General features: G+C 32.3%; 41 protein-coding genes, 7 long non-coding RNA genes and 1 pseudogene across 76 annotated transcripts in view; 27 read left to right on the top strand and 22 right to left on the bottom strand.

Moving 5' to 3' along the window:
* Positions 1-1,448: 1,448 nt before the first annotated feature.
* LOC145324929 (uncharacterized) lies at positions 1,449-4,885 on the bottom strand. The gene is made up of 5 exons (XM_080167688.1): positions 4,490-4,885; positions 4,224-4,363; positions 3,877-4,105; positions 3,100-3,651; positions 1,449-3,003 (listed from the first exon to the last, which is right to left on the bottom strand). The coding sequence occupies exons 1-5, from the start codon at positions 4,749-4,751 to the stop codon at positions 2,381-2,383; spliced, it is 1,806 nt and encodes a 601-aa protein (XP_080023814.1). The 5' UTR covers positions 4,752-4,885; the 3' UTR covers positions 1,449-2,380.
* Positions 4,886-5,995: 1,110 nt separating this feature from the next.
* Positions 5,996-6,555, bottom strand: LOC145324932 (uncharacterized). Its single transcript, XM_080167690.1, has 2 exons — positions 6,392-6,555; positions 5,996-6,251 (listed from the first exon to the last, which is right to left on the bottom strand). The coding sequence occupies exons 1-2, from the start codon at positions 6,553-6,555 to the stop codon at positions 5,996-5,998; spliced, it is 420 nt and encodes a 139-aa protein (XP_080023816.1).
* Positions 6,556-7,714: 1,159 nt separating this feature from the next.
* Positions 7,715-10,425, bottom strand: LOC145324931 (uncharacterized). The gene is made up of 4 exons (XM_080167689.1): positions 8,871-10,425; positions 8,524-8,607; positions 7,887-8,006; positions 7,715-7,784 (listed from the first exon to the last, which is right to left on the bottom strand). Exons 1-4 carry the CDS (start codon positions 9,098-9,100, stop codon positions 7,715-7,717), a joined length of 504 nt encoding a protein of 167 aa, XP_080023815.1. The 5' UTR covers positions 9,101-10,425.
* A 175-nt stretch (positions 10,426-10,600) lies between these two features.
* Positions 10,601-13,143, top strand: LOC145324411 (uncharacterized). The gene is made up of 4 exons (XM_080167001.1): positions 10,601-11,157; positions 11,432-11,522; positions 12,350-12,484; positions 12,866-13,143. The coding sequence occupies exons 2-4, from the start codon at positions 11,459-11,461 to the stop codon at positions 13,141-13,143; spliced, it is 477 nt and encodes a 158-aa protein (XP_080023127.1). The 5' UTR covers positions 10,601-11,157; positions 11,432-11,458.
* Positions 13,144-20,152: 7,009 nt separating this feature from the next.
* On the bottom strand, positions 20,153-23,565 carry LOC145324149 (C-type lectin domain family 4 member A-like). The gene is made up of 10 exons (XM_080166776.1): positions 23,505-23,565; positions 22,869-22,948; positions 22,680-22,730; positions 22,312-22,348; positions 21,598-21,656; positions 21,273-21,293; positions 21,068-21,100; positions 20,690-20,757; positions 20,410-20,463; positions 20,153-20,267 (listed from the first exon to the last, which is right to left on the bottom strand). Exons 2-10 carry the CDS (start codon positions 22,871-22,873, stop codon positions 20,191-20,193), a joined length of 405 nt encoding a protein of 134 aa, XP_080022902.1. The 5' UTR covers positions 22,874-22,948; positions 23,505-23,565; the 3' UTR covers positions 20,153-20,190.
* Positions 23,566-32,013: 8,448 nt separating this feature from the next.
* LOC145324150 (uncharacterized) lies at positions 32,014-32,677 on the bottom strand. Its single transcript, XR_013881197.1, has 3 exons — positions 32,571-32,677; positions 32,235-32,342; positions 32,014-32,147 (listed from the first exon to the last, which is right to left on the bottom strand). It is a non-coding gene; the product is annotated as an uncharacterized LOC145324150 (long non-coding RNA).
* Positions 32,678-34,865: 2,188 nt separating this feature from the next.
* Positions 34,866-84,216, bottom strand: Hmgcr (HMG coenzyme A reductase). Of its 9 annotated transcripts, none has more exons than XR_013881354.1 (27): positions 69,818-69,844; positions 64,971-65,025; positions 64,460-64,521; positions 61,156-61,308; positions 60,745-60,832; positions 60,239-60,402; positions 59,791-59,907; positions 59,208-59,440; positions 57,162-57,232; positions 56,440-56,528; positions 55,808-55,888; positions 53,739-53,865; positions 49,920-50,040; positions 48,618-48,699; positions 47,397-47,501; positions 46,677-47,102; positions 46,079-46,165; positions 45,479-45,603; positions 44,675-44,790; positions 44,052-44,162; positions 43,707-43,781; positions 39,645-39,808; positions 39,183-39,324; positions 38,982-39,076; positions 37,369-37,462; positions 35,856-36,522; positions 34,866-35,759 (listed from the first exon to the last, which is right to left on the bottom strand). XR_013881354.1 is itself a non-coding variant. In XM_080167682.1 (27 exons), the coding sequence occupies exons 1-27, from the start codon at positions 69,833-69,835 to the stop codon at positions 36,479-36,481; spliced, it is 3,045 nt and encodes a 1,014-aa protein (XP_080023808.1). In that variant the 5' UTR covers positions 69,836-69,844; the 3' UTR covers positions 34,866-36,478. The 9 variants fall into 9 exon arrangements, 7 of the variants coding, with proteins under 7 accessions (XP_080023808.1, XP_080023813.1, XP_080023811.1 ...); XR_013881353.1 differs by having other exon boundaries at positions 34,866-35,730; XM_080167682.1 differs by adding an exon at positions 38,706-38,733 and having other exon boundaries at positions 34,866-36,522; positions 39,010-39,076.
* A 12,662-nt stretch (positions 84,217-96,878) lies between these two features.
* On the top strand, positions 96,879-114,370 carry LOC145324927 (uncharacterized). Its single transcript, XM_080167680.1, has 16 exons — positions 96,879-97,166; positions 98,884-99,025; positions 100,970-101,112; positions 102,150-102,259; positions 102,625-102,722; positions 103,295-103,366; positions 103,473-103,563; positions 104,304-104,456; positions 104,709-104,805; positions 106,263-106,375; positions 107,050-107,093; positions 108,238-108,313; positions 108,994-109,074; positions 111,967-112,006; positions 112,645-112,691; positions 113,663-114,370. The coding sequence occupies exons 1-16, from the start codon at positions 96,954-96,956 to the stop codon at positions 113,727-113,729; spliced, it is 1,587 nt and encodes a 528-aa protein (XP_080023806.1). The 5' UTR covers positions 96,879-96,953; the 3' UTR covers positions 113,730-114,370.
* Positions 114,371-121,522: 7,152 nt separating this feature from the next.
* LOC145324926 (FMRFamide receptor-like) lies at positions 121,523-138,699 on the bottom strand. Its single transcript, XM_080167679.1, has 14 exons — positions 138,603-138,699; positions 138,021-138,115; positions 136,991-137,107; positions 136,220-136,310; positions 135,596-135,711; positions 134,512-134,587; positions 133,899-133,947; positions 129,959-130,040; positions 128,376-128,454; positions 127,904-127,996; positions 125,095-125,160; positions 123,816-123,848; positions 123,045-123,205; positions 121,523-122,228 (listed from the first exon to the last, which is right to left on the bottom strand). Exons 3-14 carry the CDS (start codon positions 137,101-137,103, stop codon positions 121,958-121,960), a joined length of 1,230 nt encoding a protein of 409 aa, XP_080023805.1. The 5' UTR covers positions 137,104-137,107; positions 138,021-138,115; positions 138,603-138,699; the 3' UTR covers positions 121,523-121,957.
* An 8,951-nt stretch (positions 138,700-147,650) lies between these two features.
* Positions 147,651-205,371, top strand: LOC145324409 (uncharacterized). Its single transcript, XM_080167000.1, has 30 exons — positions 147,651-147,753; positions 148,746-148,813; positions 151,908-151,986; positions 152,422-152,448; positions 152,730-152,794; positions 153,287-153,332; positions 154,095-154,144; positions 154,328-154,362; positions 155,123-155,171; positions 157,095-157,131; positions 159,082-159,148; positions 160,584-160,644; positions 161,981-162,071; positions 176,807-176,848; positions 178,385-178,431; positions 179,411-179,452; positions 180,600-180,656; positions 184,668-184,735; positions 185,326-185,386; positions 186,467-186,489; positions 187,280-187,326; positions 188,375-188,432; positions 190,584-190,661; positions 191,053-191,177; positions 193,562-193,601; positions 198,059-198,168; positions 199,489-199,599; positions 199,681-199,713; positions 200,177-200,216; positions 205,244-205,371. Exons 1-30 carry the CDS (start codon positions 147,661-147,663, stop codon positions 205,369-205,371), a joined length of 1,878 nt encoding a protein of 625 aa, XP_080023126.1. The 5' UTR covers positions 147,651-147,660.
* A 513-nt stretch (positions 205,372-205,884) lies between these two features.
* On the top strand, positions 205,885-209,084 carry LOC145324408 (uncharacterized). Its single transcript, XM_080166999.1, has 6 exons — positions 205,885-205,918; positions 206,280-206,359; positions 207,085-207,172; positions 207,827-207,921; positions 208,373-208,436; positions 208,832-209,084. The coding sequence occupies exons 1-6, from the start codon at positions 205,885-205,887 to the stop codon at positions 208,897-208,899; spliced, it is 429 nt and encodes a 142-aa protein (XP_080023125.1). The 3' UTR covers positions 208,900-209,084.
* A 4,447-nt stretch (positions 209,085-213,531) lies between these two features.
* Nrx-IV (neurexin-4) lies at positions 213,532-288,511 on the bottom strand. The gene is made up of 40 exons (XM_080167675.1): positions 288,443-288,511; positions 287,939-288,086; positions 286,638-286,702; positions 285,966-286,102; positions 284,896-285,044; positions 284,359-284,496; positions 281,284-281,409; positions 280,468-280,557; positions 278,485-278,636; positions 270,814-270,905; positions 268,975-269,042; positions 268,020-268,091; positions 267,362-267,447; positions 267,040-267,122; positions 266,372-266,477; positions 265,616-265,688; positions 265,146-265,220; positions 264,407-264,495; positions 263,309-263,404; positions 246,384-246,484; positions 236,831-236,900; positions 236,409-236,503; positions 235,927-236,006; positions 235,649-235,716; positions 235,011-235,045; positions 233,512-233,585; positions 233,213-233,289; positions 230,964-231,088; positions 229,346-229,476; positions 227,668-227,779; positions 227,285-227,359; positions 226,294-226,429; positions 225,844-225,914; positions 225,240-225,408; positions 223,653-223,688; positions 222,925-223,064; positions 220,431-220,532; positions 218,326-218,494; positions 216,262-216,331; positions 213,532-214,886 (listed from the first exon to the last, which is right to left on the bottom strand). Exons 2-40 carry the CDS (start codon positions 288,070-288,072, stop codon positions 214,763-214,765), a joined length of 3,891 nt encoding a protein of 1,296 aa, XP_080023801.1. The 5' UTR covers positions 288,073-288,086; positions 288,443-288,511; the 3' UTR covers positions 213,532-214,762.
* LOC145324919 (uncharacterized) lies at positions 237,207-239,181 on the top strand. 3 transcript variants are annotated; one of them, XR_013881350.1, is made up of 3 exons: positions 237,207-237,837; positions 238,041-238,182; positions 238,725-239,181. XR_013881350.1 is itself a non-coding variant. In XM_080167671.1 (2 exons), exons 1-2 carry the CDS (start codon positions 237,624-237,626, stop codon positions 238,730-238,732), a joined length of 567 nt encoding a protein of 188 aa, XP_080023797.1. In that variant the 5' UTR covers positions 237,207-237,623; the 3' UTR covers positions 238,733-239,181. The 3 variants fall into 3 exon arrangements, 2 of the variants coding, with proteins under 2 accessions (XP_080023797.1, XP_080023798.1); XM_080167671.1 differs by having other exon boundaries at positions 237,207-238,182; XM_080167672.1 differs by lacking the exon at positions 238,725-239,181 and having other exon boundaries at positions 238,041-238,256.
* LOC145324011 (uncharacterized) lies at positions 254,499-261,541 on the top strand. Its single transcript, XM_080166646.1, has 2 exons — positions 254,499-254,616; positions 260,049-261,541. Exon 2 carries the CDS (start codon positions 260,054-260,056, stop codon positions 261,539-261,541), a length of 1,488 nt encoding a protein of 495 aa, XP_080022772.1. The 5' UTR covers positions 254,499-254,616; positions 260,049-260,053.
* Positions 272,774-277,987, top strand: LOC145324920 (uncharacterized). The gene is made up of 2 exons (XM_080167673.1): positions 272,774-273,123; positions 277,643-277,987. The coding sequence occupies exons 1-2, from the start codon at positions 272,836-272,838 to the stop codon at positions 277,670-277,672; spliced, it is 318 nt and encodes a 105-aa protein (XP_080023799.1). The 5' UTR covers positions 272,774-272,835; the 3' UTR covers positions 277,673-277,987.
* A 3-nt stretch (positions 288,512-288,514) lies between the features above and the next one.
* On the bottom strand, positions 288,515-290,216 carry LOC145324922 (uncharacterized). Its single transcript, XR_013881351.1, has 2 exons — positions 289,277-290,216; positions 288,515-288,859 (listed from the first exon to the last, which is right to left on the bottom strand). It is a non-coding gene; the product is annotated as an uncharacterized LOC145324922 (long non-coding RNA).
* A 194-nt stretch (positions 290,217-290,410) lies between these two features.
* Positions 290,411-297,593, bottom strand: LOC145324915 (toll-like receptor 5). The gene is made up of 11 exons (XM_080167668.1): positions 297,428-297,593; positions 296,828-296,918; positions 295,525-295,634; positions 295,182-295,256; positions 294,708-294,872; positions 293,585-293,708; positions 293,219-293,382; positions 292,811-292,888; positions 292,275-292,379; positions 291,928-292,028; positions 290,411-291,598 (listed from the first exon to the last, which is right to left on the bottom strand). The coding sequence occupies exons 1-11, from the start codon at positions 297,518-297,520 to the stop codon at positions 291,511-291,513; spliced, it is 1,194 nt and encodes a 397-aa protein (XP_080023794.1). The 5' UTR covers positions 297,521-297,593; the 3' UTR covers positions 290,411-291,510.
* A 2-nt stretch (positions 297,594-297,595) lies between these two features.
* On the bottom strand, positions 297,596-299,323 carry LOC145324917 (vacuolar ATPase assembly protein VMA12). 2 transcript variants are annotated; one of them, XM_080167670.1, is made up of 3 exons: positions 299,028-299,323; positions 298,563-298,670; positions 297,596-298,365 (listed from the first exon to the last, which is right to left on the bottom strand). In XM_080167670.1, exons 1-3 carry the CDS (start codon positions 299,202-299,204, stop codon positions 298,243-298,245), a joined length of 408 nt encoding a protein of 135 aa, XP_080023796.1. In that variant the 5' UTR covers positions 299,205-299,323; the 3' UTR covers positions 297,596-298,242. The 2 variants fall into 2 exon arrangements, with proteins under 2 accessions (XP_080023796.1, XP_080023795.1); XM_080167669.1 differs by having other exon boundaries at positions 297,596-298,154; positions 299,028-299,319.
* Positions 299,285-300,636, bottom strand: LOC145324916 (carbonyl reductase [NADPH] 3 pseudogene; annotated as a pseudogene). Its single transcript, XR_013881349.1, has one exon. The product of XR_013881349.1 is annotated as a carbonyl reductase [NADPH] 3 pseudogene (transcript).
* Positions 300,637-306,471: 5,835 nt separating this feature from the next.
* LOC145324914 (uncharacterized) lies at positions 306,472-309,032 on the bottom strand. Its single transcript, XM_080167667.1, has 2 exons — positions 308,213-309,032; positions 306,472-307,245 (listed from the first exon to the last, which is right to left on the bottom strand). The coding sequence occupies exons 1-2, from the start codon at positions 308,607-308,609 to the stop codon at positions 307,160-307,162; spliced, it is 483 nt and encodes a 160-aa protein (XP_080023793.1). The 5' UTR covers positions 308,610-309,032; the 3' UTR covers positions 306,472-307,159.
* LOC145324407 (uncharacterized) lies at positions 308,968-311,437 on the bottom strand. Its single transcript, XM_080166998.1, has 4 exons — positions 311,284-311,437; positions 309,936-310,963; positions 309,349-309,665; positions 308,968-309,093 (listed from the first exon to the last, which is right to left on the bottom strand). The coding sequence occupies exons 1-4, from the start codon at positions 311,384-311,386 to the stop codon at positions 309,039-309,041; spliced, it is 1,503 nt and encodes a 500-aa protein (XP_080023124.1). The 5' UTR covers positions 311,387-311,437; the 3' UTR covers positions 308,968-309,038.
* Positions 311,438-314,427: 2,990 nt separating this feature from the next.
* On the top strand, positions 314,428-329,478 carry LOC145324924 (uncharacterized). The gene is made up of 13 exons (XM_080167677.1): positions 314,428-314,528; positions 317,739-317,791; positions 318,084-318,164; positions 318,642-318,746; positions 319,143-319,210; positions 319,599-319,687; positions 320,575-320,667; positions 321,007-321,094; positions 326,157-326,242; positions 326,676-326,800; positions 327,227-327,321; positions 328,822-328,854; positions 329,078-329,478. Exons 1-13 carry the CDS (start codon positions 314,473-314,475, stop codon positions 329,183-329,185), a joined length of 1,080 nt encoding a protein of 359 aa, XP_080023803.1. The 5' UTR covers positions 314,428-314,472; the 3' UTR covers positions 329,186-329,478.
* Positions 329,479-331,372: 1,894 nt separating this feature from the next.
* On the top strand, positions 331,373-337,719 carry LOC145324923 (BSD domain-containing protein 1-like). Its single transcript, XM_080167676.1, has 11 exons — positions 331,373-331,471; positions 331,806-331,958; positions 332,121-332,212; positions 332,584-332,752; positions 333,039-333,116; positions 333,375-333,458; positions 333,651-333,748; positions 334,593-334,766; positions 335,088-335,234; positions 335,662-335,731; positions 336,138-337,719. The coding sequence occupies exons 1-11, from the start codon at positions 331,417-331,419 to the stop codon at positions 336,212-336,214; spliced, it is 1,197 nt and encodes a 398-aa protein (XP_080023802.1). The 5' UTR covers positions 331,373-331,416; the 3' UTR covers positions 336,215-337,719.
* Positions 337,720-337,962: 243 nt separating this feature from the next.
* On the top strand, positions 337,963-348,274 carry LOC145324925 (phospholipid scramblase 2-like). The gene is made up of 10 exons (XM_080167678.1): positions 337,963-338,523; positions 339,378-339,435; positions 339,635-339,709; positions 340,147-340,215; positions 343,388-343,445; positions 343,883-343,957; positions 344,804-344,905; positions 345,455-345,538; positions 346,040-346,145; positions 346,793-348,274. Exons 1-10 carry the CDS (start codon positions 338,475-338,477, stop codon positions 346,852-346,854), a joined length of 738 nt encoding a protein of 245 aa, XP_080023804.1. The 5' UTR covers positions 337,963-338,474; the 3' UTR covers positions 346,855-348,274.
* Positions 348,275-356,910: 8,636 nt separating this feature from the next.
* Positions 356,911-361,295, top strand: LOC145324406 (facilitated trehalose transporter Tret1-like). Its single transcript, XM_080166997.1, has 6 exons — positions 356,911-356,971; positions 357,376-357,437; positions 359,738-359,801; positions 360,213-360,311; positions 360,806-360,867; positions 361,254-361,295. Exons 1-6 carry the CDS (start codon positions 356,929-356,931, stop codon positions 361,293-361,295), a joined length of 372 nt encoding a protein of 123 aa, XP_080023123.1. The 5' UTR covers positions 356,911-356,928.
* A 445-nt stretch (positions 361,296-361,740) lies between these two features.
* On the top strand, positions 361,741-376,655 carry LOC145324144 (trehalose transporter 1-like protein). Of its 3 annotated transcripts, none has more exons than XM_080166769.1 (15): positions 361,741-361,821; positions 362,676-362,734; positions 362,794-362,817; positions 363,288-363,380; positions 363,817-363,897; positions 364,309-364,374; positions 364,931-364,993; positions 365,520-365,597; positions 366,155-366,226; positions 373,712-373,788; positions 374,047-374,098; positions 374,411-374,470; positions 375,088-375,188; positions 375,620-375,743; positions 376,418-376,655. In XM_080166769.1, exons 1-15 carry the CDS (start codon positions 361,805-361,807, stop codon positions 376,537-376,539), a joined length of 1,089 nt encoding a protein of 362 aa, XP_080022895.1. In that variant the 5' UTR covers positions 361,741-361,804; the 3' UTR covers positions 376,540-376,655. The 3 variants fall into 3 exon arrangements, with proteins under 3 accessions (XP_080022895.1, XP_080022896.1, XP_080022894.1); XM_080166770.1 differs by lacking the exon at positions 362,676-362,734 and adding an exon at positions 362,322-362,380; XM_080166768.1 differs by lacking the exon at positions 362,676-362,734 and having other exon boundaries at positions 362,735-362,817.
* A 3,350-nt stretch (positions 376,656-380,005) lies between these two features.
* LOC145324913 (uncharacterized) lies at positions 380,006-443,669 on the top strand. Its single transcript, XR_013881348.1, has 3 exons — positions 380,006-380,409; positions 381,381-381,432; positions 443,577-443,669. It is a non-coding gene; the product is annotated as an uncharacterized LOC145324913 (long non-coding RNA).
* LOC145324010 (uncharacterized) lies at positions 388,592-400,326 on the bottom strand. Its single transcript, XM_080166645.1, has 11 exons — positions 400,180-400,326; positions 399,728-399,734; positions 399,174-399,257; positions 398,382-398,519; positions 396,879-397,019; positions 396,120-396,207; positions 395,578-395,824; positions 394,923-394,999; positions 394,447-394,501; positions 389,989-390,065; positions 388,592-388,703 (listed from the first exon to the last, which is right to left on the bottom strand). The coding sequence occupies exons 1-11, from the start codon at positions 400,324-400,326 to the stop codon at positions 388,592-388,594; spliced, it is 1,173 nt and encodes a 390-aa protein (XP_080022771.1).
* On the top strand, positions 408,440-413,716 carry LOC145324143 (uncharacterized). The gene is made up of 7 exons (XM_080166767.1): positions 408,440-408,581; positions 409,215-409,248; positions 409,783-409,859; positions 411,607-411,649; positions 412,288-412,412; positions 412,779-412,872; positions 413,381-413,716. The coding sequence occupies exons 1-7, from the start codon at positions 408,571-408,573 to the stop codon at positions 413,699-413,701; spliced, it is 705 nt and encodes a 234-aa protein (XP_080022893.1). The 5' UTR covers positions 408,440-408,570; the 3' UTR covers positions 413,702-413,716.
* On the top strand, positions 422,299-442,935 carry LOC145324912 (uncharacterized). The gene is made up of 13 exons (XM_080167666.1): positions 422,299-422,543; positions 428,866-429,106; positions 429,369-429,625; positions 433,593-433,772; positions 434,098-434,309; positions 434,912-435,108; positions 435,435-435,753; positions 435,880-436,084; positions 436,347-436,413; positions 440,768-440,835; positions 441,041-441,187; positions 441,580-441,671; positions 441,961-442,935. The coding sequence occupies exons 2-13, from the start codon at positions 428,958-428,960 to the stop codon at positions 442,327-442,329; spliced, it is 2,262 nt and encodes a 753-aa protein (XP_080023792.1). The 5' UTR covers positions 422,299-422,543; positions 428,866-428,957; the 3' UTR covers positions 442,330-442,935.
* Positions 443,670-445,032: 1,363 nt separating the features above from the next.
* On the top strand, positions 445,033-484,034 carry LOC145324405 (uncharacterized). The gene is made up of 17 exons (XM_080166996.1): positions 445,033-445,115; positions 447,040-447,101; positions 449,049-449,083; positions 449,919-450,008; positions 451,112-451,272; positions 451,573-451,612; positions 451,831-451,938; positions 452,507-452,558; positions 453,375-453,408; positions 453,867-453,900; positions 474,540-474,626; positions 475,446-475,517; positions 477,713-477,761; positions 478,041-478,132; positions 478,849-478,896; positions 479,071-479,138; positions 483,713-484,034. The coding sequence occupies exons 1-16, from the start codon at positions 445,033-445,035 to the stop codon at positions 479,104-479,106; spliced, it is 1,083 nt and encodes a 360-aa protein (XP_080023122.1). The 3' UTR covers positions 479,107-479,138; positions 483,713-484,034.
* Positions 460,321-465,601, top strand: LOC145324911 (uncharacterized). The gene is made up of 4 exons (XR_013881347.1): positions 460,321-460,832; positions 461,554-461,613; positions 462,374-462,460; positions 464,212-465,601. It is a non-coding gene; the product is annotated as an uncharacterized LOC145324911 (long non-coding RNA).
* A 750-nt stretch (positions 484,035-484,784) lies between the features above and the next one.
* On the bottom strand, positions 484,785-624,752 carry CASK (peripheral plasma membrane protein CASK). 5 transcript variants are annotated; one of them, XM_080167664.1, is made up of 37 exons: positions 624,683-624,752; positions 622,728-622,803; positions 622,088-622,161; positions 618,498-618,533; positions 614,179-614,239; positions 609,686-609,754; positions 598,584-598,659; positions 598,066-598,129; positions 595,297-595,361; positions 595,053-595,120; positions 584,480-584,579; positions 580,472-580,621; positions 578,189-578,256; positions 576,562-576,627; positions 576,214-576,284; positions 573,301-573,381; positions 556,647-556,721; positions 553,948-554,059; positions 552,928-553,019; positions 543,452-543,515; positions 542,996-543,070; positions 539,578-539,703; positions 536,778-536,865; positions 520,316-520,365; positions 519,062-519,178; positions 513,713-513,814; positions 507,714-507,839; positions 507,183-507,275; positions 503,146-503,208; positions 501,970-502,015; positions 500,321-500,411; positions 493,812-493,909; positions 493,047-493,141; positions 490,997-491,074; positions 490,438-490,550; positions 488,705-488,796; positions 484,785-488,231 (listed from the first exon to the last, which is right to left on the bottom strand). In XM_080167664.1, the coding sequence occupies exons 2-36, from the start codon at positions 622,737-622,739 to the stop codon at positions 488,727-488,729; spliced, it is 2,835 nt and encodes a 944-aa protein (XP_080023790.1). In that variant the 5' UTR covers positions 622,740-622,803; positions 624,683-624,752; the 3' UTR covers positions 484,785-488,231; positions 488,705-488,726. The 5 variants fall into 5 exon arrangements, with proteins under 5 accessions (XP_080023790.1, XP_080023786.1, XP_080023788.1 ...); XM_080167660.1 differs by lacking the exons at positions 598,584-598,659; positions 609,686-609,754; positions 614,179-614,239; ... (2 more) ...; positions 622,728-622,803; positions 624,683-624,752 and adding an exon at positions 500,024-500,038 and having other exon boundaries at positions 536,769-536,865; XM_080167662.1 differs by lacking the exons at positions 598,584-598,659; positions 609,686-609,754; positions 614,179-614,239; ... (2 more) ...; positions 622,728-622,803; positions 624,683-624,752 and adding an exon at positions 500,024-500,038.
* A 29,560-nt stretch (positions 624,753-654,312) lies between these two features.
* On the bottom strand, positions 654,313-655,972 carry LOC145324907 (uncharacterized). Its single transcript, XM_080167659.1, has 4 exons — positions 655,731-655,972; positions 655,280-655,355; positions 654,871-654,929; positions 654,313-654,503 (listed from the first exon to the last, which is right to left on the bottom strand). Exons 1-4 carry the CDS (start codon positions 655,836-655,838, stop codon positions 654,432-654,434), a joined length of 315 nt encoding a protein of 104 aa, XP_080023785.1. The 5' UTR covers positions 655,839-655,972; the 3' UTR covers positions 654,313-654,431.
* A 9,672-nt stretch (positions 655,973-665,644) lies between these two features.
* Positions 665,645-667,416, bottom strand: LOC145324906 (uncharacterized). Its single transcript, XR_013881346.1, has 2 exons — positions 666,897-667,416; positions 665,645-666,438 (listed from the first exon to the last, which is right to left on the bottom strand). It is a non-coding gene; the product is annotated as an uncharacterized LOC145324906 (long non-coding RNA).
* Positions 667,417-668,025: 609 nt separating this feature from the next.
* On the bottom strand, positions 668,026-690,599 carry LOC145324905 (uncharacterized). Of its 2 annotated transcripts, XM_080167658.1 has the most exons (14): positions 689,167-690,599; positions 686,973-688,841; positions 677,599-677,696; positions 676,748-676,843; positions 675,839-676,214; positions 675,364-675,449; positions 674,565-674,675; positions 674,136-674,264; positions 673,657-673,776; positions 673,050-673,239; positions 669,895-669,986; positions 668,998-669,111; positions 668,379-668,492; positions 668,026-668,106 (listed from the first exon to the last, which is right to left on the bottom strand). In XM_080167658.1, the coding sequence occupies exons 2-14, from the start codon at positions 688,837-688,839 to the stop codon at positions 668,095-668,097; spliced, it is 3,405 nt and encodes a 1,134-aa protein (XP_080023784.1). In that variant the 5' UTR covers positions 688,840-688,841; positions 689,167-690,599; the 3' UTR covers positions 668,026-668,094. The 2 variants fall into 2 exon arrangements, with proteins under 2 accessions (XP_080023784.1, XP_080023783.1); XM_080167657.1 differs by lacking the exon at positions 668,026-668,106 and having other exon boundaries at positions 668,207-668,492.
* A 1,825-nt stretch (positions 690,600-692,424) lies between these two features.
* Positions 692,425-705,224, top strand: LOC145324903 (protein croquemort-like). Its single transcript, XM_080167654.1, has 15 exons — positions 692,425-692,944; positions 693,640-693,755; positions 694,364-694,429; positions 694,661-694,775; positions 695,254-695,329; positions 695,689-696,057; positions 697,339-697,557; positions 697,888-698,032; positions 698,933-699,006; positions 702,199-702,286; positions 703,013-703,101; positions 703,569-703,682; positions 704,038-704,081; positions 704,478-704,736; positions 704,918-705,224. Exons 1-12 carry the CDS (start codon positions 692,842-692,844, stop codon positions 703,642-703,644), a joined length of 1,536 nt encoding a protein of 511 aa, XP_080023780.1. The 5' UTR covers positions 692,425-692,841; the 3' UTR covers positions 703,645-703,682; positions 704,038-704,081; positions 704,478-704,736; positions 704,918-705,224.
* A 1,057-nt stretch (positions 705,225-706,281) lies between these two features.
* Positions 706,282-719,062, top strand: LOC145324904 (uncharacterized). 2 transcript variants are annotated; one of them, XM_080167656.1, is made up of 13 exons: positions 706,282-706,552; positions 707,102-707,210; positions 708,998-709,116; positions 709,623-709,742; positions 710,773-710,847; positions 711,554-711,635; positions 713,126-713,224; positions 713,985-714,060; positions 715,522-715,589; positions 716,538-716,618; positions 717,655-717,764; positions 718,410-718,523; positions 718,741-719,059. In XM_080167656.1, the coding sequence occupies exons 1-11, from the start codon at positions 706,512-706,514 to the stop codon at positions 717,691-717,693; spliced, it is 909 nt and encodes a 302-aa protein (XP_080023782.1). In that variant the 5' UTR covers positions 706,282-706,511; the 3' UTR covers positions 717,694-717,764; positions 718,410-718,523; positions 718,741-719,059. The 2 variants fall into 2 exon arrangements, with proteins under 2 accessions (XP_080023782.1, XP_080023781.1); XM_080167655.1 differs by having other exon boundaries at positions 718,410-719,062.
* Positions 719,063-730,843: 11,781 nt separating this feature from the next.
* On the top strand, positions 730,844-768,092 carry LOC145324900 (solute carrier family 35 member G1-like). 2 transcript variants are annotated; one of them, XM_080167648.1, is made up of 20 exons: positions 730,844-730,918; positions 731,746-731,832; positions 734,447-734,506; positions 735,912-735,991; positions 736,446-736,558; positions 737,415-737,453; positions 738,390-738,467; positions 740,208-740,283; positions 742,514-742,570; positions 743,448-743,555; positions 748,089-748,169; positions 750,555-750,674; positions 754,071-754,113; positions 755,944-756,021; positions 759,871-759,932; positions 760,738-760,849; positions 761,176-761,235; positions 766,525-766,619; positions 767,531-767,603; positions 767,895-768,092. In XM_080167648.1, exons 2-20 carry the CDS (start codon positions 731,784-731,786, stop codon positions 767,939-767,941), a joined length of 1,431 nt encoding a protein of 476 aa, XP_080023774.1. In that variant the 5' UTR covers positions 730,844-730,918; positions 731,746-731,783; the 3' UTR covers positions 767,942-768,092. The 2 variants fall into 2 exon arrangements, with proteins under 2 accessions (XP_080023774.1, XP_080023775.1); XM_080167649.1 differs by having other exon boundaries at positions 737,415-737,456; positions 738,393-738,467.
* Positions 768,093-768,417: 325 nt separating this feature from the next.
* On the bottom strand, positions 768,418-785,842 carry LOC145324901 (uncharacterized). The gene is made up of 8 exons (XM_080167650.1): positions 785,750-785,842; positions 780,466-780,900; positions 780,157-780,362; positions 772,654-772,692; positions 771,903-772,008; positions 770,253-770,347; positions 769,678-769,747; positions 768,418-769,104 (listed from the first exon to the last, which is right to left on the bottom strand). Exons 1-8 carry the CDS (start codon positions 785,816-785,818, stop codon positions 769,045-769,047), a joined length of 1,080 nt encoding a protein of 359 aa, XP_080023776.1. The 5' UTR covers positions 785,819-785,842; the 3' UTR covers positions 768,418-769,044.
* A 12,561-nt stretch (positions 785,843-798,403) lies between these two features.
* Positions 798,404-799,275, top strand: LOC145324142 (uncharacterized). Of its 2 annotated transcripts, none has more exons than XR_013881195.1 (3): positions 798,404-798,449; positions 798,834-798,889; positions 799,192-799,275. It is a non-coding gene; the product is annotated as an uncharacterized LOC145324142 (long non-coding RNA). The 2 variants fall into 2 exon arrangements; XR_013881196.1 differs by having other exon boundaries at positions 798,834-798,910; positions 799,192-799,262.
* Positions 799,276-799,714: 439 nt separating this feature from the next.
* Positions 799,715-801,518, top strand: LOC145324404 (uncharacterized). The gene is made up of 3 exons (XR_013881275.1): positions 799,715-799,817; positions 800,463-800,555; positions 801,442-801,518. It is a non-coding gene; the product is annotated as an uncharacterized LOC145324404 (long non-coding RNA).
* A 3,581-nt stretch (positions 801,519-805,099) lies between these two features.
* LOC145324141 (uncharacterized) lies at positions 805,100-809,047 on the top strand. Its single transcript, XM_080166766.1, has 7 exons — positions 805,100-805,246; positions 805,624-805,772; positions 805,907-805,957; positions 806,038-806,090; positions 807,703-807,767; positions 808,160-808,193; positions 808,538-809,047. The coding sequence occupies exons 1-7, from the start codon at positions 805,109-805,111 to the stop codon at positions 808,591-808,593; spliced, it is 546 nt and encodes a 181-aa protein (XP_080022892.1). The 5' UTR covers positions 805,100-805,108; the 3' UTR covers positions 808,594-809,047.
* A 1,838-nt stretch (positions 809,048-810,885) lies between these two features.
* Positions 810,886-833,052, top strand: LOC145324403 (uncharacterized). The gene is made up of 7 exons (XM_080166995.1): positions 810,886-810,953; positions 818,269-818,363; positions 825,823-825,929; positions 828,271-828,365; positions 828,677-828,756; positions 831,793-831,918; positions 832,965-833,052. Exons 1-7 carry the CDS (start codon positions 810,891-810,893, stop codon positions 833,050-833,052), a joined length of 654 nt encoding a protein of 217 aa, XP_080023121.1. The 5' UTR covers positions 810,886-810,890.
* A 2,689-nt stretch (positions 833,053-835,741) lies between these two features.
* LOC145324402 (putative G-protein coupled receptor CG31760) lies at positions 835,742-866,362 on the top strand. The gene is made up of 17 exons (XM_080166993.1): positions 835,742-835,812; positions 836,413-836,449; positions 837,253-837,326; positions 837,850-837,908; positions 840,817-840,888; positions 841,588-841,662; positions 842,453-842,525; positions 843,138-843,247; positions 849,565-849,663; positions 856,200-856,294; positions 857,434-857,465; positions 861,576-861,670; positions 862,326-862,431; positions 863,028-863,123; positions 863,891-863,983; positions 864,357-864,455; positions 866,180-866,362. The coding sequence occupies exons 1-17, from the start codon at positions 835,753-835,755 to the stop codon at positions 866,360-866,362; spliced, it is 1,458 nt and encodes a 485-aa protein (XP_080023119.1). The 5' UTR covers positions 835,742-835,752.
* A 1-nt stretch (position 866,363) lies between these two features.
* LOC145324401 (uncharacterized) lies at positions 866,364-869,139 on the top strand. The gene is made up of 6 exons (XM_080166992.1): positions 866,364-866,367; positions 866,584-866,758; positions 867,195-867,255; positions 867,553-867,606; positions 867,945-868,430; positions 869,002-869,139. Exons 1-5 carry the CDS (start codon positions 866,364-866,366, stop codon positions 868,113-868,115), a joined length of 465 nt encoding a protein of 154 aa, XP_080023118.1. The 3' UTR covers positions 868,116-868,430; positions 869,002-869,139.
* Positions 869,140-869,567: 428 nt separating this feature from the next.
* LOC145324902 (chymotrypsinogen A-like) lies at positions 869,568-874,969 on the bottom strand. 2 transcript variants are annotated; one of them, XM_080167651.1, is made up of 9 exons: positions 874,820-874,930; positions 874,117-874,309; positions 873,210-873,392; positions 872,764-872,898; positions 872,387-872,452; positions 871,407-871,505; positions 870,686-870,719; positions 870,536-870,608; positions 869,568-869,803 (listed from the first exon to the last, which is right to left on the bottom strand). In XM_080167651.1, the coding sequence occupies exons 1-9, from the start codon at positions 874,900-874,902 to the stop codon at positions 869,740-869,742; spliced, it is 930 nt and encodes a 309-aa protein (XP_080023777.1). In that variant the 5' UTR covers positions 874,903-874,930; the 3' UTR covers positions 869,568-869,739. The 2 variants fall into 2 exon arrangements, with proteins under 2 accessions (XP_080023777.1, XP_080023778.1); XM_080167652.1 differs by lacking the exon at positions 870,536-870,608 and having other exon boundaries at positions 870,613-870,719; positions 874,820-874,969.
* Positions 874,970-890,302: 15,333 nt separating this feature from the next.
* On the top strand, positions 890,303-1,039,624 carry LOC145324899 (uncharacterized). 6 transcript variants are annotated; one of them, XM_080167641.1, is made up of 24 exons: positions 890,303-890,519; positions 985,884-985,962; positions 996,103-996,133; positions 999,899-999,971; positions 1,005,870-1,005,889; positions 1,018,071-1,018,131; positions 1,019,433-1,019,491; positions 1,019,712-1,019,802; positions 1,025,526-1,025,568; positions 1,026,304-1,026,362; positions 1,026,775-1,026,820; positions 1,027,718-1,027,925; positions 1,029,134-1,029,201; positions 1,034,709-1,035,025; positions 1,035,475-1,035,585; positions 1,035,799-1,035,859; positions 1,036,097-1,036,185; positions 1,036,831-1,036,902; positions 1,037,125-1,037,185; positions 1,037,583-1,037,648; positions 1,038,078-1,038,127; positions 1,038,499-1,038,605; positions 1,039,038-1,039,236; positions 1,039,545-1,039,624. In XM_080167641.1, exons 2-24 carry the CDS (start codon positions 985,888-985,890, stop codon positions 1,039,594-1,039,596), a joined length of 2,019 nt encoding a protein of 672 aa, XP_080023767.1. In that variant the 5' UTR covers positions 890,303-890,519; positions 985,884-985,887; the 3' UTR covers positions 1,039,597-1,039,624. The 6 variants fall into 6 exon arrangements, with proteins under 6 accessions (XP_080023767.1, XP_080023772.1, XP_080023773.1 ...); XM_080167646.1 differs by lacking the exons at positions 890,303-890,519; positions 985,884-985,962; positions 996,103-996,133; ... (3 more) ...; positions 1,019,433-1,019,491; positions 1,019,712-1,019,802 and adding an exon at positions 1,021,367-1,021,433; XM_080167647.1 differs by lacking the exons at positions 890,303-890,519; positions 985,884-985,962; positions 996,103-996,133; ... (3 more) ...; positions 1,019,433-1,019,491; positions 1,019,712-1,019,802 and adding an exon at positions 1,021,476-1,021,542.
* Positions 1,039,625-1,052,998: 13,374 nt separating this feature from the next.
* Positions 1,052,999-1,069,922, bottom strand: part of LOC145324139 (limbic system-associated membrane protein-like) — a 22,477-nt gene continuing 5,553 nt past the window's right edge. The window contains exons 4-22 of the mRNA XM_080166764.1: positions 1,066,768-1,066,857; positions 1,066,276-1,066,333; positions 1,065,420-1,065,532; positions 1,064,923-1,064,978; positions 1,063,129-1,063,179; positions 1,062,745-1,062,822; positions 1,060,823-1,060,869; positions 1,060,218-1,060,279; positions 1,059,432-1,059,470; positions 1,058,416-1,058,513; positions 1,057,688-1,057,774; positions 1,057,045-1,057,126; positions 1,056,578-1,056,629; positions 1,056,256-1,056,328; positions 1,055,783-1,055,850; positions 1,054,719-1,054,773; positions 1,054,166-1,054,244; positions 1,053,666-1,053,707; positions 1,052,999-1,053,163 (exon numbers count right to left, since the gene is read on the bottom strand). Of these exons, the coding sequence (XP_080022890.1) occupies positions 1,053,054-1,053,163; positions 1,053,666-1,053,707; positions 1,054,166-1,054,244; positions 1,054,719-1,054,773; positions 1,055,783-1,055,850; positions 1,056,256-1,056,328; positions 1,056,578-1,056,629; positions 1,057,045-1,057,126; positions 1,057,688-1,057,774; positions 1,058,416-1,058,513; positions 1,059,432-1,059,470; positions 1,060,218-1,060,279; positions 1,060,823-1,060,869; positions 1,062,745-1,062,822; positions 1,063,129-1,063,179; positions 1,064,923-1,064,978; positions 1,065,420-1,065,532; positions 1,066,276-1,066,333; positions 1,066,768-1,066,857 (1,340 nt within the window). The 3' untranslated portion in view covers positions 1,052,999-1,053,053. The remainder of the gene's footprint in view (positions 1,053,164-1,053,665; positions 1,053,708-1,054,165; positions 1,054,245-1,054,718; positions 1,054,774-1,055,782; positions 1,055,851-1,056,255; positions 1,056,329-1,056,577; positions 1,056,630-1,057,044; positions 1,057,127-1,057,687; positions 1,057,775-1,058,415; positions 1,058,514-1,059,431; positions 1,059,471-1,060,217; positions 1,060,280-1,060,822; positions 1,060,870-1,062,744; positions 1,062,823-1,063,128; positions 1,063,180-1,064,922; positions 1,064,979-1,065,419; positions 1,065,533-1,066,275; positions 1,066,334-1,066,767; positions 1,066,858-1,069,922) is intronic.

The raw sequence follows: 1,069,922 nt of genomic DNA, 5'->3' as shown, positions 1-1,069,922 counted from the left end.
TGGAATCTTAGAGGCCAGGTATCTAGCAAATAGTAACTCCTAGGTGTATTACTACCTCTGGATGAAATAAACCAATGATGTGTCTACTAGATATTTTAAATATTAACTATTCTAAACCCTAAACGTATCGTATTTCGAGTAAATTTGGAAGGGAATTTAGACATATGAAAATATTGAAATTGGGGAATATTTATATACGTGTGCAGGAATTCTATTTCAAAAATAGGATATTAATTCCCCTCTCACTTCGTTCAAAAATACATCCCTATTTCTATTTTTCTAAATATTCAAATTTCTTAATATTTATATACGAAGTACTTGGTAAATAAATAGAAGATTTTGAAAAATAATAAATTTTTACGTTTTATATTTCTATTTCGAAATAAATCACGCAATCTTAAATTAAGTATGTTCGTTAAACAATTCCGAAATAAAATTTACTAGATATATTAGACTTTTAGGTTCTTTCTATGAAATTAATGTGATGACATAATTTCCTTACTCCAAAAAGTCTACCTGTTAAGAATACGACATTTTAGACGTCTTACTTTTTTCATTGCTTTTTTTACAGGGTAAAATAAAAATTCTTCCTAATATTAAAAAAGGATAATTTTGCATTACGTAAAAAAAGTATATAACGATAATGAAATATATTAAAGTTAACTTATAATAGTTTGTAATTGTATTTGTAACAATATATTTATAGATTCCCTGTTATTTGATATCATCCGTTTCCGGTGTATGCTGTTATATCAGGGATAAATATATACACAAAAATTCCTCCAACAAATTTTTATTATTTACCGTGGTCAAAACATATTAAAAAATCTTATTTTAAAAAATGTAAATATAACGAAATAAATTATATTGAAGTTTCTAATTACCCATGTACATTTCTACCTCGTGCACCTCGTGCACACACACACAGTTCTTCAGTCCTTATTTGAATTTCAGAGTGTATTGACACGTCATACTACGCGTTAGTTAGATACAAAGAAAAGTGAAAAATAATAAAAAATTAATATTCAATGTGAAAACTTCAAATGGAATTATATTAATACAATAAAATAAAGTGATAAATATTATTTGCATAGTTATAAAAAAAAAGAAGAAAGAAACAAAGTCTTAGTCAAGTGTCAACACAAGAAGATCTAATTCTGTACTGTCGTCCGAAAAAAATTATTGTAGTCTATTGTTTTGAGTGAATGTCATAAGAGTACTTACACGTCAAAATAATAGGCTATGTTTTCTATTTCGGAAGGCAGTACACATAATCATTTACTGTATATTAAGGTAAGGATTTTGTAATAAGTTGTAAATATAAAGTGATAAGTCTGTTCGTTATAACTTAATTATTCTTATTTTGCCTTTTGGTAATTTCAATTTTAAACGCACAGATTTTATACTGTGAATAATTCGGCAAGCTCCATACTTTGTTTTTAATTATGTTTATTTTTTATTTTTTTATATCGTTCCAAAATTACAAAGTATCGGGTGTGTTTTATCGATAAGTCTTACCTAAAAATATTGAATCCCTGTGTTCGAAAAGAATTTCCGTGCATTTTTTTACGTCGTTCAGAACGGCTCGGCTCCACATTAGGTTAAAGTGAGTTTTTACAGTAATAATATGATTTAACGGTCTATTTCCTTAAATTAAACTTAAAAACCATATGTTACCAAATATACACACATCCGCAGCCGTATTTCTAGATTCGGCTCCGCGTTTTTTTTGCGTTGAAACTCGGTTTTAAATGTACGCTCATATTAAACCTGATTATCAAGCTGTTTTTAAACAAATTTACTTACAATTTTGCTTAGACTCTTATATATTCGCATTCTGATAATTCAGTTCTGACATTAATGTCCGTATTTTTTTTACATTTTAACAACAAATTTTTATGTGACCTAATTATCCGATTGGTCTGATTTTTGGTTTACTGATGTTTGAATGTACAATAATATAAGCGAAGCGGCAAGTACGCATTTTTTATTTTTTTCCATCACCCTTTAATTGAAATTCAAATTTATTTTTGGATATTTAGTATTTACTTTCATTTGATGTCCAACTTATTTACTCTAGAACCTCGAGCAAGAGACCATCCACGCATAAAGACACAAGACAAGTATGATTTGAGTAATGTTTTTGGCTTCGCTACTTATTGATTATTCATCCTTGTTAAATTAAATAACAATACTGCCAAAAAAAAAATATATCAATAAACAGTTTTTTGGGTTTTATTACAACATTTATTTTATAATGGTAATGATACAGATATTTAAAAAACACAAAATTATTTCATTAAATTATTTGTTTTACTTTACTTCTACTTTATTTCTTTCCAACATAATTAATATGATAAACATATTTACAAGAATTATTTCACTTTTCCAGTTCCTTGGTTGCTGTCTTCTTGGTAACTTTTACCTGCCTATCCCAAAATGCTTGGGACTTCTTGGGGACTAGCTTGTTCATCTTCAAGAACATGATGGCGTGGATGGTTTCTTTCTCTAGGTTATACCGCCTCGATGAGTAAACTAATTTGAGGTGTGAGAAAATTCTCTCACACCTCGCATTAGAAACAGGTAAGTTGTTGAAGTTGGTCATCAAACTGACAAGTCCAGGTGGATAACATATCTTCTCTGCAACATGTTCATACCTGGCAGTAAGCATCCTGTGGGTTGCGGTCATTGCTCCTTGTTTGTACAGTTTCTGGCGTTCTTCAACATCGAAATCCTTGGACTTAGATTTTTTGACTTTCGCAATTTCCTCCTTTATCTTAGCGACTTCACGTTGGTAACCGTATGTCAAGGCATGCAACTTGGATTCTTCTATGTTACTCCAATCCTTCAGCCCAGCTTTCAGGTGTTTCTTCATGACGTCCAGGGGATCCTTCTGTTTGTCACGTTGTTCTTTCTTTTTCTTCTTGGCTGCTGCTTGAGCCTGAATTTCTTTGAACTCTTGTTGTTTGTTCCAAAACATCTTTTGGATGGGTGTCATCATGCCTGTAATACATAAATATAATTAATAAAAATGATAATTGAATTATTTAACTAATGTTATTATTATTATCTATTTTAATTAATATTGTATATCTTTACCTGTGGGAGGTGCAGTTTCTGGAGATTCGTACTCGTCACCTTCGGAATCCTCATTGTCGGCATCCGCATTAGCTCTACGCAGGTCGGCCTCTTCATCTGCCTTTTCTTCAGGACTTAGGTTGGCTCTCAGTGAGATTCGGTGTAGCCGTTCACCCAACAACCTACAATTTTTGGGTGCTTGTTGTAAAATTGTTTTTGCTTCATCCTGTGTCACCGTATAGCTTTGTGTGCCACTCGCAATCATTTCCAAATGACTGCGTGACAGGGGGTGTAGGTAGAGACAGACTTGCCATCCTGCATTAGTACGGACAATCTTGTTAACTCTCAGGTGAAGGAACTTGAATACACGTCTAGCGAATAAGTTGCCAGGCATACTTGTCCGTAGGGTAAAGAACACCGTATCCAGCATGGTGAACATCTGGACGATTGTGGCCTCATGGGCTTGTGCAGGAATTGTCAGCATGGTATCCACACACTCCAACACTTCCAGGACTTCTCTGAGGGCAAGAACCTGGTCAGGTGTTGGCCACAGATTGTCAAACTTCTTGTTGACTAAAATAAAAATTAAAAATTAAAAATTAATTCTATTGATATATACAGTTCTAATTTTTAATTAAGGGAACGAGAGAAGAAATAATTTATTTAGTTTAAATTTTAATAAACTTCTATTTGTTACCTTTCTCTTTTGTTTAATTAAGGGACAGAGAGAAATTTAAATTGGTAATTTTGTTAGTTTTAAATTGTTGTTAAAATTATAATTAACTTTTTTGGGTTTACCTTTCTGATCCTGCACGGATTTTTTCACCTTCTGAAGTAGTGGTTTGTTGTCAAACAACTCTAAGAACCGCTTTATCATGTTCATTCTGGAGCTCCATCTCGTCTCCACGTATCTGGTAAGCATACGTTGTCCACTCTCTACCAAAATGCGACGCAGCTTCTTGTTATTCATAATTTTACTGACCAGCTTTGCCAGGTTAATTATGGTTCTGTTGTACCCCTTCCCTTTCTAAAAAAATATAATATTTGTTAATTTTCACGTTTTTGTATAATTTATTATTTAACTTTTTAAGTTACTGTATAAGTTATTTAGTTGGTTCTATTAATCATTTAATTAATTTACTTACAAGTTTGGCAGCCTGCTTCAACGCCAACTCCACTTGGTGGTTGAGGCAAACACCTCCCACTATAAGTCCACATTTCTGCTCATCACATTTCATTGTTCTTTGGATGTTCTCTTCTATTAGTTTCCCGAAATTTGTGATTGCTGAAAAGAAATAATTTAATAAATTAATATAATTTAGTTAAATGCATTTCGTGAAACTACCCCTGTAAATCATTAAATGTAATTCATTGAATTTTTTGGGAATGAATTTAATTTAACTTTACTTACCCTCTCTTTGTTGTGGATCTTTGATGGCGATGGACCTGTAGAAAATCGCACTTGATATGCCGCCATCGCCGCCATCGCCTTGTCTTGTTCCTGCCAGGGTTTCTTCATCTCCATCCTGACCCTCACCTTCGGCTTCTACAACACCATCCTCAACCTCATCTAACTCTTCTATAAACAAATCCAACGGGATTTCATCTTCACTATCAGCCTCAGGTGTGTCTTCCTTATCACTATCATCATCACTGACTCCCTCATGGTTCATGAAACTTGTATACTCTGTGGGGGTTTTCCCGTGCTCTTCATTGAGTATCTTGACGGACTAAAGAATGAAAAATAAATTAATGATTTACTTTCTAATGGTATTGTTTTATAATATTAATTCTCGTATTCATTCAAATATTCATCTAAAAAAACTTGTTTTATCTTACAATTGTACATTTTACATCCGCGGAAAGCCATTTAAAATACGATGCGAGAAAAAACTATTAAATAGTTATGATTTTATAATTATAATTTATAATTTTTCATTACCTTTACACAGTTGGCAGCCGAGTCGGATGTGGAGCTGAGAAGTTGATAATGCTCAAGCCCAAACGTTTTCAACAGTTCTTCGAAATATTCGTAGATGCTGCGGCCGGAAGCATCGGGTTTAGGCATCTAAACATAAGTAATTAATCAAATTATCATTTAGGTATTTGTGGTCATTCTAAATTTCTAAGAATTAATTTTAAACTTATACCTGTTCACAGGCGAGCAACAATTCTTTGGGACCGTCTGCATCGGTATAGTTTGCAGTTACTGAAAAATTAGTAATTCTTTTATATTATTCATTCATAATAGTTTACTTTACTTTATTTAATTCAGGTTATGTAGCTGCTGCAGTTGTAATTGCATTAATAAATAATAATAGTTTATTTATTTTATTTAGGTTACCTGCAATGAAGTCGGTGTGGTGAACATTGCCGAAGTCGAAGGAAAGGTGCACACCTGCGGAAACAAAGATAATATTGATTATTTAAAATAATTAAATATTAACATTTTTTCCGCAGGTGTGCACCTTTCCTTCGATTTCGGCAATGTACACACCCGCGGAAGTGAAGATAATTTAAATTAATTATTTGTTATTTCTTTCAGATTTTGAAATTATTTAGTAATGTTTTAGTTTATAAATTATAATACTTAATAGTTAATAGTTATTAATACCTTTATTTTCTAAAATCTTCTTGAAGGATTCCATGTAATACTTGTGCTGCCCCTGCAGCCAGTTATGAAGCTGTTTGCTGGTGGGTGCATCCTGCTTCTTGCCTTTCTCAAGTAAACCGACCTGCTTGGCGACGATATGGTCAAAGGCATTGGCATCCATATCCTTAAAGCGAATTTTTTAAAGTTAGTATGTTTTTCAACCTATTTTTAAAAAATACACTATTCTAACTGACATGAAGATATATTTCGATTTTAGCAATCATTTTCAATTAATTTTGTTTAAAAAAATATAGGTATGAGACATTAGATAACAGCAAATATGATCAAAAATATTAAACATACATTTACCTTAAAGCGAAGGAAACTTTCATTATTAACCAGTTTTCCTGTTATGTGGCGCAGCGTTTCTAGGGCAGTGACGTATATTTTGACTTCATGGATAACTTCAGCATCTGCCTGGGCCTGTTGAAACTTCCTCTGAAAGCTGGCCAGGTTCACTCCCTTCCTATACTCTCGGTAAACATCTCTGTGGTCATTGATCCAGTGATGGCGAAACCTCCTAAACAGGTAAGCAATTAATATTATTTTTTTTTAGCAAAGCTACTCTATAATTCACCTTGTCCGTCAGTATATATTTTTAATCAATGTTTATGAATACTTAATACATCGTGTTATTTTATGTCAACTTAATATTATTACCTAAGAAGGTTAGTTTCTTGATTTATAAAATCTTTCCTTCCATCTGGATCTGTGGGGCATTCTTTCACGTGGTATGTGCCATCCCAGGTATGGAAGTTACAGTATTTGCACCCCCGCCCCCACGGGGTCTTATTCTGACCCTTTCCAGGGTAGTTGGGGATCATGTAAGCATGATCTTCAAGCACTTTAACCAAGTAGACATAAACCTGAAGTAATTTTAATTTTATTAAACATTTTATTTAATAATCTCACACCTGTAACTCTTTTTTTAGTTGTGTTCCTTTCTTGACTTTTAGTTTTGCTTTCAAAAAGTGTCACTTTTGCCCCCCCCCCCCCCCCTCTACATTTTATTATTATTTTTAGTATTTATGTTTGTACCTTATCACCATTACTATATGTTATCCTCTTCCCATCAAGGCGGTCATAGAGCGAGTGTGTGTCCCCTTGTACTGTACCCACGCAGTCTAGGTAATCAATAGAACAGTTAATTTAATATATTATAGGTAAAGTAAGACAAACTAGTATTCTAGAAATTTATGTATTTACGGTTGAGATTGTATGGTTATTAATTATAAATATAATATAATGTATTTTATTTAAGTACAGACAAATAGACATCCTGTCAATTAAATTTTTAATGTTACTACCTATGTTATTGATATTAATTATACTAATTTAAGCTTACCTCTGATGAACATACGTTCCGTACTGTCACTGTTCATCTTGGGTTTATTCTTGGATCCTGCTTTACGGCCACCTCTCCCTTTTGGCTTTTCTCCAGCTGGGGATGACTGTGCTGAAGAAGGTGTGTCTCCAGCTGGTGTTGTAGGTGTGGCTGCGGCTTTAGGTTTGGCTGCGGCTTTAGGTGTGGCTGTTGTACTTGTACGGCCACCTCTCCCTTTTGGCTTTTCTCCAGCTGGGGATGACTGTGCTGAAGAAGGTGTGTCTCCAGCTGCGGCTTTAGGTGTGGCTGTTGTACTTGTAGGTGATGGAGACGGCGGCGGCGTTACGTTGAGTGGGCGCATTGGTGATGTATCTGGTGTTGTTTGTGAAGCTGGTTGTGGGCTTGCTGGTTTTGACCTTAAAATAATTAATTAATATTATTTTTCCCTTGCCCTCTGGACAAAATATAAAAATTATTTGGCTACTTGTTTTTTTTACCTCGATTGGGGAGAAGGTTTGGGGGGTGAAGTTGGATTTTCAGGTTCTGGGCTGTCAGGTTTTGACCTTAAAAAAATAGCCTATTATTTTAATTATTAATTAATATTATTTTTCCCTTGCCCTCTGGACAAAATATAAAAATTATTTGGCTACTTGTTTTTTTTACCTCGATTGGGGAGAAGGTTTGGGGGGTGAAGTTGGATTTTCAGGTTCTGGGCTGTCAGGTTTTGACCTTAAAAAAATAGCCTATTATTTTAATTATTAATTAATATTATTTTTCCCTTGCCCTCTGGACAAAATAAAAAAAAATTATTTGGCTACTTGTTTTTTTTACCTCGATTGTGGAGAAGACTCTGTTCTTCTTTTCTTGACCCTTGGAGGTGAACACAACTTTGTTATTATTCGCTTCCGTTCACGTTGTGGATCAGCTATTTTTGAAGTGACTGGAGTGCAACTGAAATTAAATAAATAAATAAATTTTCAATTTCTCTGGTTCTTTTTAGAACCAACCAAATTTACCAAATTTGGGATTATATTCTAAAAAAAAATGGCCTCTCTTGGTGTGTAGAGCACCGAGAGTTGCTGAACATGGAAGGAATGCGCCCCGGAGGATGGATGGAGGACCCAACCTAACCTGACCAAAAGTAAGTAAGGATATTTTTTTAACATTTACCTACCCTAAGATAAAAAGTTACTGTAAAAATACAATACTTTTCATAATCCCATTTATTATAATTTTATTAGGGGTATGCATTTGAGCTTAATAGTAAATAAAAAGTAAAAATACGACGAAACCCACTAATTTTATAAGGGGTAGTTTCACGAAATGCATTTGAGCTTAATAAATAAAAAGTTACTGTAAAAATCCCATTTCTATACTTTTTTTAGCATGGGTAGATGCACTTCGTGAAACTACCCCTTTTAGTTTTTTTATAACATTATTAAATATAAAATGAAAATATTATTATTACCTAATGTTATCACTGGGGGTTATTTTTTTTGTGGGGGTCCCCAACCCCTCCTTCTCCTCCAACATTACCGACCCTGGAGTGCAACTGAAAATTAAATAAATAAATAACATTTACCTACCCTAAGATAAAAAGTTACTACTTTTCATAATCCCATTTATTATAATTTTATTAGGGGTATGCATTTGAGCTTAATAGTAAATAAAAAGTAAAAATACGACGAAACCCACTAATTTTATAAGGGGTAGTTTCACGAAATGCATTTGAGCTTAATAAATAAACTTCGTGAAACTACCCCTTTTAGTTTTTTTATAACATTATTAAATATAAAATGAAAATATTATTATTACCTAATGTTATCACTGGGGGTTATTTTTTTGGGGGGGGACCCCAAACCCTCCTTTTCCTCCAACATATCAAGGTCAACCTCATCCAAAACATCGGGTATGCTTGCATCGGGGATCGTCTTACGTTCACGCAAACTACGAGTACGCGTAACTGAAGAGTCAGGCATAGCTTGGACAACCTCACTGTCATCATCGTCACCTACTATAACTTTATTAGAGTCAGGCTCAGCCATTCTCTAACGATGTTGTAACTGAACTAAAACTAAAAAAAAAGATTAATATTAATTATGACTTTATGACTTTAAGCCTAAGGTGGTGAGAAAGAATGGCCAGGTTACCGCTTACATTGGATGATTGGGGGAAGAAAAGGGTTAACAACTTAACAGTAACTCCGCCCATAATTTTATTTTTTGGAATAGTAAGGGATAAAATAAACACACATAAAAGAAAGTGTGGGGGGGGGGGGGGGTATAACTAATCCAATTACTACGAAGTACGAGGGAAATCATGGGATGTGTTGGAAAATATTTATATGACATGTAAGACTAAGAATTCTCCTAATTTCCCCTTGAGGAGGGGGGAGGATTTGATGCTTAATCTGCAGAAGGGGTAATTTAACACTTAATTTACCCTCCGTAAAAGATTAAAGATTAAAAGATTAAAGATTATTTGAAACCTGCCCCACCCCCCTTTTTCAACACTTCTTATTTGAATATAATTATATGTAATCTTTTTTTCTCCACCCATCATAACGTAATGGTTAGGAGGAGGGGGGGGGGGGGGAACCAACAAGATTTAATTTGGATTTAATACGATGAAATTTTAGTAAATAAATTAGCCGTTAGAGGCTGGATATTTCAAATTGTTTTTCAATTTATACTTAAGTTTCACCATTCATTGGTAAGAAAAGTTAAAAATTATATTTCAAGTTTTAGAAACCTATTTTTAAGAAAAGTTACATTTGAGATGAATAGAATTAAAAAAGTATTCGGTAATGTAGACAAACAAAATTGCTTCATAGTTACATATTGGAAGTTACATAACATTCAAGGATTACCATTGACATTGTCAGCTTTGAGGTCACTTTATGAAGGCTTTTTGGCCAATTATAGAATAGATGGATGATAATGATATGATGAATATCTGTATCATTTCATATCTTTTAAAAACAAAGTTTTATACCAACGTTTTCTTTTTGGTTTGCTCAACAATTTTGGGGAATTTTGGGACTTGGTTGCTTCATTAAGTTGAGTGTAAAAACGTTTCAACTATGAATTGTTATTTACAAAAGGGGTAATTTTGTGCATCATCATTGGGAGTGTACATCAATTTATCGGCCATTATAATATAAGGTTATAATTTATAAAGGTGTCATATATATAAACCTTTCTTAAAAGTTAAAAAAAAACTCTCTCCCGTCACCCAGCATTAGTGGAAAATTTTTATAAAGGAAAATTTAAATAAATAAAGGGGGGTTATAATAAAGGTGTCGTCATATATATATTATGGAAAATTTTTATAAAGGAAAATTTAAATAAATAAAGGGATTATTCTTTGTATTTTTTTTTGGGGGGGGGGGGGTTATATTCAAAATCAAGTTCAACCCTTTCTTTTCATATATTCTATGTATAATAAATAAAGGTGTCGTCATATATATATTATGGAAAATTTTTATAAAGGAAAATTTAAATAAATAAAGGGATTATTCTTTGTATTTTTTTTTGGGGGGGGGGGTTATATTCAAAATCAAGTTCAACCCTTTCTTTTCATATAGCAACCCTCCTTAAAAGGGGAGGGGGGGGAGACTAGAGTAAAATAAACAGCCCATTGCCCTTCCCTTTATTTTGGGGGGGGGGGACTATAAAGGTGTTAACTGTTACTTACATGTAAAACCCTTTTCCCCCACCCATATATGTTTGGATATTGACCTCTCGGATGCCACTTATTTTAAAGGGTATGTAAAGATAAAATTTTTTCATATTAGACTATTAGACTATTAGTATTAACAAATTAAAAATCTTAACATTTTCTAAATAATAAATATCGAAGATTGATTTTACGGCATTAGGTTGGTTTATTCGAAGATTGATTTTACGGCATTAGGTTGGTTTATAAAGATAATTTACATTTTACAAATTTGTAATTTAAAGTTAAATAGTAGGTTGGCGACGAACGAGACATGGGCCAGCCAACTTCAAGTTACTTGGATACTAAGGGGAGAAGAAACGGCGGCGCAACCGCCGAAAACTGCCGAGAAAAGGCAAAATAAATTTCAGCGGCTTATCGGAAGGTAATGAGGAAATTACATTTTTGCATACAACCCCTTTATTTTAATGGCTTTCTCTACCTTTTGACCGCCTTTCTCTTTGTTTTAATGCGTAATTAGTTCTTATATACGCATAAAAATAAACTTATAAACTTAATTATTTTTTAATATTTGATTTTGCAGTGTTTTTATACGTATATTGTGAACGTTTTGGTGAAATTGAATTGAAATTGAAATTAATTATATCTGCATTTGCATTATGAAAAATAAAATACTAATTATTAAATTATTATTTCAGTATAAATATCCGAACGATCAACGAATAATGAAATCTAGAGTACCCAGCAGCACGAAACGAAGGAGCCAGCGAATACTTGAACGACGTCAAGGTATAATATATATTGAATTCTATTTATTTTTAGTTATTTATTTATTAGGATGTAGTTACGTACGATTTAGAAAGCGAAGCAACTCTATAATCATTACCAGAATGTCCGTAAATGCATAACCATAACCATAAACAATTATAAACATGACATTATACAAGTGTTAATGTCCGTTTGTCCTACCTTTTCAGAGCTTCGCTTTTATGGATGTTGTCATCCTTGTTTTTATAGTTATAACTTATTCCACAAAGTGTAATATAATGAATAAATAATCCTTATACTAAAGGATCGCGCTAACCGATGAACCGATCGGGTTCTCCTTTTTACCTTTTTAAAAGCGAAGCTTTTCTATAATTATGGTCGGTCCGTCCGATTTAGAAAGCGTAGCAACTCTATAATCATTACCAGAATGTCCGTACGTTCATTTTAAACATGTTGATTTTTCGTCCGAGATAGTTAGCTTTTATTCGTTAATTTAGGCATGTTAGAATTGTCCTATCGATTTCAAACTTTGCATGATGTAGTTACGTACGATTTAGAAAGCGAAGCAACTCTATAAGCATTACCAGAATGTCCGTACGTCCCTTTTAAACATGTTGATTTTTCTACTTTTATAACAACAAAATTTTATGTGATCTAATTATCCGTTTGATCTGGTTTTTGGTATATTGATTCCTTGGACAACAAAGAATAATATTATAAGCGAAGCAACTCTATAATTAAGTCCTAGAAATGTAAGTATGACCATAAACATTATCCTGTATGAAGCAGTTTTCCAACAAATTTACTTAAAATTTTGCTTCGACTCTATACATTTATAATTTATTAAGGTGTCGCTGTTCCTCTTCCTGTTCCTGTTGAGGCCCCCCTCCGAGATGATCCGGTTGTGGCTGCTATTGCACCCCAGCCTGATGACCAGCGTCGAGTTCGACGACAACCGCGCCGTAATGCTGCAAGACAATTAGGTAGGTATTATATATAATACGTTTGTCCAGTAACCTTACTCTAAAATAATAAATTCACCTTTTGGAATTAATTTAATTAATTAATTGCGTTGAGATATTTTATGGTTTGGAAAAAATAACCATTTATTTTAAATTAATAGTAAATATCATACAGAATTGCTTACATGATTATTATAAAACAAGGATGAAAACATCCATAAAAGAGAAGCTCCAAAAAATGCGTCAAAAAATCTAAGCTGGATCTTTAATTAAAATGTATTTTTTTTGGCTTTTATGGAACTAATTGTAATCTACAGAAGGGAAAATCACTGGGGATGTACATCGATCTATCGACCACCCTCCTGAGAGATTTTAATTTTAATTTTGATTTAATTTATTAAGGTCAACAGGTTATCCAACAGATGGGGAACCATAATAATGTTGGTGTTGCTCCGGGCCCGGCTCCCCATCAAGCACCACAGCCCCCGCAACAACAGCCGGACCCCCCACAACAACCAGACGCCATTCCAAACCCCCCCCAAGAGCCCCCCCAAGAGCCCCCCCAACAGCCCCCGCCACAGCAAGAACGTCAACCTCAACGTGTGCAACCTATTTTCAATTTGACAATAGGTGCGCACGCCACAGTAAATATCAACAATAATACATTTCAATTCTATTGATTATTGTTGATATTTACTGTTAATTTATTGTTATTTTGTGTTGTTATCCCCCCCCCCCCCCCCCCGACTAAATGACTGGATTAGGTTAGGCTAGGTTAGGTTATATGGCTAGGGGGCCGAGCGCCCGCGGTTATTTTTATTGGTGGGGGGGGGGGGGGATAAAAATTGTAAAAATAAATCTATTTTGTATTTTGTATATACTATTTTTGATATATTTACTTTATTTACTAGAATTCCAATTATCCCCCCCCCCCCCCCCCCGACTAAATGACTGGATTAGGTTAGGCTAGGTTAGGTTATATGGCTAGGGGGCCGAGCGCCCGCGGTTATTTTTATTGGTGGGGGGGATATTTTCAAATTTTGTATATACTATTTTTGATATATTTATAATACTTTATTTACTAAATTTGCAGATTTTTTAAAGGGGTAGTTTCACGAAATGCATTTAAACTTAATTTAGTGAACCGCATATTTTATCCTGGTTAAATGGTTAAACTACATTTATATGGCATATATTTGAAAAAATTTCAATTTTCTACCACATAGTTTTTAAAATGTCAAGACTTGAAAATCGTCTTTTTAAATTGCATATATCACAAAAAAGACAATTTTAAGGTCTTGATATTTTAAAAACTACGTGGTAGAAAATTGAATTCATTTCAAATATATGCCATATAAATGTAGTTTACCCATTTAACCAGGATAAAATATGCGGTTCACTAAATTAAGTTCAAATGCATTTCGTGAAACTACCCCTTTTCTTTAGTTTTAATATTTTCATTTAATTTTTTTTTCAATTTCATTGTTTCATTTTTTAGTAGCAAATCTACTTTATATTTCTAAATGTAAATATGTCTGTCTGTCTGTCTGTTTTTTTTTCGTTTTTCAATTTCATTGTTTCATTTTCATTTTGTATTTCATAAATTCATTCATTTCATTTCATATTCATATTCGTGATACAAATAAATGTGATAAGAAACTCGAAATAATACACTTTTTTTATTTTATTCATTCTTATGGTCGGTCCGTCCGATTTAGAAAGCGTAGCAACTCTATAATCATTACCAGAATGTCCGTACGTCCATTTTAAACATGTTGATTTTTCGTCCGAGATAGTTAGCTTTTATTCGTTAACGATGCAAGAAATAGCTATCTATTGATAATTTTAAATACGTGGAACGCTTACCTAACCTACCTAAGTTTTATCAAATAACTATATCAAACGTCTCTCTTCCTTCCTTGGATACAAACGGCTGCGCCCCTAGCATTTAGAGGCTCTATATTCGAACCTACCTACCTACCTACCTAAGTATATCAAATAACTATATTATATCAAACGTCTCTCGAGTATCTTCCTTGGATACAAACGGCTGCGCCCCTAGCATTTAGAGGCTCTATATTCGAAGGGATATGAAAGGGCAGAAAAATAGCCTAAAACCATCTAAGGACCTATACGAAGCTGTACTGTAAAGGAGAACCATATAGGTTCAGTGGTTAGCGAGATCCTTAGCTACAGACAAACAGAGCTTACTTCATTATAAGTTTCCTAGCGGCTACGCCCCTAGAGGCCTCTAGTGGCACTTTAAATGTTTTTGTTTGTTAAAGTTAATACTATAGCTATTGATAATTTTAAATTTATGTCTTCAATTCAAAGTTAAAATAAGTACACAAATAAAACCATCTAAGGACCTATACGAAGCTGTACTGTAAAGGAGAACCATATAGGTTCAGTGGTTAGCGAGATCCTTAGCTACAGACAAACAGAGCTTACTTCTTTATAAGTTTACTAGCGGCTACGCCCCTAGAGGCCTCTAGTGGCACTTTAAATGTTTTTGTTTGTTAAAGTTAATACTATAGCTATTGATAATTTTAAATTTATGTCTTCAATTCAAAGTTAAAATAAGTACACAAATAAAACCATCTAAGGACCTATACGAAGCTGTACTGTAAAGGAGAACCATATAGGTTCAGTGGTTAGCGAGATCCTTAGCTACAGACAAACAGAGCTTACTTCTTCAATTATAATTCAAATTATAGAGCAGCATCGCAATTACAAATTAAATTAAATAAAAATAAGAAAATTATTTTTCATAGTTTTATTATTATAGCATATATATGTCAAGTTATGTTATTTATGTGGAATCTAACTAAATATTCACAGGAATGCGATCTCATTCTCAACTCAATCGATAATGATCACTGACTCATCAGAGTCATCACCTTCACCTTCGCTCGCGCCACCTTCGTGTTCCAGAACTTCCAGGATGGCGTCAATATCTCCATCATCGGAAGATGGATTTACATCGCCGGAGATATCGGGATATTCGTCACCTTCGCTCGCGCCACCTTCGTGTTCCAGAACTTCCAGGATGGCGTCAATATCTCCATCATCGGAAGATGGATTTACATCGCCGGAGATATCGGGATATTCGTCTTCATCTGATAGATCTACTGTGCCATCTAATCCTATCGCACGGTCATAGACAGCTAACGCCTGGATAACGTCGTCACGGTAACCGTTGCATTTTGCTTCCATTTGCTGCAGAACAAGTTGGTTTTGTTCGCGTGTACGCTGCGAAGATGGAAGGGCTTGGTGAAGGAATTGGTATATACCAATTCCTTCACTAAATAGTCTGATCGCCTGCATATTCCGAACACTCTGGAACCCCGACCTGTAAAGCAGCGAAGATATATCTTTAAAAGATCTGTGAAGGACCTGATAATGGGCGTACCATCCAGGCATCAGGTCGGGGTATAAACTTGGTTCTGGATCTGTACAGGTAAGTGTACGGGCATCCATCGCTACCGGCTTGCGCCTGCGCCCAACTCTGACTCTCTGTCCTTGTTCCGCCATAATAACGATAGCAAGAAATAAAAATAAAACAAATGTTCAAATGTTGTCACTTCAAAGGTCTGTAAGCAAATGAAATTTCAAGGAATCATTAATTACCCCCTACAAATTTTTCTTTGTTGTTGGTTTCCAAGAAATTATTAAGATTTATAATATTCTAGATATCTTCAATGGGATCGGATGTGTGAAATATTTTTAACAAGGATGACAATATCCATTAAAGCAAAACATTAACATAAATGCATTAGTATAATCAAAATTATAAGTAAGTATTCTGTCTATAAGTATAAATTATATAAATACTAACATACTGACGTCTATAACCAACACTAATTATAGAAAAGCTTCGCTAATTCCTAGTATTTTGAATTTTCCATATGTTTTGTTTTGTTTTGTTTCTTGGGGGGGGGGGGAACATTAACATAAATGCATAAGTATAATTATAAAATAAGTATTCTGTCTATAAATTATATAAAATAGTAATACTAACTGACGTTTATAACCAACACAAATTATAGAAAAGCTTCGCTAATTCCTATTTTCCATATTTTACAATTTTTTTGTCCATTTTCACCGCTCATTATGAATAATAATATGGGCGGAGTGGTAATGCGCGCCCCCCCCCCCCCCCCATGTAACCCCCTAAAATTGGGGTTGGTGTTGTATGTAATAAATATTAGGAGGTAATAGGATATCTGTTTAGCTCCCCCCCCCCCCCAAAAAAAAGGGGGAAAAACATAAATATTAGGAGGGGATAGGACAGTTGACAATAATAAATAATAATCAAAAATCAAAATGCTGAACTGATAAGAAATAATTAATAAACAATTTTAAGTTTAGGCAAATTTAGGATTATGTAATTGTAAATTCAATTGTTTAAGTTTTAACGTTTTTCTATTAGCTTAATGCTTCAAAAGACAACCATACATTGTTCCAAATGGTCTATTTATTATTCATAATTTTAGAGCTTCGCTACTTATGTATGTTTTATAATTATTAGGTAGACATGTAAGAATTATGCTAATTTCCCCTTTGAGGAGGGGGGGAGGATTTGATGCTTAATCTTTCATGTCACACGGTCCACGGATAAAAAACAAATATATAATATCGTAACCAACCTGGTAATGGTATGGTAATAATTGGGGTGGGGGGGGGGGGAGAAACAAGATTAAATTTGGATTTAATACGATGAAATTATAGTAAATAAATTAGCCGTTAGAGGGTAAATATTTCAAATTGTTCTTAAATTTATACTTTCATCATTCATTGGTGAGAAAAGTTAAAAATTATATTTCAAGTTTTAGAAACCTATTTTTAAGAAAAGTTACATTTAAGACGAATTGATTTCACAAAGTATTCGGTAATGTAGAAAACAAACAAAATTGCTTCAAAGTTACATATTGAAAGTTGGAATATAGAAAACTTCTCTATATGCTTTATAACACTTTATGAAGGCTTTTTGGCCAATTATATTATAGATTGATGATAATATCTGTGATAATATCATTTCATATGTTTTAAGTTTTAAAAACATTCTTTCGCAAGGAAGGGAAATTTAAATTTTTTTAAAAAGGGTCAACTAAATAACATGACACGGATATGAAGCAAAATTGTAAGTGAATTAGTTGGAAGACTCTAATTGCAATAAAACCTACTCTTTTTGAATAAAACAAATATACAAAGTTTTTACTTTTTAATTCGTTCGTTCTTTAAGACAGATAGCTATTTCTTTCATAGTTAAACGGCTCCTCGGGGCTAAAAAAACTGGTTTTAATAATCAAACGATTGTACATTTCTGTTCTGTCTATATATCATAGTTATCATTGAAAACCAAAGAATAAAATAATAGGATGTCTGTTAATCTCCACGGATAAAAAACTTTCCTAGGAGTTTTATGAAGGCTTTTTGATCAATTATACAAACTACAAAGATATGATGATAGTAACCAAATTTAGATAATCACTTTAATAATTTTAGTTCTTTCTTTTTGTCTGTCTATCTTTTATTAAATACAAATCGTAAAATTCGGAATAACTATATACGGTTTTTTTGGACTTCAGTTGAAAGAAATCGTTTTTACTTTCCGGTCATACGCTTATAATACGATGTGATAATTTGATAAATATCTATTTTTTGAATTAAATTTATCGCCTGGACAGACATACTTACAAAGCTATGTTCATATATATTTAAGATTTGAGATTAGTTTGTTTCCCTTCAGTATTTTATTTTTTTTGGAGCGAAGCTATTTCATAATTAAGTTTTTTAAAATTTTTATAGACATTTTTCCGTGCATTTTAAATTTGTTTCAATTTTCCCATAATTACTAAAATAAAAGAATAATGTCAGTTTGATAATAAAAGTACTCGTTTTTATGGTAAATAAAATTAACATATCTTCGCGCCTTAATCGCTGTACAATATTTATTTTTGGGGGGGGGGGCGGGGAGGAAAAATTTATGTCACCTGATTAAGGAAGGGAAACTGGAAGGGTCAACTTAACTGAACTCACATGAGAAATATGAGATCTTCAAGTTCATACAGAACAATAATTTTCTATAATTAGGGTCAGTTTGTCCGTCGACTATTTGTCGACTATTCTGAACTATTTAAGTGTTTGTGTTATTATCCGTTTGTTATACAGTTTCAGAAATCGTTTTAATCTTACAGAACAATAGCTTTTTTATAATTAGGGCTGGTCAATCTCCGTAAGAAAGCGGATAGCTTTTTTCATTTCTGGTAATGTAGGCATTTGCTTCCTGTATCCGTTTGTCATAAAGTTTCAGTACTAGTTTTTATGGATGTTTTAATCCTTGTTAATATTCCCCAATATACAAGGTATATTGATAAAAGCGTTTTTTTTTGGGGGGGGGGGGAACATTTATGACCGCATAAAGCTAAGGGTCAACTCATGATACAGGAAATATGAGACCTTAGAGAACAAGGACAAATCGTTACAATTTACAAAACTAACTCCAATCCAAATAAAATAAAAATATTTATTTTCATTTTATTTAAGTCAACATAGTTTATTTATTTATTTAGATTATTTATTTCATTAAAGTAAAAAAAGTTATGATTATTGTTTTGTTAGTATGTTAGGTTAAATAATAAATTAGTACATATTACTTGAGTTAGAATGATTAATACATTATTTAATGGTTATTGGTGGTTTATTTTTTAACTTTTCTTTCACTTTATGATATTAGCAAGTTTGATATATGGTTGAGTTGAAATGTAGAAGACAGTAAGCAGGGTGGAGGGTTGGATAATGTAGGGTGTTGGATCTTTGGAAGGTGGATTATTATAGAGTAGATACGCTGAAAGCCTGAAACAAAAAATCTTAAGTCTTAACAGCTATGTGAGGGGGGGGGGTGGTAATTTATCTATCCTTTACAACCCTCTCACATACTCACACGACAATACAAATACACATAATAAATACTAGGATATGACAATGAAAGAAAAATCGAGATTTTTGGAATAAAGAAAGGGGAGAATAAATTATTTAAAAGTCTTATCTATTATACAAATTTTATATCTAAGTTTTCATATTTATTGAATTGTTTACAAGTAAAACTGATATGGTTCTGATATCGCAAAAACCAATCAACCAATATTATTTTTTTATAATTCATTCTAAAAAAATAAAAAAAACTCATCAATATTTAATTTTTAAAGTTTTCATATTTATTGAATTGTTTAAAAGTAAAACTGATATGGTTCTGAGTTCTGATATCGCAAAAACCAATCAACCAATATTATTTTTTTTATAATTCATTCTATAAAAATAAAAAACTCATCAGTATTTAATTTTTAAAAAAAATTGTATAAAAAGTAAAAAAAACACTGAGAAAATATTAGGTGTAGAGGTTTCGTGTTTTTTCTAGACAGCCATATTGGCTATTTTTCCAAATTTTGACGAAACGAAAAAATTTATTGGAAAATATCAGTAAATATTAACTTTCAGGATCGTATAAATTTAGAAAAGATTTTAATATTTAGGTTTCCTGTCCAAATTCAACCCTTTCCCTAATTGTTTTAAACGTCTTTGGACAGTTAGAAACTAGGGGGAATATTAAAGAAATATTGACCCGACAGTTTCAAATTTCCATCGTCTAAGATCTATTGAATAAATTTCTAGTAGACATATGTCTGATTTATTTCAATCCAAATTTTTTTTAAAAACATTAGCATTTAATAGCACGGTTTTTTGCACACATAAGAATACTGAACTCTTCTAGAATCTCTTTTGTTGACGTCATTGAATCCTGTTTAAATGATCAACACTTAATTGATTTATTAATAAAATGTAATTTTCTTTTCTAAGACTAAATCAAGAATACAAAACAGTGACTATTTGGGTATATTATTAATTATAGATTAGATCATAATAAGCAGTGTAGATCATTCCTGAATTTCTATGCCAGATGTAAGTGTCTTGAATTCCATTTCTATTATTTGGTTGACCTATACAATATACATAGTATATAAAATTTAAAAAATAAATGAGTTTAAGAATTATGATGTTTGTATTTACTAAATTGGAATATATTATGTTTTATCACAGCTTTCAATTCACAAATTCTACAATAAGGAATATATACATATATAACTATTCTTTATATACTTCTCATTACCATAAAATCAAATCTTTTCCTGTCCTGGTTTGATTATTAAATTTTTTCTATTTAACCTGGCTCCATAGGTGACAGCTTCCAGTTGAAAGGTTTATCATCCACCCAACTCCATTGCCAACCATGCCTTCAAAATGAATCAATGTTTCACTTTTAGCACTGTTTAAAGTGTGATACATTTTAGCATAATAGCAGCTATGCACCCTAGAGGCCTCTAGGGGCACTTGAGGGTGAGAGGATTGAAGTATAAGACGTTGACCCAAAAATTTCAATTTTATTTTTAAAAGAAAAAGTAAGAAAAAAATTTTGGGATAGAAAAAAGAGCCATATCGGTTCAGCAGTTAACACGATCTTTTGCTACAGACATAAAAAACCTTACTACTTTTTATAATAAGAAAAAATAGGTATATATATGATTATATTCAAAGAATTATCACCTTCTCAGCAGCCCAATTCTTACTCTCTGCATTCTAAATTTCATAGTCAAACAAAAAACAAACTTTAAATATTTCTTATGATTGATTTAACTTTCATTTACATTTCCATGAATTGATTTTGTGATTACTTATTTGGAAGATTAATGAATAATGAAAGTAATATGGATATTTTTTATAGTTATGTTAATAAGAAACATAATATTACCCATATTCAGCTGTTTTACCCCTAAAAAAAGAGAACTAAGTACTATGTTTAATAAATGTTGAAGTTATGCCTATATTTTCTCAGGGGTAACAAGTCTACAGAAAAAAAACCACGCAACCTTATTGAGTATCTGGTGTTATATTTTGTTTTTGTCATGTAAGTGAAGAGGGGTGGGAAAGAAGTTGCGGAAAAGGGGAGGGGGGTTGTGGGAAAATTTTCCTATAGAGTTGTTTGTCAGAATATCATTCCCTTGTCCCTGATATTTTCTTCTCGGATATTATTGAGATATAGAATTTTATACAAAATTTATAAACAATTTTGTTACTTGAACCAAGCTGCTTCTCCCGCACTTTCAAGCGAAATTAGATGTCCACCTATCCAATTCTAAACAAAGTATGATGATTTGATGATGTTACAATAAACAAGGATGACAACATCCATAAAAGCGAAGCACTGAAACAGTAGGACATTAACACTTGTATAGTGTCAGAACTGAATAATCAGAATATAGATATGTAAGAGTCGAAGCAAAATTGGAAGTAAATTTGTTAAAAAACTGCTTGTTACAGAATAATATTTATGGACATACTTACATTTTTAGAACTTGATTATAGAGTTGCTCTGCTTATATTATTGTACTTTATTGTCCCAGGAATCAGTATACCAAAAATCAGATCAATCGGATAATTAGATCACATAAAAATTTGGTAAAAATTTGGTAAAAAAATCAACATGTTTAAAATGGACGTACGGACATTCTGGTAATGATTATAGAGTTGCTTTTCTTTCTAAATCGTACTTAACTACTACAGAATTACCATGCAAAGATTGAAATCGATAGGACAATTCTAACATGCCTAAATTAACGAAAAAAGCTATCCATTAGGGACGGACGGACCGACCCTAATTATAGAAAAGCTTGGCTTTTAAAAATATGATGATTTGATGATGTTACAATAAACAAATGAATATTAATATCTAAAACAGCAAGAATCTAATAGTTTTTCTACTTTTTATTCAAGAGAAAAGAAAGCCATACCCTACAGTTTTGCTCTGCTTCATCCCAAGTTTGATAACTATTTAAAAAGATAAAATTTTACAATATTCTATCTATCAGAAGTTAAAAAAATATTTTACTATTAAAAAAGAATCTTGAGAAGGGTAGCTTTTGCAATATTCAGTGACATTGTGACCAAGCTTCCGGTCAAATGGGCTTATTTAGTCTAACTGTTCTTAATGTTGACCAAATGAATAGTATAATTAAATGCATATTATAAACAGTTTAACCTAATAAGCGCATTTGACTGGAATCTTACTCCAAATTTCCAGTAGAAAACCTTTATTTGTATGAAATTTTTTATTATATATTGAAATTATCCCTAATCTTATGTATATTTATGTTTTTACCTTCTTTCATCTCTGTGAAAATAGTAAAGATTATTACCCCATTTTTGTAAACTAAATAGTAAATACAAAATGAAAATAAATACTTTGATATTTTTTTAAAATTTATATAGAAGAATATAAAATTGTTTTTAAAGAATTTTTGACTATATTTATTTATAACAAATTTTAACAAAAACTAAATAAACTTACAGCATTGGTGAGGCTCCCTTGAAGTATCCAAAATTGCATTGAGGTAAACATTGATTACAGAAAATCTTTTGTTGTGGACTCTAAATAAACAAGAATGACAACATCAATAAAAGCGACGCACTGAAACGGTAGGACAAACGGACATTAACACTTGTATAGTGTCTGAACTGAATAATCAGAATATAAAAGTATAAGAGTCAACGCAAAATTGTAAGTAAATTTGTTGAAAATCTGCTTGATACAGGATAATGGTTATGGACATACTTACATATTAAGGACTTGATTACTTCATTATAGAGTTGCTTCGCTTTTAATATTGTTCTTTGTTGTCCCAGGAATCAATATACCAAAAATCAGATCAAACGGATAATAAGATCACATTAAAATTTGTTGTTAAAAAGAAAAAAAACAACATGTTTAAAATGGATCACGTACGGACATTCTGGTAATAATTATAGAGTTGCTACGCTTTCTAAATCGTACCTAACTACTTCAGGAATCATCGTGCAAAGTTTGAAATCGTACGGACCGACCCTAATTATAGAAAAGCTTCGGTTTTAAAAATAGATTGATATTTTCTTTTCAGTTAGGGCAATGATATTTTATTAATTGTCTCTAGATTAAAAAACAAATTACCGTTGGTGGTTTAACTGTTTCAATAACAGCATGAGGTTGTTCTCTACTCTCTTCACTTTCCTCACTAAGTGTTGATTTTGCATATGATTATTGTTAAGGTTCAACACAATGATAATAAAAGAGAAAATAATAAAATTATTGTTTTTAATTCAAATAAAATGCATTTTTTTACAGATATTAATTAAAAGCTCAAATATATTTCATTTGCTTGATTTTACATTTTAGCATATGTCTTAACCTCTTTTCGAGGAAGCTTTGTGTTTATCAAGTTCGAAATTAATTCCTTATCATTATCCTAAAACTAAGCGCAAATGTCGTCTTTTTATGGCTTTCCTTTCATAATGTGGCGCGGCATGGATTGTTTGTATATTTTGATGCGCACGTTCGTTACTTTTGAATGAGATATGAGTGTGTGAAGATTTCGGAGAACAAAATTGGGCCTATCATTGGTCTCATAGTGTGTGAACGACCCTAGTATACCAGGGATTTGAAACCATAAGAACTTCAGGTAGAATTTGTTAATTTTATTAAGAAGAATGGTGTATAGGACGATTATATGTAGTTTTAAAAAAGGCTTTAGCCAGCTAAGCATGAAACTTAATTATGATTAATATATGTTTTAGTATTTTTATGTGCCTTTATTTTTGCATTTAACAATGATTTATTAAACCAAATAATTTTCCTTTAAAGCCAAAGTTTCCAAAGATTCTTAACCGTAGAGAAAAATGATTTTTAAAAAGCAATTAAGATTACGTGGTTATAAATAACTGGAATTATGTACTAATTGATTTTGTAATTTCAGGACTTTGAAATAATTTCATCAATAAATCTATATTCAAACCTGCTGTTGAAACTTGATGGTTCCTGGTATTGGGGGTTTGTATGTTCGCCAACAGATCTCGAGAACTTCCCGCTAATTCGGAAGTCAAGCTCAACCAAAGTGTCATGGTTGAGACAATTTCAAAGTATCTGATGAATAGGCGTTAGCATTCATCAAGAGATCAATAGCATCCAGTGAATTATTGATGCAATAAACTGTGACAATTTTTCTGTGAAATAAGTACCTAGTGAATCAATATGCCACTAACCAAAAAGCAGAAAATTGAGCGAGCTATCGCTATTGGCAGTGAAAGGCTAGAAGTGTTTGACGAACAGTTAAAAGTGTTTTATGACAATCTAAAAGCCTGCCAAAGTTTTAGTTCATGTGAAAATGTGAATGTAAAATCAATTCGTGACATTTTTAGTGAGGTCAAGGACCAATCTGACCTAATAAAAAGTCTAAAACCTGCCGTGGAGACTAGTGAGCTGCGCGAGTTCAAGCGTGATTTGGATGAAGCTAGTGAGCAGAAAACTGTTGCAGATAAAGTTTATGCGTCGTTGGAGCAGTGTACAAAAATTCTGTACTGGCTTGACAATGATTCAGACGACGCGAGGTCAAGCACTGTCGCCAGGAACCTCGACGTCATTGAGAAGGTGAAGATGGACATGGGAGTGCTTAAAATTTCCGTGGAGTTGCGCCAAGAAGTACGTGATATGTACCGAAGGCTTAGAGAGATGGAACGTCGTTCATCTAACCTGGATGAGAGTGGGACACCTGCCATGCTCTCCAGAAGTATGTCTGCCGTGGATATTCGGAGTTCCAACCCGCAGTATGGGCGCTGGGACAACAGTTTGTTGCCGTCGTTCGACGGTACTGACACGGATTACCCAAACTTTAAACAGGTCATTAAAGATCTATGCTCTGGTTATGGATTTGCTGACCAGAGGTTAAGTCTGATGTTGTGTATGGAGAAGGTGATAACCAACCCGGAACTACGCAAGCAAGTGTCAGCGATTAGAGATCATAATGAACAATGGTCGTTTCTTGATCAGATGTTTTTATCAAACACTCGCCGGTTCATGAGGATTTTAACTAAGCTGAACAAGATGAAACCTGTGGATAAACCTGTGGACGTGGTTAGCGCAATTGCTACCTTCAAGAGCATGATGCAGGAAGTAGAAACCATCGTTGGTTCTGCAGCTAAGGATTACAATCACCTAACTCTTATTCATATTTTTAAAGACAAGTGCCCTGAAAATTTGAGAGACAAAATTATGATGGAGCTAGGTAGCATGAACCAACCAGACATCCAGAAGATTGTAGAACTGCTGGAGAGGACCAGGGGTGCCATGTTGGCCGGTGATATGTCCTATGACACTAACGCCGGCAAGAGAAATCGTGACAGAGCTGCCGCCGCGCAAGTATCTGGCCGCAGCGACAATAAGAATGGAAAGGCTGGAAAGGACAAGGCTTCCAAGTGGAACAGTGCATGTCCTGTGGAGAGCTGCAAGGAGAAACACCCGATTTTCCGTTGCCTCACGTTTAAGAAGATGGATGTGGTTGACCGAAAGAAAATTGTCCAGCAGAAGAAGTTATGTGAACTCTGCCTATGTGACGGCCATACTGCTGACAAGTGTAATAAATCGGATAAGCTTGGTGTTTGTGGTACCAATAATTGCGACAGATACCATTCTAGGTTACTCCATGAGGCCAGTGCTGGTGTGAATACAGTCTACAAGTCAAGTTCTGCACCCAGCCCCTGTACCTTCTTACTTCAGTTAGTTCCTGTTGTAGCACCTGGCGGCGGCACCTGCCACGCCACTGTAATGTTTGACTCTGGGGCAAATTTGCCACTTGTGTCTGAGAAGTTGTCCAACAAGTTGAAGCTGAAATCTACCGGCAGATATACAACTATCTCTGTAGCCGACGGCAGTGAGTCTTCCTGCCGCAATGTTGTGTTTTATCTGAAGGATAGGGACGGCAATTTGAGGGAGTTTGAGGCAGCTGTCATGCCTACCCTCGGCGGGGCCAACGAGATGCGCTCGGTCCACCCCGAAACTGCCGCCGAGATATTTAAAATGCCGCCAGAAAGGTTTACATATATTTGTGGAGGCTTAGATATCATCATTGGAAATACACATCCTGACGTGTTTCCTTCAACCTACCAGAAAGTGGGCCAGTCTATGTTGTGGCGAACCATTTTTGGTAGTGGTTTTATCTGTACGAGTGCTGACGGTGGAGCTGGAGATCAAAAGTCGGCTTATAAGGCTGTCAGTGTCAGTGGAGGCACCTTGCCAGACTTTCTGACGTCTGAATCGTTTGGCGTACAGCCGCAGGCACTTTGTCCAGGATGTACTGCCTGTCAAGAGTGCAAGGCTATGGCCGACGGCACTACCTGGGACCAGCGTGAGAGGCAGAGGATAATTGAGGCAGGTTTAACACTAGACTTGCAGTCCAACAAGTGGACAGGTCAATATGCTTATATTGAAGATCCTCACACTTTACCCTACAATGAGAGTTTAGCCCGCAAAATTGCTGAAAAGGATCGTGCCAAGATGGTCAAGGAAGGTACCTATGGAATGTATGTGGAGGTATTCAACGACGCCATAAAAAGAGGCGTATTTCAAAAAGCCACGCCTGAAGAATTGCAGTATGAAGGGCCTAAGTCTTGCTCATCAATAGTGGTTGCTTTCAAGGAGGATTCAAGTTCCACACCCATGAGATTGTGTGCAAATAGTTCTCTGACGTTCAAAGGTACCAGTTTAATAACATAATGCTGGGAGGCCCGCCGCCAATGCAGAAGATTTTTTATCATTTGATGCTTTTCCGCGGTTACAAGGTTGGTATAACCGCGGATATTTCCAAGTTTTATAACTCCATCCTGGCCACAGAGTTCGACAGCCAGATGAAGAGAGTTTTATTTTCCCCGACGCCAGACGGTCCACTTGAAATTTACCTGACTAAAGTTGTGAATTTTGGCGAGTTGGCTGCGGGAAACTTGGCAGTTACAGCCCTGAAGTTGACGTCCCGCCTGTTCGGCGGAAAGAGTGAAGCAGAGGTCAAGGAGATGTATGGAGAGGGGCAGATAAACGGTAGTGAAATTGTTGCTAAACCTGAATTATGGAAGGAGCCACAAATACCTACCTACCCTGATGAGGAATTCAAGTTACCTCAGATTCCAGTTGCAGTCAAGCTTGAGAAGCACAGCTTCATAGATGACGTTATTTCGGGAGCAGGATCGAAGCCAGAAGCCAAGGAGATGATGAAAGAGGCCAACAGAATTATTGGCAAAGGTAGTTTTTCCTTCAAACAAGTCATTTATTCTGGAGATGATTGCCAGCCTACCAAGGTTCTCGGGCTGATATGGAAGCCAGCCACCGATGTGTTGTCCATCGCCACAAGAGTCAACCAAGATGGTAAAGTCAAGGGAAAGAAGGTGAAAGAGGATGCTGATTTGTACAACCTCCAGGACGCCTTGGACGAGAATCTGACAAAGAAGATGGTCCACAGGTTCGCCGCCCAAACCTTCGACCCGATCGGGCTTTGCAGCCCTATTCTGTTGAGAATTAAACTTGTCCTGCGGAAAACATGTTTGCTGAATTTGGGCTGGCAAGATTTCATTCCAAAAAGTCTACGGGATGAACTTGTTAAGTCGCTGGAGGACAGAGCTGAGGTCGCTAAATTGGAGTTTGACCGTTGTGTGGTCCCGGAGGAACCAACTGGCCTTCCATCCTTGATGATGTTTTCGGATGGGTCATCAGAGGCTTATGCATGTAATGCATATTTGAGGTGGCCAACTAGACAAGGATTTGAAACGTTTCTGCTAGCCACCAAGTCAAGAGTTGCGCCGGTCAAGTGTGAATCAATTCCACGCCTTGAATTGATGGGATGCCAGATGTCCACAAGGTTGTCAAAGTCCATCAGAGATGCCCTGCCCTTTGATATTACCAGAGTGATGTACTTTACTGATTCATCGTGTGTTTTATCACAAATAGTTTCCAACAGTGCTATGTTGAACACATTTAATTCTCATCGTATTGGAGAAATTCAATCTGCAACCAACAAGGATGATTGGAGGTGGGTCCCGGGGACACACAATGTTGCAGATTTGGGCACCAGAAGCACCTGCAAAGTATCAGATTTGGGACCAGGTTCCAGGTACAGATTGGGCCCAGAATGGTTGCGCCAGGATGAAAGTGCGTGGCCGGTGAAAACTGCCGAACAAGTCAAGCAGGATTTACCACCAGAGGAGTTGAATACCAAAATGGTTAAGTTATGTTCAATGAAAGTTGCCGGAGAAGCCGCTGAAGATGTCTTTAGGTTTAAGCACAGGAGATCATTTGGACAGGCCAAACGTATTATGGCAGCTGTCCTGCAAGTAGCGAACACCTGGTTGAAGAAGCTAAAGAGCAGACAAGAAGGTAAGACTACAGCCGCTGGTAGTCATGTAGCAGCCGCAGATTCTGTGTACAAGCCGTCTTTGTACAATTTTATGGCGGCGGCGGAACTTTTCATTGTGTCACGAAGCCAAGAGGATGAGTGGATAAATGACGCTAAAGGCAATTATGCGTCATTGAATCCATTAGTGCATGAAGTATCATTGACCTGGCCTGTCGTTGGTCCCGGAGGAAATTATGTGACCAGGGAGATGAGAATTCTTAAAATGGTTGGTCGTGGAGAGCCCGTCATTGACGCCATTACTGGTGGCCGTAAAATGATATTTGAAGACATGCCAGGTTTAATAATTTTGGAGCCTGGTAATTGGTTAGCTGCTGTTTTTATGAGAGAAGCGCATGTTGAGCTTCACTCTGGAGTCCGTGGAACTTTAGCTGAGAGCCGCCGTTGGTGCTGGATTGTGAAGGCAAGGAGGTTGTCCATCATGGAAGTGAAGAAGTGTTGGCCCTGCAGTGTTGAGAGGGCTAAGGAATGTCGTACTACCATGAAGGATGTGTTACCTGACAAGTTGGTCCCGAGCAGGCCTTTTGAAGCTGTGCAAGTCGACCTGATGGGTCCGCTGGTTACGAGGAGAGCTGCCGCCAAAACGAGGAGTCAGACAGCAACGAAGAAGGTGTGGGTGTTCGTGGTGGTCTGCAGGTTCTCAGGGGCGTTATGGCTAGATGCCTTGGAAAAGTATGATACCAGCAGTATCCTGTTGTCCCTGCGCAAGTTGGAGGCTGTTCATTGTCTGCCGAAGGTCATAGTAAGCGACATGGGCACACAATTATCCGGTGCTCGCAAGGTTTTAGAGCAGAAGTTGGGCAGCCAGGTAGAGTTTTCTTGGTCTCAGATCCCGGCCCGAGCCCACCATTTCATTGGGCAAGCTGAGAAAATGGTGGGATTAACCAAGAGATTGCTGTCCAAGAAGTTGGTGAATAGTTCTGTTAATTTCAACGAGCTCCTGGTGCTGTTGGCGGAGGTTAGCAAGTTGATGAATAGCAGACCATTGACGATAGAAGCTGCGAACGACGTGGAGAATTGGCGGCTGATTACCCCTGGCCAGCTGCTGGGAAATGTTGACCGCCAGCCGTTGTGCAATGTGGCGATGAAACCGGAGGACCAAATTTCCTCCAGGTTGAAGTTGTTAGAAGATTTGTCTGCCCAGTTTTGGACTGCCTACCGCCAGGAGATCCTACCGAAGATATTACGGATGTCCAAGTGGAAGGATGAGATGGCGGAGCCACTAGCTGACGGAGATATAGTTCTGGTTACGAGTACCAATCCGCTGATGAGATGTTTGAGGATGGGCCGAGTGACGAGAATTGAGGATGGGAGAAAGACTGCAAGAGTCTTGTTCAGGCTGACAGATAAATCTCCCCTGGAAGAACATGCTGTATCAGTCAGGCAGTTGTTAAAAATTATGATTAATAATTGATTCTTATTTTAGGGAAATTGAGATTTTTTTTAGTAAAAAAGCCACATTTTTCATATGCCTATTTTTATGCCTAAAATAAGAATCAAATGAAATGCGATTAAATTTTATTTGTTTCATATGCTCAAATTTAATTTTATTGAGTTTAATTTCTTTTCAAAAGTACAATTCATTATAAAACTTACCTGAAAAGTTTAACAAAAAGGAATAAATGTGTCGAGGTTGCGTGATTCGATATTTATTCTAAGAAAAAAATCAAGTATTTTTTTAGCAGATTTTTTTTAAAATTATATATGAATTTCAATCAAGTAAAACATTTTTTATTCAGATCAAGGAATGATTGAAAATTCATATTTAAAGTCTCATATTTCTTTTACAAAGAAAAATTGGTATTTTTTTTTCATAATTCCGATGAAAATTCTAACGAAGATATTATTTTGCTATTCTTTAAGTATTAAAAAGTTTTATTGTTGATTAAGATAGTACAGTTCTTATTCATTAAGTTTGAAAAACTTTCTGCCCAAGGATTTTGAAATATTTTTTCTTACTACTCTTTTTGATGCTTAACAAATTTAGTTTTAAGTACCTATAAATCTTAATTTTCTTGTCTAAGATTTATTTCGTTTTATTTTACCATTATTGTTTACATTTCAACCTGATTTCGTAGGTACTTATTGATTTATTAATAATGATTTATTACCTATTGATTATGAAATGATTATTATTTAGTATAGTTGTTATATTTACAACATCATGATTAATAGGATTATCTATTTTAGGATTTGTGTATGTGATCTTGTGATTGTCATGTGCATGGAATGTTGTATGGTACAAACCAATCCCCATCCTTCTATCCTAAAATGTGAGGTATTATGAGTCCTAGTGAGGAGTATAATATTGTGTATGCATTTCACGGGGTTTCATTTAGTTAGGAGCAAAATTGTCACGTTTTCGGGATGTGGCCATTCTCATGTGATTATGGTGAGTTGAGTTTAGTGAGAAATGTTGCTAGTGCTCAGCGCAAAAAAAAACCTTGAATCTCGTTAAGGAAGTTAATTTGACTTTCAAACGGGGGGTGTGTCTTAACCTCTTTTCGAGGAAGCTTTGTGTTTATCAAGTTCGAAATTAATTCCTTATCATTATCCTAAAACTAAGCGCAAATGTCGTCTTTTTATGGCTTTCCTTTCATAATGTGGCGCGGCATGGATTGTTTGTATATTTTGATGCGCACGTTCGTTACTTTTGAATGAGATATGAGTGTGTGAAGATTTCGGAGAACAAAATTGGGCCTATCATTGGTCTCATAGTGTGTGAACGACCCTAGTATACCAGGGATTTGAAACCATAAGAACTTCAGGTAGAATTTGTTAATTTTATTAAGAAGAATGGTGTATAGGACGATTATATGTAGTTTTAAAAAAGGCTTTAGCCAGCTAAGCATGAAACTTAATTATGATTAATATATGTTTTAGTATTTTTATGTGCCTTTATTTTTGCATTTAACAATGATTTATTAAACCAAATAATTTTCCTTTAAAGCCAAAGTTTCCAAAGATTCTTAACCGTAGAGAAAAATGATTTTTAAAAAGCAATTAAGATTACGTGGTTATAAATAACTGGAATTATGTACTAATTGATTTTGTAATTTCAGGACTTTGAAATAATTTCATCAATAAATCTATATTCAAACCTGCTGTTGAAACTTGATGGTTCCTGGTATTGGGGGTTTGTATGTTCGCCAACAGATCTCGAGAACTTCCCGCTAATTCGGAAGTCAAGCTCAACCAAAGTGTCATGGTTGAGACAGCATACAATACATTCCTAGATATATCTGTGTTGATATTTGGCCACACCCAGTAAGGTATTGATAAAGACTGAGGCACAGGATGCAATTGTGGCTGAGGATACACAAATGTAGATGGCAACACTTGTACCTGAGGGCCAAACCCTGAAACTAATGGAAAAATTGTAAAACAACAGCTTTTAGCTAAATAAAAAAGAGAACATTTCTGGACAAATATTTAAGATATTATTATACTACCTAGAGGATTTTGTGCAGGAGGTGGGGGTTTTGGCCAGCGGTTTACATTAGGAGGTATTTGTTGATTCCATGGGAGAGGTCCAAGAAACCTTCCATCCAAACGATTAACTAGAAAAAAATAGCACATATTCATAGGGCTTAGGGCTGACAACCTTATCCCATATCCATAAAAAAGCCACATTATTACAGAAACACTGACAAATTGTCAGCGGTCTATGCTTGCTCCTTCTTTGGAGTGAAAAGGGCTTGTTACTGTTTACTGTTGTTACTGTTAATAGTACATAAATGTATTTGATTTCTTTTAGGGAAAGTTAATCAATTTATTTTAATAATTACCAGTTTTATCTTTATCATAATTTCCATAGATAACACAATTAACTTGTTGAAATAAGAATATAATACAACAGAACATCATCTTAACTGAAGCAAATCAAAACATTACAATTATAAAAACTTGACATTTATGATTTATTGGTATTTAGATAAACATATAATGCATTCACATTGTCATACTAAAACCAACTAATGAATCATTATTTCTGTTTATAGATGAAGGCGATCTAAAAGAATTTATGATTTAAATTGATTGAGTTTATAATATTTAGTTTTGATACAATTTCTAAAACTTGAAGAAGTAAATCAAACAAATATCTGTACTCTTAGAAATGTTTCGAATAATACCTTCTTACTGCAACTGCATATAATGGATCAACAGTATCAACAAACAACAATTAGATAAAAATAAATCTTTATGATTCATGTGTCATATTTCTAAAGGTTTCATGTCTGTATTAATTTCTATAGAAATGTACTTTGTTAAAGTATTTATTTTGAACTTATTTTTTATTTGCTGCTAGTAAAAAAAACCTAAAAAGTGGATTTCTCTTAGATTTACTATTGTATTTCAATCAAAGGTTTGTTTTTTGTACCTGGACCCTAAAACTCATCAATTTAAAATTTAATGAATTCAAATTTTTAAAAATCTTTAATTTAGTATTTATTTCAAATAATTTTTTTGCAAAAAATGTTTCATTAAAATTAATGACAAGGTTTTTAACATGCATATTTATTAGTTGCTACATCAGTTCTTTGCACATCACCCTCATTATCCTTCCAAATATAGGAATCTTGAAATCTACCAAAATTGTTTGGTTGACATGAAATAAGGATTTAAACAAAAAATGTATATTTGTAAAGAGAAATTATTTCAGCCCTAGGACAAACGCAGGAATCCTAAACGTCAGAGTGGAAACTTAACCTAACCTAACCTATTTTAAACTATCTTATAGGTTTTTGAATGCCTAACCCCTGCTGGGGGCTTATTTGCATATTCATATCTTTACCTAACCTAACCTGTATATATAGAATTAAATTAATATTTTGACACTTATGCGGTTGTCCACTCCGACGTTTGAGACTCCTGGAACCATTGGAACTCAGAGCTGGATCTTTAAATCATTTTAGTGGTGAGCCAGATCGGGGTGAGCCAACTTTACTCCAATGAGAGCACAGCCTTTTATGAAATGCCGCGCTGTGATTGGCCGAAATTCGGCTCACCCCGATCTGGCTCACCACTAAAATGATTATAAGAACCAGCTTTGGTGTCTGTTTCACAGTTGGCTAGTATGTACCTGGCTGGATTGGTGTTAACTTCCAATCATATGATAAACCATCACTCCATCTCAAATTGGATCCATCCCTATTAAATTTTTGAAAAGAAGGTGTCTCAACTTTTATTTTTATAGCTAGTCGGTGTTTTTAGTAATTGGTAAATGTAAAGTTTTCCATATGCCAACGGTTTTGTAGACCTCTTATTTTTTAAGTAATTTACGTTTTTTTAAAAATTAAGTCGGTTTTGAGGTACTAAAACGCAACAACAAAAAAAAGAAGAAAATTGCCATTATGAACAAAAATAGTAAGATCTTTAATTTGATACCTTACTTTTTGAATTCTGTCAGGTAATTATTGAAAAAATCGATTTTTTAAAACCTCGGCTTAATCAAAACTTTAAACTTAAACATAAATATATTCTAACGCAGGCATAAAAAATATGGGTTCATATATACTTTTAGAATCAGAAAAATATTATGAATCAATTGTAAGCAAAATTGAAAAAAAGTAAAAAAGGCCTAACATATTAGTATATTGTACAGGCAACACTTTTTTCACCCCCTTCCCATTTTTACTCTCAAACATGGATTGCCTGTATAATATAATATTTTCGTATAATTTTTTTTTTTTGTAGTTTATTTACCTACTATTTTGTAAACTTTTTATTTCAATTTTGCTTAGAATCGATTTGTAATACTTTTGTCATTCTAAAAGTTTATATAAACACCTATTTCTTATGCCTGTGTAATTATATATTTAAGTTCAAAGTTTTTTTTTAGGATCTCACTTACTGCTGAACTAATCGGTTTGCCTTAACATGGTAGCTTCTCATAGGTCCCGGGAAGGTTTATAAAATTTTTTTTATACAATCAGGGTTTAATAAATTAAATTCCCGAAAGATTTAGGCCAACGAATTTAAGAATATTTTTTATAAAAATTAGGACCGCTCACACGACACAAGTGAAAAATATAGAGCAAACCCATGCTTTTAAGATACACATATAAAAATAAAAGTTGTAATTTTTCCATAAAAATATATTTCCTACTAATCTATCACTGTTATGATATCTAGAAAAATTTCATAAACTAATTAAACATTGCATAATTATAATAATAATAATATTTATAAACTAGTAAATAAAATATAAAAATGAACCTAAATATATCCGATTTTTCATTGGTTCTTAAGAAATCATTTTAAAATTACATATATCATATATAGGTACTAAAATGCAATCATGATTTTTTTCAATCTTATTGATTGTTTTTTTAGATCACATTAGATTACTGTTTAACCGTACTGAAGTATTAAGTCCTACATCTCAAACAAATTGTAAATAACATATTTTGTTGAAAAAATAATATTTAGCAAAAGACAAAATTTTTAAAATTTAGCTTGGTTGTTGTTTAAGCTTTCTTAAATAAATATACTGATAAAAAAATAACAATTAAATACGTAAAAATAAAATAGACCAGTTAATTAACAGCTACATAATTCAAAGTTATTTATGTCTTTGGTGCCTCAGATTTAAGTTAATAATCAAAGCTTATTTTAGCTTTTACAAATGTCAAAAGATTGTGCTTTTTAACCATGCTATTAATTCAATACATATAATATATATCTATTTAAAACCTAAAATAAGCTTTGGAATTTCACGCATTTAAAGTTTTCTATTGCAATTATTATGGTATTGTAAAATATTTAAAATAATAGTATATAGAGTAAGTTAAAATAAAAATAACAATAATATGTAACAGACTTGTTCAAAATAGTTAAAGCTTAAATATGATAGGACCATTACAATATTTTTTAGTTTAAAAAAATGAAATAAAAATGATTATAAATATAACTAGATCTGTAACTGAAGACTAATTTGTATATTGGCTAGATATGTTGTCAAATTAAATAAGACACTTCTTTTTATAAAAAAAATCATTTAATTAACTTTGAACATAATAAAAAAAAAACTATTTAATAGCCAAATAAAAGTGTCTTAAACATATAAATACATTATAACTGCTAATATTGCTAAATATGAAATATGTAGGTACAAGAGAATAAAAACAACATGTGCTCCATGATTAACAATTCCACCTGAATCTTATTAAATCCCTGGCTTAAACAAAAAAAATCCACCGAATCATTAATTTCGCGCATTTTTTGTTAGAAATTTTTGCCAACAGAAAATCCACTAAAATACTTTCTTTTGGGTATTTTTTTTCAGAGTTCAACTTATCCTTTAATAACACTAACAAAAAGTTTTTTGTCGTATGAGTTTGTTGAATAGAGAACTTGAAGGATTCATAATACTTTGTTGGTTGGTTATGAGGTTTGTTTATGTCAATATCATCATTATTAACATCGCCATCGTCTTTTATTTTGGTCAACTCACCTTAGTTTCCTTCATTTTATAACTTTAATATTTAGTATTCAAATAAAAGTCTCCGAAATTACTTTTGTAAGAGATCTTATTTAAAAGAAAATCTTTCACTTGTTCTTTACTCTTAAAATAAAATCTGTTCAATTACCACAATGGATATGCGACCAACTAAACTAAAATATTTGATGAGGAATGATGTTCTAGAATGCTCCTAGAATATTCTAGAAGGTTGTTTGTTTCAGGATTGTTAGGTCATAGTGGAGCACAAGAAGTTTCATTGTTTTCTGAAGTAGGACCTGCAGTCAGCGATAAATGAATTGATAAATGCGTATTTTTAATGTAGTGCAGTTAGATATCTGCGCTTTTTCTTAAAAATCAACTATAAATATATTAAGAGTAAAATAATAGAGGGGAAGCAGCGTTGCGGAGCCGTTTGATTTTGGTGCGGCTCCGGCACCGACCTAAAATCAAGAAAATCTCGACATATTTTTTCCCCACGTCTATTTTTGACTTTTGAAGGTTTTAAAAGTTCAATTTTTGATAAAAATGGACTTTAAAACTTAAAAAGGGCATTTGCACATGACATAATGATGACAGAGTTACCAAATTATAATCTATAAAAAATATCTTTATTTAGGTATCTAGTCAGGAGCCGGAGCCGTTTTTTACCGAAAATTACGGCTCCGGCTCCAGCAAAATATGGCGGCTTCACTGCTCCCGGCTACGCAACACTGAGGGGAAGGGGTTAAATAACTGTATTTCCCAATCCAAATAAATGACCTTGTGCAGACTCTCAATTGGGTCTTTCAAAATCAACTAGTGTTGTCGGGAACTTAGACACAGCCAAGTAGCAGAAAATAAATTGCTAGCAGATGAAAAAGGTTATTGGAAAAGGGGGAAGGTAGTTATCTGTATATTATATATCTATACTATAGATCTGTTATGAATACTTAGCTCATTACTATTGTAATATTTTTGAAATTGATTTGTTGTAAGATCAAATAAATTGTGAATTCTCTTAACTACATAAACACAGTAAAAATAGTCAAATTTAAGAGTTTTTCCAATTGAGAAACATGATCAAATACCTATTATATAATTTTAAGCTATTTGTAGTTCATTCAATTATTCATTTATTGTGCCTGTAATACTAAATGTAGGAGCGTCTAAACAGCTTGAGGAAGTAGAGTTTTGGATTGGACTGCTGGAGATTAGAGGTTTCTCATCTGCACCACCCTGTAATATAATAAAAATAAAAATTATTGGTTGAAAAGTTTGAACCAACAAATCACAATTTAAAGACAAGGAATAACATCAAAGTTTTTTAAAACCTTGGAGAACGGTAGGTATAAGGGGGGGGGGGTTAATGCAACCATTTCGTAATCAGTGAGCAAATGGCACTTACAATTCGAATTTCGATCTGAAATTTGCATGAGTAATCCTCGGTAGGTCTATTTTCCCTAAATCGAACAAAAAGTTGAATAAGTAACGGCTAACGGCTCAGCCGTTTAGCCGTTTTTTGGCTATTTTTAGGGCAAATCTGCCATAAATTATGTAGGAATCAACTTTTTGAAACATATTTTTCCTTAAATCATGTGAAATGATACAAAATTTTTTTTTTTAGATTTCTAGTACCAGCAACTAGCGGCTAGAACCGTTTGAAAACGTTTTGGAGCATCATAGAGTATTATGTGGAGATAGGTTTCGTTGTTGTTGTTGTTGTAGCCATGATTCTCTGAAGTTAGGACTCAGATGCACACGGAGACTGGAAGTGAGAATCCTTTGGCCAATCTTAGATTGGTAAGCTTCGCGCACAGCTGATTGTATTCTATGTTACATTACAAGCTGACCCGCAATTCTCGTGGAAGCTGCTCAATTATTACATCACCCTGGCCTAGAGTTTTGGCAGGTGTTCCATATTAAGCCACCCTAATTAATGGCACTCTCATACGAGGAGCATGGATGAGGGAAAGCATGGTTAGAGCTGCTTGATTTGTAGAATCCTAACTTCCTACAAATCTCCCCCCTTACAACCCCAGGGCATCTTAGGGAAGGTTGCGTGATCATAATCTTACAAATTGCGACAGCATTTGTCAACCTAAGTGCAAAGTCTATTTGGGGACTTGAACTCGGTTTCTCCCAACCACAGCGTGGTACCCTAACCACTACACTATGGGACACCCTAAGGTTTCGTGATGATTTCCCTTGAAAATAGTTTCAAAAATGGCTAAACTGTTGAGCCGCCAGCCGTTAGCTGTTACTTTTCCAACTTTTTGTTCAATTTAGGGAAAATAGACCTATTAAGGATTACTCATGCAAAATTCCAGATTAAAATTCGAATTCTAAGTGCCATTTGCTCACTGATTACGAGATGGTTGCATTAACCCCCCCCCCCCCCCCCTTTATTAACGGTCATAACTCAGAGGCAGAGGTTCAGGTGTCTAGCAGCTACATTGATATTATATAAATACAAACATACCTGGGCACACAGAGGTCCAGCTGATGACCTGTTATGACACAGATGTGACCTGACCAGGTGACCAGCAGCTATATAAGAATATAAACATACCTGGGCAGGCACACAGATGCCAGCTGAAGACCTGTTATGTCGCAGATGTGACCTGACCAGGTGACCAGCAGCTAGATATAAATATAAACATACCTGGGCAGGCACAAAGATGCCAGCTGAAGACCTGTTATGCCGCAGGTGTGACATAACCAGATTACCAGCAGCTAGATGTAAATATAAACATACCTGGGCACACAGAGGACCAGCTGAAGACCTGTTATGACGCAGATGTGACCTGACCAGATGACCAGCGGCCAACGCAGACATCAGGCTTAACTCACCTAAATAGAAATCATGATAACATTGATTGATATGGAATTTAAAGGAATTGTTAGATAACAAGACTACAGCTGAATAAAAACATAAAAAAAAACATTAGGTACTTACCAGCGAGAACGGCGCCACACATGATCCTAGCCAACTGGCTAGCATTCTCTCCAGGATTTGTGGGGTGGGGGCCCTTGACACCCAACATCTCCAGACAGGCGGACTGAGCAGGCAACACGGTGCCGCCTCCAACTGTTCCAACCTAGGAAAGGAAATTAAATGTTCAACTTTCATGTCAAACTATATGTCATCATTTTCTTACAATTAAATTGTATCTTTGTAGGATGGGTATTCAATGTATTAAAGGATGTACGTACAGGATGGGGGGTCTAGGATTATACCCGCCCCACCCCCACCCCCCCCAAAAAAATTAGGGTGCCCATACCTACCACACCATTTCAGGTGCAAACCTTTTAACTTAGTGTATAACTTAAAGCTAGGTTTAGTGCGAATAATTTTAAGATTCTCTACATGCCTAACCAACTCAAATGATTGCAAAACTTTTGTCTGTGGTGTGCTTACCTCAATGCTGGGCATAGTGCAGGTAATGTAAAGATCCTCTCCGTCCCTGCCCCATGGCTCCATCAGAGTGATACAGTTGCTGCTGCCCACATTCTGTGCGGCGTCCTGGCCGGTGGCGATGTACACGGCTGTTATTATGTTGGCAGCGTGAGCGTTAAACCCACCTGGAATATAATTTAATATTGGAATAAGGGGGGGGGGGGGAAGTTTTGCCACTTTCGCTTACTCCGTGATTATTGGGCTAGGTATTAAAGTTAGACTATAGGTTATTAGGGATAAAAGTTTACTTTTGGGTAGTAGCTCACGTATTTTTAATCATTTTTTGGATAACCCCACCCCCTAGCCCCCCGGGGCTCAAAAACCCCCTAAAAATGAACCTAACCTTAATTTTCTCAGGAACAATTTGACCAATCGAGATGATTTTTTAAACTTAAGCTTTTAAGCTTATAAACTAACTTCTAGTTTAGAAGTCACCCCCCTGCCGCCAACCCCTAGCCCTCCGGGGCTCCAAAAACCCCTAAAAATGAACCTAACCTTAATTTTCTCAGGAACCATTTGACCAATAGAGATGATTTTTAAAACTTAAGCTTTTATGCTTAAAAACTAACTTCTAGTTTAGAAGTCACCCCCCTGCCGCCAACACCTAGCCCTCCGGGGCTCCAAAAAACCCTAAAAATGAACCTAACCTTAATTTCTTAGAAACCATTTGACCAATAGACATGATTTTTAAAACTTAAGCTTTTATGCTTATAAACTAACTTCTAGTTTAGAAGTCATCCCCCTGCCGCCAACCCCTAGCCCTCCGGGGCTCCAAAAAACCCTAAAAATGAACCTAACCTTAATTTTCTCAGGAACCACTTGACTAATAGAGATGATTTCCTTAACTTAAGCTTTTATGGTTATAAACTAACTTTAAGTTAGAAGTCGCCGCCAACCTCTAGCCCCCCGGGGCTCAAAAAAAACCCTAAAAATTAACCTAACCTTAACTAAAATTTCTTATTTGAAGAGTTAGAGGTACATTTATTTAACCAAATATGCTTATTTTTGGATGTTATTGACATATTTGCTGAAAAAATTAGAATCGGCCTCCAGGTTCAGGTGCTGCAGGCCTCCAGGTCCACTCTGGAGACAGGTAAAATTAAAATTTCTTATTTGAAGAGTTAGAGGTACACTTATTAAAACAAATATGCATCTTTTTGGGTGTTATTGACATATCTGCTGAAAAAATGAGAATCGGCATTCAGGTTCAGATGCTGCAGGCCTCCAGGTCCACTCTGGAGACGGGTAAAAATTTAAATTTCTTATTTGAAGAGTTAGAGGTACACTTATTAAAACAAATATGCTACTTTTTGGATTTTATTGACATATCTGATGAAAAAATTAGAATCGGCCTCCAGGTTCAGGTGCTGCAGGCCTCCAGGTCCACTCTCGACAGGTGAAAATTAAAATTTCTGATTTGAAGAGTTAGAGGTACACTTATTTAACCAAATATTCTTCTTTTTGGATGTTATTGACATATCTGCTGAAAAAATTAAAATCGGCCTCCAGGTTCGGGTCCTACAGGCCTCCAGGTGGACACTGGATAGGTAAAAATAAAATTTCTTATTTGGAGAGTTAAAGGTTAACTTATAAAACAAACTATGCATTGTTTTTGATGTTAATAACATACTTGAAGATAAAATTTAAATCGGCCTCCAAGGTCAGGTGCTGCAGGCCTCCAGTTCAACTCTAGACATGAAAAAATTAAAATTCTTAATTTAAGTGTTAGAGGTCAATTCACAAGAAAAAAAGCATCTTGTTGGATGATATTACCATATTTAAAGAAAAAATAAAATCGGCCTCCAGGTACTGCAGTCTTCCAGATGGCTTTTTGGGGGTATTTTCAGATATTTTTGCTGTTTTTTTCTCAGTTTTTAAAAACATGTTAGGTATCATATTCATTGATACTTTTTGATATGGACACTTTTACCTGCGTCTTGGTGACCGCTGGTTGCAGCTGGCCAGGTGAATATCTGAACTTGGAGCCAAATTAATATTTTTCTCCAGAAATAGTAATAACAGCCAAAAGATCCATATTCTGTTTTATAAGTTGCCCTCTAACTCTTCAAATAAGAAATCTTAATTTTTACTTGTCTCAGGAGTGGACCTGGAGACCTGCAGCACCTGAACTTAGAGGCCGATTTAAATTTTATCTTCAAGTATGTTATTAACATCAAAAACAATGCATAGTTTGTTTTATAAGTTGACCTTTAACTCTCCAAATAAGAAATTTTATTTTTACCTATCCAGTGTCCACCTGGAGGCCTGTAGGACCCGAACCTGGAGGCCGATTTAAATTTTTTTCAGCAGATATGTCAATAACACCAAAAGAAGCATGTTTGGTTAAATAAGTGTACCTCTAACTCCTAAATCAGAAATTTTAATTTTCACCTGTCGAGAGTGGACCTGGAGGCCTGCAGCACATGAACCTGGAGGCCGATTCTAATTTTTTCATCAGATATGTCAATAAAATCCAAAAAGTAGCATATTTGTTTTAATAAGTGTACCTCTAACTCTTCAAATAAGAAATTTAAATTTTTACCTGTCTCCAGAGTGGACCTGGAGGCCTGCAGCATCTGAATCTGGAGGCCGATTCTCATTTTTTCAGCAGATATGTCAATAAAATCCAAAAAGTAGCATAATTGTTTTCATAAGTGTACCTCTAACTCTTCAAATAAGAAATTTTAATTTTACCTGTCTCCAGAGTGGACCTGGAGGCCTGCAGCACCTGAACCTGGAGGCCGATTCTAATTTTTTCAGCAAGTATGTCAATAACATCCAAAAATAAGCATATTTGTTTAATAAATGTACCTCTAACTCATCAAATAAGAAATTTTAATTAAGGTTAGGTTCATTTTTAGGGTTTTTTTGAGCCCCGGGGGGCTAGAGGTTGGCGGCGACTTCTAACTTAAAGTTAGTTTAAACCATAATTGCTTAAGTTTAAGAAATCATCTCTATTAGTCAAGTGGTTCCTGAGAAAATTAAGGTTAGGTTCATTTTTAGGGTTTTTTGGAGCCCCGGAGGGCTAGGGGTTGGCGGCAGGGGGATGAAATCTAAACTAGAAGTTAGTTTTTAAGCATTAAAGCTTAAGTTTAAAAAATCATCTCTATTGGTCAAATGGTTCCTGAGAAAATTAAGGTTAGGTTCATTTTTATGGTTTTTTGGAGCCCTGGAGGGCTAGGGGTTGGCGGCAGGGGGATAAATTCTAAACTAGAAGTTAGTTTATAAGCATAAAAGCTTAAGTTTTAAAAATCATCTCTATTGGTCAAATGGTTCCTGAGAAAATTAAGGTTAGGTTCATATTTAGGGTTTTTTGGAGCCCCGGAGTCCTAGGAGTTAGCGGCAGGGGAGTGACTTCTAAACTAGAAGTTAGTTTATAAGCATAAAAGCTTAAGTTTAAAAAATCATGTCTATTGGTCAAATGGTTTCTAAGAAATTAAGGTTAGGTTCATTTTTAGGGTTTTTTGGAGCCCCGGAGGGCTAGGTGTTGGCGGCAGGGGGGTGACTTCTAAACTAGAAGTTAGTTTATAGGCATAAAAGCTTAAGTTTAAAAAATCATCTCAATTGGTCAAATTGTTCCTGAGAAAATTAAGGTTAGGTTCATTTTTAGAGGGTTTTGAGCCCCGGGGGGCTAGGGGGTGGGGTTATCCAAAAAATGATTAAAAATACGTGAGCTACTACCCAAAAGTAAACTTTTATCCAGAATAACCTATAGTCTAACTTTAATACCTAGCCCAATAATCACGGAGTAAGCGAAAGTGGCAAAACTTCCCCCCCCCTTAATTGGAATAATAAATTTCAATGGTTGAAAGTGACTACCTAATCCTACGTGTAGATGAAAGTAACATGATGTCTGAATACTGAATAGCTCAAGATCTGGATGTCCAGGGAAGGTTTATAATCACTTTGTCAATATATACAAAACAATATTTGTATAGGATTTGATAATTTTTGAAAATATCATTAGACATTTTAACGGTACCTACATTTTTGTTTCCCTTAAAATCTGTTAAACGACCTTACCTAGAGAAGCAGCCATGGAAGATCCGATGAGATTTTTAGAAACGTTGAGGTCCACAAGGGCTGAGGTTGAGGTCTATGGGAAAAGGTCAGTCATGAATAATTATAAACCCACAATTATAGTAAAACAAAATTACCCCATCTGCAGATTTAAATCATTTGTTGAATAGTTCGATCAATTCTAGTTTGTAGTAAAGCCCAAAAAAGATTTAATTTAAGTCCCCAAAATTTTGGGCCAACGAAAGAGAACGGTAACTTATTAGATTTAAACTACCGAGATAACTATTTTTTTTTAATCCATTACCCCCTCTCTGAAAATATTTTATCTAAGTTAATCATGACTTTCCTTAAGTACAGATTTAACAATATGGGCGGGAACAATGGCCTCCGCGACTACAGATTTGCCACGACCCTCCAACCAATTTATGGCCGCTGGCTTCTTGTCTGTGCACAGGTTACCTGCAATATCTGATCATTAAGAATAAGATATCATTAGGTATGAACTTAAGCTAAATAATCTTAAAATATTTTTGCTTGACTTGAAAATACTTGATTTATAGATACAAATATTTTAAACTTATATTCACAGTAAAAATACACAAAAAAATATACTTTACTTATTTTTAATTTTTAAGATATATGAATTTTTCAAGTAATGTTATTTTTTCTATAATGATGGCAATATATTCTTAAAACAAAGATAACTTATCCTTAATATCAATTCTTAAAAAGAAATTGCTATGAAGTTTTTAGGTGCTTTCCCTAAAGGCACTCAACGTGCATTAAAAACATATTTTTAAAAATAAATTGAAAAGAAAGAGAGGGAAATTTTGTCTATGTCTAACCCTGTTGTGGCCTACACCTGATGATTTATTTTCTTAGCTTGACTAAGTCTGTAAGGGAAGCCATTTATTTTTGTTGTTTTATTAGAAGATTTCGATTGAAAAAATAACCAAAAAAAAATTGTTCACCTGACAAAGAGACGACCTCCATATCTGGGAAGATATCTAGAAGTCTGCGCAGAGAAAATTCTGTGGCTTTGCTTAACATATTCATACCCATTGCGTCGCCACTCTTTGCTACAAATCTGAACACAAATATTAATATCATTAGGTACCTAGGTATTGATATACCCAATCATTCAATCTGGAAGCTTGAATGCCTTGACTCTTCTATTCGTATGTAACTTAGTGTATTCTAGTAATTCAATAAGTGTTTAAATCAAAGTTTAAGAGAAGGTGCTTTTAGAACTTTAGGTACATTATAATTTACAGTCCAATATACCCTCCACTAGTTGTGGCAAAATATTTTTGCTAGTGTACCTATTTATGTTTTATGTTTTATTCTTTAGGATGGTCTGATGAAAGACAACTGCACGAGTCAGGAGGCAATTGATAGACAATACTAATTAACAATGTAGTTATTAATGATGGTTTGATAATGATATTTTATGTTGCATATCAACAGTAAAATTGCATCAAGCAATGTAACCCGGGGTCCTAATTTGAGGTAGTGGACAGAAAAAAAAGCTTTCGTGAAATTTGATTGAGATTTAAAATAGCCAGGCTATTAAGGCCTATAACAAACCAGACAGCAAAGTTGAGGTATCTTAAATTGGAGTACTCGATTGAGTCATTTGTTAGCCTGACCGTAAAGGACAGGCAAATAGAATAGAATAAGGAAGCAGTGCTTATACCAAAAATATTGTATCTTTTCTCCATACATAAAACACAAAAGGCAGTACAACAACTTAAGTTCTAAAAACAAGGACATACCTAATAAAAAGCTGTCTACCAGCCAGCCTCATATGAAGTCTCTGTAGACGAGCAAATCTGCTCGTTGAATCAAAATGTTTCTTTACACTCTCGAAGTTAGGTTTATCCTCTAACCATCTCATCACCTAAAATATGACAACTTTCAAAACATTTTACTCAAAAAAAATACTAACTGAAAAACTTATGGGAGACTATTGTTTTAGAAGTCCAAAGCACTATCCAAATACCGACAAATCATTGATAAAAAGGCTTAAATTAGTAGAAAAGTTAAAAACTAGGTATATGACTTTTTCAGTGTCGTTCAGATCCGGTTCTAATCCAGCGGATATTAATCGGTTACAAAGCCATACTGGAATAGTTATTTATCGCATCGTATTATAAACAGTTATCCGTAGGTAGAAATGTACAATTACAAGATTAAAACCAGTTTTATATTTGTAGAAAACTGGATATAATGCGATGCTATAATAATTTCAGTAAGGCTGAGAAACGGTTCTAATCCAGCAGATATCAATAGATTTTGAAGCCATACTGGAAAAGTAATTCTATTGAACATTCAACAGTCATTATGATAAGGCAATATCTTTGTATAATATTTACCTCAGTAGCTCTGGCTATGGATGAGAATCTAACCACTGGGCCCCTGCTCATACCATCATAAGTAACTGCAGTAGTAACACCACAATCCTAAAATAAATTAAAATCATTTTTTGTATTCATTCGAATCCGGTGGATAGGAACCGGTTCTCATCCATACGAAAAAACTATGTCTAGCATCGTATTATAATCAGCTTTCTACGAATATAAAAATGTACAATCATAAGATTAAAACCATTTTTTTAGCCGGTGCCTTCGGCACCTCGGGGCTAAAAAACTAGTTTAAATCTTATAATTGTAAATTCTATATCCGCGGAAAGCCGTTTATAATACGATGCGAGAAATAACTATTATAAAATAATTTGAACTTCACTTGTATGTATTTTATTTACAAAGTTTAAAATTTCCAATTATGGAAGCTGCGTATCTGAAAGGAAAACACATTAAACGATTACCTCCTCTGTTATTGAAAGTTAAAGTTTGGATACTGTTGCATTGTACAGACACATGAAAAAAACAATCTAGACTCAAAGTTTTTGAGCCAATGAATGGGAAAACGTTTTTTAATAAAGTTCCCCTTCCTATCCATCTAACAACTCACTTTAAGAGCTCTACATCCTCTGTTCGTGCTAGCCACCAGACATCCCTCTGTTGTGGCCATAGGAATATGTACCATGTTATTATCAATATTGAGAGGACCCACTACCCCCACAGGCACTGGCATATACCCCACCACATTCTCGCAACAGGCGCCCATCACCGGCTTAAAGTCGTAGTGCTTGTAGGGCAAATTATGCAGGGCCCGCCGCATCACGGCCGACTTGTGGGCTTGATTGCCGATAACCTGACGTCGCACCTCGACGCCACGGAATGGATTGTTGAGTATTTTCTCGAGCTGGTGGCAGGCAATCTGTTTGGCCTCCACTAGCTGCACAATTTCTTCGTCTAGGAGGTTGGTGGCCCCGTCGGGGGAGGATTTCATAATTCTAATACATTCTGTTAGGTCACGTGGAACACGCTCATAATCCTACAAATAATAAAAACATTACTTCTTTATAAAAAAAATATTAAGATAAGTTCGTATACCTATAAGATTTTTTAAAGATTTTGTAAATTATGATCAATATTGAAATCTCGAAACCTTACATAAGTTTAATATTATTGACAAAAAGTTCCCTTCTATACATTAAAATATGCTTTAATCCAACGAATAAGTTATCATGTTAAAAACTTTGGGTACCAACGTACCCTTCCCCCCAGGAAATTCTTGTACTTGTATCAAAACAAAAATAAAAGAAATTGAGCTGCTAAAACAACTCACCATAGCTTCTTTCTCAGTCTCTTCTTCAAGAGTATCGGGAGGATTGAAATTTGTGCAGGAAGATTTCTTTGGAGTAGGGCTCGTCAACAGGACATCTGTTTGTACCTAAAAATAATTCATTATAATAAACTAGCGGCTTCGCCCCTAGCCTCTAGGGGCTTTGCCCCAAGAGGTGGTAAAAAAAAATTATGGCGAAAATCGTAAAGGACCATGGAAATCTCCTTCAAAAAAAAAAAAAAAATGGGGGGGAATTTTTTGGTTTTTGGGGGGGTTGGGGGTGTCCCACCCCCCAAGAAAATAGCTTAAAACCACCACAGGACCAATAGGTAGATACCCTGAAGAGTAGAATCCGATCGGTTCAGTGGTTACCGAGATCTTAAGGGACAGACAGACAGACGGACAGACGGACAGACAGACATCGTTCTACTTTGTATTATAGATAATTTGATCAGTGGAAAATTTCTTTACTACGGTAACATACATGACGTTCCATTTTGGCTCAGATCTGGTTTTCATCCAATGAATTTTATCGTAATCGAGACATGGTTGAAATATTTAAAATTAGGGTTGACAATCCGTATCCGAATCCGGGATCCGCCCAATTTTTGGTCAATTTTTAATAGCGGTTTCGGATTCTTAATTGGTAGGCTAAAATTAGCGTCTTGAGTTTTTTCTTTCAACTGCCGCTTTTTGAAGGCAAAGATTATCATCATTACATATAAAATCTGGTTCGATTATCGAAAGTGAATTATAGAGAACACCAAGAACATTAATTTTTAGGACATATGTAGCACTTAATTTTTAAATTTTTTTAATCCTTTTAAATTATTGCTAGAATCCGGAATCCGAATCCGGAATCCGCGGGAATCCACCATTTTTTTTTGACGGATTCTTGTAAGAATCCGAATCCGGTCCAAAAATTTGACGGATTGCCATCCCTATTTAAAATACGTGACATTAGGTACCCTATCATTTAAAGTTAAGAAGTAAAGAATAAGAAATAGATTAGGACTATGCCAAAATAAAGAAATATGCAATTTCAATATATAGCTCATCTTAAAATTTTTCTATTTACTATCATTTACTCAATTAGATATATATCAGTCATTCTAGATCTAGGTATCAATCAATCAATCAATCAAGTAATTAATAATTTGATTATTAAAAAAAGCCCGAGGCCTGTTGGATTATTTATCTATTACTAATAGTAAAAATATTTACCTCGGCATCTGTGCGCTCAGGTAAAAACATCTCTGGCCAGCTGGACTCAGAAAAGGTGTCAACAACTCGGGAAAGGCGTTCTCTGAAAAAAAAGGTAAACTTGAATTTTTATGTTAAAAGGAGGATGGGAAACCTCTTGGAACCAATTACCTACATTTTATATATATCCTTATACTAAAGTAACAGGATGTCTGTGTGTCTGTCTGTGTGTACCGAAGGATCTCGCTAACCGCTGAACCGATCGGGTTCTCCTTAACAGGGTAGCTTCTCATAAGTCCCGGGAAGGTTTATAACTATTTTGGGGGAGGGTACCACCACCCTCCCAAGAGAAATGACAAAAAAATCGAAATTTTAAAAAAATTAGGGGAGACTTCAACGTCAAATAAAGAGGTATCGTCATAAAAATTAACTTTAACAAACAAAAACATTTAAAGTGCCACTAGAGGCCTCTAGGGGCGTAGCCACTAGTCCTATTATATAAAGTACTAGGTTTTTTTATGTCTAAAGCTTTAAGAACCAATGAGTTCCGCGTCAAATGGGTCCCAGGATGGTTTAGGCTATTTCATTATCAGTTAAGTTTTTGAATGATTATTAGCTAGGTATTTTTTTGTCAATATTCGAAAACAAGACCCCAAGAATCTAGAGCGCATCCACTAGTGGTTCATATATTTGACGAGTGAACCACTGAACCACCGAACCACCATCTCCTTATTTTCAACTAAACAAGGATGACAACATCCATAAAAGCGAAGCACTGAAACGGTAGGACAAACGGACATTAACACTTGTATAGTATCTGAACTGAATAATCAGAATTTAAAAGTATAAGAGCCGAAGCAAAAGTGTAAGTAAATTTGTTGAAAAACTGCTTGAAGCAGGATAATGTTTATGGACATACTTACATTTTGGACTTGATTATAGAGTTGCTTCGCTTATAATATTGTTCTTTGTTGTCCCAGGAATCAATATACCAAAAATCAGATCAAACGGATAATTAGAACACTTGAAAATTTGTTGTTAAAAAAGTAGAAAAATCAACATGTTTAAAATGGACGTACGGACATTCTGGTAATGATTATAGAGTTGCTACGCTTTCTAAATCGTACCCAACTACTACAGGAATCATCATGCAAAGTTTGAAATCGATAGGACAATTCTAACATGCCTAAATTAACGAATAAAAGCTATCTATCTCGGACGGACGGACGGACGTACGGACAGACCCTAATTATAGAAAAGCTTCGCTTTTAAAAAGTCTCTTAAACCCCTCCGGTTTTCCAAAAATGCCCCAAAAAGACGTACCTGTGTGAGGGCAGGGACTTGGCACCGGAAGAAAGTCTTCTCTCCAATGAGCTGGTCATCCTACGCTCCAGTGAGGCGGACATACGTCTCTGGGAGATGGTACTCAAGCTGATGCCTTCATCTTAATAATGCACAATTATTCAGGATCAAATTAGGGTTATACAGTATTTTAATTTATTAATTTAAATCCTATTACATAAAGTTGAGTTTTTAATGTCTATTTGTTCGCTATACACTGAACCAATATGATGAAAAATTTGGGATATTTTTAGGCTATTAGGTTTTTAGATTCAAGTTTTAGGATGGTTTTAGGTTATTCTATTTCTAAACAGTCTTTTAATAGTTTTTGGATATTTTTATGCTTCCTTCTTTACCTTTAGAATACAAAGCCCATAGAAGAAATTAGAGGCAGAGTCACTATTTTTATATAAAGGAAGTAGAAAAACTCTTGAGGAATCTAAACTTCCCATAAGTTGTATGTGAAATTGTAGGGAAGAAGATAAGTAGATTAGTTTTTAGGAACATAATTAAATTTTATATCCATCATAAAAATTAATTGTTTGATTAAATAAACTGAAAATTGTAAAAATTAAAGTATCATTTAATCTTAGTTGCCTTTAGATTAATATCTAAATAATATATCTATATCATTAGTTTTTTTTAGGGTTGGCAATCCGAATCCGAAATCCGTCCAATTTTTGGACAATTTTGGAATCCAGAATCCGAATCCGTTATTTTAATAGCGGATTCGAATTCTTAATTCAATTGTTAATCTAAAATTAGCATCTTGAGTTTTTTTTTGGTCCGAATATTTCACAGTAGCTTTTCATGCTTATTTTAGGTTAGGTTGAGTAAGGTTTAGAAAATGGCCGCTGTAGGGTCATGAAAATATCTAGTATCTTTACAGTTAAGGGAGGGAGAGGACAATGGCAGTTAAGTTAATCTCCATCTCCCTTCCAACTCTTCCTAGCAAGACTTCGCATCTAATAAATTTTTTTATTACTAAGTTATTTTAGAAGTACTTTTAAAAGCCATATAAAAACATTTCAAATACCCTTTAAAATCCTTTATAATCTCGACCCACTTTTTTTTATTACACAAAAACCACAAGACATGGAGAAACTTTCTTCAACTGGCGCCGCGCCAAAAAAGGAAACCTCAAATAGTGCCTTTGCACTAGTGGCTAGTGTGGCATTGATTATCCCCCCCCCCCAAAAAAAAAACTTTAGGGGGTAGGGGGGGGGTACTTTTTCCTATGCCTAACCACGACAGGGAACCTAATCCCTTTGGAGCCTTTATAAGCGGTGCCCTAACCCTGCAGGGCTGCCCTGTACCAAATGTAACCTAACCTAAAGTAATAAACAAACTTAACCCTTCCCCCTCCTAACAATTGATTTATTTCAAATAAGTGGGGAGGGGAGATCAGTGACCAAGATTGTACTTTGTGCGATAGCGCCTCTCAAATCTGTCACTTTTTGTTCACAAATGGTTTTTGTTACATGTCTTCTAGCCTTAAGTATGGACACAAAAACTTTAAATGGACACGTGGTACATTTTGCTCTGTTGGAAGCGTAGCTACTACACGAATTCGTTCTGTCAGTCATATCGACTAATTGTATAGGATTGCTGGCTACTTACTAAATTAAATTGACCAATTTATATTCTGGTAATGATTTTAGTTGTTTCGCTTTCTAAATTGACCAAACTGTTAAAATAATCATTTTGATTAGTTTGAAAACAATAGAAAAATTCTGGCACGCCTTTCGTTACAGTAACAGATGTAAGGAAGTACGAACCGATTTTAACTATAGAATGGCTTTGCTTTTTTCTCAAAGAAACTCTGCTAAAACTAAAAGGCTATTGTTCACACATCCGGTTTGTGTAAAAAAGATTGATTATTTCAGTCTGTTGATTAATTTCTTTCATTGAATTGAATTTGCTTCAACAATATAATAAGATGTCTGCCCGAATTTATTTAAAGAATAAGTTTAAATTAATCATATAAAATATTGTTGTATTTTTTAATTTTAAGTCTTAGAAAAGACTGCTATATGAAAATTCAATCCCATGCAGTTTATTACCTTGTCTTTTTCTGAAAACACATCTTCGTTTTAAATATTTTTTTTAGAACAGATTTAAATTTCTGTTCGTAATCCCTAGTAGCCAGGGATCTAAAGGAATAAGACAATGGCTGATATATTGATGTAAATCCCCAATGATTGTACACCAAATTACCCCTTCTAAACATTAAAATTAGTGGTTGAGCGTTTGGACACTCGTCTTAATGAACCACCCAATCAAAAGACATTCAAGTCCCTAAAGTTGTTAAGCCAAAGAATAAAAAAAAACATTATAAAACTTCAGGAAATTGTGTAATAAATAGCCCCATGTCTCCTACCACCCATCCAAGTAAGAGAATACTTAAAATACATACATATAATTAGTAAGTGTAGAAAACTAATAATATTAATATATTTCCTCATCCCTGATAATGATTTTGTATCCTTGAATTTGACCGTATGTCATCATATGTTGCAATATGTCTACTGCACATCTTGAGTGCAATTTTTAATTCAGGGAGGGAATAAGAAGTAGATTTGGATATTACACTTGTGTTTGTTTATACCCGGGGGGGAAGGTGATATTAGACTTTAAATGATAACAAGAAATACAAGTTTAATAACTACATCCTCTCTTTCCGTGGCTTATAAACTTTAGTATAAGTTCGCAGCGTCCAAACTTAAAACCAACAAGAGGTAATTTTGTTTATCATAGTTAGAGCTGTACATGATTATATTGTCAACTATCTTATCCCTTGAATTCCTTGCAGTTTACAAATAATTTCAGTACAATGTTTTTCTACAAAAAGGAAAGTAAAGACAAGAAGTGTTTTTGTTTGTATAGGAGGGTGTAAGGAAAGAGAAACATATAATTCTTAATTTGAAATTGCTTTGTAATGGTAAACTTTGTGTAATGGTAAACTGTAGAGGCAAAAGGGAAGTCAAGTAAGTGTATAACTGTAATGGATATAAGAAGGCAAGAATCAATAATTCTAAATCACATGTACTAAATCTATCAAAATTGCTATTAATATGCTTACACAAAATAAACAAATTAACGTTTTTACTAGGTAGACGGTTTATGGCTTTATCATGAGAAAAAAATCTATTTGCTGAGGCCCTTCAACATAAAGATTAATTATCCGAAACTGAAAAAAGTTGCAAAAAAAAAAAAAATTGCAATAAATAATCCAGATTTCTCTATTCTTTAACTTTAATAAATGAGTTATAAGGAGCATGACAATGAAATATATAAACATTAATCTTGGCGTCATCATTGTCTGCTTTGTTACAAATAATAAATTAACCATTAAAACAAGGATTACAACTTCCAGGAGTAGCGAAGCACAGCTGTAAAACATTGTATTGTTGAACAGTTTAACATTATTACAAAGTAGAGATGCCCCTTATAAGTTTTATTTACATGAATTTTTAAATCAAATGAGTAAAAAATCCCCTTATCAATAAAAGCTTTTTATCTCCAATACAATTGTCTAATTAAAGAAATCTCCCGACAGATCGACGGACATTTATTGAATTCAATTTTTAAACTAGCAAAGTTAATATATCATTAACTTTGTTACGAGGTACAAAGATAGTTATATGAGATAAAAATTACTGCTCATAGACATGATGGTAAAATTATTTTCTATTAAAGTTTTAAAAATTTTAAAAGACAAATCTCAAAGTGTAGAACATGAGAAAAAAATCTTGTTTTAATGATGATTTAAAACTCAGTGAAAGACTGAGTAATGTATACCTGTTGAGTTAGAAGATCTGTCCATATCGTCAGTTTGAGGTACACAATCTCTCAGAGTACTTCTCTCAGAGGTATTTGTGTCCACACTCTCACTCTCACTTGCCTCCTCAAACTTTCTCTCAAGCTCCTAGTAGAGATAGAGATCAATATACTAAATAACATTTGTTAGAACATAGGCAGGCAATTTTTTGAAGTAGGTTAAAGCTTATTCAAACTAATAGTTTGAATCAGTGTTTCGGAGCCTGAGCCGGGAGCCGCCATATTTAGCTGGAGCCGGAGCCGTAATTTTCGTTAAAAAACGGCTCCGGCTCCGGACTAGATAAATAAAATAGTTTTTTTTTATAAATTATAATTTGGTAACTAAACTCTGTTTTGTCATGTTCAAATGCCCATTTAAGTTTTTCAAGTCCATTTTTATCAAAAATTGAACTTTTAAAACCTTCAAAAGTCAAAAATAAAAAATATTTTTTTATGGGAAAAAAATATGTCGAGTTTTTCTTGATTTTAGGTTGTTGTTGTTGTTGTTGTAGCCATGATTCTTTGAAGTTAGGACTCAGATGCACACGGAGACTGGAAGTGAGAATCTTTTGGCCAATCTTAGATTGGTAAGCTTCGCGCACAGCTGATTGCATTCTATGCTACATTACAAGCTGACCCGCAATTCTCGTGGAAGCTACTCAATTATTACATCACCCTGGCCTAGAGTTTTCGCAGGTGTTCCATATTAAGCCACCCTAATTAATGGCACTCTCATACGAGGAGTATGGATGAGGGAAAGCATGGTTAGAGCTGCTTGATTTGTAGAATCCTAACTTCCTACAAATCTCCCCCCTTACAACCCGTCCCTAGGGCATCTTAGGGAAGGTTGCGTGATCATAATCTGACAAGTTGCAACAACATTTGTCAACCAAGTGCAAAGTCTATGTGGGGACTTGAACTCGGTTTCTCCCAACCACAGCGTAGAACGCTAACCACTATACTATGGGACACCCTATTTGATTTTAGGTCGGAGCCGGAGCCGCACGAAAATCAAACGGATCCGAAACGCTGGTTTGAATAAAACTATCTCTGAAAGGGGCAAAATAATATAAAACCATCCCATAATCTAAGCGAAGCTTCCATGTAAAAAAGAACTCAATTAGTACAGTAGATTTTTTTTGTGAACCATTTTTCACAGTATAAGTTAAGTCTTTGTATTTATTAATCCATTTCCCTGTCATTGATTAAATAATCATAAAAAGCATCAATACTAATGACTATATCAGCATGTATTGAAAAGTATGAATTTAATTCATCTTAATTTTGTACTTAACTAGTCTTTTTTTTAAATAACATTTTATTTAAAAGTTCTTACTCTTAATTCTAACTGATAAAATACATTATTTTAAATGCAAATTATCTTTTAAAATGCTTTACTTTAAAGAGGGATATTAAGTGATAAGAAATTTATGTACATAAGTACTTCCCCAATGATGGTTAACAAGATTACTCCTTCAGTGTACGAAATTATTGGTTGGAAAGTTTGGTCACTGTTAGCTTTGCCCTTTATACAAAATTAAATTTCAAAATGGGAACTTAAGGGATAAGACAATGGACGAAAAATTAATGTACATGAATACATCCCCAATGATGGTAAACAAGATTATCAAAATTATTGGTGTGAAAGATTGGCCAACTTTTTAAAACTAAAGGGTTAGTTTCACGAAGTGCATTTATACATTAATTTAGTTTTTTTTCTGTTCAATAGTTTAAACTACATTTATAGGACATATATTTGAAAGAATTTAATTTTCTACCAGGTAGCTAAAAAAATATGAAAGCTTGAAAATCATGTTTTTTGGATATATGACACTTCAATGCCTGTCCTATTTTCACAAAAACAGCATGCTGACTATTTTGATGGTGCCTAATTGATTGCTGTTTATTGTAATGCAAAATTATATATGTTAGGTGGTATTCTTCTAATCTTATGCTTACAATCAAACTTTCAAAATGGGAGTAGTTTGGATAACCAGCATACTTCACAGAAAAATGCCCCCTTCCCCCCTCCCTGACAATAATAAACTTACTTGTAAATAATTTTTCCTAATTCTTGTGTTCTCCTCCCAGTCTTCGTAGAACAAATACTTGATGGCCAGGGCCAACACCAACTAAAAATCAATACAAAATATAATTAAATAATCCAAGGGTTGAATTAATTAAGTTAAGCAAATGGGTAACAAGTAAGAGGTTATACAGATATTCATAAGGCTTAAAACAAACTAAATAGTGTAAATATTAAATCTCCTGAGCTGGATCTTTAAATCATTTTAGTGGTGAGCCAGATCGGGGTGAGCCAACTTTCCACAAATGAGAGCACAGCATTTTATAAAATGCCGCGCTGTGATTGGCTGAAATTCGGCTCACCACGATCTGGCGCACCGCTTAAATGATTTAAAGATCCAGCTCCGAATAATTTATTTGGTTAACTAAGTATAAAAATACATTTTTTATCTATCCTTATCAAAGCTGACAATATATATTAGATATGAAGCAAGTAGGTCAAAGTAATTTTTAATATTTAAGACAATAACATTTATAGTTTATGTTTTAGTTTCAATTTTTAATAAAAGTTTTACAACATTTTTCTTTTCAGACGGCTAGACTGACGGTAGTAGCTTCGTTACTAGGTATTCCTATTTGATTTATGAAATTATCTTACCGCTAAGATGACAAACTGTTCAATGTTGGCAACGACCAACTTGAGCCAGGCGCTGGAAATATACTGTGCGGCTCTAGCACTTCCAGATACTGAATAAAAGTTATTTATCGCATCGTATTATAGACAGCTTTCCGCGGATATTAAAATAAAAAATTATAAGATAAAAACTAATTTTGTTAGTCTCGAGGAGCCTAAGGTCCGGGTTACAAAACTGGTATTAATCTTAAGATATTTATTTTAATATTCATAGAAAATTGTCTGTTATACAATGCTCTACATGATATTTCAGTATGGCTAAGAACCGGTTTTTATCCAGCAGATATTTATCGGTTTCAAAGCCAGACTATTTAGGTGGTTTCCCTCACAGTGCCTAGTCGAGCTCATAACCCCCTCCCCAGTTTTTTTGAAAAAAAAATTAAAATAAGGAAGGGTGTTTAACTTTAGATCAGATTAGGATATTTTATATTGGGTAAAGGGTGGCCCTGCAGGGTTAGGCCCTCCACTGCAGAGTTGTACATAAAGAAATAAAACTAATATTATAAATATCGTATTTGTATTTGTATTTTTTCAAATTCAGTGCTAAATTAGAAGGTAAAGCTTTTCGGTAGCTACCGGTAGTCTTCAATCTTACTTGGAGCTTTACTTTTTTTTGTATGTGTAAAATCGGAAATGAATAATAGAGTAGCTGTGCTTCACATATAAATAATAATAATAATAATGACCTGAATAATCTACTGGCCACCTGCAGAAGGTATGAACCACAACTAAGCATGTCATAGCCACTACACGAACCCTATATATACAAATATATCAATATATAGATAGAAAATACATGTATTAGGAAACAGGGGTCAATAGGTCCACAAGACATGCGCTTTTTTATTCAGGGATAAATATTTACACTTCAGAAAATATTTTATGATACAAATTTTGAATTTATATTTTTAAAATTAAGGTTTGAGTTTTATTTCAGTTTTTAGAAAAATTGTTAGCAATATCCTTAACAAAATAATAATAAATACTTAAATATACTTAAATACTTAAATATAACAAAAAGGCCCCTAAATGTGCTTAGTTAGGATTTTTTAAAAAGAATTTTTTTTAAATAAATTAAAAAAGGTCTTTAAAAGTTATGGGAAAATGAAGAAAAAAAATGTGTGTGTGTGTGTTGGTTTTGTAGACAGGAAAGTTCTTAAAATACTATTTTGCATAATAGTTGAGAGTGTTATCAGATGCCACAAGTCGCGGCTGTGTCCTTTTTTGGAACATAAAAAAAAGGCACAATATGTTTAGTGTTTACACATTGTGCACTGTCGTTTAAAAGTGGACAAACATTAAAATATCTTTCAAAAGAGGGTTAATTTTCCTTAAAAATCCATCAAATTGATGTACAATGATGAAAACAAAATTACCCAAATTCTTTACAACAAAATTATTGTTTATAAAATTGTGACACTGTTGGCGTGAACCGACCAATCAAGTGCTAAGATTAAACAAGTAAATACAACTTCGCTAAAAAACTTTGCTACATTAGTTCTATTTACAAAAGGTCTACTCTACAAAAGGTAAACCCCTACAAAAGGTCTATAATGGATAATTTACAGTCCAATGTCCGACCCATCCGTGTTAAAAGTTCCAAAATGCTTTTAACTTTTAGACAAGACATATTAATATCAATTAAGACCTATTAATCATAATGCTGAAAAAGTTAATATGGTTAATAACTTCCATAGTTTTGTCAACTTTGAAACCAATGTGACTGAAGTCAGAATAGGTCATCAGTTAGTTGTGATTATGGATTAGGATTGGGCATGTATCAGGGGGAGGGATAAGGATAATGAAGATTAAATTAAAATTTTCTGATATTTGAAAAGTGTATATAAGGTGTGACAGAATGCTTTAAATTTTTAAATTCAAATAAACTACTACATTAGGTGATAGCTTTCATAAACCTACTCCTAAGGTGGATTCTTAAAAAAAAATTTGCCCCACTAATCGCTTAGTGGGGCAAAATTGTTTTCGTGAAAAAATCCACCTCTGAAATCTAAATGTTTTTTGAAGTTCAAACATTATTCTATAAAAGGGGGGGTGGGCCCTGGGGGTAATGCAACCATCTCGTTATCAATGAGCAAATTGCACTTGGAATCTAAATTTCGTTATGAAACTTGGCATGATTAATCATAGGTAGGTCTATTTTACAATACATACATTGAACAAAATATGGATAAGTTCCATTCAATGGTGGGGGGGGGGGGGGGGGTGGGGGGAGTGTGCCTTATTAAATGTATTTTTGAGAATGTATATCCCTATCATTGATTTAAAAAAAAATATAATTCTATTATTATCTAACAATAGAGTGTACACATCTTCATAGCGCCAGAGAATATAAAGGATTTGTCTACTAAATTCACGGATTTTTAGGAAGTTTTTTTTATAACTTTTTTCATTTTCTTAATTTATATTTTTGAACTATCTTGAAACAGAAAGGCAAAAAATATCATGTTCAATGGCCATGTGATGGTTTTTAAATAAATTTTCATTGCAAAATTATTTCTTATGTAGATAAAAAATAATAAGTGGAAAAGTTTGGACACTTATGGTTTTTATAAACAAATCAAGATTTGATAAAAATCCTCAAAGTTTCTGGCCATCACGTTTTCATAAAGTTTTGGAAACCAGTGTAATTTAGTCCAATATGTCGTCCTGCCGCCCTGAGTATTACTGATTTGTAGTGACTTTAAATTTTAATTATTGAAACAAAATGTGACCTGTAAACGACTGAATTCTGAGTTTCCTCCAATGGCAACATCTTAATAATCTGCTTCACATCCCAGTGGGGCCTGCCGTTCTTGTTGAACATCAGCTCAATCACGAGGGACAGCCCGCTGGGGTAGAAACTGATGAAGGTTAGGTAGTCCACACACACGGTGATCAGGGCAAAGGTGGATAGGAGTTCTAGCCTGGTGTATTGGGTTAGCCCGCAGAGTCCGACTAACAAAACCTGAACAATTTTAATCTCTTGATTTTTAGTTTTTAACCTAATTGTAGGTAATTTCTATAAAAAAAATAAAAGCTTTTAGTAAATCATTGCAGAAAAATAATAGGATATCGGTGCGTCTTTCTGTAAAAATCTCGGTTACCAGTTAACCGATATGGTTCTCCTTACAGATAAGATTCTCAACGATCCATCCAGGGAAGGTTTTTTATTATTTTTAGGGAGAATATGCCCACCCTCCCAAAAACCAGAAGATTTTCTAAAAATTGAAAGTGCCCCTAAAGGCCTTAAGGGGCGTAGTTGCTACCAGTACCTAGTAATATACCTAATAACCAAAATTTTAAAAAAGCGCTTACCTTTCCAACAAATTCAAATGTCATTACAGGACCAAGTTGTGCCATGCCAACTGCCAGATTTTCAGGTATACGACGCTGGCAAGAGCTGGTCAATGCAAACTGCGCCAGTCTAGTCACCTAAAACATTAAAATCAATAAAATTTGCGCCTGTGCTAAAATGTCATTAAATAAAATTATAAAAGTATTTAAAATGTACACTGACTTTTCAAATCATTGATTTAAATTTCCTCTTAGCCAAACTATTAATTTTTACTCTCAAGATTTTCTAGAAAGGACATCAGCAATTTTCAGGCCAAAGTATGAAAAGCTCCAATAAGGAATGGGAATCTAGTATTAAATGACATATTTTCAAAGGCTTTCGAGGGCGGGTTCTAACAAAGGGGTTCTATCCCCTTAGTTTTATCTCCTTTATATACATAAGCCTCTGGTAAAATGACATGAATAATACCTTGGGAACATCAGTGAACAACATGATCAGGAACCACGACTCTTTTACGTTCTCAAACTCGGGGCCCATGAGTCCAAAGACGATAAGGCTGTAGAGGAACATGGTGAAGGCGATGTAGGTCAGAGTTATCTTCATAATCAAAGATGACCCTACCCTGTGCACCTGTTTTATTAAACAAACATTGAACAAACTTACAAACAATCAACAGTTTTAAATGATTTACTTTCTAAAATCTTTCATACCTAGAGACTCTTAGTTATTATTTCTTAGTATTTATTTATCTGTAAGTCATAAACTTAAATATTTATTGGTCCTAAATATTTTTATTATGAGTAGGTAACACTTTTATCTATAAAAGGATGTTTATTTTGTGCAGTATAAATTAAAAAACTCTCAATTGCCATTTTTTTTTAACCATAAGATGTTATTTTTTTACATATTCAAAACATGCCAAATTGTAAAATAAAATTCATTAGGTAAAAACTAATTGTTCATGTGTGTTTCCTTTTTGAAATGGTAATAGCAATGTAGGAGAGCCAAACATCTGATCATTGTCATGATTATTATTTCCATGGTTGTCCAGGAGCCTCCCAGCTAAAATACAAATATAAGTTAGGAAGAGGAACAAGGAGGCCGACATCCCCAAAAAATCCCCCAAAAAACAAAAATCCGGAATCTACAAATTATTCCGCTTTATTTTTGGGCGGATTTTTGTGAGAATCCGAATCAGACCAAAAATTGGGCAGAATGCCAACCCTAGTGGTAACAATACGAAATTTAAGTCTATTTTTTTTTTAAATCAGCAACCAAGAAAAACGGACGGACGGACATGTTTTGTGTGTGGAATTGTGGAATTTATATAGAATTAGCCACTTAAGAAATCATATCGATAAAATATTGTAAAAATATACAATTACCTCTGACGCGACAACCTTTTGTGTCTGGTTGTCCGCAGCCGAGTTGGCGGCCTGTCTGCCACACACAGTTAGGATACACACCAGGAAGGTTAGGGTCGCCACTATCACCTCCCATGGCTGGCTAGCACAGAACTCACCATGGTTCCGAAAAACCTGCAAAAAAAAACATTTAATTTCATTTTTGAAAGTGACATGGTACAAATTAAAAATCTGATTGAATCTGACAACATCCAGGCGGAGCGAAGCTCAAAAATTAAATTATGGATGGACATCTAGAAAATTAACGATAGAGCTGTGTCATAAAATAAATTAACGAAAAAAGCTATCCGTTTGTGACGGACGGACGGACCTACCCTAATTATAGAAAAGCTTCGCTTTTAACAATTACAAGTCCTGCCGCATACCACAGTACCTTAACGTAGAAATAAGAAAGAAATGTAAATTTAAATTCGTTTAATTTCATTCATAAAGTGAAACCTTAATAATTGGATACCTTGTAGGTAGTTACTATGGGGTTCTGTTTTTTTTATGGTTAGCAATCCGAATCCAGAATCCGCCCAATTTTTAGCCAATTTGAAATCCGAATCCGGAATCCGTTTTTTAATAGCGGATTCAGATTCTTAATTGGTAGGCTAAAATTAGCGTCTTGAGTTTTTTCTTTCAACTCCGCCTTTTTGAAGGCAAATATTATCATCATTCATTATATATAATTATAATATATTTTTAAAATCTGGTTCGATTCTCGGAAGTGAATTATAGGGTAAAGCGGGGCGATCTCGGTTTTGAGGTGAAGTCGGTATTTTTTTGACCACCTTCATTAAATGACATTTTTCTCCATGTTCTAATCGACTGACAGAAAAAAACATAAAATCAAATTTGTTCCTTATTAAATTGCCTACAAATAAGTATGAAATGAAATTTTTGTGAGATTAATTTTTAGGGTACTTATTGGGTCTTAAAGTCGGACGACAAAAAATTTTTTTTTCGATTTTTTTGCTTCGGTCGGAAAAACGGTAAGTTGGACAAAAACTGGTAAGAGCGAGAGCTTAGACGTCTTCAGGGGACTTATTAAGAATCTAATAGGCTATCCATTTCCGTTTAAAACTTTAAAAAAGCTTGTATAGTTTTTTCTTAAATCGACTAAAAGTGAAGCGGGGCGAATTCGGTTTTTTCACTTTTTATACTAACTTTTTCAATTTTATATAAAAAAGTGAAATTTTCGAGAAAAAAAGTCAAATTTCTCGTACTTAGAAAAAATTTATCTTTTTTTGTAGAAAAAATTGTCAGATCTTCATAATTTTTTTTGTGAATGCTCTTTATTACATTTAGCAACTTTAACCTTTAGGGCATGCTGTAATTAAATCACTATGTCATAGGTTTTTTGAAGCTGGAAAATCGACCACAGATTTTGCCAAACTTTTCTCTTTTTTTCAACTTGATTTTTTTAGGAAATTTTGCAAATAGAACTAATTTTTTTTTGGCCAAATCTATTCAAAATTGCCTGAATTTTAAGGATCAGGCCTTTAAAGTCATAAAAAGTTATTTTTTCTAGTAGTATTTTTATGTTTTTTATCAAAAAAAAATTTCGAAAAAAAGGCAAATTTCGCGTACTTCGGAAAAATTATTTTTTTTGGTAGAAAAAATTGACCTATCTTAATAAAATTTTTTGTGCATACTCTTTATTACATTTAGCAACTTTTACCTTTTGGGCATGCTGTAATAAAATCAATACGTCATCGATTTTTTGAAGCTTGAAAATGCCCTACCGACTTCGCCTCAAGGCGGGGCGAAGTCGGTGCCGTTTTAGAGATCAATTTTGACAAACTTCCCAATGTCCTAGGTTTACGTCCCTTTAGGACCTAATCGACTTTTCCGAGATCTTTCTACTGGTCTTGGTCCCATTTAAAAAAAATAATTTTTACGATTTGCAGGTTCAAAAAACCGAAAAAAAGACCGAGTTCGCCCCGCTTTACCCTAGGTAAAATAAATCACAAAAACTTTTAAAATTTATAATAACGCAATAATCTAGGAATCGATCAAGCAATACATCCAATAAGCAAATCTTGATGAAACTGGGTAAAAATATGTTGAATGTGAACTTATTAAATCCCTGAAAATTCCAGCTGTTTATCTTGAAAAGAAACTAAGAAAATCAGGTTTTCCAAAAACGTTTCATATGTTCAGGCGGACATTTCAAATTATAGAGTAGGTTCGCTACTCATATATAATCTGTATATTATTTTAGTTTGATTCCTAAATCTATCCTTAAGGATTTACCTATTTCTCAATATATCTGTCTAAATTCTTGATTAAATAATAGTTGTATTTATATAATAAATAAATCATAACGCAATATCATTACAAAGGCTATTATGAAAGGAAAAAAATGTACACACCTTTAATAAATCAAATCAAAATCTAATTTTGTGATTTACAGAACTTTCAAAGTTTTCATCTTGAAATATGTCAAGGATTTAAGGATAGAAATCTTTAGAATTCTGTAATTTACAATAATAACAAGGGGGAAAAAACAAGGTCACGACGACGACGGGCCAACTTTGAAAAAAGGCAAAAAAAAAATTCGGTAAATTACCAAATAGAATAATACCAAATAATAATATCGATGCTATGTTCAGATTAAATGTAGGATTTAAATAACATATCTTTTGCAGAAATCAGCAACCTAACTGCAACACCAGAAAAGTCAGATGAAATTTTTTATTTGATTTACCTATGGCTTTAAGTATTTAAGCACATGATCATAAGAGTTTAATAATGTAAAAAGCTTCACATAAAGACTATTTACAAGTTAAATCCTAGTCAGACTTTTCAAACAAAAACCCTACTTAAACTTTTTATTTAGAATGAATTCATTTTAGAAAGTATCCTTACATAAGTGTTACTCAATACCTAAATAATGAAAACAAAAAACTGTCTATTAATCTTCCAATTAAATATTTTGCTAGGGTCAACTATATAATTTTCAAATAATATTCATTTTTTTAAAAGTAAAGAACTTAAGTACTAATAAGGAATTTAGAAATTAAAGTACAGAAAATTTTACCTAATACGTTTTCAAGAGCATAAATCAATCTAGAATAAAGATATGCAATGGCATAATACAATTTAGATAGATTTACATACACCTTACTTCTTTGGTAGAAAACCATCTAATTACTGCATAGAAATTATTTTCATAACCAGGTTACATTATTGGAAGGACCAACCAACCAACCAATTGGAAGGATCAAAAACTTAGTAGTAGAGTAGCTACTCTACAATTATGAATATAAGTATTACATACCTTTCTAACAGTGGTGGTGAGCATTGTGTTGTTTGAATCCTGGTGATGACTGGAGTGGGCACCTACACACACACGCACAGGAGTAAGGGATAAGTCAACAGCCAAAAATAAATCCAGGAATTTGCTCTTAGACAACACAGAATGGATGGTGAGATTTGTAAAACCTAATCTCAACTTTATGATTTAAAATTGTAATAATCGGGGCTTTCCCTTAAAGTGCGTATTAGCAAAACAAAGAACGTAAAAAAGGGATGGTAAATATTTCTTTGCATAACCCCTGCGAAGGGGAAGGGGGCTACACTCCGCTGGGGATACCAAGTGCGAATTATAACCTAACCTAACTTAAAAAATAAAGAAACATACAAAAATACCCCCTTGCAAGGCCTTGCTTTTAATTTATTTCAAAAAAAAGGTTGGACGGAGATTAAGAACGTTTATGAAAAACCTCTGGAGAATAAAACTAAAGAAAAATCAACGAAATATTCCATTTTCTTATCCTGTTACTCCTGACCTGAACCTGACTGCTTCTGGTTGCCTGGATTACCAGGAATACCACCAAGCAACACCTGAAATACAAATTAATATATCAAAATAGGTGTTTCATAATTATAAATCACATTAAACTAGTCAAATAATCAGTGTTAAAAAATGTAGGTATTTTTATATATTTCATCAAGTAGCGCAACAATAAGTTTAGTATGTAATTGTAAGTACATTATAAATTCAGAAAATCTTTATAATTAAAAAAAAAATACATTAAACTCAGAAAATTCGTATTAAAGTACAAAAACCTTTTCCATATTTTTTATAGAAAAAGTGAACATCTACAATATGTAAAATTATGTTAATTTAAAAAGGACAGAGATAGAATTATTGAAAAAAGAACAATAACATGCAGAACAGAAAAACAACAAGTTTTTTCTTTATCATGAGCAAGTTTTAATCATTGTTTTTATTTAAAAATACAAATCTCTGTTCTTAAATCTCTAAAGTACAGCGGATCTTATTCATCTAATTACAATAATTCACTGGTTTTTTTATAATTGTAATTATAAGTACACATAACTGAACTTCATCAAAATTGACAGCCTTTTTTGAAGAAAAAAAGTTAAATTTTAGTCGTAAAAAATCGTGTAGGCTTTTTAAAATAAGGCAGAAACGTTTACTAATAATGTAAATTTCTTTAAACTTTATTTTTTAAATAAAACAAAATTATAGGACTTATGTTTGGTTGTTATTAGAAGCAAGTATCTAAACAAAGTGTTGTAAAAAACATGATCCCCAATTCTTTTATATTAACTTTTCATAATTTAACTCACTATGGGCTACAATTCTATATCAAGTGCAAGTTTAAAAATAAATGATATTCATACTTTTTAAAACAAACAAGGAATATATTGTCCAATAGAAGCGTAGCATTTACAAACATACAAACACAAAAACAAATGTTAGCAAGAGTGTCAAAGCTTTTTTTCGAGGATGGATACAAAATCTCGACAGGTCAGGCAAATACTAATTGAGTGAGCACCAAAATTTTTTATACTCCTCTAAAAGTGTTTACCCCAAAATTTGATTTGGGGGGGGGGGCGGGGGTAACTAATCCCTCGGGGGGGGGGGGGGGTGGGGGGTGGGGGGGGGGGGGTTGAACCCTTGAAAGGGAGAATCATTTTGTTAGAAAAAATTAATACATAAAAAAAGGCAGTCCTCTTATTCTTTAAAAAATTATCAAAATCTACTCAACAAAACATCAGACGACTTCCTTATATAGCAGCTGAGAAAATATCATAAATATACTAGTTTAAACGGACGGGCGGACAAACATTAGTTATTAAGTAGCTAAAATAAACAATTGGCATGTTCTAGACCAATGTGTATTTGAACACCAAAATTGCTTTTAATTAGCTTTCTTTATGGTAACAAAGTGTACACTATTTTTTATGCAGTCATTTTTAGAAAAGTTAGATTAAAAGCTGTTTACAACCAGAACTGTTTAGTGTTTAATCATGAGGTTAAAAAATGATCAAACTATAAAACACCTTTGATATATGCTGAACAAATTGTAGGTATATTCTACATATTTCTTTTCATCTTTTGTTTGACAAAGACCAAGGTACTTTTTTACCCCCTCTAATGCTTTTATGAAAAGGGAAATTAAATTGCTGTTGTTAATGTGGTGAAAATAACATTTTACAATTTTCTGTGATTGTTTCAAACAAACAAAAAATAGCAGTTCTTGAGAGAAGCGGATTGGGGGGGGGGGGGGGGGAGTGTAATCAACCTTCCAATATAAAATAATAATCTAAAAAGAAAAGAAAAATTGTTTTTTAGAGAGGGGGGAGTGTCCCAGAGGTCATTTTTCTTGGGAGAAAATTGAATAACCTTTAAGAAACTTCACTTCACTTTAAAGTAGAAACATGTCCAGCAATTAGCGAGATCAATCAGTGCATACACATAGGTATACAGATACACACATAAACATCATATTACTTTTTATAACAGTTGTTGATTGCTTTTAGAAAATTTAATTTTTTGGGATATATAATAAAGAATAGAAAGTTTACATTTATATCAAACACTTGAACAGATATATCTTTTTACTTATTTTTCTATTTAAGTATATAAAAAAAAACTATATTTGGTTGAAGCCTAATTTCCACTTTTTTCCCGAGAGTGACATGATACAACAGAAACAAAAATGAACAGGGAATCCCGAAAAGAAATTTGTTGATGATGGGCGACCAAAGGGGCCCCCTCAGAACTGACAAGGCGATGCATTGTGTGATGGCCATTATCTTTAGCAGTGACAGAGATATTAATGCATGAAAATAATCAATAGAATAAAGAGTACTGAAAAGAATATACTTATTCAAGTGCAAATTAAATAATATGCCAAAATTTGATCAATATATATAATGAAATAAAAAAATTACAATCTATATAACAGGTGAAAAAGTGTGTATTTTGTATAAAAGTGAATGATATACATATAATTTAAAACAAATGTTCATAGATTAATAAGATTATTAAAAAAAACTGTTTGTTAAGAATTTTAATTCAAGTCCTTTAACTTTTGAGTTCTTTTAATATTTTAAATTTAATATTTTAAAAGCAAAATCATTGTCTGTAAATATTACTCGAGTACCTAATTAATCTATAATACAAAGTAGAATGATGTCTGTCTGTCTGACTGTCCGTCTGAAGCTTAAGATCTCGGTAACCACTGTACCAATCGGATTCTACTCTTCAGGGAATATACCTACTGGTCCTGTGGTGGTTTTAGGCTATTTTCTTGGGGGATGGGACACCCACAACCCCCCAAAAAACAAAAAAATCCCTCATTTTTTTTTTTACAAATTTCAGCTCAACTTTTTTATCATCTCTTGGGGCAAAGCCGCTAGTCAATTATAAAACTTTAGGAACCTGATTTTTTGGTAATTTAAAATATTTTTTTCAATGTTTTTTGGTACCTAACTTATACGATACATTGATGCTATCTTAAACATTATCTAAAAATTGTACCTCAGCATAAAGATTCAGGGAGTAAGGGAGGGGACAATGGGCAATTAATTCAATATAAGAGTTATCAAAGAAAGGGCATGAAATCCAGTTTAATCCAATAAATTAGTAGGAAATTATAAAGGGATTGTTAATTGAATAATAGATTTCCATAGCGTCATGTAAAGTGAAATCACAACTTGTTTTTGATGAAATATATTGAGGTTTTTTGGTGTGATTTTTATATTAAAAGATTATTGGACCCGGCCGGCTTCTAGCAAGAATATGACTGCCCCTTTTTATTCTGTTTATTTCCCTTGCCCCTTTCCCCCACCTCCCTTCTCCCCGTCTGCTACATTCCAAACTAACAAAACGAGTGTTTATTTCCCTTCCCCCCACTTCCCTTATCCCATCTCCCCGTCTGCAATATTCAAAACATACATAACGAGTAGCGGCATTCTATGCGCAAGTCCCCAAACTCAGTCAGAAACTGCTAAATTCTTGCACATTCCCTTTGAGCCAGTCCCCAAAGTCTGAGACTCCTAAAAATTGAATATTCGATCCATTGTCCCCTCCCTTACTCCCTGATAAAGATTTCCAAAGCATTTAAATCAATCATATAATATTGTATATATATTAAGATTATTTAATTAATCTTTAACAATAAAAAAAATTAAAAGTTTATAAAGGATGTATTAATAAATCTTGTTTATTAATTATAATGAAGAATATCAATAAATCACATAAAACCATATAGTTTGGTCTAGACGCATTATCAAAACTTTAATAAAAAGATATAAGGTAGGAAAAGCATGAAAATAAGTTAAAGTTTCGTTTAAAGTTAATAATTTCTTAACATACCTAATATGCAGAAAAACAAAACTTTTTGCACCTATTACTGATTATATTTCTATAATGAAAAATAGCTTTTAATTATCTTAATGTGAAAATTAGGAAATGATTGAAATTTTTGATTTCAGCATTTAAATTCAATAAGATTTTATCAATTAGAAGGAAATAATAAATAAACACTTTTTACCTATCTATTTAAACAATGAAGTACACAATTTAACATTTTGTAATGTCGATATGTTCTTATCAAATTAAGATAATATCATGTGATAAAATACATTACAAAACATTTAAAATATGTTGAATGTCTTTAAAAATAACAATGACAGTAGGTCATAGTTGAATAGGTATAAAATGATATTTCTCACTAGCGGCTACGCCCCCAGAGGCCTCTAAAGGGAACTAGATGGAAGGGAGGTGGGTGTAGCCGACCCTCCACTTTCCATTTTAGTTTTTAAAACAATGTAAAAATGTTAGGGAGGGGGCGGAGATTGTTTTTGTTCTAAGGAGTCTCCGGTACACTCCCCCAAAATAGTGTTAACCTTTAATGGACCTAAGAGAAGCTTCACTGTAAAGAAGAACCATATCGGTTCAGATGTTAGCAATATCCATCGGTATACACAGACAAACATCCTGTTACTTTCAAATAGTCATAGAATTCGGACGGACAAAATGATCTACCTGTGCAGGAATGTAATGGTCTTTTGGATAGAGAAATTTTAAATTACAAATAATCAGCCTTAGAGCGTTTCTGAATGACATACAGACATAGAAATAAAGATCTGCCTTGCTTCTAAACTCCTTTAGTTGTCCAATAAAACACAAATATAGCCTTTGTTATATACAGTTTAAGTTATTTTTGCCATTGGATAAAAAGAAATTTAGAATTTCTTTGTTATAAAATGAAAAACTTTCCCTTTGTGATGTAAGAAACCATTAAATGTAAGAAATCTAGGCTTTGAAAGCTATAAAATAGGTGTATGTGTATAAATAATAATAAAATAACATTACTTTTTTAATCATTTTCATGATGCGTGTTCACAGGCAGTTAGATTCCCCCACTCTCACACACACACACAGATACAAGAACAAGAGCCTTGTTAAGGATCACAACCAATACACAAAACTGGACCCAAAATATTTTCACTATTCTTCAACCCTTCCCAAATTTGGATGGCTACACCCTCTCCCCCTCCTTTATCTACATAAACATCCCCCTATTGTCCAGCATCCCCCCCTAATATTTCACTGTACATATTTCTTACAAGTCTTTCTCTTTTTCAGTATGCATAACATATCAGGCGATTCTTAAGGATTTTGATACAATAAAATTACATTAAAACAATTCCAATTAAGACTTAAATTTTACTATCATATTAAAATGCCAGGCCTATAGAATTGACATTAAGGCTGTGTTGTTACTAACCCAATAGTTTATACTTTAGTGCTGCATAGGTATTGCCCCCTTACCCTGCCTTTTTCCCTTCTTTCCAAGCTATGGTTGTATGTTGATGTACTTGTAAATAGGCCATCCATTATATAATACATAGTATTTAACATTCCTAAGCAACTTGTACCTACACAATTCTATATTTAGAAATTAATCATCTAGAGCCAATTAAGCAAATTTCTTATCCAAGCCCAAAGATGAAACTTCTTGAAAGAAATTACACCTCCAATATCATTGTTGTTTTTGTCATTAGATTGTTAAAAGTTTAAATTTCAAAGATATTCTGAACTGCATAGAATACAAGAAAACCATTTTACATTAGTATGCCATGTTACGTATTAATAAAGGATGCATATTTGGGCATCACTTTATTAGCTGATTTGATACAAACTTGCATAAAAACAAGGGATAGACAATGGATGATAAATCAATGTACTGAACCTCCTATTATGAAAATTAAAAAGTACCCAATCAGTAGATTAAAATTATTTGTTGAAAAGTTTGAGCACTATTAAATCGTAACATTTCATCAAGATTTTATAACAGCTTTTCTCGTATTCATTTGAATCCGGTAAATAGGAACCGGTTCTCATGAATACGAAAAAACTATGTCTAGCATCGTATTATATCCAGTTTTCTACAAATATAGAAATGTACAATCATAAGATTAAAACCAGTTTTTTTAGCCGGTGCCTTCGGCACCCCGGGGCTAAAAAAACTAGTTTTAATCTCATAATTGTACTTTCTATATCCGCGGAAAGCCGTTTATAATACAATACGAGAAATAACTATTAATTCAACGAGAGTACAAGGCTGTAAAACTTTGAGTACCCGTATGTTTTACAGATACAGTCCAAATTGCCTGGAGAAAAATCTAATGATTATATCAGGAACTATTTGTTTTATTCAAGTTGCTTTTATTCCTTTTTTTCAAATTGCTTTTTTATACCTAGCTCCTATACAATGAGTATCAGCTTAAGTTATTAAAGTGTTAAAACGTTTGATCTTGAATTAGGTTTGTAATGTTTGCATTGCACTTTTCAATCAATTAGGTTCAATATTCTAGGTAATCCTTTGACGTTTTTAGGCTATTTTATTCAGATTTATGTCGATCTTGGGCTGCTATTATGCGATTTTTCTAGCCACTCTTCGTCACTTCGAATACAGAACCCCTAGATGCATGCTATGGGCGTATACACTAGTGTTTTATATCATAGTAATAGGATGTATGTCTGTATAAATGTGAATGCATGAAAGTTTTGTCCGCTATCAGGATGAACTGATAGGTTAACAATTTCAGGTAAGTTAAGTATAAATTGGCCAAAGCAGGTGTTAGCTGTTTGAAGAATTATGTCAACCACCCGTTGAGATATGCCTCAAAACATATCTACTACAAAAATAAGATGTAGATATAAAGCACGACACTCTCAGCACTTTATATAAACAGGAAAAATCATGTATGAAGCCCCTTTGAGAAATAAAACCCCCGTGGGGGATCTTTTGCATTTCTCTCCTATAACCATTTACCTAATAGACAATTTTTTTTAAAAATTTGATTTAGTTAAAAAATTTCGAGTTATCCTACCTATTAAATAAACGTTTCATAAAAAATAAGGACAAACCACGTAAAGAGTCAAACAAATATTAAAATAAAATAATTAATATATACGTAATTTGCGTACAAAACGTACTTTAACCGTACGCACTAATGTATAAAAATAAGGTCATAAAGTACAACAATTAATAATTGTATTAATATAAAATTATATTAATTAATCTATTACCAAAAAATAAAAAGAAACAGTTGTTTAAAAGAATTATTCACAAATGAAGTAACAAAACATGTCCTTTCATTTTATTAGAATTTAAGTAGAAAACTGACGAAAATCATCGCTTTACGAAAATCTAAATGAAATCAGCTGTTTTCTTTCCCCTCTCTCCCTTTCCCTTATCTAATTTGTCCCTGTTTAGCAGACGGAGTTTCATAGTAAATAATATAGAAACATACTATACAAACAAATAATTATAATTTTAGGATATATATTTCAGCAAATATGATAAGTTTAACCTTTGAAATATTATCAATTTATCATATTTATTACAGACAAAGAACAAAAAAGATATTATATGACATATAATGTCAAAAATTCTAATTTATTTTTTACAAGTATTATTCTATTTTTTTACTACGTAGGTTATTAATTTTGACTTTCCTTAAAAAATGACGACCTTTGTGTTAATGATAAGAGAAAAGTGCTTGTTATGTTTTGAAATAAAGTATGCCATTTAATTGCGTTCTAGCCTACTTTTTTCATATCTAAATTTCTCTTTTAATCGTACGAGTTTTAGAGATTTTTAACTCGCTAACAATTATATCTAGAGAGGGAGGGGACACTGGACTGTAAATTTTACTAGTACCCAAAGTTTCAGAAATACGTTCTTTCATAATTTTACAAAATATAATTAAGAAGATTAAATTTATCGTTCATTGTCTTATCACCCAAGATTTTAAGATCAATTCCAATTATATTGATATAAGGAAAAATATTTTTTATAAAATAAAATTGTAAGTCTTCAAAATTTTTTTATATATTTAGGGGCATTTCTTCTGCAACTATTTTGGAAATGTATAATAGGCCCTTTAAAATTTGGATGGTGCATTTAGCAAACATTAGAGGAAAGGGGGGAAGGAGGGACTCAATACACCCCCAATTCTAAAATTCTTGTTCTTAAAGGGGCTTGCAAAGAATATTTGAAAACACAAAAATTTGTTTTTAATGTAACATAAACCTGATTTTTTAAGTTGTAAAACGTGAGCTTATTAATGATGAAAATTTCATAATTTCTTATCTACAAATATAGTCTCGTGATAAAATCTTTAGTTAATGGCTACAGAAACAGAGAGGTGATAAAAAAATACAAGTTTTATTTAAAATATCCAAACCATGGTTAGCCCATCAACTCTCGCCTTAATATTTTTAAGAAGGAATTTACCCCATTTTCTATAATTAGGGTCGGTCCGTCCGTCCTTCCGTACGTCCATCTGTCCTTAACGGATAGCTTTTTTCGTTAATTTAGGCATGTTAGAATTGTCCTTTGCATGGTGATTCCTGTAGTAGTAAGGTACGATTTAGAAAGCGTAGCAAATCTATAATCACTACCAGAATGTCCCTACGTCCATTTTAAAGATGTTATTTTTTTACTTTTTTAACAAAAAAATTAAGTCTTAAAAATGTAAGTATGTCCATAAAATTATCCTGTATCAAGAAGTTTTTCAACAAATTTACTTAAAATTTTGCTTTGACTCTTATATACATTTATATTCTGATTATTCAGTTCTGACACTATACAAGTGTTAATGTCCGTTTGGCCTACCGTTTTAGAGCTTCGCTTTTATGGATGTTGTCATCCTTGTTTTGAGGAGGTTAAGGCAGGTGGAGAAAATACTTAATCAAAATCGTGTATAAGTACTCCTTTGATTCAATATATGTTGTATGTAGGTGGTTGAATGTTTGTATATAGGTATGTATGTCCAATAAGATCTCTCAAAGTTAAGGGTGTTTTTTCTGCAGAGGAGGGTGGGAGGTGTTACCCATCTCATAATAAAAAGGAAGGATGAAGAAAGAGACAAAATTTTGATAGACTAGGAAGAGATAAGGAAAAAAGAAAGAGATAGATAGAGAGAGAAAGAATTGAGTTTGATGACCTTGTTTAAATCACGCAATTCAAAATACACACACACACACACACACACACACACTCACATTTACACACAAATAGAGATAGAGTTATAGAAAAACAGACACGTTTGTTTGTAAAAGGATAAAAAATCAACGTAACTGAACATTGAAAGGAGGATTCCTAGGACAAAAAATGCAGACATCAATAGCACAGCAAGATTTGGTGAATATTTTAATTTATTTTCTCGCATTCATTCGAATCCGGTGGATAGGAACCGGTTCTCATCCATACGAAAAAACTATGTCTAGCATCGTATTATATCCAGTTTTCTACGAATATAGAAATGTACAATCATAAGATTAAAACCAGTTTTTTTAGCCGGTGCCTCCGGCACCACGGGGCTAAAAAAACTAGTTTTAATCTTATAATTGTACATTCTATATCCGCGGAAAGCCGTTTATAATACGATACGAGAAATAACTATACTAAACACTTTTCCCTGTTTTTGAGGCTAGGATTTTTACATAAAATACACATATGTACATATTTATATGTATCTATGTCTCGGGAAAAAAATCTCGTAGTATTTTATTTTACAACCTTCTCGTACTTTTTACAACTTTCTAAACTATACACGCTATTTTATGTTTATGTCTATGTTTTTAACTTAATTATTATGTTTAACTTTATTAAATTACTAACGGCTACGCCCCCCCCCCCTAGAGGCCTCTAGGAGCACTTGGGGAGGGGGGAGTTGAACTTGATAACCAAATTTTTTATTTAGATTTAAAAAGAAAAAGTAAAAAAAATTGTGGGGGAAAGGAATGGCCACCCCCTCATTTTTATTATAAACCATCCCATGACCTATAAGAAGCTACCCTGTTAAGGAGAACCTGATCGGTTCAGCGGTTAGCGAGATCCTTCGGTACAAACACACAGACAAACATCCTGTTACTTTACTATAAGGATAGACATAAAAGCAAGGAAGCTTAAATCCAAACTCATATATGAAAAAACTTGCTATGAGAAAATATAAAAATCCTATCTACTAATCTATTTAGGTGTTTGTGTGTGTTTCTTGGAAGATCTCAAAAATGGCTAATAAATACATATACGATACAGACATACAATTAATATACAAAATTTTAGGAGGAAATTTTAGGGCGTTTAATGCTCCATAAAATTACAATACACTTATGTTTAAAATTCATACCATCTAATTTTTGCTGTTTATAAATGGATATAGGATATAAGTGGATATTAATTGACATTTGTCATTAATTAAGCCTGTTCTTATGGACCTAATTTATTGGACAGTTCGTTCATCCAGTAAGAGGGTGGGGATGAGGTAAATTGGGTGGATTTGGGTATCATTATTTTGGCCACCTGCGAGCATCACTTTATCAGAGTACATGGTAATCGGGTGCAACATCCAAGTAAAAAAATATATCATTTTGTTTTTATTACTTCAAGAACAATGAACAAAAGCTACTTAAGAATTTCATACGAGTCTACGACAAACTTTTTTACATTATAAAGAAAACTAGCGGTTTCGCCCCTAGCCTCTAGGGGCTTTGCCCCTTGAGGTAATTTTTTTTAAAATAAAAATTCTGGTGCTGCGCACCATAGTCTCCCCAGAATTTTTTTTTTTTTTTTGGGGGGGGTAATTTTCATTTTATGGGGGGTTGGGGGTGTACCACCCACCCAAAAAAAAAAGCTTAAAACCACCACAGGACCAGTAGGTATATTCCCTAAAGAGTAGAATCCGATCGGTTCAGTGGTTACCGAGATCTTAAGGGACAGACGGACAGACAGACATCATTCTACTTTGTATTATAGATAATCTACAATGTCTATAACAAACATTAGAAAGTTGTATGTTTGTCTGTCTGTTCATCCGTCTGTCCCGATGAAGCAATAGAACACAAAACAGAAAGGGTAGCAATATAAATAGCGGATAGACAAAGGTTATTCTTGGATTATTTAGAAGATGCACTACGCATAATAAAAATACGTCGGGTTGAACCGGTAAATGTTGGCGCTATCTATTCTAGCGTAAACTTAGATAGAGATGCGTAATCTCAAGAAATTAATAATTTTTAGAAATAATTGATCATAGGTGGATTCTTAAAAAAAATTGCCCCACTAATCGCTTAGTGAGGCAAAGTTGTTTTCGTAAAAAATCCACTAAAATCACATTAAAAATCTTACAAAAACAATTTTGCCCCACTAAGCGATTAGTGGGGCAAATTTTTTTTAAGAATCCACCTGAGATAACTTTGATTTTGGTACATCCGCAATGACGATTAACAAAATTAATCCTTCTATAGATTAAAATTACTGACTGATAAGTGCAAGTCTGAAAATAACCACTGAGATTTAATAAAGTACCCAAAGTTTTTAAGCCAACAAATGAGAGAAATTAATCAAAACACTTTGAGGACCCTTCCTTTCTGAAAATTATGATACTTAATATTGCTAAAGAAAGAAAGTTTTAAATCCAACATCAACATGTTTAAAATATACGTACAGACATTCCTGTAACGATTATAGAGTTGCTACGCTTTCTAAATCCTATCTAACTACTACAAGAATAACCATGCAAAGTTTGAAATCGATAGGACAATTCGAACATGCAAGAAAAAAGCTGGACGGACTGAAGGACCCTAATTATAGAAAAGCTTCGCTTTTAAAAATGAAATAGGAAGGGTGGAAACGTTCAAACAAAAAAATTCATTGGATGAAATTTTGTAAAATATAAAAATATTTTAGTTTTTCTGATTATCTGTATCTGCCCTAGAGCGTAAAGTTCTGTTATAGAGGGTTGGAGAAAAAGGATACGGCTTTATAGCATCATATTCTTGTATTATCAGGGCAGCAGAGAAAAATACAGGGATTTTAAGGGATAAGACAAAAATGAAATTAATGTACATCCACAAAAATGATAAAAATTACCCCTTAAAAATTTAAACACCAACTGCAATCAAGATTTAATTTTATAAAAAAAAATACCCAAACTTTTTTGCAAACAACTTTGAGTACTAGTATAATTTATAGTCCTATTTTTATGTATCAATAAAAATCCATTGTACTATCCATGTTTCCATAGTTGTTGAGGTTTTTAAAAAAAGGATATGGTTTTATAGCATCATATGTATGATGCGGTGCATATATTTTCTTTAGTACAGGGCTGAAGGATGATATTTTTTAAAACAAATCTATAGTATAGATGTATTTACAGATAACTAAATCCCTCCCTCTTTAATTGAGCTTATTCGTCTGCTACCAAATTATTTTCTGCTACTTGGCTGTGTTAATACACACCATTGGTTGATATTCAATGACCCAATTGAGAGGCGGCACTAGTACAGTGCGATGGGGAGATACAGTTATTTAACCCTTTACCTCTCTAGTGTTTTGCTCTAATTTTTATCACATGTTAAATTGATTTAAAAGGCATTAAAATTATTCTAAACGTTAGCAAAATTATATGAATATTAAGTCAAGTATTTTTAAAAGCGAAGCTTTTCTATAATTAGGGTCGGTCCGTCCGTCCGTCCGTCACGGATAGCTTTTTTCGTTAATTTAGACATGTTAGAATTGTCCTATCGATTTCAAATTTTGCATGGGGATTCCTTTAGTAGTTAGGTACGATTTAGAAAGCGTAGCAACTCTATAATCATTACCAAAATGTCCGTACGTCCATTTTAAACATGTTGATTTTTTTACTTTTTTAAATAGCTTTTTTCGTTCATTTAGGCATGTTAGAATTGTCCTATCGATTTCAATTTTTGCATGGTGATTCCTGTAATAGTTAGGTACGAGTTAGAAAGCGTAGCAACTCTATAATCATTACCAGAATGTCCGTACGTCCATTTTAAACATGTTGATTTATTTTACATTTTTAACAACAAATTTGTATGTGACCTAATTATCCGATTGGTCTGATTTTTGGTATACTGATTCCTGGGACAACAAAGTACAATATTATGAGCGAAGCAACTCTATAAACAAGTCCTAAAAATGTAAGTATGTCCATAATCATTATTATTTTCAACAAATTTACTTACAATTTTGCTTTGACTCTTATACATTCGCATTCTGATTATTCAGTTCTTACATTATACAAGTGTTAATGTCCTTTTGTCCTACCGTTTCAGAGCTTCGCTTTTATGGATGTTGTCATCCTTGTTTATCATTAATTAGTTCTAGATTGAAATAAAGTTCCGTTAGTTAGACTTATAAGGCAAACTAAATATTTTTAGTTTTACTTATATAGAAAGCTATGTAAACCTATATAAAACTTAATATAATTACAGCTTAAAAAGAATTAAAATTAAAATTAAAAAAGAAAAAAATATTCAAATTTTTTTTTTTAAACGTATCTCCTAGCCCTGGAAAGTATCTTTATCCCGGATCTTTAGCAACACACAAAACTTTAAACAATTAGCCGGATAAATATACATATGTATATGCGAGCAGATATTCTGTGTGTGTGTGTGAGTTTGTGAGTGTGTGTGTATGTGGGTGTGAGTGTTTTCATGTTTAAAAAAATCTGCTTTGGTTATCATAATCGATGTATTATTACTTGGATGTTGCACCAGATTTTCATTTACTCTAATATGGCGACACTCGCATCTGGCTAAAATAACGTAATCCCCCATACACCACTTTTATCCTTTCCCTTTACCACAACCACTGGATGAAAGAACTGACCGATAAATGTGGTCCATATAAGCAACATTGACGACAAATTTTCCCCTCTGTTTATATATATTCACATATTCTATTTATATTTATTGTTAACTTAATTAATATTAACCTGAAAAAATAGCCTAAAACTTAGCAGGTACCATTATTAAGCTTCCCAAAAAATTCCTAATCGCTTCAGCCGTGTACAAGATCTTACTGGACATCTATTATATACATCTTAAAAACCCCTGCCTTTTCTCCATTAAAGTCAGTTAAAAAGAATCGTTAGAATATAGATCCCTATTTTTGAAACATCTCTACACATGCCCTGAAGGCCTTACACATCCTTGTGCATCTTTTTTAAGGTCCATACACACATACTCACACACTCACACACACACACACATACTCACACACTCAGACACACACACATACACACTCACACACATGCACGCATCACGAAGCATCTTTGGAATGTAAAGAATGTTTGGATGTGTTGCCTCCTTCTGCAGGCTGCACCACCTCTTCTATTTTGATTACACCACGAGCAGCAACCCCTTACTTGAGCAAGTTCCGGCTCAAATATTTTTGGGTGGTAAATATTGTTATGGTTTCATCTTCCGGATGGTTTGTTGGCAAATCTTAAAATGTTCTTTTACACCTTTTCATATCATATCAAACCTGGAGGAAGAGGACTGGTACCCAAAGTTTTATATACACGTTATCTCATTCGTTGGCTTCAAAACTTTGGGGACTCTTATAACATCTTGATTGGTTGATACCAACTTGCAGTGTCCAAACTTTTCAACTGTAAGTATTTTAAACTATGTAATAATGGGTAAATTTTTATTATTATTTGGGGGACTTGTATTAATTTAGTGTCTATTGACATATCCCTCCAAACATAAATAAATATGAAATTGTGTATAATTTCAACCTCTCTATAAAATAACTGGCGGTATCGCCCCTAGACTCTAGGGGCTTTGCCCCAAGATGTAATTTTTAAAAATGGAGATGCAACCACTAATACATTAAAAAAATAGGGGGTGATTTTTTTGTTTTTGGGGGGGGTTGTGGTTAGCGGAAAATAGCATAAAACCACCACAGGACCAGTAGGTTTATTCCCTGATGAGTAGAATCCAATCGGTTCAGTGGTTACCGAGATCTTAAGGGACAGAGAGACAGACGAACAGACATCAAGCTATTTTATATTATAGTTGATTATAGATGATATTTTGTTAGAGTAACAGACGGCAAGTGAAATTTTGTTTGTATTTGACAATTTTTACAATTTTTACTATAATATAAAAAAAGATTTTACAAATATGATACCAAGACATTAAATATATTTTAGAAAAATGCAATTAATTTTTTAGCTTTCAATTCAAATTTAACCTTTATGGCTATAAATAAATCTTTTTATAATAGATTTTCAGTAACAATTCTCAATATAATTATACAGGGCCTATATATTAAGAAGCTTTTTAAGATTTTGAAGGAGAAAAATACATAGACTACTCTAATATTTTCAAATCCGCCTTAGAAATGATGAAAAAAAGGACTGGGGAAAAGAGGGATTTAGGAGAAAAGGGAAACATAAAATGGTAACGGTAAAAAAGAATCAAACTTATAGAGAGCCAACTTTTCAGAGAAACATATCAATATTCCGAAAAACAGAACACAAAAATAGGATTTTGTTTAAGTTGAAATTTAATTTTATATATTATTCTGATCTGATATTTTTAATTGTAACTAACGGCTGCGCTTCTACGGCTAGGGAACTGCATTCGGAGGGGGAGGGGTGTATAGGAAAATTACCCGAAAATTAATACTACAGCTTAGAAATTAAGTAGCCTAAATCCTACCCGGGACATTATAAAACTTCAAAAAAAACTGAAAAATAAATCGGTTTAGTGATTATTGATATCCTTACAGAGATTTGAAAAAAACTTACTACTTTATATCATAGAATTAAATGTCCTGTACAAGGCATAAATGTGAAGTATAGTTTAAACCACACACACAAAAATAATTAATATTACGCAGAAAAAAAGTGTACTTTAGCATATGTTTAATCAAGTGGAACCTGTAGCTAATCAATTAAAAAATCAAATTTTAATAATTTGATATCATCGGGTTTTAAAGTTTAAAAAAAATTGACAATCTGAATTCAATTGAAGTATGTTATTCCAATTGTAAATATAAAGTTTTTAAATGTTAATATTTTTGTTTTGAATATTATTTCCCCTGTCCTGAGGCAGACAAGATTAATTTGACTTTCTCTTTACAATTCAGGTTTTTTTTCTTTCTCTATGAAACTTATTTCTCTCTTTTTCTCTTTCTCTTTTTTAAATTCTTCATGTATAGTCTTATTATTTTTCCCTTTTTCTTATTTTTACTTCATTTCACATTTCTCTTTGCTTGTTTTTTTTCACTCACTAAATATTTTGTGTAGCATTTAGTTGAAAATAAGCAAATTATGCCAAAGGACAGTTCTATGATGATATGATACAATATGAACACAGTAAAGTTTCTGATTGGCCTACGTTGTAAATATGCTGTTATGCTACAATGACAGCTAGGCCTTCAATATATGTGTGTAAAACGTACTAAACCAAATGATAAGTAGGTCAAATATGTTAGAGAAAACTTGGTTGGCCTATATGCTTAGTCTAATTTTCCTTGAAACAATTGAATCAACATTTTTTTTATAAAAATAAAAAATAAAATTAAAATCATCATTTGTTAAATTTTTTTAAAATTATAACTTTGATCTATTAGATAGATTTGATAGATTCTATTATATTATTTAAGAACCCGCTTATTTGTGATTTTTTCTACGATTTAATAATGAATTTTATCAAAATTAACATTGAAAATTATCCAAATAGTTTATGAATTAACAATCACATGTTCAGGTATTACTTGTTTTTTTTAAACTGACACAAATTTCAAAGTCATCTTTGACAAGTTCACTTTCACTGAAGAAATGCAATATATTGGAGCAACCCCTTTTTAGAGCTGCTTCTGCACTTGGTAATAGCTTTTTAAATGTACTCGAATACAATACTTGGCACTTAATACTTGTACATTTAGCGACACTTTTTCAAAATATAACCTCCTTTTCATGCTTGTGTTCTCTTTGATAAAATTTGTTGGTGCTATTTTAGGGTTTTTAAAAAACAAAAATATGCACAAATGATTAGTGCATGATAACGGTCATTTTGATGTACTTGTAGACATTATGGAGCCATTAAACACATTTACTTCAGACTTTTAGTCTAGGTCATCATAGAGATAATTCACTTCTAAGGATTCTATGGAAATAACATAACAGTAAAAGTTATGTATATTGTATATCCCTCATCAAATTGTTCTATAGTTTTAAAGAACATACAAGCAAGTTTTATTTTATACTTACATTGTATGTTTTAAAACCACTAAAAATCTGTAGGTAAAAAATAAGATTTTGTAGTATGTATCAGTAAAGAAAATGTGTTAATTCCCAAGTAAAATCTGTTTTGAATTTGTTTGTACTTAGTTGCTGCAATATGTAATTACTAATTACTATTCTGAAGGACGTGGGTTGAAAAATACATTCAACATAAACCATCAATATCTGTTGGAAGAAAATATAAAAAAAAGTATAACAAAATGCTTTGCATTTATTTTTCAAAAATTCTCCTAATAAATAGAATTTTTAGCTACACAAAATTGTAGTAAAATTTATAAAAAATCTTACTTCTTTTTGATATCTTTATAAGGACAAGTAAGAAAAAAGATAATTGAACATAAAAAAGTTGCATTTTTTGTGAAAAAAATATGATAAAAATCACGCATCCAAGTCATGATTTTAAATAAAGATATGGTTCAATGAAAGAAAAAAAATCTTGAAACAAAAAAAGTACTTATCATCATTTTGAGAATCTTTGTCAGTTTTGACAGTTTTAAGTATAAAAATCAGGTAAATTTTTTAGGAAAACTGAAGATATAAAAGTTGTCAAAATAAACTTTACATAAATCTAGATACTGATTAATTTGGTACAATGATTTAATTTTGGGGGGGATTCTTTATCTATTTGTGAAATATAATAACCCAAAAATCCTTTATTTAAATCTAATTTAAAATCTTATTTTCAATCTAAAAATCAGTCAAAATGTACAAAATAAACCTTTTTTATTATTATTAAATATTACATAATAATTTCAAACAAACTTGTAAATAAGAAAGATAGTTTTTTCAAAGAAAACAATTTGATTACCTAGGAAATTAGAATTATTGTTTAGTTAACAACAGATTAAAATTAAATTTAGATAAAATAAAAATCTATATAGGAAAGAAAATAGATATCTTAGTTACTCTAAAGAAGGTATCCTAACTTTTGTGATATTTGTTACTTCAAAAATAAGAGGTCTACAAAAAAAAAACCGATTACATATCTAAATTTTATGGATCATTTTACATCTACTAATCACTGAAAGCACCGACTAGCTGTTTTTAAAAGATATCACAAAAGTTAGGACACCTTCTTTAAATTATTATGATATAAGTCCCTATCCACATAGCAAAAATATAAAAAAAAAATGTCTAAGCAATTCTGACTAAGCAAAAAATCAAATGACTTCATAGAATTTTGAAAAAAAGTTGTCAATATTTTTCCTAAGAAATAAATAAAATTGTCCATTTTGACATTTCTTTTGTATTTTTTGGTAATCAAATTTCTTTTTGGTAACTGTCAAATCAAAATTATTGATAAAATGAAAATGCGTAATCAAAATGTTAATCAATTCATGCCTATATTGATCTATATTGATTATTAAGGAATTAAAAAATTAAGAGTAAATAATTTAATAAACAGATTGATATTACAAAAGCTGCTCTACTTATTAGACATATAAAAAGTGTGACAGTTTTAAAATTAAAGCTCTAATGATAAAGTACGTATTATAAACATAAGCTCTCATTCGTTGGCTCAAAACTTGATGGTTGGTTCAAACTAGTCATCCAATAATTTTGAAACAAAAAATGGTATTTATGTTTATCAACATTGGGAATGTACATCAATTGTCTTCTCTCTTAAGTTCCTTGTTAAAAATTTTAATTACATTAAAAATAAAAATATAATGAGTTAAAATCTTTATTTTTTTTTTAAATGTAAAAAGTTACAGCCAGTCAAAATTATGGATAGAAAAAATTTGATTTATTTACTCCAGAAAAAGAAAAAAAAATATATTCTTACCGTGTACTTAGATATAGAGAAGCTGCGCTCCTCTACTCGGCTCTTCTAGACACGTGCGTGTGTACGGCAGTGCGTGTCTCTGTGTGTGTGTGCGTCTGTGCGCGTGGGTGGGCGCACAGTGGATTTTAAGGTGGTGCCACACAGAAAAGCAGAAAAAATGCTTTTAATATTTCAATGTTTTGGTAAATTTTCACAAAGCTATATCACCATTATGATAACAATTTTATTATAAAAAAAAATAGTTTTTTTTCAACCAAAAAGACAAGGGGAGGTGTTGTGAGGAGAGTAAAAAATTAGCTTGGAGGTGGGCAGACAAAAGCCCTTTCCGTCTGGGTTGACTTTACCCTACTGCGCGGATTCATAGCATTATAGTCAATAGTTCATCACAATACAGGGACACAGGGATGACACAAAGAAGGATAAACAAAATTACCCCCCATGATGATGTTTGAAATGTTGGATAAACTAGATAATGCTTATTTTTGGGAGAAAAAGAGATGTATGTTGAAATGAAAAACATTGTCTTCTCTCTCCCTGATCAAGACATCTCTCTCTTTCTCTCTCACTCTCTCTTTCTCTCTCTCACACTCTCTCTTTCTGTATGGATCTCTCTTTTTTCAGCCATCTCTCTCTCCATACATTAATCTCTCCCTCCCCTTGTGTATTTTAGATGGTTTTTAAGCTTGGCAAACTTACAAGTGGAAAAAGTTCTTTCAAAAAAAAATTGCTAGTAAAAAAAATCATATTATATTAATAAAAAAATAAACTTCTATTAAATAAATGAAGTAAAAATTTTATAAAAAAAACATATTATGAACATAAGTACTTTTAAAAGCATTAACTAATTTCATCTTTTTTTAAAACCTTGAATGAAACTGATTTTGATAAAATATTCTTCAATGTGATATATCATATTATATAAAATATTGAATGTTCGTTCATTAAGATCTTAAGATGGTTTCAGGATATCTTTTTAAAGATTTAATTTGATTTGTTTTAGGCTATTTTTCTGTCCACACCCTCAACCTTTGAATACAGAGCTTATGATTGCTAGGGGCATAGCCGCAACCAATTTTATAAACTTGAACACTTGTACAATTTACTGTCGCAATTTTGCTGTCTCTTATGTGTCGACAGATCTTTTATCCCCCCCCCTAAACCCCCTAAAAGACCACTTGTTAACCCCTCATATCTTTTTTTCAACCATCCCCCATACCTCAAACTTCGACCCACCTCCCTTTGTTTATATTTACAGAAACCAATATAAAAATTTGAATTGTGAGTGTATGTGTGTGTATATATGTATGTGTGTGGATGAAAAGGGAGTGGGGTGGTGAAAAGGGGAGTAGGGCAAGTGTTTTAGTCATGTATGTGTGTGTGTGTATTAGGAACCCCCAGGATATTATCAGTTTCAAATTTAACAAACCAGATCATAATATATAAACTACAAAATGATTCTCTTTAAATTTAAATTTTTATTAATCTCTTTACATGCAAAAAAGCATTTTATTATTTAAAAAATTGTCAAAAGAAACAAAATAAGGGGTTTTTGGGGAGGCATGATATCAATATTGTGGTAATTCTTAAAAATAAATATAAAAATGTTTCTCGTATTCATTCGAATCTGGTGGATAGGAACCGGTTCTCATCTATACGAAAAAAATATGTCTAGCATCGTATTATATCCAGCTTTCTACGAATATGAAAATGTACAATCATAAGATTAAAAACAGTTTTTTAGCCCGTGCTTCGGCACCTCGGGCCTAAAAAAACTGGTTTTTATCTTAAAATTGTACATTCTATATCCACGGAAAGCCGTTTATAATAGGATGCGAGAAATAACTATTATGTAGCCAAAATGATTTTAGTGGTCTATACTTTTATGGAGCTAAAGACGAAGACAAAACTGCATTACTTTTGTTTCACTTTTGATTCCTGTGAGGAAGATGAGAGGAGAAGTGGGAAACAAAACCCTTAAAAAAGAGATAGAGAATATGACGCCAAAAGAGGTGCAAAAGTAATGCAGTTTGGTCTTCATCGGAGCTAAAAATCTTATTTTTATATCAAGAAAATTAAAAAAAACTTTATGGAGTCTTGACATACTCAGGGAGGAAGGGAGGGGACAATGGGCAATTATTTCAATTTTATAGTTGTGACACTTCAAGGTTGAAAAACCAGATAATTCCAGATAAAACGAGTATTTCTGATAGTGCAACTTTTATTGGAAATTTATTCATTTTTTAATTAATTTTAATTCAAAATGCACCATCCCCCAAATTCTACTTTACTAATAGCCTCTGATTATCAAGATAAAGAACTTGGTAGCAATTCATTTACTAAAGAATATTAGTTTTAGAATTTAGCGTAGAAAAATAGCATAAACCATCTTAAGATTTTAATGATAAAAACAGTCTAAAAGGATTTCAGGACCTTTATGCATCTTCCCTAAAATGTAGAACTTAATCGGATCGGTAACCAAATTCTTAAGCTATAAATAATAAGAGATATAAGTTTTCCGGAATTGTAATGTAGGGAGTAGATTTGAAATCTGCATCAAATTTTAAGGATTTTTTATAAAATTCTTTTTTTTGTATAATTCTTTATCTAAAAGCGGAAATACAAATTAAGTTAATTAATTTTGGCATCTGTGATTGGTGGATTTAAAAATTCTGCACTCTGATTGGATGTCGTACATCATTCAACCAATTAGAGCGCAGGTAGTTTAAAATCCACCTATCCTATTGGTCAAAATTAATTAACTTAAAATGTATTTTCGCTTTTAGATAAAGAATTTTACAAAAAACGAATTTTATAAAAAATCCTTAAAATTTGATGCAGATTTCAAATCTACTCCCTACATTAAAATTCCGGAAAACTTATATCTCTTAATAAATAAACAAAACTTACTACTTTTTATTGGATATTAGCGCAGCTTACTATATGTGTATGAGCATGTTATAAATGGACGTACGGATTTTCTAGTAACAATTGAGTTTTTATGGTTTCTAAATCGTAATAAATAATAAACAAGAATCAGTTCAAACAATTGTATTAAAAAATATTAAAATAACAACAAAATCTACTTAAATAATACATATATGTATATATCATATCACAATAGAATTGTTAGGTAAATATAAAACAATTGAATCAAAAATGATTTATGGGTATAGTCCCATTCGTGGCAACACCCCTTAAGGGGCGATTTGTCATATTTTTTAAAATTGCTTGGGGCTGGAAATAGGAGAAAAGCTACTGTGAAAATACAAAGAAACTCCCCTTAGGGGTGTTGTCACGAAAGGGGCTACCCTGATTTAATTACAACAAAATAATAAATAAAAATAAAATCAATTAAATTAACTTTTAAAATCTAAAGAAATTGTCAGTTTAAGACGTACCTACACAGTTACACACACTAGGTATAAACAAAATAACTTGATGAAAAATGTTTATGAATAAAAAAGGTTGCAGAATAGAATGTCTCAAGGATATTTTTAGTTTTGTATTTAGATTTATGGTTCTAATTCTTAATTATATTTGGTCTAGTTACAAAAAATTTACTTTTTATTGATAAAGTAGTAATAAAACATATTTTGGAAAGTATCAGATAAAACAAATTGATAAAAGAAAATAAACTTCTAAATGACCCCCTTTTAAATAAAATTAAACAAGGATGACAACATCCATAAAAGCGAAGCTCTGAAATGGAAGGACAAACGAATATTAACACTTGTAGATTGTCAGAACTGAATTAGCAGAATATTAATGCTTCAGTACAAACAATATTGTAAGTAAATTTGTTGCAAAACTGCATAAAAAGATAATACTGTTTAAGGACATACTTAAATTTTTAGGACTTGTGTATAGAGATGCTTTGCTTATAACATTGTAAAATAGGAATCAGTTTTCAAAAAATCTGAAGAATCGGATAATTTGTTATCAAAAAAGTTAAAAATCGACATGTTTCAAATGGATGTACGGACATTCTGGTATTAATTGTAGGGTTGCTACGCTTTCTAAATTGTACCTAACTATTACAGGAATCATCATGCAAAGTTTGGAATCGATAGGACAATTCTAACCTGTTTAAATTAACGATAGAGCTAACTCTCTGTGACTGAGGTACAGACGGACGTACGGACGGACTGACCGTAATCATAGAAAAGCTTCGCTTTAAAAAAATAAAATTATGTAAATGTCAAACTACGGACCACCCCTACACGCTGCAGATACCCTCCGTGATGTATCTTAAATTCTTTCTTGCACGTTCGCACCATATCAATAACATCTTCTTTCAGGAAAGCTAATTTTCTCTTTGTTAGTCATCTGAAATAAATATTTTTTTTAGTATTTATAGGCTTAACTGAAAGGCAAAAATATTAATTCGGAACTAATATAAATACCAATGAAATTATTACCTACTGCTACCTAGTTAAACAAGGATGACAACATCCATAAAAGCGAAGCACTGAAACGGTAGGACAAACGGACATTAACACTTGTATAGTGTCTGAACTGAATAATCAGAATATAGAAGTATAAGATTCGAAGCAAAATTGTAAGTAAATTTGTTGATAAACTGCTTGATACAGCATAATGTTTATGGACATACTTACACTTTTAGGACTTGATTATAGAGTTGCTCCGTTTATAATGTTGTTCTTTGTTGTTCCAGGAATCAATATACCAAAAATCAGATCTAACGGATAATTAGATCACATAAAAATTTGTGGTTAAAAAAGTAGAAAAATCAACATGTTTAAAATGGATGTACGGACATTCTAGTAATGATTATAGAGCTGCTACGCTTTCTAAATCGTACCTTACTACTACAGGAATCATCATGCAAAGTTTGAAATCGATAGGACAATTCTAACATTCATAAATTAACGAATAAAAGCTATCTATCTCGGACGGCCGGACGTACAGACGGACGTACGGATCGACCCTAATAATAGAAAGCTTCGCTTTTAAAAACCAAAGCTGGACATTACTTTTGGATATAGTCCCTTTCGTAACATTGCACCATATGGGGCGATTCTTCGTATTTTTCACAGTAGCTTTTTTCCTATTTATAGCCCCTGCGGGAGGCTCTAACCCAACGGGCCATTACCTAACCCTGTGGGGCAATCATCTAACCCAATATAACCTAACCTAACCTAGCCTAACCTAAAATAACCCATAAAAAGCCATTTTAAAATACGAAGAATAGCCCCATATGGGGCGATGTTACGTAAGGGACTATTCACTATTCCCTTACTTTTCTCAAAATTAAGTACCTAATAAGAATGAAATGATAACCGAAAAGCAATCTTCTAACTGTTAATAATTAGTGGCAAAGGTACAGTATGATTAAAAATGTCAATCTGTATGTCTTTCCCTTCCTAACATTCCATTAATTACAACATATTTTCTTAATATTTAAATTTCTATGCTTTGGTAGTTGTCAACTTTGTTTTGATAAAAAATGTATATATACCGTAACCATTTTGTTGTTCTCCTGGAAACCTAGGCAGTATCACATTTTCTGCTTGTTTGCATTTTATACAAGATTTCATCTGAAAAATATTAAAGATTCTTATAGAGTTGCTTCGTTTTCCAAGTCATACCTAATTGTTATAGAAATCATCATGTAAAGTTTGAAATTGATAGGACAATTCTAATCTGTTTAATTTAACAAAATGAGCTAACCGTAATGGACAGACGTACGGACAGACCGACCCTTAAATTATAAAAAGCTTCGCTTTTAAAATTTTTATAAAATCATCACTAGACTAAATTTTATCTTGTACTGTAATGCCCTCTAAAATGGAGAACTACATATATCAACATACAAAAAACGTATTACTATATATAAAAGGACTAGCGGCTACGCCCCTAGAGGCCTCTAGGGGCACTTGAGGAGGGGATAAATAGTTATAAACCTTCCCGGGACCTATGAGAAGCTACCCTGTTAAGGAGAATCCGATCGGTTCAGCGGTTAGTGAGATCCTTCGGTACAGACAAAAAAAGCTTATTACTTTATATAATAGGATTTATTCTAAATTTGATTAATGAAAGATATCTAAAAGCAATTTAATTATTAATTTAAAAAAAATAAATACAATAATTTCTATAATCATAACTGCAAACAAATATTCCATAATTATTTTTTCATTATGATTTCAAAACAATTAAAGTAAAAATTTTCTGTCTGTTTGTTTATTGTTTACATTTTTATTATTGCGCTAGTTAGCATAAGAATGCCCCGTCATGTTGCATGATTTCTCGTGACGTCATTCATATTTTAGTCCCCAAAGTCAGTCAGAAACTGCTAAATTCATGCACATTCCCTTTAAGCCAGTCCCCAAAGTCTGAGACTCCTAAAATATGAATATTCGATCCATTGTCCCCTCCCTTCCTCCCTGTGACATACTAGCAAAAATTTCAAAATTAAGGATACATAAAACCTTTTTTTGTGAATATTTCATTTGCAATCTATACAATAAACAAACTACTTTTTCAAGACCTTAAAATTTGACAGAATTTTTTTTGCATTGTTTTCATTTTTATGTACGGTTTCTATGTTTTAACGTGACCAAATCTCCAATATTTACAGGCTCCTTTCCTAGAAGATGGAAGAAACATATTGTGGCATTTCTAATTATATTTTTAGCCTTGGCATTACAGCAAACTTATGCCTTTTACATCCAGCTTTTTTACTGCAAAAATATTTTTATTTAGGACTTTAGGTTTAACAAATTAACATGTAGTATTTTATGTGTAACCCCCCCCCCCCTTCCTCCCCCCCACACACAAATTGTGTGTGTGTGTATATTTATGCAAGTAGAGTCCTTAGCTGTATGTGTAAAATACACAGACATATATATGCAATATTTAAAAAAATTTTGGTCTTATAGTCTATTTCATATTGAGGGATAGCGAAATAAAAAAGGTAAAAAACAACATAAGACCAATATAAAACTTTCCTTAAAAGAACAAACCAATCAGTCATGTCTAGAAAAGCAGAATGACATAGACAGATTTTTTTATGTTTTTTAATAAGAATTTTTCTCATATATGTCTTGAGGACTTAAGATTTCCAATGTTTTTCTGGGATTGAAATCCCTTTTTCGCGATAAATTTTGTGTGTGCGTGTGTTTTAAGATCCGTCAACAAATTTTGCAATTGATGCGCACGGCCCTTGCGCCCCCCCCCCTCCCTTCCCCTTCTGAAGGGGATAGTTGGAAAACATCGAGGACAAAATCCATAAATAACGTAGCACAAAAATCTTAGATATACATACGGACAATATGATCACAGAACCTTTTAAATATGTTTTGTTAATTAAATTTTTGTAGTTTGACTGACAGCTATCAGCAACTAACTTATATGCTGCATGCTCCTTGGTAATACAAAGAATCTTTACAAGAAATTAATGCAATCCATCTGCAGCGGAGAAAATCACGAAGTTGACTGACGTACTGACGGTCATGTCGAATTATAAGGTAGCTTCGCTACTACAAAGAATGGTGGAAAATTGTTTGGTTGAGTAAAACAGGGATTTTGAAGTTGTAAAAGATGCAAATAAGGACAACAATAACTTCAAGGATGGACGGACAGGACATGGATAGGGTAATTCAATATTAAATAATTATTAATTTCATAATCCCTACTATGAATTTTCTGGCATAGAAAGCATTGAATAACAATTATCATGCAGTCATAGTGTATCTTCAGAAGTGGTAGATATAGAAATCAAGTAGTAAAGAATGTCATATTTCGACGTCGTTATTAATATGTCATTAATGTAATAAAAGATAGATTTATTATTTTGTTAACTTTAAACACATTATTTAATATCCTATATTTATAAAAAAAAAATGAACGATATCTATTGGTCTGTCTGTCAGTCCGACCGAAGCATTAGATATCGCTTACGGCGTGAATATTATTTTCTGTTGGCCTATCCCTAAGACGTGAATACTATTATTCTCCTAAATTTGGTTGTAATAAACTAGGAGTATTTTCTAAAAAGAATAGACATACTATATCTAGATTACCCGTCTGATCCAATTTTTCGTCAAATCTAAAAGGAAACATTTCTAGCAGACGAAAGAATTGTTTACTTTCGACTCAAGCTGAGGTAGAAATTAAAAAAAAAAATACGCTCGGTACTCGCTTGTGGGGCAAAATTATTTTTGTGAAAAAAATCCTTCAAAATCATATTTGAAATTTACAAAAATTAAACAAAATCTTATGTCAATAATCTTTTTATGATTTCATTTAATTTTTGTAGATTTTTATGTGATTTTGGAGGTTTTTCTCACAAAAATAATTTTGCCTCACCAGCAAGTTGTGAGCCTAATTTTCTTTTTGACGCTCATCTTAAAAAAAGTCTATAATATTAGTTAGTTTTTTTTTTTTTTTGGTAAAAAAAAGATGTAAGAGAATATTTTTTGGTGATCACGACCTCTATTTAAACTAAACTAACTTAGATTAAGCATGAAAAAAAACTGTAGTATTTTTCCAAAAGTTGGTGACCCATTGACGAATGCCGATGTTAATGTTACGACAGGGCGATATAAGCTTCTATGAAAAGCAGAATCAAAACAGAAAACGCATGAACAAACAGGCACTAAACTACTGTGTATTATTATATTTATCTCTATTACTAATTAAATTAAAGTTCTTTTTTTGATTTGGTTGGAATTTTTATGATTTACTTTTCATATGAAGACTCATTTGACCTCAAAAGATTGGAAAATCTATTAACCGCGCGATTTATATATTTCTGAATTTCCAAATTACTTGGGATTTTATTGAATTATTGCTTGGCAGCTGCAGATATGGTTAGCCGTCCTTGTTGGTAAATTCATCCGCAGCCGCGAACAACCGCTTTAAAGAATCATACGGCTGCTGGTAGGGAGCGGACATTAGACAGTAAATTACACAGGTATCTAAAACTTATTAAATTTTAGGGTACAATGGGCTGTTTATTATACTAGTCCCCAAAGTTTTATAATAATGTTTTCTTATTCGTTGGCCTAACAAATTTGGGGCCTTAAGTATTAAGTTGAATATCCAAACGTTTCAATCACTATTGTAATCTACAGAAGGGGTAATTTTGTGTACCATCATTGGAAATGTGCATTGATTTATCAGCCACTGTTTTAATCCTTTAGATCCTTGAGTAATTTTGTTTATTATAATTAGAAATGTGTTTCAAAATATCGCCCATTGTCTTTTCCCTTAAAATTTCCCTTGGTGGTGGCTGGCAAACAAAGCTTGAAAGAAAAATTTCATTCTATCTAAGGACAAACGTTTTTTTCTTCATGATTCTAGTCTTTGCGACCTTTTCTTTCATTTCATTGAGCATCCAGTATATAATTTACTTAGTTTGTCATGCTACACAAAATTTAAATATCCAAATGTATAAAATACATGTGGATGTTTTCGTGATTATTCTTTTAAATTTATTCTTGATATATGAGATCAATTTTCATTGTAGAGAGGTCTAGTTTTCACTAAAAGGTCTACTTTTGAGCCGGTAACAACTTCAAGGTATCTGCAAATTGATATGGTAACGATTTAAAAATTCATGTTTTTTTGGGCCAGTCTAATGACCACTTAACATCTGCTCTTTTAACCGCTATGACCGTATTTCCATCCAACTTATATTCCACACTAATGGATATTGTCACTCTTGTTTGTTCTTTGTTTATATGCTCCGAGAGTTATATTATTTGAAACTAAAATTAAATTCAAAATTCACTTTCAATGATAAATTTTAGATAAAGCCAGCTTAATCAGGAGTAAATACAGTGTGTGTTTTTTTATGAGAACTTTTTTGAAAGCAATTTTACCCCACTTATAGTTATCAGAATTTAATGATTAACGGCTTATTTTCTTCGTTTTTTGTAACCATTTATAGAACATCAAAAAATATTTCAGTTTTTATTAAAAAAGTACAGTAAAATCAAAAATACCAAACCTGGGTGTCAACATCTAAAAAGGATTTTAGCGCATTTTTCTCATGCTCAAATCTTCTACCCTTTGCAAGGATGGCTGCAAAACGCTTCAAATGTGAGATACAGAGTTAAAAATTTATACAGATACTTTTGGAGATATGTACTAGAACATTTGAAGGCCATATCTCAACCAAAGAGGGAGTACTGGCCCCCCAAAGTGGTAGAAGATTTCAGCTTAAGAAAAATGCGCTATAATCTCTAATCATTAAATTCTGATAACTATAAGAAGGGTAAAATTGCTTTTAAAAAAGTTCTCATAAAAAAAAACACACTGTATATTTTCATTTCAATAATATATTTTATAGCTCCTCTGTAATTAGAGCACAAAAAAATAAAAGAATTCTAATAAAATATCTAGCAGGAGCGTTATTACATATCCTCACCTTGAAGTATCATGATGTGTGTCTGTTTTTAGCTACTGAAAGATTTTGATAACCATTGAACAGATATGACTCTACTTAGCTATACTTATAGGTCACAGGAACCTTTGTATCTATAATAACAATTTATATACATACAAAAGTAACAGGACGTTTGCCTATTAATCTATCTATCAGACCGAATTATTTTTTCTTAACATGTGAAGTTACTTATAGGTCTAAGGAAGGTTTATAACTATTTTGAGAGAGGCTCTCGAGAGAAAATACCCCTGGTAGACTTACTTCCTTTTCTACTTTCCTCAAGTGTCTCTAGAGGCCCCTAGGGGCGTAGCCGCTAGTTTTAAATACTGTTTTAATTAATTCACCAAATGAACATATCGAGGATGTTGATATCCTTGTTTACATATTAAGAACGTGAAAAGTCGCAAAAAGTGAAAATGTGGTATTTCCATATCTTTTATACAATGCAATTAATTTTTAGAAATGCGACTGCTATAGAAGTTTAGTTATCCGGCCGACTGACCCTCCGTCCATCTTTCTGACTGTCATATGGGGGAAATTTCAGTTATTTAGTCCGTAGTGCTCTATGAGAAATGTGTTTTCATCTTTTGATATTTAAAATAGAAGGCTAATTTTATTGCCAAAGATTTTATATTGATGAGCTTCGCTACAATTGGATATTGTAATTTCTGATATAATTTTTTTGAAATACTACTATATAACTTGATAAGTCATCCATTTATTTGCAAAAAATGGAAGTTGTTCAAAGTAATAACATTTGCAAATAAAATTGATTGACAAGAATTGCAATTTTAGAAGGTAACAAATGTAAAGCTTATAGTATATTTTATCAATTTGTAAATTCATGTATTAAATACGTGAAAATTAATTCTGATATGCAAGGGCGTTCAAGCTTTTTATTTTGAGGGTGAAACAAAATCTGAAATGGGGGGGAAATTCAAGTTTTAGAGGGTGAGGTTAACATTTTTTGTTTAAAATGTTAAAATTATAAATTACCTCATTTATAAAACCAAGAAATTTGAACAATGGCATAAAACATCAAGTTTTGAAGTGGTATAATTTTTATGGGGGGTAAAATCTAATAAGTTCTAAAAATTTAGTGGTGTAGTAATAACCCTCCCCCACCCCTTGGACGACTAATTGCTTTTTTAATTTGTATGTATTAACTTAGTAAATATATGTTATTATAGTTTATCACACTTTAAAAATTTCTAAACCACAGAAATAAATCATGGATATAGCCATAGGAAAATTAAGAAATAACTACATATGTCTAGTTCAGCATAGCTTTTCAATATTCTCCCTTTTATATCATGATGACCGAAGACCCAATATACCGATAATGTACGTAAGTTTTAAAAGTACAAGGCCAAATATGCACTAATATTCACAAAGTTAAATCTTATTATTAAAAGGGAAGCTTTTCTATAATTGGGGTAGGTCCGTCCGTACGTCCGTCCGTCCGTAACGGATAGCTTTTTTCGTTAATTTAGACGTGTTAGAATTGTCCTATCGATTTCAAAATTTGCATGGTGATTCCATTAGTAGTTAGGTACGATTTAGAAAGCGTAGCAACTCTATAATCATTACCAAAATGTCCGTACGTCCATTTTAAACATGTTGATTTTTTTTCTTTTTTAAATAGCTTTTTTCGTTAATTTAGGCATGTTAGAATTGTCCTATCGATTTCAAACTTTACATGGTGATTCCTGTAATAGTTAGGTACGTTTTAGAAAGCGTAGCAAATCTATAATCGTTACCAGAATGTCCGTACGTCCATTTTAACAACAAATTTTTATGTGATATAATAATCTGATTGATCTGATTTTTGGAATACTGATTCCTAGGACAACAAAGTACAGTGTTATCAGAGAAGCATCTCTTTAATCAAGTACTAAACATTTAAGAATAACCATAATTATAATTTTGTTTCGACTGTTATACATTTATATTCTGATTATTCAGTTCTGACACTTACAAGTGTTATTATTCATTTGTCCTACCATTTCTGAGTTTCGCTTTTATGGATATTGTCTTCCTGGTTTTTAAACTTTTGTTATAGTTCATTTATTTATCGCTTTATCTTCAATATAAACTAAGAAATTCTGAGTTTCTAGGCTGTCATAAAAATTCCCTATCTTGTTCTACATATTAATTGATTATAATTATTGATATTTTAGTTAATCAGTTTACTTTATTGTGATAGCTTCAAATATTTAAAAGACAAACAGTTTAGAAACAGATATTCTAATATAAATATGCACAGGGTTTTGCAATCCCGGTTTAACCAACAGGATGGAATACAGGCATCATCATCAATACAGGGTTTTATATTATTGTCAGGGGGTATAGGTGGGTAGTAAGGCCTGAAACTGAATGCAATATTTGGCAGTTTTTTTATTGTTTAAAGCAAAATATTTTAATTATTGAGCTAACCTGAGTTTAATGTAAAAAATTACTGCAGATCAACAATTATCTTTTATAAAATTTTTGTTTTAATACTACTCGACATGTTTGTCTTTATGGCATCAGAAAATATAGAAGTAGCACAGTTGTGGCAAAAAAGGTAGTCTTTTTCAATAATCAATTAGTTGATAAGTAATTATCAATATAAATTTATGTTGGAATACATTTTCAGAATATATTAAACTATACAGAAAAACATCGTTATAAATGAATTGGCTACTTTTGTTAGCTGTTTTTGGGCTAGCTGCCTCAGTCCAACCGCTAGACAATGTTTTAAATCACAAACAGCCGCTGGAAAAAGCATTCAGACATGTTCATGAAAAGGCACAATTATTTAAAAATGATTTAGAGCACTTCCAACCATCCAAACATGTGAAACCATATTTAAAAGAAAATGTAGACATCAAATTGTTAAATAAAGTAAGTGTTTAGCGGTGCTTTCCCTTAAAGTGCCTATTGCGCACTGACACTCCGTCCCCTCTCTTATTTTTTATTAAAAATAAGGGTGGGGTTATATTTTTATTTTCCTATGCCCAACACTGCAATGCCCTAATCTTAATTTATCCGATTGATTTGATTTTTGGTATACTTATTCCTAGAACATCAAAGTACAATATTATAAGCAAAGCATCTCTATAAACAAGTCTTAGAAATGTAAGTATGTCCCTTAACATTATCCTGTATTTAAGCAGTTTTTTAACAAATTTACTCAAAAATTTGTTTTGAAATTATACATTTGTATTATACGGAATCAGTTCTGACACTATACAAGTGTTAATGTTCGTTTGTCCTACTGTTTCAGAGCTTCACCTTTATGGCTGTTGTCATCCTAGTTTTTATAAAAGGCGAGATATGGTCGGGGGTGCCGGTTAGGCATGCTCGACTAGGCATTTTGAGTGTAATCCTCTATTTAGCTTTTAATATTATTTATTGAGTTAGTGTAGCATTTGATCTACTGAATTTATTTTAAACATCTTGATTTTGTATTGTAATCTATTTGATTTCTTTTCAATAAATGAAAAGAAATTTAAATTAAAATGTGTATTTAGTTAATCAACTTATAAAATTATTTCTATTTATGTTTAATTTTGTAAATGATTGATTTTATGAAATTTTTATTGTTTTATTTTTATTTTTGATAATGCTTTAAAATCTTTATCCCTTCCCTTCCAGTGTACTTGAGGGATAAGACAATGGATGAAAAACCAATTCTGTAGATTAAGGTTATTAGTGGAAATGTTTTGGCACTTCTGACCTTTACAGCTCAATTATTTTTTTATAAGAGATCTCAAAGTGTTTTTAACCAACGAATGCTAAACAAAAACAATAATATCGTTTGCTTGATATTCTTTTTAAGCTAGACCTATCATTTTGTTTGATTGACCATCTAAAGTAGTAAATCTATTGTGAAACATAAAGATCAAGGTTCCAAACCACAAAAAATAGAAATAGCTGCACTTTCTTTATTATTTGAAACCACAAGGTTTTTTTTTATATTTTATGTTACATACAATTACACATTCAATTCAATGCTAACTTATTCATGATATTTTTTTCAGCATAGCTACTTAAAATTAGATTTTCCATAACTTTAGATTTAGAAAGAATGTGTCCTAACTTTTGTGATTGTTTTAAAAATAGATAGTCGGTGGTTTTAGTAAGTAATAGATGTAAAATTATCCATAGAATTTAGATATGCAATCTTTTTTTGTAGACCTCTTATTTTTGAAGTAATTTAAGTTTTTTTTAAAGTTGGTTTTAAGGTACTAAAACGCAAAAATTCTTTAAATAAGATTACTCTAGAATAATAATTGCAAGTAATTATACTGTACACTTAAAAGCTTAAATAAAGTTTAATTTGTCATTGTAAGTAAGGTCTAAACCTGTTCCTAAACAGACAATCCATCTTTTCGGATTTTTTTGCACACAGGAGGGTTTAAATTTTAGTCTTATGCGCGGCTTTCGAGCACTTCTTGTAAGATAATAAATAAACAAGGTAAGGTTTATAAGACACAATTCAAAAATATAAATGTATTGGTATTTTATAACTTTTATTACTTTATGTATGATCGTATATTTACAACTTTTATGTTGTTAATTAGTATTGAAAAACGATTAAATGTTCGTTTTTTTTCAGGTAAAGGAAGCAAGATTAGTTTCTGGCCATAACAAACAAAAATTACCAGCAACAGTTGAAAATAATTATAAGCTAAACCAAAGAAAAATCCCTCAAAAATGGAAAAAAATCTGGAAGCAACAGAAAAATGAAATTTCTAAAGGTATATTTATCCTAATATATTTCTTTATTGGCTTCAATTAAAAGAAGAGGTTGCATCAATTAAAGTCTGATAGTCAATAGTTTAAACAATAAACGTATATGTATAGATGTATAATCCAGACAACTAACTGCCCCCATTGGTGGAGACCTTTTTTGTCTGCTAGCAAATTTCTTTCTGCTATTTTTTGGGGGACTAAGCTGTGTTTATATTTCCAACGCTATTAGCTGATTTCGAAGACTCAATTAATTTACTTTAATGTGTAAACTGTAGATGATTAAATTCCCTCCACAGATTATGACGTCATATGATAGAATAGCCAGCTTAAATTTTACCATTGGTCAATTACAGTGTATTCTGTTCTTTCATTGGCTATTCTATTGTATCACAGTTATGGAATCTCGACCACAAAGATTTTTTTATCCAATCTTGACAAGTGAGGTATTTTTGGAAAGAGGAATATGCATAGAAAACGCCTATGTAAATTAGAAAATCTGCAGAAATCATATTTGCAAGTTATTTGATTAAAATGCACTTTTAGGTTTACTCATTACCAAAGTTGCACATAAAAACTTTTTTTATTAAGTTATTAACAAAATAAATTCAAATCAACAATTAGGCGTTTTTTATAATGCAGTAAACTATTTTGTAGTTGGTTTTTTGGCATTTATTTTGTTTAATTACTACATAAAAAGAGTTTTTATGCACTACTTTGGTAATTCTTAAACCTAAAAGTGCAATTAAATCAATGACAGTGTTGAAAAAACTTATAACATGTTTTATAGTTGTATTGGTATTTGATTTATTTTTGTACCAGAACATTTTTATAGTTATTTAAAATGATTCTATCTAAAAATTATCAATTCGTATTATGTTTTTGATTTGATTTTGAAGAATTAAGCTTATTTTTTTTCGTTCGCTTTTATAAAAATCTATTGCAAATCACAAAACCTTGTTCGTTGTTTATACAATAAGAATTTTTAAGTTTTGATAACATTTTAATATATCTGTATTAATTTTGTTATTTTTGTTTCAGTGCCCACAATTTCATAGTGGTATTGTCAATAAATACACTATTTGTAACTGCACTCGTGTTTGTTCATGCAGGAAGTAGTGAGGTTTTGTGCTTCTGCACTTTAAGATCTTGTATACGGCCACATCAGCCATGTACCGAAACAATAGTTTTGATCATTAATTTTATATACATTTATCTGATATGTATATCAAAATCAAAGAGAACTATTTTCTTTAGATTTTCATACTTTGCAAAAATGTCTTGGTTACTTTTTGCCCCTTATTTGCTCTAAAAAGGAGTCTATATCTGATTTTTACATTAAGAATGATAGATTTTATGCCAATTATTGTGTTTACATCAAGAAAAAACATATTTTTTGTTCCTATACCTTTTTTTATCATAAAATGTGAGAAACTGCTTTTTTCATATATAAGGTGAAAAAAGTAACACTAAAGAAATTTTTTTTGCCTTAATTATGTTCTAAACTTATAGATAAACACATTTCATAAAAAGATTTTTTTTTAAATCTGTCATTTAAGGCATGAAATAAATTTTGCCAATTAACATTGCAGATTTTTGCAAATAACTTGCAAATATGATTTCTGCAAATTTTCTAATTTGCATAGGCGTTTTCTATGCATATTCCTCTTTCCAAAAATACCTCACTTGTCAAGATTGGATAAAAAAATCTTTGTTGCCAAGATTCCATAACTGTGGTATGACAGTCATAATCTGTGGAGGGACTTTAATTATCTACGTGTAAACTTAGTACTTTTATAATTCTTACAGGTTAAGATATTGGATTTTTTTTGTTCTCTTTTGTGACATAAATTTTGAGTATTTTACAGCTTGCCCATAGTTTAATTTTTATAAAATAAAATATTTTATTTTTCTGAAAAAGCTAAATCAATCAAATAACTGGAGCTTTTCAGGCAAGACAGGTTGTGATTCTGGATTTTGTTTATCCTCCAACGAAGCATGCATGGCAAGAATTCCTGGTGGAGCAGATGTTACATTTATCAGCTCATTTAATCAAACTTACAATACCATTGGTTGCGCTGAAAGATGTGAACAGGTACATTTTATAATGTTAAGATATGATTAGATTTTTGAATTTTTGGAAACAAAATTGGATTATTATTTTTTTGTAAAGCCTCTTTGTCTTAAAATGCTCAAGCAATTTAAAGTTACTAAGGGAGGAAGGGAATTTTGAACTGTAAATTAATTACCCATTGTTTACATTGATAGGGTTGGGCCGGATACTTTTTTGGCCGGATACCGGATATCCGGCTGATTTCAAATGCCGGATATCCGGCAAATATCCGGTTATCCGGCCAAATTACCGGATATTCGGCCGGATACCCGGCCAAATTACCAGATATTAAAGTAGTAAAAAAAAAATGTCTTCAGAAATCTTATATAAATTTACATAAAGTTAAACTTATTCAGAAAAAATGTTCTTCTAGCTTCAATAATAAGAAAATTATAGCCATTTAAGATTTTAAAAAGCAGAGATTTTTGGTGTAAAGTATAAAAAATTATAGAGCCGGATATCCGACCGGATAGTTTCAATATCCGGTTTCCGGCCGGATATTGAAAATGGCCACACCGGATATCCGGCCCAACCCTATACAACCACATAATCTAATTAGTTTACATAGAAATTTTGAGTACTTTTGATTAATTTTTATTGTTTGGTTCCAACCTTGAAGAGTCTATACTTTTCGACCAATAATTTAGGGGGTTGGAGTACCAAAACCAATCTGAAATTTAGAAAAAAGTTACTGAAAGTTTAAAGCCCATTTTGATTAATTCCTGAATTTGAATATTATTTTTCTTTATTATTATAAAATTATTAAAGGTTTGCATGCTAGCAAAGATGTAAATTTAGTTTTCTTCCCTGTCGTGACAACGCCTCTTAAGGGCATTGAGTCGTATTTTTACAATAGCTTTTCCCCTATATCTAACCCCTGCGGAGGGATCTAACCTTGTGGGACAAGCATCTAACCTAACCTAAAATAACCTTAATAATCAAAAGCTACTGTGAAAATACGACGAAACGCCCCTAAAAAGCCGTTGTCACGAAAGGGACATTGCCCAAATTTTCTTTAGAATCCGAACTGTACATCCTGGACATGGTGGGGAAAACAGAATTTCTGTGAAATATTCTCTGAATGTAAATCCAAAGTTCATGGATGTTTGGATTGCCAATCAGGACCCAGGTATCAATCTCATGGGGAAATTATATAATGATAGATGTGCCTATATTCAAGAAACTAACCAGGACTAATGTAATGCTTTATTAAAAATATTTTTGGGGAATTTTTTTAAAATTCTTAAATCATATTTACACACACCAGGATTCATGTACAGTCATGAAAATTTACCAATAAAATAATTCAAGAATTAAAGTTTCATAATTTTTATCAAATGCTTTGCCAAGGTCTAGAAAATGAAGCCTTTGATACATCTTTAATTTATGTTCTTAAAAAGACCTAGATGAAATTTTTTCTTATATCTCACTCAACTTTTACTTTAGGTTAGAACCTAGGTGATTTAAATCTTTTAATTAATGTAATTTTTATAGATCATGTGGATTGTGGACATCAACAGATGTGATTCTAACTGGAGGGCTTGGAGGTCATGATCCTGATTACCCTAACTTAGATAATGTCACCATGATTGGTAGGTCATATCATTATACAGTTTAAAAAGATTAGTTATTAATTTCAATACATGAATTTTCATGATGTTTTTAAAAGCGAAGCTTTTCTATAATTAGGGTAGGTTCGTCCGTACGTCCGTCCGTCTGAGATAGATAGCTTTTATTCGTTAATTTATGCATGTTAGAATTGTCCTATCGATTTCAAACTCTGCATGATGATTCCAGTAGTAGTTGGGTACGATTTAGAAAGCGTAGCAACTCTATAATCATAACCAGAATGTCCGTATGTCCACCATTTTAAACATGTTGACTTTTCTACTTTTTTAACAAGAAATTTTTATGTGATCTAATTATCCGTTTGATCTGATTTTTAGTATTTTGATTACTTGGACAACAAAGAACAATATTATAAGCAAAGCAACTTTAAAGTTAAGTCCTAAAAATGTAAGTATGTCCATAAACATTATCCTGTTAATGTCTTGTTGTCCTACCATTTCAGTGCTTCGCTTTTATGGATGTTGTCATCCTTGTTATTATCTAAAACTTTTAAATGTTATGATATAAGTAGTGTAGCTATTTATGCACTTTTTAGGAGATAATGGCACAGTATCTACAACTATGGTGATGCCTAGGCATAGATGGGGACATGTGTCTGCATTCATAGGTATATACTTTTTTGGACAATGCAGCTTTCTTATCCCAGCCCCCATTCCTGCTTTTTGATGTTTCTTGATATGTATTTCTCAGTTTTTCAAAATTTCTCTTTTTAGGTTTTACCCTGTATATATGTGGTGGAAGTACAGAATTGGCTGGCAACATTGCTCCTAATGATACTTGTGACACTTTTGATGCTGGCTCCAAGTAAGTTTTTGTTAATTCATGACAGAGACAGTTATAACTTATCCCTGTATTAAAGTAACATGATGTCTATTTGTAATGATTTATACAGAAAAATCAGCATTTTGAAAAAGAAAATGTGTTTTGTTTTGCTCACCATCAAAGTCGTCTTTAGTGTTCTCTACTTTTAAAGATACAATAAAACAATATCCATAATTGAAATAAGATTAACATTATTTACATAAAATATGAAGGTACCTCACATTTGACAAAAAAAATTATCCTTTATGTAGACTTAAACTATCGGTAGAAAAGTTGGACACTGGTATTTTGTAATATCACATTGAGCTGTAAATTAAACTGGTACCCAAGGGGCTTAAAGAATTTAGTATTTTCATCGAATCTAGATTGTTCTGCCCAAACTTTTTCACCAACAATTTTAATCTAAAGAAGAGGTCATTTTGTTATCATCTTTAGGGATATACATAAATTAAACGTCCATTGTCTTATCCCTGCAAAAAAATGTTTGATTGGAAGGTTATTGGAGAACGTTAGTTTTAAGAAACACAAATAGAAGTAATTTGGTAGGGGGAGAAAGTCAATCAGAAATCAGCCACGTGACGTCTTAAAAATAAGGGAGATGAGAGAAGAAGGGGGAAAGAAAACCCCTAAAAAAGATATGGATAATCCCTCATTTTTATGACGTCACATGGCTGATTTTTGTGTGACTTTCTCAACCTACGTGAATTTATTTTATTTTTCAGGTATGGAAAATGGGTAACAGGACCTTCCCTCCAGGTTCCCAGACACGCAGCCGCCGCGGTAGAATTATTTGGAAGAATGTATGTCTTTGGAGGAATTGGTTATGATGGAGGATACCTGGATACCTCTGAAGTTTTAGAACCTAATCAAAACATGTAAGTTTTTATTTTAGATTAATGCCGCAAAATTAAATATTAAAGTTGGAGTAAAACTTGTTTTTTACGTAATTGAAGGGAAGTGGGTAAGAAGGAGAGAAAAAAGAGAAGGGGGTTGTGGGGAAATTTTCCTTTAGAAATTGTTTGTCAGAATTACATTCCCCTTTCCCTGACTATTATGTCATAAAACTTTGAGAACTATTACAATTAACACTCCATTGGCCCCCTCGCACACTAAATATATTTTTTTAGATGGACGGAATTTGAGAAGCTGCCGTATGGGGGTGTAGCTGGTCTTTGTGCTGTACCTGTCTTTGATGGAATATTTGTGGCTGGAGGTCAAATTCAGGTAACAATTTTCAGCATCATAGTTATTCTTGCACAATTAAAAGCTTAATCCTTCTTTTTGTTTGTTTTATCTCTTTGTATATCTGTCTGTATTGCTGTATATCTGAATGTGTGTATGTAAGTCATAGAGAAAATAATAAAAGAGAGAAATCGAGGTATTTGGAGGAATAAAATAGGCAGTGGGCCTAGAGGCCTATATAGAGCAATTGCCGCGCTGAATTTTTAATGTTATTCCACCACTTTTCAAAATGGGAATATCTTAAAATTAAATATAATTTCAAGACAATTATAGTTGCTGTTTGAAGCATAAATCTAATTTTTATAGGATGATATAGAAATATTTTGAATTATCATCCATTCTGATGAAACCTAATGAAAGAATATAAAATTATCATTATTAATTTTTCATGACTTTGCTACTGACTTTAATCATAACACTCATTATTAGCTTATAAGATTTATATTGCAGTCTATCTAACTTATATTTTTTAATAAATAAACGTTTTTACAAATTTAATATGAACATTTGATTGTAAATTATAATAATCAGTTTTTCAGTGCCATCTAGCTTTGGATATAGAACTAGAATATCAAAGCATTCATCAATTTTTATTTTGCCTGTATTTTTTCTTGTTTTGGATTTTTGTCACTAAAGGGCCAAACCCTGAGGGGTAAATAACATCACTTGAAAATGTTAAAAATATTGTAAAAACGAGTATTGTCTGAGAAAGAACATAGATAGCATTACAGATTATTCACTTATTTAAATTATTCAGTTATGAAATTTTTTATTTAATATTTAGCCTTAGTTTTAATGTATGTCTTTGAAGTAGACAACTAGCGAACCTGGTGGCTGAGAGCTAAACTATTAATTTTTTATTAGTAAACATTTAAAAGTTTTATCATGTTAATTAGATTTAAATATTACATTTAGGCTAATTTGAAAAAAAATTTATTTTTGATCATGAAAGGTGAACCCTCCTATTTTTAAACTAGGCGAAACATACTTTTCTGCTGCACTAAGACCGCCCACGGCTGTTTGTTTTTTAAGATTCTAAATCAAATTGTATTTTAAATATTTTCTTTAATTTTTTTAAAACATAATAAATTACAGAAAAATGATAATAATTAATAAGATAAAATTTTTTTATTTTTTTTTACATATATGGAATAGGTTATGATTAAGATACAAAAAGCCGCGGACGGTTTAGATAAATAGCAGACAAATTATTTTAGTAGGGGGGAAGTAATATTTTACAATGAAATTGGGGTGAGTATTCATCCTCTTATTCTTTTTCCTTATGATGTAAGTACATATGTCTGTTTGTTCTGTCTCTACATGTATATCTGTCTGTAGGTCTGTTTTTTCGTTCGTATCTCTTTCTGTTCATCTTTATACCTGTCTACTGTCTGTCTTTTTGTGTGTATATAAGTATATTTGAATGATTTAATATCTAGGATGCTGTTGTAACAAATTCTGCCTCAATATACAACCTAACAACAAGTCAATGGGTAGACCTACCTCCAATGAAATACTCAAGAGCTTATCATGGTTGCTCCACTCTTAGACAGTAAGGCTTAGCTGTCGATTATATGAAAGTAATAGAATATTTGTTTACAAAAGAAATCGCCCCTCAAAAAAAGCCGAAAGTTTTTTTTGGCCAATTCAATCTCGATTTCTAATAAAATGCTTAAACTATTTTGCTTGCATTTGCATTTTGTTGTTTTATATAATAGTGTTTTTTTCCTGTTGCTTATAATTGTTTAAATTTCATATGTAGATTATAATATACTAGCGGCTACGCCCCCTAGTGGCCTCTAGGGGCACTTGAGGAGGGGGGATTTAAATTTTATAACCCAATTTCTTATTTTAGATTTTAAAAGAAAAAGTAAAAAAATGAGGGGGGGTATCTTTTTTTTGAGGGTTGGGAGGTGCTCCCTTCGATTTTAATTTTATTTAAAGAAAATTATTTTTTTTTTTGGGGGGGGGGGGAAGAGTGGGGTAATTTTCTTCTAGAGGCGATTTCTCTTGGGAGGGTTATGGTACCCTCCCCAAAAATATTTATAAACCTTCCCGGGACCTATGAGAGGCTACTCTGTTAAGGGGAACCCGATCGATTCTGCGGTTAGCGAGATCCTTTGGTACAAACAGACACACAGATACACAGACAAACATCCTTTTACTTTATTATAAGGACTATTACAAAACATATTCTATCTGTTAGCAATATTTGTTTTGATTTAGAAATGGATTATTTGCAAGTGACCATCTTATTATTGTATCAGGAGGTAAACACAAGTATTTATATAATATTTATTAAAAGCGAAACTTTTCTATAATTAGGATCGGTCCGTACGTCCGTCCGTCCGTCCGTCCGTGCGTAATGGATAGCTTTTTTGTTAATTTAGGCAAGTTAGAATTGTTCTATCGATTTCAAACTTTGCAAGATGATTCCTGCAGTAGTTAGGTACGGTTTAGAAAGCGTAGCAACTCTATAATCATTACCAGAATGTCCGTACGTCCATTTTAAACATGTTGATTTTTAACTTTTTTAACAACAATTTTTATGTGATATAATCATCCGATTAATCTGTTTGGAGTATTGATTCCTGTTACAATGAGTCACAATATTACAAGCGCAGCATCTTTATAATCAAGTCCTAAAAATGTCAGTATGTCCTTAAACAGAATTCTGTATTAAAGAAGTTTTGCAACAAATATAAGTATAATTTTGTCAAAACTTTTATATTTTCATTTTGTAAATTCAGTACTGACACTCTATAAGAGTTAATGTTCGTCTGGCATACCGTTTCAGAGCTTCGCTTTTATGGATGTTTAATCCTTGTTTGCATCTAAAAATAAGAAAAATTTTTAGGTCTCTAAAGGGATAAGATAATGGCTAATAAATTAATGTACATGCCAAATGATGATGCACAAAACTACACCTTCTGTAGATTACAATTAATGGTTGAAACGTCTGAACACTAAACTTAATAAAATACTCTAAAGTTGTTAGTCAACTAATATGTAAACGTTATTATAAAATCTTTGGGGACTAGTGTAAAAAACAGCCCAATATACCCTTCCTCCAAGGTGATTATAGTTAAAAAATCAAAATTGTTTTAGGATTTTTGCAGCTTTATAATGTTTGATGTTGATTTGATCATATTTTTTGTCTGTCCTTCAAGATCTCGGTAACCACAATGCTGTGTCAGATTTTCTTTTTAGGGAAGCTTCACATCGAGCTCTGAATGTTTTCAGTCTATTTTATTTTTAAATTTGATTATTAAAATGCTCTTTTTGTGTCCCTTCGTTTCTCTTATAATTTCGAGCCCCGATGCAAAGAGCTCAGATGGTATATTTAGCACTTTTAATGTCCCTTTTCACCTAACTGCTAGGGGCTGGTGGCTAATATAATATACATTTCTTAAGGTCTTGGATATCCAGATCCAGACAATGTGGATGGTACTCTTTCATTGCTCAGTTCCGTAGAATCTTTCTGCTTAAAGTAAGCAAACTTCGCTTATTCTAATTTTTCACTTTCTTAATTTTAACAAAGATGACAACATACATCTAAGCACGATAAACATGGATTGTCAAGCGGACAAAGTGAATTTATGTAGCAAATTAAACACTAAAAAGAAAGAAAAAGAAAGAAAGACAAAAAGGGCAGTATGATAGAAAAGGATAGAAAATTACAAAAATATTTAATGGGCTATTTTTCCTGAGATACTCAACTTTTTCTTGCTTTTTTATAAGGATACTAGTGGCTTCGCTCTAGCCTCTAGGGGCTTTGCCCCAAGAGATAATAAAAAAGGTTATGGTGAAATTCGTAAAAAACAAAACAAAACAAAAAAGACTAAGGATATCTCCTACAAAATTTTAAAAAAATAAATAAATAAAAAATGGTTTTTGTTTTTGGGGGGGTTGGGGGTGTCCCACCCCCCAAGAAAATAGCCTAAAACAACCACAGGACCAGTAGGTATATTCCCTGAAGAGTAGAATCCGATCGGTTCAGTGGTTACCGAGATCTTAAGGGACGGACGGACGGACAGACAAACAGACGGAAGGACAGACAGACAGACGGAAGGACAGACAGACAGACATCATTCTACTTTGTATTATAGATATTATTACTATTGGTACAATTAGGAGATTGTTGATGTAGCGTTTTACATTTGTTTTCAGAACCTGGACCTGGGCACAAGGGGTACCGTTACCAGAGGCGCGGGCCTACCATTCCATGATTAATAATCAGGATAGAGTCAGGTAGTTTTCTTCAGGGATCTTAGGGGATAAGACAATTGACGATATATTATAGAACACTCTAAATTATAAAAAAAAGGATGGCAACACCCACAAAAGCGAAGTTTAGAAATGATAGGAAAAATTATATTAACACTTGTAGAGTGTCAGAACTGAATGATCAGAATATAAATGTATAAAAGTCATAACAAAATTATAAGTAAATTTGTTGAAAAACTGCTTAAATACAGGATTATGTTTAATGACATACTTACATTTTTAGGACTTGATTATAGAGACGCTCCGCTTATAACATTGCACCTTGTTGTCCTAAGAATCAGTATTCCAAGAATCGAATAATTATATCACATAAAAATATACTGTTAAAAAAATAAAAATCAATAAGTTTAAAATGAACGTACGGACATTTTGGTAACTATTATAGAGATGCTAAATCCTGCCTCACTATCACAGGAATCACCATGCAAAGTTTAAAATCGATGGGACAATTCTAACATGCCTAAATTAACGAAAAAAGCTAACCGTTACGGACGGACTGGCAGACGCACAGACCGACCCTGATTATAGAAAAGCTTCGCCTTTAAAAATTCTGGGTTATAGTCCCTTTCGTGGCAACGCACCTTAAGGGGCGATTCTTCGTATTTTTCACAGCAGCTGTTCTCCTATTTCTAGCCCCTGCGGTGAGCTTTAACCCTGCGGGGCCAATTGCCTAACCCTGTGGAGTAACCACCTAAACCAATATAAACTAACCTAACCTAAAATAACCTATAAAAAGCCATTTTAAAAATACGACGAATCGCCGCTTAAGGAGCGTTGACACGAAAGAGACTATTCCCAAATTCTGAAAGTTAATGATGGTAAAGATTGGATACTGGTAACTAAGCAAGATTTGAAGTTCCTTAACAAAGAATGAAAGAACGTGTTTATAAACGTGGCGTAAACTTAATCTTTTCTTATAATTTTAATCTACAAAAAAGAGTAATTTTTTATTACAATTTAGATAGCGTAGCAACTCTATAAAGACAGTATGTAACAAAAACTTTATGGCTTTTAAAAAAGCATTATTTTATATGATATAATTATTCTGTTCTCTTTTTTAAAAATTTGGATGATTCCTATAAGTATTAGGAATTATGTTTTAAGTGGAGTAGTTCTACAAAGAGGTTTTAAACTTGTGTAATGTTCATATAATGTATTAATAAGGTCTTTTGGGATACATTTTTATGAAATTTAAACTTCAAAATACTATTGAATATTAAATTCGTTTTTTCTTTTTATTTGTTAAGTAGCGGCTAGGCCCCTAGAGGCCTCCAGGAGCACTTGAGGAGGGGGGAGTTGAATACCAAAACCCACTTTTTAAATTTAAATCTTTTTTAAAAAGTAAAAAAAAATTGGGGAGGGGGGAGGGGGCGGGGTAATTTTTTTTATTGGCGATTTCTTTTGGAAGGGAAGTGGTACCCTCCCCAAAAATAGTTATAAACTTTTCCGGTACCTATGAAAAGCTACCCTTTAAATGAGAATCCGATCGGTTCAGCGGTTAGCGAGATCCTTCGGCACAAACTAACATCCCTTTACTTTATTATGAGGATGTTGGTTTGCATTGCACTCTGTTTGTTAAGCTTCGTATTTATGGTTGTTGTTATCCTTGTTCAATAAGTACTAATCCGAGTTGAAATTGACGACTTTAACTTTCAATAGGAAGCTAAAAATTTATTAGTAGCGAAGCTACTCTATAATTCACTTTGTCCGTCCGTCCGTCAGTCAGTCCGTCCGTCCGTCCGTAACGCTATGGGGGAAATGGGATTTACTCAGCTCCTATAAAAGATAGAATGCTGAAATTTTTGGACAACATTCCCATCATTAAGGAGCACAATTGACTATAAAACATCATTGGCGTTCGGACCGATTTTTAGCAGGTTTTAGGCTATTTTTATATTTTTCATATTTTTCTCCATATCTTCAGTGTTTATGGTCCGATTTTCAAAATTTTTCAGTTACAGATATCAAAAATAAATTTCCCGTCGTTTAAAGGAACAAACATGAAGGCCAGACTGCCTTTTCAGCAGGTTTTAGGCTATTTTTATATTTTTCACATTTTTCTCCATATCTTCAGTGTTTATGGTCCGATTTTCAAAATTTATTCAGTTATAGATATCAAAATTAAATTTCCCGTCTTTTAAAAAAAACAACCATGACGGCCAGACTGCCTTTTTAGCAGGTTTTAGGCTGTTTTTTTTATATATTTAACATTTTTCTCCATATCTTCAGTGTTTACAGTCCGATTTTCAAAATTTTTCCGTTATAGATATCAAAATTAAATTTCCCGTCTTTTAAACAAAATAACCATGACGGCCAGACTGCCTTTTTAGCAGGTTTTAGGCTATTTTTATATATTTAACACTTTTTTCCATATCTTCAGTGTATATGGTCCGATTTTCCAAATTTTTTAAGTTAAGGATTTAAAAATTAAATTTTTAGTCGTTTTAATAAAACAACCATGACAGCCAGACTGCCTTTTATCAGGTTTTTGGCTATTTTTATATGTTTTACATATTTCCCCATATCTTTGTTTATTTTGATGCAATTTTCAAACTTTTATGGGATATCTGTATCAAAATAATTTTTCCCATTGTTATGAGCATCTTTAATATAATTTACTTTGACCATCGTCATCATGCAAAATAAAACAAGGTTTCATGTTTATTTTATCCAATAAATCTATTCTTGATTTTAGTAAAAAACCTTTTAAATCTACCTGTACGTATTCCCATCGACTATTTTTTGTGCTTCGCTACTTATGGATGTTGTCATCCTTGTTAAGATATTTGTTGCAAAAGATAATTAAAAAATATTGTCCTATTTGCAAATTTAAAAATAAACATTTTCATTTTTTAGAGTCTATGGAGGAACTGTTGGAGACAAAATAGATGATCAGGTTTTTGACTATTTTAAGTTCTTTATCTGCCACATCAGTATAAGTTTTTAAATGTTCCTAAAATGAGGGAGATAAAGAGAGAAATGATGGTCACAAAAATGTATGAAATTATATATTGAATCAAAACTAACAAAATCTGCGAAAATGACATTGCCCTCACAGAGTTACGGACTTTCAAACTGACCAAAGGGCAGACGGACAGACAGACTGACAATATAAATTATAGAATAGCTTCCCTACTGAAAATGAATGCACAATCATAACACGTACTAATAATTGATTTGTAAGCATATACGTGATAAATTTATTTTTAAGTGTTAATGAATAGAATTATGTAACTAAACATAAAAATAAGCAATCAAATTAATAAGATTAATGATTAATGTTGTTAATCTAAGTATAAATATAACAATATAAAAGCATTTAATATCAAATACATTTAAACTTAAATAGCTTAAATACATTGGATAATGAATTGTTATCTATCTGTTACAGGCCTCAACATGGCATGTTTGAAATCGACTTAGAAACTCTAGCATGCCTAAATAAACGATCAAAGCTCTACGATACAGACGGACAGGCGTATCCTTAATGTAGAAAAGCTTCAATTGATTATTATCATTATTTTTTTTTTTTAGATTCTTGAACTTGTAGATGCCGTTGAATGGGTCCCTTTGCAATACAGGTGCTACAGACAATTCTTATTATTTTGTAGCGATGCTACTTTATAAGTGTTTATGCCAGTCTGTACGTACTTCTGTCTATCTCTTTTTAGTAGTGCAGATATTCTGTTATTGAGACGTACGTATGCATGTCTGTCTGCTTGTCCGCCGGTCAGCTACTTTTAAGTGTATATTCTCGGCTGCTATTAAAGATACACAGCTATTTTTTTTATAAAGATTCGTTCGACGAATAAGCATGAACTCTATAACCTAGTTGACTCAGTTGATCTGTCAGTCTGTAATGCCATGGAGGATGTCAAATGGGAAAAATATTTTTCTATTTTGCTATTTAAAATAGAAGACTTATTTTTTGTGAAAATTTTGCTGACAATTGCTCATTTACACTTTAGCTCTTCTTCTTCTTTTTAAAATCGAAGCTTTTCTTTAATTAGGGTAGGTCCGTCCGTACGTCCGTCCGAACGTCCGTCCGAGATAGTTAGCTTTTATTCGTTAAGTTAGGAATGTTAGAATTGTCCTATCGATTTCAAACTTTGCATGGTGATTCCTGTAGTAGTTAGGTACGATTTAGAAAGCAACTCTATAATCATTACAAGAATGTCCGTACGTCCATTTTAAACATGTTGATTTTTTTACTTTTTTAATAACAATTTTTCATGTGATAAAAACATCCGATTGATCTGATTTTTTTATTACTGATTCCTATTACAATAAGGTACAATATAATGAGCGGAGCTTCTCTATAATCAAGTATTAAAAATGTCAGTATGTCCTTAAACAGAATTCTGTATTTAAGAAGTTTTGCAACAAATTTACGTTGATATAATTTTGTCAAACCTCATATTTTCATATTTTGTATATTCAGTTCTGACACTCAACAAAAGTTAATGTTCGTCTGTCATATCGTTTCAGAGCTTCTCTTTTATGGATGTTGTCATCCTTGTTTTTTCCTTGTTTGAACTATTATTTTGTTTAGACTTTCAGAGCCCAGTAGAAGTTCAAGTGTCACAAGATACCCAACTGACTTAATAAAAAAGCCGTAATATAATACATAGCACTTTTTTGGTGGTTTACCTCAAAGTGCCTAGTCCAGCAGAGAACCCACTACCCCTATTATGAAATAAATTGTAAATATTTAAGGGGAAAGGGCAGTTTTTTCTGTGAGCCCTCTGCAGGGGGGGGGGGAGTTATATGCTAACTTGGCCCTTTGAGAGAAAGTACCATTTTTTCTATATTTGTTATCTATTTATTAGACAACTAAGTAGATACTAAAAATAGTTATCTTCAAAATGAATTTTCTTTTCTACTCTATTAAGATGTTATGATTCAAGTTAAAGTTTCAGTCGGCCTGTATATTCAAATTTTGTAATATGTAAAACGCTAAAAATTATTTTTGGTGAAAGCCTTAGTTCATAAACAGGTTCAGAATCTTACAATATTATTTCACCCTTTCTTAGCAACTTTACTGGTGTCCCAATGTAAATTTTGTGATTTTATTGTCAAATAGAAATGTTTGTACAAATTAAAATAGTTCCCCTATATAAAAAAGTCCGCCAATATAGTAATTATATTTATGAAATAGTCCGCCATTTATATTAAGCATGTTCTTGTAATTTCTTTGTGTTTTGTAATAATGTTATTTATTTATTTGTTGTTTGGAGAAATAAAGAAATTTGATAAAGTATGTAGTATTAAAGGCTTCTTGCTTTACCACTAGTCTTCATGAGAGAGTGGGGCTTGTCAGGAAAGTGGACCAAAACCACCCCAAGACATCTTAGATCTTTAGCTACTGACCAAGAAACTTGCCACTTTATACATGCGATTGCGCCCCTAGATACACATGAGGGAAGGATTTTAAAACAAGAGAAGGGTAGAGGTATTTTTTGAGGTTCGTGGTACCCTCTCCCAAAATAGTAATAAACCTTCCCTTGACTTATAAGATGATAGAAATTTCAGTGCTTAGCGAGAATATAAGATACAATTAGATAGACATACCCAGACAGATAGACATCCTGTTACTTTTATATAAGGAAAAGGTCTTTTTTGATAATGCTAAAAAACGTACCATAACCATATATGTAAAATATAGGCTTTACGGTAAAAAAGGCCTGGGTATTGTCTAGACTTTTATGGCTGTCTAAAAAAGGCCTTAAATGCCCATTTATTTAGGGATATTTGCAACAGACAACTTGCATATTTTACAGAGTTTTATCTAATGAGAGATTAGAATAGTACTGAAAATATATTTCAGCTAATAGTAGGTAAGGAGAGTTTTTGCAAAATAAATTAATAGGCGCAAAAAATCATACCAAACAGTAAATATTGCATGGAAAATATAGCAATATTTGCAACATCGACAATATAGGAACAGTATAATATAAAGGGAAACTTTTTTTGTCTGAAGCAAAAGTTCTCGGAAAATTCTTGGTTGTACTTCTTAGGAAAGCTTTATGAATGTCTATGGGCGATCTTAGGCTATTTTCCTATATTCTTCCGATTTTCCCTAGAAGCTAAGAGCAACGCTAATAAAATGATATAAAGTAGAACAATTTCTGTCTCTCCGTCCAACCAGGGATAAGGGATAGGAAACCTGGCCATTAATTAGGTCCCGGTCTAGATTCTAAAGGGATATTGCAACTATTACAAATTACTATCAAACTGGCGGACGCTCCCAAGTAGCTATCGCTCTAAACCAATAAGAATCGGCCTGTTTTTAACAACCAATCACCAATTGGCGAAAATTTTAGAAGCAGACAATTCTAGAAAAAATAATGATTTTGTCTGCTACTAAAAAATAAATATAAATGGTGTTAGATCACATTAGCTTAATTATTAAATCTGCTTAGAGTTAAACATTAAAAAAGGGCCATACAGAAAAAACAAAAATAACGGGATTATTTTTTGGAAAGAAGGTAGCTACGAATTTTCATTTGGTAGTTTATAAATTAGATGTTGTATTTTGAATTTAAAAAATTTAATACGGAATTGATACAACACCTAAACCCTAATATATGTACAATACAACACAGTACAAATCTATCACTAATTAATAGTATCCAAAGAACTTGATAGAATGTTACCCAAGTGCATATTAATTTATTTGTTTTGAATTTTAATTAGCAATGAAATTTTCAAATAAAATTTTTACTCATTAATAAAAATGCAAATAATACAAACTAAAATCTGTCTGAGGGAAACTAAACGATAGCTTTCTGACAGTTCAAATTACCAAAGTAAAAGATAAAAAAATTTTGGGAGAGAAAAAACTTCATTTTAACAAAAGCCATTAATATATAGGTTTATAAAAAGTTGTGTTTTTTTACTTTAAACTAGCTACCTGAATTTGATTCTATACTTTATCTACACACACACACACACAGCTTTTTTATTAGCGTTTTATACGAACCAATGCGCCATCCCAAAACTGGTTTATTAGGCTAGAAATAGGCCTAGGCCTGAAATAATATTTTCCTACGTTTCCCATCCCTTATCCCTGCGTCCAACTGACTAAGCAATACATAGTTTTACTAATGTGATAGATAGAAATACTCTAAAATTCCGACATTTTAAATCAAACTATCGATTTTAAACTTGAAGATGGATAATTATTTTTGTAACAATAAATGTAATTTAAAAGCGTAGCAATTCTATAATTTTTACTTGTTGATTTTATAAGAATTTGGCATGGAATTTTATATGATTACACTATTTATCTAACTATTTTTTTAAAAATACAAATCTTAGGTAACATGATTCATTTTCATAAACTAAAAAGGCAATTCCTAAAAATGTTAGTACGTCCTTAGACAGAATATTGTATTTTAGCACTTTTGCAAGAAATAGTTATAACAAAGCAACTTTATAATTACAACCCTTTTCTTTATGATGCATTCTTTTTCTTTCAATTTTAGACTCATTTATATCAAAATTATAAATAAATTCTTATTTTGATATTTGTTTGTCCGACTGTCTGTGTCTTCAGCTTGGCTTTTCTGAATGTTGTCATCTTTGTTCTATGTACTATATCTCTTCTTATTTGTAAAATTTCTTCTCTAAGACTTTGTCTTTTAAAATCTTAAAATGGCTATAAGCAAAGCACTTAAACTCTTCTATATCATTTTTTTTCATTCATACAAAGATTCTTACATTCTGCAGAACTGAAAAATGGGAGGGCAGATTTTTGATGATTAATTTTGAAAAAAGTACAGACAGAAAATATTAATATGTGCTAGGTTATCTTACACAGAGACGGACATATATCCGTATGTTAAAGTAACAGTAAAGTGCCTGTCTGTTTGACTGCAGCTTAAGATGTCGCAATTCGCCAATATTATTGTATTTTTCAAAGAAGATTTGTATAGGTCAAGGGGTGGTTTCTAACTATTTTAGGGGTTGGTAACTCCATCCTCACAGAAAAAACGCCTCTGGGAAAAATAGTTATTTAAAAACATTTTTTTCTTTTGAAACCTAAAATGGATAAAGGAGGATCGACTTACTGCCTTCCTTGAAGTGCCCCTAGAGTCCTCTAGAAATGTAACCTCTAATCCTTATAATAAAGTAACAGGATGTCTGTGTGTATTTACCGAAGAATCTCGCTAACCGCTAAACCGATTGGATTCTCCTTAACAGGGTAGCTTCTCATAGGTCCTGGGAAGGTTTATAACTATTTTTGGGGAGGGTACCAACACCCTCCCCAGGGAAATCGACGAAAATTTCCGCTAGTTATATTTTTAACTAGAAAAATAGAACAGTCAAAGTTTTGAACAGAAATTTGATAATTAATTGATGAACATCTTTAAAGATAATACATAAATTAACAGATTTGTAGAATCTGTTTGAAAAGTTTTTAAAGAATGAGAAAATATGTTTTTAAAACTTTTGGTACCAGAATAATTTACATTCCTATAACATTTTTTGACCCCTTTAATTTCAATCTAAAAGTATCATATTAAACGAAAAGTGAGGGGACCTTAAACTGTAAATTACACTGGTACCCAAAGTTTTTTACTCCGTTTTCGTTGGCTCATTAACTTTGGATACATTTATTAGATCTTGATTGGTTGGTGCAAACTAACAGTGTCCAAACTTTTCCGCAACCAATTTTAATATACAAAATAGGAATTTTAATGAACATAATGATTCATCTCTTAAGATCCATGGTTTTAATAGATTTTACAAATATTCATTCCTTTCCCGGATTATGTGCGTATGTGCGTGTTAGTGGGTTGGGGGCTTCCCTTTGGGCAAGGTGCATTGGTTTTTCAGACCTACACTGCCCTCAGCTATATATACTACTAGCGGCTACGCCCCTAAAGGCCTCTAGGGGCACTTTAAATGTTTTTTTTATTTAAAATATGTCTGTGTTAGGTTGACGTTTATGTTGCGTTGGAATCTCTTTGTAAAATCGAGAAGCGTAAAAACAATTTCGATTTTTGTTATTTCTCCTAGGAGGGTGGTGGTACCCTCCCCTAAAATAGCTATAAACCTTCTCGGGACTTATGAGAAGCTACCCTGTTAAGGAGAACCCGATCGGCGAGATCCTTTGGTACAAACAAACACACAAACAGACAGACATCCTGTTACTTTAGTATAAGGATATTAGTTTCATTAATATAGCTGAGTAGTTAAAATTATTCATTATATCTTTTCCAGTAAGGCTTAGAAACCGATTAATATCCGCTGGATTATAACCGGTTCTCTGCCATACTGAAAAATAGTACATTGCACAATATTACAAACAATTTTCCACTAATATCCAAATAAAAATCATAAAATCAATACCAGTCTTGTAAGCCTGGAACTTCGGCCCCTCGGGGCTGACAAAACTAATTTTGATTATATAATTTTTCATTTTAATATCTGCGGGGACCTATCTCTAATACGATGAGAAAATAACTAATCTATAGGTATATGCATGTACTATATTTAGTTAATTCCATTTTATGCTTGGGTAGTTGAATAAACAGATTTATAGTTTAGACAACTACCTCCCTTCCTTTTTCAAAGACCTCTTTCGTCTGCTTCTAAATTATTTTCTGTTACTTGGCTGTGTTATTATAAGCGATACCATTGGTTAATTTTCAATGACCCAATAGAAAGGTTGCACAAGGTGGTTGCGATGGGGAGATACAGTTAATATTTAACCCTTTCTCCCTCTAGTGTTTTATTCTAATGTTGAATATACAAATGATAAATAATGAAATTCAAAATTTGTTTTCAAATAAAGAACGGATCCTCTGTTCCTTACCATATATTTACTAAATATATATTTATGAATCTACGTGTTAGGCCTTTTTTAATTTCATATGTAAATTATTTAGGGCTTTTCAGGTAGTTTAGGATTGTATCTTATGGACGATATCTTGTGATTGACCAGTGGTGTGCAAGTTCTTCAATTAGTCTTTTATAGAGTTGTTCTTTTTTTATACCACAAAGACTACAATGGAGACATTTTATTATTTAAAAGAATAATTTTATAAATTTTCATTGATTTTTGATCGCAGATAATTAAAATATATGATTAATCCCTATTTCGTTGGCTTTAAAGGGTCTAGGGCCCGATCTAACAAAACAATAAAGAATAATAGCTTTCTTTTTATTAATTTCTTGTGTTGAAAATTGTAAAAAAAATTATACAATAAATGGTTCTTAATCGAAGTGAAAAATGCTTTTACTTACAACTAACAAAACAACCGTTATTGTCCGAAATGACCAACAAATTCTGTGGACACACAGATTGATAGACATGGCCATGCCAGACTGCGTGGCTCCAAAATAAATATCTTTTCAGAGATTTTTCATCGACATGGATCAGAAATTTACACAATAAGTTGGCTTATACTTTAATTCTGATTCTATGGTGTATATTTCAACTGACAACATCCATAAGTACCGAAGCTCAAAAAAAATAAAAAGATTTCATGAAAAAAAAACATAAAAAGTAGATGTCTATTATCTGAACATTTAAGTTTCATACTATTACACACAAAATTATGAAAATCAGACCAAAAAAATCATTAAATAAAATCTAGCTACTTGTCCTTTCATCTAAGGACACAAAAATCCCTTAAGAACACAGTAATAGTGTCTGACTGATTATGACGTAACAAATAAAAATTAGCCAATGAGAGGCCGTTATTGACCAATGGTAAAATTTATAGTGGCCTCTCATTGGCTAATTTTTTTTGTTACGTCATAATCAGTCAGACACTATTACTGTGTTCATCCCTTAAAGAACGACGGTGAATTTAGTATTAATGTTGTTATTTTTAACCACAAAAAATGTTGAAAAACGGATCACTTGCACCAAAGATATGTGGAAATCAGTTGCAAAAGACAAAAGCTATCATTAAGCAGTCAAAATGCTATGAATGTTATTTACTTAAAAATGCTCCATACTCATACTCTAATTATAGAGTAGCTTCGCAAATTTCAGAAAGAAAAGCCTCAATATAGGTTTACTTTGTAAGAGTTATAAGCCTCAGATCTTAGATTTCGCGCTTTAAGATAAATTTATCTTTATATTATAGCGAAATAAATAATCTTGCAAGCATCGCTTTTATCTTTTAGAGAAAAATAGTAAATCAAATAGCGAATACTAGCATCATCCTTCCAATATGACGCATGACCGCGTACGTCCGCGATAAATGGCATTTACTGGGACCTCACCTGAAGTAAAATCTAAAGGGGGAGGGGTAAAATGTTATGTATCTTAAAAAATTTTATTTGGAGGAAGGGGTTGACAAGTTACAACCCTCTCTCCACCCTCATTCTTGTTTTTAAGTGCTTTTATATGCTGAGCTTCTCTACTTATGCTAATCTTGTTTATTACTAGTTCTTGATAATAACGCAAACAAATCTTAATATCTTAGTTACATTTTTTTACTTATAACAAATTTTATACAAAATGCCACGCTATTCAATTTTTTAAATTAACTTTTTGATAAAAAATAGTTGTTTAAGAAATAAGACAATTGATTTAAACTAATTAATTTATTTATGTTTAATATAAAACAATAAAAAGTTACAATTTACACTTTAATAAATTTACCATGTATGATATTTTATTTACAATATTTTAAGTCAATTAATTTTATTTTTTACAGTATAGGTGACACAATTTTCCATTTTTCATTGTTCGATTTTCCACATGTAAAGTATCACCAGACAAGTATTTGCACAATGAAGCGAAAATTTAAACGAAACTTTGATATTATTAGTTAAAAGTTAAACAATGGGCTCAGCACAAAATAACCATTCAAAGAAATAAGATTTTTGGTTTGTCGACCAATTGATTGAGCATTCCATTTTGTGAAATTTTCAATGCAAGTGTTTGGATAGTTCATTTATATTTTTAGTCCCTTTACAAGCTTTTTGAATACAGGCCTCCTAGGTGCTAGGAGCACAGCCACTAGTAGAAAAAAATAGGAACAGAAAATTGGCAAACCCTGATTTAAAAATTAATTTTCTAAGGATTTTTAAAAAAATGTGCATTTCCTTGTTCCATATGTGAACACTTAATAGTAACTATAAAATGTATTGATACAATTAACATTTTACAATATAACAAGGATGACAACATCCATAAGTAGCGAAGCTCAAAAATCATGGAAGAACATCCAGAATGAACTATAGAGTACTTAAATACAAAATAAAAATTTATATAAAATCACGAAACCTTTCATGATTTATAATGTGGAAATCTAGGAATCGATCTAGCACCACAACCAATAAGTAAATCTTAATGAAATTTTGTGGAATTATGTAAAATGTAAACTTATTCAATCCCTGAAAATTTCAGCCCTCTATCTGGGCTAGGAGTTGAAAAAAAACTTGAACACTTAAAAAAAACTAGGAATCGATCTAGCACCCCAACCAATAAGCAAATCTCACCGAAACTTCATAGAAGTGTGCAGAATTTAAATTTATTTGATCCTTGAAAATTTTAGACTTCTATCTATAATAATAATCATGAAAACTTAAAAATCTATGAATCGATCTAGCACCCCAATTAATTGACTTATCTCAATGAAACTTAATGAAAATATGAAGAATGATAACATATTTGATCCTTAAAAATTTCAACTGTCTATCTTTTATAGGAGCCGAGTAAACCACGTTTCCCCCAAAACGTTTCAGACATACAGACGGACATTTCAAATTATAGAGTAGCTTCGCTACTAACAAATCACAACATTAAACTTCATAGCTGTTACTAAAAAAAATAGTTTTCTTAAAACTCGATTTCTTTTGTATTCTCAAACTCCTTCCACTATAAAAAGCAATGCTTTTTTATTTTTGATACTTGTTTACGTTGATTATTGTAGGTATTTGGAATCATGGATTTTCCAGGACCCACATTAGGCAGCTTGGACACTGAACCATCACAAACAGCTTCTGGTCGCTCACAACTACGACAGGAAGTGTCAGTGTGGCAGCTTGCAGAACTGGAATGTTCACTTGAACAAGGAAGGGAGGATTGTTGATGGTCACAGCTGTAACATGGTACCATGGAGATATCTTGCTGTGACGAGTTTTTACTCCTAAAAAGCAAATATTCTATACTAAATTTAAAGAATGTTCCACAATTTTTAAAAGTATTTTACATTCGTACAGGGAAGGTTTAAGGCTAGACTTTCAAAAGGTTCTAATCCACTCAAATAAAAAAATCTTTTTTAAAACAAAAACAATAAATGTTAAATTCCATCAATAAACAACAGAACTAACGAAGCTAAACAGGTATACCTACACACAATCTTACATACAAAGTTACGGAATTATATCTCGATAGAACAGATTTTTTGGTTTATGTTGTTGTTGTTGTTGTAGCCTTAATTCTCTGAAGTTAGGACTCAGATGCACACGGAGACTGGAAGTGAGAATCCTTTGGCCAATCCTAGATTGGTAAGCTTCGCGCACAGATGATTGTATTCTATGTTACATTACAAGCTGACCCGCAATTCTCGTGGAAGCTACTCAATTATTACATCACCCTGGCCTAGAGTTTTGGCAGGTGTTCCATATTAAGCCACACTAATTAATGGCACTCTCATATGAGGAGCATGGATGAGGGAAAGATGGTTAGAGCTGCTTAATTTGTAGAATCCTAACTTCCTACAAATCTCCCCCCATACAACCCTAGGGCATCTTAGGGAAGGTTGCGTGATCATAATCTGACAAATTGCGACAGCATTTGTCAACCAAGTGCAAAGTCTATGTGGGGACTTGAACTCGGTTTCTCCCAACCACACAGCGTAGTGCGCTAACCACTACACTATGGGACACCCTATCCCTTAAGATCCGTTGTTGAAGATGAAGTTATTTTTTTCATTTGAAAATAAATTGGAAAAGATATTTACCCAGTCAAAATTTGGCTTTCTGCGTGTTGAGGCTGCAAGATCTGTTGTTGACTCGCCGCTAGATTGATGTGGCCAAACGGATTATCCTCCTCCCCACTGGGACCCTCATCTCCTTCTAGCTCTTCGTGTTCTACCTCAACGATCACCACGGGACTCGGCGGCTAAAAAAAGAAGATTTTTCATATATTTCTTGCCATAGTGTTATTTTCAGAGAAAGAGGAGGGACAATTGGCTGTTAAAACACTAGTCCCCAAAGTTTTATATAACGTTTTCTTATTCGTTGACAACTTTGGGGACTGAATTTAGATTGGTTGTTTCATTAATTTTAGTGTTCAAAAATTTTAACCACTAATTATAATCACTATTTTTTGTATCATCATTGGGATTGTGCATCAATTTATCGGCCATTTCTTAACCCTTTAGGTCTCTGGTTATTATGTCAATATAAGATTGAATTCTTATGGTAAAAAATACAATTAAACTGTGTTAATGACAGTTGAGTAGAGGGATTACCCAAGAGACATAATGTCTGATTCCACCAATAGCAGGAGGGTGGAGTATTCAACTCTTGTCATTGGTCGAATTAAACTGATATTTTCTACTTGACAGTGGTAAATGTTTAATTTTGTCAGTGAGTAAAATAATATTTCCAACTATGCACCTGATAATTAAATTGACAAAAATACAGCGACAATACTTTTGCTAGCTGTAGAAATGGCCGCATCTTTGTTTAATTATTTTATTTAGTTTGACAATTTTAGAAATAATTACCAGGAATTTTCCCATGATGGACAGAAACTCAGCCTAAAAATAATAACAAAAGTTAAAAATAGTTACAAGAGGTGAAACTTGTATGAAAAAGTTACATTGGTAGGTAATCAATTATCTTTAAAAAAAAAACATTTCTTCATTATTAACCTTGTGTGTAAAACAATATTTTTAACAGACTATTCAATATATGATAAGATTATTATAAATTACTGTATTTTAGTTAATTATTAGTAATTTAGTTATTAATATCATAATTCAAAATATTTTATGTATTCATTTTTTTCTTTCAGTAATATCTCATCAGTAATGTTTTCTCTTATCTAATTGTTCTTTTTAAAAATTTTTATCAAATAAATTTAATCCAAAAGCCTTTACCAACAACTATCTACATCTCAAAGTATTAACAAATATGAAAAAAATAGTGATTTGTTCGCTCTTAGTTAAGTTTGAGTTGTGAATCCTTATTTTTGATTTACAGTTGATAATAATATTTTTTTATTACTGAATTTATAAATGCTAAAGTTAAATAAATGATATGTTATATATATGTAAAGAATCATATAAACTACTTTTTGGTGTAATTAACGTATGTATTGTAGGGTTTCCTTTCACACTTTGCTTCAAATAGTCCTTAATTAACTATAATTCTCATATGGCTTTAGAGAATCATATAAAATGTATCTTATGAAAGAGAGTATTTCTTCGTAGGTAATGTATTCTTTAGTGTTTCCTTTTCAAACTTTGCTTCTGAATAATCCTTAATTAATCCTATCAAATAACTTAAATTTAATTATGATATGGCTTTCGAGAATCATATAAAATGTATCTTATAAAAGAGATTATTTCTTCGTAGGTGTAATTATCAATTAATCAATAGTAGTTTTTCCTTTTCAAAATCATTTTATAAGTAATTGGCAAGATTAAAGGGTTCTTCAAAAATTTTTAAAATAAGAACAATATATTCTTATTGAGTAATTTTAGTGGAAAAAAAGTTTAACATAAATACTTTTGAATTAGAATAATTAAGATTTAACATTTTAAAAAGTTATAAAATTTCTTTTTATCATTTAAAGACTTAAGGCTTTAATTCTGTTCGTTTAGATCTCACTAACCACTGAACCGATTGAAAATTTCATAATAGGGAGTTTCGCATAGGTCCAAGAATTGTTTAAGTTTTTTTTTCATTTCTTTTTATCGCCTTTGAATACAGATCACCACAAGTGAAATAAATAAAAAAAAACATAAAAAGTTTGAAATGAATAGAACAATTATTTCATACCTGGAACTGTGATCCCAGCATGCAGTAGACAACAAAGTTGACACTGGAATTCAGCACCGCGAAATACTGAAAAAAATATATAAAATTTATGTATCACCAAACCTCGTTTTTACGGGATTCTAAGAAATAATACAATGGACGTTAAACTTATCCTCATCCCTAATATTGATAAACAAAATTGCATTTTCTTTTTATTAAAAACAATGGTTGAAAAGTTTAGACACTTCTTGTAACTCATCGGAATTTTAGTAACCAAGCCAACGAATTTCACAAGGATGACAACATCCATAAAAGCGAAGCACTGAAACGGTAGGACAAACGGACATTAACACTTGTATAGTGTCAGAACTGAATAATCATAATATAAATTATAAGAGTCAAAGCAAAATTGTAAGTAAATTTGTTGAAAAACTGCTTAATACAGGATAATTTTTATGGACATACTTATATTTTTAGAACTTAATTATAGAGTTGCTTCGCTTATTATATTGTACTTTGTTGTCCCAGAAATCAATATACCAAAACTCAGATCAATCGGATAGTTAGAACACATAAAAATTTGTTGTTAAAAAAGTAGAAAAATTAACATGTTTAAAATGGACGTACGGAAATTCAGGTAATGATTATATAGTTGCTACGCTGTCTAAATCGTATTTAACTACTACAGGAATCACCATGCAAAGTTTGAAATCTATAGGACAGCCGGTAGCAGAATATAAAGAGTCACGTTTCTAAAAGACTTATTCATATAATATTTCTTTTTCAATCCTAATTATTTCTATTATCAATTTGTAAATACATTAATGATAAATTAATATTAAAAAGAATAACTATTAATCTACTATGGAACAAGGATGACAATTTCATAAAGTTTTAAAGTTTACAAATGTAAAACGGTTGACCAAAAATACAGGAAAATGGACAGACGGACGGCGTGAGTTATAGTAGATGCTTTGTAGGTCTTAACAAGAATTTTCAAGCTTATAACGTTAATAGAAGGCAAGAAAATCCAAATTGTCCCATACAAATTTATTCTCCGCCACATTGCAATGGACAAAGTGACAAAGTCAGCTAAGAAATAGTTGCTCATTGATATTATTACATTTCTGACATAAATGTGTATTAGCAGCTGAGAAAATATTGCTTGTAATTGCTGCGCTACGTATGTACATAATTGTCTTTGGCATAATTGGCATATTTAGTTAAGTGTTCACACGTTTCAACCACTAATTGCAATCTACAGTAGGGGTAATTTTGTGCCTTAACATTGGGGATGTATATCAATGTATCGAGCATTGGCTTATCCCTTTAGATCCCTGGTATGTATTAGTGTGTCATTAATTTCTCGTATTCATTCGAATCCGGTGGATAGGAACCGGTTCTCATCCACACGAAAAAACTATGTCTAGCATCGTATTATATCCAGCTTTCTACGAATATAAAAATGTACAATCATATGAGTAAAACCAGTTTTTTAGCCCGTGCCTTCGGCACCTCGGGGCTAAAAAACTGGTTTTAATCTTATAATTGTACATTCTATATCCGCGGAAAGCTGTTTATAATACGATGTGAGAAATAACTAATAATATATTAATCTAAATCCAATAATATATCTTTCCAATCAATTAAGAGTAATACATTTATTTTAAAACATTCTATCATATTAAGTAGTAAGTTTTTTCTGTAGCCTAAGATTTCGATAACTATTTAACGGATTAAGTTCTTCATTTTAGGAACGCTTTACATAGGCACTGGGTTGATTTTAGGCTATTTTATTTTTAGATTTATATCTTGCAGATTTTAGGCTTTTTTTGCCCTTTTCTGTTTCATCGATAAAGAATTCCTAGATGCTAAGGGCTCAACCGTACTAGTCAATGTACATTGTACAAAGACCAATATAACTATGCTATTTTTTTATCTATTTTTCTTTCTATCTATTATTTATCATTCTTTCAATCTATTTTCTATCAGTATTTCTACTTTTATTATCTATCTTTCTTCCTATCTATTATCAATCAGTCTTTCTATCCCTTATCTATCATTATTCTATCTATTATCTATCATTCTATCTATCTTTCTATCTATTATCTATCTTTCTTTCTATCTATTATCTATCTTTCTAGCTATCTATTGTCTATCTTTCTTTCTATCTATTATCTATCTTTCTAGCTATCTATTATCTATCAGTCTTTCTATCTATTATCTATCTATCTTTCTTTCTATTATCTTTCAGTCTTTCTATCTATAATCTGTCTTTCTTTATGTCTAGTATATATCAGTCTTGCTATCTATTATCTATCTCTCTTTCTATCTATTACCTATCAGTCTTTCTATCTATTATTTATCATTCTTTCTATCTATTATCTATCATTCTATCTATCTTTCTATCTGTCTATTATCTATCAGTCTTTCTATCTATTATCTATCTTTCTTTCCGTCTATTATCTATTAGTCTATATATTTATTATCTATCTTTCTATCTATCTATCATCTATCTTTCTTTCTATCTAGTATAAATCAGTCTTGCTATCTATTATCTATGTCTCTTTCATCTATTACCTATCAGTCTTTCTATCTATAATCTGTGTTTCTATCTATTATCTATCTTTCTTTCTATCTATTATCTATCATTATTTCTATCTATTATCTATCTTTCTAGCTATCTATTGTCTATCTTTCTTTATGTCTATTATCTGTCATTCTTTCTATCTATTTATCATTCTTTCCTATCTATTTATCATTCTTTCTATCTATTATCTATTTTTCTATCTGTCTATTATCTATCTTTTTTACTATCTAAAATGAGTACCTGTGCAAAAATATCAGCAATCAGCTGAATTGTGGGGACGTAGTAATTGCGTCCATGTTTGAAGCAGTCAAAAATCATCCAGAAATTTGAAAACTAGAAAAATAGTGAAAATTAAAGAACAAAACCAGTTTTTATTAGACCCGAGAAGCCGAAAGCCCAGGCTAACATAACTGTTATTTTTTTCACGATTTTTATTTCAATATTCGTGGAAATACGATACATTATTTTTTATCATAGCTTAGAACCGGTTCTAATCCAGCGGTTTTGGAAATTAACTCATATTAGAAGCCCAGCCATTCTATAAATACCACCACCCTTCCAAATCGCCCCTAGAAAAAAATTACCTCCCCAATAAAATTTTTTTTCTTCTTAAATATAAAATTGGGATAGCGAATTCAACTCTTCCCTCCTCAAGAGCTCCTAGATGCCTCTGGGGGTATAGCCGCTAGTTTATCTATAAAGGATTACTTACCTCATATATTCCAATTGTTATTCTTGGCGCATTAAAAATTGTGAACAGAATAACCAGGGCAACTGCAATACGAGCCATTCTAATAACAAATAAAATATTCAGATATAATACAATTGGCAATTCATTTATTATTACTTGGATATCTATAATACAAAGTAGAACGATGTCTGTCCGTCTGTCTGTCTGTCCGTCCGTCCATCCCTCAAGATCTCGGTAACCACTGAACCGATCGAATTCTACTCTTCAGGGAATATACCTACTGGTCCTGTGGTGGTTTTAGGCTATTTTCTTGGGGGTTGGGACACCCCCAACCCCCCAAAAAACAAAAAATCCTTCCCCCATTTTTTTTTTTTTGCGTTGAGGATTTCCATGGTCCTTTTACGTATTTCGCCAAAAAAAAAATTTTTATCACCTCTTGGGGCAAAGCCCCTAGAGGCTAGGGGCGAAGCCGCTAGTTAAATTATAATGTAATCATAATAAAACTTGTTGCTGTGTAAAATATCGAACCCCCTCCACTCTTTTATCCCATCATCTCCCCTCCTCTTCTACTGGATAAACGAACTGACCAATAAGTGATGTCCACGTTAGCAACCTATTTTTACGACAATTTTTACTCTGTCATAATATCCACGTATATTCGATAACCGTTCAATAGACAGACGAAAGATTTGTGTTCTGGGGCTTCGGAAAAAGATGGTAAGAGATAATGAAAAAGTTACATCAGTATCCTAACTTAATATTCTTTTTTATTGGGGAAGCTACTCTTTAATTCATTTTGTCTGCCCGACCGTAAGTTCGTCCGTGATTATATATATTATTATATATTATTTCTTGGCTGCCTTTTAAGATTGGCGGCTAAAATTATTCTGGTACTAAACGTTTATTAGCATTCTAACTAATGCGTTGTATTTAAAACTTTATTACTTATTTACAATTAATTATTATCTTATTATTCAATAAAGGCTTTGCTAAGTTTACAACAACTTTATTAATTAGTGGTAATTTGATTAAAATGGGAGTAAAGACCCTTAAACCCCCTCCCACCCCCTCCCCCTACATTTCTTTTAATTAAGGATTAATTACATCAATTTACTGCTAATTTATAATTCAATTTATAGAAATTTCCTTGTTATTGCAAATTAAATCATCATAAATTACAGATATGTATTATGAAAGCCAATCAAAAATCTTGGAATCAGCAAATTAGCAATTAAACGAATCTTTTAGTAGAATGATTAAAGTTAAATAACAAAGGTTCAGTATTATTTTTTTATAACTTTTTATCTAAAGTAAAAGAGCAGAATGATGTCTTTCTGTCTATCTATAATACAAAGCAGAACGATGTCTGTCTGTCTGTCCATCTGTCTGTCTGAAGCTTAAGATCTTGGTAACCACTGTACCGATTGGGCTTTACTCCTCAGGGAATATACCTACTGGTCCTGTGATGGTTTAAGCTATTTTCTAGGAGTGTTGGACACCCCCCCCTCAAAAAAATGGAAAAATACCATCCCCCAAAAAATTCCTTTAAAAACGAAAATTAAAACAAGGGGTCAACTAAACTAATAGTTCTAATTTAAAGTTACCTGAAATGTTTAGCTCTTCGTCTTCTACTGCTTGTGAGCGTACTGTCGGGTATTGATCGATAAATTCGGTAATTCATTCCACCTTGAATAAAAATATTTGTGAGTGTACTGGTGGGTATTTACTGGTAGATTCAGTAATTCATTCCACCTTGAATATAAATATTTGTGAGTGTACTGGTGGGTATTGACCGATAAATTCGGTAATTCATTCCACCTTGAATATATATATTTGTTAGCGTACTGGTAGGTATTGACCGGTAGATTCAGTAATTCATTCCACCTTCAATATAAAAATTTGAAAGCATACTGTCGGGTATTGTTTGGTAATTCATTCCACCTTGAATATATTTGTGAGCGTACTGGTAGGTATTGATCGGTAGATTCGGTAATTCATTCCACCATGAATATAAATATTTAGAAGCGTACAGGCGGGTATTGACCGGTAAATTCAGTAATTCATTCCACCTTCAATATAAAAATTTGTGAGCGTACTGTCAGGTATTGTTTGGTAATTCATTCCACCTTGAATATATATATTTGTGAGCGTACTGGTAGGTATTGACCGGTAGATTCGGTAATTCATTCCACCGTGAATAAAAATATGGATCATGGAAAGAAAACAAAGTCATTCCTAATTAGGACAGAAGTCACTGAAAATTGGTCTAAGGAAGGCTACTTATGTCCTTCATCTAACAAAATCTAACTTAAGGGAGGTGACTTATGTCCTTTGTCTGACAAATTCTTACATTAGGAAGGCTGCTTATGTCCTTCAAGTTGCAAAACTTAGCTTTTCTGTCCTTCACATAGCAAAACCTCACAAAACATAGCATTTCTGTCATTCACATAGCAAATTCTTGCAAAACATAGCATTTATGTCCTTCACATAGCAAATTCTTGCAAAACATAGCAAATTCTTGCAAAACATAGCAAATTCTTGCAAAACATAGCATTTATGTCCTTCACATAGCAAATTCTTGCAAAACATAGCAAATTCTTGCAAAACATAGCATTTATGTCCTTCACATAGCAAATTCTTGCAAAACATAGCAAATTCTTGCAAAACATAGCAAATTCTTGCAAAACATAGCAAATTCTTGCAAAACATAGCATTTATGTCCTTCACATAGCAAATTCTTGCAAAACATAGCAAATTCTTGCAAAACATAGCAAATTCTTGCAAAACATAGCATTTATGTCCTTCACATAGCAAATTCTTGCAAAACATAGCAAATTCTTGCAAAACATAGCAAATTCTTGCAAAATATAGCAAATTCTTGCAAAACATAGCATTTATGTCCTTCACATAGCAAATTCTTGCAAAACATAGCAAATTCTTGCAAAACATAGCAAATTCTTGCAAAACATAGCATTTATGTCCTTCACATAGCAAATTCTTGCAAAACATAGCATTTATGTCCTTCACATAGCAAATTCTTGCAAAACATAGCAAATTCTTGGAAAACTTAGCATTTATGTCCTTAACATAGCATTTTGGTCCTTCACATAGCAAAATCTCACAAAACATAGGTTTTTCTGACCTTTTTCTACCAGGAGATCAGAACTAAATCAGAACACACATAACAAGATTTTTACATAATTTAACTCTGCATAAATTATGATAATTCATTATTATTACCCCTTCCCCCCCCCCTATTTAAAATTTACCTCTGCATAAATTATGATAATTCTTTATTATTACCCCTCCCCCCCCCCCTATTTAAAATTTACTCCTGCATAAATTATGATAATTTATGCTGAGTTAAATGTACTGTTTGAACTTCTATCTAACAGGATATGAGAACTTAATCAGAACACACATAACAAGAGTGTTTACATAGTACATTCAGATTAACAATTATTCAATTGGCCCCTTTCCAGTCCATCATATGACATGGGAAGGAGGTTGAGGAGCATTTTATGCAGCCTAAATTCCACTATGCTATGCCACTTTTCCTAAAAGGCGTCATAGCTGGCCTCTTTTGTGTCCATCATATGACATGGGAGGTGGTGCCATGTAGGAAAAGTGGCATTGCATTCTTGGGAATTTAGACTGCATAAAATGCTCCTCAACCTCCTTCCCATGTCATATGATGGACTGAAAAGGGGCCAGCTGTGACGCCTTTTAGGCCCTAGAATGCAATGCCACTTTTCCTACATGGCACCATAGCTGGCCTCTTTTGTGTCACAACCTCCCAGTTCTCAAATCCTGTTAGATAGAAGTTCAAACAGTACATTTAACTCAGCATAAATTATCATAATTTATGCAGGGGTAAATTTTAAATAGGGGGGGGGGGGAGGGGTAATAATAAAGAATTATCATAATTTATGCAGGGGTAAATTTTAAATAGGGGGGGGGGGAGGGGCAATAATAATGAATTATCATAATTTATGCAGAGTTAAATTATGTAAAACTCTTGTTATGTGTGTTCTGATTTAGTTCTGATCTCCTGGTAGAAAAAGGTCAGAAAAACCTATGTTTTGTGAGATTTTGCTATGTGAAGGACCAAAATGCTATGTTAAGGACATAAATGCTAAGTTTTCCAAGAATTTGCTATGTGAAGGACATAAATGCTATGTTTTGCAAGAATTTGCTATGTTTTGCAAGAATTTGCTATGTTTTGCAAGAATTTGCTATGTGAAGGACATAAATGCTATGTTTTGCAAGAATTTGCCATGTTTTGCAAGAATTTGCTATGTTTTGCAAGAATTTGCTATGTGAAGGACATAAATGCTATGTTTTGCAAGAATTTGCTATGTTTTGCAAGAATTTGCTATGTTTTGCAAGAATTTGCTATGTTTTGCAAGAATTTGCTATGTTTTGCAAGAATTTGCTATGTGAAGGACATAAATGCTATGTTTTGCAAGAATTTGCTATGTTTTGCAAGAATTTGCTATGTTTTGCAAGAATTTGCTATGTGAAGGACATAAATGCTATGTTTTGCAAGAATTTGCCATGTTTTGCAAGAATTTGCTATGTGAAGGACATAAATGCTATGTTTTGCAAGAATTTGCCATGTTTTGCAAGAATTTGCTATGTTTTGCAAGAATTTGCTATGTGAAGGACATAAATGCTATGTTTTGCAAGAATTTGCTATGTTTTGCAAGAATTTGCTATGTTTTGCAAGAATTTGCTATGTTTTGCAAGAATTTGCTATGTGAAGGACATAAATGCTATGTTTTGCAAGAATTTGCTATGTTTTGCAAGAATTTGCTATGTGAAGGACATAAATGCTATGTTTTGCAAGAATTTGCTATGTGAAGGACAGATAAACTATTTTATGCAAGATTTTGCTATGTGAAGGACCAAAAAGCTAGGTTTTGTGTGGTGAAGGGAGGCTACTTATGTCCTTCATCTTGCAAAATCTTTGTTAAGGGAGACAAGTTATGCCCTTCATCTAACAAATTCTCACATAAGGGAAGCTACTTATGTCCTTCCTAGGAAGGTGACTTCTGTCCTAATTAAGGAATGACTTTGTTTTCTTTCCATGATCCAAAATATTATATTATGAATATTAATATTATCCAATAATCCAACAAATTTTTTGCCAGGTGAATTTCAGCTTACAGTGTTACAGACGTAAGTAGTTACAGGGTAGTTTTACTACTAAACAAGACTGAAAACAGTCATAACACGCAAATTTATAACAAAAAGAAGCAAACTACAAATATAAATAAATGTAATGTATTTTTAACATAGCAATATACATATTTGATTATTATAATAAAACATTCTATTAAACCTATAATTCTTATATCTATATATAAGGAAGAAAGGGCTGCTAACAAAAAATGAACAAATGAGATTTTTAAAAAAGGATATTATTTACCCATTAATCTTAACGTTAAAATAAAATTTTTTATGAAAAACTATTTTTTACATACATAGTGAGAGAGAGTAAGCTTTATAGAACACTCTTTGCGGGTTAAAAATAATACTTACTTAGAATTATGAGCGGTATAAGGCCAGTGGTTAACAAAGGATGAAAAACCTAAAACAGTTGAATAATGATTAGAGCAGCTAAGTACTGTATTTCTAAAAATATATTTTGTCGCGGGTTAACAACCTATATATTGCATTGTATTACACATTTAGCTGTGTAATACAATATGAAGGAATTTAAAGTGATAAGACAATGGCCAATAAACTGATGAACATTCCTAATGTTGATATACAAAACTATCCCTTCTTTAGAGTATAATTAGTGGTTGAAACGTCTGGACACTTAACTAAATGAACCAACCAGTCAAAATTCAATAAAAAGTCCTTAAGGTTGTTTAGCAAAAAAAATAAGAAAACTTTACAATAAGACTTTTATGACTAAAATAATTAACAGCCAAAAAAACTAAAAATGATAAGAATTTCGAGTAATTTCTTTTTTGTCCATTGTCCTATTCCCTGTAGCCTAATAATATTTGACAGCTCTGGAATGTGTGAAGTGGAAATTAGAAAATAATAAGATAGGAAATTAGTTTTCATCCATTGATTGTATATCTTATCTATCTATCTACCTATCTACCTATTTTTCTATATATCTGTCTATCCATCTCCATACCTGATAACACAAGACGAACTTCAAAAATACTTGTGGCATTGTTTTATTTACAATAGTGAACCATTGCACTGTATACCTGAATATAACAATGATATTTAAATAAAATTATTATAAAATATTTTGTAGGAAAATAGGTAGACATAGGGAATAGGTATACCTAAAAAATTCTAGGTCGAACTTTTAATGCCCTTTTGAAAAATATGTAGATATTTTTATTTCTACCTACAATTAAAAGAAAAATTTGCCATAGCAGAAGATTAAAAACCAGTTTTGGCTAACTTTTATTTTGATATTCTAATACATGATTTTCAGTGTGGCTGAGAACCGGTTTTAACCCAGCAGATATTAATCGGTTTGGAAGCCATACTGGAAAATCCTATTCAGCAATTGGATGTCTATATGCCCAAGTAGTAGGGTGTGTGTGTGTGTCTATTAATATTTATAAAGTTTTGCATAACTTGACCCTTTTTCAGAAAAAGTGCATTTGAAAAATATTTCCAGATATTCTATTTGGTAATTGATAGGCTTCTATTGGCCAAAATAGTGAGATGTATGTGTGTGTGTGTGTGTAGAATGTAAGTTTGTACACAAATAACCCATAATGAATGAAAATTACACAGAATATTAATTTCTATTGATATTCTTCATGAATGCAATCATTAATAACATTCATATTGAAAGTTTCATTACATTTTAGGTATACTGGGATAGTGGATGGGATATATGATACTTAGGTTAGGGAAAGATAGAAAAATAACCTAAAACCATCCCGGAACTTAAGTGATGCTCCCATATAATGAAGATTTTAATTATTTAGTTGTTATCGAAATCTTAAGCTACAGACAAAAAAAAATTATACGTTACAAAATAGGATAAGGGAAAAAATCAATCATATTTGTGTTGATATCATAGCAACCTTTTTTCATACTATGATTGTATGAAAGGGAGACCAAAATCAATGGCAATCTTATGTTGGCTATAAATGATAAATGAATTTATAATTGTTTCAGTATGGCCCATAACTGGATCTAAACCAGCGGATATGAATCGGTTTAGTAACCATACTGTAAAGTGGAAACATTACCTGGGAATATTGAAGATGAGGGCGCAGACACAACTTGGTACAACATAAAAGTTGAACAATGTCCAGTGAGAGTACTTTGTACCCCGGGTCATATACTTGTACGGCTCATGTACTGCCTAAAAGAGAAAAACAATTAGGATAGTCTCTTAAATTGCATCTGGACCACAAACGTATTTTTTTTAGAATAAAATAGTGTTTTCGATTCTTTTTTTAGATTCGGTTAGGTTTAGTTATTGTTAAAAGAGCCCTGAATGGTTAGTCTCGCCCATCCCCCCCCCCCTCCAAAAACAAAACTAAATACTGACAGAAGCTCTTTAAATTATTAAGTTATAACATTTCACTTTAGTAAATTGTGAAAAAAATCTTCCAAAAATTAAGTAAATAGGAACAGGATACTTTTACAAGAAATACTTATAAACTTTTAAGGAATGGAATATAGAGATGCTTCGCTTATAACATTTTACCTTGTTTTTCAAGAAATCATTATTCAAAAATGAGATAAATAGGATAATAATAACAGATATATAATTGTTGTCAAAAACTTTATTTAAATGGACATACGGACTTTGTAATTACAATTATAGGGTACCTAATTGTTTCAGGAATCGCCATACCAAATAATACCTGATATCGCTCATATGTCAGAGCCATGGTGAGGAAGACAGATGCGGTAATAGCAAAGTGGCAAATACATTCGCCAATTATATAAACTGCACTGCAAAATAAAATTATATCAGACATTTCATTAAAAGAGATTAGTCAATATATCTTATTTTTGATCCGTTATCTTTTAATCAAATGAAAAAGCATGTACATATCGACGCTTTACAGAAAATTTTCCACGAATAATGAATTAAAAATTTCAAAACAGTACCAGTTAAATTGGATTTAAGATAATGAATTAAAAATTTCAAAACAATACCAGTTAAATTGGCCCCGAGGAATTAATCTCATAATTTCTCATTTTACTATCCATAGAAAAATGTCTATAATACCATGCTATTATAAATAACAACTCTTTTAAATGACATATCCTTTAAGTGCTTAAAAATACATAAACTGCTAAAAATCTAACAAATTTTGTTTTCTAATCTATGAAGTTTCACATAATCCCTGTGATGGTTTTAGGATTTTTTTTAAAATTCAGGTCTATGGATGGCTTTACGCTATTTTTCTGTACTTCCCTGCAATTTGAAAATAGAGCCCATACATGCAAAAGGCGCAGCCGCTAGTCTTCTAACAAAAAGTCTTAACAAATGCTTATCTTCTTATTCAACATTGGGACTCTGGGAGCTTAAAATCTTCCCTAGAAAATTTTCTCCAAAAAATATTATCAGCTCACATTTATATAGACACGAAAACAAGGATAGGACAATGGCAAAAAAACTAGCTTACCTTGTATCTCCAACATAATTCAACGACTTCAGCGACATTGCCATATTTGAGATAATGAAGATCAAGTCAGCAAAGCACAGGGAAACCAACAAATGATGGAACAGATTTCTCATTGACCTAAATAGTTTGGTTTTTGAAGATTTGTTTGAATTCGAGCATTTAACTTTTAAGTAATATATGGTAGCTAATGGAAAGATTGAAAGGAAGTCTTAACTCTGTATGGTAACGAGTTCCGCCTGTTTTTGTTGTTTCGCTATTTAGTAACATTATTGTCCTTTTTTCCAAATAATTTTAAAATTCTGGTGTAATTCTAAAAGAGAAATGCTTACAAGAAGAAAATAAATAGAGTTTAAACTTTTTCCTAAAAACTATTGCTAAACATTCTAGAAATAAAATGTACTATTCATAACAGTACAGTATAAAATTTAGCGGCTGCTTCCTAAACGGCATTATCTTTTTTTGGTAAAGAGTTCCTTCTGGGAAGTTCAAAAGAATACCACAGTAGTTAGTGAGATCTTTTAATACAAACATACACACACAAATACTGCATATTTATAAACTTTAACATGGACAAAGGTTTTCCCTCATTTCTTATTATTTTTTAAATAAATGGGGTATTCCTATCCAGTTTTTTGTTTAGGAATGAATATCATTCTCATTTAAACAAAAACTCATTTTTATGCTAAAATGTGGTTTAGTTTTGGTTTTTAATTTTCATTTTTTTCCCCGAGGTAATTATGCTTTCTTTTAGTAATTAATAAAAATTCTAAAATCTTCAAAAAAAAATTTAAATCTTCAAAAAGAATTCAAAAATTTTCTAAAAATATTTTCTCAGATTTTCATATAGATATGACTGTATAGACATTCAGTCGTGTGAGGCTTGTGGTGCAGAACTGAGATTCTGTTCACCGGTTGCCATGCTCGGAGAAAAAATAAATACCTCGGGGATAAAAATGACTACCTCAGGGAGAAAAAAAGAATATTTACATCCATTATTTAAGGGGTCGTTTATGTGAGAATGAATACTTACTTTTTGATGAGTATAGAAATACTGATACAGTTTCCAAAGATGCCGAAGATGCCGGTTATATTTTGTATAATACCGGAAATCCACCATTCATATATCTAAAAACATGAAAAAATATAACTATTTTTAGTAGCTTCGCTCCTAGTATTTAGAGGTCTTTGTATGAAGGGAGTGATATTGCAAAAATAGCCCAAAACCATCTAAAGACTTCAGTTTAGCATTAAAATACGTAAGAAATGTTGGTGGTTAGATAGATCTTAACTGACTAACAACCAAATACAACATACTACTTTTTATAAAAGGATAAAAGCATTATAGTCACGAAACCTTATTTTTTTTTATTTGAAAAAAAATTATCTTTCTATTTACGTATCTACCTATCTATCCAACTAACTACTTATCTATCTACATAACTATCTGTATGTAAATCTGATTTCATTAATTGTATCTTTTTAATCTATCTACCTATCTACTTATCTACCTATCTATTTGTCTACCTATCTACTTATCTACCTATCTACTTATCTATCTATCTACTTATCTACCTATCTACTTATCTATCTATCTTTCTATCTATCTGTCTACCTTAGAATATTTGACATCGGGTGGATCTCCACATTCTTCTAGGTGTGAATAGTCGGTACTAACAAAATTACCAAACAAAAATGTGAAATTTTGTGCCATTTCTGAAATAGATTTTTTTGTTTAGTTCTCTATGATACAAAAAAAATTAGATCTCTGTAACCGCGCTGAAAGACGAGATTGTGCTTTTAAGGAACATATATTTCAATTTTTTCTTCTTCTTTATTTAAAAAAAAAAGGGAGGAACTCGACTCGCCCCCCATCCCTCATTTTAGAGCTTTAGAATGTAAAGGTAAAAAAAAATTAGGGTTGTCAATTTTTTTCTTCGGAGGGTAGAATTACCCTCCCCCAAAATATTTACAAACATTGCCTGGACTTATAATAAGCTTCACTTAAAAGGAGAACCATTTCGGTTCAGCAGTTACTACTTTATATGATAGGATATAAATTATAGTAAAAGCTTTGTTCAAGTCTAAAAAACATTAATAATAGGAATGAAGTTTTATATAATAGGATATAAATTATAGTAAAAGCTTTGTTCAAGTCTAAAAAACATTAATAATAGGAATGAAGTTTTATATAATAGGATATAAATTATAGTAAAAGCTTTGTTCAAGTCTAAAAAACATTAATAATAGGAATGAAGTTTTATATAATAGGATATAAATTATAGTAAAAGCTTTGTTCAAGTCTAAATAACATTAATGATAGGAATGAAGTTTTATATGATAGGATATAAATTATAGTAAAAGCTTTTTTCAAGTCTAAACAACATGAATGAAGTTTTGCTTGACCTTAACGTTCAATGGCGAAAAATAAACTGACGGAAGATAAAAAAAATCTGCCAAAGAGAAAATAATGGTTTCTAGAGTCCTGAATATTATTGGAGTGACAGCTTAGTATGAGGATAGCTGAGGTAAAAATTATGGTGTATAAGACTGTATAATAAGAGAAAAATCTTGCGACCATTCAACAAGTTATATTATTTCTGTCTCTCAAAATTGTTCCATTCTATCTCTTTCTCTATCTCTCTCTCTCCTTTTCTCTCTCTCTCTCTTTCTCTCTCTCTCTCTCTCTCTCTCTCTCTCTCTCTCTCTCTCTCTCTCTCTCTCTCTCTCTCTCTCTCTCTCTCTCTCTCTCTCTCTCTCTCTCTCATCTTTACTCTCAAACCCTATATTTATTTCTAAATATTATTCTCTTTCTCTCACTCTTTTTAAAAGCAAAGCTTTTCTATAATTAGGGTCGGTCCGTCCGTCACGGATAGCTTTTTTCGTTAATTTAGACATGTTAGAATTGTTCTATCGATTTCAAATTTTGCATGGTGATTCCTTTAGTATTTAGGTACGATTAAGAAAGCGTAGCAACTCTATAATCATTACCAAAATGTCCGTACGTCCATTTTAAACATGTTGATTTTTTTTCACTTTTTTAAATAGCTTTTTTCGTTAATTTAGGCATGTTAGAATTGCCCTATCGATTTCAAATTTTGCATGGTGATTCCTGTAATAGTTAGGTACGAGTTAGAAAGCGTAGCAACTCTATCATCATTACCAGAATGTCCGTGCGTTCATTTTAAACATGTTGATTTTTTTACATTTTTAACAACAAATTTGTATGTGACCTAATTATCCGATTGGTCTGATTTTTGGTGTACTGATTCCTGGGACAACAAAGTACAATATTATAAGCAAAGTAACTATATAACCAAGTCCTAAAACAGTAAGTATGTCCATAATGATTATCCTGTATCAAGCAGTTTTTTTTTAACAAATTTACTTACAATTTTGCTTTGACTCTTATACATTCGCATTCTGATTATTTAGTTCTGACATTATACAAGTGTTAATGTCCGTTTGTCCTACCGTTTCAGAGCTTCGCTTTTATAGATGTTGTCATCCTTGTTCTATATCTCCTTTTTACCTATATCAGTAAGTCCGTACAATTAAAAGGGATAGCTCTTGTTCATTTTATAATTTTCCTTTATATTGCAAAATTATGAGGATCATAATTTCAACAAATTTACTTACAATTTTATTTCGACGACATGTATACATTTATGTTCGGATTTTTAGTTCGAATACTCTACAAATGTAAATGTTCGTTTGTCCTACCGTTTCAGAGCTTCGTTTTTATGGATGTTGTCATCCTTGTTTATATATTGCTCTTTCACAACACCTGCTATTGGTGTCACGCTCCGAAAATAGCAAGAGAAATTATAATTTCTTACTGACAAATATAAAATAATATACAGGGGTTATACAAATGGACTGCCAATCTATAATGCAAAGTAGCACGATGCCTGTCCGTCTGTCCGTCCGTCTGTCTGAAGCTTAAGATCTCGGTAACCACTGAACCGATCGGATTCTACTCTTCAGGGAATAGGGGCGAAGCTGCTAGTGTAAGTTAAAGAGTAGATGTATGATTCATTAAAATCTTCATAAAAAAATCTTTTCTCCAACTAACTTTTTTTTCTCTTTATTTTTTCATAAAGACATCTTATTTACGTAAAGGTTTTAATACGAAAATGTTCAAAACAATTTCCGTTAACAATTTTAAAGAAATTTTATTTGTATTTTGTCTAATTTTATTTTCCACCAAAAAAAAGATTAGTAGATAAATTAAATTTTGTTGGAGAGAAAAAAAAGAGTACTCTAAAAAATATTACCTATTTAAAAGATAAATTATTGTGGTTTAGAATTCTGAGCTGGATCTTTAAATCATTTTTGTGGTGAGCCAGATCGGGGTGAGCCGAATTTTAGCCAATCACAGCGCGGCATTTCATAAAATGCTGTGCTCTCATTGGTGGAAAGTTGGCTCACCCCGATCTGGCTCACCACTAAAATGATTTAAAGATCCAGCTCTGAACTAAAATTTTCATGTAAATCTGTCAATAAGATACATAAAACCAGGTTGCATACTAATATTTTAAGACTTTATTATTATATTGTACCTACTCTTCCCAGGAATCATTCTAATAAAAATGATGTTTTCATACCTTGTAAAAATTACCTTGTCGAAATAGCTATAAAAAATAATTTATAGAGTTACTAGTTTTTTAAATTGTACTTTTTGGTTTATAAAAAACCATCGGTATAGTCCCTTTCATTACAACGCCTTTTCGTTTCGTCGTATTTCCAAAGTAGCATTTGATAGGTTAAGTTAGGTGATTACCTCGCAGGGTTAGGCAATTTGCCCCTCAGGGTTAAAATCCCCAGCAGGGCTATATAAAGGAGAAAAGCTACTGTGAAAATACGACGAAACGCCCCTTAAAAGGCGTTGTCACGAAAGGGACTCTACCCAATGAACGCGTGGCAAAGTTTAAAAAACAATAGGATGATTCTATCATGCTTGAATTAAAAACCAACCAAAGCGTAGGAAGAATGCAAGGAAGGACATCCCCTACTTTGGTATGTTTATCTAATTTCCTAAAGCTGGATTCCTTGTTAAAAATCTATTTATGGGTTTATCATTAGTGACTTTAATTAATATTTATTATCTAAGAAGCAAAAATGAACATAAAATACATCCGGAATAATTTTCTTTAAACAAAAAGGGCATCATTTATAAAAGCAAAGCTCAACAAATCACAGTCAGACAAACAAACATTAACAAATTTAGAATGTCAGCACTGTAAACATATTATTAAAAAGTTTAAACAAAAAGTCAATGTAAATATGTAATAAAATACACATTTATGATTTTAGAGATGCTTTAACATTGTACCTTATCGTGATATGAATCTAAATTTACGTGCTTATGCAATTTTTTTTATGTTTCAAATGGACACATGGATTTTCTGGATATGATTATATAGAGTTACAATGCTTTTTAAATTGTACCAAGATAATATAGGAATCATCATGCCAAGTTTGAAATTGATTGGACTATTCAGTAAATTATACTGACTTCTTCAGCTAGCTAACTAGTTATGGTATTTGCTGGCTTTTAAATTTTAGGAGTATAGTTGAATTTATCCTTGGTCTCTACAAAATAACTATGTATAAAATTTAAAACAAATTCTTTAGAGCCAAAGGCAACGTTACTTTGTCTTAATAGCACTCAAGAAAATATTTATCATATAATTAAACAAAGAGTTATAGTGATAGAGTAGCCTCGCTCCTAATAATGTATTATAAAATATTACATTTTTTTCATTAAACCTATTGAAGGTAACCAGCTATTTTTTTTTGATTTCATTAATATTTGCGTATATAAATAAATTCTTTTGAGTAAACTTTATAATGTTAGGAGTAATGTTAGGAAAAATAAAGAATTGTAGATTTAGCCTTAACGATCCGAGTTGAGAAAAGTTATTTATCGCATCGTAATATAGACAGCTTTCCGCGTTTTTTAAATTGAAAAAATATAAAATTAAAACCAGTTTTGCCAGCCCCAAGGTGCCAAAGGCTTGGGCTAACAAAACTGGGATGTATGTTTTAATTTTTTTAATATTCTTGAATATTGTTCAAAATACGATGCTATACACGATTTTTCAGTTTGGCTGAGAACCGGTTCTAATCCAGCGGATATTAATCTAACCCTCCTATCTGTCAGCTATGACAGCTATTTATTTAGTTATTTATTAATGTAAAAAAATACTCGTTGATATTATGACAGAAGCGAATACTATGCCATATAGTAGAGTTAAAGCCTTAAAACTCATATCGTTAAAATGCCAACAGTTTTATAACTTCTACTCCCTAAATGATTTCCATGTCTAAGATAAACTTTGCGCGCGCCTCACGCTTCCAACCGGTTTCAATTTTCTGTGCACAGGCCTCTTTATTAAGTACTATTATTGTACTATTATCTATGGGGAAAAGTTGTATCGTTAAATGTCAGTGACAGTTTTCAAATAGTTTTTCAATCTTTTTTTAATTCTATTCTAAACTAAGAGTATAGCAAAAATACGCACTTTAGGAAAATATATACACAGTTCTTATGGTTTAGAAGCAAAGTTGAACAGTGTTAGGATATATAGGTTGATAAAGGATTTCCATTAATTGATAAACAAGGATGACAACGTCCATCATTATTAAATATAAAGCCCAAAAAATCACAAATGGACGAACAATAACTCAAAATAATTAAAATTTAATCCTCTCACTAGTTAAATGAAATATTTAATCTTATCTTATGAAGATGAATTATTAGTTTAATCACCCAAACGTGTTAATTCTTGCATATGTACATTGTACGTTGGCTTTCTATTTGCAGCAAGCAGGTCCCATCACATTACAACCCGTGATCTTAGGGATCTTATCAGGGATTAAGGGGACATAGATATACTGCGGCTGCCTCCTTAGTGTTTTCTCATTCTCGCATAAAAGACCCCTTAAATAGTGGATGTAAATATTCTTTTTTTCTCCCCAAGGTAGTCATTTTTTTTTCCCTGAGGTATCATTTTTTTCCTGATATCATTTTTATCCCCGAGGTAGTCATTTTTTCCCCCGAGCATGGCAACCAGTGAACAGATTCTCAGTTCTGCACCACAAGCCTCGCACGACTGAAGTTCCCATGTCTATACAGTCATATTTATATGAAAATCTGAGAAGATTATTGAATTTTTTTTTGAAGATTTTAATTTTTTTTGGAAGATTTTAGAATTTTTATTAATTACTAAAAGAAAGCATAATTACCTCGGGGAAAAAAATGACTACTTCAGAGAAATAAATACCCCATTTGTTGGCAGTAAAACCTATGAAATCTTGATTGGGTTCTACAATCTAACAAAATCAAATCTAATCTATCAATAACTCTAATTTTATCAGATTGGAACAAGCATTTACACAAGGGTAATCAATAAACAAACGAACAATCCTTACAATAAAGTAACAGGATGTCTATTTGTGTGAAAACGGGTTACTCTTTAACAATGTAGCTTATCATAGATCCCGGGAAGGTTTATAACTACTTTTGGGAATGGTACCACCACCCTCCCAAGAGAAATCGCCCCTGCAAAAATTATTTAACCAGCCCTCCCCCCCCCCCCAAAAAAAAATAGTTTTATATAGAGCATTTCTTTCTACAAAACATTTCCAGCTACCTTAACAGAATTTTAGGCATAGAATATTTTTCTATTCATTGTATTATCTCTGAATGTTTTATAAACAATGAATTACAAATTTCTAAAAGTAAACTTACTTTACTTTGATGTCAAATGCATTACTAAAATCAAACAAACTATAATTGAAAGTACTACTTTATATAATAAATCACAGAAGGATAACAGGTATTGAAGTTAAAATTCTGTAGTGACACTGCAGTAGTAAATATTTGTAAGAAACGTCTTTATCAATTGATTTCTAATGGATTCCAAATAATCATTACTTTTAAGAAGCAACTTCACTATAACTTTGATTTGCTCCTTCGACCAACTGACTAAATGAATGGAAGTTTAAACTGTATAATTTACTAGTCCCCAAAGTTTTTATATTGGGTACAGGGTATCCACGAAGGATTATGGCCCCCCGTAAGAGTTGGAATAGGAAAAAAAACAACCCCCCTCCACCCCTCCTTTAAAACTTGTCTAAAATTTTCAAAGTTAAGAGGGGGGATGGGGTTGCTCAATAATATACTGGGAGAGAATCGAAATTACATCAGAAAGTTTCTACTTAAACACCTACTAAAATTTATACAATTGTTATTTACATGGAAATTGGAGATGATAAAGTCTTGTAAAGAACCCCATGATAAATTAGGGTCTAGATTATTCGTCTGTTTAAATTTTCAAACTTTTTGTTTTAAAAATTAAATTTGGCTATATTTTATCAACATTGTTTTCATGAGATGAAAAAAAAACTTTTAAAATAAAGTTATGTAGTTTTTTGTTTGTAGATTATAACAATAATAGAGGTTTGCAGTCGGTTCTTTAAAATATCTAAGATTTTAATATTACAGTACTCTTTTTACTTGAAATAGCCTGTAACTATGCTATAACTAATTAACTGTAGAAACAGGCCAGGAAAAGGGCCAGTCGTGACGTAGCAGTATTTTTAAGTCCCTAAAATACAAGGTTATTAATCAAAAAGCAACTGCAGCATTTTTATTGTGAGTTTTCATTTTTTAAAATTGATAAATTCAGGGTTAGTGGTTATTGCTAGTATCAATAAAAAGGCTAAGGGTCAATGGTTTATGTTTATTTTTCAGATTTAATAGAGTTATGTAATGGAATGGAACATTTAAAAAGTCAAAAAAATAAAACTTTAAAGGCTGCTTAATCTTATAAACAACCTTGTGGTAACAAATAACAAAGTATTTAGAATATGTAACCTTATTATACAACCTTGTAATAACATGTAATACATAGGGAATTAGAGGCTGTTATCTAAATAATTATATTAATCTACTTTATTATACAACCTTGTAATAACATGTAATACATAGAGATCTAAAGGCTGTAACCTAAATAATTAATCTACCTCATTATACAACCTTGTAATAACATCTAATGTATAAGGATCTAGAGGCTATAACCTTTATAATTATTCTACCTTATTATACAACCTTGTAATATCATATAATGCATAGATATCTAGAGGCTATAACCTAAATAATTAATCTACCTCATTATACAACCTTGTAATGTCATATAATGCATAGATATCTAGAGGCTATAACCTAAATAATTAATCTACCTCATTATACAACCTTGTAATATCATATAATGCATAGAGATCTAGAGGCTATAACCTAAATAATTAATCTACCTCATTATACAACCTTGTAATAACATGTAATGTATAAGGATCTAGAGGATTTAACCTATATAATAAATCTACCTTAGTATATAACCTTGTAATAACATGTGATAAATAGCTAGGGAAAGGGATCTTGAGGCTGCGGCCGTGTATGATTATTTCATGAATTCTGTACGTAAAAGTTTTCAAATTCCCCCCTCTCTAAATAGCCTAAAACATGACTTTTGCCAAAAGTTTTCAGATGATTTTATTTTCTTGCATCTAATATATTTTCATTATAAAGAATTCGCTAAAAAAACCTTTTAGACCATTTTAATAGGTAAAATAGAAAGTCATATCCTCAGTCAATTATGCAAAATCAAAACTTTTAATTAATAAAAGGGTTTGTTTGGTAAGTTGATATACGCCTAAACATAGTAAGGCAGTAATTACCCCACATTAATAAGTTGATTTATAAAGGTAACCTCATAGTATACACACTTTGAACATTTAATGCATAGATTAGACAAGAGGGAGGGGGGGGCGACTATACCTTGTCCACAAAACAAGGATGATTTTATCCCAAGGAGGGAAGGGACATAACAGTGTAAATTATACTGGTACCCAAAGTTTTATTCTCTTTTGTTTGATTAAAAACGTTGAGTAATTTTATTTTTCGCCACCCAATGGTGAATAAGTGAGTTATAGAGTAGTTTCGTTACTGAAAAAAAAGGAAAGTAATTTGCAGGGACTCTCTACAAAGGGAGAACATAATATGTCTTATATAAAAGAGAAGGCTTTTGGGAAAGAAAGGGCTCTAGGAGTGTAAGTCACACACACACAAACATAGGTCAGTTGACCGCCTGAAAGCCTCGTACATGTTGATCGACAGTTATCAGAAAGGAGAAATAAAATAAGATATAATTCTTTTTCATTTTTGTTTTGATTTTTAAGGAAGAATATTTTTTGTAATTGAGAAAAAACTATTTACTTTTATTTTCTGTAATTATTCTTTAAAGCATCGCAAGATCGTTAGCAATTCAAAACATAAATCCTTTTCCTTTTTAGAGCTTACCTTGTTAAATTAACATTAAACCAGTTTAAATTATTTAAATTATCTAGAGGAGGGCGAAGATGTCAGAAAAATAGCCTAACACCACCTCAAGATATCAGCTCAGCTTTACTGAAAAATACAGTCATTACGGACCAGTAATTTTGGGTATAATATCATAAAATTATATTGATGATCAAAATATATTAAACTTTCCGTGTCCTATATTCACCTATAATTTCTCAATATATTTTACTTTTTACATGTAAATGGTTCTATAGTGCAGTTTTATGCACGAAACAATGAATTAGAATTTTTTGCAGAGTGAAAAATGGCTTTCTATGATCTGCATCCCTCGTACTCCCATGTTGTTAACCAGGTCATAGCTGACGACATTCCTAGCCTCGTCAGGCAGGCTAACAAGGTAAAGACGACTTTCATAGACTTTCAGGTGGCGAACTAAGGTAAAGACGACATTCATATAATTTTCAGACGGGCCAATAAGGTAATGATAGCATATCTAGCGTTGCCAGGCAGGCTAAAGTGGTAAAGACGACTTTCAGGAACACTACCGTTTAATTCCTAAGCTTTCGTTTTTCATAACAAATAAATTAAGTAGTTTTTCTCAAGTCTTTTGCATTTTAATGTAATAAGGATTATCCTTTTACATAAAGTAGTAAGGTTTTTCTGTCTGAAGCCTAAGATATCAACAACTACTAAACTGATTGATTTCTACCTTTTTAGAGAAACTTTACATAGATAGGCTTACATATATTTAAATCTTTCAATAAAGAAGTCTCTAGAAGCCAGGGGCGTAGGCACTGGACCTAGATTATAAAATTAAGTTTTTTTTTGTCTGAAACTGAAGGTCTTAGAAAATGCTGGTCTGAATCTATTGTACTTTTCAGGAAAGCTTTTAAAATTTCTTTCGATGGTTTAAAGCTATTTTTATGACCTCCTTCGCCCTCCCCTATAGGTTAGGGGCGAAGAATAGTTATTTCTCGTATCGTATTATAAACGGCTTTCCGCGGATATAGAATGTACAATTATAAGATTAAAACCAGTTTTTTTAGCCCTGTGGTGCCGAAGGCACCGGCTAAAAAACTAGTTTTAATCTTATGATTGTACATTTCTATATTCGTAGAAAACTGGATATAATACGATGCTAGACATAGTTTTTTCGTATTCATGAGAACCGGTTCCTATCCACCGGATTCAAATGAATACGAGAAATAGTATTAACATATTTTCAAAGCTTATTTCTTCGCACATAGATGTAATTCGTGAGAGTTTTCATTCATTTTTATCTTTCTCGGGAAAGGGGTGTCAAACTCTCTCGCCCAATAGCCTGAACTATTCCTGGACCATTAGTAAACTTCCCTAACTTACTTTTGATCTAATAGATTTTATTTTCAGATTCCCAGCTGGGAGAGAGATGATATATCTTGGAGGATTCGTCCAAATACTGACTATGTGGTTAATAGGTAAGATTTAAGTAGCGCAGCTACTGCTTAACTAATGTATGTAAGTCTGAACGTCCAATCACAGACTATGCTGCTTGCTCATAGGTTACAGTTTTTAGTAGCGAATCAGCTTTATAACTCGGGTATGTATGTACGTACATCCAAAAATACTAGCTACTCTATAACTAGGTATATATGTCTGTACGTCCAAAGACTGACTTTGTTGTTAATAGGTAAGATTTTAGTAGCACAGCTACTCTATAACAAGGGGATTCGTGTGTACGTCCAAATACTGATTGTGTTGTTAATAGGTTATTGTATTTAGTAGTGAAGATACTCTATAAACTAGGGGTCATCTGTACGTATATCCAAAAATACTAGCTACTCTATAATAAGAGTATATAAGTCTGTACGTCCAAGTACAGACTGTGTTGTTAAAAGGTAAGATTTTAGTAGCACAGCTACTCTATAACAAGGGTATTCGTGTGTACGTCAAAATACTGATTGTGTTGTTAATAGGTTACAGTTTTAGGTAGTAAAGCTACTATATAACAAGGGGATGTATTTATGTGTGTACGTCCATATACTGATTAGAAATAGAAGAAAAGCTACTGTGAAAAAATGAAGAAACGCCCCTTAAGGAGCGTTACCACGAAAGGGACTATACCCGATTTATTAAATTGAATCGGCACATTTTTTAATGTATTTTAATTTTTTAGTAATTAACTAATTTAAAAGTTCGCTATCTATATAAAAACAAATATTTTAAAAATTATACATAAATAAAATAACTATATTAATATCTATATTTACATCCGCACTTGTTTCCATATATATTTTCTAAATATAAATAAATTACGAAAAATTTTTAAAAATTATCAAGAACTGTTAAAAAGAGTAAATTAGAACTACTCATACAGAAACGTTTTTGTTGATATTTTCAATACTTAAGTAAACTATACTAGTTTAAATAAATCTTGAATTGTTAGTTTAAATTAGCAGTTTTTCCACCAAAATGATTTGATCCTGCAGAATGGGTGATTTTGTTTACTATAATTGGAGATGTATATTCTACTATACATCGTCAATTACTACCCCCCCTCCCTCTAAAAAAAAATGCTTGGACGTCTTCGTGACAAGAGTCTTTTTTTGTTGTTGATAAAATAACAACACAATTATCATCATGGTCATTATTAGTATTATGCTAATCTAAATATATAGACTAATTACAATGAAACCTAAACTTATATTTACAGGTAACTGATATACGTATTTTCATAATTAAAGTAAATTGATAAGCACAAGTTAATAGTTCTGCGTAAAATCCGGGAAAATTTTCACTCAACAGACAACAGAGCTGGATCTTTAAATCATTTAGTGGTGAGCCGAGCCTGATCTGCCTCGAGGTCAGCCAGAGGTGAGCCACAGCTGCTGCTAAAAAAAACATTGATCTTCAAAAAATTTACGGCTCGGTGTGGCCAGATCGCTAGCTACACTCAATAAAATTGTATAACCTAGGTCGTGTCGGTGCAATATTTCATAAATAACAAATAATTTATTTAATTACTAATTATAAAAATGATAGTTTTGGGATGAAATATCAAAATTAATTTTACAAAATATTAAATACGGATTAGGGTGGGTCGATTTTGGACATTTTTTTTCTGAGGCCAAAGCGGGGATCTGCACTCAATTTATATAGATATAATACACCTCTGGGCGATTTAAAATGTATCCTAAGTCTTAAAACCGCTGACGACCAGACATTCAATTGTATAGCTATTTGTAAATGGGAGTCAAAAATTTATTGAATCAGAACTATGGCTTCATGGTGCTCCCTGGAAATGCCTTGAGGAGCTGAGTCAGGAACTTTTGTCCGTTTCAAAAAATCTCGTTCCTAGCCTGAGAAAATCTAAAAAACCTCTACAAATTGGACAATTCTCAATAAACCGATATGAACCCACCCTAATACGGATCCCTTCCCGGCTTGGTGGCATTACAATACGAGTGTTGCCGGCAAGCTTCTTAGTGAGCCGGATTACCAATGCCATTTCGATTTAAAGATTGATATGAGGTGAGCCACATTCAAAATCGGCTCGCTTAAGGCTCGGCTCGGGCAGATCGTTGATTTAAAGATCCAGCTTACACTGAAATACACACACACTTTCTTAAAACCACTACGTAAATTAGTTAACGTAAATAGATTAATAGATATATCCTTAATTTAAGGTTTAGTAATACACTATTATAGACTAATTGTCGCTTTAATTAACTCGTATGTGATAAAAGGGTTCTAATAATATTTCTATAATATTCTTCTTGTTTTAGATATTTTGGACAATATTATAAGATTTCAAACGGTTACTTTATATAAAAGGATTATAGATAAAAGAATATATTTTTTTTCATTCATCTTATGCTTCCTATGAAAAATTATAATTATAAATAAATTTAAAAATTCATTATTATTTAAAGTTAGTTCTTAACTTCTTTATGTTTATAATTTGGTTATTCATTCTTTGGTAGTGAGGCTACTCTAATTTTTACTTTGTCTATCAGTCAGTCCGTAATGCTATGGGGGAAAAGTGATTTTCTCGGTTGCTATTTAAAATAACAGATCTATAGTATAGATGTATATATAGACAATTACCTCCCTTCATTTTTCAAGGACCTCTTTCGTCTGCTTCTAAATTATTTTCTGCTACTTGGCTGTGTTAATATAAGCGACACCATTGGTTGATTTTCAATGACCCAATAGGAAGGTTGAACAAGACGGTTGCGATGGGGAGATACAGTTGTTTAACCATTTCTCCCTCTAGTGTTTTACTCTAATTTTAAAATAGACAATCAAATTTTAAGTGAAGGTTGCTATGACATATGCACATATAGTCTATACATTGTTTTGTCTGTCTGACATGCTTCAAGAGACATAAACCTTACCCTCATTGAATTTTTTGTTTATTTTCTCTCTTTCTTTTATTTGTTATGACAACTGAAAATTCATTCTATGATTCACTTATTCTGTTGACCATCAATAATTCACTACATATGGATGTTGTCATCTTTATTTTATTTAGTTTTTTTATATTTTCATTCATTTTTTTTATTCTTTAAGGAGACATTTGGAGCACGCACCTACCTACACTTGGGCCCCGTATGTTCCACAGACTGACTTGCCGTCATACAGCCCAAAGGTTTTAAGGATTATTTGACTTTAAAGTAGATTGTGAACTTTTTTATAAGTGAACTTTATATAAATGCTGGTTGAACACTGCCCCTCCCCCTGCCCCCCCCCCTTTTTATATTTGAAATCAATTAAAAATAAGGATTCGGGTAAATTTTATAATAACAAATACATCTTTCAGATAATGTTATAATAAATCACCAAGTAATACATATTTTCAAATATTTTATTTAGTTCATTTATAAGGTAGCTAACCTGCTTTGCAGATATTAATTTTAATTAGGTAAAAAGTTACACCAAGCTTTAATAAAGAACAAAAAGTTTTAAGCCAGCAAATGAGTTAGGGGGAAAAACTATGGGTATTATAATAATTTATGTCCCCTCCCTCCATGTAATAATTTGAGCCCTAACTAATCAACTTTTAATGAATTAATCCTTGTAAAAGGTTGATACGTCATCTTATATTTCTAAGGTTTGGAAATAATATGAAAACAATAATAGAAACTTCAATTAAACATCAGATGTCTGTCATTAAAAACAGGAGAAAATAATTTAAAATTAATTTTTATAAATATGACTTTTGTAGCATAACCGACAGACTGACGTTTAACAAAATTTTAAATTTTTATAATTTCCAGCCGTCTGTCTTAAATAGGAGGCAAGAAAATCAAGTTTCACCAAAATTTTAAATTATACCTTTATACCTAAATGTATGTATATTGTACTATGAATATTATTACCTCACACTGCTAGTATGAATACCAGCCCTATGTTCCAAAGTTAGAAGCGTCCCCCAGGAGTACACCATTAAGAGAGAGGTAATTTCTGTTTAATTTCTCTTCATTCTCATAACAATGGATTTGTTACTTCCTGGATCTTACAAAAGATTTTTTTATGTACTCTAATAAAGTAAAACTTGGTGCTGGCTAAAATAACGATCCTCCGCATCTACCCTCTTGAGTTCTTACACCTTCCCCTCCCCTCTTACTGGATGAACTAACTGACCAATAAGTGATGTCCAGGTTGGCCCCTTTCATATTATCCACAATCAACGTCCATTCTTTTAACACGGAAAATTAAGCCTTTAAGAAGTTATTATTGAAATTGTAAAAGGTTAATTTCCCTGAGGCTTACAGGCGGCTGACTCAATTTTCTCAAAAACTGCTGCATTTTAGATTTTATTGAAAAGTGAAATGAAGTTACCTAACCTAGGGTAATGAAATGCACTGTGTCTTAATTTAGGTTCTGACACTAAAGTCAAAGCACCTTCGAAATCATTGTGTATAGCAGATTAAAAACTTATTTTTTAGTTCTTATCAAACCGACAGAGTCAAGTTTTTCAATTCTGAGCAAAAGGTAAAATATTTATCAGCAAAGATTTTTTGTTCTGGTTGGTCTGTTTGTCATTAGAATATAAAATGTGATTTAATGCATTAATTGTTTAAACTCATCCTTTTACAAAAGTAACAGGATGTTTGTGTTGAATTGCTGTCTGTATGTCTGTACCAAAGGGTTTCGCTATCCGCTAAACCGATATGGTTCTCCGGTAATATCCTCTTAGAAATTTGTATAACCCCCCCCCCCTCCCAAACAGAACTAGGAATTCTTGCCGCGGCGCTCGGCACCCGTGCCTGCCTAGCCACAGCGCTCGGCACCCGTGCCTGCCTTGCCGAAGCGCTCGGCCCCCTTGCCTGCATAGCCGCAGAGCTCGGCATCCCTAGCAGAAAACCTAACCTATCCTAAAATAGTTGTTATATCGGGGGGGGGGGGGGGGGGGGTTCATAAAAATTTTCAAAAATGAAAAACAAAATTGAAAAAAAAAGGAGAACGCCGGTTCTCCTCTACAATGTAGCTATTCATTGGTGCTGGGAAGGAGCAACAAATTTGGGATATATATAGAATTATCAAAAATAGTGCAATTAGAATTATTTTAAGAAATGGATTAAAAATAAAGAATATTGAAGTATGTGACAGATTTTAGAAGAATGGAAAGAATATTTCGCCGAAACAAAAACTAGTATACTACTCAAAACTATTTTTTCGTCAAATGCCATGTTGCTGCAACTTTGGAAATCAGAACAATTTAAAAATTATAAAATTAATTAAATATGTTTTAAGGAGAGGGGTGGAAGAAGCTATCCAACGAACAGCTATGATTATTATCTTAGGTAAAAATAATACATAATTGTCAATTTTACCACGGGTTGATACCTATTCTACCCTCCCCCATAAAATCTGCAATGAAACCCTTCCCCCTCATTCCCCCAAAAAATATTTTTTTTACATTAGTCTTATCAATTTTGTGCCAAGAATAATCTTTTTGTTCTTAACTATCCATTGCTTTGTTTTAGGCCCTATTCCGAGAGAAAAAGTGTACTTCTATTAGGTAAGTTTTTTTTAAATAGTTTTATTTTATTTTTATCTTTATCATAATAAAATATCGCTGATTTCATTGTTTTTCGCTTTTATTTTTCAAATAATTTGCCTAGGCCGATTAAAAAAAAAAAACAATTTAAATTTCCTAATTCTAATTTTCTAATTAAAAAATTGAATTAAAATTCTTATTTTTAATGATTTGATGTTGTAAATAAAAGTATTCCTAATCAATATAATCATTAAATAAAAGTAACAAAATGTCTGTCTGTCTGTAGTGAAAGATCTCGCTTCTTATAGCTCCAAAAAAGGTTTATAACCATTTTTGAATAAAAAGAAATACTCAATAAAAAAAAATATTACTCCCCCCCCCCTCTCATTACTTTATCATTATTGTCTTTACTGCGCAAGTCAAAGATTCCTTCAAATTTCCCAGAAATATTTAGGGTTTTCATTTCTATTCCTCCTTATTCTATGCCCCCTCTCCCAATCTTAATCCCAAGATGACTGTAGTAGGGGCGTAGCCGCTGGTATAAAGCAGTAAAAAAGTTACCAAATAAACAAATGAATAAGCACAAAAAATCATATTTTATGAGTATAAAATAAATCATAAATAAGTTTGTTTATACTGTTTCATATTTTCATCACTTTTTACTACATTCGCATTTGAATCTACATTTAGATTTGACCACGTTTCATAAATTTAGATATAAATATTTCTCGTAAAGTATAGAGGCCTTAAGAGGCGTAGCCGTTAGTTTTGTATATTTTAGATGATGACAGATCTAAGCCGTACTATCTGAATTCAGTAATTCCTGACAGGTAAACATTTGGTTGTGCTACTACTTTATATCACTTGTTCTTGTTCTCCGCCTGTAAATCTATTCTATTCTATTATAGATGTTAATTGCATTGTATTATAGTCTGCTTTCCGCATGCAAAAAAATAATTTAGTTTAGCATTGATTTTTTGGTTTTCATTTGATGAACCATGGAAAATTGTCTTTAATACGGAAGCTAGTAATAGTGTCTAACTTCTATGATGAGAGGGGAGGTGGGAAAGGAAACTCCTAAAAAAGAGATGGATTTTTGTTACGTCACAAAGATAAAAAGTTAGACACTATTACTAGGTTCTTAATACGATACGATACATGATTTTTCAGTATGGCTCAGAACCGGTTCTAATCCAGAGAATGTTAATCGGTTTCGAAGCCTTACTAGGATATAAGTTACATACTGCCCAGTTAAACAACATCTATAGAAGCGAAGCTTAATAAATCAGAAAGTCAGACAAACAGACATATGGTAGGTCAGTTGAATTTGAGTTGCCGATTGTGTACACAGTTTCCTCGGTGGCAGGATGAGGAAACACCGAGGAAACTGTGTACACAATCGGCAACTCAAATTCAACTGACCTACCATATATCTCCTAAGTGGTTTAAACTTTTTCTACTTTTTGCAAATATAGAGTAACAATTCATTTAATATTGAGTCAAAATTATTTTGTGAAAAATCCTCCAAAATCATATAAAAATCTACAAAAATTAAACAAAATCTTATGTTAATAACCCTATGATTTTATTTGATTTTTGTAGATTTTTTATGCAATTTTGGATGATTTTTCTCAAAAATAATTTTGCCTCACTAAGTGACCCAATTTTTTTTAAGAATCCACCTCTGTTCCAAAATTACCTAAATATTGGATGCTGAATATCAACATTTATATATATATTGCAAAACAAAGACAGATGTATAGCAAAATTCTAGCCTAAATCAACAAACGAACGGACCATTAACGTAGAAAAGCTTCGCGTTTGAAAAAGTTAATTTTTTATTAGGTTATCCTAATTATTTAAAATCCTTTGTTGATGAGAACAATAAAAAAATGAAACTATATTTCTACTTTTATTCTTAAAAAGTTATTTTTGGCATTCATCTTAACGTTCCAAGATGAATAGTACTTTTCTTTTGAAAAAGAATAATTATCATTTACAAGTTTGGATAATGTAAATTTTATTTTCCACATAAACATTCAGAGTGTTTATATTTGAAGAAAATTTGTAAAATGTGTAATTTTGAGATGTTATGTTGAGAGTCTTTTCTCGTATTCATTCGAATCCGGTGGATTGGAACCGGTTCTCATCCATACGAAAAAACTATGTCTAGCATCGTATTATATCCAGCTTTCTACGAATATAAGAATGTACAGTCATAAGATTAAAACCAGTTTTTTAGCCCGTGCCTTCTGCACCTCGGGGCTAAAAAACTTATTTTAATCTTATAACTGTACATTCTATATCCGCGGAAAGCTGTTTATAATACGATGCGAGAAATAACTATTCTCATATTCATTAGAAACCGATTATTATCCGGTGGAACCGGTTATCGCCAATACGAAAAATTATGACTAGCATCGTGTTATATCCAATTTTCTACGAATATAAAAATGTATAATCATAAGATTAGAAACAATTTCTTTAGCCCCGTGCCTTCATGTGATATAATATTTAATTAATTGATTTTTGGAATAATGATTTTTAAAGCGAAGTTTTTCTATAATTATTGTCCTTGAACAATATCCTGTATTTAAGCAGTTTTGCAACGACCTTACAATATTGATGTGTTATTACATTTGCATTCTACTTTTTGCAGTTCTGACACTATACAAGTGTAAATGTTCGTTTGACATTCTATTTCAGAGCTTCACTTTTATGGATGTTGTCATCCTTGTTGTTCTTTTGTTTAGGTATACTGGTGTTTCGAGTAAGCCGAGAAATTCTGAGGTACAATATTTTTTTATTTTAAAAAGCAAGGCTACTCTAATATCACCCGTGTCTCTTCTTCTATCATCTCAGATATTTTTCCAATTGATTAAAGCCCTGGAATAATTTATTACAATATAAAAGTAACAGGATGTCTATTGCTTATCGATGCGGTTCTCCTTTATAGGGAATCTTCTTAGAGGTCCAGAGAAGGATTAAAACTATTTTGAAAGAGGGAATCTTTTCAAAAATTTTATATCATCGTGACAAAACCATTTTTTAAATCAGCCTATTGAACAATGATATTTTGCAAAATCTAGGAAAAGTTACAGTTTGAAATTTTGTTATGAAACATTATTAATTTTTGAAGGTTTTCAATGGTTGATTTGATTATAGTACATTAATTCTTTGAAGTTCAGGCTTCTGTTTGACGTTCATGTAATTATATATAAAAAAAATCGGATCTACTGCAGTTCACGGTAAAATATTGCTTGTAAGCAATATTTGCAAAAATCTTTACATTTTAAAGGCTGCTAGCTGCCAAACGGCTGAACGTACATATCATACCCGCACACCATTTTAAGCGGCATAAGAAGGCCTACAAATAATCTGGAATAGCCAAGATCCAATTATGCACAGGGAAAGCTTCACTGAAGAAAAAACGCGTAAAATAGGTCTTTTTCGCGCATTTCTCTGCACTGCGAGATAATTATGCATTATTGATTTGTGGCTATTCCAGATTATTTGTAGGCCTTCTTATGCCGCTTAAAACAGTGTGCGGGCATGATCTGTACTTTCAGCCGTTTGGCAGCTAGCAGCCTTTTAAAATTCATAGATTTTTGGGTATTGCTTACCAGCAATATTTTACCGTGAACTGCAGTAGATCCAAAAAATCTTTTTAGTAATCTCGTTTTAATATTAAAAGTTTCTAGGTTTCCTTTGGAGGTATAAAAGGTTGTTAAGCTTCTCTCTAAATATAGTTTTTTTTTATAGGCTTATTATGTTGGAAAATTTTAATTACTTAATTAATGTCTGTTTCAGTGTTTAAGTTTGATTTAAAGCTAAAATTTTGGTCTGGGGTATTTTTTCCTGTTACTTTTAAATTAGGATTGCATTCATTATTAGTTATATCTCGTATTTGCTGCACTAATTATTGACAAAGTTACTCTTGTTTTTTTTCTTTATAATCCTTTATTTTACAGTATTATTGTCAAAGGGAAAACATAAAGTTTTTTAAAATATCAAATCTATTTACATGTATTTGAGTAGTTAAGAAATTTTATTTTCCCCTATCTTATCCTTATGTAAAAGTAATAAAGAACTGTGGGTGTGTCTGTCTGTATGTACTGAATGATCTCGCCAACCGCTGAACCCATGTGGTTCCTTTTATATTGTAACTTTTTATAATTTTTGAAAGGTTTATAACAATTTTTGGGGAGGGTGTTACCACCTTACTAGTAAAAAATCCCCTCCCCCCAAACTTTTTTTTTAACTTTTTGTTTTTAATACTTAAATTTGATGATGGGTCAACTTCCTCCCTTTATCTCCTCCTCAATTGCCCATTGAGGCCTCGTAACAGGATCTTTATTTCTGTATGTATATTTGTTCCTAAGATCTCGTAAACGACTCAAAAACATTTTTAACATGATAACACAAATAACTTTTTACAGTCAATTACTTTAAAATCTAAATTTCCTTTTAAAATACTACAGCTACTTAAGTATAATTTAGGATTTTATTCATGTACCTTTGTAATGTCTTTATTTTCTCAACCCCCCTCCCACCCCCTTAAAAGTAAACTTTTTTGGAGCGATGCTTCAATACAAATGGTACCTGCCTGTCTTAAATTATATTTTCATTCCAAACGATAAGATTGCAAAAGCAACATATGTTTTCTTTTTTATTATTAAATACATTTTTTAGTCTTTATATTTACTGTTTTGGAAATAATTCTTCTTGTTTTTTTTTCAGTTTCCCTTCCGAAGATACAGAAGTGATTTTATCCCCTATGCTCCCTATCCCAAGCTCTATGATTCAGGTAAGAAACAGCGTAAAGTGCCTCCAAAAAACTGACGTCATATAATGCAAAGTACCAATGAGAGGCCAGAATAGATTGAAATTGACCAATGGTAAAATTTATACAGGGGCATTCAAAAGAAATGAGTTTTTTTAAAACTTAATAATGCATAGAATATAAACCATTTATACAAAATGCTTTTTATTTTTGGAAAACCTGTTATGGGCATTTATGTTTCAAATTTCTAAAAAAAAAGATCATTACTTAGTTTTTTGGATGTATAATTACCATTCTTTCTTGTGCTACGTACAGTGTATGGGATCTACGTGGTAAAAAGCATTTTACATAATTATTTTTTTTTATTCATAATAAAGTTTTTTTAAAACTCATTTCTCCTGAATGACTCTATAGATTTATTACCCTAGATGCTAGATGAGACCGTCAAACTTAAAAGAAATTTCAACCAGACAAATGTTTTTTTTTTATATTTAGTTACAGATGAATCTTACGCCTTATTTTAAAAGGACTCTCCACAGAAAAATCAACTTTGGATTTTTGAAAATCTAACCTGAAATTATTATTCTCTGTTAAATTTTAGGCATTTTTTGTTTTTGTGGCATCGCGATCGAAGCCCTTTGAAATTTTTTACCGCCTTTAAGTGAATCCTCCCGCCATTTAATTTGTGCTGCTTTAGTGATTTTTAGCTTCTATTTTTGCTGCCATTGCCGCATTCATCGCCCTTCTCCGCCGCTACTCCGCTGTACGTCGCTTTTTAATACATGCTCCCCTCTCCCTTGTTCAGAAATTAAATGGAGACTGGAGTGTTGTGTATAGCTACGTACGCAATGTATAGCGGAGTAGCGGCGGAGAAGGGCGGAGAATGCGGCAACTGCGGCAAAAGATGGTTATATTTGGCGGAGGCGAACACAAAATGGAGGCGGCAGGATTGTCCAGTCAAGGAAGAGAATAAATCGTAGAGCGGCCGGTTGCAATGGAGCAAATGTTCTTTAGCGGCGAACATATATTGAGTGGAGGAAAGTGAAGTATATATTGTTATAGCGGCAGTACAAATAGGCGGCGGACAAAATTTTCCAAGGGCTTCGATCGCGATGCCACAAAAACAAAAAAATGCCTAAAATTGAACAGAGAATAATAATTTCAGGTTAGATTTTCAAAAATCCAAAGTTGATTTTTCTGTGGAGAGTCCTTTTAAGGATTCAATGAAAATTCAAACCATATAGTGTATATTTCCTAACCAATGATAACACTGTTACACTATTGGTCCAATCAAGAGCTTACTTATCTAGAGTTTTTATTTTTATTTATATCCATTCTTATGAAATATTTCAATGACGTGAAAAAAAGTTCGCCAACTTTGAAGTGGATAAAATTTTTTTAGTTAAAACTATTAAATACTTTAGTAAAGTCAAACATACATTAATGAATACTATTTTAGTAAAGAGTATTCCTAACCCTGATTGGAGTGGCTATTATGGTTACAGATATAGAAAAGCAAGGTATTTTTTTTAATTTACTGGCGGCTCCGAACCTAGCATTATGGGGCTCTGTATTCAAAAGGGCATTAAGGAGCTGAAAAATAGCTAAAAACCATCAAAGACTTAAATCTGAAAATGAAATAATCTAAAACCACCAAGAGACCTATGTAAAGCTTACCTTAAATAGATAACCCAATCAGTTCAGTAGTTATTGATATCTTAAGCTTCAAACAAAATACCCGCACTACTTTATATAATAGGATTACATAATTTAAATTAAACATAGTTTTGGTGAAATTCAATTAATGTTTAATATTTTCTCTATAGAATTTGAGACTTTATATGTCAGAAAGACAGATGAATGAAATGCTTGATAAAGATTAATTTTACCAGTGTATGTATAACTCTATAACTCTTAATTGTCTGTCAATCAGTTAGTAATGATATTAATTTCTATTTGAAAAAGTTATTGAAGATAGATAAATGATTTTTAAAGTAATATTCCATTTATATTGAGCATCTAATATTCTCTGATTTTTATTGTCCGGGTTGTCTTTTTCTTAATATTTGAATATTTCAATGCTTTGCCACTTATGGATGTTGTCATCCTTGTTTTTCTTATACTTCCAGTACAATTTTGATGCTGCTCTTATGTGCTTTTTTTTAATTATCTTTTATTTCTTTAATTTGATATGGTCAAAATTATGGCTCAGTAATTTTTGTCATAAATACACTTGTCATAAACACATTTGTCATAAAGGTTCGTTTGTTATAAAAGGTAAACTTGTCATAAAAACATTTGTAATAAAGGTACGTTTGTCATAAATTATTGGTACCCAAAGTTTTATAGTAATAACCAAAGTTTTATTCTCGTACTCAAAGTTTTATACTGGTACCCAAAGTTTTATACTGGTACAAAAGTTTTATACTGGTACCCAAAATTTTATTCTGGTACCCAAAATTTTATTCTGGTACCAAAAATTTTATTCTGGTACCCAAAATTTTATACTGGTACCCAAAGTTTTACACTGGTACCCATGACAAATGTTTTTATGACAAATGTAATTTATGACAAACATACCTTTATAACAAATGTAATTTATGACAAATGTACCTTTATGACAAATATACCTTTATGACAAACTTACCATTATGACAAATGTACCTTTATGACAAATGTTTTTATGACATGTGTACTTTTATGACAAATATATTTATGACAAGTGTATTTATGACAAGTGAATTTATGACAAAAATAACTGAGCCAAAATTATCCCTTATTAACCACCATTGCTTTTCCTTTTCCTTTGGCTTGTATGTATATTGTATAATAATTTGTTTAATTTTGAAAATTCAGGTTTATCTACGATCGTTCTGGTGAGGAATCCAGTAGAGCAAGAGAAATTGAGAGGTCTATGAGGGATGCAAGATTCAGAGAACTATGCAAGGTAAGAGCAAGAGTAAAATTTAAAAATAAAGTAAAACTAAAATATTAATATAAGATAAAATTAGTATATATATGAGTAAAAGTAAGAGTAAGAGTAAGAGTGAAGATAGTAAGAGTAAGAGTAAGAGAAAGAGAAAGAGTAAGAGTAAGAGTAAGAGTAAGAGAACTTTAATAGTAAACATAAAATTTAAAAATAAAGTAAAACTAAAATATGAATAAGATAAAATTAATATATATATATGAGTAAGAGTAAGAGTGAGAGTAAGAGTAAGAGTAAGAGTAAGAGTAAGAGTGAGAGTGAGAGTGAGAAGAGTAAGAGTAAGTAAGAGTAAGAGTGAGAATAGTAAGAGTAAGAGTAAGAGTAAGAGTAAGAGTAAGAGTAAGAGTAAGAGTAAGAGTAAGAGTAAGAGTAAGAGTAAGAGTAAGAGTAAGAGTAAGAGTAAGAGTAAGAGTAAGAGTAAGAGTAAGAGTAAGAGTAAGAGTAAGAGTAAGAGTAAGAGTAAGAGTAAGAGTAAGAGTAAGAGTAAGAGTAAGAGTAAGAGAAAGAGAACGAGTAAGAGTAAGAGTCAGATTAAGATAGAAAGAGTAAGAGTAAGATTAAGAGAAAGAGTAAGAGTAAGAGTAATAGTAAGAGTAAGAGCAAGAAAAGGAGTAAAAGAAAAAGTAAGAGTAAGAGTAAGACAGAGAAAAAGAGTAAGAACAAGAATAATAAACAAAAGTAATATACGGTAAAAAGGAAAAAAATCATAATTCATTATTTTTGATTTTTAGGTTATATATAATATATGCAATTTATTTTATAGAGATTTCAAAAGATCTTTAATTTTAATTTTTTAATATCCCAAACATAAATATAAAGTCCTTTCTAACTTAAATAAAAGGACTTGAAATTTGTTTCTGGCCTGAAAAATGTGTTGTTTTGAGAAAGCTTTAAGTATAATGTGTTCTGCTTCATGAAAAATATCACAGGAGGGGTAAACAAAAATTTTCATAAGAATTCTAATAAACAAAGTTGTTTAACAGAAAAAGAAAAAAAATGAATACAAAATATTGTATAAGTTCAACACATAATCTACCAGGGCTCGGCAGCCGCGCATAAGTCTCAATTTAAAACCATATTGTGTGCAGAATATAAAATTCTGAAAAGATGGATTGACTGACTTGGAAAAGGTTTAGACATACAGCTAAATTTATGAAATGACGATTTCACTGAGGCTTACACGCGGCTTATGTGCAGCTGCCGAGCCCTGTAATCAAAATATGAGAATTTAATTGGTGTTAATATTTCAAACTTCTAATTCTTAATGTTCTTTTTTATGAATACTATTCCTTGTAAAACTGAGCCATAAACACTGAAAACAAACAACTTCTAATAGAGAAAACTTAGAAAATATGTTTACAGGATGGCTTATATCCAGTGGATTATAACCGTTTCCTAGCCATATTGAAAAATTAAGTTTAAAAATGAATTACAGACAATTTTTCACGAATATTGAAATAAAAATCATAAAATCAACAACTAGAAACACCTCTGACCTTCAGTTTTTTTATAATTAAAATTTTTGTAGCTAGATACCTATTTTTTTCTTTAAGTTTTACATGATTTATTAAATTTATATTGTGGCAACGCCCCTAACATCTAGGGGCTCTATATTCGAAGGGATATGAAAGGGCAAAATTTGCCTAAAACCATAACTTATAATAACTGAATAATGATAAGTATTAATTATAATTTATCATATATAGCCTATTACAAATCAATCAATAAATTATATTACATAACCTATTTTAAATCTATCAATAATAACTCATTTTAATTATCATTATCTTTTTATTACTTATTAATTATGATTTTATCATTATTAATCATATAAAATATCCTATTACTAATTGATCAATACTTATTCATATTGTTATAATTTTTTTTTATAATGTAGTAACTATCACCATTTCTAAATTACTTTATTTGATTATCAATTGAATTACCTAACCTAATTCATATCTTATAGTAATTTTTATTACTTTTTAGTTTATAAATAATTGCTAGAGATGAATAATAAGTATTCAGATTTACAAAGTAATACTCATTAGAGATTAATCAGATAATTAAAAGATAAATTAAATATTACCAAGTAGTAAATATCAGTGATTGAAATGTGGAATTAATTATCAAAATTATGATGTACTAACAATTAGTGTTTAATTAGTTTTAAAATTACAAGAAAAAAATAATTATATTTAAAAATTAATAATTTTTAAAATTTCAACTGGAACAAAAACGGTTTGACGCACAAAAAAATTTACTTCACATGAAATGTAGCCAATTTAATTTGCAATTGAAAAGTATTTCAGAGCTGTCTTGATTGGATGACTCCTTACCCTCAAAAATGATCGTTAAAACCTCGTGAACGGCAAAATCGCCGAAAATCGCGATTTCGGCGACAAATAACGGCCAAACGGTCCGCCAGAGGTGAATGATACATAAGTAAAGAAATGTCCGCCTCAAAAAGTTGAACATTAATGAAGAAGTGTCCTAAGTCGCTAAATCGGCTCCATCATCCCCTAAAGGGGCAAAAAAAACAAGATTTTTTGAAAAATCGTCAAAAATCGTGCCTTTGGCAGCGCGTATCAGCCAAACGGTTCACCTGTGGCAGATAATGCGTAAGTAAAGAAAAGTCCGCTTCAAAAAGTTGTACAAACTTGCTTTTGTTTGTCAATCCCAAAAAAACAACTCCCTGCATGAGTTTTGGCCAAAAAAACGAAAACCACTACTTTTTACAGTTGATAACTATCAAATCCGGCTTTTAGTCGGCCACCTGTTAAAAGCTTTCTGGCCAGCCGTACGGCCTTAATGATATATCCCTGGAACCGCCAGGGTAAGTAGAATTTTGGTTCAGAAAAACATTTAGACCCTCTCATTGCAATTTTGTTAGATATGGTGTGTCTTAAAGACCATAGTCAACCTAAATGCTAACGTATGTATAAATCCGTCAAATTTTTAGGATTTACCAACATTTTTCAAATTGACACAAGTTTGTCAATTTTCAACCTTTTTTCACATTTTAAGTTGCTAAAATTATCTTCATTACCTAAGGTTTTTGGTTTTTGAAAAATTATTGATGAAAAATGTAATTTAAAGCATATTTTTTTAAATTTTAGATGAAATTTTGATTTTTAAAATTTTTTTTTGGGCCGGAAATGGCCGGAAACCGGTCAAAAGACCGGATTTTAACCATTTTTTCAACTCTAGGGGTCATATCCAGTGTTGAGGAATTCAGATCAGACCTTAAAGCAAAAATCATCATTGGGGCGTACCCAGGAGGGGACTTGATTTACAGATACCCCCTAAAAACCGGAAAAAAACGGTTTTTTATAAAAATCCCGGCCGGTTTTGGCCGGATCCGGCTCAAATTTTGCACAGTTGATACTTGATCTGGCAAGATCCCAGAAAAGTGTGGTATATCTACCCCCCCCCCCCCGACCGTTAAGGGTTAAGATCGGCCTATCGATTTTAAAATCATGATGATTACTGTTAATATTTGGTACGATAAGCAACTTCATCATAATCTGAAAGTATGTACATTTATTTTAACTATATTTATATTTAACTAGCGGCTTCGCCCCCAAGAAGCCCTAGGGGCACTTGAGGAAGGGAGAGTTGAATCCCAAAATGCACTTTTAAAATTAAGATTAAAAAAAGTTTTTTTGAAGGGGGGGGGAGGGGGGACGACCTTCCCCAAATCCCATTTTTTTATTTTAGTTTTAAATCTTATTTTTTTTTTGGGGGGGGGTAATATTTTCTAGGGGCGATTTCTCTTGGGAAGGTTTTGGTACCCTCCCCAAAATTAGTTATAAACCTTCCCGGGACCTATGTGAAGCAACCCTGTAAAGGAGAACCCGATCGGTTCAGTGATTAGCGAGATCCTTCGGTACAAACAAACATAAAAATAAACAAACAAACAAATAGACAGACAGACATCGTTCTACTTTGTATTTTAGATATTTGGTATATTAAAAAGTGTGTTACTTTTTTATATGTTTCATCAATATTTGGCTACAACTCAGTCAAAAATGCTTACAAAATAGACCTTTTTCGACCTAAGATGCTCAAATACTTCCTTTACAAGCCCCATCAATCAGTTTTGAGATATCTCCATATTTGAAGGAAAATTGACATAAAAGGCAAATTTGGGTGTTACCTTTTTATATGCTCAGATACCATAAAATCAATAAAAAATACTTATTTTTACTTTTCTCTCATTTTTAAAGTTTGATTCTGTTAAAGTAAATATTCTTGAAGGGATTTATGCATTGATTTTACAGAAACATAATATTTGGTGGAAATAGATAATCTTCAAAAGAATTTTTTTTTGGAAAATAAGAAATTCAACCCCCATTGCCCTAGAGGACAGCTGCTGACCTCTAGTGTTCATGGTTTTGTCAAGTACATGTTAAAGAAAAAAAATAGCCAAAAAAGTACATAAAAAAGTACATATTGATCTATGTTCTGATTTTTATATTCCTAGCAGCCTCCAATGAAAAAATATAACAAGAACTTTTCAAAATCACAGTATTTACCTTATGAATTTGAGAATAAAAAAATCATTTAGGGATTTCTCTTGATTGGAGGCTGCTAGGAATATAAAAATCAGAACATAGATCAATAGTTGTGTTGCCATAATGCTCATGTACTTCAATGCCTTCCGGGTCACCATCACCACCAGTAAGAGCATCTTTAAGGTCAGCATCCCCAAATTTGAAGTTAAACAATTTAATTTTCTAACACATTAAAATACTTTTTTATGTACTTTTTTGGCTAATTTTTTTCTTTAACATGTATTTGACAAAACCATGAACACTAGAGGTCAGCAGCTGTCCTCTAGGGCGATGGAGGATAAATTTCTTATTTTCCAAAAAGAATACTTTTGGATACAATTTATTTCCACCCAATATTATGTTTCTGTATAAATCAATGCATAAATCCCTTCAAGAATATTTACTTTAACAGAATCAAACTTTAAAAATGAGAGAAAAGTATAAATAAGTATTTTTTTATTGATTTTATGGTATCTGAGCCATAGGCGTCCAAGGGGGGGGGTAATGGGCCATTTGGCACCCCCAAAATTTTGTGAACAATACCCCCCCAAAAAAAATATTACCCCTACCTTGGGGGTGCCGTAGGAACCCCCAACGATTTTGGGGGGGGTATTTACCCCCCCAAACCATTTTGGGGGGGGGCTAATTACCCCCCCCCCCCCAAAATAAATGTTCTTTAAAAAAAATTTTTTGGGGGGGAATGTTCTTAAAAAAAATTTTACTGAAAATTTTTTTTGGGGGGGGGAGGGAGTAATCCCCGCCCCCCCCCCCCCCCTAAAAAAAGTCATAGTGTGACTCGAGCCTTGAGGTGTAATATATTTTATGTTCCTCGTTTGGTCTCCTAATAGTTAATGAAAAGTATATCCTAAATGGCTTTTGATAGTTTATTTTAGGATAGGTTATATTGGTTTAGGTGATTGCCCCACATGGTTAAGCAATTGGCCCCCCGCAGGGGCTAGAAATAGGAGAGAAGCTTGTGTGAAAAAAACGAAGAAACGCCCCTTAAAGAGCGTTGCCACAAAAGGGACTATACCCCAATATAGTCCAACCAGTTAAAACAGTTCTTAACCATGATAACAAAAAATTTAATAGTTTGATCATGTTTTATTTGCTTGGGCCTTTATAAGGGCTAAAACCATCCCGGGGATCTATGATGTAATTGTAAAGCACTGAAGATTCCATAAAATAGATACCTAACTAAATTAAATATTTCATTAAATAATGAAAAACAATTTCTATAGGCGATTTCTTTTGGGAGGATGTCAGGGTGTCTCAAAACTAGTTATAAAACTTACCAGGACCTATAAGACGCTTCACTTTAAAGTATAATCATATTAGTTCATTGGTTAGTGAGTTAATTATTGTATTTTTATGTTCTAAAGAATGAGATACTACTATATATTTGAACTAGCGGCTTCGCCCCTAGCCTCTAGGGGCTTTGTCCCAAGAGGTTTGATCAACCTAATTTTTTGTATTTTAGATTTAAAAAGAAAAAGTAAAAAAAAAATTTTGGGGGGGAAGGGGGTATTTTTCATTTTTTGGGGGGGTTAGGGGTTTCCCACCCCCCAAGAAAATAGCTTAAAACCATCACAGGACCAGTAGGTATATTCCCTGAAGAGTAGAGCCCAATCGGTTCAGTGGTTACTGAGATCTTAAGCTTCAGACGGACAGACAGACGGACAGACAGACAGACAGACAGACATCGTTCTACTTTGTATTATAGATAGTAGTGGCGCCCTTAGCATCTAAGAACTCGTGTTTTCTATAGGGTAAAAAGGGAGGAGAAAAATAGCCTAAAACCACTCAAAGGATTGACCTATAATAGTGTGGAACCATCATGGGATCTATGTGAAGCTTTCCTAAAAAGGAGAACTCAGTATTAAAAGTAATGAAATCTGAAGCTATAGTCAAATAAACCTTACTTACTACTTTATGTTATAGGATAGTACTTATTAACTTAATAGATTAGGTAGGTGCTTTTTTTACATAATTAAATTACCCCCCCCCCCAAAAATTTTACCCCCGGGGTAAATTAGTTTGGAGGGGGTAATTACCCCCCCCAACAGATTTGGGGGGAGTATTTACCCCCCCCAACAGACTTTAGGGGGGGTAATTACCCCCCCCAATCAAATTTTACCCCCGGGGTAAAAATTTTGGGGGGGGGTAAAAAAAATTTCGCCGCGCCATTTTACCCCCCCCCCCAAACACGAATTACCCCCCCCCCCAAAAAAAAAAAAGCTTGGACGCCCCTGATCTGAGCATATAAAAAGGTAACACCCAAATTTGCCTTTTTTGTCAATTTTCCTTCAAATATGGAGATATCTCAAAACTGATTGATGGGGCTTGTAAAGGAAGTATTTGAGCATCTTAGGTCGAAAAAGGTCTATTTTGTAAGCATTTTTTACTGAGTTGTGGCAAAATAATGATGAAACATATAAAAAAGTAACACACTTTATAATACAAAATTGTTTTACTGTCATATTTGTCGATAATGTTTGTTTGTTGTCTGATTTGTTGAGCCTTAATTTCATTGATGTTGTCATGCTTGTTATTTAAGGATTACGTAAGGATTTTGGGATTAAAAAGTAATTTTTCAATAATTAGGTATTTTAAATCTATTTTTTCTTTAAAAGTAGAAATTTATATTTTCCACTCCTTCACTAAATCATTATTAATTATTTCTTTTTGATTTTTGACCAGTTTAAACTAAAACTAAAGTTTAATAGATTCTCAATTTACTTTTATATTTTATTTTATGAAGTTAACATTAAGTAGTTTTATGAATAAAATATTGAGTAGACGATAACAGACACCTTTTTTCGCTAATATAGGCAAGTTAGAACTGTCCTATCGATTTCTAACTTTGCATGATGATTCCTATAGTAGTTAGGTACGATTTAGAAAGCGTAGCAACTTTATAATTATTAATCTTATTTTTAAAGTACTGATTGCTATTACAATAAGGTACAATATTCTAAAAAACATCTCTATTATCAAGTCATAAAAATATCAGTATGTCCTTAAACAGAATTCTGTATTTAAGAAGTTTTGCAACAAATTTACGTATAATTTTGTCAAAACTTATATATTTATATTTTCTTTATTCAGTTTTGACACTCTACAAGTGTTAATATTCGTTTGTCCTAGCATTTCAGAGCTTCGCCTTTATGGATGTTGTCATCCTTGTTTAATTCTAACTTGAATAACGTATGATTTTGTATGAAGTATGAAGCATCCCTTTTTTGTTTATTTTATCTAGCAGGATGATAACAATATGCTATACACACAAGGCCATAAATACTTGCAGGCGCGTACACAGGATTTTATAGGGGTTGCAGGAGGTTATTACCTATATACATCCCCTCCCATACAACCCCACAAGAATAAATTGCCATAGTTAAAAATTAAAATATATTTCCTTTTAAGCATTTTATCGCGGCATGCATTTTCGATAGTTTATGTCAACTATGAAAACTTTAAAACGAAAGTTGTCTGATAATTACGTTTACCTTATGGCCAATAATAAGCCCAGTTAGAATCCAACATATGATGTTATTATGCAGTATGTAGATGTAATAACAGCAAAGAAAACAAATTTTATCAGAAGTAAAACATACAAACGCCAATTACAGAAAGCCTGGGTTAAAAACAGACATGCATTAATTTAATATTGAGCTGTTTCATCTCTTGAACAATTCTAAATGTTTTTACAGTAAATGCTAACAAAACAACTTTACAGGTGGTTTCTAGAACATCAAATACTGACTTTTAACAGTAGAAATAATGGAATAAAGAAACTCTATATTTGTCTGTATCCTTCTGTCTTTATTTAATTATTCTTTCATCTCAGAAGTTGATTCTTTAAAAAATTAGGCTCGCCTTTCGATGGCGAGACAAAATTAATTTCATGAAAAATCCTCCAAAATCGCATTAAAAATCAACAAAAATTAAAATCATAAAAGGGTTATTAACATAAGATTTTGGTTAATTTTTGTAGATTTTTAATATGATTTTAGAGGATTTTTCGCAAAAATAATTTTGCTTCACCAGCGAATAGCGAGCCTAATTTTTTTAAAAAATAATCCACCTCGGTTCTCTGTAATAACTATTCCCACTATTTCAACTTACACACTTATTAAATTTAACCAACCAAAGAATTTTTTATCCAATCTTAACCAGACAAATGCCATCTAGCTAAAAAAGATGCGTAGATTTCATTTCTGGCAACCAGAAAATCCACAGAAATCGAATTCACGAGATCCAAAAAAGTTTCATTAAAAAAAAACCTTACACCAAAAATGACAAACAATAATTATAACGACGACTTAGTTTCTTTTTCCTGTTTAATACGAATATTGAAACTAATTTTCAGGCATGCATGTTTGTTGGTATAGTACTTTTTTTAGAAACCAAAATACAGACAGTTATAAAACTACGAAATTGTATATTAGTTACTAGAAAGATTATATTTTTTTCTTGCTTTAAAACAACTTTTTGTACATAAAAACCCGTAATGTCTTCATTATTGACACAAACATGCATGCTGTATAGTTTTTTAAAAATTAGTCAAATAAAATACCTGATTAGAATACAAAGCAAGAAATAAAGGTTATCAACTCCCTATGAGCTTTTTGTGTTAAATAGAATTATTAATAAGAATAAAAGAGTTTCAAAAAAAAGTACAATAACAAAATGTTAGGTGAATTGTTAATATTAAATCAATCAAAAAATGTTTTACATTCTTATAATTAATTTCAATAAAACATATATATGCTCAAGAAAGGTTATTTATAATTATGAATTCTACCAGACTAAAATATAAAAGTGGAAATAGTTTATGAAGACGACACAAAATGATTTTAGAAATGACTTATTTTTATCTTTTTTTTTAATCTTTAACAATTTTAATGTTTTTATTATGTAAATATATAAAGTATTATTCAAACTTAAAGGATTTAATCTTTTTCTTTGTAATTTATATGTCAAAACAGTGTAAAAATGAAGTTCTTAATTACGAATTTTCAAATCATTAGATTTTAACACAATTTATTATAGAAATAAAGAATAATTTCAACAAAAAAAAATTGCTACAAAAAGGCTTACTGTATTATTAAACTGACTTAATTGTATAATTGCATTTATTTTGTTTATTTACCTTGAAAAATGAGTGTTTAAGTGCTGCATTGGTTAAAATCAAACCTAAAAGTGCTCTTTATTCAGTGACAGAGTGAAAAAAATATATACCTTGTTTTATAGTTTTTGATCTCTTTTTTTTATATATTTTTATCTGATATGTATATCAAAATTTAAAAGTATCTATTTCATTAGATATTCATACTTTGCTAAAACGTCTTGGTTACTTTTTGCACTATATTTGCTCTAAAAAGGATTCTTTATCTGACTTTTACATTTAAAATGTGTTGACTGTAGAAAAAAATAATTATTTTGTTTATATGCAATTTTCTATAATAAAATGTGAGAAATGCCTTTTTTCACATGTAGGGCGAAAAAAGTAACACTGAAAATATTTTTTATGTCTTAAGCATGTCCTAAACTCAAAGATAATAAACTTTCATAAAAGATTTATTTCAGAATATGTCATTTAGGGCATAAAATTAATTTTGCAAATTATACAGCATGACCCTCAAAAAAGTATTTTTAAGCATCTGCAGCCCTTATTTCTCAATGAATTATTAAAAAATGCATATGTCCTTGTTCTCCATAGTATTCCACGTAAGTAGATATAAAAATATTTTTTTTACCTCCATTAACACCGGAGATTTTTAGAGCTAAAGTTTTGAAAAAGTGACTGAGAAAAAGAATTTTTTTTTGTTTCTCTTATTTTTTGGATGGTTATATTATGTTTTTCTGGCAACTGAATAATGAGACACAAAGAAAAACAAGTTAACTAAATATTTCTTTTTTATTCCACCAAAAAATATAAATTTTTAATGGCAAAAAATACTACTGAATGAATTGATTATTTGCAAATTTTAGGTTATTTATTAACCCTTATTTATAGAAAAGGATTAATTATGACAGTTGCTCCGCCTACTTTTCTGACATCTCAATTATTTAATAGGGGGTAAATTAAGCTTTTTAGACTAAAAAAAATCATTATGTTTATTTTTATTTTCTTTATAACTTTTTTGTTATTAAAGTTAGGATTGTGAAACAAAAACAATTTTCCTGCTATATTCATAGAGATTTATTTGGTTTTTTAATCTTAAACAATTTTGCCTAATAAGTAAGTTTTTCAAAATATCATTAAACTAAAAAGACTCAAAAAATATGTGTAAAAAAATGCTTTTTACTCAAAAACTAAATTTTTTATTTCATTTTTGTATAAAGTTTCTGCTAGTAACAAAAAAAAGGATTTCTAGCTTAATTTTGCTAAAAAAGTCGTTTCATGTTAAAAGTTACTTTTTCCTCAGTCACTTTTTCAAAACTTTAGCACTAAAAATCTCCAGTGTTAATGGAGGTAAAAAAAATATTTTTATATCTACTTACGTGGAATACTATGGAGAACAAGGACATATGCATTTTTTAATAATTCATTGAGAAATAAGGGCTGCAGATGCTTAAAAATACTTTTTTGAGGGTCATGCTGTACATTGCAAATATTTGCCAATAACTTTTAAAAATGATTTCTGCGGATTTTCTAATTTACATGGGTGTTTTCTACACATTTTCCCCTTTCTAAAAATACCTTCCTCATAAAGATTGGCTTCCGGAAAGTATATACTTTCCGAAAATGATATGTGCTTAGTAGCTTAAATTTTCTCACCTATTGTCGCAGCCATGTTCATCAAAACCAAGTCTCCTTATCTTGAAATAAATAGAAAATAAGGCGGTAGAGTATTATATTTTTCTGGTGTTAATTGATACTATTATTTCACAATGAGGTGATGTTTCAGTGCTCTCTAGGGACTTTGAAGGGAAAATACCTCCCTTTATTTATTAAAAAATTTTTTAAATTTCTCCCCTTCTTAATGTATCCCTCTTGTTTAGCCTTAACTTAATCGTCCTTGTTAAAAGCGAAGCTTTTCTATAATTAGGGTCGGTCCGTCCGTACGTCCGTCCGTCCGTACGTCCGTCCGTCACGGATAGCTTTTTTCGTTAATTTAGACATGTTAGAATTGTCCTATCGATTTCAAATTTTGCATGGTGATTCCTTTAGTAGTTAGGTACGATTTAGAAAGCGTAGCAACTCTATAATCATTACCAAAATGTCCGTACGTCCATTTTAAATAAGTTGATTTTTTTTACTTTTTAAATAGCTTTTTTTCGTTAATTGCCTATGTTAGAATTGTCCTATCGATTTCAAATTTTGCATGGTGATTCCTGTAACAGTTAGGTATGAGTTACAAAGCGTAGCAACTCTATAATCATTACCAGAATGTCCGTACGTCCATTTTAAACATGTTGATTTTTTTTACATTTTTAACAACAAATTTGTATGTGACCTAATTATCCGATTGGTCTGATTTTTGGTATACTGATTTCTGGGACAACAAAATACAATATTATAAGCGAAGCAACTCTATAATCAAGTCCTAAAAATGTAAGTATGTCCATAATCATTATCTTGTATCAAGCAGTTTTTCAACAAATTTACTTACAATTTTGCTTTGACTCTTAAACATTCGCATTCTGATTATTCAGTTCTGACATTATACAAGTGTTAATGTCCGTTTGTCCTACCGTTTAAGAGCTTCGCTTTTATGGATGTTGTCATCCTTGTTAATTCTACAAGCTTGGGTACTCCGTCAAGTGCCTTGTTGAGATCTAAAAACACCCATCCCATCTTACTTTTAAAATGAATTGAAAATAAGGAGGTTGGTAGTTTTTCCTTTGTTTCTTTCTTATTGAGCAGTCCGCCAGGGGTCAGGCATAGGAATACTACCCCCCCCCCCCCCCTCCTTATTTTCAATTTATCTAAAAAATAGGGGGGGGGGGTCACTTACAGTGCTGTCATACTATTGCTACTGGAGACTATAGGAACCAGTTTTAACTAAACAATTGATGTCCTTCTAAACTATTCTTGACTAATCTTTTTGTTGTCGTCATAACTTTCCTTTTTATGCAGCGCAGCCACTCTTATTCATATATTTTTGTATGAAAAGCATTCTATTAGCTTAGCTGTCATATATAGCTACACAATAATCCTATAATTACATGTAGGATTATTGTTCTGTAGCCGTTGATGACTGCTAAACTGATGGAGTTCTTAATTTTAGGGAACATTTATATGCATAGGTCCCAGGATTGTATTAGGATATTTTATTCTCATAACCAATTCTTAGGATGGTTTTAGGCTATTTTTTTCCTTTTAATCCCTTAGAATACAAAGCTTCTATATGCTAAGGTCGCTGCATTTATTATTGAATATAGGGGTATAGTCTCTTTCGTGGCAACGCCTCTTAAGGGAAGTTTCGTCGTATTTTCACAATAGCTTTCCCCTATTTCTAGCCCCTGCGGAGCCAATTTTCTATCACTGCAGGGCAATAACCTAGCTCAACTTAACCTAACCTAAATTAAACTATAAAAAATAATGTAAAAATACGACGAAACGCCCTTTAAGAGACTATACCCGAATATAGCAGTTAAGAACATTTCCTGAAGTAGATATAAAAATATCGAAGGAAAACATTAGTCAAATATCCAACTTAAAACGTTCAGACGGACGGACAAATCTATTTACAGAGTAGATAGTTACTGAAATGTATATTTTACAATGTCTATAAATATTTACGTTAAATTATGCATGAGTTCTACGTCAAAATAAGATAGTGATTATTTTTATCTTTCTAAGGAACATTCTGTTTTTTAGTAGCGAAGCTACTCTATAATTCACTATGTTCGTCCGTCCGTCAGTCAGTCAGTCAGTCCTTCCGTAACGCTATGGGGAAAACGTGATTTTCTCGGCTCCTATTCAAGATATACAGCTAAAATTTTTAGTGAAGATTCATATGACATATGCCCATCTAATCTATACATTATTTTGTCCGTCTGTCTGTTAATTGGGGTGCTAGATCGATTCCTAGATTTTTACGTTTTTGTAATTTTCTCAATTCCTGTTCAAGATAAATGGCTGGAATTTTCAGGGATTGAATAAATTTAGATTTTACATATTTCGATTAAGTTTTATTTAGATGCCTTTATTGGTTGGGGTGCTAGATCGATTCCTAGATTTTTAAGTTTTTATGATTTTTTCAATCCCTATACAAGATAGACAGTTGAAATTTTCAGGGATTGAACAAGTTTACTTTATACATAATTCCACCTATTTTTATTAAGATACCTTTATTGGTTAGGGTGCTAGATCGATTCCTAGTTTTTCAAGTTTTTGTGATTTTCTCAACTCCTGTTCAAGATAAACGGTTGGATTTTTTAGTGATTAATTAAGTCAACATTCTTCATATTTTGACCAAGTTTTTTAAAGACTTGCTTTTTTTTGGGGTGCTAAATCGAATTTTAGATTTTAACGTTTTTTCTTATTTGCTTAATGCATCAAAAAAACATTATACAATATACATTTTAAAAGGTTTCGTGATTTTTGGTATTTAAGTTTTTTATTACATACGCTATAGATCATTTCCAGTTGTCTATTTATAGTTTTTGTGCTTCGCTACTTATGGATGTTGTCATCCTTGTTTTTATTAAGTTTTAGCAACACAGCTGTACAAAATAATAGATTAGTATTTACACAATGGCTCCGCCCCTAGTGGGAGGTGATTAAACAGAAAAATAAGATTAGAGCTGAGGAGCGAAGCTACTCTATGAGCCAGATTAAGTGAGGACGTTCTACACATACCTGAATACTACATATATATAACTACATATACAATATACATACGTTACAAAGTTAACAAAACAGATGAATAAATCATAAAAAACGATGACAGGTCCCCAGCAGGCCGAGAATATATGCAAGTTTAAAAAGTACATAATGTTTTCAAAACACTGCCTATCAAATTTCAATTGTGATTGGTTTTAAAATCTCTTTCATTTGTACAATTTAGTCAACAACATCTGTAAAACTTGAGATATCCCAATCTGTACAGAATAAGCACTGTAGAAAATCGGACTATGAATTTGCCTGTCACCAAAAATACAACTAAAAATGTTCCTATTTAGGGTGTATACAGTTCAACATACATGGATAATATTAAGAACAAGGTACACGTTTACTAATACAAATATTAGGGTTGGGCCGGATATCCGGCAATTTTCAATATCTGGCCGGGTACCGGATATTGAAACTATCCGGATACTGGATTTCCGGCTGATGTTTATGCCGGATATTCGGTTATCCAGCCGGATATCTGGCAATTTGCCGGATATCGAACGTTGGCCAGATATCCGGCCCAATCCTAACAAATATACTAACCATAACCACAGTGTAAACAACCTAACCAAAGATTCGAAAACAAAGATTCCGATTAACACATATCTAGCTATGTGTAGCTATAATATAATGCTCTTTGTTCGGGTAGCCAAGGCAATTTTTATATTTCTATACATATTGTAATATATTTAAATTAGATTTATAAACAGGCCACCATAGCATTACCGACAGACTTACAGACAAAACGACAGAAGGGCGTAGACAGGAATTGGTGTTGATGTAAAAAATTTGCAGTTATGGAAGCTTTTGACTAAGATATCATATAAATCATTTCTCGTATTCATTCGAATCCGGTGGATAGGAACCGGTTCTCGTCCATACGAAAAAAACTATGTCTAGCATAGTATTATATCCAGCTTTCTACGAATATAAAAATGTACAATCATAAGATTAAAAACAGTTTTTTTAGTCCGTGCCTTCGGCACCTCGGGGCTAAAAAAACTGGTTTTAATCTTATAATTGTACATTCTATATCCGCGGAAAGCCGTTTATTTTACGATGAAAGAAGTAACTATTATCTGAGTGGCGATATCTAATGAAAAAGTTGAGGTCCACTCCCCAAAAATATTTAGTTATAAATCTTACATAAAAAGCTTTCTTATTAGAATCAGCATTTAGTAAGATCTTAAGACAAACACACACGCATTCTATTACTTTTGAATATAGACCTCTTAATTTGTTTATTAATTTAGTATAGAACAATATCTTGTGTAAAACAGTATTAAAGACGTACAGTTTTATATGCACACAAATATAAAAATTGTAAAAATGCAACAAAAAAAGAACCTATTCGGAAGGGAGTAGGTAATGGGGTTGATTTTCATACGGCACCCCAAAGTTAACTTTGGGGGAGTATTCTTTATATACTCAGATCTTCGATCTTTACAAAAATGTGGTAGACTTAAAACTACCAAGCTAATATCGCTTGATTCACTTCTATAATAGACAAAATGAATTAAAACTAGACTTAAAACTACCTGTAGGTAATGGGGTTGATTATCATACGGCACCCCAAAGTGAACTTTGGGGGAGTAATCTTTATATACTCAGATCTTCGATCTTTAAAAAAAATGTGGTAGACTTAAAACTACCAAGCTAATATTGCTTGATTCACTTCTATAATAGACAAAATGAATTGAAAATGATAAGTTAAAGTCGAAATATATACATATTCATGTCTTATTTTTAAAAAAATAGGTTGAAAATCATACTTACTTTTAAAAATGTAGAATTCCTATAAAAGCTTTTTGTATATATTTAATCATTCATGTCGTTTTTATGTATTTACGTAAATTGTGTAATTTCAGATAAGTGTTGGATTAGAGACAGCTGATCTGACGAGCCCAGATTTGAGGTAAACATTTTACAACATAAATGGGGCTTTCCTTAAAAGTTCTGTCGAACACTGAAACCTCCCTCATCATTTTTAAAAAAAATTAAATAAAGAAAGAGGGTTAGATTATAGTTTTGTTTTTAATTTAAGGTCAGGTTAGGTCATTTGATAATGGTTAGCAGGAATAAATACTAAACTATAAAAATTGAAAAGAATTTTAATGAATATAATAAATTTGAAATCTGCATAAAATTTTAAGGAATTTTTATAAAATTCTTTTTTTCTATAATTCTTTATCTATAAGCGCAAATACAAATTAAGTTAAATAATTTTGACATCTGTGATTGGTGGATTGAAAACTATCTGCGCCCTGATTGGAGAAGCTTAAGTGACGTACATCATTCAACCAATTAGAGCGCAAGTAGTTTCCAATCCTCCTATCCTATTCGTCAAAATTTATTAACTTAAATTGGATTTGCGCTTTTAAATAATGAATTATATAAAAAACGAATTTAAAAAAAATCCTTAAAATTTTATGCAGATTTCAAATCTATTATATTCATTAAAATTCTTTCCAATTTTTATAGCTTAATAAATACCCATGCCCACATATTTTCAATTTATTTCAAATAAAAAATTGATGAAGTTTTCCGTGCTCGATAGGCATTGAATGAACCCTTATAGATCGGGCCCCAATTCGCACCTCAGTAGATCGGAGGGCCAAATTATGCCCCCCCCCCCCTATATCTTGACTCCTTTTAAAAATAGAGACTTAAATTTTTTTTCGTCGGCTCATGTGCATTTTTAGAGAAAACTACTTTTTCTAGTCAAGGCTGTCAGACTGCTGCCTAGCCGCTTTTTAGCTGCCAGCTGCTAAATAATAAAAAAAAACATATTTTGCCTCTCCCCCCTCAACTGTAAGGATTAATGGAAATTAATTTGTATTATAAATAACCTTTGCCCATTTCTTTTATTCAAATTAATTGTTGAATAATTTTAGGGCTGAAACTACACAGAACATCAGATATAGAACAATACCAAGGTATTTTAAAATACCTTTTTTTAGGCCACTCGTATACAGCATTCTGTATGTTAGTAAGTCATTGACATACATATACCCAGACGATCGAGAATGTATATAGTTTTAAATAGAGCAAGGACAAATTTTCTTTTAATCGACCTAAGACTTAGATATAGATAAAATAGCCTAAAATCAACCACACTGAACCAATATTAAGTGTCCCTAAATAGGTGATCTTAATCAGTCCAGTAGTTTTTGAAAATCTAAGCTGCAGACAAATAAACCTTTATATAATAGGATGAAAACTTGAGAATAGACTATTTTTACAAAATATGTACTGTGAAAAATCGTATTCCAAATTAGATGCTCAAAACATTTACCTAACTTTTGGACGTATTACATATTCGTCCTAGTTTAAGTTACATAATTTTACCAAAATATTTACATCAAATTGAAAAAAAGGAAAATTTATGTGAAAAAGTTTGTACTTTTTACACATTTTAAGTTTTTTATAAACAAACTTTACCTTTAAATCTCAGTGCAACACACCCCCCCCCCCCTACCTCAACAAAAAGAATTTGCATCATTTAGAATTATCGTACTTGTGATATTTTTAAATTTTAGTTTAGGTTAAGTAAGGGTTATTGTTTTTTAAAGAGAGGAGGTTTTGTAATGGAAGGTGGCATTCAATCTTTCTATAAAATTACTTTTTTCTATTAGTGCATCTTCGATTACCCCCTCAACTGTATTACTAAAATTGCGGAGCTTGTCTAAACTTTATGTTTTAGTGACTAACCTAGAAACATTATAAATATACTTTCCTCAAGGCAAAATTTTGATATTTTTTCAATTTCGTAACTATTATTATGAGCTTCTCTCTGAATTAAGCATAAGTGGCATAAGAGAATAAGACCCAACATAAAACACAGTTATTTCGCAGTTCACATAAATGCGCGAAAAAAACCTATTTTAAGCGTGTTGATCAATATTTGTTTGCCCTTTAATTTTGCTTTTATGATTATTGTCATCCTTGTTTTTATATGTTCGTCTAATGGCTGTTTTCAAACATTATAATATGCCTACATGTAGATATATCCTTACAGCTACGCTACGTTTGGGCAAATGTGTTCTCGTTCCCAGATTTAATATTGAATAAATTAAAATTTAGTGCTGACACGACCCGGCTGGGGCTCAACAAGAGTTTGGAGGCTGAAACTGTGGTTAGGTAAGTACAAATCATTCTGTTTCTAACAGCAAGGGAGGAAAGCGACATTATAATGGTCCCCAAAGTTTTAAAAACACGACCTAAATTTTTTTAGATACTTTTATTATATCTTGAATATAGGTTGTACATACATATCTCCAAACTTTACCATCGATAATTAGAATACCTAGGGTTATTTTGTTGACTTCATTGGATGTGTAAATCAATTGATCGTCCATAGTCTTAACGCTCAAGATTATAAGTTTCTGTCTTAATTCTCTTAAATCATTTTAACTTTTTAACAGAGGGGAATTTAGGGGAATAATATTCCAGTATGGATTCAAAACCGATTAATATCCTTTGGATTAGAACCGGTTCTCCACCACACTAAAATATTATGTATAGCATCGTATTGCAGACAATTTTCCGCGAATAATAGAATTGAAACCAAAGAAGATAAAGTATAGAATAGAATCCAGGTAGAAGATTCTGCCTGGCTAGCCTGAAGTAAAATTGGAACATTTGAAAGACCAAAACGGCTATAAGGCTGTTAGTAAATAACATGATTTCAGTAATCATTCAGAAAAAATATTCAAAATAAATTCATTTTGCGATAATTTACTAAAAGCCTTGTAGCCAAGCTTTTAGCTTTCTCTTCCCTATTCACAATGGATTAAAAATGAATTTGATATGTATTTTAAGCCTTAAAAATTTAATTATGTAAGAAAATTTACAAAAAATATTGGTCTCGGTATTTATTATATCATAAAAAAAAAAACTAGGTTGCGCTCTTATGTATGTTTTTAAACAGCTGATTTATACATAATAACAACTACATCCATACATTAACTTGTGGTAGGGGGGGAGGGGAAAGGAAGGGGCTGTACCCATTTAACTGACCCTTAAAATTTACAAATGTGGTCAATCGTACTTACCAAAATTAAAACAACAAGACGTTAAGTGACTTTTTGAATATGTCTAAAGCGACCAAGCAGCTATTGCTGTCTCCACTTCTCTAAGAGGTGTGTATCAGAGTTGTTGGTCTCAATCAGATACATATTTTTAAGGGTGAAAGATTACCTTCTGATTACAGAGAAGTAATATGAAGTGTTCTAAACTCAAGTGTGTTACACTACAAAATGTAATTTAAAATCATGAAGATAAAACAAATATCCGGGTACATGGCAGATTTACCACTAGCAAAAATACAGTGATATTACTGTCATAAACACAGTGATTTGCTGTCATAAACACAGTTTTACTGTCAAATTCACACCTTCGTTTTTAGGGGGTTTGACAAAAATACAGTTATTGCACTGGCATATTCACAGTTTTGCTGTCAATTATACACCTACATATTGACAAAAATACATCTATTAAATTTATTATTTGTCAATTATACACCTACATATTGACAAATATACATCTAATAAATTCATACCTACTTATTTATCCATAATATTTAATACATCTATTACATATAGAAAAATGGTGACATGAACATGACCATCAAGGAAGGTAAAAAACCTGTGTGGTTAACTTATTATACGAAAAGTAAAAAAAATTGATTACTTACACCATAAGTGATATCGACAGCTAACTGCCTTAACATGTTGGTGTTTAATCTGATACAAAGCCAAAATATGTGAAAAAGAATTAAATAGAATCTAAATTTAAAGATCATTCTCTGATATCAAATCTAATATATGTATAATACTCTACACTTTATCTCTATTGTATGTCAATAATCTTTTACTATATGCTAAACAAGTTTACTATTTGGGGTTAATTAGTATAACTTATAAAATTAATTTTCCAAATTGGCACTTTTTAACTTATCAATTTTCCCTTTTAAAACTTTAAAACCCAACAAAAGAGTTATCCCCCAAAATCCCTGGATGTCACCAGCTTTACTAAACCTAAGAAAGAAAAAAGAAATGTTATTAAGACAAAAATTTAAGTATAAAACCGTTGATAGCAATAGAAAATTTGTCATTGCAATTAATATTTATAAATCTGCAGTTAGGAAAGCCAAAAAAGAGTAATATTTTTCTAAATTCAATGAATTTTTGTCTAACATGAAAAAAACTTGATCTACAATTAATCAAGAATAAAAAAATATATTCTATCCCAAATCTTTTTACTGATGATAACAGATCTTATGAAAACTCTCAAGATATAAAAGAATCACCCCTCAAATATTTTTTTTCTACTCTCAATAAACTAAAACCTAAACTAAGTTTATTTATAATTAATATTAATTTAAAAGTAGGTGTATTTTTGTCATCAAAACTGTGAATTTGACAGCATACTTTAATTTCCTGGGTGGAACTTGACAGTAAAACTGTGTTTATGACAGCGGAAAGATGTAATTTTGACAGTGGATAAAAAAATATTGCCAAAAATACAGCTAAAAACGAAATTGACAAAAACACACCCAATATTTGTCAAAAACACAGTGGCTGTACTTTTGCTAGTGGTAAAAGTGGCAGCACCCCAAATATCCAACATTATATATTAGATTTTAATATAAATTAAATTTTTCTAATTTTGTCCAACTAGTCATTGTGATTTGTACTTTAGCATTATTGTCATTACTGCGCAAGTCAAAGATTCCTTCAATTTTCCCAGAAATTTTTAGGGTTTTCACTTCTATTTCTCCTTATTCTATGATTGAAACCATAAAATTAAAGACAATTCGTTACACAGGGCCTTCAGCCCCTCGTGACTAACAAAGCAGACTTTAATCTTATATTTTTCCATTTTAATATCTGCGGAAAACTGTATGTAATACGATGCGACAGATAACTGTTTAAGTCTCTGCGACAAAATGTAAATATTTTATTATGGATAAAAATATTCTTTATAAATGGGGACTTTGATTTTTCATTTGTAGTTGCGAAACTACTCTATATCTTACTTTGTCTGTCTGTCAGTCAGGTCGCAAAGTTATGTGGGAAACGTGATTTTTTCGGCTCCTATTTAAGATAGACAGCTGAAATATTTAGTGAATATTCTCATGACATATGCCCATCTAATCTATACATTGTTTTGTCCATCTGTCCGTTATTTAGGGACCTACATCGATTCTTAGATTTTCAAGTTTTCGTGATTTTCTCAACTCCTTTTCAAGATACAGGGCTGAAAATTACATGGGAAAATTAATTCTATATTCTACATATTTTCCCCAAGTTTTATTAAGATATTAATGTTAATTGGTGTGCTAGATCGATTCCTAGATTTTTAGGTTTTCATGGTTTTTTCGATTCCTATTCAGGATTAACGGCTGAAATTATCAGGAATTGAATATGCTCGTGTTCTACATATTTCCATTTTCCCCAAGTTTTTTTAAGATTTGTCTATTAACTGCGGTGCTAGATCGATTCCTACTTTTTAAAGTTTTCATGATTGTAAGGTTGCGTGATTTTAAAGGTTTAATGATTTCCCTATTTTACCAAGATTAATGTTTATTGTATGACACTGCTTTATTGTAATTTTTTCCCGATATCCATTCATAATTTTTGAGCATCGCTACTTATGAATGTTGTCATCCTTGTTTAAATATTAATGAATAAAAAATAATTATGCACACAATTTTTAAACCTGTCATCTTTTTTAAGCTGAGATTTCTACAAATTAAAATACAAAATTTATTGCTATTTTTGCTTTAAAATATTTAAAATATTGAATATTTATATTTTGCGGATAATTATCATTGGGACGCTTTACTAATTTGGCCATTTTTAAAAGAAACAACATATATTCTTTTACTAATTTGTTTCGACAGCTTTGTTTATTTTAGATATAGCCCAAAACTATCCAGCGACATATGAAGCTTTCTTTAAAATATAACATTCTAGAAAACAAAGAATCCTTATTTTTTACTTGAATATATAGCTTCGATCCTGCGGGACATTTTAACTTGCCAAACATTACCTTTTAAAACCTCAATGATCAAGATACCGAAACTGCCGGTAGTTGTAAATAAGTAAATATTCCGTGTGTTAATCAATGATTTTAAATTTTTTTTAGCTCTGGTGAGAAACAGAGAAAAATGACAGTGGCTGAAAAGAGAAGAAGAAATGAAACTCTGGCTATAGGTTAATTTTATAAACAATTATGTTGGACAATTTTTAAAAGCGAAGCTTTTCTATAATTAGGTTCGGTCCGTACGTCCGTCCGTCAGTTTTGATTAGTCAGTTCTGACACTATATAAGTGTTAATGTCCGTTTGTCCTACAGTTTCAGTGCTTCGCTTTTATGGATGTTGTCATCCTTGTTTTTCAAAACTTTTGGTCCTTTTCCTAATAGTACATGTTAAAAATTAAACTTCTTTCCCAAACATTAAAAAAAATAATAATTGAAAAATAGGGTAGGCGGTGATATATTTTCCCTATGCCTAACCCCTGTGGAGCGCCCTAATCCTGCGGGGCTACCTGGTACCAAATATAATTTAACCTAACCTGCCCTAAAATAATAAACAAACAAAACTTCTCTTTTCTTTTTTTATGTCAACTAAAATTGTCCACAACAAATTAATTTGCCCATCTATGATTTTTAGCTGTTGTAATCCAGCCTATACTAACCTCTCCATTTGCCCCCCAAATATTATTTTAGATTTATTTTGCTTGTTGGTTATACCTAATTCCTAGTTGCCATCCTTGTTTTTTAATTGTATTTGTATTATTTAGGTCTAACAAATGAGAGTCTTGTGAAAACAGATGCTATGGAGACCAAGACAGAAACAAAAAGGTATACACAATAATATAAACTAAAAATGCCTCTAGAGGCGGAGGTGGGGGCATGTCGATCCCTTCCCCCTGTTTGAATTCAGTTTTGAAAAGAGTAGAATAAACAAAGAAAACGGTCACTTGTTACTTTTTAGTAGGACTAGCGTCTATGCCCCAAGTATCTAGGGGATCTAAACTACATATATTCGAAGGGGTAAATAGGGGCTAGAAATATAGCTTAAAATCATCCCAAGACCTAAATATGAAAATAAAATAGCAAAAACCATCACAGAACCTAAAAGAGATAACGCTATCAGTTCAGTAGTTATTGAAATCTTACACTTCAGACAAAAAAAAAACTTTACAAATTTATACAATAGGATATATAAAAATAATGTGCTTATGTAGATAGAAAAATTAAATATTATTTGATTGTAACCTGTTATTCATTAGTCAAAAAATTGGGGTAAATTTGTTTATCCAAATTGTAAAATGATTTATCAATTGTCTCGTCTCTTATAATACTTTGAGATCGATAAACAAAAACCCAAAAGCATGACGGAATAAAATGGAAAATTTTATTTTATGTATTTTTCTTTACATTCCTATAAAAACAATTTCTTAGTATTTGAAGATAAAATCTTTTCACGGCTTGTTTAGAAATTTTATCGAATGTTTTTTATGTACACATTTTTGAGAATCAAGTCGGGAATACATAGAATTTTTTTCTAGCTTCGAAAATGATTAATATCCGCTGGATTATAACCGGTTTCATCCATACTATAACGCATTGCAGACAATTTTCCACGAATATTGAAAAATTATAAATAAATACCAGTTTTCTTATAAGAAGGCCAAGTCTATTTAATCTTATAAGTTTTAATTCTAATCTTCGCAGAAATCTGTCTTTAATACGATGTGAAACATAACTATTCTCAAATTAATTTAATGGCAAAGCTAACATTGTTTTATTACACAAATAATCTGGAATAATGCATAGAAAATGCATACGCAGATTTGTTGTATATCTGACCTGATTCCACAATTAAAAACAATTAAACTATTCAAAACAAATTATAATTTTCCTTATTCTTTTATTTAGAAGTTCAGAAAACGTTGTCAAAGGTAAGGATTTTTTTTAAATAGCAAAGCTACTCTAGGGGTTCGTGTCTGTCTGTCGGTATTTCTGTAATAAAAGTCTTGCCCGTTTTTTAATTAGAAGTGAGATAATTACTTTTCTTTTTAAAAGCGAAGCTTTTCTATAATTATGGTCGGTTTGTCCGTCTGGAACGGATAGCTCTTTTAGAAAATTTAGGCATGTTAGAATTGTCCTATCGATTTCAAACTTTGCTTGGTGATTCCTTTATTATTTAGGTACGATTTTGAAAGCTTAGCAACTTTTTAATCATTATCAGAATGTCCGTACGTCCTTTTTAAACATGTTGATTTTTTTACATGTATAACAACAAATTTCTATGTGATCTAATTATCCAATTGATCGGATTTTTGTTAAACTGATTCCTGGGACAACAAAGTATAATGTTATAAGCAAAGCAACTCTATAATCAAGTCCTAAAAATGTAAGTATGTCCATAAACATTATACTGTCTCAAGCAGTTTTTCAACAAATTTACTTACAATTTTGCTTCGACTCTTATATATTTATATTCTGATTATTTAGTTCTTTATTTTTCTCTCACTAATGTAACAACATAAAAACAGTAACAAAAGTAAAAAAAACTGAGCCAGGCGGAGCTATTTATTTATATAAGTATTCTTTTGCTCACTAAATTTATATAAGAAAGCTTCTTGTTAAATGATAAACATTAAACTTTTATACTTTATTGTTCTATTTTTTTTTCACAATAAAAAAAAAGTTTTGACTTGTTTTATTGTTTTATCTTTCGTTAATTAGATGAAGTTGTGGAGACTAAGAAAACAGAGGAGACGGTGCAAATTAAGGTAAAATTTATCTATAATACAAAGTAGCTTGGTGTCTGTCCGTCTTTCTGTCCCTTAAGATCTCGGTAACCACTGTAACTACTCATCAGGGAATATACCTACTGGTCCTATGGTGGTTTTAGACTATTTTTTGGCCGGGGGTGGGACACCCCTAACCCCCAAAAAATAAAAAAATTCCCCATCCCTTTTTTTAGGTAGGCTGTAGCACTAGGCAGCAGCCTGTAGCAGTGTCTATTTTTTTAAAACAAATTCTGCAGTAGGTAGCCTTTAGCAGTGCCTATTTAAAAAAAACTATATAGGAGGGTTGACTTCCCCTTACCTCAAAGGGCGAAGCCGCTAGTATCCTATATATAACCATTGGCATTAGGTTACGGGTTCGATTCCGAGCCAAATTGGCATATACTAGGGATACTTCTATGCTTCTGCTATATCAGGTGCGTATTACTGCTAGTAAGAGTAGGGGAGGAATATCTTGGCCCAAACAGCCGTAGTATAGATAATGTCATACGTATTAATAAATATATTTAGTAACAAGCCTGGCAATGATTGAAGCAGTAATTATCATTACATTTTAGTAAAAATATTTTTTTTTTTAGTTAGAACATATTCAATATATTCATCGAAGTTTAAACTTGTATCAGTTTTAGAGCTTACACCTTTATTAGATAGATGTATTTCAACAAAAGCATACAAAATGATAATAATATTTCTCATATTCATTCGAATCCGGTGGATAAGAACCGGTTCTCATCCATACGGAAAAACTATGTCTAGCATCGTATTATATCCAGCTTTCTACGAATATAAAAATGCACAATCATAAGATTAAAACCAGTTTTTTTTAGCCCCGAGGTGCCGAAGGCACTGGCTAAAAAAACTGGTTTTAATCTTATAATTGTACATTCTATATCCGCGGAAAGCCGTTTATAATACGATGCGAGAAATAACTATTCTTACACATATTTTCATAATTTTATGCATAGTTTGGTACTTTCATAACCTGGGTTGGCCGTTGCAAAAGCTGAAAGTATTCTATCTTTTTATACAGATTGAAGCACCTAACAAAGAAGAAAAAGCTGATGATGTCTTGGTCAAATCAACTGAAGGTAAAGAGCATAATAGTTATTTCTCGCAGCGTATTATAAACGGCTTTCCGCGGATATAGAATGTACAATTATATAATCAAAACTATTTTTTTAGTCCCGATGTGCCGAAGGCACCGGCTAAAAAAACTGGTTTTAATCTTATGATTGTACATTTTTATATTCGTAGAAAGCTGGATAAAATACGATGCTAAACATAGTTTTTTCGTTTGGATGAGAACCGGTTCCTATCCACCGGATTCGAATGAATACGAGAAAATTTTTTAATTGACTTTTCATCTATAGTTTAACAGCTAATCTATAATTACGTTCACTCAAAACTCTGGGTACTGTATCAAATCTGGGTCAAACTTGCAATTTATTTTCAACTAGCGGCTACGCCCCTAGATGCCTCTAGTGGCACTTAAAATGTTTTTTTTGTTCAAGTCTCTACGATACCTCTTTATTGCTTTCAAATTTACGATATCTCTTTATGTCTCTCAAATATAAATTTTTTTTCGATTTTTTTATTTCTCTTGGAAGGGTGGTGGTACCCTCCCTCAAAATAGTTATAAACCTTCCCGGGACCCATGAGAAGATACCCTATTAAGGATAACCCTATCGGTTAAGCGGTTAGCGAGATCCTTCGGTACAGACAGGCAGACAGACAAACAGACAAACACAGAGACACACAGATATACACACATCCTGTTACTTTATTATGAGGATTATCTTTTCTACTAATATCCCTGCACAAAAGATAATAAAATACTATCTAAAAGAAACATTATATTCGTTTAGAAAAAAAACTTTTTCAAGATCCTTTGAAATGCGAGAAGAAAAGGAATTAAAACTTGCCCATAGATTTATTTAACAAAAACAGTTCTGTCCATTATAAACTACAAATCTAATAGCTTTTTTTAAATTTGTTCTTAATACTAAAGCGCTTTTAAAAAAAAACTCTTAATAAATTATTCTATTCCTAGCCCTATTGGGGGGCATTTTCCTGCTGTACTCTAACCATGAGGTGCTACCCAGTACCCAATATAACCTAACCTAACCTGATATAAAAAAACCACAAATTCCCCTCCCCATGTTCATTTTCCAAAATAGTGAGGGGGTTCTATGATCGCTAGGCGCTTTGAGGGAAAGCACCGTGTGGTTATAATTTTATTTTCATAGAATCGATTTTGTTCCATACTAAACCCTTTCAAAACTTTATCTTTATGATGAAGTAGTTGTGTTTATTAGAATAATTTGAGTTATTTGAAGCAAATTTTTCTGAAGTATGTCTTACTAAAATTATATATTGAATTTTCGACTAAGTTTGGTGCTTTTGGTCCTAAATTGCAAATCAACTTAAATTATTTTATTTAGATACGTTTTTTTTTAAATATATATCATTGGATAAATGGTTTTATCCAGTTTTAAAATAATTGGACAAAATAAATAATTTATTAGGAAATGTTATTCAGTGATTTTCTGAGATTTTTTATGGAACGTTTTTAGGTCAATTTAAAATTTTAATGAAATCTAAAAATTACATTCATTACAAAATGTTTGAAAATGAAGTTTTGATAGATTAGTTATAATAAGGGACAGAAATAGAAATTTAATAGAAACTAGGAGGACAACATACATAATAGGTAGCGGAGCCAATTTTTAAAAAATAATCACTCTTCTGTAGCACCAGAAAACCCTTTTCAAAGCGAAGGACAATTGATTGTTTGAAGGTGCATATTTGTAAATGTACAGAGGTGGATACTTAAAAAACTTTATGGCTCACTGCCTCACTAAAATCAGTAAGGCTCGCTAAAAATTAGGTGGGGATAATTTGGCCTCACTGCTAGCCTTACTGATTTTGGTGAGGCAGTGAGCCAAAAAAGTTATTTAAGAATTTACCTCAGATTTTTTTACAAGAAATGGGTTCAATAGTTTTAGAGCTAGACGCCCATTATTAGAATAGGGTAAATTCTTTTTGCCCAGTCTGGAAAAGTAAAGAAATAATTAAATAAAATAAGTAAAGGGGGGAAGGCATTAAACAAGCTAGCGTCTAGCAGTGTCCAAACTTTTCCATCAACAATTTAAATGTACAGTAGGTGTATATGTATCAACGTACAGACCGTCTCTAAATGTATGAAAGGTTCACTTCCAATAAATAACTTTTTTAATTAGAAAATAAAGAGGAAGAGAAACCTGTAATATCCGCTGAACAAAGAACAAGCCAACAAGAAGCCCCGGCACCAGCGCCAGGGAAGCATATTATGAAAAAACCAAATGCTTTTGCCTGATTATGAGAAATAACCCCCCCACCATCCCTTACATTTTTATTTCTGTTTAATTAAGTCTGTTAAAGATTTGAGGCCATAATTAAATGACTTTTTAAGTATGATAATTACAATCTTTGGCGTGTCATCCAGTATTTTTTTCGGATCCTGATCCTCCAGGTCTCCCGCAAACTTTGAACGGCTCTTGTAACCTTAATTTTTTAGTTAGAGGCTTCTAATTTTCTATTTAAGTTTTCATTTTCCTCTTCTCCCTCTTACTAAAATTGCCTGCATTGTTTGGGTTAAAATATTTTAGTGCTCTTTATGTAAAAACTGAAAAAAAGTTGTTTCATAATATTTCACTAATCCCAAACTAGAACCAGAAGTTGCAGAAATAAGTTGCCAACCCGAAGAAGCAGAGACGCCAGGTTGCCAAACAGAAATCAAAACAGAGGAAACAAGTTGTCAAAATGAAGAGCCAGAAAGATCTATTCCAATAAAGGTATTTTTATATTCAGTGATAGGCCAATTGTAGTTAATTTTTTTTCGGTTTTTAAAAATCAGGTTTTGTGTAGTTAAGCACTATTTGATATATTTTCCAAGTTTTCATTAATCCAAAAGTTTAAAAGAACTGTAGGAAGAAACAATTTTAAACTTTTTCCTTTTTGAGATTAATTAGTTCTTTCATAAATGAGATGATGTATATTTAACACAAAATTAATAGAAAAAAAACTGATAAGCTCAGAAAGAAATATCCTTTCTCAATATTAAGGCAAACATATTTAATTATGTAAGGAAGAAAATATAACAAGGATGACAAAATCCATAAAAGCGAAGCTCTGAAATGGTAAGACAAACAAACACTAACACTTGAGTATCAAACTTGTATAAGCAGAATATATCTATGTATAAGTCTAACAAAATTATAAGTAAATTTGTTGTAAAACTGTATAAATACAGGATTTTGATTAAGGTCATACTTAAATTTTTAGGACTTGATTAAAGAGATGCTCTGCTTATAACATTGTACTTTGTTTTCTTGGGAATCACAATACCAAATTTATAAGAATTCGCTTAATGTGACGGACGAACGTACAGACCCTGATGTTAAAATAAAGAAAAAAATAGCCATAAACCAAACATACAAACCAGGGGCGTCCAAGCTTTTTTTTTTGGGGGGGGTAAAAGATTTTAGGGGGGGGGGGTAATTCGTGTTTGGGGGGGGTAAAATGGCGCGCGAAGCGCGCCGAAATTTTTTTTTACCCCCCCCAAAATTTTTACCCCGGGGGTAAAATTTGATTGGGGGGGGGTAATTACCCCCCCTAAAGTCTGTTGGGGGGGGTAAATACTCCCCCCAAATCTGTTGGGGGGGGGTAATTACCCCCCCCAAACTAATTTACCCCGGGGGTAAAATTTTTGGGGGGGGTAATTTAATTATGTAAAAAAAGCACCTACCTAATCTATTAAGTTAATAAGTACTATCCTATAACATAAAGTAGTAAGTAAGGTTTATTTGACTATAGCTTCAGATTTCATTACTTTTAATACTGAGTTCTCCTTTTTAGGAAAGCTTCACATAGATCCCATGATGGTTCCACACTATTATAGGTCAATCCTTTGAGTGGTTTTAGGCTATTTTTCTCCTCCCTTTTTACCCTATAGAAAACACGAGTTCTTAGATGCTAAGGGCGCCACTACTATTCAAATATATAGTAGTATCTCATTCTTTAGAACATAAAAATACAATAATTAACTCATTAACCAATGAACCAATATGATTATACTTTAAAGTGAAGCGTCTTATAGGTCCTGGTAAGTTTTATAACTAGTTTTGAGACACCCTGACATCCTCCCGAAAGAAATCGCCTATAGAAATTCTTTTTCATTATTTAATGAAATATTTAATTTAGTTAGGTATCTATTTTATGGAATCTTCAGTGCTTTACAATTACATCATAGATCCCCGGGATGGTTTTAGCCCTTATAAAGGCCCAAGCAAATAAAACATGATCAAACTATTAAATTTTTTGTTATCATGGTTAAGAACTGTTTTAACTGGTTGGACTATATTGGGGTATAGTCCCTTTTGTGGCAACGCTCTTTAAGGGGCGTTTCTTCGTTTTTTTCACACAAGCTTCTCTCCTATTTCTAGCCCCTGCGGGGGGCCAATTGCTTAACCATGTGGGGCAATCGCCTAAACCAATATAACCTATCCTAAAATAAACTATCAAAAGCCATTTTAAAAATACGACGAATTGCCCCTTAAGGGGCGTTGCCACGATGCAAATTATGTAAAAGACAATAAAAAGAGAGAGAAACTAAAGAAAATTGGGATTTTAACAACAATTAACCAAAACAAAAATATATTCAAGATCTGATTTAATTGAAACATTAGGATATACTTTTCATTAACTATTAGGAGACCAAACGAGGAACATAAAATAATTACACCTCAAGGCTCGAGTCACACTATGACTTTTTAGGGGGGGGGCCGGGGATTACTCCCTCCCCCCCCCAAAAAAAAATTTTCAGTAAAATTTTTTTTTAAGAACATTCAATTTGGGGGGGTAAATACCCCCCCCCAAAAAAATTTTTTTAAAGAACATTTATTTTGGGGGGGTAATTACCCCCCCCAAAATAGTTTGGGGGGGGTAAATACCCCCCCGAAAATCGTTGGGGGTGCCTACGGCACCCCCAAGGTAGGGGTAATTTTTTTTTGGGGGGGGTATTGTTCACAAAATTTTGGGGGTGCCTACGGCACCCCCAGAATCGTTTGGGGGTGCCAAATGGCCCATTACCCCCCCCCTTGGACGCCTATGATACAAACATACCTGACTTATATAGAAACTTTACACCAAGAGAAAATAAAAATACTATGTTTTTAAGGTGCTGGAATCTTACAAGGCATACGAGGAAACTAATCAAGGTAAAACGGAGTTATCCTCTTACATATTTTTTTAATAATTTTTACACACCCTTCCCCACCCCCCGACGAAACAATTTTTTTACAATTAGGTTAGGTTATTTGGCTAAGCGGCCGAAAACTGCGGTCATTTTCATTACTTTGTCGGTGGGGAGTATAAAAATTTTCAAAATTGAAAAAATATTCCCTAAAAAAGCTTTCTTACAAGTAGGCACATCTTAACAGACAGATTGAAAACTTTTTTTTATTATTTTTTTTTTCAATACTATTTTACTTATTTTTTAAAAATTCTTTTTATGCAATGTGTGAAAAGTCAAATTGATGAATATTGAATGTCAAATCAATATTAATAATCTATTAAAAAACCCTTGAGAAATAAATGTCATCTTAAACTTTTTTTTGCATTAAGTTGAAAAAGGAAGGAATAGTTGATCTTTTTTTGTTCGTTTGATATTTTAGGTGAGGTAAGGTTAGGTTAGGATGTAAACTAAGTAGCCCCGCAAAGTTAGGCATAGAAAAAACTATCCTATTTATTTTCAATTTTGTTTTAAATATAAGGGGGAGGTGGTTATTATTGTTCAACTGGCAGTATGTGTGACTGCACTATTTTTTCTGTAAAGTTATTTAATTTTGTTATCTAATATATTAATGTAGCTAGATTTGTTATTGTATATTGAGTAAGATCTTGCAAATGACTAAACCAATTTATCTTTCAGGGATTCGGAAAATTAATCCTTTACTTTTCATATACTATATGTAGTAATGTCTATTCCGCTTGGGGTTTAGTCCCACTATGGATGTCTAAATCATTGTTGAATATGACCATCCTTGTTTTTTCATTTCATATGTTTTGTACTTCAAAACATCCTATTTCGTTATTTTTTATATTTTTATTCGATGTCTCGGAAAAGATAAAAAGAAAGTTTTTCAGATTTCTAAGAATCAATAAAGTTTACATTATCAGAGATGGTTTCTAAGCACATTATTTTAAGAATAATCACATTCTTAGCAAATCTTCCTATCACTTAAATAGATCTAAAAAGTAATACTAATTCACAAACAAACAAAAAAATCTAAAGGGATAAGACGATGGACGATAAATTGATATACACTCCAATAACGGTTAAAATTTTCCCTTCTGTAGATTTTTTTTATTTTTGGAAAAGTTTGGACAGTGAATGTTTTCAAAATCTAATCAAAACTTTTCAAAATATTAAGCAGGAAGGGAGCAGATTTGACTGTAGATTATATTTTTAGTAGCGAAGCTACTCTATAATTCACTTTGTCAATCCGTCCGTCCATCAGTCCGTCAGTCCGTCCGTAACGCTATGGGGGAAATGGGATTTACTCAGCTCCTAAAGATAGAATGCTGAAATTTTTTGACAACATTCCCACCATTAAGGAGCACAAGCGGATTTGGCTGTAGATTATATTTTTCCTAATGTTTCATAATTATGTTCTTTTTTGTTTACATAAAATTTTTAGAAGGGGTACAGAAGGAGTAATTTGCTATATCATTATTGGGTGTGCACATAAATTCTCATAATAAATCCCTGTATTTGCTGCTATACCAAAGAATTAAATAACCATAGAACCCGCCCCTTTTGGTGAGTGCATTAAGGAACAGAAAGAAAAATACAGAAATCTTAAACATTTTAAAACTATGATATCTGTTACAATCATAAAAAAAGATTCATTTTTAATACTTGAAAATGAAGCTTGTGGGTGATTAGACTTTAAATTTTACTGGTACCCAAGGTTTTATAAATATCTTCAAACTTTGAGAACTTTTGTTATGTGTTGCTTAAGTTACACGAAATAGCTGTGTCCATACCGTTCCACAAATAATTGCAATACAAAGATTTGGTAATTTTGTTTATTGCAATTGGGATTGTACATAAATCAATCATCGATTATCTTATCCCTAAATATGCCTGGTTGAATAAAAAGAAAATTTGTCGAATATTTATCCGCGTGTTGGCGCATATTTATTGAATTATCGAGAATTGTTTTTAGTTTGAAGAAGAGAAAATGTACATAATAGTACTTAATACCAGGGTTCTATAGTGATAAGTCAATGGACGATAAATTGATGTACATCCTCAATAATTAAATTACTCCTTCTGTAGATTATAATTAGTGGTTGAAACATTTTGACTTTTAACTTAATGAACCAACCAATCAAAAATCAATAAAATGATTATTAAGTCGTCAACGAATAAGAAAAAGTAATTATAAAACTTTGGGGACTAGTATGATAAACAGCATAATGTCCCCTACCCGCCTGACTATATACATACTAGGATATAAAAGTTGGAAGGACTTTTAATATTAGAGGGAGATTTGAAATCTGCATCAAATTTTAAGGATTTTTTTTTATAAAATTCGTTTTTTGTATAATTCTTAATCTAAAAGCGGAAATACAATTTAAGTTAATAAATTTTGACCAATAGGATAGGTGGGTTGGAAACTACCTGCGCTCTAATTGGTTGAATGATGTGCAACACTTAAGCTTCTCCTATCAAAGCTTTAACAAAATAGATTTTTTCAATAATTACTCAACAGAAGTCAAAAAGTAAGGTGTCAAATTAAAGATCTTACTATTTTTTTCATGATGGCAAATTTCTTATTTTTTTGTTGCTTTTTAGTACCTTAAAACTAACTTAAGTTTTAAAAAATCTTAAATTACTAAAAAACCGATTGCATATCTGTAGACATTTTACATCTACTTCTTACTTAAAGCACCGACTAGCTATTTTTTATAAAAAAATCACAAAAGTTAGGACACGTTCTTTACAGAATATTTACTTATAAATCAGACTCTGAATTTGCTCGTCATTCAATAAACACAAAGACGACCATTCTTCTTTTTTTAAGTTCTCTAAAAAGAGCAAACTATTCAATAGTTCCAAATGTTAAAGCTTTTGTTTGTTTTAAAAAACGGGGAAAATACATGTAAGTGAAAAATATAAAAAAAAGGATGGAAGGTTGACTTATTTCCTAACATTAACTTTTAGAAATTATGAATTTTCTATTAGTTATAGAATATTATTTAAAAGATAAGATATTTGAAAAAACCCACATTTGCTAATATAATTCAAGGAAAGGTATTAGAATTCTAAAAGGTTTAAGTATTTATTCCTCGTTTCGGTGTTTTCAAATTAATCTAAAAGATTTGGAAACATTTTTTTGCTATTTGTCTATAAAAAGCGCAGCAAAAACAAATCATACTTGATTTTTTCAAAACAAATCGTACACATATATTTTCTACTTTATAACTTTTATAACATGTTACAAAAAAAATCTATAAAAAATTGACTTTTAATATGAAATTAAAATTTGTATCGATTTTAATTATTTGCAATATTAGGTAATATTTTAAAATTTTTATAACATTTATTTAATCTTTTCTCTGCTAAAAAAAAATGTTTCTTTAAATAATCTCGTTTAAATATTTAGATTGATAATGAATAATTGGGCTATTTAGATATCTCAAAAAATAGATAATCACACACAGCACAAAACAAGGACGACAACATTCATAAATGTTTAACATAGGAAGTGGTCAGACATATCTAAACTTCAACAAATAAACACCGTATTTGATATATTTAATATTTCTTTGAAGTTTGAACAAAAATTTAATATAAAGTATCATTCATAGAAAAAAATTGCGTTCTCCTCTTAAAATTTTTTTTTTTCAATTTTGAAAATTTGAGTTCTCCCCCGACAGAGAACAACTATTTTAGGTTAGGTTAGGTTATAGGCTAGGGAGCCGAGCGCTTCGGCTAATCAGACAAGAGGGCCGAGCGCTGGGGCTAGGCAGGCAAGGGGGCCGAGCGCTGTGGCTAGGCAGGCTAGGGGGCCGAGCGCTTCGGCCAGAGTTCTGTTGGGGGGGGGGGGGGAGGAGGGAGGGAAGGGGGTTACTCAAATTTTCAAAATTGAAAAAAAATTTCTAAGAGGATATTACCAAAAAAAATACCTAAGTACAGTATATTATTATACAAAATACAATTAAATTATTTCTTTAATATTTGTATTGCTTCAAAACGTCTCAGAAATCAGTTTGTAAAACTTGATAGAAAAGATGTCAAATGTTTCATTGCTGTCAGAAAAAAGATAAAATAATTGTAAAAACGAACTTTCTGGTAAAAGATATGATACGTTTTCTTCATTGTACCTAAAAATACAAGAATCAGAACACAGTAATAGTGTCTGACTGATTATGACGTAACAAAAAAATTAGCCAATGAGAGGCCACTATAAATTTTACCATAAGTCAATAATGGCCTCTTATTGGCTAATTTTTTTTGTTACGTCATAATCAGTCAGACACTATTACTGTGTTCCAAGAATCATTATAATTTAAAAAGCGAGGGGAGATTGAGACCTTCACTATAAACAAAACGGTATAGGCTTAGTCTGAGAATAATATCTCCCAGATTTTATTCTATTTTTAGACAACACTAAACCAGAGGCTAAAGAAGAAGCTGTAGTAAACATTGAAATTAAAACAACTGAAGAGACTATTGAAAAGAAAGACGATCCAGCTGAAGCTGTTGAAAAAGAGGTTATTTTACTTACATTTTATTTTGATATAGTTCATATACGATTAAAAGTAGAAAAATTCTATTGGAGGTTTTTTTGACAAAAGTATCTAAACATTTCAACCAAAAATTTTACAATTAGGTTAAGTTAGGTTATAGGCTACGGGGCCGAGCGCCCGTGGCTAGGTAGGCTAGGGAGCCGAGCCCCCGCTTCTTATATTTGTACAGAAAGTGTAACTTTCCTTTTTAACTGATAATGTCTGTTTACTTGACCTTAATTTTTTACTAGCGGTTACGCCCCTAGAGGCCTCAAGTGGAACTTTCAATGTTAGGTTTTTACTTGAGAATTAATTTCTATGATGCATTCAAGTCTTAAAGCAAAAATTTTTTCTCTCGATTTTTTTGTGGTTTCTCTTGGGAGGGGGGTGGTACCCTCCCCCAAAGTAGTTAAAAACCTTCTCAGGACCTATGAGAAGCTACCCTATTAAGGACAACCCGATCAGTTCAGCGGTTAGCCAGATCCTTCAGGACAAACATACACACAAACACACAGACATCCTGTTACTTTAGTATAAGGATGGGTTTAGTCATTGAGTCAACTTTTTTTTATTTCTTAGCTGATTTGATTTTAACTTTTTCTATATTAGCCCTAGACAAACATTTTAGAAAATTTTCCTCCTCTTCCTTTTCTGTTGAATAAAAAAGTTTTTAAGCAACGAATTAGAGAACGTGTTTATAAAACTTTGACTAGCAATATAAATTACAAAAAATGTCTCCATCTGATAACAAAACATGTTATACAACATTCTTTCTTTTTTAAAGCGAAGCTTTTCTATAATTAGGGTCGGTCCGTCCGTACGTCAGTAACGTATAGCTTTTTTTCGTTAATTTAGGCATGTTAGAATTGTCCTATCGATTTTAAACTTTGCATGATGATTTCTGTATTAGTTAGGTACGATTCAGAAAGCGCAGCAACTCTATATTCTTATCCAAAATGTCCGTACGTCCATTTTAAACATGTTGATTTTTAACTTTTTAATATCAATATTTTTTATGTGATATAATCATCCGATTGAAATGACTTTTTGAGTACTGATTCCTATTACAATAAGGTACAAAATTATAAGCGAAGCATATCTTTGATCAAGTCCTAAAAATGTCAGTATGTCCTTCAACAGTATACTGTATTTAAGAAGTTTTGCAACAAATTTACGTATAATTTTACCAAAACTTTTATATTTATATTTTGTATATTCAGCTTTGACAATATACTAGAGTTAAAGTTCGTCTGTCACACCGTTTCAGAGCTTCGCTTTTATGGATGTTGTCATTCTTGTTTTAAGGTAACTGAAGAAAAGGTTGAAGAAACAATTGAACAAGATGACAAGAAAGATGAAGTAGAAGCTGACACTAAAGAAGAGGTTGGGGGAGTAAAAGTTGACACTAGAGAAGAGGTGGGGGAAATGAAAGCTGACACTACAGAAGAGGTTGGGGTAGTAAAAGCTGACACTAGAGAAGAGGTTGGGGTAGAAGAGGTTGATGATGGGTTGAGACAAATACCACTGAAGGTAATTATTCTAGATGGGGAGGGGATATTGGACTGTAAAATATACCTCTCCACAAATTCTCTCATTTGTTGGTGTAAAAGCTTTTAGGACAATTAATAAATCTTGATTGGATAGTACAAACTAGCAGTGTCCAAACTTGTACACCAATATTTTTTATCTAGTGAATCAATATGTTTCATTTAGCTATCAAAATATGTGACGTCATAAAAATAAGTTATTATCCATTTCTTTTTAGGGGGTTTCTTTTCCACTTCTCCTCTCATCTTTATCATTTTTATGACGTCACAATGAGAACTTTCTCAATTTACAGATTAAAACATGAACTTAATTTATTTATTTTTAGAAAAAAAACAATTGATATACAATACAGTTTGTTTATTACTCTTTTCAAACTAAACATAATTTAGCAAATTAAAAGAACTCTTAAATTTCATTAAAATTGAAATATTTATTTTTTCTGCAGGTTTTGGAGTCCTACAAGGCCTTTGAACAAGAAAATAAAGGTGAATAATAGTTACTTAAAGTAACGTATTATAGACAATTTTCCTCAGTTGGGAAAATTAAATATTAATTCCAGAGTTTGTTGTTCATTTTCAATTAGATTAATGGACGAAGCCCATTTTGTTCCGAATTTGTATCACTTTTGAAAAGTGCGACTCCAGTTACGTCATATTTTTCTTTCCCGAAAAAGGGAAGGGGGGAAGAAAATCTCTTTAAAAGAGATGGGGAAAACCCCCTTTTCTCTCATCTCTTTTTTCTTCCCCCCTTCCCTTTTTTTTCTTTCCCCCTTCCCTTTTTCGGGAAAGAAAAATATGACGTAACTGGAGTCGCACTTTTCAAAAGTGATACAAATTCGGAACAAAATGGGCCTCGTCAGATTAATGTCATATGGCTATCAGAAAATCTAAAGAATTCTTATTTTTGAGAAAATTATGATTGAAAATGTTTAGCTCAAATATCCTCCCCTAGGAGCTTAAACTAATTAATATTGTTGAGAAGAACAAAAATCCTGAACAACTATCTATATTACAAAGTAGCTTGATGTCTCTCCGTCTGTCTGTCTGTCCGTCCGTCTGTCTGTCTCTTAAGATCTCGGTAACAACTGAACCGATTGGATTCTACCCTTCAGGGAATATACCTACTGGTCCTGTGGTGGTTTTAGGCTTTTTTCTTCAGGGGGGGAGACATCCCCAACCCCCTCAAAAAAATCCCTCTCAATTTTTTTTATTCAGTACGAAATAAGTGGTTGCAGCTAAAATTTTTTATTTATTTATTTTTATTTTTCTAATTGCCTTTTTGAGCAAAGCCCCTAGAGGCTAGGGGCAAATCCGCTAGTGTTCCTATAAAGTTCTTCATCAAAACCCTCATATAAGGAGTAAAGTTATTGCCATTGTGATTTTCATAAATAGCTTGTCTAAGGTCAAGCTAATTCAGTATCAATGTCATTAAAGTGTATTGCTTTTAAAGGGAATAGCAGTTGCACTTACAGCATCTAGGGGCTCTGCATTAGAAGGAGGGGAGGGGGAAGAAAAATATAACCCTATACATCCAGAGGAAATTAATAAAAATAGCTTAAAACCGTCTCCTGGGAACTATGTAGAGCTTGCCTAAAATGATGGACTCAATCAGTTAAATGGTTAGCTAGATATTAACGGACAAACAAAAATTTTGCTTCATTGAAGTTTTAAAGACTAGATGTAGAATAAATATAAATCTAATTATAAATATCTTTTGAAAACGTCAATAAAAAAAAAATAAAATCCAACCTTTCAGAGTTGAACTAGTTCTGTTGAAATTAAGCAAGGATGGCAACATGCATCAAAGCGAGGCTTGCAAATTAACAAACCAATAATGATTGTTTTAACTTTTTCTTTGGCAATAATAACAATCAAAATTTACAACAATTTTTTAAATAAAATCTTATGATTAAATAGATCTATCTATGAGAGACTAGTTCACTTTCTAATTTAATCTCGGTATTCTGAGATGGGGTTGTGAATCAAGAATGCCGCGTTTTTTCGACATTTTTAGATCTGTCGTCTTCGTTCAATCAATCATTTTTATGAAAATGCCCTGTAGTATTTGAACAGAGTATACAACTATTTATTTATTTTTTTCGCTTTTGTTGGTACGGCTTTTACAGAAGAAATATAAATAATCTTAAATCCATTTTTGCTGTATATTAATTAATGCATCTTTTTTGAGCTTTATTAGACATTATACAAATGGCTGAAATAATAATTTTAAAATTTTGAATTCCTAAGTTGTAAACTCTGTTTAAATCCTACGAGATAATTTCATTTTAATGATTGATTGAACGAAGACGACCAGTCTAAAAAATGTCGAAAAAACGCGGCATTCTTGATTAAAAAACCCATCTATGGGTATCTAGACGCTAACTGTAATACATTAAACATAAATTCAGTCAGTTATAAAATTGCCAATTGCAAAGAAAATCTTTGCTTTTAAAACTAAAAAGATTTATAAACGGACGGAGACAATCATAAAACATATATAATTGTGTTATATAAAGTAGTAAGAATTCTTAGTCTGAAGCTTAAAATCTCAATAATGCTGGGCTGATTAGGTTCTCTATTCTAAAAAAGCTTTCATATGTCCTATGTTTTAGGCTGTTCTGTTTTAACATTTAAGTATTGTGATGGTTTTAAGGAAGAGAAAGAGAGTAAAGAGAGAGAGAAAGAGAGAGAGAGAGAGAGAGAGAGAGAGAGAGAGAGAGAGAGAGAGAGAGAGAGAGAGAGAGAGAGAAAGAGAGAGAGAGAGAGAGAGAGAGAGAGAGAGAGAGAGAGAGAGAGAGAGAGAGAGAGAGAGAAAGAGAGAGAGAGAGAGAAAGATATATATATATATATATATATAGAGAGAGAGAGAGAGAGCGAGAAAGAGAGATAGCAAACTATCAAGACAACTAAAAGGAAATATTGTGATACAAGTAGACAGAAATAGTCGTTTTTGAGTATCTTCGCTATTAAAATTACTTTACACAATTGTATCAAATAAACTGGTTCGTCATTCTAATGTTTTTTTATAACATTTGTCCCTAAACTTGAATTATAATTTATGATAAAATCCTTTAGAAAAATTATTTACGTGGAAATAATAATTCTAAACAACCATTAAATTAAAAAGTCGACGGTTTCTTTATAAAATAACAATTTAATTTTTTGTCTAAAAACAGGATTAATAAAATTGTATATATATCCAGTTAAACCCTGGGAGGGAGGGGACATGGGCAAGTACAAAATTTTTTGTTGAATTTTGATTGGTTATTTACTAAGTATATTTGCGATAACTTTTATTTAATGAAATCTTCCAATTTTTAACCTGTACAAAACGGCCTGCTTAATTGCTTCAAGATCCATGTCAGATCTATATAGGAAATAAATGTCTATAAACGAGCTCAAGTTTTCCAAGGACTATTCGTTGAAAACTCATAGTGCTCCAATAATCCATAATAAACTCTCATTGCCCAGAACGATAAGACCCATTATTTTACTTTATTAAAAACAAATTCATTTTTTTCATTTCATGTTGCTATTTACATTATAATGAAGTATTTAATTTCTAATCATAAAAAAGAAAATTTAAATTTATGATATAAAAAATTTAAGAAAACTCTGTTTTAAAAGAATTCGATTGTGGCGACACTTTGTGTGTTCAAATATTGAACTAAAATTGTAATCATATAATAAACCCTTTGGTGATGGTAATGTAAAGAAAAAAATATAATTTAAAAGATCTTTTTAAGATCATTTAAATTATTAAATATTTACTTCCGTTTAAATAGTAATGCCGGGTGAGGGAAATAGATTTATTGAGAAATATATATGCATATAGAAAACTAGCCAATAGGGAGATAGTTATATCGAGCCAACTCTAGTTCTTAGATACAATGATGATTGAAGCATATAATTGTTTGTTTTATTTTTAAAAGCGAAGCTTTTCTATAATTAGGGTCGGTCCGTCCGTACGTAACGGATAGCTATCGATTTCAAACTTTGCATGATGATTCCTATAGGAGTTAGGTACGAGTTAGAAAGCAAAGCAAATCTATAATCGTTACCAGAAAGTTTGTACGTCTATTTTAAACATGTTGATTTTTAACTTTTTTAACATCAAATTTTTATGTGATCTAATTATCCAATTGATCTGATTTTTGATATGTTGATTCCTGGGAGAACAAAGTATGATGTTATAAGCGAAGCAACTCTATAATCAAGTCCTAAAATTGACAATTGTAAGTATGTCCATAAACATTATCCTGTATCAAGCAGTTTTCCAACAAATTTACTTACAATTTTGCTTCGACTCTAATACATTTATATTCTGATTATTTAGTTCTGACACTTTATAAGTGTTAATGGCCTTTTGTCCTACAGTTTCAGTGCTTCGCTTTTATAGATGTTGTCATCCTTGTTTCATCTATTCATTCTAATGATAGAATTTAAGGCTTACTAATAGTGGAACAAGTTATTAAAAAATAAGGGAAAGATAAATTTCCAATTATTTGTATCTTCTTTTTCTCTGGTCTATACTTGTTTAAAGATCAAATGTTATCGTAAAGTGAAAGGAACAATAATGTTTTTAATAAATATTTGGGCTCTTAAGGGATGAGACAATGGACAATATTTATTTTATTTTTGGTTTAATTTGGCTTGATCAATATCAAATGTTATCAAAAGTCAAACTAACAATATTGCTTATTATAATTCATTTCACGCCTTTCATATCCTTGTATAAAAGTAACAGGAAGTGTGTCTGTCGCTTAAGATCTCGCTTACCGATGGACCGATCTGTTTCTCCTTTACGGGAATATTAAAGGTCCAGGGAAGGAGGGGTACCTCTACCACCAAGAGAAATCGTCCTTTGAAAAAAATTGGGGAAGAATTTTACATTTTCTTTCCCTCTCCCTCAAGTTTCCCCAGATGCCTCTAGGGGAATAGCAGCATCCATAAAAGCGAAGCACTGAAACGGTAGGACAAATGGACATTAACATTTGTACAGTGTCAGAACTGAATAATCAAAATATAAATTTATAAGAGTCGAACCAAAATAATAAAAGTAAATTTGTTTAAAAACTGCTGGATACATGATAATGTTAATGAACATACTTACATTTTTTAGGACTTGATTATAGAGTTGCTTCGCTTATAACATTATACTTTGTTGTCCCAGGAATTACTATACAAAAAATAAAATCAATCGGATGATTAGATCACATGAAAATTTGTTGTTAAAAAAGTAAAAAAATCGACATGTTTAAAATGGACGTACGGACATTCTGGTAATGATTATAGAGTTGCTACGCTTTCTAAATCGTACCTAACTACTAAAGGAATCACCATGCAAAGTTTGAAATCGATAGGACAATTCTAACATGCCTAAATTAACGACAAAACCTATCCGTTACGGACGGACGGACCGACCCTAATTATAGAAAAGCTTTGCTTTTAAAATATTGGTAACCCATTTGCTCCCTCATACCATAACCAATTTAAATTCCTCACTGCTTTAGGAGGCGAAGTAGAGATACCAATTGAAAGAGTAGAAGATTCCAAGGAAGTAATTACTGAACCTGCTACAGAACCAGGAATAGGATTAATGATTCTGCAAAATAATTATCATTCATATATACTTTACTAGTGGCTACGCCCCTAGAGCTCTAGTGGCAAATAAGGTAAGAGGGGAAAAAGTGGAACTCATCCCATTTTAAATTTGAGTTTCAAAAGAGTAAAAAAAAACCTTTTTTTTATGGGAGGGGGTGAAGACACCCTCTCCAAAAGTAGTTTAAAACCTTCCCAGGACTTATAAGAAGCTTCACTGTAAAGGAGAACAATATCGGTTCAGCGGTTAGCGAGATCCTTCGGGACAGATAAAAAACGCTTACTACTTTATATAATAAGATTTCTGAATGCACATGAATCACAAGGCACATTAGGATAACAGAATTTAGTAATTTTTTTAAAAAATTAAATACAATATAAATGACAATGCTCTAACTAGATTATTAATGGGTTGATTTTTGTAACTTTATAACGTTGGATATTTAAACAGGTTCAGATAAAAACACTTGAAAATTTGGCGATTTTCCTGAAAGTGCTTAGTCGATCACAGAAACACTACCCTTCTTAAAAAAAAAATAAAAATAATAGGAAAATGGTAGTGTTTCGTGTGTTTGTGTTTACTTTAGGTAAGGTTGAGTTAGGTTATATCGGGTACCTGGTGGCACCGTATATTTAGGGCACTGCAGTTATAGGCCAGCAAGGAAAAGGCCCCAGCATTACTGGCATAAAATCTCCTTTGCAATTTAAAAAAAAATGAGGGGTTTCTAGTCTCGAAAGGCACTTCAAGTAAAAGCGCCCAATTTTTTTTATAGAAGGAAACAAAATTACATAATAAATAATTAAATAATTAATTAAATAATATATAAATTAATTATCATTTTAATTATATAAATTAAGATATGTTAATAATAAATCTATTTCTAAATCTTTAACTTACATAATGTATTTAATGATAAAAGAATCTTTTAAATTCCTCATTTATTGTAGAAGAAAATAAAGTAGACACTGTTGAAAACAATGAGAAAGTTGAAGAAAAAGTATCAGCCGTTGAAATTCAAGAAATTACTGTAAGTAGAAATTTTATCCTTTATGAAGCAATAATGAATAATCATACCAATATATATATCTAGCGCTTCGTATTACAGACAGCTTTCCAAGGATAGTAAACTGAAACTTTGTTAGATAATTCCAGTTTTGTTTCTCTATTAATTTGCAATCTTTTTTATTCATATTTTAGGTTATGTTATATAAATAGATTATATGATCTCTACATACAAAAAATAATAATGAAAATGGATGATAACGTCCAAAAATAACGAATCTTATATATGTTGTTTATATAGGTCAAAGCTATTGGTATAAAGTAAACAGTATCCCGTTTGAAATACATTCGATCAACTACTTTTTGTTGATAGGGCATACGGAGGTTTTTTTAAACTGTTATATATATGTTGAAAAGTTAATTCATAGAAGTAAGAGGATAGTGGGGGCATGAGCTATATGTAAATCTGCACGCAGGGGGGGGGGGGGACCCTGTGCTGATTTTCTATCGGTTCTTTGAAGTCGACTAATAGCATCTGAAATAAAAACACAGCCAAATCCCTACTAAAGAACAAAAAGCAATTTGCTAGCAGACGAAAAGGGTCACCACCACTTGGGTCATGTAGTTGTCAGGATTATACATACATACTTATACATTTATTGTTGATACCTAAAAAAGGATAAACCTGCAAACTCCAACAGACAGACACAAACTGTTATAGAGTGGGTAAAAATAATGCATCAATTACAGGAGGAAAATGAAGAGCCAACATCTACAAATGATGATATTGAGATAAAGATTGTTAGAGTCACCACCAACGGAGATTCTTCTAATCCAGGTTTATTTTATTTTAATGTTATAAAAATTGGGATCTAGTGCAGTTCACGGTCAAATGTTCCTGGTAACGATTATCTTCAAATATCTGTGAATTTTTAAATGCCACTAGCTGCAAAACAGCTGAAGGTACATGTCATGCCATGTTGAGCGAAATAGGAAAAGCTTATAATCTATTACCAGAAGCATTTTACCGTATAACTCACTAGATCTAAGAGGTTGCCATTGTTGACAAATACTCGACTTGATATCAGACATTTCTACCCCCAAGAAACCAATATTTCCTTTTATGTGTTCTTATCATATCAACATAATTAATGGGGACTTTGCCGTTTCTGAAACTGGCATAAATACAGTGGATGATTTATTAATAACAATATTAAACCTTCATCTTTCACCATTTTTCAGTGTTTTTCCTCAAAGTGCCTAGTCGATCACTGAAACCTTCCACTTATTTTAAATCAATTGTGAAATTTAGGAGGGGTTCTTTTGTTTGTTATATTGGGTACTGGGTGGCCCCTTCAGATTAGGACTTCCTCATGGGTAAGTGTTAGGAAAAAACTCCAGTGCTTTTCCTATTTCAAATTTATTTTTAAAAAGTAGGGATTTCAGTGCTCAATGGGCACTAGCAGGGAAAGCATCTATTTTTGTCTTTCAGATGCCGAAGAAACCACGACGGAGACAAAATCTACAATAAACTCTGATGGTACAGAAACTATTGAAACTATTATCACTGAAACAACAAGGAGACAGGTAATCCTTATCAATAGATTTATTATTACTTGGATTTTACACCAGATTTGAAAGTGAAACACGCCCTCCTACTGGATAAACGATCTTAATAATAAATGAGTTCCATGTTAGATTTCTAAATTGGCAACGATTTTCCCCTGACATAATATCCACGTATATTCTACATACATTGCCTTACCCATGAGACAACTTGGACTTTTCAGTTTTATATTTTGCCGCTTAAATCAACCAATCCTTGTCAAAATTAGCCAATAACACACTCTTATTTCAACATAGAGACATGTCATTGGTTTATTACAGCGGCAAAATATAATTATATTAAGAATGACACAATTGGTGCGATTAGTGCGTTTTTTCGTTACAGGCAGACACACAGACATCCTATCCTCAAACCAAAGCCGTTTTTGAGATTTTAAAGGACAGCGGAGATTAATGTTTAAATTTGATTAAGGGTGATAATAACAGTACTGAAGAAATTGTAGAAACAGTTATTACTACCGTAATAGTTAAATCAGGTAAATCAGGGATCTCAAGGGATAAGACAATGGACGATAAAAAAAGATGTTTACCCTCAATGAAGATAGATAATAATTCCTCTTCTTTACCCAATGATTTAAATTTTGGTTATTTTTTTTTTATTTGTACACCGTTAGTTTACGCTTCATAAAGTTGTCACTTTTTTAAAAATAAGGTTGGGGTGATAGATTTTTTTCAAGTAACAACCCCTAGCGGTATACCCTTTACCCATTATAACCAAAAATAAATTCCCCCCCCCCCCCATCTCTCATTTTCAATTTATTTCAAAAAGATTAATTTTACTTTCTGCACTCGACTAGTCACTTTCAGGGAAACCACAAAAAATCAGTGCAGATTTATTTATGACCTAACTTGCTTATTTTTTTATTTTTAGATGAACCAGATGAAGTACTAGAACTGCCTGACAACTTCAATGAAAAAATTGAAGCTGAAACAGAATAAATATTCTAAAATTATCAAGGATGACTACATCCATAGTAAAGCAGCTTGGACGATTTATGTACTTAAAAAAAAACACTGAATTTAAATGAATGTAAATTTAAATATCGTAAGCATTCAATTTTAACAAACAAGATATAGGAATAAAAACACTTTTTGAAAAAGTAGTAAGGTTTTTTCTTGTTGTCTTTTAAGATCTCAAACCAATAAACCAACTTAGTTTCTCATATAGGGGAAGCTTCACATAGAATATAACTATTTGGGAAGGGGGGGGGGGGGAAATCCACCCTCTGAAGTGAAATCGCCTCTATAATAAAAACATCCCACTCCTGCATCCCATAGTAAAGTTTATCCCGTAGTAAAGTTTAAGTAATAACGTTCAAAGGTTGTAAAATAAAAATATAATAGAACTTATAAGATCTTCAAGTGAATCTTTGTATTCTGGTCAACGTCTTTAGGTTAAAATACATATTTAATCTAGAGCAGCTGTGCTGCCTTAATAGCTGACAATGCCACGAATGTCACAATATTGCTTTGTTCAGCATTTAATCAATTTTATTGGTAATCGAGAGTAACAACTAATTAATTGTACATTTGAATTTATCTTAAAATTTAAGCGTAAAACGCATTAAGATAAGTTAATACCCCCTTTGAACTGTTACCATAGCAAAAATAGAATGTAGTCACAATTACATTTAAATAACGCCAAGTTAATATTGTGTCAGCTATAACCACTTTGAGTAAATGCTGTACAGCCGACAAAACCCATGAAGTTACAGTCACAGTTTGGACGGAGAAAATTCATCAATTATAACAATCTATAGACTACAGGGTGTTTTCTCTCATAGGCCCTGAGGCAGAGCACCATTGATTTTATTTATATACATTAATTAAAATGTAAAATCTATTAGTTCTAACTACTGATCATACGATACTTTTTTCTATTCAATTATTTCATTAGGACAGAGGTTTACGTCATTTTTAATAAAAAAATCTTCCTATTTGTTTCAAATAACTTTCTTATTGTATTTTTTTTAGATTTATCATTTTTACCATTCTTTTTGATTATAATAATTTTAAAATTTAAAAAAGTTTCATCATTGAGACAAAAAGGCTACTTTATGCAGGGACGTCCAAGTTTTATTTTTACCTCGAGGGAGATGAAACATGCAGGGAGTAAGGGAGGGGACAATTGGCAATTAATTCAATTTAAGAGTTTTTGAAGAAAGGCCATGAAAACCAGAATAATCCTGAAAATATGGAGGAAATTGTAAAGTGATTGTTGATTAAATCTAGAAAACCATAAACTAAGAAAAAAGTTAAAAGAAAAATAGCAATCATTTGAAAATAAGATTACCAGTATTACAGACTGACATAACCATTCTGTAATTAATTACTAGAAATATCTCCCTGGAACTCTACAGATGACAGGGAAAGATAAAAGAGATTTGGGGGCAAGTGATGTGAACACGGAAAAAAGGGGCAGGCAGGCGTGTAGCTGGATGGGCAAGTATATGACCCGCACGCCTTCCTGCCCCTTTTTATCCTGTTTATTTCCCCCACCCCCCTTCTCCATTTCCCTTTCTCGTCTACTTTTAAAAAGGAGGTGGGGATGAAGGGAGTGAAATATAGTATGGGAGGGGGGCCGTGTATTTATATTTGAACTACTCTCTGTCTGCAAAACTATATATATTCAAAACTAACATAGCGAGTAACGGCATTTCTTGCGCAAGTCCCCAAACTCAGTCAGAAACTGCTAAATTCTTGCACATTCCCTTTAAGCCAGTCCCCTAAGTCTGAGACTCCTAAAAATTGAATATTCGATCCATTGTCCCCTCCCTTACTCCCTGTGAAACATGGGGTTTTAAAGATTTTGGGGTGTAATCCAATGTATTTTTTGTTACATTTTATGGGGGGTAACCTACATTATTTTTTAAATTGAGGGGGATAAATTGATGGGTTTCAAAGTTTGAAGGGGTAAACACCCTTTAACCCACCCCCCTTGTGCTCTTTTTTGGTTGTGGGATAAGCAAATTAACGAAAAATTTTCTGTAGAATAAGATTAGATCCTTGGACATTGCTGGTTTTTTACAACCCAAGCAAAGCCTCAAAGTTCGAGGACCAGTATAATTGAGAGTCAAATATTCACTGCCTTCCTGAAAAATAAAGTAAAAACAAAAACAGAAGAAAACACTTAAAACAATTTACTTAACGGATAATTAAATAAAATAAATAAATATATAAAGTAGTAAGCTTTTTGTCTGTAGCAAAGGATCACCCTTCCAATAAAAGATGACCGTCTCCCCATTTTTTTTTACTTTTTATTTTTATAACTTAAATAAAAAAGGGGTTATATTATGTAATTATATTAAAAAACAAAATTTGACATTGGACGCCATTAAAAAAAGACCTGTCAACCAAAAAGTACCTTGATATGGTAATATCTATTATTTTATAAACTGTCTATTTGGTACAATTTCTATGCATAAATTGTTAATTTTTGTACTTAAAATTTGTATATAAATCAATATTTGTAAATAATAATAATTTTTGTGTAATTTTTCATTGAAATAAAGGTTTGTGGGCAATTCTATAGTTTATTTATCAATAACTGGCGACTAAGCCGATATTGAATTCTTTATAACTTAAACTTGAAACTAGGGTTGGGTCGGATACTTTTTTGGCCGGATACCGGATATCCGGCTGATTTCAAATGCCGGATATCCGGTAACCGGCCGAATATCCGGCCACCGCCGGATATCCGGCAAATATCCGGCCACCGCCGGATATCCGGCAAATATCCGGTTATCCGGCCAAATTACCGGATATCCGGCCAAATTACCAGATATTAAAGTAGTAAAAAAAAATTTCTTCAGAAATCTTTTATAAATTTACATAAAGTTAAACTTATTCAGAAAAAATGTTCTTCTAGCTTCAATAATAAGAAAATTATAGCCATTTAAGATTTTAAAAAGCAAAGATTTTTGGTGTAAAGTATAAAAAATATTAGAGCCGGATAGTTTCAATATCCGGTATCCGGCCGGATATTGAAAATGGCCGGATATCAACCCTACTTGAAACAGTAAAAATATTTTTCCTGGGAAGGTGGAGAAACTTCTCAAGACCTATGCGAAGCTTCATCATATCGGTCCAGCGGATAGCCAAGTCCTAAGTTGGAGACAGCCTCACGCCCACAGATATACATCCTGGTACTTTTATAAATGTTAATCTTCAAGTCAAAAGAATTGATTAATCTGTATGTTTAGAATTATATCGCCTAACAAATATATATCTTAAAGATAGGGTTGGCAATCAGAATCCGCCCAATTTTTGGCCAATCCAGAATCCGAATGCGGAATCCGTTTTTTTTTTATCAGCGGATTCGGTTCTTAATTGTTAGGCTAAAATTAGCGTCTTGATTTTTTTGGTCTGAATATATATTTTAATTTTTAACGAAGTCATTTTGGCCGCTGTAGGGTTTAGAAATAGGAGAAAAGCTACTGTGAAAATATGAAAAAAAGCAGCTTTAGATTCTTCCCAGTACCCGGTAAAATTAAATCCCATAATTTTTTTTTTAAAGCCTTTTCAAATATTGCAGGAATCCGGAATCCGTCAAAAAATAATCCGGAATCCGCGGAGAATCTGTTTTATATTTGGACGGATTCTTGTAAGAATCCGAATCCGGTCCAAAAATTAGACGGATTGCCAACCCTACTAATAGATTTTAATTTATATTAATTAGACGTTACAATAACGTTGGATACATTACCTATATACAAACAAGTATATCTACCAACAAAAATTGAACATATTCAAACATTTAGGTATCTTTACTGTAGAAAAACCATGTTTTTACTTTTGTTATATATATTTAAAAATCTGAAAGATAAAGAAGACGCTTAACGTTTATACATATAGAAATTCATCTTAATGAGCAACCAAGAAAAAGAATGGAAACCTAAAAGTAGGAACAATCTTTTAAAAAGTTTATCCGAGTATCTTTAATAGAAGAAGAATAAATAAAACTTGTCACATCAAAATTAGCAGTCTATATCCCATAGAAAAATCAACCAATAAAAACCAATAATTTATTTAACTTCAGCATGGGCAAATAAATATGATAAAACAATATTTATCAACTGTAACACAGAAGTAAGGAATCACAAAGTCAACTAGGACCGTACAAATGCGCATTACCTAATTTTTTTTTTATAAATGTGTTAATACTTAAATATGTAGATGGTCGTTGGTAAAGGCTTTTAGATTTAAATTTCTTGTTTTCATGAAGTTAATTAAAAATCTTAGGAAATGTTACATTAGGAAATCTTTCAAAGTTTTTCATTTTAGGAATCTGCTGAGATCTTAATTGTTAAACCCTAGATGAGTGAAGGGGTGTAAATATTTCGTTGAATGAATCACGAAGTTGATTATTGAGGAATTTTGAAATGAAACTAGACACACTTAAATGAAATATATCTTACAATTTTAAAATGTTAAGTTGTAAAAAGAGTGGATCACAATGGTCATTAAATTTAGATTTTGACACTATTCTCACTGCCTTTTTTTTCTTAATATCGATTCGGACGAACGAAGAAACAAAGTAAACTATAGAATAGCTTTGTTAATAAAAGAATATTAACATTATACATATTTATTTATTTTACATATATATATGCTATATTACAGAATACATTAGATTACAGAAAATTGGAAGAATTTTAAATTGATAATACATACCAATAAATGGTGAATAATTATTCTAAATTTGTGCTTTTAAAAAAGTATGCTTTTGACTTTATAGGAAAAGGTTTAATTGATTTTAAAATAATAAGAACAAATTTGATTATTAGTAGCGGAAATTTCTTGTAAAAATTAATGTCAGCTTTAGCAAAAAAAAACAAATAGCAATGTTTAGGGAGAAATCTTGTAAAATATCCTAAGCTAGCATAGATTAAATACTAAAACTTTAAAGAACCCTAGCCAAAAAAAAAAACTAATCAACGTACAATTTGTACAGTAGCTGAGCTCATGATCAACTATTTTTGTGCATCACATAAAGATTACAAAAAGATACATAAATATATCATAAACACAAGATTTAAAGTGCTGTTAGGACGGAATGATAAAAATCACGGTGTATAAAAATAAGACACTTATAAAAAATGGCAAAAATTTCAAAAATAACATAAAGGCATACATAATACTGTTTGTAACAATTTAAATTCTGTGCAACGGTCTAAAATAATACATAAACAAGATTTGTTTTACGAAAAAGTTTCTTCCATTGAGTATTTTATACAAATTCAACAAAAATCGTCTAATGCCTGTTTAAAGAAATCTATATAAAAATAAGATAAAATATCTAGGAATGTTTGTTTAAAACTGATAGTTTGTAACGAGATTACTAAAATATTAAGGTACATAGTTTTATATTTCTTAATACATTATGCTTAATAATATCATAAAATTGGAAGCAATATCATATTTTGAGATTTAATAGGTTTCATAAACTTGTTTATTTTTCATTTTTAAAACGTCAAAATTTACATAAGCCTGATAAAATTTGAAATATTTTTCCCGACTCTGTGGTCTGTTTATTCAGATAAAATTAATGTTAAATAATCAGTTTATTCATTTTTCAACATAATTTAATAACTTTGTTTACGAAAAAAATTAAGAATATCTAGATATAATTCATAAATATGACATTTCAAATATTTTCTTAGTTCCATTAAAAAAATTATTTCAAGTCCCTTTACTCTGATCTTAGTAATTCATAGATAAGCTTATTCTTCATTTGTCTTGTAGTTTTGATTGTTCTAGGCTTCAATAAAGAGGAAAGTGCACACATTTTCTAGGTTTCAAATTAGATGAACCATTCTTTCTTCTTCTGTACCTGATGACCAGTCCTGCCCTGTAGGACGGCTGTGTCCGCGTCAAATGCGTCATAGGCCCCTTCATCCTCTTGTGTATAGTAATCGCCCTTATGCCTGAAAATAAGGTTTGTCGTAATATAAAAATTGCATTTTTTTTCAGGGGTATTAAGGGATAAGACAATGGACGATAAATTAATGTACAGAAAAGTTAGAAAAGAAGAATTTTAAAGCCTATAAAAGTTACAGCTAAAATTGTTAAAACTAATTTTATCTTATTACAGCATATACCCCATCATAATAGTCTTTATTTTCGTTATACATAATAAAACAAGGATGACAACATCCATAAAAGCGAAGCACTGAAACGGTAGGACAAACGGACATTAACACTTATATTGTGTCAGAACTGAATAATCAGAATATAAATGTATAAGAGTCGAAGCAAAGTTGTAAGTAAATTTGTTAAAAAACTGCTTTATACAGGATTATGTTTATGGACATACTTTGTTGTCCCAGGAATCAATATACCAAAAATCAGATCAATCGGATGATTAGATCACATAAAAATTTGTTGTTAAAAAAGTTAAAAAATCAACATGTTTAAAATGGACGTACGGACATTTTGGTAATGAATATAGAGTTGCTACGCTTTCTAAATCGTACCTAATTACTAAAGGAATCACCATGCAAAATTTGAAATCGATAGGACAATTCTAACTTCCCTTAATTAACGAAAAAAGCTATCCGTTACGGACGTACGGACGGACCCTAATTATAGAAAAGCTTCGCTTTTAAAAAGGGTGTTAGCAAAGAAATTATAGGTAGGGAAAACTGACATTTTGTGTATAACTGAAGCAAGATTTGCAGATCTCATAATTTTATATGTCATTGTCTGTGTCTCTGTGCCGAGATTCGAACCTATTACAACGACCTATAGTTAATTAACACATGTCTATGTATTCGTTGTTATCCTTATAATAAAGTAACAGGATGTGTGTTTGTCTGTGTGTCTGTACCAAAGTATATCGCAACCCGCTGAACCAATAGGGTTCTCCTTAAAGGGTAGCTTCTCATAGGTCCCGGGAAGGTTTATAAAAACTATTATTTTTAAGGAGGGTACCACCACCCTCCCAAGAAAAATCACAAAAATCGCAAAAGAATTTACTTATAGAGACTCCTACGCAACATAGCTAGGTATCGTAGAAACTTGAAAGCAAGGTATCGTATTATTTAAATAAAAAAAAGTGTCACTAGAGGCTAGTGAAGGACATAGTATAGACGTCATCATTTTATTCATTATATAAATTTATTTTTATAACATACTACCTAGGTATTCCTTTTCATTGTTAAGATTATAATACGCATTAACAAAACAATTTTAATTAATAAAAATAAAGAATAAAATCTTTTAGAAATTTTAAAAAACATTGTAGGTACATTTTTATAATTTTAAAAAGCATTTACGAAAAACTTAAAAATAAATATTTACCTGTTAATGTATTTACCAGTGGCGAAACAAACAATAATAATCAGAGCTGCTATCAGAGACAAGATAACACCTAGAAACAAACAAAAACAATCAGAACTGCTATCAGAGACAAGATAACACCTAGAAACAAACAATAATAATCAAAACTGCTATCAGAGACAAGATAACACCTAGAAACAAACAATAACAATCAGAGCTGCTATCAGAGACAAGATAACACCTAGAAACAAACAATAACAATCAGAGCTGCTATCAGAGACAAGATAACACCTAGAAACAAACAATAATAATCAGAGCTGCTATCAGAGACAAGATAACACCTAGAAACAAACAATAATAATCAGAGCTGCTATCAGAGACAAGATAACACCTAGAAACAAACAATAATAATCAGAGCTGCTATCAGAGACAAGATAACACCTAGAAACAAACAATAACAATCAGAGCTGCTATCAGAGACAAGATAACACCTAGAAACAAACAATAATAATCAGAGCTGCTATCAGAGACAAGATAACACCTAGAAACAAACAATAATAATCAGAGCTGCTATCAGAGACAAGATAACACCTAGAAACAAACAATAATAATCAGAGCTGCTATCAGAGACAAGATAACACCTAGAAACAAACAATAATAATCAGAGCTGCTATCAGAGACAAGATAACACCTAGAAACAAACAATAATAATCAGAGCTGCTATCAGAGACAAGATAACACCTAGAAACAAACTATAATAATCAGAACTGCTATCAGAGACAAGATAACACCTAGAAACAAACAATAATAATCAGAACTGCTATCAGAGACAAGATAACACCTAGAAACAAACAATAACAATCAGAGCTGCTATCAGAGACAAGATAACACCTAGAAACAAACTATAATAATCAGAGCTGCTATCAGAGACAAGATAACACCTAGAAACAAACAATAATAATCAGAACTGCTATCAGAGACAAGATAACACCTAGAAACAAACAATAACAATCAGAGCTGCTATCAGCGACAAGATAACACCTAGAAACAAACAATAATAATCAGAGCTGCTATCAGAGACAAGATAACACCTAGAAACAAACAATAACAATCAGAGCTGCTATCAGAGACAAGATAACACCTAGAAACAAACAATAATAATCAGAGCTGCTATCAGAGACAAGATAACACCTAGAAACAAACAATAACAATCAGAGCTGCTATCAGAGACAAGATAACACCTAGAAACAAACAATAACAATCAGAGCTGCTATCAGAGACAAGATAACACCTAGAAACAAACTATAATAATCAGAGCTGCTATCAGAGACAAGATAACACCTAGAAACAAACTATAATAATCAGAGCTGCTATCAGAGACAAGATAACACCTAGAAACAAACTATAATAATCAGAGCTGCTATCAGAGACAAGATAACACCTAGAAACAAACAATAACAATCAGAGCTGCTATCAGAGACAAGATAACACCTAGAAACAAACAATAACAATCAGAGCTGCTATCAGAGACAAGATAACACCTAGAAACAAACAATAATAATCAGAGCTGCTATCAGAGACAAGATAACACCTAGAAACAAACAATAATAATCAGAACTGCTATCAGAGACAAGATAACACCTAGAAACAACCTAGGTGTACACTGTCAGTGTACACCCAAAACTAATAAATCTAAAAATCGTGACTGTACATACATATTAAATGAATATTATATAAATTTATATATACAGTGAAATTCTATTGATATGGTTAATTTAAATGAAAAGCGGTCAAACTTAAAATAAAGATATTTATTTCAATTTTGCTACCTAACATCTGTTTCTAAAAAGGTTCAGCTTAACAAGGATCACTAAATAGAAAAGAAGCGCAGCAAAAATTAAACCATACATGGATAAGCGGACAAAGCAAGCAAAAGAACGTTACATATGTTTAGGCGTCATAAAAAAAAGAAGGCAAAATGAGATAAAAAAAGCACAAATGCTTACAATATAAATTAATAACAGAAGTAAAAATTCAATTTACCCATACCGCTTTCAATGAACATTTTAAATAATAAAAACTCACCTAAAATAACAGAATTTGTATTTGAGTAGAAATGTTTGATACTCTCCTCATCAACTTCTGGAGGTCGTCTAGTCTCTTCCTCCTCGGGTTTGTGGGTCACAGGTTCGATGCCGCAGAAGTCCTCGGTGATAGTTTCAGGTACAGAGTTGATGTTGTCGTGAGGGTCCTCCTACAATTAAAAAAAGTTGTAATTTTTACTTTTTATTATTAACATTGAATTATTTAAAGGTGTTTAATTAAATACTAGAGACGTTAAAATGGTACCTACTGCTGCTATGTCTGGCACGTGATAATAATAGAGACCAGGAGGGATGGCTCTGCCAAAATACACTACAAGCATGACTTATAACCATGCACAATTAGGACTTCCAAACAAGGGTCGTGCAAAAAGAGGGTTGGTTGTCTGTTGGATATTACTTAATCTTATATACTATTAGGTGGGCATTACAATATCGCAATATATTTAAGCGGATGATGCTCTAGGGTCCCCAGACGAGCACTTGAAATCGAAGGAGAACCCCGCCCCGCATAGGTAATTAATGATTAACAAGGATGACAACATCCATAAAAGTGAAGCTCTGAAACGATATGACAAACGAACATTAACTATTGTTGAGTGTCAGAACTGAATAGGTATACAAAATATGAAAATGGTTTGACAAAATTATACGTAAATTTGTTGCAAAACTTATTAAATGCAGAATTCTGTTTAAGGACATACTGACATTTTAATACTTGATTATAGAGATGCTTCGCTCATAATATTGTACCTTATTGTAATAGGAATCAGTAATCAAAAAATCAGATCAATCGGATGATTTTATCACATAAAAAATTGTTATTAAAAAAGTAAAAAAACAGCATGTTTAAAATGGACGTACGGACATTCTGGTAACGATTATAAAGTTGCTACGCTTTCTAAATCGTACCTAACTACTACAGGAATCAACATGCAAAATTTGAAATCGATAGGACAATTTTAACATGCCTAAATTAACGAATAAAAGCTAACTATCTCGGACGGACCGACCCTAATTATAGAAAAGCTTCACTTTTAATAAATGGATCACCTTTGTACTGCAAATTACACTGGTACCCAAAGTAAAATGAATACGTTCAAACTAGCAGTGTCCAAACTTTTCTATTACTAATTAAAACACAATCTACAGAAGGGGTAATTTTGTTTATCATCATTGGGAATGTTAATTAATTTCTAAAATATTGTCTTATCTCTGATATCGGTCCTTGAAAATCTTTCCACTTTCCATTTCTATTTAGTACCATTGAATACGAATAATAGGTATTTTACTTATCGTATTATAGACAGCTTTCCGGCGGATATAAAAATGTAAAAATATAATATTAGAACCAGAATATTTAGCCCAGAGAGGTCGAGGGCACTGGCTAAGAAATCTAGTAATGATTTTATGATTTTATTTCAGTATTGGTAAACAATTGTCTATAATACGATGCTATAATAATTTTTTTAGTATTGTTGAGAACCGGTTCTAATCCAGCGTATATTAACCGGTATAAAAGCCACACTGAAAACTGTATTAACATTTTTGTTGCAAAAACATGATAATAAAATTCTCAACAAGATTCTTGTAAACTTAATTCAAATATTGTTCAATATTTTATTCTCTAAAACTCTTATTTGATCATAGACTATGAAAACATTTACTTGGAATTGTAAATACGCAGGGAGGGACTGTACATTGAACTTTTATCATACTGGTCCCCAAAGTTTTATAAATTACGTTTTCTCATTTATTGGCTTAAAAACTGTGGGGACTGTTATCTAATCTTTATTAGATCATACAAATTTACAGAGTTCAAACTGTCCATCACAAACTTTAATCTAACTTTGAAGGTTTTAAAAGTTCAATATTTGAGAAAATTGAACTTCGAAACACTTAAAAGGGTTTCCAATTTATAAAACTTAAACATTAAGTTTAATAAAGATACAAAAATCTTATTTTTCAGATATATTCTTAGCTACCTTGGGAGCCGGACCCGCTCTGAAAATAACGGCTCTGGCTCCAGCAAAATATGGCGGCTGCTCCGGCTCCTCATCCCTAATTAAGTATATTTAGTAACCTTACCTGGAAGTATAATTTCAATGGGATGATTTCATCAAATTCAACTCTTGAGATACAACCAACAAAACCCTCTTTCATACTCTCGTTCTTTCCAATATACAGATACTAAAAATAATAAAATACCGTTAGATTTAACCTCATTTAAAAGTGATATGATGTGTGTGTGTCTGTCTCGGTAACTGCTAAACCACTCCTTTATATTAAAGTCCAGTAATGGTTTTAACTTTTTTTGAGGAGTGAACCTTCACACTCCTTCAGAAGAGAAAACGCCCCATGGAAAAAAACACTAATCCAAAAAAAAACTATTTCCCTAAAAAAAGAGTAATATAATCAAATGTGTAAAATAGACAAAGATGGTGTAAAATAACCCCTTCCCCCCCATAAAAAAGCTTCTTAAAATAGTATGCATTTTCAAAATATACAAAAAATCATTTAAATTATTTACATTATAATAACAGACTATAATTGCGTAACAGGAAACAAGGACGGTGACATCAAACCCAATATAAGCGAAGCTGCTTGAAATGAGTAGTATAACATTATGATACCTAGTTAAAGAAATTAGAAAGAGAAAAATGCGGTACAATATTGTACAAATTTATATTGTGAGAGGAAATTAAGGGCTAAGAACAGAAGGGGAAGAGGAGAGGAGGGAAGGGAAGGTGCAGTACTATAAAAAAAATCATAAGGACCGACAGACAAAAAACGCTTAAAGAGTAGCATCGCTAAGTACTTAAAAATTATAAAAAAAAATTACTGATTTAATAATAATCATATTTCCTCGTATTGTTATCAATTTAAAAAAATATTATTTAAAGAGCTTTAATTAAACCTAATTTACGCGCAAGTAAATTATGACTCAACTAATTCTTTTGTATTATCTATAATACAAAGTAGAACGATGTCTATCTATCAGTCAGTCTGTCTGTCTGTCTGTTTGTTTATTTGTAGCGAAGGATCTCGCTAACCGCTGAACCGATCGGGTTCTCCTTTTTTTTATTTTTTTTTTTAAATCTAAACTACGAAAAATTAGGTTGATAAAACCTATTGGGGCAAAGCCCATAGAGGCTAGGGGTGAAACCGCTAGTTAAATATATTAAAATTAGATATTAATTTTATTGATATATTTCTAATTATTTCTCAAAACTCTTCGTAATGAATTTTGTTTGTATAAATAATATTTATCAAGGATCTAATTGATGCAATGGTTTTGTAATCTTTTCGGCTACTTGTTGTGTTACTGTTTATTTTGTAATCCTCAAAGGTTTTAAAGTGCTGTAATACAAAATATATAACTCTGACAACTACCTAGCCCAAGTGTTGGGGACCTTTTTCGTCTGCTACTAAATTGCATTTTGTTGTATTATCATACTATCGGCTGTGCCCCTAGCATGTATAGGCTATGTGGTCAATGAAATGAGTGAAATGAAAGCAGGAAAATAGCATAAAACCACCTGAATGACTAAATCTAGAAACAAAATAGCCTAAAACCATCCTGAGCATTATGTTAAGATGATGTCCTAAAAAGTAGAACTCAATCAGTTCTGTAATTTTAATTTAAGTTTCAGAAAAATTAAAGGTACTACTTTATATAATAGGATAGGCTTAAATCCCCCCCCCCCCCCTATGAGATGTTCCTTCTTAAGAATAGTAAACCTACTTGAAGCAATACAAATAATAAATAGTTTAATATGTGTGTTTTATATCAAAATAGTTTTACCAATATTTTTTTATCGATTTTTACAAAAATGAAATGAATATGTTTTTGTTATTTCTTCAATATTGATGAATTAGTTATGGGATCAGCAGTTTTTGTTTTATATCTCTCTCTCTCTTTTTGTTAAAAAAGTTTTTCTTAATTATTAAAAAAAATTCGTCTTTTTATTTATATCTAAAAATAAACTTAATAATAAAACTAAAATTAAGAAAAATATTTCAAGGAGATAAATTAAGTTCCCTCTAAATTATTATTAACTAAATTTCCTCTATGGTATTTGTGGTTGGTTGGAATCAGTGGCGTGCATAGGGTTTGTCTAGAGTTTGATTTTTTTTTTTTTTTTTTTTTGGGGGGGGGGGGTTGGTAATCTTATTAGGCCGACGTCTATTGGGGAGTTGGAAGTAGGGTTGGGCAAATGCTCAATATCCGGCAAATTACCGGATATCTGGCATTAAAAATCAGCCGGATATCCGGCCATTTTAAATATTCGGCCGGATACCGGATATTGAAACTATTCGGATATCGGATATCCGGCCGAATATCCAGTAATTTGCCGGATATCGAGCGTTTGCCAGATATCCGGCCCAACCCTAGTTAGAGGTACCCTCCACAAAAATAATCATAAACTTTCCTGTACCTATAAGAAGCTTCACTGCAAATGAGAACCATAACAGTACAACAGTTAGCGAGATCTTATTCTACAGACAGACGGACAAGCATCCTTTACTTTTATAAAAGAGTTGGTGATAAAGATTTAAATAAATATAAAAGTAAATTCACCTGAATATTATCAAACTGGGCGTCGGCAGAAGCCTTCAACGAGTTAGAGAAATCAGTCTCTAGGGGTGGATAGTTATCAATAGTCATTCTTAAACTTTTTCCATTGTTGTATCTCTCTACCAACACGTCATGGTATTGTCCTGAAATTAATTAATGAATGCCTTAACTATTGGCTATCATCTAGGGTATCTGTATTAGAAATGATAGGGAAGAACCAAAAAGAGCCTAAAACCATCCTAGAACCAATGTGAAGCTTCGGTAGAGACTCTTGTGTGTGTGTTTAACATGTTTATGATGAGGCTTACAAACCAGGGAGGGAGGTGACATTGGGTTGCTTATTACACTAGTCCCCAAAGTTTTATAATAACGTTTTCTTATTCGTTGGCCTACTAATTTTGGGGACTTTAAATGAATTTTGATTTTTGGTTCATTAAGTTAAGTTCTAAACGTATCAACCACTAATTGTAATCTACAGAAGGGTTGATTGGGTGTTTTATTATTGGGGATGTACATCAATTTATTGGCCATTGTCTTAATTCTTTAGATCCCTCCATACAAACATTGAATATAAAAGTATTTTTTTCAACATTGTATAATCAATTAAGCAGCATCTTCATCCTAACTTTTCCTCTCCAAATGCATAAATTGCAATGCAGCACGACAGACATACAGACCAAACAATGTACAAAACAAGTAGAGAAGCTACGCTACTATTAATAAATGCTTACCGCTCATAAAATTCTGTTCTGTAAACACAATCTCCTATTGTTTCAAATTAATTAGCAGTCAGAATTTTTTCATTTTAAAATTATTTATCAATAAATATGTTTAAATATATTTTCTAAATATCTTCATTTTTCCTACACATTTTTAAAAATGTATTTTTAAATTTTTTTGGTTTAACTCAATAAAAACATCTAGAGCAGAAATAAATCCTATAATTTTCATTTTACTATCTGCGGAAAACGGATATAAAAGATTCGATGAATTACTATTTAATTTTTCTATATCTAACTTGTTCGGATTAAAAAAGCAATAACTGTTAAAAAGTTCTTTAATATTTACCTAGACATTAGTGAATTCTTAATCATAGAGGAGTAAAGCTATCTGCATTTTCCTCCATAGTGCCTAGTTCAGCAATGAATTTCAAGAGTTTGTTAATTAATTGAGTTTAGAGCTGGATCTTTATAAAACTTTTTTTGCTCTTTGGCTCACTAAAATCGGTGAGGCGCGCAGTGATGCAAAATTATCCCCACAAAATTTTTAGCGAGCCTCGCTGATTTTAGTGAGGCGGTGAGCCAAAAACTTTTTAAGAATCCACCTCATGTTATATTGGGTACTGGTTAGCCCCCTGCAGGGTTAGTAGGATACCATAGGTATGGTCCCAGCAGAGGGGACGTTAGGTATAGGGTAAAAAATACCCCATCTCTTTTTCCGATGGGCACAATTTATTTTACATTATATTGCACCATTTGATTTTCATAACCTTTATTCAAGTGTCCTAGATGAAAATATGAAACTGATATCGCGTTTTAAATGAAAAGACAATAAATACATTTTATAAAATTTCACGTGAATGTTTAAAATAAACGTGTTTTTTTAAATTCTTTTAAGTAAGATAATGCGTATATAAATAGTAATTTCTAATAATTATCTTTTTATTTTTATTTTGTACAGAAACTTAATAAAACTGAAGAATAAAAATTCCATCTACCAAATTAAGTGTAAAGCTGTAAATTATATCAATTCGTTATGACGGTTAAAGTAAGAGAACATAGGGGTCATGAGCTATATGTAACTCTTCCCACAGTGGCTTTAGTATTGTTTTTTTTAATCAGCTAATAGTGAAATATAAAAAGAGCCAAGTCCCTACAAAAGAACAGAAAGCAATTAGCTAGCAGACGAAAAAGGGTCTTCGCCACTTGGGCGATAGACTTGGATAATACATCTATACTTATACATTTATTTATCAGATCTTCAATACAAACCACCATAATCCGAATTTTTAATTCTTAAATAATTATTTATAGCATCGTATTATAGACAGCTTTCCACAGATATTAGAATGAAAAATTAAAGATTATACAAGATTTGTAAGACCCGAGGGGCCGAAGGAAAGGGCTAACAATAATAGTTTTAATCTTATAATTTTTCATTTTAGTATTGTCTGCAATACGATGCAATACAGGATTTTCAGTATGGTCGAGACCATGTTCTAATCCTGCGGATATTGATAGGTTTAGAAGTCATACTGGGAATTCTTTTTATAAATCTTTAAAAATTTTTATTTCATCTTCATGCTAATATAATTTCCTGTCTTTCAAAACCAAAGTCGAACACCAGCCTGATATGTCCAGAGTTGGACAACATGAGGGTGAGGTACTCCTTGCTCACACTAGACTCCAGCCCGACCAGGAAGCCCTTGGGGTCCGTGGTCGTGAACCCAACGTGGATACGCTCAGCAATAGTAGATTTGTACTTGCCCTTAATAAATAATATGTTTTAATTTTTAGAATATGTTTAAGTAGAATTTGGAATTAAATTAAAATACCTAATATATATTTTAAACTCATCCTGGGACCTATAAATACTAAAAGGTTATATAAAATGGAGAACTCAATCGGTTAAGTGGTTACCGAGATCTAACAAACAAAAAAATAAATATTCAACAAAAGTTTCACAGATTTTTGGGGTGTAGTCTCTTTTGTGACAACGTCTCTTAAGGGGCGTTTGGTTGTATTTTCACAGTAGCTTTTCTCCTATTTCTAGCCCCTTGCGGTTGGCTCTAACCCTGCGGGACCAATTAATCACCTATCCTAACAAAACCTAAAATAACCTATCAAAAGCTACTGTAAAAATACGACGAAACGCCCCTTAAGAAGTGTTGTCACGAAAGGGACTATACACGATTTTTCTTACCTTGAAGTCGTATTTGATCATCATACCAGTTCTCATGTTGACACCAATCTCATCAGCGCAAATAGGTCCCTACGTTTTTCAACAATTTTGAACATTTTTTTTATGTTTAGGTACATAATTTACCAAATAGGTTTATTATTCTTGATAATAAATCTAAACAAATAGATAAATCTCGATAATTTTATACTTTGATGCATTTGGTAATAAAAAAAACTAGTTTTGACTCAATATTTCTGAGGGCTCGGCATTTGCGAATCATCCGCCAGGAAAATCAACTTATTTGATAAAATTAGCTGGAAGTCTAAACCTGATCCAATTATGGCATACATATTTTCAAAATTAAAGCATTTAAATTAGAGGCATGGTTGCGGCTAACGCTTGGCTGCAGAGCCCTGATATTTTTCGAATAAAATTTGATTAACACGCATAAAAAAATGTTCATAATTTCCTTGAAGGGTGTCCATCTGCAGTTGCAAGTGAAGTGATCATATCCCTCGAGACATTCGCCATTATTTTTGCAAGGATTATTTTCACACTTGCCCTTGCATCCAATAGCCACGCCGTACAGACCTCGGTTCTTCGTTACCTACAAAGTTTTCCATAACGTTAATAGTTATTTATCGCATCGTATTATAAACAGCTTTCCGCGGATATAAAATTAAAACTAGTTTTGTTAGTCCCGAGATACTGAAGGCACGGGCTGATAAAACTAGTGTTAATATCATGATTTTAAATTTATAGAAAACTGGATATAATAACATACGATACATGATTTTTCAATATGGCTTAAAACGGGTCCTAATCCAGCGGAAATTAATCGGTTTCGAAGCCATACTGGAAAAACCTTTTCATAATGCATTTTTCAAATCTTGCGTCGATCGGTCGTCAAATCCAGTGCTAATGCTGCTATGTCAGTTACGTGAGTATAATACTAAGATAAGAGAATGCCTTGGTCTGATACAAGGAGCATTAAGAGGAAGATGTTTTTTTTGTGAAAAAGCAGTTGTCAGAATGGTGTAAAAACAGCTTATACCAACAATAAAATTAATTCCAAAAAAATCACGAAACCTATTTTAAGTGATTTTAACATGTCGTTGGGGGGAAACAAAGTAAAATTGACGACCTCTCCATTTGCCCCCAAAACATTATTTAGATTTATTTCGCTTATGGCTTATAACTTCGTGTAAATTAACATGTTATTTTGTTTTTATCTGTCTATGCTTAATTTCGTTTCTCTCTTTTTCATATTAATCATAATCTACTTGTAATAAATTTTTCTCTCTGTTTATCTAGCAGTTATTGTATATTGTATACGACCAACTCAGGTTATGAAAGTACCAAACTATGCATAAGAATATGTGAATGTATGTGTAATAATATTATTATTTTGAAATACATATCTATCTATCTAATTATCTATCTATCTGTGCATGATGATTACCTCGTTGATCAAGTCAACAGGAACACCATTGAGAACCAGGGCACGCAGGCATCCTACATAGCCATCAGTCCATTCCTGGAAACAAAAACAAGGATGACAACATCCATAAAAGCGAACCATTTGAACTCTTGTAGAATGACAAAACTCAAAAGCAGAAAATCAAACTAAATCATTAACAAAATTGTTAATAAACTTACGTAAATACAGGATTCTGTTTAAGCGCATACTTCAATTTTAGACATTTTTGAGAAAACGAATAAGCTAACATGATTATAAAAACTTTGTGTTTCAGTGTAATTTACAGTTGGAAGTAAACCTATAATTTTCATCAATAGAAAGGGTTATCCTTTTTGGTATGTACATCATAAAAAGGCAACACTAACCTTAGAAGCACCAATATATAGCGGACTGGTTAGTTTGAAAGGTCTGACTGGGCCAGCTGGCTCGGGAACCTGCGTCTTTTGGGCACCGTCGATAACTACCATAGCCTCTTTCCTAAACATATACAGAATTGACTCTAAACAATATTAGTTTTCATAAAAACTTATGCCTTTTTGAAATAATAAGGATCACTGCCCTTTTTGATACAGTCACACATTTCGAACCATTACTAGAACGTCTGGAAATTAATTTAATAAAATTGTGAAATATATTTGAACCTACCGGGAAATGACGAGCAAACATGACAAATTTCATATTTCTAACTCTAAACAAGTTTGCATTTGTAGAATATTTATATAACCCTTTAAAATGTTTTTAGTCTCCTCATAATTACCAAATGTTTTAATAAAATCAAGTAAACTATTCAACAATTTAATGTAATTTCTCGTATTCATTCGAATCCGGTGGATAGAAACCGGTTCTCATCCATACGAAAAAACTATGTCTAGCATCGTATTATATCCGGCTTTCCACGAATATAAAAATGTACAATCATAAGATTAAAACCAGTTTTTCAGCCCCGAGGTGCCGAAAGAAAGTCGTTTATAATACGTTGTGAGAAATAACTATTAAAACTTTTTTTATACCTAGTATCAAATTTGTTTAAATAGTTCCTTAATTGAATTTCAAAAGAGATGTAAACTTAAGAAACGATTAATAGCATATTATACAATTTTTGAAGATTTTAAAATAAACTATTGGAAGATTTTTTATGAAATTAATTTTGGTGATTCGGCTACCCGAATATTTCTTCTTAATAACGCACCATAGTTTTAAACTGTTGCTGTCCTGTAACATACAACTAATGATATGACTACAGAACCCACCAGGAGAAACCAATATCAATTCCCAAACAATTATTAAAACCTCACAACCACACAAAAAATGCTAGTTTAATCTCGTATATGACAAATAATTTTTACTTTTTTATTTCTATTTTGTACCTTTTCCGTACCTATTATAATAAAATGAGGATAAAAATTTAATTAAAACAGTAAATGAGATTTTTGTCTCAAGGGGTATTGTCTTTTATAACATTTTTCTGAAAACAAAGAAAAACAATTGATAAATATATAATCTTTCTAAGATTTTTCCAATATATCCGGATAGGTATAATATATCTCATTATCTTTTAATAAGTAGTTGAGTACACTCAATAATTGTAGATTTAGTGCTTTTCCTCCATCTACAATCTGATTTTCCTCCCCCCCCCCCCCTAAAATTAATCAAAATAGGGGGAGGGGGATAGAAGAAAGTAATTTTTCCCCCTAAGCCTAACCCTGCGTTGGCCTACTCCTAACACTCCTCAATATAACCTATGTAACAAACCAAATAAAGGGTGGGGGGGGGGGTGGGGGGCTCGACTAGGCACCTAGAAGAAAAACGCCGCAGATTTTCCTTAAAAATAGGAAAAAATAAACTAGGTATACAGTCTGTTTGAAATATCTATATAGTAACAGGATGGCTGTTTGCTTTAGTATATCTGTAATAAAATATCTTTTAAACCGCTGGAGCAGTATGACTCTATTTTTCAATGAATCTTAAGGGCAGCTTCTGGAAAGTCTCTTTCATAAGAAGGTAAATTAACATGTAAGTAAGTTGATTGATAGATAGACTAACCTGTTTTTCTCAATGAGAACAGAATGCCATCTATTATCATCCAGCCTGTAAGAAGTCTCCACAGTTACTCCCTGGATTCCCTTGCCTGCAGAGAATTCAAACTGGATGGAGTCACCACTGATCAAGCTGACCTGCAATTTAAAAGTAGATTTTTATGGACAGGCGACAGTAGACTGAAAGTTTTATGCACACGTTCTCTCATTCGTAAACTGAATTTTGGATCCAGCTCTTAGTGTCTAATCATTTAAACCAATAATTTTAATCCACAGAAGGGTAATTTATGTTTATCATTATTGCCATATTGGGGAAGTACATCAATTTATCATTCATTAAATAATTCTATAAATATGGATCGGTCATGGGGACCTTTTTCGTCTGCTAGCAAAATGCTTTCTGCTCATTTGTAGCGACTTTAGCTGTGTTAATATTCCCTAAGCTATTTATAGACCTTCAAAGACCCAATGGAAAGTCGGTACAGGGTATACGGGAAGGGGAAATACAGTTATTCAACCCCTTGCCCCTCGATTGATTTACTCTAACATTCCTTATCTAATATACCTTAAGAAATATTTGAAATAAACTGTCATGTGACCTACAGATGGACTGGCTTACTATAGTTATAGAGTAGCTAGTGAAACTGGATATAAATTAATCTACTATCAACATTTAGAAAAAAAACGGTAATATCCTCTTAGAATTTTTTTTTCAATTTTGAAAATTTGAGCACCCCCCCCCCCTCCCCCCCCCCCCCTCCGAAAGCGAACTATGCACTCTGGCCGCAGCGCTCGGCTCCCTAGCCGCAGCGCTCGGCCCCCTTGCCTGCCTAGCCGCAGCGCTCGGCTCCCTAGCCTATAACCTAACCTAAAATAGTTGTTCGTTCTCAAATTTTCAAAATTGAAAAAAATATTTAAGAGGATAACGCCAAAAAAAATTCCATGCTAAAGACTTTTTATATTACACAATTTGTTAGTTACATAAGTAAATGGGTAAAAAGTTGACTGATTAGCAAAATAGAAAATCGATAAAAATATTCAAATTAATTCGCACATTTTATTAAGCAACTATGAAGCTTTGACAATTCATTTGATGAATTGTTATATAACTCATTGGATTTGTAAAAGTATTATCAAAAGCAATTTTTATTATCTTAAGTGTTCCAAATAATTTAATTAATAAAATGTATCATTTTCCTTATCAGAACTTATATTTTTTTCATGGGGGGAGGGGACATTGGACTGTAAATTCTAATGGTACCCACAGTTTTATAACCACGTCATCTTTATTGTTGGTTTAAAACTTTGGGTACTTTTAATAGGTGCAAGAAATAAATAAAGAATTGAAGATAGTTTGATTATATCTAACCATTTTATAATATAAAGCCCCCAAACTACGACTGAATATAAGTGCCAAGTGAAGTCAGTTGTGATCAAAATAGAAACAACCAAAACAAATAAAAGAGAAGCTTCTCTACAGAAAACATAACCTTAATAATTCGCATTATTACCGAACAAATGTAGACCAAGCCCAGATGTTTATAGGTTAACATTAAATATAAAGACAGACCAACAGACAAAACAAACTAAAGAGTAGCTTCGCTACTTAAAGTTAAATAGCCTACCTTAATAAAATCGCCGTTATCACCGACGGAATGCAAGAGAACCATAGGTCTTTCCAAGGAGGTCCTGAACTCAAAGAAAATATCGCCAGAGGTAATTCCCATCTCGAAGGTTGGCAGCTCAATAACTCCATCCTGTTGCAGTTTAGTTTATTTAGTTTGTAATCATTTTCAATCCTATTATAGTTGTTTGTTTGTCCGCTAAAATTTCGCTAACTACTGAACCTATTGAATTCTTCAATTTAAGAAAGCTTTACATAAGTATTGGGATGATTTTAGGCTTTTTTAAATTTATTGTTACAATTGCCCTCCCTCCTTAGATGATAAGGGCACATGCAACAAAAATGTTGACAATTTGAAGCAACAGTCAATCTGCTTATTTTATTATAAAAAAAAAATAATTTTAAGCTGAGAGAAGTTCGGCATCCGCAGCCGACAGGAAGCAGAAGTTTTTAAAAATTTCAAATGTTCGTTTCTAAAATCCAAAGCTACAGTCGAGCTCAGAGTTGGCCGGCTGTCGTGCTCTTGCATAAACCTTGATAATTATCAAAATTAATTATATACAAGAATTAACTCATATATTTTTAAAATCTTTTCCAATTTACATAATTTTTCAATAATTGAGACTCTACCTAATTAAGCATCAAATTAAATAATGTTTAGTACCTAATCATTTTCATCATTAAATCTTTCGGACTCTTCTGAATGATGTTATCATTATTTTCCTTTACATTTATTAATCGGGTAGGTATCTGATTTATTTTTAGATTTAATTTATTTTATTACGCATAGCATTGACTTTCCTTATATTTATATTCTATGAATAAATTAAAGGATAAAAAGTCTGAATTCAAATTGTAGCAGAGCTGATAAAGAGGGGGTATGGGATATTGGGCTGTTTATTACACTAGTCCTCAAATTTCTTACAATAACATTACCTTATCGTTTTTCTAATGTCGCGTGAACCATGGATGATAGCATCAATAAGTATCAAAACTCGTAAATATAAAAGTAAGAATAGCCAGAATTTAGAAAGAAAAAGTGGGCTAAGCGTAGACATCTATCTTTTTCAACAACTGAGAACGATTAATTCCGATGATAATTTTCCATATCAAAGACAACACAACAGCAAGACAGACAGACATAGTGAGTTGCAAAGTGGACGCTCTTTGGTCAAATAAATTTTCACACAAAATTACAGCAACCTATCTTTAATAACAGATGTGAAAAGCTAATTTTCATTTGAAAGTAGAATAGTACCTATTGGTTAACAAAAATCTTCAAAAAAAATAACCTATCTATCTAATACCTATAGCAGCCGATAATTTACATTTTCTCTTTAAGACGTACAGCCAACGTGAGGCAATGGATAGCTTCGCTACTAAAAATACTTCTTCAATGTTCCACAATAATGCTTGCCTTGTAAAAAATTCTAAAATTGGCATTTTGCGAATTAATATTTAATTTTTCGATTAAAAATTAAAATATTGGGTTTGTGAAATAATATTTTAAAAATTTCCTTTAAAATTATCTAAATCTTCAAGTTACGACAATAAATTATTATCTAATTTTAACACAAAAGGGGACTATATATACACTAACGAGAGCACGCACCTTTTTTTTTGGTATTTTTACCTGGTATCTGTCAAATGTAGATTGTAGATAAATATTTTACACTAGAAAAAAAATCAAAATTGCAAACCGACTTTAGTTCAAATTCATCAAATGCTGTGAGGATTACTAGTAAATCCTTACATTAGGGGAGCGTGGGGGCAAAGGAGGGTTTATCCTCCTAAAACTTTGAAACTCCTTATTTTACTCTCCTCAATAAAAAGCTTAGACGTCCTTGTATACTATTGTGAGGTTTTTTTTTGATTATTTCTTTGTAAAGATTTCGATTCCATTCTGTATTTCAGAAGAGATTCAAATAGGTCTCAGAATATTTCTGGGCTATTTAAGCGTAATATTTGTTCTGCCTGTGAATTCAAAGCTCTTAGATACGCTAGTAAGTATATACATATGCATCCTATTGTATAAAGTAATAATGTTTTTATGCCCCCTAATTCGATTGAGTTTTTCATTTTATGGAAGCTTCAAATTGTTCTTAAGATGGTTTTGGGCTATTTAGATTTTATATTTATGTCTTGGATGGTTTAAGGCTATTTTATGCTTTCCATACAACTTCGTACGCAGATAACCTGGATGCTAGAGGCTCAGCAGCTAGTACATCACATAATAAAACTAAATAAAACTAATTCCCTGTTTTCTGAATGTGACACTATTTTCAAACAAAACATCTCCATGACACTCCAAGGGCCCGAGATTGTACCTAAAATAATTCAAAGATTTGTTTCTTCCATATATGACTTTATCCTTGTTAGAAGCACAGCTTGCTACTCTTTAATTTGGGTATTTCCGTGCGTCCGTCCGTATTTTACCATTAATATCTATATCAAATTCGATTTAATTACTTGATTTTACTCATCTATATAGACAAACAACCATCCTAGTTCTTTTTATTCTCTGTAATTAACTTATTTAATGACTATACCTGCCCTCTTTTCTATCCACAGGATTTCCAGTGTCTCCAAAATGCAGAGCTTTCACGGGCAAGTATTCTTTTTCCTAAAATATATCAAAAGTTTAAAATCAAATAATAACATAACATGTACAATAATGTTCAAAAGATAATGAACGATACATTAATATACACCACAAATCTAGATAAACAAAATTATCCCTTCTTTGGATAATTGGTGTGAAAAGTTTGGAAAAAGTTAGTCTTACTTGCTAATCAAGTTTGTACTCAAAAAATGAAAAAAAAACGTATTTTTTAGTTATCGGGTGCAGTTCTATGTCCAATCCCTCCATGTCATATGAACTCGCCTTTCAACTTTAAGAACAAAATGGATTTATTAAGTAATAATAAAATGTATAGAAACAAACTTAGAAAACGCTTACATAAATATTAAAGAACATGTTAATATGAATTTTTTTTTATCCATTTTAGAGAAAAATAAATAATTGTTTGAATTCGCGAAAAATCTGTTAACAAATTAAATTTTGAAGAAAGGATAATTTCTCTTTTGTCAGTTCTTTACTTATAATATGCATAATCAAAACATAGCAATTCTGAATTATTACAACAACAGAAACCACCCTTGTTTGTTTGAATGTCATAATGCGATTATGCAATTCTTTTAATTTCAGTTGTATGTCTAATCGCCATTTAAAATCACCATTCCAAAATCAAGAAAACAATAAAATTACAAAATGTAGAAACTGTTCCAGGAATCATCATGCAACGTTTGAACTATTTGTTATCGACATTCGAACCAAAAAAAATTTAGTTTTCAAAGTTATAGGATAAACTCCAATTGATTTTTCCCTCTATTCTTGATTTTATTAAGTTACATAAGTGTCTTTCAACATCTTTCTTTTGAAACCAAATTATGAATTAAATAGGATGCAAACATAATTACGAAAGTGAACAATTTTTTGATTTGCAAGTATTTTAAATATTTCAGAATTGGAACTGTTTGATAAAAACAAGGATAACAACATCCATAAGAAGCAAAAAACAGAAAAAAAATAATAATTTATAAACAATATAAATTGAAATTTCACAACATACGAATTAAGTAGATGAATATTTGGCAGGGAAATATTTTTAAGAAATTGTAGAAGCCAATAAGAAAGATTTATTCCATATTAAAACCTCATTTCTATCTTTTAGGTATTCATTGACTGACACACAAACAAAACTAATTATAGAGTAGATTCAGATATTTGGGGGACTACCATTTACACATTCAGCATATTTACAGTGGATGTGTTTTCGCCAGTGCAATGGATGTATTTACGACAAACTGAATTTTTACTGTAAAATCGATTCTCATGCCATAAATACATCCAACACTGGCAAAAATACATCCAATATTTTTAAACATATGTAAAAAATACATTTGTTACTGGCATTTACACATATGTTTATTTGCCAGGGGAATATTCACAAAAAATAAGAACCAATATTGAAAAAAAAAAGTTTACCTTAATTTCTCCACCGTCATACAACCAATCATCATGTCCTATTCATTATTTATCAATTAATAACAATTCTGACAGTTTTCCTAATTTCGCATAAACTTATTCTAGGTTAGGTTAAAATAAGGTTAGAGGAGCCCCGGGGATATAATAACAAGACCACAAAGGGTTAAATCCTGTTGACAGACAATGTTTAATGTTCATGACCTATGTATTTATAATTAGGGATCTTTAGAGATAAAACAATAAGCGTTAGATTAAAGTATACCCCCTTTAAAAAAAAACAAAATAATCACTAACACAGATTAAAATAATTGGTTGAAAAGTTTTGACACTTGAAGTTTGTACAAACCAATCAAGATTTTAAAAAAGACGCTCAAGTTTTAAATCCAAGACAGCTTGATCATGTCCCCTTAGTTTCTTCCTTGATTCTAGGGGGGTGTGGTGGAGGTTAGGAAAATAGCTTAAAACCATAATTGAATATTAAATATGCTTCCCTAAAAAGCAACACATTTGAACCAGTATTTCATATAGATTCTAAGTTTTTTTTTTTTAAATAACCTATTTCTTTATAAAATAGGATTAATCAAATGCCTTAACACCATTTATTTTGGCGCGAAGCTTTTCATTAATTGATTGATAAGTTCCTGAATCACAGTTGCACCAATAGCCGGGATCAAAACAGTCTCCAAATAATCCACACTCACATTTCCTAAAATAAGATTTCAATTCTAGACAACTGTAATACACTGGAAATATACCTATCTATTTTTTGGAAAACGAACGGAATACAAAGTATATTATTTGAAATTTAAATTGTCTTATTCCATAAAAGCTCTAAAATTTTATAAGTAGCAAAGAATAAATTTCAATTGGGAAACAAATTTAAGGACAGTTATCGAGATATAATTGTGCTATTTACCTGGAACCTGGAAGAGAACCTGGCCAGTAGTCCATCTTCCTGTTTTGTCTGGATACCCACCAGCCATATGGTGAAAATTGCTGCAAAAATTAGAAGATTATTTGTAATAAACTTAGAAGAATTTATTTTAATTCCCTGCAAAGAAATCAGTATTTTAAAAGCTCTCAGTCATAAATCTTATACAAAAGGTTGAAAGAAGGCAATCATTCTTATGTAAAAGTAACTGGTTGTCTGTGAGTCTGTATTTCATTTTTTACCGCTGAACAATCCAATCTTTATTTTTTGCTTATACTTTATAAATCTAAAATTGAAAGTTGATATGACATGGTCGACTCTTTTCACCCCCTCAGAAGCCCTTAGGGGCGTAGCCGCTGGTTGTAAAGAGCAACTAACTTTGTAACCCTACTTTATGCCAAAATAATTTTATAAATCAATCCGAATCCGGAATCCGATATAACCCACTAATTCGGACAATTACTCACCTGAGATTCTGAAACTGGGGTGTTGAGAAGCTTGGAACGTTTACAGTTGTAGCCTAGTTTCTGAACACATGTAGCTGAACGGTTCACCAAAGTTTCTGAATATAAAATAGTTTAATTGTTATCCAGGGTGGGGCTACATAACAAAAAATGATTTTGTTTTTGAATCATGGAAAGAAAACGAAGTAGCGGGATTTTGACGTAGCTTTTCTTCTATTTCTAGCCCATGCGGGGAGCTCTAACCCTGCAGGGCAAACATTAACAATTACCTAACCTAAATAACCTATCAAAAGCTACTGTGAAAATACGACCCGCTAATATGTTATCTTTACATGATCCACGTTTTTTCTTTAATTCTAATTATTTATCAAATATTTTGTTAATATCAAACCTCCAACAATTTGCAACTAAGTGAAAGAACATACCAATCATTTCAATAGGAGCATGATATTGGATAGCCTGGTAGTAACTGCCCTTCTCTTCGAACCCGTCAACCTAAAATTAATTAGAATTTTTAAGAGTATGAATTATCAGGTCATTTGCACGGATCTAAAGGGATAAGACAATGCCCGTTAAATTGATATACATCCCCAATTTCACACTAAATTATCCCTTCTGTAGATTACAATTAGTGGTTGAATCGTTTGAACACTTAACTTAATTAACTAACTATTCAAAATTCACTTTAGTCCTCAAAGTTGTTAATCAAACGAATAAGAAAACATGATAGGACTTTGGGGACTGGTGTAATAACCAGCCCATTGTCCCCTCTCTCTCTCCGTCATTTGCCTTGTCAAAGTTAGTTAGTTAGCGTCCTTCAAGCGATACACATCTTCTAATGTAGAGCTGCTGTATAAGCTTCCTACCCCTTTTTTGAGTATCGCTACCACCCCTTCTCCTCCCCCCCGTTCATCTACAACAGTGGAGGAGAGCCTACGCTACACACACACACACACACTACACATACACACACTCTAGTGTTGGAGCCCTGCCATTGGTTGGGAGTTATTCTGTGGAGAGCTGTGATTGGTCCTGTCCTACAACTGGTGCCATCTCATTGGTCAACTTTATTCCTCGCCCTCACGTCATTGGTTCAGGTTACCCCTTAATTGTGGCCCCTCTCTAGTACGCTTAGTCTTACCTATACCACGCATCTGTGAACATCTATCTGTGCTTTAATAATTATTATTTTTTGTCGGCACTTTTTTTGCCGTCACTATGTCTAAAGCCAGCAAAGGCAACAAGCTTAGAGCTGCCATAGCGGATGAGGAGGCCGCCGACGGTTCGGCAGATGGTGGCGTTAATCTTAGCCCGGACACTTGGGCCAGGATGTCTAAGCTCATTGATACTTCTGTGGCCTCGAAAATAAAGGAGTACACAGAACAAACAGCGAAGAGTTTCAACAGCGTGAACCTGAAGTTGGTAGATATAGGTAAGCGTATAGAGGGGTTACAGGGGCAATACCAGACCGAAATTGACTCTATTAGGGCTCGACTCGAAGACCCGGACGTCTCGCCTGATGAGGCTACAGGCCTCAAAATCAAAGGCTTAGGGGCGCAAATTGATCTGCTATTGAAATTACGGACGGAGGATAGAGAGTGTGACCGTTTTATTAATTATCATCATTTATGTCAGGCGGTCAAGAGGGAACAGAGGCAGCGTTCCTGGTCCCTCCGGATCTACGGATTCCAGTCGCCATGGCGAGCCACCACCCCTGACGTCAAGGATGTTTATGAAGAGGTCATCGAACCGGTCCTACGGTCAATGATACAGTCAGGTGATTCTGTTGCGTTCAACACAAGTTTTTACTCTAATGTTGAGTTCAGCCATCCTCTTGGCCCTAGCCGCAAAGGCGCAGTCCCCCCGATGATCTTTAGATTTTTTTCGCGCAGGACTTTATTCCTGTTTATGTTAAATAAACGGGAGCACTTGATTAGCCTAGAGAAGCGTGCGGCGGACCGCAGCCAGTGGTCATCAGCGGCGGCGGCGGTCAAATACGATCCCAAGGTGAAGCTTAGGGTGTCACATGATCTAGCGGACATGAACCGCCAAGTAATGTCTTTCCTACACACAGCCAAGCTTGCTCACAAATGCAAGACCACGAGTGCAGGGGTCTCTTTCATGCCCCTTGGCCACAAGGGTAAATGGATCAAGATCCACAACCCTTTTTCCCCCACAGTCCTAGGCATGGTAGAGCCTCTGCCGGAATTAAATTCCCTCCTTAGCGCCAAGTCCATCATGTTGGAGGCCTTCAAGGCCAACGTCCCTAACAAGGCGTTGTTTGACGGCCTTGATTTTAACCTGTCAGATATTATTAAGGTTGCTGATCAGCATGCCAAGCAGCAGCGCCCAGAGGAGGATGGAGGATCAGATCCTGGAGTCACAGTCAGACAGGAAGGAGGGGCAGAGGGTCTCCCACCAACCGGTGGTGCGGCATCTGGAGCCGACGCATTTCCAGCTTTACCCTCCCCCCACACCCCCAGAGATGACGTGCCCAAAGAGGATCAGACAGCGCCCACAGCGATAGCGGCAAGTACGCGAGCTGCCGCAGCAGCAGCTGCAGCATCGACGGTGTCAACCTCTAGTCCTACCTCTACAGCTCCAACCAAATGAAAGGACAGTATAAGTTTTATTAATCTTCCATACAAAACATATAGAACTTGTCCTTTATAAACATTAATCACTTAGTGATATAGATTTTTATTCAAGTTAATCTTAAAACAAAGTTTAGTAGCAGTAAGTCTTATCCCTCATTTCCAACTTATTGATAACTATTACTAACAACTCTACTAACAACTAATGTCAATATTAATTTGAATTTGGTCCTTTTTAAACATATTAATTAGGATTATTATTATTATGTGTGTACATAGAACTTAAATATTTATATTTATACCTAACAAGGCTAATAATTTAACAAATTGCATAATAATAGTCTAAGCCTTGTAAGCCATTAGTCAATCTTATAAGTTCAGTAGGTACCTAGATACCTCATTGATTTTTGGGTATGATGCTAACATTACATTGTATTATCATGTATTCATATAATTGTGTTTCAGTATGTACGCAGCACACGGGACGCTCTAGAAGTCGAAGTTGGAGGGAGAACCTTATCTGTCGGGCAATGCTTTCTGGATGTGAACCTTTGCAGTATGGTTTCTCAGGTAGATAGTAGCGTAAATCAACTTAATAGCAATCCGAATTTTAATATTACGTCGCATATTTATGGGGACATTTTTTCGGACTTTTCAGAGGAGCTTAATATAGACTCCTATTATATTACAGAGCAGAATGCAATAGAAAAAATTAAATCACTCAACAGACCGGTCTTTTCAATATTTAACTTAAATTGCAGATCCATTAATTCGTGTTTTACTGAGCTTAGTTCCAGCATAGACTGTTATAAAAATTCGGGCGTTGAGCCCACAGTAATTAACCTGCAGGAATCTTGGCTTAATGATAACAGTAATCTAAATTTAATTCAACTTAATGGGTATGACTTGTTCTCTAAACCTAGGCCCCAGGGGAGGGGGGGGGGGCGTTTGCACTTATGTGCAATCTAGGTTCAAAGTTGAAGAGATTTTTCCAAATTTTTTTGAACAATCTGTCTTTGAGTGTTTGATTTTAAAGATAAGTTATAGCAATTTTAAGGGAATTGTAGTTAATATTTATAGGACCCCCAGTGAGGAAACCATTCAACCATTTCTTGAGAAACTTCTTGAACTTTTTGATAGCTTAGACAATTATGCCAATTATCCTATTTTCCTCACGGGCGATATGAATCTAAACCTTTTCCAAGCAGTTTTACCGGGTAGTTCGGCAGCTCAATTTCTTGATAACTTAATTATATATGGGTTTATTAATATAACCCTTAGATCTACCCGTATACACAACTTTAGTCATAGTTTATTGGATTTAATTTGTTGCAAAAATTTTATACAGAATGTAGCCCTGTCAATGATTGTACCCACAGACTATTCAGATCATTTTTTAACCATTGGTGTTTTTTACGAAGAAAACTTCAAACAGACAAAAAAACCTCAAAATTTCACAAAGCGCTTGTTATCAGATGAGAATTATGATAACCTTTGCAATGCGCTAAATGATACTGATTGGTCTGTGGTTACTACTCTAAACAATGTTGACTTAGCCTATGAAGCGTTCCTAAAGATATTCATTGACCTTTATAACATTCACTGTCCCAAAGTTTCTATTAGAAACAACAGGCGTTGCATCCCCCAAGAGCCCTACATCAATAATTATATTTTAAAATGCAAAGCCTTCAAGAACACCCTTTATAGGATAAAATGCAATGATCCTTCTGAGTTTAATACTGCACGGTACAATGCGTACCGCAATGAGTACTTTAGGAGCGTCCGTAGGTCTAAGAAAAATTATTTTCAGAATCAAATTAAGTCTGCGGGTAAGGATGGGAAAAAAGTCTGGTCTGTACTTAGGGAGGTTCTGGGGGTGAAAAAGCACACAAAAACAATGGATTATCTTGAGGTCGGTGATCGTAAGATCACCGATAAACAAGAAATCGCTAATCATTTCAACAATTTTTTTAGTAATTTGGGTGCTAATTTAACCCCAGACATCCCTATTTCAAACAAAAACTTTAGGGAGTTTCTCCCTCCACGAATTGAAGACACCATCTTTGTTCCCCCCCTTACACTGCAGAAAACATTTGAATTAATAACTAGTATTAAGCCAAAGGAAAGCCAGGACTTCTTTGATGTATCCATGAAATTATTATGTAGAACAGCGGGGCCGATTACGGCTCCGTTGCAATACATCTATAATCTGAGCATAAGCACAGGTGTTTTTCCCGATCTCATGAAGATTTCCAAAGTTGTCTTAGTATATAAGAGTGGCCCTATTTCTGTTGTTGAAGCCTACCGTGGCGTCAGCATGATAGCGTCATTCAGCAAACCTCTGGAAAGGTATTTATACACTTCCATTTATGATTTCTTGGATGAGCGGAATTTTTTCAATATGCGTCAATTTGGCTTTCGTCGCGGCTATAATACTAGTCATAATGTTCTGAACTTAATGAATCTTGTTGCAAAGGCTTTCATTGATGGACAGGTATGCAGTATACTGCTCCTGGACATCAAGAAAGCCTTTGATCTTGTTGACAGGGACATATTGCTGGCTAAATTATATCATTATGGGATTAGAGGTGTCATCTATGATTGGTTTGTTAGTTATTTTTCTTCTCGTAGGCAGAAAGTTTTTTTTGGGGGGGAGTACTCCTCCACTCTGGAGGAGATACTTATCGGCATACTCCAAGGCAGCTGTCTGGGCGTATTAATGTTTTTGATATTCATTAATGACCTGGACAGCAGCTGCAGAGAAGCCATTTTTAATCTTTTCTGTGATGACACCCTAATCTTCTTAAAATCTAACAATTTCACAAATTTAATCCAAACAATAAATAGAGTCCTACCTCAAGCAAATGACTGGTATGCTGCCAATAAATTAATTATAAACTCCTTAAAAACAAAAATTATCCTTTTTAAAACTCCTAGACAAGTTATTCCTGCAAATGAAATTGACCTTCTTAATGAATTTCCTGTTTATATTGATTCTAACAACTATGGGGAAAGGGATCCTGGCAAAATTGTCAAGCTTGATAAAGTCGACTGCAACCATGAGAATGAAAAGAATAGATGGGCTAAGCACTTAGGTATTAGGTTAGATTCTAAGTTGAAGTTTACTTATCACTGGGGGGACCTTCACAGCAGGCTGCAGCGCGCAATCTTTAGCCTCATGAAGAACGTGCTCGACATGCAGCATCTTAAGATGCTGTATTTCGCGTACGTACATAGCATTATCGAGTATTCAATAATAGTTTTTACAGGTGTAACTGACGGACAGGCAAGTATTATACATAAACTACAAAAAAAGTGTGCTAGAATAATCACAAACAGCTCCAGCACTGCACACAGTGCTCCTTTGTTCAAACAATTGCGTATTTTACCATTCAAAGAGCTGAGAGATTATAATATCATGCTTTTTATGCATAAATATATTAACGGCCAACAGCCGGACATTTTTGATAATACTTGGCAATATAGACGTCAATTACACTCCTACAACACACGTCATAGAAATGATTTACATGTGGACAGTACAACTAGAAATTTTATATTCAATTTACCTTTAATTCAATTTCCAATAGTTTATAACTCTTTACCAGAAAACCTGAAAACTATTCAAGATTTTAAACTTTTCAAAAAAAGAGTTTTTGATTACTTACTAAATAGAATTGTGTAAAATGTCAACCACAAATACGTTATTTTTAACTTGTTTTAATTTAACTTCCATTTTTCACTTTCTTAGTTGCATTTGAATTAAACTTAAATTTAGCTTTTTATGACGTGTGACAGATTAATATTATTCCAATCAATTTATTGACTACTTTTTAGTCATTCTTTATTTATTTAACTCGAAGCTAAGTTTGTCCGGGGGCAGGGATTGCGGGTTGCGTCGGCGGATGGAAGAATATTCTTAATATTCTTAGTTTTATAAACTACATTCCTGGTTATAATTTATCTTTCCTTCAACTTAAGCTGTTTATTAATTCTTTCTGTTTTAGGGGGTTGTCGTGAGCAGGGACTGCGGCTTAATGCTGTGGGGTTGGTTGGAGAAAATTGTGGTGAGTGACTCCAGCCGCGACGGTAGCAGCGTTCTATGCCATTTTCCGAACAAAATGTGTTATTTTTCTCGCTTGAAGACTTTTTGTCCTTGTTCTGTCAAAATTGAATTTTGACGCAGTTTTTTGTTGCAACAAGCAACGCGTTTTTAGAATATTTAATTTTGAATATTCTCTGTTGCATTCATGAATATTGGAACTCATCCAATTTTCAAATTTTGTTAATTTTATTCGTTTATTCTTCATGACGCATGATTTTTGACGCATAATTGTTCGGACCTTGGCAGGTGGGGCGCGGCAACCCGAGCGGGGGGGGTCATGGGCACACTTTTCTTCAATCTTTCTACGCTTGAATATACATGAATATTCATTGAATATTCGTTTATTAAGTTTCGGACCAAAATAAAAAAACTTAATCAAAGCCAAAAATTCTCAAATTAATTTATTCTTTATGATTTATTTCAATTTTAACCTTTCTTTTGTCCATATCACACAAAATTACTTCTCCATAGCGTGGTTATTAGCGTGGTTACTGCAAGCAGAATTCTCTAGGTACCTATTCTTAAGTTTTTAAGATTTGTTTAAGACCTCTTTACTTTTTAATTTTAACTTTATTTTTTGTTCACTTTTTTATAAATAGGTACCTAGTCCTACTGAATATAGACGTATGGGATAAATTATGGATTGTTATTACGAGTTGCGCTTCTATCTATTTGATAACCTTGTTCCTTGGTCCTAGGACCAAGGAATTGTATTAACTTTACTATTTAGGAATCACATTTGGAGGCATTGCGCGGCGGTGGGGGACAACCAAAGACGGAGGCGGACAGACTTCTGGGGGTGTAGCAAGCATATTGAAGCACTAGAGTTGGCTCGATATAATTATCTCCCTATTGGCTAGTTTTCTATATGCATATCTATTTCTCAATAAATCTATTTTCCTCACCCGGCATTACTATCTAAAAGAAAGTAAATATTTAATAATTTAAATGATTTTTAAAAGATTTTTTTAAATTATATTTTTTTCTTTACATTACCATCACCAAAGGGTTAATGATGATGATTACAATTTTAGTTTAATATTTGAACACACAAAATGTCGCCACAATCGAATTCTTTTAAAACATAGTTTTCTTAAATTTATCATATTATAAATTTAAATTTTCTTTTTTATGATTAGAAATTAAATACATCAATATAAGGTAAATAGCAACATGAAATGAAAAAAATGAATTTATTTTTAATAAAGTAAAATAATGGGTCTTATCGTTCTGGGCAATGAGAGTTTATTATGGATTATTGGAGCACTATGAGTTTTAATCACATATTCCTTGGAAAACTTGAGCTCGTTTATAGACATTTATTTCCTATATAGATCTGACATGGATCTTGAAGCAATTAAGCAGGCCGTTTTGTACATGTTAAAAATTGGAAGATTTCATTAAATAAAAGTAATCGCAAATATACTTAGTAAATAATTGCGGAATTTTATCATTATTGAACTATAACAGCAATGTTCAAATTCACTAGTCCGACTATGCCGGCCAGCAATAGCGCCTGAACGTCATCAAGGGCGTGCTCCAGCCTTAGGGCTACGTACTGCACCTGGCTAGTCAGACATGGGCATTATCCGCTATCATTATTAAATTGTTTAGTCATTATTATCGCTAATAATATGTCATAATGATTGGATGGGAAATAAAAATAAACCATCATATAATTATAAGTAAATGTGATAATATGTAATTAAATCATATATAATATTATCATTAACATGTATTTTATCATGTAAAATCTATCATTTTATTTTCCCGGTGGAGGATAATTGTCCAAGATCGGGGGTTTGTCGGATCTATGGTTAATAAATTGAATTTGAATTTGAATTTGTCATTCTTGACATATCATTATAGAACCATACAACCAAAAAAACTCTATAACATCAGCTAGTATCTTCAGTATGTTCACACTAGCCTCAAGACTCAAAGGTGGGGAAGTTAAATAGCCTAAAACCATACCAACAAGCAATAAGAAATGAAAAGGGCAAAATTCCCTGAATTTATGAATACTTTCATGAAATAAAGACCTAAATCAGTTTAGCTGTTGGCGATATCTTAAAGGAAAATTTACTTTCTTATTTAATTCTTTTTTTTTATAAATATGAAAGGTTTATAACAAGAAAGTATAACAAAACCATAACAAGTTAAACAAAATTATAACAAATCAAGACGTAATGAACATCAATTAAGTTGTATTACTTCATCCTGTATATATAGATTATTTTAATTATGTGTACATTGTACAAATATAGTATTTTTAATATATGTTTGCGTCAAACCCATTTTTTCATGGTAATCATGACGTTAAATGAGGATAAATAAAATAAAACTATATAAACAATATACCTATGTAAATATTCGTATCATATAATTGTGTTTTAATATGTTGACTGAAATAAATATTTTGATTTGATTTTGATTTGTGTTAAATGAGGATAAAATGTATATTGTATATTGTATATATCTATTTCAATCTACTAAGTTAGATCGATTCGTTAAAGTATTATATTATTATAGCACTACCTAACTTGTAAAACCCATGAAATAAATCCCAGTTTAATCAATCGAGAAAAAAATCTATGTTTGGTTAAAATTATTGTTTTATAACAAAGTTGGTCTTGAAAACAAATTAAAAATGAATTGTGAATGAAAAACAAAAGGCCTTTTATAATCATATGAAAATAGTTCCCAAAATGTTTTATTCAGTAATAGTTGTAAAAGAAAGTTAAATAGTTGGATGCATGTGTGAAAAATTAACTTTTCTCAAGAGAAGTATAGTTTTAGAATTTGGGAATTCATTTCTGGTAGGGATCAGGTATAAGGTATAACAAACAAGTGAAATAAATCTTAATAAATCTGAATATAAATAATAATAATTGGGGGGCAAATGAAGAGGTCGTCAATTTTACTATATGTTGTCCCCCAACGACAGGTGAAAAACACGTAGGTATAGGTTTCGTGATTTCCTCGAATTAATTTCGTTATTCATGGCATAAGCTGGGTAGGAATAAAATAAACTTTTGTTAATTCCAGCTAAACACTATACCTAGTGAATTTATCATTTTCTTAATCTTATGTAACTGGTAGGAACTAACAAGAAATATTTTTAAAAATACAAATCTTCCAAAAAGTTAAAAATCTGTCTTTGCTAACGAAAAATTTGTTAAAAGAACTTTTAAATCCTTAAAAGGAGATTTGAGATAAAACTCTAACTAAACCCTACCCCGACAACTAGCGAACGTGTTTATACTTGACCAAACTTACCTTTGTAGCCTGCATCTGTTCATGGTTGATGTAGGTAAGGTTTCTGCCATCAGGGAAGAACTCACAGGTAACAGGTACAGGAGGAATTGGACCAGAGCCATCTAGGGGACAAAAAATAAACTAAAATATCCGCATCAAACTTTCAAATGTTTAAAGATTAAATAATTTTTTATCTAAAATTAGAGCAGCTTGTTGATATCGAGACGCGGTGGAGCGAGGGTCACCTCACCATCTGCGCATGCCCGATATCAGCTGGTTTATACTCTGCTGATTCTCGCTACCGTCATTTCACGTGTAGACTCTAGTGAATGCGGACACAAAATTTTTTTCAGCTTGATTACAAGAACTAATTTTTTTCTCTCATTCGTAATTTGCTTTATTTATAGCTCTAAGAGTCCCCCATTTCTTTTACTTATTTTATTTGCTTCGTAGAGTCGTATATTATTAATTTCTTCCTTGATTTTCAATTTTTTCATATTGCTATTTAGTATAATTAAAAAATAATTATCGATAGTTATTCATATTTATTTATTACAGCTTGTATTTTACTTTTTTCGCTATTGTCTACCAGACTGTAAATTTTGTATTGGATTTCGTGGTATATGGATTTATACCACTTAATCCTTATGCCGTCGATTGTTTGTACAGAGTCAGCATGTAAATATGGAATTCTACGTTTTAAAAGTTAATTATTTTAAAGTTTGTAATTTTTTCTTATTACTTATCTTTTTTTAATATCATACTTTCCCTCCTCCCTCCCCCAATTACCCCCCCCCCTTTTTTATATTTTTCCTTTTTGTCTAATTTTGTTGACCCCAGTATTTTTTCGCATATGGCTGACTTACTTCCCCCTCCCCTAAATTGGGTTTTAATCCTATCATCCTCGTTTCCCATTACGTAGCTTAGATCCTATTTTTATTTCCCTGTCGATTCTGCTCTAACCCCCCCCCCCCTCTCCTTTTTGTATCACATTACTTTGGTGTTATACTAATTATTGCCATGATTTTGTCGTGCGTTGCGTTGGGTGGTTGCGCGGATTTTAATCATTTTTTGCGTCGCTTTCTCAGCCTGGTGCGGGACGGTATTTTGTTCTGCAGGGGGTTGCGCCGTTACTTTGTCCTCTATCACTCTTTCTCCCTAAGGTCTCTCCCCCCCCCCCCAACCTCTATACAAGAGTCGCACCCACTATTCCCCTCTTCTCTGCCTCTTGGTTTCTCTTATTTTTGGTAGCATAGCTGCTCCTGTCATTTTATTGTCTGTCTAATTTTATGGATTTCCCTTTAGGGTATTCATTATTGTTCTAGTTTTTTTTCTGTAATATAACTTTTATCTCTATTTTCTCAGCTCACTTTCTTGTCCTTGTTTATGATATGATACCCATTTTTTTCCTTAGTCTCCCAAAGAAAACATTCATGTGGGCTATGCCACTTTTTTGTAGGTTTTTAAACAAATTTGTTGTATGTATTTTTTTATGTATATTCTTTTGTGTATGTGGTACATTTCTTTCTTAAGTTAGGGTTTCAAGGATACTACTATGACGTTTCAGATTGTTTATTTGGCAGGTTTTTAGCTATTTTTATGTAGTCATGATTCTAAGAATTACTCTTAGGTTCTACTACGTCCACAATATACCTGTTAATTGATCTACAAAACTAGAAATTTATTTTTTTTCAGATTTAATTCTTAATCTCTCCTATAATTTCTAAAAAGTGGATTGTTAAGCTGTCCTTACCACGTGCTTCAATCTAAGGTAGGTATTTCTGTTTAATTGCTCATGAAAGAGGTCATAGGTGGGCGTAAGAATCGGTTAATTTTTAAGCCAATTTTATTTAGCACCCCCTCTTTTAAGAGAAAAAATAAATTTAAAGCGTCCATAATTGATAGCATACCTTCCGGTTTTGTAAAGAAAAACATTGCCATGTTCAATAACACCAATCCCAATGGTCCTGTTGTCCCTCAACCCATGGGTCAAAGCCTTCCTGCTGTCTCTTTTGGACAGGTGCTACCTGTTTCCACTCAACAAGTAGGGCTCTCTACGCCCTTTAGTCCCCAACAATTTAGCCACAACGATGTTGTTTTTGAACAAAATAATATGCAAATAGGGGGTCAAAATTTGGTCCCCCCAGGATTCATGCAACAACACCCTGGTCCCCCTAACTTAAATGGCAGCTTTTTCCCTAACCCTATGCCTGGTCATAATACTAGTCTACCCCTAAGCTTCAATCATCAGCAGGTTCCCCCACAGGGTTCTCTTTCAGAATCTGATAAGATCTTTAAATACTTTGATGAAAAATATGAAGCCCTCCATCGTGAAATAAAAGAAATTCAAAACTTAAGGGCTGATTTAAATTCTATTGTTAGCGATGTGCAACTCCTTAAAAATAGGTCTCAACTAGATATAAAGAAAGTGGCTGAAAGTCTGCATGACTCTGTCACTCAAACTATACTTAATAAATTATCTAACAATATTGGGGAAGAAATAGGTTTGAACTCTATTAAAGGGGATATAGAAAAGCTGTCCCAATACAGGTCAGAGATGTTTGATGATAACTTAAGGAAAAATATTATTTTGTCTAACAATAGGGTTATTATATTTGGTAGATCAAATATGGAGGCCTCAGACCTTAAGGATTACCTAAAAAGGATTTTAAAGAGTGACAAAATGAAACTCCTTACTGACTGCCTAACTTAAAATAGAGTTGGGAAAAAAAGAGATCACTTGTTAACTTTTGACAGCTTAAAATCCAGACAAGAGTTTTTAAGGGACTTAGATAATTCCAAAATTGAAAAAGGGGTCAGGATTGAAAGGGACATTCCTCTGGAATTTAGGGATTACTACCAAAAATTCAAAACTCGCAGTAGAATGATCAAAGCAGCTCTTGGGATCAACTCTGTAATCCATTTTAGGGATTGTAATATGGTCCTATTAGCAACTAGCAATGACTCTATTTCTGACAGGAATTCAAACTCCAGATCTATTATTTGGTCATTTAAACCAATTCCAGTTCCAAGAGAACTTTTACGGGATAGAGGGACCAAGGCTGAGGTGATTAACTCTAGCGATATGATTGCCAATGACAAATTTATTAATCTCCCTATCCCTAACCAATCTGATGTAATGAATAGGTTACTATTTTGGAGGCCTAAAGACACTTCGCTTACGGCTGATAAAGCAAGGGAGTTACTTATTGGGGCTTGTTCTAAAGAATTCAAAAGGGCGATTAATTATGTTACTAAAGACAAGGGCTTATTCGCCATTACTCTGAGTAATGATTTTGAACTAGAATCGGTGAGAACTGATCTCCAAGCAAAAATCATTGGAGGTGACACGGTACGGCTTCTTTTTTGGCTAGATTGCTAAAATTAAACCTAGTTTAAACTTTCAATTTAAAAAAAACAAAAAAACTCCCTCCTAATAATGCATTTTTGAACTGCACCTATTCTTGCCTTTCTCCATACATATTTTTTTTGTAGTTTTAATTTTTACACAGCAAAGCTTTGTGAAGTCTTTCTTTTGTAAACTTGTGCTGCACCTATTTTCACCATAAAAAGTTCCTAATTTATAACAACCTATTTAATTTTTATTCTACTTTTTTTAGATCTGCTGGCTGGATCATACTTCCACAGATAGCAGGGATCACCCTCACTGTTCTATGCCCTTTAGCTCCATTATAACTTATAGGGGTCCACACATACCTCTGCAGTCAACTATGAAAGCTGCCACTTAAAGGATTACCTTTTAGTTTCATGGTTGGTTTTTCTACCTTCCCGGTTCCTGGTTTGGTTATTGCAGGTAAATTTTTGCATAGCCTAACTTTACCAACCCAGCCAATTATTGTGAGCAACTATATTAACTTTGACCCATTTTTATAAGACAATATTTCCGTCTTCTTGATAGTATAGGCTTCTTTTAACTAGGATCTTATTTTCTAGAACTATTACATGACTATAAATACAAGGGATTACCCTGTGTCAATTTAGTCCAGCCTCCTAGGTGGGATTACCCACCAGCCCTGGTCCCTTAGTTTAAGATTGATAGGTTTATATAGCCTTTCTATGTTACCTTATATTTATTCTCATTTATGAAAGAACTCAGCTAGTGCGATAGCTATTACTAAAGCTATTATAACTATCATATTGTTACAGCATATATTGAGGGATCTGCTAGACTCTTTAATTGATTTCTTACCCCCCCCCCCCCCCCGCCACGAATTTCTACAATCTTCGATAAAATGTTAGTACAATATGTTTTCTTTTACCTAAGTACCTAGTGTCATTTTAGGCAATTTCCAATATTATTTATTTTTACTAGGCTTGTTCACCTCCTGGCGCGACACTACAGTTAATTATCAACATATCAAGGGATTACCCTTTTTCTTTACTTCCTGGCGTTTTTTGTTTATCACAGGTAATAGTCGGAGGATATAGCCAATACTAGCCTTTTTGGCAACTGTCTACTCAATAAATTTTAACTTTAAATTAGGCTCTTGTTTTTTCTGGCTCTTTTCCAATAGGTTCAGTAGTGGTACAAATTATTACTGGGAAATTGATTACTCTCTTCTTAACAGCTAGTCTATTATATTTTCATTTAATGGATGTTATCATCCTTTTTTACGTCCGCACCTTTAACTCTTTACCATCCCTACTGTTATTATGGTTAGTGTCAATGTTTCCCCTCATACCTACAGCCATACACCCTGCTACTTGTTCTTTAACTCATTTTTTTACTATATAAGTTTGAAAGTACAAGGGATTATCCGTGTTGTTAATTTTATGTGGACTCTCTCGGTTAGTCTATTCTTTAAAAATACCCCTTTCCCTGGTTTGTCATCTTCCCTCAGTCAGGTAGAAGTCATTTTCAATGTTTTTTTTATATTTTCGCTTAATGGATGTTGTCATCCTTGTTTCCGTCCGCACCTTTTTACTCATCTCTTTAACCTTTTACCATCCCTACTTTTATTATGTTTAGTGGCAATATTTTCCTCATACCTACAGTCAAACACCCTGCTACTTGTATTTTAACTCATTATTTTGCTATAACCTGAATTTATTTGCCCCCTTTTTTCAGGGTTAGAAAGAACAAGGGATTACCCGTGTTGTTAATTCGCTGTTAGGCCATCTCTTTAAAATACTCCCTTCCCTGGTTGTTTCATCTTCCCTCAGTCAGGTAGAACTCAAATCCGATTTATTCTCCTTTTAATTTTTTTTAGCTATTTTCCTGCCCATCTATTCTTTTTTTCGTCTCTATGCAAAAAGTTTGAACCCGCTTAATGAATGACCCACCTTACAGCTTTTAATTGGTATTGATTCATTCTTTACTCCCATTTGTTTTGATTCAACAGTTATATCTTGATTTAATATCTTTTAAATAAGTCAAACACCCTGCTACTTGTACTTTTATTCTTTTTTTTCTGCTTTAACCTGATCGGGGGTGTATATTGTGCGCAGGATTTGATTTTTTTCCCCTGCTATAAATTTTTTTATTTTTTTTTTCCCCCCTAGGTTTTCCTTAAAAAGTGGGGGGAAGATAGAAAGATATTTAAGGAACTCTGTATTTTATTTATTTTATCCCTCCTACCACACTTTTTTTAGTTTTTTTAACCATGAAGGGGGCGAAATGGAAAAATGTTTTCAGTTTTCTTAATTTTTACATTTTTTTCCCTCCAACCACTTTTTTTTTATTTCCCCCCCCCCCTGAGCCGGGGATCCCATGCAGAATATACACCCCTGAACCTGATTTTTTTCTCAGGTTTTTAAAGAACAAGGGATTACCCGTGTTTTATCAATTTGCTGTGGACTCTCTCTCTTTGTTGAGTCTTCTCATTAAAATTCTCCCTTCCCTGGTTTTTCTTCTTCCCTCAGTCAGGTAGAACTTAATTCCGATTTAGATTTTTTTAGTTTTTTTCCTGCCCATCTATTCTTTTTCTCGTTTCTATGCAAAAAAGATCTAACCCGCTTAATGAATGACCCACCTTACAACTTTTATCTAGTATTGTTTCACCTATACACCCATTTGTTTTGATTTAACAAGTTATATTTTAATTTAATATCCCTCAATTCAGACAAACACCCTGCTACTTGTACTTATTTTATTTCCCCCCCCCCCTGAGCCGGGGATCCCATGCAGAATATACACCCCTGAACCTGATTTTTTTTCTCAGGTTTTTAAAGAACAAGGGATTACCCGAGTTACTAATTTGTTGTGGACTCTCTCTGTTAAGTCTCTTTAAAAATACTCCCTTCCCTGGTATTTTCATCTTTCCTCAGTCAGGTATAACTCAAGTCTGATTTAGTCTTTTTAGCTAATTTCCTGCCCATTTATTCTTTTTTTCGTTTCTATGTGTAAATATTCTAATCCTCTTAATGAATGACCCACCTTGCAGCTTTTAATTGGTATTATTTCATCTATATCTCCCTATCTTAAAAATTGCCCCTGGAGGCCTATGTGGGCGTAGCCGCTATTTGCATATTTAATAAATAGAATACTTTTTAACAAATGGATATGATTATTTACTTTTATGTTGGACTTAAGATTCATTCTTTTGTTGCTTCGCTTCTATGGGTGTTGTCTCCCTTGTTTTGTGTGTGCGCGGCTTCTCTATATTTAAGGCTGCTCTGCCCGCTCTTCCATCTACACCTTTTTTATGCGTTATAAGTTATATTTTAATTTAATATCCTTCAACTCAGACAAACCCCCTGCTACTTGTACTTTAACTTTTTTTACTATAACCTGATTTTTATTTGTCCCCGTTTTTTCAGGGCTGGATAGAACAAGGGATTACCCGAGTTACTAATTTGTTGTGGACTCTCTCTGCTAAGTCTCTTTAAAAATACTCCCTTCCCTGGTATTTTCATCTTTCCTCAGTCAGGTATAACTCAAGTCTGATTTAGTCTTGTTAGCTATTTTCCTGCCCATCTATTCTTTTTTTCGTTTCTATGCATAAATGTTCTAACCCTCTTAATGAATGACCCACCTTGCAGCTTTTAATTGGTATTATTTCATCTATATTATCTTAAAAAGTGCCCCTGGAGGCCTATGGGGGCGTAGCCGTTATTTGCATATTTAATAAATAGAATATCCTTAAACAAATTGCTATGATTTTTGCTTTTATGTTGGACTAATTAAGATTCTTTCTTTTGTTGCTTTGCTTCTATGGGTGTTGTCACCCTTGTTTTGTGAGTGCGCGGCTACTCTATATTTATGGCTGCTCTGCCCGCTTGTCCATCTACACCGTCCTTTATGCGTCCTTGCTGAGGGGAAAAATGAATTGACATCTCCATTCTTTTTCGTTTTTTTCTAAAGCTCTATATTGTTAATACTGAATTTTCATAACAATTGTTTTTCTACTCGTTCAGGAGGGTACGTCGTAGTGGCCACGGCAACTCTATAATCAACTCTAGCCTGTCCGTTCGTCCATTAATACTTGCTGCTGTTTATATTTTTGGACAGCTACTCTTGTTTTGTGCAACGTTAAAAGCAATACACGTTTATATTCATATCCCAAAAGACTAATTTTGCCCTGTAAAATATTAGTTTATCAATCTAACAGCATCTGTTCGAAAACTGTATATTTTTTAAACAGATTATTCTGAACTCAAGTTCTTCTACGCATTTAGTTGGTTACGCCTTAGAGAGCGCGGCAACTCCATAAGCATTTCCAGTCTGTCTATGGGTCCACTAACACTTGCTGCTGTTTTTTTTTACTATAGGAAAACAATTTTTTGTACTATGTAATGTTCTATGTAATGCTCCTCCTTATGCTTAGCCCAAAAGTCTAATTTTGTCCTTAAAACTATCATTTGGTTTAACAAATCAACAAGTAATTTCACTTATAATCTGACTGATATATACGTGGACGTTTTTTTTTTTTCTTATTCAGCTCCAACTCTATAGATACTATTGTTTGTCTGTCTCTGCGGTTTAGAGCGTGGCTTCTATAAATGTTGTCATTGTTGAAATGATTACTTTTTTCGTCACCTTTTAATTTAGATTTATCTACTGTTGGTTGTGTGTTTTTTTTATAATGAACATGAATAGAAAATACTTGGTTTCCCTCCAGCCTTTTAATTTTTTAAAATTTTTTCAGTGGATGTGTTGCTGATCACATTAGAGTATTTGTGTGGAATCTCTGCCTTTGTTGTAAGTGCTGACAATCAAGAAGTTATAAAAGGATTACCTTTACCTTCCCCCCTTCCGGTACAACAGCGTTGTTTCCCCATTTTTAATTAACAGGTATGTTTAGCTCTAAAGCTATTTAAAGATAATATGCCTATGATATACTCTACTGTCAGTTATTTTGTTTCTATCATGGCTCACAATTCTAGACTCCCTACTCTCTGGCATTATACTGCGGCGCTTGTGTGTTTAGGTCTGCAATCTGAACTAAGATTTTGACTTTTACTCCATATACTTTATTAAATAGTTTTCTGCTATGGCTGCTTTTTATAGGGTTATTTTTTGCCATCCCTTTTCTATTTACAACCTTCCTACCCACAATAGAGAATGTTTATGTTTTTTTGTGATGGCTTTTACTTATACTCCCTGTAATTATTAGCCGGATAACTGGTTCTATGTTTATTTCTCAGGATTACTTGAGCTTAGTTTGTCACATTTTCAATATCTTGCTTCTGCTGTAGGCCTAAGATTTTGCTTAGTTTTGCTACCAAGATTCAAGCTCTAAGTTTGGTGTTTCTTTATTTGTTTCTAGAAATGTTGCTGTTATGTATTTGTTGGATTACTTAAACAAAATTTTTTTATTAGTACTCCAGATTTCTGGCTTTCAACTTAATGGATGACTTAAGATTTTTCATGTTAAACACTAATGGTTTAAATGATATTGATCGTCGTAGAGCTATACTAAAAAACTTAGTTGATCTTAAAGCCGATGTTTTAATATTAGTTGATACTAGGCTGAATCCTTGCATTGAAAGAAGGATTAAAAATGACTTCAATTATAATATTTACTCTTCAAGAAATAATGAGCCACGTAGGGGGGTTTCAATCCTTTTTAAACGATGTCTCAACTATGTCATTCTTGACTCAGCAAAAGATAATGAAGGCAACTTTTTATCCCTTAAGGTTAAGATCAATGATGACATTCTAGCTATTACTGGACTATATGCCCCTAATCGTGACTCCCCGGATTTCTACGACCACGCTTTTGATATCTCCAACTCATGGGGTACGGACAAAATTTGCATTGGTGGGGACTTTAACACTACCTTATGTTGGGAGACTGAAAACTTTAATTATAGAACTAGGGCCAATGATAGATCTAGAAAAAGACTAAATGAATTGCTTAATGAATACAATTTTGCGGATCCTATCAGAAATGTTCTTGGCGAGGTCCCTATTTGGACTTGGAAGAGAGGCACTAATCTGTTAAATAATGATATTATTAATTCGAGCGGACTCCTCTCTAATGATTCTTTTAACTCTAGTAATGTCTCTTACCGTAATACGAATGCACCAAGAGCTAGATTAGATTTTATTTTCGTCTCAGAACAACTAAATTACAATGTAGTCAGTGCTGACGTTCACAACAGATATATTAGTGACCATAAAGCTGTCTCAATCACTGTCAATCTAAACAATTTCAAAAAGGGCAAGGGTGTATGGAGAGCTAATGATAAACTTTTAGAATTTCCGAATTTTTGTGATACCATATCCAAAGAAATCAAATTTACCCTGCTAAGGCATATTAATCACCCAGACTACTGTAATGTTGAACAAGAAGCCCCTCCTGAAGTCATTGAGGAGCTTCTTGCTATGGACACAGGACTTTTAATTGATACTTTTGGGGTCAACATTGCAGGGGATGCCCTCATACAGACTATAATTAACACATTAAGAAATGAGTCAGCCTCCTTTGAGGCTAATTTAAGGAAAAATGTCAATCAAGAATTGCCCAACATTGTCAAAGAACTTAAAAAGTTGGACAATGAGGGCAAAATAGACTCCCCTGAGTATATTGACCTTAACACAAAATATAATAATATCCTTGATATGTCTGTTAATAATTTCTTTAGGGGGAGGAAAAAAATATGGGTAGATCAAGGTGAAAAAATGACAAGCACTTTTCTAGGGTTACAAAAAAATAATAAGAGCAGACAAAGCATTTGCAAACTCAAGAAAATCATTAATAATAATACCTCTTATTTAACCCACCCTAAAGATATTGGTGAATGCATACACAATTTTTACAAGGAATTATATGAAAACAAGGATGATCTACTTACTAATGCCACTATTGATGACTTTTTAAAGGATAAGGGTGGGGGTAACCCAAATCTGATACCTAAACTGCCAGCCAATCTCAAAGCCGACCTTGATCGTCCTATTACAATTGATGAACTTGACAATGCCCTCGGTAAGGCTAAAAAGGATGGTGCTCCTGGTATCACTGGTATTTCTTATCGCTTTTATGAGAAATTTTGGCCTGAGCTCCGACCTATTGTCTTCCTTGCAATTAAACATTTTGAATCAACAGGATTACTTTCTAAACTGCATAGGGTGGGTGTTGTCAGTCTTCTCCCCAAAGGTGACAAAGATAAGGATGACCTGGCTAATTGGCGTCCGCTTACCCTGTTGTGTGTATTTTATAAACTTATAAGCTCTATTCTTACTAATAGAATTATTATTGCTGTGGATTACCTAATTGACCCCTCACAAACTGGCTTTATCCCAGGCCGGAGTATTAATGAAAACCTCAGATGTAACTATGATATTATTGAACTTGCTAAACTTTTCTCTAAACCTGGAATTATACTTCAAATCGATTTCAAAAAAGCGTTTGACACCATCTCCTTTAGTTTTATTGAAAAAGTTCTTAAGTTCTTTAATTTTGGTGAAAAGTTTATTTTTATGGTAAATTCAATCCTAAAGGATTTTTTTGCTGTTACAGTCAATGGTGGTCACTTATCTGAACAATTTAAAGTTGCTAGGGGCTGTAGGCAAGGTGACCCTTTGTCACCCCTTCTGTTCATATTATGTGTTGAAATTCTTAACATTAGAATACGCAATGATACTAACATCACCACTTTCTCAATTCTTGATATTAATATCCCCAGCCTATCATACGCAGACGACATTAACCTGTATCTCGCACACTGTGCTACTTCCCTTCGCCAAGCCATACTCGTTCTGAGGAATTTTTTTAGAATATCAGGCCTTGAAATCAACTTAAGTAAAACTTGTTGTACTTACATTGGAGGTCCCTATAATCATGAGGATCATAAACTCTGCCCCGAACTGGATATTACCTGGGTCACTTCTTTTAAACTTTTAGGCATTCAGTTTGACAACTGTAATATTAACACTAAAGTCAATTACGCTCTTAAAATAAATGATATAATGAAGGAATTGGAATCATGGGAATTCAGACTTATATCTCCATTGGGCAGGCTTACAGTTGTTAAATCGTTAGGGCTATCAAAACTGACAAACGTTGCTGCTACTCTTCCCTCTATTTCTTCAGCTGAAATTAAAACCCTAGAAGCTTCCTTCACTAATTTTATTTGGGGTAAAAATAAGTGCCCGAAAATGTCATTGAAAGATGCAAAGCTGCCGATCAATAAGGGTGGGCTTAACTTCCCTGACATTCTGTCATCCTGGCAAAGCTTTAAGTTCTCTTGGGTCAGGAAAGTTATTGACTGCAATAACAGAAATGTTCCCTGGTATTTATTGTTGAAAGCCTATCTTATCTCTATCAGTAACAGACTTAAGCTTGACAATATTTGCTTCTGGTCTCCAGACAACTTTAAATTCGCAGTTAAACATGTTAAACTACCATTTTGGAAGGAAATCTTTTCAATTGTGCTTAAGTTCTTAGGGCTGTTAGACTTATCAAATTTCCCTAGATTCCTTGAAAGCCAGCCATGGGGTCACCCTGCCTTTACGGCTAATGGTCACATTACTAAATTTCATGTTAGGTTACCGCATGAACAGGTTGTCAGTTTCAAGGAGCTGGTTAAGGCTGGTGATCGAGGTTTGCTTGTTTCCAAAGACATAGCCTCCCTAGGTATTTGGTTCCCAAGAGCTCCCTTAGGCCAACTGGAGAGAGTTCATAATGCTACCAGGCATATCATTGAAGTTATTAAACCTTCAAATTCCTTACTGACTTGCACTGGTCAAGCTTACCCAGTTTTAGCCTGGCTTGCTCATTGGTCAAAAAAAGGCTGCAGTAAATGGGCTAATTTCTTGAAGTCCAATAGGCTCAGCAATAGCTCTCTAATTGAGCGTGAAAACATTTGGAGCGCTGGCTTGGGTCTAAATCTGGATGCTAGATTCTGGGAACAAGTTTATAAGAACACAGCCTTGATCAACTTTGATAACTGGCTGTTATTATTTCAGGCTCAGATCAATCGTGCCGTTCTTCATACTAACCACTCTGCTGTCCACCACGTTGTCACAATACTTAGCCCAAACTGCAACTTTTGCGATCTAATGGAGGATAACCTTCATGCTCTATGGGGCTGTGCTAGAATACAAGTTTTTATGAATACAATTAACAATTCTTTTCGTCACAACTGGCTTGAAAATAAAGGCCCAGTGGTTAGATCTGAGTATATCTTTAATGCCAGAAGCCATTTACAGCCAAGAGGGCTGTTTTTACTACTACTTAAAAAATATATTTGGAACTGTAGATGTAATATAACTAACTTGGCCCTAGATGATCTTAAAAAGTTCCTTAAGAAATATCTTGAACCATATTCTAATCAAAAAGTAAGTAGAGGTTGGTCCTTTATTGACAATCTGATTTTTAAAAATGCCCTGCTGTAGGTAGTACAAACCTTTTTTTTTTTCTTGCTATGTACCCTGCATTTGTTCTTGGATTACTATCATGCTTATTTCTCAAAGATTACCCTATAATTCAGCCTTTTCTCCTGTAATTTCACACTAACTACCAGTGTTTCCTATTTTAGTCATATTCTGGATCTCTATGCCTACATTTCCCTGTGTTTTTTTAATACCCAAAAGAATTTATTTTCTATATGGAATTATTGTCTCCTTTCTTTGTGGTTTTAAAATATAGCTTGTTTGTTGTTTGTTATTTCTCCTGGCCTAAATCCTAAATCATAAATGTTTGTTTTTTCCCTCAATCAAAATTAGACTACTGCGGACCTAAACATACAAGCGTTGTATTTTCTCTTCTATCCAACAGCTCCATTTCTTTTTTCTCCCTTTAAAAATTATACATATTGAAAGTTGTGCTGCTGAACATTATTGAAGTACTATTAGTTCTTTTTTCACTTGTTTAAACATACGGATCTCTAATGTTCGTTACTGCCCATTTTTCACTACCCGAAATTCGTCTTTGCTGCGCTAGCTTAAGCCATAAATGGACTACTAATTATCATGGATCACTAATTTGTCTCTTATGTATCTTCAACTTAAGGGTGTCTCTTTAACTCAATCAATAGTTGGATTACTAAAGAATATGGATCACCAAACTGTTTCTATATCTGTTTTTTTATTATTTGTCTCTTATATGCCTACTTCTCTTAGTTATCCTCTGGTTTTTTTATTATTCTCGTTAAGGTCCTTGATGTACTGCTTACTACTTTAATTCCTCTACTGCCTCTTATTGTCTGTCTAACTGTTACTCTTTAACTTCTCGGCTAACTACTTTATTTTCTTGCTTATTTGTTTTGTTTTTTTATTAGGTACAATGAGTGATATAGCCGATGAAGTTTTGCAAGGCTGGCTGAAACAAAGAGCTGTGGCTGTTCCCCCGCCTTGTGTACCAACTACCCTTCCTTCAACTGACCCAGAGTATTACAAGAATGTTCCGGCTCCTCCCCCCCTAGCATACCTTAACCCTGCCCTACTTGATCATGAGGCTATCACAAACTCCCTGATACCCACTCCTGACATGTGTCCCATCATTGCACATGCTGAGAAAAACATCATCAATTACCTTGATGCTGAAATGAGAGATAATGCCCCGGAGGATTCTGGTTGCACTATTTGTATGTCATCCCTGGGTCCAATAGAGGAGATTAATGACAAGATTAACATAAATCACACTCATGACTCCACAATTGAGTTTTTCAAGAGATCCATCTTATCAAATGAAGGTATGTTTAGCTGCCCAACTTGTAAACAATCTCCTCATCTAGCTGTCTGGCCTATCCGTCATGAGGTGATTGTTAGTTCCTCAACGATTAGAGGTTGGAGGAGGTACTCAAACAATGGGGCTCAGTACCTAGGTGATGATACCCATGTATGGGAAATAAACATCCCAGGGGCTAAGATCAAGGATTTGACACATGCAATCTACGTAGAACTCCGGCCCTTTAGGAAACCTTTTAATATATATTTCATCGGTGGCTTGAATGATATAGACCAGTGCCAAGACTTGAACCTGGAGTCCATCATTAGTGACGTCAACAAACTTATTGAGGTAGTGAATGAACTCAACCCTAGCAACAACCTACGCTTCATCACAGTCCCCCTCCCTCCGAAGCTTACCTGTTTAGGGCAAGACCTTTACAGCGACATTATGTCAGCCAATGGAATTGTTGATAAAACTCAATTAGTGTTTGATCTCAACAGGAGATATCAACTTCATAATGAGGGGGACCCATTTTATGGTAGTACCAGTGCTGATAATCCGAAGTTAATTGGCTTGCATTTACGTGGTCTCAAGACTGTTAGAAGTGATGTCAGTTATGGTAGTTACATCTCTGTATATGGTGACAATGCTAGATTTTTTGCTTCCTCATATCATTCAATTAAGGGATGGCGGGTTCCTCCCTCAGATTTTGAGAAGCCAGACTGGTTTGTCAGGGTAATGCATTTAAGCAATGCAATGATCTTTAAAGCAGGTGTTGGGATCTATAGAGCTATATGTAAATCCATTGGGATCGATCCAGATAATTGGTCATCAAGCTCTCTTACTTTTAACCTGGAGAGCAATCCTGCAGTCAATGCTGTACGCCATTTTTACAGCATGAAGAACCGCGGATTCCCACTTGCTACAACTTTCGAAGATTTGGTAGACAGGGAATCTCCGGCAGTAAAGGAAATTACTGGTTGGAATGGTGATACCTTTGATGACCTTGAGCCAGTTACTGCTCCTCGTTGCAGCACACCTGACATCCTTATGGAGTGTGACAATTTTTTGATGGAACTTGACCACATCACCAAAGGTTAGGTGGTCCTTGTCTAAAACTCTCCTTACCACTCTTGTCTAGGGACTTCTTATTTTTTTACTTATCCAATTACTTATTGTGTGTTGATAAGCTATCAGGATTACCTGTTATTTTTTTTCTAATCATGATAAGCGTTATAGAAAAGGTTGTTTCTTTTTCTTTTGTTTCATGATTCTTAGTTTTATCCTGCCGTCATATCAATTCTTTCTGCTAGTGCTGTGATCAGTTTGGGTCTATAGTATCTTATCAAACTAATTTATACCCCCCCCCCCCCCCTTGCGCCCAAGCTGACAATAGTTTTATGCCCTACGCGGCTTTCCTTTATTTATATATCATGTTTTAGTTCCCTTTATTCAGGATTTCCTGGTTTGTTTTTCACACTAAATATGTTAAACTTACGCGAACTTTGTGTTCTTTTTGTCCTTGTCCGTTTTTTTTCTGTTACACTACTTTTTCTCTCTCTACAATGGTTTTCACCCCCCCCCCCCCCCTCCTTTTTTTTGGTTTGTTTTGTTTTATTTTTGTTTTTTAAAGCAAATTCCTCGTCCTAACTTTGTCTTTTAGTTTCTTTTTAAAGTGTTTTCCTCCAATTCCTACTTGATCTCTTTTTAGTTGCAACTTTTGATCTATGCTGTGTTATGTTTTTCTACCTACATATTAATTACTGGCTGTGACTGCTTGCAATGTTGTCTAATGAATCTGTACCTACAGTCATTTGTATTATTGCGGATAATTGTCTCTTTGTTTTCCAGATATGAATTGTATATATTATTGTTACCTGCTGTTATTATGTTGTTATATTTTTTGGAACATATAAATTATCTATGTTTTGTTTTAATAAATTATTACGTTCCTATTTTTCAGTGTTTAGTTTGTGCAAAGTTATCTCTACTAGCTAGTATTTGTCGCATTACTAATGACGCTATATCATTGACTATTGAGACCTATGCCTATTGATCCATCTCCCTCTTTTATATAAAGGCTGTACCTTCCCAGCATATTGACTGGATACTATATTGTTTAATAAATGTGCCCTTTTTAAGGGCTTTAACTCTATAATCTAGGTGCTATGTTTTGTTCCCAAACTGCTGATGGTTTCATGTACACCCCTGGTTCCCAATCTGCTGTCAAGCTGCCTGCTGTCCTGTACTGCCCATGGATCCTGGCTATGAAACCATGCCTCTTATATTTTCTTTACTCCAACTCATCCTTTTCAATTATCCTTGTCCTTGTCTTACTTGTTTCTTCTATAATTGCTTTACCCTTAAAATTTCTCATTCCTCCTTTCCCGGAATCCCCCCCCTCCCCGTTTTCGTTTCAACCCGTATCTTAATTTTCCTTCTAGTTGATATTATCTTTATTTTTGTGCTTTGTTTGTTTTTGATGCTGCTGTTTTGTTTTTATCTTGTCTAAAAATCATTATGTAAATTGTAATGCTATAATTTGAATAATGTCTTTTTACCTCACCTGTTCTGTTGTGCTTTATTAAAAAATGTTTATATTTGTACCCGCTGTATTTAAAAAAAAACCTTATAAAACCTAATAAATAATTAAATTATATATGTTTATAAATAGGGTGTAAACAATAGTGAATTCAAAAAGATTGCCCGGAAAATTATTATCTTCCTTGTTAATCTTCAGACTCAAAAAAGGACATTTCAATATCATATCAGTGTCTTTTTTTTTACATTACTGGGAAATATTTAATAAAGGTTGCTATTCACATAGGGAAACTTGTTCCATTAATGACCTCTCTTAAAAACTCTTACCAATATCAACGATGGTTTCAGTGAACCTGCTGTCGGGGTGGGCATTCTGGAATTGGATACATGACATCCAGTTCAATGAAGTATGGCACACAGCACCTAAATATTAATATTTCTAGAATATTCTGGAATTGGATACATGACATCCAGTTCAATGAAGTGTGGCGCACAGCACCTAAATATTTATAATTCTAGAATATTCTGGAATTGGGAACATGACATCCTGTTAAATGAAGTGTGGCGCACAGCACCTTAATATTTATTATTTATATTTCTAGAATATCCTGGAATTAAATATTGATATTTCTATAATATTCTGGAAATTAATATAAACATTTATAGAATATTCTAAAATTAAATATTAATAGATATTTAAGAATATTCTTTAATTATTAATATTTCTAGAATATTCTTGAATTATATATTAATATTTCTAGAATATTATGGAATTTAATAAAAATATTTCTAGAATATTCTTGAAACAAATATTACCTAATATTTTTAGAATATTCTGGAATTAAATATTGATATTTCTAGAATATTTTATAATTAAACATCAATATTTCTAGAATAATCTGGAATTAAATATTAATGTTTCTAAAATATTCTAGAATTAAATATTAATATTTCTAAAATATTCTAGAATTTAATATTAATATTTCTAAAATATTCTAAAAATAATATCAATAGTTATTTCTAGAATATTTTGGAATCAATAATTATAGTTCTAGAATATTATTGAATGAAATGTTAATATTTCTAAAATATCCTAAATTTAAATATTAATATTTCTAGAAAATTCTGGAATTAGGTAAATATTAATATTTCTAGAATATTCTTGAATATTCTTGAATTAAATGTCAATATTTCTTGAATAATTTAGAATCAAATATTAATATTTCCAGAATAATTTCAAACTAAATGCAAGTATTTCTAGGACATTCTATAAATATATTTTCTTGAGTAGGTACTAAAATACCTAACATTCATAGAATAATATTAGATTTTTACATGAATAATTCTAAAATATTCTCGAAGTAAATTTTAATATTTCTAGAATAAACTGGAATGTAGCAACTCTATAAATGTGGAATAGCATACCTGCATAACCAGTGTGTTCACATTCACAGTAGAAGTCCTTAGAGTCTTGCATACAGATACCACCATGCTCGCAAGGATTGGGGTTACACCTGAACATTTTTTTTAAGGATTAGAATAACAGCTTTAGTATTAACAGCATTTTTTCTTACACCAGCTTTATTGAAATGTTAAGAATAAATTTCATTTCAACGAAAAAAAGTTTTTGGGAATGTAACAAACTTTTAATTTGTTACATACTTCTAATATGTATTGTATAATAATGACAAGAAAATGTTTAGATTTTCTGTCTGTAACTATCTATCCTTTGTCAATCTCTCTGTCTGTGGCTATCTATCCCTCTATGTGTAGCTATCTTTATATTATCTGCCTTACCTGTATTTTACCTCGCAAGAGTCAATAAGAACAATATATTCAATAATTCATATATCTGTTTGTGTGTAGCAAGCTATCTATCCTCTGTCTATCTCTATGTATGTAGCTATATATCCTCTTTCTATCTCTATGTCTATAGCTATCTTCCTTTACTACCTGTCTCTATGTCTGTAGCTATCTACTATCCTTTACCTGTCTCTATGTCTGTAGCTATCTATGCTCTGTCTATCTCTATGTATGTAACTATATATCCTCTGTCTACCTCTATGGAAATATAATATATCCTCTTTCTATCTCTCTGTCTGTAGCTATATAATCTATCCTCTGTCTGTCTCTATGTCTACAGCTATCTTTCTATCAACCATACCTGTCAATCATCTGGCAAGAGTCAATGAGAACAGTATCTGGGGTAGGTAATTCCTCTTCTTTCCAATCCGTTGGTCTAATATCAGGGATAAAGGAATAAGTAAATGCGCAAAAGTATTTAGATTACAGTTCAAGCTTAGACCAAGCTCATTATTCATTAACAAGAATGATAACATCAATAAAAAACGAACCTCAGCAAATAAGAAAAAAAAATAACATTAAAATAAAGTGTACCTAAGCAATTGTAATGAAATAAATTGTATATTAGTTGCAAAATGGCTATAAAAAATATTGATGCACCTAGGGATTTAAAATAGTTCACAAAATGCTAGTTGTGAAATTTACATTTATAATAATCTTGAAAATAATATTTATCAAGATTTAGTGTAGAATGAACTGTACATAGATAAAATAAAACTGTTGTTAAAAAAAAAGATTGTTTCTGTTTATCTATTTATCCATGAAGCCTGCCTTTTATAAAGTCCATTGATGGTTATACCCCTCATACACCCAATAAATCCAGGATCATTGTACACTCCACCTCCTGGAATAAAACAGTATCAATTCATTAGAGTAAAACACTAGAGGGAGAAAGGGTTAAATAACTGTATCTCCCCATCGCATTAACCTTGTTCAACCTTTCTATTGGGTCATTGAAAATCAACCAATGGTGTCGCTTATATATATTAAACAGCCAAGTAGCAGAAAATAATTTAGAAGCAGACGAAAAAGGTAATTGAAAAAGGTAGGGAGGTAGTTGTCAGTATTTACATCTATACTATAGATCTGTTATCAATTCTACTGTGAGTAAAAACTTTATATTTTGTCAATGAAAATCTCATTAAAGAGGAAAAATTTAAAAAATAAAGCCCAAAATCTAACTACACAAACTAATAAAAGATAAGTTATTTAAACTGTTCAGCAGTATCAATTCATCTTATGATACACTGATCTAATTTATTATTTACATAAAATTATTCTAAATCTGAGCAATCGGTCGATTATAAACCCAGTGATAAAAATACAAATTACTTTTTTCTATATAATATTGGTAAAAGTTTGAACAATCAACACTGGTAGTCTTAACCAACCAATCAAATTTTAAAAAAAGCACCCAATATTTTTGAGAGAACAAGTTCATAAAACTTTGGGTACCAGAGTATTGTACACTCACTGGTTACATTTAACATTTAGGTTTAAATTGATCAAGAAGGTATTAAATCTTACCCAATCTATAATAAGCTCCAGTTCTAATATTCATGAGTCTCGTGGTTTTCATTTCCATTTGATCAACACTGATGGAGGCTGTGTTTTTACCCATGGACAAGCTAACCTACAAATTATAAAAAGTTAATTTAAGTTTCAAATTAAAGTTCAGATTTTAAAATTCAAGTTCAAATTTCAATCCCTAGAAGCTCACACTAAATTTATTTGGCAATTTTCTACTAGTGTGCTTTTATAGTTTTTATACCCCATTTTACGTAGGTAGGTAAATGATTTATTGCATGCTGAATTGAACTTTAAATTTTCAGACTTATTTGTCTTAAAAATGAGAATTCTTTGGATTTTCTGGATGCTAGACATGAAATCTTGGAGAATTGAAACTTAATCATTTCAGGAATGAACTCTGATTCGTGAAGGGTCAACAGGTTTTTAGAACCTAATTTTGGGAAAGATAATTTAATTACCCAGGCCAGGAATAAGGTATAGCCAACAAGTGAAATAAATCTAAAATAATAATTGGAGGGCAGGTAAAAAGGTAGTCAATTCTAAAAGTGTTGCATCCCCAAGGACAGCGGAAAATCACGTATAGGTTTCGTGGGTTTTTTTCCTAATTTATTTCGCTGTTGGTATAAGCTGACCTAGGGCTGCTTCTATGAAAAATTATATGTCACCTTATGCCAGATTCCGTCATTCCAAGTTTGATCAAAGTTATCAATTTCCACCTCAGGCATGTTCTCGGCTTGGATTTTCACCTGTTCCAAGTGTTCATACGTTTCCACAGATCTTATACATTCTTTACACATTTATCAAATTTTTTTTTTTCATAAGTAGGTATATTGAGTACTGAGTTTCTTTATGTTTACTGTTTAAGTTAATTAAAATAAGAGATAAGACAATTTTCGATAAATTGATGTACATTTCCGATAGATTATGATAAAGAAAATTTCCCCTTCTGTAGATTCAAAATATTGGTTGAAAAGTATGAGCATTCCTTAAGTCTGGAGCGCTCCAGGTATAGTTGGACATGACCCTCAGAGCTAAATTTGTGGAACATGATCAAACCCTCTTGCTCAAAAGTCCTGAAAAACAATATAAAGAAATTAGATGAGGTTTCAAAAGACACAAGTTAACATTAACGGTAACGTATTTTTAAACAACTGTGTAGGTAAGTTAATACGGCCAAGGGGCTGAACTAAAAATACATTGGTAGAAAATTATAAAAAAAATTATAAAAGGCCTACAAACAATAGACAAAGCCAAATAATATTAATATCTACTTAAGTAATTTATAAAGGAAGCTTAATAAAAATTATTTTGCCCTTTCATACTTTTCAGTCCAGTCTTTCAGTATTACCATTAAAGTTCTGCATCAAGTTATCAATGAAGGGCAAAATATTTTTTCCAGTAAGGCTTCGAAACTGATTAATATACGCTGGATTAGAACCGGTTCTAAGCCATACTGAAAAATCATATAAATTATATCCAGTTTTCTACGAATATAAAATTATAATATCATAAAGTTAAAACCTTCGACATCTCGGGGCTAGCAATATCCACGGAAAGATGTTTATAATACGATGCGATAAATAACTATTTTACATATAAGATATTTGATATCCAACCCTTAAAAGTTTAAATATTATTTGCTTACCTAAACTCTAGAGTAACATTGAACTTATCGTCACCCTCAAAACCAGTTTGTTTTATCCAGGAATCCTTTGTTCTAAAGAAGAATAAATAAATTAATATCATAATGATAAGTCTAAATGATTTTAAATATCCACTAAAATACTATTTCAAAAGGGTTAATTAATATAGGTATTGCTTTAAGAACCTCTTTCACAGTGCGTATGAAGGCGTTTGACTTTTGTGTCAGAACCTAAATTGGGACATAGTGCATTTTATTACCCTAGGTTAGGTAACTTCATTTCACTTTTCAATAAAATCTAAAATGCAGCCGTTTTTGAGAAAATTAGAGTTTAAAATTTCAAGTTCAATTTTCATCCACTAGGAGTTACCGCATAATCATGACAAGAAAAGCAAAGGTCATTTATTTAAATTTTTGAACGACTTTGCTTTAATAAAGTCTGTCTTAAAACCTCTCTATATATGATTTATCTAGGGCTGAATTTCCGTGACCTTAAAAAAGCAAATGATAAAAAAGACATTATTTAACTCACTTCAGTAGTGGTTTTATAAAGAACTTTATAAAAGCAAACTTGTTCAAAATTTTAATTAAATAATCTTTGCTTTTCTTGTCATGATTGTGCACATGCAGTAACTCCTAGTGGATGAAAATTAAACTTGAAATTTTCAAATCTAGTTTTCTCAAAAACGGCTGCATTTTAGATTTTATTGAATAGTGAAATGAAGTTACCTTACCTAGGGTAATGAAATGCACTATGTCCCAATTTAGGTTCTGACACAAAAGTCAAAGCACCTTCATATGCACTGTGCTTTGTTTTGTCATCGTGGTATATGCACCAATTCAAAATTATTTGTAAAACTCTACAAAAAAAACATGTTTACAAAATATATCATACTGTACATTATCTGACCCTAAATCACACTCCCCCCCCCCCCCCACATCCTTGTATAGTACTGACCTGAAAGTAATAGGAATACTGTGAGGATCTCGGGAGCAGGTATTTGTTATATCTCCAATTTTCTCGTACTTAATTGTGTTCAAATCACGTTAGCAGACAGATTTAAACTATATAAATAGGGTCTGTTCGTTTGTCCATTTCGTACTCTATTCGAAAATATCGGATACATAGATCCAGTAGACAGAGAATGTACGCAAGTTTTAAAAGTACTGGGGTAAAATGACCATTAGTGTTCAGTTTCTAAAATAGAATGAATGTTCGTAGTTTAAGTCCCTTTGTTGAGCGCAATTATCTAAAAAAAAACCACAATAAGAAAATATGTGCTGTACAACATTGGACACAGAAGAAACCCCCCATTGACTAAAGCTTTGTAATTATAAAACACACAAAAACCTTTAGACTAAGTACACAAACACATACTACATTTACTAAGTATATTTGCGATAACTTTTATTTAATGAAATCTTCCAATTTTTAACCTGTACAAAACGGCCTGCTTAAAGGAATCCTGCAAGAAATACCACGCTTTAACTGCTGAAAGACTGCCACAAGTAGACCAAATACCCCAAATTTGAAGCCTTCAGCTTCTATAACAAAAAAGTTCTAGGCATTTTAAAATGACATTTTATGTACAATGGAAATTTTGAAAGAATTGCAATGCTCATGTTGAAAACTTTAAAATTAAACTACGTGGCCTAGAAACAAAATTATAAGCTTATTTTTGTCATAAATTTAGGTTTCCAGTAACTAATTATATTTTTACAATGAAAATACCAATTTTTATAGTCAAAATCATTTAAAAAAATTAAGTTTTACTTGCGTTGTACCGAATGTACTGTAGCCAATCAGAAGGCTGAATCAGCTTAACAACCAATCACAGCTAAGCTTGTATTAGTTTACCCCTTTGTTTCCGCTATGATTTTCGTTTAAAAATGCAATTTAAATCGAATTTTTTTCATAGATTTTGACTATGAAATGTGGTGTTTTTATTGTAAAAATGTAATCAGTTACAGGCAATCTGAGTTTCTGACAAAGATAAGGTTATAATTTTATGTCTAGGCAACGTAATTTAATATTGTTTTTTCTTTTATGAGCATTGGAAATCTTTCAAAAATTCCATTGTACATAAAATGCTATTTTGAAATGCCTAGAACTTTTTTGTTATTGAAGCTGAAGGCTTATAATTTGGGGTATTGGGTCTTCTTGTGGTAGTCTTTCAGCAGTTAAAGCGTGTTATTTCTTGCAGGCGTCCTTTAATTGCTTCAAGATCCATGTCAGATCTATATAGGAAATAAATGTCTATAAATGAGCTCAAGTTTTCCAAGGAATATTTGTTAAAAACTCATAGTGCTCCAATAATCCATAATAAACTCTCATTGCCCAGAACGATAAGACCCATTATTTTACTTTATTAAAAATAAATTCCTTTTTTTAATTTCATGTTGCTATTTACCTTATATTGATGTATTTAATTTCTAATAATAAAAAAGAAAATTTGAATTTATAATATAATAAATTTAAGAAAACTCTGTTTTAAAAGAATTCGATTGTGGCGACACTTTGTGTGTTCAAATATTAAACTAAAATTGTAATCATCATCATTAACCCTTTGGTGATGGTAATGTAAAGAAAAAATATAATTTAAGAAATCTTTTTAAAATCACTTAAATTATTAAATATTTACTTTCTTTTAGATAGTAATGCCGGGTGAGGAAAATAGATTTATTGAGAAATAGATATGCATATAGAAAATTAGCCAATAGGGAGATAATTATATCGAGCCAACTCTAGTATGCGGATATGTGCCACTTTGCTAGCAATAATGTCGTGATTGAAAACCTTGGTGTATATGTCCTTTTCGTAGAAGCTGGTTGGGTTCCTATAGGCTGCAATCACATTCGTGTGGTTCAGGTACAGATTCTCAATACATCCTGATAGATAAATATTGTGTTGATTTAGAGTATAATTATTGTGTTGACTAGAGTGTCCTCGTAATGGGAGGGATGAGACATTGGACTGTATTATTATACTTGGCTCCAAAGTTTTAATAACATATTGTCTAATCCCTTGATATTCACAGATACAAGATGTCACAATTTAAATTTGTACCTCATTGTTTGAGGAATCATCTTGCCAGATTTTATATGAATAGGAATAAAACAAATGCCTAAATCGCAAATTTTAAACTTGAGTACCATTGTTGAAAATTTTGAACTATCTGCTGTGGGGGTAATTTTATTCATCGTCATGATGTAAATATCACAAATATAATCAAAGCTTATATTGATGTTATTTAGGATGAAGAAGACTTACAAGATGATGATTGATATGATGATAACAAGATTGATGATACCAAGAATGATGATGATGATGATAATAATAATGATGATGAATATATGATGCAAGAAGATCTCAATGACAAATTAGCATGATCAGAAATAAACATGAAGATCTTTACAATAAATGTCTCATCAATAATAAGCTCCAAGTCATCATCAATAAATACAATTTCTAATTCAATATTCATTTCAAACTATCAGCATAAGTATTTTAATATTTATTGATAAACAGTCTTCTTCATAATGATTTTATTGGACTTTTATAAGTGATTTTAATGGACTTTTATATAATCATTTTATAAACATTTTACCTAAAGTTTTATCAAAATCCTCAAGCAATTTTATCAATAAAAATAAACATACATTCTTGGCCTCATGTATGTAAGCAATGAATAAGTCTTCCAATTATTAGAAATATTTATTTGTCGCCTGGAGTGCTCCCATGAATATGTGATTGACTAAAGTGATATGTATTGCCATGTGTTCAATCTGATTGTGAACTCTATTATCAAGATTATTGTCATATGTCTCTTGTTCAACAATCATTCACACTATTCACGGGAACACTCAAGGCTCACTAACGCATCTCTTTTAGAGTCGGAGCTTGCGGTTTACATCACTGCTTGACTCAACAAAGATGAACTGAGATCAGAGGCTCAACAGGTGAGCTACCTTACGTGGTGGCAGCGGCGGTCCTACAACCCAGCACATCCGTAGCCAATAACCTCAGCCACAGACAAATAAGTGAAAAAAAGTAAAAATGCCTGGTGGTATTAAGATAAGCAAACCAGAAAGACTTCCAAAAGATAACATCAGTGAAGCAGATCTTTATGCATGGTGGAACGAGCTTATGAACTACCTCAATCAACATGAAAACTTTAAGCTTTATAAAGAAAAAGGCATGTATTCCACCTGGACAGCAGCCGAAACAGATGAGGACAGAATTGTAAACCTTCACAAAGATGACACTAAAGGTGATATTGATGTTAGACAAAGGGATCTTAACAATTTCATAACCATCATTGCTGGATGCTGTGCAAGAGACCACTATATGATGATCATCAAGCAATCAACAAGTCTCAAATGGATATGGGAAGAACTCACAATCATTTACCACCACCAACACAAAGGAAAGGAGTTTCTGACCATAGCAGACCTATCATATGATCCATCAGAACAATCACCACTGTCATTCTACAACAGCTACAGAGCTAAAATACTTGAAAATCTCAAACCTGCAGGTACCACTGTCAAATGGAAAAGTAATTTAGTCATGACAAAAGCTGAAACTATCTCTCCAACATTTGAGGACCACATATTTCTGACTACACTCCTAATCATAGACAAAAGATTACCTGGGAAAGTCAAGGAAATCTACGGACCAAGATTGGAACAAGGTATCTTTCTAATGGATTTAAAAGTTGATATACTGTCTAATGTAACAAAAATCCTAGATGATATTGAGGAAGATTCCAATAATGCAGCAATAAAAGTTAAAAATCAAGAATACCAAGTATCATACATGGGACCTAGAGGAAGAGGAAGACAAAGAGGACGCTACAACTCTAACTACTCCTCACAAAGATCCTCCAACCAGCAAAACAAATTTTGCAGATTGTGTCATTTGAACCGCAAGCAGAGAAATGTTGTCCTATCCCATGAAATAGGAGATCTTGATTGTCCCTCTATGTCAGAAAGAGATAAGGAAGGTATTAGATCAAAATATTCTGTCAATGCAGCTGTACACACTGAAGAAGATGAAGAAGATCTACTGGAGAAAATGGCCACTCTTCATGGATATGGTGATCAGGTAACTGTTAATAACATAATTAATGATGATCCTTTTGAAAAACATCATGATGCTCCCAATTTAATTAATGATGAAGTTAAAGAACATTTCCATCCGACTTCTCAATCAAATATACATGTTATTAAGCCTGTGCCATCTCAAATTCTCACAGTATACCAAAATGATATTCCAATTCATCTTGACCTGGATTCTGGCTGCTGGATTAGCACTGTAAAATTAGACTTTGCCAGAAAAATGAAATGGAACATCCATCCAAATGGTCAGCTTGCTAAAATAGCAGATGGTAAAACTGTGTTGAAATCAAGAGGTGAAATCCATGAAGTATTTATTAGGAATGCATGGACAGTAAATTTTTCAGCCATAGTCATGGAAGAGTTACATACTGATGCTATAGCTGGAAACTACTTTTTCAAAGACAATAATGTTAGGCAAGACATATCTGCTCGGACCATAACCATACAAAATAAATATGTAGTTCCAGAGACAAACAGGAACACAGACTTGCCAACCAATCCAATTAACACTATTGTCACCATACCAAAAGCTACAATGATTTTGCCTGAACAATCCATCAATCTCAACATCAATGCTGGAAACAACAAAACTGTCTTTGTTCAGCCCGTTGATAGTATGAAGTGTAGAATACAACCACAGATCAGCAAAATCAAACATGATAAAGTCAGTATTACTAATAACACCAATGAACCTGTCAAACTGTCAAAAATGAAAATTCTCATCAAGGAAGTTAAAGATGTTGACACAAACAATACTGACAATACATACAAAGCTATATCCATGCACACTAATACAACAACAACAGATAACATCAGCAACATATCTATCAATGAAGAAGGTATGACAAATGATCAAATTTCCAGATTAAAGTCAATCCTCTCAGAAAACAAATCTGTATTTGATCAAAATCTTAGGCAAGGATACAATCAAAGATCAGGACCTCATTACTGCAAATTAAAATTTGCTAATGAAGAAAGACCCAGTTCCAGAAAAGTCAGTTGTGTTCAATACAACAATCACATGAATGTCCTGCTCCAGAAAGTATGTGATGAACTTACTGATCAGAATGTCCTTGGAGTACCTCGTCCTCAACATGATAACATTGAAGTTCAACATGTTATGCCTGCATTTTTAAGAAAAAAGCAATAGGCCAAAGACAAGCCAAACAATGAGCTAACAACAAGTGATGTACGTTTGGTTGTCAACACATGTGAACTATCCAAATATATGAAATCCTTGCCTGCCAAAATCAGTAAGCCCCAAGATGTATATAATGCTCTTGCTAAATGGAAGTATGTCATAAAAACAGACCTTTATCAAGGATTCTTTCAGAATCATCTACACAAGGATGGTCAGAAATGGTGTGGTATTCTAACACCATATGGAGGTTTAAGATTCTTTAAAAGAGGCATACAAGGTCTTATAAATCAGACAGAAGAACTTGATGAACTGCTTGCCAACCTCTTCAATGACATGCTTACCAAAGGCAAACTGGTTAAACAAGCTGATGACCTTTTCACAGGGGGTAACACAATAGATGAAGCCATAGATAACTTAGAGGAAATGTTAAAAATTTGCAACTACAATAACTTAAAACTATCTTCATCTAAAACAATTATCTTGCCAAAAACAGTGGATATCATGAGTTGGGTATGGTCTCAAGGTGGTACTCTTGCACCTTCACCTCATAGGAAACAAGCTCTTTTAGAGGTCAAAGCTGAAGACCTTGTTACAGTCAAAGATGTCAGATCATGGATTGGTCTGTACAAGACCTTCTTATATCACACACCCAACTTAGCAAGAATAATGGATCCATTTGATAAAATCACTAGTGACATGGATTCTAAAGACACCATTACCTGGACAAATGAGCTGAAAATGGCATTTCAAACAGCCAAAGATAATATAGCCAACATAAAAGAAGTCTACCTGCCTCATCCAGATGACCAACTTCTTATCATTACTGATGGTGCAAGAACTCCTTCTGGTGTTGGTTTTGTCCTACAAGCAAAGGACAAAAAAGGTAATCTTAAAACAGTTAGGCACTACTCTGTTAAGCTAAAACCACACCATATCAAATGGACACCCTGTGAAATTGAATCTGTTGCATTTGGAACGGCCATAGAAGCTTTCTATGATATAATCAAAGAATCTACCAAGCCTGTCATCATTTGCCCAGATAGTAAACCTGTTTGTGATGCAACAAACCTGCTAAAAAAAGGTAAATTTAGCTTATCCCCAAGGATTCAGACATTCTTGAATAATATGGGTAAGATATCATGTGAAGTGCAACACATATCTGGAAAATCTGGACAGAACCAGATTGCTGACTTTCAGTCCAGGAACACTGCACATTGCAAAGCTGAAATATGCCAATTATGCAATTATGTTAATCACCAAGCTGAAACCATCATTGACAACAAACTAGCTTCAATTCAAACTGACATACCCTATGCTGACAGGGAAGCTTGGAAAAATGTTCAAATGCAAGACAAAGCAGTTACACTGGCAAAAAATGCATTCACAACAGGTCAATTGATCTCTAAAAAACCTGGAAAAATCAACTCTGATGCAAGAAAAATTCTGTCAAATGCTTCTGTAGCTGCAGATGGTCTTCTAGTAGTCACAAGAACAATACCATATTCAACAGCCAAAGAAGAAAGGATTGTGATTCCATCAAGCTATTTACCAACACTAGTTAATCAAATTCACAATCAAAGTAGCCACCCCTCAAAACATCAAATTAAACAAATATTTGACAAATACTTTTATGGAGTTGGTGTTGCTAATGTGATTGATGACAGATATGCTCAATGTCAAATATGCTGTGCTATGAAAAAGTTGCCAAACTCTAACAAGCATCAATCAACAACTAATGCATCTATACCAGGTACACACTTTGGCTGTGACATCTTGAAAAGAGCCAAACAAAATATAATAGTAATAAGAGATCAATTCTCATCCTACACAACAGCTGACTTTATAAATGATGAAACAAGTGAAAATCTTGAAAAGTCTATTATACAGCTAGTTACTCCTATCAGACACACTGGTCAAATCATAATCAGGACAGATCAAGCCCCTGGATTCCAGAAAGCCACCAAGTCTAGAAATCTAGCTAATCTAGATATCATTATAGAATTAGGCAGCAGTCTCAACAAAAACTCTAATGCTGTCATAGATAAAGGAATCCAAGAACTAGAAAGAGAAATAACTGCAATTTCTCCAGGTGAAACTCCAATTGATCAGACAAAACTAGCTCAAGCTTTAATGAATCTAAACAGTAGACTAAGAAGGAATGGTACTTTGTCAGCTAGAAGTATTCTTTTTAGCAGAGATGATAAAAGAATGACTAACATTGTCTTGGATGATTCTAAATTAGCTGAAGATCAACTTTTGACAAGAGAAATGAACAATCTTAAACACAATGAAAAAGTCAAAAGCAATAATGACAATGTTGATGTAGGAGATCATATTATGCTTAACAATAATCCAAAAAAGCATAATATAAGAGACATGTTTGAAGTTATTTCTAAAGAAAATGAAAAAATAACAGTTAAAAAAGTGGGAGGCAGCAGAAAAATTACAACTAGAAATAAACTTTATGAATTACCAAAAAATCATGTCTTTAAAGTGAAACATGAATATCAACCTAAAACAACTCCTGTAGCAAAACAAACATATAGAACATTTGACCCAATCAGAAAAACCCTTGAAACATCTGATGAAGATACTGACAATGATGATCTTGAAAATGAAAATGATGAATCCAACAACATCAATGTGGATGAAAATCATGATAAGGATGATAGTGATGATATTCATGTTGATAATGCTAATGATAACATGGGTAATGATGACAGTGAAGAAGAGTGGCATGAAGCTGAAGATGATGATAGAGGAGAAAAGAGTAAAAAGAGGCCTTATGTAAGAGAAAAATGGGTGCTAAATTCAAATGATTATACTGTTCTAGAAGATCTCAGAAAAAGTAATGCAGCTAAAAAGATTCAAAGATGGTTCAGAAAGAATTCATACAAAACAAATAAAAGAACACTCAGAAAACACAGGGTAAAAAAAACTCCAGAAATACTTAGAAATCAAGACTGTGTTAATGAATTTGAAGCAGCACTATCAACTGACTTTGAAAGGAGCCAAGCAAATGATAGTCAAGATACTCTAGAACCTGAATGGGATCCACAACCACAATGCACTCAACTTTATGATGAACTCAATGAAGCATTCTTGGCAGCTGATCTGGATTTGAAATTCAGAAAAAATAGCACTGATATGATGGCAGTATATGAGTTCAGTCATGTTTTACCTCTTACATCAGAACTAAAAGAAAAATCTAAGTCAATCAGGCAACCATTCAAACATTTAAAAAAATTAGTGAAAAAAAGGGGGGGCACTCCATCAAATAGGCGTCAAAATTAAAAAAGAAAAAGGGGAGCGTCATGATGTAAATATCACAAATATAATCAAAGCTTATATTGATGTTATTTAGGATGAAGAAGACTTACAAGATGATGATTGATATGATGATAACAAGATTGATGATACCAAGAATGATGATGATGATGATAATAATAATGATGATGAATATATGATGCAAGAAGATCTCAATGACAAATTAGCATGATCAGAAATAAACATGAAGATCTTTACAATAAATGTCTCATCAATAATAAGCTCCAAGTCATCATCAATAAATACAATTTCTAATTCAATATTCATTTCAAACTATCAGCATAAGTATTTTAATATTTATTGATAAACAGTCTTCTTCATAATGATTTTATTGGACTTTTATAAGTGATTTTAATGGACTTTTATATAATCATTTTATAAACATTTTACCTAAAGTTTTATCAAAATCCTCAAGCAATTTTATCAATAAAAATAAACATACATTCTTGGCCTCATGTATGTAAGCAATGAATAAGTCTTCCAATTATTAGAAATATTTATTTGTCGCCTGGAGTGCTCCCATGAATATGTGATTGACTAAAGTGATATGTATTGCCATGTGTTCAATCTGATTGTGAACTCTATTATCAAGATTATTGTCATGTCTCTTGTTCAACAATCATTCACACTATTCACGGGAACACTCAAGGCTCACTAACGCATCTCTTTTAGAGTCGGAGCTTGCGGTTTACATCACTGCTTGACTCAACAAAGATGAACTGAGATCAGAGGCTCAACAGGTGAGCTACCTTACGCATCATTTTTGGGGACGTATATCAATTTACTGTCAATTGTCTTATTCCTTGAGATCGGTGAATATAATGGAAATTTAATATTAACATTGCAAATAGGAAGAACATTTCCATCATCTTAAACTACCTGTAAAATTATCGTATACAACCAGGCCTCTCTGGACATAGGGCACTCCACCTATAAACAGGTCCTGGTCCAGATCCAGCTTCATGAATTCTCCAGGTATCCTATCCCTGATCTGTACTCTGTCGACTGATAACACAATATCCCTTCGCTCCCTGAAATTCGCAAAATTTACTTATCATGCAACATATTTTCTTAATTTCTAATTCTTAATATTTTATAATAAGGTTGTTTGTGTATCTCTTGCTAAAAGATCTCGATTACCGCTCTATCAATATTTTATACATTGAAACTTCTTTTATGTACCGTGAAGGTTTTCATCTATTTTTGTAGAGGTTAGCTTAATCAATCCTCTAACAAGAATTGACAAAAAAGATCACATTTTCATTTAAATTTTTTGAAAGATGATTTTAATGCCATAATGCCTCTCTCTCCCTATTTCAATCGGCGCCTATTACCCTCTAGGGGCGCATATGCTAGGCAAAAATTTTGCTTTCCAGGGAAGCCACTTCTGGTTTCAGGCTAATAAGTTGCCATCTAGCAAAGCGATCAGTTTTCATATTTTTATCATATGTGGCCATAATATAATTCACATTTAAATTCACTGAGACGTAATTTTTTACTTTTGATTTTAGATCTCCGAAACTTTTATACCTATCCTAAAAATGTTCAAGTCCAATTTTGAATGAATATCACTAATAATCATAAATGAATAACTGGCTAAATCATCTTCTCTCAAATTAAATCTTTTTTCTGATTTTTATTTATAATCAATTTAGGAATTAGGGGTGTTCCAATAAGAAAGAAAAACTCATGTCTTAAACAATACATGTCTAAAAATTACATAATTCTATAGTTAAGTACTTATAGTAAAAATAATCGGGTATAGTCCCTTTAGTGGCATCGCCCCTTAAGGGGCGTTTGTTCGTAATTTCACAGCAGCTTTTCTCCTATTTCTAGCACCTGCAGGGGGCTATAACCCTGCGGGGCCAATTGCCTAACCATGAGAGGCAATCACCTAACACAATATAACCTAACCTAACCTAACCTAAAATAACCTTTCAAAAGCCATTTTGAAAATGCGACGAATCGCCCCTTAAGGGGTGTTGCCACGAAAGGGACTATACCCAAATAATCAATTTCAATTTTAACATAAAACAAAGTAGTATTCACGGACAAGGGAATACCTACTAGCTTACGCAATGATCTATAAAATTGTGAGCAAGCTTCTAGTCAAATGTTCCTATTTGGTCAAACTGTTTTTAAATATTCCTTTAATTGCCTGTACTATGCGTTTGGTCAACATTAAGAACAGTTAGACTTAATAAGCGCATTTGACTGGATGCTTGCTCACAATTTTCAGATTATTGCGTAAGCTACAATTCTCTTTTTGAAATTTGTTCAGATACATACAACAACGTCATAAAAAGACCCAGACACAATAACAATAACATTATTCATTAATTGACAGAAATTTTGTTTTATTAATGCAATTTTTTGTTAAAGATACAATGATCAACTAAGAAACTCAAAATTACACACAGATAGATTTACAGACATCTTACTCATAGGCGTCCAAGGGGGGGGGTAATGGGGCGAATACCCCCCCCCAAACGAATTTGGGGGTGCCGTAGGCACCCCCAAAATTTTTTTCATTTTACCCCCCCCCCCCCCATTTAAAATTTACCCCTACCCTGGGAGTGCCAAAATAGAAAATCTCTAACAAAAAAAAATTTTGCGCGCTTCGCGCGCATTTTTAATACTAAATTTTTGATAAAATTTAAATTACCCCCCCAAAAATTTTACCCCGGGGGTAAATTTTTTTGGGGGGGGGTAAACAAATTTAAACATTTTATATCCGCGGAAAGCTGTTTATAATACTATGCGAAAAATAACTATTCTTGTACTTATAGCGGTGAAGATAAGACAACATTTCATAAGCTAAAAGTTAAAATGATTTCGTGGATTTTTCCAGGTAAACCTTACCTTTCAATATAAACCTCATGAAAGTTGTTATCATCCAACAAAGATCCTAGGGTCATGGAATGTTCAGTTGGTGCTGATCTTTCTCCTCTCCTAAAAATAAATTTAGATTATAAAGATAATACGTTAGTAATCAACATTGTCACCAAGAATGACAAGTATCGAAGCATAAAAAAAACAAAGGATGAAAAAACGGACATAGTAACTTATAGAGCAGACAAGTGGACAACAAAATTATAAACTAGATGCGCATATGTCTTAGGGATCTTCACTCAAAATTTCTGGTATATATCTCAAATAGCATCCGAGATAATCGCATTTCTTCCGATAGAGTTACGGTCAAATAGTCAAAGTGAATTATATAGTCGCTTTACAACTAAAGAGTTAAAGGTGGGTTAAATGGCGAAAAACCCGGATGGGTTTTGGGGTGGGTTTTTGTCTACCAACCTTGAGAATAAGCTTGTGCAATATTGTGTAAAGTTTTGAGTAAGCTTCCAATTAAAAGCGATTTAAGTCTAACTGTTATTATATATGCGTTAAATTATACTATGCGTTTTGTCAATATTGAGAACATTTAGACTTAATAATCGCTTTTGACTGGTGGAAGCTTATTCACAATTTTACGCAATATTGCACAAGCTACTTTTCCCTTTCATACATTTACTTTATAATCATATAAAATGCATTTTTTTCATAAACTGAACATTTGTAATTATGCGCTAACTTTCCTAAACATTGAACATTATTTTATTCCTAAGTTCAAAATATGTCTCTTTGCATGAGAAAAAAGCTTTAAAAAAGGAAATCTTAAAACTTCACCTGTTATTTCCGAGGTTGATATTAAGCAGAAGCCTTGACTCAACCAGCTGGAGGGCAAAATAATCCTGCTGGGTGCCTCGGGAATACAACAGCACTCCATTCTCATGGTTCGTCTTGAATCGGAACCTAAATAAGATTTTTATTTTATATTTAGACGTATAATTACAGTAAAACAATAGAGGGGGGTATATAACTGTATGCCTCCACCCCGTGGAACCTGTGCCGAATTCAATTTGGTCTTTGAATATCAACCAATAATTAGTATCGTAAATATTAACACATTAGAGTAAAGCACTAGAGGGGGAAGGGGTTAAATAACTGCACTGTATGTCAACACCCCGAGGACCCGGGCCAACATTCAAATAAGTCTTTGAATATCAGCCAAGTATTAACACAGCCAAGTCGCAACAAAAGAGCAAAATGCAATTTGCTAGCAGACGAAAAAGATGCCTAAGACCGGGGCCTGGTTAATGTCTGGGTTATACATTCAGTAAAAAATTCAGGATCATTGTTCGCGGGAATCCAGGCCAAATTTTTAGTCGAGTGCCGAGAAAGCTGTGTTTCTAAAAAAACTGGAGTGCATTTTGGTTAAAAGAGAAACCCCAAGATCCGTGTCCTGTTAGTAAGTACTACCTGTTATTTTCTGACTTAAAAAAAATATTGATGAATTTTGAACAAAAATTATCGAATTAAATCGAATAGGTAAATATTTATTTAATTTGATGTTCCTAGCGAGCGAGATAACCCAAATTTTCCACTAATATCTAATTACAAGCCTATATAAGCCAGGGAGTAAGGGAGGGGACAATGGGCAATTAATTCAATTTAAGAGTTTTTGAAGAAAGGCCATGAAATCCAGAATAATCCAGAAAATTTGGTGGAAATTGTAAAGTGATTGTTGATTAAATCTAGAAAACCATAAACTAAGAAAAAAGTTCCAAAAAAAAAGCAATCATTTGAAAATTAGATTATCAGTATTACAGACTGACATAACTATTCTGTAATTAATTACTAGAAAAATCTCCCTGGAACTCTCCAGATGACAGGGAAAGAGAAAAGAGATTTGGGGGCAAGTGATGTGAACACGGAAAAAAGGGGCAGGCAGGCTGTAGGGTAACTGGCATGCTAGCTGGCTGGCATGCCTTCCTGTCCCTTTTTATCCTGTTTATTTCCCCCACCTCCCTTCTCCATTTCCCTTTCTCGTCTACTTTTAAAAAGGGGGTGGGGGAGAAGGGAGTGAAATAGAGTATGGGAGGGGGGCCGTGTATTTATATTTAAACTACTCTCTGTCTGCAAAACTATATATATTTAAAACTAACACAGCGATTAGCGGCATTTCTTGCGCAAGTACCCATACTCAGTCAGAAACTGCAAAATTCTTGCACATTTCCTTTAAGCCAGTACCCAAAGTCTGAGACTCCTAAATATTGAATATTCGATCCATTGTCCCCTCCCTTACTCCCTGTGTATAAGCAGTAAAATAAGTACAAAAAAGGAGTTATGGTAGATTATTTCATCGTTATTCTCCTATCATCATAAATAAATTGTTCTTTTATATCTAAATATTTTAATTATGGAAACTTTTGTATCACTTTCATGTACTTTAAAATATTAATTAAAATTTCTATATTTTAGAAATTCAAAGAATAAAAACAAAACATTACCCAAGAATATTTTAATTTAAATTTGTAACTAACTGTATTATTTTTAATTAATCTTCATAAACAAAACAAAATTACAAAAAGTGGGCAGAGTTACATATAGCTCACGTACTTTATTATTTTACTTTAATATGACCCCATAACACAGTAAAAACTCACACAAAACTCTTAGGTTAAAAATATTATATTTTGCAAAGTTTAGATTCTTAAACATCAATACACAAAATTTTGTAGATAATCAATCTTAAAGCCAACTGTATAGTTGAAAAAATAGCGTGTAAAATACTCTGAAATATACAGAGCATTTTAATCATACTTACAAAAAGTCATACGGAGTGAGGGAAGCCAAGTTTAAAAGAATACAATTTGCGTAAAAAAATGAAAACCAGTGCTCACTTAATATGATTAATTCTTTACTCCTTTGAAAGCTATTCAAAATAAAATATGTACAAGTATGACAATATTTGTGACAATAGACAGATAAAATACAGATTTTGTTAAATATTTACAAAATTAGTTATATAGTATATGTTACAAGGAACCTTCTAATTAAATTCAATGAGTCTATTTCAAATAGCAGCCGAGTAAGTGATATTTTTTTCAGTAAATTAACGGGTAAAGAAATGGAGTCAGAAGTAATAGAGTACCTATTCTGTACGAGAAGTGTTAAAAGTCTATCGCATATAGAAGCCGAGTAAATTCCATTTTTCCAATATCAAACGGACATAAACAGTTAAACTAGCAAGCTTTGCTACTAAATATTCAATTAGGCAGCTTGTAATCTAGTCAACAATGGTATTTTTTTTTCATTTTATTTACGTAATTTTTCTGTACAGATTTTATATTAGAATAATTATATTTTTGATAGTGTAGCTACTCTATAGCTAATGTTTCTTTAACCGACATTTTATCAACTACCAATACGTCAAATTACAATAATGCCTAAATCGTTTTTAATATTAATATAATTATGCCATCTCAGCACGATCATAATTGTTCTTGTTTCAATAAGCAGAATCCTTTAATTATAGTTCGTTAGGACTTGTTCCCAGTAAAGCATTTTTAAATTAATTAATAAGTCTTATCAAAGTATTAATTGGATCCAATTTATATATGATACCTAGTTATATAACTTGTTGATTCATAGTGTATCAGACGTATTGACAGATCTAATCAAAAAGCAGCTGCCACAATAAAACTGATAGGATCATGTAAAGAAGACCAAGTTTTTCCGAAAAGACGCAGAAATTATATTTATGTACATTTGACCTCAGAAGAGCTAGGTATGATCTAGAATCGATGTTAAGGCATGCTTTACAAATAACTCGATATAACATAGGGTCTTTCTCTTACATTTCAAGTACTTGAAAAAACTTTGTTTTCTTTACATGACCAAACTGCTTCTATTGATTACCTTATTAAATCTCTTCTTGAAGAAATAGGAGCCAGCGTAAGCCCTCTTTTCAGCATGGCATTTCCATCAAAGTATAGAACATCAGAAATATACTGGCACCCGTATAATTCAACTCTCATGGCAATCTTGTCGGCCCATCTAAAAAAAATAATTGGGTAATACCTATCAATAAAGTTTAATTTTTTGTAATTTTAATGTTTGCAGAACCTTCAAACAAACAGCTGTTTTAATAATGACATACGCACAGACTTTAGTTATGGAGCAGCAGCACATTTATAAAATTTGGGTATAGTCCCTTTCGTGACAACGCCTCTTAAGGGGCGTTTCGTCGTATTTTCACAGTAGCTTTTGATAAGTTATTTCAGATTATGTGATTGCCCCGCAGGGTGAAATAGACAGAGGTAACTCCGTACCAAAATAATGTGTTGTGTACTCTTTCATACCAATACAGTGGTTAGATTGTTCAAAAACTGTATTTTTATTTGTCCAATTAAGAGATTATTTATCTAGACTTTCTATATTCATTTTTATTTTTACCTTGTAGGGTTAATCTTGATCCACTGGGCAATAATGGGTTGCTCAAATATGTTTCTATGTTCAGCAAAACCATCCACGTTACCATCAAACAACTTGGGTGAGCCATCCACCTCTTTGTAATCAGTAAAATCTCGACCGTTTGATCCATACTAAAAATAAATTAATATAATATTATTATTAATCCTTCCCATATGAAAAAAAAACAATCTCCTGACAAAGAAAAACACATTACTTTAAAATCAATACTGGAAAAGATAGGATTCTGCTAGCTAGTGTGTATGTGTATAACCCAATCTATATATTTAATAAGAGAGCGTTTTATTTTAAACTTGGGGACCAATATAAAATACAGTCCACTGTCCCCCCCCCCCCCTCCCTGGTGTAGATGAATGTTTCACGAAGGAAACATTCTCCTGATCCTCGCCTTTGCCAATCAATAGACATTTAAGACCTTTGTTTCGACTTGTTTTGCCTGTTGGTTATACCTTATTCCTAGCCATATTTTATTTTTAGTAGCGAAGCTACTCTCTAATTTGAATGTCCGTTTGTCCGTATGTCTTAGTTTGGGGGAAACGTGATTTTCTCGGCTCCTATAAAAGATAAAAGGCTGAAATTTTTGAAACATTCCCATTATTAAGGAGCAAAATTAACTATAACACATCAATGGCGGTAGGACCGCTTTTTAGCAGGTTTTTGGCTATTTTCATATTTTTCACATTTTTCCTCATATCTTTGGTGTTTATGGTCCGGTCTTTAAATTTTTGTAGTTAAAAATATCAAAATTAAATTTCCCATTGTTTTGAGCATCCAGAATGTAATTTACTTTGACCGTCAGTCTGTTAGTCATAGTACTAAAATAAAAATATTAAGAAATTAAAAACAAATGTTGAAAAGGTTTCGTTGTTTTTTTTCTAATCTTTAAATTCTTAAACATGTATTTTGTGCTTCGCTACTTATGGATGTTGTCATCCTTGTTATCTATATTATTATACCAGGTGCTGTGTTTCATCTGTAAGAATTAGGAAGATTATCAATTTATCTACCATTAATTGTCGTATTGTTTTGATTACCTGGATTCTATATTCTGAAACATAATCATCTGTATGAGCCTTGCCCTGTGTCACTATGGCTGTGATGTTCATCAGCTGGCCAAGGTCGAACATGATGAACTGGTCGAAATCGGAGTCTTTGGCGCTCCAGGCAGACCCTAAATTAAGTGTTTAAATTCCATGGAAGATCTTAAGATGGGCTAAAATTTGAATCTATTTTGCTAAGAAAAAGTAGCTTTTTATGAAAGGTAGGAAAGGCTTTGAAGAAAAGGTGTGTGCAAAAAAAATCAGCCCTCCCACCCCCACCATCCCTACAAAAAAATCTTATGAAATGAATAAATAGGACGGTTATTTTAAAGCATATACCTAAAGGACAATTGAAAATTAAGATTGACACTTTAAACCTTTCATTCGCAAAATTCAGAATTTTTACCTATAGCTAGTCCCGAAAAAAAACTATTAATTTTATAGTTTAATGTAACAAACGTATTTTGTTTGAACCAAAATATATTCAAACGGGAGAAACGGTGTGGTTTTCAAAGAGGCTTTATTTGGTTTACGGTTATATTATATAAAAGTAAACCTTTCAGTCAATTTTTTTTGTTAATGTGGTCCCGTCACACTTTCAGGTAAATCACCAAAAGTGCAGTTTACAATTTATAAAAGATAACTAAGAAATAAAATAGTTTATACCTGAATGAAGATAACCATCTTGGGCTGTTCGTTCATTCAAATCTGTACTGGCTGTTACGTTAGCGCTAAAAATAAACAAGTTTTTATAGTGGCGCAAATAGAACAATCATTGATTGAGCAATCTATTTCTGTATTTATAGCTGAGATTCGTTACAAGTTATTAGTATTTGATAAATTTATTTCTGAAATCATCACTTTTTAATTTAAAACGTGTTTAAAATCTCAAGAATTGTTAGTTTAAAGATTATTTTTTTTTATAAAAAAAATATCATATTATAACATTTAAACTATTGGAACGTTTTCTAGAGAACACGTGATTCGGTAATTGGCTTCAAATATCTATTTCAATTGATTTTCAATATGTTAAGATCGTATTTATAAATTTTGTATTTAGAAATGATGATCAAATATAGAAGTAGCATAGAAATTTAAAATATAAAATGATACCTTTTACTGAAAGCATATAAATCCATAAAATATTCACAAATAACAAAGTTTCTATTTGAATGAAACTTCTAATATTTGGTATTAAACAAGTTAAGTTATTTATGGAGTAGCTACGATTATCATAAACAACATTTATATTAGGAAACGTTTCAGTCTACGAAATATGATTTGAAGAATAAATGTTATCATATTATTATTAGGGGAAAAGATAATATACTGCTAAAGGTTGTACAACCCAATCTAAAATTAATAAAAGTGTACTAAGATCTAAGATCTAAGAAGCAAACGTTTTTTTAACTTAGGGACCAGAATAAAATACGGGCTATTGAAATAACTCTGATCAAAAGTTAAAACACAAAACAACAATAACAAAATATGTATCAAAAAACTAGTTGCTAGGGAACAATGGGCTGTAAGTAAATGGTTCTTTCTCCTAAACTCATTCTGCAATTGGATGACTTAAGCATGCTGTCGGGGTCAAACTTTTCCATCAATAATTTCATTTAACTAATATTGCTAATCATGACAAATAAAAGGGGAGGGGGGTGTAGATTTAGTTCTCGTCCATTGTCCTATCCAAGTATCCCAGGCATAAAATCCAAGGATCTAAAGGGATAAGACAATGGCCGATAAATTGATGTACATCCCCAATGATGATACACAAAATACTACTTCTGTAGATTACAATTAGTTGTTGAAACGTTTGGACATTCAACTAAATTTAACAACCAATCAAAGTATCCAAGGTTGTTAAGCCAACGAATAAGAAAACGTTAAGAAAGACTTTGGGGACTAGAGTAATAAACAAAACAGCCTTAATGTCCACTCCCCCGTCCCTGCATAAAACCACTTACCTGCGATATAACGGCTGGCGGCAAAGATTGTAAGGGCTGTCTATAAGAAATCTCTCAGTTTCCCGGCTGGACTGACCGTCAGCCAGGTGTGTCATCGCTGCGGCTGACAGTGTGAGGAACAGGTACACCATCATGTTGATGCCTTCTTTGTAGACAAATGATAAATTTAGATAATCTTTGCTTTTTAGAAGTGAAAAAACTTTGTCCGTCTGTACTGGATTTATTATTACTTGGATTTTACACCAGATTATCATGTACTGTAATAAAGTGAAACTTATGGCTTGCTAAAACAACGATCTTCGCCCCACCCTTTTATCCTCTCCTCCAACTGGATAAACAAACTGACCAATAAACGATGTCCATGTAAGCAACCAAAATTGACGATAATTTTTCACCTGTCATAACATCCACGTATATTTTACTGTCATTATGTCTGTCTGTCCATCAGAAAATGTATTAAAATGCGTCCTAGCTTTTTAATTAACATAATTTTTCCCTTTCCTTGAGTTGCAAATACTTTCACTGGTAAAAAGTTCAAATTTTCATCATACAAATTCACAGCATCTTGAAAAAAAATCTGGAATGTTAGCAATTAATTTATCGTTGTGTGGTTTTAGTTGTTGTACAATTTTTTGCGGTAAAGTCCCTTTCGTGGCCCCTTAAGAGGCGATTCATCGTATTTTCAAAATGGCTTTTGATAGGTTATTATAGGTTAGGTTAGGTGATTGCCCCGCAGGGTTAGGCAATTGGCCCCTCTCAGGGTTAGAGCCCCCCGCAGGGGCTAGAAATAGGAGAAAAGCTACTATAAAATACGGCGAATCGCCCATTAAGGAGCGTTGCCACAAAAGGGACTATACCCATTTTTTATTTAAGTATGATATTTGTAGCAAACCAAGTAATGTATAGATAAAATATGTTAAACTAAAAATAAACTAAATAGTAAAACAGAGCACAAAAAAGATTGATTGTATGCAAAACAGGGAGAGGGACATTGGGCTGTAAATTATATTTGTGACCATACATGCAGTAGTTGGGTTTGTGCAACCCAAGTGAAACCAAACTTTTGTTCCCCTTATGTAGGGCAACCAAATAAAAAGGAGGGGCCACCCCCTAAAAAAGAGGAGAGGGGCCAGCTAGCGCAACTGAGGAGCTGAAAAGTACTGAATGTATGTTTGTGACAAAGTTTTTTGAACACTCTTTCATTTGTTGGCTTAAAACTTACGTATAACAAATCTTGAATTAGTATTTCTGCCATGAGTTTTAAAGACAGTTATCCGTGAGTGGGTAAATGGAAATTCAGATGTAATAAATCTTAATTGTCTCTGTTCTAGTATCTACCATTTGCTTTAAAATAATAACAAATTTTCTGATAAATACTTTTAACAAAATCTTGGTAACTACGTTTTTATAACAATTTATAATAAGCTGTATCTACTTGTGTCAAAATTTGGTGGGTTAATAGTTATTCATCGCATCGTATTATAGATAGGTTTTCGCGGATATCAAAATGTAAATTTACAACATTTTAACCATTTTTGTTGGCCCCAAAAAAGGGCCGTTTTATTAAAACAAAACCGGTTTTGATTTAATGATTTTTATTTTAATATTCGTGGAAAATTGTCTGTTATACGATGCTATACATGATTTTTTAGTATTGCTGAGAACCAGTTCTGATCCAGCAGATACAAATCGGTTTTGAAGCAATACTGGAATATATAATTAAATTTAAATATGTCAGACTTTTTAAGACTCCAAGAATTATCATGATACTTTTAAAGCTGAAAAATTTTAGATATTTAGTTTTAAAACTTTTTAAAAAGGTCAAAGTAGGTTTATAATAGTTTACTATGTAAGTTTTTTTAGCTAATGAATAGAATGAGGGATATGCTCGTAAACACTTTCAGCATACACGAAAACAATGATAGCATCTAGCGGGAGTTTTAAGCGGTTAGACTTTTTAAAGAAAATTTGGTTATCTGAATGCTTAGGTCTAAAAACATGACAATCCCTTTTTTTGTAGTTAAAATACTATTGAGATTATTAGAGAATTATGATGTTTGTGTTTCAAATACACCAAAAAAAATTAGTGTAAAATTATAGTGAAAATAAACATTGTTTATATATAAAAAAAAAGAAATTTCTTATTGGAAATAATAAAGGATAGGTAGTGATTAAATTGTTTTAATCGAAATGTCCAAAATCCCTGAAATTCCGGTTTTTTTATAATCAAAGACACCTAATGTAAATTTTATGAAAAATATTTTATGTTATAATATGTGTATACAGAATCACAGAAAACTAGTTGCAACAAGGCACAATGTACGAATTCTTAATAAAAAATTGCAAAATTTAATAATTACTGCAAAAATAGTTTTAAAAATCATATTTAGATGACTTCAACTTTTTGTATTCTAATTAAATGGGACAATTCATGAAAAAAATTCCCTTAAATTGAATTACAATTTTAAAAAGTTTTCCTTTGTGTTGTTTGTGCTTTTAAAAAGCTTTGGCACGTTAAATCAATAATTAATAGCAAAGGTTATAATACAATACAATCTACACTAGCCAAATATATGTAATATTGTGAAAATGTAATCACATTGTGTAAAAAAAAGGACAGTTTTGTCCATAATTAGCACACCAGCAATAGGCGATATTTGTAAAGAACCAGTTTTAACATAATCCAATAATTGTATAAAATATTGTCAAGATTGTATACTGTTCAGATGCAAATATACTGTAGAATCTAGAAATCGTAAAAGAAAATATAAATATTAGATAGACTGCAATCGTTAACTGGCTGTCGGACCGTGTGAAGATAACCTAGTCAAAGGGTAGCTTCGCTACAAATAAGTTCATAATCACTGAGCTTATAATGTGACTGATTGTATATTATGTGTTTGAAAGGGTGTCCAAAAAAGTTAAAGATACTTAATAACACGCCATATATTAAAGCAGCTTAATATATGTGTGGTTACTCATATAAGATATCTTTTTGTTTATTTTGGAACTCTCTATAAAACTCAATACAAAAATCTAAGACTAGCAAACCAAATACTCAAAAGCATTAAACAATTAAAATATGTAAAATGTTGAATATAAAAATACTGTATGTTCCCAATAATGTAATGCTTTCAAATACAAAAGTATTGTTTAGTTATGGCAGATAAAGTTCCTTAGTATAATGAAAGCTTTGCATTTTTTATGACAAATTAAAAATAAATTTTACCAAAAATCAAATATTCCAAATTTTACCCCAAGGACATTAAAATTACTCTGTTTTTAAAAAGAAATCATATCAATAATTCTAACAAGGGGACTTTTAGTCAATATGGTTTAGTTAGTTAAAGCTCTTTAAAAATGACATAGAGGACTTTAAAATGATCTGGTTATTTGTTAAAATACTTAAAAAGGTTCCTTAAAATGCATAGGAGCACAGTAAAGTTGATGTCTGTGCTATCCTGCTACCACAGTGTCATACACTTTGGTTGACTCTTGAACCTGTTTAACCCTATACAGTTGACTGGAACCTGGTTAATCCTATTCAGTTTGACTGGAACCTGTATAACCCTTTACAGATTGACTGGAACTTTATCATCATCTCTCTGAATACTGGAATACTGCATTGTATAGCTCTTCAAGGCTGGGAATACTCGTTCTCTGTTAATTTATTTAGATATTTAATTAAGTTTTATCTGATATTTTGGCTCGGTGAAGAAAAAAGAATCTTTCTGTCAATTATTATATATGAGGAAGGGACATTGGACTGTAATCTTATTTTATAAGGAAGTGATATAATTCGTTGGTTTAAAAACTTTTGGGACTTTCTCTAAATCTTCATTAGTACAAAAACTAGCACTAAATTAACTAACAATAATTTTATTCTACTCAAGAATTAATTTTGTTTATATAACAAATTCGCAAATTATAAGGTGGCTCTATTGATAAAAAATTTGCATTTTTATTTTATAAAATATCTAAAGTCCTGCCTCTTCATATAGAGAATAGTAAGTATGAAGGCTAGCACCATTAGGGCTATGATCACTGACAATGTGTGTATCAAAGCGCTTGATGAATCATATCTTCTGGCCTTAAAAAATATAATGATCAATAAATAGTAAAACAAAATATTAATCATACAATAATACAATAGTCTTACTAAGTTACTTTTATATAGACAAACAACTTACAAAAAAAATCACCAGGTAGGGAGGCTGGTAATTAAACTTTAGGGGGTTCCCCCCAACAAAAAAAAAGGCATGGACGTCATTGTCGCTAATTCTATTCCAACCATGAACAATTAAACATTATGGCCAACACAAAAACAAGAACATACCTCTACTTCATCAACGTCATATTCACAGTCTAATTTCTTTAGATTTGTCAGTCTAATGCCACTGTTATACTTGGGAAATCCGTCAAAACATCGCACCTCCTCCTTTACAAATTATATTTTGAAGAACTTTGCTTTCTTTTATCAATATTGGACGGGTGTTAATATAAAACAACGCAAAATATACCTAAATAGTAAATACAGTAGAACAAAAAAAGGTATTTTAGTAGGTACAAAAAAATGTAAAAAAAACTTTCAAATTAGGTAGAGTCAGTACCACTTTGGAAAAAAGAGTTTAAAGTAAAATAAAAAAGTTGTTTCTACTGGACAGGTATGAATTTTTAGTAGTTTTAGCCACTATAATTTGGAACTGGATTAAATACCCTTAGATAATTTATTATGTTTGGCCTGAATCATTACCATTTGAGTAGTCTTTAGGTAAATATAAAATAAAAATTTTAATTCGCGAACAAAAAAGTTAGGTAAATAATCTTAATGTATAGATACAAAAAAAAATAATAAATCATAATTTGTTCCTTGTTTGAAATTTTGACTGTTGTTGACATAAACCAATTGTAGAATGGCGACATCTCGCAATCACAGCGAAAGGGATTGCCCTGAAGTTTTATTCCATAATTTCATTTGTTTTTCAAGGAAGCCTGCACCATAATACTAGCAGTATTATAGTGAAAAACTGTAACATTTAATTCCACGGTATTTGTTAAGTCGTCTTGACTGTGTAAGCGAGGATGTCCAAACTTTTTTATTTTTAGGAATCTAATCTAATTCCGAAATGTTGGAGCACACCTTTTTTTGTGGAGGGGAGGGGGTGGGGGTTAACAATGTCCCTGTGAGTATGCTATTGAGCTACTAAGTTACTTGTATTGGGCTTGGGCATTGAAGCCGTGTGGAAAACAGAAGATAAGAGAAAGTATGGAAATGCCTGCCTTCATGTTAATACTTCTTCCACTGCTTACATTGCCAAATATTCTATCAATGGTCTGCAAGGACTGATTGTTCAAGTTTGTAATCTTGTTGTACTCAATATCCAGGTGGCGAAGGTGTTCAAGACAATCCAGGTCAAAGTTGATGTCAGTCAGCTGGTTATCAGCTAAAATAAAACATTTGTATGCATAAGAGAACCGAATAGAAAGTAGACATGCTCTATCTTGGGTTCTCTTTAGCCTGAAATTAAGGATAAGTTTCTAGTTAGGAACCTCATATGTTTCGCCAAAAACATTAGAAAACTAAAACAATAGGTACCAACTTGTACAAAATCTTATAAGAAAAAAGATAAAAAAATGTCATGTTACCTAAATGAAGGTCCATCAAATTTTTGAGAGGGCAGAAAATCTTTGGATTTGATATCTTCCAAATTTCATTTTGTTCCAGGTGAAGTTTTTCCAACTTTGTAAGTGCTGAGCCAATGAAGATGTCCTAGAAAAAAAGTACAAAGTAAAACTTTATTTTTAAATAATGCTTTATTTCACCTTTTTGGGCAAGTAAAATAAATAGTAGGTATTATGTATGTAATATAAAATTATTTATTTACATGTTTCCTCTAAATTATCTATAATACAAAGTAGAACGATGTCTGTGTGTATGTTTGTTTGTTTGTAACGAAGGATCTCGCTAACCGCTGAACCGATCGGGTTCTCCTTTACAGAGTAGCTTCTCATAGGCCTCGGGAAGGTTTATAACTATTTTCTTGGGGGGTGGGACACCCTCACCCCCCCCCCAAAAAAAAAAAACACTTTTTTTATATTTATTTTTTAAAATCTAAATTACGAAAAATTGGTTTGATCAAACCTCTAGAGGCAAAGCCCCTAGAGGCTAGGGGCGAAGCCGCTAGTCCTTATAATAAAGTAACAGAATGTCTGTTTGTCTGTGTGTTTGTACCGAAGGATCTTGCTAACCGCTGAACCTATCAGGTTTTCCTTTAAAGGGTAGCTTCTCATAGGTCCTGTGAAGGTTTATAACTATTTTGGGGGAGGGTACCACAACTCTTCCAAAAAAAATCGCCTCTCAATTTTTTTTAACAAAAAATTAAAAGTGAAGGGGGTCACCCCCCCCCCACCAATTTTTTTTCTTCTTAAATCTAAAATAATAAAAAAATTGGTTATCAAATTCAACTCCCTTCTCCTCAAGTGCTCCTAGAGGCCTCTAGGGGCGTAACCCCTAGTTATTAAATATTTAGTCCGGAGGAAAGGGACAATGGGTAGTAAACTAGGTTTTAAACTAGCTTTACTATTTGTTGGCTTAAAATCTTTGTACAATAAAACTTTTCTTCCTATAATTTTTTTCTACATAGGGGGTTTGTATTGTTTATTATTGATGGGTATATTAATTCAATGTCTATTTTCCAGTGATGGGAAATCTTATATTCTTACTAACAAGCTAAAATAAATATTAGCAACTAAATAAATTCAAAAATACCTCTAGATTAAGCAGATACCACTGTGAAACAATCTGTTCAGTGAAGGCATTTGTCAGATGTAACTCTCTCAAATTCTCAAAGTTTGAGAAAACTCTGGGATGAGACAGAGTACTGACTATGTAGAGGTCATTGTGGTTCAACATCAATCTTTTTACATTCTTTACCTTAATCATATATGTTCAAATTAGATTAGTCTTAAAAACAATATTGTAAAAGTTTTCCTGAAAGTACCAGGTCGAGCACATAACCCCCCTCCCAATATAAAATAAATTTAATTGACAATTAGGGGGAGGGGGGGTTTGTTCGGTTTTCATTTATTTCTTTCAGAGAGTCTTTGCAAAGTTTAGATTATATTGGGTAATTGGTAGCACCGAAGGGCACCACTGGTATATAGGTCCTGTAGGGATAGGGATAGGAAATAGCCCCTCCCTTATTATTAATGAAGTTTTCGTGATTAAGTAGTCAAAACTTACTTTGTGTAAAGCTTTGCCAGGAATCTCCTTGATACCATTATTACTTAGATCAACCACTGTAAGGTTGTCATAATCCTGAGAAAAAAATTAGATTGATTATGACTTATGATAAAGATAGTAGAGGGCTCTAAAAAGGGAACGGTTAAGCGTGGAGAACAGTCAGAAATAAGTTCAAATACCAATTAGGTAATTATTATAAAGCAAATCATTCAATCAAAGAGATAAAATGGGAAACAGGAGAAATAGATTCTAATTGAATAGTATAAAATTGTTAAAACAGAAAATTTTAGTATTGATTTTACACCTTGAGAAAGCTAAAAATTAAATGTTTTAAAGAAAATACCTTCCAAATTCCAAATACATTCCAAGGAAGTGCAGGTATATGATTTCCAGTGAATATTAAAACTTCTGTTCTCTTGTCTAGGTGGTTTAGCATATTGCTGTCTCTAAATCCTAAAATGAATATACTTTAGTAATTATTTAATACACTTGTGTAAATATTATCTTAAAAACAAAAGGATGGCTCTTATCGCTAATTTATTGGAATGATAGAATCTTATAGATTTCAAACTTGGCATGAAACAATCCTGTAACAGTTAGGAATGATTTAAATAGAAAATTAACTTTATAATCTTTGCCAGAAAGTCCTTACGTCAAACACCCTTGTCTCGCAGGGCAGTGTAAAAGTAGAAAAAAATATAAAAAATCCAAATTAATGTGTTGAAATTCATTTTCTTTCAATAGGTATTATTTTCATTTTCTTTTACCTACTTCTCATAAAGTTTTATTGTAAAAAAAAAAACTTGCAACCATTCTAATACTTTAAGATAATAACAAGGATGACAACATCCATAAGTAGCGACGCACAAAAAATCGTGGATGGAAATACGTAAAAGTAGATTTAAAGTGTATTTATCCCAAAAAAGTTTGAAAATTGGACCAAAAACACCAAATATATGGGGAAATATTTAAAACATATAAAAATAGCCAAAAACCTGATAAAAGGCAGTCTGACCGCCATGGTTGTTTTCTTTAAACGACGGGAAATTTAATTTTGATATCTATAACTGAAAAAATTTTGAAAATCGGACCATAAACACTGAAGATATGGAGAATAACGTGATAAATACAAAAATAGCCTAAAACCTGCAAAAAGGCAGTCTGGCCGTTATGGATGTTTTCTTTAAACGACGGGAAATTTAATTCTCATATCTATAACTGAAAAAATTTTGAAAATTGGACCATAAACACTGAAGATATGGTGGAAATGTGAAAAATACAAAAATAGCCTAAAACCTGCAAAATGGCAGTGTGGCCGTCATGGTTGTTTTCTGTAAACGACAGGAAATTTAATTTTGATATCAATAACTGAAAAAATTTTGAAAATCGCACAGAAGATACGGAGAAAAATGTTAAACATACAAAAATAGCCTAAAACCTGCTAAACAGGGGTCCGACCGCCCTTGATGTTTTATGGTTAATTGTGCTCCTTAATAATGGGAATGCTGTCAAAAAATTTCAGCTGTCTATCTTTAATAGGAGCCGAGAAAATCACGTTTCCCCTATTCTGTCTTTCACGGACAGACGGACGGACGGACGGACATTTCGAATTATAGAGTAGCTTCGCTACTAAAAATGGGACTCACCTGTATTTGTACAATTAGTGATAAAAACTTCTCTGTCAGGAAAATAACTTCTGTACACCCCCATTCCGCAATTACAATTCTCTCCAAATGCCTGGAAAGAAAAAAATGTTTAATAAATCAATGGAGGAAGAAAATAACAAAATTCAATTAACAGAGTAATTTAGAGGCTTTAAATGACTTAAATCATCTAAATATTTTCTCTATTCTAACTAAATAATGCCTCATTGTTTTTAGGAAGGGAGGAGACTATGTATTGTAAATATTACTGGTACCCAAAGTTATATAATAATGCACTTTTATTCGTTAGCTCAAAAATTTGATTGATTGGTTGGTATAATCTAGAAGTGTTCAAATGTTACAACTAATCTTTTTCACAGAAATGAAAGATATTATATGTTTCATGTGTATCAAATTATCTCGATTGTCTTATCCCTTGAGATTTTTAACTTTTCTCGACCGAATACTAATATTTTAAACTTCTCATTAAAACAAATATTAAAGATTAAAGAAAGTTACAGAGAAGCTATGCAATCGTAAAATTTACTGTGTTATGCACTTCAGTACTGTGTAATGGGCTAAATGACAAAGCCTAATTCCTACCTGGGGACAACCTTTGGCATTGAGTTCATCTCCATCATAACCACTAACAACCCCCAATATCAGGTGTACAACAAAAATTAATAATGGCAACATTTTGTACGGCCACAGTCAAAATAATAAATCATAAAAATAAAAATTTCTAACAGGTCATTTTATCAAAATAAAATCTCTGAAATGAATAGGTATTAAATGCGGTAAAATAAAATAAATAATTTTCAAAACTGATAATTAAGACAACAATCAGACAAAATAGACTAGTAATCAATCATACAAATCACAAGATAGAAAACAAATAGAAAAACCTAGCAGAAAAAGATTCAATTGATAACATCAAATTTCTAGCAGCATGAATAGAAAATAATTGACAGATCTTTGGAAAAAATCAAAAAAAAACTCAATTAACACATTTTACATAAAATCATTCAATCTTCTTAACAACAAAACCTTCATTATGTAAAGTCTCCCTGATTACAAAATACAAATCAGCAATTCCAACAATAATGCCAATAACAGTACCACACAATATCCTCACCCCAACACTTTCATTCCCATAAAACAAGTACGGCGCCATGAAACCGAAAGTAAAGGCGCAGCCAACAGAAACTATAAATTGGACAAGGGATATTAGGATTGCATTGAGTTCTTTCATTTGTACGGATATAGGGGCGTCGTCGGCTGTTAAGTGGTTTCGAACATTTTTTGTCAGCCGTCTGTATTCCTTTTCCTCCTGACAATTGTAAAATTTGAACATAAAATATTTTATAAGGATTTGAGTAATCTATAGAAAAACAAGTAAAATTTTGATAATTTTAATATCAAAAAGGTTTTCGAGTCATAAGTTTACCATACAATTTACTCCAAATAGATTGTTCCCTAAGACCTTTACAAACAATTTTGCTTTTAACATTTTTGGCCAGTCGTCTGTTTTCTTTTTCTTCCTATAAAAAATTTGACATAATTTTTATGAAAGAAAACCAACAAGAACAACAATAATATTGAAAGCAAGCAAAATAAAAATAAATAGAAAGAAGAAGCTTTGGGTTGGATAAAAATGAGATAGTCTACCTACTGAAGATTTAGTAGAGCTTTTAAACATTTTCATTGAAATTCATACAAAATTATGTTCAAGTTTTGCCTGTTCGCGTCTTAGTTTTTGGCATCTTGCTTCAAGCTCTGGATTTCTGTCCGGATATTCAGGACTGGGCAGTTTCATCTGACTTCTTTCCAGAGCATAAAACAGCTTCTAAAATTGCATATTTTATGGTTTACTTTTGAACAACATAAGGGAATTAAATTTCTATCTTTAATAGGGAAACAGAAGTATTAAAAGTTGTTTTATATGCATGGACAATCAAATTATTCCACCTTATCCCCCTTTCTCTTAAAATTCCATAAATTATACATTTCCTTAAATTTAGCTTCAAAACCTTGCAGAGATCACTAACAATTTAACAATTTAACATGTGACTTATTCTAATTATTACAAAACTTTAAGAGGGATTCACTAAAAGTTAAAAATCTGGAATTTAGGTTGTACCTACTGTTTGTATCTATGAAAAGTATAGTACTTCTTTATTGTTTTTTTATTCTGTGAACCTACCTTTTTATCTTCTGGCATCAGTCGACTTCTTATGTCTTTTAACAGACCTGGTGTAATTTCATTTTTGGCCAGAGCTGTTTTAATTTGTTCTGACGGATTTTCAATGGTTGCCAGCAGGTCTTTAAGCTCGTTGGAGGGGGTTAAAATGATTTGGGAATTTAGCTTTACTTCTGCCATTTTCAGTTGAATGGTACGTTTTTACTTTTAATCACTTAAATATTGTTACGTTTTGGATTTACTCACATTTTTTTATGCCATTCTAAAATAAAAAGTAGTATATTATAGATTAAACAATTATAATTGGTAACTTAATATACCGAGGGTGTAGGTCCGTTGATCCAATCAACAATCTGGCAGTCGTACCATATGTAGGCACCTCTCACGTCGGTACTGGGCGGCAGAAGTGCAGCGAACACAGTTGATTCAGCCCCACGGTCAATATTCAGCAGTCCGTCAACTAAGTCAGGTTTGGTCATGTCTGTGTCAACATAACCTGGATGAACATGATTGACAACAATATCGGGCCTGGATTCATCTTTAGACAGTTCTCTTTGTTGAATTCGGCTCAGGGCACTCAAACCAATCTTAGAGGCTGAGTAGGTAGATACGTTCCAGCCATGAGCGATATGGGTGCCAGCATTTGCTGTATCTTCAAATTCTTTCATCAGGGCGTCAAGTTTAGATACGGTCAGGTCGTCTGAAGAAAGCTTCTTTATCTTTTCTTGAGCCTTCTGCTGATTTTCATCTTTATTCAAGTTTCCAAGAAATCCTACCGAACTAGACAAGTTAACTACTCTCGCCCCAGGCTTCAAAATTGAAAATAAGATATCACAAGCGCGCTTAGTATCCCAGTAGTTAGTTTTCAGGGTAACAATAGCTTCTTCACCAAAAGGTTCTAATGAAGGTTGAATGCCAGCATTATTAACAAGGACATCAATACCACCATACTTTTCTTTCATGTAATCTCTTAACGCTTTGACAGAAGCCTCATCACCAATATCAAGCTGGTGGAAGGCAGGATTTAGACCCTCTTTCTTTAGGGTATTTACAGATGCTTCTCCTCTCCCGGTATCTCTTGAAGTTAGATAAACAGTTCCATTGTATTTCTTGCACAAGGCTCGAACCACTCCGAATCCAATACCTTTATTGCTGCCAGTAACTACGGCGACTTTGGCCATTTTTGTTGCACTTGTAGAGAAGTTCACGTGAATCAAGCAAAATTAGCTTGGCCGTTTCATAAACACAAAATTTGTTAACTACATTTATCACTAAAGCCTAAAAACAGGTAACACCAAGTTCTAACAGACACACAAGTTTTAAATTTCCTCAAAACGCAACACCTAAAATTAATTTCTAAAGTGGATTAATTACAGAGGTATTGCAGCAAAGTAGAAGCCTTATTCAAGCATAAAATAAAATGTAATGCTGTGTTAGTATAGGACGCTAAACACCGCTTAATACCTAAGCCGGGGCGAAAATAGGCAGGTGTATGTGAATTGGGAACTAAAAAGGGAAGGTGGACTATGCACCTTATCATTATTATGGTTGCAACTACCTGCTTTGCCTTAGTAATACTTAAAGGGACAGTATTGCTTTCTGTAATTTTTTTCTCGAAAATTTAAAATATTTAACTTCGGTTCAAAATTATTAATTTCATGAATTATTTCTTAAATGTAGTACATAAACTTACGCTAAAGTTCTTGAGTTTTTTTTAATATTTCGACAAAATGTGTAAGTATTTCTTAATCACAAATATCCCTTGAGTCAGAAATTAAATAAAAATATATCAAGAAAAAAATCTGTTTTTTTTTTTGTTTTAAACAAAAGCTTTTAAAATAATAGTATAATTAAAAAAGAAACAATAATTATATTAATGACTGTCCCTTTAAGGTATATATAGGCAATGATAGATAGATAAATTATAAATTAAGGTAGAAAACTAAGGCAGTTGAGTCTTATTATTATGCCTTAAACTGCCTTTATTCTTGTCTCTAGCAGAAAAGGTAAATAATAACAGAAATCAGCTGACTCAGCTCACCAACAGAGTTATCAACTTTTCCCGCATTTCTTTATTTTACTTTTTTTGCAGATTTTGCTTTTTTTATTTGGTAGATTTTTTTAAAAAAATAATTTTTTTTGATGTTTTTTTTCTTCAATTAATCTACTAATCCCTATACACCTAGAGGCTATGTAATTGAAGATGGAAAGGTGAGAGGGGGGGGGGGGGAGGAAAATAGCTTGAAACCATATCGTGACTTGAACAAAGCTTTTTAACAATGCAAACCTTAATCAAATAAGTGGTTAGCGAGGTTTTAAAGGAACAACCAAATTTATAACTCCATAAAAAAGTTGTTTTATTAATATGCAAAAAGTCCTTTATTAATAAAATGAAAAGCTAGTTCTGAAAAGTTGTCAACCCTAAATAACTACGTAAAAAGGGTATGCATTTTCTTTTTCGTTTTAAATACTTCAATGAAAACCTCACATTATTATTTCATAGCTTGAATTCCAGAAAAATCCGTTTGGAACGTGTACCTACTCAATTTTGTCATATTGTCCGAAGCTCGATCGAAATAAAACGCGGAAAGACTCGGAACGAGTAAATCTGTTCCATCTAAAGTAACCCAGAAGTTTCGAGAATGGTAAATTTAAAGGATTTATAGGAACAGAATAAGTTCTTTGTCTTATGTGCTTCATTCGAATCGTTTAACAAATTTTCGTTCATCAATCTTAAATAAGCACATTTTCGATAGAAAATTTTCGATAAAAATTCATAGTTGAACGCTTATTCGTACAATTGAAACGTTCGTTTGTCGATTTTTTACGAAAACGTGCTTAATTTTGAATCTTAGGTAATTCTGATTTACATACCGGACGAATTCTTATATTCTATCTTGTCTTTTCCATTCTGATTCTAGAAATTCGCAAAATTTGCTAACTTTAAACTTCGGAAAAAATGGCTGAATCGTATTGCAACCTTCACAACAGAGTGTTCAAACGAGACCATCAACCTCCAAAATGTCTTGTTTTTTGTGGATTTTAACAATCATACGAAAAAACGCAACTTATATGCAGACGTCGAATTATTATGATCTTGAATAACCAAACATCATCACCTTGCTTGGTGTAAAACCAATTGACAAAAACTAATATATCTTATTTGCCTATGTGAACAAATCTCCGAATTTAAATGAAAAAATACTCTTTAGAAAATCACACACGGCTACAAACATTATAATTTTAAGATCTTCAGACACACATTCAACTGAATACAGAAATAAACAATTTATTTAGGTAGGCTGGTTCACAACTTTATTAAACTAGGAATGTAATCAAATATTTTTTGATACTAGTTAATAATTCGCGTAGTGCCACGTCTAGATGGCACGATAATCCTCCTCATGTCGATTGATATCTTGAAGCATGGTGGACAGCTCGGCAGCCTGTGCGGCAGCTGGCCTTTCAGCAACGGGGCGACAGTGACGCAGGTTACCCTCCACCCAACCATGGTGGTATAAGCACCTGGTCAGTGCCCTCTTTAACTCGATATTGTCAGTATTTGTAGCCCTACTGATCATTTCCTCCTTTATAAGATCCAAACGACTTTGCAAGGCATTGTATAACTCCTCGTTAGCGGTGAATGACATTTTAACTGTGTACTAGTGAGCAGTATATATGTAACTCCCTACTTGGCAGGTAAAACTAGTTTCCTCAACTAGGTGTGGCGAACAAACAGTCAAGCCACACGGGCAAACACGGCTTAACTATTCAACCATATAATTATCTTCTAAAGACCACGTTTAGTTACAGGGAAAAAGAGATAAATAAATTATCTGAACAGAAAACTATAACGGCCGGGGAGGAAGTAATATCTTAATTAATCCGATGAAATATAAATGTAATGATTTAAAAAACTGCCGTTATAACATGAATTTTTAGGATGTGTCATTGGATGTGTGAACGGATCACCCCACAGTCGTTTGCGAACGAGAAACATATCAAGGTTGCTGCTGAAGTAGCTAGTCTAAGACAACACTTCACTTCCAGAATGTACTTTCCAAAATATTGCTGAAATTGATACCGAAACCGCGGAAAACTGGTCATGAAAAACATCGAATTATTTCTCGAAAAAATCTATAAATTTTACTATGAAAAATTTTCATAAAATAAATGACTAACTCATTCTTGTTGTTTCACTTATATTAATTTTCTTGAACATAATAAGTTATTACAAGTATTGGGATGACTATGACATATATAAAAAGGCTGTGATGACTATATTGTTTTTGCACTGGTATAAAAACTTGTTTAAAAAACGCTTACTGATTGAAAATAATGCTTTTATACTGGATTGAACGTTATATCACAAGAAATTTTCGTAAAAAACCTATTATCATTAAGATATAGATTATTAACAAGGACCCAAAATGTACATGATTTGAATATAATAAGTTTCCAGATTTCTGACATAACTGATAAAACAGGTACTAGATTTAACACAGTATGAATTTTCAATGGCTAAGGTCCTTTGTTTCTTTCATGGTAATGTCATTAATTTAAAATAGAAAAAACCGACAACTTGTCGACGAAAATATCCGTCGATACATGTCGTGATCCGAATGGGTCGAAATATCATTCAAAACGGAATTATGTCCTTATTTGCCGCCGAAAATTTTTTTTTTTTTTTTTTAAATAAAAACTTACTATTCTACCCTTGAAAAGTCATGATAAAACACAAAGGACTTAACCTATAAGGTCGAATATTTACATAAAATAATAATTAAAACTCAATGAAAAAATCATTAATTTGGCTAAAACCAAGAACGAAAAGCGTCGGTGTTTCTTGTGAAACGTGTGTTGACGATTCCGTCGTCGACGAATCTCGCCGTTCGCTGTCCTCCTGTGAACGGAGAATTTATCACGATATTGTGAAAAAGCCCAGCTCTATTTGTGTGGCCGTTTATCACCGGCTGGCATGGGAATAATCTTTGTGCTGCCGACGTAGGCATGTCTTGGGGCCGCTGTGTTATAATGTCCTCGTGCCTGCTTGGGGACGGACGCCGCGAGACTTGGGGATGGGAAGCCGACCTAGAGTTTTGCGCCCCGCGATAAATTGGTTGACCGGAGTTCCGCGCAAAATCCGTTATTTGTGGGTCGTCCTGCATTGTAATGCACCGCGACAAAGCCATTTGATATGGCTCCGTCATCTGTCGGTACATACGGGACATTTCAATCGACCGCCACTTCCCCTTATCCCTCAACGCCTCGTCCGACAAGCCGGCTTCGCACGCTGCGGAAACCCCAGACATTTTGCAGGATTTTCTGCCCACAGGGCCGAAATATCCTACTTGACGGCACAATTGCGTAATATCGTTCAAAAGAGTCTGTGGCGAAAGTTGATACCTGCCGTCAGCCACAATTTGTCTACCACCTGGCAGCCACATAGTAGAAGTTCTACAGAACAAGAAATTTTCATCCAGGATCCCTTCTCCCATAAACTGGAATCCACATCTGCGGTAATACTTCTTAATCAGTACCACGGGACACAAATCTCCGCCCTCTGAAGCCAACAGGTTTGTACATCCTTCATGCTCTTGATCATTCTTCCTCTTTGGATAGATCACTCGCAGAACTTCCACCCCGCCTATTTGATCTTGGCTTATATGACACGCCCTCACTTGATCAAGATCGGCGAGGCGAGTAAATGTGTGGAACTGCAAAATTATTGCCACCGTCGCTCGGAAAAAAGGCAGAGGAATGTCCCAGATGGAGTCATAGTCGTAAACTATCTTGCGCATGATTGCTGTGAGAACACCCTTAGGAATGGGCGTGGCTTTTCTGACGGGGGCGCGTTCCGTTGCTGCTCTTCTCACTGCTCCTTCCAACAGCCGCGACACACGTTGTGAAAACTCCGAAACAGGCTGATCTATTATATATGACCATGCCTTCAAACTTCCACAAACTTGTTTGAGAAAAGAGTAAGGCTTCCTTATATCCTCAAGATAATGGATGAAGTCCTGCAACACCCTTTCCCGGAACGTGGTTGCCGGTAGATCCCTCTTGCGCAGGTAGGCGAGAAACACCTCCACTACCTGTGAATGTACACTCGTGGTAGACTGGGCGCGGGACGACGTGTATAGTTTGGCATCTCGACTCTTTGTCGGCGATAAGTTCAGGCCTCGCGCTGCCCTCATGATTCTCAGAGCTGGCCTTTGTGAAATCCGAGCAGGAAGACCCTCTCCGACTAAAAATATAGATTAAATTAACTATAGATCTAAGTAAAAAACGAACTTCTTACACGTTAAACACCTCTTATGGAAAAAGTTATTCATCCAATTGAATGCAAAGAAAAACCTGCGTCGAAACCGATCATTGTATGTTAACAAAAAATTTTTTGTTTGGTGTATCATAGATCTGAGATTAAAAGCTATCAATCCTAAAGCCGAAAAAACATTTGATTCCTGTCTTGCTACCCGATTTTGTATCATATGAACAAATATACTTGCCTCTCATAGGTCTCTGTTGCCCTCTGGCCCGATAAGCTGGATCAAATCCGGCGCGACCCATTTTAAACTGATTGCCGCAGATTCCTCTAATAAAAAGTCTGAAATGGGTATACAAATATGAGAAATCAAATAACAAATCTCCGAAAGACTAGTTTAATTTGTAAAAAATCAATATACACAAATATGAATCCATTCGGAATCAATTACTAAAAAAGGCCAAATATTAAAATTATAAACCCATTTCTTGAAACAGCCACAAATATATATTAAATTTTCAGAGCGTATCACAGACTAGAATAATTTTCAGATTGCACTTTCATGGAAAGACCGAACGTTAACAAGATAGGGATGGATATAAAAATATTTATAACAAACCAAAAAGTCCAAAACAAACAGGATTTCTCTAATAGGTATACCTAATCTAATCTGCTCAAACAAACTAGCTGAATTTAGAATAATGTGTCTAAAATAAAATAAAAGATGCTTTTCATGTTCCTGCGCTTTTTTGGACTTGTATGGTTATTACAGAATTCTAGATTTACAAATCAGATTAATACATAAATTAAAATAATTGTATCTGCAAGGAAATGATATCATTTTATTGGGTACGAATGAAAAATATCTTTGAGTCCTACTACATCTTTCCGTCATGGCGAAAATAGAATTTAACCTCCCCTTATGATCTAATACAGTCTTATCTGTATATTTACTCAAATTTTTTCAAGGAAATATTGTGGCCCAATAAATGAAACATTTCTATTAGCTGAAAATACACAACTCAGGTCTTAATTAATAAAGCTATCATAGAAAAATTACAATTCCCTTTAAACATACAATCTGCTGCTTCTGATGTAAAAAAGGTCTTAAACACAAAAATTCTTTTTATGAAAGACTTAAATTTTCCAGCTTCAATAAACTGCGACCAAAAACAAGCGGACTGCCAAAAGGGAATAACAAAAACGATAGTGGCGGACGGTATACTCAAGATCTTATGTAATGCTGGAACTATAACTTTAACTGGAGGACATATGTACATGACAAGCCTATTATCCAATTCTTGTATAAAAAAGTCAGTGCCTAATGCCGTTTTATCCGGCAACTTTGAATAAAACGCCGAACATTTTGTATTGGCCGCGCTGGCCATGAGATCGATTTCCGGCATAACCATAAATTTTTCACATATTAGATTATAATCCTCGAGGGCTACCGACCACTCGTCGGTGTTACTTACTTTAGATCCCTCGTCAGCGATTTTTAGCAACAACGTGCTCCTCCTTTGCCATACTGGCAAAAGGATAATGTCAAATTGTAGCTGGACTAACTTGATATTTATCACATGACGCTGCAGAATTTCTACTCTAGAGCCGCGGTTCAAAATACTAACTAAACCGCGATTGTCCGTACACCAAACCACTGTTTTGTGTCTGTTTTGCTGGAGAAATGATTCCTGTTCAAACATTTTCACAACTGCCAACAACTCTCGCAGTGTACTAGACTGCTGCATTTCGTCGTATTCAAATGGAAACTCTTTAATGAAACGAAGTTGCTCCGCTTCAAATACATAAGCTCTGGATTCGCTTGAATCAGAGACCATGATGGATTCTATCTGTGAGATGTCTAAAGGATCTACAGCTTCCAGCAAAACTGCCTGCTTCGCAGGTTGGATAATGTTGATGACAACATTACACTTGTTGACAGGTTGTCCGTTGAAACTGAAATAAAAACAAAGAATATTTAAGTGTATATTCATATTTAACTAAACGTCAAAATGCAACCGAAATTAAACAAAACATTCGTAAAATGCCAGGGGAAAAATAAGACATAAAAATTCTTAAAAATGTTTCGAAAACTAAAAACTCGAATGTACACACCTTATTAGATAAACCTTCAACATTTCGAATTCTTGTAACATTCTATCGTTTATAGCTAAAGACCCGGACCATCCATGCTCCTGAACAGTCAATCCGAGTGTCTGCTGGCATGATCTAGTCACCACTCTCATTATACTCCCATGAGAATGGAGAAGGTGACAACATACGCCAAGGATATGCGCTAATTCTTTGGCGTATATTACGCCAACCTTGTCAGCCTTTGAAATGGCAGCGTTAATGTCATTTGTGAGAATTATTATCTTCATTAGGGGAGCACTGATTCTCATAGAAATTGAGTCTAAATTAAAGCCCAGGTAACACAAAGAAGTAGTAGGCCCGACACATTTCGATAAGTTTAATGTCCAGCCTGTGCTTTCGAACACAAATTTTATGAACTTAAGGCTAGCCAATCCTTTAATTTTAGACAAGGCTGAATTGAACGAGTCATCAACAAATGTTGACAAGTCTATGCCTCGAGCGTGGCAGAATCTTCGTATGGGGACTATCAGAGAATTCATTATGTGTGTGGCTGGTCCTGACAAAAAATATTGCATTCTTATGGATCAAATTTTTAAAAAATATGTACAATTTAAATTCGACGCTCGATCATTTCTTAAGAAAAACACTACCAAAACGTAAAAAACAAAAACTATACACTCGTTTTTTGGTTTTTGGTATGCATAAGGTTGTCAAATACATTTCATATTGTACTGATTAGGACAACAGACATCGCTATCCTTAGGCGTTTTAACGCTTGCGCATCGAAAAAATGCCATTGATTGAATTAGGAAATAAAACAAAAACTAACCTGTGCCGAATGGCAGTGTTAAAAACTCATAGAACTCCCGCGTGCCAGAGGCGTTGACAACCGCGAAGCCGAATAAACCACGGAACTCTGGATGTAATGCCAAATGGCAATACATCGCTGAGATGTCCAACACGGACATCCAGCAGCCGGGCGTGACTCTGGGAAGAACCATGGAAATATCCTCCATTTTCATAGAAACTTTTCTTAAACAGTCGTTCAGTGTACGTGACAAATCTAAACACTGACGTAATTTCACGTTACCCTCACTATCCAACTTTGACGCCACCGTCAAAGGGTTGACAAAATATGGTTTATAATCGACTTTCCTAACAATGTTCTCCTTAACCCATTTGTCTGTCTTTGCCTGAACGAATTGAATGTTTTGCAACGCGCTCATGTTGTTCCTAAGGTCTGTCGCCTCAGGAAGAGGAGTAACTATGTCCGGTTTGTAACCGTTTCTTAATAATTCTAAAACGGAATCACTGGCGTTTAAAATCTGTTTATAAAATAACTGGGCCTTTGGATCATGGATCCCTCCTGCAACTGGACCGAAACCCAGGTCTTGCAACCGGTCAATTTCTTTGTCAATAAAAGCCGCAAATTCTTGGTCAGATATGTCACTTAAAGAACTTACGACTAAGTCACTGGTAACAATTTTAACAGAAGTATTGTCGTCGATTTCAATGTTACCATTGGAGTTAAAGTCAATAGTTTTTGTGTCAGGTAAATTATCGTTATCGAGTGGAGCGATAACATCGTCAATGAGGAGCTCCTCGGCTTTGGTAGATGGAAGTACCGCTATGGCCGGGGAACTCGAAGCCTCGCTTCAATCCTTCTTCTTAGGAGCTGTGCACTGGGAGGCTCTATGGCCTTGTTTCTGGCTGAAAATATAATTATCATTAAACCGGCTGAGTTTAACAACTAAAAAACTCTGTGCTAAATAGTAAGTTAAATTGCGAATATATATATATTTTTTAAAAAACTAAACTATGTATTTTTCGAAAAGAAAAACTTCTTTGATTATCTATTGGCATATCCATTGATTGCCCGCGCAAAATCGAGATCCAATTATCATTACAACTCATTCAAACTGGCAGCAAAAAAGAAAAAATATGTTAAAAAATTTAAACGCTTACCAATTGTGGCACGTGCCAGTGAAGCGTTTCGCAGATGGCCTGGCCTCTCGCTCTCTGTCCCGTCTGCGCTTCTCACTTTCTTCATGCTCCTTGCGCAAAGTATTTAATCTGGTAAGCCTCTCACCCTGCAGAACTTCACGATTATCGTTGCAGGCAAACTTGACAACCACCGAGGGGCTGTTTGTAAACGTCAAGCTCATGTAGAGACTCATGAACTTGAGCAGCTCGATGGCCATAAGCGAGAACTCCATACTGCGATGGACGGTGGCGTGGGCCTCAGGGGGCAAATACAAATTGTAAAGCTCGCGAACTGCATCCTAAATTATAGTTTAAAATCGTAACAAATTCTTATAACACTTAAACGGTACTTAAATCAAATATGGTGGTATACCACAACAACCTCAAATATTACATTGTTTAGATAAACTGCTCTAGTGCTTATTAAGATCTATAGTATTAAAGATAACCACAAGTCCCACTGCCACATAACTTGTGAAATTAAAAAATTTTCCGAAAAAACTGTAAAAAAGGAGAGAAGACTAGGACTGTGAACGATACTCTTTGTCGAATAGTTGTAATAATGTTACCTCGATATAATTCTGAACAGACAATAGATCGAGGCCAGTCTTCTGCATCAACCTCAAATAACTGGAGTCACGGCAATTCTGCGCATTTACCTCAGTTATTTTTCCCAGTCTGGTTTGTTGCGTAACAGCATAATGTACTAGGCAGAAACCGGGCGGCTTCGTTTTTGTAGGCACGCCTGCGACAAGTCTTCTGCTTGGTAACGCGACCATCTGCCAACCTTGGGGAAACGGCGTAGCCTGTTGAAAATTGGCTGCTTGAGGCGCTTGCATGCCAGCCCTCTGCTGCTGTTGAACTTGCTGTTGCTGGACACCGCCAACACCATTGCTGGTCGATGGTTGGGAAGCACTGGTGCTCTGCTGGTTTTTCTGATTTCTGTCGCTGACTAGCATGCGAATCACGTCGATAAGAGCACTGTTTGGTACCTGACCCGAATTATCGACAGACAAGGGCCTGTCAGCCGCTGATCCTCGGTCATGACATGTACCGCGTGGAGGCATGACAGACTGAGCTGATTTTGTCGGCACTCTGGGTAGTTCCTCCGACCTATGGCGTATGCGTTCGCCGTTTTGCTGCGGTTGTGGCCTAGCTGCCGCGCCTCCTGCCATGTATGGTGCCGCATTTATGTTAACATTACTAAAATTCATTGCCTGATTCTGAGATGGATAATGAACTGGGCCAGGCCGACACTGTGGTAAATGCTGAGGGTGATGCTGTGCTACTCTATTAACATGATCATGTTGACCATATCTGGCCCTTTCTTGTTGAATGTACGATTGAGGTGCTGGAATGAGAGGTGTGGAAGCACGAAACGGTCTGGCACCCATTGGTGCATCATCACCTAGCATGGCCAACAATTCCGCTGGATCTCTTCCGTTTCCATCATTCATTCGATCCGCCTCCGCAATTTCATCCATCATAGGAGCTGGTTGTGATTCATGGAACTGCGCATGAGCAGCGTCAATCTGATCCTCTTGATCATGGACACTTTCGTCACTATCAACGGCAGGATCATCATCTACGTCCGCTGCTAAAAATTAAAAAGCTATTTCCATTATCGATTTTCATTTATACATTGCAAAAAAGCTATTTCGAACGGTTAAAACTAAACAAAACATGTCTGAAATGAAAAAACCATGAATGTAGTCGACAGATTTGCAATTCAGCTAAAGTAAATTTATATATTACTGTGTCTTAAACAAGTGTATGCACGAGTCGAATGAATTTTTTTTTTTTTTAAAAAAAACAAGCATTGATGTAACGTATATAACCATAGGTCTATATCAAGATACGTGATTACAAGAAAAACTCTATACTTAATAGCCAATAATCTGTTAATTAAAATAATACCTGGAGATACAGGTTCGAAACCGTTTTCATCCTCAAATGCCGGCAATTCTTGGGCTATGTCACCCAAATGTGGCAGCTGCATCTCATCCTCACCGTCGGCCATCTTATGTGTGAATATGCGCCGTACGAGATAGAAACAAAGGCTTATGATAAAAAATCTGAAAAATTATATATAATATAAGTCAAAAAATCTAGAATGAACTCATATAAAAATAAACAAAGCATTATGAATAAAAAACTATTGTTTAAAGGAAATGAATCGAATCGACATTAAAATTGACCCCTATAAAAAATTTTTAGATTAAGTCTTATAACATAAAATTTGAAATTTGAATCATAAAACTATCTATTATTGCCCTATCACAAACCACGTGCGTATAAAAAACCGACGATTTATGAAAAGGAAAAATATATAAAGAAAATGCTATAAATATAAAAACGTACTGATGAAAAAATTTAAGGGAGTGGGAGGGAGGGAAAAATAAATTTTTAGAAAAAACTTAAACGATTAATATCACAAGCGACTTTGTAGCATAAATCTATGTTTCAACTATCCTTTATTCTTTATTCTTTCACTTTTGTATTTAGATGTTGTTCGTTCAATGGTCAGATAAAGAATGAAGTAAAACAGCGAGCTTTCTCTCGGCCCCTGTAGTCCGAGTGTAAGTGTGTGTGTGCGTGTGTGTGTGTATGACTACTTGCTTTCGCGCTCAGCTTGACAACAACCACCCCTCGTGGTTTTAATCTAAACTTGTACCGTTCCGTCTCACAATCTGCCTACCGCAATTGAGAAACTTATCTGGCCTGTACCGCCATACGTAGAGTCCTCCTCTACTACCACTCAGTTAAGAGTATATAAACGTGCCTGTACATCATTGTCGGCCCCTGCCGCTTCATATAGCCTGTATATCATTTATAATGCACGAATACGCCGCAAGAGGTACTCCCTCTATACTACGTCTCTCTACCGCCATCTAACGGCCGTAGCTGACAACTAAGGTTAATTTAATTTTTTCTGTCTGCTAACTCTCCAGGCTTTCTACATCAGCCCTTTTACTTTTTATTCAATACTACGAGCGAATTTTTTCACATAATTCGCTTAAGATCTCTCAAACTGTGTCACTTTAGACTTCTCATATTAACTTTTTATCCTTGTCTTTCCACGTTTTATTCCGAACGACCCGGGCCGCTTGCCAAAATGCTCCTAGAGACACGTTTAATGTATTTTTTGAAATTCCACCATATTGCACAACAAATACCAATTTTCTTTTTCGTTTTAAATACTTCAATGAAAACCTCACATTATTATTTCATAGCTTGAATTCCAGAAAAATCCGTTTGGAACGTGTACCTACTCAATTTTGTCATATTGTCCGAAGCTCGATCGAAATAAAACGCGGAAAGACTCGGAACGAGTAAATCTGTTCCATCTAAAGTAACCCAGAAGTTTCGAGAATGGTAAATTTAAAGGATTTATAGGAACAGAATAAGTTCTTTGTCTTATGTGCTTCATTCGAATCGTTTAACAAATTTTCGTTCATCAATCTTAAATAAGCACATTTTCGATAGAAAATTTTCGATAAAAATTCATAGTTGAACGCTTATTCGTACAATTGAAACGTTCGTTTGTCGATTTTTTACGAAAACGTGCTTAATTTTGAATCTTAGGTAATTCTGATTTACATACCACTATCTAAACTGAAATATTTTATCCTTATAAAAAACCATTCTCGAAACTTAAATCTACTTTCTCATTTAAAAAGATTAATTCACTTTACATATACAATTAATATTCTCGTTTCATAAAGGATTGCGAAACTAATGCTACAAAAAATAAATTTTTAGAAAAAACTTAAACGATTAATATCACAAGCGACTTTGTAGCATAAATCTATGTTTCAACTATCCTTTATTCTTTATTCTTTCACTTTTGTATTTAGATGTTGTTCGTTCAATGGTCAGATAAAGAATGAAGTAAAACAGCGAGCTTTCTCTCGGCCCCTGTAGTCCGAGTGTAAGTGTGTGTGTGCGTGTGTGTGTGTATGACTACTTGCTTTCGCGCTCAGCTTGACAACAACCACCCCTCGTGGTTTTAATCTAAACTTGTACCGTTCCGTCTCACAATCTGCCTACCGCAATTGAGAAACTTATCTGGCCTGTACCGCCATACGTAGAGTCCTCCTCTACTACCACTCAGTTAAGAGTATATAAACGTGCCTGTACATCATTGTCGGCCCCTGCCGCTTCATATAGCCTGTATATCATTTATAATGCACGAATACGCCGCAAGAGGTACTCCCTCTATACTACGTCTCTCTACCGCCATCTAACGGCCGTAGCTGACAACTAAGGTTAATTTAATTTTTTCTGTCTGCTAACTCTCCAGGCTTTCTACATCAGCCCTTTTACTTTTTATTCAATACTACGAGCGAATTTTTTCACATAATTCGCTTAAGATCTCTCAAACTGTGTCACTTTAGACTTCTCATATTAACTTTTTATCCTTGTCTTTCCACGTTTTATTCCGAACGACCCGGGCCGCTTGCCAAAATGCTCCTAGAGACACGTTTAATGTATTTTTTGAAATTCCACCATATTGCACAACAAATACCAAATATTTTTGTTATTGTTTATTGTTACAGTTAAAAAGAGAAACTTTTGATAAGAACTTAAAACGACATTTTTGTTTAATTTGTTAAGTGTAGGTATTTGATGCAAATATGGGCTCGTACTTAAAAATGCCTCAAATACAATAATTTAACATAATCTTTTCTTAAAACGTGATTTTAATAAAATGAAAATATAGTTTAAAATAATTTATTTTAACTGCCATAATTTACAAAACACGTTTACATAAAATAACTTATATTTTACATTGTTAGATTTCCATTATAAGCAAATTACTCCTTCTCTTTGGTCATATTTAGATTTTTTGGTGACATAGTACTTACGTAATTAATACCTAGGTATGAGTCAGACGTCCTAAACAAAAAATTCAAATGAATTAAGGATCGAACTTAAAATTCCTCATATAAGACATTCCATTGTGAAATTTAATGGCTGTTTAGTTCATATGTTTGTTTTGATTGGTTTCTACGAATGTGTGCCTCAAAATTATCTTTATTTTATACTTTTTTTATTTTCAGATGATATTAAAAAATTAGAAACAAAACTAAAAACTATTTAAAAATGTGTATATTTACGAATGACAAGGACATACCTCCATATGTCCGCATTTCCACAAGGTACAGTATGTTTTAATTGTAGAGTAGCTTCTTTCAGCTTTTAATGTTGGGGCCTTATGTAGACACGAAGTTTGATCAGAGGCAGCAGAAAAATATTAGGTATCCCAAGACATAGATTTAAAAATAAAATACCTACCCTTAAACCGTGTCTTAAAAGTTAAGTTTCCTTAAATTGGAGAACTCAACCGGTTCAGGGATTAGAGAGATCTAACCGTTAATACCTTACTACTTTATATACCTCGTAAGGGCGCGCGGGATTCTTCTTCGTTTTTTGAGTGATCATCTAGAGATATCTTACTACCTACCCACAGCGGTCTAAGGCCGGACATTTCGCCAAAAATCAACATTGGAATTCCTCAAAATTAATAATTTATTTTGAAAATATATACCCTATCTCATATGAAACCGAAGAGTTTTTGTCTTTTCAAGTACTGGTTGATGAATTATGAACTTTGAAACATGAAGGTTCAGGATTATTTTCACGTCATGAATTTTGCCTTTTGAATTTTCACCATCTCTGGAAAAAATATTTTTTTTCAGTGTTATATTGATACAATGAAGTTTCTTAACCTATTTATATTCATAATATTACATGATATATTAGGAAACTGGGGTTTTAGATTTTTTAAAAACTTTTTTTATCCATTTTATAGTTGTTTTTTAAAAAAAATTATGTCATTTCCTAAATATTTTTGCAAAAAATGTTGGCAATAATTTTCAGTTTTTTAAGTTTTTCACCAAAAACCGGGCCCCGCAACATACCAAACCATATATTATTCTTAATATACAGGTATAATGCCATAGTTTCATGTTTAGTTTAGGTTGTTGCAGGGCCCGGTTTCTTTCAAAATTTTAACTTTAATTTTAGGGGCCAGACTCTAAAATTCCAATATAAAAAAACATTTTTTTACAATTTTTTTATTTCCTCTGTTAATTTTAATTTCTGATGCATTTAAACTGCCCATAAAGAGCCTATGCTAGATTAAAAGACTTTCAGAGATTTAAAATGAATGTTTAAATTTTTTTAAGGGGGGGGGGGAGGTTTAATGCATCCTTTTCGTAATCCATGCGCAAATGGCACTTAAAATCGGAATTTCGTTATTAAACTTGGCATGAGTATTCCTAGGTAGGCCTATTTTCCATAAATCAAACAAAAAGGTGGAAAAGTGATGGCTAACGGCTGGTGGCTCAGCCGTATAGCCTTTTTTTGGCCAATGTCAGGGCAAATCCATTAGTTATTACGTAGGAAACAACTTCTTGAAACATAATTTTGCTTTTATTCATGTTAAATGTTACCAATAACCATTTTAAAAATTTCTTGTACCAGCCACTTAACGGCTAGAGAACCAGTTGAAAACGGCTGAGAGTGGCCAAGAGTATGATGTGTAGATAGGGCTTGTGTCGTGTCTAGAGGTAGGTTTTCATGGGTGCTAAGCTTAAAAATACTCTCAAAAATAGTGGGGGCTAATTCATATGGCAGCTGGGTAACGGCTGCTGCTCAGCTGTTAGCCATTTTACATGACTATTTAATGATATTTTAACATCAAATGTTTAGGTATAGTCCCTATCCTAACCTAAGATAACCTAAGATAACCTAACAAAAGCCATCTTAAAAATACGACGAATAGCCTCTTAAGGTGCGTTGCCACGAAATGGACTATTCCCAAATATTTCAGTAGAATTAAACTTCTTCAATTAATTTTCGTATTCTAATTAATTTTATTGGATATATTAATAACAAAATTTTACAATTTCTAGATTTAGCTATTAAACAGCTGAAAACATTAGGTACTAGATTAAGTTATTACTTAGTTTGTACTTATCTAAGAGAAAATAACTTCGTAAAAAAGGTGAAGAAACTTCAATTAGTTGTATCAAATGTATGTTGCACAAAGTTTGATGATTGGGCATTTACCTTTATATAATCATTTCTACAGTAATGTTTATTAATGTTGCAAGGTTTTTAAACGTTTTATTGCTTAGAAACATCGAAATTAGGCTCTTTGCCACTTAAGAAAATAGTATGTGTTAAAATGATTTATTTTTATAAAAAATCATACATAATGAAATAAGTAAAATACGAAATAAAAATTAGATATGTGTTAGTAGGTTAAGGGTTAGCTGTTATACTTATAAAATATCAATAACTAACATAAAGACTAACTACACAATTAAATTAATAATGTTTAAATTGGTTTGGTGTTTCAGTTTCAGTTTGTTAGAGTTGGTTGGTTTGATTGATAGCAAGTAGTTTGGGCAGGAGTAGATTATGGAGTTGGGGGGTCCCAGTTTCAGCTTACTGGGCTCTTTTGGGGTCTTACAAAATTGATGAAAAGTCAAAATCGTAAGGCAGTCCTATAATAATAAAGACTGCAAAGGTTCTTGTCAAAGATTTCTTAAAATTCACAAAAAGTGACCTGCCCCTTGACATATGCAGGTAAAAATAACCCCATGATATGGGGGAGAATGCACCAGAATAAAAGGGAAATGTATTTCCCTTATCACACACAATAAATAGAATAGTAATAAAACACAGACATCACGCGGGAAAAAGAGGTAGAACAGGTGTAGCAGAAGGGGTGATGACAGGAGTTGGAGGGGAGGGAGGTAGGTGAAACTGTTGTTGATAGGGCGGGAATAATAGCGGCCATCTCGTCTCGGCTTGGTTTCAGATTTCAAAACAATATCTGCAGCACAAAAAATGGATATATAATAACCGAAAAAAACTTGAAGCGGGAAAAAAGTAGGCAGACAGAAAACTGATTCTTCTCCAGTGATGGTAGAAATCGTCTGTGTCCGATTACCAACATTATCTTCACAGCACCTATCGGAAAACAACGAAGATTTTGTTATCAAACAAATAACAAAGAATGTTGACACAAATAATGTGTGCAGCGGTTAGAGTAGCACACATGATGTGTGTTACCCGCCCCGCGTCCCAGCGCATACTGGAGAAAATAGTATGAAAATATAAAATTTTAGCTAAGTTTCAAAGTATTTTCTAGACCAGTTGGCTTTTGTTTTTCTTTTCTAAATGAATATACAAGTTGTATTGAGTTATAATAAGGTGCATGCTTTTTATTTTGAACGATTCTATCAACTACAAGCTAAGAAAATTGACTTTGAGTAGAGGTAGGTGAAATGTCCACCAAAATGCCAAAATAGACCACTGTGCTACCTACTTTATATAATAGAATATATATTTTTTAGGACCCTTCAATATTTTGTTATCCCTATCCTGTCTATCGCACTAATAACCGTAGGTAAGTAATATTTTCTTATGAATTTAAGTAATTCTCGATTGGCATCATACATCCTATGCGTTGAGTAAATAAAAAAGTCAAAACAAACGAACATTAACAAATTTAGATTGTATCGCATTTAATATTTGTTATTATCTATGAGCATTTACGAAATTCTGTATAAATCTATCGCTAAATAGACAATTATAGAGTTGCTACACTTCATGCTTCCTTACTTGTACCTAACAGCAAAAATCAGTTGTAAATAAAAAGCGTTATATTGCTTTTATAACAGTAGTCTTGTATTCTCAAGGTTGTCAGCATATATCTGATTGTCCAGACCAAAACTATTTACCAGTATGGCATATTGTCGCTGGCTGCTCGGGATTATTAGGTAACTTTAAAGTTTTGAATTTTTTAATTCAGATATATTAATTTTCCTGTAAAGGGGGAGGTAGGTTGTGCTGAAATTCCGTAGAGGTGTGAGTTTGAAGAATTTAAAATAGAAGTAGAAAAATTTGGTATGGCAGTTGCTAAAATATAGTTCATATCCACGTTATATCCCATTAAAGCAACTGCCATGCCAAATTTTATAGTTCTACTTCTATTTTACATTCTTATAATTCAAACCTTTACGGAACTATAGCACAACCTACCTCCCCCTTTGTAACATTGTACTTTTATTTTGTTTAGTTTAAAGATCATTGCCTTTTGGACACTTGACATACAAAATTCCACAATGCAAAAGAAATCAAATTATTTTTTTTGTGATAAAGGGCATTTTTTTCTTTTAAGTACTTACCTGGCTAACTATGTATAAAACCTGAAATACTGACAAAATCAAATTCGTTTTAATGTGTTTTATTTTCAGTGCCGTTCCTGTATATATTATTTGACAAACTTAACCCTCGGATGGCGAGTAGTCAGCCTTTGTTGTCAGAGGTTCTTGATAATGCTGTAGTCTTCATTATTCCAGGTTAAATAACTTACTTTGTCCGTCCGTCCCACTAGACTGTCGGTCCCTAACGTTATAAAGAAAATGCAATTTACTCAACTGCTGTTTAAGATATACGATTGAATTTTGTGTTAAGATTTTTCTTACCAATGAAAAGTTTACACGGCTGTAATTTATGTAATGAAATAATTGATAACTCTGTTCAATACAGAGGTATATAGTTTAGAATCTATCTAATTTTCTATTTTTAAATAGTGCGCAGCTACTTAATAATTAGGTATTGTACGTATTTTGACTTATTGTCTGATATTTACAAAAAGATCGTTAGAAATATATTTGCAAGTTCCTTTTTAGCTTTCAAACTAATTTCTTATATTAATAACTCACATGTTCATTTTGCTTATTAATATTTTTTAGTGTATATTCTGTTTGAAGTCGCATGGCTTATAACTGGCACTGTGTGGCTTGTTTCAGCAAAAGATGGGGTAAGTATCTGTAACATGTTTATTTAGTTGTAATTTTTAAACCCATAGTGTTTACCAACATTTTTATCAATTCAGCAAATATGAGGTTTTATCGTCTGTTGTATGGCCAAAAAGAAACTTTAAAACAAAGGTTTCTAAAAAGTTTTTCTGTGTGTATTCTAAGTTTAGGCCGCTTTGGCATGGCTTAACAACTTTGGTGATTTTTATTGAATTTTGATTGGTTGGTTCATTAAGTTAAGTAACAAAACGTTTCAACCACTAATTGTAATCTACAGAAGGGACCATTTTAGTATAATCATTGGGAATGTCCTGATATCCTTAAAACCTTGGTAACAATAGCATCAGTCACCGCCTTATTTCATTAAACTTAAATATAATGTTTGTTTAGGAATGTGATTTGAGAGTGTATGCATTTTCAACCATTGTTATTATTAACTTTTGGATTCATTTACTAACTCCAGTTGTCTTTATTATGAGGTAAGAATCAAGAATGCATAAAATCTAATATATTTGTTAAGAATAACAAAGAATTACCTAGTATTTCATTATTTTTATACTTTACCTACTGAATTATTTTTCTTTGGTCAAAAATAATTTGTTTTATTGTTTATATGCCTAAAATTAATATATCTTGTTTAATAGGCACCTAAGGTTAATTTCCCAAGCTTCCCTACTTATCAGTGTTCCGGAGCCGGAGCCGGGAGCCGTGAGCAGCAACATTTTTGGTGGAGCCGGAGCCGGATCCGGAGCCGTATTTTTCGTTAAAAACGGCTCCGGCTCCGGACTAGCTAAAAATGATTTTTTAAAGTAATAGGTATTATAATTTGGCAACGGTCTATTTCCATATAATAAACTGAAAAACTATTGTTACTTAACAAATAGACACACATCCTTCTACTTTTATATAGCTTTAATCAAATAAAAGCAAAATATTTTATATTATTTATTTTTTATTTTATCAAATTCAATAATGAAAAAAAATTGATATATTAATTTTAAGGTAGGAGCCGGAGCCGTATTTCCAAATACGGCTCGCCGGAGCCGCATCAAAATTATACGGCTCCGACACCCTGCTACTTATGGATGTTGTCATTCTGTATTTATTATTCCAGTATGGCTTCGAAACCGTTTAATATCCGCTGGATTAGAACTGGTTCTCAGCCATGCTGAAATCATGCATAGCATCGTATTACATACAATTTTCCACGAATAGGTATTAAAATAAAAACCATAAAAGTGACATCAATTTTATTAGCCCGAGCCTACGGCCGCTCGAAGCTAACAAAACTTTAATTTTTCATTTCATCATCCGCGGAAAGCTCTCTATAATACGTTGCGATAAATAACTATTCTTTTAATTTCAGTGTTTGTTGTAGCAGAATTTTCCCCTTCCTTGGTTACTGCACGTATTGGCATATTATAAAAAATGCTGTCAACATGTGGACTTTTAAGTTTAGGTAGGTTTTATTTTCTTAGTGTCATATAATATCTGAAATAAAGGTAGTTTTTCTGAAATTTTTGTTCCATCATTATAAAAGCAAATGTGTAGGACAAAGGTCTTCTCTTGACCTTTAAGTTATGTGAATTAAAGGATGCCTGTCTGTATGACTTTGTTAAGTTTTTATTGCATACAGTAGGTAATCTTAAGAGATAAGACAATGGATGATGAATTGATGTACAATCCCAGTTATAATTAAAACAAAATTACCTTTGATAGTTTGAACCAACCAATCAAGATTTTTAAAGTTTTTGAGGCAACGAATAAGGAGAGGTGTTTGTAATTGTGTTAATTTTAGGTTATTTTTGAGCATTCTCGCCTCCTTTCCCCTGGCTTGTGCCATGATAGGAGTTGGAATTAACGCACTTCTAGTCTGTTTACCGCAGGTATTTTTAATTTCTTTAGTATGATGTGACTGGGTGAAGACTCGAACCCGACAACTCCCCGACAGTTAGCAGACTTGTTTAAGTGTTCTTTAGATTATCCTTTATTTGAAGGGTTACGAATATAGAATTATAATTGTATAATACATGCAAAAACTTAATCCTCTAAACAACAAAAACACTTCCTGTCTAGAGATAAAAAGTACGTCTGCGAGTATTAATATTTTATTACAAACTAATTAAAACTTCTTTTGAATGAAAATTGTTAGGTACCTAACTTTTAAAACATTATTAAAGCTATTTTGGAGTTGTTCAACAAAACATTAGGATGATTCTTAGCCCCTAAGAATTACATAAAATTTGAATTTCTATGAGAAATGTTTGTATATTACGAAAACCTTATTATAGATAGGTAGATGAGTATTAGAGTAAACTGTCATGTAAATTTATCTCAAAAGACATATTTTTCAGTTCATTTACATATTCCTTTAACTCAATAATTTAATAAGACCATTTACGATTTTAATAAGCTTACAAAATTATAACAGGTGTTTTTAGCAAATTCGTATTCAAAGGGAAGAGGGAATAAATATACAGAAAAACCAGTGTTTCGGATCCGCATTGATTGTATGCGGATCCGGATCCTCCAAATTTGGTCAGTGCGGATCCAGATCCTTGACAATAAAAATAAAATCACCATTTTTTTCAAAAAATATTTATTCTTAAATTCGAAGTCAAAAATACTTTTAATTTTCAAGTCTGAACCTAAACCTTAAAGATTGGCTCTCATCAAGAGAATGTCTGAGATTTTATATAAATTTAGGTAGATTTTTCCATTTTTTCCGCATTTTTTTGAGTCCAAGGATCCGGATCCGCAAAAAAATGCGGATCCGGATCCTTGGACTCAAAAAAATGCGGATTCTTGCGGATCCGGATCCAAAACTCGGAGAAAAACTTTCAGTAAAACAGAGATAACTAAGGGGGGGGTAAGTTTTGCCACTTTCGCGTAATCAGTGTTGTGTGGGCTAGGTATTGATCTGAGATTATAGGTTATTTATGATAAAAGTTTACATTTGGGTAGTAGTTCACGGAAATTTAATCAGTTTTTGAATAGGTCTCCAGGTTCAGGTGCTGCAGGCTGGAAGGTCGTTTCTGGACAGGTAAAAAAAAATTAAAAATTTTGTTTGAAGAGTTAGAGAGCAACTTATAAAACAAAATATGCTTCTTTTTGAATGTTATTAACATATCTGCAGAAAAAAATTAAAATCGGCCTCCAGGTTCAGGTGCTGCAGGCCTCCAGGTACACTCTGGACAGGTAAAATTAAAATTTCTTATTTGAAGAGTTACAGGTACACTTATAAAACAAAATATGCATCTTTTTGGATGTTATCATCAAATTTGCAGAAAAATTAACAATCGGCCTCCAGGTTCAGGTGCTGCAGGCCTCCAGGTACACTCTGGACAGGTAAAAATTAAAAACTTTTATTTGAAGAGTTACAGGTACACTTATTAAACAAAATATGCATCTTTTTGGATGTTATCATCATATTTGCAGAAAAATTTAAAATTGGACTCCAGGTTCAGGTGCTGCAGGCCTCCAGGTAAACTCGGGACAGGTAAAGATTAAAATTTTTTATTTAAAGAGTTACAGGTACACTTATTAAACAAAATATGCATCTTTTTGGATGTTATCATCATATTTGCAGAAAAATTTAAAATCAGACTCCAGGTTCAGGTGCTACAGGCCTCCAGGTACACTCTGGACAAGTAAAAATTAAAATTTCTTATTTGAAGAGTTACAGCTACACTTAATAAACCAAATATGCATCTTTTTGGATGTTATTACCATATTTGAAGAAAAAATGACAATTGGCCTCCAGGTTCATGTGCTCAAGGCCTCCAGGTACACTCTGGACAAGTAAAAATAAAAATTTCTTATTTGAAGAGTTACAGGAACACTTATTAAACCAAATAGGCATCTTTTTGGATGTTATTACCATATTTGAAGAAAAAATGACAATTGGCCTCCAGGTTCAGGTGCTGCAGGCCTCCAGGTACACTCAGGACAGGTAAAAATAAATATTTTATATGAAGAGTTGCAGGTACATTTATTAAACCAAATATCCATCTTTTTGGATGTTATTACCATTTTTGAAGAAAAAATGACAATTGGCCTCCAGGTTCAGGTGCTGCAGGCCTCCAGGTACACTCGGGACAGGTAAAAATTAAAATTTTTTATTTCAAGAGTTACAGGTACACTTATAAAACCAAATATGCATCTTTTTGGATGTTATTACCATATTTGAAGAAAAAATGACAATTGGCCTCCAGGTTCAGGTGCTGCAGGCCTCCAGGTACACTCTGGACAGGTAAAATAAAATATTTTATTTGAAGAGTTACAGGTACACTTATTAAACCAAATATGCATCTTTTTGGATGTTATTACCATATTTGCAGTTAAAATTAAAATCAGACTCCAGTTTCAGGTGCTGCAGGCTTCCAGGTCCAGTCTAAACAGGTAAAAATTATACTCTTCAAATAAGAAATTTTAATTTTTACCTGTCCAGAGTGTACCTGGAGGCCTGCAGCACCTGAACCTGGAAGCCGACTTTAAATTTTTCTGCAAATATGATGATAACATCCAAAAAGATGCATATTTTGTTTTATAAGTGTACCTGTAACTCTTTAAATAAAAAATTTTAATTTTTACCTGTCCTGAGTGTACCTGGAGGCCTGCAGCACCTTAACCTGGAGGCCCATTTTAAATTTTTCTGCAAATATGATGATAACATCCAAAAAGATGCATATTTTGTTTAATAAGTGTACCTGTAACTCTTCAAATAAAATTTTTTAATTTTTACCTGTCCAGAGTGTACCTGGAGGCCTGCAGGACCTGAACCTGAGGCCGTTTGTCATTTTTTCTGCAAATATGGTAATAACATCCAAAAAGATGCATATTTGGTTTATTAAGTGAAGCTGTAACTCTTCAAATAAGAAATTTTAATTTTTACCTGTCTAGAGTGTACCTGGAGGCCTGCAGCACCTGAACCTGGAGGCCGATTGTCATTTTTTTCTTCAAATATGGTAATAACATCCAAAAACACGCATATTTGGTTTTATAAGTGTACCTCTAACTCTTTAAATATTTTTATTTTATTTTTACCTGTCCAGAGTGTACCTGGAGGCCTGCAGCACCTGAACCTGGAGGCCGATTTTAAATTTTTCTGCAAATATGATGATAACATCCAAAAAGATGCATATTTTGTTTTATAAGTGTACCTGTAACTCTTCAAATAAGAAATTTTAATTTTACCTGTCCAGAGTGTACCTGGAGGCCTGCAGCACCTGAACCTGGAGGCCTATTTTAATTTTTTTCTGCAGATATGTTAATAACATTCAAAAAGAGGCATATTTTGTTTTATAAGTTGCTCTCTAACTCTTCAAACTAAATTTTTTAAATTTTTTTACCTGTCCAGAAACGACCTTCCAGCCTGCAGCACCTGAACCTGGAGACCTATTCAAAAACTGATTAAATTTCCGTGAACTACTACCCAAAAGTAAACTTTTATCCTAAATAACCTATAATCTCAGATCAATACCTAGCCCACACAACACTGATTACGCGAAAGTGGCAAAACTTACCCCCCCCTTATACCTACCTAATTATAAATGGCTTGGTTCGATACAAATTAAATTGAATTTTTGTTAATTAAAAATTCTTGAGGAGAGGGGTTAACTTAAATTACATCCTCTAAAATTTTTGGAGGGGTTTAAAACTCACACATTTTTGGTGTATAAAATGTTAATAATACACCTGATTAGTAAAAAAAATATAGGCTTTGAACAATGTTGGGTTTCAGATGTTCGGCACCACCAACTAAGGAAGAAATTTGTGAAATTTTGAGAGAAAAAAAATTGGGTATATATTTTCCTCGTCTCCCTTTGACACCCCCCCCCCCTCCCCCCTCCCTTTCCTGCCCCCTGGACGTATTGAGAATTTTTAACAGTTACATCATTCCATTATCATGATTTTCATCAATAGATAAATGGGGAATTTTTACCTCCACTTCTATAAACAAAACACTTATGTATGCAAATTGTAATTTTATAGAATATTAGTTTGAAGATTCATCTACAATTTTGATTTGCCCAAACATATTAGCAATATTTCTTACCACTGTCCTTTTGACATATAAATATTTTCTGATTTCTTTGTGTGTGTGTGTGTGTTTTTATGCAGTAGTGCAGCCTGTCAAAAAAGGCAGTGGACACAAAACTGAAGGGTTTTTACTCACTCTACGATTATCAATCTGATACTGAATCACCTGTTTCAGAATTAGTAACAAACTTCAACTACGACGCATACAAGTGAACTTTGTTTTTATAGTTCAATATTTTGTTTATTTCTTTGTCTTATTGCATGAATTAAGTTCTGTTTCATTTTGTTGCCATTAAGGATCTTTAGGGATTAGAAAATGGACGATCGATTTACACTCAACCCAATGATGAAAATAAAAATTATTGGTTGAAAAGTTTTAAGTTAATACCAACCAATCAAAAACTCAATAAAATTTTAGGCTACGAATGAGAAAACGTGATTATAAAACTTTGGGTACCAGTGTAATTTACAGTCCTTTGTCCCCTCCCTTCCTGGTTTCTCCTAAGAATTATACGAAAAATGTTGTGATAAAGGCTTACTTCTGAAGAAAGTGTTCTTTAACTTTCGGTACCAGTATAATTCATATTCCAATGACACATGCAATATGATGCTTTCCAGTAGGGTTGGGCCGGAGACTTTTTTGGCCGAATACCGGATATCCGGCTGATTTCTAATGCCGGATATTCGGTTCCGGCCTGATATCTTGCCAATGTTCGATATCTGGCAAATTACCGTATATCCGGCCGGATTACCGGATATCCGACATTAAAAATCAGCCTTATATCCGGATAGTTTTAATATCCGGTATCCGGCCGGATATTGAAAATGGCCAGATATCTGGCCGGATATCCGGCCCAACCCTATTATATTTCAATGACCCATGCAATATGATGCTTTCCTGTTTAGGACCCGAATAATAACAGTACAAAGAACAGATCCTCTGTCTTCAGTGAAGATATTAACAAAACTCTAGTTACTGAAGGGGATCAAAGGTAAGTACCCAAATGTTTTAGGGTATGGACCTAATACTGCCCCCCCCCCACACCCATCCCTCTTGGTTCAAGATATTTTTTTTTTGGAGGGAGGGAGTAGTGGACATGCCCGTGGCAACATCAAAGCTTTGAAATAATTTGAAGTTTTCAATTATTGGAAGTAAATAAAGATCCAGGGGTGTATAATCTGCACAAGATTCATTTTTCTCCTGATACAAAATTTTTTATTTCAACCCCCCCCCCCCCCCCCCCAGTATATTCCTCCAAGGAGGGTAGAAAAATGGAAAAAATGTTTTTGGTTCTCTTAATTTTTACACTCCCCCCCCCCCCCTCGCCAACCACATATTTTTTATGTCCCCCCTCCCCCTTTAGAAGGGTCAATTATGCAGAATATACACCCCTGTAAAAATCACTAATGAATACGAAATTTCAGATGGGTTGATTTGGGTTTCCTAACCATTCCTTGCTGGCTGATAGTAGCAGGATGTCTGTTGATCCTTCTACCCCTAGTCTATACTCTGTATGACAAAAACACCAAGGATCAAGAACCAGAATCAGGTACTTTATTTTACAGTATGTCCTCGAAACCGATTAATATCCGCTGGATCAGAAGCGTTCTGAGCCTTGCTGATAAATCATGTTTAGCATTGTTTTTGATTGATTAGCCATAGTTTCTTAGGGTTTGGGCCTAAGTAGTCATGGAGTAGGCTGAGACACTTTTATCTAGCCACTAGGGCTATCTAGCTCCACGTTCAAGCACATTACGACTTGACCCGCTCTCTTGAAATAGCATTGTTTCATAGACAATTTGCACAATACCAGTTTTGTTTGCCCCGAAGCCACAGGGGTTGTGAGGCACATAGTAAACTACTCTTTTATTTTCAATTTATTTTAAAATTAAGGGAGGATGGGGTGTCAGTGCTCAAAAGGTCTTTGTGTGAAAGCACCAAAAATAATATAGAGTGGCAATAAATCTTTTTTTAGGTTGTAGGAATTTCAGCATCTCTGTAGTGATTTTCTACCTTCTCTGTGGACTTGCTTGGGCCATACTCGGCTTTGTCTGGATACTGGGAACTGAGGTAGGAGGGTCTGCCTAGATGGGGGGAAGAGGGGACATTGGTAATATTATATTGGTACCCAAAGTTTTTTAAATATATTATCTCATTCCTTTTCTTAAAAACTTTGGAGTTTTATATCTTGAATAAGGGAGAGGTAGGTTCGGGTAAAATCCGTAAAGGTGTGTGTTTTAAGGCTTAAAAATAGTAGTAGAACGATAATATTCGCTAAGTATGTGTATTGTGTATTTCTTATTGAAAAGAACTACCTATAGGCAAAAAAAATTTTTAAAGTTAACATAAATTTTTAGCGTTCTACTACTGTTTTACTACACATAACCTTTACGGATTTTACCCGAAACCTACCTCTCCCTTTGTGCAAACTAGTAATATCTAAACTTTTCCACCATTGAAATGATAAAGTGTAATGGTATTGCCAAATTTTTATTTTAACTTTAATGAGATCTGCTTAAGTCTAGTGTGAATAGGTATTAAAAATTTATTTTTGAAAATTAAATTTCTTCAATATAAAAGATTAAATTAAATTTTAATTCAACAATCAAATTCTCATGAGTTGAATTAAGTTGTATAAAGTAAATAATACCCAATGAAGTTTAAATTGGATTCTTCAGAATTGATTAAGCAGTTTAAACTGTCGAATCTGGTATTAGTTAACTGTATAAAATTCACAGAAAAATTTATCATTAAAAAAGATAACCAAAAGTCTTTGAATTAATTTTCAATTGCTAAATACAAAAAGGATGACAACATCCATAAGTATCAAAGCTCAAAAATTATGAATGGATATTGGGGGAAAAAAATACTATTGAGCAGTGTCATACAATAAACATTTAACCTAATAAAATAGGTAAAACAGGAAACCTTTAAAATCACGAAAACTTAAAAATCTAGGTATCGATCTAGAACCTCAATTAATAGAATATCTTAATGAAACTCAGTTAAAGCTTACAGAACAAAGATCGTGCAATCAATGGGTTGGTTGTCTGAAATATTTTGGATGCAAGTGTCTTTGGATTCACTATAAAGCCCTCAATTACGACAAACAAAATAACCTCTTCTATAGATTAAAATTATTTGTTGAAAAGTTAACTTTAATGATATGTTTATCCCAATCAGTATTTGTCAAAAGTCCCTAAATAGTGTAAGCCAACAAATGATAGAGATCGTGATTATAAATATTTGGGAACCAGTATAATTTACAGTCTTATGTCCCCTCCCTCTATTCTACAAATATAAATTTTATTTATTAACTTTGGTCTCTTTCTCTGTTGAGTTGAATTATGCAAGATTTTCACAAGTATTAATTAAAATATTTGCAGGTTTTTTGAATGGGCTACACAGGGTTATGTTATAATTCTATCTAAAAGATATTTATGTAAAATTTTCGCTGGTATTAATTAAAACTATATGTAATAGTTTTATTGCAAATTAAGTTAAAATTCTTAAGATGGCTACATAACCAAAACCATCCATAAATCTTTTTAATATTTTCATAATTTTCAGGATGTTTGCAACGATGGAAATTTTACTCATAAGGTAAGTAATGAATTTTTGAGTATGTCGTTTGACATCAAATTTGCATACTATATCTTATCTTCATGAAAGAGGCATTTTAGTTTGATAGATTTAATTAACCATTTATTAATTAACTCTGATTATTTCACGGATATTGTAAGCCACATCAAACATATTCGTTTATATTTTTTTAAAATTGATTATTTTATGTGTAACTGTAAAATGATATATTTTTTGCTTTCAGTTCGCGTTTGCCTCACTTATCGTGTTGAATATCTTGATGGATATCTGGATATGCATCAAAATATCAATAGTTCTATATTGGTCTCTTCTATCGGATGAAGAATATTAGATATCTTGGTATCTAGAATAGTTGATGTCTCAATTTCAAAGGATATCTAAATATTATTTGATATTAAAATTAATCTAAAACTACCATTTTTTAATCTAATTTTTACTACCTATTACATTAATATTAACCATATTTAAATAATGATCTGTATAAAAATTTGATTTTTCTATTTTTCAATATTTATTATTATATTGCATTAGTTTTGATTATTTTAGCAGGATTTTAAGCTATAATTTATTACTATTTATTACAACCAAATATAGTACCTAGCTAATGATTTTTTATTTAACAGTTTGTTGTGCCTTTCCTTTATAATTGTACCTTTTTATTTTGGTTTATTTTATTATAACAGGGGGTTAAAGATTCTACATTTGTTAATTTTAGAACTGAGAATCCAAATATTTAGTACCTATTGTTTATTTTGGAAAACATAATGGAATTGGATTAAGTTTACAAAACAAGGATTTTTTGCGGATTTACTTGAATCTATGTCTGATATTAATCATTTTTAAACCTTATTAACAATTTATCTAGAATTCAAATTGTCAAAATGAAAACTATTCTGGTGCTTTTAATATTCTCAAATATTTTTATACAAAAGTTGTTAAATTCCCTATTTAAATGTATGATATATATAGAGTGCTCATATTAGATTTTTTGTAAAGAACATTTTTAAGTTATAATCCTGAAAATAAATTTGTAAAAAAGGCTGTTTTAGGACGGAGATATATTAGAGGGAGAAAGGGTTAAATAACTGTATCTCCCCTTCGCACTGTCCTTGTGCTGACCTTCAATTGGGTCATTGAAAATCAAAACATGGTGTGGTATGTATTAAAACAGCAGAAAATAATTTGGTTGCAGACGAAATAGGTCATTGAAAAAGAAAGGGAGATAGTTATCTGTTTATACATCCATACTATAGATCTGTTGGAGAGAGTATCCAAAGGAAAATTCCCCTCCAACTTTTATTTGATTATAATTTTGTGAACCCTTTGGTATTTTTTATTGTTAATGTTTTATGAAAGAAGTGGAAGTATTACCGCAATTAGATGTAGTACACTTGACTTGTGGAAAAATCAGAAGCAAACTATAAAATATAAATGGTACCTACCTAGGTACCTATCTTAGCTTTTCTTAGAAATTCATTTTCAGAATATTTTTTATATCAATTGGTTTTGTAATGTTAACTTTACACGCTTTGCCTTTTTAGCTTTGCTTTCTAGTTTCTAGAAATTAATATAATTGTTTAGGTATTTTTTTTTAAATTAATGTATTTTCATATTTAGATATATGCAATTTGCCTTATAGGAAGAATAAAGTACAACTAAAGTAACTATTTTGATTATTACAAAGAAAAACTAAAATCCAAAGAGCTTTTTAAAAGTTTATGAGATAATATTGTATTAGTAATAAGGTTATTTAGAGAATTATTATTAATACCGTTGATTTGTCTGATTGTCATCTATTTAAAACTATTTATTTTACTATATTTATTGATTATTTATAGGTTTTGCATAAATTATGTGTTATAATTATAAGAACATTTTTATTTACAGCAATTACAAGCCAACAGTTTAGATTATAAATAGAGTAAAGTTTTAATTTAATGAAATTGTTATTATTTACCTATATGTCTTAATGACATTTAACCTAAATCAATTCTGATCAGTTTATGCTTAGGTATTTGTTTTGTATTTGAAACTGTCAAAAGCAAAAAATTTATAATCATCATGCTATACCTCAGTTTTGGAGTAGCTACACTTATCTTATGAACATCTAAATGTAAATATAATTAATATGAAATCTTATTTCTTGAAAAATCTCATCAAATCTCAACTTGTAATGCCCTGTTAAATAATTGATGCCTTTTAACCAAATTGGTTGCTAAACTAATTCACTGCTGCCTGAAATTGCTTTATATAATGTTGTTTTTTATTGCTACAATTACAGAGAATTAACAGGGTATATTTTTACAATTAGTATATTTATAAATGTTTCACATTAATACTGTAATTCTATTGATTTAAGTAACAATTAAAAACAGGAAAAAAAACATTCTTAATAATATATTTTCTATCAGTTTGAATAGGTCCTATATTTTAAGGACATAAGATATAATTTTCCTGGGTTTTTTTTGTTATTTAGAATCAATTACATGTCTCTAATCACAAATTCAAGATTTTTAATTTCAGAGATTTAAAAGATATTTTTAAAAATCCACTAAAATCAAAATGTCTGAAAGTGCCGCATCAGACCAAACTAAAGATGCTATTGCTACAGCACCAGGGACTAATCCTTAAAAAAGTCCTTTTATCATTGTCATGTCTTACAAGTGGCCGGTTGAGGACCGATTATCCCCCTTATTTTCAAAATAATTTTTTTTTTTTTTGGGTGGGGGGTGTGGTGTTTATTTTTACTATGCTATTGCCTAATTCTTGCGGGGAGCACTTACCCTTCAGGGCCATAACCCAGCGGGTCTACTAAGTACCCAATATGAAATCAATAAACTAACCTAATAAGCAAAGAAAAACTCCTAAATCTTACATTATTCATTTTTAAAACTTCTCAACTTGCAATATTATTTGTTACTGAAAGATTAATTAAGGATTGAACTTAACAGAACCGGTTTCTGCCCAGCCAACCACCATAGCTGAAGAGATCAAATCAGCTGATGCTGTGACGTCACAACCTAAGGAAGGGGAGGGAGAATCTAAAGAAGAGGGGAGTGAAGCTACTGCTGGGGATGGGGAGAAGACCCAAGTTGCTAAAGGAATAAATTTTATGCTTTTTTCTCCTAGGATGCTAAGTATTAGGATTTGTGTTTGTTTTTAGGAAATCTTTATTGATAATTGTGTCATTGTTGAGCAGTAAAGATACCTAATTATTTTAAAAGATCATATCAAAAAATGTATTAAAATTCATTTTGGTACAGGAAGCAGTTGGCTTGGTGGTTGGGGTAGCTACATCACAACAGCTGTCCAACAGCCACATCTCTTAGAACAGGGTTTAGCAGCTGCCTATAGTCAGGTAAATACCAGCCGCTGTAATATATCAGCTGTGTAACAGCCCCATCTACTTGAACAGGTTTTATTAATTGCCAGTCATCAAACATGTATCAGATATTAAAGCCATACAACTTTTACCCATATTAAGTATATGATCGAAGATAGACTCTACTACCCTTAGTTAATTCTTTATTCTTTTGTATGAAAATTATTATATATAATATCCCTCGAGAAAGAAAGTTCAGGATAAGTATATAGGTAGTAATTTTAGTTTTGTCATGTATTTTAAAATGTATTGTTGTTTATCATTCTAAGTTGCTAATGCAAGACCCTGGATTGATCCTTTTTTAATGACTAATGAAAATAATACTATCATGGTTTCACAATATAAAGTTGAACCAGGTGTCCAGTGCAACCAGCGGAGCCACCCAGATGGTGAAGAGCAAGTCCATGGAGGTGATGAAGGCCGTGTCCTCTGACCTGGCAGATGTAAAGGAGACTGTCAAGTCTGCAACAACTCCCATCCTGCCACTCTATGATAATGCTTCACAGAAAATTACAGGTACAAATTGATAATCACTTCTGACAATGAGAAGAACCAGTTTTTTTTTCTTCATGTATCTACAATCCAAAATCACTAGGTATATGCACAACTCTAAGCCAAAGGTTTGGCATCTGATTCAGCTGCAGTTGCTTTGATTTTGTTCAGCTGTAGCTGAGAGACCTTTTTGTGTACACATATTACCCATCCAGGAGCCAACCCGCGCACAAAAAAATGTTTACAATTTCCTTTCTTCTATGAATCTGAAGTACAATCTTTAGATTAAAAAATAATCTGTTTTTTGCAGGTGCTACTTCAGTGCTGAAGAACAGCATCAAGGAGCTAGACGAAGTCACTGATGAAATGACTGAAGCTGCAATTGATGGTAAGCTTAAATACTTAAATACTTTTTTACTTAACATATCAAAGTAAAAGAATAGAGGGGTAACGACTTTCAATTGGGTCTTTGAATACCTATCAGTCAATAGCGTCTGAAATATAAACACAGCCAAGTCGCCACAAAAGAGCAGAAAGCAATTTTCTAGCAGACGAAAAAGGTTCCCTCTCCTTAGGCCATGTAGTTGCTTGGGTTATACATCAATGCTTATACATTTATTCTTTGCATCATCCTTTTCTGTGACAGGTGTGACCAAATCCGTGTCCTCTTTCTGGAATGTGGCCTCTGGATACGCCAGTCAAATGTTTACTGAGGATGATTTACCAGCAGGTATACCATATATATTTCTGGAATATTTACCAGTAAATAGGATAGAATATTTACTAGCAGATATATGATATACTTTATTTCTGGAAAATGGTACTTTAATTCCTGGTACTTCTAGTCAAATGCTCACTAGGAATGATTTTTTTTATCAAAGACTTTTATTAACCTATTAATATTCCTCTTTTATATTTTAAGAATCTGTGTTGGTTGGTCCCGACTCTGAACCAATAATCCTGGACAGACTCCAAGCACAACTTCATGCCCTAGCTAATGACCTTACTACCTACACACAGGTAGGATCTTGTTATGAAGCAGTTGCGTTACTAAAATAATATATAACTACTAATATATATTAAAAATTAAATCTGACTAATTAGGAGGGTGAAATCAGCATGTTGATTGTCATCATAAACATGAAACAGACAGACACACAGAGATCCTGTTACTTTATTATAAGGATAAAAAACTTAATGTTTTGTATTTATTGTGTATTTCATCTTTTTAAAAGCGAAGCTTTTCTATAATTAAGGTCGGTCCGTACGTCCGTAACGGATAGCTTTTTTCGCTAATTTAGGCATGTTAGAATTGTCCTATTGACTTAAAACTTTGCATGGTGATTCCTGTAGTAGTTAGGTACGATTTAGAAAGCGTAGCAACTCTATAATCATTACCAGAATGTCCGTACGTCCATTTTAAACATGTTGATTTTTTTACTTTTTTAACAACAAATTTTTATGTGATTTAATACCTAATCCGATTGATCTGATTTTTGGTATACTGATTCCTGGGACAACAAAGTACAATATTATAAGCGAAGCAACTCTATAATCAAGTCCTAAAAATGTAAGTATGTCCATAAACATTATTCTGTATCAAGCAGTTTTTCAACAATTTTACTTACAATTTTGCTTCGACATTTATACATTTATATTCTGATTTTTCAGTTCTGACACTATACAAGTGTTAGTGTCCGTTTGTCCTACCGTTTCAGTGCTTCGCTTTTATGGATGTTGTCATCCTTGTTCTTATTAAAAACTATATCTTCAAAATTGGGGTATAACTGTACTACTTGAATTAACTGGGAAACCTTACACTTAAATAAAACAATTATAAAGGTAGTAATACTGTCAATTTCAGGAGCCAAGTGACAACGAAGCCTGGACAACCTGGTTGGCCGGTCTTGACCTGGACAAGCGCCAGGGGGAGATCTCCGACCTTATGATCAACAACGCCTCTGTTAGACGAATGTACAGCAAGCTTGTACCTGCCGATGTGTCTCACAAACTTTTCTGGGCTAGATACTTTTATAAGGTAAAAATTTTATTAATAGGTATTCTATTTCTTTTGGGAATTATAGCCTCATCCACCTCATGAAATAATTTCTTTGAGTTCTAAGTTAAGGAGAGCTAGAATTAACATATCTTGTTGGGCTTTTATTTTAATTTCTTGTAGGTATATAACAAAAGTTACAACCAAGAAAAAGGTAAGTGTTAAATTTTAGAAAACCTACGACGGTGGAACAAACAGCTGTTTTTTATGAATCCAAATGTCGTTTTTATTATAAGGTTCTGAGAAAACATTGTTGAAAGGCATAAAAAGTCGTCTTTCTGTTTTGATTTTTCTTACTTTCAGGTTCACCTTTTGGAGCAAGAAGAGGCCAAGCGTCAGGTGCTGAGAAAACGCGCGGAACGGACAGCTGTGGAGGAGGAGACCAACATCAACTGGGACGATGAGGATGAGGAGCAGAGTGGGGAGCCAAGCATTTCTGAGGAACTTCAGGTAGTATCATCACAGGTAGATTATTCTGGGTTTAGAGTAGGTGAATATTGGACACTGAAGAGACTTATCAAATGATGTATCCAATCGCTACATTGCTTAATGTTCTACTCTTCAAATATTTTTTGAAAGGGCTCATTCATTACCTACTTACCTATTGAATTTATTGCTTGTATTTTTGACATTTTTAGATTTTAGACACAAAAATGGACATCTGCCGAGCCATTATTAGCATCAGCCGCGCATAAGCCTTAAATTTAAACCCGCTTGTGTGCAAAAAAAAAAATTCTGAAAAGCTGGATTGTCTGTATAGGAACAGATTAGACAGTCTGAATTTTAAATTTACAAATGACGATTTCACCGAGGCTTACATACGGTTAACGCGAGGCTGCCGAGCCCTTACCTCTTCTCATACTTCTCTTTTATTAAGGAGAAACTATTGAGTGAATATGAAAAAGAACTTAAGACTAGCAGCTCCTCATCAACCACCTCTAGTAAAGGCAGGATATATGGATTAGTAAATGGTCAAAATGTTACCTAGACTGCTGCTCTGCCAGTCATGTGACATCTAGCAGGGAGGCAAAGCTACATTGGACTGTAAATTACACTGGTACCCGTAGTTTTATAATCACGTTTTCCTTTTTTAGGCTTAAAAACTTTGGGTACTGTTATTTAATCATTATTGGTTGATTTAAACTGTAGGTGTTCAAACGTTGTAACCAATATTTCTAATCCATAGTAATAACATTTTTTTAAACTTAAGGTACCAGCATAATTTAGTCAAATGAACCATCCCTCTCTGGTTAGTTGTAGAAGGGTGTTGTATTAGGTTGTTAATCCATGAAGTTAAAGCATAATTAAATCTAATTTTATTCCATTTACTTATCTCTACATCCCTGAAAACAGGCAAGAAACAGCACAGTAAGAAGGACAGCAATGGATCTGATGACTGGGAAAAATTATCCGCGGATTCAAAATCATAGACCAATTCTTACAATTTATAGATTAAGGAACAATATTACAAAATCTATTTGAGATAGGTCCATTAATTTTACTTTAAAGTTTTTTTAAAAGCTGTTATAGGTACCTATAAATTTTTCAGGGATTTAGTGAATTAAAATTTTGTAAAAAGAAATTTTTTTTCACATCCTGGAATTTGCTGAGGAAATAGGTGTTTTGATAATAAGGATAGTATACCCACCTTAAAAATGACCCATTTTGTTGTTTTTTCATCTTTATGTTTATTATTGTTTAAAGATTTCTAAATACCAGTTTTATAATAAAGTGATGGAAAATATTGATTTTATGATGTTGTATGAAATGTACCATTGAAAAAAAAAACCCTTCACATATTGAACAGTTTTTATGAGGGACACAATGAAACAAATGTGACTATGTATGAATGAAAGCACGTGATGTTAAGCACTTTCCAGCAATGATGTAGGGCTTTTTTTGGTTGATATACTTGGATTCTGTTTTATATGGCTAAATGAATTAAAATGGTGTGGTAAATTGTAATTATGTAAACAGAGGTGGATTCTTTAAAAAAAATAGGCTCGCTACTCGCTGGTGAGGCAAAATTATTTTTGTGAAAATTCCTCAAAAATAAAATAAAAAATCTACAAAAATCAAATAAAATCATAAAAGGGTTATTTACATAAAATTTTGTTTAATATTTGTAGATTTTTAATGAGATTTTAGAGGATTTTTGACAAAAATAATTTTGCCTCACCAGCGAGTTTTTTTTAAAGAATCCACCTCAGTTGACTAATGTACTTTTGCACTTTAAAGACAACAAAACATTTGTTTATATTTCGTCAAAAATCACTGACATTTCAAATTTTTTTTATATGAAACTATTGTAAAACTTTTTTAGTGGACAGAAACCTAGTGTAATCACCAAAAAAACTCAAAATTACTGTTGGAAATGCTTATAATTTCTTCCTCTTGTTCGTGCATAGTCCACTTTTGGTATAATGTTATTGCAACAACAAAATAGCTAAATAAAGTAACATTTTATGAAGGTAAAATTTAAATGTTTAGCAATTTTAGTTTATAGACATTTTACCTTTTAAGTTTTAAGCACTTAATAAAATGTTGCTTTTTTAGCAATTTCAAGTTTTATCAATGTCCTTTTTTTGGAAGTACATAAATTGAATCTATGCATGTTTTTACCTGTAATTCTTTTCATTGTTTTACTGCATTTTCTTTTAAAGTATTTTTGAGGAAAATTTTTATTCAAGCTTTTTATCTTCATTTTTATGAAAAGTGTTTTTAGCGAAAAACTTTAATGATTTTTTTAAATTTAAGAAAAATAGGTATAGTTGGATTCCTTTAGCTAATGGTAGAAATCTTCATAAAAAAACCAGAAATTTTTCTTAAGTCTTTTAATCCTACCGTTGATATTTTAAGGTTGTATGTATGTAATTTTATTAAGATATATTTGCACATATTTAAATTAAAAGTGATTTCTTTAAAAATATTTTCTCGTATTCATTCGAATCCGGTGGATAGGAACCGGTTCTCATCCATACGAAAAAACTATGTCTAGCATCGTGTTATATCCAGTTTTCTACGAATATAGAAATGTACAATCATAAGATTAAAACTAGTTTTTTTAGCCAGTGCCTTCGGCACCGCGGTGCTTAAAAAACTAGTTTTAATCTTATAATTTTACATTCTATATCCGCGGAAAGCCGTTTATAATACGATGCGAGAAATAACTATTCTAAAACACAAAAACTTTTATAAAATACTATAATATATATATTTTACAGTATAGATTAAATCAGGTGTTGGTTTTATTTAAATATTTTATGTTTTTAAATCGTCATATATTAGTCAAGTAGCCCTCCCAAAAATGTTCAAATAATTTTTTATAAACAAAAACATTTTTATTTGAATTTAGTCTTCCCAAAGAAAATTTTATTTATGTATCTAAATTGTGATTTTAATTAAAAATGTAATGAAAAAAAATATTATTATTTTAAAATTATTAAACGTTGTATTTTCATGTATTTTTTTTATAATTTTTAGTGAAAACTTTGAAAGCACTTAAAGCAATAGAAATTTTACAACTTAAATTTGATATTTTTTCTTTTTTTATCAATTAATTTTATCTATCTACACAATAATTGAACAGTGTTTTATTGAATACTTAACAATTGTGATAAACCTTTGAAATACTTGCAGAGTTGGAAGTGAAACAAAATCCGGGAAGGGGATTAATATTCTAGAAAAATAATGACAGAGCTGCTAGTCACAAATCAACCCTTGTCGGGGCCAGCAGAAGGTAAGTTAATCTTTGGATATAGAGCAGTCAACAGTAAAATGTTTATGGGATCGTTTATCTAATAATTTTAAAGGCTTCGAGCTGCCTAAAAGCTGAACAAACATATATCATTTTAAGCGGCATAGAAAGGTTTATAAATGATCTGGAACAGCCATAATAAAATCATGAACAGGGAAAGCTTAATAAGAAACTTCGTGTTAAATTAGTCTTTTTCGCACATTTATGTGCGCTGCGAGATAGCTGTACATTATAGAGTAATGACAATTTCAGATTATTTGTAGGTCTTATGTAGTCGGTTGGCGAAAATTGATCTCTGGAACATTTTACCGTAAACTGCACTTGATCCCAATCTTTTAACTCGTTACGACACTTTGATACTCCTAAAAAGTTTTTTATGTTACTGATGATTACCTACTAAAAGATTGTTAAAGGTGTTTAAAATTCAATAGAAAACTGCGGAAATTTACTATGTTCTAGTAGTTTTGCCTTGAAATTGATTTCTTTGTGTGCTACACATTATTCTTTTAAGACGGACAGATTAATATGCAATGATTGATTATCTAGAGTAATAAATCTATTAGATGTATATTTAGCTAAAATATTGAGTTTAATCTTTGCAAATCTAGTAATATAGCTAATGGATATAATATTACTGGGATGTTACACCAGATTTTCATGTTATCTAGGAAAGTGAATCTCGCAGCGAGCTAAAATAACAATCCACCCCATTTACCACATTCCCTCCCCTTCCTGCAGGATGAATGAACTGGCCAAAAAATGAGTTCCATGTTAGCAACCTTAATTGACGACAATCTTTCCCCTGTCATTATATTCATTGTTATTAATATTTCTAGGACTAGACGATATAGAACTAACACAAGGAAGGGAACTAACTGGTCTGGGACCTTTAAGGTACTTTCTAAAAAACACTTCTGTTTGAATTGAGTTAATAGCGAAGTTACTTTAAAAATCGAAATGTCTATAAGAACGTTTTTGAAAAAACGTGATTTCCTCGGTTTTTATTCAAGATAGACGTCTGAAAGTTCTTGTCAATACTTCCATCATTATGAAGCACCTATATAACTTATCTACCAAAAATTTTTTATTGTAGAAATGTTTCAAGTGTCCTAATTCAACAGAAGATGTCCCCGTGTGAAATGATTACTGGCTGTGAAGTAGAAAATAAGTAAGTTACTTTTAGAACACGAAATGGGGGTTTGAAAATTAATTTCTAACCTAACCCCCCATCCACACACACACACACACATTTCCAGAAAAGATATCCATTTAGAAAACAAACGTCTGTTGCAAGGTCTTAAGAGATAGGACAATGAAGAATAGATTTATTTTAACAAATGCAAGAACGAGTTTGAAAACTGAATTTATATACCCTTCATTCTTTTTTTTGAAAGATAATAGTTATTTCTCGCATCGTATTATAAACGGCTTTCCGCGGAAATAGAATGTAATATTATAAGATTAAAACCAGTTTTTTTAGCCCCGAGGCGCTTTTTCGTATGGATGAGAACCGGTTCCTATCCACCGGATTCGAATGAATACGAGAAAAAGATTTCCTCTTAATATTGCACCACTTTGCACTTAATATTACCTAACATTTTATAGATTTTGGATAAAAAGTCCGGAAGGTGAAACCTTATTTTGGGCCAAAGAACACTCAACTGTATTTCAAAGGTTAGTTCAAACATAAACCAAATAAGAGAAATAAAAAATAGGGAAAATGATGACCATTTTGTCGTGGAATGTTAAAGCAGGCTACCTAAAGTTTTAATTTGTTTGAAGAATAGCTATCATAAAACTTTTTTGTGCAGTTTTAAATTCTTAAACTGTTTTTAACCTATTTTTGAATGGGGGGACAAAAATATACTAGGACACCTATAGAATCAGACTGCAGAGCCCAAATTTGAATTAAGTCCCCAATAAACTTTTTTTGGGGGATTTAAAAATTAATTTTTAGTGTTGCTGTAATCATTTTGACCGAAGCAAAAGCTCTTTTTTTACTTCGGGTAATATTGGGGCTTACAGAACATTTTTATATAATTCACTTTATATTGATACAATAAAAAAAACATTACTCTGTTCATTGGAAATATTTTTTTTTTCCAAAACAATTAATTTCATTGAAATCTAACATTTACAATAAAACAAATAATTCTGAAATCTAACCAATAAGAAGTCTTGTTTTATATAATTCTTTACAATTCAAAAAAAGAGTGTTTTCACAAAGTGACGTATTTCCAATGTAGTTAAATATTTTTTATTAAATTAAAATGAAAAGAATGAAAACCATACACATAAAAGATACATACTTTTTAAAATTATTTTAAAAGATAAGTTTGAATAATATTATTTTATAACACATTTGTATATGTGACAAAAATAAGTGTGTTGTATTGCATAAACATTTGTTGTCATTTAACCCTTTACAGCCATTTTTTATGTTTTTAAAATAAGTGAGAGAACACAAACATGTTAATGTTAATTCGTTGATATATTATAAAGAATTAACTTTTTAGTGAATTTTTATAGTAAAATCATAAGGCCTAATTTTACTCTATACCAGAATACAATATTTATGAAGCAAAACACTCTAAAAGCTACGAATTTTACCCAAATAAAAAAAAGACCTTTTGCTTCAATCAAAATGATCACGGCAACAGTAAAAATTAATATTTAAATCCCCCCAAAAAAGTTTATTGGGGACTTAATTCAAATTTAGGCTCTGCAGTCTCATTCTACTGGTGTCATAGTATATATTTTATATACGTTTTAAAAATAGGTTAAAAACAGTTTAAATGAATGAATTTAGATAAACAGTAAATCCTTATACTAAAGTAACAGGATGTTTGTCTGTTTGTTTGTCTGTACCGAAGGATCTCGCTAACCGCTGAACCGATCTGGTTCTCCTTAACAGGGTAGATTCTCATATGTCCCGTGAAGGTTTTTAACTATTTTGGGGGAGGGTACCACCAATCTCCCCAAGAGAAATCACAAAAATTCTAAATTTTTTTTACGTTATTGATTTTAGAAAGAGAGTTCAACGCAAACATAAACGTCAAACGCAACATAGACATATTTTAAATATAAAAAAAAACATTGAAAGTGCCTCTAAAGGCGTAAAGGCGTAAAGGGGCGTAGCCGCTAGTATTATATAAACAAACAGGGGTCTTAAGGGATAAGTCAATGGACGATAAATTATGTACATCCCAAATGATGTTAAACATATTTTCTCCCCAAATGATTTAGATTAAAATTATTTGTTGAAAAGTATGGATATTTCTAGCAAAACATAACTAACTAAGATTTAGGTACCCCAAGTTTTTTAGTTCACAAATGAGAGAGGTTCTTTTTAACTTAGGCTAACAGTATAATTAACAGTCCATTGTCCCCTCCCTTCTTGTAAATAACGTAGAACAGAGGTGGATTCTTAAAAAAAATTGCCCCACTAATCGCTTAGTGGGGCAAAATTGTTTTCGTGGAAAATCCTCTAAAATCACATAAAAAAATCTACAAAAATTAAATAAAATCTTATGTTAATAACCCTTCTATGATTTTGTTTAATTTTTGTAGATTTTTATTGTGATTTTGGTGGATTTTTCACGAAAACAAATTTAACCCTACTAAGCGATTAGTGGGGCAAATTTTGTTTAAGAATCCACCTCAGATATCAAACAAGGATGACAACATCCATAAGTAGCGAAGCACAAAAAATCGTAGATGGGAATACGTACAGGTAGATTTAAAAGGTTTTTACTAAAATCAAGAATAGATTTATTGGATAAAATAAATATGAAACCTTGTTTTATTTTGTATGATGACGATGGTCAAAGTAAATTATATTAAAGATGCTCATAACAATGGGAAAAATTATTTTGATACTGATATCCCATAAAAGTTTAAAAATTGGATCAAAATAAACAAAGATCTTGGGAAATATGTAAAACATATAAAAATAGCCAAGAACCTGATAAAAGGCAGTCTGGCCGCCATGGTTGTTTTCAAAAAACGACAAAAAATTTAATTTTAACAACTTTAAAAATTTGGAAAATCGGACCATATACACTGAAGATATGGAAAAAAGTGTTAAATATATTTATAAATAGCCTGAAACCTGCCAAAAAGGCAGTCTGGCCGTCATGGTTATTTCCTTTAAAGACGGGAAATTTAATTTTGATATCTACAACTGAAAAATTTTTGAAAATCGGACTATAAACACTGAAGATATGGAGAAAAATGTTAAAAATATAAAAAAAAACAGCCTAAAACCTGCTGAAAAGGCAGTCTGGCCGTCATGGTTGTCTTCTTTAAAAGACGGGAAATTTAATTTTGATATCTATAACTGAAAAAATTCTGAAAATCGGACCATACACTGAAGATATGGAGAAAAATGTGAAAAATATAAAAATAGCCTAAAACCTGCTAAAAAGGCAGTCTGGCCTTCATGATTGTTTCTTTAAACGACAGGAAATTTAATTTTGATATCTGTAACTGAAAAAATTTTGAAAATCGGACCATAAACACTGAAGATATGGAGAAAAATGTGAAAAATATAAAAATAGCCTAAAACCTGCTAAAAATCGGTCCGACCGCAAATGATGTTTTATAGTCAATTGTGCTCCTTAATAATGGGAATGTTGTCAAAAAATTTCAGCATTCTATCTTTTATAGGAGCTGAGTAAATCCCATTTCCCCCATAGCGTTACGGACTGACGGACTGACTGACTGACTGACTGACTGACGGACGGACAAAGTGAATTATAGAGTAGCTTCGCTACTAAACAAAGTGAATTATAGAGTAGCTTCGCTACTAAAAAGATTGACCGACAGCTGAATGATTCCTATTTAGATGTTGCTTTGCTAACATCAGACGGTTGACTATGGACATTGAAGACCAAACTAAAAAGGTAATAGAGCAGAAAGCATATTGTTAGCAGGTAGTTGTCTGCATTATACATTTATACTTATACATTTATTAGAATAAGAAAAATAGTGCCTAAGAAAAATTTGTGCAATTTTTTTCCCTTTTTTTAATTGTTGAGAGAAATGTATTATTTTTAATTCACAATATCATGCTTTTTATTAGTTTTATTTGTGAAAATAACACAATTTATGAACAAAAAGAGGGGGGGGGGGTATTTTTCAATGTGCTATTTCTCTTATTTGTGGTTACCTTGCCTCAAAATTTCCATAAACCTTTTAAAAGCTTCCTTGTAAAGGAGAACCATACTAGTCCAGCGCGGCGGTTAGCGATATCCTAAGCTACAGACAGAAAGGCACACATTTAGATACCACCCGGTTATTTTTTATTTAATGAAATTGTTTAAGATACCTATTTGTTTAGACTGTGATAGAAATTGACCGACCCCTGAAGTGTATGGGCTTCTGTTGTAAATGTGCTTTCCCTAAATGCACCCAGGTCAGTTCAGATTTGTTCATTAATATCCCTTAAACAGTTCAAATATTAAAGTATATGGGTTTTGTCTTAAAATCGCTGTCCTAAACTGTATTTAGATTAGTCAGTAAATTTGTTCAATTAGATCAGAGATCAAACTAACCTCTTTTTTATCAAAAGTATTGGTTCAAAAGTTTGGACATTTCTAATTTAAACCAATCAATCAAGATTTATTTTAAAAGGTTTATTTTACAAAAGATATTGGTAGTCTCAATTCAACAGTAGGCGAGTATTTCTTTTAGGGATGGGAATCCGTCGAATTTTTGGGCCGGATTCGGATTCCGGATTCTGAAGGAATCCGTCAAAAAAAGTGACGGATTCTTGCGGATTCCGGATTCTTATTTTTGGCGGATTCCGGATTCGGATTCCGGATTCTAGCAGTATTTTAAAAGGCCGTCCGTCACAGAGGGATAGCTTTTTTCGTTAATTTATCACTATGTTACTTGGTTGAAGCCTTGATTTGTTTAAAGTGTTGACTTCCAGCATAACTAAAACATTTACATCACATTAGTAAATTTAAAAATTTAAGTGCTACGTATGTCCTAAAAATGTGCTTGGTATTTTCTAACCTATTTAAATTAAATTTAGCCTACCAATTTAGAATCCGGAATCCGCTATAAAAAACGGATTCTGGATCCGGATTCGGATTCCAAAATTGGCCGAAAATTGGGCGGATTCCGGGTTCCGGATTCGGATTCCGGATCCGGATTCCCATCACTAATTTCTTTGTTCTTTAAATAGTCTAAAACCTGCTACTGTTAATAGACTTTAAAGGCTTTAATAAACTGGATATAATTAAATTTTTTTCAGGAAATGTCAGTGAGAGTGGAGGGGGAACCCGTGGGTAAAGTGGAAGAACGACCGACATGGTGGAATCAAGTTCTGTACCTGTATGATAATACTAATAGTCAGGTAGGGAATTGTTGTTGTTGTTTTCTATTACTATATAGCGGCTACGTAACCAGAGGCCTCTAGGAGCACAGTCGATCCACCTAGCTCTTTCAATATTAGTTTTAAAAAGAAAAAGTGAAAGAAAACTGGGAGGTAATTTTTCTGAGGTTCTTTTTAAAAATACTAGCGGCTATGCCCCTAGAGTCCTCTAGTGGCACTGTAAATGTTTGTTTGTTTTTATTTCATGTCTATGTTACGTTCAAGTCTCTACGAAATTTTCGAATTTTTGTGATTTCTCTTGGGAGGGTTGTGTTGCCCTCTCCCAAAATAGTTTTAAACCTTCCCGGGACCTATGAGAAGCTAATGAGAATCCGATCGGTTTAGCGGTTAGCGAGATCCTTCGGTACAAACAAACAAACAGATAGACATCCTGTTACTTTATTATAAGGATAGCTTCACATAAGTCCTGGAAAAGTTTATAACCATTTTGGGTAGGGTACCACTACCTTTCGATGAGAAATCGCCCTATGATCTTATTATTATCAAGAAATATAGAATTTATCTTTTAAGGTGCTGAAAATACGAGGGGAGAGCGCGTTTACTTTCTGCTGTAATGATGTAGTTTTTCAAGTTTTAGATCTGGAAGGAAATCAGGTAATTTCATAATTTTTTATTTGTTGTGGTCTCGTGATTAAATAGAATAGAATTAAAAGAATAGATGATTCACGAGCTATCTGTAACTCTATCCACGGGATGAGGGCCTGTACCGACTCTCAATTGAGCTTTTGAATATCAGCTAATAGCATCGGAAATATAAACTCAACCAAGTTGCTAAAAAAGAGTAGAAAGCCATTTACTTGCAGACGAAAAATAATTATACATCTAAGTATTAAATAACCACCTTTTGAATTTTCATCTGCACATTTTTCATGTTGGATTCTCTTAAGCTTTCAAAGTATGCGTAAAACTGTTAACATTTGACATTTTTAAAATCCAGCTGCAAGAAATATTGTAAATTAAATAATTTAAGTTGTTTATGGATTAATTTTTCTTTCATCAGTCATAATGGGTACAATTTTAGCTTCTCTGGTATGACTCGAACTCGACACCCGTTCATACAAATCCAATGATCTCACATTTTACTGTTAACTTTAGGTTGGTTCAATCACCAAGAAGTGGAAGGGTTGTTTGAAAGAATCATTTTCTAGTGCGGACAACTTTCTATTAGATTTTGGTGATAACATGCCTCTAGCCTATAAGGAATGCTTCTCTTGATTGATTCAATCATTTTAAATGTAAAGCTACTTTATACATGTTTATGTTGGTTATTCTGATCCAGATACAACGAACAAATTATTTGCAAAAATGTTTGGTAATTTCGGTATAGTCCCTTTCGTGGCAATGCCTCTTAAGGGGCGATTCGTCGTTTTTTAACAGTAGCTTTTCTCATATTTCTATAGCACCTGCAGCAGGAGGCTCTAACCCTGTAATTTCAGTAATAAGTGATTTGGGGGGGGGGGGCAATGCTTCGTAGTAAAGACGACCCTTTAATATGCCCCAAAACATTTTAAATTTATTTCTCGTATTTATTCGAATCCTGTGGATAGGAACCGGTTCTCATCCATACAAAAAAACTATGTCTAGCATCGTATTATATCCAGCTTTCTACGAATATAAAAATGTACATTCTATATCCGTCGAAAGCCGTTTATAAACCGGTCAATAGGTTTGAATTATCAACCATAAAGAAGCTAAGGTACCAAAACGTAGGCAGAGGGCTTTTAGGGAAGGTTAATATTTTGTCCCACTATTCTAGATTGTTATTTAAGAGGAGAAAATGCCCTTAGTGCCTTTTAGGTTCGCAGCTGCATATAAAATGAAAATAAATTGAAGCATTTTTTCTACAGGTTTTACTGATAACTGCAACTTTCATGTTGGACTTTATGTTCTTTGAAAATGGTGATAACTAAAATAAATCCATCTTCATTTTACCAAAATTTTTATTTAAAAAAAATATTTTACTACCTACCTACCATTTTTTTCTTTTTTTTTGTATAAAACTTTGTTAATAATATTATGTTTGAATTTTTGTTTTTGCATTTATTTTGGTGTACCATCACTTGCGTCAAATATGTCACATTATCAAATCTCAATAATATAGTTTTTATTTTTAAGTGATTAAGAGTATTGCTTATTTAGCCATCTAACCTTAGACTGCAATTTATTCATTGATTGGGATAGTTTATATAAAACAAATATGGTTTTATGCACGAAAAACTTGTTTACCAAAGTAAGTAATAATATTGTTTTACAAAATAGACCTAACTGAAACTAGCTGCCTAAATTGCTGGCAGCAATTAAGTCTCTGTTTGCGCTTCATTAAAACTAGACAAAAATATCTAAATAGTAAATTACATAGAAAACTCCCCAAAATTAGATATTAATGATAAGTTTATGTCAAGTATAAGTGGGTTAATTTAAGCAATACTTTTAATTTCATACAAAAACACACTCGCTATATTACTGCATATACTCTTTGGCCTACCCTCATCATGAAAATTTACCAGTGAAACACATGGCTTTTATGTTGAAGTGATAGCACAACATTAAAAAGGAATTTTTTTTGTAAAATTATTACGTTACTTTTTATGCCTATTTTTATACCAAATACTTTTTTTCAAATGATATGTAAATAAAATACCCTGCCTCTCTCTATACTCAAGTTTTCAAATAACTCAAATCTGTTATATTATTAGGTATTTTTTTGTTTTCTATTTTTTTAATTGTATACCAAAATGTTCCAAAGGAAAATTATTATTTTAAATCATATTTTGAATTTAAACGTTTTAGTAAATCTTTTACATTTGAATAAACTATTATGCCTCCAACTTTTCTACTATTCAAAGCGTTACAAATTATGCTGTTATCATTAGCAACATAGCAAATAATATATTTTAAAAAGATTTTTTACTGGCGGAGACGTTGGAAGACAACAAGAATGTTTTTTTTTTTTGTTTTATTAGTAGTAGGCGGAGCTACAGTAAACTTGTTTTCCAGTACGGCTTTGAAACTGATTAATATCCGCTATATTAGAACCGGTTCTTAGCTATACTGAAAAACCATGTATATTACAGACAATTTTCCAATAATGTTAAAAAAAAATCATAAAATAGATACCTGTTTTGTTAGACCGGGCCTTTGGCCCCTTGGGTTTTAATCTTATATTTTTCAATATCCGCGGAAAGCTGTCTATAATACGATCATTCGATAACTAATAACTATAATTACTATGTATTTCTTTATAGCACTTTGCTATCTATTTGTGATATTTTCTTAAAGATCTAATTGTTACTGTTTACAGAATCTCAAAATAAATATTTTATATATTTACTTAATAGTTTTAAAACGAAGCTTTTCTATAATAAGGGTCGGTACGTCTGTTAAACATGTTAGAATTGTCCCATCGATTCCAAACTTTGATGATTCATTTAACAATAAAGGTACTAAGAAAGAGAGGGAATGTCTGATTGAGCCAATAGGAGAATCGCATCGGAATTTACATTGGATCTCATTGGTTGAAATTATGTACACATTTTCCTACGAAGGCATGTTTTTTTTCATTTCATACATACATAAAAGTCAGCTGTTAACAGTATATTTTCTTAGTAGAAAGCTTTGCGGAATCAGAATTAATTGCCCAAAAATTTCGTTTACAATTTGAAAGCTTGAAACAAAGTTGGATTCTTAAAAAAAAAGTTAGGCTGGCAACTCGCTGGTGAGGCAAAATTATTTTTTGTGAAAAATCCTCCAAAATCGAATAAAAAAATTTACAAAAATGAAATTATAATAAAATCTTAAGAGGGTTATTAACATATGATTTTGTTTAATTTTTGTAGATTTTTAATGTGCTTTTGGATGATTTTTCACAAAAATAATTTTGCCTCACTATCGAATAGCGAGTCTATCATTTTTTAAGAATCCACATCAGCTTGAGTCGAAAGTAAACAATACTTTTGTCTGCTAGGAATGTTCTCTCTTAGATTTGACGAAAAAAGGGTTCAGAATATTCTTCTACTCTTCTATTTCTATTATTTAACAATCGGGTATGATTTAGATAGCGTTATTGTTCGTTAATCCGTCCTTCTGATTTTAGAGCTTAGCTTTTAAGGATGTTGTTATCCTGATTTTACTAAGTTTTTATTGCTTTTAATGACGACAATCCAACCAAAAGTCAGGCTTATGCACAAGCTTTGCTGATGAACGTATTAAGTTCTAATATTTTTTGGTACCAGCGTCGAAGATGGAAGAAATGTGGAGATTAAAAAAGCTTAAAACCACCATTAGGCTTAAATTTAACCTGACCCCATCGCGAGAATTTTGCGAAGATTCTCTAAAATAGATAACTCAAGAAGTTCAGTGGTTACAAACATTTTAATAGACAAACAATATATAATTGGATTGTTTAATATTCAAGAAAGAATAATTCAAAATAAGTTGTACGTATAATTGTTATCTTAAACATTTTATAGTTTCATTTATTGTTTGTTGACTTTTTAAATTACTACCAACTATTTAATTTTATTGCCTTAGCTTTAGGTGTTTGTAGCTACTTTATGTTTACAATTGTCCGTCTGTTTTCTATATTTGGGTAGATACTAGCGTCTGAAAAGCGAAGAAAAAAACTTGAAAAACATTGCATATGTGGTATCCGCCTAGGGTAAATGGCAGACACCAGAGTTCAAAATGACTACGGCAGTGTGAACAGACGTGGACACCTATACTATAGAGAAGCTACGCTTCTCTAGCAATCACTAAATAATAAACAGCATCTATTCAGTTGTTCCTTTATTGAAGGTCTAAGGATTACTAAAGTTATATACAACAAACAATAGCTACACAGATAGGAATAAATAATCATAAATAAAAGCAATATAATACATATACAATAGTCAGTTTGGGCAATAATGATCCCCCATCCCTGAGAAGGGTGGGGGGAATTAACAATGCAGCTTAACCATAATAAGGCTGTCAGATTCAATCATTAATTTTAGGCATAGGGAGGGGGTCGGCAGACCCCTTCCCCAGGACTCGGGGGAGGGCCTTTGGCCCTTCCCCGAACCCCGGTCAGGGGTGCCATAGGCATGGCTCACGGTTGCCAAATACCACAACTCTCCCCTCGGAAGGCTGGGAGGGGGTCTCCCTGCCAGACTTCCGACAGTGGTTGAGGCCTTCGGCCCGCTCCTTAGGGCTAAGATATATACAAATGATAATGATTCAATGGAATCCTAGTGGTGATTTTCAGGGCTGATGGGCTCCCAACGTGGGATAGAAGGTAGAGGCTGGCTTTGGTTGGACACGTAGCTCGGCGCCGGCAGGCGTCAGGTTGGCGTGGGGCACAGCTGTTGCGGGGCCGGTCAGCAGCGGGGCATTCTGGTTGTTGTTGGCAGCGGCTGGGGCACTGGCTGCCAAGTTGACCGTCTGAGCGGCAGCCTGGCCTCCCGAGGGGCCGCGGGGTCTTCCAGAGGGTGGTCCAGGCCTGCCTGGGCGGTCATGCCCACTATCGGCTGATTGCATGGACACCATTTCCTCGGCGGCTTCCCGGCCGATGGGAATGGCATCCCAGTCTACTGAAAAGTCCCGGGACTTGGCATGGGTGAGCCGGGCTCTGGCCAAGGCCTTCCTGTACAAGGTTGGATGGTACAGGAACACTTGTGACATCGCATTCATGGCGGCCCGTACACCTCCTTGTGCGGCTGCCAGGGAAATGATGGTCAGATCCCCCAGCAGTTTGAGGATCAACAACAGCAAACACAGTATGGCTGCGCCATCTCCCCACTCGTGAATAGCTTGTCTGAACCCAGCCCAGACATCCAGGGCGGCCTCTCCTTCCTCCGCCAGTCGGTCGATATTGTAGGACACGATCCCATGGTCTCCGGTGGCCGAACAGCTACCTTGCTGAACGCATGAGCCATAGGACAGGCTGGTCAGCATGGCGGATTTATACGCTGGGAACGCTAGCAGCTGCTGCCAGTCGTTCAGCTCAGCCTGCGAATACAAGCCTCCCGAACTAAAGTCATCCAAGGGTTCTGTCAGCAGCTGCTTGGGCGTATCCAGCGGGGGTGGCCTCTTCTTAGGTGCGGGGGTTAGCTCTATCCATCCTTCCTCCGCGTGCACAGTCAGGGGGTAGGTGGAGGAGCAGGGAATCTTGGTGGCGTGGCCGCTATACACCCGTGTCACGGCGTCTACAAATCCTGTGGGTTCCACTGGTACTTTGTCCCAACATTCCTTGCTTTCACGGACAACGTATTTGTTGCGTTGGCAGGTAAGCTGGAGCAGGACATCTCCCCTCAGCACAGAGAACGTGCTCCCCTGGACACGCACCGGGTGGGCCGGGTCTAGTTGCTGGAGCTTCCAGCAATTGGCCGCTACTTCTTCTGCCGCTGTGCTTTTCATGCGTGTCTCCAGGGTGAATCCAATGTAGCCTGCATGTATCTGGGCCTGCAGGGGGACATCCACATCCCTGGCCGATACTCTGGGCAGCGCTGCCGCGGCCGGGTCAGCTGCCACGAACAAGGCTGGGTGGTTGGTGGCATGGGCCTCAAAGTCGCAGTTCACTATTGAGGTGGGGGTGGTCATGTTGATGAAGAACTGGGCTTGATGGTCAACCAGGAACGCATCCATCACTAGGCTAGGCTGGAGGCTGCGGATCAGCCTCAAGGGGCAATCTCTCCCCAGGTGGTCCCACACGTAGGTTGCTTCCCCAGTGATGCAAGACAGCTCAGAATGGGGACATTCTAAGGTCAGGTGGTCAGATTGGGACTCCACCCGTCCATCCTCTACTACGTAGGTCTCTTCCTTGACCAGCAGCCGTCGTTCCTGGAGCACTAATTCATTGCGGTATAGCTGGCCCTCGAAGTGGACGTCTTCCCCTTCACAACCCACCCCCTCGGGGCTGTTGACCAAGGCGCCCACCATATCGAGGGTGAAGAACAGGGGATGGTTCAGCTGGAACGTCAGTGGCTGGGTCTTGCCTGGCAGCGTGTAGACTCGGTTCCTGGCCAGGTCTCGGCATGTTTCTGGATCGATCTTGGTTGGCCTCATGAGGGTGGGGACCGAGGTCACCTTGAGGTGACCCCATACCCCACACCTGAATGTCCACTGGGACACGGTGAGCTGACAACTGTATCCTGTTGTTTCCCTAATCTTGACTTGCTGCAGGACATGTACTTCATCGCCCAGGGACACCTCCTGGTGTAGCGGTTCCGTGCTACACATCTTTTCCTTATTGTAGGCTGTGACGTGGGTGGGGTTGGCGCAGTCCCACCCTACCAGGACGTAGCTAGTTGTAGGCCACATGGCTGCCAGCAGTAGTCCCCACAGAACCATCCACCAGTGGGAGAAGCTACCAGACAGCCATCTACCTCGCGCACGCGGCTGGGGATCTTCGGCTCGGGTCACGGCTGCTTCTTGGGGCTGGACACGGCTGGGCTGCTCCTGGCTAGATACAAATTTCCATTGAGCGTTATCTTTGTGTGTTCGGGGCACCCCGATACCCTCCCCAATGACAGACTGGCAGGCGACTGGTGCTTGCCTGGGTGTCGGCTCCCCTAGCCCCAAGGGGTCCCTTCCCTTGTCCATGGCATGCCCAGTGGCATGGGGCTGAAGTGCGTGTGGCACAGGCTCGCCCTGACTCACGTCCCTCCCCTGCCCTAGGAACTCAGGTGCATGTGGCACAGGCAAGTCCTTATATCCCCAAATTTCAATCTCCCCAGCCTCTGGTGCAGGAGGCACAGGCAAGGTTGGGGTTTTACAATAATTTGGATACAATACATTTGTTAAATTTAACTTATCCTGGCTCGACTGGAAGTGCTGGGCAGCTGGGTTCCCTCGGCTGGCAGGGGGCGCTGGATGGTGTATAGTTGGGCTCTCCCTACAGGCTGGTGGCGCTGGCTGACTGGGGGTGAAGGATGTCACCCCTTCCTCTGGGACTGCTGGCTCGTTCCAGGATCCAGGTATCTCGGTGGCGGCGACGGTTGTCGCCCCAGGCACCAGGTTGGAGGCGCTGGATAGCACCCCCCAGTCATCGCAGGTGGCGGCGCCGGGTGGCGCCCCATACATCGACTCTGCTGCGCTGGCTAGCGCCTCCTGCCTCTCTCGTTCAACGGCCGCCAGGGCCTCCCCGTACACCGTCTCAGTGACGCTGGGTAGCGCCCCTCCACTCTTGCTGGATAGGTTCGGTCGGGCAGGCCCCATCATGTTTAGGCTAAAGGGCTGGGGCCTCAGGACTTCTGGCTCGGCAATGTTGTTGGGCTGCACAAACTCCTGCCCCAGGTGGTTGAGACTGAAGCCCAGGCCAACCTGGTTGGGTTCAGCCGCGCCTCCCAGTACGTTGATTCTAGCTGGAACGGTCCCAAACTGCGGCATTTCGTCGGCTCGGCCCGCTGCGTTGGGGGCGGCTGCTTGCTGCGGTGGTGCTGGGGGCGCGCTCCCTTCCATGTTGGCTACTCTGCTGGGCTTTCCTGGGGGAGCGCCCTTGTCTGCAGTGCGCCTCCGGCCGGCTACCTGGTCCCAGTCGGCTCTGCACTCGGCCGCCGTATGGCCAGCATAGTGGCAACACTCGCACTTGGCAGGACGGTCACGGCGTGGCTGGGTGCGTCTCTCCTCTAGGCTGACTTCCATAGGCGTCGGACAGTCTCGAGCTCGGTGGCCTCTCCCTTGGCAGCGGAAACAGCGGCCTGGAGCCTTGTCATCTGGGGCGACCTTCCCCATCTGGTGGAGACCCGGAGCCAAGGCGCCAATCTCCATTGGCTCCGACTCGTCGTAGTTGGGCAACTGGACGCTGGCTGATCCCGTGAGCCCGTCGGTGGCGTCCACTAGGCACACACCCTCCTTCAGCTGCTTGGTAATCATTGTGACGGTGAACATGGCTCGCCTCGTGTACTCAGGTACAGAGGCGATCTCATGACTCATCATTTCACGTTTCACATTAGCGTTACGAATGCCACGATTTAATTCATCGATTAATAACTCGAGATCCTCATGGCTGTAGGCCTCCCTATACAAGGCACACTTTGTGGATATGTATGCTTGTATAGGTTCTGTCGAGTGTTGCCTGTAATCCCTGAAGGCTTGCTTCAAAGTCTGGGATTCAAAGGCTGGACGAAATAACATTTCACACTCGGCCTTGACTTGTTCGTATGTCAAGGCTTGGCCTGCCTCGCCAAACAGATGAGAAGCCATTTCCGCCGCTTGCCCTACCAGTGACAGTAAAAGGGCGTTGTGGCGGTTGAGGGTGTCATTGGGCGGCACGCGGTAAGCCGCCCATGACATCTCGAGTCTGCGGATGTGGGAACTCCAGGATTGCTTGGGCGGTCCTCTATACTCCGGCAGGTTACTCAGCATCAGCTTGCGGTACTCGGCTGGAGCCGGCTGGGGGTCATCCTGGAGCCATCCTTGGGCTTGGTCGCCGCCTGGCGCTTGCGGCTGCTCCATCGGGTCAACGGTTCAGCGGCGGGACACAAAGCTGTAAGACAATATTATAAATGGTTTACACTTGAGGCTTTCTAGCCTAGCAGCCAACACTGTTTATCACTAGGTTGGTAGTTTAGCTACAAAGACATAACTTAGATGTACTTGTCACTAGTTTTTTTCTGAGTTTGTAGAGTAGGCTGGTAGGGGTAGATAGCTGTTGAGGGTCTGAACTGCTGTCAGGAACTGATTGGGTTTTCCTTTATCACACTGTAGATAGGAGGGAGAAGTTTGTAATTCTTATCTTTTTTTCTAAAAATATCTCTGTTAGATGCTATGGAGTAGCTCCGCTCCTGCGTGTGTGTGTGTGTGTGCGTGAAATGTCCTTTCCTTGCAGCGCGCTTACGCACCGTCAAATCCGCGCACACAGGTAAAACGCGCACTTATCCCTCAACTCGCTCTCTCATTGGTCCGCTTTGTCCGTTGAATTTTGTGATATGTCCCGAACTCTGTTGCGCGACCCGTAAATGGCGCTCTGTTCTCCCGATCGCTAGCTCCACACCGTGGGCGGACTTAGTCAAGTGTGGGTAGGAGGGGGGAAGCGCGTGAGGGGACGGGGTAAAACCGTCCGTTCCCCCTGTGAGGAAGGGGGAGTGCTGTGGGTTTGAGGTAACTGTGTGGTGAGGTAATGGTGCCCTTTCTCCTTAATCCTGGGCTTATTGTTATGTCACCTTGATTGTATTCTCTTCAATGGATGGTGGGCCCCTCCCTTTCCTCTGGGATAAGGGGTGTATTTGTTGTGCTGGAGGCTTGGGTGGTTAGATTGTTTATCAAGGCATTGTTATATTACATCTAGATTCTATTTTTGGCCTTATCACAATACATAACAGATTTGCTTACCAAGCCTGTTCTATTTTTAGTTTTATCACAATACACAACAAATTGTTTGCCAATCCTTGCTCATAAATCTATTGTTTAGCCATCACACTAGGGTGGTAATCCAGATCAGCGCCGTGTATCCGAATCCGGCTGATGGCGGCAGGGAATGTCCCGTCCTGCTAGCGCCGCTGGTTCGAATCCTGCTATCTCTTGCAGTAAATGTTGGCCTATTTTCAGCCGTTTGCACTTAGTTGGCCTGTTTCAGCCAGTCCGCAGGCCTGTTTCAGCCCTTGAGCGCTCAATTCTCCGTTAGATGTCGGCGCTTCTCGCGGTTCTCCGTCAAGTTTCGCTGTTTCGCTTCCACAACTGCCGGATGCAGAGTTAGACCTTGCTATCCAGGGTGGGTAATTCAGGTTGCTTGTGTCAGTTTTGCCAGTTTCACTGCTGGGAGTACCTTAGCCTCAGCTGCGCGTCTGCTCTACACTTGTGGTTTACCGTAATCTCACACAGCTGTCACCAAAAGTTGTGGTATCCGCCTAGGGTAAATGGCAGACACCAGAGTTCAAAATGACTACGGCAGTGTGAACAGACGTGGACACCTATACTATAGAGAAGCTACGCTTCTCTAGCAATCACTAAATAATAAACAGCATCTATTCAGTTGTTCCTTTATTGAAGGTCTAAGGATTACTAAAGTTATATACAACAAACAATAGCTACACAGATAGGAATAAATAATCATAAATAAAAGCAATATAATACATATACAATAGTCAGTTTGGGCAATAATGATCCCCCATCCCTGAGAAGGGTGGGGGGAATTAACAATGCAGCTTAACCATAATAAGGCTGTCAGATTCAATCATTAATTTTAGGCATAGGGAGGGGGTCGGCAGACCCCTTCCCCAGGACTCGGGGGAGGGCCTTTGGCCCTTCCCCGAACCCCGGTCAGGGGTGCCATAGGCATGGCTCACGGTTGCCGAATACCACACATACCTATAAAAAATTAGTGCTTTCCTTCAAACCCGCTAATAGCTAATTTTTAAATTGCAAGAAAGTTGTCATCCTTGTTGAAGGAAAAATTCATGAATTTAGCAAGTATAGATTTGTATGTGAAATGATCAATATGTATTTTAGTTCTTGTGGACACTAAAAAAATTTTTTTTAATTTTGAACAAATTGTTTTTCTATTTTTTATGTAAAGTCAATTATTTATTAATACTTATTTACAAGGATGAAATGCAAAATGTAGCAAAGCTAATTAAGATTTAAGTAATAAGAACAGATAAGTAGAATAAAGGAAAAGGTGGTCACAATAGACGGACTTGCCAATATAATATAAGTTGTTAAGTAGATGCTCAAAAGCATGAAATATTCTTATTTTATAATTTACAAGTTTGCTTTAATAAAGTTTTTTTTTATAAAACCATCCTTATGTGATTTATTTAATTCTAAATTTGTATGACCTTAGCAAAGCAATTGCTAAAAATAACCCTGAATTTACTTTAAAAACTTATTTTTCTCGCAAATTATATTTCTGTAAAATTTATAGTTGCTAGAAATTGAATCTACACATTGTTTGGCTAGGTGGCATTGGCCAAGTTAAGATTGAGAATTTCCAACTCAAATTTAAAATTATAAATTGTGTTACAAAAACGATCCTAATCATTAAGTAGTTACTCCTATAGTAGAAAAAAATGTCTGACGGTGACAATATACCGGAGAAAAATCCTCTAAGAGGTAAATTTTAAACTAACAAGGATGATAATATTCATAAAAGCGAAGCTCTGAAACTGTACGACAAACGAACATTAACACTTGTATATTGAATGTAAGAACTGAATAAGGTGTCAAAGTAAGTCAAACCCCACAGCAATTTAGGGGGGTTGTAGAAAAATATACCAGTTAGAGAAGTTTGTTTACTTTTAAAAATGTAGAGGATGGAGGGGAGTAGATACCTGCCTTCACACAAAAATTACATTTTGTGGCATTTGATACACCCCCATCGATTTTGGTTTAAGGGCGGAGTCAAAATTTTCGGGTGCGACCTATGGCAAAATACCCAATGCATGCTACTGAGCTAAAGCCATATCCTTGCAAAGTATAGACGCAATGATGGAAAAATCTACTTCTTTTGGTTTTAGAGGATTTGCAGTTACCCACTCCAACAGAGCCTCAGGTCTCCAGCTATTCTAAAAAGAAACAGGTAGGATAAAGATTTTTTAGCATTTTTAGTATCTAATTTTCGTCTGTCTAAATGTTATTTTCTCAGCTCCCATTAAAGATACGCAGCTAAATTGAACATCTATAACTTACTTTGTCCATTGGTCAAAGCATGATTTTTGTTGTGCTTTGGTATTTATGGATGTTGCCATCTTTATTTTTGTTACTAAAATAAGCAGACCCCCAAAAAAATTTATAACAATAAAAAGTATATAACATACAAATTACCTAAAATCACAAATCATAGGTTTTAAAAGGATGGATTGGAATTAAATAAAGTTTCTAGCTACTCTTTATGCAACTCTTGGTTATCTGCTTAATGTTTACGTTCTAGCTACTCTTTGTGCTACATTTGCTTGTCTGCTTAATATTTAGGTTCTAGCTACTCTACGTGCAACCCTTTGTTGTCTGCTTAATATTTAGATTCTAGCTACTCTTTGTACAACACTTGGTTGTCTTTAGGTTCTAGATACTCTTTGTGCAACACACGTCGTCTGCTAAATATTTAGGTTCTAGCTACTCTTTGTGCAACCCTTGCTTGTCTGCTTAATGTTGAGGTCCTAGCTACTCTTTGTGCAACACTTGGTTGTTTGTTTAATATTTAGGTTCTAGCTACTCTTTGTGCAACACTTTGTTATTTGATTAATGTTTAGATAGCTACTCCTTGTGCAACACACGTCGTCTGCTTGATATTTAGGTTCTAGCTACTCTCTGTGCAACCCTTGCTTGTCTGCTTAATGTTTAGGTCCTAGCTACTCTTTGTGCAACACTTGGTTGTTTGTTTAATATTTAGGTTCTAGCTACTCTTTGTGCAACTCTTGGTTGTCTGCTTAATATTTAGGTTCTAGCTACTATTTGTGCTACACTTGGTTATCTGCTTAATATTTAGGTTCTAGCTACTCTTTGTGCAACACTTAATTGTCTGCTTAATATTTAGGTTCTAGCTACTCTTTGTGCAACACTTTGTTATCTGCTTAATGTTTAGGTAGCTACTTTTTGTGCTACACTTGGTTATCTGCTTAATATTTAGGTTCTAGCAACTATTTGTGCTACACTTGGTTGTCTGCTTAATATTTAGGTTCTAGCTACTCTTGTGCAACACTTGGTTGTCTGCTTAATATTTAGGTTCTAGATACTCTTGTGCGATACTTGGTTGTCTACTTAATATTTAGGTTCTAGCTACTCTTTGTGCAACACTTGGTTGTCTTTAGGTTCTAGCGGCTCTTTGTGTTACACTTGGTTGTCTGCATAATATTTAGATTCTAGCTACTCTTTGTGCAACCCTTGGTTGTCTTTAGGTTCTAGCTACTCTTTGTGTTATACTTGGTTGTCTGCTTAATATTTAGGTTCTAGCTACTCTTTGTGCAACTCTTGGTTGTCTGCTTAATATTTAGGTTCTAGCTACTCTTGTTCTATACTTGGTTGTTTGCTTAATATTTAGGTTCTAGCTACTCTTGTGCTATACTTGATTGTTTGCTTAATATTTAGGTTCTAGCTACTCTTGTGCTATACTTGGTTGTCTGCATAATATTTAGGTTCTAGCTACTCTTGTTCTATACTTGGTTGTTTGCTTAATATTTAGGTTCTAGCTAATTTTGTGCTATATTTGGTTGTTTTCTTAATATTTAGGTTCTAGCTACTCTTGTGCTATACGTGGTTGTCTGCATAATATTTATGTTCTAGCTACTATTTTTACAACACTTGGTTGTCTACTTAATATTTAGGTTCTAGCTACTCTTGTGCTATACTTGGTTGTCTGCTCAATCTTTAGGTTCTAGCTACTCTTGTGCTATACTTGGTTGTCTACTTAATATTTAGGTTCTAGCTACTCTTTGTGCAACACTTGGTTGTTTGCTTAATGTTTAGATTCTAGCTACTCTTTGTTAAACATTTGGTTATCTGCTTAATGTTTAGATTCTAGCTACTCTTTGTGCAACACTTGGTTATCTGCTAAATGTTTAGGTTCTAGCTACTCTTATGCTATACTTGTTTGTTTGCTTAATATTTAGGTTCTATTTAGCTACTCTTTGTGCAACCCTTGGTTGTCAGCTTAATATTTAGGTTCTAACTACTCTTTGTGCAACCCTTGGTTGTCTTTAGGTTCTAGCTACTCTTTGTGATGTACTTGGTTGTCTTTAGGTTCTAGCTACTCTTTGTGCAACACTTGGTTGTCTACTTAATATTTAGGTTCTTGCTACTCTTTTTACAGCACTTGGTTGTCTACTTAATATTTAGGTTCTAGCTACTCTTTTTACAGCACTTGGTTGTCTGCCTAATATTTAGGTTCTAGCTACTCTTTGTGCAACACTTGGTTGTCTGCTTAATGGTGCTGTTATCGGATATACAGGTAAAACTCTTTAGGTATAGTCCCTTCTCTCCTATTTCTAGCCCCTGCAGGGAACTCTAACCCTGCGGTGCCAATAACCTAAACTAAAATAGCCTGTCAAAAGCTATTGTGAAAACTTTGTGAAAACACTTTTAATTCATTGATTACAAATATTAGAACTTAGATTTTTGGAATTATGTAAAATTTTGATTGTACAGGGGATAAAATTGTATTAATACAGCTAAATTATAAATAATTAACAAAATTTATAATTTTAAAAAATACGTTTTTGATATTTTGATTTATTTACTTAATTAACTGCGCCCAAGTATTTTCAAAATTTCTCCAAATTAATTTTTAGGTCTCAACAATTCTATTTTAGTATTTTTCAAGCAAAACTTTTAGGAATAATATGACAGAACTTGTTTTTAGGTCCTGCCATCCCAGATCTAATGAATATAGTTGGAGATGGTGGTAAAACTATTTATGGAGATTCTATACAACTGTCTGCCCAAGAAGCCAGCTGGATAAGTAATGATTTGTGCATGTTTAGCCGAAAACGTCAAAATGCGAGGGTAAAGGGGTATTCACCTCCCCCCATCAAACATTGAAATCCTTACTTTTACCTCCATTAAAATAAAAAAAAATACATTAGATTACCTGCCTTAAATTCTTTGAAACCTCTCATTTACCCTCCTCAAAATAAAAAAGCTTGGACGTCCCTGTATTTAGCTTTGCTGTAATTAAGATTTATATTAGTAATAGATAGATTGAATCTAACTTGTTTGTTTGAAAGACAAATTTTGAAAATCCAAACAAATCATAAAATAGGTTGTCTAACAAAAAATTCCAAAATTTATGATTTTTTGATGATATTTGTTTCTAAATTTTTTACACCAAGAAAATTATATCTAAATCAATTATCTTTTATTTTAGCTATTCCTAAAATATTTTGTTATATCCAATAAATCACATACAGCTAAACATAAGTCAAATATTCTTAATTAAAATTATAATTTCTTAAGCTGGACTTTTGTCATTTGGATGTTTTGTTGGTTGTTTGGCTGCTGGTGTTGCTATGGAAAAGGTTTGATGAAGATGATTAAATCATACGATAGAATAGCCAATGAGAGACCAGTATACACTGTAATTAACCAATGGTAAAATTTATGCTGGCCTCCCATTGGTTATTTTATCGTATGACGTCACAATCTGTTGAGGGACTTTAATCATCTTCAGGTTTGATTAATAATATTTAAAATAATATAAATTGTATATTGGCCTACATATTTGTGAAGCACAACTAATATGAGATAGGTATACACATTTTGTTTAGGATTTCTGCTAATACAATTGATTTATCAGGCAAAAAAGGTTTTAACCTAGGAGCAAGCGAAATAAATCTAAAATGATAATTGGGTCGTCTTTACCAAAGGTTTTAACCTGTTTCTTTTAAATTTTTTTAAATTTTAGGTTGGCAGAAGGATAACTTTACTAGGAAAAGTCAATTTATAAATTTTTACATAAATATAAGATTTAGAGCTCGGCAGCTGTAGTTTCAGTCACAGCCACTATTGGGCTCAGTTGCAGCTGCGTAGCTGAAAGAAATAGCAAGCTACTTAAGTCTAGGTCACCTGAAACCTCAGTCACCAATTTTTAAATTTTAAAGTGGCCTCTAAAAGCCACACTAAGCCTTAGCCTGAGCGGCGTATTTTAAAAATGCGCCGCTGTGATTGGCTGAAATTTCGCGCGGGGTGGTTTAGATCGCCATTGAAATGATTTAAAGATCAAGCTTTGATATACCATACCAAGCAGATGTTAGCATAACTGCACCCCAAGCTTACATTCAGTCGCAGTTGCACGACTGAAAGCGCGGATACCGACCCATGACAAGAATTTATGGAAATTGAGTGTTTGTAGAAAAGCATGTGATTTTTAAAATTCAAAATTGACTTTTAATAGTGTTCACAAGTGGGCTATACTTTCTTGGCTTTATATTGATTCTGTTGGCTTGGAATGCTGAAATGGTTTTAGCTGGAAGGTAGTAGGATTTAAATTAGCAGAGCTGCTCCATAAGTGAAATTGTCCATCAGTCCTTCCTTCTTTTATTCTATCTGTAATGCAAATACGTCTTTATTTTAAATATTTGAATTTAATGTTAAAGGTACAAGCTATTTTTGGCCTGTTGTTAAACAGTTAGTGTTCTATTGATATTCAATCTCTAGGGTTTTTGTCAACTACATGGCATGAATAAACAGAAGTTTAACAATAGTTTAATTATGTTAACTATTTAACCTTAGTCATGGCTGACATGATAAAGACATATGGTCAAACAAATGACATTAAAACTACATAATTAGGACAACATAATATTTTTTGACAAGGGGAATTAAATTTATCTGTAACTATTTCAACAATCAGGTTTTTCAATGGTATGGGTCTTGGTTTTGTACTGGCAGTAACTTCTGTCTACATTGTAGGTGTTTTTCAATGGTATGGGTCTTGGTTTTGTACTGGCAGTAACTTCTGTGTACATTGTAGGTTTTTCAATGGCATGGGTCTTGGTTTTGTACTGGCAGTAACTTCTGTGTACATTGTAGGTTTTTCAATAGTATGGGTCTTGGTTTTGTACTGGCAGTAACTTCTGTGTACATTGTAGGTTTTTCAATAGTATGGGTCTTGGTTTTGTACTGGCAGTAACTTCTGTGTACATTGTAGGTTTTTCAATAGTATGGGTCTTGGTTTTGTACTGGCAGTAACTTCTGTGTACATTGTAGGTTTTTCAATAGTATGGGTCTTGGTTTTGTACTGGCAGTAACTTCTGTGTACATTGTAGGTTTTTCAATGGCATGGGTCTTGGTTTTGTACTGTCAGTAACTTCTGTCTACATTGTAGGTTTTTCAATGGTATGGGTCTTGGTTTTGTACTGGCAGTAACTTCTGTGTACATTGTAGGTTTTTCAATGGTATGGGTCTTGGTTTTGTACTGGCAGTAACTTCTGTCTACATTGTAGAAATTGCTTCTGTTGAAATGAGAGGTAAATTTAGTAATGTTTTTGATATCAACATTGCTCCTATAAAATAATATGTAAAATAGAATTTTTCTAATATTAATTCTCAATGTTTGACATAAGTTGAACGTCTCTTACAAAAATGCTGCATTCCATTTTGTCCTTGTTTATCATAAAATACAAAGTAGTATGTTGTCTGACTGTCTGTTGGAAGCATAAGTTCTCTGTAACCACTGGACCGAAAATGTTGTGCTTCTCAGGGTATATATATACTTGACCTGCAGTTGTTTTTAGGCTCCCCAACCCCCCTAAATAAAAGGGTCTAAAAGTGTATCATGTTTCTATTTTTATCGATGTAGTTACTTAATAGTCAGAGTTGTCTGTTTCATTGAATGATTCAAGTTTTAGCTGCTCGCTACACTTTTCTCCTTGATTACTTTTTAAGCTAAACATTTAAGCTCAGACTTCAAACATAGTCAGCGTAAAATTACTCCCAGGTTTGTTGGGAAGTTTTATCCAATTTCTTGGAAGTGTTGGAGTTCTGCTCATCTTCTCTGCTGGCTGTTTTCTAAATTGGTATCAAATGGCAGGTATACATTAAATAACAGTTTTGATATTCAGTTTTAAATATCCTACTATATAAAAATTAAATATCATTAAACTTGAATTGAAACATCAATGGATAATAAAGATTAGTTATGTAATATTCTCTCATCTCTTCTTATATAAAAGTAACAGGAACACTGTACGTTTGTACTAAAGGATCTCTCTAACCATTGAACAGATATGTTTCTCCTTTACAATGTAGCTTCCCATAGGTCCTGGAAAATTTAATAACTATTTTGGGAAGGGTTCTACCTTTCCTCCCCCAAAAGTGGGGAATGAGAATTTTTTTTTATTTAAAATAAACTAAAATTAAAAATAAGGTTCAAACCCCTCCACTTCAAGTACCCATAGATTCCTCTAGGGGCGTAGCTGATAGTCTAAAATATGACGCCAATGATTGTCATAATGATTATTATCTAGGTTTGATGATGGCTTTAGAGATCCCATTTATAATTGGGATGATATTTTGTCCAGAGAGTCCTAGATGGCTGTTCACTAAAGGTAATCGATATACTATTTATTGGATCTTGCACCAGATTTTCATGTGATACTCGTAGCTTGCTAAAAAGAGATATCCCCAATCTACCTCCTCTACCCCATCCCCTCCACTCCTAAATAAATGAACTGACCAAAAAAGAGATCCATATTAGCAACATGTATTACCCCTGTCAATATATCCATGTATTCTGTATTCATTCTCAAGGTCTCAATGGGCGTAGCCGCTAGTTACAATCTAAAAATAAGTTAATGTTAATATTAATATTTTTCCTAATGGCATTTTTCAAATAACTGCATGGTTCTACTTCTTTCCACATAGCATAGAACCTAACCAAGAATTGTCTTTTAAAGTTAACAATTTTTGTTAGGTAAAAATTCTCTTAATTTAGATATTTGAATCTTCTTTAATTCTAGATAGAAATGAAGAAGGCAAAAAAGCTTTGATTTGGCTCAGAGGGAATGATGAAACCTTAATTCAGGAAAAAAAACATAAAATAAAGAATTTTTAAAAGCGAAGCTAATCTATGATGATAAGGGTATGTCCTTACTTCCATAACGGATAGCTCTTATCGTTAAATTAGGCATCATGAATTTAGTTTATCGAGACTATGATGACTTAACCTGAAGATTTCTGTTCCAATTTAGTACAATTCAAAAAGCGTAGTAACTCTAACATCGATTCTAGAAATGTTAATTTTTTAATAACTTTTTGACAATTTCTTATATGTTGTAATAGAATTCAGGGAGGGAGTGGGATGTTTATTACACTAATCCCACAAAGTTTTATAATAAAGTTTTCTTTTTGTAGGCTTAACAACCTTGGGGACTTTTACCGAATATTGATTTTTTGGTTCATTAAGTTGAGTGTCAAAACGATTCAACCACAAATTTTAAAAAGTTCAAATTTAGTTATAATCACTTGGGACATACATCAATTTATAGGCCATTGTCTTATCAATTCAGTTCCCTGAATAGAATTAAAATTTATATTCTCATTACCTCGAAGATTTTTGTCATGTTATTTATTGTGTGAAGGCAGAGATACAGAAAATCAAGCAACAAATCATCAGTTTTAAAACCGAAGACAATGCTATATCAGGTATTTTAGTAGCGGAGCTACTCATTAACAATCAGTGTCCTTCTGTCTTTCGGTGCTTCTAGGGTTGTCCAATTATAGTATTAACTTTTTTTTTTTGACAAAATGCCCTTTTCACAGAGTGCTAATAAAACGACGAATCGAATGTATAGTAGTCGGGAAATGGATGCGCTGAACGCCATATCTTTTTGTCCTAGCCTTTTTTTTATTTTTCTCTTTCACTTATTCATTATGATGTAAGATAATTTTGGACGACTTTGGTTATTTCGGACAGGTAAAAATGGAGAAGTTTGACACAGTGGCATTTTCTTGATTTTTGACAAGGGGGTTTGACAGAAATTTTGTTACCACCCTTTATATTAAATCGAGGTTTGGTTAAATTCAACAAGAGGTGTGCTAATATATTGTAAGTGGGGTGGATACACCCCCTACAAAGTTTGGTTTTAGGCTATTTCCTTCTTTCTATTTGGCTTCAAGTAGTAAATATTAAAAGTCAACGAAAGTTTTATATTTAAAAGAATATTTTTAGTGCAAGAATGGAAGAAAAAGAGTGTGTACAAACCATTTTTCATCTCCATCATTATGATGCTCTTTCTACAAATTTCAGGTAAAATCTAAAAGGTCAATTGCGCCAAAAAGCAGTCTTACAGATTGATCATTTTTTAGTAGCAAGGCCACTTTATAGTTCAATTTGTTTGTTCGTCAGTCAGTAATACTAATGGGGGAAATAAGATTTTCTCAGATGCTATCGAAGATAAACGACTGAAATATTGCTATGTACCACTGAACATCTGCACTTTCAATCACTATGTACATATTTCCATCTATTAATTTTTGTGCTTCCACTCTTATTGATGCTGTCTTCCTTATTTAAAGCTCGCATAACCTCAGTCATATAAAGAATATTTTTTTTCTCGTATTCATTCGAATCCGGTGGATAGGAACCAGTTCTCATCCATACGAAAAAACTATGTCTAGCATCGTATTGTATCCAGCTTTCGACGAATAAAAAAAAATGTACAGTTTTTTTAGCCCGTGCCTTCGGCACCTCGGGGCTAAAAAAACTGGTTTTAATCTTATGATTGTACATTTTATATCCGCGGAAAGCTGTTTATAATACGATGCTAGAAATAACCATTACTATATTTTTAAATTTTGTAACAGGAATGAACGTAATGATATTCTATTGCAATCCAATTTTCTACTTTTCCAAGGCTGGCATCCCACAGGATATAGGTAAAACATCATCCTGACATAAAAGTAGCAGGATATCTGAGTGTCTATGTCTGGTAAGCCGAGCGTTCTCGGCCCACAGGGTAACGAGTTCGAGTTCAACGAGCCCTAGCCTTGAATTATTCTACCAAAACAAACTAGCAGGATTTAGTCATACAGAAATTATATATTTAACTGAATAATATTTACAAGCAATGTTTACTATATATATACAACAGATTATAACAATGGTTAGGTTTGAAGGGGGTGTGGGACGCTAGGGCTTAGCTCCCGGCGGTAGACAGGCTGTGGGGGCAGCGGTGGTAAAAGGGGAGGCAGCGCCTCCCGGTTATATAAGCGCGTGAGGGGCGCGTGATAGTTGCATGTTTGAGCCCCTCCCCACATTTAGGCAGGCCAGTTTGACCGCTAGATAGCGGGGTCAACATCGGTCATGAGATAGATGGTGATATAATAAGATTAGTGCAGTGGGTTTGTTATGATAAGTCACAGCGTAGCAACTCTGTAAACTGCCTGTCCGTCTGGGTGTCGTATTACCACAACCTCCCCTTCAAGGGTTGCGTGGCTCTCGAGCCACCAGGCCTTGAACCTGGGGATACGACAACCTATGTCTGCGCAGGACAGGCTCTTCCTGGGGCACAGCTCGATGGAGGACAGCTCTGGCTACACAGGCTCCACGGGACACTCGTTGCTCGGTCTGACTGTGGTTGGATATCAGCATTGTCAGCTCCTGGTTGGCTTCTAGACGGGGGTTGGCGACGGCCAGGCCCCGGCGCTGGAAATTTTGCCTCATTTGCAGGACTAGCTCTGCCTCAGCGGGTAGCTGGACACGGAGGCCTAGGCTAACTCTGGTGGTTCCCAAGGGGGGAATGACGATGGATGAGGGCGCATAAAATTCCATGGGGGCGCCTGCTTGGTTCAGGTTGCTTGGCCTCCTAGCTCCTACCCGGATAGGGATGGCTGTCATCAACAGGGGGCACATGGCTTCAGCTTCGTCCTCTGGGGCGGCCTCTTCCATTGCAACAGCTGCTTCTCCTCCTACAGGCTCGCTGCTGGCTGGCAGGTGCTCCATGTCCGTATCAGGATTCCAGATGGCATCTCTGGGGGGCTCTGGAACTGGCGGCGGCGGCGGCGGTTCGTTGGGTTGCTCCTGCAGGTCCTCTTCCACTGGGTCACGATCCTGGCCGCTGGGCTGTGGGGCGGCTGCGGCCGGCTGGTGTACTGGGAGCTGTCCTGGGTCGCCAGCTGCGGGCGCCGCCGCTCCAACCGGCAGCTCGGTGGCATCCTCGTCGCCGTCCGCGTCAACTTGAATGTCTGCTGGAATCTGGTGGGCAGTCACATCTCCAGTGTATTTGCGCAGTCGGCCTACATGCGCGGTAACTTCCGAGATCCTGGCTATTGGAGAGGCAGGTTTGATGACATAATGGACTTCTGTAGCTTTCCTCACTACCTTCCAGGGGCCAGTCCATCTCTTGGTGATCTTGGCTGCCTTCCCTGGCACCAGGCGGGGGGCCAGGTACCAGACCAAGTCTCCAACCTCATACTTGGCCGTGCCTTCGTAGGCTGCCGCGCTCCTCCGGATGGCTCCCTCCTCCTTCTGCTGGATGGCATCATACACTGCATAGTAACGTTGCAGGAGGGCTTGGACGTTGGCTGGAACCGAGGCATATTCTGTTTCTGGCAGCCGGAGCACCATGTCCACCGGAAGCTTGGCCTCTCTCCCAAAGAAGGCTAGGAACGGGGTCACGCCGGTAGATCTGCAGGCCTTGGTGTTGTAGGCAAAGGCAATGGCCGGTAGGTGGGGCTCCCAGTTGTTGTCGTCTCTGTCTAAAAACAGACGCATGCCTGTATTGAGCATCCGATGGAACCTTTCCACTCGGTTGGACTGTGGGTTGTAGGGTGGTGGATGTGTCAGGCCAATCTCAAGCCTGGAGGCCAGTTCCTGGAATACCTGGCCGGTGAACTCCATCCCATTATCGGAGTGGATCTTCAGGGGGCATCCAAACGTGGCCAGGTGGCGGTGCAGCAGGGCTTCAGCCACCGTGAGGGTGCGCTTGTTGGGGATGGCGTAGAGACTGACAAACCGGCTGAACCCATCTTGGCAGGTGAGGATGTAGCGGTTCCCAGCTGGGGTCTCTGGCAGCGGCCCCACCAGGTTGATGAACAGGACTTGCTGTGGATACCCCTGGCGGGAGGGTACATGTATCCCTTGCTTCAACCTTTCCTTGGTAACCTTCTGGACACATTCAGGACAAGTCTGCACCATCAGGCGGACGTCACGGGCCAGGTTGGGCCACCAGAAGTGCATGGCAACGCGGGCGATAGTCGCGTCCATCCCAAAGTGTCCAGCCATGGGGGTCCCATGGGCTAGAAAGAACGCGTCCTGCTGGAGGGCCGAAGGCAGCAGGTATCTTGTCCGTTCCCCTGTCAGGGTCTGGTCAGTGGTGGTGAGGCAACCATGCTCGTCAAGTCCCAGGGCTGGGAAGCGGCTGGCGTACTGTTGCTCGTCTCGTTCCTTGCCGCGCAGCTCAGCCTTGGTGGGGGCTCTGCCATCAGCCACCCACTGGCGGACACGGAGTAGGAGAGGGTCTTGTGTCTGGGCTTCTAGTACTCTAGCTGGGTCCAGTCGGGCGGCAGGGGGCCGGCTGGCTGCGGACTCCCCTAGCTGGCCAAGGTTATGGATATACTCAGCCTGCTCTGCTAATTCTTCGGCGCTGGCCGTTGGCATGTTGGCGTCCTCCCGGCGGCTGAGGGCGTCAGCGTTGGTGTTCTGGGTGCCAGGACGGTGGCAGACAGTAAAATCTAGGGCCGCTAGCTCCTCTTGCCAGCGGGCCACCATCCCTGTGGATGTGTTCAGTGACTTCATCTGTAGCAAGGCTGAGGAATCAGTGTTGATCTGGAAGCTGCGGTAGGACAAGATGCCGTGGAATTTCCGGATTCCATACATAATGGCGGCCATCTCTCCCTTCCAGGACGGGTAGCGAGTCTCGGGGTCGGTTGTCTTGCGCCCCACGGCGGCAATCAGTCTCTCCTTGCCGTCCTGGCATTGACTCAGAATGGCAGAGATGGCGCGGCTGCTGAAATCTGTGGTGAGCTGGAATACCGCTGGCAAGTCGAACCTGGGCGGCGCTCGGATGGGGGCTTGACGGAACTTGTCCTTGAGCTGCAGCAGCTGGGCTTCCATCTCAGGTGTCCAGGCTAGGGTCTTGGCCGTCTTCTGCCGATTCATCTCGTAGGTGAGGTCGGCATACTCTGGAATGAACAGGCGGTAGTATCCAAAGAACCCCAGAAGCGCCAGCAAATCTTTGGGGGTGCTGGGGGCCGGCCAGTCCAGGATACGGTCAATATAATCCTCTTGCATGGCTATCCCCTCACGGCTGAGGGTGTGGCCCAGATAATCCACCTTGGCTCGGAACAGCTTAGTCTTGGCTGGCTTGAGGCGGATTCCTCCCCTGCGGTGGGCTTCCAAGACCTCTCGGAGCCTAGCCAGGTGGGCCCAGGTATCCTGGTGGAAGGTCAGGACATCGTCAAGGTATGACTGGAGGTTGGCTGTGCCTAATGGGTTTAGGACCCCTGCAATAAATCTGGAATAGACAGATGGTGCCGTAGCCAGGCCAAAGGGCATCCTTTTCCATTGATACAAGCCTCTGGGGGTGGTGAAGGCGGTGCAGGGCCGGCTGTCCTCAGACACACGGATGGTGTAGTATGCGGCCACCGCGTCTAGGGCACTGTAGACACGGTGCCCTCCAGCTCGTTCTACCAGCTGCTGGATCCTGGGCAGAGGGTAGCTATCCAGCTCCAGGCACTTGTTGAGGGCTCTGTAGTCGACGGCCCAGCGGGTGCTCCCGTCCTTCTTCTTGATGGGCACCAAGGGGCTGCTCCAGGCGGAGTCTGACGGCTCTATGACTCCCTCCTGTAGCCAAGTGTCCAATTGTTTCTCCAGTTCAGCCTCCTGCCGCGGGTTCAGATCCCTAAATCTCTGGCGGATCGGCTGGGTCCCTGGCTTGAGGCGCAGCTGCAGCTCGACTACATCGGTGCAGCCGGGGGTAGAGTTGGAGAAGACGTCCCTGTACTCTGATAACATGGTCCAAACCTCCTTTTTGAGCAAGGGATCCTTGCGCAGGAACTCGTTGTCTTCCATCTCAAGGGCCTCCCATAACTCCTGCATGTCTGGGGGCTCAACAGGCTCTTGGAACGAGTGGAGACTCGGAGGAGGCTTATCAGAAACCTCTAAAATGTCGGGCTTGACCAGCTCCCCTGCCACTGGGAGGCCAGCGTCCAGCAGGAGGGGCGTCTCCCCTTCATTTACCACCAGCACTCGAAACACAGTGGCGGATCCAGGCCTGTGGGCATACAGGCCTTCTGGGATGACAAGATCCTCCCCAAACCTCTGTTCTGGGGCAGCTAGTTGGATGGCATCCTTGGTGCGGTGGCCTACTAACTCAACAGGGACCGCCATGACACCGCGGCCAGGCAAGACCACCCGCTTGGCCGTGCGAAGTTGGGGTGGCTGGCCGTCAGTTGGAGTGACAGCGCTTAGCCTATACGTGGCTGGTGTGGGGTCAGCTTCGGCTCCGGGAGCCACCGGCCGCGACTTGACGGGCTCGGCCTCGGGAGGGGCTGACGTGTCGGAGCCAAGTGTGGCTCCGAGGGCGTCCGGCCACGATTTGACGGGCTCGGCGCTGGGAGAGGCCAAGGCGCTGGGTCCAGCCTGGGCTCCGTGGGCGTCCGGCCGCGACTTGACGGGCTCGGCGCTAGGAGAGGCTGAGGCAGCGGAGCCATGCATGGCTCCGGAGGCAGCCGGCCACGACTTGACGGGCACGGCGCTGGGAGAGGCTGATTCCTGGGAGTTGAGTGTGGCTCTGGGTGCATCAGACCGCGACTTGACGGGTCTGGACTCGGACTTGGCTGGTCGACTGGCTGGGGGTCCCAGGTAGAGGGGGCCAGGTGGACACGGCTGGCCGTTGATAAAGGTGTCGGAGGAGAAGATTGGTTCTGGAGGGCTGGCAATCTCAGGGAACGTTGTTGGCAGGTCCTCCCGCGGCACCTTGGGCACTGGGGGCAACCCCATGGCTAGCAGGTTGGCCCCCTTATGGGCGTTGAGCGCAGCATCCACCCAGTGCGTGCCTTTCTCGACCACACGCGGCTGCTCTGGCAGTGGGCCTGGCAGAGGCCCTTCATAACTCAGCTCTCTCTCGGCTGTCTCCCGGTCAATGGGGACGCCACGGAGTGGGATAAACTCCCCACGCACCCACAAGCAAGGTGGTTGCATGTCGAAACAGAGCCTAGTTCCGAACTCCTTGAGAAAATACCCTCTTAGGTTCAGAGGGTGTGAGAGGTTCCGGACCACAGTCACGTGGTAAAGATGGAGTATAAGGGTGTGTGAGACTGCCATATATAATTCTTTCAATTTTCCTATTACCTGGAGGGGCTGGCCTTCCTCGTTAGCAGTCAGGATTTGGGTGTTGTCCGGAATCAACATGCGCTGCACGCCCATTGCGTGCATGAGGTGTTCAGAAATTACAGCAGACCCTGGTACACGGTTGCCAGAATCGATCATGGCATCAACCTGTACATGCTGGGCAGGGTCAGGAGTAGGAAACCTCACCCTGATATGGCAGGGGAAGTGGAGGTCCTGCCCTTGAGACAAGGGGGCCTCCCGTTCGGCTGGGGTTGGCAGAAACTTCGGTGGTGGCCGAACCGCAGCTATGGTGGTATCGCTTACCATGGTGGCTTAGACTGTAGCTTCGAATCACTGGGTCAACAATTTTATATTTATTCTTATCACTTGGTTGACATTTATACACACTTATGTGTTGTTATCACTAGGAGCTCTAGGTGTGATTCTGGAAGCACTGGCAGCAGGGAATGTCCGTCCTGCAAGGTTCAGAGGGGTGACGGCGGTAGGGAATGACCCGTCCTACAGCGCCGCTGGTTCGAATCCCGAAAATGACGGCAGGGAATGGCCCGTCCTGCAGCGCCTCGGGTTCGAATCCTGGAAGGCAGCGGCAGGGAATGTCCCGTCCTGCCGTGCCTGTGGCTCAAAATCTGCTATCCGTCGCAGTGGTAGGGCTTACTTGTGTGCCGAAGCTTCGCAGCCACACATTGCCTTCTCAAGGAGACCAGCACCCAGCTGTCTGTCTCGTAGGTTTGGCCTGGGTGTCCTGGGGCTTGTCCCAGCTACACTTGCCAATTTAGACTCAGTTCTGTAGCCGTCTGAGCTAAATTATCCGATTACCGTGGCTGCGCACCTAGCGCTACTCCTACACGGCACGGAAAAAGCGTCTTAACTGGCGCTTTTAGCAGGCTAAATCTGCTTGCCGTAGGCCAGAGGCCCACATATTGCGTTCAAAATGATGGAAATTCGACCTAAAAAGGCCGTCTCACGGGTCAGTTGGCTTCTCAGTTGGCGGCTGATTGTCCCCTTACTTGCCAAAGGGTCCAATCAGAGGTAGAATAGGCTAGTTTCTGTAAGGCTCGATTGAAACACGCTGACACCAAGTTCTGGTAAGCCGAGCGTTCTCAGCCCACAGGGTAACGAGTTCAAGTTCAACGAGCCCTAGCCTTGAATTATTCTACCAAAACAAACTAGCAGGATTTAGTCATACAGAAATTATATATTTAACTGAATAATATTTACAAGCAATGTTTACTATATATATACAACAGATTATAACAATGGTTAGGTTTGAAGGGGGTGTGGGACGCTAGGGCTTAGCTCCCGGCGGTAGACAGGCTGTGGGGGCAGCGGTGGTAAAAGGGGAGGCAGCGCCTCCCGGTTATATAAGCGCGTGAGGGGCGCGTGATAGTTGCATGTTTGAGCCCCTCCCCACATTTAGGCAGGCCAGTTTGACCGCTAGATAGCGGGGTCAACATCGGTCATGAGATAGATGGTGATATAATAAGATTAGTGCAGTGGGTTTGTTATGATAAGTCACAGCGTAGCAACTCTGTAAACTGCCTGTCCGTCTGGGTGTCGTATTACCACATATGTACTGAAGGATATCTCTAACCACTGAACCTATATGGTTTCCTTTCAATTTAGGTCCTGAGAAGGTTTATGGATATTTTAGGAGAGGGCACCACCAACCTTCCAAAATAATCGCCTCTGGGGCCGTAGCTCTAGTATTGCATAAAGTAGCAAGGAATTTTTGGTTTGTCCCTTAAGAGCCCACTAACCACTGAACCGATTGAGTTTTGATCCATTTAAGGAATGCTTCATACATAAGTCATGGAATTGTTTTATGATTTTTTTTCATTGAAGTCTTGGGAATTTTTCTGATTTATCTTCCTTTGTCCGTTAATATCTCTGTAGCCACTGAACCGATTGAGGTTTTTTCCGAAAAGCAATTATCCTAACAAGTTAAATTACCATTTTGGAAGCTTTTAACAACTTTATAATCTTTACCAAGAAAACCAATAAGTTTATAAATATGTTGATTTTTTATCTGATCTAAAACAAAATTTGTAATTAATATTATTTTCTTAAAGGAAGTGTTATTGTGGGTGTAGTTTTGCTTCTTTCATGTGTAGTAGCGGCTGCTTGTATTACAAGGCTATCTAGAAAGGTATATCTAATACATTTTGACTGTTTAACAAAGTTATAAAGCAAGGTTTGTCTAATATTTTGAGTCATAATTTAAGAAGCGCCGAAAAGTGTCATGTTTGACGCTATAAAAATACTTATTAAAAAGAGGGATGAGAGGAGAATAGGGAAAGGAAAAAGAGACGGATTTAGACGGATTTTTATGACGTCACACAAAACAATTTCCAGCGTTTCATAATTTAAACACTGTTATAGCTTGTTATATATGGTGTTTATTTAGGTTATATTAGTGACATCAATGCTTGGTATGGGTCTATGCTATTTTTCATTAGGTAAATATTTTTTTTTTAAATACATCAAATCGCCAGACACCTCTACATTCTACATTCTAGCCCCCTACGATTCACCTATCTAAAAAATAGCCTAAAAATTACACTAAAATCAGAGCCTAGCCGCTAGCGGTCCTGCGGTTAGCCAGGCCATGAGTTTCATCTGGTCAGACAGACTGACAGACAGTTATCATTTTACTTACTTTATATTTTTATTTGTTTGAGCTAAATAAAAAAACATTTCATATCCCAAAACCTGTTTCTTTTTCTTCAGCTCGTTATTATTTTTTAAAAGGAGTAAAAACTTAATTTTAGGTGGCTGCTTCTACATCTTAGAAACACAAGTTTATAACATCCCTGACAAAGCAAAACAAGGTACTAAATTAATTTGCCTGTTAATTTCTCTTTTAGATTTTTAGGGGTCAGAGATGTATAACATTAGAAGTATGGCTTTGAATAATTCTTGCTCCTAGCCTGGGAAATGAATCATTAACCATAATGTGGCATTTTAGTGTTTTTTTGGTTTAAAAGTTTTTTAAAGGAATTTCTCAGACCAGTAGCGAAGTATTTTAGAATGGCCTTTGGTTGCTGATTCTACTACTAAAGGCTTTACTGGAAGCACCATGAAGCCATAATCTAATAAGTGGATTTAAAAATTACAAATCTTGGGTATGGTCCCTTTCGTGACAACTCCTCTTTAGGGGCGTTTCGTCGTATTTTCACAGTGGCTTTTGATTTATTATTAGGATATTTTAGGTTAGGTTAGGTTAAGTTATGTTAGGTGATTGCCCCGCAGGGTTAGAGCCAACCGCAGGGGCTAGAAATAGGAGAAAAGCTACTGTGAAAATACGATGAAACGCCAATTAAGAGGCCTTGTCACAAAAGGGACTATACCACAAATCTTTATTATTTGAATATAAAAAAGGTCGAAAATTCTCAATTATTTAGTAGTAATAGGGGTGCAACAAAAAATTAACAAATACTATATTTAGCTGAAGCCCTGGATGCCCTGTCCTATCCAAGTTGGATCCCCGTCCTCTCCATCCTACTGCTACTCTTTCTGGGTAATGGAGGCTATGGAACTCTTATTTGGGTAACTATTTTATTCTCGTTTTTGTTGAGTGCTTTCCCCCAGAATTACCTAGCGAGCACAGAAACCTCCAATATCGTTTTTTTTTTAATAAATTTAAATAAGGGTGGAAGCCTTGACCTGATGGGCGTAAACCTCCGGTGATCTAATAATTCGGGGCTACCAAGGCACTGTGTGTGAAAGCGCCAAATTAGGCCAAAGCAGGCCCTAAATTCATTCATTTAAGTTATAATAAAAGTTTAATTTGTCGTCTTTACATTACTTTCAGTTAATGGAGAACGTCACTCAAAAATCAGACATGTGACGTCATACGAATGAGTGATTATCCATAACTTTTTAAAGGGTTTTCTTTCCCACTTCTCCTCTCATCTTCCTCATTTTTATGACGTCAAGTGTCTGATTTTTAAGTGACTTTTTCTATTTACTACTTTCAGATTGTGACCGCAGAATTATTACCACCAAAAATCCGCAGCCAAGCAAACTCCATCATTATCTGTTTCTGTTTTGTTATGGGATTTGTTGTGGCTAAAACTTTTGTTGATCTGGTGGCTGCTGCAGGTTAGTGTTTTTATAAGCGAAGCTTTTCTATAATTATGGTAGGTCCGTCGGTAACGGTTAATTCTTTTAATTAATTTAGACCTTTTATAATTGTCCTATACAACTCAAGCTTTACAAATTAATGTTCTGCTTCTAAAGTTCTGTCACTCTACAAGAGTTATGATTCGTTTTTCCTTCATTATGATGTTAGAGCTTCGCTTTTATGGCTGTTGTTATCCTTGATTTGGTAGCACTAAGCTAGCATAACAAAAGATAAAAGAATCTATTGAAACAAAAACGCATGCAATTTTTTTAAATCTTAATTTTTTATAACAAGGCAACTCTTTAGTTCGAAATGTCCTTCCGTATGTAAGTAACGGATTGTGGGAAACTGAAATTTCTTGGCTGCTGGTCAGGAAAGACGGCTGTTTTTTTTATTAGATTACCTTTAACAATGAGCAAACACTGAACGTAATTTACTTTGTCCGTTAGTCTGTCAGCCTTGCTAAAAAAAAATTTATGTAAAATGTTCTTTCACTTTAGAGTTATAAGTTTTTTATGAAAATGAATATCTGCTTTATAATTGACTTTGTCCTTTTGTCCAGACATATTCTACAATAATTTTTTTGTTAAGCTACTTATGTTTTTTTTAAAATTGTTTTCTATAAGAATACCAGTATTTGGAACTATTTTAGGGGCCTACGGAACATTTTGGACGTACGGGTCCTTCTGTCTCCTGGGGACAGTGTTTACTATATTCTATGTTCCAGAAACTAAAGGAAAATCCGTGGAAGAAATTGCGGATTATTTCAAATAATTTTTAAAAAATTTAATTTCAAACTGTCTCCAAGTCCGATTATTGTTTAAGCATGCTGTAATCCTTGTAACCAAATAATTTTGTGTATAATTTTAAAATAAATTTTAATTTTTTAATTGTTATTTTTTAATCAGTGGATGAGACCTAGCATCTTTTGGCTCTGTATTCGAAGTAGAATAGAAGGGCATAAAAAAACCTTAAACCTTTCTTAGACTTTAAATAGCCCATAACTTATTTACCTATGTAAAACTTCTCTCAAAAATAGCCGAAAACCTACCCTTATGTAAAGATTCCATGTAAAGATTCCAAACTAAAGCTGAATACTTTAATACTTTATTTAATAGGATACTGATTAGTATCGAAGCTACTCTATAGTTTTGTTAGTAAGTTAGAGACGCTATGTGATTTCTCAGCTGCTTTTGAAGATAGACACCTGAAATTTTCAGGGAATATTCCTTGGACAAATTTGCGTCTAATCTATAAATTGTTTTGCCCGTCTGACTGTGGGTTATGCTTCAACAGACACAAACTTATCTTTAAAGGTTTTGTGATTTTTTTTTGTGTTTTGCCTGGTCCTTCTATTTTTGTCTTTGTTATGGCAACTGCACATCTGCTATTTAACTCAATTTTTCCGTTTGTCCATTAAATTATTTTCTATCCGCTTCTCTACTTATTAATGTTGTCATCCTTGTTCGTTTGATAAATAGAATTTTCATAAAATAAAACTTCCCAAGACAGACTTAAAATGTAAAGAAAAGGTCATTAGAGCCTTAAATGAGAGAAGGATTAATTGGTGCATAGCCTTAATTAGGCAAGCTAAGGAGGTTTACCTTTGTTAAATTTTTTTTTAAGCAAAGAATCTCTAGAATTGTTCGTCTCCCTAACTGACGGTCTCACTTAGAAATCGTCTATTCCTAAGTTTATTTTTATGAAACAATCTTCCTTTGATTATTTTCACACCCTCGAGATTTATAAGGAAGGGTTGGTTCCTTGTCAAGGGAGGTGTATCCAACCCCCTTAATTTTGCATGGGGGCTGGGTTTACCCCCTTTTGCACGCCTCTGGTTTAGTTTCTCTTTGCTTAATATTATTTTTCTTTACAATATAGTTTTCTCATTAGAGCTTAGTAGATAATTAAACACAAAACTTGACAAAAAATAGCGCGTTTTTCATGGATATTCGAAACTTGCACGTCATAAAATGTTTGTGCTTACATGCATCATACTAAACCCTTTTATATAAGTAACAGAATGTGTTTCTGTCTGTCTGTAACTTAGGATCCCGCTAACCAGTGGACCGATATGGTTCTCCTTTTCAGAGGTCCAGAGAAAGTTTATAACTATTTTGTTGAAGGCTACCTTTCCCCAACAATCAGAAATTAACCCCTCTAAAGAAACTCAACACCCCCCCCCCCCCCACCCCTAATTTTAAATGTAAAGGGTAGAAGGATGTCCATAGAGGCCAGAGTGTCAAATTAGATTTTGATTTATTAGAAGCCTCAGGTATATGACTATAAATGTATAAATTAATATTGAACTCCTTCACTGCCTTTACTTTGCTTTCTCCTTTACTTAACATTAACAATTTTACTTAGAATAATATCTGTAGAATATAAATAGCTTATTTATTTCAGAACATTATATTTCAGAACGTTAAGAATATTCATACACACTTTACTGATTACTAGCGGCCACGCCCCTAGAGACCTAGGTTCTTTAGATTTGGGGAAGGGGGTGAAGTAGACATTAGACCAAATAGTACAAAATTTCTAGGCTAGCCTGAGAAATTTGATAAGATTTGGTCATTATTATGATGAAAATATCTTGAATATGTCTATGCTTTTTTGGAAAGCATTATATCTCTTTTAGGATATTTACCTGCCCGTTGTATGTGTGACAAATAGTAAGTAAGAGAACAAATTTAAAATAGTTGGTGATCATTCTAGAAAGCTTGGTCCATGCTATTTTCATTTCCCCCAAGATTTATTTCTCCCTTAAACATTTTCTTCCGCGTTACACTTTTCTAGCACTGCATAACAGAAATAATAGAGTAATAGCATAGATTACTTGTTACACTTTTCTAGCACTGCATAACAGAAATAATAGAGTAATAGTTTAGATTCTTTGTTACACTTTTCTAGCACTTCATAACAAAAATAATAGAGTAATAGTATAGATTACTTGTTACACTTTTGTAGCACTTCATAGCAGAAATAATAGAGTAATAGTATAAATTACTTGTTACACTTTTCTAGCACTTCATAGCAGAAATAATAGAGTAATAGTATAGATTACTTGTTACACTTTTCAAGCACTGCATAACAGAAATATTATAGTAATAGTATAGATTACTTGTTACACTTTTCTAGCACTGCATAACAAAAATAACAGAGTAATAGTATAGATTACTTGTTACACTTTTCTAGCACTGCATAACAGAAATAATAGAGTAATAGTATAGATTACTTGTTACACTTTTCTAGCACTGCATAACAAAAATAACAGAGTAATAGTATAGATTACTTGTTACACTTTTCTAGCACTGCATAACAGAAATAATAGAGTAATAGTATAGATTACTTGTTACACTTTTCTAGCACTGTAAAACAGAAATATTATAGTAATAGTATAGATTACTTGTTGTAAAAAGTATCTTAGAAAACAGTGGCGTGCAGATGTTTTTGCAAAAGAGTTGAAAATCTTAAAATCCCCCTTTGACCAAAATTGAGGGGCGTGTAGACCGTTGTCAAGATGGGTGTAGGGCATTGTATCCACCCCTTCTTTTCACGTCTTTGTGTGGGACATTTACTGTAATACTGTGAAAGCCAAAGAAACAAACACTCTGTAGGTATCTATCTATTGGAAAGATCACAGAAGCATAGGGGAAATTGAAATTTAGAAAATATTTAACGTTTAGTCTAAATAAGTTTATACGTGTCAACCTTAAAGGTGAACTTAAAGTTATATAAAAAATAATGTTTTAATTTAAAAAACCGATTGTTAAATCTCAATAGTTAAGTTTTTAGCATAAAATTATCATAAAAGGATTAGGCGATCAAATTATGACTTTGAAAATATTGCTGATATTTCAATTTTCCATTTACGTTTTGAACTAATCAGCTGATTGTCAAAATATTATTTCAGCGATTTGACTTTCAATATTTATCTTGTATATTATTGATTTACTGCTTATTAGTTATTAATCGCATCGTATTATAGACAGCTTTCCACGAAATTGAAATGAAAAATGATAAGACTAAAACCATCGTTATTTAACCAAAGAGGTCAAAGACCTAAATTAACAAAACTGGTATTAATTTTATGATTTTGATTTGAATATTTGTTAAAAATTGTCTGTAATGCGATACTGTACATGATTTTTTAGTAGTATTTATAATCCAGCGGATATTAATCGGTTTTGAATTCATATAGGAAAAAGTTTTCTATCATTATTTTAAATAAAGGTTTCAGAGGAAAATTATAATTAAGTGATTGAATTATTTAGTGAAAATACCAAATCGGACAATGTGAAACTTTTTGCAAAAACATTTGCACCTAATCAGTCTTTTTACATGTGCGTCTAAAAAATGTGCAAATGTGCGAAATTGTGACAAAAATCTTCTATTTTAAATCAAGAAGTTTTTAATATAAGGTTTGAAAAATAAAGTAAAGCTTATTTTAAATTGTGATCAAAAGGAATTAAACTTATTTTATGCAAAAGTTAAAAATCTCTACTAATTTTAGTGATGTAGAATAATTTATAAAAAAGAAAAAATCTGTCAATCCAAAAAAAAGTAAATGATGGAATATCCAACCCATTTTGTGAGGCTAGTACTTTACAGAGATGGATTACAGGATACCTGGGGTTTCAGGTGAGGAAAGAATAATAGTATAAGGATAACAACATCTATAAGTAGAGAAGCACAAAACATGTATGGACAAACGTGCAAAGCTTTCAGTGATCACTAAAAAAAGTGGAAGCAATAGAAAATCCCAAAACCTTGAAATATCAATGATTACTAGCACGATTCTTAATTGTCTTAAATTACAGTCAAACCTTTCAGCAAGCCACGCTGTAAATGTAAACGATTAGCAGAATAACTGTCCTTAAAAAAATTAGAAACAAAGATCCGAAAAAAAAATCTCTACAGTAATAAACATTTTCAGCAATTAGACTTAAACAAAACGTTTGTCTTCAAATAATAAGTGTTAATGACATTAATATTAGCAAGATCATATTAAACAAGAATGGCGACATCCACAAAAGCGAAGCGCTAAAATCACACAGTAGACAAACGAACATTAGAGTAAAATATCTTAGTAAGCAGAATATTTATTTATAAGTCTAAACATATTGTTGTCAAAAAATGTTAAAAAAAAACAGCATAATGAATTTTTAGATGGACGCACGAACTTTCTGTTTCTACACTTTCTAATTCGTACCTATGTCACTGAAATCATCATACAAAGGATAAATCAACTCTAACATGACTGAATTAACAATAAGACCTTATCGTTAACAAAACGTTTGTTTCCTGATACTAAGTATTTAATTTGACATTAACTTTTACACAAAATACCTTTTTGAGAACTGAAAACCAACTCCTCTTTTTTTAAAACCAAAACAAGGAGAGGCGGGAGGGGAGGGGGATAGTATTTCATTTGTATGTTTATTACTTCAGGTTAAGTTAGGTTATATTAGATACTGGGTAGCCCCACTGTGTTAGAGACAACCACAGCGGAAAAGAAAGAAAAAATTCTCCAACCCTCCTAGTTTAACAATATTTTTTGAAGATAATGAGGCACTATCTTTAAAAAAGCACCAAAAATTGTCCTTTTTCAGGTTAAAAGGTGGCTGTGATGTTGATGGTGGCACTCCATTGCAAGTTCTAAGGGTAAGATTATTATTCATTCAATTCAAAATTAAGAGAAATAAAAAAGACATCAAAAATTAAAGTCAATGACTGTTAAAAAATGCTACTTATTCTGTTATGTATATTATGTCTAAAGTAGTAGGTTTTTTTGTCTGTAATATTTCAATAACTATTGATCCAATTTTAGTGAATTATTAGGTCTTGAGATGGTTTGTTATTGAGCCTAGGGGCGCAGCTACTATTTTTACAATAACCTTTTATACATTCTTCACGCTCATTAATTTTTTTTTATCAAAATATAAAAGGGCACACCAATATTCTAGCGAAATTTGCTACTCAAAGTACTTAAAAGGATTATAAAAACTAAAGTAACAGGAAGGAAAAACGTTAAAGACAATTGTTTTACTATGCTTTAACATTTTATCCAAAACATTTTTTATTATTCGAAAACCATCTCAAGACCATTAAGATGCTTCATTTTAAATGAGAACCATGTCGGTTCAGTGGTTAGCAAGATCCTTCGCCACAGACAAAAAAAAAGCTTACTACTTTATATAATAGGACTTTCAAAAGTTGTATCAAAGAATACGACATCTCAATATTACTTCCAGTTTTTTACTTCACCAAAGTGTAAACAAGGAAAATTTTAAGATTTTCACTGAATGCCTAAAATCTTTTTCTTCGTAATCTTATGTTATAGCCTTCATGGTTAAAGTTTAACAATTATTTTGCTGGCATGTAACAGTTAAATTAGACATTGTACATTGTATTGTATTTATTTTAGATGGAAAAATTTGATTAAAAGAAATAAATAAAGAATATTTTTAAAAGCGAAGCTTTTCTATAGTTAGGGTCGATCCGTCCGTACGTGCATCAGCGACGGATAGGTTTTTTCGTTAATTTAGGCATGTTAGAATTGTCCTATCGATTGCAAACTTTGCATGGTGATTCTTGTAGTAGTTAGGTGATCTTATTATCCGAATGTTAAGATTTTTAGTATACTGATTCCTGGGACAACAAAGTACAACATTATAAGCAAAGTAACTCTATAATCAAGTCTTAAAAATGTAAGTATGCCCATAAACATTATTCTGTATCAAGAAGTTTTCAACAAATTTACTCAGAGTTTTGCTTTGACTCTTATTCATTTATATTCTGATTATTTAGTTCTGACAAGTGTTAATGTCCGTTTGTCCTACCGTTTCAGAGCTTCGCTTTTATGGATGTTGTCATCCTTGTTTTTCTTAATTTATGTTTGATATGAAATCATAAATCAAATGTCTATTTAAGTGAGTAATTCCCTGAGGGGTAATTCCAAAGCACAGAACCCCCCCCCCCCTCTTACTATTTTTAAAAATGTAAATTTGAGAGATAGTTTTTTTTTCGTTTGTTTGTTTATAGATTTAGGTCAGGTAAGATTATGCTATATTGGGTACTGGGCAGCCCCACACATTTTTTAAATATAACGGGAGGGGAGTTCAGTGCTCTACAAGCACTTTATGGAAAAGCACCGGGATTTTAAACATATGAAACAGGTGTGTAGATAACTTCTTTTTGTGGAAGCTGCGAGAATAAGGGTTGCCGTCTCAAAGTTTAACAAATAAATGTATAAGTATAGATGTATTATCCAGACAACTACATGGCCCAAGTGGTGGAGACCCCCTTTGTCTGCTAGCAAATTCTTTTCTTTTCTCGACTGTGTTTATATTTCCGACGCTATTAGCTGATTTCAAAGACCCAATACCTTGTGGTCAGAGTTACATATGGCTTATATTCCCTCTATTCTTTAGCTTTAATTTAATCAACAAATGAACAGCAAAATAAACAAAGATGAAAATATCCAAGAGCTCCAAAATTCAAAAATAAAACAATTCAAGAAAATTGCCACTTAACAAAGTTTTTCAGTAAATTTTCATCAACTTTTAAACAAATTCCAAAAGTTAATATCATACAGTAGCCAAGAAAATTACATAACCCCACCAGAAATCTAATCTTCTCTGAAGTATTATAAATGATCAGAAGGACAAAGTGAGTTATAGAGTAGATACTTGGCTTTAAGATTAAATAGATATTTGTACTTCTTTCTTTTGTTTTATTTTTTTGGATTGTCTTTTTTTGTTTTCTTTGCCGAAAAATTAAATTTGATTTAAAGTGTTGTAAAATTTTGGGAATTCTGATATGACAAGAAATCAAAATATTTTCCCATATAACATTTATTAATCTACAATTCAAAAGTTCAAGAATTATGATTCTTAAAGCAATTTTTTGTAATTATTTAAAGATTTAGAATATCCCCAAAAGAAAAAATGAAACTCTGAATAAAATTTGTGAAAAATATTGAATTCAAGTTTCCTTTCTTAAGGTAGTAGTGTATTTTACATCCTTTAATTAAAGTAACAGGATGTCTGTGTGTCTGTGTATCTGTGTGTCTGTACTGAAGGATCTCGCTAACAGCTGAACCGATCGAATAAATTGAAAATAAGAAGGGTAGTTTTTCGTTTGACAAAAAGCTTCCTTAAAATGCTCATATAATATTTTTCTATGTAGCTGAACACAACTTGCATCAGAACAAAAACAAACTCTAAATCAAAGACAGGGAAGACTATTCTTCAAATCAAATGATTAAACTTATTATTGGCTCCCAAGTTAGGCATAAGTCATTGGACTGTAAATTCAAACTAGTTGTATCGGAAAGGGAGCTTTAATTGAGTTATTCTTCTTGCTCTTTGTGAAAATTTCCTATACCTCTTAAACCTTACTCCGCAGAGTTAAAAAGACGACATTTCCTCTAATTTCACCTCCGAGAGTGCGGCATTCGTGTGCGAGAGTTTGTTGTCACGGCAATACACTAGTACTTCAATTTACATAACTTCCATTGTCTTATCCCTTAAGATATTTACTAATTTGCTTCTGAATAGGGAAAATCTGCCGAGTAAGCTTTGAAACCGGTTATTACCCGCTTGAAAGAGCAAGTCCTGGGCCATACTGAATCATAATGTATGGTTTCTTATAACAGACAATTTTCTAAAAATAACATAATAAGAATCACAAATCAATACCAGTTTAGTTGGCTAAGCCTATTGCCCCTCGAAGCCATCTATACTGGAATTAATCTTTTAATTGTTTATTTTAATATCCGCAGAAACCTTTATGTAGTAAAATGCGTTAAATGACTATCATAATTATTTGAATTTCACGAGGTTGAAACAGATTCTTCTATTTGTTACAATTTTTTTTTCTTCAAATAATTTCCATTCAATGAAAAGCTGCTAAAACTATTTTTTCTCCTGAGTTTCTAAGGTTACAGTAAATATGTTGTTTTTCTGCCCGATCAGTTTTTGATTGATTTATGCTTTCATATCATGAAATAAAATATGAAAATAAGAAAAAATATATAAACATAAGCTGCATAAAATTAATCGAATTATGCTAACAAGTAATTATAATTCTATTTAACTTATTTAACATGATGTAGGCCATGTACTACAACCTGAAAGTCCTTATTTTATTTCCGATCCAAAACAAACCAAATTTTCATAATTAATTGAATTTATAGCAAAAAAAATAACCTCTTTTCAATTACAAAATGTGAACCTTAAAACCCACAAGTTCAAGCTATCTTGGAAATTACATTGCAAAAAAACCCTACTATTTATTACACTAATTGGAGGTTTTTCTTAACGTGCCAAGCGAACACAGTAAATCCTCACAGACATAAAATGAAATTAATGGGGGGGGGGGGGGTGTATATGCTCTGTACATTTTATTTACTTTTAAATAAGCTAAAAAGAATGTGGGCTGGAGGGGGGGGGGCGATTGCGCGACTGTCTGATGAGGAAAACCACCCACCAATTTGTTGTTTTTTCTTCTAATATGTATCAAAATTTGTAGCCTATATACTTATTCATTTCTGGCTGACAAAGCCTACAGGCTGGAAAGTCCCTAGCTGCTGAAGCTGCCACAAGTTAACCGTCTAGGCACACAATAAGTTTCAAGCTTAATGTATTAAAGTTATACAAATATCAATACGCAACTTGCAAAGTGGAACGACAATTTTAATTTTACAGTAAAACATGTATGATTTAGATAAAAAAAAGGATAAAAATATGATTGAAGATCATGGTCAACATCGCATTATAGACAGCTTTCCGTGGATATTGAAATGAAAAATTATAAGATTAAAACAGTTTTGTCGAGACCAAAGGGTCGAAGGCTCGGGCTAACAAAACTGGTATTAATTTTATGATTTTTATTTTAATATATGTGAAAAATTGTCTGTAATTCGATGCTTTACATGCTTTTTCGGTGTGGCTTAGAACCTGTTCTAATCCACCGAATATGAATCGGTTTTAAAGCCATACTGGAAAATTAATTCCTAAAAAATACAACCAACGATGAAATATAAAACCTTTTTTTAGCAGGAGTTTACAAAATTACTACAATTATCAGATTCTAAAAGTATAATTTACCAAAGATACTCTATAATACTTTTATAGAGATACATTGCTCCATGCCTCTTGTTTGTTAGCTAACTCAGGACAAAAGCTTAAAGTTCGAGGCCAAATATTTAAAGTGAAGGCACCTTAGAAACTTTTACTAAGTAAATAACAAGCACAAAATGTTTTTAAGCAGGATAACTTTCTTTTTACAAAAAAATAGAGCGGGATTTAAAATAACAAGGATATAACATTTCAACTGAAGGCAGCAAGAATTATCAAATTGTAATGTTTATTGTATTCATTGAAAGCTCATTTGGCAAATAAATATAGATCAAGCAATTTAAAAACTTATATTGAAGAATATGCACAATAAAAGGGCTTATTTTAAATTATGAGCCCATTATTGTATGTTTAAATTTAATACTTTTTCAACTTTTTTTTATCAATTATATTTACTTTCATAATTTAAAGGACAAAAACACTTTTTATGATATTTGAAGCTTTTGAGTTGTAGTTGTAAAAAATGCCTACTTAATTCAGTAGGCCTCTACTGGCCTTAGAGGCAGTGTTTGTGTGTGCTAGCTTGTGATTTTAGGGTAATATGCGGTGTGGGCCTTGTAGAGTTTTGTACATACAAGAATAATTATGTTAACAGCAGGATACCATGAAAGGACTTTTTCACGGGGAAGGGATATATTATTCCAGTTTTTTTGAGGTGTGTTCTTTTAAAGGGAAGGTTTGCTTCCATTTTCATTGTCTTCAGGAAACAAATTACATACAGACAAACATCCAGTTGCTTTAGCAAGATATATAATTCCATATTATCAAGGATCTTAAGAGATTAAACAAAGGATAATAAGATGCTATTCAACCCCGAAGATAATAAACAAAATTACCCTATCTGTACATTATTAGTAGAAAAGTTTGGTCACTTGGCTTGAAACCAACCAATCTAAATTAAATAAAAGCCCACAATTTAGGAACTAACGAATAAGATTACGTGGTTTCAAAACTTTGGGTACCAGTATTTATGGTCCAATGTCTCCTCCCTCCCTGCCTGCATATTACCCTAAACAGTGAGAAAAGTGGGAGTTGAAAATGTGCACCCAGGCCGTTAAAACCTTCAAGTACGCCAACATAAGAGGCTTGGAGGATGAGCATTACAAGCTTAAGCGTCCAAATGTAAGTGTTCTAGCATAGAGGTGCTACGCTATTCGTTATTTTAGCTTAGGGATCGAAAGGGATGAGACGATGGCCGATAAATTGATTTACATCCTCAATGATTATAGACTAAATAACCCCTTCTGTAGTTTAGCTATTGGATAATTCGTTTGGACACATAACTTAATGAACCAACCAATTAAAATTGTAAAGCAAACAAATACTAAAATGTTATTATAAAACTTTGGGGACTAGTTTAATAAACAGCCCAATGTCTCCTCCCTCTCTGGGTTCAGCTGCAATCAAGATTTCCCTGCCTTTAAAAATTTATGAGGGGGGAGGGTTCAACAGAAGAGTTAGAATCATATAATAATAATACCATTGAAAAATAATGAGGCAATGTTTCAGCCCGAGGCTTCCATTTTTTCCCTTGGGCTTAACCTGCTTTCAATGTTTTTTGTTAGTAGTGGAAAAATTAACATTTTTAAAAGCACTGGAAAGTTTTAGCAAACTCATTAAAATGAGGTAGATGAACAAAGAGACTAAAATAACAGCCATGTTACGTCATAGCAGGGATTATCCATCTCTTTTTTAGAGGTTCTCTTTCCCACTTCTCCTCTCATCTCCCTCATTTTTATGACGTCACATGCCTGATTTTTTAGTCACTTTCTCCCTCTACAAGATTAGATTTTCAATGAATTCTTTCAATGTTTAAATCAATCTTCCCATGAAAACATCCAAAACTATTTACGATAATCTTTCTAATGCTCCGTGTAAAAATGTCCAATGTCAGTTTCAAACTTGGTTTTAGCTTTCTGGTTAATTCGGTACAATGTTATACGCTAAGAATCTCTATATTATCAATTACAAAAATGTAGGTATGTTCATATTCAGCTTCCTGTATTATTGTGATTTGTAATAGTTACATTAGACGCCCATGAGATAGAATAGTGAAGATACACAGGAAAAGCTTATAAAAATGCATAAAATAAGTCTTTTTTTCGCGCATATATGTGCGCTGCGAGATAACTGTACACTTTTGAGTAATGGTTATACCAGATTATTTCAAGGCCTCTTTTTTTTCGGCTAAAATTTTGTGGAAAAATAACATATATGTTCAGACGTTTGGCCGCTAGCAGTCTTTAAAGTTCATAGATTTTTGGACATAATCGTCACCAGGAGCATTTTACCGTGAACTGCAATAGATCCAAATATTTATTCTGACTTAAAAATTGTTGAACATTAAAAAAGTTGTTACTAATTTGGGGTATAGTCCCTTTCGTAACATCGCACCTTATGGGGCGATTCTTTGTATTTTTCACAGTAGCTTTTCTCCTATTTCTAGCCCCTGCGGGGCCAATTACCTAACCCTATGGGGCAATCACCTATCCCAATATAACCTAACCTAAACTAAAATACCCTATAAAAAGCCATTTTAAAAATACGACGAATCGCCCCTTATGGGGCGATGTTACGAAAGGAACTATTCCCCTAATTTGTAAATAATAATGCGCATCCCTTGAAGAACATTATCATCCTTGTTAAAATACAAATATAAAAAATAAAAACTTTATTTTGTATCACAAATATTTATCTTCTATTTCATTAATGATATGATTTATAATTTGATGTATATTTGATTGTTGGATATGGTTGTGCTTGGTTACAGTTTTGTCCACTACTCGTTTCTCTCTGAAATTAAAATTACCATTTCCTTTCCATTATACAAAGTAATAAGGTTTTTTTTGAGTATTATATTTTTAAATTTAAGTCGTAGGATGCTTTTCCATTTTTACAATTAAATTCAAAAATTCAAAATTACCATCACTAAGTATGTAATGTGATGTAATAAAAAGAGGTTAAAGTCCTTTAAGTGCCTAGCGAGCTAAGAAACCTCCCCGCACCTAACTTCGAAAATCGAAAATAAATTGCGGGATTTAGTTTTTCTCTTGATGCCTAACTTATATATAGCCTTGCGGGGCTACCCTGTATCCATTATAAAATCCCAACCTGACCTAAAGTAAACAAATCCTATTTTTTGTTTTTTTTGTTGCAAAGTCTGTGCTCGGTTGTTACTTTGTTGAAAACCGCTCAAAAAATTCTTTTAATATTTCTAAAGGAAAAAAAACGCGCATATTGTATCAAAAGCCATTTTTTTTACCTTTATCAAAAATATAGAAAAACAAACATATGTACTTTAGTTCATTAAATGTAAAAATATACAGTAAATGTCAAAATTTTGTCAACAAAATTCTCACATGACATTTGTGAAAAAATATGTATTCTCTATTTACTTTGGAAAGGTTAATTTTCTGCTGCAAGGATTTTAAATAAAATTGTAAGTTATAGAAATATCTATGGGTCCATTTTTCTTATTTCTTATTTCAAGATTTTAGTATTTTTGACAGAAAGCCGGTTGTTCACATGCAATCAAAAAGAGTAGCTTTGCTACTATCCTTATACTAAAGTAACAGAATGTCTTTTGTCTGTGTGTTTGTTTGTTTGTTTGTGTGTCTGTTTGTACCAAAGGATCTCGCTAACCGCTGAACCGATCGGGTTCTCCTTAACCGGGTAGCTTCTCATAGGTCCTGGGAAGCTTTATAACTATTTTGGGGGAGGGAACCACCATCCTCCCAAGAGAAATCGCCCTAGAAAAAAATTACCCCCCCCCCTAAAAAAAAATTTTTCCGCCCCCCCAAAAAAACTTTTTTTTACTTATTCTTTTCAAATCTAAAATAATAAATTAGGTTATAAAACTCGACTCTCCCCTCCTCAAGTGCCCCTAGAGGTCTCTAGGGCCGGGGGCATAGCCGCTAGTATCAAAGAAAACAACATCTATAAGTAGTAAAGTACAAAAATTCATGTACGGACAAATAGAAAAAGTGAGTTATGGAGGAGATGTTTGGAGATCATGAAAAGGAAAAGACAGGGAGAGAATATGATAAAAAAAATAACACCTTAAAATATTTATGCTTACCCCAAAACAGGTGTTCCGCGGCCGTTGAATCCTTTTTTGACATCTTTGCAATCTCGGTAGTGATGGAGAAGGGCATCCTTGTTGAAACAAAATTATTTTAATGAACAAGAATGACAACATACATAAGTAGCGAAGCAAAGATTCAATGGAAATTCGGAAAAGTAGATTTCAAGAGCAGATGATTAATGGTTCATTGAAGGTAACTGACAGATCGACGGATTAAGTTTACCGTATACTAGGGAATATTCACAAAAAAAATTCAGCCATCCATCTTTTATAGCAGCAGAGAAAATCACAATTCCTCCAAAGCTATACGGACTGACGAACAGACAAAGAAAATTATATAGTAGCTTCATTTCTAAAAATTCTGTGAGTATGAAAAGGCGTCATAACTTTTTTGCTTTTTATTTAAGATAGCTAGCCGGTTCTTTTAGTAAGTAGTGGATGTAAAATTGTCCATAGAATTTAGATATGCAATCGGTTTTTATGTAGACCTCTTATTTTTGAAGTAATTTAAGTTTTTAAAAAAAATAATTAAGTCGGTTTTAAGGTACTTAAACGCAACAAAATATAAGAAGAAAATTGCCAGTATGAACAAAAATAGTAAGATCTTTAATTTGACACCTTACTTTTAAAATTCTGTTGAGTAATTATTGAAAAAATTTATTTTTTTAACCTCGGTTTAATAAAAACTTTAAACCTAAATATTTTCTCAAACAGACAAAAACAATATGGGTTCATATACAGAGCGTTTCAGAAAAAACTGCGTTTTCCGAATTTGGGAAACAACCATTAGGAGTACAAAAAAAATAATTATATGTCAATATTCTCTATAAAAATATGCATCGAAATTGTTACATGTGATTTTAATATCTCTAAAAATAACAGCGCATTTTAAAGCATAAATATTTCAAAAGATGCGTATGATGCTTTTTTTCTGGTAGAATTTTGTACCTTAAGGTTGGTTTTTCAAAAATTTATTCACTTGAAAACAACACCTTAATACGGCCAATACAATTTTCTTCCAATTACACTAAAAATTTCATTCCATTGCAAAAAACGCGATCTTTGGTTTGTTTAAATGTCCATTTATTTAGCATTTTTCAAGAATGTCAAGCGTGGGAAAATTTTTAGAATGTGGGAACCATTTATTTTGATTTAAATGGTACATATGATTTTCATTTAAATTCATTTTTCGGACCTGTGAGAAAATTTTTTTTAACGTGAGAACCATTTAATTTTCATTGAATTTCATTTTTTGGAAGTGTGGGAAAAAACGGGAGAAAAAATATGTTTTAGTATAAAGAAATGTTCTATCAGTTTCAAACCTTTTTCATTTGATAGATCATACTGACTTTGGAAAAACTGTCAGACCGATTTTTGAAATTCAATCTGTGAAAAAAGATATTCAAGTTTTAATTTTTTGTTTTGAAAATATTATTTTACATGTATTGACGCCATCTTGGATTATGATAATTTTTTTTTGTTAGAAGATTTTTTTTCTAAAATATTTTTAAAAAATTAACTTTTTACAATAAAAAAATCTTTGAACTTAAATTGACCAATAATTCAAAGATTTTTTCTCTTTGATTTGGAAGATTTTTTATGATTTTTATTTTTAATGTCAAATAAAAACACAACAGTGAAAAAAATGAAAATTAAATGAAAAAACGTTTTATGATTTTATTCAAGAAATTATTTGCTAACATCACCTTTTTGTTGCAATAGAATGTTATTTAAGCAAACAAAATTTCCTCACTGAAAACAAATATTCAGTTTTTCTTTTTGTATACTTAAAAAACATGACCTTAAAAATTGCTCATGTTCGTAAATCCCCACCCCTCATTTATTCCTATAATCCTTTAATTTGATTGACAGGTTAAGATATAAACTCATAATTTATCCATAATTTGTAATTAAATGCTTTAATAAAAAAAATTCAAACTTCAATAACTTTTTTGTCTTTAGAGATTTTTTTGTCAAATAAAAAGGAGTTTTTTCTTTTTACTATAACCTACGTTATTAAAGAAGATTCTTTTACTGCAAATGCATCACAATCAAGAAATGTGAAAAAATGACAAATTGCAGTTTCTTAAAAATGCTTTTGTGAGGATCTAAAAAGCATTTCACCTTTAAAACTCATTAAGGTACTTTTCTTATACCTTTTTCTAAATTAATATTGAAATTCTACGATTTTTTTATACATAATAGAAGAGTTATTTTAATTTTTCTTGCACAACATTTTCACATAAAGCATTTTTGGAAACTATGTACCTATCATAGAGGCCGTATTTTTAGAGATAATGAAAAACATCTGTTATAAATTTTGTTTATTTTTTTACAGAGAATAAGGACATATAATCGTTTTTTCTGTATTCCTTCTGGTTGTGTCAGAAAAATGGAAAACGCAGTTTTTTCTGAAACACCGTGTATACCTTTAGAATCAGAAAAATATTACAAATCCATTCTAAGCAAAATTGAAAAAAAGTAAAAACTTTAAAAAATAAAAATGGCCTAAAATATTATATTTTTACAGGCAACACTTAATCTTAACTATTAAACTAGCCAATCAAAAATCTCAAAAATTGACGAATCAGGAAGCTTCACCTAAAACTTAACCAATAGAATTGACAAAAAAAAGGATAATGTTCATACAATATATACAATAGATACTACAGGGTCATTCAAGAGAAATGATTTTTTTAAAAACTTAATTATGCATAGAAAATAAAACAATAATGTAATAAATAAAACAATAATTATGAGACATTTATGTTTCAAATATTTGAAAATGATTATTTCAACAAATTATGCCCTAAAAACCGGTTTTTCCAAAGGCCTTTTTTTTCGAACATTTATTGATTTTAGAGTTGTAAAAATATGCGCACCTTTTTGAAATTTTAATTGCGCGGTTTGTATTAATAGTAGAAAAATGTTATGCATATCGTTAGAATCGTCATAATCTCTAGTTTTTTAATATATAAAAACCATTCCTGTGCTATGTATAGTATAAGAGCTACGAGGTAAAATGTTCCAATTACTTAAATTTTTGCAACCTTTTTCTCACATTTTTCAATGTAGCTCCTAAACTACAAATAGCACAAAAACAGGTCTTATATTTTCAAAAACTAGAGCTTATGACGATTCCAACGGTGTGCGCAATATTTTTCTACTATTAACATAAGTCACGCAATTTGAAATTTAAAAATGTGTGTATTTTTTGCACACCCTTTAAATCCATAAATCTTCGAAAAAAAGGTCTTTGGAAAAACCGGTTTTTTGGGCATAATTTGCTGAAATAATAATTTTTAAATATTTGTAACATAAATGTCTCATAATAGGTTTTCCAAATATAAAAAGCATTTTACATAATTGTTTTATTTTCTATGCATAATTAAGTTTTTAAAAAAATCATTTCTCTTGAATGACCCTGTACAATAAAAAAAGTGTTACTTACATAACATGTAAATAATGAAAAAGTATGAACAAATATGCTTCAGTCTGTTTATAAACTTCAAAACAATGCAGTTAAAAATGCATTATTGTTTCTTGTGTTTAAAAAATATCTGTTACAGTGTATGTACATTTGTTTAGGTTTTGTTCAGGTTTTGTTCAAGTCAACCCTTTAAAGCCGAAAATTATGATTCTTAAAATAAACTTATATTTTTTATTATAGTTTTATAAAACTTTTTCAATTTTGCTTAGAATGAATTTGTAATATTTTTCTGATTCTAAAGGTATATATGAACCCATATTTTTTTATGTCTGTTTGAGAAAATATTTAGGTTTAAAGTTTTTATTAAACCAAAGTTAAAAAAATTGATTTTTTCAATATTTACTCAACAGAATTTTAAAAGTAAGGTGTCAAATTAAAGATCTTACTATTTTTGTTCATACTGGCAATTTTCTTCTTTCATTTTGTTGCGTTTTAGTACCTTAAAACTGACTTAATTATTTTTTTAAAAAACTTAAATTACTTCAAAAATAAGAGGTCTACAAAAATACCGATTGCATATTTGAATTCTATGGACCATTTTACAACTATTACTTACTAAAAGAACCGGCTAGCTATCTTAAATAAAAAGCAAAAAAGTTAAGACGCCTTCTTTTACGGTAACAATTACCTTTTTATAAGTATTTCGGCGTTTTATTTTTCAGTTTTGATTAAGTTTTTTTTTCTACAAGTTAGGTTACTGTTAGGCAAGGTTATATTACTAGAGGGCCTTGCACTGCAGCTAGTCAGGCTAAGGGGTCGAGCGCTGCGGTCAGAGGGCATTAATTTTTAGGAATGTATGGGGGGGGGGGGAGAACATAAAAATTTTCAAAATTGAAAAAATCCGAAGAGGATTTTGACAACATTTCAATATAAGCACACAAAAAATAATATTATTAAACATATTTTATTCACATATTTTATGCACTGTTTTGTACTTTAATAACCTAGAATAACAATTATACCTGCTTTGGAAAATTCACATTGAATGAATTTGAAGGATTTACCCAATCGAAGATTCTAGATATAGAAAAACTGAAGATGTAACTATTAGTAACAAATCTCTAAATTAAATTAACAGGATGTTTGTCTGTCTGTAGCTTAAAATCTCGCTAACTAATGGAAAAAATCACTCCACCCAAAAAATCTTTTTTTTAATGCTAAAATTGAAAGTAGACGGTCAACTTACCAACTTACCCCCAAATATCTAATAAAGTATCAGTCTAATTTTATTTTACTCAGACTTTATTTGTGGTGGTGGTGGGGGGGGGGAAGGTGTACCATTCTCCACCCTCCAAAAAGAAATGGACCATGGGAATATTTTTTTTCTTTTTACTGAAATGTAAAGTGCTTGGTCAACTACTCTTTTTAACTGGAGTGCCTCTAGGGGCCTTTAGGGGCAAAAGCCGATAATTACATATATAATCACATTAAATCTTACCTATGATGACCAATTGAGACAACAGCTTTAGATTTTATCAACATCTTTGCCCGAAATTGATAACTCCATATAGATTCCTAAATAAGTTTTTTTAAGAAGATTATTTACGCAGCTATTTAGTTATAATTTAAAAAATCCTATTAAACCTGGAAGTAAAAACTGACATGATATTACAAAAATGTATTTGTAGGATATTTAGTTAGGTTAACATTAATACCAAAAGATAATTATACTATTTGAAACCTATATCAACAATTAATTCAAACAAGATACCATATAATAAGACTATTACTTTAACTCAGCAGGACAATGAAACCGTTCTTGAGAATCAAATAAATAGGGATAAAGCAGTGATGAAAAGTAAGGGAGAGCAGCCAAGCTAATAACAAAAAAAGAAAGCACGACAGACTGACAGTCGGACATAATGTGTTGTAGAGTAGATGATAAGATATAAATCTTCACATGTAATTTCAGCAACCTATCTTTCACATATTTTCTATAGAACTTATTTTCCAGTGCAGTACCGATAGACCGACGGACCAAGTTATTTATGGAGTATATGTGCTGTGCATTGGTCAGAAATATTTTTACAAAAAATAGTCTTCTATCTTGAATAGCAGAAAGGAAACAAAATGACAATAAAAAATCTCTATACCTGTCTGTTAAAAATGTTGAAAATATTAAAGTCCTCATCAAAATCAACATTTTTATTGAATTCAGAACAAAAGAATGTATTTCTGAAGAGCAGCGCATCCGGCTGCTTGCCCTCAGATGCCAGGGCCCGGGGAGCCGCCGCTGCTATTTCTAGCAGCTTAGCTGTTGTATTAGGAGAGAGGTTCCTACGAGGCACTATAAACTCATCCAAATCCACAATGTAGATAAGATCTGTACTGGCCATAGTACTGAAATTAAAGACATAATTAAATAGGTTTTTATATCTTCATTTCTTTTTTAATTTAGGATATCAATGCAAGTTAAATATTGAGCCTTTTTTCTACATAAGTACATATTTAAAGTAATTTCGAGTTCAATTCCATTGAAAAGGTTTTTAAAATTTCTAGATATTTAAATGCTTTTCAACACGTCTGGCGCTCTCCATCAAAGTGCCTTGCAAGCGAGCACAAAAACCTTCCCCCTAAGGCGTTTTAGGGAAAGCAAAATATATAGTTCTGTTCATTAAAGATATGAAAAGGGCACCTGTACAGACAGTCATTGAGAACTGTAAGAGCCCCATAGTCCCATAAAACCTTCCAATCTTGTAGCTCTTCATCTAAATTCCATATACCTACACACGCACGATTCATATAATTATCAGGATAGCGTTAAATATTTCAATATTATGCTTTAAATGGGGAACTTTGAGAATAAAACAATGGACGATAAATTTATGTTCAACTTCACAATTATAATCAACATTACTACCCCTTTTGGTGATCAAAATAATAATTCGAAAAGTTTGGACACTTATATTAGTTGTATCAACTAAAGTTGTAACACTGCTAATTTGAACAAACTAATCAATATTAGTCAACGAATGAATTTAGAAAACTTTTGGTATTCTTTTGTTTAAAATTTGATGTAAGAATAGTTATTTCTCGCATCGTATTATCGCTTTCCGTGGATATAGAAAGTACAATTATGAGATTAAAACTTTACTAGTTTTTTTGCACCGGCTAAAAAAACTGGTTTTAATCTTATGATTGTACATTTTTATATTCGTAGAAAGCTGGATATAATACGATACTAGACATGGTTTTTTCGTATGGATGAGAACCGGTTCCTATCCACCGGATTCGAATGAATACGAGAAAATATTTTAACAGCATGTAATTAAGATATCCGCTTTGACTACCATTAGCAAAAATATATGGAAAACACATTATTTTTTAACAGGACTACAAAATAACAAAAAGTTAAAAAGAAGCTTTCTTGTGAAAATTAAAGAGTTATAAATACCTAAATTAATAGTGATGCCCTGTTTAATTAAATTTCTTCTTAGAGTTCTAAGTAGAAGCTCAATTTCTGGTGTCACATCAAGAAGATTAAAGTTGAATGTTGTAACATTGAACATCGAGTGGTAGTAACTTATAAATTGACCTAAAAACAATTTAAATTTCATTATATCAAAGATATTTAAAAAGCAGATGTCCAGTGGTCATAAATTAAGAATAAAACAACAAAAAATCACGAAACCTTAACATATGTTTTTGATGCATTGCTGACAGACCATTTAAGTTATATACTGGATGATCATTGGTGAAGGGATTTCCCACATAAAATGTCAGCCGTCTGTCTTAAAAAGCATCCGAGAAAAAAAACTATTTTTTTTTTACAGCGTTACAGCCTGTCTCTGACGGACTAAATGAAGGCTAGACAGACAAATAAAGTAAATTATAGAATGGCTTAGCTACAAATAGAATAGGATGAAGATTTTCTGAATTTTGCCTTTTATTTCATTAGAATATTCTCTAAGGGGACAGAACGCATAATAAAGGACACTCATAGAGTAGCTTCGCTACTAAAAAACATGTGCAAAAATTGTCCATTCATAAAAGAGTTGGTATTTTATTGACAATCATAAGGAGATTCATTAGTTATAAAAATAGATATAGAATACATGGATATTGTGAGAGTTTCTCGCATACCCTAATAAAATTTTTATCCCAGCTGGCTAAGATAACCCCCCTTATGACTTTAACATCCCCCTAACCATGGATAAACGTTTTTACCAATAGCTAAGGACTATATTAGCATCTTTAAAAAATGAAAAATTTCCCTTGTCACAATATCCACGGATTCTATATCCGTTATTTGTTATAAACATACCACACTGCGTTCGAAGGTGCTTTGACTTTAGTGTCAGAACCTAAATTGAAACATATCGCATTTCATTACCCTAGGTTAGGTAACTTCATTACCTACACTTTTCAATAAAATCTAAAATGCAGCCGTTTTTGAGAAAATTAGATTTGAAAATTTCAAGTTCAATTTTCACCCACTAGGAGTTATCGCATTAACCATGACAAGAAAAGCAAAGATTATTTATTTAAAATTTTGAACAAGTTTGCTTTTATAAAGTTCTTCATAAAACCACTCCTGAAGTGAGTTGATTCATGGCCATTTTTATTGGTTGCTTTGCTAAGGTCACGGAAATTCAGCCTGAAATAAATCAAATATAGAGAGGTTTTATGACAGACTTTATAAAAGCAAAGTTGTTCAAAATTTAAAATAAATAATCTTTGCTTTTCTTGTCATGACTATGCAGTAACTCCTTGGATGAAAATTGAACTTGAAATTTTCAAATCTAATTTTCTCAAAAACGGCTGCATTTTAGATTTTATTAAAAAGTGAAATGAATTACATAACCTAGGGTGATGAAATGCACTATGTTCCAATTTAGGTTTTGACACTAAAGTCAAAGCACCTTCATACGCACTGTGATACAAAAGAAAAACATACCTAATTGTCTGAGGTTATGATAAGGACCAAAAAGGGCCCTAACACATACACCCACATTATTTTCAGTCTTAGTCTCTACATTATCTACATTTTTTTCTTTATCAATTGTTGATAATTCAACTTCTAAGCTCTCTTTTCCTAAAATAAATAGGGATCTTTAAGGACAAGACAATGGAGGAAAAATTGATTACATCTCCAATGATGATAAACAAGATTGGGTATAGTCTCTTTCGTGACAACGCACCTTAAGGGGTGATTCATCGTATTTTTCACAGTAAGTTTTCTCCTATTTCTATCCCCGGGGGGGGGGGGGGCTCTAACCCTGCGGGGCCAATTGCCTAACCCTGTGGGGCAATCACCTAACCTAACCTAAATTAACTTATAAAAAGCCATTTTAAAAATACGACGAATCGCCCCTTAAGGAGCGTTGCCACGAAAGGGACTATTCCCACAAGATTCTCCTTCTGTATATTACAATTATTGGTTGAAAAGTTTAGCACTACTAGTTTGGAACAAAATTAAAATTTAATTAAAGTACCCAAAGTTTTGACAAATAAGATAGTGTGGTTCTAAAACTTTGGGTACCAGTTAGTGGCGTGCACAGGATTTTAAACAACCCTTAGATGTTTTAGTGGGAGGGGTGTATCAGTGTAAATTAGTGCAAATTCTCTCATGAGGGCGAAGTTACCCTCCCCCAACATAGATATATAGTTATAAACATTCCCTGGACCTTCCCAGCACACAGACAGACAATCATCCTGTTACCATTATAATATTATTAGTATACCATACCTGTACTTAATGTGACAGATATTGGAATACCCTGGAATTGAACCAGTGGCACACATTTCAGAAATGTACCAGCATATTTTACATCTGATAGACATTACAATTTGATTTTAATTTTGATTTGATTTTTAAGAAACCTAATCTTAAATAGCCTGCTTTTTTAATTTGATATATTTATGGAGGTTATTGCAGGGATGAGGGATGGAGGGGACATTGGGCTGTTTATTACACTAGCACCTACAGTTTTACAAATCGTTTTTTTTCTTCTATGGTTTATTATTGGATGGTTTAATAACTTTGAGGACTTTTATTGAATTTTGATTAGTTAGTTCATGAAGTTGAGTGTCTAAATCTTTTGACCACTTATTGAAATCTACATAATATGTTAATTTTTTTATCATGATTGGGGATGTGCATAAATTTATAGGCCATTGTCTTCCATTCCCTATAGAATCATGTGGTTATCCCAGTTTTAAAATATGTCAATAAACAAAGAATTAATTAGATTTAATCAAAATTTCCTGTTCTTTCTTCAAAGATTGTTGCATTGATTTTACCCGCAACCTAAAATTGTACAGAGGTGGATTAAATCAAGATTCAAGACATATGAAATTACAACAGTACGAATAGATGTTTTATAATTTAATTTTGATTGGCGGAGCATAATTAACGGAAAATTAAAAACCTTTACACATCAAAATATTTTTTATTAGCATAATCGAAGACGTGCGGACCAAGTTGAATACTGGATGCTCTTTGGTACTGGATGTTTTTACAAAAAAAGCATGATTTATTAAATAGCAGCCGAGAAAATCACATTTCCTCATAGCATTACGGACGGACTAAAGTGAAATTTAGAGAGTTAATTTGTTAATAAAATATAAATTATGAAGAAGATTCGCTATTATAAACTTTTTTAGCTTCTTTACTAAGCCAACCCCCTTAAGTTTTTAAATGTATTGCAGTTTAAATAACTTCTGGAAATGATTAGCCTTGTTTAAATATATACCTCTGAAAAATCTTGTAAAATAATAGTGCACGTCAGATTATAAACATTCTGTTGATATTGCTTGGGAGTTTGTTCTCTGATATTGTGCTTTATTAACTCATCTTTCTTTACAGCTGATATACTGATGATTCGGGCCACTACAACCATATTTTCAATTAAAACAAACCATAATTTTTTGTTAGAATAATCACATACAAATAACATAACTATTACTTTCTTAATTCTTTTGTAAAAATAGTTCCAATTAACCGTTAGTCTGATATGGTTCTCCTATACAGTTAAGCCTTTCTAAAGGTCCAGGGAAGTAGCGGGACATAGTGTCTAAAAAATCAGCCATGTGACTTCATAAAAATGAGTGATTATCTATCTCTTTTTAGGGGTTTTCTTTCCCAATTCCCTCTCATCTCCCTCATTTTTATGACTTCACATGGCTGATTTTTGAGACACTTTGTCCCGCACCCAAGGAAGATTTATATTGAGATGGGTGGGAGGTGAGGGAGCGAGTACCTCCACCATTCTCTATGGGAAATCAACACCCACATTTTAACTCTTTTTTTAAAAATATAATAGGTTACCCTATTCCCATCTTATTGGGCCTTTAGTGGCGTTGTATTAAAAATTCCCTTCTATTAACTTATTTTATACTTTTGTCTCACTATAATAAATATAGGCCTATTAACAAATATTTGACAAAAATTTTGCTTGTTATTATTCGCTAATAATGAATATAGTATTCCTTGTTAATTTTCCGGTTTGATTTAATAAAATTCCTGGCCCATTTTCTCCAATTATTTTTCTTGTATCCCAAAAACCAGAAATTATATAAATATCATCATTTAACTTGCGAATTTTTGGATATATTTCACTATCATTATTTATATAATTATATAAATTTTGGTTAAATAACAATAAAAATATAATGTTTAAAATCACTATGGTTATAAATTTTCTGTATATCGCTTTAAGTCGGGGCATTTTTATTTAAATGTCCTTTAGAAAAGGACTTTTTGGACTAAAACCAATTTATAAATACACTTTCCCATTTTTTCTCCTTTACCCCACATGCTTTACGATACGCGCGCGCCGCGCTCTCACGCACACTAGGTCAAGTTAGGTTATATGTTTATGTGCGTTGATGGGCGAAAGCAGGGAGAAAGTGGTTTCTGGGCGCTCAAATAAACTTTGGTGTGCATGTGTGTGTCTGTGTGTGTTTAACCATGTGTATTTGTTGTTTTATTTAAATCTAAGATAAATTGCTATTTTGGTGGTTTCTCTCAAAGTGTAAGGCGAGCATGGAACCCCCTAAGTTTAAAATTAAATAACAATTTAGGGGATTGAGTAGTTTTTCGTGTATTTGCATTGGGTCCAAGATAGCCCTGAAGGTTTAGGCATTGGAGGCATAGGCCACGTAAGATTAGGGGGTTAGGTATTTGTAAAAAAACTAACCCCTTTCGTAATTTGAAATTTATTTTAAAAATAAGTGGAGGGGGGGGGGAGTTCTTTGCTGGTTAGGTACTTTGAGGAAAAGCACCCATATCTTAATTTTAAACAAAATTGACATAGTAAGCGAAGACATAGAAGCCTAAATTAAAGCTTGCAACTATACAAATTTATATTGTATGATTTAAAAAAGAGAACTATACATAAAGTAAAGGCGTGCAAAAGGGGGATTTCAATGACAGCACCCTCCTAAAACATGATATAGCTGAAGAATCCAAAAACGCTATAGTTTATAAATATAGAAAAATTGTATATTACAATAAAATTTTCATATATTGCGATATTTGTTTGTAGACCCATCTTTTAGGAAAATAGCTTATTATGACATTAAAATATCATTCAAAGTAAGACGACTTTTACACACATTTACAACTATAATAATATTTTTATATTTTTTAGGTAAGTGGATTTTCGTTGATTATTGCAATTTGAAGATGATTATATTTCTAAGTATTTTATATTTATCATGCTAAATTTTTCCTTTAGTATTGCTTTAAATACAAATAATGTTATTGAACTTTAATGATGCATAAAATTATGTTAAACAGGATTCTTTTTATTAAACTTTAGTTCTACTTTTTGCTTTAAATGGTCTATTGCCAATCTATACAATTTGAAGGTCTCAAACCTAAACTCACAACTTCTTTGTAAAAGCGAAGCTTTTTCTACATTTAGGGGTGGTCCGTCTGTATGTCCGTCCGTTCTTAAGGGATAACTCTTAACGTTAATTTAGGCATGTTAAAATTGTCCTATCGATTTTAAATGTTTTGTTTTAACATCATGTTGAGCTTCACTTTTATGTATGTTGTCATTCTTATTCAATTTCTATCTTCAAAAAGCAAAGCTTATCATGCTTAAAAATTGTTTTAACTATACATTAAACACCAAAAGTAAAAAAAAATTGTTGCCTCTAATTTATTAGTCGAATAAAACAGTCTTTTTAAAGTTTAAATATTTGTTGTTCTAAATAGTCTGCTTTTAAATGAAATATATCTTTTTTTGTATGATAATCAACCTATATATTGTATTGAATGATGGAAGAAGTAAGTTATATATAATCTGTGCATCATATAAAAATTCACGGTCACAGAGAAGACATAATTTGTGCGAAAAAATGTGCTGTGTGATTCAACAACATTTTTTATAGTGGGTCTTCACTTCCGCATATCCTCACATAAGTCTAGTGTTTAATAATCGCAAAAAAAACCACCAAAATCTTGAAGCACCCCGTAATTCGAAATCAAGGGGGGTATTTAAGGTATAACCTTTAGTTGGGGTGTATTAAGGTAAAAAAGAGCAGTTTTTTTTCTATTGTAAGAGAGGTGGATACTCAACTAAAATGTCAAACAAGCCTCTTTTCATTGTTATATTGACGCGCGAGGCAAGCGAATTTTTATTTACTTACATTCCCATTAAATTTAATGGGAAACTTACTTATACAACTTTACACACCCCTTGGCTATTTTGGGATGTAGACCCTTACCAAGAAGGATGTAGAAAAGTATAAGACACCTAGAATTTGTATACACCACCTTTAATTTTGCCAAAAGTTTAAAAATGCCCCCCTTCTGCAGGCCTCTATTTTGATTATGCATGTACGGAAGCGGACGCACACTCATTTTTACACCCACTAAATTTATTCTTATCTGGAAAGAATTTGATTTTGTAGTTAATTTTTAGTGGCAAAACTTTTCTATAAGCAAGCCTGCATTATATATCAAACTTTATTATTACAGAATCAAACCAAAATCAAAAGCATAGTTGGTACCGTGTCATACAAAAGAACTACTGCTGTTATGTCAGGTGCATGGGAATGTATTCACCCGTAAACAGGCTATATACTCATTACCACATACAGTTTAACTTCCAGACAAAGACGTGCAATCAAAAGGTTGGTTGTCTGTTACCTAACCTAACATAGTGTTCGATGGTCTGTAGGTATCTCCTTTGCAAGCGGATAATCCCCTCTGGGTTCTAGAGATGAGCCCTTTTTATTTTTATGGTCAATCTGTAAAAATTAGTGAGCTACGCTTTTATGTATTGTTTTATTCCTTGTTTTCTTTAGGTAAACCTAGTTGACATTTTATTATAGGTAGAACTGGAATATTTTAGGAAAAAATAATGAAGAAACTTAACAGCCTTTTTCATGGATTAAATAAAAGTGTTTGAAAAGTAGTGAAAGAAAAGGAATCACTTTTCAGGTGCGGCCAAGCTTTTTTATTTTGGGGGGATACTTGTCACTTTTAACAAAATTTATAAACTATTATTTATCCTTTTTAAAAGCGAAGCTTTCCTATAATTAGGGTCGGTCCGTCCGTACGTCCGTCCGTCCGTCCGTCCGTCCGAGATAGATAGCTTTTATTCGTTAATTTAGGCATGTTAGAATTGTCCTATCGATTTCAAACTTTGCATGATGATTCCTGTAGTAGTTGGGTACGATTTAGAAAGCGTAGCAACTCTTTAATCATTACCAGAATGTCCGTACGTCCATTTTAAACATGTTGATTTTTCTACTTTTTAACAACAAATTTTCAAGTGTTTTAATTATCCGTTTGATCTGATTTTTGGTATATTGATTCCTGGGACAACAAAGAACAATTTTATAAGCGAAGCAACTCTATAATCAAGTCCAAAAATGTAAGTATGTCCATAAACATTATCCTGTTTTTAAGCAGTTTTTCAACAAATTTACCTACAATTTTGATTCGACATTTATACATTTATGTTCAGATTTTTCAGTTCAGATACTATACAAGTGTTAATGTCCGTTTGTCCTACCGTTTCAGTGCTTCGCTTTTATGGATGTTGTCATCCTTGTTCTTGTTGTTTATATTGCTCTATCCCTAATATATACTTTATTTCATCATAGAATTGTTTAATTTCAATTTACCTAACCTTTAAGTCGATCAAATATATCCTTCCTCATTTATATAAGGTATAACTTTGTATTTATGAATTTACTTTTTTGTGGTCTGACAGTCACGGTCATTTTAACAATAATAATTATATAATGAAAACAAAGAAACAGTTCAAATTACAAGAAACTATAAAGAAAAAAGTGATCAAAAAACAAGACAAGACAATACAAATGTCAAAGAATAAGAATCAAACGAGAAAAAGAAACAAACTTATAAAAAAAAATTCACAAAACCTAAGGAAAAATTTACTAAATAAAAACAAAAGGAAAGTAAAAATCTAACAGTAACACTATTACATTAAGAAAAAATAGTGAAACGCTTCTATATATGACGTAATCTGTGTAAAGACCTGAAATTTTGAGAGGTTGATTAAAATTTAAAATTTTGCCCTGCACAAAAGATGCCAACAAATGATAAGAAATTACGCTTTTCATAGAAGTTGGGTAGACTGGGGTATTCATATCTATCAAAGTAGAACGAGGTCTGTCAGTCTGTTTGTTTATAGGATCTTGTGATCTCACAAACTATCAGATTTATTGGGTTGTTCTTTTCAGGTTTTGGGCTATTTCTTTGAAGTTTGGACCTATCCTATTGAACTCATAACGCAGAAAGATATATTTTACTTATATCCTATTTAAAAAAAAGAGGTAGGTTTATCAACTTAAGATTAAATACTAAACCGATTATGTTCTACAACTTAAATAAGCTTTACACAGGTCCAAGAAAGGTTTTAAGCTATTTTTTACATTTAAGATCTTGTTGAGCACTTAACCAATTGAGTTCTTCATTGAATTTTTACAAAGGTCCTGGGATGGTTTTAGTCTATTAAAAAATGTATGTCTTAATATAGATTTAAGGATAAATTTAGGCCTCCTCCCTTCCTGGTGATTCAGATGATAGTGGCGCAACCGTTAGCATTTCTTAAAGTAAATTTGATTACTCAATTTTACCCTATAATCTAAATTCCGATAGCATTTAAAATTAAATCGTTTCGGTCACAGAGAAAATGCAGTAGTAGGATTTTTTCCATTATGGCGTCGGAACTTAATAATATCCACAGGATTAGAACCAGTTCTGAGCCACACTGAAAAAATCATGTATCGCATTACAGACAATTTCTCATGAATAATAAAATAAAAATACATAACTATTACCAGTTTTGTTGGCATGGAAGAGTCAATAATACGATGAGATAAATTACTATTCTAACAAGGATGACAACATCCATAAGTAGCGAAGCTCAAAAACTATAAATAGACAACTGGAAATGATCTATAGAGTATGTAATTAAAAAACTTCAATAACAAAAATCACGAAACCTTTTAAAATGTATATTGTATAATGTTTTTTTGAAGCATTAAGCTAATAAGAAAAAACGTTAAAATCTAAAATTCGATTTAACACCCCAAAAAAAGTAATTCTTTAAAAACTTGGTCAAAATATGAAGAATGTTGACTTAATTAATCACTAAAAAATCCAACCGTTTATCTTGAACAGGAGTTGAGAAAATCACAAAAACTTGAAAAACTAGGAATCGATCTAGCACCCTAACCAATAAAGGTATCTTAATAAAAATAGGTGGAATTATGTATAAAGTAAACTTGTTCAATCCCTGAAAATTTCAACTGTCTATCTTGTATAGGGATTGAAAAAATCATGAAAACTTAAAAATCTAGGAATCGATCTAGCACCCAACCAATAAAGGCATCTAAATAAAACTTAATCGAAATATTTAAAATCTAAATTTATTCAATCCCTGAAAATTCCAGCCATTTATCTTGAACAGGAATCGAGAAAATTACAAAAACGTAAAAATCTAGGAATCGATCTAGCACCCCAATTAACAGACAGACGGACAAAACAATGTATAGATAAGATGGGCATATGTCATATGAATCTTCACTAAAAATTTCAGCTGTCTATCTTGAATAGGAGCCGAGAAAATCACGTTTCCCCCATAGCGTTACGGACTGACTGACTGACTGACGGACGGACGGACGGACGGACATAGTGAATTATAGAGTAGCTTCGCTACTAAAAAGATTTAAATTGTCCTTATACTTTTCTGTGGTTTCGCCCCTTAACCCTACCCTCTGTCTGTAATTAACTATAATCTTTTCTTGTGTTTTATCATAATTCCGGTGATTACATTTTATAATTCCAAATTTCTCTATCATTGAACATTTATAAATGAAATCTTACTAGAAAAATATAATTTTTTTATTTATTTTTTCCTAAAATTTGCAGAAAATTTTCGTAAAAAGTCTATTAAAAGATGATTATGCAATGCTTTTGTAACTTAGGGATGAAGAACTATACACTTCTACAATTTTATTCATAATAAAATACTTTAGTTTCTACAATATATTGATATACTTTAGGTTGCAAAAATTTTGAATCTAAATTTTTACTAGTATAAAACAATGATTTTATTTATTTTTTAACCAGAGCCTTTAACCGCCCCCCCCCCCCCCACATTTATTTTGGTTTAGTAAAATTTTGGGATTGAGGTCATATCTATTTGTGGCAGGGGGGGGGGGGGGATGTCCCCCCTTTTGCCCAATAGCCCCAAACGTTTCCTTACTTTTCATAAAACTGTGGAAGGATCAGTACAGACGTTTACGAGATCTTAGTGGAATTACAGAATTATATATTTCTTTTCTTTAGTATATAGGGTTATGCCATATTATTTATCTCTTTATCTTACTCTTAACAGGTCTCTAAATTCTCTAAATGAAAACACAGAGTTAGTTAAACGGCAAACAGTGAATCAAATCTCTGTTGAGAAAATCCTCTAAAGTTACGTAGAGAGAGAATGATTCGCATGGCTTAGGTTGACCCAAACTTGGGCGCGCAAATATACTTGGGTCAACTTAGTAATAGTAGTTAGTAGTTCATTGTCATTTCTGTATAATTGTGTACAACGTTAAAGATATTGAAAATCATTGTGAAAATAATATGTAAATAAAAAAGTTAAGCCTTTTTAACAGCAAAAAATATATTTATGTCAACAAGTTTTTAAAGATTTAATTTCTTAAAAGAATGTAAATTATTTGAAATTCTCAATAATCTTAACTATATTTATATAAAGATAATTTTTTTTATTGCTTTATAAATATGAACTAGCGGCTACGCACTAGAGGCCTCTAGTGGCCTTTAAATGTTTTATTTTTATTTTAAATATCTAATTTGAGAAATAACTTGTCTATGTTATCAATTGTTAAATTCACGCATCTACGCAGCGCGACTACGTAGCGAGACTATGCTAGCGACACTATGCGGCGGAAATATTTAATATTTTTGATTTTATTGTGATTTCTCTTGGGAGGGTGGTGGTACCCTCCCCCCAAATAGTTATAAACCTTCCCAGGACATATGAGAATCTACCCTGTTAAGGAGAACCCGATCGGTTCAGCGGTTAGCGAGATCCTTCGGTACAGACACACAGATACACACACAGACAAACATCCTGTTACTTTAGTATAAGGATAGACAGATTTAATGCTAAATATTAAAGCTTATTACTATAAACAATTTAAAAGACACCTAATTTTTTAAATTTAATTTTATGTGCATTTATTTTTGTTGCTGTACTAATGTCCTTTACGGAGGGGATATGACAATTGGAGACAAATTGGAAAGGTCAAAACTTTTCAAATTGCGATGAATATTTGGAGTGCGATGAATATTTAATTGCAATTGTCCTCTCCTTGTTTTAATTTGTTGTATGAATATTAAAATAAGAATATTTTATGAAGCTACACTAGTCGTAATTTATCTAAAAATCAATCCAAATGAAAATATCAAAAAACGAATCAGCAAAAAATTCCATAAATGTGGATAAAAATTGAATATCTCTTGACAGAAAAATGACATTTGTGATATGAGAAAGATTTGAGAAACTAAATCTGAAAATAATTCTGAAATCAAAATAAACAGCTATATAGCGCAGAAACAAATAAACAGGATAAAAATGGCCTCCAGGTATGATTTCATGATGCAGCGTAGCTACTATATAACTAGGATATAGTCGACCATCCTGCTTCACTAAGCGCTGAATCGTTTCCAGTTGCTTTGCCTTTGCTTTGCTAAGTGAAATGAACAGAAATGTTTTAGGGTGGTGCCCATGGCGCACTTAAATAATTTGATAGGGTGGGTGCGAGGCGCACTCAAATATTTTGATAGGGTGGTGCGCGAGATGCACTCAAATATTTTAATGGGGTGGCGCGCACGGCGCACTCAAATATTTTGAGAGGGTGGTGCGCAAGGTGCTCTCAAATATTTTGATAGGGTGGTGCGCGAGGTGCACTCAAATATTTTAATAGGGTGGTGTGCGAGGTTCACTCAAATATTTGGGGGATTCTCTAAGGATTTTTGTTTTTAAATCGTTTGGAGGGTGTATTAGATTGAACTTTAAGAGTTCGTATCCAATTAATTAGCTTTTACTCGATTGTTGTTAAAGATACAAATAAATCTTAAAAAAATCATATTATAAGTTTCACAGTCTTAGCTCATCATTAATAAGACTAGATAATTCACTGACGTTTTAGTGCTGATTAATTCATATTGACATTATTTATGTAGAATTATTTATTATTGATTATTATTTTGTTTTAGTGATAAATCATGTAAGAATAATGATGTACATCAGGTAAAAATAATTATTTAATTATCATTTATAAAATAAACTAAATGTTAATGACTCAATTTAAAATGAATTTAGAGTTTTTGCCAAAAATATTTAGCCCACATGTAATTTTTAAAGCTTTTCTACAGTATTTCAGCTTATCATACTTGTTATTAGAGAAGCTGCTCTATAACTAAATGATATTTATGTAGTACTCAACGTCTTTATTTTTATATCTTGGATTATATAAATCATATCTATAATTTTCCATCTAAAACGTTTTACAATTTTAACTGTACATATATTTTTCGTTGCTCGTAAACATAAGGTTATGGACATAAATATCAGGGTTCGGCAGCCGCGCCTCAGCCGCGCATAAACCTTAGTTTTAAACCTGCTTGTGAGCAGAAGAAGAAATTTCAGAAAGAAGGATTGTCTGCTAAAGAGCAGTTTTATACATCCAGCTCAATTTTATAGTGATAAAATGACGATTTCACTGAGGCTTACACGCGGCTTACGCGCGGCTGCCGATCCCTGATAGATTTTCTTGTTTTTTAGGATTACAATAGAAAGATGCTTGTAGATGCAATAGCAGCAAATATTTATTATAACATCAAAGAAAATAATGATATCAGGTAAACAGTTATTTCTTATGAACTGGTTGCTATACCCCTAGATGCCTAGGGGTACTTAAGGGAATTGGGGAAAGGGAAAAGGACCCTCTATATTTTTTGTTAGGGGGGGGGGGGGGCAGGAATATATATTTTTAGGAGCGAGGGTGGTGGTACATTCTTCCAAAATTCTGTTGGGAAAATCGTCAAATTACAAGTTGGTTGTCTGTAGTTAGCAATAATTTGTATGTGCCTAGATTGAACAATATGGCTTTTTATTTAAAAATCATGTCAGCCTAATAGATAAATTATAAATGTGTGACTACATGTATAATAGCTTCAAATTCAAAACTAATTATTATTTTATTATCGGATACGCCACTAGAAGCCTCTAGCACTTGATGTGGTGAGAGGTTGAATTCGACCCACCGATTATATATTTTATTTTCAAAAAGAAAAAGAAAAAAAAAATGGGGAGGAAAATTATTTTGGTTTTGGTGTTACCCTCCCTCAAAAAAGCTATACCAGGACATATAAGAATCTAAAATGTAGAGAAAAACTTTATAGATTAAGCGGTTAGAGAGATCCTTTGGTACTGACACACTGTTACTCTAATAAAATTACATTTGTAACACCGAATGCTTTGCTATAGTCTAAAGTACAAAAATAAAGGAATAATCTTAGCTATCCTAGCAAAACAATTATAAAACAAGGATGACAACATCAATAAAAGCAAAGCTCTAGATTGTCAGAACTGAAAATGCAAAATATAAACAAATATTTTGAAAGTGTATGAATTTATGTTGCAAAACTGATTATATACAGGATACTTTTAAAGAAAACACTTACAATTTTAGGACTTGATTATAGAGATGCCTCGCTTACAGACGGACGGACTGACGATAATCATAGAAAAGCTGTGCTTTTAAAAATATTTTAGCTGTGTTGTTAAAACACATCTAAAGTCATGGTCAGTCAGCCTGTCTTGCATAAACATAAATACATAATATTCACAAATAAAATAGATTAGGAGACATTTGCTAGAAAACTATTTTTATTTAACATAAACTTCTACTGGTGTAAACCCATTTCTTAGCCATACTGAAAAAAAAATGTATAGTATCGTATTATAGATATTTTCAGGAATAATGAAATAAAAATCCTGAAGTTAATCTTGGTTTTGTTTGGCCCGGGCCTTTGGGCCCTAGGAATCAATTAAAAATCATTAATTTTGTATCCGTAAAAAACTGTCTACTTGTTAAAGTTCCTAGATGTAAGTAAAGCACAATAAGAAATATTTATCTGCAGATGCCTAATCCCTGTTAGCCATGAAGAATATTATCAACACAGTAGCCCATCAACAAACATATTTGTCATCTTATGTTTTTTGGGAGCATAGCATCTGTATAAATCTAACATTGGCGATTCCCCAAGAAGTCTTTAGTCGAGCACTTAAACAACCTCTGTATTTTGAAATAAGATAAAAATAAGGAGGGTATTTTTTTATTAATTTCTTATTCAGAACTCCAGACATAGGAAAAAGATTCCCCTCTCCCTTTTTACAATTTATTTCAAAAAAGGGGAGGAGGTTCAGTGCTTGATTTTGAGGGAAAACATACATGAATTAAACAAATACCAAAAAATGTATTTTAGTTTTATTTATGTAGAGCATAACATTGTGAATAATCAAATAATACTATACTTATTAATACTCTTAAAGTTATTGTTATTTTTATTATTCTTAAATTTATAAATAAAATGTCTTTTTTAGTAAACTTTTGGCTGAAGGAATGGCCCAATCGGGTGAAGATAAGGTAAATTTTTATCAAATTAGTTTAAAGTATATTATTTTTTTTTTATATATTTCTATTTTGAATATTTTCGATATATAAATTGATATATTATTTGATTGTTTGCAGATAAATAAAATTGAAAAAATTAAAACATTCATTATTTTATTCCTGTTTTAATTTGTTCAAAATTGATTTACATTTCAAGGTTTTTAATTGTAAATGCAATTCAGCAATATTAATTGAGTAAATAATTTGTAAGCAAGGACGATTATGCCTTATTGCAGCAAATTGTTTTTTGAAAAAAAAGCAAAATTTTTGGTTATATAAGAGAGAGGAGAGCGGGAGAGATGGATAGAGGGCGAGAGAAAGAGAGAGAGAGAGAGAGAGAGAGAGTAGGAGAGAGAGAGAGAGAGAGAGAGAGAGAGAGTAGGAGAGAGAGAGAGAGAGAGAGAGAGAGAGAGAGAGAGAGAGAGAGAGAGAGAGAGAGAGAGAGAGAGAGAGAGAGAGAGAGAGAGAGAGAGAGAGAGAGAGAGAGAGAGAGAGAGAGAGAGAGAGAGAGAGGGAGAGAGAGAGAGAATGGAAAAGTAAATCAAGAGGGATAATTTTGCTTTACAGAAACACAGACAGACATAGTCACTGATGATGGTAAATTTCTTTAGGGAACAATGATTCAAGCTTTAATGGGGCGTCTACTAGCTGCTCCACCCTCAACAACTAAAAATAATGCGCATATTCTAAACTCTCTGGATACTACACTGGAATCAACCACGCCTTCAGGTTCCAGGTATAGTTTTTAGGTTAGGTTAGGTTTAAGTACAGTACTGCCGTGTATGGTTTCATAGATAAAAATGTTAGGTTAGGTTCTTGATAATAATAAGTCTATTAGACTAAGCTTACTATTGTGGTAAAGAGTTTGTACTCTGCCTTACTTGATGAAATATTGACCTGCTCTGATCTTACTTGACGTATTTTGGCACACTCTGCTTCACTTGGTGTATTTAGCACACTCTGCTTAACTTGATCCATGCTTCCAAAGGTAGACATAGGACTATAAAGTTTTAGAAGAAGATTTATTTATTATCCAATACACCCTCTCTTTTCCTAGTGAAAATATTTATATAAATTGTATAATCATTGCTTTCATTTCAAGGGCTATATCTCCTGAGGCGAGCGAGGCTACTCTCTTACTTGATGATGCCAAATCTGACTTTATCTATCAAAGCTCTTGCAAGATTCAGGAAAAGGTAAACATATTTTTTATGAGAATTTGGAAAATTTAAACATAAAATGACAAGCAATGCAAAGAAGCAAAGCTAATAATAGATAACATAAAAAGTTGTTAACCTGATTTTTAAAAAAAGGTATACACATCACATTAGTTTATCAAGCATTTTATTCTTAAAGTAAAAACAAGTTTTAATTTCTAATTGTCTATAAGTCATACAATATCTTCTTTCTTTATTTTAAAATCAATTAAAAATAAAAAAAATTGGGAGGGAAAGGGGGGTAAGGGTGCGTTTGCATGTTTATTACTTTAGGAGATAGGTTATGCATCGAAAATAGGAATCCCCCCCCCCCCCCCATCTTATCGTACGGGGAAAAAATCGCTCAAAAATCAGCATATGACGTCATAAAAAATGAGGGATTATCCATCTCTTTTTTATGGGGTTTCTTTCCCCCATCTCCCTCATTTTTATGACGTTACATACTGATTTTTGAGCGACTTGCTCCCCGTACCTTAATTTTGTTCAGGGTTACATGGGACCTTCAGGGCCCACGCCCCACGACCAGCTACCCCTCCCAGTAGCAGAACTAGCCATACCCCTGTCTGTACAAGAGATATCCAACAAAAATGCGCCAGCACATAAACAAATCAACTATCAAACAAGAACAAGTACTGTTCAGAGAGCGTCATCGTTCAACAATGGACAAAGAAGCACTGTTACAGCAGAGGTTGTGGAGGGTAAAAGAAGGATGTCCCTGTCCTCTGAAGATAAAAAAGTTATAACACTACCCCCTAAGCCTAGTGCCTCTTTCAGGAATAATAACTTTTTAAATTTCAAATATGTTTAAAGACGCATTTTAAAGCAAATTAAATTTCTATAGGCTATTTATTGAATATTTCATATACATTATTTTTTCTTACTGGATATAATTTTCCTTGTTTACAATATACGCCTTAAGACTGATTAAAATGGAGTTTATGTTTTAGTTATGGCTAAAACACAAGTATTACATATTTTCTATGAAATTCAGTATGTTGCTTTTTAAGCTTTTTACAGTCATTGCGTAATTTTTAATGTCGATGTTGTTAGAGTTTGAAAAGTAGCTTTTACAAAGGGTCAGTCCGTTCGTTCCAACGGCCCTCTTAACCAATAGCTCTTATCGTTAATTTATGCATGTTTTAATTGTCTTATACATATCAAACTTTGCATGACGATACCTGTAACAATTTGGTAAAATTTAGACAAACACAACTCTATAATCACATCACCAGAATTTTATTACAGGTTGATTGTTTGGCTTTTTTGAATACTTATATATATTTGCCCTCTTCCTTTGATTAGGTATAAAAGCAAAGCACCTCTATAATCAATTCTAAAATTGTAAAGATTTTCATATTATGACACTTGTATTTACCTAGTTTTGGTATTGGCTTACACGAAATATTTTGTTCAGACTTCTGTTGAATACTAAGTTGTTAATCTACATAATTGTTAATGATCGTTTATTTGAAATTTTAGCTTCGCCTTTAAGGTTGTTATTATCCTTGTTTTAAAATGCTCTAGGGAACAGTTACCAGGGATAAAATCGTCCACAGTTAACCTTGCAGTAGCTCTACAACCAGATAATATTTCCATATGTCTGTCACTATGTTTGCTGTATTTGAGGGTTGGGCCGCATATCCGGACATTTTCAATATCCGGCCAGAAACCGGATATTGAAACTATACGGCCGGTTATCCGGCAATATAATCTTTTTTCTTATACTACAAAAATCACTACTTTTTATGTTTTAAATGGCTGTAATTTTCTTATTTTTTAAGCTAGATTATATTTTTTTCAGAAATGTTTATTGATATGAAAATTTTATATTACATATCTTATACCATAGCTGCGGCAGCTGTACGTGGCAGCTGCTAGCCGCCGCAGCCGGTAGTAGGTAACTACAAGGCAGACGATTTTTATGAATAAATATTTTTTGCTACTTCAATATCCGGTTTTACGGGCGCATATCCGGGTATCCGGCCAAATAAGAATCCGGCCCAGCCTTACTGTATTTGCAATGTTTATACTCTGTATTGTTGTAATTTTTTATCTTACATTTAATTCAATCAATTTTCTTCTAGATTTTTAAATTAATTTTGTCTGCAATCGAAACATACATTTAAAGAGGTGCCACTATCTTAGATTGTTTTCTTAGTGATTAGAAAAGAGCAGAGAACATGTGTTTTTGAATGCGTAGTATCTCTATGAAATTTCCGTAAGACTCTTTATAAAACTAATTAAAGCTAGAGTAGTTTTATTGCCATACAATATATCCTCAAAACTGCCAATAATCTATTTAAAGTTAAAGATTTTAATACTTTAATTTCTTTCTTTCTTATATTATAACAGCTATGCCCCTTTCATATAGGGGCTTAGTATTAAATGGTCGGAGGAAAGAGGCAGAAAAAAAACCCGGAAACCATCCCATCCCATCCTGAAACCGTAATCCCCTAATATTTTATTCACATTTGTATGTGAGTGAATAAATATGTCCTCTTATCTACACCAGCATATAAACATGTGTTGTTCTTGTTAAGTTGATGATGTAGTGCGTATGCTATTTCAACTAAATATATCCTCTTATATACACCAGCATATGAACATGTGTTGTTCTTGTTAAGTTGATGATGTAGTGTGAATGCTATTTTAATTAAATATATCCTCTTATATACACCAGCGTATGAACATGTGTTGTTCTTGTTAAGTTGATGATGTAGTGTGTATGCTATTTTAACTAAATATGTCCTCTTATATACACTAGCATATGAACATGTGTTGTTCTTGTTAAGGTGATGATGTAGTGTGTATGCTATTTTAACTAAATATATACACAAGCATATAAACATGTGTTGTTCTTGTTAAGTTGATGATGTAGTGTGAATGCTATTTTAACTAAATATATCCTCTTATATACACCAGCATATGAACATGTGTTGTTCTTGTTAAAGTGATGATGTAGTTTGTATGCTATTTTAACTAAATATATCCTCTTATATACACCAGCATATAAACATGTGTTGTTCTTGTTAAGTTGATGATGTAGTTTGTATGCTATTTTAACTAAATATATCCTCTTATATACACCAGCATATGAACATGTGTTGTTCTTGTTAAGGTGATGATGTAGTTTGTATGCTATTTTAACTAAATATATCCTCTTATATACACTAGCATATGAACATGTGTTGTTCTTGTTAAGTTGATGATGTAGTGTGAATGCTATTTTAACTAAATATATCCTCTTATATACACCAGCATATGAACATGTGTTGTTCTTGTTAAGTTGATGATGTAGTGTGAATGCTATTTTAACTAAATATATCCTCTTATATACACCAGCATAAGAACATGTGTTGTTCTTGTTAGGGTGATGATGTAGTGTGAATGCTATTTTAACTAAATATATCCTCTTATATACACCAGCATATGAACATGTGTTGTTCTTGTTAAAGTGATGATGTAGTTTGTATGCTATTTTAACTAAATATATCCTCTTATATACACCAGCATATAAACATGTGTTGTTCTTGTTAAGTTGATGATGTAGTTTGTATGCTATTTTAACTAAATATATCCTCTTATATACACTAGCATATGAACATGTGTTGTTCTTGTTAAGTTGATGATGTAGTTTGTATGCTATTTTAACTAAATATATCCTCTTATATATTTACACCAGCATATGAACATGTGTTGTTCTTGTTAAGTTGATGATGTAGTGCATATGCTATTAAAAATAAAGATATCCTCTTATATATACAAGCATATGAACATGTGTTGTTCTTGTTAAGTTGATGATGTAGTTTGTATGCTATTTTAACTAAATATATCCTCTTATATACACCAGCATATAAACATGTGTTGTTCTTGTTAAGTTGATGATGTAGTTTGTATGCTATTTTAACTAAATATATCCTCTTATATACACTAACATATGAACATGTGTTGTTCTTGTTAAGGTGATGATGTAGTTTGTATGCTATTTTAACTAAATATATCCTCTTATATATTTACACCAGCATATGAACATGTGTTGTTCTTGTTAAGTTGATGATGTAGTGCATATGCTATTAAAAATAAAGATATCCTCTTATATACACTAGCACATGAACATGTGTTGTTCTTGTTAAGTTGATGATGTAGTTTGTATGCTATTTTAACTAAATATATCCTCTTATATACACCAGCATATGAACATGTGTTGTTCTTGTTAAGTTGATGATGTAGTGTGTTTGCTATTTTAACTAAATATATCCTCTTATATACACCAGCATATGAACATGTGTTGTTCTTGTTAAGTTGATGATGTAGTGCATATGCTATTAAAAATAAAGATATCCTCTTATATATACAAGCATATGAACATGTGTTGTTCTTGTTAAGTTGATGATGTAGTTTGTATGCTATTTCAACTAAATATATCCTCTTATATACACCAGCATATGAACATGTGTTGTTCTTGTTAAGTTGATGATGTAGTGTGTATGCTATTTTAACTAAATATATCCTCTTATATACACTAGCATATGAACATGTGTTGTTCTTGTTAAGTTGATGATGTAGTTTGTATGCTATTTCAACTAAATATATCCTCTTATATACACCAGCATATGAACATGTGTTGTTCTTGTTAAGTTGATGATGTAGTGTGTATGCTATTTTAACTAAATATATCCTCTTATATACACTAGCATATGAACATGTGTTGTTCTTGTTAAGTTGATGATGTAGTGTGTATGCTATTTCAACTAAATATTTCCTCTTATATACACTAGCATATGAACATGTGTTGTTCTTGTTAAGTTGATGATGTAGTTTGTATGCTATTTCAACTAAATATATCCTCTTATATACACCAGCATATGAACATGTGTTGTTCTTGTTAAGTTGATGATGTAGTGTGTATGCTATTTTAACTAAATATATCCTCTTATATACACTAGCATATGAACATGTGTTGTTCTTGTTAAGTTGATGATGTAGTTTGTATGCTATTTCAACTAAATATATCCTCTTATATACACCAGCATATGAACATGTGTTGTTCTTGTTAAGTTGATGATGTAGTGTGTATGCTATTTTAACTAAATATATCCTCTTATATACACTAGCATATGAACATGTGTTGTTCTTGTTAAGTTGATGATGTAGTTTGTATGCTATTTCAACTAAATATATCCTCTTACATATATACACTAGCATATGAATATAGCATATGAATTTCCCAAAGTCGACTACTGAAAATCCAATTTTGAGCATAAGAAAAATGCGCAAAAACCATTTTTAGATGTTGTCACCTAAGTTTTTAATTTTCAACTTTACTGTACTTTTTCAACAAAAACTGTAATTTTTTTTGGTTGTTTCATAATTTTCCTTAAAAAACGAAGAAAATAAGCCATTAATCATTAAATTCTGATAACTATAAGTGGGGTAAAATTGCTTTCAAAAAAGTTCTCATAAAAAAACACACTGTATATACAAGCATATGAACATGTGTTGTTCTTGTTAAGTTGATGATGTAGTGTGTATGCTATTTTAACTAAATATGTCCTCTTATATACACTAGCATATGAACATGTGTTGTTCTTGTTAAGTTGATGATGTAGTTTGTATGCTATTTTAACTAAATATGTCCTCTTAATAGAGTTACTAAAGAGACATACTGTTGGATTCCATTAATAGAAAAATACTAAAGAAACATACAAGCATAGAGAAAATAATAAAAGAGAGGAATCGAGGTATTTGAAGGACTAAAATAGGCAGTGGGCCTAGATTAATTAAAAGTTCTAGTACATAGGGAAAACTAATTTAAACAGAGAGAATTTTTAGGTTGTAGAGTGTCCTTTTAAAATGCAATAAGATGTAGTAGTCACCTTTATCTTTGACACGCCCATCCTAGAGTCAGTTCTCGGGACACTCTGTTACAGATACATAACACAACAGTAGCAAATTTCCATGCACAGATGTTTACTGTGACTATAGCACATGCATTTATTCTAGACCCCTTACCTACTTTTTATCGTTCTTTAGCTGCCCAAGAAAAAATAAACAAAAATTAAGCTTAATTCATGGATTTTAAATTACTTAATGATGAAATCGATAGAAATAGAAATTTAAAAGTGTAGATACTCTTTATGTTGATTAGCTTGTGGGGAATATTTGTGAAGGGTCATAAATTTAGCAAATTGAATATAAATTATGGCTTTATAACAGGTTACTGTTCATTATATACATACATTTAAATGACCTGATTATAGAAAAGCTTCACCTTAATGTGTAAGTTGTAGTTATAAACAGTTTTCCACGGATACCAAAATGAAAAAAAAGAAGATAAATTTCAGTTTTGCTGCTTTTAAAACTATTTTCCGTTTCTTTTCAGTTTTTTAAACTGCATAAAACTATAGGATATAAAATGTAAAAATGTCCTGAAAACTGAGCTTCGCACAGAAAACATAAATAAAGTCTGACTAAATTTCTGAGACTTAATTACAAGTTTATAACTAGCTTCAACAAAAAACAAGGATATAAATTTACATTACTACATGGCTATTCATTTGGCTATGTATAAAGGCAGTGTCGTGTACAGGGTTTTGCCAGGAAGTTAAATATAAGGGGGTTGTCTAAGATGGTTTATTGGGTGTATCCATCCCCCTTCTGTATGTTTGTGTAAAGTAAAAGCAATTTTTAATGCAAAAGAGAAATAATGAGTATTGTAAAAAACAAAGGAAAATTGCGCACTCAGAGACAATAACAAAATCACGCACACAAGATGCCGCATATCGGAGGTAAATCTGGAGTAAATGTCGTCTTTTTGGACTCACGGAATAAGGTTTAAGAGGCATAAGGATTTTCACAAAGAGCACGACGAATGACACAAGGAACGCTTCCTTTCTGATACAAGTATATATTGGTTTAATAAAGAAATGATAGTTTTTAGGCTAATGTTCTTGGGGTAGGACTCATAAAAATTATTATATATTAAAAGTATTTTTGCCTCTTAATAAAAAAACACACATTTAATTTTTAATTAGTAGATTTATAAAAAAAATGAAATGCAACCCAACAATATTAAGATTGTATATTGATATAAAGCTTTACTCTGTCAGTCTTAATTTACGGCGATCTTTGAACACAGTGAGTTTTTCTTTTTTACACTTTTCTATTAGCATAGCTACTCTACAAATAGATAATTTCTTGCAAGGCTGAAAAGTTTAAAGCAGTGGCGTACATACTTATTTGCCGGGGGGGGGGGGGTGTAAGCCTTATGAGTGTGTAATGCAGACAACAAGAGGAGTATAATTATATTGTAAGGGGGTTTGATACACTCTCTAGGCGTACAACCCACTAAATATTCAACATGCTCAAAAATCAAACAAACATCCTTTAATTGATGAATTGACGCGCAAAGGGGAGTATCCACCCGCCTTCAATTTTGCCAGGGGATTGGACACACTCCCTCCTTTTTATAAGCCTTAATAAATTCAAACAAAAAAGTTTTCTAACAAATTTATATTTTATATTTATATATAGTTTACATCTTGTTTTTGTTATTTTGGACAAACTCATTCTTGGTTAAACACATAGTCACATTTCTGTCTGGTATGGAAAAAATGCTGAAAATTTATGTTTAAACGAAAGATAAACCTTTATCTGATTTAACAATAACAAAAAATTTTAGGTTGACTTTTCCTTTTCATTGTTTAATTTGAATTTTTACTTCTTTTTAAAAAGCTAGATTCTTAAAATGCTAAAATCTGTCAGTGGGTTCTCATACCTATGATAAATCTACTAGATTGAATTATTCACCCAATAATGATACACAAAATAACCTTATTTGTATTCAAATCTTTGAACTCATATTTAAACAATCTCAAGATTTAATAAAAAATACCTAAATTTTTTATGGCAAACTTTTTAATAAAACTTTGGTTACTAGTTTATTTTAGAGTTGAATAGCCCATCCCTCCCTGATTTATTAGGCTACAATTGTTTTTTTTTTATTTAAAAAAAGATGGTCTTACTGCAGATGCGGATCGCAAAGAAAAATATTGATCGGCTTCCGATTTTTCTTCGGCTGTAGTATCATACTGATACGGTGACTGGCAACATTTGCAACTGCCATGACTTGGTTTTTATAATACTTTCTTCTTCAAATAATAAGAACTAGTTGTGTCGTCCTCAGTCAGGAAAATAGCCTAAAACCATCCCAAGTAATTCATATAGCTTCTAAGATCTTAAGCTTCAGACTTTATATTACAGGATATTCAAATACATTCTAGAAATAGAAACCCATTTTTCGTGTCTAAACTTCAAAAGATTGAGTTTATAAAAAAAAGCATGAAGTGCATAATTATTTTTCTGTGCTTAACTGTCATTTTTAGAACTGTTTGCAGCTTAGTGGGGGATGTGAAAGTAAGTACGACTATTAACTCAAGCAGTTTTTCTCAATATTATTTCTTATTATATTTTTTAGTAGCGCAGCTACACTATAACTCAATTTATCTGTCCGTTACTTAATATGTTTCCAAAGCAAAGATCTATACAGGAAAATCATTGGAGTAAAACAATCGAGGGAGAGTGGAGTAAATAACGGTATGTCCCCTTCCCGAGGACCTTGTGCCCAAATTCAATTGTGTCTTTTAAAATCAACCAACAAAAGAGTAGAAAGCAATTTGATAGCAGACGAAAAAGGTCCCCGAAAGGGGGATGCATGTAGATGTCTGATTATACATCAATACTTATAATTTATTAGAAAATTATAGAAAATCTGATTAAGTAACTATAAATGTATTTATTATCCACACTAAAAGTAGAGGTTAGGTCATTTTTTTGTGCATAATAAAGTTTTTAAGTAAAACAATATTTATTTTTAGTAGATAGCCTTTTCTTGAAATCAATAGCGTTATATTTTTTAAGAACAAAATAAAACAATCCATTTAAAGGGTCTTAAACTTGTCTATATTAATCAGAAATTTTCTAAGATTTTTTCAAATTTTCTCTGTATTAAAAATAGCCATGTTGACATATGTATTAGCTAGTTGTATCTTAGACTATTTTAGTTGTGCAAAATTTTTAAATTAAATTTGAATTATCAAAGTTCCTTGTCGGAAACTAACCCCCTTTCAATTATTTTTGGAATAATTTGAATATAGGGGGAAGGGGGGCAAGTTTATTGTGTGCTTGTGCTTTTCGTTAGGTAAAACAATTTTGTAAATAAACCCAATGAAACAACAAATAATAATAAAGGTTAGGGCCCCACTGCACAGGGGAAGGGCATACAAACCTAACCTCAATTTTCAATTTACTTTCCTTTAAAAAAAAAGGGGGGGGGGGTTGCACGCTAGGCACTATGAGGGAAAGCATTTATTTTTTAAAAAAGTTATTTTTGAAAATGTACAGTGCATTGAACAACACCAAGCCCAAGCCACAAGAAACTGATAGTTCAGATTCAACAGCCCAAAAATCCAGCACAGCAAATACAAACAACAACACTACTGCAACAGCAACACCAGTTGAAGCTGCAGGGAAACCGCGGAAATTTAAAAATCTAGTGATCCGTGTGAAATCCAAGTTTAATGAAGTGGATAAGAAAAAATGGGATTCTTCAAATTTAAACTCTTCTTCTTCAACTATAACTAACAGCTCAGGTTTTTATTTGAATTTGGAATATATAGAATTTTTAAATTTTAAATGGATAAAACATATACTATTATATAAAGTAGTAAGCTTTTTTTTCTGAAGGATCTCGCTAACCAATAAACGATATGGTTCTCCATTAAAGTGTAGTTTTGCACAGGTAATGCAAATGTTTATAGCTATTTTAGGGGAGGGTACCATAACCCTATCTATAAAAATCGCCCTAGAAAAAATTTGAAAGTAGGTGGGCGGTAGACTCCATCTCCACTTAAAGGGTCGTATCCGCTAGTTTATAATATATTAGTAAAGTTTTATTTATGTAGTTCAAGATATTTAATTACTACAATACTGATTTAGTTCCGAGGATAGGTGTATGATATTTAATTTTTGGATTTAACGGTTTCAGTCCTTTCCTCCCCCCTCCGTGCCTTTTTAAATATTGTAGAGTTCTTAAAGCTAGGTGCGGAGCCAATAGTCTTTAATATGGAATATAGTTAGTTGTCTGTCTGTCCGTTAAGATCCCGCTAACTTCTAAAGTTATCTATTTTAGGAAAGTTTATTTATGGGACCTTAGTAGGTTTCCTTTTATGCAACTAGAACTTGTACAATAATCGGTTTTGACACAATGTCATAGACAATTAGGGCCGTGTGACAAAGATTCTACAAGTAGTAAAGATCAAAAGCTGGTTGCCTATGGCTAATCCATTTTAATTCACATGTAAACCATATATACAAATAAACAAAGAAATAATTGTATTTGAAATATTCCAAGCTATGATTAATTATTATTGTGTTTGTACAGTCTACATATACCATCAGGGGCGTGCGGAAACATGTTTTGTGTGCCCTCCGCCATTTTGATTAGAATAATAACAATAAAAAATATCATAGAACCATTTATAAAAGGATTATTTTATCTATTAGGATATTAGAGTAAAACATTAGAGTTGGAAGTGGTTAAATAACTGAATCTCCCAATCACAATGACCTCGTGCCGACTCTCAATTGGGTCATTGATATCAACAAACGGTGTCAGTAAAATTAACACAGCCAGGTAGCAGAAAACAATCTGCTAGCAGACGAAAACGTCATTGAAAAAGGGAGGGAGGTAGTTATTGAGCTTGAAATATAAAAATGAATGAATTACCCAATATATGTTGATTATTTACCCTCCCCCTGTTAAAATTCCTGTGCACCCACCTGTATACAATACATACATGTTCTGAGTATCAGACTTTTATACAATAAATTATAAATTGTTGAGCTCAATTCTTTATTTCCAGCTTAGAATACGTATTTTAGAATTTCAAAATAACAAAAAAAAGTTCCTACATTTATACTTTTGTAAATTATGTAAATTTAATTATTGCTATGTCTAGCATCGTATTATATACAGCTTTCTACAAATATAAAAATGTACAATTATAAGATTAAAACCAGTTGTTTAACCCCGAGGTGCCGCGGAAAGCCGTTTATAATACGATGCGAGAAATAACTATTATTGTCTTTCTAATGTTTCTTATTCTAAGATTACTTACAAAAAGAAGAAAATATTTTGAATTCTATTTTCGATGATTTCCTTTGAACTTTTTCATGGATTCCAAATTTTGCGTCGATTTTTTGGGAGATATTAAAAATTTTAAACTGATTACTCATTCATAGAAATGTAATTAGACGTGTACCCAAAGTTTTATAACCACTTTAACTAATTTGTTGGCTCAAAAATCTTGGGTGCTTAATTTTGATTATTTGGTTGCAAACCAGTGTAAATAATTTTTAAGCGATTAATTTAATCTATGAAAATGTAATTCTTTTTATCATCATTGGGGATGTACATCAATTTGTCTTATCCCTTTAGATCTCTGTGCACTGGCTATCAATATATTCGTCCTTGTCGGATAGAAAAGCCTTTGTGAAGGTTGCATATGAGTAAAGTTTGGTAGCTATGCTCGGGTCCGACATCCATTTATTATTCCTCAACTTTATTTATTCAAACTTTGAATTGAAATTTTCAAAGTATACATATGATCATGCATATAGAGGTATGAATAACATTTGATTTCATATTAATACTTACATAAAGCTTATGGATGAACACAAGGCTCCAAACTGTCTTAACACATTTTTAAATTTTTTTTCTTTCAAATCTTTTTATATTTCTTAATAAAATTTTTTCAACCTTTTAAAAATACAGTCAGTGCTTATGTAATGGCAAAAACATTTGCATGTGCCAACATCCACTAAATCCACTAAACTCTGCCCTGAATAGAGAAAATTTAGGGACTTGTCATAGGGGGTTCTGGTACCGTTTTAGGGTAATATTCTATTGCAATGGGAAAAAAGTGATTTTTAAATTCTTTTTAGTAGTGATATTTTGTAATATTTGTACGACCGTTTGTCCATAAGCTACTCTAAAGAAGACATGATATACGGTTGAATTTTTCTATATCAATGAGTATCCAGTATAAAACTTAGATAGTCTGTAAGTTTATTATTGTTAATGCTTCCAGATACATTTAATTATGCTTCTTATGGATGTTGTCATCCTTGTTTTTTTTAAGGGTAAGAATTGTCTAATGATTACAAAATTTGATATTCTACGTTAAAAAATCTTAATCCATATATTAGAAAGTTAAAAATCTAGTGGGAATAATTTCCATATTTCTGTGCAATCTTTGAAAGGGGAATTTATAAATATTTATCCCAAATTTAAGGGATCAATATTCTTTGCTGTATAAAAAAAACTGTTTTAAAAAATATAAAAGTAAAGGAAACGTTGCATTTGTTTAATAGTGTTGTTTAATAATATTAAAAACATTATTAACAGGGGGTTTAAGGGATAAGACCATGGGCGATAAATTGATGTACTCTATCTCCAATTATGATGAATAAAATTACCCCCTCTCCTTCTGTAAAATAACATATCATTGATTGAAAAGTTTTGACATTGCTAGTATGAACATACTAATCCAGATCTATTAAAATACCAAAAGTTTTGAAGCCATCCAACAAACTGGGAAGTAGAACATTCAAAAATACTGAAAAAAGCGAATGAATTAGAAAATAAAACTAATATATACCCTTGTCAAGATAAGGAAGTGTATAAATCCCTTTAGAATTTCCAAAGGGCTCTTTCATAAGATTTAGTCATAGCAGTGAAAGCATTTAAAAAGGTTTGAACTTTATCAGTTGTGAGCAGAGGCCAATTTTCAATATACAAGATTTAGTTACTTACATGCAGGGACTAGTATAAGGATTCTTGAAAATACAAGAAATAGTATACCAGTGCCTAGTTAATTATTGTCTTATCTAAAAATAAATCAGAGGTTTCCCTTAAAGTGCTATGCGAGCACAGAATCCAACCCTCCTTTAATTTTGAAATAAATTATAATTAAGCAGTGTTAATTATTTTCCATCAATTATTTTGTAGATGCAGCGTTCAGCGTGACAGCTGATATTATTATATTTGCCTCAATTTTTGAAATCAGCCATTTCCTTTTTTTTCTTCAAAATTTCAGCAGTCATTAACGCAAAAAAACTCGGCCCAATTATCATAATTTGTACGAACTTATACAGATATGCCCTTCCTTCAATTATTATCTGCCGAGCCTTTAAAATTAACAGATTATTAAATTTGTCCTGTTCTATTTTGATTTTGTGAAAAATTCTCCTTCCCTTCATCAATATATGTGAGTGTGTGTGTGTGTGTGTGTGCTTATAGAGTGACGTTTTACTGAAAAGGTCAAGGTATAAAATTTAAAGTTTTAGTTAGGCTTACAGTTTTTTTAAAATCAGTATATCTATTCAAGATTATATGCATTAATTTAACTATTTCATTTCCTTACAGTTTTATCTTGTTTTGATTTCAAGTATAATATGAATTACATTAAAGATATAGGTATGCCTCTTAAATTGAGATAGGTTTACCAACATATGTTACTTCATATATAATCTCTCTAATCGAGTCCTAAAAATGTCCTAAAGCAATATCCTGTATTTTAGCAGTTTTGCAACAAATTTACTTATAATTTTAACGAGACTTATACATTTTAATATGCTTTTTCAGTTCATACTCTCTACATGTGTAAATTTTCGTTTATTCTACCATTTTAGAGCTTCGCTTTTATGAATGTTGTCATCCTTGTTCAATACTATATTTAATTTTATTTCTTAAAAATTAAGCTAAATTTTTTTTGGGAAAACTACTTTTAAAAATTTCTTGAAAAGATACACAATTTGTATGCTTTTCTCCTCTATTTCTACTATTTTAAATATTCTATTTGTGTACCTTTCTCTATCTTTAGTTGACATAATGTCAAAGAACAAATTAGAAAATATTTACAGACATCTTTGTTAACAATCTTAGATTTGGATTGACCGAGATAGAATTTCCTAAAATTCAAGTTGAATTCATTTTGTACTCTAAAAAAGCTTTTATTTCAGCGAAGCTACTCTATGATTATGTATGCATGTCTGAAATACAGGATAAATATCTTTAGAAGAAATTTCTGGAAGGGGTGTCCCTAATTAGTTAGAATCTACTCTATAACTCACTTTTTCCGTCCATCACTTAATTTTCATGGTGACTTTATTTATATTTAATCTAGAAATTTATTCAATTTCTTTGCTTCACTATGAATGTTTTCTTTATCTTTGTTTACTCTTTGAATATTTATATCAAACATTTAAAAAATAAAGAATATGCTTTAGTGGTCTGTTTATCAATCTGCGCTTATTTTAATTGTTTTGGAAAAAAAATTGTTTCATTTTTTAAAAAGTTTATATTAAAAGCCTCTTCAAATTAGCCTTCATCAATGAAAGCAATTTACTAGTTTATAGAGATTTATTAAGAAATAAAATTGAATATTAAAAATTACAAATTAGTGAATAGGGCCATAATATGCAACTATATTGTTATATAAGAGAGACTAAAGATTGCACATTAGGATATATAAGTTGGAAGGAATTTTAATGTTAGGGGGAGATTTGAAATCTGCATTAAATTTTAAGGAGTTTTTTTTTTATAAAATTCGTTTTTGTATAATTCTTTATCTAAAAGCGGAAATACAATTTAAGTTAATTAATTTTGACCAATAGGATAGGTGGATTAGAAACTACCTGCGCTCTAATTGGGTGAATGATGTACGAAACTTAAGCTTCTCCAATTAGAGCGCAGATAGTTTTTAATCCACCAATCACAGATGTCAAAATTAATTAACTTAAATTGTATTTCCGCTTTTAGATAAAGAATTATACAAAAAAACGAATTTTATAAAAAAAATCCTTAAAATTTGATGCAGATTTCAAATCTCCCCCTAACATTAAAATTCCTTTCAACTTATATATCCTATTGTACATACAGAAAGGTCATAAGGGGGCGGGTTGTAGGGGGCAAATTTTGACATTGAAATCTGCTTTGAAGAGCACTCTCAGAGATATCATTCATAAACTATTTATCTATTTGTCTCAGCTATCTATCAACCTTACACGCACATTTTGTTCAAAGGACAAATAGCTTTTCAAGTGAATTATTGGTGGTTTCCCTCAAATTGCCTAGTCGTGCATTGCCCCCCCCCCCGCTTTTCATTAAAATGAATTTAAAATATAGAAGGGGTAGTTTTTCGTGTGTTTGTGTTTTTTATTTTAGGTTAGGATAGGTTATATTGGGAACATGATAAAGTTGGGATACCGCAGGTATATTCCCCAAAGGGTCAGCTCTTTTCGCAAGGGATAGGCATAAAAACTCCTATTCTATCTTTTTTTCAGAAATAAGGAGAGGGGGTTGTAAATATGCCCGCTAGGCGCCATGAGGGAATGCACCGAATTATTCTGTTTTTGTATTTCCCTCTCCCCTACGGATTCATAGGCGAGAAATTGAAAAATTCCAGAGATATTGTAATAGGTTCAATAGTTTTCATTCTCAAATCTAGCATTCAATTTTACATATATTATTTATCATGTTTATACGAAATTAGATTAGAAATCCTTAATAAAAGTTTAATTAAGGTATGATAATAGTTATGATAGGTATGATAATATAAAATTATTTTTGTTTTCTCGCTAACGATAGAACCGATTGAGTTCACCATTATTGGGAAGTTTCTCATCTCATTTTAGTCTTGTGTTGGTTTTAGGGTTTTTGCTCTACATGCCAAGGGCGCAGCCACTAGCTTTTGAAAAAGACTGTATTTTACCTATAAAAAAAATATTATAACCTAATGGATACAGTAATCCTTTCATTGCCAATAAAAAAAACTTTTTGTGAAATATATCAGTTTTAATTGATATGATGTAGAATGTTTATTTCCAATTTCAAAAAAACAAACTTCGTAGGCTGTCAAAAGTCCTGTGACTCAACAATTCTACAAAACATTTCAAACTCAGCTGTCATAAGTTCAAACAAATTTGAATCTAGCAAAGAAACAATGACTTCATCCCAAGAATGTACTGTAAACAATTCTGGCATTGAAACTAAACATGACATTGAAGAGGAAAGATGTGATAGTAGACAAAGCCAGCGGTCACTTAGCCCTCTGTCAGTTGGTCCCATTCCTGTACCACCAGCTACACAAAAGTAAGTTATTTTTTGTTACATTTTATGCCCTAAAAAGTGTAAAAAAGACATTTTATATTTTGTGATTTAATATAGTTTAACTTCTACTTTTTAAAATTTTACCAGGAAAGGAGGGGATATTGGACTGTAAAATACCTTAAGTGTCAAAACCTTTTAACCCATAATTTCGGTCTATAGAAGGAGTAATTTGTTTATGAAAATTGGGGATGTATATCAATTTACCATCTAATGTCTTATCACTTAAGATCCTTGTAATTTACAGGTCAACAACAGTGGCAGTAGACGCGCCATCAGATTTCCCTCCAGGTATCCGAGAAATCCCCATCACCCTGACCTCCTCCACCTACAATCAAATGCTGCAACAAAAGTATGAGGAGCAAATGTCGTCGTCCACAACGACAACAACAACAAATCAGCAGGCCCAACAAAACTCCGGGAATTGTAGCAGCAAGAAAATGCGGGAATTTGATACAGCACAGTGGGCTGATAAAAACCTGACCGCAAAACCTTATTGTTCAGGTAAAAGAAAATGTTGGAGTAGAAAGTTTAGGATAATTCAGGTTTTTTCAGAAAAAAGGAATATCTTTATAGTGCCTATAGTAAATGACCAATGATAGGCAAGTGTACATATACATTGACCAATGGTAGGCCAGGATGGCGTCATTTTTTAAGGCACTTTATTTGGTTTAAAAACATATTTTTAAAACTTTTATGAATCTTGCAAATAATCTGAAATAGTCAATTATAAATATGTACACAGAGAGTGCATGGCTAAAGAAAACACGCATAAAATAAGTATTATTTGCGCCTTTGTAAGATTGTAAGATGATTAGACCACGCTCATGATAAATAAATAATTTCTTAACGGGCCTTAGAACAAAAAAATATTCAAAATAAATAAAAGCATTAATTATTTGAAATCCTTTTCTAGTATAGCTTCGAAACTGATTAATATCTGCTGGATAAGAACCGGTACTGAAAATCATGTATTACATGTTATTTCAGATATTCGGCCTCTAAGAGATATTAAAATTGTTTTTAACATAATAATTTTTCATTTTAATATCCGCAGAAAGCTGTCAAAATACTGTGCTATATAATTAACTATTCCCTTCTTTCTTACTAAAAATCAAGTCCAATCAAACTTTAGCGTATAAATTGTTGAAAGAACAAAAGTTTCAGCCTTGTCATACAAACTTATACTCTTAGTGAAAATAGAATGTTTTTACCTTTTTTGCTTTCATTAAAATATCTAGGCTTTTTGTCATTTTATCTCTAAAACTTTTCTTTCATCCCCTTATTTAACCCCATGGAATTCATTTTTAACTTTTTTCCTGTGTTTTGTTTTCTTTCTTAATTTCTAGTAGCGACGCTACTCTACAACTCTCAAAGATAAAAATTCTGTGACAACTCCAAAGGTCAATTTGCTAGATGCAATAAGAGAAAACGTAATTTTTATGTCACTGTTTGAAATGGGTGGTTGATTTTTTTTTGTAGATTCACTTGACCAGTCACTTTTTAAAAACACTTGGTTGAGGTTCGACTGTTTGTCTGTAATGCTGTAGAGAAGATTAAATTTCTGTAGGGGGAATGTTTTTTCTTCTTCTGCTATTTAAGATAGAGGGTTGATATTTCTGAAGAAGATTTTGCTAAAAAAAAACATTGTTATAAGCCTATTAAATGTATTCAGGGAAAGGTTAATAAAAGATTATCTTCTTAAAGTTTCACAATTAACAAATAATCTTCATTTGCCATTTCCCCGAGTCATAATTGTTTGCTTCAAAAATTCTTTCTGATTGTTATAAAGATTTTTTTTCCAAAGACAATCTTTTTCAAGTGCATTTTCTTAAATCATCTGATTTGAGTAATAATGATATTTTTAGTAGTTATACAATTTTTGTTACATTTTCCCTGTGCCTAAAATTCTTAACATTTGAGTCAATTAAATTGACTAAAATTGCTTTGAATATGTTGCATTTGAGAAAAAATGCATTATTTGATTTTATAGCATTTTTATTATGTTTATTTTTTCACTTCTTTTTTTAAAGATCTTCTAGTCTTTAAAAAGTACATTCTTTTTGTAGCGAAGCTACTCAATACTAATACTCCGTCAGTCCATTAATAGGGGTAATCTGATTTTTCGGCTGATATTTGAGAATTTTTAAGCGAATTTCCCACTTACATAAAGGAATCCAGGATACAACTTTTCGGTCTTTCTACATTTTTAGTAGCGAAGCTACTCTATAATTCACTATGTCCGTCCGTCAGTCCGTCAGTCAGTCCGTCCGTCCGTCCGTCAGTCAGTCCGTAACGCTATGGGGGAAATGGGATTTACTCAGCTCCTATAAAATATAGAATGCTGAAATTTTTTGACAACATTCCCATTATTAAGGAGCACAATTGACTATAAAACATCATTTGAGGTCGGACCGATTTTTAGTAGGTTTTAGGCTATTTTTATATTTTTCACATTTTTCTCCATATCTTCAGTGTTTATGGTCCGATTTTCAAAATTTTTTCAGTTACAGATATCAAAATTAAATTTCCTGTCGTTTTAAGAAACAATCATGAAGGCCAGACTGCCTTTTTAGCAGGTTTTAGGCTATTTTTATATTTTTCACATTTTTCTCCATATCTTCAGTGTATGGTCCGATTTTCAAAATTTTTTCAGTTATAGATATAAAAATTAAATTTCCCGTCTTTTAAAGAAGACAACTATGACGGCCAGACTGCCTTTTCAGCAGGTTTTAGGCTGTTTTTTTTATATTTTTAACATTTTTCTCCATATCTTCAGTGTTTATAGTCCGATTTTCAAAAATTTTTCAGTTGTAGATATCAAAATTAAATTTCCCGTCTTTAAAGGAAATAACCATGACAGCCAGACTGCCTTTTTGGCAGGTTTTAGGCTATTTATAAATTTATTTAACACTTTTTTCCATATCTTCAGTGTATATGGTCCGATTTTCCAAATTTTAAAAATTAAATTTTTTGTCGTTTTAAGAAAACAACCATGGCGGCCAGACTGCCTTTTATCAGGTTTTTGGCTATTTTTATATGTTTTACATATTTCCCAATAGCTTTGTTTATTTTGATCCAATTTTCAAACTTTTATGGGATATCAGTATCAAAATAATTTTTCCCATTGTTATGAGCATCTTTAATATAAATTACTTTGACCATCGTCATCATACAAAATAAAACAAGGTTTCATATTTATTTTATCCAATAATTCTATTCTTGATTTTAGTCAGGGATAAGGGATAGGAAACCTGGCCATTAATTAGGTCCCGGCCTAGATTCTAAAGGGATATTGCAACTATTACAAATTCCTATCAAACTGGCGGACGCTCCCAAGTAGCTAGCGCTCTAAACCAATAAGAATCGGCCTGTTTTTAACAACCAATCACCAATTGGCGAAAATTTTAAAAGCAGACAATTCTAGAAAAAATAATGATTTCGTCTGCTACTAAAAAATAAATATAAATGGTGTTAGATCACATTAGCTTAATTATTAAATCTGCTTAGAGTTAAACATTAAAAAAAGGGCCATATAGAAAAAACAAAAATAACGGGATTATTTTTTGGATAGAAGGTAGCTACGAATTTTCATTTGGTAGTTTATAAATTAGATGTTGTATTTTGAATTTAAAAAATTTAATACGGAATTAATACAACACCTTAACCCTAATATATGTACAATACAACACAGTACAAATATGTCACTACATAATAGAATCCAAAGAACTTGATAGAATGTTACCCAAGTGCATATTAATTTATTTATTTTGAATTTTAATTAGCAATGAAATTTTCAAATAAAATTTTTACTCATTAATAAAAATGCAAATAATACAAACTAAGATCTGTCTGAGGGAAACCCAACGATAGCTTTTTGACAGTTCAAATTACCAAAGTAAAAGATAAAAAAATTTTGGGAGAGAGAAAACTTCATTTTAACAAAAGCCATTAATATATAGGTTTATAAAAAGTTATGTTTTTTACTTTAAACTAGCTACCTGAATTTGATTCTATACTTTATCTACACACACACACACAGCTTTTTCATTAGGGTTTTATACGAACCACTGCGTCATCCCAAAACTGGTTTATTAGGCTAGAAATAGGCCTAGGCTTGAAATAGGCCTGAAATAATATTTTCCTACGTTTCCCATCCCTTATCCCTGATTTTAGTAAAAACCTTTTAAATCTACCTGTACGTATTCCCATCTATGATTTTTTGTGCTTCGCTACTTATGGATGTTGTCATCCTTGTTTTTGTTACAGATTACTTGATTTTCTATTAATTATTAAATATTTTCATTTTTAATTTTCTATGACCATTGAACATCGGCTCTAACAAAGACAATTCCTCTTATTTAAGAGGAATTTTGTTTTTCCTAATTGGGGGGAAGATTGACTTAATGTCAAATTTTGTATAAAATAAGTTGTAGCAAAAAATTAAGAAGGATAATTGTTTCTATTACAGTAAATGGCGCGAAATCCGAAGCAGCCAGTCAGGAAAAATCCAGCAATAAAGAAGTTGACAAGAAAGAATTTGAAGTTTGTGAGATGAGGAGTGTAAATATGAGTGGGGATACAAGTGGTGCTTGTCTGCCCGACCCAAGCATTATCCTACTAAGCCCTACTCCGTCTCATAATAAGAAAGGTCATACAAATTAAATTCTTTGCAAAATCCATTTTCTCTCTAGTGTAAAACATCCCCCCCTCACATCTCTTGGGGATATCTTTCTTTTAAAAAGTCTTTATAATGCTTATTTAGTTTAGGTTAGGTAATAATTAAGAGAATTTTGAAAATGACATAAGTTAAATTATAAAACTGTTCGTTGATTTAAGTACAATACCTGCAGAACAAAAATAATAATTGTTTATATTCCCTTTTCTGTGTTATTTTATAATTAGGCTAATAAATTCCTAAAGAACAGTATAGAAACTTCAACTTTTGATAAAAAATTTTAATCTTTTTTGTTTAGATTATCTCTCAAGATCCGAGTCTGAAAAATCCTTTGAAATAATTGACAACCTCCACGAAGAAGTTCACCACGTCAAGGAGGACAAAGCTCGAGCCCTGCTCAATGACAAACTGAAAGATTCTATCCATGATATGGTTGCTTATCAGAAATATGAAGGAGAAGAGAAGTCACATTTTCAAGAATTGAAAACTAAACAGAAAACTTGCCAAAAGGTAATTATTATCATTATTTATACAAAGTATATTATTTTCTGCATACCGTTGTATTTTTAAAAGCTAAGCTTTTCTATTATTATGGTCGGTCCGTCCGTACGTCCGTGCGAGACAGATAGCTTTTTTTTGTCAATTTAGGCATGTTAGAATTGTCCTATCGATTTCAAACTTTGCATGTTAATTCCTGTAGTAGTTAGGTACGATTTTAAGAGCGTATCAACTCTATAATCATTACTAGAATGTCCATACGTCCATTTTAAACATGTTGATTTTTACTTTTTTAAAAACAAATCTTTATGTGATCTAATTATCCGATTGTTCTGATTTTTTGGTATACTAATTCCTGGGACAACAAAGTGAAATATTATAAGCAAAGCAACTCTATAATCAAGTCCTAAAATGTAAGTATGTCCATAAACATTATCCTGTATCAAGAAGTTCAACAAATTTACTCACAATTTTGCTTTGTCTCTTCTGATAATTTAGTTCAGACACTATACAAGTGTTAATATCCGTTTGTCCAAAAGTTTCAGAGCTTCGCTTTTATGGATGTTGTCATCCTTGTTTCTAAAGTATTTATAGCAGTATGTTTGCATTTTTAGGACTTTCATGAGAAACTGTACAAAGAGTTGACCAAAGAATCCGGAAGTAAAACAAGCTACGTAGCAGAAGCATTGAATTTAACCCAGGGAAACTCCGTGAACGAGGACAATCAGTTGCAGAGTAGCTCAGTGCCGTCGCACAGTCCTGTTACAAGCAGAAGAGGCAGTCAAACTTGGCAGTACAAGTCTCAACTATGGTGAGTCATTATGAATAATTCATGTAACAGGATGTCTCTCAGTCTGTGCGAAGCGAAGCATTTTGCTAACCGTTTGACCCATATGGTTATTCTTTATAAAAAAGCTATTTATCAGTCAAGGGAATTTAAAAAATAAATGAATTAGAAATCGACCCAGGAACCCTATCCCAAGAATTTTTAAAAACTAAATTGAAAGTAGAGGGTCGGCTTACCCCTCCCCTTCCCTTAAATGCCCTTTTATGTATACTAATGATATTTGTATTCGCGTCCAATGGATATTTTGTACTTTTGTATATAAAGTTTAAGTAAATTTTATTTTATGTTAGGTGTAACTCATTACCAAGAAAGAAGCAAAGAGTAAAATTTGAGGATGATACTAACCCCCCTGCACGCCCCCCGCCTCCTGTGGATGAAAATAAACCTCCAGCAGAGCAACCAATACCTCCTGCCAGAAGTCAGCAATCAATCAATCAACAAAATACGCAAACGACTAATCATGCAAATGCACAATCAATCAATCAAACAAATGCGCAGCCAGTATACAATGCCCCGCAACCACCTGCCCGGCAGCAATCAATCAATACAATGAAAAACTTGTCCCCTATAACAAGTGCATACAATAATGCTCTCATTGAAACAACCAAGGTAATGTAAATTTATAGTTAATAGAAAAACAAGAATAATCACGTCCAATTACATAATGCCTTATAAAACCCATTATAAAGTTCTAATATAAAAGTTATTTACTAATAAAATTTTTATATTTTTCAGGCAATAAATAATGGAACCTTTACAACTGACACTCTGACTGATAGTTACAACCACACTCACAAACAAGCTACTCCAAAAGACAGCATTAATGTTAATAATGATCATAAACAAGCACCGCCTACATTCCTGACAAAGAAATCAACCAACACTAATTGGGTGAATGAAGATCCTTACAAGAAGAAGCTGGATTATAATCTTGAATTTGGTAAGTAATTTATTAAAAGAATACATATATTCTGTTGTAAAAGTAACATGATGTTTATTTGTCTGTGTGTCTGTCTCACTTACCGCTGAAACGATATCTTCTCATTCACAGTTTATAACTATTTCACGGAGGGCACCTTCCATTTCCAAAGCTCTTGATTAGTAATAAAAAAATCTTTTTGAAATAGAGTTACAGACAACTTTTACTCAGATTTTGAGTGGTAATGGATCTAATAATCTAGGATCAATAAATAAATGTTTAGGAAACAGAAAAGACCCCTGGATGGATCATTATGGTAGATCAGTTCTTGACAACACACTCAGAGATAAGTAAGAAGGGTACTTTTGTGAATTATAAATTGGGATATATATCAATTTATCGACCTTTGTCGTATACCTTTAGATCCCTGATATTATTATACAAGCACATAGTGCTCCTTTGCTTCATCCTCATGATTAACCGTTTAAATGATAATTTTCTTTTGACGAATTTTAAGCAATTTAAAAATAATTTCTATATGTTTTAATAAATTTTTTTTAACAATTGGCAAACAAATGAAAAAAATTTGAATTGCTATGACAATTTTTAGCTTGTTTTTATGATTTTTGTCTAAACGTTTTTGACAAGCTTCAAATTATCAAAGTTTGGACACTGCTAGTTTAAAGCAACCAATCAATATTTAACAAAGTTTCCAAAGTTTTTTAGCCTTCAAATAATGTAACTTGATATAAAACTTTGGGTACCAATAGCATTTACAGTCCAATGTCCCCTCCCTACCTGTTGAATTGACTGTCTGAATGTTATTTTAAAGCTATAAATCTCCTGTTAACATGGTGTTTGTATTTGGGATTCAGGGATAGGACAATTCTAATATGAATTAAATTCTGCTTTCAATAGCATATGGAAATATTAAGGGAAGGTGCTTTCACTTACAGTGCCCATTGAGCACTGATAACCGCACCTCCCCTTATTATTAAAATATATTGATATAAGGTGGAAAAAAATATGTTTTTTCTCTATGCCTGGCTTCTGCAGAATATAACTTTAAAAAATTTAATAAACTTTTTTCAATCTATTCCAAGAATAAGGGGGCATGGGTAATTTTTGTTGTTGTTATGTTAGGTTATATTGGGTCGGGGTAGCCCTGCAGTTCTCAATAAGGTACTTTGTAAGAGGGCGTTGTGGGGAAGAATAGTTTATTGACAATTGTACAATCCATGCATCCCTGAAGTATCCTTGAATTGAAATTACATGATTATGTTTAGGGTAAGAATGCGTGATAAACTAAAATCCGCTAAAGGACAGATAAAAAAAACAGTAATGAGAAATAAAAAGCAGACAAGAAAATAGAGACAGACAAACAGACAGACAGACTTTGCATGGTGCAACTAGAGTTCCAAATGATTGAAAGTAAAACGTTAAAAAGAAGTAATAGTTATTTCTTTCATCGTATTATAAACCGCTTTTCGCGGATATAGAATGTACAATTATTAGATTAAAACCAGTTTTTTTAGCCCCGAGGTGCCGAAGGCGCGGGCTAAAAAACTGGTTTTGATCTTATAATTGTACATTTCTATATTCGTAGAAAGCTGGATATAATACGATGCTATACATATTTTTTTTCCCGGTTCCTATTCACCGCATTCGAATGAATACAAGAATAATTATTTATCGCATCGTAGTATAAAGAGCTTTTCGCGGATATTTAATCGAAAAATTTAAAGATTAAAACCAGTTTTGTTAACCCCAAGGGGCTATAGGCGGATATTAATCAGTTTCGAAGACATACTGGAAAGGATATTAAAACCTTAATTTTATTTGTATGTTTGCCTAAACTTTATTCATATTTATAAAAAATTTAAATAAATTTGTTGAATTGTTGAAACACTTCAAGAATTCCTTGCTCTCAAAAGCTAGGGAAATTATTTAGATAAATCAAAGTAAATGCATTTAGGTTCAATATAAGTTTATATGAAAACAAGGATGACAACATCCATAAAAGCGAAGCTCTGAAATGGAAGAACAAACAAGCATTAACATTTGTAGAGTGTCAGAACTGAATAAACTTAATATTAAGTCTATACAAAATTGTAAGTAAATGTGGTGCAAAACTGATTAAATACACAATACTGTTTAAAGACATTTTGACGTTTTTAGGACCTGATTATTAAGATGCTTCGCTTAAAACATTGTACCTTGTTGTAATAGGAATCAGTATTCAAAAAATTTGATTAATAGGATAATTTTAACATACAAAAAATTGTTGTCAAAAAAGTAAAAAAATCTGCTTGTTTTAAATGGACGTACAGATTTTCTGGTAAAGATTATAGAAATGCTACGCTTTCTAAGTCGTACCTAACTGTTAAAGGAATCAGTATGCAAAGTTTGAAATTGATAGGACAATTCTAACCTGTTTTAATTAAAGAAAAGAGCTAACCATTAAAGACGTACAGACGGACCGACCCTAATTATAGAAAAAGCTTTGCTTTTAAAAAATATAGAAAAGCTTCGCTAGTATTCTTAATGACTAGTATTTTTATTTGTATATAAATATTTTCAACAAAATAAAAAAGAGTCATTTATGTGGTTGATAAGGTATACCCATTTAAAATAAGCTGATCTACTTAGGGTTAGAATACCTTGACTTTTGTATTTTGGCAATGAAATTTAACTAATAAAAATGGATATAAGTAAACCTAAGCCTAAATTTCACAAAAGTAGCCTATTTGTATTAGGTATAAACATTTTATAAGAAACAAAAGATAAATGAAATTTTCAATACCTAGATATTTGTTTATAAATCATAATATAAAAGTAAAAGAAATGAGTCTGTCTAAAGCTCAAGATATTGATATCCGCTGAACTGATGTGGTTCTCCTTTACAGTAAAGATCCTTAAAGGTCCCGTGAAGGATTATACCCATCTTGAGGAAGGTTCTTCTTATCTCCCAAGGAAAAATTGTCTCAAGAAAACAATCCCCCTCCCCCACAATTAAAAAAAATAAGACCAAAGTCTAATTCCCCTTCCACTCCTTTTTCAATAATGTTATTTCACTGAGGTGGATTCTTTAAAAAAATTTACCCACTAATCGCTTAGTGGGGCAAAATTGTTTTCGCGAAAAATCCACCAAAATCACATTAAAAATCTACAAAAATTAAACAAAATCATAGAAGGGTTATTAACATAAGATTTTATTTAATTTTTGTAGGTTTTTTATGTGATTTTGGAGGATTTTTCACGAAAACAAGTTTGCCCCACTAAGCGATTAGTGGGGCAAATATTTTTTTAAGAATCCACCTCTGATATATGTAGTTGATTTTTAAAATCTGTGTCTGCTCTATTTTCCATTTTTAGAATAAGATATTTCATCTAGGGTTACTTTTACTTTTGATAAGATAAAACAACTTTACAATGACCTAATTTTTTGTTACATTTACTCAGAGATTTTCAGGAATAGGATAATGGACGATACATTAATAAATATACCAAACGATGATTAACAACAATCTCCTTCTGTAGGGTAAAATTATTGGTAGAAACGTTAATAATCCAACTAATCAAAATTTAATAAATTAAACAAAGTTCTTTATCCAATTAATAATAAAATATTACAAAACTTTGAATACTTGTGTAATTACCAGTCCAATGTTCCATCCCTCCCTGCATTTACTGTATTTCAATGTTTTGCTTTCATAAGTTTACTTTGAAATAAATTAGGTTTATCTGTGGCTGCAATGTTAATGATTCTTATTGTACAATAGTTAGCTTTGCTTTATGTATATAGTACTAGTAGCTTTGTCCCTAGTCTCTGGGGAGGTCAGGAAAATAGCCTAAAACCACCCTATGCCTTTTATGCATCTTTCTTGAAAATTATATCCCATGCAGATCACTAATTTTTAAAATCTTTAGCTTTAGACTAAAATATCTTACAATTAACTTTATTTTATAGGATAACTAGACTTTCGTCAATCTGTAAAAACTCTAATACTTATTGTTTTTTTTTTTACATATACCTGAAGTTTAAATTATAAACTATGTGAATTATATTAAATTTTTCCTTGAAAACATCTATTTTAATGAATAATAATTTTATTGAATTTTTTTCTGTTAGTTATTATTTCGCTACATTTGGAAGTTTTTTATCCTTGTAAGAATTACTTTTAATTTAAAGTCATTTGACATGTCATAATTAGGAAAGTAATTATAACTGTCCTTAATAACTCTTTACAAAATCTTGCTAATTAAAAATTAATTTAAATTAATCTTTGTCAAAAAGGGGAATATGAAGTTGCTGAAATTTCGGGTGTTTTCATTCTGGGGTCTCAAATCCTGCGGGTCCCTATCCCTACTGGGTACTATATTGTCGGGTTTTTTATAACCTTTCCTATACCTAACCTAACCTAATTAACATAAAAAATACATTTTAGAGAAAAAATTGCTTGTGGTTTAGATGCAATATGAGGAAAACCGCCATATTTCAATTTAAAAGTGAATTGGCCTAATATTTACCTCGACATTATTGCCAATTTTAAGCAATTTAAGTTTTTGGTATAAGCTGAAGCATTACTATTGAAACCTTTATTTGTCTTACTAAAAATTATATTTTGAGTACAGTACGTAAAAATGTAAAATTAAAGCTAAATTCATTTAAAAATGCGCAAAGTTATAATCTTGATTTCGTAGGATTGAGACACGCCGTAGCAGGTGGACAGGCACAGGGGGGAGAACTTCTTCAAGAAACAACTCTGCAGGAAAACATTTCTGTTTTTGGATAATGTTGAAAATATAACACCATGTAATTAAAAGTAACAGGATGTCTACCTGTGTTTCTGTAGGATCCTAGCCTTTTGGGGAATCTCAAAAGGGAATCAAGGGTTTACTTACTTTATGTCTAAATAATACTAAATATTAATATTAGGATTAATGAAATAAAATAATGAATGTTAATTGTTAAAGATGAAATCTATGAACACGAACCAGTTCATTCAACAGACAGACTTGAAAAGCCCCGGCATATAAATCCTCCGCAGGCATCCGCTAGGCCAGGGTATGCGTCCTGTACACTTCCAAGGAAAAGGATGAACTTTAATGGCGCATCTCCAGGTATACAGATTGGTAGTAGCACAACTACTCTATAGCTAGAATATATGCGGAAGTGTGTTCAAACGACTAATAACACGGTCACTTATTATTAAAAAGACGTTTCTTGGTGCTTTTATACAAAAGGCCTGTTGAGCACTTTTATCACCCCCTTGTTATTAATTAAATAAAATAAGATATAATGGGGTTTAATTTTTCTCCTAATTTTCTCTAAGCCAAATGCATGCTAGGGCCCCAACCCTGTGGGATTAAGCAGTACCCAATTATAGCCTGACCTACAATAATGTAAAATTACTGAATGTGTCATAAAATTATCTCCTTTGCACCTGTTTTACAGTTTTATTATCCTTTAAATTTCATCTAAAATAAGTTGTTTGGAAAATAATAAATTTTAGGAGATTTGAAGAGAAACAATTCTATGTCCGACCTGCCGTTGACTCCCAGCCCAGAACCTGGATGTCAAAGATCCTGGCCGTCTTCAAATCAGGTTCCTCCTTGTTTTATAAACACATTTTTTTCCGATTATAGTTATTCTATAGTCTTTCATTTAGTTTATTTTCCCCGCATTATTTATAATTTTAACACTAATGATTGTCACAGGTTTTTATGTCCTTAATTTCATTTTAAGTTTTTAAAGTATTGTAAGGAATAATCTAATCACAAATCTCAGCTGAGATAGTAAACATAAATAATATTAGATATTTTGTTAAATGTTACCCTAAAGTCAAAGATACACAAATTAGCCAAAATTATAGCAATATTTTATTTATTTTTAGATATTCCGAAGGGAACACAACTCCTTTACAACCCCCAAAGGCTGTCTATCACGCAGTGGCTCAACTGATCTAAAGCCTCCAAAACCTGGCCCAAGTGAACAAAGATCAAGATCATGCACACCAGACCAACGAAGTCAAAATCAGTCCATTAATAAACAAGACAACAATTCTAACAATCAAAATGATAAAGCCAAAGACAACTCAAAGAATTATGATATAAATGAAAATGTATCTGTACCACTTCATGTTGTCAAAGCTGTAGTTTTGTCCGTGTTGGAAAAACAGGGAGTTCCAAATCCATCGGATGATGTCATCAACAAGGCTATTCAGGAGTTTTATAGCAAACAAAACTCAATTTCTGATTTTTAAAAAGTCAATATTGAATTTGTTGTAAAACGCATATTTTGCATAATCACCCTTAATTCGCTAATTTTTTAATTTAAAAATTAGCTTTAAGCTTCTCGAAGATCAGGCTTTGTACAGATTAGTACTTTGTTGGGTTAGGTTTTCGCCGAATAAGAGTTTTCCGCAGGGCTAGTTAACAGATTTGTAAGATATGGGGTAGTGGTTAATGTTCCACTTTGCAATATAAGAAAATCTACCAATTCTTCTTATTGTTTTATGATTGCTTAACTGAACATAAAATTATTTATAAATTTAATAAAAATGTCATAATTAAATTAAAAAGCATTATATTAACATGATATTGATAACAAGAAACAATTAAGATCATTAATAAATAAAAAATATAATTATTGTAAAAAAAAGTTTGGCTTCAAATTAACTAATAAAAATTACATGCTTTAATTTTAAGACATTATGAAATCCAAGTTACTTTATAATTGTTCTAATTTTAAAAAGTTTTAACCAAATTATTTATTTATTATGAAAAATATATTTGTATTAATTGGAAAAATAACTATTTATGTAAATCTATGAATTTAATACTGAAATAAATATCTAGTAATGTTTAATTAATTCTTGAAATGAATTTTATCAATCTATGACTTTGATATTATAATTGTTCTTGTAAAACCGCGTTATAATTTTTGAGAAAAAAATTATAGGTGGTCTAGAAGGTGTTTTGAAATTAATTTATTTGTCTAGTATGGTTTTATTTACGGTTGTCCGCGGATAAAAAAGAAAAGAATTTTAAGTAAAAAGAACGGTATTTTTGAAACATCTTAAAATCAATAACTAATATTACATAATAAACTAAACTAAAGTTTTTGTGTTATGGAATAACTGAATATTAGTCCAGTTTTAGAAATTGAACTATCATAAATTATGGCATTTTAGAGACACACATTTATAAAAATGGGCACACTATTCACAACTATGTTACAAATTAGGTGTTGATGGGGTTAATTCAGGATTTAATTTTGTACAGTAGATATTTTGTACATATGAAGTTTTACAAAGATTATATATGTATACTAAAATGTATAAAACAAAGAGATTCTTATAGAAATAATCAAACTTTTAGAAACAGTTTTTTACTAGTTATTTGCCTATGTTATCTACTTTTTAAACTTGCATACTTTCTCGGTCCACTAATTGTCTGTCATCATATAAGATATGATTTTAATGTTTAACAAAAAAATCTTAAATTTCAGGTATTTGTTGGTACTGGCAGCGAGGGGGTTCTACAAGTTGGGGATCAAATCTTAGGCTTGATCATTTCTATCAATATCCACGGAAAGTCGTAAAGATACTGGTTATAGAGTAGCTGAACTATTAAAATGAATGTTTTTAACCAGTAACGTCCACAGAGTTCGGGTATAGTCCCTTTCCTGGCAACGCACCTTAAGGGGCGATTCTTTGTATTTTTCACAGTAGATTTTTTCCTTTTTCTAGCCCCTGCTCTAACCCTGCGGGGCAAGTACCTAACCCAATTTAACCTAACATAACCTAAATTAGCCTATAAAAAGCCATTTTAAAAATACAACGAATCGCCCCTTAGAGTTCTTGATTGCGCACGCTTATGCTTCAAACCCTTATCCCCCCATAATTTCCTATTGTAGTTAGACATAAGTAAAATAAGGTTTATAACATTACAAACACCAAAGCACATAAATAACAAGGATGACAACATCCATAAGTAGCGAAGCACAAAAAATCGTGGATGGAAATACGTAAAAGTAGATTTAAAGTGGATTTATCCCAAAAAAGTTTGAATATTGGACCAAAAATACCAAATATATGGGGAAATATGTAAAACATATAAAAATAGCCAAAAACCTGATAAAAGGGAGTCTGACCGCCATGGTTGTTTTCTTTAAACGACGGGAAATTTAATTTTGATATCTATAACTGAAAAAATTTTGAAAATCGGACCATAAACACTGAAGATAATGTGAAAAATACAAAAATAGCCTAAAACCTGCAAAAAGGCAGTCTGGCCGTCATGGATGTTTTCTGTAAACGACGGGAAATTTAATTCTTATATCTATAACTGAAAAAATTTTGAAAATTGGATCATAAACACTGAAGATATGGTGGAAATGTGAAAAATACAAAAATAACCTAAAACCTGCAAAATGGCAGTGTGGCCGTCATGGTTGTTTTCTGTAAACGAGAGGAAATTTAATTTTGATTTCAATAACTGAAAAAATTTTGAAATTCGGACCATAAACACTGAAGATATGGAGAAAAATGTGTAAAATACAAAAATAGCCTAAAACCTGCTAAAAAGCGGTCCAACCGCCCTAGATGTTTTATAGTTAATTGTGCTCCTTTATAAAGGGAATGTTGTCAAAAAATTTCAGCTGTCTATCTTTAATAGGAGCCGAGAAAATCACGTTTCCCCTATTCTGTCTTACACGGACAGACGGACGGACAGACGGACGGACAGACGGACGGACAGACGGACGGACGGACGGACATTTCGAATTATAGAGTAGCTTCGCTACTAACAAGGATGACACTTCAATAAAAGCAAAGCTTAACATATCAAGTGGTCAGACAATGATTATTGATAAATAAAACTACGCATTTAATATAAATGTTCGGACGAAATTCCGTATAAATATATTCAAATGATATAGGGTTACTTCGATTGATTATATCATAATGATAGAAATGTTATTGAATATAGGAATCAATGATCAGCCAACAAAAGATTTAACACACGCAGAAGCTCAAAATATTTTCAAGTAAGTAAGATTACCAGGGGCGTCCAAGCTTTTTATTTTTGGGGTAAAATTTGCCTGGGGGGGGGGTAATTACCGCCTCTGAAATCTGTTGGCAGGGGTAAATTTAGTTTACCCTCCTCAAAAAATTTACCCCCGGGGTAAAATTTTTGGGGGGGTGATTTTAATTTTATTAAATATATAGTATTAAAAATGCGCGCGAAGCGCGCAAAAATTTTTTTTATTAGAGATTTTTTATTTTTGGGGGGGTATTTACCCCCCAAAAATTATTTGGGGGGGTATTTACCCCCCAAAAATTATTTGGGGGGGTAAATACCCCCTCCTAAATAGTTGGCCGTGCCTACGGCACCCCCAGGGTAGGGGTAAATCTTAAATGGGGGGTAATCGCCCCATTACCCCCCCCCCCTTGGACGTCTATGAAGATTACCATCGTTATATAAAAGTAACAGTATGATTCTCATTTACAGTGTAACTGATTATAGGTCCTGGAAAAGTTTATCTAAGGGAACACACTGTAGTAAGAAAAAAATATCCCCCAAATTTTCTGTCTTTATATTTGAGAGATAGGGATGGTAGACCCTAACACCCTTCCAATCTAGATGCCTCTAGAGGCGTATCCGCAAGTACTAAATATTAAGTATTTATTAAATATAAGTATAAAGTTTTAAAGTGTTAACAATGAAAATATTATCATTCTGTTTTTACTTTTTAAAGACAATATAAAGGAATTACGATATTCTTTGCTACCACATATTGACACAAAGACAGAGAGACATCATGTTACTTTAAAAAAGATCTAGACAAGTAATATAAATGATAAAACTCTAGTATGCAAAAAATAATACCTGGAATGTTTTTCTAATTTCCCTCAGAATTTAAAATTATAGTTCCAAGAAAAGGGAGCATTATTCTGAAAAATAAAATTTTGAGCAATAAAATTATATACAGTGTTTTTTTTTATGAGAACTTTTTTAAAAGTAAATTTATTCCACTTATAGTTATGAAAAACGAAGAAATTTCTGATAACTATTGCGTTCAAAAATTTTCTCATAAAAAACATTCAGAAATTTTTAAGTTTTACAGAAATTAGTCAAATAAATTCACAGCTCTTTAAACATTTAATTTTGACATAAATTCAAACCAAAAAAATTGAGGGGGTGTAATACAAACAACAAAAGGTGTTATCATATTGTCTTATGAGAGACGTAGGTCAGGTTATTTACCTCCCCATATATTCCTTCGGACAACAACTTTTTTCTCTGACTTTATTTCAGAGGATTTGTGTCCTTGTCTATTCTATGATGGCAAACTAAATTCTTAAAATTCTGACAAAGAAAGATTTAGATGACGTTTTGCTTCACAAATTTGAATAAAATATATTTTTTTTTGTTTCAAAATTTACATTAAAATAAAAGGTTCTTGATGAGAAAAAGACAAGTTTATAAAATATTTAAAACGACAGAAATATTTATAATGGAAAAAGAGTAAACTTAACATTTTTCAAACATAAAAGCTGTAATTTAACGTAAATGATAAAAAATCCTTATACTAAAGTAACAGGATGTCTGTATGTTTGCGTGTCTGTGTGTTTGTACCGAAGGATCTCGCTAACCGCTGAACCGATCTGGTTCTCCTTAATAGGGTAGCTCCTAATAGGTTCCGGGAAGGTTTATAACTATTTTTGGGGAGGGTATCACCACCCTCCCAAGAGAAATCGCCCCTAGAAAAAATTACCCCCCCCCCAAAAAAAAAGTTTATTTTTTACTTTTTCTTTTAAAATCTAAAATAATAAATTCGACTCTCCCCTCCTCAAGTGCCCCTAGAGGCCTCTAGGGGCGTAGCCGCTAGTGTAAAATAAAGTAAGTAATAGTCTTTAAAAAACTAAAAATTTATATGATTGACCTTATTTAATGTGTTTTAATTTTAGATCCTCGGGTACGAGTGCAACCCTTGATATTTCCAGATTAGGTCCTGCTCCTTCTCAGTCAGGTATCCTGCTGCACATGCATAGGGTCATTTCCCTCTAAGTGCCTAGGGAGTACAGATAAACCCCTTGGTTTTGAAAAAAAATGTAAAAAGTGAAGGTGGGGTTTTAACCTTGCAGAGCCTGTACCAGCAGTGCCTTAACCCTGCGGGGTACCCTGTACCCTAATTTAACCTTACATAACCTGACAAAAACAAATCCCTCTTATTTACATTTTTAAAAATAAGTTGGGAGAAGGGGGGGGGCGACTGTTCTCGTTTAGGCACATTGAGGGAAACAGCTGTTTGTAAGGAACAAGCTGTATGCCCAATCAAAAGTAGCAAAGCATATATAGAAAAGCAAGGAGGACAACATCCATAAAAGTAAAGCTTAGCACATAACAGACGGTCAGACGCATTTAATATACAAAATATTTGTTTTCTTGGACAATAATTATGAATAAACGCATTCCAATGATAGAGAGATGCTTCGATTAAAACATTATGATAAATAGTTTTTGGAATCACTGTTCTAAGAATCAAATGAATAGATGTACATATTCAAAACAATTTATAAGTTTGTCTGCAACATTGACGTTTTGAATACATATATTAGCTGCGCTACTTAAAGTTCACATATTCAATTTAGTTTACATGTTTGTATGAATGTTTGATATGAAATATGGTTTCTCATTATAATAATGGTAGCCTCATAATTCTCTTAACAAACAAGCTTCAGCTTAACCACATTTAATCATATAGACTTATTTCATATAGTTTGTTTCTATTAGATGCTACGCCCCTAGAGGCCTATAGAGGTACTTTTGTTGGGTGGGGAATGGAGAAATTTGACCCGCCCTATATTTGATTTTAGTTTTAAAACGAAAAACTATAATTTATTGGTGGTTTATGTTTTTAGGGGCGATTTATTTTAAGGAGGGCGGTGGTTCCATCCCCCAAAATAGTTATGAAGCTTCCCAGGACATCCGAGAAGTTACATTTTATAGGAGCTTTTCTCCCCACCAATTGATAAAAAATGTCCTTGTAATCAGCATTCTTTCTTTTCGTTTTAAGTAGCGTTGAGAAGCGATGTCTGTCCGTCCGTCAGTCTGTACATTAGTCCGTAATACTATGGAGGAAATATTATTTTCCCATTGTTCTGAGCATCCAGTATGTAATTTACTTTGACTGTTTTTCATTGATGATACAAAATAAAATAATTTTTATGTTTATTTTCTCCAATAATCTATTCTTGAATTTAACAAATACTTTTTAAATCTACTTGTATGTATCTACGATTTTTTGTGCTTCGCTACTTATGGATGTTGTCATCCTTGTCTACATATGTATAATCATATACATACATATATCTGATGTATCCTAGCTTCCTAGAGGTTTAAATTACAATCAATATTAATTAAAATACCTGGTGGGTAAGTAACCTAAACATTGAAATGTCTATGTGAGGGGTGAGGACATGTGAACTAGGGGAGCTAACTTTCTAAGTTTAATAGTAGAAATATGTATAAATTAATTTTTAAGCTCTAAAAGCCACCGCTAAACTAATAATAACGAAAAACTTGACAATTAAACAATGCTTAAATAACAATTAGAAATATCGGTTACCGACGCGTAATGGATGGACTAATCGATCGAAACTGTAGAAAAGCTTTGCTTTTTAAAATTGTCTGTTAGACGTACACTTGGGGGAAGGAGGGGAGAGTCGACCCTCAACTTTTAATTCTATTTTTAAGAAGAAAAGATTTAAAAATTTAATTTGTGTGAGGGTAATTTATACTTTTGGGAGGGAGATGGTAAACTTCCCCTAAAATTTTTACATAACTTTCACGGACCTATGAGAAGCTTCACTGTAAAGGATAACCATATCGGTTTAGAGGTTTGTTAGATACATAGCTACATACACACAGAAAGACCTACAGACATTCTGTTAATTTAACATAACGATATATTTAGGAATGAACATGAATGGGGAAAGCGAACAAGCCCAGGTAATTATGTCTTCCAAACAGATATATATCTGCGGGATTAGAACCGGTTCTGGCTGACCCATTCTAAAAAATCATTTATATTATCGTATTATAGACACCTTTTTTACGAATAGTTAATATAAATACATTTTCTAAAGTTTTTAATATTCATGAATAGGTGTCCATAATATGGTGCTATTAATATTGATATACGTAGACTTTAACAAAACATTTGATAGAATCATACACTGATTATTTTAAATATTTTATAACCTGAAAACGAAGCTTTTTATATCTAGTGATTTGTGTAGATATAGAAAAAGATTATAGATTTAGAATCACTGTTTACTGTAAAATTGCAGTTTTTGTTTAAATGTAATTGGGGGAAAGTAGGATTCATACCAGGACCATTTACTCAGGGTTATTGTTGGGGGGGGGGGGGGGGGGAAGGAACAATTTTGCACTTTTCACTTTCATTTCCCCCAGCGTTGCGGAGCCGTTTGATTTTGGTGCGGCTCCGGCTCCGACCTAAAATCAAGAAAAAATCGACAAATATTTTTTCCCCACGTCTATTTTTGACTTTTGAAGGTTTTAAAAGTTTAATTTTTGATAAAAGGGGCATTTGCACATGACAAAATAGAGTTACCAAATTATAATTTATAAAATATCTTTTTGTTTATCTAGTCCGGAGCCGGAGCCGTTTTTTAACGAACATTACGGCTCCGGCTCAGGCTCCAGCAAAATATGGCGGCTCCACGGTTCCCGGCTCCGCAACACTGATTTCACCCATCAGACAAAATATGTGTACAACCTTGTTTTTACTAAAATTTTTAATATTATTGATGATATACTTTAGGCTAAAAATGTGCTAACCACCCATTTGAAATCGCTTATAGACAGCGACCCAACAGCTAACATCTTACACTTGAAACAACAGCCATCACAGGTCATACATAATACAGTGTGTCTTGTTTTATTAAATAAAAACTATTGGTAATTTTAATCCACTTATCTCTATCAGAAATCAATCATTATTATATTATTTTCTTCATTGGATTGGGGAATTTTGAATGTTTTTATGAAAACCGTTAAATATTTTCTGATATAAAACTCTCCAAACCAATAAAGAAAATAAGATATTAACGATTAATTTCTGACAGGGGAAAGGAGGTTGAATTAGCTAATACTTTTTTTTATAAAAAAAGACACACTGTACCTATCTAGACAGGGAAAGGTCAGCGGTAGATAAGTCAAAACATAACAAAACATTGAACACACAATAAATGTTGAAATATTAAATACTCGACTACAAAAGCGTTCCTGTATAGCTACAAATAAACCTTAAACTTCTTTTAAATTAAATATCTGAAGCTGACTTTTCACCTGGTAAAACTAGCATTAGACATTAGACTACTGGCGGAAAATAGGAAACAGATATCCTTCTTTTAATAAAATATTTCTACCTAAAATATTTGACCTTGTTTTTCACAACCATCCTTTTAAAACCATTGAACCATAAAGGAAGATAACATTAATAAATATGTTGTTAAAACTCATATAAATCTCTGGTTCTTTGTTTCTAAATTTTATCTTTACTGTGCTAAATTTTAGAAATTTCATAAAAGCTTATCCTAATGTTGAATTACTTTATAAGGTACCAGAACAAACGCAGGAGTCCTAAACGTCGGAGTAGACAAATGTAGGAGTGTTAAAATATTAATGTAATTAAGTATTTCTATACAGATTAGGTTAGGTTAAGATATGAATGTACAAATAAGCCCCCCCGAAGGGGTTAGGCACTTAAAAAATAATAAGATGGTCCAAAAAAGGTTAGGTTAGGTTAAGTGTCCACTCCGACGATTGGGATTCCTGCATTTGTCCTAGGACCCTTTATTATCATTTTTATTATGATGCAAATACTAAAAAAAAGCTTTACTATTCATGGACGGAAAACTTTACTTTTACAGAAAACAATATTTATTAAATACTTTTGTTTATTTAGAATTTTTCTTTTCTAAAGCCACTTTCAAAACTAAATATAATACATAGGTTCCATACTATGCGAGGCCATTACCCCAAGCTAAACCGGTCCAGAACCCGGGATTGTTGACAACCAATCAGAAACTTGCCAGTCTAAAATCAGCCAATGGCAGTGGAGGACAACCAATGTATTGTCCAATAATATTGGATAATCAACCAGCTAGCCCTAGGAACAGAAATACACAATAAGAAACCCAACACTCTAACATGATACTTCAGATGTTTGAAATTTTATCTAATAAAAAAGATATACGGTATACGGCCATAGATGCTTGAATGTTTAAAATACAACTTATCCTTAACATTTTTGTACATGCAAACACATAGGTTAACATAAAAATTATAAGGATATCTCAAAGCTGTAAGATTAGATAAGTTTTTAAAAAGTAAAAGTGTTTGTTGGAGATTAAAACATCCTATGAGAAATTTATTTTAAAATGCTTTATGGTTATTCTGTTTATAAAAACTAGAGGTAGAGATGCCTACAATACTGTTCCTATCGAAAATCAGGTTTTTAATTAAAAAAATAAGTTTTAACTTTTTAACTTTGTTGGCACTTCAACGTAGTAAAGTTTTTAAAGTTTTTAAATAATCGAAAACAAATGTTTCTTGTTAATTAATAGTTAAAAAATTGTTTTGTTTTTTTAAATAGTTTATGTTATAAGGTGTTTTTTTTTTTATAAATTTTCTGGGAATATTTTTGAGTCACCAATAATACTTTATCCTAGCCCTACAGGACGTTGCCTCTGGTGTTGCCTAACCCCAAAACAATCCATGACACGGGGGAAATCGACAGAAAGTATGTCAATCCTAACCTTCATGAGACTAAGGAACAGGTGCGATTATACAATGTGTGATAACGAAGCAACTCTTTAGTTTTCTGGTGTTTACTTAAAATTTCTATTATGTTTCGATATAATACTAAATATACGATGCAATAAAAATTGATTTATCTGTAATACATAGTAGAATGATGTCTTAATAAGTTCTGTGAATTTAGGTATTGGGGTACTTTTCTATCTTGGAACTACCAACCCCCCTCTCCGAAAAAACCTATGTATATAAATCATCCGATGGAAAAAACCTATTCATTTTTTATCATTATTAAACTTACAGCCAGGGATCTACAGGAATAAGACAATGGCTGTTAAAATTAATGTATATCCCCAATAATTATTCACAAAACTACACCTTCTGTAGATTAAAATTAGCGGTTGAAACTAAACTTAATGAACCATCCAATAAAAATTTACTATAAGTCCATAAAGCTGTTGAGACAACAAATAAGAAATCATTATTATAAAACTTTGGAACTAGTGTAATAAAAATCCCATTGCCCCCCCCCCCCCTTCCCTGGTCAAAGGGATTCCCCTAACGAAGGCATTAACATTTTATTATTTTCAGCCTTACAGATCTGCAAGTGTTTTGCTACCAGGACCCAGAACTATCAATGAGGAAATATATTACTTTTACGTACCCATAATAAAACCTTTTTAAAAGCGAAGCTTTTCTATAATTAGGGTCGGTCCGTCCGTCCGTACGTCCGCCCGTAACGGATAGCTTTTTTTTGTTATTTGAAGCATGTTAGAATTGTCCTATCGATTTCAAACTTTGCATGGTGATTCCTTTAGTAGTTAGGTACAATTTAGAAAGCGTAACAACTCTATAATCATTACCAAAATGTCCGTACGTCCATTTTAAACATGTTGATTTTTTTACTTTTTTAACAACAAATTTTTATGTGATCTAATTACCCGATTGATATGAATTTTGGTATATTGATTCCAGGGACAACAAAGTATAATGTTATAAGCGAAGCAACTCTATAATTAAGTCCTAAAAATGTAAGCATGTCCATAAACATTATCCTGTATCAAGCAGTTTTTCAACAAATTTACTTACAATTTTTCTTTAACTCTTATACATTTTTATTCTGATTATTCAGTTCTGACACTATACAAGTGTTAATGTCCGTTTTTACTACCTTTTCAGTGTTTTGCTTTTATGGATGTTGTCATCCTTGTTTCAAAAACAACACTGAAGTATTAACTTAGTATTCTATAATATGAAGAAGTAAGGTTTACGTATTTCTCTTGCTGGCTTTATTTTTGTTCCTAAATTAAGACTTCTGGTGGTTTAAGGCTATTTTTCTCCCCTTTCCCTCTCCCTTCGAACACAAGCCCAAACATTAAAGCTGCTAGTATTATAATTTATTGCTTCATGAAATAATTTTGATGTTTTTGTCTAAAGTTGAAGTAATATAAACATTAGGTGGGTATCGGAGCCCCAATGTATCAGCCAATGAGGTAAAGTATTTCAGTAATTACTAATTAGTATATATTTACTTTTTTAAGCAAAGCTTTGTCTTTAAGGTGCGAGACAGCGCAAAATGGCACCAAAAAATGACGTCATACAATAAAGTTGTCCAATGAGAGGCCAGTGTACATTGTAATTGACCAATGGTAAAATATATACTCGCCTCTCATTGGTTATTTTATCGTATGACGTCATTTTTTGATGCCTTTTTGCGCTGTCTCATAAGGTGCTTACAAAGATAGGAGTCTGAATATTACTGTACAATGTACAGACTTCTCTCACGATATAAAAATGATTTGATTTCCTAAAAGAAAATATACCTTTAGTGGCTGCTAACTTAAATTGGTTTTGAGATATCTTCTTAAACTTGAGCATCTTCTTTTTAACATACTTTTTAGTTCATCTGTTCAGCTTTTCTAACTATCTAATCAATGTCTCTATAATTTAGGGGACCACAGTATGATACACACATTACAAAACAGGTGAAAATTAATTTGAACATGTTCTACAAGACTTAGTTTCATCTGATTGATTTTTAAAAGCGAAGCTTTTCTATAATTAGGGTCCGTAACGGATAGCTTTTTTCGTTAATTTATGCATGTTAGAATTGTCCTATCGATTTCAAATTTTGCATGGTGATTCCTTTAGTAGTTAGGTACGATTTAGAAAGCATAGCAATGACGTATGAGGGGATGTACAGACAGACTGGAATACGAGTATAGAGTAGCTCCGATACAATTAAATATCAATAATATAACAAGGTATTTCTAAAAAATACAACATTTATTAAGTAATTAAAACTGGTTAGAATAGGCAGATTAATGGGATTATTATTATAGGATATATTTAATATGATATCAATTAAAGGCTTGGACGTCCTGTTTCTTAGTTAGGTAAGAAACGACGTACTTAAACACGTGGGAAATATAGATACCGCCAGCCTAGACTTATAGGCTTGTATCTAACCGAATGCAGACGGGAGGAAGCGTATTCACTCTTTGGCCTGCAACAATCAACTAGCTCTCAACACAGCAGGATGGAGTATAGTGGCGGTTACAAGTGGAGGTCTGACTCAGCCAGAGAAGTATAGGAATGTGAACAGGGATGGGGATACATAAACTTGGATGGTGAATACCACACTTGCCCCCTCTGAGGGAATATGAAATATTCCCTCACAGTTGACCTGCACGCCTGCTTCTGCGGGTTGATGTTGTACTCGCAGGTTCTTCGATTGCGGCCATAGCCCTCTCTACGATATCAACAGGATTGGGTTCTGAGGAAGTAGGATCTTCTGGAGCTGCTGGAGGCTCTGGAGCAACAGCATTCTGGAGGGCCAACATGCCCTCACAGGGAGCCGTGGCTACTGGATCTTCAGAGGCAGCGCCAGCCTGCGGATTAACAGGTAGATCAATTCCAGATGGAAAGAGCTCACTGATTTGAGCATCGAGCTCTGTGTCACTGTTTTCCTCTGCAGGATCCAGGACCTCTGGATTGCCTTCTCTATCGGTGGGCCTGTACTCATCAGAGCACTCAGAACCGCCATAATGAGAAATCAGCTCAACTCCATCATCATCTGGCCGGGGTACGTCCCCAGCGGGAAGAGATGCCTCTATGGTCGCCACATTCTGCCCAGGTACATTCATTATATTACAACGAGTATTAATATATTTAATTACCCTGTCAGAGTTTTGGTCCAACAGTCGACTAGTGGCCTCAATGACCGTGGTCATTCGTGATTTTAACTCAACGGTCGAGTCCTCAGAGACAGTGCGAATTTTTTCGCGCAAAGTTTTGCGGTTCCGCAGTAATTCTGCGGAAATTTCAATAAGGCGCTTGCCATGTTGTATATATGCTTTCTCAACAAATGAAGCATTGCTAGCAATTTTAGATTCCAGACTTCTCTGGAAGGGGAGAAGAGCTTCCTCCATTGCTTCTTTTACAGTGGAGGATAGGACTTTTTTCCATTCCTCAGCAGTCACCCAAAAAGCCTTAGGCTCAATTTTGCTTTCTGCTAATGTCTCTTTCTTTTTAGGGGGTAATGGAGGCGGTTGAATTTCCACCTTAGCCTTCTTGGCTACTGGGCCGCCGCTGCCTGTTGGTGTTGGCGGACGTTTTTCTACCGCTTTTGGGGCAGATTTTACGGCGACTACCTCCAATTCAGGTGAGGCACTACGTTTTGGTGGCGATTCCACCCGATTTTTTTGCGGTTCCCCTCCCCTATTTTGTTCCATTAGAGGCCTGGCCCTAGGCCTGGCTTTATCGGAATATTCGTTGGCCTCTAAGTTTTTAGCCTGCCGCAATTTTTCTTGCAAGTCAAGGAGTTCCTTTGGAACATCTTTTCTCGCGGTGCGGTAAACGTGGATCGATCGTGAGACACATTGAAGTTCACTGAGGTTTTCAGGGTTGCGCGGCGGTTTTACACGCGGCTGATACCTGTTCTCATCAGGTTCGTAGTAGGCTTCCTCAGGGCCGCCCTGGGGATAGCCATGATTGCTGTCATAATAATAGTCCTCTTCATTGTAAAAGGGTGCCTCTTCATATTCTCGACGGTATGAAGAGTGACCGGCCCCATGGGAGTGGTGAAAACCCCTTGAAAAATTCCGCCTGGGATATCCTAAAACAAAAATAATAAACTTAAAATTAAGGGTCATTAATTCCTTATACCGAATAAGGAAATATTTTTACAAAGACGACCTTTAGGGACGACAATCTTATAGGTATATATGTTTGATACAGGTCGTCCTTTTTTGGGGATTAGTTTTCCCCATTATTTGTAAAATCCCGCAATTCGTGTGTTTCACTCGTACCTCCTTCTTTGTACGCGTGAATTTTGGTGCAGGCTAATATGTAAATGATAAAAGCGACGCATAATAACGACCCTATTCCTGTAAGGATGGCTGCTACTACAAGCACTATATGATACCAAGTACTGGATAGAAAATCAACCACCTTATGATACGTTTGAATAAACCAGGAGTCAGTTATTTTTACTTCAAAATTATTGGAGTCTGCGGCAAGTTGGCTGAGGTATAATTCCTCGGCACTTTCTGAGAAATTAGTTTTTTCTAGGCTTTGCCAAGAATGATATAGAAATAGGCTAATCGGTTTATCCATAAGATATTGGTTTACATTTAGTATTTGCATACCCTGCCCTTGATTCCCAAGGAATTTTCCTTGGTACAAATGTAAGAAAATTGGATTTTCGGAACATTTAGTCGGGGTTAAATGGGTGGTGTTAACCAATCTGCGTGAAAATGGTGATATTCCCATAGTCTTATTATTGATTGAAACCGAGAAATGATCCACAAAACAGGGTAAATTTTCTCCCAAAGAAACATTGATTTTAAGACTATCGCACTGTATTACTAAATCCAGCTCACCGAGCGCCCTAACTAGTTTTTTACGATGAGTCTGAATACTGCTTTTAGACAGAAAATGGTTCTGTAAACAGCGAGTTTCGGGGACAATTAATTTATTATATTGTTGGTAGGAATAGAAAATTTCTAGTGGTAACATGTCATCTTTTTCTTTAGCGTTTAAGAGTGGGAAATATGGTTTTATAGAATTTGTGAACCATACCATTAAGTTATCAATATTAGTTTTGTAATAAAATAATTCGGGAATTAGACTTTCAAAATGTTTTTTATCTTTAAGTTCTAGCGCTAGAGTAATTTGGGGATCGATCACTAGATATTTTTGGGCACCCTGTTCTCCTTCAAATGTAAACAATGAAATATTAAAGATGTCTACCGTTCGCCAAGGAGAAGTGAATTTTTGTGCGCTATCAGTTTTATCATCTGAGATAATTCTATCGTAGCCTATTCTCAGATTGTGATCTAAACAATTGTTTCCCACCCAGTGACTGCCCAGGTAACAGCCCGCTTTTGTTTGTAATAATTCAACAGGCTCAGCCTGGACCCCTATTTGTTTTTCCTCAAATGTCCCAGGGATAAAAATGCCGTTAATGTTTACGCCGTTTCCCTCGCAGGCGGGGTCGATGCCGTTAAGGAGGTCGTTGGGGTAAGTAAGTGTCCCGTTTACCAGGAAACGCGTGTATGACATCTGGTGTTCATACACTGAGACTGATTTCCCTTCAAAGTTAAATATTTTAGTTTTGGACATGGTGTAACAGTCTTCATAAGTTACGAGGTTCGGTATCTCCACGAGTGCTGGAGCAGCGAGGTGTATGTGGCTATATCTGCCACAATACCAGTAATGAGTACTGGTTCGGAGGTGGCAACGAATTCCAGGTATAATTTTTCTTTCAACCTTTTGCAGCAGGTGAAATTGTTTTTGTTCAATATTGGTAATATTAAGAAACGCAGCGCATTCAGAGATTTTCAAACGCGGATTTTCGTTTGCTACACATTGAGTCGCATCTATTTGTATTATTTCGGACGCATTTGATTTTGCCAAAATAATAAAAAGCCCCAAGAATCCCAAAATAAATTTACCTCGAGCTCCTGGTGCCTTTGCCAAATGATGCTGCATTTTATTTTTATGCTTCTCGTTTTTCTCTGAAATATGTTAATTAGTTAGTTTTAACATATATTTTTTTTGTTTATTTTCGTTATTATACATACGTAGATTAAGCTATATACATTTGCCACCTTGGTTTTATATAATTATACATTTTATATACATTTTATTTCTTCCTTTTAATTGGGTTATGCAGTCCGATTTGGACATGTATGCGGTTATCCCCCCCTTGTGACCTAGTTTTTCTTTCTTCTTCTAATATATACTTGGGTACTATGCTTTGTTTGTTAACATTAATAACCTTTTCAGGGCTGGATTGTTTGGGTCTTTGTGCGAAGAAAGAAGCCTCGGACGGGACGGTTTCTTCCAAGAAACTATTTTCGACGTGGATGTGAGGACCGGATGACCGATCTGCGCCAGGGGGTTCTTGGTCTTTGGGCTGTGACTCAAATGGTGAGTTTTTTTCCATTATATCCCCTCCCCCATCACAATCCACCTCCCCCTGGGGTAAGTCCTGACCAGTTTCAGGGTTTTTTTCTATAAAATCGTCACCATCGTTATCTAGGTAGGTAAAATCGTCATTTTCCATACCTTTATTATCGTTTATTTCGGTTTGCCCGGTATTATCTATGGTCAAGGTTATTTCCTCAGACGGGACGATTTCCTCAATTGGAAAGACGTTAAAGGAAAGTGTTTCCCCCAATAATTCTATTTTAGAATCTATTTTTCGTATTTTATCTCTACTAACAACTTGGTTAGTTTTTATTGGATTTGATCCAAAGGGACTGAGTTCAAAAAGGGCCTCTGAGAATTTTTTTGTTACAATAAAAGGACCCCCATAGAAAGATTGCAATTTTTTACTGACCCCTATCTTGACTAGGTTAAAAAATGCAAAGACCACGTCGTTAACGAAAAGGGGAGATGAAGCCTTCCTAGATTTATTTTGAAACTCTAAATAGATCTTAGATTTTTTGGAAACCTGTGCAATAATTTCTTCCAAATTTTTTAGGTAGTTTAAGTAAGACCTGCAGTCAATGTCCTGCCTTTTCTGCAAGATTGGAGAAAAGAAATCGAGATTGAGAGTTGGTTGTCTGCCGAACATAAGGTAATATGGCGTATACCCCGTTCTTCTAGACGTACTAGAGTTAATTACAAAAGTGGTCAAAGCTAATTTTCTTGCCCAGTCTTTACTTTCGAATCGGTCATCAGATCTTAGACCTGCATAAATGCTTTGATTATGCCTTTCACATGGGTTACTATTAGGATTTCTTGGGGGAATAAGTTTAGTTTCGATACCTAGTTCATCCATAACTTTTTTGAAAACTTCCCCAGTAAAATTTGTTCCCCTGTCACTCCTCAATGACCGAAATAAGCCGTAGGTGGGTACCACCTGTTCAAGGATGACCTTTACCGTGCTTTCCACGGTGGCGTCCTTGATGGGGTGAGCGATAATGTACCTAGAGAATAGGTCAACTAGGATAAATATGTAACGGACATGTTGTCCTTGGAAATAGTTAGGGGTTAAAGGACCGATAAGGTCTACTGATACCTGGCCAAAAATCTCGTGACTAATGGCTGAATGGGTGATAGGTTGTTTGTGTTTAGGTACCTGCCCTATTTTTCTTAGGCAGGTAATACAATTTTTGATGCGTGATTCAACAAACTTATTAATTCCTATAAGGAAGAATCTTTCATTTATCTTGCGTGTTGTTTCGTTAACCCCCTTGTGACCTATACTATTATTATGTGCCAATTCAAAAACTTTATTATATAATCCAATGGGTACTACGGGTCTTTCAATGAATGTTCCATTGCTAAGAGGTTGTCTAAATATTAGAAGCCCTTCCATAACGTATAAATGTTCTATTAATTTAAAAAGGACCTCTTTCCGGCCGGTTAGTTCAGCTTTTTCAAAACTCGACAACTTCTTTTTTTCGAATATCCACCTACGAATTTCAGATAATACTTGATCTTTTTGTGTTTCAGATTGCCAAACATTGTGCACACCGACTTCCGAAGCCGCATGTAACTCAAAAATCTGGTCTTGGTATGGGCAATCCTGTTCATAAGGATCCAAGGTAAATGAGCTAGTACATTTTTCACAATCGGTTTCCTTATGTTCTTTGCATAAAAATTGCCCTCTAGATAGATTGTCGGCATTGCAATGGTCCCTACCCTTCCGATGAATTACTGTAAAGTCAAAACTTTGGATAAAGAAAATCCATCTCAGAGTTACACCATTTATTGTTCCTTTTTGCCATTTTTTGTAATGAACTAAGGAAATCGAATCTGTGCGCACAATAAAGTTTCTAAATCTTAAATAATGAAGAAAGGTTTTAAGAACAAATACTAGACATGCTAATTCGCCTTTATAACTTGGATAATTTTTCTCTGCTCCGTTACATTTTTTGGAACATATTCCAATAATTCTTTCTTCCCCCCCTTGGTTTTGGCTGAGAATTCCAGCGAAATAACTCGTAGAAAAATCTACGTCTACTATAAAGGGGTTAGGATTATCCCACTGGGGATAGCCTTTACTTATAGAATTTGAGAACATATTTATGAAATTTTCCCAATCTTTTGATAGGGAATTGGTCCATTCGATAATTTTATCGTTTCTGTGTTCGTCTAGGGTACAAGAATTTTTCGCATAGGATGGGAAATAGGCCCTATAATAATTGGAGAAGCCCAGGAAACGCTGGAGTTCCTTGCCTGTCCTGGGCCTGCTCCAATTTTTAATTTGTTCTAAATATGCGGGGTTCATTTTAAGTCCTTGGGAACTGACTATATGACCTAAATATGTACATTCGGATGTGAAGAATTTACATTTGGCTAGATTTAACTTAAGTTTTGCTATTTTTAGGACTCCGAAGAGTTTTCTGAGATGCTTCAGATGTTCCTCAACATTCTTTGAGAATATAATAAGATCATCAAGGTAAGAAATTATAAATTCGTATAAGCCAGGGATAAGGGTTAGGACTCTGTCCATCAAATGGCAGAAAACACTTGGCGCGTTACACAGTCCGAACGGCAGTTTCTTGAAAAGATACTGCCTGTTAAGGGCTGTGAACGCTGTCAAGTGTTTACTTTCCTCCGAAATGGCTAGCGCATGGAATGCGCTAGTCAAGTCGAGGGTGGTAAATACACTGCCAGTGCCTAATTTTTCTAAATTACTAGAAATCAGGGGAAGGGGCCAATTAATTTTTCGTGTTACACTATTAAGCGCACGAAAATCGATAACGAACCTAAGCTTGCCTTCCCCCCCAGCCGTTGGTTTTTTCTTTACCGCAAAGATTGGGGAGGACCACTCGCTGTAGCCCTCCTCAATGACGCCCCCCCTTAGCCAATTTTCAATTTGTTCTTTTAATTTGGCTTCGTATAATGGGTTTAATTGAATGTTTCTAGCCTTAATAGGTTTAGCCCCGGGGATCAAGTCTATTTTATACTGTAAGAGATCGCAGTTACCGATATCGGCATCGTCAACCGAAAATATATCGAAATGATCAAGGCATAGTTTTACTACCTTTTCCTTCATCCCTGGGTTATTTTTGATAAGATCACTATTTTCTAAGTCTAATTTTTCTTTAATGAATTTAATTCTTTTAAGAAGTGTAGTTCCTGATAATTCATTTATTTGATTAATACTTTTATTGCAGGAATTTGGGGAATCTGATTCGAATTCAAAGCAATATCCAACTTTAACGTTATCCAATAAGGTAATATTTTTTCCTGCTAAATTGACAAAATTTACCCAACATTCTCCCTTCTCATTTACATTATAAATACCCTCCATAAGCATTAAGCCGTTATGGCTTGTCATTTTAGAATTATTTGGGGATATATACAGCTTCCTATTTTTCTGATGAATAGGTATTGTTATCACCGTTGTATTCCCCCCCGGCAAGAATGTTGTTTTCTTTGCTAATTTTACGCATGCTTTATTTTGTTTTAATGTCCCAGTCCCCCCCTGGTTACTCCAATTTATTCCTGGGATAAGGGAGTTTTGTTCCGTATGAACATTATTTGTAGGAATTAAGGGTATGTTTTTACTTTCTTCAACTATATTAATTGTTGAATTTTCTATGGGGATTTGCTCGCCAGTGGGGAGCTCAAAGGAGAACTTATCTAGTAACAAATTAATTCGATTAACTTTGAGAAATTCATATCCTAGATTTATAATTTTCGACGTCGTTTCAGGGATGTAAAACGTTTCTTCGAATATTTTATCTGATCCATCAAAGCTGAATTTTAAACTCACGTGTCCTATGATATTTACTGGTTTTAAATCTACAGACAGAGCGCTAAGATTGGCGGGGGTGAATGTGATTTTATTATCATCTAAGATTTCTTTAGAAATAAGGGACCTAAAGTTGTTTCCTGTATCCACTAAAGCGTGTTGCAGGAATTCCCCCCCCACGGGATTAAGAACTTTTAGTTTTGCACAGATAGGCATTATAACATAAATTATATTTTTAGTCGAAGCCTAAGATGCATATTTTCCAAGATCCCCACCTCAGCGGTTAGACGATGGTAATCCTCACACAGAGACTTCCTGTGTTCCAGGTATAGTTGTCTGTCGAAATTTTTTAAATAATGAAATGTTTTAACAATATGGTTAATTGTTAAAATAATTTTATATAGCTTTCTGGGTTTCATTAAGTTTTTTATCAAGCGCTTTTCAGCTCCAGAAATTTCTCAATAAGCATGAGAATGTTGATAGTTCTAAAGAAACTACTTAACTTTAATACGGGTCCTTATTTATATACTTGGATATATGGTAGAAACCTGTCGGAATAAAACTGAACTAAAAAGTTTTCGAAAGATTGAAGGGCTACAAAGTAGCTTAAAAATAAGTGTTCAGCTTGCAACTAACAAGACATTAAAAACAGACTGACTTATTTTTTGACTTATATCTGTATTTATACAAAATATAGTGTCATTAGTTAGTATCTGATTCACGATACAAATAATATAAGGTTAGCGCTAAATTATAGCTCAAAAATTATTAGATATGGCTAATATAATAAAGAGGGTCAATGATGACTGGTTTATTATTCTGATATTGTTAGTATTTATACTTAATTTTTCCACCTATGGGGTAGAACAAGTTTATATATTTACTAGAATATAATTAATGCTGAAATCAGCTTAAAAAAATAGGATGTGGTTTGTAGTAACTGCTTTGATAGTAACTGGCCTTGATTAAAAATGTGCATTCACTTTTATATAGACTTTTTATTCCGCTGGTAATCCTAGCGGAAGCTAATAGAACTAATTTTATTTCATTCTGCTAGTAATCCTAGCGGAAAATAATTCAATCAAAATGTTTTAAGATTTTATTAATCACATCTTAAGTGATTAAAGTTTTTAATTTTTAAATGCTGCTTGATTGCAGCTCAAAAATCAGAGAGTAAATGATAACAACAAAGAACTGAAGAACAACTGAATTAGATTTGGAAATCTGCTCGTATTTATACAGATTTTTCCAGTAGACCCCCCCCCTTCTTAATCTTATCATTTACTTATACGGACCGCGGTAGCATTCTAGGCGACATCTTTCGGATACATAATAAATTAAATATAGTTCTATTATTGTCACTGTACAAAATGCAATAATATTTATCCATATGAATAAGTTATTATACATAATTGCTGAGATATTTCAGCTACAAAAATCAGAGGCTAAGAGTGAGCAACTCTCAGATAAAATTGATACTGAGGGTTCAACTCAAGAATCATTGTTTATATACAGATAATTCGCTTAAGTTCCCCTAGCGGTTAAAAATTGAACTAGAATGTTTTATGTTCTAATATATATACATTCAAAATATACGATATTTACATTTTAGATAGGTCATGCGATATTAAAAATAAATACTACTAAATAGAAAATAGGTATTCACTTGTTAGCTTCTTGATAAAGACTATTAGATTTTAAAAAATGGAAATATTAAGTGCATGTGAAATGCTCCTCAGGTTACTTCCCTATTTCCCTCAATATCCTGTATCAGCTACATTTGGATAGGGAAAGGAGGGGGAGGAGTTTATTTTGTGTTGCTTAGTCAGACTTAATAACAATAATTTGTTTTATTTTTTCGCGCCAAAGCATTGCTTGGCAAGGGATATTTGATATTAAGGAATTTGCAAGCTTAGCTTGGCATGGGATATTTTGTTTATCTTTCATATCAAAATATGAAATTCATTCAGCAAATTTTTATTTTCTGGGATAGGGACAATTAATATCGCATAAATCCACTTTTACATCTAGTGGACGTGATTTTTAACAATCGCTTGTACATATTTATTTATTTCAGATTCTTCGCTGGCTTCCTGATCCATTTGGTTGATAGTTTTACGCGCATACTGCTCAGGTATTTTATTACTATTACTTGGAGCTTTTCTAGGCGTGAATTTACTCCGTGTTTTACCAAAGCGGGACTCAGGATTTGGGGGCTCCCCAGCTTTCTTTTTGTTGCAATTCTGCACTACATGGCCAGGGATATTACAATGCCAGCATTTAATATTTTTACTCCTCCCATTAAAGGCTCCTATAACGCCCTCGATTTGATCCCAAGCAATAGGATCATCCTCATGATCTACCCAAGAGGGAACCTCGTCAGGTTCCTCGGTTAAGTTTTCCTTATACATTGCCGTGTTAGTGGGGATATTATCTTCGATAATGCTGATTATGGGTTGTTTTTTCGTTTCCGCAGAATTTTTAGGTAGGAACATTTCCATGGCTTGAGAATAGCAAGCCGAAAGGTTTTCCTTACTAATATGGCCAGACCCATCCCAGTTAACGTATCTTTGTCCGAGATTAATAAGTTTATTTAAGTAAGCGTTGTAATCGTCCAAAAATTGCATACTCTCAACGTAATTGGCCATGTCCATGGCAAGGTTGGTATACAGCAGATTTTTGCTAACGTTAAGATAGAATTCTTTCCACTTCTTTTTAGGTATGAGGCCAGGATTCATGAGTTTGAACACCCTAAGTTTGTTTTCAAAATAGGTGTCAAGGGGTTGATTAGTCTCCTGTTTTAGGTTGTAGAAGTACTGCGAGGCTACTTCTGGATCCGAGAAAGGAGTGACCAGCCTCCTAATCATCAGGTAATAACTTAAAGCAGATAAGGCCTGATTTCTTTCAGGCGTAATTAAGTCTCCTAATCGTTCCCCTCTAGAGTCATAAATTCGCTGGTATAAAATATCCTTAAAAAGAATTGGGTCACAGATTCTGTATGTCTTTGCAACCCTCCACATATTAGAAAAGAAATTATCAAAGTCGGCCCTACCGTCCCACCTAGGGGCATCCCTCGCAAAATCGGAATCCCATTTTTGTCCCTTAATAAAGCATTCTTTAATAAAGTCATCGTCGGCGGCGCTAGTTGTTGCCGTTGCGGCTGTGCCTGTGTTTGGCGTATTTCTTGTAGAGGGTCTTGTTGCTACATTGGGTGCAGACCTTGTAGGTCTACGGAGGGGTTCTAACGACTTAATCCTATCAGGGATAAAGGGAATCCTTTCTAATAAGGTTTTTTCATATTCCGTTAGAGAAGTTTCTCTTACATTCATCCAATTGTCATTATCCGCCGGACCTATAAAGCCTACAATTGAATAGGCCATACAACCTGGGGCTGTCATCCTATCCTTGGCGACCCATTCGACCACGTTTATCTTTTGCTGAACCGATATCCGGTCATAAAAAGTGGCATTAATTGAATCATCACCTATGGTGTTAAAATGAGTCATGTTAAGACTTTCGTTTAACGTTTTTTCCGCAAACAATGGGCCAAGATTTCCGTCCGCTGGGAGTTTTGATACTCTACGTTTTAGATCTAAGATGTCGGTGTCGGCTAATAATCTGCGATGTGATTCCGTGTCCTTAAACCCTGCCCATTTTGTTTCTATTTCGAGCTGCATAATCTCGGATTCTTGTTTTATTAAATCTCTATAATGTGACGAGTATTCGTTTAACTTAACATTTAACGCTTCCGATATGAGTTCTTTGATTTTTTCAGGGGAAAGCGGGTCAGCCTGCTGCTGCTGCGAGGTACCAGGGACGGCCGGAGCCGGCGGAGGCGGCGGATTTTTGGTTTTATCATCTTTCTTGACATTATCGGTCATGGTGCTGGAGTGTAGTGTTCGTTAACACTGCTTTGTCTACCACGAAACTTTTTTTAAGAACTTGGGAATATCCCTTTCTTCCTGTTTTTTAAGGAGAAAATATGGAAATGTGTGAAATTAAATACTAGTGTGAAAATAAAAGGCGGGTTCCTTTTTATCTTTATTTGGCAGTTTGCCACGAAATAATTATTAGAAATATTCTGTAACAAATTGTTACTGTAAACTGTTTCCGTGAATAAACTTAGTTATCAGGAAAATATTAATTTCACTTTGCAATCGAAGCTACTTTACAATTTAATTTTGTCTGTACGCTAATTATCTATACCTTCCCCCCTCAAAAATTGAGTGGTAGACAAGACTGCGCCAAAATGACGTATGAGGGGATGTACAGACAGACTGGAATACGAGTATAGAGTAGCTCCGATACAATTAAATATCAATAATATAACAAGGTATTTCTAAAAAATACAACATTTATTAAGTAATTAAAACTGGTTAGAATAGGCAGATTAATGGGATTATTATTATAGGATATATTTAATATGATATCAATTAAAGGCTTGGACGTCCTGTTTCTTAGTTAGGTAAGAAACGACGTACTTAAACACGTGGGAAATATAGATACCGCCAGCCTAGACTTATAGGCTTGTATCTAACCGAATGCAGACGGGAGGAAGCGTATTCACTCTTTGGCCTGCAACAATCAACTAGCTCTCAACACAGCAGGATGGAGTATAGTGGCGGTTACAAGTGGAGGTCTGACTCAGCCAGAGAAGTATAGGAATGTGAACAGGGATGGGGATACATAAACTTGGATGGTGAATACCACAGCAACTCTATAATCATTACCAAAATGTCTGCACGTTCATTTTAAACATGTTGATTTTTTTACTTTTTTATCAACAAATTTTTATGTGATCTAATCATTGCATTGATCTGATTTTGGTATATTGATTCCTGGGACAACAAAGTATAATGTAAAAAGCGAAGCAACTCTATAATCAAGTCCTAAAAATGTAAGTATGTCCATAAACATTATCCTGTATCAAGCAGTTTTTCAACAAATTTACTTACAATTTTGCTTTGACTCTTATACATTTACATTATGATTATTCAGTTCTGACACTATACAAGTGTCAATGTCCGTTTTCCCTACCGTTTCAGTGCTTCGCTTTTATAGATTTTGTCATCCTTGTTTGATTAAAGTTTAATCTTGCTGCATTTTACTTTTTAGATGACTGATAAAATTTCTTAATTAACCCTATTTTGTATTGGTTTTTGTTTGTTTGTGTATAACTTCAGATCGTATAAGGATAGGTTACATTTGATACTGATTAGCCCCGCAGGGTTTGCGAACGGCAGGTATACCCCCTGAGGTATGTGTAGGGGGGGGGGGAGTTAATTGAGTGCTCGATAGAACTGAGGGAAATCACCGATTTTTGGGGTATAGTCCCTTTCGTGGCAACGCCTCTTAAGGGAAATTTCTTCGTATTTTCATAGTAGCTTTTCTCCTATTTCTAGCCCCTGCGGGGGGCTATATCCATGCGGGGCCAATTGCCTAACCCTGCTGGGCAAACACCTAACCCAAGATAACCTATCAAAAGCCATTTTGAAAATATGACGAATTGCCCCTTAAGTGGCGTTGCCACGAAAGGGACTATATCCGAATTTTGTTGTAATTTTAAAGTAGAATTGTGTGTAAATTTTCTTAACTCTTTGTTTGTTTGAAAATCTAACAAAATAGAAAATAATAATTTAAGGATATATATTTATCGTATTCATTCGAAACCGATCAATATCCGGTGGAATAGAACCTGTTCTCATCCATACGAAAAAGCTATGTCTAGCATCATATTATATCCGGTTTTTTTAGCCCTTGCCTTCGGCATCTCGGGGCTAAAAAACTGGTTTTAATCTCATAATTGTACATTTTATATCCGCGGAAAGCTGTTTATAATACGATGCAAAATAACTATTCTCATTTCCTGGTTAAAACTAATAATTTTTCATTAGTGAAAATAAATGGAAACAAGCATGGGATTTGGATTCTGTGAAATTGGATATTGGTGCCAGGGCTAGGGATAAACATAGTAAAACATTTCCTAAACTTCCTATTGAGGCGTTCCTATACCTAATCCTTGCCTAGGGGTGCTAATCCTACGAGGTTTCTGAGTGCAGAATAAAATCTAAGTTAACCTGACCTAAATAACCGTTGTTTAAAAATAAACAACTTTTCTTTTTAGTGTGACTTGATATCTCTTACAGAAGGGGGGGGGGGGATTTACATGAAATAGAAATTATTTTAGGTCCCCGCCGAAATAGGCCTAATAAAAGAAAAAGTTTAAACTTCAATTCGGTTGGTTGAATTACATTATAATGTTAAAATTGAAAATATGAATTTATAAAAATTAATCAAAGAACACAGAATAGCCATTTTATTTTCCATAGTCAAATAAAAAAAATTAAAAATTACCATTTCTTAAATGTTTCAAGGAAATTTTAGTATATTCATATTTTGTTTGTAATAATCTTATTTTAGTGTTATTTATAAGTACACGTTTTATTGTTTGTGTAATTGTTTGCATTATATTTAGTGTAAATGTGTGTGAGTGTGTGTGTGTGTAATGGTGTGCGTGTGTGTATTTTGTGGTGTTATAGGTAAACTGTTTGTCCCAGGTATATTTAGGGATAAGACAATGGATGATAAATCACTGATTATTCTGGATAAAAATACAACATCGATAGATAAAAATTTGTAGTTGAAAATTTGTTCATTACCCAATCAAAATTTTATAACAGTACCCAAAGTATTTAAGCAAAGAAATAAAAATCTTGGATAGAAAACTTGGACACCGGTGTAATTTACAATCGACTGTCCCCTCCCTCCCTGGTTTTGTCCGCATATAGAAAACCTATAATGGAGAAGGAATATATTTGTGGCTGCCACCACCCCACCCCCCCACCCCCCACCACCTTCTTTACACAAAACATAATTTTTCTTTTCACTGTTACATACAATTTATCAGGGATTGACAGACACCATGAATTATTCTATTATAAAAAGAAATAAGGTAATTTTGTCTGAAGCTGAAGATCTCAGAAATTCTTGGTTGATTCTTTAGGAAAGTTTTATAAATGTCATGGAGTGGTTTTAGGCTATTTTCCTATCATCTCCCTCGATTTCCCCTATGGGCTATAGACAAACCTATTAAAATACAAAGCACTTAGATGCTAGTGACACATCAGCTAGTCCATGATGCTTTAAAATTTTCCAGTTTAGATTCTATTAAATTCATCATGCTGATTGTTAAAGTTTTTAAACGTTATCTTTATGGCGGATTTCCGGCGGCTGGCTAGCAGCTGCAGAGCCCTGCTATTCCTGTTAAGGCTTCTATATTGCTATACTCTTGTATTCTGCTATCTGTAACTTCAACAAAGGAGTTCATTTACTAGAGAGTCAAAATATGCTGAGATCTAAAGGGATAAGACAATGGATGATAAATAGTTCTTGTGTAGATAAAGGGGGGGGGGGGGTTAATGCAACCATCTCGTTATCAGTGATTAAATGGCACTTAGAATTCGAATTTTGATCTGAAATTTTGCATGAATCATCCTTGGTAGGTCTATTTTCCCTAAAGCCGTTTTGCCAATTTTTGCCAATCTTAAGAGCATATTAGTAACAAAACCTATCGCCAGCCGTTACATTTCCAACTTTTTGTTCGATTTAGGGAAAATAGACCTACCAAGGATTACTTATGAAAATTTTCAGATCTAAATTCGAATTCTAAGTGCCATTTAATCATTAATTACGAGATGGTTGCATTAAACCCCCCCCCCCCTTATTGGTAAAAAAGTTTGTATAAACAACCAAGATTTGTTTTTTCAGCAAACGAATGCCAACAACCTCTAATTTATAGAGATGTCAAGTGTCTTAAGGGATAAGACAATGAAAAATACAAGTTGATCCACATTGATGATTCACAAAACTTCCCCATTCTGTAGATAATTGAACCGTTTTGACACTAAACTTAATGATCCAACCTGTGAAAATTCAATTGAAATATCCATAGTTAGACAGACATAAATAGAATTATTGGTCAAAAGTACTGTACAATTTAGAAAGTAAAATGGATTAAAATGATGATATATTAAACATCATGTTAAAGTCCAACTTACATAAAATAACCTCTGTTTTTATTATATCTAATGTGCATATTGATAAACAATAAAATACAGAGTGTTATGCTTAAACCATTCTTGCGGCAATGACATTAAGGATACAATACAACAATATTGTTTTATTTTAATTAATTCTACAGTTAAAGATAATAGAGTATCTGTTTTTTTTTTTAAAAACATAACAGTAACAGTAACAAGCCGTTTTCACTCCACAGGGCCGGGGAGCATATGCCACTGACAATTTGTCAGTGTTTCTGTAACAATGAGGCTTTTTTTTATGTATATTGAATAGGGTTGTCAGCCCTAAGCCCTATGGTTGCGGTGTAAAGCGTCCAGTTGCCGATCAGACAACCAACCCTTTGATTACTTGACCTTTATCTGAGAAGTCCTAACTGTGCATGGTAGGGAAATGCGCCTGTTTTTGGGCCAATGGATTCCCTCTACTCTAACTATTTATGTCGCGCACCTGATATAGCAGCAGTAGGAACCATTTTTAACGACGCGATGTCGGACCGAGATTCGAACCTATCACCTACCCGACGACGAGCAAATGCGGTACGTGATAAGCCACGGTCGTGGGTTATTTTTTTAAACATAGCTTTCCTATAATTAGAGTTTGGCCGTATGTCCATCTGTCTGTGGTTGACGCTGACTGGGAAATATGTTTCAATTGCTATGTAAGATAGACGTCTAATATTTTTATGTCGATTCCCAGCAAAAAAAAGAAAGAGTTTATACTTTACTTGGTCCGTCGGTCTATTTGTGATGCTTCAGAAACACAGATGCGAAACAGCGTAAAGTGCCTAAAAAAATGAACAATAAATGACCAATGATATGCCAGTATACATTGAAATTGACCAATGCAATGGTAAAATTTATACTGGCCTCTAATTGGTCATTTTATCGTAAGACGTTATTTTTTGGCAGCACTTTACGCTGTCTCCATAGATGCTTATTATTTATAAAGGTTTCGTGAATTTCTATTTATTTTTGCAAATTCTTTCTGTCTTTTTCATTTGACAATAACAGAACTTCTGATCCTTTTTCGTTTGTCCATTCATGTTTTTTTTTTGCTTAGCTACTGATAAAGGGTGAGCAAAAAAAAATGCGTAGATTTTTAAAATTCAAATTGCGCGACTTGTGTTAATAGTAGAAAAATGTTACGCATACCATTAGAACCGTTAAGAAGTCTATTTTTTGGAAATATAAGAACGATACCTCTGCTAGGTATAGGTAGGGAGCTACATGTTAAAATGTCCCAACTGACTTAAAACTTGACTTGCGAGTAAATTTTGGGTCATTTTACCACCTAGCTCCTAGATTATTTGTAGCACAGGAACCGTTCTTATATTTCCAAAAAATACAGTTCATAGCGGTTCTAACGGTATGCGTAACATTTTTCTACCATTAACACAAGCCGCGCAATTTGAATTTTAAAAATATTCGCACGTCTTTTTGCATGAATTATTGTCTAATATTTACTAATATACTCGCAAGTCAAGTTTTAAGCCAGTTGGGACATTTTAACATGTAGGTCCCAAACTATACGTAGCAGAGGAATCGTTCTTATATTTCCAAAAAATAGACTTCTTATCGGTTCTAATGGTATGCGTAACATTTTTCTACTATAAACACAAGCCGCGCAATTTGAATTTTAAAAATCTACGCATTTTTTTTTGCTCACCCTTTAAGTTCATTTAATACTTTTATTAGTTTGTCTGAGTTTGTCTGTTCCACCCCTCAATATATTTGTGCAATTTTACCCCGTCTGTGAGGCCTCTAGGGGCGAAGCCGCTAGTCACATATATTTGTAATTTGATATTTCCAAGCCCATAAAAGTTTTTCTTACTTTAAACTTTTTTTTAACAATTAATCATTAACTTTTTTAACAATTTAAAAATAATTTTCTAACGTTCATGTATCGAGCATAGTTTTATCTTTGTATTGTAATTAATGTTGAACTCAAACTAAAAATACAAAGTAAGGCAGATAAAAATTATTTCTTTGCCTTGATTTTTATCTTCTTTTTTTTTAACTTTTGATATGTGCATTAAAGTTAATCCTGAGTAAGAACATTAATCTATACAAAATTTAATATTGAAGCCACTATTACAAATAATCGTAATAAGTAATGTCAATGATCTTTTATTACAATAATGATAAAATTTCAAGTAGATTGTCGACTTCCCCTTTTTACCCAGAGATCTCCAGGGACGTTGGCCATTGTTTTAGGATAAGTTGATTATTATCATTTACCCAACCAATACATTGGTTCAAGCAACTGCATTCATCCAATCTCAAAATTACAAGTTAACGGGTTTTCACGGGTTTCATTCTCCATCTGCATAAAAACTGTACATGGACATGTATACTAGGGCGGGTTGATTTCCAACTTTTTTGGAATTTCACATTTTTTCACATTGGCAAGGGTTACTGGGCCAATATAAAACCCTGTGAAATTTGAAAGAGGTTTTTTAATCCAAAAACAACGGGCGCGCGGGGGTTATAAAATGTGCCCGCCCCCTTATAAAACCAAAAATTGAAATTCCTTCAAACACAGGCATGTTGCATATCAAAATGACCGCATTGAAATTCTGATTACAGATTTGAAAACCGTTTTGAAAAATATTGATTCAGTCTAAAATGATTTTCAAATAACCTACCAAAATGAACAATTTTGACTAAATCAGCCTTTTTAGGTACTTAATAACCTCTTACTCGAACTAGGAGCAATATTTTTCAAAACGGTTTTCAGATTCATAATCAGCATTTCAATGCGGTCATTTCAAGTTTCACAGGGTTTTATATAGGCCCAGTAACCCTTGCCAATGTGAAAAAATTCCAAAAAAGTTGGAAATCAACCCGCCCTAATGTATACAGGGATCCTAAGGGATAGGACCATTGAGGATAAATCAATATACACACACAATGGAAAATTAATCCTACATTATATCAAAATTATTGGTTAAAAAGTTTGAACATTAATTGTTTGAAATCGATGAATCAAATTCTTTGAAATATCCAACGTTTTTAAGCCAGCGAATGTAGTAAATTTTGAAACCAGTGTAATTTGCAGTCCAATGTTCCTTTGCATGTAAAACTGTATAGGAACATCAATGCAAATATAGAAGATCATTTATATGTTTTCTATACGAAATAAATGGTGCTTTCCCCCAAAACGATAGCGAGTACAGAACTCCCCCCCCCCCTCCACTGTCTAATAATTAAATCAAGGATGTGTATTTTCCAAACTTAGCGGGTTACAATGTACCCAATGTAATTTAGATCAAGGTAAAACAATAGCACAATAAAAAGTATCCTCTGTTATAATCAATTTACTTACAAGACTCGGTCCCTAAAATCATTAGAATTATTTCCATTGTGTTAAAAAAATTAAGTTTATTAAGCACTGAAAAGTCAGGGATCAAAAGGGATAAGACAATGGCCGATAAATCAATGTGCACCTTCAATGATGATAAATAAAATTATCTCTTCTGTAGATTACAATTAGTGGTTGAGACGGTTTAACACTAAATGTATTGAACTAAACAATTAAAACCAAAGTTGTTGATCCAGCGAATAAAAAAACGTTATTGCAAATCATTGGGAACTAGTGTAATAAACATACCTTCCTCGTTCAAAAGTTGAATTTAACCTAGTTAATAAAAATATGATTTTTAATATAAATTAATAAAAAATACACATATTGATTTGATTTGTTGTATAATACAGTATACGTTACGAAAAATGACCGGTCTTTAAAATGTTCTAGCCTCCCTGTAATGAAGTTGTAACCCTAGTTTTTGTATGTGTGATCTTAAATACATGTATAATGGTGTTTATTGGGGTCAGTTAGATCAAAGAACATTTTCCGCCATTTAGCAGGCTATGAAAGAAAAAATTAAAAATGAAATTTTAAGTGAATTTTGGTTAAGCCGAAAAATCATAGATTTTGAGGTCTTGATGCATACTTTTTGGGCTCAAATGACTTGTATGAAAGCTAGTAATTCAGGTAAGGTGTCTATGGAAGCAAAATTTTATGCTTAAGATAAAACTTGAAACAACCCCTATGCTTAATTCAATTTTACTATGTGATTTTTCGGATTAAGTAAAATTTACTTTAAAAAATAAGGGTCGGAATTTTTTCATTTTTCATTTCTTCTTTTATAGCCTGCTGAATGTCGGAAAATGTTCTTTGATCTAACTGATCGCAATAAACACCATTATACATGTATATAAAGATCACACATACAAAAAAATAGGGTTACAACTTCATTACAGGGGGGCTAGACCATTTAAAAGACCGGTCATTTTTCGTAACGTATACTGTAAAATATGTGTTTAGATGCCTGGACAGATGTATAACAATCCCCGTCCTCTGTACAGCGAGGATAACCTGGCCGATATTCCAGCAAACGCTGGTTTTGTTCAGGTAAAACATAACCATTAGAATCTCAAAAACGGCAATTTTTTTTATAGAATAATCCTATTATATAAGTAGCAAGCGTTTTTTGTCTGTCCCGAAGGATCTTGCTAACCGCTGAACTGATATTCTTCTCCTTTACAGTGAAGCTTCTTATAGGTAATGGGAAGGTTTTAAACTATTTTTGGGGAAGTGTCTATAAACCCCTCCCCCCACAATTTTTTTTTACATTTTTGAAACTCAAATTTAAAATGGGAGGAGGTGCCCCTTAAGTGCCCCTAGAGGCTTCTAGGGGCGTAGCCGCTAGTATATAGATAAAGGGATAAGATTTTATTGCCTTTGATCAATAAAACAAGTGTCTTTAACTCAAATTTATTTTGAGGGGGGGGGGGTTGAGTGGGATGTCCAGAGAGTTTAAACCAGAGTTCAAAAGGGATAAGACAATGGTGGATAAATTGATTTACATGCCCAATGTGGATACACAAAATCTTTATATTACAATTAGTGGTTAAAACGTTTTGACACTCAACTTAGTGAAACAACCAATCAAAATTCAATAAAAGTTCCCAAAGATGTTAAGCCAACGAATAAGAAAACATTGTTATATAATATGGGGACATGTAATAAACAGCCCAATGACCCCTTCCTTCCTTGGTTAAGCCATCAATAGATCTGGTATATTCCTTGAAAAGCACAACCAAAGTGGTAAAAGTGGACAAATAAACGAAATGTCTTCTCCCTAAATTGTTTGAACATTACATTAAACAGAAATTTCAAATATACTTCTACCTTTTTTTTCTGTACTACAATTTACTGTTCTCTATTAAGAATACAAAGCTTCACCTTCCTTCTGGCCATAATGGAACTCAGTCTCACCCACATGAATCTGAAACTTTTAAGGTAAACATTTATTGATAGTACCTGTCATTATTTTCAGGGTTAAAATCGCAACTTTGACAGTAAAAATTATGATTAAAAGTACTTGCAGCTACGCCCATAGCCTCTACGCGCATCCTAAACATTTTTGGTCAAACCTTCAACCTACCTAGGACTTATGAAAAGCCTCCTTTATAATAGATTCAGTTGTTAGCGAATCCTACCTGTTTTATTTTAAATGTATTATTGATTGCTAAAACCACTAGCGGCTTCGCCCCTAGCCTCTAAAAAAAATTTGTTCCACGGGTAAAACAACCAAACGTAAAAAAATATGGGGGAGATTTTTAAATTTTTTTTTTGGGTGGTTGGGTGTGCCCCATCCGCCAAGAAAATAGCCTGAAATTACCACAAAACCAGTAGGTATATTCCCTGAAGAGTAGAATCCAATCGATTCAGTGGTAACCGAAATCTTAAGGGACAGACGGACGGACGGACAGACAGACAGACGGGTGGACAGACATCTACTTTGTATTATAGATAAGAGATACAGATAAAAAAACAAGTTAAATAAATATTTTTATCGGCGACAAAATTATAATAAATTTTAAGTGAAAATCAATAAACAAATATATAAATTATTAAGAGCATTTAAAGAAAATACCATTTAGAATTTCTAATATAGAGTAGATGTGTTACTTAGAAAAATATACAGAAAGCACATTTTCCTAAAAATAAATCTACATATTTTTTTATATTCTCTTAATTCTAACACATACAAGAATTTACGGATTTTATAGTCAATATACTTAAGTTGTTAATTAGTTTAAAATCCAAAAATCATGAAAACATCAAAAGTGGCAATCGCTGTTATAAAATCGACTTGCCGTTGACAAACTCTGAATTCAGACAAAAGATAGTACATACAAGAAGAGTGAGGGTTTTTGGTAATGGGGTCAAGGCCCTTTTTATAACTAACAATCCCTCTAAAAATTGTATCGTTATTATATCAATTTAAGTATGTAGTGAATAAACGAATTACCATTTTTTTTATTAAATAGGCATAAAGCCGACGTAAATATTAACAAAAATATATTTAAAATATCATGTCTATATTATGATAGCCATGAACACATTGAAGCCATATTGCATATTACATTTTTTTAAAGCTTGAATTCCTGTACACAAAGCTATGCAATTTTGTCTCATTATCGTTATGAGACAAAATTATGTATTCCTTTATTCCTGACTACAATCTGACCACTTCTGCTGGCCTATGTGTATTTATGGTTCAAACAAGGATAATAATTTCCAATGGCAAATAAAATTCATAATTAAATTTCATAATTAAATAGTTGCCATAAAATAAATTTGGATAAATTAAAATGTCAACATACATGAGTAGCGAAGCAACAAAAATAACAGATGGACAAACGGATAATGTGAGTTTTAGAGCAGCTATATTGGGGTCATAAAAAAGTAAAAGAAACCTTTAATTATTAACGATTCTTTTTTGTAACTTGACAGACAGACTGCCGGACGTAGTAAGTTGTATACTAGATGGTCTTTGGTAATGGGTATTTTATAAATATATGCTGTCCTTCTTTAATAGCAGCCGAGAAATTTACTTTTATTCCATAGCGTTATTGGCTGACTGACGTACAGACAGACAAAGTAAACTATACAAATCAATGATTTTTTATAGCAGCTCTACACCATCTTCTAAATAAAATGACACAAAAGTAGTGAATAATATTACTGACACACAGTCAAACAGATTGAAGGAAAGCCTCGCTATTAAATCGAAAGGACACATTAAGTAGAGTGAGAGAGGGTGAGAGTTTTTACTGACATTGTGCCCATTCAGAACTAAAATATGTGTGGAAAATTGAGTATAAATCTTGGAGAAAATACACCCATTCAACCATTTTCTCTTTCTCTCTCTCTAGATCTAACTATATAATCATATTTATTAATCTTTTAACATTTTAATTTTGGTACTCTACTCTTTTCAAAAGAGAAGTTTTTCAACATTTACGCTCTAAAAGTTGGCCTGTACTTCCTATTAGGATAGATCTAATCGAGTAGTAATTCGGGCTTATTATATTATTCGATGGAATTTAATCCTTAATAACTTTAACTATGTAAAAAACTGGAAAATATAAAATATTGTATTTTTTTCTATTATGATGAGATTTATTATTTAAAATAATTTTTTCTAGATTGTTCTCGAGTCAGAAATGGATACAGCCACCAATCAATCGGGAATAAGTAAGTGTAAAACATTAAATCAAACCCCATCCCTATTCTCTCCTACTGCATGAACGAACTGACCAATAAATGATGTTGAAAAAAATAAGGGGGGATTATTTTTGTTTGTTTGTTTACTATTCTAAGTCAGGTTAGGTTAAGCTATATAAGATACTGGTTTGGCATAGAACCTCCTTTCCCTTATTTTTAAATTGGTTTCAAATAAAGAAGGTGGGATGATTCAGTGCTAAAGAGGCACTTAGAGGTAAATCACCAATGAATATTTATTTTCTATTGTAGCTGGCAAGAGTTTTGAGAAGAATGTTGGACCAACTGTTGGGAGCAGCAGACCTGCCAGTCAACTTTCTGATAGATCTAATAAACAATATGAGGTAGGTTTTAGGCTGTTTTAGGCTTGAAAGAGAAGTCGATCCCTACATCCGTCTCTTTTGTAGAAATGTAGGCGTGTTAGAATTGCCATCTAGATTAAAACTTTTTTTTACAGCTAGTAGGCAGGGATCTAAAGGGATAAGACGATAACCGATAAATTAATGTAAATCCCAAATGATAATACGGAAACTTACCCCTTCAAGAACCAACCAATCAAAATTGAAAAAAGTCCCCTTTGTTATTAAGCCAACAAATAAGAAAACGTTATTAGAAAATTTCGGGGACTAGTGTAATAAACATCCCAATGTCTCTCCCTCCCTGGCTAGTTGGTAGGCCCAATAGAGATAGTTTTATACATGTAATGAATAACTTGTTTTTTTTAAAATTAATAATTTAATAATTTTTCCTGTAACAATTTTGACAGTCAAATTAGTCATATTTATGTAATAAGATGTTTTGGTATTAAACATGTTATTACAGCTTATACCTATAACGAAATTAATTCGAAAAAAATACCAAACCTATACGTGGTTTTCAGCTGTCGTTGGAGGGCAACATATATATATATATATATTTATAGTAAAATTGGCGACCTATCCATTTGCCCCCAAATATTATTTGAGATTTATTTCACTTGTTTGTTATACCTTATACCTGATGTTATTATTACAACAATACCGATTCTAAAAAACCCTATTATTTTTAATTGTGTTTTTAGGTTGGAGGAAAAAACAATAATATCAGTCAAAGTGCTTCATTCAAAAAGGTAATTATTTTTTATGATTGCTAAAATGTAGGTGTTTATGTATAGGTTCATCTATCTCTAAATTTGTAGGTAAATCAAGTTCCAAAAATAGCGTTAACTAAGAGCTGTAAAATGGCCTTAACAAAAATTCAATTCACTTGATTAAATTTATTTTATTTGTTTTTGTATTTTCAGTTGATGTATTCAGTTCTTGGAGAAACAGAGTTCTAAAATTTAATCACTATATTCTATATATTTTAAAGGTATGGTTTTAAGTGAAGCTACTCTCTAACTAAATATGTCCGTTTGTCCCTTCGTCCCTAAAATAAAAACAAATAGTCAGCAATATTATAATTCGGAATAAAAATGTATATAGAATATGTGGAAATTGCAGGGACTAATGGAGGGGACAATGGATCGAATATTCAATTTTTAGGAGTCTCAGACTTGTGGTACTGGCTTAAAGGGAATGTGTAAGAATTTAGCAGTTTCTGACTGACCTTGGGTACTAGCGCACAAAATGCCGCTAACTCGTTTGTTAGTTTTGAATATTGCAGACAAGTATCAATAAACTTAATTTGTTATGATGTGTCTGGTTTTAACAATTTTTTTCTCTCCAGAAAATATCATTTCATAGATAAAAACTTTATTGTAATATTTGTTTAATAAACAATCTAAGAATCCAATTAAATTTTGGGTTATGGGGCTATGGGTTGAATGGTTTCCAGGGAGATTTTTCTAGTTATTAATTACAGAATGGTTACGTCAATCTGATGTGCTGGTGATATAAATTTCAAATGAATGCTTTTTTCTTGGAACTTTCTTCTTATTTTATAGTTTTCTGTATTGTATTAACTCTCCCTTTACAATTTCCTCCATATTTTCTGGATTAATCTGGATTTCAAGGTCTTTCAGCAAATACTCTTAAATTGAATTAATTGCCCATTGTCCCCTCCCTTACTCCCTGGGAAATTGTGACAGGGTAATTTTTGTTGTCAATTTAGGTTGCTTATATAGTCCTCAGATATTGACCAATGCGGTCCTCCATTTTCAGAAGATGGGATTTGGTAAAATCAAGAGGGATGGGGGTATTGTTATCTTAGCCAGATTGGAGGAGCATTTTATCTGGATATGCGAAAATTGGAATAAGCGATTGTGTCTGTCTGTCGGTAATTAAATAATTATCTGATTTTTATTAAACGAATTGAAATATAGGTTTATAATTTCTATAATAACACGCTCAATAACATATTATGCTTATAAAATCAAAACAGCTTCGCTTCTATTAATTGTAATCGTTCTTTTCCAATGTTATTGTAATTCTCACAATAACATAAAAGAATGTTAAGTAAAAGAAAATAGTTGGAACTATATTGTATTGTCTTACAATCCAAAAAGTTATAAGTTAGAGAAAAAGTAAATTTGATTTTATATAGTACATTCTACAGACGTCACAATGCTTTATTTGTTAGTAGCGCAGCTACTCTATCAGTACCTATAATCAGTGCTTTAGTAACAATGACCAAATAAGCTTAAAAAATGGCTATTTATCCTTGTTTATTGGCCGATCTTTTCTGAGATTTATAGGCGCTATTAAACATAATACCTTTAGGTCAGGTTAGGTTAGATTAAACTAGGTACTTGGTAGCCTTGCAGGGTTAGACATTAGACATAGGAACAAAAAACTAACTCCATTTATTATGTATTTCAAAGTTGAGGGGAGCGGGATTATTAGTGATCCACAGACAGTAGTAATACATTAAATAATTTTAAAAATTGTAAAACTTTTTCGTCTAAAGCTTGTTATTGTTGCGCTTGTTATTGACATGTTTGACATTGTTAGAGTATATCAGTCTTACATTACACAGGAATATTATGGTATAAGACAACAGCCGATAAATTGATGTACATTTCTAATAAGGATAGACAAAATAACCCGTCTGTAGATTTAAACCAAATATTTGGATAATACTAGTTTTCACCGACCTGTTGAATTTGATAAATGAGATGAGGTCGACTTTCCCCCCAACTACCTTAAGTGTCCCTAGAGGCTTCTAGGGGCTTAGCCGCTAGTTTAATATAAGTCCTGAAGCTATTATTTCATTATAAGTTCAGCTTTATATCCCCTTTCTACCCTGAAAACTTTAAGTACCAGTATAATTTACAATCCAATGTCTCCTCCCTCCCTGACAATACAAAGCATCCAATACACTTGTAGAATTATAAACAACTAATCCCCTGTTGATTATGAACCATTTTGTTGACAATTATAATGGTTTCTGTCGACTACAATGATATTTTAAGGGATCATAACTAACATAATCATGCTGTTATTTCATAATATTTTTTTGGAAAATAGATGTAAGAAAAATGCTTATAAATAATGTCATAAAACTAACAATCAGGGAGTAAGGGAGGGGACAATGGATCGAATATTCATTTTTTAGGGTTCTCAGACTTTGGGTACTGGCTTAAAGGGAATGTGCAAGAATTTAGCAGTTTCTGACTGAGTTTGGGTACTTGCGCATGAAATGCCGCTACTCGTTGTGTATGTTTTGAATATTGCAGACGGGGAGAAGGGATAAGGGAAGTGGGGGCAAGGGAAATAACTACTCGTTGTGTTAGTTTGGAATGTAGCAGACGGGGAGAAGGGAGAAGGGAGGTGGGGGCAAGGGGCAAGGGAAATAAACAGAGTAAAAAGGGGCAGTCATATTCTTGCTAGCAGCTGGCCGGGTCCAATAATCTTGTAATATAAAAATCACACCATTAAACCTTAATATATTTCATCAAAAACAAGTTGTTTTTCACTTTACATGACGCTATGGAAATCTATTATTCAATTAACAATCCCTTTATAATTTCCTATAAATTTATTGAAATAAAATGGATTTCATGCCCTTTCTTTGATATATTATTCTTATATTGAATTAATTGCCATTATCCCCTCCCTTACTCCCTGACTAACAATAGTTTTAAAAAAAATATATTCTGCAGTGTAATTCTATTTCAATAGAGAAATTAAAATGATGATCGAAGTAAATACAGTGACAACGCTAAAGTTTAACAGGATGATGCTAGTTCTAAGGTCTTACTGTTACAGTTTAATACTGTATAAGTTTCAGTTCGACTTATATAGTTTCATTATATAAGGTGGTTTTAAAATAAACTGAAATTCTTTAAAACTTAACCTTAACTTAACCTTTAACGGTCGGGGTGAGAGGGCGTTGAATGCCCCCCCCTCCGGTTTTTTCTATCTCATTTTCTGTGTGTAAATGATAAAGAGCCCAAACTGCGTGACTTTTTAAGTATGGGTATGACATATAACTAAGAGTTGGAAATTCTTTGAATATTTTCATCCTGGCGGGCACAGGATTCCAGCAAACCTGGTAGGGTCATCCAGGTAAAGAGCAAAAATATTTTTTGACTTAAACAAAGCACTTTATCTTACCAAAATACTAAAATATCCTCTAGTAGTATATCCTTATATTAAATATAGGTGTTCACGTCAATTTCAGATTCCAGGTATGATCCTGCAGGTCCTGATCCTCCAGGTCTCCAGAAATCTTTAAAAGGCTCCTGTGGCCACAATTTTTGACTTAGAGACTTCAAATTTTAATCTTAAGCTTTTCTTTCATGTCTACATAACGTATTGAAAGTTCATAAAGATCCGCCGCCTTTTTCACGCTTTCCGCCGTCTGCGGCGGCTGGCAGCTGCCAATTACAGCTGCGGCCGCTGGGGCAAGGGGCCCGACTGTTAAGGGTTAAAAAATATAAATCATTTTACATGTGTCACATATTGCAGTCTTAGTATTAACTATCAAGATAATTAAGTGCTCTATCACCGCAGGGATCTTATAACCCCTAAAAATAAGCATAGAAGCATATTTTTTTAAAAGTCAGTCTATCAGCTAATAATTCCACGCAGATTGTTGTATCCCTGATACCTGTTTACTTCAGGTATCTAAAGGGATAAGTCAATTGCCGATAAATTGATGTACATCTCCAATGATGATACACAAAATTCTCCCTTTTATAGATTACAATTAGTGGTTGAAACGTTCGGAAACTCAACTTAATAAACTAACGAATCAATATCAATAAAGTCCCCTAAGTTGCTGAGCCTGCGAATAAAAAACGTTATTACAAATCTTAGAGAACTAGTGTAATTAACAGACCAATGTCCCATTCCTCCCTGTCTTTACTTACTTGCGAAAATCAAGTTTCCAAAAGAAAAAAAACTTAAGTTAAGGTGTTTCTAAAGTGTTTTTACACACAAGTGAAATTTTGTCCAATAGTAGCGCAGCAATATTTATATCCAATGTTTTTGATAAGATAAAAACTCAGATGCTCTCTTATCTGCAGTATGAGAATTTTTCTTGAGTACAATGAACATAATGTGTATGTTATTACGATGTTTATAGACAACAATTTCCCTGAAATGAAAAAAAACCTGAGAATTTTAGCTGGTTTATTTTCACACCTAAAAGTTAAGACACAGTACCAAAGTGTTTAGAACATAGAAAAAGAAAAGAGGAGATCACATTTTCATCACCAGGAAGGACGAGGATATGGACTGTAAATTATACTGGTACTATTTCGTTAATTCCTTGGCTTATGATAAATTTTGCGTACTTGTACTATTTTTGATTGGTCTGTTTAAACTAGAAGAGAAACCCTCTTTAGCCAATACCTACAGATCCTGCAGTAGGGGTAGTTTTGTTTATCATTATGAGAGATATACATCAATGTATCGTTCATTGTCTGATCCATTAAGGTCCCATGCATTTCAAAAGAGATAAAGCGATGTATGTACTTTTAAAAAAATCTTTTTTTTCAGGTTGTTTCTCAGTTAAAGAACATTAAAAGTAAAAGATTTGAAAGAAAATTGTAGATATGCTATCATCAATGTTTTAATTTATATTTTTAAGGCATCTTATAAAACACATTTCATGTCTATTTAAAGAGCCTATATTCTAAAGTAATGAAATAAAATGTAAAAATACAAAATGAGTGATACTTTAAAAAAATGAGATGTAAATTGTTAATACTGTTAAAAAGTTTATATTTAAATATTATTTTGTGATTATAATTGTAATTATAACTTGGTGTAAAATATGTATGTTGTTTAGTTAAAAATATATATAAAAATTCTTACATTTTAATTTATTTTTAAGAACCAAACCTTTATTGGAACCCAGGTTGTTAACGTCCTAAGATGTTAACCAATCATGAAAAAATCGTAGCCGATTTATTTAGCTAAATGTTACAACGAAATATAGCAAGAAATTGTGGTAAAATAATAGAAAAGGCATGAGCTATTTTGAACTCTACCTACAAGGCGAGATCACTGTATTTTGTATTGGGTCTTTAAAATCAGCTAATAGCGTCGGAAACACAGCCAAATTCCTACAAAAGAAAAAAATAATTTGCTTTTGTTAGCAGACAAAAAGGGTCTCCACCACATGGGGCAGGTAGTTGTCTGGATTATACATCTAAATTTTGACATTTATTCACAACACAACCAATAATTTATATTTTATTTTCAAAGGATTCAATTATTGTAGTGTTTGTTGTATACTATAAACGATTCAGTGACTGCTAATCAGACAATTAATTCCATTTAAAAAAGTAGAAAATTAAATATTTTCATGGTGTAGAATTTGCTTAAAACTTATTTTATTTCCCTTTTTCCTGAAATGATTTCAAAAATCAAAAACATAAAATAAAGGATATGACTGTTAAATTAAAGGAGCCTTTCTAAAATAAAATTTTTAAAGTGCAAAGTCAATAGATAATATCAAAAAGGATCAGACAAAAAACAATAGGAGCTTCTCATAATGCAAGCAGACTGACAAGCAGGACATACAGAGTAGCTTGGCAACAAAAAAAAAATTTTAAAAAAACACGCCGACAATTATTTATATTTATTTTGATTAAGAATGATAAATTCCCTTATCAGTTTATACATTATTATTCAAACTATAGTTCACTCCATCCAGAAACTTCACAGTTGCAAACGAGATTCATTTTTTGTCTCAAGAACGTCCAAGGGGGAGGGGGGGAGGTGGTAAATTGGTACCATTCTGTTTTTGTTTTGAAGACGACCTTCTTTCTTAATTTAAACTTTGTAAATGACTCTATAAGCTCTGACAACTTAGTCATCATAGAGAAGAATAAGCGAATAGTCTTTTGAAGATTCAATGTTACTCAATAAGGAAAATAAGGAAGAGATTTACAGCTCCAAAAGGGTAAAAAAGGAACTAAAATCAAACACCCCCCTTGGACGTTCTTGCATTTTTACATCCTGACTTATTTCATTCTTGGCGCGTAGATTTACACGTAATTTAACATTTTCATTTATAATTAATAATAGCATGCATGTTGTTGTAATTTACATTATAAATATAATCATTATCAGAGTACTCGTAAACTAAATGTTTTTCGTTTTTAATTATAAAAAAACTGATGAATAAATAATTATACACACATAATTAATGAATAGAATAATAAACATTATTGAGTCTCCATAAGTTTTGATTAAATTGAGCAATTCAATTAACAACAAATAATTAGAAAAACTAAAGGAAGCCTTTTTCGTTAAGAAAAGAAAAAAAAGATTTTCCGTGCTCATTTTAACCAAAAACCTGGCAACCCTGGAAGAACGTGAACATTTTATGCTAAACATTAAAGTCTATTTTCTCTGCACTGCCGCTACTTTGTCAGGCCCGTGACATAGCCTGCTCAGCAAAGCTTTTATTGGTATGTTTTTTATGTATTGCATTATGCCCTAGGATTTTTATTCTCAAAATAACAGAAACATAAGTTTTCTTGCACAAAAGTTTAACAGAAAAGTATTTCTAAAAATTTCTCGAAATAAATTTTACAAATGAAAAGGGTTAGAAATTAGCAGGAGATAAGATTTTGTCAATTTGATAATCTTAGAAATTAAATTTATTATTACTTCTTTTTAGATCCTATCGTTTTCTAAGGTTTTATTATTTATAAATTCAAGTTTCAGATAATCAAATTGACATAATAACAGTCAGGTACAAAGTTAAACTAAATTTTGAAACAAAACAAGTCATTAAAACAACTTAAATCTTAATCTAATATTGCACATTTTTTTATATGGTTTGCTTATCAAAATATAGCTTTATTTTTATTGAATTTAAGAATAGATTTTATTTTTTACAAAATTAGCATTTTTTTAAATTCATTTTAAAATACTTTTAAACTTTGCCAAAGATTTTAATTGAGCAACTTAATATCTTTGGTAAAATTTGATGTACATTTTATAATTACTTGATAAAGGTAAGCTCAAACAATTAAAAACAAAAATTTAAACAAAAATTATTTTCATAATTCAATCTTTAACATTAAATACAAAAGAGATCAGTAAAAGGATTAATTTCTAAACAACATGAATATCAAAAACCTCTAAAAGGGTCTTAACTAGAGTCGAAAGATAAGTTGAACAAATTGAAAATAAATATCCAATTCAAAGCAGTTTGACTTTAGCAACACTTTTAATAATACAAAATTCAATAGTTAAATAAGCCCTATTTTTCCACTGGGATTCGAAATGGGTCAGATTTAGAGATATATATATTTTTAAATGGATAATTTACTTTTTAAAATTAAATAATATTAAAACAAATCTTTTAGTAAATAAATTAACGAATAAATCTTCCAAATACTATCCATTTAAAAAGTATAACTTAATCTGACCGAACTAGAAAGTTAAAAACATGACTTTTTAATTCAACACACAAGTAGACTTTCAAGAAATAAAATTGAAAATATATACTTTGTAGATTTACACATTGCTTATAATTATTTTTCACATAAAAAAACAATTTTCATATATAATTACTTTGGTTTTAACTTGCAACGATTATTTAAAAAAATTTCTACTACATTATTAGACTTTACCAAAAACAGAAAATTATTAAAAAATTAAAAACTTGGCTTTCTATAAACTTAAATTCTAACTTTCTTGGTAAAATCTTGTCATTAATTTAAATTATTAAGGGGTTACCAACTGACTTGAACACTTTAATAAACAAATTTTGATTAAAACTACTAACATTCAGCTTTATGTAAAAGCTATTAACACTTTGTCTTTTAAAATCATAATGACGGCAGTAATCCTATTTCTTCAATTCAAGAGATTCCATACATCTTTATTAGATCAAAATAATTATTACTCTTTAATTTGGTTTTCACTTTTTTTGGCAGCTTCTTCATTAACAATGATATTTAGTAACATTATTATGTTATCATTTGAAATTACATAATCTTATTTAAAAATGATGCCCCTTATTTTTTATTAAATTGATTTGATCAAATAAAATTTTCTTTCAAATTAAACCACAATTTAGAAGAAAATAATTTGACTTTAAAGAGTTTCAATCTCTGTAGTAAATCAAGATTTTCATTAAATTTAATGTTTCTACTTTAATTTTAGATATGGTTATTTTTTCTCTAAATCTACACATTATCACTTTGTAATTTTAAGGGGCTATATTTAAAGGGTAACTAAATTTTCAAATATAATTATAGTGAATTATTACAGAGATTGTTAAAACTTCTTCATATAATTATGCATTTTTTCTTTGAATTGCCTTTTTGAGATTCTGTTAAATTTTGATATTTATGATATTGTTAATAAGCACATTTAAAATCAACTGCTATTTTATGCTTTTTGTTTTAACAATAGCTGCTTATTCCAACAATACTACCCTCATCAAAGAATTGATCTTTAAAGTCTTCTTTCTGTTGTCCCCCGGCTGATGGCAGCTGCCAATTTATTTGCTGTTGCTGCTGCTGTGTTGGTGGCGGCGGCAGCGGTTTATTGAGAAGCTGCAGCTGCCATTCTGGCGGTGGTTTTGGCAGCTGTTGTTGCGGATAATCCTGCTGCCAATTCTGCTGTGGCTGTTGAGAGTCGCAGGTTTCAAGATACCATTCATCTAGGTGATGCTGTTGCTTGTGTTGTTGTGGGATATGGTTTCCCTGCTGTTGCCAACCACCAACATCTGGTTTTGACGACATGTGCGATTGTTGTTGTTTATTTAGAGCATGTGCATTTTCCTGAGATTGTTTGCCCGCCGAACCGTTGCCCGGCATTTCCCATTCCTGCGACAGCTGTTTGCCGGTCAAGCGCCAGCCCTGTGACAGCTTGGGACCGGTGACTAGACCGGACACCTTGCCCGCTACCTGGCCGGTCACCAGCTGTGCCCACTCGTGGTCTTGTTGCTGTTGTTGCTGCACCTGCATGGTTGTGGCGGGTTTGTGTTGAGTGTATTCATCTGAGTCAAGTTGTTCTAAATATCTTCGTAAAGCCTCCGGATTTCTATCTGCAAGAAAATAAATATTTTAGAAAAATTCCAAAATCGTTTTTATACTTAAATTTTTAATTACAAGTACCCTTATAGAACCCCTTTTAAAGGTCTACTAATAAATCAAAACTTGTTTGCATTTCTCTAATTACCATTTTTGTCAATATTGGCAATCTAAATAAATTTCAACACTTACACTATACCCACAAGTGTTAAATACATATATTATAAATAACTAGACGGTGCCCCATAGCATCTAGAGACTTTGTTTTTAAAGGGAGAAAAAGGCATGCAAATTTCCTAAAATCATCCTTGGACCGATTTGAGTGTTCCTTAAATAGGTACAGTGAAATCTTAAGATATGGATAAAAAACCTTAATACTTTATATAATTGGATTTGAACAATAATACATGGGACAATGGCAGGTACTTTTTGGTGGTTGGTTTTTCTTCGCCAAATTTCAAATCAATTCAAAGCCAAATTTATTTACCTTTTAGATAGATGTTAGAGTGTCAGTAAACCCAAGAAATTGGGACCCACTGGGGTGTTGTGTTAATCTTCTCCAGAGCACGCTCTAGGATTCTAAAAGCAAAACAATTAAGTTATAAAAGAAAATTTGGATCATGGAAAGAAAACGAAGTAGTGGGTTTGTATCGTACTTTCACAGTAGCTTTGATAAGAAGGCCAGGTAAATGTTAACGATTTCTTAACAGGGTTAGGAAATTGGCTCTGCAGGGTTACAGCCCCCCACAGGGGCTAGATATAGGAGAAAATCAACTGTGAAAATACGACAAAACCCGCTACTTCATTTTCTTTTCGTAATCCGAAAATTTTATATGTTTTATTGTATATTAAACAATAACATATTAATAAGTAACCGAAATATTAACGTTCGAAAATGCAAATAACATTAATTTTTTTGATAACCTTTATTAAAATAAATAGTTCTATAGCCGCTTTATTTTCTTTGTTTATTATAACATAAACATTATAAAAATATAATATTTGTTTAAAGAAAACAGAACAAATATCTAACTGGGAAATGATTCTATTATATCTCATAAATCTTTATCTAATTCCAGATATTTAGAAATAATATATTTCCCTTCCTTTTGTGCTTTCGTGGTCAACTGAATTTGAGTTGCCGATTGTGTACATAGTTTCCTCGGTGTTTTCTCATCCTATCTCAATATTTACCTACTACTAGCTAAAAAAGCTTCAAACTTCCCAAAAAATCTAAATTTGAAAAAGTAAAATTTTGATTGTATAAACACTTTATACATTATACATTTTTTTTGGAAGTTTTTCAGCTTGTTGTAAATATTGAGATAGGATGAGGAACCACCTAGGAAACTGTGTACACAATCGAACACTCAAATTCAGCTAACCGCTTTTGTGTGGAATGTGGGTTTTGTTACAATTTTATTATTTTTCTTCCCAGTATGGCTTCGAAACCGAATAATATCCGCTAAATTTAAACCAGTTATCAGCAATAATTAAATCATGTATTGCAGACAATTTTGATATCCAAGGTTAGCTGTCTATAATACGATGGGATAAATAACTATTTTACACTTTTCCGTTTAAAGAGTTGGCCAGTATTTCCGTCTGTGATTCCTAGTACGACAAGACACGTAAAGCATTTCTATAATTAGATCTTTCCCACTGTCTTATCATCAAAGCATCAGTACTTGCAAGTTTCAATGGCGCTACAAATACATTATAAACTGGATAATCTCTTAAAGACTTAATATACCATTAGGTCTTATTTTGATAAGTCTCTAAATCAAATCTTGCTACAGACAACAAACCCTGATTGTACGACCTTTGTCTGTGAGGTGTAAATGTGCATAGTAATGCGTTGTGCCTGTTTTAGGATAAAGCATTTTTTCTCCCTCTACTTTAAACAGTATTGTAGAGCATCTGACATAGGAGCAGGGGAATTTACAGTAGAGCATCTGACATAGGAGCAGGGGAATTTACAGTAGAGCATCTGACATAGGAGCAGGGGAATTTGATTATGACGCAATACTATGTGTTATGCCACAGTCAAGGGGTAGCTATTCTAGCAATTAATTCTACAAAAAATCACGAAACCTCTTAAAGAAAGGTGGAAGTATATTTTGTTTTTTTTCATGTAATTGAAGAGGTGTGGGCAAGATGGGGAGAAAAAGGGGAAGGAGGTTGTCAGAATCACATTCCCTTTTCCCTTGGTGTGCCTACCTTATAGTTTCATCAATATCATTATTAACAATGGTGAGGTCAAAATAATGGCCGAAAGCTTGTTTTAAACTGTCACTCTCCTTTGACAACCGCTCCAAAGAACCGTCAAAATCCTAAAATAAGATATATATTTTGCAAAGTCCAAACTAAAAATCAAGGACTCTACATTTTTTTAATAAAATAATTATAATTCTTAATTTTATAACCCATTCCCTAACCCCAAAAAATGAGGATAATCCACTTGCGTGGAAAAAAATCCATGTAAAAATTTCAAAAAATCACGCAACCTAAACATTAAATTTTTTTAACAACAAAATAACATGAAGTCGTTTGTCTCTCCTTTCCTCTCTATATTTTCCTCCCTCACACACACTCCAACTCTCTTTCTCTTAATCTCTCTCTATTATATTTCCTCTTCTTGAAATAAATATAAGGATAATATTAACTAAAAAGCTTATAAAGATATAGAAATTTATAAGTAACATATTCAGATAGAAATATAGTCAGATACTCAGATAGGTAGACAGATAGATATGTATGAAGCTAAATAGATAGATACCTGAATAGTTTGAAGACAAGGGGAAGCAATGAAGACGACATAAGGAGCATATTCCGCACTCCGCAAGATTTTCAGGGCCTAAAATAAAATAAGTAAATTAATAGTTATTTATCGCATCGTATTATAGACAGCTTTCCGCGGATATCAAAATGAAAAATTATAAAATTTGAACCAGTTTTGTTAGATTCAAGAGGGCCAAAGTCAAAACTGATATTAATTTTATGTCTTTTTATATTCTAACATTGTTAGTGGAAACTTGTCTGTAAAACTGTGCTATAGATGATTTTTCAGTTTAGCTGAAAACCGGTTCTAATCCTGCGGAATTTAATCGGTTCCGACGACTTACTGGAATATAACATAACCTTTTCTAGTACATATATACATCCTAATAGCAATTTAATTATGATTTATTTATCTAGAGTTTAGTTTTCTATGTAAAGTTTCATTCTTGTTTGATAAGGTCACACCTTCATGATACTGTAACTATAACTTATATATACTCATGTTGTGCAATGACAATCACGCAAAAAAAGCAGTTAAATAAAACCGCAAAATTCAACCATAAATATTAAGGATAATAGCAAGGAGAGAAGGAGGGGACAATGAACAGAAAATTTTACTAATTCTTCGAATTTGGGGACCTTTTTAGATTTTGACTTGATTGTGCATACTTGCAGGTTCAGAACTGTTCTACAAATATTTTAATTTTTAGAAGTTTTAATTTCGTTTATCAATTACTCGTTCATTGTCTTATCCTTTAAGATCCCTGGATAATAGTAGTTTTTAATACATTTAAGGCTTGTTTTAGAATATTTGTACAGATATAATCAATCATAAAAGATTTTTATCTATAATACAAAGTAGAATGATGTATGACTGTTTGTCCGTACGTCCCTTAAGATCTCGGTAAACACAAAACCGATTGGATTCTTCTCTTCAGGGAATATACCTACTGTTCCTCTGGTGGTTTTAGGATATTTTCTTGGGGGTGGGACAACCCCTCTTAAAAAAAAACAACAACAAAAATACGTCCCAATATTTTTACAGAATTTTTTTTGCATATATTTTGCGAATTCGCCATTTATTCGCGAAAATTGGCGACTCATTCACAATTTTTTCAGCTAGAATTGGCGATTCATTCGTTTTTTTCGGCTAGGCAGGTAATAGAAAATGTAATGATTCCCATGCTCACATCATTTTTAAAAAAATTCCTCTTGGGGCGAAGCCGCTAGTGGGAATATAAAATTGAGCTTTTGATATTTATGTGAAGATAATAGGACACCTTATAAATCGATATATTATTACTTGGATGTTGCACAATTTTCACGTATTCTGATAAAGTAATACTCGCTGCTGGCTAAAACAACGATACCTCCATCCCCTGTACCCCATACCCTCCCCTTCTACTAGACGAACAAACTGACCTATAATTGACGTCCATATTAGCAGGGTAAATTTACGAAAAATTTTCCCCTGTCAATATATCCACGCACATACTATATCCATTACCCAGTAAGAGGAAGTTAGGTTAATAAGTAATTTATAGCTACTGCATTATATTTTAAACGTATGGGCTACCAGAGAGAAAATGTACACCACGCTTCTGGGAAGATTATTATGAAATATGGATTCACATTTTGTAAAGGATCTTAAGGGATAAGACAATGGTCAATAAACTGATGTACTTCCCCAATGATGTTAAAAAATATTCGTTCTGTAAATTAAAATTATTGGTTCAAAAGTTTAGACGCTACTAGTTTGGAACAAACCAATAAAATTTCGATTTGTTAGCCAACGAATAAGATAAAGTGATTATAAAACTTTGTGTACAAGTACAATGACACCTCCCACTATGATAAAACATAGTCTAATATTTAAACTAATTCTTTTCACGCCTAGCGCGTTCTACAAAACCTAATTTTATTTCACTGAACGGAAAATCCTTAAACTTTTGTCTTTTCTATTTTGTATTCCCTTCTAGCAAGGCTATATCCTATCTTTTTTTGCCTTATCTATCTATCTAGCACGGCTACACTATATATATCTTTACCTGTGGTTCAACATCAAGTATTGCCATACGTCCTTCAGAATGAATATTACGAATAGTTTCTAGTTTTGTCCCGTACATGGAATCTTCGTGGGTACCTAAAAATAAGAATATTAAATATTTCTAGTGTTGATTCGCTTTAGTATTCGATAAAACAAGGACAATCATAAGTACAGGCAACGCTAATAATAATAAACTTGTATTTTTATCCTTATAATGAAAAAACAGAATCTGTGTGTGCTTGTCTGTCTGTTTGTATTTGCCGAAGAATCTAGCTAAAAGCTGAACCGATATGGTTCTCCCCATGACAAAGTAGCTTCTCAAAGGTTCTGAGGATGTTTGTAACTATTAGGGGGGAGGTTACGACCACCGTCCCACGAGAAATTGTCCATAGATAAAATTTCTACCCCCAAGGAAAAAAAGTTTGTCAGGGGGTTACGGACAGACTGACAGACCAGAAAACAGTAAAAGTGTCTGACTATGACGTACGAAAAAATTAACAACTAACCAATGAGAGGCCGCTATATATTTTAGCATTGTGAATACTGGCTTCTCATTGGTTAATTGTTATTTTTTTCTAACGGCATAGTCAGACACTTTTACTGTGGCCACAGACCAAGTAAATTATATACTTGATGCTTAATTGTATAGTGGACTTTTACAAAAATATCTTTCAGCTGCCCTCTATCTTGTATGAAAGCCGAGAAAATCACATTTCAGACAGACAATCATTAGGAAACATAAACTAATTAAAAATAGTATACTCACCATACTCTAAATACTCGTTAGCTGCAATATCAGCCATCATCTCGTCTTGAGAAACAAAGTAGTAGTTTTTACCATTCTCTTCGTCTCGCCGAGGTGCTCTGAAAATAAATTAATAACATAAATTATTAGTAAGATTTTTTTTATAGAAGTAAAGGGTTCTTTCCCTAACACTCCCCTCTAAGGGGGTACTTTCTGCTGGGGGACTTAACCATGTGTGGCCTAAACCTTCGATGCTTGTGGGGCTACCAGTACCAAATATAACCTACCAAAAACGAAAAACTACCCCTCCTCCCTATTTATTCTATTTTCAAAATAAGGGGTTGTGTGCCTATATGCTCGACTAAGCACTTGGAAGGTCAGTTGAATTTGAATTGCTGAATGTAAACACAGTTTCCTCGGTGTTTCCTCATCCTATCTCAATATTTACTACTAGCTAAAAAACCTTCAAACATTTAAATTTAAATTTTGAATGTATTATGTTAAATCGTTTATACATTCAAATTTAGATTTTTTTGAAGTTTGAGATAGGATGAGTAAACATCGAGGAAACTGTGTACACATTCGGCAATTCAAATTCAACTGACCACTTTGAAAGAACCTGCCTATTAAAGAAGCAAGGCTACTCTACTGCTAACTCAATTTTCTTCATCTTGTAAATATATTTTGTTTTATTCTTAAAATTTTATATATATTTTTCTTGATAATGGATACTTTTATGATGTTTTATCTTTTTTAGTGTAAGTGATTTGAATTTCTAAATTTTATTTCTAAATTCACCAAAGTGGCACCAAAGAAATGACGTCATACGATAAAATACCAACTAAGAGGGCATTATAAATTTTACCACTGGTCAATTACAGTGTACACTGGCCCTCTCATTGGTCAACTTTATTGTATGACCTCATTTTTTTGGTGCCACTTTACGCTATCTTCACCATTTTATTTTCATTCTATTTCAACAGGGATTCTATTAAAAATACTTCATTGTTAAAGATACATATAATTCAAATCATACTTTTCCTAATGTTATTACTTATTAGTTTTAATGTTTAAATAATAATTATTGTATATTGGTCTTACCTATCTATAATTAACCCTATAAACCACCCTATTTTTATAACCTAACCTTTTAAATAGCCATTTAATGAAATAGGTGCAACTCTAAAATATGATTAATACGTTAATTTGATGATGTACTATCTATGATGAAAAAATCCAACTTATTCATTAACCTACATTTATTATTACTACGGGGAATATATTTTGTATGAAAAGTACAAAAAAGAAGCACAAAAGAAGAGAGAATAATTGAGTGATTGATAGATGGTCAATTTTTTTTGTACTAGACAATTTCTAAAAGTGTATCAGTATATAATCTTTGCTACTGAAAGATTCTTATGATAGGAAGAAGTTTTGAATATTTTAGGTTTACAATTTAATTTAAAAAGCAATATTTGTACTGTACAGTACTATTTGTAATAATATACCAATTTACCATCACCCAATGTGAGCAAATAAAATTTCTATGTTTGCATTTTGAAAAACGAAAAAGTAATTTTTATACTGTACAATTTGTAATAATCTACCAATTCACCATCACCCAAAATGACCAAAGAAAGTTTGAAAAGTAAAGATTTACGTTTGTACACTACAGTACAATATCTAATAATATACCAATTTACAATCACCCAAAGTGACCATATACCATATGGTTTGTCATTGTATTACTACAAACACACACACACACACACACACACTCTCACACACACACACCTACACACACGCACACACAAACACACACACACACATACACACAGAAAACTTAATTAATAAATAAAAGAATGTTTCCCTCCCCGCATCCTAATAAATAAATCTCTACATATGCCAAAGTTATTGTAACTACTAGATCTCTCATTTGAAAAGTAATATTTGGTTTAATGATTAACAAATAACATCCTGAGTATATTGGTGCTTTCTCTCAAATTGCCTGTCAAACAATGAAAACATATTCCCTTAGTTTCATATAAATTAAAAATATGGGGGATTTTTACCTAGGCCTAACAGCAGGGGGGGAAATTTAACCTTATTTGAAATAAACCCCCAAGAATTAAAAAAACAATTTCAGAATTCTATCTTTTATAGGATCTGAGTAAATCCCATTTCCCCCATAGCGTTACAGACGGACTGACGGACTGACAGACGGACGGACAAAGTGAATTATATAGTAGCTTCGCTACCAATTATTTTAAAATACGGGTGATGGGGGTGTGGGGGGGGAGATTCTGTACTACCCATTACCCAGGCCTAGCTATTCTAACAATCAATTCTACCAAAAATCACGAAACCATTGGAAGTAAGGTGGGGGTATATCTTTTTTTTATGTAACTGAAGAGGGGTGGGTAAGAAGGGAAGGAAAAGGGTAAGGGGGTTGTGGGGAAATTCTTCCTTAAAATTGTTTGTCAGAATCGCATTACCTTTTCCTTGCCCATTACCCAGAATAAAATAAATTAACTTGACCTAAAGTAATAAACTATACATCTCCCCAAGAAAAATTAGTTTTAATTTTTCAAAATAAAGAAAAGAGGGTTTAGTTGCTCGACTAGGGACTGTGAGGAAACCGTCTGTGATCCATGATTCCTGGTAGGATTTGCAAGATGAAGAGAGAGTAGAACTTTGATTTGCAATACTTGAGTTTACTTGAAAGTGAGAGAGAGAGAGAGAGAGAGAGAGAGAGAGAGAGAGAGAGAGAGAGAGCTACGTGTTACACAGAGTTTCATACAATTACAGGCACATAGAAGGAGGTAAAACAGCATGAAATTACTTCAATAACAGGGACATACTTAGGAACAGGGATAAGAGAAGCTAGGCTGAAAAGGAGATTCATATCGGTTCAGCGGTTTGTAACATCTTTCAGTACAAACTGAGAGACAGATAGGCTCAAAGACATCCTGTTACTTTTATGTAAGGATTATATTTGTTAGGTCTGATATAGCATCTTTCAAAATCTACTGTATTTGTAGCTTTCTTTACCCCTGACAAAATAAGAAAGAGAGAAAGAGTTAAAGTTTAGTGAGTGAGTTTGTGTATTTTACCAGGCATTTAAGAATAGATAAATAATTCTACAATAATTATGATAAAAAACTTGATCCTAGGATTTATTTTATGCTATGTTGTTAGAATTGTTTTTAAAACACCACTCTTTATTTCATATCAGTTAAAGACAAACGTAAATATTCTTGTAGAAAAATCCGTTTCTAAATATCAGTTTTGTTATTACCTATTTATTTGTCAAATTCTACAATAAAATTTTAAGAATTCTTATAAATGGCTTTACTCCTGACTTTATTTAGTGCATGAAAGCCTGGAAATTGAGATAGTAGAGTTGTGCATGACAATTCTGTACTAGTGTATGTACTGTCCAGTATTTTTGAAACCATAATCTTTTTATTTCATTACCTCTGTATCATCTCATGTAAAATGGCTTTTAAAATAATTTTTGTCAGATAAGAATTTGATTTTTTTAGCTGATTAGATTAAATTGTCTTTTAAAATAAATAGCAGTAGCTGTGTTTAATGCCCTAGGAAAATGGGGGTAAATGTCACAGATGTTGGCCTACCTAATCTATTGACGGATAGAAAAAGGGATGGGGGAAAGAAACCATCTAAAAAAGAGATGGGGTATAGGGTATTTTCTGACGTCAATAGAATAGGTAGGCCAAAAGCAATGACAGCTACTAATCAGCAAGTTAAAGCTTATTATTTTGATTGGGGGGTTGGGTTTCAATTGATGGATTAATCCTACTTTGAGTGGGGTTGGGGATTTGTAAAACGTCTCAAAATAATTTTTGGATAAAAGAACCAACATTTTAGCTCTACAAGCTGATAAATTCATCTGATTTGCAAAAACTAAGGGTTTGAACCATAGCGCGAAGCACCCCAAGAAATGATTTATGAGTGTCAGAGGTATTTTAGGTATTACTCCTTTACAGTTCCTCTTGGACGATGTGAACATATCTAACAAGCTTTTCATACTACATTTTCATCCTGAAGATATGTCTAAGTCGAAAATTGGACTGTAGAGCTCTTTAGTTATATTTTGAAAATAATATAAATATTTTATATCAAACTAGCGGCTTCGCCCCTAGCCTCTAGGGGCATTGCCCTAAGGGGTTTGATCAACCTATTTTTGTGTTATTAACTTGAAAAAGAAAATGAAAAAAAAAATTGGGGGGGGAATTTTTTTTTTGAGGGGGGAGATTAGTCGACCCCCCGTTTTAATTTTATTTTAAAAAGAAAAACAAATTTAATTTTTTTTATGGAGGGATTTTTAATTTTTTGGGGGTTGTGGGTGCCCCACTCCCCAAGAAAATAGCTTAAAACCATCACAGGACCAGTATGTATATTCCCTGAAAGGTAAAGCCCAATCGGTTCAGTGGTTACTGAGATCCTAAGCTTCATACAGACAGACGGACAGACAGAAAGACATCGTACTACTTTGTATTATAGATAAAACGTTGTTGATTATAATAATTCTGTGATTTTTTTTCTAAAATAAGTATAAAAATATGAAAGCTATAATTCTACTTTTATACAAGTTACAAAGAAGAACTGACATATATAGTCTACATACTATTACTTAACTTTGTTATATAGTGTGCAAATATTCATAAAACAAAATATTTATTTTATTCTAGATATTACTAATACCCAGCTTTTTCTTATTCCTTAATTTTATTCCGATTTGTTTAAGGGATCTAAAGGGAAAATAAGACAATGGCTAATAAATTGATGTACAATGTAACTACCCAATACAAAAACACTGTGGGGGACAGCCCATTGTCCCCTTCTTTCCTGGATTTTTTTGTTATTTTTGTCACCCTGGTTTTTCGATTACTTACCTGTCCTAAGCCCAGCAGATTTTATTCTCACATTAAGATCCAATTTTTAATAGCTCTGGTGGGCCTTTTTGGTAATATTTTCAGGGGTTGTTTTAAATCTAAAATGTGATTTGTTTAGCTATGGTGTCCAAAAAAGCATCCAAAATGAACATTATAAAAATGGGATCGAAATATTGAGATAAAATGAGCTGAGTTAGCCTGCAAATCATGCATTTTACCACGTAAAAATCATGCAGCCTAAGCATAAAGGGGGGTAAAAAGAGTTGCGAGATCTTTAAAGAGAAAAAATGTGTAAACAGGGGCATTTCTTTAAAAAAAAACCTTAAATTTTTTTTTATCTTCTTGTGTTTTTCTTTTTTTTGTGTATATTAGAGTGTTATAATATGTACATGTTCATGCTAACTAATAAGCTTACTGCTTATTTGTTTCATAAAGGGTCGTAGATTTAAAATTAAATAACAAACAATAAGTGCCTATGTTAAACAGAGACTATGTACTCAATTTACTTGTTTTCTTTTAGTAGCGAAACTACTCTACAATCTTAATAATAGGTCTATAGATAATTTATAGGTCATTTTTGAAGAAATATAAATTAACCAGCATTGAAAGCTTGACAGCCTTTGGAAGTAATTGTTATTGTTGTATTCTAGATGCCTAAATTTCTAATAAAACAAGGATGACAACATCCATAAAAGCGAAGCTCTGAAATTGAAGGACAAAGGAACATTAACACTTGTAGAGTGTTAGAACTAAATAAGCAGATTATTATTGCATAAGTATAAACAAAATTGTAAATAAATTTGTTGCAAAAATGCATAAATACATAATACTATTTAAGGACATACTTATATTTTAGGACTTAATCAATAGAGATGCTTCGCTTATAACATTGTACCTTGTTGTAATAGGAATCAGATGAATCGGATAATTCTAACATACAAAAATTTGATGTAAAAAAAGTAAAAAACCAACAAGTTTAAAATGGACATACGGACATTTTGGTAATGACTATAGAGTTGCTACGCTTTCTAAATAGACCTATTTGATAAAGGAATCACCATGCAAAGTTTGAAATCGATAGGATAATTCGAAAAGAGCTAACCGTAACGAACTAACAAACGGACCGACCCTAATTATAGAAAAGCTTCGCATTTAAAAACCTCATTTGATATCTATTATTAATCTAACTCAAAATTGTCTACTTTTGTATGATTTCATAAAGAATTTAATGTACTCTAACAACCTAACTTATTTTAATGTTTAAAATCTTTTTAAATCTATCCTAGAGACAAGTTAATAATCTTAAAATCTTACTTTTGAAAAAGTCCTCTTTAATAAAAATATAAAGAGAAATTAATAAGGTTCAAAGTATGTCTTGCTAATTATTCTTTGAATAAACCATTATACATTTGTAAAAGAAAAATGAAAATAATTTAAAGAATTTAAAATTTAAAACCTATACATAATTATAATATACAGAGCGCTTTTAAACAGTATTTTTATAATATTAGTCATAAATGTACATTATTAAGTTATTTACTATGATTCGCTTATTTTGATAAGTTCAAAATGTCGTATATCTTTTTACAAATTAAGTTTTAAAGTTTGTACCTTGTAGTATGTGGAATAGGGTAGGCGAATCTATCTGGGTGTGATGCAATCAAACTGTTCTTGATATGTCTTCTCCCTACTCCGTGAGCACCTTAATAGATAGATAGATATAATTCAAAATATTCCTGATATAACTTCTCCGACTCCGTGAGCACTAAGAGATATAAGTTTTCCGGAATTTTAATGTAGGGAGTAGATTTGAAATCTGCATCAAATTTTAAGGATTTTTTATAAAATTCGTTTTTTGTAAAATTCTTTATCTAAAAGCGAAAATACATTTTAAGTTAATTAATTTTGACCAATAGGATAGGTGGATTTTAAACTACCTGCGCTCTAATTGGTTGAATGATGTACGACATCCAATCAGAGCGCAGATTTTTTAAATCCACCAATCACAGATGCCAAAATTAATTAACTTAATTTGTATTTCCGCTTTTAGATAAAGAATTATACAAAAAACGAATTTTATAAAAAATCCTTAAAATGTGATGCAGATTTCAAATCTACTCCCTACATTACAATTCCGGAAAACTTATATCTCTTAGTGAGCACCTTAATAGATAGATAGATATAAATCAAACTATTCTTGATATAACTTCTCCCTACTCCGTGAGAATCTTAATAGATAGATATATATATAAATGAAACTATTCTTGATATTACTTCTCCCTACTCCATGAGCATCTTAATAGATAGATAGATATAATTCAAACTATTCTTGATATAACTTCTCCCTGCTCCGTGAGAATCTTAATAGATAGATAGATATAATTCAAACTATTCTTAATATAACTTCTCCCTACTCCGCGAGAATCTTAATAGATAGATAGATATAAATCAAACTATTCTTGATATAACTTCTCCCTACTCCGTGAGAATCTTAATAGATAGATAGATATAATTCAAACTATTCTTGATATAACTTCTCCCTACTCCGTGAGAATCTTAATAGATAGATAGATATAATTCAAACTATTCTTAATATAACTTCTCCCTACTCCGCGAGAATCTTAATAGATAGATAGATATAAATCAAACTATTATTGATATAACTTCTCCCTACTCCATGAGAATCTTAATAGATAGATATATATATAAATGAAACTATTCTTGATATTACTTCTCCCTACTCCATGAGCATCTTAATAGATAGATAGATATAATTCAAACTATTCTTGATATCACTTCTCCCTACTCCATGAGAATCTTAATAGATAGATAGATATAAATCAATCTATTCTTATGCTTTTCCCTATTATTCAAACGGCGTTATCCTCTTAGAATTTTTTTTTCAATTTTTTTCAATTTTGTACCCCTCCCCCGACTACCGACGAACAACTATTTTAGGTTAGGTTAGGTTTAGGCTAGGGAGCCGAGCGCTGCGGCTAGGCAGGCAAGGGGGCCGAGCGCTGCGGCTAGGCAGGCAAGGGGGCCGAGCGCTGCGGCTAGGCAGGCTAGGGAGCCGAGCGCTGCGGCCAGAGTTCATAGTTCGCTGTCGAGGGGGGGGGGGGGTACTCAAATTTTCAATATTGAAAAAAAAAATTCTAAGAGGATAATACCATTCAAACTTCTTAAATCAATCAATAAACAAGGTTAAATTTAAATTAAACTTTTTCTTATTTTTAATGATATTAAAAAATTCAACTTACCTAATAGCACCAAAGTTTTTCTCTTAAAAGCAGGCAACTTTACCACCTAAATTAAGCATAAGTTATTAATCATTTCCTTTGTTTTCATTAATTTTAACTAAAGTCTTTCAAATTAAGAAATAATTACGTGGTCTCTATTTTCTGGGGGTTTTTTTTGGTAGAAAAGGATCTAATTATTCATATTCATCAAAAGAAACTTTACAGCAAAATTCAGCCGTCTATCTTTAATAGAAGCCGAGTAAATATAATTTTGCCTTAAATAACTGACCGACGGACAGAAAAATTGAGTGCTAGAGTAGCTTGACTACTAAAATATGAAAGTTTTTGGAATATAAAAAAAACTATCTATAATACAAAGTAGCTTGATGGACGTCCATCCGTCCGTCTGAAGCTTAAGATCTTGGTAACCACTGAATCGGTTGAACTCTACTCTTCAGGGAATATACCTACTGGTCCCATGGTGGTTTTAAGTTATTTCATTGGTGTGTAAGACACCCCTAACCCCCAAAAAATGCAAAGCCCCTAGAGGCTAGGGGCGAAGCCGCTAGAATTTACGTAAAAGAATAAAGATATAATTATCCAATAATGATTTAGTTAACTTGATTATTATTAGTTATTTACATATTTCCTCTTTATTGCACATTAATATCAATATTATTGTTGTTATAGAATTATTATTACATCTCAGATTGGCCTTAATTATAATCAGAGGTCATGCAAGAGAAGTACAATTTACTTATATAATTTTAAAATGTTAACTCTATCATAGATTCATAGCTAATTTTAAACGTAGTTGAAAACATCTAAAATAGCTAAGCTCAGCAAATTAGACAGTCAGACGAACAACCTATTATATAAAGTAGTAAGCTTTTTTTGTCTGTAACGAAGGGTCTCGCGAACCCCAGACCCAATATGGTTATCTTTAAAGTGAAGCTTCTTATATGTATAGGGAAGTTTTTAGAATATTTCAATTTTAGATTTGATCTGTCAGATTGTTTTAGGCTATTTTCTACCCCATGTATATTCCTTTAAATAAAAAGCCCCATATATGCTAGCGGCAAAGTCGCTAGTGACAAAGGATTTAGTAGATAATAAATTAAATAAATATTTCAGCAATTTTACGGACATTAAAGTAACAATCAATTTTGTTTTAATGAAAAATAAAAAAAAGTTTACCTCTTCATAAGTAACAAGATCAAGTTGATCAAATACAGCGTTGTGTTTTGACAGATATTTCTCCTGAAAATTAAAATAATTTGAGTTTTGAATTTAGAAAAACCACTATGAAATATTCGAAGCTTTTCTATAACTAGGGTCAGTCCGTCCGTATAGGATAGCTTTTTTCGTTAATTCAGGCATGTTAGAATTGTCATATCGATTCCAAACTTTGCATGGTGATTCCTGTAGTAGTTAGGTACCATTTAGAAAACTCTATAATCATTAACAGAATGTCCGTAAATTTCAAATATGTTGATTTTTTTTACTTTTTTAACAACAAATTTTATGTGATCTAATTATCCGATTGATCTGATTTTTGGTATACTGATTCTGGGACAAAAAATATTATAAGCGAAGAAACTCTACAATCAAGTCCTAAAATATAAGTATGTCCATAAACATTATGCTGTATCCAGCAGTGTTTCAACAAATTTACTTACAATATTGCTTCGACTATTTATATTCTGATTATTCAGACACTAAACAAGTGTTAATGTCCGTTTGTCCTACCGTTTCTACCTTTGCTTTTATGGATGTTGTCATAATTGTTCCAAAATTTTTTAACCCTTCATTAAATTCAGAATTAACAAACACTTTGCTTAAGTCTAAGTAACATTAATTAGGTTTTTTTTATATAAAACCTAAAACTTTTTAAAGTAAGGTGGGTGACTCTGCCTCCTCCCAAGTGCCCCTAGAGACCTCGATGGGTATAGCTGCTAGTTCTTAATGAAAGGATAGAATATACAATATGAAATTTACTGTATAAAACATTAGCTATATAGTATGCCAAGACCATTAATAAAGAATAAAGGATTATGATGGTATTTTATATTATTACATTTGGTATGTGTATGTGTGTGTGTGTGTGTGTGTGCGTGGGTGGGTATAGGGTGTGGGGTTTATTATTATTCAGACACTAGAGCATATTTTACTCCGTATTCCATCTTATTCAGGGTTATCAAGTCGTAGCTGTGTTTAGTGCCCTAGAAAAAATGGTGATAGATGTCACCACTTTTGGCCTACCTATTCTATCGACGTCAGAGTAGAGGGAAAGAGAAAGAAACCCCTAGAAGGTAGATGGGGTGTAGGGTATTTCCTGACGTCAATAGAAAAGGTAGGCTAAAAGCAGTGACATCTAAATACATATATGTATACTAAATAAAGCTAGCTTTTAAAAATAACTCGTATAAAAGAAAAGCAGTGTACAGTTGTCTAAGACTGGGAACTCTTGTCTTGTTGATGGAGCATTCCAGCTATCAAGTTATGCATTATCATTCATACTAATAATTTATACAGGGATTTAGGTATAGGATAATATTTAATATTCCAGCTATCAAGTTATATATATTATTATTTATACTAATAATTTATACAGGGATATAGGTATAGGATAATATTTAATATTCCAGCTATCAAGTTATATATATTATTATTCATACTAATAATTTATACAGGGATATAAAGGGTGTTTAAAAAAAAACCAATCGCTTCACTCATTTCAATATAAACCCTACAGTTTTAGTCAAAAACTAACAAAAAATGACCCAAATCATTTCTAAGCAATGACAATGAGAAAGCACTATTGAATTTTGATTTCTACTCACATCTCCTGGGCACTACAGCTCGAGTCCTAGCCCATGTGGAGAATTTTTCCTTACATGGAGATTAGAATACAACAAATCGTCTTAAGTACTTAAAATCTTGTAGATAGACCCCATAATGTTTAGAATCTTTGATGGAGCATGTAAAGACCTTTCTATAGACACCTTAACCAGGTTTCTAACTCAATCCTAGCCAATTTGGCATAAAAAAGACAGACCCATCAAACATTTAGACATGACAAGTCTCTCTAGTTCTTGATGTTTGACAGATCTTTCATTTTGATGTCAAAATGGCTCAGATTGTGTTAGAAACCTGATTAAGGTATCTATAGAAAGATATTTACATGTCCCATCAAAAATTCTAAACATTATGGGTTCTATTTACAAGATTTTAAGTACTTAAGTATGTTTGTTCTTTTTTTTAAAAGACAGAGCAGTCATGTCTCAATGTTTGATTGGTCTGTCTTTTTGATGCCAAATTGGCAAGGATTGAGTCAGAAATCTGGCTAAGGCGTCTATAGAAAGGTCTTTATGTGCCCCATCAAAAACTCTAGATATTATGGGGTCTATCTACAAGATTTCAAGTACTTTAGACAGTTTATTCTTTATAAAAAAAGACAAAGCTGTCTTAATTTGTAATAAAATATGCACTCTCCACGTAGGGAAAAATTTCCACAAGGGCTAGAACTCGAGCTGTAGTGCTCAGGAGAGGTGAGTAGAAACCAAAATTCAATAATGTTTTCTCATTGTCATTGCTTGGACATAATTTGGGTCATTTTTTATTAGTTTTTGACCAAAACTGTAGGGTTTATATTAAAAAGAGTGAAGCGATTGGTTTTTTTTTAAACACCCTTTAGGTATAGGATAATATTTAATATTCCAGCTATCAAGTTATGCATTATCATTCATACTAATAATTTATACAGGGATATAGGTATAGGATAATATTTAATATTCCAGCTATCAAGTTATATATATTATTATTTATACTAATAATTTATACAGGGATATAGGTATAGGATAATATTTAATATTCCAGCTATCAAGTTATATATATTATTATTCATACTAATAATTTATACAGGGATATAGGTATAGGATAATATTTAATATTCCAGCTATCAAGTTATGGATTGTATATCTAGACCCTAGATTCTACGGACGGTTGATAACACGATCATTGTTTGGAAGTCCTAACTTTGCTTAATATTAAGTTGTGCCTGTTTCTAGCCAAGGTATTTCCCCAACTCTTACTATTAACGTGCGGCGCTTGTCATAGCAGGAGAAGGTATAACTTTGAACACCTTTGACGAAGTTACGGCAGAAATTCGAACCCATTGCCTACGACGTGTTACGCTACATTTGTGGGATATAGGGGTAGGGCAATAGCTGCTATTTTATATACATTTAAATACAAATTGCCCTATCAATGTTTCCCTGTAGACATATTACATTTTTGTTTTGTTTTACATAAAATCATAATATGTATATTCTGATATTCTTCCACCCAATAATCTAATATTTATTCAAATAAAAATATCTAATATTATTTTCTTAAAAATAATAAAATCTTCCAAAGAAAGTAATTGCAGTTTTCCCTAGAATAATGAATAAGTGGATGAATGGGAGTGGATGGAATAAGTATCGTTATTCTATCCAGCTGCGAATATTACTCTAACAGATTACATCAAAATGAGGTGCAACATCCAAGTAATAATATATCCATTTCTGGAATATGGTTGGTTAGTTGATATAAAACAATTTATCATATTTATTTCTATTAACCTAATTGATAATTCTACTCAAGCTACAAAAAGGTATACAGCATATATTTATAAATCTTTATAAAAAAAAGTAACAGGGTGTCTGTCTGTAGCATACGATCTTGCTAACCTCTCTACAGACATACTTGGAAGGTTCCTAGAGGTTCCTAGAGGTTCCCCGCTCCAAGATAAATCGACCAAGGAAAAAACCCACCCTCGATTGAAACTTAAATGGAAAGGAATTGTTTGACTTAATCGTTTCCCCCACTCTCCTTTATGTGACCTATAGACGCTTCTAGAGGCGTAGCAGCTAATATACAATATTCAAAACTCATCAATTTAATAATGATTCTGTCGCGTTCTAAACTAAATAGAAGTATGTTAATGTTAATGTCGTGTGAATGAGTTGCACCTGGACTGAACAGTCGACTTGTCAACTCAGTATATTACAGACAACCAACCCTTTGATTGCACTCGATCTTTGTCTGGAGATCCTAACTGTGCATGGTAATGAGTTGCGCCTGTTTGGGGCCAAGGCATTCCCACTACTCTACTTTTTTATGTCCTGTGCCGGACAATGCAGTAAGTACCATTATTAACGTCTTTGGTCAAAATAGAAGTATAATAATACCTTTAAAATTTTCTTTTTCTTTCCAAAAATGGAGCAGTTTATTTGTTCTTTCTTTGGGTTATTCTCCATACTCTGGTAAGTTACTCTCCATTCCTAGATAGGTTGATGATTAGATAGATAGATAGGATGTACAGATTGATAGATAGATAGATGGATAGATAGATAAAATTTACTAATTGATGGATAGATAGATGGATAGATAAGATGTACAGATTGATAGATAGATAGATGGATAGATGATTAGATATATGGATGGTAGGAAGGTAGGGAGGGGATATTGGACTGTTTATTACACTAGTCCCCAAAGTTTTATAAAATAATTTTCTTATTTGTTAGCTGAACAATTTTAGAGACTTTTATTTAATTTTAATTGGTTGGTTCATTAAGTTGAGTGTCCAAGCGTTTCAGCCTCTAATTTTAATCTAAAGAAATCTAAATCTGGAAATTAATAGAAAAATAGAAAGATAGAAACTGGATACCCTTTGGATAGATAATGATAGATATATAACAAAAGGATATCTAGCACTGTACCTGTAGCTCAGGACTGGGAATAAGACCCGCGGCACTGTGGGCGGCCACCTTCCTTGCCTGCCACCAGTTGTGGTCGTCTTTGCTGATTATTTGCAGAATATCCCCAATATTGAAGGGTATGCCGGCCTAGAATATAATATTCATTTATATTTACTTATAGCGGTTGCACATCTAGCATCTAAAACCTCTGTATTTAAAGTAGAAAGTAAGAATTGTAGGAAATTGTAGCTTTAAACCAAATTTTAAAAAATGAAATAGACTACAACTATCCCATGAGAAGATTACCTAAAAAGGAAAAAAAATATTAAGTTCAGCAGTTATTTGAATCATGACTTCAGACAAAAAAATATTTTGCCTTCTTTTAGAACTGCGTTTTGTCAAAGTCTAAGCTAAAGAAGCAGTCAGCAGTCTAGCAGCCAAACAAGATATTATTAGCCTAAACCTGAGTTGCCAAATTTTATGCAATCAGCATCCGAAGTCGCAGGCAGGACTGAAAAAAAACCTCTTTTAGTCATGGGCCAATTTATAAAACCTTTCTAAACAACCTTCCGCTGATATGAAAGTAAAATGTTATACGTTCAATTCCTTTTTTTGTTGTCCATGTTTTTAAGAATATTTGTACAAGATCTAACACTGATTGTAGCCAGAGAGAGAGAGAGAGGGGATAATGGGCTGTTTATTACACTAGTACCCAAAGTTTTATAATAATAATCGTTGGCTTAACAACAACTTTGGGACTTTTGGTTAATTTGATTGGATGGTTTATTAAGTTGAGTGTTCAAGCGTTTTAACCACTAATTTGATCCACAGAAGGGATATTTTGTATATCATCATTTGGGGATGTATATTAATTTATCAGCCATTGTCCTATCCCTTTATATCTCTGTATTGTAACTCGACAAGACAAATAGAAAACTATTCAAATTAGAATAATTTCTCAACTGGAAATTGTGAATTTTTAATTAAATTTTGAAACATTTTCTACTATGTTCTAGAATGTTTGTTAGTAAACAAGAATAACACAACATCCATAACAGCGAAACTCAACAAGCAGACGGTCAGACAAACAAAAAACGAAAATGGTAACATACATCCATTTTAAGACTTATTTATATAGATGCTTCGCTTATAACATTAAGTCTTTTCGTCCTAGGAATTAAAATTCCAAAAATCAAGCAAATAAGATAACTATTAGGGCGGGTTCATATTGGAATTAGACAAAGAGGGGATGTGCAACAGATAAAATTAACTTAAATAAAATTTCTGACTGAAAAAGGATTTAAAAAAATTGCTTTTTGGAATGCGACAACTTAAAAATCTATTTCATTAATAAAAAATATGCAAAGACGACATTCAAGTCCTTTTCACTTATTATCTCAGTTCCTGTCTGTGTTAGAGGGCTAAATATTTTTGTGCATTTCCCCAGTTTGATAATGAATATCCGACTTTAAATCAGTCAATGTCCTATTTCGCTTCCTTACTCTTTATTTACCAACCTTTTACCAACGACCAGACATAAAATTGTATAGCTATTTGTAAATGAGGGTAAAAAATTTATTGAATCAGATTATGGCTTCACGGTGCTCCTAGGAAAGGCCTTAAAAAGTAGAATCAGGAACTTTTGTCCGTTTCAAAATATTTCGTTCCTAGCCTTAGAAATGACTAAAAACAACCATTTTTTAAAGTTTATTGGGAATTTTCTGATTTGTACAGTTTTTTTTCAGATTTTCTCAGGCTAGGAATGAGATTTTTTGAAACGGTCAAAAGTTCCTGATTCTACTCCTCAATGCCTTTCCTGGGAGCACCATGAAGACATAGTTCTGATTTAATAAATGTTTGACACCCATTTACAATTGGTCGTCAGTGGTTTTAAGACTTGGGATAAATTTTAAATCATCTAGTGATGTATTATACTCATAAAAATTATTTGAAGATCCCAGCTTTAGTCTCAGAAAAAAAATGTCCAAAATCGACCCACCCTAATAACTATATCATAAATACTATGTAATAAAACATAAAAAGTAAATTTACAAAAGTCAGATTTCAGAAGTTTGAGAGAAGTTTTAATTTTCAACTCTCCTATCCCTGAGACGTAACTTTAAACCCGTAGCGCCTCGTTATCGGGGAGGTGATAGGTTCGAATCTTGACCCGACACGACGTCATAACTAAAGACGTTAAAAATGGTTCCCACTGCTGTTATATCAGGTGCACGACGTTAAAAGTTCAAGTAGAGAAAATTCCTTGGAACCTATATACAGGCGCAACTAATTACAATGCAGTTAGGATTTCTCAGACAAAGGTTGTGCAATCAAAGGATTGGTTGTCTGTTGGATGTTTTACTTAACTTAATATCCTTGGCAGTATTGCATCCCATTACAAGCGGATGTTGCTTGGGATTCTCTAAATGATTAATTAAAAATGGAAGGAGAATCCCGTCCTTACAAGCTATGGTAATCACTGTATCCCTGTATAGCAGAGGAGCAACATTTTTGCTAATTACCCAGGGAGGGAGGGATCAGTGCTGATTGCAGTAATTTACAATCCTGCTTTCCCCCCAGGAGGCTACCTGCTACCAAAGATGGAATTTCACACATTAGAGTTTGAGGGGAAATATTTATTTATTGTCCATTGTCTTATAATTACCACAAAAAAAATGGTAAGTAGTTTGAAGGTTAAGATAAATGCAACAAAAATAGACATACTATATATATATATATATATATATATATATATATATCCTTTATTTGAAGCTTTCTCATTTATGACGAAATTTTTGAGCAATTAAGTTTGATTCAGTAAAGCTTTGTACTAAGAAATGATATTGTTTACAGTTATCTATGTAGTAGATGACAAAAAAAACATGCATTCGTAATGAAATGTGTACACAATTTGAACCAATGAGATTTAATGTAGGTTCCGCTGGGATTCTCCTATTGGCTCAATCAGACATTACCTCTCTTGTCTTACTACCTTTAATGCAACAAATGATTACAACAACCAGAGATCTAAAGGGATAAATGACCCTTTATGTAGATTAAGATTATCGGTGGGTATAGTCCCTTTCGTGACAACTCCTTTTAAGGGGCGTATCTTTGTATTTTCACAGTAGCATTTCTCCTGTTATCAGACCCTGCGGGGGGCTCTAACCCTGATGGGCCAATTGCCTAACCCTGCGAGGCAATCACCTAACCTAACTTAATCTAACCAAACCTAAAATAAAATTAAAAAGCTACTGTAAAACATATGACGAAATGCCCCTTAAGAGGCGTCGTTACGAAAGGGACTATACCCGACTATTTTATATTTCATTGTACTTTCCCCCCTGACACCCATCACATAATTTTAAGTACAAGCAAGGAGGACTAACATGCAAAGCAAGTCTAATAATTTTGAATTTATTTTCCAGTACACCTCTTCAAGGCCTTAAAAGGTAATGAAATATTGATAGAATGTAGGATAAAAAAAGAAAAAATGTTTGTGTTTTCTAGATTTGATGCATTTGAAAAAAATAGATAAATAGATAGTTGAATAAGTTGATATCTTCTTATAGACCCTAGGCAAGTTCTTATCTATTTTAGAGAACTGTAAATTTTTCCATAAAATATCATCTGTAACTATCTCATAATTGGCTGAACCGATATGGTTCTTCGTTACAGTAAAGCCTAAAATAGACATAAGGAAGAATAATAACTTTTTTTTTTTTTTGGGGGGGGGAAGTGGGGCCTGATCCTTCTAAAAAACAGGAAAAAAATACCTATTACCCTCCCCCCTTAAAAAAAATAGTTTTTTTTTCTTCTAAAACTAAAAAGTGCCCCTACTGGCCTTTAGAGGCATAACCTTTTAGTAGATAGTAAGAGAAATAAGTACATAGATAAATATATTGTCAAGTATCATTGTAGGCTAGCTCTAGATATAGGTGTTCTTTCACCTCCGAATAAGAAAAACATTTTCAAATTATTATTTTCATTACAGCACATTATTACTACAGCACAACCTGACTCTCCCCTTTGCTTCACCTTTACAATTAAATATCATATGGTATCTATGTACTAGCTAATTATTCTTATTTGTGAATTTAAAACACCAAGCGGATATAATTATATGTTGCTGTAAACGCACACCCTAAATGTGAGGGTTTGAAATGTGAACATTTTACACAAAACTTTGGCACCCCAAATCAAAGTATTTCTACAACTGTCAAACAATTTTAGCCGAGTTGGGTATTTTATTAATTCAATTTCATCAGATTTAAATCTATTAATATATATACTAGCGGCTTTGCACCTAGAGGCCTCTAGGGCCACTTGAGGAGGGGTGAGTTGAATACCAAAACCATTTCTTTAATTTAGAGTTTTTAAAAATTTTAGGGGGAAGGGTGGTGATCGCCCTCCTCCCCCAACAACATTTTTTATTATTTTCCCCTAAAATAGGTATAAACCATCCCGGGACCTGTAAAATAAACAACCGATCGGTTCAGCCGTTAGTGAGATCCTTCGGTACAAACAAACAAAATTACTGTGTATAATTCATTTTATTTCACGTAGTTTTTAATATGATTGCCCAAAAAATTCAACAAATTTTTAAAACGCGCATAGAAAATAATTATATACTTTTAAAATTCTTTGACTTGATTTTATCAGGTCATAAGCAAAGTAAGATATAGCTGAAATATCGATAGTTAGTAACTGACCATAACCTTCTTAATTTTTCTATAATTATGGTCGGTCCGTTCGTCCGTCCGTAACTGATAGCCTTTTTCGTTAATTTAGGCATGTTAGAATTGTCCTATCGACTTCAAACTATGCATGATGATTCCTGTATTAGTTAGGTAGGATTTAGAAAGCGTAGCAACTCTAAAATCGTTACCATAGTTTCAGTACGCCCATTTTAAACATGTTGATTTTTTAAAAACTTTATTAACAATTTTTTTAATGGGATATAATCATCCGATTAATCTGATTTTTGGAGAACTGATTCCTATTACAATAAGGTACAATATTATGAGTGAAGCATCTCTATATTCAATTCCTAAAAATGTCAGTATGTCCTTAAACAGAATTCGGCGGTTTAAGTATTTTCGCAACAAACTTACGTATAATTTTGTCAAAACATATGTATTTATATTTTGTATATTCAGTTCTAACACTTCACAAGAGTTAATGTTCGTCTATCATACCGTTTCAGAGCTTCGCTTTTATGAATGCTGTCATCCTTGTTTTAGTGTATCTTGGAATCAAATGTTGCTACCGCAGTGCATGATTACACGGCCAAACGTCCTGCAGACAACCAACCCTTTGATTGCACCTTTGTCTGACAAGTCGTAACTGTGCATGGTAATGAGTTGAACCTGTTTTAGGGCAAAGTATTAAATTAACCTTAAATAATTAAAACTGTGATAGGTCTCTCCCATTAACCAGTAATCCAATCATGTACCTAACTGGTTGTAGTAGTAACCATTTGTGAATGAATTTGGCACAAAGTTGAATGAAAACTTGGCTAAAATAAGAATGAAAGGGAAGGTCATAACTGCACTACAAATATATTTACAATCTTTTAATGGGGTGGAGGGGGGGGGGTATGTAGGGTGTTTAAAAATCGCTGCTACTCTAAAAGTAAATTATCTCTGTACATGTTAATAAAGAGGTTATCAAGCTTTGTTCCCGTAGGATGCCGAAGGCACGGGCTAAAAGACTGGTTTTAATCTTATGATTATACATTTTTATATTCGTAGAAAGCTGGATATAATACGTTGCTAGACATAGTTTTTCGTATGGATGAGAACCGGTTCCTATCCACCGGATTCGAATGAATACGAGAAAATATTTAATATTTTCAATCCTATCTTTTTTTTACATATGATTTACTGTGTCATACTAGCTCACTCATTGAATGTTGGCTACTTTATCTGTATGTCACAGGTTTGAGCCCAACCCTGCCTCCTTCAAGTGCCCCTAGAGGCCTCTAGAGGCTTAGCCGCCAGTACATATAAATGTATTACCTGGGCACAAGGTATGAGATCATCCTCCAGAGGATCATATTCAAATTGAGCACGCACAAAAATATCGCAGGTAGGGGGAGCTGATCTATAACTGGGAACAATCTAAATTGAAATAAGAACAAGATTAGTTTTAATGAAAACTTACGCCTTTAAAATTCATAAAGGCTACAGTCAATTTTACTCAAGGTGCTTTGTCGAGCACTGTATCCCCCCATCCCTTTATTTTATAAACATATTTTTTTTGTGGGGGGGGGGGGGGGAAAGGGGGTAATTTTGTCGCTTGTTTGTTTCTTTATTTCAGGTTAAGTTAGGTTACTGGGTATCCCTTCATGGTTAGGTAAAGCCCTCGCAGTGTTCGGGCACTTTGCAGGAGTTAGGACTAGGAAAAAAACCTGACCTACCCATTATTTCAATTTATTTTCATAAAAAAGGGGGGGAGGGAGAGTTTAGTGCTTTAAAAAAAACACCAGTCTACCTGCCCAGTCTACAAAAAGACTAGATATTAGAATACTTTGGTCAACAAATCTAAAATCAGATTAAAAAGCCAAAAAGCAAGATCATTCTATGGATACGTGATATTTTTGACAAGAAAAAAAATATTTTGTGCAGTCTCATGTAGAAATGATTATGCAAAATGGAAAAAAAATTTGATTGCACATCAAAGACTCTGTAAGTGACTGAGACTAACTAAAAGTCGTTGGGCGATTTTTTTTCACATTCTGTATGAAAAGTTTTTTTATTGATCAAAAAAATATTCATCAAAGTCATTGATTTTCTAATTTTTCTTATCTTTACTTAAGTAGATATTTTTCAAACAATTTATTTGGTAAAAAAAAAGAAAATAAAAGATAATTAATTAGTTGTCTATAGTCGAAATCACTTTGAAACACATTATTTTATATACACTAATCAAAACTCAAAAAAATCAAGGATTTGCCCCCCTCATACATATAAAAACCCTTATTTTAACCCACTCAAAAATAAAAGCTTGAACGTTCTCGGTTTCGACCCTTGCATGTCCTAACATCCGAAATAATGATATAAAATAATTGTTTGATTCATATGTATGCTATTTAAATGCATGTTATCCTTATACTAAAGGAACAGGATGTCTGTTTGTTTGTATGTGTGTTTGTACCGAAGGATCTCGCTAACCGCTGAATCGAACGGGTTCTCCTGACACCCCCAACCCCCCAAAAAAATGAAAAATACCCCCCCCCCCCTAAATTTTTTTTAACTAAAATTAAAAATAAGGTAGGGACACCCCCCCAACATTTAAAAAAAATCTAATATAAGAAATTGGGTTATCAAATTCGTGCCCCTAGAGGCCTCTAGGAGCGTAGCCACAAGTAGTAAATAAACTGTTATCTCTAAAACTATTTATAAGGTAATATTTCTGAGAAAACAAATCATATATAAAATGCATAATTTTATTTAAAAATCAAAAATATCATAATTTAATAAAATAAAATGAAAAAAAATTAAAAAAAATAAAGTCACAAAATTAAAATATTCTCATGATCCACACTATCTTCATATTTTTCACTCTGGTTTCATCTGCCATTCTTCCTTCCTCTATTCCTCCCAGGTTGGATGTGCTGGTCTCAATGTTGGCTGATTCAGTAGATAATTGGGAGTAACCTATTGGAGTTTTCCCTTGTGATTGTATACCAATTGGCGTATGACAATCACCTCTGCAATCCATTTCAGTTGAACTAACTTTAGAATATAATATAAACCGCAGTTCATCGGCAAAGTCATGTGAATGACCCTGGTCCTTGTGTGTGTGACCAAGATCTGAGTGGCTGTGACCTTCATCCATGTGTATGTGGTCTTGTATGGCATCTTCCTCGAACTCACCAGATTGACCATCTGCACCACCACGCAGGAACCTACCAGAATTCAGATTAGGAGTATGTTTACCAGCCAAAGGTCCCATTTCAATCAAAGATCCATCACATCGTTGCCAACCTACAGGTATTGATTTTTCAATAAAAAATGCCGCATGCCAGGCAAGGATTGTTCCAACTGGGGGAATACTAAAACCCTGTTGAATCACGTCTACTCTCAACTCAATGATATCTTCAGCATTCTGTTTCACATCATCTTCAATGGAACCCAAATCAGACTTGACTGTGTTAGGATGAAGTTGCTCCACCATGTGCCTCATCTGTTCCATTTCTTCCGTGAGCTTGTTGATCTGAGCTTTCAGATGATCAATATCATCTTTATAATTTATATTAACTTCTCCCTGGATACAAGAAGAAGTCAAGAAAAGAAGTATTGTCCACCCTACTCTCCACATTTTGTGATAGAAACTAATTGAAACTAGTAATTTATCTCCATTTTATTGAACATTTTGAAGACAAAAGATAAGACAATAGTTGAATTTAACTTTTTAAAAATGTCTTAACCCTAATGATGTGGGTTGAAAACGCCTAGCCCTTTAATCTTGACTCTTTCTATAGCTAGAGGTCTAAAAATAGCTGCGATATTTTCTACTAGCGGCTACGCCCCCAAGAGGCCTCTAGGGGCACTTGAGGAGGGGGGAGTCGAATTTGATAACCCAATTACTTATTTTAGATTTTAAGTGAAAAAGTAAAAAAAATATTTGGGGGGATGGATTTTTTTTTTTGGGGGGGGGGTTGCCCCCCCTCCATCATTTTTAATTTTAGTTAAAAAAATTTTAAAAATTTTTTTTGGGAGGGTGGGGTAGTTTTCATTTGGGGGGGGGGGTTGGGGGTGTCCCACCCCCCAAGAAAATAGTTATAAACCTTCCCGGGACCTATGAGAAGCTACCCTGTTAAGGAGAACCTGATCGTTTCAGCGGTTAGCGAGGTCCTGCGGTACAGACACACAGATACACGGATATACAAACATGCTTTTACTTTAATATAAGGATTATTAAATTGACATAAAAAAAAATAACCATTCTAATTTTCAACTTTAAGTTTTAGTTCTTAAAACCTTAAAACGACAATAAAAGTGGTATTTTTGGTACCAAATAATGAAAGTATTAATTTTCAGCCAAAAAGACAATTCAAGGCAGCCACTGATTATGGCCACCACAGATGCTATGCGACTTATCTTCATAAAAGATTTATAAATTGCAGACACATGTACCGTTCAAAGTTTTTGGAGTCCTGGAATATCAAAAACATGATATTAAAGCTTTAAAATTTAAACAGAAAAAAAAACTTCAAGAGTTGGAAGCACTCCCCCCCCCCCCCATTTTAGGTTTAAGAATATGTTGCCATGATTATTTTTTTTTAAAGGGATAGTTCTACGAAGTGTATTTAAAGAGTTAAGGTACTTAGAGTAGTGAACTTTTTTATGTCTTAGTAGAATATGTTAGGCATTGGATAGATATGATTATATGTTAAAGAATTTTTAACATTGACCAGACCAAACTTTTTTTATTTGACAATATCTAAAAAAGTTAAAGTGATTTGCCACATAAATTACATGAGAATGGTCTATTTTTTCCAAATATGTATAGCCAAAACACCAATATCAGAGAATCTTTTTCCACATATTTCACAAGAGTTATAAAAAAAATTGAACAGTTACTTAAAAAACATAAAAAATAACGTCCAGTTCATGATAGGACAGGTTTTCTATAGATTCTTTTTAAAAAAATAAAGAAAACCGTCCGGTTTACTTACAATATACACATAATCTCACGCGGAAATACCAACTAACCATACAACATATATATATATAAAAGACCATTCTCATGTAATTTATGTTGCAAATCACTAATTTTTTGAGATATTGTCAAATAAAAAAAGTTCGGTCAGGTCAATGTTAAAATTCTTTATCGCAATCATATCTATCCAATGCCTAATATATTCCACTAAGACATATAAAAAGATCACTACTCTAAGTACTATACTAAATATTTTATTGGTCATTCTTTGTTGTTATTTGTATTTTGTTGTATAAAAAGTTTGAAGTTCTATTAACTAGTAAATGCTAACTAAAGTTGTATTTATGACAAAAAAGTTTTTGCCATATATAACATGCAACGAAGTTGAAAATAAAAAAAAATGAAAAATTCATTTTTTAAGGAAAATCCCTGGTCAAATCTTTTAATTTTAATCAATAACTTTATATTATGCACTACTACGTTATTTAAAATAGAAAAAACTTACAGTTCACTATTTTTTTTTAAATGCACTTCGTGAAACTATCCCTTTTAAGTTCTAACTGAAACAGGGGCGTCCAAGCTTTTTTTTTGGGGGGGGGGAGGAGGTAAAATTTTTTTACTCCCCCCCCCCCCAAGATTTTTACCCCGGGGGTAAAATTTATTAAATATTTAGTATTAAAAATGCGCGCAAAGCGAGCAAAAATTCTTTTTGTTCGAGATTTTTTATTTTGGGGGGGCATTTACCCCCTCAAAATTGTTTGGGGGGGGGGGGGGAAATAGGGTAGGGGTAAATTTCAAATGGGGGGGGAGAGGTAATCTCCAATTTACCAGCCCCCTTGGACGTCTATGAACTGAAATTGTATAATTGTTTGTTTTTGAAGATAAGAAATATAAATATGTAAACATTAAATGTTAAAACGACAAAAAAATGCACATTAAAATTTTAAAGTTTTTATTTTTTATTCTGCATTAATAATCTATAATTCCCATAATTTTAAGCAAGCTATCTAACTTCATCCTTTACTGTGGAACTTATTATGTACAGGGAAGGGTTTCTATATATTTTTGAATGTTATCCCCAACCCTCCCCCCCCAAAAAATGCCCAAGCTCCCCCCCCCCCTCTTAAAAAGTAGTTGTTTTTACTTTTTCAGTTTTCTTTTCAAAACTCAAATTGAAAATCGGGAGAAGGTCGACTTTAACCCCCCACCCCCTCATTCTTAAGTGTCTCGAGAGGCCTCTAGGGGCATAGACGCTAGTAGTACATATATACAGGGGTATAATAATGGTGCCTTAAGATTTAATTAACTGGAAAGAAAATCGCCTGACTAAAAAATCTTTGTATTGATATTTTATAGTAAAAATATAATTGAATTGTGTCCAACTAATCAATGCTTATGATAAAGTAACAGGATCTGTGTCTGTCTGTGTGTGTGTGACTGTGTATCTAAGGATCTCACTAACTACTGAACCGATATGGTTGTCTTTACAGGGTGGCTTCTCATAGATCCTGGGAAGGTTTATAACTAATTTTGGGGAGGGTACTACCATCCTCCCAAGAAATATCACCCAAAAACCCATGTTCTGCGAAAAGAGCGCCGCCTAACAGCTGATCTTAACCTAAATTTAAAAGAAAATATTTTACGTCGGTAGAGGCCTCAAATGGCGTATCCGCAAATTTAGCATATTCTTGATACCTCACCTTGAAAGTAACACTGCCCCGCGCCTCCCTCAGAAGTTTTTGTAATGATTCTATGGATTGATTTTGAACACTGACTCCGTTTATCTCCCGTATTTCATCTCCAACATGAAGTGTTGCCTGAACAAATAGTTGATATTAATAACAAGGATGACAACATTCATAAGTAGCGAAGCTAATTAATAAAGAAAAAACAAACAGATGGATAGATAAATCGGGATTAGTCCATTTCGTGGCAACGACCCTTAAGGTGCGATTCGTCGTATTTTCAAAACAGCTTTTGATAGGTTATCTTAGGTTAGGTTAGGATATATTGGGTCAGTTGATTGTCCCGCAGGGTTAGAGCCCCCGCAGGGGATAGAAATAGGAGAAAAGCTACTGTGAAAAAACGAAAAAACGCACCTTAAGGGGCGTTGCCACGAAAGGGACTATACCCGATAAATCTATTAGGTACTACTGGGAATCTTCAAGAAGAAAATTTTTTTCATTTATTTTTGATTGTAGCATAATTTTTCTCATAAAATTTGAATTTAGAAGGAACGACGCTCAAAGTGAGTAAACGAAAAGATGTTCAATAGTAAAAAGAAACTTCTTTAAAAGTCTGCTATTTATCCAGATATATATACAAACGGACATAGTAAGTTAAGGAGTAACATTTCTACAACAGATCTATAGTATAGATGTATATACAGACAACTACCTCCCTTATTTTTTTAAAGACCTCTTTCGTCTGCTTCTAAATTATTTTATGCTACTTGGCTGTGTTAATATAAGCGACACATTGGTTGATTTTCAATTACCCAATATAAGGGTTGCACCGGCTGGTTGCGATGGGGAGATACAGTTTTTTAACCCTTTCTCCCTCTAGTGTTTTACTCTAATATTTCTACTTCAATAGTTTGCTAAAATTACTTTTGATTCTAATAAAAATGTTCACTCTTTATAGGACTTTATAAATAAGTCCTTCAGCAATTTAAGTGATAGCAGAGAGACTCAAAGACATCATACTACTTAATAATTATAGAATGAATAATAGTTATTTCTCGCATCGTATTATAAACAGCTTTCCGCGGATAAATAATGTACAATTATAAGATTAAAACCAGTTTTTTTTAGCCCCGGTTTTAATCTTATGATTGTACATTTTTTATTCGTAGAAAGCTGGATATAATACGATGCTAGACAATTTTTTAGTATGGATGAGAACCGGTTTCTATCCACCGGATTCGAATAAATACGAGAAAATAATTAACCCACCTGTCTATGGATCATTCCACCGTGCATTATTCTGCCGACAATACATTTACCTTAAAATATTATCAATATTAATTCTTATTTGTATTATGTATATTATTGTGTCCCCTATAGAAGAATGAAAATCCTTTTTTATGTAACTTATAGTGGATAAAAGACCTATAGGGACACTATAAAGTCACTTCACACCTTTAATTCTTGATTTTAGATAAAAAAAAACAAAAAAAAATAGAAGGGGTATTTTTCGGGGTGATTTCTTTCTACTTTGAAAATTTTTAAAAGCGAAGCTTCTCTATAATTAGAGTCGGTCCGTCCGTACATCCGTCCGAGACAGATAGCTTTTATTTGTTAATATAGGCATGTTAGAATTGTCCTATCAATTTCAAACTTTGCATGGTGATTCCTGTAGTAGTTACGTACGATTTAGAAAGCGTAGTAACTCAGTAGTATCAAACAGATTTTCAACAAATTTACTTAAATTTTTCTTCGACACTTATACCTTTACATCAGTGTTAATATCCGTTTTTCCTACCGTTTCAGTGCTTCGCTTTATTGGATGTTGTCATCCTTGTTGATTTAGTAGTTCTTTGAATCATATAAAAAACAAATCTAGAATGTCTAAGATAGAATAGTACATTATCTCTACCAATACACACTATTTCATTCGTGTATCTAACGGATAATTTGGTGCCTTCCATGAAATGTCTAGCGAGCACAACATCCATTCCCTTCTTTAATTTTTAAATAAATTGAAAATAAGCTTGTAGGGTTACTTTTGCCTAATCCCTGCAGGGGACTCAACTCCACATAACCTAACCTAACCTAATAACCCCTTATTTTCAATTTATTTCAAAATTAGAGGGGGAAGTGGTTTTGAGCTCGACTAATTACTTTGAGGAAAACCACCGTTAATTTTACAGTATTTCATGCATTTTTGCAGGTATAATGTTTATGTGTAAAATGCATCAAAAGTTGCAGCCACTCTTAGTTTCATTTTACAGTTTTTTTGTTCATGAATTAGAGATATTTTTTTTTATTTGCCCTAAGATATTATATTCTACCTTTAAGAATAAGACGCTAAAATCCTAAAATTGAATTTTAAATAATCTAATCTTATCCAAGCTGTAGATTATTATGAATTGTTATTTAATGTTTAAGATAAGGATTTTTAAAAAATAATTTTTAGTAGCGATGCTACTCTATAATTCACTACCCCATCCATTCGTCCGTCACTGAGACAGTCCATAACGCTAGGGGGAAATGTAATGTAATCTATAGCGTGATTGTCCGTCTGTATGTCGTTCATGCTTTTTTGTTTTCATTTTTGGTGATTTCTTTTGTAAACATTAAAAGCAGGGCTCGGCTGTAATACATTAAGCATCTGCGGATGCCGAGCACTGCTCAGAAGTATGATTAAAGGTGAAATTGGTTTGGTTGGAGCTAAAATCAGAATTCTATCCATTTATTATCCAGCAGAGGAAATAGAATCATTTATGCACAAGTATTCTCAACTCTTAAACACACTCACACACATACCCACACACACACACACACACACACACACTCCCACAATTACCCACACACACACCCTTCTGTGTGACGTTTCCTCATAACCCAAACAACAACGCAATAAAGATATTTATATTTGTAAATGTAAATATAGAAGGATGGCAATAGGCACGAGATCAAAGCATTGTGAGGAGGGGGGGGGGGGGGGGGTGTAATTTAAAGACATTCTTGGGCCACTGATTAAAAATTAAATTAATTTTTTAAAAACAGTTCTTTTTTATTTTCCAAAACTTGGAATAATCTATTATTTAATGATTAGTTGTTGTAATTTGAGCAAAATATAAATGTCATCATTTCTTACAACAGCTGCTGACAAACAATAAGTTCAACATGCGAAGATACTTGTATAGAATCATCGCTGCCAAAAATTTGGCATATGATTGTGAAACCTAAAACTAGTGACTATGCACCCGGCCCAATATATGCCGGAATGCAGGGATAGGTTAATACACGTTAAAATTATGTTCTACATCCAGGGGCGTCCAAGCTTTTTTATTTGGGGGGTAAATTTTTTTTTTGTTAGGGATTTTTTTATTTTTTTTTTTGGGGGGGGGGGGGTATTGATAATGTATAAGATAAGATAAGATAAGATTTATTTTCCTCATAAAGGTACAACATATTTTTAATTTAAATAATTTATACTGGTTACTATGTAGTTTGATGCATTGGTGTCTTGATATGCTTTGGTTTGTGTTTTTTACATAGTCGCAGGTTGATATAGTACCTTGCACGGGACTGAACACGTCACCACCTAGTTCATTTAATAGCAATACAAATATATGTTTTATTTTATTATTGAATCCCATGCGACATTGCACCAGTTGGATGGCGTAACCCTCTCAGGGTTGTTGAGCCTCTGGTAAACTTTGGCGCTTGCCAAGCCAGTGCAATGTCTGATAGACATAATGACATAATAAGGAATATAAATATAAATGACAAATTATATTCTACTGTGTGCAGCTATCCTCCTACCATTGGTCGCGACTTCTCCAAGTGTAAGTTTGGAACAATTAAGGGAACCAAAGCCTTCCTAAGAAGTCACTATTCCCGTCGTGATCCTTGGCAACCCTACTAGACACTTTTCCTTTTTAAACAACTGTTTTAAAATCTAGTGTGAAAAACTCCCACTGTGAGTGGGGTGTATTCACACCTGACCCCAAGATAACGGCGCGTATTTCGGATAACCAGCCAAAAACTCAGGAGCCATAGTATAAAAACAAGGTATATTGTTGGAAAAATCGCAAAAAATCGCAAAAAATCGCAAAAAATCGCAAAAAATCGCAAAAAATCGCAAAGAGTCGCAAAAAATCGCAGAAAATCGCAAAAAATCGCAAAGTAAATGGTGTGTATGATGTGAGCGATATATAAAATGGGGGTATGAACAAGGAGTTGATGTATAGGTTCGATTCCTACGGAATCTGATTTTAGTTTTTTGAGTATGGGTATAATTCCCAGTATGTATGGGTTCGATTCCTCCGGAATCTGATTTTGTTTTTTGAGGCTGGGATATAGTCCCAGTTTGTATATATATATGGGTTCGATTCCTCCGGAATCTGATTTTAGTGTTTTGAGTACTTTTCGTTGCAATCTTATTGCATACGTAGTTACAGACATGCAGTTTTTTCAATGTGCAGTGGAGAGACAATCATTGATTGCGTACGGAAAATAAGTAGAATAAATAGAATATTAAGTAATTATTAATTGAGAAAGTTTAATGTAGGGGGCTGCACTGACAAGGTTAAGTTTGAGAGACGTTTTCAAAATAGAAGGTAAAAAGAGGGAAAAAGGAAAAGGAGGGGGAGGAAAGTTGGATTTAGAGGATTTGACATATTTGACTTATTTGATGCGATAGGATAATATATGACTTTTAATTATTGTAAAGGTTTTGAAATATTTAATTAAGTAAATTTTAATATAAGTTAAATTTATAAGGTAGACAACTGCTTAAATGAAGAAACAAAACAATAGTAATAAATAGTAATAAACGGTAAGGGGTTAAAATACTAATTTAGTTTCTTACATAATTCTTTGATTCTTTAATTAGGCGCTAATTTGTGCTTTGGGGAGAATGGGAGCGGGGGAGAGGGGGGAGACGGAGGAACTGGGGGAGATAGGGGAAATCGTCTGTTGATGCTTTAGGAATTTCGCGCGTTTCCGTTGCGGAAGGATTTAACAAGTGGGTAAAGAATAAAGAGGGGGGGGGTTGTTTTGATGCACGGTCAAGGGGGATGGTTTGATTTCTTAGGTCATATGAGAGATGTGATTGGGGGATTAATTATTAATCTTAAAATGGTTTATAAAACACTTGAATATGACACAATTGGGGTATAAATAGGGGGTTATTTGACTTGAAATTCAATTGTTTTAAAATGTCCGACCAAGAAGAAATTCAGATTATACAAGTTGAAGCGCCGGCAGTTCCAGCGGAAGAGGTGGAGGGAGTCCAAGGAGGCGGAGGTGCTGGTGTCCCAGAACCTCCTGTTATAGATTTATTTTCCAGCAGCGACGAGAACGAGAACGAGGGCGACGAGAACGACGACGACGAGAACGACGACCCCGTCATGCCCGCCGTCCAGGCCGCTTTAAATCGCGCCGCCATTCCCGACTTAGTCCCTCACCCGAGCGTAGATTTACGCGTTGTGGACCTCTGGTTCGCCCAGAGGCGCCGGGTGATGGACTTGCTTCACGATGGGGACCTCATCATGTTTCGGAGAATCCGCCATGCTGTGTGCGACGAGGAAGTGCTTAGGAACGTTCGTCGCAACTATGAAATTGTTGCTGCCCTGATTAGAGCGCTTCCTGTTATTACCAGGTCCTTTCAGAGGAATATGGACATCCTGGCGCGGGTCAACCAACAGGTCATAGCCCAGAGGGAGATCATCGACGAGCTCCAGGCACGAGAACCAATTTATGGACAATATGGGGTCTGGAGCGCTGATGAAATGGATTAAAAAGGTTGAGATTTTGGAAATTACAGAGCTGTCCAGTTGTCAATTAGTCATTTTATTATTTTGATGCAGATAAATAATAATAATAAATGTTGTCCTCAGAAATAAGATGTTTTTTTAATATGTTAGATAGTTCTTTAAAATATTATGTAAATTTATGATCAAATATAAAAACATGTTGGTTGAAAGGAAAGATTAGATTCTAGGTTATTCGTGCGTTAAAATATTAAAAGATATAAAATAAAAATAAAATACATGAAGAGTAAGGGAAAAAATTTGATTTTAAACTGTTCGTGCGTTAAAACAATTATGGGCGGGGGGTGGGGGGGTGGGGGGGGGGGGTGAAATACATTGTTTGGTTAGTTATAAGTGCAGGTCCTACTTAGACTATCATTGAGACAGAGTTCACAAAAGTTAAAGGTTAATGTTAAGGCTAAGGTTAAAGCTACTCTACACTTTGGTTTGTGAATGCGGTTCCTACGGAACCTATGCCTGTAGATATGAAAATAGGGGGGGGGGGGGGGGAAGTCAGCTGTGTGAAATAAATATTTAGTAGTACACCCAAATTCGTTTTTTTTTTTTTTGGGGGGGGGGGGGGGTAATCACCCCATTACCCCCCCCCCTGGACGTCTATGCCTACACCTACCTTCCTTTCCAATTGTTATTTGAAAATATTTTAACAATATTGTTCTACAAATGTTAGAAGTGAAAGTAGGATTATACAAATTTAACTACAATTTTCCTTTCCCTCCATGGCATAGCCCGATATATGATATTATGCATTCTGTTCTATATTTAGACACAGAACTGAGTTGTAATTAAATAATCAAGATTAAATATCAAAATGACATCTGATATAAAAAGACAAATTTAAGTTCTAAATTGCATATAGATATAATCATGACCGACCAAGCAAGGCCTATAAATAATCTGAAACAACCAGAGAGCGTGGTTTAAGAAAATCAAGTTCCCCTTGTATAACAAAATGTCATGAAAAATCAGAAAATTATATTAGTCCAGAAAACAGCGTAAAGTGGCACCAAAAAATGACGTCATACGATAAAATAACCAATGAGAGGCAAGTATAAATTTTACCATTGGTTAATGTCAGTGTATACTGGCCTCTTATTGGTCAACTTTATTGTATGACGTCATTTTTTAGTGCCATTTTACGCTGATTCTTAGTTTATATTACTTAGAGCTATATGTTACTCTTTGCTTTACTACATAGATATCTAGCTATAGTTAACAAGGGCACACTTTTTTATAGCAACGCGAAAACAAAATAAAACGCAATCACACACCATCAAAATAAAAAAAAATATAAAGAACAATTGAATGGGGGATAAGGGTTAAACTAGGAGTTGAAAGTATTTAAAGCATAGATCTATGATAAAAATTATGACCTAAAATTAGCAAAAGGTTATTTGGATAAAAGCGTCTAAAAAGCAGTAAAACAGAAATTTGGCTGCCAATATCATGTAATTCTATTAAGGGGAATATACACACAAAAAATCAGACATCTATCTTTGACAGTGACCAAGAATATCAAATTTTATTGGCTCGGGCGAAAATATGGACATACGGACAGACCCTAAAAATTTGTTTGAGAAGCTATGTAAACAATAATATATTCTTCTTACTCTAGATCAAATAAAACATGAAAGAAAAGTATAAAGTAATACATACAACTGGGACAATTTGGTCCACAGCGCAGCCATAACAAGCTAACATTATTTTGGATGCCACCCCCCCCCCCCCCAGAAAGAATAGGAGTAAATATTTATCAAAAGTGTAAAAATGATATATTCTATGTTTTTAATTATATTAAGAAAATCCGCCAATAAAAAGAAAGTTACTGTCATTTAATTTGACTAACAGACAAACGGACAAACCATAATTAGCTGCTCTTCTAACAACTACAATACATTGTACAATATTTTGAAAATTGCAAATAGAAATTTGTGACAATAAAATAAGTTTTTACAATTTTGAAACATTGCTTTGCAAAAGGAAAACTCCATAACATGGGATTCAATATGGCTCAGTAAATATAGAAAACATTTGTATGCTTTTTATTACAACACAACTACTCTATATACAATTGCTATCAGCCTATAGGAGTTGATGGGGAAGTTGACCCTATACTTTCGATTTTAGGTTTAAATAGAAAAATTAAGCAGACGATTAAGGGGAGTCATTTTTCCAGATAAATTTCTTTTGAAAGGTATCCTTCACAAAGCCCTCCGTAGTTATAAACCTATAAGATGTTTCACTGTAAAGGAGAACCATATAAATTTAGGGGTTGGTGAGATTATTTACTACACATCACACATACAAACATCCAGACATCTTGTTACTTTTATATGATTATTTCTTTCAAATTTCCAATACAATTAAAGATAAAAGCTAAAAAACATACAAAACTCATCAATATGAAAAATTACATCTTTAGGTCAAACAGCCAAAAAGTGTTTAGTCAGTAACCCCTTTGGGTAATAATTTGTTTTTCAATGCTTTTGGCATTATTTTAGTTAAAATCATCAACCAAGTAATAATTTATCAAACCACCAAAACATGTTTATTGGTGCATTTTTGCAACAAAAAAATGAATAAACAACTCTTTTAATCTTGAAACAATTTAATTGGATTTTTACGCAATATTTAGGTCCAATAAAACTAATATTAATCTTTTAAGTAGCACTGCTACTTTATACTTTTGGTTCGATGTCGTTAGCACTCAAATGTTTATAGACGTCTATAAATGGTGTTATTTTTTGTCCAAACTTGCAGCTGGACTCCTATCTTCTAGGAGAATTAATTGAATTGAATAGGCTTAAAGTATCCCGTAAGCTATGAGAAGCTTCCATTAAACGAGTTACTCCATCGGTTCAATGGTTGGTGAGGACAAAAAAGGACAAAAAGTGGACAAACAAACAAAAAATAGTTTTAACATATCATCAACTGCTAATGTAATTGAAATGTTATTTTTTTCAACAACTCTTACAACGCAAATTTATCCTTGTTTATTGGATTTAAAAATCATAATAGTTATTTCTTTCATTATTATTATAAACTGCTTTTCGCGGATATAGAATGTATAATTATAAGATTAAAACCAGTTTTTTTACCCCCGAGGTGCCGAGGCACGGGCTAACAAAACTGTTTTTAATCTTATAATTGTACACTTTTATATTAGTAGAAAGCTGGATATAATACGATGCTAGAATTGTTTTTTTCGTATGGATGAGAACGGGTTCCTATCCACCGGATTCGAATGAATACGAGAAAATAATTTATAATTAATCTAAAAAATAAAAACCTGGTTGACATAATAAGTAAGTACAAATTACATAACAAACTCGCTTTTCTTATTATTCCTTTTAACTTCAAACAACTTTTTCTAGTCCTGAATTATTCTCTAAACACAAGATAGAGGGATAGTTGAATGAAAGAAAATAAATGTGAAAATTTTTAATAGCGAAGCTACTCTAGAGTTTCTTGTCTGTCTGTTTTTTATTTTCTCAGTTGCTTTTTATTATAAATATATTATTTTTTGTACCCCATAACAAAGAGCATCATCTATTATACAACTTTCTTTGTCCGTCGGTCTGTCAATATACTAAATACATTTATATATATCAAATGGTTTTGTGATTTTCAGTTATTTATTTATCTTTTAATCATTTGTGGAAAAAATTTAGTAGCGTGACAAAGTGTCTCAAAAATCAGCCATGTGACATCATAAAAATGAGGGATTATCCATATCTTTTTAAGGGATTTTCTTTCCCACTTCTCCTCTCATCTCCTTCATTTTTATGACGTCGAATGGCTTATTTTTGGGACACTTTGTACCGCTACAAATTTAATAATCAATAAAAAGTACATTATTTCGGTCAAGGCCTTTTCCCCTGAAGCTACTAGATGTTGAAAAATGTGTTATGCTGGTGTGTTAATGTGTCTGACAGTTCCATAGTTTATATCATTGAGAACAGGGAAACTTTTTATCCAAAGGACCGCAGGCAATATTAGAAAAAAAACTGATTTGAAATTGAGTTATATATGGCCGTATGGACTATGTAAGTCAATTTTAAGTACAAATTTTTATGTTCATTTAATTATGTTTCGATTTTATAAAAATTTTGTCAATAAACGAAACTTATGCTTATTGCAAAGTGCCTTATTTAAAGTTTACATAAATAGAAAATACCCTACTTAAATAGCTGTTATGCTCCATAGAAAATAGAAAAGACAGCTCAAATACAAATTTATTTCTAAGTTCATATCTTCAACATAAATATTAAGAGTTAACACATATTTACTTAGTTCAATCTCACATTCTAATAGAAATTTTTACTAGATTTTTTTGTCCAACAAAAATATGATACAATTGTCGAATAATTTTTAAATAAATGAATGATATTTAATTTAAAAAGTTGTGTAAAGATATTATATGCGCTGAAAAAAAACTGCATATTTATACCTATCTTTGTCTGGCAATCAGATACACAATAAAGTTATATAGTAGCTGCTCTACTATAAATGAAGAAAAAAATCAAATGCTAGTTCTAAGTCAAACTACACTTAATTGTTGTAGGAAAAAAATTCAAATCCTAATTTTATCTGTATAAACCAAGAAAAAATTATAAAAAGACAATTACAAACAAATATTGTATGTTTGTGTAAGATCCTACAAAATTTATGCTGATACATTTCTACACATACAAGAACTTGCAGGGCTCGGCAACCGCCATCAAACCACAACGAAACTTTAAAAGACATGGAATAAATCTAAAAAATGGCTTAAGGTTTCACGCTTTATTAATGGCTAAATCTAGCCCATCTGTAGTAATTCTTTTGCAGCCAAACGGCATTCAAATTTGCGGATGAGATGCAGCTGCCGAGCCCAGGATAAGATAAAGTTGCAGAAGTAAAGAGAGATGGAGTCACTCATCCATGCAAACAATTTAAACTTAGCCATGCAAATCAGGGAGATGGGAGTGGCAGGCTAAAATTGAGAAAATGTGTTGAATATTTCGAAGTAAATGCTTTAATTTAACATTAAGTCCATATTCTTATGCTCCTGATGTTTTAATAACAGTACAAAATATAAAGTATCTGGCGTGTAAAATTGGTTCTGTTGATTTAAATTTTTAAAAAGTGTTTGGGTTAAATTACTATCTATAATACATAGTATAACGATGTCTGTTTGTCTGTTTATTTGTTTGTTTATACCAAAGGATCTCGTTAACCGCTGAACCGATAGGGTTCTCCCTAACAGAGTATCTTCTCTTAGGTCCCGTGAAGGTTTATAACTATTTTCGGGTAACACCCTCCCAAGAGAAATCATCCCCAGAAAAAAATTATCCCCTCAAAAAAAAAACAATATTTTTTTAAATTTAAATTAAAAATGGGTTTTAGGATTCAATTCCTCAAGTGCCCCTAGAGTCCGCTAGCTATATACAAAGTAAAAAGATTCTTAAAACATAATATTTGATAGACTTTTAGGAGCAATGTTTTAGTGGTTATTTTCCCTTGTACTTTTTAAACTTGCGTACTTTTGGGGTCTCCTAGGTATCTAAATTTTTCAACATTTAAGATGGAAATATAGGATAAGACACCCCTGATTTAAAATCCAGGATACAAACAGGATTTTCCAGCTAATTTCTCAACCAAATTGAGGTTGGCATTATTTAATATTTGGAAAGACTTTTTTCTGTCTGGGTTCTGGAGGACAAAGACAAATGTTCCAAACAAATTAAGAAAAAAATAAATATAAAAAAAGTCCTTAAAGATGTATATTTACTTGCTTTTAAATTGCAAGAGGGGGACAAACAACCTAAAACTTTGAATTTAAGCTAAAAGCAATGTTTATTTAAGTTTAAGAATAAATCTTCTTTTCTCTTTGGGGATTGCAAACAATGATTTTAATTGGGACAAAACTTTATCAAACGATATGTTTTAGTCAAGCTGTCATTAATCGTCTCAAATAAGACATATATAATAGGCTATATAGTCTGACTTTAATAATCTTAAAGTAATCACAGAGCAAATTATAACTCACTTTTAGAATCAATTAATGCAAAAATATTTTTTTTATAATTTTCTTAAATAATAGAAAGAAAACAAAATTTGAACCATTGGTCTAGTATTGGTAAGCAGAGATCTAAGGGGATAAGACAATGGTTGATAAATTGATGTTGTACAACTCCAATGATGATACACAAATTACCCCAATTGTAGATTAAAATTGATGGTTGAAACATTTCAACACTCAACTTAATAAACCATCCAATCAAAATTCGCTAAAGTCCCCTAAGTTACTAAGCCAACGAATAAGAAAACGTTGTTATAAACAGCCCAATGTCCCCTACCTCCTTGATTATTAAGTATAAGGTTTATTTATCATCCAAGTTTAAAAATAGCATTTCTAGAAATTGGGAAAGATAGATATAGAATGAGAAACAGAGCGATAGATAAATAGATGAATAGAGAGAGAGAGAGAGAGAGAGAGAGAGAGAGAGAGAGAGAGAGAGAGAGAGAGAGAGAGAGAGAGAGAGAGAGAGAGAGAGAGAGAGAGAGAGAGAGAGCGAGAGAGAGAGAGAAAGAGAAAGAGAGAGAGAGAGAGAGAGAGAGAGAGAGAGAGAGAGAGAGAGAGAAAGTGTAAAAAATAAATACAAAATTTCTTATTTAGAAGAAACATTGCTTGTCTGTAATTTACATTACTCTCTATCGTTTTCCATATACTTCTATTTCTAATTTAATACTTTTTTCAAAACAAACAGCATACTGAAATTGCTTCTTACACACTCAAAACGATTGTTAGTAATAGTGCTTACTCTCAAAGTTCCAATTGAACACTGAAACTAAAATTTTTTTAGAAATACATCGAAAATTGAGGGCTTTATTACTATGCCTATCGACGAAGCCCAAATTGTGTTAAAATGTTGTCAAAAATAATCCATGTGCAGTAATAAAATGAGGGAGATGAGTAGTGAAGTGGGACAGAAAACCCTTAAAAAAGAGATGGTTAATCCCTCATTTTTATTACGTCACATGGATCATTTTTGACATTATTTTAACACAATTTAGGCTTCGTCGATAGGCATAGTAGTAAAGCCTACGAGTTGACATTACATTTGGCTATCCAGTACCCAATGTAACCTGACCTGACCTAGCCAAAAATAAAACGATTAACATAAATTGCCGTTCTTCCAATTTAGACACCCCTAAAAAATATACATTTATTTGCTAATAAATGAAATGTACTCTAAGTATAGAACATATGTACACTAAATATAATATACATATCTTTCTTGTCAAAAGTTCAAGATTCAAATTTTCGGGAAGCATTGGTATTCAGTATACTGTCCAGAAAACACGGGCATGCATATACATTTTAAAATTAGAACTATTACTTTTTAATTATCAAAATAAATGTTTAATGAACAGTTTGAAGATATGTGTGGCAATTAACGTTATTTGAATTTCAATTCCAAAGGAAGTCTTGTATTTTTATTGTGGGGGGGGGGGGGGGGGGGGAGAAATAAAAGATATCATATTATTATTATTGTTTTTAGGCTTAAAACAATGCTATAACCATTAGGTGGTATATGTTCAAAAAAATAAAACCTTAACGGGGTTCAGCGCCTTGGTGAATTAAATTGCAATTTAAATAAGTTAGACTTACATATGAGTATGAGTTTTTGCATGAAACAGCAAATAGTGCTTTATAAAAAAGGACGACATACAATACAAATGACCAATGATAGGCCAGTATACATTTATATTGACCAATGGTAAAATATATGCTGGCATGTCATTGGTCATTTGTATTGCATTACGTCATTTTTAATTAGTCACTATTTGCTGCTTTTTTTGCATACTTATGGTACTTAATATCCCTAAAACTTCTAGAGCGTTGGTAGACACGCCTTTTGTGTTATTAAAATGATATTTGTCCTTGATTCCTGGGTAAAACCCTTCAACAGTCATAAAATAAATTGGATTTGTCCTTCTCGCCCCCCGCCCCCCTACCCCAGCGCATATTCTTTTCTCTCAGTTCTTCTATTCATAATTTCCCTTTACTACATGTAACCCCACTTCCTCACCCCATTTTACTCAACCCGTTCCTATTTAACATTTTTAGTGTTTATATTTTTTGCTCATAATTTGCGAAACTTCATAGTAAAAAAATAAGAAAATTGATTGTATGTATAAAAACTCCATAAATTCAAAAAAAACCGCTAAGATAATTAAAACAAAAAAATTTAAATCAGACGAAACATAGATCGTAGAGAAGATTAGTTCAATTATCAAAACCTATCTTCAATAAGATCTTTTTCACCAACAGAAAGGTAAGAGGCAAAAAATATCTTGTTTTCTAACCTATCCAAAATATAAAATACTAATTTTTACATAAACATCCTTTTTATATATTTTATTATTCATTCAGATGTGCCAACTATAATTTGTATTCTATCCGTCAACCTTTATGCTAAAAATACACAGAAAATGAGATACTTTAAACATCAACATTTAGCCTAATATGTATTATAATTTTACACAACAAAACGGGGTGTAAAGTACATTTTTGTAGCACAACTACACTAAAACTGTTGAATTCAGTACGGCCGTCTGTAAGTACTAGTGAGAAATTATTGCTTTTCAGCGGCTATGTGAAATTAAACAACACTAGCGGTCAGAGTGTTCTTAGACTACTTTCAACTGTTTTTAAAAGGGAAGCTATTTTATAATTAGGGTCGATCCATCTGTTCGTCAGTCCGTAACGGTTAGCTCTTTTCGTTAATTTAGGCATGTTAGGATTGTCCTATCGATTTCAAACTTGGTAAATTTCTGTAGTAGTCCGTACGTCCATTTTAAACATGTTGATATTAAACTTTTTTAATGACAAATTATCCGATTTATCTAATTTTTGGAATACTGATTCCTAGGACAACAAAATACAATGTTATAATCGAAGAATCTCTATAATCAAGTACGAAAAATGTAAGTATGTCCTTAAACATTATCCCGCACCAAGCAATTTTTTGAACAAATTTACATACAATTTTGCTTTGACTCTTATACATTTATATTCTGATTATTCAGATCTGACACTATAAAAGTGTTAATGCCCTTTTGTCCAACCATTTCAGAGCTTTGCTTTTATGGATGTTGTCATCCTTGTTTACAAAAACGTTCATATATTTTTCAATTAAAAGGTTTTTTTTTAAATAAAAACAATTCTTAATGAAATGAGATAGTTGTAAATGAATCCAACTCATAAATTTATTAGAACTGTTTTACCAAAGGTGTGGTTTTGGCAGCTTAAATTAGTGATAAATAAGTTCGTTAAGCAAAACTTATAGAATTTTATATGCTCAAAAAGAAAATATTATGTATTTATTTTAAAAGATTAATTATAAATATTTCTTTTTTAAAAGACTAAGGGAATTTAAGTAAGATTCCCAGTCAAATGCGCTTATTATGGCAAACTGATTTTAAATATGCATTTAATTATACTATGTGTTTGTTCAACATTAAGAACAGTTAGACTTAATAAGCACATTTGACTGGAAGCTTGCTCACAATTTTACTTACCATTGTGAAAACTTCTATTGACTTTATCCAATATTGCTTACAATTGAAGATTATTTCAGGTATTTGATGTTATGTACCTTTGGCTTAGAGTTAAGGCACTACGAATATGGGTTTGACAGCAAAGCTGTTCTATAATTAGTGTCGTTCAGTCCGTACGTCTGGTAAGGTTAGCTATTTTCGTTAATTTTCGACTTTTACATTTATATTTATTTTGTTTATTCAGTTCTGACACTCCACAAGTGTTAAAGTTTGTCCTACCGTTTTAGAGCTTTGCTTTTGTGGATGTTGTCATCCTTGTTTCAGAATGTTTTTGTTGATAATTGGTCTATAATATTATTTTAGATATATGTCGACAGGAAAGTAAAAGACATGTAGAGGAATAACATTAAAAATAAGATAAGTTTAATTCAAATGAATATTGTAATTATTGTTTTAAATTGAATGTAATGAAAGGAATACAAGATGCAAGCTAGCACAGTGTAATATTTTTAAAAAGTGCTAAAAAATATTTGTAAATTTAACTTCCTATTTAAAAGATACTACAAGATAAAAATAATATGAAGGCTATCTTTTTAATTTAGAAAACTTGATTAATTTTAATTGTTTGTTATGAGGTTCAAAATCTAGATTGTAAAAAGGATTCTTTGAAAATTAGAAATTTGGAAATAGACTTTGGGGTCTAAAAATGTTGTTATATTCAATGGGACAAAAAAAGTCCATTCAAAGTTAATAAAATGGCATAATTGAAAATAATCTAAACATTCTATTTGTTATTATTTTTGTCTGCCATGCAACACACATATATAATGCACATTGTATATATCTAATTAAGACACTCCTAACTGAAACCCTAATTACAAAAATGAAAATAAACTTGGATAAAAAAAGTTTCAACTAATATATGGAACAATATGCATGGAAAATGAAATAATTTTTAACATAATTTAGCGGCGAATTAAAAAAAATATAAATTACTTATGACTGAAAAACATTGATCTTCTTGATATTTCCCAAATTAATTCTATTGATCGTTTTTAAAAAGTCTTACATATTTTGACTTAACCCTTTACAGTCGGGCCCCTTGCCGCACCTTAATCAGTCGGGGGGGGGGGGGGGGGGGCGTTCAACGCCCCCCCTTATTATCTCAGTTCCAATTAGAGCTAGAGGGCTAAATTTTTTTGTGCAAGTCCCCTGTTTGATAATAAATTTCCGACCTTTTATAAGTCTAAGTAAATTTTCGCTTCCTTCACCCTTTTATTTAACAACCTTTGTTTTCAGGTCTTTTTTTACTTAAAAATTTCAAACGGCTGTAATTTTCTTATTTTTGAAGCTAGAAGAAAATTTTTTTTCCAGAAAATGTTTATTTTTGTGTAAATTATACATTAGAAATATCAAAATATAATTTTCAGCGGCCGCAGCTGTACTTGGCAGTGCCAGCCGCCGCAGTCGGCGGTCAGCGGGAAAACGGCGGCGGATCTTCATGAAATTTTAATACGTTATGTAGACATGTAAGAAAAGCTTAAGTTTAAAATTTGAAGTCAAAAATTGCGGCCACAGGAGCCTTTTAAAGATTTCTGGAGACCTGGAGGATCAGGACCTGCAGGATCATACCTGGAACCTGAAAGTGACATGAACACCTGTATTTCATATAAGGATGTACTACTAGAGGATTTTTTAGTATTTTGGTATGATAAAATGCTTTGTTTTAGTCAAAAAAATATTTTTGCTCTTTACCTGGATGACCCTGCCAGGTTTGCTGGCATCCTGTGCCCGCCAGGATGGAGATATTAAAAAAAATTCAACTCTCAGTTATGTGTCATACCCATACTTAAAAAGTCAAGCAGTTTGGGCTCTTTATCTTTCACACACAGAAAATGAGATAGAAAAAACCGGATTGGGGGGCGTTCAAAGCCCCCCCCCCCCCCACCCGACCGTTAAGGGTTAAGGGATGAGACAATGGATAATGAATCAATGTACATACTCATTGATGATTAGCCTAATTACTACTAATGCAAATCAAGATTTTTGGTTGAAAAGTTTCAACACTGCTATTTGAACCTACAAACCAAGATAAAATAAATCCCACAAATGTTTTAGGCCAACATATGATTTATCGTGGTTATAAAACTTTGGATACCAGTGTAAGTTACAATCCAATGTCCCGTCCCTAACTAATTTTAACAAAATTTAAAAAGTCTCAACACAGGTTTTTTCACACTTTTCATATAAGGGTTCCAGGTAAGAGTGAGCAATCCGTGTATAATAATCTACTACTAAATCTAAAGTTATGCCATTTGAAAAACTTTGATGTATAATAAATAAATTGATACACGTACCCATCCTACCTTCCTCATTTAGTTTGAGGGTAATGCCCATAGGTTCGTCTGTGTTGCGCTGAAATTGTACCAGTCGTACCCGCGTTACGTTCTCCATCTAAAAGTGTAAATTTTTGATTATATTTTTTGGCTTTCCTTTGAAACTGCGTATAATAGTGTCCAATAATAAATGACGTAATATAATCTAATGATTGACCAGTATACATTGTAATAGACCAATGTAAAATTGTATAATGGCCTATCATTGGTCATTTGTATTGCATGACGTATTTTTTTATGGGACACTATACGCAGTTTCTATCCTTGTTCTATAATTTATTTTGATGTTTCATTTGAAGAAAATTTGCTTGTGAACAACTAAATTTTTCGGTACACCGACAACCGTCCTAATGCGACAAACATCCTAATCCGACAAACCTCCTAAACGACAAACGTCCTAAGCGACAAACCTCCTAAACGACAAACCTCCTAATGCGACATCTTTTAAGTAAAACCCCCTAAAAACTTTTCAAGTGATATCACATTTATTAAGTGTGAGGTAAGGGTCGATATTTTTAATGCAAGGTTGTATCGGGTTCGAAACCATGCCGTTGGGTAGCCAACACAGACTTTGGGATAACTGTCGGACGGATTTTTAAATTTCACCCTGTGGACAAAGTTATTCAAGAAAGAAATTTCGGTTTTGAATTTCGTCCCTGTGTGTTTTATCGCCATATTGGATTTTATTGTTCAACTTTTTTAACAGCAGTGGTGGATTTTGTCCTCAAATTTTGGAAGATTTTTTTTATTTTTTAACTTTTGAAAAATTTTAGGACGTTTTACTTAAGAAATGTCGCATTAGGATGTTTGTCCCTTTAGGTGGTTTGTCGCATTAGGGGGTATGTCGCTTAGGAGGTTTGTCGCATTAGGATGTATGTCGCATTATGAGGTTTAGGACGTTTGTCGCATTAGGACGTTTGTCCCTTTAGGAGGTTGGTCGGTGTACCAATTTTTCAGATTGTTTTTTGCTTGATGTTACTTTTAATGTTAACCCTGAAAAGTGCAGTCAGTTAATTTAAGAACTTTCACCTTAATTTTTACTTTATATAGAAATGTCACTTCTTTTTCAGAAAATAAAAAACTTAAAACTGTAACTTTAAAGTGAAAAATTCTGTACAAAATAAATAATTTGCATATAAATATAAAACATAAGGAAATAAGTATAAACATAAATATTCTACATTATACATTATAAATCGATATATTATTACTTGGATGTTACATCAGATTTTCATATACTCTGTTACTAAGATGCTCGCAGCTGGCAAAAATAACCCCCTTTATCCTATCCCCTCCCCTATTACTGGAGAAATAAACTGGCCAATAAATGAGTGGTATATTAGCAAGCTAAATTGACGACAAACTTTCCCCTGTCAAAATATCCACATATATCCTATATCCATTACATTACACAATGGTTATCTTAAGACAAGAAAAATTAAATATTAATGTTTGGTTTTCCTACTGGAATAAACCATCCCTTTTTATAGGTTACATAATTCAGCCATAAATGTGTTTCACGCCACTCCCAAAATGCAAACAAGACTTTTTTACATGCCTACAAAAAGTATTTATAAATTTATGATTTCCTTTCAAGTATTATTTTAATCTCAAGAGAGTTAAAATTTGCCCTAAAATAAGTATCTAATTTTTAATGAAAAAAAAGTGTATTAGGGGGTTTGGATTTGGTTTTGATTGTTAAAATGTTTTAAAGTTTGATTGCAATGATGTATAAATGTTCGTCTAGCATAAAATGAAGAGAAAAACAATTTAATAAAAGTGTCAAGTAAATCTTATACAGGGAAAATTTATTCATAATTATAGAAACAATGCCTGAGGCTGCTCAAGTAACTTTCAAAGGCGGGAAAGGTATCCTCCAACAAAATGGAAATAATAGTTTCTTTGTAATGGGTTAACCTACTCTCAACCTAAATGCATAAACCACAACAGGAGTTCAGGAGGACATTATCTGTTTAGCCGTTTACAAGAAAATAAAAGACAGCACATAAAAAGGCAAGATGTGAAGAAGAAACCATTTTTTGTAATTTAATCTTTTAACTTTTTTTGCATTTTACATATTTCAATATCTATAAATCACTAGAAACCTAAGTTTGACAACATGAGGACCAAAATATGTTGTTGAAAAATAATTGCAAACAATAGAGAGGAATGCAGATTGCAAAAATTTGACAAATTTGCAATGTTGAAATGTTAAAGAAATGTTTACAAGTACCTAGCATGAGTTTCCAAGAAATAGTTTGGAATTTTAGAAATAAAATGAATGTGCGAAAATATATTATTCAAAATAAGTACATTTTAGTAAAAACATAGCAATTTAAATCCAACTTTAAATAACCAAATTATAGTTAAATGATGGAAAGCTAAACGAGGAATCAAGATAGAATTAGAAATAAGCACCAATAAGTTAAATTGATAAACACAGTTTAAATGAGGTTACTGATACCATTGTCAAATGATTTAACTTATATTGTCTCTAATCTTAAATAATGTAATATAATCTCATTTCGTGAGTTTATAATATTTTTAATTCATATTAGAAAATTAATTTTAATCATAGTCAAATGCTTTGGCAAAATCTGATTTTTAAAAAATATTTCAATAATATAAAATAATTTGTTTCCTACATTAATTATTTTCCATCGACAAATTAAAAATTTAAAATGTAAAACGTTAGTAATGCACGAGAATGGATTCAATCTTCTTTGTAAAGACTGTTACCAAATATTAAACAACTTTTATTAACGCTTACCTCTGGACACTCGCCATTAGGCCCTTCAACATCATCAGTGGCAGCATTACAACTTGTTACTGAGTGAGGAGGAGTCACTCTCACAGCCTCTTCTCCATATACTTCATGAGCTACTACATCATGAGCCTAAACATATAATTATTAGGAATTATTCTGACTATATCTTCTTCATATACTTCATGAGCTACTACATCATGAGCCTAAACATAAAATTATTAAGAGTTACTCTGACTATATTTTCTCCATATACTTCATGAGCTACTACATCATGAGCCTAAACATATAATTATTAAGAGTTACTCTGACTATATTTTCTCCATATACTTCATGAGCTACTACATCATGAGCCTAAACATATAATTATTAAGAGTTACTCTGACTATATCTTCTCCATATACTTCATGAGCCTAAACATATAATTATTAAGAGTTACTCTGACTATATCTTTTCCATATACTTCATGAGCTACTACATCATGAGCCTAAACATATAATTTTTAAGAGTTACTCTGACTATATCTTCTCCATATACTTTATGAGCTACTACATCACAAGACTAAAAAAATAGCAGGTGTCCTACTTTAATCCATCTTTTTGTAAATCTTAATTCAAAATATTTAATTGATAATAATTTCCATTGATAATAAATCATTGAAAATAATTATGTTAATTAAAATGTAAGGAAAGTGTATGAAAATAAAAAGAAACAATAAGGAAGGAAATAGTTGAAGGTTTTAAAGTGTAAAACACACATACATTTGCAAAATATATTACTCTCAAATTTAAACTTTTCTCAAACAATACATTTCAGCTAGGTGGATTGGGGTTGGGTTGCTTGGATGTGTTGAGAATTTAGTGTGTGAGTGTGTGTGTGTAAGTGAGTGTGTGTGTGTGTTTGTCAGGTGTATGTGAAGGTACAGGGAGTTTCTAATGTGAAATAAAATATTTCAGTGGTATAACAAACAAATAAATTTGAGATTATTAATTAAATCATTGTTTTATACAAATTAAGAAGGATGTGCTATGAAAGATAGATCTACCTACCTATTAGGAAGGCTTAACCTATGACTTAGATTATCATAGCTATTGTGGAGAATGGATAGATAGAAATATCCTCTTATAAAACTAGTTACTTGTATAGCATATGCTTGTTTATATGTTTTGTTTTCTATTTTTTTTCATACATATTTTCTAAATAAAAGTTATTTACGAAAAAATGAAAAAATAAAGAAAGAAAAAATATAACTAATAATAACAAGGATGATAATTACTTGCTAGCAATGACCCTGTTTTATTAAGCATACCATAGCTCTATGTATTGGATATGTAAGAGTGAATGTGTATGTACATATATATTATCATATGCTTAGGTGTAATTGCAAGTTTCAGGGTAGCTAAGTACTTCCTATTCATAATTGGTAAGAGGAACATGTATGTGTGTATGTGTGCATGTATGGATGTGTGTGTATATTCATATTTACATGTAAATTTAATCTCATGTTCAGGAAAACCTCCAAAAACTTTGAGCTGCATGTTTGTAGTTTTTATTCAAGCTAAATATAATTATCATTTCCTGTTTTACTTATGTAGATTTATTTGTTATTAGAACTAAACAAATGTGGAAATATTTCCACTTTTTATAAATTAAAATCTTTAAAAATAGGATAAAATAAATAAAAGCAATCAATCTTTTTGTATTATCTTTAAAACTAAATAACTTTCTAGGAAAGATGCACTTTGTTAATTACTATCAATATTTTACAAGTTATCCCCCCTCCTATACACATTAAAGCTCAATCTGTATCAATTAACAAGAAAGGATTATCTTAGCACACTCTTTTATATACAATATATATTCTTATTTATATAAAATAATAAAAAAAGATTTAAATAGAAAACTGTGTATATTTGAATTATTAAAAGTTAAAATAATTCTTTAAAAACAAGGATAACAACCTTCATAAAAGCGAAACTCTAAAATCAAATCACTTGTAAAGTGTCATTACCTAATAAGCAGAATATATGTAGATTAATAAGTTTAAACCAAAATATATATATAAGTTTACTGCAAAAAATTTTAATTAATCATATTAATCATTAAATTGTACCGCCTATAGAATTGCTTCGTTTTCTAAATCGTATCTATCTGTTATAGGAATCATTATGGTAATATTGAAATTGATTGGGTAAATACAGAATGCGACGAAGCCCAACCTGTCCTACTTTTGGTTAATGTGACGTCATAAAACTGAGGGAGATGAAAGGAGAAGTGGGAAAGAAAACCCCTAAAAATGAGATGGATAATCCCTCATTTTTATGACGTCACAGGAATCAAAAGTAGGACAGATTTGGCATCGTCCAGAATGCCTAAATTAAAGGGACTGTGAACGTAAATTTTTCTCATCTTAATATCAAATCTTAACATTATCTCATTCATAATATCTCACAGATAGAGCAAAACGCGCTTTTGTTTGCTTAAAAAACGGCTTTTTCCGACAATTTTTATAAGGTACGGGGAAAGGAAGAAATTTTCCGTATTATATAAAATGTGCATTAAATTGCTTTTTTCTTCCATTATAGCTAAAATTAAACTTTTTCACATAGTTCTAGATTTTTCCTAACAGTTAAGCTGACTTTTAACATAATCCTTGCTTTAATCCAATGTATAGTTACTTAGAAATTGATAAAATAAGCAATATTTTTTTATTGAAAACCAAATACAATAACAAAGCCAGAAACAGGTTTTTTATTAGTATCCAATTAACTTTAAATGGCCCATCTCTCGCCCACCTTTAATTACAAATTTGTAAATAATAAAGACGCAATATTTCTTTATAAACAGTCTGATAAAAGTGTAAACTAATTCTCCAAAGTGGGTTATTTATTGTTCAACACAATAAAAAAGGATATTATTATTTTATATAACCTATGAGATTCAACCCTTTGTAGACAGTGAGGTATTTTTTTGTCAATAATACAAATTTAAAATATGTCTTTATTACCTAATTACTACGTTATAAAAAAACGAATTGGCAATTTTATAGCATAAAATAAATCCTTAACAGTAAGTAAACTGTTTCAACTATATATGACAAGTTAAATATCCCTACAAACATTATAAGAAACAAAAACGTTCAGATTTTCCCTGTTTTTTCCTTTTTCCCTCTCAAAATACCATAAAATCAAGGCATTATTTCTGGATATTTTTGTGAATAGGACATTTTTGGTTGATCAGTGTAGTGCATGAAATGTGCTTAGTAAATGTTAAGATTTGATAATCAGATGAGAAATTTTTACGTTCACACTCCCTTTAACGTTAAGAGCTATCTGTTACGGACAGACGGAGAGACCATATTTAGATGTAGAAAAGCTTCGCTTTTTACAAGAATCATGTTCATCAGATTAGATGTTGGAATTACCTGAAGAAGAGCTCTGACTCCAGGACAGCAAAGGATCTCTCTAAGCTCCTCAATATCCTCCAGATCATCAGCAATCTATTAAAGATAAATACGTAAGATCTAAGAAAATATACAGATCTTGATGTAAAATAGATCTAGACATTGAAAAATTAAGAAATATAGGAAGATGATGATCTTTCCAGATACTTTTAATCTCTTTGTAAGTTAAATAGTTTATGCTAGACTATATATAAAATTTACACCAATCCAATAAGTAGTCCCATAAGATAAATCTATTAATATTACTTTTTGAAGACCATTATTTTTGAAGTCCATAAAGTCATACAAATGACAAGAAAACAGCTTCAAAAATTTGGATAGGTGGAAAAAGGAAAAACTATATGCCTTTTATTCAAAATGGCAAAAAATGTATAACACAATCTAGGAAAAATACTATAAAAAAAAAACATAGTAAACCTGGAAATAATTTAAAGCAGTGAGACCATCCTTAAGTTTTTCACAAGCATCTGAAGGAGGAAACCTGAAAATGAAAAGAAATATGTATACAATACAATTAATTTATAGCTTCCACAGAAGCTTTGCATAGACCTCAGAATTAAACATACATTTTTTTTTAAATTATCATATAAATTCAAATTTGTAGGCATTGTGTCATGGTAATATAATGTCTATAATAAATCAGCCAAAAACAATGTCAATATATAACTCATTAATTAAATTTCAAAATGATTAAAATGCTTTAATTGGAGCAATTATCTTTTTACAATTGTTTGTTATTAAGACGATTTTAAAAAGTTTCTTAAAATAAACAAAAATGAGAGGGGTTAATATTTCTACACCCATTGTATATGTTGTGGATAATAGAATTAATTTTACAAGTCTACAATAGGAAATCTTAGCTACAAGAAAATTGTAAAGGATACATTTACATGTCTGAAAAGAAAATACAAATATGTAAGCAATTTACTTTTTTGATTCTTTTCATAGAGTACAGAAGCAAAACTATTTTGAGAAAAAATGTACAATAAGTCATTTCGCAGTATTTTCAAACAATGTCTGTACTTCCTTTCAACTTAATTGTAATTCATCTAAATTAATTGTTTGTTTTTGTAAATTTTGTCTCAAGTTACTTATAGGAATCTTAATGGATAAGTTTAATTATGTTAGACCAAATTAACCCTTCTGAAAATTAAGGACATTCCTAGTTTGTAACAACCAATCAATATCTTTGGAGAATAGTATAATTAACATTATACTGTCCCTCTCTCTCTCTCTTTACAAGTTACTACTCCTTGTGACATTTTTTATGTCACTTTTTATAAACCTTAAAACTTTTTATAAACCTATCTTTCTTTACTGTTTACTATTATTAATTTTTAGTTAGGTATTAAATATATTTTAGAAGATAGCATGTAGAATTCTAATAAGTTACAGATGAACAAATTTACTTTTAGAGAAGCTTCGTTGCTTAGAAGTACCTTAAAGTTAGAGTAAAATTATATCCTACATGACTTTTAATTCCCCGGGTTGATTTAAAGCATTAAATGTAAATTATGCAAAATTTAATTGTCACTAAACTGGCAGAAATACTGTGGAGTGGAGCCTGCAGTAAAAGGTTACAAATAAATGGCTTATACATGCATATACATCTTCATGTCAGGATTCTAAAGGGATAAGACAATGACCGATAAATTGATGTACACTCTTAATGATAATTAAAATTAAATTTCCCCTTGTGTAGATTAAAATAAATGGTTAAAGCGTTTAAACACTCAACCTAATGAATCATTCAATCAATCCCCAAAGTTGATAAGCCAATGAATAAGAAAACGTTAAAATAAAACTTTGAAGACTGTTGTAATAAACAGTCCATTGTCCCCTCTTTCTCTGTATTCTATGTATATTATATTATGCATGTTTCATCAAATATGTATTTAGTAGCAAACTATTTTACAGTTTCCTTATTTCAAATGTTTAATAATTTGTTTGAATGTTGCCATTTAAAGAATAAATTTATACTATAAATGTACAGAGAGTAAGGGAGGGGACAATGAATCGAATATTCAATCTTTAGTAGTCTCAGACTTTGGGGACTGGCTTAAAGGGAATGTGCAAAAATTTAGCAGTTTCTGACTGAGTTTGGGTACTTGCGCAAGAAATGCCGCTACTCGCTGTGTTAGTTTTGAATATATATAGTTTTGCAGACAGAGAGTAGTTTAAATAAAAATACACGCCCCCCCCCCCCCTCCCATACTCTATTTCACTCACTTCTTCCCCACCTCCTTTTTTAAAGTGGACGAGAAAGGGAAATGGAGAAGGGAGGTGGGGGAAATAAACAGGATAAAAAGGGGCAGGAAGGCGTGTGGGTCATATTCTTGCCAAGACAGCTAGCAGTTACCCTACACGCCTGCCTGCCCCTTTTTTCCGTGTTCACATCACTTGCCCCCAAATCTCTTTTCTTTTTCCCTGTCATCTGGAGAGCTCCAGGGAGATTTTTTTAGTAATTAATTACAGAATGGTCTTATCAGTCTGTAATACTGGTAATCTAATTTTCAAATGATTGCTTTTTTTCTTGGAACTTTTTTCTTAGTTTATGGTTTTCTAGATTTAATTAACAATCACTTTACAATTTCTACCAAATTTTCTGGATTATTCTGGATTTCATGGCCTTTCTTCAATAACTCCTAAACTGAATTAATTGCCCATTGTCCCCTCCCTTACTCCCTGAGTATAAATGTATAACTATTTGGATCTCCCTTTTAAGGACCTTTTTTGCCTGATAACGCAAATTGTTTTGTGCTCCTTTGTAGCGTTTTGGCTGTTTTAATATTCCCGACGTTTCTGATTGATTTTCAAAGACTCAACTAAAAGTTGGCACAAGGTCCTTGAAAAGGGGATATACAATTTTTCAACCCCTTCCCCCTCTAGTGTTTTACTCTAATATTTAACGACTAAAAACTTAAACTAAGTAATAGTTGAATAGGACAGCCTTAGGTTTAAATAAATTAATTTTAACATTCAAAGCAAACATTTCGTTTACTTAATATGTCATTAGATTTAAACTTAAAATATGTTGCATTGATAGACAAATTAGGTCTTGAAAAATTGAATATGCTTATAATCTAACAAACCAATGGTTAAAGTCATTCTTGTTCTATGTAAATTTGAATCAAATGAAACAGCATAAAGTGCCACCAAATAAGAGGTCATACAATAAAATAACCAATGAAAGGCAAGTATACATTGTGATTGACTAATGGTAAAATTGATACTGGCCTCACATTGGTCATTTTATTGCATGGCGTCATTATTTTGGAGGCATTTTACGCGCGCAGTTTCGAATCAAATTGACAAGACATAAATCCATACAAGAACATAATGCATTTAGCGAGTATTGTCTTCAATTTCAAACAATTTAGTAATATATGTCAAATTAAATTGAATATATTAACACGAGTTTTTCAATATATTTATATGGAACTGTAAATGGTTTAGTAATGATCCGCTAATAAAATAAAACAAATATGTATCCGAAGCCCGAAACGTTTTTAATAAACAAAGCAGCACATAAGCCACCCATTTATTCAACAATTATTATCATAAGTTACATACAATTTTTTAGGTATTTTATAATAAAACTTTATGACTCAGACTTCGGCTGTAAAAATACACGAAATAGTGAAAATAACAAAAAAAAGTAATTCTTTAGCAACATTTGATTTTTTAACTTGCTCTTTTTCTATTTATTATTATATGATAAATGAAATAAAAAATATCTAACTCTCATCGAAATATAAAAGGAAATTACAGAAATTGTCTACATAAATACATTTCAGCCAACACACCCACACACGGTTTCATGGCTATAGGGGTAGGTAAATCTCATATCTATTCTAAGCTTCGATAATTGTTGAGCTTCTGTTCATTTAGGTTCCTTGCTTTAACAAATTCATTATTAAAGTATTCAAAAAAATCTATGAAGACGGAGCAAAATTGCCCTTAAAATGTACGTCCTTATGTTTTTTGTCTACTATGATTTCATCAACGGTAGAACCTGTCATTTCAAAAAGTTTTTAATTGATGAAGGAAAGGTTTTGGGGCTATTTAGGGGGTACGGTAACCCACTAGTCCTTGCCACCAACCCTGGCCCACTAAATTCCACCCCTAGAGGCTAGTTACTAAAATAGAATTTGAACTCTAAAGATTTTTTCATATGTTTATAGATAATATGTAGGACACCTGCCATGTTTGGAGGAAATACAACTAATAGGGAGACTTTGACCCTTAATAAAACTTTTCCTTGTCTTTTTAAAAGCGAAGCTTTTCTATAATTAGGGTCGGTCCGTCCGTCCGAGATAGATAGCTTTTTTCGTTAATTTAGGCATGTTAGAATTGTCCTATCAATTTCAAACTTTGCATGATGATTTCTCTAGTAGTTAGGTACGATTTAGAAAGCGTAGCAACTCTATAATCATTACCAGAATGTCCGTACGTCCATTTTAAACATGTTGATTTTTCTACTTTTTTAGCAACAAATTTTTAAGTGATCTAAATATCCGTTTGATCTGATTTTTGGTATATTGATTCCTGGGACAACAAAGAACAATATTATAAGCGAAGCAACTCTATAATCAAGTCCTAAGAATGTGAGTATGTCCATAAACATTATCCTGTATCAAGCAGTTTTTCAACAAATTTACTTACAATTTTGCTTCGACTATTATACTTTTATTTTCTGATTATTCAGTTCAGACACTATACAAGTGTTAATGTCCGTTTGTCCTACCGTTTCAGTCCTTCGCTTTTATGAATGTTGTCATCCTTGTTATTTTGCATCTACCTATTTAAACAAAATAGCCAACATAACTAATCCAAGGCCCCTGTTGACATCAGATGGAAAATATGAAAATATCCAAAAATTTTCTTTTTATTATTCTTTCATCATTCCCTCGTTGTTGGATGTTATAAATGTGAGAGGCTTTGTCAAAGGATGGGAATAAGTATTCCAAGAACATAACATATGCCATGGAATCTAAAAGCATGGTTTTCTTATAGAATTACAATGGTTAATATTAAGTATTTGACATCTAGAGGATAACATATTATTGTCATTAACGTCTCCATTATTTCCAAGTAATAGAAACTCCTATGTACCATCTACTTGTTGGTTTAATAATGTATTATGATGCACTATCGGCTTCGCCCCTAGCCTATAGGGGCTTTGCCCCAAGAGGTAATTTAAAAAAAAAATTGGAGCTGCCCCAGTATCAAATTCAAATTTTCGGGGGGAAAAATTGCAGCTGCCCCAGTATCAATTTCAAAATTTTCAGGAAAAAAAATTTGGATCTGCCCCAGTATCAAATTCAAAATAAAAAATTGAAGGGGGGGGGGGGTCGGAGTGTCCCACCCCCCAAGAAAATAGCTTAAAACCACCACAGGACCAATATGTATATGCCCTGAAGACTAGAATCCGATCGGTTCAGCAGTTAATCTTAAGGGACGGACGGACAGACTGACGGACGGATGGACAGACATCAAGCTACTTTGTATTATAGATATATCCTTGCTAATATTCGCACATAAGCTAACTACTTTTAAAAAGACGTAATCCAGGTTAAGGCTTATATCATTAATTGTGTCTAATAAAATAGTAATTTTCTGTTCACTTATTTACAAATTCTTACTGAAACATACGTACTTACATCCTAATACTTTTATATATAATTTTTTAGAACAATAATTCCTTTACAGTGGCTGTATATTGAGCTATTAAAGTTAGCAAATTCTTTAGTATTTTTACAACAAATATTATTCTTTATTATAAGTGTGTGAGTAAGTTTAGCAAGATCTTTAAAACAGCTAAAACGAATCCATCCATAATCTTAGTAAATCTTTGTTCTGACCCTAATTAAATTCTATTTCTAAAATGCCTTAGAAGATAGGGGCAGGGCAGCTAGTGCTATATAAAAAAATACATAAAAAGTATTAAACATTTAAATGTGCTCAAAAGGAATTATGTAAAATATGAAAAATTATTCTAAAACATATAACATTTAAAATACAGTATTTATTCTATTGTCAAAAAGTTTTTTAAGTTATGAGTATAAAAACGTTTTGCCTTAAAAGTAGCCAAAAACCTTGATAGATTTGATCTTAAGGTCTAAAATAATAAATAACATAATCACAACTAAAAAGTTTGTACATAGAAAAAACCATGAATAAAACAAAGAAAATGAAAGCAATCTCTTATAAAAATATGATTCCTTGGCTTAAGTGTGAATCCTATAGTTATCTTTTATTTCTACTCTCTTAGATTTGCAACCATTTATTATTTCTATTTTTCTTTTACTACAGCAAAGCTACTCTATAATCTAATAAATGGTGTATGATATCAAATAGAATCACCTCAGATAATTTTTACAAATTTTAAATTGAAAATACTTCAACAAAGTCTTTTTTTGGTGAAAATTTAAAATCATATTTACAATCACCAGAAGTTTTAAAGAAAAAAAATATGTTCTTATTTGTGGATTCTTATCAAGTTTGAATTTTGGAGATATCTTCTAAAGTAACTCCAAAAGAGGTTTCTGATCTTGCCATTTCTGTCAAATGCTTTGCTAATATCAAATACTCAGCATTCAATTCTAATTAGAGTAATTTAAGCCTTTCACTTTCTTAAAAATATATGTAAAAATATCAATGTTATATTTTCTTGCCATGCTTGTGCTTCAACTCTAAATGGAAATAAATCGAATTCAAATTATAACAAAATTTTCTCAAAAAGAGCCTGTAAAAAATTCTAATTAGTGTCGAATTTGACTAAATTATGCCCTTTTTTGTTGATAACACTCAATTTTAGCTTGATCCACTTTTAAATAGACGTGAAATCAGATTATCTAATTATCCTAATTGAATTCTGCTACGCTACAAATTAACATATTTTGTCCTTGTTCACTTTTCTGGTTTGTGTAGCCCAGATAATTTGATACAAGATGCCATTCCTTTTGACTTTTTCTTTCATACTTTAACATTACATTAGATTACTAACTAAGGCTTTAAATTTGCTGTGACAATACTGTTAAACAACACAGGGGAACCGGATAAGGTTACAAACTTTACCAAAAACAGACAATGAAAAATTGGAACAATTTTTTATATTTGTTTCACTTAAAGTTGTTGTTTGTATTTTGCAGAATGTGTTACTTGGATAAGAAAATGTTGTAGTGAGAAACATTGGGAAATTGGCTGTAATGGGTACCATTTTGTAACTATACATTTTCTTTTTGTTTTTGTCATCATTTTTATTATTAACCAGCGGCTGCACCCGTAGAGGCTTCTTTGGGCACTTGAGGTAAAAGGACAAAGTGTCTCAAAAATCAGCCATGTGACGTCATAAAAATGAGGGATTATCCATCTCTTTTTAGGTTTTTTCCCACTTCTCCTCTTATCTCCCTCATTTTATGACGTCACAGGCTGATTTTTGAGACATTTGGTTCTACTACGAGACAGACCATTTTTTAGGGTGGAGAGGGGCTGGAGTGTTTTATCTTGGGAGGGTGTTGCCCCCCCCTCTCAAGAGAACGAGAACAATATCGGTCCAGCGGTTATCGGGATCTTAAGCTACAGACACACAGTTTCACAAAGACTGAAATTCTGTTACATTAGGAATAGAACCTCCTTTGACAATCCCTTCGCTCCGTCCTTTTTTAATACACAGAATATCTATCCCTATTTTTTTTAAATATGGGGCCCCAGAATTGACCAGTTTTCACCATAATAATAAAATTATCACAAGTTGCATTTGCAAATTTTTTTTTTAAGTTTTGTTTTTTTTCTGTTATTATATTAATGTCTGTATGTTGGGCAAATTTGATTATCCTTTTCAAGGAAGCATGATGATAATCAATAATTAAATAGAAGGAGTTATGCACATTCTGTATAGGCAAAGCGACAAATGTCTAAGAAGTAAAGTGATAAATTTTTGTGGTTCTAAAAATGAATGAATAAGTATAGATGTATAACCCAGACAACTACTTTGCCCTAGTGGTGAGCTTTCTGCTCTTGTGTAGCAACTTTGCTGTGTTTATATTTCTAACGCTCTTGTCTGATATTCAAATTCCCAATTGAAAGTCGGCCCAGGGTACCCAACTAGTGGGTAGAGATATACATAGCTCACGTCCCCTATATTGATTAAATTTAATGTTCTAATACAATTAAATTAACCAAGTGTCCACCTCCGGCGAAGTGTGATCTATTATATTTCTGGTGAGATAAATGAGTGATATATATCTCTAGTATAGTTGGGTACGTGATTGAATTACTGTGTTTTAGTACAGATAATTTACTTGTAATATTGTGTAGATCTTTTTTTAAATTGTTGGGACTGCTATTAGAATATCTATCAAAAGTAAGTAGACTTATTTTCGGCAGCATTTTTTAAAATGTATTTTCATGGAAAATTGAATTTTAGCTTTATAATTTATAATAAATGCTTTCAAACATACTTCTAATGCTTGTACCCAGGGAAATAGGGAGGAGACAATGGATTAAATATTCAATTTTGTGGAGTCTCAGACTTTGGGTACTGGCTTAAAGGGAATGTGCAAGAATTTAGCAGTTTCTGACTGAGTTTGGGTACTAGCGCATGAAATGCCGCTACTCGCTGTGTTAGTTTTAAATATATCGCAGACAGAGAGTAGTTTAAATATAAAAGTTAAGAATACACTATACTATAAAAGTTAAGAATACTCTATTTCACTCCCCTCTCCCCCACCTCCCTTTTTTAAAGCATATTATAGGGAAAGGGAGGTTGGGGCAAGGGGAATAAACAGGATAAAAAGGAGATTTTCCTAGTAATTAATTACAGAATGGTTACGTCTGTCTGATATACTGGTAATCTAGATTTCAAATGATTGCTTTTTTTCTTGGAACTTTTTTTTTAGTTTATAGTTTATTTAATTTAATTAACAAACCCTTTACAATTTCCTCCACATTTTCTGGATTAATCTGGATTTCATAGCCTTTCTTTGAAAACTCTTAAATTGAATTAATTGCCCATTGTCCCCTCCCTTACTCCATGGCTTGTACCTCTAGAAAAAGAGCAACTACCCAAATTTAAACTATATTAAAAACAAGATATTCAAATATTTTTGTTATTTACTATAGCATGGAAAAAACTTGTAAGGGTTTTCAAAAGAATTATTTACATTTGAATAGCAAGGAGATTAGGTATTTACATTGATTACAAAACAATGACCTATCTTAATTAAGAATAAATAAACGTTCCCACTACACAGTAATCGAATCGAGTACCTAACTAAATAAGATGTATTCGAGCCTTTCAGCCTTATTAATCCATTCATATCATAAATATGATATTCTATGTACTCACATAAAAAATACTCCAATAATAAAAATGTAAGTAAGCATGCATTTCAGATATTTATCAATGTTGGTTTTTTCAACTTTAACGCATATTATTGTAACTTTAATTAACCCTTAAAGATCGGGTCCCTAGCAAACCCCTATTAAAGGAGAAAAAAGGCTTCCTTAACCCCCAAAAATTTTGAAACCCCTTTTCATATACTTTTATATTTAATTTTAGACTAAATGATACGATTGCTAGAATCACATAAATTCAATGGATACAATTCCAATAATTCCTATCGACTAAAAGTTAAAACGGCTGACTTGTCATTAGACAAGCTGTTATTAAAATGAAATATATGATAATTTTGCTATTAAGTAAAAGTGTTAAAGTCTGTCAAAATAGCGACATAACATAATTTATGACATAAAAGATACTTATTTATGTTAATCAACGAACTACAGATAATTTTAAATGGTCAGGCTTTTTAAAATGAATGATAGAAGCATTTGAAATTAGGTGGGAAGGGGAAAAACCAACCAAACGTGGAAATCTAAACACTAACCTGAATGGTCTGTATGAATTTGTGCTGATTTGATCATAGAGATTTAATAAGGTCTGTAATTGTTCATCTTCTAGTATACCAGCTAGAATGTCCTGAAATAATTACAAATTAAGACTTAAATTAGGCATTTTTACCACTTTAAACTGCTTAATGTTTTTTTTTATAGTTTTATTTCATGTTTCTTAAGGGGTTAAATAACTGTATATCCCCACCCTGTGGACCATGTGCCGACTTTCAATTGGGTATCTGAATATCGGCCAATAGAGTTGGAAAAATTAACACAGCCAATTTGCTAAAAAAAAACAGAAAGCAATTTGCAGCAGACGAAAAAAGGTCCCGAACGCTGGATCCAGGTAGTTTAAAATGGATATCATCTAGACTATCAAGAATAATAATTACTAACCTGATCTTTATGTTAGTAATACAGTGGATATCATCTAGACTATCAAGAATAATAATTACTAACCTGATCTTTATGTTTAGACTCAGTAATACAGTGGATATTATCTAGACTATCAAGAATAATAATTACTAACCTGACCTTTATGTTTAGACTCAGTAATACAGTGAATACATCTAAACTATCAAGAATAATAATTACTAACCTGATCTTTATGTTTAGACTCAGTAATACAGTGGATATTATCTAGACTATCAAGAATAATAATTACTAACCTGACCTTTATGTTTAGACTCAGTAATACAGTGAATACATCTAAACTATCAAGAATAATAATTACTAACCTGATCTTTATGTTTAGACTCAGTAATACAGTGGATACATCTAGACTATCAAGAATAATAATTACTAACCTGATCTTTATGTTTAGACTCAGTAATACAGTGGATACATCTAGACTATCAATAATAATAATTACTAACCTGATTTTTATGTTTAGACTCAGTAATACAGTGGATACATCTAGACTATCAAGAATAATAATTACTAACCTGATCTTTATGTTTAGACTCAGTAATACAGTGAATACATCTAGACTATCAAGAATAATAATTACTAACCTGATCTTTATGTTTAGACTCAGTAATACAGTGGATATCATCTAGACTATCAAGAACAAGGCCGACAGTGGCTGAAGTAATTTCATCCTCCGTATTCTCGAGACCATCACAGCTAAAAACAAGAAAATGTTTAACATTTCCACAATTTTTTGGTCAACATTTTTAAATGATGAATTAGTGATGCTGTAAACTTTTCACTCAATTATTTTTTTTACACTTCTAAGGTCAAAATGATAATGTGTTTTTATGTATGAATTTGCAGGGAGGTAGGGGCCATTGGGCTGTTGATTATACTAGTCCCCAAAGTTTTACAATAACCTGTTCTTATACGTTGCCTTAACAACTTTGGTGACTTTCTTGAATTTTTATTGGTTGGTTTCAACCACTAATTGCAATCTACAGAAAGGGTAATTTTTGTTTCATCATTGGGTATGTACATTAAATTATCCATTTAGAGCTCTGATGGATTTGTATTGTGTGAGTAAGTAGGACGTGTTGAACCATAATTTGTGCTACAATTTGGAGCCCTGTTAATGAATTTCAAGGAAAAAGGATGAAAATTGTTAAAGAAGAGAAAAGTTGAAAAGTTTTGCCTTGATATTTCAACAAAGTGCATTTTTAACATGTTTTCACAAAACAGGAAATTTAAATCTAATCACCATTTATTAACAAAATATCAGAGGTTGCTGTAAAAATGAATCTTAACTTTATATATGTTAAAGTAACAGGATATCTATCTCTCTGTATGTCTGTAAATCTCGCAAGCCGCTGGACTTATTTAGGTCAAATGAAGGTTTATAACTATTTTGGGATAAGGGTACCTACACCCTGCCAAGAGAAACAGCCCTTGGAAAAAAATACCACCCCAAAGAAATTTTCCTTAAAAATCTAAGTGGAAAGTGGTGTGTTGACATAACCGCCCACCCTCACATCAAGTGCTCCTAGAGGCCTTTAGGTGCACAGCTACTAATAAAATGGAAGTGTATAGTTCAATACTAATTTTGAGAAGCCAAGCTATTATATTACTCACTTTGTCAGTCTGTATGTCTATAACGCTAATAACGCTATAAAAGAAAGGCGGCTATTTTTGAAGATTATCTCTTAAATGAAGGAGTATCAAGAATATACTTTGTCCGTTGGTTTGTCGGTCAGGCTCAGGGAGACAAAATGCAACTTCTTTGACTATCATTAGGGAAAGAATGACAAAAAAATATTTTTTAAAAAGATTTTTTAACCAATAAACATCTACACTGTAACTTATAAGAAATCTTTTAAATGGACGTGAAGCCCTTAAAAAAGATTAAATATATTTTATTTACCCAATACCATGCTACCATTCTTTTTTTTTAATTTAAAACTGCACAATTTTGTATGATATATCATTTTTTCAATGTATTTCTGCTTTTAGAAGGAGAGTAAATTTGATTTACTGATGAAGATAAAATAAATTTATTTTAAAATGAGATAAGGATTTTTATTAAAGAGAATCTAATAAATTATCTCAGAATCAAATTGATACCAACGTACTTAGTTCAACTTAATGTTAGTGCATCAGTTAACTTTTAGGTTAAACTATTTAAGTAAGATATTTTTTCTCGAATGTTTATTTATAAACCTTACATGTAAGAGAAACTCATTTTAATAATCATATTCATGATAATAACTTCTTTTTATAAAATATAAAAATTATCAAAAGTCTTTAATATTTTGATAAATATATAAAAATTTACCAAAATATGACTTTTCATTAAGTAAAAAACATTTCATTTTTCACTTAAAATATGCTTTGCCCAGAGAAGAGAGGATCGACGTTCTATTACATTTTACTAGTCCCCAAAGATTATCATTTTTAAGCTTCAAAATAATTGTTAAAAATTAGCAGTGTCTAAACTTTTCCTGTAATAATTTTAAACTTGAAAACAAGTAGTAATATTGTTTTCGTATTCATTCGAATCCGGTGGATAGGAACCGGTTCTCATCCATACGAAAAAACTATGTCTAGCATCGTATTATATCCAGTTTTCTACGAATATAGAAATGTACAATCACAAGATTAAAACTAGTTTTTTTTAGCCGGTGCCTTCGGCACCACGGGGCTAAAAAAACTTTAATCTCATAATTGTACATTCTATATCCGCGGAACGCTGTTTATAATACGATACGAGAAATAACTATTATCAGTTTATTTATCTTATCCCTTAAGATCCGTGATTTTGGTGCATTATTGTTGGTAATCATTCAATAGACAAATATGGTGAGTTTAGCAAAGAATTCATTGTGACTTAGTAACCTAATTATAGAAAAGATTGGCGTTTCCCCTCAAACTGCTGTGTTGAGCACAGAATCCCCTTCGTAACTCAAGACAGGGAAGGGGGCTAACCCTACAAAGCCATTTCCTGTGATGCCTTAATCCTACCCTGTACCTTTATAACCTAACCTAACCTGACCTAACTTATTTCAAGGGGGTGAATTTCTGTGCCCACCAGGTAAAGTGTTAAAAGCTAAAATACATTAAAAGAATAGAGAGGCCAACAGCTTTATATAAATTATAGACAGCTATAAATGATATTGATATTAGGACTGGGTTAATGCATTGTAATAATACTAGCGGCTGCTCTCCTAGCATTTAGGATCTATTCGAAGTGTAGGGAGAGTAGAAAAATAGCCTAAAACCATAAACAATTATTTGATGTACTGACCTTATAGGATCTGCATTGAAAAGTGTCCACTTTGGTGAGCTTACAGCAGATAAGACAGACCCCTTCAATTTCCTCCTTAACAAAACATAATTTATAACTATAAATTTATTTTATAAGGATGACAACATCCATAAAAGCGAAGCTCAGCATTCAAGATGGTTATACTGACTACTTTGTTATGATTAAAGAGAGACTGCGCTTTCTAAATTGTACCTTGCTGTTACTGGAATCATCATGTCTAACCCTGAGGGGCTACTAGTGCCTAGTAAACAATATAACCTAACCTAATATGATGTAAACTGTACAGTTTAAAGTAACATACTTACAAACGAAAACTACCTCCCCTCCTTTTTTACTTTTAATTTATTTAAAAATAAGGGTAAAGGGTTTCTGTGATTAACAAGGTACTTTAAGGGTAAAGGCCTATTTATCTTGAGAATAAAGTCCCTGACCTCTCTCTTTTAAGCTGCGCTTCAGTGAATGCAACACTTTAATTTTTCTATTGTGTGCAGGGTTATGGCATCTGTAGAAAGAAAATAGTACTTTTTGGTATGTTAGAATATTTCTACCGATTTCAAACTTGGCATTATTCCTCTAACAGCTTTTTTTATAATTTAGAAAGCGTAGCATTTCTATAACCATTACACAACATATTTTATAGGAATACTAATTCTTGGGATGATTAGACTTAATGTTATCAATCGAAGGACCTCTATGATTAAGCTTAAAATTGTTTAAGCATCCTTTATAATGTAGTGGCCAGGCAGGATTTAGGCTAGTTGTGCTGCTTTGTAATTGTGTTATTCTTGTTTATTCAATTAATATGTTGTATCAATCATGAAATTGATTAATAAGATTCCTCGTAATGATCATTTAGTGCTTTTAAACAATAAAATTATACTTTCTATCAATGAACTTATGTTGTGAATCGGTAGCGTAGCAACTATATAAATTGCTATTGTGAAGTGAAAGTTATTCTTAATTTACTTTAGCTAACCGTCACTACAATCAAAGTAAATCTTGGATAGATATGGATAAAAATTATTTTCATACCTATATATACTATTAAATATATATATGCGTTGTTACTACATAATGAAGCAATCAATTTAGACCAACATTTTCCGAGCTCTTTAGCTACAGACAAGAAAACCTTACTGCTTTATATAGGATTGGTTGAAAGTGTTTTTAAAAAATTCTCCATTCCTTTAATCCCTGATTTCCCATTGCACAAATTTTAACATTTTAACAACAATCGACCATACAGAATTTTAATATTGAGCCAGGGATATAGTAATAGGATGATAGAATATAAATAATTCTACCATACAGAATTTTAATATTGAGCCAGGGATATAGTAATGGGATAATAGAATATAAATAATTCTACCATACAGAATTTTAATATTGAGCCAGGGATATAGTAATAGAATAATAGAATATAAATAATTCTACCATACAGAATTTTAATATTGAACCAGGGATATAGTAATAGGATAATAGAATATAAATAATTCTACCATATAGAATTTTAATATTAAAACAGGGATATGAGTAATAGGATAATAGAATATAAATAATTCTACCATACAGAATTTTAATATTGAGCCAGGGATATAGTAATAGGATAATAGAATATAAATAATTCTACCATACAGAATTTTAATATTGAGCCAGGGATATAGTAATAGGATAATAGAATATAAATAATTCTACCATATAGAATTTTAATATTAAAACAGGGATATAGTAATAGGATAATAGAATATAAATAATTCTACCATACAGAATTTTAATATTGAGCCAGGGATATAGTAATAGGATAATAGAATATAAATAATTCTACCATACAGAATTTTAATATTGAGCCAGGGATATAGTAATAGGATAATAGAATATAAATAATTCTACCATACAGAATTTTAATATTAAGCCAGGAATATAGTAATAGGATAATAGAATATAAATAATTCTACCATACAGAATTTTAATATTAAGCCAGGAATATAGTAATAGGATAATAGAATATAAATAATTCTACCATACAGAATTTTAATATTAAGCCAGGGATATAGTAATAGGATAATAGAATATAAATAATTCTACCATACAGAATTTTAATATTAAGCCAGGAATATAGTAATAGGATAATAGAATATAAATAATTCCACCATACAGAATTTTAATATTGAGCCAGGGATATAGTAATAGGATAATAGAATATAAATAATTCTACCATACAGAATTTTAATATTAAGCCAGGAATATAGTAATAGGATAATAGAATATAAATAATTCCACCATACAGAATTTTAATATTGAGCCAGGGATATAGTAATAGGATAATAGAATATAAATAATTCTACCATACAGAATTTTAATATTAAGCCAGGAATATAGTAATAGGATAATAGAATATAAATAATTCTACCATACAGAATTTTAATATTAAGCCAGGAATATAGTAATAGGATAATAGAATATAAATAATTCTACCATACAGAATTTTAATATTAAGCCAGGGATATAGTAATAGGATAATAGAATATAAATAATTCTACCATACAGAATTTTAATATTAAGCCAGGAATATAGTAATAGGATAATAGAATATAAATAATTCCACCATACAGAATTTTAATATTGAGCCAGGGATATAGTAATAGGATAATAGAATATAAATAATTCTACCATACAGAATTTTAATATTAAGCCAGGAATATAGTAATAGGATAATAGAATATAAATAATTCCACCATACAGAATTTTAATATTGAGCCAGGGATATAGTAATAGGATAATAGATATAATTCTACCATACAGAATTTTAATATTGAGCCAGGGATATAGTAATAGGATAATAGAATATAAATAATTCTACCATATAGAATTTTAATATTAAAACAGGGATATAGTAATAGGATAATAGAATATAAATAATTCTACCATACAGAATTTTAATATTGAGCCAGGGATATAGTAATAGAATAATAGAATATAAATAATTCCACCATACAGAATTTTAATATTGAGCCAGGGATATAGTAATAGGATAATAGAATATAAATAATTCTACCATACAGAATATTAATATTAAACCAGGGATATAGTAATAGGATAATAGAATATAAATAATTCTACCATACAGAATTTTAATATTGAACCAGGGATATAGTAATAGGATAATAGAATATAAATAATTCTACCATACAGAATTTTAATATTAAGCCAGGGATATAGTAATAGGATAATAGAATATAAATAATTCTACCATACAGAATTTTAATATTAAGCCAGGAATATAGTAATAGGATAATAGAATATAAATAATTCTACCATACAGAATTTTAATATTAAGCCAGGGATATAGTAATAGGATAATAGAATATAAATAATTCTACCATACAGAATTTTAATATTAAGCCAGGAATATAGTAATAGGATAATAGAATATAAATAATTCCACCATACAGAATTTTAATATTGAGCCAGGGATATAGTAATAGGATAATAGAATATAAATAATTCTACCATACAGAATTTTAATATTAAAACAGGGATATAGTAATAGGATAATAGAATATAAATAATTCCACCATACAGAATTTTAATATTGAGCCAGGGATATAGTAATAGGATAATAGAATATAAATAATTCTACCATACAGAATTTTAATATTGAGCCAGGGATATAGTAATAGGATAATAGAATATAAATAATTCTACCATATAGAATTTTAATATTAAAACAGGGATATAGTAATAGGATAATAGAATATAAATAATTCTACCATACAGAATTTTAATATTAAGCCAGGAATATAGTAATAGGATAATAGAATATAAATAATTCTACCATACAGAATTTTAATATTAAGCCAGGGATATAGTAATAGGATAATAGAATATAAATAATTCTACCATACAGAATTTTAATATTAAGCCAGGAATATAGTAATAGGATAATAGAATATAAATAATTCCACCATACAGAATTTTAATATTGAGCCAGGGATATAGTAATAGGATAATAGAATATAAATAATTCTACCATACAGAATTTTAATATTAAGCCAGGAATATAGTAATAGGATAATAGAATATAAATAATTCCACCATACAGAATTTTAATATTGAGCCAGGGATATAGTAATAGGATAATAGAATATAAATAATTCTACCATACAGAATTTTAATATTAAGCCAGGAATATAGTAATAGGATAATAGAATATAAATAATTCTACCATACAGAATTTTAATATTAAGCCAGGAATATAGTAATAGGATAATAGAATATAAATAATTCTACCATACAGAATTTTAATATTAAGCCAGGGATATAGTAATAGGATAATAGAATATAAATAATTCTACCATACAGAATTTTAATATTAAGCCAGGAATATAGTAATAGGATAATAGAATATAAATAATTCCACCATACAGAATTTTAATATTGAGCCAGGGATATAGTAATAGGATAATAGAATATAAATAATTCTACCATACAGAATTTTAATATTAAGCCAGGAATATAGTAATAGGATAATAGAATATAAATAATTCCACCATACAGAATTTTAATATTGAGCCAGGGATATAGTAATAGGATAATAGATATAATTCTACCATACAGAATTTTAATATTGAGCCAGGGATATAGTAATAGGATAATAGAATATAAATAATTCTACCATATAGAATTTTAATATTAAAACAGGGATATAGTAATAGGATAATAGAATATAAATAATTCTACCATACAGAATTTTAATATTGAGCCAGGGATATAGTAATAGAATAATAGAATATAAATAATTCCACCATACAGAATTTTAATATTGAGCCAGGGATATAGTAATAGGATAATAGAATATAAATAATTCTACCATACAGAATATTAATATTAAACCAGGGATATAGTAATAGGATAATAGAATATAAATAATTCTACCATACAGAATTTTAATATTGAACCAGGGATATAGTAATAGGATAATAGAATATAAATAATTCTACCATACAGAATTTTAATATTAAGCCAGGGATATAGTAATAGGATAATAGAATATAAATAATTCTACCATACAGAATTTTAATATTAAGCCAGGAATATAGTAATAGGATAATAGAATATAAATAATTCTACCATACAGAATTTTAATATTAAGCCAGGGATATAGTAATAGGATAATAGAATATAAATAATTCTACCATACAGAATTTTAATATTAAGCCAGGAATATAGTAATAGGATAATAGAATATAAATAATTCCACCATACAGAATTTTAATATTGAGCCAGGGATATAGTAATAGGATAATAGAATATAAATAATTCTACCATACAGAATTTTAATATTAAGCCAGGAATATAGTAATAGGATAATAGAATATAAATAATTCCACCATACAGAATTTTAATATTGAGCCAGGGATATAGTAATAGGATAATAGATATAATTCTACCATACAGAATTTTAATATTGAGCCAGGGATATAGTAATAGGATAATAGAATATAAATAATTCTACCATATAGAATTTTAATATTAAAACAGGGATATAGTAATAGGATAATAGAATATAAATAATTCTACCATACAGAATTTTAATATTGAGCCAGGGATATAGTAATAGAATAATAGAATATAAATAATTCCACCATACAGAATTTTAATATTGAGCCAGGGATATAGTAATAGGATAATAGAATATAAATAATTCTACCATACAGAATATTAATATTAAACCAGGGATATAGTAATAGGATAATAGAATATAAATAATTCTACCATACAGAATTTTAATATTGAACCAGGGATATAGTAATAGGATAATAGAATATAAATAATTCTACCATACAGAATTTTAATATTAAGCCAGGGATATAGTAATAGGATAATAGAACATAAATAATTCTACCATACAGAATTTTAATATTAAGCCAGGAATATAGTAATAGGATAATAGAATATAAATAATTCTACCATACAGAATTTTAATATTAAGCCAGGGATATAGTAATAGGATAATAGAATATAAATAATTCTACCATACAGAATTTTAATATTAAGCCAGGAATATAGTAATAGGATAATAGAATATAAATAATTCCACCATACAGAATTTTAATATTGAGCCAGGGATATAGTAATAGGATAATAGAATATAAATAATTCTACCATACAGAATTTTAATATTAAAACAGGGATATAGTAATAGGATAATAGAATATAAATAATTCCACCATACAGAATTTTAATATTGAGCCAGGGATATAGTAATAGGATAATAGAATATAAATAATTCTACCATACAGAATTTTAATATTGAGCCAGGGATATAGTAATAGGATAATAGAATATAAATAATTCTACCATATAGAATTTTAATATTAAAACAGGGATATAGTAATAGGATAATAGAATATAAATAATTCTACCATACAGAATTTTAATATTAAGCCAGGGATATAGTAATAGGATAATAGAATATAAATAATTCTACCATACAGAATTTTAATATTAAGCCAGGAATATAGTAATAGGATAATAGAATATAAATAATTCTACCATACAGAATTTTAATATTAAAACAGGGATATAGTAATAGGATAATAGAATATAAATAATTCCACCATACAGAATTTTAATATTGAGCCAGGGATATAGTAATAGGATAATAGAATATAAATAATTCTACCATACAGAATTTTAATATTGAGCCAGGGATATAGTAATAGGATAATAGAATATAAATAATTCTACCATATAGAATTTTAATATTAAAACAGGGATATAGTAATAGGATAATAGAATATAAATAATTCTACCATACAGAATTTTAATATTGAGCCAGGGATATAGTAATAGGATAATAGAATATAAATAATTCTACCATACAGAATTTTAATATTGAGCCAGGGATATAGTAATAGGATAATAGAATATAAATAATTCTACCATACAGAATTTTAATATTAAGCCAGGAATATAGTAATAGGATAATAGAATATAAATAATTCTACCATACAGAATTTTAATATTAAGCCAGGAATATAGTAATAGGATAATAGAATATAAATAATTCTACCATACAGAATTTTAATATTAAGCCAGGAATATAGTAATAGGATAATAGAATATAAATAATTCTACCATACAGAATTTTAATATTAAGCCAGGGATATAGTAATAGGATAATAGAATATAAATAATTCTACCATACAGAATTTTAATATTAAGCCAGGAATATAGTAATAGGATAATAGAATATAAATAATTCTACCATACAGAATTTTAATATTGAACCAGGGATATAGTAATAGGATAATAGAATATAAATAATTCCACCATACAGAATTTTAATATTAAGCCAGGGATATAGTAATAGAATAATAGAATATAAATAATTCTACCATACAGAATTTTAATATTAAGCCAGGGATATAGTAATAGAATAATAGAATATAAATAATTCTACCATACAGAATTTTAATATTGAACCAGGGATATAGTAATAGAATAATAGAATATAAATAATTCCACCATACAGAATTTTAATATTAAAACAGGGATATAGTAATAGAATAATAGAATATAAATAATTCCACCATACAGAATTTTAATATTGAGCCAGGGATATAGTAATAGGATAATAGAATATAAATAATTCTACCATACAGAATATTAATATTAAACCAGGGATATAGTAATAGGATAATAGAATATAAATAATTCTATCATACAGATTTTAATATTGAGCCAGGGATATAGTAATAAAATATAAATAATTCTACCATACAGAATTTTAATATTGAGCCAGGGATATAGTAATAGGATAATAGAATATAAATAATTCTACCATATAGAATTTTAATATTAAGCCAGGGATATAGTAATAGGATAATAGAATATAAATAATTCCACCATACAGAATTTTAATATTGAACCAGGGATATAGTAATAGGATAATAGAATATAAATAATTCTACCATACAGAATTTTAATATTAAGCCAGGGATATAGTAATAGGATAATAGAATATAAATAATTCCACCATACAGAATTTTAATATTGAGCCAGGGATATAGTAATAGGATAATAGAATATAAATAATTCTACCATACAGAATTTTAATATTGAACCAGGGATATAGTAATAGGATAATAGAATATAAATAATTCTACCATACAGAATTTTAATATTGAACCAGGGATATAGTAATAGGATAATAGAATATAAATAATTCTACCATACAGAATTTTAATATTAAGCCAGGAATATAGTAATAGGATAATAGAATATAAATAATTCCACCATACAGAATTTTAATATTGAACCAGGGATATAGTAATAGGATAATAGAATATAAATAATTCCACCATACAGAATTTTAATATTGAGCCAGGGATATAGTAATAGGATAATAGAATATAAATAATTCTACCATACAGAATTTTAATATTGAACCAGGGATATAGTAATAGGATAATAGAATATAAATAATTCTACCATACAGAATTTTAATATTGAACCAGGGATATAGTAATAGGATAATAGAATATAAATAATTCTACCATATAGAATTTTAATATTAAAACAGGGATATAGTAATAGGATGATAGAATATAAATAATTCTACCATACAGAATTTTAATATTAAGCCAGGAATATAGTAATAGGATAATAGAATATAAATAATTCCACCATACAGAATTTTAATATTAAGCCAGGAATATAGTAATAGGATAATAGAATATAAATAATTCCACCATACAGAATTTTAATATTGAGCCAGGGATATAGTAATAGGATAATAGAATATAAATAATTCTACCATACAGAATTTTAATATTAAGCCAGGGATATAGTAATAGGATAATAGAATATAAATAATTCTACCATACAGAATTTTAATATTAAGCCAGGAATATAGTAATAGGATAATAGAATATAAATAATTCCACCATACAGAATTTTAATATTGAGCCAGGGATATAGTAATAGGATAATAGAATATAAATAATTCTACCATACAGAATTTTAATATTAAAACAGGGATATAGTAATAGGATAATAGAATATAAATAATTCCACCATACAGAATTTTAATATTGAGCCAGGGATATAGTAATAGAATAATAGAATATAAATAATTCTACCATACAGAATTTTAATATTGAGCCAGGGATATAGTAATAGGATAATAGAATATAAATAATTCTACCATATAGAATTTTAATATTAAAACAGGGATATAGTAATAGGATAATAGAATATAAATAATTCTACCATACAGAATTTTAATATTAAGCCAGGGATATAGTAATAGGATAATAGAATATAAATAATTCTACCATACAGAATTTTAATATTAAGCCAGGAATATAGTAATAGGATAATAGAATATAAATAATTCTACCATACAGAATTTTAATATTAAGCCAGGGATATAGTAATAGGATAATAGAATATAAATAATTCTACCATACAGAATTTTAATATTAAGCCAGGAATATAGTAATAGGATAATAGAATATAAATAATTCCACCATACAGAATTTTAATATTGAGCCAGGGATATAGTAATAGGATAATAGAATATAAATAATTCTACCATACAGAATTTTAATATTAAAACAGGGATATAGTAATAGGATAATAGAATATAAATAATTCCACCATACAGAATTTTAATATTGAGCCAGGGATATAGTAATAGGATAATAGAATATAAATAATTCTACCATACAGAATTTTAATATTGAGCCAGGGATATAGTAATAGGATAATAGAATATAAATAATTCTACCATATAGAATTTTAATATTAAAACAGGGATATAGTAATAGGATAATAGAATATAAATAATTCTACCATACAGAATTTTAATATTGAGCCAGGGATATAGTAATAGGATAATAGAATATAAATAATTCTACCATACAGAATTTTAATATTGAGCCAGGGATATAGTAATAGGATAATAGAATATAAATAATTCTACCATACAGAATTTTAATATTAAGCCAGGAATATAGTAATAGGATAATAGAATATAAATAATTCTACCATACAGAATTTTAATATTAAGCCAGGAATATAGTAATAGGATAATAGAATATAAATAATTCTACCATACAGAATTTTAATATTAAGCCAGGAATATAGTAATAGGATAATAGAATATAAATAATTCTACCATACAGAATTTTAATATTAAGCCAGGGATATAGTAATAGGATAATAGAATATAAATAATTCTACCATACAGAATTTTAATATTAAGCCAGGAATATAGTAATAGGATAATAGAATATAAATAATTCTACCATACAGAATTTTAATATTGAACCAGGGATATAGTAATAGGATAATAGAATATAAATAATTCCACCATACAGAATTTTAATATTAAGCCAGGGATATAGTAATAGAATAATAGAATATAAATAATTCTACCATACAGAATTTTAATATTAAGCCAGGGATATAGTAATAGAATAATAGAATATAAATAATTCTACCATACAGAATTTTAATATTGAACCAGGGATATAGTAATAGAATAATAGAATATAAATAATTCCACCATACAGAATTTTAATATTAAAACAGGGATATAGTAATAGAATAATAGAATATAAATAATTCCACCATACAGAATTTTAATATTGAGCCAGGGATATAGTAATAGGATAATAGAATATAAATAATTCTACCATACAGAATATTAATATTAAACCAGGGATATAGTAATAGGATAATAGAATATAAATAATTCTATCATACAGATTTTAATATTGAGCCAGGGATATAGTAATAAAATATAAATAATTCTACCATACAGAATTTTAATATTGAGCCAGGGATATAGTAATAGGATAATAGAATATAAATAATTCTACCATATAGAATTTTAATATTAAGCCAGGGATATAGTAATAGGATAATAGAATATAAATAATTCCACCATACAGAATTTTAATATTGAACCAGGGATATAGTAATAGGATAATAGAATATAAATAATTCTACCATACAGAATTTTAATATTAAGCCAGGGATATAGTAATAGGATAATAGAATATAAATAATTCCACCATACAGAATTTTAATATTGAGCCAGGGATATAGTAATAGGATAATAGAATATAAATAATTCTACCATACAGAATTTTAATATTGAACCAGGGATATAGTAATAGGATAATAGAATATAAATAATTCTACCATACAGAATTTTAATATTGAGCCAGGGATATAGTAATAGGATAATAGAATATAAATAATTCTACCATACAGAATTTTAATATTAAGCCAGGAATATAGTAATAGGATAATAGAATATAAATAATTCCACCATACAGAATTTTAATATTGAACCAGGGATATAGTAATAGGATAATAGAATATAAATAATTCCACCATACAGAATTTTAATATTGAGCCAGGGATATAGTAATAGGATAATAGAATATAAATAATTCTACCATACAGAATTTTAATATTGAACCAGGGATATAGTAATAGGATAATAGAATATAAATAATTCTACCATACAGAATTTTAATATTGAACCAGGGATATAGTAATAGGATAATAGAATATAAATAATTCTACCATATAGAATTTTAATATTAAAACAGGGATATAGTAATAGGATGATAGAATATAAATAATTCTACCATACAGAATTTTAATATTAAGCCAGGAATATAGTAATAGGATAATAGAATATAAATAATTCCACCATACAGAATTTTAATATTAAGCCAGGAATATAGTAATAGGATAATAGAATATAAATAATTCTACCATACAGAATTTTAATATTGAGCCAGGGATATAGTAATAGGATAATAGAATATAAATAATTCTACCATACAGAATTTTAATATTAAGCCAGGGATATAGTAATAGGATAATAGAATATAAATAATTCTACCATACAGAATTTTAATATTGAACCAGGGATATAGTAATAGGATAATAGAATATAAATAATTCCACCATACAGAATTTTAATATTAAGCCAGGGATATAGTAATAGAATAATAGAATATAAATAATTCTACCATACAGAATTTTAATATTAAGCCAGGGATATAGTAATAGAATAATAGAATATAAATAATTCTACCATACAGAATTTTAATATTGAACCAGGGATATAGTAATAGAATAATAGAATATAAATAATTCCACCATACAGAATTTTAATATTGAACCAGGGATATAGTAATAGAATAATAGAATATAAATAATTCTACCATACAGAATTTTAATATTGAACCAGGGATATAGTAATAGGATAATAGAATATAAATAATTCTACCATACAGAATTTTAATATTGAACCAGGGATATAGTAATAGGATAATAGAATATAAATAATTCCACCATACAGAATTTTAATATTAAAACAGGGATATAGTAATAGAATAATAGAATATAAATAATTCCACCATACAGAATTTTAATATTGAGCCAGGGATATAGTAATAGGATAATAGAATATAAATAATTCTACCATACAGAATATTAATATTAAACCAGGGATATAGTAATAGGGTAATAGAATATAAATAATTCTATCATACAGATTTTAATATTGAGCCAGGGATATAGTAATAAAATATAAATAATTCTACCATACAGAATTTTAATATTGAGCCAGGGATATAGTAATAGGATAATAGAATATAAATAATTCCACCATACAGAATTTTAATATTAAGCCAGGAATATAGTAATAGGATAATAGAATATAAATAATTCCACCATACAGAATTTTAATATTAAGCCAGGAATATAGTAATAGGATAATAGAATATAAATAATTCCACCATACAGAATTTTAATATTGAGCCAGGGAGATAGTAATAGGATATAAATAATACTACCATACAGAATTTTAATATTGGGGTATAAGGCAATAAAAAATAAAATAATACTCTATAAATAATTTTGATGTGGATATTCAAAATTCAAATTGTGAAAGCCTGACCCCACACACTCTCACAATCACACACTCTCAAAAACTCTGTGTTTTTAAGATCTTGATTGACTTACAAGATACTTACAGATCTAAAACGTTATTTTTATTGCTTTTTATCTGAAAGAAAAAGCAACAAATAAATCGTTGCATTTTATTATTGGGACATTTTTGTTGATATAATGATACAGTCATAAAATATATCATAAAGCATAAAAGATACACAAATAAGCATTCTTTTTTATTCAGATATTCAGGACAAGTATTTAGAAAAACAAGAATCAAAAAAAAGAGATAGAGATATAGGGTCAAATTATGTAAAATTTAATTAGAAGTTAAAGTTTCCTAAGGCCTACATAAACCTTTAATTTATACAGATGTACATTATTAATTATATTTGGCCTAACGAATCAAAATTAAGTGGTTAGCCTTAAATTTACAAAAACAAATTAGTCTGCAGTGTTTTTGCATATCTGTAGAAGGCTATGATTTATCAACAAAAAAAGATCAATTATACGATTAGGGGTAATGACTTTGACCATAAACAGGCAGAACTCAACGCTATACTTTTCGTTTGTTCGACTGTTAGTCCTCTATCGAAAATATGAAAAAAATGTAAAAATAAGTTTGCCATGTTTTACTATTTGTTTATCAGACTACTTGGCCCCATTATTGTATAGGAGAATATGACAATATGAATAACTATGTATCATAGGCGAGTATTTAGGGAGTAGGTAGTTTTCCACCTCCCCCCCCCCCCCTTGCCTCCGGAATATCACCCTATATATCTTTTTAATATTTCGAGGGGTTCCTCAACTCAATTCACAGGGCGTTATTAATGGGGAATAGCCAATTAGAAATACAAATATTTTAAACCAGCTAAGTTTTTAGAAATGTATTTGTTGCTTTTTCCCTCTACGGCACCGCCAAATTCGTTAGGGGGCGGTAAACACTCCTTTCTCCTTTAGACTTCCCAGCCTAAATCCTGTGCACGCCCTTCCAATGTATGATAAACATCAATAAGTCTCTGTGAATCATTATAGTACTATTGCTACCTGGTATGAATTCATTTTCGCATATTATCACATGTTCATTCTCGTTCTTATTCTCAATATAATATAATAGCAAATAAATAGTAGGGTTGGCAATCCGTCCAAACATCTAACGGATTAATCCGTGGTTTCTGGATTCTTATTTTTCACGGATTCCGGATTCCAGCAATTTTTTAGAAGGCCTTTTTTAATATGAATTAAGGGATTGAATTTTACGGGGTAATGGGAAGAATCTAAAGCTGCGTTATTTCATATTTTCACAGTAGCTTTCTCCTATTTCTAGACGGCCAAAATGACTTTGTTAAAAATTAGAATATATATTCGGACCAAAAAAAACTTGGTCTAAGCCTAACATTTAACCATCCGAATCCGCTATTAAAATAACTTATTCCAGATTCGGATTCTAGATTACAAAGTTGTCCAAAAATTGGACAGATTCCGGATTTGGATTGCCAACCTTAATAAATAGTAAGGGGTGGATAATGATAAGATTAAAGCAAATGGAATGAGGTAATTTTACTGTTAAAAAAATATGCGTTTGCGATGATGCGATTATGCGGATGTGAAAGCTCAGTTTATTGTTCTCCTATGCTAGAATAGTTATTTCTCGTATCGTATTAAAAACGGCTTTCCGCGGATATAGAATGTACAATTATAAGATTAAAACTAGTTTTTTTAGCCCCGTGGTGCCGAAGGCACCGGCTAAAAAAAACTAGTTTTAATCTTATGATTGTACATTTCTATATTCGTAGAAAACTGGATATAATACGATGCTAGACATAGTTTTTTCGCATTCATGAGAACCGGTTCCTATCCACCGGATTCAAATGAATACGAGAAAGATATTTATATTACATTCATATACAGTAGGGTAATTAAATTGATTGAAGTCTGATAGGTCAGATAATCACACGAAAGGATGGGACATTTGACTGTAAATTGTACTGGTGCCAAAAGTTATATAAACACGTTCTCTTTTTGGTTAGCTTTTATATTATCTTGATTGGTTGGTACATACTAGCTGTGCCTAATCTTTGAAACCAATAATTTTAATCTATAGAAAGGATAATTTAGGTTTTCACTTTTGGGGGAAGGGTAAGTACAACCTCTTTAAGAGAAATGGTCCCTTAAAAAAGTTACCCCCCATTTAGGAGGTTAAGATTTTTTTTCAAAACAATAATTAACTATTATTATTTCATGGCCCTCACTAAAAATAATAATAATAATAATATGTGTTGTATAATAATACATATTCTACTTATGTTCTATATAAACAAGAATGATTTATTCCTTAAGTAGCGAAGATCAAGAATCAGAGTGTGGGACAAACTTACATTATCAAAAGGACAAACTAACATTATCAAAGGGACAAACTAACATTATCAAAGCTACAAACTAACATTATCAAAGGGACAAACTAACATTATCAAAGGGACAAACTAACATTATCAAAGCTACAAACTAACATTATCAAAGGGACAAACTAACATTATCAAAGGGACAAACTAACATTATCAAAGCGACAAACTAACATTATCAAAGCGACAAACTAACATTATCAAAGGGACAAACTAACATTATCAAAGGGACAAACTAACATTATCAAAGGGACAAACTAACATTATCAAAGCTACAAACTAACATTATCAATGGGACAAACTAACATTATCAAAGGGACAAACTAGCATTATCAAAGGGACAAACTAACATTATCAAAGGGACAAACTAGCATTATCAAAGAGACAAACTAACATTATCAAAGGGACAAACTAACATTATCAAAGGGACAAACTAGCATTATCAAAGAGACAAACTAGCATTATCAAAGGGACAAACTAACATTATCAAAGGGACAAACTAACGTTATCAAAGGGACAAACTAACATTATCAAAGGGACAAACTAACATTATCAAAGGGACAAACTAACATTATCAAATAGTTATAGAGTGGCAAAGCTTTGATAATCATGAAGCATAATATTATATAAAAACCTAAATAAAGATCATTGTATTATTATAGAGATGCTTTACTAATAACATTATGCCTATTAGTTCTAGAATTCACCTTTTTAAAACATGATAAAAATTCTAATATGCTTATTTAAATGATACTATTTGTTAAACATATATGACCAATATGTAGAAAATCTTATCTTTAAAAAGACACACTAGTATTCTTACATCTACATACATTAAATTGTTGCTCTTATTTAAAAAGTGATCTTAAACGCGATAATAACAGATCATTAGTAAAATAATTTCATTCGATCTATCAATGATGAAAATAATGACTAAGTAAAAATTAACATATTACTAAATAACTTCCGATTGAGAATAAAGTTTAAAATCACGACAGAAACAAGCAGGGCTTGGAAGTCGCGTCTCAGCCGCGTATAAGCCTAAAATTGAAACTCGCTTGTGTGCAAAAAAAATAATTTCCGAAAAGATGGATTGTCTGTTTGGATATAGGTTTAGATATCCAGCTGAATTTTAAAGTTATAATATGAAGATTTTACTAAGGTTTACACGCGAGTGGTGCACGGCTGCCGAGCCCTAAAAACAAGACTAATAAATAGTTTTAAAATTAAGAAGGCATTACCTGCCATTAAACTGTCTGAGTTCTTCAACTGTTTCATGGAGATGAATTTTTGGCGCAAATCTTTCTCTTTCTCTTATCCATCTAAATATCAACATCAATTAGTTTCAGCAAATAGAGAATCAAATATAGTCTATGTTAAAAATTCAACTAAATTAATGGACGACTTTTTTTTTAAATTTATATTTTGATGCATATTTTAAGTTAGGTAGAGTCTGGTAAGCCCCTCAAGGACGGGGACTACAATGGTAAAGCAACCAAAGATATTGTTAACCTTTCTCAAATGTATTATCAATCATTTAGTCTACTACAGAACTTATCATTTTCATCCTTGTTTTTTTATCAATCTTATTTTGCATATTCATGCTATCTTTATAAACCTATGAACTGAGAAACTATGAATAATGATACAAAATTCTGAGAAAAATAAAGAAGACAGCTTCCAGGAACCTTTCTCCTCCGAACTTCCAAGAAAAAAATCCACATTGATGGCAAATTTTCTATTGATGAGATTTTTAATGCATAAATTTATTTTTCATATGTTTTAAATTTTCTTTTAAATGCAGGGAGGGAGGGGAATTAGAAGAGTATATTAGGCTGGTCTTCAAAGTTTTTATAAAATTGTTCTCGCATTTGATGGCTTAAATACTATGCTGACATTTATTATATAAACTAGCAGTGTTCTAACTTTTCCACCTATGAATTTGATTTGCAGAATTGATAATTTTATCAATGATAATTAGGGGTATGCATCAATTTATCGTATATTGTCTTATCCCTTAAGATCCCTTAATAAATGTAAAGTAAAATTGAATGAAATTTATGTGTAGTTTTATTATGAAATAAGTAATAAGAAGCAGCTAGACTATAGCAAAGTGTTTAATTACAAATTAAACACATATTCAACATTAGAGTTTGTCTGCTGTGACGACGCAATTATCTAAACCCTTTTGGATGCATTAAATATTCTTTTGAAATATTTGGGTCAGGTTTAGATTTCCTACTGATTTTTGAAATTGTAAAAAGTTTATTTCTTTAAGCTTATAGGTGGCTGATGTCCATGTAATATTACTTGTAGCAAATCACAATAGATTTACAAGTAAATAATTTGCATGAGCATAACCATATCTTGACGGTGTTTTCATCTTTATTGCATCTGGACCACAACAAACTTTTTATGAAAAAAAGGTATTTTTATTACTTATTTTAGGTTAGGTTAGATTGAGCAACAGTTAGTAAAGTCCCGAAGGGCTAGGGTTCGCTGGGTTGGAGCCTCCCGAAGGGGCTAGAAATACTAAAATTGGATGAAAAGCAGATATGATACAAAATACATACATTGCAGATTCTTATCTATCCTTTAGCCTTACAGACAAAGCATCTTTTTTGCAATATCGTAATATTTTGTGCAAAAGAAAAAAAATATTTTGTATCCATCTGTCTGTAGAAATTTTACATGCAAATAAATCTAAAATTCGCATATAAGGTTTTTTGTGTTGATGCGAGTAACTGGAGGAACAAAAAGTGATTTATAGTCTTTTCATGTTGCAAAAGAATTATTTGCCCCCATCTTATTTGTGTACTGTAAAAAAAATATCGGGTATAGTCCCTTTCGTGACAACGCCTCTTAAGGGGCGTTTCGTAGTAGATTCTCTCCTGTGTCTAGCCAAATGTTTAATATTACGTTTTTCAAATTGAAAAGTGGCTGCGCAACTAGCTCTTAAAAGCCCTGTTCACACACCCAAAAACTATCCCAAGTTCTATTTGATGGAGTTAAAATAAAGAACTCAATCATTTCTGTAGTTGTCGAAATTCTACAGACAAAGTAAAATTCATTAGTTTCTATAATAGGTTTGTTGATTGAACAACAGTGTGACCTTAATATTTAAAACTACGTTTTTTACAGTATGTAAATGCTAAACCCTAAATAAATCTTGCTATTACAAAATTGTTTTCCCTTATTCTACATAATGTTATCTTTTTAGATATTTATGCTTAATTAACAACAAATATACAACAATATTCTAAACATTTTTAATAGAAGTTGCCCCTCAAAAAAGTTGAAATCTTGTGAATGGTAAAAAAAAAACTTTAGTATATCACTTTCAAGAAAACCAAATCCTTTCTTTTAAAAATAACAAATAATTAGAAAGGAAAGTTTTAGAACTATTTTAAGATGTATAAGCTTTTAACAAACTTTAGGACATAAGTATGAGGATTAATATTAAAATCGAATAGGCTTGCCTTTCCCTTTTCTTCATACCCTAAAGATTCAAACGCGCCTGGCAAAACCCTGTGCAAGTATATATTGATATATTTATCTTATTGTTCCATAGAGAAACGTTAATGTTCCGCAGATAGGAACATGAAAAAATTAACACGCAAAAATTTTCTTAAAAACTTGAAGTCCCCCACTGTTATTATTGATGCAAATTACAGATCTAATACTAGGGCTTCTTCCACAGTTACCTTGTCCTCACTAGATTAACACTAGATACACACTAGATACACACTAGATACACAATAGATACACAATAGATACACAATAGATACACACTAGATATACACCATTTACACACTAGATACACACTAGATACACATTAGATACTCACTAGATACACACTAGATACACAACAGATACACAATAGATACACGCTAGATACTCACTAGATACACACTAGATACACACTAGATACACACTAGATAAACACTAGATACACACTCTATAAACGATAGATACACACTAGATACCACTAGATACACACTAAATACACACTATATACACACTATATACACACTATATACACACTAGATACACACTAGATACACACTAGATACACACTAGATACACACTAGATACACACTAGATACACACTAAATACACACTCAATAAACGCTAGATACACACTAGATACATACCTGTGATTTAGGGCTTCCTCCACAGTTACTCTGTCCTCACTAGATACACTCAACATTAATCGAACTAAATCCTAAACAAAACAAAATAAATTATTATTTAATAAATAATATTCAATGTTTTTTTGTCTGTCTGTCCGTCCAAATGATGCTTATCTATCTGTCGATCAATATCAGTGTTTCTTTCGATAATTCTTCGTCACTAGCCTCAAGGGGAGGGCGAGGAAGGTTCTCTAAAAAATGCAAACCCATTTCAACCAACAACTTCCGAGATTTTTAGCTTCAGACAATCAACTTTACTACTTTATATTATAGAAAAGGGTGAAGCTACTCTATAAAAAGTATGTTCACCTTAGCATGATCACTGATATACTGCCATCTTGAAGAATTTAGGTAGAGCTTCCCCTCGCAGATTATCTAAATTAGAATAAGTTTATTTCAAGACTTAAAATAAAATGAATTCAGTTAACATTTCGATCAAAAATATATTAAAAGAATTTTTAAAGGTCTAGCACATTTCAACTTGATACATATAATATTTTTATATAAATTGATGGATCTTGCATATTTTTATTTGAAAGACCATCGAAAAGAATTATCCTTCAAATTGCATTCATTGTCAATAAAACTCTGGGTAAAAAATGTGACACTTCTTGAATTCTAGTCTTCAATCAAAGATCATTGGCTCAAAGCATCCAACACAGTGCGTATGAAGGAGCTTTGACTTTTGTGTCAGAACCTAAATTGGAACATAGTGCATTTCATTACCCTAGGTTAGGTAACTTCATTTCGACTTTCAATAAAATCTAAAATGCAGCCGTTTTTGAGAAAATTAGATTTGAAAATTTCAAGTTCAATTTTCACCCACTAGGAGTTACCGCATAATCATGACAAGAAAAGCAAAGATTATTTATTTTAAATTTTGAACAACTTTGTTTTTATAAAGTCTGTCATAAAACCTCTCTATATATGATTTATTTAAGGCTGAATTTCCGTGACCTTAGCAAAGCAACTGATAAAAATGGCCATGAATCAACTCACCTAAGGAGTGGTTTTATTAAGAACTTTTAAATAAATAATCTTTGCTTTTCTTGTCATGATAATGCGGTATAGGTATTGAAAAATCAGTGCTTTACTTTTAATAGTCTTCCAATAAAAGTTTTTTAGTTAGAAGATTAATCAACCATTTCTTGCTGTTTATTTTGATAAATGTAAATCCCAGATTTCTGGCCTTAATTACTTGGAGAAGGAAACAAGGATGACAACACCAATAAGTAGTAAAGCAAAATCACTCAAGACCAGCCAAATTATTTAAAAAGAAAACCACAAGAAATTTCTATTACAGCCATCTTAATTTTTAGAAGTCTTTCTCTAGCAGCAGAGTAAATAAAACTGTCTCAATAACCACTCCGTGTCCAAAATAACATTCCAAATGGGTTTATTAGTCACAAAAATCAGCAATCTAACTTTATTAGTAGTTAAGTAATGATACTTTCTTCCCTTATAAATAAATCATTACCAACGCAACGATGAAAAAATTCTCATTAGTGACAAAAATTAGTAATCTATATTTAATAGCATTCGATTAAATGATGAACAGACTATAATGTACGTAAATTACATCCCCCCTTGGGACGGACAAACGACAAAGTAAACTATAGAGTAGCACCATAGCTAAAATAAAGTAAATGCATTAGTGCAATAATAAGGGTTAGTACAAAGAATATTTATTTCTCGCATCGTATTATAAACAGCTTTCCGCGGATATAGAAAGTACAATTATGAGATTAAAACCAGTTTTTTAGCCTCTAGGTGCCTTATGCACGGGCTAAAATATGGTTTTAATCCTATGATTGTACATTTCTATATTCGTAGAAATCTGGATATTATACGATGCTAGACATAGTTTTTCTCGTATGGATGAGAACCGGTTCCTATCCACTGGATTCGAATGAATACGAGAAAATAATTTTCTTACCTCATATAAACGGTCCTTTGTGCCAAGAAACGGGAGAGTACCAGATAACAGGATGTGCAGCAGTACACCTGATAATATATCAATAACTAGCGGCTACGCTAAATGTTTTTTTTTAAATAACATGTCTTGTCTATGTTGCGTTCAAGTCTCTAAGTAAAAAAAATTTCTTTTTTGTGATTTTTCTTGGGAAGGTGGTGGTACCCTCACCCAAAATAGTTATAAACCTTCCCGGGAACTATGAGAAGCTACCCTGTTATGGAGAACCCGCTCGTTTCAGCGGTTAGCGAGATCCTTTGCTACAGACAAAAAAAATCTTACTACTTTTTAACAAAGAATACAAATTCTTTTTAGAACGTATAAAAATGAAATAACGCAAATTTTTCATAATATAAAAAAGAGAGGGATAGAAAAAATAGGTGATAAATGTTCTAAAAAGATCTTGAAAAGACAACAATGTTGTTGGATAACAATACTGCTTCTTGCCAAAAAAGCACTTCTGGAAAAAAAACTATGAGAGAAAACAAGGACGTCCAAGGGGGGGGGGGGGGGGAAGTTGGGATTACCCCTCCTTTGACGAATTTGCACCCCCAAAATTTATTTCATTATAAACCCCCCCCCCCTCCATTTAAAATTTACCCCAACCATTTAGGAGGAGTATTTACCCCCCCCCCCCCCCAAACAATTTTGGGGGGTAAACACCCCCCACTAAAATAAATAATCCCTAAAAAAAAAATTTGCGCGCGCTTCGCGCACATTTTTAATACTAATTATTTAATAGTATTTCAAATAGGGTCAAAAAAATTTACCCCTGCCAACAGATTTCAGAAGGGTAATTACCCCCCCCCCCCTGAGGAAATTTTACCCCCGGGTTAAAAAAAATTTCGGCGCGCTTCGTACGCCATTTTACCACCCTAGAAACATATTACCCCCCCCCCCGCCCTTCAAAAAATTTTACCCCCCCCCCAAATTATAAAGCTTGGACGCCCCTGGGAGAAGATCTTTATTTAATTTTTTTCATTTATATATATTTCAATAAAACTTAATAGTATATATGATTTTTTAAGCAAATTAATAATATTCATCCCCCTGTAACACTTAGATAAGAGTAAAAATAACAATCAGAGGATCTTAAATCCACAGTAATAAAGACAAAGATTCAAAAATCCTATTATATAAAGAAATAAGTTTTTTTGTCTGTAGCGAAGAATCTCACTAACCGCTGAACCGATATGGTTCTTCCTTTAAGTGAAAACAGTAAAAGTGTCTGACTATGACGTCAAGAAAAAATTAACAATTAACCAATGAGAGGCTGCTATATATTTTACCATTGTGAATACTGGCTTCTCATTGGTTAATTGTTAATTTTTTCAGACACTTTTACTGTTTTCCTTTAAGTGTAGCTTCTTATAGGTCCAGGAAAGGTTTAAAAATAATTTATTTGGATAAGTGAGGATTAGATAAGGGATGAGACAATAGAAGATAAAATAATATAGAACCCAAAATAACTACCACATCCCTTTCTCTCACACACTCAACTTTTCTGGATTATGCAAATAATTTTACCAAAATTAATTGAAAGTAATTTGCATTGTGAAAATGCACACACACACTCACACACACACACACACACAAACCCGCACACACCCACACACACAAACCATCAAACACACACACACACACAATTTGAAATTTCATTCCTTAGATGGTAGATGTTGGTTGGGTGAGAAAAGTTGAATAAAAAGAAATTTATTTTTCTTTTACCCACTTTCAAGAAATCTATTAATTCATTAGCTTGGCTTCTCTACAAGTACTAATGTTGGTTGGTCTGTCTTCTTAAGGATTTAGGGAAACATAAATCTAAAAATCACACTGGTACCCAAAGTTTATAAACATACTCTCATGGGTACTTTAATCAAATATCCATAAGTTGGTACAAACAAGGGGTGACGCCCCTTAAGTGGCGATTCCTAGTATTTTTAAAATGGCTTTTTATAGGTTATTTTAGGTTAGGTTAGGTTATATTGGGTTAGGTGATTGTCACGCATGGTTAGACAATTGGCAACGCAGGGGCTATAAATACCCCAAACAAACAGTTTCAACTAATAATTTGATCTAAAAAAGGTATAATTTTGTTTTTCATCCTTTGGGATATAAATCAAATTAACGTCCATTGTCCTACCCCAAAGACCAAAAATTTTTCGACGGTGTAACCTTCTCTTTCTCCCATTTTTAGAAGCGTTGCATCTCTATAAGTTTGGCTCCTTAAAAGAGTAAGTTTGTCACCTGTGGACCAAACATCAACAGGCTTGCCATAAGGTTTTCTCAGCACGACCTCCGGACTCATAAAGTGGGGAGTGCCAATCCTTCCCCCGTTGACACACTGGTCACTCTGCTCTGACCGGCTAGGCAGCTGGATAGCCACTCCAAAACCACCTAAAAAAAACATTATGTTATAACAAGAACAATTTTGAGCAAAACAAAATTCTGAAATAGAGTTTAAATTTTATCAAGAACAACAAACTCATGAAATAATTCAATTGTATGGAGTAGCCAGGTTTTTTAATTGCATTGGTCAGTGCTGGACATAATATTAATATTAATAACAGACAAATTAATGCAATGATGATAATACGATGATATAATTAATATACTTTAAAATTTACTATCGACTGGGCCCCTAGTATCTAGAGGCCCCTCGTTCAAAGCGATGGGCAGAAAATTAAAATAAAATCATCCCTGGGCTTAAATAATCTAATAAAAATTCAATAGCACAAAACCTTCTCAGGGCCTATTTGGAGCTTCCATAACAGAGAACTCAATCAGTTCAATAACTATTGAAATCTTAAGCTTTAACAAAACAAAAAAACTGCTTATATAATAGGTTAAGTGTCTAAAAATTACTTTTACTACTTTGATAATATGTATTATTGTATATTGTATAATGCATATGTAGATATGTAGTATTCGCTTTAAATAATAAATTGAATCCATTAGAACTTAGAAGTTTGGAATTAAAATTATGTAAAATCATATTTTACATTATAAATTAATCTTATATCATAATCAAAGGCGTGCACATAATTTAGACGGGGGGGGGGGAGGACTAACAAAAGATAACTTGATCCCTTTTCTTTGAGGTTGAATTTGAAAATTTGAAATTACAAAAAAATGTGCATCGACTAACATCAATCTTGTAGCACCATTAGGGTGTACAACACCTCCTCTGAATTTTTGTGAGTTGATAGGGGGCTTATTGGGGAATATAACACTCCTAAATTCTCCATGTCCTCGCCTATCATTTTGGATTTTATTAAAATGTAGAATATTTAATAATCAGTAAAATCATGAGAGAGATTAAGGAATTACAATTAAGTAATCTATAATACAAAGTAAAATGAAGTCTGTCTGTAAGTCTGTCCGTCCGTCCGTCTGTCCCTTAAGATCTCGGTAATCACTGAACCGATCGGATTCTACTCTTTAGGGAATATACCTCCTGGTCCTGTGGTGGTTTTATGCTATTTTCTTGGGGAGAGGGAAACCCTCAACCCCCCCCAAAAAAAAAACAAAAAAATCCCCCCAATTTAAAAAAAAAATATGTCCGAAATTAGTGGTTGCATCTCCAATTTTTTTTAAATATGTTCGAAATCAGTGGTTGCATTCTAATTTTTTTTCATATTTACCTCTTGGGGCAGAGCCCCTAGAGGCTAGTCAATATATAAAGAATAATTTCATATATAATTTTAAACAAAAAAAAAACAATTTCTTAAGTAATAAAGCTCATTTATATATTTTTGATAGCAGACAAGTTACAATTTTTCAAATTTTCAAAAAAAATTCTGGATTTTTTTTTGCTTTTTAGTAAATACTAACGAGCAAAAATACATAAATCCGCCTTATATACCAAACTACCTTTCCCCTGTCAGTCAATCTTCTCCCTACCATTACCTTTTTTAAAGCGAAGCTACTCTATAGTAAGTTGTATGTTGGTCTTCTAGTCTGTCTGACAGTCTTGTTTGTATTCATGTGCTTTATTTGCTCTCCTTAAGGGAGGGAGGATAATTGAATTTGAAATTATTCTAATACTCAAAGTTTTATAACCTCGTTATCTCATACGATTGCTAAAAAATTTGGGTATTTTTAATAAATTTCGATTTATTTGAAAAGTACTTTTTTGCCAATAATTTTAATTAGGATAAAGGGGTAATTTAGTTTATCAACATTGGGAAGATATATCAATTCATTGTCCATTGTCTTATCTCTGAAGAACCCTGGCTACTATTGGACATAATTGTCCTTGTAACCTAGCTTTACCTATCTATAATACAAAGTAGAACGATGTCTGTCTGTCTGTCTGTTTGTCTGTTTGTCTGTTTGTTTGTCTGTATGTTTGTAGCGAAGGATCTCGCTAACCGCTGAACCGATCGGGTTCTCCTTTATAGGGTAGCTTCTCATAGATCCCGTAAAGGTTTATAATTATTTTCTTGGGGGGGTGGGACACCCCTAACCCCCCCCAAAAATGAAAAATACCCCTCCCCCCCAACCCCCCCCCCCCAAATTTTTTTTTTTTAATTTTCTTTAAAATCTAAAACACGAAAAATTAGTTTGATCAAACCTCTTGGGGCAAAACCCCTAGGGGCTAGGGGCGAAGCCGCTTTTATACTCATAGAGTATGTATTTTTTTGTGAAGCTAGAATTACTTTTAATGAGTTAATGTAAGTTTCATGTTGCAGTGCTTTTTTCTTTCTCCCCACCTTTTTCTAGATATTTTTTTGCAATTATCAATCTTATCATAAACTTAATATGAGTTGTGGGGTAGGGGGGGGGGGGGGGCGTGGAGGTGAAAGTTTTGGAGATTATAGTGATATTAACTTTTTAACCTAGTTCCTATCAAATGAAAGAAATAGAGCGAAAATGTGTTCTTTAGGAATAAATATATTAAAATTGTTGGGTAATTTATACAGTTTCATACAATACAAAGTATAACGATATCTGTCCGTCTGTCTGTATTTGCGGAAAGCTAATGAACTCGCTTAACCACTTGACCGATTGGGCTCTGTCTATCAAGAATATTCCTACTGTTAAAACGAAGATTTTCAGTTAATTTACCAAGGTTTTACAAAATAGGATAAAATATACAGAATAACCCACCACCCAAAGGGCGAAGCACCTTACCCCCATGTTTAGTTATTGTTAAAAAATGTATATTATGTTTGATAAATTAGGGTGAAGGGTTATTCTATTTAACATTTTTCGAAAGGGGAAAGCACCAATATATTATAATATAGGAAAATTTGTGTTTGAAAATATTGGAGAAATTTTGTTGTTGGTTCAAGACCATAATACATATTTTGGGTCATAACTACTCTACGCACTCTTAGCCTATAATTGGCATCACTATATAGGAAGGGAGAAAATGGTAGGGGAATCCGTTGGTCCAAAACAGGCGCAACTCATTATTATGTCTAATTAAGAGTTATAAACAAATTTCCTGCAACTTAAAGGTTGTGTGGATGAATAATGCTCTAAGATTAGGCTTAAAGGTCTTGTTCTAAATCACTAAATTAGAGCCTTGAAGGGTAGGAGGTAGGGATATTATTATGGAAATACATAATGAGGGGTAGTTTAAACGCTCAAAAAAGAAGCTGTTCTAAAATTAAATGATTTCCTTTTTTGAAATATAATTTTAAATTATTTAGGAACCCAGTTATAAATCTCAAAATGTATATATGAAATATGTACCTAGTATCTATCTATTATCTATGTACTATCTATCTAGTATCTACATATTATTACATGCTATGATATATTTGCTCAATCTATTTTAAAAAGAGAGACAATTCATTTTCTGTTTTAATAATATTCTTTAAAATTTTCAATAGTGTAGCTGATATCCCCCCTACCAACCACCTTAATTTGAAATAAATTGGGAATTAGGGGGAAGGGGCTAGTTTATTGTTTCTTCCTTTCTTTCTTTTAGTCAGGTTAGATTATATTGTTTATGTGCTAGGTAGCTACGATGGGTTAGGACTACGCAGGTATGGCTTACGGCTATAGGTAAGGGCTCCGCAGGTACGGCTTACTGCTATAGGTTAGGGCTCCGTGCAGGGGATAGGCATAGGATAAAATCTCCTTCCCCCCTTCCTCTTATTATATATTTTTTTAATAATGGGGGTATATAAGTGCACTTTCAGTGAAAGATCCTATGATATAAGTATATTGTATATTTTTTGTTTTAAAATACTTAACATTTAATTAAAGATTCACTAAAGCACTATTGTTTCAAAATCTTACCTAATTTAACAGGAGCACTATTTTCTTTGCTGGCGAGTAGAACACAGTGAGGTTTTATATCTCGGTGGATTATATCGTTATCGTGGCAGTACTTCAAAGCCTAAAAACAATCAAAATTATATACTATAGTATAAAGTAGTTAGGTTATTTTCGTATTAAGCTAAAGATCTCAGAAAACGCTTATCCGAATTGGCGGTACTCTAAGGGACGCTTCATAAATGTCTTTTTTTCTGACCTCCCCTGCCCTCAGATAGATGGCAAAGCAAATTGTGTTTATGTATGGTAATATTTTCAACCCCCAAAATAAAATATTTGGGAATACAAGAGTAAGTAAAATAGAGTGTGTACAATACATTGTATAAGGAAATTGTACTTTTTTCCTTATTTGTTGTTTATATTATTATTATTATTTACTTTACCCATACTTGTATATTTTTCATCCTAATCTACACCATTTTGCCCGCAAAGTAATTGAACGGAAAAACGTTACTAAAGAATGAAGTACGGACAAGACAAGTAGAAGAGTAGTTGGTTCTTTCATACAAAGTGATGTTTGAGCACAGATAACCCCCCCCCCCCCAATTATTTTTAAAATAAAGGGGAGTGGGTAGTTTTTCCTTTGACTAAACAAATACCCAATTCTTGGCCTATACTTTTGTGCCCTAACCCTGCCGAACCTTATTATATAACCTAACCTAATCAGACCTAGAGTAATAAAATAAATAAATGAAAAACTACCTCCTCCCCCCCCCCCCTCTTAAACTTATTTTCAATTCATTTTATAATACTTTCTGTGTATTTTATATTCTGGTGTAAAAAGAAAATTAAATTAAAAACAAACAGACGGGAGATCGTATCGAAACAAACATAAATATATATAAAAGCTTTGCCTTTACAAAAAAAACTAAACAAGTGTATGCAAAGTGAATGAATGTATGTAGTAGTAATACATATTAATGATAAATAAATCCACACACACTATATAGTGAGAAGAAAACACACATATATATTAGGGAACCATGCGATTGGTTCACATTTGTGTGCAAAAACCTGACCCAAAATATATAAGTAATATATAAATAACTTTACAAGAATTTTAATTCCCATTGGTAAGTAAGCTCTTCCTAAGTAACTTTATTTTGTAGAAAGCATAATACTTTTCCTAAAGGACTTTTAATTTCTTGATAATTATTATTTCATAAACATTGACAAGTTTCTATACTTGAACTTGGACCAATTCTTGGGTCCTCTAACATCTATATTAAAAACAGAGCAACCCAATGTCCAATCTTTTCTAGATACAAAGACTGTAATTATTAAAAAACCAATGAAGATTTGTTAATAGTAGGGTAAAAAGTTACCTCAATAATATGAAAAATAGACCAATACTAATAACTTTTTGACGTTCTTAATTTATTATTATTTTAAAATTTTTTTTTTGTAATTGCATATGAATATCCTAGTTACTATACATACATATTCTTTTATTAATATAGCAATAAGATTGTATAAATTGGTCTCTGTTGATTACACTGTGTCAACACATTAAAACCAACAAATATTTATAAAGTCAAGTTTTTAATCAGACTAAAAAAATACTGGATAATTAGAATGAATAAATGCGAAGAGGTTTTTTTTATTATATACTAGCGGCTACGCCCCTAGAGGCCTCTTGGGGCACTTGAGGAGGGGAGGGTCTAATTTATTATTTTAGATTTTAAAAGAAAAAGCAAAAAATTTTAATGAGGAGGGATTTTTTTTTGGGGGGGGGAAGGAAGGGGTGCCCCCCCCCCCCCCCATTTTTAATTTTAGTTAAAATAATTTTTAGAACTTTTTTTTTGGGGGGGGGGAATCTTTTTCCAGGGGCGATTTCTCTGGGGGAGTAGAGGTACCCTTCCCCAATATACCTTCCCAGGACCTATGAGAAGCTACCCTGTTAAGGAGAGCCCGATCGGTTCAGTGGTTAGCGAGATCCTTCGGTAAACAAAGACAAACAGACAGACAGACAAACAAGCAGGCACCCTGTTACTTTATTATAATGATTTTAACATTGACTCATATAGTAGCTAAAATCTCAAAAAAATATGCATATATGTGTAATTGTATATACTTAAATTCACATAGGTTTACTCTTAAATCATATACATTGATATCTTTCACTTTATTAGAAAGATATTCATAAAATTTGAATTCCAAATCATTTTGCTGTGAAACAATACTAAAATTTGCAAACTGAAGAATTCATTTTCTCGTATTCATTTGAATCCGGTGGATAGGAACCGGTTCTCATGAATACGAAAAAACTATGTCTAACATCGTATTATATCCAGTTTTCTACGAATATAGAAATGTACAACAATAAGATTAAAACTAGTTTTTTTAGCCGGTGCCTCTGGCACCACGGGGCTAAAAAAACTAGTTTTAATCTTATAATTGTACATTCTATATCCGCGGAAAGCCGTTTATAATACGATACGAGAAATAACTATTCTTAAACTCCCACAAAAACTTAGACTTAAATTTGCTGACAACCAATTATTTATGAGGAAATGAGCAGTATTTTTTTAATATCTAAGCTAAACTAACTCTATGTAAATATATACAAACTCTTACTTACTACACCAGGGATTTTAAGAGATAGGACAATGGCCGATAATTTGATGTACATCCTCAATGATGATACACCAAATTACCCCTTCTGTAGATTACTAACAGTGCAGTGGTTGAAACAGTTGAACACTGAGCTAAATAAACCAACCAATCAAAATTCAATACAAAAATCAAATATTTTGTTGGAGTAAAGTTGAAGTAAAACTTGTTTTTTTTTTGGTGTAACTGAAAGGGAAGTGGATAAGAAGGGGCTGAGGGGAAATTTTCACTTAGAATTGTTTGTCAGAATCTAAGTCCCTTTTCCCTGAATACAAGTTATTAAGCCAATGAATTAGAAAACGTCATTATAAAACTTGGGGGACTAGTGTAAAAACAGCTCAATGTCCCCTCCCTCCCTGCTTACTTACTCACACATAAACACTCCATAATGAGATTAGAGGGCAACAAATAAAAACAAAATTGTATTTACTTTTTTATTTCTATATTACATGTTTTTGCCATACAGGTAAAAGGGAATAACCTATGTATTATGTAAAGTAGAATGATGGCTGTCTTTTTCTATGTCTTGTTGCATTAAAAGATCTCTGCAACCACTAGATTCTGCTTTTCATGGAAATAAAAAATGTTTCTGAGACTTTACGTGTTAAGATTTCAGTTTTAAGAAAGATTGAAAGGTCGTCAGAACAAATTTTTATAAGCTTAATATCTTATTTTTAGAAAATTTTACGTTGAAAAAATGTATCCAAAGACTCATTTTTAATAATTTAAATGATTTAGATTAAATATGGGAAGAAAAAAAAGAAAAGTTCTTTTCTCTTGCAGAAATTATACAAGTCAACATTTTCTGAATCTATTTAACAATTTTGCATTCTTTTAGCCTTCAACTTTAACTCAAATATTGTAAATGGTAAATGACAGGTTGTGTAAGGAAATTTTTAAATAATCTTAATATTGGCTATTCCAAGATGTTGCTAAAGAAATATATTTTTGGCGTTGCTACAAAAGACCAACTCTACAAAAGACCAACTAGTCGGTTCTACAAAAGACCAACGCCTAAAAAAGACCAACCCTACAAAAGACCAACGCCTACAAAAGACCAACGACTACAAAAAATCGTAGAGCTGGAAGGTCTATAGCTGCAACTGGTGTAGCATCATATTTGTATTTATCAAATTAATAAATATAATGAATATAATGTATGCTTTAAATAGATTTTAAGCGACACAATTACAAGAAAAAATTTTAATTATTTTTTTGTATCAATGTAATCAAATAATGGCTTTAAAATCTTCTAAATTTTAAAGAAAAAATCTTCCAATTTTAATGATATCCAATATGGCGATTAAAACACAAGGACAAAATTCAAAACCGAAATTTCTTTCTTGAATAACTTTGTCCACAGGCTGAATTTTAAAATTCCGTCCGACAGTTTGTCCAAAGCCTGTGTTTGCTACGTAACGGAATAGTTTCGAACCCGATACAACCTTGCTTTTAAAAAATTGACTCTTTTGTAGTTGTTGGTCTTATGTAGGCGTTGGTCTTTTGTAGGCGTTGGTCTTTTGTAGGCGTTGGTCTTTTGTAAGCGTTGGTCTTTTGTAGAGTTGGTCTTTTGTAGGCGTTGGTCTTTTGTAGAGCTGGTCTTTTGTAGGCGTTGGTCTTTTGTAGAGTTGGTCTTTTGTAGCAACGCCTTATTTTTAAGTATTATTAGTGATAATGAATAGCTTTAATTCAAGTTATCATATGGTTTGTATAGGTTACAAAAAAATAAATAATTGAGACCAAATTAATTGTTTTTTAAGTATTAATAGTTATTTCTCGCATCGTATTATAAATGGCTTTCCGCGGATATAGAATGTACAATTATGAGATAAAAACAAGTTTTTTTAGCCCCCGGTGCCGAAGGCACCGGCTAAAAAAACTGGTTTTAATCTTATGATTGTACATTTTTATATTCGTAGAAAGCTGGATATAATACGGGCGTTGCTACAAAAGACCAACTCTACAAAAGACCAACGCCTACAAAAGACCAACTCTACAAAAGACCAACGCCTACAAAAGACCAACTCTACAAAAGACCAACGCCTACAAAAGACCAACGCCTACAAAAGACCAACGCCTACAAAAGACCAACACCTACATAAGACCAACAACTACAAAAGGGTCAATTTTTTTAAAGCAAGGTTGTATCAGGTTCGAAACTATTCCGTTATGTAGCAAACACAGACTTTGGACAAACTGTCGGACGGAATTTTAAAATTCAGCCTGTGGACAAAGTTATTCAAGAAGGAAATTTCGGTTTTGAATTTTGCCCTTGTGTTTTAATCGCCATATTGGATATCATTAAAATTGGAAGATTTTTTCTTTAAAATTTAGAAGATTTTCAAGCCACTATTTGATTACATTGATACAAAAAAATAATTACAATTTTTTTCTTGTAATTGTGTCGCTTAAAATCTATTTAAAGCATACATTATATTCATTAATTTGATAAATACAAATATGATGCTACACCAGTTGCAGCTATAGACCTTCCAGCTCTACGATTTTTTGTAGTCGTTGGTCTTTTGTAGAGTTGGTCTTTTGTAGGCGTTGGTCTTTTGTAGAACCGACTAGTTGGTCTTTTGTAGGCGTTGGTCTTTTGTAGAGTTGGTCTTTTGTAGCAACGCCATAATACGATGCTAGACATAGTTTTTTCGTATGGATGAAAACCGGTTCCTATCCACCGGATTCGAATGAATACGATAAAACAACATTAATACTTTCAAATAAAGGAATTAATTAAAGACTGTTAAAAGTTGCAAAAAATCAAAATCTAATAATGCACTAAAATATTTAATCTGTAGTCTTTACAAATTGAATTCATTTTCTGTTAAATGTTACTTGATAAAAAGCCTTGTTGTCACTAAATTCAATATATTTTGACATCATTAAATTCATATAAAAGTAGAAGAAGTGTAAAACTTATCCTAAAGATTAAATTACCCAAAAGTGAAATTATTGACAAGCCATAAAACTATCCAATGTTCTAATAATATTGGGAAAGAGTATAAATATATTTGAACAAAAATATATTTTCTCTATTTTTATGGTTCTATTGGAACTGCATCTTAAAGAGAAAAGAAAGGAAATAAAGTTTTCCTTTACATGAGTTGAGGAAAGGACAACCTTACACTTATGCACCAAATACACACACACACACTCACGCACACAAAAATACACCTTTAATACACAGAAAAAGATTAATGTATTTATGGTTCATACGCATTAAAGGGATGAAGTTCAAAAAATATCAAAGGAAAAATTATTCCTAACAATTCTAATTTAAATATGAGAAAAAATCTATTCCTCCTGTCAGAACATTATAAGGCTCCTATCAACTAATTTCAATAAAAATATCTATGAAAGATAATACTCTAAAATAATAATTAGCTTCCAAATAGTTTATCAAATGCTTTGTAAAAGTCAAAGTGTCTGAAAATTACTGTTCTTTATATATTTCACCCTGAATCTAAACACACACACAAATATAGAATGCATTTTTATTTGCAAGTGGTGGCGGGATGACATGAGCAATCATATTTGTCCATTGTCCACACCTGTCCAGTGTGTGTGTGTGTGTGTGTGTGTGTGTGTGTGTGTGTGTGTGTGTGTGTGTGTGTGTGTGTGTGTGTGTGTACAAGATAAAGCTGTAATTCATCACAACTATACCATACAAATAAACATATGAAAATACTAGTGGTTCTCTTTCAAGGAGTAATTCAGTCTTTGAAATTATAATATTTAAGCAATTTCTTGAATAATTAAACATGAGATTAACAATTTAAGAATTAACAAATACTTTCTTGTTGTCAAAACCTTTAATTTTTACTATCCTTAGAATTTTATTCTAATAAATTTTCAGTAGAAATGCAACTCTATAACTTGCAAATTTTTATAACTGTCTGTCTGTCCTTAGTAGGAAATGTCTGTTAAAGCTTTGTGGGTTAATATTATCTTAATTAGAAGTGTAAATGTTGTTTACTCTTTGAAACAAAAGACATAATTCTGAAATTCTTATACAGATATTACAAAGCCTGAGTATCATTTTGTTAGACGGTTAAATCTTTGCTTCACTTCATATATATATTGTCATCTTAGTTTTATTAAGTTTAATAGTTTCTATCAGATATTAGAATTTACATAAAACTATTTGCTTTCTCATAAATTGTTAAATTTACACAATAAGATAAATCTAAGATAGAACAATTAGTGAAATGATACTTGTATGAAGTATATTCACCAATTCTCCACACATCATACTACTTAGCACTAGAGCTAAAGTGCAGCTATGTACACCACCAGGAGTAGAGATGCACTTTCCCACAAGTAATGATCTTCAAACACATCCTATAGATAAAAGGGTATAAAAGATTTGTCTTACTCACTCTGTACATCAACAAGAGAGAGGTTTAGAGAAGGTGTGTGCATTAAATTTATATTTTTAGAATGTACACATGGATATAGATGGATTTAAATGTATCTAAGCTTTTTGAAATATGATGGAGGATAAAACATTCATATCATATACAATTTCATTGCAACTTGATATGTATAAATATATAATTTCAGAAAAAAGCTGCTTTTGAATGAATAAACTGAGTAGTAAAACATATTTTATGATTTCTTAAAAATTATCAGACATAATCAAATCATTATGATTACCTTATTAAGGGTTATGATAAGATTCTATTTTTTATGTTGAATTTAACTAGTAGAATAATGCCATTTTGTAAACTTATCAAATAGATGCTTATTTAAGAAATCTCTCTAACAAGAAATGGAATTATTAATTGCTCAACTTTTTACCAAATGTCATATTTGTTATAATAAGCAATCTGTACCTACACACTCACATGCCAAGTTAATGTGTGACTATTGCTATAATAAAGGTTAAATTTTTTTTTACAGATTTTGTTCTTAATCAGACTCAAACCTGCTAACCCCAAATAACTTAGCAATTTATCAAATAACATGATTTAAGTTTTTGAACTTCTAGTTAAACAGTTCTTAAACCATATAATAGCAGTATTAATATTCAATGTTTAGTTTAGAGATTTTCCTTGAGAATATTTGATCAGACAAGGACAAATTTGACAATAGAATGTATTACTGTCAAGGTGCACTTCAGTTTGGATCTTGGTTCAAGAATATTATATGTATAATTTCACTCACTTGAAAACTTAAATATCAGTTTTATAGAAGTTTATTTAGTTCATTTAATACTTATTTTTAATGAAAGTATTAAACTATGGTAATATGAAAAAATTTAAACTAATTCTAAATAATAATCAAATGATGCATATACAGTATAAGTTTACATTTAATTTGAAAACACAGTTCTATTTCTGTCCAACAGTTAAGTCCACAAATCCACTTAAAATATGTGACAGAAGAAATGCAATTATGTCAGAAAAATAGTCCCAGCTCTGGAGAAAGGGCATGGTGTATATCATTTATATTGCAACTAAGAAACTTTTTTTTCTACATACTGAAAACTATTTTTGGTTAGGCTTAAGCTCATTTTATACTTTGGTTTAAGGAATACAAACAATATCCACATAAGAAACTTGTGATAGAAAGAAGAAATGCAGTTTTGTCAGATAACTTAGAAAGGGGAAAACGTTTAGTTCTGTAAAGAATTAAGAGTTGAGAAGGCTGCATTAAAGAAAACAAGAATGAAAATGATCACAAAAGCTAAAACAAGTAAACTCCAAAAATAAAAAATAAATAAACAATTACAATAGCAACATTTAGTCTTAGATCGAACATGATAATCATTTGTTGATTTCAGAGGGAAGAAATATCAAGTAGAGATGCAGCTCATCAAAGAGAAAGAAAGCATAAAAAAGGATAGAAAAGTGCATTCAGAGTTTTGCTCTTTGCAATTACTTTTCCTTTCTGTGATCAGTTGGTATTCAATTCTGTATAGATATTGAGAACCTCCTCCTCTCTATTACACCCCCAGCTAATTACTATTTTACTTTCAACTCCACCACAAATGTTCACTAAATAATTGCAGTTTTGATGTAGAAGATTTGCAACAATATTAGATATCTATGAACAATAACAAATATTACTTACTTTGTTAAAATGGTTATTTTTTAATTCTAAAATTATTTAAATTGTGGGCTTTTAAGTTTTCAGTTGAGAAAAAAAGTTGCATATTATAACTCAAGCCCAATCTGTACCACTTCCTGTGACGTAATAAAAATGAGGGATTCTCCATCTCTTTTTAGGGATTTTTTCCCACTTTTCCTCTCATATTCCTCTCTATATGACGTCACAGGAATCAAAAGTGGTACAGAATAGGCTTCGTCTCAAGTTTATGTCTAAACTATGATTATACTCTGCAAACAAGTAAAACCCAAATTTAATTGACAATTTACTTAATAATTTATTTTCTTTATAGATCAAACTAGTCACAAAATAATGTTAAATAGGCTTTGTGACATGTTAAAAAACAGCTTGCATTAAAATTTTAATTGCTCCTGTTTGGCACACTTACATATTTTAATATTATGCAAAAGTAATAATTTTGTAATGTAGCAACTTTAACCTTGATTTTTGGCCAAGAATATTTTGCATTCAAAACTTTTTTGCACCCTGTTTTGGCAGTTTTCACCTTGTATGCAGGTGAGAAATGATCTGTCAGTAGTTCACGGTGAAGAAACCTACTACCCAAGTTAATCAAAACAGGTTGAACATTTTTAATGTAAATATTTAGTAAAAAGTGTGTCTTCACGACGAAATTAAGAATTTATAGCATCTCTCTTTGAAAACATCATATTTATATATTAGTATTCCCAACAATTACACAATTTATATTTCACAGTAAGGTGATTATTTTTCTTACCAAAATTTACTTTTGTTTCTTATTGTCAAAAAAAAATACTTGTTTCTTGAGCAACTTCTTTTAAGTCATAATATTTTAAAAGAAAATAATCTTATGAAGAAATTTTTTTTGTAATTTTACTCAATATTGTAGGAAGTTTTTAAAAATAACAGTGGTATGTCAAAGGCCTTAAATTAAATTACCAACCTGTATTAATTGCCCTGTACCTGACAGAAGGAAGAAAAGCCGAGTGAGCAGAGATTAGAAAGGAAAACAGAAACAGAGAGTGCAAAAATTACAAAGATTTATTTTATTTTTCTTCAATCTCATCCTATACAATTTATTATCGACAGGGTGTGCAGAAAATTGTTCACTTTAACGAAAAAAAATAATATTTTTTGATGCTGCGCAAAATGGTACAAAAAAATGACGTCATACTATAAAGTTGTCCAATGAGAGGCCAGTATACATTGTAATTGACCAATGGTAAAATATATACTCGCCTCTCATTGGTTATTTTATCATATGACGTCAATTTTTTTGTACCATTTTGCGCAGCATCATATTTTTTTAGATTGAAATCTCATAATTTTCTATACAGGGTGACACAAAATTTATTTGTAAACTTGCTTACTGTTCATAAGAAATACATTTTTTATAAATGCAAAAGGAATAATTAATGTAAAACTCCTGCTTTTTCAATTTATTACCTACAGGGTGGCTCAAATGTTTAATGATATAATGAATTCAAATATGAAAAAATATATATATACTCTGCATACAATTTATGATTTTAGACACAAAGTATCATTGTACACTGTACACAATGTATCAGTGTACACTGTACACAATGTATCAGTGTACACTGTACACAAAATATCACAGTACACTATACACAAAGTATCACCGTACACAATGTATAAGTATACAATGTACACAAAATATCAAGGTACACTATATACAAAGTATCACTGTACACTATACACAAAGTATCACTGTACACTGTACACAAAGTATAACTATACAATGTACACAAAGTATTACTGTACACAAAGTATCACTGTACACTGTACAAAAAGTATCAATTGTTACCTGTAATATTTGTCTAATATAATGGCTAGCAACAGCTTCACTGTACACAAAGCCGGCGGTCGCTCTCTGTACGAATCAATTGTCATTTATTTTAAAATTTAGCAATCTTTTTATATTACAAAAAAAAACTGCGCTCTTGACTCATATGGGCAAGGATCATTCAGCCTTTTTGCGAGATCCCACTGCTGCAAATATAAAATTCCTAACCATTTTAACATGATTTTAATAATAATGACAATTTCCTTGACTATTTCAAAGCATAGATCTGATCCAGACATATACTCAAACACCATATACAACATCCCCTCGCTGAAAAAAAAATTTTGGTTAATAAATTTTATGGAGTTCCTTTTAAATCAGTCCGTCTGTCAAAGTTAATTACATCCTTTTAATAGCTATCTAACAATATCAATAATATGTACATATATAACTGTAGTACTGTATTACCGTATACTGTTCTCTTTTCATATGAAATATGATTCTTGCTGCTCTATTATGTACCTAGTTTTTTACTTAATAATTTTCAAAAGTTTGCGGTAAATGAATAATTAGAATATAAGGCTTACTATGATGACTTATTACTATACTTTTTCTTTGAAATCAAAGTCAGGTACATAATGTAAAGGTATCTAAATTGATTCTCTTTAATTATATCAAAAAATTATGAAAATTATTCTAAAAATCTTTTTCCTATGTTGTACAGATGTTTGTTAGTGTAAAAATGTTTGTAAAAACAATTATGAGAGTTGACATAGTCCATATTGTTTCTACTACAGACAAGTCTATACAAATACAATTATGCAAATACAGATACACAGGGGTTCAATCATTTCCGCATATTCTCTTTCCCGCATTATTTTTGTTATAATCGCAAAAATTTACAGAAGCAATAAACTAAATGAGGGATAAGACAATGGCCGATAAATTGATGTACATCCCTAATGATAATACCTATAATTATCCCTTATGTAGATTACAATTAGTTTTTGAAACGTTTAGACACTCGAGTGAATGAACCAACCAATTAGAATTTAATAAAAGTCCCCAAAGTTGTAAAGCCAACAAATAAGAAAACAATATTATACAATTTTGGGGACTAGTTTAATTAAGAGCCCAATGTCCCCTCCCTCCCTGACAGGTTATGCTGTTGTAAAAATTTTTAATTAAAAAAATTTGCTAATCTCATTCATGTGCAGAATTGAATACACACCCAAGATACAAACACATATAACATATTCATATATTTTAAAGCCTTGCTTAGCTTTTCTTTACACTCAAATATTCAATATATATATTTTTGAATATTTAATAGAAATTAAAGACTTAGAATTGTAATAGTTATTTATTACTAGAGTTGGCTCGATATAATTATCTCCCTATTGGCTAGTTTTCTATATGCATATCTATTTCTCAATAAATCTATTTTCCTCACCCGGCATTACTATCTAAAAGAAAGTAAATATTTAATAATTTAAATGATTTTTAAAAGATTTTTTTAAATTATATTTTTTTCTTTACATTACCATCACCAAATTTTAGTTTAATATTTGAACACACAAAATGTCGCCACAATCGAATTCTTTTAAAACATAGTTTTCTTAAATTTATCATATTATAAATTTAAATTTTCTTTTTTATGATTAGAAATTAAATACATCAATATAAGGTAAATAGCAACATGAAATGAAAAAAATGAATTTATTTTTAATAAAGTAAAATAATGGGTCTTATCGTTCTGGGCAATGAGAGTTTATTATGGATTATTGGAGCACTATGAGTTTTAATCATATATTCCTTGGAAAACTTGAGCTCGTTTATAGACATTTATTTCCTATATAGATCTGACATGGATCTTGAAGCAATAAAGCAGGCCGTTTTGTACATGTTAAAAATTGGAAGATTTCATTAAATAAAAGTAATCGCAAATATACTTAGTAAATAAACGGCTTTCCGCGGATATAGAATGTACAATTATGAGATTAAAACTAGTTTTTTTAGCCCCGAGGTGACGAATACGAGAAAAAATATTATCTAAATTCTATATCAAATGTTTTATTGAAATCAAGCTGTATAAAAGAAACAACTTATTTCTATCTGAATGTAATTCTTTTAAAAATTTAATTTTACTTGAAGACCAAATCTATTTTAATTATTACTGATTATTTGTATCTTTAAGTAATATCAGTAGTTTATATCCTTAATCTTAACGAAAATGCCTTTTTCAATTTACCTAATAATAAGCCAAAAAATACCAACCTACATATTTGTAGGCCTACATGGAATATGTTTCTAGAAATTCTACTATGTGGGCATATATAACATGTATATATTTGTAAGCCTAGCTGGAATATGTTTCTAGAAGTTCTACTATGTTGGGATGTTTCAACATGTGATATATTTGTAAGCCTACCTGGAATATGTTTCTAGAAGTTTTACTATGTGGGGATATATAACATGTGATATATTTGTAGGCCTACCTAGAATATGTTTCTAGAGGTTCTACTATGTGAGGATGTTTCAACACGTGATATATTTGTAGGCCTACCTGGTATTTGTTTCTAGAAGTTCTACTATGTGGGGATATATAACATGTATATATTTGTAGGCCTACCTGGAATATGTTTCTAGAAGTTCTACTATGTGGGGATATATAACATGTATATATTTTTAAGCCTACCTGAAATATGTTTCTAGAAGTTCTACTATGTGGGGATATATAACATGTATATATTTGTAGGCCTACCTGGTATTTGTTTCTAGAAGTTCTACTATGTGGGGATATGTAACATGTATATATTTGTAGGCCTACCTGGAATATGTTTCTAGAAGTTCTACTATGTGGGGATGTTTCAACATGTGACATATTTGTAGGCCTACCTGGAATATGTTTCTAGAAGTTCTACTATGTGGGGATGTTTCAACATGTGACTTATTTGTAGGCCTACCTGGAATATGTTTCTAGAAGTTCTACTATGTGGCTATGTTTCAACATGTGATATATTTGTAGGCCTACCTGGAATATGTTTCTAGAAGTTCTACTATGTGGGGATGTTTCAACATATGACATATGGTAGCCTCTCTCTGTACACAAATATTTTATTGATTTTCAAAAAAAATTAGAAGATTTTTATGACCATAAATATATTGGAACAGAAAAAATACAGAAATGCATGTGTCAACATATAAAAATTTGAAATAGAGACTTAAAATCCTAATATACACTAACTTCTTTATTAACAATTAACGTCTACAACCCTAGAGGGCTCTAGGTGCCCTTGAGGTTAGAAAATTTGGAGGTAAGTTGAACTTTTACTTAATTTTGAAAAGGGAATATATTTTTGGAGGGAAATATTTACCAAAAGGAATTTATCTTGTCATGGTGGAGATACCCTCCAAAAAAATATTTATAAACCTTTCCTAGATAAATTAAAAGCTTTGCTGCAAAGGTTCAGCAAAACCCTTCAGTGCAGACAGACAAACATCATGTTACATAAGAATAATTGAAATCAATAAAAAAAAAATATTTGGTGCCTCCCTTGAGATCATCTAGAGAGAGGCCGGGACTAGAAGTAAATTTGGCAACATCCACTATCTTCACTGCAAACTCCTATAAAAATTAAATAGTTTTAGTAGCTGTCAATAGTGCTCTAGCAAAATGGGGATAGATGTCACACTACTTTTGGCCTACCTATTCTTTTGACGTCAGGAAATACCCTAAACCCCAACTCTTTTTCTAGGGGGTTTATTTTCCCCTTTCCTTTCTCTTTCCGTATACTATGACGTCATTAGAATAGGTAGGCCAAAAACCGTGACATATATCCCCATTTTTCTAGGGCATTGCAAACTCCTACAAAACTTAAATTGTTTAATAATCATTTATTATTTTAATTAGCGGTTTCCCTCAAATTGCCTAGTCGATCACAGAAACTAGTCTCTCCCCTTATTTGAAATAAATCAAAATAATATGAGTGGGTAGTTATTTTGTGTTTTATTTTACTTGGACTAGGGTAGGTTATATTTGGTAAAGGATAGCCCTGCAGGGGTTGGACATTAAGAAAAAAAGTACACCCCCCACTCCTCATTTTCAATTTCTATTAAAAAAAGAAGGGGTGTGGTTCTGTTCTTGCTGAGAATATTGGAAAATATGTTGTTTTTTCTAATAACAGGGTCCATCATTTCTGTATTACACATTACTTTTATTGTTTACTAATTTTCAATTTTGTACACTTTGCTTTTCTTTTGTAGGCTTATTATTGGCTTGCTAATAATTGGGCATAATCCGAGTTTTTGATAACCTAATTGCTAGAATTCTCCTATTTCAAATAGATTGCAACCCTCAATATATTTCCTTCTCATATTGATGTTAAGATAACAGATCTATAGTATAGATATATAGACAGATAACTACCTCCCTCCCTTTTTCAATGACCTTTTTTGTCTGCTAGCAAATTGTTATATGCTATGTTAATATACCCGTTACCATTGGTTGATTTTCAATGACCCAATTGAGAGTCGACACAAGGTCATTGTGATGGGTAGATGCAGTTATTTAACCCCTTCCCCCTCTAATGTTTTACTCTAATGTTAAGATTAAATAAAGGAAAATAGAAAATACCATTAAGCTCTGGAATTAGTTGAACCTGTGAGTGGGGGAGGGGAAGGGGAGAGGTTCTAATATTTCTAGACATAAACAATAAAAGCAGCAAAATAGAGGGTCTGGAATAAATAATTGATGGATAAACAGAATTTGCAAATTACATCATAAAACAAAACAATATTAGTTTCTTCAAATCTGATGCTTTACTGTCCTTTAGTGTGCTTACCCACAAATTCCAAATGACATTAAGATTTTATTTTCTCGCATCCATTCGAATCGAATCCGGTTCTCATCCATACGAAAAAAAACTAAGTCTAGCATCGTATTATATCCAGCTTTCTACGAATATAAAACTAGTTTTATTCTTTTAATGGTAAATTTTGTCCACGGAAAGCTGTTTATAATACGATGCGAGAAATCACTATCATATTACTTAAATTAAAAATCCGTATAAAATGGTCAAAATAATCAAAATTTCATTTGGACAGGCACACATACACCCTCTTGCTTAAAACTACTGGAAAATCTTTTTTATTCTTCTATCTGAGATAAAAATTAAAGTCCGATGAAACACACACAAAAAAAAGGTAAAAACTGTAGGTATGCCTTTCTTTGCATTAAGAAATGATTTAAGAGTCGGTATTTATATGGTTTTAACTCAGATTAAATTTTGAAACTCAGAAAAAGAAAAAAATACAGTCATTTGGCTTCTAATTTAATATTGACCCTCTAGTCATACTCTGAGCTCTTTTAAATATACAATACAACCATTTTTGTTTGAGAGAGATCCGACAATTTCTTTCATCTTCAGGCGATTTCTATAATTGCAGTATGCCTTAAAATCACAGGGGATTAACTTCGTATAGAAGACTGATAATGAGCTGTGATTGTTAAATAAAAATGCTTTTTTTAGAACCAGCTTTTGTGTTGTGAGTATAAGTATTGGAAAATATCAAATATACCCACAAGTGAGTACCACACTTTGCAGGGATGCAGGGATAACATACAAGCGGAAATTTGTATAAACAGCATTGTAGACAGCTTTCCGCGGATATTATTATGAAATATTATTATCTGTTTTGTTTGTAATACGATGACAAACATTGCTTTTAAACATTATTGCCGAGAACCGGTTCTAATCCTGCAGATACTATTTGGTTTCGAAGCAATACTGGATAAACGAATTCTCGAATATATAAAAGGTTGGCTGGGGGTATCTTGGTGTAGAAAAACAATTTGGCTTATTTTTTTTATGGGAAGAATAACCTACCAAGTATTTTCACACAGAACATACACAAACAAACCCTCACACTAGCTCACGCACACACACACACACACACACAAACCTCAACACACATACAACTTACATGTTGGTCAAATTTGACAATGCGCATTTCTTATTAGGAATGATTGTTAAAAATATTTTAGGTGCACATAAAACATTTGATTAATGCTTAAAAATGTTTTAGAAAAACAAATACTATAATTTTTTTATCTAATTACAAAGTTTCACTTGGACAAAATGACTAATTTTATTTTAATTGCAAGGTTTTAATTCTCTAGCCTCAAAGTAAAATATTTTGGTATAAAAAAACTTGTAGTTGAAAACAAGAATATCTAATTAAAATATGTCTATAAACACCAGAAGCGAATTCTTAGAAAAATTTGCCTCACTAAAATCAGTGAAGCTCACTAAAAATTTAGAGGGGATAATTTTGCCTCACTAAAATTTTAATGAGGCAAACTAGTGAGGCAAAAGTTTTTAAAGAATTCACCTCAGATATTTTAAAAGGTTAAAACTAGAGGTACTGACCGACCGACAGACAGACTGACAGTGATATGAAGAAAGGGGGTGTCAACTCAACACCCCCTTAAAATATGAAAGATCACAGAAAAATACTTAAAAAAACATACACACGACACACAAACACTCAAACAAACACACACAAACACACATACACACACACAAACACACATACACACACACATACACGCACACATACACATACACATACACGCACACACACACACACACAAACACAAACACACACAAACACACACACACACACACACACATACACACACAAACACACAAACACACCCACTCACACACACACACACACACACACACACACACACACACACACACACACACACACACACACACACACACACACACACACACAATATTATAAAGTAATACTCTATTCGTTTTCCATGATCAAAAAAGGAAAATATAGAATCTTTCTCAATTACTTTTCAGTTTTCTCTCCTTTCAGACCAAATATAAAATGGGATTATACTATTTGCCATTTATATATTAAATAAAATATGGAAAAAGATATGGTTTTCAACAAATTGAATCTCTACTTTTTATTTTGTTATCGCACAGTTTTTTAATTTGAACTTTTTTATTTTCGACCTTTTAATTTTTGTATCCGATTTAAACTTTTTTGTAGCGGAGCTACTCTATAATTCAGTCCGTCCGTCAGTAACTCTGTAACACTATGGGGGAAATGTGATTTTCTCAGCATCTATTTAAGATATAATACTAAAATTTCTTTTCAACATTCCAATAATTATGGAGCCTAATTAACTATCAAACATCCATGGTGGTCGGAATGCATTTTTTAAGCAGGTTTTTGGCTATTTTTATATATTAAACTAATATCAGTTATTATAATCATAAATAAAACATTTTTTTGATAAAAATTGTAATTCTTATAAATAATTTCCTTTTTTAGATTATACATTGAGATTGTGCCAATGGATATAGAATACACATGGATATTAAGACAGGGCAAAAATTGTCGTCAATTTAGGTTGCTAACGTGGATAAGTTCGTTCATCAAGTAGGAGGGGCCGCAACGGGATGGTGTAAAAGGGGTGAATTATGGTAATCACTTTATTAGAAACTAGCGGCTACGCCCCTAGAGGCCTCTAGGGGCACTTAAGGAGGAGAGAGTCAAATTTGATAATTCAATTTCTTATTTTAGATTTTAAAAGAAAAAGTTAAAAAAAATTTACGCTTGATGTTTATTTTTTGTTGAACTCTCTTTCTAAAATTGGTAATTTTAAAAAAAAATTAATTTCTCTAGGGAGGGTGGTGGTACCCTCCCCCAAAATAGTTATAAACCTTCCCGGGACATATAAGAATCTACCCTGTTAAGGAGAACCCAATCGGTTCAGCGGTTAGCGAGATCCTTCGGTACACACAGACAGACAGACACACAGACAGACACACAGACAGACACACAGACAGACAAACATCCTGTTACTTTAGTATAAGGATTGTCTTATCCGTTAAGATCCCTTACCATAATCTACCAAACAATTACCAGAAAGACTTTTACTTTAGTTTAATGTATAGATATAGATTTATGATATAATATTCGAATATTTTGAAATAATAATAATAATTTGAATAAAACGTACCGTATTCATCCTGTTTCCAACATATGTATGTGTACAAATCCTAGAGTCTTGTATTAAAGTACATCACAAAAGAATACATATGACTTGAACTTTTAGAACCACCTAAAATAAGCGCGCAACCCAAAAATTCGATGTGCTGAAAATGGATTGTCTATTTCTTCCCTAATTTCCAAAGTTGTACAGCAGATAACCCAATTACTGCAAACGCTATTTTCAGCTACTCCTTTTAAAGGTAAAAGCGATGTAATGTATAATATTTATACACGATTTATACATTATAATTTCAAAATTTAAGTTTTTCAAATTTAGATTTTTTTGGAAGTTTGAAGCTTTTTTAGCTAGTAGTGAATATTAAGATAGGACGCGGAAGCTAGGTACACTTTCGGAAACTAAAATTCAGTACATCAGAAATTCTGTTTTTGTCTGTAGACGGTCTAGACTTTAAATTTAGTCAGTTGAAAGAAAAACGCTTGGTATTTCAGTTGGTTTCGAATAGTTGGATATAGTTTTTTTTATTGTTTTTAAACATTTAGGGTCAGTTTCTTCGTACGTCCGTCCTTAAGTAGCGAATAGTTATTATCATAAATGTATGCATGTTAGAATTATCCTATGATTTTCAACTTGGCATTATGATTTCTGTAACAGTTAGGACAAATGTACAAATCTTAGCAACTCTATAACTTCATTTAAAACAGCTTACAGAATTTTTAACTTTGTTTTGGATGTTGTTAAACATTAGATGTATTTTTTGTCACTGTTCTTTTTTCATCTAATTGTTCCTAATTAAAATTAGTAGTATTGGGAAAAGTAAATTTAATATTTTGGTGTAAAAATGTCAAAAATGTTAAGATTTGTTAAATTTAAAAGCTTTTACCCATTTTTTGGTTCAGAAAGGTTAAATTTGTTATAAAGGGAAGGTGGGGGTAAAAGCAGATCTATTGTATACATTTTCCAAATTGTATATAGGTCAATGAACTTTACTGTGGGCCCCATTTGATAATAATTTTTTTATGTTAACATTTTAGATTTAAAATGGAAAGATTCCAATATTTGGTGAAGGTAATTATGAACGTGGCACTTCCTATAGTAGATATAGGAACAGATATTAACTTTACTTTGGATATGTACTACAAATATGACAATTTTACACGTGTTAAAGAGATAAGAGATTGTTATAATTCCCAGGAAGAAGATATAGGCTGTATTTTTAAATTATCAGGTAAAGATTATTTGTGCATACAGAATGTTTACACAGTGTGTTTTTATTTAACGGAACAAAAGTAATGTTTTAATTCAATCAACTTACTGTTGATAGAAATTAACTAATAACTCTTAACTATTAACTGCTGGAAGACTGCCACAAATAACCCAATACCCAAAATTTGAAGCCCTCAGCTTCAAAAACAAAAAAAAAGTTATAGGCAAATCAAATTGACAATTTAGGTACATGAAAATTAAAAAAATTTTATTGCTCATGTTAGGAATTCTAATTTTAAATAACGTTGTCTAGATATAAAGTTATACGCTTAATTTTGGCAGAAAGTTAGGTTGCCTGTAACTAAATACATTTTTAAATAAAAACACTCCTTTTCATAGTCAAAATTTGTAGCTTATTAAAGGAAGCCTGCAAGAAATACCACGCTTTAACTGCTGAAAGACTGCCACAAGTAGACCCAATACCCCAAATTTGAAGCCTTCAGCTTCTATAACTAAAACGTTCTAGGCATTTTAAAATGACATTTTATGTACAATGGAAATTTTGAAAGAATTGCAGTGCTATTGTTAGAAATTTTGAAATTAAACTATGTGGCCTAGAAACAAAATTATAAGCTTATTTTTGTCATAAATTTAGGCAACCAGTAACTAGTTATATTTTTACAATAAAAATACCCATTTTTTTAGTCAAAATCATTAAAAAAAATTAAGTTTAACTTGCGTTGTACTGAGTGTACTGTAGCCAATCAGAAGGCTGAATCAGCTAAGCAACCAATCACAGCTGAGCTTGTCTTAGTTTCCCCCTTTGTTTCCCTTTGATTTTCGTTTAAAAATGCAATTTAAATCGAATTTTTTTCATGGATTTTGACTATGAGATGTGGTGTTTTTATTGTAAAAATGTAATCAGTTACCAGCAATCTAAGTTTCTGACAAAGATAAAGTCATAATTTTGTGTCTAGGCGACGTAATTTTATATTGTTTTTTCTTTTATAAGCATTGGAACTCTTTCAAAAGTTTCATTGTACATAAAATGCTATTTTGAAATGCCTAGAACTTTTTTGTTATTAAAGCTGAAGGCTTTAAATTTGGGGTATTGGGTCTACTTGTGGCAGTCTTTCAGCAGTTAAAGCGTGGTATTTCTTGCAGGCGTCCTTTAATACATACTAGTGGCTATAACATACAAGAACTTGAGGTGGAGGGGGGGGGGGGACCCTTAACACTGAGCCTTAACAAGTATAACTGTGGTCAGTCATAATTATCAAAATCAAAATTATATAGTTTACATCTACAGACATTATTACATCATTGTCTAAAATGACCAAGCAAATATTGCTTCTTTTACTTCCATAGGAGGTGTGTATTGGTGGTGTCTTCCTGCGTTAGACACTACTATATGAAAGGATCATAGAGCACCTTCTAACATTACAATCAAGATTTAAATACTGATTCTTTATCTTAACAATGAAATGTATGGCATGGAGATATAACTAATATTTAACATTATTTATCAGATTTTGATAGAAATTAAATTATTTTAGTTTTGTCCAACCACTCACTTTGAATTTTACTTTGGTATCATTGTCTTTACTGCGCAAGTGCAACTTTTCTTCAATTTTCCAAGATAAATTTGAGGTTTTCTATTCTATACTTTATCTTCTTTGGTTAAATTAAATATTTCTTTTGTTACTTTAAATTATAACATACTGTAGTTTAATTATGGACATTTTTAACCTCAAAATATTTTAGTTTTGATAATGATGTTTCCAATACTTACAAGTTTATCTGAAGTAATAACAAGTTCAACAAAAAGATGGATTGTCAAAGAACATTTAACAGCAACTTTTAATCAGGCATATTTAATCAAATTTTATAACAATTAATGCAAATTAAATGTAAATAAAAAAAAACAATGATATTGTATTGCATTGCATAGAATTTGATTTGTTTTTCTATGACATAAATTTAAGTACATTTAGAATTAAACAAATCCTGATACTAAAATTTATCATTTTTTGTACAGCTTGAAAGCCAATAAATATCAGCAGGATTACAACCGGTTTTTATTTAAGGCATACTTATAAAATGATGTATTATAAATATTAGTATTTACAATATACTTTGAATATAAGATTAATCTTAGCATCTTTGATAATGCAATAATATTGTAAATTCTAAGCTTATTTTCTATTAGACTTTAAGCACTTTTAAATAACAATAATTTGATTATAAATAATTTGATAAGTTTTGCATTCCCTACCTGGGTTATCTTGTATTAAATAATCAAGATCCTGCTCTTAAAGAAAAATATTGGAAGCTAAAGGTTTTTGTTTTCTTTTTTTATTACTTTTTATAAAAGTGTGTTAATATTATTACCAATCATAGATTTAATAATATTAATCATAAATAATAAACATTCTAAATTATATTTTATTTTAGATTTCAGAACTAATCTGGGGATCATATCATCAACTAATTCTCCAACAAAATGTAGCATTCAATATTTGGAGCCAAAGTACAATTTCAATGGATTTAATCATTCCAATTTTAAGCATTACTGTATCAGCAATATCTGTATCAGTTGGTGTAACCAACTTCAATTTAAGAAATATTTTAGGCAAAGATCCTACATTTTTAGATTTATTCAGATTCTTCCTTAGTGAGCAATTCAGTTATTATCCTATGTTTTTTTTCTTGATGTTTTTATTCAATTTTTTCGTTAAGTATTCATTCTTAAACAAAAATACTTTTTATATTGGCATTTCAATCTATTTATTTTGAAGCATACTTGTCCCCAAACTATTGAACATGATTTGCAAATTTCCAATAAAGTTTGAATCTCATATGCTAATATGTTTTCCAAATTATATTTCTTCCTGCTATAGAAACTGTACTAAAATATCTGAATATCAATTTTACAGGCAAATGCAATTAGTACATTCTTTAATTATGTCTACAGCTGCCATTTATTTAAATAATAACAAGATAAATATTTTCCGAAAGCTACATATAATTTGTAATGATCCAAAAGCTCTTGAGTTAGTGTTTAAAATAAAATATGTCATTGATGCAGTTTTAGGTTTTTCATCTTTACTTCTTATTGTAGAAATAATATGTATACAATTTGGTGTTACATTCATAGATTTTGCCTTTAAGAAGGCTTGTGAAGATAGTTCAACTTCAGTTTCAAGTGAAGTTAATCAAGACTGTAAAAGAGAAGATGCTGAACACATGTGTACCCTTGATATTAAAATAATCAAAAAATCCAAAGAAGACACATTCTAAATATTTTGATGTATTATTTTCTTTTAAATTGTTTCCTCAAATGTCAAAGATGTATTTTTTGTTACAGTACTGATAATTACCTCTAACATAAATACAAAAACTGTCTAAGTCTGAATATAGATTATACAAATTAAAAGTAAATGTGTAGAAATTAAAAATTTTTAAAAAGACTGAATTTAGATAATTTTTATATACGGGTCAATTGAAAGTGTTTTATAATTATTATACTCCTAATAAATTTGATATTAAAATTAAAACTTTTTTAAATAAATAAAATGGAACATGTTTCATGTTTTGTGATCTTCAAACATTGTATTGCCTGTTGTAGACCTAAGAAATTATATCAATTTTACTATAGAAATGTATCTCAAAGATTACAATTTTGAATCAGTTAACATACATGGCGGTGGGACATCTTATTAGCATGTTTTAGGCTATTTTAACATTTTATCCATATCCTTGGTGTTTTTGGTCCAATTTTCAAGGTTTTTGTATAAGGGTATCAAAATAAAATTTCCCATAGTTTTTAAATCTCTATATGAAAGAACAAGTAAAATTTTTTTTTATTTTTCACATATTTCTTCACATCTTTTCAAAAATTTTGTAGATGATAATATCCAAATTAAATTTCCCTTTGTTCTGAGCATCCAGTATGTAATTTACTTTGACTGTATGTCAGTCATCATACAATATAAAAAATAAAAACCATAAAAATATATGAGAGAGGTTTCGTGATTTTATCTCAAAAATTTTAATATTGATATCAATAAATGCTCTTTAAATCTCCTTGTCCGTGTTCTTATCTATAATTTTTTGTGCTTCGCTACTTATTAATGTTGTCATTCTTGTTATACATATTTTACATCTAGGAAAAAACTGATTTTTATTAATAAGCTTGTTCTATAAAAATTTAATATTATATTGAAGCCTTATTTTTAATCCTGTTCAAACAACATTTTTTACATAAATTAAAAATTGTGTTTTCATTTTCATAATTAGAAAATATAACGAATAAAAATTACAATGGATGATGAATTGATGAAATACTAATTTTTAACCAATCAATCAAAATTTAATAAAAGTACCAAAAGGTCATAAGTCAACAACTAAGATAACGTGGTTATAGAACTTTGGACACTAATTAAATTTATTTTCCAATGTCTCATCCCTCCCTGGAATATATAGTTATCTTTAAACAGCAGGTAATTTCATTAAATATCCTTAGTTAAGCACATAACCCCCCCCCCCCCCGTTATTTTTGAAAAAGTTTAATATCAAAGGGTATTGGGTAGTTTTTTGTATCTTATTGTTTTACCATTGGTGATGTTGTATGGGATACAGATTACCCTCACTGAATTATGGCTCCCCGTGGGAGTTAGACATAAAATAAAACAATTCCTCCTCCTTATTTAAATTTTTTCAAAAATAGAATGTGGAGGGGATTCTGTGCTTGATAGCCCCTTTCAGTGAAAACGCTTTCTTTTATAACTTTTTAGTAAATAACCTTTGACTTATTTGTTTAAAGTTTTGTGTAAACTTTACTAATCTATTTTGTAATCAAATGAAAGGACGACAATAAGTTTAGAACAGTTTCTTTACTTCCGACAGGTCTTGCTTAACAGTTGGGAGGTTGAAACTAGTTTCATATAAGTAGAAATATAATCTGGGGGGTTTGTTTGTGGGTTTCCTTTCTTTTTCGAGGGGCCAACAAATAGGCACCTTAGACGTCCGGCCTTAACAATGTTTATATCACTGGAGTTTTCACTCTGAGTTATGTAAATTAGTATTAAGGACACATAACCCCTGGGTAAGAAACATTTAGAATTCTTCTTTTTTTGAAAATTATTTTTTCAAATGTTTTGAACTGATTATGGGCTGAAAACTTCCACCAAAGATTCTAATTCTACTCTTTTAATATTCTTTAAATGGGGTAATTTTGTTTATCAACAACGGGGATGTACATTCATTTATCGTCCGTTGTCTTATCCCTTAAAATCCCAGCATTTATGAGATAGCTGTTCATTATGCTATTAATTGTGCAAAACAATTTGGTTAGAATCGATTAACTCAAGTTATAGAGTAGCATCGCTACTCAATAATTTACCTGGTTTGTATGTCTGTGAACGCATCTTCTGACTACGCTAAAGGGACCCTTCCCTATTATCTCATGTACCTAAAATTAGATGAAAATTATTATAATTGTTTTGTTTTTTTAATACACAAATCATTTTAAATGTTATTTTGTAAAGTAGTCAAGTTTTTTGTTTGTTTGATTAGATACCACTAACTGCATTATCGATCGAGTTCTCTATTCTAAAAAGTTTCAAATTGGCCTCTGGAGATTTTAGGGCAAATTTTTTTCTGAATCACAGCATTTTTTTGTGCTCTTTGTCTTTGTAGCTTTCTATTATCTAATTTAATTGTAATTAGATTATCATTATGCTTACCATATAACACGTTGATAGTTTGTTTTTGCATCGCAACTTATGGACATAATTGTCTTTGCATGCTAGATAGTAGAAACCTCACAACTAACTGTGTAATGAATTATTAATCACCCCCCTTCACAACTTTTTTAAACTTCCTCAACAAACTTTACAGATCATGTTAGCCAGTAGTAGTCTGGGCTACAGGATAGGTAAATTGATTTTTAGTAGCACAGCTACTATACATATTTATATCTTATTTCAGTCCGTTATTTTATCTATCCGGCAGAGAAAGTTGTTAACATTTTTACGCAGTTTAGACTGTATTACACTTTACTGTTCTTAATTTAGACAATAAGCAAGATTGGCTTTATAAAGTGTTATCGTGTATTGAAATGTGTTATAGCCGCATGAAGACCTACATTGTCATTTTGTAAGCTTCTTTTTAGAGAATATGAAAAATTAAAATCAACATATCCTTAACACTTTCCATATAATTTTTAAATCGTCTAAAACCTTTCCTTTTATCTCAGAAAGAACTAGTTATCTTAGCTACTTGTATTTAAAAGGTATTTAAGCTAAATGTTTAAGAAAATCCTTTTTTTACCTCCATTTAGATAAAAACATAGTCAAAGAAATTCAGCAGCTAATTAACTTTTGTTAGGGTCCCATTAAGGGACCCCGTGTAATACATTTTCTTTAAATATCTAAAACAAAGTGAATTTTTATAATTTTATCATATATTAGTAATTTTTTCTATGGATCGCCGTATGCAACCGCTTTCATACCTTTCCTTAGATATTATGTAATATATTATAGAGTATTTAATAATAAAACAGAGTATATAACATACAAGCTCTGCAGTAAAAGAAAAAAAAAACTTTGAGTGATGAAGCATCATAGAACTGTAATATCTTTCTCATTACTTACACCAGAAAACATGAATCTTATTTTAGGCTGCAGCCACTAGAAAAAAAATGCATGGACATTTCAAAATCAGATAATGAGAGGGCCGGGACATTTAACTTAAAATGAATCTTCTCCCCAAAGTTTTCTGCCTTTTGTAGCATATTTTTTGGGGTTGGGGGGGATTATCTTATCATTAATCCATTGGTTTTGGTTTTTTGGAAGTAAAAAAGTTTATTGATTGTTTTCTTTTAAAATATGTCTTAAAGTTTTCTAACGAGTGGTTTTTGTAGTAAATCATTTAGGTATAGTAGATATGTATATAGATTCATTTAAAGTCAAATGACTGAACATTTAAAAATCCTACTTTATGTTATTATTACTAAATGCCTACTTATATAAAAATTCTAATTTACTTTTTGTAAAATTGACAAAAAGTTTATAAATTTTAAAGTATTTTAGTTTATTTAATTGACTTTTTATTGCTTTTGTGGTAATAACATTTGTACAATATGTAATAGACTTTCCTAAGCTCAAAACTTTTTCAATGTTCAACAATTTTCCACTGAACATAGAAACAGTTGGATAAATTAATGCACTATTGTGTATTAGGAGAGCTCTATTAAGAATATATTATATAGATCTTGGTTTATGTACTACTAGTGGCGCCGCACTAATTATTAGGGCTATTGTATTCAAACTTGAAGGGATGAGACAAAAAATAACTTAAAACCATCCCAGGACTAACATTAAGCTGCTATAAATTTGAGAATAGAATCAATTCAGTGGTTAGCTAAATCCTAATGGACAGACAAAAAAACCTTTATTCTTTAACTATAAAAGTGACACGTTGTCTGTCTATATGTATTGCATGTCTGACAGTGTAGCATAGAAACCAGCTAACCGCTAAACTGATATGGATCTCCTTTACAGTGAAGGTTGTAACTTTTTCTTTTACAACTAAAGTTCTTTTTAAAGTGCAGAGTAGATCCCCAGATGCTAAGGCCGCAGCAACTGCTAGCACTTCGGAGTTAGATGATTTTAACTCACAATAAATGAATCTTTAAATTTGTATTTCTATGATATGATTTAAGATTTAACAGATCATCTCCCATTACACATTATTAAATTCAAGTATCTAACTACAGAAAACTAAAGAAACAAGGATGACAACATCCATAAAGCGAAGCACTGAAAAGGTAGGACAAACGGACATTAACACCTATATAGTGTCAGAACTGAATAATCAGAATATAAATGTATAAGAGTCGAAGCAAAATTGTAAGTAAATTTGTTGAAAAACTGCTTTATACAAAATGATGTTTATGGACATACTAACACTTTTAGGACATAATTATAGAGTTGTTTCGCTTAAAACATTATACTTTGTTGTCCCAGGAATCACTATACCAAAAATCAGATCAATGGGATGATTAGATCACATAAAAATTTGTTGTTAAAAAAGTAAAAAAATCAACATGTTTAAAATGGACGTACGGACATTTTGGTAATGATTATAGAGTTGCTACGCTTTATACATCGTCCCTAACTACTAACGGAATCACCATGCAAAATTTGAAATGGATAGGACAATTATAACATGCCTAAATTAACGAAAATAGCTATCCGTGACGGACGGACGGACGGACCGACCCTAATTATAGAAAAGCTTCACTTTTAAAAAACATTGTTGATTATTGTAGTTGATGGTACAAGTTGACCAAGCTAACTATTTCAGTTAACCCGATACTTTACAAACTATTTTAATGTTGGAAAAATTGGAAAAATATGTTTCAGCAATTGTTCTAAAAAACTGAATATATCGACAACATTTTACTAATGCAAAAGTGTACTAAATTTTTAGTTTCTTATTTTAAAAATTTTAATGAGAAGTATAAGAATATTTTCCTATTCGTTAACTTTATAACCTTGGAGACTTTTAATGTATTTTGATTGGTTGATTTGGTTGAGTGTCCAAACAGAAGAGGTAATTTTGCTTATCATCATAGGGGATGTAATGCAATGTAATGTCAATACATCGACCATACCTGAGCACACAAACGCGCGTGCGCGCAATCAAATATAAATATAACTGGATGAAAAAATGTTCCAAAACATCTTTAATGCATTAAAAGCTGCAAACTTTTATAAAAGGGTTAACTAAAATACATTTTTTCTAAAAGGACAAATTAAAAATATATTAAGATAATAACTATTCAACAACAATGATTAAACACCATTTTGAAAAAAAAACTTGGGATGAACCGCCACCGGAATTGGTTTGGACAGACTGGCAAATAAACAAGAGTGTTTATCATTCCATTGCAAGATCAAGTACAAAATATGATGAATTATTTTTTTTTATATATAATTTAGACAAGCAGTTAAACAACTGCTTGCAAAGCCTCTTTCTGCAATTTAATACAAAAAGGCTTGACATCAGTGCTATGAAGTCTTTGCCCACTTTATCTTTGGTGTTTTTTTGTCAGATTTTAAATTTTTTTCAAACTCAGGGAATTGAATCTATTGATTATAGAACAATTACCTTTATTTTTATATTTTTCTCAATTTTCGCACTGATATAGCCCCTCAGCTGAAGTATTTCAATAAATTTTAAAGAAGAACCTCCTCAAATTATGGTCTTGATCCAAATTGCTTTCATAATACCAGAGCGATGAAAATTATGTCAATTGTCTCTTTCAAAGATTTTCAAATAAAGTTGTAAAATAACTGATGAACAGAAGTATAAGTAAAAAAAGAGAAAAAGTTATTATAAATTTGTATATTAACTTAATTTTTTTAAAAATATTAATAGTAGTTTTTAATTCATTTTGATTTTAAGGTCTTGTCCCTATCTTTAGGGATTTCTGTAATAGAAGGGGGACTAAGAAGGTTAAAGATAAACCTAATCAATCAATCCTGGGTGCTAAGTAAAGCTTCTCTGAAATATAGATCTCACTCAGTTTATGGAATTTGGAAATAAACAAACTTTTGTTTATTACATTCGGCCGGGCTAATTTAGGTCATATAGGGTACTTGGTAGCTCCACAGGGTTAGAACACAGCAGGGTCAATGCCCCACATTGAGGAAAATATACCCTTCCACTCCCCTTATTATGATCAATCTATTTGAAAATTAGGGGGAGGGGTTACCAGTTCTCAATATGCACTTTATGTGGAAGCACCTAGATATCTATTTATGTTACTATCTACTTATCTACTGTATTATCTATTTATCTATTTTACAATCTATCTATCTATTTTACCTCGTATATATCATCAAACAAAATTTCCTCGTCTTCCGACATCTCTGACGACAAATCAAACCTACAAATGGAAGAATTATAAAAAAAACTTTGTTTTCAGCATTTATTTATAGTTTTACTACTTTCAAAATATACTAGCATGTACAAAACTATTTCAGGTCTTATAGAGAAAAATCGAATAAAAAAGATATTTTTGGGCGGGGATCATTATTTGTATGGAGGGTGGCTATATCCTCCCCCAAAATAGTTTTCATAAAACCTTATCTGGACCTATAGGAAGCTTTACAGTAAAAGAGAATTAAATTGGTTCAGCGGTTAGCGAGATCCTTCGCTACAGACAAAAAAAGCTTACTACTTTATATAATAGAAAGACACTAACTTAACATGAAAAAGGAAGGGGGGACATTGGACTAGAAATTATTCTGGTACCCAAAGTTCTTAAAAATCCCTTTCTCATTAATTGGATTGAAAACGTTTATTCACTCTTGCTCGGTTAGTTCAAACTAGGTTGTAGATTTTCAACCGATAATTTTAATCTACAAGGGTTTAATTTTGTTTATCATTATTGGGATGTTTGTCCGTTAAAACCTTAAAAACATCTTATTATTTAATTTATGCAGTTAGACTTTAGCATAGCATTTAATATCTATTTTTAAATATATTTCTCAGAATCATTAATATTTAAAAACTAAAGACAAAACTTTTTTGTAGTGAAGTTACTCTGTAAGTGGTCTGTCTGTCTGTTCTTCCTTCTATCTGTCTTATATTATCTCTGTAATGCTACTTTGTACATTTTTCTCCATGATTAGTTTATTTTCTATCTCTTTAACATGTATGCTCATATTTCAAGCATATTCTTTCTAACCACTTCGTTAGTATTGGACATAATCATCCTTGTTATTAAATTAATGTTTTCCATGATTGTACTTGTTAAAATAATTTTCAACTTTTGAATGAAAAACATTTAGACATTTCTTGCTTTGCATAAACAAGAGCAAAAAGGGGGATAGTCCCTTTCGTGACATCGCACTTTAAGGGGCTTTTCTTCGTATGGTTTTCTCCTATTTCTAGCCCCTGCGGGGCCAATTACCTAACCCTGTGGGGCAATCACCTAACCCAATATAACCTAACCCATAAAAAGCCATTTTAAATATACGACAAACCGCCCCTTAAGGGGCGATGTCACGAAAGGGACTATTCCTGCAAAAAGTATAAAAAGTTATTCCAAAACATTTTGAATGAAATCTTTCCCCCATGTTCTTCTAAATTTGTTTAATCTTCTTGCATAACCCAACTTTTTTGACAAAACTTTATTCGCTTTTCAAGGAAAGAAAATGCGCCAAGTTTTAATTGAAGCCCACCAAGTTTTATCTCAGGAATATCTGTTTGAACCCCCCTGGGGGCAACAGTTATCCCCCCCCCCCCAATTCCCCCCAACCCTAAAACCCTATTTAAGTAGCGAAGTTACTTTAAAATTTAAAATTTCCGTCCGCCTCTCTGTAAGATACCATTAGGTCTATTCAAGATAGAGGGCTAGAAATTTTTTGTGAAGATTCCTTAGACCAATTCAGCATCCAGCATATAATTTATATTGGTCCGCTGGTCCGTCGGTCATGCTACAAAAGACCACTACAAATTATATGCAAAAAGGTTTTGTGATTTTGTACTATCTAGGTATATGTTTATTTTTTATGTCTGTATATCTGCTCTATAATTCACTTTCTTCATTATATTATATTTTTTGTGCTATTTTTGGATATTTTCATCCTTGTTTTCCCACATTCAAAGATTCAAATACCAAGGAGATTTAAAGTTGAAATAAGGCCATTTAAGTATATTTGAAATATTCTTTTTTTAAATCATGGATAGGACAATGACCTATGTAAATACAATCTCCAGTTCTTAAATTGAGAATTTTCCATTTTTTTAGCTTTCAAATCGAGGGACAGAAAGGGATGTAAATTACGTAGATTATTTCCTAACAAATTCAGAGATCTTAAGGGATGAGACTATGGACGATAAATGTATGTGCATCCCGAAGGATGGTAGACTAAATTAATCCTTCTGTAGATATAAATTTTTCGTTGAAATGTTTGGACACTACTAGTTTGGGAACAAACTATCAAAATTCAGTGAGATTTTAAAGTTTTTTAGCTAACAAAGTTGATACAGATTTTATAAAACTTTGGTTACCAGTGTAATTAAAAGTCTAAAGTCCCCTCCCAACAACACCCTTAATTGTGTTTTTGCTGATATATAATTACTTAGTGAAATGAATTTTTTAGAACACTCTTTCTCTAACTTGTCTTTGATACAAGAAACAAAATCCTGTTTTTATATTTTTTCTTAGGAAATTATAAAGAAAGTTCGCATATAGTGCTTATCTTATTTCATGGCTTATTGCAACCAGAAAAAGAAACAAATAACAAGGACAATCATTGTCTTAATAAGCGAAGAATAAACTTAGAACTAGAAAAACGTTTATAATAAACTGTTATACGGTAACCGTTAATAAAACACAATTGATTATCCTAGAATAGTATGTTTCAATTATGGGACTAAATGTTGCAAATAGGCAAATATTAATTTGGATATACCCTAATAAAAAAAAGTAGGTGATCATCTCTTTCCCCCAACCATTTTGAAATGCTTAAAAAGTCAGGGCTCGCTCAAAACACGTTCTCTTTCCCTCTCTCTCTCTCTCGTTTAAAAACTAAAACTTGTCTACTCTATTTCACACAAATTTTCTATGTGGATGGTTTTGAAAAGAATTATTTATAAAAAGTTAGATAATAATATTCTCTCCATATCATTCTCAAAACATCTCCCACTCACACACGAAGTACATATTTTGATTTTGAATTAGATTGTCCCTTTGTACCTCCTTGTTACACTAGTCCCCAAAGTTTTAAAAGGTTTTCATTCTTTGGGTACTGCTTTTTAATTTTTTATTTGTTTGTTAATTAAATTGAGTGTTCAAATATAAACCCCTTAATTATCATCTACAGAAGGGGAGTTTTGTGTAGCATCATTGGGGACGTACATCAATTAATCAGCAATTATCTTATCCCTTTAGATCCCTGCAAATTTATCTACCCTAACTTGTCTAACCAGGGAGGTGGAGGACAATGGCAAATAAATTAAGCTACACCCTTACTTTTCCCAAAATATTATCAATTACAAAAGTTAGCCCAGACATAGTAGTAAACAGATCTGTGTCTGTCTGTCTATACCGCGCGAAGGGTCTTGCTACCCGCTGAACCAATATGGTTCTTCTTTACAATGTAGCTTCTCATAGGTCCTGGGAAGGTTTATAACTATTTGAGAAGGTTCAAAACTATTTTGGGGGAGGGTACTAACACCCTCCCAAGAGAAATCGCAAAAACGTGCCGATGTGGTTCTCCTTTATAATGTAGCTTTTCAAGGGTCCTGGAAAGGTTTTTAACTATTTTAGGGGAGGGTACTACTACTCACCCCCAGACATTTTCATTTAAGGGAATTTTTTTTAATCCGCTTGTTCTTAAATATAGGAAGATTAATTCATTGTTAATTGTAATATTCCTGTCAACCTGAATCTAAGCAAAATAAAATATAATGAATAGATGATTAAATATTTCTTATACAAATAAAAAACTTTTGGAGGGAAAAAGTTTGATTTACTAAAATAAGTATTGGATATTGGTAAAAAGAATAATAAGCAGATATATTTTTTATCTAAAGAAAAATTATATTGCCATAGACTTGATATTCGTTATAAATATGTATCCTATTATATAAAGTAAGTAAACTTTTTTGTCTGTAGCGAAGGATCTTGCTAACCATTAAACCGATATGGTCCTCCTTTACAATGAAGTTTTTTATAGGTCCTGGTATGTTTTTAGTCTATTTATTTTACAAAAAAAAAGCCTGGATATAAGGTATTCATTTGCCATTCCATATATCTTTGGATAGATGCTAGGGGCGCAGTAGCTAGTTGTTATATATACCGTAAGTGAATGAATAATATTAAAAAGGTTTTTTTGTTTAGAAGATATTTTTGTTAGGGGTTGGCTTGCGGTCTAAGGGGCATATTTCGTAGAGTGCATTGTGATGTATTCCCTTGCAAAATAACTTAAAACCTGCCCTGAATTGATAATAACTTATTTAACAATTGTGTACCGAACGGTCAAGCAGTTTATGAGACATTAACCTAAATAAACAAACAACTTTCTAATAATAATTTCTTTTCATAAAGCTTCTAAACCAATAAAAAAAGGAAAAACTAAAAAAGGACAAATTAAATAAAAAAAAGTAGCAATGCTACTCTATAATAAGCCTACCTCGGTGCCAGCTTGATTGCTTTTTCTTTAGCCACCCTGAAAATAAAAACAAAGATTAGGCAAAATCTAATAAAATTTCCTAGGTTAGATTAGTTGGAAGACTAACCATACATAGATATTCAGAAATGCAGTGTTGCGGAGCCTAAGCCGGAGCCGGAGGCCGTGGAGCCGCCATATTTTGCTGGAGCTGGAGCCGTAGTTTTCGTTAAAAAACGGCTACGGCTCCGGACTAGATAAATAAAGAGATTTTTTATAAATTATAATTTGGTAACTCTGTTTTGTTAAGTTTTTCAAGTCCATTTATCGAGTTTTTCTTGATTTTAGGTCGGAGCCAGAGCCGGAGCCGGAGCCGCACCAAAATCAAATGGCTCCGCAACGCTGCAGAAATTTATAGGATCCCCCCTAACTACTACGGTAGCCTAAGAAAATTTTAAAAAATTGGCCCTTTGTGTTTTAAATTATGCCTCTAGTGAATGTGAATAACAGCGTAAAGATCCCAAGGCACTAACATCCCAAATATTCCAGACAACCAACCCTTTGATTACATTACCTTTGTCTAGAAGTCATAACTGTACATGGTATCTAGTTGCGTCTTACTTTTTCTTTTAACTAGCGGCTTCGCCCCTAGCCTCAAGGGGCTTTGCCCCAAGAGGTTTAATCAAACCAATTTTTCGTATTTTAGATTTAAAAGAAAAATTTTATAAAAAAAATTTTGGGAGGGGGGGATTTTTTTTTGGGGGGGGGGTAGTCGATCCCACTATTTTAATTTTAGTTTTAAGAAGAAGAAAAAAAATTTCTTGGAGGGGAATTTTTAATTTTTTGGGGGTTTGGGGGTGTCCCACCCCCCCCCCCCCCCCCCAAGAAAATAGTAAAAACCTTCCTGGGACCTATGAGAAGCTACCCTGTAAAGGAGAACCCGATCGGTTCAGCGGTTAGCGAGATCCTTTGCTACAAACAAACAAACAGACACACAGACATCGTGTAACTTTGTATTATAGATATCTCGGATATTATTTTATAATTATTCATTTTACTATTTATGGAAAGCTGTCTATAATACTATAAATAACTAATATTGAATTGATATTACATCAATCTCTGCTTTTCATTTATAGAAAAAGAAAAATATGACAATTTTCATACTTAAAAAGTACTGTGCTTAAAATTTTATCAATAGTAAACGAAAAGAATATAAATATTCTTGCCATGAAAAAAAAGCAATATAACCGGATGGGAATTTTATATTATATTTATGTAGTATCTATTGGCTATAAAAAGAAATATAAACTGCGTTAATGCACCTCTAGGTATAGATATATGCATTTTTCCTTTTTTATAAGCATGTAGTTTCATAAAAGGATACTATTTTTTATCATTTAATTGTTATTCCTTTACATTTAACTAGGATCTCAATTAGATACAACATTTTCCAAGCCAAAATATGTTAAAGTATTATATGAATTAAAAATATATTTCATCTGATATCAACAGATCACTTGATAATATCTTTTTTGCATTACAAGCTTTAACCCATATATTTTTTTTTCTTTTAGAAAATAGTTTTCCTTTCTTTTTGAAATTGTTTTTTCACTTAAAGTGCCTTGAGAACAAAGAACCCCCCCCCCCCCCCCCTCTTAATGAGGATTAACCCTGCCGGGCTTCCCAGTACCAAATATGACCTAACAATTAAGCCTAAGGTACCAATTAACACCCATAGAAAATGACCACCCCACTTAATTTCTGGGTTCTTTTTAAATTATGGGTAATTTTTTTTTGCTCGACAATGAAATTTGAGAGATGAAATAAAAAAAGAATCTCCTTTTAAATACACATATTTCCTAAAACTTGCTAAAATTACTGTCTATTTAGATATTCCTTACTTCGTATCTATAAATATGTTCAGAATAAATTGTAAAACTTATAATTATTGGGGGGAGGGGGGGGGATGAATGACCTAATTTTATCCCCATAAATTTAACCACCCTTACAAAGATTTTTTTATTGTCTTTCAGTACTCTACTACTCATACCCTCGGCCTCCAAAATTGTTTCTTATAATATAAATAATTTTACTTGAAGAAATGTAAAAGGGTGCCTTGACTCTACCCTTACTGTTTGTTTGTATGTAAAACATTTCTTATTTTGTAAAATTATCGGTTGCTAATATAATATCAAATAAAAAGTTTGGATCATGGAAAGAAAACAAAGTTTCTGGTTTCGTCGTATTTTCACAATATTTTTTCTCCAAATTTCTAGACCCTGCGGGGGCTCTAACCCTGGAGGGCCTATTTTCTAACCCTGCAAGGCAAACATTAACTTTTCCATAACAACCTAAAATAACCTTTTAAAAGCTACCGTGAAAATGCGATGAAACCCGCAACTTTCTTTGCTTTCCATGACCCAAAAGTTTTTATATGTATTTTTTTAATAGTATAGTTACATGTTACACTTATTTATTTACAAATTTTATGCCTTAGCATTAAAGGTTTTATTTAAGACTTTTGGACTTTCATGATGTTTTAATAGTAAGTTATCCCATTTTCTCTTTACCAAATGTACCCTTTTTAAAGGCGAAGCTTTTCTATAATTAGGGTCGGTTCGTCCGTCCGTCCGTCCGTAACGGATAGCTTTTTTCGTTAATTTAGGCCTGTTAGAATTGTCCTATCGATTTCAAATTTTGCATGGTGATTCCTTTAGTTTTTAGGTACGATTTAGAAAGCGTAGCAACTCTATAATTATTACCAAAATTTCCGTACGTCCATTTTAAACATGTTGATTTTTTTACTTTTATAAAAACAAATTTTTATGTGATCTAATCATCCGATTGATCTGATTTTTGATATATTGATTCCTGGGGCAACAAAGTATAATGTTATAAGCGAAGCAACTCTATATTCAAGTCCTAAATATGTAAGTATGTTCATAAACATTATCTTGTATATATTCTGATTATTCAGTTCTGACACTATATAAGTGTTCATGTCCGTTTGTCCTACCGTTTCAGTGCTTTGCTTTTATTGATGTTGTCATCCTTGTTCAACTAGCGTGGTAACACACTATACTATCTGTACTGTATGTACATACCTTGCAACTTGAACTAGCGTGGTAACACAGCTGGCTTCCTTATCTATACTATCTGTACTGTATGTACAGTACATACCTTGCAACTTGAACTAGCGTGGTAACACAGCTGGCTTCCTTATCTATACTATCTGTACTGTATGTACATACCTTGCAACTTGAACTAGCGTGGTAACACAGCTGGCTTCCTTATCTATACTATATGTACTGTATGTACATACCTTGCGACTTGAACTAGCGTGGTAACACAGCTGTCTTCCTTATCTATACTATCTGTACTGTATGTACATACCTTGCAACTTGAATTAGAGTGGTAACACAGCTGTCTTCCTTATTTATACTATCTGTACTGTATGTACATACCTTGCAACTTGAACTAGCGGCGCGTGGTAACACAGCTGTCTTTCTTTTCTATACTATCTGTACTGTATGTACATACCTTGCAACTTGAACTAGCGTGGTAACACATCTGGTTTCCTTATCTATACTATCTGTACTGTATGTACATACCTTGCAACTTGAACTAGCGTGGTAACACAGCTGGCTTCCTTATCGGAACAGCAGTCCCACGATCGAGGATCCTCCTAAAAAAAGAAAAATTATATTAAAAAAGATTTTTGTAGCGGAGCTACTCTACAATAAATGACTTGGCAGGAGAAAAGAGACAAACAAAGGAGTAATATGAAGGACAGAGTTAACAGTTTTGGAGTAAATTAATTCTATATTTGTACTCAAATATTTTATGGTAAAATTTCCTAATTTATATACAGGAGTTTACTAGTTATGGATATTGTCTTCCTTGACTTGTTTAAATTAAACAAATCAAAACAATTGAAAATAAAATAACTATGTTCAAAACTAAAATGACTATAAAGTAGCTTCTAGGCCAAGAGTCTGTTTTCCTTTCCCTAGAGCTTTGGAAAAAATTGATAATATAAGCTATTAGCAGGGCTCGGCAGCCGCAGGTCAGCCGCCTGTAAGCCTCAGGGAAATCCAACTTTTTACAATTTAAAAAACAGCCAGAAGTCTTAACACAAATATGCCAATCCCTAATGTAAAAAAAGATTTTAAAGCAGCCTCACGGTTGTTTAAATTTGAGACTTCGTCGCGGCTGGCGCGCGGCTGCCGAGCCCTGGGTTTAGGTATATACCTGAATACCCATTCAACATAGCCGGAGTCCTTTGCCCGCAGGGTTTACCTTTGTCAGGGTTTACATACACGAGTAACTAAACACAAATAACTCAAATGGGACCCTAATTAAATAATCAAACTAAAATCAAAACTCCTTCAAATTAAAATTTATTATGTACATAACTAAAAGTTTTCTAACAAAGGTTTTTGTGAAAAAAAATGATAAAGGAAAAGTATATTACAATGTTATTTATATTTTTTCAAATTTTAATATACAAATTTTGATTGGTTGATTTTAGAATTCGTGGAAAATTGTCTACAATACGTTATGATACATGTTTTTCAGTATGGCTCAGAACCAGTTCTTTTCAGATGATTTTTAACAATTTTAATTACATACTGAAAATGTACTTATCAGAATTTATGAGGAAAACAACAAGAAAAAAAGTATTAATGTAATTAAATTGATTTACCTAAGATATATCTACTTGTTTTCCCTACTCATTCCTTATACTCTAACCCATACATCATATATCAGACATTTTTAATCCTACCTATCTCTTCTTTAGATATATGTAGAGCTTCTACACAAAAAATCTTAAATCTGTAAGCTCTTAAACTTTTAATATAGAATTTGGTACTTTGAAAATTTCAGTCATTTTAGTTAATCTATAATACAAAGTAGCTTGATGTCTGTCTGTCCGTCCGTCCGTCCGTCTGAAGCTTTCCTTGGAACATTTCCTTAGTCCTTTTTTTGCAGAACATTTCCTTCGTCCTTTTTTTTTGCTGAAGATTTCCCTGGTCCTTTTACTAATTTTGCCTTAATTCTTTTTTTTATCAACTCTTGGGGCACAGCCCCTAGAGGCTAGGGGCGAAGCTGCTAGTATAATAATAAAGAAACATCAATTAAGATTAAAGTTTAATGGAAAATAGTTTTTCTTTTGTTGTCTTATCTCTATTACTATAAAACAAAGATGGAATCATATGGAGTTAAATTTTTTTTAAAGTTGCAGTTAAAGATGTGTTCCTTTTTTGACGTTTGGTAAATAAATTTACAGAACTTGTAACATAAAAATTTTTAGCAAGATTTATTGTCTTTTGTTTTGTTCCTGTCCCAGGTTAAAATATAAAAATGCAGTGGAAAAAATTCACAATAACTTAGATTCTTGACAATCATTTTATAATATTTAGAATTTATCATTTTCAAAAATTTGATTAAAGAGCTAAGAAAAATATAATAAAAAAAAATATTTTTACTTTTTACTTTTTTTCTTATCAATAACTCTCTCTCACTCTCTGATAGTATTTACCTATCAATCAATCTATTCCACCCTAACTCTCATTTTATGAATAAAACATTTAGAATAAAGAATATAAAGGGGCAATAAGGCTCGGCTACAGACTTTTTCAATTTCGGCTGATGCGGATTATTTTAAAAGCGCGGCTACGCTGATAAGCAAAATTCTGGGAAACTAAAGCTGTTGGTTGATAAAAATCCGTTAAAAAAACTTTTTTAATGTTTTATAACTAATACGAATTATCTGGCGGCTGGCAGTATTTGCATTTAACTAAAACTAGCGGCTATATTCAACTTTGGCTGCCGAACCTTGTTGAAAAGCTTTGTTAAATTAGCAGAAACTTTTGCAAAAAATCAAACAAAAAACTCAAATTTGTGATGTTTGCTTTAATGATAATAAATCATCATTTTTGTTGGAAGGGAAGCATGATTTTGATATATTTTAAATGCAAAATCTAAACCTAAGGTAAAATAAATGAAAACATTTGAAACTTTGTACACATATAAACTAATAATAAGGGGTTTAACAAAGATGGCAACGTTCATAAGAGGCGTAGCTGGAATAATGTGCTTAGCTAAACTTGACCTGTATGTTAAATTTTAAAGTAAAGGTTTCTGAGAGATGTACAGACAAAATTAATAGTAGCGATGCTTCTCTTTCTTTTTATTATGCTCACCTTGTCATACACGTTGACGGTTGTTCACCCAACAATGTTGGGTAACCAGGCCCCTCCAGTTTCAATGGCTATCATCAATCAATACAAATAAGTAAAAATACAATAGGTTGGAAAAGGGGAGGAATTTAAAGAAAATCATTCAAAAGAAAGAAATTATGAAATATTGTTCTACAGTGATGATAGGCAAATTAAGAGTACAATTTTGTACATACGGATTTTTCTCGAGTTTTACAAACTTTCTATAAAAAAAATTTTAATGCTCAAAAAAAAATATTTTAAAAACCAAATATTAGTTCAACTTTTAGAAGCAATACTAAAGTGGTTATTTCCCCATGTACTTCTCAAATATGCGTACATTCCCCGACAGCTGGGTATCTGTAACGACTTATTTGTATTATTCCCTGCAAAGGCTGAAAAAATCGCGTCACTATCTCAACTATACAAGCCAAGATAACTTCAATCAATCAATCAATTAATCACAAAGCATACTATTGAAATCACTGGCAAAATTCACTGAAATCTCACTTTTATCCTTCTACAAAGGTTGTATTTTCACTGCAAAAATTTCTGCGATTTTTTTTAGTTTGTGAATATAATTTTTTTTCTGTTGGTTTGAGTTGAGCTTTGAGTGCGAAGTTGAGTGAAATAAGATTCCTCTTCTAAAATATAAATTCACAGTAGTAGTAGATACAACCAGGAATGCAGGGGGAGGGCAATGACAGTTTAATTAATCTTCCCCCGCATTTTTATGTTGCTAGCTAGTAAAACTATGACTAGGTTAGGTGCGGGTCATATGATTAATTAATCTTCCAATGTCCTTTCACTCCCTGAATACAACAAAAGTAGAATATCTTGTTACATTTAAACCTTTTTAGTAGTGCAGCTTCTATTTCAAATATCTATTTACTTATTTCAAACACCAATGTATATATTATTACAGCTTTTAGTATGGTATAATATAAAGAAAGGGGACTAAACAGTTAAGACATGACTAAAAAAAGGTAGGGGGAGAAAGTCACTCATAGATCAGCCACGTGACGTCATAAAAATGATGGAGATTAGAGGAAAAGTGAAAAAGAAAACCCCTAAAAAAAGGAGATGCATAATCCCTCTGTTTTGTGACGTCATGTGGCTGATTTTTTAGTGACTTTCTTCCCCTACCTTTTTTTAGTCACTTTCTTTACATTATACCATTCGTTTTTCGTTTTTGTAAACTTTAAATAAAAATTTAAAGATTAATTCTTAATGATGCATGTGCTTATTTTTCACTCACGTTAAAAATGCATAATTAGAGCATTTAAAAAACAGACAGAACAAGGTTGACAACATCCATAAAAGCGAAGCACTGAAACGGTAGGACAAACGGACATTAACACTTGTATAGTGTCTGAATTGAATAATAAGAAGAGTCGAAGCAAAATTTAAGTATATTTGTTGAAAAAATGCTTGATACATGATAATGTTTATGGACATACTTACATCTTTAGGACTTGATTATAGAGTTGCTTCGCTTATAATATTGTTCTTTGTTGTCCCAGGAATCAATATACCAAAAATCAAATCAAACGGATAATTAGATCACTTAAAAATTTGTTGTTAAAAAAAGTAGAAAAATCGACATGTTTAAAATGAACGTACGGACATTCCGGTAATGATTATAGAGTTTCTACGCTTTCTAAATCGTGCCCAACTACTACAGGAATCATCATGCAAAGTTTGAAATCGATAGGACAATTCTAACATGCCTAAATTAATGAATAAAGGCTATCTATCTCGGACGGACGTACGGACGGACGGACGGACCGACCCTAATTATAGAAAAGCTTCGCTTTTAAAAAGAATTTAGTATACATTTAGTATGTACAAGTTTAATTTGTATAATAGACAATACCTCTCATTTCTACTAAAACCTAATAATGTACAGAGTAACGGACGTCGGACGTGAGAATTATAAGTTTGTTGCGCTGCTAAAATTCATAACCATCATATTAATTGTACTACTGTGAAATTAAACCTAAATTGTTGTCAACTGAAGAATAGATAGATAGATGTATGATGAATCCTCTATTTAATATTTGAGATTGTGCTCTCTCTCTCTTTTCCTCTGTATGTTGTGAGTTATACTAGCATATTATTATAACCCGTGGCTATGCTCTGAAATAAATTGTTTCAAATGTAAAATATAATATGTATATTAGGGTGGCTTTACTTTCTAGAATAGAGAAAAACTTTTTTATATTAATTCATGTAAGTTTTAAAATATTAAAACAAAACAAAAACATGTATAAAAAAGGGAAAGAAATAAGCTAATTGAGATCAGTAAAGTGTTATAAAGTAATAATAGATGAATTTTAATTTTCAGCTAGTATTTTCATTATAAATCTCATTTAATTTTAAGAAATTATGGTTGTACAAAAACCGCCCATAACGGAACAAGAAAGTGTAGACTTTTTTGATATCCTATAGGCTTATTAAAGGGTAGTAGCGAAACTTTATTTAGATTTTTTTATTTCAATTTAAGATTTCAATTTTGATTTTTTAATGTTTTTGAGCCACGCTTATCAGTGGAATATTTAAGATGAACTGAATTTCAATTTCCGAATGTGTACACAGTTTCCTCGGTGTTTCCTCATCCTATCTCAATATTTACTACTAGCTAAAAAAGCTTTAAACTTCCAAAAAACTCTAAATTTTAAAAATTAAAATTTGAATGTATAAATCGTTTATACATTCTAAATTTTGAAAGTTTGAAGCTTTTTTAGCAAGTAGTAAATATTGAGATAGGATGAGGAAACACCGAGTAAACTGTGTATAAATTCAGAAATTCAAATTCAGCTCATCATATTTAATGGTAATATGTAGGGGAGGTAATTTAAACCCAGGGATCTTAAGGGATAAGACAATGGATGATAATTTGATGTACATCTAGCCATTCTCTAGATAAATTAGAAGATTAGACACTATTAGTTTGGAACCCAATAATCACTATTCATAAAAGTACCCAAAGTTTTTGGGCCAACAAACAAGATAATGTTGCTATAAAACTTTGGGTACATGTGTAATTTACAGTCCAATGTCACCTCCATCCCTATTTACACCAGAGAGGTAGAACAATAGAACCAAAATTTGCCATCAAAATTAATTTCACATCAAACTGCTGTGTGCTGGCAGATCTATGGTTTTCATTTCTATTAGTAGAGTGGCTTTTTTTTATTTTTGGGGTAGAGTGATTTCTTGACACACTTAACAAACATGGCTCTATTAATGCAATAGAATTTGCGATTCTTCTTTCTTTTTATAGCTGCGTTATTCAATGGAGTTCTCAGAAAATTGTTACGAGTGGTGGGGCCGAGGGCTGGCATCGAAACAAAAAAATAGGTATATAAATTGGCTAGAATTTACGTCGATATTTTAGTCAGCTACGAGTTTCACTTTATTACGATACACGATAATATAGTGTAAGATCCAAATAATAATAAATGCATTGGTATAATTTTTTAGAATATTTGTTCTTTTAGATGTCAGTAAGAGATAAGAATATATTAATGTCTTTTACTTAAGTAATAGAAATATATATTCAATATACATCATGTGTGTGTGTGTGTGTGTGTGTGTGTATGTGTATGTCTGAGTTTCTGTGTATGGGTGAGTGTGTGTATGAGTAATTTTATAGATAAACCTATTACATATCCATTATTTGTGAGACTATGCATTCTTTATTTACATTACTATCAAGGGCGTAAATAAGATTTTGACTGGGGGTGGGGGATGCAAAAATAAACCAAAAATGTTACCCCTTAATAAGTAACTCAAGATGGGTGTGTCAAGGTGGGTTTCACGAGTTAACCCCCTCCTCCCTTTATCCGAAAAAAATCCTCACCTACACCACCCCTACCCCTTCCAATCCGAAAAAATATAGGGATAGATAGCACCCAACTTGTTCAAAAGATCAGATTGTGTTATAGAACCCCCCCCCCCCCCCCACAGTGGGTTTTTTGGCTGATTTGGGGATTTTTTAACTTTATGAGTTACAAATGCCAAAAAAAAATTTTTTATTAGTGATTTTTTATCTTTGGGGGGGGGGGGTATTTACCCCCCCAAAATTGTTTGGAGGGGGGGGGGGGTAAATACCCCCTCCTAAATGGTTAGGGGTGCCAACGGCACCCCCAGGGTAGGGGTAAATTTTAAATGGGGGGTAATCGCCCCATTACCCCCCCCCTCCTTTACATGTACATTCCTATGATTACTACACAGAATAATCAACTTAGAAACCTTTTCATTAAAAAGTACAATGCAATATATTTTATCAATAGTAAAAAAAGAACAGTTTATTAGTTTCCATGAACTTAAAACACAGTTGACTGCGGATACATAATTAAAAAGTGAAAAATTTACGTTTAACATAATGTTTAATTGTTTTGCTTGAATTCATCCTAAAGTATGTATGTATGTTTTATTTACGTATCTAAGAGATTTTTTTACAAAGAATTGATTTAATTCTTTTCATATAAACATTTTAACAGATTTTCTCGTATTTATTCGAATCCGGTGGATAGGAACCGGTTCTCATCCATACTTTGTCTAAAAAACTATGTCTAGCATCGTATTATATCCAGCTTTATACGATTATAAAAATGTACAATCATAAGATTAAAACCAGTTTTTTTTAGCCGGTGCCTTCGGCACATTTAAATAATTGTACATTATATATCCGCGGAAAGCCATTTATAAAACGATACGAGAAATAACTATTATTACATTGAAAAATGAGCAGAATCAGGAAATAAATTAATGTGATTTATAAAATAGATATTCAAACGCTTTGTTGAGTTCAAAGTGCTTATTAAACGAGTAAATCTAATTTATCGTAGCAACTCTCAAACTCGCTTTGTATCTAATTCATTATGATCTTTTATAATCACTTGAGATAAAAATTACGATTAAACCAATAATAAATCTACTTATTTTATTGTATGTAATTCTAATTACTTTAACAATATAAAACACTTCATACTATGTATATGTAGTATACACTAAATTACTATCAAGAAAATAAGGGGAAATTAATTTTAAGCAAGGATAACTTAATCTATAGACAACAAAAAATTTAAAAGAAACAGAAATTTAGAAATCAGAGGAAACATCTTAGATAATTCTAAAAGCAAATTTAATTCAACAATTAAGTTAGCTGCCCCTTTATCTACAAATAAACAACCTCATAACAACTTAATGAATTCTAATGTTGATAATGCCTCAAAATTCTTTTGAAATCAGAACAGAAAGGCTTTAAAAATCTACTTGTTTTTCAAACAAAGGCCTAGAAATTTAACTCTAATGACATTAACCACAAAATTTGTGAAAATGGGATTCAAACCACCAAAAATATGTTGATATCAGTTGTAAAAGACAAAAGTGATTAAAATTTAGCTTGTTGTCATTTTAGTAGGCTGATAAATTCAAAACTAACAGTAAAACATTGTTAGTTACAGAGTTGCTTAGCTTCTTTAGGATGTATATCAGTTTCATAATTGGCAACACATCTTAGGCCAGTTACCCCCCCCCCCCCCCACTAAAAAAAACTTCCGTTTACCCAGAACCAATATAAACTTTTATAGGTTACAAGTTACTAACCAACTACTTACTAAACAACAAATCACTTTAATATCCAATAATATAAAGTAGTAAGGTGTTTTTATCTGTAGCGAAGGATCTTGCCAACCACTGAACCGATACGGTTCCCATTTACAGTGTAGCATCTCATAGGTCATGGAAATGTTTATAGCTATTTTTAAGGAGGGTACCACCATCCCAAACCCCCCTCTATTTTTCTAAAACTAAAAAAGGGAGGTGGGGTCGAATTCAAGCCATAATAACCTCAAGTACCCCTAAAGGTCTCTAGGGGCGTAGCCGCTATAGATCTATATAATTTAGTTAGTAAAAGATATTATAGCTTTCACAAAAAGTGCAATTTGAGCATGTATTACTCCCCTCCTTCTTAATTGTGAAGGTTCGAAAAAAAGGGAGGTAGATTTTTTCCTTTTGCATATCCACTGCGGTTTCCCTAACCGTTGCGGACCGATACATCCATTACACTAATCCTGCACGGCTACCAAAAACGCAATTTAATCTAACCTAACCTGACCTAAAGTAAAAACAGACATAATCTTCCCTTATTTTTAATGTGTTTCAAAATCAGGGGGCTCAACAAGGCACTTTGTGTGAAACTAGCAGCTTCGCCCCTAGCCTCTAGGGGATTTTTTCTTTTTTAGGGGGTTGGGGATGTCACACCCCCCCCCCCCCCAAGAAAATAGCTTGAAACCACCACAGGACCAATAGGTATATACCCTGAAGAGTAGAATTCGATCGGTTCAGTGATTACCGAGATCTTAAGGGACAGACATCGTTCTACTTTGTATTATAGATAACAGACATAATATGTAATGGTATAAGGAACACGACAATGAATGAACCTTCTCCAAAAAGTCTTGTGTGAAAAAAAGGGTTGTATATTAATTAGACGTCCACTGCCCCCCCCCCCCCCACTCTCTCTTACACTGAAAACAAGGTATGTTGATAATGGAGGATGGCATAATTCAAAATCTGTTGAACAAGTTTGTTAGAGTTAGTAAAGATTAAAATCATTAATTTCCTGCTTCTTATCCACTAGATATTATAGAGAGCTGGATAATAAAGTTTGGCAGCCGCCATTACGCTGTCTCATTTTTACTTTTTATTTTTTTTACTAATTTTGTAGTAGTTTTTAAAAGCGAAGCTTTTCTATAATTAGGGTCGGTCCGTCCGTACGTCCGTACGTCCGTAACGGATAGCTTTTTTCGTTAATTTAGGCATGTTAGAATTGTCCTATCTTTTTCAAATTTTGCATGGTGATTCCTTTAATAGTTTGGTACGATTTAGAAAGCGTAGCAACTCTATAATCATCACCAAAATGTCCGTACGTCCATTTTAAACATGTTGATTTTTTACTTTTTTAACAACAAATTTTTATGTGATCTAATCATCCGATTGATCTGATTTTTGGTATATTGATTCCTGGGACAACAAAGTATAATGTAATAAGCGAAGCAATTCTATAATCAAGTCCTAGAAATGTAAGTATGTCCATAAACATTATCCTGAATCAAGCAGTTTTTCAACACATTTTACTTACAATTTTGCTTTGACTCTTATACATTTATATTATTATTATTCAGTTTTGACACTATATAAGTGTTAATGTCCGTTTGTCCTAATGTTTAAGTGCTTCGCTTTTATGGATGTTGTCATCCTTGTTGCACTATTAAATACTTTGTAGTACAGAATGCTTCACCCCCCCCCCCCCCCTCTTAAATAAATTCTAAATAAGAAGGGTAGTTTTGTGTGTGTGTGTTTTATTAGGTTAGGTTATATTGGATACAGGGTACCCAGTCAGGGTTAAAGATTATAGAACCTAAAGTATAGACCCTGGAGAGTTAGGACATATAAAAGAAACCCTCCCCTCAAGGGTGTCCAATTTTTTTCATTTGTTTGGGGGGGGGGGGGGTAAAAATTCAAAATCTTTATATCATACAGGCAAGGTCGTCCAAGCTTTTTAATTTTTTTTACGTCCTTTACCACAAAAAAAACGTGTTCTTCCAAGCTTAGTTTCCTCGTTTAAAACCTTGTTTCAAAATAATGGGAGTGAGTTAGGCAGTAAATTGATTCCTAGGACAACAAAGTATAATGTTATAAGCGAAGCAAATCTATAATCAGATTATTTAGTTCTGACACTATGCAAGTGTTAATGTCCGATTGTCCTACCGTTTCAGTGCTTCGTTTTCATGGATGTTGTCATCCTTGTTTTTTTACTAATACCATTTAAGGATTTATGTGGATTATTTGCGGGTTACCAGCATACTTTTAGGTAGAGAGGCATCTAAAGTAAAGCAACACTATCAAATGGCAAATATTTTACATAAATCAAATTTAAGTTATCCTATTATATCAGGCAGTAATTTGCCCGTAAAAGCTTTCGCTAACCATATAACCGATTGATTTAGTGATGCTTTATTTAGGTCCTGGTATGGTTTTAGACCATTTTTCTGCCCCTTACCTCCCCCTTAAAATAAAGAACCCCTTAAAACTAAGGGCATATCTATTTGTATGAGCAAGTAAGGTATGTATTCAACTAGCAGTTACACCCCCTTGGGGCCTCTAGGGGTGCCTAAGAAAAGGGAGAAGAGGGGAAAGTCAGCCCTCCACTTTTAATTTTAGTTATAAAACTTCCCATGGCCTATAAGAAGCTTTCTTATAAAGGTGAACCATATCGGTCCAACAGGTGTTAGGTCGCTACACAATGAGAGACGGACATCGTGTTACTTTTATAAAAGGATGATTCAAAACTCAAAAAAACGTGTTCTGCCAAGCTTAGTTTCCTTGTTTAAAACCTCTAAAATTCAAAATACATAAAATTTTTAAAAGGCTTAGATTCCTTAAATTATAATTTTGAAATAAGAACATAAGGACAAAAGATATGCGCCTTATATCAATGTTTAAGGACAGGGTATAAGTGACTATTTTAACTTTGGTTTTATTTCTAATTCTAAGAATGAAAGTCACTATTTAAGCTGTTGCTATGCAGATACAAAACTAAGAAACATGTTTTATTAAGAACCGGTAGCCGCAGCCAAATAAATATCGATAATAAAGAAAGAGTAACTTTAACTTTTATATGTTGTCAGTTTTAAGGCTGTTTAGAGCCAAAGATATCAAAATAGATAATTGTTTACCCTTTCATATGAAAATCAACACAAAAGACTAATCTCAAATGAAAAACAACACTTTTTAGGTAAACAGCATGTCAGCTGTGCAAATATGATTTAGATTTTCCTTGTTTACTCACAAACCAACACACACTCACATATGTATATCACACTCATCCATTCCCGGAAAATCAGTTAACAACAGATAATATGAAAATTTTGATATATCTTTATATACTTATTATATTGTATGTTCTATATCAACTTCACCTCAATGTGTTACATGATATAAATTACATTATTTTACTATTCCATCTTATTATGTATGTACAGAGTTCAGAAGCATATATATAGACAAATAATCATTAGATGAAAACACATACACATATACCTTCTTAATGCCAAATAAGGAATTACAATATTTTTATGCATAAAACATATTATTATTTCACTTATAGCATTATTTTTTTATGTAACTATTTTAAAATTGCAATGTCACTGGATTTTTTGGAGTTTTTGTTGGTATACAAACATTGTTTTTAAATCACAGTTAGGTTAGGTTGCTTTGGGGTCTGGGAGGCCAGGTAAAAAATACAAAACCTTTGGGAGCTTATACTAGACTAAGCTGAGATATTGATTTGAGTCCTTCCTTCTCCCCCCCATCCATACACCACAGCCTTCCCTTCCACCCTTGACAACACACTATCTCCCCTACTCCATGCCCCTCTAGAGTTCTGCTCTTGTATATCCTCTCTCTTTCTCCTTTTTCTGTCTTTATCTCTCTCTTTTACCTCCTCCTCTTTCTAAATCCACAACACACAGCCTCTAAAGGAAGCTAAAGCCACACACAAACACACACACACACACACACACACACACACAAACACACACACATACTCTCACACACTATTACAAACAGGCAATCAAACATATAAGTGTGTCCCAAAAGAATTATTCAAATGTTCCAGTAGAAAACAACTATTTTACCTTTAAATAATCTGCTAAAATAAATGAAGATGTTTGGTTGTTTATAAAACCATAAAAATTATTATATGATTGAACGTGTGGAAGAGTTAGAGACAAAAGTTTTTTTTCCTGTGATGAAATATCCATATAATTTGAATGCTTCTTTAGAAACAGAAAAAACCATTCAGTACGTTAGAAATCCTTCTCAAACCAATTTAAAACGAAAAAGTCTATTTTATCAATCCCAAATATATTTCAAGTAAAAAATACTCATTATCAATCATATCTGGAAAAAAATAAGTATATGATAAAAAAATCTTTATACCTAGTTAAAACACTTAACTTAACTTTGATAACAAATAATTATGATAAAAATAATTAAATAGGTACTAACAATTCACTAAGAAAAAAATATGTATATTTTTACTTTAAGATGTTTGTACAAAAAAAATTAAGGGGAAGCGGTCAATATGATGTAGATTGAGAGGGGAAGGGGGAAGGTTTGAATTTTTATTGGGTGTTTATAGGAGAACAGAGCTCGATCTTTAAATCGTTTATAGGTGATTTAAACCGGGGCGATTCATTTGGCGCACCATCAAATTATTAATATCAATCTTTAAATCGAATTTGCATGGGCGATTTGAATCGGGCAGTGGCGCGGGCCCGGCGCGGCAACGCCACTCACCGAGTGGCATTGCCGGTTTAAATCGGGGTGATTTATTTAATAAATAAATATTTTTTTTAAATTACTTTAATATTTTATTGCAAAACTATTGTGAAAACATTTTTATAGTTATTTTTAAAATAAATTATATATTAATGTTTTATATAAAATACCATGCTGACACGGAATTTTACATAAAATGCCTTACTGACACGGCTTATGTAATAAAGTTGTACTGGCGCGGATCGATATTTTATTGAGTGTCGCAAGCGATTCAACAACACCGCGCCGAAAATCTTTTAAATATCAATGTTTTATAGGCGCGCTGTGGCTAACCACCAGCGCACCTACAAATCACCTCTGAATCGCCCCGATTCAGCGCACTATAAAAACGATTTAAAGATCCAGCTCAGCTTCTATATGATCAATTTACCTTAAATAGCAGCAGAGAAAATCATTACAAACTGACGGACGGATGGACAGACAAAGTGAATTATAAAGAAGCTTCTCTAACAAAAAAAAGTCCTTTTTTACTGGTCAACCATTATAAACATTGACAAACAAGCATATATAAACAGACACACACACACACACACACACACACGCACACACACACACACACACACACACACACACACACACACACACACACTTGAATATACTTAGGTGTATACAGTATACATATGTATGCTATGTATATATGAATAAAATCTACACTTCACATATGTATAACATGTATGTTTCTATACAAATAAATAAAGGTGTTCAGATTAAGTTCAGATGGTACAATATGAAGACCTTCATATATGTATATATTAATATATTCTGCTTATAAGGTTAATACCTATTATATTTTTAATGACAGAGAGATATTTATATTTATTACAAGAAACAATATTGTAAAAAATTAGTGTAAAACTGTTTAGAAAAATAAGGTTTTATTATAAATATGTCTTGGATCTTAATAAGATAAAAATAGCAGTACAATTTTTAAAAATAATAACGATTATAAAATATAGGCTTTAACTGATACTACCGTCTTAATAGATTATTTAGATTATGATAATGGCAGTTTTGAACTCGTCAAAGCATTTAATAGTCGCCCTTTCGAGTACTGAAATCTGTAATAAAATCTAAAAAGGTTTCGCGATTTTGAGAACAATTTCTTTCAGAATATATTATTGGTTTGTATATTATTAGCGGCTACGCCCCTAGAGGCGTTTAAGGGCACTTGAGGGGGGGATTTGAATTCGATAACCAAACTTATTTTAGATTCTGGAAAAAAAATTTATTTTAGAAAGGGGGGGAGGATGCCCTCGCATTTTTAATTTTAGTTTAAAAATTTTAATTGAAAAATAAATTGTGCCCTCCCCACAAATAGTTATAAACCTTCCCAGGACCTATGAGAAGCTTCCCTGTAAAGGAGAACCTGGTCGGTTCAGTGGTTAGCGAAAACCCTTCCCAAAATAGTTATATACAACCTACAAGGAGAACCAAATCGGTTCGGCGGTTAGCGAGATCCTTCGGTAGAGACAGAAGATACTATTATTCATTATAATTATTATTATCCTTATTCATTAATAGAATAAAATATTTTAAATTCTATGCATTTTAAAATTTTGCCTGTTCTATCCTTTCTCACTTCTCTTTAATTATGAGTTGGAAAACAATAAAAGAACCCATAGAACAATAAATGCATAAATATAGATGTATAATCCAGACAACTACCTGGATCTAGTGTTGGGGAGCTTTCTGCTCTTTTGTAACAAGTTGCCTGTTTTGATTTACCCGACGCTATTGACTGATATTCAAAGACCCAATTGAAAATTGGCACATGGTCCAGGTAGTTATAGATTCATTAATCATATAACCAATGAATAAAGTTTTTTTCCTAGCAAGATGGGACTGGACACTAGACTTTAAATTATACTAGTACCTAAAGATAATACCTTTTCTCATTCTTTAACTAAAAAACTTTGGATAATTTAATTTGTTGGTTCAAACTGTGGCAGTGTAAAACTTTTTAATCATGGAAAGAAAACGAAGAAGTGGGTTTCGTGAAATTACAGTAGCTTTTGATAGGTTATTTTAGGTTTGGTAAATGTTATTGATTGCCAACAGGATTAGGAAATTGGCCCCGCAGGGGCTAGAGATAGGAGATAAGCAGCTGTGAAAATACGACAAAACCAGCTACTTCGTTTTCTTTCCATGATCCAAACGTTTTAACTAAAGATTTTAACAGAAAGGTTAATTTTGTGTGTTATTGTTTGACATGTTTATAAATTTATTGTTCATTACCTTTTCTTTAAAGCAAAAAAAAAGTGTAACTGTAAGTTTAAACTACTGGAAGGCAAAAAAGTAAATTTGAAAAATAACAAAATCTTCTATGTTAAAATTTAGTTTTTACATGAATTTTCAGGGATAATGCAATAGACGATAATTTAATTTAAATCCCCAATGATAATAAACAAAGTTAGCCCTTCTGTAGATTACATTTATGAGTTGAAAATTTAGACAAAAAAGTTTCCAAAGTTTTTCAGACAACGATTGAGAGAATTTACAATTCATTGTCCACCCTTCCTATAGGGTTCTTTTAATGTTATCGAACTCGTATTCCAAGGATTAGTGTTGAAGCCCCTATTCAACACAATATAATACAAAGATTAAAGAAATGATTAATTAAAACCCAACATAACGTCACCACATCAGTAAAACTTCAGCAATTTAGAATATGTAAATGAGGTTTTGGTAGATTTTCTCACTTTAACATCCTAAGATAATTCATTTTTTTTATGCCATATGTCCGTTTGAATGTCCGTCTTAGTTGTTAAGCTTCGCTCTTGTGGATGTTGTCATTCTTGTTTTTCATTTATTAATTGGCATTGTAGAGTTTGTCAATTATTTTCATCTGAAGTTTATTGTGCTATTTTTTTGTTAATTTTATTTTTCTCTTTGTCTCTGGAAAAACTTAAGTCAAAGATTTAAATGCCTCATCCCTTTCATATTAATTACCCCAACTTTCAGGGATTAAGGGAAGAGAATATATAGTTATTTTACAATCCTTCTTTCCCCTACAAAAGTACTTGGGAAAGGTGTATTCATATTTATCTCCCATTATCCTATCCCTCAATCCATGAATCTCAACTACCAACTTTAAACTGAACTCCCAAAGATAAAGGTATAGGGCAATGTTCATAAATTAATTTTCGAAAGAAAATATTTTGTGTTTCTTTGGTAAATTTAAAGGAATTTAGGCAAATTATTTTGAAGTCAATATACCCTTCCTTCCTGATAAATACCACTCTCAAATTTTCCTCTTTTTTTCTCTATTATTTTCTCTCTTCCTATCTATTTTTAGTAGAATTTTGTATTCAATTTGTCTGTCTGTCACTCCGTTACGTTATGGGGAAAATTTTCCTGTAAACATTCCCAGTCTGATTGCTTGAAAGCAGCCTTTTAGCCGCTTTAATTTTTTTTTTACCGGTTGATTTCCTTTAAACGTTTATCAGTCTATTTTATTGCTTTAGTATTTAGGGATGTTATCATCCTTATTAATTCTCTTTATCCTCATCTTTATTCCATTAGATCTTTAAAATCTTTTCAATAAAAAGAAAAACTCTACAGAATAAGCAGCGCAGCAATACAAGGCAAAATTGTTTTGGAAAGAAGGTGTATCAACTTTTTTTTTTATAGCTAGCCGGTTCTTTTAGTAAGTAGTAGATGTAAAATTTTTCATAGAATTCAGATATGCAATCGGTTTTTTTGTAGACCTCTTATTTTTTAAGTAATTTAAGTTTTTTAAAAAAATAATTAAGTCGGTTTTAAGGTACTAAAACGCAACAAAATAAAAGAAGAAAATGGCCAGTAAGAACAAAAATAGTAAGATCTTTAATTTGACACCTTACTTTTAAAATTCTGTTGAGTAATTATTAAAAAAATCTATTTTTTTAACCTCGGTTTAATAAAAACTTTAGACCTAAATATTTTCTCAAACATACATAAAAAACATGGGTTCATATATACCTTTAGAATCAAAAAAATATTACGAATCCATTGTAAGCAAAATTGAAAAAAAGTAAAAAAATTAAAAAATTAAAAAATGGCCAATTGTATTTTTTGTTCTGGCAACACTATCGTCTTCCCTTTTTTACCCCCTCTTTACCCCCTCTATACCCCCTTCCCATTTTTATACTCAATTCAAAAGTTAAGACGTTGCCTGTACAATATAATATGATATTTTCATATAATTCCTTTTATTGTAGTTTATATAATATATTGTAAACTTTTTTTTCAATTTTGCTTACAATGGATAATATTTTTCTGATTCTAAAGGTATATATGAACCCATATTTTTTTACTTGTGAAATGATAAAATTGAGTTCAAAGTTTTTATTCTCGTGGGTTTAAAAAAATCGATTTTTTCAATAATTACCTGACAGAATTGAAAAAGTAAGGTGTCAAATTAAAGATCTTACTCTTTTTGTTCATAATGGCCATTTTCTTTCTTTTTTTGTTGCATTTTAGTACCTTAAAATCGACTTAATTTTTTTTTTTTAAACTTAAATTACTTTAAAAATAAGAGGTCTACAAAAAAAACCGATTGCATATCTGAATTCTATGAAAAATTTTACATCTACTACTTACTAAAAGGACTGGCTAGCTATAAAAAAAAAGTTGATACAACTTCTTTGAAATTAAACTAAAGTGTACCATATACAAACCTTAAAAAACGAATTTTATTTTTATATTGTTAGCTGTAATTAAATTTTGATGAAGAAATGCGCGAGCATGGAGAAAAACTGCGCGGCTACTGTATGCACATACACTTTGAGTAAGAGTTGGACAGACGTACGGACAGATTAATATAAATGGAAAGATTTCGGTAGCAATAAGAAGGAAAAGGAGATAAAATAGAAAGATAGAAAGATGGAGAAAGAGAAACTCTAGATAACCCAGGGACCCTAGGGATTGGATAATTGACAATCAAAATCAATTCCATTTTTTATCCAATTATGATAAACGAAACTAAATTGTTGATGTAAAAGTTTGTACACTGCTTTATGCAACTTAATTAAGATTTAAATTAACTTTCCTTAATGTATTTAATGACAGAACGGCTTTTGGATATTTCTTTTTTTCGGGGGGGGGGGGGAGGGGGGGTATAATTAATCCTCAACCTCCCTGAGAAAACCTCATGAAAGGGTTTCAAATTGAACAACTTTATTTACTTTTACTCACAGAGAGTGCACTTTCTTCCGGGATAGATAGATAGATAGATAGATAGATAGATAGATAGATAGATAGATAGATAGATAGATAGATAGATAGATAGATAGATAGATAGATAGATAGATAGATAGATAGATAGATAGATAGATAGATAGATAGATAGATAGATAGATAGATAGATAGATAGATAGATAGATAGATAGATAGATAGATAGATAGATAGATAGATAGATAGATAGATAGATAGATAGATAGATAGATAGATAGATAGATAGATAGATAGATAGATAGATAGATAGATAGATAGATAGATAGATAGATAGATAGATAGATAGATAGATAGATAGATAGATAGATAGATAGATAGATAGATAGATAGATAGATAGATAGATAGATAGATAGATAGATAGATAGATAGATAGATAGATAGATAGATAGATAGATAGATAGATAGACATTAGACATATAGATAGATAGACAATAAGACATATTAAAATCTTTCTTAATAACACAGAAAATGTTACAATTTTTTATCATCTTTAGTATAACACGTATTTGGACAACTTAACAGATGAGTTACATTTTACGCTACATCTTTAAATTCTAAGATAGATAGATAATAAGGATGACAACATCAATAAGTAGCGAAGTTCAATTTAAACTTATTCAATCTCTGAAAATTTTAGCCGTCTATCTTGAATCGGGGTCGAGAAAATCATGAAAACTTAGAAATGTAGGAATCGATCTAGAACCCCAATTAATTGACGAATCTTAATGAAACTCGGTTAAAATATGAAGAATGTTATCTTATTCTATCCCTGAAAATTTCAGGCGTCTATCTTGAATAGGAGCGGAGAAAATCGCGTTTTCCCCAAAACGTTTCAGACGGACAGACAGTCGGATATTTCAAAATATAGAGTAGCTTCGCTACTAAAAAGTCAATTATAGTAAAGATGTCTTGTAAGTGCAATTATAATGGAGAAATTTGTGCAAAAATTTTGTAATTTAAACAAGAAAAGGACATAACATAACATGCAATCAAGAAAGAAAGGGATAAATTTTCTGGGAAATAAATGTATTTGTTGTGTAACCAATTTTTCGTATTTTAGATTTAAAAGAAAAATTAAAAAAAATTCTGGGGGGGGTAGTCGACCCCACTATTTTAATTTTAGTTTTAAAAAGAAAAAAAAATTTGGGGGGGGGGGCGGGTATTTTTCATTTTTTGGGGGGGTTGGGGGTGTCCCAACCCCCAAGAAAATAGTTATAAACCTTCCCGGGACCTATGAGAAGCTACCCTGTAAAAGAGAACCCGATCGGTTCAGCGGTTAGCGAGATCATTCGCTACAAATAGACAGACAAACAAACATCGTTCTACTTTGTATTATAGATGTTTAAAATATGATTTTTACGGATTTCTAGAGGGTGCAGTCCGTCCGTCATTAAAAAAAATATCTAGGTAAGGCTCTTTTTTGGTCATGGGAGATCGCAGTTGGATGATCCCCTTCCCCCTTCCAAGGATTAATGAAACACAACCTCTTATTTGATTTTACCTTCAATTTTTGAGTCAACTATTAATGATTCCCATTGATATTTTAATCAGCTTTAGGTGTTTTCACATAAGATGAACACTATTAACCCTCAACTATTTGGAAAAGAAGTTGTATCAACTTTTTTTTTATAGCTAGCCGGTTCTTTTAGTAAGTAGTAGATGTAAATTTTTTCATAGAATTCAAATATGCAATCGGTTTTTTTGTAGACCTCTTATTTTTTAAGTAATTTAAGTTTTTAAAAAAAATAATTAAGTCGGTTTTAAGGTACTAAAACGCAACAAAATAAAAGAAGAAAATGGTCAGTAAGAACAAAAATAGTAAGATCTTTAATTTGACACCTTACTTTTAAAATTCTGTTGAGTAATTATTGAAAAAATCTATTTTTTTAACCTCGGTATAATAAAAACTTTAGACCTAAATATTTTCTCAAACAGACATAAAAAACATGGGTTCATATATACCATTAGAATCAGAAAAATATTACGAATCCATTGTAAGCAAAATTGAAAAAAATTAAAAAATTAAAAAATTACAGAAATGGCCAATTATTTTTTTTGTTCAGACAACACTATTGTCTTCCCTTTTTTACCCCCTCTTTACCCCCTTCCCATTTTTATACTCAATTGAAGAATTAAGACGTTGCCTGTACAACATAATATGATATTTTCATATAATTCCTTTTATTGTAGTTTATATACTATATTGTAAACTATTTTTTTTCAATTTTGCTTACAATGGATTCATAATATTTTTCTGATTCTAATGGTATATATGAACCCATATTTTTTTATTTGTGAAATAATAAAATTAAGTTCAAAGTTTTTATTCTCGTGGGTTTAAAAAAATCGATTTTTTCAATAATTACCTGACAGAATTGAAAAAGTAAGGTGTCAAATTAAAGATCTTACTATTTTTGTTCATAATGACCATTTTCTTTCTTTTTTTTGTTGCATTTTAGTACCTTAAAATCGACTTAATTTTTTTTTTTTTAAACTTAAATTACTTAAAAAATAAGAGGTCTACAAAAAAACCGATTGCATATCTGAATTCTATGAAAAATTTTACATCTACTACTTACTAAAAGAACCGGCTAGCTATAAAAAAAATAGTTGATACACCTTCTTTGGAAATATGGGGAATTTCTTTCTTTCTTATATTTAACCTCTGCTGCGGACCCTAACTCTGCGGGGCTACACTGTACCCAATATAACCTAACCTAACCTGACTTGAAGTAATAAACAAACCGTACCTTAATTTCAATCTATTTCAAAAATAAGAAACAGTAGGGATGTTATGAGAGCTCAACAAGCAGGGTACTTTGTGTGAATGCTCCAAATTTCTTTTTATTTGACAACATAAAATTGTAAAATAAATATTCTGTTCAAATAATGATACATTTAAAAGGCGGATTGATTAATGTGCAGGGAACTATAACCGTCTATAAGCCTTAGAGAAATTAACCTTTAACAATGTTGAAAATCAGCTGAAGTTTTAAACCTGGCCCAAATATGGCAATCCCTCTTTTAAATAAAATTTAAAGCATCCAAACAGGTTAAATTTTAGGCTTGGCGCGGATACCGAGACCTGTTGATTTTTGTAAAGCATCTTTATCTTTGTCGCTACATGCAAACTTTAATTATTTATTACCGGAAACAGAAAAAAGAAGATTTTTTCTTTAGGATTTCCGTACTCAAATATGGTTGGAGAAAAAGTTGGTTTTGCACAAACAAGACAGCGCAAAATGGCACCAAAACAATGACGTCATATGATAAAATAACCAATGAGAGGCGAGTATAAATTTTGCCAATGGTCAATTATATTGTATACTGGCCTCTCATTGGACAACTTTATCATATGATATCTTTTTTTGGTGCCATTTTGCGCTGTCTCCAAGGACATTTTTCAATTTAGACTTTTTAAACGGCACCCATAAGGTAGCGGTAAATTTTAAATGGGAGGGGTAAAATGAAAAATATTCGTTTGGGAGGAGGGGTAATCACCCCTTTACCCCCCCCCCCCTTGGACGTCTATGACTTACATATGGCACTTTTAATAAGAACCAAAATCAAACGATAAATAAACTTTTGAAGAAAAAAAATCTCCCTTTTCTTGCTTATTTTAGGTTAGGTTGAATGGGGGCAAAAAGTGCCCCACCAGGTTAGGATGGAATCTCGTTTTTTTAGAATTAGAAATAAAGGTGGGAGGGGGGGGGGGTGGTGCAGTAGTCCATTTACAGGAGTAGTAAAGAATTTCTACCTGAACACTTAAAGGATAGGACAATGGGCGAAAAATTCATACATATCTCCAATCTTTAAAAACAATATTACCCCTTCTGTACATTAAAATTATTGGTTCACAAGTTTTGCCACTGCTGGTTTGTAACCAACAATTCAAAACTAATAAAAGTACCCAACGTTTTTAAGCAATTTTTAACAATTAAAAAACTTTGGGTACCAGTGAAATTTACAGTCCAATGAACCGTTCCTTCTTGAGAAAATACATTTTGCTATAACTCTTAAATTTACTTTTTAAAGCCGAAGTTTTTCCATAATTAGGGTCGGTCGCACGTAACGGATAGCTCTTTTTGTTAAATTGAGCATGTTAGAATTTTCTTATCTATTCAACTTTGAATGAGGAATCTCGTAAAAGTTAGATACGATTTTGCAAAGATACATAGCAAATCTATAATCGTTACCAGAAAGTTCATACGTCCATTTAAAACTTGATGATTTAAAAAAAATAATACATTTTTATTCAAGTCTTAAACATGTAAGTATATCCTAAAACAGTATCATGTATTTAATTAATTTTGAAAAAAATATATACAATATTGTTTAGACCTGTACATTAAGTTCTAACACAAGTGTTATTGTTCGTTTATTAAAAAAATTGATTTTAGAACTTCGCTGAAATTGATGTTGTCATCCTTGATTTTGTATAAAGTAAAAGTGAAATATTTGTCTTTGTTAAAAATCAACAAATGCATTATTATTTAACAAAATACAGTGTCAACACAAAAAAATGGGAATATTTTCTATCTTATCATCTACGCCCCTAGATTCAAGGAAAGAGAGGGTATATAAAATAGCCTAAAATCAACCCGTTTCATATGTGAATCTTCCCTAAAATGGAGAACTTAATCGGTTAAGTGGTTGACGATATATGCATAATTGTCACAAAACTATAATCTGCTAACGGAATCATAAAAGAATAAGACATTTATGTTTTAAAAAATCAATTTAATTTAAATCCAATTATGCTTTTACTTTTACTTTTATAATTAAAGCTACTATATCCACCGTTATTGAACAGATGTACTGAAATGCCTTAGAACAAGGATGACAACATCCATAAAAGCGAAGCACTGAAACGGTAGGACAAACGGACAATAACACTTGTATAGTGTCAGAACTGAATAATCAGAATACAAATGTATAAATGTCGAAGCAAAATTGTAAGTAAAATTGTTGAAAAACTGCTTGATACAGAATAATGTTTATGGACATACTTACATTTTTAGGAGTTGATTATAGAGTTGCTTCGCTTATAATATTGTACTTTGTTGTCCCAGGAATCAGTATACCAAAAATAAGATCAATCGGATTATTAGATCACATAAAAATTTGTTGTTAAAAGGGTAAAAAATCAACATGTTTAAAATGGACGTACGGACATTCTGTTAATGATTATAGAGTTGCTAAGCTATCTAAATCGTACCTAACTACTACATGAATCACCATGCAAAGTTTGAAATCAATAGGACAATTCTAACATGCCTAAATTAGCGAAAAAAAGCTTTCCGTTACGGACGGACAGACGGACAGACCCTAATTATAGAAAAGCTTCGCTTTTAAAAAGAATAGCTACACACCTCTACAGAAATCTTTACTAGATATTTTAGCTATTTTTTGCATCATTTTTTTACAGCAGCTTCAAAGGAACACTTTTGTATAGTAGAGCGTGTTAAACCAAAACCAAACCGAAATCGTTCTAAATCAATTTAAAGGCCAGGAACTGATTAAAGGAGAGAGAGAGACAGAGAGACAGAGAGAGACAGAGAGAGAGAGAGACAGAGAGAGAGAGAGTGTGTGTGTGTGTATGTGTATGTGTTTGTGTGAGTGTGTGTGTGATTTTGTGTGTTATCGTGAGAAATGTTAAAATAGAAACCATGCATTGGTGAGAATTTAAATAAACTAATTTCCAGGATAGCTTCCAAACCGATTGATATTCGCTGGATTAGAGCCGGTTCTCAGTCATACTAAAAAATCATGTAAGACAATTGGTTTTTTTTTTCAAGGGGTTAAATCTTCAAGGAGGAGTGTCGTACCCGCCGTCTGATTGCCTTCTTTCTCCCTAGATTAAAATAAAACTTCTCAAAAATAGTTATACACCTTTCGAGGACCTATGAAAAGCTACTTTGTAAAGGAAAACCATATCAGTTCAGCGGTTAGAGAGATCCTTCGGGGCACACAGACAGCCAGACAAACAGACATACTTTCTGACACTTTTATATAAGGCTTATAAAGATACTACATAAAAAGAAAGGTATGTATGTATGTATGTTTGGACACCATTTCATTGTTTGTTTAATGGAAATATCAACAGAGAAAACTAATTTCATGAGGACATCTTGCAAAAAAAAATCCATTAATAGCTTTCAAGTTGCCGGTTGAACACTGATATAATAGATTGAGTAGGAGTTTATTTTCTTAAGCCAAACCCCTGCAATATAACCTAACCTAACCTGATTTACATAAATGAACAAAAGACAAAAAACTACCCTCAACTTATTTGCATTTTTTTTCAAAATAAGGAATGTGGAAGGCGGTTATCAGCACTCAAGAGGACACTTTTTGTGATAGCGCAAAAAAAATCCTATTAAAAGAAGTAGATTTTGTGCATGTCTACACTTTAAGATCTCGTGTAGCACATGACCGAAAAATTTATCATTTTCTAGGATCTTCATATATGAAAGGACAGTTTAAAATATGTTTTGAACTTTGAAGAATGGGGGTCAACAAAGGAAGGGTGGGGACATTGTACTTTTAAATACACTACTCCCCAAAACTTTCTTATGCGTTGGCTTGGCAACTGTGAGACTTGTTTTGAATCTGATTAGTTGGTTCATTAAGTTGAGTGTCCAAACATTTCAACCACTTATCGTAATCTACATAAGGGGTAAATCCGTGGGGTCAACACTCCTAGCTACTTTTTAATTTTGGTAAGGAACTGTACTTAAGACAATAATAAGTAAGTGTTCTTAAAATTTACATAATTATTTTAGTGAACCTATCTTGTTTCAAATCTTTACTTTAACATTTAATAAACATATTGGGGTATAGTCCCTTTAGTGACAACGCCTTTTAAGAGGCGTTTTGTCGTATTTTCACAATAGCTTTTTTATTTTTTCTAGCCCCTGCGGGGGGCTCTAACCCTGCGGGGCCAATTGCCTAACTCTGCGGGGCATTCCCCAAACCTAGCATAACCTAAAATAACCTATCAAAAGCAACTGTGAAAATACCACGAAACGCCCCTTAAGAGGCGTTGTCATGAAAGGGACTATACCCACATATTGTTTATTTATTAAATAAATACAAATTTCAAGTACATAGAACTAATAGACAAGGAGGGAGTGGAAATTGTCCTAAATTATTCTAGTACTAAAAGTAATTAAACACTTCTATCATTCGTTGGCTTAAAACTTTAAAAGTCCAATCTTTCCAAACAATAATTTAAATCTATAGAAGGGCAATTTTGTTTACTATCATTGTGGATGTAAATCATTCTATCGTCAATTCCCTTGATATTTTAAGCTAAGAGAGGACAAATACTTACGTATAAAATTATCATAATGAATGAAAACAAATTCATAACAAGAATTAATAATCATAATTACTGAACCACTGTTTCCCCTTAGTGTTTTTACAAAACTGCATGTAATCTATTTAGTGTAAACTACTTCCACTTAGTGTTTTTACAAAACTGCATTAATCTATTTAGTGTAAACTACTACAACTTAGTGTTTTCTGAAAACTGCACATAATTTATTTACCATAACCTTTATGCATATACAAATATTTGCATATGAACGAAGTAGTTTACAATATTCTTAATAGAAAAGTAAAATCTCGATAACTGCTGTATCGATTGGGTTCTCTTTTTGAGAAAGGGTTCAAATAGGTTTTGAGATGGTTTTAGGTTATTTTATGTTAGAATTTAAGTCTCGGAATAATTTGAACCTTTTTCTAGTCCTTTTTAGCCCCTATATGCTAGGGGTGTAACCGCTAGTTTATTATGCACTTTGAATTGAAAACGAAATATAAATAGTAAGGGTGAAGTAATCATTCTCACCCCTTCTTCTTCCCCCCTTCCACAGCATAATTACGCCCCTTGGTTACAACTTATATTGACCACCTGTCTATGTATCTATCTATCTATGCTTATTTCACAATAACAATTACGTCCGTAATTAGCGCAGCAAAAACCTTATATTTTACCTTTTATACTGTATCAATAAAGAAAAACTTTTCTCATATTCATTCGAATCCGGTGGATAGGAACCGGTTCTCATCCATACGAAAAAACTATGTCTAGCATCGTATTATATCCCGCTTTCTACGAATAAAGAAATGTACAATGATAAGATTGAAACCAGTTTTTTAGCCCGTGCCTTCGGCACCTCGGGGCTAAAAAACTGGTTTTAATCTAATAATTGTACATTCTATATCCGCGGAAAGCGGTTTATAATACGATGAAAGAAATAACTATTAAGAATGTGTCTGCTTCAATTGTGTTTACGTGCGTTTGTTCGTCAGAGGCAGTAAGATTTTATCAGGGATCTTAGGGGATAAGAATAAGATGATGGACGATAAATTAATGCACACCTCCAATTATGAAAAACAAAATTATCCCTTTAAAACAAAACTTAATAGTGGAAAGATTTAGATACTTTTATAGTTTTGAGCCAACAAATAAGCGAACGTGTTTATTAAACTTTTGTCGACAGCAAATTTTTGTCCTTTCCTTTTGGTAACAGTCGATGGAATGACATATTTACATACTCCAATTATAAAAAAGCTACGCTTCTTATAATAGTAAAATTGGAACCATCAATTTTTGACAATTCTGTTCATGACTAATTATGATATTATTAGATTGATTGGCAGGATGGAGGGGCTCCCTCCCCCCCCCCTTCCGGCTAAAATAAGGAGAGGTTGTACACCCCCCCCCCCCCACCCCCAATATGACTTTAATTTAATTTCTCATTGACCCTTTTAAAAATATATATTCAGTGTAGGTTGGTTTCGAAATCTATCAATATCCGCTGAATTAGAACTGGTTCTAAGCCAAACCAAAAAATCATATATCGTTTTGTATTATACAAATTTTTTAGGATTATAAAATAATGCGTTAATAGTTATCTATCGCATCGTATTGTAGACAGCTTCCGCGGATATTAAGATGAAAAATTATAAGACTAAAGGTTGTAATAATTTTATTATTCATATTTGTGAAAATTGTCTGTAATACGATGTTATACATGATTTTCCACTATTGCTGATGGTATTTATGGGTTTATGCGTTGCGCGTTTACCCCATGCAAATCCTGCGCACGCCTCTCTGGATGATAAAATATTAATATAAGTGATATGAGTGGGAGAATAATCAGGGGCGTCCAAGCTTTTTTTGGAGGGGGGGTAAAAAAATTTTAAGGGGGGGGGGGTAATTCGTTTTTTCGGGAGGTAATATGCAAATTTTTTTACCCACCCAAAACTTTTACCCCGGGGGTAAAATTTTCTTGGGGGGGGGGGGGTAATTACCCCCCCTGAAATCTGTTGGCAGGGGTAAATTTTGTTTACCCCACCCAAAATTTACCCCCGGGGTAAATTTTTTTAGGGGGGGTAATTTAAATTTTATCAAATATTTAGTATTAAAAATTCGCGCGAAGCGCGCAAAAATTTTTTTTGTTAGAGATTTTTTATTTTGGGGGGGGTAAATACCCCCACCTAAATGGTTGGGGAAGGGTCAATACCCCCTCCTAAATGGTTGGGAGGGGGGGAATACCCCTTCCTAAATAGTTGGGGGTGCCTACGGCACCTCCAGGGTAGAGGTCAATTTTAAATGGGGGGGAAGGATAATCACCCCTTTATCCCCCCCCCCCTTGGACGTCTATGAGAATAATACTAGGTCAGAATTGTACGTTTTTATAGGTATTTTCTCGAGTTTACAAATATTTTTAAAACGGTATTTGAACTTCAATTAATTAAACTTATTTTCAGTGGTTATTTGCCATTGCACTTAGAAAACTTGCGTATAATTACAGTCTACTTGGTGTCTGTCTGAATTTTAGCACTATTTTTAAGCAATTTTATTAATTGTCAAATTTTGATAAAGAAAAACAAAATTTCAAAACTTTTAAAAATCAAATCAATCATTCTGTTTTTTATTACAGAAAGAATGGTAGCACAACTACTCTATTATAAGGATTTAGTCAACCGTACGTTAATAAGTCATTAAAATATGATATATACCTTTTTATTGATGAATTTAAAACAAATTTTAACCTAATTGTTTAACGTTAAACATTAAATGGTTTTTCTACCAAACTTGTCAGTGATTTATTGACTATACCTGCAAAAAATTTCAACCAAAATAAATTTGCTTGTTTATATCAAAGTTATGCTAAAATAAAAACAACATGTTATTATAACTCTTTTTTCACAATTTTATATTAAATAAATTTCATTTTCACTTTTTATTATCATAATGAATATTTTTATAGGAATTTCTTTAAAAAACTTCATTTAAAAATTCACTTGTTTCACTTCAAACAAAAACTAAAATATTTTCACTTCCTGTTTTGTTCTAACATCAACAGCTTTTTAAAAACTACTGGAAGTGAATAAAACAAGAGATGGGGGAGGGGGGGGGGGGGGAGGGGTTTGACGCAGGTAGCCGGTACCTTATTATTCTCTATATAACATTATACACTCTAAGAAATTATTTTCTATTGTATTTTATTCAGAGTTCTGATAAAACAATTTTTTATAGTTTATAACATATTAAATATATGCGTTTAAAATAAGCAATAAATGTATTTCTAAGTATGATTTGTTGGCCTTGAGGGTTTTCCTATCATTTATATTTACGTTTCCGTGGTTTCCAACTGTCAAAAATAAATCTTTTCCGTACTTAAATCTATTACTATACTCTTATATTTTTATCTAACTTTTAAAATGAAATTTATATTTTTCATTGATTATTTTTTAGAGTGTTTACATAGTGTAAGACTAAGAACCAAGCGAGCGAACTTCCGTTCGGAAACTGAATAACGCAACAACCACCCTCAGGACTAGTGTACATACAAAACAGTTAGGAAACTAAATAACACAACAACCACCCTCAGGACTAGTGTACATACAAAACAGTTAGGAAACTGAATAACACAACAACCACCCTCAGGACTAGTGTACATACAAAACAGTTAGGAAACTGAATAACACAACAACCACCCTCAGGACTAGTGTACATACAAAACAGTTAGGAAACTAAATAACACAACAACCACCCTCAGGACTAGTGTACATACAAAACAGTTAGGAAACTGAATAACACAACAACCACCCTCAGGACTAGTGTACATACAAAACAGTTAGGAAACTGAATAACACAACAACCACCCCCAGGACTAGTGTACATACAAAACAGTTCAGAAACTGAATAACACAACAACCACCCTCAGGACTAGTGTACATACAAAACAGTTAGGAAACTGAATAACACAACAACCACCCCCAGGACTAGTGTACATACAAAACAGTTAGGAAACTAAATAACACAACAACCACCCCCAGGACTAGTGTACATACAAAACAGTTAGGAAACTGAATAACACAACAACCACCCTCAGGACTAGTGTACATACAAAACAGTTAGGAAACTGAATAACACAACAACCACCCTCAGGACTAGTGTACATACAAAACAGTTAGGAAACTGAATAACACAACAACCACCCTCAGGACTAGTGTACATACAAAACAGTTAGGAAACTGAATAACACAACAACCACCCTCAGGACTAGTGTACATACAAAACAGTTAGGAAACTGAATAACACAACAACCACCCTCAGGATTAGTGTACATACAAAACAGTTAGGAAACTGAATAACGCAACAACCACCCTCGAGAATAATATACATAATAAACGACCAACCTCAAATCTACATATATTTCTTTTAACTTTTTTGCTATTTAAAAAAATAAAACTATTTTGTATGAACATTACTATAGTAGACCTTAGAGAAAACCAAATTACTATTACATACACTTTATAGTAAATGCCTAAATAGAGCTTTAATAGAATCGTTTTATAAAAATAATAACAGTATGTCTTGGTGTCTGTTTGTTTGTACCGAAGGATCTCGCATAACGTTGGTCCGATATGACTCTCCTTTACAATGTAGCTCATCATAGGTACTGGGATGGTTAATTATTTTTGGGGAGGGTAGTAGCCGTGAGTGGAAATAATGAATTAACGATGATACATTTATCCTAATATATAAAGTAGTAAGCGTTTTTGTCTTGTCCCGAAGGATCTTGCTAACTGCTGATCCGATATTGTTCTCCTTTACAGTAAAGCTTCTTATAGGTCCTTGGAAGGTTGTAAACTATTTTTGGGGAGGGTGTCTTCACCCCCCTTCCCCCCAAAATATATTTTTTATTTTCCCTTTTCTACCTTAAGTGCCCCTAGAGGCTTCTAGGGGGCGTAGCCGCAAGTATTACATACAGTGCAGTGTCTAAATGAACTCTTTATACAAGGTATTTTATCAGGGCGCAAATCCATTTTAATTTGTGCTTAATAGCGTAAAAACACAAAAGAGTTGGCATTTATAAATTGAAAAGTAAACAAGAAATAAACAGTTTATTCATGATTTTCATTAGCAGATTTTTACTTAAGCACAGCTAGTCTAAAATTTTAAAAACTAAGTTATGCAAAAAAAAAGGTAAAAAAACACAAAACGAAGATAACAAGCATGACAACATCCATAAGTAGCGAAGCACAAAAAAATCGTAGATGGGAATAAAATAAACACGAAACCTTGTTTTATTTTGTATGATGACTGACGATGGTCAAAGTAAATTACATAAAAGATGCTCATAACAATGGAAAAAAAATTATTTTAATACTGATATCCTAAAAAAGTTTGAAAATTGGATAAAAAAAAAACAAAGATATGGGGAAATATGTAAAACATAAAAAATAGCTAAAAACCTGATAAATGGCAGTCTAGCCGCCATAGTTGTTTTCTTAAAATGAGAGAAAATTTTATTTTTATATCCTTAACTTAAAAAATTAGGAAAATCGGACCATATACACTGAAGATATGGAGAAAATGTGAAAAATAAAAAATGCAGTCTGGCCGTCATGGTTGTTTTCTTTAAAAAAAGGAAATTTAATTTTGATATATCTATAACTGAAAAAATTTTGAAAGTAAGACTATAAACACTGAAGATATGGAGAAAAATGTGAAAAATATAAAAATAGCCTAAAACCTGCTAAACAGCGGTCAGACCGCCAATGATGTTTTATAGTCAATTGTGCTCCTTATTGATGGGAATATTATGGAGAAAATGTGAAAAATAGCCTTAAAATGCAGTCTGGCCGTCATGGTTGTTTTCTTTATAAGACGGGAAATTTAATTTTTATATCCTTAACTTAAAAAATTTTAAAAATCCACACATACACTGAAGATATTGAGAAAAATGTGAAAAATATAGAAATAGCCTAAAACTTGCTAAAAAGGCAGTCTGGCTGTCATGGTTGTTTTCTTTAAAAGACAGGAAATTTAATTTTGATATCTATAGTTGAAAAATTTTTAAAACTTGGTCCATAAACAATGAAGATATGGAGAAAAATGTCAAAAATATAAAATAAATAGCCTAAAACCTGCTAAAAAGGCAGTCTGGCCATCATGGTTTTTTTTTAAACTACGGGAAATTTAATTTTGATATCTAATAACTGAAAAAATTTGAAAATCGGACCATAAACACTAAAGAGAAAAATGTGAAAAATATAAAAATAGCCTAAAACCTGCTAAAAAGCGGTCCGACCGCCAATGATGTTTTATAGTCAATTGTGCTCCTTAATGATGGGAATGTTGTAAAAAAATTTCAGCATTCTTTTATAGGAGCTGAGTAAATCCCATTTCCCCCATAGCATCACGGACGGACGGACGTACTGTCGGTCTGACGGACAAAGGGAATTATAAAGTAGCTTCGCTACTAAAAATAGAAATAATGGTCAGTCTTTTGTTTATTTCGCCCAATGGAATTATTTTTACCCCTAAAATAACAATTTCATGGGGGTAGGAACAAACTCTGATGATATTCTTGATGTATTAGGGGGGAGAGGGGGCGTCATTACCCCCCCCCCCCTTGTGTTAAACATAAAAAAATTAAGTAACTTGAAGAAAAAAAATTCTAAAAAATATTTATTACTGCAAAATATTTAGTAACAAAATAATGACAACAATTTTTATCTGTTTTTTTTCTCAACATTTAGATATGAATGCTGTTCGTTTAATGATAGAAGATCATTTAGTTGTTGGGGCCCCATGGGTTAAGACCAATAACTTCACAACGGTTATTTTCGCAGCCGCAGTAGGCATCCTAAAAATATATAATTTTATTTGTTGTCCTTCTTTAAAAGTAACAAGATGTGTCCATAACAGTGAAGGTTCACATTGGTCCGGGGTAATTTTTTATCTATTTTGGTTGGGAAAACTTCCTCCCTCCGAGGAGTAAATCGCCCCCAGAAGAAAATTACAATCTACATCTCCCCTCCTTCCCTCTATTTAAGGTAAAGCTGCTAGCTTATTATACAGACAACTATTTTAATTCTAAAATTAAAAAACTTTTAGAAATCCTTAAGCTAAATAGTTTATGCTTTCCAGAGAAGCTTAATACAGTCTAATTGATTATTAAAATTGATTAAAATCAGGTTTGAGATGTGTAAATTTTAAAAAAATTAACTTACCGCAAGATATATGCATAATTCATACTTTTTACAGTCTTCTTTTACTTTGCAGGCAAGCTCTAAAAAACATCAGTTTGTCAAAAATCAAATAAATATTACCTATATATTATATTATCGAGAACTATTTGTTTTAGGGCTCGTGAGGGAAAAGGTTACTTTAATAGATGCTGTTTATCCTTATAATAAAGTAACAGGATATTTGTTTGTGTGTGTACCGAAGGATCTCGCTAACTAATGAACCGATATGGTTCTCCTTTACAGGGTAGCTTTTCATATGTCCTGGGAAGTTTTATAACTATATCGGGGGAGAAATCGCCAAAAAAAATCTAAATCCACGTTCTCCCTCCTCAAGTAGCCCCAGGGGCCTCTAGGTGCGTAGCCACTTGTCTAGAATATTGAACCAACTTACCATCTTCAACTACCTGTCTCCTATGTCTATGAACATGCTTGCAAACACCGGATCTGCACACACAATGAAGAGCGCCCTGTAAAAAAAGTAAAATAATAAAAATTTACAAGTCTAAAAAGAATAAAATTATCCAATTATGTAGCAAGCTACTCTATAATTCGAATTGTTCGTCTGTATGTCTGTCTGAAACATAAAAAAGTTGTTGTTATAAAAAGTAAAAAATCAGCATTTTTTAAATGGACGTACGGACTTTCTAGTAACGATTATATAGAGTATTTGCGCTTTATAAGTCGTACCTAACTGTTATAGGAATCATCATACAAAGTTTGAAATCGATAGGACAATTCTAACCTGTTTAAATTATCGAACAGAACTAACCGTTCCAGATGGACGTACCGACCTAACCTATTTAAATAAAAGCTTTGCTTTTAAAAATTTGATTAAAACTAACCTTTACCATGCAGTGTGAAACACTTTTACAATCATTACTATTTGAGCAGCCCATAACTTCTGATAATGCAACAAAGCAAATCAGTGCTAGCAGAAATGTGGCCTTCATCTTAGTATCTTGATAGTTTCTTCCTGACTAATTTGAAAAAACAAATATTTCCCCTTTTATACCTGGGATTGTTATCATTTTGTTATTCGCGGATTTTCCAAATTTTCACCTCCCTTTTCAAAAATTATTACGTCTTATTTTATAATCCCTAGGTAATGCAATGATACTACGCATATTTAAAGTGTTTACACAATAAAGATAATATTTTTGTGTAGCCGGACAAAGTATCTCAAAAATGAGCCGTGTGACGTCATAAAAATTAGGGATTATCCATCTTTTTTTAGGGGTTTTCTTTCCCACTTTTACTCTCATCTCCCTCATTTTTATGACTTCACAAGACTGCTTTTTGATTGATTTCTTTTGTGCATTACAAGACGCATAATTGGTGCATTGCTATTCAACCGACCTAATAACAAAAATAAAGAGAATATCGCTATACCAAACGATAAAAATTTTGGTACATTTAAAGAACACTCTTTGTTATTAACCCTTTTCCTACCTCTACCTTTCTTTCTTAGAAGTCGTCTATCACATATGTATTAATCCTGTGATAATTGGAAACATGGCGTTGACATACAATTTAATGGGTAATTGTCGACAATGGTGATAAGGGATAACATGATTTTAATATATATAATATCCCATGGATTAGATCTTGTTCTAAGCCATAATGAAAAATCATGTTTAACATCGTATTAAAAACAATTCGACGAATTTTAAAATAAAAATCATAATATTAATACCAATTTAGTTAGCGCGTGCCAACGGCCTTTCGGGGCTAACGATAATGGTTTTGAATTTTAATCTTTAAATTTTTCATTTTAGTATCCTCGGAAAGCTGTCTATAATATAATGAGATAAAACAACTACTCCGAACTAAAACTAATTATCGACAGGTAACAGGCATGATGTCACTTAAGTCGACTATATATATATACTAGAGTTGGCTCGATATAATTATCTCCCTATTGGCTAGTTTTCTATATGCATATCTATTTCTCAATAAATCTATTTTCCTCACCCGGCATTACTATCTAAAAGAAAGTAAATATTTAATAATCTAAATGATTTTAAAAAGATTTTTTAAATTATATTTTTTTCTTTACATTACCATCACCAAAGGGTTAATGATGATGATTACAATTTTAGTTTAATATTTGAACACACAAAGTGTCGCCACAATCGAATTCTTTTAAAATAGAGTTTTCTTAAATTTATTATATTATAAATCAAAATTTTCTTTTTTATGATTAGAAATTAAATACATTGATATAAGGTAAATAGCAACATGAAATTAAAAAAAGGAATTTATTTTTAATAAAGTAAAATAATGGGTCTTATCGTTCTGGGCAATGAGAGTTTATGATGGATTATTGGAGCACTATGAGTTTTAAACAAATATTCCTTGGAAAACTTGAGCTCGTTTATAGACATTTATTTCCTATATAGATCTGACATGGATCTTGAAGCAATTAAGTAGGCTGTTTTGTACATGTTAAAAATTGGAAGATTTCATTAAATAAAAGTTATCGCAAATATACTTAGTAAATAAATGTATATGGCATAAAAATAATCATAGCTAACATTTTATAGAATAACATTATTACGACTTGAAAAATATATCAACCGAACACCTCTAAAACTATCCAAGTATTTAAGTCAATATAACACTAGCACCATCGTCCAACAGGGCATGGGCTCCGATAACTCATTACTATTCCTCCCTTTCTCACTAATCACATACAGTTATTACATATGTTTTCAAGATAGGAATCTAAAGGAATAAGACAATGGCCGATAAATTTATATACATCCCCAATGATACACAAAATTACCCTTTTCATAAATTACAATTATTTGTTGAAACGTTTGAAAATTCAACTTAATGAACTAACCTAGCAAAATTTAATAAAAATCCCCAAAGTTGTTAAGCCAACAAATGAGAAATAGTTCTTATAAAACTAGACTAGTGCAATAAAAAGTCCAATCTATAATACAAAGTATAACGATGTCTGTCTGTTTGTTTGTTTGTCTGTTTGTAGCGAAGGATTTAAGTTATTAAAATTAGTATTTCAGGCGGATAGTTGAGACTGAATTTGGCTGGGTCTTATTTGGTGGATTACGAAGCCGCGCGGCTGAGTGTTCAAACAAAAGCATTGTAGGCTAAAAAAATTGAAAACGTCTTGTAGCAAATGCTAAACAAAATCGAACACTAACTTTATGTTTATTTGGTTTACCTACAAAACAAGAATGACAGCATCCATAAGTAGCGAAGCACAAAAATTAAGTATAATAATTTAAAGATTAGTTGTCAAAAACATGAATATTGGGGAAAATCCCGAAACCTTTTCAACATTTGTTTTTAATTTTTTTATACTTGTATATCAGTACTATGACTAACAGACTGACGGTCAAAGTAAATTACATACTGGATGCTCAAAACAACGGGAAATTTAATTTGGATATTTAAAACTAAAAAAATTTGAAATCGGACCATAAACACCAAAGATATGAGGAAAAATGTGAAAAATATAAAAATAGCCAAAAACCTGCAAAAAGGCAGCCTGACCGCCATTGATGTTTTCTTGAAAAGACAGGAAATTTAATTTTTAAATATATAACGTTAAAATTTTGGAAATCGGACCATAAACACCAAAGGTTTGGATAAAAATGTAAAAAATACAAAAATAGCCTAAAACCTGCTTAAAGGCAGTCTGACTGTCATAGTTGATTTCTTGAAATGACAGGAAATTTTATTTTGATATCTAAAACTGAAAAATTTTGGAAATTGGACCATAAACACTAAAGATATGGAGAAAAATGTGAAAAATACAAAAATAGCCTAAAACCTGCTAAAAAGCGGTCTGAATGCCATTGATGTTTTATAGTTAATTGGGCTCCTTAATAATGGGAATGTTGTCAAAAAATTTCAGCCTTTTGGAGCCGAGAAAATCATGTTTCCCCCAAACTAAGACATACGGACATACGGACAGACGGACAACAAGACATTTTAAATTATAGAGTAGCTTCGCTGTATAAATAGCCGCAAAAAAAATCTATAATAGCCATTTGATTCTAGCATTAGCTAACATGTTATTAGTTCGGCTGTTAAAATAGTTATCAAGATTTGTATAACATGTACTATGAATTTGTTGTTATCGAACAGTTTTAGGCACTTTACAATTATCCTAAACCACCACAGGACCAGTAGATATATTCCCTGAAGAGTAGAATCCAATCGGTTCAGTGGTTATCAAGATCTTTTAAGCTTCAGACGTACGGACAGAAAGACGGACGGACGGACATCAAGCAACTTTGTATTATATATATGTAAGGGAATATATTTTTGTTTGTCCATTCACAAAATAATGAAGCGATACAGTTATCTATTTTAGGTTAACATAGTTATTGTGTTAGTGTTAGGCTATATTTTTAGATTTAAGTTTGGGTATGGTTTTAGAATATTTATAGCCCTCCCTCTCAAGGACGCCAAAGCTTTTTTAATTAAATCAATAAACTGTTGGTTGTTAAATTACAAACACTGTAACAAATGAAAATTTGAATTTATTAAACAAACTCTACAAACAAAGTAAATGGATTTTGTTGTCCAATTTGAGGCCACCTTAGTCGAGGAAATGAAAGATAATAAATAATAATGGATATATTATTACTTGGATATTACATCATATTTTCATGTTCTATTATAAAGTAAACTCTGTAGCGGGCTAAAATAAACATATACGGCATCCCCCTCCTTCACCCCATCCCCTCCCCTCCTACTGCGTCAATTGCCCGACCAATAAATTGCAACCTAAATTGACGACAATTTTTCTCCTGTCATAATATTCACGTATATTCTACATCCATTTAAATAGCGTATATCTTGTATCTTTCTAAATATAACCGACAATTTTAATTGAGAAAAGTCAATTTATGGGTCACAGCCTTAACAAATCATTATTAATCTAGCGGCTACGCCTGTAGCACGTAGAGGCTCTGTTTTTAAAAAGGGATGAATAAAAATGGACTAAAACCATCCTAGACTTGAGTCCATCTAGGGTCCTGTGTGAAGATCTACTAAAATGAAGGACTCAATCGGTTTGGTGGTTGACAAGATCTTAACAAACTGAAACTTCCTACATTCTAGCTTAACAGACAGAAGGACAGAAACGAACACATATAGAGAAGCTTTGCGGTGTTATCACACAAAGTGCTGGTTGAGCACTAATATCCACCCACCCCATATTTAAATGAATAAGAGGAGGGGGGGGGGAGATGTTTTTTATTATTTGTCTAACCCCTGCGGGGTTAAACATTACCTAATATATCCCCAACCAAACCTACTCTATAAACATTGTACTTTGTTGTCTTAGAAATCAGTATTCCAAAAATCAGATTATTATATCACATAAAAATTTATTGTTAAAAATCAACATGTATAAAATGGACTCACGGACATTCTGGTAACAATTATAGAGTTTCTACGCTTTATAAGTTGTACCTAACTTTTATAGGAATTATCTAGTAAATTCTGAAGTCGATAGGACAATTCTAACATGTCTAAATTAACAAAAAGAGCTAACCGTTCCGGACATACCAACCATAATTACAGAAAAGCTTTGCTTTTAAAAATGTACTTTTATTCTAGAGCTGCTATGCGCATCAATAATAGTAAATGTTTAAAATAATTCCTAGTATAGCAATAATATTTGTTTTCGATATACATTCAATACACAACATTTAGACGTAGCAAAGCAACTTCTCAACTTTTTGGTTGGTCTTTCTGTTATAGTTTACTCATATTACGCGTTCACTATTTCACTTCTAATGCAAACCCCCTAAAAAACGATCTGACTTTATTTCAATCCTCTAGGTAAAATTGAACTTCACACTAAATTGGTGAGTATTTTTTTCACATGTGTTTAATCCCCAAAAAGAACAGCTTGAATAGTGATAACCGATATCTTCATCGGACGGACAGACATCGTCCTATTTTAAGCTGAAAAAAAGAAAAGATAAAATAAAGGCCTCTAAAAGTAAATGCTACCAACAGGAGGGATGTTGGTTGATACCATAGAGAAAAAAATAAAAGAGAGGAATCGAAGCAACTAGAGGACGAAAATAGGCAGTGGGCCTAGAGGCCTACTTAGCACTGTTGCCGCGCTAAAATTTATTGGTATTCCACTACTTTTCAAATGGGAGGATTAAAAATTATTTTAAAAAATATTTTTTTACTTTTTACTATTTCCATATTTAGGGCAAGAATATTAGATTAGATATTTTCGTTTTAATGTTTTAATTAAAAATTACATAGAATTTTATTTTTATTTTAAAAAATTTGTTCATGAAAGATGAATCCTTCTATTTCTAAAAAGGGGGAAATTTTTTTCATAATGAACATTCAGCTGATTCTGACCGCCCACGGCTGTTTGCTAAATATCGCTTTTCTTTTTATTCACATTATTATTTATGATTGACTTACAAAAAGCCCTGGGCGGTTTTTGATTTTTGTCTGCTTCTAAATTTAGGGATGGGGAAGTAGTATTTTACCATGAAAAAGGGGTGAGTATTCATCCTCTTATCCTTTTTCCTTATGACTATTAACAAATATACTGGATATAAATAGGTAACAATTTACAAGAACTATATTATCTACTAGAGTTGGCTCGATATAATTATCTCCCTATTGGCTAGTTTTCTATATGCATATCTATTTCTCAATAAATCTATTTTCCTCACCCGGCATTACTATCAAAAAGAAAGTAAATATTTAATAATTTAAATGATTTTTAAAAGATTTTTTTAAATTATATTTTTTTCTTTACATTACCATCACCAAAGGGTTAATGATGATGATTACAATTTTAGTTTAATATTTGAACACACAAAATGTCGCCACAATCAAATTCTTTTAAAACATAGTTTTCTTAAATTTATCATATTATAAATTTAAATTTTCTTTTTTATGATTAGAAATTAAATACATCAATATAAGGTAAATAGCAACATGAAATGAAAAAAATGAATTTATTTTTAATAAAGTAAAATAATGGGTCTTATCGTTCTGGGCAATGAGAGTTTATTATGGATTATTGGAGCACTATGAGTTTTAATCATATATTCCTTGGAAAACTTGAGCTCGTTTATAGACATTTATTTCCTATATAGATCTGACATGGATCTTGAAGCAATTAAGCAGGCCGTTTTGTACATGTTAAAAATTGGAAGATTTCATTAAATAAAAGTAATCGCAAATATACTTAGTAAATAAATAGTATTCCAAAAATCAGATCAATCGGATTATTATATCACATAAAATTTGTTGTTAAAAATCAACATGTTTAAAATGGACGTACAGACATTCTGGTAACAACTATCGAGGTGCTATGCTTTATAAATTGTACCTAACTCTTATTGGAATTAATTAGTAAATTCTGAAGTCGATAGGACAATTCTAACATGTCTAAATTAACAAAAAAAAGAGCTAACCGTTCCGGACATACCAACCATAATTACAGAAAAACTTTGCTTTTAAAAATGTACTTTTATTCTAGAAATGCTATGCGCATCAATAATAGTAAATGTTTAAAATAATTCCTAGTATAGCAATAATATTTGTTTTCGATAAACATTCAATACACAACATTTAGACGTAGCAAATAGACTATAAAAGTTTTAAAGATTTTTAATCAATATAATAGATTTGAAATCTGCATAAAATTTTAAGGATTTTTTATAAAATTCGTTTTTTATATAATTCTTTATTTAAAGGCGCAAATACGATTTAAGTTAATAAATTTTGACCAATAGGATAGCTGGATTGGAAACTACCTACGCTCTAATTGGTTGAATGATGTACGTCACTTAAGCTTCTCCAATCAGAGCGCAGATAGTTTTCAATCCACCAATCACAGATCTCAAAATTAATTAACTTAATTTGTATTTGCGCCTTTAAATAAAGAATTATATAAAAAACTAATTTTATAAAAAATCCTTAAAATTTTATGCAGATTTCAAATCTATTATATTGATTAAAAATCTTTAAAACTTTTATAGTCTAGTAGCAAAGCAACTTCTCAACTTTTTGGTCGGTCTTTTCTGTTAGTTTACTCATGATTACGCGATCACTATTTCACTTCTAATGCAAACCCCTAAAAAATGATCTAACTTTATTTCAATCCTCTAGGTAAAATTGAACTTCACACTAAATTGGTAAGTATTTTTTTTCCACATGTGTCTAATCCCCAAAAATGAATAGTGATAACTGATATCTTCAGCGGACGAACAGACATCGTCCTATTTTAAACTGAAAATAAGAAAAGATAAAATAAAGGCATCTAAAAGTAAACGCTACCAACAGGGGTGTTGATACCCTCTTACACCTTCCCCCCCTGCACGCCCATCATACATAAATTATTGTCAGAGCTGGATCTTTAAATCATTTTAGGGGTGAGCCAGATCGGGGTTAGCCGACTTTTCACCAATGAGAGCACAGCATTTTATGAAATGCCGCGCTGTGATTGGCTGAAATTCGGCTCACCACTAAAAGATCCAGCTCAGGTATCTTAAGGGATAAAACAATGGTCTATATATTGATTTACATAGTATTACCCAATTTTGATCAACAAAATTACCCCTTCTGTGGATTATTTTTTTTTGAAAATTTTGTACATTAGGTACTATTTTTTGAACCAACCAATCAGGATGCAACAAAAGTACCCTAAGCCTTGCTAACCAATGAGAGTGCGTGTTTATAAAACTTTGTATACCTATATAATTCATAGTCCAATGTCCCCTCCTTCCCTGGGTATTAAGATATATAAGTTGGAAGGAATTTTAATGTTAGGGGGAGATTTGAAATCTGCATCAAATTTTAAGGATTTTTTTTATAAAATTCGTTTTTTGTATAATTCTTTATCTAAAAGCGGAAATACAATTAATTTTGACGAATAGGATAGGTGGATTGGAAACTACCTGCGCTCTAATTGGGTGAATGATGTACGACACTTAAGCTTCTCCAATCAGAGCGCAGATAGTTTTCAATCCACCAATCACAGATGTCAAAATTAAATAACTTAAATTGTATTTCCGCTTTTAGACAAAGAATTATACAAAAAACGAATTTTATAAAAAATCCTTAAAATTTGATGCATTTTCAAAATCTCCCCCTAACATTAAAATTCCTTCCAACTTATATATCTTACTGGGTATTATTTATGTATAATATGAACTTATTCCTAACAGTTAACTATTACCAGGAAAACACTGCATAAATTTTATTTTAGGGTTGGGCCGGATATCCGGTTATTTCTAATATCCGGCCGGATACCGGATATTAAAACTGTCCGGTTACATGATATCCGGCTGATTTTTGACGACAGATAGCCGGCCGGATATCCGGTAAATTGCCGGATATCGAACGTTGGCCAGATATCCGGCATTAGAAATCAGCCGGATATCCGGTATCCGGCCCAACCCTATTTTATTTATACTTAAATGGTGGTGGTTTAAAAATAAATTTTATCTTTTTAAAAGCGAAGCTTTGCTATAATTAGGGTCGGTCCGTACGTCCGTCACACAAGGATAGCTTTTTTAGTTAATTTAGGCATGTTAAAATGGTCCTATCGATTTCAAACTTTGCATGGTGATTCTTTTAGTAGTTAGGTACGATTTAGAAAGCGTAGCAATTTTCAATCATTACAAGAATGTCCGTACGTCCATTTTAAACATGTTGATTTTTTTACTTTTTTAACAACAAATTTTTATGTGATCTAATCATCCGATTGATTTGATTTTGATATGTTGATTCCTTGGACAACAAAGTATAATGTTATAAGCGAAGCAACTCTATAATCAAGTCCTAAAAATGCAAGTATGTCCAATTCCATAAACATTATCCTTTATCAAGCAGTTTTTCAACAAATTTACTCACAATTTTGCTTCGACTCTTTTACATTTATATTCTGATTTCTGACACTATATGTTGTTAGTGTAAAGTGTTTATGTCCGTTTGTACTACCGTTTCAGTGCTTCGCTTTTATGGATGTTGTTATCCTCGTTGACTATATATTCAAATTAATATTTCTTAACTTTTTCTATTGACACAGTTGGTAAGTGGTTGACCGCGGATACATTCATAAAATTCTTTTTATACCACAATAAATATGTGTTTCATGGATAAGATCACCATTGTAATGCAAACTATTTATTTAATAAACCAAACAACCAAAATATCTATCTACTAGCGGCTACGCCCCTAGAGGCACTTTCAATGTTTTTTTTATATTTAAAATGTATATGTTGCGTTTGACGTTTATGTTTGCGTTGAACTCTCTTTCTAAAATCATAAAACGTAAACAAAATTTCGTTTTTTGTGATTTCTCTTGGGAGGGTGGTGGTACCCTCCCCCAAAATAGTTAAAAACCTTCCCGGGACCTATGAGAATATACCCTGTTAAGAAGAACCCAATCGGTTCAGCGGTTAGCGAGATCTTTCGGAACAGACACACAAACATCCTGTTACTTTAGTATAAGGATTAGGCTTTAAAGTACTTTGTTGAGAACTAATACCTTATTTCTCTTATTTTCAACAAATTTATAAGAGGGAGAGGGTAGTTTTATGTGTGTTTACACAAGTTATTCAGGGCAGAGTTAGGTCCCACTACAGAGGTTAATCATAGGGGAACTCCCCCCCCCCCAATCCTATTTTTTTCAATTAAATTCACCCCCAATAGGGGTGTTTGTGGGTATCAGTGCTCATCACGCTCTTTGTGTGAAAACACCCTATCTATCAATAAAAAAAACAAATTAAATTTCTACAAATATAAATATATTTGACTATTTGAGACAAAAAATACTAATCATATCAATAATAATAATTCACTTCCATTCATTGTACAAAATTAAATTTTCTCATTAAACATTTTTTTTTCTCATTGTTTTATCTTGTGTGTTGTGCTTTAGTGGACAGATTTGTGCGGCTGTGTGTGTGTGTTCTTCTATACGGCACGTTTCATTTTATACAAGATAAAAAATATGCAAAGTACCATATATATAAAACTCATTAAACTGAGCTGGATCTTTAAATCATTTTAGTGGTGAGCCAGATCGGGGTGAGCCAACTTTCCACCAATGAGAGCACAGCATTTTATGAAATTCCGCGCTGTGATTGGCTGACATTCGGCGCACCCCGATCTGGCTCACCACTAAAATGATTTAAAGATCCAGCTCTGTACTTTTTCTCCTTTTAAAAATCAAAAAACCTCAATTTTTAGGATAATCCAAAAATATCATACATCTGAAGAGATAAGACATTAGACGAAAAATTGATATACATCCCAAATAATGATAAACAAAATACCCCTTCAGTAGATTAAACTATTGGTTGAATATTTTGGAACTAACCAATTAAAATTCAATAAAAGTTTCCAATTTTTTTGAGTCAATGAATAAGATAAAACGTTGGATACTAGTCCCCTCCCTCCCAGAAAAATAAAGTTCAAGTTTTATTTATAGCACTTTGCGCAATTTTAGTATACACTATACACATGACTTTGGACGGAATGATTATCCATTTAGAGGATCTGTAGATTTACAACATGCTAAATAAAATAAAAATAACATTTTTTCTCGTATTCATTCGAATCCGGTGGATAGGAACCGGTTCTCATCCATACGAAAAAACTATGTCTAGCATCGTATTATATCCACCTTTCTACGAATATAAAAATGTACAATCATAAGATTAAAACTAGTTTTAATCTTATAATTGTACATTCTATATCCGCGGAAAGCCGTTTATAATACGATGCGAGAAATAACTATTCCAGTATGGCATCGAATTCGAAATCGATTAATATCCGCTGGATTAGAATCGGTTCTCAGCTATACTGAAAAATCATGTATAGCGTCGTATTACAGACATTTATCCACGAATAAGAATCATAAAATTAATACTAGTTTTGTAAGCCTGGGCATACGTCCCTTCTGGGCTAACAAAACTAGTTTTAATCTTATATTTTTTTTTATTTTAATATCCGCGGAAAGGTGTCTATAATACAATGTGATAAATAACATTTAAGATCTACAATAATAACATTATCAGGACGTCAATGTAAGTAAAGGCATCTTTTTTCTCTCAATATTATCATCATAAAAACTAACAATCTATTTCACAATCAAAAAAAAGGTATTATAGTATAATAACTGGTTTTTCACAAGTTGAATTTAAACATTAACATTTAATAACATTAATTATATACTTAGGTAATTATTACTTACTATAGAAATTTTATTTTTTTTTACAAAGATTTTATCAAATGCTTTTTAAAAGTCATAGATTAAGATTTCTTAAAGAAATCTAGCAATCTTAATTAAATATTTTATTTTACCAAAAGCTGCGTCATATTTAAATTTAAATGAAACAAATATACATAAAAATGCAGGAAATAGTTGAAATGCTAAATAAATCACAGTTAAAACATTATTTGTAATGGTTGTGCGAATTTAATTTACAAAGAAAGACAACAAACTTTAATACATGCCTTAAAGAAAGAGGGGAGATTTAATTAGAAATTCCAAAAACCTATATATCCTATTCCTAGGATATTTATAAAACAGGTAAAAATTCTTGGTGTTTTACTGTCTCTAAGTAAACCCCCCTCCCTTTAATTTTCATTTAATAAAAAAATTGAAATTGTAGTCAAAGTATAAATTTTTATGCCTTTAAATAAAATATTTCATATTTAGAGTCATTAATAGCTGATACTCTTTTTTATGTTTAATTAATAGTTAAAGCTACCATTATTTGGAACAATACTACAAATAGGTTTAAGATACATATCTATATTAATTGCCATAGAACTAAAACTTCACAACGTATTTAAAGAAGATAAAGTATCTTTATCTTCTTTGAACGTTTTTCTAAATTATTTAGAAAATAACAAAAACCTTAATTATTGCCTGGTTTGTTCGGCTTTTCAAAACATGATCGGTGTAATAAATTGATACCTAAAATTATGATTTTATAATCATTATAAAAATTGTAAAAAGGGCAAGAATTTCAAAGAATAAAATAAAAATACTTAAGTAAAAAACCTATTTAGATTAAGTTATAAGTACAAATTTAAAAACCTAAAAGGTTCAAGTTTAAAAAACCATTTCAACATTAAAATTAACAAGTGGAAAAGTCAGAATCAAAGTAGTTTTTATTTAGTTATAATTTTTGTTTCATAAGTTTAAAAGTAAAGCTACTAATCTTACTTAGTATTCTACAAGAAAAAAATGGGGTATAGTCCTTTTCGTGGCAATACCTCTTACGGGGCGTTTCGTCGTATTTTCACAGTAGCCTTTGATTGGTTATTTTAAGTAAAGTTATGTTAGGTGATTGCCCCGCAGGGTTAGGCAATTGGCCCCGCATGGTTAAAGCCCCTCACAGGGGCTAAAAATAGGGTAAAAGATACTGTGAAAATACGACGAAACGCCCCTTTAAGAGGCATTGCCACGAAAGGGACTATATCCAAAAAATCTATGCTATTTCTACTTGTGTTCTGGTGACATACTGTTCTGGTAGCTTGATGCCTGTCTGTGCTATTTGTTCCCTCACATACTTGTCCAGGATCCCGTGCTTCTTACCAATATAGTGACGCATCACAGCCTAAAAATTGGATATATTATTACTTGGATATTACGCCATATTTTCATGTTCTCTAATAAAGTGAAACACGAAGCGGGCTAAAATAACGATTCCCCCCTTCCATTGCATCCCCTCATAGCCATCCAAAAAATGCACAACCTCCCCATAAAAGTTTTGAAAGTTGAACGTAGAGGGTCAGAGGGTCGATATTCCCCTCCCTTAAATGTCTTACTGAAACGTTAAGAAAAAGACCAACTAAAGTATTTACCACAGCTCAAATTACTCCTTTGTAAACTAAGGAACCCAATCAATCCTATTTCATTGAGTAGTAAGCCTTTTTTTTGTCTGTAGCGAAGGATCTCGCTAACCGCTAAACCTATATGGCTCTTCTTTACAGTGAAGCTTCTTATAGGCCATTGGGTGGTTTTAGGATAATCTATTTTTATAAAATTCAAATATAGAGCCCCTAGATGATAAGGGCACATCCACTATAAATTTAGCAGCTACTCTACTTTAAACTTGTTACCTGCCAGTCAGGATACTGTTTCCCATCACACCCAGCGAATGGACATGTATAGGGTTTCTTGGTCGGTAATTCTGCAGCTATCCTGTCCTTGAAATGAACTCGCGCCAGGTGATCCTAAATAATTGAAAAAAATGTACTTAGTTGTTCTGTTGACTTAGGTTTATCATGTATAGGGATAGATACTTACATCTCCTGGTAATTTTTTACTTCATTCGATTTCTAAAGCTAACCACTAAACCGATTGTAATCTTTATGTAATAGGTCCTGTGATGGTTTTAGGTATTTTTCTTCTGCCCATCTCTTCCCTCTTAGAATACAAAGCCCCTAGCATACAATATAATTAATTTATCGCATCGTACTCTAGACAGCAAAATTAAAAGTTTGAAACCAGTTTTGTTAGCCCCGATGTACGACGCTATACATGATTATTTCATTATAAGGGTGTCCTATAGTGTAGTGGCTAGCGCACTACGCTGTGGTTGGGAGAAACCGAGTTTAAGTCCCCACATAGACTTTGCACTTGGTTGACAAATGCTGTCGCAATTTGTCAGATTATGATCACGCAACCTTTCCTAAGATGCCCTAGGGTTGTAAGGGGGGAGATTTGTAGGAAGTTAGGATTCTACTAATCAAGCAGCACAACACTCTAGGCCAGGGTGATGTAATAATTGAGTAGCTTCCACGAGAATTGCGGGTTAGCTTGTAATGTACATAGAATACAATCAGCTGTGCGCGAATCTTACCAATCTAAGATTGGCCAACGGATTCTCACTTCCAGTCTCCGTGTAAATCTGAGTCCTAACTTCAGAGAATCATGGCTACAACAACAACAACAACAACATTATTTCATTATGACTGAGAATTGGTTCTAATCCATCTGAAAAATGTAGTATGTACCTGTAAATGTCTGTATGGATTCTTTGTAGTGGCTTGAAATTTACAGATGGGACAAATCTGGACGGCATTCTCCCTACTGTCTCGCGGTATACCTGAACAAATGAACCATTTATTTGTTTGTTGGACGTTTAGGTGTGTTGCATAATACATCTAAAACGGCAGATTAGTAGGTGAAGAATATTTTAATTACACCCAAGTATCATTAATTGTTAAGTAGTTAAATTTCTAAGCCAAAAAATGTTTAGGTACTGGACCTCTGAAACTACAAGTTCAGAAAACTTACTATTGATCCTAGACAGGTTTTTTGTTAGTATTGACTTTGAATAATATTCTTTATTAGAACCTTTACTACGCACATGTGGATCTTAATATCCTTGTTAATATTCAAAGTAACTACGCATAGGAATTCTATCAACATTAGACTTGTAGAATAGACAATATTTCACCACAAAGCTGCTTACTCTTAGGTATTTTTGTAAGCTAGGGCTTTTTTTCGGAAAATAAAATGAAATTTTAAGCACTAAGTTATCTAGGCACCAAGTAAAAAAAAATTAATTTTTTTACTTTTTTCTCTCTTTGATGTTAATGATGTAGTAAGGAGATTCCCTAATCATTTATTCATGAGATCACAATCTTATGCAGAATGGGACCAAAAATATAGAGTTCAAACAAAACCGAATAATTATTGCGTCGAGATACACACACACACACACACACACACACACACACACACACACACAGCTAGTCAGGTTGTGCCAGTTGGGGCTGAAGGGGGCGCAAACTAAAGAACAAAAACTTCCATAAACATGTATGCAAAAAATATGTATGTTCAATTGTTCATGTTCAAATAGATTGTGTTTTTATCATCTAAACATTACATTTACTAAAGTTAACTGTTATTTCTTTGAAAGATTGTTGTATAATTAAAATTGTTTTTGATTTTCTACCTAAAGGGTGTATAAAGTTACATATATTTGACTATTTATAATTCTAATACTTGTTAAATTGTTTTAACACCCCAAAAATGAGATGTAAATACCTAGTAGTTGGTTAGCAAAAGGTATATTATATTAGTTGGGGGTAAAAAAAATATACTTGCAATCTTTAACATTCTATGAATATAAAACTTTTTATGTAAAGCATCTTAAAAATAAAGACTTATATTGTTACAAACACTAAAAAAAATATCTAAGAACACTTTTAAGGTATGAGATTAGTTACCTAAAGCATCAAAAAATATTTCATGCTTTTAACAAAAATTCTAATCGCCTTTACTTTGTAAACGATTCTTTGAAACCTCTGAAGCCAATTATTTTCCAATTTAATTTTAGAACCGATTAATATCTGCTGGAATAGAACCGGTTCTCAGCTATACTGATAAAATTATTTATCGCATCGTATTATAGACAGCTTTCCGCAGATATCAAAATAAAACATTTTAGGTTTAAAACTAGTTTTGTTAGCCACGCGGGACCGAAGGTGCGGTCTAACAAAACGGGTATTTATATTATGATTGTACATTTTTACATTCGTGGAAAATTGTCTGTAATACGCTGGTATACACAATTTTTCGGTATGGCTTAGAATTGGTTCCAATCCAGCGGATATTGCTCGGTTTTGAAGCTATTCTGGAAATTATTTTCCAGGTTCCATAAGGAACTATCCGGCTATTTTGCACACCTACCATGACGTATCCACTAGGTTCATACCATCGAACAGAACATGGCAGAATTAAACGAGGTAGGTATCTTACGAAGTTTTAGAACAATTACTCGAGGTTTATTTTTTTGCAAAGCACACTTACATAAATGAAATTGAACCAATGGAAATTTCTGATTCTAAACCTTAATCCCTTTCTTTTGATTGATTTTGCATTCCTTACTTTAGATGATTTTTAGCCACATAAATATCACACTAATGAAATGGTAGTAAAAGTAAAAATTCTGCTGTAATACCAAGGCCTTAACTAAATTTAGAAACAGCCCTTTATCAAACATAGTTACACATGCATTCTTCCTTTCTCTCTCTCTCTCGTTGTCACATAATCAAACATTCTCAACCTTCCTCAATTTTCTCTCTCTCACATAATCAAACACTCTCTTTCTCACATTCTCTATCTTTCACAAATCTTGGCTAATGCAGTAAAGCTAATATACCTGTTAAGCCCAAGACCTTATAAAACAAGCCATTCTGTTTGGTATGTATCATTTAAAAAGTTACATAATATACCTAGAGGTTTTTGGTGTTTCAAGTAATAAAATTAAAACAATTAGGTAAAAGATGATTAATCTTCAAATTTTTTTTTTAAATTCACAAGTATTTTTTGTGCATAAAGCTATTGCCAAAGTGAGCAAAAGTATGAAATATTTCTCTAATTTGAGCCAAAACCAAAGTATACCTAAACAAATGTATGAAAGGGCACTGGAAAATTACGCAGTATCGGCCTGGAGCAAAGGCTACCCAAATCCCCCCCCCCCCCACTACATTTGCACCACACAAGGGTATTTTCCTTCTACGTAATGGATGCATTAAACTTTCAAATGTTGTCAGAGGAATATCTCTTCTCTCGGAAAAGTTTCTGAAGGCATAAATCTAAAGTAGTAACACAAAACAACAGTACACTGTAATAAACTGCAAGTCTACTGTAAAATTAGGAGAAAAGCAACTCTAGAAATAGCTTTATCTCTCCTGCACATCACAACTGAGAATCAAAAATAGATGTGCGAAATAAATGTTCAGTTTGTTGAATTTATTGCCTAAGAATAATCTTTATTTTAATGTCTACTTAAAATAACCACCATGATTTCAACTTTTTATTTTCATTAATTTTTATGGGTAACCTATTTTTAATCATTACAAGAGCCTGTTATATAGAAACATTCTACCTGCATTCTATTTCTCCCCTTCTTTCTAATCGTTGAAACCTTTGGTTCATTTGATGTTTAAAACTCGGATTAAACGTAGTAGAAATCAACTAGCTCCAATGGGTTAATCTTAAGTGTCAAATTATTAAGTATTAATTAACAAGATATCTGTCCGTAACAAAGAATCTCGCTAACCGCTAAAATGTTAATGTTCTATTTTTACCTTTTTTATAGTATTTCTCACCTCCCAAAAATGCCCCTAAAGGATGCAAAAATTAACAACCATATTACCTATGAACTCTCCATGCAGCGCTTGTCCCAGGGCTCCCAAACTCGAGGTCTTCCTGTTCAAATACGTCCCGTTACCGTTCTCATCCTTCAACCTCGGCCTTTTCACTTTGGGGGGAGAGCCACCTCCCCCTCCCTGACCTCCGTCGCTCACACGCTTTCGCTCAATCATCATTGTGGATTGGTCTATAACCTAATAAAAAGAAAATTTAAATAAGATTTTAGAAACTTGGAAAGCGTTAAACAAATGGTATTAGAACCATTAGAGCAATATTTAGGTATTAACGGTTACGCTCCTAGAGGCCTCTAGTGGGACTTTAAATGTTTTTTATTTATTTCTTCATGTCTATGTTGCGTTCAAGTCTCTACGTAAAAACAAGAATATTAAAAAAAAAATCGATTTTGTTGTGATTTCTCTTGGTAGGGTGTTGGTACCCTCCCCCAAAATAGTTATAAACCTTCCTGGGACCTATGAGAAGCTACCCTGTAGAGAATAACCTGATCGGTTCAGCGGTTAGCGAGATCCTTTGGTACAAACACACAGACATCCTGTTACTTTATTATAAGGATAATGCAAACAGGGTTGATACCGTATAATTTGTAATTTTACCTTTAGAACAGAGTTGTCAGAATTTAGATGAACAGGGTTGACAACATATTGACTGATTGTATTATTGTCTTCCCGCTTTCCTACCCGCAAGTCTAGCGTTCCCAGAGGTGTCATCACATTCTATATAAAACAAAATTAAATTTTCAGTATTTTAGTTTTAAAACATTTAAGTATATTACCTATAAATTGTTAAATCGTGTGTACAAGTATTCTTTAGAATAAGAATTATTGGTTGATAAGTTTGGACACTGCTAGTTTTAACTAACCAATAAAACGGCGGTATATTTTCCCCAGGTAAATTTTTATCAAAAGAAATTTCAATTGTTGTAGCTGACCTAGGTATATGGATAGATGAAATGAAAAAAATCCACTATAATCCAATAACGTGGCCGGATTGTTCATACATTGTGTTCCTATTGGTCCAATTAAGAGAATTGATCATCTAGATTTCCTATTTTCATCCGGTATAAAAATCAAACCTGTGGTTCAGAAATTCTTTTAAGGTTGGGAAGTGGTTTGGAGGTGGTGATTAGGTGGTGTTGACCGTTCAAGGTAACTATCTTCCCATGGATCTGCTGACCGCTGCCAGGATGCGTTAACAACGGATCCTGAATCAAAAAGACAAATTAAAGAATTGCTATGCTACAGAAGCAATTTGTAAAATACAGAGATCTTAAGGGATAAGACAATTGACGATAAATTCGATGTACTTCCCCAATCATGATAAGACAAAATTACCTCTTGTTAAATTTAAAAACCAATAAAGCTAAGCTGGTATTTTTTTGGGTAAAATTGATATATCTTGGGTGGATGGAGGTAGCTTTACTTGTAAAAGAATCCTTCTCATTCTCTACTGACAGACAGGCAGAATCTTGTTACTCTGACATAAGTATGAAAAATAGTAATACCTTAACGTCATCCAGTAGCATACATTCATCCTTGGATGTGAATATGACACGACTATGATGTTCTTGACCCTGCGACTTCTCAACTAGGTGCTGTGAAGGATGCTGCTGCAACTAAATTAAAAATATTTTTAATAAAAATTACCTATACCAGAAAAAAATAAAAAAATCCTTTTTTGCAGAGGCAAGGAATTAATAAACCCTTTTATAAATATTTACTGAAACCTATACCAAAATAATCAACATGTAGCACTAATTCAGAGTGACGTTCTTGTTTTGGAGGAAGAATCGGCCCACTAACCATTTATTACATTTAAATGAGAGAAATGAGTAGATTTATATTCTTGATAACGCAGAAAGAAACTCAAATTTTATTAGACAGTTTTCTGTTAATTTGAAGACAACAATCAGGGTTTAAGTTAAATTCACAGTACCTAACCTTTTTGAAAGACAAACATTCATCTTTCTATAATACAAAGTAGCTTGATGTCTGTCCGTCCTTCTGTCCGTTTGTCCCTTAAGATCTCGGTAACCACTGCACCGATCGGATTCTACTCTTCAGGGAATATACCTACTGGTCCTGTGGTGGTTTTAGGCTATTTTCTTGGGAGGTGGGACTTCCCCAACCCACCTCAAAAACAAAATACCCCCCCGCCAATTTTTTTAAAATTATTTAAAATATTGGTGGAGTGGGGGATCATTCTCCAGGTAATAAAGATGTAATTATACCTCTTGGGGCAAAGCCCCTAGAGGCTAGGGGCGAAGCCGCTTGTTACTTTATAAAACATCTAACTATCGTTACCTGAAGAGAATGTGGTAATGGCAAAATAGGTTTTGAGTCAAGTACCCCTGGGGGCAGACTATTGGCACTCATTATTGGTTCAACACCTGAAATTATTGAAGATTTATATTTATCACAGAATGTAATAATTAAAATTACAGAACAAAGCAGGTTAAAATACCTAACGTTGTAAGTGGTGTGTCTTATTTTAAAACAGGTAAAATAATAATATAAGCAGGGATAATAACTTCTTAAGGGATAAGATAATGGAGGATAAATTCATTTGAAGATGAGTAAATTAACTTTTGGGCATTCAAATTATTGGTTGAAAATTTGGACACTTCTAGTTGAGAAAATTCAAGTACTAAAAGTTTCTTAGTCAACGAATAAGAAAGCATGTTTACAAAACTTTAAGTTTAAGTAAAATTTACAGTCCAATGTGTCAAATAATGTTTAATCCCTACCACCAAAACTGAAAAAAAAACTTCAAAATTACCTGCTAACAATTTCTTAGGTATAGGATGCTGGAGGGAAGTAATGGAGGTGATACCAGAATGTAAAGATGATACACTAGAACTGCTGGATGGCGGTGGCAACAACTGGATTGACTGTTGCGGTAAACTAACAGGCTGTGGCAAAGGTTGTGGCTGTTGTTGCACAGAGTTATCATCAGTTAATTCCTCTGTGCTAGATGCGGTTCCTACGCCAATGGCTTCAGACAAAGCTTTTATGGTCTCCATGTTGAAGCCGTTGGCAAGCATCAATTCCTCGTTCACTGTGCCGTTGGGATTTAGGATGATGACCATGTTTTGGCCGTTAGCGGCTGCGCCACCGGCGGCGGCAATAGCCTCTTGTTCAACCTCTACTGTCTCCTGATAAAGTAACAAATATCAAACACGGTGCAATTTGATGGTTTATTTGGAATATTTAGAAGCTCACCTAATTAAAAATCTATAAACATAAAATGCTTTTGTTATTTTCCAGGGGTGTATATTCTACATGGGATCCCCTGTTCAGGGGGGGGGGGGGATAGAAAATAAGTGGTTGGAGGGAAAAAAATTAAAAATTAAGAAAACTGAAAACATTTTTTCCATTCCCCCCCCCCCCCCCCTCCTTGGTGAAAAAAAACCTAAAAAAATGTGTGGTAAGAGGGATAAAATAAATAAAATATAGAGTTCTTTAAATATTTTTCCATAAACCCCCCTACTTGGTGAGAAAAAAATGAGGGGGGGGGGGGGTAAATAAAAAAATTTGTAGCCGGGAAAAAAAAAAATCTTGTGCAGAATATACACCCCTGTTATTTTCTTCTTACTATGTAATGATAACTGTTTCATATGCTTGGCTACTTGGTGACCTATTGAGTCCCATAGTTTGTTCGCTAGTCGGTAATGCACAGTGCACTTACCTCTATCCACATGATATTAGGATCCTCCGCATACAGTTGTTCCTCTCCATCCACAGACTCCAGGATACAGTACGTCTCATTCTCTCCAACCTCCATCTTAATTATACATTTGGTTTATAATTAATCACGCAACCTTTCTGGTTGAAAGACTACTACTGGCATACTGACGGATAGAGGGTAAAAACAAGGAAAGGAAAGGAAAGGAAAGAGAATGCAATTAAGTAGCTTAAAACCACCCTTAGCTCAAATTTAAGAAATAAAATAGCCTAAAACCTACCCGGGACTTATAGGTTTCCTTAAATGGAGAGCTAGATTGGTAACGAGGAAGTTAAGATTTTTAAGATACTAGAGGCAGTGCCCCTATCATTTAAGGAAAGATAATGCAATTAAGTAGCTTAAAACCACCCTCAGCTCAAATTTAAGAAATGAAATAGCCTAAAACCAAACCGGAAAACATGTAAAGCTTCCCTAACATGAAGAGCTTATTTCGTTCAGTGATTGGCGAGATCTGAATTGATGAACAAAATAACATTAAAGTGAAGCTTTTATATTTAGGATGTGTCTGTCCGTAACGATTACATATTTATTTTATGTTTGAATCTTACTAGGATCAATTTAAAACTCTGCTTTATGATTACAGTTACACTGTAATCTATTTTTAAAATTAAATAGCATCTCAATGTTCAATTTAAAAAGAGTAAGAATTGTCCTGCAATCTTGAAATTTAAAAAGGTAATCACTATTACTCATGTAAGGGTACACAGGTCTTTGATCAAGTTTTAAAACGTAATAACGTCAATATTAGTAAAGTTTTGACTTTCTAAGACCAATGTACAAATATTGTTGCTTACCTCCTGAACATTGTCAGAGATGGCATATTCTGTCTCTGTTTCAGGAGCTGTGCTTGTACTAAGGATTGTCCCAGACTCATCAACTTCAAGAATAGAACCTGAAATTAAATATTCTTATCAATTTCTAACTTTAACAAGGATTACACTACTCATAAATAGCGAAGCAAAAAATATTAAAAGATTTAAAGAGCAGATTATATAATAAGTTACAGTAAAAATCAAGAATCCTTTTACGCAAGGTTCTATATGTTTTTAACATTTTTTTAACATGAATGATAGCCCGACGGACCAGGTAAACTGTAAACTCGGTGCTAATTGGTATAGAGAATCTCCACAAAAAAATTTCCGTCGTCCTTCTTGAATATCAGCCAAGAAAATCACATTCCCATAGTGTTACAGACCGACTGATAAAGCGAGTTATAAAGAAACTTCGCTATTAACATGGACGAGTATGAAATTTTATATGCATATTTAACAATGAAAATATTTTTTTTTTTGTCTAAATAATTCCTTTTTTTCTGCCATACAAAAAAAAACAAATTCCCTTGTCCCATTATCCCTGGCTTGCTTAAGTGTGCAATATTGTTGAGTATGACACTTGAAGAAGTGCAAAATGATAATCATAAATACACTACATTTAATTACATCTAATTAGTGATGCATCAATTATCAGGGAAGAGAACAAATACACCTATGATTTTTAATTTACATAAATTACGCAAACAAACGAAAAACAGATTAAACAAGGATAAGAACATCCATAATTACCAAAGCTCAAAAATTATGAATGAACATCCAGAATGAACTAAAGAATGAACTATAATTACAAAATAATAATTTTATTAACATAAATTACACGAAGAGACGAAAAACAGAAAAAAGTTGAGAACCAAAATTGAAAATTTTGATTGACCACAGATAAGACAAAAAAGTAAGTATTATAAAAGTTACAAGAGATGTATTCTGTTTTAAAAAGAAAATCTCGATACAAAGATGTTTATTTTTTGGTAAATAAACAAAACTACCTAATGGATCAAGTCCAAAAAAACTTATTTAGGGAAATCTTTTGATTTTAAGTTTGTTAAAACAAGGATGACAACATCCATAAGTAGCAAAACACAGAAATATTATGGATGGACCAACATACTAAGTCAGTAGGTATTAGATCAGAAGTTCAGTGGTTACAACAATATATACCTATTAAGTAGAAAATCACGAAACCTCATAAAATAATTATTCATGTAAGTTGTGGCATGACCGACTGAATGTCGGACAGACAGAAAAAGTAAATTATAGAGTAACTTCGCAACTAAAGGTTCAGTATTTACTTTTTGTTATAAAAACTCCAAAAATAAAACTACATAAAAATGTAAATTTTCGTGAAACAAGTTGATAAAGAGGAGGATTAAGGAATTCTGATGAGAGATTATTGTGAAATTAGACACTGGTGATAAAAATAAAATACGGGATAATCCCAAATATCAATTAATTGAAGTTCACGATATCTAGAACTATATGAATATGTTGACAATAAACAAGTTTAGGAATATTAAAAAGTAGTTCAGTTTCAAAAATGATGACAAATCTGTAAATAAGTCTTACAATAATTTTTGATGTTGTTTATTTTGCAGAACTGTTCCAAGGTGGTAAATTTTAGTGGCTCACATGAAGGAGGCTAACTTAGCCTCCAAATTGTGTTGTGAAGAAAGCCACCCTCGAATGTCTTAATGTAAATAAAGCTACCCTAAAATTTTTATTACAAGTAATCAAACTTTGAATCTTGACATGTCCACTTGAATATCTTCTTTGATTATTGGCAGATTTCAAAGAAAGTCCTTTGTAAATGATTACAAGCTATACATATTTATATAGTAGCTCCTACCCCTTACAGCAAAACAAATAAAAATAACATATTTATTGTCGACTAAGTGAAACATATGTTTTTACTTAGTATCAACATTTGTAAAGTATTTACATCAAAAGGGAATTTTTACGACTCATTAAATTCTTTGTTGAAAACATTTTGATTGATTCCTTAAATTTCAATGTTTATGATGAATTTTTAGCTTAGGCTTAAAAACACAAAAGTTTAATCCATTATAGCTATGAAAAATAATCGCAAAATTAAAACTGAAAAATCATGTATCGAATCATATTATTAAGAAATTTCCACTAGTAACAAATAAAAATCCTAGAATAAACCAGATTTGTTGGCCCGGGCCTTCTACCCCTCCGGGCCACCAGAGCTAGAATTGATCTAATAGTCAAATACTTGCCCATTTCAAAAAAATATTTTAACTCTTTGTCTAAATACTGAAAAAGACAAAATTTTCCTTCTTTGGGTTAAAACTACCTTATTATTAGAATTTCTTTTTGTCTAATGTATTTTTAATTAGAACTCCACATGAAGCCTATCAAATAGGTGTAAGTCTAAGTATAGTATAAAAGACGAATATATAGGATTAAGCTTTTCAAACTCAATTTGCTAATTTCAATTTAATAGATTTACAATAACTAGACGGTTATACAAACTCGTTGAAATGTCCATGTAACAAAAGAAAAAAGTTTTAAAAAATTACAAAAAAGATTTAAAACAAGGATAACCCTATGATTTTTAAGGAAGCTTTTTACCAGTGTCAATGGGTTCTAAACTGATAGCACCCAATTTTGGTAAACAAAATTACCCCTTTGTAATAGTTTTGGTGGAAAAGTTTGGGCACAGTTAGGTTTGTACCAACCAATTAAGATTTAATAAATATTCCTAAAGTTTAAGACAACGAATAAGGGAACGAGTTAATAAAATATTAAAATATAATATGGCAGAGGGTTAAGCTTTCTATGAAACTATGTATCAATATTTTATTTGTAAATGTTTGCCCTATATTGATCAACTAAGCGTAATAATCCATTTCATCAGAAATTAGTTTATAAAGAGGGGGGGGGGGGGATTATCCCAGTAGGGGGAAATAGGAATTAAAGCATAATCATAATTTGTATAAATGGTGAATATTCCCCTAAAAATTTAATATTTCATATATTTATAGTCATAAATCATTATTTTCTATGTTAACAAAAATCTAATTTTTTATTAATTTTGGAAATAAAAATTGATTCTATTTGTAATTTGATATAAACAAGACACTGAAAAATAAAATTAAGACAATTTCTATTAGAAACTTGACCAATTTCCGTTCCTTTTATTTATTTCTGTATTAAGTTACAAAGAAAAACTGATTTGAAAACGATTTAATGAGGTGTCAAAATTTGATCAATTTAAGGTGTAAATATTCTACAATAGGCGTATTTTGTATCTATCTTTATATATAAAGAATTAAGCTTTATTGTCTGTAGGAAAGTATCTCGCAAACCGCTAAACCGATATGGTTCTCCTTTACAACGAAGCTTCTTATATTTCCGGAGAAAATTTTTAGCTATTTTTGGAGAGGGTGTCTCCACCCTCTCAATAAAAAATTACCCCTCCACTTTATGTGTCCTTAGAGGCTTCTAGGGGCGTAGCCGCTAGAGTATCTTAAAATTGTTCATCTGTTTTTAATTGTTAAAAGCGAAGCTTTTCTATAATTAGGGTCGGTCCGTCCGTACGTCCGTCCGTAACGGATAGCTTTTTTCGTTAATTTAGACATGTTAGAATTGTCCTATCGATTTCAAATTTTGCATGGTGATTCCTTTAGTAGTTAGGTACGATTTAGAAAGCGTAGCAACTCTATAATCATTACCAAAATGTCCGTACGTCCATTTTAAACATGTTGATTTTTTTACTTTTTTTAAATAGTTTTTTTTCGTTAATTTAGGCATGTTAGAATTGTCCTATCGATTTCAAATTTTGCATGGTGATTCCTGTAATAGTTAGGTACGAGTTAGAAAGCGTAGCAACTCTATAATCATTACCAAAATGTCCGTACGTCCATTTTAAACATGTTGATTTTTTTTTACATTTTTAACAACAAGTTTGTATGTGACCTAATTATTTGATTGGTCTGATTTTTGGTATACTGATTCCTGGGACAACAAAGTACAATATTATAAGCGAAGCAACTCTATAATCAAGTCCTAAAAATGTAAGTATGTCCATAATCATTATCCTGTATCAAGCAGTTTTTCAACAAATTTACTTACAATTTTGCTTTGACTCTTATACATTCGCATTCTGATTATTCAGTTCTGACATTACACAAGTGTTAATGTCCGTTTGTCCTACCGTTTCAGAGCTTCGCTTTTATGGATGTTGTCATCCTTGTTACATTAAAAGGTGCAGCTTATATTTTATCCTACTATAAAATTAAGTCCGTCCGTATTACCTTAAGATCTCACAAAATACTTAAATGTTTTTGGGGACAAACTTCATTATAATTTTTTCCAACTACTTATTTTAATTATATATTTGGTCAATTTACCATGATATAAATATTGATTATTACATAATTATAAATGTATAGGTTCTAAATACATGAAACTTAATTAATTATCTATTCTGGGAAAATTTTGGTATTAACAAAATGAGACTAAAAATATAATTATTAGGATGATTAATATATATTAAAATAGTAGGAATTGAGATAAAAATAAATTAAATTATTTAATATATCGCTAAAAACTTTATAAAAACTTGTTTTTCAATAAGAAAATGGTCACGCTTTAGAAGCGAAACTACTCTATAATTAGAGTCTTATGAACTATAATTTAATAAATATAAACATTCATGTCACTGTAACTCAATTTCATACTATTTCTCTGCGATTATTTTTTTTGTAAAATCGTTCCTGCTCTAGGAAGGGTGGAGCAACTTTTATTATATCTATTCAGCATCCGTTAAAATAAAATTGATGTTTTAAAAGATAAACTATAACTATACATATTATTCAGAAAAAGAAAACTGCAAAGCAAATTGTTTAAATTTTGTTGAAGTTTTTTTGTTATTAAACCTCTTAAGAGCATACGGCCTATTATCTACCAACAATAGATTTATAAAAGATTAGATTATTTTAAGTCTCCAAAAAGTTATTTGTAGAAAAGCAGTACCTCTAAAATCTATATCCTACTATATATACATTTCTCCTAATAAGTGTAAAAAAAATATAAAATAAGATAGGTATACCACACGTGTACAGATCAAAAAGAACAAGTAATGGTCATTAGAGGCAAGACACAGTTTGGATTTATTTCCTGGTTCATTCAGAATGAAACTTTTTCAGTTTATGGAACCGAAGCATTTCCACATTTTGTAATTGTCCATTCGTAGCGGTTAGACCTGACCTTCTGACATCTAATCATGTTAGAATAGACCCATCAATTTTAAAATTTGCATAAATATTCATGTAGCATTTCTATTAGGTACCAGAAAATTTATTTTAAACATGCTAATTTACAAAAGCGCTTCTATCTAAATTTTAGATTTATTGATCGTTCCTTTTAAAGATGCTGTCATCCTTGTTATTTTCAGATAAAGTTTTTTTAGTGTTTCTTACCTCTATAAAATATAGGTATGATATTAAGATAGCACACAGGGAGAGAGGGGATATTGGATTAAACTTTTACCCAAAGTTTTTTATGAATATTTTACAGAGTTGTGGATCCGGATCCGCAAGAATCCGCATGTTTTTGAGTCAAAGGATCCGGATCCGGATCCTGGGGTATAAAATTATGGAAAAATCTACCTAAATTTATATAAAATAGTCACTTACAAAGACATTCTCTTGATGAGAGCCAATCTTTAAGGTTTAGGTTCAGACTTAAAAATTAAAAGTATTTTTGACTTCCGAGATAAGGAATAAATATTTTTTGAATTTGGTGATTTTATTTTTATTGTCAAGGATCCGGATCCGCACTGACCAAATTTTGAGGATCCGGATCCGCATACAATCAATGCGGATCCGCAACACTGCTACTTTATCTTATTCACTGGGTTAACTTTAATTCGTTTCTAACTTTTCAACCAATAATTTTAATCTACAAAAGGGGTAAATTTTGTTAATCATCATCCATTTGTCCTTTGTCTTATCCCTTTATATCCCTGGATGATAGTATATGATATATGTTGGAAAACTAATTAAAATCAAGTCACGTACGTGGGATAACAAACAAGACATTAAATCTGTTCACCAAACAACAAAATACATATTTTACAAGCATTTTTACTTAACAAAAAACTGTATTGAAAAGGGTAAATAGTAAAACAAAATACATAGTTACAAGCATTTTTAATTAACAAAAAACTGTATTGAAAAGGGTTTAGAGTAAAAATATGTATATCCTTATATAAAAGTAGCGGAATGTTTGTCTGTGAGGCGAAAGATCTTTCAACGCACTAAACCGATAGACAATAAACATTAAATGGATCTACTGCAGTTCACGGTAAAATATTGCTGGTAACGAATATTGCTAAAAAAATATGAATTTTATAGGCTGCTAGCTGCCAAACGGCTGAACGTACAGATCTTACCCGCACACCATTTTAAGCGGCATAAGAAGGCCTACAAATAATCTGGAATAGCCAAGATCCAATGATGCACAGGGAAAGCTTCACTGAAGAAAAACCGCGTAAAATAGGTTTTTTTCGCTCATTTCTCTTCACTGCGAGATAATTATGCATTATTGATTTATGGCTATTCCAGATTATTTGTAGGCCTTCTTATGCCGAATAAACATTGTGCGTGCATGATCTGTACGTTCAGCCATTTGGCAGCTAGCAGCCTTTAAAATGAATTAATTTTGAGCAATATTCGTAACCAGCAATATTTTACCGTGAACTGCAGTAGATCCCATTAAATTGATGATAAACAAAATTACCCCTATTGAAAACTAAAATCATTGGTGGAAAACTTTGAACTCTGTTGATTTGCACAACCTACAGCTTTAAAAACAATTTTCAAGCCAACGAATAAGAGAACATGATTTAAAATATTATTTTAAACAAGGAAAATAAAAAAATCTTCCAACTAATTCCTATAAAATCCCCAAGTAACAAAAAGGGATAAAAAATTCATGAAACTACCTTTATCTTCTTTTTACATGCAATATCTAACTTTATAAAAAATCTATAAAGTAAAACAAGGCTTTTCTTGTCCATAATAGTTATATCTATAAAACTTCTACTAAATTAAAATCTTTTAACACATGTCTAAATGTAATCAGTGACGTGCGGTAGGGGGGTGCAGAGGGGTGTCAACACCCCCATTAATGTAAAACTAGGAAGGCCTGCCTTCCCTCTTTTTCATCCCATAATGATTTCACCCCCCCCCCTCCCCAGTGAATCGCTGTGCACGCCACTGCATGTAATATTTAAGTACTAGGACAAAAACTAATATGAAATAAAAATAAATCAGCTTTAAACAAATGTCGTTTCAACAAAAATTTACTTTAAACTTAAGTATTATTAGATTGTTTTATAGATGCTACGCTACTTATGATCAAAATTATCCGTATTTTTCTTTTTATTCATTATTCAAACATATAAATTCAAAAAGTTCCCTATAAGCTCCCTAGCTTTCTAAACCCTTATATAGTATTAGTAATATCGATCAAACTTAAGCATCATTTTGATTATATCAAAATAGACATTTATATTGATTTTATGAGACTATATTGTCGTAATACATGACAAGGGAGAAGCAAGGATTTTATCAGTTTGTTGAGCGTGGCTTAGAAAAGATAAAAAATATTCAACAATGAATATTATGAACAAAAACGCGCAGAAATTGAAAGTTTAGAATAAGTGAAATAAAAAAATTAGAAAAAAAGAAATTCAAAGTAAATAAATATGTACTGTAAATAAATCACTAAATATCGCTCTTATAACTCGCTCATTAAATCTATAGCCATTAAAATCAACAAATTTATATATGATGTACAGACAAGCCCAAACTTTAAGGGGTCTGTGCTACTAAGAAAAAGTCTAAATATGAAAAGGAAAAAAATGATAAAGGAATACCTAGTTATTTATCGCATAAGACAGATTTCTGCGCCTAAAAAACTAAAAATGATAAGATCAAAACTAGTTTTGTTAGCCCCGAGAACTTGTTCTAATCCAGCAGATAATAACCGGTTTCGTAGCCATACTGTAAACCCCTTTATTAACGCACAACTGACGTTAATTACAGAGTAGCTGTCCTTAAAACAAATGTAATGAAAGAGGAAGGAAAGGAAAGGGGGGGAGGGGACAATTAACTATTGGTAAGTATTATATGTATAACGTGTATGCAGGTGTTTCCGTTCAAACCAGGGGTATAAAGGGATAAGACATTGGACTTTACATTAATGTACATTCCCAATTATGGTAAACAAAGTTACCCCTTTGGTATGTTAAAATTTTTGTGGAAAAGTTTAAACACAATTAGTTTGTATCAGCCAATCAATATTTAGTAAGTTCCCAAATATTCTAAGGCAACGAATGAGAGAAAGTAGTTATAAAACTTAACTTTGGGTACCAAAATGATTACAGGACCAATGTCGCCACCCTCCCTGGTTAATACAATTAAAGGAAATTTAAATGTTTTCAATAAAAACCCGCCAAAATTAATTTCAGAAGATTATTTTTCGAAAAGAATATGTATCATTTTGTCTGAACCAGAAAATCCTTGAAACGCTCGTGGCGCTTCAAGATTTGAATGGTCTTGGGGTGGTTTTAAGATATTTTCTGAAATGGGGATTTAAAGAATTTAAAATATGTTTGATTATGTTCAGTATTAAGAGATTAAGAAAGGGTTATGACATGGTAAAAAAGGTTTGTTAGTCTTAAAAACACATTATCTCATTATCTTTATATTTATACAAGTTAGAATAATTACTAATTTGATAGCAAAACAAAATTTATATCCAAAATGATGAACATACGTACATATTGACGTTAAGCCCCTATATTCCCACTACTAACATCCATATTATAGATATTATTATGATTAGAATAAGGTTGATTAAGTCCAAGGGGATATTTAGAATAAGGGGGGGGGGGGCGGGGGGGGGGTGGATAAGTACACCTGCGTTTAATATACCTTTCCTAACATATTTCAACAAGGATTACTTTATCTATAATTAGGACAACATGGATTATTATTTTAGAAATATTTAAGAAATTCCAGAATAGTCTGGCACTTAAAAAACTAAAGCAATAAATGAAACAGGGAAAATCATGTTCAAACACAACGTAGCAAGAATATAATAAATATGCATAATAGGTATATGATGCAAAAACAGTCTATTGTAATACAGTAAAATTATGGATATTCTTATGATAAATAAGATTTTTAAAAAATAATAAGTTAAGAAGTTAGCAAGGAAATAAACCTTTTAATCTTTGATAAAAAAATATCAGAAAAACTAATTTAAACCCATCACCACAAAGTGTAAAAGAAAATAAAAACCTGGAAAGACACGTTTGTACTGAAGTTGTTGATCCTGTTGTTGTACAACCTGTACTTGCTGCGGCTGCTGCTGAACCAGCTGCGGCTGTTCATTCTCATCCTGCAGCTGCAACATGTCCTTGGCCGTTTTCAGCAGCAGCTCTGTGTTTGGCGGACGAGCCGTCATGCCGTTGGTCGGCTCAATCTTGATTGGATGCGGAGCGTTTGGTAGTTGTGCTGGCTGGGGCGATGGTTCTGGAATTGAAATGACATTGGAGGCGGAATCATTGCTCAAAACAACGGCGCCGGATGGTAGGATATGAAATTTATTGCCAGATTCGCCGATATGTATTTGCCTGCCATGCTCTAGCTTGATTCCGCCGTTTGGCCCCACGCCAGAAAAGACAGGGAATGAATCTTCAGGAATTGAGATGACATTATTGGCCTCGTCTTGAACGATTACTTGGTGGGTCGTGCCTGCGCCCCCGCCCCCAGGACGGGATAAGAAAATCTGGCCCGCAGAGCCGCCGGCGGTTGTGAAAAATTCCGACGGCAAGCTTACTATTTCACCGTTGGCGGTTGATACAACGGTTGTTGTTGAATGATTTGCGGTGTTGTAGTGCTGTTGCGGCTGTTGGGATAACAGAACTGTTCTGGTTACAATCGGTGATGTTACATTAGATGTTGATAATACTGACTGAGAGCTGTTGGAATGTGATGGTAGGTTTAATATCTGGTGCTGTGGCACAAACGTTGTTCTTGTTGTTATTTGTGGCACATGCGTGGTTACTGGTAATGACATTGTGGCGGAATGTTGCGGCAAGATTGTTGTGGGCATTAATGATGTTGTAGTTACAGATGGGTTTGACACGGTGATAACATTTGATAAGGAATGTTGATGTTGAGAAAAACTTTTTGTAGCTTTCAGTTGAGATAGTGCAATTGGGTGTTTGATAGATGGGGCACCTGGTAACGTTGACATCAATATTTGTGTGGGCTGTTGGGGTTGTTTGGGTGATTTGGAATGTGATGTTCTTGTTTTCGCGGCTGTTGTGCTTATGTTTACCATTGGGCTTGTTGATAAAGTTACAGAGTTAGACAAAGAAACTATTTCAGTGGATGTTGACAAGTTAGATGTCACAGCGGACGCGGGTAAAGCTAACTCAATTGGTTGTGTAACAACAGCCAAAGGTATGGGTTGGGATGTTGAAGAGATATTGCTTGTTAATTGTGTTGGATTATTGCTTTCAATTTGTTGGGGATTTTCTATTTCAATTGTCTGAGATTCTTGGTTGATATCATTGTTTAAAGGTTCTTTCAGATTCAATTCAGAAGATTCAATTGTAGCGTTAGAAGGCTCTGTGCTTGAACTTATGGACGGATTAGTTTTCACCGGCGATTCACTGTCAATTATCAGAGACACGTTAGTATCATTTAAAGCATTTACATCATCACTACAACTGGTTACATTATTACAATTATCATTGGACGGATCATTGTTAACTTCACTGACAGTTATGTTAGACGTATCAAATACAGAATTGGACGGAATGTTAGATGCGCTGCTATCATCATTAGCTGCTGTAACAGGTACAAGGGTTTCATCAGATGTACTCTCAACTGTTTCTGTGGACGGATTTGTAGTCGTTGGTGTTATGTCTATTTCAGAAGATGTTGTAGTTACTTCAATTGTAGATTTTTCATCACTAGAATTACTGACAGTAACTTCCATTGTGGAAACTTCAGTGACTACATTTTCAATGGTTGTAGGTACATCAATTTGTGCAGTTATATCAGGCTTGTTATTGTTGTTAATACAGTTGTCATTGGTTGTGTCTTCCATGGTGGGGTTAGTGTCTCCACTTGGTTTCAACTCGCGTTCAGTCATGACTGTAAAAAAAAGATTTTTGATGCATTTCTTGAAGAAAATATTTCTTAGGTATTAATATCCTACATTTGTTTTAATCATATCAAACAAAAATGCTATTTTTTATTTGGCCAAAATCAATCTAATGATTTGATTAATATGATATAAATATCATTTCCTTTGAATATATTATGTGACTTATTAAAACGTTTACATGAAGGTAAAATTTTAAAAAGGAAGATTTTTATAAGATTGAATAAGTTAAAAATAATTAACTTTCTCTTCTTGCAAGTATAAAAAAATATACTTATTAATCTATGGATATCAAAGTTCAAAAATATTTCATACCTAAAGGTTATAAGAAATCATCTATAAAGAAGAAGAGTTATCTTCAGAGAAAAATTGGTGAAAGATTTGTCCAGAATGGAATGTGTGTGTGTATAAATAAACTCCTCTCTCCTGTCCTCCTTCCCCTCCTCTCCACTCACAAATATTGATTACTCCACATCAAATCATTTTCACATCTTGACTGAATCACAAATTAATAACTTTTTTTGAATATTTATTGTTTTTGATAATTGTCTGCTATTGTATATGTTTTGGTTACTTCTTTTGGATGGTGAGGTAGAGAGGACAATAATATTCACCGGCTACCTGATATTATTATTTGTCTTGGGCCTGAATGTCCTACCTATTGCAACTGGACTGCACTGTTTCTAGAAATACCTGACTGTGCACAAGTGTGAAGGCAGTCTGAAGGTAGTCTCTTTTCTATGTATATATCCGTGTGTGTGTGTATGGTGGTTAGAATTAGGATTTCTCGGCTCAGTGGCTACCTCCTTCCCCTAAACATCTACCTTTGTATTCTAAGTCCCCGTCCCCCCCTTCATAGCAAGACTTAATGACTACCTATTGTACTTTCCCTATTTGGGCTGGTCTACCTTTACACAGCCCCTTGCCCTGTTTATTACCTTGCTAACAATTATTCTCAACCCTTTGAGGAAGAAACTAAACTTTCACTTAAATTAGTGCAATGTAAAAATGATATTTTTATGGAATATTTTACAATTTTATGTAGGATTTAGCCTTAATTCTTTGTCCATATCAGCGATATAGAAAGTTTAATTAGATCTTAAAGCTTAGGTTTGTCCCAGAAAATAAATATTACATAGCTACCTCTGAATACAATATTTTTCAAATAATTAATATTTTTCATTTATTTTAGCAACAATAACAAGTTTAGTGTCTTCATATAAACGTTCAAGCTGCAATCAAGTGTCATGTTCGGCGCGTGACTTTTTCGCGTGCACATGATTTTCATACATTTTTTTAGCCATATTATATAAAGTTTCATCACTCAAGGGTAAAAGGTAAAATAAGGAATGCAAGAACACCAGGGATTATAAGGGATAAGACAAAGATAATTATAAGTACAAGATTTTATCAAAGTATTTTAAGTTTTATAGCGCGTAAACGAATTAGCGAGCATATTATAAAACTTTGGGTACTAATTTATAATTTAATGGCAAATGTCCCCAACATTCCTGACAATAACCACTAAAGAAAGAAATGATAGTCTACCTGCCTGTGAATGTATATTATTTTAAGGGATAAATACTATCATTATTTCTTACCTTCTAACTGCTGAAAATCTTCATTTTTTGTAAGCCGCTCTTCCATTTTTTGTCATAAACCATTTATAAATCACTTTATCAACAAAAAATCTTGTTGCTATTTAATGTTTTTATAACTATTTTGCCCTGTTATCTACCTGGAATTTTGGTAAATATCATCAAGGCAATGGGGCTATGAGTATGGAAGGGCATGGAAATATACGTCCACAAAACTATCAACAACGGAGCTGCCAGAAATCAAGTTCAAAATTTCAATAAAATGTTCATTTTAAAATCCAAATTTTCATTGTTTTCATTCTCGACTTAATTTAATGCTTTTTATTCTTTTAAAATATTTTTTAGAAAAAAATCATTTTTTACTTTTATTCATAACATGCGGCAACTTTGTCCTAATTTCGCATAGCCGCACCAAATCAAAACAGGTCTGAAATTTTCGTTCTTCTCCTCAAATTAAATATTAAGTATTTTGTTAAATCAAAAAATGCGGCAAAATGTAAAATTATAACTGAAAATTATTTTTTTGTTTTTTAGAAAGATCCCTGAAAATTTTTGGAAAACAAAACCCCGTTTTCATAAAATAAATTGACATCGGTTAGCAGCTTAGACATAAGTTTAGGGTGCTGTTAAGTGTTTCATAGACCAAACTGAAGTAAATTTAACTGATCATGATAACCGATGTGTGACGTCATAACATAAGTTAAAGCTAAACCAATGTTCACATCAGTTAAGACTTAACCGAAGGTGGTTAAAACAGCTTAACCAAAGCAAGCTGTCGAAATTCGTACGGGGCATTTGTACTTCAGAAGAAAAAAATAAAAACAAATATGAATTGGGGTGGCATTAATTTTGAAAAATTAGCAAATAGCTACGATGATTTTGTAGATTAAAAATTAAATTTTTTGAAGGAAGAAAATTTTCTTTCCATACAAAAACAAAGCTTTCCAAAAAAATATAAATTACTTTTCACCATTAAAAATTACTTATTAAAGGACAGCGGTTGGGTCCGTCCAGCCCCCTGCCCCCCACCAAAAAAAAAAAAAAAATTGAAAATTCAGCATGCGCCTATTTTGAAGATCTTAATTGACAAGCGATTTTTAAAAAAAATTGTTTTATCAACATAAAAAATATTATATATTGTATTTAACTTATATCAAAAATTTCTTCTTTGTACTTTTTCTTTATTTTCTATACTCTTTGCATCTTTTCATTACTTATACCATTAATAAAATAAATACCAAGATGTATTAGGTTTTTTTTATAAGACGACATTTGTTCCAAATAGGCCTTTTATGCTAATTTAAATGAATTTTAGTACGGCAACCCTGCCTTTCATCGGTTAACTGCGACAGCTTATAACATATGTTAAAAATGACGCATTGTCCACATCAGTTTATTTAAGAAACCATAATAAAACTTTTGCGTACTTTATCATTGGTAACTGAACTGAGTCCAGTAACCTAACCACACTTATTTTAGATCAGTTAGCAGCTTGTTTAAGAAAACGGGCTAAAGTAAATAGAACTGCCTGAAAATAATGGGCTTTCATTGGCTGCAGCATAATTTTCCCAGGCTGCCTATTGGTCGAAAAAAATAAGTAATGTTAAACTATGTTGCTAGATGTCTCTGTCAACAGTTAAAAAAATTTGATTTAAGAGACATCCAGCGTCAATGTTATACTATACATTAAGATTTGGTACCATAAATTCTCTGTAATAAAAAGTCCCTTTAAAAAGAATAATATTTTTAAATATGATTGCACAATATGTGATTTGAATTTAATTTGTATGTTTAAAACTAAAATATAACATACATTAAAACGAATTTATTCCCTTTAAATAGAGAAAATTTGTACCATGTTTGTAGGATATAATTGTCGTGGAAGAAAATGTCCCAATTTGTTATTATATTGATTCAGACTGAGCAGACAAAAGTTTTTACGTAAGACGTAAATTCAAATCATTATATGTTTGTGTTTATACTTTATGTACTTTAAAATTGTATCAGGATGCCTTACAAGTTTCTAAAATTGTAGGTTTATGTTATTAAAAAGAGAAGAAATTATTTACAAATTTTTAATTTTTATACAATAAATGTATTTTTCTTTTAAAGATATAATTTTTAAAAATTCACTTTTATTATTCCTTTTTTTGTCTTTTTTAAGACTGTATCCAATAATTGTCAAGGAAAACACCCTTTCTTTTGTAAGATGATTACGTTCAAAATAATCACGTACGTATCCAACTTTTAAATTAACCTATTTAAAATCCGGTATATTTCTAGCTTTATCTTAAATTAGATAAGAAATCAAATCTTGATTTATTTTAATATAATCTGTTTAATGAATTAACTGAGTATCTAAAGATCTAGAATTTGAATATAATATCTTGTAATGAAACCGTTGTTTAATAATAGTTTAGACAAAATGAAAATGATGCGATGTTGTTCGTGTAAAATATTTTCTTTGGCATCTAGTTTTATCTTCATTGCAATAGGTAAGTTGAGCTGCAATTAAAAAAATATTGGATATTTTAATCTTTTAAGTGTTTGTTATAATGGCCAGTTAAAATATAGACGATTTAAAACCAATCTTATGAAATGTGGCTCAACACGTAGCGCATTCGCTCGTCGTCGGGAAGGTGATAGGTTCGAATCTCGGTCCGACATCGCGTCAAAACTAAAGACGTTAAAAATGGTTCCCACTGCTACTATGTCAAATGCGCGACGTAAATAGTTAGAGTGGGGGGAATGCCTTGGCCCAAAACAGGCGCAACTCGTTACCATGCACAGTTAGGACTTCTCAGACAAAGGTCGTGCATCACAGAGAGTTGGTTGTCTGTAATGTACTGTACTACGGGTATGAGGTGAAGGACCAAGAGTCTGGCCTTGAGTTGACAAGTTGACTGTTCAGTCCAGGTGCAACTCACCCAAACGACATTAGCATATGAAATGTAAAATAATTTTTTTATTTCATGGTAATTAAACAGGGTGTGATTTTAGGGAAAGCTTATATAAATCCTTGGCATAGCTTTAATTCAATTCACCATCTTCGTTTGGAAAGCTCCTAAGATGCAAGGGTTAAGCTGCCATTGAGAATTTAATTGAGTTGGATTATTATTTCAGCTATCGTAACATGATTACCTATAGTTAATTTTATTTCATTAATTATCTGTTGGCATATTTATATCAGGTATAATCTTGCTGTGCAGCGGATATCAATTATTCAACACAATCTACAATGATGAATTGGTACTGGGGCCAGATTCTGCCAGCTTCCCAATGTGGAAGGATATTCCACCACTGCAGGTTAACAATTTTGCCCATATTTTTTATTTCACATATTTTTAAAACCTCTTAGATTCAGGGAAGAAGGAGACAAGCCTGTTTATTACACTAGTCTCTAAAAGTTTGATAATAACGTTTTCTTATTATTTCGATTGACATTTTTGAGGGCTTCTACCTATTGAATTTCGATTGGTTGGTTCAATAACTTGAGGGTCCAAACGATTCAACCACAAATTTATCGGCTTTTATTGTCCTTTGAGCTAGATCCCTGTATTAGTTTGACCTTTGAGATCCTGAAGAACAAAGGGTTGCCTAGATTAAAAGAATAGAAAGTTAAAACATTAGGTACATTTACCTCTATTTGGCAGAGCTGATTTCTGAGACCCTATCAAGTAATTTATGGACATAATTGACCTTTTATTCTGGAAAATGTTATCAGCCATACATTATCTAGGTTTTTATATGTAGCAGGGTAATTTCGAATAGCGAGATAAGATGAACTTAGCCCTCTTGTTAAAACACCTTAGGACAGTTTTAGGAATAGAACAAAAATTCGCAATTTATTTGTACCTTCCCGAAATTAGCTTACATTTTCTTATATACTTTTATCCATCTAATTTATTTTTTAGGCAAATATGTATCTGTTCAACGTACTAAATGCTGAAGATGTTTCAAATAATGGTGCCCTACCAAAGGTTATTATTGTGTTAATATTAAAGCAGGGCGCAGTATGTTCGAAAGTTGGGTCAGATGGTAATTAACTTATTATTATTTAATTACTCGCTCATAATGTTTCATTGACAGCAAATTGAATGATGTAAAAATGGTTTACTCATCACACTATTTTTATTTTATATGGTTACTATAGAACAATCAATGTAAAATAGTATTATTGATTTATAGATAAAGAAACGACATATTTACAGGTAGAAGAAGTGGGGCCATTTGTGTTCTATGAGAAGCACCACAAAACAAATTTGAAATGGAATGCCAACGACACAGTCACATATCAGCAAGTTAGAACATGGCACTTTGTCCCAGGAATGAAGCATTGCATTTTAACCCCCCCCCCCCCCCCCCAGAAGCCTCTAGGTGCACTTAAGGTGGGGTAGGAAGTGGACGACCCCTCTCCCCCATTTACAGTTTAAGTTTTTAAAAGAATTATTATTGTAATGGAGAATAATAGCGAGATCCTTCGCTACAGACAAACAAGCGTTTCACTTTAAAGGTTTAATAGGATTAAAATATTAGTTTTTAAACAGCTTTACAGAGTTTGTTCGTTCACTTGCTATAATCAGCATTTTATACCACCCACTAATTTACTCCCACATTTTTTACATGCTCTACAATTATTTTACGGTACAAAACATTTGTTATACCTACATGATTTTAATACTGACATTTTTACACACAAGGTACTAGGTATTTTCTTGAAAGTTCTGAACGCGTAATAAGTTACTTTCGCTTTTAATTGTAATAGATTTTTTGTTTATAAATTTTAATGCTTTGATTTGATCAGACCTTTCTGTAAGTGGCCTAGACACAGAAGTTACCATAATTAATCCTGTCGCCGCTTCTATTGGTGACATGCTCAGGTTTACAAAATGTTAAATTATTGCCTTTAATACCTACATGAAATAAATATCTTTTCCAGTATGGCTTCGAAACCGATTAAGATAAGCTGGATTAGAAACGTTTCAGATAAATCATGTATCTTAAGCACTATAGACATTATTCCATACAATACAATTATAAACTCACTTACAGTTTTTTTTGTATTATCTTATAATTTTTCATTTTCCTATCTGCGGAAAACTGTCATTGCAACTAAGCTTGTATTGTGATTTCTCAACTTAAAAAGAATTCCAACCAATTTCTGTAATATTTTTAAAATTCTGCCTTCTAAGTAGGTAATCTATTTAAAGTTACAGACAATAACATTTTGATAACCTAGGACAACGATTCCCAAAGCCCTTCATCTCGGCACTGACTGGTTCCTGAAGGGTAACAAAGAAAAACTCTTTGTCAAACACAAAGTTGGAGACATTCTTTTTAACGGATTCAACGATCCTTTGCTGACATTTATGGATGATCTCAAGTTTCTTTTGAAGAATTTTATCCCTGACGGCGCATTTATGGATAAATTTGGGCTGTTCTACGCCAGAAATGGGACTGATTACGTGGATGGTGTATGGAATATGTTCACTGGTAAAGGAAATAATCTGAACATGGGAAGAGTTCACTCATGGAATTATTCAACGGATAGTTTCTTCCCCGGCGAATGTGGTCATGTGAAGGGAGGTGCTGGCGAATTTTATCCACCCAGGAATGTTTTTTGTATATGACAGTTTATAGAATACTAGCCGCTGCTTGTTTTTTTGTGTGTGTGTGGCAGGGGGGGGGGGGGGATGAAGTCGACCATTCATTATTTTCAATTTTAGTTTTTAAAATTAATAGTAAAAAAAAAAGATTTCTTTTCAGAGGTGGGGTAATTTTTGGTGGAGGCGATTTCTCTTGAAAATGGTGATATATCCTCTCCAAAAACAGTTATGCACGTCCCCAGCTCTTAAGAAAAGCTACATTGATTCTTAGTACACACGTACAGACAAACACACAAAGAAAGACGTTCTTTTATTTTCATACAAGGACAAGTTACAAAAGTATGATGTAATACAGGCATATTGAAAAATCTGCGCTATCAGATGTCTTGATTAAGCAAGAAGAGGGGAAGTTTTGACACATTTGCGTATGCAGTGAGTATAAGCTTTATTTTTGGACTGAGAGGATAGGTTATTAGAGATAAAATCATTCTTATATGATGAATTTTTCCAAGTTTTAAGATTTTTTGGATAAACCTCCAGGTTCAGGAGCTGCAGGCTCCCAAGTGGTCTCTGGACAGGAATGAATCAAAATCAAAATTTTTTTTGAAGAGTTAGCGGTCATTTATGTAACAAAATATGCATATTTTTAAATGTTATTTACACATTTGAACAGAAAAAGTTGCATATCTGTTTAATAAGTTGAGCTCTATTTCTTCAACAAATTTATTTTTTATTTTTACTTGTCCAGAGACCAACTGGAGTCCTAAAGCTCCTGAACCTGAAGGCCTATAAAAAAAATCTTAAAACTTGGGAAAATGCATCATATATTAATATTTATTTCTCGCATTGTATTATAAACGGCTTTCCGCGGATATAGAAAGTACAATTATGAGATTAAAACTAGTTTTTTTAGCCCCGAGGTGCCGGAGGCACCGGCTAAAAAAACTGGTTTTAATCTTATGATTGTACATTTCTATATTCGTAGAAAGCTGGGTGTAATACGATGCTAGACATAGTTTTTTCGTATGGATGAGAACCGGTTCCTATCCACCGGATTCGAATGAATACGAGAATGATTTTTTCTTTTATAACCTATCCTCTCAGTCCAAAGATAAAGCCTATACTCACAGTTTACGCAAATGTGTCAAAACTTCCCCCCTCTTATATCCTCCACTTTGAGATTGCCGAAAATTTGGATATTTTTGATTACTGTCATTAGAATTAGGCATGATAGTTAAGTTATATATTTTATGTTTTTTACTAATACATAAACAAACTTTAATTAGACTGAACAAGACATATGTCGACCTGTTTTCCAACGACTTGTGTCGCAGCCTACGATTCAACTACAATACAATAGCCTATCCTGATGGTATTCATTCTTATGAGTACATTGCTGATAAATCTATGTTTGCCAACGGTACAGAGAATCCAGATAATGCCTGCTATAATCCACAAGAAGTCTTTCTGCCTAGTGGTGTTTATAATTCTAGTCTTTGCAGGTATAGTTAGCAAGAAAGATTGTGTTCATTAGCATAGCAGCGTAGCAACAAAAAGCTAAAACTCGTAAAGTTTTTAAAAAATATACAATGAATATGCACTGTTATACATTTATTATGTTTTAATTTTTGTGTAAATATTAACGAGTACCTAATCAAGTGAATTGTTTAGAGTTTTAAGTGACAGGCAGATGGTATGTTGTCGTGATTCTAATTTTAGGGAATTTTTCTTTGTAAGAAGAAATGCCATTGATTTAGATCAATTTTTATCTTCAAATCTCGACTTCGTGTTTTTTTTTATATCTTATTATTTATGCCTATTTTCTCGTTTAGATTTGGAGCTCCAGTATTTATCTCATTCCCCCATTTCTACCTGGCAGACAGCTACTACACAAGCATGGTTGAGGGACTAAAACCTGATGCAGAGAAACACAGGACATACATGAGGATTGAACCAGAATCTGGGGTTCCGACTGAGGTAAATATTCAGCTTTCTTATCAAGATAATATTTAAGGAAAATACATTTAGATTATCAATTTGTATTTGCTTTAATCTGCCCAATAATTTAGATAATAAGCTACCAAAATCAGAATTTTGCACAAAATAGAATGAGGGAGATTATTATTTTTTCATTTCTCGGCTCATCAAAATTTTTATGAAAAAAAGACAGATAAAATTACAACCTACCAGTACCTACACATAAACATTTTTTTTTAGTTAACTAGAAAGACTTTAATATACAATTTTACCACGAGGGAAATTTTAATGTACCCAGTAAAAATAAGAACATAATATTTAAATATTTATGCAGGGGCGTCCAAGCTTTTTATTTTGGGGGGGGGGTAAAATTTTTTTAAGGGGGGGTAAATCGTTTGTTGGGGGGGGGGTAAATGGTGCGCGAAGCGCGCCGCAAATTTTTTTTTACCCCCCCCCCCAAAATTTTTACCCCGGGGGTAAAATTTGCTTGCGGGGGGTAATTACCCCCCCTGAAACCTGTTGGCAGGGGTAAATTTAGTTTACCCCCCCCAAAATTTACCCCCGGGGTAAAATTTTTTGGGGGGGGTAATTTAGATTTTATTAAATATATAGTATTAAAAATGCGCGCGAAGCGCGCAAAAATATTTTCTATTAGAGATTTTTTATTTTGGAGGGGGTATTTACCCCCCCAAAATTGTTTGGGGGGGGTAAATACCCCCTCCTAAATGGTTGGGGGTGCCTACGGCAACCCCAGGGTAGGGGTAAATTTTAAATGGGGGGAGTAAAATGAAAAAAATTTTGGGGGTGCCTACGGCACCCCCAAAATCGTTTGGGGGGGTAATCGCCCCATTACCCCCCCCCCCTTGGACGCCTTTGTATTTATGGTCATATTGTTTTCAGGTATCAGCAAAGTTTCAATTGAACGTGCTTATTGATAGCGTGGATGATGTTGCCCTATTCAAAGGTCTTCCAAGGTAAGTAAATTAGAAATGTTAATGTTAACACTTGTTCTTTGTACACAGGTCTCCTTAGCAAAACCTTAGATTAAAAAAAATCTCCAAAGAAACGGACAACAGGGCCTTCAAATAGGGTACAGTGGTGGTCAGAATCCGTTGGAGATTAAATCTTAGCTGCTCCTTCTTGCCAGATATTGCAATTTGAAGTTTTGTGGTAAAAAAGCCTAGAATTACAAGAATTCCAAGGATATATGCATAAGTGAACACCTTAATTCATCAAATAAAAAGGGTGAGTTTAACATTTGAGGAGTTTATATATCCCTTCATATGTAAACTAAACACTATATCCACATTTAGAACAATTTTTACTACTATAAGTGATGTTTTTAACTTCAATAAGTGTAATAAATAAGGTACTATAAGAGGTTTGCACAATTTACAACATAATCCTAAAGGCTGTTACCCTGGAACCAGTAGAAAAAACATTAGTTCAAGTTTACATATGGCCCAAGTTACTTTTAGTAATTCTGCCCCCCCTCCCCCCAATACTCTCACAACCTACAAACATTAGGGTGGATGGGGGGGGGGGGGGGAGCATAGTAATACTATTATGTGTTTCTAAAAAACTAATGGAAGTATAGTAGGAAAAACTTTTCTATAAGATTTTTAGGCAAAATTTTGTAGAAATTATGTTGACCTTCTTCTTTCCCTTGTCCTGACATAATTGGGAGGGGGGGGCGGGGGGGGGGGGGGGTGGCAGAAGATCATTACAATGTGTTTTAAGAAACTATTAGAGATATATAAGCTTTTGGATTTGTATTGTTTTGGGACTCAAAGCACTTTTACATATATTGCTGACCTATTCCCCTCCCCTCATAAATCAAAAACATAACATTTTGTAAAGAGAGAAAGAGGGGGGGGGGCATTGCAGTTGAAAGGGTACTACTATGGTGTGCTACTAAAAACCACTAGAACTATAGTAGCAAAGCAAACCTTTGAGATATGCTTTGGTAGGTCAAAAGTAACTTTTGTAAATTTTGCTGAAACCTTCCTGCAAGCCCCCTTTCCCTCCATATTTCTTTACAATCTCCCCCCCCCCTTCCTCCAATTAAGTAATAGAAGGGAGTATAGCAATACCCTTGTGATTTACTTTGAGATTACTCAAGATATAGAGGGCTTTTAGATTTAAACTTTAGTAGGACCATAATTACTTCATACTTGAACAAATATTGCTGACCTTTCCCCAACCTCAACCAACCCCATCCAGAAAAATTATATTGCTTGCTGCTCAATTTCCTCCACCCCCATAAAAAAGTATTAGAATATTGCTTGCCCTCCCCCTCCCTCTCAAGCTACCCTCCATACAACCTCACCACCTGTGTTTTACTCAGGAACCACTATAGCAATAAGGAGCAAACTTTGGAATAAAGCTTTTAGATTTCCAAATTGCTTAGCCTTAATATGAATTACCTATTCAATGTTTGGGGATGGAGCAATGGGTTGACAATATTTCTTTTATTAGTCCAATAAAAATAAAAATAATTGTACTAGATTGAGGGGTTGTAGTTGGAATACTAGATATTTATAAAAGTAAATATGGGCCTACATGAGATAAAATATTAACCCTGAATATCTCCACAGGTTTCTGAATAATATGAAATATTATTTACCTATACCACTTGCCACTATTTCCAACAGATGGAGGGGGGGGGGGGGGGATTCAGCAATATTTGTAAAAGTAACTAATATCCTAAAAAAGCTTAAATCCAAAATTTGCTTAATATAATTCAGTTATTTCAAAGTAACACAAGGGTATTTTCCACATCCACTGCCCCCCTCCTAATAATTTGTGGTCTAAGAAGGGGGGAGGGGTTGGTTGCAGCAATATATGTAAGAGATTTTGATGCCTACTAAAGTTAAAGTACGAAAGCTAAATAACTCTTCTGGATCTTAACCCCCTTCCAATTAGATTTCATTAGGAGGGGGGAGGGGGGGGGGGTAGTCAACAATATTTCCAGAAGCTTTGGGCCTAAGAATCTTACATATAATTTTTTCTCACAATACTTCAAATTGTTTTGAGTAAAACATAATACTATTTCTTGTATTCATTCAAATCCAGTGGATAGGAACCGATTCTCATCCATACAAAAAAACTATGTCTAGTATTATATCCAGCTTTCTACGAATATAAAAATGAACAATCATAAGATTAAAACCTTCGGCACCTAGGGGCTAAAAAAATGGTTTCAATCTTATAATTGTACATTCTATATCTGCCAAAATCTGTTTACAATATGATGCGAGAAATAACTATACTTTGCCTAACCCCTTCCCTATAAAATTTATGGGTAGCAAGGGGGGGTTGAAGGGGGGGGTGGGGTGAGAGTATTTTAAAAATTAATTTTAGCTATATGTAAACTTGAACTGAGGTATTCTCTACTGCTTACAGGGTAACAGCCTCTAGCTTAAAGTTGTAAACTTGACAATGTACCTTTTTCATTAAATAATTTCTTTAAAGTATTAAAATTTTCTAAATGGGGAGGGACTGTGTAGCTTACATATGCAGAGACATATAAATTCCTCAAATGTTAAACTCATCCTTTTTATTTGATGAATTAAGGTGTTTAATTATGCATATATCCTTGGAATTCTTGTAATTTTAAGCATTTTTACAACTAAACTTCAAATTGCAATATCTAGCAAGAAGGAGCAGCTAAGATTTAATCTCCAACGAATTCTGACCACCACTGTACCCTATTTGAAGGCCCTGTTGTCCGTTTCTTTGGAGATTTTTTTTAATCTAAGGTTTTGTTAAGGAGACCTGTGTGTAGTAAAGCTCTTTCACTTAATGTAACTTATTTACCTTGTGACTTTTTATTCTAATGACATAAATGAAAATCAGTCCCATTTGCAATATTACACCTATATAAAACAAAAAATATCATTGTTTTAAATCTTGGAATGTTTCTGTCTTGAAAATGTTTTTTTTCTTTAGTAGAGTATTGAATTTTTTTTGGTTATAATCGCTAACAACTATAGGTATATACCTAGTAGTTTTTTATATTAGGAAGGCTTCAACTAAAAAGGCTATTTTACGTTAAGTCTTTAGTCTTTGGATGGGTTTGGACTATTTTTATGCCCCCTCCACTATCCTTTTCGAATATAGACTCATAGATGCTAGACGTTAGTAATTCAATTGAATTTATTTAGATCTTTTGTTCCCTTGATGTGGTATGAGAATACTGAATCAACACCTCACGAGATGGTATTCAGAATGAAACTAATCTCAATTTTAGAGGTAATAACAGGGATCTTAAGGGATAAGACAATGGACGATAAATTGGTATACAGACCTAATAATAGTTAAAAAAATTACCCTTCTGTGGAAAATTTAATTAACTGAAAAGTTTGGAAAAACTAATCATATGAAATTAAAGTCCTACCCAAAGTTTTTAAGCCAAAAGATAAGATATCTTGGTTATAAAACCTTGGGTACCATGTCCCTCCATCACTCTCTGCGGGTAATAAATTTTTGTTTAGGTATTATGCTTAACTTAACTTTTAATGAAAGATTTGAGAGTTTTATTTTCATAGTTTTGCAGTTTTTTTAAAAAAATTGTTAACTTAGTTTGTCATCGATAATCTTTAAATTTATTGGATTCTTTACAGATTCTTCAGGTTTTTTCTTCAAGAGTAATATTTAGGTTTAAAAATTCATTTATCTATTATTTTCAGTGTAATGTTTTCTCTACAGTAAATATTTTAATATTAATTTTTTTATTATGAGTACATTAAGGAAAACGCCAACAAATAAAAAATGCTTTTTTGAAAAAATATAAAGAGGCTCAGTTGGTGTATAAATAGGACATTGCCGTATGTCACTTAGAGGCCGTCACTATCGTTTCTCTCCTTTTATCCGTTTACCTACGGAACAAACATTTTCACTGTTCTTCTCAAGAATATTGTTTGTTGTTACACTACTTGCAGACAAAATTGTCCTTGTTTTGACTATTTTCAACTTTAGGATATTATTGGAGGAATGGGATGGGCAATGTGCGGCCTTGGAGTGTCTTGCTTCCTCTTGTATGCCATCATTGTTTTTGCACATTTCAGGTAGAACATTTTTTTTATTAATTTAGGTACCTAGGTATGTTATCCGCCCACCAAAAGAACCTAGCAATAATGCACAGGGGCCGTGGTATTCAAAACTTCATATATTTATGATGCTGTTAATACCTAGTCATACTCTAAGGGGGGCGGGGAGGGGGGAAGTTTGTACAGTTATAGGAAATGAAAATTTCCTATAAATGTACAAACTTCTCCCCCCCCCCCCTTAGTTTATTGCTGACTACTTAGGTCTAAAGTTCTAAACACTAAGAAACTATGGCTACACACACACACACACACACAGTTTATTGCTGAAAAACTGAAAGGGGAAGACTCAATAAAGTGCATTGACAAGTTAACATACTACCTATAAGGAGTGATATTTTGAATGTTTCTTAGATAACTAGCAGCTAAACCCCTAGCATCTAGTTAATGTTAAAACTACCTCTATTGATATGAATTGTATATTTTAGACAACAGCAAGACCCAGCCATCCTGACAGAAAGTATAGTTGAGGACTCAGATAATGAGAATGTTTTTCAAGACTAGACAATAATAAGCTAGATTAACTGTTGAGTTGGCTCTAGGTATGAATGTCAAAAATAATGATCTTAAAACAAGGATAACAACATCCTTCAGTAGTAAAGCAAAATTAGAAATATATGTCAAAACAGATATAAGTTAAGTAACTTTTTTCATATGATGTTCTATTAACAAGTTTTAGAAGATTACCTCAAATAGCAGCTGAGTAAAACTGACTCATTTTCCTCTTTAAAATTACATTTCCTATTTAGCAACGTTACATGAAAGGATGGTCAGAATGAAAAACATACAAACAAAAAAAAAACTTGCACTAGTCAGGGAATTCAAAATTTGACTTACATGCCTTAAACTTTCAGAAGTATTAAATGTAAATTAAATGTTGACATCCATGATTTCTAGACAACCAGCCAAACAATTAGCTGTGTATTATTGTTAGAGCCTAGGTAAAACATATAAACTGTTTACAAAATGATTTTTAGAAATCACTCTTATAAAAAGATGATATAGGTTACATGATACAGAGTGTCAAATAAAAATGAAAATCTCCACAAAAATTATTCAACAGGTTTGACAGGTTTATCGGTGATTTCCCTCATATTGCATCTTGAGCATAAATGAAGTTTCTGAGTAAACGCATGTTTGATGCTCATATTTGGTTACGCTAGTTTAGTCCAAATAAGGGATAGGATCCTGCATGGTTAGAGCCCCCAGCAGAGATTTAGGTTATTTCAATAATTAAAAATAAGTGGGGGTAGGGGGTTTGGTGGTCAATAAATATGTTTGAGTGAAAGTACCTGGTCGCCTTTTCCTATTGAAAATAAACAGTTTTTATGTAACAGACGGGCAGCTGTATTATTCATTCTTCAACTAACTTCTACTACGTTGTACCAAATCCAAGATCTCCGGAGCTTAGCCACAAATTAAGAGGAACACATCCTTGCTTGTTGGGATGTTATCATCCTTGATGTCATACATTCTGATTAACAGATACTCCTTTATGTGTATAGAATTGATTTGCATCAACTCAATTTTAACTTGCTTTTATGTTAATTTTAAACTGATTTTAGTATTATATTATCGTTTTTATCCATTCATAGGGTAGGGATATGGATCTAGAAGATAAATGCTTTGTACCTACTTATTTCTCCGCCGCGCCGGTCTAATTATAGTTACATGGTATATCTTTCAGCATTCTGTAGAGAAGTGAAATGTAAAAAATATTATTTTGTTATCCACGTAAAAGACAAATATTTTTTTCGGGTTCCATTTTCCATTCTAGCTTTTATCCTTTATTTGAATTGTAAATATTTTAGTTTTTTGTTTTAATTCTTTCGAAAATAAAAGACTTATGTATGCATGTTATTTTTATACTTTTTATAGGGTACCTAGGTCACAAAATTTGTATAATCCCCTTTGGAACTAGGATCGAAATTATTCATTTTTTTTTCATTCAAGTTAATTAACCTGGTTTAAAATCAAAATTATTACTTTAATTTGTCTTAAAATTTACACAACAGTTTTAATAACTAATATTTTGTTTTTGAGAACCTAAATTTAAATTTGCAAATAAGGTACCTAACAAATAAGTTACTTGAAATATTATCAAATATTTGAATAATAGGTATTCATTTATTTTATTATTTAATTTCTCTTAAATTTGAAATTGATATTCTAACAAATGTTCATTATTGCATATGAAACTTTTTAAATATTGCAAATCATTAAAAATAAGCAATTTTTATAGTAAGATTTCTGTTATTTCAAAAATAATATGTAAGATTTATCTGATTATCTTAACTCAGCTATTTCTAAAGTTTTATAATATGTGCCATTTTAGCCATAAAAAAAACTCTAGGTAGTTTTTATTGATTTTTATGGAAAATGATATTTTGAAATCTATACAATAGTTATTTTCTAAAAAAGATTTAAAATGTATTTTTTAAAAATAAAACTATTTTGACTAAGTTTAATCAAAACTATATTTTTAAAAGCGAAGCTTTTCTATATTTAGGGTCGGTCCGTACGTCCGTCCGTCCGTACGTCCGTCCGTCCGTCCATACATTTATATTCTGATTATGCAGTTCTGACACTATACAAGTGTTAATGTCCGTTTGTCCTACCGTTTCAGCGCTTCGCTTTTATGGATGTTGTCATCCTTGTTATGAGTTAAAAGTCAAGTGGAGATTGGTTTAGAAATAAAAATGAAATTTTGCTGTACTTAGTGAAAGAGGACTATTTAAGAACGAAAGGAAATAAATATATTTTGTTTTTTTAAATGATAATTTTAATTCTTGTATGATAATCGAATATAGAAAAGCAATCTTTAAAAACGACTTTAGAATAGAAATATCAAATACAATTTCAAATCATTTAGAATTTTGAAAAATTTATATCTTACATGAAAGGTACAAAATTTAAGAATCTTTGCATGTAAAATGAAAAAATAACCAAAAAACTGTGGGTATTTAAAAGTGTGTATGTCTACTCAATTACGAGAAAATGATTTTTGACTGTACTGACAGTAAACTGTGATCTGTGTAACTACATATTTATATTATTACTGAAAATAATGTATTTTATCTCCTCGTACTAAAAATGTTTCATTACTGTGTTTTATGTGATATATAGCTAATAAAGATTATATTAATATGTCTTCTGTTGTATTTTTACATTTTTATTTTCAGTTGTAAAAAAAACAGAAATAACTTACATGTATGTATGTATTTAAATAATAAAAATCATAAAATGTTACTCTGAATTATGAGTCATTTTTTAATATCAATCTTTTTAGTTTGAAATTCATTATACTGATTTCAGAACACAAACTCTAATAATATTATTTCAGAAAAAAATTAAATGTAAAGGAATTGATAATGGGAAAGACCAAAGAGAAGCTGCTTGAAATTAAGAAGGAATGATTTACAATGAATAACCACATCATATGTTTATCAATGTTTAGAAAAATCTCGTTTAAAATGCACATTATTCACAGTTTGGCTTGTGTTAAGTTTAAGATCACTTGAATTCATTTTATAATGAATTTTACAGATAAATAATCTTGCCTATAATTTTGTCAGGGTTTAATTACTCGTGCAGTAAAGATTCAATACTATTAGGCTGTGGATGTGAGTTTCCTGAAATAAAGCTTATTATTCATGAAATTTCCCTGAAAAGTTTATTAGCTTTGTTTTTTCAAGGGAGGGATGGAACATTGGACTATAAATTACACTGGTCCCCACTTTGTTTATTCGTTATATTAAAAACGTAGGGTTCTTTTATTGAATTGTCATTGGTTACATCTATACTAATAATATCCAAACTTTTCATAAAATAATTTAAATATACAGAAGACGAATTTTGTTTTGGGAATGTACATTAATTTGCAGTCCATTGTATTATCCATCAATGTCCCTGATTTTTTCCTCAAGAATGTCAAATCATTGTTATGTTGCACCAACTAGGAGCTAGAAAAGCTGGTATCCAGCCCCGACTCTATACCTGACTCCGTCCCACAGCTTATTGAAGATCTGGATGGTTTAGATGTTGATATTGATATGCTCAAACAAACTAAGGTCAGTATTGAACACTATGAACACGATTTGGCAATCTAAAGGTTATCTATTTGATATATTAAATTGTAACAAGTCGCATTATTATGTTATCTATTAAATTGTTAAATAATACAATTTTAAATTCCTTCCGAATACTTACAATATAGAATACACGATTATTCATGTGATTTATGTGATAAATATCTTTAAATAGTTCAGTATTTACATAACTTATATGAAATTGGGGGTCATGACATAATTTAGTAGGCAAGTAGTGTAGTCAAATTCTGCATATTTTTTAGAGTACTCAGCTGGCATGTTTATGCAAATTAGAAATGGCCGAAAATTATGTTAGTTGTTAATTTAATTGGAGTAAGCTCGGAGTCAAACTCATATTTTTTGTTTTAACCATTAGAACTATTAACTTAATACCTATACAGGGAATAAATAAAAAAGAAGTCAATAAAGATAAATCATTTTCTTCCAAGCAAGTATTTTCTTTTTTCATAACTTTACATCTTATTCTTTTACACCAACAATACTATTAGCGAAAAAGTTAGAGGCCAAATAGTTTTTTTTCTAGATTAATGTAGCCCCCACAAAGTGGAACCTGTATAAGATTTAAAAATACAAAATACTAGCAATACAATTAGAGGCAAAATAGTTTTTTTCTGGATAAAAGTATCCTCCCACAAAGTGGGACCTTGTTAAAGATTTTAAATTCTAACTTATTTTAAAAAGGCTGGAAATTCCAGGAATGTCTTTGTTCAGCAAAATAAATTAATATTGGCAAATATTTCCCATATTTACGAAGGTGGACACAATTTCTTCAAATATTGTTTTTTTTTATCTATTCATGAATATTTGTACTTGAGATTCTAACAGAGATTCTAAGGGATAAGACAATGGTCGATTAAAGGGGGGGGGGGTTAATGCAACCATCTCGTAATCAGTGAGCAAATGGCACTTAGAATTCGAATTTTGATCTGGAATTTTGCATGAGTAATCCTTGGTAGGTCTATTTTCCCTAAATTGAACAAAAAGTTGGAAAAGTAACGGCTAATGGCTGGCGGCTCAGCAGTTTAGTGGTTCTAGCCGCTAGTTGCTGGTACTAGAAATCTAAAATTTTTTTTTTTTGTATCATTTCACATGATTTAAAGCAAAAATATGTTTCAAAAAGTTGATTCCTACATAATTTATGGCAGATTTGCCCTAGAAATAGCCAAAAACGGCTAAACGGCTGAGCCGTTAGCCTTTACTTTTTCAACTTTTTGTTCGATTTAGAGAAAATAGACCTACCAAGGATTACTCATACAAAATTTCAGATCTAAATTCGAATTGTAAGTGCCATTTGCTCACTGATTACGAGATGGTTGCATTAAACCCCCCCCCCTTCCCCCCTTATGTTCATCCCTTATAAATTATGATCAAGAAACTATTTCTTTTGTAAATTAATGGTGGAAATGTTTGGATGCTACATGTTTTAACATCCTAATAATGATTTAATAAATGTATCCAAAGTGTTCACATCAAGAATGTAATAAGTATTTTGAAACTTTGCTTTTTTTGACGGTGGTAAAACAAAGGTTTGAGGGGGGTAATTTAATGTATGTTTTTTTTTTTGAGGGAAGAAAAGTGCGAAGTTTGAAAATTTGTGTTAAACACCCTTTTACTACTCAGGGCATCTATTGTATCAATATAATTTACAGTCTAATGTCCCCTCCCTCTCTGGATTTTTTACTTTTAAAATTTAAAAAAATAAAATGTTGATAGTTTACAAAATATTTACGAACTTAAAATATTTTTAGATTGGTTTTACTTTGGATAAAGTAAGAAAAGCAAGTACAGACGAGTCCATAAAAAAGTCCGCCAAGGGATTGTTAAAGAAATGGGCAGCCCTGGAAGCCAAAGGAAGCAAAGCTGAAGAGTAAGTGTTACTACAATGTGATTTATTAAGATTGCAGAGGTGTATATTTTCATATCTAATTGAAATTCTCTTCCCCCCACACTTCTCTATTTGTATCCCAATTTGTAAAATTACTTAGGTAATACTTTCTTATTTTGAAGTTCTCCCCCCCTAAAATGCTACCTAGATAATTTACACTCCTGGCGAAAAAAAAGATAGGTAGGTATATAACTATAGCAATTGGATTTGATTTAAGTACCAATAAGATACCATTGAATACATATTTCTAGCTATTTATCTGCCTTAACAATTAGAATAATATTTTCATCATTTTCACTATATTTATCATTCAGTCAAAGAAGATTAGGTATATCTTTGCATTCAGTTTAGGAATTCATAATTATAATCTCTTATGGTAAGGTCAAAGTACATTTCATACATACGAAAACAATGCTGTTAGTAAATAACTCACAACATGTTTATTAATATTACCTATTTACCTTTCTAAATAATGATATAAAATCTAGGAAGAAAAGTAAGAAGAAGATAGAGGAAGATAAGAGAGATCTTGACTTTGAGTTGACCGCTGATCCTCCCACAAGGAACAAGAAGAATCAGCTGGTATTTGATGGAGCTCCAGATTTCAGGTATGATATGGGACACTTGGCATATCCCCTAATTTTTCTGACTATTAGCTGCTACACCCCCTAATTTGGGGAAAGGATTATTTTTTCCATGGGTGATTCATCTTGGGAGTTGGAGAGTTACCCTCCACAAAATTAGTAAAGTATAAACTTCCCTGGAACTCTAAGAAGCTTGTATGTAAAGAAAAAACCAAATAATCAATTAATACAGTGTGTTTTTTTTAGAGCAATTTTACCCCACTTATAGTTATCAGAATTTAATGATTAATGGCTTATTTTCTTCGTTTTTTAAGGCAATTATTAGAAAACCAAAAAAATATTTCAGTTTTTATTTAAAAAGTACAGTAAAATGTAAAATTCAAAACTTAGGTGTCAACATCTAAAAATGGTTTTAGCGCATTTTTCTTATGCCTAAATCTTCTACCCTTTACAAGAAAAAAATTGGATTTTCTGTAGTCGACTTTGGGGGGCCAGTACTCCCTCCCTGGTTGAGATATGACATTTAAACTTTGATATGTTTTAGTACATATCCCCAATAGTATCTGTAGACATTTTTAGCCCTATATCTCAATTTTGAAGCGTTAAGCAGTCATTCTTGCAAAAGATAGAATATTTGAGCATAAGAAAAATGCGCTAAAACCATTTTTAGATGTTGACACCTAAGTTTTGAATTTTACATTTTACTGTACTTTTTAAATACCTAAACACTTAAATATTTTTTTGGTGTTCTAATAATTGCCTTAAAAAAACGAAGAAAATAAGCCATTAATCATTAAATTCTGATAACTATAAGTGGGGTAAAATTGCTTTCAAAAAAGTTCTCATAAAAAAAACACACTGTATAAGCATCATTTCTACATAATTTTAATCACAGACATACAAACTAAGCTAGTAAATTGTAGCAGAAGAATACAAAATTATTGAATTGTAATTAAATTCACTTGTAATTAAGACTTTAAAACTTATCAAGATTACAATGCTTCTTTATAGGTCAACACTTCAGAACTATATTTTGATTAACCATTTTTTAAAGGCCCAACCTGTCCCCGAAAGAAGTACTCCAGCTTGGTAGCTTTGGTGGTACCTACTTCAGACCTATTTATTCCAGGTAAAAACTAAAAAATAACTCCTTGTTTTAATCTTCTTTATGTCTTTTGGGTTAATTTGGTTAACTTTATACAAAGGAGATTTTTTCAAAATAAGTACAGCTACTCCTAATAAATGTCATAATTCTTTTATTGATGGATTTATAATGGCTTCCTTAGATTGATCATACTGTCCTTTTTTTAAATATGCTGATGTTGTTGCACTGCTTCTTTTGTTCAAAATTGTCCTTGTTTGTTTCATTTAGGGATGGCAATCCGTCAAATTTTTGGACCGGATTCGGAATCCTACAAGAATCCGTCCAAAAAATGGCGGATTCCGGATTCTTATTTTTAGCGGATTCCGGATTCTAGCAATATTTTAAAAGGCTTTTAAAAAAAATTAAGTGCTACATATGTCCTAAAAATTAATGTTCTTGGTGTTCTCTATAATTCACTTCAGAGAATCGAACCAGATTTTAAAAGATTTTATGTATAATGATAATCTTTGCCTTCAAAAAGGGGGAGTTGAAAGAAAAAACTCAAGACGCTAATTTTAGCCTACCAATTAAGAATCTGAATCCGAGCAGCTATTAAAAAACGGATTTTGGATTCCAAAATTGACCAAAAATTGGGCGGATCCCGGATTAGCCCTGGTTTCATTATCTACATTGTGGATGCTTAGTTACTGCTTTTTTATGTTAATAAATTACTCTGAATGCTTTATTTTAGTGTAACAAAGTTAAAGTATGGTTCCGAGGTATGGAAAGAACTTCCTTCTGATTGGCTGGAAGGATTGAATGTTAAAACTCAGGTAGATTTATGATTGGCTAGAAGGATTGAATGTTAAAACTCAGGTAGATTTATGATTGGCTAGAAGGATTGAATGTTAAAACTCAGGTAGATTATGATTGGCTAGAAGGATTGAATGTTAAAACTCAGGTAGATTTCTCTAGAGCTGTTCTAACTTCGCATATGACTGCTCTCTAGTAAGTTTCAATGGCCATGATAGCAGAAAACTGACGGATATTGTAATTTTTTTCTGCTAGCGCCATTGTAACAGTTGATTCTCTTTAATGGTGCTTTCCCTCTAAGTGCATGATCGTACACCCCCCCCCCCCAAATAAAAAATAAATAAAGTAAAGCCAAAAAAACACGAAAAACTACTCCATTCCCCTCTTTATTTCAATTTAAATTTCCAAATAAGGGGTGTGTGGGTTCTGTGTTCGACTAAGGAAACTGTCGGTAACTACCTATATATATTGTACCATTTATCCGCCCGTTTTTTAAAAATCTGCACTGCTGCAGTCTTATCGACATAAAAAAAAGATTGATGTTTTCTAGTGTATGACTAAGACTATGACTATATTTGTATTTTTATTACTTTGGTAAACGGTTATATAATAATGTTTTAATTAGAATTCAATGAATGATTTTTAATTTCTACCATAACATATGATTCTATTCAATCCAAATCAAAGAAATCTAACCTCATAGTTCAAAATTTAATATTTTAATCAAATTTTATATATTTTTACTCATTCAGTTCAATAAAAAGGTCTAAAATTGAATTAAAAGGAAGGAAATTATTAGATATTAATTAAACATTATTTAAGTTTTTGATATTTTAAATTGAAATATGTAATTAATATCCCTTTATAACAATAGCAACTAGATTATAGTATTTAAGCTTCATTCATTGAAAAGTACATCAAGAAGAAATTTGATGATATAAATTATTATTAATTTTGGTTAAAATATAAATATAGTTTCGTCTCCGCTGGAGTCAGCTATTTTAGGATTAAATGATGTTATGTTCATGTATTTGTACACTTAAGTAATAAGTATACACTCACCATATTTAAATGACTACACTCTGATTAAATCATGACCATTCTTAGTTTATCCTGTGAAACTTACCTGTGCCTACCTACTAATGCATTGCAGACAAACAAACCTTTGATTACATGACCATAGTCTGGAAGTTCTTGGACTATCTGATACGCACATACAGACGGACAGTCCAATCCTTATATTAGATAAAGATAATGTTTACTTTTAAAATACTAGCGGCTACGCTTCTAGTGGCTTCTATGTGCACTTAAGCAGTCATTTTTTCTAGGGGCGATTTCTTTTGGGAGTGTGGTAGTCTAAATTCCCTCTCCCAAAATATTTATAATCCTTCACATGAAATATGAGAAGCTACGCTGTAAAGGAGAACCATACCATTTCAGCGGTTGGCGAGATTCTTCGGTACAGACAGACAGACAAACATCCTGTTATTTTTATATAAATTATTATCAGGTTGCCAGTTCCATCTATGATGAATCCAAGAACAAGTACAAAGTAAAGTGTGGAGCATCTCTGGAGGAATGGGAAAATTCTGGATGGATGAGGGCACAGGTATAGATCCAATCTTGCAATGGATTAATGGATTAGAAACGACTCTAAGCCATACTAAAAAAAAGTCATGTATATTGTATAGCATTACGAATAATAATATAAAAACCATAAAATTAATACCAGTTTTGTTATCCTGGGTGGGCATTCGGCATTTCGGGGTTAACAACACTGGTTCAAGTTTTATAATTTTTCATTTTATATCCGCGGAAAACTGTCTATGATACGATGCGATTAGTGACTAGTTATTCTTTTTTATATAATATACATATATAAATTTCCAATAAGTAATCTAAGAAACTTTTTGTACATTATAACAGGCAACTTTTTAGTTATTTAAATCAACTTAAATTTTTATTCCTAATGAATAGAACACCACTAAGTTTAGAAACTAATAAAAAGAATTCACACCTTATTATTTTGTAATCATTTTAGAATATCAAATAATATCAGTTGTCAGAGAGTTTAGCATTATAATTTTAGATGGAAAACAATTGACATTTAGTTTAGAGTTTTTATGTAAAACTCGTACGTATTAAATTCATTCTACTAGTACAAAATAGAGGTACAAAGAATTGGGTTATATCTGAGTACAGAAACCGGACCTTAAAATATAAAAGCGGGATAGAATTTTAAAATCTGAAGGTTTATGTAAGATAAGAACATACAGCTATTTAATCCCTTCCCCCTCTATTGTTTTAGTTTAATGTAAGAATACATTTATAATTTTTGTACTAAATGATTTGATCTTTGCTTGTTTAAGGATCCGTATGGATGGTTTCAATGGTACTGCAGATACTATCAAGGAAGGAGGACTGAAGACGATGAAAGACAAATAAGTAAGATTAGATAAATATCAGGGAGGTAGAGGACATTGGACAGTTTATTAGACTAGTCCTCAAAGATTTAATGTAGCGTTTTCTAATTTGTTGGCTCAACAACTTTGGCGACGTTTTGAATTCTGAATGGTTGGTTCATGAATTTAGGTTTAACCACAAACTGTATAGAATGGATATTTTGTGTACCATCATTGGGGATGTACATCAATTTATCCCTTTAAATCTCTGGTTAAAGAGAGAGAAACTGCGTAGAAAGAGACTAGAATCATAGCCAATTTTTTGGAAATTATCTACGCTGCTTCAAGAGTAAATTCACTTGAACCCTGTTTTTTTTTTAATTGTACGTACATACGTCAAATATATAGATAAAGCGAAATTCACTTGACCCCTTTTTTTTGTACATGTACATATTGTACATTGTTTGTCAAGCCTCGTTTTTTTGCATTTAGGAAGTGTCAATCTGTATATTGTGAATTTCATTCTGTTAAAACCGTCCAAACGAATTTCTAAACTTTCACAGAGATTCCTGTAACTAATAGGCAATCAATTTACGATGATCTTTTGCATGGTAATCCTTTAAAATTGTTATTTCAAGCAATATTATTATTAAACCTCCCTACATGCAAATTCATATGCAGATGTTAGTTTCTCCGATTGTCTGATAAAGAGGACTATCCACGAACCAAAGCAAGTGATTCTAAGCATCTTCCAGCATTGACCCATAATATTTTTTTAGTGAATATACTAGGTTTATGTTTAATATTTGCTTTATCGACTAAAAAGTTGGTTTCACCATGGTTTTATATGAAAAAAACTTTGAAATGTTAAGCATTGTTTGGTGCAATATCATCGAATGTTTTGATGAGTTCAAACTGTTGTTTAAAAGCTTTGACACAAAATAAATTATTGTGATTAAAAATGTATATTTAGAAAAAGGGTTGGTAACTTGTAAACAGTTTAATTAATGTACTTTTGCAATTTACAACATTTGATGCTTTTCTGCAGTGTTATTTTATTTTGTCCTTTGAACTCAACAAAGCATTTGATGATATTGCTTTAAAAATTGTTTAACATTTCAAAGTTTTTTTCATATAAAACCATGGTGAAACCTAACTTTTTAGTCGAAAAGCAAATATTAAACATAAACCTAGTATATTCACTAAAAAAAATATTATGGGTCAATGCTTGAAGATGCTTAGAATCACTTGCTCTGGTTCGTGGATAGTCCTCTTTAGTATCGCTTTTAAGGATACTAGCGGCTACTCCCCCTAGAAGCCTCTAGGGGCACTTAAATTTGGAGGGGGGAAAGTCTATCCCCCCTCCCCTCATTTAAATTTAGGTTTGAATAGAAAGAGTAAAAAAATTTATTAGGGGAGAGTTATTAGCGGTTAGCAAGATCCTTCGCTACAGACAAAAAGCTTACTAATTTATATAATAGGATTGATATCCTTGTTTTGATAGGTCGTTGGATGAAGTGCTGCGGACCAATGGGAAGATGGAAGAACAATCTCATCTCAAAGATTGCTAAGGTATATTAAAAATTGGACAATAAACAAGGTTTAAATTGACCCAGGAATAAACAACAAGCGAATAAATATAAAATGATATTTTGGAGGCAGATAGAAAGGCCGCGTCGTTGTGTTACCCAAATTGTTGGTTACAGCTGAAATGGACTAGGCATTATATTTAATAAATTATACATATATACAGAGTGTAAAAAAAGTTAAAATGTCTTATTCGATTAGACGATGAAAATACTGCTTTACATAAGAATTATACAGTGTGTTTTTTTTTATGAGAACTTTTTTGAAAGCAATTTTACCCCACTTATAGTTATCAGAATTTAATGATTAATGGCTTATTTTCTTTGTTTTTTAAGGCAATTAATAGAACAACAAAAAAATATTCCAGTTTTTATTTAAAAAGTACAGTAAAATCTAAATTTCAAAACAAAAATGGTTTTAGCGCATTTTTCTTAAAAAAATGGATTTTCTGTAGTCAACTTTGGGGGGCCAGTACTCCCTCCCTGGTTGAGATATGACCTTCAAACTTTGATATGTTCTAGTACATGTCCCTAATAGTATCTGTATACATTTTTAGCTCTATATCTCAACTTTGAAGTGTTTAGCAGCCATTCTTGCAAAAGGTTGATTATTTGAGCATAAGAAAAATGCGCTGAAACCATTTTTAGATGTTGACACCTAAGTTTTGAATTTTAGATTTTACTGTACTTTTTAAATAAAAACTGAAATATTTTTTTGTTGTTTTATTAATTGCCTTAAAAAACGAAGAAAATAAGCCATTAATCATTAAATTCTGATAACTATAAGTGGGGTAAAATTGCTTTCAAAAAAGTTCTCATAAAAAAAAACACACTGTACTTATTAAACATCAATTTAAGTTTTCTTTTATATGAATTTTAGCTAGTTTTCATATAATTTCGCATTTTTCTGCAGAAAATAAATAAATCTTTTTAGGCTGGTGTAGCATATGACAACTTTGGAGTGTCGCCTGTAGTACGACAGACCCTTCAACACTGGGGATATGTTCTCACACAGGTACGTCTTCGAAACCGATTATTGTCTGCTGGGATTAGAGCCATACTTAGTGAAAAATCATGTATCGTATCGTATTGACGACAAATTTTCAAGAAAAATAAAATAAACTAATAAAATTGATTTCAATTTTGTGAGCCCAGAGTGGCCGAATATTTTAATCTTATAATTTTTCATTTTAATATCCGTGGAAATCTTTACATAATACGATGCAATGAACAACTATTGTTTTACGTTGTTAATGTATCTCACAACGTTAACTTTATATAGAAGTGTAATATTGTATAAATATTAAATATTGTATCTAAAAAGTAAAAAGGTCAAGATTTTTAACATTTGCTGAAAGGTTTTAAAAAAACTCAAAAGGTGACGTTGACGTAAGCTATCAAAAACACTTACATTTTCTATCTAATAGACCCCCCTCCCCCCCCCCCCTAACTTCTTTTTGGAGATATTCTTTAAATATAATCCCTAAACCGGCGGGGCCTTAAAGAAAACAGCGAAGTTTATTAAAAGCGAAGCTCTTTTTGTTAATTTAGGCATGACAGAGTTGTCCTATCGATTTTAAACTTTGCATTATGATTCCTAAGGAGTTAGGTACGAGTTAAAAAGCGAAGCAACTCTATAATCGTAACCAAAAAGTCCGTACATCCACTTTAAACATGTTGCAATTTTAACTTTTTTAACAATAATTTTTTATGTGATAAAATTATCCGATTGGTCTAATTTTTGGAATACTGGTTCCTAGGACAACAAAGAATATTTTTATAAGCAAAGCATCTCTATAATCAAGTCCTAAAAATGTAAGTATGTCCTTAACATATCCTGTATTTAAGCAGTTTTTCAACAGATCTACTTACAATTTTGTTTCGTACGACTTTAATACATTTATATTTTGATTATTGAGTTCAGACACTCTACTCAAGTGTTAAAGTTAATTTGTCCTAACGTTTCAGAGCTTCACTTTTATGGATGTTGTCATTGTTGTTTTTTTGTTGGTTGAAATTATCATGAAAATTGATTATTTGTAATTATTTAGGATGATTATGAGAAAGAGAAGAAAAGATTCCAGAAATAAATCTACGAAACTATTATCAATATGATAATGTAAAGAAGACAATAAACTGCCAAAAGATAAATCTCTATGAGGTATATTATTACGTTTAATCATTATTTACAAAAAATCCTTTATGTGCACTTTGCTTACTTTCAAGAGATTATAATGTTTATCAAAAATTTCAAATACTTATAGTTTTAGGATATTTTTTACTAAAAAATCTTCGGAAGCACAGCTAGTATATGATGTATGGATGAGCTAGTATATAATGTATGGATGGCCTTCCCTACTTTAAAGATTTTCTCTAACAATAGAAAGGCCTGAATATTTTTGTTTAGATTTTCGACCGATTCTTGAAAACTTTATTGCACTTTAATTTGTTAGTACATTTTTCTTTATTCTTTATACGAAAAATACCCAAATATTCAGTGTTTTTTTTCTCAAAGTGCCAAACACAGAACCCTACCACCCCCCCCCCCCCTCCTTCCCCACCTTATATTTTTGGGTTAGTTAAAAACAACCTAACTACACGGGTCACTAACCCTGCGGGGCCTATATCTGCGGAGCTCTAGCCCTTTACGTAACACAACCGAACACAACATTACGAAAATTAACCCCATTAATTTTCAATTTTTAGAAAAAATTGGGAGGAGGGGTGTGGCACATAAAGATAACTGACAAATACTCTCATCTTTGAATAAATTCTAACCAACTTAACTTATTTTTATGTTTATTAGATGCTCTGTATTCTAACAACTCAAAATAGCTGTGCGATCTACACTTAGACTGATCTCTCTACCTCAACTTTTAGTATAAATTCTCATTTAAAGTTTATATGCAAAAAATAACCAGTTCAAAATCATAAGCCATTTTAAGTATGGCTTTGAAACAGATTAATTTCCACTCAATTAGAACTAATTCTGAGCTATACCGAAAAACCATGTATCGTATTATAAACATATTTTCCCATGGAGTCAACCAAAACTTATATTATTCTTATAACTTTTCATTTTACAATCCACGGAAAGCTGTCTATAATACGATGCGATAAGTAAAAATTACAGTTAGCAAATGTTAAAATAACCCTCTAATTGAATTTGACTAAGAATATTTTTATTTGGGATGTAAAAATCTGTTGACATTTTTTTGTTTGTGTTGATTATCTAATGTAATTAAATTATAGTACAAAATAATGTAAAAACAATTATTAACCTTATTATTTTTTTAATAAATCATGTAATGTAATACATTTTAGCAGGAAAATGAAAACTTTAACTTTATCAAATAAAAGTACCAAATCACTGAATCTATTTATGCATTGTCATTTTTTTGGTTTTGTATATTATTTGTAATTTCATTTGTTTTAATTAACAATAAATCTTAATATGTATTCTGTAAAATTTTCATATTTCAAAATATGTTATAGCATTTCTTGTAGTTATGTTATTATATTATTTTCTTTTCCATCTTACAATGGAAATCAAATAAAATTGCGCATTTTAGCTCAGAAAGAGATTGCAAATTAATTTAGACAGGGATGGGACATTGGACTGTAAATTAAGCTGGTACCCAGAGATTCATAACCACGTTATGTTGTTCGTTAGCTTAAAAACTTTAGAACTTCAACAAACTACAAGTATCTAAAATTTTAATTTGCTGTAGTTGAAATATTTAGTCACCTTTTCTATAACTATGGTCGGTCGGACCGTCCGGGACAGTTAAATTTTTTGGTAAGTTTAAACGGTAGAATTGTCCTATCCATTTCAAACTTTGCATGATGACTCCTATAACAATTGTGTTTTATTTTGGAAGCGTTCCAATTCTATAATCGTTATGAAAATCGCGTTCGTTTGATTTTTGGAATACAATATTATAAGCGAAGCATCTCTATAATCTAGTCTATAAAATACTGTATTTTAGTTGTTTTGCGTCAAATTTACGTACAATTTTATATAGACTTATGCAATGCATTAATATTATGCTATTTCAGTTCTGACACTCTACAAGTGTTAATGTTAGTTTGTCCTACCGTTTTCGGGCTTCGCTTATATGATTGTTGTCATCCTTGTGTGTTGGTAGTAATGCACGCTTATAATAGTTCAAGTAACACATATCCCGAGAATTTTTTTTTATATTTTTCCAAAATAGTGAGGTGGGGGTGGGGTTCTGAGGGAAAACGTCAAAAAAATTTAATTATAATTTTGTTTATTCTTTTAAATCGGGAAAGAAACCATAATGCTTTTTAAAATTAGAATATATTCTTTAATTTTTACATAGATGAAAATATTAAAAGAAAAGACGACATTTTAAATTAAGCACGCCGCGATTGTTTATGTACTGTCAGTACACAATCCTTTGTGTACATTATTTGGAGTTTAATGACTTGCTTTAAATAATTAGATTGTACGATTTGTATTGAGTTAAATAGGTAGTACATAATTGTACTAATTGATATAATTATTAATTACTTGGTGAATTTTTTTGTTCTTTTTAAAAGCGAAGCTTTTCTATAATTAGGGTCGGTCCGTAGCGTAGCAACTCTATAATCATTACCAGAATGTCCGTACGTCCATTTAACATGTTGATTTTTCTACTTTTTTAACAAATTTTTATGTGATCTAATTATCCGTTTGATCTGATTTTTGGTTTATAGATTCCTGGGACAATAATAAAGTACAATTTTATAAGCGAAGCAACCTTATAATCAAGTCCTTACGTATGCACATAAACATTATCCTGTATTAAGCAGTTTTTCAACAAATTTACAATTTTGCTTCGACTCTGATACTTTTATATTCTGATTATTCAAGTGTTAATGTCCGTTTGTTTTACCGTTTCAGTGCTTCGCTTTTATGGATGTTGTCATCCTTGTTTTATTTAGATTTTAAATGTAATTTAAAGGTAAGAAAAATTCATGTCATATTAATAAAGTTTTTTTGGTTCACGGGTAGATCTTGTTTTAATTTCATGACATTTTTTAATACACCTAAAAATGTTGATTAATGTTTTTAAGTTTAAGTTTTTGGATGTGCAATATGTCCAATAAAGTCTCGTAACTTAAACTGTTGGATTATTTGGAGACAGCTACCTAGAGGTGATTTTAGGAAAAGCTTCGTTTATTTATTTCTGCCACAATATATACAAGTGATAATGCTTGTTTGTCCCAGCGTCTGCTTTTAGAACTTTATCAAGTTGTATCCGATTGTGTTTGCATTACCTTAGATGAACTCATTTTAAAAGCGAAGCTTTTCTATAATTAGGTTCGGTCCGTCCGTAACGGATAGTTTTTTCGTTAATTTAGAATTTTCCTATCGATTTCAAACTTTGCATGATGATGTATAGTAGTTATGTACAATTTAGAAAGCGTAGCAGCTCTATATTCGTTACCAGAATGTCCTTACGTCAATTTTAAACATGTTAATTTTTAACTTTTTTAACAACAATTTTTTATGCGAGATAATCATCCGATTGATCTGATTTTTTGAGTACTGATAACTATTACAATGAGGTACAATATTATAAGCGAAGCATCTCTATAATCAAGTCCTAAAAGTATCCGTATGTCCTTAAACAGTATTCTATTATGCAACAAATTTACGTATAATTTTGTCAACTTATAAATCTATGTTTTGAATATCCAGTTAACTGCAGTTCTGACATTGAGTTAATGTCCTTTCAGAACTTCTCTTTTATGGATGTTGTCATCCTTGTTTTACTAAATGTTGTTTATTTGACATAAATTGCAAACTTTATTCTACAATTTAATATTAACAAGGATGACAACATCCATAAGGCGAAGCTCTGAAACGATAGGAAATGGACATTAACATGGTGTCAGAACTGAATAATCAGAATATAAATGAATAAGAGTCCAAGCCAAATTGTGATTAAATTTGTTTTAAAACTTCTTGATAAAGGATAATAATTGGACATACTTACATTTTTAGGACTTTATTATAGAGTTGCTTTGCTTATAACATTTGTTGTCCCAGGAATCATTATACTAAAAATCAGATCAGATACATACTTCCATTCTGGTAATGATTAGAGTTGCTACTCTTTCTAAATCGTACCTAACTACTAACAGAATCACCATGCAAAGTTTGAAATCAATAGGACAAATCAAATATGCCTAAATTAACGAAAAAGCTATCCGTTACGGACGGACCGACCCTAATTGTAGAAAATTTACAAAACAAAACTAGCAAACGAGGACATAATTTAAAAAAAAACAAAAATATGAGATGTGGGTACAAAAAAATTCTTCCATTGGTTCCCTTGTTCAAAGCTTAATCATTCATTCTAACAAGGATGACAACATTAATGAATTAGCAAAGCTGAACAAATCAGATTCATTCAAAATTCAGTGAACATTATTCAGATGTCTGAACAATATAACTCCGTGTAAATCTAGGATACAGGATGATCATTATGAACACTTACAATTTAGTACTAATCTCAAAGATTCGCTGTTAAAACAAGGATGACAACATCCATAAAAGTGAAGCTCTGAAATGTAGGACAAACGAACATTAACACTTATAGAGTTTCAGACTGAATAATTAGAAAAAAATGTATAAAATTCGAAACAAAATTGTAAGTAAATTTGAAAATCTGCTCACATACAGGATAATGTTTATAATATGGACATACTTACATTTTTTAGGACTTGATTATAGAGATGATTCGCTTTTAACATTGTACATTGTTGTCCTAGCAATCAGTTTCCAAAAATCAGATCAATCCGATAATTATAATGTATAAAAATTTTTTACTAATAATCAACATTTAACAATTATAGCGTTAAATCGTACCTAACCGCTACAGGAACCACCATGCAAAGTTCGAAATCAATAGGACAATTCTAACATGCCTAAATTAACGTAAAAAGCTATCCGTTACGGAAGGCTATCCTAATTATAGAAAAACTTTGCTTTTGAAAAGAGATATATACTGAAATACACAATTTAGAATTACTCATCCTAAGGGAGTTTAAATCTTTATTATGTTTCTTTCTTACAAGAAAATTAATTTCCTAAAAATTTTATATTGTATACAAAATATATACATTATTATTTTATTAAAGGGGTGTATAATTCAACTGTGTACCCTCCCTGGCGTCAGAGGGTGGGAGAAATTTACAACATTATTCCTTAATTTTACTATATAAATTAGGGAACGAAATAAAGAGGGTTGGTAGTATACACACCCCTGCAATATATTTTGAAATGAACTACTAAAATTTTGTCCTCATGAATGATACATCAATAAGGATGACAACAACCAACAGTATCGAATCATAGGGATCTACTGCAGTTTACGGTAAAATATTGCTGGTAACTAATATTGCCAAAAATCTATGAATTTTGAAGGATGCTAGCTTCCAAACGGCTGAACCTACAGATCATACCCGCACACCATTTTAAGCGTCATAAGAAGGCCTACAAATAATCTGGAATAGCCAAGATCCAATGATGCAACAGGGAAAATCGCGTAAAATAGGCATTTTCCCCGCATTTCTCTGCACTGCGAGATAATTATGCATTATTGATTTATGGCTATTTCAGATTATTTGTAGGCCTTCTTATGCTGCTTAAAACAGTGTGCGGGCATGATCTGTAAGTTTAGCCGTTTGGCAGCTAGAAGCCTTTAAAATTCATAGATTTTTGGCAATATTCGTTATAATCAATATTTTACCGTGAACTGCAGTAGATCCAATCATTAAATTTGCTACCAAGTGAGATATTAATATTGGACACTTCCCCTCATAACATTATGATGTATCTTAAGGGATAATAATGGATGAGACAATGGAAGAAAAATTAAACATCCCCAATTACGTACGAAAATCCCTCAAACTGTAAATCGAAATATCTTGATTTGGTTTAATAAATACCAATTTCCAAACTTTTCCACCTATAAGGGGGGGAGGGTAATGCAACCATCTCGTAATCAATGAGAAAATGGCACTTAGAATTCGATATGAAATTTTGCATAAGTAATCCTTGGTAGGTCTATTTTCCCTAAATTGAACAAAAAGTTTGAAAAATAACGGCTGGCGGCTCAGCCGTTTTGCCATTTTTTGGCTATCTTAAGGGCAAATTAGTCATGAAACACATCTCCACATAATACTCTTTGCCACTCCAAAACGTTATCAAACGGTTCTAGCCGGTAGCTGTTGGTACTAAAAATTTAATAAATGGTTATTGCTATCATTTAACATGAATTAAACCAAAAATATGTTTTAAAAAGTTGATTCCTACGTAATTCACCGCGCTTTAAGCAAGCACTTCTACTGTACTATAAAATTTGAGTCAGTACGAATCATTTTGCATCTCTAGAGTCACTTTACATCAAATAATCACAGTATGTTAAAGAACATATTTTTCCTAATCCTATTGTAACTTCTGAACATTTGAAATGTTTAGGATCAGCTGTTATATCAGCTGTACACAGAGTACAGCCAGTAATAGTATATAACATGGTTGCCATGCAATTTGGAAACTTTTTCCCCTTGAAAAATAATATTCATTAAAATTTTAGAAATACATTTTTTGTATTGGTAGCTTCTAAAGAACAAATTAAAACTTTAAATATGGTTGTGAAAATCTGCATTTGAGCATAAGATATCTAGCTATACTACGTGCGGTAGTGGTTAGTACCATCTTACCTGTAATTTGTGCCTTCCTTCTTAGCTCAAAGCAATGGATTGGTTTCTACTATAGGCTTGCTTATCTCAGTTATGCTTGGGTCCAACTAGGACATTGTTTTTACTCATTGAGCCTTAAAGTTTTTCAAAATTGTCTAATTAATTAAGAACAAGCTAAATTATTTTCAGAGGATTACCAGTTTTCGGCGGCAACAGCAGTTTTGCAGCCATTTCTTAACAATTTCATATTGTATGATATTAGAGCAACTGCCATTTCAAATTTTAGCATTCTACTCCTGTATTACAGTCTTAAAACACATACCTTAACGAAGATAATAATGACCCCATTTTTATAAAAAGTAACAGACAGTTGGTTCTAGTGATCAGAATGAAAAGAAATTGCTAGGGTATGTTTAAAAATGTATTTTCTTTAAAATACTTTCTAAAAAATGAGTATAAAAGCTCAATTTTAAAAATTATCAGACTTTAAAATTCATAAACTTTAGTCGTCAATTTTGAGAAATTTTATTTATAAAGCAGTTATTTTAAGAATTAATATAATTAAATAAACTAGTTTTCTCTATCTTTAGCTATAATTTAATTTCAACAATAGTTTTATTACATGTAAAAAATCACTCTAAACTTTGGGGAAATATATTGACAAAATGTGGCGACCCTGAAATTTAATGGTAATATTTGTGACACACCAGAAATCCAATTAGTTTTGATTTAACGCGCCGTGAATTAATGATGAATTAGCCCTGAAAATAGGCAAAAAACAGCTAAACGGCTGAGCCGCCAGCCGTTACTTTTCCAACTTTTTGTTTGATTTAGGGAAAATAGACCTACCAAGGATTACTCATTAAAATTTCAGATATATATTCGAATTCTAAGTGCCATTTACTCATTGATTACGAGATGGTTGCATTACCCCACCTCCCCCCTCCTTTAATCAAGGGTTAATTTTGTTTATCATAATTTAGGGTCTTTAATCTATCATCGATTGTCATATCTATTGTGATTCCTGGTTTAATAGTTAGAAGATTTTAAAAAAGGGGGGCAATATTCGATTTATTTGATTTTGTATGTTGCACCATATACTTATTTACTCTGATAAAGTGATGATTAGAGCTGGCTAAAATAACGATACCCTCAAACCATCCCCTTTATCCCCGATCCACTCCCCTACTACAGGATAAACGATCTGACCAATAAATGAGGTCCATATAAGCAACCTAAATTGACGACAAATTTTCCCCTGTCAATATATTACGTTTTCTACATCCATTGCAGGGACAATAAATTTAAAAGCAGGTCTGCCCCTGCACTGTTGCCTAGTAACACAATCCAAGATCTAGCCGGCACGAAAATCAATTTCTAACTATTGAACTTACGTTGCTGTGCAACTGCCGGAAATATTAAGATTTTTCCAGTTTTCACTGTGGTCTAGAATTGGTTAAAATAAACTTTATAGCTTTTAGTTTGTTAATAGAATCTAATTGGCTTTTGTTAAAGTCAAGTAAGGATTTACATTCATATTTTAAATTCCATCAGAGTATCTAGATCATATTTTTCTAAAAATCTTTTAAATTAACAGTATAAAGAGTATATGTACATTATTACATGAGGCATATGCTTTTCATATGACTTTATTTATTGTGTACTATTATCCGTCCTATGTTTATGCCAAACAACATGAAAAATTATTGTGATTTTATAGATTGTATGGGTAATATTTAAGTCTTTTCGTACTTGAAGAAAAAAAATTAATTTAGTGAGAAGTTTTTTCGGGACCATATCTCTTCGTTAAATAGCATAAAACATGCCTTGGACTATTTGATTATTATGACTGATCAATTACAAGATCTTAATCGACTTACATATATACATTTCTGTTATTTTTGGCAGTAATACAAAAGCTTATATTTGTACTATCAGATTAATGGGCCCCCTTATTTTAAAACCCTCCCTCTTTATTTGACGGTAAATAAAGTAAATAGAATAACGCTTAGTAATAGTAGAGTATTAATTTTCATATAAAAGTGTTTTAAGGCTTCATTGGCCTTGTATAAGATTTTTGTTAGCTTATTCCAAAAAATTATTAGTAAATATCTAGTAAAAGAGGAATTCTTTGAGATAGGACAATGGCCTCACCTAATTATGTTAAACAAAATTATTGGTGGGACAGAGAGACACTATTAGTTTGTACAAACCAATTAAGCCAACAAATACCAGAACAGGTTCATAAGCTTTCGGTGTCGGGATAATTTACATTTCAATTTCCCCCCTCTCCCTCTCAGAGTACATTGGGACAAATAGTAACAAACCATTTTATTGCCTAAGCAAATACTCTATTATTAAATCTATTATCATATGTGGAGCAGTGTATCTTTTATCTTGCAACGATCAACTATAAACAGTATGGAAATTCCCCATTTAAATGTGAAATTTTAAACAATCCTTTGTACAACTGTAAATTAAAGTAAAAGTTACTGCAGTTTCAGTTTTAGTCTTAATTCACATCTTGTAAATATATTTTAAGGAAAATTATAAAAAAAATTGGAAGAAAAAATCTTTGTGATTTTTATTTATTTTATCCATGTTTTGGAACGGTGTGCATGTGTGTGTGTGAAGCTTAACACATCCACTGCACCATTGGGTTTCTTTTAAATGTAGTCTTTCTTATAAAAATATCATCCTAAGTGTCATTTACTTTTACTTGGTTTGTATCTGATTCTCATGTGAGTTGTGATGCTTTATGTGTTTAAGAATTATATGTTTACAAATATGTGATTTTAGTTACTTAGTACAACTTTAATAATGTTACGTGATTCATTTAGTTAAAATATAATATGTGTTTATTTAGATTTAAATAAACTTCAAGATTTTCTTTTTAAGTTTCTAATAAAATATGCTTATGAACCGGAGAAATTCTAAAACCGAACAAAGTTTATAGGATTTTTTTTGTCTGAAGCAACCACTGAAACGATTCAGGGAGGGAGAGGATATTGGGCTTTTTATTAATTTTTTCTCCGAAGTTTTACAATCTTATCCGTTAGCTTAAAAACTTTGAGACTTTTTTCATGAATTTTGATTGGTTGGTTCAATAATTTGAGTGTCCAAACGTTTCAACCACTATTTGTAATCTACAAAAGGGGTGATTTCGTGTATACTCATTTGTCGCCCATTGTCTTATCCCTTTAGATCCCTGGTAAAGATTGGTTGTTATTTTTCTCATGAAAGCTCCCCATTAGCTTTTTGGTTTTAGGTTATTTCTCCAAAGAATTATGACGACAGTGAAAAAAAATTACTTTGTCTGTCTGTAAGTTCGGCCGTAACATTTTTGTTATTTTCTCAGCTACTATTTAAGATAGACAGCTGAATTTCTCTTGTTCCAATTAGCATTCTGTATTTAATATACATACATGGTTCATCCATGATTTACTTTGTGATTCTCTACTTATGGATATTGCCATCATTCTATATCTACACCACCTTTTAAGTTTTTCCAACCTAGGAAAATTTATGTTGCTGAATCATTAATACATTGGAAAATTTATGTGCATTTTTCCGTCTGCAATCTGGAAATTTTCTTAAATAAATTCATTAATTCATATGTGATATTCAAAGTAAGATTTAATGAGTGTGTGTGTGTCTTCCTCATTTACAAATCAAATATGTATGTTTATGTATATAAAAAACAAATGTGTCATCAACAAATAAATATGTATGTGAAGATAGTTGATTTGATTTTGGTCTCCTTTAAACTTCAAAGTAAAACAAAATATTTTTAAAACTTTTTTAAAGATGATGGAACTTTGTTCTGTTGGAAATAGAATTGTGATGTTTTATACCTATGAAATCCAACTTTCGTAAAGAAGTTGTATCAACTTTTTTGCTTTTTATTTAAGATAGCTAGCCGGTTCTTTCAGTAAGTAGTAGATGTAAAATTTTTCATAGAATTCAGATATGCAATCGGTTTTTTTGTAGACCTCTTATTTTTTAAGAAATTTAAGTTTTTAAAAAAAATAATTAAGTCGGTTTTAAGGTACTAAAACGCAACAAAATAAAAGAAAAAAATAGCCAGTATGAACAAAAATAGTAAGATCTTTAATTTGACACCTTACTTTTAAAATTCTGTTGAGTAATTGTTGAAAAAATCTATCTTTTTAACCTCGGTTTAATCAAAACATTAAACCTAAATATTTTCTCATACAGACATAAAAAATATGGGTTCATATATACCATTAGAATGAGAAAAATAATATGAATCTATTCTAAGCAAAATTGAAAAAGTTTAAAAAAATTGTAATAAAAAAAAGAAAAAATAGAAAGTTTATTTTAAGAATTGTAACTACTAAACTAGCCAATCACAAATCGCAAAAATTGACGAATCGGGAAGCTTAACCTATAAAATTAACCTATAGAATTGCCAGAAAAAAAGGAGAACGTTCATACAATATATACAATAGATACTACAATAAATATAGTGATATTAAAGAACATGTAAAGAATGAAAAATTATGAACAAATATGCATCAGTCTGTTTATAAACTTCAAAACAATGCAGTTAAAAATACATTATTGTTTCTTGTGTTTAAAAAATATCTGCTACATTGCATTGTCTTTTGTTTAGGTTTTGTTCAGGTTTGGTTCAAGCTAACCCTTTAAAGCCGAAAATTATGATTCTTAAAATAAACTTATTTTTTTTTATTATAGTTTTATAAAACTTTTTCAATTTTGCTTAGAATAGATTCGTAATATTTTTCTGATTCTAAAGGTATATATGAACCCATGTTTTTTATGTCTGTTTGAGAAAATATTTAGGTCTAAAGTTTTTATTAAACCGAGGTTAAAAAAATAGATTTTTTCAATAATTACTCAACAGAATTTTAAAAGTAAGGTGTCAAATTAAAGATCTTACTATTTTTGTTCATACTGGCCATTTTCTTCTTTTATTTTGTTGCGTTTTAGTACCTTAAAACCGACTTAATTATTTTTTTTAAAAACTTAAATTACTTTAAAAATAAGAGGTCTACAAAAAAAACCGATTGCATATCTGAATTCTATGAAAAATTTTACATCTACTACTTACTGAAAGAACCGGCTAGCTATCTTAAATAAAAAGCAAAAAAGTTGATACACCTTCTTTCCAAAAATCGGATAATTATATATCACATAAAAAAATTAAAATCAACATGTTAAAAATGTATGTACGGACATTCTGGTAACGATTATAGAGTTGTTACGCTTTCTAAATCGTAGCTAACTACTACAGGAATCAGCATGCAAAGTTTGATTCTAATATGCCTAAGTTAAAGGAAAAAAGCTAACCGTTCCGGACTGACGGACCGACCCTGATTATAGAAATGCTTCGCTTTTAAAAATTGGAGACCGAAAGAGGTGTGGGAAAGATATCTAAATAGATTGGAAAATATACACCCCTGCAGGGCCCTGGTAGAGAAGATGATACATGAATATACCCATCCCTGTTGATATGTATACTAGTTTATTACACCTCATGATTACTCAAATTATTTGCACATGTGAGATATAAGAGATATCACAGGGACATTTGTATGGGTAAATAGATATCCATATAATAAAGTAACAGGATGTTTGTCTGTCTGTATGTATCGAAGGATCTCACTTACCGCTGAACCGATCGGGTTCTTACTAATTGTAATATTCTCCTTAGCAGGGAAGCTTCTCATAGGTCCCGGGAATGTTAATAACTATTTTGGGTGAGGGTACAACCACCCTCCCAAGAGAAATCACAAAAAATCTAAATTTTTTTACGTATAGAGACTCCTACGCAATATAGCTAGGTATCGTATAAACTTGAAAGCAATATAGATAGGTATCGTATTATTTTTAAAAAGCATTTAAAGTGCCACTAGAGGCTTCTTGGGGGTGTAGCCGATAGTTTTTACTATAGTAGCTGTATTTGTAAATAACAATCTTAGTCATAGGATCTGAATTGTTTGGAAGATTTTTTTCTAAGACTACTTCTCTGGCAGAATAATTTTCACGATTGAATTGTGAGTGAAACTTGCCGCATTTTTTTGCAACATGTGAAAATATGAGATAATTAACATTATACCTCATGGTTAACATTTTCAAAAAACTCTTTTACTTAATAATATAGAAGCAATGTTTTTTTTTACCACAGTTTCAGTCAGAAGGTTAAAGGAGTTCCATAATACAACCTTCCCTTTTCATAGCGGTGAGTTTCACCTGTGCAAGAATGAAATTTAAAGAGCTGTATCTGTTTTTTTTATGTTCTTTATAAAGAAAAGGTATGTTTTTCATCATCGCTTTAATCACCCTTCAACCAGTGACTGAATTTAATTTAATTATGTTTAAAAGATTAAAAATGATTAAATATTCAAAACACTTTTCCCGACCATTTAAATGTAACGCAGTGCTATTTATGCGACTATTTGTTATTTATTAAGCATCTCTTTTATTATAATTGTCATTCTTGTTTGATCTCAGATCAATAATATTTGTTTATTTTTCAGATTTGAATACACAAATGTACCTTGTTCTTATCTAGTCATATATTGCACTAATAGATTTTAGAATCATTTTAAGGTAAGGGTTAGATTTTTTAAGTACTGCGTGGCTACTCTAATATTTGCATGCTGTCCGTATTACGTTCATCAGACTCTCCACCTCCCCTATTCTTTATTATTGTTTTTGTTATCAATATTTCAGGGATAGAAGGGACATAAAACTGTAAATTAAAAGTTTATATATACACTTTTTCTCATTCAATGACTTAAATAAGAATTAAATCGTGATGGAGCTGTGTCTAAACTTGTCCGCCAATATAAATAATTAAATGTACAGAAGGGTTAATTTTGTTAATCATAATTGGGATTGTACATTTATCGTTTACTGTCTCATGATCCCTAGAAAAATGGGGGTGAAGTTCTAGAATGAATAATACATCAACCTAATTTCAAAATGAAGAAAAGCATTTCTTGAAATTATGTTTACAGACGGACATACCCTAGCTACAGCGTAGTCTCGCTCACAAACGTTCTGTATACTGCGTCACAAATCCGTCTGCCCTATTTGACCGCCTGGTTTTGCGCCACAAATGTCGTCTTTGATTGACCCCCCAACAGCTGTTTTACCTATGTTTTCCCCCCCATTATCGTCTGCTAGATGATCAGTAATCATTATAAGTAGCTTCGCTTTGAATTAGTTAATGTTTGTCTTTAATTACGTGTTAGTATTAAAATTAATATTCATTTATTGACATAAATATTAAGTTATAACACTTTATATTAAAGTTGAGAATTATTCTTTACATTAAAGAATAAATAAAACCGGACTGCTTAAGTTATTTCTTTAAACTAAAGAAAAATCCACGAAAATGTTTTACATATCTGAAGAGAATATATCTATATTAGCTTGTGAAGAGATAGAGACTGGTGCAACTAGAACAGCCATGGCTCCCGTCAGTGTTGATGAACGTGCACACCTCCTTCCCGGACCAGGTAATGGGATTTTCTTGGCTTCTGTGCAAGATAATTGTCTGGAATTTCTTGTTGATTCTTGTATCAAATTAATATTTACTCTAAAGCTTAGATTGTCCGTCTATTTTTGGAAATACTATGAAAGAAATTAGGTTTTTATATGGATGGTATGCGTCAATTCTTCGATTGTTTACCCTTTACTCTCTTTTAAGAAATACCTGCTTTGCTAGATATAGATGTTATCAACCTTGTTTGACTATCTTTTAAAGAAACCATCCCAAGCTTTTAAATTATAGGATTTAGAACTTTTCGATGAACTGTCTTCAGAAAGATTTAATATTTTTTTTTAATTTTGCGCATTAAATGATTACATTTGTACGCACTGAATTGAAGAATAGCTCCGCTTCTGAAATGTAATACATATACTTGAAAGAAATAAAAGCACAATTTACCCGCATAAATAAACTTAGTAATATTTTTTCCAGTTTTTTGTAAACCTGCTACTAAATAATGAATATGTTAAACATCAAAGGAAAGTGATATTTTTATTAAAACAAAGATAAAAACCAGGGCTCGGCAGCAATTGCTAACCTTAGCCGCGCGGTTTTCTAAGCCACAGCCTTCAAATGTCAATTCAGCCACACGGCTGTCACATAGCTTTTATACTTCCTACCCACCTTATAAGCTGCAGCCGTCCTTACTGCAGCCAACAAATTTTAAGCAAGCCGCATCAAACTTCTGCCATAAGCCACACTCACAGCCTTCAGCTGCGGTTAATAGTCCGGCTAAAAGTCTATTTTGAGCAGATACTTCTATGTCTAAAATCAACATTTAACATATAATTTCCATTTTATAAATAAGGAACAATGTACTATTTTGCTTTTTACTAAGTAACTTTTAAAACTGTTTGTTGGAATCATTTTTAATATTATTTTGCATGGAAAAGGATTTGAAGTTTCGCCAAACTTTTATCAATATCCGGACCTTTTCAAATACATTATTACATATTTGACTAATAATTCATTTTGATAAAATTTTCTAATCTGATTTCAATAAACATTTGAAAACCTTTATTAATTTCAAATTCACAAATTCACAAATTTTCTAAAATAGCGAAGCTACTCTTTAAGAATCATGTCTGCACGTCCATCAGTGCAAATCGCTATAGGGAAAATGCGATTTTCTCTGCTGCTATATAAGATAGATTGCTGATTGATTTTGTGAGATTCTCCTTTCCACAGAGCATCCAGTATACAATTTCTTTTGTTTGTCGGTCATTTTATAAAAGTCATATACATATTTTCATGAAATTTTCGGATCAGTAATATTTGACATTATATAATTTCACATAAAACACTTGAAATAAAATCACTTCACGTAAAGGTACATTTGCCATAAAGGTACACTTCACATAAAAACGTTTCACATGAAGGTACATTTGGCATAAAGGTACATTTCACATAAAGGTACATTTCACATAAAGGTACATTTCACATAAAGGTACATTTCACATAAAGGTACATTTCACATAAAGGTACATTTCACATAAAGGTACATTTCACGTAAAGGTACATTTCACATAAAGGTACATTTCACGTAAAGGTACATTTCACATAAAGGTACATTTCACACAAAGATACATTTCACATAAAAAAATTTCTCATTACAGAATTTTTCACATAAAAACGTTTCACATAAAGATACATTTGTCATAAATTATATTTGTCATGAACACATTTGTCATGGGTACCAGTTTAAAACTTTGGGTACCAGAATGAAACGTTTTATTTTTGTAAAATATATGTCAAATGTTTTTATGGGAAATGTACCTTTATGTTAATTGCATCTTTATGGCAAATGTACCTTTATGGCAAATGTACCTTAATTAGAAATGTACCTTTATGCCAAATATACCTTTATGTGAAATGTACCTTTGTGTGAAACGGTTTTTTTTGGGTAGTTTACCCATATGTAAAATATACATTTTGCTAAAAAATTTTTATCTGAAATGTATCTTTATGCCAAATATACCTTTATGTGAAATGTTTTTATGTGAAATGTATCTTATGTGAGATGTATCTTATGTGAAATGTATCTTTATGTGAAGTGTACCTTTATGTAAAACGTACCTTTATGTAAAACGTAACTTTATGTGAAATGTACCTTTTTGCCAAGTGTACCTTTATGCCAAGTGTACCTTTATGCCAAATGTAATTTTATGTCAAATGTTCCTTTATGTCAAATGTACCTTTATGTGAAGTGTACCTTTATGTGAAATGAGTTTATGTGAAGTGTACCTTTATGTGAAATGAGTTTATGTCAAATGATACTTTGTGAAATGTTTTATGTGAAATGAATTTATGTGGAGTGATTTTATGTCAAATATTACTGATCTGAAATTTTCATTTTTTCTGTCTTTAATTTTTCTTTCTCCTTCATTTTCTTTTCTTTTTGATGACCTGCATAGAACATTTACTCTACAATTCACTATGTCCGTTGGTCAATCCATTATTAATTGTGCTTCTTTTCTTATGATTGTTGTTTTTTGTATTTTGTGCTGCTCTTTGATCTATTTATACCTCATTAAAATATATACAAAATAGGACTGTATATTTCAAATATGATTAAATTTTAGGTGATCCAAGGAGGACTGTCCGTGCCAATTCTTTGTACACAGCAACCTACACATCTATAGGTATAGTTAGCTTTATATATTATGAGGAAAAGGTTGTCTACAGACAAAAACCGGCGTAAATCTATTGATTTTAAGATATGATTTAAAGAATATTTTGCAATGTATATTTACACATGATTTTTCAGTATGGCTGAGATCCTGTCTTATCTGGCGGATTTTAATCGGTCTCGAAGCCATATTGGAAATATCTTTCAACAATTATACGAGAAAATAACTTTTTACATAGTATTAACTAATTAAGATTATATTAAGATATTTATAATTGGACCAAAATGAAATAAAATATCCATTCACTTTTTATTTCCGTCTGAAAAAGAAGTTTGATAAGTACATAGAAATATGGATCTACTGCAGTTAACGGTGAAATGTTAAAAAATAAATGAAGGCAGCTAACGGCTAAACGGTGGAACTTATTGATTATGCTCGCACACAGTTATGACTGACGAACGAAGGCCTATTAATAATCTTGATTATCTCGTAGTGCACAAAATTGCTCGAAAAAAGACTTCGTGTTTTTCTTCAATGAAGCTTTCCCTGTGCACAAATGGATCTCATCAGTTCTAGATTATTTATAGGGCTTCTTATGCCGCCTGAGACGTGGTGAGGGCTGACATGGACGTTCAGCCGATTGGCAGCAAGCAGCCTTTAACGTTTATATTTTTTTGTAAGATAATTGTTACGAGGACTTGCACTAGATCCGAAACTATTATTAAATAGTATAAAAAGAAACCTTTCTTATTTCATGTAGGGTGTCCTTCAATTTTGTGATAAAATTAGACAGATGAAATTATAATTTCCAGTAAAATATCATTAATGAATTTAACAGACAAAACTTATTTAAAACCGTACAAATAGTTTAAAAACTTCGTTTGTAATGACTCTTTTTATAGAGTAGATGAACCTTATATAGCTTTTATCATAAATTCAGTAACAAAATACAAGGAAGAAAAAGGCTCTAATATATTGGAACCAAAGTGTCATGAACACATCTCTTATTCGATGAATTAAAAACCTGAGACATTACTTAAATGGTGATGAGTTGGTATAAACGTTTCCATAAGAAAAATTACATAAATGGTAAACTTGTTTATTGTAATTGGGGGTCAATTATCATATCCCCACTAGAATAGTTATTTCTCGCATCGTATTATAAACGGCTTTCCGCGGATATAGAATGTACAATTAAAAGATTAAAACTAGTTTTTAGCCCCGAGGTGCCGGAGGCACCGGCTAAAAAAACTGGTTTTAATCTTTTGATTGTACATTCTTATATTCGTAGAAAGCTGGATATAATACGATGCTAGACATAGTTTTTTCGTATGGATGAGAACCGGTTCCTATCCACCGGATTCGAATGAATACGAGAAAATAATTTACTGCAATCCCCTTACAACTATTTATTTAGGTGACATGTCTCCATTAAATCGGCGCAGGGGCTCCAGGATCCTGCCACAGAATAATACAGGACTTCCACCTCCAGTGCAGGTCAGAAAAATATCAGGGATTGAGGGGACATGTGGATGTTTATTACATTAGTCCCAAAGATTTGAAATGACGTTTATTATTCATTGGCTCTCTGGGGACTTATTGAATTTTAATTGGTTGGTTTATTTAGTTGAGTTTTGAAACGTTTCAACCGCTAATTTTAATCTACAAAAGGGGCAGTTTTGTTTATCATAATTTGGGATGTACATCAATTTATCAATCATTGTCTTATTCATTTAGATCCCTGGTAAAAATGTCTTAAATTCAACCAGGGAGGGGTATTTCATTCAAGGAAAAATTATATTGCCTTTCCATTAGTCAATAGATTGTTACGAAAGCCGAATGCACAACATTCTCTTAATAAATTATATCAATTAGGGGGTTTAAAAAGGAATACTCTAAAATATATGTTTAGGGAGGTGTTGAAAGTTTACCTACATTTTTTTGTATTTAGCAAAGAAAGATGTCCCGTATCCGCACAAACTCTGTGAGTATCCTGAATGATGATGGTGATGACATCATTGCAACTTCTTTTGGTCCTGTTCTCCTTCCCGATGCTCCAACCAGGTACATTTTTTTGTCCCTTAAATGGGACTATGAACTAATGAGAGCAAGCAATGTTGAGCAACGTTTTTAGTAAATAAACTAGGTTTCTGATAATAAAAGACCATTGTTTGATGAGGAAAAAGATTGATTTGGATGAGGAGCGAATTTAGTTGAAAAATTATCGAGAGTATCTCAAAAACATCCTCGAATGCTGTAAAAAGCAAATATACATCATTCAAACTATCCACCCTATTTAGCAAACCTAATTTCTTTTTAAAATCTTTAATCTATGTTATTTTTTGTTTGTTTCTATAATGTCTAAAAACGCTGATCATTGATTGATTGATTAGCCATAGTTTCTTAGGGTTTGGGCCTAAGTAGTCATGGAGTAGGCTGAGACACTTTTGTCTAGCCACTAGGGCTATCAAACTCCACGTTCAAGCACATTATGACTTGATGCTGATCATTGGTGTTTACAGATCTAAATTATAGAACAGCATGGATTATAAAAGTAAAAATTTGTTTTTTTTATCTGAACTTCATTTTTTAAAATAAAATGAAAGGGTATCTAAATTTTTCTAAGATTTATTCTTATAAATTTTCGTCATTATTCTAGAAATATATTTATTTTCTTTGCTGATCTGCATATTTAGAAATAAATCTTTAGAAATACATTTTTGTGGATATTTGATTTCAAAAGAAATGTTGAAAACATATGTTCTGAGTTCAACAAAAAAAAGTATTTGGTTAAAATCTATTCTAAATAATTTTAAAATGTAAGGCCAAGCTTTTCAGTGATTAGGGTCTACTCGTTTGACCGTATAGTTAAGCCAGCCTTCTTCGAAATCTAAAAATATCTTTAATTGTTTAATTTCAGAAATCGTGACTGGATCCTCGGATGGTTTCTTGCTATTATTAGGGATATAATAAACACAAAAACAAAGTTTCGATTATATTTTCTCGTATTCATTCGAATCCGGTGGATAGGAACCGGTTCTCATTAATACGAAAAAACTATGTCTAGCATCTTATTATATCTAGCTTTCTACGAATATAAAAATGTACAATCATAAGATTAAAACCAGTTTTTTTAGCCCGTGCCGTCGGCACCTCGGGGCTAAAAAACTGGTTTTAATCTTATAATTGTACATTCTATATCCGCGGAAAGCCGTTTATAATACGATAAAGGAAATAACTATTATTGGTTCATCCATTTTAGGAGCGAAGTTACACTATATTTAACTTTGTCTGTCCGTCAGTCAGTAAAGCTGTAGAGGATTTTAACTGCTGGTGTTTCCATTCATTTTGTATTATGGCTTCGTTTTTTATTGATGATGCCATCTTTGTTTGTATTTTTTAACTTTTATTTTACCATTAAAAAATGACATTTTATTCTGTAAATTGCAACATTTTATAATTCAATTCATGTTGTCTAAATGATTATATTTAAAAGTTAGAAAAGTTAAAAGCAAATAAGATGTAGATGGATGAAGTACAAATATATAAAAAATACTAAGTCTACATTCATATCTAATGTTTTGTTTTTCATGAACCCTGGTAATGTATTCATAATTTATGTAGGTTGTTATGTTATTATGCTATTAGTGTCAATTAATGCAATAAAAAAACAGTCAAAACAAGTCTGTAATATACCTCACCATTCGAATAAAGGAATCACATACTTTTTTACTTTTAAATGTGAATGATCTACCCCCCCCCCCCCTTTTTAAAGGTACCCAAAGTTTTTTAATGACGCATAAGATAGCGTTATTATCCAATTTTGGGTACCTTTGTCATTAACATTTCATTGTCTCCTCCCTACCTGGACGGTGTGTTTATTATAATCAATATTCAGCGGTGTGCTCTTCACTGCCAATAATTTCTTTGTCAAATATTTGAATCTGGATGCGCTAGAGATGCTTTTAATCAGGTAAAACAACATTTATTATTACAAAGTAAAAGAATGCATTTTCACCTTTATTGCAAATTTTGAACACATGATTAGATTTCATAATTGAGATATAAGAAAGTCTAAAATATGAATAGCCTTCGGGCAGGGGCGTCCAAGCTTTTTTCATTTGGTGGGGGGGGGGGGGTAATCCTTATATCATCGAGGTAATTTTTTTGTTTGAGGGGTGTAGGGTAAAAATTGAAAATCCAGAATTTTGGGGGGTAATCACCCCTTTAACCCCCCCCCCTTGGACGTCTTTGCCTTCGGGCCCATTATATTGTTTTTAAATCAATTATAGGTGTTGTTAAATTAAACTTTTATTAAAGATTTCAAATTCACAGGGATAAGGGATAGGAAACCTGGCCATAAATTAGGTCTCGGCCTGGTTTTGAAAGGGATCATGCAACTTTTACCATTTGCCTAATTTAATGACCTTACTGGCGGACGGCTCATATTGGCTACCGCTCTAAACCAATAGTGTTCTGTGATTTGGGCTTGTTTTGTATCAACCAATCACCAATAGTGTTCTGTGATTGGTTGATACAAAACAAGCCCAAATCACAGATGGCGGAAATTTTAGAAGCAGACAATTATAGAAAAAATAATGATTTCGTCTGCTACGAAAAAATAAATATAAATGGTGTTAGATCACATTAGTTTAATTATTAAATCTGCTTAGAGTTAAACATTAAAAAAGGGCCACATAGAAAAAACAAAAATAACGGGATTATTTTTTTGGAAAGAAGGTAGCTACGAATTTTCATTTGGTAGTTTATAAGTTAGATGTTGTATTTTGAATTTTAAAAATTTAGTACGGAAATGATACAACACCTTTACCCTAATTTTTGTACAATACAACACAGTACAGATATATCATTACATTATATCCAGTATAGTATCCAAAGAACTTGATAGAATGTTACCCAAGTGCATATTTATTTATTTATTTTTAATTTTAATTAGCAAGGAAATTTTCAAATAAAATTTTTACTCATTAATAAAAATGCAAATAATACAAACTAAAATCTGTCTGAGGGAAACCCAACGATAGCTTTCTGACAGTTCAAATTACCAAAGTAAAAGATAAAAAAATTGGGAGATAAAAAACTTCATTTTAACAAAAGCCATTAATATATAGGTTTATAAAAAGTTATGTTTTTTACTTTAAACTAGCTACCTGAATTTGATTCTATACTTTATCTACACACACACACACAGCTTTTTCATTAGCATTTTATACGAACCACTGCGCTATCCCAAAACTGGTTTATTAGGCTAGAAATAGGCCAAGGCTTGAAATAGGCCTGAAATAATATTTTCCTACGTTTCCCATCCCTTATCCCTGCAAATTCACAATTGTCTAAACTTCTATGGCGAATTCTTTTCTCCTTCACTTGTCAAACATTAGAGTAAAACAATGGAGTGGGAAGGGGTTAAACAACTGTATTTCCCTATCCCAATGTCCTTATGCCGACTCTCAATTGGGTCTTTTAAAATCAACCAATGGTGTCAGGAATATTAACAGTCATGTAGCAAAAAACAATTTGCTAGCAGACGAAAAAGGTTATTGGAAATGAGGGGGAAGTTATTTCTATATACATTATAAATCTATACTTTAGATCTGTCTGTCAAACAAGGATTTGAAAAGAGATTTTCTTGCTTCCACAATATAAATAAATTTGAGGTTATTGGAGTTTATTTTAAATGTTATGTTTTTAGGTCATTCCTGCAGGCATTCATAGTGCTGATAGGCATTATAACCTCCAGAACACCTCTACTCCCAGCTTCAATAAAGGTACAGAAGTTTTAGCATAGTTTTATTTAAGTACTTGGATGTCCGCCTAACTATATAAGTTTCTAAAGTTTCGTGCTTCGATTTTCATTTTACAATCTGTGGAAAACTTAGATTCAAAATAGAACTTTTATTGTGATCTATTTATTGATATAGTTATGTCTTTCAGCTTCTGTCAAAAATATGAAAATAACATTTTCTGAATATTAGAAAACAAAGTTAATATTTATTTGACATAAAAATGTCAGTTAGAACAGTTATGGTAGTTTTGTATAATTATCGCAGCGTATGTACAGTTTTTCGCGGATAGCAAAATGAAAAATTTAAATTCCAGTTTGTTGGCCCCGAGGGGTCGAAGGCCCTGGCCAACAAAGGACGAATAAACACTATGATTAATTTTATCTATCGTGGAAATATTCAAATATACAAAAATGTGGAATACATTTGTAGTAAAGCTTAAACTGGTTTTGATCCAGCGGAAATGATTTGTTTTTAGGTAGCTAAACAGAAAAATGTTCCAAAAAATCCTTGAATATAAAATATCTTTCCATGAATTGAAATTGAATTTTGTTTATTTTTATTTAAGGCTAGGTTAATGAAAAGTTTTTTTTTATATCAAATTTGATAACGGGCGTGGGGTTGTTATGGTATTACAGTAAAACAGGGAGAAAGGGTTAAATAAAGTTGTATCTTCCCATCGCAGTGTCCTTGTCCCGTCTGTCAATTGGGTCATTGAAAATCAACCAATGGTGTCGTTTATATTAACACAGCAAAGTATAGTAGTGGAAAACAATTTTGTAGCAGACGAGAAAGGTCATTGAAAAAGGGAGGGAGGTAGATATCTGTTTATAGATCTATACTATAGATCTGTTTTTTTGTGGCCAAGACATATAGGTCTGAATTAAGTCTTCATATATGGGCTGTCCCATAGTGGAAGAATAAATACGCACTTTCTTAGTAGACTTAATTCTATGAATGTACAAAAACAAACATATGATTAATTTAATGTGCTTCTATTTTAACTTTTTACGTATAACAGAAAATTTTAATTCAAGCCTAAAACTAAATTAATAAAAAATGAATGTTTCTATTCTACAATTCAGTTAATTTTATTGAAAATTTTTAACATTTTTTCTAAATATGATTTGATAGAAAAAATTGTTTTGTTTTCAAGTACAAGGGCTGAGTTTTAAATCAATAACATTCAAATAGATTGGAAAATATTTTTGTCACCACAAAATTGGAAAAACTTCTACTGATTGAAATATTTAAATGCTTTGTAAAGAGCCAAATATTTTAAGGAAGTTCTTAAAATATGCATCTGTCATTAAGTTGTTCCTTATTTAGACAATTAGTGAAGCTACTCTATAATTCAACATGTCTGTCAGTCCGTCAGTCCGTCAATCCGTATTGGTATGGTGAAATGTATTTTCTCAACTTTAATTTATAAGGATAAATGGTTGATTTTTTTCGGAAAAAAAGATTTTCTATACCAATCAAACATCCAGTATGTAATTTACTTTGTCCGTCGGTCTATCAGTCATTCTACAAAATAAAATAAAAATAAAATAAAAATAATGTCGTCAAATGTTATTAAAAGGTCTAACTTTCATAAATGAGGAATTTCTGATACATTTGCATAACAGTTATTAGAGGCTTTAGAGTGAGGGCACATGGGGATAGGTAAATAAATAGTAATAAAGTTCTACCTTCATGATCTTTACCAAGATATTTTTGGCAAGGACTCCAGTTTGGCTTGTAGAAAAAATTAAATGAATTTTTAGAGGTCAACGTTAAATCATTCTTTTATGATTAGAACTCAAAAGGGGTAGTTTCACGAAATGCATTTGAACTTAATTTAGTGAACCGCATATTTTTTGCTAGTTAATTGGTTTAACTATATTTATATAGCATATATTTAAAAGAATTTCAATTTTCTACTACGTAGTTTTGAAAATATCAAGACTTGAAAATCGTCTTTTTGTAATATATGCAATTTAAAAACACGATTTTCAAGTCTTGATATTTTAAAAACTACGGGGTAGAAAATTGAAATTCTTTCAAATATATGCCATATAAATGTAGTTTAACCCATTAACTAGCAAAAAATATGCGGTTCACTAAATCAAGTTCAAATGCCTTTCGTGAAACTAACAGGTTTTAGCATATTAAATCATATTAGGTAGTGTATACAAATTATATTTTTTAAAATAAATTATCATTTTAATTTTAGGACAGAATCTTGGTCATCCTGCAAGGTCTTCTCAGTGGTGGCAGAGTTTTTCTACAGGTAATACTTATATAAGCTTACCAACTTGTTTATCATTTTTAAATAAATGTCTCTTTTATAGTCCCTTTCGTGGCAACACCCCTTAAGGGGCGATTCGTCGTATTTTTAAAATGGCTTTTGATAGGTTATTGTAGGTTAGGTTATATTGGGTTATCGTTAGGTGATTGCCCCGTGTGGTTAGGCAATTGGCCCCGCAGGATTATAGCTCACAGCAGGGGCTAGAAATAGGAGAAAACCTACTGTCAAAAAAACAAGAATCGCCCCTTAAGGTGCGTTGCCATTAAATGAACTATACCCCAAATGTCATGTGTAGTGTAGCTTATTTGAATGTTTGTAGATTAAAGATGTCTTATTATTGTAAGCTAGGATTTAAACTGCAAATGTACTTTGTAGCTTAAGGATAGAACACAGCAAGATTATTAATCTCCACCTAAATTTCAAATTTAATATCTTCCTTATAAATGGTTCAAACATTCTTTTACTATAGGTAGATCATTTGAGACCAGCGAGTGTATTTCTGAAATTAACTTTCCTTAATTTGTAATAAAAATACCTCTATTTTAAGACTCTAATTCTTCTAATTTTCTTTAACAGACTAAATAATGAAAATTATAATTGTAGATTAATTAAACTTAATTAAAATTAGGGTTGGGTCGGATATTTTAACTATCCGGCCGGATACTGGATATTGAAACTATCTGGATACCGGTTATCCGGCTGATTTCTAATGCCGGATATCCGTTTATCCGGCCGGATTTCCAGCAATATGCCGGATATCCGACGATGGACAGATACCCGGCCGGGTACCGAATATCCGGCTGTTTTCTAATGCTAAAAAGTATCCTGCCCAACCCTATTTGAAATTAATATTATTTAGTTTGCCTGCCTTTCCTTCATGCCTCTGGGAGACGCCTTGACGTTGGTATTCACAGAACCTCTCTGGACAATTATCCTCTCTAAGATTGTTCTCAAGATTGATATAGGAATGTCATTTATTATTCAGGGATTTTAAGTGATAAGACAATGACGATGAATAGGTCTTTTAACTCCAATGATATTCAACAAAATTAATCGTGCTTTAAATAAAATTATTGGTTAGGTAAAAAGTTTGGCTTCTTAAATTAGTTGCATGAAGTGCATTTCAGAAAAATGATTTCAATTATAAGTGTCAAATATACCATCAAACATATATAATTTTGTATTACAATAAATAGTAAACAATAAGATATCAATAAATTAGTCGTCATGCTGTTTTTTTTGTGTGAAAATAAGCCAGCTATACAAATTGCAAAAATCACAAAAATATTAGGTAAGTCTTGATATTTTTAAAACTATGTGGTAGAAAATTGAAATATTTCAAAAATATGCTCTATAAATTTAGTTTAAACCAGGGTTCGGAAGCCGCGCCTCAGCCGCGCATAAGCCTCAGTTTTAAACCTGCTTGTGAGCAGAAAAAGAAATTTCAGAAAGAAGGATTGTCTGCTTAAGAGACAGTTTTATACATCTAGCTGAATTTTAGGTACACCGACAAACGTCCTACTACGACAAACGTCCTACTACGACAAACGTCCTACTACGACAAACGTCCTACGCGACAAACGTCCTAAGCGACAAACGTCCTACTGCGACAAACGTCCTACTGCGACAAACGTCCTACTGTGACATCTCTTTAGTAAAACGTCCTAAAAATTTTCAAAAATTATGAAATAAAAAAAATCTTCCAAATTTAAGGACAAAATCCTCTAATTGTAAGAATACTTATCAATATAAAAATTCAAAATGGCGATAAAACACAGGAAAATAATCTTTAACTGAAATTTATTTTTTGAATAACTTTAACCATAGGCTAAATTTTAAAAATCTGTCCGACAGTTTTCCCAAAGTCTGTGTTGGCTATCAAATGGTATAGTTTCGAACCCGATACATCCTTGCATTACAAAATTCGACCTTTAAATTTTTAGGACGTTTTACTTAAGAGATGTCGCAGTAGGACGTTTGTCGCTTAGGACGTTTGTCGCGTAGGACGTTTGTCGTAGTAGGACGTTTGTCGCGGTAGGACGTTTGTCGGTGTACCGAATTTTATAGTGATAAAATGACGATTTCACTGAGGCTTACCTGCGGCTTACGCGCGGCTTCCGATCCCTGGTTTAAACCATTGACCAGGAAAAAATATAAGGTTCACTAAATTCATGTTCAAATGCATTTCGTGCAACACCCCTTTGATTTAAATTCCTTGATTTATTTACAGGAAATTTTACTTGCTGAAAGTCATTCTTAAATTATAATGTGACTTTTCTATAAAAATAAACAAATAAAATAAATAGATTTTCACACAAGCAATAACCGTATTACTAATTATATTCTACTGTACATTATTTTTTCTATAAAAGTAAAATCACGTCGTGAGAGAGAGAGTGCTTGTGTAAGCAATTCTAAAATCGAATTTGTTACATTCAAGAAATTGAATCGTTGAAATAGAATCCATGAAAATTGAATTTTAAGAAAAGAGCGAAACAGTATTTTTAAACCATAAAATTACATATATATCATCGCAATCATTTATAAAACGATTATTGTACATGTATATTTACAATTACAGAAAATTATCGATAGATACTTGGAATGGCCCTTGATAACTTCAACAAAATCCTTTAGAGTATCATATTTTGAATTTTAACAATGGTGGTTTACGTTTTTTTCTAGCATAAATTAATATATATAATAAACAATGTAAAGGGATAGTTGCATGAAGTGCTTTTAAGAAGTTTAATTGCAAGCATATGTAACAAGAATACCATCTAACATATATAATTTTGTATAACAATAATTAGCAATCAATTATTGCACCAAAATAGTAGTCCTGCTGTTTTTGTGAAATCAGGTCAGCATATATGCAAAAAATTAGGTTTTTAAGTATTGATATTTTAAAACTACCTAGTATAAAATTAAAATTCTTTCAAATATCCTACAGAAGTTTAAACTATTGAACAGAAAAAAATATTCAGTTTACTAAATTCAAGTTTAATTGCACTTCGTGCAACTACCCATTGGATATTCTTCATAGAGAAAAAAATAAAAGAGAGGAATCGAAGCAACTAGAAGACGAAAATAGGCAGTGGGCCTAGAGGCCTACTTAGCGCTGTTGCCGCGCTAAAATTTATTGCTATTCCACTACTTTTCAAATGGGAGGATTAAAAATTATTTTAAAAAATATTTGTTTACTTTTTACTATTTCCATATTTAGGGCAAGAATATTAGATTAGATATTTTCGTTTTAATGTTTTAATTAAAAATTACATAGAATTTTATTTTTATTTAAAAAAATTTGTTCATGAAAGATGAATCCTTCTATTTCTAAAAAGGGGGAAATTTTTTTCATAATGAACATTCAGCTGATTCTGACCGCCCACGGCTGTTTGCTAAATATCGCTTTTCTTTTTATTCACATTATTATTTATGATTGACTTACAAAAAGCCCTGGGCGGTTTTTGATTTTCGTCTGCTTCTAAATTTAGGGATGGGGAAGTAGTATTTTACCATGAAAAAGGGGTGAGTATTCATCCTCTTATCCTTTTTCCTTATGATATTCTTTTATGTTCCTTATGTCAAAAAAAAATAATGGTTATTTATCGCATCGTATTATAGACAGCTTTCCGAAGATATAAAATTGAAAAATTATAAGTTAACAAATTATAAGTTAATGTTGATAGAAAACTAGTTATATTATTATACGATACATGATTTTTCAATATTGCTGAGAACCGGTTCTAATCCACCAAAGTAATAGTGAAAAAATGAATAAAAAGATTTGCTATTGGAAAAACATTATCTTTTTGTCAATGTAACAGTAAACTGAAAATTTTCCATGCAATACACAGAAATGCAATACAATTTGTCTTCTTAAATTAGGTTTATTTTAACAGGTTTTTTAGAATTTTTTCAATCCTTTTCCTTGTGTTTTTTATTTAAAAGTTTGAAAAATGTTAGTAGAAGAATTTGTAACCTTGAATATATTTAATTTAGCTAACAATAAAAAATAGAAATTAATAATGTAAAGAAACACACATTTTAAAATGTAGCTCATGTACAAATATTGACTCGTCAGAGATGGGAAAAAAACAGGTTTTTTTAAAAAAGATCAAACCAGTGTGGTTTATTTGGTTTAAACCGGTTTTTATTGGTTTTTATTAATAAAAACCAGGTTTTTTTGTTTTTTTAAATAATTTTTTTGTTTTTTTTAATAATATCCAAATTAAAGTATTCTAATTTAGTATAAAGGGGTAGTTTCACGAAATGCATTTGAACTTAATTTAGTGAACCGCATATTTTATCCTGGTTAAATGGTTAAACTACATTTATATGGCATATATTTGAAAAAATTTCAATTTTCTACCACATAGTTTTTGAAATATCAAGACTTGAAAATCGTCGTTTTAAATTGCATATATCACAAAAAGACAATTTTCAGGTCTTGATATTTTAAAAACTACGTGGTAGAAAATTGAATTTATTTCAAATATATGCTATTTAAATGTAGTTTACCCCATTAACTAAGAAAAAATATGCGGTTCACTAAATTAAGTTCAAATGCATTTCGTGAAACTACCCCTTTAGTATAAAGATTTAAACTATTAAAAGAATTTTGAATTAGGTATTTATGTTTTTGACTGTATTTTTTACATTATAAAAAGACTAGCGGCTAGGCCCCTAGAGGCCTCTAGGGGCACTTGAGGAGGAGAGAGTCGAATTTAATAATTGAATTTTTTATTTTATATTTTGTAAGAAAAAGTAAAAAAAATTTTTTTTTTGGGGTGGGCGAACATTTTTTTTTTTTTTTGGGGGGGGGGGTTGCCCCCCCCCTCATTTTTAAATTTAGTTAAAAAGTTTAAAAAAAAAAATTTTCGGATGGGGGGTTGGGGGTGTCCCACCCCCTAAGAAAATAGTTATAAACCTTCCCGGGACCTATGAGAAGCTACCCTGTTAAGGAGAACCCAATCGGTTCAGCGGTTAGCGAGATCCTTTGGTACAAACATACAAACACAAAAACACACATACAAACATCCTGTTACTTTATTATAAGGATATAACTGGAAAGATAGGCCTTTGTATTAAAAAAACCATTTAAACCATCCCACCTTGGTTTTTTTTTGGTTTTTTTAGCTTTTTTTTTGGTTTAAACCACTTGATTAAAACCACGTGGTTTTTATTTTGCCATCCCTGCTGACCGTAATAAATCCTACAGAATTGCATATGTAGGCTACAACTACATCTCATTGTATAGTTCTCTTTTATTTCAAATGTTGTTGAAGCTAACCCCTGAATCGATACAGTTCTCCTTTACAGTGTAGCTTCTCGTAGGTCTGTAGAAGATTTATAGCAATTTTTGGGAGGGTACCAATTCCTTCCTGTTTTCCTAAATAAATTTTTTTACCCCAAACCACCTAAAGTGCCCCTAGAGTTATCTAGTTGCGCAGCCGCTAGTCCTAGTTGAATTTAAATAATGACATGACCAACAGGGTGGTGGAAAAGTATTTTTGGTCTGTTCCTGATCTCTGGAATGGTTCTCTGCATCCAGCCACCTTTCATCTTTCCTCCAGAGGTAAAGTTTTATGTAACTAAAATAACCTAACCTGACCTATAATTAAACACAAACAAAACCACGCATCTTATGTTTGATATATTCGTTAAAGAGGGGGGGGGGGGGGTGGTCTCTGCTTCACTAGGCACTTTAAAGGAAACCTTCTAAAGGAATTGTTTTCTCTCACACTTTACATATTTCTTTTTTTCTTACCCACCTAAAGGGTGTTTAAAAAAAAACCAATCGCTTCACTCTTTTCAATATAAACCCTACAGTTTTAGTCATAAACTAAAAAAAAATGACACAAATCATGTCCAAGCAATGACAATGAGAAAGCACTATTGAATTTTGATTTCTACTCACCTATCCTGAGCACTACAGCTCGAGTCCTAGCTCTTGTGGAGAATTTTTCCTTACATGGAGATTAAAAATCAACAAATCGTCTTAAGTACTTAAAATCTTGTAGATAGACCCTATAATGTTTAGAATTTTTGATGGAGCATGTAAAAACCTTTCTATAGACACCTTAACTAGGTTTCTAACTCAATCCTAGCCAATTTGGCATAACAAAGACAGACCCATCAAACATTTAGACATGATGGGTCTCTCTAGTTTTTGATGTTTGACAGATCTTTCTTTTTGATGTAAAAATGGCTAAGATTGTGTTAGAAATCTGGTTAAGGTGTCTATATAAAGGTCTATATATGCCCCATCAAAAATTCTAAACATTATGGGTTCTATCTACAAGATTTTAAGTATTTAAGACGGTTTGTTCTTTTTTTAACACAGAACAGTCATGTCTCAATGTTTGATGGATTTGTCTTTTTTATGCCAAATTGGCAAGGATTGAGTCAGAAATCTGGTTAAGGCGTCTATAGAAAGGTCTTTATATGCCCCATCAAAAACTTTAAACATTATGGAGTTTAACTACAAGATTTCAAGTACTTTAGACAGTTTATTCTTTTCTTAAAAAAGACAAAACTGACTTAATTTGTTATAAAATATGCACCCTAAACGTAGAGAAAAATTTTCAACAATGGCTAGGCCTCGAGCTGTAGTGCTCAGGAGAGGTGAGTAGAAATCAAAATTCAATTATGTTTTCTCATTGGCATTGCTTGGACATGATTTGGGTCATTTTTTGTTAGTTTTTGACCAAAACTGTAGGGTTTATATTGAAAAGAGTGAAGCGATTGGTTTTTTTTTAAACACCCTTTACCTTTGGTTACATCCCAACATAAAGTTTACCCTGGCCATGAATCTAACTTTTTATTCTTTTCCCTGGATGAGAAATAAGTATTATCATTGTTGTTTGTTTTTCTGGAGAGGGATGAACTGAACCCACAAGCCACATGAAAAGCTACGCCCCTAGTTAGAGACCCTTTCGAAAGGGGGAACGGTGTGGGGGTTGAGTCATCACCTTAAATAAAAAAAATCTAGGGGCTCTTTTTTAGGTGCCTGCCCCTAAGAGACCTTCTTTGATCTAGAGTGTTAAGCAGAGACAAACAAACAATTTTCTTGTATTCATTCGAATCCGGCTGATAGGAACCGGCTCTCATCCATACGAAAAACTATGTCTAGCATCGTATTATATCCAGCTTTCTACGAATATAAAAATGTACAATCTTTTTAAGCCCCAAGGTGCCGAAGGAACGGGCTAAAAATACTGGTTTTAATCTTATAATTGTACATTCTATATCTACGGAAAGCTGTTTATAATACGATGAAAGAAATAACTATTATGCAAGAATAATTTTAATGTCTAAACGTACACTTTATATACAGTAAATTTTGACATAATATCAGATTATCTACTATTAGTATTAATAGACTAATTTTAGAAAAGTGTTTAAATGCAGATTTATCTAAAACTAAATAAAATGTCGCATTTCAATGTTATTTTTATTTAAAACGTCATTAAATTAAATTTAACTTACATAAATACATTTTTAAATTGTTTTTTGAAAAATATTTTTTTTCAATATCCGATGAAACAATAAAGGTTAATTGTTCTCATAAATGAACAATAATACATTAAACAGAAATTAATTAATATATTTCATAACTTTTACTAATATTAAACTTAGATTAATGTCATATTTTCGATTAATGTATTTTGTAGGTTATAAAATTATATTGGTACTTTTTTTAAAAGGAAAATATTTTAAAAATAGATTTTTTTGTCAGTTAGGCTTCAACCAATGATCAAAGCGATCCCGCAATGTTTAGTAAAGTGTTCACTTTTATCTAAAATAGGATGAATTTATCGGCCATTGTCTTATCCCTTTAGAACCCTGAAACTACTCTAGATTGTGGAATACACGTCTGTATATGGCACCTAAATATTATGTTTTAAAATAGGTTTACTGGGGCTCTTTTTGGTTTGATTAACTATTTTTATGTATTAAGGAGAACAATGGGACAACAATAGTGCCCACAACAACCACAACACCATTCACAACAGAGTTGCCCACCACCACACCATCTATGGAGGATTTCAACATCTCAACAACACTCACTGATCTAGAGGTTAGTCATTTGTAGGGATTTTGTGATAGTCAATCGTTATAAATGTAATAGGATATCTGTATGTCTGTGTGTGTGTTTGTATGTATAGCGAAGGATATCTCTAACAGATGAATGATAAGGTTCTCCTTTACAGTAAAGCTTCTTTTGGGTACATTGAATGTCTATAACTATTTTAGTGGAGGGTAATACAACCCTCCCAAGAAAAATCATCCCTTGAAAAAATGCACCCCCAAAAAAATCTGTTTATTCCTTTTTAAACCAAAAACTAAAAGTGGAAGGTCGACTCCTCTTACTTAGAGACATCCGCTTGTTTCTTATAAAGGGAGAGGTCATTTTCTAGTAAATCCCGTAAAGGTGTGTGTTATAAGGCCTAAAAATAGTAGTAGAACGATAAGGTGCTCTAGATATATGTATTCCCTATTGAATAGAACAATAGGGAAATTTTTTTTTTTTTTTGATAACCGTACCTGGATTATCTAAAAAAAATACGAAATTTCTATCAAACGCTTTGTTTGGCTCAAACTGACAAAAATTTAAAAAAAATATAATTATAATAATAATGTTTTCTATAGGTACAAGGTAAAGGTTAAGAACAATCTATACCATTAAACAAAGGAAGAAGTCATTCTTTACAGGTTGATTTATTATAATTATATTTTTTTTTATTTGTGTCAGTGTGAGCCAAACAAAGCGTTTGATAGAAATTTCAGATATTCCAGGTACGGTTATCAAAAAAAAAAAAAAAAAATTTCTTCCCTATTGTTCTATTCAATAGGAAATACAAATATATAGAGCACCTTATCGTTCTACTACTATTTTTAGGCCTTATAACACACACCTTTACGGGATTTACTAGAAAATGACCTCTCCCTTTTAAGTAAAAATCAGAGAGAGCTGAACAAATAAATAAGTTTACAATTTGCATTTACTTTTCATATTTGCAAAATTGCCTTAAAATTTGCGAATTTGTCTTTTCTCCCTATAAGTATGTCTACGGCTTTATAGTTTATTATTGTTTTCACATTAATAATTCTGAAATTGCCATATTTATCATGTATGCAATGGTATAAGTTATCATTCATTTTGCAAATTTGTTTTTACATCATAATAATTTTGTTGTCATTATTCAAGCTAAGTAACATCGACGCTATAATTATGTTTTTCATACTATTTTGTTTAATTTGTGCACAGAAAAATTGAGAGGGGGAATGGTATTTTGTCACCAAGTGTGACAAAATTACATATTTAAGCAATAAAATGTCTCTTGTAAAAAGGATAACTATAATGTGTAAAAATATTTCTCGTATTCATTCGAATCCGGTGGATAGGAACCGGTTCTCATCCATACGAAAAAACTATGTCTAGCATCGTATTATATCCAGCTTTCTACGAATATAAAAATGTACAATCATAAGATTAAAACCAGTTTTTTCAGTCCGTGCCTTCGGCATCTCTGGTTTTAATCTTATAATTGTACATTTTATATCCGCGGAAAGCCGTTTATAATACGATGCGAGAAATAACTATTAATGTACGAAAATATCTATAAAAATCTGCGTTTTGCCGGGTGTCATAGCAATAAGCGAGAGTCGGCTGTTTCTGGCTTTTAAACAAGGACGATGATTTCCAATTGTGTCCAAGATATAGGACCACATTAGAATAATGAAGGTATTAGGGAAGAAAAGGCGAGAAAAGAATGATAGTATGAGGATTTCGCTTAAATAACAGAAGGAAACAACTATTCATAGAGAAGTTTCGCTTCTGAGTTAAAATTAAGCTAGGGTAGAAGTTGGTAATAAGAGAAAAGACCAAAGAGTGATGTATTAATGATGGAAGGACGGAAAAGTCTTGCCATTTTTGATATTTTAGCTCGACTTCAATCACTTAGGTAATTTTGGCGCGGTTAGTGAGGAATATTAAACCACTTTTATTTTGAAACAATTTTGTTATTTTCCATTCATGAATTAAGTGACATCTAACATATAATTTACATTTTAAATGCCAAAAATAAATTAAAATATTTGTATTTCGCACGTATTTCAAAGCATTAATATATGTATGTACATATTAATATATGTATGTACATATTTTATATTTGAAAAGTTTAAATTAAAAGGGGGGGGGGGGCGAAAGTGACACTTTTTGAAACCAAAACTAAAAGTCAAAGGAACTCAACTAAAAAAAGAGTTACAGGTCTGACATTTTGCATGGCAGTTGCTTTATAGGGGTACAATATGGAACTGTGAAGAAACGGCGTCACAACCGCCGAAAACCGCCGAGAAAAGGCAAAAAAAATTTCGGCGGGAAACGGCGGTTGCACCGCCGTTTCTTCACAGTTCCATATTTTACCCCTATAAAGCAACTGCCATGCAAAATCTCAGACCTGTAACTCTTTTTTTAGTTGAGTTCCTTTGTTGACTTTTAGTTTTGGTTTCAAAAAGTGTCACTTTCGCCCCCCCCCCCTTTGTAATACAACTTTTTGATTGCATTTATTAGATTAGTTTCAAGTTTTTCTTTGCAAGTCCTTGAATTTTTGTTTATTCTTAAAATATACATCAAATTTTTATTTATGGTAAATTCTAATCATTACGTTTTAACTTAATTATAAACTAAATGAATATTCTGCCGTTCATAGATTCTTAAGATTTTCGGGTATGATCCCTTTCGTGACAACGCCTCTTAAGGGCGTTTCGTCTTATTTTCACAGAAGCTTTGCTCTTATTTCTAGTCCCTGTGGGGGGCTCTAACCCTTAGGAGCAATCACCTAACATAAAATATACTATCAAAATCTACTGTAAAAATACGACAAAACGCACCTAAAGAGGCGTTGTCACGAAAGTGACTACACCCGAATTTTCCACATAAAGATGTATAAAAGTAAAAAAATGTATTGGTATTGGCAAGTTATATTCCAACTTTACCCCAACAAAATATTAAATTTTGCGGCAATTTCAATTGGAATAATTTGGAATTCTGGTTAGATTTTTTGCAATTTAGTTTTACAACTAAATGAGCTTAAAAAGATCAAGTACGGACAAGGAGAGCCAGACCTCGCTTTTTTAGCTTGATCAACCCATCCTATTATTCTTAAAAATTGCAATATGACACCATGGAGATTGTTGAGTTTTAGTGGTCCACATACCTGAGGTGGATTCTTTAAAAAAAATTGCCCCACTAATCGCTTAGTGGGGCAAAATTGTTTTCGTAAAAAATCCTCCAAAATTACATAAAAAATCTACAAAAATTAAATTAAATCTTATGTTAATAACCCTTCTATGATTTTGTTTAATTTTTGTAGATTTTTAATGTGATTTTGGTGGATTTTTCACGAAAACAATTTTGCCCCTCCACCTCTGTATTCTAAAGAAACATTATCAATAATTATTATATTCGTAGGGCAGGCCATGGCCAAAACTGGAGAAGTTAGTGGAAGCCGCAGGTAATTACTTTAATTTTGATTTTATTATTTTAAGACTCAAGGAGCACTTTTGTAAAACTCTATATTTTATCACTTTATTGTTTTACTACATTTTCATTTTCTTTGATGAAGTGATGCTCGCAGCTGTCTAAAATAAAGATACCTACTGGATGAAAGAACTGACCAATAAATGAGATACATATTAGCAACCTAAATTAATGGAATATTTTTTCTGTCAAAATATCAACGTATATCCTATATACATTTTTGTAAATGAAGGGAAAATTTGACCCTCCAATTTCAATTTTAGATTTAAAAGCAAAAGATTAATAGGATAGAATATGAAGAGGGTTGTTTTTTCTTTGTAATTTTCTTAGTGGATGGGACCTACCCCTGAATACTAATAGCAGGCTTTATTGCATAGGAGAACCATATCGGTTTAACGGTTGCGAGATCCTTCCATCGAGCTATGTCCTTTTAGTGTCTTTTTATTTATTAAAATGGAGGGGGTGGTTTTAACACTTTTTGCAACCAGAGCTAAAGGAACTCAACTTAAAAAAAAAATTTAGCACTGAAATTTGGAATGGTAATCGCTTTAAAGAGGTAAAATGTGGAACTGTGAAGTAAAGATGGCGAAACCGCCGTTTCCGCCAAAAAAATTCGGTTATAGCGGCGGTTCCGCATTACAGTTCCACATTGTACCTCTTTAAGCAACTGCCATACCAAAATTCAGTTGAATTCTTTTAGTTTTGGTTTCAAAAAGTGTCACAACCGCCCCTACCTTTGTAACATCTCTGCGGTTAAAATCATTATTTTATGTTTTGAGATTTGATAAAAAGTTATGTATAGGTAATCTTTTAATAATTTAACATTCTTTTACAAGATTAACAAACAAACTTTGTTTCTGGGAAGATTTTGAAGAAAAAACATTTGTTTTATATTTCTTGGATAAGCTACTTAGTGTCACATTTTTGTAGCAAATCTACTTAATAATCAACTAACGGCTACGCCCCTAGAGGCCTCTAGGTGCACTTGAGGAGGGGAGAGTCGAATTTGATAACCCAATCTATTATTTTAGATTTTAAAAGAAAAAGCAAAAAAAAAAAATTTTGGGGGGGTGGGTGCCCACCTATTTTATTTTAGGTAAAAGAATTTAAAAAAAAAATATTTAAGGGGTGAATTTTGCTAGGGGCTATTTCTCTTAGAAGGGTGATGGTACCCTCCCCCAAAATAGTTATAAACCTTCCTGGGACCCTGTTAAGGAGAGTCCGATCGATTCAGCGGTTAGCGAGATCATTCGGTACAGACAGACTGACATACAAACAAACACACATCCTGTTACTTTATTATAAGGATTCTTGTAACAAATTACTTAATTCTTATGTAAGGTGCTGCACACATAGCCTCTAGTGGTTTCGTTACTAAAGTGGGGTGATCCAACCCCCTCACCCTTCATATTTACTTTTAAAAATAAGATTCTTTTGGGCGATGGGTATCTCGAAAAGTTTGTGTTAGACTACAACTTTAATACTAAAAACCTTGTTACTTAAATAAATAATAGAGAAACTTTTATAATATTTTGTAAACCCCTGAAAACATTGTAAATGTTAATAATGAAATAAGTATTAAGCTTGTCTTGTACTGTTCATTTTTTTTTTGGGGGGGGGGGTAATCATCATGTAATGATATATAGGCCAGGACGTCCAAGCTGTTTTTTGAGGGGGGGGGAGATTAAAAATGAAAAATTTTGGGGGTGACTACGGCACCCCTTTATTTAGAGGGGGGGGGGCGTAATAACTATTACTTACCCTACCCCTTGGACATCCTTTCAATAATATTATGTTTATATAGGTTTAAAGTCCATGCATGACTCCTATCTGGAAGAAGAACATCCGACTGGTCCAGCTTATGGCGTCAAATACTATATTGGTAAGTCAGTTTTTGGAAGAAGCGAAGCTACTCTAAAATTAAAAAAAAACTTTTTTAGAAAACGTAATTTACTCTGCTCATATTTAGATTAGACTGTCGAGTTTTTCTACCTATACCAATATATCTACTTGGTTTGTTGTTCAGTAGTTAGCAAGATTCTTCGCTATATTTAATCACTAATTACACCTTTTCTGTTTAACTAAAATGATTAAATCATATTGATAACCTAAATCATAAAATACTATTTTAAGTAGAATTATAATTCTTAGTCATTCCCCTTTTGTACTGAAGTCGGTAAACTTGTTGACCTCTGAATATTTTATTATCTAAAATCCTTGTGTTGTCATTAAAGTTATTTAATATTTATGATATGATTCATGAATAACTTCTAAAACTTTGAATTTCTCAGATAAGAAATTTTTTTATTATCATTTTTAAAGTCCGCGTTTGATTGTAAGTAGTATAAAAGCAAAGCTTCTCCTTAATATTTTACCTTAATTTTTATTTGCAACTGCTTGATTTATTATCCCAACTAGTCCCTAACGTTTTCTTATTTGTTGGTTTAACAACAAAGGGGACTTTTATTGAATTTTGATTGGTTGGTTCATTTAGTTGAGTGTTTTTAAGAACCTCGTTACTTATGGATATTTAAAATTAAACTTACATTTACCAAATAAACTTTTAAATTATATATCTATCTATAATACAAAGTAGCTTGATGTCTGTCTGTCTGTCCGTCCGTCCGTCCGTCCGTCCGTCTGAAGCTTAAGATCTCGGTAACCACTAAACCGATCGGATTCTACTCTTCAGGGTATATACCTATTGGTCCTGTGGTGGTTTTAAGCTATTTTCTTGGGGGGTGGGACACCCCCAACCCCCCCAAAAACAAGAAAATCCCCCCCCATTTTTTTTTTGTAGGAGATATCCTTGGTCCTTTTTTTGTTTTTTGTAGAAGATTTTCTTGGTCCTTCATATTTTTTTTTTTTAAATTTCACCTTAACTTTTTTTATCATCTCTTGGGGCACAGCCCCTAGAGGCTAAGGGTGAAGTCGCTAGTTTTTATATAAAGTAGTAATATTGAGATAACTACTGAACCGATTGAACTCGGAATCTTCACATGGGTTCTGGGGTGGTTTTGGGCTATTATATTTTTATAATCTTGGGATTGTTTCAGACTTCTTTTCTGTCCTACCCTGTCTCTTAGTTTATAAGATCTCCTAGATTATATATTATATATTATTACTATATTCTTTTTGATTTCATGAATGAATTTTATAATTCTATGTAAAATAATGCTCACGCCACCAGTTTTACTTTATATTTTTGAAATTGTAGAGCTACTAAATAATTCGTATAATAATGTCCTTCTGTCCGTCTGAAACGTTTTATGTGAAACATTCATCTCTTGGCAACTAATTTAGACAGACGAATAGATTTTTCTTTATTAATCCAACCTATGTGTTGTTAATTATGTAAATCTGGGAAAATCTTAGATAAACGTTATAATTATTTATTCCTTACTATAATGTAATTTTCTAAAAATTTCTTATACCTTTTTAATTCTTCCTTTCTTTTTTACTATGACTGAACATCTGCTATATAACTCACTTTGTCCGTCCATTCCTTCTTTTGGATTTCTTTACGTAATAATTTGTTATACTTCTTAATTTCCAAGTCAATGAGCACAAAAAATTTATAGAGAAATTAATCCTTACATATTATGTTTTATATTTGCTGCCTAAGCATTTTCTGAAGTAAAACTATGTTTAAATGTTAGAATCGTCCTTTCCATGTCAAGCATTAATGATTCCTGTAATAATTTGGTACAATTTAGAAAGCACAGCAATCATAATTACCTTAAGTTTATTTTATTCTCTGAATGGATACTTAGCCTTCCTAAAAATTGTTGGAAAAATCGGTCGAGCTTTATAGTACTTTATATTTTAAGATGTAAGGTAGAGCCGAAAAAATAGCCTAAAACCCTCCCTTTTCACCGAGTTAAAACTAAAGACGTTAAATATGGTTCCTAATGCAGCTATGCTATTTGTGCGACATAAATAGTTAAACACATTGGCTCAAAACTAGCGCAAGGCATTACCATGCAATGTTAGGACATTGATAAAGGTCATGCAAATAAAGGGTTGTGAAAAAAGATCTTGTGGTGTATCCTGCCCTATGGAGAGCTCAATCTATTATTCTAATGGACAAAAATGACAAATTATGCATTTTTATGACTTTTAAGACTTGGTTAAGTTAATTCTTTAGTTGGTTATATCATGTTTAACTTATTTTCTCGTATTCATTCGAATCCGGTGGATAGGAACCGGTTCTCATCCATACGAAAAAACTATGTCTAGCATCGTATTATATCCAGCTTTCTACGAATATAAAAATGTACAATCATAAGATTAAAACCAGCTTTTTTTAGCCCGTGCCTACGGCACCTAGGGGCTAAAAAACTGGTTTTAATCTTATAATTGTACATTCTATATCCGCGGAAAGCCGTTTATAATACGATGCGAGAAATAACTATTATTATAACAATGCTATTATAGGCAATATTTGTTTATCTAAAGTTTGTTATGAAACGAGTAAAAATGTTTGAAATTAAATTATTCATGTGAAACTTTTTGCTGCATTAAAATAATCAAATCAAAATCAAGTGCACCTAAAACTAAAAAGACGTAAATAAACAAGGATGGTCTGGTCATTATGCAAATACGCCGCCAGTGATTTTGAGGGATAAGACCCAATGATGACAAGCAAAATTACCACCTTTGTAGATTAAAATATTATTGGTTTAAACCAACCAAAATTTAATAAAAGTACCTATAGTTTTAAGCCTATCGTTAATAAATTGCTTATAAATCTTTGGGTAACAATTTAATTTTGAGTCTCTCTTTCAATCAATAATACAAAGTAGAATTATGTCTGTCTGTCCGTCCCTTAAGATCTCGGTAACCACTGAATCGATCGGGTTCTACTCTTCAGGGAATATACCTACTGGTCCTGTGGTAGTTTTAGGCTATTTTCTTGGGGGATGGGACACCCCCAACCCCCCCCCTTTTTTTGTGGAGGATTTCCTTGATCCTTTTACGTATTTCGCCAAAAAAAAAATTTTATCACCTCTTGGGGCAAAGCCCCTAGAGGCTAGGGGCGAAGCCTCTATTATATATATATATGGTTAATAGTAAAGTGAATTTATTGACTGCAGTTTTTGAAAAGGCAACAAATTGTAGCGTTAGGAAGGAAAAGGTGTATATTTATGGAAGCTGCGCTTTATTTAAAAAAAAATGTTTTTTTAAGAATGTGATAAGACAGAATTTTCTGATATGAAAAAATTAATTTCCTGTTTTGTGGTAAATTTTAGATTTAGGAACCAACACAGATTTTCTATATTAAGATTTTATTAAAATTGGTCAGAGAAAACTATTTGACTATAAAAATGGTATTTCTTTATGTAAAATATTAAACAAAACTAGAGTTAATCTTATAATTTTCCATACGTCGTCCGTTTGAAGTATGTTATAAAAAAAACTGAATAGATGAATGGTTCTTTCAGTTTTAAAATTCTTCTAACTGATCCTAATTAATCTAGGACACTACGGCGTCCCCATTCTGCCATTTGTATGTCGGTATGTCCGTCCGTCTAAGTTGGCAAAATACTGTAACATTTGTTACAGTATGGCTAGAAGAATGGTTCTTTTTGTTAGTTTTTACTAATATTAAGGTGATTTTAGAGGGCAATAATATATCTCTTTTTATGTTTTGCATGTCTTTCCAAGAAAGGACAGTAATCTTTTTGTTTTTCATTTAAAAAGGCATCATTTTTGATTATTTTTTTTTCAGGTGTTGTTCTAGCTCTGTCAACTGCCATTATTGGATCTACTGCCAATGTTATCATTGCTAAGGTATTTAAAAATAAACTTTTTGTCATTGTTAAAATTTATAAAAGTTACTTTTCTATGAAATAAAAAGTAATCGGTTCGAAACCGATTAATATCCGATGGATTAGAACCGGTTCTTATCCACACTGAAAAATTATGTCCAGCATCGTATTATATCCAGTTCTCTACGAATAAAAAAAACTCAGATTTAAGGTATAATAAACAAGCGAAATAAATATGAAATAATATTTGGGGGCAAATTGAAAGGTCGTCAATTTTACGATGTGTTGCCCCACAACGACAGCTGAAAAATACGTATAGGTTTCGTGATTTCTTTCCGATTTATTTCATTGTTGGTATAAGTTGCAAAAAAACTGGCTTTAATCTTAAAATTGTACATTTTATATCCGCGGAAAGCTGTTTATAATCCGTTGCGAGAAATTAACTATCATTTGATTTGAAGAAAAAGTTATGAAAGTATTCTTTCTGCATTCGTTTATGACTGACGAGGGCATACACTTAATTTTGTCGGAGAGGGTGGGGGGAGGGATGAAGGGGCGTAAAGGACTAAATGAATTATGACTTAAGAATTAGGGTGGGTGACACATGATTCCCCGCGCCTACTGGAATTTTTTGATCTCTCCCAAATAAATTATTTATGGGGGAGGTGGGTATACCTAATGTTCAAGCTTGTGCTTGCAGTCTTAATATTCACATTGAAATCATATTATGCAAAACACTTTAGTTCCTTTCTGTTTCATAGTGCAAGATTAACTATTTTGATTATAAATCAAAATTCGAATGACGTCATGGTACATTTTATTTTTAGTGTGAGTCTGTATCCAGCAGTGTTATGGTTTTCTATTCTGGTCTGGGAGGTGTGGTCCTAGCCCTTGCCTGCAGCTTCATGGATCCTAGCAACAGAATTATCTTTGATATTAGTAAGCTTTAGGTTATTATCAGCGAAGCTACTCTATAACATTGTTTGTCCCTTTTCAGTTATATATTATTTTTGTACACTAACTAGCGGCTGCGTCCCTACAATATGTAGGGTATATGAATTCAAAGGTGTAACGAGAGGGCAGAACTAGCCAAAAACCATATGAAGGCTCTAACTTAAAGGTATAAAACCATTCCCGGACCTATGCAAAGCTTCCCTAAAAGAATAACTATCTCAGTTCATTAGTTAATTAAGTCCAAAATTTTCAGACAAAAAATCATCTCCTCTATACAATTTTATCTATTATGTATTAAAATACTATTTCAGCCAGCATCCCGTATGATGAGTGGCTCATTTTGTTCATGCTTGGTTGCAGCGGTCTTATTGGTAAGTTCAATTCCTTATTTTATTATTTTTCTCGTTAGAATCGGCCAATTGAAACCAAACCCTTAGTGATGGGGCTGCTAACATTAAGTGTGCTTATTATTTACTAAGTATATTTGCGATAACTTATTTTATAGATTCTTCCAATTTTTAACATTTACAAAACAGCCTGCTTTATTGCTTTAAGATCCATGTCAGATCTATATAGGAAATAAATGTCTATAAATAAGCTCAAGTTTTCCAAGGAATAAATGTTTAAAACTCATAGTGCTCCAATAATTCTCATTAAACTCTCATTGACCAAAGCGATAAGACCTTTATTCTATTTGTTTATGGAATGAATAAAGTTTTTCAATTCATGTTGATATTTGAATTACATTGAAGTATTTTATCTTGATTTAATAAACAAAAAATATACGTTCATAACAAAAAAATCTAAGAAAACTCTGTTTTAAAAAAATTCGATTGTGGCGACACTTCTGTAGTGTTCAAATATTAAAACTAAAATTTTAATCATATTAACCCTTTGGTGATGGTAATGTGAATAAAAAATATAAGTGAAGAAATCTTTTAAAATCATTTAAAATATTAAATATTTCTTTCTTTTACATATTAATGGCGAGGGAGGAAAATTGAAATAGATAAATAGATATTTACTTATAGAAAACTAGCCAATAGTGAGATAGTTATATCGAGCTAACTTTAGTCTACTAGATTTACAAAGCTTATCAACTCTTTATTTATAATCTTTAAGTTCTTCAATATGTCTATTTAGAACTTTTCAGTAACCTTATTTAGATATGAAAGAATCATTGATTTTTTTCTCCAGTGAAAAGTGTGTCGATGTTGTTGGGTGTAATCAGGGACAAGGGACAATTCTTCGGACAAAAAATTGTGAAAATTGTGAAAAAAGCGAAAATCTTCCCACAATCCACTTCCTTAGTTTGACAGTTTTTACTATAACAAATAAATATTGGATTTTGGATGATATAAAAATAAAATAATTTGTATATCTACTTTAGATTTGCAAACTTTTTCTGTTTTTTTTATGACTCCTTAAAAGCACATTCTATTCTTTGGAAAGTTAATAAATCTTCTTATGTATATATCTGGAAATGCTAAGAATTTTATCATATCAAGACCAGCCAAAAGAATTTATGTTGTACAATTATCCCAAAATAAAGAAATAATGTTTTCATTGTCCGATTAATAATATTTCTAAAATAACTGTTCCGAAGGGCTTCTTTTCAGATAAACTTCTTAAACGTTTTTGGAACAATCTTGCCATATTATTATCTAGAAAGTGTACAGATTTTGGGCATATTTTTTTCATTTCATACCCATAGTGAGTCCGCTAAAAATAGTCGAATTAGTCTTTGAATTTAGGGAAATTATATCGTCAAAAAATTTCGCCGCTTGCATTGTTATAAATCGTATAATAACTAAAAATACACTAAAAAATCGTCTGATATAAATTCCTTTTTAAGTTTGACGGATTATTTATTGTCTGATTGACCATCTAGAGTTATAAATCTACTTATTCTTCGAATAATCTTATTATGAACATTCTAATCTATTGTATACTAAAGTTTCTTGGAACCCCACAGGGATAATGATGTGTGGAAGTAGCACAGCATCAATAAGCAATTAACAGAAAAGTATTAAGAAAACTTGTAGTATATTGCAATAAGAAACAATTATATATTAGTATTTATTGAATATGTAACGACTTGTCAAGCAATATCAGGCCTATCAAAATTGTCAGTTATTTTTCTGTGTATGTGCCAGTCGAGACAATTGTGTGTATGTATGTGTGTATGCTAACCATATAGGGAGGCAGGGAACATTGGACTGTAAATTACTCTGGTAATAACCACGTTAGTTAAAAAACTTTGGGTACTTTCATTAACATTTTATTTGTTTAAACTTTTTAACCAATAATTCAATATATTTAGTCCTCTGAGCGTGGGGGGGGGGGGGGATTATATCAATTTAACGTTTATAGTATGATCCCTTCAGATTACTGGAACCGTGTTTCTTGCTTTGTACATTCATAGTAGTTAATGAGTAGATTCGCTAGTAACAACCGCAATATGAATTAAGTATAACAAATACTAAGAATCATACATAACAATAATTATCTAGATTCTTTTGTTATATTGGATACGTTCTTATACGTGTAGCTACTCCTCTATTAGTGTGGTCTGTTAGTCGAATAACAGCACGTCAAAACCCTTGCCAGTTAGTGGGAATAGGGAATAACCCTTTTTTTTCAGTTTCCAAATTTTTTTTGTACTTAAATAAATTCTTGATTAGCTTGTTCCAACTAGCAGTGTTGAAACCTTTACACCTATTATTAAAAGCGAAGCTTTTCTATAATTAGGGTCGGTCCGTACGTCCGTCCGTCACAAACGGATAGCTTTTTTCGTTAATTTAGGCATGTTAGAATTGTCCTATCGATTTCAAACTTTGCATGGTGATTCCTTTAGTAGTTAGGTACGATTTAGAAAGCGTAGCAACTCTATAATCATAACAAGAATGTCCGTACGTCCTTTTTAAACATGTTGATTTTTTTCCTTATTAACAAAAAATTTTTATGTGATCTAATCATCCAATTGATCTGAATTTTGGTATGTTGATTTTTGGAACAACAAAGTATAATGTTATAAGCAAAGCAACTCTTATAATTAAGTCCTAAAAATGTAAGTGTGTCCATAAACATTATCCTGAATCAAGCAGTTTTTCAACAAATTTACTTACAATTTTGCTCCGATTCTATACATTTATATTATGATTTAATATAAATAGGTATTGGAGATGTACATAAATTTATCGTCATTTGAGATTCTGATTTAATGGTCTCTTCGACGTACATAATAGGTGTTAATTTTAAGAAAACTCTTTATTATTTGCAGCTATGCTTTTTGATTAAAATTATTCTTTCCAACTTGCTTAAGTCATATTCTACTTAAGTAATGAATAATAGTTTACTCTGAATTCATAGCAAATAAAAACTAGAAATATATCTATATTTACGTAGTTTTGTATACAGTCAAAAATACAATATATCAAAGGAAATAAATTGTCTAATAAGCACTAATTACCTAGTCATTAACTTAATAAGTACTTATATTGTTTTTACCAGACAAAAATAATTTTTGTATTTTTACCTAAAAATTCATTATATTGATTAATGGATAAATAAGTACAGATTGTATACTTTAACTAAATGAAAATATTTTTTTTACTTTTAATTTGAATTATAAACTCAGGAAGGGAGGGGACAGTTGGCTGTTAATTATACTAGTCCCCAAAGATTTATGATAGTTTTCTTATTCGTTGGCTGAACAACTTTTGGGGACATTTGTTGAATTTTTTATTGGTTGATTTATAAAAGAAGTTTCAATCCCATATTTTACGCTACAAAACCAGTAATTTTGTGTATCATCATTGGGGATGTACATAAATTTATCGGCCTTATTCCTTTTAGATCTCTGGTTTTTGAGTAACTTTGATCAAATGATCTTTAGGGATAAGACAATTAAAAATAAATTTACAATCCCAATTACAATTTGAAGATTATAATTATTGGAAGAAAAGTATAGACACTGAGAATTTCATCCACAAACTAAAACTCAAAAGCTCATAAACCAACTAAAGAGATACTATGTCAATAAAACGGGTATAGTCCCTTTTGTGGCAATGCCCCTTAAGGAGCATTTCTTTGTATTTTCATAGTAGCTTTTCTCCTATTTCTAGCCCCTGCGGGTGGCTCTAACCCTGCGGGGCAATCACCTAACCCAATATAACTTAACCTAACCTAAAATAACATATAAAATTCATTTTTAAAATACGACGAATCGCCCTTTAAGGGGCGTTGCCACGAAAAGGACTACACCCAATAAATCTTTAGGTACCAGCATCATTTATTGTTAAATTTTTCTCCCTCCAAAATTGCCAAGCTTTTCATATGTTTTAACTATAAATATTTACATATAAAGGCCGTACGGTCACACCTAAACGTAGAAAAGCTTCAATTTTAATAAAAATACTAGGGATGGCAAATCCGTCAAATTTTTGTACTGGATTCGGATTATAAGAATCCGTCCAAAAAAAATGCGGATTCTTGCGGATTCCGGATTCTTATTGTTGGCAGATTCCGGATTCTAGCAATATTAAGAAAAATTTAAAAAAAGTGCTACATAGGTCCTAAAATTTAATGTTTTTGATGTTCTCTATAATTCACTTCCGAGAATCGAATAATATTTTCTCGTATTCATTCGAATCCGGTGGATAGGAACCGGTTCTCATCCATACGAAAAAACTATGTCTAGCATCGTATTATATCCAGCTTTCTACGAATATAGAAATGTACAATCATAAGATTAAAACTAGTTTTTTTAGCCGGTGACTTCGTCACCTCGGGGCTAAAAAAACTAGTTTTAATCTCATAATTGTACATTCTATATCCGCGGAAAGCCGTTTATAATACGATGTGAGAAATAACTATTAAAAGATTTTAAGTATAATGATGAGTATAATAAAAGGGGGAGTTGAAAGAAAAGACTCAAGACGCTAATTTTAGCCTACCAATTAAGAATCCAAATCCGCTATTAAAAAACGGATTCCGGATTCGGATTCCAAAATTGGCCAAAAATTGGGCGGATTCCGGATTCGGATTGCCAACCCTAACAAATTCATATTTTTCTTCATATTTTGTTAGTTATTTGAAGTAAAAACTAAGTTAAATTATTCCGAAACTATAAAAAGCTTTTTATGATTCTTAGAATGAAAACATATTTAGATCTTTTGGCGCTTTCTCTTAAAGTTACTATCGAGCACTAACCCCCCCCCCCCGCTCAAATTTAGGGGCTCTAACCCTGCAGGGCCAATTGTCTAACCTTGTGGGGCAATCACCTAACCCAATATAACATAAACTATAAAAAGCCATTTTAAAAATACGACTAATCGCCCCTTAAGTGGCGTGGGACTATTCCCAAAGTTGTTATAGCTACTACTTTTTGCAGTAGTTACTAGTTTCCTTATATAAGTTTTTCAGGCTGTTTATTACACTAGTCCCCAAAGTTTTATAACAACGTTTTCTTATTCGTTGGCTAATTGATTTTGAAGTTAGATTGTTTGGTTCATTAAGAGTCCAAACGTTTCAACCACTAATTGTAATCTAAAGACTCATGGATGAGCATACTGTTTCTAACATTTGGAAATGGAATTATTCTAGTAATGTCACCAATTATATAATAGACGTATTGGTTTAATTAACGTTATTTTTAGGATACTATTCAATGACCCGTTCTCTGCAACTGATTCCTCCGACAACCGTGGCTGTTCTCAGAGCTCTGGAAATTATTCTGGCCTATATTGCACAGGTAAAGTTAAAGGATTATATAATTGAGTTTTTTTAGAATCTCTCTAACACTGACCGTCTTTTTGTCCTTTGCAAACTTATCTTTAAGGGTTTACAAAGCGTTTGAAAAAGGTATTTTAACTTTGAACTGAAGATAAGATATAAAAATATATCTATCTTAAAAGGGGAAAAATATGTTTTATTTAATATTAATCTATTGTTAGATTTTCAAGTTCATTGCACTTAAATCTTAATTTTGAAATGTTTAACAATAAATTCACGTGTTATCCGGGGTTAATGTATTATTTCATTTAGAAATTTTAGCAAGCTTTTAATTTTTACTGGGGTTATTGACTGATGAAAATAAATTCTTTTGTTACGTAAATTTCTTTATTGAAAGCCATTAGTTAATGTTATTTATTGAAATTATCGTTTTATGACTTATTGAGAGTTTTTATAGCTATCTATTACATCTTATGATAGACAGCTTTCCGCGGTTATTAAAATGAAAAATACAAGATTAAAACAAGTTTTGTTAGCCCCGACGTTTCAACTGGTCTTAATGTTATGATTTTTATTTTAATATTCGTGGAAAATTGAATGTAATACCATGATTTTTCAGTATGGCTGAGAACTGGTTCGGATCAATCGGTTTCGAAGCCATATTGGAAATATATCTATTTGGTCTTCAGCGTACGTTCAGTACACGTGTTGTTAGCTTTTCATTGCTGAGATATCTATGGAAAAAATAACCCTTGAAAGTTATTTGACAATGAGTTTTTGAAGCAAACTAAATTTAGCATAAATGGATATTTATTACCGTTATCATGCTTAATGTTTAATACCGTTATTGTGCTTGAAAAAAGCTAAATAAATGGGGTATTTAAACAAACCAAATATCGTTTTTTTTTTGCAATGGAATGCTTATTTTAGGCTGTAGTGATGGGGGAGATACCAAACACCCTGGCCATTACTGGTTCTACCATTGTCATGTTCTCTGTAATAGGCAAGTTTAAATTACTTCTTTAATTATCAGCCGGCATGGAGGGTACATTGCACTGTAAATTATACTGGTACCTAACCTTTTCATTATTTGCATGTTAAACTGTTTCTATTTTCACCATCAAACGCTTTGCTAAAGTACATACCAAAAGTATACCCTTTGGGAAAATCATACTTTTATTAAGTCTAACTTTTTTAAGGGGGGGTGGTATATTGAATTCTTCAAAGAAATAGCATTAAACTGTCCGACATACATACATCCTTTTACTTTATATTAATTAATATTTCTTTTCAGCGTTTGCTCTGGAAGAAACCATCTTATCCTGCTATAACTGCTATTAAATCATTACCTAACAAACCTTTCACAATTATAAATATACAATGTTTTGAAATAGGGTCTCAAATAATGTTTGTTTATTATATATTTAGTACTTTTCTGGATGTTTTAATATGTGAAATTTTAATTTTCAGTATTAAAAGAAAGACATTTTGGGTATAGTCCATTTCGTGGCAATGCCTCTTAAGGGGGGCGTTTCTTCGTATTTTCACAGTAGTTTTTCCCCTATTTCTAGCCCCTGCGGGGGGCTCTAATCCTGCGGGGCAATCACCTAACCTAAAATAACGGGGCTATGGCACTTACACATCCAGCAAATTTACAGTTGATGTATTTTTGGCAAAATGTTTTCTTCCTTTTCTCATGCCATAAATACATCCAACACTGGCAAAAGAAACTGGAAATATGACAAAACACCCCTCAAGAGGCGTTGCCACGAAAGGGACTATACCCGACATTTCTATTGTAAAGAATAAAAACAATATAAAGCCAATTATTTATTCATAGAACTTTCAATATACAGCGATAATACATGGAATAACTTTGAAAATATTTAACTTTTTAACATCAGCGCTTTTTAATCTTATATTACACATTTTAAACTATTCATTTATTACGAATATGTTAATGTAAATATTTTATATGATTTAATCAATTATACTTGCATGTTTGTAGGTTGATAAATGGTATTTTCAATTATTTTAGAAAGACCATTTTTTAATATCATAATTTTTATAATTTTCATAATGTACTACACAGATGATTTTAATTTAATTTATAGAAATAAAATATTTAAATTATTAAACCTCTGTTTCTTATTTTTGCATAAAAGAATTTATTAACTTCCTATGAAAATTATATTTGATTTTCTTTTTTTTCTAAAAAATAACGAATATATAATCAAAGCTAGTGTTGATTCACTTCGCTAATTACTGATTAAATAATCTAGAAAAAATGAAAAAATATTATTCAAAAGTTAAAGATTAACAAGCTACTAAATATATTGTTCAAGAATTCGATCGGTTACAATTATGACATGTTAACCATTTCAATAATTTATGTGGTGGGTTTCTCTTTTATTTTTGCGGATTTTTCTTGCTGAGTTGGGGTTTTATTTTCCAATTTCTCTGATATGTCGTGGAAAACTTGATGTTGCTTGAAGAAAGTTACTCTGAAATTAAAAAGGGTTTTTGATTAGGTAGAAGAAAAAACCTTGAAGATCGAATCTTTAGTTATTAAAACAGGCATTCTGGTAAGCTAACAAATTAGGTTCGAATCTTATGATTTTTCTTTTTAATATCTGCTGAAAGCTGTGTTTAAAATGAAACGATAATAGTTATTTCTCGCATCGTATTATAAACAGCTTTCCGCGGATATAGATTGTACAATTATAGGATTAAAACCAGTTTTTTAGCCCCGAGGTGTCGAAGGCACGGGCTAAAAAAACTGGTTTTAATCTTATGATTGTACATTTCTATATTCGTAGAAAGGTGGATATAATACGATGCTAGACATAGTTTTTTCGTATGGATGAGAACCGGTTCTTATCCACCGGATTCGAATGAATACGAGAAATAACTATTTTCTGCTAATGCAAACCCTTCGGTATGGAGGGGGCATCAGATTGTAAATTAAGCTGGTACCCAGTGTTTTATAAAGACGTCCACTCATTCGTTAGTGTTGATACCTTGCTCATTTTGTTTAATGTGATTGTTTGGTTCAAACTAGCTGTGTTTACACTTACCCAAATATTATCTCTGATCTGGTTTGATCTCCAAGGAGGTATGTACTTCATCCTGTTGGCTGTTCCATACCTGAACAATAAATCTTAATTATTTTTTTTTAACTTTTCTCCCAATACTAATGTATATATAACTAGCAGCTGGGACCCTAGGATTTACGGTAAAAAAGGGTAGAAAAATAGCAAATCTAAAAATATCTTTATATTTCGGGACCCATGTAAAGCTTCCCTTAAAAAGAAATCTCAATCAGTTCACTAGATATTAAAATCTAGCTTAGTACTTTATAATAGGAAGTATACAAGTTCTTTTTTTTATCTGAATAATAATATTTCAATAACTATTGAACTGACTGAGTTCTCCTTTTTTTTGTAAGTTATACATTGGTCCCGGGTTGGGTTTGGGCTTTTTAATTTTAGATTTGGAGTGTTTACGCAAAAATTTTATTTTACTGCCTCTTTGGTGGAGACCTAGTCGGGAAAATTAATACTTTTTGTCTGTCTTTTTATTTGTTTAGTGGTTGTTGGTTGATAGACAGACCTATGTATGTCAATCTATTTATCTATTTGTCTATCCATACCTTGACTTAGTGGCTGGTGGTTGATAAACAGATCTTTGTCTGTTGTATCTATGGCTTGGCTCCATAGGTGGTAACATCGTTCTGGCTGTGGTTGTCTAAAAAAACACAAGATAAATGGTATTATCCTCTTAGAAATTTTTTTTTCAATATTGAAAATTTGAATAACCTTCCTCCCCCCTCCCGACAGAGGATAACGCCAGATAAATTTCAACACCAGACTTCTTCGGCTAATTTAGTTTCATCTAGAACACGGCAAGTTAACAATCATGAGTTTTTGCATATAAGTTAAATTTATAGATACACATTATGCCCTAAAAGGATCTATATGCTTAATAAGATATATAAGTTTTCCGGAATTTTAAAGTTAGGGGGAGATTTGAAATCTGCATCAAATATTGAGAATTTTTTATAAAATTAGTTTTTTTCTATAATTCTTTATCTAAAAGCGGAAATGCAATTTTAGTTAATTAATTTTGGCATCTGTGATTGGTGGATTTAAAAAATCTGCGCTCTGATTGGATGGCGTACATCCTTCAACCTATTAGAGCGCAGGTAGTTTAAAATCCACCTATCCTATTGGTCAAAATTAATTAACTTAAAATGCATTTCCGCTTTTAGATAAAGAATTATACAAAAAACGAATTTTATAAAAATCCCTAAAATTTGATGCAGATTTCAAATCTCCCCCTAACATTAAAATTCCGGAAAACTTATATATCTTAATGATTAATCCATATCTATTATGGCTTTGCAATCTGCGCGGATTGGAGAAAGAATGAGCCGCAGCCCAAACGACAAAATTCGATTATTTGTGCTTGTCCGAACTTGTTTATATATCATCTTCATGGGGTTTTAGGATAGGGGGTTTCACAACCCGAAGACAAATAAATAAATCAAGCCTAGGTTAGACATAAAGCTTCTCTGAAAAATTAGTACCCAAAGTTTTTTAATCAGAATTACTGATTCATTAGCTAAAAATTTTGGGTACTTTCATTAAATTTTTATTGGTTGGTAACCAACTATTGGTGTCAAAACGTTTGAACCAATAATTAAAATATTCAGAGAGAGTAAGATCCCTGAGTTAACAAACCTTAAGTAACAGGTAAACAAACACCTGATCTATTTTGTTTATAAACAAGGATGACAACATCCATAAAATCGGTAGGACAAACGGACATTAACACTTGTATAATGTCAGAACTGAATAATCAGGATATAAATGTATAATAGTCGAAGTTAAATTGTAAGTAAATTTGTTGAAAAACTGCTTGATACAGGATAATGTTTATGGACATACTTACATTTTTAGGACTTGATTATAGAGTTGATTATGTACTTTGTTGTCCCAGGAATAAATATACCAACAATCAGATCTATTGGATAATTAGATCACATAAAAATTTGTTGTTAAAAAAGTAGAAAAATCAACATGTTTAAAATGGACGAACAGAAATTCTGGTAATGATTATAGTGTTGCTACGCTTTCTAAATCATACCTAACTACTACAAGAATCACCATGCAAAATGCATGAAATCGATAGGACAATTCTAACATGCCTAAATTAACGAAAAAAGTTATTCGTTACGTACAGACGTACGTACCGACCCTAATTATTGAAAAGCTTTGCTTTTAAAAATGACTCTTTATACCTGTACAAAGGCAAAATCTTGATTAGTTTTCTTCCTCTCCATGTTGCTGATTAGTCTCTGACGCAGAACATCCAGGTTATTTGCCAATGACAGTCGCAATGGGGCCCTAAAAAATTAGGATTATTAATTAAATCTCAAAACTTGGGGTTCAATTTTTTTTTGTTGGGGGGGGGGGAGGGTATAAGTTTTGTTTTAAGATAAATTAATAAGTTTGAATCTCGACCCTATACAGCATCAAAACTAAAGACTTAATTAAGATTCTTACTGCTACTATGTCGGGTGCACGACAAAGATATTTTGAGTTGGGGGAATGCAATTGACCAAAACAGGCGCTACTCATTACCAGACTTCTAGATAATGGTCTTGCAATCAAAGGGTTTGTTGTTTGAAGGGCGCTTAATTCACCCTATAATCATGCAAATAATTAAGCAAGATTTTGTTCAATATAAGGTCTCATGGAGTATGCATTCTTGATTTTATAATTTTGACCTCTTTTCCTAACTCTAAAGTACACAACTAACTATATATAGTTAAAACTTAAATTGATTTTTGATATTGAAAATTCATTTGGTTGGAGGTTAAATCAAGGTCTAATTTCATATATTACATATTTTCTAATAACGGGTTTTATAAAAATTTTTTGAAATTTTTTTTTTTGATTTAAAGATATTTAAGGATTTTATTTTGTAAGTGTACTTTTTATGATTGTGTACATTAGCGGGCTACCTGATCTACGTTACTATTGTATTACCTTCTATCTCTAGGTGATAAGAGTACACCAGATCTCGATCTGAAATTGAGAAATTTATATAAATTTATAAGTTTATATATACAAAATTATTAAGAAATTTTAAAAATCATGATATTTTGAGGTTATTCTATTTTATTCTAAATAGCGGATTTATATAGCACCCAACCATCCCAAGGCTTAAAATAGATAGCCTGAAGCAATCCCAGAGCCCTTGTGGAGCTACCCCGAAATAGATAACTCAATAGGTTCATTCAGTAGTCAGCAAGATGGCAATGGACAAACAAAAAAAGCTATATAATAGGAGATATATAAAAAGCCTCAAATAAAAGCTTCGTTTACCATTGAAGTTTGTAAAGCATTCCAAGAAGTGGTTGTGTATTTTGAATTACAAGAAGTGGTTGTGTATTTTGAATTATAGAAAAGATTTGCAAAAACAATTCGACATTTATTGAATAACATACAGATAAACAAAACTAATAAATTGGCAATCGATCCTGATAGAAAAACAGCTGCCCATTCTTAAAGCCGCCGAAAATGTCAATGCTTGACTGTGTGGTTTCTTAGGTAAGATAATAATAGGCGGCCTATTGTACCAGTGGCAGCTGAAAGTCGGTTACAGATGATATTTGAAATAATAGGGCGGTTGTCATAATTAGATTTCTCGTATTCATTCGAATCCGGTGGATAGGAACCGGTTCTCATCCATAGGAAAAAACTATGTCTCGCATCGTATTATATCCAGTTTTCTACGAATATAGAAATGTACAATCATAAGATTAAAACTAGTTTTTTTAGCCGGTGCCTTCGGCACCTCGGGGCTAAAAAAACTAGTTTTAATCTCATAATTGTACTTTCTATATCCGCGGAAAGCCGTTTATAATACGATGTGAGAAATAACTATTCTTGTATCGATTTCAAATAATATATTTTTTTAGGGACTTTCTATTGGGATAGGGAAGGGAAGAAAAATAGCTAGTCTAACTAACCCGGGATGTATGTTAAGCTAAATAAAATAATTGTTAAGTTAAGAAATTCGTTCAATTATTTTGAAAAAGAATTGGAAAAAGTAATATTTTAACTTACTAAATGAATGTAGAGAATAAGAATAATTGAAAAGAAATGCTAATATAGAACGGATGTAGCCAATCTCAAATCAAAACCTTTGTATTTACGTAATTGGAAAAGGAAATTATTTTCTATTTTAAAGAAATGTTTTTTATTACTTAAATAAATATCATTAAACAAGGACAATAATGTAAAAAATTAAAGAATTAAAGTAGTAAGATTATTTGTCTAAAGCTTAAGGCCCTTGGTTAGTTTCAGTCTATTTTATTATCTAGGTTTAAGTCTTGGGAAGTTTTTTTTTAATAATTCTATACAATTAGTCGGCTTTTAATTATTTAATTTACGTAGTCAGACTGACGCAATGATACAAATATTAGTTAGCTGCGCTACAAAATTTGCTATTTATTCTTTCATTTTTGGGTGTATTTTGGAAAACACCTTTTTTGTTTTTCATCGGAAATATGTTCTATTTATAGCCTGCTTTGTTTAGCTTAATGTGCCTAAATGTATCTAAAATTGTCTTACTTTATTAATACAGTTTTATGTTTAATTCTTTTAATAGCATATTTATTTTCATGGACATAGACCTTAAACCTTTTTAGTTGTTAACATTATTATAGACAAAATGTTTTGTTTCTTCATATATTAAAGTAAAAAAATAGAGGGGCCATGAGCTATATGTACTAATGTAGCTATAACCTTCAATAGGGTCTTTAAATCAGGCAATAGCGTCGGAAATATTAACACAGCCAAGTCGCTACAAAAGTGCAGAAAGCAATGTGCTAGCAGACGAAAAAGTTCCCCACCATTAGGGCCAAGTATTCATGTTAATTTACTTTACATGCAATGAAGTAATAGTTAGTAAAACATAAAATGAAGCATTACATTAAATAATATAAATTATAAATAAATCTTTCCCACTACATAAAATATAAAAAAAATAAAAATTATCTTGAAAAAGACAAAACATATTAAACTACACTGAAGTTGCAAAAAAATGTCAAATTTAGATTTGCGATTTTCCTAGTACTTGAAAACTATAATAATTTTAACTTTACCAATATGAGTGCTTTGTAATAAAAAAAATAAGACCACCTAAATTATTTTAGGGACTTGCACTTCACTCCAAATCTTTATAATTCAACATGTAACAGAGAGCATTTTCTTTCCCTCCCCGAAAAGTTAAAGTTTTGACGTCGTATTTAAAAAATGTTGCATCAGTGATTTTATACTTTTTTTATCATTGTATAATTTTTGTAAAATAGTTTATACATCCAATCGAGCCTGTCATAAAAAAATAAAAGTTAGTACATTTTGACCTCATTAACGCATTTGATATGTTTTCTGACACAAAAAGGGTATATTAGACTTGTAATTACAGTGGTACACAAGGTATTGTAACCATATTATCTTATTCGTTGGCTATTCAACTTTGGGTACTTTTTATTAAATTTTGATTGGTTGGTTATTAAACTAGTAAACCCCAAACTTTTTAACCAAAAATTTTAATTTTGTACATAATCTTTGATGATGTGCATATATTTATCGTCAATTGTCTCTTCCCTTTCAGCTTTCAGCATTTAAAATCAACTTTGTCATTTTTTCTTCTTGGAAAAACTATTTTATAGCTTTTGATTTTTGTCATTAAACTTTTATTTCAGTTCAAATTATAAAAAAACGTCATTGTTACTAGAAATTTCCACGAAGGTTATTTTAAGGGTAATCAAAATCCAATCTAAGTTGCAAGGGCGATATGGGCAATGATATTTTAAAAAATTGTACTTAATGAATAGTTATACAGTGTGTTTTTTTTATGAGAACTTTTTTGAACGCAATTTAACCCCACTTATAGTTATCAGAATTTAATGATTAATGGCTTATTTTCTTCGTTTTTTAATGCAATTAATAGAAAGCAAAAAAAATATTTCAGTTTTTTTGTAAAAAGTACAGTAAAATCTAAAATTCAAAACTTAGGTGTCAACATCTAAAAATGGTTTTAGCGCATTTTTCTTATGCACAAATATTCAACCTTTTGCAAGAATGGCTGCTAAACACTTCAAAGTTGAGTTATAGAGCTAAAAATGTATACAGATACTATTAGGGACATGTACTAGAACATATCAAAGTTTGAAGGTCATATCTCAACCAGGGAGGGAGTACTGGCCCCCCGAAGTCGACTACAGAAAATCCAATTTTTTTCTTGCAAAGGGTAGAAGATTTAGGCATAAGAAAAATGCGCTAAAACCATTTTTAGATGTTGACACCTAAGTTTTGAATTTTAGATTTTACTGTACTTTTAAAATAAAAACTGAAATATTTTTTTTGGGGTTCTATTAATTGCATTAAAAAACGAAGAAAATAAGCCATTAATCATTAAATTCTGATAACTATAAGTGGGGTAAAATTGCTTTCAAAAAAGTTCTCATAAAAAAAACACACTGTATATATATAAATATGAAACCTATACATAGATTATAACTACCATCAAAGAAAAGCTAAATAAATTAGAAAGAGTATTTTTAAAGTCTTGACAAAAATTGATGGGACATTTGACTGTTAATTACGCTAGTACCCAAAGTGGATCATATGAAGGAAATGAAGTCATTCCTAAAAAGGACAGAAATTCCCTTCCTTGGGTATAGGAAGGCTATTTCCTTTCCTTTTTCTTACAAATTCTCAGTAAGGAAGGTGATTTCTGTCCACTATCTTACAAATTCTCACTAAAGGAAGGTGACCTCTGTCCACCATCTTACAAATTCTTCCTAGTTCTTAGAAATTCTTCCTTTTCCTCACTATTATAACCATGTTTAATCAATCTACCTTATTTTACCAAATTCTTCCTTATTCTCAGAAATTCTACCTTAATTACACAAATTCTCCCTTATTCTCAGATAACTTACCTTATTCTAAGAAATTCTTCCCTATTCCAAGAAAACCTACCTTATTCCCCCAAATTCTTCCTTATTCTAAGAAAATCTACCTTATTCCCTCAAATTCTTCCTTGTTCTAAGAAATTCTACCTTATTCTAAGAAAATCTACCTTATTCTAAGAAATTCTTCCTTATTCTAAGAAAATCTACCTTATTCTCCCATATTCTTCCTTATTCCAAGAAATTCTTCCTTGTTCTAAGAAAATCTATCTTCTTCTAAGAAATTCTTTCTCATTCTAAGAAAATCAACCTTATTCTCCCTAATTATTCCTTATTCCCTCAAATTCTATCTTATTCTAAGAAAATCTTACTTGTTCTAAGAAAATCTACCTTATTCTAAGAAATTCTTCCTTATTCTAAGAAAATCTACCTAAGTCTCCCAAATTCTTCCTTATTCTAAGAAAATCTACCATATCCTTCTTAATTCTTTCTTATTCCCCCAAATTCTACCTTATTCTAAGAAAATCTTACTTGTTCTAAGAAAATCTACCTTATTCTAAGAAATTCTTCCTTATTCTAAGAAAATCTACCTTATTCTAAGAAATTCTTACTTATTCTAAGAAATTCTACCTTATTCTAAGAAAATCTACCTTATTCTAAGAAATTCTTGCTTATTCTAAGAAAATCTTCCTAATTCTCCAAAATTTTTCCTCATTCTAAGAAAATTTACCTTATTCTAAGAAATTCTTCCTTATTCTAAGAAAATTTACCTTATTCTAAGAAATTCTTCCTTATTCTAAGAAATTCTACCTTATTCTAAGAAAATCTACCTTATTCTAAGAAATTCTTCCTTATTCTAAGAAAATCTACCTTATTCTAAGAAATTCTTCCTTATTCTAAGAAAATCTACCTTATTGTAAGAAATTCTTCCTAATTCTAAGACAAACCTACCTTATTCTAAGAAATTCTTGTTTATTCTAAGAATAACTACCTAATTCTCGCAAATTCTTCCTTATTCTAAGAAAATCTACCTTATTCTAAGAAATTCTTCCTTATTCTAAGAAAATCTACCTTATTCTAAGAAATTCTTCCTTATTCTAAGAAATTCTACCTTATTCTAAGAAAATCTACCTTATTCTAAGAAATTCTTCCTTATTCTAAGAAAATCTACCTTATTCCCCAAAATTCTTCCTTATTCTAAGAAATTCTTCCTTATTCTAACAAATTCTTCCTTATTCTAAGAAAATCCACTAATTCTCCTAAATTCTTGCAATATATAGGGGTCCCAAAGTCAAAAACAAAGTTTCAGCGCGATCCGACCACCTGTTCTTGAGATATGGTGACCTGGTGTCCTTGGTACCTACAGTAAGATTTGGGAAATGGTTCGAATCCTTAGTAAATTTGGTTAAAGTCCAAAAATATTTTGACACTTAAAATAATTTTCAAATATTTGATCAAAATTATTTGTCCACCTGGGTATTTTTTCTTCAAAATTTTGACTAAGTGCCAAAATATTTTATTAAGGATTCGAACCATTTCCCAAATCTCAACGTCAGTGCCAAGGACACCAGGTCACTGTATCTCAAGAACGGGTGGTAGGATCGCGCTGAAACTTCGTTTTTGAGTTTGGGACCCCTGTATATTGAAAGAATTTGGGAGAATTAGGTAGATTTTCTTAGAATAAGGAAGAATTTCTTAGAATAAGGTAGATTTTCTAAGAATAAGGAAGAATATCTTAGAATAAGGTAGATTTTCTTAGAATAAGGTAGAATTTTTTAGAATAAGAAAGAATTTCTTAGAATAAGGTAGATTTTCTTAGAATAAGGAAGAATTTGTTAGAATAAGAAAGAATTTCTTAGAATAAGTTAGATTTTCTTAGAATAAGGAAGAATTTCTTAGAATAAGGTAGATTTTCTTAGAATAAGGCAGAATTTCTTAGAATAAGGAAGAATTTCTTAGAATAAGGTAGATTTTCTTAGAATAAGGAAGAATTTCTTAGAATAAGGTAGATTTTCTTAGAATAAGGTAGAATTTCTTAGAATAAGGAAGAATTTCTTAGAATAAGGAAGAATTTCTTAGAATAAGGTAGATTTTCTTAGAATAAGGAAGAATTTCTTAGAAGAAGGTAGATTTTCTTAGAAAAAGGAAGAATTTGGGAGAATTAGGTAGATTTTCTTAGAATAAGGAAGAATTTCTCAGAATAAGGTAGATTTTCTTGAACAAGTAAGATTTTCTTAGAATAAGGTAGAATGTGGGGGAATAAGAAAGAATTAGGAAGAATAAGGTAGAATTTCTTAAAATAAGGTAGATTTTCTTAGAATAAGGAAGAATTTGTTAGAATAAGGTAGATTTTCTTAGAATAAGGAAAAATTTCTTAGAATAAGGTAGATTTTCTTAGAATAAGGTAGAATTTCTTAGAATAAGGAAGAATTTCTTAGAATAAGGTAGATTTTCTTAGAATAAGGTAGAATTTCTTAGAATAAGGAAGAATTTCTTAGAATAAGGAAGAATTTCTTAGAATAAGGTAGATTTTCTTAGAATAAGGAAGAATTTCTTAGAATAAGGTAGATTTTCTTAGAAAAAGGAAGAATTTTGGAGAATTAGGTAGATTTTCTTAGAATAAGGAAGAATTTCTCAGAATAAGGTAGATTTTCTTAGAACAAGTAAGATTTTCTTAGAATAAGGTAGAATTTGGGGGAATAAGAAAGAATTAGGAAGAATAAGGTAGAATTTCTTAGAATAAGGTAGATTTTCTTAGAATAAGGAAGAATTTGTTAGAATAAGGTAGATTTTCTTAGAATAAGGAAGAATTTGGGAGAATTAGGAAGATTTTTTTAGAATAAGGAAGAATTTCTTAGAATAACATAGAATTTCCAAGAATAAGGAAGAATTTGGGGGAATAAGGTAGATTTTTTTGGAATAAGGAAGAATTTCTTAGAATAAGGTAGTATTTCCTAGAATAAGGAAGAATTTAGGAAACCAAGGAAGAATTTGGGGGAGTAAGGTAGATTTTCTTAGATTTAGGAAGAATTTCTTAGAATAAGGTAGGTTATCTGAGAATAAGTGAGAATGTGTAAGGAAAAGGTAGACTTTGTTATGAAAAGGTAGAATTTGGAGGAACTAGGTTAATTTTCTTAGGATTAGGAAGATTAAGTGAGATTTAGGAAGTTGATTTTTATTATCTTTTTCAGATATGTGAGAAAAAGGAGAGTGGTTTTTGTCTATATTTCACTTATCTGAGAAAAAGGAAGATGATTTCTGTCCTTTTTGCAATGAAATTTCTGTCCTTTTAAGGAATGACTTCATTTCCTTCATATGATCCCCCAAAGTTTATTAGCTACATCATCTTATTCGTTTCCTAAAAATTTTTGGATACTTAATCAAATCATATTGATAGTGTCCGAACTTATCAACCAAAAATTTTTATCTACAGAAGGTATAGTTTTGTTTATCATAAAAGGGAATGTATTCCTATTTATCACCCGTTGTCCTATCCCTTAAGATCCCTGGCTATGGTAGGCTTTACATGAATCCACCAATGACATGTAATAATTAGAGTGAACATTACCTCTTCCTAATTCCTCCACGAATGCTGTTATCATCTTCAGTCTGAACGGCCATCCTCTGTTTCAACCAGTCTTTCATATCCATAACTTTTACATATTCCCCTTCATTCTCTTCTTTTTCTATAGGTGTTAGGTCCTCTCCCTCGTAATCTTGATAAATTACTTGACCAGGCATTATTCTTTTCCACATTATAGCCTCCCCGGGAACCTAAAAAATATTTTTAAATAACAATAAAGTTATAATAAAAGTATAAAAATAAATTTTAGAAATAGCAAGAAATCATTCAGAAATAGGTAGCAAATGTACTCACATTGGGCTCCCTTTTTTCTTTGAAGCTGCGCCATAATCTCTCCAATGCCGCGTCTTTGTTTTCCGTTGGCGCCAAAACACCACTATTTCCCGCGTTTTTGCCATAATTTCTCATCAGCTGATTGTGCAGAGCTTGTTTCCAGGACAGCTGTTCTTTCCATGGTGATTGTGTTATATGTAGCAATTCCAGAGATCTCTTCTTCAGCACACTTTCATGATCAATCAAATCATTAAGATTTTCGTTTTCAAGAGGTTTGTCAAGACCCTCAATCTTCTTGAACTGCTCCCATAGCGCAGCATCAATGCCTAGGTCAGCTGCAGCTGCTTTGATTAGCTCCTCATCAAATCCAAGATTGTTGTCAATGTTATTTGTGTTGATGTCGTCATTATTTGTATGTTTGTTGTTGATTTCTCTGTTTAGTTTGTCTGTAACGTCCTGAAATATTAATTTTCATAATTTATTTATATATATTTTGAGTAAGCAAATAAAGTAAGGCTCGCCAACCACAAACATATTAATTCATCGTTTGCAATGGCAAAAAAATCCACAGACAATTAATTAAGGTTGTTAGATTAGTCCTATCGATTTCAAAATTGGCATGCTGATTCCTATCACATTTGGGTATAATCTATAAAGTGTAGAAACTATAAGAAATTCCTTTTTGTACATTTTAAATGTGATTGTTTTATTGCTTTCCCAAAACATTCTTTTAACATGATTTTTTGTAAATGGATTCTATGGACAATTAGGTATAATTTTAGAACACAGTAATAGTGTCTGACTGATTATGACGTTACAAAAAAAATTAGCCAATGAGAGGCCACTATAAATTTTACCATTGGTCAATAACGGCCTCTCATTGGCTAATTTTTTTTGTTACGTCATAATCAGTCAGACACTATTACTGTGTTCATAATTTTATAATAGTGAAACATTTCTATAATCAGGATAATTTTAGGATAGATTTTTATACAGAATTTTAATCAAACTTCTCAATAATATTCAATATTAAATGCTTTGTTAATGTTCGTTTGTCTGACTTTTTCTGTATTTCTTTTTGCTTTTTTGTGGATTTTGTTTTCCTTGTTTTATGAAAATTGCGGCTGAAAAGTCTTATGATAAAGTATGTATGATATTTTCCATTTATTTTGCTCCAAAAAATACATATATGTATTTCATAAAAACATAAATTTTCTTTTATACCTTGACCACAAGATATTATACAAATGAAATAAATGTACTAAAAACAAAAAAGATACTAAGTCAATTTAACAACAAGAGGTTCCAGGACAAACGCAGGAGTGACAAACGTCGGAGCAAGTGGACAATCTCAGGAGTGTCTAAAATATTAAGTTAGTTAAGTATTTTTATTAGTGATGGGAATCCGGATCCGGAATCCGAATCCGGAATCCGGAATCCGCCCAATTTTCGGCCAATTTTGGAATCCGAATCCGGATCCGGAATCCGTTTTTTATAGCGGATTCCGGATTCTAAATTGGTAGGCTAAATTTAATTTAAATAGGTTAGAAAATACCAAGCACACTTTTAGGACATACGTAGCACTTAAATTTTTAAATTTACTAATGTGATGTAAATGTTTTAGTTATGCTGGAAGTCAACACTATTAACAAATCAAGGCTTCAACCAAGTAACATAGTGATAAATTAACGAAAAAAGCTATCCCTCTGTGACGGACGGCCTTTTAAAATACTGCTAGAATCCGGAATCCGAATCCGGAATCCGCCAAAAATAAGAATCCGGAATCCGCAAGAATCCGTCACTTTTTTTGGCGGATTCCTTCAGAATCCGGAATCCGAATCCGGCCCAAAAATTCGACGGATTCCCATCCCTAATTTTTATACAGGTTAGGCTAGGTTAAGATATGAATATAAAAATAACCCCCCATAGGGGTTAGGAATTTAACAAACCTATAAGATGGTTTTAAATAGGTTAGGTTAGGTTAAATGTCCACTCCTACGTTAGCTACTCCTGCATTTGTCCTAGAACCCAACAAAAGAGTTGCGGATTTCCCCAAATATTAATTAACAATTGTGAAAATAAATGCTGTATTCATTTATAATTCTTATTTACAATGTGAAAATAAATTAATTACTGTATACATGTATTCTTTGATTGACACCATAAATTATCATGAAGAAACTTGCATGAATGTTGATATTAAGTTAAAATTAATACCTAATGTTGGACTTGATGTCGACGAAATTTCAAAGAAAAAAGTTTTTTTTCAACAGCATTGCGATAAAATGTCAACAATGGCTAACTTTATTAGATAGTAGTTGCCATAAAAAAATAGTGGTACGTTTTCCTTAAAGTGCCTAGCTAATACTTTACCCCCCCTTACTTGCTTTTTTTCTGAGGTTAGCTTATATTTGTTAAAACTAGAGTTGGCTCGATATAACTATCTCGCTGTTGGCTAGGTTTATTCAATGATTTATTTACTTTTTATAAAATAGGCTCTATATTTCTATAAAATCCTTTCGTGGCATTCTTTTACTAAAAACCCACCTTGTATTGGCATAGTTTAATAACCAATTCAAAATTAATCTAATAACCTTTACAAACTGACATTTTAATTCATACATTTTATTTCACAAATTCACTCTCTTTAGATTTTTTTTGAAAAAGACGACATTGAATATGTTTTTGAAAACATGTTGTGTTCATCACAACATGTTGTAACATACACAGGGGTGGGTTTTTATAAAAAGAATGATGCGTTATTTTTTTTTATCTTTCCTTTGTCATGAAATCTATGTACTTTTCTCTGTCTCTCTTTCTCTCCCCATAACTGTCTCTTTCTCTCTCTCTCTCTCTGTCAACAATATTTTCTGAAACAATATTTTTCAATTTTATATACTTTAGCATGTAAACTAAGGCTGTAAAATTGTATTCTTTATCCAATGCTGATGTGGCTCATTTGGTTAAGGCGTCAGGTTTGAGATGTTAAGTTTCAAGATAAGTGGTTCAAGACTCACCACTGAAAATTTTTTTTCAATCTAATATACTTTGGCATGTAAATTAAGGCTGTAAAACTATAATGTTTATCCAATGCTTATATGGCTCTTTTGGTTAAGGCGTCAGGTTTGAGATGTCAAGTTTCAAGGTGGGTGGTTCAAGACTCACCACTGAAACATTATTTTTTTTCAATCTTATTTACTTTGGCATATAAATTAAGGCTGTAAAACTATAATAATTGTCTCATACTGAATTAGCTCTTTTGGTTAAGGCATCAGGTTTGAGATGTCAAGTTTCAAGGTGGGTGGTTCAAGACTCACCACTGAAACATTATTTTTTTAAATCTTACATACTTTGGAATGTTTATTTTTTTTCAATCTTATTTACTTTGGCATGTAAACTAAGGCTGTAAAACAATAGTAATTTTCTCATGATAATTTAGCTCTTTTGGTAAAGGCGTCAGGTTTGAGATGTCAAGTTTCAAGGTGGATGGTTCCAGACTCACCACTGAAACATTATTTTTCTTTCAATCTTACATACTTTGGAATGTTTATTAAGGCTGTAAAACTATAGTAATTGTCTCATGCTGATTTAGCTCTTTTGGTTAAGACGTCAGGTTTGAGATGTCAAGTTTCAAGGTGGGTGGTTCAAGACTCACCACTGAAACATTATTTTTTTCAATCTTTTTACTTTGGCATGTAAACTAAGGCTGTAAAATAATAGTAATAGTCTCATGCTGAATTAGCTCTTTTGGTTAAGGCGTCAGGTTTGAGATGTCAAGTTTCAAGGTGGGTGGTTCAAGACTCACCACTGAAACAATATTTTTTTAATCTTATATACTTTGGCATGTAATAGCTTTTTGATATTTTAAGTGACTGTTAGTATAAGGTAAATGTTTAAAAATATTTTTTTACTTTTACCAAATATTAATTATTATCTAAGAGAGTGAAAATGATAATTAGTGTTAAGGGTAGATTTGAACCATCTGACCTGAACTGGAACCTCATCTCTACCCCTGAGCTACAATGACAGACATGAAAGAGAGTAAAATTTTAAATTATAGTATAAGAATTATGTTTTTGTCTATCTTGTCTTTTTTCATAGCTCATTTATAGAATGTCGGTTACCTTATCCGTATGATGCGGGTTCGAGGCTCTCCGAGAGGGGCGGGATTTTTGTAGTTGTTAAAAATTGGAAGAATTTATAAAACAAAAGTTGTCACAAATATAGGTATTAAATGATGCCCATTGGGGTTAGGTAACCGGAGGAATAGACCCCGAAGGGGTTAGACACAAAGAAAAATACTTCCACCCTCTCCCACATATAACAAAAAATAAAGAGTGCGGAGGGATTTAAGTGCTCGCTAAGCACTTTTAAGGAAAAGCACTGGCATTTACATCAATAGATAGCTTCTAAGTCATTGTATTTAGTCGGATCTATATCTCGAAATTGAAATTGTATGAAAACCAATAACCAAGTTTTTTTTTACTAAATAGAATAGAATAATTCCAATAGGGTATGAATACCTCAGTAGAAGATCTTTTGAGTTAATCTCATGTTTCTAATAAACTTTTTAAAATGTAAAGTTATTAATTATATAATTAACACATAAATAATTTATGTTAAAATTTTCAATGTGCTCTTTAAGATTTTAGGAATTTTTCATTCATTTTATATTTCTGAAGAGCAGCTACTCTATTATTAGCCCAATTGTCTGTTTTTGTATATTGTATCAGAGGGGTGTATAGATAGACACCTTATCAATTTGGCCAGGGGGGTGAATACACCCTCCTACACTTTTGAAATTGAAGTAATACATGCATTTTTTTTTTATAAATTAAATAACCATTGACCAAAAAAATTACTATAATTTGACACTATAAATCTTATGTGTGACAATAATTCAATGATCTTTGCTAATGTAATATCATTAAAAGTGTGCAAATATTTTAAAGCTTTTTTTAGGGACAATAAATTGAGAAACAAGGATGACACCATCTAAAAGCATCGTACTTATATTAAATTAACAGGATCTCTGTCTGTACCGAAGAATCTCGCAAACCGCTAAACCGATATTGTTCTCCTTTGAAATGTATCTGAAAAGGTTTATAACTATTTTTGGGGAGTTGTATCTCCAAAAAATTTGGTGAGTTGGAGTTTTGATTTTTCTTTTTGAAACTAAAATAAAAATTGTGTCGAAGGGGGTCGTGTCCAACCTTTTTATTCAATTTAAAAAATGAATAACCGACAAGCAACGTTCTCTGTGAAAAAAATCTAGTAGCGTCGCTACTTTACAACTAATTTGTACCTGATGTTGGTTGCTTGCAAGGACAAGAATAAGATTAGCTCCGCAAATACATAATTCAAACAAGAGCATAATATTTTAGTCTGAAATTAAAAAAATATAAGATTTATTTAACTACATATGCTTTCACATAAAGTAACTTTTTGTGCACAGTATACCAACTACCTCTCCTATTTTTTTTAAATTGAAAATATGATTTAGTAGATTTTGATTTGTTTATTACTTAGGGTCAGGTTAGGTTGTTTATCAATTTGTCAAATTTGTTATATTATATTGGGATCTGCCCCCAGAGTTAGGGCAAATTACAATGAGATAAAAATTTGTGCCAGCTTGAATGAAAGATAATTCCTAATTTCTTATTTGTCAATAACCAAAACATTCTTTTTCAGAATTGAAATAAATTATTTAATTTGTCAAAAAGTGTATATTTTGAACAAAATAATACTATACAGCAGTAATTTTATAATTTTTAACACATAAAAAATTCATGTTCCTCCACAGTCTCATATCAAGTTTAGGAATTATATGATTTAATATTGTTGTTTGATGAGTAAAAATGAGTTTAAGCAATCAATAAAAACTTTAATAGGTTTAGTTTTAAAAGCGAAGCTTTTTTATAATATAGGTAGTTTCATACGTCCGTCCGTAACAATAGCTCTTAGAAGCATGATAGAATAGTCCTAAAGATTTCAAACTTGTCCAGAAACAGTAAGGTACTATTTAGAAAATCGGGGGTATAGTTCCTTTCGTGACAACGCCTCTTAGGGGGCTTTTCGTCGTATTTTTACAGTAGCTTTTGATTTTTATTGTCGATATAACCTTTTTTGACAACAAAATTTTCATTGATATAATTATTCTATTCATCTGATAATTGGGAAAATGATTTCTAGGACTACAAAGTACGATTTTATAAGCTTATCCTCTCTATAATCAAGTTCTGAAAAAGTAATCAAGATCTGAAAAAGTAATCAAGATCTTTAACAGTATCCTTTGCAACAGATTAACATAAAATTGCGTTCATTTATTTATTTTTGCTTATTTAGTTCTAACTCTTTACAAGTGTTTATATTCGTTTGTCTTAATGATTATGAATTCAGTAAACTGTAATTTACTTCTGAACCTTATATAAGAAACGTATCTATTTCTTAAATAAAAATAAATTTTCACTCCCCTTTAAATTTATGTGAGGGATGGTTTTGGTTTATTTTTTCTTTTGTGCAATTTTTATATGCCTCCTACATCTATACAGTCAAAAACCTAACCAGCAACAATTTAAAGATTACATACCATTTTCGAGGTACATAATTTCCCTGATTGTCGAAAATATGAAAATAATTGATACTACAATTTAATTCAATCCTAAAAAAATATTCTTATAAATCTTAATTAGAAAAAATGAATACAATTTTGTGTAGTTTTTCTTAAAATATGAATAAAATTTGAGACAAAAAAGAAGATGAAAACTTTTAAAAAGTTGCAAAATTTTACAATTGATTCATTATTAAGACATATAAGAAAGCAAGTAAAAAGTACTTAAATAATGATTTAGCCATTTATCTTTAATAGCAGCCATGTTAATCCCAATACCTTTGCTAATGGACAGCCGAACAAAAAATGTGGATTGAATGTTTGATGATAAGAGGAATGTTTGAACAATATGAACTACTTGTACAAATTCAATGAATGAAATGTGTCCTATAATATTTAGAACATAAATAAATGCGTGCAAGTAATTTCTTTGTAGAGATTATACTAAGATTATAGAGTAGCTTCGCTACTAAAAAGACAAATCATTCATTTTAAATTACCTAAATGATTAATAGAAAAAAAACTAATTTCTAGCCATCAAAATTTAATCAAATTTTCATCCTTAGATAAAATTTTAATCAAATTGGTTAATATGAAGTTAAGGCACCATAAAATAATTAAACTATAACAGAGAGAGAGAGAGAGAGAGAGAGAGAGAGAGAGAGAGAGAGAGAGAGAGAGAGAGAGAGAGAGAGAGAGAGAGAGAGAGAGAGAGAGAGAGAGAGATTGAATATATTTAAAGTCAGGGATCTAAAGGGACAAGACAATGATGTACATCCCAATTATGTTAAACAAAATAACCCATTATGTAGTTTACACTTTGTGGTAGAACAATATGGACACTCAACTTATTCAAATAAAGTCCAAAAAGTCATTATTAAACTTTGGGGACTAGTGTAGTAAACAGCTCAATATCCCCTCCCTCCCTGGTTGAAAATATTCCTTATTAAACTTTTAAGTTGGTACTCTACTACTCATGGTATTGAACGTTTTTACCACATATCTATAAGCTGTGACGTACATATCTTTATAATTATTTTTGGTTTGTTTGTTTTGACCGTGTTAACATTTAATTTGCAGTCATTAAAAAGTCTATAAATAAAACGACCATTGGCTTAATTGACGTAAATGTATTGTTTAGTGTCCAAACTAATTATTTTGGGAACACACTGTGCTTTAAAACAAAAGAAGTTGCTCTTGTGCTTTCACGGTGTTGAGCACTGATGCAACTCCCCCCCCCCCCCCTTATTATTGATATGAATTAAAAATGAGGGGGATAGGGATTATTTGTTTGTTTGCTGTTTATTACGTTAGGTTAGGTTTATCAAATTGAGTATTGGGTAACCCACCGAAGGGTTAGGGGTTATGTAAAGGGAAAAAAACTACCAACCACAATAATTTCAATCTATTTCAAATATAAGGTGGTGTTTTTATTGTTCAACAGTCTCTTTTTGTGAAAACACCGCTTTCTTTAACCTAGATAACTTATTTTTCGTGATATGAAATTTTGGAAAAGGAAATATAAAACAAATTTTCATGCTCATTGTATTTAGCTTTATGGGGTGTTTAATTGGATATGTGTACAAAATAAATATTGGGAATAATTATTACTGATAATTAATCAAATATACTGGTTATTGATATTCGAGTTGCTCTAAATTTACTTTGCCTGTCAGTCAAAACAAGGGCAAATTTAATCCTAATTCAGTTAGGTAACAATACATTTTGAAAAGACTTATAACTATTTTCTAAAGAACGTGTCCTAACTTTTGTAATTTTGGAAAAAAATAGCTAGTCGGTGCTTTTAGTAAGTAGTAGATGTAAAATGATCCATAGTATTTAGAGATGCAATCGTTTTTTTCAGACCTCTTATTTTTTAAGTTGGTTTTAAGGAACTAAAACGCAACAAAAAAAGAAGAAAATTGCAACTATGAACAAAAATAGTAAGATCTTTAATTTGACACCATACTTTTTAAATTCTGTTGAGTAATTATTGAAAAAATCTATTTTGTTGAACCCCAGTGAATCAAAACTTTGAATTTTGGGAACTCGTCATGAATGGGTTAAAGAAAAATCACAAAAGTTAGGACACGTTTTTTTCTCAGGCCCTAGTAAGGATAGATTTCATTTTTGTAAATGAATATTTTACCGCAATCACTCTTTAATCTAGCCAAAGGTCGTTTGTGCTGAATTAATTGTAAAACATATTTAAAATTTCTAATATTTTACATTAGAATATTTTAGATTTTACGAAAATATTATGATATAATGTTATTTTTTTATAACAGTATATACTTGAATAAAGAAATAAATACAGTATTCGTAATTTTGTCATTTTGTCTAGTAAGATTTTAAAGAATTTTTAAAAAGAAAATAAGACAAAATACTTTTATCCCGAGTGGGTAACTTATAACCTCACTCCTCTTACATCTTATATTCTTTTATAAAAGTAACAGGGAGTCTGTCGGACTGTATGTGTGTGTCTGTCTGTGTATGTCTGTAGCTTAATATATCGACATGGTTCTACATACCCTCCTTAGAAAATTGCCTATAGAAAAAAATTCTTAATCTCTTAAAATTGTTTTTTCTTTTTAAAACAAAATTAAAAGTTGAGGGTCGACTTCTCTTCCTTCGAGAATCTTGATGCCTCTAGGGGCGTTTTATTCTATTTGGTTAAGGCTTACAGGAATACAGCACTCATTAGTGGCATGGAACGCGGTAATCCTTATAATAAAGTAACAGGATGTTTTATCTGTATAAAAAATTATCCCCCCACAATTTTTTCTTTTTCTTTTAAAATCTAAAATAATAAATTGGTTTATCAAATTCGACTCTCTCCTCCTCAAGTACCCCTAGAGGCCTCTTGGGGGCGCAACCGCTAGTATTTAAATAAGTGATGTGGGGGGGGGGGGGGGGGTTTAATGGGAAATAAATAAATTCAATAAAATCTGAAGAATGATGAAAACAGTCATGCATTCAAATAGAATAAATTAAGCATTATGAATTCATGATAAAAATAACTACGAAAAGAGATTTAATATTCATATGATCTGTCTTAAATTTGATATACCATGAATTCTTTATTTCAACCTATCTCTGATTAGAAAACTTTGGACAGGTCTCATCTTTTTAAAAACTCCGTCTTCCTTATAAAATCCAAACTTTTATTTCAACTTGATGTGATAAATCTATCAATACTATTCACTTCTTAAAGAACTAAAATAATAGTACCTGTGAAAAAATGACGTCATACAATACAAATGACCAATTTTAGGCAAATTCACTATTACACAGACTAAATTACCGATGACAGGCCAGAATACCCTTTAATTGACCGATGGTAGACCAGTATAAAGTTATTTTTAAAAAGCTTCCAATAATAACTATAGATTTTTATTGTTTAAACGAATAAAAATGTATGATTAGAAGGGAAATTAGAAAATTAAAAGACTCTTAAAAATCCAAACGTTGAAAAGAGAACAGTAAAGTGTTATAGAAGAAAATTGTATAAAGGTAAAAGTAAAATGATAGAGGGGGCAAGAGCTACATTAAAAATTTCTTACAAGGCAAATGTCAATGTCAGGTCCATACAAGAGAACAACAGGCAAAATGTGAACTAAAATGTTTGATTATATGAAACTAACAATAACCCAATATGAATAGAGAATTTGCAGCTACTTTAACCCTTTCGTGAACAACTAACCAAAACAATAAAAAATACGCACAAAGAGATCTGACAGCTTAATTGAGAAATCAAAGTTTAATGAAATTCTTTTCGTCTGCTTCTAAAGGGTAATTGCCATTAAGGGAAAGTTATATTCTGGAATATATATCTATACTTATATATCGAATATATTTTTTCCTAAACATCTTAAGCTTTTTAAATTGATCATCATGATAGAGAAACTGGGCTTATAAAATCAAACACTTTATGCATACATTTACGTACAAAAGTAGCGAAGCTTTTTGAAAATATATAAGCAAAATATTCGTTGGAGGAAAGGAAGAGGAAGAAAATTTAAATCGGCAACCCTCTAACATTACATATAAACAGACACTAACACTTAAAGAGTATCTTTGCTTCTTGAAAGAAATTTTGAGGATTATAAGGTTAGTAAAATATATCTAGTTATAAACCTTTTGTGGTGTTTTATCTTAGCATATAACTCATTTAAATAAGTGGACCAGTAAACATTATAAGGCAAAAGTTTCATTGATACTAGATTAATAATTCATAAGTTTAACACCCATTAAATCAATATCAGCTAAGTGCTATAAAACTCTTCATTAAATTACATTTAAGTTACATTTCATATTATTTAACTTTTCATGTTAAACTATTAATGCTATTATTACATTAACATGAGTTTGTATGATTGATAAAGGATTCAAGTAAAAATGCTTACTATTGGTCACAAAGTCTACGTAAATACCAAACAAAATAACTTTAATGATAGTAGAAAGTCCAGTTTCATTAAATGACATATATTTATTCGAGCAAATGAAATTGTGGGTAAAATTAATGTTTAAAGTTTTGACCTCATTTTTGGACTAATAATTGTAAGTTGATTCAAATAAAACTAAGTATATATTTCTATTTAATTATTCTCTCAAAATCTGTGCCACAACCATTTGAATGTCGGACCTTTGAGCGACTACTGCGAGGATTTGGCCAGGTGAGAGACTTTAACATGGTTGCCGGATTTTTTTTGGCCAGAGTTGTGACATATTTTTTGGAGCGCTATAAATTTTAATTAATTTATTTTTTTATCAACTTTGTTTTAAAATCAATTGAAATATGTAATTAGATAAAATATCAAGCTAACAATATTCTTGATATTTTTTTATATAACTTAGAAGGTTTTAACAATAAAATACCCAAGTTTACAAATTGTAGGTTTAAAATTTTTATATAACCATTGAATTTTTAATGATTGGCGTCTAATTAAATATAAGCTGTTGTATTTTAAATACTTATATTTTTTTCATTTATACATTCTGATGAAATATTCTAAAATGGACAAATTTTTAAAAATTCTATGGCACCCTAACATTTCAACTCTCGATAGTCTTGGAATCCGCTTTATGGTTGGTAATCTCGGTTTAGCTGAGAGCGGAGAATTTCATATTTACGAGCAGTTTGACTTTAGAGTAACGTTTGATTTTTAATTAAGGTTACTAAGTCTAGTACCTATTATGTAACTCATTAACTGATATTTAGACTAGAGAGAGAGAGAGAGGGGGGAGGGGAGCAATGAGCTGTTTATTACACTGTCCCCAAAGCTTGATAATAATGTTTTCTTATTCGTTAGCTTGGCAACTTTGGGGACTTTAGTGAAGTTAGATTGATTGATTCATACAAAAAGGGTAATTTTGTGTATCATCATTAGGAATGTTCATTACATTAGATCCATGTATTTAGACGCAAAGCTATACTTAAACTCAAAATGTCCTCTGATTGTCTTTATGTCAGTTGCGATTTTCTCAGTTGCTACGTGAGATTCTACTTCTATAAGTTTACGTCATTACATAACAAAAAATAACATACAAAAAAGCGTTTTCTATGGTTTAAGGTTATTTCATTGAGGTATTTAGACCTCTAAAATTGACAAAAACCATCTCATAGCTGATATCTGAAATTAAAATGGCTTAAAACCATCCTAGAATCTATGTGAAACATCCCTTAAATTTGATCAGTAGTTATTGAAATCTTAAGCTTCAGACAAATTTGCCTTTCTTCTAAAAAGACGAGTTAACACTCTTACACTATATTTATATATATCTATAATACAAAGTAGAACGATGTCTGTCTGTGAGTTTGTTTGTCTGTTTGTAACGAAGGATCTCGCTAACCGATGAAACGATTGGGTTCTCCTTAACAGGGTAGCATAGGTCCCGGGAAGGTTTAAAAAATTATCTTGGGGGAGGGTGCCACCACCCTCCAAGAAAAATCGTCCCTAGAAAAAAATTACCCCTCCCCCCCAAAATTTGTTTTTTACCTTTTCTTTTAAAATCTAAATTAAGAAATCGTGTTATCCAATTAAATTCCCCCCTCCTCAAGTGTCCCTAGATGCCTCTAGGAGCGTAGCCGCTAGTAATATATATATACTGACTAAATTAATTCGGTCATACATGTAAGATGTTTTATCTGTTCTCTAATTTGAAATAATAAAATTGTGAATAAATAAAAAAGTTGAACATTTGTTAATGTCAAGACTACGTAAAAACACAAGAATAAATATATCCACATTATAGTTTTAAGTATGTATATAGTCAAAATATAAGTTCATCTTGTGGGGAGGTGGAGGAAAGACGACCCTGCACCCCATTGTTACATTTTAGTTTTTAAAAGAAAAAAAATCTTTTGAAGAAGGTTAATTTTTAAAGGGGCTATTTCTTTTGGAGTTTGATGATTTCTCTAAAATAGTTATAAACCTTACCAGTACCTCCTATTTTGTACAGGAGAACCATAGCGGTTTAGCGGTTAACAAAATCCTTTTGTAGACACAGAGAGAGACACAGACATCTTCTTACTTTTATATAAGGATAATTTAAAGTATGCGTGTGCCTAATCGTTCTTGGTATCATTATTCCTAAAATCAGGTAAATTGGTTACTTAAAACTACCCTATTTCAAACAGGTAACACAGACTTTTTTGAAAGCAAAGCTTTTCTACAATTAGGGTCGGTCCGTACGTCACAGACAGTTTGCTTTTTTTCGTTAATTTAAACAGGTTAGATTGTCCTATCGATTCCAAACTTTGCATGGCGATTCCTTTAGTAGTGAGATACAATTTAGAAAGTGTAGCAACTCTATAATCGTTACCAGAGTGTCGTACATCCATTTTAAACATTTTGAATTTAAACTTTTATAACAACAAATTTTTATGTGATTAAATTATCCGATTGATATAATTTTTGGAATGCTAAATCATAGGACTACAAAGTACAATGTTGTAAGCAAAGCATCTCTATAATCAAGTCCTAAATATGTAAGTATGTCCTTAAACAATATCCTGTATTTAAGCAGTTTTTCATTAAATTTACTTACAATTTTGTTTCGACATTTATGCATTTATATTCTGATTATCCAGTTCTAACACTCTACAAGTGTTAATGTTCGTCTGACATACCGTTTCATTGTTTCGCTTTTATGGATGTTGTCATCCGTATTATGAAATGGCTATAGAGTGATATGCTTTGTAAATTGCTCAGGGAAATGGGAATGTGATTCTGAAAAACATTTTAAAGGAAAATTTCCCCACAACCTAATTCCCCTCCCCCCCCCTTCTTACCAACCCCTGTTCAAAAATTACATGAAAAAACAAAACAAACTTCCACCTTACTTTAAAAGGTTTCGTGATTTTTTTTGTAGAATTGATTGTTAGAATAGATTGCTATATGCAAAGTTGATAAAAATTAGAAAGATTCTGTCTAAATTAAAGTACAGACCCTTGATAAAGAAAAGCTTTGCTTTAAAGTAAAACTTGCTCGAAACACAGACAAACAAACACACACACACACACACACACACACACTATACACAGACTAAAGACACACACACACACACACTATACACAGACAAAAGACACACACATAGATTGTATTGCTTACATCTTGTGTTAAATCACGAAATATCATCCACTAAATATTTCTCTTTATAATTGTTCTTACTACCACAGTAATATCATTACCTTTGTCAAGCAGTGATTTACAACTTAGAAATTATTTGTTTAAAAATGCTTATTCCTTAAAGCTTAAAATTTAAAAGTAAGGTTAAGGTGGATAAAGCAATCCGCTGCCCCCTACTTTACTAGCCGCTGAATAAGTATTCGCAAAACAAATAAATTATAAGAATGGGGGTGGTAAAAACTGAACAGAATTTTAAAATTATATAAACTGATACATGGACGACAATTATTTTTAAAAACATTTTTTTATTCTGTGTAGGTTTGGTTAGGTCAAGTAAAGGTTAGAAGTAACCTGCTGGGATAATAATAAGTGTATTTTTATTATAAAATTTTGGATGGGTTTTAGTATAAACAAAAAAGTGAGTTGATTTGAATTATTTCATGTGTTTCAATAGAAAAATAATTTCACAACGTCAATTTAAAAAATGATATCTATCATAATTTTATTAAAAATACCAATTGCTAGATATCATGTCAATTGATAGGATTAGTTTGATATATTTATATATTTTATTGTATTTATGTATATTTTCAATAAGCAACCTCCAATTTTTTTTCAATCCCATATGGGAGATACGGAAACGGTCATGTGTGACGTCATACAAATAAGGCTAAAAAGGAAGGATGAGAGAATAAGTGTGAAAGAAGACCTCTAAAAAAAGTGATAGATTTAAACGTATCTTTATGACGCCACACAAAACACTTTCTGTATCTCCTCTCATATGTGTATTTGTGAATTTTAGTAAAATTATAATTGAGGGTCGAAGAGTTCGATTTATTAGTGGATATAATAGTTATTATCGCATCGTATTATAGACAGCTTTCCCCAGATATTAGATGATAAATTATAAGGTTAAAACCAGTTTTGTTCGGGCTAACAAAACTGGTATTATTTTGTTATTTTTATTTTAATATTCATGGAAAATTGTCTAAGATAATATTCTATATATAGTTCTAGTCCAGCGGATATTAATCAGTTTAGAAGCAATACTTCGGCATCTCTGGGCTTAAAAACTAGTTTTAAGCTTTTAATTGTACATTTTTATATCCGCGGAAAGCTGTTTATAATACGATGCGATAATTAACTAATACTAATACTTATTTTTATGGAGAATATTCCGTTTGAATTTTCAGGTATCTCCTCCCATTACTAATTTTGTTTAGAAACTAATATGATTTTAAAATGTATCTCTATTTCTAATGCTAGATAGAATGTAAAATGATGATTTGATCAAGGTTTAAGAAAAAAAGAATTAAGTCACATGAATACTTTAGGTAAAATGAAATTGAATTTTTTGAAGCGAAACTTCCTTTTTACTTTGACTGTTGCAAGTCTGTTCAAGTAACAAAGCTACTCTACAAGTAAGACTAAAAAGGAATTTAATTTGAAGAAGTTGGCTATTCATTAAGAATCTTTTGTAATGTTTAACTGTGGTAGGCGGCATCATACGGGCAAGCCTTTCATAGAGTTGCTATGCTTCGGCTTATCAAATCACAACCCAGCACTAATCCTAGTTTATCACCATTCCACCCGGCCCCTTCGGGGCCTTGCCGACACCTCACAAGCAGCGGTCAAATTGGACATCTCTGATAGTGGGAGGGGCGCGGCCCCTCTCAACCCCAAGCCCCAGTAACCTGTCTTGCCGGGAGATGTCTACCTTCCCCTTGCTGAAGCTTACCCCACAAATATTCACCGAAATGGGGGCTCCGCCCCCATCTCCCCACACCCCCTTCAACCTAACCTATTTTATCATCTATTTGTGTAAATAAAGTAATAATCCTATTGTAAATGTATTCAGTTTAAAATATATCTCTTTAGTAGCAACTACTGTTAGTTATTCATTGATAGAATCTTTAAGGCTAGGGGCTCGTTTGAATCGAACTCGCGATTGTAGGGTTGAAACGCTTCACCCTACCACATAACGTTTAAACCTGGCAAAGTTTTAATAGCTAAAGCTACTATATAATTCACTATTGCTGTCCGTCCGCCAGACTGTAACGTTGTGCGGGAAATGTGATTTTATGGACTGCTAATGTTTTTTTTATTAATTTGTTAATTTTTGCTTCGCTTATTATGGATGTTATCATAAAATTAGTTTATATACGTACATCTAATCTAATGGTTAAGTTAAATTAATAAATGTTTTTTGTTTATCCTTATTAGACCTTTTACGCAAAATACACTTTTTTGAATTTAATTCTTCTGCTGACCTGAAAAGTTACTTTAGGGGCCTAGAAATAATGTTCAAAATTCCATCTCTCTATCACTACTGGATACCTATCGCCAGGCTTCTAAAAAATCAACAGATAACGGTAGCACGGCGGTTTTAACAATTTCTCAGCAATGTGCAAAAGAAACAAAAACGAACATTAATACTTTATATGTTTTTTTCATCTGAAATCAAATTTGTTAATCATAAATGTAAAATTGTAAATTGTGACGTAAATTGTCAAGTAAAAGTGGAAATAAAAAAATGTTTATCTGAATTTGAATGCAACTAAAGTGGTTTTGGTCAGGGAGGGAGGGAACATTGATCTGTTCATTACACTAGTACCCAACGTTTTTTAATAACGTTTTCTTGTTTGTTGACCTTACAACTTTGTTGACTGTTGTTGAATTTTAATTGGTTGGTTCATTAAGTTCAGTGTCCAAACGTTTCAACTACTAAATTGTAATCCACAAAAAGAATAATTTTGTGTATCGTCATTGGTGATGTTGAATAATTTATCGGCCATAGTCTTATCCCTTTTGATCCCCAGGTTTTTTTTGTAAAATTTGCACATATCTAAAAATTTAATATAATTTCTTAACTCGTACAAAAAAGAAATATATGTTTTTATGTAGGAGTCGCGAGAGATAAAAAAATGGACTTTAAATTGACGTACATTCCCAATGACTTTGAACAAAATTATCCCTTCTGTTGATTAAAACTATTGATTGAAAAGTTTAAGTTATAAAAAGTTATTGTAATTAAAAAAAAAGGAGAATCATAAAAGACTAGGAAAACTTTAATATATTTTTACGATATTATTTACATCATGTACTTTAAAGTAACCTTTTCCTTGTTATCCATATATTTTATTTTTGTCATGAAATAATAAAAACAAATGTTAGTTACATAAAGTTCAATGTTTAATAGGTCGTCTTATGAAACAATATTTTCGAGAACAGAGTATTTTTTTATTGGATTTATTATTACTTGGATGGTACACCAGATTTTCAAGTACTCTAATAAAATAAAAGATGACCAAAATAACAATGATACCCCCATAAACCTATTTTACCCCATTCCTTAACCTCATACTGGATGAAGGAACTGACAATATTGATGTTCATGTTAGCAGTTGACGACATTTTTCTCCCCTGTCATAATATCCACGTATATTCTATATCCATTTTTATTAGTCATAAATTATTCATTCTAAATATGTCTAAGAAAATCAACAGACTTTTTACATTGCCGACAGTGAACAGCAGCCGCAGCCGTATTTGTAAGCCAGCTACCCTATGTTGCTAATCAGCCGCGAAAACATAAACAAATCTGAATCTGCATAATCAGTTTTGGAGCCTTAGCTGTTCTCATAACTGTTGTAAAGTTGTCATTTTACAAGATTTTGTTTGATATTTAAATATGAATAAAAACTCAATTACTGAATATATATTATAGTTGCTGTGGGCTGCAGCTATCCTGAAAATGCTAGAAGGTATTTTATTTTTATAATACACAGATGCCTTCCTTTGTCCGTACGTCTGTTCATCTGTCAGTATGAATTTTTTGTGTAGATTCTCCTAAATATAGAGCATGTTTGATCTTTTTATGATATCCAAGAGTCATACAACTCCTTAATTGTATTTTCATATTTTGTGTTTCTCCAGTATTTGAAACCGATTAATATCCGGCGCTGGATGAGAACCATTTCTAAGCCATACTGAAAAACCATGTATCTGCAATTTTTCGCGAATAATAAAATAAAAATCATACAATCAAATTTGATTTTCTTCCTTCGGGACCAACAAAATATGGATCAATCTTATGACTTTCAAATTTACTATAATACGACACGATAAATAACTATTTTTGCATTTAGAAGAAGGTTGCAGACTCGAAGATTTACGAGTGCTCGGATAAAAACAGGTTCAGCAGGTAGAATCTACTCACCACCAAGTAACTTTTAAAATAGAAATAGCATTTATAGTTTTCTCAAAGATCTAAAGGGATAAGACAATTGCTGGTAAATTGCTTTACATTCACATGGATGTTACACAAAATGACCTCGGTCTGTAGTTTACAATTGGTGGCTGAATTGAGTTTAGAAAATCAACTTAATGGACCTCTGATTGAAGCGTAATAATAAGGACCAATCAAGATGTTGATTTTAACTGCTAGAAAATGCATAATAGTTTTATATGCATGTTTTCACCCTTGTTTTGATTTAAATTTGGCAGGATCTTGGTGTTCAGAACGTAGATTTTCAAGTCCGGATAAAGATGATATCAACACGAAGAAAACTGTCAGGAATGTAATCAAAATTTTTAATAATTTTAATTCCCACCCCCCACAAAAGAAAATATCCATAAACCTAATGGATAAGACAATGGACTATAAATTTGATTTATATTCCTATTGATGATAAACAAAATTATAGTTTGGACGCTTCTTGATCGAACCATCTATATCTTGCTTAATAATTTGCATGATTATAAGATCAAACGCCCTTTGGACAAAACCATCTCTTTGAAATCATGAACTTTGTCTTGAAGTCCTAACTGTGCCTTGCAATCAGTTGCGCCTGTTAAGGGCCAAGGCATTTCCCCATCTCTAATCATTTTTGTCTTGCACCTGAGATAGAAGCAGTTGGAATCATTTTTAATATCTTCAGTTATGACGCGGTGTTTAGCTTAGATTCGAACCTATCCCCTCCCAAACAAGGAGTAGAAATATATACTTTGAATTATATATATTAGGGAGAAGTTTATCTATCTCTCCCAGAAGGCCAAGCAGATGGAAAGAAACAGACGAAGAGAGACTTGTGCTAATATAGAAGCTAATATTGAAATAGCAGAGGGACAAGGTATTTTTGTACAGAGCTGGATCTTTAAATCATTTTAGTGGTGAGCCAGATCGGGTTGAGCCAACTTTTCACCAATAAGAGCAAAGTATTTTATGAAATGCCGCGCTGTGATTGGCTGAAATTCGGCTCACCCCGATCTGGCTCACCACTAAAATGGTTTAAAGATCCAGCTCAGTCTGGCTTCGAAAAATATCCGCTGGATTAGATCCGGTTCCTAAAATAAATTAAACCTATCCTTACATATAAAACAGGATGTCTGTCTGTCTGTAGCGAGGGATCTCGTTCACCGTCATACAATTATGGTTCTTCCTTACAGCGAAGCTTCATTTATGTCAAGAGAAAGTTAAAAATTACTTTGAAGCAGGATAACTCAACCATCCCATGAAAAATCGCCCCATAAAAATCACCCTTATATAAGTGCAACTAGTGGCTCCTGATAAATAATAAATGCAGAATTTGGAGGAATTTTTATTGATAAATCATGTAGCACAAGGGCGTCCAAGCTTTTTCATTTGCGGGGGGGGGGGGAATTCAAAATTCAATTTTTTTGGGAGGAGGGTATTCACCTTTTACCCCCCCCCCCCATTGGACATCCTTGATGTAGCTTAACTGCTTGTGATTAATACAATCCTTGATTTTTTTCAGAAACAGACTTTTCTTTTGCATCTGAAAGGCATTTAAAACGCCTGTTGTCAACAAACAGAATTGGAATTAAACTTGCAGAGTTGAAAAAACAAGGTAAATATTTAATATAATATTCATAACACAATCTTTGAGAAGGGAAGCGCTTAAATCAAGTCTCTGTTGCATTAGAGACGGACGAACGATTTTTTTAAGGAAACCGCCGGATAATTGCACCAAACTTTGATTTATAGATAAATGAAACAGAATCTTTCTGGTAATTTGTATGTGGGTGTGTTCTTTCGAATGGTGTTTATCATTTTTTCGTTATTTCATTCACGGACGTACGGACTGACGGGTGTTTAAAAACATCCCGATTGTAAAGTAGCAGCGAATCTTTAGTTAAGGTACGAAAAAGAAAGTAATTAATTCTATTTTTGTTAATCTTATAAACCATAAAAAATCCATTTTCTTATCACGAAAATATTGTTTGCTACATAATTATACAATTTTTAAAAGTGAAGCTTTTCTATAATTAGGGTCTATCCTTCCGTACGTCCATAACGGATAGCTTTTTTGTTGATTTAGGCATGTTAAATTGTCCTTTTGATTTAAACTTTGCATGGTTATTCCTTTAGTAGTTAGGTAAGATTTAGAAAGATCTATAATAATTATCAAAATGTCTGTACGTCCATTTTAAACATGTTGATTTTTTTACTTTTTTTACAAGTAAAATGATAATCATATATATACGATAGTATTTGTAGCACTTTAAGTTATGGGGAGGAAACAAGGATGACAACATCCATAAGTAGTGAAGCAAATTTTCACCACGTTATCTTTGTTACATTTGAAAAAAAATAATGTATTTCAGAGTAGTACTGATAGATTGACGGACCAATCCATTAGTTGAGTATATTTGGATTGCATGTTTAGCAAAATAATATCTTATTTTATTTATGTGATTTGCTACTTATAGATGTTGTCATCCTTGTTATATTAGATTCTCGAATTTGGAGGCATGCTCTACAATCCATAGATTCCACTGACAAATCCTCTGGTCGCACAAGGAAAACATAAATATCCATTTTAATTAATAAAGGAGTAAAGCTACTTTGTAAGTAAGGAACAGATCTTCAAGGAGTAACAGGGGGGGGGGGGAGGGTCGACTTCTCTCTAAAACAAGTTATTTTGTAGGATTATCTCCGTTTCCCACCTTGCATTGGTAAATTGATGTTATGGCCTGAGCATAGACGTCCAAGGGGGGGGGGGGGGGTAATGAGGCGATTACCCCCCCCCCAAACGAATTTTTTATTACTAAATTTTTAATAAAATTTAAATTACCTCCCCCAAAAAATTTTACCCCGGGGGTAAATTTTAGGGGGGGGTGAACAAATTTTACCCCTGCCAACAGATTTCAGGGGGGGTAATTACCCCCCCCCCCCAAGCAAATTTTACCCCCTGGGTAAAAATTTTTTTTTGGGGGGGGGAAATTTGCGGCGCGCTTCGCGCGCCATTTTACCCCCCCAAAACCGAAGTACCCCCCCCTTAAAAAATTTTTATCCCCCCCCCAAAATAAAAAGCTTGTACGCCCCTGGGCTTGAGTAAACCTATTTCTACTCAAGATTTAAATCCACCTGTAATAGCAATAATAAAACATAAAATTGTCCTACAGCATTCCTAAAACATTCTGTATTTAAGAAATTTTAGGATATAACTATACGAATTTTCGATTAGACTTCTAAATAGAAATGAATATTTAATTGCGTCACAATACAGTTGTTCATTTAAGCTAAACTTTTATGAATGTTGTCATCCTTTTTTTAATGCATATAACGAATTTAAAGTTATATATAGCAATACCCGCGACCGTGGCTCAACACGTAGCGCATCCGCTCGTCGTCGGGAAGGTGATAGGTTCGAATATCAGTCCGACACCGCGTCATAACTAAAGACGTTAAAAATGGTTCCTACTGCTACTATGTCAGATGCGCGACGTAAATAGTTAGAGTGGGGGGAATGCCTTGGCCCAGAACAGGCGCAACTCGCTACCATGCACAGTTGGGACTTCTCAGACAAAGGTCGTGCATCTCAGAAAGTTGGTTGTCTAATGGGTTTACAACGCAATCATAAGTATTGCATGTATGTTTCAAGGTGCGTGGAGGTCTAGTTCCCAAAGCGACACCTAGCCCCTAGAGTCTTAACTCTTATATATAGCAATGGATTTTACCATGGCGGTCTATAGGTATTCTCTAGACAGTAGTTCTCAGCAACAGACACCAGGAAGTGATCTTGAACTAGGAATAGTTTTTAGTAACACAATGGCTTCGCCTTTGGCCTCCCCTGATAAAATTGTTTGCAATTTTAAAAGCGAAGCTTTTCTATAATTAGGATCAGTCCTTCCGTCCGTCCGTGACGGATAGCTTTTCCCGTTAATTTAGGCACGTTAGAATTGTCCTATTGATTTTAAATTTTGCATGGCGATCCCTGTAATAGTTAAATACAATTTAGAAAGCGTAGCAACTCTATAATCGTTACGAGAATGTCCGTACGTTTTGATTTTTTCACTTTTTTAACAACAAATTTTTTTATGATCTAATTATCCGAATGATCTGATTTTTGGTATACTGATTCCTGGGACATCAAAGTACAATATTATAAGCGAAGCAATTCAATAATCAAGTCCTAAAAATGTAAGTATGCCCTTAAACATAATTTTTAAAAACAAATTTACTTACAATTTTGCTTCGACTCTTATACATTTATATTTTGATTATTCAGTTCTGACACAATGCAAGTTTTAATGCCCTTTTGTCCTACCGTTTCAGAGCTTCGCTTTTATGGATTTTGTCATCCTTGTTAGTCATACAAGTTGGTATGCTTATTGTTGTCTAATGGCAAGGTTAAAATTTTATCAACCTAATGATATTACATACCTATTTTGATTCAATACTTATTTTAAAATCTATTTGGGGGAAGAGAAAATTTTTTTTTATTGGGTTTATGTCTATCAATTCCATTCCAAGGTCAATACTAAGCTCTACAGATAATTATAGACCAATTAGTAATTTAAATAAAAATTAATTTCTATTTAAATCTGACATTCATGGTATAAACACTTAAGCTTCTGAAGTATACATAATTCTTTTATTCCAAGGCAAGATTAAACTACAGAGGTCAATTCTTAAAAAAAAATTTGCCTCACTAAAATCAGTTTGTCCCACTAAAATCAGTGAGGCTCACTAAAAATTTAGATGTGATAATTTTGCCTCACTAAAATTTTAGTGGGGAAACTGATTTTAGTGGGTCAAAGGTTTGTTAAGAATTCACCTCAGGTATGTAAAAAAAGGGTGAAAGAACAGAATATAGTGATAATATGAATAACCTAAAGAGAAGCATTGCAACTAAAAACTATATCGCCAGAACGTAGGAAAAGTACGCACTACGTGTCTCTTGAGAGGAGCAGGTTTTCATTTGAAAATGTTGATTGTGAGGGAAGCACTGTCTTTGAGAGAGAAGATGAAACTAATGAAAAACAACAAGGACTGTTAGGTAGTATTATTAATAGCGCAGCTACTCTATAATTATGTTGAGGTATGGATCTAAGGGAGAAGACAATAGAAGATAACTTGGTGTAGTAAGATATACAAAGTTACCCTTTATTTAGATTAAACTGTTTCTTTGAAAATTATTGATTCTGCTAGTAAGTTTCCAAAGTTTATAAGCAGACAAATGAGAGAACGGGTTTATAAAACTTTGCGGATCACTATAACTTACAGTCCAATGTCCTCTCCCTCCTTTATCGTGGCGGATTTTAAACAATTCTATAGTCTAAACTCATAGAAAAAAACTAAAATGTGAATCTAATAACAATAATCTAAATAGTAATTGTTTCCATAGCTTTGAAACCGATTCATATCCGCTGGGTTAGAATCGGTTCTCAGCCTTACTGAAAAATCATGTATTGCATCTTATTACAAATTTTCCACGAATATTAATATAAAAATCACAAAATTAAACCAATTTTGTTGTCCGCGGAAAGCTGTCTATAATACGATGCGTTAAATAACTAATATGATTTTAGATATACCTGACGAATCTAGGAACATGTCTCTAGCCCCATACAAACGGATGTCTATGATTGATAACCCATTATTTAACAGGAATGTTGTGTAAATTAGTATTCTATTTTATATTTTACTAGCGGCTTCGCCCCCTAGAGGCCTCTAGGAGCACTTAAGGAGGGTGGGGTTGAATCCCAAAAGCCAATTTTTAAGTTTTAAATTTAAAAAAAGTAAAAAAATTCATTTTTTTTGGCAAGGGTATTTTATTTCTAGGATCGATTTCTCTAGGGAGAGTGGTGGTACCCTCCCCCAAAATAGTTATAAACCTTCCCGGGACCTATGAGAAGCAACCATGTTAAGTAGAACTCGATCGGTTCAGCGGTTAGCGAGATCCTTCGGTACAAACAAACAAACAAACAGACAGACAGACAGACATCGTTCTACTTTGTATTATAGATAACTTTTAAATATTTTTCACAATTAAAATATGAAGATCTGCTTTATTTATTTGTATTTACATTGGGGATGAGAGGAACCTAGATTAATTTAAGAACCATCCCTCCCTGCCAATATACACAATAAAAATGAACAAACAGAAAAGTGTCCATGGTATCTGAAGTATCCACCAATCTAAACCAGAGTTGTTCAATCTATACCTTTGAAGACCATGATAAAAGTATTGATGATAACACTAATCATCATGGAGAGTTTGAATTTTGTACGCTGATAAATCAAGCAATACAGGTTTGTTAAATCTTCGTCTGCCTTTTAAAAGTTTCAATATTGTATATAGACATTATGGATTATGAATATTGTGAGAGATTCTCGCATACCCTGATAAAATGTTTCTCCCAGCTGGCTAATATGAAGATACTCCCATTCTCCTCCACTTAGACTTTATCCCATCCCCTCCTCTCTTACTAAAAGAACTTACTAACCGATAAATGTGGACTCTATTAGCAACTGTTACAAGAATCATTGTCCAAAGTTTTAAATTGATAGGACAATGCTAACATGCACAAAATGAAATGAACTGACTGTGACGTACGAACGGACATACTGACTTTAATTATAGAAAAGTTTCGTTTTTGATAATTAATTGTGATCTTTCTTTTTTGTAGGAAAACTCTACAGACACCCATTCTACAAATAAAGAGGATATATCAATATTAATAAACAAGGACGACAACAATAGAACAAGAAGTATAGATGAAACCGTGAGAAAAGTCAGCATTGTTGACAAAACTGCAACTATCAGAGATCCACCAAGGTTTGTAGATTAGACAAATATCTTAATAGTTTAAGAAAGAAAATAAGGAAAGATTAAATTGATATTATTCCAAATTTTAAAATTAAATATTAAAAAAAATATTTCCACGAAGATATAACCAAAATTTATTCTAGGTTAAAAAGAACATTGCTATGCGGGTATAGCACAAAGAAGCCAAATTACAGGTGAACAGTATTGAAATTAGATGAAATTGCTCATAAACACCTTAAAAGTTTTTAAAAGAGATATTTTTTTTCAAATTTAGGCGAAGGAAAAGAGAATGGGACATAACACCTTTTCACTTATATTTCACTGCAGGTAATGTTTAGATTTACAAAATTTGTTATATTTCAAAAACTTTTTTTAATCTATTATTATTCTATACGTTTTCTAAAATCTTCATTGCTACTTTTAATATATTAAAGTAGTACAATTTTTTTTGTCTAATAAGATACTGCTAACCACTGACTTATTGTGTTTTTCCATTTTAAACTGTTTTTAACCTATTTTTAAAACGTATATAAAAAATATGCTATGACACCAGTAGAATGAGACTGCAGAGCCTAAATTTGAATTAAGTCCCCAATAAACTTTTTTGGGGGGATTTAAATATTAATTTTTACTGTTGCCGTGATCATTTTGATCCAAGCAAAAGGTCTTTTTTTTATTTGGGTAAAATTCGTAGCTTTTAGAGTGTTTTGCTTCATAAATATTGTATTCTGGTATAGAGTAAAATTAGGCCTTATGATTTTACTATAAAAATTCACTAAAAAGTTAATTCTTTATAATATATCAACGAATTAACATTAACATGTTTGTGTTCTCTTACTTATTTTAAAAACATAAAAAATGGCTGTAAAGGGTTAAATGACAACAAATGTTTATGCAATACAACAAATTTATTTTTGTCACATATACAAATGTGTTATTAAATAAGATTATTCAAACCTATCTTTTAAAATAATTTTAAAAAGTATGTATCTTTTATGTGTACGGTTTTCATTCTTTTCATTTTATTTAAATAAAAAATATTACTACATTGGAAATAAGTCACTTTGTGAAAACACTCTTTTTTTGAATTGTAAAGAATTATATAAAACAAGGCTTCTTATTGGTTAGATTTCAGAATTATTTGTTTTATTGTAAATGTTAGATTTTTCAATGAAATTAATTGTTTTGGGAAAAAAAATTATTTCCAATGAACAGAGTAATGTTTTTTTTATTGTATCAATATAAAGTGAATTATATAAAAATGTTCTGTAAGCCACAATATTACCCGAAGTAAAAAAAAAAGCTTTTGCTTCGGTCAAAATGATTACAGCAACACTAAAAATTAATTTTTAAATCCCCTCAAAAAAGTTTATTGGGGACTTAATTCAAATTTGGGCTCTGCAGTCTGATTCTATAGGTGTCCTAGTATATTTTTGACCCCCCATTCAAAAATAGGTTAAAAACAGTTTAAGTAAGATAACCCATGTTTTACTTTGTTACTTTAAGTATACTAAACCCATTCATCCTATGCAGCTCAAATCTTCACTTCTTCCTGGAAGTAATCTTACAATCCCCTAATAGTAGGACTAGTAGATGATCTTGGAAATTTTATCCCTACTTTAATATTTTCTACTATTCTCTCATAACCCATAGGGATGTGGGAAGAAAAATATACTCCATCCCTATGACATTATCAGGATCTGACTTGATGGGAAATTATTTTTAAATCTTTGACTCCAGTAGTGGGGTATTTTGTTTTCCATCTATATTTTTTTAATGTTGTTTATTATAGTCACCGTGCCAAAAGGCCCCTAATTGAAACCTCACCCTTGAACAAAAAATCTCATGACCATTTTTAAAGATAGGGATATAATTTTCTACAACATGGAATCCCAAAAATGTCATAGGGATGGAAAATACTATTTTTTTATTTATATAGGAATGATTGGATTTGTGATAATGTGGGGACTGGTGATATTTAAGATAATCCTACCAAAAGTCAAGGTAAAGCCACAAGGATTTATAATCAATCTTTTATGTACAAATTATTTTTATTTCATTTGTATCTTTATATGTTTTTTTGTATTTGATGGAGAAGTGATATAAATTGTATAATGAAAATTATTCATTTCTATCAAAGCACAGAAACTTCACCTTCCCCTAATTAAAAAAAAATGACTGGGTTTGAGTAGTTTTTTTTGTGTTTGTTTTTATCCTTAGATTTGGTTATGTTGGTGGCCCAACAAGGTTATGTCATATCAGATATGGCCATCACAGTGGTTTGCAATAATGGGGTTCTTTGCTTACTATTCATTTTCCAGTTTCCTTACTTTTTTTTTTACATACTTTAAAGGAAGTCTGCAGAAAGTACACCACACTTACTGTTATTTATTTAGATACCTGAAGAAGAACTACAACAAGAAAGCAAAAGTATGTTCTTATCTTTTTTTGCAGTTTCCTTAATAAGTCATTTTAATTTTTATTTTCCTTTATTTTCGAATTAAATTGTTCTAACTTTTTAACATGAAACCTTCATAATAGTTAAGGTAATGGTTTTATCGGTAACAAAGAAGATGAAATGTAAATAAAAAGGCATATAAAGATTGAGCTTAAAAGAAATGTAGATGGTAGATTTTATTAAGTCTGTTTTCTAGTAATTCTAATTTTTAAGTTATTATCCGATAGTCAGATCTACAGGCATACCTCAGATATATAGAAGCAGCAGTACATAAAAGAAATTAGGAATTTCTATACATATTTAATATTTTTTTCAGATTTGTTGAAATTACTGTGGACAAACTGGAAGACATATGGAAGATTTGAAGTTTAAATTTTTTTTTTTACAAAATATGCAATTTAATATCAATCTAATTCATAAGAATAGTAAAATTCATATTTTGTGCCAAACTTAATGAATAATATTTGAAAAATGCATGAATTGACTTGTTGTTCACTTTCCGTCTACAGCAAAAACAATAATATTACCATAGTGAAAATACGTGGATGGTATGACAGGGTAATTTTTGTTGTCAATTTTAGTCCCTAAATATTTGTTTATACCTTCCTTTGTGGTCAGAGTAGGGGATGGGATGGGGTAAAGTTATAAAGGATGGTAAAAATGGGGGTCAAATGAAGAAACAAGTTATATGGTTATGCAAGAATATGTAAAATAATATCCACATATTTTATATCCATTGTCAAATATTACGTTTTTTGTCCTTAAATTGATTCTATGGTTTTGTATAACATTTTTTATGTCTACTCTACACATTTTTAATAAAAAAAATTATATCAGGCAATTACTTCTTCTTAATTTCGTTTTAGTAAGAGCTACTATATTATTGACGTTGTTTGTCAGATCTTCCTAGCTAGTGGACTGATTAAATCTCAATTTTTGGAAGCTTTATATATGTACGATGGTTTTTTATTTTCTTATTTTGTCTTTAGTATGGTTTTGGGCTGTTTTTCTACCCCCTCTCCTTCCACTAATAGAACCTATAGATGCTAGAAGCGTTGTCGCTAGTTAAATTTAAAAGGCACCTATCTAAGTTAAGCCATGGAACATAAAACCAATTTGAAAGCCCAGGGGACCACTAATACGGGTATATTCTATCTTCCTAAAGTAAAGCATACAGAATGTATAAGATTATCAACATTGTAATAGGAGCAGAGACGGTGGTCCTACAAAACAGTGTACATAAAAAGTTAAAGAATGATATGGGGCTTGGTGTCTACGGGTTCTAGACCTCTCCACACAACTTTGTCTTTGAAGTCCTAACTGTGGATGCTAATGAGTTGCACCTATTTTCGGCCAAGGCATTCCCCCTACTCTAACTATTTATGTCACGCCCCTGACATAGCAGCAGTAGGAACCATTTTTAACGTCTTAAGTTATAAAGAAGTGTCGGGCCGAGATTCGGACCTATCACTTTCCCGACAACGATAAAGTAACTCAGCAATAAAATCTACTGGTCTCCTGCATAAAAAAATTCTTTTCTCGTCCATTACAATTATTGCATGAACACCATCGGAGGATCTCATCAGCCCTCCCATTCTCTTAAATACCTCCGTTGGTTACAACCCATCCCTCCCACTCCCCCTCCCCCCCTCTGAATATTTTGATATAACATGTTGGGTTTCCGTAACTTCCTGATAATGCAGGATTTCTTGAACACCAAGAAAGCAAATTCACAATAAGGCTAAAGCTTTTTTCCAGTATTTATTGCACTGATTCAATAGAAAAGTGGTCTGATGGAACCTTTCATTATACATTGAGTAGAGCCATATACCCTGCAATTTCTCTGTCACTTTCTCTCTCTAAAACTCTCTCTCGCTCTCTCTCTCCCTCGCGCTCTCTCTCTCTCTATCTCTCTCTTTCTCTCTCTCTCTCTTTCTCTCTCTCTATTTTTCTCTTTCTCTCTTTCTCTCTCTCTCTCTCTCTCTCTCTCTCTCTCTCTTTCTCTCTTTCTCTCTCTCTCTTTCTCTCTCTCTCTCTCTCTCTCTTTCTCTCTTTCTCTCTCTCTCTCTCTCTCTCTCTCTCTCTCTCTCTCTCTCTCTCTCTCTCTCTCTCTCTCTCTCTCTCTCTCTCTCTCTCTCTCTCTCTCTCTCTCTCTTTCTCTCTCGCCCTCTCTCTTTATCTTTTAGTTTGTCATTCTCTCTGAAAATCTTTCTTGTTTTCCTTAGTTTAGTTACTATCGTGTGACGGTCCATCAAACCTTGTTTCAGCCCCAAAAAAAGAATAATATAAAAAATATAACTAATTTTAAAAGATTTTTTAATATTAAAAGCAGTTGTTTCAGTTATAATTTATCAAGTTAGCTTGATTTTATATTTCAAACTCAAAATTCTTTAGTTTTCCTGATGTATTTAAATTTAAGATTTAAATTGTATTTTCAAATTTTGACAAATGTTACCCAAGTTGATAGTTATAACATTATTCAAACCTATTCATATATACAGTAAGTATATTAAACTTTAGTCAGGAAATTCAGAATTTAATAAAATATATATTTAAAGGATTTGTTGGTTTTATAAAATGGTTTATGTCAAGAAATATTGATAAAATATATTAAAATATAGCCATTTATATTAAAGTTAAAAGAAAAATTAATTTTATAGAAAAGTATAATGATATGCAAACTATTACTAATTCTGTTATTATGGATGAAAATGGTTGCAGAGGCAAAACAGGTATTCTTTGTTCTATAGTATTTAGATGTTTGTAACATAAGATCTCTTACACTACTTTTTAACGATGGATGTCACTCATAATGGATAGATCTGTATTTAATACTAGCGGCTACGCCCCCTAGAGGCCTCTAGGGGCACTTGAGGAGTGGAGAGTCGAATTTGACAACCCAATTTCATAATTTAGATTTTGAAAGAAAAATTTAAAAAAAAAAAATTTTTTTTTTTTGGGGGGGGGGCGAAATTTTTTTTTACTTTTTAGTTATAAAAATGAAAAAAAAAATTTAGGGGGGTTGGGGGTGTCCCACCTCCAAGAACATAGTTATAAACCATCCCGGTACATATGAGAAGCTACCCTGTTAAGGAGAACCCGATCTGTTCAGCGGTTAGCGAGATCCTTCGGTACAAACATACAGACAAACACACAGACACACTAGAATTTAAATTATACTGGAATGTACATTTTTATAAAAACGTTCTCTTATTCGATAGCTTAAAATCTTTGGGATAGAAGTATGATTGTTAGATATGTGTACACCTCCCATTTTGAAAAACAAATAAACCCTCCTGTATATCAAATATTCGTAAAAGAACGGACTACAAGAAGTTTTTTTTTGCCAACGAATGAGCAAACTTGTTCATAAAGTTAAAGTTCCAATATTTCAAAATACCTAAATCTTAACTGCTTTCATTTTTAAGTTTTTGTATAAAGAAATCACATATAAATTCTTTTTTATCTTTTGCTAAGGAAAGATACTATTATAATGCACCCTGATTGATATGGGGGCAGTAGTGTCCATGCTCCCATAACCTAATCCATTACACCCAGGAATAAGACATTGATATACAACCGCAATAATTCTAAACAAAATTGCCTCTCCTGTAGATTAATATTATTGGTTCAAAAGATTGAAATGAACCAAACAAAATTCATCCAAAGTATATAGAGTTTTTGAGCCAATGATTGATAGAACTTTGTTCTAAAACTTGGTTACCAGTGTAATTTACAATTCCATGTCCCCTTCCTGCCTGACCTAAACCTAAGCAGGAAAATGTAATATTATCAAGGTATGTAAAGCCTAGGTATGAAAAGAAACAATAATTTTGAAAATTATTTTAAATTTTTCCATTCCTAAATACAAAGGCTTTTTTTCTATCACTTATTTTACTTAATTTCTTATCAATAAATGGCATACCTATTCGCTTTCCTACTTTATAAAATACTAAGATTTATGGTTAGTTAGTTCAGATCCTGCTTACTACCGACCCAAGATCTTCTCATAAGTGAAACTTCACATAGATGCCGGTGAGAGCAATAAGAGAAAAAAATATTTTTCATCCTCCTTTGTTACCTTTACACAGTTTTTAAAAACTAATTCCGTCCATACTTTATATTTAATACTTTTAATTCCATCGAGGATAGTTTTAACAAGGATGACACCATATATAAAAGCGAAGCTCTGAAACAGTACAAATAAACATTAACACTTGTAGAATGTTAGAACTGAATAACCAGAATATAAATGTATAAAAATTGCAACAAAATTGTAAGTAAATTTGTTGAAAAACTGGTTAGATACAGGATACTGTTTTCGAACATACTTACATTTTTAGAACTTAATTATAGAGATGCTTCGCTTAAAATAGTGTATTTTGTTGTCCTAGGAATCAGTATTCCAAAAATCAGATTAATCGGATAATTTTATCACATTGCTAGGCTTTCATTCCCTCAAAGTATCTAATCAAGCACAGACCTCCCAGTCATATTTTCAATCAATTGAAAATAAGCTAGGGGAGTTTTTTTTTTCTGGTGTTGATTGTTAGCTTAGGATAGACAATAGCCCCGCAGAGTTATTGGTCTGCAGGGTCAGGTATGGGCATCACAGGGTTATTTATAAAAGACAAAACTACCTTTCAACTAGTTTTGAGGAGAAATCTATAAAGTCTTTCTACCTTTGCTTTTTATTTTTATATGGCCTATCTATTGATGTCCATTTTCTAGTTGAGATATCTATTATATCTATTGATTGATAGGATTTGTGCATTTAATCTTATTCACTATGTAGCTTGTTAGGCAGTGCAACAAACAAACTTCAAAAAATATGCATTTTGTAAAAAATATTCATGAGATAAGTCGGGCTTTTCCGTCAAAGTGCCTTGTTAAACACCCAACCCCTCCCCACCCCCTGTTTTGAAAACAAAATTTTGGGGGTGGAGAATTGTAGTTCTTCAGTTTATTTCTTCATTTCAGGTTAGGTTATGTTATTATGAGAACTGAGCCACTTAGGGTTAAAAGTAGGAACTGCAGGGTTGGAGCCCCCCTTAGGGGTTTGGCATAGAAAAAAAACATCTCTCCCCTTTTTTAATTATGTGGGGGAGGTGGGTTAAGCACTCATCGGCACTGTTTGGAAAAGCATCAATAAATGATTTGCTTTTTCTACTTCCTACTATGTATAAATAATTCTTACTTATGTATGGAAGATTTTGTGGGAAATGCCTCGGATCATAAACAGGTGTAACTAACATGCGTTCAAAATTGTTTAATATATAAAAGAAAACCATACTAATCAAATAAATATATTTAATAGCACGTATCAAACATGCATAACTTTAAAAAATCTATTAAATCCTAAACATTTCTACTTAAATCTCATTTCTAGAAGAATTGCTTTATTGCGTATTAGATGTGAAAAAACCGCTTTAAGGAAATGAACACTACGTCAGAATTTTATGTCCACCTTAGTAATTTTGGATCACTGTGCAATGCATGTCCAAAAGTTTAAGAAAAGTGCATTTGAAAACCTTTTTACTAGTTGTAGATTTTGTGTTCTTATGATTCAGCAAATTAAAAAAAAAGGAAAAAATAATTGATTCAATTTATATAATAGAGTAAAGCATAATAATAATCCTTATCGCCTAGAAATCACAATTTTACTGTAGAAAATAGAAGAAACAGAGAAGTAATCACCTTTTGTCAATTGCGCCATCTTTTAACATAAACCAAATATTTGAGGGGTAGCTGAGAGTTGTGAAACAACCAATTTAGTCGTTTGCGAGTCCTTGCAATACAATCATCTACACAGACAGCAATCCGTTTACTTTATAATATACTAGGAGCTAGTCATTTGAAGGAGTAAGGAAAAGAGGAAAATAACCTAAAACCAAACTTGTATATATAAAATGATAGTCTTATACAATCTAGAAACTTATAAGAAGCTTCCATAAAATAAAAACAATTAATTCAGTAGTTATCGAAATCTTATGTTATAGACAAAAAAACTTACTACTTTGTATAATAGGATTATATTTTTTGCTCAACTGTAAGAGAGCCACTTTTTACTACTTGTAAATTTGTATTCAAGGAGAATATTTCCAAACCGATATCACTGTGGGCTACAATTGAATCAAGACAAAAGTAAGTGCCGAGCCCTGGGACCTATGTAGGGTGAAAATAGACATCAATCCTTGATGATTCCAGGTGGAGACAAAATATTTCAGCGGGGTCTTTTGGTTTTTTTTCAATTTTAAGTTCTGAAAAAAAATTGAAAAAAATATGAAAATCTTTAATAAAAAACAAACAAAAAATAATTTTCAATATTTTTTTTCACATAAAGATACAAACAACTTATATAAATACTATAAGCTTTAAAAAAATCACAATTTTCAAATTTAGACTTTCAATAAAAAGATTTGTAGAAAAAACCTAACAACAAATTCTAACATATTTCTGATCAACATAGCAATAAAACATCTTTTGCAAAATCTTTATCATCAAAAATAAATAGCACTTACTAAAGACTTTTTTTCATTTAAACTTATACTTTTCACATTAATTAACTTTAAAGATTGATTTTTTAAAAAAGAAAGGTTGCGTGATTTTTTTATTCATAATTAATTGCCTAATTTTGAGATTCAGATAAAAAACTTTACTGCTTTATATCATGGGATACTCTACTAGCAGCGGCTACGCCTCTAGAGGCATATGAGGCCCTTAGGTTGGGGGGGAAGACGAACCCCCCCCTTACAATTACAGTTTTTTAATGAAAAAGTTAAAAACATTTATTTTTGAGAGTTAATTCTCTTGGGATAGTGATGGTACCCTTCCCCAAAATAGTAATAAACCAGTTACCAGGACATATAAGAAGCTACCATGTAAAGGAGAATTGGTTCAGTGGTTAGTGAGATCCCTTGGTGCACAAAGACTCACATAGAACCTGTTACTTTATTATAAAGATACATATATACACAGAAACTCTACAATCAGAGTATGTCTGTTTGTTCATCCGTCTGTATAAAAAAAGAACCATTGATCATTGTTAATTACTATTCAGGGATCTAAAGGGATAAGACAATGACAGCTAAATTGATTTACATTCCCAAATATGATACATGGATAACCCTTCTGTATGTTTCAGTTAATGGTTGAAACGTTGGGCACTTAATTTAATAATCCAACCAAACAAAAATCGCAACAAGTCCCCTAAGTAGTTAAGGCAACGAATAACAAATTGCTATATTAAACTATGGGGACTAGTGTAATAAACAGTCCATTGTCCCATCTCGCTCTGATTAATATATCTTTCCATCTGTATATTACACTTGCTATTTTCTTTATTTGTATTCTTTTAAACTTAGCAGCTTCACTAATTATGGATGTTGTCTTTTTCCCTTGTTAAATCCAATTACCTAATTCTGGATATTCTTTGAGGTTGATAATTACAATTATATTTTATTAAATGGAAAAAGAACAATTTAATCAAAATTCAAGATAAGAATTATTTTATCACTAGCGGTTTTGCCCCTAGAGGCATCTAGGGGCCCTTGATAAGTGGGGGGAAGTTGACCCCTCCCCTACTTTCAGTTATAGTATGTAAAAGAAAAAGTTTTTTTTTAAATGTTGGGTAGGAACTCATTTTTTTCTAAACTCAAAACTTCTCAGGACCATGAAAAGCTGGAACCAAAAGGAGAACTACATCAGTTAAGCGGTTACAAAGAATCTTCGGTACCGACAGACACCCTCACACACACACACACACACAAACAGACAGACACAGAAACTGTTACTTTTATATAAGGATTAATAGACACTAAACTACTCCTTAATATGTTGATCCTATCAGTCTAAAAGATAGGTCAATAAAGAAGAACTAAATTGGTCCAGCGGTTAGCAAGAGCTTTAGGCACAGACAGAAAAAACACACAGACATCCTATCTTTTTTATACAGGGATATAACTTTTAAACGATAGGAAAATTTTTTTTTCCAGATGATATTTCTCTCACTGCTTTAAAGCACTATTTATGATACAAAATAGATTGATGTCTGTTTGTCCATCTTTCTGATGCTTAAGAACTAATATGGTTCTTTTTTTACTTTACTATGTAGCTTCTCATTGGTCCTTGGAAGGTTCATAACTTTTTTGAGAAAGAGAAGAGAAATCGCCCCTTAAAAAAGGACCACAACACACAAACAAAACTTTTCCTTTTTAAGCCTAAAATAAAAATATAGTTGTAGAATTAAACCCCTTCTTTCCCTCTTAAGTGCCCCTAAAGGCCTCTAAGGGCGTAGCCGCTTTAGCAAAAAAAATATATTCTGTATTGTTTTTATACAGACGGATGAACAAACAGACATACTCTGATTGTAGAGTTTCTGTGTATATATGTATCTTTATAATAAAGTAACAGGTTCTATGTGTGTGACTTTGTGCACCAAGGGATCTCACTAACCACTGAACCAATATGGTTCTCCTTTACATGGTAGCTTCTTATATGTCCTGGTAAGGTTTAAAACTATTTTGGGGAAGGGTACCATCACTATCCCAAGAGAATTAACTCTCAAAAATAAATGTTTTTAACTTTTTCATTAAAAAAAAACTGTAATTGTAAGGGGGGTTCGACTTCCACCCCAACCCAATGGCCTCATATGCCTCTAGAGGCGTAGCCGCTGCTAGTAGATTATCAATTAATATAAAGTAGTAAAGTTTTTTATCTGAATCTCAAAATTAGGCAATTAATTATGAATAAAAAAATCACGCAACCTTTCTTTTTAAAAAATTCAATCTTTAAAGTTAATTAATGTGAAAAGTATAAGTTTAAATGAAAAAAAGTCTTTAGTAAGTGCTATTTATTTTTGATGATAAAGATTTTGCAAAAGATGTTTTATTGCTATGTTGATCAGAAATATGTTAGAATTTGTTGTTAGGTTTTTTCTACAAATCTTTTTATTGAAAGTCTAAATTTGAAAATTGTGATTTTTTTAAAGCTTATAGTATTTATATAAGTTGTTTGAATCTTTTTGTGAAAAAAAATATTGAAAATTATTTTTTGTTTGTTTTTTATTAAAGATTTTCATATTTTTTTCAATTTTTTTTCAGAACTTAAAATTGAAAAAAAACCAAAAGACCCCGCTGAAATATTTTGTCTCCACCTGGAATCATCAAGGATATATGTCTATTTTCACCCTACATAGGTCCCAGGGCTCGGCACTTACTTTTGTCTTGATTCAATTGTAGCCCACAGTGATATTAGTTTTCTATAAGGAAATAATAAATTAGAAAAAAAGAGTCCTTTTTCAATGCAAAATTTTTTTTTTCAATTTATTCATTGCATTGCAATTACCGCCAATAGCTCCACTGAAGCCCCTAACTCTTCTGGAGTAAAAATGGTCATACGTAGATTTTTGCCTTCTTGTAGATTTTGTGAAAAGCAGAATTGAAATGGAGCTAACCTCCCCAAACTTTAAATAATACACCCTTATTAATCAGAGAGGAAAGGGACATTGGACTTAAAATTATACTGATACCCAAAGTGTTACATTTTCTCTTATGAAAACTTTTTTTTTTTTAAATTAATAATCTCAATCTACAGAAGGGTTAAATTGTAATTTAATGGAAATGTACATCAATGTATCTAAACTTGTCTTGTCTCTGCAGTTCTCATTTATTAGCCCAAGTAAACATAGCCTTAATCAAATAATAAAAATAAATAAAGTTGCTTGTTATTTAAATGTTTGTAATTTTAGTAGGGTGATCAATCTCTGGGAGGAGGGTACATTTGGCTGTTTTATAATAACGTTTTCTTATTCATTGGCTCAACAACTTTTGAATATTATTGAACTTGGTTTTGGTTGGTTCATTAAGTTGAGTGTCCAAATATTTCAACCCATGACTTAAATCTACAGTCATTGCATTGGGGACGTACATTAATTTGTCGGCCATTGTCTTATCCCTTTGGTTACCTGGATAAATCTAGCCTTTTTCGAGATCTTATTAGACACGCCTATGTTCGTACATCATACTATTTATTTTCTTATGCTTACAGGGATTGAGTCAAGAAATGAAGGAAAGATTGTTGAACGAAATCCACGATATAACAACCAACAATATCGGTAGCCTGTGCCACCATTACTCTTACAGGTAAGAAATCACAGATTGTTTCCCATTAAAATATTTGTATTAATTATTATAATCGATCAATTACCTCATACGGGCGAGGCTGTCATTGTTAAAGTCTGGTCAAACAACCTAGGATAACTATGGGGTGAATTTTTTTCTATTCTGTCCAAACAACCTGGGTTTTAGGTTATGTAATACCCAACGAATAACCAACTCTTTGAGCCGAGACTCAAACTCACCACCTCCCGAATGACGAGCGGACGAGGTACGTGTTAAGTCACGGTTGAGGGTATCACTTCAAAGTATATGCAATAAAACTCTATAATTATCTACAGGGTGTTTTTTTTTAATAAGACAAAAGTATTGCTTAATATAACCCACTTGCCATGGACAGAAATTAATAATCTATATCTTAATTTCTTCATTGGGTTGGGGAGTTTTGTATATGAAAAAAAATACTTGGCGATTTTCAACAAATTATGCCTTAAAAACCGGTTTTTCGAAAGTACCTATTTTTGGAAGATTTTTGGATCATGACCAATTTAAAGGGTGTGCTAAAATGCGTGCCTTTTTAAAAATCAAATTGCGCGGCTTGTGTTTATAGTAGAAAAATGTTACGCATACCGTTAGAATTGTCATAAACACTAGTTTTTAGAAATATATGTGTCATATTCATGCTATTTGTAGTATAGAAGCTACGTTGGAAAATGTAAGAAAGGTTGAAAAGTTTTAAGTAAGTTGGGACATTTTACCACGTAGCTCCAAAACTATATGAAGCACAGGAATATTTCTTAAGCACCCAAAAATTAGAGTTTATGACGATTCTAACGATATGCATAACATTTTTCTACTATTAACACAAGCCGCGCAATTTGAATTTTAAAAACATACGCATTTTAGCACACCCTTTAAATTGGTCATGATCCAAAAATCTTCCAAAAATAGGTACTTTGGAAAAACCGGTTTTTAAGGCATAGTTTGTTGAAAATCGCCAAGTATTTTTTTCTTATACAAAACTCCCCAACCCAATGAAGAAATTAAGATATAGATTATTAGTTTCTGTCAATGGCAAGTGGGTTATACTAAGCAATACTTTTGTCTTATTAAAAAAAAACACCCTGTATAATACAAAGTAGCTTGATGTCTGTCCGTCCGTCTGTCTGCCTGAAGCTTAAGATCTCGGTAACCACTGAACCGAATGGGCTCTACTCTTCAGGAAATATACCTATTGGTCCTGTGGTGGTTTTAAGCTATTTTGTTGGGGGTTGGGACGCACCTTCTATCTAGTAAAACCCTTCCCTTATCTGGACCAATGTCAAACATTATTTTTTAAAGTCAAGCAGTTCTTCATTACATACAGACTGACATCCTGTTACTTTAGGATTAACAAACACTTTAAATGACCTTCACTCAACAATAATAAATAAATATTTACATTTTGTGTTAAAAATAATTAAAGTTTTATAATTTTATTTATTTTTGTATTATTTGAATGTTTGTTGAATGGGTCCTTGAACTTAATTGTATTCATTAAAGTAAAAGAATAGATGGGGCACGAGCTATAAGCAACTCTACCCACGGGTTAGGGACTCTGTGCCGACTTTAAATTAGGTCTTTGGATATCAGTCAATATTGTCGGGAATGTAAACGTAGGCAAGACGAAAAAGGTCCCAAGTACTTGGGCCAGGTAGTTTTCTTGGTTATACATCTATACTTATCTATGTTTATTTTGTATTCAGCATTATTTAGAATATTTGTTGAAGGACTTTTTTGTTTAATTATTGTATTTTTAAAATAATATGGTAACCTATAACCACTGAACCAATTTAGATTTCTAATTTAGGGTAACATTTGTATATGTTCTGGGTTGGTTTAATGCTATTTTATATCAATATTTAAATCTTGTGATAGTTTAAGGATTTCATTACCACTTCTCTCTACTTTCAAATACAAATCCCTTCGATGCTAGGGGTGCAGCCATCAGTATCATAATATAGGGACACACTGGAAATATGAAAGAATAGTTATTTCTCGCATCGTATTATAAACAGCTTTCCGCGGATATAGAATGTACAATTATAAGAATTAAATCAGTTTTTTAGCCCCGAGATGCTGTAGGCACGGGCTAAAAAAACTGGTTTTTATCTTATGATTGTATATTTTCATATTTGTATAAGCTGGATATAATACGATGTTAGACATAGTTTATTCATATGGATGAGAACCGGTTCCTATCCAACGGATTCGTATGAATACGAGAAATATTTATAGTAGAGTAGCTTAACTAATAAATTTCTCAAATAATATTATGAAGACTACTTGAAGAACTATTTAAGAGTGACGTAGTAGAAATGTTGAAAATAAAATAAGTTTTTAATTTAGTCTATACAAAAGAAACTTTAATTTCCTGTCCTAAAGAAATTTTAGAACTTCCATTCAAATCATTATTTGAAATTTTAAAATTATATTTTAAAAATATTCTCTCTTTCTACAAAAAAATGTATTTAAAATTATTGAGCTAAACCAAATAAATTTTAAATTTAATTAAATTAAGTTTAATCTGTGGTTTATTTTGAAACTTTGGTTGTGGTTTGTACTTGTTTGTGCTTGCCCAAATGTCTGTCTGTTTAAGAGAGAAAGGAATAATCAATTTGGTTAAAAATTTGTCTTGGTTAAATCAAATTTAGGTTTAAAGTTAAAGTTTGAATTATTATTAAGAACTGTATATTCAGGGATAATTATGTTAAAAAAACTATCTAAATCCCCCAATTCTCTTTGTTTACATCCAAAAACTTTTACTCTGAATTTACCCGATAAAATGATCTAAATTTAAGTCAATTACAATCTGAATGAAATTGCGGTCTCTACACATTACAAAAATTTATATAAAAAACATGGTTGACAACAAATTAAATAAAAAAAAACAAATGAGAATTAATAAACATAAATCAATATTGGCTTAATTCTAAAATTTTCCCAAAAAATTTAAAATCTTCAAAAAAAATTTCAAAAATCTTCAGTCGTGCAAGGCTTGTGGTGCAGCACTGAGATTCTGTTCACTGCACCGGTTGCAATGCTCAGGGGAAAAAATGACTACCTCGGGGATAAAAATGACTACCTCAGGGAAAAAAATGACTACCGCGGGGAAAAAAATGACTACCGCTGGGAAAAAAATTACTACCTCAGGGAGAAAAAAAAAATTTACATCCACTATTTAAGGGGTCGTTTATGTGAGAATGGACATACTTATAAGTTATGACACTGTGTCTAATCATCCTTGGATGAAATCTGTGTTTTTAACCTTTACCTTTAGCGCTGATATGCCACAAAATATTTTGGATCAAGACAAACTTTTAGATTAATTTTACCTCTTTTCTTGAGAAAAAATGTGCAAAACCCAAATCCGGAAATCTGCTAAATAAAAAATTTCTTTTCAGCAATTGCAAAATATTTGTACAGAAATTAAACTATATAGAAAATACAACATTTTAGATTAGGGTACAGCCTTGCTTAGGATTGAATCAACTATATAGGTTTTTCTTACAAAAATTAACTATGATTATAAAAATTGTGAGGTTTATTGAGTTTTAGGCTAAATTAGGTAAGGTTAGGGAAACGCAGGTATAGACTATGTCAGGTTAGGGGTCTACGAAATGGTTAGGCATAAAAAGAACCTAGTAATAGTGTCTAACTTTTTATGTTTGTGACGTAACAAAAATCCATCTCTTTTTTAGGGGTTTCCTTTCCCACCTCCCCTCTTATCCTTCAATTTTTGTTACGTCACAAAGATAAAAAGTTAGACACTATTACTAGGTTCATGAAAAATAACCCACCCTCTTATTTTAAAATTAATTTCATCCTTTATTCATTTGACTACAACCATCATTTCGTTATAAAGGTGATTTCAGGAGTTGTTGGCATATGTTTGGTAGTGCGAATGGGGCGCTTGTCCAATATTATGGTATGGAGATTGCTCTTCTATGAGTACTACTAAAAATCCTACTTTTACTGCAATACACATAGACATTCTCATCGTCGGTTCATCAGTTTAGAATGCTTTTCCCTTTACTCCCACAAGTATAATACGAATTTGGTTGAGCCCGTGGTAGCTCAACAAAGACCCACGCGAGGTATTATATTGCTTTAACTAAGAATAAATGGCTGGTTATGGTGTTCGATCTATATCATATAAGTATATTAAACACTTAAGAAGGAAGATGGTTTTACAAAGTGTATTTACATTACAAGTGAATAAGTTAAGTATGAAAGTATTTACAGGATAAGTGATAATAATCATAAGTAGTGTAGGACAGAAAATGCCCTAAGTCCAAAGCATTGAATTGTGCTAAGTGTTAGATCTCTAACATAAGACCCAAGCTCAATTCATGCTAAGTACTGAGGGTCCTAAATTTAAACTACAATGCATGCCAAACAACTAAGTCATTACCTTTAAAGCCAGAAGAACTTGATGGTTTGAGAGTCAATGAATAACTGAGATATTTTAAGAAGTGCAAGTTATAACAACAACTATTAATAAGGATCTAAGCCCTTGTCTGTTTAATAAAGTGTTTGTATGTTAAACTTGTGACGTAAATCAAACTATGGTTGTAGGCATACATACTAGTACAAAATGGTTACATGGTTACTTTAACAATAAACATAATGTTTTAATAAGCACATAACAATATTTAATCACATACAGTTTACCATGATTAGGCTAGCGTTACCCATATAAGGTATTATATTGGTAAGGATAGGCTAATAAATACGTAAAAACATATAAAAAGTGCCTTAGGGCTAGCTAGAGTAATTGTATCTCGTGCCTGAGTTACGCGCGATAATTACCATGGCATGTCAATCAAATATTCAGATCCAACTTTTGTATGGTGTAAAATTTATAGTAAACATAGGTAAGTGGACTAGATGCGAAGCATTTCTGTGAAAGTCTTGTTCGTACGTTCAAAGAATTTTGAAATTTGGGGATCGCATCTCCATGCTGCTTTTCAGAAACTTAGGGAAAGTTAAAGTTGAAAAACCAGCTATTTGAATAAACGACATTTGTCCCAACTTTGATGAATTGCTTCTGATTATGAATTGAAGGATTTCCCTTAATTTTACCATTGATGTCGACATGCGTCTGAGCTTCAATTTCCATTTTAATGTTTCTAGAATAACACGGTGTGGTTTGGACTCGAACCTGACACATTACAAATTGGTGAAGTGTCAGGACATCAACACAATTATTATTCTGCTGTATTACATATGTTTATCATAATATAATATATAATAAGGCAATTACTTTCTCTTAACAGTCTTGCCAAATTATTTTCTCATAATGGTTGCCAAAAATATTGTTTTTCTTACAAAGGTTACCAAATTATATATTGTTGGTTATTCTCAAATTTGAATAACTTAGCCCTAGAATCGCTAGTTGCTCATCAACTCTGTAATTTGGGTCTGTCCGTATGTTTGTCATGGCACCCCACTACCGTACGCCGCTGGACTTTAAATAAATCAAAACATAGAATCAAGCACCTTACAGCAATTAATTCAAAACATTTAATATTTATTGCTATTTACTAGATTTGATCAAAAACTATATTTTTTAATGGCACCTTGACATAAAAAAGGCATTTGATAAATAATAAGATAAGATAAGATAAGATTTATTTTCCATACATTTTATTAAAGAGGGAAAAGATCTATATAGAGACCCCGAAAACAATGCGTTTAGTGCATTTACAAGTTGACGGCAAATGAGTTTATTTCAAATTAAACTGCCTTGTTACATTTAATTATATTAGCACTCTGATTTAATTTTAAATATTGTAAACAGTTTATCTTTAGGTCCTTGTCATTTGGGTAAAAATAATTCTTAGATTTATTCAGATGTTATTATTATGTAGCATAATTAAGGTATAAAACTACTCAAAGTCGATTAACCCTTTTCCCAGAAAAGCCAGAAAAAAAATTAATAATCTCTGTCAAGATTGTATAAATAATATTATCCAATATCTATTTATTACTTTTATCTTATCACAGAATCAATATATAAGTTGCAACAATGAAGAGTTAGGTCCACTAGTGGGGCAGTAATAACAACATTCTAGAAGAGAATACAATGAAAGTAAAGCCCTTTTAATAGCCAACGTTAGGAGTTTTTGTAAACTTACTCTAAATGACGGACAGACCTACGGAGATACGAATGGAGGGCAATGTCCGTAGTGTCCTATATTTTTTTAGGCTCGGTTATACGATTTAAAAAAAAGAACCCTTTTTCTAGCTATACAATTATCAAAGTTAGAGTTAGTATGACACACACAAAAATAGAATATACAATCTTTTTGGAGAAATTAAAACTAAATATTTTTTAAAAAGGAATATATAATACAAACTAACAATTATGTATCAAGAACATTGTCATATCATTGATCTTAGTTCTTAATTTTAAATTTTGGCAGGTACTTCAAACAAAATCATTGAAAATATTACTAAATTTTCAAATTAATCATAGAGTAGCTTTGCTACAAAAACCTTCTGAATATGAAATGTAGAAACAAACACAAAAATAATGTTTTTCAAACTGAAATGAATATCTAAATTGAATATGTCATTTTGAAACAATTTAATCTAAAATCTTACTTTTCAATTAAAATGTTTATTTGTTTTGGGGGAAATTCTATTTTTACCTAACTTGATAATAAGTATTTAAATCATCATTGTTTTAACTACATAAGACAACATCTCTAAAAATGCTTAAAAGCAGTCAATAAGCAGTTTAGCAGCAAAAATTACTTTGTAAGGTAAATCTTAACAAAAAATTATTACTTTAATAAGAACCCAATTAAGGAAAATGTAGGAGAGATTGGACTATAAATTTCACTACATTAACAAATTATCCTATTTGTTGGCTTAAAAATTTAGGTACTTTTATTGAATTTTAATTGTTTAAACATTTAAAAGTCCAAGCATTTTAACCCTTAATTTCAATCTATAGAAGGGATGATTTTCTTTGCAATCATTGGGATGTATTCAAATTATCGTCCATTGTCTAATCACTTAAAGCCCTGATTAAAATGGTTATTGATATCTATAATACAAAGTAGCTTGATGTCTCTCCGTCTGAAGCATAAGATCTCAGTAACCGCTGAACCGATTGGGCTCTACTCTTCAGGGAATATACCTTCTGGTCCTGTGGTGGTTTTAAGCTATTTTCTTGAGATAGGGACACCTACAACCCCCCTAAAAATTAAAATTTCCCCCCCAACAAATTTTTTTAACTAAAATCAAAAAAGGGGAGTTCGACTACTCCCCCTCCACCCCAAAAAAAATCTTCCCCCCCCCAAATTTTTTTTTTTACTTTTTCCTTTTAAATCTAAATAACACACAAAAAGGTTAATCAAACCCCTTGGGACAAAGCCCCTAGAGGCTAGGGGCGAAGCCGCTAGTAGTCATTAAATTAACTATATTTATGTTTCAGGAGTATTGACATTGATATAACACCTACAGATGTCCAGGGTGGAATAACAAAGTTGCTTCAATTTACAGAAACTATCATCAACTCTAGAGAAGTCAATAACAGATCAGGTATTTGTTTTCATAATATTTTAATTACTAGCGGCTTCGCCCCTAGCCTCTAGGGGCTTTGACTCAAGAGGTGATCAAAAATTTTTTTTTGCGAAATTCGTAAAAGGACCAAGGAAATCTTCAGCAAAAAAAAAAAAAAAAGGGGGGGGATTTTTTTTGTTTTGGGGTGTCCTACCCCCCAAGAAAATAGCCTAAAACCACCACAGGACCATAGGTATATTCCCTGAAGAGTAGAATCCAATCGGTTCAGTGGTTACCGAGATCTTAAGGGACGGACAGACAGACAGACAGACGGACGGACAGACATCATTCTACTTTGTATTATAGATAGTTTTTCACCAATTGAAGGAATGTCCTCCACAGTGGGATCCAGTGGGACATCCAAAAAATTTAAAATTGACTTTTATCTATCCTAGGAATTAATAATGGCTGTAAGTAGACAGCTAGAAAAGAAATTTTTAAAAAATATTCATTTTTGGCGGAATTATGCCATTTTTAAAAAAGGTAGTGAAAAATTTCTTTTCAGTTTTGATGATTTTCCAGATTTTTTTACACAATTTTTTCAAAGCAACAAAAAATACATTTATGTTCATCTTATGAAAATAATATTTGATTGAGGTACTTTTCAGATACCTGTACCAATGTCTAATTAAAGAAAATTTTTAAAAAAATATTTTTTTGGTGGTGTAAATTGACATTTTGTGAGAAAATTTCAACAAAAATATTAAGATTTTTAACCCCAAAAAATCAGTTTTCTCCATTTTACCCAAAAACGGCCAGGATGCCCCGGGTTTTGCAATAATGATATTAATATGCAACATGTATTGTGTTTAAAACAGTTTTCATAACCTGGGGCCTCCCGGCCGTTTTTGAGTAATTGAGCATTTTACATTGCACGGTTTGAACAATTTCGTTCTTGTTAATTTGAAATTTTCCCTCATTAGAGGGGGAAGGAGTCATTTTAGAGCCCAAAGTCATCTTTGCAATGTTTTCTAACTTTTTGAGGCGGAACTTTCTTTACTTATGCATCATTTGCCTCCGGCCAACCGTTTCGCCGTTATTTGCCGCCGTAGGTGTGATTTTTAACGATTTTTGCCATTCTCGCGGTTTTAATGGACATTTAAGGGAACAAGGAGTCCTTAAAAAAAGATGACTTATAAATACTTTTATTTTAGCAATGAAATTTGCTAAATTTCATGTGTTCTGAAAAAAATTGTATTTCTAACTGGTTTTGGTTCAGCAGAAATTCAAATTCGGGGATTAATTATAATATTGCAAAAACATTATATATGCGTCTGAGAGAGAGAGAGAGAAATATACGTTTGAGAGAGAATATAATATGAGCAATTATGTTTATATTCTTAAACTTTAAATGAAGATAGCTAGACTTAGAATAAAGGTATTAACACAAAATCAAAAGTGTCATGAAAATTATGTTATTGTTGTTTATATCTGTAAAAAAAACATTAGAAAACATGCCTTATTAGTGTCCTATTTTACTTATACTGGATCTACCTAAAAATGCCGGGACTCGAACTGGGTGCACCTGACGCTATATTCATGTTCACAAACATTGTTTGCATTGAAGAAATATTTACATAGATGTTTATTTTATTAAAATATTCCTATCCTAACTAAAGTTATGAAGGTTTATAGATTTTTTAAAAATAGGGTAGCTTCGCTCCTCCAAAACCGCCAGACGTACTTACCAAATGCGCATTAGAAGTTAACAGGAGCAAAATTTATGTTATTTTTGAGTTAAAGCAAAAGAAATTACATCATTTCGTCAAATACAAGCTTTTGTATTGATGTTACTTTTGTCTACCCTTAATGTCCAGTTTTTTGGCAAAAGATCCCACTGTGTCCTCATGTCAAAAAAAAATTAAAAGTTATAAATAAATTTACTTAAGATTTATTGTCGAAGTATGAATTATAAAAAAAAATTAAACAAGATTTATAACATAAAAGCCACATTCAGTAATTACAAAACTGTAAATAGTTATTTGTCGCATCGTATTATAAACAGCTTTCCGCGGTTATAAAATGTACAATTATAGGAGTAAAACCATTTTTTTAGCCCCGAGATGCCGAAGGGGCTAAAAAACTGGTTTTAATCTTATGATTGTACATTTCTATATATTCGTAGAAAACTGGATATAATACGATGCTAGACATAGTTTTTTTTTCGTATGGATGAGATCCGGTTCTAATCCACCGGTTTCCAAAGAATACGAGAAAAAATTACTGTTCTTCCTCCTTCAATAATGTTATTGTTATTGTTGATCTAATTATGGGCATGATTATCATTTTTTCAGATGAAATAAGTTTCCAACTTTTTCAGAGATATTGACCTTCACCCTGCAAGAGCTTGTTAATCATGAATCCTCTGTGAAAACTGCAAACTTTTTCAACTTTAGAACTGGAATTTACATTAAGGTAAAATTTTGTAATTTTTTATGGCTAGCCTTACATAAAGATTGTAATGTAAATATAGTTGCTTGAAAATGCTTCAATATAGATAGTTATTAACCATTTTAGTACTAGCAAAGATACTCTATAATCAAATTGTCTGTACATCAGTTCAATTTTCTTGGCTATTATATAAGTTAAATGGTTTAATCTTGCTGTAAAGATACACCTGACTTAAGAACATCTACTCGACAGTACACTTTGTCCATAATGTTATTTGTTATGAGCAAACTAATTTCACTTATGAGCTTCGCTTCTTACGGATGTTAAACTTTTAGGTAACAAACTCAGAAGTACAATTTGAAAATACAACAGATAGATTTAATGAAGAGAATATACCTTGGAGAATGGATAATAGGTAATTATTTTTCCGATTAATATCCGCTGGATTAGAACCTGTTCTCATCCATACTAAAAGATCATGTATACCATCGTATTACAAACAATTTTCAACGAATATTGAAATAAAAATTATTACAAGTTTTGTTATCCTGCGCCTTCGGCCCCTCAGGGCTAAAAAATCTGGTTATAATCTTATAATTTTTCATTTTAATATCGGCGGAAAGCTGTGTTTAATATAAGTCGATAAATAACTAATATAAGATATATCTACGTATACAACATATTTATCTATGTGTCTTTATATCTTTTAAAGTAAAGTAGTAAGGTATTTTTGTTTGTTTGTCCATTATGATCTCACTAACTTCAGAAATGATTAAGTCGGGAGCGTCTTAATCTATTTTTACCCTTTGGAAGGTTTGAGGCTAATTAACTCCCCTCTTACCCTATAGAATAGATGCTATATGCGTAGCCGCTAGTCTATCAATATAAGAAAATAGTATATAACCTTTTGGTTTAGACAAAAGTGTAAAATAAATAACAAGAAGTGACAATAACAAGTTTTTGCAGAAAATACCTCTACCTTGCAGGGAGAGAGGGAAATGCATCGGTACCCAAAGTTTTGAATCACTCTAGTACCCAACGTTTTTAACTACCTTATCTTTTTCGTTGGCCCAAAAACTTTGAACACTTTTAACCTACATAAATGGTTATCTTGATTATTATCATTAAGATTTATATCAATTTATCATCCATTGTCATATCCCTCAATATTTCTGTCTACCTTTCAATTTGGTCAGCTGAATCTGAGTTTCAGATTGTGTACATAGTTTCATCATCCTATCTCAATATTTACTACTAGCTCTAGCTAAAAAGCTTAAAATTTCAAAAAAAATCTAAATTTGAAAAATTAAAGTTTTAAATGTTTAATGTATAAATCGTTTATATATTATATCGCTTTTCCCTTTGACCGGAGTAGCTGAAAATAGGTTTTGCAATATTTGGGTTATCTGCTGTACAACTTCGGAAATTGGGGAAGAAATAGGCAATCAATTTTCAGTTGATCTTTAATTTCCCTTCTCACAAGGGATAGTTCAATAGACAAGAAACTAATCTACAAACTTTTCTCTTATTTTATATCCTGTTATATAAACTTACTAACCACTGAACCGATTAAGTTCTTCATTTTGAGAACTTTCACATGGTCCCGGGGTGGTATTCGGCAATTTTATTTTTAGAATTAAGTCTTGGGATGGTTTTAGGCTGTTTTTCTGCTCTTTTATACCCTTTCAAATACAGAGCCGCAAGATGTATGGGGCACAGCGTTAGAGCAAAATCGAGGGAAGAGTAATTCAATGCCTATTTTCCTATCCAGAAATCCCTGTTTATTTTTCAAGCTGTTATTATTTATTTGTCTTATTTACAGGGGTAAGGAAATGGGCAAACTAAGAAAATAAATCTTTATTGATATTAGGAGGCTACATTCATGTCATGAAGTCGACAAAGACCAAATTGCCAGGGAGTAAGGGAGGGGACAATGGATCGAATATTCAATTTTTAGGAGTCTCAGACTTTGGGGACTGGCTTAAAGGGAATGTGCAAGAATTTAGCAGTTTCTGACTGAGTTTGGGGACTTGCGCATGAAATCCCGCTACTCGTTATGTATGTTTTGAATATTGCAGACGGGGAGAAGGGATAAGGGAAGTGAGGGCAAGGGAAATAAACACTCGTTGTGTTAGTTTGGAATGTAGCAGCAAGGAGAAGGGAGAAGGGAGGTGGAGGCAAGGGGCAAGGGAAATAAACAGAATAAAAAGGGGCAGTCATATTCTTACTAGCAGCTGGCCGGGTCCAATAATCTTTTAATATAAAAATCACACCAAAAAACCTCAATATATTTCATCAAAAACAAGTTGTGATTTCACTTTACATGACGCTATGGAAATCTATTTTTCAATTAACAATCCCTTTATAATTTCCTACAAATTTATTGGATTAAACTAGATTTCATGCCCTTTCTTTGATAACTCTTATATTGAATTAATTGCCCATTGTCCCCTCCCTTACTCCCTGCCAAATTGCTGCAAAATTGTGTAAAAAATTATTCATGTGACGTCATAAAAATGAGGGAGATGAGAGGAGAAGTGGGAAAGAAAACCCATAAAAAAGAAATGAATAATTACTCATTTTTATGACGTCACATGGATAATTTTTAACACAATTTTTCAGCAATTTGGTATTTGTCCATGAAGGTTTCCTTTATCAAAAAAGGGGAGGGGGGGAGAAATAGGGTAGAAAAATATCCTTCAAACACTTTAATTGGAAAGTTGTCTGAAACCACCCGTAAATTCATTGTGGTTAGCGGTCGATTCAGTGGTAGCGAGATCTTTAAGTACAAACAAACATACTTTTCTAGTTAAAACTCTTACTATTCCATTATTCTATGTTATTTGCGAAGTTTTATTATAAGAAAGGTTGTTATTTATTATGAAAAGTAATAACTTTTTATTACATGGTCAAATACAGTAATTATACACTTTTTTGTTACAATATTATAAGCTGAGCTGATTTTTTCTGTTTTAAGATAACAGAAAATAACATAAAAAACAGACGAATCTTCAAATATCTTTTTCAGTTTGGCTTTAAAAACGATTAATGTCTGCTGGATTAGAACTCCTCTAAAAAAACTGAATTGTCCACGAATATTATAACAAAAATCATAAAATTTTGATTTCCGCGGAAAGCTGTCTATAATACGATGCGATGAATAAGTATTATCTATTAATTTTTGTTACATTTTGCAAAATTAATACTTAGTGTTTCATACTTTTCTATATTTGTCACAAAATTGCTTACTCTGACAAGATAGTAATTAATTTATAAAAATCTGTAACATGGGGATGTGAAAAATATGTAAAAGAGAATTATTATAAGTTTAAAGAAAAAATATAGATAGATAGATAGAGCAATAAAGTGATAAATGGAAAGATAGAGAGAAATGAGAGAGAGAGAGAGCTACAGAAAAGTACATTTTTGTTGATGATTTATTACTTTTAAGGTACCTAGAATCAAACAAGACAAACTTTGTTAAATTTTGGAGCGCTCCTTACTTTTCCTGCGAATCTCAGGCGTGGTTTACAAGTCTTGTCATGGCTAGAACTAATAATTCTAATACTACAAACAGGTTAGTCATGTGTCTGGTTTACCAGTGTTGTCATAACCAGCACTAATAACTGTAATACTACAAACAGGTTAGTCATGTGTCTGGTTTACCAGTCTTGTCATGACCAGAACTAAGAACTATATTACTACAAACAGGTTAGTTATGTGTCTTGTTTACCTGTCTTGTTATGACCAGAGCTAATAACTCTAATACTACAAAGCGGTTAGTCATGTGTCTGGTTTACCAGTCTTGTCATGACTAGAACTAATAATTATAATACTACAAACAGGTTAGTCATGTGTCTGGTTTACAAGTCTTGTCATGGCAAGAACTGATAACTATAATACTACAAACAGGTTAGTCATGTGTCTGGTTTACCAGTCTTGTCATGGCTAGAACTAATAATTCTAATACTACAAACAGGTTAGTCATGTGTCTGGTTTACCAGTGTTGTCATAACCAGCACTAATAACTGTAATACTACAAACAGGTTAGTCATGTGTCTGGTTTACCAGTCTTGTCATGACCAGAACTAAGAACTATGTTACTACAAACAGGTTAGTTATGTGTCTTGTTTACCTGTCTTGTTATGACCAGAGCTAATAACTCTAATACTACAAAGCGGTTAGTCATGTGTCTGGTTTACCAGTCTTGTCATGACTAGAACTAATAATTATAATACTACAAACAGGTTAGTCATGTGTCTGGTTTACAAGTCTTGTCATGGCAAGAACTGATAACTATAATACTACAAACAGGTTAGTCATGTGTCTGGTTTACCAGTCTTGTCATGGCCAGAACTAATAATTCTAATACTACAAACAGGTTTCATGTGTCTGGTAACTAGTCTTGTCATGTCTAGATCTAATAATTATAATTCTTCAAAAAGGCTAGTCATGTTTCTGGTTTAACACTCTTATCATTTCCATGACCAACCCTTCAAATTATACAAGAGAATCTTTGTTATTGTAAAATAGTCTTGCCATGAACAGGAGCATTACTACTTACATGTTATTCATTTGTCTTTTTTTTACTAAAATAACATTGATAAATATTTTTATTTTTAGATTGGAAACAATTTTCACTGTGGATTTTGACATATCAAGTATGGATATCAACCAATGTGATACTCATCATAATCAACAGGAATCATAGATTATATGGATAATTTTTTAATGGGATATATGGCGGTTTCCTCGGAAGTGCTAGTCGAGAACATAAATCCCTTCCATGTTAAAATAAATGGAAAACTAGAGATGGTTTTAAAGTTAGGACCCCCGCAGGGATAGGTATTACGGAAAAAAACTCAAAAAATAATAGGTGGGGCTTTTTTGCTTACTTTTAGTTTGAGGGAATTTGTTTTAATTAATGTCTAAGAAATGTTTATACAGTCATAAACATAAACTATTTTTGGAAAATCGATGCTCTGCTGAAGATAGATATAATTTTTTCGATGTATTTAAACCATAGCGACGCCGTCTAAGGACTTTTTTTTGCATAGTTCTGCAGTAAAAGCTGAGGTTACTAAAAGATCTTTTAGCCTTGATAAGAAGCATTTTTAGTGGCCAAAAATTTTTCCGTTGAATATTAGGAAATACGGCCATGACGGCTGCCATGCTCTGCCAAATAAGAGAATTGAGTAAGAAAGTATGTAAAAGGATGACTTTGCACTTGTCCTAAAAAAATAAGACCATTCACATAAAACTTTCTCGCGGTTTCCCTTAAAGCGCCTCGACAAGCACAAGAACCCCCCCCATCCCTCTTTATTTTGAAATAAATTGAAAATAAGAAGGGGGTATTTTTTCTTCATTTCTGGTGTTAATTGTTAGGTTAGGTTATATTGTTTGCACTGCTGCCCGGCAGAGTTAGCCCATCTGACCTAAGTTATTGGAATCGCAGGATTAAGCCCCAACCCCCTCCATTCTAGGGGTTACTTGCATGAAACACCTCTTTTAAATAAAATTTATTTTAAAAAAAGGAGGGGGGGGGGGTTCTATTATCGCAAGCACTCTGAGAGAAATTATTAAATTTTCGAATAAAGGGGGGGGGGGAATGTTTTGACACATTTGCGTAAACCTGGAGTATAGGCTTTATCTTTAGACTGAGAGGATAGGTTATTCAAGATAAAATCATTCTTATGAAATACCCGCAACTTTAAGATTTTTTCAATAGACCTCCAGGGGATCCGGAACTTCAGGCCTCCAGGTGGTCTCTGTACAGGTAAAAATGAAATTTTTAGAGTTAGAGGTCAACTTATAAAACAAAATATGCATCTTTTTTAATGTTATTCACATATTTGATGAAAAAACATGCATATTTTGTTTTATAAGCTGACTTCTAACTCTTTAAACATTTTTTTTCCATTTTTACCTGTACAGAGACCACCTGGAGGCCTATCCAAAAAATCTTAAAGTTGCGGATATTTCAACATATAAGAATGATTTTATCTTTAATAACCTATCCTCTCAGTCCAAAGATAAAGCCTATACTTCAGGTTTAGGCAAATGTGTCAAAACTTCCCCCCCAACCCCTTTTTTTTTGTTGTGAACTTATTTTCTACAAATATCTTTAACATTATACACATAGAAAGCTTTTTAAAAAACTAAAGTATAGTTAATTTTTAAATTACGTTTGGTTGCTGAGTTCCTTGTTAAACCATTTTCTACCCAGCAAAATTTACAAAATGTACTTCCTTACTTGTATATCAATACTGCGATACACAAGAATAAATACATTGATAAAAGGCAATTCATAAAAATATTCCAAGAAATCTTAACAGAATTGACGATAAATTTGTATACATTCCCAATGATAATAAACAAATTTACGCCATCTGTAGATTAAAATTATATGTGGAAATGTTTAAGGACACCAATTAAAATTCAATAAAAGGTTCGAATCTTGGCCACCACTTTGTCATAACGTAAGATATTACTCTTAAACATGCTTTGTCATATGCACGACATAAAAAGTTAGTATAGGGGTAATGCCTTGGCCTAAAAAAAGGCGCAACTTACCATGATCAGTTAGGACTTCCGAACAAAGGTCGTCCAACCAAATGGTTGGTTGTGTGTCATACACAAAATTAGGTAAATTTTGGACACACCAAATTAAGATCTCGTGGTGTATCTAGTCCTCAACAGACTATCCACCAAGCTAAAATAACTTGGGTACCTTTAGGTAACAATGCAATTTATATTCCATGTCCCCTCCCTCCCTGCTACAGTTTTCATCCTATTGAATCAATTTTGCATGTTCCTTTCCCCCCCCCCCCCTGAAAATTGTGCTTAACTTTATAGCATTGACAAGCTGTCACCAATATTTTATCTAAATATTCCACTCTATTTCAAAACTTGCTAAATGTTTTGTGGTGCAATCATTATAAACAAAATATTGCAAGCATAGCTGTATTATAATTATGTACACTTTATTTTAAAATGAAGCTTTTTCTATAATTAGGGTATGAACTAACGGAGCTCTTTTCGTTAATTTATGCATGTTAAAATTTTCCTTAATTTTAATTTTAGAGTAATGGTCCCTGTAATAATTAGGTACACTTTAGAAGGCGTAAGAACTCTATAATAGGTACAAGAAAGTTCTTCATTAAAAAATCAGGTTTTTAATTTTCTTGACAAAATGTTTAGTATAATCTATTCATATTCATCTGATTTTTGAAACAATGCGTCTTGGTACAATAAGATACACTATATCATTATTTAAGTCATATATCTGTAACGTACGGATGGACAGACCCTAATTAAAGAAAAGACTTGCTTTGAAAAACATGACAAAGTAAATCCATAATTTTATTTTTAAAATCTATGAAACTAAATAAATTAGGGAAGGAAAAAAGAAATGTTTACAATGACCGTAGATTTTTTCAAAGGAACTCACAAATGTCATTCTAGCAGCCAGGTGAATATTTTCTCGTTGCACAGCTATATATATATACTAGTGGATACTCTCTAGAGGCCTCTAGGGGCACTTGATAACCTAAAAAAAATTTTTAAGGGGGGTGGAATATTTAGTTATTTTATTTGGGACTTATGAGAAGCTACCCTGTAAAGGAGAGCCCGATCGGTTCAGCGGTTAGAGAGATTCTTCGGTATAGACAAACAGACACACAGACAAACATCCTGTTACTTTAGTATAAGGATAGTATGTCCGTACTTCAATACATTAATTAAAATTACACAAAAATCTAAATGATAATTTATTGTTATTACAGAGTCGTGCTAAAGGAAGTGTATAAACTCCCCCGCATAATAAGGGGGGGGGGGGCTAATATTCTCCTCTTAATTAAGGCCTACCCCTACCTGACGCACCATCCAAAAAAATCGGGGTATGAAACTTTCGGCGTTTACAACTTTATGACAAAACCATTTGCACGCCAAAGGTTGATTTGGTAAAAAAATGTTCCACCAAGATGACCTTTTGCCTAATACCATTGTATATCTTTGAAAAATGACATTGATATTAATTTATTAACGTTTTTTCTTCTTTTTTTTTGTTTAGTGTGTTTTTATGCCTGGACAAGGTTGGGTAAAAGGAGGTAAGCAATTTTATTCCAATATTAATTACTAGCGGCTACGCCCCTATAGGCCTAAAGTGGCACTTTAGATGTTTTTGTTTGCTATAGTGTCTTCGTTACTTCTTTATGTTACGATGTCTCCCATAAAATTTTAAAAAATTTCGATTTTTTTGTCATTTCTCTTGTGAGGGTGGTTGTACCCTCCCCCAAAATAGTTATAAACCTTCCCAGAATCCATTAGAATCTACCCTTTTAGGGAGAACCCGATCGGTTCAGCGGTTAGCGAGATCCTTCGGTACAGACACACAGACAAACAAACAGTCAAACATCCTATTACTTTAGTATAATAAATTAATAATTAATGGAAGGACAGACAGGCAAAATGAATTATAGCTAATATGTTCTGTTGATAAATATGCAATAATTCATAGAAATCACGAACCGTTTCTGAAAAAATTCTAAAAAGTATTTAAATGTCTTTTTTTATGCCTGAATGACAGACCGAAGGACGAATTAAATTATACACTTGATGCTTATTGATATTTGGAAGCTACAACAAAAATTTCAGCTGTCTATCTTCTATAGCAGCTGAGAAAATTGCGTTTCTTTCCTAGCGTTATGGACAAGCAAACATACAGACTGACAAAGTGAATTACAGCTTCGCTACTAACAAATAAGATATACAATGTAGAATACTAAAAGGCTTTTAATATATAAAAAGGAGAAGATAGGATGTATTGAAATAGCCTACACCATCCCACGTGTTTTAGGCATTAAAACTATGTGAAGGTTCAATTGTTAGTCAGATATTATTTTTGATTAAGGTTATGTATGTGAATGTCGGGATGGATATTACAGTGCTTTTGGAAAGAATCAGTTCAATGGAAGTCTTGTTGAGGTATAGTTATCAAGAGTAAATTGGGAATTGTTAACCGTCAGCCAGTCACGAAAAATCAATGGCTTTTTGATTTTAAAAATCTTCCGAATGCCTAACCCAGTTCATTTATACAATACTAGCGGCAAAACCCCTAAAGATAAAGACCATCCAATTTCAATTTTAGTTTAACAGACATTTTTTGGGGGGTTTCATTTTTAAAATTCCCAAAATAGTTATAAACCTTCCCTGTACCTATAAGAACCACAGACAGATACATCGACTTTCTGTTACTATGTATAGAAAGAACAGTAACAAGTATATAATGATGAATAAATTGTGCTGCCAGTGTGATTTGTATTTTGTGTAATGTGCAATTTAGTTCTTCAGTTGTGTGCTTTCAAACTGTCATAGTTAGTAATCGTTAAACAGACGTACAAACAATGGACATACCCTAGTTTCAGAGTAGCCTACAATGCAGAGCTATTTAAGAATAAACGTTAAATTCTAAATCCAGAATCTATAGATTATTAAATGTTTTGTTTAGGTCGCATATATGGATGCTAAAAGAGGTTCTAAATCATATGAAATGCTTTATCAATGCAGGTGGCTTTTTTCAACTATGTATTCTATATGTTTTAAAAATAAAAGTATTATATAGAGGTTTAAAATCGAATGGCTATTCTATCATGACTGTAAGGTACAAAAATTTAAAAGAATTGTTATAGAAAAAAAAACATTAAAGTTCATTAATTACCGTCCGTCCGTCAGGTAATACTTAGTTAACACCGACTTAACTACTAATTTTATATGATTTACATTTTCTGTCCGTCTGTCAGTCCGTATCGCTAAGAGGGCGGCTATACAAGATATACTGATGATTTTTAAAAGCGAAGCTTTCTATAATTAGGGTCGGTCCGTCCGTCCGTACGTACGTAACGGATAGCTTTTTTTATTAATTTAGTCATGTTAGAATTGTCCTATCGATTTCAAATTTTGCATGGTGATTCCTTTAGTAGTTAGATACGATTGAGAAAGCGTAGCAACTCTATAATCATTACCCAAATGTCCGTAGGTCCATTTTAAACATGTTGATTTTTTTGATTTTTTTAACGACAAATTTTTATGTGAACTAATCATCTGATTGATCTGATTTTTGGTATATTGATTCCTGGGACAACAAAGTATAATGTAATAAGCGAAGCAACTCTAAAATCAAGTCCTAGAAATGTAAGTATGTCCATAAATATTATCCTGAATCAAGCAGTTTTTTTCAACAAATTTACTTACAATTTTGCTTTGACCCTTATACATTTATATTATGATTATTCAGTTCTGACACTATACAAGTGTTAATGTCCGTTTGTCCTACCGTTTCAGTGCTTCGCTTTTATGGATGTTGTCATTCTTGTTTTGGTGAAAATACCCTTTCCTTAAGAGCATTAAGTATGCATCATACTTGGTCCTGCACTGTTTTGAAGGTATTGCTAAAAAAGAAAAATATACATTTACTTTAAAATTTAATATAATTTTCTGATATCCCCCTTTCTTATTCTTTTCCACCTCATTTTCTGTAACATCACTATGGCGATTTGTTCATCCATGTTTTTTAATGCTTCAATATTATAATACTATTGCTGTATATTTTCTCTCCATTCACTTTAAAACTATTTATTTATCTGTAAGTATTACACTATATATGGAAATAGTTGTACTTGTTTTGCCATTAGCAAAATATGTAGGTACACACATCCACTAAGAATCAATTTGTTTAAAGTTTGTGAACTTCAGGGATCCAAGGAAGGGTCAATGGGTGATAATTTTCCTTCCCTTATTTAAAAAAGAATGTGGAATTGTACTTTTGGCAAAGGAGTAAGTTGCACGAAGTGCATTTAAACTTGAATTTGGTGAACTGTACGTTTTTTTTCTGTTCAATAGCTTAGACTACATCTATAGGACATATATTTGAAAGAATTTCAATTTTCTACCAGGTAGTTTTAAAAATATCAAGAATTGAAAATCATATTTTTTGGGTATATACAACATAAATGACTGTCCTGTTTTCAATAATTGCAATACAAACTTATTTATGTTAGATTGTATTCCAGTAACATATGCTTGCAATCAAACTTTTTATGCATCTATCCCTTTTAGGGGAAAATATAATTGTAAAATAATCAATTTTTCCCTTCCTCCCTGATGAACTTAAACTTGGCTAAAAGTATTTTAAGTTTCACAGTTCCTACAAGTTTGAGACAAATTACGCTAGGTTTGGTAGCAACAAATTATAGGATATATTTATTCTGAAAGTAAAGCTTATATATCTACATTTAGGGCTTGTCCGTCCATCCTTTACAAATGGCTTATCGTTGATTTAAGTACGTTAGAATTGTCCTATCGATTTCAAACTTGGCATTTAATTCCTGTAACAGTTTAGGGTCGACAGTTTTTCTAACTAATAATTTAGATTGAGAAATTTTTATATGGGCTTTTCTCTTAGGATTTTCTGGAATTGTAAAGAAGTTTTACTGCTAAAGATCCTTCGCTACAGACAGATATACACACAGTCACACGAACAGACAAACATCCTGTTAAAGGACGGACTCAATGTCTGGATTGTTCCAAAACTATTTGCCTAAACCAAAAGTTTGAAACAAAATATAATTACCCAAATCTAAAGGCAAATAAACGTGTATAAAAGTGACAGGATGTCCGTCTTACTATGCCTGTCTGTGTGCAGCTAAGGATCTCGCTAACCGCGAAACCAATATGTTTATAAATATTTGAGGGAAGGATACGTACCACCCCCCCCCCTCTAGGGAAAATCACACAAAGAGATAATTACCCCCCGCCCTAGTTATTTTTCTTTTCCTATTTAAAACTAAAATCAAAAGTGGAGGATTGACCTCCCCCCCCCCCTTCAATAAAGTACCCCTAGAGGTATCAAGGGGGTAACTGCTTGTAACTTTCACTTGTACCCAAAGTTTTTAAACATTTCTATCATTCATTCGTTAACTTAAAAACCATGGGTACTTTGATAATTATAATTTGTTTCTTTATTAAACTTTGTCAAACCAATAACTTTAATTTAGTTTTACAACATTGAGGCTGTATATTAATTTTTCGTATATTGTCTTTTACCTTAGGATCTCAGAATATAAATGAGATATTTTTAAAAGCAAAACTTTTCCATAATTAGGGTCGGTCTGACATGTAAGAATCGTCCAAACGATTCCAAACTTTACACGATGATTCCTACAACAATTTTTTTTGTATGAGATAATCATCCTATTTTATCTAATTTTTGAATAATGTTTCCTTGAACAACAAGGTACAATATTATAAGCAAAGCGTCTCTATAACTAAACCTTAAAACAAAAGTATGTCCTTATACAATATTCTATGTTTACTCAATCTTACAACAAATTTATGTACTATTTTGTTCTGTTGCTTTTTTCTCGCTAATGCTGTTAAAGTTCGCTATTTATAGATGTTGACGTTCTTGTTTGTTTAGGAAATGTAGTGCTGGATGTGAGACATGTACAAATAACAAGCCTTGCTTCATTAGTATTAATCAGAGGTTTAGGTAAATATAATTCTACACAAATAGTTAATTACAAAATATAACCTCAATTTGTCTCAATATTTAATGTTATATTAATTAGGTATTTTTTTCCTTACTTAATTAAAAATGTTATATCTATAATACAAAGTAGAACGATGTCTGTCCTTCTGTTTGTACCGAAGGATCTCGCTAACCGCTAAATCGATCTAGTTCTCCTTTACAGGGTAGCTTCTCATAGGTCTTGGGAAGGTTTATAACTATTTTGGGGGAGGGTAACACTACCCTCCTAAGAAAAGTCACAAAAAATCGAAAAAATATTCTCGACTTTTGAACAAATTATTTCTCAAATTAGATATTTGAAATAATAAAAAAAAACATTTAAAGTGCCACTAGAGGCCTCTAGGGGAGCAGCCGCTAGTTTTTAAATAAAACAAAGAAAAAGTAAAATAAAATTGCGGTACAAAAAAATTTCAACCATTCTCCCAATATCATATTGTCGCTAAAAATAGAATGATTCTATTATATAAAGTAGTAAGAGTATAAAGAAATCTTTAAGATCTTGGAAGCTACTGAACCGATCAAGTTCTCCATTGAATTTTAGAGTAGCTTCTTAAATGACCTGGCATGGTTTAAGGCTAAATTTTCCATCTTGGGATGGTTTTAAGCTATTATAGATGGTGGGATCTCAGCAGCTAGTAATACTTATCTTATGATTTTCAGGTTGGCTTTGATGAGTATTTCATTAGTCTGTATTATTGGTTGTGGGATTATCATGATCGCTACTACAATATACAGGTAAAAGAAACAAAATATTGTTTAGCAAGGAAGATGTTTTGCAAGACTATCAAAAACTGTCTCACAGAAATGCTATTGTCGCAGGATATAAATACCAGTTAGCTAAGGAATATTTTTTGACTTAAATCCAGAACCTTATACAAGTTCCCAAGGCATAAACAATCCAATCATGCAGAAGATTGACCCTTTAATTGCGCGACCTTTTCCTCGCTGAGCTGTGTGGTTATGAGTTGCATCAGTCTTTTGGTTTAAGACTTTCCCCTTAGTCTTACTTTGAATGTTGCACATTTAAATAGCAAGTTTAGCTTTTAATATCTTTAGATATGAGGCGATTTGTGCTGAGATTCGAACCCACATTCAACGTTATATGTAACCCATACAAGTTTGAATTAAGCCAAAATAAGATAAAAGGTTTGGGGTATAGTCCCTTTCGTAACATCGCACCTTATGGGGCGATTCTTCGTATTTTTCACAGTAGCTTTTCTCTTATTTATAGCACCTGCGGGGGGCTCTAACCCTGCAGGGCCAATAACCTAACCCTCTGGGGCAATCACCTAACCCAATATAACCTTACCTGACCTAAAATAACCTATTAAAAATACGACGAATCGCCCCTAGTGGGGCGATGTTACGAAAGGGACTATTCCCAAGGTTTGGAGTAGAGCAAAGTTAGCTTTATTGTACATAAATGAAGAACATATATATGAGTGTGACCGACAGACAGATCAACTGACCAACACATTTGGCCTTTAGAGTAAACTTGCTACAAATGACAACTTTTTATTTGCAGGAAAAGGATAGAATTTTCATCAGCCTCTAAACTAAACATATTTATTATTGGCTGTGTCATCGCTTATTCACAGGTACAGATTTTGTTTCATCTAAAATACAAAGTAGCTGGATGATTAATTAAGAGTTTGTTTGTTATTTTAAAAGAATCATTATCAGTCAAATGGTTTTTATTTGTCAATGCTTAAATTTTTTTATGAAAACATTATTTTCATATTGATAATAGAATTTAAAATTATGTCTTTTTATAGTAAATATTAAATTCCTTTAATTAATTATATAATGACTTTTTACTTACTTTTTAGAATATTTAGGTTTTCATTATTATATTAAATTATTGATAATTGATTTTTATTGTATTTTTTTGTCTAAATGTCTAATTTATTTAGTTAGACAATGGACGATAAATTGATGTACGTACTAAATGATGATAAACAAAATTATCCCTTCTGTAAATAAAAATTATTGTTTGATAAGTTTGGATATTATTAGTATGGAATCAAACAATCAAAATTTAATAAAAGTACCAAAATTTTTCGAGCCAACAAGTCAGAAAACGTGGTTATAAATCTTTAGTTAAAAGTGAAATTTACAGTTCAATGTCCCCCCCCCCCTTTCTAGTTTTAAATATGACAAAACTGCAGGTTTGACAAAAAAGTCCACCAATCAAAATATGTATTGTTTAGAATATGATCGGTATGACAGTTGGGGACAGTTACATCTGTGTCATCACTAAATTGTGCCAACATTTTGGAATTATAACAGCTTTTTCGGGATTGGTTAACAGTATTAGAAGGTAAACAATAGCAAATATAGTCATAAAAAGCGCAGCAATAACAAGCTAATAACAGTTTGAAAGAAAATAGTTATGTAGAGTAGAACAATTGTTGCAGCGGCGCTCAACCTTTTTTATTTGGGGAGGGGGGGGATAAATTTTTTTAAGGGGGAGGTAATATTTTTTTTTTTTTTTTTTGGGGGGGGGGAGGGGGTAAATTGGAAAAAATGCGCAAAGTGCGCCAAAATTTTTTTTTGTTTGGGATTTACCTCCCCAAAATTGTTTGGGTGGGTATAATCACCCCTTTACCCCCCCCCCCCCTTGGACGTCCATGAATTGTTGATTTGATATTTTCAATCACTGAGTATCAGCTATTCTTTAGTTGAATTAAATGATAATATAAAATAGGTATAAATAATTTGATATATTAGCTTGTCTTATACACTATATAGATAGTGATATACCTATTAATTTGAAAGGAACACCTATTTGGAATATGTCTTACATATGCAATGTTTTTATGCTTTGGTATTCTATGACTTAAAGGTCTTTTAACAGTTCATCCTTGGTACAACCTATAACCAAAACATACAGAAGACACCAGAGGTGGATTCTTAAAAAAAAGTTTGCCCCACTAATCGCTTAGTGGGGCAAAATTGTTTTCCACCAAAAATCCACCAAAATCACATTTAAAGTATACAAAAAGTAAACAAAATCATAGAAGGGTTATGAACATAAGATTTAAATTTTTTTTTTGTAGATTTTCTATGTGATTTTGGAGGATTTTTCACGAAAACAAGTTTGCCCCACTAAGCGATTAGTGGGGCAAATTTTTTTAAAGAATTTACCTCAGCTTATTATGATATTGTATAATATAGTTAAATTTTACTAGTAGTGTAACAAAAATAAGATAATTAGCTTTGTTTACTTTAGATCTCAAGAAACTTTTATAATGTACCCTTTCAAAATCTCAATAAACAAGAGAATATTAGTCCAAAGTAGCGGAGAAATAATAATTACATACTTGTGTATTTAAATAAGATTATTTATTATTTATTATTATTTATTCTATTATGACCGTAATGCAACAAAAAAAATTGGACACTATTATGGAATTTTGATTGGTTAGTTCAAAATCAGTAGTTAGTTTCCAAATTTAACAACAAATAATTTCAATCCACACCAGGGGTAATTTTGTTTATTATCATTTGGGATATAAATCATTTATGGTTTATAGACTTGTCCCTGAAGGATCTTGGACAAAGTAGCTTCAGACAAAGTAGCTTCGGACAAAGTAGCTTCGGACAAAGTAGCTTCAGGACAAAGTAGCTACTTTGTCCGAAGCTACTTTGTCCAAGATCCGTCCCTGAAGATCCCTGACAGAAGGAGAGATTTTGTCTATAATAATTGGGAGTTTTAATCTTTTAATTCCTAAGGTTCCCTAGACTTTTAGTAAGTCCTTGAATGTTTTTAAGTTGGACAGACATACGGATATACCCTTGATATAGCATAGGACCACTATTAAAAAGTAACGTCTGCAGACAGCTACTGATAAGATATATACAATTAATGTATAATGAATGATTAATTATAAAAACACATATATATAACAATTTGTTTGCAGTTAGGTTATATAAACTAGAGGAAATAATTCATATCCTACTAAACTTGCTTTTATTTAAATTGTTGGTAACTTTTTTCTGAAAATTGTTATCGAATAAAAAGTAACAGAACTATAGTTTTAATTTAATAATGGACATAAAATATACGTGGATATTATGACAAGGGGAAAATTGTCGTCAAATTAGGTTGCTAACATGGATATAAACTATTGGTCAGTTCGTTCATACTGTAGGCGAAAAGGTGGTGGGGTAGAGGGGATGGATCGTTATTTTAGCCAGCTACAAGTTTCACTTTATTAGAGAACATGTTACATGATAATTTGGTGTAAGATCCAATTAATAATAAATCAACTAATTTAATTTAAGTCCAAGCACATTTGCCATTTTTCGATTATCCTCAGAAAATTCGCCAAAAAATCTGCGGTTTCAGCCAAAACCTAAAGTTATATCTTTAGCTCCTCCAGTATACAGAAATACATTCAGCAACCTTACCGGATTATTTATTTATTTATATCGACGTGCATTCGTTTCCGCAGATATCCATCATTCTTAAAATCGCATAAAATTACAACATTACTAGAACTGCACTTTTACTTTAGGTTCATCATAAGACGGCACCATCCCAGTTGAGGAGTGAGATTCTACCCCATACGAAAAAATAAACCTCCCCCCCCCGCCATCTGTCAAAATAAACCCCCCCCCCCGGCATCATTTGATTTTGTACCCCATCTTAAATTTTGGTCCCTGTAATTTTCAATGTTTAAAACAAAGCTTGGTGGTAATAAACTATGAGTTATAGGGGTAAAATATTACATATGGGGTAAGTATATAAAATATGGGGAACAAAAATCACACATGGAGGTCCAAAAATTAATATGGGGTCATTTTTTCATGATGGGGTAGCTTCAAGTGCTTATATCTTGAGAACCGTAAGAGATAGAGGCCTAGTTGCTTGACTGTGGTAACTCAGATTTACATAAGAAAGCCATTTATGCACATGGGGTGTCAAAATTTGAGATGGGGTATTTTTTTCATGATGGGGTGTCAAAATTTGATATGGGGTATTTTTTTCATGATGGGGTAGGTTTGAGTGCTTATATCTGGTGAACCGTAAGAGATAGAGGCCTAGTTGCTTGACTGTGGTAACTCAGATTTACATAAGGAAGCCATTTATGCACATGGGGGACCAAAATATGATATGGGGTATTTTTTTCATGATGGGGGTAGTTTCAAGTGCTTATATCTTGAGAACCGTAAGAGATAGAGGCCTAGTTGCTTGACTGTGGTAACTCAGATTTACACAAGGAAGCCATTTATGCACATGGGGGACCAAAACATGATATGGGGTATTTTTTTCATGATGGGGGTAGTTTCAAGTGCTTATATCTTGAGAACCGTAAGAGATAGAGGCCTAGTTGCTTGACTGTGGTAACTCAGATTTACATAAGGAAGCCATTTGTGCACATGGGGGACCAAAACATGATATGGGGTATTTTTTTCATGATGGGGGTAGTTTCAAGTGCTTATATCTGGAGAACCGTAAGAGATAGAGGCCTAGTTGCTTGACTGTGGTAACTCAGATTTACATAAAAAAGCCATTTATGCACATGGGGGACCAAAATATGATATGGGGTATTTTTTTCATGATGGGGGTAGTTTCAAGTGCTTATATCTGGAGAACTGTAAGAGATAGAGGCCTAGTTGCTTGACTGTGGTAACTCATATTTACATAAGGAAGCCATTTATTCACATGGGGGACCAAAATATGATATGGGGTATTTTTTTCATGATGGGGGTAGTTTCAAGTGCTTATATCTTGAGAACCGTAAGAGATAGAGGCCTAGTTGCTTGACTGTGGTAACTCAGATTTACATAAGGAAGCCATTTATGCACATGGGTGACCAAAATTTGATATGGGGTATTTTTTTCATGATGGGGGTACTTACAAGTGCTTATATCTGGAGAACCGTAAGAGATAGAGGCCTAGTTGCTTGACTGTGGTAACTCAGATTAAAGTAAGGAAGCCATTTATGCACATGGGGGTACATAAATTAATATGGGGGTCATTTTTCTATGATGGTGGGTAAAAATTGAATATAGGGGCCAATTTTTTATGATGGGGTTGGGGGTTGAAATTAGGTTAGGTTAGGTGAAGTTAGGTTAGGTTAGGTTAAAATGGGTTAGGTTAGGTTAATATGGGTTAGGTTAGGTTAAGATGGGTTAGGTTAGGTTAAAATGGGTTAGGTTAGGTTAAGTTTGTTAGGTTAGGTTAAGATGGGTTAGGTTAGATTAAAATGGGTTAGATTAGGTTTAGTTGGTTCATGTTAGTTTAAAATTGGTTAAGTTAGGTTAGTTTAAGATTGAGTAGCCCTGCAGAGTTAGGGTCTCCTGCACAGGTTAGGTAATATTGAGGAGCCCTGCAAGGTTAGGGCCCCCAGGGGGGCCTAACCTTGCAGGGCTCCTCAATATTACCTAACCTAACTTAACCTAATTCCCTCTCCACCATAACAAATGGCCCCTATATTCAATTTTTACCCACCATCATGAAAAAAAACAACCCTATCAAATTTTGGTACCCTATGTTCATGAAGGGATTAGGAAATATTGAGTAGCCTTGCAGAGTTAGGGTCTCCTGCACAGGTTAGGTAATATTGAGGAGCCCTGCAAGGTTAGGGCCCCCGGGGGGCCCTAACCTTGCAGGGCTCCTCAATATTACCTAACCTAACTTAACCTAATTCCCTCTCCACCATAACAAATGGCCCCTATTTTCAATTTTTACCCACCATCATGAAAAAAGAAACCCCCAACAAATTTTAGTACCCTATGTTTATTAATGGCTTCCTTATGTAAATCTGAGTTACCACAGTCAAGCAACTAGGCCTCTTTCTCTTACCGTTCTCCAGATATAAGCACTTGAAACTACACCCATCATGAAAAAATACCCCATATCAAATTTTGGTCCCCCATGTATATAAATGGCTTCCTTATGTAAATCTGAGTTACCACAGTCAAGCAACTAGGCCTCTATCTCTTACGGTTCTCCAGATATAAGCACTTGAAATTACCCCCATCATGAAAAAAATACCCCATATGATATTTTGGTCCCCCATGTTCATAAATGGCTTCCTTATGTAAATCTGAGTTACCACAGTCAAGCAACTAGGCCTCTATCTCTTACGGTTCTCAAGATATAAGCACTTGAAACTACCCCCATCATGAAAAAAATACCCCATATCATATTTTGGTCCCCCATGTGCACAAATGGTTTCCTTATGTAAATCTGAGTTACCACAGTCAAGCAACTAGGCCTCTATCTCTTACGGTTCTCCAGATATAAGCACTTGAAACTACCCCCATCATGAAAAAAATACCCCATATCATATTTTGGTCCCCCATGTGCATAAATGGCTTCCTTATGTAAATCTGAGTTACCACAGTCAAGCAACTAGGCCTCTATCTCTTACGGTTCTCCAGATATAAGCACTTGAAACTACCCCCATCATGAAAAAAATACCCCATATCATATTTTGGTCCCCCATGTGCATAAATGGCTTCCTTATGTAAATCTGAGTTACCACAGTCAAGCAACTAGGCCTCTATCTCTTACGGTTCTCCAGATATAAGCACTTGAAACTACCCCCATCATGAAAAAAATACCCCATATCATGTTTTGGTCCCCCATGTGCATAAATGGCTTCCTTATGTAAATCTGAGTTACCACAGTCAAGCAACTAGGCCTCTATCTCTTACGGTTCTCCAGATAAAAGCACTTGAAACTACCCCCATCATGAAAAAATGACCCCATATTAATTTTTTGATCACCATGTGTGAGTTTTAACCCCTTGCTTCAATTTTAATATCATAGCATTGGTTGCTACCCCATCTGTATTTTTCAACCAATCATCATGTTTGTTGACATCCAGAATAATGTATATTATGTAGTTCAATAATCTGCCACTAGATGTTCCTATTTCAAACAAGCTATTGTTTTTTTTCTTCAATGGAGCCAAATTTTTATCTTAAAATATTAGGTAAAGTAAAGTATTAGAATATGTTGGTGATTTAGTATAAAAAAAGTCTTAAAAGAGAAATAAAAAAAATAAATAGAGGCATTTTCAAATTTTATTCAAAATATAGGAAAATATAGAAGAGTGAAAGGCATAGCTTCACTACAGTGGAGTATGGTAGCTTATGCTACCCTAATATAAATTCTTTCGCGCGAGGCTCACCTCGCAAACCCCTCCAGACTCTCCCCTCCCCCCTACCCAGATATTATTTCCCCTTCTGCCAATCATTCCCCCATCTGTCAAATCAGACCCCACCTTACAATCCTGGCCCCATGTTCCTATTTAGACCCCATCCTTCATTTTTGTCCCCTGTTCAATAATTTATCCCTTCTCTGACATTATTTTGTTTCTCTTGGAGAGGTACAAAATATGAAGATGGGGATAAATTAACATGATGGGGACAAAATCATAAGATGGGGTAAAAATTTCATGATGCCGGGGGGGGGGGGGTTTAATTTGATAGATGGCGGGGGGGGGGGGGGTTATTTTTTCAGATGGGGTAGAATCTCACTCCTCAACTGGGAACTTGCCTCATAAGACACTACAAATATATGAATAACAATTACTATTGAGTTTTTATGCGATTTTGAATGAATTTACTGAAGTTTTTTTATCTGCGTAAGTGAACGAACAGCTTTTTTTGTATCAGGAAAGATATTGGACAGTGCTTGTCAGCTAATCTATCTGTTTCCCTAATTAATACCGCACCCATCATGGTCGTTATCTTCATCTCTGTTCAGTTTCTCAGGTCAATATTAGTTATTTCTCGCATCGTATTATAAACAGCTTTCCGCGGATATAGAATGTACAATTATGAGATTAAAACTTGTTTTTTTTAGCCCCAGGGTGCGGCTAACAAACTGGTTTTAATCTTATGATTGTACATTTTTATATTCGTAGAAAGCTGGATATAATACGATGCTAGACATAGTTTTTTTCGTATGGATGAGAACCGGTTCCTATCCACCGGATTCGAATGAATACGAGAAACCAAGTTCTTTTTCATTGTTAGTAGTAGCGCAGCTACTCTATGATTATTACATGTCTGTTTCAATATATGTTCATCAGTTATAATTTATCTTTCAAGGAATAAGGTATAACCCACTAATCGCTGAATGGGGCAAATTGTTTTTGTGAAAAATCTTCCAAAATCACATAAAAAATCTACAAAAAATTAATGAAATATTATGTTAACAACCCTTCTATGATTTTGTTTAATTTTTGTAGATTTTTAATGTGATTGGTGGATTTTTCACAAAATCAATTTTGCCCAACTAAGCGATTAGTGGGGCAAATTTTTTTTAAGAATCCACCTCTGATAAATGTATCTGTCTCAACCATGACACTTTGGTTGAGCTTGACTTCCGAATTAGCGGGAAGTTCACGAGATCAGCTGGCGAACATACAAACCCCCAATACCAGGAACCATCAAGTTTCAACAGCAGGTTTGAATATAGATTTATTGATGAAATTATTTCAAAGACCTGAAGCTCTTATGGTTTCAAATCCCTGGTATACTAGGGTCGTTCGCACACAATGAGACCAATGATAGGCCCAATTTTGTTCTCCCAAATCTTCACACACACATGTCTCATTCAAAAGTAAAAAACGTGGGCGCATATAAACAATCCATGCTGCGTCACTTTATGAAGGGAAAGTCAAAAAAGACGACATTTGCGCTTATTTCTAGGATTAATGATAAGGAATTAATTTTGCACTTGATAAACACAAAGCTTCCTCGAAAAGAGGTTAAGACACACCCCCCGTTTGAAAGTCAAATTAACTTCCTTAACGAGATTCAAGGTTTTTTTCGCGCTGAGCATTAGCAACATTTCTCACTAAACTCAACTCACCATAATCACATGAGAATAGCCACATCCCGAAAAACATGACAATTTCTGCTCCTAACTAAATGAAACCCCGTGAAATGCATACACAATATTATACTCCTCACTAGGACTCATAATACCTCACATTTTAGGATAGAAGGATGGGGATTGGTTTGTACCATACAACATTCCATGCACATGACAATCACAAGATCACATACACAAATCCTAAAATGGATAATCCTATTAATCATGATGTTGTAAATATAACAACTTATACTAAATAATAATCATTTCATAATCAATAGGTAATAAATCATTATTAATAAATCAATAAGTACCTACGAAATCAGGTTGAAATGCAAAAGTAAACAAATAATGGTAAAAATAAAACGAAATAAATCTTAGACAAGAAAATTAAGATTTATAGGTACTTAAAACTAAATTTGTTAAGCATCAAAAAGAGTAGTAAGAAAAAATTTTTCAAAATCCTTGGGCAGAAAGTTTTTCAAACCTAATGAATAAGAACTGTAATATCTTAATCAACAATAAAACTTTTCAATACTTAAGAATAGCAAAATAATAATATCTTCGTTAGAATTTTCATTGAAATTATGAAAAAAATACCAATTTTTCTTTGTAAAAAAATATGAAACTTTAAATATGAATTTTCAATCATTCCTTGATCTGAATAAAATGTTTTACTTGATTGAAATTCATATATAATTTTTTAAAAAAATCTGCTAAAAAAATACTTGATTTTCTTCTTAGAATAAATATCGAATCACGCAACCTCGACACATTTATTCCCTTTTGTTAAACTTTTCAGGTAAGTTTTATAATGAATTGTACTTTTGAAAAGAAATTAAACTCAATAAAATTAAATTTGAGCATATGAAATAGAATAAAAATTAGTCGCATTTCATTTGATTCTTATTTTAGGCATAAAATAGGCATATGAAAATGTGGCTTTTTACTAAAAAAATCTCAATTTCCATAAAATAAGAATCAATTATTAATCATAATTTTTAACAACCGCTTTTATTTTAATATCTGCGATAAAAATGAAGGTAGAGTTAATTTAAAATATGCATAGCTTATCTTAAATTAATTCTGTAACATTCAGATAAAATATTAATCAATATTTTAATAATATCATACATCGTGTTCATTATTATAAATGCTTAAACATGAACGAAAATATATATACCTAGGAAAACAATTGCTAAAAGTATTTTCTCAAGGTTTAAAATTATCCGAAATCGCTAGGTACGTATATTACTACGAATCTCTGCTCTCGGAATGAAGAAAAATCTTAACGCGTGGATTAATAGGAATCCCAGCTCCCGGAGTGAACAAAAAAAAACTTTTGTACATGAATTGTTAAGAATCTCTGCCTCCGGAATGAAAGAAAATCTTTGCGCGTGGATTATTAGGAATCCTTGCCTCCGGAGTGAAAGAAAAAACTTTATTTGCTTACAAATTAAAACAAATATCTTGATTTTTTGCGATAATCTTTTTAAAATAATAATAAGAAATATTTTAAACATTATCATAATAATTTTACATGTTGTGTTCTTTACTTTGATGCATTATCTCATATGAGAATCCGAGAAATAACATTTTTTAAGCAAACGTGAACCATGAAAAAAAAATACCTCGAAAAATAATTTAAAAAAAATCTATTTTTCTTAATCTAAAAAAAACTGCAAAAATCATTTGGTAGTTAATACACACAAACTTTTGCTTTTCAAATCATACTTAAAGAAACAAAATCTTTTAAAATCTGCTTTAAAAGTCTAAACAATTTTGTAGAATTTTTGTGCTTAAATATGAACAATAAAATTAGTTGAATAATGAATACTTATTCTTTGCAGAACCTTTTTAGGTTCCCTTCACAGCTTAATATATAACTTGTAATATTTTTTCTTTAAAGATCATTTTCACATAAATGGTTTATGTTGTAGATTAGATATGTGTGGTTTGAAATTTTTCAATGACTTTCTGGCGGCAACACCCGCCATATTTCCACCCGCCATTTGCAGGCCTCTTACCCTGTGTCGGGCGGCAAGGTTGGCAGCAGCCAAGTCGATTCTTGATTCATGACAGCACCAGGGCAAGTAATAAAAGTGTGACTGTCATAAAATTTAGAATCATCTACCGGCTTTTGTCCGGCCGGAACCGAAACTCCCGTCGGCTCTTGTCCGGCCAGAACCGAATTTCTTATTGGCTCTTGCCCAGCTGGAACCGAAACTCCCGTCGGCTCTTGTCCAGCTGGAACCAAAACTCTGATCGGCTCTTGTCCAGCCGGAACCGAAACTCCCATCGGCTCTTGTCCGGCTGGAACCGAATCATTCAGCGGCTCAATACCCGCCGTAACAATATTCTCAACGGCTACAGTATCGTTACCAATATCATCAGGCATAACTGCAGCACAACTAACATCAACTGCAGAAGTAACAGGTTTCTCAATAACAGCATCACAAGCAGAACCAACAGGTTCATCATTAACAGCTACGGCAGACCCAACCGGCTCATTATCAACAGCTACGGCAGTACCAACCGGTTCATTATCAACAGCTATGGTAGTACCAACCGGTTCATTATCAACAGCTACGGTAGCTTTAAACGCAGATTTCTGCTGACCAGCTCCATAGTCAGCACTTGTACAGATAAAACCACTACCAAAAATGGTTCGCCACAACATAGACTGGCCCACTTTCTGGTAGGTTGATGGAAACACGTCAGGATGTGTATTTCCAATGATGATATCTAAGCCTCCACTGATATATGTAAATCTTTCTGGCGGCATCTTAAATATTTTGGCGGCGGTTTCCGGATGGACCGAGCGCATCTCGTTGCCACCTCCGAGGTTAGGCATAACAGCTGCCTCAAATTCTCTCAAGTTACCATCCCTGTCCTTCAGATAGAACACCACATTGCGGCAGGATGATTCTCTACCATCAGCAACAGAAATGTTTGTATATCTGCCGGTAGATTTCAGCTTCAACTTGTGGGACATCTTCTCAGATATAAGTGGTAGACTCGCACCAGTATCAAACATGACGGCGGCATGGCAAGCGCCGCCGCCAGGTGCTACAACTGGAACTATTTGCAGCAGGAAGGTACAGGTGCTAGGCGCAGAACTTGATTTGTAGACTGTATTCACACTAGCACTAGCCTCATGCAACATACGACTATGATAACCGTCGCAATTATTGGTGCCACAGACACCAAGCTTATCCGATTTATTACAATTGTCAGCAGTATGACCATCACACAAGCAGAGTTCACACAACTTATTCTGCTGGACAACTTTTTTTCGGTCAACAACATCCATCTTCTTAAATGTGGGACAACGGAAAATAGGATGTTTATCCTCGCAATTTTCAACAGGACATGCACTGTTCCACTTGGAAGCCTTGTCCTTTCCAGCCTTTCCATTCTCATTGTCACTGCGGCCAGACACTTGCGCGGCGGCAGCTCTATCACGATTTCTCTTGCCGGCGCCATTGTCATAGGACATATCACCGGCCAACATGGCACCCCTGGTCCTCTCCAGCAGTTCTACAATCTTCTGGATGTTTGGTTGGTTCATGCTACCTAGCTCCATCATAATTTTGTCTCTCAAATTTTCAGGGCACTTGTCTTTAAAAATATGAATAAGAGTTAGGTGATTGTAATCCTTAGCTGCAGAACCAACGATGGCTTCTACCTCCTGCATCATGCTCTTGAAGGTAGCAATTGCGCTAACCACGTCCACAGGTTTATCCACAGGTTTCATCTTGTTCAACTTAGTTAAAATCCTCATGAACCGGCGAGTGTTTGATAAAAACATCTGATCAAGAAACGCCCATTGTTCATTATGATCTCTAATCGCTGACACTTGCTTGCGTAGTTCCGGGTTGGTTATCACCTTCTCCATACACAACATCAGACTTAACCTCTGGTCAGCAAATCCATAACCAGAGCATAGATCCTTAAAGACCTGTTTAAAGTTTGGGTAATCCGTGTCAGTACCGTCGAACGACGGCAACAAACTGTTGTCCCAGCGCCCATACTGCGGGTTGGAACTCCGAATATCCACGGCAGACATACTTCTGGAGAGAATGGCAGGTGTCCCACTCTCATCCAAATTAGATGAACGACGTTCCATCTCTCTAAGCCTTCGGTACATATCACGTACTTCTTGGCGCAACTCCATGGAAATTTTAAGCACTCCCATGTCCATCTTCACCTTCTCAATGACGTCGAGGTTCCTGGCGACAGTGCTTGACCTCGCGTCGTCTGAATCATTGTCAAGCCAGTACAGAATTTTTGTACACTGCTCCAACGACGCATAAACTTTATCTGCAACAGTTTTCTGCTCACTAGCTTCATCCAAATCACGCTTGAACTCGCGCAGCTCACTAGTATCCACGGCAGGTTTTAGACTTTTTATTAGGTCAGATTGGTCCTTGACCTCACTAAAAATGTCACGAATTGATTTTAAATTCACATTTTCACATGAACTAAAACTTTGGCAGGCTTTTAGATTTTCATAAAACACTTTTATCTGTTCGTCAAACACCTCTAGCCTTTCATTGCCAATAGCGATAGCTCGCTCAATTTTCTGCTTTTTAGTGAGCACCATATTGATTCACTAGGTAATTATTTCACAGAAAAATTGTCAATGTTTTTTTCATCAATACACTATATGCTATTGATTTATTGAAGAATGCTAACGCCTATTCTTCAGAACCATTTGAAATTGCTTGTGCAGCGCCTTCAACCATCATTCATTTGAAATTCGCTTGTGCAGCTCCATCAAACTTTGAGGCTTTGAAATTGTCTCAACCATGACACTTTGGTTGAGCTTGACTTCCGAATTAGCGGGAAGTTCACGAGATCAGCTGGCGAACATACAAACCCCCAATACCAGGAACCATCAAGTTTCAACAGCAGGTTTGAATATAGATTTATTGATGAAATTATTTCAAAGACCTGAAGCTCTTATGGTTTCAAATCCCTGGTATACTAGGGTCGTTCGCACATAATGAGACCAATGATAGGCCCAATTTTGTTCTCCCAAATCTTCACACACACATGTCTCATTCAAAAGTAAAAAACGTGGGCGCATATAAACAATCCATGCTGCGTCACTTTATGAAGGGAAAGTCAAAAAAGACGACATTTGCGCTTATTTCTAGGATTAATGATAAGGAATTAATTTTGCACTTGATAAACACAAAGCTTCCTCGAAAAGAGGTTAAGACAGTATCTATAGCAATTTCTAAAATCCGGGGAGGGAAAGAACATTGGACTGAAAATTATATTGGTACCGAAACTTTTAACTGGTTTTCATAAGGCGTTATTTTGTTTATCAGCATTGGGGATGTGCATAAATTTAATAAATACCCATGCTAAATAACTCTTTAAGAAACTATGAATTTAATTGCAATAATTTTTGTTTCAGCTCTTGTTGCACAGATATGGATACTGTTTTAACATCGGAGGGACAAAAATATAAAATCTGTCCTGTTGAATATTTAGACCATGGACTTTTAATAGGTAGGTTTAATATTTTTTTCGGATTGCTGTTCCCCTCCAAATGCAAGTTTGAACTCATAGACGACCCCTATTATTATTTTTAATACAAGAGGGGTGATGTTCTGGTGCTATTTGTTACTTTTGTCTAAGTAAGGTTAGGTTATATTGTATAACCTTCCATGATAAGGGTGCCGCAGAATTAAGGCCCACTAAACTACCCCTCCCCTTATTATCAATTCATTTAGTAATAAACAAAAGGGGGTAGGGGGTGCCTGTGCTCGCCAAGGTAAAGAATAAAGAAATATTAATATCAAATTTAAATATTCCCTTAATAGAAGTTTTATTGAATTTAATTTGAATTTTTACATTCAGCAAAATTTCAAGAGTATGTAATCATTCATGAAAATTAATCTCTTTTAGTAGCACAGACTCTTTTTTAAAATTCTTATAAATCGATTTATTATTAATTGGATGATGCACTAGATTTTCATCTACTCCGATAGGGTGATACTCACATCTGGCAAAATAACGATCCAACCTCTTATCTCCCCTCCTATTGGGTGAACGTACTGACCAATAAATGATGTCCATATTAGGCAATTAACGACAAATTTTATCCAGTCAATATATCCACGTATTTCCTATAACCATTTTCCTATAATATAAAGTAGCAACGTTTATTTGTCTTAAGCTTAAGATCTCGGAGTTGTTCTTTCATTAAAGCTTTACTTTGGGTTATTTTAGGATATTTTCTGACCTACCCTACAGGCTAGGGTGAAGCAATAAGTGACTTTATATTGTGATATTGTAAATAAAATTAGCGTGCTATTTTATCCCCTTTCAGATTTTTACACCATCCAAAAAAATGAAACGCTTGGACGTCCTACTCTAGTGGGCTTTGTATTAGAAGGGTAAAGAAAACAGACAGAAAATAGTTTCAAACCTTCCAAATACTTAAATTAAAAATTATATGGAGCGATGTCATGGAAAGGACTATACCCAATTTTAGTTACCTAAAACCACCCCAGGACCTGTGTAAAACTTACCTAAAGTAGAAAATTAGTCAATATTTAGTGAAATCTTAACTGACAAACAAAAAAACCTTACTGCTTTGCATAATAGGAATAATCAATAATGTATAGATAAATGATATTTTTTAGGCGAGATTATATTTTTCATTCTGTGCTTGAGGGTAAGTCTTGAACTCTTCCTTAAAAGCAAAGCTGCTCTAGAATTCTGCCTGTCCATAGTTTGGAAACTGCAGAAAAAATTCCATGATAGTAGTTTTGATTAGTCGCGAAGCATATCTTTAATTCATTATTTCTGTCAGCCTGTCCTTCAAACTGTAACACAATTGAGAAAATGTGATTTTCCCGGCTACTATTTAAGAAGATCTTACAGTCATACTACATAAAACAAGTATATGTTTATCTTTTCAAAGGTTTCGTGATTTTGAATCATTCTCTCATATTATATTCTATATTCTTTTTTTCCGGTCTTTTTATTAAACTGAGGTGGATTCTTCAAAAACTTTTTGGATTACTGGCTCACTAAAATCTGTGAGACTCGTTAAAAAATTTTGTAAAAAAAACCCTCCATCATCGCACAAAAAATCTACAAAAGTTAAACAAAATCTTATGTTAATAACCCTTTTATGATTATATTTGATTTTTGTAGATTATTATGCGATTTTAGAGGATTTTTCAAAAAAGATTTTTACTCACTGATTCTAGTAAGCCAGTGAGCCCAAAAAATTTTTAGAAACCACCTTCGAATATTTGTTCTATGATTAAATTTGTCTGTTTGTCCATCCATGATTGATTGTGATTGTCTACAAATGGATGTTATCATCCTTGTTATTTATAACCTTACATACATATATGTATTTCCTTTTATTTTTTGTTTGTATGATACTAATGGAATTTATTGTTCCTGTTTCATGTTCTAATTATTTTGGCCTATTGACATATTCTCCTTTTGTACAACAATGGATTTATTATTACAGGGATCTTACACCAGATTTTAATGTTTTCTAATAAAGTAAACCCTGCAGCAGGCTGTATGTATATCCTTCCCCCCTTTTAACCCTATCCCTCCCCTCCTCTCTTACTGGAAATCGAACAAACCAATAAATGACAAGGGATATAGCTGATGAGCATTACCCTCTTACTTAGTCTAATTTGTCGGTATGTCTGTAATGCAGTTTTCTAAGCCTTTTTTCAAAAATTTACATCTGGAATTCCTTTAAATACTCTAACTATCCTTTTGCGCGTCTGTCTATCCGTTATGTTGTGCTAAATATGGATTTTCGGTAATATCCTTGTAGAAATATTTTTTTCAATTTTGAAATTTTCAAACCCTCTCCCCCCCCCCCCCCCTCCCGACAGAACTATGAACTCTGGCCGCGGCGCTCGGCACCCTTGCCTGCCTAACCTAAAAAAAACTCTGTCGGGGGGGGGGGGGGGAGGAGTTATTAAAAGAGGAGAACGCCGGATATTCTGTTCTGTCTTAAAAGTTTAGCCTTGTAAAAGAAATAGACATTAGGTTTAGGTTATAACATTATAAGAAAGAAATAAATAAATATATGTATAGTATATTAAGAGAAAGGATAGAAAAGCATATAAACATAAAACATATCTTGATAAGATAAATGCATATGATAATTGATATTGGCTCAATATATGCTTTACATTAAAGGGAATGTATTAATGCTAGATTTATCATAATTGTTATTTTTTTAAAGCGAAGCTTTTCTATAATTAGGGTAGGTCCGTCTGTACGTCCGTCCGTAACGGAGAGCTTTTTTCCTTAATTTAGGCATGTTAGAATTGTCCTAGCGATTTCAAACTTTGCATGGTGATTCCTCTAGTAGTTAGGAACGATTTAAAAGCGTAGCAACTCTATAATCATCACCAAAATGTCCGTACGTCCATTTTAAACATGTTGATTTCTTTACTTTTTTAACAACAAATTTTTATGTCATCTAATTATCCGATTGATCTGATTTTTAGTATACTGATTCCTGGGACAATAAAGTACAATATTATAAGCGAAGCAACTCTATAATTAAGTCCTAAAAATGTAAGTATGTCCATAAACATTATTCTGTATCAAGCAGTTTTTTAACAAATTTACTTACAATTTTGCATCGACTCTTATACATTTATTTTCTGATTATTCAGTTCTGACACTATACAAGTGTTAATGTCTGTGTGTCCTACCGTTTCAGCGCTTAGCTTTTATGGATGTTGTCATCCTTGTTAATTTTATAGGGGGGGGGGGGGGAATGAGGGGTCTTTGGTGTCTATAAATGTGGCAAATTGCTCTTAAAATATCGTGTCGATAACATGTCAGCGATGAACACTTTTAAGTACTATAGTATAGTAATTTTTAATGAAAGTTGTTTTGGCTGACATTACATTTTTTTGTCAAGCTAAATACAGTAGTATTATACGGTTGCGTCCCTAGCATTTAAGCTAGGGACTTTTTTAAAAATAGGATACTGATGGTCAAAAGCCATTCTAAGATATCATTAAAAAAAATTAAATTCATCTCTTGATCTATATGAACCTTCTTTAAAATGGAGATATCAATCGGTTGAATGATTAGCAAAATCTAACACAATTTTCTACATGATTACAGAGTATCCATTTATTATGTTTATTTGTGTGTGGTAGTATGTTTTAATATAGTTCTCATGTATTGACATTGTCAAGCTACAAAAATTATATACATATATTATCACAGAGGACACATTGTCGTCAATTAGCTTGCTAGCGTAGACCTCAAAAATTGGTCAGTTTGTTCATCCAATAGGAATGGAGGGGATGGAGTAAAGGGGTAAATCTTTATTTTGGCCCGCTGCGTGTTTATTTTAAAGGAGAAAATGATCAAATTAGTAATATTTCCATTGCTACAAACTATTTCTAAGATGAGAGAGGACAATAAATTAATATTTAGATAAAAGCATAATTGCATAGATAGGAATTAATTTGATTTATTACCCAATAGCGGCCTCGCCCCTAGCCTCTAGGGGCTTTGCCCCAAGAGTTTTGATGAACCAAATTTATCGAATTTTAGATTTAAAAAAGATTTTTTAAAAAAAATTTGGGGGGGGGAATTTTTTTTTTTTAGGGGGGGGGGGTTTAGGGGTGTCCCACTTCCCCAAGAAAATAGTTATAAACCTTCCTGGGACCTATGAGAAGCTACCCCGTGAAGGAGATCCCGATCGGTTTAGCGGTTAGTGAGATCCTTCGGTACAAACAAACAAACTGACAGACAGACAGACAGAGAGACATCGTTCTACTTTGTATAATAGATTGTGCTTTCCATGCATCCCTGCGACACACAGAAAACTGTCCCGAATTTGTATTAATTTTGAGGAACAAGACTCCAGTTACGTCATATTTTTCTTTCCCGAAAAAGGGAAGGGGGAAAGAAAAAAAAGGGAAGGGGGGAAGAAAAAAGAGATGGGAGAAAAGGGGGTTTTCCCCATCTCTTTTGAAGAGATTTTCTTCCCCCCTTCCCTTTTTCGGGAAAGAAAAATATGACGTCACTGGAGTCTTGTTCCTCAAAATTAATACAAATTCGGGACAGTTTTCTGTGTGTCATCCCTGCATACAACAGACATTATTTCTGTTTTTTCCTTATTCAATAATCAATTATATTATAGAAAGATTTGTCAAGATTCTTAGGATAAAAGACAAATATAAAATAAATATACATATGTACATAAAAAGAATAATTAAAGTATTAAGCAATATTTCATTTTCGGTATTTTTTTTGGAAGGGTAGAAAAGAGCGAAAAAATACCAAAAAAACACCCAAAGACCAATTATCTAAAAAAAAGACCTATGCAAAGCTTCCCTAAAACGGAGAACTCAATCGGTTCAGAATCTGTCGAATTATTAAGCTACTTACAAAAAAACCTTATTACTGTAAATAAAAGGATTTATTCTATGGCAATTTACCTTATTTCATAATTTCATAACGACTCTCCCACTGTAATTTTAAAACCTAGATAAATTAAGCAAAGAAAAGAATATCTATAATACAAAGTAGAACGATGTCTGTCTGTCTATCTGTCCGTATGTCCCTTAAGATCTCGGTAACCACTGAACCGATCGGATTCTACTCTTCAGGGAATATACCTACTGGTCCTGTGGTGGTTTTAGGCTATTTTCTTTTGGGGGGGGGGGGGGGGTGACACACCCAACCTCCCCCCCAAAAAAAAGTTTTGAATAAAGTAAAAGGACATTCCTTTGGCAAATTTATTCTTAATTTTAACCATTGTTTTTAACAGATGTGCTCAGGAAGAACAATGTTGTTTGAAGTGAAGTTGGTGGCTTTGTGTATTTTCAATGCGGTTGTGGTTAATATGGCTGTTTATATTATCAGGTAAATTAGATCATGGAAAGAAAACTAACGGGTTTAGACGTATTTTAACAGTAGCTTTTCTCCTATTTGTAGCAACTGCAGGCTCTAACCCTGCGGGGCCTATTACCTAACTCTGTGTGACAATCATTAACATTTACCTAACCGAAACCTAACCTAAATAAACTTTCAAAGCTACTGCGAAAATCCGACGAAACTCGCTACTTTGTTTTCTTTCCAGATCCGTTAAATTTATTACTTTACAATAAGCTATTCCTCACCTAAATTAAAATGAGGATGAGAACATACATAAGGAGAAAAGCAAAAAACTTGGATGGAAATATGAACAAAGGAATTTATCTAAAGAGCAGCTGTTAAAAGTCAAAAATATTTTTTCTCTCGATATAATCACGAAACCTTTCACATTTTATATATATATTAATATTTTTTATTTTGTAGCAAGACTGACAGACCGGCGAACCAAGTGAATTAGTAAAGAAAACCTTCACTCAAAATAATAGCCATTTGTCTTGATTAGGAGACAAGAATCACATTCCCCAGCATTGCAGACTTACAGACGGATGGCCAGACAGACAGACAAAGTGAATTATAGTGTAGCTTCCCTACTAGAAATGAAAAGAAAATATAAAAATTCTTAAAAATTATGCTTTTTATTAAGGTATAAAAGTCTGCCATCTAGCGGACCCAATGTGGACTATCTTTTACATTTTCTCATAGTTCATTTGATTGCTACTCCTTCTCTCCTCCTTACTTTTATACCAAAGGTAAAATCTATAAATTTCAGTGTAAAAATCTGAGGTGGGATCTTAAAAAATGTAATGAGCTTGATTACACACTTTTCACATGGACAATATATGAGGAAGGGAGGGTTCATTGGATTATAAGTCATACTGGTATCTTAAGTTTGATAAACTTTGAGTACTTTAAAAAATATATTTATTGTTTGGTCTAACTAATTGTCAAAACTTTTCGACTGATAATTGGATACGCCCCTAGAGGCCTCTAGGGGCACTTGGGGAGTTGAATTTGATAAACTAATTTCTTATTTTAGGTTTAAAAGAAAAAGTAAAAAAAAAATTAGGTGATTTCTCTTTGGAGGGTGGTGGTACCCTCCTTTAAAATAGTTATAGACCTTCCCAGGACCTATGGGAAGCTACTCTTTAAAGGAGAACTTGATCAGTTCAGCGGTTAGCGAGATCCTTCGGTACAAACAAGCAGACAGACAAACACAAAAAGAGAAATCATGTTACTTTTTTATAAGGATTGGATAATATATACCTAATATATAATATATTTTAATTTCAATACTTATAGACATATGAATTTGTATGGCCGATGTGCTAAATAAATCAATTTTTAGATTTACAGTTTAATATATAACAAAGATGGCAAGAAAGAGCAACCACAACGCCAGCAGAATGGAAAACCATTGATAAACTCAACGGGAAGATATTATGTAAGTATTCTATTTACAGTAAGGCATCGAATTCTAACAATTTCCGTTGGACTAGTTGGACCAGTTGGACTAGTTGGACTAGTTGGACCAGTTTGACTAGTTGGACTAGTTGGACCAGTTGGACTAGTTGGACTAGTTGGACTAGTTGGACTAGTTGGACTAGATGGACTATTTGGACCAGTTGGACTAGTTGGACTAGTTGGACTAGTTGGACTAGTTGGACCAGTTGGACTAGTTGGACTAGTTGGACTAGTTGGACCAGTTGGACTATTTGGACTAGTTGGACTAGTTGTCCAGTTGGACTAGTTGGACTAGTTGGACTAGTTGGACTAGATGGACTATTTGGACCAGTTGGGCTAGTTGGACTAGTTGGACTAGTTGGACTAGTCTGAAAACTAAAGTATAATAAATAACTATTCTACAATTGCCATATTGAAATATTTTTCTTAGCTTAAAAATTTTCAAATCTAGAAACATTTTAGATAGCATTTTGTGAAAATTAGAAAATAAAGTAAATTTTCCAATGATACCTAAATTTAAAAAAAAATATTGGGTATATTTTAAATTAATCTGAATTTGACCTTTTAAACAACTAGTAGTGTTCAAACTCTTTTAAATCGATAATCTTAATGAAAAATTTTGTATAACATCATTGGGGATTCACATAAATTCATCACAAAAGCTATAATAAGTTGGATGGCCTTTTTATAATGATTAAACAAAGCATTATTTTTTAAAATGATTATCTAAATGTTTCAAAACTGTAGGAAAGTGACACTGAAGATGTACCAGAAGAGTATAAAGCTCTGGAAAATGAGAATAAGCTTCTCAAAGAACACATTGACAAACTTTCAGCTAAGGTAACCATAGAATTTATGCTGCATATGTCCAATGTGGCTTCGAAACTGCATGATTAGAACCAGTTCTTATATCATTTATAGCATTGTATTATAGAAATTTTTCTACGAATATTAAAATTAAAATCTATAAGATTAATTCCAAGTTAAATATTACAATTTTCATTTTAATACTCGCGTAAAGCTGTCTATAATACGATATGATAGATAACTATTAAGGAAATTAATTTTCAATTTATAATATAGAAATTGAATATTATAGCTTTTGGTGATTTATTCATTTTTAAATTGTTTTTACTTTATCTTTTCTTCTTATATTTTTTTGGTACATTAAAAATTCAGAAAGTTTTTTATATTTAAAATATTGTATTTTGAGATGGAACTGCTAAAGATAATTGGATTAATGGGAGACAAAAGAGTTGCTCAGAATAATGGCACAGCTGCTTACTTTACAGATCAGCAGTTAGATAAACAGGTATATCGATTTAATTGTTGTAAAAATCACGAAACCTTTACATTTGAAACATATTTTTGAATGAAATGAAAATATATTAAGTTTTATACAACATCTAAAAGGAGATCCAAATTGATCCAGCCGCGATGCTGTAGGGAATTTAAATCCTTTTCTCGTATTTATTCGAATCCGGTGGATAGGAACCGGTTCTCATCCATACGAAAAAACTATGTCTAGCATCGTATTATATCCAGCTTTCTACGAATATAAAAATATACAATCATAATATTAAAACCAGTTTTTTAGACCGTGCCTTCTGCACCTCGGGGCTAAAAAAACTGGCTTTAATCTTATAGTTGTACATTCTATATCAGCGGAAAGCTGTTTATAATACGATGCGAGAACTAACTATTACCACTTTTGCATAAGGACATCCCGTTAACGTAACGTTATATGTAGAGAATTCGCTCGTCGGTGGGGAGGTGATAAGTTCGAATGTCGACCAAAACGGCATAATAGTTATAGACTTAAAAAGTAGTACTTACGGCTGCTATGTCAGATGCGCAACCCAAGAGGTACTAATCAGTATGATATTAACATTGTATTAATATTTTAATTATATTATTGCCATTTTTCTTATTTGGTTTGTATGCACGTATATTTGAATTGGCAAGATAGCAATACAGTGGCCCAATTTATATTTCTAAGTGGTGATCAACTATCAATTACACAATAACAGATTACGCACGTCCACAGAGGTTCTTCAAATTAATAAAATACATTTGATAGATCAACCTTTTTTATTGGTTTAGATTAATGGCGTGCGCATTAATTTACCAGGGGCATGTAAAATAATTAATTGGTAAAATAGGAGTGGCAAACCTTCCCAATTTGAATATCAAGGGTAGTGTTGACACCTCTCTCTGCACCCCCCATACCACTGCATGCCACTGGTTTAAAGGCTATGTCAATTACATAATACTATGAGACTTTACATTAATAGGCATAAGTATCTTTCTAATATATCCTTCATCATGCAGCCGCAGCCGAAATATTAAGCAGCCTGCAGTCGCATTTCAGAAACAGCTGCCAAATTCTGATTTCTAATTTCTCCCATACCTTATTTTATTAAATTTATTTATTTTTAGCCTTTTATTTATTTATAACTAACAACATTTGAGTTTTACAACTTTTGTAAAACGCCTAAAAATTGAAATAGGCATCTAGCCAAATTATATGTTTTTACAATTGATCAAGAATGATGGAGAGCATTTTTAAACTTTTACGTATAATGTAGGTGGCTATAAATACAATATATATTACGTTTAAAGATTGAAAAACATCTTTATTTGTTTGATATATTCTATCCTATCTATAATACAAAGTTATATGTATAAAGTAGTAAGCTTTTTTGTCTTTAGTTGTCCTATATAGTTGTCCTTTACAGTGAAGCTGCATTGGAACTTAATCACTGCAATTAATTTTAGCAAAATAATATTTATTTAGCATAATATGACGCAAATAAACACATTTCATAAAAATGTAATAAACTTTTAAAGATGAAATCAAAGAAAAAAATACTATGTTTACTTTATATATATAAACAATACTTATTGTTTTAACATTTTATTAATTAAATACAATTGTTTCACTACTAAAAAGATCATTAGTTCCAATTAAGGTGTAGGAAATAAGAGTTTAAAAATATATATCTTTGAATTTTGAATTCTTTTTTTTAATTTTAGTTAAAGATGGCAACCTATGATGTACCTGAAGGACCTGCAAGGCCAGTGACTCCTCCACAATCCTGCACAGCTCCAAGTGGGGTGCATGCACCCCCGCCCTGCACTGGAGCTACCAACATGCCACCCATAGTGGATAACTATATACGCCCCAACCTTTGTACAGGAATGCTAAATTTTGATTAATATGAGTTTATAGATAGTTCGGTTAAAAAAGCCCTGTGGGAGTAGGACACCTAGCTAAGTTATGAATGCATTTAGGAAACTTTTTTGCGCTTTCTAAATTATACCTAACTGTTACAGGAAGCAACATGCCAAGTCTAAAATTAATAGGACAAATCTAGCATGTATAAATATTTTTTAATATTATGAGTATAAATTCAAATTTAATCTAAAAACTGAACCAGGTACAGGTAGAAGCATCCTGACAAATCCAGCCTATGGTAATACTCCTCTTGTGGGTGGTAGCTCTACAGCCTACAGTAATACTCCTCTTGTGGGTGGGAGCTCTGTCTCAACTTGTGGTAACACTGGTCAGCTAACTACAGAACCTAGCTCCGCCTCTTCCGGTTACGAACAAAGGTACAAATTAACATTTTTTAAAAAATATTAATTTAGTTTAGGTTAGGTAAGGGTTAAAGTACACCGCATGGATAGTACTTCTTCAATTTATATAGCTACGCAGAGTTAGAGTTAGAGGGGATTCGGTGGTCGATTATTGTGTCATCTTATATTTACTATACTTTACCATTCTTATTTTGAAACTAAATATAGCGGACGGAGAATTTAGTCTAGATTTCTAGATGCAGAAATATATTCAAGGTAAGGGGTGGGGGGAGCTCTTCTCTAGAAAACAACAAAAGACGGCCAAGATTGTGAAGTGATTGTTCAGGCCGTGCTTGAGAGATTACTACCCCCTTTCCCCCCTCACCAAACAAAAACATTTGTATTTAGAAATAATATTCATAACAAATGATTTAATAAATTCACAGAAATAAGGATTATTATTTTTTTTTAGGACAGCATCAGTGCGAAGAGGAATGTATCAAACATTACCAAGATCCTTCCAACCATCCCAGGTATACCTCAAACTTTAAGACTCACTGCTCGTTGTCATAAAGGTTATGGGTTCGAATCTAGTTCCAACCCCGAGTCAAAACTTATGAAATTAAAAATTGTTCCCCCTGCTGCTATCTCAGGTGCACGAAAAAAATAGTTAGACAAATGTCGTCCATTTAAAGGGTTTTCTAGAGCCTGCACATTATTAAGAAAGATTTGGTTCAGGGAAATACAAAAGTGAGAACTTATGAAGTATCCAGTCCCGAATATAAACCAATGAGGAAAAAGACACATTAGTAAACCAATATTATTTTCAGGGTAGTGTAAGACAGTGTCAAGATCATCCCCATATACATCAACACAATAATAAGGTAAACTCATACAAAATTATTTTTTTTAATTTCATTGTTCGAACTCGTCCAGAGAACTCAGCGGAATTTAAAGTGATATTTTGTCACCCAAGGATATTTAGTCAACTAATACCCAACAATTCCTTTGATTTCACAATCTTAGACTAAAAGTCCTAACTGAGTTGCTCCTCTTTACGGGCCAAGTAATTCACTTGCCGTTTATAGCAGTAGTTGGTACCATTTTTAACGTCTCTAATATAACGAATTGCCGTCTAGACTCAAACCCGACATATTTATGTATTTTGTATTATTTTTGCTATTGCTCTTTTTAGGTTTATCTCAAAAAACGCCTATTTTAGACTGAAGCACAGATACAACAAGAAAAAGTATCAATCCACACAGCGCAGTCACATTATATAGGTCAGAATAGAGAACATAATCACACCCTGCTACATCATTCTTCTAACCCTCATATGCATCAGGAATTTATTTCAATAATTCAGCATAAATATATCGTCAATTTTTATTAGGAAAATTTTTACAAGTATTTTGGATAAATCAAAGTATATCATATTTTGCTTGGTGACTCAATTGATTTTAAGCAGTGGCGTGCATAGGGTTAATTTACTTTTGGAGGCGTGAAGCGAAGTGGAGTAGGTTTGAGATTTAGCATGTTTAGATGAAAAAAAAACAACATGTTTTGTAATTAATTTGGCAGGGGGATGGAGTTTGCTTAGAAAAAAAACATATAGAATTGAAATTAAAACTGTTAGAATCATAATTCCTTTGACTTTGCAACAACAGATTCATCATATACAACGGATAGTCCATAGAACCAGGCCAAGGTAAACAGAAAAATCTTATTGAATAATTTTCGTGGAATTAGCCCAAATATATAATTTTTGCTAATAAGATAAAAAATATATCAAAATTTTAAATTTTCACAAGATACTATCATATTGAGGAGATCAATGTTTGTTCTATATACATATAGATTACTAGCGGATTCGCCCCTAGCCTCTAGGGGCTTTGCCCCAAGAGATAATTAAAAAAAATTTTAAAAAGTACTACTGGTGCTGCTCGTAGTTTAATGTGTTCCCCAGAAGTTTTTTTTTTTTGGGGGGGGGGGGAAATTTTCATTTTTTGGGGGGTTGGAGGACGGGGTGTCCCATGCCCCAAGAAAATAGCCTAAAACCACCACAGGACCAATAGGTATATACCCTGAAGAGTAGAATCCAATCAATTTAGTGGTTACCGAGATCTTAAGGGTCGGACGGACGGACAGATAGACAGACAAACATCGTTCTACTTTATTTTATAGATATGATAAAAAAGACTTTTTAGAATATACTTTGTGCATGTAACTACTCATTAACATTTTAAACCACAAAAAAACTCTAATTCTTCAATTTTCAGAAGATCATAGAATACCTAAACCTAACAACAGGCAGAAGAAAAAATGCTCAAAATTCTTGTGGAAAATCTTTCAAAAAATTAGCAGACGATATCCCAACAATTACATTACCAACATACATATTAAAAGTGCCACCATTAGAGCCACCTTCAAAAACAGTTAAAAATGTAAAGCATATATGTAAAAAATCTGAAAAAGATCTAGTTCCAAAATGCTGTGATAAATGTCTTAAAAGGGAACATAAAAATGATTCTAAAAGAACTTGTTTAAAAACTAGTAAAATTAATGATCAGTTAGACAAAAAAGAGAGCAAGACAAATATAAAAAATTCTGAAAAGGAAATAGTTGTAATGCGGGTTAAATGTGAATGTTCCGAACAAGGGCTCAAACATGCAACCCCAGGGTATGATTGTACACCAAACAGAATCAAAAGTATACTAAGAGCTTGTGAGGGAACTGAGAAGTTAAATAAACAAATATTAAGAACTAATGGGTTGATAAAACAGAATGACAACAAGAGTTAATCTTTGATTTTGAAAATGACAATTTAAAGTTGAAAATTTCAAAATTTTATGTATATTAAAATGTATTTTTGATGTTAAATATGATAAATAAATTATACTTATGAAGAATAGTAATTATATTTAAATCAAAAATTTTGAGTTCTTCATAAATAACTTTGTTAACGTCGCTTTCAATATTTCAATGTATAAAGATGATTTTAATGTTAACAAATTAATTTATTCTTTTGGGCAGTCTCCATCCTTTATTAGAGGTCTTAACCAATCCATATAAGTGGACACCCTAAAATAAACACAAAATTATCAAAGTCATAAAAATAGGTGGGTTTGATTAGATTTACATACCTCAGTCGAAGGTATATGTAGTATGTACATATATGTGGACTGTAAAAAAAGAGTTGGTATGATTTATTTTATAACTTTGTAAATTTGTAACTATAACAGTCTCTCATTGAAATAGATTTTGTTATTTAGACTACAATTACTAGAAATTATGTAAAGTATTAAAACATTTAAGATTTATCTAGTTAATACTTATGTAATGGTGAAATGGATTTATTATTACTTGGATCTTACATGAGATTATCATGTGCCATAATAAAGTGAAACTTGTAGCTGGTTAAGATAAAGAACCCCCCCCCCCTCCATCCACATCTTTATCTTTCTCTTACTTCCCTAACTACTGGATGAACAAACTAACCAAGAAGTGATGTCCATGTTAGCAACCTTATTGGCGACAATATTTCCCCTGTCATAAGTAGCTTTGTTTAATGCCCTAGGAAAATGGGGATAGACGTCACCGTTTTGGCCTGAAAATTCTATTGATGTCATAGTAGAGGGAAAGGGAAAGGGAGGGGGAAAGAAACATCCTAGAAAAGATTTGGGGTATAGGGTATTTTCTGACGTCAATAGAATAGGTAGGCCAAAAGCAGTGACATTTTGCTAGGTCACTATAGACAGCTACATGTCATAATAATTAAGTATATTCTATATCCATTAGTGGTGACAATATTACCTTGTAAAATATGACTGCATCTGTGTATGGCAGTGTCCAGCTGTTACCACACCCACCCCAACATGTTGACCGCCTACCTTGTAAAATATGACTGCATTTGTGTATGACAGTGTCCAGCTGTTACCACACCCACCACAACATGTTGACCACTCTCATTTACAGTAAGGGGGCTGCCGCTATCTCCCTAACAAATATATCAAGTGTAATCCAGGGAGGGAGTGGTCGTTAGGCTGTTTATTAAACTTGTCCCCTAGGTTTTATAATAAAGTTTTTTTTTAAATTAGCTTCACAACTTTATAGATTTTTATTGAATTTTCATTGGTTGATTCAGTAAGTTGAGTGTCCAATCGTTTCATCCACTAATTTAGATCTACAAAGGTCGTAATTTTGTATATCATCATTGGGGATGTACATTAATTTTTCGGCAATTATCTTATCCCTTTAGATCCCTGGGATAATAATAACTTTGATAAGCTTACAAAGAACCAGAGAAGGTTTTGATAAATAAGCATTAAAACATTAAAAAACAAAGCATTATAATCATAAATAGGAGGGGGATGTTGACCCCTCCACTTAAGGTAGTTGTTTAAAAAGAAAAAGTTTTGGTACGAAATGAATTTCAGTTGAACATTGGTGCCGCCTGCAAGCGGCACTTTAAATATTTTTGTGTTTTTCTTTTCTAGGTGCGATTTATCTTTAGAGGGTGATTGTACATTCCCCCCAAAAAGTTGTAAACCTTTCCAGGAACCATGGGTGTCTAGTGTCTAAATTGTAAAGGAGAAGCATATTGATACAGCTGTTAGCGACATCTCTTTTAATAGACAGACAGACACAGATCCTGTAACCTCTATATGAGAATGAAGTTTCTTACAAAGCAAACAGCATTGCCAGGAGCAATTGTACATATTACACTCACATCTTTGGTTTTGGATGTGCAGTTTTTGTTATCCAGAATCTTTAATTTTGCTCCCTAGAAAAATAGAGTTAATGAATCATAAGAAATAATTTCTCGTATTCATTCGAATCCGGTGGATAGGAACCGGTTCTCATCCATACGAAAAAAATTTGTCTAGCATCGTATTATATCCAGCTTTCTACGAATATAAAAATGTACAATCATAAGTTTAAAACCAGTTTTTTAGACGGTGCCTTCGGCACCTCGGGGCTAAAAAAACTAGTTTTGATCTCATAATTTTACATTCTATATCCGCGGAAAGCTGTTTATAATACGATGCGAGAAATAACTATTCTCGTATTCATTCGAATCCGGTGGATAGGAACCGGTTCTCATCCATACAAAAAAACTATGTCTAGCATCGTATTATATCCAGCTTTCTACGAATATAAAAATGTACAATCATAAGATTAAAACCAGTTTTTTTTAGACGGTGCCTCGAGGTGCTAAAAAAACTAGTTTTAATCTCATAATTGTACATTCTATATCCGCGGAAAGCCGTTTATAATACGATGCGAGAAATAACTATTATCGTATTTTAAGAGATTATTGATAATTTTTGAAACTGTAATTCATACAATATTGATTAAAATAAAATAAAATTATGTATCAAATTTTCGTAAAAAGGCAATTACAGTAATAGGTTTCCAGATTATTCTGTCAATATGTTGTACATGCACATGATGTAAATTTCTTCTTACTTTTTTCCTGAATGGTAAAGAGAAATTGACAGAATATTCGGAATACCCATTCCAGCATGATCAATATTAAGTAATAACGTTAACTATTAATAAAATTTAAGATAATCATGATAAATACAAAGTGTATTTTTATTCTTAATAATGCAAAATATTTTGCTGTCATTGTAATCAATAAAACGTCATAATATTTTATACCTTAAGCTCTCCATTTTTATTTCCAAATCCCATACCAGAAACCAGACCCATTTCACCTGTGAACAACTAAAATAATTGTTTGTCTTAGGGAAAAAAATTTACATACAAAAATTATATTACTTCTAAGGTTAATGTTTCTTCATTCCTCCCCTAAAATAGTTATAAAGTTACCTTTAGACCTATGAGAAGGATTACTGTAAAGGAGAACTTTGTCGGTTTACCGGTAAGATATTAAGCTACAGTCAGACATAACTACATACACACAGATAGATATCATGTTACTTTTATACAAGTTATTGTTTGCTCCTATCCTTTAGGGGAAGGCGAGTGAGAACGGGGAGAGGTAAAAAATTACTAATTAATATTATAGGATATACCTCGTTACGTTTAGTAGGAAGACATGCTGGCATAATTGTAGAGGAGAATTGTAGCGGTTCCTTCAGTTTAATCAATCCCATGTCAATATGCTCAATATCTCCAGTGTATTTTATGAATTCTGATACTTTCACGAACTGAATGTAGAATGTGAATAGGTTATGATATAATAACACCTTCAGGGAACTGTAAATAAATAACATTAACAGGATGATTCTTTTTAATCGTTTTGGGGGAGTGTAAGGTGGCCTTAAAGACTCAAAAGAGAGACAGATACTAGCATTTAAAAATCTATTAAAAGTTTATATAAATTTTATGATTTTATTTTAATATACGTGGAATATAGTTTGTAATATGATGCTATAAATGCTTTTTCAGTATGGCTGAGAACCGGTTCTAATTCAGTGGATAATAATTGGTTTGGAAGTCGTACTGAAAATCTAGTTACCTGACTGTCCGGGACTTCATGATAGCTATGCTTTCCAACAAGAACAAATGTTTTATCAACATCAAACAACTCAACATGATCACCAGTTTTGTTGAAGAAACAATGTCCAGCCGTTAGAATGTATAATTTGTTGATTATTGTTCCCCCACAAATGCCAAGATTTATCCCATTATTTACATAACTCTACAAATATATATTTTTTTAAAAGCATGGCTCGCCAGCCGCGACGAAGCCTCAAACTTAAATAGATTGAGTGCTTTGAAAAATGTTTGAAAAGAGGGATTGCCATATTTAGGTCATGTTTAGACTTCCAACTGATTACAAAATTTTACAGGCGGGTTCCGAGACATGCAAATTCAAATTTCTAGCTAGGAAATACCTATGAGCTTTTAGTTTGTTTGTCTGTCGGTATGTTAAATCATCAAATCCAATTTTATAAAGTAGTAAGGTTATTGTGACTGCCCGTAAAAATCTGCTATCCTCTGAACTAATAGAGTTCGGCTTTTTAAGGAAGCTTCAAAAATTGTTCTCAAAATGGTATAAAGTTATCATATTGTGAATTAAAGAGTTGATGGTTTTAGATTATTTTTCTTACCCATACCTCCCCTTCCTAATACAGAGTCACTAGATACTTGTGTTGAAAAATAGTTTAAGCCATGTAAATTAAATGAAGATATGATATAGTTGAGTTAATTCTTACAACTGGGGTAAGATATTATTTAACAGCTATCAGACAACCAATCCTTTCATTACACGATTCATGTATTGAAAATTATAGCTCGCGGATGAATTAAAATTTGGTAACATTTTGGACGTCTATAACATAACGCGATTTGGTGATTACTCGAACCTACCATATTTTTTACTACAAGCGTTTGTAGTGCTATTTGCGCTATTGCTGCGTTACCTTTATCAAAACTTGGTAGGGTAACTTATTTGGTAATACTTCAAAACCTCCCATTATTCTGTTAGATGATTGGTTGGTAAAATTAGAATCTGATTGGCTGGTATAATTATTTGAATTTGATTGGTTGGTATTATTATTATTATTATCTGCTTGATATTGTACCACAGGTGCGCATTCACATCCAGTTGGCTCCCTAAAAATTTAGCCTTCAACTTTTCCATATGTCAAAAATAATCAATCATTATTACCAATAAGACATTTTTGTGGTTAAAACATTTTTAAATGCTCAAAAATACAAAAAAGCTTTTTTTTCCAAAAATGTTTAAAATTAAATTTAAAGATAAAAATACAATAAGGATAGCAACATATACATATAAAAGGGAATCTCATATAATTAGATGAACAAACGAACATTAACAAATAAAGAATTAAGTATTCAATTTAAAATGCTTAATACAGACATTAATTTTACCATATTGGTCAATTACAATGTAAACTGGCCTTGGTCATTTGTATTGTATGACGTCACTTTTTATTAGGCATTATATGCTTCTCTTATTATTATAGCAATGATTATATAATTGCTATGTAATTTTTATCTTGTAAGTGTTGCAGAAATTATCATGCAAAGTTTTAAATCAGTAGGATAATTCCAAAAGAATTTTCTGTTACATATAAAAAAAAATATTTCAAAAATGCTTACCAATCTATAGCAGACATGATTTTAACGCTGTTAATACAGCTAACAAAATATAAAATGAAAATACACTGAATGAATTTTGTCATCCTTCAATATAAAGTGTAAATCTGGAATAAATGTCTAAAAAGATTTTGATTGAAATTTTACATTTTCAAATCATCTGTATATATGTATGCACATAATTTTATAAAGCAAAGCTTTTCTGTAATGCCTGTCCTTCCCTCTGTCCGTAACGGTTATCTCTTTTCGTTAATTTAGACATGTCAGAATTGTCCTATCGATTTCAAACTTTAATGATAATTCCTATAACGGTTAGATATGATCTAGAAAGGGATTTTATTAAGTCTAACAAATTAATGTTATGCTTATCAAGTTTTTCCTTCCTTCTGTTTGTAGAGCTTAACTTTTATCAATGTTGTCATCCTTGTTAAATTTCTAAATCAAAGCTTTTCAATATATACAGTGTTTCCGTCATTAAAAAAGGAAAAATATTAATTCTGAGGAGGGACAACTATATAATCATTACCATGCGTCCATTTTAAACGGATTGATTTCAGCTTTTGTGACATCCGTGTTAAAAATAGCATTTAAACTATGCTTCATTTTTTTAGTTAAAATAAATGAATAAAAATAAAAAAATAATTTGCAAACTTGTTCCCTAAAAAGCAACGATTATTTCTGATTTCTAAATATGGTAACCAAAAAATATAGGCAATTGGGAGAAAGCGTAGAAAAGAGAATTCAGTGGCTAAAATTGGTTTTCCATTTTTTATTACGAGCGCATCTATTCTGTAGTTATTTTTGTCAATACGTTCACCTATCCAAATATGATGGGAAAACGTGATTTTACTAGCTGCTAATGTAGATAAGATTTGTCAAGCTAATTTTTAGAATTGTTAAAGGTTGATGTGCATGACGCTTACAGGCTTGAACGTCTTAATTTAGTTTTGATTTCTTCTCAATAACCCACTTTGTCCGTCTGTTCTTCCACAATGATAATAACTTTAACATATACTAGCGGCTACGCCCAAGAGGGGCACTTGAGGATGGGGAAGTCGAATTAGATAACCAAATTTTTTATTTTAGATTCTAAAAGAAAAAGTAAAAAAAAATTTTGGGGGGGTTGGCCTTGGGGGTGTCCCACCCCCCCAAGAAAATAGTTATAAACCTTCCCGGGACCTATGAGAAGCTACCCTGTTAAGGAGAACCCGATCGGTTCAGCGGTTAGCGGGATCCTTCAGTACAAACAAACACACAAACAGACATCCTGTTACTTTACTATAAGGATTTCTATATTTTTTTATTTCTGTACTTCGCCACTAATTTATGTTGCCATCCTTGTTTATTTGTCTACATTTGGTTATTTTGATGAAATCGATGTGATTTTTTATTAGCTTGTGCCAAAAATTTGAATTTGTTGTTAGCAGGGACAATGGCTCTTTAATTAAACTACATCTATTTCTTCCCCCAATTACTATAATTATGCTTTCAATATGGCTGTTTTAATTTTTAAGGGGAGGATTAAATTATCGTCAATTGTCCCATCCACATAACCCTGGTTGTAAGGCAGCTTCCATAAAATCAAAATTAAATGGTTAAATGGAAATTTTTATAGATTAGCTACTCTATATATTGATTTGTATGTTTCTTAAATTCGTAGAATTGTTAGTTAAGTGTTATTTAATGACAATTTTAAAAAGGATGACAATATTCATTAAAAAGATTTTTGTCTCTCTCTTCACTGAATGAGTTCCCCATTTTAGGGACATTTTCAGTCTTTCTGGTTTTAGGCTATTTTTCTGCCTCATTCCACCTTCTTCAAATACTTATTTAATTATAAGAGTAAAAAAAGGAAAGTTTTTAGTATTGCAATAATTGTAGTTTGATGATTTAATAATATTACACATGTGCAAAAACGATTGCACAATATATTTTTACAACTAGAATAAAAAATGACAGATTTAAACTTTTCTTATTTCATATGAAAATCATCCCACGCATAGTTCCTAAAAAGCTAAAAAGATTTGACATCAAGATCTTTAGATATTAAAGTAGGAGTAAGCCTGCATGACGATTTAATTTTAGGGAAGCTAAGTATTGGTCTTAAAAGCTATTTAGCGCTTTATTTTTCTTTTTAAAAGCGAAGCTTTTCTACAATTATGTTCGGACGGTTAGTTCTTTTCTTTGAATTAGTAATGTTATAATTTTCCTATCAATTTCAAACTTTGCAAGATGACTCATATAAAGTTAGGTACGACTTATGAAGGGTAGCAACTTTATAATCGTTACCAGATAGACCGTACGTCCATTTAAAATATGTTATCTTTTTTAACCCTGTTATATGCGACGCTTCTCAATAATCAAGTCCTTAAATTTTATTCTATATTTAAGCAGTTTTCCAACAAATTTTCTTACAATTTTGCTTAGACTTATAAATTATATTCTGTTTTCAGTTCTGACACTATACAAGTATAAATGTCCGTTTATCCTACCTTTAAAAGCTTAGCTTTCATGGAAGTTGTCACCCTTGTTTCTTAATACCTGTTTAATGTATAACTTTTCTTCAGTACTGTTATACGTAGTGGGAAAAAGTGACTCAAAAATCAGCCATCTGACGTCATAAAAATGACGGATTATTCGTCTCTTTTTTAGGGGTTTTCTTTCCCATTTCTCCTCTCATCTCTCTCATTTTTATGACGTCACATGCTGATTTTTGAGTCATTTTGTCCTACTACTGAACCAATGAAATATCCCAAAAATATAGAATTGGATTAATATTAACTTCTGTTGAAAATTGTAATTTTGTGACAACTATCCATTTTCTTTGTTAATTTACAACACAATAGAAAGGGTGTAAAACTATAAGATAAAGATTGGAAAAATTGGCTGGGATACAAAAAAGAAAGTTCAAGATTATGTTATTCTTAAATTTCGTCTTCAGAACTTTTTTTTATAAATTTCCTAAAATTTTGCCTAATCTATAATTCACTTGTCTGTCTGTCAGTCAGTCCGTAACGCAAGGGGGAACACGCGATTTTCTCGGCTCCTATTCAAAATAGAATGAAATAAGATCCCATTCTACATAATTTGACCAAGTTTCATCAAGAGTTGTATATTAATCAGGGGTAGCTATTCTAACAATCAATGAAACAAATAATCACGAAACCTTTTAAAGTAAGGTGGAAATATATTTTGTTTTTTCATGTAATTGAAGAGGGGTGGGTAAGAAGAGGAGAAAAATGGGAAGGGGGTTGTGGAAAATATTTCTTTAGAATTGTTTGTCAGAATCACATTCCCCTTTCCCTGTATATTAATTGATGAGCTAGATCGATTCCTAGATTTTAAAGTTTATGTGATTTTCTTGACTCCTATTCAAGATAGGCGTTTGAAACACTCAGGGATCAAATAAGTTCATATTTATTGGTTCCTAGATTTTCGCATTTTCTTTACTAGCTAGCGGGTTAATTTTGGATCCCCACCCCATTTAGGGCCCCACAACAGTTGTTTAGAGTTAATTTAGTTGAATAGAGATGGTTCTATTTATTGATCATTTTGCATAGCTCCAATTTAAGTCAGTAGACCACCGATCTCCCCCTCCCACCATTCACACAGTCGCTAGCAACTAACTTCAGTCCCTCCGCTTTTCTGAATATTCAAGGGAAGCTTCACATTGGCCCTAGGAAGTTTTAGGCGATTTTTTTTCATATTAAAGTCTTGAGTTGGTTTTAGGCTATTTGTCTTCCCTTTTTTACCCTTTCTAATACAGAGCACCTAGTTGCTAGTTTGCGTTGCCGCTAGTCTTTATATTTTTAAGGAAAAAATGGTCGGATAAATTCTTGCTCTATCTATCTTTCAAAACGGTAGGATTTAGAGATAGATAGAGAGCAAGAATGTAGATGAGATATAAAAAGAGAGGAAAAGTAAAATGAAAGTAGAGAAGAAATTTATGTGGCAAAGGAAACCGAAAAAAATAGCAGCATTACGGACGGACAGATGGTTAGCTAGACAGACATAGACACTCCTAAACTAGCTTTGCTTTTCAAAATTAGGGAATTGGGGAATACTACTGGCAAAATAAAGAAAATTTAAAATGTTTTTTTTATGAGTTTTCTATGAGCCCTGCCTTTTTTAGTTTTTCTTTCTTTTTTCTTAAAAAAACGATTTTATGGTATTTATCTAAATTTGTTTATTATGTTATGTCAATTTTAATCAATAATTATCTACAGGATGTTAAAACAAAGTTGAATTTTTGTAAATTACTGTGGTAAATGATTTCTATCTATAATACAAAGTAGATCGATGTCTGTTTGTCTGTCCGTCCGTCCTTCTGTCCCTTAGGATCTAGGAACCACTGAACCGATTGGATTCTACTCTTCAGGGTATATACCTATTGGTCCTGTGGTGGTTTTAAGCTATTTTCTTGGTGGGTAGAACACCCCCAACCCCCCCCCCCAAAAAAAAAAAAAAAAAAAAATTTAGTAAGTTCATATAAAACTACTGGCAGCACCAGTAGTACTTAATTTCATTTTTAAAATTTTTATTTTTTTCAAAAAAATTTTTAAATACCTCTTGTTGCAAAGCTCCTAGAGGCTAGGGGCGAATCCGCTAGTCTTTCTATAAAGTAACAGGATGTCTCTATGTGTGTCCTCACACCCACTTCCCACTCCTACACATTCACAGATTTGGGTACACTTTTTCTATCTAAAGCGAAAATATTATATCTTATATCCGCCCATCAAGTCTATATATGGAGGCGTAGCCGTTTTTTTGATAAACAGCTAGGCATAGCTGAAGTTACGCTCCTTTTCTTGTTGGTTTTCCTTGTTAAATTACGTAATGATATTTAATGCATAATATACCACCTAATTTAAGTAATTAGATATTAGCATAAATTAGTGGAGAATTATTCATACATAAAATAACCTTTATAAGGAAAATCTACGCGGTATAACCGCACACTGTTATTTGTAGATCTCTGAATTTCCCCACAACCTTCTTCATTTAAATATTTGAAAATAAAAATTGCTTCTATCCCTTCCAGAGAATTTAACCTTGCGGGAACCTATTCCAAATGCATTTTTTTCGATTTCAAAACTGATTCACTGTCTGTTAAAGTAAAATAACCAAATTATACTGAAAGGTGTTAATGTTAGGAGCAAATCTGTGCTTGTTTTTGAGTTCAGGATTATAAAAAATATAAAAGTATATATAAATGATTTAATTTTAAAAAGGATTATGGCCAAACAGCACTTAATTTACAAGAGTACAAGCCTTTAGATATAATAAATAAATTCATTTTATAATGGTAATTTTTTTCTCTTAAAAAATAAATTTACACACATCTATGGCATGGTTTAGTCTTGTTACCATTTTTTACAAGTTTTTATTGCCTGTAACTTAAGATTTCGTACTGATAAAGTTCTCCATTCTAGGGAGGCTTCATATAGGTTCCTGGGTTATTTTTTAATTTATTTTTAAGTCATGGTATGGTTTAAGGCTATTTTTATACCTTTTCTTTCTCCTTCAAGTATTAATCTTAGGAATATAATTCAATAAACGTTTTCTAAGTTTTTAAGACAACAAATAAGCAAACGTTATTATAAAACTGATCAAACTTCTAGATGCTAGGGGTGTAGCCGCTAGGATATATAAAATACAAAGTAGCTTGATGTCTGTCCGTCCCTTAAGATCTCGGTAACCACTAAACCGATCGGATTCTACTCTTCAGGGTATATACCTATTGGACCTGTGGTGGTTTTATGCTATTTTCTTGGGGGTGGGGGGGACATCCACAACCCCCCAAAAAATGAAAATCTACCCCCGTCCCCCCCCCCAAAAAAAGAAGTTTTTCTGGGGAATCTACTTCACAAAAAAATGGCAGCACCAGAAATACTTAATTATTTTTAATTATCTCTTGGGACAAAGCCCCTAGAGGCTAGGGGTGTAGCCGCTAGGAAATATAAAATGTAATGTTCAAGAATATATCAGCCTGCCTGTTAAAATTTATGTAAACATAAACACTAACTAGAGACAAATGTTCAACATAAATTCTAAATCTTTACAATAGACAGAGTTTAGACTATGTCTACAGGGGATCTAAAGAGATAAGACAATGACCGATAAATTGACGTACATTCCCAATGGTAATATACAAAAATCGCCTTCTGAAGATTAAAATTAGTGGTTGAAATGTTTGAACACTACTTAATGAGCCAATCAATTAAAATTTACTAAAGTCCCAAAGTTATTAAGCTAACGAATAAGGAAACGTTAAACATTATTTTTACAAGCTAAGCTTTTCTTTAATTAAGGTAAATCCTAGCGTCCGTAACAGATAGTATATATAAATAATTTAGGCAACTACATATATAATCGTTGCCAGAAAGTCCGTCCATTTAAAACATGTTGATTTTTAACTATATTGACAAAAAATTTTCTATAATATAATTATCATTATAATTAGAAAAACATTGTATTATCGTTTATTGTTGTTTAATCTAATATGTTGTTGTTACTGCGCATCTCTCTATGTTACTCTAATATTAGTGGTGATTCAATCTAAACATATTTAATCAACTTCTCATGATGACATATTATCTATGCTACCTCTAATATTTGAGATTATAGTGGTGATTCAATCTTAACATATTTAATCAACTTCTCATGATGACTTGTCTATGCTACCTCTAATATTTGATACTATAGTGTTGATTCAATCTTAACATATTTAATCAACTTCTCATGATGACTTGTCTATGCTACCTTTAATATTTGATACTATAGTGGTGATTCAATCTAAACATAGTTAATCAACTTCTCATGATGACTTGTCTATGCTACCTCTAATATTTGATACTATAGTGTTGATTTAATCTAAACATATTTAATCAACTTCTCATGATGACTTGTCTATGCTTCCTCTAATATTTGAGACTATATTGGTGATTCAATCTAAACATATTTAATTAACTTCTCATGATGGTTTGTCTATGCTACCTCTAATATTTGATACTATAGCGGTGATTCAATCTAAACATATTTAATCAACTTCTCATGATGACTTGTCTATGCTGCCTCTAATATTTGAGACTATAGTGGGGATTCAATCTAAACATATTTAATCAACTTCTCATGATGACTTGTCTATGCTACCTCTAATATTTGATACTATAGTAGTGATTCAATCTAAACATATTTAATCAACTTCTCATGATGACTTGTCTATGCTACCTCTAATATTTGAGACTATAGTAGTGATTCCATCTAAACATATTTAATCAACTTCTCATGATGACTTGTATATGCTACCTCTAATATTTGAGACTATAGTGGTGATTAAATCTAAATATATTTTATTAACTTCTTATGATGACTTGTATATGCTACCTCTAATATTTGAGACTATAGTGGTGATTCAATCTAAACATATTTAATCAACTTCACAAGTTGACCATTCAGTCAATATTTTTCAACAAAAGTTGATACTATTTTTAGAATACAAAATATTTGAGAACAAAGAAGCAGCTGGTACATATTTTGAAATGAGTTAATCGCTACCGATATCTTAATGACTAATGACTATAGTTTCAAATTGTCATACAATTGAGGACAGCTTGCGATACATACGACTGATTAGTATACAGGATGGGACACATAAATCCGGACTTTTTCTAATTTTTAAGCAAATGAACATAAAATCGTCAATTTTAAAGATTTTATTGAATTTTAAAAACTGGGAGGCAGAATAGGTGTATTAGATTATTAAAAAAAAATGGCCGCCGGAATCAATCACCGCCTCATTCCGCCTCCTTAACCGCTGTGGTCGTTTAATTAAAAAAGTCCGGATTTATGTGCCCCACCCTGTAATAGGTTTGTCGTCGGCTGCAGCTACGGATGTTTTATTATTTTTAATTTTTTCGACTGGTAGGACCAAAGACTATTATTTCATTTAAACAACCAAAAATTGAAGAAAAAGCTGTTTTAGTGACAAAGGCCAAATTGTGTCAAAAATGACGTCATAAAAATGGGGGAGATAAGGGGAGAAAAGGGAAAGGAAACCCCTTAAAAAAGAGATGGATAATCCCTCATTTTTTTGAAGTCACATGGATCATTTTTGACACAATTTAGTCTTTGTTGTTTTAGGTAGAAATAGTTATTTATCGCATCGTATTATAGACTGCTTTCAAGGGATATTAAGTTGAAAAATTATAAGATTGAACCCAGAGGTGGATTCTTAAAAAACTGTTTGGCTTACTGCATCACTAAAATTAGTGAGACTCGATAAAATTTTTTGAAAAAAATCCTCCAAAATCGCATAAAAATCTACAAAAATTTATGAAAATCATAAAAGGGTTATTAGCATAAGATTTTGTTTAATTTTTGAAGATTTTTAATGCGATTTTGGAGGATTTTTCACAAAAATGTTTAGCGAGCCTCACTAATTTTAGTGAGGCAGTGAGCCAAAAAGTTTTTTTTAAGAATCCACCTCAGATTTGTTAGCCACCGACTCCGAGGGACCGTAGTTTCTGGGTAAGAAAACTTTTATTAATTTTATTATTCGGTTTTAATTTTTGTTGGAAATCGTCTGTTGATTTTTTTTTGAATAACTGAGAACCTCTTCTAATCCAGCGGATATTGTTCGGGTTCGAAGCCATACTGGCAAAAAAATTATTATCTACATACAAATATACATATATAAATAGACATAAAGAAATTTGTTTGCAGACAAAGAAGGTCTCCACAACTTGGGCAAGGTTATTGTCTGGATTATACATCTATACTTGTACATTTATTATCATAATAACACAATTTAAAGATGAAATCAATCATTAAAAATATCAATAGAAACAACAAAGTCATTGTGTAGATTATCTTTTTGCGCTCTATTTACCCAATTATTATAGGAGACATAGAAAATTATTCTGAAAATTAATTAGTTTTAAAAATTTAACTGAGATGGATCTTTAAATCATTTTAGTGGTGAGCCAGATCGGAGCCCTACGGGGTGAGCCGAATTTCAGCCAATCACAGCGCGGCATTTCATAAAATGCTGTGCTCTCATTGGTGGAAAGTTCACCCCGATCAGGCTCACCACTAAAATGATTTAAAGATCCAGGTCTGGAAAAAAAATTTGGTGCTTTTATACAAAGTGCTTATTGAACATGGAAAATAAGAGGTCCTAGTGTATTCATATTCTTTTGCTTAACCCCTGCAGGGCCTAATCCTATACACTGCCCTAACCCTGCGGGACTACCCAGTACCCAATGTAAACTTATTTTAAATTTATTTCAAAGAATTTTATCTTACATTTTTTTCAATTTCAAAATGATTTACCTTGTACAATAATAAGCATACTTTACCATCTTTACCTTTGATGTGGTTACACTCACGTCTCGGATGCAGGGGTAGGACAATGAACGGTAAATTAACCTCAACATAAATTGTATTTTATTATAAGCATTAGATCTTTTCATGAAAATACCCTTTCTCGAATTTCATTCTTCTGCTAACCTAAAAAGTTACTTTAGGAGCCTAGAAATACATGTACAAAATTTCAGCTCTCTATCTCTACTGGCGACCTAGCGCCAGGCATGTAAAATATCAACAGATAACGGTAGCACGGCGGTTTTAACAATATCACAGCAATGTGCAGGTTTTAAGCTCTTCTGCATATTTCAATTTAAACACATAAGGGCAAAGATATATTATCCCAAAAATCTTTTGTCAAAGTCTACTCTACACCTAGCGCCAGTCAGTTTTCTAAAATCATGCCTTTTATACCTGTGAAAATAGAAATCGCCAGCGCTAGGTGTAGAGTAGACTTTGACAAAAGATTTTTGGGATATTATATCTTTGGCCTTATGTGTTTAAATTGAAATATGCAGAACACTTAAATTCATCTTCCAAGCCATTCTCTAGGCATTTTATTTTTTTTATGAAATAACGGGATTTCAAAACTGCCCTTTGAAAAGGCCTAAAAAATATCTTTTTTTGTCACCATTTTCATTGCTTATAGTTACAACTTATTAAGATATTATGCTCAGTTAAAAAAAAATCAGCGCCTCCAGCACCAAAACCGGCAAAAACTGGCAGTTAAACTTCTGTGCCCCTACTTGCCCCCCTCTTCGGTAAACAGTAGTTATCTCAAGAAGTAAAAGAGATGTCAACACACAGAAAGAAAACTTTTTAAATAAAACTGAACTAAGTAACCATTACACATTCAATTTTGGGACTTTCCTTCTAGGGGCTTTTGGAGCAAAAGACCCACCAAAACAATAATAATATGAGTTCTGAGCTTATTTTTAAAGATATCAACCTGATTTTTTTTTAAATCTTTATTACCATAATTGAACTCCGTAACATTTAAAGATTTCATTTTGGGACTTTCTTTCTAGGGGCTTGTTTGGCAAAAGACCCCCAAAAACTAAAAATGTGAGTTCTGGACTTATTTTTAAAGATATCAACCTAATTTCTTTTGAGAAAACTTTTTTCACATAACCAAACTCAGCAACCTATACATATTTCATTTTGGGACTTTCCTTCCAGGTGCTATTTGAGCAAAAGACCCCCCAAAACACAAAAAATATGAGTTCTGAGCTGATATTTAAAGATATCAAACTGATTTTTTTAAAGAAAACTTTTTTAACATAACCAAACTCAGCAGGGGCGTCCAAGCTTTTTTTTTTGGGTGGGGGTAAAATTTGCTTATGGGGGGGGGTAATTACCCCCCCTGAAACCTGTTGGCCGGGGCAAATTTTGTTTACCTTCCAAAAATATACCCCCAAATTTTTAAAGAAAATTTTTAAAATAAAACTCAACTCAGTAATGATTACACATTTCATTTTGGGACTTTCCTTTGAGGGGCTTGTGGAGCAAAAGACCCCCCAAAACACAACAATATGAGTTCTGAGCTGATATTCAAAGATATCAACCTGATTTTTTAAAGGAAACTTTTTTAACATTACCAAACTCAGCAGGGGCGTCCAAGCTTTTTTTTTTGGGGTGGGGGCACCCCCAAATTCGTTTGGGGGGGGGGGGGGGTAATCCCCACTTTACCCCCCCTCTTGGACGTCTATGAAACTCAGTTTACAGATTTCATTTTAGGACTTTCCTTTGAGGGGCTTGTGGAGCAAAAGACCCCCCAAAATACAAAAATATGAGTTCTGAGCTTATTTTTAAAGATATCAACCTGATTTTTTTAAAGAAAATTTTTTAAATAAAACAGAACTCAGTAATGATTACACATTTCATTTTGGGACTTTCCTTTGAGGGGCTTGTGGAGCAAAAGACCCCCCAAAACACAAAAAATATGAGTTCTGAGCTGATATTTAAAGATATTTAAACTTTTTTAACATAACCAAACTCAGCAGGGGCGTCAAGCTTTTTTTTTGGGGGGGGGGTAAAATTTACTTGGAGGGGGGGGGGGGGGGGTAATTACCCCCCCTGAAATCTGTTGGTAAACAAAATTTGCCCCCAGGGTAAATTTTTTTTTTTTTTTTTTTTGGGGGGGGGGGGTAATTTAAATTTTATTAAATATTTGGTATTTTTTTTGTTAGAGATTTTTTATTTTGAGGGGTATTCAAAATTGTTTACCCCTCCTAAAATACCCCCTCCGAAATGGTTGATATCTTTAAAAATAAGTCCAGAACTCATATTTTTAGTTTTTGGGGGTCTTTTGCCAAACAAGCCTCTAGAAGGAAAGTCCCAAAATGAAATCTGTAAATGTTACTGAGTTTGGTTATGTTAACAAAGTTTTCAAAAAAAAATCAGGTTGATATCTTTAAAAATAAGTCCAGAACTCATATTTTTAGTTTTGGGGGTCTTTTGCCCAACTAGCCCCTAGAAGGAAAGTCCTAAAATGAAATCTGTAAACATTACTGAGTTTCATAGACGTCCAAGAGGGGGGGGGTAAAGTGGGAATTACCCCCACCCCAAAACAAATTTGGGGGTGCCCCCACCCCAAAAAAAAAAGCTTTGACGCCCCTGCTGAGTTTGGTTATGTTAAAAAAGTTTCCTTAAAAAAATCAGTTTGATATCTTTAAATATCAGCTCAGAACTCATATTTTTGTGTTTTGGGGGGTCTTTTGCTCCACAAGCCCCTCAAAGGAAAGTCCCAAAATGAAATGTGTTATCATTACTGAATTGAGTTTTATTTTAAAAATTTTCTTTAAAAATTTGGGGGTAAATTTTGGGAAGGTAAACAAAATTTGCCCCGGCCAACAGGTTTCAGGGGGGGGTAATTACCCCTCCCCCCCCCACAAGCAAATTTTACCCTCCCAATAAAAAGCTTGGACGCCCCTGCTGAGTTTGGTTATGTTAAAAAAGTCCAGAACTCATATTTTTTAGTTTTTGGGGGTCTTTTGCCAAACAAGCCTCTAGAAGGAAAGTCCCAAAATGAAATCTGTAAATGTTGCTGAGTTTGGTTATGTGAAAAAAGTTTTCTCAAAAAAAATTAGGTTGATATCATTAAAAATAAGTCCAGAACTCACATTTTTAGTTTTTGGGGGTCTTTTGCCAAACAAGCCCCTAGAAGGAAAGTCCCAAAATGAAATCTGTAAATGTTACTGAGTTCAATTATGGTAACAAAAGATTTTTTAAAAAATCAGGTTGATATCTTTAAAAATAAGCTCAGAACTCATATTATTAGTGTTTTGGTGGGTCTTTTGCTCCACAAGCCCCTAGAAGGAAAGTCCCAAAATTGAATGTGTAATGGTTACTTAGTTCAGTTTTATTTAAAAAGTTTTCTTTCTGTGTGTTGATATCTCTTTTACTTCTTGAGATAACTACTGTTTACCGAAGAGGGGCAAGTAGGGGCACAGAAGTTTAACTGCCAGTTTTTGCCGGTTTTGGTGCTGGAGGCGCCGATTTTTTTTTAACTGAGCATAATATCTTAATTAGTTGTAACTATAAGCAATGAAAAAAGTGACAAAAAAAGATATTTTTTAGGCCTTTTCAAAGGGCAGTTTTGAAATCCCGTTATTTCATAAAAAAAAAAAAATGCCTAGAGAATGGCTTGGAAGATGAATTTAAGTGTTCTGCATATTTCAATTTAAACACATAAGGCCAAAGATATAATATCCCAAAAATCTTTTGTCAAAGTCTACTCTACACCTAGCGCTGGCGATTTCTATTTTCACAGGTATAAAAGGCATGATTTTAGAAAACTGACTGGCGCTAGGTGTAGAGTAGACTTTGGCAAAAGATTTTTGGGATAATATATCTTTGCCCTTATGTGTTTAAATTGAAATATGCAGAAGAGCTTAAAACCTGCACATTGCTGTGATATTGTTAAAACCGCCGTGCTACCGTTATCTGTTGATATTTTACATGCCTGGCGCTAGGTCGCCAGTAGAGATAGAGAGCTGAAATTTTGTACATGTATTTCTAGGCTCCTAAAGTAACTTTTTAGGTTAGCAGAAGACTAAAATTCGAAAAAGAGTATTTTCATGAAAAGATCTAATAAGCATAGTATTGACACATATTCACATAATCTTATGCTTGGTTTGTTAGTTTTTTAACTTAGATTGGCCCTTTCAAAGGCTGAAAATAATAAGTGAAAGAACGTGTCTTAACTTTTGTGATTTTTTTAAATAGCTAGTAAGTAGTAGATATAAAATAATCCTTAGAATTTAGATAGGCAATAATTTTTTTTGAAGACCTCTTATTTTTGAAGTAATTTAAGTTTTAAAAAAAATTAAGTTGGTTTTAAGGTACTAAAACGCAACAAAAAAAGAAGAAAATTGCCATTATGAACAAAAATAGTAAGATCTTTAATTTGACACCTAACTTTTTGAATTCTGATGAGTAATTAATGAAAAATCTATTTGGTTAAGAAAAAATCACAAAAGTTAGGATATGTTCTTTGGTATAATTTTCAAGAAATTTATGGGTGTAAAGAAATTAATAAAACATCACTTTTTTCGTAATATAATTTTCATCAGCAAAGATACTCTAAATAAGTGTCCGTTTCTGTCTGCCTGTCCTTCTGCAAATTTGTCTGTAATGCTTGGGAAATAAAATTTGAAGAATTATTTTAATTGTATATCGAATGGATTCAACTAATCATAAGAGATAATATCTAACAACATATAGGTTATCTATTGAATAAAATATCATTATTGTCCCTCAAATCCCATTAAAGCATTTGATACAAACATACAGACAGTTCAAATTGACACGAACCCTTATAGAGTATCCACGACACCAATAATATATTTTTTATTTTATTTAATAATCTCTTTATCCTATGATATACAGTGTTCCAATTAACATGCTCGCACAGCAGAGCTAAGGATTTAGTTAAGAAATACTTCTAAGAGTCACTGCTTAATTCATGGTTTCTTTTAAGATAACTCCAAAGCTGTGGTTTGGAGGTTTACAGGCAGCAAGATAATATAATTAGACGGGTGGGTAGATACGGACTTATAACCATAATATTACGCCTAAATAAATTTAGATAATGATTTAATAAAAATAGGTTTAGTGTTTTGAAGGCGATTTCCCTTAAAGTACATGGTTAAGCACAGACCCCCCTCACTTTCTTTAAGGGGTAAGAATTGGAAAAATACCCCCTTAAATCCTTATTGTCAATGTATCAGGGCGGGGGTTTCTGTCCTCGCTAGGTAACTTCAGAAAAGCAACGATTTCGAACTATTAAACAAGAACAAGTACCTACATAAGTTGCAACGAATTAAAGAATAAATGATACTAAACAGATAATTTTGTTTAACATTTTATAGGTCCTATTTTGATTTTTTCTATTTGATGCAATTTTATGGTAATCGTGACTATAGCGTAATATGGGCTCTCGACTATCCACCCATCTAAGAGCTCTTACAAAGTCGCTAGTAATTTATCCTTGATTGTTAGTAATGAAATAATTGTAACATATATGATTGGCAGCTTCAAGCTAAGGCCATCACATAACTCTACCCAGCCAACTCCCCCCCCCCCCCCTCCCTTAAAAATAAAGTGCTGCGGTAGTTTCGTGTATTTTTGTTTTACTTTAGGAAAGGTTAGGTTAGATTATTTAGGGTAAAGAGTTGTCCCAACGGGTTAGACCAATGCAGGTTTTGGCGCTGATGTTAGGAATAAAGAAAAAAACCTCCCTTATTATTTTCAATTTCAAGTAAACCTTCTTTATACTCTATAAATAATAAAATTGAAAATTTATTTTCATTATTATATTTTATGTAATTAAAGTTTGGTTAGGTTTCATCGATCCAACGCCTGTGGGTTTAGATCGTTACCCTATTGTGCTATAACGTAATTTTTATACTAAATCTTTTTAACCTAACCTAAACAACGTAGAGCATTGGGTAGTATGAGAAAAATTAGCTATATCCCAAAAAGCACCACTTTACTTCGGTCACACACGCACACACAAACCCACACACACGCACACACAAACCCACACACATGCACACAAACACACACACACACGCACAAACACTCAGCTGGTTTTTGGTTTTTCGACTTTAGTTTAGTGGCAAGTAACGTGCTCAACGCACGGATAGTGCCCAAACTTACGCGCATTTTTTTTACGCACATTAACTCTACAGGAGTAGATTTTCCATGTGATTCAAGTTATTTTTTAAAATATAAAAATATTGAAAAAATAAGTGATTTCTAAAAGTGGAAAATAGTACTCATAGTTATTTTGTGTGTGATTATATTGAAAGCAAGAAAATTCAACTATATAAAGGTAAAAAAAAAGATTGTTTATGTCTCAAAATTCCTTAATCTTCTTTCGACGCGATTAGAATCGCGTATTTTGTAGCCCCAAGCAGTAAATGTTGAAAAATGCTTTAAAAATGTAAATTTAATGTAAAGTAAAGGCAGGTCCTATAAACAATATACAGGCTGGTCAATTAGAATTTTTCATTTATAAAAAAAATGCAGTTTATTGGTTTAATATATTTAAACTCTGCTTTTACAAAGCTTAAATTTTGCTTTGAATTTAAAGTGTAAAATTACTTCAAAATTTCAAATGTCCGATTATCTGTCGAAATCGTTTTGTGGTACATACGAGTTTCTAGGCAGCCATTACTGGGAGATGTCTGTTTTTCCTGGTGATGATTCCCATGAACATTACTTATTAATCTTCTCATAACTTACTTTGTCTAACCTTCGTCTATTATATAATATCATGAAGATGAAATAATTATATTTTCTTAATTGCTATTTAAGTTAGATGTACGTATTTTATATTAGCAATATACATAGAAGAACATACAAGAAATTTTGGTGTAAAGCCATGAATTTATTGAAATGCACTTGAAACAAAATTTGTCTTCAGCATATTTAATATCTCCAAATTAAGTCATTTTTGCATTTCTAGAAGCACAACTTTTCTATAACTTTTAACCATAAGTCCACATATTGCACCGTCAAAATATTTTCTGTGAATTTGATAAAATGTCATAAACAGGGATTTATTGACACTGTTTACCAAATTTTTTTTTTAAATCTTTACCTTTTTGAACCACCTGTGTTTTCAAACGCTCAACACTTAGAAATCAACTGCATAATACACAAAAATGTATAATAACATGGATATTGCACCATATTTTCGTCTATTCTAATAAAATGTTCCTTCAAGCTGGCTTATATAACTAAACCCTCAATCCACCCCCTTACACCATCCCCTCCTTTCCTGTTGGAGGACAGTATTGACCAATAAATGAGGGCTAAAGTAGTAACCGAAATGGGTGACAAAATTTCTCCTGTCATAATATCCATGTATATTATATAAAATTCAATATATTTGCAAATTGCAAAGTGTACATGTAAATAAATTAAAAGATTAAAGTTAGAATTCTTAAAATTTAACCTTTACTCAACCTGATACCTTCAGTTGTGACTATATAAAAAAATGCAATAGAATAATATATCAATAAGCGACCAAAACTTGTTTTTAACGCCATTATTGATGCAAAATAATTCATCAATATATATTAGTAAATTTTTTGTGGTAATTTATTTAGAATTGATTCTCGTTAAAGAAAACACCCATGTTATGAATCACTAATAGGATTCTTTCAAACACGTTTGGTAGGTAGATAACACTTGTAAATTGTGTTCATTTGTAGAGCTACTCTATATATAACTATATTGTACTTTTTTTTAGCTGTAGTTTTTTATTTTTATTTTCTAGTTGAACAACAGCAAACAACATTGTAGTTTAATGGTTCTAAATAAATATTCTCTAAAATGATTAAAACCTTCCCAGGACCTATGAGAAGCTCCTCTGTAAAGGAGAACCCGATCGGTTCAGCGGTTAGCGAGATCCTTCGGTACAAACATGCACACAAACACACAGACAAACAGACATCATGTTACTTTATTATAAGAATATACTTTTTGCAGCTTTATTTTTTTTTATTTTCTAGTTGAACAACAGCTAACAACATTGTAGTTTAATGGTTCTAAATAATATTCTCCAAAATGATTAAAACCTTCCCAGGACCTATAAGAAGCTAATCTGTAAAGGAGAACCCGATCGGTTCAGCGGTTAGCGAGATCCTTCAGTACAAACATACACACAAACAAACAGACATCCTGTTACTTTATTATAAGAATATACTTTTTTCCGCTGTAGTTTTTATTTTTTATTTTCTTGTTGAACAACAGCTAACAACATTGTAGTTTAATGGTTCTAATTAAATATTCTCCAAAATCAATAATTTGCTAGTATGAAATATCCATCAAAGCAAACCTCAACAAATCAGACAAACAAAAAACAAGATTGTACCTTGTTGTTTTAGGATAGATAGTTATTATCTTGTGTTTAGTGGAAAGTTAAGCTTATTTCCCAATATAACAAGCTTTATATTTATTAATTCTCTAGTGGCACTTGAGCATGAGGGAGAGGAGTTGTTTTTAAAATTTAAAAAAGAAAAGTAAAAAATCTTAATTTTTGTGAGGGGGTTTTGTATAATATGAGCAATTTCTCATGGAAGGATAAAGGAACCCTTCCCCAACATAATTATTAAACTTCCCTGAACCTTTAGGCAGCCTCACTGTAAAGGAGAACCATGATAGTTTTGCAGTAGGCGAGATTCTTTGCTATACAGACAATCATACATCTTGTTAATTACTGTATAATTTACTTTATTCTCACCATGGCTTAAAAGTTAATGTTAATATTCTGAACCTTTATCCATAGAAGTCAATAAGATTATAATTCTCGATAAAAATTAAATATTTGATTCTTTCCAAAAGATTTTTTATTGAACAGTATTAAAGGTGATTCTTAAAGTTCTTAAGTTATGTTAATTTAACAACACGTTTTTAAGCAAGCACAAACTCATATTATACAGTAATTGTAGTATAACACATAATCAAAGACACTGGCCTTTATTGAGTATGTCAAAAGCTACTCAATCTGAGCTAATTGCCGCTAGGAGTTCGTGATCTTGGCATCATTCAATAATTTTATTAGTAGCGTTCCTATCTGATAGCTATGGTCTGTCTGTCTGTGACATATAATAAACACATTATTTATTAATTTTCTGCTGTTTAAAGTTTTTTTTATACTATTTGCTGGGGTGCGATGGAGTTGTAGGATATACTCAGTTGGATATACTTCTTCACAACTGCATTGATGTGGAAGGGGGGGGGGGGGGTTGATTGACTGGAGTACAACCTGGGCTCTTAAAAATTTTTTTGCCTACTTCTTATTTTCCCGTTTCTAATTGCGCTGAACAAGAAAACATGTCCTTGTTAAGCTTTTGTTCATTATCAAATATTAACCTAACAATATTTAACACTAAAGGATTCTAAGGGCATTTGAAGGAAAGGGGGAGGGGGGAGAGTCAAACCTCCACTTTACACTTTAGTTGTAGAGGGAAAAATAAAGAAATATTTGTGAGGGATTTATTTTCGAATAGATATAAACCTTATGTAGACCTATGAGAACCCTCAATGTAAAGGAGAACCATGCCGGTACTGTGGTTAGCGAGATCCTTTCTATTTCTTTTACTTTTGCATTGTAGGATTGTTATGACCTTTAAAATAATTTTCAGTAGCCAGTCAAATAGTATATCAAATACTCTAGGGGAGGGTGTGAGTTTAGAAATGGATGATTGCTTGAATTTAAAAAAAATTATTCTACAGCTGCAATGCAAAAATTATGCATTATCTTAATTTATGGTATAATAGTTTTATTTGAAGAGACAGCTTTATTGACGATAATGAGACAGAAATGCTTGGATAGAAGGTTAGGCGTCTGCACTGCAATCATTAATTATAAGTAACTGAATATATGTAGTGTGTTCATTAAAGTCTTCAAAAGGGTAGGTTAATTTATGATTTTATAGTATATAATATTATTGGATTTGTATTCCCCTTATTTCTGAAACTTTGATTCCTGCGTAAACGCAGTACAATTTTTATGGTATAGCATCTCTATGATCATATCCTAGAAATGCAAGTATGTCCTTAAGCAATATCATGAGAGGCCGAAGGTCCAGTAAACAAAACTTGTATCAATTTTATAATTTTTATTTTGTTATTCGTAGAAAATTGTCTATGATACGATATGATTTTCAGTGTGACTCAAATCTGGTTCTAATCCAGCGGTTATTAATCGGTTTTAAAAACTTAATGAAAAGAATTTTATTGGATAGATTTTTGAGAAAAAAAATTGTATATCCCTTAGTTTGTAAGCTAGATAATAGATATAAAGGTGTTATGCAAAGTATCAAAACTTCAAATTTATTCCTCAATTAACATTTAACAGAAGGCGGGACTATAATATTTAATGCTACATTTAACAGAATATCCCATTTAAATTAATGATCAATAAAATGGGTAGAATGTTTGTCTGTCTATTTGTGTTTTTTTTCTAACTGTTTTTCTGTCTACCTATACGATTTTCAAACTATCTCTCTTTCTATCTATCTGTTTGGTTGTCTATCTATCTGTATATCTAAGTATCAATCTGTCTATCTATCTATTTTTATCTATCTATTTATCTTTTTCTATCTGACTGCCTTTTTGTGTGTCTGTTTGTGTATCTATTTATGGTTTTTGTCAATCTACCTATCTGTCGTTCTTTTTATCTGAATATATTATCTAAACATTTTACTATACCATTGGACCGAATGGATTACAATCCTTTTCGGGAAATTTTTTTCTTTTTTTCTGGAAATACAGACCATAAGAATTGTACATTAGCTTTGCTACTTAATTATGAGTATAGTATTTGTTAAATTTAGTCGAAAATCTCATATTATTTCAAAACCATTAAACAACCGAAAATACGCTTATAATGTATTGTATTAAGTATATTTTAAGTATCTTAAAATTCCATCTTTTCTAAGATTGCTTAACGCGGGAAATGACAAATTTTCGGAACAAAAATTTTGATTTTGTTTGATATTTCGGGTATAGTCAGAATTCGTGGCAACACCTCCTAAGGGGCATTTATTCGTATATTCAAAGTAGTTTTTTGCGGGTCCAATTGCCAAACCCTGCGGGGCAATCACATAACTTCATATAACCTAACCTAACCTAAAATAACCTTTCAGAAGCCACTGTGAAAATACGACAAAACGCCCCTTAAGAGGCGTTGTCACGAAAGGGACTATACCCGATATTTATATTGATTGATTGAATGGGCGTGCAATGGGTTTTGTCAGGGAGTTATAACACCTTAAGGGGGTATTAAAGGGGAAGTTATTCATTCCTAATTACAATTTTGACACCCCCCCCCCCCTTTTCGCACGCCATTAGTTGTAGCTTTTTATAAAATTTGTCCACTATTCTTAGTGTTAACATAAAGGGAGGGGATAATGTAAGATAGATTAATCTTCCATTTATTAGTATTTCAACATAACAATAATTTAGGGGGAGAACTCAGGGGACTAATTTTATGTCCATTGTCCTCACCCTGTACCCCTGATCATGGGCTGTTGACCATTCAGTTTAAAGGTGGATGATTAGTATTAGTAAACTGTATTGTGAGAGCCCAACCTTCCTATGACAGGGAAAGATATTCTGAATAAAAAATAGTTATATATAGCAACACAAGATTTCCGTCAACCCCCCCCCCCCCTTATTTTAAATTTATAAAAAGAATAAGTTGGAAGAAGTAGACATCAAGTTTAGTTATGATAAGCATGGAGATTTATTCTAAGACAAAGAGCAAGCTTTTTAATCAACTACTTCATTGAATAATCTTCTTCTAGAAGTTCTTGCATACGGCATTAAAAAATTCTACTTTTTCTCTTGAAAGGCTGAAATTGTATTGAATTTTTGATGGTTCTTATATCACATGAAAATATGAAACAGAGATTTATATTTTAATCTAAAAAATCAAAATCTTAAATAAATTACATGAACAAGTAAAAAAATCGCTTTTGAAATATTTTCCCTGTCCTTCCATTTTATGCATAAACAATATAAATATTTACATACTACCATGGACATAGGGATAGAACAATGAAGAAAACTTGTATCCCCACTCCATAATCTTCAATGTTAAATTTTATTTTTGGTAGCTGATTAATACACCTACTTTATTACTAGAAAAGTTTATTTAGTTATTACTATTTTTATATACCTAGTTCCACTAACGTTAAATAAATTCTCTTAAAATTAGCTGATTTTTATACAGATTTCTTGATTCAATAGTACGTTACAATCATTAAAAATTCAAACACTCTTTTGTGAGTTTCAGAAAAACAAACTTTTTTTAAAAACTGTAATTAAAATACCAAAACTGTCCTTGGAAAAACGGCTCTACGTCAAGGTTTTTTTTGTGTCCTATCCCTCTATCCCTGAAGAATGAGACATTAATGATTCTCCTTACCACCGACACTCCTAGTTATCTTTCTTCTCTTGAGAATGTGGTGTTCACAAAAATCTACCAAAAATTATTAAAAATCCGCCAATTACAAATGAAAATTCCATTGGAAAAGTATTAGATACACCATATCAAAAAAATGTCAATAAAATATTAAAGTTATTTATCGCATCGTATTCTGGACAGCTTTTCACGGATATTAATATGAAAAATTATAACATTTAATTGTTAGTGGCCGAAAGTCATAGCTAACAAAACTGGTATGTTTTAAATTTTAATTTCGTGGAAAATTGTCTGTAATACGATGCTTTACATGAATCTTCATTATGGACGAGAACTGGTTCTAATCATGCGGATATTAATCGGTTTCGAAGCCATACTGGAAATCATATTCTAACCGTAAACACATTTCATTCTAGCTGTTATAGAGATCTTAATTAAACAGATCTTATACAACTAATCATACAACTACTATATAGTTCATATAAGGATAAAATTAAATGACCTTACATAGACTTCAAAATTAGCATGAATCAAATGTAATTTTTTGGAATGAACTTGCTATTTATACGGGTAAAAACTTTAACGGAATTGTGTGAATATCTTTTGGAATGCGCGCTTCGCTTCTTTAAAGATGTATGCCAATATACAGTTTTTTTGTTTGTTTTTTATTTTGTTTTACTGATTTCAAAGACCTTTTGATGTTTTATTAAACAAATAAGTTAATAAAGACAATAATGTTTATAAAGAAATGACAATTCTTGGCGCAAGAACTGCTAATTTAACTTTTTGTAGATATTGTCAATAAATATCTAAATATGACATAAAAGTAAAATAATAGGGCAATCCTGATTTGCCTAATTATTAACGTTCAGAGCTATCCGAACTTACGAACCGAACCTTGATATATATAAGATAGCTTTGCTTTAAAAAAAAATTAGATTATCATAGGAATAAATTATGTAATATTTGATATCGAAAGAATTTGTTAATTAAAAAGTCTAAATGATTTAAATATTATTTAATCTTTGACTTCAACTGATGATTTAATAAGATTTAAAAAAAAAAATAGAAGTTATACTTTAAAGTAAACAAGGATGATAACATTCCCATAAAAGGCAAACACACTTTTTTGGGAAAATATAATCACTAGAAAATTTTTAACAACCCTGATGATAATATTTAAAAAAAAAAAAAAAGGTTTATTTACCAAAATGTAAAAGAAGGGATTTAAAAAAATGAAATATCAAACCAATTTTTAGAAGCAGAATATTAGTGCTTTCTTGACTAAATTGCTATCAGAAAAGTAATCCTAGCCAAGACTTTTGCTTTAGTTGAATTGTTATATATATCCTCAAAGCTTTCAAGAAATCGCTATAAATTTGTAAGATTAATAAGGAAAAGTGAATCAATTTAGCAAAGAAAAATTGCTGAGCTTTTATCATTGCACAAATCTTAATGCTTTGTTTGTACTTTTCATTAGAAAAGCTCCTCTGCAATCATTGTAGTCTATGGACGACGTTGCATATGATTAAGCTTGCACGGTAAAAACATAAATTGCACTATAAAACTGGCGGCTGCGCTCATAACATCTAGGAGCAGTGCTTATAAGTGGTAAGGAAAAGCAAAACATAGCCTAACACCTAAATCTATAAATTGAATAGCACAAAACCATTCCGAGACCTATGTAAAGCTTTCTCATTAGATAACATTTATATATATATATTTTTAAAATCATTTTAGGTAAGTTAAGCATTCAAAGAGTTGGTTGTCCGTAAAAATCAGAGCCTTTGAACCTGCATTATCTATCCCTCATGATTATAAATGTTTAAAGAGGGCTTATTATTATAATATTGTTTGTTATGATTTAAATTTGAGGACCTATACAACAAATACTTGGAAAGATTAAGTACACCTATATAACCAAACATAAACATTACACATTTAGCATACATTCACATGCAGGATGTTAGGAATAGGTAAGTGAGTTTAAAAAGTAGTGTTTTGAATAGGGATCTAAAGGAACAAGAGTAAGGCAATGGACGGTTAATTGATATACAATATACATCCCCAATGATGATAAACAAAATTACACTTATTGTAAAAAAAAATATTGATTGGAATTTTTTGAGCCAACGAGTAAGAGAACTTGTTTTTTAATCTTTGGGTACTTGAATCATCATTATTAAGACAAAATTTAAAGGTGGGGGGGTCATTTTTCATCGGGACATTTTTTGGGGGGGACTGAGAAAGGGTGGTTTAACCTCCCGCAAAATAGTTACAAACCTTCCCAAGGTCTTAACTTCCAGGCATAGGCTAGGTAGCATTAGATTTTAAAAAATTGAAAAATTTTGTGGTCAGTCCATATTTGGACTCAAATATCAATATATCTAATGGGTTTAAATATTAAATTTTTCGTTCACAAAGGAAGTATTAATTAACACCTAAATTTATAATTTTGTTCAGAAGGGAAGGGTTCATATTTTCAATATTAATATTGGAATAAAAATATTCATTTTTGTGGTCAGTAAAGGCAATAAAATAATAAACAAATTTATGAATTTCTTGGGTTGGCCAGTTTTCGTTACGTGGGGGGAAGGGGGAAATTTTACAACCTCACAGATTTTTTATGACCTCTAGGTAAAACACCAAATTAATAAATATTTTGAATAATAATCACGAAATCTGAACATCAATATGTCAATACATAGTTGAATTACTTTTATCATTTTTACCTTTTTTAATCTAAAAATCTCACTGTTAGATGTATGTAATAATAGATCATTGGGTATATACATCAACTTATCTTCCATTGTCTTATCAAAGAAATCTTTAATACGATGCGATAATTATTTATACATCAATTTATCGTTCATTGTCTTATCTCTTGAATAAAAGTTTTAAAACAAGAATTACAACATCCATAAAAGCGAAGCGAAGTTTATATACAATTGAGTCCATACATACTAACATATTACTGACAACAACATCCATACATTTTTAGGGTCTTTATAAAGCTAAATCTCTGAGTACCCATTAGACTGATTGAGTTCTGCCTTTATAAAATAATAACACTGGTTTTCGCCTATTTTATTAGTGTTGGGGTTCTTTGATTTTAGAGTTGATTTGAAATGTTATAGTATAAATGAGTGTGCATTCACCTCTGTATATAATCACGTTCACTTGCTGTTTTATATTCGCAAAAAGACACAATAGCAAATTGATTCAAGACATGCTATTTTTTCAATTATAAGAAATTTGTAGTTTATACTAATTGGATTTATTATTACTTAGATCTTACGCAAGATTATCCTGTACTCTACTGAAGTGAAACTTGTAGCTGGCTAATATAACGATGCCCCTTTAACCTGTCCAATCCCCTTCTACTAGGTAAACGATGTCAATGATGTCCATTAAAGCAACCTAAATTAACGACTATTTTCCTCCTGCCATAATATGCACGTAAAAATGTAAATGAAATTTGGAAGGGAATGGTCACCAAGTACATGATAGTAGTTAAAGTTTATCCATATCGGACCTTTTATTTACCTTGTAGGATAGAGAGAAATCAGGGAGGAAGGGGACATTGGACTGTAAATTATAACAGTACCCAGTGCTTTAAATCACGTTCTTTTATTTTTTTTTAATTGAAGGTTAATTTTGTTTATCTTGATTGGAGAGTGTTCATCATTTTTTTAACCATTGTCTGATCCTTTAGGACCCATGGTTAGGATACAAAATAAAGAAAAAAATTGCTACATGTCTAAATTGCTATAGCTGTTCTCCGCCCACTTTATACAACTCCATCCCCCCTCCCCGATTTACTGACCACTTTGATTTTATTATTTTCTTTACTTTAACTGAAAACTAATTCAGGTATCTAAAGGGATAAGACAATGGGCGATAAATTTATGTACACCCTCAATGATGACACACAAAATTACCCCTTCTGTAGAACACAATTAGTGCTTGAAACGTTTGGACACACAATTTAATAAACCAACCATTCAAAATTCACTAATGTCCCCAAGATTCTAAGGCCAATGATTAAGAAAACGTTATTATAAAACTTTAGGGGCTAGAGTAATAAACAGCTCATTGTACCCTCTATCTATGAATCTAACCACTCCCTTTCCTGTGCTACACATATGAATTAGTAAGAGTATTAGTTATTTCGCCCCTAGTCACTATTTTACCAATAGTTTTATCTATTTATCATTAAACTAGTTCCCAAAGTCTTAAAATAATGTTTTCCTATTTGTTTGCTTAACAACCTTGGGGACTTTTATTCCACTTTGCTTAGTTGATTCATTTAATTGAGTGTCCAAACATTTGTACCACCAATTGTAATCTACAGAAGGGGTAATTTTGTGTATCATGATTGGGGATGTAAATCAATTTATCGGCCATTGTCTTATCCCTTTAGATTCTGGATTTTTATCCTCCAGTAGGGGAGGGGATGGGGCAAGAGAAGTGGAAAGGAGAAATTGTTATTTTATACAGCTGCATAATTCATTTTACTAAAGTTCATAAAAATCTGGTGTAAGATCAAAGTTATAGTACATCCATTAAGCATAAGAAGTAATGGAAATTGCAAATTAAATTCAAATTAAAAAGCTGAAATGTTATAAGAGTCATTAAAAAAGGTTTGAAACAAATAGGACTTGTCTATCACCCTAAAAATCAATTTGTTATGGGCACTATGGCAGACAAACCTAATATATAGAAAATATTTAAACCTATAAATTCTTTAGATAAATTTTGTTATTTCCAATAGATATAAATATATCCCTCCCATATATCTTTACTAATAAAACAGGAAGTTGAGGTTTTGATCTGAGCAAGGGGTCAAACCTTACTTTTTATAAAGCAGAGCTTTTCTGTGGCTATGGTCGGTATGTCCTTCGTTTAAACAGTATTCTGTATTTAAGAAAAAAAAATACATATAATTTTGTAAAAATAATACATTTATATTATGCTTAATTTGTTCTGCCACTCTACAAATGTTAATATTCGTCCTATCATTTTAGAGCTTCGCTTTTATGGATGTTGTCATCCTTGAAATTTTCTCAAAAGCAGGGAGGGGGGGGGGGGGGTAACATTTTTAATAATCTATTGTAAAACTACAAAATACATGTGTTAGGTGTGATTGGGGTAGGGTTGGTCAAATGGGGTTAAATTATTTTTTTTTAAGCGAAGCTTTTCTATAATTAGGATAGGTCCGTCCGTTATAGCTCTTTTCGTTAATTTAAACAGGTTAGAATTTTCCTATCGATTTCAAACTTTGTATGCTGATTCATATAACAGTTAGGTACGACTTAGAAATCGTAGCAACTCTATAATTGCTACCAGAAAGTCCGTACGTCCCTTTAAAATAAGCAAATTTTTACTTTTTTTGACAACAAATTTTTGAATGTTAAAATTATCCTATTCATCTGATTCTTTGAATACTGATTTCTATTTCAACAAGGTACAATGTGATAAGCGAAGCATCTCTATAATCAAGTCCTAAAAATGTCAGTATATCCTTAAACAGTATAATGTATTTAATCAGTTTTGCAACAAATTTACTTACAATTTTGTACATATAAGCTAATTCAATAATAGCTAACCGTTACGGACGCACGGATTGGTAAGACCTAATAATAGAAAAACTTCACTCATAATAACTTATATAAACACGAATTAGATAAAAACAAATGTTTTTAAATGAATCAATTTACGAAAGATAAATAATTTCCCTAATTATAATTTGAAACAAATAATTTAGATGTTACATACTTTATGTCTTTTTTTGATTACTTATTATGATTTTTAAAAAATCAAACTAGAAGTTTTGTTGAAAATCAAAATACAATTTGATATGAATGATAAATTGATCATTCATTTCTAAATATATTTATATTTTATTTTATAATAGATATTATCGTTCCAATTTTAGTATATACACTGTACAGTGTACACGGCCACAATGAAAATAAATTTTTAAAATCGAAATTTTTTGTCTGTTTGTTTTTATTGTTTATGTTTTTGTTATCGCGCGTATGCCGCGAGATTTTGCATGATTTCCCATGACGTCATTCATATTTAGTACCCAAGGTTTTAATATTTTAATCCCTAGAACCAACGCCGGCACCCCTCCAAATAAAATTTAAGCTTCTTTGTACATATCATTTTTACTCCTCCTACTAGCCATGAAGATCGACTTTTACTTTCATTCATGATATACATATTTTTTGTCAGAAATTTAGTTTACCGGCCCAATGATGATACACATCATCCGCCTCCCCCCCCCCCCCCACCCTCTCAAAAAAAAACATTTTAACCGAAGTAGAGCAAATGAGGTTAAAAATTGAGCACGCACATATATAGAAGAGTTATAGGAAAAGAGGGGAGGGTTATTCATTATTCCATTTATTAATAAAAGTTTTGAGGGAGGGCCATAAATAACCCAATACTAATACTTAAATAACAAGGATGACAACATCCATAACAGCGAAGCACTGAAACTGTAGGACAAACGAACATTAACACTTGTACTGTGTCAGAACTGAATAATCACAAAATAAAAGTTGAAGCAAAAGTGTAAATTTGTTGAAAAACTGCTTGATACAGGATAATGTTTTGGACATACTTACATTTTTAGAACTTGATTATAGAGTTGCTTCGATTGAAACATTATACTTTGTTGTCCAAAGAATTGAAGTTTGAAATCGGTAGGACAATTCTAACATGCCTAAATTAACTAAAAAAGCTATCCGTTTTCTATAATTTGTCCGTCTGCGCTCCATTAATTCATGCATGCTATTATTCTTTAGATTTAGAAAGAGTAGCAACTATGTAATACTTTTTGTTTATACTTATACATTTATGTTAATGTTTGATTGTACTACCATTTCGCTTTTATGGATGTTGTCATCCATGTTGATATAAACCCACCCCCCCCCCCCCCCTTTCATATTATGGAAGGGGATGGGGGATGGAGGGTGGTGTTAATAAAGTGGATTTCAGTGGCCAAATGTTTCAAAATTTAAAATTTGTAAAAGTAACTTTGGATACTAATGTAATTAACAGCTCAATTTCTCCTCCCTCCCTATTGTATTACAGACAGTTTTCCGTGGATATTTAGATAGATAGTACCCAAATTTAGATAAGAATAATCAATTTAATGTAAAATGTATACTATGTAAATGATTTTCATATATATCGCATTGTATTACAGACGGCTTTTTTAATTAGCAGTGTCTTAGCTTTTCAACTAAGTAATAATTTAAATATCATCATTGGGTACAAACATCAATTTATCATCCATTGTCTTATCTCTTGAGATCCCTGGTTGTGAATATATGTAGAGATTGTAAGATTAATTTAAGAAAAAAAACAAGGATAAATAATGATATATCTTGGATAAAAGATTTGATGTCTGTACTAATTGATCTCGCTAACCCCCAAAATATGTAGGTAGAATGAGGGGTTTTCGTTGACTTTAATTAACTAGTTATTTATCGCATCATATTATAGACATTTTTCCGTGGATTTTAATTTTGAAACAAAAAAATTGTAACAGGAAAAAGGTTAAATTAAAACTAAATAGAATTATATTATGATTGTTGAGATGTTAAAAACTAATATTGTGCTAAAAGGGGGGAGGGAGTTTTGCTTTTATGTAATATGCTAATATTGCATTTTATTGCAGACAGTTTTTCGCGGATATTAAGAAATATAGTATTCAAATTTAAATTATCATAATGGTACCCATCTTACATAATTATAGTGGTACCCAATCGCGATGATATGATTTTCATATCTATTGCATTTTATTACAGACAGTTTTCCGCAGATATTAAAATAATAAAGTACCCAAATTTAAATAATTATAATGATACCCAAACTTGTATAAAACTTGTATATATCTTGGAGAGATTTGGTGTTTTTAAATGGTAAATAGATACTCGCGTCTGTCTCAGATTTTTATTGCCCTAATTATCATTTGAATATTTTTAATAAACTTGTAAAATCATAAAGTTCATGAGAAGTTTGGAGATTAGTAATAAAGGGTTAGAAATTAAAAAAAGGGGACATAGAGGGCAATAAAATCCTGACCTGATTTTTTAATATTTTTATTCGGCCAAAATATTAAAATTTCCAGTCAATTTCACACGTCCCTAAATATCAATATTTTAATGGTAATTAACACCTTCATATTATTTTTTATTAAATTTCTACCCAGCATATGCCTGCTTAAGACCTTGGGAAGGTTTGTAACTATTTTGCGGGAGGTTAAACCACCCTTTCTCAGTCCCCCCCAAAAAATGTCCCGATGAAAAATGACCCCCCCACCTTTAAATTTTGTCTTAATAATGATGATTCAAGTACCCAAAGATTAAAAAACAAGTTCTCTTACTCGTTGGCTCAAAAAATTCCAATCAATATTTTTTTTTACAATAAGTGTAATTTTGTTTATCATCATTGGGGATGTATATTGTATATCAATTAACCGTCCATTGCCTTACTCTTGTTCCTTTAGATCCCTATTCAAAACACTACTTTTTAAACTCACTTACCTATTCCTAACATCCTGCATGTGAATGTATGCTAAATGTGTAATGTTTATGTTTGGTTATATAGGTGTACTTAATCTTTCCAAGTATTTGTTGTATAGGTCCTCAAATTTAAATCATAACAAACAATATTATAATAATAAGCCCTCTTTAAACATTTATAATCATGAGGGATAGATAATGCAGGTTCAAAGGCTCTGATTTTTACGGACAACCAACTCTTTGAATGCTTAACTTACCTAAAATGATTTTAAAAATATATATATATAAATGTTATCTAATGAGAAAGCTTTACATAGGTCTCAGAATGGTTTTGTGCTATTCAATTTATAGATTTAGGTGTTAGGCTATGTTTTGCTTTTCCTTACCACTTATAAGCACTGCTCCTAGATGTTATGAGCGCAGCCGCCAGTTTTATAGTGCAATTTATGTTTTTACCGTGCAAGCTTAATCATATGCAACGTCGTCCATAGACTACAATGATTGCAGAGGAGCTTTTCTAATGAAAAGTACAAACAAAGCATTAAGATTTGTGCAATGATAAAAGCTCAGCAATTTTTCTTTGCTAAATTGATTCACTTTTCCTTATTAATCTTACAAATTTATAGCGATTTCTTGAAAGCTTTGAGGATATATATAACAATTCAACTAAAGCAAAAGTCTTGGCTAGGATTACTTTTCTGATAGCAATTTAGTCAAGAAAGCACTAATATTCTGCTTCTAAAAATTGGTTTGATATTTCATTTTTTTAAATCCCTTCTTTTACATTTTGGTAAATAAACCTTTTTTTTTTTTTTTAAATATTATCATCAGGGTTGTTAAAAATTTTCTAGTGATTATATTTTCCCAAAAAAGTGTGTTTGCCTTTTATGGGAATGTTATCATCCTTGTTTACTTTAAAGTATAACTTCTATTTTTTTTTTTAAATCTTATTAAATCATCAGTTGAAGTCAAAGATTAAATAATATTTAAATCATTTAGACTTTTTAATTAACAAATTCTTTCGATATCAAATATTACATAATTTATTCCTATGATAATCTAATTTTTTTTTAAAGCAAAGCTATCTTATATATATCAAGGTTCGGTTCGTAAGTTCGGATAGCTCTGAACGTTAATAATTAGGCAAATCAGGATTGCCCTATTATTTTACTTTTATGTCATATTTAGATATTTATTGACAATATCTACAAAAAGTTAAATTAGCAGTTCTTGCGCCAAGAATTGTCATTTCTTTATAAACATTATTGTCTTTATTAACTTATTTGTTTAATAAAACATCAAAAGGTCTTTGAAATCAGTAAAACAAAATAAAAAACAAACAAAAAAACTGTATATTGGCATACATCTTTAAAGAAGCGAAGCGCGCATTCCAAAAGATATTCACACAATTCCGTTAAAGTTTTTACCCGTATAAATAGCAAGTTCATTCCAAAAAATTACATTTGATTCATGCTAATTTTGAAGTCTATGTAAGGTCATTTAATTTTATCCTTATATGAACTATATAGTAGTTGTATGATTAGTTGTATAAGATCTGTTTAATTAAGATCTCTATAACAGCTAGAATGAAATGTGTTTACGGTTAGAATATGATTTCCAGTATGGCTTCAAAGGAGAACCCGATCGGTTCAGCGGTTAGCGAGATCCTTCAGTACAAACATACACACAAACAAACAGACATCCTGTTACTTTATTATAAGAATATACTTTTTTCCGCTGTAGTTTTTATTTTTTATTTTCTTGTTGAACAACAGCTAACAACATTGTAGTTTAATGGTTCTAATTAAATATTCTCCAAAATCAATAATTTGCTAGTATGAAATATCCATCAAAGCAAACCTCAACAAATCAGACAAACAAAAAACAAGATTGTACCTTGTTGTTTTAGGATAGATAGTTATTATCTTGTGTTTAGTGGAAAGTTAAGCTTATTTCCCAATATAACAAGCTTTATATTTATTAATTCTCTAGTGGCACTTGAGCATGAGGGAGAGGAGTTGTTTTTAAAATTTAAAAAAGAAAAGTAAAAAATCTTAATTTTTGTGAGGGGGTTTTGTATAATATGAGCAATTTCTCATGGAAGGATAAAGGAACCCTTCCCCAACATAATTATTAAACTTCCCTGAACCTTTAGGCAGCCTCACTGTAAAGGAGAACCATGATAGTTTTGCAGTAGGCGAGATTCTTTGCTATACAGACAATCATACATCTTGTTAATTACTGTATAATTTACTTTATTCTCACCATGGCTTAAAAGTTAATGTTAATATTCTGAACCTTTATCCATAGAAGTCAATAAGATTATAATTCTCGATAAAAATTAAATATTTGATTCTTTCCAAAAGATTTTTTATTGAACAGTATTAAAGGTGATTCTTAAAGTTCTTAAGTTATGTTAATTTAACAACACGTTTTTAAGCAAGCACAAACTCATATTATACAGTAATTGTAGTATAACACATAATCGAAGACACTGGCCTTTATTGAGTATGTCAAAAGCTACTCAATCTGAGCTAATTGCCGCTAGGAGTTCGTGATCTTGGCATCATTCAATAATTTTATTAGTAGCGTTCCTATCTGATAGCTATGGTCTGTCTGTCTGTGACATATAATAAACACATTATTTATTAATTTTCTGCTGTTTAAAGTTTTTTTTATACTATTTGCTGGGGTGCGATGGAGTTGTAGGATATACTCAGTTGGATATACTTCTTCACAACTGCATTGATGTGGAAGGGGGGGGGGGGGTTGATTGACTGGAGTACAACCTGGGCTCTTAAAAATTTTTTTGCCTACTTCTTATTTTCCCGTTTCTAATTGCGCTGAACAAGAAAACATGTCCTTGTTAAGCTTTTGTTCATTATCAAATATTAACCTAACAATATTTAACACTAAAGGATTCTAAGGGCATTTGAAGGAAAGGGGGAGGGGGGAGAGTCAAACCTCCACTTTACACTTTAGTTGTAGAGGGAAAAATAAAGAAATATTTGTGAGGGATTTATTTTCGAATAGATATAAACCTTATGTAGACCTATGAGAACCCTCAATGTAAAGGAGAACCATGCCGGTACTGTGGTTAGCGAGATCCTTTCTATTTCTTTTACTTTTGCATTGTAGGATTGTTATGACCTTTAAAATAATTTTCAGTAGCCAGTCAAATAGTATATCAAATACTCTAGGGGAGGGTGTGAGTTTAGAAATGGATGATTGCTTGAATTTAAAAAAAATTATTCTACAGCTGCAATGCAAAAATTATGCATTATCTTAATTTATGGTATAATAGTTTTATTTGAAGAGACAGCTTTATTGACGATAATGAGACAGAAATGCTTGGATAGAAGGTTAGGCGTCTGCACTGCAATCATTAATTATAAGTAACTGAATATATGTAGTGTGTTCATTAAAGTCTTCAAAAGGGTAGGTTAATTTATGATTTTATAGTATATAATATTATTGGATTTGTATTCCCCTTATTTCTGAAACTTTGATTCCTGCGTAAACGCAGTACAATTTTTATGGTAAAGCATCTCTATGATCATATCCTAGAAATGCAAGTATGTCCTTAAGCAATATCATGAGAGGCCGAAGGTCCAGTAAACAAAACTTGTATCAATTTTATAATTTTTATTTTGTTATTCGTAGAAAATTGTCTATGATACGATATGATTTTCAGTGTGACTCAAATCTGGTTCTAATCCAGCGGTTATTAATCGGTTTTAAAAACTTAATGAAAAGAATTTTATTGGATAGATTTTTGAGAAAAAAAATTGTATATCCCTTAGTTTGTAAGCTAGATAATAGATATAAAGGTGTTATGCAAAGTATCAAAACTTCAAATTTATTCCTCAATTAACATTTAACAGAAGGCGGGACTATAATATTTAATGCTACATTTAACAGAATATCCCATTTAAATTAATGATCAATAAAATGGGTAGAATGTTTGTCTGTCTATTTGTGTTTTTTTTCTAACTGTTTTTCTGTCTACCTATACGATTTTCAAACTATCTCTCTTTCTATCTATCTGTTTGGTTGTCTATCTATCTGTATATCTAAGTATCAATCTGTCTATCTATCTATTTTTATCTATCTATTTATCTTTTTCTATCTGACTGCCTTTTTGTGTGTCTGTTTGTGTATCTATTTATGGTTTTTGTCAATCTACCTATCTGTCGTTCTTTTTATCTGAATATATTATCTAAACATTTTACTATACCATTGGACCGAATGGATTACAATCCTTTTCGGGAAATTTTTTTCTTTTTTTCTGGAAATACAGACCATAAGAATTGTACATTAGCTTTGCTACTTAATTATGAGTATAGTATTTGTTAAATTTAGTCGAAAATCTCATATTATTTCAAAACCATTAAACAACCGAAAATACGCTTATAATGTATTGTATTAAGTATATTTTAAGTATCTTAAAATTCCATCTTTTCTAAGATTGCTTAACGCGGGAAATGACAAATTTTCGGAACAAAAATTTTGATTTTGTTTGATATTTCGGGTATAGTCAGAATTCGTGGCAACACCTCCTAAGGGGCATTTATTCGTATATTCAAAGTAGTTTTTTGCGGGTCCAATTGCCAAACCCTGCGGGGCAATCACATAACTTCATATAACCTAACCTAACCTAAAATAACCTTTCAGAAGCCACTGTGAAAATACGACAAAACGCCCCTTAAGAGGCGTTGTCACGAAAGGGACTATACCCGATATTTATATTGATTGATTGAATGGGCGTGCAATGGGTTTTGTCAGGGAGTTATAACACCTTAAGGGGGTATTAAAGGGGAAGTTATTCATTCCTAATTACAATTTTGACACCCCCCCCCCCCCTTTTCGCACGCCATTAGTTGTAGCTTTTTATAAAATTTGTCCACTATTCTTAGTGTTAACATAAAGGGAGGGGATAATGTAAGATAGATTAATCTTCCATTTATTAGTATTTCAACATAACAATAATTTAGGGGGAGAACTCAGGGGACTAATTTTATGTCCATTGTCCTCACCCTGTACCCCTGATCATGGGCTGTTGACCATTCAGTTTAAAGGTGGATGATTAGTATTAGTAAACTGTATTGTGAGAGCCCAACCTTCCTATGACAGGGAAAGATATTCTGAATAAAAAATAGTTATATATAGCAACACAAGATTTCCGTCAACCCCCCCCCCCCTTATTTTAAATTTATAAAAAGAATAAGTTGGAAGAAGTAGACATCAAGTTTAGTTATGATAAGCATGGAGATTTATTCTAAGACAAAGAGCAAGCTTTTTAATCAACTACTTCATTGAATAATCTTCTTCTAGAAGTTCTTGCATACGGCATTAAAAAATTCTACTTTTTCTCTTGAAAGGCTGAAATTGTATTGAATTTTTGATGGTTCTTATATCACATGAAAATATGAAACAGAGATTTATATTTTAATCTAAAAAATCAAAATCTTAAATAAATTACATGAACAAGTAAAAAAATCGCTTTTGAAATATTTTCCCTGTCCTTCCATTTTATGCATAAACAATATAAATATTTACATACTACCATGGACATAGGGATAGAACAATGAAGAAAACTTGTATCCCCACTCCATAATCTTCAATGTTAAATTTTATTTTTGGTAGCTGATTAATACACCTACTTTATTACTAGAAAAGTTTATTTAGTTATTACTATTTTTATATACCTAGTTCCACTAACGTTAAATAAATTCTCTTAAAATTAGCTGATTTTTATACAGATTTCTTGATTCAATAGTACGTTACAATCATTAAAAATTCAAACACTCTTTTGTGAGTTTCAGAAAAACAAACTTTTTTTAAAAACTGTAATTAAAATACCAAAACTGTCCTTGGAAAAACGGCTCTACGTCAAGGTTTTTTTTGTGTCCTATCCCTCTATCCCTGAAGAATGAGACATTAATGATTCTCCTTACCACCGACACTCCTAGTTATCTTTCTTCTCTTGAGAATGTGGTGTTCACAAAAATCTACCAAAAATTATTAAAAATCCGCCAATTACAAATGAAAATTCCATTGGAAAAGTATTAGATACACCATATCAAAAAAATGTCAATAAAATATTAAAGTTATTTATCGCATCGTATTCTGGACAGCTTTTCACGGATATTAATATGAAAAATTATAACATTTAATTGTTAGTGGCCGAAAGTCATAGCTAACAAAACTGGTATGTTTTAAATTTTAATTTCGTGGAAAATTGTCTGTAATACGATGCTTTACATGAATCTTCATTATGGACGAGAACTGGTTCTAATCATGCGGATATTAATCGGTTTCGAAGCCATACTGGAAATCATATTCTAACCGTAAACACATTTCATTCTAGCTGTTATAGAGATCTTAATTAAACAGATCTTATACAACTAATCATACAACTACTATATAGTTCATATAAGGATAAAATTAAATGACCTTACATAGACTTCAAAATTAGCATGAATCAAATGTAATTTTTTGGAATGAACTTGCTATTTATACGGGTAAAAACTTTAACGGAATTGTGTGAATATCTTTTGGAATGCGCGCTTCGCTTCTTTAAAGATGTATGCCAATATACAGTTTTTTTGTTTGTTTTTTATTTTGTTTTACTGATTTCAAAGACCTTTTGATGTTTTATTAAACAAATAAGTTAATAAAGACAATAATGTTTATAAAGAAATGACAATTCTTGGCGCAAGAACTGCTAATTTAACTTTTTGTAGATATTGTCAATAAATATCTAAATATGACATAAAAGTAAAATAATAGGGCAATCCTGATTTGCCTAATTATTAACGTTCAGAGCTATCCGAACTTACGAACCGAACCTTGATATATATAAGATAGCTTTGCTTTAAAAAAAAATTAGATTATCATAGGAATAAATTATGTAATATTTGATATCGAAAGAATTTGTTAATTAAAAAGTCTAAATGATTTAAATATTATTTAATCTTTGACTTCAACTGATGATTTAATAAGATTTAAAAAAAAAAATAGAAGTTATACTTTAAAGTAAACAAGGATGATAACATTCCCATAAAAGGCAAACACACTTTTTTGGGAAAATATAATCACTAGAAAATTTTTAACAACCCTGATGATAATATTTAAAAAAAAAAAAAAAGGTTTATTTACCAAAATGTAAAAGAAGGGATTTAAAAAAATGAAATATCAAACCAATTTTTAGAAGCAGAATATTAGTGCTTTCTTGACTAAATTGCTATCAGAAAAGTAATCCTAGCCAAGACTTTTGCTTTAGTTGAATTGTTATATATATCCTCAAAGCTTTCAAGAAATCGCTATAAATTTGTAAGATTAATAAGGAAAAGTGAATCAATTTAGCAAAGAAAAATTGCTGAGCTTTTATCATTGCACAAATCTTAATGCTTTGTTTGTACTTTTCATTAGAAAAGCTCCTCTGCAATCATTGTAGTCTATGGACGACGTTGCATATGATTAAGCTTGCACGGTAAAAACATAAATTGCACTATAAAACTGGCGGCTGCGCTCATAACATCTAGGAGCAGTGCTTATAAGTGGTAAGGAAAAGCAAAACATAGCCTAACACCTAAATCTATAAATTGAATAGCACAAAACCATTCCGAGACCTATGTAAAGCTTTCTCATTAGATAACATTTATATATATATATTTTTAAAATCATTTTAGGTAAGTTAAGCATTCAAAGAGTTGGTTGTCCGTAAAAATCAGAGCCTTTGAACCTGCATTATCTATCCCTCATGATTATAAATGTTTAAAGAGGGCTTATTATTATAATATTGTTTGTTATGATTTAAATTTGAGGACCTATACAACAAATACTTGGAAAGATTAAGTACACCTATATAACCAAACATAAACATTACACATTTAGCATACATTCACATGCAGGATGTTAGGAATAGGTAAGTGAGTTTAAAAAGTAGTGTTTTGAATAGGGATCTAAAGGAACAAGAGTAAGGCAATGGACGGTTAATTGATATACAATATACATCCCCAATGATGATAAACAAAATTACACTTATTGTAAAAAAAAATATTGATTGGAATTTTTTGAGCCAACGAGTAAGAGAACTTGTTTTTTAATCTTTGGGTACTTGAATCATCATTATTAAGACAAAATTTAAAGGTGGGGGGGTCATTTTTCATCGGGACATTTTTTGGGGGGGACTGAGAAAGGGTGGTTTAACCTCCCGCAAAATAGTTACAAACCTTCCCAAGGTCTTAACTTCTTAAGAATCAACACTTTGAAGAGAAAGAGAGGTTAGTTTACTTTAATACAAGGATTGAAACTTTTATGGATAATTTCTACATTACAATGATTTTTCTTCAAGGTTAAAACCAGTTTGTTTCGTTTGAAAGTTTACCCTTCCCTGCATCCCTGTAAACAAATATAAGATTAAAGTTTGTATCTGCTTTGTATGCGAAGGCGTAAATACAAATTGGTTTTTATAATGAGTTCACTCAAACATTGCTAACTAACAAGGATAATATTATGCAAAATTGATTAGTCTTCTATCTTTTTAATCGTAAGTTAGCTTTTTTTCGTGGAATGGTTAGCTCTTTTCGTCAATATTAACAGGTTAGAATTGTACTATCAATTTAAAACTTTGCATGATGATTCCAATAACAATTAGGTAAAATTTTATTAGAGAAGCATCTCTTTATACAAGTTCTAAAAATGCAAGTATTTCCTTTTATAGTATTCTGTATTCAAGAAGTTTTGCAAAAAAAATTACTTACAATTTCTTTTTAAATAATGCCTAAACATGCTGCTTATTCAGTTCTTACACTCTACAAGATAAATGTTCGTTGGTCCTACCATTTAAGGGTTTATGTTGGCATTGTCCCTAAGCTTTTTTTAAATTGAAAAATAAAAAATCTCTATTTTTGCCTACAAAATTTATAGAAAAAATTACAACAGTAATTAAATAATAGCCTCGCTCCTAAGATAGATATGTTCTTGTTATAGATATGAATCACAACATTTTTATCTTTAATTATAGCTGTACTTATGTACTTGTTAAAGACGGAAAATATTACAAATAGCCCAGTTAAATTATTGCTTCGCATCTAAGATAAATATGTACTTGTTATAGATATGTATCACAACTGTTAAAACCTGTGCAAAGTCGTTCATGTTGCATTCTGAAAAATTCATTCAAACATTGAAATCAAATTAATTGTTTTTGCTTATTTGATTTGCAAAGAAAACGATTCTTAAATTCCAAAAAAATGCCTACAGAAACGAAAATAGGATTCATAGACTTAGTCCTATAATTGATGAAAAATGTGGATTTTAAGATTCTAAAAAGTAAAAATTTTAAATATGCAGTGTGAAAACAGTAAAAGTGTCTGACTATGACGTCAGAAAAAATTACCAATTAACCAATGAGAAGCCAGTATTCTCAATGGTAAAATATATAGCGGCCTCTCATTGGTTAATTGCTAATTTTTTCTGACGTCATAGTCAGACACTTTTACTGTTTTCTGCAGTGTTAAAAATTAACTTCAAACCTTCTCAAGACTTAGATTAATAGTTTTAAATCATCCATCCCTTCCCTAAAATAGAGTTCGGATCGGCTCAAAGGTAATCGAAATCTTAACGAACATACAAACAAAATTTTAGAATATTTGTATCTTAAAAGAAAATATTAAATGAATAGCTTATTGTTTTGAATATGATGTAGAGGTGTGGTAAATAATTATAATTCGCCTGATCATTTAACAAATAAAGCCTGTTAACTCTGATGGTATTGTGTTGACGTGCAATAGTCATTGTTTTGTCGACTATTATAGCATATTTTATGAGATATAAAATAACCAATTTGTAGCTATATTATACATGCATTGCCAATAACAAAACCTGACGTTTCAGTTTTAGGTAAAGTATTATAATTAATTAATCATTAGTATTATTTGGAAAATGGCATGGCGATAATAAGTAAGTTATGACCACTTTTGTTTTATGCCCTACAGTCGATAAAAGCCGTCTAAATGGCACGGCGACAGAATTTGAAAGTTCTGAGTTGTATAATCTAATGTTTGAATTATCTAAACAGCACTAAAGTCTTGTGTTGATGATGTGTTATAAATTTCCAAATATATTATTGTAATAATTTCCAAATTCGCTACACATTTCAATATTTGATTCGTATTCATAATTGTTGATACACTAAATCATTATTTAGGCAATACATTACTCATAGAGTAAGGATAATTATTCTGTAAGATTTCAAAAAACGCGCGGCTAGAGCTGTACTACACAATAAGAATACACTTCTTAGTAGAAAATATACTTTATTCAAGCCTTCTCAATTCTAATAGTTTGAGAATTTCTGTACAACTGAATTATTTGTAGCATTTATTCTGTAAAATAGATAAATAATTTTTGACGATCACTCTATTGGGGTCCCGAGTAGCCCGATGTAAGGTACCATAGGTAAATGGAAGAAAAAATAACCCCCGCCCCCCCCCCTATTTTCGATTTTTAGCACAGGTGTTTTTAGTGGTTTATAGGCAATTTGAGGGAAAGTATCTTTTAGTCCTTTCTAACTCATAGTTTATTTCTAAGATCAAAAAGTTTTTTTTTGTTTTTTTTATTTGTCAGTATACATTTCCTCATTCTATGACTAGATAACTAAAATAAGTTGAATTTAGATAATATTGAAGTTTATGCATATATTAATTTTGTAAATCAATGTTTAAAGCCAATTTTAAACATGTATGTTCCAATGACATGTTATGGCTGCTAAAAAAACATTCATATATGCAGATTGTCTGCAAAAATAAAAGTTGAATCAAAGAAAAGAAAAAGGACAATTCTTATGATGATAAACTAAATTATTGGTTGAAAAGTTAGGATACTGATAGTTTTAGCCAATGAATCGGACTTAATAAAAAGACCCAAAGTGTTATGTCAACGAAAGAGATAATGTTTTAACAAAACGTTTGATACCAAAATGATTTAAAGTCCAATGTTCTATCCCTTCCCAGATTTAATTCACTTTTTAAAGAAGTTAAAATGTACATTTAAAGCTAAGCACAATTTTAAATATTTTTTTGATAAACATGTATGCCAAAAAAATCTAAAAAAAAATTGGGAAACACATGCATTAATTTGACTTTTGTCCACAATGATTTGACAAGCATCTCTCAATAGTGTTCATACGTTAATGTTTAGAAATGACGATAATAGCAAAAATTAAATATTTCATATCAAACTATTATATATATTGCCTAGAAGCCTCTAGGTAAAGTCGACTCCCCCTCCCATCTTCAATTTGAGTTTTAAAAAGATGAAATAAAAAAGATTTTTTTGTGTGGGGGGATTTTATTGGGAGGGTTAATTTACCCTTCCCCAAATTATTTTAAAAACCTTCGCTGGACCAATAGAAAGTATCACTGGTAAAATAGAACCATATCGGCTCACTGATTAGCGAGATCCTTCGCTACAGACAAAAAAGCTTACTACTTTATATAATAGGAGGATACCAGAAGTTTGCACCCTAAAAGTCATCTGTATTAAGACAAAGTCTATTCTGTATTATGCAAATTTGCAAGTTATTATGGTATTTCATAAAACTTTGCCCCTAGATTGTAGGGGAGTGAAAGAGGGAGGAGAAGGGGGGTGGATGTCAAGAAATAGCCTAAAACCACCAAAAGACATTTTTAGTGCTTCCCTGAAAAGTATTACCAATCTTGAACAGTATTTTCCGAGAACTTAAGCTTCAAACAAAAAAAACGTAACTACTTTATATAATAGGATTAAATTTAGTTCGGTTTTTAGAAACACCTTTCTTAATAGAAATATGCATACAATACCATTTACATACGTTTCATATTTAACAATCTAGGGATTGTTAAAACTTTTAAAATTTAGCCTTCGTTTTTTAAAATTATAGTGTAATGAATTATACTAAAGTAACAGGATGTGTGTTTGTGGCTGACAATATCGGTAAGTATACTTCCAAAATACAGACCGAACTGAATTGGTTTTAAATCATTTTTTTTCCTAATTTAACTTATTCTATATTCCTGTGTGTATGTCCATTTAAGTGCAACTATAATTTTATATTTATTACCCATCTTTCATATTTTATCATATTTAAGATTATGACTCATATTTATTAACGAAGCTACTCGAGTAATTACTATTTTGCAAGTAATCTTGTGATTTATTAAATGAAATTTTGGCTTTTAATATATGATTTTTATTTTCTTAACCCAATCCTAATGAAAGGTTTACGTACGGACAGTAACTTTAGTTACTGAGTTGATACGCAACTAAAAAAATACAATAAAGGTACTAAGAAAGAGAGGGAATGTCTGATTGAGCCAATAGGATAATCGCATCGGTACATACATTTAATTTCATTGGTTGAAATTTTGTACACATCTTGTTAAGAATGCATGTTTTTTTTTCATTTCATACATAGTTAAATATCAGCTGTAAACAGTATATTTTCTTTGAAGAAAGCTTTGCGGAATCAGAATTAATTGCCCAAAAATTTCGTTTAAATTTGAAAGCTTCGAAAAGAGGTGGATTCTTAAAAAACAAGTTAGGCTGGCTACTCGCTGGTGAGGCAAAATTATTTTTGTGAAAAATCCTCCAAAATCGTATAAAAAAATTTACAAAAATTAAATAAAAATATTAAAGGGTTATTAACATATGATTTTGTTTAATTTTTGTAGATTTTTAATGTGCTTTTGGATGATTTTTCACAACAATAATTTTGCCTCACTATCGAGTAGCGAGTCTATAATTTTTTAAGAATCCACATCAGCTTGAGTCGAAAGTAAACAATACTTTTGTCTGCTAGAAATGTTCCTTCTTAGATTTGACGAAAAAGGGGTTCAGAATATGCTTCTATTCTTCTATTTCTATTAAAAATACATATACATCAGGGGCGTCCAAGCTTTTTATTTTGGGGGGGGTAAAATTTTTTTAGGGGGGGGGGTATTTCGGTTTTGGGGGGGGGGGGGTAAAATGGCGCGCGAAGCCTACGGCACCCCCAAATTCGTTTGGGGGGGGGGGGGGTAATCGCCCCATTACCCCCCCTCCTTGGACGCCTATAAATACATATAAAGTGTATAAAAAAAAACAAAGATGACTACATCCATAAAAGCGAAGCTCTGAAACGGTGTGACAAATGAGCAGTAACTCTTGTAGAGTGTCAGAACTGAATATGCAAAATATATAAGTTTTGACAAAATTGCATGTCAATTTGTTGCAAAACTTCCTAAATACAGAATAATGTTTAAAGACATACTGACATTTTAGGACGCGATTATAGAGATGCTTCCTAAAAAGATAAGAATCAGTACTCCAAAAATCATATAAATCGGATGATTATATCACATAAAAATTTGTTGCTAAATAAGCTAAAAATCAACATGTTTAAAATGGACGTACGGACATTCTGGTAACGATTATAGAGTTGCTACGCTCTCTAAATGGTACCAACTCTACTATAGGAATCATAATGCAAAGTTTTAAAATGATTTTAAAAATTCTAAATACGGACCTACTCTCATCAAATGAAAGCTTCGCTTTTAACAAGGATCACAACTTTTGAAAGTAGTGAAGCCACAAAAAGTTAGAAATGGACAAACAGAAAAAGTTATTTATTTAGCAGATGTTCAGTTATCATAAAAATAAAGAGTGTAAAAAAAGAGGCGGGGAAAAAATCTAAAAATTATGAAATCATTATATTAATGTCCTTTAGGCATGACTGACCAAGTAAATTATATACTGGATGCTCTGCTCTGCTCATCGGTATAGGAAATTGTACCAAAAATTCTAGCTGTCTGTTTTAGATAGTAGATGAGAAACTCAAATTTCCCTCACAGCGCTATTGCCATATTGACATGGTTAAATAAAGAGTAGCTTCGCTTCTGAAAACCTGCGGACAAAACGTATATCTTAAAGATGAAAATCCGAATATTTGAATATTCTTCTTTAATGATTATAAATTGATTGATGCCCAAAGATTTCAGAGATAGAAAACTTAACTGTAACATTAAACAAGGATGAAAACATTCAAAAGCATGAAATCTAGATTATAAAGAATATTGTACAGTCGGAAATGTAGGTGGGTTTCCATAACTCTGTTTTATTGGTTTTATTGCTTTCAGCAATGGTTCAAATCCTTCTATTTTATCAAATTAAGTTTATTTTAATCATTTGAAACCTCTTAACTTTTAAGTTTTCTTTTCTGGGGGATTAATTTCAACTCTCCCCGCGTGAAATAGAATCTTTTAAATCCCCTACCCCCTTAGAATCTTAATTAGGAAAGTCCAATGAAATCGAGGAGTAGCTCCACGATACATAATCATATATAGTAAAATTAGAAACCTTAGATTTTATGATAAATTTGAGTTTTCATTTAAGGCGAATAAAATCAAATCTTAATTTTAGGTTATATTTGCAAAATCTCAATTCAATTTTCTAATTTTTAGTTGTGACTTCGCCCTTAACCTTTTTTTTCAAAGGCTCTTTAAAAATTGGGCGGATTTGGCAGGTTTTCATCTCATTTCTAAATCTTTCATAGATTAAACTATAGAATGTTAATTTTCGATTGTTATTTGAAGTAAGGAAAGATAACGCAACTAGAAAAATCCTAACAGAAAAAGTTTTTGTATTAATATATCATGCCTCTAGGCCTGGTTGCGCCTCTAGCATATATTATCAATGTATTCTAAAGCGTATGAAATCAGAGAAATTATATGAAACCATCCGAAGACTCAAACCTTAAAAAACAATTGCTTAGAACTAGGGTTGGGCCGGATACTTTTTTGGCCGGATACCGGATACCGGATATCCGGCTGATTTCAAATGCCGGATATCCGGTAACCGGCCGGATATCCGGCCAACGCCGGATATCCGGCAAATATCCGGTTATCCGGCCAAATTACCGGATATCCGGCCGGATAACCGGCCAAATTACCAGATATTAAAGTAGTAAAAAAAAAAATTTCTTCAGAAATCTTATATAAATTTACATAAAGTTAAACTTATTCAGAAAAAGTGTTCTTCTAGCTTCAATAATAAGAAAATTAGAGCCATTTAAGATTTTAAAAAGCAGAGATTTTTGGTGTAAAGTATAAAAAATTATAGAGCCGGATATCCGGCCGGATAGTTTCAATATCCGGTAACCGGCCGGATGTTGAAAATGGCCGGATATCCGGCCACACCGGATATCCGGCCCAACCCTACTTAGAACCATCACTTAATATATGTTTTCTAAAATGAAGAACTTCATCAGTTTAGTGGTCATCTAAATGTTAAGCTTTATACAAAAAAAACTCACTTCTTTATAAAATAGGATAACTAAATACTTTTTATGTGTACTTGAGCTCTTTTTGCGGGCAATGTGATATTTATGTTTGTGTAGGTGTTATATTATTATAACAGTTAGATACAAGATTAGATTAATGTGTACTGGGGAAGATTATGTATTCTCTAAGATTACATATACATATTTTTTTTCCATACAAAGGATATAGAAATACCTATTGTATTAAATTAAAAAAGTGTTGTGCTATCAAAACAAGTTAAGCATTTCAACAGGGCTTTTAAAGTTAAAACTTTAGCTACCCTCAATGCCTAGTGATCTATTTGTTTATCTAACTGTAAAGGTATATAATTACATACAATTACGGGTACACCACACTTAGGCTATGATGGCAAGGGTTGTGTACTCCCTTCTGCACAGGTATCTAATTACAGAGTCATATGCTTTATTCTAAACCTTTGGTATTAACCTTGTACATAAACTCTCAAACAATTAAATTGAGAAGGCTTGAATAAAGCGAAATATATTTTCTACAAAGAAGTGTGTTCTTACTGTGTAGTTAGCTCTAGCCGCGCGTTTTTTGAGTATTAACGTTAACGTGTCGGCTTACTGTCCGGGAGGTGACGGGTTTGAGTCTGGTCTGGTCAAGACCACATCATACTAGGGACGTTTATATATTAAAATGGTAAGAATAAGGGGAATGCCTAGGCAAATAAACAAACACAACTCATAACCATGCAAAGTTCTAGCCAAAGGTCGTGCAATCAAAGGGTTTGGTGAATGTTGGTTAACCAAATATATATCGGGCGTTTGAGCACGTTACACCGTGTTCCAAGAACATGGAGTATGTTCAAGATAATATGGAGAGTATCTGTGCCCTTTTTAAAATTGGCTTTTTGTGAATATAAAACATTGTGAGAAAAAGAAAATATGTGGAATTGAATGCACACCTAAATGGTAACATAAAGCCGTCCATAGTCATAACATAAACACTATTATAGTGACGTCAAAAAATGGCACAATCTTAAACATTTTTATATCATTTTCTTTTGTAGGGATAAAACAACAGAAGATAAATTGTAATCACTCGAAACCGATTAATATCCAGTAAATTAGAACCGGTTCTCTCATCAATACGAAAACTTAATTTACATCCTCAATTAAAACCCAATTGTTTTTCATTAGACTACAATTAGCCGTTGAAAAGGTTTGATACTGCTAGTTTGAACCCATTCATCGAGATTTAATTTAGTACCCAAGCCTTTAAAACTAAAGAGAAAACATAAAACTTTGGGTACCAGTATAAATTACATTCTAATACCCTTAGCATACTCCCATAGTCCATGGTATAATCAAGAAAAATGCTGCTTCCCCTATCGGTAAACCCCCCTTTCCTTATATTTGGAAAAAAAAAATAAAAACAAGGGGAATGGTTAGTTTTCTCTTATTGTATAACTTAATTTGATATAAGTTTTAAACAAAAAAACGAAAAACTCTTTCTTCTTCCTTTTTTACTTTTATTTCAAAATAACCAGAGGTTGATTCTTAAAAAAACCTTTTTGGCTTACCTAAAATTTTTTTTAAAAAATCCTTTAAAATAGCATTAAAAATCTACAAAAATTAAACAAAATCCCCTTAATAACCCTTTTATGATTTTATTTAATTTCTGTAGATTTTTGTGCGATTTTGGAGGATTTTTCAAAAAAAAATAGCGAGCCTCACTTATTTTAGTGATTCAGTGAGCCAAAAAGGTGTTTTTATTTAAGAATCCACCTCAGGAGGGGGGGGCTTTGCTCGACAAGGCATTTTGTGGGAAATTGCCATTAAAAAATGTATATGGGTATGTAAATGTTGGTTGGTTGGAGTATTATATTTCTGTAGGGTCATCTACGTTTACACTCTAACCATCTTTTTATGTGTAATTTTATGTTTATCTTGTGACATGCTCAATGTTTTTTTATTCATAGATAAGGATAACTTTTATTTAGTTTTCATAATTTACATCCAAGCATATCATATTTTTTTATGGTTGTTGTTAATATTTATTTGTATTTCATGTTAAAAAGCATCAATCCTTTTCGGAGTAGCTTCAGGTAAATCGTAGGGTGGTTATAAGTCTTCCTTTGTATGATACTAGAGGCTAGGGCTTAAACTTTTCGAAAAGTTTATTTTATCCTTTATAATGTGTTTATCAAAGTATTTGGGTCCCTAACCGTGATTACAAGATGAAAGAATTTATTGCATATAAAAACGGCGCCTGAATGCGTTCTTTGTGTTGAAACTAAAACCTTACAACTTGGATTTAATCAGCCACAAAAACATGCATCAATAAAGCTAAAAGCTCCTTACATAAGTTTAGTTATTACTCGCAGCTTTCCGCGGATATAGAATGTACAATTATAAGATTAAAACCAGTTTGTTTAGCCCCGAGGTGCCGAAGGCACGGGCTAAAAACCGGTTTAACCTTATGATTGCACATTTTTATATTCGTAGAAAGCTGGATATAATACGATGCTAGACAAAGTTTTTTCGTACGGATAAGAACCGGTTCCTATCCACCGGATTAGAATGAATACGAGAAATAAATTTATAAGCTTTGGTGATTTGAAAAATAAATATAAAATACGTGGATATTGTAAAAGATTCTTGCACATACTCTGATATAATATTTCCCCCCATCCACCTTATGACTTTATCCCCTGCCCTCCCCTGACCATGGAGGAACGTATTCACCAATATCCGAGTACTATATAAGCAACCTATATCGACGACAAAAATTCCACTGTCACAATAATCACGTATTCTATATCCATTAATCTACACATTTAAAACAATTTTTGCTATTTCTTAATAAGGATAACCTTGATTTACTATTTTTTCAGAGGCATATATCTTGACCAATCGGTATTAAACAATCATATATCAATCTACTTTAAAAAATAATAAAATTTAATAAAAAGGTAAAAAGAATAAATGTCTTTTTACAGCAATAGAAATAGGTAGAAAAAAGAAAACAGATAATAAACAACATACAGCAAAAAAAAATATTGCAAAAAACTCGTGGGAGATAGAAAAGCAAAAAAAAATAGTTGCTCACAAAATATAAATGAATACCCACCTACATAATCTAAAGGATTGTGCACTAGAAAACTACAAAATAAGCAGTCTAAAAGAAAGGGGAGAAAATTATAAAAACACCAAAAGTATACTTGAAATGGTGTTTTTATCTTTGTAAATGTTTATAAATTTATAGTCTACTAGCGGTTACGCCCCCTAGAGGCCTCTAGGGGCACTTGAGGAGGGGGGAGTCGAAGTTGATAATCCAATTTCTTATTTTAGATTTTAAAAGAAAAAGTAAAAAAAAATTTGTTATGGTGGAGGGGAGTATTTTTCATTTTTTGGGGTGTTGGGGGTGTCCCACCCCCCAAGAAAATAGTTATAAACCTTCCTGGGACATATGAGAAGCTACCCTCTTAAGGAGAACCCGATCGGTTCAGCGGTTAGCGAGATCCTTCGGTACATACAGACACACAAACAGACAAACATCATGTTTGTTTAGTATAAGGATTATTATCTTATCCCTTAAAATGTTGATGTTTTAAACTTTAAAAAAAATTATTTTAACGGAAAAATAAACAAACCTCGTAGATCATTTTATAAAGTATATACTTTTCAATGGAATTAATATTATGGGTTGTTAATGGACATGTAAATTAAAGTCAGAAGTTGAACTTCTCAGAAGCCCTAATGAGATAAAAACAAGGATGACAACATCCATAAGTAGTGAAGCCCAAAAATTCATGGATGGGAATATGGTTGTTTCTTAAAACGACAGGAAATTCAATTTTTATATCCTTAACTTGAAAAATTTGGAAAATCGGACTATATACATAAGAGAAATGGAAAAATAAGGAAAAAATTTAAAATAGCCAAAAACCTGCAAAAAGGCAGTTTGACTGTCATGGTTGTTCTCTTTAAAAGACAGGAAATTTAATTTTGATATCTATAACTGAAAAAATTTTGGAAATCAGACCATAAACACCAAAGATATATAGAAAAATGTGAAAAATAGCCTAAAACCTGTTTAAAGGTAGTCTGACTGTCATAGTTGTTTTCTTTAAATGACAGAAAATTTAACTTTGATATCTATAACTGAAAAAATTTTGGAAATTGGACCATAAACACCAAAGATATAGAGAAAATTGTGAAGAATATAAAAATAGCATAAAACCTGTTTAAAGGTAGTCTGACTGTCATAGTTGTTTTCTTTAAACAACAGGAAATTTAATTTTGATTTCTATAACTGAGAAAATTTTGGAAATCGGACTATAAACACCAAAGATATGCAGAAAAATGTGAAAAATACAAAAATAGCCTAAAACCTGCTAAAAAGCAGTACGACCGCCATTGATGTTTTATAGTTAATTGTGCTCCTTACTAATAGGAATGTTGTCAAAAAATTTCAGCATTCTATCTTTTAAAGGAGCTGAGTAAATCCCATTTCCCCCATAGCGTTACAGACTTACAGACTGACTGACGGACAGACAAAGTGAATTATAGAGTAGCTTCCCTACTAAAAAGAAAGCTAGAAGGATTAAAAAGAGTAGATTATAAAAAAATGTTAGAAAATTGTTCCTATATTTTCCACTTTTAGTTGGCAACTGTATGTTTAATGCAAGACTATGTCCCAGCATGCCTGTCTGCCTGGCTAGCCTGGGCAAAAATATGACCTATGCCTGCCTGCTTGGCTACATTGGCTTTTTTTTACTATTGATACTTTCTTCATAGCTCATTTATAGAATGTTGATTTCCTTATCCGTATGTCGTGGGTTTGAGGCTCTCCGAGAGGGGCAGGGATTTTGTTGTTGTTCAAAATTAGGAGTTTCTGTGTAGTAAAAGTTGTCACAAATAATAAATAAGTCTAAACACAAGGATGACAACATCCATAAGTAGCGAAGCATAAAAAATCGTCGATGGGAATACGTACAGGTAGATTTAAAAGGTTTTTACTAAAATCAAGAATAGATTTATTGGATAAAATAAACATGAAACCTTGTTTTATTTTGCATGATGATGATGGTCAAAATAAATTATATTAAAGATGCTCATAACAATGGGAAAAATTATTTTGATACTGATATCCCATAAAAGTTTGAAAATTGCATCAAAATAAACAAAGATATGGGGAAATATGTAAAACATATAAAAATAGCCAAAACCCTGATAAAAGGCAGTCTGGCCGTCATGGTTGTTTTATTAAAACGACAAAAAATTTAATTTTTAAATCCTTAACTTAAAAAATTTGGAAAAGTGTTAAATATATAAAAATAGCCTAAAACCTGCCAAAAAGGCAGCCTGGCCGTCATGGTTACTTTGTTTAAAAGACGGGAAATTTAATTTTGATATCTATAACTGAAAAATTTTGAAAATCGGACTATAAACACTGAAGTGAAGATATGGAGAAAAATGTTAAATATATAAAAAAAACAGCCTAAAACCTGCTAAAAAGGCAGTCTGGCCGTCATGATTTTTTTCTTTACAAGACGGGAAATTTAATTTTGATATCTATAACTGAAAAAAATTTGAAAATCGGACCATAAACACTGAAGATATGGAGAAAAATGTGAAAAATATAAAAATAGCCTAAAACCTGCTTAAAAGGCAGTCTGGCCTTCATGGTTGATCCTTTAAACGACGGGAAATTTAATTTTAATATCTGTAACTGAAAAATTTTTGAAAATCGGACCATAAACACTGAAGATATGGAGAAAAATGTGAAAAATATAAAAATAGCCTAAAACCTGCTAAAAATCGGTCCGAACGCCAATGATGTTTTATGGTCAATTGTGCTCCTCAATGATGGGAATGTTGTCAAAAACTTTCAGCATTCTATCTTTTATAGGAGCTGAGTAAATCCCATTTCCCCCATAGCGTTACGGACTGACTGACTGACGGACGGACTGACTGACGGACGGACGGACTGACAAAGTGAATTATAGAGTAGCTTCGCTACTAAAAAGAGATCAAATTAGACATGTTATTCTTAATTTTTGTGGAATATTATCTTTAATCTATCCAAGAATAGTTATTTATCGCATTGTATTATAGACAGATTTCCGCGGATATTAAAATGAAAAATATAAGATTTAAACCGGTCTTGTTAGCCCAGAGAAGCCGAAGGCCCGAGCTAACAAAACTGGTTATAATTGTGCGATTTTTATTTGTAGAGATAATACGATGATATACATGATTTTTCTGTATTATTGAGCACCGGTTCTATTCCGGCGGAAATCAATCGGTTTTGAAGACATACTGAAAATGTGTATTATTTTACTGCTTGTGAGTAATCAATTTCTACCTACTTCTAAGCTCGTACCTTTACAAGAGTCATAAAACCATATCATGAATTTCAACTTTCATAATACAGTTGAAAAAACATAAAGGATTTAGCGTCGACAATTGAGCTAAAAAGCAGTAAATTTTTTGTATTGGTCAAATATGATTTTTTAAAGAAATTGTCGATAGAAACGTATATATAAGTAAAAGACATAATCCCATATTGGTTGGTCCAATTCCTCAACTTGTGGAGCGGTATAATCATACTATAATTTAATTGAATTAATGATTGTTTATTTGCGTTTCTGCGAAAAACTATTTAATAAGCTGCTAAAAATGCTAGGGGCACAACCACTAGAAAAGTATATAGCCATTGATATAGTCACAAATCACGTCACAAATCACGTCACAAATCACGTCACAAATCACGTCACAAATCACGTCACAAATCACAACTGAATAAAAAGTGTTTTAAAGACCTTTAAACAGACAGATACACAAGACATGTATAATTTTTACTTTCATTTTTACTTCAAAAAACTTAATCGAAAGGGGGAGGGGGTTAAATTCCTTACTTCGCCTCAAAAGCACCAAGAGGCCTCTAGGTGGCGTAGCTGCTTGCGACAATAAATGAAAACAAACATAATTATCCCTTTCTCTGTGTATAAAAGACTGAAGGGCATTATGAGGTAGGCATATAGTAGGCATTCAGCTGAGAGAAGCTAAATTCCTTTTGTTATTTAAATTAACAGAAAATCTCCACCTTATTTAGGAGCAAATCCCTTCTATAAGTGTTTGTGACTGTCTGTCTGTAATGCTAGGGTGGCAAGATTTTTAGTGCTATCCCTTCAACATACAAATGTTGGGTTTAAACGGAGAAAAATGCTTTTGCTACCCTAAGAAAGATGTATTAATTGGTATATGACGAGCATAATAAAATTCAAGGAATAAGTATCCCTTTTCTTTCTTTGTTACAGTTTATTGATATTTCAGACAGCTATCTACTGTTTGACGTTCTTGTTAAAAGCAAGGCTCTCCACAATTCTGTACGTTAAATTAAATGATTTAAAGACAAGAGGTGGATTGTTACAACAGGGGAGACACGTAACTAGTGTGTCTCTTTTCAATTAAGCTGACTTCAAATTTTTTTATTGGTGGATTTTTAAAAACATCGACTGTGTTTTACAATACTTTATTAATTCTTTTTCGACATGTTTTTCATTTTTTACTTTTGAACATGGAACGTTAAATTTGTTATTTAATGTTTTACTGGTATGAATATTGTCGTCCTAGTTTTATACTTAACTGCCATGCCAAGGATCTAGACAAGTGGTTAAAATATAATTAAAATAAGAATGATACTATACATAGAGCGAAACCCATTATAAAAACATATTTTTATTAATTTATTTACGTTCTCTTTTAAATGATTGTTTTCATTACAGGTATGTAAGTTTCGCTGACAATATTATATGTTATAATAATAGACTGAATATAACTGATTTGAAAAAATATGATGGATTGGACAATTCAATCATATGGATGAGTAAATTAAGATCACTTTTGGATGACTTAAAATCGGCTGCGACCCTTATACAGTGTGTTTTTTTTATGAGAACTTTTTTGAAAGCAATTTTACCCCACCTATAGTTATTAGAATTTAATGATTAATGGTTTAGTTTATTCGTTTTTTTAATGCAATTAATAGAACAATAAAAAAATATTTCAGTTTTTAATTAAAAAGTACAGTAAAATCTAAAATTCAAGAAAAAAATTGGATTTTCAATAGTCCACTTTGAGGGGCCAGTACTCCCTCCCTGATTGAGATATGACCTGCAAACTTTGATATATTCTAGTACATGTCCCCAATAGTATCTGTATCAATTTTTAGCTCTGGATCTCAACCTTGAAGCGTTTTGCAGCTATTCTTGCAAAAGGTAGAAGATTTGAACATAAGAAAAATGCGCTAAAACCATTTTTAGATGTTGACACCTAAGTTTTGAATTTTACATTTTACTGTACTTTTTAAACAAAAACTGTAATATTTTTTTAATGTTCTATTAATTGCATTAAAAAACGAAGAAAATAGGCCATTAATCATTAAATTCTGATAACTGTAAGTGGGGTAAAATTGCTTTCAAAAAAGTTCTCATAAAAAACACACTGTATAAAAGTGACACGATGCCTGTCTATCTGTGTACCTAACGACCGCTGATCTTGTTTTCTTTTATTGCTTTTTGCCCTTTTAATTTCTAGTAATCGAACCTTGAAATTTATATTGAAACATAAAGATTTTAAACATATAAAAATACACCTAAATGTTTTAATAGCATTTACAAGGATAATAAGAAACATTGAAGATTGCAAGTTTTTTATTTTTATTATAATTAGATCATATTTTGTATTTTTATATTTATTTTTTTGTTTGGGGGGGGGTATTTATCAAAGGGGCGATTTCCATTGAAAGCTTGAGGTACCCTCCCCTTAAAGAGTTGTAAAACTTCCATAAATTCATGAGAAGCTTCACTATACAGGAGAACCATATCGGTTCAGCAGTCAGCAAGATTATTCGGTACACACTGACAAAAAGACTCACAGACATCCTGTTACTTTTATATAATACTAGCGGCTTCCCCCTGGCCTATAGGGGCTTTGCCCCAAGAGGTAATTTAAAAAAAAGGAATACTAGATGCAACAAAAAAACTTGAGAGGGATTTTTTTTTTTTTTGGGGGGGGGGTTGTGGGTGTTCCACCCCCAAGAAAATGGCTTAAAACCACCACAGGACCAGTATATATATTCCCTAAAAAGTAGAATCCAATCGGTTCAGTGGTTACCGAGATCTTAAAGGACAGACAGCAGACGGACAGACATCAAGCTACTTTGTATTATAGATGGTAGAAAATAGATTTGATTATGTTATAGGCATAACTACAAAGTACACCTATTGCAATATATTTTTAGCTACAACTTAATTTTAAAAATACATTATAGAGTAGCTGCACTATATTAAAAACCAGCTATTTAGAACTAGCACGTTGTATGTTGTATATTTGCGCGACATTAAATATTTTATTTGCAAATCCCGTACAGCGATATTGTCATTAGCTCAACATATTTGCACAACTTATTAGGCTATCTGTCTATCTATTCATTCATTCTATCTATCTATTCACAGTTATGGAATCTCAGCGACAAAGATTTTTTTATCCAATCTTGACAAGTGAGGTATTTTTGGAAAGAGGAATATATATAGAAAACGCCTATGAAAATTAGAAAATCCGCAGAAATCATATTTGCAAGTTATTTGCAAAAATCTGCAATGCTAATTTGCAAAATTAATTTCATGCCTTAAATGACTTATTTAGAAAAAAATCTTTTTATGAAATGTGTTTATTTATAAGTTTAGAACATACTTAGGGCAAAAAAAATTTCTTTAGTGTTACTTTTTTCACCTTATATATGAAAAAAGCAGTTTCTCACATTTTATGATAAAAAAAGGTATAGTTATAAAAAATATGATTTTTCTTGATGTAAACACAATAATTGGCATAAAATCTATCATCCTAAATGTAAAAATCAGATATAGAATCCTTTTTAGAGCTAATATAGTGCAAAAAGCAACCAAGACATTTTTGCAAAGTATGAAAATCTGAAGAAAATAGTTCTTTTTGCTTTTGATATACATATCAGATAAATGTATATAAAATTAGTGATTAAAAACTATAAAACATGTTATAAGTTTTTTCAACACTGTCATTGATTAAATTGCACTTTTAGGTTTAAAAATTACCGAAGTAGTGCATAAAAACTCTTTTTATGATGTGATTAAACAAAATAAATGCCAAAAAACCAACTACAAAATGGTCTACTGCATTATAAAAAACGCATAATTGTTGATTTGAATTTATTTTGTTTAATAACTTAATAAAAAGAGTTTTTACGTGCTACTTTGGTAATAAGTAAACCTAAAAGTGCATTTTAATCAATGATAGGGTTGAAAAAGTTATAACTTGTATTATAGTTTTTGATCACTAATTTTATATACATTTATCTGATATGTATATCAAAATCAAAAAGAACAATTTTCTTCAGATTTTCATACTTTGCAAAAATATCTTGGTTACATTTTGCACTATTTTTGCTCTAAAAAGGATTCTATATCTGATTTTTACATTTAGGATGATAGATTTTATGCCAATTATTGTGTTTATATCAAGAAAAAACATATTTTTTGTTCCTATACCTTTTTTTATCATAAAATGTGAGAAACTGCTTTTTTCATATATAAGGTGAAAAAAGTAACACTAAAGAAATTTTTTTTGCCTGAAGTATGTTCTAAACTTATAGATAAACACATTTCATAAAAAGATTTCTTTTTAAATAAGTCATTTAAGGCATGAAATTAATTTTGCAAATTAACATTGCAGATTTTTGCAAAAAACTTGCAAATTTGATTTCTGCGGATTTTCAAATTTTCATAGGCGTTTTCTATATATATTCCTCTTTCCAAAAATACCTCACTTGTCAAGATTGGATAAAAAAATCTTTGTCGTCGAGATTCCATAACTGTGTATTATTTGCTAGGTTATCTATCTATTTTTAAAGTAGTTTTATTTTGAACATTATATTTTTAAAATTTAATTAGCTATTCGGCCAAATATTCTTTAGGCTAGGGTTTCATAAATCTTATTTCTGTTTAAGGATGAGGAAACCCTAACTCCTTGGCTTAGGCAAGTTTATAGGAGTTTGTCAATTTGTCTGTCTGTCAGTCCGTCCGTAACGCTATGAGGTAAACGTGATTTTCTCGGCTCCTATTCAAAATGGACAGCTGAAATTTTTAGTGAAGATTATTTGACGTGCTATATCGATTCATAGATTTTCAAGTTTTCATGATCCAGAATTCAATAAAAGTCTCAAAAGTTGTTAAGCCTAGAAATTGTTATTATAAAACTTTGGGGAGTAAAGTAATAAACAAACAGCCCAAAGTCCCCCCCCCCTCCCTAGCAATATTTAATTGTTAATACAAATATGAAATCTGTTTATCTGTCTATGTAATATGTGCCGTAAAAGTTTGTAATATAATTATTGTCATTTAGCAAATCATTTTTGCAAATAGAAGGGCTTCAAATGATTAATTACTTGTTTGCACTTCTGTATAATGCAATTTTTAAATTTTCTAAGTCATGATTACCTTTCGCAAATTTTGTCAAGCGAAGCTTTTCTAATAATAGGGTCGGTCCGTGCAACCGTATACCTTATTTAGGAAAGTTAGAATTGTCTGGTGGATTTTAAAATTTGTATGATGATTCCTAAAATATTTAGGTATAATATGGAAAGCGTCGCAACTCTATAGTCGTTAAAAGTCAGTATTTTCATCGATATGTTCTATTTAAAAAAAATACGAGATCCAGTTGTTCTAATACCATTTTTTAAAGCGGTGATTCCTAAATCGATTAGGTATTATGTTATAAACAAATCTCTATAATTTAGTCTGAAAACGATCGACCGTCTATATCAAAGCTCTTGTTTTAAGCTATTTATTGACACATTTCCATTATATTTCATAATTTCAATTACTTTTTGAAAATGTTTGTGTGTCAGTTTTTGTTATGCTTATTTTTGTGGATATTATTAATCTTTTTTTATCGAAGGACATATGCATTAATCCAGTAGTTGACAAATACAACATTAAAGAATGCCAAAAGGCACCACAAAACATGAGTTAATGTAAAAACTCGTATACTAGCACCCAAAGTGCATTTTCCCTATGCAATTGGTGTTCTTTAAATTTTTGGTTATCTAATTTTTAATATAATCATTTATTATCAAAATTTAGGTGAGAGAAATTCATCTTCTTATTGATTTCCTAGGTACATATCTTAAATTGAGGGTGTCTTAACCCTCCCCCCTTCAAATAGCCCGAAACCTTTCCTTGATAAAAGAAAAACCTGGAAAATTGTTGAACGATCGGTCCAGCTCTTTAAAAGATCTTAACGATCAGACAGACATGCAGAAATCATTTTACTTAAGTATATAAGATAGCTATTCTTAATTTAATAGTTTGATATTTATGTATGCTGAGAACAATGAGCATAAGTGTCCTTGTTTTACGTCCAAAGAATGTATTGTATACATATTGTATCAATATACGATCAAAACGAGGATAACAACATACATAATAAGCAAAGCGCTCAAACAAAACATTATTAGCAAGTAATTTAAAGATTCTATCTTATGCATCAGCTAATTAAATCGCGTTTGACCATTTCTTCCATAGCATTACTAACAGACCGACGACACAAGAAAGTGATCATTATTGCCATTAGGAATATTCACAAAAAAAATCAATTATCTTAAGTATTAAGAAATAGCAAACAAACATTTCTTATGATTATATTGAATTATAGAGCTGATTCGTTTCTAGTTAAGTGTTTGGCATTGCACTGCTTGTTACAAACAAGTTTTTTTTGAGCGCTTGTATCAATTCTTTACAACCTTTTGTAGCCAGTCATGGAGTAACAAAAAAGAGGTTACTTTCTAAAACAAAACTACTAATATCAAGCCACGTCATAGTTGAAGACATTAAAATGACTCCTTAAACTGTTTAGATGCTTGATATAATTATTGGGGTAATGCCTGTGGTCAAGATTCAAATGAAAGTGATAGTTATCTTATACTAAAGTTAGGACTTTATAGACAAAGGTTGTATAATCAAAGAGTAAGTAGTAACACGGATTAAAAGGGGATGTGGCTATTGACCTACAAAATATATATTGGTCACATATTTTGGCTCTTGGTATAGACGTTATTTTAGCCTTAAATTTATATTTTCTCATTTTATTCAACCTCTTTCAAATATTACTCTTTGATTGGGTGCTCGCAGGGTAATTGTTGCGCTTTATCATATACATACATCAAAACAATAGCATTTAAGCAGATAACATTAACTTAAAATTCTGGAATAAAAAGTTGGGTAGGCATTCAAGTTCTCACTAACCACTGGACCGATTGGGTTATAAATTTTAGGGACATTGATATAGCTCCTGGTTTGGTTGTAAACTATCTTTACCAGCGGTTTCGCCCCTAGCCTCTAGGGGCTTTGGCACAAAAGGTGATCAAAAAAAATTAAGGCGTAATTCGTAAAAGGACCAAGGAAATCTTCAGCAAAAAAAAGCAACTTGGAAATATTCAGCAAAAAATAATGGGGGGCATTTTTTGTTTTTTTGGGGGGGGGTTGAGGGTGTCCCACCCCCCAAGAAAATAGCCTAAAAGGACCAGTAGGTATATTCCCTGAAGAGTAGAATCCGATCGGTTCATTGGTTACCGAGATTGTAAGCTTCAGACGGACGGACGGACAGACATCATTCTACTTTGTATTATAGATAAAAGTCTTTGCATGGTATTAGGCTATTTTTTGCCGTCTTGCAAACTTTCTAAATATATACTTAGGGCTAAACTACTAGTTGAAAATAAATTAGTATTTCTAGAAGCCATGTGAAAATTTCTCAAATAGGGAACTCAATCGGTTTAGTCGTTAGCGAGATCTAAACAGACAAACAAACGAACTTCTTTATATTAGAGGATATATAGAAATTATGTTTAACTTCTTTCTTAAATATTCTTTTATCCATGAACTAGGCAGATAAGATTAGATTAAAGGCAACAAAAGACAAAATGTACAAAAAGGAATAAATTAGATTAATAAAAACAAGCATGAGAAAATTAGAAAAAGTCCAAAAATATTATTATCAATTAAAAGTCTAGAAAAGTTTAACGTATTTAATTTTTGAGACCTAACTGTAGATGAGTTTTTCTTATGCCTAACTGTTCTAGGAATTAACAACAACCAAATCATCAATTGAATACGAAGATTTTATCTAGTTTAAATCAACTAATTTCAAAAAAAAACTTGAAATGGTATAGCGATTATTCAATTTAATCTGAAATAGATAGGATGATTCAAACATGTCAAATTGCTATTTGACCCGACGAACAGACAAACCCTGAATGTAAAGAACTGGTTATTTAAAAATAACAAAGGTTAATTCTGGCATGGTTATACTAATTAGAGAGGACTTTTTATAAACATTTTATGGCCGTAAATTTTTATAGCATAAAATTATGCTTAGGGTCAGAAGTAAAGTTTGCATCTAATAAATACAAAAAGTCAAAATTCCACTTGCTTCCTTCAAGTATCATATATTATAGGGTTCTATATTTCAAATCTTTGTATTGACTGTATTAATTAGTCAGCATTTCTTGGTATGTGAATCTCATACAATTTATAATTGAAGAATCTTTTGGGATAAATTTACATTTTTATTAGATATTTGAGTCTTAAGTGTTGGACCAAATTATCTGTGCTTTCGAGGAAAGCATTGTATAGAATTTGGACAGGCTTCAGGCTGTTTAGCTGAATTGAGACAACCAACCAAAAGAAAGTTGTCTTGGAAAATACATTAAACCTACATGTGCATCTGTTTTTATTTGAATAGGTGTATGCTTTAATTTAATAATTTCAAGGTGATAACAAAGAATAACGAATTATATTTACAAAATTTTATCAATTGAGAATATCGCAGAATGACAGACAGACAGACAAACGTTATATACCCAACATCCTGATATAAAATAAACCAAGCCTATTTTATTTCAACACTCCAAGGACATATTCCCAGAAATAGAAACAAAATAAACAAGAACAGCTTTGTCCATAAGTAAAACAGCGTTGCAATCTGTTAAAAAAGAAAACTATCATAAAATGATAAGATAAGTCATACTGAGAATCATATATAGCATCGTTTTATAGACCATTTTCAACGAATATAAAATGAAGAATCATAAGGTAAATACCAGTTTTGTTACCTGGGGCCTTTGGCCCTTTGGATAAAAAAACAAAACTGATTTAATCTTTCATTTTGATAACCGCGGAAAGCTGTCTATAATACGACAAATAACTATTACTTGTATTATGCAGCTTAGAGTATTTTAGATAATGCACCTTTTGTCTCACTTCAGTATAAAAATCTATTACAAAGGGACAGACATACAGACATGTCTTGTTGAATAAGACTCTGCATTACTAAAAACATTTATTAAGAAACAGAACCATAATTTATAGACGAAAAGTGCAAAAATTCTTGCAATAATGGTATAAATATTTTCGATTTTTTTGCGGTCTATTTTTTATTTGATTATAAATATTAATCTCTGTTATGTAATTCGAATATTTTTGGTGAAAACATATTCTAAAGGTTTTATATGTATGTATGTCTGTAGGTTATGCGCATCCCCTCCCTCAAAATTATATGATTAAAACACGAAGGCACAAGCTTACAAAACTTAATATTTATATGTTAATAATTGTGGAAAATTGTCTGTAATAACATACTAAATATACATGATTATAAGTATGGTAGGGAACCGGTTCTAATCCAGAATTCTTTTTAAAACTTTTGCGGCCTCACTAAAATAAGTTTGCTTAACTAAAAATTTATTGAGGCAAAATTATCACCTCTAAATTTTTAGTGAGCCTCAATGATTTTAGTGAGGCAAATTTTTTTTAAGAATTCACCTTAAAATTAGGTATTTTAATCGGTTTCGAAGCCATACTGGAAGAGAAGTTAACACAATAAAAAAACGAACATGTAGATATTAAGATAGAAAATATGGGGTCAATTTTCACTGAAACTGATGTTGATTAATTCTTCCCCTGTGGCTTACAATATTTAGATATCATTGGTATTTTAGGACGTAATCGTGCTTGTTTTTAAAAACTATTATTTATCTATTCATACCTTATATAAAGACAAATGAAGTTCTAAAAAGAGTTTGTTGTCAAGAGTTTGATGTGTTTATCGTCTACAAAGCTTCATCCAACCATCTCAAGCTCAAACATTTAACTGTCTAGCCCTAGACACCAGGCATTTTAAGGGATAAGACAATGGACGATAAATTAATGTATATATTCAAGATGATTTATACAAAATTACTATTTTTGCACTTTAAATTAAATGCTGAAAAGTTAGACAATTGTTAGTTTGAAACAACCATGAAAAATTTGAGAAAAGTACCCAAAGTTTTAGACCTATAAATGAAAGAGAATAAACCTTGGGTACCAGCATTATTTATAGTCTCATATCCCCTCCCTCCATGGATAGACCCGTTGTTGTGTAATGATTTTAAGTTTTTGTCTTCAGCCAAAGAATAAAAATTATAAGAATGCAATAAAAAAATGTTTTAAATAAAATAAAATATTAAAATTGCACATTCACAATAATGGACAAAACAAATAATAGTTACTTCTCGTATCGTATTATAAACGGCTTTCCGCGGATATAGAATGGACAATTATAAGATTAAAACTAGTTTTTAGCCCCGAGGTGCCGGAGGCACCGGCTAAAAAAACTGGTTTTAATCTTATGATTGTACATTTCTATATTCATAGAAAACTGGATATATTACGATGCTAGACATAGTTTTTTCGTATGGATGAGAACCGGTTCCTATCCACCGGATTCGAATGAATACGAGAAAATCAATTCAGTACCTTTAGAAGTAATCTTTCAGTGGTTATTAGTCCTTGTACTTTTTTAAACTCGTTTACATTCTCAGTCTACTAAGTAATCAATAAATGATAGGAACTTATACAATATACACTTATTATAAACCTCTTTTATATTAACTCCAAGATGGTTTTACGCGATGCATAAAGCATTTAAGATCAAAGGTTACTCGCATACACACATTGTACATGATTTTAAAGCCATTACGATTCAATTTTAACAGTTCAATTTCAGCTCCGTCTTGGCTTAAATCAAATAGTAATGCATTTGTTTAAAGTAACTATAGGATCAGACTACATTTAATTCATACATGTACCCAATATTTAACAACTAACTAACAAACAACTGATATCATCTTTAGATTTCGTAGATTTTTGCTTGAATTTTGAACTGTTGTACGAGTGCAGTCTCTTCGCCATTTACAGTCTGCATTGAGATTTAAATTTAATAGACAACGGAAAACTACTAAAAATGTCCAATTAGAGGAGTCTAGGAATGAGCCCCCCCCCCCTCCCCCCCTAAAAAATGTATATTAAAAACAAAAAAATAATGTATTAAAGAGCGGGGGGATTTTCTTGTTTTTTACACTTTACATTATCCCCCCCCCCCCCTCCTATAATCTTTCAAAATTTTGTTTAAGAAGAAAAACGAACATATAAAGCAATTGTTAATTTGGTGACATGCATAACGACCTATGGAAATACTGAATGTATGTATGTTTCATGCATGAAAGGATTTTTTACTAAAAAGGGTTTTATATGCTTCGAAATATAAAACATAAAGGCTTTCCCTCAAAGTGCCTATTGAGCATTGAAACCCCATCCTTTCTGATTAGGAGGGAGGCGACAATGAAGGATAAAATGCACATACAAAGATTTGGTAGATGTTCAAGTAAATTAAACTAGAATTCAAATGTTTCAAAATGTGTTTCTTCATTAGTTAGCTTTAACACTTAAATCATGGTTTGGTTTAAATAATCAGTGTCCCATTATGATCCAAATAATTGTCCTTTTCATAATGCCTTATTTTGGTCAAATAAAACTTTCTTTCTGTGATATGTAAAATTTGAAATTATATCAAAATCTGTTCATCAACACAATAAAGTTTTCTACTAATTTCCCTAAACTTACATTTTTTGATTTAAAAAGTGTTTAAAAACATGTAAAAATGCGCCTAATAGCCACTAGGCCCTTAAATTCTTTCCAGTGTATATTAAAAATGAATCAAAAATGAAACATTAACAACTATGTCCATAAGTAGCGCATTAATAAAAGGAAAAATATTTATGGCAGTTAAAAACAAGTATCTGTCTTTAAAATAGGTATAAATGAGTTAAAGCATTAACAATGGCAGGCATAGGGGAAAAAACGTCATCGGAGGCTGAGCTAAAAAGTTAAAAAAAAACTACATTCTGCTGATATGTCAGATGCGCGACATTAATATGAAAAGTAGTGGTAATGCCTTGACCCAAAACATGTGCAACTCATTACCATGCACAATTGGGACTTTCTGACAAAGGTTGTGTAATCAAAAACTTGGTTATTATCAACCGTCTATAAATATATGTATTAATTATGTATTACTGGTAATTCTATAACTCAAGTATACAAATATACCCTAGTCATAGAGCAGCCGCGCTACAAACAATTCTAAATCATTTTGAACACACCTAAATTTAAATTTTGTTTAAAAAAGGCAATTCACGATTAGCTTTCATATTTTATTATGTTTTGATTTATTTTCAAGGCTATGTTAACTATTATTAGTTAGCAGGAATGAAGGGAAGGGAAAATGGAAAATAACTTATCAAAATATTTTCCTTAAATATTTAAGTGTAATAAAATTACTGCTAGGATATGCTTTGACATATGTCCGTTGCTTATTAATATATTTACATAAAATGTCATTTACAGTGTTTTACTAACATAAATGGAAAAAATATGAATTATGACATGACATTAGAAGCTTTTTCTGTTACTAAATGTTCAACAAAATTGTTAGTAAGCAACATTAAAGTATATTTATCATTAAATGCAATGCTATTTTGAATACTGACTAACTTGTCTTTAATTAAATCTAGTTTAATATTTGGCTCTTTGAATCTTATTATTGATTTCTTAAGATTAAACAAGAACGAGCATTTCTAATCGTAGACGGACAAACATACACGAATGAGTAGCTTCGCTTCCAAAATAAACCATAAGTGAGTTAAAATACAATTTTGATTTTGTATTTTCAATTAATATAAAGCAGATAAGCTTAATTTGATAGTATATTTTTGAGCCTCTTCAAATGAACAGTAAGTTAAATATTAGTTATAGAGTAGCTTCGCTTCTAAAATTATTGTAAAAACGTATCAGCAAGAGAATCTTATATCAATTTCTTACAACAAACAAATTCATTGATAATCATCATCCAAATCTTTTTATTCAATACTCAAGGTTTATGGAAAAAGTAGTAGAGAAAACTTATAGTATAAATAATATGGATAATGGGTACTTGGTAGTCCTGTTGAGATTTGAAGGAAAATTATCCATATATAAAAGTAATAGGATGTCTTGGGTGCGTTTTTGACGTTCAAGATCTTGCTAGCCGCTCGACTAATATTGATCTCCTTTACAGTTAAGCTTTTCATAGGTCATGAGAAGGTGTATAACTATATTTCGAGAGACTTTGATGTTTTTGAATACAATTTTTCTGACAGTGATATTTTTTTGATGATAACAGTACATCACAAAATTGGACATCAAAATGCAAAAGTATAATATATTTTGATAAGATAATAATTATTTTGAAATACTAAATCCAAACAAAATTTATTATTCAAGTAAAGAATTTTATATTATTAACAACTTCTTTTTAGATACTTTTATATTAGCTTGGTCAACTTTTAGTTTATTAAAAAAGCCTCATAAAACCTCTTGGTTGGATTAGTACAAAAAGTGCCTATTTAATCAGCATATTCAAAATAGGCTTCAACTAGACTAATCCCAGCATTCATAAGAAGCAAGTAATAGGTTTTTGGTAGATTAATTTAATAACCAGCAAATTAGATTCTGTAGTACATTGATCATAGTGAAGAGCTTAAACATTAACATAATCTTTATTTTTAGGATTTTATGACAATAAATCTCAAACTATGATGTTTTTGTCAAAGCTGATTTGATTCTAAGCAATTCATGGTTATAATTGTTGGTTTATAGGTACTTTCACACAAAATGCCGGTTGAGCACTGAAAAAGTCACCTTTAATTTCTGAGGTACCCAAAACCTGCGTGGCTATCCAGTACCCAATATAGCCTAAACTGACTTGAGAATAAGCAAACAAACGAAAAACCCAAAACTAAAAGCACCTACTTTTTCAGAACCTTCAGTAAAAAACATAGTTTAGAATAAGAGTGCTATTTCAGTGAAAATATATTTTTTAGGTTAGTTGATTTTTATTTTAGGCTTAAATTTTGTTTATTTGTTATTATTTTTCACGGAACTTAAATTATATATGTATCTAAAACTATCATTTTAGAATAGAAAAACTTAACAAGAACAATTGTATCCACAACTAACAAATAACAACAAGATGATAATATTCCTAAAACAAGAGCAAAGAATATAATATCATGTGACAGTAAAAAGTTTTATGGAAGGAAAAGTTAATCCTTTATTTGTGCCTTTTTAAATGGTTTTATTAAATATTAATTATGTATCGCATCGTATTTTAGACAATTTTCCACGAAGAGGAATATGTAAATACTAGATTAATTTAGTTTTGTTGGCCCTGAGGGGTGGAAGGCCCGGGCTAACAAAACAGCATATTAATTGTACGATGCACGATGTTTTAGTATGACTCAGAACCGGTTTTAATCAAGAGGAAATTTATCGAATTTGAAAAAAATTGTGGATACTTAGAAGCTGTATCTTTTAATTTCTTCAAGTTACGTTTAATTGTATGGATTTTAGAGTAGCTGCGCGCATACAAAAACTTGTGAAAATGGCAGTTGTTTTAACATGAAACCCTTAACTTTTTCTCAGCCAACATGACATGTAACTGACACTTGCTTTACCAAAGAAAAAACGGTGGCCAATTTAATTTAGTTCAACTTCTTAAAGTAGTTTTTTTTGTACAGTTAAAATATGACAAAACTTAAAATTCATTTTATAATCAAAATCGATGTTTAATTAAGAAAGAATACGAGAGATCATACGATCTATTTAATATTTTTTAAATAAACAAAACTCTAAGCTAATTGTAGATTGAAAAGGCTTTATAAGCACCTTTCCTTTCCAAGCAAATAGAAAAAGATGAAATGAATAAGAAAAATGAGCTTAATTATTCAAAATTATTATTCTAACCTTTCTTGTACCTATCAAAAAGAGTTATGCTGTAAATATTCATAACATGACAAGGTAGCTTTGCAGGGTTTGCCAGTTAATGTTGGAAGATTTTTTTATTTTAGTACATGAATTCAGGGATAGGACATCTGTAAAAAAAAATTGGGTGAAAAATGAAGGGCTCGGCGGCAGCCGTGCGTCAGCTGCGAATAAGCCTTAAATTTAAACCCGTTTGGATGCTTCGAAAATTTTTTGAATTTTTTTTGTCAAGTTTACACTTCCAGCAGAATTTTAAACTTGTTAAAGGTTTATAGCCTTGTAGGCGTTTGACGCTTGGCTGCCGAGCCCTGCCAAACTTTTGATACCTTTTTTACTGTTTTTTTAAGTTCCAAAATTCAATATCATATTATTAACTTCAGATAAATAGTCAGACAAACATTAGCAAATAATTGAGACGTAATTATTGTAGGAAACACCATTTTAAATGTGATTTAGATTAGAATGATTTTGTCTTGCCAAAAAAATAACATATGCACGGATTTACTTGCTAAAGGTTCTTTTTATCAATACAGGTACAAATATACCACCAGAGCGCAGATCTGTTATGGACCCTAAGTCTAGAAAAGCTTCTATTAAAATTTTTTTTGTACAAGTAAGTATTGTGTTTATTTTTAGCTATTTGGTTTATTATATTTTATACTAGAGTTGGCTCGATATAATTATCTCCCTATTGGCTAGTTTTCTATATGCATATCTATTTCTCAATAAATCTATTTTCCTCGCCCGGCATTACTATCTAAAAGAAAGTAAATATTTAATAATCTAAATGATTTTAAAAAGATTTTTTAAATTATATTTTTTTCTTTACATTACCATCACCAAAGGGTTAATGATGATGATTACAATTTTAGTTTAATATTTGAACACACAAAGTGTCGCCACAATCGAATTCTTTTAAAACAGAGTTTTCTTAAATTTATTATATTATAAATTTAAATTTTCTTTTTTTATGATTAGAAATTAAATACATTGATATAAGGTAAATAGCAACATGAAATTAAAAAAAAGAATTTCTTTTTAATAAAGTAAAATAATGGGTCTTGGCGTTCTGGGCAATGAGAGTTTATTATGGATTATTGGAGCACTATGAGTTTTAAACAAATATTCCTTGGAAAACTTGAGCTCGTTTATAAACATTTATTTCCTATATAGATCTGACATGGATCTTGAAGCAATTAAGCAGGCCTTTTTGTACATGTTAAAAATTGGAAGATTTCATTAAATAAAAGTTATCGCAAATATACTTAGTAAATAAAGGAAATTGAGGTTGTGACTTTTATACAATAGAATAAAATTACATTTTTTTGTAATTATATTCACAATAACAATAATGATTATATATTCAGAAATAGCGCAGCAATAATTATAAAAAAAAATATTATAAAAATGTATAGTCTTTAATTGGTTTGATATCTTTTCTAAGGAAAGTGATGTTCAAAGAAAAGCAATAACAGTTTTGATAAACAACCATTGCAAACAATTCTAAATTTTAAAATTGATTAACCTAGGACGGAAGTTTCAGACGGACCTAACATAATTACACAGTATTTTCGCTAAAAATACGGCGTTTTCCTCTTTTTCAATTTTTTTTGAAAATTTGAGTACCCCCCCCCCCCCCACCCTACAACGAACAACTATTATAGTTTAGGTGAGGTTAGGTTATAGGCTAAGGAGCCGAGCGCTGCGGCTAGGCAGGCAAGGGGTCCGAGCGCTGCGGCCCTAGTTGTTCGTTGTCGGAAGGGGTACTCAAATTTTCAAAATTGAAAAAAAAATTTCTAAGAGGATAATACCAAAAAAACCAATGTTCTATTCAAATTAGTTTCTTCTTCATAAAATTATACCCTATTAAATAAAGAAGTAACCGATATGGTCCTCCTTTACAGTGAAGCTTCTTAAAGGTCCCTTGATGATTTTGGTTTATTTATTATATAAAAAATCAGGTTATGGATTTAGGCTATTTTTCTGTCTTTCCCTATCCTTTTATATACAGAACCCTAGATGCTAGGAGCACATTTAGTTTAATTTTATTTTAAAGTAGCTGGTTATTTTCTAAGGGAGAAAAACTTTTTTTTATATATTTGTTCAATTGCAGTACAAATGAATGAAAGCTAAAATTACAGTGATTATGTCAACAGTAGGGAATCCAATAATAACATATAACAGGTCTTTATAGCTTTATAATGATAAAAGGTCGCGATCTTTTGGCTTACTTCTAAATAGATTTATATATCATTTTGATAGACATGCATGCATTGTTACCAAAAAAAAGCAGAATTCGAATTTCAAGAATAGCTGATAATATTTAAGTTTACAGCCGTTTTTTTTACATTTTACAGGGTATATAAAGAGACATGTATCCATCTAAATAAATATGTTTGATTTACATTACATAACTCGATTTTTTGTTGTGGTTTTGAATGCATATTATTTTGATATAAACCTTAATATTAGCATCATGACTCTGTCATTAGTAAGTAAATACAGAGCTGGATCTTTAAATCATTTTAGATGTGAGCCAGATCGGGGTGAGCTGAATTTCAGCCAATCACAACGCGGCATTTCATAAGATTCTGTGCTTTCATTGGTGGAAAGTTGGCTCACCCCGATCTGGATCACCACTAAAATGATTTAAAGATCCAGCTCAGTAATATCACATAATAATATATATTCTTGTCTATTCTTAAATTACCATATATCATATTGGGGCTTCGCAGTTGCGGTTTCAGCGGTGGCTACGGCTTCCTAAAGCTGCAAGGACCTACAGCAGATGCAGCTGATAGCGCGGCTTATATTTGAATGGTTGTAAATAAATTTTTGTTATTCTAGGTATGTTGATATTTATTTCTCACGGCCAGAATCTGAACAGTGGAGATGCTACTCTGCAAGAAAATTAAATTTTTGAGATATCCAGCTTAAAAGCTATTTAATTCTTTCAATGTTTCATAACTTTAAAGCTGAAATAGCTAGATTTTTGTATGTATAATCTTGAACTATGATTCAAAATCTAATTCTTGGCCATTTATCCGTATTTATACCATCAGACAGGGTTCTTTCAGCCTTTAATTCACCTGACCTAACTTGAATTAAGGATAAGAAATATGTGGCCCAGATAAAATATGAGAGGAACAACAAACCCTTCTCTAAGTTTATTTTATCATATTATATAAAGAAGTAAGGTTTTTTATGTAAATAGATTAGGATTTCGATAACTACAGAACAGATTAAGTTCTCTTTTTAGGGAAGCTTTTAATATGTCCTGGGAAGGTTTAAGGCTAGTTTTCTGTATTCTCTACACATCTGCTATGGGCGTAGCTGCTAGTATAAAATAAACTACAATATCTAAGTTTAATCTAGAAAAATCTTTGCCAAAAAGTGGTTCAAATAAATTATTAAGTTTTTGTTAGGGGAAATAAGGCGAATAATCATGGTCCATCTGAAATAAGATCCGCACAATGTTCTGGTAAAACAACTAAAAAATTAAATATAGCCTATTATACATATAACAGTTATACCATTGCCCATAAGTAGCGTAAAAAAATGTCAATTAAACAAGAAAATTGTAGTCTCTTTTATGATGAAATAGTTCAACTAAAGAAACCTGATTATAGAGTAGCTACGCTACCATAGATTGCGATACGTTTTTGTCTTACGTTGAAATTACTGCCTTTATTAAATTTTCTAAAAATTTAAATATGCTTAATTTAACTCACTTTCACCTGACATAAATCTTTATTTTCTTATTTTCATCAGAAAGAAATTATTGTCTAAAAACATATTTGCCTAAGTGGTTGATTTTAAAATAATAACTTTGCTTTGAGTGTTTGCTATTCTCTATTTAGCTGATCGAATTGAACACCATATCCGTGGGAGTTAACTATCAGAATTACCAGGGCTAAAAATATTAAAATTTTCTTGCAAAATTATTTTTGTGTGCGTCAGCGTAGGATGGACAAGTTTTCGGAAAAATAAAGAAAAATAGGTATTTATGGCATCGTTTTATAGACAGCTTTCCACGGATAATATAATCAAAAGCTGGTATTAATCTTATGATTGTTATCTTATTATTCGAAGAAAATTGTCTGTAAAACGATAATATACATGATTTTTCAGTATGGCTTAGAAAAGGTTCTAATATATTAATGACATACAATGGGTTGTGTCGACTATTTAGCATTTGATATGAACGACTTCAATAATTTTACCTCTTATTTGCTGGCTTAAACTTAGGTTAAAATTAGCAGTGTAAGACTTTTAACCTTAATTAAAATCTACAAAAGGCACAATTTTTCTTGTTCTTTCTTGTTCTTATTCGTGATATACATTGTACATAAATTCATCGTCAATTTGGTTATCCCTAAAAGTCCTTAAATAAGATAGATACATTTTTACTTGACTCAAATACTTTTATGTGTTACCCTATAATAAGGTAACAGGATGTCTGTCTGTGTGTCTGTCTGTTTGTCTGTACCGAAGGATCTCGCTCGAGTTCTCCTCTACAGGGTAGCTTCTCATAGGTCCCGGGAAGGTTTATAACTATTTTGGGGGAGGGTATCACTACCCTCTCAAGAGAAATCGCCTCTAGAAAAAAATTAACCCCCCCCCCAAAAAAAAAAAAAAAAGATTTCTCCTACCCATTTTTTTCTCTTTCTTTTAAAATATAAAATAATAAATTGGGTTATCAAATTTGACTCTCCCCTCCTCAAGTGCCCCTAGAATAAAAATGTTGAATAAAACATTTAATTCCATTCTACAAATTTAGATTTAATAATCCATGTATGTGTCCCTGCTTGCATGGCAGCAAAAACATCCAATTTCCAACTCATGTTTTTTGATGGGCATATTGCTAACAGGGGATTAAAGGTATCTAGATTTTGGATAAAGTTTTCATTTTATTTTCGAGGATTTTTTTAAAATTTTTTATTTGTTCCGCTTTATATTAGACTAGCGGCTACGCCCCTAGAGGCCTCTAGTGGCACTTTAAATGTTTTTTTTTATTTCACAAATATCTAATTTTATAAATAATTTGTCTATGTTGCGTTCAAGTCTCTACGCAAAAGCGAGAATATTTTTAAAATTTTCAATTTTTTTGTGATTTCTCTTGGTAGGGTGGTGGTACCCTCCCCCTAAATAGTTATAAACATTTCCTGACCCTATCAGAACCTTCACTGTAAAGAAGAACCATATTGGTTCAGCGGTTAGCGATATCTTTCGCTTTAGACAAAAAAAGCTTACTGCTTTATATAATAGGATTATTGATATATTGTATATATGTATATATATACAATTTTTATGTGACTATAGCTTATAAAATATTTTGTATTGACTATTCTCATTTCAAAGTGTAGTAGATTTTTGCCTGTCTATCAGTTTGTAATAAACTATCTCTCAAACAGCTGGACTGGTCCTACCCTTTTTAAATTTTTTAGATAAATTCAGGTCATATTTTTTCTACTTTAAAGTGAAGGTGGGTCAATACCTGTTAAATAAAAAAAATAATATAAGAGAGAGGAGGCAAACATTGTAGTTTAAAAATTTGACATAACTCTATTTTAAATATTGATATCAAATTTAATGAAATAAATAAACTTGATCCATTTATCCATGAATTTAAAAGAGATGATTAGCACAGTAAAACAATCATTTATATTCATTATTTCTGCAAAAATAATAACAAAAGGTTATCATTATTTTAGTAAAAACAAGTATGACAACGTCAATAAAATCAGAAAAACAAACATTAACATAGTTAGAGTAAAAGTAATTTTGATTTTAAGGAAACAAAATATTTTTTGAAAGACTGAACAAAAAGTTGGCCATGCTTAATGTTGACTTACTCATTTTACTATTTTAATATTATGCCTACACTTCCTAGGAATCACAATTTCAAAAAGAAAATTGTATGTCTTTTCTAGTGTGACAAATTTTGTTAATTAATAATCAAAATATCATCATGTTTTAAATTTGCGTACGGACTAGATTTAGCCTAATAATGCAAGGTTTAAAAGCGATAGAAGGATTATACCATCAAAAAAATTAAGTTCAGAACTATCTTGTGCAGGCTGACCTCAATTGAAGAAAAGCTTCGCTTTTAATAATGAAATGGAATAAAGGTTGCAAAAATAACTATTAACAACACAACTGATTAGTCAAAAGATAAGGTCATAAATGATGCTTTTAACATGCAAAACGTTCTCTATAAAGCTGACTAATTTGAACTAATGATTTTCAAAATTTATACCTTTTTTTGCATTTTTTAAAAGCGAAGCTTTTCTATAATTGGGGTCGTTCCGTCCGTACGTCCGAGATAGATAGCTTTTTATACCTTTTTTTGCATTTTTTAAAAGCGAAGCTTTTCTATAATTGGGGTCGTTCCGTCCGTACGTCCGAGATAGATAGCTTTTTATACCTTTTTTTTGCATTTTTTAAAAGCGAAGCTTTTCTATAATTGGGGTCGTTCCGTCCGTACGCCCGAGATAGATAGCTTTTTGTTCGTTATTTTAGGCATGTTAAAATTGTCCTATCGATTTCAAACTTTGCATAGTGATTCCTGTAGTAGTCACGTACGATTTACAAAGCGTAGCAACTCTATAATCTATACCAGAATGTCCATTTTAAACATGTTGATTTTTCTACTTTTTTAACAACAAATTTTTATGTGATCTAATTATCCGTTTGATCTGATTTTTGGTATATTGATTCCTGGGACAACAAAGTACAATATTATCAGCAACTCTTTAATCAAGTCCTAAAAATGTAAGTATGTCCATAAACATTAACCTGTATCAAGCAGTTTTTCAAAAAATTTACTAACAATTTTGCTTTGACTCTTATACTTTTATATTCTGATTATTCAGTTCAGACACTATACAAGTGTTAATGTCCGTTTGTTCTATCGTTTCAGTGCTTTGATTTTATGGATGTTGGCATCCTTGTTTCTACTTAAAATTTAGGTGGAATTAAGATAGCGATTTTAAAATTTGAAAACTGTTAGCTATGGCTATTTCTTCAAATACTACATAGGCGACATAGTTTAACAACGAATAATCTGAAAATGTTATGCACACTACAATAGAAATGGTTAAGAGGTGAATTCTTAAAAAAAACTTTTGCCTCACTAAAATCAGTTTGCCCCACTAAAATTTTAGTGAGGCAAAATTATCCCCTCTAAATTTTTAGCGTGCCTCACTGATTTTAGTGGGGCAAACTGATTTTAGAGAGGTAATTTTTTTAAAGAATTCACCTCAGGTTAATGCATTTCAGTCCATTAAAAAGGCTTACATAATAATAAAAAGAAGAAAAAAGAATTAATTACTACATACTATAACATAAATATTGTTAACCATATTTAGACTTTAATTTGTAGCATAGCCACTGTATAAATAGGGCCTAGCCGATCGTTTAATAGAATTTCCGTCTTTTTAACAAAGCCACTGTATGTAGATTGCCTAAAAATGACTGGTTAATTAATAAATATTATTAATTCAATGAAATTATTACTTAATTTTAAAAGTACAAAATTTTGCTGTAAATATAAGCTTTCTTAGCTGCGTTACTTTTGTAAACATATATTCTTGTTTGTTTGAAGATTCAGAATTAATGTTGAAGTTTTGTTGCATTAAATTGCATAGTAGAGTTATATATTTCAAAGCATCTTTCAAAAAAAATGTATATTTTTCAGCTAGATTCGTATTATCATATGTTTAAAGTCGGAGGTTAATAAACACCTCCCTCCCCCACCCCTACTTCTCTCAAGGAGGCCTCTAGGGGTGTACCTTAAATTAGTTGTGTAAAAGTTAATTTGTATACTTTTAAAAGTAACGTTTAATGTACCAACCAAACGAACATCACTCTCCCCTCCCTATTTTACGTTTGTGGTATAAATCGTGTTTCAACTCCTGCAGGAGTATTTTATACCAGGGTTCGGAAGCCGCGCCTCAGCCGCGCATAAGCCTCAGTTTTAAACCTGCTTGTGAGCAGAAAAAGAAATTTCAGAAATAAGGATTGTCTGCTAAAGAGCAGTTTTATACATCCAGCTGAATTTTATAGTGATAAAATGAAGATTTCACTGAGGCTTACACGCGGCTTACGCGCGGCTTCCGAACCCTGTTTTATACCTTGCGGAGCATTCCATACGCAAAGCTTAACCTTATTCAATATAAGTAGTACAATAAGTATAAATAAACTTCTGTTTAAAATTTTTTTTAAATTGTTGCTAAAATCTGCTTTATGTGTTACTTTTTTGTCTAAAGTCTTAAACTCGATTCCTTTGTTTTTCTTTAATTTTCAATGCAGTAGTAGACAAACAGACATATTCTAGTTATAGAGTAGCTGCACTACTAAAAAAAGCTACGGAGAGGTGTATTATATTATGATGATAGGGTTGACCTTCAGTTAAAGATAAATGAAGTTGAAATCATTCCACCCATAAACCACGAATAAAGGGAATTTTCTATGCATAAAAAAAATTCCCTAAAGTGCCAAGCTCGGTGTGAATTTTGCGGTAAATTTCCAACAAACTTTTCCTGTTATTTTTGTATCACGGGATGAAAATTTAAAAAAAAGTACTTAAAGATGTAATAGCATATGTGTATGATAGTAATGGCAGGCGGAATGTTTTTTGTCCAAAGCAAGTCCATTAAAAGGTAGTACTTAAAGACAAATATATTCTAATCAAAGGGTTATTTGTCTGCCATTTTTTATAATATGAACACAATTGTCTTTTAAAGAATTAATTCTTTTTTTTCTTTAATCCTGACCCTTACATACATGGGAGGCAATTTAGAACCATCTCTACCCTCTAATATGTTGGTGTCAATACATTGAAACAACAATGTAGCATGGATTTTAGTAAAAAGTAAACAATAAAGTATATAGATATATCAAAAAGTATCTTTTAATAAAGTTGTAGTTTTTGGCAATAAAAACGACAGCTTCATTCGTTTATAGTATTAAGCAACGAATGATTAATAACTTTTAAAAATTCGGTAACAAACAGTGGAATTCATTCGTTTATAGTATTAAGCAATGAATGTTTAATAACCCTTAAAAATTGGTTGATTAACTGTGGAATATAGATGCTAATAGGAAAAGGGAATTGATAATTCAAACATTTATCTCTGATATTATTCGAGAAATTTTCTGTATAATTTTTATACCTATCAAGATCAGTTGAATTTGAATTGCCGAATGTGTACACAGCTTCCTCGGTGTTTCCTCATCCTATCTCAATATTTACTACTAGCTAAAAAACTTAAAACTTCCAAAATAAATCAAAATTTTAAAAATTAAAATTTTTAATGTTTAATGTATAAATCGTTTATACAATATACATTCAAATTTAGTTTTTTTTGGAAATTTGAAGCTTTTTTAGCAAGTAGTAAATATTGAGATAGGATGTTGAAACACCGTGGAAACTGTATACATTCGGCAATTCAAATTCAACTGACCACTATCAATGCTCAATGGACGCACGGACAGACAGAGACAAATCATTACATAGAATGTCAAACATCTATCATTAATAGCAGCAGAGAAAATCACGTGTCTTTTTATTAAAAAAAACACAAATTATCTTTTTATTAATTTTGTATGAACTTCATAAAAAAAGAATATATACATTATACATTTATCCCTGTAATGTACACCCACTTATTTAAAAGTACTCTCTCTGGTTGAGGTTTATTTACTTTGAATTTGATTAATCTATAAAAAGACATTATTATAAACAGAAAATGAAAAAAAATACAGACAATTACAATTATATCCTAAGGAGTAAAGCAATAAGAAAATACAATTAATCTTTATTTTATTTTTTTAAACTTCATTTAATAATAAGCAATAATGTAAAATGACAATATGTAATAATTAACAAGAAGAAAACAAATTTTCTTATAGTATTTTAATGACTAACAGCTGTACGGATATACCTTATTTTATTAAGTAGCTGTGCTACTTCAAAAAAGAGTGTCCTTTAACATTTCCTGTGATATTACTCACCTTTCTGAAAGCGTAGCTTTTCCACATTAAGGATATTTGCTTCCATCCATCACAGATAACTCTGGACGTAAGTTCAGTAGGATTACAGAGATAGGACAATGAATAATAAATTCACCCCTTAATTGAAGTTTATTGAAAATTATTAAAGAATGAAATACTTTACGTTTAGAATGATCCAACCCAGGTATGAGGTATAACCAACAAGTGAACTAAATCTTAAATAATATTTAGGGGGCAAATGGAGAGATCATCAAATTTTACTATATGTTGCCCTCCAGCAACAGCTGAAAACCACTTATATGTTTCATGATATTTTTCTGAATTAATGTCGTTATTGGTATAAGCTGGATCCAACCTTTGATTTCATAAATGTTCAGATTTGAAAAATAAATTTTATTGATGTTGTCATCCTTGTTATGATACCTTTTTCATCTGTTCACCCACCCAAAAATTTAACATCTTTACAAAAAAAATCACTTAAAAATAACTCTTTATCTTGAAAATCAATTTTTAAGAGATTTTTATGCTAAAATTTGAACAATGGAAGTTTTTAGGTAGCCTAGTTTTTTCATAACTGGGATTTGTCCGTAAGTCCATAGTCAAAAAACTACATTCAATCTTAACCATGAAGGCATTTAAACATTTATTTTTGAAAATAAGATAGAAAGATGGAATTTGGAAAGATATTGCACAGGATAGAAGGAACATTAGACTGTTAATTGTACTGGTACACTCAATTTTATCCAGCATTTGATAGTTAAATCACTTTTATACTTTTATTAAATTCTGATTAAGTAATACAAGCAAGCCATATCAAAGTTTTCCAACAATAATTTAACAGAAAGGGTGATTTCGTTTGCCATCAATTTATCGCATCCCTTTCAAATCTTTGATATTATTGCCTTATATCTTCTGTGTGAATTAACTTCACATAAATTGTTGAACAAAAATTATTTAAACAGCACAAACTGTCCTTTCCCTTTTGTTTCACTCTCATAATAAAACAAACACTCCTTGTAATTTTTGCTGTTTGGTTTTCTAGGAAAATGCAACATTTTTTGGATGTAGAAGTATGTGGAAGTAAATGCACACCCCAAAATCTTGATATCAGCCACTTAATCAGTTTTATCAGTATAATGTGTGTTCCATGTTTCTTACTATTTAAGGCTATCTTAACAGTTTAAATGAACAAAATTTAACTCCTTCTTTTAGTTTACTTCTTTTTGGTATTTTATTTTTAAAAGCAAAGTTTTTTTATAATTAGGGTGATTTTAAATATGTTTTTTTTTTTACTTTTTAATAACAAATTGTTATGTGATCTGATCATCCAATTGATCTGATTTTTGGATTATTGATTTCTGGGACAACAAAGTATAATGTTATAAGCGAAGCAACTTTATAATCAAGTCCTAAAAATGAAAGTATGTCAAGAAACATTGTCCTGTATTAAGCAGTTTTTCAGCAAATACACTTACAATTTTGCTTTGACTCTTATATATTTATATTCTGATTATTCAGTTCTGACACTATACAAGTGTTAATGTCTGTTTGTCCTACCGTTTCAGTGATTCGCTTTTATGGATATTGCCATCCTTGTTTCATATTGACTCTGCAATTTCCATGGAGGAAAGGACGATTGTCTGTAATACATACTGGTACCCAAAGTTATATGATCGGGGTTTCTCATTCAGATACATTCAAAACTTTGGTTACTTGTACTAAATCTAATTTGGTTGGAACAGTATCCAAACTTTGGAACCATTAAATTTGATTTACAGAAGGGGTAATTTGAAGAAAATAGCATAAATCCTTAAAAGAACCATTATAATTTGACGTATAAGATTTTAAAGAAATAAATAAGTCTTGAATAATGGAGGTTTTCTCTCTTATATATTCTATTTTTTTTTTTTATAAAATTCAAATTAATATAAAGAAATGCACAAATCAAATGCTTACACAGCAAACGTCATTCCTCTTTTAAAATCATTACAATTGAAAAATATAAAATGTCTTTCAAAAAATCATTCAACGCCCTTTATTATTTATAAAAAAGAAAAATCTTCAAAAAATATAAAAAGGTTTTTTTTTATTTCACAAAATCAAACATAAAATCGTTATATACAATAGGCAAGCAATGAAAAAGATTTTAAAGCGTTTTTTTTGTTGCTTTCCTTCACCTTGCCGATCGAACATTAATACCCTAGTAGTTTTTACCACTTTTCGGTCAGATTAGAAATCCACAGTCACTAGATTTCAGATTTAAATCTGTCTCAATATGACTCTTTGTTACCAAAGTTCAGATATGACAAAATTTGACCAAAGTTCAGATTTCAATCTGAAATTTAGTGACATTATGTCAGGTTATTTTCTCATTTTTGGCAATGCAAACAAATCTGACACAATATCACCAAAAGTCATATATGACATTTAGTGAAATAGAGTCAGAGTTGAGAAAATTACCTAATCTGACACAATATCACTAAAAGTCATATATGACATTTAGTGACATCCAGTCAGAGTTGGGGAAATTACCTAATCTGACACAATGTTACTAAAAGTCATATATGACATTTAGTGACATAGAGTCAGAGTTGGGGAAATTACCTAATCTGACACATTATTGCCAAAAGTCATATATGACATTTAGTGACATAGAGTCAGAGTTGAGAAAATTACCTAATCTGACACAATATCACTAAAAGTCATATATGACATTTAGTGACATAGAGTCAGAGTTGGGGAAATTACCTAATCTGACACATTGTTGCCAAAAGTCAGATATGACATTTAGTGAAATAGAGTCAGAGTTGGGGAAATTACCTAATCTGACACAATGTTACTAAAAGTCATATATGACATTTAGTGACATAGAGTCAGAGTTGAGGAAATTACCTAATCTGACACATTATAGCCAAAAGTCATATATGACATTTAGTGACATAGAGTCAGAGTTGAGAAAATTACCTAATCTGACACAATATCACTAAAAGTCATATATGACATCTAGTGACATAGAGTCAGAGTTGGGGAAATTACCTAATCTGACACAATATCACTAAAAGTCATATATGACATTTAGTGACATAGAGTCAGAGTTGGGGAAATTACCTAATCTGACACATTATTGCCAAAAGTCATATATGACATTTAGTGACATAGAGTCAGAGTTGAGAAAATTACCTAATCTGACACAATATCACTATATAAAGGTCATATATGACATTTAGTGACATAGAGTCAGAGTTGGGGAAATTACCCAATCTGACACAATATCACTAAAAGTCATACATGACATTTAGTGACATAGAGTCAGAGTTGGGGAAATTACCTAATCTGACACATTGTTATCAGAATTCATATATGACATTTAGTGACATAGAGTCAGAGTTGGGGCAATCACCATATCTGACACATTGTTACCAAAAGTCATATATGACATTTAGTGATTTAGGGTCAGAGTTGAGAAAACTACCTAATCTGACACATTGTTACCATAAATCATATATGAAATTTAGTGACATAGTGAGTCAGAGTTGGGGCAATTACCATATCTGACACATTGTTACCAAAAGTCATAGTTGAGGAATTTACTTTACCTGACACATTGTTTGCAAAAGTCACGTATGACATGTATTGACATAAAGTCAGAGTTGAGAAACTACACAATCTGACACATTGTTACCAAAAGTCATATATGACATTTAGTGAGATAGAGTCAGAGTTGGGGAAATTACCTAATCTGACACATTGTTATCAGAATTCATATATGACATTTAGTGACATAGAGTCAGAGTTGGGGCAATCACCATATCTGACACATTGTTACCAAAAGTCATATATGACATTTAGTGAAATAGAGTCAGAGTTGAGAAAATTACCTAATCTGACACATTGTTGCCAAAAGTCAGATATGACATTTAGTGACATAGAGTCAGAGTTGGGTTAATTACCTAATCTGACACATTGTTACCATAATTCATGTATGACATTTAGTGACATAGAGTCAGAGTTGGGGAAATTACCTAATCTGACACATTTTTACCAAAAGTCAGATATGACATTTAGTGACAGAGAGTCAGAGTTGGGGAAATTGCCTAATCTGACACATTGTTACCAGAATTCATATATGACATTTAGTGACATAGAGTCAGAGTCGGGGCAATTACCATATCTGACACATTGTTACCAAAAGTCATATATGACATTTAGTGACATAGAGTCAGAGTTTGGGAAATTACCTAATCTGACACATTGTTATCAGAATTCATATATATGACATTTAGTGACATAGAGTCAGAGTTGGGGAAATTACCTAATTTGATACATTGTTACCAAAAGTCATATATGACATTTAGTGACATAGAGTCAGAGTTGGGGAAATTACCTTATCTGACACATTATTACCAAAAGTCATATATGACATTTAGTGACATAAAGTCATAGTTCAGGAATATACAATAGGGCGGGTTCATATCGGAATTAGACAAAGAGGGGATATGCAACAGATAAAACTAACCTTAAAAACATTTCTGACCGAAAAAGAATTTTAAAACATTGAGTTTTAGAACGCTACCACTAAAAAATATATTTGATTACTTATTAATATGCAAAGACGACATTCAAATTTTTTTTTGAATCAGTACTATGGCTTCATGGTGCTCCCTGGAAAGGCCTTGAGGAGCTGAATCAGGAACTTTTGTCTGTTTCAAAATATCTCGTTCCTAGCCTTAGAAATCACTAAAGAACCACAATTTTTTAAGGTTTATTGAGAATTGTATAATTTGTAGAGGTTTTTTAGATTTTCTCAGGCTAGGAACGAGATTTTTTGAAACGGTCAAAAGTTCCTGATTCTACTCCTCAATGCCTTTCCTGGGAGCACCATGAAGCCATAGTTCTGATTCAAAAAAAATTTGACTCCCATTTACAAATAGCTATACAATTGAATGTCTGGTCGTCAGCGGTTTTAAGACTTAGGATAAATTTTAAATCATCCAGAGGTGTATTATATTCATACAAATCATTTGCAGATCCCCGCTTTGGCCTCAGAAAAAAAATGTCCAAAATCGACCCACCCTAATATACAATGATAATGAGAAATTGATAATGATAATGATAATGAGAAAACACTATTGAATTTTGATTTCTACTCACCTGTCCTGAGCACTATAGCTCAAGTCCTAGCCCTTGTGGAATTTTTTCCCTACGTGGAGAGTACATATTTTATTACAAATCAAGACAGTTTTGTCTTTTTTTAAAAAGAATAAACTGTCTAAAGTACTTGAAATCTTGCAGATAGACCCCATAATGTTTTGAGTATTTGATGAGGCATATAAAGACCTTTCTATAGACGCCTTATCCAGATTTCTGATTAAATCCTTGCCAATTTGGCATCAAAAAGACAGACCAATCAAAAATTGACACATGACTGCTCTGTCTTTAAAAAAAAGAACAAACTGTCATAACAAACTTAAAATCTTGTAAATAGAACCCATAATGTTTAGAATTTTTGATGGAACATATAAATATCTTTCTATAGACACCTTAATCAGGTTTCTAACACAATCTGAGCCATTTTGACATCAAAAAGAAAGATCTGTCAAACATCAAGGACTAGAGAGACTTTTCATGTCTAAATGTTTGATGGGTCTGTATTTTTTATGCCAAATTGGCTAGGATTGAGTTAGAAACCTGGTTAAGGTGTCTATAGAAAGGTCTTTACATGCTCCATCAAAGATTCTAAACATTATGGGGTCTATCTACAAGATTTTAAGTACTTAAAACAATTTGTTGTATTCTAATCTCCATGTAAGGAAAAATTCTCCACAAGGGCTAGGACTCGAGCTGTAGTGCTCAGGAGATGTGAGTAGAAATCAAAATTAAATAGTCCTTTCTCATTGTCATTGCTTGGACATGATTTGGGTCATTTTTTGTTAGTTTTTGACTAAAACTGTAGGGTTTATATTGAAATGAGTGAAGTGATTGGTTTTTTTTTAAACACCCTTTACCTAATCTGACACATTGTTACCAAAAGTCATATATGACATTTAGTGATATAGAGTCAGAGTTGGGGAAATTACCTTGTTTGACACAATGCTACTAAGCAAAGTTGTTATCAAAGCCAGGGGCTGCTATTCAGCCAATTAATTTCATTTGACATTGCTAAATATTAAATATTTTGTTGGAGTAAAACTTGTTTTTGGAGTAACTGAAAGGGAAGTGGGTATTAAAATGGCATGGAATTAAAACATTTTTTATGGGAGGGAGGATGATACAAGAGGATGATCAACCCACCTTTAAAAAAATTAGGTAGGGGCGAGTTAAAAACTCTCAATTTGGATATAATTTTGAAAATCACATTTCCCCCATAGCATTACGGACTGACAGATACAGTTAATTAAAGAATTACTAGCAGCTAAAAGAGGCTTCTAGTGGCACTTTAAATGTTTTTTCTTTATTTCAGATATCTAGTTTGAGAAGTTGTGTTCAAATCTCCAAGTAAAAAAAATTTCAATTTATTTTTATTTCTCTTGGAAGGGTGGTGGTACACTTGATAGAAATATTTATAAACCTTCCCAGGACCTATTAGAAGCTACTCTTCTAGGAGAACCCAGTCTGTTCAGGGTTTTTGAGATCCTTTGGTACAAATAGACATCCTGTTACTTTATTATAAGGATAGCTAAAAAGTTATATTACCATCTCCCACCCTCTTCAAATGGCACTTTAAATCTGTCACTTTTTTAAAAATTGGTGTTCACAAGGATTTGCACGGAGCGCACCTAGAAAATTGTACACCCCCTTTAAACTAAAATCAATTAAAAAGAGTGGTGTTATTTTATTAAGTCAAGAATATAGAGTGTTGTGTGCTTTAATTAGGGTTTTTAAAAACATGTCTTTTAGTTAAGGGAATTTACACAAAAAATGATAAACTTATCCTGAACATCACATGATACACTTATATATTTTTATTCATTTAGACAGACAAACAGTTTTGAGTAAAAGACTTAGATAAATGTCAAAGCAGTTTGAAATGTGCTTGTAAATTGGCAAGCAAAGCGCGTAATATATTTTTCTCTCACATAAAGTAACTTTTTGTTTAGATATTTGATGTTTACAAATGTTTTTTACCCATAGAAATAACAACAAAATATACCAAGGGATGAAAAGCGGAAATCATTTGAAAGTGTGGGAAGCAAAATTTTTTTTCAAAATTTTTTTTCAAATATGTAGGGAGGGAGTGGACTTTGGGCTATACAAGTCTCCAAAGTTTCATAAAACCATTTTCTTATTCATTGGGGACTTTAATTGAATTTAGATTGGTTGGTTAATCAACCCATTAGTGCCGAGCGCCACTTTTATGGGCCGATCGAGCTGAAAATTTCAGAGAAGCTTTATAATGGTCAAATCGGAATTCCAATTTTTTTGTTTTGCTCTAGTGGCGTGCACAGGAAAGTTGCAAAAAAACCCGGTTCTGCATGGCCATAAATGCACAACGGGTATTTTGACCCGTTTTGGGTGGTTTTCTGCCGGCATTAAAAGCCGTTTTTTCCTAAATACCCGGTTATTTCGACAAAAAAATGAAAAATGTAATTTTTGAACGCCCAAAGTGAGATGAACACTTTTTAGAACTTTGATATGATCCGTAATTGAAAACTACACAACCTCAAGTAATCTATAGGGCTACAAGTAATATACAAAGCGATTTATTCCAAATTTAGTGTTTCGGCCGGTTTTGGCCACCGTTTCAGGTAAAAAAGCCCGTTTGTCAAAGTTTTAAAACCTGACATACACAAAAAAGATCATATAAAAATTGGATGATACATATCAGAAAAAGAGCATAAAACTATTGGAGGACACATATAGAGATTACTAGGGTATACTGATTAGGGTGGCTCAAGAATAATAAATCATAAAAAAATATTTAATGGTTGAAAAGTTAAAACCGGGTAATAAAACCAAAACTGAGCAGGGTTTTAAAACTGTCAGGTATTTATGGCCATGCCAAACCGGGTCCTAATAGGGCGTAAAAAAACGATAAAAAAATCATATAAAAAATAATAATTTGAATAAAACGAATTCACAAATAGATGTACTTGTCAATAAACATTAGATTTCACAAAAAAATCAGCAACTTAACTATAAAAACAAAAAAGTTATTAACGTTTTGCGAAAGCACCTGTTTTTCGTTTAGATCCATATTATCCATATCATCCATATCTGAGACTTCTCTCCGGGGACAATAGATAAAGAACGGAGTAAAGGGGAGGCTCACAAAAGGATGATGAAATTTAAAGACTGGAAACCGGTTTTTTTTCCATATTTCGGAACCGGGTTTTAATACCTGGTTCGTCACTAATGGGTTAAGTTTAGTTTCCATACATTCCATCAACTAATTTTAATCTATATAAGGATTAATTTTGTGTAACATCATTGGGGAGTACATCAATTAATCAACCATTTTCTTATCCCTGTAGATCTCTGCAAATATATATTTTCTTTTTGGTAAAGTTTATATTTTAGACAAGGATGACAACATCCAAAGCACATAAAATCGTGGATGATTATTTTAGATTTATTTTAGAAAATAAGCACAAAAACTATTTTGTTTTGTATGATGACTGTTAGAACGCTTCAGTAAATTACATACTGAAGCAAACAATGGAAAAAAATGTTTTGATGCTGTCATCCAAAAAAAGTTTCAAAATCGGACCAAAAACACCAAAGATAAGGGGAAATGTGTAAAGTATAAAAGTGACCAAAAAACCTGGCTCATTATTTACGAAAAAAACATTTTTTTGCATGGGGTCTCAGATTTTGATAAAAACTTCCATTCCCCTTCATTTGGTCATAAAACTAAGGGCTTAGTGATTTTTAACCTTTTTAATCCATTTAAAATCTGATTTTTCGCGCATTTTCTCACTGTGGTGTTTTCACAATGAAAAAAAGGCATTTTTTCGTGATTTTCAAGTTTAAAATTTTTACATTAGTTTTCAACTTACAGACATGTTTTATATATTAAATTAATCTTCCAGATGGGCACAATATAGAAAATTTCTTAAAAATCACAAAAATCAAGAATTACAGGGTGTCCCAACAAAAATATCAAAACACGTTTTTTGAACTTTTGACACTGTCAGGAAACGAATTTTGAACATTTTTCGCCTTGAGAGTGAATATCATTCATTTTAGCATACATATGAAGTAAATTTGGCGTGGTAACTCCATATTTGGACATTTTACAAATTTTTGGAATACGCTGTAAAAGTGATTTTTGCGTCTGCAGAGCTAAAAATTGGTCCAAATTGATTCTTTTTTTTCAAATTAGTCTACAAAGTATCTAAGTATGTTAGGCCATTGTGTTTTCTGACCAGATTAGATTTTTTTTTATTTTTTGGACACCTTGTATTTTCAAAGAAATGGTAAGATTTTTTTGATTTTTTTTGAATTTTTTTTCTATTATTAAGTTACCTAAAACTGTCATTAAGATACAGATTTTGACTAATAACAATAATATTTGCCTATTTTACAAATTTATACACTTTTGGGACACCCTGTGCATGTTTTTAAAAAATGGTGGTTTTTGCCCATTTTTGGGGGGAAGGAGTCGTTTTAGGGCCATAGACTATTTCTTCATTTTTGTATAACTTTTCAAGAAACAAAATTTGTTATTTATACATTTACCGCCTCAGGCAAACCGTTTTGCCGTATTTCGCCGCCAAAGGCAGAATTTTTGACATTGTTTGCCGTGTCTAAGGTTTTAATGGGCATTATTTGTAAGAAGCCGTTGATTTATCAAAATCACTCTGAAGTACTTTTATCTAGGCAATGTAATTTACTAAATTTCATGTAAAGTAAAATTTTTTGTGCATTTAACCGTTTTTCGTCAAAAAGGATTTCAATTGTTAAAACAGGAAAATGAAGTGAATATAATATTAATAATTGATATAACATTAGTAATAAAAGAAACATTTTTTGACAAAAATCAGTTAGATGAACAAAAGATTTTACTTGACATGAAATTTAGTAAATTAAATTGCCTAAATAAAAGTAATTCAGAGTGATTTTGATAAATCAATGGCTTCTTACCAATAATGCCCATTAAAACCTTAGACACGGCAAACAATGTCAAAAATTCTGCCTTTGGCGGTGAAATACGGCAAAACGGTTCGCCTGAGGCGGTAAATGTATAAATAACAAATGTTGTGCCTTGAAAAGTTATACAAAAATGAAGAAATAGTCTATGGCCCTAATTTTTAAGAAAATTTCTATATTGTGCCCATCTGGGGGATTAATTTGATATATAAAACATGTCTGTAAGTTGAAAACTAATGTAAAAATTTTAAACTTGAAAATCACGAAAAAATGCCTTTTTTTCATTGTGAAAACACCACAGTGAGAAAATGCGCGAAAAATCGGACTTTAAATGGATTAAAAAGGTTAAAAATCACCCAGCCCTTAGTTTTATGACCAAATGAAGGGGAATTGAAGTTTTTATCAAAATCTGAGACCCCATGCAGAAAAATGTTTTTTTCGTAAATAATGAGCCACTCTGCTAAAAGACAGTCCGACCGCCATGGATGTTATATAGTTGGTTATGCTCCTTGATAATAGGAGTGTCGTCAAAAAGGAACCGAAAAAATAATTTTTCCCCCCATACATGTCTTTTTCTTTTTAAACAATACTTAAAAACAAAAATTAAGCCCTTCTAGCGCTGCAATCACTAATTTTAAATTAACTGCCTAAAAAAATGGGGAGGGATTTTTTGGTTTTTTGGGAGGTTGTGGGTGTTCCACAAGCAAACAAGCAACTTTGTAATATACTAGCGCTAGCCTCTAAATTAAAAAAAAATTTAAATATAAAAAAAGTACTACTGGTGCTGCTCGTAGTTTAATGTGTTCCCAAGAAAACATTTTTTTTGGGAGGGGGGGAATTTTCATTTTTGGGCGGGATTGGGGTTGTCCCCCCCCCCCCAAGAAATTAGCTTAAAACCACCACAGGACCAATAGGTATAAAACCTGAAGAGCAGAATCCAATCGGTTCAGTGGTTATCGAGATCAGACGGACGGACAGACAGACATACATTGTTCTACTTTGTATTATAGACTAGCGGCTACGCCCCTAGAAGCCTCTAGGAGCACTTAAGGTAGGAGGGGAAAAAGTCAACCTCCTCCCATTTTAAATTTGAGTTTCAAAAGAGTAAAACATTTGGGGGGGAGGGGGTGAAGACACCCTCCCCAAAATAGTATAAAACCTTCCCAGGACCTATAAGTAGCTTCCCTGTAAAGGAGAATAATATCGGTTCAGCGGTTAGCGAGATCCTTCGGGACAGACAAAAAACGCTTACTACTTTATATAATAGGATATACTAGCAGCTTCGCCAGACAGGCGGACAGACAGACAGACATCGTTCTACTTTGGGATAGACAGACGGACGGATAGAAATCAAGCAACTTTGTAATATACTAGCGCTAGCCTCTAGGGGCTTTGCCCCAGGAGATAATTAAAAAAAAATTTAAATATAAAGAAAAGTACTACTGGTGCTGCTCATAGTCTAATGTGTTCCCAAGAAAATTATTTTATTTGGGGGGGAGAGGGAATTTTCATTCATAATCTCTCTCTTCTGCTTTATAACTCCCTTTGTCCGTTTGTCCATTATATTATTAGCTACTAGTTGTCCTTGTTTTTTAATAATTTTTTTTTAGATTAAAACATACTTAGATTTGTAGCCACCAAATAATAAGGATGACAGCATTAATAAATAGCGAAGCACACAAAAACAAGGATAGATAAACAATAAAAGAAGTTTTAGCAGTCTATCATAAATAGAAGCCAAATAAGTCACGGTCCTGGGCAGACGGACAAACGTATTTGATTATAGAGTTAATTTGCTTATAATTGTAAACCATGTTGTCTCAGAATTCTTTATCTAAAAATCAAATGAGTATGAAAATTACATCATACAAAAATACTTTTCAAAAAGAATTTTATATACAGCATTCTTTAAATAAAAGTATGGATTTTATGGTAACAATTATAGAGCTGCTACGCTTTCTAAATTATACTTTACTGTTACAGGAATCATCATCCCAATTTTGAAGTCAATAGGACAATTCTGACGGACGGATGTATGGACCCTAATTATAGGAAAGCCTCGCTTTTAATGGACTAATTTGATTTTTCAAGAATTCGCTCATAAGTCTGGAGGAAGGGGAGGGGCTGTATGTGCAGGATTAAGTCAGTTTCGACCTGTCTCGCCATGGGTTAAGTTAACACATTACGTGAGTTAGTGAATTAAGATAGTTTAGTTATATGAGATAAAAGAAGAGATTTAAAAGAAGTTATCAAATCCTGGTTTTACAGTTTAGTATGTATATTTTGACAATAACAATCTTGACATTCTGTATTCACTTTGATGTATAATTTTATATGAATATAAAAATGTCAAACTGTTATTTTTAAACTACTTCAACGTTTTTCGTCAAAGCATATAAAAATATATAAAAACAAATTAATTCAAAGCTTCAATAGTTCAAAATGTTTGAGAAGGTAAGAATTTTCCGGTATGGCTTAGAAACCGATTAATATTCGCTGGATTAGAACCGGTTTTAAGCTAGACTAAAAATCTATTGTATTTATCATATTCTAGACAATTTTCTACAAAAAAATAAAATGAAAAATCATAATATATACGAGATTTGTTAGCTGGGCCTTCGGTGCTAACAAAACCGGAATTAATCGTATAATTTTTCAATTTACTGTCCGCGGAATGCTGTCTAGAATAACTATTATTTCGTTTTGTTGAAACTTACTATGATGCCATCAAAAAAGTGGGAGGAGATTATTCTCGTAACCAATGGACTGTAGTATGTGGGTTGGATAGGGGAGGGGAGGGTGATATAACTTGTTTGAATAAATTTTCTTAACATTGCACATTGGGGCAAATCAACCAAAAAGGGGATTTAATTATTTAGTACCCTTAAAATTCATCTCACAAAAATTTCATTTTATACTTTTTTGTAGGTAATTTAACAACAAACAAATTTGCTTTTATGTTTTTTTCTGTCATTTGAAAGGAACATGGAGATAAAGGTCATTTTATGAAGGTAGATAGAAAATTACCAGATTATCCCCTCCCGAAAATAGCCCCCCCTTACCCTTTCTATCTATCCATCGATCTATACATCTATCTATCCATATATCTATCCATCTATCTATCCATCTATCAATCCATCTATCTATCCATCTATCTATCCATCTATCTATCCATCTATCTATCCATCTATCTATCCATCTATCTAACCATCTGTCTATCCATCTATATATCGATCCATCTATCTATTCATCAACTATTCATCTCTTTATCCATTAACTATCAATTTATCCATCCATCAATCTATCCCTCTATCTATCCATCCATCTATCCATCTGATCATCCATTTACTTGTCCATCTATCTATCCATATATCTAATCATCTATCTATTCATCTAAATATCTATCCATCTATCTATCCATCAACTATCTTGAATTTCGTGTTTAAAATGTCTAATTAGAGGTTTTGGTTATCAGAGAAATATGAGAATTTTTTAGTAGCGCAGCTACCCTATCACTAGCTTTTTGGGCCCTTTAAAGTGTAACTATGTCAATTGTAGTCCGATTTTAGTGTTTAAAGTGTCAAATTTGGGGTCATGGAATTCATTTCAGTAGGAGGGGAGGGGATGGTGTAAATGGGGGTGGATGGGGATCCTTATTTTAGCAAGCTACAAGTTTCACTTTATTTTTATGTTTAATAAATCCATTATAAATGTGGGCATGATTAACATAAATTTTTATTAACTAATATCTATATTTATAATGATATTATGATTCTTGTTTACTGTTTATATGTATACTAGCGGCTTCGCCCCTAGCCTCTAGGGGATTTGCCCCAAGAGGTAATTAAACAAGGATGACAACATCCATGAAAGAAGCGAAGCTCTGAAATGGAAGGACAAACGAACATTAACACTTGTGAAGTGTCAGAACTGAATATTAATGCATGTCTATACAAAATTGTAATTAAAACTGATTAAATACATGTTACTGTTTGAGGACATACTGAAGTTTAAATTATAGAGATGCTTCGCTTATAACATTACACCTTATTGAAAAAGGAATCAGTATTCAAAAAATCAGATGAATAGGATATTTTTAACATTCAAAACCATTATTTGTTGTCAAAAAAGTAAAAATCAGCTTGTTATAAATGGATGTACGGACTTTCTGGTAACGATTATAGAGTTGCTGTGCTTTCTAGTCGTACCTAACTGTTGTAGAAATCAGCATGAAAAGTTTGAGATCGATAGGACAATTTTAGCCTGTTTAAGTTAAGTAAAAGATCTAACTGTACTAGACGTACGGACGGACCGACCCTAATTATAGAAATATAAAAAAAAAATTGGAGTTTTTTATTTTTGAAAAAGAGCTTTAAACAACTACAGGACCAGTAGATATATTCCCTGAAGAGTAGAATTCAATCGATTTAGTGGTTAGCGAGATCTTAACGGATGGGCGGACAGACAAACAGACATCAAGCTACTTTGTATTATATATTAACACCTAGGGATCTAAGGAACAAAACAATAACCGATTAATATGTACATCCCCAATATTGATACATATTTAATAAATACATATTTAATTAATTATATTACAAAATTATTTGTCTATAGATGAGAATTAGTGGTTGAAAAGTTTTGACACTCATCTTAATGAACCAACCAATAAAAAATCAATTAAATTTCCTGAAGTTCTTATGCTAACGAATATAAAAACGTTATTATAAAACTTTGAAGTTTGGGGACTAGTGTAATTAACAGTCCCCTCCCTTTCTAAATAAAACTGCTGATGTTAAACATGAATACCATGTAACTACATAATTTAAAATCAAAGCATTACCAATAGACAGACAGATAGACTACTTGCTAATTCCAATTTAGAATGATTATAAGAACCTCACGTTATTTGCATATTAACTTTACGTTTCCGCAGTGAGGTAGGGGTCATTGGGCTGTTTATAACACTAGTCCCCAAAGTTTTACAGTTGTGTATTCAAACGTTTTAACTACTAACTTTAATCTACACAAGGGGTAATTTTGTGTATTATCATTGGGGATGTACAACAATTTATTGGCCTTTGTCTTATCCCTTTAGATCCCTGATATTTGTAATAATCTATAGAAACGATTATTCAGTTACATTAAAACATCAAACATAAAAAGGTTTAGATTTAGGTTTAGCCTTCCCCCCCTTCCTCCCGTCTCCATCATTTAATGCAATAGAACTTGAAAATATTCATTATCAACTTTAATTCAAAGTCTAATCAAATAAATATTTCTTATAACTATGTTTTTGCGTCTTTTATCTATATGTATTACATCTTTCATTTTGACTTTAAAAGCGCATTTAAAAGATTTTCCTAACAAAGTTTTCGTGCACCCAGCCTCAGAAAACGCGCTAAAAACACCTACGGGGGCGCGGGGGGGTAAAAGAAACCAGTACTGGCGATTAAAATATGTCTTTGGGTAATCAAATATCGTTTTTTTAGCCGGCGACACCCGGCGAAAACATGTTTCCTCTTACTGTCTTCTAAAATGTTGATTAAAAAACAAACAAAAATAAACTAAAATCTTGACTTCAACTATAATTATTTAGGACTAATTTCTTCAATTTGTGTTTTTTTCTTTTATACTGTCAAAATATATGTAATGCATGACTCATCAGAAGTTATTTTGTCTAATTACGTTAATTCTAAGAGATTTTATAATACTTTTAAAATTGTTGGTGAAACACAAAAAGTATGCCTTTTTCTGTAAGAAAATTTTTGCATTTCTTGACTTCCATGCATTAGAATATTTACTTAAAAAGCGTATTTTTACGATTCCTTTGAAATCTGATGTACATTGGGTATGCTAATACTCATAGAATGTTTGAAACTTGATTTGGGGGTGGTGAATTGTTGCCCCTTGTTGCCCCTATGTGCATTGTAATATATAAGAAGGGGAATGATATTATGCGATTTTAATCTAAATGAAACATATATCATTTTGTATGACTAGTATGTATCCAGCAAGATTATATAACAAGCATACATTTAAATTCGTAAAATCAAAGTAAACAGTGCTAGGATAATGATCGGTAAGTTATTCTCCCTTTCAATAAATAAAATCATAGTTTGCATTAAATTTTCATGTATACCTCGAAATAATAATATAATATATCTGAGGATAAGACAATTTTCCACGAAAAAAAAATCATAGACTTAAATCAAGCAAGATTTGTAGAGTTATTTATTTATCTGTGGAAAACTGTTTAGGATTCTTTGAATCAACTTATTTCCACTGAACACAATTTAGTTCTAAATCATAAAAATGACAATATTTACTCTTGGAAACGTGGTGGATATATAAAAACTAGGGATCTTAGGGGATAAGACCATAAATAGTATATTAATGAAAATCATCCCTTCTGAATTATAGAATTATTGACTAAAACACTTCAAAACTTCAAGTTAGAATTAACTAATCCAAATTTAATAAAAACTAACACCGAGGTGTTTAAATAAGAAATCAATCTTGTTTTTTGAAAACGTTAGTATTATATTATTGTAATTAATAGTTCAATGTCCCATCCCTCCCTCTCTTTATAACAGGGAGGGAGCGAACTCTGGGCTGGTCCCTAAAGTTTTAATTTAAAGAATCAAACACTTTTACTGAATTTGGATTGGTTGGTTAACACTAGTAGAGTCCAAAAAATTGTATTACCTAATAATTTTATTCTAGAGAAAAGTAATCTTCATTATCTTCATTAAGGATATAAATAGGGATGTATCATTGAATTTCTATTAAAAGTATTTGAGAAGCATACATTTAAATTCGTAAAAGGAAACAGTGCTAGGTCAATAGAAGATAAGTTATTCTCCTTCCATTAATTAATATCATAGTTCACCTAAAATCCTAATGAATACCTTGAAAATTATGAGAGGATAACATATCTGCAATTGTCCTCTCCCTAATGCACAATTTTAACATTATCCTATGTTATCAAGATCTTAAGTGATAAGACAATGGATAAATAATTTGTATACATCGCAAATGATAATAAACAAAAATAGTACTTAAAAATTAATGGTTAAAAGTACCCATGGATTTTGAGCCAACAAATAAGAGATTGTGCTTACACAACATGGTGGACCAATGTAATTTAAAGTCAAGGTGCCCTCCCTCCCTGTATATTATAAAGTTTTCCTGTCTGTATTACAATTTAATGAAGTTTTGTTAAAACCAAGAAGGAAGGGATGAATGTAAATTATACGTGTCACCAATATTGTGCAAACCTAATGTGTTGTTTGTTTAACAGTTAAAGGACAATAGAAAAGAATTATTCTCCCAGTTTAATTACTATGTAAAAATTTGGAGTTACACAGGGGTTTGTATTAACTCTCTTACACCTCCCTCCCATAAAATCATAGTTTGTTGGAATTCTTAGTGGATAGTACAATATAAGATAATTGATCTTTCCACAAAATACTTCACAGAGAAAATGCTGTTGATAATATGTCAGATATGAATACCCTTTTAAAACCATATAAATCGTCGACAGGGATATTAATGAGTTGAATAGTTATTTATCACATGCACATCGTATTATAGACAGCTCTCTTTAGATATAAAATGGTAACTGATGAGATTAAAACCAAAATTGAAAACCTGGATTCAATATTCTCGGAAAATTCTATGCTATACGATGCCATACATGATTTTTCAATAAAGCTGAGAAATGGTTCTAATCCAGCGGATATTTCTTAGTTTCGTAGCCATACTGGAAAATATTTTCCGCTTCTTTTTAAGTATCAAAGCTTATTAATTTTGTCTTTAAGTCAGTCAGTCCGTAACGCTATTGGGGAAATGCAATTTTGTCAACTGCTATTTAAGATAAACAGCGTAAATTTTTGGTGCAGTATGCTTCACGCTGATGCAGCAAACCAAGTATTTTCCAGTGTATAATATACTTGGTCTGTTAGTTTGTCAGTTATTCATTAAAAGACATGTTATATTAATAAGGAAGACAACATCCATAAAAGCGATGCTCTGAAACGGTATGACAGACGAACATTAAATCAGAACTAAATATGCAAAATATAAATATGTAAGTTTTGACAAAATTATACATTAAGTTGTTGCAATACTATTTAAGGACATACTGACATTTTTAGGACTTGATTTTATGGATGCTTCGCTTATAATATTGTACCCTATTGTAATAGGAATCAGAACTCCAAATCACTCGAAAAATTGTTATTAAAATATTAAAAATCAATGTGTTTAAAATGGACGTACGGACATTCTGGTAACAATTATAGAGTTGCAATGCGTTCTAAATCTTACCTAACTACTACAGGAATAATCATGCAAAGTTTGAAATTCCAACAGCCTAAATTAATGAATAAAAGCTATTCGTTAAGGACCGACGTATGGACGGACCGACCCTAAATATAGGAAAGCCTCGCTTTTAACAAGTGTTTAGTGGTATTTATGATTTGTTTCCTATTCTTTTTTTTACATCAACTGAACATCTTCTCTAAAATAATAAAGTCTTGTGCTTCACTACTTATGAATGTTGTCATCCTTTTTATTAATTATTTTAGCTCAGTACTATTTTTTTAAATCAGGATTTAAATCCCCCCCCCCCCCACCCTCGTCCAGATATAAAGCTTGCTGAAACCTCTTAGAGAACAGTTTTCTAGCTTCACGCTGACCAAGAATGACAATATTCATAAAAAATAAGTTCGTCAAATCAGGATTTCAGACAAACAAACTAAAAAGTAACAACGCATTTCATGAACCCAGTAAAAGTATCTGACTATGACGCCAGAAAAAATTAATAATTAACCAATGAGAGACCGCTATATATTTTACCATTAGTCAATTACAGTGAATACTGGCTTCTCATTGGTTAATTGTTATTTTTTTCTGACGTCATAGTTCGACACTTTTACGAGGTTCCATTTCATGCTCAACATTTTTTAAAACAATTCTTAGATCGTACCTTACTGTTATAAGAATCATCATGAAAAGTTTAAATCGATAGGACAATTATATCATGCCTAAACTTACCTAAAGAGCTATCCGTTATGGACCTGATTATAGAAAAGCTTCCCTTATAAAATTTTTCGCTAATATATGCAAAGACACTCTACTATTTAGTGAGGGTGGGGACATTGTGCTAGTCCCCAAAGTTTAATAATAACGTTTTTTTATTCCTTGACTTAACAGCTTTGGAGACTTTTATAGATTTTTATTGTAATCTAATTGTAATTCTAATCTACAGAAGGGGTAATTTTGTGTATCATCATTGGTGATATACATCAATTTATCTTCCATTGTCTTATCCCTTTAGATCCCTGGCTATTATTACTGTTTTTTTAAGCGAAGCTTTTGTATAATTGGGGTTGGTTCAGCCGTCCATAGTATACTACTATGGATTTACATTCAATTTTATTCTAGATCTCTACAAGTGGCAATGTTTGTCTGTCCTGTCACTTTGAAGCTTCGCTTTTTGTATGTTACCATCCTTGTTTTCTCGTTAAAAACGAAGCTTCTATAGAATTGGGGTATGTATGTCCATACATAAATGATAGGTTTTATCGTTAATTTAGGCATGTTAGAATTGTTGTATCGATTTGAAACTTTACATGATTATTCCTGTAAGAGTTAGGTACACTTAAGAAAGCAAACCAATCTAGAAAGTCTGTACATCTATTTTAAAACATGCTGATTTTATTTAACATTTTTGACAACCATTTTTTATGATGTAATTAAATATCCTATTAATTTATATCCTGAGCAATTATTTATTGCTTTGGAGCTTCGCTTTTATATACATTTGTTTTCATTTTTGCTTCCTTATTAAAAGCGAAGCTTTTCTATAATTAGGGTCGGTCCGTCCGTACGTCCGTAACGGATAGCTTTTTTCGTTAATTTAGGCATGTTAGAATTGTCCTATCGATTTCAAATTTTGCATGGTGATTCCTTTAGTAGTTCGGTACGATTTAGTAAGCGTAGCAACTCTATAATCATTACCAAAATGTCCGTAAGTCCATTTTAAACATGTTGATTTTTTTACTTTTTTAACAATAAATTTTTATGTGATCTAATCATCCGATTGATCTGATTTTTGGTATATTGATTCCTGGGACAACAAAGTATAATGTTATAAGCGAAGCAACTCTATAATCAAGTCCTAAATATGTAAGTATGTCCATAAACATTATCCTGTACAAAGCAATTTTTCAACAAATTTACTTACAATTTTGCTTCAACGCTTATACATTTATATTCTGATTATTCAGTTCTGACACTGTATAAGTGTTCATGTCCATTTGTCCTACCGTTTCAGTGATTCGCTTTTATGGATGTTGTCATCCTTGTTTAAATAGGGATAGAGAAACAAGATAAAACACACAACAAAAATAAGAAAAAAAGTCCTTTTTAAATGTTCAGGTGAAAAAAAGATTTTATAATTTTAAAAAAGGGGAGAGGCTGACTTTTAAAGGATGCTTTTACTTGTAGAAGCGAAGATAAACAAATATCCTTGGTAAACTGCCTATAATTAATACTATAAATAATCAACCTAATTTAAAAAAACTTCTAAACATTTAAAGTGACCTTTTTTATTCGAGGTCATCTGTAAATATATGTATTTAGGGATAGGACTATGGATAATACATTAATATACCCCTTCTAAATTATATAATTATTGGTTAAAACGTTTGGACACTGCTAGTATATTACTTGACTAATCAAAGTTTAATAAAAGTGTTGGGGAAACGAATAGAAATTGTGCTATAAAATTTTGATATTTTGTAACACGGAGAGAGGCTAAAAATTATGCTGGTACCCAAAGTTATTTTTGTTGACTCAGACACTTTTTTTCTTAACTAGCAGAGTCTAAATTTTTCAACCAATAATTTTATTCTAAAGTAGGGTTGAAATGTTTGGAAACTGCTAGTATATATTTGACTAATCATAAGTTAATAAAAGTACCCAAAGTGTTGAGGGAATGAATAAGAAAGCGTACTACAAAATTTTGGTATTATTGTAATAAGGAGGGAGGGGACATTGGACTTTAAATTATGCTGGTACCCAAAGTATTCTACCGTTGGCTCAAACACTTGAATTTGGATGTTTTTTTCTAAACTGGTACATTTAAAACTTTTTAACCAATAAATTCATTCTAAGGTAGTATATCCCTGAAAAAATACATTTAAATTCCTAAAAATCAAAGGATACAGTATTGGATCAATACTAGTTAAATTATTCTGTCTTTCTGCCATAACAATATACTAGCAGCTACGCTACTAGAGGCCAGCGGGAAGTCAACCCTACCATTTTTAGCTATAGTTTTTTAAAAAATAAAGGGGGGGGGGGAAGGAGTTAGTTTTTTAGATGGGCATTTCTCTTGGGATAGTGTTGGTACCTTCCCCCAAATTAGTTATAAACACTTCCAGGACCTCTGAGAATCTAAACTTTAACAAACAGACTGAAAGGTACATAGTTGGAGATCCTTTTACTTTAATATTAGAACTAGTAACTACGCCCCTAGAAGACTCTAAAATATTCTTCTTCTTTTTTTGGAGGGGGGGGAGTGGGGCTTTTTTTTATTTAAAGTTAGGAGATACTCTCCTCCCAAATATTTAAGATTCTTCCCTAGACCTAAAACTATTCACTGCAAAGTGTAACCATATCCGTTTTTGAGATCCTTCGCTACCCTAGTGTAAAAATATAATTTACAGTCAAATATCCTCTCTCTCCCCCCAAATATTAAGTTTTTTTTCTCTGTCCACATTATATTTACTTTGTTGGCTTAAAATCTTTGGATATTCTTTAAAAATATTGATTGGGTTTAAAATACCAACAGTATCAAAACCTATTTGTTAGAATACTAACCTATTAAAGGGGCTTATTGTTCAGTTGTAATTGAGGTGTTTAAATGAAGGGAAGAGTAGGTTGCGCTCAAATTCTGTAAAGGTTGTGAGTAGTTTTAAGTAAGAAACAGTAGTAGAATGATAAAAATTTATGTTAACTTTAAAAAAATTGTCTATAGTTCTTTTCAATAAGAAATACATATATTTCATAAATATTATCGGTTTTCTACTACTATTTTTAAGCCTTAAAACTCTCACCTTTACGGATTTTTAGCACAACCTATTCCTTCCTTTATCATCTATTGTCTGATCCTGGTTCCTAGTGAAACTAAAATTTAGTTCATACAGAAAACAAGAATACAAATCCAATAAAGATAGACACCATGAAAAATAGACAGATGGAAAGACAAACAGACAGACATATATAATTATAGACAAACAGACAGACAGACTGACTTACAGAAATACAGACAGACAGACACAAAGATAGACAGAGAACTTTCAACAGACAGACAGATAATCAAATGGACAGATAGATCCACAAATAGACAGACAGCCATACAAAAGGATAATCAAATAGACAGACAGGTTTTAAGACAGACAGTCAGACATATGAAGAAATAGACAGACTTACATATATGGTCTGACAGATGGTAAGACAAACAGACTGACTCACATGCATATGGTCAGATAGCTGGTAAGACAAACAGACTGACTGACATCCATATGGTCAGATAGCTGGTAAGACAGACAGACAGACAGACAGAATGTCATACATATGGTCAGACAGACTGACATATGAACAAACTGACAGATAAAGAGACAGAAGGGACAGAAAAAGTGAACATACAGACTGAAAGTATAAAAAAATTTCAATTTGTAAAAGTTATAAATACAGAAAAACAAGACAGAAGGACAGTTATAGATGGACAGAAAGATATACAGACATATGGACAGAAAAACATATACATAGACATATTGACAGACAAACAGGCAGAGATACAGACTGGCAGCCAGATGAGCTAAAAGATTTACAGAAAGGGGAAAGACAGATTGATAGACAACCAGACCATTGACAGAAGGACAGACAGAGTGACATTCATATATTTAGACAGATGTACAGACTGACAGAAAGACAGACATACATAGGCGGACAGCCAGAGGGTCAGATAGGATGGACAGTAGACCGACTCAGAATTACCACTTTTTTTGAAATTCAATGGGCGCGCTATTTCAACCCATTCCTTTTATGATATAAAGACCAATGATACCAAAAAAGGTGTTCTGGTAGCTTTTTTTCAGCAATATGTCAAATTCGATTTTCATAAAAAAGGGGAAGGTTCCCCCCTGGGGGTGAAATTATTTTTTCTTTCAAACCATGGCTTTATACACCTTCCTGAATTCGTCTTGAAGAGTACATTAAGGATCAAAAAACGATTTTAAAATATTTTGATCATAGCAAGAGCTATTCTCAAAAAACTAACAATTTTGGCCATTTTAGCAAAATCAGGTGATTTTGATGGTTATTTGAGGATAACTTTTTCTGGGATCAATATTTTTAAAAAACGTTTTTTTGATTCTTAATGTACTCTTCAAGATGAATTCAGGAAGGTGTATAAAGCCATGGTTTGAAAGAAAAAAAAATTTCACCCCCAGGGGGGAACCTTCCCCTTTTTTATGAAATTCGAATTTGACATATTGCTGAAAAAATAGTCTGAGAACACTTTTAAAGGTATCAATAGTCTTATATTTATTAATAGAATGGGTTAAAATAGCGCGCCAAAAAATTTTGCATCTTGAGTCGGCCTAATGGACAGGCAGATATAAAGACATACTTATATAGGCAGACATGAGACAGTCATAGGGACATAAAAAATTTACATACAGACTGAAAGTTTTAAAAATTTTCATAAATAAATATGGATTAGCATTAAAAAGATATAGAAACTACTTCAAAATATAGCACTATGTAAATCTTAATCTTTTCTATATTTACAAAAACCAGGGTTTCGGATCCGCATTGATTTTATGCGGATCCGGATCCGGATCCGGATCCTCAAAATTTGGTCAGTGCGGATCCGGATCCGGATCTTTGACAATAAAAATAAAATCACCAAATTTTTCAAAAAAATTAATTCTTCAATTCGAAGTCAAAAATACTTTTAATTTTCAAGTCTGAACCTAAACCTTAAAGATTGGCTCTCATCAAGAGAATGTCTGAGATTTTATATAAATTTAGGTAGATTTTTCCATTTTTTCCGCATTTTTTGGAGTCTAAGGATCCGGATCCGGATCCTTGGACTCAAAATATGCGGATCCGAAACCCTGACAAAAACAAACAAAAAAATGGTGTATTTTCTTTGTTGGTTAGTTTTCTAATTTCAGATATATTATTATTATTTAGTTTAATAAATTGTTTAGTTAATGTTAGCTAATATTCATAGATGTCTAATTAATAATTCAATTTTTCCTTATTTTTTTGCATCAAAGGTGTAGTTGCACTAATTGCATTTAAACTTGAATTTTGTGAACTGCTTATTTTTTATGTTTAATAGTTCATTTATAGGACATATATTTGAAATAATTTCAACTTTCTACCATGTAGTTTTAAAAATATCAAGACTTGAAAATCATATTTTTTGGATATATGCAACATAAATGGCTGTCCTGCTTTCACAAAACAGTATTTGGGTGGTGCCTAATTGATTGTTATTCATTTTAATACAAAATTATACATGTTAGATGTTAGTTTTGTTACTTATGCTAGCCATCATACTTTTTAAATGCACTTCATGCAACTATACCTTTAGATATTATTTGATGATATGTAATTATTTCTAATTAGTTTTTCTATTGCCAAAAAATAATTAACCACAAAATTTTAGAATCACTTTAATGTCAGGTTGTTGATAATTTTTTTTGTCTGATGTTCAAGTGGTTTTGAAAATCATAAAACTACATTAAAACATTTTTGATGCAGTCAACACACAAACAAAGAAATGAGAAACCATGAAAGAGATAATTTTGACAATTTTCAATAGAATAACTTAATTAAAAGATTGTCCTATAAAAAATCTTTCATGATAGTTACTTCTGTTGACCCATTTGCACAACTAGAACAACCAAATTTTTTGAAGAGTACCATCACTTAATTTTATAGTTGTTATATATATTGTGTAATTAATATTGTATTTTGTAGAATTTATTGCTATCATTATTTTTATAAAGAGTATGACTATTTATCATTATAAGTCAGATTAGAGTATGAATTTTAATGACAAACTGTCATATTCTAACCTGTCTTTTATGAGTATGAATGTTTGTCACTAAAAGTCAGTATAGAGTATGACTGTTAGTCATCAAATGTCAGATTAGAGTATGACTGTTTGTCATCAAATGTCAGATTAGAGTATGACTGTTTGTCATCAAATGTCAGATTAGAGTATGACTGTTTGTCATCAAATGTCAGATTAGAGTATGACTGTTTGTCATCAAATGTCAGATTAGAGTATGACTGTTTGTCTTCAAATGTCAGATTAGAGTATGACTGTATGTCATCAAATGTCAGATTAGAGTATGACTGTTTGTCATCAAATGTCAGATTAGAGTATGACTGTTTGTCATCAAATGTCAGATTAGAGTATGACTGTTTGTCATCAAATGTCAGATTAGAGTATGACTGTTTGTCACTAAAAGTCAGATAGGAGTATGACAATTTGTCATCAAATGTCAGATTAAAGTGTGACTGTTAGTCATCAAATGTCAGATTAGAGTATGACTGTTTGTCACTAAAAGTCAGATAGGAGTATGACAATTTGTCATCAAATGTCAGATTAGAGTGTGACTGTTAGTCATCAAATGTCAGATTAGAGTATGACTGTTTGTCATCAAATGTCAGATTAGAGTATGACTGTTTGTCATCAAATGTCAGATTAGAGTATGACTGTTTGTCATCAAATGTCAGATTAGAGTATGACTGTTTGTCACTAAAAGTCAGATAGGAGTATGACAATTTGTCATCAAATGTCAGATTAGAGTGTGACTGTTAGTCATCAAATGTCAGATTAGAGTATGACTGTTTGTCACTAAAAGTCAGATAGGAGTATGACAATTTGTCATCAAATGTCAGATTAGAGTGTGACTGTTAGTCATCAAATGTCAGATTAGAGTATGACTGTTTGTCATCCAATATCAGATAAGAGTATGACTGTTTGTCATCAAATGTCAGATTAGAGTATGACTGTTTGTCATCAAATGTCAGTTAGGAGTATGACCATTTGTCATCAAATGCCAGATTAGAATATGATTGTTTGTCATCAAAAGTCAGGTTAGAGTATGACTGTTTGTCATCAATTGACAGATTAGAGTATGACTGTTTGTCATCAATTGTCAGATTAGAGTATGACTGTTTGTCATCAAATGTCAGGTTAGAGTATGACTGTTTGTCATCAAATGTCAGATAAGGGATTAACTTGGCAAATTTTGTGGGGTCAAATTAATCACAGATTACGATCTTAATCACCTGAACTTTGCTCACATTGAGTCAGATTCGTCAGATTATAATCTGAAATCCCCCCTGACAGATTAAAAATTTGGCGGCAAATCCTGAGTAATCTGAGTTTTAGTACCTTTTTGCGCAAAAACACAGGTTTTGTCAGATTACAATCTGACGAAATGTAATCAAATGTCAGAGTTTATTGATGAGGGGCGGGCAGATTAAAACCTGAGGAAAACCTGTCAAAACTCAGATTAGACAAGGTTTTGTCACTACTTGTCAGATTTAAAAACTACTAGGGTACTACCCCATTTTTTACAAATAAGGGAAGGTTTTTTTTCTAAGCCTACCCCTGCAGGCCTATACTTGCAGAGGCTATACTGTAAGGCTACTTAGTACCCAATATAGCCAAACCCAACCAACCTAAGTAATAAACAAACGAACCTCTTCATTATTTTCAATTCATATCAAAGAAGGGGAGGGGGTTTAGGTGCTAGACTGGGCACTTTGATGGAAACCGTTTTTTTTATAAAAATTAAATAAAACTGAAATAAAAAGATGAAAGGAAGAGAAATAATATATAGATAACATAAAAATAAAAACATTATTGAGATGCATTGCTACCCAATAAATTAGGTAATCTTATTTAACAATGATTTATATGAATGGGCAGCAGATTATAATAAAAATACAAGGACAACTTTGGTTAGTAGCGCATAATTAACTTTTTAAAATTGTACGAAGTCAAAGTTATTTGTTACAAGCGAACATATTTTGAAAAGTTGTCGAATATTACAACATGGATCTTACACCAGAATTCTCTAAGGAAGTGAAACACGCAGAGGGCTAAAATAACAATCCCTCTCTTCTACCCCCTATCCTCCAACTTGATGAACAAACTGATCAAGACGATAGTTCCATGTTAGCAACATAAATTGATGACAATTTTTCACCTGTCATAAAATTCAAATATACTCTATATTCATTGTAATAACTAACTGATATGTCCCTATTTTGGGCTACACCCCTATTCAAGAAGCTACAATTTAAAGGAAAACCTTATCGGTCAAGTGGTTAGCGATATTTTAAGGTACACACTAAAAAACGAACATCCTGTAATTTTTTCTATAAGGATGAATTATATTGATTGGATTTTAGCTGAGAGTGTATTTCTACGGACGGATGGACGGACAGACCTACCTTAATGGTAGAATAGCTGCGCTACAAATAAATATGTCTGCATAACTAATGACCATGAACAAAGAATAATCTAAATATCCCACCATAAATATTATAATTCTTATAATCATGAATTATAGCCATATAACATTCTGAACAGGGATCTAAGGGGATAAGACAATGGACGATACATTTTTGTACATTCTTAGTGCTGATAGACATATTTGATTGAAGCATCCAAAGTTTTTTAGTTATCAACTGATTGTACTCATTTATAAAACTTTCGGTACCAGTATAATTTACAGTCAAATGAACTCTCCCTCTCTGATTCTTATCAAAGACAATATAATTTACAAGAGTGGAGCTCATAAATATACCATGATTATAGGTATCGTTATGATAAATTTAAGACGTAAAGCTTAAAAGGCAGCCGAGATAAACGTGTTTTTTTTATTTCTTATTTCCCGCACATAAATTCTATGCCTCCTTTAGCATTTCAGATGTACTGACGGACTAAGTGAGTTATAGAGACGATAACAATGGCCAAAGATATCCTCACAATAACCAAGTCAGAAGTCTATTTATAATACAGTCGTGTAAATCACATTCCTCTCATTACATTTAAAAAGAATTACATCTAAAGTGAGTAATAAAGTAGCATTGCCCTCTTAGACGTCTATGCATATAATGTATGCTACACATACTCTGATATAATGACCATAGAAGGAGTATTTTAAAGAGGAGTCTTAAAAGTATTTTTTTATTATCTTCTAAATGTAATAACCATAGTCTTTTTTATTTTAATTGTGATAACATTCTATAGGGAAATTACTCTAAGGAAAGATAGATGTCTGAAACTTAGTGTGAAGATTCAAGAGCCCAAAAACAAATTTTTGGGATTTTGTCATCCTTGTATTTAAGAACTATTAATATTTAGACAAAAATAATATCTAAATATTAATTACAATATAAGATTAAAAATAAATTTTATTTTTTAATTTTTAAAAATCGTTGATGCTATCTTTTATTTAAAACGACATTTTTAATCAAATCCAGTTGCCCTGGGCACATCTTAATTTGATTTAAAATTGAAACAAAATGTTTTTTATGTTTGATATTGATCTCTTGATTAAAAGCTTGTAAATCAAGGATGCCAAGATCCAATGATAATATTCTAACTATAAACTTTATTTAATTTTTAGACCTTATCGGCACTGGAAACTTAAAACTAAAATGATACTTCAAATCGACATATTGACCTTCTGTTTTTTAGATTTCATCTTTACGAGGTTTTGAATGGATAAGATGATTCTAACAAGCCTAAATATGATATATAAACATTGAAGTAAAAGAATAAAGGGGGCATGAGCCAAATGTGACTCTGTCCATCCATAGGGCGGGGACCCTCTCCCGATTTTGTAATGGGTCTGTGAAATCAGCTAATATCGTCGGAAATATAAACACAGCCGAGTCCTACAAAAGAATAGTAAGCAATTTGCAAGTGTACGAAAAGGGCCTCCACTACTTTTACATTCATTACATGAACGAATACTCCTAAATTAAAGAAATTCTTCGCGTTTAATAAAACATTTGTAGAAAGACACATGGTAAAAAGATTCCATTTTATTGTGGCGTTTATCCAAATATGGGAATATTGTGTTCTTTATATGTTTTCGCTGACAGTACTGTTTAATGCGCAAAATCTCTAAAAGTCTACATTTTAGTTTAACCAGCACCAACAGACCATCAATATGACGTCACTAAAGTTGACTGTAAAATCCTTTATTTGTGCTTAATTTTAAAATGAACCTTTATGTCATATGAAAATTTTCAAATTAGTTTCTATTATTTTGTTTACAAGAATGTTTAAGCTTGTTATTGCTGCCCTACTTTATTATATTATAAATCTAATATCTATTCAAAATATCTTTCCAATATGGCTATTGTTTATCCATTGTCTATAATATGATGCGATAAAGAGACGCGCTTTTATGGAAATAGGTATTCTAGTTTTGCTATAAATTAGGTCTTGCTGTTTTAATTTAAATAATACTTTTTACGTTGAAATATATATGGAACAAGAATGACAAAATGCATTATATGTATAAAACAATAGGAGAGAAAATATGCAAAAACTAAAAAAATCCAAGACACCTTTTCATGTCTTTTGAAGCATGAACTAAAGACATATGGACAAACAATTTATAGACTATATGAGCATATGTCATAGGAATCTTCACTAAAATTCCCGTTGTCTCTTTTCAATATGCTTTGCTATGATGATTGTACGTATACATAAATATGAGATCAGTTTTACGGGGCAGGTTTTGTTTCTTAAGATCTTTAAACAGCTTGCATATTCTTTTTAGAGAAGCTTGATATTTAAAATTTTCAACAATTCATTTATGAAATCTAATTTAGATATTGAAAATATATCATATTTGATAAAATTGAAAATGTTTGTAATTTTCCACTAATAAGTTTTATGGATTTTACAAAATTCATAAACCAAATATGAAAGGGATTACTTATTTTGCATGTTTATCAATTAAGCCGCAATTTTAAGGAAAGGTGGAAAGGTTTTATGCTATTGTTCGAAGGAAAGAGGGATAGATAAACACTAAACGAAATTACATATAAATGTTACATTAACAATTTTTAAATTTTGAAAATGAAAACTAACCAAATCAGCAGAATTCTTTTAACCCTAAACTATATAAAACTTTACTAAATTATCATTTTTTTATATTCAATTTATAGATTTACACCATATGATATGCTTCAATTATGACAGATTTAAATATATGTTTTATTTTTGTTTCTTGTTTGTCTTTGTTATTTATGGATGGACTTGCTATGTACACAAAAACCTAACATAATCTACTTTATAAATGTTCGAGTTTAACTATTTTCTATAAAAAAATTATATTGTTTTTTTTTTTACTTAACATCTTAAAATAGTATTTAATTTAAAATTTTTAATGTTCCAATATAAAACCTTTTATAAGCAAATATTTATTAAAATTCATAAGTAAATCTATAATATTGTAATATTTAATAAAATTTTCTTTTCTAAAGATTTTTGTTAATTTGGCCTAAAGATGTTATCAGAATTAAGATAAGAATATTCAACAAAAGCATGCTGACAAAAGTTAAACTTGGAGGAATGGATGAATTATTTTCAAAAGTAGCGAAGCTTTTCGGAAAAATAGTATTCAATTTATTCAAACGACCTAAATGGCAGGGAGGGAGGGAATTTTAAACTGTAATTACACTGCTATTATTTTCTATCTTATCATTATTAATTGAATTGAAACGAACTTAATGTTAAAACCTTTTAACCAAGAATTTTAATCAGTAGAAGTAGTAATGGGTGTTTACCTCCCCTTCCCCCCCTCCCAAGCTTTAAAATCTCTCATTTTACCCATAAAAATTGACTGTTTGACTGATAAATGTAGCCAAGTATTGCATTGATATTGTTTAAATAAGAACACAGTAATAGTGTCTGACTGATTATTACGTAACAAAAAAAATAGCCAATGAGAGGCCGTTATTGAACAATGGTAAAATTTATAGTGGCCTCTCATTGGCTAATTTTTTTTACGACATAATCAGTCAGACACTATTACTGTGTTCTTTAAATAACCATAAACATAAAAAAATCACACAACTACTTCGTACTGAGATTCTACAATAAACAGACAAACACTAAGATTTATAGAGTAGCTTCGCTCCTAAATATGTTAACAAATGCCTGGAATCTTTGTCTTGCAGTCACGGTCAAAATAAAAGACAAAGAATTTAATTTTTGAGGTTTTAAGCCTATTAGAATTTTATTTTATTCTAAAGTATATTTAAGCATATAATTAAGCTGGTTTTGCCTTTGGATTTGACAGGGAAATAGGAATAAGCCATAAAAAAAGATAAAACTTTAGAAAAAGAAACCATATTAAAATCTGATGAAATATTTTTTCTTTGTTTCAATTCCGAAATAGCCTGAAACCACCTTTCACTTAAATCTGAGGTTTTACCTTGTCCCGAAGATAGGGAGTAGGAATCCCCCTTTTTATTTAATATTAGTTTAAATTTCAAAAGGTAAAAGATGATAGGGTTGGTAAGACTAAATAAGATCATATTAAATTAAAACAACTTGACATGGGCCTATATCAAGCTTCTTTGTAAATTAGTATAATTTTGGTCTATTTGTTGACCATTCAATTAAGAAAGCCAAGAAACATGTATTTCATCATTTGTAAAAGTGCTAGTAGTCTAAACTATACTAAGGCGGGCATACAAAGTGAATTAAAGAATTGCTTAAAGAGTATATTTATTTGGATTGTGGTGAGGGGAGAGAGTCGCTCAACAAAATTCTTACGTCATAGAGATGAAGGATGAGGAGAGGAGGAGTGGAAAAGAAAACCCCGAAAAAAAAGATGGATAATCCCTCATTTTTATGACGTTACATGCTTATTTTTTGGGCGCCTTTCTCCCCTCACGGATTGTGACAAAATAATATTTACACTTCGCGCTTAGCTTATAGTGGGAAGATTTTCCTTGTGAACATTTATATTTGGAGGGTTTAATCAGCCACACTCTTCCTTAAAAGAGATTTTTAAATATTATCTGACAAAAATTTAAAATGGAGCTTCTCTATAAAGGAGAACCAAATACAAACCGAAGATATTACTAGACAAACAGCCAGACATTTATTCATACTCTTCCTTTATTATAAAACCTTGTATGATTTTAAATAAGTAATTATTTTTCGCCCAGTCACGTTTCTCACTTGGTTTATCTCTAATCAGTTTCAACGTAAATGGTTAATCATATTTTAACATGCAGGGATAAAGGGATAGGCCAATGTACTATCTTTTTTTTTAAATGTAAACTGCGAACCAAAAAAATAGGCAAATATGAATTTTGAATTTTCAGAATAGCAGCTTTATTATTCATTTAGGATGGTTTTACTGTAAAAATGAAATGTAGATGCATCTTTTGGTTACAAGTTTCCACTGTTAATTTTTTAATAAACAGCACCAATGAAGCACAAGAAGTGGAGAAGTAAAAAGAAGGGAGGAGGGGGAGGGGGTTCTAGGGGCAGATTCTCTTGGGAGGGTGGTGGTACTTTCCCCCATAGTTATAAACCTTACCAGTACCTATATATTATAAGCTACCTATAACGGAGAACTATATCGGTTCAGCTGTTAGCAAGATCCTTCGGTACAAACAAAGAGACAGACAGAACTCCTGTTACTTTTATATCTGGATTATTTAATGGAGAGACTAAAGGGTTGTAAATTAAATTGAGCAACATTATCCGCTTTCTTGCTGAGAGTTAACATACTAGAGGAATTTTGATCAATAGCCGATAAGAGTAGAGTTTCTAGGGACGTTTTATTATATAATTTAGCACTTTAGTAGCTTAAATCATGGAGAGAAAGGACATTGAACTGTAAATTATACAGTTACCCAAAGTTCTCTTATTCTTTGACTTTAAACTTTGGATACTTTTATTAATTCTTCATTGGTTTGTCCAATTAAGCAGTGTCCAGACTTTGCCACCAATAATCTTTGTCTACAGAAGGGGTAATTTTGTTTATCACAAATATGTACATAAATTTATCGTTCATTGTCTTGTAGTGTATTATCCTAGGCTTAGATTCCATTTATCCGCTATTTGTCATGGAGGTAAGCTGTTGGGTTTAAGTTGTTCGGGATTTTCAATATAAACAAGGATGACAACATCCATAAGTAGCGAAGCTCAAAAATTATGAATAGATATTGGGAAAAATTTTACTATAGTGCAGTGTCATGATAAAATAGACCTTTAAAATCACGCAAATTTTGAAATCTTGAAAACTTAAAAATCTAGGAATCGATCTAGTACCTCAATTAATAGACAAATCATTACGAAACTTGATGGAAATATGTATAATATGAGCATATTCAATCCCTGATAATTTCAGCCGTCAATCCTGATTAGAAATCGAGAAAATCAAGAAAACCTACAAATCTAGGAATCGATCTAGCACGGACTGACAGACAAAGTTAATTTTAGAGTAGCTTCGCTACTGAAAATAGGGAATACCACATCTAATTAGCAGTCACAAATCATTTTCATACAGTAATAGTTTCTAGATAAAGATTTTGTTATCTGTGAAGTATGATATGAATATATTTCATACATATCTTACTGTAATAACATGCTAACCGACTCTTAGCCCCGCCAATTAAGCAATAAGTGTCTTATTTAGAAATCATTGGACTATAACTTAAATCCATGATAAAAACGATGCTTATAGGTTTTGATTTTCATTTATTTATGTTCAAAGTACATATTTACAAAGGTACAAAGCTATTCTTCAAAGGTTTTTAAAATAAAATTTAAATAAATTTGAATAAAGTTGAAGCATTTTGACACAGCTAATTGATTCTTGAAGTTAAATATCAAATTATAATGATATCATTTGTTTAGGAATATGGTTCCTAGCTGGTTTCTACCTGCCCTTTCCAGGGAAGACGCAGAGTACAAGTTGTCCCTACAGACTCCAGGGGTAAGTCTATATTTCTACCTGTACTCTCCAGGGAAGATGCAGAGAGTACAGTGACCCTACAGACCCCAGGGGTAAGTCTATATTTCTACCTGTACTGTCCAGGGAAGATACAGAGTACAAGGTGACCCTACAGACCCCAGGGGTAAGTCTGTACTGTATTTCTACCTGTACTCTCAAGGGAAGATACAGAGTAAAAGCTAACTCTACAGACCCCAGGGGTAAGTCTATATTTTTACCTGTATGACTATAACTACTTTATCCACTATTTATGATTATGCTACAAATTCCATGACAAAGAATATGTTAAAATTACAATTTGTGGATTTTAAATATTGGGAGATAAAAAATTATATTGAAAAATATGCAATAAAAAATAAAAGTCATGCTAACTTTAAGACTCTTTCATTTGGTTAAAGTGCTTATCTTAAGAACTAAAATATTAAAAATAGAAACATTTTGAAAACAACTTCTTTATTTTCTTCATTGCTTCATCCAAAGCTTTATCATCTGTAAAAAGCCAGTAAACAGGATTGTAAAATGACTCCAAGACTATAATTAGGTATATTATATATCCAGTATTCACCTTAAATAAAAAAATATAATATTAAAAAAATACAGTAAAATAAGCAAATAAATAATAATCCTAAAATATTAACATATTAACAAAACAATAATTGATTAAAATTAGAATATGATTACTTATTTAAATTAATTAAAAATTTCTAATAAACAAAAATATATTGAAATAAAGCAAAACTCATCCATTAGTATTGCAGATGCATCTTACTAAAATGAACATTGAATAGTTATACCAAAGAAGATAAAGTATAGTCTAGAATCCAGGTAGAAGATTCTGCCTGGCTAGCCTGAAGTAAGATTTGAACTTTTGAAAGTCAACAAAAGTCTATATGGCTGTTAGTAAATAACATGATTTCAGTAATTATTCAGAAAAAAATATTCTTAATAAATACCTTTTGCAATAATTTACTAAAAGCCATATAGACTCGCATACAGCTTTCTTTATCCTATTCACAATGGATTGAAATGTAATTGCAAGTGCAAAGCCATAAATATTTTAATTAAGTAAGAAGATTACATAAATATGGTATTTATATTATAGATTGCGCTCCTATGTTTGTTTTCAAACAGCTGATTATACACTCTAGTGGCTACATCCATACAAAAACTTAATATGGTAGGGAGGGGGGGGGGGGGAAGAGGTTGGACACACTTAACTGACCCTTAAAAATTAAAACTTAGTTCAATCCTACTTATCAAAATCAAAACCATATAATTTTCATCTTTGTCTAATACAACCAAGCAAGAATTGCTTCTTGTAATTCCTTAGGAGGTGTGTATTGATTGTGTCTTCCTTTGTCAGACACTAATTTTATTTAAGGGTCATAGAGTACCTTCTAAACGTTGAGGTTAAATATTAAATATTAACTTTAAAATGTAAAGGCAGAGAGTTATAACTAATATTTAACATTATCTATCAGATTTTGATAAAAATTAAGTTATTCTAGTTTAGTCCAACCAGTCACTGTGAATTGTACTTTGGTATCATTTTCCTTTCTGTGCATGTCAATCTTTCTTTCAAATTTCCGAAAAATATTTAGGGTTTTCTATTTTATACTTTATCTTCTTTGAGTTATACTCTAACATGGATATTACTAGGTTATAAAGAAGTAATGTTTCAAAACACTTAATGTAACCTAACCTGATCAGGCTGAAGTCGGGTCACAAGAAAATGAAGGACAATCATGAAATAATAATTTGATTTTCTAAACATACAAGCTCTCAGTAATTCCATCACAATGTCATGTAATGACAAAGGTTGGATTCTGTTGGTAGGATTTTCATGCATTGATCTAAATGAATACACGTATGATAAACAAGGATAATAACATTCTTGGATGGGGTGGAGTAAAATGATCTTTATTGTACAATAAAAGTGTGGAGTATTTTTTACATATTCAGAATCAAAAACACTAATTATTAACTCAGTTGTTAAAGTATGCTTTGTCCAACAAGGAAGTACCAAAGGCAGAAGAAGATGAACATCATAGACAATGGACAATAATAAAAGTACTGAACAATTACAACACTAACCATGAATATACCTGGAATCATAGTTTGCTTCCTGGCTAGAAAATGAAGTCTCAGGCCCATTCTCATCTAATCCAGTAATAGATAATCTGCTGGGATCTCTGACAAAACTATCTTGATGACTGATAGACTTGACTTGACTTGAAAGGTATTCTGTCTCGTAAGACACTACCGCCCATCTCTACACTTCCTTCTATGTCTGGCTAAATTTTGTACTGTGTACTGTAGACCACAGTGTTCACATGGGGCTCTTCTGGACCTCGGAGCTTGCCCCTCATTCTCTGCGTCAGGATTGCACTTCTTCTTGTGCCTGGCAAAGTTAGACTTGCTGACTATCTTCTCACATTTATCACATTTCTTTCTGTCTGCGTCGATGTATGATCCTGTACAGCTCTTCATGTGTGTTGTTAGATTTGACTTGTAGTCAAAAATTTCTCCACATAAATCACATGTAAATTTCATTTTATGACTAGATTTCTCGTGGACTCTCTTTCTGTGGTTAATGAGACCTGTCTTGTTTTCGCAAACAATACCACAGTTTTCGTAGGTGCAAATAAAGTTGTCGTCAATGTCGTCTACCGGATTTCTAGGGCCGCTTTCTTCCGGGATTCTCTTTCCTTTCCGTCTTTCCCAGGACTCCAGGTACTTCATCCGTTCCTGGACTGTTGCCTTCCACACTTTCCTGTCCTCTGTCAGCTGTCCGATCTGTGTGTAATCTATACTGGCCTCCCTCAGTAGCCTCTTCCAGTACAGTATGGTTTTTCTCTTCTTTCCTGGAACTTTGTCAAATGACTCCAAATCTTCCATCCAGCCTAATACTACTGCTTTCGTCATTCTGTCGTCATCCATTCTGAAAACATGTCCAATCCGTTCCATTACTCGTTTTTCAATTTTCCATCTTACACTCTTCACGTCCAATTCGTTTCTGACATCTTGCATGTTATAACCGTCCTCTTGCATCTGAATAAGTGGGGGTTTGATTTTCTTACTCCACAGCCACCTATATTTTTTGTCCATTGTGCTCTGGAGTTGCTTGATTTCGCTCAGGTGCCATGTCCTAGTCTGACAATCAAAAAGTAAGGTAGATTCAACACAGGCCTCAATGATTTTTGCCTGCATTTTCTTGGACAATTTAGAGCCTTTTAACCTGTTTTTGACCTTAAGCCAGGTGGCTCCAGCCCTCTTCTTTCTCTGTTTGGTGTCTTCACTCTCACCCATGTAACATCCAAGCATTCTGATCTTTTCACTATCCTCCCTTCCAAAATTTAGTGTCTCCTCCTTGTCATCATTATTTCTCTCCTCAAACATGTTCATGACCTTCTTTGTCTCGTCAACACCCTGATTTAGCTCTTTTTTCTTTCCAGCAATTGTTGTGTCATCAGCAAACAGTCCTTTGTCAATCTTTATTCTCTTAGCTTCTGAATTGTTGGGTTTCTCCCATGTTCCAGTGCTTGGAAAGGCACTACCTGGGATCCACTTGAAGCTGATGCCTACCTCCATATCTGTCTCGTCCGCCTTTCTTTTCCTTGCTTTGGCTCCTATTCTCATCACTACTTGGTGAAAAATGTTGAATAGGACTGGGGATGATGGGCAGCCTTCTCTCAGTCCCCTCTGTGGTGTCCAACTCTCGCTTGTTCCTTCTCTGCTCTTGATTTTGTACATTGTAGTCTCATGCAAGTCAGAAATAACTCTCAAAGCTTTCTCTCCAATTCCGTATTTCTTTAAAATTTTCCATAGTGTTGGTTTATTTACTCTTGGGTAAGCTTTCTTCAGATCTAACAGACGGGCTCCTGGCATTTCTCCTTCGTCTATGTTAGTTCCTGCAGCTGTTGCTCTGTTAAGTAAGTCTCTGGTGTCCTCTTGTATCCTAAACATGATTTGCGTAACATCTGCTGTTGATCTGTTTTTTCTAAAACCGGCTTGGTCGTCGTCCAGTAGGTTCATTTTCTCTGACCACACTCTTAGTCTGCTGGCCATGATTCTGGCAAGAATCCTGGAACCCATGGCCAACAGGCAAACTCCTCTGTAGTTGTTAGCATTGTTTCTGTCGCCTTTCTTGTATAGTGGAATCACCAGGCCAATTTTTAGTGATAGATCCCACTTTTCAGCCCCGTTTTCAAACATATACTGAACCATTTCTATAACCTTTTCAATAATTTCTGGTCCTCCTTTGAACAGGTAAATTAACCTCACTCCGTCTTCTCCAGGTGCTGACTCTCTCATTTTTTTCATCTCCTTTAGAATTTCTTCTCTCGATGGAGTCTGTTCCAATATGTCCGACCATAATCTTGCTTCTTCAGTGTTACTTATATCTTCAACTAGATCTGCTGCTGCTTCCATGTCTTCAGGGTTGTTTTCAAATCTATCCTTCGAGATTTCCTGAAAATGGTTCTTAAACTGCTCTTTAGTCAAGTTGGTGGAGTCTGGGGCTCTAGTCATACCTCTAGTGCCCAACTCTTTCAATTTCTTGTAAACAGCTCCAGAGTCACCTCTGATCCCGGCTTCCTCACACTCTGATATTATTCCGTCCCACCATTCTTTCTCCCACAGTCTAGTTTTTCTCTGAAGGTCAGTCCTTGCTTCTTTCAGTTGTGTTTTTATCTGGTCTAGTTCTGCTTCCAGTCTTTCTATATCAGCGGCATTTCTCTCTCCTTGTCTCCTCTCCATACAGTCATTTCTCTGGGTAAGGCATCCAGTTATTCTGGCTCTCAATCTCTGTATTTCCTCGTCTCTTCCAACCATCCATGGGTTCTCAATCTTTTTTTCTTGTAAGCCACATATGTCCTCAGCAGCTTTTGTCACAACTTTTGTTATCTCTGTCCAATTCGTAGAGTCTTGCGGCATGTTCAGCCGTTCCGGCACCTCCAGCCGTTCCGGCACCTCCAGCCGTTCCGGCACATCCAGCCGTTCCGGCACATCCAGCCGTTCCGGCACATCCAGCCGTTCCGGCACCTCCAGCCGTTCTGGCACATCCAGCCGTTCTGGCACATCCAGCCGTTCTGGCACATGCAGCCGTTCTCGTTCTCTTTCCTCCAGTAGTATTTCTACTCTGTGTCTGTATCTAGTGGCAATGACCTCGTCTTTCAGTTTCTCCCAGCATATTTTTGGTGTCCGTTTTTGGTTAAATGGTATACTCTTCTTTGGTTTTTCTATGGTCAACGTCATTTTCTTTGGTTTGTGGTCTGACAATGAGTTTTCTCCAACTGTGCAAATTTTTCTGACTAGTTTATGTCTTTGGTTATTGCGCATGAGGAATCCATCTAGTTCATACCATCTTCTAAGGGCCGGGTTGAACCATGTTCCTCTCCTTTTGTGATTGAAAAAACTGTTTACGAAACATAAGTTGTTTTCTTCACAAAACTCTATCAGTTCTTGACCTTGTCTGTTTGTCTGTCTCAATCCAAACTTTCCACACACTCCTGCTCTGTCCTCGTTGGCTCCAATGTGTGCGTTAAAGTCTCCTCCCACTATTAGAACTTCATCTTTGTTTGCCCATTCTGTGTGTACTCTCAGGTCCTCTCTAGCTTCCTCTATTTCTGCTTCATTGTTTCCCTTCCACACTGGCATGTATGTGGCTGTGAGGGAATGTCCTAGGGATTTGATAGAAATTGTTCTCTCATTGTATTTGGTGCGTTGGCCATTTTCACACCAAGACTCTAATATGCGACCCCTTAAAAGTATTGCAGCTCTGTTGGTGTAGGTGATAGCTGTTAGGTTTTCATTTTCCCCTAACCAAATTGTCCCTTGACTCTCGCTCTTTACTTCAGAAATTAAAACTGCGTCCCAATTGTTTTTGTTAGCTCTGTCTGCCATTGCTCTCAGTCTCCTTCTGTTCTGTTGTCTTAGTGATACTCTCTGAGCATTCCAGGTGATGATATTTAGGGCCTGGTCTGTTCTCCTGTTCTGGTCAGTATTTTCTCTGGCTTGTCTCTTTTCTGTTCTCCTAGTATTCCTCCTTTCTCGTCTCCGTCTCTTTCCCTCCTCTGTCTTGTCTCTGGGTCCTGGGTTGGGGTGGATTGTCCTTAGTTTTATTTTAATCTCAGCCTCTGTTCTTCGTCTGTCTTTGGTAGTAGTAGTTGAAAGTGTATTGATGGTCTTAAGCCGACATGTTTTTAAAGAGGGAAAGGATTTGGCTAGTTTCCATTCCCTCTGTTGCCAAAAAAAGGTATCTGGCGGTTCTTTCTGCACGAAATACATCTCCAGACTTCCCCTCCTTGGCCTCCTGGCCTGTTTGCCACTCCCGGGTGGGAGTGTTCCCGCTTGCACCACTGGGAGGTCTGACCATACCACAAGCGATGACTGATAGATGCAGCTGCAGTAGGTATATCTTCATCTTCTCTTGATATTGATCTTATTTCAAGAACAGGATCATAAACAATGTCCCTATCTAAAATTTCTCTTGTACTGCAGACTAAAATTAGAACAGTTACATTTTGTATTCCAAAAGAATATCTGTTGTAAAAAGTTTTATCTAAAATAATAATAAATTGAAACAATTACAATTGTTAACAATAAAATGTATATCTTACCACATGTACTATAAATAATTCTAAATCTTAATTCTTGTAAATGGTGCTTAGACAACCTTTTCTGCAGATTTATTTTTTTAATTAATAAACTTTTAGCTCTATTAACAGAAAATATATTTATTTGCAACTGAATCCTGTAAAAATTGCTGGCTCTTCTCTTCTGCACTCAACACTGTTATTTTCAAACCCATCATTTGTAGTGCCTTCAATCCTTCTAGCAGATTTGACTTGATGAATTTTATATTTGTATTTTAAGAATAATTGATAGTATTCTACAATAACTTTAAATAGTTCTAAGATGGTTATTAGAAAAAGAAGGATTGTCAATGTTGGAAACTCAAAACATTTTTTAGAGTTCATAATGAAGAGTTTTTTATGCGATACAGTGTAATTAGTCACCAGATTTTCAGATGAATTTCTACAGTTGAATGCTTCCCCAATTTCGATACCTAATAGCATTTCATCTAAAGCAGGTGCTTTGCATTCAATCACAATGTACAGATAAAATCTGTTGCAGAGTTCAAAAATGATCAAGATAACAACCACTAGATGTGTAGTATAGGTAAAGGATTCTGACTTTATAGCAAAGAAAACATTTGGACTTACAAGAAGTAAAAAGCGTATTAATGATGTTATGAAAACAGCTTCTGCACAGTAAAAAAAGACTGCCCTGCTAACAAAGTAATTGATCATATAGAATTCATAATTCAGACTGATCACACAATCATGATTCAATACATTGATAACCTCCATAAACATAGTCCTACTGGTAAACACCATTTTAGAAATTAAAGTGTTTTGGTATGCAAGGTTTAATATTGTCATTTCACTTGTCTTATAAGACCTCTGAAAGTGCAGACTAAAAGCATGGCATATCAGAGAAAATGTGCCAAAGATCATAACACCTGCTAACTTACCATGATGGGGCATTTGACTTAACATTAGAACGCCTAACATGTACAAGACTAGGAATGTTATCTGACTCACTTGTTTCAGCATTGTCTACATACTGGTTTCATAAATATTTGTATTTTCATATTTTATACATGGTTTATTTGAGAGCATAAACAGAGAAAGTTTACAGAATTCTATTTTTGCTAGATCTCAAAAATTTTATGAGTTGAGTACTTAAAAATGAAACCACTTTATATTCAAAATAACAATCTTAAAAAAGAGACATATACATGAATTGATAATTCATATACATACACAACATAGGAGTGAGGGAGATAAAGCTTTATAGAACGCACTTTGCAGCATGAAACATGTGGTCTAGAATTTGAAATAATATATTTAATTAAGTAAAATTTTCATATTTTCATATTTTAAATCCTTAATAAGTAAAGTACACTTCTGGATATTAAAATAGATATGATCTGAGACACATTAAATCTTCTTGAAATGTGTAAATACAGGAATTTTAAGCATTCTGTTTAAATTAGGTTATAAAAGTAAGTAAAGCAAGCAATAAGGTATTTTATGCTTTAGACCAAAGCTTTTTGCAAGAAAGTTAAGTACGCTTAAATACAACTCGTAAGAAACATAAGAAATTTAAGTTATAATATATTCAAAATTGAAAACATACAGTCAAAAGTAAAAAAACCCACATCCTAAAACCTCTGAAACCCCAGAAACATTTTGTAGGCTCTCACAAAATATTTAATTTAATCTCATGTAAATTTTACCACCATATTTTTTTGGACCATCCATTATACCTGACTTGGACCAGAAACCAGATGATTGCTGTCAATCATTTTTATTTTACAATCTGAATTCAAACTTGCTTGTCGGGCTTGAAAACCACAGCTTTATTGCAACATATTATTTTAAACTTTTTGAGCAATCCAAAACAATTAAATTTGTGAAATTATTAGACGCAGAAAGTTGCTTAAGTATGCTAATAAACTACTCCAGAATTTATGGTATTATAACCTAAACTTTAGAATTAAAAATATTTATTAATGTAGCCTATAATTAGAACTAAACCAATGTACATACAGGGTGCGCCACATAAAACCGGACTTTTTTTAAGCGGTCATAGCGTCAAAACTACTTGACCAATCAGGAGGTTTGACCCCACTATAAAAAGCTTAGGTAATGACCTTTAAGCACAAAAAAATCTTTGGACGAAGATGGGCTCGTACTCCGAGCTGGCCGCGCTTAAGTTCAACAAGGCAGATTCGAAATGCGCTGGTGATATAATCTGGATTCTCGATTAGGGCCCATTAAATCGGACCTCAGCCCATCTGTAGATGAGGTAGAGTTATGCAACTTGCTGGGGATACTGTTAGATACATAAGTAAGACACTAGAAAAGACTAGAGCTCTCTATCTAAAATGGCTTGGCCGTAGTAATCCGGCAAAGTGAAACGTGGCAGATTTCGAGATGTCAAAAACGTCAAAAATCGTTTAAAATTGTGAAAATTTCTCGGTTCTCGACGTTAAAGACCCATATGGAACTTAAAAACTCATTTTAGACTATGGGTTGCGCTGACAACCCTAGCTGAATCTTCATGCCATTTCTAAAAAGGTATAGAACGTCTTTCTAGCTCAACTGTGGTCCAAATAAAGGCCTCCGTGCCAAAGGGTAGCTTGAAAGTTGGGTGAATTTGGATCCTGCGGTTACTCACAATCCTAAGGAAATGTGGCCTCCCAACAGACCGATCTTAACTCAATAGACTTTTGGGCCTGGAGCTACTTTGAAGCATGCACCAATAGATGTGCTCATACCACAAAGACCTTCCTCATTGCCACTATCAAGGAGAACTTCGCCAGCTTGGACAGGTACATTTTGACCTGGGACTGCCGGCGGTTGAGGAGGCGGGTAGAGGCGGTGATTGATGCTGGCGGCGATTTTATTCATTGATCTAATTGTCATATACCTAGTTTGCTTCCCAGTTTTTAAAATTTAATAAAATCTATAAAATTGACGATTTTATGCTAATTTGTTTACAATTTAGAAAAAGTCCGGTTTTATGTGGCGCACCCTGTATATATACTTGTTAGTAATGAATAAGCTATAAAAATTTTTAAGAATTTTAATGAATATAATAGATTTTTTATAAAATTCGTTTTTTTATATAATTCATTATTTAAAAGCGCAAATTCAATTTAAGTTAATAAATTTTGACCAATACGATAGCTGGATTGGAAACTACCTATGCTCTAATTGGTTGAATGATGTACGTCACTTAATCTTCTCCAATCAGAACGCAGACAGTTTTCAATCCACCAATCATAGATGTCAAAATTTTTTAACTTAGATTGCATTTGCGCTTTTAGATAAAGAATTATACAAAAAATGAATTTTTTAAAAATCCTTAACATTTTATGCAGATTTCAAATCTATTATATTCTTTAAAATTCTTAAAAATTTGTATAGCTTAGTAATGAATTAAAAAATTAATCAAATAAAATACAATAAATTTTCATGTAAATTTGTGGTAAAATTAATAGGAACCAAATTTATATTTTTCGTTTTTTTATTCTTATTTTATTTTCAGAATTTTCTGATCAGACAGTCAAGCCATTCAGGTATGAACGTTTTATCAAAAGAAATCATTTTTATGTTAGTGGTTAGTTCGTTCATACATCATTAATTGATCTGTTCATTATTTAGGCATGTTAAAATCATTATATAGACTCTAAACTAACAAGGATGACAACATTCATGAAACGAACATTCACACTTGTAGAGTGTCAGAACTTATTACTAAGAATATTGTATAATAATCGAAACAAAATTGTAAGTAAATTTGTTGAAAAACTGCTTAAATACAGAATTTTTTAAATACATATTTACATTTTTAGGACTTGATTATAGAGATGCTTCGCTTATAACATATTTTTTTGTCCTAGGAATCAGTATTCCAAAAATGAGATCAATCTGATAATTATATCATATAAATTTTGAAATACTGATTCCTAGAACAACAAAGTACAATGTTATAATTAAGTCTATAATCAAGTCCTAAAAATGTAAGTATGTCCTTGAACATTATCTATATTTATTCAGTTTCTCGACAAATTTTCTTACAGTTTTGTTTCGTTTTTTATACATTTATGTTCACATTATTTATATCTTAAACTAAACAATTGTTAATGTTCGTTTGTCCTACTGTTTCAGAGCTTCGTTTTTATGGATGTTATCGTCCTTGTTTTCATTCTTATAATATTGTGTGCTTTATTTTTTATCTTTCCTGAAAGTATGAAAATTAACCTACAATTTGCTATAAATAAAAGTTTTGGTACTTGCTTACATGTGGTAGACTGGAGCACCGAAACCCCCCCCCCCCCCGCTTAGTTTTGACAAAAATCAAAAATAAGGGGGGGTAGTTTTTTAATGTCTGGAAAACGGCAAGGAGGAAAAGTGCTCAGCAAGGCAAAGCAAAATTAAAACCTTTTACTGGCCAAAGTCAATAAATAAGGAAATTATGCCCCAAAACATGAATATCCCTGTAATAAGGTTTCCCCTCTGGTATACTGGATTTACTTGATTTACCTCACTCAACTTTCTGGCGTGTTGTACAGTGAAAAAACTACCCCCCCCTTATTTTTGATTTTCTTCAAAATTAAGGGGGGGGTTAAAAACTACCCCCCCCTTATTTTTGATTTTTGTCAAAACTAAGCGGGGGGTTAAAAACTACCCCCCCCCCCCCTTATTTTTGATTTTTGTCAAAACTAAGCGGGGGGGGGGGGGTTTCGGTGCTCCGGTCTTCACATGTAAGCAAGCACCAAAGTTTTATTTAAAACTTAATCTTGACATTAACAAAGTATTTCTTATAATAAGCTCTTTTCGAGTTTAATCATCAATTTATAAGAATAACAAGAAATATATCCATAAGTAGTGTAGCTGATGTTTATTAAACCTGTTTCTAAAAAGAAAAATAACGATAGTATATAAAGAAACTTCAATGAGTTTTAAAAAATAATTTTTGTTGTCAAATATTGTGTTTAAAAAAGCAAAATTCCTAATCCTAAGTAATCGAGAAATGTATTTTAAGAAGTTAATTTTCGTCAGTTAACAGGAAAGCTCTGGCGAAAGAATTAAATCGATTTTAGAGTAGCTTCGCTTTATAAATTGTTAAAATTCAAATAGATTTACTTGGATTGAAGGACATATAATATGAAATATTAATCATCAAACTCAACTCAGTAGGATGATAATATTCCTAAGTTAAAGCAATTTCATACGAAAACATTTAGGTAGAACAAGGATGACAACATCTATAAAAGCAAAGCACTGAAACGGTAGGACAAACGGACAGTAACACTTAAATAATGTCACAACTGAATAAACAGAATAGAAATGTATAAGAGTCGAAGCAAAATTGTAAGTAAATTTGTTGAAAACTGCTTGATACAGAATAATGTTTATGGACATACTTACATTTTTAGGACTTGGTTATAGAGTTGCTTCGTTTTTAATATTGTACTTTGTTGTCCCAGGAATCAGTATACCAAAAATCAGATCAATCGGATAATTAAATCACACACAAAAATTTTGTTAAAAAAGTAAAAAAAAATCAACCCGTTTAAAATGGACGTACGGACATTCTTGTAATGATTATAGAGTTGCTACGCTTTATAAATTGTACCTAACTACTACAGGAATCACCATTCAAAGTTTGAAATCGACAGGACAATTCTAACATGCCTAAATTAAAAAGCTATCTGTTACGGAAGTAGGGACGGACTAACCCTAATTAAAGAAAAGCTTCGCTTTTAAAAACGCAATTAAATTACTGTTATCAGTTAGGGAGTTGAATCCATTTTTATAGAAGCAGGAATATAATCTATGATTATGGTTTGGACCCTCTAAAACTGTAATCTACCCTTCCACTTTCCCCTCTCTTGGTGAAGATATCTTCAACGCCGATACGATTTTTGAAATATAAGATTCCACTTTTGTCTCTCTTGTTGAAGATATCTTCACCAAGAGAGGCAAAAGTGGAATCTTAAATTTCGAAAATCGTATCGGCGTTGAAGATATCTTCACCAAGAGAGGGGAATGTGGAATCTTACATTTCAAAAATCATATCGGCGTTGAAGATATCTTCACCAAGAGAAGGGAAAGTAGAATCTTACATTTCAAAAATCGTATCGGCGTTGAAGATATCTTCACCAAGAGAGGGGAAAGTGGAAAGGTAGATTACAGTTTTAGAGGGTCCAAACCATAATCATAGATTATATTTCTGCTTCTATAAAAATGGATTCAACTCCCTAACTGGTTATACAACTTGAGTAAGGCTATATTGAAATATTTCTGTTTCTCCATTTGTAACCTTGTTGATGTTGTGATGTGGGTACGATTATACCTAATTTTAGAATAGCTGCGCTACTAGTAAAATCTTAATTCTCTGATAAATATTAAGATAAACCCACGTTCCGTTGCTAATCAAATAATTACAAAATAGAGCTTTTTCGTACCATTAAAAAATCTAAATATTTTTTTTTTAAATATTTAGAAATCATTACAGATTATTATTAAACATTTTTTAGGTAAAACAGTTGAATAACTTACAATTAAATATATTATTGTATACATTAAAATTTTTCGTAGCGAAGCTACTCTATAAGTATATTGCTCGGTATGTAGGTAAAGTAACTATTATCATACCCAAGTTCTTTTTCTCTTCCCCTCCCGTTGTACTTTACTATTTTCTTTACCTAACTCATTTTTTTCTCACCGTTTCTTTTTTCCCTTTCCCTTCACTTCCCCTTTCTTTTCCACCCTTCCCTTTTCCCTACCGTACACTTCCCCTTCCTGTTTTCCTTTCTGTCACTTTATTCTTACCCAACCTTGACCCATATATTTCAACAAGCTTCGCTGCTATTAAATGTAACCAAACTTGTGATCAACTGCAATTCACGGTAAAATATTTCTGGTAACGAATATTTCAAAAAATCTATGAATTCTAAAGGCTGCTAGCTGCCAAACGGCTGAACGTACAGATCATGCCCTCACACTGTTTTAATCGGCATAAGAAGGCCTACAAATAATCTGAAGTAGTCATAAATCAATAATGCATATTTATCTCGCAGTGCAGAGAAATGCGCGAAAAAGAACTATTTTACACGTTTTTTTCAGTGAAGCTTACCCTGTGCATCATTGTATTTTGGCTATTTTAGATTATTTGTAGGCCTTCTTATGCCGCTTAAAATAGTATGCGGGTATGATCTGTACGTTCAGCCGTTTGGCAGCCAGCGGCCTTTAAAATTCATAGATTTTTGGAAATATTCGTTATCAGCAATACTGCACCGTGAACTGCAGTTGATCCCAAACTTGTTTTGATTTAGGAAGTCTGGCGCTATCAGTGAACACAGGCAAAACCGGAGAGAATGCTGTACAACATTTTATCATTAATTCAAGGAATTAAACAAACATTAATTATCAAATACAATCCATAAAAACTAAGGATAAATTGATAGACAGATACAAGATAAAAGTCGAAAAAATTGAAATTTAAAAAAAAATTACTACCCTTGAATTGTCTACCATTTATTTTAATACTCATTCATATATCCCTGATTCTTGGTCTCTTTCCGTTTTAAATTCAGGATATTTATCTATTTTTAAGCATGTTTCAGAAACTAAAAGACATTTACAAATATCCACCCCCTGACAAAAAATGACATCCATCATGTCGTCTATAATACACCTCCCCTATAGTTTGGTATAAGTGGAGTGCTTCGTGCAACCTTCGGGCAAAACCAAGTGCACGCCACGCTTTCAGTATCTACTTATATTATTAAAGAAAGCCTGCAAGAAATACAACACTTTAACTGCTGAAAGACTGCCACAAGTAGACCCAATAACCCAAATTTGAAGCCTTCAGCTTTAATATCAATAAAGTTGTAGGCATTTTGAAATTACATTTTATGTACAATGAAATTTTTGCAGGCTTCCATTAAGACCCAAGTTTTTATACTTCTAAAGTTATTCTTTGCCGCTAAAACCAATCACGTTTCCCCTTTGCTAAAATACATCCAATAATACGCTGGTATTTTGACAAAGTGACATTTAATTGGTTTATTCCAGCGGCAAATTTAGAAAGAAGTTGTATCAACTTTTTTTTTTATAGCTAGCCGGTTCTTTTAGTAAGTAGTAGATGTAAAATTTTTCATAGAATTCAAATATGCAATCGGTTTTTTTGTAGACCTCTTATTTTTTAAGTAATTTAAGTTTTTAAAAAAAATAATTAAGTCGGTTTTAAGGTACTAAAACGCAACAAAATAAAAGAAGAAAATGGTCAGTAAGAACAAAAATAGTAAGATCTTTAATTTGACACCTTACTTTTAAAATTCTGTTGAGTAATTATTGAAAAAATCTATTTTTTTAACCTCGGTATAATAAAAACTTTAGACCTAAATATTTTCTCAAACAGACATAAAAAACATGGGTTCATATATACCATTAGAATCAGAAAAATATTACGAATCCATTGTAAGCAAAATTGAAAAAAATTAAAAAATTAAAAAATTACAGAAATGGCCAATTATTTTTTTTGTTCAGACAACACTATTGTCTTCCCTTTTTTACCCCCTCTTTACCCCCTCTTTACCCCCTTCCCATTTTTATACTCAATTGAAGAATTAAGACGTTGCCTGTACAACATAATATGATATTTTCATATAATTCCTTTTATTGTAGTTTATATACTATATTGTAAACTTTTTTTTTCAATTTTGCTTACAATGGATTCGTAATATTTTTCTGATTCTAATGGTATATATGAACCCATATTTTTTTATTTGTGAAATAATAAAATTAAGTTCAAAGTTTTTATTCTCGTGGGTTTAAAAAAATCGATTTTTTCAATAATTACCTGACAGAATTGAAAAAGTAAAGTGTCAAATTAAAGATCTTACTGTTTTTGTTCATAATGACCATTTTCTTTCTTTTTTTTGTTGCATTTTAGTACCTTAAAATCGACTTAATTTTTTTTTTTTTAAACTTAAATTACTTAAAAAATAAGAGGTCTACAAAAAAACCGATTGCATATCTGAATTCTATGAAAAATTTTACATCTACTACTTACTAAAAGAACCGGCTAGCTATAAAAAAAATAGTTGATACACCTTCTTTGCAAATTCAAAGTTGTCTCATCTTAAAAATCATAGAAAATAATCTGAAGACGAAGAAAGTCGCTCAAAAAAATCAGCATGTGACGTCATAAAATGAGGGATTATCAATCTCTTTTTTTATGGGATTTCTTTCCCCCTACTTCTTTCCTCATCCCTCATATTATGACATCAGAATTTTTTTTTTAGGGACTTTCTTCGTCTTTGATTATCTGGTAATTATTTTCCAAACAAGTTTGTAATTTCTTTGTACATAATTATGAACATTATAATTAATGATTTCTAGTATAATATAAATAATAAGATAGATAAGATAAAATTGAAAATAATCACCACTTCTGTTTAGTAGTATACCCTTAAGGAGCCAATTAAAATGAATTATGAAAAAAAAACAAGATTATCACAAAGAATTAAACAAACTTAGAACGATTTAATCCAATAGAAAAAAATTTGGGTATTGTCCCTTTTGTGGCAATGCCACTTTAGGGGCGTTTCTTTGTATTTTCGCAGTAGTTTTTCTCTTGTTTCTAGCCCCTAGGGGGGGGCGGGGGGGCTCTAAAACTGCGGGGCAAACACCTAACCTAATATAACCTAACCTAACCTATCAAAAGCCATTTTGAAAATACGACGAAACTAATTGATTTTTTTGCAATAATCCTTCTCTTTCCAAACGGATAATTTATGGTCAAATTTTGTACAATACACAGAAATAAAAACTACTTTTATTTCTATGTAGCTTTGCTATTTTTGAACCAAATTTGATAAATTATTTTGTTGCACAGACTTTAGTTAGATTAATTACATATCTTCAAGATAAATCGAGCTTTTAATTTAGCAAAGAAGAAATAACATTGGTTTTATTTTGTTACACTATGCTAATACTTAAGCATGAACAATTTCAAGAATTGATTTTACCTTACTATCAAAAAGTAGCCTAAAACAGTAATCTATTAGAATAATCATTTTTGAAGATTATAGGTTATTGGAAAATGAACTTAGTTTTTCTAATAATAAGTGTGTTTTTCTTGGAAAATATGCCAAAAACTGACCAGCGATAAGCTTTCGCTCAAGCTATTAAAAAGATCTAAAGGCACAAACTGAGTTTACACACACTAACGCGTCTAACCACTTTTATAGTTATTTTTATCTCACCCATTGACACTAACCTACGTATGAGAATCACAATTATATAAACCCACCTTCTAAAGCAACTAACAGGCTTAATCTAAAGAAAGTTTTTGCAACCCAACAAAATCAAAAAGCGTTATAATTTTATCATTATGTCATAAAACATGAAATTTAAATCTGCAGAAGGGCTAATCATAATTTTGTTATTATTATTTTGCATGTACATCAATTTATTGTACATTATCTTATCCCTTAGAATCCCTGCTCAAACCTCCTTTGAATCTATATCCCTAGAGGCTAGGTGTGCATCCATTGCACATGTTAAAATTATTAGTATTTATGTATGAACATACATAATAAATATCTCAACTTCATTAGATGTCCATTGTGTAACCAGAGATTCTAAACAACTCCAAAACTACTGGCTTAGATACATTAGGTATAACTGAAGAAAAAAATGGATGGTAAACAGCTTAAAACCTGTCCGGTCCTGGATTAATATTTGAGATCTTGCCACTTGTTCTTATATTGTATATGGAAATTGTAAACACAGTGTAGATACATAGGTTTTATTTATTTATAACCTTATATTTAAGAGATAAGACAATGAACGATAAATTGATGACTTTTTCAATAATGATAAACTAAAATAACCGTTCCGTAGTTTAAATTAACTGGTGGAAATGTTTGGATACTGCTCGCTTAAACCAATAATTCAATTTAGTAAGTTAATGAATGGAAAAAAGAGTTTTTGAAAAAGTTTGGGTACTAGTATAATTTACAGTCCAATATCACTTCCTTCTAGATACACATTTAAAATATTGACAACTCTTAAACTAACTATCCTTATTATTATTTAGTTGAAATTGATTTTTAAAGTGTTTTTAATATTTTGATATAAAAATAAACTTGTCTCGTACTTGCATGAAGATACATAAGTATCCCCCTTGTTTGATAGGTTATTAATAGATATGTCTCAAACCTGATTATTTTATGTACAGATATTTATCATTTCAATGCATATTTGAGAGGATGTTCAGTCATTTCCGCACAAGTTTAGAATCATAAAATTAAATAAATACTGCTGCTCTTCCTTTGACTTACTTGTATCACTGAACGCTACTCTGTGTTAGAATTGTTCTTTTTTATATAAATATTATCAAAACTGCATATCATTACTACTGCCCAGTGCCCATACTGTCTATTAAGCACTATTCCTTATCAATTTTATTTGCTATATATTTACGAATATGAAACATTATGTGGAAATGAAGGAACACTATTTGAGAGGCAGTAAAAATGTTATGATAAAGATTTTAGAGCAAAAACTATTGTCTTACCAGTTGTTGTGTGTCATAGAATACTTTTAGAGCACAAACCATGTCAAAATTACACATAAAAGATATAATTCTAGTCTAAATGGCATTATAATAGCGCCTTGTTCATAATATGTCAACTTATATTCAATGATGGTCTCATATGTCTGCTGTAACCATTTAATAGGATCACTCAATTGAAATGAGGTTGGGGGAAGCGGACCCTCATTTCATTTTTGTTTTAAAAGGAAAATGAATTGTGGTTAAGGAGGATCTTCTCTTAAAATAGTTATAAACCTTCTTTAGGCCTATAAAAGCTCACTGTGAAAGAGAATCACATCGGTTCAGCGGTTAGAGAGATTATTTGCTATAGTTAGACGAACAGACTTTATTTTTATATAAGTAAGGGTGAAGTTCATTTCGCGGCAACGCACCTTAAGGAGCGATTCTTCGTATTTTCGCAGTAGATTTTCTCCTATTTCTAGCCCCTGATAGGGTCTCTAACCCTGCAAGGCCAATTACCTAACCCTGCGGGGAAATCACCTAATATAATATAACCTAACCCAACTAAAGTAACTAAATAAAAGCCATTTTAAAAATACGACGAAACGCCCGTTAAGGGGCGTTTCCACGAAAGGGACTTTACCCGAATATTCTTACAAACACATGAAAGTGGAACGGAATTACACTCATGCATGAATGACAGACGGACGAATAGAACTTTGTACAAAGTTTCTATTTTAATCAATATCCCTGAAAATGCAGAAGGCTAGATTTGATTCAATTTAAAAGATCCATTTTTTGCATTTTAGATTCAATCATGGAGGGAGGGGACATTGGACTGTAAATTACAATAGTTCTCATTTTTTACTAACATGTTTCCGAATTCGTTGGCTTATGAACAATTGGTAGTTTCATTAAATCCTGGTATAAACCAAACCTTAACCAAAACTTAAAATTTACAGAGAGTTGATTATGTTTACCATAATTTAGATAAAATATCAATTTATCTTCCATTATCTTATCCTTATCCCTGGATTCAATAGATTATTTTATAGTGCGGGGATTAAATATTGCAAAACTACTTAAAATTAAGAAGACATTTTTGTCATAAATTGAAAAAAATAATGGTGCTTAATCTTCAATTTAATTTAAAAAATTTTAAATCCTTTAATTGGACATAAATTCCACGAAAAAAAAAGAATTCGTTCACTAAAATTTGGGCGCTTGGTTGTCTTTGTGTGTGAAATGTAATTGATAAAATAAACTTTCGCACAAACTTCCGTGTAGAGTTGCTTGGTTTATTAAAATAACATTCATAATGACCTGAATTACGAACATAAGTACTTTAACTTTAGATTATCTGCGCTTCTATAAATTAAATGCCGGATATAATATTTTTTTGTTACTGTAATTGGGAGATTAAATATAAAGTTTTTTTCAAAATAACTTTTAACAAGAAAAAAATTCAATTTTAAATGTTACGAAAGTAAATTTATTATTTATTTTAAACTTTAGATGAAATCATTCTTTTTTATATAAAATTTTGGTTGTTCTCGGTAGTTTTAGATATAAAACATACTAAATCAAAGTCAATTTCTTTGTTTATATTAAGGGATTAGGATTGTAGCTTTGAAAGAAATACCTTACTACTTTTCGTATAAGAATTAATAAGTTATTAAAGGTAAAATCTCAATTAAAAATACTTCTAAACATAAATTCATGTTTGTTTGATTTAATAGAGATGGCTGTGTAGCTTTGGGTAAGTTTGTTTTACATTTCTTTTCAGTTGATAGATAGATAAAGATAAAAATGTGTTTCAACAAAAGCATAAAAAAATTTAATAATATTATTACACATATTCACATGCATATTTTTATGCATAGTTTGGTACTTTCATAAACTAGGTTGGCCGTTGCAAAAGCTAAAAATACCAGTTTAGGACAAACATACTCAAATGGATTTTATAAGGTTTCTAGCTACATCGAATTTTAATCAGATAATTATATTGGATATATACATATGACATATAAATAGGTTTAAACAGAATAAATGAATAAATAGTAAGGTATTAATAATGTTATTTACAGATAGAAGTTTAGGTCCTCCTGACAAGTGGTCGGTTCAGTGCTGATAACCCCCTTCGTATTTTTGAAATACCTGCGGTATCGTAACCCAGAGTGGCTGCCAAGAACCTAACAAAATCTAAAGTAATAAAAAACAAACGAAAAAATACCACTACCCCGTATTTTCAATTTAATTTTTTAAAAAAACTAAATACTGGGGGGGGGGGGAGATTATTAGTGATCATAGTGGCCACTTGTGAGAAAGAACCGAATTTTAGAATGAATACTTAGTAGCTCTAAAACCGGTCCGTCGGTATGTCCGTTGTCCTTTCGTTTGTATGTGATACCGTCATTATGTCGGTCTGTCCATTAGTCTGTCCATTTGTTCTTATTGAACTGTTTTCTTGAACTAGTGAACAAGATAATAAGATAACAGTTCTCATTCAGTCTCAGACAACCTAGGATAGTTTACTTAAAAGTTATTCTATAGTGAATTCAAAAGTAAAAAATCTTATTTACATCTTATATCATTAATAAAAAGTTTTTGGTATGGTTTGATGTAAAGTAAACTCTATTGAAAAAAAGTTTGATTGGACAAGGGACCTGGATTCTGAAAAACAATTTTAAGCGAAAATTTCCCCACAATCCTTTAGTTACCGTCCAAAAATATCCAAATTTAAAATGTTTTCCCTTGGATTAAATGGATTTATTACTAATTGGATCTCACATCAAATTATAATGTACTCTAATAAAGTGAAATTCGTTGCTAGCTTAAATAAGGGAAAATAAGGGAAAGGACAAGGGAGAGTGAACTGCTGTACAACTCATATAGAAATTCCTACAATAGAAATGTAAGACGCGCAAAATTAGAATATTATAGACAAAGTGTTAGGAATTGTGGGAGGGATAGTAAAAAATTATGGCGCTGCTTAAAGGACATGCTAGGTATCAATCAAACAAACGCTGAGTGTACATATTTAGAGGTTGGGGACAGAAAGATAGAAGGTGACCAAGCTATCGCAAATGAATTTAACTCTTATTTCTCACAGATTGGAACCTCCCTTAAACCTGAGATCCCAACAACAGAAAAACTTTTTTCAGATTATTTACCACCCCCAATCCAAGATTCCATTTTTTTCGAACCTCTTTATCCCTTCAAAGTTATAAACTTAATTAGAAATATACGACCTAAACGGTCAACCGACATAAATGATGTAAGTATGTTCTTAATATCCCGATGTGTGGACGTGATCGCACAACCCCTTTCCCATGTCTATAATCTCTCCCTCCAATCAGGTGTTTTTCCAAGTGGTATGAAAATTTCAAAGATAATTGTACTCCACAAATCTGGCTCACTCAATCAGGCTGATAACCATTGTGGTATCAGCCTGATTGATAACTTTTCAAAACCCTTGGAAAAACACGTATGCGATAGCTTGGTAAATTTCCTTGATGAAAAAAACTTTTTTAACCCCCGACAATTTGGGTTTCGTAAGGGAATTTCAACCTATCACAATGTCCTTGACCTCTCAAATATGATCACACAGTGTTTAAGTCGAAATAATTCATGTTTATCAATATTTCTAGATATCCGCAAATGCTTTGATATGATACCTAGGAACCTCTTGTTTGAGAAGCTCAAGAACGCAGGGATAAGAGGATTACCGTTGCTGTGGTTCCAGAGTTACTACAGCAATAGACGTCAGAAGGTATTCTTTAAGGGGTTGTTCTCATCCACATTGGAAGAAATACTCATAGGTGTTTTACAGGGGTCAGTTTTGGGCCCTATATTATTTTTAGTTTTTATAAATGACCTAGCAAATTGCAGCCCTGAGATTTTTATTAACCTCTTTGCCGATGATGCCCTAACCTTCCTGGAAAGGAATTCATTGACTGAACTAATTGAACTAGCTAAAGAAATTATCCCAAAGCTGACCGACTGGTACAACGCAAATGAGTTATTGATACACCCCCTCAAGATGAAAGTTATGGCATTTACATCCCCAAGAGAAAATTTATCCCCCCAAGAAATTCAATTGAAAGCCGATTTTAATGTTTATATTGACATGAACAATGCGGGTGAGAACCTCCCTGAAAAGATTATCAAACTGAGACTTGTAGATGACAGCAATGAGGGCTTCGTTAAGCACCTAGGGGTTAGCTTGGATACAAAACTAAAGTTTTCTTATCACCTAAAAAAAGTTTACACAAAAATCTCTAAGATTATTTATTCAATGCGTGTAATGCGCCATTTACTTGATAAGAAACACTTAAAAGTTTTGTATTCTAGCTATGTTAAGGCAAATATCTAATACTGTTGTATTCTTTTTACCGCTTGTCCAGCTTACCTTCTAAATCCAATTATTAAGATCCAAAAATCCGCCGTTCGTATAATTGAAAACTTACCTAGCAGAGCACACACAGCAGAATATTTTAAAAGCAATGGAATTTTGCCCTTTAATCTTTTAATCAAATATAATGTGTACCTACATAACCTCCAACCTGAAATTTTTAACAATACCTGGGAGATCTCAAGGGACCGCCACAGGTACAACACCAGGAATGTAAATAACTTTGCATATGCACATGGTGCAAACAGGAATTTTTTGTTAAACTCCCCTTTTCACGCCTTCCCCACGATCTTCAACAATTTACCTAACAACATAAAGTCAATCGAGAGTGAAAAAGAGTTTAACAAAAAATGTTTCACCTTTTTTTTAAACCAAATTGATTTTACGTAGGTACCTATCCGAACACATCATATCTATCATATCAATTAGAATATTTTCCAAGATGCATGCAGCAACCCTTTCCTCGAAGATAGGAATGGCCTCCTGCATGCGCTGCAAAAAATGCACAGCCCGGACAGGCGGCCGGTCAAGTTACGTGGTTACATCACAAATATATAAACGGATTCCCTGGTCATATGGACCAATCGTTATAAATAGCCAAATATATTGTTTAAGCAAAGACAAAGTGTTTGAGAAACACCTAGAGATGTAAGCCACGGACCGGCCGCCACGGTCAGCAACCGACAGCGCAACTAACCGACCACCATACCTGTCAAAAAAATAGTCTGTCAAAAATAGTCTGTCCTCAAATATTACTCTGTCCTATCTAGTTTCTTTTCTTTATCATCACCATACTTAAAGAACACTAGCGATAAAATGATGTATTCTAAGTAAAATGGGAATTCTCTCTCTTGCAAAATTAAATCAAAAATCAGTTTTTCTTTAAAGCCCGTAATAATCTTACTATACATCGTACTTTACTATTGACTAAATAATGGTATTGTGAAGTTAATGTAAACTTGCCTTATACTTTTTGTTTTTATCTAGGTACATTTATACGCTCACCGTATAATTGTATGTCCTTGTTATTGCGATAGAACTTAGCAAATAAATATTAAAATCTTTCTTTTAAGTATATTTTTAATTATAAATTTTTTCAAGCAACGCCGTCAGGGATGTAGGAAAATTACTGGGATGAGTGAGGGTTTAATCGGTACCAAAGAATTTGTGGGAATATATCCCACGGGACAATATTAACTCATTTCTTCAATCATTCAATTCAGGGAAAGATAGGTCAGTGTGAGAAACAGTGTTTTATAACGGGAATAAAGACATAGGTAACCTCTATGGCACTGGTAACATAATTGTACCGGTCTTACTTTTGGAAACCTCGTAGAGATTCCGGTGGAACACCTGTCATAGCAGTATATTTAGCATACTTAGTATATTTATTCATGTGTCTTCAATGTAATGCACAACTATATTATTATAACTATGTTTTTCTAAGCTCAGGAACGACTTGGTAAGCGCCGTGACAATCAACGGTTCAACAACCCCGGCTGGGGTTAAGCCATCCACTCGCACCTAAGCTTGCTCAGAGTTCAATTTTTTTAAAAATCATGCAGCAAATGAATAAATTGTAGGTGAACGGGAAGGAGTGTTCACTACAGCCCTGAGCTAGGTTCATATTGTTTTTAAACTTGTAATCAAACTCTTAATAAGTTGCGATATAAATAACCAATATTATTGTACCTGTAATATGATGAAAGAGATATAAAATAATATATAAATATGTAATCTTTTTCAGGAAGAAATCTTAGTATTTTCTTTGATTATATGCAATCTCTTTCAGGAAGAAATCTATAGTAAAAAAATTGTAACTTACTAGTAATCGCCCTATATTATATGCACCTTAGAGGAAATAAATTCTATTCTATTCTATAACGACTCCCCTCCCCCATCCACCCCCTTTAACCTATCCCCTCCCCTCATACCTAATGAACGAACTGACCAATAAATAACATCCATGTTATTTACCTAAAATGACGACAATTTTCCCATTGCCATAATCCTTATACTAAAGTAACAGGATTTTTGTCTGTCTGTCTGTGTGTCTGTCTGTCTGTGTGTCTGTCTGTGTGTCTGTCTGTGTGTACCGAAGGATCTCGCTAACCGCTGAACCGATCGGGTTCTCCTTAACAGGGTAGCTTCTCATAAGTCCCGGGAAGGTTTTTAACTATTTTGGGGGAGGGTACCACCACCCTCCCAAGAGAAATGACAAAAAAATCGAAATTTTAAAAAACGTTTAGGAGACTTCAACGTCAAATAAAGAGGTATCGTACGTAAAAAATTATAGTAGAGGCTTTATCAAACAAAAACATTTAAAGTGCCACTAGAGGCCTCTAGGGGCGTAGCCGCTAGTATCCTAATATTCTATATCCATTGCTAGCCCTTAAATTTCTTAAATTCTGTAACTTCTAGAACTTTTTTTATGTATGTCCTCAATGAAAATCTTTAATAATTATATTTTTTCAGTGTAAGATTGATTTATATGCATTATGCAACTTTATAGTATAATAATCCTTGAATTGCATTGTGCCATTTTGTGCTCAAATCAATTAATTTTAATTCAATTAGATTTATACATTTGGACTTGATTACAATACAAGTAATTTCGGATTAATTGTATGATTTTTTACTTTTTTTGTGACTTTCATTCAAAACTTTCTTTATCACTAAAAAAAACAATTATTTCTAGCCCAGTACGTACCTATTCCTTTTATCATTTTATCCTTGAGGGGTAATGAAAACCCCTACAAACCTAATCTAAATTTAAAAAATCATCAAAAACACATTTTTTCATAATAAGCATATGCAAAAAAAGCTCTTTTTTATCGCAAGGAAAACTATTTTTGATTATTTACTCCTTAATTTTTTTTAGTATTCAACAAAAAGTATGTCTCGCAATGGATTATCGTGACGTTTTATACAAAATTAAACTAATTCAAATTTATAAGCCTTAGTATATAAATAAGAGTAATTCAATTTAAAATTGAAAATCAACTCGTCTAAATGCATTATTAATCTAAAGTAGGTATTTTAGTTTGAATAAAAGAAATGCACTTGAAATAATTCTAAACATAATTTATTACTTAAGCTTATTTTTTTAGGTTGAAAAATGATAGAACATAAATTTCTTTAATTACCAAGAGATATTTTCATACAGTTTAGGTTCCCTCTCTATGAACAGTCTTCAATCTTACTTAACAAGTAGAATTAAAAGTAAAACAAAGAATGCAATAATACTCTATAACTCACTTTGTCTGTCTGTACGTCTGTGAGTTGCTTGGCTGCTATTTGAGGTGAAGATACACCTTTCCAATCAAGCATACAATTCAGTCGTTGTGTAGGTCATGCTACAAAAGGTAACTGAACAAAGTGTCTCAAAAATCAGCCATGTGACGTCATGAAAATGAGGGAGATTAGAGAAAAAGTGAAATGGATTATCACTCAAATGGCTGATTTTTGAGATACTTTGTCCAGTACTACAAAAGACAAACCTTTTAAAAGGTTTAAATCTAATATTTTTTCTTATCATTCCTTTCTTCTCCTCTTTTTTTATGACCACTAAACATATGCCCGGTAATATCACTTTGCTTGTTTGTCCATCTATGTCTTTGTGCTTCGCTTCTTATGGTTGTTGTCATCCTTGTTTAATTTTAGTATTTACTGCTATTTTTTGGCCACCTTCTTTTTGTTAAATATGCGTTAAATTTTATAATTTAACTTGTTTAAGTTGATTTAAAAATTCCTACCCTAATCACGTATCAATTGTTTTAAATCCTTGGCTTGCAGCCTATAATTTAGGCCTTCATTCAAATATGCACAAAAAAAAACTTTTGTTACATCGTATTTTGTTCAGTTTCTGTGGATAGTAAAATTAAAATTTATTAGAATAGTTGTAGCGAGACAAAGTGACTCAAAAATCATCCCTGTGACGTCATCCTCCTCTCATCCTTCTCATTTTTATGACGTCACATGGCTGATTTTTTAAACACTTTAACCAGCTACGATTAATTCCTATTAAATTGGACCCAATTTGACAACAAAACGGTGATTAATTTTCGGTTTTGCTATTTCTATTTTTTGTGTAAGATACACTTAAGATACGATACATGATTTTTCAGTAAAACTCTAAAACAATTTTTTTATAGCGAAAATTAACCGGATAAAAAGCCATACTGGATATAAAAAATCTGAAGACCATAATTTAAGATGAAAATCAAGTTTAAATGCTTATTGTTTAAGATTTTTATCTATTAAATTCTGAACATGTAACAAGAAACTAGATTCTTAGAAATTTATAAAAACAAGATCAAAATTGTTCAAAACTGAAAAAAAACAGTGTTTGAATATTTTCTTTGTTGATAACATTTACAGTTTCGTAATAGACAAAAGTGGAGAAATACTTCATACCAATGGATTTATAATATACGTGGAAATTTTGACAGGAGAGAGTTGTCGTCAATTTAGGTTGCTATTTCACCTAACATATATTTGTTAGTTCATTCATACAGTAGGGGGGGGGGGGAGAGATGGGGTAAAGTTGGGGGAAGATGGAATCGTTATTTTATCCCGCTACAAGTTTCACTTCATTGGAGTACATGATAATCTGGTGTAAGAGCCAAGTAAAAATAAATCCATCCACTATTTCATAAAGTTCAAGTTGACAGAAAGAGTAAGAGATCCAAAGTTTTATTGAACAAGTTATGCTTGTTAAAAATGCTTAGTTGGCATGAGTAAAATATAGTTGTAAAGTTCACAATTATTGTTATATAAAAGTAACAGGATGTCAATCTGACTGTTTTGATGTTAGCGAAGCTTCTTATTGGTAGTTTTTAGGTTTTATAACTCTTTTACTCTCCAAATTCCCCCCCCCCTTCTTTTTCCGTGTAAAACTGACATAGAAATGGACTTCCCCTCTCAAGTTACCCTAGAGGCCTCAGAGGGCGTTGCTGCCAGTTTTTTTTATAAAATGACCTCCACCGGTAACTTCGACGGTACACTTAAAGGAAAAATAAAGGTTTTAAGGTTTGTTTCTCTTAAAAGTATAATACTTTAAATTACCTTTATATTTTCTAATAAAGTGAGTACTATTAAATAAATAAGATAATTATTGATGATAAATAGCCATACAGGCAAAATTAGCCGATTAGAACCTTTTTGAATCGCTGAGAAAATCTTCCAACATCTCTGCAGTATTTCATTTGCTAAGTTTATTGAGATTTCTTAAATCTAGACCCTCTATCTATACTTACTAAAACATATCTTTTAAAGTAGAGAATCTACTTTATAAGTGTTTGTATCTGCCTGTCTATCAGTAATGTCTCATTTTTATCATTAACCGTCACAATATTAACCATTGTAGAAAAGGAGAAGAAAACTATTATTAAGTTATTCGGGTTATGGTGAGCAGAATATTGTTATTCCTATAATGCCCTAGCGCGCTCTCTTTCTTTGTTTTCTGATTATTTTGCATATAATTTAATTTGACTTTGCTCCAATTGGACATATTTACACTTGTGGCTGTACAAATGTTGAAAACTATAATTGCAAGTCCTCATTTTTATGGTCAGATTTGAATTGCATATAAGATGTATGGCCTAGGACTATAATGACTGTAATCATCATTATCGTTAGCGCAGCCACTCTATAATCTACTCATTTTCATATGATTACGTAAAGCAAAAAGCGTAAAACTCCCAAAATTCAGAAATGGTATTTATTTGGTGTTATACCCCCCCCCCCCTCCCTCCACTCCAAACAAAGATTTAGTCAAAAATATTTAACCAAAGGTCCGACCTTTTTTTCTATCCCAGGATGGTTTTAGGCTATTTAATTTTTAGATTCAAGTCTTGGTAGTGTTTTAGGCTATTTTTATGCCTTTCCCTATCCCTCCAAATATATAAAGCCTCTAGATGATAAGGTACAGCCGATAGTTATTAAATAAAAAAGGGAAAATATAGAATTAAGCGATACATATGGATAAGACCATCCTTGTATAATTATCATATTTTTAGGATAACTGCCTATATTTATCAGACATTACCTTTTATCGCAGTTTTTTTGTTGCAAATCTGCTTTTAAATCAAATGAGTTTGAAATATTTGAAATATAATATACTAGCGGCTACGCCCCTAGCGTCCAAAACCTATGCGAAGCTTGGATAGACAGCTCAATTGGTTCAGTGAATATTGAAAACTTAAGCTTCAGACAAAAAAAAAACTTACTGCTTTATATAAAGGATGCATTTATATTTTGATTGATAAAACTATTATATACATTTTTGTTTTCATCAGTAGCATAGCTACTCTACAAGTAATTTTCTGGGGTTATAGTCCCTTTCGTGTCAATGCACTTTAAGGGGCGATTCTTCGTATTTTTCACAGTAGCTTTTCTACTATTTCTAGCCCCTGCGGGTGGCTTTAACCCTGCAGGGCAAATTGCCTAACCCTGTGGGGCAATCACCTAATTCAATATAACCTAACCTAACCTAAAATAACCTATAAAAAAAAAAAACATTTTAAAAATACGACGAATCGCGCCTCAAGGGGCGTTACCACGAAAGGGATTATTCCCATTTTCTGTATTTAGCTAAGAATCTAAACCCTTTGGACCAAATTACTTTAGCAATAACATTAAGAAAAAGAAACATTTTCATTATATGGCTGATTTACTTTTAAAAAGTCTTGATTAGAATAATCTTTGATATAAAATTTACGTTAGTAACTTAATGGTTTTCATTATAAAATTTTGTGTACTTGCTTCGTTTTTGATGCAACCGTTCAAGTATTCTTTAGATAGTTCAGTGAATGTTGAAATAACTCTTTATACAATGGACTATAAGAAGACAAGTGACTTTATGTTTTGTTGGATAGTTAGTTTCAGAAAATATTCTGATTACACCTGACATTAGTTTAGGGCGGTTTATTTTATACCATAGACGTTTTAGAAAAGAGTAGCAAATTTGTATATAGAGCTAAAAATGTATACAGATACTATTAGGGACATGTTCTAAAACATATCAAAGTTTGAAGGTCATATCTCAACCAGGGAGGGAGTACTGGCCCCCCAAAGTCGACTACAGAAAATCCATTTTTTTAAGAAAAAGGCGCTGAAACCATTTTTATATGTTGACACCTAAGTTTTGAAATTTAGATTTTACTGTACTTTTTAAATAAAAACTGAAATATTTTTTTGTTGTTCTATTAATTGCCTTAAAAAACGAAGAAAATAAGCCATTAATCATTAAATTCTGATAACTATAAGTGGGGTAAAATTGCTTTTAAAAAAGTTCTCATAAAAAAACACACTGTATTAATTTTCCCTTTCTTATTTTATTGAAGACGAAGAAAGTCCCTCAATGACGTCATAAAATGAGAGATGAAAACCCCCAAAAAGAGATGGATAATCCCTCGTTTTTATGACGTAACATGCTGATTTTTGATGGACTTTCTTCGTCTTCATTTCATTTACTGTTTTACAATTAAAAATATAGGTAGCGAAACTCTGGAAGGGAGGGGACATTGGGCTGTATATTACACTAGACCCCAAAGTTTTTAGATAACGTTTTCATATTCTTTGGCTCAACAACTTTGGGGACTAATATTAAGCTTGATTTGTATGTTTATTTAGTTGAGTGTCCAAACGTTTCAACCACTAATTATAATCTACAGAAGGAGTAATTTGGTGTATAATCATTAAGGATGTACTGTAACTTATCGGCCATTGTCTTATCCCTTTAGATCCCTTAGCAATACTACTATACATTTCGTCTGTGTTTGGTTGCTTAGTAAAGAATTGGTTAGTCCAATATTTTAATCTATGATTAAAATATCTGCTCATCTTAGATACAATTCAATACAGCATATAAAATAGGCCTGATATTTTGCGTCCTTGTTGTTTAAATCTTGGTTCAAGCCGTGTCATGACTAGAGATTCTTCTGTGCCATAAGGGGAATATCTTAGCTAGAAACCAGAGTAGTTATACCTTTCAGAAAATGTCGTACAATAAAACGGTTGTGATTATAGAAATTTATTAGTTAGGATATTCTCTATGTTTATGTATCTATTATACTTGTAAAAGACTATGAAACTATGATTACTTGACATCTGAGGTATGCAAAATATTCACCATATCTTAACTTTCCATCTTTGCAAGTAAAAAAACAAGGATATAACATTCAAAGGAGTACGAAGGTATGATTAGTAGAGATAAATAAAGTGTAAGATTGGAAAAATACCAAGAATATGAAAGAAAGAAAGATAAAAAAATGAGAGACAAGTCCCATAAGTAGTGAGAGAGAAACATAGCCTTATATAAAGTAACATGATGTCCCTCAGTGTGTATTTAGCTATGCCTTAAAACCTCGCAAACCGCTAGACAGATATGGTTATACTTTACAGTGAAGCTTCTTATAGGTCCAGGAAAAGCTTAAACTATCTATACTGTAGGATAGAGGCGTAGCTGAAATAACTATCTAAAAAGAGAATAATTGAAAAGAGTTAGAGAGAATGAAAATAGCAAAGTTAGAGAAGAGCAATAATGCGAATTATGACAAATATAGAGATGCTGCGCACCAAAAAATTTGCAATAAGTTGACAATCTACATAGTCTCGTGAATTGTAAGTGTAGATTTTTATCAAGACAACACAGGGGGGGGGGGTAAAGTAATAGGTTGTTGATTTAATGTGTACAATTTTTAAAAATAATTGATATATAATATACGTGGATATATATTGACAGGGGAAAAATTGTCTTCAATTTAGGTTACTAACATGGTCCTTATTTATTTGTCAGTTTGTTCATTCAGTTGTAGTATGACTTTTTTAGATTACATGATAATCTGGTGCAGCATCCACGTTATTTTATATTGATTGAAACAAGGAACAATTACAATAAGGCCACCTCAAGAAAGGGGGGGGTAATGGGGCAATTTCCCCCCCCCCCATTTAAAATTTACCCCTACCCTGGGAGTGCCGTAGGCACCCCCAATCATTTAGGAGGGGGTATTTACCCACCCCAATCAATTTTGGGGGGGGTAAATAAATACCCCCCGCCCAAAATAGAAAATCTGTAACAAAATTAAATTTTTGCGCGCTTCGCGCGCATTTTTAATACTAAATTTTTGATAAAATTTAAATTACCCCCCCCAAAAATTTTACCCCGGGGGTAAATTTTGGGGGGGGGGTAAACAAATTTTACCCCTGCCAACAGATTTCAGGGGGGGTAATTACCCCCCCCCCAAGCAAATTTCACCCTCGGGGTAAAAATTTTGGGGGGGGTAAAAAAAATTTGCGTTTAGGTGTATTAGTATGAACTTAAGCTTTTAGAATGTCCTTGTTTTTTTTTAAGTTAGGGCCTATAACTAAGAAAGGCGAGTACACCTATTTAAAAGATAAAAAATATATTCATATCAAGTTAAATTGGGTGTCCTTACATCCCTCACCCTTAAACACATGTGCCCCTAGAGGCCTCTATGATACAATTTGGAAATAAATTCTATTAATTCTGACAATTTTTCAGAGGATTCAGATTTGGAATTCGACAGTCTGGTTTCTTTGGTCAACTATTATACTTCAAACAGGTGAATAATAAGTAGCATATATAATTTCTTTTTCATGTTATGTAAGGCAGGTATAGTGCCCTGTATTGATTAGAGCTTCCCAGTGGCTAGAAATAAGTTTAGTTTCTTTAGAAATATAAAAATATAGTTAGGATTCAGTGGTTAAGAATTAGGTTTAAGTGAAAGAATTGATTATTTCATTGAAATCAATTTAAATTCTTTCAATGTTAATATTGCAAAAAAAATAAGGACAACATTTGTTTAAAGTAAAGTTATATATTTTTTGTGTTTTTTTAATTTTACAATAGGATCCGGGAATAAAGTTTTTATTAAATCATATTTTTTAAAGTTAAAAAGGTATCAATTCTGTGTATAAATCATAAAAATAACTTTTAGGGATGTAATTTAATTAGGAAGTGCTCTTGACTAACATATTAACGTGCTATATGTTTACGTTGTTATTGTAGTAGGAATTAAGTTTTATTACTCTAATCTGATTACTTCTATCCGCTATAATGTATTAATAACGTCCACTATTGAAGATAGACGGCTTATTTTTTAGTGAACATTCCACTCGCTATTAAAAATTCAATGCACATCTCAATTGGTCCGTTGGTCTATGGGTTCTCCTTTTTATTAGATGTGCAATTCAACGTTCAAATTATTTGCAATGCATTAGCAAATTTTATACAAACTTAAGGAAGATAATCCTGTTCAAATACTAAATATTATAATCATAAAAATATTATTTTATGAATATTTTATGATTCGCAATAATTTTAAGCAAAACTAATATTTAATATTTGATAGAATTTCACTTTTATGCATATATTTTAGGTTTATTTCGATAAAATTTTATTTTCAGACGGAATACACAATTCCTTTCAATACCCCACAGAGCTCTTATCAATTGAGCATAAAAAAAAAGTATACTGTGTCTTTAATATGCTTTAATATTAACTAGCGGATACGCCCCTAGAGGCCTCTAGGGGCACTTGAGAAGAGTCAAATTTTATAACCCAATTTTATTATTTTAGATTTTTAAAAAGTAAAAAAAAATGTTAGAGGGGAATTTTTTATTTTAGTTATAAAATTTATTTTTTTTAAATTTGGGTGGGGGAATTTTTCTAGGGTCGATTTCTCTTGGGAGGGTGGTGGTACCCTCCCCCAAAATAGTTATAAACCTTCCCGAGACCTATGAGAAGCTACCCTGTTAAGGAGAACCCGATCGGTTCAGTGGTTAGCGAGATCCTTCGGTACAAACACACAGACATCCTGTTACTTTAGTATAAGGATGTACATTCTATTGACTAATATTCTAGAGAGGAGTTGCCAGTTGCCCTGAAAATGTACACTCCAGAAAGAAAGATATCAGCTCCAGGTAAGGGAATCTAGGCTTCACAGAATACATCGTGATTTCCCCTGTTATTTATTAGTCAGTTCGCCTATCCAGTAGGAGGAGAGGGGACTGGGTAAAGGGATAGGGTAAATGTGGTGGATGAGGGGGGGGGTATCGGTGTTTTAGCCTGCTACAAGTTTCATTTTATTAGAGTGCGTGATGATCTGGTGTAAGATCCAAGTAATAATAAATCCTTTCTTAGTTGGAATGCGCAGAGGAGATTCTCCGTATGTATCCATGGTTGGTAAACAGAGAACTAAAAGCACTATTTGGATCAACTCGCCAGCTTTTAGGTAAATACTAAATATTTACAGTACAACCACTCTATAATTCTCCGTATGTATCCATGGTCGGCAAACAGAGAACTAAGAGCACTATTTGGATCAACTCTCCAGCTTTTAGGTAAACACTAAATATTTACAGTACAGCCACTCTATAATTCTCCGTATGTATACATGGTTGGCAAACAGAGAACTAAAAGCACTATTTGGATCAACTCTCCAGCTTTTAGGTAAATACTAAATATTTACAGTACAGCCACTCTATAATTCTCCGTATGTATCCATGGTTGGTAAACAGAGAACTAAGAGCACTATTTGGATCAACTCTCCAGCTTTTAGGTAAATACTAAATATTTACAGTACAGCTACTCTATAATTCTCCGTATGTATACATGGTTGGCAAACAGAGAACTAAAAGCACTATTTGGATCAACTCTCCAGCTTTTAGGTAAATACTAAATATTTACAGTACAGCCACTCTATAATTCTCCGTATGTATCCATGGTTGGCAAACAGAGAACTAAGAGCAATATTTGGATCAACTCTCCAGCTTTTAGGTAAATACTAAATATTTACAGTACAGCCACTCTATAATTCTCCGTATGTATCCATGGTTGGCAAACAGAGAACTAAGAGCAATGTTTGGATCAACTCTCCAGCTTTTAGGTAAATATTAATTAATTGCAGTAAAGACACTCTATAATTCTCCGTATGTATCCATGGTTGGCAAACAGAGAACTAAGAGCACTATATGGATCAACTCTCCAGCTATTAGGTAAATACTAATTAATTCCAGCAAAGACACTCTATAATTCTCCGTACGTATCCATGGTTGGCAAACAGAGAACTAAAAGCACTATATGGATCAACTCTCCAGCTATTAGGTAAATACTAATTAATTGCAGAAAGACACTCTATAATTCTCCGTGTGTATCCATAGTTGGCAAACAGAGAACTAAAAGCACTCTTTGGATCAACTCGCCAGCTTTTAGGTAAATACTAATTAATTGCAGAAAGACACTCTATAATTCTCCGTGTGTATCCATAGTTGGCATACAGAGAACTAAAAGCACTATTTGGATCAACTCGACAGCTTTTAGGAAAATACTAATTAATTGCAGAAAGACACTCTATAATTCTCCGTGTGTATCCATAGTTGGCATACAGAGAACTAAGAGCACTATTTGGATCAACTCGCCAGCTTTTAGGTAAATACTAATTAATTGCAGAAAGACACTCTATAATTCTCCGTGTGTATCCATAGTTGGCAAACAGAGAACTAAAAGCACTATTTGGATCAACTCGCCAGCTTTTAGGTAAATACTAAATATTTATAGTACTGCCACTCTATAATTCTCCGTATGTATACATGGTTGGCAAACAGAGAACTAAGAGCACTATTTGGATCAACTCTCCAGCTTTTAGGTAAATACTAAATATTTACAGTACAGCCACTCTATAATTCTCCGTATGTATCCATATTTGGCAAACAGAGAACTAAGAGCACTATTTGGATCAACTCTTCAGCTTTTAGGTAAATACTAAATATTTACAGTACAGCCACTCTATAATTCTCCGTATGTATCCATGGTCGGCAAACAGAGAACTAAGAGCACTATTTGGATCAACTCTCCAGCTTTTAGGTAAATACTAAATATTTACAGTACAGCCACTCTATAATTCTCCGCATGTATCCATGGTCGGCAAACAGAGAACTAAGAGCACTATTTGGATCAACTCTCCAGCTTTTAGGTAAATACTAAATATTTACAGTACAGCCACTCTATAATTCTCCGTATGTATCCATGGTTGGTAAACAGAGAACTAAGAGCACTATTTGGATCAACTCTCCAGCTTTTAGGTAAACACTAAATATTTACAGTACAGCCACTCTATGATTCTCCGTATGTATCCATATTTGGCAAACAGAGAACTAAAAGCACTATTTGGATCAACTCTCCAGCTTTTAGGTAAATACTAAATATTTACAGCACAGCCACTCTATAATTCTCCGTATGTATCCATATTTGGCAAACAGAGAACTTAGAGCACGATTTGGATCAACTCGCCAGCTTTTAGGTAAATACTAAATATTTACAGCAAAGACACTCTATAATTCTCCGTATGTATACATGGTTGACAAACAGAGAACTAAGAGCACTATTTGGATCAACTCTCCAGCTTTTAGGTAAATACTAATTAATTGCAGTACAGCCACTCTATAATTCTCCGTATGTATCCATGGTTGGTAAACAGAGAACTAAGAGCACTATTTGGATCAATTCTCCAGCTTTTAGGTAAATATTAATTAATTACAGCAGTGCTACTATATAATTCTCCGTATGTATCCATATTTGGCAAACAGAGAACTAAGAGCACTATTTGGATCAACTCGCCAGCTTTTAGGTAAATACTAAATATTTACAGCACATCCACTCTATAATTCTCCGTATGTATCCATGGTTGGCAAACAGAGAACTTAGAGCACTATTTGGATCAACTCTCCAGCTTTTAGGTAAATACTAAATATTTACAGCACAGCCACTCTATAATTCTCCGTATGTATCCATGGTTGGCAAACAGAGAACTAAGAGCACTATTTGGATCAACTCTCCAGCTTTTAGGTAAATACTAAATATTTACAGCACAGCCACTCTATAATTCTCCGTATGTATCCATATTTGGCAAACAGAGAACTAAGAGCACTATTTGGATCAACTCTCCAGCTTTTAGGTAAATACTAAATATTTACAGCACAGCCACTCTATAATTCTCCGTATGTATCCATGGTCGGCAAACAGAGAACTAAGAGCACTATTTGGATCAACTCGCCAGCTTTTAGGTAAATACTAAATATTTACAGCACAGCCACTCTATAATTCTCCGTATGTATCCATGGTTGGTAAACAGAGAACTAAGAGCACTATTTGGATCAACTCTCCAGCTTTTAGGTAAATACTAAATATTTACAGCAAAGACACTCTATAATTTGCAGGGATGGAGGGGATATTGGACTGTATATTAATTACACTGGTATCCAAAAGTTTTTATCTTACTCGTTTGCTTAAAAACTTTGGCTATTAATCGTGTGCAAACTATTTAACCAATATTATCAATGTATAGAAGGGATAATTTTGTTTATCATCGTTGGGAATGTATATTTATTTATCTACATTGCTTTATCCCTGAAAATTCCTGATAATTTAAATTTATTTGTTACTATTTAGGTAAAATTAAGTTATGCATAAATAAGTGTAATTTTCTTATCTTAAATATACAACAATTGCTTAGAATTTGTTTAGGTTGTCAAATATCAAATTCACTGATTTATACAACAATGCTTTTATCATTGTGATTCCAAGCTTATTGTCATCCTTGTCTTATTTATGACTTTTATCATAATGGGATTTTTTTAGCCTTAATTGATGGAGGGAGTTTTTAATAATAGCTGGAATATTTTATCTGATAAAGAACTGAATAGCCTTAACTTTTGCCTGTCAATAATTTACTACAGATCCTTTGAAACAAATGTTGGGTATAGCCCCTTTGGTATTTTCAAAATGACTTTTGATAGGTTATTTTAGGTTAGATTAGGTTATATTAGGTTAGGTGATTGCCTTGCAGATATCTGTCTGCTGCCTTTACTGATGGATGTTGCTAGTAGCTATTTTAGGGAGGGTACCACAACCCAACTAAGGGAAATCGTAAATCGCCCATAGAAAAAAATAACACCACCCAAAAAAATTTTCTTTTACTTTTTCTTCTTAAAACTAAAATTGAACACTTAGCTTCAGGAGATCAATAAAGTATGTCTTTATTATATAGCTAAGTCTTTATGTAATAAAAAGATGAAGTGAACTAGACGCATAGAATTTATTTTAATAATTATTCATCTATTTAATTAAATCTATTGTGTAAGGGCAGTTATAATTGCAAAACTCCTATAATTGTTAACACCCAAAATTTTAAAAGAGTTTTTATCAAACAGCATAAAAAAAGGAAATTTTACTTTACTTTTATATAAAATACTTACTGCTTGCAGGGAGGGAGGGGACAATGGAATCGAAAACTTTAGGTATTCTTGAAAATTTTAAAACTTTATTTTTAACCTATTACTAAAAATATTTTTAGTTTACCGTTGCACTTCTTATAGATATATTGAGCTTTGTTAAGGTTATTTGTTTCATTGCTGTTTAAACCAATAATACATAATTTAAAGATTTTGTAAGAACGCTAAAACTGAATAAAATTTTGCATTGTAATTTTTTTCCTGTATTTGTCCGTGGCTAGCTGACTGTAAATTAGACTGTCACAATTTTCAAGGTGACACTTTTTTAAAAATAGCCTCTGCATCCTGTTGTAGAATGTAGTAAGGTTTTTTAACCAAAGAACCGATCGAGTTCTCAGTACAAAGAAAGTTTCAAATAAACCCATGGGTGATTATAAGCTGTTTTGTTTTAAATTAAGTGTTTAAGGATGGTTTTAGACTATTTTTCAGCCACCTAACATATTTCCTCCATTGAACCCATTGATACAAGGGAATCAGCTGCTGGTAAATCAATAGTTTTTTTTACTGAAGAGCTTTTTGCATATCTAATCTTTAAGTCTAAAATAAAAATGGAAAAATGGGACCCCCTAAAATATAATCGGCCTTGAACTGTCACTTTCAATGCCCATCATCCGCAGATAATTATCATGAATAATTCTGGGAGTCCCTTCACTGCCGCATATTATGATTTAACACATCTGCAAGGTGTCTCACATTCGCAACGAGACACAATAGCAAATGAATTAAAATAATTTGTCATAAAATGAAGTAATATAAATGGGTAATTTGTGCTGTTTTAATAATATGTTGTCCTAATAATATTAAATTTGAAACATTTGCAAAATTGGAGGCACACCATAGTTCTACTGCTGCACTACTATTGTCTTTTAGTTTTTATTATTTTTCATTCTATTCTTTTATCTACTCCATAAGGCCAACGTAATTTTTACGGATGCCTTTAAAGAATTTTTTTGTGAAAATTCCTATGACAAATAAAATGTCTACCTTATAACTTACTTTATTATATTCTGTAGGATTATCTCAGCTAAAATTTAGGACAAACAAAAAAACCCTACTGATAGTTAAGTTTACAGTCGGCTGTGCCTGTAGCTTGTAGTGTTCATGAAGAAGAAGGGTGGAAAAATGGCTAAAAGCCTTCCTGGGACTCAAGAACCTTTGGAAAATAAAAAAATCAAAAAAAATCCAGATTTGAAAGGTGTTGAAACCTCAACTTCAAGACCACCAAAAAATTTGAAAACCTTAAGATTCATTCAATGTAAAGATAAGGAATTCATCTTCACAATAACTGAGTCAGCTACTGAGGGAGAAAGTCAATTATAGAGATGCTACGAACCTTTTAAAAAAAACTGTGTTGTCACTAAGTATTTAAACAATTATCAACATGAAATGGCAACTTTTAATCCTTTGATAGCTTCTTAAAACAAAAATATTGGCGTCAATCACGTTCAAACACTTTCGTACTTTTCGTGTCTTTAGTAGCGCAGCTACTCTCTAATTTTGGTGTGTTTGTTCATTTTTTTGTATTTAGTTTGTACATAGAGTCATAATGTTATAATTGTACTTTATATTTATCTTTTATGTATCTTGTTGATGTTATAGCAAAAAAACTCTTAGTGCTACAATTTTTACATTAATGGTTTGACTTCTAATTATGTTATTAATTAAGGTCATCTGATGATGAGTGTTCCACTTTGGAGAAGGATCTAGAGGTGAGTTAACTCTAGTGGCGCAGCTACCCTACACGTCAACCATAATGGTTGGTTGGTTAGTCTGTAATTCTTACATATTTACAAGTATTTTTTTTATTTCTAATGGTTAATATTCTTTTATTATGTCTCCCAAAATATTTTCATAGAGCATTGCAAAATTGCTATTTCTCAAAATACAAAATTTCCATAAGGAAAAAGGATAAGAGGATGAATACTCACCCCTTTTTCATGGTAAAATACTACTTCCCCATCCCTAAATTTAGAAGCAGACGAAAATCAAAAACCGCCCAGGGCTTTTTGTAAGTCAATCATAAATAATAATGTGAATAAAAAGAAAAGCGATATTTAGCAAACAGCCGTGGGCGGTCAGAATCAGCTGAATGTTCATTATGAAAAAAATTTCCCCCTTTTTAGAAATAGAAGGATTCATCTTTCATGAACAAATTTTTTTAAATAAAAATAAAATTCTATGTAATTTTTAATTAAAACACTAAAACGAAAATATCTAATCTAATATTCTTGCCCTAAATATGGAAATAGTAAAAAGTAAAAAAATATTTTTTTAATAATTTTTAATCCTCCCATTTAAAAAGTAGTGGAATAGCAATAAATTTTAGCGCGGCAACAGCGCTGGGTAGGCCTCTAGGCCCACTGCCTATTTTCGTCTTCTAGTTGCTTCGATTCCTCTCTTTTATTTTTTTCTCTATGAAAATTTCATAATTAATATCCTTTTAGGTTATTAAATCTGTATTAGAACAAAACTCAGCCATGGATTTAAGCTTAGAAAACACCAAGTAAGCTATTTTTAACCCTTTTCCGGGTGAGGGAGGGTCTTGAAGATCCCAATTACGGGGGAGTGGAAGCATGTTTAATGACTCCCTTGCTATCTCGGAAACCATCGATAAATCAAAACAAACCAAAAAGCAAAGTTGCTAAAAAATTAAATATTAATTATTTTATAAAAGTAACAGGATGTCTGTCTGTTTCGATGGATCTTGATAACCATTGAAGGGGTAATGTTCTCCTTCACAGAGAAGCTCCTTATAGGTCCTGAGAAGGTTTGTAACTAATTTGTAGGAGGCCACTAGAGGCCTTTAGGGCGTAGCAGCCCGCTAGTTATTCATAAGGTAACAAGGATGATAACATTCAACAAAAATAATTGTGTTAATAAAGTTAAATATTAATAATTCATTAAAATCATTTTAGGAGCACTGATGAAATTGAGAAGAAATCAGAGGATTATAGTATAAAGGTAATCTATATTTCATTCATCTATGAAGGCCAGTTATCTTAACATGTTAGACAATGAACAATAATTTGTTGGTACATCCCGAATGTTGATAAAGAAACTATACCTTCTATAGATTAAAATCATTGGTTAAAAAGTTTTGTCAATTCTACATAGTTAAATTAACCTATGAAGATTTGATCGAAGTTTCAAAATTCTTAAAAAGGCATATAGTTTTTACCCCTTCCAGATATTTTATCCTGATTCATGTCAGTTCCTATTCTAAATTTATACCAACGGGATAGTTTAGGGAAACGTTATTAACTTTTTGAGACACTATCAACAGCATCTGTTCAGATATAATTAGAGTAAAATAATAGAGGAGGAACAGGTTAAATTACTATATGTCACTTCATCATGGACCCTGTGCTGACTTTCAATTGGTTATTTGAATATCAGCTAATAACATTGGTAATAATTACACAGCTAAGTCGCTACAAAAGTGCAATTTGCTAGAAGACTAAAAAGGTCCCCAAGACTGCATCAATGAAGTTGTCTGTTTTACATCCTTATACTGAAGTAACAGGATGTGTGTCTGTGTGTTTGTTTGTACCGAAGGATCTCGCTAACCGCTGAACCGATCGGGTTTTCCTTAACAGGGTAGCTTCTCATAGGTCCCGGGAAGGTTTTTAACTATTTTGGGGAAGGGTACTACCACCCTTCCAAGAGAAATAATATAAAATCGAAATTTTTATTTTAAGTATAGAGACTCCTACGTAACATTGCGAGGTATCGTATAAAGAGACTCTTACGCAACATATCGTAGAAACTTGAACGCAACAAAAAACCAAACATTAAAAGTGCCACTAGAGGCTTCTAGGGGCGTAGCCGTTAGTATCTAATAAACTATAATTCATTTAGATATCCACCAATGCAGAGGCCCCAATGTGTAACACCTCCTGGAAAGAGTCGAGCAAGTCCTGGCTGGAGACAAACAAATTCTGGCTGAACGAAAACAAAACTGACATTGAGGATGTGAATAAGTCTACTGACAAAGATGCCAACATGAGAACATCTGGTGTGGAGGAAAAAGAAACTTATGAGAATAAGAAAGATGATGATGAAAAAGGTAAACTTGGGTTTTAAAATTAAATTGACAAAAAAAGAAAATCTAGTTGATTTTCAAATTGATTTACAATATAAAATATTTTGAAACACACAAAAATAAGTCTGTCTTTATTACAATTTAATATGCCTATTTACAATATTTACGTCATTTGCATGTCCCTAAAATTGAACACAGTAAAAGTGTCGGACTGATTATGACGTAAAAAAAAATTAGCCAATGAGAGGCCACTATAATTTTTACAATTGGTCAATAATGGCCTCTTATTGGCTAATTTTTTTTTTCGTCATAATCAGTCCGATTCTTTTACTGTGTTCCTAAAATTTAGTTTTGTTTAATTCTTTATTTTTATGACTTTTCCCCTTAAATCCAACATGTTTAAATTTTTTATCTACAATATATTTTTTATTCTAATTTCACGCTTTTTTGTAGTATTTATGCTCATAATGATTTTGTGTACTTTTTTAATATAAAGGCTAGCTTGAATAATTGTAATTAATCCTAACTGCTCAAATGTAAATTGCATTGTCTAAATATGATAAACAAGAATAGTTTTCATATGGAATATATAAGTCTATAGAATTTGGCTAGCTCCTAATAAATACACGGCCTTGGCTCCTTTTTTAATAAATGCACTGTATGCCTATTTTTGATAGCATAGCTTCGCTATAACTCACTTTATTCTCCTGGATGTTATTTTCTGCTCTTGCAGACCCCATATTTCTAAAAGTGTAATGTTATTTAATCAGCTTCTTTTAGCGATATATTTTTAAAGGTCGGGGGAAGTCTTTTATCTTTTTAGTGCGTGTGTACTTTATAATTTACTAGCGGCCGCGCTCCTAGCATGTAGGGGTCTTGTATTAACAGGGGAATTGGGATAGAAAATAGCTTAAAATCATCTTAAGACTTAAATCAGAAAATCTTAAAATGAAATAGCCTAAAACAATCACTGGACATGTTTGAAGCTTACCTAAATAGAGTATCAAATTGGTTCAGTAGATTTCGAGATCTGAAGCTTTAGACAAAAAACTTGTTATTTTATATAACGTTATATCAGCCGCCTACAATTGTTTTCTCAGCTGCCCTATGAAATTAAAATAGACCTGTCCCATGATCATACAATTCAAAACTTGATCAAAGTTGTTAATAAATTCATGTTATTTGATACCTAGCTACATTAGGAAATTTTTATCCTTGTTTCATAATTTTAGAGGACGAAGCACATGAATTTGAAGACTACAGCCTTCCAATTGATATTCAGAATAGCAACATATACGAGGTGGGTGACATGACAGTATACAGTTAGTAGGATTAGTGGCGTTTCCCTCAAATGCATTGTTGAGCACTGAATCCCCCCACGCCTTATCTTGAAAAGAAATAAAAAATAAGGCAGGTTGGTTGATTGGTATATTTGTATATTTGGTTTTTACTTAGGGCGGGTTTAGGTTAGGTTAAATTAGTACAGGGCTATGGACCACAGGGGCCTTGCAATGTAAGTCCCCCACCCCCCTATTTTCAATATATTTCAAAGGTAAGAGAGGGGTTTAGATCTGTGATTGCAAGACAACTTTTGGGAAAACAACAGTAGGATTAACATGCAGTTAGATTAAAAAACTGCGATGTTTTTTAAATAGATTTGTATACCTAGTTATTTCATACTTCTTTGTATTAAGCAAAGCAATAGATTTATTATTACTTGGATCTTACACCAGATTTTATATTCTATAAACAAAAAAATAAAACTTCCAAAGGGCTAAAAAAGGTCCTATAACAAATGAAGGAGTCGCAAACGTCGGAGTGGACATACGCAGGAGTGGACACTTAACCTAACCTAACCTATTTTAAACCTTATTTTAGGTTTTTTAAATGCCTAACCCCTGCGGGGAGGCTTATTTGTATATTCATATCTTAACCTAACCTGTATAGAAATATTTAATTGAATTAATATTTTAACACTCCTGCGTTTGTCCACTCCGACGTTTGGGACTCCCGCGTTTGTCCTGGAGCCCTAAAAAAACGATTCCTATGAAGAGTGCCTTAAAAAAAGAGAAAGAGAGAGTTTTAAATGATTGTGTCCAAATGAAATCCAAAAGTGATCATCAACAAAATTACCGCCTACACTTAATTCCAAATATTGTATGTATACATTAAAGTCTCTACTATTTTTAATTGTACACTTTTTAGTCGCAAAGCTACTATAAAACAAGAAATTGTACGTTAGTCTATCCGTTCTTTTTTCACATACTTATACTTTCACATAGTTTAGATTTGTTAAATTATTGAATTGTTAATCGAACTACTTTTGGCTTACAAAGAATTTAACCATGTTCAAGCTATTAATGATTTCAAATAATGAAATTTATCATTGACGATCACATTCTAGCCCTATTCTTCAGACAGACATACTTATTTAAAGAGTAACTACACTTTGAAATAATAGAACTTTGTTTTTTACGAAATAATTTCTGATTTTATATAATTAAGATTGTACATATTGTACAGATATCTAAAATTATTGTGTACTATCCTTCCAAGTTATTTAAGGAATGACAGATGCGAATCATGCAATATGATGGATACATTCCAATAAAAAGACTGTCCATGTCAATTTTTAGGAGTGCAGTATGCTCTATAACACGTAATTTACAAAAAAAGATATTTTCTCGGCTGCTATGAAAGGTAGATGTCTTTTTACTTAAGCTACTCTCTATAAGTATTCTTTGTCAGTAAGTATCATAATTTGCATTATTTTACCTTTTGTTTTGAATACTTTGAATTTGGAAAAGTCCTTTAAATTGAAGTATTTTTAAAAGCGAAGCTTTTCTATAATTAGGGTCGGTTCGTCCGTCCGTCCGTCTGAAACGTTTTGGGGGAAACGTGTTTTTCTCGGCTCCTTTTCAAGATAGACACCTGAAATTTTTAGGGATTATATAAGTTTCTATTCTTCATATTTTCACTAAGTTTGATTAAGATATGTCAATTAATTGGGGTGCTAGGTCGATTCCTAGATTTTTAAGTTTTCATGATTTTCTTGATTCCTATTCAAGATAGAAGTATAAAACTTTCAGGGAGTAAATAAATTCAAATTCTGCACACTTCTATAAAGTTTCATTCATGATATTTGCTTATTGGTTGGGGTGCTAGATCGATTCCTAGTTTTTTAAGTGTTCAAGGTTTTTTCAACTCCTAGTCCAGATAGACGGCTGAAATTTTTGGGGATTGAATAAGTTTACATTTTACATATTTTCTTAAATGTTTCTTTAGGATAAACTTATTGGTTGCGGTGCTAGATCGATTCTTAGATTTCCACATTATAAATCAGGAAAGGTTTCGTGATTTTATTTTTATTTTGTATTAAAAAGCTATATAGTTCATTATGAATGTTCATCCATAATTTTTGAGCTTCGCCACTTATGGATATTGTCATCCTTGTTTATATACATTCTGATAACCATATAAAACAAACAGAGGCAAGTAAAATAGCCAGGAATTTTAAGGAATAAGACAAAATGTACACACTTAATTAAGTTAAACAAAATTACCATTACCGTTAATTAAAATTATTGGTTGAAAAGTTTGGACACTATTATTTTGTAATAAAGATTGAAGTCTCTAATCTTTTTGAGTAACCTGTATGATTTATATTCAAGTTAAACCTTATCCCTTTCCTGAGAGCAGCTTGCAATATTTTATCTTTGAAAAGGACAGTAAACCTTAATACATAGAAGTTCAAGGGTGGTGGTAAAGTTTAAAACTTTAAACCCTTCATTCCAGCTTTCCCCCCTCCTCCTTCAAATTAAAAAAAATATTTTAGATTACACCGCTTAACCCTTTAAAAACTCTTATTTTACCCCCTTAAAAGAAAAAAAATTGAGCGTTCTTGCATGCCATAATATGTATTTTTTCCGTTCTAAAATACTTTGTTTCACATTAGTCAATCAAATAGTTGTAAAAATACTAAATTGAAATGTCTACAAGTTATAAAAATTGTGTATTGATTTCAGGCACATTTCACTGTTTGCTTTGCAATTGTAAAATGTGTAAAATTTGTAATATACAGATTTTTGTTTTAATTTTAGATTATAGGATGTCAACAAAAAAAATAGGATAGGACATTCCCCAAATTAGAGTTAGAGATTATCTTTGAAGTGAAAGGAGAAAGTCGCTCCAAAAAAAAAATTCTGACGTCATAAAAATGAGGGATGGGGAGAGGATAAAAAAGAGATGGATAATCACTATGACGTCACGTGGCTAAAATTTGAGCGACTTTCTCCTTACAGAGTTTGGAACTAAATCTAAGTTTTTAATAGGTTGGTAAAAATGCGTGTATGAAATATTGCATTTAAAACCAACTTAAGTATTACTCATATTTCTTTTTAATTGACTGCAATAAAACCATAAAATATCCTTTTTGTGCAATAATAATACTTAATGCTTTTAGCAATTAACACCAGGGCTTGGCAGCTGACAATATAAGTTTAAAAGTTAATGCTGAAAAGGTTAAAAGCAACATGTCCCACCCCCCAAGAAAATAGCTTAAAACCACCACAGGACCAATAGTTATATACCCTGAAGAGTAGAATCCGATCGGTTCAGTGGTTACCGAGATCTTAAGGGACAGACGGACGGACAGACAGACAGACGGACGGACGGACAGACATCAAGCTTCTTTGTATTATAGATAGTCATTATGCCATTACATATTAAAAACATTATGTCATTCGTAGCCACTTTTATTGCTTGCCATACTGTTGACATGAACAATAATGTCATGCTGATGACGTGTCAGTCGTTACCATTTTCATTTAAAACAATATAGTCGATAAAACTCATTGAAACTGCATATCGAAATGATGAATGCTAGAGGTTTTAATAGGGAAATAAGAAATCGGCTGCTGTAGAACTGAATTTATATCAGCCATAAACGGGGCTGTTCCGATAATATGCGGATATTATATACAAAAAAATTGAGCGGATATCCTACCCTGATAAAACACACACCTAAAAAACTAATTACTTTTTAATGGTGTTGGTTAAGAAATCATTATCAAGAAAAACTAATCAATTTTAATACTTTATTCGTGCTCTTTATGCTGAGATTAAAAAAATGTTACACTTACTATTGAAAGAAAATTATACCTTTAAAAGCAACACTTTCCTATTTTTATATCAATACGCCAGTACATCACTACGTCAGAGACAACAAAATAATATATTCTATTTTAAACCATAAAGAGATTGTCTTATAGAAGAAAACTTGTTTAACCCTGTAATTAAAATTGGCATGTTCTGCTTTTACGATTGTGAGTCATTAGAAATCCTTATATTGATTGGAACTATTTAAATATTGATTGGATCTTAATCCAGATTTTCATGTTCTCTAATAAACTGAAACACGTAGCGGGCTAAAATGACAATATCCCCCAAACATCCCCTTTATCCAATCCACTGCCCTTCTACTGGATGAACAAACTGGCCAATAAACGAGTTTTATGTTACCAGGCTAAAATAACAGGAATTTTTTCCTGTCATAATATCCCCGTATATTCTACATCCATTATCATACTATCAAAAATATTCAAAAAGAAGCTACTCTATTACTGTTTCATAAAATTTGAATATACACTTTTATTTGTGTTACATTCGCTTTTATTTACATATGTCATTATGCTTGTTTTCATTGTTTAGGTCGAATCGCACGAAGGATTACGAACATACGGACAGACTATGACAAATAAGGCTGCGCTTTTAATAAATTGATAAAATTTTCTGGCTATAAATGCATTAAGCCATAAAATAGGATGAAATTTTGATTAAATTGACCACACCCCTCATAATTTGCAAAGTAGCTTAGAAAGTCATTTCAGACATCAAATGAAAAATAAATTAATATTTTATAATAGTTTTTTTTATCGCTTTGCATTATAGACAACTTTCGGCAGATATTTAAATGAAATCTATAAGATAAAAACCAGAAGGTTCCTTCTGCAAAACTGCTATTAATCATATGAGTACCTATTATTTTAATATCCGTTGGAAATTGTTTGTAATACGATGCTATACACAATTTTGCAGTATGGTTGAGAACCGGTTATAATTCGCGGATTTTAATCGGTTTCGAAGTTATACTGGAATATATTTATACTTGTTTCATGGTGATTGGACTTTCTCTTATAAAAATTTTCTAAACTTCTATGAATTGATTCAAAAACAGAAAAATAAAAAAAATAACCAAAAACATTAAAATTTATGTAAGTGTACTTATTGATTAATTTCTGAAGCTCTTAAGTTTGCATTAAGGATAGGCAAATGAACTGTTTCAAATTTAGTGACTGGTGGGAAGATTTCAAGGAAATATTTCTATAATATCTGTCTTGCAAATTTATATTTTTAACAACACATTTCTATTTTAATTCTTAAAAAATTTTAGTCGAGGTTCCGTGATTTTCATAATATGTCGATTTAGTTTCATATTCGAAGCTAGTAATAGAAATAGCATAAAATATCTTAAGACTTAGAGGCCTCCAGGGGCACTTGAGCGTAGGGGGAAGGTTAAGTCAACCCTCCTTTTTCTTTTTAGTTTTAAAAAGAAAATGAAATTTAATTTGGAATGGGATAATTTTGTTTTTAGAGGCGATTTCTATTGGGCTGGTGGGGGGGGGGGGATGGGAAGAGTGGCTATATATGGATGAAAGTTCTGAGAGGGTTGTTAATGATCTTTATCGAAGGTGGCTTAATTACCCAGTGAAATTCAATAAACCAATTTATGAGTTTTATCTTTTTTAGGATCCCGACATCATAAAATCCTCCATGTCGCCTGACAGACCATCAACCAAGCTGGTCTACGAGGCATTCAACATGCAAGAATCCGCCAAAATCAATCAAACAGAAATGTTAAACCTATCTACAAAAGAAAATCTTAGGAATAAGATTAGTTTGTCCATAAGTTCAGCATCGAATGTATCAACACCCGTATCAAATGCATCAATTGTAACCCCACCGAAAGTATCAACACCCCCGCCGTCAATAGGGGGACGCCAGCCGTTGGAACCGTTTATGCCATTGAGAAAGTTGTCTTATAATCATAATGTTAATGCAAATAGGCAAGTATTTCATTTTCTAATTGCAAAATATTTTTATGCAACATTTATTTTTTTGCAAACACCAAGATGTATTAAGAACGATTTCATTCAATAGTGGCCAAGCTTTTAAGAACGATAAGATAACCACGAGGCAATATGTCATACATAGAAAGAGAGAGAAAGTAATAGAGAAAGATACAAGGGCTTATAGAGTAGCACCTCTACCATGTAGAAAATTAGTTTGGAAAATTCAGTATAATTATATATTCACTTTTTAAACAACTACCTGCCTTAAATAGTATTGACCCTTTAGCTAGCAGACGAAAACGAATTTCATTTTGTATTTCTTGCTCAATTAAGCTGTTAAAAGCTAAAACTGTTTTAATGTCTTGGACTGTAATAATATAAGAATGAATATTTTTTAGTTTTGTAATAATTTTTATTTTAAATTTAAATTTGATTGTTTTTAGACCCCATAAATTTGAGCGGTCTCAGAGTAGTCAACCTGTGAAGAACTATGGTCCACCTGGCAGCCACATCAATAATCCAATGGTCACAAGATCAGCTGAATATAGACCCAGGTAAAAATAATTATGGCCAGTCTGACATCATGACGGACAAAATAGCACTAATAGCAAAAAATCTTCGCTTTTAAATAATGTTCAGAGACAAACCTAAATACAACAGACAACAATATATTGTTGAGATATATTGAGCCTGTTTGTGGGTCAAGGCATTCTAGTAGTTACTAATTAAGATAAACATAAGAATAAAAAAAATCCTCTAATTTTTAGGTTTAGGAAGAACAATTCTGTTATTAGCCCACCACCTTTCAGATCTTTAGATAATAAGCTGGTAAGTTTTTTTTCTACAAGACTTTTATGACCCATTTTCAACTGTATTAAGCTTACTAGGTGTGTCTGTAGTTATGAAATGCTTATGAAATTAGTTTTCTCTGTTATTATTTTAGATAAATGTGTGAAATTTGCTGTGAAGATATGTTCAGTCCTTTCAATCATAATTAAATTCTAGTGATTTGTTCCATTTTTTGAGCTTTGCAACTTATAGATGCTTTCATCCTTGTTAATTCAGGCATCGAGTAATCTGTCTAAGAGTTGTTCTGACTTGTTCAAAGAGATGGATAAGAAGAGTGGTTGTGTTCAGCCCAGTGAACTTAGGAATTTAATCATAACAAACAATAAATCCAGAAAAAATATCGCATTCCTTATGGCAGCAGTGCTCGGCACCTTGACGTGCCTAGCCGCGGGCGCTCGGCCCACTAGCCTATAACCTAACACAACCTAATGTATTAACAGTTGAAGATATTTTTCTTAAATAAATGTCCTGAGGCTAACATAGGTTAGGTTAGGTTAGGTTATAGGCTAGGGTACCGAGCGCCCGCGGCTAGGCAGGCCAGGGGGCCGAGTGCTGAGGCCATGTTATTTATTAACAGTGGAACCTACTTTCCTCAGGAGGCTACTTTTCTTAAGTAAATGTCCTGCTGAGGCTACTTTGTTCTAGAGGCTACTTTGTCTGGAGGCTACTGTGTCCGAGGCTACTTTGTCCGGGGCTACTTTGTCTGAGACTACTTTGTCCAAGATCCAAAATTACACCTTCTGTAGATTACAATCAGTGGTTGAAACGTTTGCAGACACAACTAAATGAACCAACCAATCAAAATTCAATAAAAGTCCCCAAGTTTGTAAATCTATCGAATAAGAATTTGTTTTTTAGACTTTGGGGACTAGTGTAATAAACAGCCCAATGTCCCCTCCCTCCCTGCTTGTTTTTGCATTTATGATTACATTTGTAAATTAAAACAGGAAAAGTTTTGTTCGGAAGGTATCCATAAACCTTTCTGTTAGGAAATCTAATAGCAAGCCAATCAGAAAAATCAGGTAAATTTATTAGTAGCAAAGTTACTCTATAAGTTTCTCTCGTTTTTCTCTCTCTCTCTCTCTCTTTCTCATAAAAATTCCATTGTCACAATATCCCCTTATTCTTTATCCATTAAAAGTACTTTAATACACAATTAAGCAAGTTTCCAGAAATTTTATATTTGATTGAAAGTCGTCATCTCTGCGCTTTTATGTAAAATCTAAATATTTTATCATTTTTAGCGATGCAATGAAGAAAATGTTCCCGATGCCAAAATCCTTGAAATCATTAGCTAATTCACAGGTATAGTAAATTATTAATACAGCAACATATTTTGTTGCTTGCCCACGAAGGGCCTTTCTAGCCCTAAAACCCCTCCCTCCTTTATTTTTTCAATAAATAAAAAATAATAGGGTTAGATTTTTTCTGCAGGGGCCATAAACCTGCGGGTTCTCTACTTTCGGTACCCTTACCATGCTGTAATAACTAAATAAAAAATATCTACCATTATCGCTTATTTTCAATTTATGTCGGAATCACAAGGAGGTTCTTTGTAGGAAAGAGCTAAGGTTTTTCTTTGAAGAATAGAATAACGTATAAGAATGTGTCCTTATTTGTTTTTAGACATTTTGAATAATGAGCCCCTGAATAATTTTTTCTCGAGGCTGTTTGATTCAATTGATTTATTATTGAATTTAAGATAAATTCTGACAGTTGGGAATATTTGGCAGAATGTGGAGTCAATCCTGTTTATGAAGAAGTTCAGGTGAAATATTTTTTTTGTATTTCTAATTCAAGGGCTATCTAACTGAAATTTGGTATTGTAATTGAAGGGTCTTTTGGGATAAGATGATGGACAATTAAAAAAAGAGAAGGATTTCAAAATTATTTTGAACACAATTGACACTTCTATAGATTAGAATTTTCCGTTAAAAGTTTAAAGTCTTAGACACCAACTATATCAATGAAATTTTATTAAAAATACTTAAAGTTTTTGAGCCAACAAATATTAATATACAGTTATAATACTTTGAGTACAGTCTAATGTCCCCTCCCACCCTTATTGTAATACTAAGCCTAAACATTGTTGTAAATAGTATTTTACTTTAGCTATACTTTCTAAAATAGTAATAACTTTTTTGATGAAAATAAAGGATAAAAAAATTAGGATTATATGTTATACGTATATTTTTAGGAAGCAAAGGACAGCGAAGATAAAAATAGCCTAAATAAATCTGCCATGAGGTAAAAGTTTGATTAATTTTTGGCAAGAAATTAATTTTATGTATAATTTGAAAATATTTCCTGCTCAGCTCATGGAAATAATTATACTTGTTTACAAAATACAACTAATTAATTGGCTGAAAACGAGAATAGCTATTCATAGTATCATATCAAAACAGCTTTCCGTGGATGGTAAAATAAAAATTAATAAAGTTTTGTTGACTCCGATAGTTTAAGGCCCAAGCCAACTTCTTTCTGGTACTTCTTTTAAAGTCTTTATTTAGTCTTTATTTTACTATTAGTGGAAAATTGTATATAATAATATGCGATACAAGATTTTTCAGTATGGCTATCCAGCGGATATTGGTACTTGACTGATGATTTTTTTCTAGATGTTTGAGCTGTGATAGTTTATACCAGAGTGACAATTCTAATAGTAACGCCAGTTCTATGAGTAGAGGAATTCCAGAGGAGCCACCCTCCATGGAAAAAGGTTCAGGTAAATCAAATTTCCTCCTTATATATTTAAATTTTTGTATTACCCCTCTTCATAGCTAAATATGGGCGTGCAAAGGGTTTTGACGCCCCTGAAAACAAAATAAGGGGGGATTTAGCTTTAGCCTTTAAGAAAGTGTATTACAGACTACATGTGGAACGTTATTTTATCGTCTTGGGATGTGAGCTTTATGTTTTATGATCATTGAGAATTAGTTCTTTCAAAAGGGGAATATACACAAAAAATAGTTACATATCCTTGATGGCATATTTACATTATATAATGGTTTGTAAGATATAAGACCCCAGGGGGTATATCAACCGCTTAGTTTACCCAAGGGGGTTGACCCCTTTGTACTTGATATCTTGTAAGGGGTATGGTGCAGTTTCTTCATAAACAACCCACTATCTGTCAACAAATTGATTGTTTTTTTAGGTGATGATTGGTCTGAAAGAATAACCAACACAAGCCTTACACCTTCAGGTAGAAACACATCAGAATTAGCTGACTCCACTAAGCTAAAGTCGTCTTCAAGCACAGGATCAGCTGATTCCAAAAGTCAAAAGTCGTCTTCTAGTGGAGAGAAGAGAGGTAGAGCCAGCAACAAACCCCAGCAACCACAAGCTCCTCAAAGGTTTGTTGTTACAAGTGATTAAACAAAGCTACTCTACAGATTGTGTATCGATTTTGTTAGTTTAACTTTCTCAAAAAAAAAGTATTTGAACAACATTGCAAATTGGAAAAAATTATTAGAACAGTAAATATCCAAAAATAAAATAATATCAAAGTCAATGAAACAATCTATTAAAAAGAAAATATCTACTTATATCTGATTCATACATATAAAATATTTCATTCAAATTAAATAATATTAAACCCAATTTTTAGTTTTTTATAGAAGTTTTTTTATTGTCTGATTTCATAAAATTTATTATTTTTCAGGGCCAAGAGTAAAAATGTTGGCACCAGAGCGGAAAAGATTTTATTTGTATAATTATCTAAATAAAGTTTATATTTACATATTTTTACAATAAAGTATTATTAATATATTAAAATACTGTTTTGTCTATTTGTTGTATTTTTAAAATTATGAATGTCGTCTTATTAGGTTCAGATTTAAGAAATACCAAATCTTGTGCTGATAAAATCCTATTCTGTTTTTCTTGTCTCGTGTGATACAATGTTATAAATAATTCCTCTGTATCACGTCTACAATGTCAGACATGTGACACTAGAAATTAGGTTAGGGGATAGGATTGAACCAATAATATAAAAAGATTGTTGAATTCAACTGTTGGTTGTCTTTAATTGTTAAGGATTATAGTGCCATAATATCTACTTCAGATATTTGGCATTTTAGGAGTGCCCACCGTGAAGTATATGCAGGCAGGAAACATTGGACTCTTAATTATACTTGCAGCTAAAGTTTTATAATCACGGTGTCTTATGTGTTAGCTTTAAATCAATATTTATGATCTATAAAATTGATCATTTTGTTTATCATCATTGGGAAAGTTCAATTGTATTATCCCTTAAGATCCTTTAAGTATTTGATAGATTATCGGATAACTGATATATTTTAATCAGCTTGACTTAAACGAAGTGTTCGATGTCCAATTTTAAATTTTATTTCTAATTTTACAAATAGATATAGAATGCATTGATATTTTGATAAAGGATTTTTTTCGTCAATTTTTGTTGCTAATGTAGTCCTTAGATATCGGCCAATCCGTTCCTTCGTGGTTAGATTAGTTGTTTTTTGAATATTCTAAACATCAAAACACAAATATCCTATTGCTGAAAAATATTATAAATATGTAATAATAATGGATTTATTAATATTTGGATCTTACACCAGATAATCATGTAGTCCATCAAAGTGAAACTTCTAGCCGGCTAAAATAATGATCTTCCCCATCCTCTCCCCTCCTTCTACTCGATATACGAACCTACCAATAATGAGAGGGAAAATATCAAGCTAAATTGACACTTTTTCTACTGCAATAATATCCACGTACGTTTATTCTACAATTCTACATCCATTGCAATTGTAATAAATAATTATATATATGTAACAAAACTGAGGGAATAAAAAATTTTCAATTATAAGTTGAATTATAACTGATAATGACATGTCAATAACAAATATCATTTCTTTATTACGGTCTTTTGTAACGCAAGATTAATTCTTAATATTTCCTTTTTATTAGCAAAGCTACTTTATAACTTTGTCTGTCCGTCTGTATGTTCTGCAGAAAGGCTAATTTTTGTGTTTAGATTCAACTAATGATTAGAAATATGATTTTCTCAGCTGTCTAAAATTTATCTTATATTTTCTGTACATATGATTCCTATTAATTAAGAACATTTGTTTTTATCGTTTAGCTGCGCTACATATAGAAGTTGTCATCTTTGTTAATATATTTTTCATCTTAATATATTAGTATTGAGAAATTATATTCATGATTTAAGGATATTTCTTCAAATATAATGTGCGTAAATCATAAATGACTACACCAAAATTCATCTATGGGCGTTAGAACATAAGAGTACCAGTCTTTCTATCTGTTGCAAAGGATCTCGCTAACTGCTGGAACGATATGGTTCTCCTTTATAGTGAAACTTCTTAAAGGTCCATATTAAGGTATATAACTCTTTTGGGGTTTAGTATCTTCAACTTTTTAAAAGAAATCGTCAATGCAAAGAATACCCAATCAAAAATTTATAATTTTATTAACAAAGAATAAGACGACATACATCATATTACTTTAATACAAGATAGACAATCTGAATGTAGTCATATGATGATAATATAACAGCACCAAACAAACAATGTTTAAAAAAGAAAAGGGAATATTTCTAAAATTATCAACACCCTGTTGAGAAAAAAAGTGCTTTGCTTTTGTAATAATATTCTGTTCACACACAATAAACTCTTTAAAATGTTGCAACCTCTCACGGATAAAGAAATAACCAAGGACGATTTTATCCAATAGGAATCTGTTTAAAGCATACAGGCATACATTTCAACAATTCATCCAGATACCTAAATGGCAAGATAGCGAATAAAAGGACACCAAAGTAATGATTTTTTTGTTTGCCATGTCAAGCCGGTTCTATTGGTATTTGGTTTGGCACCTAACGCATCCTAAAGTTTACAAAGCAAATATTTTCTGCTGGGTTAGTCTAACTTTAATAAAATCAACCTCTTATGTACTACCTCGTAGATTCTTTCCTGTTTATTTTGTGGATTTTTCATCATTATCCCATAAAATGGTCAGTAGTAGGCTGCCAAAAAAATTTATTTTTCTAAGATTAAATATTAAGGGAGTAATAAGCGTTAAAAAAAAACAGTTTACGACGGACACCCTGAATTGACTACCTATTATAATTGTCATAGGATAAAATTACCCATAAGAAAAATCTATAATACAAAGTAGAATGATGTCTGTCCGTCCCTTAAGATCTCGGTAACCACTGAACCGATCGGATTCTACTCCTCGGGAAATTTACCTACTGGTCATGTGGTGGTTTTAGGCTATTTTCTTGGGGGGGGGGGGGAAGCCGCTAGTGTATATTTAAAGTAAATACATCGATCTTCTTATATTAAATCTTTAAAAATCATTTAAATATTTTTAAACACATTGAAAGATTACCAATGTAGTATATGGGTTTTTAAGAGCTGTTTTAGAGAGTCAGTTTTGGTTTGATCTTGCTACTGGTAAGGTCTCTTTCCCCGGCTTGAACTAGGTGTTCGCTGAGGAGTTATTGTTAAATCCTCGTCAGTAGCCTCTGGATAAGGCTTATTAATCTCATTACTTGAGGTTTAGATTATATAGGTTATAATCTATAGGTATAATATATAGTTATTCTTTGATATCTGTTTGATTAATTACAATACATAATATCAACCTTCTTGTAAACATGGAGTTTATTATTAATTTGTTTAGCGTCTCTACTAGGGTTGGGCAGGATATCCGGCCGGATATCCGGCCATTTTCAATATCCGGCCGGATACCGGATATTGAAACTATCCGGCCGGATATCCGGCTCTATAATTTTTTATACTTTACACCAAAAATCTCTGCTTTTAAAATTTTAAATGGCTATAATTTTCTTATTATTGAAGCTAGAAGAACATTTTTTCTGAACAAGTTTAACTTTATGTAAATTTATATAAGATTTCTGAAGAAATTTTTTTTTGCTACTTTAGTATTTGGTAATTTGGCCGGTTATCCGGCCGGATATCCGGTAATTTGGCCGGATAACCGGATATATGCCGGATATCCGGCGTTTGAAATCAGCCGGATATCCGGTATCCGGTATCCGGCCAAAAAAGTATCCAGCCCAACCCTAGACTCTACTCTATAATAAGGCTTTAAGTATTCTGTAATTTTGACACCAATACCTTATCCCTGAAATAATATATAGGGAAGAAAAAAGAAAACAGAAATATACAAACAATCATACACAATTCAAATTTTATAAAATTTAAATAAGGATTTACTTTGTCTACTGTTATCTTACATGATATTATAAATAGTTGTCCGCGGAGATTAATATAATACATTATAGAATTAAATTAAAAGGTTATTCCAAAAATAAATATTCCTTCATGCATTCAAAACCTATCTTAAGTTCGACAGAATTCAAACCCATGATGAAAACTCATTTATTTTTTAAATTCATAATTGATTCAATAGTTTTATGAATATAATTTGATGAAAGAAAAGTCGAAACTGTTTAAATTTATTTTGTAGCGAAGCTTTTTTACATTTTTGGCGTATCTGTACGCCCTTACATGACAAACGTTATGTATACTAGCCCTTTGGATGATTCCTGTCACTATTAGATAGTATGCGGAAAGTGTAGCAACTCTTATTTTCGATACTAGAAATTACATACTTTAAAACAAAATTTATTAAACAAATTTTAATATCAAATAATCTTTGATTTTTATGATTTTCTTAATAAGAGTGCTGTTATTAGACAATACTGCTAGAAGATAGAATATGTTATTTTATTTGTTTACCAACACACTTAAGATCTTAATACTCCATTAATGTTATACTTTTTATTTACACTGCTCTTATTTTTTTATGTGTGAAATTACTTTTCTGATCAGTGGATTTCTTTTAAAAGCTACCTTCACCCTTCGAAGATTTTTAATTCGTTTAAATTTGGCTGAAAATTATTAAACCAAAAAAGTGTTTAAAATCTCTTTACCTTTTCTTCATCTAATATAGAATTTTTGTTAATGAAAATATACATAGTTGGGCAACAATAAATTTATCGTTGTTGAAACGTTTGAAATGTTTGAAAATACGTAGATAAAATAAAGTTATAGTTTGAAATATAACTTTGTTGTATAAAAGAAGAGATAAATAATCATAAACTATTCTATTTTATTAAATAACCCTCTTTTATGACTTCGATGCATACATTGTTGCATAAATTAATCTATCTATTAATACATCTATTGATTCAGCCGTTCATTTCAAAATTTTTCAATCAAACCATTCATCAAGTTATAGATCCATTGATTATCCATCTATCCATTCATAAATCCATCCATACAATTATCTATAAATCAATCCATTCAACCATCCATCCATTTATAAATATTATCTATCCTATAACCGTTAATCCATTTATGTCATTTAGTTACCCATTTCTCCATTTTTAAACCCATCCATCAACTTATCCATAAATCAATCCATTCATCCATTTATTAATCCATCCATCCATCCCTTCATCCATGTATTCAATTTGTTCTCCTTTCTTGCATAATACTATCCAAATATTATCCTTTAATTACTTTCAAAATCTGTTCACAAGAAACAATAGATTTTTAAAAAGATCAATTTTACCAAATTACTTCAATGTCCTCCAATCATATAGAAATTTATTATAAAAATAAAAAAAACACAATGTTTAATAGATTATTAGAAAGGAATATTCTCTTAACTTTATTAAGAAAAATATCTTAATAGATATTTAATCATTATTAAGACAAACTTGTTTTTTTGCTAATTATTGTACGGTGTAGGGCTTCAATTTTGACAAATAATGAAAAAAAATCTATCAAATATTATTTTATCAAGATGGCGTTTATTAAGCTCTAAGATGATGTATAAAAAAAGAGGGAATAGTCCCTTTCGTGGCAACGCCCCTTAAGACGCGATTAATCGTATCTTTAAAATGACATTTTATGTTAGGTAAGGTTAAATTGGGTTAGGTGATTGCCCCACAGGGCTAGGTAATTGGCACCGCGGGGTTAAAGCCCCCCGCAGGGGCTAGAAATAGGGGAAAAGCTACTGTGAAAAATACGAAGAATCGCTCCTTAAGGTTCGTTGCCACGAAAGGGACTATACCCCAAAAAGATTTAGAAGAAGCACTTATTTACATGAGGATTAGTTATCTATTTTATGGTATCTCTTATTACTTAACACATCCTTGGCTCTACTATGCACAACACCCCACATTTTCCAGGGAGTGAAATGATAATGGCACTAAAATTATTCTACAACTCTTTCTTCTAGCTACAAAAATAGAAACGTAGGGAATTTTATTATTTCCCTCGTCCATAGTCCTTTTCCTCTTTCCCTGATTGTTCTTTAAGGCACAATGTATTTATTTCCAGCTTTGGATCAACTGCAATTCACGGTAAAATATTCCTGGTAACGAATATTTCCAAAGGTCTATGAATTTTAAAGGCTGCTAGCTGCCAAACGGCTGAACGTACATATCATACCCGCACACCATTTTAAGCGTCATAAAAAGGCCTAAAATTTTTTTCTTTTTTGCGCATTTCTCTGCACTGCGAGATAATTATGCATTATTGATATATGGCTATTTCAGATTATTTGAAGTCCTTCCTATGCTGCTTAAAACAGTGTACGGGAATGATCTGTACGTTTAGCCATTTGGCAACTAGCAGCCTTTAAAATTCATAGATTTTTGGAAATATTCGTTACCTGGAATATTTTACCGTGAACTGCAGTTGATCCCCAGCCTTAATTCAGGATGTTTTGGACAATGGCAAAAAGTTATGAATATAATAGCCAGGGAGGGAATGAATTAGGAGTGCGACTGTGAATTTCATTTGTCCCATAAGTTGAAAAAACACGTTTTCTCGTTCGTAGGTATATAACTTTAGGAACTTTAATTCTTGATTTCATTGTGCTGTGCATATAATAAATGTATAAGTATAAATGTAAAACCCAGACATTTACCTAGCCAACGGAATTGGGGACCTTTTCCGTCTGCTACCAAATTGTTTTCTACTATTTTGTAGTGACTTGGTTGTGTTTATATTTCCGACGCTATAGGCTAATAGTCAAAGACCAAATTAATAGGAAGAGTTACACATAGCTCGTGCACCCTCTATTCTTTTAAGTGCACACTATGAGTGTCCAGAGTTGGATCTTTAAATCATTTTAGTGGTGAGCCAGATCGGGGTGCGCCAAATTTCAGCCAATCACAGCGCGGCATTTTATACAATGCTGTGCTCTCATTGGTGGAAAGTTGGATCGCCCCGATCTGGCGCACCACTAAAATGATTTAAAGATCCAGCTCTGATTTCTAGCCATTGTTTAATCAAGAAAACGAATACATACTAATAATACTTTATATTAAGCAGTTTTCAATTATTAGTAATTGATAATCATTACTTTAAAACGAAATCAAGAGCATTTTGACATAAACTATATTTGATATAAATAATGATTTATAATACTTTGTAGTTCTACAGGTTTTATTTTGATAATAACAATCTTTTAAAGGGTTTAATTTCTTATCTACAATATATTTTAGTTTGATTGGGCTTTGGCACTCTTAACTGAAATCTTTATTAACAAGGATGACAACATCCATAAAAGCAAACATAAACATATAGTGTCAGAACTTGATTAGCAGAATTTTCATTTCTAATGTCTAAACAAATTTGTTTATAAATGTGATGAAAAATGACTTAAATACAGGATATTATTATTAAAGACATATTTACATTTTTAGGCCATGATTTTAGAGATGATGAGCTTATGATATTGTACCTTGTTATAAAAAAATATTAAGAATAAGCATGTTGTAAATGGACGGGCGGACTTAAGGCTACGATTGTATAGTTACTACGCATTCTAAATCGTAACTAACTATTACAGGAATAATCATGCAAACTTTGAAATTCATAGGACAATTCTAACATGTCTAAATTAGAGCTCTAAAGAGCTAAATGTTGCATACGGACGTACGTTCTTACCACAAAGGCTCTAGCTTCTTATAAAAGCGGGAAGTTTGTAAATATTTTACTCAACATACTAAATCGTTACAATTTTCATGAGAAATACGCATTTTATAAGGCATACAAAACGCTCTAATTTTCGTTCTATTTAACGTAATTTTGTAATTATTTTTGCTGGTTATTTCATTTTACATATACTTTTATCATTTTATCAAAAAAAAATTTATCTTTTTTCATCATTTTTTGGAGAAATTAATGCTTAAACTAAGGGTATCTTTAAACGCAAAATTGACGCACTTAGAATAAAAAATGCGTATTGAGTACAAAGGGGGGATAATTTCAAGTCATGCATGTTCCAAAGATATCTTTTTTTCCATAAAATTTTAATGTTTAGTCCACCGGAGATTACCCTGAAAATCATATATCAATTTAGGAAGGTAATTTTTGTAGAATAGTTACTGAATTTACAACTTTATGTACACTAAAAGTATAGTTAAGATCAAAGGCGTGCAAAAGGTTGGTGTAGGGGTTGTTTACACCACCCTTGTAAAATTAAGGGGGATGGATACACCTCCCTAGGTGTCCACCCATGTCCACCCTCTTGACAAGAGCCTACACCCTCAGATACACCCCTCTATAAATTCCAAGGGGGTGTAAAGGAAATAAATTTACACCCCTTAAAATAAAGAGTGGGGGGGGGGGGGGAGGTGTTTAAGGCGGGTGTATAAAATTAAGCCACTGATTAAGATAATTCTATGCTATCTATTTTTAGATAAATTAATCATTAGTTTCCAGACTTAACTAAAAAAAATCTTGCAATATTCTGTACAACTGTACTGTACAAATTTTAATCAGTAAATAAAAGTGATTGACACAAGAAGGAGCTCTCATAAATATGTAATTAAACCACAGTTAATACCTCTAAAGATCTTGATTGATATATATTTATAACTTTTAATATTGTTTACAATAGTGATTAAAGTTAATGTTGGGGAGGGAGATATTTCCCAATCCTCTTTTTAAAGTTTGTAAAAATGTATTACTTATGTAATGAAGTTTTGGTGACAGCATACTTAAATAAACTATCCTTGATTTTGGTTAAAGGGAGCTGTTAAAAGTTGTAAGTGTCAAAAAATTTAGGTGGTTATAAATTAATGGAATATAACCTGATATTATTATCATTTATGTACAAAAAGATTATAGATACAGTATTACACTTTTTTTCATAAGTAAATTGGATAATTTTTTTTATTTTTTATTGCAACACAAGGTTATTTGTTTATCTCCTGGTACAAGATTCAACATTATTATTAGTTAAATCTAATTTTCTATTGAAACAAGCATTCAATCATTTTTACAGTATTATCCATTTTAATATGAATTATTAAATATGTATTATTAACCCTTAACAGTCGGTTGGTGATGGGGTGGGCGTTCAACGCTCCCCCCCTATTATCTCAGTTCCTATTAGACCTAGAGGGCTAAATCTTTTTTGTGCAAGTCCCCTGTTTGATAATAAATTTCCGACCTTTTATAAGTCAAAGTCAATTTTTGCTTAGTTCACCTTTTTATTTAACAACCTTTTTTACTTAAAAATTTTAAACGGCTGTAATTTTCTTATTTTTGAAGCTAGAAGAACAATTTTTTTACAGAAAATGTTTATCTTTAAGTAAATTTTATATTAGAAATATCAAATATAAATTTCAGCGGCCGCAGCAGGCGGTCAGCAGGGAAAACGGCTGCGGATCTCTATGAAATTTAGATATGTTATGTTGACATATAAGAAAAGCTTACGTTTAAAAGGGGGACGTAACTGAAGCTTTTTTGATGCTGGGGGGGGGGGGGGGGGTTCTCCGGAACCACTTGATGAACCATGCAAATTTTTTGGACTTAAACTGTTTTTAACCTATTAATGGGTCAAAAATATACTAGGACACCTATAGAATCAGACTGCAGAGCCTAAATTTGAATTAAGTCCCTAATAAACTTTTTTGGGGGGATTTAAAAATTAATTTTTAGTGTTGCTGTAATCATTTTGACCGAAGCAAAAGCTCTTTTTATACTTCAGGTAATATTGTGGCTTACAGAACATTTTTATACAATTCACTTTATATTGATACAATAAAAAAACATTACTCTGTTCATTGGAAATATTTTTTTTTTCCAAAACAATTAATTTCATTAAAAAATCTAACATTTACAATAAAACAAATAATTCTGAAATCTAACCAATAAGAAGTCTTGTTTTATTTCAATTCCTAACAATTCAAAAAAAGTGTTTTCACAAAGTGACTAATTTCCAATGTAGTTAAATAATTTTTATTTAATTAAAATGGAAAGAATGAAAACCATACACATAAAAGATACATTCTTTTTAAAATTATTTTAAAAAATAAGTTTGAATAATCTTATTTTATAACGCATTTGTATATGTGACAAAAAAAAATTTGTTGTATTGCATAAACATTTGTTGTCATTTAACCCTTTACAGCCATTTTTTATGTTTTTAAAATAAGTGAGAGAACACAAACATGTTAATGTTAATTCGTTGATATATTATAAAGAATTAACTTTTTAGTGAATTTTTATAGTAAAATCATAAGGCCTAATTTTACTCTATACCAGAATACAATATTTATGAAGCAAAACACTCTAAAAGCTACAAATTTTACCCAAATAAAAAAAAACCTTTTGCTTCGGTCAAAATGATCACGGCAATAGTAAAAATTAATATTTAAATCCCCCAAAAAAAGTTTATTGGGGATTTAATTCAAATTTAGGCTCTGCAGTCTGATTCTACTGGTGTCATAGTATATTTTTTATATATGTTTTAAAAATAGGTTAAAATCAGTTAAAGCTTTTAGGGGTATGAACATCTTATGGTTTCAAAGTCAACCCCCTACCCCCATCCCCTAGCCCCCTGGGGCTCAAAACCCCCCTAAAAATGAAAATAACCTTAATTTTCTCAGAAACCATTTGACCAATAGGGATGATTTCTTAAACTTAAGCTTTTATGGTTATAAACTAACTTCTAGTTTAGAAGTCACCCCCCTGCCGCCTACTCCTAGCCCTCCGGGGCTCAAAAAAACCCTAAAAATGAACCTAACCTTAATTTTCTCAGAAACCATTTGACCAATAGAGATGAATTCTTAAACTTAAGCCTTTATGGTTATAAACTAGCTTTTGGTATAGAAGTCACCCCCCTGCTGCTAACCCCTAGTCCTCCGGGGATCAAAAAAAAACATAAAAATGAACCTAACCTTTATTTTCAAGGGGGTGACTTATAATCTAGGAGTTAGTTTATAATCATAAAAGCTTAAGTTTAAGAAATCATCCCTATTAGTCAAATGGTTTCTGAGAAAATTAAGGTTGGATTCATTTTTAGGATTTTTTGGAGCCCCGGAGGGCTAGGGGTTGGCGGCAGGGGGGCGACTTAAAATCTAAAAGTTAGTTTATAACCATAAAAGCTTAAGTTTAAGAAATCATCCCTATTGGTCAAATGGTTTCTGAGAAAAATAAAGGTAGGTTCATTTTTAGGGTTTTTGGAGCCCTGGAGGGCTAGGGGTTGGCGGCAGGGGGTGACTTATAATCTAGGAGTTAGTTTATAATCATAAAAGCTTAAGTTTAAGAAATCATCCCTATTGGTCAAATGGTGTCTGAGAAAAATAAGGTTAGGTTCATTTATAGGATTTTTTAAGCCCCGGAGGGCTAGGGGTTGGTTGCAGGGGGGTGACTTCTAAACTAGAAGTTAGTTTATAAGCATAAAAGCTTAAGTTTAAAAAATCATCCCTATTGGTCAAATGGTTTCTGAGAAAATTAAGGTTAGGTTCATTTTTAGGTGGGTTTTGAGCCCCGGGGGGCTTGAGGGTGGGGGTAGGGGGGTTGACTTTGAAACCATAATATGTTCATACCCCTAAAAGCTTAAGTCCAAAAAATTTGAACGGTTCATCAAGTGGTTCCGGAGAGACCCCCCCCCCCCCCAGCATCAAAAAAGCTTCAGTTATGTCCCCCTTTTACGTCTCTAAGTCAAAAATTGCGGTCACAAAATCTATTTATCTAACAACTGCAAAATATCCTTAACCTTAAATATCTCAAGGGGACTTGCACAAAAAATTTTAGCTTACTACCTCTAATAGGAACTGAGATAATAGGGGGGGGGACGCCCCCCCCCCCCCCCGACTTATTAAGGTGCGGTAAGGGGCCCGACCGTAAGGGGTTAATTAAGTGAATCAGTCTGTTAGACCAATGGTAGAAACTCAGCAGATAGACGAGACAGACAGACAGGCAAGAAGAATGATCAAATTACAGTTTGACCATAATAGACAAAAAAAGAGGCAGTTAGACAGATAGACTGACAAGTGGAGTGACAGACAGACAAAAAAACAGACAGACAGAGGGACAGACAGACAAAGGGGTATTGCCTAAAAACAGTTTGGCTGCTATATGAAACATTAAAACCCACCATAAAAAGAAATTTACATTAGTTTCATTATTTCGATACTCAACGCCCCCCCCCCCTCCCCAACTCAAAGGGGTTTATTATTTCTTAAAACCAATAAGTGACTTCTCAGCATAATAAAATTGAAAATACTTTTTATTTCATCAATTTATCTTAAATAGAACGAAAGTTATAATCATTTTATTGTCTACAAGAAAAATGCTTTGAGTAAAAATCAACCTAATTGTCAGTAAAAACGTCATATTTATGCATATTTACACAGTAAATAAATTTTAAAATTGTATTCTATTGTAATGAATAACTTAAGGGGGTTGTATGAATTATAAAAAACCTAAAAAAACCCTAATTTGGTTAAATTAGTCCACGTAAAGATTGATTTAGTACAGTACGTATGAATAAGTTGTCAATTTCCTGCCAGAGTCCTTGTGTTACAGACCTTATTTATAGAAAAGCCCCGCTTTTAAAAATATTAAAAGGGAATAAAACAGCCACAAACATAAAGGTAGTATAAAAGCTTTTTATTAAAGGAGGGAACTTATAGCAATATGAAGAAAAAAAAACTAGGTGTCCAGTGGCCGTAAAAGATTATCTGTTTTAAAAAGTACAACTTTATTTGTGGTAATGTTTTTGTTTGTTTATAAAGATCTTGCAGATAATGACTGGTTGATTTCTCCATTTTCGAGAAGCTATATATATATATATATATGCTACGTGATGTTTTTGTAATTTTTATTATCCATTCAAGTCTTGGGATGTATTCCCTTCCCAACCTTTAGAATTCAGAAGTACCTAGATGTTAGGGGCACCTAATATAGTAGTTGTAACGACGAGTTATTTTAAAACTATTTAAAATACACAAATATATCCTTCAGTGCAATGTATTCCTCAAATGTTTAGCATTAAAACACCGTTAAATCTACATTATTGGGGGGAAAATACTTGTTTTTTTCAGCACTTATTCCTATTTTGTTGATTGGTTTATTATTGTCATAAGTTTCCCCCTTTAACACATACATCTAATTGCATTAAAATTATTAGGTTTACAAAAATAGCGAATTTAAATATTTTAACAATACGAAAATTAAGCAAAATTCTCAAGTTTATAAATTGTAAGGGGTTTTCTTTCATATGAATATGATATGTAATTTTTAAGATAGTGAAAATTAATTTTGTTTTTGTGGTAGCATATTTACCCTATTTGAGGGGGGGGGGGAATTTACAGGTATTTTAAAAGTGTTTAATGACACTATGGTGCTTTTAAATTATATTTTACCTAGTAGTAACCTAATATTCTCTTTTATAAATCTTAATTTTGATGAAATATGAAAATTTTTAAAGCCATACGGAACGTAAACAATGTTAATGAGATGCTTATCTTATGGTAGGTAAGGTTAAGTTTGGGTTAGGGCTCTAGGAGAGCCCCAAAGGGATAGTGCCCCGTAGGTTTATAACCCATTTATATAAAAAAAAAAGAAAATGTGCTTTTTTCTTCTTCTAAAATTAAAAAGTAAGGGCAGTTATGTTCGACAATATTCAAAATTCAAATTCAAAATTTATTAGCCTAGTACATGTCTTAGGCTATATACCAAATGGCTGTGTTCGAACCACTAAGGTGTATTGCCAATAGATTTAAATACCTGGGCGAAGACACTAGTACAAATCATACATATAAGCAAGATCTGTCAAAGAGAATAGTAAAATTACAGCTTCCGCAAATAGTAACCCATACAATAACATAATAAAATAAAAATTAAGATTCAAACAATATTTGTTTAAGATAATGAATAAACCCACTGAAGATAAGACTTGATGTGGACCTAGTAAGGACTAAAGAACCAGACTTGAACCACCATTTCTCTCCTACAAAAAGAAAAGTAATCTATAAAATAAAATAAAATGATGTCTACTGTCTGTCTGTGTAGCCAACCGCTGAACCGATATGGTTCTCCTTTAGAGAAAATCTTTCTATTGAGTAAAGTTAACCTCCGCCCCACCCCCTCTCCCATTTTTCTTATAAAATGAATTAATAGTGAAGGGTGGACTGATTCCCACCCTCTTCCTCAAGTGCCCCTAGGGGCGTAGCCGCCTGTCAAAACTAAAAAGTAGAACGATGTGTGTTTATCTGTCTGGCCGTATGAAGGTAGTGAAATGATAATTGATAGCCCTTTGGACTGATTAGGCTAAGGTAATACACCTACTAATCAATCAATGGATTTAAGCTATTTTTAATATATAAGACAATCCCCCCGCCCCCTCATGAAAAATAATTCAAAAACTAAGATTAAATCCCGCCCCTAGCCTCATAGCCTCTAGGAGCTATGTATAATTTTTTTTTAAATTTGAATTAAGCAAAAATTCTTACCGTGGCTATGCCATGACGATCCTTGATTTGAGTCATAAACAACTAAGAATAAATAATTATGTTAAAATAGTTCTTTTGGCTGTTTTTTAGATATTATTGTACAAATACCTGTCATTTATTTATTTGAGTTTTGAAGCAAACTTTAAAAATAATTCTTAAAGTCCAACCTTTGAAATATATCTTTGCAGAGTGCACTGTTAGTTTGTAAAAATGCTCAAGCACTTTGTTATGCAAGAAAAAGTAAAACTAGGATAATTTTATCTTAAATTGGCGCAGCAATAACAAGAAAACACTTTTTAAAGAAATTTGAACAGTTATTTTTTTTAGTCAAAATAATTTTGATAGTAACTGTTAATAAATCAATTTATAGGTATTTCATAGAGAGTTTATTTAGGCTTTGACAAAGGCAAGCATCACTGACAGAAGTACAGACATCCTAATTATAGAAAATCCTCGCTTTTTTAAACAAAAAAGTGAAAGAAGAATGAATTAACTCTTACTGTCAAAAGTTGGAGTTCTAATGAAGTGCGAGGCAGAGAACTCAGATTCCCCGTAGTTGTTCCAACATTTCACTTTTACCTACATAGATGGATAGATAGATTGATTGATAGATAGATAGATAGATAGATAGATAGATAGATAGATAGATAGATAGATAGATAGATAGATAGAGATAGATAGATAGATAGATAGATAGATAGATAGATAGATAGATAGATAGATAGATAGATAGTTAGATAGATAGATAGATAGATAGATAGATAGATAGATAGTTAGATAGATAGATAGATAGATAGATAGATAGATAGATAGATAGATAGATAGATAGATAGATAGATAGATAGATAGATAGATAGATAGATAGATAGATAGATAGATAGATAGATAGATAGATAGATAGATAGATAGATAGATAGATAGATAGATAGATAGATAGATAGATAGATAGATAGATAGATAGATAGATAGATAGATAGATAGATAGATATATAGATAGATAGATAGATAAGATAGACAGATAGATAGATAGATGGTTAGATTTAAATCTTTTACCTCATATCTTGTATTAGGATGTAGATTTGTCAATGGAAAGGAATAATGAGTGTCTCTGAAATTAAATATGAACAAGATTAGTTTTAATATAAACTTACGTCTTTTCAAATTAAAAATAGTTACCTGTCATTTTATGTATAAACAATAAACATACAACCCCCAAATTTAAAATTGATTATATTTTTATAATCCTAGCTCTAAAACGGCTTTGAAATAAAGAAGCCCTCCTTCTTCATATTTATTTTGCAATAAAAAAATATTGAATCTATTGCAGTTCACGGTAAAATACTGCTGGTAACGAATGTTGCAAAAATCTATGAATTTTAAAGGCTGCTAGCTGCCAAACTGCTGAACGTATATATCATACCCGCACACCATTTAAAGCGGTATAAGAAGGCCTACCAATAATCTGTAATAGCCAAGATCCATTGATGCACAGGGAAAGCTTCACTGAAGAAAAAACGCGTAAAATATGCCTTTTTCGCGCATTTCACTGCACTGCGAGATTATTATACATTATTGATTTATGGCTATTCCAAATTATTTGTAGGCCTTTTTATGCCGCTTAAAACAGTGTGCGGGCATGATCTATACGTTCAGCCGTTTGGCAGCTAGCAGCCTTTAAAATTCATAGATTTTAGGCAATATTCGTTACCAGCAATATTTTACCGTGAACTGCAGTAGATCCAAAATATTATATAAATGCAATGAACAACGGTTAATACGCTAAACTTGAAACAATAAGTTCCTCCGTAATAAGGGGGATATATGCCACAAAGATTGGCCGAACTATATCAATTGACGTCATGGCGTCAATCGGGATATCTTTTTTAATTTGTTCCATTTTTACCAGAGCTGGATCTTTAAATCATTTTAGTGGTGAGCCAGATCGGGGTGATCCGAATTTCAGCCAATCACAGCGCGTCATTACATAAAATGCTGTGCTCTCATTGGTGGACAGTTGGATCACCCCGATCTGGCTCTTCACTAAAATGATTTAAAGATCCAGCTCAGCTTTCAAACTTAGAGACACGCGAAGTGCAAAAAAATTGCAAGTATTTCACCTGTTAAAAAATTGTGAATTAGAAGGATGTTCAAAGTTGTATTTGTCCCACTGGGCGTCATAGAAATCCTAATATTCATATTATTAATACAATTAAACATAATCACCAGAATTTACATATTTATAAAGTCAAATATTTGTTTGGTTTAATTGAGGAATTTATTTAGAAATTTTTTTTTGTACTGTCATTATCAAAAATTGTTTGATTTTTAGATAGAATATAAAGTCTAAAAGAAATTTTTACCTTTTGTTTTATTATTTGTTAAAAAAAAGATTTAAAATAAAAATTATAAAATCAGGGATCGATAGCCGCGCCTAAGTTGGATGATTTTAACAAATTTTTTAAATGAAGGTTTGCCATATTTGAATCAGGTTTAGACTTCCAGCTGGTTTTCAAAATAGTAAACGGTAAATTTCCCTGAGCCTTACAAGCGGATGACGCGCGGCTGCCGAGTCCTGGATAAAATAACTTACAGCCCGTCTGATAGAAATTTGAGAGTTGGTGACCGGAGCAAAGCTTTTCACTATCCAACTAACATTGTATTGTCTTAAAAATAAACATATTTCAAGAAAACAGAAAACATTAATAAGAAATTGTCTTGTAAAATGGATATAGAATAAACGTGGATATTATTAAAGGGGAAAAGTTGTCGTCAATAATGATTGTTAACATGGAACGCATTTATTGGTCAGCCAAATTTTTTAATATTAGAAAGCCACAATTAACAAGAAAGATTAAATTATTATTCATAGTTCTCTCCCTTCTTTTCTCATTCTAAAACTAAAAAAATACTACCTTGTAGATATTTGGTCCAAAGTTGTAATTATTTCAACGCCATTTGGACGACCTGTAAAAATTTAAAATAATTTAAATTATAAATAAAATAAAGCAATTTTGCTAAATAACATTTATTTTAATTGTTTTTAAAAAGAATACCAACGCGCGCCTGTAAGTAAACGCATAGCTCAAGAAATTGTAATATTGGAAAAACTAACATTAAAAATTATTGATTTCTAGGGGGGAAAAAATATTTTTTAAAATCAAATTAATAGGATAAACCAATCATGTAAAAACAAAAAAAGTTATGTTCTGATACTAATTATAGAGTTTCTAAATTATATATAACGTTTATGTGAATCATCATACAACGTTTGAAATAGATAGGACGTTTCTTACAAGCATAAAGATATATCCGTTACGTACGCACCAAAAAAGTATAAAATTTTGAGTTTCAGATGAAGTAAATAAAAATATAAATGAACCTGATAATAGGAGCGAAGCTTCTCGTTTACCAAGTGTGTTGGAGGCCGAACATACATATTCCCCGAGGTCTGCCTCTCGTACCTTATATAATATCAAGTTAACGGAGCAATTTCATAGACACAATAAAAACTGTCCCGAATTTGTATTAATTTTGAGGAACACGACTCCAGTGACGTCATATTTTTCTTTCCCGAAAAAGGGAAGGGGGGAAGAAAATCTCTTCAAAAGAGATGGGGAAAACCCCCTTTTCTCCCATCTCTTTTTGCTTCCCCCCTTCCCTTTTTTTCTTTCCCCCTTCCCTTTTTCTGGAAAGAAAAATATGACGTAACTGGAGTCGTGTTCCTCAAAATTAATACAAATTCGGGACAGTTTTTATTGTGTCAATTTCATAACTCACTTTGTCGGTCCGTCAGTCAGACTAGGTGGGAAATGAACGATCGATAAACATCTAATGTATTAAATACATATAGTCTGTCTGTGGATTTTAAATGCCAATGAAGTTATGAGACTTTTACAGGAGAAATTTTATTTCCTCGGCTGCCATTACAGATAGGCAGTTAATTTTTTTTTGAAATTCAATAGACCAGTAAGCATCTACTCCATCACTGACTTGGTCCGTCGGTAATACTCTATAAATTTTACCTTATCAATAGTTAAACTAGCATGAGAACGGTTTGTGGAGGTAGAGTAAAGTCCGCCCATTAAAACATCACTGCGATACCAGATTACCTAAAAGTTGAATGTTTAAATAAAAAATAAACAGTATTTTTATTCTTACCCTCTTAAAAAAAATTTCATAACCAGAAAAAAATACATCCAAGGAAAATTAGGTGCGCACTAATCCCACCCCCCCCCTCTCATTTTTACAAAAAAAATTTCAGAAAAAAGAGAAAATTTTTACCCTATGCCTAAACCCTGTAGGGGCCCTAACCCGCGGTGCCTAATCTCAATATCCAGTATAACCTAACCTATTCTGACCTAAGTGACAACAAACAACCCCTCCCCCCCTCTCCTTCTTATTTACAATTTATTAGTTTACTAGTATTTATGATTGTTGAGAAAAATCTCTCTAACCTCTGAACAGATCGGGTTCTCCTTAACAGGGTAGCTTCTCATAGGTCCCGGAAAAGTTTATAACTATTTTGGGAAAACCACCCTCCCCAGAGAAATCGAAAAAAATGAAAATAAAAAAAAGGAAAAACGCCGCCCAGCGGACATTTTTGCAATTAGCTAAAAACATAACAAACACCATCTATCTGCGGAAAAAATATTTTTGGTAAATAGTTGATTTTAAAAAAGATTGAAAAAAAAACAATTTTACGTGTCCCTAGAGGCCTCTAGGGGCGTGGCCGCTAGTAATAGATAAAGACCTGTGGCATAGGTACTCCAGAAACAGTACAGAGGAGCATAGCTGATTCGGAATCTGTCTTTAATACTTCTCTCAAAGTTGCCTGGATTTCGGGTGCATCTGATAAGCAAAACAAGGATAACAAAATCTATAAGCAGCGTAGCGTAGCAGACAAACGGATAAAGTGGGTTGTACAGCAGATGTTCAGCAATCAAAATATTTTTTTTCATCTCAAAACCTGTTAGATAATTATATGTTTAAATGTAAATTATATAATGGAAGCTCTCTGGTATATAAGGGTATATTCAGGCAAAAATCATACACAGCCGAAAGAAAAAGAAATTCATTTTTACCATAGCCTTACGGACTGACGGATATACAAAGTAAATTGAAGAGTAGATTCGCTTCTAATAATAATTGGTTAATGAATGGATTTATTAGATTTTAATAATTTTGTTTATTGCAACAAACACGGAACAATTAATGAGATTTAATTCTGAAAATTTAAAATTTTGCTTTCCTGTATTTTATTTGATGATTATGGTCAATTTTATACAATATGAATTCTTTGCTTTAGCTTTGGCCTTTAAAATAAATGAAAAATTTAATTCAAAGGCACAATGAAAGACATTTATTCTAAAGGTAGCCTAGTAGGAGTAAATAATTGCAGTAGTTTAATAGATTTTTAGTAGAGTAGCTTATACAAAACTAAATAAACTAAAAATACTGAATACTTTCTCACTAAAACAAAAAAAGATAGGTAGTGCAGCATTGCAAGTTAGCGATAGTTTGGATGAAGCAAAAAAAAACAGTCAACAGCTAATTATAAAACAGGTAAAAGTAAGAAAACATGTTAATATAAATAAAAATACAACAATAAAATCTCCAATCCTTGCTAGCTATACTTTTCAATTGTGATTTAGTTACATACGGACATACAAAGGACATACTTTAGTTAGAGAGTAGCTGGGCTACTTATATGAGATAGTTTTATGAATACATTTCTCTATCCGTAGAAAAGATGAAAAGAATACTTACACATTACTTGAACATCTATCATGTCTTGAGACGGTGAACCTAAATATTTTCAAGGATAGATTCAATAGATTCATTAGATAGAAAGATAGATAGGTGATTAGATATATATATAGATAGATTGATTTGTCGTTTTAACGGTTAATTGCGGTAACTCACGGCGGTAAAATTAATTTCAATAATCCAGATTTTAAATTCAAGCAAACTTGCATCTTAATTTATTTTTAATAACTCTAAAGCTTTCTTGGGGGCTAAACCGATATTGTTTTACTTCACAAGTTCTGGAAAGGTTTATAGCTATTTTATGGAGAGAAAAAAGACTCATCCCACTCTGCATTTTTTTTAATTTTTCTTTTTAAATCTAAAACACAAATTGGATGGTTGACTTCATTCTTACCCTTCACCCTCCCCCCCCCCCCACACACACACTAAGTGCCCCTGAAACCTGTAGGTATACTAAAGTAACAGGATGTTTGTTTGTCAGTGTGTCTGTACCGAAGGATCTCGCTAACCGCTAAACCGATCGGGTTCTCCTTAACAGGGTAGATTTTCATGGGTTCTGGGAAGGTTTATAACTATTTTGGGGGAGGGTATAACCACCCTCCCAAGAGAAATGACAAAAAAATCTAAAATTTTTAAAATATACGTGAGACTTCAACGTAACATAAAGAGAATCGTAACATAAAGAAGTAACGTAGAGACTTTAACAAACAAAAACAACTAAAGTGCCACTAGAGGCCTCTAGGGGCGTATCCGCTAGTAGATAAATAAAATAAGAGATAAACTCACCCACTAAATTATCTGCAACACAATAGTACACTCCTGCGTGTTCTCTTTGAGCTGAGGGTATACTAGAAACAAATATTGGCATTCTCCTCTTTTTTTCAATTTTGAAAATTTGAGTACCACCCCCCCCCCCCCCCCTAGTTTTAGGTTAGGTTAGATTATAGGCTAGGGAACCGAGCGCTGCGGCTAGGCAGGCAAGGGGGCCGAGCGCTGCGGCCAGAGTTGTTCGTTGTCGGGGGGGAGGGGGGTGTACTCAAACTTTCAAATTGAAAAAAAAATTTCTAAGAGGATATTACCCAAATATTTATGTTCCTCCATATGGGGGTTGTGTGTTAGTCTTCCCCCTTCTCAGAATATGGTTAACTGTTATTTTTGTACGCAATATTTTAGCTTTAAACACAAAGCGTGCTAAAAAGTCACCTTAGAAAATGTATAAATTATCAAATTTTAAGAAAAGCAAATTATTGCTTCAGCACAAATTACCCCTTCCTCTTCACTTGACTGTCGTGATGAAACACAATTGAATTTTTTAATTGTTAACTTTTTTGCAATTGAAAATACGAACCTTTCGCAAATTTGATTATTCAAAACAAATTAAAATTGTATACCTTAATGTCGATCCATTTGCAATTGCGTTAGCTGGTAGTGGTCCATTCTAAAAATAAAACTATGATCTACAAATAATTCAAAGTCAAATAATGTTTGTTTGTCCAATTTTTTTGAAATAAGGTTGATCCTGGGTAGAAATTAGACAGATAGACAGAATGCAGTGAGAGGAACAGACATTTGTATAGAAGCTTTGTATTTAAACACTTTAAAACCAAACAATAGAGAAATATAGAGATATAGAAAAAAAAAGATAAAAAAGGTGTTAAAAAAAGAGTTTTGTAACAAATATTAGCAAGAGAAAAAAAGCAAGAATGTAAAGAAAAAGCAATAAAAAGATAAAAAGAAACAAACAAAGCAAAAGTTTGTCCATCAAAAAAAAAGCAAATTGTTGAAGAATAATAGTTGAGTTTAGTTTCCATATTATTCTTATACATGTATAAAAGGATACTTTTTACTTTTTAGTAGTGAAGCGAAATGCTGAAATGTCCGTATGTCTGTCCATCTATAAGCTAGACTACACTAAAAAGAACAGGCTACTTCAGAAGATTATATATTCCTCTTATTCAAAATTTCTCGATTCTAATCGTTTGAGAGTTTATGTACAAATCTAAAAAGAATATTTAGTGATAAAATCTGCTAGACTATCATTCTTTTCTATCTAAATGTTTTTTAACTTGCTAATACTGCGCAACTTCTGGACATAGTTGTCCTTGTTGCCTACACAGAGATATATTCAAACTACTTTATATACAAATTATTAGATTAGTGCTACAAAGAATTTTATTAGATTTTTAGATGGTCATTTCTTTTAAGAGATTTGAGCTTTATTTTTAAAAATAGTTTGGAACATGTCCTGAACCTTCATGAAGTTTCCCTAAAAATATAAAACAAGAACTAAAACACCCATTAGTCAATTTATGTGATTTTACCTCTTTTCTTAAAACATGTCATCTTGAATAAATTTTGTACATTTTGTAAACCCCCTTTTAAACATTGTCTAAATGTTTATGGTAATATTCATCAAATAATTTTTATGTTTTGCCTTCAAAAAGAAAATCACATTTTTATGCAGCGAAAAAGTTAAATCATTACATTTTCTGTATTCAAAACTAAAGTTTTTTTACAACATAATCATGACATGGTAAATTACCCTTTTTCTTACCTTTCACTAGCCAAAATATAAAGAATGTCCGAAAATTTGTAACAACTACTCAACGTATATAATTGATTTTGCTTTTTACAGGAGCTTCATATAGATCCTGGTCAGGAATATATTAAATATGTGAGCGCATTATATGTATAGCATGATATGACTTTGAAAGAGCTTATTTGACACACGTTGTTTTAGAAATGATAGCCAACATTATGTGTCCCATCACGATTTCTTGCTGGGTAAGTTTTTTTTCCAACCCTGTATTTTTTAAAATCAAATTGAGATATAGCCACGAATAAAAAGCCTCCCTGATTAATTGGTATATCAGTTCGCGGGCCTTTCAGTGCCAACAGACTTACAGACAGACACAGATATATCCTAACTTTATATACAAATTAGATTTTAAAAATATTGTTTAGATATATAAAGCTTGACCTAATGTTAAAATCTGTGGTAAATACAAAAACCTCTAGTTCTAGCATTAAACACATTAGGTTAATGATTTTAAAAATTGTAACATGTTTGAAAGAAAAAAAACTTTTAAATTGCAACATTCCATTATCCATAATCAATGCAAAAAAGGAATTACATGTATGATTTCAAGTTTCAGTAGGGAAAAATTAGATTGAATACGTTTCCTTGTTAAAGATAAATTATATTTTTTTATTTTTCTACAAAGTAAAAGAATGAGACAAAAATATGAAATGAAAGGAAATATTTTCCCTAAAAGCTGATCCTTTTAATTCCTGATCTGACCATTTTGTTTACCTGGAATTTCCAGTAAATTTCTGGTGGAGGAACACCCTGAGCTGTACACATCAGTGTTTCAAATTGACCCTCATCCACCTTCAAACATAAAAATGTTAAAGCGAAGCTTGTCTATCATTTAGATAGGTCGGTGCGTTCATAATGTATAGCTTTTATCGTTAAGTATGAATATTAAATGCGTTGCTGCCTAACATTACCAATATTTGTTTGTCTGTCTGACTTGTTGAGCTTCGCTTTCATGGAGATTGTCATCCTTCAAAATTTTAAAAATGGAATTGTGAAGTCAAATATATGTTAAACGTTTTGCTGAAGTCTAGGTGTATTTAATTATGAAATTAAATTACGATTATGAAAATAAAATGACGTGTTGTTTAAAACTTTTACCTCTACTTTTGGATTTACAGCATTTATTGTAGGTGGTACCAATACTTCTACCTAAGATATATAAACATGATTTGATAGATTTATTGTAGAAATTCTATACTTATGTTTCACTGTCTTACTAACGGTATAACATTGTTAAGATGAGATAATATTTAATTTATGTGGCCAAATTTTCATGAATTTATTCATACTGTACAACATCTTACTGTTTTTTTCAGCTGAAGAGTTGGATGGAAGAATAGACCTAAGAGACACACTCTTTAAATCAGCCAATGTAGGATAACAGTAAAAGAACAGTCTGACCATCTTATTGGTTGTAATGTGTACAGACTTAGTAATGGAATAATATATTGTATAAAACAAAACAAAAATCAAGGTGTTTGTCTGCTAAAAAGTTAATAACTTGAATGTTATGAAACTCTGAATTCTTTAAATTGTTAACATTTTCAACTCTTTTTTGCACTGTTTATTAAATGTTGCAATAACAATTAGTTTTTATAAACTTTTAAAAATACAGTTTGCAATGTTTTACTCATAAAAAGAATAAATAAGTTAAAAAGCTTAAACATTTTTTTGTACGAAGCATCTTTGTATTGTATTGTTTAAAAAAAAAAGTTGACAAATGTTCTTACGTATGGACGAACATTACCTGATTGACGTCATTCCTCTCTAATATGACGTCAATCGGGTAAGTTCGGCCAAACGTTTGGAATTCCGTCCACTTTTTTGGAGACAATAAAAGATGCTTCGTACACTAGACACAAGTTGCATAATTTTGTACGTATATTATTGAACAAAAATAATAAAGCACTTGACAAAAGTAAAAGTAAAACAAATAAAAACTAAGGGAGAAAGAAAAACAAGGGTGATTATGTTCATTAGTTGTTATTAGTCATAGCAGCTATTGTATTTTCATCAATTTAAAGCCATTTAAATCTTTTAAATTTATAAAAAAAACATCAATTAATAAGGATGATAAAGTCACTTCAGACAATAAACATTAACTTGCTGACAGATAGTAAGTTAGGACTACCAGACAAAGGTATTGAAATTAAAGGGTCAGTTGTCTGTTTGGTGTTAATTGGCCTAAACTTACAGCTGTTATGTTCAGCAATCCAGGGAGGAGACAATGGATCGAATATTCAATTTTTTCGAGTCTCAGACTTTAAGTACTGGCTTAAAGGGAATGTACAAGAATTTAGCAGTTTCTGGCTGACTTTGGGTACTTGCGCAACCAATGCCGCAACTCGTGTGTTAGTTTTGAATATCTAGCAGAAAAGTATCAATAAACTTAATTTGTTATGATGTGGCTGGTTTTAACAATTTTTTTCTCTCCAGAAAATATCATTTCATAAATAAAAACTTTATTGTGATATTTGTTTAATAACTATTCTAAGAACCCAATTAAATTTTGGGTTATTGGGCAATGGGTTGAATGGGTTCCTGGGAGATTTTTATAGTTATTAATTACAGAATGATTATGTCAGTCTGATGTGCTTGTAATCTAATTTTCAAATGAATGCTTTTTTCTTGGAACTAACTCTTTTCTTATTTTATAGTTTTCTGCCTCTCCCTTTACAATTTCCTGCATATTTTCCAGATAAATCTGGATTTCATAGTCTTTCAGTGATAACTCTTAAATTGAATTAATTGCCCATTGTCCCCTCCCTTACTCCCTGTCAGCAATCTCACTAACACAATTCAATTTACAAAGCAAGCCAGTAAGGGAACTTGATATCATACAACTTTAAAGATACTTCTGAGAAAAAGTTTTATGTGGACTTTTGTTTTTACCTGGTACGGGTGTTTGGTAATCTCCTGATTCCATTCAACTTGACAAATATACTGTCCTAAATACATAGACAATCATTTGTATAGGTTTTAGATACATTGTTTAACAAGGATATTTATATATACTAGAAGCGAATGATAAATGTACAAAATAGTTTAGTATCTAAGATATGGATTACGTCACACAATTCTGTCTTTGTTACCCGTAAAAAAAGCACAATTTTAGGCCCTAATTCGATAGATACTAGATACTATTTCGAAAAGTCCGTCAAGAGATTATGACGTCATACGATAAAATAACCAATGAGAGGCCAGCATAAAATTTACCATTAGTCAATTACAGTGTATACTGGCCTCTCATTGGCTATTCTATCGTATGACGTCATAATCTGTTGAGGGACTTTAATCATCTTCCTATTTCGAATACGTAAACTTTAAACAAAAAAAATAAAAGTTTTCCTTTATAAAAAATAAAGCCAGTTAAAAGTCATATTTTTTACCTGAATAGGCAAGATCCACATTTTCAACAGCAAGACTGTACGAGTCAATTTTTTCATTGTTTCCAATTAATTTTGTCTCATTGTGCCAGTGCAGGTTTGGATCTTTTCTTACTCTAAACATGCAAGATTATGACTCAGCCTTTATATTAAAATAACAGAGCTGGACCTTTAAATCATTTTAGTGGTGAGCCAGATCGGGGTGAGCCGAATTTCAGCTAATCACAGCGCGGCATTTCATAAAATACTGTGCTCTCATTGGTGGAAAGTTGGCTCACCCCGATCTGGCTCACCACTAAAATGATTTAAAGATCCAGCCCAGAATCAAATAATTCAGGGAGGGATTGAAAATTGGAAGACGAAGAATTCTGACGTAATGAAAATGAGGGATGAAAAGAGGAGGAGTGGGAAAAAAAACAAAAAAAGATATGGATAATCCCTCATTTTTAATACGCCACATACTGATTTTTTGAGGGACTTTCTTCTTCTTCAAAAATAGGGCTGTTTATTACACTGGTCGCCAAAGTCTTATAATAATGTTTTCTTAATCGTTGGCTTAACAACCTTGGGACTTTTATTTTAATTGATTGGTTCATTTAGTTGTGTGTCCAAAAGTTTGTTGTGTATCATCATTAGGGATGTACATCAATTTTCAGACAATTGACGGTAAAATTAGTGTAAAACCTCATTTATGATTAACAAAACAAATTCCAATTTAAATTAAGATTACTGGTGAAATCTGGATGTATAAAAACTGTTGGTTTGTACAACCTAATTAAAGTCTTTCAGCCAATACTTGAAAGACCAGTAAAAGATACAATCTTATGTCCCCTTCCATCCCTATAAAAAAAACACTTACATGATATGTCCCACAGATAGAATATTGCCAGAGTGCTTCCATATTACAGTTCCGCCATCTTAAATAAATTTAACGAGGTTTTTTACGGCGGCTTCCCTAAAAAGTGTCAAGGGGAGCATATAACCACCATCCCCCACTCTTATTTTTAAATGATTCGTGCTTTAAAGATAAAAATCCTTCCCCTTATTTTCATTTTTTCAATATAGGGGGAGGGGTGGTTCTGTGCTTGAATAGGGTCTTTGAGGAAAAGGATTAGGTAAAAAAAGTGTTCTATCATTAGCATAGCTAATCAAAAAATACTCATGTCTGCCTGTCTCTCTAAAATACACTAGTTAGTTTTAGCCGGATAAAACTGAAATGTAATCTTGAATTTTTGGATAATATCTACTAAAGAAAAAATCCTTTTTTGTTTTAATAAAATTTTTACTATTCTTTGCAAATAAAATTTAGATAAAGCTTAAATATATAAAATATTCTTTTTAAATAACTTACTTTTATTTCTTATATTGCAGAACAGTATTAGTTGATCCCCACGAACCAGGGTGAAGTTTGAGGGTGTGTGTAAAATTTCTGGTTTCACTGTTTTAATTTTTCCATGTCATAATATTATTTTTGATTAAATTTAAAAAGAGGATAACTAATCATTATATGAAAGTACCAGAATGTCCGTCTAAAACTCTGTCTGTATGTTAGCAAATTTTTTATATTATCTTTTACAACTTAATAAAACTAAAATTCAGATGGTGGATCTTACTCCCAACCCCCAATTCTCTAGAAGGGCCTTTAGAAATGCAGTCGCTTGTGACTAATAAATTTAAAAATAAAAATTTTAATGAGCATTGAATTTAAAAGTTGAGACATAAACATTTAATTTCATAAATTTAACAAAGAAGGAGGTTATACGTCTAATATTTTATTATTGTGACTTCTAAAAACAGGCATATTGCAGTACAATAGCATGCTTTAATACGCTTGAAAATTTATGTAATTTTTAAATGTAATGATTTTGTATTTCAAACTAAGATTCATACTAATACAAATTTTGGTAATAAAAGGGACAAAATTTACACATTTTTTATATATATACGAATCGCTTTACCGCTAGTCTCTAGGGGCTAGGCCACATTAGGGGGGTGTACCATGTAATGCACCTACTAATCTTAACTCTTTACTTTGATGGAAATTTAGATATGGAAAAGTCAAAAAGGGTGACGAATCCCCCAAACCACCTTAACAATAATGGACATAATTGTTTGTCTTCGTATTTTTCCTTTAATTTTGCTCGAGATTATACCATTGTGTTATAACTCTCTAAGAGATGTGGAACCTTTGGTAGAATTCTCTGATTAAATACTGAATCATTTACCCCCATCCTTTTTTCCCCTTATAAACCTTTTTTTCTGTGCTTAGAAAGGACCTTTACACTACGGTTCTCAACCCTATTGTACCTTTCATTAATTTACATGAAAACATCTCAAAAAATAAACTAAATAACTAATGGTGTGGGGGATTTGTATTCCACTAGATATTGGAAGGATGTTGCCAAAATATTTATGTCAAAATTACATGAAATATCCTTTTATTGCAAACATTTTCTAACAAATTTGATTTTTAAAAATTAGATTCAATATTGTGGCTGACAGAAATAGAGTGAGAGGGAGAAATAGAGAGAGAGGGAGAGTGAGAGAGAGAGAGTGATGTGCCTACTTTCTTGAAAATGGATAAGAATATATTCAAACTAAGATAACGTTTTCCAGTAAAGTTTAGATGTGTTGCGTTGACATATAATTTAAGGAATATTAATTCAACTCAGACTAAAATGTTTACATAATTCGTTGTAGAAAAGTGTTATACTAAAATCTCTACTAGGAGTGCACCCTTTTTTTAAAAAGCGAAGCTTTTCTATAATTAGGGTCCGTCCGTTAATCTTAATCATTACAAGAAAGTCCGTACGTCCATTTTAAACATGTTGATTTTTTTACTTTTTAAACAACAAATTTTTATGTCTTCTAATCTTCCGATTGATCCGATTTTTGGTATGTTGATTCCTGGGATAACAAAGTATAATGTTATAAGCGAAGCAACTTTATAATTAAGTCCTAAAAATTTAAGTATATCCATAAACATTATTCTGTATCAAGCAGTTTTTCAAGAAATTTACTTACAATTTTGCTTCGACTCTTATACATTTATATTCTATTTATTCAGTTCTGACACTATATAAGTGTTAATGTCCCTTTGTGCTACCTTTTCAGTGCTTCGCTTTTATGGATGTTGTTTTCGAAATGATTTCGTGTAATTGTGTTTCACTTTAGGTTTTAGGTTAGGTTATAAAAAATGTCCCTAACATGGTTTAGGCATATGGAAAACTACCCTACCCCCTTATTTCATTTTTTTTTAATTTAAAGGGAAGTTTTGTTGCTCGTTATAAACTTTGAGGGAAAGCACCGACAGTCTTGGAGAAAAACAAAGCTGCCAAGCTTTGAATGTATACATTTTTATTTATATATTTTTTTATTTATTGTTAGTTGCTAAATTTAGAAGAAAAAAATATTCTAAATATATTTTCATTCATAGAGAAATAATCTCTTGTAAATATTCTCATTGACACATATTATAAAAGTTTGTGTGCCCTTAGTTACATAAGAAATGAAGAAAAGTTTTTAAGTCATAATACATTACACATACATATATACACAGGGATAGACACAATTTTTTCTCAAAAATGATATTTGAAAAACAAAACAGGCGAATAAAAAATTCAACTTCCACAAGTAAAATATGAGGACCCTTATTTTGCTGCCAGGATTTTTTTTTTCAGCCACAAAAGATAAACTGATTTTTAAAAATTAATTCATTCCAACTTTATACCTAAAATAAGCAAATAATTTTGCATCTAGCTGGTAAAATTTAATATAGAAATTTCGGGTATAGTCCCTTTCGTGGCATCGCTCCTTAAGGGGCGTTTCTTCGTATTTTCACAGTAGCTTTTCTCTTAATTCTAGGCTCTGCGGGGGGGCTCAAACTCTGAGGGGCCAAAAGAATTACCCTGTAAGACAATCACCTAAACCAATAAAACCTAACCTAACCTAAAAAAAACCTATCAAAAGCCATTTTGAAAATACGATGAATCGCCCCTTAAGAGGCGTTGCCACGAAAGGGACTATACCAGAAATTTCTTGTGTGAGATTTAGAAAAAAGAATTCCTTAAAAAGTCATTTTAAAATGTCTACAACTTTTTTGTCATTAAATCTGGAGGCTTCAGATTTAGGGTATCGGGTTTAATAGTGCCAGTCTTCTAGCAGTTAAAGCGGTGTATTTCCCATACAGGCTTCCTTTAAGGAATAATTATATCTTTCCATACATTCATATATATTGGAAAGAACATACTTTTGTTGAAAAGTGAAGTAGTTAAAAAAAAGAATGAAGAAGAAAGGGCAAAAGCCAAAATGTTCATAGAAAACCAATAATAAGGGCAAAACTAAAGTATCTTTCAATTATATTTTTTAATCTACAGACAAGGATGAAAACTTAAAAAGTAGAAAAATATAAAAATACAACCAATTGCAGCTTAGGTTCACTCGTAATATTTAAGCCATTAAAATATTTTTAAATTTTGGTCGTATTTTCACGATAGCTTTTCTCCT

The sequence above is a fragment of the Acartia tonsa genome, chromosome 7 (assembly GCF_053477335.1).
Source record: "Acartia tonsa isolate MP-2025a chromosome 7, ASM5347733v1, whole genome shotgun sequence".
Lineage (NCBI taxonomy): Eukaryota > Metazoa > Arthropoda > Copepoda > Calanoida > Acartiidae > Acartia > Acartia tonsa.
The sequence above is the reverse complement of the archived record's forward strand: the minus strand, read 5'-3'. Positions and strand labels throughout refer to the sequence as shown.

Excerpts from the sequence above, each read along its gene's own strand:
- LOC145324929 (XM_080167688.1), bottom strand. The coding sequence starts at position 4,751 with ATGAACCATGAGGGAGTCAGTGATGATGATAGTGATAAGGAAGACACA. Across the intron at positions 4,364-4,489 it reads AGATCCACAACAAAGAGAGG|CAATCACAAATTTCGGGAAA; the intron begins GTAAGTAAAGTT and ends ATTTCTTTTCAG. Across the intron at positions 3,004-3,099 it reads AGAAACTGCACCTCCCACAG|GCATGATGACACCCATCCAA; the intron begins GTAAAGATATAC and ends TATGTATTACAG.
- LOC145324932 (XM_080167690.1), bottom strand. The coding sequence starts at position 6,555 with ATGATCCCCAACTACCCTGGAAAGGGTCAGAATAAGACCCCGTGGGGG. Across the intron at positions 6,252-6,391 it reads CAAGAAACTAACCTTCTTAG|GAGGTTTCGCCATCACTGGA; the intron begins GTAATAATATTA and ends TTACCTGTTTAG.
- LOC145324931 (XM_080167689.1), bottom strand. The coding sequence starts at position 9,100 with ATGGCTGAGCCTGACTCTAATAAAGTTATAGTAGGTGACGATGATGAC. Across the intron at positions 8,007-8,523 it reads ACCCCCAGTGATAACATTAG|TTGCACTCCAGTCACTTCAA; the intron begins GTAATAATAATA and ends ATTTAATTTCAG. Across the intron at positions 7,785-7,886 it reads GAGTCTTCTCCACAATCGAG|GTCAAAACCTGACAGCCCAG; the intron begins GTAAAAAAAACA and ends TATTTTTTTAAG.
- LOC145324411 (XM_080167001.1), top strand. The coding sequence starts at position 11,459 with ATGAAATCTAGAGTACCCAGCAGCACGAAACGAAGGAGCCAGCGAATA. Across the intron at positions 11,523-12,349 it reads AATACTTGAACGACGTCAAG|GTGTCGCTGTTCCTCTTCCT; the intron begins GTATAATATATA and ends TAATTTATTAAG. Across the intron at positions 12,485-12,865 it reads TAATGCTGCAAGACAATTAG|GTCAACAGGTTATCCAACAG; the intron begins GTAGGTATTATA and ends TAATTTATTAAG.
- LOC145324149 (XM_080166776.1), bottom strand. Across the intron at positions 20,758-21,067 it reads AGAATTGGGCTGCTGAGAAG|GCATGGTTGGCAATGGAGTT; the intron begins GTGATAATTCTT and ends TTCATTTTGAAG. Across the intron at positions 20,268-20,409 it reads TTACATCTGGCATAGAAATT|CAGGATTCAATGACGTCAAC; the intron begins CAGGAATGATCT and ends TGATCATTTAAA.
- Hmgcr (XM_080167681.1), bottom strand. Across the intron at positions 59,441-59,790 it reads CATTTGAATTTGTTGGAAAG|GTTTTGTTAGTCGGACTCTG; the intron begins GTAAGCGCTTTT and ends AAAATTGTTCAG. Across the intron at positions 57,233-59,207 it reads CAGAATTCAGTCGTTTACAG|GGTTCGTGTAGTGGCTATGA; the intron begins GTCACATTTTGT and ends TTGTATATATAG.
- LOC145324927 (XM_080167680.1), top strand. The coding sequence starts at position 96,954 with ATGAATTGGCTACTTTTGTTAGCTGTTTTTGGGCTAGCTGCCTCAGTC. Across the intron at positions 104,457-104,708 it reads TTAGAACCTAATCAAAACAT|ATGGACGGAATTTGAGAAGC; the intron begins GTAAGTTTTTAT and ends ATATTTTTTTAG. Across the intron at positions 108,314-108,993 it reads GTAGAATCTTTCTGCTTAAA|AACCTGGACCTGGGCACAAG; the intron begins GTAAGCAAACTT and ends ATTTGTTTTCAG.
- LOC145324926 (XM_080167679.1), bottom strand. The coding sequence starts at position 137,103 with ATGAGAAATCTGTTCCATCATTTGTTGGTTTCCCTGTGCTTTGCTGAC. Across the intron at positions 130,041-133,898 it reads TATACCGCTCATAATTCTAA|GTGGAATGAATTACCGAATT; the intron begins GTAAGTATTATT and ends TTTTTATTCAAG. Across the intron at positions 122,229-123,044 it reads GAAAGCCAAATTTTGACTGG|GAGTAAAAACTCGTCACAGC; the intron begins GTAAATATCTTT and ends TTTGCTTTTTAG.
- LOC145324409 (XM_080167000.1), top strand. The coding sequence starts at position 147,661 with ATGGCTTTCTATGATCTGCATCCCTCGTACTCCCATGTTGTTAACCAG. Across the intron at positions 162,072-176,806 it reads GATTCAGAGAACTATGCAAG|GGTGTATACAGTTCAACATA; the intron begins GTAAGAGCAAGA and ends GTTCCTATTTAG. Across the intron at positions 187,327-188,374 it reads AGGAGACGGTGCAAATTAAG|ATTGAAGCACCTAACAAAGA; the intron begins GTAAAATTTATC and ends CTTTTTATACAG.
- LOC145324408 (XM_080166999.1), top strand. The coding sequence starts at position 205,885 with ATGGTAGTGTTTCGTGTGTTTGTGTTTACTTTAG. Across the intron at positions 207,173-207,826 it reads CGGAGATTCTTCTAATCCAG|ATGCCGAAGAAACCACGACG; the intron begins GTTTATTTTATT and ends TTTGTCTTTCAG. Across the intron at positions 208,437-208,831 it reads TACCGTAATAGTTAAATCAG|ATGAACCAGATGAAGTACTA; the intron begins GTAAATCAGGGA and ends TTTTATTTTTAG.
- LOC145324919 (XM_080167671.1), top strand. The coding sequence starts at position 237,624 with ATGTCTAAAGCCAGCAAAGGCAACAAGCTTAGAGCTGCCATAGCGGAT.
- LOC145324011 (XM_080166646.1), top strand. The coding sequence starts at position 260,054 with ATGAGTGATATAGCCGATGAAGTTTTGCAAGGCTGGCTGAAACAAAGA.
- LOC145324920 (XM_080167673.1), top strand. The coding sequence starts at position 272,836 with ATGGGACCTAGAGGAAGAGGAAGACAAAGAGGACGCTACAACTCTAAC. Across the intron at positions 273,124-277,642 it reads TTCATGGATATGGTGATCAG|GATGAAGAAGACTTACAAGA; the intron begins GTAACTGTTAAT and ends GATGTTATTTAG.
- Nrx-IV (XM_080167675.1), bottom strand. The coding sequence starts at position 288,072 with ATGATGGTGTACCTGTTCCTCACACTGTCAGCCGCAGCGATGACACAC. Across the intron at positions 267,448-268,019 it reads AATGTTACTCTAGAGTTTAG|GACTTTTGAGCAAGAGGGTT; the intron begins GTAAGCAAATAA and ends ATTGTTTTTCAG. Across the intron at positions 264,496-265,145 it reads TCTTGCCAGATGATTGACAG|GTGTAACCCCAATCCTTGCG; the intron begins GTATGGTTGATA and ends AAAAATGTTCAG.
- LOC145324915 (XM_080167668.1), bottom strand. The coding sequence starts at position 297,520 with ATGTTGCCATTATTAATTTTTGTTGTACACCTGATATTGGGGGTTGTT. Across the intron at positions 295,635-296,827 it reads CACTAATTGTACAAATACAG|GATTTAGAGACAGCAATATG; the intron begins GTGAGTCCCATT and ends TATTCATTTTAG. Across the intron at positions 292,380-292,810 it reads CAACAGTCAAAATTTCAAAC|AAGGAGGAGGTGCGATGTTT; the intron begins AAGGAACAAATT and ends ATATAATTTGTA.
- LOC145324917 (XM_080167669.1), bottom strand. The coding sequence starts at position 299,204 with ATGGCAGAAGTAAAGCTAAATTCCCAAATCATTTTAACCCCCTCCAAC. Across the intron at positions 298,671-299,027 it reads TGATGCCAGAAGATAAAAAG|AAGCTGTTTTATGCTCTGGA; the intron begins GTAGGTTCACAG and ends ATGCAATTTTAG. Across the intron at positions 298,155-298,562 it reads AAAAACTAAGACGCGAACAG|GAGGAAAAGGAATACAGACG; the intron begins GCAAAACTTGAA and ends TACAATTGTCAG.
- LOC145324914 (XM_080167667.1), bottom strand. The coding sequence starts at position 308,609 with ATGAGCGCGTTGCAAAACATTCAATTCGTTCAGGCAAAGACAGACAAA. Across the intron at positions 307,246-308,212 it reads AACACTGCCATTCGGCACAG|TTTCAACGGACAACCTGTCA; the intron begins GTTAGTTTTTGT and ends TTTTTATTTCAG.
- LOC145324407 (XM_080166998.1), bottom strand. The coding sequence starts at position 311,386 with ATGGCCGACGGTGAGGATGAGATGCAGCTGCCACATTTGGGTGACATA. Across the intron at positions 310,964-311,283 it reads TTTCGAACCTGTATCTCCAG|CAGCGGACGTAGATGATGAT; the intron begins GTATTATTTTAA and ends TTTAATTTTTAG. Across the intron at positions 309,666-309,935 it reads CTGTTCAGAATTATATCGAG|GATGCAGTTCGCGAGCTTTA; the intron begins GTAACATTATTA and ends ACTATAATTTAG.
- LOC145324924 (XM_080167677.1), top strand. The coding sequence starts at position 314,473 with ATGTGTATATTTACGAATGACAAGGACATACCTCCATATGTCCGCATT. Across the intron at positions 318,165-318,641 it reads TGGCTGCTCGGGATTATTAG|TGCCGTTCCTGTATATATTA; the intron begins GTAACTTTAAAG and ends TTTTATTTTCAG. Across the intron at positions 327,322-328,821 it reads TCTGGATACTGGGAACTGAG|GATGTTTGCAACGATGGAAA; the intron begins GTAGGAGGGTCT and ends CATAATTTTCAG.
- LOC145324923 (XM_080167676.1), top strand. The coding sequence starts at position 331,417 with ATGTCTGAAAGTGCCGCATCAGACCAAACTAAAGATGCTATTGCTACA. Across the intron at positions 331,959-332,120 it reads GACCCAAGTTGCTAAAGGAA|GCAGTTGGCTTGGTGGTTGG; the intron begins TAAATTTTATGC and ends TTGGTACAGGAA. Across the intron at positions 332,753-333,038 it reads TGCTTCACAGAAAATTACAG|GTGCTACTTCAGTGCTGAAG; the intron begins GTACAAATTGAT and ends TGTTTTTTGCAG.
- LOC145324925 (XM_080167678.1), top strand. The coding sequence starts at position 338,475 with ATGACAGAGCTGCTAGTCACAAATCAACCCTTGTCGGGGCCAGCAGAA. Across the intron at positions 340,216-343,387 it reads CACTCAACTGTATTTCAAAG|ATGTTGCTTTGCTAACATCA; the intron begins GTTAGTTCAAAC and ends ATTCCTATTTAG. Across the intron at positions 343,446-343,882 it reads TTGAAGACCAAACTAAAAAG|ACTGTGATAGAAATTGACCG; the intron begins GTAATAGAGCAG and ends CTATTTGTTTAG.
- LOC145324406 (XM_080166997.1), top strand. The coding sequence starts at position 356,929 with ATGTCTGACGGTGACAATATACCGGAGAAAAATCCTCTAAGAG. Across the intron at positions 359,802-360,212 it reads TGCTGTTATCGGATATACAG|GTCCTGCCATCCCAGATCTA; the intron begins GTAAAACTCTTT and ends ACTTGTTTTTAG. Across the intron at positions 360,868-361,253 it reads CTGGTGTTGCTATGGAAAAG|GTTGGCAGAAGGATAACTTT; the intron begins GTTTGATGAAGA and ends TTTAAATTTTAG.
- LOC145324144 (XM_080166768.1), top strand. Across the intron at positions 363,381-363,816 it reads AAATTGGTATCAAATGGCAG|GTTTGATGATGGCTTTAGAG; the intron begins GTATACATTAAA and ends ATTATTATCTAG. Across the intron at positions 374,099-374,410 it reads TCTATGCTATTTTTCATTAG|GTGGCTGCTTCTACATCTTA; the intron begins GTAAATATTTTT and ends ACTTAATTTTAG.
- LOC145324010 (XM_080166645.1), bottom strand. The coding sequence starts at position 400,326 with ATGGTTGTAGTGGCCCGAATCATCAGTATATCAGCTGTAAAGAAAGAT. Across the intron at positions 395,825-396,119 it reads CTCAATGACTGTCTGTACAG|TACTATGGCCAGTACAGATC; the intron begins GTGCCCTTTTCA and ends CTTTAATTTCAG. Across the intron at positions 390,066-394,446 it reads ATGTGAATTTTCCAAAGCAG|GATGCCCTTCTCCATCACTA; the intron begins GTATAATTGTTA and ends TGTTTCAACAAG.
- LOC145324143 (XM_080166767.1), top strand. Across the intron at positions 411,650-412,287 it reads CCCAATCGGGTGAAGATAAG|GGAACAATGATTCAAGCTTT; the intron begins GTAAATTTTTAT and ends AAATTTCTTTAG. Across the intron at positions 412,413-412,778 it reads ACCACGCCTTCAGGTTCCAG|GGCTATATCTCCTGAGGCGA; the intron begins GTATAGTTTTTA and ends TTTCATTTCAAG.
- LOC145324912 (XM_080167666.1), top strand. The coding sequence starts at position 428,958 with ATGACTTCATCCCAAGAATGTACTGTAAACAATTCTGGCATTGAAACT. Across the intron at positions 434,310-434,911 it reads AACAGAAAACTTGCCAAAAG|GACTTTCATGAGAAACTGTA; the intron begins GTAATTATTATC and ends TTGCATTTTTAG. Across the intron at positions 440,836-441,040 it reads TTCAAGAAACAACTCTGCAG|ATGAAATCTATGAACACGAA; the intron begins GAAAACATTTCT and ends TAATTGTTAAAG.
- LOC145324405 (XM_080166996.1), top strand. The coding sequence starts at position 445,033 with ATGATAGAAATGTTATTGAATATAGGAATCAATGATCAGCCAACAAAA. Across the intron at positions 451,939-452,506 it reads TTCATGAGACTAAGGAACAG|CCTTACAGATCTGCAAGTGT; the intron begins GTGCGATTATAC and ends TATTATTTTCAG. Across the intron at positions 453,409-453,866 it reads CCAATGTATCAGCCAATGAG|GGGACCACAGTATGATACAC; the intron begins GTAAAGTATTTC and ends TCTATAATTTAG.
- CASK (XM_080167664.1), bottom strand. Across the intron at positions 520,366-536,777 it reads CCTCAAACTAAATGAGGAAG|GTAAATGTATTGTCGGCAGA; the intron begins GTAGGATGGGTA and ends TAATATTTTAAG. Across the intron at positions 507,276-507,713 it reads TTCCCAGTCCTGAGCTACAG|GAATGGAGAGTAACTTACCA; the intron begins GTACAGTGCTAG and ends CAACCTATCTAG.
- LOC145324907 (XM_080167659.1), bottom strand. The coding sequence starts at position 655,838 with ATGAAGGCCACATTTCTGCTAGCACTGATTTGCTTTGTTGCATTATCA. Across the intron at positions 654,930-655,279 it reads GAGACAGGTAGTTGAAGATG|AGCTTGCCTGCAAAGTAAAA; the intron begins GTAAGTTGGTTC and ends GATGTTTTTTAG. Across the intron at positions 654,504-654,870 it reads AATTATGCATATATCTTGCG|GATGCCTACTGCGGCTGCGA; the intron begins GTAAGTTAATTT and ends ATATATTTTTAG.
- LOC145324905 (XM_080167657.1), bottom strand. The coding sequence starts at position 688,839 with ATGACTGAACGCGAGTTGAAACCAAGTGGAGACACTAACCCCACCATG. Across the intron at positions 674,676-675,363 it reads CATTACCACATTCTCTTCAG|TTGCAGCAGCATCCTTCACA; the intron begins GTAACGATAGTT and ends TTTTTAATTTAG. Across the intron at positions 673,240-673,656 it reads CTGACAACTCTGTTCTAAAG|GTTATAGACCAATCCACAAT; the intron begins GTAAAATTACAA and ends TCTTTTTATTAG.
- LOC145324903 (XM_080167654.1), top strand. The coding sequence starts at position 692,842 with ATGAAACCGTTGTTTAATAATAGTTTAGACAAAATGAAAATGATGCGA. Across the intron at positions 696,058-697,338 it reads GCTGGCGAATTTTATCCACC|TAGACTGAACAAGACATATG; the intron begins CAGGAATGTTTT and ends ACAAACTTTAAT. Across the intron at positions 703,102-703,568 it reads ATTGTTTTTGCACATTTCAG|ACAACAGCAAGACCCAGCCA; the intron begins GTAGAACATTTT and ends TGTATATTTTAG.
- LOC145324904 (XM_080167655.1), top strand. The coding sequence starts at position 706,512 with ATGGGAAAGACCAAAGAGAAGCTGCTTGAAATTAAGAAGGA. Across the intron at positions 707,211-708,997 it reads ATATGCTCAAACAAACTAAG|ATTGGTTTTACTTTGGATAA; the intron begins GTCAGTATTGAA and ends AAATATTTTTAG. Across the intron at positions 710,848-711,553 it reads TTCAGACCTATTTATTCCAG|TGTAACAAAGTTAAAGTATG; the intron begins GTAAAAACTAAA and ends GCTTTATTTTAG.
- LOC145324900 (XM_080167648.1), top strand. The coding sequence starts at position 731,784 with ATGGCTCCCGTCAGTGTTGATGAACGTGCACACCTCCTTCCCGGACCA. Across the intron at positions 734,507-735,911 it reads AGCAACCTACACATCTATAG|GTGACATGTCTCCATTAAAT; the intron begins GTATAGTTAGCT and ends CTATTTATTTAG. Across the intron at positions 761,236-766,524 it reads TGGTTGCAGCGGTCTTATTG|GATACTATTCAATGACCCGT; the intron begins GTAAGTTCAATT and ends CGTTATTTTTAG.
- LOC145324901 (XM_080167650.1), bottom strand. The coding sequence starts at position 785,818 with ATGCTCTTGTTTGAATTATGTATTTGCGGAGCTAATCTTATTCTTGTC. Across the intron at positions 780,363-780,465 it reads AAGAAAAAAGGGAGCCCAAT|GTTCCCGGGGAGGCTATAAT; the intron begins GTGAGTACATTT and ends AATATTTTTTAG. Across the intron at positions 769,748-770,252 it reads CCACCAGCCACTAAGTCAAG|GTATGGAACAGCCAACAGGA; the intron begins GTATGGATAGAC and ends TTTATTGTTCAG.
- LOC145324141 (XM_080166766.1), top strand. The coding sequence starts at position 805,109 with ATGGTATCTGAAGTATCCACCAATCTAAACCAGAGTTGTTCAATCTAT. Across the intron at positions 805,773-805,906 it reads ACTATCAGAGATCCACCAAG|GTTAAAAAGAACATTGCTAT; the intron begins GTTTGTAGATTA and ends AATTTATTCTAG. Across the intron at positions 807,768-808,159 it reads TAATCCTACCAAAAGTCAAG|ATACCTGAAGAAGAACTACA; the intron begins GTAAAGCCACAA and ends TTATTTATTTAG.
- LOC145324403 (XM_080166995.1), top strand. The coding sequence starts at position 810,891 with ATGATATGCAAACTATTACTAATTCTGTTATTATGGATGAAAATGGTT. Across the intron at positions 828,757-831,792 it reads CCTTGGAGAATGGATAATAG|GTACCTAGAATCAAACAAGA; the intron begins GTAATTATTTTT and ends ATTACTTTTAAG. Across the intron at positions 831,919-832,964 it reads AATTCTAATACTACAAACAG|ATTGGAAACAATTTTCACTG; the intron begins GTTAGTCATGTG and ends TTTTATTTTTAG.
- LOC145324402 (XM_080166993.1), top strand. The coding sequence starts at position 835,753 with ATGTTTACAATGACCGTAGATTTTTTCAAAGGAACTCACAAATGTCAT. Across the intron at positions 837,909-840,816 it reads GAAATGCTTTATCAATGCAG|GAAATGTAGTGCTGGATGTG; the intron begins GTGGCTTTTTTC and ends TTGTTTGTTTAG. Across the intron at positions 862,432-863,027 it reads TCCTTACTTTTATACCAAAG|ATTTACAGTTTAATATATAA; the intron begins GTAAAATCTATA and ends ATCAATTTTTAG.
- LOC145324401 (XM_080166992.1), top strand. Across the intron at positions 866,759-867,194 it reads TCTTCCGGTTACGAACAAAG|GACAGCATCAGTGCGAAGAG; the intron begins GTACAAATTAAC and ends ATTTTTTTTTAG. Across the intron at positions 867,607-867,944 it reads TACATCAACACAATAATAAG|ACTGAAGCACAGATACAACA; the intron begins GTAAACTCATAC and ends CGCCTATTTTAG.
- LOC145324902 (XM_080167652.1), bottom strand. The coding sequence starts at position 874,902 with ATGACAAAATTCATTCAGTGTATTTTCATTTTATATTTTGTTAGCTGT. Across the intron at positions 872,453-872,763 it reads TTCCTACTAAACGTAACGAG|TTGTTCACAGGTGAAATGGG; the intron begins GTATATCCTATA and ends CAATTATTTTAG. Across the intron at positions 869,804-870,612 it reads ATGCAGTCATATTTTACAAG|GGTGTCCACTTATATGGATT; the intron begins GTAGGCGGTCAA and ends TGTTTATTTTAG.
- LOC145324899 (XM_080167641.1), top strand. The coding sequence starts at position 985,888 with ATGGTTCCTAGCTGGTTTCTACCTGCCCTTTCCAGGGAAGACGCAGAG. Across the intron at positions 999,972-1,005,869 it reads CATTTTATCATTAATTCAAG|AGATGGCTGTGTAGCTTTGG; the intron begins GAATTAAACAAA and ends TTGATTTAATAG. Across the intron at positions 1,029,202-1,034,708 it reads AGAATAGCAACATATACGAG|GATCCCGACATCATAAAATC; the intron begins GTGGGTGACATG and ends TATCTTTTTTAG.